The sequence below is a fragment of the Chlorocebus sabaeus genome, chromosome 16 (assembly GCF_047675955.1).
Source record: "Chlorocebus sabaeus isolate Y175 chromosome 16, mChlSab1.0.hap1, whole genome shotgun sequence".
NCBI classification, from domain to species: domain Eukaryota; kingdom Metazoa; phylum Chordata; class Mammalia; order Primates; family Cercopithecidae; genus Chlorocebus; species Chlorocebus sabaeus.
The window spans coordinates 62,629,004-63,738,782 of NC_132919.1; the positions used below are offsets into that span (position 1 = coordinate 62,629,004).

A 1,109,779-nucleotide genomic window follows, 5' to 3' on the forward strand; every position below is an offset into this window, starting at 1 on the left:
TGAGGCCATGAGGCAGCGTTTGCAGATACAGGATAACTACAGCCCTGATGCGGCTGATCCTGACACCGAAATGGCTGTGGATCCCCGGATGGTGCAGCTCTATACTCCTGTCTCTGAAACCTGCTTCTTAACTTACTTTCCCAAATGCTCAATTCAGGGAAGGTATGATTTACCTTAGACTCACAGGATGAGAGAGCAGTAGCTCCACCTAGTGGAAACATCCAGGTTGTAAAGGTCATGTTCGGGGATGATGCTATTTTGCGGAGTCAAGATATTTCATGTCCCTCCAGGAAGCCTTCCTTGATCTGAGTTATGCTTTCTCTTAACAATCTGCTTTCCCAGTCATAGGAGTTCATGCACAAATGTAATCTCCTACTTGTTTGTCTAGCTTTCCTAATAAACTTGTAGAAGCCAGGGACAATGTTTTTTTTCACCACTGTATCCCCACGGCCTTGTATGTGGTGAAACCAAAGGGTTATTTTTATACTTAATCTATAACACCAGACTCAGAGGAGGTCTGGGAAGAATGGGAAAATGTTTTCCCTCTGCTGTCTGATGCCACGGTTTTTTCTGGCTAATATCTGCAATTTGGAAGGCTACGCACCTCTCTCTATCTGGAAATCTGAAGTTTAGTATTTTTGTTTCCTTTGTTTTGTTTTTGGGACAGGGTCTGGCTCTGTTGCCCAGGCTGGAGTGCAGTGCATGATCTCAACTCGCTGCAACCCTCTACCTCCTACGCTCAAGTGATCCTCCCACCTCAGACTCTCAAGTAGCTGGGACTACAGAATCGTGCCTCTATACGTGGCTAAGTTTTGTACTTTTTGTAGAAATGGGGTTTCGCCAAGTTGCCCTGACTATTCGCAAACCCCGGGGCTCAAGTGATTCGTCCGCCTCAGACTCCCAAAGAGCTGGGGTTACAGGTTTGAGCCACCTCCCTGGCCTGAGTTTCAGTTTTGAAAGCAGGTCAAATAGGCTGCTGCCCTGAGCTAACGCACCCCCTGCCCTGGGCTGGTTGTTTATGCTATCGACACGGTGTTTTTTCCTTAGAAATTGTGCTTAAAGTTATAAAATGCAGCCAGGAGCGGTGGCTCACACCTGTATTCCCAGCACTTTAGGAAACCAAGGTGGGTGGATCACGAGGTCAAGACTTCAAGACCAGCCTGGCCAAGATGGTGAAACCCTGTCTCTACTAAAAACACAAAAAATCAGCTGGACATGGTGGTGGGCATCTGTAATCCCAGCTACTTTGGAGGCTGAGGCAGAGAATTGCTTGAACCAGGGAGGTGGAGGTTGAAACGAGCCGAAATCGCACCACTGCACAACAGCCTGGGTAACAGAGCAAGACTCCATCTTAAAAAAAAAAAAAAAAAGAAAAGAAAAGTTATAAAATGTAACCATTTGACATAATAAGAACTTTCAGAAGGTAATGGAAATGCATTTGAATATCATAAAATCACTTTTATTTTTACCATAGCAACATTCCAGTGAACATTTCTTGACTGATTTGGGAGAAAAGATCTGATTTTATGATTCCTCATGCCTTCTCCAAAGGTGAATATACTCTTTCCCAAGGACAGGGAAGGAAGCTGAATCATAAAATCGTATGAACATTTTCACAAGAGGATTCCTCTTGAAGCTTCAGGGAAATTGTTTGCAGACAGATGAAAATATGTACTTATTGATGAAAAGGGAGAATAAACATTGGAACTGTAACCTAGACGCCCATATGGGTAAAAAAAAAAGAAAACTGGCAAATGCGAACTCACAGTTGATCTCTCTGTGAAAAGGAATTCAGAGATGTTTGGAGTGCTTAACCTATGAGGCCAATTCCATGGAAGAACTCTACCTTCTACTTTACAGACAGAACACTGGGCTAGATAGGATGCTTGTCTGGCCCAAAGTGGAATTTCTTACCATCTGTATACTCCCCCAAGACCCATAACAGATGGTTACTGAGTTGAAGCTTGCCACTGACCCTTAATAATGTCAACAAGCTCAGCTCTGGGAGCTGGCACTCCAGAAGCCTAGGTCAGGGGAGCAAGGGAAAGTGGAGATGGGAACAGAGCTCTGACTCCTAGCCCCGTATTTGTTACTTACTCCCTTCAAAGTCCTGTCCCTGGACTACAAATTGAGTTCCCAGTTAGAAATCAGAAAACCATGAAATATGAGTTGCATTTCTAAGATGTGCCTGACTTTAGTATGATGTTTAAGAGAAAAGGGAAGTGGGAAGCATGAGGAAAGGACAGATTTTTTTTTTTTGGATCTAAGAGTGGACTGATGATGCAACTGACAAGGCACAAGAGGCCTTCTTACAAATCAAACATTGAGACTGAGATTCCTAATGACTAGAATGGGCTCTAAAGAGAAGGGTGGCTGGGCGCGGTGGCTCACACCTGCAATCCCAGAACTTTGGGAGGCCGAGGTGGGCGGATCACTTGAGGTCAGGAGTTTGAGACTAGCCTGGCCAACATGGTGAAACCCCGTCTCTACTAAAAATACAAAAATTAGCCTGCTGTGTTGGTGTGCACCAGTAATCTTAGCTCCTGGGGAGGCTGAGGCAGGAGAATCGCCTGAACTCGGGAGGCTGAAGTTGCAGTGAACCGAGATCGTATCATTGCACTCCAGCCTAGGCGACAAAAACAAGACTCCATCTCAAAAAAAAAAAAAAAAAGAGAAAGAGAGAGAGAAAGGTGAGCTTCTGGACATATTGGACACATGGGACATGGGGGCCTGAAACACTGTTTTACAGACAGAAGAACACAAAGGGTAACGTAGCCTGCTGTTCTGTTTCTTCCTTTCTCCTCTATCCCTTCTTCCCTCCCTGGGAAACCACAGTAGCAGAAGTCTCATTCAATCAATAGCTGTCAATTATATGAGTTGTACTTTTCTCTTCCTCAACAGCAAACTGGCTTTCCTCCTCTTTGTCCTCCTCTCTCTGTCTATAGCGTAATTTCCTCCGGTCCACTTTGCAGGGCCGATAGCTCAAATACAGTGCTATGGTGATGACACCCACTCCAAGGGCAACGGTAATAATGACAAAGAGGGCAGAGCTGATTCCTTCATCCAGTCCTGTCCAAGCACAGAAGACAGAGTTAGGAAGGTCTGAAAGTCGAGGATCACCCACCCCAGCCCACCAGGCCCACTTCTGAGTCTCATTCTTCCCAACCTAGTAGAATCTTTCTTATTTTCATCCTTGGATAAGAATTCCAAACCCCTAAGGGGTTTCCATCCTCGGCCTTGCAGCAGGGCAGCAAAGTTTACCTTGAACAATGACAGTAATGTCACCACAGTCAACCACTTCTAGAACCGTTTGCTTGTTTGCTTGCTTGTGTTTCTACAGCATTGAGTGCTAGATGCTCTTAAACTCAGGGGTGGAAGATGTCAGTGCAGGTGAGGATGTTCTTTCTTGCTCTCATCTCTGGGGGCATCTGATGCTTGTGACCTCCAGATGACAGTGAAACAGCCCCAACCCTGGGATCCAGGAGACAGGAGGCTCAGTCCTGACCTTCTCTGCCTTCACCTTGTCCTGCTGTGAGGTTTCTACAAGGCACCCCATGCCACTGGGCCATTCTCACCTGAGAATAGAGAAAGAACAATCTGCCCTGGCGGTCCTTCTCGGTTGGCTGGGTGGGGGGGTTCCTTCTCCCAGGAAGAAGCCTATATCCCAAAGGAAAAGAAGTATTCATTCCTGCAGAACCCCCAGACCTACCTCTGCTCCTCAGAGTCTATTCGGACACCCTCCAACATGGAGGAAAGGCAGCAGAAATCCGTGAGTGGATGCCTTCTCCCCAAGGCAGGGATGCAGGAGACCTGTGGTCAGAGGCCCCGGGCAGCACAGCCACTGCTGGTCCCTCCCCTGCAGAACCTAGAGCTGCTCCACATCTCCCTACTGCTCATCCAGTCATGGCTGGAGCCCGTGCAGTTCCTCAGCAGTGTGTTTGCCAACAGGCTGGTGTGTGGCACCTCAGACAGCGACGTCTATGACCTCCTAGAAAGCCTAGAGGAAGGCATCCAAACGCTGATGGGGGTGACAGTGGTGCCAGGGGTCCCCAACCCTGGAACGCCACTGGCTTCGAGGGGTGGGAGAGAGAAACACTGCTGCCCTCTTTTTAGCAGTCAGGCCCTGACCCAAGAGAACTCACCTTAGTCTTCATTTCCCCTGGTGAATCCTCCAGGCCTTTCTCTACACCCTGAAGGGGAGGGAGGAAAATGAATGAATGAGACAGGGAGGGAACAGTGACCAAGGACTTGACCTCTCCTTCTTTTCCTTCACTTTGCAGAGGCTGGAAGATGGCAGCCCCCGGACTAGGCAGGTCTTCAAGCGACCTACATCAAGTTTGACACAAACTGACACAACAATGATGCGCTGCTCGAGAACTACAGGCTGCTCCACTGCTTCAGGAGGAACATGGACAAGGTCAAGACATTCCTACGCATGGCGCAGTGCCACTCTGTGGAGGGCAGCTGTGGCTTCTAGGTGCCCGTGTGGCATCCTGCAACCCTTCCCAGTGCCTCTCCTGGCCCCAGAAGGTGCCACTCCAGTGCCCACCAGCCTTGACTTAATAAAATTAAGTTGTATCATTTTGTCTGACTAGGTGTCTTTCTATAATATTATGGAGTGGAAGGTGGTGGTGTGAAGCAAGGGGCAGCTTGGGAAGACGACCTGTAGGGCCTGCAGGGTCTATTGGGAACCAGGCCACTGAAATATAAGAGATTTGGTTGTTCCTGCACCAGAAGAAAGCTGACACACCACTGCTGTCTATTACTCACTAAGGCCACTCCACAAGGTCAGTGGTCCCAGCTTACTGGTCATAGCTCATTGGTCATCCCAGAGATAACTTGAAGTCATTTCTTTCTTCCTCCACCATCACCAGCAACACCAAACCTGGCCCTCCAGGAGCAGGAAGAAATGAAAACAAGACGGGCTATTAAGTGCACAGGCAAAAACTCCCCAACAGGTGAGGAAACAATGTCATAGAACTACTTCTGGGCAGAAGAATTCTAAGATGAATTTTCCTGAAGCCCAACTACTTTGAGAAATGAGAACAATGCAAAAATGAGTTTCAGACATACAGAACCAGAGTATTTGGAATCTGAATTTGGGCAAGGGAAGTGGAAGAGAGATTTTATTTGGGGTTGCAAATGCAGTGACAACAGGTGTCAGGTAGATAACAACGTAAGCAACGAGGGCTGGATGGGAGGGGATAAATCCCCGATGACACTCGCTTTCCTTTGGGGAATGCAACACAGATGGGTGGGAACCAGCACAATCTACAGAACTCAAGCCCCTGCTGAGGTAGGACCCACCCAGCCTGTCACCATCAGGACTGCAGGGACTGGGCTTCTAGACCTTCTGATTCTTTGAGACAGCCAGGACATCCAGGCTTTTATGTGAAATCTAACATTTAAACACTGGCAACACATACTGAAAATATATTAAGGGCAAAAATTAACCCAAACACACATGGTCTCCAAGCTGTTTGTGAGCAAGTTTGTTCTAAGTGATGTTGATTGGTGTAACTTGGTGTAAGGGAAAGAATCAGAAAGATTTGGGTCGTACGTAATTTGTTGCTCCTGAATAAATTACTTGACCAAGCTGAGATAATAATATTGCTTTACAAGGATTATTTGAGGATTAAACGCAATAATATTTTTGACATATTATAGTACTCAAATTGTAGTTATTTCTGCATTGAATTTTTGGATGTTTTGTGTTTTCTGATGGCGCATCTAAACACCTGTAGTGAAATTATATTGTTTTTCTAATGACAATAAGGAAATATAAACATATCAGATGTTTATTATTTCCAAATAAGCACTAAAGAGTGGTGATTAGCTCTTTAGGGTTAAGATTTTACTCTCCCAAGCACTTTGGCTAAGTGACTGGTGACCTATAAATCGATACTAAGATGCTCACAGGAACTCTAGTATCCAAAAATGATTTCATGAAGTCAGGAATTATTCTGCAATGCAAATAATCAACTCCCTAATTAATCTTCTTTAGAAGTTCTGATTCTTGCCGGGCGCGGTGGCTCAAGCCTGTAATCCCAGCACTTTGGGAGGCCGAGACGGGCGGATCACGAGGTCAGGAGATCGAGACCATCCTGGCGAACATGGTGAAACCCCATCTCTACTAAAAAGTACAAAAAAACTAGCCGGGCGAGGTGGCGGGCGCCTGTAGTCCCAGCTACTCGGGAGGCTGAGGCAGGAGAATGGCGTGAACCCGGGAGGCGGAGCTTGCAGTGAGCCGAGATCCGGCCACTGCACTCCAGCCTGGGCGACAGAGCGAGACTCCGTCTCCAAAAAAAAAAGAAGTTCTGATTCTTATGCACTATAATAAATTTTCTTGATAACAAGACCCACTTGTGTTCATTTTTGGCTATTTTACAGTTAATAACTCAGTCTTTGGGAAGTGGTTGAAAGCTGAAATAATCAGAACTCTGGAGCTGCTGCATTTCTCAGTTCAGAAGTCATTCCTACATCTTACGTGGTTCTTCTACTATCTGGCTTTAAACTCATGGCATTTTGGGGTTAGAAAGGCCTCATAAGTCAGTCTAGTTTCTTCTACTTTGGGAATCTTACCCTCCGGCATTCATTAAAGTCAATATTCCAAATACAAGTGTATAGCACTAGAACCAAGGGAATCACTTTCACAAGGCTCCTCATTCTATTAAACCACTCTCACTGCAGAAAACTATTTCTTGTACGGAGCTGGAATCAATATTCCTGCAATGTCCTTCATTCGGCCTTAAAATTATTTAGAAATCTCACGGTCTTTAGAAGTGGATGGAATGAGCACAATTATCATTATCTCTTGGCTTGCGTGTTTTTAAAGGAAAGGTGAGCCATCTTAGTAAGTATTTGTTGACTGCAAGTGACAGGGGAATGACAATGTCCAGCGCCTGCATGGGTGACTAAAAGGGTTCTAAAGTGGGGTGGTCGTAACATATAACTGAACTGCAGGGGGAGCAACACTCCAGAGACTGTCCGCCTAGCTCCCCTGGGGTGTAGGTGAATCCACTCAACCACTGCTGGTTGAGAATTAGAAAGATACTACATGACTTTGCACATTTTCGAATATAAAAAGACCTTAAAGACCATCTGCTTTAAACTCTTTTGATTTACTCACTGTTATTCCACATTTCAGCTCATCAACTTGCTGTGGACAGCAATTTCCACTGCAAATTTGAGATGCCTAGGGTGTTTTCTAAACGATGCATACGTAATCCCTCACTCTCTGAGATTCTGACATAATTAGCCTGGAATCTGGTCCAGGCAAGAGTAGTTTGAAAACTTTCCCAGGTGATTCTAATGTGTAAACAAGGTTGAGAACCACTGTGTTAGGGACTGCAGAGATGTGACCACGTGTCCACAGCTGTTGTATTTGTGGAACAGGGAAAAAGGAGAAAAAGATGAGAGGCCTGGGCCAGTTGTGGTTCCACCTGCTCCTAATTCCAACCAGTCATCTAAAATGTGTTTCTGTTGAGCCAGTCACAAAAAGACAAATACTGTCTGATACCAGTCATATGAGGTACTCAGAGCAGTCAAATTCATAGAGACAAAAAGTAGGATGGTGATTGCCAGTGGCTGCGGGGAGGAAGGGAATAGGGAGCTATTCAATGAGCAAAGCGTTTAGACTGTGCAAGATGAAAAGGGTTCTGAAGATGGATGGTGGTGATGGTTGCATGACAATATGAATGTACTTTGACGTGACTGAACTATATACGTAAAATGGTTAAGATGGAAATTTTTATATCTTCTCACAACTAAAAAATGTTAATAGTCTATTTTTGTTTTTGAGACAAAGGCTGAAGTGTGGTGGTGCAATCTCAGCTCACTGCAACCTCCACCTCCTGGGTTCAAATGATCCTCATGCCTCAGCCTCCTGAGTAGCTGGGATTATAAGTGTGCACCACCACACAGGGCTACGTTTTGTATTTTTAGTAAAGACAGGGTTTCACCATGTTGGCCAGGCTGGTCTCAAACTCCTGGTCTCAGGGTATTCACCCGCCTTGGCCTCCCAAAGTGCTGGGATTATAGGCATGAGCCACCGCACCTGACCCTTAATGGTATTTTCTAATGAAAACTCTCCCTGAAGATAAGATTAGCGAGACTAGCACAAGGAAGAGTTCAGTAGGCAGAGCTCCAGTCATTCTTGACCCCTGGGATAATGTTTTCCTGACTCTGTCATTTTTCTGAATTTACCCTAACCTAAAATGACCACTTCTGAATTTCTTCCGTGAGCATTGTCGAAATATACATGGCGGGTTTTTTCCCTTTATACACAGTTGAGAGCAGAACTTATCCATTCCCTTTTCTTCTGAATTATCAGGTCTGGGCTTCTAGGCCAAGACAAGCTGATACTTTGCCTGGCTGCTTCTTTAATTCAGAAGGCCCTGGATGCTGAGGCACAAAATGAGCACCGCTGGGATTAGGGTTACCAACTTCTCCTGGTTTTCAGGAGACTTTCTCAATGTCAACACTGAAAGTCCTACGTTCCTTGAAGAATCCCTCAGCTCAATGCAAACTCAGCTAATAGGACTGGTCACCCTACTAGTAGTTCTAAATCACAGGGGACCAAACTCGGGGGAAAGTAGGGGAAGGAGCAAGAAAAAGACTAGAGAAATCGGAAAGCTGTGCACGGTGTCTATGACTTTTTTTTTTTTTTTTTTTTTTTTTTTTGAGATGGAGTCTGGCTCTGTCGCCCAGGCTGGAGTGTAGTGGCCGGATCTCAGCTCACTGCAAGCTCCGCCTCCCGGGTTTATGCCATTCTCCTGCCTCAGCCTCCCGAGTAGCAGGGACTACAGGCGCCCGCCACCTCGCCCGGCTAGTTTTTTGTATTTTTTAGTAGAGACGGGGTTTCACCGTGTTTGCCAGGATGGTCTCGATCTCCTGACCTTGTGATAAGCCCGTCTTGGCCTCCCAAAGTGCTGGGATTACAGGCTTGAGCTACCGCACCCGGCCGTCTATGATTTTTGATGGCCCTCAAGGTTACCATGGATTTTTGATTCTCCCTTTGAGTTTACTGTGATTATAATGATGTGCTTAATTACCACCAGAATTATCAGTGTAATAATAAAAACCAACAAATGTGAACACATGTCTCCAGTACCATGTTACTTTATTACAAGTATTAGGTAATTTCTTTCTAACTATAACTCTCTAAGGTAAATACTATTATTAATCCTATGGTAAGAAGTCCCACTAAAGATATAACTTATGCTTTCCCGGGTCTAGAGAGAAAGACACCAGAATGCCACCCTGACCATCCTTGAGAGGATAAACGGCCAGGCATGGTGGTTCACACCTGTAATCTCAGCACTTTGGGAGGCTGAGGTGGGAGGAGGTCAGAAGTTCGAGACCAGCCTGGCCAACGTGGTGGCACCCCATCTCTACCAAATATATAAAAATTAGCCAGGTGTGGTGGTGCACACCTGTATTCCCAGCTACTGAGGCACAAGAATCGTTCCAGCCCAGGAGGCAGAGTTGCACTGAGCCAATCAGGCCACTTCACTCCAGCCGGGTGGCTGAGCAAGATTCTGTCTCAAAAATAATAAAGATGATAAACTTTTGGAGCATTAAAGGCCACTCTTCCTCTGGAGATAATCAAGGTAGCTGTAACTTAAGCCTAAGCTGATTGTTATAATGTTCAGAAACAATATGATCAAAACCATTTAGGGGGTGGGGCCTCCTCCTATAGACAATGAAGGCAGCTACCCTCAGAAGCTCTATTATACTGGAAGAGAGATATGAGACCCTTCCTGCTTTAAGAATCAGTGAAGCCGGGCATGGTGGCTCAGCCTGAAATCCCAGGACTTTGGGAGGTGGGCAGATCACCTGAGGTCAGGAGTTTGAGAACAACAAGGCCAACATGATGAAACCCTGTCTCTACCAGTAACACAAAAATTAGCCGGGCGTGATGGCGCACACCTGTAATCCCAGCTACTCCAGAGGCTGAGGCAGGAAAACTGCTTAAAGCCGGGAGGTGGAATTTGCAGTGAGCGGAGATCGCGCCACTGCACTCCAGCCTGGGAGACAGAGCGAGACTCGGTCTCCAAAAAAAAAAAAAAAAGAGAGAGTCAATGAGAAGGGGCGCCTGACCCCTGGTGGTGGGGAATATACTTCGGGAAGGAACTGGAACCCTGGAAACCCAAGCAAGAGGACACCCGCAGCTGGACCAGGCCGCGAAGAAGCAGATCCTCCTCCTCAGAGATCCACAGCAGCTGGGAACCTGGATCTGCAGACCCACTTGGTTTGATGGTACTGTGTGGGACCATCTGTCAACACTGACACCCTGTGGCACTGAGAAGCAAAGGCAGCAGCCGGCTAAGCCTCCAGGCTCTCCCTGCTGGAACTAGAAAGTCCAAGTGGCCCCCTTCTTCCTCCCTTTTTGGTTTTGTTTGCTTTGTTTTGTATTTCTTTGTTTGTTTTTGCTTTAATTTTCTTCAAGACGGGAGTCTCGCTCGGTTGCCCAGGCTGAAGTGCAATGCCGCCATCTCGGTTCACTACAACCTCCGTGCCCCGGGTTCAAGCGATTCTCCTGCCTCAGCCTCCCCAGTAGCTGGGATTACAGGTGCACACCACCACGCCTGGCTCATTTTTCCCTTCCTTTTTGGATTCGCTCTGCTTCAAGGCACTGAGGCCATGAGGCAGCGTTTGCAGATACAGGATAGCTACAGCCCAGATGCGGCTGATCCTGACACCGAAATGGCTGTGGATCCCCGGACGGTGCAGCTCTATACTCCTGTCTCTGAAACCTGCTTCTTAACTTAACTTCCCCAAATGCTCAATTCTGGGAAAGTGAATGATTTCTATTAGACTCACAGGATGAGAGAGCAGTAGCTCCACCTAGTGGAAACATCCAGGTTGAAAAGGTCATGTTCGGGGATGATGCTATTTTGCAAAGTCAAGATATTTCATGTCCCTCCAGGAAGCCTTCCTTGATCCGAGTTATGCTTTCTCATAACAATCTGTCTTCCCAGTCATAGGAGTTCATGCACAAATGTAATCTCCTACTTGTTTGTCTAAATAGCTTTCCTAATACATTTGTGGAAGCCAGAGACAATGTTTTGTTCACTGCTGTATCCCCACAGCCTTGCATGTGATGAAACCAAAGGGTTATCTTTACTCTTAATCTATAACACCAGACTCAAAGGAGGTCTGGGAAGAATGGGAAAATGTTTTCCCTCTGCTGTCTGATGCCACCGTTTTTTCTGGCTAGTATCTGCTATTTGGAAAGCTATGCACCTCTCTCTATCTGGAAATCTGAACTCTAGTTTTCGTTTTTGTTTCCTTTGATTTCTTTTTGGGACAGGGTCTGGCTCTGTAGCCCAGGCTGGAGTGCAGTGCATGATGTCAACTCGCTGCCACCCTCCACCTCCCGCACTCAAGTGATCCTCCCACCTCAGACTCTCAAGTAGCTAGGACTACAGGAACATGCCACTAGATGTGGGTTAAGAAATGGGGTTTCGCCATGTTGCCCCAGCTATTTGCAAACTCCGGGGCTCAAGTGATTCGTCCACCTCAGCCTCCCAAAGTGCTGGGATTGCAGATGTGAGCCACCGCCGCTGGCCTGATTTTCACTTTTGAAACACGTAAAATAGGCTGCTGCCCTGAGCTAATGCACCCCCTGCCCTGGGCTGGTTGTTTATGCTATCAACACCGTGTTATTCCCTTAGAAATGGTACTTATAGTTATAAAATGCAGCCGGGAGCGGTGGCTCACACCTGTAATCCCAGCACTTTAGGAGGCCAAGGTGGGTGGATCACAAGGTCAGGACTTCAAGACCAGCCTAGCCAAGATTGTGAAACCCTGTCTCCACTAAAAACACAAAAAGTTAGCTGGGCATGGTGGTGAGCACCTGTAATCGCAGTTACTTGCAAGGCTGAGGCAGAGAATTGCTTGACCCGAGGGTGAAGGTTGACGCGAACCGAAATCACGTCACTGCTCTCCAGCATGGGCAACACAGTGCGACTCCATGTAAAAAAAAAAAAAAAAAAAAAAAAAAAAAAAAGTTATAAAATGTAACTATTTGACATAATAAGAGCTTTCAGAAATGACACAGAAGGGAAGGGAAATGCATTTGGCATCACAAAATCACTTTTATTTTTACCACAGCAACATTTCAGTGAACATTTCTTGACTGATTTGGGAGAAAAGATCTGGTTTTATGATTCCTCATGCCTTCTCCGAGGGTGAATATACTCTTTCCCAAGGACAGGGAAGGAAGCTGAATCATAAAATCATATGAACATTTTCACAAGAGGATTCCTCTTGAAGCTTCAGGGAAATTGTTTGCAGACAGATGAAAATATGCAGACAGATGAAAAGGGAGAGTAAACATTGGAACTCGAACCTAGACACCCATATGGGTAAAAAAAGAAAACTGGCAAATGCAAACTCACAGTTGATCTCTCTGTGAAAAGGAATTCAGAGATGTTTGGAGTGCTTAACCTATGAGGGCAATTCCATGGAAGAACTCTACCTTGTACATCACAGACAGAACACTGGGCTAGATAGGATGCTTGTCTGGCCCAAAGTGGAATTTCTTACCATCTGTATACTCCCCCAAGACCCACAACAGATGGTTACTGAGTCGAAGCTTGCCACTGATCCTTAGTGATGTCAACAAGCTCAACTCTGGGAGCTGGCACTCCAGAAGCCCAGGTCAGGGGAGCAAGGGAAAGTGGAGATGGGAACAGAGCTCTGACTCCTAGCCCCGTATTTGATACTTACTCCCTTCAAAGTCCTGTCCCTGGACTACAAATTGAGTTCCCAGTTAGAAATCAGAAAACCATGAAATATGAGTTGCATTTCCAAGATGTGCCTGACTTTAGTATAATGTTTAAGAGAAAAGGGCAGTGGCAAGAATGAGGAAAGGACAGATTCTTTTTTTTTTTTTTTTTTTTTTTTTTTTCAGATCTAAGAGTGGACTGATGATGCAACTGGCAAGGCACAAGAGGCCTTCTTACAAATCAAACATTGAGACTGAGATTCCTAATGACTAGAGTGAGATCAAAAGAAAAAGGTGGCTGGGCGCAGTGGCTCACACCTGTAGTCCCAGAACTTTGGGAGGCCGTGGTAGGCGAACCACTTGAAGTCAGGAGTATGAGACCAGCCTGGCCAACATGGTGAAACCCCACCTCTAAGACAAATACAAAAATTAGCCTGCTGTGGTGGTGTGCACCTGTAATCCCAGCTCCTGGGGAGGCTGAGGCAGGAGAATCGCCTCAACCCGGGAGGCTGAAGTTGCAGTGAGCCAAGATCCCATCATTGCACTCCAGCCTAGGTAACAAGAGAGAGACTCTATCTCGAAAAAAAAAAAAAAAAAAAGGCGACAGAGAGAGAAAGGTGAGCTTCTGGACATATTGGACACATGGGACATGGGGGCCTGAAACACTGTTTTACAGACAGAAGAACACAAAGGGAAATGCAGCCTTCCATTCCTTTTCTTCCTTTCTCCTCTATCCCTTCTTCCCTCCCTGGGAAACCACAGTAGCAGAAGTCTCATTCAATCAAATAGCTGTCAATTATGTGAGTTGTACTTTTCTCTTCCTCAACAGCAAACTGGCTTTCCTCCTCTTTGTCCTCCTCTTTCTGTCTATAGAGTAATTTCCTCCAGTCCACTTTGCAGGGCCGATAGCTCAAATACAGTGCTATGGTGATGACACCCACTCCAAGGGCAACGGTAATAACGACAAAGAGGGTAGAGCTGATTCTTTCATCCGGTCCTGTCCAAGCACAGAAGATTGAGTTAGGAAGGTCAGAAAGTACGAGGATCACCTACCCTCGCCCACCAGGCCCACTTCTGAGTCTCATTCTTCCCAACCTAGTAGAATCTTTCTGATTTTCACGTTTGGGTAAGAATCCCAAACCCCTAAGGGGTTTCCATCCTGCACCTGACAGCAGGGCAGCAAAGGTTACCTTGAAAAATGACAGCAATGTCTTTGCTGACAGAGCCCAGCTGGTTAGTGACTGTGCAGCAGTAGGTACCGGTGTGGTTCTGGGTTGCCTTCTGTGGCACTTCAAAGTCAACGACCACCCCATTCCGGGTACACACCAAGGCTGGAGCTGGGTTTCCCTTTGGGACACAGGCGAGCATGTGTTCCATCCCTTCCAGTGAAGTCTGTTTGCCAGAGCAACGGGTTCCTCTAACCGTGGCTTGTCTACAAAAAGTTTCCCAAACAGCCGAGTTCAGTGCACCACACTCCCTCCCTTCACACCCTGCTCCCTCTCCTCCCCTCACCCAAATGCTGTCCACTCCACCCAACAGTGTTCCTTCCCAAGGGAGCACTAGCAGCTCCCTGCTTTGAGCCAACTCTTCTTTCTCACCTTCCCTATGAGCAGGGAGTCCGAGATGAAACTTAGGTTGTTTTTATGGATTCAGACTAAATGATAATGCTGCTCTGTCCCTGGTGGCCCTGGGGCCCCTGCTTCCCATTTTTGCATCTCAGTGGATAAGGAGCTAGGTAATGGTGAACTCAGAGATGAGGATTTTTCTACTTTTTGTTTGTTTGTTTGTTTTTTGTTTTTGTTTTGTTTTTTTTTTGGAGACAAAGTCAGTCTCACTCTGTCGCCCAGGCTGGAGTGCAGTGGCGCAGTCTTGGCTCATGGCAACCTCTGCCTCCCGGGTTCAAGCAATTCTTGTGCCTCAGCCACCCCAGTAGCTAGAATTACAGGAGCAGTGCCACCACGCCCGGCTAATTTTTCTATTTTTAGTAGAGTCAGGGTTTCACCATCTTCGCCAGGATGGTCTTGAACTCCTGACCTCATGATCCACCTGCCTCGGCCTCCCAAAGTGGAGGGATTACAGCTGTGAGCCACCGCGTCTGACCTATCCTGAGCCTTTTGAAGCTGATACCAGAAGTGCGAAGCCCAGTCTCTCCCCACTGGCCATGCGGAGGCTCTTGTTGGGTAGTCTCTTAGCCTGCAGGAGCCAGGGATCTGGCCCCAAGTGATGCCCCAACAGTGGGCCACTTCCCAGGACTGTCAGGAAAATCCCAAGTCTACCTCAAAGTTGATTTTTTACTAGCAATGAATGATGGACATGGTCTCCATTGCTCAAGGCCCTGGGAAGATCAAGACTAGAGAAAAGGATAACCGACTTCTACCCACACCTGTGGGCCTCAGTTCTTCCCTCTGGTCCATGGTTGCCATGGTAACCCTTTGTAAAGTTGTTTCCCCAGGGTTCCCTGGAGTCCTCTGAGTCACCATAACTCTGGGGTCAACAGAAATGGAGAGGTGAGAGGAGACACTCCCCTGCCCTGGCTGATCCCAGGTGTTTTGGCAGTAACCTGTCTGGGGAGCCTCACCAGCCCTGTGCTCACCTGCGGAGTTCTGGAGTGGTCCCCAGTTAGGGCCCCTGCTGCCCTCATTCCTAAGGGTGGCTGGAGACTTCTTCCATGGCCAAAAATCCACATCTAAGTCCCCAGCACTGGCTAAAAGACCCTGTCATGGGGTGCAGTCTGTCCCAGTTCACATTAGAGGAAGGATGGTGGAGGAGGCAGAAGCTACGTGGAGCTCAGGGACCCTCCTCCATTCCCACCTGGCTCCTCCTCTTTGCTGGTGCTGGAAGGAGAATGGGGAAAGTGGTGTGTGCACCCTCTCTTGGCCCCATCTTTCTCAGAGCTGGTACCATTGATGACACCGCTCTTGGACCCTCCAGCAGCCCTGCCTGGAGAACAGCCCACAGCCCAGTGCACTCCCAGCAGATGATGAGTCTGGGGCGCTGGTCAGGTAATGCTTCAGGAATGACGGCAGAAAAAGGAGGTCTGTCTTCTGCTCTGAAAGTGGGGAGATGGCAGGGCCACAGCATGCACATCCTGGGCCACAGGGCTGTGGGTTTTCAATGTTGGTTGCCAACACCACAGTCAACCACTTCTAGAAACGTTTCCTTGTTTCCTTGCTTGTGTTTCTACAACGTCAAGTGCTAGATGCTCTTAAACTCAGCGGGGGATGATTTCAGTGCCCCTGAGGATGTTCTTTCCTGCTCTCATCTCTGGGGGCATCTGATGCTTGTGACCTCCAGATGACAGTGAAACAACCCCAACCCTGGGCACCAGGAGAAAGGAGGCTCAGTCCTGGCTTTCTCTGCCTTCGCCTTGTCCTGTTGTGAGGTTTCCACAAGGCACCCCATGCCACTGCACTATTCCTACCTGGGAATAAAGAACAATCTACCCCTTATGGAAAGACAAAATGAGGCAAAGATCCCCTTGTGCTGGGGGCAGGATCCCTGCACTCAGAGGGATTTAGAAGCTGAAATAACTGGGTTGGGATCGGTGGCTCACGCCAGTAATCTCAGGACTTTGGGAGGCCAGAGAGGGTGGATCGCCTAAAGTCAAGAGTTTGAGACTAGCCTGGCCAACATATGAACCCCGTGTCTACTAAAAAAGTACAAAACTTATCCTGCCATAGTGGAGGGTGCCTGTAAACCCAGCTACTAGGGAGGCTGAGGCAGGAGAATTACTTGAACACAGGAAGTGGAGGTTGCAGTGAGGCAAGATCATGCCACTGCACTCCATCCTGGATGACAGAATGAGACTCCATCTCGAAAGAAAGAAAGAAAGAAAGATGGAAAGAAAGAAAGAAAGAAAGAAAGAAAGAAAGAAAGAAAGAAAGAAAGAAAGAAAGAAAGAAAGAAAGAAAGAAAGAAAGAAAGAAAGAAGGAAGGAAGGAAGGAAGGAAGGAAGGAAGGAAGGAAGGAAGGAAGAAAGAAAGAAAGAAAGAAAGAAAGAAAGAAAGAAAGAAAGAAAGAAAGAAAGAAAGAAAGAAAGGAAGGAAGGAAGGAAGGAAGGAAGGAGAAAGAGAGAGAGAGCGAAAGAAAGAAAGAGTAAGAGAGAAAGAGAAAGAAAGAAAGAAAGAGAGAAAGAAAGAAGGAAAGAAAGAAAGAGAGAGAAAGAAAGAAAGAAACTAAAATAACTATGTAACTGAGTAGCACAATACTACCTGTTCTGGAGAAAGGACTTTTTTTTTTTCTATGGAGACTTGCTCTTTCCCCAAGGCTGGAGTGCAGTGGCACGATATTGGCACACAGCAAACTCTGCCTCCTGGGTTCAAACAATTCTACCACCTCATCCTCCTGAATAACTGGGATTAAAGGCTTGTGCCACCATGCCCAGCAAATTTCTGTATTTTTAGGAGAGATGGAGTTTTGCCATGTTGGCTAGACTGGCCTTGAACTCCTGACGTCAGCTGATCCACACACATCAGCCTCCCAAAGTGCTGGGATTACAGGTATGAGCCACCGTGCCCCGCCTGGAGAAAGGACTTTGAATGACACAATGTGGGAAGAGCAAGGTTGTGGAGATCTGCTGCCCTGGCTGAGGTAGCTCATGCAATCAGTCTCTCTCAGCCTCAGTGTCTTGACCTGTGAAATGGGGTGATAATAAGACCTCCTTCACAAGAGAAGCGACAGGTCAGACGTGGGAATGCACAGGCAGGCCCTTGGCAACTGGATAAGCTCTATACAGATCTGGAAAGGAGGAAGAGAAAAAAGAGGAGTGGCTTCCACGGCTGCATAAGGCATCTTTCCGCCTGATGTGTTCTGAGTTTCAAAACCGGGAAAGACACTCAAACCTTCAAGAGCTCTTCTAACTTTTCGATTCTCTGATGGTTTCAGGTCTAGGGGAGGAAGCGCTTGTGGTCCATGTCTGTCCCCAGGATATCTGTTTCTTGGTTTGTATCTCTGCTGCAGGTCCAAGGAGCTGGAGCAATACCTTGAGTCTGGATTCTTCATCCCCAGGGACCTGGGGGAGCCCCCAAAGGCTCAGGGAAAGGGGAGAGCAAAGTGTGGGGTTGGTTCCCTCTAGTGGTCAGTGTTAGCACTGCATCCAGCTGCCTCAGGCGGGCCCAGGAGGAGTCAGCAAAAGTGGAATTCAGGACTGAATCGTGCCCAGAACCCCCACAATTTATTGGCTGTGTTTGGCCCCTTTTCACAACACACACATTCTCTCTGCTTGGTGGAGGGGAACCATGCAGGGTGGAAGAAAGGGATAGGATAGAGAGTGGGATAGGGTCGGTATGGGTCTCAAGGACGGGCTATACTGATATCCTTCCCTGCGTTGAGGTTGGCCACCATGGCGTGCTGCCAGAGGACACCCACCTGCTCCTTAAAGAGAGGACAAGTTGGGTGATATCTCTGGCTGACAGTCTGTGCACAACCCTCACAGTGTTGGTGACGGTGGGAAGGGAAACATGACAAGCCAGGGGGCATGATCCCAGCATGTGTGGGGGAGCTTCTAAATTATCCATTAGCACAGGCACGTCAGTGGCACCATGCATAAACGTACAGAGAAACAGGTGGGGTCAAGCAGCGAGAGATAAGGGGCAGGGTATAAAAAGGGCCCACAAGAGACCAGCTCCAGGATCCCAAGGCCCAACTGCCCGAACAACTCAGGGTCCTGTGGACAGCCCACCTAGCTGCAATGGCTGCAGGTAAGCGCCCTTAAAATCCATTTCCGCACGATGTGTCCCGAAGAAAGAGGTGGCACCCTGTAGATGGGACCGGGGCACTAATCCTCAGGTTTGGGGCTTCTGAATATGAGTATCGCCATCTAAGCCCAGATATTTGGCCAATCTCACAATGTTCCTGGTCCCTGGAGGGATGGAGAGAGAGGAAAAAAAAAAAAAAAAAAAACAGCTCCTAGGCCAGGGACAGTGCTGGCCTCTTGCTCTCTGCCTCCTCCGTTGTCCTCCGGTTTCTCCCCAGGCTCCCGGACGTCCCTGCTCCTGGCTTTTGCCCTCCTCTGCCTGCCATGGCTTCAAGAGGCTGGTAGGGTCCCAAGCGTACCCTTATCCAGGCTTTTTGACAACGCTATGATCCACGCCTATCGCCTGCACCGGCTGGCCTTTGACACCTACCAGGAGTTTGTAAGCTCTTGGGGAATGGGTGCGCGTCTGGGGTGGCAAGAAGGGGTGACTTTCCCCGCTGGGAAGTCATGGGAGGAGACTAAGGAGCTCAGGGTTGTTTTCTGAAGCGAAAATGCAAGAAGATGAGCATATGCTGAGTGAGGTTCCCAGAAAAGTAACAATGGGAGCTGGTCTCCAGCATAGAAACCAGCGGTCCTTCTTGGTGGGGGCGGGTCCTCCTCCTAGGAAGAAGTCTGTATCCCAAAGCAACAGAAGTATTCATTCCTGCGGAACCCCCAGACCTTCCTCTGCTTCTCAGAGTCTATTCCCACACCCTCCAACATGGAGGAAACACAACAGAAATCCGTGAGTGGATGCCTTCTCGCCCAGGCGGAGATTGGGGAGGCCTGTGGTCAGAGCCACAGGCAGCACAGCCACTGCCGGTCCTTCCCCTGCAGAACCTAGAGCTGCTCCACATCTCCCTACTGCTCATCCAGTCCTGGCTGGAGCCCGTGCAGTTCCTCAGGAGTGTGTTTGCCAACAGGCTGGTGGTGTATGGCACCTCGGACAGCGACGTCTATGACCTCCTAAAAAGCCTAGAGGAAGGCATCCAAACGCTGATGGGGGTGAGGGTGGCACCAGGGGTCCCCAACCCTGGAACCTCACTGGCTTCGAGGGCTGGGGGAGAGAAACACTGCTGCCCTCTTTTTAGTAGTCAGGCCCTGACCCAAGTGAACTCACCTTATTCTTCATTTCCCCTGGTGACTCCTCCAGGCCTTTCTCCCCTGGAGGGGAGGGAGGAAAATGAATGAATGAGACAGGGAGGGAACAGTGACCAAGCACTTGGCCTCTCTTTCTCTTCCTTCACTTTGCAGAGGCTGGAAGATGGTAGCCCCCGGACTGGGCAGATCTTCAAGCAGACCTACAGCAAGTTTGACACAAACTCGCACAATGATGACACACTGCTCAAGAACTACTGGCTGCTCCACTGTTTCAGGAAGGACATGAACAAGGTCGAGACATTCCTGCGCATGGTGCAGTGCCGCTCTGTGGAGGGCAGCTGTGGCTTCTAGGTGCCCGCATGGCATCCTGTGACCCCTTCCCAGTGCCTCTCCTGGCTCCGGAAGGTGCCACTCCAGTGCCCACCAGCAATGTCCTAATAAAATTAAGTGTATCATTTTGTCTGGCTAGATGTCCTTCTATAATATTTTGTGGTGGAAGGGGGTGGTATGGAGCAAGGGGCAGCTTGGGAAGACGACCTGTAGGGCCTGCAGGGTCTATTGGGAACCAGGCCGCTGAAATATAAAAGATTTGACTGTTCCTGGGCCAGAAGAAAGCTGACACATCACTGCAGTCTGTTACTCACTAAGGCCATTCCACCAGCTCAGTGGTCCCAGCTTACTGGTCATAGCTCATTAGTCATCCCAGAGATGACTTGAAGGCATTTCTTCCTCCCCCACCATCACCAGTAACACCAAACCTGGCCCTCCAGGAGCGGGAAGAAATGAAAACAAGATGGGCTATTAAGTGCAGAGGCAAAAACTCTCCAACACGAGAGGAAACAATGTCATAGAACTACTTCTGTGCAGAAGAATTTTAAGATGAATTTTCCTTAAGCCCAACTACTCTTGGGAAATGAGAACAATGCAAAAATTACTTGGAGACATACAGAACCAGAGCATTTGGGATCTGAATTAGGGCAAGAGAAGTGGAAGAGAGATTTTATTTGGGGTTGCAAATGCAGTGACAACAGGTGCCAGGAAGATAACAATGTGAGCAATGAGGGCTGGATGGAATAGGATAAATCCCAGATGACACTCGCTTTCCTTCAGAGGATGCAACACAGAGGGGTAGGAAGAAGCACAACCTGCAGAATTCAAGCCCCCGCTGAGGTAGGACCCACCCAGCCTGTCACCATCAGGACTGCAGGGACAGGGCTTCCAGAACTTCTGATTCTTTGAGACAGCCAGGACATCCAGACTTTTACATGAAATCTAACATTTAAACACTGGCAACACATACTGAAAACATTTTAAGGGCAAAAATTCATCCAAACACACATGGTCTCCAAGCTGTTTGTGAGCAAGTTTGTTCTGAGAGATGTTGATTGGGGTAACTCGGTGTAAGGGAAAGAATCAGAAAGATTTGGGTTGTACATCATTTGTTGCTCCTGAATAAATTACTTGACCAAGCTGAGATAATAATATATTGCTTTACAAGGATTATGTGAGGATTAAATGCAATGATATATTTGACACATTATATAGTACTGAAGAAATTGTAGTTATTTCTGCATTGAATTTTCAGGTGTTTTTTGTTTTCTGATGGAGTGTCTACATATGTGTCGTGAAACTATATCATTTTCCTAATGACAATTAGGAAATAATAAGCACTAAAGAGTGGTGGTTAGCTCGTTATAGTTAAGAGTTTACTCTCCCAAGCACTTTGGCTAAGTGACTCATGACCTATAAATCCATACTAAGATGCTCACAGGAACTCTAGTATCCAAAAATGATTCATGAAGTCAGGAATTATTTTGCAATGCAAATAATCAACCCCTTAATTAATTCTTCTTCAGAAGTTCTGATTCTTATGTGCTATAATGAATTTTCTTGATAACGAGACCCACTTGTGTTCATTTTTGGCTATCTTACAGTTAATAACTCCATCCCTGGGAAGTGGTGGAGAGCTGAAATAATCAAAATTCTAGAGCTGCTTCATTTCTCAGCTCAGAAGCCATTCCTGCATCTTACATTGTTCTTCTACTATCTGGCTTTAAAATTATGCATTTTGGAATTAGAAGGGCCTCATAAGTCAGTCTAGTTTCTTCTACTTTGGGAATCTTATCCTCCGGCATCCATTGTAGTCAGTATTCCAATTACGTGTAGCACTAGAACCGAGGGAATCACTTTTTCACAGGGCTACTCATTCTATTAAACCACTCTCATTGCAGAAAACTATTTCTTGTACGAAGCTGGAATCAATATTCCTGCAACGTCCTTCATTCGGCCTTAAAAAATTATTCACAAAACTCACGGTCTTTAGAAGTCAATGGAATGAGCACAATTATCATTATCTCTTGGCTTCCGTGTTTTAAAAGGAGAGGCGAGCCATCTTAATAAGTATTTGTTGAATGCATGTGACAGGGGAATGACAATGTCCAGTGCCTGCATGGGTGACTAAGAGGATTCTAAAGTGGGGTGATCGTAACATATAACTGAACTGCAGGGGGAGCAACACTCCAGAGACTGTCCGCCCAGCTCCCCTCGGGTATAGGTGAATCCACTCAACCACTGCTGATTGAGAATTAGAAAGATACTACATGACTTTGCACATTTTACAATATAAAAAGATCTTAAAGACCATCTACTTTAAACTCCTTTGATTCACCCACTGTTATTCCACATTTCAGCTCATCAACTTACTGTGGACAGCAATTTCCACTGCAAATTTGAGATGCCTAGGTGTTTTCTAAACGATGCATATGTAAGCACTCACTCCCTGAGATTCTGATATAATTAACCTGGAATCTGGTCCAGGCAAGAACAGTTTGAAAACTTTCCCAGGTGATTCTAATGTGTAAACAAGGTTGAAAACCACTGTGTTGGGGAATCTTGTCCAGGCAAGAGTAGTTTGAAAACTTTCCCAGGTGATTCTAATGTGTAAACAAGGTTGAAAACCACTGTGTTAGGGACTGCAAAGATGAGACCCATGTGTCCACAGCCGTTGTATTGGTGGAACAGGGAAAAAGAAGAACGAGGACATGAGAGGCCTGGACCAGTTGTGGTGCCACCTGCTCCTAATTCCAACCAGTCATCTCAAAAGCGTTTCTTATGAGCCAGTCACAAAAAGACAAATACTGTCTGATTCCAGTCATATGAGGTACTTAAAGCAGTCAAATTCATAGAGACAAAAAGTAGGATGGTGGCTGCCAGTGGCTGAGGGAGCTATTTAATGAGCACAGGGTTTAGACTGTGCAAGATGAAAACGGTTCTGGAGATGGATGCTGGTGATGTTTGCATGACAATGTGAACGTACTTGACATGACTGAACTGTACACGTAAAACGGTTAAGATGGAGATTTTTATGTATTCTCACAACTGAAAAATGTTCGTAGTCTATTTTTGTTTTCATTTTTGAGACAGAGGCTGGAGTGCAGTGGTGCGATCTCGGCTCACTGCAACCTCCACCGCCCGGGTTCAAGTGATTCTCGTCCCTCAGCCTCTTGAGTAACTGGGATTATAAGCGTGCACCACCACACAGGGCTAGGTTTGAGATTTTTTGTAAAGACAGGGTTTCACCATGTTGGCCAGGCTGGTCTCAAACTCCTGGTCACAGGTGATCCACTCGCCTTGACCTCCCAAAATGCTGGGATTACAAGCGTGAGCCACCACGCCTGGCCCTTAGTGGTATTTTCTAATGAAAACTCTTCCTGAAGATAAGATTAGTGAGACTGGCACAAGGAGGAGTTCAATAGGCAGAGGTCGAGTCATCCTTGACCCCTGGGATCATGTTTTCTTGACTCTGTCATTTTTTTGAATTTACCCTAACCTAAAATGACCACTTCTGAATTTCTTCCATGAGCATTGTTGAAATACACGTGGTGGGTTTTGTCTCTTTATACTCAGTTCAGAGCAGAACTGACCCCTTCCCTTTTCTTCTGAATTACAAGGTCTGGGCTTCTAGGCCAAGACAAGCTGACACTTTGCCTGGCTGCTGCTTTAATTCAGAAGGCCCTGGAGTGCTGAGGTACACGATGAGCACCGCTGGGATTGGGGTTACCAACTTGTCCTCGTTTTCAGGAGACTTTCTCAATGTCAACACTGAAAGTCCTACGTTCCTTCCAAGAATCCCTCAGCTCAATGCAAACTCAGCTAATAGGACTGGTCACCCTGCTAGTAGTCCTAAATCATAGGGGACCAAACTGCGGGGGAAAGTAGGGGAAGGAGCAAGAAAAAGACTAGAAAAATCAGAAAGCTGTGCACGGTGTCTATGACTTTTGATGGCCCTCAAGGTTACCATGGATTTCTGATTCTTACTTTGAGTTTATGTGATTATAACGATGTGCTTAATTCCCACCAGAATTATCAGCATAATAATAAAAACCAACAAATGTGAACACGTCTCTAGTACCATGCCAGTTTATTACAGGTATTATGTCATTTCTTTCTAACGATAATTCTCTAAGGTAAACATTATTATTAACCCTATGGTAAGAAGTCCCACTAAAGATATAACTTATGCTTTCTCAGGTCTAGAGAGAAAGACACCAAAATGTCACCCTGACCATCCTTGAGAGGATAAACGGCCAGGCACGGTAGTTCACGCCTATAATCCCAGCACTTTGGGAAGCCGAGGCGGGCGGATCACAAGGTCAGGAGATCGAGACCATCCTGGCTAACACTGTGAAACCCCGTCTCTACTAAAAATACAAAAAAATAGCCGGGCGTGGTGGCAGGCGCCTGTAGTCCCAGGTACTCGGGAGGCTGAGGCAGGAGAATGGCGTGAACCTGGGAGGCGGAGCTTGCAGTGAGCCGAGATCACGCCACTGCACTCCAGCCTAGCCGACAGAGCGAGACTCCATCCCAAAAAAAAAAAAAAAAAATATATATATATATATAAAAAAATTAGCCAGGTGTGGTAGTGCACACCTGTATTCCTAGTTACTGAGGTACGAGAATCACTCCAGCCCGGGAGGCAGAGTTGCACTGAGCCGATCATGCCACTGCACTCCAGCTGGGTGGCTGAGCAAGATTCTGTGTCAAAAATAATAATAAAGACAATAAACTTTTGGAGCATTAAAGGCCACTCTTCCTCTGGAGATAATCAAGGTAGCTGTAACTTAAGCCTAAGCTGATTGTTATAATGTTCAGAAACAATATGATCAAAACCATTTAGGGGGTGGGGCCTCCTCCTATAGACGATGAAGGCAGCTACCCTAAGAAGCTCTATTATACTGGAAGAGAGATATGAGACCCTTCCTGCTTTAAGAATCAGTGAAGCCGGGCATGGAGGCTCAGCCTGAAATCCCAGGACTTTGGGAGGTGGGCAGATCACCTGAGGTCAGGAGTTTGAGAACAACAAGGCCAACATGATGAAACCCTGTCTCTACCAGTAACACAAAAATTAGCCGGGCGTGATGGCGCACACCTGTAATCCCAGCTACTCCAGAGGCTGAGGCAGGAAAACTGCTTGAAGCCGGGAGGTGGAATTTGCAGTGAGCGGAGATCGCGCCACTGCACTCCAGCCTGGGAGACAGAGCGAGACTCGGTCTCCAAAAAAAAAAAAAAAAAAGAGAGAGTCAATGAGAAGGGGCGCCTGACCCCTGGTGGTGGGGAATATACTTCGGGAAGGAACTGGAACCCTGGAAACCCAAGCAAGAGGACACCCGCAGCTGGACCAGGCCGCGAAGAAGCAGATCCTCCTCCTCAGAGATCCACAGCAGCTGGGAACCTGGATCTGCAGACCCACTTGGTTTGATGGTACTGTGTGGGACCATCTGTCAACACTGACACCCTGTGGCACTGAGAAGCAAAGGCAGCAGCCAGCTAAGCCTCCAGGCTCTCCCTGCTGGAACTAGAAAGTCCAAGTGGCCCCCTTCTTCCTCCCTTTTTGGTTTTGTTTGTTTTGTATTTCTTTGTTTGTTTTTGCTTTAATTTTCTTCAAGACGGGAGTCTCGCTCGGTTGCCCAGGCTGAAGTGCAATGCCGCCATCTCGGTTCACTACAACCTCCGTGCCCCGGGTTCAAGCGATTCTCCTGCCTCAGCCTCCCCAGTAGCTGGGATTACAGGTGCACACCACCACGCCTGGCTCATTTTTCCCTTCCTTTTTGGATTCGCTCTGCTTCAAGGCACTGAGGCCATGAGGCAGCGTTTGCAGATACACGATAACTACAGCCCTGATGCAGCTGATCCTGACACCGAAATGGCTGTGGATCCCCGAATGGGGCGGCTCTATGCTCCTGTCTTTGAAACCTGCTTCTTAACTTACTTCCCCAAATGCTCAATTCAGGCGAGGTATGATTTATCTTAGACTCACAGGATGAGAGAGCAGTAGCTCCACCTAGTGGAAACATCCAGGTTGAAAAGGTCATGTTCGGGGATGATGCTATTTTGCAAAGTCAAGATATTTCATGTCCCTCCAGGAAGTCTTCATTGATCCGAGTTATGCTTTCTCTTAACAATCTGTCTTCCCAGTCATAGAAGTTCATGCACAAATGTAATCTCCTAGTTGTTTGTCTAAATGGCTTTCCTAATAAATTTGTGGAAACCAGGGACAATGTTTTGTTCACTGCTATATCTCCACAGCCTTACATGTGATGAAACCAAAGGGTTATTTTTACACTTAATCTATAACACCAGACTCAGAGGAGGTCTGGGAAGAATGGGAAAATGTTTTCCCTCTGCTGTCTGATGCCACCGTTTTTTCTGGCTAATATCTGCAATTTGGAAGGCTACGCACCTCTCTCTATCTGGAAATCTGAATTTTAGTTTTCGTTTTTGTTTCCTTTGTTTTGTTTTTGGGACAGGGTCTGGCTCTAATGCCCAGGCTGGAGTGCAGTGCATGATCTCAACTCGCTGCAACCCTCTACCTCCCACGCTCAAGTGATCCTCCCACCTCAGACTCTCAAGTAACTAGGACTACAGGAACGTGCCACTATACGTGACTAAGTTTTGTACTTTCTGTAGAAATGGGGTTTCGCCATGTTGCCCCGGCTATTTGCAATCTCCGGGGCTCAAGTGATTCGCCCGCTTCAGCCTCTCAAAGTGCTGGGATTACAGGCGTGAGCCACCGCCCCCCGCCTGAATTTTAGTTTTGAAAGCAGGTAAAATAGGCTGCTGCCCTGAGCTAATGCACCCCCTGCCCTGGGCTGGTTGTTTACGCTATCGACACGGTGTTTTTTCCTTAGAAATTGTGCTTAAAGTTATAAAATGCAGCCAGGAGCGGTGGCTTACACCTGTAATCCCAGCACTTTAGGAGACCAAGGTGGGTGGATCACAAGGTCAGGACTTCAAGACCAGCCTGGCCAAGATTGTGAAACCCTGCCTCCACTAAAAACAGAAAAAGTCAGCTGGGCATGGTGGTGGGCACCTGTAATCCCAGCTACTTGGGAGGCTGAGGCAGAGAATTGCTTGACCCGAGGGTGGAGGTTGAAGCAAGCCGAAATCCTGCCACTGCACTCCAGCATGGGTAACACAGTGTGACTCCATGTAAAAAAAAAAAAAAAGTTATAAAATGCAACTATTTGACATAATTAGAGCTTTCAGAAATGACACAGAAGGGAGGGGAAATGCATCTGGTATCATAAAATCACTTTTATTTTTACCACAGCAACATTTCAGTGAACATTTCTTGACTGATTTGGGAGAAAAGATCTGATTTTATGATTCCTCATGCCTTCTCCGAAGGTGAATATACTCTTTCCCAAGGACAGGGAAGGAAGCTGAATCATAAAATCATATGAACATTTTCACAAGAGGATTCCTCTTGAAGCTTCAGGGAAATTGTTTGCAGACAGATGAAAATATGCAGACAGATGAAAAGGGAGAGTAAACATTGAAACTCGAACCTAGACACCCATATGGGTAAAAAAAAGAAAACTGGCAAATGCAAACTCACAGTTGATCTCTCTGTGAAAAGGAATTCAGAGATGTTTGGAGTGCTTAGCCTATGAGGCCAATTCCATGGAAGAATTCTACCTTCTACTTCACAGACAGAACACTGGGCTAGATAGGATGCTTGTCTGGCCCAAAGTGGAATTTCTTACCATCTGTATACTCCCCCAAGACCCACAACAGATGGTTACTGAGTCGAAGCTTGCCACTGATCCTTAGTGATGTCAACAAGCTCATCTCTGGGAGCTGGCACTCCAGAAGCCCAGGTCAAGGGAGCAAGGGAAAGTGGAGATGGGAACAGAGCTCTGACTCCTAGCCCCGTATTTGATACTTACTCCCTTCAAAGTCCTGTTCCTGGACTACAAATTGAGTTCCCAGTTAGAAATCAGAAAACCATGAAATATGAGTTGCATTTCTAAGATGTGCCTGAATTTAGTATGATGTTTAAGAGAAAAGGGCAGTGGCAAGAATGAGGAAAGGACAGATTCTTTTTTTTTTTTTTTTGGATCTAAGAGTGGACTGATGATGCAACTGGCAAGGCACAAGAGGCCTTCTTACAAATCAAACATTGAGACTGAGATTCCTAATGACTAGAGTGAGCTCAAAAGAGAAAGGTGGCTGGGCACAGTGGCTCACACCTGCAATCCCAGAACTTTGGGAGGCCGAGGTGGGCAGATCACTTGAGGTCAGGAGTTTGAGACCAGCCTGGCCAACATGGTGAAACCCCATCTCTCCTAAAAATACAAAAATCAGACAGGTGTGGTGGTGTGCATCTGTAATCCCAGCTCCTGGGGAGGCTAAGGCAGGAGAATCACCTGAACTCGGGAGGCTGAAGTTGCAGTGAGCCAAGATCGCATCATTGCACTCCAGCCTAGGTAACAAGAGCGAGACTCCATCTCGAAAAAAGAAAAAAAAAAAAAGAGAGAGAGAGAGAGAAAGGTGAGCTTGTGGACATACTGGACAAACAGGACATGGGACATGGGGGCCTGAAACACTGTTTTACAGACAGAAGAACACAAAGGGAAATGCAGCCTGCCATTCTGTTACTTCCTTTCTTCTCTATCCCTTCTTCCCTCCCTGGGAAACCACAGTAGCAGAAGTCTCATTCAATCAAATAGCTGTCAATTATATGAGTTGTACTTTTCTCTTCCTCAACAGCAAACTGGCTTTCCTCCTTTTTGTCCTCCTCTTTCTGCCTATAGAGCAATTTCCTCCTGTCCACTTTGCAGGGCCGAAAGCTCAAATACAGTGTTATGGTGATGACACCCACTCCAAGGGCAAAGGTAATAACGACAAAGAGGGCAGAGCTGATTCCTTCATCCAGTCCTGTCCGAGCAGAGAAGACAGAGTTAGGAAGGTCTGAAAGTACGAGGATCACCCACCCCAGCCCACCGGGCCCACTTCTGAGTCTTATTCTTCCCAACCTAGTAGAATCTTTCTTATTTTCATCCTTGGATAAGAATTCCAAACCCCTAAGGAGTTTCCCCTCTCCTGGGCCCGGCAGCAGGGCAGCAAAGTTTACCTTGAACAATGACAGCAACGTCTTTGCTGACAGAGCCCAGCTGGTTAGTGGCTGTGCAGCAGTAGGTTCTGGTGTGGTTCTGGGTTGCATTCTGTGGCACTTCAAGGTCAAAGACCACCCCATTCCAGGTACACACCAAGGCTGGAGCTGGGTTTCCCTTTGGGACGCAGGCAAGCGTGTGTTCCATCCCTTCCAGCCAGGTCTGTTTGCCAGGGCAACTGGATTCCTCTAGCCGTGGCTTGTCTGCAAAACCAGAGTTTCCCAAAGAGCTGAGTTCAGTGCACCACACTCCCTCACTACCTTCACACCCTGCTCTCTCTCCTCACCCAAATGCGGTCCCCTCCACCCAACAGCTTTCCTTACCAAGGGAGCACTAGCAGCTCCCTACTTTGAGGCAACTCTTCTTTCCCATCTTCCCCATGGGCATGGAGTCCCAGATGAAACCTAGGGTATTTTTGTTTGTTTGTTTGTTTGAGACGGAGTCTGGCTCTCTCGCCAAGCTGGAGTGTGTGCAGCGGTGTGATCTCGGCTCACTGTAACCTCCACCTCCTGGGTTCAAGCGATTCTCCTGCCTCAGTCTCCCGAGTAGCTCGGACTACAAGCAGTGCCCCCATGCCCAGCTAATTTTTGTATTTTTAGTAGAGACGGGGTTTCATCATGTTGGCCAGGATGGTCTCTAACTCTTGACCTCGTGATCCACCAGCCTTGGCCTTCCAAAGTGTTGGGATTACAGGCGTGAGCCACCACGCCCAGTCAAAACCTAGGGTGTTTCTATAAAAAAGATTCAGACTAAATGATAACCCTGCTGTGTCCATGGTGGCCCTGTGCCCCTGCTTCCCATCTTTGCTTCTCAGCAGCTAAGGAGCTAGGTAGTGGTGAACTCAAGAGATGAGGATTTTTCTACTTTTCCCTTTTTTTTTTTTTTTTGAGACGAAGTCTCGCTTTGTCACCCAGGCTACAGTGCAGTAGCGTGATCTCGGCATACTACAACCTCCGCCTCCCAGGTTTCAAGCGATTCTCCTGCCTCAGCCTCCTGAGTAGTGGAATTACAGGTGCCTATGACCACACCCGGCTAATATTTGTATTTTTCATAGAGATGGGGTTTCACCATGTTGGTCAGGCTGGTCTGGAACTCCTGACCTCTAGCCATCCAGCCACCTCGGCCTCCCAAAGTGCTGGGATTACAGGCGTGAGCCACTGCGCCCGGCCTATTTTCTCTACTCTTCAAAATAGAAATTTGTAGAGGGAATTTTTGGATATTTCCCTTTTCAGCATAAACTCCCACTATCACTTCCTTTGTTCTCCTCGGCCATCACCCTCAACTAATGTTGCCTGATCACTTTAACCCCTTTCCTTTATGTTCCCAATTTCCCCTCATCTGGTTCCCCACTCACTCTCCCGGGAGTAAGGTAAGCTTGGAGCGCTTTCCTTTTATTCTCTCCTTTGATTTTTTTTTTAAATGAGAAAAATGTGGCAACTCTAATAATGAAGCACTGCTGGCCAAGAAGCTCTCTAGAAATGGGAAAATAATAATCCTTATTTTGACAAGAAAGATCAGGCCCCTACTCACATAGGACATGGAGCTGCATCACAGTGGTTTTCATCAACCACTGACCCTGCACCTCCAAAGAGGCCTCGCAGGAGAAATTTCGGCCATCATCTTCCTCCCTGGCAGTAAGTAGAAGCCAGGCAGGCTCCCCAGGGGCAGGGAGGTCTGGGGCTCCCTGAAGCTGAAGAGTAGGGCTGGGTGATGTTAATACATGCCCTGAGCAGGTCACATTAATGTCGGTCCCTGCCAATGGGTATGATTCTTTTAGCTCCAGGATTGGTGGAGGGAAGCCTGTAAGGAAAGGAAAAGGAGAATCAGACACATTTCTCCAAACTAGCAGACACTTCTGCACTCTTGCTGCTGGCAAAAGCCCTTGGGAAGGCAGACAACAGGGGAAAGACTTTGGATACCATCGCTGCTTCTGTAAAAGCTGAAGGAAAGGATGAGGTGGTTTGGGGATCCGAGAGCTTCTCTTATGCACGCACACATTTAGTTATGCTTCGCTGCAAGGACTGCAAGATGTCTTTTCATCTTACAGCTTTCCTCCTCACCTCAAATAAATGTTCCTAAAGTAGTTCAGGGCATCCACAATCACTCTGTAAGCAGGATAGCCTAAGGAAACTGGGGATGAAGTCTGAAAAGAACTACTGTAGCAATACATGTCCCCAATCTGCCTGCATTTACCAGAGAAAGATGAAGACTCATGTTCACTTGAGAGAGTACCCAGCAAAGGGCAGCAGGGATATCTACAGCCAAATCACTAACCCATTACTGTGTGTTTTCAGTTGCAGAGAACCCGTATGAAAAAGGAAGAGCCAGGTCACTTACTGTAGCTATGCACTAGCTTTCTTGTTTTCTGTTCCATTGGACCCAGAGATGCAAGGCAAGACAGTTCCTGATCACCAGCCTCCATGGCCCGAAAGGTAGCATTGGCCCATGCTGTGTCCCCCTCCCAGGAAAGGAAGGAGCTCAGCTCTTGGTCTTCCAGGAACATATGGAATATAACTTCTTTGGCTGGAAACACCCTAGCCACCTCGCAGCTCATAGTCTCCGCCATCCCAACCTCCAAAAGGGAAGAGACCCAGATATGGGTAGTCTGAGAGAATTCTGCCAAAAAAATGAGGACAAGAAGAGAAAGGAGAAAAGTCATGAGAAATCATACGTCATGCAGGACCCTTCAAGGTGGGAAGGAAGTGGGGTTAAAATGTCTCTCTTCCCCAGGGTGAGCTTAAAGCCCAAGCAAAGGTGGAGCTCAGTTACTCTCACACCCTCACCCTAAACCCCATGAGAACTTAGTCCCAAAGGCCAAGGCAAGATAAGCCCCAGGATTCCTCCTGCACTTGAGTTCTGACTCACCAAAGATCCGGAGTATTTTGATGGGTGAGCTGCCTTGAAAGAGGCTCCCACCTTGCAAACTCAAATCCAATTCTGCACGGCAGGAAAAATTGCACCTGTCATTCTCCCTTTGGGCTCTGACACTGATGATGACCTCAGCTCTTTGGGAGGCCACAGCCAAGCTCATAAAGTTCTTTCTATGCAGTTCTTGGTTACCCTGGAGAAGGGCAAGGGTGAGGCTCTCCAAGGGTGCTACACTGGGCACATGACACTTCACTGTGAAGGCTTCATCCACGGCCACCCAGGCAGGCTGCAGCTCCAGGATCACTTGCTCTGGTGGCTCTTTAAGACAAAAAAGCAGGGCTTGATGAGCATGCCATCCTCCTCTCCAGAAAGAAACGGCATAGGACAGGAAGATGAAGTGATACAAATCACAGAAGGTGACTGCCACCTTAAACCATCTGATCAGCAATGTCAGAATGTCAGCTTTCTGCCATCCCTGCCCTAGATGGGGCGAGTTAGTCTTCTGGCTCTTGTTCTTCCCATCAAAAGTGGCTAAGACCATAGCCAAGAAGAGTGACTGCTGAGGGAGGGTCCCTTGCTTTGACTGTTGCTGCCATTCTGGAAAGCACTGATCTCTTACCAGAGGGGCTTCAGAGGCAAGAGCAGCTTCTGGGGGCTCCTTAGCATCACACAAAATCTATACTCTAGCAGGCCAGGTGCGGTGGCTCACGCCTGTAATCCCAGCACTTTGGGAGGCCAAGACGAGCGGATCACTTGAGGTCAGGAGTTCCAGACCAGCCTGGCCAAGATAGTGAAACCCTGTCTCTACTAAAAGTACAAAAATTAGCCAGGCGTGGTGGCAGGTGCCTGTAATCCCAGCTACTCAGGAGGCTGAGGCAGAGAATTGCTTGAACCCGGGAGGCAGAGGTTGCAGTGAGCCAAGGTTGCACTACTACACTCCAGCCGGGGCAACAGAGCAAGACTCCATCTCAAAACAAACAAACCAAACTATAGTTAACCAAGTTGTGACCCCACAGAGACCATACTTGCTTTCGTGGCCATATCTTTGCCCATGTTATTTGCCCACCTGAAAGGTCTTCCTTACCTGTCCCCTTCAATTCAAACCCTAACCATCCTGGGGGAGGGCAGTCAGGAGCCTCCTCCACCATGGAGCCTTCTCAGGCTGCCCCAGTTCACAAAGACCCTTCTCTCTCCAATCTCTGTTTATTCCAATAGCTTGTAGCAAACAATTCAGCATTAATTTTATACTTTTTTTTTAAGAGATGGGATCCCACTCTGTTGCCCAGGCTGAAGTGCAGTGGTGTGATCATAGATCACTGCAGGCTTGAACTTCTAGGCTCCGAGGATCCTTCCACCTTAGCCTCCCAAGTAGCTGGGACTACAGGTGCACACCACTATGCCTGGTTAACTTTGAAAACTTTTTTTGTAGAGACAGAGGTCTCACTATGTTTCCCAAGCTGGTCTCAAACACCTGGCCTCAAGTGATCCTCCTGCCTTGGCCTCCCAAAGTGCTGGGATTAAAGCACGAGCTACTGTGCCCAGCCTAATCTTATACTTTTTGGTAATTTAACCATAAACATTATTAGCATATGTTTCCTGTATTGAAGATATTTTCAAGCACAGATGTCTGGATGCTCTCTATGGTCTGCTCCTAATTTAAAACTCAGAAGAAAGCCTACATCAAAGGGAAGTAGAAGTGGGCCAGGCTCACTTCTACTTGCTGAACTTGAGGTGGCTCACGCCTGTGGACTTTGGGAGGCCCAGGACTTTGGGAGGCTGAGGCAGATAGATCACTTGAGGTCAGGAGTTCAAGACCAGCCCATCTGTACTAAAAAAATACAAAAATTAGCCAGGAATGGTGGCGGGTGCCTGTAGTCCCAGCTACTGGGGAGGCTGAGGCAGGAGAATTGCTTGAATCCACGAGGTGGAGGCTGCAATAAGCTGGGATCACACCACTGCACTCCAGCCTGAGCGATAGAGCAAGATTCCGTCTCAAAAATAATAATAATAATAATAAAGGTGATTGGATCTAGAATCCTTACAGTATGACAGAAATCTTTATTAAGGGCCTTAATTATCTCCCCTAATTAGAAACATTTGTCCCGTCCTTCCCTAAATAAGACATGTTCATGTTTCCCCATTCCTCCTTTCCATCCCCCTGCCCCCAGCCCTTAGCCCTACTCACGATACACAGTGATGCCAAGGCTTGTGTCCTTTTGAATCCCTGCACAAGAGAAGAAGCACTGCAGGATGGAATTCTCTGTTACATCCTCCAGAAGAAACTCTTTCCACTGAGGCCCTTTGCCCACCTGAGTTTTCTTTAAGAAGGTCTCAATTCCACTGGGTCCTGGGTCTGGGCAAGTAGTGCTGCAGTTGACCACTAGGGACTGTCCAAACTCCACCAGGGCCTGATTTGGCCAAACAGAAACCTCAAACAACTCTTCCGCGACCCCTGAAATATGAACCACATATGCCAATGACTCTGGTGAGGACCACGAGACCCAAACAAAATACAGAACCTATTCTATCTAGTTCTAGGTTAGAGAACAGGAAATCTGCCCTGAACAAAAAGGTTCAGAGGACCAGACAGGACAAAAGACCTGTAATTGGCTGGGCGCGGTGGCTCACACCTGTAATCCCAGCAGTTTGGGAGGCCAAGGTGGGTGGATCACCTGAGGTCAGAAGTTTGAGACCAGCCTGACCAACATGGAGAAACCCCATCTCTATTAAAAACACAAAATTAGCCGGGCGTGGTGATGTGTGCCTGTAATTCCAGCTACTTGGGAAGATGAGGCAGGAGAATTGCTTGAACCCGGGAGGCAGAGGTTGCAGTGAGCTGAGATTGTGCCATTGCACTCCAGCCTGGGCAACAAGAGCGAAACTCCACCTCAAAAACAAAAACAAACAAACAAACAAAAAAACCTGTAATTAACAAGTTAGTTCTGATTCCTCCACTATTCTCTCCACCTATCTTCTTTCTTGAGAACTTGAATTCTCTGTTAACATCACCATGGAAATTATGGAGTTGCTAAAAAAATTATGCCCAGGAAACCAACATCTTCCTAAACTTTCAGAATTCTTGAAAGCATCCCAGGATAGGCTGCTGCGGACCCTCACAGGATTCGAACTTCATTACTTATCCCTCAAAGCAGTGCCTCCCTCAAATTATGGCTAAGGATTCCCTTCGCCAGAATCACCCTGAATGCTTGTAAACTGCAGATTCCAACTCCATCTCAGAGTGCATGGTTTCAAACCTGTGAAGGTGGGACCTGAAAATACGCTAGGGAATAAAACAAGCCTGCCGGGGACCCTTATGCACACCAAATTCTCAGACCCATAGGTCTGCAGGCGACTCCCGGGTCACTCATTTCCCATGCCTTTTCTTTATGCCTCTTCTCAGAGTGAGGCCATTCTGTTTTGATTTGGTGCTGAGAGAATAGATGTTTTGGATGCCTACAAATTTTGTCTGTTCTAGAAATCTTCTCTGATGCAGTGGGAGATGTCAGATACATTTTTATTTTATTTTATTTTATTTTATTTTATTTTATTTTATTTTATTTTATTTTATTTTTGAGACAGAGTTTCACTCTTTTTGCCCAGGCTGGAGTGCAATGGTGCAATCTCAGCTCACTGCAACCTCCGCCTCCCATGTTCAAGCGATTCTCCTGCCTCAGCCTCCCAAGTAGCTGGGATTACAGGCATGTGCCACCATGCCCAGCTAATTTTGTATTTTTAGTAGAGACGGGGTTTCACCATGTTGACCAGGCTGGTCTCCTGACCTCAGGTGATCCGCCAGCCTCAGCCTCCCAAAGTGCTGGGATTATAGGCATGAGCCACTGTGCCCGGCCAAGCCACCGTGCCTGGCCTCAGATGGATTTTAGATGCCTGATGTAAGTAAAGGGCACAGAGACTTCAGGAAGTCCTGAAGGCTTCTCTACAGGTCCCTTTTAGCTAGTCCATGTCTACCATCTACTTCACCTCCCAATACCAGTCCCCTCTGGGAATACACAGCTCTTGTAGCAGTGTTACCTGCTAAGGCCCCTGTTCCTTTCCTGTCATCAGGAGAACTCACTTTTTGTACCTGAGCTATGGGTCCTGTCCTACCAAGAGCCTATTATAGTTCATCATGACACAAATGGTGGCAACAAAGAAGTAAAAACATTCTCAAGAGGAGAAATACAGGGCAGTCCTGGGGCAGTAAGGAACCAAGCAGAGAAGGCATGTTTCCTAGGGAGAGTCCTCTCTGATAGTCTATTAACTTGGGTTATCCCAGTTACAAGCCAGAGACCCTAAGGATTCTGTATCCTAGTGATCCAAGAGATAGGAATATTTCCCCCGGGTCCAGATGAATGAACACTGAAGTGTCACCCCACTTAGGACTCCCCACCTCCTTCCTCACTGACCAGCTAGCTACCTGTGTCCTGGCACATACTGGTTTAAAATGCTTTCCCAAATAGCCTCACCTGGGCAAAGGATCAAGGCCAGCAGGGCCCAGACACCAAACAGAAGCATTTTCATCCTGATGAGAATGGCCAAAGGCTGGAGAGAAAAAGACAGCAATGCTGGAGAAAGTGACCAAAAATACATATATAAGGAAAATTATTTCTTTGATATTAAAAGTCAGTCCCTTTCCTGAAATCTCGCTAGTCTAGAAAAATTACAGCAAAAACATCAGCAGTGAAGGTGTACTAAAAGAATGTCTTGGGCTTGGCATGGTGGCTCATGCCTGTAATCCCAACACTTTGGGAGGCTGAGGCAGGAAGATCATGAGGTCAGGAGATCGAGATCATCCTGGCTAACACGGTGAAACCCTGTCTCTATTAAAAATACAAAAAATTAGCCCGGTATGTTGGCAGGAGCCTGTAGTCCCAGCTACTCGGGAGGCTGAGGCAGGAGAATGGCATGAACCCAGGAGGCGGAGCTTGCAGTGAGCTGAGGTTGTGTCACTGCACTCCAGCCTGGGCGACAGAGTGAGATTCCATCTCAAAAAAAAAAAAAAAAAAAAAAGGCCGGGGGCGGTGGCTCACGCCTGTAATCCCAGCACTTTGGGAGGCTGAGGCAGGTGGATCACGAGGTCAGGAGATCGAGACCATCCTGGCTAACATGGTGAAACCCCATCTCTACTAAAAATACAAAAAACTAGCCGGGCATGGTGGCGGGCGCCTGTAATCCCAGCTACTCGGAGGCTGAGGCGGGAGAATGGCGTAAACCCAGGAGGCGGAGCTTGCAGTGAGCCGAGATCGCGCCACTGCACTCCAGCCTGGGCGACACAGTGAGACTCCGTCTCAAAAAAAAAAAAAAAGAATGTCCTATATTATATCTATTTATTTCAGTTTGGCTTATGTGCATAGCAAAAACACGGGGGAAAATATGAAAAAAGATGAGGCAATATTATCGAGACTCCTGTGTAAGTTGTATTCTACTTACCTTTTTACTAGTTTGCCTCCATCTATTAGACTGAGTCAATAGAAGAGTGCTGGCATGAAAACATGAAAAACTGAGTTTAGGCTGGGCACAATGGTTTACACCTATAATCCCAACACTTTGAGAGGCCGAGGCGGGTGGATCACCTGAGGTCAGGAGTTCCAGACCAGCCTGGCCAACATGGAGAAATCCGTCTCTACTAAAAAAATACAAAATTAGTTGGGCGTGGTGGCAAGTGCCTATAATCCCAGCTACTCAGGAGGCCGAGGCAGGAGAATCACTTGAACCCAGAAGCCAGAGGTTGCGGTGAGCCGAGATCATGCCACTGCACTCCAGCCTGGGTGACAGAGCAAGCCTCCTTCTCAAAAAAATAAAACAAAAAACTCATTCAAGCTAATTTCTTCTAAGAAAGGCTTCTTGACTAGCCTTATCGCACTTCACAGTCCCTTATTTGTTATACATGATCTCTATCTCACTTTATGCCAAACAAGATTTCTGAAGTTGCAAAGTGAACTAATGTTCACTTTGGTGAATTATTTCAGTGATGTAATCATCACTGTACTAGAAATTCCTTGAGGATAAGAGGCTGTAATGTACTTATCTTGTATCTCCAGCACCTAGCACAGAGCCTATGATATTGTGGACTACAATGAAGGACTACCCTCCAATTTTGTATTGAATTTTCATACAGTGGGTTTGGAACAGGTCTAACTCCACTTCTATGCTGGTCTGAAAGAGTTTTTTCTGCTTTTTTTTTTTAAATACAGGGATAACAGGTGTATGAAAATTTGTACTCCCAAGTGAAGGTTACCCTTCAAAATAACCACTTTGGAATGCTATCATCTTATTCCAGTGATGACACAATTATTCAAAACCTTTTTTGAAATTATTTATTTATATATTGAGACAGGGTCTTGCTTTGTTGCCCAGGCTGAAGTGCAGTAGTGTGATCATAGCTCGCTGCAGCCTCAAATTCCTGGGCTCAAGCAATCCTCCCACCTCAGCCTCTTGAGTACCAGGGACTACAGGCACATACCACCACACCCAGATGATTTTTTTATTAACTGTTTTTGTAGAGACAGGGATCTCACTATGTTGCCCAGGCTAATCCTGAGCTCCTGGCCTCCAGTGATCCTCACACCTAAGCCTCCCAAGGTGCTGGGATTATAGGCATAAGCCACCATGCCCAGTCTGAAAGTAATTTAGAACTGGCTTTTAAGCCATATAAGAAAAATCAAGCTGGGAGCAGTGACTCATGCCTATAATCTCAGGATTCCAGGACACCAAGGTGGGAGGATTGCTTGAGCCCACGGGTTTGAGACCAACCTAGGCAACATAGCAAGACCCCTGTCTCTACAAAAACATTTAAAAATTAGCCAGGTGTGATTATGCTCACCTGTAGTCCTAGCTACCTGGGATGCTGAGGTGGGAGGATCACTTGAGCCAGTTTGAGGTTTCTGTGAGCCATGACCATACCACTGTACTCCAGTCTGGGCAACAGAGCAAGACCTTGCCATAAATAAATAAATAAGTAAAAAAATAAATAAATAAAGCAAGCTCTCCTCTTTGTTACTGAACCAAACCAGGTCTACCTGTCCACATGCAATGTAAAGCGAAACACTGAAGCACCAGATTTTTGTAGAGATAAAAGTCTATTTCAAGGTGGCTGAGCGAGAAGACAGGCTCAAATGTCTCTTCAATCTGGAGCCTGGAACAAATTTTAAGTGTGAGGGAGGACACAGGTATAGGTGGAAGTACTGGAAGGACAGATTTTGATCTGAAGGACTTCAAACAGTACCATTTATGGTAAGATATGGTAAAGGGTCTTATACCCAGACATTCCTGGGCTTGGACCCGTTGCTTTTGTTTCAAAAGTGTTCCCGTGCTCGACTTCCAGCCACATCCCAATCTTTTGGTTCTGCCGAAGGGCAAGACTTTAGTTCCAGGGTTATTTGAGGTCAAAGTCTCCCTTTCTGCACATGCTCTGACTGTATGACTTGCAACTTCTTGGCTCTGGGCCTGTAAAATAACTTGATACCCTGCTATCAGCGGGGTAGAATCAGTTAGAACTGATCCAGCAATTACACTCCAATGTGTAGATCTTGTGATGTTTAAGTCTATAACATGAATCCAGATTATTTGTGCTTTGATGGGGCCACAGTGTCACAAATAATTCCCCTTAGAGATTAATCCAAAAACTCCTTCTGTTTTACTCATCTCTCTGTAGCTTGCTGATGTTACCTTCTTTTTTTCTTTGAGATGGAGTCTCGCTCCGTCGCTCAGGCTGGAATGCAGTGGCACGATTTCCGCTCACTGCAAGCTCCGCCTCCTGGGTTCACGCCATTCTCCTGCTTCAGTCTCCTGAGTAGCTGAGACTACAGGCACCCGCCACCACGCCCGGCTAATTTTTTATATTTTTAGTAGAGACAGGGTTTCACTGTGTTCACCAAGGTGGTTTCGATCTCCTGACTTCGTGATCTGTCCATCTGCCTTGGCTTCCCAAAGTGCTCAGATTATAGGCATGAGCCACCGCGTCTGGCCTTTTTTGTTTGTTTGTTTGTTTGTTTTTCTGAAATGGGGTCTCACTCAGTCACCCAGGCTGGAGTGCAGTGGTGTGATCATAGCTCACTGCAGCCTCAGACTCCTGGGTTCAAGCAATCCTCCCATCTAGGCATTCCAAAGTGCTGGGATTACAGGTGTGAGCCACTGCACGTGACCTGATGTTACCTTCTTCTGCATAGCCTGGCACTGCTGTCAATTTTTTTTTTTTTTTTTGAGACAGAGTCTCGCTCTGTTGCCCAGACTGGAGTGCAGTGGTGCAATCTCGGCTCACTGCAACCTCCACCTCCCTGGTTGAAGCATTCTCCTGCCCCAGCCTCCTGAGGAGCTGGGACTACAGGCATGTGCCACCTGGCCTGGCTAATTTTTTGTATTTTTAGAGAGATGGGGTTTCCCTGTGTTAGCCAGGATTGTCTCGATTTCCTGACCTCATGATCTGCCCGCCTCAGCCTCCCAAAGTGCTGGGATGACGGGCGTGAGCCACTGCGCCTGGCCTCACTGCTGTCTATTTATCTCATAGACTATGCTCTGCTCTTAGAGTCTTAGCAAAAAAACAAAAAATGAAAAAAAAAAACTTCCTATTGCTCATTACTATAAGCCAAGCTAATAGATTTTTCTTTGTAGTTGCTACTAGTACTCTCTCTATGCCCACAAACAGTCTTAAGAAAACCGTCCTGGGCAAGTTTTTGTTTTCATACCCATAGACAGACACGTACTTTGTTCTTTGTTGTTTCATGCCCTGCCCTCACTGCACTATCCCCACAGCTCCAATCTTGCATCCTTGTTTTCACGTAGCAGGTTCTGAAACACAAGATTCTGTATTTATCTTGCTAAGGAGAAAGAAAGCAGTAACCCCAAGGAGAAATTATTTTTAATTTCTTTTAGAATTCCTTTTGCTTATTCTGTGGATTATATCCCAAATTAGAGGTTTAAACTGAGGCCAGGCACAGTAACTCGCACCTGTAATCCCAGCACTTCAGGAGGCAGAGGCGGGTGGATCACCCGAAGTCAGGAGTTCAAGACCAGCCTGGACAACATGGTGAAACCCTGTCTCTACTAAAAATACAAAAATTAGCTGGACGTGGTGGTGGGCATCTGTAATCCCAACTATTCGGGAGGCTGAAGCAGGAGAATTGTTTGAACCTGGGAGGTAGAGGTAGAAGTGAGCCAAGATTGCGCCATTGCACTCTATCTCAAAAAAAGAAAAAAAAAAAAAAAGGGTTAAACTGTCTGAAAGTTTTGTCCTGCACTCCAGCCACTGGGAGGTCTGTTGCAGGAGAGGGGTAGGCAGTGAGGGGAGGGTGGGGATGCATGCTGTTGGATTGCTCTGGCTGCAGGATGTGAACTAAACTTTGCCTCCAAGTTTGGGATTCTCGCCTTCCATTCATAGTCAATGGTTTCTTGCTGCCTTTCCTTCCTTCTTTCTTCCTTTCCTTCCCTCCTTCCCTCCCTGCCTCCTTCCTTTCCCTCCCTCCTTCTCTCCCTGCCTTCTTCCTTTCCCTCCCTCCCTCCTTCCTTCCCTTCCTCCTCCTTTTTCTTTCTTGCCTTCCATTCATATTCAAGGGTTTCTTGCTGATTTGTCTTTTCTTTCTTTCTTTCTTTCTTTCTTTCTTTCTTTCTTTCTTTCTTTCTTTTTTTTTTTTTTTTTGAGACGGAGTTTCGCTCTTGTTGACCAGACTGGAGTGAAATGGCCCGATCTCCGCTCACTGCAACTTCCACCTCCTGGGTTCAAGCGATTCTCCTATCTCAGCCTCCCAAGTAGTTGGGATTACAGGCGGGCACTACCTCGCCCGGCTAATTTTTGTACTTCTGGTAGAGATGGGGTTTCACCATGTTGGCCAGGTTGGTCTGGAACTTCTGACCTCAAGTGATCTGCCCACCTTGGCCTCCCAAAGTGCTGGCATTACAGGTGTGAGCTACCCTGCTCAGCCGCTGTTTCTTATAAATGTAAGTCACACTGGGCCTTTGCACTCTCTCCTCCATCTGCCTAGAATTCTTTTCCTCCTCCCTAAACACTCCTCTATCCAGTTCAGTATCTCTGCCATGCGGCCTGAGTTGACCACGGGCTTCCCAGCCCTCCCTGCCCACGCCCCCCACCGCAGCGCCCCCTGCACGCCTACCGCTTTCCCTTCCGCAGCACTATCGCCTTCTAACACCCAACCGATGAGGCCTGAAATCAGCGGCTCTATCTCCCCTGGACTGTAAGTACTGGGAAGGCAGGGCCCTTGGTTTTACTCACTTATGGATCCCAAGCACCTGGAACGTTACAGGCGTTCAACGACCATGAAGGAACAAGTGAATGCACGAACGCACTACATAGACGGGTACCAATCCTCGTGTGAGGGCCGCTGCCCCCCGCGTGGATACCGGGCACCAGGCCAGATCTTGCTGGGAAGGGGTCTCGGGTCCAGCGGGGAGAGGGGCGGGGACACCTCGTGGCCACCAAGGCTATTCCTGGCGGACGATCCCTAACACACGTGAGAACCCGTTCAAAAAGCACTTCCACCCGGCTCCTCTGGGCTTCCGGCGACAGCCAAGGAAAACATGACCGAAATCCTCACCGGGTCGCGGCCGCTCGCTCGCACGCCCCTCACCCTGCAGCTCCTCACGGCTTTGGCCTCCGCTCCTAGGCCTCCGCTCCTCGGCCTCGCCCGCTCAGCTATCAGGCGCCAGCCAAGCTCTCAGACCGTTTGGTCTGCACCGCCAGGCGGGGGCGCGCGAGGGTGCGGCCGGAGAGCGGATTTTCCTGATCTGCCTAGAAACTCCTGACGTCCACGCGAAAGCTCAGCAGGGTTGGCTGAGATGAGAGGGGCGGGCAGGTAGCTACAACGACGGGAGGGGAGCGCCGGGAAGATGAGGTTGGGGAAGGCTGAATCCTGTGGGGCAGAAAGCGCGTGTTTGGCGCCGCATAACCACTTTTGAATAACGCAATATGGAAACAAAAGGAAAGGGATCGTTGTGGCAAAGCGCTGTTGTATGAGGAAAACAAGAGGTTGTCCTCCCCTGTGGCTGTTGTTTTCGTGGTGCGGCCCGGACAGGTGAGCCGGCCCGCGCCTCAGAGAGTTGCGCGCGAAGCCACGTTCCCGCCTTGGACATCGTGGCTCGCTTGGCGGAGCTTGGGGCCTCTGCTGGCTGCGCCCTGGCGGGCTGGGAGATGTGTTTGGCAGAGTTTTGACAATGGATAATTTGCAAAAAGGCTTGTTTTTTGTTTTGAGACGGAGTCTCGCTCTGTCGCCAGGCTGGCGTGCAGTGGCGCGATCTCAGCCCACTGCAACCTCCGCCTCCCGGGTTCAAGCGATTACTCCTGCCTCAGCCTCGTGAGTAGACTACAGGCGCCCGCCACCACGCCCGGCTAATTTTGTATTTTTAGTAGAGACGGAGTTTTACCTTGTTGGCCAGGCTGGTCTCAAACTCCTGACTTCAGGTGATCCGCCCTTCCAAAGTACTGGGATTACCGCATGAGCCACCACCCCCAGCCTTTTTTTCTTTTCTTTTCTTTTTTGCTCACCCTTCTGCGTTTCCATACCTTCCCTCCACTTCTTCACTTACAAATAACACACTTGAGCCCCCAGCGTCCCTTGCTTGCTTGCCGCCCGATGTGCCTGCGCCCCCTCTCACCCGCGCCGGGAGCTGTGGATCCAGTGGCAAAAATGGGGTAAGGGAGGAAATAGCCCTCCGTTGCATCTCTGCCAGGGACCCCCTTCCTCAGCTTCAATGCCAAACGTCTTCCTGGAGGGAAGCCTCTGGAGGTCAGTTCTCAAGCGTTCACCCTGACACCGCATTGAGCTGTTCCCATCTGGTTTCCTGTTGGACCTCTGGCTCTCCCTCAATCCTTGGCCTGACCGCGAGCCACGGGCCGAGTTTCTTGGTGCAGTGAAATGTGAGGATTTGGGTTGTTATTATTATTATTATTATTTCAGGAGAACAATTATGTGCCTCAACCATCGAATATAGGCACACTCCAGGGAGCCGCTGTTACCCGCATTTTATGGATCGGGTAACAGACTTGGAGAGGCCTCACTCTTGGGGACATGGGGGTGGCAGGCAGGGGAATTATTAATATTACTGGCAATTTTAGCATCCAGTGTGCGTTCCGAGAACTATTTCTTGCCCTGCAAGAATCTTTCATCAACCCGCATCTTTCTTTTTATACTCTGAGCAAGTGGCTTCTTGGGCTAAGGCAGGGCTGTCTAGGGTAACGTTATCACTGCCTTGTTCCCTCCTTCCATACTGATAATTTGAGGGAGAAAGTCAGATAGAATCAGAAGCTTTGGAGCCAGAAAAGCCTACCTATGAATCCCTTTTTAATACCTTACCAGCTTTCTGACTACTGGAAAATTACATAACTTGTAGTAATGTCCTCCTAATCTTTTTTTGTTTTTGAGATGGAGTCTCCCTGTGTCACCCAGGCTGGAGTACAGTATCCCCATCAGCTCACTGCAACCTCCACCTTCTGGGTTCAAGTGATTCTCTCCCTCAGCCTCCCCAGTAGCTGGGATTACAGGTGCCCGCCACCACACCTGGCTAATTATTGTATTTTTAGTAGAGACAGGGTTTCACCATGTTGGCCAGGCTGGTCTTGAACTCCTGGCCTCAGGGGATCCATCCACCCACCTGGGCCTCCCAAAGTACTGGGATTACAGGCATGATCCCTGCACCCCGGCACATGATTCCCATGCCTAATCCAATCCCATCTATTTTTATTAGAAATAGCTGTACTGTGTGAAAGCCATTTTTAAAAGTTCTGGTAATTTTAGGCCAGGCGTGGTGGCTCACACCTGTGATCCCAGCACTTTGGGAGTCTGAGGTGGGTGGATCACCTGAGGTCAGGAGTTTGAGACCAGCCTGCTCAACTTGGCAAAACCCTGTCTCTACTGAAAATACAAAAATTAGCCGGGCGTGGTGGCTGGTTCCTGTAATCCAGCTACTTGGGAAGCTGAGGCAGGAGAATTGCTTGAACCTGGGAGGCGGAGGTTGCAGTGAGCTGAGATGGCGCCATTTCACTCCAGCCTGGGCAACAGAGCAAGACTCTTGTCTCCAGAAAAAAAAAAAAAAAAAAAAAAGTTCTGGTCATTTTATACATTTGTCACATCTAAATTTTAGCAAAAGGAAATGGCTCCAGCTGACCCATTTCCTTATGTGAAGGCTGTTTTCCTAGAGAAGTGGAGAAGTCATTCCTTCAAGTGGATAATTGCTCTGCCCCAGGCAGTCATGGCTATGGGGCTGTTATAGAAGCTGGTTGAACCTGACAAAAGCGGGGGGAATTCTAGCTAGAGAGAAGCTGCATCTCTCTCTCTCTCTCTCTTTTTTTTTTTTTTTTTTGGAGACAGAGTCTTGCTCTGTTGCTCGGGCTGGAGTGCAGTAGCGTGATCTCAGTTCACTACAACACTCACCTCCTGAGTTCAAGCAATTCTCCCACCTCAGCCTCCTGAGTAGCTGGGACTACAAGTGCCCGCCACCATACCCAGCTAATTTTTGTATTTTTTGTAGAGACAGGGTTTCACCATGTTGGCCAGGCTGGTCTTGAACTCCTGACCTCAAGTGATCCACCCACCTCAGCCTCCCAAAGTGCTGGGATTACAGGCGTGAGCCACGGCATCCAGCCTGCATCCCTTTTTGACTGCATTACTTGGTTTCTGGGTACCCCAAATCTGCTGCCTCCTGATCCCTCAAGACTTATTCCGTTACCTGCTGTTTATTGCTGGGACTATCAGCATCTGACTAAGGGCCACTTGTTCATGTCAGAGTCCAAATGGTAAGTTAGGGGCAGTGCAGCTCTAACCAGAGTTAGAACAGATAGATGAAGGGTTAAAAGCCGGAGATAGTATGAAATGAATCAATGTTGGCCGCCCCATGTATCAAGGTGAGGATAAAGTCTGGGCTAAGGGAATAAACAAAGAATCCAGGTGGAAGGTCACAAATTAATAAGTCCAAGAGAGTGAGAGCATAAAGCTCAAGAATTTGGTAACCGGATAAAGTCTGGGCTAAGGGAATAAATAAAGAATCCAGGTGGAAGGTCACAAATTAATAAATCCAAGAGAGTGAGAGCATAAAGCTCGAGAATTTGGTAGCCAAAGTTAACTGTTAAGGTTAAGCTGGTTTTGACCTGTCCTGATGGGTCAACTGCCAATTAGAACTGACTTGGAACAGAGTTTCTGGAGTGGGGAGTATAGTTAACTTTTATCAGAGTTATTTCCTGAGCAGGCATTGTTTCTGCACAGTCCTTGTCCTCTTGGAGTTCACACTGGAGGGGTATGTGGATGGAGACAGAGTTCCAAACAAAAGCCACAGCACAGAATGATAAATATTCTTGCAGAAACCTAGACTGAGTGTTAGGGAAAACACAAAGGAGAGCAAGAAATTAATGATGGCAGTTGGAGGGTGGGGATTCCTGTCATGGAAAATTCCAGAGGCAGTGACATTTGAATTGGCCTTGAAGGATAAACAGAGATGCTTGCATGGCAGATAACTGGAAGAGAGCAATTATTCATTTAATAAATACGTATTTGTGTTTAATTTTATACCAGGTATGATTCCAGGTAGTTGGGACGCAGCAGCAAATAAGACAAAGCCCTTGCCCTGAGGAACATCCATCCCAGTGACATCCTGGGTGAAGGAACCACAGTGTGCATGACTTGGCATTCAGGGCAGAGTGAGTGCAGTGTGGCTTCATGGTGGAATACATGAGCTGCTTCTGTGAATGTATACATCTCAAAAGAAGAACAAGAATTAGAGTCAAAAGAAAATCAATGGGATAATAAGCATTGTTATTTTATTAATAAAACAATTTGGGGCGGTTGGGAGAAAGAAGGCCGGTGAGGCAAGGTGAGGATAGATACTAATTAGGCCATGCTAAGAGGTTTAGCATAGACTCCTGTAAGCCATCGGCTTTTCAACATGTTAATGTTCTGGAACCCTTTTTTCAAAGGAAATTCTGCATGGTCACTCCATATATAAAACAACAAAAGTAGAGCTGCTTGGTGGAGGGGCAGGGGTGGGCATGGGCAGGGGAAAAACTCCTCACTCTGCACTTCCACCTCACTCTCAGCTCTCCGTGACAGCTCCTGCGTTTCTGAGAAACCCGAAGGCCCACAGTTTTGTTTTTTGTTTGTTTGTTTGTTTGTTTTTTGAGATGGAGTCTAGCCCCGTCACCCAGGCTGGAGTGCAGTGGGGTGATCTCAGCTCACTTCAACCTCCGCCTCCTGAGTTCAAACGATTCTCCTGCCTCAGCCTTCTGAGTAGCTGGGATTACAGGTGCCAGCCACCACACCCAGCTAATTGTTGTATTTTTAGTAGAGATGGGATTTTGCCATGTTGGCCAGGCTGGTCTTGAACTCCTGACCTCAGGTGATCCACCTGCCTCAGCCTGCCAAAGTGCTGGGATTACAGATGTGAGCCACTGTGCCCAGTCAACCCATGGTTGAAAACCCACTGCTGAAGGTATTACCCACACAGATGTGGGTAAATGGAGAGATGTGATCAGATTTGCTGTCTTGGGATAAAACTGGCAGAGGGCATGCAGTAGGATGGCAGTCAGCAGAGAAGCCACTCAGGTGGGTTAGGGAAGAGTTGCTAAGGACCTGACTTCAGGTGGGTGGACTGGATCCAAGAGAGATCTGGGAGGTAAAATTGATGACTAAGAGTGGGGGTAGTGGCTGGGCAAGGTGGCTAACCCCTATAATCCCAGCACTTTGGGAGGCTCAGGTGGGCAGATCAAGAAGTCAGGAGTTTGAAACCAGCCTGGTCAGGGTGCTGAAACTCTGACTCTACTAAAAATGCAAAAATTAGCCAGGCATGGTGTTGCATACCTGTAATCCCAGCTACTCAGGAGGCTGAGGCAGGAGAATCATTTGAACCCGGGAGGCAGAGGTTGCAGTGAGCCGAGATCGCTCCACTGCACTTCATGCACTTCAGCCTGGGCAACAGAGTGATATTCCGTCTCAAAAAAAAAAAGCATAGGGGTAGCAGGGGAGTGAATCGTGATTCCAAGTGATAGCAGAATTAAAATCCTTAAGGAGTGAAACCCCATCTCTACAAAACACACAAAAATTATCTGGACGTGGTGGCGTGCACCTGTAGTCCCAGCTAATCAGGAGGCTGAGGTGGGAGGATCACTTGAGTCCAAAAGGTTGAGGTTGTAGTGAGCCATGATCCTGTCACTGCACTCCAGCCTGGGCAACAGAGCAAGACTCTGTCTCAAAAAAATAATAATAAAATAAAATCCTTAAGGCCTTCTCTACTCTCTTTGCTTTTGACTGTTGGTGCCCTGGGCATCTGGTTGTGTCACTTCCATCTTCCTTGGCTTTCACTTCCCTGCAAGACCAGTTTGAATGTCTCAGCAAGTCAGGGCTGGCCCTTTGCCATGTCCTCATACCCTTACCCAAGATAAGTACGGGGAGGAGAGGCAGACTGAGAGGACAGTGAGGCATTGATTTTGACCAGATGGGTTAAGTGACTAATGGAACATCCACCAGGGAGTTGGAAATACAGATCTCAAGCTCAGGAGAGAGGTGGGATTGGAGTTGGAGATTTAGGGTCATCAGAAAATAGACAGTAATTGAACGATTGGGAGTAGATGAATATGTCTAGGTAGGTCAAAGGATCTAAATATAGAAACCCCAAGACAAGGACATTTAGGGGCCAGAAGAAGAGTGAGAATAAGTCAGAGATCCTAATGGAGGCCCTTCCCTTACTGTTCCTCTATGGTAGTGGTCTGGTTTTTTGTTAAATTTAAATTTTTCTTTTTTTTTTTTGAGACAGAGTCTCACTCTGTAACCCAGGCTGGAGTGCAATGGCACGATCTCGGCTCACTGCAACCTCTGCCTCCTGGGTTCAAGCGATTCTCCTGCCTCAGCCTTCTGAGTAGCTGGGACTACAGGTATATGCTACCATGCCCGGCTAATTTTTTGTATTTTTAGTAGAGACAGGGTTTCACTGTGTCAGCCAGAATGGTCTCGATCTCCTGATCTTGTGATCTGCCCACCTTGGCCTCCCAAAGTGCTAGGATTACAGGCATGAGCCACTGCACCCGGCCAAAAATTTTTTATAGAGACAGGGTCTCCTTATGTTGCCCAGGCTGGTCTCAAATTCCTGGCCTCAAGCGATCCTCCTGCCGCAGCCTCCCTGAGTGCTGGGATTACAAGTGTGAGCCACCATGCCCAGACTTTTTCTCATTCAACTAGTAGCTCTGGGTCCAAATTCAAAAGCCAGGAGGTCACCTCTATAAGAGTCTGAGAAGTGACCAAGAAGAGACCTATGAGACCACAATGCCACCCAGGTCTCTGAGTGTGTTATAACCCTCTTCTTGGCATAGGAAGAGAACAAGAGAACAAATGGTAGAATCATGCCCCCACCCTTGGCTCCGGAGATTCCAGGTTTGTCACCTGGGCTGGTTGTAGCTCTGAAGCTCACTACTTCTTTTTTTTTTTTTTTTTTTTTTTCCATTTTTTACACTTTATTTTTTAGAACAATTTTAGAATTCCAGGAAAAATTTGAGCAGATAGTACAAAGAGTTCTATATTCCCAGTTTCCCTATTATTAACACCTTCCATTAGTGTGGTACATTGGTTACAATTAATGAACCATTATTGATGTATTGTTGTTAGCTAAAGTCTATGTACATTAAAGCTCACTGTTTGTGTCATACAGTTCTACTGGTTTTCACAAATGCTTAATGTCATGTATTCACTGTTACTGTATCATACAGAATAGGTTCACTGCCCTAAAAATGCCCTGTACGTCACCTAATCACCCCCATTCTGTAATCCCTGGCAACCACTAATCTTCCTACCATGTCTATAATTTTGCCTTTTATAGCATCCTTTTTTTATGGCTGCATGACATTGTCTCATGTGGATTATCCAGCCAATCTTCTATTGTAGGACACTGATGGTATTACACAACTTAAAGAAAACACTAGAAATGTAACACCAAACCTTGGATTCACACAGCAGCAAATTACACTATGCTGACCTGGCACAGGACTCACTTGCCCATGTGCTCCCATTTAGCTGTGTATCGCAACATTTCATGATCTCTGGGCAAAGGAGCTGTTCAGATGTCACACACAACCTTGTAAACCAGAAGAAAACATCTGGCATTCACTCTGATAGAAGAACCAAAGCAAAGTGGTAAACACCATCTGTCAAATTTGTCTTCCAACAGAGCCTTTCCAAATTTCCGGGGTTTTCCTTGCCAGTTCCTTGTCACAAAAGCACTAGAAGCAAATGAAACCATTGTGGTTTCTCATGATGTTTTGAGCTAGGCAGCGGGGCTCCTGGGGCAGCCTCCCAAGTAGCTGGGACTACAGGCACGCTCCACCACACCCAGCTAATTTTTGTAATTTTAGTAGAGACAGGGTTTCACCGCTTTGGTCAGGTTGGTCTCAAACTCCTGACCTCAGGTGATCCATCTTGGGATTACAGGCATGAGCCACTGTGCCCAGCCCAAAGCCCACTTTTTATATGCTGATATCTGCACTGCTGGAGTGCAGTGGCACGATCTCTGCTCACTGCAAGTCTCTACTCTTCAGGCATTTTACCACTAGACTGTGCTGACTGTGACAGTATGTGTGTTGAGAACTGTGACCACAATGTGCTCACAGAAGAGGAGCTCTCTCTTACATTCAGTGATCTGGCAACACTTATTCTGATTCTCCTCATCCTGTACAGCTTCATGCCTTTGACTCTTACTTTGTCTTCTTTGCTTAACTCACCTGTTACCTCCTCCAAGAAGTCTTCATTAATCCCTTTCTCTCATTAAAGGCCTCCTTGTTTCCCCATGGTACCTTGTGAATACATTTATCTTAGCAGTTGTCATGCGGGGAAATGATCTATTATGCATTTATCTTGTTTACCAGCATATGTCAGGGACTAGCACATAGAAGGTGCTCAATAAATGCTTCTCAAATGCTGAGTACAGCACCTGCTACATTTCTTGGCATCCAGTCCTTCTGCTGTCCTGACTCTCCCTTCCTCTCCCTACTCCGCATCCAAGTGTGAGATGGACACTTAGCTGCCGGGGTGCTCCAGCTGGGACAGGCTGTGATACAGCTCCAGCAGTGCTGCCATCTTGGTAAATATTTCCCACCATGACCAGACTATCCACATTGCTTTTCTCATGAAATTCCAACCCCCTGAGGGACATCCATACTGAGGAATGTTCCTTTGCTGGCTTGCTCTAGGGCAAGCATTGGGCCACCTTGCTCCAAGGGCCTTTCCCCAAGCTGCTTGGTGGGTACACTTTCATGCAGCTGGGCAGGGAGCCACAGTTCCCAGAGTCTGTGCTGGGAATTGTCCCATTGGCTCTGGTTGTATTAAATACTTTATTATTAAATAGTTTGTTAAGTACTTTTTAGTTTCATTTAGTCTCTTCAAGCATCTGTAGATTGTAACAGGGCCTTGAAGTTATAGGAAAGTCCCTCCTCTAAACCGTAAGCCTGGGACCATACAAGGGCTCAATAAAAGTTGTTGAATTAAGTCCATGAAAAGTGGGCACTGAGCAGAATAAGTATCAAGGGAGGAAAAGAAAAAGACATTCCAAGCTGAGGGAACAAAGGCAGGGGAATGTCGCCTCCACTTCAGAGTGTTCCAGGAAACTTCTGATTAATCAGGGCCTATCAATCAACTTCTTTTTCTCTGAGTTTCTATGGCACTTGCATTTCAGTTTTTTGTTTTTGTGTTTTCCAGACACAAGGTCTCACTCTGTAGCCCTAGCTGGAGTGCAGTGGTGTTAATCAGAGCTCACTGCAGCCTCGAATTCCTGGGCTCAAGTGATCCTCCTGCCTTAGCCTCCCAAGTAGCTGGGACCACAGGCACCCACCATCACGCTCTGCAAATTTTTTCATTTTCTTGTAGAGACAGGGTCTCACCATGTTGCCCGGGCTGGTCTTGAACTCCTCAAGCAATCCTCCCACCTCAGCCTCCTAAAGTGCTGGATGAGTCACCTGCCTCACTTTTCAGTTTTAACAGTTTCTTTGCAAGTAATAACAGACCAGACACACAGCTACCAAAAATCGGTGGTAAGTAATGGTTAGTCCCTAGACTGTGGATTCTAGAGCCAGATCAGAAACAGGTTTGAATCCTAGCACCATCACAGTGAGGGTGGGCAAGCGATTGGATCTCCATGCTTTTATTTTTATTTTTATTTTTATTTTTTTTATTTTTTGAGACGGAGTCTCGCTCTGTCGCCCAGGCTGGAGTGCAGTGGCCGGATCTCAACTCACTGCAAGCTCCGCCTCCCGGGTTTACGCCATTCTCCTGCCTCAGCCTTCCCGAGTAGCTGGGACTACAAGCGCCCGCCACCGCGCCCGGCTAGTTTTTTGTATTTTTTAGTAGAGACGGGGTTTCACCGTGTTAGCCAGGATGGTCTCGATCTCCTGACCTCGTGATCCGCCCGTCTCGGCCTCCCAAAGTGCTGGGATTACAGGCTTGAGCCACCACGCCCGGCCCATGCTTTGATTTTTAAAACAAGAGGTAGAGCCAGGCATAGAGACTGGTGTCTGTAGTCCCAGGTCCTCAGGAGGTTGAGGTTGGAGGATTGCTTGAGCCCAGGAGTTTGAGGCCCCATTAGTCAAGCTATGATCATGCCACTGCACTCTAGCCTGGGCAACAGAGTGAGACCCTATCTCTTTAAAAGAAAAAAAAAAAAAGTGGTAAAAATAGTGGCTACCTCATATATTGTACCTACCTCATATGTGTTGTGAGGATTAAATGAGTTAATTCATATAGAAAATGCTCAGTAAATGTTACCTATTCTCTGCCTACTGTGTAGGAAATCTTCCTTTTATCTCTACCATGCCTCAGATATCTCTATTTGCTCCCTAACACCTTAAAGATATTTTATCATAACACAATTAACTCACTGTTTATATTATCTGATATATCTGATATTAACTGATATTATATTATTGTTTATCATTCTCTCCCACTACACTCAAAGACTGTTCATACATATTTGTTAAGTTACAACAGGGATCAAGAGAGACACAGTATATACCCCAAATAATTGAAAACAGGTACTCAAATACAAATATATATTCATAGCAGCACTACTTGGAATAGCCAAGAAGTAGAAGTAGCCCTACTGCTCATCAACAGATAAACGGATAGGGCCAGGCATGGTGGTTCATGCCTATAATCCTAGCACTCTGGGAGGCCAAGGCAGGAGGATCACTTGAGCTAAGGAGTTTGAGACCAGCCTGGGCAACATAGCGAGATGCTGTCACAAATAAATAAATAAAAAGATAAACGGACGAACACATTGTATTATATACATACAATGGAATATTATTCAGCCATAAGAAGAAATGAAGTACTGATACATGCTACAAAATGGATGAGCCTCAAAAACATTATGCTAAGTGAAGGAAGCCATGCCCAACACCCACCTATTATGATTCCATTTATATGAAGTATCCAGAATAGATAAATGTACAGAGACAGAACCCAGATTGGTGGGTGCCAGAGGTTGGAAAGAGGAAGAAATAAGGAGCAACTTCTAATGAGAATGGAGTTTTCTTCTGGGGTCATGAAAGTGTTTTGGAACGAGGTAGAGGAGGTGTTGCAAAACATTGTGAATGTAAAATATACCACTGAATTGTGTAATTTCAAACAGTTAATTTTATTACATAAATCTCACCTCAATTAAAAAAAATAGCCAGGTGTGGTGTATACCTACTCAGTTATTCAGGAACTATCTCTTGAGCCCAGGAGTTTGAGGCCAGCCTGGGCAACCTAGCAAAACCCTGTCTTAAAAAAATAAAAATTTTAAAATAAAAAGATAAATTGAGGCCAGGTGTGGTGGCTCACACCTGAATCCCAGCGCTTTGGGAGGCCGAAGCGGGTGGATCATGAGGTCAGGAGATCAAGACCATCCTGGCTAACATGGTGAAACCCCGTCTCTACCAAAAATACAAAAAAATTAGCCGGGCGCAGTGGCGGGCGCCTGTAGTCCCAGCTACTCAGGAGGCTGAGGCAAGAGAATGGCGTGAACCCGGGAGGCGGAGCTTACAGTGAGCCGAGATCGCGCCACTGCACTCCAGCCTGGGCAACAGAACGAGACTCTGTCTCAAAAAAAAAAAAGATAAACTGAGAGAGAAAAAGATCCTGCCTTCGTAGAGTTTATATTTTAGTGGGTGAGCCACATCAGACAGTGAATCAGCACACACTTAAATAAGTAATGACGTACTATGATAATCACTTGGTGGGAAGTAGGGTGTGAGACAACAGAGAGGCTGTGAGATGGGAAGGGGACTGGTAGTCTGAAAAACTGCAAGGAGACCATCTGGGCCAATGCTTGGAGAGCCAAAGGCAGTGATTTAAAATGAACCCAAGGAGGTAAGCAGGGGCCAGGTCCTGCAGAGCCTTAAATGTCACAGGAAGGAGTGTGACATTCAATCTAAGAGCAATGGGGAGCTGGGGAGGGTTTTAAACAAGGGATTAACAGGAACTGAGTTATATTTAACCATTTCATCTGCTTTATTATTATTGAGACAGTGTCTCACTCTGTCACCCAGGCTGGAGAGCAGTGGCGCAATCTCAGTTCACTGCAACCTCTGCCTCTTGGGTTCAAGCTATTCTCATGCCTCAGCCTCCTGAGTAGCTGGGATTACAGGTGTGTGCCACCATGCCCAGCTAATTTTTGTATTTTTAGTAGAGACAGAGTTTCACCATCTTGGCCAGACTGGTCTCAAACTCCTGACCTCAAGTGATCCACCCACCTTGCCCCCTCAGAGTGCTGGGATTACAGGTGTAAGCCACTCCGCCCAGCTGATCTGCTTTTAAATGCACTTATTAGCTTGCCCCTTTTCTAGGGTGGAAAAAGCTTGTTTTCTGATACAACCCACTCTGTAAAATGGGTCACACCAGAACTACCTGGGAAGCTTATTTTTCAAATACAATACTGAGAGCCACTGGATTGGAGGGGTGGCTGGTGGAGATATTTTGGAGTAGCTTCCCAGAGGACTCTGATTCTCCACTGCCCCTATCACTTTGAGAATTACTATTGTTCTAGAAGCTTAAAAAGGATTGAAATGTATATTAGTTGCCTTATCATGAACTCTTAACCCACTTTACAGGGATGGGAGGGGCCATGATTTAGTGACTTTAACAATTCCAGTGACCAGTCCCCAGACTGACAGGTTATCAACTCTTGGGGCAATAGAGTGGTATCTCTGAGAAGTCCAGGAGGTAAGAAAGCAGCAGCAGTGGGGTTTATCGCTAGAGACAGGAGGAGAACTAATTTCTAAAAAGCGTTGGAAAACTATAAAAAATATCTGGGGTGCTATGATGCAAGAAAGGAAGCATTACTTGGTTGGGGCTGAAAAAATAAAGCAATTATAGTAAAGAAAAAAAAAAAGTCTAGATCCTGGCTTCTTGACAGTATGGTCTGAGAAGCAACAGCATCGCTGGCAGCTTGTTAGAAATGCAGAGTCCTGTGCCCTGCCACAATCTGCATTTTTAATAAGAGCCTTGGGTGTTTTTTATGTGCTTATTAGGGTTTAAGCAGCACTGGTCCGTATCACGGTGAGGAGACCCAGACCATCAGAGGGTAGGCTCCCTGGAACAGCTGAAGCATTTTTGAATACTTTGATACAGCACAGTGTATCTGAAAAGATACTGCATTTTTGAAAATTAAGTGCTATAAATACTAGAGAAAGACCTCTTTTTAAACTGCGGGGAGGTTTCTCATAAGCCAAATTTCTTTTGACTAGAAGCATTTGCTGGGGAGTAAAGTACCAGGCTTCCTTATAGTGAGGCAGAGCCACGTTAAAAATGTGCTGTAAGAACTCAGCCTTAGCCAAGTCGACCGTTCACCAGCTGGGTCAAGTCTGGAGCCTCCTAGGTCCCTTGGCAGTTCCGAGCTACCAGGATGAGCTTTTACAGGAAGTTGAGTTGGCTGCTGTTCTGCCCCAGAGAACAGCTGAGTCTATTTTCTTTTTTTGAGGAGTTTCACTCTTGCCGCCCAGGTTGGAGTGGAGTGGGGAGATCTCGGCTCATTGCAACCTCTGTCTCCCGGGTTCAAGCGATTCTCCTGTCTCAGCCTCCCGAGTAGCTGGGATTACAGGCGCCAGCCACCACTCTCGGCTAATTTTTGTATTTTTAGTAGAGACGGGGTTTTCACCATGTTGGCCAGGCTGGTCGCGAACTTCTGACCTCAGGTGATCCACCCGCCTCAACCTCCCAAAGTGCTGGGATTACAGGCGTGAGCCACCGCTACCGACTCTGAGTTGAGTCTTTAATGTGGAAGATGCAGAAAGGAGACTTGACAAAACTATTTTCGGTGAGGCTGCTACACCGGGAAAGAGTAGTAGCAACTGCTCATTCACTCTGAAGCCTCAACGTGACCTTAGACCTCTGACCCCGCGCCTCACTCGACGCTTCCGCGCGCAGCTTCCGCTCCCGCCCCTCCGACGAGGGGCGGGGCCAAAGGTGGGGGTGGGGCTCTGAAGTCGGCGGTTAGGGGCGGTGCCTGCTGGGGGCGGGTCTCGCGAGGGGCGGGATTCAAGGAGGCACTCGAGCATTGGGCACCAGGTAGAGGCGGGGCCTAGTGCTGGGCTGGGTTGGGCGGGGCAGGGAGATCGTAGCCGCCTCTGGGTAACTCGACTCGGGCGGCCAAACCTCCGGAGGCCAGGGGCGGCAGGCGGGGCCGCAGCAGATCCTGGATCCGGAATCTCCCGCGCAGGAGCGGAATCTGTCCCGAACCGGGTCTGTGAGGAACTCGCGAACTTGGATTAGGAAATCCCGGAGCCCGGATTGACAAATCCTGGAACCCGGAATTAAGATCGCCAAGTCCCGGATCGCGGAATACAGAGCGCGGAGTGGACTCGACGCGTAGCCCGGAGTCCGGATCGCGGCACCGCGGGACGGGACGGAGCGATGTCGGGCCGAGGCGCGGGCGGGTTCCCGCTGCCCCCGCTGAGCCCTGGCGGCGGCGCCGTGGCCGCGGCCCTGGGAGCGCCTCCTCCCCCCGCCGGACCCGGCATGCTGCCCGGACCGACGCTCCGGGGACCGGGTCCGGCTGGAGGCGTGGGGGGCCCCGGGGCCGCCGCCTTCCGCCCCATGGGCCCTGCGGGCCCCGCGGCGCAGTACCAGGTGAGTAGGGAGGACGCGAGCGGACGGGGGCGTGCGGCGCCGCCAGGGCGCCCGGGCCGGGGGCTGAGGGGGCCTCGAGTGAGGGCCCTGGGGAATGCATGAGGAACTCCGGGAAACGGTGGAGGGCGGGCCAGGACCCTCGGGCTGCGGCGGGTGGCGGTGGAGGAGTGGGAAAGGGGGAGCGAGTCCTGCAGCGGAGGGCTGGAACCAGCTGGGAGGCCTGGGGGCTTCCGCGGCACAGGGATTCCGAGTGACTGGGAGATGGAGGAGTTTGGGGAACCAGTGAATTGTGGGCGGGTGGGTTGAGAAGTCTAGGGTAGGAGGGCTGGAAAGTGATGAGAAAGTTTGGGAAAGGGCCCTCGCTGAGAAACCGGGGTTACCCTGCATCGGCCTTGGTCCCACTCCAAGTCTGCCCTGTTTTTTCTGGTTGGGAACTGGCCGAGCTCTAGCGTGTCTGAGATGGCTCCCGGCTGCTAATGAGGAAGAAGGAGCCTGGCTTCCCACGGGCACGGGACGCTGAGGCTAGGGCCAGGGGATTCCAGCTTGTGCACGGGCGGACTTTACTCCGGAGGCAGGGCCCGGCGCCTTCGCTGGGGAGGACTCCAGCTTAGACCAGAGACGGTGGTGGCCAGGCTTGAGGGGAGGCCCAGCCTAGTCACAGGCCGGCTCTCTTCTGGGCTTTCTGCCTCCTGTCATCGTGTCGGGTAGTTGATTAGTCTGGACGTGCAGAGTGGAACCCTGCTGGTCTGGGGCCCGAGGAGTCTGCGAGAGTTGCTTCAAAGAGTGCTGTCCTGACCCTTTTGGGGTTTTGAGAGCTGCTCAGGTTTCAGCTTCAAAAGCCCTTGCAAGGCAGCGACTTCTGCTCAGTGTGTGAGGACCTCAGCCTGACCCTGCTGGTCCCCTAGTCTGCTGTTCAGGTTGCACCAGCAGGCTTGGAAACTGTGCCCATCTGCCTTCCTATCCTCTCTGCATTTTTATTTGGTCTTCAGGTTCTAACTCCACCACATCCGAAGCCATATGCCCCAGCATTTGACACTGGCTTCTTGCTCATCTCCCAGGGTCTGCTGTAGGCTTCCTCTGTTTTCGACTCATGTCTCCAGGCGGAGGTCCTTAGGGATCCTCGTGGAGTATACACAGCCTACCTGCCCCACTGGGCCTCACATCTAAGGAGATGGCTTAACTAGGGACAGTGACTGGATTTTTTTTCCTTCTTACTCCTCATTCTTCCTCCTTTCTCAAGAGAAAACAGAGTCAGGATATGGGCAGAGACAGACCTGGTCCCAGGGACTCCAGCTGGGGCTCATCTTTCCCACCCTACTCTCCCCCTTGGGGATTCATGGGCCCAGGGTGTTGCTGAGGGCTCCCTGCATCAGTCATTGTAGCCCTTGGGCCTGCCCACTGAGACCTGGCCTGGGCACCATCTGTGGGCCTTTGGCCTTGGAAGGACCTGGAACAGACAAGCCGCTCCAGTTTCCTTGGCATGCAAAAAGTCATAGGAAATGTGCCCTTGAGACAGCCCCTAAGAGAATGGATTCCACGTTTGGTAGGGGGTGGCCTTGGGCCTGTGGCAAGGCCAAGCTGGCTGGCTGGTTAGGCCTGGGCTGCTAGCTGTGGGGAAGTAGGAGATGGCCCTGAGTCTGGGTTTCCCATCCCACTAGCTTTCCTCCTCCTGGCAGGAGAGGTAGATGGTACAGAGAACTCAGCCAGCTAACTGGCTGAGTTTGAAGAGGATCCTACTTGCCCTCTTTCCAAGTCCAGTTGTATGACTTCCAGGAGAAGGGACTTGAGATCTGGGAAACAGAGGGGTTCCTGTCTGTTAGGGCTCATGAGATGTGCTGGAAAAGCGAGAATTTGAGGCCCAAGCTGAACAAATAGTTGAAAGAAGGGAAGTGATGACCTCCCTTCCTCCAGAGGGTGGTTCTGGCTGTGGATCACAGTTAACAGAGGAACCTAAAACAAAAACAACAACAAAAAACCCTCCAGGGCAGGATGTGGTGGCTCACACCTATAATCCTAGCACTTTGGGAGGCCCAGACAGAAGGATTACTTGAGACCAGGAGTTCAAGACCAGCCTAGGCAACATAGTGAGACCATCATTTCTCAAAAAAAAAAAAAACCAAAAAAATTTAGCCAGACTTGGTGGTGTGCGCTTATGGTCCCAGCTAGTCGGGATGCTGTGGCAGGAGGATTGCCTGAGTCCAGGAGTTCAAGGCTGCATTGAGCTATGATCCTGCCACTGCACTCCAGCCTGGGCAACAAAATAACAAAAACCTCAGATTTCTGGGTTCACTCCAGAGTGTTCAAAAAGTTCAAAATCTTTTTTTTTTTTTTGAGACGGAGTCTCACTCTGTCGCCCAGTGCTGGAGTGCAATGATATCAGCTCACTGCAACCTCCGCCTCCCAGGTTCAAGCAATTCTCTGCCTCAGCCTCCTGAGTAGCTGGGATTACAGGCGCCTGCCACCATGCCCAGCTAATTTTTTTTGTGTTTTCAGTAGACACAGGGTTTCACCATCTTAGCCAGGATGGTCTTGAACTCCTGACCTTGTGATCCACCTGCCTCAAAATTATAGGTGTGAGCCACCGCGCCCTGCCTCAAAATCCTTTTTACTCATGGGAGAGTGGTGGTATGTTCCCCAACTGAGGCCCTCAGGCCCAGGTTCCAGAGCATCAGGGCCACATTTGGGGCAGGGCAAAGCATGCTCACTGGAGCCCTGGATTCCTCATCTGGGGTTCAGGGGATTGATCCAGGCCTACCTGATCCTGTCGCAAGCAGGGAGTTAGGGAGGCTCAGAGTTCTGGACTGTTTTTTGTTTGTTTTTCCTAACTCCTGAGTTGTTTTTGTTTTTTGTTTTTTGAAGGGAGAGGAGTTGCTAGCACCTATAAGCCCAGGTATGGAGCTTAGCAAAGCTCAGCTGGAATTTGAACTGTTAGCAGCCTTCCCCTGGGGTCCTGAGTGAGCTGGGGGCTCTGGGCCCGGGAAGCCTGGAGCAGATGTCTGGGTGGAGCCTATTCCAGGCCCTGTGCGGCCTTGTCTTAGGACTTCCTGTTACCAGAGCACCTGCCCAGGAGGGATGGGTGGTGCTGCAGGTTCTGTGAACGCTGCAGCGGGAAGCTTCCTGGGGACCATAGGGCCCTCGCTCACACTCTGCAGGACCCAGTGCTTCAGTTCTTCCCTTTGTCTCAGGCACTAATAAAACTAAAGTCTGGGATGTCTGGGCCTGGGCTTACAGCTGTAGTCACACTCAGTTTTTTTCTATAATCTCAGGCCAGAGAAAGAACAATCCTTAAGGCAGAGAAAGAGGTTGTCTTTTGTCTTTCAACAGCTCTGATTAATCTCTTCCTGATGGAGAGAGACTTTGGCAGGACTCCCAAAGCCCCAGAGCCCCCCACTTTGAGGTTTTTATTCTCCCAAACACCTCCCTCCCACCCTGCTCCTCCTCTCCCCATCCTCACGTCTGTGGGTCATGTTTCTTTCCATCTCTGCATCTGGTCAAGAATCTGACCCTCTGTTTTGGGAACATGGGTTTAGTGCAGGATGAAGAGGTTGGGGAAGAATCTCATCTCCATGATGCTGGAGTGGGGGAGGGTCCTTTGATTTGGTACAAGTCTCCACCCTGCTGGGCTTGGTTGGCTGGTTGTGCTCGTTGCATAATCTGGGCCCTGGGGCCAGCCCTGTGAAGCTGCCAGGGACAGTGTGTGCGAGGCAGAGCTGCCAAACAGGCCTTGCAGGCAGCAGCCATGGGGAGGGGGGTGGGGGTGGAGGTGACTCCCAGATGGGCTCCACAGAAATGTCGGGGAGCAAGGCTTCAAGTGGGAAATCCTTCTGCAGGCATCTAAAGAAGTTATTTCTGTCTTCCACTTTCCTGCTGCTCAGCCTAGGCCTCTGATCCTTGCCTCCCAGGATAATCTTAGCCCCCTTCTTCAGCTTGGGATTGCCAGGGCTACACGGAGCCAGAGCCAGTCCTGGCTGCCAGGTGGTGCCTGGACCACGGGCAGAGTCCAGGTGCCAACTGCTGTCTTTCCCACAGGCCACCCAGGAGCCATGGCTTCCCTTCTGGGGTCTTCTGGCATAGGGGCAGTAGTTGGGCAGTAAGGAGGTGAGAGGAGGGGCCAGTTCTGGGCTGTGGGTAGGGACTATATGGTACCAGACTACAGGGTACAGGGTCCCGGTACCCTGTCCGAGGCCACCCTCACCAGCTGGTACGCGTTCCAAGTCATCCTGTTGTAGCCCTGCTCACCTGGGGTGCTGCTGCCTACCAGACCCCTTTCTCCCTCGGCCACAGAGGATGGGGATTGGGGCTCTGCACCATTGGCCTGCTCATGATATAGTATACCCCTCTGCCTGGCAGTGACACTGCCCCCATGCCTCTCAGCCATGCTTCTCCCTCATGATGGGGGAAAGAGGAGGACAAGGCTTGGCAGGACTGTCTGAGAGAATAGGGACTGGCTGGGGCTCCTGCAGGCCCTTCCCTCGGCAGGCAGGACCCTCCTCCCAGCCCAGGCTCTGGCAGACCTCATTCGCTGGCATGGCTGCCAGGGCGGTTGCAGGGGGCGGGGCAGGTGTGGTTTACACTCTTCGCTCAGGCGCCCGCTCCCCTTTGTTCCTGGGGCTCCAGCAGGGCTCTGGCGTGCTGCTCAGGCCCAACCTGGCTGACGAGAGGGATGGAAGGCATAGGCTATGGGCCCCGGAGGGCCCTGCCCCTGACCTATGCACCCCCATTGGCTCACTTCCCCCAGCGACCTGGCATGTCACCAGGGAACCGGATGCCCATGGCCGGCTTGCAGGTGGGACCCCCTGCTGGCTCCCCATTTGGTGCAGCAGCTCCGCTTCGACCTGGCATGCCACCCACCATGATGGATCCATTCCGAAAACGCCTGCTTGTGCCCCAGGCGCAGCCTCCCATGCCTGCCCAGCGCCGGGGGTAAGAGCATCCTGCTGCTTCCACTCTGCCTAACTCATCTCTGGTGGTAGCAGAGGGTTTCCTTCTATCTTAAGAGCTTTGGTGTCTGAGGAATATTCCAGGCTCTCCTGGGGGAGAGGGTCTTGGAGACTGGAGGGGCGTTGCGGGGGTGAGTGTCCTTTTTTGGACCATTGATCTCTTAAATGGGTTTCTGAACTCCCCAGGTTAAAGAGGAGGAAGATGGCAGATAAAGTTCTACCTCAGCGAGTAAGTGTTAAGAGGACACCTGGGAGGCCTGCCCAGTGGCCACCTCGGGGTGGGCATCCGTCTCCCTCCACCCTGGGCTGCAGGAGGAAGGGAGGAAAGAGCCAGGCTTTGGCTGAAGCAAGCTGATGAGCTTCTGCTACCTTCCTCCAGATCCGGGAGCTTGTCCCAGAGTCTCAGGCATACATGGATCTCTTGGCTTTTGAGCGGAAGCTGGACCAGACCATTGCTCGCAAGCGGATGGAGATCCAGGAGGCCATTAAAAAGCCTCTGACAGTATGTGTGACCTTGACCACCTCTAGCCTTCCCAGGTTTCCTTGCCCTCCACCCCCTTGTTTTCCAGGGGCCAAGCAAGTTGGGCTAGAGCTGGATTTTTCACATGCAGGATGCAGCCCACTAGTAGAGTACGAACTCAGTTGAATGTGTTAGGGCCAGTATGTTTTAAATTAATATATGACAGTAGAAAATCTAAAAATACTTCACAGTAGTACTTACCATAGTAGTTAAGGTATTCTTTCATGATATTTTTGTTTCCGATAAATAGATATGCAGACCTTGGGTCATAACTGAAAAATGTAAATATTATGGGTCGTGGTCAAAAGTTTGAAAACCACTAGAGGATAAAGGTAGTTCCTTTCTCCTTCCCCTTCCCCATCCATAGAGAATATTTTCTTTTTTCTTTTTTTTTTGGAGATGGAGTCTCGCTCTTTCACTCAGGCTGGAGTGCAGTGGTGCAATCTCGGCTCACTGCAACCTTCACATCCCAGGTTCAAGCAATTCTCCTTGCCTCAGCCTCCCGAGTAACTAGCATTACAGACGCCCATCACCACGACTGGCTAATTTTTGTATTTTTAGTATCACCATGGTGCCCAGGCTGGTCTCGAACTCCTGACTGCCTTGGCCTCCCAAAGTGCTAAGATGACAGAGCCACTGCACCCAGCCGAGAAACTTTCCTTAATAATAATCTAGAACCGTCCTGAGTGGGGAAGGCTTTCCAGGAGACTAGGATATTTTGGGGCCGTGATGGGTGGTTGGGTATCATGTAAGATGTGAGCCAGAGGCCTCCACTTTGCCATTGCACCAGTTCCACTGTGCTGGCATTGTTGGTGATGCATCTCTTTCCCCATAAAATGGTGAGTTCCGGCCGGGTGTGGCGGCTCACGCCTGTAATCTCAGCACTTTAGGGGGCTGAAGTGGGTAGATCACCTGAGGTCAGGAGTTTGAGACCAGCCTTGCCAACATGTTGAAACACCATCTTTACTAAAAACACAAAAAATTAGCTGGGCATGGTGGCGTGCACCTGTAGTCCCAGCTACTCAGGAGGCTGAGACAAGAGAATTGCTTGAACCCAGGAGTCAGAGGTTGCAAGTGAGCTGAGATCACGCCACTGCACTCCAGCCTGGGTGACAGTGAGACCATGTCCTAAAAAAAAAAAAAAGGCTGGGACTGGGACTTACTACTTCTGATTCCCAGTGCCTGACAAGGTGCCTGGCTGGCCCATGGTGCTCAGTATTGATTGTTGAATGTTCATATCAGAAGATGGCATAGCAGTGTCCCAACGTCTTGGTCCACCTCCAGTTGATTGTCTTTCTCTCTTTAGCAAAAGCGAAAGCTTCGGATCTACATTTCCAATACGTTCAGTCCCAGCAAGGCGGAAGGCGATAGTGCAGGAACTGCAGGGACCCCTGGGGGAACCCCAGCAGGGGACAAGGTGGCTTCCTGGGAACTCCGAGTGGAAGGAAAACTGCTGGATGATGTGAGTTGGGGAGGGAGGTATCTGGAGGGAAGGAGGCCTGTGTGGGTTTAAGACTGGGACCAAAGAGTTTGAGACCAGCCTGAGCAGCAGAGCCAGACCCCGTCTCTACAAAAAATTTAAAAATTAGCTGGGTGTGGTGGCATGCGTCTATAGTCCCAGCTACTGGCAAGGCTGACGCAGGAGGATGGCTTGAGCCCAGGAGGTCGAGCTTCAGTGAATTATGATCACACCAGTGCACTTTAGCCTGGGTGACAGAGTGAGATTGCGTCTCAAAAAAAAAAAAAAAAAAAGACTGGGCCAGACACTTGGGCGCTCCCAGAGAAGTCCTGCCATAGAGAGGGGGCACTGCTCCAAGCCCACTGGAGGTTGATTTGCGTGGTTATTACAATGTTCCTGCAGATGGCAGTCTAGTGTCTCCAGGAAGTCCCTCGTGGGCTGCAAGAGGGCGCCATTTCCCTGCCTCCAGTCTGCCCAGAGTCCTGCTTCCATTCTTCAGGGCCCCAGGAATCTTCAGTACCCTGAGCTCCAGGGCTGAAATAGGGCTTCTTGTTCTTGGGATTTAGCATAGCTTGAGATTTGAGAGCTCAGCAGCACCATCTCACACCCCTTTCCATCTCCAGCCTAGCAAACAGAAGAGGAAGTTTTCTTCATTCTTTAAGAGCCTCGTCATTGAGCTGGACAAGGAGCTGTATGGGCCTGACAATCACCTGGTGGAGGTGAGAGTGGGCCTGGGGCAGAGGCAGGCTGACATGCAGGTTTGGCAGGGAAATGGCCTCAGGGCCCTTGGGAGGCCCTGTGTTCATGCCCACCCGCTTGGTAATAAGCCATGTTCCCCTCCCTGCCAGTGGCACCGGATGCCCACCACCCAGGAGACAGATGGCTTCCAGGTAAAACGGCCTGGAGACCTCAACGTCAAGTGCACCCTCCTGCTCATGCTGGATCATCAGGTGACAGAGGCCCTGGGGTCATTTCTGGGGCCATAGGGACCCCTCAGGAGGGGAGTTGGTTCCTATAAACCTTCCTGTCCCTGCCCTATTTTCCCGCTTTGTTTTACTGCAAGAACCCATCCTGACTCCCCTCCATCCAACTCCAGCCTCCCCAGTACAAATTGGACCCCCGATTGGCAAGGCTGCTGGGAGTGCACACACAGACGAGGGCCGCCATCATGCAGGCCCTGTGGCTTTACATCAAGCACAACCAGCTGCAGGATGGGCATGAACGGGAATACATCAACTGCAACCGTTACTTCCGCCAGGTTAGCCAGATGCCAGCCCCCCTGTTCTCTCAGCCCTTGCCTTCCCTGCTGGGCTACTTCTTGGCCACAGCCTCCAGACTGCTGCCCTCACTGATCCTGGAATGGTCCACTCCCCTGTGCCCACAAGGCAACGCTGAGCCTTTGGTATTTCCTCCAGATCTTCAGTTGTGGCCGACTCCGTTTCTCTGAGATTCCCATGAAGCTGGCGGGGTTGCTGCAGCATCCAGACCCCATTGTCATCAACCATGTCATTAGGTAAATGCAAGGAGGGGGACAGGAAGGCTCTTTTAATAGCAGATTCACCCTTGGCTTGAACTGAAGCCAAAGAGAGCATCAGGTTTCTTGCTCCCTGAGTATGTGCAGAGAATGGGCCCTAGCTTTGGCCCAGGTGGGCAGGATGAAGACAGTGATGTGCCTTCCCTCCCCATGTGCTGCCTGCAGTGTGGACCCTAACGACCAGAAGAAGACAGCTTGTTACGACATTGATGTGGAGGTGGACGACCCACTGAAGGCCCAGATGAGCAATTTTCTGGCCTCTACCACCAATCAGCAGGAGATCGCTTCCCTTGATGTCAAGGTGGGCCCTCTGGCTCCACAGCTTCCTCTGGGGCCCAGGATTGGAGTGGGCTGGATCTGTCCAGCATTTCCATACATGTAGCACCTAGGGGATGGAATGGGAACTCTGGCTCAGTCATTTGCATTTAAGCTTTGGGGGCAGAGTCTGACACATGTACCCTCTCCAGATCCATGAGACCATCGAGTCCATCAACCAGCTGAAGACCCAGAGAGATTTCATGCTCAGTTTTAGCACCGACCCCCAGGACTTCATCCAGGAATGGCTCCGTTCCCAGCGCCGAGACCTCAAGGTGTAGTCCTCTTTCCTGAGGGGATTCCTTTGTAAAGCTCTGGGTGATTTTTACCCACAGCAGTTCCCAGGGTGGGTCGGCCCAGGGCTGGGGATTATGCTATGGCTTTCCTTCTGGCTCTTTGCAGATCATCACTGATGTGATTGGAAATCCTGAGGAGGAGAGACGAGCTGCTTTCTACCACCAGCCCTGGGCCCAGGAAGCAGTAGGCAGGCACATCTTTGCCAAGGTGAGGCTCTGCCCTATTTTCCCTCCTTTGGCCCCGAGTAGTAAAGGCCTGAGCTACTTGGTCTCTCCCTTCTCCAGGTGCAGCAGCGAAGGCAAGAACTGGAACAGGTGCTGGGAATTCGCCTGACCTAACTGCTCAGGGATCTCTTTCTTCCCAGCCCTGGAGCCTGGAGGGAGACCACCCTCTGGGTCCTTGCTGGGGCCGCAGACACGTAGGCTGGGGTGAGGAGTGTCTGCTGTCACTCTCTACTCCCCAGCTTTAGTTTTATACATGTAGTGATAGGATTCCTTGTTGCTTGGTCCCCAAAGCCTTATACTTTTTGCATTGGCTTTAATTGGGTTCAGCAGAAGCCTCCTGTGCCCCCCCTGCAGGCAGGCCCAAGTAGGACTGCTGGAGGCTGTGCTTTGACATTTTAACAGACATTTCCGAACCAAAGGCTGCTGGGTTTGCATGTTTACAGACTCCCCTCTTGGGCGAGGGTCAGAGCTGGCTGTGGGGAGCTGGGCTAGAAGAGGAGATGCAGCTCAGACTTCCTAGCCTTTCTAAACCAAAGTTCTTTGCCATTCCTACAAGCCCAGCCTTGCTGCTGGTTTTTTTCTTTCCTTTGGGTATTTGCACTATTTTGGGAGCAAGTTTTCTATGTGGGAGCCACTTTTTTTGTACAGGGGTAAGTTGGGGGTTTTCAGGGAGCCCTGTTAGGTGCCTCCTTGTTTTCTTTCCTCAATCTATGCAAGCGGCTCTGGCCGCCATCATCTCCTGGGATGCCAGAGGGCTGCCTCTCCAGCGGCTTGGGCCGGGGAGGGGACACTCCAGTTCTCTAGCATGGCCTGAGGTATGGGTGGGCGCATGTGGAGGCCAGGGTAAGGTAAATGGGGAGGCTGGGAGGACTGGTGTCGCCCTTTGGAGCTTGGTGAGGAGGGTGGGCCTAGGGCTTGGCGAGTGCCACTTCTGGCACTGGGATCCAAATAAATCCTTTTATCTATTGGTGGTGTCTGGACCTGATCCTTGAACAGCACAGCCCTCATTAACAGACTGGAGTCCTAGAGGACTTGGCCCACAGAGCTTTATTGGAGGGATCCACACAAAGGCTGTCCACTCACTTCCATAATTTCTTGATGGACATGTTTTTCTCACTGTCCTTCTGCATGACCTAAGGGTGGGGGAGAAAATGAATGTTAAGTTACGAACGCAAGCATGCCCTAGCCCACTGCCCCCAGAGCCACCATCAGCAAAGGCACAAAGATGGAGGCCTATACCTTGGCTACTGCCATCTCAAAGTCCTCCTGAGTGACATGGACTCGCCGTTCTCGCAGGGCATACATGCCGGCTTCTGTGCACACGCCCTGAACAGGAAAAGGAAGTTGAGGCCCCACTGCTGTGCCCCTCATCTGTGGCCCTTGAGCCCAGAGCTTCCTGCCTCTGCCCTGTTTTTGGTGGGTACTCCAATTACCTTCACTTCAGCCCCTGATGCTCCTGGCATGAGCTCAGCAATTTTTCTCAGGTTGATGCCGCGGGTCAGGTTCATCTTCCGAGAATGAATCTTCAAAATGTCCAGCCGGGCCTGGAGATGGCAAGGAAAGGCCTGAGCCCCACACCCCACCCCTACCCCCACTGCCAGAGCCACTTTGCACAGCGCCCATCACAAACCTCCTCGTTGGGGGGTGGGAATTCAATTTTTCTGTCAATACGTCCTGGGCGAAGCAGCGCCGAGTCCAGGATATCAATCCTATTAGTAGCCATGATAACCTAAGCAGAGAAAGCGGGTGAGGATCAGCTAAGCTCTTCCTCAACCTGCGTGGCACCCAGGCCTTCCCTGGGCCCATCCCAAGGCTGCTACCACCTTACCTTGATGTTCTTGGTGGCCTCAAAGCCATCCAGCTGGTTGAGCAACTCTAGCATTGTGCGCTGCACTTCACTGTCCCCCCCAGAACCCCCCTCCAGCCGCGAGGAGCCGATGGAGTCGATTTCGTCCATGAAGATGATAGATGGAGCATGTTCCCGTGCCATGACAAACAACTCCCTCACCATTCTTGCCCCTGTGTGGAGGCCGAGCTGGTGTTAGGGAGCTTATTAGCTCCCTAACCCCCTACACCTCTTGCTTCTCACATTACTGGCCATGGTTACCTTCCCCTATGAATTTCTGTACCAATTCAGAGCCAGAGACACGAATAAAGGTACAGTCCGTATGATGAGCCACAGCCCGGGCCAACAGCGTCTTCCCAGTGCCTGGAGGTCCATACAGCAGCACTCCCTACAGGGGAACAGCAGCACTCAGGACAGAAAGCTACACCCCTCATCTCATTCAGTGAACATTTACCGAGTGCTGAGTGCTGGATCCCTTGCTAGATGTTAGGGATACCAAAAAAAAAAAAAAAAAAAAAGAACATCAAGGAGCTGTTCTGGAGCTTATATCGAAAACCCACCTCACTGCCCTAGAACACTTCCCCCGCCACTCTTCAGGGGGAGGGCCAGCCCAAGAAGGATGCAGCCTATCCTGGTGCCTCCCCGACCCCTGCAGTAGGGCTGGCTGGGGCAGGAGTAGTAAAGTACAGCTTGGCCCTCCTGGAGAAGCCCTGCTCCTCACCTTGGGCTGAGCAATGCCCAGTGCTTCGAAGAGCTCAGGATGCTTAACAGGCAGCTCGATCACTTCTTTGATCTCCTTGATCTGTTTGTCCAGTCCACCAATCATCTCATAAGTCGAATCTGGTACTTTCTCTACCATCATCAGTGACACTAATGGGTCTACCTTGTTGGGCAGGATCTTGTGCAGAGTGTAGCTGTCATTCCTTAGAGCCACCCGGCAATTGGGTGTCACCTGGGTGAAGGGGGCGAGTTTCAGAAGCGGTACAGTAAGAAATAAGAGCTGACCCCACCACCACCTCACCTGCTACACTCACGTCATTGATGTCAATGTTTTTGTCCACGTCTACAACAAATTTGCCTTCAGGATGTACCTAAAGAAAGAAGAGCTCATGATCTTCCTTGACAGCCACCAAATCACTAACCCTACCCAGAAAGACCTTCGAGAATCCCACAATACCTTGACAGAACACAGAACCCTGTCTCCCAAGGCTACACACAAAGGGGTGGGAATCCAGTGCAGACTGAGCTGGTTGGTCCCTGGGGTCATGCTGCTTTTACCTTGACCAACACTTTCTTCTTATCCATAGCCCGGACTACTTCCCCCACATAGGAGCCCTGTTCCTGCAGCAGCTGTAGCTCCTCCCGCAATAGGCGAACTAGATGGCAAACAGACACAGTGGTCACCTAGCTACTCCTTTGGAGTCTCCAGGACCCAATTCTACATGCATGAGCTAAGCATCATTCTTAAGTTATTAAAGGAAGACCAAAGATAAAAATTCATGTATTTAAGGAGGCTACAATGGGAATCGGGAAAGAGAGATGCATGTGAAACTACTAGATGACAGGGAGAAAACAGTAAGCACTGCTGTGAAGACACTGTGCAGGGAGGTTAGGACAGACCTCAGACAAACTGCCCACATGCGGCTTCCCATCTTTCTCCACTCACCTTTAGCATTTAGTTCATTCCTCTGTGCCTGCAGCCTCCGGAGGTTTTGGCTCTTATCATTCACAATCAGCTGTGGCAGACAAGAGACAAATTCCATTACTCAAGGGCAGGAGACAGGAGGAGGTAGGATCTTGCCCAAGACCTCACAGGTCAGAATGAGCTGAGGGGAAGGGCACAGGGCACCTGTGTGTTGTTTCAGATTCTCCAGTATGATTCTAATGACCCTGCCCTGTCCTCCAAGAGTCCCTCTGGAGCTTATGGCAGCCATCAAAGAAGGCTGCTTGTCCAATACTGGTCCAGGAATAACAGAATCTAATGGAGAAAAGTTACAGCTGGCTCATGTAACACCAAATTTCTCACAGGAAGGCAACATCACCTAGTGGAAAGATTGTTAGGTGAGAAATCTGCATTCTAGCCCAGCTGCTGTCAATCAAAAGCAAGGTAAAGCTCAGGCAATCTATTTTTAAAAATCTAGATCTGTTACCAAACGGCACATGGGTATAGCATCAGCTGCCCTGCTCCTTTTCAGGACTACTGAAGTGAACGAATAAAAACACATGAAAAAGCATTCAAAAATGGTAAACTAAACATAATACCTGCAAATGCACTTGGAATTCAGAATTGTTCTTTGTGGCTTTCCCCCATCCAATTTATATTACAGATTACACTTGAACAACGCAGGGGATTAGGGCGAAATTGAAAATCCATGGACTTGTCCAAAGTTAAACTGCTAACAGCCTATGGTAACATAACACTGTTAACACTAACAGCCTACTGTTTATGTTGTTGGTAACGCTTACTACTGGAAGCCATACCTACTACTGAGAGTCACACCTTACTGCTGGAAGCCTTACTGGTAAACATAAACATTTCATTAACAACATAAACGGTCCTTTTTCTATGGTTTAGCGCTTTAGGCTAGCGTTCTGGGTTGCCCAATTTCTTTCATTCAGTCTCTATGGAATTAGCATTATCCAGATGCCTCAATGATGCCTTTCCTCACATTCTCACTTCACCCTCACCCAACCTCTTGGTAATAAATTTCATCTCCTGAGCTTGTTTCCCTTTCATAAGAATCCTTTTCATTCGGGCTTCTTCCAAAAGGGTTGACCTTTGGCTAGAGGTCCCTTTTCTGTTAAGATTTGACTCTTGAAGATGTGTAGCAAACTGTGAACACTATAACCCTTAAAGGGGTGGGACTGGAGGAGAACAAGAGATTGCTTACCTCTCATACACACACCCTACTAGCTAAGAAACAAACAAGAAAGGAGAAGCAGCAGCTTCTTCCACTGCACTCCCAGTGGAATTAGATGGATTTGTGGAAGTCCGTTTCCATCCCCCATCATCCCCCTTCCTAGCTCCCTCTGAAGTCCGTCCTTACCTGGAGTTCTTCAATCTTGGACAGATAATATTGGCGGAGTCCGCTGCCTGCCTTCCCCTCCTCCAGTTCCATCTGAAGACACAGAGTGAGTCTTAAACGACAGGTTCAACATCCGAGGGGATAAAGCCACTTGCAGGGCACTTTGAATAAGGTTTGACACCAGGTAGCTTTGCGTAGTAAAAAAAGTTTGGACTTCGGAGGCTCAGCATCTGGGTTCTAATCCCTCCCTCCCTTGGAACCCTCCACTTTCCCACGACTAAAATAAAAAAATGGGAACGCCGCCTACCTTGTACGACTTTTAGGAGGACCGAGAGGCGATATGATATACATGGGGGCGCTTTGCACTGCGTGAAGCGCTCTACAAGCCCGAGGGGTCGTTACTGCCGACGGAGCAAGCGGAACGGAGCCGAAGGACTGGCGTCCCGTCTCCTGCGACCCGTGGGCCGGCCGTTCCCGCGCCCATCGCTCCCCTCACTCACTCCGCTTCTACCGCGTATTCCTCTCCCAGCCTTGCCCTGACTCACCGAGGGCGGCGCTGACACAGCAGATCCAGTCGCAGGCAGCGTCCAGCCTGGACTAGTCCAGCCACCTCCGACCCACCCGACCCTCCTGCCCCGGCCCGCTCTCCACTTAGATCACGCTCGCTCCGCACCCAGCCCCGTAACCTGCTGGGCCGCCACTGCAGCCGCCATACCTGCTCTGGCCCGTCAAGCGCCATCTTCTCTCTTCAGCAGAGACCGCCGGCATCCGAGTCGCCTTTGCGCGCAGGCGCGGAAGCGGAGGCTTGTGACCTGAGACCAGGCAGAGAAGAGTTCCGGGTCAATGGGCGGGGTGCGCGGCCAGACCACACTAACTAAGGGGACCATGATGCGGGGGCGGTACGAGAGTTCAGGGGCTTTGGAGGGGGAAGAGGAAGGAGCAGAACTCCTCAATGTTGCCTCATTGAAACTCTGTTTGTAGTTCTTGTAATATGCCTTCCTAGTCTCAACTTTCAACTTACAAAATCCGAGGACAGAGTACCGAGAACAATCTATGGCCACACTCAAAATGGCGGAAAACCTCGCGCCAGGGACGCAGGGGCGCAAGCGGAAGCGGAAGTACGTTCGATGCATACATGTGCGGTTCCGAGTGTGGAGAAAGCGGCCGTGGGTCTAGCTAGAGTGTGCGGAGAGGGGCGCGGAGTGGAATTGTTGCGGGAAGTGGGAAACTGAAAGAGGAATCTGGTGATCCGGGAAGAGACGTCCTCAACTTCTACTTTCTCCCCAGATTGAGCAATACTCCCCCATTCCACCATGGGCAAGAAGGGCAAAGTTGGCAAGAGCCGACGGGACAAATTTTATCACTTGGCGAAGGAGACGGGTGAGTCCAGATTCGCTCAGTCTGCGAGCGAGCGAGCGATCTCTGTCTGGTTCGCCTGCTCTTTCTGACCATTGTGTACCTCTCCTACAGAAGGGGTAGTGGGTTGCGAGGCTGGAGAAATCCTGCTGGTGGTGGTGAAGCCCTCTGTGCACTTGGTTGTTTTGTCCAGGTTACCGTTCCCGATCTGCTTTCAAGCTGATCCAGCTCAATCGCCGCTTTCAGTTCCTGCAGAAAGCCCGAGCCTTGCTGGACCTGTGTGCTGCGCCAGGGGGATGGTTCGTAACACTCGCCACAGGTTGCTCCTGGTGGCCACTTTCTGTGTTCTGAGCTGCGATGGTTTCCAGTTTCATTGCGGGAGAGGAATCCCGAATCCCGGTCCCCTTGGAGACCGTTTCCTTTCTTGACTGCAGAGAAAGGGCTTGGAATACGTGCCTATGACATGTTCTGGCCAGTGCACGTAACACCAGGGATGAGAGGTCAGTTGCCAAGAGGGGGACAAGGATGGCTGTAGGTTTTTAAATTCCTATTCCTTTTATAGGCTGCAGGTAGCTGCCAAGTTTATGCCTGTATCCAGCCTTATTGTAGGTGAGTAACGGACAGCTCTCCTTGATGTTTTAAGGGGTCGGTGTATAAAGTACTTTGTCCTGTATTTCTCTCCTCCCTGCTTGAGGCAACCCTTTAGAATACTCTGACCTGATTTATTCCAGGAGTGGACCTGGTTCCAATCAAGCCTCTCCCCAGTGTGGTGACTCTCCAGGAGGACATCACAACAGAACGTTGTAGGCAGGTAATAGGAGTCTCTTTCTTCCTTCCCCCTTTATACGGAAACATCCACATCCCTGAAATCCTCTAAAGGCAATTTTTTTCTATTTACCATGCTTTGAGCACATTCTTGCCTGACATTTGTACAAGACCCATGGTATTCGTAGTGCCCACTCCAACCTTTATTTAGAGTCAGGGATAAAGGTGTTTGGAATTGGGAGAAGGGCAGCGATCTTTAGTGAAGTTTTTTCCTGTGAACTCAGTGTCAGACTGTAAGCTCCATGAAGGTAGAGACATACTGTTTTTGTTTACTATTGTTATCTCCTGTGCCTGGTAGAGCATTTGACCCATAATGGGCACTCAACAAATAACGGGATGGACAAGTGGTTGAACCAGGGCCATTCCTGTGTTTGTGTTTCCATAGTTCCTTTTCTTTTTAGGCCCTGAGGAAGGAGCTGAAGACCTGGAAGGTTGATGTTGTGCTCAATGATGGGGCCCCCAATGTGGGGGCTAGCTGGGTCCATGACGCTTACTCACAAGGTACAGGGAGTGTGGTGTTTGGAGATCAGGTGATGGTGGAGTTGGGTGCATGCCCTCCTGGGCTGCAGTGCCTCAACTGATTGTCTCTATCCTACAGCCCATTTGACACTGATGGCTCTGCGTTTGGCTTGTGACTTTTTGGCCCGGGGTGGCTGCTTCATCACAAAGGTTTTCCGTTCTCGTGACTATCAGCCTCTGCTATGGATCTTTCAGCAACTGTTCCGCCGTGTCCAGGCCACCAAGCCCCAAGCCTCTCGCCACGAATCTGCAGAGATCTTTGTAGTCTGCCAAGGTGGGCATCATTTCCTTTCTCTTGATCCAGCCTCCCAACTCCCAAAGCACACTTTTTAATATATCCTGTCATTTTTAGGATTCCTGGCCCCTGACAAGGTTGACAGTAAATTCTTCGACCCCAAATTTGCCTTCAAGGAGGTTGAAGTTCAGGCTAAGACTGTTACTGAATTGGTGACTAAGAAGAAGCCAAAGGTGTGTTTTGGGGAATGGGGCCACCCTTGGGTCCTGGAACTCTGGAGAGGTTGGGCCTGGTGGGTCCTACAGATACCCAGAAGGGACTGCCCAACCTTCTCTCTTTTCCTCCCTAAGGCTGAAGGCTATGCTGAGGGCGACCTCACTCTCTATCACCGTACCTCAGTCACTGACTTCCTCCGAGCTGCCAACCCTGTCGACTTCCTGTCTAAGGCCAGCGAAGTGAGTCTCCAGCCTTGAGGGACATGAGGTAGCCCGGGAAACATGGCCTGAGAATCTCCCGACACCTTTCCCTCCTCCCAAACAGATCATGGTAGATGATGAAGAGTTGGCACAGCATCCAGCTACCACTGAGGACATACGGGTGTGCTGTCAGGACATCAGAGTGTTGGGGCGCAAGGAGCTCAGGTATGCAGCGGGGTGGGCATGGGGGCCAGGAGCCCTGGAGGCGGGAAAGGCCATGATGTTAGATCTCTGGGAAGAGGATATTGCTGTGCTAAAGGTTTGGGGTGGGGGCCTGAGCCTTTTGGTTTATGTAGCTGAAACCTGAAAAGGTGGATAGTGAGCCTAAAACAGAACGGGGCAGGGACAAAGAGGGAGATGGCAAGAACAGTAATAGTATCTCTGGGGCAGGTTGCTACTAAACTGGAGAACAAAACTTCGGCGATATGTGGCCAAGAAGCTGAAAGAACAAGCAAAGGCACTGGACATCAGGTGAGGAGGGAATGCAGCCAGGCAGGTGTGGACGGGGTGTCCAGGGAAAGAGTCCAGGAAAATAACCCAACTCCTGGGACTGTTTTGCCAGCCTCAGCTCTGGAGAGGAAGATGAAGGTGATGAGGAGGACTCAACAGCTGGGATCACAAAGCAGCCCTCTAAGGAGGAGGAGGAGGAGGAACAACTGAACCAGACCCTGGCAGAAATGAAGGCCCAGGAGGTGGCGGAATTGAAGAGGTGAGAGGAGCTGGGGTGGAACTTGGAGTCCACCAATGCAGGGATCCTCTGTGTGAAGATGGGAGAAGAAAATGCAAGGCATGGATAGAAACTCTTTGGAGCTGGGCCAGTTTTACTCCCTGAATCCACCCCCTCAGGAAGAAAAAGAAGCTGCTGCGTGAGCAGAGAAAGCAGCGGGAGCGTGTGGAGCTGAAGATGGATCTGCCTGGGGTTTCCATTGCAGACGAGGGGGAGACTGGCATGTTCTCCTTGCGCACCATCCGGGGTCACCAGGTGAGGCGGCATTGGGGGTGCAGGTTTAGGAGACATAAGAATCTGTTTGGGTGTTTGGAGGTTGGGGGTGTTGAATGTCTTTTTAAGTTGCTGAATGATAGGCTGTGGTTGCTGTCTTCACCACAGGGTGCCTTGGTGAGTCTAAAGGCACAAAGAAACATAAACCTAAAAGGATGAAGTTAGGTAGATAGATGACTGTGATAGATTATTCTTGAAGAACTAGAACATCAGAAAAGAACTTATAATGGATGCTGCCAGGTTACTTGAGTTACAAGCACAGAGGAAGAGAGGGTCTCCCTTAGAGGGGAGCAGCATTCTTCAGTTCATTGAGACCAAGTGAGCACTCACATTAGGCTGCTTCCACTCAATACTGAAGAACATGTTTTTCCTGACAAAATCAGGGTCACAAACAAAATGAACTTCTGTGGTTTATATGTGGGAGTGTCATAATCAAGTCATCTTTGTTGTACAGGAGGCAATAGAGCATGGTGGCCCTAGAGCAGACATAGGCTCAGGTTTCCTTCCCAGCTCTACTACCTGGAGCTGTGTGAAGTGACTGAGCTGACTACCACTTATCCTTGCTGCCTCAGTTTCCTCATCTGTAAAACAATAATAGAACCTACCTACTAGAGTTTTTGTGAGGAACAAAAAAAGATAGGTGTAATCCCTCATATGTGATAAACACTCAAGAAATAGTAGCTGAGGTTTTTCCTTTGAGACAAGATCTTGTTTTGTCACCCAGGCTGGAGTGCAGTGGTGCCATCATGACTCACTGCAGCCTCAAACTCCTGGCATCAAGCAATCCTCCTGCCTCAGCCTGCCAAAGTGCTGGGATTACAGGTGTGAGCCATCATACCCAGCCTAGTATCTCTGCATGAGGAAAATAAAAGGTTCTGACAATTGGTTTAAGTGGGACAGTTCTGTTGGATGTATGTTGGCTGGGCCCCTTTTATTCAGTGGAGACAGATTGCGTAGATGGTATTCTCAGGAGATGATTGAGATGCCATCTGAGGATAATTTTTAAAGGAAAACCAGTGTTGTAGAGTATGTTAAGATTTGGTGCTATATGGGCTGTAGGGTACCTTCCCATAAGACCCATTTGTGATACCACTGAGACAAGACAGCTCAGTGAGATGGATCAGTAACATAGCCTAGAATGGGATGTTGTAAACAGGCCATTCACTACCCTGGATCTGAGCTTTCCCGCCTGTGAAAGGATAATGGATTTGCCAGTGTTCTTCTTAGTGTTGCTGAGCATAGACTGAGGTGAGAGACACAGAAAAAAAACAGTATGTTTCCTTTTAAATAGTTCACCTTTGTTTCTGTTACACTTCAGTTATTAGAGGAAGTAACACAAGGGGATATGAGTGCAGCAGACACATTTCTGTCCGATCTGCCGAGGGATGACATCTATGTGTCAGATGTTGAGGACGACGGTGATGACACATCTGTAGATAGTGACCTGGATCCAGAGGAGCTGGCAGGAGTCAGGGGACATCAGGATCTAAGGGACCAAAAGCGGTAAGGGGCACGTGTGCGTGCCAGAGGGAATGCTGCCACTCTGAGGCAGCGTTGGGGTGAATACTGCCAGAGCCTAAGTAGGGGAGCAAGGGCACCAGGCATTCTGGGTCTCTGAGCCCCCTACTTTCCTTTGGGTCTACAGTGTGCGATTTACTGAAGTAGATGATAAAGAGGAGGAGGAGGAGGAGGAGAATCCACTGCTGGTACCACTGAAGGAAAAGGCAATACTGCAGGAAGAACAAGCCAACTTGTGGTTCTCAAAGGTAAGGAGAGGCAGGGGGCAAGACTGCCGGGAGATGAGTCTTCCCTGGGAGAAGGGCAGCTGATGTTCTCCCATCACAGGGCAGCTTTGTTGGGATCGAGGATGATGCAGATGAGGCCCTCGAGATCAGTCAGGCCCAGCTATTGTTTGAGAGCCGGCGGAAGGGACAGCAGCAGCAGCCGCAGCAGCTGCCACAGACACTGCCTTCCTGTTTGAAGACTGAGATAATGTCTCCCCTGTGCCGAGATGAAGCCCCTAAGGGAACAGAGGCTTCTTCGGGGACAGAAGCTGCCACTGGTCCTGAAGGGGAAGAAGAGGATGGCATCTCAGACAGTGATAGCAGTAGTAGCAGTGAGGATGAAGAAAGGTGAGTGGTTGCAGCTGAGAGAAGGGATGGAAAGGAAGCAGTGGCTTGAACCATTTCTCTAAATTGGGGGTTCTCAATTTTGGCTGCAGATGGGGAGGGTTAAAAATACTGTACTGACGATCCTGATTTAACTGGTCTGGGGTACAGCCTGCGTGGCAGGATTTTTGCAAATTCCGTGGGAGTGCGATCTTAGTACAGAGTGGTGGAATCACTCAGAGTCCTCCCCTCTTCACAGCCGGGAACCCCTCCGTGGTAAGAAGCGAAGTCGTGGGCCTAAGTCAGATGATAACGGGTTTGAGATAGTGCCTATCGAGGACCCAGGTGAGAACTCTGTATACAGTGGAATGAGAAAAGACCACTGGACGTGTCAGTATTGGGAATTGAGCTTTCACCTTTCTCCGTCCCTCTCTAGCAAAACATCGGATACTGGACCCCGAAGGCCTTGCTCTAGGTGCTGTTATTGCCTCTTCCAAAAAGGCCAAGAGAGATCTCATAGATAATTCCTTCAACCGGTAAAGGGGCCAGAAACTCATCAAGAGTGACCAGGGTCTGGTGGGTAAATGGGTTTTTTCTTTTTTTTGAGATGGAGTCTTGCTCTGTCACCCAGGCTGCAGTGCAACGGCGCAATCTTTACTCACTGCAGCCTCTGCCTTCCAGGTTCAAGTGATTCTCCTGCCTCAGCCTCCTGAGTAGTTGGGATTACAGGCGCCCACCACCATGCCCAGCTAATTTTTGTATTTTTAGTAGAGACACAGTTTCGCCATGTTGGCCAGGCTGGTCTCAAACTCCTGACCCCAGGTGATCTGCCCGCCTCAGCCTCCCAAAGTGCAGGGATTACAGGCGTGAGCCACTGCGCCCGATCCGGTAATTTCTTTAGAAAGCCTGGAATGTTGGATATTGGACAGCTGTTCCTTTCCACTCAGGTACACATTTAATGAGGATGAAGGGGAGCTTCCAGAGTGGTTTGTGCAAGAGGAAAAGCAGCACCGAATACGGCAGTTGCCTATTGGTAAGAAGGAGGTGGAGCATTACCGGAAACGCTGGCGGGAAATCAATGCACGTCCCATCAAGAAGGTGGCTGAAGCTAAGGCTAGAAAGAAAAGGAGGGTAAGTGATGGGGCCTCTAGAGATTGGGGGGGTCGGGATGGGGAAGAGGTCACCTGACAGGTTCCTTCTGCAGATGCTGAAGAGGCTGGAGCAGACCAGGAAGAAGGCAGAAGCCGTGGTGAACACAGTGGACATCTCAGAACGAGAGAAAGTGGCACAGCTGAGAAGGTAATGGGAGGACACCACAAAGGTACACAGGGCTAAAAGTGCAGCAGAAAGCAAGCCTCTAACCTGTTCTCTTCTCCCTGTAGTCTCTACAAGAAGGCTGGGTTTGGCAAGGAGAAACACCATGTCACCTATGTTGTAGCCAAAAAAGGTGTGGGCCGCAAAGTGCACCGGCCAGCTGGAGTCAGAGGTCATTTCAAGGTGGTGGACTCAAGGATGAAGAAGGACCAAAGAGCACAGCAATGTAAGGAACAAAAGAGAAAACACAAACGGAAGTAAGCAGAGCTGCCAGGCTCACCAGGAGAGCATGGGGACTAGGAGGAAGGGTGTGGCGTGGCTCAGTCTGGCCCCCTTGATAACCCAGCCCAGCCCCTGCTCACATCACAGCTGTCTGAAGAACAGTGAGGCGGGGTGCCTAGAACTCCCGTGGTGGTCTTCAGCAGAGAGGAGGATGTCCTCCTGCCTGCCTGAAGGAAGGTCTCCCATGAAAGCACTGCTGAACTGTGTTGACAGACCCACGACCCTTTTTTTAAACTGTTAAGGGGAAGTTCAGTGTTGGAGCGACACTCGATGTAGTCTACACCTGGACATGTAGGCCCCTTAAGCCTTCCCCCATCCTATTCCTGAATAAAACCAAGATAATGGAAGAGTTGTCTTTTCTGACAGTTTTAATAAGCACTTCCCTACAACTGAGTACGCACACTGTGGGCGGCACTATTCTAAGATGTACCAACTCATAGTGAGACAGAAATGACAAACGATCCACAGGTCCCAGTAGTAAAACATTTACTAGAGAGCAAGCAGAAAGGAATGCACATCTTAAAGAAACCTTCACAAAGTCACAAAAGTCAAAGTTTGTATATTTCTTTTCCTTTTATAAACAACATAGAACAAAAATCATCAAAATCATTTCAGCAAAAGACTTTTCTATCATTGGGGCAAGTTAAAAAAAATACAATGAAATAGAAGAAGACACTTTAAAAGCTGTTGTTGGATTTTTTGTTTAATTTTAAATTTAGCAACACCATCTCAGACCTGGAGCAATCCTAGAACAGTTACCAGGATCACCTTTTCCCTTCAATCCTTGTGGCTTCTGGGAATCTTCAGAGCCTGGGTCTGGAAGGTGTTTCCTACATGTCTCAGGGCTGGACGTAAACATGGCTGGGAACCTGAGCATCAACTCCCATTTAGAATCAGACATCTCCCTTCCCTGCAAATGTCTACAACTACCAAATTGCTCCCCAACAGTTAGTTCAATGGATTGAGTTTGCAGAAGCCAACTCCTAAAAAGGGGACTGCCTGGCCATACAACTAAGAAAAAGAAGTCAATTTATAGATGTTTATAAGGTGACACCTTAGTAAAAAATATAAGCTACGTATAATATAAACCTAGAGTGAGTTTTGTGCCCTAGAAGGCCTTTTATCCCAAGATAACCTCAACTTACCCTCATGACAACTCACCTAGAGGCAAAGGAAGCTTCCCAGCTCTGCTTCCAAGGACCAAAGCAGCTTCCCAAGAAAACATCCGAAAATTCCTTCTGATGAAGGGGTAATGTCTCCAAGCTCCAGCTCTCCACTAAGGGCAGGGGGTCCTTACACTTTGGACCCCAACCCAGCCCTGAGACACCTAGTTACCGAAATCTTTCTAAAAATTAAGGACAACTGATTTCACGCTTCAGCATATCCCCTCTAACTGTCCCATCGACTTTTCTTGCGTTTAGGCGGCTCTGGGACAGCAAAGCCATCAGCTGTCTTATCTGTCTTGCTGTCCACCTTGTCCATCTTGCTGCTGTCCACTTTGGGTTCCATCTTGGGCTCCATCTTGCTCTCACGATTACAAGCTTCTTTCCTGCTTTCCCCATTCCGACCGTCATTTGCACCCCGGTTCTCCCCATGCCGGCCTGCGCTTCCTCCATGTCTGTTCTCTCCGTGCCGATGGCCATCAGTGTGACGGCTGCTGCTTTCTGGGTGGCGGTATCCATCTCCATGGCGACCACCATCTCCATGACGTGGGCTATCGCTATGCCGATTGCCAGTCTCTCCGTGACTGTGACGGCTGCTGCCCCGGTTCTCATATCTCTCTCTTTTCCCGTTGCCACCCCCAGTCCCTTCTCGGCTGTTATTCCCTGAAGCTGTGTTGTTGACTCCCTGGGCTCCAGCAGATGGGTAGGTCACAGGGGCACCACTGATGTTGCCAGTATTGCCAAAGCCTGGAATGCCCTTGGTGGCACCGGCAACGGGGCTGTCAGGACTGTTATGGCCCTGTTGTGCTGAGTTAGTTGGAACAGAATTCAAGCTCCCTGCGCTAGTCCACCCACTTGCCCCAGCAGCAGCGCTTCCAGCCTTCTGATTACTTAAACTGGCTGCAACAAAGTGACTCTTGTACTGTGACTGAAAGAGAAAGAGATATCAGGAGTAGGTAAGATAGCAAGTTCAAGAAACTTGAATATACAACTTGGCAAATGATGAGGTTTACAGAAACACTATGCTATTTTGGCACTATGACTTTAGTGTCCTGCTGGCCCCACAGTATGGTCCCTTTTTTTCTTGTGCTATAAAGGAAAACTTGCGGATCTCTGTGGAGAGATGGACCCCCAGTGTTCTGAAATGTACTTTTATAGCCTGATTGGCTAGAATAAAGCATCTGTGTATTTAGCACATTTATCTGTTATTTACCATTCAAAACCAAAAAGTTCTGAAAACTTAAAAAAATTGTTTACACTGAAATTTAAGTTTGACAGCAAAACCTGCCTTGAACTCATTCTATCAATTCACCTTAGTGTGACTATCAGTACCTTTTGCTTCAGAAGTGAGTTGGAGGTGGGCGCCTGGGAGGTGGGCAATACTGCAGGCTATTGGGAAGGGAGGGAACACACACCCTGCTGCAGGACAACAATCCCAGGCCCTGAGTATGACTCAAGTAGACCAGCACAAGGGGTTCTCTAGATCAATTTGCATGTCCAAGTAAGCTACTGTTAGGTTTATATTCAAAATCCAAGCAGTGTGAAGACCCTAAATCTAGCATCAAGCCTGTAAGCCCAGCTACAACCAGGAAAACTAAGCCCCTCTGTCATTGCCCAAGAGTTACTGCTGAAAGTGCTTTTAATGAAATGCTTATTTCAGACCTGGAAAGCTGCTTTCATTGCCGTTAGTCGATCTCCCATAGCTCCTGTGGAAGGCTTGTAGGCCTCATAGTTGCTCATTACATTGTTATTTCCTCGGTCCTAAAAAAATAAACACAACTATGAGGATGAAAAAATTAGCAGGAAAGCTCACTGCCATAGACTAGCCCTCATTATAATGAAAACCCTTGAAGCGGGAGCTACGAAGGAACTGGATACTTTTAGAAGGCTACTTCTGCTTTGTGAGAAAAGACAGTGACAATCATTTAAAAATGCTTATGCCCTCAACCCAGAAATTCTATTTCTTGGAATTAACCCTATTAAACAGAAATGCAATCAGATTATGCCCAAAGTTGATCATGTATTATTTACATACACACATCCAATTAAGTAAGTAAAAATTATGTTAAAGATGAAAAGGCTCTGAATAGCATATTGTGTGACTGACTGCTAAGGCCCTGAATCAAGACCATGAAGGATCTGAATTTCAGCTTAAACGCTTGTCAGTGTAACTTTAGGTGTCTCAATGTTGTTATCTGTACTAACTTCCATTTGGTTGTTGTGAGGATTAACTGAGCTAAAATATCCGATTGCTTGGAATGGTCCTGGCACATATAAAGTGCTCAATAAATATTAGCTATTATTATGCATAATCATCATTATTATAATAATGTGGGAACAGAGTATGTAATTATCAAAGATGCCAAGCTTAACTCTAATGCTCCAGAAAAGTATACTGGCAGCTTTCTTCCCTGGCTTAGGAATCAAAGTGACAAAAAACAGGTAGTTAAGAAAGGCCACCAAAAGGGTACTTTTGTTACCTGGCTTGTGAGAAAAACTAGCTCCCGACTTAGAAATTCCTGATCCATTCCGGAGTTTAATGACAAGATATGGCTAGACTTTATAGTGACCCTATGGCAACATTTCCCTAACAGCAGGCTTTAGGCCAGTGTTGAAGGGCTGTAAAAGCAGACTGCTGGGCCCCAACTCCAGAGTTTCTGATTCACAAGGTCGGGGGTGGGGGATGAGTTTGCATGTGCTGTTGGTCCAGGGACCACAGTGTGACATCACTGCTAATCTAGAATAATTTCCTGAGCAAGCCTAGTCAACCAAGTACACAAAGATGCTTCTTCAATAGAAAGTTACCATAAGAATGAGCACTGCATTGACTCAAATCAGATTAAATACAAATTCCCTTCTAGACAGGGTTTTAAACTCACTGAGGCTTTCCTGGGCAGATAAGAATATTCCTAATGACATTCAGGACATGAGACCAACCCTAAAGACACTACTGTAGTCTAGACTCACCATGTTCTCAGAGCCCAGGCCAGGCCGCTCCCTATAGCCTAGGCCTCCTCCACCAATGTTCAGCTTTTTTCCTTTCCCTCCTTTGAATCGAGATTTCCGAAACCAGGCATTCTGCATTGAACAAAATTCAAGGTTAACTCAAGGAAGGGAGAAAAGACCAGAGGAAGAGGACGAGGACAAAGAGGAAATTAAGTGGGAAGGGGGAACTCTTCACTTAACTTTCAGCCAGCACATTTACGCTAAGGGAGGAACTGTTCACAGGAACCACAGATTAGTTTCTCCTTGGTAGCATAATCCACCAAATTTGAAAAGCGGCTGAGTTCCTTATCTAAGGCTTCCTATAGTGCTCCCTCCCTCAGGCTCTCCTGGAAGGGAAGTCATTCAGATAAGCTTCAAACACAGAGTCACTTTGGCTACTTCTAACTTCCTTGAGGAAAATGAGATTATTTTTTATTTCTCAAACCACATACTATTGGACATAAACATGTGGAGCTTAAAGAAATGGTGTGTTCAGAAGCAAAGGAAAAATGCTATGTGAAGTGAGGCTTATCAGAACTGACTATAGGGGCAGACTCCCAGAAAGGATGGTAGCCACACAACTGAAGATTTACCCACCGAGCCTAAAAGTTTTCATTGAACTTGACCACTGCCAGGATACTACTCATCATATTTACTCATATTCTCTTAAGAATGCAGGGCGGTGGCTCACACCTGTGAATCCCAGCACTTTGGGAGGCCAAGGCGGGCAGATCACTAGAGGCCAGGAGTCAAGACCAGCCTGACCAACATGGTGAAACCCCGTCCCTACGAAAAATACAAAAATTAGCCAGGCATGGTGGCACATGCCTCTAATCCCAGCTGCTCGGGAAGCTGAGGCAGGAGAACTGTTTGAACCGGAGAGGCAGAGGTTGCAGTCAGCTGAGACTGCGCCACTGCACTCCAGTCTGGGTGATAAGAGTGTGACTCCATCTCAGAAAAAAGCGGGGGGGAAAAAAAAAAAAGCAAATATCTCTGGGAAGGTTAAAGCTTTATCTGACAATCACATATTACCAGCAAAATAAAGTGCTTGAGAGGTAGGGCAGCAGGCTTGGGCAAAGTTCTGAGCACAGAAAGCCTGAGGTAAAAAAAGAAATGGAAGAAAATGCCAAAGACAAAATCTGTCCTGTTTAAAAGGTCATTTAGGGCTGGCTCTCTGTGCTCAGGAGCAGGGGAGGAAACATTATTCTCTTCTCTCTTGCAGTTCAGGTCCTTTACTCCTAGGACCAGAAACTCGGGCACTGCCACACTGCAGCTGAGTTGTACCAGTTATGTGAGCTGGCCTAGGCATTTGACAAACTCTTAACAGTTTCTGCTCTCAAAGTGTTCCAAACCCATTTGTAATTTGGGGACAGCATGGATTCAGATGACTCTAGGTTTGATTTGTTAGAATGCCTCACTTAGCTTTAGACTGGGAGCACACCTAGAAGATGGAGCACACCTGGAAGATGGCAATCAGTGTGGTCAAAGGTCTAAGATCTCAGACTGCTGGGAATAGTTAAGAGGCACTATATAAGCCGGGCACGGTGGCTCACACATGTAATCCTAACACTTTGGGAGGCCCAGGCCAAGGTGGGAGGATCACCAGATGTCAGGAGTTCCAGACCAGCCTGACCAACATGGCAAAACCCCATCTCTATTAAAAATACAAAAATTGGCCAGGCATGGTGGTGGGCGCCTGTAATCCCAACTATTTGGGAGGCTAAGGCAGAAGAATCGCTTGAACCCGGGAGGCGGAGGTTGCAGTGAGCTGAGATTGTGCCATTGCACTCCAGCCTGGGCGACAGAGCGAGATTCTGTCTCAAAAAAAAAAAAAGGGGGGGGAGGCGGGCACTATACTATACACATATTGTTTCAAAGACATCACACATTTTTAGGCCCCCCGAAGAAAAGTTTTATGGGAGAAGAGCAGTAAGAACAGTAACCATCTTTGAGATTAAATTTACTCATAAGTGTGCTATGGGGTGAAATTACAGGGACAGATTTTAGTACAAAGGAATAGCTTTTCAAAACAGATGTTGTTGAAAGAAAGAGAAGACCAGATAAGATTAGATGAATTTTAGTATCTCACAATTCCTAGCTGTACCTCATAAGCCCCACATCCTCCCTGCCACCCAACTTTCTTGTCAAGTTTTTATGTTATCTGCTCCAGGACTGCTAAAATGTCTTGGTCTTACAACCAGGAGCAACTGAAAGCGTGCCCAGTCCCTCACCTGCATTGCCAGATCTAGGAGTTCCTTAGAAACGTGTTGATTGGCTCCTTCTAAGTTCCGGACCAGGTCACCAGCAAAATTGCTGTCCTTGGGAGTGAGCAGGGTATAGGCCACACCTTTCTCACCCGCTCTTCCCGTGCGGCCAATCCTATGTGTGTGAGTATCAATGTCTCGTGCCACATCATAGTTAATGACAGTCTTAATTGAAGGAATGTCCAGACCACGGGCTGAAATAAAAAGCAACCACATTCTTTTATTCTTCATCTGTAGTCAAAAGATCAAAGTAACCAGAAATGCTAGTGCTCTAAGAAGCCACATTTCCTTTATCTAAGCGAAGTGCATGGGTTTGGTGAGCTGAGATACAGGCATGTTAAGTCACCACCATAGATTCCATGATGTTAGGCCTTCTAGTGTAAGGAACTTTTGTTTTTTATTTTTTTGAGATGGAGTCTCACTCTGTTGCCAGACTGGAGTGCGGTGCCATGATCTCAGTTCACTGCAACCTCTGACTCCCTGGTTCAAGCAATTCTCCTGCCTCAGCTTCCCAAGCAGCTGGGATTATAGGCACATGCCACCACACCCAGCTAATTTTTGTATTTTTAGTAGAGACGGGGTTTCACCATGTTGGCCAGGATGGTCTCGGTCTCCTGAACTCAGGTGATCTGCCTGCCTCCGCCTCCCAAAGTGCTGGGATTACAGGTGTGAGCCACCGCGTCCGACCGGGACTTTTATCTTTTGCGTCAAGAATCTGCCATGCCCTCTTCTCTTGCACTGGGAATATATTTTTAAAATGTGTCATGAAGCTGAGAAGTTCTCTCCTTTCTGGGAATATCAGTGTTTAAGGGTAGTTATTAAAACTTGACAGAACAAAGCAGAAGTAATATTCCAAAAACTGTTCTCATCCTGAGTGAAGTTGCCCAACTAAGCTGTGTATAGTAGATCAATGTAAGATATCTACTATATTCGGACATACAATAAGGGCATTCATTGCCTTTTTTCCCCCAGTGACTTCTAGCTGCAGGGATTCCTTTTTTTTTTTTTTTTTTTTTGAGGCGGATTCTTGCTCTGTTGCTCAGGCTGGAGTACAGTGGCCGGATCTCAGCTCACTGCAAGCTCCGCCTCCCGGGTTTAGGCCATTCTCCTGCCTCAGCCTCCTGAGTAGCTGGGACTACAGGCACCTGTCACCTCACCCGGCTAGTTTTTTCTATTTTTTAGTAGAGACGAGGTTTCACCGTGTTAGCCAGGATGGTCTCGATCTCCTGACCTCGTGATCCGCCCGTCTCAGCCTCCCAAAATGCTGGGATTACAGGCTTGAGCCACCGCGCCCAGCCACTGCAGGGATTCTTTGATCAGAGAGAGACACTAAGTGAAAAGTGGTGTCTAGAGCTTCAGACTGTGATGCCTGTGCTGAACTGCTGCTTCCTTGGGGGTTTGGGAGGGGATGGCCAGACAGGCCGATAGTCTTTCCATCAGCCTGCTCAGATATTACAGGTCTTATACAGTAAGACAGAGTACCCTTATAGCCTAGGAACTTAATGTTGTTGAAAAATTCATACTCTACCTGCAACATCTGTGGCCACCAGGACCGGGATGTCCTTTTTCTTAAAGTCTGAAATGACCTTGTTTCTCTCACTCTGATCCATATCCCCATGGAGCAGCCCAAGATTATGACCCTCCTGTTTAAGGTTATTCGCTAGCTCTTCAGCATTGGCTTTTTTAGTAACAAAGAGGAGGACACTCCCTGAAGAGGTAAACTCTACCAGACGCCGGGTAAGCCAGTTCCATTTACTAGGTCCAGAATGGAGAATCTCCACAATCTGTGTCACATCTTCATTTGCCTGAGAAGGAAGAAATGAAACAGATGATTGTGACATTGGAGTCACAGGCCACCTAAACAAGGACTAGCATTATATTTTCTACCTGCATCAAGAAGACCTTCAACAATCCAGTTCTCCTTGGGCCTTCCTTCAGCAAGTCAAGTGCAGCTCAAAACTCACTTCTCCTTTTCAATCACCTTGCTCTCCGCCTGGTGTACATACCTAATTTGTATGCCCCACTACTTTCTAGAGCTTTCCTTAACAATAACCATGGCAAGCAACTGAAGGATTCTTAAGCAGCCATAACTGAATTCCAAGTCCCAATTCAGAGAAATTTTCCACATAGCGCATATGTACAGGTAAGAAATGAAACCTGATTTTTGCCAGGCCTTTCAGGTCACCCTTTCCCTCCTGTGTAGGCCCCTCCCACAATAATTAAAACGTCAGTTCCAACCTAACACACTGTAGTATGCTTCCAGCCAGATCTTTTTGTCTCTTTGAAGCCTTTTTAAAACAATTATAAAGTTTTGAGACATTCAGTAAAACAAACAAAAAAGCAAAATGAACAAAATCAACTCGTACCCATCACCTAGCTTCAATGATTCCCAATATTTTGCCAGTCTTCTTTCATGTATCCCCACAACTTGCAAAATACCAAATCTCAAAGCATGTTGCATCTATAAACATAACATCTTTTTTTATCTCAATAGTGAGAAATTAATTCTGTGTTCCATAATATGAGAAATAAACACATTAAGGTCCCATCCAGCCCTGCTTAGGGTTACCTCTCCAATATCTCCCTGCACCACTCGAATAGGGTCGATCAGGATGTCTCTGGCCAACTTTTCAATCTTTTTCCGAAAAGTTGCACTAAATAAGAGAGCTACAAGATAAATTCTGTTAGAGAAACAGTATGATATCTTTATGAATACCCATTAAGCTTCTTTGGCATTCAAGATTATTCAGTTTTTTTTACATAAGCTCACCTGAGCTTTAAATTTAGTTTAAAAATTGATTCACTAGAGAAAGATTTGCTCTTATTCTATTTTTATTACATTTTTAGTTAAGATAAGTTGTCCGCATGGTTCAGAAAAAGACTCTTGATTTCAAATCAGCAGATCTGTACTGTTCATTGCTTCTACCCGCTGATAAAACTGTATAATTTTGGGCAACTTATTTTATTTCTCAGGCTTGCTTTTATCATCTATAAAAAGGAACAAGTTATATCTAGTGCTAAGATCCTGTCCAGCTCAGATAAACTCATTACCTCCCTCGTTATGGTTCTCACCAATACACACATGATCTGAGTGCTTATAAAATAAATAAGTGTCCTTTTTAGTACAAATTTGGTTTAACGAAAGTGCTTCATACATACTCTGCCTGTCAGGACGAACATGACTTGCTATGGATCGAACTTGGTACTCTGGAAGAAGGAGAACAATAAAATTAATATTATAACCTGAAATACAGTTTGGGAAGCCTGGAAAAAGTCATTTTAGTAAAAGTCTTCACAAGAAGTTGTAAGAATTAAGAAAATTAGAAACCCCAGGCCGGGCGCAGTGGCTCATGCCTGTAATCCTAGCACTCTGGGAGGCCGAAGCAGGCGGATCACCGGATCACTTAAGGTCAGGAGTTTGCAACCTGGTCAACGCGGCTCTCTCTACTAAAAATAACAAAAAAAAAAAAAAAAAAAAAAAAAAACAAACCTAGCCAGGTGTGGGGTAGGTGCCTATAATCCCAGCTACTCAGGAGGCTGAGGCAGGAGAATCGCTTGAAACTGGAAGGAGGAGGTTGTAGTGAGATCGCACCACTGCACTCCAGCCTGGGCAACAAGAGTGAAACTCTGCCTCAAAAAAAAAAAAAAACGAAGCTCCTAGACATATCATTCAGTATAAAAGTGAAAAATTTTCCTTCCATCCAACTGGGCTAGGTCTAGCAGTGTTCCAATCAGTAAACACAGCTATGAGGACAGGAAAGCAAAGGGCCTCGAATCATCTGACATTCACCTACCCAAGTACACAGACCTTAACCTCTATGATCAAAGGCATATGAATAAAAATAAAGACAGAGAAAATATTCCCCTTATATACAAAGACACTTTGAAATTTCCTCAACCCAATAAAACCTAACATACTTTTCCAGAGAAAACTCATAAAAATGTTCATCTTAGCTATATTTCTAGTCTAACCCCATCCAGGAGTATTTTTAGCTTCTCTCATGCTGAAAAACTATTCTAGAAAGACATGGGAAAAAAACTAATATCATGAGGATGGGGAAAGAAGAAACTGGTATTCAAGGCATACCAAATCCCATGTCAAACATTCGATCTGCTTCATCAAACACAAGGTAAGAGACTCTTTGAAGATTGGTAGCTTTCTTTTTCACATGATCAATCAGTCGACCCTATGAGATCCACAAAATGAACAGTAAGTATAAAGGCATTCACAGGGACTTTCTAAGCAGTTGCACTCCTGGCAAAAAAGTGCTAATTCTCTAGTCTCAGACTGTAATAGATAATGGTCCAACAGCCACGTACCTTATGCACTACTTAGCTCAAAAGAACAGAAATTTTGAAAAGTCAGTTGGCTTCTTCATTTACACTGTGATTTAAATTCTGTGGGAAAGTGCCCAGAAGCATGTTTTGAGGCATTCTAAAGTGACCTGCTTTAAAGCATAATGACAGGCTTCAATGTTTACACTCTTCTAGGCTGTTCTGACCATATGTATCTTTCTGATTCTTGATGAACTTGGCAATCATTTTGTAGGAGAAAATAAGAAAAACTATTTGACATAGAGGGGAATTTGTAGCTACTAGCCTATATGTCACAGAGACTCTTACTGGACTGCTAATTTAGCCACCAATCAAAATTAAAACCACAGGCTGCCATTCATCAATATATTTTCAACCCTGCTTTTACCACATTTTAGGGGAAATTCTCTGCAAAACTAATCATGTTTTCCACAACGAGGAAGGCTGAGAAGCCATTTAAACACAAAGCATACTTACTGGGGTACACACAACAATCTCTGCCCCCTCCTGAAGGGCCTTGGCCTGCTCCCACATACTCCCTCCTCCATATACGGCCACTGATCGAAGATTATATGCTTTTCCAAACCGCTTACATTCTGCATGGATCTACAAAGTTGTGAATAATATATTAACAAACTGTGACACTAACAAATACCTCTCTCACAACTCAAACGAAGTTCTGAAAAACAGAATGTGATGTCATAAAAAATCAAAACCTAGAACAATTTTATTCATAAAGGTATAAATGAAAAGAATATCATTAAGGCACCTCAAAAGATTATATAAAATCTTCCTTTATTCATTTTACCCCCTTCTCTTTCTGATCCTGTCACTGCTTTTCTACCAAGACAAAATGAATTCATTCTACAAAAAAACTGTCAGCTTATAATACAAACAATTCCCATATCACAATAGACTTTTCCTCTTAAAAACAGTAGTTGTGGCTGAGCGCAGTGGCTCACACCTGTAATCCCAGCACTGTGGGAGGCCGAGGTAGGCAGATCTCTTGAGGTCAGGAGTTTGGGACCAGCCTGGTCAACATGGTGAAACCCCGTCTCTACTAAAAATATAAAAAATTAGCCAGATGTGGTGGCGTGTGCCCGTGATCCCAACCTCTCGGCTGAGGCAGGAGAACTGCTTGAACCTGGGAGGTGGAGGTTGCAGTGAGCTGAGTTCACGCCACTGCATTCCAGCCTGGGCAAAAGAATGAGACTCTGTCTCAAAAAAGCAAATAAATAAAAATAAATAAAAACAGTTTTTAGGGGAAAGTATGTATTTGGTTATATAGGAAATATTTAACACATAATACTTTCCAAAGTTTCCTGGTAGCACAACACTGTGAATATACTTAATGCCACCAAACTGTACATTACAAATGTACAGTTAAGACGCCGGGCGCGGTAGCTCACGCCTGTAATCCCAGTACTTTGGGAGGCCGAGGCGGGTGGATCACGAGGTCAGGAGATTGAGACTATTCTGGCTAACATGGTTATACCCTGTCTCTACTAATAGCCGGGCATGGTGGTGGGCGCCTGTAGTCCCAGCTACTCAGGAGGCTGAGATAGGAGAATGGCATGAACCCGGGAAGCGGAGCTTGCAGTGAGCCGAGATCGCGTCACTGTACTCCAGCCTGGGCGACAGAGCGAGACTCCGTCTCAAAAAAATAAAAATAAATAAATAAATAAATAAATAAGGCCGGGCGCGGTGGCTCAAGCCTGTAATCCCAGCACTTTGGGAGGCCGAGATGGGCGGATCACGAGGTCAGAAGATCGAGACCATCCTGGCTAACACGGTGAAACCCCGTCTCTACTAAAACTACAAAAAAACTAGCCGGGCGAGGTGGCGGGCGCCTATAGTCCCAGCTACTCGGGAGGCTGAGGCAGGAGAATGGCATGAACCCGGGAGGCGGAGTTTGCAGTGAGCTGAGATCCGGCCACTGCACTCCAGCCTGGGCGACAGAGCAAGACTCCGTCTCAAAAAAAAAAATAAAAAATAAAAAATAAAAAAATAAATAAATAAATGGTTGGCCGGATGCAGTGGCTCACGCCTGTAATCCCAGCACTTTGGGAGGCCGAGGCGGGTGGATCACGAGGTCAGGAGATCGGAACTGTTCTGGCTAACAACACGGTTAAACCCCGTCTCTACTAAAAAATAGAAAAAATTAGCTGGGCCTTGTGGTGGGCACTTGTAGTCCTATCTACCTGGGAGACTGAGGCAGGAACCCAGGAGGCGGAGCTTGCAGTGAGCGGAGATCACGCCACTGCACTCCAACCTGGGTAACAGAGCAAGACTCCGTCTCAAAAAGATAGTCAATTTTGTGTGTATCTTACTGCAATTAAAAAAAAAAGGTTTCCTGGTCATTCTACCTCACTTGACTGGCTGGTCCCTTGCTAGTCCACATATGGAAGGAGGCATTCTATAGAAAGCACATACCTGCTGGCAAAGCTCCCTGGTAGGACACACAATCACTGCAATTGGTCCATCACCTGGTTCCAACTCCTTCTGGTCCATTATATGAATCAACATGGGCCATATGAAGGCTGCAGTTTTCCCACTACCTGTTTTGGCAATACCAATCATGTCTCTACCACTCAATGCCACAGGCACACCCTGGAGAAAAAGTAAAATATAACCACTCTAAAATTTCAATTCTAAAGGTGTACTGAAGCAAATCCTGGGGAAGGATAAATGACTACTAATGACATTTTTATATGCAATGGAACAAAACATATCCGGTGCTATGCATACTGGTTGTGAAAGAGAAATATCAATATCCAACATTCTCATTAACTTCTTAATTTATAGGAAATGACATCATTCTCATTATGTGGATATCAGCCACCACTTACAGAACTGAAACAACTCCATTTTGTTTAAAATACAGAAATGAAGGGCCGGGCGCGGGTGGCTCAAGCCTGTAATCCCAGCACTTTGGGAGGCCGAGATGGGCGGATCACGAGGTCAGGAGATCGAGACCATCCTGGCTAATACGGTGAAACCCCGTCTCTACTAAAAAAATACAAAAAAACTAGCCGGGCGAGGTGGCGGGCGCCTGTAGTCCCAGCTACTCGGGAGGCTGAGGCAGGAGAATGGCCTGAACCCGGGAGGCGGAGCTTGCAGTGAGCTGAGATCCGGCCATTGCACTCTAGCCTGGGCGACAGAGCAAGACTCTGTTTCAAAAAAAAAAAAATACAGAAATGAAAAATCAAGGCTGCACAGTGGCTCACATCTATAATCCCAGCACTTTGGGAGGCTCAGGAGCTCAAGACCAGCCTGGGCAACATGGTGAAACCCCATCTCTACTAAAATACAAAAAATTAGCCAGATGTGGTGGCATGCACCTGTAATCTCACCTACTCGGGAGGCTAAAGCAGGAAAATTGCTTGAACCTGGGAGGCAGAGGTTGCAGTAAGCCAAGATCACACCACTGCACTCCAGCCTGGACAACAGAGTGAGACTCCGTCTTCAAAAAAAAAAAAAAAAAACCAGAAAGATCGCAATTTATAATGAAGGATTGCTAAAATTTTTAAAAATTTTCTCCCCTTGAGAAGGTACAGACTATCTCATTCATATACAGAAAATGATAATTTTCTTCATAAGAATAAATAAGTCCCATATATAAATGGGAAAAAGAAGCTAAAACTTTCAGTAATGCATGAGAATTTTCAAGTGATGGACAAAGGAATTCTAGTCATTGACAGCACTAAACTTGTCCATATACAAACCTTTATGGTTACGTTTAGGCCTAATAAATTATTTTCTTCATATCATATTTTCAAGATATGTATCAGATACAAGAGAATATTTGCCAGCCATTTAGTGACTTCTTAGAGTAATAAATACCTCTATCCTTATCAATAAGGTTCTACACTAAACACTGTTTTACTACTGTGATTTGTTTTTAAACTAATATAGTCACAAAAGATTATCCTACTTTATTTTTCTTTCATTATGTTTTACGTACCTGACACTGTATTGGAGTGGGCTGTGTGTATTCAGATTTCCGAATCTGGTGCATAAGTTGTTCGTCAAACCCAAAATGAGCAAAACTACTTCCTGGTCTAGGAGGTGCAGCACCAGAGACCTAGAGATAGAGACAACTCCCCAGAATGACTTGTACTTCAACATTAACAGCATTTGAAGTTCAACAATACTTACCTGGATCTAGCATTTTAGCTGGAGTATGAAGTGAAAATACAAGTCTGTAAGCCAAAATCATACGATGAAAAGGCAAAACCTCAAATGGTAACAAATATAAACCCCATATTAAAAACTCCATGACAAATATTCCCAAGATAATTGTCATACAATTTTAAATGATTAACTAAAAATGTATTAAATCAAAATTAATTTTCTCATAACAAACAAAATGGAAAAAAACCTGTTCAATGAATTGGGAAGTCATTACTGTTCTTTCTTTTGCCATTTTGCATAAGCATTAACCAGAGGGTAGAAAAAAATTAACGTATCTTACTCTTGAAATGAAAATTCCAAGTTGGCTCCAAATAAGACAACTCTACATATGCTGGCTACAAAGACATAATCTACTGCCTCCATTTTCAGTTGTGCCTGATGAATTAACGTCTCCCTTAGTGACTGATGGTCTAGCCACTGTCCAGCCCTGTTCAAACTGTACCCAGGTGAAGAATGGGGCTTATAATCTCCATTGTGTCCCCCAAAGTGGTAACCTTTCAACGCTCCTCTGGTGATGCTGACATTTCCAATCAGGATTTCACTTAAATTTTTTTTTTTTTTTTTTGAGACGGAGTCTCGCTCTGCCGCCCAGGCTGGAGTACAGTGGCCGGATCTCGGCTCACTGCAAGCTCCACCTCCCGGGTTCACACCATTCTCCTGCCTCAGCCTCCCGAGTAGCTGGGACTACAGGCGCCCGCCACCTCGCCCGGCTAGGTTTTTGTATTTTTTAGTAGAGATGGGGGTTTCACTGTGTTAGCCAGGATGGTCTTGATCTCCTGACCTCGTGATCCGCCCATCTCGGCCTCCCAAAGTGCTGGGATTACAGGCTTGAGCCACCGCGCCCGGCCTCACTTAAAAATTTTTAAGTGAAAAAAAAGTTAAAGGTTTTACTTAAAAATTTTCTTGGGTCATTGGGGAGGTGAGTACCTCTTGGAAAACAGACAAGTGTACACACACCAAATACACACCCCTCCTGGAAAACAGGAGTTTAAACATCGTGTAGCAACTGATAAGGTGCACACAGGCAAGGAAGTTGTCTATATTAAGAGTAGATAGCATAGCATATTCTTTCTGTGTGCTTCATTTACCATCTATCAGCACCTTAAACCAATGTAGCCAATGTGCAGCTCAAAACTTCTGGTAGGCAGTTTAAACCATTCTGAAATTAGTACATGCACATTTTTAAAAGGTATTAATTTATTCTAATTTTTAAAATAAAGCACATTATATGTAATTTGACAGACAAGTTTATATTAATTTCAAAATATTCTAAGATATCATATGTTAACATCCATTAATTTTGTTTCCTCTTCCTTTAGATGGGGACTCCCACCCTTCATCACTAGCCCATCCAGCACAGAACATACAAAATTCACTGAAATGTGAAAGAAGAAAATGATCCTATCCTAAAACAGCATCTAGAAGACTAAAACAATCAAATTAAGAGATGTGAACAGAAGGACATAATAAGTATTCTGGCAATGACAGTTCAGAGATCACTAGAAAAGAAATTCAAGGTTATTAGTTTAGATAACCAATAATACTACTAAATCTGGACTAATTAACATTAATATAAGAATACTGAGCTTAATGATTGTCTTACCCGAAGATTGAGCTTATGTCGGAGATCTATTAACTGCTGTGGAGTGAGGTTGGTTATCTCTTCATGCTCATTGTAAAAGTTTTTTTCAAATGGTGGATAGTCAATCTGCAGGTCCAATTATTCAAAGTTAGTCTAGAATTCAAGAGTCAATTCTGTAAGTTTGACTTTAATGCAAAATAATCTTTTCCAAATAACACACAAGTAAAGCCATTCCAGCTAGAGAAAGCAAAAAAATTAATTTATTCTCAACTTAGATCCTAAAAAGTACAGCTAATTTGTTTTCTGTTCCTATTTTCAATATAAACACCAACCTACTTCTTTTTTTTGGTTGACACACAGTCTCACTCTGTCACCCAGCCTGTAGTGCAGTGGTGCAATCCTGGCTCACTGCAGCCTCCACCTCCCAGGTTCAAACAATTCTCATGCCACCTCAGCCTCCCAAGTAGCTGGAATTACAGGCATGAGCCATTGTGCCTGGCCTAACACCAACCTACTTCCTAAAGAGACTCTTAAGGAAACCTCGAATTTGAACAAGCTTGAAGCAGACTAAGGAATCTCTATAATGCCAAAGACCTCAGAGGACAGAGAAGATATTTCACCGTATAACATTTAAATATGTTTTAAATTAAGCTGTTTAACCTAGCTCTAAGCATTTAAAAACATTCCTAATATTTCTTTTGGAGATAGTTCTGCTTTTAGAGGGAGTTCTATTCTATTTAAAAACATGGAGTTGTTTGTAACTTTTAAAAAATGTATGGCCAAGCATTTCCAATTCCAGAGAGAGTAGCAGTCACTTTTATTATTATTTTCATAGCTTACTGTACTAGGTATACAAAACATAAGCACATCACCACCTATCAATTTGGCTAAATTATTTTTTATAAAAAAATTTTTTTTTTCAGTGACAGGGTCTTGCTATGTTGCCCAGGCTAGACTCCTGGGCTCCAGTGATTCTCCTGCCTCAGCCTCTCCAGTAGCTGGGACTCCAAGCATGCGCCACCATGCCTGGCTCTTAAACTTCTTTTTTAAGAAAAATATAAGCACTCTATAGGCAGTTAGAAAAAAAAACCATAATTCTGGATACATAAAAAAAATTGGCAAGAAGAGTGACACTGTCTTGTATTTTCACAAATCTCTTTATTAATGTTTAACTTAAATAGCTCATACAATATTCAAATTGTTGCAATAGCTTGGTTTTATTTAAGCCTATAAGAAAATCTGGCCTCCAGGCCAGGAGCAGTGGCTCATACCCATTATCCCAGCACTTTGGGAGACTGAGGCAGATGGGTCACTTGAGGTCAGGAGTTCAAGACCAGCCTGGCCAACATGGTGAAAGCCCGTCTCTACCAAAAATACAAAAATTAGCCGGGCATAGTGGCACACGCCTGTAGTCCCAGCTACTCAGGAGGCTGAGGCAGGAGAATTCCTTGAACCTGGGAGGAGGAGGAAGTTGCAGTGAGCCAAGGTCGCGTCACCGCACTCCAGCCTGGGTGACAGAGCAGGACTCCATCTCAAAGAAAGAAAAGAAAAAATACGTAGTTGAAAAAGGGAGGAGAGTATTTTAGCAGCCTTTTCAGATACTTTTTTTTTTTTTTTGAGATGGAGTCTCCTCTGTCGCTCAGGCTGGAGTGCAGTGGCACGACCTCAGCTCACAGCAACCTCCTCCTCCAAGATTTAAGTGATTCCCCTGCCTCAGCCTCCCGAGTAGCTGGGATTACTGATGCCTGCCACCAATCCCAAAGACGGGGTTTCACCATGTTGGCCAGGCTGGTCTCGAACTCCTGCCCTCAAGTGATCTGCCCACCTTGGCCTCCCAAAGTGCTGGAATTATTATAGGCATGAGCCACTGCATCCAGCCCTTTTCAGATACTTTTTATTTTACACTAAAACTTGACAAGTGGTCATTTCCTAAAAGTTATTTTCGTTGTGTAATCAGAAACCATATTACTGAAGTTTTTACACTCTGTAAGATTATAATCTATTTGTCTATCATGTATTTTGAGTTGAGCTTTCATTCATGCTTGACTTTGTAATGTCATATGTAGATCATTTGGAAAATATTGGTTTGCTGAGGTTATATACAGATCATCCAAATGTTAACACATTTCATTATATTAAAAATCAGTTATTAATATCACCATCAATTTTGTCACAACTTTAAGTACTGAAAAGCTATCAAGCCTACTGTGGTAGATATAAGTTTTCCAAATTCTAAGTTTTGCTTGAAAGCTTGACTTTTTTTTTTTTTTTTTTGAGATTGAGTTTTGCTTTTATTGCCCAGGATGGAGTGCAATGGCATGATTTCAGCTCACTGCAACCTCTGCCTCCTGGATTCAAGTGACTCTCCTGACTCAGCCTCCCGAGTAGCTGGGATTACAGGCATGTGCCACCATACCCAGCTAATTTTGTATTTTTAGTAGAGACAGGGTTTCTCCATGGTGGTCAGGCTGATCTTGAACTGCTGAACTCAGGTGATCCACCCGCCTCGGCCTCCCAAGTGCTGGGATTACAGGCGTGAGCCACCGCACCCGGCCTGAATTTTGTTATTAAAAAACAAAATTTAGATGGAGTTTCACCAAGTTGCCCAGCTTCTCTCAAATTCCTGAGCTCAAGCGATCTACGCGCCTCAGCCTCCCAAAGTGTTGAAATTTAGGCGTGAGCTTCTGGCCGAAAGCGTGAATGTCTATCATTGGTAATAAACACTTTCAATTGTTTTCCTTGAAGTGTCATTGATTTTGTCCAGTGAAAGTGGTGTTCTATGAAAAAAAGTAGCTAGTTCACCTTATAACTCAAACACATTAAGTGCTTTTCCTTGAAATGGCTATCATATTTTGGTACGCAACAGAAATGCTTTATGCGTACTTCCCATTTTATCACACAGAATAAAAAGACATGTAGATCTAGGGTCACGATTTTAATAATTTTTACTGTTTCATAAGGGCATTCTTGAGTGAAACTGGTTTTGTTTTGTTTTTTTTTTTAACTGCAATGGTCTGAGAACGGAGAACGTGCCTACTAGAACAGTTTGGTGCCCCTGGCTTGATTCATGCTAAGGCATCAGCAGTTTTACTTATCACTGCTTTTACACCAACAATGCAAATGTTGATGCAGTAACAAAGGAAAATAATCTTGGTATAATGAAAAGTGTTTGGACTCTGTAGGCTCCCTGAAACGGGTTCTTGGTCCACACTGAGAACCACTGCTCTAGATCTAGAATCATTAGTATATGTGAGATCTCGGCAGATATTTAACCTGGATGAAACACTGATATTTTTTCAAGTGGGTATACTGATGTCCTCATTCCTTAAGGATCCTGTAATTACTGGTTCCACTTTGAAGAAATAGCCTCTTATCTGCCCCAGATCTGGGACCAACAGTAAATATTTATAGCAATTAAAAAAACAAATGTGGCCGGGCACAGTGGCTCACATCTGTAATCCCAGCACTTTAAAAGGCCAAGGTGGGTGGATCACTTGAGGTAAGGAGTTTGAGACTAGCCTGGTCAACATGGTAAAACCCCATCTCTACTAAAAATTAACCTGGGAAGCGGAGACTGCCGTGAGCCAAGACTGAGCCACTGCACTCCACCCTGGGTAACACAGCAAGACTCCGTCTGGAAAAAAAATAAACAAAAAAATGCATGCATGCCAGGTGCAGCGGCATGCACCTATAGTCCCAGCTACTCAGGAGGCTGAAGTGAAAGGATTGCTTGAGTTCAGGAGTTTGGGGCCAGTCTGGGCAATATAGCAACAACAACAACAACAACAACAAAAAAGAGTAAACACAGGCCCCAAGCATTCCCAGTTTGAAAGAAAGATGTCACGGCCAGGTGTGGTGGCTCACGCCTATAATCCCAGCACTTTGGGAGGCCGAGGCAGGGGAATCACCTGAGGTCAGGAGTTCAAGACCAGCTTGGCCAACATGGTGAAACCCCGTCTCTACCAAAAATATTTTTAAAAAATTAGCCAGGCATGGTAGTGGGCACCTGTAATCCCAGTTACTCGGGAGGCTGAGGCAGGCAGAACTGCTTGAACCCAGGAGGCAGTGTTGCAGTGAGCTGAGATCGTGCCACTGCACTCCAGCCTGGGTGACAGGGAAGGGAACAGAACGGAGGGAGGGAGGGAGGGAGGAAGGGAGGGAAGAAGGAAAGAAGGGAAGGAAGGAAGGGAGGGAGGAAGGGAAGGAAGGAAGGAAGGAAAGAAGGAAGGAAGGAAGTTAGGAGGAAAGGGAAGAGAAGGGAGGAAGGAAAGAAAGGAAGGAAAGGAAGGAAAGGGAAGGGGAGAAAGAAAGAGAAAGAAAAAGAGAGAGAGAGAGAGAAAGATGGTAAGTATTGGTTCTGGAAAACAAGTACAATTACTTGAAAAAAAATGTTTTAATTCTAAAGTCAAATGTAAGTGATTTGGCTATACTTTTGAACAAGATAGGCTATAAAGCCTCATGGAATTTGTGGCTCAACCAGTAGAGATGACAAGATGCATACGCTCATGATGTAAGAGTATTCCAGTACTGGGAAAATCTAAATGTTAAAGCTGAAGTAAAGTATCAGCTTGAAACAAGAGTAAAATTCAGCAAGAAATACCATACCTCTGAATGATCAATGGGGGGAAGAGGATCAATTATTTTTTTGGTAGGTGCAATTGGATTTCCGTCACTATCATATTCTAGATTGTCTTCCTCTTCCTCCTGAACCATACCAGCAGTTGGGTTTTCTGCCATGTATCGAAAATAAGCTTCCTGCAGGAAAGCACAAGAACATAATCACACCCAAGTACAATTGAGAATGTTTCTGCTCCTGTAATTAGCGCACACAGTGTACCAGACGACTGCACAGTTAAAATACCTACCAAGTAAGGCAAGACCCTTACTAGCAATGATTCCTTTAATAATAGCAATATTTAGAAGAACAATCAGAAGAAATGAATTAAACAGTTAGTACTACTAAATGTTGCAACTTGTTTAATAGAAGACTTACAAATCTGTCTGTTCCACAGCCTTCCTGGAGTGGGGTGTCTACCAACCCTGCCCAGAGCCGTAGAACACATGCTGTGGCTTTAACAATCCAAGTTTGGAAGTTAACACTAATTAGAAAGGTCACAAACCTGGAAAGGGCTACCACTCACTCTGATTCTCATCACTCCGCAACTGAACAATGGGGAAAAAAAAGACTAATGGACAGTCATTAACATTCCAGCTTGAAATACAAGAACCACAAACAGGACTCTAAGAGGTAGAGGTTAGATGTTACCAGAGGCCATCCATAGATCCCACACTACTCTACTACTTGATTTATCAGAATAAACATTAATTTTGGATTTAAAAAGAAGCAAGCTGAATAAAGCTCGTATCTGCTTTGGATGTCATAGTTGATCAAAAATTCCATCTTCAATATGGGGGAAAGCCATGTGAATCTATGTATTACCAATTGGTCACACAGGTACAAGAGGAGCAAATCAAATGACATTCCTTGCTGAATGTCAGGAATGGCCATTTTGAGTGAAGGCAAGCTCTAGCTTGTCCTCAGTATAGACTTTGTGGATAAAAATAAAAGATAGAAATACTGCATAGGAACTCACTTGGTCATCTTCCTCTTCAATGTCATCTCGAATACCCCTGGAAAAACAAGCGGAGAAACAAACTTCCCTGCAAATGTTCCACATACCCAGCTCCATTCTTACAGCAGATTAGTGTTGAATTCCACACAGCACAGGAACTCTCAACACTAACAATAACAAAGCAGCAATGAGCACACTGTAAACTATCCACCCATTATATATATATATGTGTAGCTTCACTCTATAATCTGCAGTTTGCATTTCTTTTAAATGGGATGATACGATACCCCTAGAAACAGCAGTTACCAACAAGAATATCAGACGTAAAAACCTTCTGAAGACAGATAGCAAATGGTCCTAGTTTTGTGAATCCATACAACAAACAATGTGGTTGTGCAAAGCATTTCAGACTAAAAAGAAAAAAAATATATTGGATTTGGCATATACTAGAAAGAAGGTCCCAACCTTCTTATTGTCCCCAAAATTTCTAGCTCTAGGGTAAATGGTTTTCAGACAAAAGCAGTTACCTTAGGGATGGGGACAGAGAGAAAACTACATTAACTCCTTTATGAGTTTGGGAATAAAACTCTTATTAAACAGCTCACACGGAGAAGGGGATCATCACCACTTACTGTATCTCTCAGGAGCTATAGAGAAAATATGGTTGCTCCGTTCCCACAACCATCTGTTTCTAATCAGACTTTCTACCTAACCTAGAGCACTTGCTATTCCTAAGGCAACCAGCAAGCAACACCACCAGTGTAGGGCAGGTGGAAGGGGATACGACATACAGTGAATACCAAAACCACAGCTAAATTTTCATACGGAACAGAAACCCTGGTAAGGGACTGAAGCACGGACGGCCAAGCACGGCGAGAAAAAAGTCCAACCATGCCTGGCAGAAAAAGCCTTAGGAGTTTACTCATCAAGGCAAAGAGTAGACTTCTCTTTCCCAGAAAATAAAGTACTTCAAGTTCTGACTACGGCTGCTACAGCACAATGTCACTCCCTAAATAAAATTAGGTATTATTACAGCCCTCCTTATACACAGGTTTTTATACTGTGAATATTATTTTTCCATCTGTGTTGGTTGAAAAAAATCCCCATGAGTGGACTCATGCAGTCAAATCTGTGTTGTTCAAAGGTTCAACTGTACGTAGTTTTCATGATACAGCTGTCATTACTTCTCATAATCAACCATATAGGCATTAACCTATTTTATATTAATTACGAGACAAACTCAGAACAATGAGCCCAAATTTTAGTAATTATGCTCCCCTAAACTCTACTATAATTCATTCCTTGTGTTTACTAAACAACTATTTATAGTCAAAGACCAAATACTATTCTACCAAACTGAATGCTTTTCAATTATTCCAAATGCAAAGACTGTTACCATCTCTATTCTTAAAAAAGTATTCAAGATACAGGAATAACTTCAAGTAAAGTACACAAGTGTACTTCAGTATTTTTTGTCTATAAACTTTGGGGGAATAGGCTTTGCAATACTTTAGCGGTTTTCATGTAACCTTTGTGAAGGAGAAGAAAACAACTTACTTTACGTTTTTTCTTTCCTTGTCCTTTTCTTCAAGCCTCTTCATGTCTCTAGCTGCCTGATCCTAATAAAACAAAAGGCTGTATAGAATGACATCAACTAAAAACACTGAAAGAAACAATTTTTAGATTGGAACAAGTGCCATAATAACTTCAGCTATGTGTTTGACAAGTGCATTTTGATGCCATCAAATTGCATTTTGACAGTTATTTTTCAAAGAGAAATAACTAAATGCTCTGTAAACTTGGCTGTATATGGACTACACAATTTTTATCTGTAATAATGTGCCACACATGGAAAAATGAACAAAAGTGCTTGCTTCACAAATACATAACCTTTAGTTGCTTTAAGCTAATGATAAAATTATAGATGTAAAGTGCTTTCAATTCAGGCAGATAAGCCTTCCTCAAAGTGTAGCTTAAAACCACAAACATCTGACTCTGGAAAGGTGGCTCTCAATCTGGGACAATTTTGCCCCTCAGCAACATCTGGCAATGTCTGGAGACATTTTTAATTTTGGGGGTGGTACAGCTGATGGTACTGGTTTGTAGAGGCCAAGGATGGCTACTAAACATTCAACAATACACAGGACAGCCCCACAACAAATAATTATCCAGCGCCAAATGACAACAGTCTCAAGGCTGAAAATTTTGCTCTACACCTACTAAATCAGAATCCTTGGGGCTGGAGTGAGTGAGTTACATGTGGGTAGTTTTTACATTTTTCACAGGCAATTCTTTTTTTTTTTTTGAGATGGAGTTTCGCTCTCGTTGCCCAGGCTGAAGTGCAATGGCACCATCTTGGCTCACAGCAACCTCCTCCTCCCAGGTTCAAGCGATTCTCCTGCCTCAGCCTCCTGAGTAGCTGGGATTACAGGCATGCACTACCACGCCCGGCTAATTTTGTATCTTTGGTAGAGATGGGGTTTCTCCATGTTGGTCAGGATGGTCTCGAACTCCTGACCCCAGGTGATCCACCCGCTTTGCCTCCCAAAGTGCTGGGATTACAGGCGTGAGCCACCGTGTCCGGCCTAGGCGATTTTTATATACCGCAAATTGATGATCACTGATCAAAATTAATCGTTTGTATTATACATTTGAAAATCACGGTCAGAAGAATTAAATGATTTTTCTCACATTCTACGCAACTTTTCCTCACTATAAAAGCACCATGAGTTTTTCTGGCAATCTCAGATTTTTTAAAATGCCACTATACATACTGTGGCATGATCAGGTGTTCTATCAAACCAAATGTTCCTGATGAAGAGAAATTGTTTTAAAGAGAAGCACTGCATACAAACAATCTACTTTTCAGAGGACTGAACCAGCTATAAGATATATTTAAGACTATAAACTGAAGATGACATAAGCAATGTAACATAAGAAACAGGTCACCAACAGTGGAAGAACATATTGTTTAAGCCTACATAAATCCTTTTTCAGAACACTGGCTAAAAATAAATTTTCATCTAGTTCAAGCACTAGAAAAGTTAATACTTTCTATAAAATTTGACATCTGGGCTGGGTGCAGCGGCTCACGCCCGTAATCCCACCAACTTGGGAGGCCAAGGCGGGCAGATCACCTGAGGTCGGGAGTTCGAGAGCAGCCTGACCAACATGGAGAAACCCCGTCTCTACCAAAAATACAAAATTAGCCGGGTATGGTGGTACATGTCTGTAATCCCAGCTACTCAGGAAGCTGAAGCAGGAGAATCGCTTGAACCCAGGAGGCGGAAGGTGTGGTGAGCTGAGATTGTGCCATTGCACTCTAGCCTGGGCAACAAGGGCGAAGCTCCATCCCCCAAAAAACCAAAAACAAACAAACAAACAAAAATGCCAAGCAAAATAATTTAGCCCATTCTTGGATACTCTCACTCAGAAAGGGCTATGCCAGTTTGTACTACCATAAATCTACATTTAAACCTGGAAAATCAAGAGCTAATTTTTTTTTTTAATTCATCACTAGAGATCCCTCAAGAAATAATCAGCCCAGATTCTCTGGGAAACGTAGCCCATTAGGAAATGTTCGTATCTCAGAAGATGAAGAAGAAAACAACGCATACAACACATCTCAAAGATGACAATTCATTTACTGCCTTTACGCCTAGGGTAAATCACTTAAGTTTTTTGTTTTTTGTTTTGAGATTGAGTCTCACTCTGTTGCCCAAGCTGGAGTGCAGTGGCGTGATCTCGGCTCACTGCAACCTCCGCCTCCCGGGTTCACCCTCCCGAGTAGCTGGGACTACAGGCACATGCCACCACACCCGGCTAATTTTTTTTATTTTTAGTAGAGATGGAGTTTCACCATGTTAGCCAGGATGGTCTCCATCTACTGACCTCAATTCACTTAACATATTAACTAAATACCTACTATGCTGCAAGACATATATATGCCCTGAATAGTCTGGGTGTTTGGTAAGTATCCCGTATAGTTTGGTAAGTGGCAGAAATATACAATACTGTAAGAACTCAGATACAGAATGATACTGCATAAGGAATATGGTGTTTGGAGGTGAACTTTGGCTCTGCCACCTATTAGGTGTATATTCTTCAGTAAGTAACTTAAGTTGTTGTAAATCAGATGGGAAATTCAAAGACCAAACTGGAAATAAATAAGTAGCCATATTCTTCTACAGAAATGTACTCTAATTTTTCTTATATTACCCTGAGTCTTTTGTTTTCTGATATCTGACAGAGAACTAAGTTCAGAAACATAATTCTCCACCCTAAGAAAAATTACAATACAGAGGCTGGGCACAGACCCACACCTACAATTCCAGCACTTTGAGAGGCCAAGGTTGAAGGATTGCCTGAGGCTTGGAGTTTGAGACCAGCCCAGGAAAAAACATTTTCTAAAAATTAGCCGAATGTGGTGGCGTGCACCTGTAGTTCCAGCTACTCAGGAGGCTGAAGCGGGAGGACTGCTTGAGCCTAGGAATTTGAGGTTACAGTGAACTGTTATGGTGCCACTGCACTCTGGCTTGGGCAAGAGATGCTGTCTCAAAAGAAAAGAAAAATTACAGTGCAAGACAAATGACAAATGGTTCTATAAACAGTGGCCTCAACGTTAAGAAGAAAACAGGGATTGATGTAACTATGGTGAGCAAGGAAAAGCATGACTTGTCTAATGTAGGCAGCCATTTGCTCAGCAATAGCCTCTTTCTGCCACACAAAAACACAGGCTTAGTATACTGCCAGATCTTCCATTGTTCAACAGTCTGAACTATTAGACAAAATCCCGATACTAAAAATGTTGGCTCACATTTTAAAAAAGCAATGTCTAGGCCAAACAAAAACACAATAATCTTGGATTATTTCTTTCCCTGCTTCCTTGGAGGAGAGGTGTATTCTGGCTGAGGACAAGTAACTAAGGAATCTGAAAGGATTTTATTTCATAACCAATTAAGTGACAGTTTTTCTTTTCTTTTCTTTTTTTTTTTTTTTTTGAGATGGAGTCTCACTCTATTGCCAGGCTGGAGTGCAATGGTGCCATCTCAGCTCACTATAACCTCTGCCTCCCAGGTTCAAGTGATTCTCCTGTCTCAGCCTCCCAAGTAGCAGGGATTACAGGTGTGCACCACCATGCCTAGCTAATTTTTTTTGTATTTTTAGTAGAGATGGGGTTTCACCATGTTGGCCAGGCTGGTCTCAAACTCCTGATCCACTCACCTTGGCCTCCCAAAGTGCTGGGATTACAAACGTGAGCCACCATGCCTGGCCAATTTTTTTTTCTTTCCTTTTTTTACAGACAGGGTCTCACTATGCTGCCCAACCTCAAGCGATTTTCCCACCTTGGCCCCGCAAAATGCCAGGGGTTACAGGTGTGAGCTATGGCACATAGTCTAAAGTGATAGTTTTTGGTTTCATTTTGTTCTTGAGACAGGGTCTCACCTTGTCATCCAGGCTGAGTAGTGGCAAGATCATGGCTCACTACAACCTCAGCCTCCCAAACAGCTGAGACTACAGCAGCATGCCACCAAACCTGGCTGAATTTTATTTTTTGTAGAGACAGGCACTTGCTATGCTGCCTAGGCTGGTTTTGAACTTCTGAACTCAAGGGACTCCCGAAATGCTGGGGTTATAGGTATGAGCCACCATGTCCAGTCATCTAAAGTGACAGTTTTTAAGTAAGGAGAATACTATGAAAAGAAACATATTTTGGTCTAATTAACCTGTAGCTGTATACTACCTAATAAGACAGCAGAAAGACTAAAGCAGGGAGAAAATTTACAAGGATGTAAAGTAGGATGGCTACAGTGGCAACAGAAAGGAAAGAACAGATGCAAGAGCTATTATAAAGATTGACAGATTTTGGCAAATGAGAAGAGGAAAGGCAGCATGATGTATGGGAAAGAGCTAGACCTTCAGGACTACTAAGCAAGAGAAATTAGATTTGAGTTCCAGGTCTGCCACATTAAGTACCAATATGATTTGGGGCAAATGATTTGAATTATCTTAGGGTTCAGTTTTATTATCAGTTAAAAATTTTTATTTATATATACATTTTTCTGCCTATTTCCCACAATTATTTTGAGGATTAAATTAAATAATAAACATTCCTGATAATCTGCTAAAAAAATGAAGAGGCAGTGGTGAAGGAAGAAATTAAAGCCAGTTTTAAGCTAAGGTGACTATGTGACCATTAATGTCATTCATAGAAATAAGAGAATGACTTGTTGAGGAGGAAAAGATGATTGAGTTTAAGGTACCAGTGGGACACATGTAAAAAAGTCCAATACAATTCTGGAAAAGCAGGACCAAAATCAAAGAGAAAGATGGGACTCAAAATGTAAATTATGCACAGAAAAGTTTTAAAAGTAAATGAGGTCACCGAGGAATATATAAAGAATGAAGATAGTAAATCAATATAGAGAGCTGTAAAGTGACCTCTGTATGTGAAAAATTGGAGGAGGACGGCAAGAAGGATCACAAATAACCGTCAGATGGATATTTAATGATTTGTTTTTTTGGGTGCAACAATAACATGGTGGTTGCAATTTTTGAGAGTATTCTCAGAGAAATACTGATGGATAAAATTATATGTCTGAGATTTTAAAATAATCCAAAACAGAATTGGATTTGGCACAGTGGCTTATGCCTATGGTCCAAGCGCTTTGGGAGGCTGAGGCTAGAGGATCACTTGAGGTTAGAAGTTCAAAACCAATCTGGGTAACAAAGCAAGACCTTACCTCTATAAAAACTTTAAAAATTAGCTGGGTATGTTGGTGCACACCTGTAAACTCAGCAATTCAGGAGGCTGAGGCAGGAGGACCATTTGAGGTCAGGAGTGTGAGGCTGCAGTAAGCCATGATCATACCACTACACTCTAGCCAGCCCACATCAGAGCAAGACTTTGTCTCAAAAAATAAAAAAGAAAAAAGAAAGAAAAGAAAAGAAAGAATCGGTGGTGGGAGAGATTAGATAACACAAAAGTGGCCAAAAGTTGTTAACTAATAAAGTTTGTTGAAGGTACATGAAGGTTCATTTTATTATTCTATCTTTGTGTTTAAATTTTTCCACAATAAAAAGTAAATAATAATAAAACAAAAACAAACCGAAAGAAAAAAGTCAGAAAGATGAAAAAGAAAAGTAACACAAAATCACAAAAGCCTAGTGAGAAGGGTTTCAAGGAGGTGGTCATGAGGTTAAATTTCTACAGGGAGGTCATGGATGTTGATAAAGAAATAACATTTAAAACTACAGAACAGAATTTACAATTTTGGCAAGTTCCTTAAGTTTAATTACCTTACATAAATATGTACTTAACAAATGCTAGATTGAATGAGATGTTAATTTCATTCAAAAATATGCTAAGATTATTAAAATAAAACACATACACACATACACATCTAGAGCTACCATGTTCATGGGTTAAGTTCAAATTTCTAGCCACCAACCATTGCAAAAGTACTACAGGGCAAGTGGAAGTAGATATATGCAACTATCGACTACTGGAGCAAAATTCTCAAAAAAAAAAAAAAAAAAAAAAAAGACAAGAAAACAAATTTTGAGTAAGATTTGAAGTACTACGTTAGCTTGATCTATTTCTAACTGCTAAATATTTTAATGAAACATGCTGATACTTGCCTCCACTTCAGCCATGAATGCCTCCAAGGGATCATCATCACTGTCAGAATCTACTGGCTTGGAATGGAATTGCTGGCGAGTTGGTGAGTTTTCAGCAGGAATGTAAGGTAAATCAACATTGCTAGAGTCTTCTTCCTCATCTTCAAAATAGCTGAGAATCAGAATGCAAACTGGTAAAGTGAATGTTTACTTTGGTGTCAGTAAATCTTTCATTTAACAAAATTTTTATTATAGTATATCTTACTATTAGGAGATTTAAAGTAGATCAAATTAAAGACCTCCAAGGCTTTGGCTAATGACCTAATTAAGTACTACTTAATACATGCAAAATTTCAATATTACAAAAAAGTAATCACAAGAGATTCTCCATTTCAATAGTATATGGTCAAATCATACTCCCAGTTCTGTTAAAACGGAAGAGTTTTCAGTACAAACTTACTGATCATTGTTAGATAAATATAACAAATATTAAAGAGCTGTGCTATGGGAAAAAAGAAAACTTTTTTTTTTTTTTTTTTTGAGATGGAGTTTTGCTTGTCACCCACGCTGGAGTGCAATGGCATAATCTCGGCTCCCTGCACCCTCCACCTTCTGGGTTCAAGTGATTCTCCTGCCTCGCCCTCCCTAGTAGCTGGGATCACAGGCACCTGCCATCATGCCTGGCTAATTTTTGTATTTTTACTAGAGACAGGGGTTTCACCATGTTGGCCAGGCTGGTCTTGAACCCCTTACATGATCTGCTCGCCTCAGCCTCCAAAGTGCTGAGATTACAGGCGAGAGCCACCGCGCACAGCCAAAAGGAAACTTAATGAAACATTAGAAATTCAGTTTATTCTTTACAACCCTTAATAAAAACTTGAGATATTCTTTTAAAGACCAAAAACCTCAGAAATTCTGGGCTATTTTCTGGGGACCAACAGAAAACTTCCAGAATTGAAAATAAATGCTCAGGCCAGGTGTGGTGGCTCACACTTCTAATCCCAGCACTTTGGGAGGCCAAGACAGGTGGATTACTTGACGTCAGGAGTTTGAGACCAACCTGGCCAACATGGTGAAACCCTGTGTCTACTACAAATACAAAATTAGCCAGGCATGGTGGCACATGCCTGTAATCCCAGCTACTTGGGAGGCTGAGGCAGGAGAACTGCTTGAACCCAGGAGGTGGGGGTTGTAGTGAGCTGAGATTGTGCCACGGCACTCCAGCCTGGGCGACAGAGCAAGACTCTGTCTCAAAAAACAAGGAAAAAAAAGAAAATACATGCTCAATCCAAAATAATTTACGATACTACTCAAGTATTCAGAAAGGACATTTTTAAAGGCTGCATAAGGTATCACTTTCTCTTTAACAAACATTCCAGAAAAGGATGTCAATACAGCTCTTTATAAACTAAACCACTGTTTAGACTTTATCTCAAAATCAAATAGTAATATAACCAAATATTAGTTTAAATAAATAACTGCAGTTTAAAAAGTTAAAGCATTTCAAGTCTTCCTAGGAATTATTTTAAAAACTTAAACTGTTATGCCACACACACACACACACACACACACACACACACACAAATGTAATACTATGACTATATGTAACAATAATATAGACTAATATACTTTTTTGTTTTTGAGACAGCCTCGCCCTATCACCCAGGCTGCATTTGCAGCAGTGTGATCTCTGCACTCACTGCAACCTCCGCCATTCAGGTTCAAGCAATTCTCTTGCCTCGGCCTCCCAAGTAGCTGGCATTACAGGTGCACGCCACCACACCCAGTTAATTTTTGTGGTCTTTTTGTTTTTGAGATGGAGTCTTGCTCCATCGCCCAGGCTGGAGTGCAGTGGCATGATCTCAACTCACACTGCAGCCTCTGCCTCCTGGGTTCCAGTGATTCTCCTGCCTCGGCCTCCCAAGTAGCTGGGATTATATGCACGGCCACCACGCCCAGGTAATTTTTGTATTTTTAGTAGAGATGGGGTTTCGCCATGTTGGCCAGGCTGGTCTCAAATTCCTGACCTCAGGCAATCTGCCTGCCTCGGCCTTCTAAAGTGCTGGGATTACAGGCGTGAGCTACCATGCCTGAACCAATTTTTGTATTTTTAGTAGAGACGGGGTTTCACTATGTTGCCCAGGCTGGTCTCAAACTTCTGACCTCAAGTGATAGACCCACCTCGGCCTCCCAAAGTGCCGGGATTACAGACGTGAGCCACTGTGCCTCGTCTAAAATATATAGTATATATGTTTATGCAAACTCCTTTATATAGTAACTGTTATGTACACTAATGTAGCAATAGCATATTCACACTATATACTATACAACGTAATATATATGCATCAATATATAGCATACACATATACACATATTACTCATGCATATTCATTCATATAGTAGGTTTTTGGTTGGTTGTTTTCTTAGAGACAGTCTCACACTGTCATACAGGCTGATGTGCAGTGATGCAAACATAGCTATCTGCAGCCTCAGACTCCTAGGCTCAAGTGGTCTTTCCACCTCAGTCCCCTGTATATAGTGTGTTCTATTTAACTAATGAAAAAGTAGTCTGAACTGGTTAACTACTGTTTAGAATAATTTCTGACTTTGCTAAAAGTTAAACACTACTTGTCCATTTGACTCCTAAATAACATGTCAGCTTTCTAAAATACTGCTGTGTACTTTCAAAATATTGACCAGATGCAGTGGCTCACACCTGTAATCCCAGCACTTTGGGAGGCCGAGGCGGGCAGATCACCTGAGGTCGAGAGTTTGAAACCAGCCTGGCCAACACAGAGAATCCCCGTCTCTACTAAAAATACAAAATTAGCCAGGCATGGTAGCGCATGTCTGTAATTCTAGCTACTAAGGAGGCTGAGGCAGAAGAATCGCTTGAATCCAGGAGGCAGAGGTTGCAGTGAGCTGAGGATCACGCCATTGCACTCCAGCCTGGGCTCTATCTCAAACAACAACAACAACAAAAAATTAAACTCCAGTCTTTTAGAAGCTTTTTATTCCAATTAAAATCTGCTGAGTGCAGTGGCTCGTGCCTATAATCCCAGCACTTTGGGAGGCCAAGGTGGGAGGATCACTTGAGCCCAGGAGTTTCAGACCAGACTGGGCAATAAAGCAAGACCGTCTCTACAAAAGAATAAAAAATTGGCCAGGTGTGGTGGCTCAGGCCTTTAATTCCAGCACTCTGGGAGGCTGAGGTGGGTGGATCACCTGAGGTCAGGAGTTCGAGACCAGCCTGGCCAACCTGGTGAAACCCCACTTACACTAAAAATACAAAAATCAGCTGGGTGTGGTGGCAGGCAGCTGTAATCCCAGCTACATGGGAGGCTGAGGCAGGAGAATCACTTGAACCTGGGAGGTGGAGGTTGCAGCGAGCCGAGATCGCGCCGCTGCACTCCAGCCTGGGTGACACAACGAGACTACATCTCGAAAAAGGAAAAAAAAAAAGAAAAATAAAAAAAGAATCAGGGTGTGGTGGCATGTGCCTATGGTCTCAGCGACTCAGGAGGCTGAGGTGGGAGAACTGCTTAACTGCTTTAGCCTGGGAGGTCGAGACTACAGTGAGCCTTGATCACACCACTCCACTCCAGCCTGGGTGACAGAGACCCTATCTCAAAAAAACAAACAAACAAACCAAAAAAACCCTGAAGCAGTGAAGCAGTGTCAGAATCAGCTTGGAAATAATAGCAACAAGAGATTTCTTCAGATTCAGCAAAGAGAGATATTTTGTATAGAAATTAGAACTCAACCCCTCAAATCCCAGCCTTTTCTAACCACATTATTATATCAGCAAGTTAAAAATGGTAATTGGTAAAAAGTATTTACCAATTATGAGAACTACGGGAAAAACGTGAGTAGATTTTTCTACCACTATCAGATGTTTCAACATAATAGTTTTAAAGACTTAGATGTAGCCCGGGCCCGGGGGCTCATGCCTGTAATCCCAGCAGTTTGGGAGGCTGAGGTGGGTGGATCACGAGGTCAGGAGATCGAGACCTTCGTGGCTAACACGGTGATGAAGCAAACTTGTATTTCCATCAATTCTGACAACTGCCTATGTTTACTAAACAATTTATATGGTGTCAGTAAAAGACTGCAGTAAAGAACACCAGACCAGGCACAGTAGCTCATGCGGCGCAGTAGCTCATGCATGTAATCCCAGCACTTTGGGAGGCCAAGGCAGGCAGTTCACCGGAGGTCAGGAGTTAAGAGACCAGTCTGGCCAACATGCTGAAACCCCGTCTCTACTAATAATACAAAACTTAGCCTGGCATGGTAGTGCATACCTGTAATCCCACCTACTCAGGAGGCTGAGGCTGGAGAATCACTTGAACTCGGGAGGTGGAGGTTGCAGTGAGCCGAGATTGCACCATTACACTCCAGCCTAGGTGACAAGAACAAAACTCTGCCTCCAAAAAAAAACAAGAGAGAGACCACCAAAAACCACATGAATTATATAAAACTCTCCAGCCATAATTATGTTTCAATGCCTTTTTTTTTTGGAAACAGAGTCTTGTTCTGTCACCTAGGTTGGAGTCCAATGGCGCCATCTTGGCTCAATGCAACCTGTGCCTCCCGGGTTCAAGCGATTCTCCTGCCTCAGCCTCCTCCTGAGTAGATGGGATTACAGGCATGCACCACCATGCCTGGCTAATGTTTTGTATTTTTAGCAGAGACAGGGTTTTACCATATTGGCCAGGCTGTTCTTGAACTCCTGACGTCAGATGATCCACCCATCTCATCCTCCCAGAGTGCTGGGATTACAGGTGCGAGCCACCGTGCCTGGCCTGTTTCAATGGCTTCTAATACCACATTGAGCAAGAGCCCAGTAGGACATAACACCGAATGAGTAAAGGTATAAGTAACCTCACAGATATTACATTCCTTACAAATGAGTAAACCCGATAATTTAACTTATTAGGAACCATGGAATTCAGCAAGACACATAACTTAAGAAGTCATTATTATTTGAGAAACAAAGTTTCTTTGCCTCAATTTCTGCTGATAGAATGAATATCTCAAAGCCCAAACTTTGCTACACTACCAGAATTACCACTTACGCATTTTCTTCATCAAAGTTGGCCCGCTTAGATCCAATTTTGTAGAAAGAAGGAAGCTGTGGTGGAGCTGACTTTCCAAATCCAGAAGAAGAGCTGGTTGCCCCAAAGGCACTGTGGGACTGCTGTGGGAGTTTGGGTTCCTCCTTTTTCCCAGCACTGATGGCGAAACCTCCAAAGCCAAATCCTCGCTTAGTGCCAGGACCACCTTTATTCCAGTTCATGGTGCCAATGACTGACCTGTTAGGTATAAGATACACAAATATAAATTTAACTTTAAAAAGTGTATAGCCCCAAGGGCCAGGCGCAGTGGGTCACGCCTGTAATCCCAGCACTTTGGGAGGCCAAGGCAGGCAGATCATGAGGTCAGGAGTTGGAGACCAGCCTGGACAATATGGTGAAACCCCTTCTCTACTAAAAATACAAAAAATGGCCAGGCGTGGTGGCACACGCCTGTGGTCCCAGCTACTTGGGAGGCAGAGGCAGAAGAATCACTTGAATCCGAGAAGTGGAGGTTGCAGTGAGTTGAGATCGCTCCACTGCACTGCAGCACGGGCGACAGAGCGAGACTCTGTCTCAAAAAAAAGAAAAGAAAAGAAAAGGAAAAAAAAAAGTGTATAGCCCCACTGAGTTGTATGTCTCTTCCAACCTCCACCTAAAATTTTATTTTAAACTTTAGCTTCTCAATTAAAACTATAACATTGTAGTCAGGAGAGTGGCCCAGGCCAGTAATGCCAACTACTTGGGAGGCTTAGGCAGGAGGACTACTTGAACCCAGGAGTTCCAGATTACACTGAGCTATGATCACGCCACTGCACTCAAGCCTGGGTGACAGAAAGAGACTGTCTCTTTTTATACTAAGAAAGGAAAGAAAAGAAAAGAAAACAAAACAAAACAAAAAGAAAAGAAAATCCCATCCATCTCATTAAGAGATTCATTTCCAGCCCAGCTATTCAGGAAGCTGAGGCAGGGAAACTGCTTGAGCCCAGGAGTTCAAGGTTATAGTGTGCTATGATCCTGCCTGTGAATAGCCACTATATTCCAGCCTGGGCAACACAGTGAAATCCTGTCTCTTAAAAAAACAAAAACAACCAAAACCACAAACGTTGACATTGTATTTCAGATACACACCATGCTAGCCTCAACAAATGATTATATTTTCTAAAACACTGAAGGAATTGTTTTAATTTTATTGGGGACTCAATGTAAACCGGAATGCAGTATTTAATATCATCCCCTCTAAAAGGATTTTCCTGCTAATTAACATCTTATTAAGCTGACAAAAATACTCATAAAAAAATATTTTGGGGAATCTGATATGTGCTAGGTCATTGGAGATATAAAAAGACTGAATATCTTCATCCTTATACGAAAGACTGAGGTGCTATCAGCCAAGACTCCCCAAAAACTAGAGGTTATCCTCTGGTAATGACATCTGGAAGAATCAAAGAATCAAAACTTAAAAGATCAGTTATTTGTAGACGGTATCTACGTATTCACGCCTGAAGGAAAGGTACTATGAACCATGTATTTATTGAACAAATGCCCAATAGAAACACTATCCAGGAAGAAACTATGATTCACTGACATGTTGCCTGAAGTATTCAGTTAGCCTGTGGTTAGGAATTACAAAGAAATTTCTTCTGTATTGATAAAATCATTTTACAAACAATACCTTACATTAGTCTTGGCTCCAAAAACCTTTTTTTTTTTTTTTTTTTTTTTTTTTTTAAAAGGAACAGGGTCTTGTGATGTTGCCCAGGCTGGTCTCAAACTCCTAGCCTCAAGACCCCCTCTTGCCTCTGCCTCCCTAAGTGCTGGGATTACAAGCATGAGCCACTGTACCTGGCCCAAAAAACATTTTTTTTTTTTGTTTTTTGAGACAGTCTCAATCTGTCGCCCAGACTGGAGTGCAGTGGCCCGATCTCGGCTCACTGCAACCTCTGTCTCCTGGGTTCTAGTGATTCTCATGCCTCAGCCTCCTGGGTAGCTGGGATTACAAGTGTGCACCACCACGTCCAGGTAATATTTTATATTTTTAGTAGAGATGGGGTTTCGCTATGCTGGCCAGGCTGGTCTGGAACTCCTCACCTCAAGTGATCTACCCGCCTCAGCCTCCCCAAGTGCTGGGATTACAGGAATGAGTCCCTTCACCCGGCCCCCAAAAACCCTTTTTAATGACACAATTTACCTAAGTTTTACAGAAAAGTAGAAAGCAAAAAATAACAAAATTTAAAATTACCTGAAATTTCCTCTCCCAGATACGTAGTTTTGTTGTTTTTTGCTACTTCTATGCATATGTGTGTACACACACACACAAATTAAAAATTGAAACCATACTATACACACTATTTTAGTTACTGATTTCTTCACCTAATGATATACTGTGATATTGTTTAATGTCAATAGATATCTATTTCTTCACTACTTTACAGTGTAATACTAATAACACAATGTTACAAAACACATCATTATAGCTACATCTTTGTGCATACCTTCAATTATTTCCTTAGGAACAAGTTTTAAAATGCAATTGCTCAAAGGAAAATGCATTCTGAGTTTAAAAAAAAATTTTTTTTGCGACAAGTTCTTGCTGTCACCCAGGATGCAGTACAGTGGTCTGATTGCAGCTCACTGCAGCCATGAACTCCTGGGCTCAAGGGATCCTCCCACCTCAGCCTCCTGACTAGCTGGGACTACAACATGAGCCACCATGCCTGGGTTTTTATTTTAATTTTTTGTGGTCTCACTATGTTGCCTAGGCTGGTCTCAAAATCCTGGCCTGAAGCAGTCCTCCTACCTCAGTCTCCCAAAGTGCTAAAATTAACAGACATGACCCATTTTAATTACTATTTACATTTATGAAAAAGTATCCATTACACATTGAGTAAAATAAGGGCATAAAACAAGGTGGGTAGTATGATTTAATTTATGTAAAAACCATGAGTTACGTACACAGAGATAGCTGATAGGCTGTTTATCACAATGTTTAACAGCAGTTATTTGATTTTTATTTTGTTTACCATTAGTAAGAAAAATTAAAATGTTTAATTTTAATTTCCACTAGCTTTAAAGCCAGGGTGGAAAAAAATTCCAAAAGCTGTTTATTATAGTAACATTGTCAAAGAGATCAGAAACACACTGTTCTATGCCCTTGTCTATATATACTTTACAGGTTTTGTTCAACTGCTATTATACACAGCACTTAGTTGTTTGCTTAGTATTAAGGTGTTTTTTTGGTTTGTTTTTTGGGAGACAGAGTTTCACTCTGTCACCCAGGCTGGAGTGTAGGGGTACAATCTTGGTTCACTGCAAACTCTGCCTCTTTGGTTCAAGTGATTCTCTTGTCTCAGCCTCCCGAGTAGCTGGGATTACAGGCGTGTGCCACCAGGCTCAGCTAATTTTTTGTATTTTTAGCAGAGATGGGGTTTCGTTCTGTTAGCCAGGATGGTCTTGAACTCCTGAACTCAATCAATCCATCCACCTTGACCTCCCAAAGTGCTGGGATTACAGGCATGAGCCACAGTGCCCAGCCTGTTTAGTATTAAACTTGAATTACACCACGTCAATCTCCACTTATACCCTTAACTCCAGATAGAAACTGTCTTTACTCATTTTGGACCTCCTTCTCTAACAGTGAGAATGACTAAGGTACTAGTTTATTTGAAGTTCATCTCCTGCTCTCTTTAGGAATCCCGTAAGGGGATTCCTTCAATCAGGGAATCAACATAATTCCGGTGCGATGAACTTTAGTAAGAATCTTTACAAGCAAGGACATTTTAGCATCTGACATTTTTAAACTAATCTATAAGCCTATCTTTTCAAGAGCTGTTCCCAAGCAACAAAAATGATGGGTTCAATTTTAATCTCATTTTTCCTAGTGTATACAATGTATAACAAGGAGCTAATGAGCCATAAGGATAAGAAAGCAGACAAAGAAAGGATAGTGTAAAGACATTTTACATTCAGGTGGATTTTAACAATCACACAATCTCCTAGCCGGAAAACTTTCAATGGTTTACTGAAAGGTTGCTGAGAAGGTCACACAGTATACGAAGTGCTAGGCATTCATACATGAAAGATACAGTCCCTGTTCTCAAGGAGTAGACAGTGTAGCCTGAGGCAGCTGAAAACAACATCATGCGTTCTAATAGACGTACTATACAGAGTGCATTCACTGGTGGTCCATGAGTGGGAGCAAAGGCATAGAAGTGTTCTGAGAGATGACAAGTTAAATTTTGAAATCTCAAGAGGCATTAGATCAAAGCAGCATTAAAGAAGGGCATTTTAGATGGAAGGATCTGTTACGTGCTACGACAGAGAACAGGAAATAGTTCAGTGCAGCTAGAGTTGAGTAGGACATTTGGGAAATTTGCAGGACACATGTTCAGAAAGACAGGCAGGGCCAAGATGAACAGCTTAGAAGGCTATGCTAACAACGTACCATACAAAACTGTATTCTACCAGCTACAAGGAATTGTTAATTTTACACAGAAGAGGAATTTTCAGATCAGCGTTTTTGAAAGACAGAATGAGAGATACTCAGGGTAGAGGCAAGGAAAGTAGTTAGGAGGCTGTTGCAGCAATGCAGGTATAAAGCAACAAAATTCTGAACTAAGAAAGCACCTGTGAGAAAGGAGAAACGGGGGATGGATCTGAATTATTTATTTAGACATCTGAGGAAAGATCCATTAGGATTGTGTGATCAGTAATTGGTGTGGAAGCTAAGGAAGAGGAGTTTAGAATAACTTCAGAAGTTTCTGGCTTTGAAGACTGGATGAATTGTGGAGCCACTAATGGAGATGGAAAGCTAAAAGAGGCAGGCTTGCAAAACCAGGTAGAAGGTGAGTTCAGTATCTATGAGAGAGCTAAGTAGAGATGCCAAGTAGGGTCAGGAACTGCGGAGAGGGGTCTGGAGTGGAGCTATAGATTTGATGTAAGCCATTTGCATTTGAGGTTACTGATGTAAATAAGCTAGCAGAGATGGAGTCTTGCTCTGCTGCCCAGGCTGGAGCGCAGTAGCGCGATCTTGGCTCACTGCAAGCCCTGCCTCCCGGGTTCACGCCATTCTCCCGCCTCAGCCTCCCCAGTAGCTGGGACTACAGGCGCCTGCCACCAGGCCCGGCTAATTTTTTGTATTTTTAGTAGAGACGAGGTTTCACTGTGTTAGCCAGAATGGTCTCGATCTCCTGGCCTCGTGATCCGCCCGCCTCAGCATCCCAAAGTGCTAGGATTACAAGCGTGAGCCACCCCGCCCAGCCTGGTAAGACAATTCTTAATATATATCACTATTTAGGAAAAGAGAAGCTTACATGAAACTTCAGATGGAACAGGGATGGGGGAAGGGAAAAAAAGAGAAGCGAGGGAAGGAAGGAAGGGGAGACAAGGAGGAACACGGGTGAGGAGAGAGCAGCTCTATAGGCAGAAAACTAAAGAGAAGTCAGGTAAGTTAAGAACTAAAATGCGCTAGTGCAGTGGCTCACACCTGTAATCCCATCACTTTGGGGAGGCCGAGGCGGGGGATCACGAGGTCAGGAGATTGAGACCAGCCTGGCCAACATGGTGAAACCTCGTCTCTACTAAAAATACAAAAAATTAGCTGGACATGGTGGCGGGCGCCTGTAGTCCCAGCTACTCCGGAGCCTGAGGCAGGAGAATGGCGTGAACCCAGGAGGCGGAGCTTGCAGTGAGCCCAGATCGTGCCACTGCACTCCAACCTGGGCAAGAGTGCAAGACTCTGTCTCAAAAAAAACAAAACAAAAAGAACGAAAATGCTTCTGTTGTATATGCAACCAAGAGTCATCGGTGAAAGCAGTTTCAATGGAGCAGTAGGGACAGGGCTGAGTAGTACCTGACTGGCAAGTAAGTGGTAGAAGATGAAGACTAGGTCAAGGGGAGTCAAAAGTACTTTGTAGGCTGTTTATCAATGACAGGAAGGAGAAAGTGAAGCATTAACTACAGAAATTTTATTTTTTAAAGAAATATATGTATGTTTATATGCTAAAGGGGAAAAACCAGTAAAATCTGAAAAACTGAAGATGCAAAATGACAGAAAAAAAATCATAGGATTTCCAGAGAAGACCAGACACAATAAAAACTTTTAACAGAAGTAACTCACTCTTCCCCCAAAACTGGAGTGAAGGAGTGAAAAGAACAAGTATGAATATAAATCAGCCCTACCAAATAATCAAAAGGTTCATATTACAAAAGCAGCAAATCAACTCCTGCCACAAACAGGCAGGCAGTGAGACCTTGGGCAGGTGATAGTTGCTTAACGGCTCTCAGACTTAGCAAGATGCAAAAGCAATCCTTTCCCTAGCTCATCTAGAACACATAGCCCATTTCCCCTCAATTACTGACTCTAGGAAGACCAAGCAACTGTGCTTTCTATATACCCTGATTAGAATGTTAGCTCCATGAAGGCATGGACTTTGCTCAATTTGTCCAGCACTATATCCTTGGTGTCTGTGTAGTACTCAAAAACTTTTGCTGTATGAATAAATATCATGTATTCAGGCTCTCCAAAATTCATCCCAGTATTTGTGAAAACCGTCTTTTATTACTACAAACCTTGTCATCTAGCTATCCACCCTTCCTGATTAAATCTAAGCCAGATCATCCTCAATGTATCATTACTTAGTCTCTTGAGAACAGTTTTTCCTACTTTTTTTTTTTTTTGAGACAGAGTTTCGCTCTTGTTGCCCAGGCTGGAGTGCAACAGCGTAATCCTGGCTCACCGCAACCTCCGACTCCCGGGTTCAAGTGATTCTCCTGCCTCAGCCTCCCAAGTAGCTGGGATTACAGGCATGTGCCACCATGCCTGGCTAATTTTGTATTTTTAGTAGAGATGGGGTTTCTCCATGTTGGTCAGGCTGGTCTCAAACTCCTGACCTCTGGTGATCTGCCAGCCTCGGCCTCCCAAAGTGCTGAGATTACAGGCGTGAGCCACTGTGCCAGGCAGTTTTTCGTACTATTAAACCATGTAGTGTTATGGCTACAGAACCCTGACAATCACAGAGGTTTGTGGGAGTACAGCTGATAGAAGAAGCAAAAGATAGCCACCCAAATTTCTATTTGGTTACTAAAAAAATAAAAGACTCAAGTGCAGTGGCTTACGCCTATATTCCCAGTACTTTGGGAAGCAGGAAGATGGCTTGAGGCCAGTTTGAGATTAGCCTGGGCAACAGAGCGAGACCCCATCTCTACAAAGAAAACAAAAAAGAAAAAAAAAGAGATACCTAGAATAGTCAAACTCAGACACACAGAGTAGAAGAGTGGTTGCCAGGGGCTGGGAGGAGGGGAGAACAGGGTATTGTTTAATGGGTACAGAATTTCAGTTTTACAAGATGAAAAGTGTTCTGTGGCTAGATGGTGGTTATAGTAGCAAAAGAAAAAAATGAGGTGGGCACAGTGGCTCACAACTGCAATCCCAGCACTTTGGGAAGCCAAGGCAGGAGGATGGCTTCAGCTTAGAAGTTTGAGATCAGCCTGGACAACAATGCAAAACCTGGTTTCCACAAAAAATACAAAAATTACCCAGGTATGGTGGCGTGCACCAGTAGTCCCAGCTACTCGGGAGGTTGAGGTGGGAGGATGGTCTGAACCCAGGAGGCAGAGGCTGCAGTGAGTAGAGATCATGCCACTGCACTCCAGTCTGGGCAACAGAGCCAGACCCTCTCTGAAAGATAATAATAATAATGGACATTAAGTACAATGCTGCTGACATGTCTTTTACTATTAAAAAAAAAAAAAAAAAAACCATGAAATGAGCACATGTATTTTTAGGTTATTTTAAACAAATTATGAGGGAGCAATAGGCTGTATAGGCTTCAGTCTCTAAAATACAAACACACAGGAGATCGAGACCAGCCTGACCTACATGATGAAACCCCGTCTCTACTAAAAATACAAAAATTAGCTGGGCGTGGTGGTGGGCGCCTGTAATCCCAGTTACTTGGGAGGCTGAGGCAAGAGTATCGCTTGAACCCGGGAGATGGAGGTTGCAGTGAGCCGAGATCGCGCCACTGCACTCCAGCCTGGGTGATGGAGTGAGACTGCGTCTCAAAAAACAAAACAAAACAACAAACAAACAAAAAACATACTTGGGAAAATTCAACTGTAGTTTTGTATTTTTTCTCTTAAAAAATATTTCTTCATTTCCTGCTGGGGTGCCAAAAAATAAAAATTTAAAGAAGAATCCCTTTGAAATACCTAATTTGAAAAGAATTAGCTGCATAATAGAGCCATAAACAAAATTCACTGAGTATTTACTTAAAAAAGAATAACCTTAAGTTGGTTCTTAGTAGTAACATCCATTGTTTTATACTGACCAATAACCACTGATGATTTTGTTATGTGCCCAGTACTATGAGGGACATCCCTCATGCATACCTGCCTCTCCATCTCCACCTCCACTACTGCAGTTATTTCCTAAAAAAATCTTTCTGATTATTGGGAGGCCGAGACAGACGGATCACAAGGTCAGGAGATCAAGACCATCCCGGCCAACATGGTGAAATCCCGTCTCTACTAAAAATACAAAAATTAGCCAGGCGTGGTGGCACGCACCTGTAGTTCCAGTTACTCAGGAGGCTGAGGCAGGAGAATTGCTTGAACCCAGGACACGGAGGCTGCAGTGAGTCACGATCGTGTCACTGCACTCCAGCCTGGGTGATAAGAGCGAGACCCTGTCTCAAAAAAAAAAAAAAAAAATCTTTCTATTATCAAACTCCCACACCACTACCAGAGTGATCACCAAGTCAAAATATACTGAGTGCCTACTTTGTGCCAGTAACCGCTCTAAGGTGCTAAGGATACAGTAATGGAATCAGACACAGTCACATTCAGAGTTCACAGTCTGGCCCAGGAGAAAGAAAAACTAAATCATGTAATTCCAGGTAGCAAAAGTGCTATGAAAAGCAAGCAAGAGGGTAAGAGGCAAGCTATTACAGACTTAAGTCAGGCAAGGCCTCTCTGAGACGAATGACATTTGACAGGTAATACTCCCCCGACTACTGTCCCAAGAATGTCTGTTTTATTGGAAAAGTAATGGTGATGTACATCCAGATGCTTCATCCCAGCAAATCTTCCATAGTCTATGAGAAGCGATTCTGTATAGTAAAGCATAAAATGATGGAGTAATAGTGAGACACACAGTGAAAAGAGAAAAGGAAGTTTTACATCCTTTGGTAGAGTAGCATAGTGTGTGTTAATACTGTGGAACTAGAAAAAGTCTCACAGAAGGGAGGTCAGTATTCAGATGCTTATAGAAAACCCTTTCCCGGTTCTTCCAGAACACACATTTCTGACTATGTCACTCTTCTCAATTCCACAGCTCTCCACAGTTAATCATGCTGGAATGAGACCCTTCATTGTGGCATTAAACTACTTTACCATTCATATTTCCCAGGGTCTCTCCACAAGTACTCAGTTTTCCAAGAAAACAAGCATTCAAGAAAACAAGAATCCTCTTCCTTCTACGTGGGTCCCCTCCCCATCAAATCTCTTTCCTATAAACTATAAGTACCTACCAAAGTCCTATCCTACAAAGCACATCTCAAATACCAACTCCTAAAGGCATGAATATGATTTCTCCAAAGAAATGGCATCTCCTGGCCAGGCACGGTGACTCATGCCTGTAATCCCAGCACTTTGGGAGGTCGAGACGGGCGGATCACGAGGTCAGGAGATTGAGACCATCCTGGCTAACATGGTGAAACCCCGACTCTACTAAAAATACAAAAAAATTAGCCAGGCATGGTGGCAGGCACCTGTAGTCCCAGCTACTGGGGACGCTGAGGCAGGAGAATCACTTGAACCCGTGAGGCAGAGCTCGCAGTGAGCCGAGATCTCGCGCCACTGCACCCTAGCCTGGGCGACAGAGACTCCATCTCAAAAAAAAAAAAAAAAAAAGAAGAAGAAGAAATGGCATCTCCTTCCTCAACTCCCTTTCCAGTCCAATTCCATATTATAGGATTCATAGCTGAAGAAACAGGCTTATTCACTTTTCTCTTATGTTTTCAATATTAGATATTCATTTATTCAATATGTAAAAGACTAAAGGAGATCTACAACTAGGCTCAGGAGAAATAGTCAACATGGGATGAAGTCCTATTTGGTATGGTTCTACGCACTAAATCCTATGGCTGGCTGGGCGAGGTGGCTCACACCTGTAATCCTCGCCCTTTGGGAGGCTGAAGTGGGAGGATCACTTATGGCCAGGAGTTTAAGACCAGCTTGGGCAACACAGCAAAACCCTGTCTTTACAAAAAAATTATAAAAGTTAGCCAGGCATGGTGGCACACGCCTGTAGTCCTAGCTGCTCAGGAGGCTGAGGCAAGAGGATTGCTTGAACCCAGGAGTTCTAGGTTACAGTGAGCTGACTGGACCACTGCACTCCAACCTGGGCAACACAGCAAGACACTGTCTCTAAAACATAAATAAAACGTGGTGGTTTCATAGGAAATCTTAATGGAATAGTAAAGTAGCACAGGCTGTGTGTAAACTATCTTTGCTACTAACTTGATATGAACCTCAGGGAAGTTATTTAGCTTCTCTGGGTTCAGTTTCCTTATCTATAAAATGGTGAGAGGCTGTGTGTGGTGGCTCACGCCTGTAATCTCAGTACTTTGGGAGGCTGAGGCAGGTGGATTACTTGAGCCCAGGAGTTTGAGACCAGCCTGAGCAACACAGCCAAACACCATCTTAAAAAAAAAAAAAAAGATGAGACTATCACCTATCTCAAGGGTTGGTGTGAAAAATTAAGTTCATACACAAAAATGTACTTGTTCAATACGTCAGCTGCCAACTTGTTTTTCATTAGATTATTGTTTCTGAAGACCCAATTTCTTCATCGGTAAATTGAGACTATCAGACTTCTTTCAACTCAGGTATTTCACACATAAGTGCCACAAAAACACTGAAGATGTCAGAGATCACCATGAGCTAACAGGCAGGGGTAAGCGTCATAAAAGAGCCAGAAGCCAGGCTAGGCACAGAAAGATGCAAGCTGGGTAGAGACGTGCAGAGGATGACATTCTAGGGAGAAAGACTGAACTAGCGAAGGCTAGGAAGTGAGAATAAATGTGGAACACGCTTATAAGGGAAGACGATTTAGCTAGTTTGTGTTTTTGGCAATGGTGGAAAATAAGATATGATCTAAATGACTTTAAATATAGTGGACTAAAAACAACTGATTATATAAACCACATTACTTTATCACTTGCATTTTTGGAGGTGGAAGAAAGAGTTCTAGTGACAGTGATTAGCATCTACTCTACATAATACCTTGAGAGTATCTCACACACTATATAGAGGTCAGTTCTTTAATGAGAATCTATATAAAAACTCAAGAATGTAATCACATTCTTCTAAACCAAATATAAGTAAATGCTAGGTTATGGTTATTTTAGAAGCATCCCTTCTCTTGTCAGCTTAAAGCAACTGAGAGCTGATTATGTGACTATCAATGTAACAAAACAAATTTAAATAACTGCACTCCTCTCTTATATTAAATTGCTACAATATAAATCAGATATTATCATTCCTCTGATCCAAACCCTGAGATCCTTCTTAATAGCCTAAAAGGCTCTGGTTGTTCCGCTCACTCCCTTCCCCCAATTCTTCCCAGACTTTACCTCCTAATACTCCCTCAGCTCACAGTGCTCCAAACGCATTGGTCTTCACACTCTTAACGGGCCAGCTTTGTCCTTCTCAAGGCCTTTATATTTGTTACTCTCTAGCTTGGAACGTTCCTTTCCCCAGATAAACATAGGCTCACTCCTCCTTCTAGTCCGCTTAAACATAAGCTTGCCTGTAGGGACTTCCTTGACCACTTTATTGCAAATTCTAACAACACCTCCCCAACCCCCTTTCCAGCTTTCTTTATCCTAAGGTACTGATCATCTTCTAACATTCAGTATAATTTAGGTATTTCTTTGCCTCTCCTTGCGCTACTAGAAAGTTAAGTTTCACAAAGGCAGGGGTCTAACACCATTCCCATCACCTAGAACGGCGCTAGAGAATAGGCACCAATAAAAACATCCCTTGAATGAATGAACTGTACATTAGGCATTGTGTAAATGCCTCTTCCAGGTACAGAAAGACACACTTTCTTTTCCCAGCTGTAAAAGTCTAAATGTTAATTTTTGTACAAAACACTCACTGCTCACCTCCTATACGCCAGAACTGAGCCAGGCTCTGCAAAGTGACTTAAGACATAGTCCCTGCCTTTTAGGAAGTCCTGGGTGTGTATATGAGGGAGGACAGACATAGAAACATCATTCACAAAAAGAATATACAGGAAATTGGATAACTGCCTATAGGAGTGTAGGCAACAGGGAAATTCTCAGTGATGAAAATATAATTCCCCGAAACTCTCGAGAGCTTCTCCTATGTTTTTGATGCATATGTTTGCAACTCCACATAAATTATTTATTCACATCAGATAGGCTTTCAAATAGGCCGCAAAAAAGTTTGTGTGACTACAGTGATGCTAATAATCGACCTACTCAAGGCTGCACAAAGATCATCGCTTATCTTTTCACTCCTCTCATTTGGCAGCTTTTGTCTATCAGGACCCCAAATTCGGAAGCCTGCATCTCCCAAGCGCTGCCTCCTTGGGCCAGAATTCTCCCCGCGCTATCCCTGCCTCGGAGCCGGGCACCCTGCAAATCCCTTTCCTAGGCGAATGGGCGCCGCCTCCGGAAAGCCGCCAACTGGGCCTCGGTAAGACTTGCGAGGGAAGCGGGAGCTGTGGGAGGGCGACGCGGCTAGGAAGGAACCCTCGAGGCCTCTGCCCGCACTCCCACCCCTTCCCAGCACCCCGGCCGCCGGGGCCCTGAGGCTCTGCCGACTCTTTGTTAAGCAAGGCCGCAGTTCCTCCGCCCTCGCTAGGCCCAGCAGTTGCCTCCAGTGCCCCTAAGGACTAGCGGCCCTGCGTCCAAAACCCCCACGCACAAACCTGCTGCTATGGCTGCAGCCGCAGCTGCTACCACCGCCGGCACGGAGAGAATCCCGCGGCCCAAAGTACGCGCTGTCCCAGCCCGGTCCCGCCGCGCTCCTTCCTCTCCGCCCCCTTCGCCGCCGCCGCCGCCACCGCCGCCGCCGCCGCCGCCACCGCCGCCACCGCCTCACGGCCCGTTGCTGAACGGGGGAGGGGAACAAAAACCCGACATGCGCAGTGAGGAGTGCGCGGGCCGAAGGGCGGGGCCGGGGCTTACGACTCCCGGAAGGCGCCTGACCTTAAAGCTCCAGAACGCCTCCCAAAGCTCCTCAGATACTCTGACAGGAAACTGCTAGTTGGGTGGACAGAGTTCATGACCCGTCTAGAAAGTGGGTCTGGGAATGAAGAAAAAGTGGCGTCAGGGGGCTGGTCAAAAAATCCCCAGAGAAAACGGGTTGGGCAGAAACCACATTTACATGAACATGCCTATCATTTAAACTCTGGTCCGTTGCAAATACTACTACAGCGACACTCTTGCCTTTGGCCACGTGATTCCGCACAGCATCACCACCTTTAGCTTCCGGAGCACCGGTTCCGTGTGACGTCAACTTGACGGAACCCTACGGAGGAGGATTGGTATAGGCGAGAGCAGTTCCGGCCCAGGGGCGGGGATTATGTAATTTTCCCAGAAGCCCCACCTCGCCTCAGCTGGGCGGGGAAGAGGGAGGTCTCGCGCTGTCACCGGTGTTGCGTCCCGCCCCGCACACTGCGCGCAGGCGCTGACGAGCCGCTCGCATTCTTCGTAACGGACGGCGGAGGCTACGTGAAGAGAGGCGCGGCCTGACTGAGCTACGGTTCTGGCTGTGTCCTAGAGGCATCCAGGGCAGTAAAACAGCTGCGATCGCGGAGGCTGCGGCCAGGCCGAGAGGCAGGCGGGGCAGGGGTGGCGGACGCAGGGCGCTGGGCCGGATTTCGGCCTTGGCCACAGGTAAGGAGCGGGCCAGGACGCGCTTGTCGGCGGAGCCGGCCCAGGCCGAGCGGTGACTCTGAGTTGCTTGGCCTGTAGCCCGGTCCGGTTGAGATAATTGTAATGGTTTAGGGGAACTTTCCCACGGAGCTGTGAGCAAATGATAGCCAGAAGGGCAGAGTTAGAGGAAATGTACAGTGTGTGCCGCAGGATGACATTAGGATGTATTGATTCTCTTGGGTGGGGAGAAACTAGGCGAGGGGGTTTAATAGAAGCAAAAACCTCTGTGGCCAGTCTCCTCTGGAGGTTTCTAGCATGAAACGTGTTTGTATCCAACACGTATAAGGAGACAGAGGAAAGTCTGCATGATTTCCAGAATACTCGTTCTGGCCGTTGTCAGAAAGGCCTAATCTAAAATGACAACAAGGAATAATGGCCTCACTCAGTCCTCTTCTCTCAAGTCTGGACTCAGTCGCTGAGGAACTATTGGATGAGCTTGCAGAAAATAATCAAGCCAGACTTGTCAGTGATTGTGTGAATTTTCCTTGGTTCTGCGTTGCTTGCTTCAGGAGTCATAGAGGCTGGGTGGCCTGGCAAGAACTTGTGCATTTGAGAACTGAGTTAACAGGTGCAGCAGAGACTTCTAAGGGGGAAGGCCAAGGTAAAAATGGCTTGGATGATTGTAACCTAAATAACCTCGAAGGATCTCCATTATAGTGCTGAGTTTATCTCAGAAGTGTTTCTATGGTGTGAATATTCTAAGTGGAAATTCAATTTGAAATGATCAGATCTTTTGGTAGGCTGTTAATCGAGTTGACTGTTCCAGTGTTAACTTTTAGTTACTTATATTTGAAAAAAAAGTTTTAAGAGTAGGATTTGAAAAGGAGGCCGGGCGCGGTGACTCACGGCTGTAATCCCTGCACTTTGGGAGGCCGAGGTGGGCGGATCACGACGAGGTCAGGAGATCGAGACCATCCTGGCTAACACAGTGAAAGTCCGTCTCTACTAAAAATACAAAAAAATTAGCCAGGCGTGGTGGTGGTGGGCGAGTCCCAGCTACTTGGGAGGCTGAGGCAGGAGAACGGCGTGAACCCGGGAGGCGGAGCTTGCAGTGAGCCGAGATAGTGCCACTGTACTCCAGCCTGGGCGACAGAGCGAGACTCCGTCTCAAAAAAAAAAAAAAAAAAAGGAAAAAAAGAAAAGGAAAACACTGACGATGAAGTATTTTAACTTAAAGGGTGTTCATTATGCATCGTGAAAGAAAGAAACAGGAACTAATATTTATTGAGAGCCTTATATGCGCCAGGCAGTGTATTAAAACTTCGTACATATCTCCCGTAATACCCACTGCAGCCCTAAGAGGCAAGTGGCAAATGGTATCCCTTTTTTGTATGTGGAGAACAGGGAATTTTAAGTAATTAGGCTAAGGTCATATTGCTAGTAAATGGTAGAACTGACATTTTATTTTATTGTTTATTTATTTTTTTGAGACAGAGCCTCACCCTGTTGCCCAGGCTGGAGTGCAGTGGCGCAATCTTGGCTCATTACAACCTCCATCTCTCGGGTTCAAGCGATTCTCCTGCCTCAGCCTCCTGAGTAGCTGGGATTACAGGTGTCTGCCACCACGCCCAGCTAATTTTCGTACTTTTAGTAGAGGTGGGGTTTCACTATGTTGGCCAAGCTGGTCTCGAGCTCCTGACCTCAAATGATCCACCCATCTCAGCCTCCCAAAGTGCTGGGATTACAGGCGTGGACCACCACGCCCAGCCTACAGCTGACATTTTAAGCAAATTATAATTCCACCAAAGTATGTTCTCTTTTTCCATATTTCTTCCACTTTTGACCAAATATTACAACATGAGAACTAGAGGGAAATTCTAGAAAAAGTAGAAGAGAAACTTTAACGGGTAGTAATTTAGAGGACTGAAGACCCTTAGGTCTGGTGGAAGTGGAAAATATACATTCCGGAGTTTTAAAACATTCATTAGTAACTAAAGATGGTTAAAGGAAGCTAGGGATGTTTAGAGACACATCCCAAACCTCTTTGAGGTTGGTGTTCACAAAGTGGCATGCTTTTCCATAGAATGTCCCTTGATACTAACCTGAAGGATCAACTAGTATAGAAAGGATGTTTAGTCCTCCCTTGATATCTGTGGGGGATTGGTTCCAGGACCCCTTGAGAATACCAAAATCCATGGATACTCAAGTCCTTTATATAAAATGGTATAGTATTTACGTATAACCTATGCATCTCCTACCATATACTTTATCTCTAGATTACTTATAATACCTAATTTAATTGTATTTTTTAAAATTGTTCTTCCCTCCAAATATGTTCAATCTGTGGTTGGTTGAATCCACAGATGTGGAACCCGTGGTTAGGGCCTACTGTACTGTTGACCTATCCTTTATGGCATTTCTCAAAATCATTTGTACCTTTCAAATTTTGTGAACTTTCATTCTTTAATTCTAAAAACATTTAATATCTTTCTTTGTTTTTTTGTTTTTTTTTTTTTTGGAGACAGAGTCTCGCTGTGTCACCCAGACTGGAGTGCAGTGGCGTGATCTCGGCTCACTGCAATCTCCGCCTCCCGAGTTTAAGCAATTTTCCTGCCTCAGCCTCCCAAGTAACTGGGATTACAGGTGTGCACCACCATGCCCAGCTGATTTTTTGGTATTTTTAGTCAAGATGGGATTTCACCATGTTGGCCAGGCTGGTCTCGAACTCCTGACCTCCAGTGATCTGACCATATTGGCCTCCCAAAGTGCTGGGATTATAGGTGTGAGCCACTGCGCCCAGCCTTTAAGAGCATTTAATTGCATTTAATTTCTTGAGCATCCATGGATTGCAAGGCATTGGACAATACCTTTGATATTAAACTGATTTCTTTAAGAAGTTTCAGTGCTGTAAATGAGATTTAGAATACTGTCCGTCCCAGAGCATCTTCAAAGAGTAGTACATATTTCCCTTTGCCGTACTCTCACCTCTGTTAATACTCAACTCACTGCATTATGGCTTCCATCCTTACCACTTCCCAGCAGTTGCCAGTAATGATTTCATCATGACCTGGCCCCTGAGGGCCTTTCCAGCCTTCTTTCTCCCACTTGAGTCTACAAACCCAATGCTCTATCATACCAGGCTCCTAAAATATGCCATTTCAGGCCTCCATGCCACACCTGTTCCTCAGTCTGCAATGCCTCTTCTCAAGTGACAAAAGTACACTACAGAAAAAAAAAAAAAAAAAATTAGGCTGGGCACGGTGGCTCATCCCTGTAATCCCAGCACTTTGGGAGGCCGAGGCAGGCAGATCACCTGAGGTCAGGAGTTCGAGACCAGCCTGGCCAACATGGTGAAACCCCATCTCTACTTAAACTACAAAAAAATTAGCTGGGCATAGTGGTGAGTACCTATAATCCCAGCTACTCAGGAGGCTGAGACAGAAGAATCGCTTGAACCCAGGAGACAGAGGTTGCAGTGACCCGAGATCACACCACTACACTCCAACCTGGGCTACAGAGCGAGACTCTGCCTCAAAAAAAGAAGTAAAATAAATATGAAGAAAAATAAAGACAAAATACCCACAATTCTACTATATAAGCTAACTACTATTTGTATGTAAATATATGTTTTTCTAAACCAAACTTGTCCAACCCATGGCCTGCAGGCCGCATGTGACCCAGTACAGCTTTGAAAGTAGCCTAACACAAATTCGCAAACTTTGTTAAAACATTATGAGATATTTTTTAGCTGATCGACTATTATTAGTGTGTTTTATGTGTGGCCCAAGACAATTATTCTTCTTCCCATGTGGCTCAGGGAAACCAAATAATTGGACACCCCTGTTAAACTTTTTTGTTTTGTTTTTCTTTATCTTTTTTTTTTTTGAGATGGAGTTTCACTCTTGTTGCCCAGGCTGGACTGCAGTGGCACTGTCTCGGCTCACTACAACCTCCACCTCCTGATTCAAGCGATCCTCCTGCCTCAGTCTCCCAAGTAGCTGGGATTACAGGCGCCTGCCACCATGCCCGGCTAATTTTTGTATTTTTAGTAGAGATGAGTTTTTACCATGTTGGTCAGGCTGGCCTCAAACTCCTGACCTCAGGTGATCTGCCCACCTTGGCCTCCGAAAGTGCTGAGATTATAGGTGTAAGCCATCGCACCCAGCCAAACCTTTTTCTTTATGTGCATTTGCTTCTGAAACAATCTGGGTTTCACCTTCATTTGTAACTTTTTTTTTTTTTTTTTCCGTTTAGACAGGGCCTTGCTCTGTTGCCCAGGTTGTAGTGCAGTGGTGCAGTCATGGCTCACTGAAGCCTCAACCTCCTGGGCCCAGGTGATTCTCCCACCTCGGCCACTAGAATAGCTGGACTACAGGTGCACACCACCAGACTTGACTAATTTATTTATTTATTTTTGAGAGAGTCTCCCTGTGTCACCCGGGCTAGAGTGCAGTGGTGCGATCTCAGCTCACAGCAACCTCTGCCTCCCAGGTTCAAGTGATTCTCATCAACCTCCCAAATAGTTGGGATTACAGGTGTGCGCTACCATGCTGGCTAATTTTTGAAATATTTTTAGTAGAGGCAGGGTTTTACCATGTTGGCCAGGCTCGTCTCTAACTCCTGACCTCAAGTGATCTGTCTACCTCGGCCTCCCAAACTGCTGGGATTATAGGAATGAGCGTGAGACTTAGCTAATTTAAAACATTTTTTTTGTAGAGAGGAAGTCTCACTATGTTGCCCAGGCTGTGTAACCAATTTTTTAATTACTTTGAGGTTTTTCTTTTGTTATTTGTGTTTTGTTTTGAGGCATGTTTCACTGTTACCCAGGCTGGAATGCATTAGCATGATGACAGTTCACTGCAGCCTCTGCCTTGAGAGCTCAAGCGATTTTCTCACCTCATTCCTCGAGTAGCTGGGACTACAGGCACATGCCACCAAACCCAGCTAATTTTTCTATTTTGTTTGTAGAGGTGGGTTTTTGCCATGTTGCCAAGGCTGGTCTCCAACTCTTGTGCTCAAGCAATCCACTCTCCCCAATCTCCCACAGTGCTGAGATTACAGGGGAGAGCCACCACCCTGTGTAACAATTTTTAATGGACAACAGTAGCTTTGGTTTTTATACATCGATAGTTTAATCAAAGAGTTTAACCAAATTTCACCATCATAAATAATATTGTAGCACATGTCCTTGAAACTGAATTCCTGTGCAAATTTATTTTCAATTCAGGAATTGTGCTTTATCTTGGCATAGTTATCTACTGTGGCGATATGCTTTAGTGAAGGTACATTTAATTACAGTAGGATCATTGTGAAAAGCAGTGAATGCCAAAGGAGTTTTTATATTACTTTTGCAATAATTGGTTAGCCTTTGATGATTATTGAATCCTTATATGTAACAAAAGTTCTGTTTTAGAAAGATGCTGGTGGTTTTTGGGGAGGAAAAGTAGGGAGTGGGGAGATCATTAAGACAATACCATTTAGAATAATATGGTGGGGCCGGGCGCGGTGGCTCAAGCCTATAATCCCAGCACTTTGGGAGGCGGAGACAGGCGGATCACGAGGTCAGGAGATTGAGACCATCTTGGCTAACATGGTGAAACCCCGTCTCTACTAAAAATACAAAAAACTAGCCAGGCGAGGTGGCAGGCGCCTGTAGTCCCAGCTACTTGGAAGGCTGAGGCAGGAGAATGGCCTAAACCCGGGAGGCGGAGCTTGCAGTGAGCCAAGAGCCGGCCACTGCACTCCAGCCCCGGTGACAGAGCGAGACTCGTCTCAAAAAAAAAAAAAAAAAAGAATAATATGGTGGCTCTTCAGCAGGTGGGGGTAACTTGGATTGTAGTGGCTGTGGGAATCAAAGAAGGAAACACCAGGATTTGATGGCTGATAGATTTCAAGGGAAAAAGAAGGCAAAACATTAGATATCTTGTTCTTTTCAACAAGCAAGACTGGAAAAAATGTGATTGATATTAATATACAAATAGAGAAATTCAGATACCTGATGATTTTGAGATGACTATAGTCAGGGATAGGGTCAGCCTGAGGGGAGGCCTGTGAAGTAAGAATGGTCTTTATATTTTTTTAAAGTTTTTTTTTTTAAAAGAAGAATATGCAGCAGAGACCAGGATGTACCCCATAAAGCCTAAATATTTACTATCTTACTAGATACACGAAAAGTTTGTAGGACATCAAAACAGATATGTCTTCAAGGTTACAGTGAGTTATGACATAGGGCTGATGTTTAGATGAGGGACAGGACCGGAAATACAGCCTAAATGGGTTTGATGGTTGAAATATACTTTTCAAATTTCAGCTCAAATGGTCTCCCCCTTCTTTTTTTTTTTGTGAAGCCTTACCTATTTGGTAAAATGGTTACATTGTCCTCTGTGTTTTCATATAATTGGGCACATATTTTGTCACAGATATGATATCATTATATTTGTTAATGCAGAAGCTTTTTTCATATATTAGAAAACTTAATGTTCTTCAAAAAGCTATAAAATGATATATTCAATTCCATCATACACACTAGGAACAATTGGTTAGCAAAAAATTACTGCTTCTAAGCAAGTTATATGAAAGCACAGCCACCTACCTACATTTGAGAAGCAGCCTGAGAAGTGGTTCATAGCATGGATTCTGGAGGCAAAACTCCGGGATCAAATCACAGCTCTTTGTCACTTGGTAGTTGTACTACTCAGCATCTCTCTGCCCCATTTTCCTTATCAGTGAAATGGGGATGTTAATATTGCAGCTTTCCTAAGAGCGTTCTTATGAGGATTAAATTAGTTGCTTTTTGTAAAGTCTTTAGAACAGTGTCTAGCACATAGTGATTTAAGTGTTTGCTCTTATGATAATTTGTTCATGCATGAACACAAATCAATCTAAGGGTGAATGGCCTTTTTATTCATGGATTATTCTTGTTACCACTAACAGATAAATAGCTACATCTTACTCCTTCATTTTTACCTCCTTCTCATTTTCTATAGAAAACTTTTTAATAGGCCCTCAAAAAATGCTTACTGAATACTCTGTGTCAATGGACAGAGAGTTTTAGAAAACCCAACCTAAAGAAATTAAATGACTTGGGCTGGGCGCAGTGGCTCACACCTGTAATCCCAGCACTTTGGGAGGCCACAGCAGGTGGATCACCCAGGAGTTCACAACCAGCCTGGCCAACATGGTGAAACCTCATCTCTACTAAAAATATGAAGGTTAGCCGGGTGTGGTGGTGCGTACCTATAATCCCAGCTACTTGGGAGGCTGAGGCAGGAGAATCGATTGAACCCAGAAGGCAGAGGTTGCAGTGAGCTGAGATCACACCATTGTGCTCCAGCCTGGGTGACAGGAGCAAAACTTCGTCTCAAAAAAAAAAGAAAGAAAGAAATTAAATAAATGACTTGAGGACTTGTTGAAGATTTTACAGATATCTAGTGCCAGGATCCAGACTAGAACCCAAGCCTCTTGAGTTGTTCTTTATATAATGTGATCTGAATCTAATAGTACTGAATAAGAGAAAAGCAGGAGAGGTTTATAGATTTTTACTATTTATAAAATCTGATTAGTACGTATAGAATGGCAATCCATTTTGGGGTTCTCTTTTTTTTTTAAGCTTTTTTTCTCAAGGTGCAATGAAAGCCTTCCACACTTTCTGTGTTGTCCTTCTGGTGTTTGGGAGTGTCTCTGAAGCCAAGTTTGATGATTTTGAGGATGAGGAGGACATAGTAGAGTATGATGATAATGACTTCGCTGAATTTGAGGATGTCATGGAAGACTCTGTTACTGAATCTCCTCAACGGGTCATAACCACTGAAGATGATGAAGATGAGACCACTGTGGAGTTGGAAGGGCAGGATGAAAACCAAGAAGGAGATTTTGAAGATGCAGATACCCAGGTGAGGCTCTTTTTATTGCTTTCTTGGAAAAATTTGTAACTAGCACTTTTCCCAAACATTAAAATTAATCCTCATGGCCGGGTGCGGTGGCTCACGCCTGTAATCCCAGCACTTTGGGGGGCCGAGGCGGGCAGATCATGAGACCAGGAGATCAAGACCATCCTGGCTAACACGGTGAAACCCCATCTCTACTAAAAATACAGAAAAATCAGCCGGGCATGGTGGCGGGCGCCTGTAGTCCCAGCTACTAGGGAGGCTGAGGCAGGAGAATGGCATGAACCCAGGAGGCAGAGCTTGCAGTGAGCCGAGATCATGCCACTGCACTCCAGCCTGGGTGACAGAGCGATATTCCGTCTCAAAAAAAAAAAAAAAAAAAAAAAAAAAAAAATTAGGCCGGGCGCGGTGGCTCAAGCCTGTAATCCCAGCACTTTGGGAGGCCGAGACGGGCGGATCACGAGGTCAGGAGATCGAGACCATCCTGGCTAACACGGTGAAACCCCGTCTCTACTAAAAACACAAAAAACTAGCCGGGCGTGGTGGTGGTCGCCTGTAGTCCCAGCTACTCGGGAGGCTGAGGCAGGAGAATGGCGTAAACCCGGGAGGCGGAGCTTGCAGTGAGCTGAGATCCGGCCACTGCACTCCAGACCGGGCGACAGAGCGAGACTCCGTCTCAAAAAAAAAAAAAAAAAAAAAAAAATTAATACTCAGGCTCAGGAGACCTTTACTGTCTGGAATCTTCATTTTCATTCACTAGGTAGAACTCTTCTAAATGTTTTGTGGTAAGTTTCCACCTTTTACATTAACAGAATGAATTATGTTCTTCTATTGAAACCCTAACTGGAGGAGGGGTTAGAGAATAGATACTGTTTGTGGATGAGAATTGTATTATTTAGAACTTTACAATTGGCTGGGCATGGTGGCTCATGCCTGTAATCCCAGCACTTTGGGAGGCCGAGGCGGGCAGATCACCTGAGATTAGGAGTTTGAGAGCAGCCTGGCCAACATGGTGAAACCCTGTCTTTACTGAAAATACAAAAATTAGCTGGGCGTGGTGGTGCGTGCCTGCACCAGCTACTTGGGAGGCTGAGCCAGGAGAATCACTGGAACCTGGGAGTTGGAGGTTGCAGTGAGCTGAGATTGAGCCCCTGCACTTCAGCCTGGGTGACAGAGCAAGACCTTACCAAAAGAAAGAAAGAAAGAGAAAGAGAGGAGGAGAGAAGGAGAGAAAGAGAGAAAGAACTTTGCCATCAAAAGCATGGGGAGTCATCGTTTTGGTGTTTTGGGTGCCCCCCAGCTTCATTGAGCTATAACTGACAAAAATTGTATATATTTAAGGTGCACAACATAGAGTTTTGGTACATCTATACATATAATGTGAAGTGCTTACCACAATCAAGCTAATTAACATAGTTGCCTCCGTGTGTGTGTGTGTGTGTGTGTGTGTGTGTGTGTGGTGAGAATACTTAAGATCTAGTCTCTTAGTAGATTTCAAGTCTGTAATATATTAACTGTAGTCACCATGCTGTACATTAGGTCTCCAGAACTTTTTCATTTTAAGCTGAAATTTGTACCCAATTGTTTTGTTAAAAACATGTAACATCTGTGTTCTATGCTTGCTGCTTACATGTTCTGTTTTCCTCAACAAATGTTGCCAACAAAATGAGACACAGCTGCTGGTGACATTTGTAGAGGAAAACAGATGATGCCTCATTTTTGTAGGAGGGAGATACTGAGAGTGAACCATATGATGATGAAGAATTTGAAGGTTATGAAGACAAACCAGATACTTCTTCTAGCAAAAATAAAGACCCAATAACAATTGTTGATGTAGGTATCCAGGATTCCGAATTCCCAACTAAACAACAAAATGTCTTGTCATTAATCCCAGAAATATAATTAATGATGTATAACTGGTGTTAATGCAATAGTGGGAACTGAGAAAGAGCTTGACATCAGTTCTTCTGATAAAAATCACCACCTACAGAAGCAACCCCTGTTTATCATTCTAGCACTTCTAGTTTTACTTATCAATGAATAAGTAAAATTTATTCCTTGGTGATGTACAGTACATTGAATTTATTTGGGGGATTAAGGACCAAGTGTAATACAAAGGGCTTTCCAGCTTTTCATCCCATTTGATTGTCCTTATATTTCCTTAAAGAATCTTTTATAAAGCTAGCCTAGAAAAGTAAAATGGACCTATTTTTCAAAGTATAACTGTGTTCAATGACAGATATCTGAAGTATCCCTTCTGTTTATGGATTTTCTCATTCTTCCTCCCATGAGGTAGACTCTATTCAGTCTCAGCTAACATTTAATGGAATGATTTTGCTTTTTTAGGTTCCTGCACACCTCCAGAACAGCTGGGAGAGTTATTATCTAGAAATTTTGATGGTGACCGGTCTACTTGCTTATATCATGAATTACATCATTGGGAAGAATAAGAACAGTCGCCTTGCACAGGCCTGGTTTAACACTCATAGGGAGCTTTTGGAGAGCAACTTTACTTTAGTAGGTAAGTGAGGTCAATATCAGCCCAGCTTCTTGCTTGAAAACAATCTGGTAAGGATGATGTATTCCCCTCAGTATAAGCATCTAACTGGTTTCATGGAATACCAAAGAGGGTGCCTTGTTTTTTCTTTCAAGGATTCCCCCTGCTCTTCTTTTTTTAATTTTATATCATTATTATTATTATTGAGATAGAGTCTTGCTCTGTCACCAGGCTGGAGTGCAGTGGCGCAATCTCAGCTCACTGCAACCTCCACCTCCTGGGTTCAAGCGATTCTCCTGCCTCAGCCTGCCGAATAGCTGGGACTACAGGCGTGCATCACCATGCTCCACTAATTTTTGTATTTTTAGTAGAGACGGGGTTTCACCATCTTGGCCTGCATGGTCTCGATCCCTTGACCTCATGGTCCACTCACCTCGGCCTCCCAGAGTGCAGGAATTACAGGCATGAGCCACCGCACTTGGTCTTTTTATTTTTATTTTTTTGAGGTAAAGTCTCACTCTGTTACCCAGGCTTGTGTGCAGTGGTGTGATTACGGTTCACTGCAGCCTCGACCTCCCAGGTTTGAGAGACCCTTCCATCTTAGCCTTCTGAGTAGGCAGGACTATAGGCACATGCTACCACATCCAGCTAATTTTTGTATTTTTTTGTAGAGACAGAGTTTCATCATATTGTGCAGGCTGGTCTCGAACTCCTAGGCTCAAGCAATCTGCCTGCCTCAGCCTCCCAAATTGCTGGGATTACAGGTGTGAGCTACTGCATCCAGCCTTGAGGATCCTGTTTTTTGGCTGGGTGCGGTGGCTCACACCTGTAATTCCAGTGCTTTGGGAGGCCAAGGTGGGAGGATTATTTGGGGCCAGGAGTTTAAGACCAGTCTGGGCAAAATAGTGAGACCTTGTCTCTACAAATAAAATAAAATAAAAATTGGCCGGTCACAGTGGTGTGCTTCTGTGGTCCCAGCTACTCGTGAGGCTGAAGTGGGAGAATTGAACTCAGGAGTTTGAGACTGCAGTGATAGAGGATCATGCTCCTGCACTCCAGCCTGGGTGATAGAATGAGAGACCCTGTTTCTGAAAATAAGAATATATTGTATTTAATAATTTTCTCATCTTTCATGAGTCAGCAGTAAAATTGCTAAACAGCTTCTGATTAGAATAATGTAATAGATGTTTTCAAAACAAGTTGATAAAATTCTGACGGAAACCAAGAAAGTTTGACATTTTAGGTAGCTTGATAAATGCTTTCAATTCGTCTTTTAGAAACTGAAAGTCTCTCAAAATTCCCTTAGAATCTGGACACTTGAGTTTTGGATCCACTGCTGAAATATACACTGAAGGATTTCAAGGAACCTCTGTAGTTGTGCAATGTAGGGAATGAGGTGGACTAACCTCACATTCACCTATTTGGCATTTAGCACCTTATTTCTCTTTAATAGTAAGCATGTATCCACCTGCTCTGCAACACACTAGTGTTTATATATTATGCTAGATACTTTACATACAGTGTTTCTTTTTGTAACAGCACTGTCAGTTGGCTATAGTTGCTGTTTTCCTAAGGAGGAAACTGAAGGACAGAAATGTTAAAAGTTATCTAAGCTATTACATTGCAACCAAGATATCAGAACTTATCTGCCTGTTTCCAAAGTCCACCCTGTCTCCACTGTACCATAGTATTTCAGAGTATGTTTTGACCAGGAAATTCGGGGGGAAAAAAAAAGCAGCTTTGGCTCCTTCTACTTCCCCTTGCTTGTTTTCATTTGGTGTATCAGTCTGTTTTCCCTGGTGAGGTTGAGCAATTTCTTTTTTTTTTTTTTTTTTTTTTTGAGACGGAGTCTTGCTCTGTAGCCCGGGCTGGACTGCAGTGGCCGGATCTCAGCTCACTGCAAGCTCCGCCTCCCAGGTTTACGCCATTCTCCTGCCTCAGCCTCCGGAGTAGCTGGGACTACAGGCGCCCGCCACCTCGCCCGGCTAGTTTTTTGTATTTTTAGTAGAGACGGGGTTTCACCGTGTTAGCCAGGATGGTCTCGATCTCCTGACCTCGTGATCCGCCCGTCTCGGCCTCCCAAAGTGCTGGGATTACAGGCTTGAGCCACCGCGCCCAGCCGAGCAATTTCTTTTGTATACTTAATGAATTAAATGAAGAGAGAAAGTATTGGAATTTGAACTTTTTTCTAGATTTAAAATACAACTCTTAATACTATTAGTAAGACCCAGTTATCATTTTGCATTGGAAAAGAAAGCTTGGTTAAAGTTAATTCATAGGAGACATAGTGAGGAATTGCTGAGTAGTTTGTATTAACAGTATTTTTTATTCACTCCATAGGAGATTTTTTTTTCTTTAACTTTTGGCAGAGATATCTCAACTGCTTTTTTTCCTATTTTGTATGTACTCTGAGAGACTTATACTCCAAGCTGATCATCGTTAAACTGACAAACATGTGCTTAGAATCCATATTTCTTCTAATAGAAACTATAGTTTTAAAAGTAAAAGGAACAGTGCTAATCTATTTTAGTCCCTGTCCAAACAGAGTTCTGTAAGACAGCAAAGTATTGCTACTCTGAAGCTATGATCATTTTGCGGTCAGGATAGAGGAACATGAGGTATTCGGCCTTGTTTTCTTTTTTTTTCTTTTTTTTTTTTTTTTTTTGAGACGGAGTCTTGCTCTGTCATCCAGGCTGGAGTGCAGTGATGCGATTTCAGCTCACTGAAACCTCCACCTGCTGGGTTCAAGCTATTCTCCTGCCTCAGCGTCCTGAGTAGCTGGAACTGCAGGTACACACCACCATGCCTGGCTAATTTTTTATAATTTTTTTTTTTTACGTAAGAGACGGGGTTTCACCATGCTGGCCAGGCTGGTCTTGAACTCCTGACCTCGTGATCTACCCTCCTCAGCCTCCCAAAGTGCTGGGATTACAGGCGTGAGCCACCGCCCCCGGCCCGGCCTTGACATTTTCTGTTGAGTCACATTAAGTGGTTTTACCCCTAGGGGATGATGGAACTAACAAAGAAGCCACAAGCACAGGAAAACTGAACCAGGAGAATGAGCACATCTATAACCTATGGTGTTCTGGTCGAGTGTGCTGTGAGGGCATGCTTATCCAGCTGAGGGTAAGTAGGAAACTTCTTGTACGATATATATCTTCCCTTAATTTTGTCCAGCTGTGATTCCCAGCCCCCCAGTTCAGCATCTTATCCCTTCATATTTAACTTAAAATGAGGTCTAAAAGTGATATTTATGCTAACTGGCAAATGTGTCGTAAAGTATATTTGATAAAGCATTTGATTCTCCTCCAAGGCCCTTTTTTTATATTAAGTAGGAGTTGCAATTGAATTTATTTGCTTCTCTCATTTTTTTTCAGTTCCTCAAGAGACAAGACTTACTGAATGTCCTGGCCCGGATGATGAGACCAGTGAGTGATCAAGTGGTATGTATTCTTCCCGCTGGTTTTCTGTGTACAGACCAAATTTTTTTTTTCTTTCTTCTTTTTTTTTTCCTTTCTTTTTTTTTGATGGCATCTCACTCTGTTGCTCAGGGTGGAGTGCAATGTCACGATCTTGGTTCACTGCAACCTCTGCCTCCCATGTTCAAGCAATTCTCCTGCCTCAGCCTCCCAAGTAGCTGAGATTACAGACGCCCACCACCACACCTGGCTAATTTTTGTGTTTTTAGTAGAGTCGGGATTTCACCATGTTGGCCAGGCTGGTCTCGAACTCCTGACCTCAAGTGATTCACTTTGGTCTCCCAAAGTGCTGGGATTATAGATGTGAGCCATCACGCTTGGCCCAAACTGAATTATTTCCTAGAGCTTTTTCCATTTCTGTCTGAATTGTGTTTTTAGTTTCTGGCAATTTATGTCCCTTGACAAAAAATGTACCCTTTTTCTCCTTGGACAGAGCATCATCTTCCACTCTGTGCAGTTGTCAGGGGGCCTTCATGGGCCTTTTGATGGGAAAGAGGTGATACTGTATCACCACACAGATCAATTGACTTAGCGTTGATGACAGAGGGCAAAGCAATTGTGACAGGTAGTGGCCCTCGTGGGTAACTTGGCTCCTTGTATATGTTTTTATCTTTGGCAGAAAGCTGGGTTTCTTCTCAAATATGTTTTGCTTCAAATAATACATTTCTGGCTGAATAAGCTCCAGTCATGATCTGAGGACCTTATGTTTGGTATATCTTCTTTCCTTTATTAAATCAGTATGTTGGCCGGGTGCGGTGGCTCAAGCCTGTAATCCCAGCACTTTGGGAGGCCGAGACGGGTGGATCACGAGGTCAGGAGATCGAGACCATCCTGGCTAACACGGTGAAACCCCGTCTCTACTAAAAAATACAAAAAACTAGCCGGGCGAGGCAGCAGGCGCCTGTAGTCCCAGTTACTCAAGAGGCTGAGGCAGGAGAATGGCGTGAACCCAGGAGGCGGAGCTTGCAGTGAGCTGAGATCCGGCCACTGCACTCCAGCCTGGGCGAGAGAGTGAGACTCCGTCTCAAAAAAATAAAAATAAAATAAAATAAAATAAAATAAATCAGTGTGTTTATCTGCAAATTGTGTCCTTTCTCACAAATACTACTTTCCTTCTTTCTTCATTGTTTCTTTTTTTTTGAGACAGAGTCTTGCTCTGTTGCCAGGCTGGAGTGCAGTGGCGCAATCTCAGCTTACTGCAATCTCAGCCTCCTGGGTTCAAGCAACTCTTCTGCCTCAGCCTCCTGGGTAACTGGAACTACGGGCGCACACCACCACTGCTGGCCAATTTTTGGTATTTTAGTAGAGACGGGGTTTCACCATGTTGGCCAGGATAGTCTCAATCTCCTGACCTCGTGATCCGCCCGCCTTGGCCTCCCAAAGTGCTGAGATTACAGGTGTGAGCCACCGCACCTGGCCTCGTCATTCTTTCAACAAATAATTGTGCTGGCTCCCACTGCTACAAGAAACAAAAATATATAAGACAGTTTTTTCTTTTCTATAATAGAAAAAGAGAGATAGATACGTATATGTGAAAGTATGAAATAGTATTTGGGTTGTAAGTATTTTGTTAGTAATGTAAATTAGGTACTTTGAAATGGTATTGGATTGAAAATAATATGTGTGTGTGTGTGTGTGTGTGTGTGTGTGTGTGTGTGTGTGTGTATATATATATTTTTTTTTTTTTTTGAGATGGAGTCTCACTCTATCGCCTAGGCTGGAGTGCAATGGCTTGATCTCGGCTCACTGCAACCTCCACCTCCCGGGTTCCAGTGATTCTCCTACCTCAGCCTCCCAAGTAGCTGGGATTACAGGTGCCTGCCACCACACCCAGCTAATTTTTGTATTTTTAGTAGAGACGGGGTTTCGCCATGTTGGTTAGGATGGTCTCGAACTCCTGACCTCAGGTGATCCACCCACCTCGGCCTCCCAAAATGCTGGGATTGCAGGCAAGAGTCACCGCGCCCGGCCCCACTGTTATATTTTAAAGGTCTCATTTTTACTTGTAAACCTGTAATTTTATTTTAATTTTTCTAATATGGCCATGATGACTTAGTCCACTAAAATTTAGAGCCCTATCAGTTAATATTTCTGTCATCCTTTCTCCCACCAACCACCGTCTTATGAGGAGGAAAGTTTGCTGTATCCTCAGCCATCTTTTTGTAGAAATTATTCTTTAAAAGCATTTTAGTCATTTTCAGCTCTCTTTCTCTGTCTCTCTCCTTCTGCTAAGAGAAATTGCTTTAACAAATACATGGCTCTTTATATTTTATTTGCCCCTTTTTTTAAATTCTGTTTAAGGTTTGCTTTGTGTAACTTCCCATCAGTGATGGAAGAGCAGAAAATGTTTTCTTTTACAGCTGCCATCTTACCAGTTCTTTTCTTATATTAATGTTTTCCTTCTTCCATATACTAAAAATTATTTCACCCAAGCATTTAAAGATATAATTATTAATATAACAAATATATCATATCAGACTCTTTTTTTTTTTTTTTTTTTTTGAGATGGAGTCTCGCTCTATCGCCCAGGCTGGAGTGCAGTGGTGCGATCTCAGCTCACTGCAAGCTCTGCCTCCCGGGTTCATGCCATTCTTCTGCCTCAGCCCCCAGAGTAGCTGGGACTATAGGCTCCCACCACCACACCCTGCTAATTTTTTGTATTTTTAGTAGAGACGGGGTTTCATCGTGTCAGCCAGGATGGTCTCGATCTCCTGATCTCGTGATCCGCCCGCCTCGGCCTCCCACATATCAAGACTCTTTTAGGCTTATAATGTTTTATCTTTCTGGCCCAGTCAGAGTACTAGTAACTGTTTACTTGTCTGGGCTGTTTTCCAACACAAACAGCCAATTCTCAGATTCTCTGGATACCAACTGGGTATTCCACAATTGAATTCAATAATAATTCTTTTTAATTTTGTAAATTTAAGTTTTTTTTTTTTTCCTAGAGACCGAGATTTGCTATGTTGCCCAGGCAGTTCATGAAGTCCTGGCCTTAAGTGATCCTCTCACCTGGGCCTCCCAAAGTGCTGGGATTACAGGCATGAGCCACTGTGCCCAGGCTCAATTCAATTCTGACCCTATCTACCTGGAGTTAGCTTCAAATCCTAGAGATTAAAGGGCTCAGCCCCACAAGACTGCCCTCTTCAGATGCATTCGAATGTCCCAGGTTACCCATACTGCCATCTGGATTTCTGACCAACTAACTATTAATCAGGGGTTCCTGTGACCTCCCCTCTCAACCAGTAATTTGTTAGATGGCTCATAGAACTTGAAAAGACACTTATATTTACTGGTTTATTATAAGGGGAATTGGGAACCACTGTCAACTGGGAACCACTGTCACCTGGGAACCACTCAGTTCCTAAAGGCCACCCTTCGGTCCTTACCATATGTCCCCCACCCCCAACTTTCCCATAAGCCCTTTCACATTTTGACTTTCTTCTTCAAGTAGGGCTATAGTTCCTTTTAAGGACTTGCTTGATTAGGTTGGGTACACTCAAGATAATGTCCCTTTTGGTTAATTCACAGTCAGCTGATTAGGGACCACCTGCCATAAAACAGTCTGATTATGGGGGTAATATTCCATCATATTTGCAAATCCCAATCACTTAAAGGGAGAGTATATGCATCAGCCGGGAGGGAATCTTAAGGGTCATTTAGAAATCTGCCTATCACAGAACCTAACAGGTGAATTTTTTTGTTTACATTTTTTTTAAAAGCAAATAAAAGTAACCATGAATGATGAAGACATGGATACCTATGTATTTGCTGTTGGCACACGGAAAGCCTTGGTGCGACTACAGAAAGAGATGCAGGATTTGGTATGTTAGGTTGCTCCAACTCAAATATATGTAGAACTGTGTCTCTTTAGCACACACATATACAGCTTCATCGCATAATAAAAGGTCATGTCTTACTTCCAATTACTTCTTCCTCTAGAGTGAGTTTTGTAGTGATAAACCTAAGTCTGGAGCAAAATATGGACTGCCAGACTCTTTGGCCATCCTGTCAGAGATGGGAGAAGTCACAGACGGAATGATGGATACAAAGGTAAATGTTACAGAAGACATACATTTGCCAGGCCTTGGCATTTACAGGACACTCTCCCTAAAAGTCTCATTGTACAAGTTCATCATTTTATGTCAGTGTACTAGTTTTACATTCCTTTCTCACACAAATATTAAAATACCTTCTTTAAGCAATACATTGGCTTGTCAAAAGGACAATTTGATTAGTCAACAAGTTCTCTAAATCAAGAGCAAATTGTTCCTGGGATTGCTAATGACTTTCAGGTTTTTTTAAAAAAGAATATAACTTCTGATCTTTTTCATCATATCATTTGGTCTTTTTTTTTTTTTTGAGCTCCAGTTTGTGTAGGAGAAGAGGGATGTGTAGAGATTCCTCCTCCTTTGTTTTTAAAAAGATGGGGTCTTGAGATGTTGCCTAGGCTGGAATGCAGTGGCTATTCATATGTGTGATCAGAACTCACTGCAGCATCAAACTTCTGGGCTCAAGTGTTCCTCCTGCCTCAGCAAGAGCCCACCATTGTGCCTAGCTGAGAGAGCCATTTCTTTCTATTGGTTGTGTAATGGTAACAGATCTTAGTATCATTAGCATACAGGATAATTCAGAGATGGTTATAAATGTAAGTTCAAGGTGACATGTTTATAAAGGATCCCCTGAAATTATTTTAGATCCCCTGAAATTATTTATCTTTATGCCTTCATTCTTGTTTCGAACGTTATTTTGAGAAATAGTTTTAGTTGCTCGATAAGAATCTTAATCATTGGTATGACTAAAAAGGAGTACGACTTTTTTTTTTTCTTTTTCTTAGTAGAGATGGGGTTTCGCTATGTTGGCCAGGCTGGTCTGGAATTCCTGGCCTCAAGTGATCCACCCACCTTGGCCTCCTAAAGTGCGTGGATTACAGGCATGAGCCACTGCGCCCATCCTGGAGGAGTACTATAATTCTAAAGAGATTCTTTATCTTATTGAAATTTAATTTTTAAAAAGCTTTAGTCTTGTCCGCATGCTGTGGTTCACACTTGTAATCTCAGTACTTTGGATGGTGGAGGCAGGAGGATCACTTGAGTCCAGGGATTCAGGACTGGCCTGGACAACATAGTGAGACCCTGTCTCCACAACAAAAAAACTAGCCAGGTGTGGTGGTGTGTTCCTTTAGTCCCAGCTACTCAGGAGACTGAGGCAGGAAGATCACTTGAGCCCAGGAGATTAAGGCTATGGTAAGCTATGATTGCACCACTGCACTCCAGCCTGGGCAAGAGAACAAGACCCTGTCTCAATAAATAAATAAATAAATAAAAAACAATTAACATGCTTTGGTCTTAATGAATGGCATTGTACAAAAGTAAGGATTGAAAGGTGAATTTCTTTTTTTTTGTTTTGTTTTTGTTTTTGAGACAGTCTTGCTCTGTCTCCCAGACTGGAGTACAGTGGCGTGGTCTCTGCTCACGGCAACCTCCACCTCCCGGATTCAGACGCTCCTCATGCTTCAGCCTCTTGGATAACTGGGGTTACAGGCACATGCCACCATGCCCGGCTAATTTTTTTGTATTTTTAGTAAGAGACGGGGTTTCACTGTGTTGGCCAGGCTGATCTCAAATTCTCAAACTCCTTGCCTCAGGTGATCCACCTGCCTCCCAAAGTGTGGGGATTACTAGCGTGAGCCACTGTACCCAGTCTCTAAGAGTGAATTTCTTTATGAAAAAAGGGAAATGCATTAAACCCTGCTTTTAAAAAATATTATTTTCTTTTTTTCAGATGGTTCACTTTCTTACACACTATGCTGACAAGATTGAATCCGTTCATTTTTCAGACCAGTTTTCTGGTCCAAAAATTATGCAAGAGTACGTATAAGATAAAATTGTTGAAATTAATTTTCCTCACTAGCTTTCTGTGTTGAAACACCTGTAAGGTGCTTCTGCAATATCCCTTACCAAATGTGTGAAGGGAGTTGATGACAGGCCTCCTCCATGTTTTCCTTTGCTTTGACTGCATGCATCATGAGAGGTCATTGTAAACCTATGGGAGAGAAATGAGCCTCCCCTGTCCCAGTTTGTATGTGTCCCTGCATGTTTGCACCAATGACTCAGTGAGGTGGTTGGGAATCTTACAGAATGGCTGGTACTAATAAAATGCAGTGGGTTTTTGTTTTTGTTTTTTTGAGACGCTGTCTCGCTCTGTCGCCTAGGCTGGAGTGCAGTGGTGCAATCTTGGTTCACCGCACCCTCCGTCTCCCGAGTTCAAGCGATTCTCCTGCCTCAGCCTCTTGAGTAGCTGGGATTACAGGCACGCACCACCACGCTTAACTAATTTTTGTATTTTTAGTAGAGACGGAGTTAATCACTATGTTGGTCAGGCTGGTCTTGAACTCCTGACCTCGTGATCCACCTGCCTTGGCCTCCCAAAGTGATGGAATTATAAACGTGAGCCACCATGCCCCAGTCCATAGGTTCTTTTTTTTGTGATGATAATTTGTGTGTGATGTTTGACTTACATCTGATTGCAAATCTGTGTGTCCTGTAATTTATGGCCTTTTCTGGCTTCCCTCTTTGAATAGTTAGGTGATTGTTTCCTTTCCTAGCATAGATGCCCACAATGCCCATAAGATTTCTAGCTTTATAGTAATACTGTTCAGGAGTACATATTCAGGACTTGGATTTGTTCTTTGAATTCACAGCCTGTCTCAGGAGAGCTTATTTATTTACCTTTATCCTTGGTTTGAAACTGGTTCTGACTAAATTTTTAGTTAAAGACTACCCTCTGATAGGCTGTGGAGTTCAGCACAATTCAAGTTAATCTGGATTTTAGTTGTGTACTAAGATTACTCAGGTCCTTATGCCTCTAGATAGTGCTGCATCATCCTTGTCTTGCTCAACTCAATGGCACTGAGGACAATGTTTCACATTGTAGCATTCATTGTGCCTTTTAAATATGGGATGGAGGGCAATTGATAGTCAAAGGATTGATACAGGCAGAGATTACAAAGGAATCTTCAGTGACAGAACTAAATTATATATGCTATAGTAGATTATCCCTAAATTTATTCTGAGCCTAACTCAAAAGTAAGATAATAAGATATCTTGCTATAGGAAGATAGGAGTTGGAAATAAAACATAAAAATCCATCAAAATAAGCAAAAATGTTATCTAAAATATGGGCCTCATACTTAAATATAGGCTCATTTCTGGCTCCCCAGGTGAGATGAAATATACCCTTGCCTGGAGGGAACATCACTGGAGGTGTTCAAGTATAGGATAAAGATCACTTGAGAATGCATCCATCAGATAGACGAGTGGACCAGATGACCTGTAAAGCTCCTGCGGGCTCTGAGATTATATTTGACTTGGGGATGCCAAGCCAAATACTGTGCTGATTATGTGCAGGTATCCGCTCATCTAAGTGTATTGGGTGACTTGTGTACATGGAAAACATCTTTCTTGTATTCCTTCTTAATTGCCTTTTCTTTTGTGATAGGGAAGGTCAGCCTTTAAAGCTACCTGACACTAAGAGGACACTATTGTTTACATTTAATGGTAAGTATTCTGGGTCCTTTCTGGGTTCTTAGTCTTCTCTGAGATGACCTTAAGGAGAGTATTGTTTCCTCCTAAATGATAACTTTAAAACTACATCAAAACTATAACCCTATGCTTGCTTACTGATGTCCAGATTTCTTCAAGAAGAAATTACCTTTTATATATTTTAATTTATATTTTCTGCTGCATTTTAACTGCCTAAGAAACTTAGAGAAATGAGTCTGTTAAGATTTAAAAAAAAAAAAAAAAAAAAAAAAAAAAGAGTTGGGTGACCTAGAAATATTAATGCTACCATTAACTCAGTAGGAAAAATGGCTTTGTTTTCCAGTGCCTGGCTCAGGTAACACTTACCCAAAGGATATGGAGGCACTGCTACCCCTGATGAACATGGTGATTTATTCTATTGATAAAGCCAAAAAGTTCCGACTCAACAGAGAAGTAAGACCCAATGCCTATATTATATAAATTGGCACCTTTTTTTGTTTCTTCTCAAGGGGAGGGCAGCTATCAATGATTTCAGTGACTGAATCTTTGCTGGTTGATTTAGAAGTGCCAAATGGGAGTAATTTTATGAAAGAATGCTAAATGGGATTTTGCTGCTGTTGACTAGAAGTGGATTTCTTATAAACACTTTGTTTCTTGGGGAAGGGCAAACAAAAAGCAGATAAGAACCGTGCCCGAGTAGAAGAGAACTTCTTGAAACTGACACATGTGCAAAGACAGGAAGCAGCACAGTCTCGGCGGGAGGAGAAAAAAAGAGCAGAGAAGGAGCGAATCATGAATGAGGAAGATCCTGAGAAACAGCGCAGGCTGGAGGTTAGACAAACTTGTCTTATCACTGGGGTAAAACTACGATTTGTAAGGATGCCTGCTTGTGTTCTATTGGTTGTTAAAGTAATCTTTGTAGGCTAAAAGTTTAGCATTTTCTAAACATTTGGGACATTATGTCAATTGATAACACTATAAAGAAGAATAAATAATCCTTCCTGTTCAAGCCGTGCCACACTGAGTCTGTGAACATGAAAAATTATCAGTATTATCCTGTTCCTCCAGCACAGTTTCATTTTGAAAATTCCCTTATCAGTTTTCAAGCCAAACACTTTGGTGGAAAAAAATTAGAAATTTTAATAGAAGGCAGCACATGTGCCCTATTATCTAAATAAACTTGTTATGTAAAATTTAAAATCTGATTATAGAATTAGAGATTTCCAATATTTTTGTTTGTATTTTTGTTTTCTGTTTTTTACCTAACTAGAATCTCAAACTCAAAAGCTTTTTGGGTATAGTATGTTATATTTGAAAGCTCAGTATGATCTGATGTGTTTCTGAAATAAGATGCCATAGTTCAGCTCTAAATTTTTTTTTTTTTTTTTTTTTTTTTTTTTTTTGAGATGGAGTCTCGCTCTGTCACCCAGGCTGGAGTGCAATGGTGCAATTATTGGCTCACTGCAATCTCTACCTCCCGTGTTGAAGCCATTCTCCTGCCTCAGCCTCCCAAGTAGCTGGGACTACAGGTGTGCACCACTCAGTTCTAAAATTTTAGACCTTGTAAATGCTGGTCAAAAAAGAGAACAAAGGCCAGGTGCAGTGGCTCACACTTGTAATCCCAGCACTTTGGAAGGCTAAGGCAAGCAGATTGCTTGAGCCCTGGAGTTCAAAACAAGCCTGGGCAACATCATGAGACCTTGTCTCTACTAGTAAAAAAAAAATTAGCTGTGCATAGTGGTGCACACCTGTAGTCCCAACTACTTGGGAGACTGAGGTGAAAGGATTACTTGAACCTGGGAGATTGAGGCTGCAGTGAGCTATGATCACACCACTGCACTCTAGCCTGGGCAGCCAAAAAAAGAGAGGGAGAGGACAGGCCGGGCGTGGTGGCTCACGCCTGTAATTCCAGCACTTTGGGAGGCCGAGGCAGGCAGATCATGAGGTCAGGAGTTTGAGACTAGCCTGACCAACATGCTGAAACCCTGTCTCTACTAAAAACAAAAAAAATTAGCCCGGCATGGTGGTGTGCTCCTGTATTCCCACCTACTCAGGAGGCTGAGACAGGAGAATTACTTGAACCCGAGAGGCAGAGGTTGCAGTGAGCAGGGATCGAGCCACTGCACTCCAGGCTGGGTGACAGAGGGAGACCCCGTCTCAAAAAGAAAAAAGAGGGAGAGGACAAAGTTCTGGAAGATGTGAATTTTAATGAGAATAATCTTGAGATAATTGAAGAATATTCTTAGGAGTAAAGGGGTCATGTGTTCAAGAAAATGTGAGCTGAAGGCCGGGCGCGGTGGCTCAAGCCTGTAATCCCAGCACTTTGGGAGGCCAAGACGGGCGGATCACGAGGTCAGGAGATTGAGACCATCCTGGCTAACACAGTGAAACCCCGTGTCTACTAAAAAATACAAAAAAACTAGCCGGGTGAGGTGGTGGGTGCCTGTTGTCCCAGCTACTCGGGAGGCTGAGGCAGGAGAATCACTTGAACCCGGGAGGCGGAGCTTGCAGTGAGCTGAGATCCAGCCACTGCACTCCAGCCTGGACAACAGAGTGAGACTCCGTCTCAAAAAAAAAAAAAAAAAAAAAAGAAAATATGAGCTGCTATGCGGGCTTGCATTTGACAGTGGTGTCATTAATGCTGTTGAGTGAAATGCCCAGGATACTGCAGGCCTGTCATCATCATCTTACCCCTTTAATCATGTTTTTGTTTTATTTGGCTTGGTTTAGTGATAGATATTTTTCCCCCGAAAATGTAGCTCTGTGTTTATGCGGTCTTCTTTATAAATAAATATGGCTTTTTAAGGTGTACGTGTGAAGAATCTAGAAAGGAATCATTAATAGGTAATGCCTTTCATTTTTCTATAAAAAAGGAAGTTCTACATTTCTTTCTAAGGTTTTAAACTATAATGAGTTAAAGGAAGAGGGAGCCTGAAACTTAACTTGAGTCAGATTGTAAACTTCTTATAGATATAAATCATTTAATTTTTTTGAACTACCACTTTATAGTATTTGGTCTGGGTACCTTGTAAAAAGATCTGGTGAACTCAATAGAACAACCCACCCAACCCATTCTACCAGTGTATGGTATGAAAGCTCCTTTTTTTCTTTTAATTTATTTTTATTTTTATTTTTGAGACAGAGTCTTGCTCTGTTGCCCAGGCTGGAGTATAGTGGCACAATTGTAGCTCGCTGCAGCTTCAGACTCCTGGGCTCCAGCCATCCTCCCATCTCAGCCTCCTAGTATGCTGGGAATACAGGTGTGAACCACTGTGCCCAGCCAGAGAGCTCCTTTTTACTCACATCTTTTCAAAAACTAGTTATTAATTTTTTTTTTTTTTGAGACAGAGTCTCGCTCTTTCACCAGGCTGGAGTGCGGTGGCGCCATCTCAGCTCACTGCAGCCTACGCCTTCCAGGGTCAAGTGATCCTCCTGCCTCAGCTTCCCTAGTAGCTGGGACTACAGGTGCCTGCCACCACGCCCAGCTAATTTTTGTATTTTTAGTAGATATGGGGTTTCACCATATTGGTCAGGATGGTTTCGATCTCTTGACTTCATGATCCGCCCGCCTCAGCCTCCCAAAGTGCTGGGATTACAGGCGTGAGCCACCATGCCAGGCCCTTTTTTTTTTTTTCCTGATTCTGGTAGTGACGAAATGGTATCCCCCTTGTTTTGTATTTTTTGAATTTTTTTTTTTTTTTTCCAGACATACTCTTGCTGTGTTGCCCAGGGGGAGTGCAGTGGCGTGATCTCAGCTCACTGCAACCTCTGCCTCCCGGTTTCAAGCGATTCTCTTGTCTCAGCTGGGAATACAGGCACCTGCCACCATGCCTGGCTAATTTTTGTATTTTTTTAGTAGAGATGGAGTTTCACCATCTTGGTCAGGCTGGTCTCAAACTCCTGACCTTAGGTGATCCACCCGCCTCGGCCTCCCAAAATGCTGGGATTACAGGTGTGAGCCACTGTGCCCAGCTATTTTCTGAATTATTATTGAAGTTGAACATTTTTCACATGTATTGACTTAAATATCTCTCAAATGTGCTAGCATAAATATATTTATCTTTTTTTTTTTTTTTTTTGAGACAAACTCACTCTATCGCCCAGGCTGGAGTGCAGTGGCACAATCTTGGCTCACTGCAACCTCTGCCTCCCAGGTTCAAGTGATTCTCGTGCCTCAGCCTCCCAAGTAGATGGGATGACGGGTGCCCACCACCACACCTGGCTACTTTTTGTATTTTTAGTAGAGATGAGGTTTCACCACATTGGCCAGGCTGATCTCGAACTCCTGATCTCTCAAGTAATCCATCCACCTCAGCCTCCCAAAGAGTAGGCGAGGTTTCACCACATTGGCCAGGCTGGTCTCGAACTCCTGATCTCTCAAGTAGCCCACCAGCTTCAGCCACTGCACCTGGCCAATATTTCTTACATGATACTGTATTCTGTGTATCGTTGGTTTTACACGTGTGTGTAATATGTAATATGGGAGATAGGGATGGGTAGTGCTGGGAAAAGAATGAATGTGGTGAAGGTAGGGGTTGGAACAATGGGAAGAGGACATTGGGATTGAACCTGGGAGGTGGAGGTTGCAGTGAGTCAGGATTGTGCCACTGCACTCCAGCCTGGGCGATAGAGTGAGTTTGTCTCAAAAAAAAAAAAAAGAGAGATAAATATATTTATGCTAGCACATTTGAGAGATATTTAAGTCAATACATGTGAAAAATGTTCAACTTCAATAATATTTCAAAAACAGTGAAAATCCACCTCAAAAAAAAAAAAAAAGAAAAGAAAAGAAACCTAAGACAGGCTGGGCGCAGTGGCTCATGCCTATAAATCCTAACATTTTGGGAGGCCGAGGCAGGTGGATCACTTGAGGTCAGGAGTTCAAGACCAGCCTGGCCAATATGGTGAAACCCCATCTCTACTAAGAATATAAAAATTAGCCAGGTGTGGTGGCACACACCTGTAATCCCACCTACTTGGGAGGCTGAGGCAGGAGAGTCATCCTGGGCAACAGAGCAAGACTGTATCTAAAAGAAAAAAAAAAAACCTGGCCAGGCACTTTGGCTCACACCTGTAATCCCAGCACTTTGGGAGGCCATAGTGGATGAATTGCTTGAGGTCAGGAGTTTGAGACCAGCCTGGCCAACATGGTGAAACCCCGCCTCTGCTAAAAGTACAAAAATTATTTGGGTGTGGTGGCAGGTGCCTGTAATTCCAGCTACTTGGGAGGCTAATGCAGGAGAATGGCTTGAACCCAGAAGGCAGGGAGGCTGCCATGACCCGAGATTATGCCACTGCACTCCAGCCTGGGTGACAGAACAAGACCCTATCTCAAAAAAATAAAGAAAAAGCCTAAGACAGTCAATAGTTCCCAAACCAGGAATTCACAAATCACCCTTTGAAACCTAATTTGTTCCACTATGAAGAACTATATATGCTTTGCGCTTCTTTTCTTCTTCCCTATTTTCTCCATCCTGTACCAGCTGAGGAGTATATCTCTGAGTACATTTTTACCCCAGTACCCTAAAAATGTGAAGTTTGAGATTGTAGCTGAAATAAACTTTAATCAAGTGTGACCGCTAGTGGCCAACAGTGAAGTCATACTTTGACTTGACCTCTGAGGCTTCTCTCAGTCCACATAGTAATAATCTGAAACTTCTTCCTCTTCTATATAACTTCCTAATTCCTAAATAAAAATATGATAAATTTGATGATTTTTATCACATTTGATAAATATGATAAAAATATGATAATGTCCCAAATAGAGCAGTATGAATTTAAGTATTGTATGCAGATATGCTGTCTGTGCTAATAAGAAATTTGCAATGGGCCGGGCGCGGTGGCTCAAGCCTGTAATCCCAGCACTTTGGGAGGCCGAGACGGGCGGATCACGAGGTCAGAAGATCGAGACCATCCTGGCTAACACAGTGAACCCCGTCTCTAATAAAACTACAAAAAAAATAGCCGGGCGAGGTGGCGGGCGCCTGTAGTCCCAGCTACTCGGGAGGCTGAGGCAGGAGAATGGCATGAACCCGGGAGGCGGAGCTTGCAGTGAGCTGAGATCCGGCCACTGCACTCCAGCCTGGGCGACAGAGCAAGACTCCGTCTCAAAAAAAAAACAAAACAAAAAAAAAAAGAAATTTGCAATGAATAACCTGATGGAACAAGATTCTTAAAATTCATTGAGCTGAAGTAGAATGTGTCTTTTGGCAGTTATACATTTATGATATAATCCCATCATGAATGGTATGGTGAACATCAGGCTAAGTGTTTCCTGGACACAGAAAAAAAATCAAACCAGAATAACAAAGCCTAGTTAATTGTAGTAGTTTCTAAACTGAGATTTTCATTTACCTTTGCTTCATTTGAAGTTTATTTAATTTGCATTCACTAATGTAGATACTGGCAATTATTTTTATAACTATCTTTTAGAATGTTATTTATGGTGCAAGCTTAAGTTTTTGAATAATACTATAGGCAGTATTCTGATTTGGATTTTTTTTTAAGATATGTTTCGAGCTTAATTTGAATTCTCTCGTCCCCGCTCCCTTCTCTTTTTATTTGTTATGCCTTCTTTCTCTAGGAAGCTGCATTGAGGCGTGAGCAAAAGAAGTTGGAAAAGAAGCAAATGAAAATGAAACAAATCAAAGTGAAAGCCATGTAAAGCCATCCCAGAGATTTGAGTTCTTTTTTTTTTTTTGAGACGGAGTCTCGCTCTATCTCCCAGGCTGGAGTGCAGTGGCCGGATCTCAGCTCACTGCAAGCTCCGCCTCCCGGGTTTACGCCATTCTCCTGCCTCAGCCTCCCGAGTAGCTGGGACTACAGGCACCCGCCACCTCGCCCGGCTAATTTTTTTGTATTTTTAGTAGAGACGGGGTTTCACCGTGTTAGCCAGGATGGTCTCGATCTCCTGACCTCGTGATCCGCCCGTCTCGGCCTCCCAAAGTGCTGGGATTACAGGCTTGAGCCACCGCGCCCGGCCGAGATTTGAGTTCTGATGCCACCTGTAAGCTCCGAATTCATAGGAAACATGAAAAACGCTAGTCCATTTCTCAACCTTAAATTTCAGACAGTCTTGGGCAACTGAGAAATCCTTATTTCATCATCTACTCTGTTTGGGGTTTGGAGTTTTACAGAGGTTGTAGATAACCTTGAAAGGGCTCTGTTTCAAGAATTTGTTTTCCAGATAATCAAATTATTTTGATTATTTTATAAAAGGAATGATCTATGAAATCTGTGTTTTTAAGTATTTTAAAAATTATAATACGAATCATCAGTGCTTTTAGTACTTCAGCGTTTGAAGAAATACCATGAAATTTATAGGTAGATAACCAGATTGTTGCTTTTTATTTAAACCAGGCAGTTGAAATGGCTATAAAGACTGACTCTAAAACAAGATTCTGCAAATAATGATTGGAATTGCACAATAAACATTGCTTGATGTTTTCTTGTATGTCTACATTAAACTTGAGAAAAAGTAAAAATTAGAACACCGTATGTGGTAATGAAATTCCAGGGACCCAGAACATAATGTAGTGTATGTTTTTAGGTGGGAGATGCTGATAACAGAATTAATAGGAAGTCCATAGGCAGTAGGATACTGACATGTACATGGAAAATTCCAGGGACAGGAATTTCTAGGGACAGGAGCATCGTTTTTCCCTTACCTGATACCACAAACCAGTGACAACGTGAATGCTGTATTTTAAGTGGTTGTATGTTTATTTTTTTGAGTAACAAATGCATGAAAAATTAATGCTTCACCTAGGTAAGATCATTGGTCTACGTGAAGTCACAAATGTTTTTTCCTTCTTGGTTGCTGCAGCCTGGTAGATGTTCATGGAGAAGCTCTGTTCTCTATATTATGGCTGTGTGCCTTTGCTTCTCCCTCTGCTTTTATTTTTTCCATAGTTGAGGCTGGGTATGTTCTTTCAAAGAAATGGCCATGAATATGTATAAGTATACTTTTGAAAATGAGCTTTCCTAAACTATTGAGAGTTCTTCCCGCCTCTTGCCGAAGCAACTCTTGGAGGAGAGGCCCATGTATCTGCACGAGCACTTCGCTTGTTCAGATGTCTGCATTTTATAAATGCTTCTTACTAAGAAAGCATTTTTTAGGTCATTGCTTGTACCAGGTAATTTTTGCCGGGGATGGGTAAGGGTTGGGTTTTCTGGTGGGAGTGGGGTGGTGGGTATTTTTTGTTCATGCTTTAGTGCAGGCCTGTTCTGAGGCAATAACAACAAGTTGCTGTGAAAACAGCATGTGCTGCTGCCTTTGTAACTGCATGGAAACTTTTCACATGGGTTTTTCTCCGGGTTAATACAGAAATATGTAAACTGAGAGATGCAAATGTAATATTTTTAACAGTTCATGAAGTTAAGTTATTAAAATAACAAAAATAACAAAACTTAATTACCTTAATATTATATAATTGTAGTATTAGCCTTGTTTTACAAACCTTTAAAATACATTTTAGAAATCAAAGTTGATAGTCTTAGATCAAAGTTGATAGTCTTAGTTATCTTTTGAGTAAGAAAAGCTTTCCTAAAGTCCCATATGTTTGGACCATGGCAGCTAATTTTGTAATTTAAGCATTCATATGAACTACCTATGGACATATATTAAAGTGATTGACAAAATCTCAGCGTGCCGCCTTGACTTTCTGGAGTTATCCTACAAGAGTATAAGCTCAGAGGAAAGTTCTTTCTGTTCAATAAAAGTCAGCACTGAAGTGCTTTTCTTTCAAAAGAGTTAATCCGAATATTGCTTTTGTTGTTACCAATCATTTTTAAAACATTTTATATTTTTAGAGCCCCATATGTTATTTATGGGCTCCTCAAGTCTTCTTGAGTTAAGACTCCATTAGCTCTCCTGTGAATGCGAGGACAAAGAGAGGAAGATGTTGTTTAGTGTCACACACTGGAAAACCACTAAGTCTCCAATCTCGTTTGCATTGCCTGGATGTTTAGCAATGCCAAAATAAGCACTGGACTGTAAGACAAAGACCTGGCTTTTAGTGCCAGCAGAACTAATTACTAACCCTTTGACTTTGGGCAAGTTATTAACCTAATGTGAAGTGAGGATACTAATTATATGCTCTGCCTACTTCACAGGTAGTTGAACACTAAGAGATAATATTATATATGTAAGATTGTTTTGTAAACTGTTTAAGCACTTTGCAAGTATAAGGCATCATCTAGGACTGGTCTCCAAGTGATGCATTCTTGCTTTACCCTCTTTTGATTTTCTTTCTCCCAATGGAAACCAAGCAGATTCTTTCAGAGTTCTCTATCTGCAAAAATTGATAGGGTATTTTTTGAGGAAGAGGGGAGTAGCTTATGATTCTGTTTCCTTAGTAATAGGAAACCTTTCCCTGTGAAGACCAGATGTGAAACTCCTTTTTTTTTTTTTTTTTTTTTTTGAGTCAGAGTCTCACTGTGTCACCCAGGTTGGAGTGCAGTGATGCAGTTTTGGCTCACTGCAACTTCCATCTCCCAAGTTCAAGTGATTCTCCTACCTCAGCCTCCCGAGTAGCTGGGACTACAGGCGCGTGCCACCATGCCCTGCTAATTTTTTGTATTTTTAGTAGAGACTGGATTTCACCATGTTAGCCAAGATGGTCTTGATCTCCTGACCTTGTGGTCCACCCACCTTGGCCTCCCAAAGTGCTGGGATTACTGGCGTGAGCCACCGCGCCCAGCCCTAACAACTTTCTTTAGATGGAATTTAGACCAAAGAAAAACATTGATTTCTTATTCTACCCATTTGATAGGAATTGGCAATGTGAAGATTGTTTAGAATTGTGTTGTACAAGAATCCAGTGGATTTGGCAGGAAAAGGTGAAATAGCGTACTTATCCTCCCAGGTTCTCATTCCTTACCATTCCTGCCTCCTCTCATTTTGAATGATGTGAAAGGATATGAGAGAGACAAGAGGCCAGGCGCCGTAGCTCATGCCTGTAATCCCCACACTTTGGGACGCCGAGGCAGGCAGATTACATGAGGTCAGGAGTTCAAGACCAGCCTGGCCGATATGGCAAATCCCCCATCTCTACTAAAAATAAAAAAATTAACCGGGTGTGGTGGCACAAACCTGTAATCCCAGCTACTCAGGAGGCTGAGGCAGGAGAATCGCTTGAACCCAGGAGGCAGAGGTTGCAGTGAACCAAGATTGCACCACTGCACTCCAGCCTGGGTGATACAGCGAGACTCCATCTCAAAAAAAAGAGAAGGGTTATACCCATAGGAGTGTCTTCTGTTACAGACTGCTAAAACAGAATAGTTAGGAGACAATAACAATGTTTTCTCTGCCCATTTGTAATGGCAAGAAGTTTAGCATCTTTTCAGGCAGTCTTCTCTAATACTCCGCTCCAAAAGACCACATGTGAAAGACCCTTCAGTAGAACACTGATAGAAATTTTACTTCTCTGTTTATACTGTGTTGCTTTGTGAGTTTACCAAGTTTGCTCCTGAGAGTGGCATCTTATTTTTGAGAATGAGAGCATGTGAGGGTAGCCCTTAGCAATGTCAAAGCACTTGATAAAATCAAAGTGATGTGGCTCAGGCCTGTAATCCCAGCACTTTGGGAGGCCAAGGCTGGTGGATCACCTGAGGTCAGGATTTCAAGACCAGCCTGACCAATATGGTGAAACCTCATCTCTGCCAAAAATACAAAAATCAGCCGGGCATGGTGGTGTGCGCCTGTAGTCCCAGCGACTTTGGAGGCTGAGACAGGAGAATTGCTTGAGCCCAGGAGGCAGAGGTTGCAGTGAGCCCAGATCATGTCACTGCATTCCAGTCTGGGCGACAGAGCAATACTCCATCCCCCCACCACCAAAAAAAAAAAAAAAAAAAAAAAAAAAGGTGATGTATGTAAGATCAAATGAGACCTCATGTGCATACAGGTCGCACAATTCCAGGGGCATATTTCTTTTCTTTTTCTTTTTTTTTTTTTGAGGCGCAGTCTCGCTGTCGCCCAGGCTGGAGTGTAGTGGCGCAATCTCTGCTCACTGCAAGCTCCGCCTCCCAGGTTCAGGCCATTCTCCTGCCTCAGCCTCCTGAGTAGCTGGAACTACAGGCGCCCGCCACCACGCCCGGCTAATTTTTTTGTATTTTTAGTAGAGATGGGGTTTCACCGTGTTAGCCAGGATAGTCTCGATCTCCTGACCTCGTGATCCACCCGCCTCGGCCTCCCAAAGTGCTGGGATTACAGGCGTGAGCCACCGCGCCCGGCCTTCCAGGGGCATATTTCTATCAGTCCCTACTTGGATGTAGCTAAACTTCCCCAGTCTTGGAAGTTAGGACAGTCTAAATCTGTGTTAAGGCTCAGAGCTGCGAAGAGCGAGTGTTCATTACCCGATGGTATATATCCGCGTTTTGGACACCCTCTCCTGCGCACGCGGGGTTAAGTAAGTCACTGAAAAACCTAGTCTCACAGGAGTGGGGCTTAGTCCATCACTTCCTCATTTCTCAAGCTCTGCATAACCTGGCTTGGACAAACCTCATAGGTTTCCACAAACGGCCTCAGCTGTGGATGAGGAAGGCTTCCGGGCGGTGGGGGGGGAAGATGCACAGGGGACAAGATGATCGTTTTCATTAGTTGAGCTATTTTCTTCGTTTTACAAATAGTGGGGAGCAAAGAACGGATGGGCTTCCCCCTTTGCAGCTTGTTGTTTGGTGCCCGAAAGGCCAAAGTGAGGGGCATTTGAGAAAAGTGCGAGGCAGGTTTTCCCATAGAAGTCCTACCACATGAAATGAGAAAAAAGCAATTCTCAGGAACAGCCAAGTTTGCCTTTCTCTGGTCTTTCATTGTTGAAGCCACCTGCTTCCCCCTCCTGCTGCGGCGGCGGAGGCTCTAGGCGGAAGCGCCGCGCGGCGGAAAAGACCACCAGAGGCGAGAACTGCTCTCAGCGCGACAGCTGCTGGGGCCGGCCGCACCCGGGGCCCCTCGGAAGGGCGGGGCTTCCCCGCAGGGAGGGGAGGGGAGGGGAGGGGAGGGGAGGGGAGGGGAGGGGAGGGGAGGGGAGGGGAGGGGAGGGGAGGGGAGGGGAGGGGAGGGGAGGGGAGGGGAGGGGAGGGGAGGGGAGGGGAGGGGAGGGGAGGGGAGGGGAGGGGAGGGGAGGGGAGGGGAGGGGAGGGGAGGGGAGGGGAGGGGGGCGGAGCGCTCTATCCGCCCTCCCGGTCGCCCGACTGCGCATGGCACGTTGCGTACTCCCCTCCCAGCAACCGGCCTGGCGGCGGCGCGGCCATAAAACTGAGGAGGCGGAGCCAAGACGGTCGGGGCTACTTGCTAACTCCAGGAACAGGTACCTGCTTGGCGGGGTGCCTGGTGAGCCGCTGGGGCCAGTCCCTCCTCGCTCTGCCACCGATTCCATCTCCCCAGGCCCGGGCCTTCGTCGGAGCGGCCATCCCGGGCTCACCCTTACCCTCCATGGGCCCCCTTTTTAACCCGCGTCCTCGACTCCCGCAATGAGGCGCCGCAGCCCGAGAGCAGAATAGGTTTGGGCCTGGCGGGGAGACGCTGAAGCGGAGTTGCCGGGCGAGAGAGGCGAGCTCCTGCTTTCCCCTTCCTCCCCACCCCCCAGGGCTTCCAGGTGGGGAACCTAGGGCTGGGTGCCTGTTTGTCCTGCTGAGGCAGAGTGGTGGCCGACTCTGGTGCTGAACTCCCCGCTCTCCCCAGCCGCCGCGCACCTCGGGCTGACAGGCAGCAGGTCAAGTCCTCGTAAGGACACAAGATATAGATGGCTCCCAGAATCGGCCTAAACGAAGAGCTCATTGTCTTTTTGTTTTCCAAAAATGTTTTTTGAGTGACTGCAGGGGATATGGGCGCCGGAGATGGGGGTTGGGGGTTGGGGGTAAGGAAGAGAGTTCGAGGGAAGGGCATTGGGTAGGTAAAATTGTTCATAGCTCTCAGGAAATAGGGAACTAACCTCTCTGCCCAGCCTTCTCCTGTATCCTAACATACTTTAACTTGACTTTCCTCGAAGAAAAAGCCGTTGGAATCTGCCCTTTTCTTATTGTAATATCTGTTCAAGTAGAAGCATGTTCCAATACGTATATGCGACGTTAAGACAATTCTTCATTGACACTCATACCTTTCTGAAGACACCCAGGACTGTTTCTTGTCTCTGAGAGTTAAGGAAGAAACCAAATTTGATCACCGGCCTAGAAGCCTGTGAATTCAGCCTTTAGGTACAGTGCTAAACTGGTTAAATCTGTCCCCTACTTTTTAATCAGATTTCTTAGAGGTGTTTTGGCTGGAATGCAGTGTTTATGGTTGTGGCCCCAGAAATGGAGGAAGTTTACTCTGGTTTTTAGAGCACAGGCTTTGGAACAGATTTAATTAGTCCCTACCACTTACCTGTGTGACTTTGGGCATTTAACCTCCCTGCACCTTAATTTCCTGATCTGTAAAACAGAGATGATAATACTTGTGAGCTGCTCATGAAGCATTTAGCACAGTGCCTGACACGTAGAAAGTTTGCCATAAATGTTTGCTGGGTTTATTATTTTCTCTCTTGATTTTTATTTTATTTTTTGAAATGGAGTTTCGCCCTTGTGGCCCAGGCTGGAATGCAATGGCTCCATCTCCGCTCACTGCAACCTCGGCCTCCTGGGTACAAGCAGTTCTCCTGCCTCAGCCTCCCGAGTAGCTGACATTACAGGCACCCCTCACCACACCCGGTTAATTTTTGTATTTTCAGTAGAGACGGGGTTTCACTGTGTTGGTCAGGCCGGTCTCGAACTCCTGACCTCAGGTGATCCACTAGCCTCGGGCTCCCAAAGTGCTGGGATTACAGGCTGAGCCACCGCCTCCCGCCAATAAAGCTGTTTCTATATCTGTCCACTAGTAATATTGCTTTGTTATGTGTGTGTGTGTTTATACACACACACACACACACACATATAGTGTTAAATTATAGTGTTAAATGTTTCTGATAGTCTGGGTGCTGTGGCCCACCTCTGTAATCCCAGCACTTTGAGAGACTGAGGCAATAGGATTGCTTGAGCTCCGGAGTTTGAAACCAGCCAGGGCAACATAGCAAGGCCTCATCTCTACTGAAAATTTAAAAAAATTAGCCGAGCTTGGTGGCGCCTACCTGTAGTCCTAGCTACTTGGGGGCTAAGGTGGGAGGATCACTTGAGCCCAAGAGTTTAAGGCTGCAATGAACTATGATAGTACCAGTGCACTCCAGCCTGTGCAACAGAGCAGGACCTTGTCTGCAAAAAATATATATACACACATACATATATGTGTACATATATATTATACAATATGTATATATGTACATATAATATACATATTAATACGTGTGTTGCATATGTGATATATACATAATATGTATACATATATGTATACATTATATAACATATAATGTGCATATATAATATATGCATAATATATACACCTACATATGTATTTATTCATTCTTGATAAGTGTAGATATATCTTTCGAATGATACCCCTCTGCCCTCCCCTTCCATTTGAATTTACATTTTAAGGAAATTTACATTTTCATTTTAAGGACATTTGAAGGGAGCATAGTGATGATGTTAATGTCATACAGATAACCCGGCATGGTGGCTCATGCCTGTAATCCTAGCACTTTGGGAGGCCGATACAGGAGGATAGCTTGAGTTCAGGAGTTTGAGACCAGCCTGGGCAAGTTCATTTGTACATGATTCAATCTGAAAATAGAAAAGTCCTTCATAATTTGTATACCATTTACTCTTAATCACTAGGTAGAGCTATTCTAAACCAGCTCAGATGAAATTTATTAGTAAGATTTTATCAAAGAAAATACCTGTGTGCAGTTATTAAAATAATTGTATAGGGGGCTATAAAGAAAAGTACTGTGGCGTGGTCTCCCTCCGCCTCACGAGTTGACGCCATTCTCCTGTGTCCGCCTCCCGAGTAGCTGGGACTACAGGCGCCCGCCGCCACGCGTGGCTAATGTTTTTTATTTTTAGTAGAGACGGGGTTTCACCGTGTTAGCCAGGATGGTCTTGATCTCCTGACCTCGTGATCCGCCCGCCTCGGCCTCCCAAAGTGCTGGGATTACTGACGTGAGCCATCATACCCGGCCTTTTTTTTTTTTTTTTTTTTTTTTTTTGAGATGGAGTGTCACTCTGCAGCCCAAGCTGGAGTGCAGTGGCACGATCACAGCTCACTTCAACCTCCTGCCTCAGCCTCCCGAGTAGCTGGGACTACAGGTGCATGCCACCACACCCTGCTAATTTTTTGTATTTTAGGAGAGATGGGGTTTCACCATGTTGCCAGGGGCGGTGTCAAACTGCGGAGCTCAGGCGATCTGCCTGCCTCGGCCTCCCAAAGTGCTGGAATTACAGGCATGAGCCACTGGGCCTGGCCCCCATTAATTATTTAATCATTTTTTGTTTTAGTTCTTTAATGATGGACTTCTGTAATTTTAAACAACATGTTTAGACTTTCCACTGACAGGAGAGACAGAGAAATGACTAGGGAAGCTTATCCTTATTTTTCCAAGAGAATAAAGGTCATGCGGAATGTCACACCACCCCCTCCTCACTGCCTCCCAACTTTTTCTTTTCTTTCCTTTTCTTTTCTTTCCTTTTCTTTTCTTTTTTCTTTTTGTTTCTTTTCGTTTTCTTTTCAGGGACCCTGTGTTGCCCAAGCTGGAGTGCAGTGGCTCAATCTCAGCTCACTGCAGCCTCCACCTCTGGAGCTCAAGTGATCCTCCCATCTCAGCCTCCCTAGTAGCTGGGACCACAGGCACATGCCACCGCACCTGGACAGTTTTTGTATTTTTTATAGAGATGGGGTTTCAAACTCCTGGGCTCAAGTGATCCACCCACCTGTTTCCCAAAGTGCTGGGAATATAGGCATGAGCCACTGTGCCCAGCCAGCACCTCCCAACTTTTGATAGTTGAATCCCTCTATTTTTACTTCTGTTGGTTACCTTTGTAACCTTAAATTTTGTACATAAGTTTCTGTTTGTTATCCTATCAACTTTCGGCATTAACTTTACCTTTTTGGGAAGATAGGGATATTAGCTTCCCCAGTCATTCCTCTATCTCTTCCCTGTTCCATTTCCCATCTTCGGTCCGGTGAAACTTTACTTTCATATTATCAAATTTGAAGGCATTTACATTCTGTTATATAACTGTAATTAAGTTTATCATGCTTTGTCTATAGACTTAAAATTTATAAGCTGATAATGAGCACTTATAGTCTTATAAGTATTATTCACAGAACAGCCAAGCGTTATTCTGCACTCCATTCCCCTGTCCTAACTTCCTTATCATTCAAGGGCAAGTGGATTTTCTTTCTCATTCCTTGCTGAACTATCTCAAAAAAATTTTTTTTTTTTTTTTTTCCGAGATAGAGTCTCACTCTGTTGCTCAGGCTGGAGTGCAGTGGCACAATCTCGGCTCACAGCAACCTCCACTTCCCAGGTTCAAGCGATTCTCCTGCCTCAGCCTCTCCAGTGGCTGGGACTACAAGCATGTGCCACCACGCCCAGCTACTTTTTGTATTTTTGGTAGAGACAGGGTTTCACCATGTTGACTAGGCTGGTCTTGAACTCCTGACCCCAGGTAATCCACCCTCCTCGACCTCCCACAGTGCTGGGATTATAGGTGTGGCCACTGCGCCCAGCCATACTATCTCAAAATTATAACACATTTAAGTTTGTTTCAAATTTGGACTTTGACTTTTAAAATATAGTTTTAATTTCTATTGGAATTTTTGGTTGCCTTTCTGTTTGATTTTTTTGGAGGAGGGGCGGGGGGAAGAAACAGGCCACTTTCTACCCTGTCCCTGATATTTTTCATCCTTTATAATCTTTAATGATATTATTATATTTTCTTCAACCTGCCAAGTTCATGTTCTAATTTTGACTGATTCCTTTCTTGATCAGCTTCATAGCTATCATCATGAAATATCTCTTCAATGGACACACCACTTTTTTTTTTTTTGAGACAGAGTCTCACTCTGTCACCCAGGCTGGAGTCCAATGGCGTGATCCTGGCTCACTGCAACCTCCGCCTCCCAAGTTCAAGCAATTCTCCTGCCTCAGCATCCCGAGTAGCTGGCATTACAGGCACCCGCCAACATGCCTGGCTAATTATTGTATTTTTAGTAGAAATGGGGTTTTGCAATGTTGGGCAGGCTGGTCTCAAACTCCTGACCTCAGGTGATCCACCCACTTCAGTTTCCCAAAGTTCTGGAATTACAGGAGTGAGCCACTGCGGCCGGCTGGACACACCATTTTTTTTATCTCATAGCTTCCTTTTTAGATTTTAGCCTCATTTTACTGGAGTACGTTCTCAAATAATTTCATTTAAAAATGTATATGGGGCTGGGTGCGGTGGCTCACGCCTGTAACCCCAGCACTTTGGGAGGCCGAGGCGGGTGGATCACCTGAGGTGTTTGAGACCAGCCTGGCCAACATGTCTCTACTAAAAATACAAAAATTAGCCAGGCGTAGTGGCACATGCCAGTAATCTCAGCTACTCCAGAGGCTAAGGCAGGAGAATCCCTTAACCCAAGAGGCAGAGGTTGCAGTGCGCCAAGATCGCGCCATTGCACTCCAGCTTGGCCTGGGCGACAGAGCCACACTCCATCTCAAAAAAAAAAAAAAAGGAATAGAAAAGCTGTTGACTGGGAGCTCTGTGGATTTAAGACTCATGGACATAAGTGGGCAGTTACGCCAGGGACTTGTTTTCAGCCCCACTTCTCCTTCCCTCATTCCTTATTGCTACAGTTTTATTTCAGAGCCCCTTAGGATTGTCTGCTGGGCAGAACTGCCGTCTCCTCTACTATAGTCTCCATTCACATTCTAGCCTGCAGCTTTCTCTCCATTTCCTGAGACAGCACCCTTCTGTCCACTTTTCACCTCCTAGAAATTTACTGAGATTTCATCTACTAATAGCTCCTCTCATTCTGTCCTCAGATATATGGTTATTATTTGTATTCCTTTACCTTAATTGGGACCTTGGGAGAGAGGTGAGATTCTAAAATCTTAGAAACCTGACTATCTAATCTTTCTAATTCTCTGAAAAAGTTAATTTTAAAGTCTCTCCTAGAAACATAAGCCATTATTATAAGCATCACTATCAGAGGGAGAAAGGTATTTGTCTCAGGTGTCAGACAGATGTCATTAACCTCATTTTAGAGTTACTAACGTTGAGAATCAGCAAGCCAAAGTATGTTGATCAAGTTAACACAGACGCAAGAATGCAATTCATACCATGCTTGACTTATTTCAGAGTATGTGTTTTTTTCACCACACCATATTGTCACGTTAAGTATAAATCTCTGACTTCAGGTTACTCTTAATGAGCCTTTAGCCATATTTTAACCTTATTGATTATTCTTACCATTTGTATAGTAACACTATGGGTGAAATTAGCTCTCTCTTTTCTTTTTTTTTTTTTTTTGAGATGGAGTCTCGCTCTGCTGCCCAAGCTGGAGTGCAATGGCGCGTTCTTGCTTACTGCAACCTCCACCTCCTGAGTTCAAACGATTATCTTGTCTCAGCTTCACAAACAGCTGAGATTACAGGTGCCCACCACCATGTCTAATTTTTATATTTTTTATTAGAGACGGAGTTTCTCCCTTTTGGTCAGGCTGGTCTTGAACTCCTGACGTCAGGTGATCCACCTGCCTTGGCCTCCCAAAATGTTGAGATTACAGGTGTGAGCCACCGTGCCCGGCCAAATTCGCTCTTTTCTAGATGTTAACCTTTCCTAATAGCTTCTATTTTTCTAAATTAATCTTTACTATCTTTGAAACGTTTCCAAGTTCTTTGTGTGTCTTTACCATTTTCTTACCTAAGACTGAAATACACATTTGGTAAATGCTGTTAGGGAAAGATTAATTTGGTCAAAGTTAAAGTTAGTTTGGCAAAAATTCAGAAAAAGCAGAAGTATCCCTGATTCTTTTTTCTTTTTTTTTTTTTTGAGACAGGGTCTCACTCTGTCGCCCAGGCTTTAGTGCAGTGGCGCAATCTTGGCTCACTGCAACCTCTGCCTCCCAGGTTCAAGCGATTCTCAGCCTCCCAAGTAGCTGCGATTACAGGCTAGTGCCACCACGCCCGGCCAATTTTTATATTTTTTATAGAGATGGGGTTTCACCATGTTGTCCAGGTTGGCCTCTAACTCCTGACCTCTAGTGATCGGCCTCCCTCAGCCTTGCTGAGTGCTGGAATTACAGGCATGAGCCACCGTGCCCAGCCTGTCCCTGATTCTTAATCCGGAATGACATTTCTTCTGCCTCTTCTCATTTAGTGAACACAGTAATAAAAGCATTTTTAGAACATTCTTATTGAAAACAGTGACAAGTTTCTTAGAGCTTTGAATATAAAATAAAGGCTATTCAAGTATAGTTTAGTAAAAACAATTTTATTGGAGGCGAATAGAGTAAGACCTAGGCCTGTAGCCATCCATTGGCCAGCCTTAATCCAGGAATAGATTTAGAACATTTAAAATAATTTCCTTCAGGTATCCCTGTGTTGGAGGTTCCCAAGAACACCCTCAGGTTCAGTAATTCATTAGGAGGACTCACAGGACTTGGCATATAGTCACATTCCTGGCTAGGATTTATTTCAACAGAAGAATACAAAGAAAAACCAGCAAAGGGAAACAGCACATGGGTTGAAATCTGGGGGAAACCAGGAGCAAACTTCCAAGGATCCTCCCCCAGTAGAGTGACACAGACCTCAAAGCAAGAAGTTGTGGCAGCATGTGTGAAATGTTATCAACCAGGACAGCTCATTAGAAACTCCATACCCAGGATGGTCATGTAGGCAGCCTCTGCCTGGCATGCGTCAAAACTGGACTCCCAGAAGGAGAAAGCATAAACCGTACTGTTTGTACAAATAATTTAGGCATAATAAGCCACTTCTGTCATTTCTAGGAAAATGAGAAATCTCTCAAAATCCTCGTTCCCCGATGCCAGCCAGTGGCTAAAGCAGACTTGTTAAAGGATAAGAAGTTAGGCCTGCTATATTAACCCTTCTTCTGCAGAATCCCAGTCTGTAAATACTATTTCTTTAAATTGGTCTTTTGAGAGATATGGGGATGGGAATGGGTTGAAGATTGTATTCTTTGAGCAAGTTCCAATTGAGATGAAAAATAATATAAACAAGAATAGAAAAGCAAAGATAAAAGGAAGAAGAAAAAACGAGAATTGAATACAATTTTAAAAAGGAGATTAAAAAATAAAAGAGATTGTACTCTGACAAATACCAGGAGTACTGCTGTTTTATTGTCAGTTATATATGACCCATATGTCTTAAACATTTAGTAGTAAAAATTGAGGAGCCTGATAATTCATACCTGAATAGAAGGGCATTCTACCTTTTTGCAAAAGTGTGTCTAGCTTGTGCCCCTTGGCAGGCCAAAAATCTTCTTAGGAAATGGGTTTTAGTTGGGAGGCCGAGGAGGGCAGATCACCTGAGGTCAGGAGTTTAAGATTAGCCTGACCAACATGGTAAAACCCTGTCTCTACTAAAAATACAAAAAAAAAATTAGCTGGGCATGGTGGCAGGTACCTGTAATCCCAGCTACTTGGGAGGCTGAGGCAGGAGAATCGCTTGAACCCGGGAGGTGGAGGTTGCAGTGAGCCGAGACCACACCATTGCATTCCAGCATGGGCAACAGCACGAGACTCTGTCCTTCCCAAAAAAGAAAATGGTTTTTAGGCTGAGTGTGGTGGCTCATACTGTTGATCTTACCACTTTGGGAGGCCAAGGTAGGAGAATCACTTGAGCCCAGGAGTTCAAGACCAGCCTGGACAACATAGTCTGTCACCCAGGCTGGAGTGCAGTGGTGCGATCGTGGCTCACTGCAACCTCTGTCTCCCAGGTTCAAGCTATCCTCCCACCTCAGCTTCCCAAGTAGTTGGGACTACAGGCACATGCCACCATGCCTGGCTAATTTTTATATTTTTGTAGAGATGGGCTGGCAATCCACCTGCCTCAGCCTCCCAAAGTGCTGAGACTACAGATGTGAGCCACCACGCCTGGCCTATACAAACAATTTTTTTTAACTAGCCAGGCAGTTGCTCACACCTGTGATCCCAGCTATTCAGAAGACTGAGGTAGGATTGCTTGAGCCCAGGAGGTTGAGGTTGCAGTGAGCTGTGGTTGCACCACTGCTTTCCAGTCTAGGTGACAGAGTAAGACCTTGTCTCCAAAAAAAGAATGGTTTTTATTTTTTTATTTTATTTTTTTTTTTTTGAGACGGAGTCTCGCTCTGTAGCCCAGGCTGGAGTGCAGTGGCCGGATCTCAGCTCACTGCAAGCTCCACCTCCTGGGTTCACGCCATTCTCCGGCCTCAGCCTCCCAAGTAGCTGGGACTACAGGCGCCCGCCACCTCGCCCGGCTAGTTTTTTGTATTTCTTTTTTTTTTTTTTTTTTTTGAGACGGAGTCTCGCTCTGTCGCCCAGGCTGGAGTGCTGTGGCCGGATCTCAGCTCACTGCAAGCTCCGCCTCCCTGGTTCCCGCCATTCTCCTGCCTCAGCCTCCCGAGTAGCTGGGACTACAGGCGCCCGCCACCTCGCCCGGCTAGTTTTTTGTATTTTTTAGTGGAGACGGGGTTTCACCGTGTTAGCCAGGATGGTCTCGATCTCCTGACCTCGTGATCCGCCCGTCTCAGCCTCCCAAAGTGCTGGGATTACAGGCTTGAGCCACCGCGCCCGGCCAGTTTTTTGTATTTCTTAGTAGAGACGGGGTTTCACCGTGTTAGCCAGGATGGTCTCGATCTTCTGACCTCGTGATCCACCCGTCTCGGCCTCCCAAAGTGCTGGGATTACAGGCTTGAGCCACCGCGCCTGGCCAAAAGAATGGTTTTTAATATGCCGCTGTTGGCCAGCTGCGGTGGCTCACACCTGTAATCGTAGCATTTTGGGAGGCTGAGGCAGGTGGACTGCCTGAGCTCAGGAGTTCGAGACTAATCTGGGCAACATGGCAAAAACCCTGTCTCTACTAAAAATACAAAAAATTAGCTGGCCGTGGTGGCACGTGCCTATAGCCTCAGCTACTCCGGAAGCTGAGACAGGAGAATTGCGTGAACCCGGGAAGCAGAGGTTGCAGTGAGCCGAGATCACATCACTGCACTCCAGCCTGGGCGGCAGCAAGATTCTGTCTCCCAAAAAAAATATGCCACTATGCACATACACACATGCACACAAACGCAGACGTGATTGGACTTCACCTAGCATGACAATAAAATGTACTTGGAATTTTAAGATAGGGACTGTGAATTTCCTGTCATGGCTGTGTCCATTAAAGGTAACAAGAAGAAACTATAAATAGTGAACCACCAGTAGCACCAATACACCTAACATGGAGGAGTGCTGCTTCCAGTGTTTCCCTCAAGATGAACTGTTTCCGATGTATTTCTGAGGGACTAAATTAGGTGACTTTGCCCAGTGGGATTATTTGACCTAACTCTTACATAGGTCTGAGCTAATTAATTAAGAATTTCACAGAGGGTCTCTTGAGCTCAGGAGTTCAAGACCAACATGGGCAATATGGCAAGACCTGTCTGTACTAAAAATAAAAAATTGGCCAGGCGTAGTGGCTCACGCCTGTAATTCTAACACTTAGGAGGTTGAGGTGGGTGGATCACAAGCCCAGGAATTCAAGACCAACCTGGGCAACATGGTGAAAACTCATCTATACAAAACTTGGCTGTGTATCGTGGTGCATGCCTGTAGTCCCAGCTACTCGGGAGGTTGAGGTGGGAGCATCACTTGACCTTGGGAGGTGGAGGTTGTGGTGAGCCTTTGAGATTGTGCCACTGTACTCCAGCCTCGGCAACAGAGCCAGACTTTTTCTCAGAAAAAAAAAGTTAGCCAGGCATGGTGACACATACCTGTGGTCTCAGCTACTCAGGAGGCTGAGGTGGGGGATTGCTTGAGCCTGGGAGGTCAAGGATGCAGTGAACCGTCGTCATGCCACTGCACTGCAGCCAGGGCAACAAGCGCGAGATTCTGTCTCAAAAGAAAAAAAAGAATTTCAAAAAAGATAAGCCATGGATACATTCAGCTGGTTCTGTGCTTTCCCAGGCATTCTCATCTTCTAATAGAGAAGCTGCTAGCTACATGTGACTCCTGAGAACTTGAAATGTAATGTGACTGAGGAACTGAATTTTTTTTTTTTTTTTTTAAGACAGGACGTCTCTCTGTCACCCAGGCTGGAGTATAGTGGTACAGTAACAGCTCAGCTCATCACACTCTTGACTTCCCAGGCTCAGGTGATCCTCCCACCTCAGCCTCCCAAGTAGCTAAGAATATCAGTACCACACCTGGCTAATTTTTTTTTTTTTTTTTTTTGCCAGTGTTGGGGTGGGGGTAGAGACGGGGTCTCACTCTGTTTCCCAGGCTGGTCTTGAACTCCTGGGCTCAAGTGATCCTCCCCACTTAGCCTCTCAAAGTGCTGGGATTACAGGTGTGAGCCACCACACCCAGCCACAGGAACTGAAATTTTAATTTTACTTATTTATTACAAATTCAGTTGTAAGTTTAACCACATTTGGCTAGTGGTTGCTATAATAGACAGTGATACTATAGGAGATATCCTTGTAACTAAATTTCTACATAAATTTTCCCTAGGGCAAATTCCGACAAGTGGAAAAACAGCAAGGTATATTCATAATATTTATTTATTTATTTTTTGAGACGAAGTCTTGCTCTTGTTCCCCAGGCTGGAGTGCAATGGTGCGATCTTGGCTCACTGCAACCTCCACCTCCTGGGTTCAAGCGATTATCCTGCCTCAGCCTCCCGAGTAGCGGGGATTACAGGCACCTGCCACCACGCCCAGCTAATTTTTGTATTTTTAGTAGAGATGGGGTTTCACCATGTTGGCCAGGCTGGTCTTGAACTCCTGACCTCAGGTGATCCACCCACCTCAGCCTCCAAAAGTCCTAGGAGTATAGGCATGAGCCACCACGCCCAGCCAATATATTCATATTCTTAAGATTCTTACTATCCATTTAACTGGAGATTTTTAATCAGTTGTACATTTGAGGAACTATTCCAAGACCTGATTAGAAAAAGCAGAAAAGAGCCTGGAACTTACTCCATCTGTTTTCTCAGTGGTTCTCAATCCTGACAATGCATGGCTTTTGTTGTTGTTTTTGTGGTGAGGTGGGGAAGAATGGTGGTAGTGGTAGCAGCTAGAACTTTTTTTTTTTTTTTTTTTTTTGAGACGGAGTCTTGCTCTGTGCCCCAGGCTGGAGTGCAGTGGCGCTATCTCGGCTCACTGCAAGCTCCGCCCCCCCCCCCCCCCCCCCCGGGTTCACGCCATTCTCCTGCCTCAGCCTCCCGAGTAACTGGGACTACAGGCGCCCGCCACCTCGCCCGGCTAATTTTCTTGTATTTTTAGTAGAGATGGGGTTTCACCGTGTTAGCCAGGATGGTCTCGATCTCCTGACCTCGTGATCCGCCCGTCTTGGCCTCCCAAAGTGCTGGGATTACAGGCTTGAGCCACCGCGCCCGGCTTAGAACTTTTAAAACTATATAGATGTCCAAGGCCCTCCCCAGACCTGCAAAATTAGAATTTTTAAAGGTGGATGTCTGAGCATCTATAGGTGTTTATAAATACACAAGTTAGTTTGAAATACATTCTGTTTTAGGCCGGTGGGGTGGCTCACACCTATAATCCCAGATCTTTGGGAGGCCGAGGCGGGTAGATAACTTGAGGTCAGGAGTTCGAGACCAACCTGGCTAACATGGTGAATCCCTCACTCTACTAAAAATACAAAAATTAGCCAGGGATGGTGATGCACATCTGTAGTCCCAGCTACTTGGGAGGCGGAGGCAGGAGAATCACTTAAACCTTGGAAGCAGAGGTTGCCGTGAGCTGAGATTGTGCCACTGCACTCCAACCTGGGCAATAGAATGAAACCCTGTCTCATAAAAAAAAGAAAGCAAGAAAGAAAATTTGATTTTATTTTTAAATTCTAAAATTTTTCCAGACCATAGAAACTTTTTTTGCAGATAAAAACATCTACCTGCCTCTTTATCTACATTAATTTTCTCTTTCTATTGTAGACTACATGGAGATATGGACCTTTTTTCCTCTTAAATTTCTTTTGCATGATTTTTTGTGTTTAATACTATTAAATATGCATTCTAATCATGTTTTTTCAAATAAATTCTTTATTTTTAAAATTTTATGACAACATAAATGAATGATTCTTAGCTAGGGTTGGAGAAGGAGCTTCTATAAGAATATCAGGACCAGGTGCAGTGACTCACACCTGTAATCCCAGCACTTTGGGAGGCCGAGACGGGCAGATCACAAGGTCAGGAGATCGAGACCATCCTGACCAACATGGTGAAACCCCATCTCTACTAAAAATACAAAACTTAGCCGGACGTGGTGGCATGCGCCTGTAATCCCAGCTACTCGGGAGGCTGAGGCAGGAGAATCGCTGGAATCCGGGAGTCAGAGGTTGCAGTGAGCCAAGATCACCACTTCACTCCAGCCTGGCAACAGAGCGAGACTCCATCTCAAAAAAATATGTATATATATATCAGGGTAGGGCCAGGAACGGTGGCTCACACCTGTAATCCTAGCACTTGTGGGAGGCCAAGGCAGACAGATTGCTTGAGCTCAAGAGTTTGAGACCAGGGCAGTGGCTCATGCCTGTAATCCCAGCACTTTGGGAGGCTGAGGTGGGCAGATCACCTAAGATCAAGGGTTCGAGACCAGCCTGGCCAACATAGGGAAACCCTGTCTCTACTAAAAATACAAAAAAATTAGCCAGGCGTAGTGGTGTGCGCACCTATAGTCCCAGTAACTCGGGAGGCTGAAGCAGGAGAATCACTTGAACCTGGGAGACGGAGGTTGCAGTGAGCCAGGATCATGCTACCGCACTCCAGCCTGGGCAATGTGGCAAAGCCCCGTCTCTACAAAAAATAAAAAATTAGGCATGGTGGCATGTACCTGTAGTCCCAGCTACTCAGGAGACTGAGGTAGGAGGATGGTTGGAGCCCTGGAGGCAGAGGTTGCAGTGAGCAGAGATCGCATCACTGCACTCCAGACTGGATGACAGAGCCAGACCCTGCCTCGAAAAGAGAAAAAAAAAAAAAAAGTCAACTAAGTGCAACTGGCCTAAAAAGCAACTACTCCAGATTGTAGTAGGAGGCTGGAGGGCCCTATGAAGGCAACTTCCAGGAGAAAATTGAAATTGATGGGTTTGAGGGTATAGAAAAATATATGGATAAGTCAAATAGCAGAGATGTTGGTGTATTTGTAAAAAGTTAATAATAGCTATATGAGAAACCAAGCAAGTGAACAAATGAGGTGGTTATTAACTCTAGGAAAAAATAGGTGTATAAGGAAAGAAAGACATTGTCCGGGCACAGTGTCTCATGCCTATAATCCCAGCACTTTGGGAGGCTGAGGCGGGTGGATCACCTGAGGTCGGGAGTTCAAGACTAGCCTGGCCAACATGGTGAAACCCCATCTCTACTAAATACAAAAATTAGCCAGTCATGGTGGCAGGCACCTGTTATCCCAGCTACTCAGGAGGCTGGGGCAGGAGAATCACTTGAACCTAGGAGGCAGAGGTTGCCGTGAGTCAAGGTCGTGCAACTGCACTCCAGCCTGCGCAACAAGAGCAAAACTCCATCTCAAAAATAAAAGGAAAAAAAAAAAAACAGGAAAAGAGACATGGTTGGTTTTTGTTTGTTTGTTTGTTTGTTTTGAGACAGAGTCTAGCTCTGTCACCCAGGCTGGAGTGCAGTGGCGCGACCTTGGTTTACTGCAACCTCCGCCTCCCGGGTTCAAGCAATTCTCGTTTCTCAGCCTCCCAAGTAGCTGGGAACAGGTGCCCGCCACCACGCCTGGCTAATTTTTTGTGTATTTTTAGTAGAGACGGGGTTTTACCATGTTGGTCAGGCTAACGTCTCGAACTCCTGACCTCAAGTGATCCACCCACCTCGGCCTCGCAAAGTGCTGGGATTATAGGCTTGAGCCACCAGGCCCGGCCGAGACAGGTATTTCTGTGTGCCTCAGCTTTGAACCATATTTGCATAGTCATAGTAATATAAATGTGGACTATTGATTTAAGCAAAATTATACCAGAGCTATGTTGGTGGAATGAGAGCAGGAGATACAGTGGAAGATAATCATGTAAGAAGCTTTGTCTTCATCTACCATGGTAGGAAGTTAAAACTGGCTGACTCTGGGTACACTGCCTATGAGTTAGCCCTGCTCTGCAAGGAGCTGTAAAGAAAATTTAAAAAGTTAAAATTAAGTCATCCCCATATAAACATTAAGAATAATTATTAAAAAGCAGGATAACACTGTGCATGGTGGCTCACCTGGTAACCCCCACACTTCGGGAGGCCAAGATGGGAGGATCACTTGAGTCCAGGAGTTCCAGACCAGTCTGGGCCACATAGAGAGACCCTGTCTCTACAAAAAGTAAATAAATAAAAAGCAGGATAACCATGGAAAATAACTGAAGGTAATTGTTTCTGGGTAAAGGTTAGTGGGGGATTGAGTCAAGAGAAATTTAGGAATTAATTTAAAACCACATAACACATTTCTCTTTCTACAGAAATTATTTTATTTTATTTTTTTGAGACAGTCTTGCTCTGTCACCCAGGTTGGAATGCAATGGCGTGATCTCTGCTCACTGCAATCTCCACCTCCTGGGTTCAAATGATTCTTAAGTAGCTGGGATTACAGCCACATGCCACCTTGCCTGGCTTTTTTTGTTTTTTAATAGAGTCGGGGTTTCACCATGTTGGCCAGGCTGGTCTTGAACTCCTGACCTCAGGTGATCCGCCCGCCTCGGCTTCCCAAAGTGCTGGGATTACAGACATGAACCACTGCGCCCGGCCAGAAATTACAGAATTTTATAATGTACTTGGCCAAAGTATATTCAGATTTATCATCACTTAAAGTTTCTCTAAACAAACCTAGCAATTTATAGGTGAAGTCCAGTGCTTTGAATGGTAGACCTGTAATAAGTTTTTGTTAATCAGAAGGTATTTCTATATAAGGAGATTTTTGTTAACTCAATCTGTTTCTATTTTCCTTTTAGGTTTAAGTTTTTGAAACTGAAGTAGGTCTACACAGTAGGAACTCATGTCGTTTCTTGTAAGTAAACCAGAGCGAATCAGGGTGAGTGTTTTTCTATTCTTCTGACTTTACTATTTTTGTTTTCTGAAAAGCAGTGTGTTTTGGCAGATGTTGTAGGTGGTTAGGGTCGGAATGATACAGAAGTGAGGAATGTAGGAAGTAAGGCAGGTAGTGCAGCCTCCACTCCTGAGAAGAGTTTGCAGACAGAGGCTGACCAGAGACACAAAATTTACCACCAGCTTGTCTGATAGAGAAGAAATAAGAAGAAAGTGGCTTATTTCATGAATATCAGTCATACAACATTAAATGAGTCAATGATACTTCTCAGTGTAGATGTGTATCTGCTTATGACCCACCCCCCGCCCTCTTGAGTTTGTGAGTTTTCAAAATCAAGTTGTAATTACCAGGACACTTTTTTCTAAGTAATACCATTAGTTTTAATTGAAGACTTTTTGAACATGAAAGATTTTATTATACTTCAAAACTTCGTCAGAAAAAATGACCTCAAAAACAATACTAGATTTAGCTTCTTTACAAATTCCCATTATTTCATGAGTGTCTTATTTTGTTTATTATCAAGTACCTAATTTCTAAATGCAATAGTAATTATTTTAGAATTTTGTAACAGGGTATAAGTTCTATGAGACATTATGAGTACACCACTTTCTTTACATATTAAAGCATAATTTATGTTTTTTGATGCAGTGCATATAATTTTATATGAAGTTTTAAATTTAGGATGTTATTTCTTTTTTGATTTGGAAAAAATAGTTATAGGGAAGGACAGAGAATGATGCTGTAATTCCAATTCACAGTCTATATCATGCAACTTATTTCTGAATGTTACTTAATACTTAATCTTTTTTCTAATGTTTATGCGTATAAGAACAATTTATGTTAGAAAGAGTAAACTTCACTGTTAATTAAGAGGAAAAAAGGAATGTCTCCATAGCCTGAACTCTGCCCCATGGAAAGAATGCCCCCAAGCCAAAGTGTAACACCAGTCCTTAAGGGAAATGCAATCTTGATTCCATTGCTTTTAAATACGAGCTCCTTTTCTGTTTCAGTGTAGCCTAATTCAGGTGAAACAAAACCACTGATCAGAATGACAGAAATCTAATACTCATTTGAAATAGGCTAGTAAAGTGAGCCATAGATTGATCCTGCTAGTTTGATCTTACTAGTTTGGCCCTTGTGAACTTGGCAGAAAATATAAGCAGCCATGTCTTTAGAACCCCTAGTGGATAAAGAATATGCAACTTGTTGTGTGTCGTTTTACAAACTAACAGGGTTTTGTGGATAACTAGTGTTTCATCTCTGTTTTCTGTGTTATGAATTCCAGTGATAGTTTTCAAATTGACATCAGTGATCCAAGGCATCTGTAATGTAGAATGAGTAAGATGGAACCAATATAGGGAAGGCAAAAAAAGTCTTCATTATTAGAGCCAGTATTATCTATTTCTCATCTGTCAAATATAAGAATTATTCATCAAATAGGCAAAGAGGAGTAGAGAAAGGAATCTTGTTTTTAGTTCAAGATTCTGTTAACAACTTTTCCATAGAAATGATTCCTGGCCGGGTGTGGTGGCTCACGCCTGTAATCCCAGCACTTTGGGAGGCCAAGGCGGGCGGATCACGAGGTCAGGAGATCGAGACCACCCTGGCTAACATGGTGAAACCCCGTCTCTACTAAAAACACACAGAAAAGATTAGCCAGGCGTGGTGGCGGGCATCTGTAGTCCCAGCTACTCGGGAGGCTGAGGCAGGAGAATGGCATGAACCCAGGAGGCAGAGCTTGCAGTGAGCCGAGATCACGCCACTGCACTCCAGCCTGGGTGACAGAGCAAGACTCCATCTCAAAAAAAAAAAAGAAATGATTTCTAACTGTACTGCATGATTCTGTTTTCATAGTTGTGATTTTGTCTGTCTGTCTAAAGGCTGATAGCTAATTTGTTGTGGCTTGGAAGAAATACTAATTCTCTTTGGGGTTTTCCTCTTTAGCGGTGGGTCTCGGAAAAGTTCATTGTTGAGGGCTTAAGAGATTTGGAACTATTTGGAGGTAAGTACAGTATGGCATTTAGCCATCACTTCAGGATATAAAAAATCACTACTTTTTTGTTGACTAAAGCAATCTATAGCAATTAGCAATTCTAAGGGCAAATGTAACCTACAGTTATTGGATTTCTTCGGTTCCTTTATGAATTTATGGTTTCCCAAAGATTTGAAGACTAACCTGGCAATTTTCCTTGGCCTCTCTTGATTGTTAGAAAGCCAGTATTTACTTAAAAGCATATATGTTTTCTTTTGTCCAGGTGAAATACATATTTTTAAAGAAAGAAAACTTTAAAAGTCTCTAGCCTTGAAGATTTAAAAAATAATTGTCAAGACAAAGGAAGCAATGATCTGGAAGTTCTGGTTTTATCGCTCAATCTAGTTGACTCATTTTTTCATGGTAGAAATTATAAGACTTAAGAGAACAGAATGAAGGCAAAGTCTTTCAGAGCAAAAATATGAACTTCCTATTGTAAAACCTGAATGTTGATTTCAGAAGTAAACCTTGACAGGCCTAGACATTACCCTTTGGCCATTTTCAAAGTGAGCCTTTTAGGGAACTGTCATCTTAATTTAGGGCAAAAAAAATTATTTTCAAAAAAAATAATAGTAGAGCACCATTCTTTGTGTCTGAATACCAAGATACTCTTTTAGGATCTTATAGTTTAAGAAACAGATTATCGGCCGGGCGCGGTGGCTCACGCCTGTAATCCCAGCACTTTGGGAGGCCAAGGCAGGCAGATCACGAGGTCAGAAGATTGAGACCATCCTGGCTAACATGGTGAAACCCCGTCTCTACTAAAAATACAAAAAAATTAGCCAGGCCTAGTGGTAATCCTAGTGTAATCCCAGCTACACTTGAGAGGCTGAGGCAGGAGAGTGGCGTGAACCCGGGAGGCGGAGCTTGCAGTGAGTGGAGATCGCGCCACTGCACTGCAGCCTGGGCGACAGAGCGAGACAGAGCGAGAGAGAGTGAGTCTCAAAAAAAAAAAAAAGAAAAAGAAAAGAAACAGATTATCAGGCCGGACATGGTGGCTCACGCCTGTAATCCCAGCACTTTGGGAGGCCGAGGCAGGCAGATCACTTAAGGTCAGGAATTCGGGACCAGCCAGGCCAATGTGGTGAAATCCCGTTTCTACTAAAAATACAAAAATTAGCTGGTCGTGGTGGCGCGCACTGTAGTCCCAGCTACTTGGGAAGCTGAGGCAGGAGAATCGCTTGAACCCAGGAGGTGGAGGTTGCTGTGAACCAAGATGGCACCACTGCACTCCAGCCTGGGTAACAGAGCAACACTCCGTCTCAAAAAAAAAAAAAAAAAATCAGATTATCGGCCGGGCATGGTGGCTCACGCATGTAATCCCAGCACTTTGGGAGGCCAAGGCAGGCGGATCACCTGAGGTCAGGAGTTTGAGACCAGGCTGGCCAACGTGGTGAAATCCCATCTCTACTAAAAATACAAAAATTAGCCAGGCTTGGTGGCGCACACCTGTGGTCCCAGCTACTAGGGAGACTGAGGCAGGAGAATGGCTTGAAATCGGGAGGTGGAGGTTGCAGTAAGCCGAGATCACGCCACTGTGCTCCAGCCTAGGTGAAAGAGCAAGGCTGAGTTTTTGAGACTCTGTCTCAGAAAATAAATAAATAAAATAAGAAGTAAATTTAAAAAGCAGATTATCAGATTGAGTACATTGGTTAGCTGATCCAAAATACCCCCAGATAGGATTTTTTGTTTTTTGGGGTTTTGTTTTGTTTTGTTTTTTGTTGTTTTGTTTTGAGACGGAGTCTCGCTTTGTCGCCCAAGCTGGAGTGCAGTGGCACGATCTTGGCTCACTGCAACCTCTGCCTCCCGGGTTCAAGAGATTCTCCTGTCTCAGCCCTCCTGAGTAGCTGAGATTACAGGAGCACACCACCATACCCGGCTTAATTTTTTTTGTATTTTTAGTAGAGATGGGGTTTCACTTTGGGAGGCCGAGGGGGCAGATCATGAGGTCAGGGATAGATTTAAGTAATTGAAAACTCAAACTTGTTAGTTACTAGGTGGTACCTATTAATTTATTTTCCCTAACACATCTCAAAGAATTTCTGGACTAGAATTTTTGTGAACTTTGTCAGAGTGTTATGTTTTAGACAAATGAGAGTTTAGAAAAATGATGAGTTCTATATATTTTAGTTGGAAAGAATTAGTTAGATGCACAGTAAAGGAAAGGCTAGTGGAACAAAAATACCACATTCTGTTCCTATTCTCATTTTCTTCCCATCATTAATGGGAATAAAATGGTTTAAAAGTAAACAGTGATGCCTGGCGCAGTGGCTCACTCCTGTTATCACAGCACTTTGGGAGGCCGAGGCAGGCAGATCACAAGGTCAAGGAGTTCAAGACTAGCCTGGCCAATATGGTGAAAACCCCATCTCTGCTAAAAATACAAAAAAAATTAATCGGCATGGTGGCGCACGCCTGTAATCCCAGCTACTCAGGAGGCTGAGGCAGGAGAATTGCCAAGATCACACCACTGCACTCCTGCCTGGGCGACAGAGGGAGACTCTGTCTCGAAAAAAAAAAGACAAAAAAAAGTAGGCCAGGTGCAGTGGCTCACACCTGTAATCCCAGCACTTTGGAAGGCCGAGGCGGGCAGATCACCTGAGGTCAGGAGTTGGAGACCAGCCTGGCCAACATGGCAAAACCCCATCTCTACTAAAAATATAAAAATTAGCTGGGCGTGGTGGCAGGCACCTGTAATCCCAGCTACTCGGGAGGCTGAGGCAGGAGAATCTCTTGAACCCGGGAGGCAGAGGCTGCAGTGAACAGAGATCATGCCACTGCACTCCAGCCTAGGGATAAAGCAAGACTCTGCCTCCAAAAAAAAAAAGAAGAAAGCATTTTCCTTGGTAACTAGACTTTTCTGATTTTGTATAGTTTAAGGTATTTAGAAATTTAAGATGATTAGAAATGTATAATCACCCCAATATTTTACAGTTAAAAATCTTCAGTTTGGTGATTTTTATCACTTATACAGAATAGAGAAGGTCAACAGCACATACAGAATTTGACTTAAGAACAGAAAGTTATTTCAGTTGTCCTTTGTTTTGTTCATTTTCACTAGGACTAGCAGAGCGCCAAATGCCTTTGCTTTATTTACATTTAGAATCAAATCTATCTGACTTTAGAGAATCAGGTTGAGTAATGGTCCTTCATACACGTGTTGCTATATTAAAATTTTTGCCCCTTTTTGAAAAAACATGTTTTCTAGTTCCCACACTCACTGGGAAATGGCCAACCATCTCTGTAACTATATAATGAATTATTTATTCACAAAGTATAAGGAACTGGCCTATTCATAACAACATTGTGTGTTGATGCCAAGTAAATGTATGACCAGAATTGTAGCAGTTGAGTTCTATCTAGTAAAGAATACCCATAGAATAGTAGACTTGCCACCTTTTGAAGAACCATAGATCCATGTTTAAAGCCCCATCTCTCTGCAGCATTTTTACTGTGGATCTGTGTATGTGTGTTTATATGTAGCCCCACAGGCAATTTTTGCTGTAATGACTCTTAAGTGGTTTCTATTAATAAATGTAGTCCTAAGTACAATAATTGCTGTTCTGAATGTGGGTGTGTCTTCTGCTAAAACACAAAATGCCAACAATCAATTTCTCTACCCCAGAGCAGCCTCCGGGTGACACTCGGAGAAAAGTAAGTGACTTCCTAGGCCCTAGCACTATGGCTGTTGCATGGAGATGATTTCTTGTGGAAGTTTGTGTGTTCTTTTGGCTTATCATTTTATGTTTCTGCTTATCTGTCACTGAGCTTTATTTGTAGTGTGATTTTTGTACTTGTGGAGTTTCAGGTTTCACCCTGGAAAGATTTGGATGTGTAATTTGAAAACTGAAAAAAGTCTCAGGTACTTTTTGTCTCTTCTGGGGATTAAGGTCTCCTCCCCTCCCCAGCCCTGCCAATTGACCACCACCCCTTCCCCCAAAAAAGTAAGTTTCAATATCTGAAATACGGTTATTGTTTAGTGACTAATGGTATTAAATTTTCTGTCCTTAGTCTATTAATAATAGATTTGCGTCCACAGACATAATACAGATCTCTGTCTAGACCTCAAATCTCTTACCTTAAAAACAAAAGCAAAATTAAAAAGTGTAAAACAGAACATTTACTTTTTTCATTGGTGAAAGCTGCAAGATTCTTACCCTGTTTCCTTCTCTTCTAGTTTATTTTACTTAAATAAATAGCACCAGATGTGCACAATGTACCAAGCTATTTTTGAATATATGAATCAGCATCTTATAAAGAGAGAGGATAAGAACTTTCCTACCTAGACTTCTGACTCTGTTCAGATTGCAGACATTTGCAGCTTCTGTAGCAGCCCCAAGGTTGAGTGAAGGACAATGATGTTGACTCGGAATTTCTGAGTAAAGCTTTGGCTATGCTTACGTCATCCACTAATCAGGAGCACCTCTCTATCAGATCCAAATGCTTTCCAATCTGGAGACCAAAAATGTTCCCTATAGGCTCAGTTAGCTATTTTTCTAGAATACAATGCCAATTACATATAATTTTTATATTTTTACAGCTGCTGATGTTATATCCAAAGTTATCCTGCGTGAAACCTGTGGGAAGTTGAATGTGTTTATTTGGTAGCATTTTGTGAATATTGTCTTTGTATGCTTTACTGTATTTTGTTTTAAACTCTTTAACACAGTTATTTTGTGGTCATTTCTGGATATCAGCTGCTTATGTATTTTTCAAATGCTTCAAAATGAATAAAATGCATTTCATGGTGGGGGAAACTAAGAAAACACTTGGATAGAATTAGTTACTTTCTATGAGCAATTTGAGATTATTACATTCCACTAATTAAACTATGTCATGCTGCATTTAAAGAGAATGGGCTAAATATTTCATTCTTTTTATCTGAGTTTCAACCTGTTCTAAAACTGAAACAGTGTGATGAACTAACCTTCCTTTCTTGTGGCAATGTCAGATGATCTAGACCTCTTCCTTTCAAAATATTGCCTGTTTCCTTGTTTGTTTGTTTGTTTTCCTAAATGAAGTTTGGTCTCTCTTTGAGTTCAGACCTATACAATATCCACAAAGAAGAAGGCCTCCATTTTAGAATCATTCCTAGTGAGCCAGGGACAGAGCAGTTGCTATCACTGGACTAGTTCATTTTATGCAATTCCAGATTGCCTGTGAGCTCATATTGCCAGTTACATAAAGAACTTTCTTTTCTTTTCTTTTCTTTTTTGAGATCGAGTCTCACTCTGTTGCCTAGGCTGGAGTGCAGTGGTGCAACCTCGGTTCACTGCAACCTCTGCCTCCTGGGTTCAAGCAATTCTGCCTCAACGTCCCGAGTAGGTGGAATTACAGGCGTGTGCCATCACGCGCAGCTAATTTTTGTATTTTTAGTAGAGAATATTTTCTGGTTTCACTATGTTGGCTGGTCTCAAACTCCTGACTTCAAGTGATCCACCTGACTCAGCCTCCCAAAATGCTGGGATTACAGTCGTGAGCCACCGTGCCCAGTCAAGAACTTTCAAGAACTTCTTTTTTTTTTTTTGAGATGGAACTTCACTTTTGTTGCCCAGGCTGGAATGCAATGGTGCAATCTCGGCTCACTGCAATGTCTGCCTCCCGGGTTCAAGTGATTCTCCTGCCTCAGCCTCCCAAGTAGCTGGGATTATAGACATGTGCCACCACACCCAGCTAATTTTTTGTATTCAGTAGAGACGGGGTTTCACCATGTTGGCCAGGCTGGTTTCAAACTCCTGACCTCAGATGATCCACCCGCCTCGGCCTCCCAAAGTGCTGGGATTACAGGCGTGAGCCACCGTGCCTGGCCAAGAGCTAACTTACTTTCTTTCTTTCTTTTCTTTTCTTTTCTTTTTTCTTTTCTTTTCTTTTCTTTTCTTTCCTTCCTTCTTTCTTTTCTTTCTTTCTTTCCTTCTTTCTTTCTTCTTTCTTTCTTTCTTTCTTCTTTCTCTCTCTCTCTCTTCCTTCTTTCTTTCTTTTTCTTTCCCTTCCTTCCTTCCTTCCTTCCTTCCTTCCTTCCTTCATTCCTTCCTCTCTCTCTCTCTCTCTCTCTTTCTTTTCTTTCTTTCTTTCTTTTCTTTCTTTCTTTTTTTTGAAATGGAGTGTCGCTCTGTCGCCCAGGCTGGAGTGCAGTGGCGCGATCTCAGCTCATTGCAAGCTCCGCCTCCCGAGTTCACGCCATTCTCCTGCCTCAGCCTCCCAAGTAGCTGGGACTACAGGCACCCGCTGCCATACCCGACTAATTTTTTGTATTTTTAGTAGAGACGGGGTTTCACCGTGTTGGCCAGGATGGGCTTGATCTCCTGATCTGCCTGCCTTGGCCTCCCAGAGTGCTGGGATTACAGGTGTGAGCCACCATGTCCGGCCCCCAGAACTTTATTTTCTAAAGGCCAGGTGTGGTGGCTCACACCTGTAAACCTAGCACTTTGGGAGGCTGAGGCAGGAGGATGATTTGAGGCCAGGAATTTGAGGCCAGCCTGGGCAACACAGTGAGACCCCATCTCTAAAAACAAAAAAACTAGCCAGGCATGGTGGCGCACACTGGTAGTCCTACCTACCCAGGAGGATGAGGCAGGAAAATCCCTTAAGCCCAGGAGTTCAAGGCTGCAGTGAGCTAGGATAGTGCCATTGCACTCCAGCCTGGGAGACAGAGTGAGGCTCTGTCCCTAATTGAAAAAGAAAAAAAAAAAAAGATTAGCCTGGCATGGTGGCATATACCTGGAAGGCTGAGGTGGGAGGATCTGCTTGAGCCCCGGAGTTCGAGGCTGTAGTGAGCTATGATCATGCCGCTGTACTCCAGCCTGGGTGACAGAGTGAGACCCTGTCTCAAAAAAAAAAAAAAAAAAAAGAATTTTATTTTCTAAAACTAATACTTTTGGGTTAGTTTTAGTAGTTTTCTGTACTACTGGAGAATAGAAATAAATATTTGTCAAGTTACTAGTTAAGCACATTGATAGTTTAATGAATCATTCCCTACCTAGGCTTAGCAAGAATGTGTCTTAGTGTATAGCCTAGTAGACAATATGTCTTATAAGCTTATATGCACGCCTGACAAGGAAAAGGGACATAATGAAGTATCTGTCTGCCGGGCGTGGTGACTCACGCCTGTAATCCTAGCACTTTGGGAGGCTGAGGTGGGCGGATCACCTGAGGTCAGGAGTTTGAGACCAGCCTGGCCAACACAGTGAAACCCCGTCTTTACTAAAAATACAAAAAATTAGCCAGGCGTGGTATCATGCACCTGTAATCCCAGCTACTTGGGAGGCCAAGGGAGGAGAATCACTTGAACCCAGGAGGCAGAGGTTGCAGTGAGCCTAGATCACACTACTGCACTCCAGCCTGGGCAGCAGAGCGAGACTCTGTCTAAAAAAAAAAAAAAAAAAACCTAGCCAGGCATGGTGGCTCGCACCTGTAGTCCCAGCTACTTAGAAGGCTGAGGCAGGAGAATCGCTTGAACCCAAAAGGCAGAGGCTATAGTGAGCTGAGATCGTGCCATTGTACTCCAGCCTGGGTGACAGAGCGAGACTCTGTCTCAAAAATAAATAAATAAAATAAAGTTTAATGGTCCTAGAATTTATTTTGAGAGCATTAGAAAACACAGATAAGTATAAAAACCAGTATCAAAGCAACTTTAACTACTGATCAAGCTCTGCTTAGGATTCTCTGTTTCCTCTATTTTCTCTTTTCTATTTTATTTGTTGAACAGGAGAGTCACCAAAAAGTAGAGAGCAATAGAAGGAGTAGGAGAATAGGATTCACACGTATTGAATGTCTTTTATACACCAGGTAGCACTAAGCTCTTAACATGTTTTATCTCATCTAATAGAGACAACACTGTGAGATGGAAATTACTCAGCTGCTGATATAATGGAGATTCCAAGAGATCAGAGTGACTTGCCCAGGGTCACAGAACCAGTAATAGACCTGAGTTCAAATTCTGCCTCTGTATGGCCCATAAGCCTATGCTCTTTGCATTATAGCATATGTTTTATTTAAAATAGCCTTTCCCAATTATCTTTCCCAAAATTCAACAGATGTTAGGCACAGAAGGTTCCCTAGACAGATCTCTTTGGGAAATGCTAGGTTAAACAAAGTTAATAAGTTTTCTTACTACAGAATTTCTCAGTGCCTTTAATATGGACGTACACTTTGTGATCCTCCATGAGAGAGTATGCTGCATGTCCTAACTTCATTGGACATGGAAAGTTTTTCTTTTTTTTTTTTTTTTTTTTTTTTGAGACGGAGTCTAGCTCTGTCACCCAGGCTGGAGTGCAGTGGCCGGATCTCAGCTCACTGCAAGCTCCGCCTCCCAGGTTTACGCCATTCTCCTGCCTCAGCCTCCCGAGTAGTTGGGACTACAGGCGCCTGCCACCTCACCCGGCTAGGTTTTTTTTGTATTTTTAGTAGAGGCCGGGCGCGGTGGCTCAAGCCTGTAATCCCAGCACTTTGGGAGGCCGAGACGGGCGGATCACGAGGTCAGAAAGTTTTTCTATCCAACTGGCAGAATCAGAGTTCCGTGGGGCCCACTTTGGGGAAATCCTGCACTGAAACAATAGGAAAATGGGCAAGAGACAGGAAGAGGCATTTTCATCTTGGAGAAAGCTCACATGACTGATAAATGTATGAAGAGATCCTCATCTTCCTTAGTAACCAGGGAAATGTAAATCAAATCCACGAGACTGGCGAAAATTAAGAAATCTGAAAATATCAATGTTGGGGAAAAGATAAATTAATAAGAACACATGTGGCTGGGCACGGTGGCTCATGCCTGTAATCTTAGCACTTTGTGAGCCAAGCTGGGTGGATCACTTGAGGTCAGGAGTTCAAGACCAGCTGGGCAACATGGCAAAACCCCATCTCTACAAAAAAAATACAAAACTTAGCCAGGCGTGGTGGTCCCAGCTACTTGGGAGGCTGAGTCAGGAGAATCGCTTGGACCCAGGAGGCGGAGGTTGCACTGAGCCGAGATCGTGCCACTGCACACCAGCCTGGTGACAGAGTGAGACTCCGTCTTAAAAACAAAAACAAAAACAAAAAACACGTATGTCGCTGGTGGGAGTGTAAATTGGTATAACCATTTTTGGAAAATAATTTGGCGTTGTCTCATAAAGTTGATTGTTCATATACTCTGTCACCTAGCAATTCCATCCACTCCTAAGTACAAGCTTTAGTCAGGAGACATATTCAAACATGTTTATAGTAGCATAGTCCATAATAGCAGAACAGAAAAACAATCCAAATGACCCATCAATGTTGGAATGGGTAAACTGAGATATATTCATGTGATTAATAGATTATACAGCAGTGAAAATGGGTGAACTACAGTGAAATACAACAATTTGGTCAAATCTTAGAAATATAAAAATTGATTAAATTAGAAATGGAATTTGGTGACGAGGCTTAATTTTGCTTGACTAGGTTCTTCTTACTGTCAGGGTAAGTGGTGAAGGAGACAGAGCCCACCTGGGGGTTTCTTTCTGCATCAGCAGCATCAGCTATTTTGAAACCACATACAGCCAGTAATCGCAGCTACTTGGAAGGCTGAGGCAGGAGGATCAATTGAGCCCAGGAGTTCAAGGCCACAGTGAGCCAGGATCTCACCACTACACTTTAGCCTGAGCGACAGAGAGAGACCCCATCGCTTAAAAACAACAGCAAGAGACGGGCAGATCACGAGGTCAGGAGATCAAGACCATCCTGGCTAACCCGGTGAAACCCCGTCTCTACTAAAAAATACAAAAATCTAGCCGGGCGAGGTGGCGGGCGCCTGTAGTCCCAGCTACTCGGGAGTCTCGAGGCAGGAGAATGGCGTGAACCCGGGAGGCGGAGCTTGCAGTGAGCTGAGATCCGGCCACTGCACTCCAGCCTGGGCGACAGAGCGAAACTCCGCCTCAAAAAAAAAAAAAAAACAACAACAACAACAACAACAGCAACAAATCAACAAATAAACCAGATACACGTGAAATGTCAGCTGACAGGGTGGCAGATTAATTTCACTGGCTTGGGCCTGGGTCCTGTGCCGTGTACTCACGTTTTGATTTTTAGCAAGTCACTTAATCTCCTTGGCCCTCGTTTTTGTTAGTGAAGAGTGGAGATAAGATCTGTCCCGGCTACTTCACTGAGCTATGGAGGAGATCATATGCAAAAGTATACCCTGGTCATCTAACAGGTATAGAGCACTGTCATCTTTATGGTTTCCTTTGCAGAGCTGCTTCCCAAAGAGTTGTTCAAGCACCGCCTTGTCAGAACACTCTCAGCTCGTGCTCTTCTGGGTAGTGCTGGGCCAGGAGCCTCTCATACTTTCACAAAGGACTTTTTCTGCCTGGAGGTCAGGTTTATGAGTGCAGCACATGAAACATGAGCTGGCCCAGGTTTCTCCGTTTCAGTTAGATGTGCATCTAAAGAAAGAGAATCTAAAAAAAAAGAAAAGCAGTCACAGTCCCTAAATCATACACATAAATTTAGGTCTGGAAGAAGGAAACAGTCCATTAACCTGAAAGAAGAGCTGTTGGTCTGCTGTGTGTTTTGCACAAACTCAGACATGGCTGGACACCTTCCTCTAGGACCTCAGAGGCCAGAGTTGTGACACATCCTAAATGGCTAGACCCCAGCTTCACTCACAGCACACGTGGGCAGGAACAAGGGAGCAGGCCACGTTGACTGCCTGGATGATGCCTGAGACCTGACAGCTCTGTGCCTTGCCTGCAGCTCAGGGCATCAGTGGTTCTCCCACTTCACTGGAAATGTCAGGCAATTACTGGCCCGGGCTCTTGGTTTGCTAAAGAGGGGCTACTCCTGGCCACATTTTCGCTAGAGCAAGATTCAGTGTTTGACCTTTTGGGATCTTGTGGTCAGGACCTTAAAAATAGGATCCTAATGCATCAGGAAATTCAAGAGAATCCCTACCTCTCCACCTGCTTCTCTTTTCCAAACATGCTTTTATTCTCTAGACATCCCTTCTCCAAGTGAGAATTTCATAGGTTTTAGCAAATGCATTGATCGTTGGAAAGGACAAGCAGATTAACAGTTGATGGGAACACGTCCTTGTCTCCCCGTTTATAGACAGCCCTAACACTTGTTCTGATATTAGTGCTGATTACTACACTGAATGTGATGTTTTATTTCTCTTCAAATAGTGTTGGCACCGAGTCAGGATTTGTGTGTGTGTTTGGATGCCAGTCTCCTCGTGGGTCTGAATTACCACTTTCACCACACTCCCATCCCACCCCCAGTTTTCTCTACTAACCTATTTTTTTTTTTTCTTTTTTAGACCAATGATGCGAGCTCAGAGTCAATAGCATCCTTCTCTAAACAGGAGGTCATGAGTAGCTTTCTGCCAGAGGGAGGGTGTTACGAGCTGCTCACTGTGATAGGTATGCGCAGGCACCGTCCTTACTCTCCTGCTCTCCTGCTCCAGGGGCTGCTGCAGCTTTCTCAGCAGCCCCAGATATGTGTACAGCAGAGGCTGTCTGCTAGTTAGGAGGATTCATGGGCACAGACTTGCTTCTGTGGGTCTCCTCTGTTTTTTCCTGCCAAGTATGGGAAGAGATCAAACTTCCAGGAGAGAAGCTCTTTTGCCATCTTTCCTTTGTGGCTGCATGTTTCTGGTGTCCTGGCCATAGTGAGTCAGAAAGGTTGGCTGAGAAGGAACTGATGGGAGAAAAATCGAGAAATGTGAGCCATGAACGTAACAGTTAAATTCTGCTGGGAAAAGGGAAAAAAAAAGTAATAGCAGTGAAAAATTTAACATTAAGTTTCTTTTGAAATCAAGTCCCTTTTTTAAGGAAAAATGTTTAAAAACCCTTTGTTGTTCTTGTCCTTGTGTATGGCATTCCTCTTTTCTTTTAGGCAAAGGATTTGAGGACCTGATGACTGTGAATCTAGCGAGGTACAAACCAACGGGAGAGTATGTGACTGTACGGAGGATTAACCTAGAAGCTTGTTCCAATGAGATGGTAACATTCTTGCAGGTAATAAACCATGAGTGTGTCACCTGGAGGGAGGGTGGGCTCTTGGCTCTGATAATAATTACAAGGAATTACAAAGAAATGAAGGGAGAGTAAACATTCGGAAGTTACGGAAGCTTTCAGTGGAGAATCCTGGCCATTTGGCACTAAGGACTGGGCTCAGGCTAATTTACATTTCACTTTTCTTCTCCAAACACTCCCTTCTGGCTCCTTTATTCATTTATTTATTATTTGCTCATGGCAGAGGCAGGATTCAAATCCAGGCCATCTTCTTCCAGTTGCAAGGCGCCTGCCCTGCCACTAGTGGCCATCTTCTGGCTCTCAGCATCTTATTTGCCTGATGTTCCTTTCATTTTCTTTTCCTTTTTCCCTTTTTTTTTTTTTTTTTTTTTTTTTTGAGACAGATTCTCACTCTGTCACCCAGGCTGGAGTGCAGTGGCACAATCTCGGCTCCTGGGTTCATGTGATTCTCCTGCCTTAGCCTCCCAAGTAGCTGGTACTATAGGCGCACACCACTGCGCCTGGCTAACTTTTTTTTTTTTTTGAGACAGAGTCTCGCTCTGTTGCCCAGGCTGGAGTGCAGTGGCAAGATCTCTGCTCACTGCAAGCTCCACCTCCCAGGTTCACACCATCCTCCTGCCTCAGCCTCCCAAGTAGCTGGGACTATAGGCGCACGCTGCCATGCCCGGCTAATTTTTTTGTATTTTTAGTAGAGACGGAGTTTCACCATATTAGCCAGGATAGTCTCAATCTCCTGACATTATGATCCGCCTGCCTCGGCCTCCCAACCGGCTAACTTTTGTATTTTTAGTAAAGATGGGGTTTCTTCATGTTGGCCAGGCTGGTCTCAAACTCCTGACTTCAGGTGATCCGCCTGCCTTGGTCTCCCAAAGTGCTGTGATTATAAACGTGAGCCACCGCGTCTGGCTTCTTTTTTTTTTTTTTTTTTTTTTTTTTTGAGATAGGGTCTCATTTTATTGCCCTGGCTGGAGTACAGTGGCAGCAGCACAGCTCACTGCAGCCTTAACCTGCTAGGCTCAAGTGATTCTCCTGCCTCAGCCCCCCAAATAGCTGGGACTATAGGCACACCACACCTGTATTTTTTGTAGAGACAGGGTTTCACCATCTTGCCCAGGCTGGTCTCAAACTCCTGAGCTTGAGCAATCAAGTTGCTCCGGCCTCCCAAAGTGCTAGGATTACAGGTGTGAGTCACCATGTCCAGTCCTGACATTCCTTTCTATTCGAGAAGCAAGTAGCCACTGTCTTGTTAAACTGAGAGAGGGGCGAGGCATGGTAGCTCATGCCTGTAATCCTAACACTTTGGGAGGGCAAGGCAGGCAGATCACTTGAGCCCAAGAGTTTGAGATTGCACTACCAAACTCTAGCCTGGGTGATAGACTGAGTCCCTGGCTCAAAAAACAAAACAAAACAAAATGGAGAGAGACTGTGAGTCTAGTAAGTGCCTGGGAATTAGACTCTCCTTTCCTGATGCCAGCTTAGATTCAGAGCCTGGGACAGTTTTTCTTCAGTAGCGTTAGTTGCGCCCCTCCCCTCCTTCATTTACAACTTTTTCTAAATTGGTGGTTACCTGATGGTGCTCTAGGACCTGTTCATCTGTTCATAGTAGTTTGGTGGGTCTCAGCTGGCCTTTTCCTCCATCAACTATGTTTTCTTTCTTTCTTTTTTTATTTGAGACAAGGTCTGGCTCTGTTGCCTAGGCTGCAGTGCAGTGGTGCAATCACAGCTCACCACAGCCTTGACTTCTCCAGGCACAGGTGATTCTACCACTGAAGCTTCCAGAGTAGCTGGGACTAGAGGCGTGCACCACCATGCTCAACTAATTTTTTGTATGTTTAGTATAGATGGGGTTTCGCCATGTTGCCCAGGCTGGTCTTCAACTCTTGGGCTCAAGTGATCCACCGCCTTGCCTCCCAAAGTGCTGGGATTACAGGCGTGAGCCACCATGCCTGGCCATGTTTTCTTTTACAATAGAAACATAGTTTTGGGCTGGGCATGGTGGCTCACGCCTGTAATCCCAGCACTTTGGGAGGCCAAAGCAGGCCTAGGCAACATGGTGAAACCCTGTCTCTACAAAAAAATACAAAAAATTAGCTAGGTATGGTGACGTCCACCTGTGGTCGCAGCCACCAGCGAGGCTGAGGTGGGAGGATGACTTGAGCCTGGGAAGTTGAGGCTGCAGTGAGACAAGATCACACCACTGCACTCCAGCCTGGGTGACAGAGCAAGACCCTGTCTCAAAGAAAGAAAAGAGAAAAACATTTTTGGCCAGGTACAGTGGCTTGGTGGCTCACACCTGTAATCCTAGCACTTTGGGAGGCTGAGGCAGAAGGATTGCTTGAGCCCGGGAGTTTGAGACCAGCCTGGGCAACAACACAGTGAGACCTTGTCTCTCCAAATAACAACAACAAAATATTTTTTGTTTTCTTATCTTAAAGAGGAATTCTGTACGTTGACCCTTGAAATTGAGATAAGCTTGTAACTTCAGAAGTCTTCAGTCAAGAGTTTGCCTTCATCATCTCTGAGTCGGTGTGCTGGCACCCTCTGTTGTTGACAGTTTCCCCGTTTGGCAGAGGCAAAGCAGTGCTGGGTCCCTGCAGGGGCAGCAGGGCCTTGTTTTTCCTATGTTGACAGGCACCTGCTTAGGCTGCTCCTACGACTCTGAGAACACCCAGAAAGTGCCAGGTCCCCCTATTGTCCATGCTGGCACCTTCGTGTTGAGCGGCATCCTTCAGGGCCATTTGGTTCTGACTTCAGCTTCATCATTGCTTCCAGGGTGAGCTGCATGTCTCCAAACTCTTCAACCATCCTAATATTGTGCCATATCGAGCCACTTTTATTGCAGACAATGAGCTGTGGGTTGTCACATCATTCATGGCATATGGTGAGTGGGAAAGGGTTCTTGGTAGAAAGGGGTTACTGGGACTCTGTTGTCAGATTGCCTGTTTTCCTCCTCCATTACCTTTCACTGCCTCCGTGCAATTCTTTTCTCCAGGTTCTGCAAAGGATCTCATCTGTACACACTTCATGGATGGCATGAATGAGCTGGCGATCGCTTACATTCTGCAGGGGGTCCTGAAGGCCCTCGACTACATCCACCACATGGGATATGTACACAGGTGCGTTCTTAGGCGGCCTTTCCCATGATTAGAGTGGGTAGCTGTGCCCCTGAGCCTTTAGGTAAACAGGTGAAGTTTGACTGAAGTTAATGAAGCCAGAGTTTAAAATCAAGGATCTGGATTCTTGCTGAGGATTTCTTTGCTCTGAAAAGAAAAAGGGCCCAGCGTGGTGGCTCACACCTGTAATCCCAGCACTTGGGAGGCCAAGGAGGGTGGATCACAAGGTCAGGAGTTCAAGACCAGCCTGGTCAACATAGTGAAACCCTGTCTCTACTAAAAATACAAAAATTAGCTGGGTGTGGTGGCACACGCTTGTAGTCCCAGCTACTAGAGAGGCTGAGGCAGGAGAATCGCTTGAACCCAGGAGGCAGAGGTTGCAGTGATTGGAGATCACACCATTACACTCCAGCCTAGGTGGCAGAGTGAGACTTTTATCTTAAAAAAAAAAAGAAGGAGGATCTGGATTCTGACCTTGCCACTGACTTGGGGGATGGTCTAGCAGGCTTCAGCCTGTTAGTGCTGAAGCCACTGACTTTCTCTTTGCTGAGCAGCGTGGTCCTGAGTGTTGTGTGAGAGGAACATCTCATGTGGACCTTTGTACTCCACCCTCTGCCTCCTTCTTTCTGTGCCCCCAGAGTCAGTCTTATGCTGAGAGACCAGGGCAAAGACAGATAGCTTAGTAGATGGTGTCAGGAGATCAGCTCATAGTAGGGAAAATGGTAAAACTGGACCCCTACCTAACTCCTCACACATAGGAGGACTCCAGCTGGATTAAAGGCTTCTATGTAAAACGTAAAACTACAGACTTAAATAGAAGGAAATGTGAGAAAATGTTTTTGTGACCTGAGGCATATAATAATTTCTCAACATTTTAGAAGCACAAAACATAAGACAAAAGATTAATGAATTTGATTAGATCAAGAAGATTTCTATCCAATGCAAGATACAATGAAAAAAGTGAAGAAACAAGTGACAGACCAGATGATATTAGCTTTGTCAACACAGGAGATTAGTAACAGGGAAATCTTGCAAATCAACAAGAAATGGACAGCAAAGCAAGAAAAATGGGTCAAAGATCAGAAGTCTACAAAAGAGGAAACCCCAAGACAAGCCCATCATGGGAAGAGTCACTCAAATCTTCAATCAGAGAAAAGCAAATGAAAAACAAGATGTCACCTTATGCACATGAGCCTGGCAGCGGGTGGGAGGATGGGCGAGTCCCAGTGTGGCAAGGACAGGGAGCCTCCTGTCCAGGTGGTGGAAGATGGCTAGTGCTGCCAGTCAGGGTTGTGGAACCAGAACCATCAATGCCACTTCTGGATGTACACCCTAAAGAAACCCCCATGCAGACCCATCAGGGGACATGTGTGGATGTCACCATTTACATGTGTGTTGGTTAGGGGTAGTGTGAGTGTTTGTCCCCAGAAGGGAGACGGAGCTTCCAGTGAGCCGAGATCGCACCACTGCACTCCAGCCTGGGTGACAGAGAGACGCCATCTCAAAAAAAAAAAAAAAAAAAAAAAAATTTAGCTGGGCGTGGTGGTGCATACCTGTAATCCCAGCTACTTGGATAGCTGAGGCATAGGAATTGCTTGAACCCAGGAGGCAGAGGTTGCAGTGTGCCTAGATTGAGCCACTGCACTCTAGCCTGGCAACAGAGTGAGACTCTATCTCAATAAAAACAAAAACATGGTTATGTATATGTAAAATACACATATACATGTATAACACATGCACACAGGAGAGAGCTGGCCAGGTGGAGTGTGTGAAGACCAAAAGTTTGTAGCAGGAGGGGCTCCTGCTCTCCGTGACACCCTCCCTGCTTCCCCAGGAGTGTCAAAGCCAGCCACATCCTGATCTCTGTGGATGGGAAGGTCTACCTGTCTGGTTTGCGCAGCAACCTCAGCATGATAAGCCATGGGCAGCGGCAGCGAGTGGTCCACGATTTTCCAAAGTACAGTGTCAAGGTTCTGCCGTGGCTCAGCCCCGAGGTCCTCCAGCAGGTCTGTGCGTGGGCCCAGAGGAGCTCCCCTACCCAACTTATGATTCCCAAGGGAGCGTTCAGGCATTGCCTGGGGTCGGGGGCTCTCAACCTCCCAGTGGGGTAAAGGGGTTCCTGGAGGTAGGGAGCCCTCAGCGTGGGCAGCGCCTGTCCATTGCAGATGGATGTGGTTCTTCCCAGGGGGTCCTAACCTCTACTGGATGCTATTTCAGCTCCCTTTAGGGACCCTTGGCACCCTATTAGAAGGGTGAGCATTTTGGAAATGTTTGCTGCTCTCTGGATCCCTGTGCTAAGCAGGAACCTAGGGCTGGCACTTCAGCTCCTTACAGAGCATCGCCAAACAGTTGCAGGTGGTAAAATAGCAGTTAGTCTTCAGTAGCACAGGCAAGGCGAGTCATTAGCAGCGGGTCCTGATTTGGAGACAGCCATCCTTTTCCTCTCCTTAGTTCTACCCTTTTTCTAAGAACAAAGACCAAATGGGGTCATCTGTGGCTTTTTGTTCCTGGCTTAGAATCTCCAGGGTTATGATGCCAAATCTGACATCTACAGTGTGGGAATCACAGCCTGTGAACTGGCCAACGGCCACGTCCCCTTTAAGGATATGCCTGCCACCCAGGTAAGCCTGCCGCCCATTGGTTTCCTTCTTGCCTGCCTGCCTTCCACAGATGTTCATTGAGTGTCTCTCACACTCAGGACACAGACCAGGAATACTAAGATGAAAGACCCTATGTTTTCCTTCAAGAAGTCCCACCCAGTGGGGGATGGTGGACTCACTCTTTGTTTACTTCCTGTGGCAAATGCGGTGGTAAGGGAGGCCAGCTTGGGGAGGCGATCCCAGGAACAGGGGTGCAAATGGAGGCCCACATGCTACATGTCTATTTAAAACATATACATTAAGCTAACCAGTTTTTATAAATGTATAAAATATGTTCTATCCTCCTACTTGGATAAATATACCTGGAAGGTCAGTTTCTAATTTAGAATTCCCATAGTTCTCAGAGTTCCATGCCAACCACATTTCAGCCAACACCTTTGGAACCCCCATTCTGTAAGTTCAGCTTCTGTTCATGCCCCTCCAGATGCCTGTCCTCTGGCTACCCTCGGATCCAAGGGTGCACAGTCAGTGGCACAGTCTACCCTTGGGAAAACAGACCCAGGGAAGAGGCTTATCCAAGCCTCATTAAATCCAGAAAATGGATTTGGGGTCATTTGGGCAAGGATTACCTGGGTCCCAGGTACTTGGAGTATGGTCTAGAACTGGGAGGGGCAGGGTGCAGGCTCTGAGTAAGCCACTCTGGAACCCACAGGCTGCTTGCCCGGTGGTAGGGGCAGCTGGATGGTGGCCAGAGTGCAGCTCCCCAGAGCAGGGGCCCAGGGAGGTCCTGGGAGGAGGCAGCCTTGAGTTGGAAGGCAGACAGCAGTCACCTGTGTGGAGGAGAAACTAGGACACTCTTCTCGGCAGACAGCAGAATGTGCAGAGACCCAGAGTCTAGAAAACACAGGATCTGGAGAACAGCAAGGAGGTGTAAATGGTGTAAATGGCCAAGGTGCAGTGCTTCTTGGGGGCTGCCAGGTGACAGGCTGCAGAAGGAAGCAAGGGTACATTGTGAAGGGCTTTGATGCCACTTCAGAGCACTGGTTCCTGTCCTAAAGCCTGTGGAGCAGCGCTGAGGATTGTAAGCACAGGAGTGACAGCATAAGATAGGTCATTTATAGAGATCACCCCGGCAGATGGATTAGATCCAGTAGATCGGTTAGCAGGGTATGGAAGTCTGTGTGAGGAATCTAGGAGATCTCAGTAAAATAATTCAGTGACAGAGGATGCTCAGGAAAGAATTAAAAGGTGACTGAGGGTAAACAAGAAGTCCAGGCCTAGAAGCAGCACCGTCCACTAGAATTCGCTGCAGTGAAGGAGGGCTTCTGTGGCTGCACTGTCCAGCATGGCAGCCATGAGACTGTGTGGCTGTTGAGCATTTAGAAGGTGACCAGTGAGACCAAGGGACTGAATTTTAAACCTCATTTAAATCGAAATAGCCACAAGTGGCTAGTGGCTCTCACATTAGTGCAGCTCTAGAGCAATTTCCAGGTTTCTGGCTTGGACAGCTTATGTGGTCATGAGGACTTCCACGAGGACAACAGTCCCCAGATGGGGCTGGTTTTATGTGTTGAGTTAGGGTACTTTGGAACAGCCACCCAGCCTGGCCTCCCTTTGGGCATCTTGCTCCCGTGTGGCCTGCTGCAGTGACAGCCCAGGCTGTGGCACTGCAGGGACTGCCTCTCAGACCTCATTGGATCCACCTGGGCATGGCAGACAGCTGCGCTTCAAAGCAGGTTCATCTGGCTGCTCCTCCCCTCTAGGGTGAGGACTCTACAGTAAAAGGAATTTGATGCCTTGTAAAGGGAAAGAGGGAACTGTGAGCCCTGCTTTCCAGCCATGGCGAAAAGCGGGTACTTTTGTGCAACCCTTCTCCTTTCACGTTGGCCTGGCTAGGGTGGACCTGCCATGCCAGTGACCAGCATTTCTTTGGGAAAATTGGACTTACTCCACTTCCATCTTTTTCTGCTCTCAAATGATCACATTTGTATATTGGGAAAAGTGTATTTGTGAAGAGACTCAGGCCTTCCAGGGACCCCCCTCCAGCCCAGGTCCTGGTTCTGTCCTCCCCAGATGCTGCTAGAGAAACTAAACGGCACAGTGCCCTGCCTGTTGGATACCAGCACCATCCCTGCCGAGGAGCTGACCATGAGCCCTTCGCGCTCAGTGGCCAACTCTGGCCTGAGTGACAGCCTGACCACCAGCACCCCACGGCCCTCCAATGGCGACTCGCCTTCCCACCCCTACCACCGAACCTTCTCCCCCTACTTCCACCACTTTGTGGAGCAGTGCCTTCAGCGCAACCCGGATGCCAGGTATTCCCGCTGGCCTGGGTCTGGGCTTCGGGAGAGCAGAGGGTGCTCAGGAGGGTAAGGCCAGGGTGTGAAGGGATGCACCTCTCAAAGGTTCTGCAGGGGAATCTGGAGCTACATACAGGAGGGATCAGCTCCTGGGTGTGTCAGAGGCCAGCTTGGGGAGCTCTGGCTACTGTTTCCCATGAGCTGAGGGAGAGGGAGAGGGGACCTGAGGCTGAGGTATAAGTGGCAGGATTTCAGGAAGCTGGGGACATGGCAGTGACACTGCGGTCTCTCCTCCCCTTTCCCTCCAGGCCCAGTGCCAGCACCCTCCTGAACCACTCTTTCTTCAAGCAGGTACCGTAGCCCCTTCGTTCTGGTTCTGGTTCTAGTCATTCTGGTTCTAACGACTCACAATCCCTTTAGCTTTCTTTCCCCTCCCCTTGAATGAGAGAAATTACCCTGCTTCCGAAGCCCCTGAAAGGCACTGCTCCTTCCTCTTGTAGAGTTGGCTCCGACAGCCTGTCTGCCACCAGGCCATGGGTCCTTGCCCCATGGTGTCCTGGGACCCAGAGCAACAGGATCTGTCACCCACCTCTCTCTTCTCCCCCAGATCAAGCGACGTGCCTCAGAGGCTTTGCCTGAATTGCTTCGTCCTGTCACCCCCATCACCAATTTTGAGAGCAGCCAGTCTCAGGACCATAGTGGAATCTTTGGCCTGGTAACAAACCTGGAAGAGCTGGAGGTGGATGATTGGGAGTTCTGAGCCTCTGCAAACTGTGCGCATTCTCCAGCCAGGGATGCAGAGGCCCTTCCTGAGGGCTGGCCACATTCCCGCCCTCCTGGGCAGATTGGGTAGAAAGGACATTCTTCCAGGAAAGTTGCCTGCTGACTGATTGGGAAAGAAATCCTGGAGAGACACTTCACTGCTCCAAGGCTTTTGGGACACAAGGAAATCTCAACAACCAGGGATCAAGAGGGTCCAAAGCCAACATTCCCAGTCCTATGAGCTCAGGTGACCTCCTCTACAGAAGGAAGAGATGCTGCTCTAGCTCTGGGAGCCAAATTCCAAGCCCAGGGTTTGACTCCTTAACCCTGAGGACCGCCACCTCTTCCCAATGCTTGTGACCAGCCTCATTCTACTTAACTTTGCTCTCAGATACTATAGGTCAGTGAAAGGGCAAGTAGTAAGCTGCCTGCCTCCCTTCCCCCAGACCTCTCCCTCATAATTCCAGAGAAGGGTATTTCTGTCTTTTTAAGCACAGACTAAGGCTGGGACAGTCCATCCTTATCCCTTTTCTGGCTTGGGCCCTGACACCTAAGTCTTTCCCACGGTTTATGTGTGTGCCTCATTCCTTTCCCACCAAGAATCTATCTTAGCGCCTCCTGCCAGCTGCCCTGGTGCTTTCTCCAAGGGCCATCAGTGTCTTGCCTAGCTTGAGGGCTTAAGTCCTTATGCTGTGTTAGTTTCGTTGTCAGAACAAATTAAAATTTCCAGAGACCCTGCTGGAGAATGTCATTGTGTCTGCATCAGCGCAGGGACTACAAGCTGCTTCCTGGTGTGTGTGCTTGCACGGATGGCCGTGCTGCCCCAGGTGAGTCGTCCCGCCATCCAAGAGCAGGCCCATGGGTGCTCACGGAAGCTCAGCAGTGACCTCCTTCATTAGATAGACCAGTTTATTTGAAAACCCATAACAGATCTGTCTCTTAACTAAAATTTTAAGACTATGAATTTTAGCCTGTGGCCATCAAACCACTTTGGAGCTAAAAATGTCCAAAGATTGAGATTGAGGCAGAGGATGCTGGCGGCCTTTGGCAAGAAAGGAGGTAGAAGGGTTTGTCATGCAACCTGACCTGGGTGTCTCCTACCCTGGGTGCTAGCACCCAAAGAGCAGGAAACCTAAGAACCAGCCCCGCCCGTCCCTGCCATCCTGGCTGGCGCCAGTGAGTGTGAGCAAGGGGGTGCAAATATGAGTCTCCCTGCAGTGCTTCCAGGGCACACGGCTTACCCTTCTCCCAGTCCCTCAGGGGGAAGGCCCTCCCCCAGCTCAGGCACCTCAAATGCCCTCTAACCTAAAGCTGCTCTGAACCGTCAGATGCCCTTGCTTTCCATTTCCTCCCCAATTTTAACAGCAGTTTAAAGAAGAAAAGTAAGCTTCTTTGGGCAGTGAGAGGCTAAGGCGAAGGGAATGACACCCACCTTGGGCTAGGATGGGGCCTGGGGTGAGTGAGGGAGGAGTAGGGGGCCTCATTTCCGGCCCTCCTCCCCCTGCTTTAAACCTCAAGTTCCCTTTGCCCTGCCCTGCCGCCCCCCCACCCGACAGAGTCGCTCTGTCACCCAGGCTGGAGTGTACTGGCTTCATCTTGACTCACTGCAGCCTCCACCTCCCAGGTTCAAACAGTTCTCCTGCCTCAGCCTCCCAAGTAGCTAGGATTACAGGCACACACACTACCCCTGGATAATTTTCGTATTTTTAGTAGAGATGGGATTTCACCATGTTGGCCAGGCTGGTCTCGAACTTCTGACCTTGTGATCTGCCTGCCTCTGCCTCCCAAAGTGCTGGGACTAGAGGCGTGAGCCACCGCTGAGCCAAGTTCCCTTTTTTGTTTGTTTGTTTTAACGCTGGTTATCAGTTTCCTTTGCTTCCGGATGCCTTCTGCACCTTGCTGTCGGGGCATCCTCAATGCCCATCTGCAGCTCAGCCCACAGGCCCGTCCTGGGCAGGGTGCTGGGGCCTCACTGTGCCCAGTGGCAGTGAGCCCTGCTCATGGTGCCCCCGGTCTTCCTGTTTCTTGCATCAAGCAGCCCCTTTGGAGAATCGGACAGGTGTGGAAGCTTTCCCGAGAGGCAGCCACTTTAGAGGGTCTGACACTCCCCACTAGAGAGTCGGCCCACAGTGCAGGCAAAACGCAGATCTTCCTCTAGAGAGAACAGAAGGCTGGAGAGGAGACACGGAGCCGGTGCGTGGAGCCCGCCAGCCTGGGAAACAGCTGGGCGCTGGGGAAGCTGCAGCCTCCCTGCTTCCCCTGCCAGGCATCGGGCGGGAGCTGTTCTGTTCCCTGTCAAGCGCGTGGGCCGCCAGTGCTATTCCTGCCACAGTGTGGGAAGGCTCTGGGCGCAGGACTGTGCTTCCCGGAGCAGCTTCTAGCCTGATTTCAGGCCAAGCCACTCGGTCCCTGGTGCCCAGGAAGGCGCCGGCCTCGCCTTCTGTCTCTCGCCTGCTATGCCTCTGGCCTGCTGTGCGGCTGCAGGGAGGGAGCAGCTCTGCGGCCCGATCTCTGTCATCTCAGCTCTCTGGGCCGCGGCTTCCCCGTGAGAAATGAAGCGCGCTTGTTGGAGGGGCGGCCCCCAGGGGTCGCGGTTGCTGCCCACAGAATTCCGCCCCAGAAACACGTGAGGACTTGAAGCCTCGGGGGTCGGGTGCTCCGGGAACCACGCATAGCGGCCTCCCCAGCCCGTCACAGGGTTGCAGAGGCGCCAAGGGCTGGTGGAGCCGCCGGGTCCTCGTGCAGGCTCCGCGGCGAGCCAGCGCCCCAGGCTCCCCGCAGCCTCGCGGCCGGGCCTGGATATCGCGTGCCCGGGCGCTGCCTCCAGCCTCGTGGGCCGCAAGGGGGCGGGGGCGGCCCCTGGCGGCAGGAGGACTCGGCGGCCAGAGGGACCCTGGGCCAGGCTCCGGGGTCGCCCCGGCTGGGTCTCTGAGGCCCCAAAGCTCTGGGCGGGAATGGGGCGCCCGTGCCTGCGCGCGAGGCCACCCGGGGGAAACCGAAGCAGTGAATGGCCCAGGCCCAGCCCGGTTATCCCGGAAACAGGCCAGGAGTGCCCGGTGTCCTGTGACCGCAGCCGTCGCAGCCTGAACTCCTCCCCTCCCCGTGGGATGCGGAGCGCGGCCCTTCCATCCTGTCCCCGCCACCGTCGTTTCCCCACGCCAGGTCACCGTCGGGATGGACAGACGGCGCGGCCGGTGCCCGAGGCATGCGAGCGCGGGGCCCGCGGGGCGCTGAGCAGCCGGGAGCGCGGAGCCGGAGCGGGGGACAGACAAAGGCGGGGACGGCGGCGAGGGGAAGACAAAGCGCGGAGGGGGGTCGGCGGCGGCGCCCGGGCCCCGGAGGCGGCTCCGGGCGCGGCGGAGCCAATGGGCGGGCGCGGGGCGGGGGCCGGCGGGGGCGGCGCAGCGATAAGGCGGTGGCGGCGGCGGCCGCTCGGGGACCACTGGCAGCGGCGGTAGCTCGCGTCCGCGCCCTCATCGCACCCGTGCGCCCCCGGAGACAGATCCCGCCCCGCGGCCCAGGCCGGGCCTGGTGAGAGCCGCGGGGGGAGGGGCCGCGTCCGGCTCCGGAACCAGGGGAGGTGCCGAGGGGTGTGGGGTGAGGGCCACCCGTGGGGTCCCGGCGAGTCCGCGAGCCGCTCTGGCCCGGGGCGCACAGTCTCGAGTCCTCGCTTCAGGTCCGGCCCCCGGCTGGGCGGAGCCGAGACCCGCTGGCTGGGCTCGCGGCGTCGGGGTCTGGGGTCCAGTCCGCGCGGGGCCAGGTCCGCGACCGAGGGGCGGGGCGGGCGGGGACCTCGGGCGCTGTCCAGGGGCTGCCCAGCCGAGGCCTGGACGCCCGGGCGCGGCGCGGGGCAGTGAGGGCCGGGGTCAGGTCGGGTCAGCGGCTTCTCATCGCGGCCCCGCCTGCCCCGACCTCCCCTCACCCCAAGCGGGGTCCCCGCCCGCGGGGCGCACACGGCGGCTGCGCGGGAGCCCGCGGCCCCTCAGCTCTGGCTAACTTTGTTCTTCCGAGGGACCGTGCCACTCGGGACCCCGGCCTCTGGGGAACAGGGGTGGGGGAGGTGGGGGAGGGGCGGAAGTGGCAAGACCAAGAGCAACAGGAAATGACTTAGGGAAAGTCCCAACCGCAATCCCCCCAGCCCCTGCCTGTCAACACCCCCCACCCTGCAGGCTGGGGCCGGACTGGCGGGGCCCTCCCGACTGACTTCCCCTTGCAGAACCCAGCGGGTGCCGCGTCTCCACCCGAGGCTTCCACCTCCAACAAGTCATGTTCCAGGCTGCAGGAGCCGCCCAGGCCACCCCCTCTCATGTAAGTGCCCGGCCGGGTGGGAGGACCCCCCAGACGGGAGCCTGGCCTGGGGAAAAGGGGAGAGGCTCCAGAGTTTGCCGGCCCCCTTTGCCCCCTGCGGCGCGTCCCTAGGCCTTGGGCTGATGGCTGCAGCCCTGGTCCAGGGCCTCCCGGAGCTGCTCCTGCCCTGACCGCCCCTCTCCCTCAGGACGCCAAAGGCGGCGGCAGCAGCACGGTGCAGCGCTCCAAGGTAGGGGCCTGGGGCCGGTGTGCGGGAGGAGGGGTGTGAGGGAGCGGGATGGGCACTGGGGCAGCACCTGGCTGAGCCAGCACCTGGCTGAGCCTCCCGCACAGTCCTTCAGCCTGCGGGCCCAGGTGAAGGAGACCTGCGCCGCCTGCCAGAAGACCGTGTACCCCATGGAGCGGCTGGTGGCCGACAAGCTCATTTTCCACAACTCTTGCTTCTGCTGCAAGCACTGTCACACCAAGCTCAGGTGCGCCCCTGCCCTGCCCGCCCCCGCCTCGCCTGCCAACCCAGCCCCGACCTGGCCTGACCTGACGCCGTTTGGCTTCTGCAGCCTGGGCAGCTATGCCGCGCTGCACGGGGAGTTCTACTGCAAACCCCACTTCCAGCAGCTGTTTAAGAGCAAAGGCAACTACGACGAGGGGTTTGGCCGCAAGCAACACAAGGAGCTCTGGGCCCACAAGGAGGTGGACCCCGGCACCAAGACGGCCTGAGGCCTCTGCAACCTTCCACCCCCTCTGCGGAGGGCCTGGATCCAGCAGGGGGAAGATGGGAAGGAGGTGGAGCTGGGCTTGCGTGGGGGCCAGGTGGGAAGGGGATGAGGCTTGCTCAGGCGGAGGGGCCCAGGGCAGGGCTCTGCTCCAGAATTCCTTTCTTCCTCCTTCTCCCGCAGCCGGTGAGGGTTTGGGAACCAGGATTGGGGTCTGCCCACCACCCTGCTTCCTGCTTCATTCAGCCACCATCCCCACCTTACCCCAGGACCCCCTGGGAGGCTCCCAAGCCCAGCTTCCCTATCTAGGTGCCTTTTCTCCAGCAAGGAGTCAGCATGCCCCACTCAGGGTCCCAAGCTCCCTCACTGCCACCGGAGACAGTGTGGCCCCCACATCTCCCCATCTACCTCTATCCTTAACCTGGTTCTGAGCCACGGAGACAGGGAGGACGGAGTGCCACAGTGCCACCTGTTGGGTCTCATAAATGCCCCTGTAGCCCATGGGGGAGGGGATGGGGAAGTGGAGCCACCCTGCCTCTGCAGGGCATGGCAGGGCCTGCCCCAGTGGGGCTTGGGACCATCTCGAACCACCAGCGTGGAGAAGCAGAAGCAAAAGCACTCACCAGGCTGCAGCCTCAGGCACTGGCAGGGGCTGGTGCGGCCCCACTCCCCTCCCCCACTCCCGTTTCTGCCCATCCTGACTGTTGTGACCAACCCCGTTTTAAACATGTTTCAATAGATCCAGATTCTCTATTGTGTGGCCTGCTGGGGGATTTGTCGCAGAAAGGGTGCAAACTCATCATGGGGAGGGCTTGCGGGGACAGGGCCAGCCCGGAGTACCTCGGCCCTGATGGGGGTAGGGGGCTAGAAGTGGGTGTCAGTTCCCTGACACACCATTGAGAAATGAGAGGGGTCCTCTTCACAGCCAGGGCTCCATGCTGTCACACCACAGTGGTTTTGGAACTGAAACTCTACCTCGCCCCTCAGTTTTGGGTTGGTTCAGACCCACCGACTTACCATATGCACCCCATTGTGAAGAGGCCTGAGAGTGGGAGGGCCAGGCTGCCAGTGGGTGATGGTGCCTGTCCTCGCTGCACTTCAGTGCCTGGGGTGCGAGCTGCCATATTCCCTGGCTGGTTCCAGCTGTCTAGCTCCCTCCCTTCTTCCCAGCCCTTTGACCTGGAAGTTAGCGAAGAATGGCAGGAACCAGTAGACCCAGCAAGTGCTGCCCAAGGTTTTAGTGACCCCCGGATTGTCCCTCCTCATCATCCCCTTGCCTTTTCAAGCTCTGGGGAGGGGCAGTCACAGCTACTATCCCAGGAAGTCCAAAAAGAAACTACATCTGCTCCTCTGAAAACCCAGGGACAATGAGGGATGAGTTCACAGCAGGGCAAAGCAGGCAAGCTGGGAGGACCTGAGGGCGCCCCCATGGGACATAGGCAGGAAGTCTGGGTTGTCTCGCTCCAGATTCAACTTCCTGGTGTCTCCATACCTGGGACTGACGAGAACAGAGACTAGAGAGTTTGCTGCCACCACACCATACAACTGCCTGAGTTCCTAAGTGGCCTCCCCATGGAACAGGGCAGGGAGCTGGGCCACAGGCTCCGGTATCACATGAGCCACTGTGCTGAGGCAGGCACTGCTCCTCGAGGGAGCAGAGCGAATACTCAGCAGAGATGGTGCCCCAGGCCTGGCCTTCCAGGTGTAAAGCGAGTGGCTCAGAGCCTCTCAGGGCAGGCCAACTTCCTGCACCAGAGGTCTCAGATGGCAACAACGTCTGTCTTGGTTCTGTTAAGGAACGGTAGCAGATGACCACAAGGGGGTACTAGAGAGGTGGCTCTTGGAGGCACCTGACCCCTGCCCTGCAAAGGTGGGACTGAAGAAAGTCCTCTGGGCCACGAAGACCCTATCAAATGAAGGCTCTAGGAACCCAGCCACTGGTGACATTCAGGTCATGAGGGCCAAGAGTGCCACCTTGACAAATCAGCCCTGTTGGGACCACCCCAATGGAGCTCCTGGAGGGGCAAGTGGAGGAAAGGGGCAGATACCTCTGGGCTGACGGTAAGTGGAGGAAAGGGGCAGATACCTCTGGGCTGACGGTAAGTGGAGGAAAGGGGCAGATACCTCTGGGCTGACGGTGGTACCAGCCAGGTCACCCCAGGACCCCTCTACTTGGAATCAATTTCTTTCTTTTTTTTTTTTTTTTTTTTTTGAGACGGAGTCTTGCTCTGTGCCCCAGGCTGGAGTGCAGTGGCGCGATCTCGGCTCACTGCAAGCTCCGCCTCCTGGGTTTACGCCATTCTCCTGCCTCAGCCTCCCGGGTAGCTGGGACTACAGGCGCCCGCCACCACGCCCGGCTAATTTTCTTGTATTTTTAGTAGAGACGGGGTTTCACTGTGTTAGCCAGGATGGTCTGGATCTCCTGACCTCGTGATCCGCCCGCCTGGGCCTCCCAAAGTGCTGGGATTACAGGCTTGAGCCACCGTGCCCGGCGGAATCAATTTCTCCTCTGCTTGAGAGGCCCAAGCTTGTTGCCAGGCACCATACGGGCCCCCCACCAGACAAAAACCTACCTCCACCTCCCACAACCGAAAGTACTGCCACAGGACCCCTCTGATATAAATGATCCCTTTTATTGTAAGTAATGCGCAACACTGGCCTGGCTTTGCACTGCAAGCCCTCGGTCAAGATATAGTCAAATAACTATGGCTGCAGGTTCCACAGTTCCACAATAACCATGGCTACACGATCCACAATTCAAACAGACACAGAGCTGGGGTGCACGGGAGGGGCAGGAGGGCGGCAGAGTGCGGACTGTCCCCAGCCCTGGCCTCTCCATGTGGAGTTGACCCAGGCAGACACACCCCATGGAATGATGAGAGTGATGGCACGGCCCCTTCCCACAGCAAGCCTGGGGCTGCCAGGAAACTGCCCTTCAGAACCTTTGGGCCCAGGTCACCCTGAAGCCCCACAACTTTTTATCTGGATTAGTTATTAAAAAACAATAAATTAAAATTAAGCAACAACTTGGTCCTGAGGATGCTGAGCCAGCATGTCCACAGTTTTTGGCACACAAAAATTAGGATCTGTTTTGCTTTTTTGGAGTGCAGGGTTTGTTGGCTTGTCTTCATTTTCAAAACACATTCCCAGTGAGGTAAGACCCCAGGGGGTAGAGCTCTGTAAGAGCCTGAACCTGGGACACAGTCGAGTCAGCCAGCACCGTGCTCTGTATCCTCTTGGGGAACAGGGACTGGGGATGGGGGTGCGGGCCAGGAAGAGTGTGCAGCCAGCAGGATGGGGTCGTGGAGAGGCCGAGCTGCCACACAGCAGCTTTGGTCGAGATGAGGGCCAGGCCCCACCCTGGGCAAGGGCCGAGGTGGAAGCAGGAGCCTGTGCTGTCTTCAGAGGGCAGTGTGGGGTGCAGGGGCTGATAGATCCCCTGGGGGAAAAGGGATGGACACAGGAGGGTCCAGGCCCAACTGGCGCATGCGACACACATTTCTGCAAAACCAGCTGCTTTCATTTTCTCTTCTCTCTCTCGAGGCGTCCATCACCTGTAACAGTCTAGAATTGATATATATATAAACCATCAAATATGATCTGAGATATAAATTAACAAGTACAAGGCCTCACATTACATGATGTGAAAAGGCTAAAAACAGCGATAGAAACTACATTCATAAAAGTGCATCGTCAACATACAACGAAGGCTTTGGCTTGTTCTGTGCCCATGGGGATATAGGCATGGCTGGCAGGGCTGCCTGGCACTAATCCCCAGCTCCCTGGAGACGCCCATCCCTGGGCACTGGCTTTTTTTTTTTTCCTTTAATGACAACTCCCAAGGAAACTGGGTGTTGAGAGGGAGGAGCTCTAGCAATAGGCACATTTTGGAGGGGAGGGGCCGGAAGAAAGGACCAGCACCCAGGCTGAGGTAAATACGGCCAACTCTAAGCTGCTTGGAGATGCTGTTTCCCCAACCCCTGCTGCCATTCCCCCTCCAGGGGAGGAGCTACAAGGGAAAGGGGCTGAGACCTCAAGGGGATGGGCAAGGCTGGCTATGGAAGAAGAGAGCTGGCGGTTTTGGACACAGCTGGTGGTAGCACATGGGCTTTCCCTTCTACCAGATGGAGTGGGCTCTGGCCTAGCAGGTCACGACTCAGACAGCCTGAGACACCTCCTCGGGATCTCTGGGATCAGGGCACCAGCCGGGCCAGATGCCCCCACCGTGTTGTCCATCTCCCCTTCTGCTCCAGTGGGGGAACAAAGACTGGGCCAGGAGCACAAAGGCCACAACCTTCAGCTCTTTCCAATGCAGCCTAGGCCCAAGCCCACAGCAGGGGTACTCAGAACCCAGAGGGCACACACAGTCTCCAGTTTAGAAACTGGGTACAGCGTAAGAGTGACTCCGACTTGTAAAACAGAGACAACTGCATTGACAAAACTGGATCCCCCCTCAGTGGCAGCAGTTCCACATCGCGGGCCCCTGCCTGGGAGAGGCAGGGTCATGGCCACAAGCAGGACAGGCTCCTCCTTCCCTGAATAAGGCAGCATGACATTTGCTTCATTCATCTTTGGTAAAGGACAGGACTGGCAGAGCCAACCTGGGCTCTAGGGGACGGCAGCCTGGGCCTCTGCCTGCCACTGCTAGCGAGTGCTGGCCTTTCCCTCAGGCTTTTGGGAGCTCATCCAGCCCAGAGACGCCCCGGTGGTCTCCAGACATTGGAAGGAAAAACAAAATAACACTTTGAATGAAAATAACACTCTTCATACCCTGGCATCAGTCCCGTGCCCCCAGACCCTCTGGGCTTCGGTGCCGATTGCAGTGTCAGGACACATCCCCGAGGGTGGGGCCCATGGCCGCCTTGCACTGTTTCCAGCCCCTACCCCTCCACGCCGAGCTCAGGACACTGGAGCTCCTGGATCTGACAGGCTGGGGGCTCCCAGTCCTGAGGCTGCAGCCACCCCATCCCGGCTCTGAGCCCCAGTGGCGGAAGGGGCACAGACCGACAATGGCTGGGCTGCCACTCCATGGTCCACAGCCTTGCCTGGGAGAAGCAGCAACTTCACTGAGCCCTGCAGCAGCCCCCTGCCATGCAGCAAAGGGCAACCGGCAGCTGCGTGGCCATGAGAGCTCAGTACATGAGCTGTGCAAAGTGGTGTGTGAGCAGCTCCTCAGCTGAAGGTCTCTGGCGAGCCTCCACAAAAATGCGCCTCAGGAAGTCCCGGCCATGTTCAGAGATGTGGGAGGGCAGCTGAGGATTGGTGGGCTGGGTGGCAATCTTGAAGATGGCGGCCATAGCTTCATACTCTGCCCATGGTGGTTTCTCTGTCAGCATCTCCACCACAGTGCAGCCCAGGCTCCTGGAAAGAGAACCCTGTGTCACCCCTCAGCCAGCCCTGGACTCCCAGCTGTCCTGCCCACCACTGCAGAAGGAGGCGCCTTTCTCAGAGCATGCTGAGGTGCAAGACAGGCCAAGCTGACGGATACCTCAGCTTGGATCCCTGTCCACCTGGGCTTCATGGACCTACACTCACCACACACCTGGGCACTTCTTGAAACTGGGAAAAAGAGAATCACAGCCTTGATAGAAAGAACTCTACAATAACTGTATTAGCTACCCACAGCTGCTCTAACAAATGACCACAAACTCAAGAGGCAGGAGAACAACAGAAATGCATCATCTTACAGTTCTGAAGGTCAGAGGTCTAAAATCAGTCTCACAGGACTAAAGTCAAGGTGGCGGCAGGGCTGGTTCCTGTCGGAGGCTCTGAGGAGAGAATCTGTTTCCTTGCCTTTCCTGGGTTCTAGAGGCCACCTGCATTTCGTGGCCCATGGTCCCCTCCTTGTATTACTCCAACCTCTTGCTTCCATCGTCTCACCTCCTATTAGCCACTCTGACCTCCTGAGACCCTTCTATAAGGACCCTTAATCCAGGATAATCCACCCATCTCAAAACCCTTAGCCTAATCCTATCTGCAAAGGCCCTTTGCTATATACAATCACATTTACAGATCCAGGGATTAGGCAGTGGACATCTTTTCGGGGACATTATTCAGCCCACCACAATAGCTTTCCAAGGGGAGAAGCTCTCATGACTTAGGGGCCATTTCAGGGGATAGACACAAGGTTATGTCGAGCAAGTGCAAACTGTCTTGAGTGCTAGGAGAAGGGACAGAAACCTGCTCCTGTTGAGAGACTGGTCCAGGCCTTCAGGCCTTCAGAGTGGATCCTGCTTCCTTAAGAGATTTAGCAAACATAAGGGATGTTTTCCATGGCCTAAGTTCCCAACTCTAATGGAGTGTGCTTTGATCTGGGGTAAAAACACCAGCCATCTGGTGTGTGTGCTACTGCACCGAACAATACCCTTGCACACACTGCAGCCTGGGCCCTGGGCGCATTCCCTCCTACCACACCACAAAGTCCCCAGGGTGTGTTCCTAATGGAGGGCCACTACGGCCTGGGTGGGAGAAGGGGTTCTGCATGTCCCAGTGCTCACCACACGTCTGCTTTCCTTCCATAGCCCTCGCCGCTGATCACCTCAGGGCTCATCCAGTAGGGTGTGCCAGTGACGGAGCGCATGCCTGTCCCCGACATACAGATCGTCTGCAGGCGTTTGCTGGCCCCAAAGTCCCCCAGCTTTACATTCCCAGCAGAGTCTCGGAGGATGTTGGCTCCTGAGGCATGAAAGGGCAGAGGCTGCAACCCTGGACCCTCTTGCATTTTCTCCCATCCTCTCCACCCCCAGGTCACTGAGAGCTGGTAGAGGGGGCTACCACTGAATTAGACATGAACTGCAAGGGGCAAAGGAATCTCAGATCTACCACACAAATGACCATCTCCATGGTCAACATGTAGAGGCAGTATTTTCCCATATTGCTCAACCAATCTTCTCACCAGTTCCTCAAGGAAACAACTGGGGTCCCACTTTTCATAAAGTTCAGAATGGTTAAGTGATTGGCCCCTGCAGGCACTCAATGGCAGACTTGAACCCAGGTCCTGGGGACTCCACACATCCTGGCCCTGCTCACCCTTAATGTCCCGGTGAACGATCATGTTGCTGTGCAGGTAGGACATGCCCTCCAGGATCTGCCGCGTGTACTTTCGGGTCACGCTCTCTGTCAGAGCACCATAAGCCTTCAACTGGTCTTTCACCGAGCCCTGGCAGCCACAAGGAGTCAGAGGAGTCCCCTCAGGGGAGGGCTAGTGGAGGGGCAAGCCCATTCCAGCCCCCAGTATGGCAGCAAAGGAGTGATTTGCTCAATTCCTATTTGGCGGTGCAGGGCATTTTGCCAGGAGCTGTCAGGCACTTTGGAAAAGAGGGTACCACAACTCCTTCCCAAGCAGCGCGCCACCCAAATCCAGGAGCTCCAGCTGAAGGCTGCATTTACTGGACAGTGGGCCAGCCCTGCATGCCTCAGGGGAGGGCTGGACCTAGGACAGCTGTCATCTCATACTCCCACTGCAGCCTGAGACGGGGCCCTCCTGACTCCAAGTTCCACCATCACCTCACTTTGCTCCTCTGGGCCTCTGGAGCCTCAGGTGTTCAAACTCCTATCCAAAGTGACCCCTATCCTGCAGGCCCCAGCCCCCAGGTCAGGCCCTATTTTGTGTGTGTCTCACATGCATTCAAGGGGCACGTACCCCTGGCATGTACTCCATGAAGATGGTCAGGGTCTTCTCAGCACGGTCCCGCAGACAGCCATAGTACTGCACGATGCGCTCATGCTGCAAGTTCTTTAGCAACTGGATCTCGCACTCCAGAGCACTCACCTCCTAGGGGAGGGGTCAGTGGTCGCCTCAGCTCTCAGGGCCCCAGTTCTGCCCGCTTGGGTTCAGCTCAGCTTGCCCTAGTTAGTGGCCTCACAGGGGTCTGCCTTGGGAACTGCAGCTGGAGAAAAGGGGGACTCTCTTAACTGTCTAGCCCTTGGCCACAATGCTGGGCAGGCCTTGGGATGGTGGCACTCCCATGGGTGGAAGGAGGCAGGGAGGTGGGAGAAGGGGCTGTGGGTGCTTAGTTAAGGTAACTGCTGTTTGTCCACTCAACTTGAAGTGTCAGCCACCCTGAAAGCTGAACTGCAAAGCCAGGCCATATGATTCCTCCTTTAGAGCTGGACCAAGTGAAGGAGCCCCACAGCTCCTTCCTGGGCTGAGGGCTGGGGAGAGATACTTGTCTGGGGGAGGGCAGGGAGTCCCCTTTGTGGCACAGGTCATCACCTCTCAAGTTTGGGTTACTTGGTACTTTGGCATCAGCTTAGTTCCTTGTACCTGATCCCTCCCACCAGGTGCTTGGTGCTCTTCAGACCACAGTCCTTTCACCCTGTGGCTGGTGCCAGGATGGACAGAAAGGGAGTTTGGGAAGAATGACAGAGGAAGCAATCTACAGCATCTCAAGCAACTACTCTGTGTGGTGAGACAGGCATTTCTGTTGAAAGGAGGGAACTGGAAGTCAGACCATGGGGAAAGTGTACCTTGCTTGTCTCAGGACTGTCTGGGTCAAACTGGACCTGCTTGGAAGCAAGTTCACGTCCCGTGTCCACGTCATAGCACAAATAGACCCTGCCGAAGGCACCCTGGCCCAGGAGCTTTCCCCGGCGCCAATTGATGGGGGCACTGGGAGCTACAGGAGAGCAGAAGGAAAGAGTTACTTTGTGTACATTATTTATGAATATCCCCTTCGTTCTCCAGGAACAGGGCCTCTGGCTCAGGCTCCCCCTCACCCAGCACCATCACATCTTCTCTTAGAAGAGCATCTCCACCAAAATCTGGAGCAAGCCCAGAGCCCTAGTCACTCGGACCTGAAGTCAGAGTCTTAAGAAGCAGAGGATTGGCTGAAGTCATGATTAAATGCTCTTCTGCACTGATAAATACATTTCCTTCCAAAGCCCCTAAATATCTTAATATGGCAGGGATGAAGGGTGTCCTCTTCCCTAATTTAAACATGGAAAAACTAAAGATCAGAGAGGAGAAGAGGCTCATCACACAACAGTGGAGCCAGGCTTCAGGCACTCCAAGGTTTATCCCGTGTGGTGCATGTGGGCCAAAGCCACCACCTGCTGAGCCTAAGGGTCCAAGGGGCCCAGCTGTTATGCCTCTGTAGCTTGTCTGAGACCGCCTTGGCAGTCTCCTCCTAGCCAGGGACAGCTCCTCACACTTGGTTGGCACATTCCTCTCCTGCACAGAGAGGGCATTCTCGCTGTCTGCACTCCGCAGGCGCCCACGGGGGTCCAGGTATTGCACAGCCAGACCCATGTTCTCGCCATTTGTGCTCAGGGAGCGGCTGGAGGGCACCAGGGTGAACAAGTTGCCTTGATGACGCCGTATTCGGGGAAATGTTCTTCTGCCTGAAAGGGTGCAAGGGCCAGAGTAGAGCAAGTCACACCCCGGGCTACAAGGCTGAATGTACAAACCAGGTCTGAGCCAGAAGTGATAGATAATACCAGCTCCAGCCCATCCTGTCCGCCCTCCCACCTGACTCATTCCACAGAGGCTGCTGTCCCAAGCACTCCAAGAATCAGGACAAAAGCAGAAACTAGGAAGTAGTCTGGTTCAGGGAGATCCGGCCAAAGGGAAGGTGCATGGCTGGCCCGCGGGCTCCCAATTGCTTGGAAGGCCAAGCCACACCCAAAGGCACCGATTTCCTTGTATCCTACTCCTTACCCCTCTGTAGAGCCCCAGGCCACCTGCTGCTGTGGGGCAGAAGAGGGCATGGGAGAGATGGTGCCCCTGGAGCACACCATTGGCTCCAACCAAGGTCAGAGTTCCCAGTGGCAGCATCCTGGTCTACAAATACTATCTTCCCTGTTTTTGTTTTTTTCCTGTCTCCCATGCCTCAAGTCTGAGCCACGATTCCTCAGGAATGAAGGAAAATACAGGCATTGCATGGACGAGCCCACCCTCCTTATGGCGGCTCGTCCTTTCTTGAGGCAGCCAGCAGGGAGCAGGTGAAGGAGCACTCACCATCACTGTAGTCCTTGTGGTGCACAGACACATGGTAGCGGCGGGGGTAGGTTCCACCTTTGACCCCTTTGTCATAGAGCTGAGTTTCCCGATCTGAGTAAGATGGGGGAATCACTGGCTTCTGGGTAGGTCAATGTGAGCCACTTAAGCCCCCAAGCCCCCAAGTCACCTAAGACCTCAAAGCAGCAAGCCCAAGGAGAGCTACTGACTCAGAACAGTTGAAGCAGAGCCACCTGAGGCCCCACCCAGACACCCTGCATTGCCCACCCAGGCTCTGTGAACTCACCTGAGTATTCCTGTCTATTGTCAGGGAAGCTCTGGGCACGGGACATTCGTGATTTCCGGAAGGATGGGCTGGAGAAAACAAAAAGAAAAAACGGACTCCCTGCACATTTCTACAGCAACCCAGCAGGGCATCCAAGCAGTCTCCCTTTCTAATCTCTGCCACAGCGTTAGGTGTGGGAAGCAGATTTTGCAGGCAACAGCCCTTTCCTGAGCCCAGCTCCTGCTTTCTCCACTCTCCTTTCACTAGTCTGTGACCCAAATTTGACAGCACCCTGAGTGGTAAATCTCCCCCATCTGACCCAACTCCAGCCTGGCTGCACAGCCTTCTCCCTCCTTGGCCTTTCTTCCCACCTCTGTAACAAGAAAAGAGCTCCAAGAGAATCCTTTGCCCAGGGAGTAATAAAAATAGCCACAGCATCATCGTTTATAGGTTGCTGCTTTCTTACCTATTTTCTAAAGTGAGTTTTTTCTCATTTAATCCTCAGAATGCTCTGAAGTAGCAAATATACCATATAATAAAAATAACATAATAGCAGATCCACTTGTTGAGCAGCTATGCTGTTTCTGAGTTCACAGACACCCCTACAGATTAGGTACACACAGTCCTATTTACTTGCTCAAAGACAGAGCTAGGAAGACAGGGCCAGACCTTTTTTTTTTTTTTTGAGACCGAGTCTCGCTCTGCTGCCAGGCTGGAGTGCAGTAGCACAATCTCAGCTTACTGCAACCTCCACCTCACGGGTTCAAGCGATTCTCCTGCCTCAGTCTCCCAAGTAGTTGGGACTACAGGCACGCGCCACTGGCCAGGATGATCTCGATCTCTTGACCTTGTGATCCGCCCGCCTCGGCCTCCCAAAGTGCTGGGATTACAGGCATGAGCCACCGCGCCCAGCCCCAGACTTTCTTTTTTTTTTTTGAGATGGAGTCTCGCTCTGTCACCCAGGCTGGAGTGCAGTGGCGCAATCTTGGCTCACTGCAACCTCCGCCTCCTGGGTTCAAGTTATTCTCCTGCCTTGGCCTCCCAAGTAGCTGGGACTACAAGCACGTGCCACCATGCCCGGCTAATTTTTTTGCTTTTTTTGGAGACAGAGTCTCACACTGTTGCCCGGGCTGGAGTGCAATGGGGCGATCTCGGTTCACTGCAACCTCTGCCTCCTGGGTTCAAGTGATTCTCCTGCCTCAGCCACCCAAGGAGCTGGGATTACAGGCGCCTGCCACCAAGTCCAGCTTTTTTTTTTTTTTTTTTTTTTAGTAGAGACAGGGTTTTACTATGTTGGCCAGGCTGGTCTCGAACTCCTGACCTCGTGATCCACCCACCTCGGCCTCCCAAACTGCTGGGATTACAGGCGTGAGCCACCGCACTTGTATTTTTTTTTTTTTTTTTTTTTTGCATTTTTAGCAGAGATGTGGTTTCCCTATGCCTGTCAGGCTGGTCTCGAACTCCTGACCTCAGGTGATTCGCCCGCCTCGGCTTCCCAAAGTGCTGGGATTATAGGCGTGAGCCACTGTGCCTCAAGGCCAGACTTTAAATCCAGGTCTGTGACCCCAAAGTCTATGTTCTTGCTGCTAAACCAGGCATCTTTCTTTCAGCTTAATCACCACCATCCCATTTCGGAGATGGGGAAACTCAGGAACAGAGAGGTTAAAAGACTTGTCTGAAGCCATTCAACTAATATTTGGTGGAGCTGGGACTGCATCTAGGTTTGTCTGACTCCAGATCTCATGCCCCTTCCCAGATTCCATGAAGGGAAGATGAGAGCCCTGAGCCCAAGTCAGGCTGGACCTCAAGGAAGTAAGTCCAGGTCATTCACAATGAGAAGAAAAGAAAGTACTGTAGGGACAGAGGAAAAAAACCCAAGAATACAGAGACAGGTAAATTTAGCTATCTTTCCCAGCATCCACCTGAATGGCCCTTTCCCTTATACAAGAGTGCTTACTGGCCTTTTGCGGCGGCCACAGGTTTGAAACTCTCAAGGCAGTGGCACAGGGGGGCTGCCCCCTCGTTTCCCAACTACTAGACCTTCCGTAGTCCTCTTCTCTCCCCTTTCCCCTCCAAAGCTTACGAGATAGTCCAAAGCCAGAGTCAATCCCTGTCTTGGCAGAGCCCGCAGTCTATGACAGCAAGCCCTGGCACTCCTGCCTGTGTCTTCTTACTCCCCTGGTTGGAAAGCAAGCCCCAAACAAGGCAACACATTGGAAAGCAAGTAACCATAACTGTATTCTATGATATCTAAAGGGAAGACAGTGCTCATCAGTGCTTAGGTCTATTAGGCAAGACAATGCACAAATTTAGCCACAGTCACAATATCACTACCCAAATGAACAATTAATCAGTTACACAAAGTAAAAAAATCCCCAAACCTGTTCCATAGCCTCTGAACACAGTCCTAAGCCCAGACAGAGGTGATCAAAAGTGCTCTTGGGCATAATGAGGCAGAGGCAAGGGAGTGGCCAGATCAATATCAAGGCCTCTCCAAACATACCCTTTCTATTTGGTATGTAAAGGACATCACTTGTTTCCTCCCAAAGTTTAAGAAGGAGACATACACCAAGCAGGTGGCGTGGTAGGCTAGGCATTCTGGATATTCCGTTTTTGGGTTTCAGTTTCTTACTCCACCAAAAACACTTGGAATAAAAAATGGTGGTAAAACAATGGATGAGAATTTAGTTTTTCCCCTAAAACACTGACAGTACACTCCTTCTCGGTTCAGATTACAGCAGTGAGGCCAAAAGAATGAGAAAGGCATATATTATGTGGAAAGTCAAAACATGTAAAGCACTTAGAACAAAGCAAGTACTTAATAAATGAGCTGCTATTTTATGAGCTATTATTACATTCATTTAATTATGCAATCATAACATTCTGGTGGTGTTTGGGAAATTAAGGAGAAAGCCTTCCTAGAAGCATGATGCTTTAACCCTGGGTCTGCAGAGCTAACTCTTCTTCCTCAACCCATCAGTTCCAAAAATGCCTATGCATTACCCTCCAAGCCACCCACAGTCCCATACCTGTCTGCTGACCTGTCCAAGGACTGGCAGCTTCCAGACAAGGAATTTTCTGCACTGCTCAGGGGATCCAGCATCTGTAAGGCAAGTCAAACAATGAAGCCACACCCCCCAGCCCCAATTCCCCCCAATGACCCAGGTTTTATGGCAAGGGCCAGCAAATGGGCTTTTTGTCAAAATATGAAAGTGTCCTTTTTCTCCCCATGCAGTGGGAAGAATGGTTAGAAAGGTACCATCCTCCCCCTTAGTTTAAAAGGCAAGTTTCCAGGAGGGAGAAAAATGCTTGGCTGGCATCCCAAGGAGCTCTAGCAGGAGAGCAAAGCAGAGGCTCTGCTTTTCTTGTTGGCATGTTCTTGGCTTATTAACACTGGAGCCTGGTGCTGGAGATGGTACTACCCTGCTGAGCCTTCCAGTGAGTTTGGGTGGGACCCTAATGCTTCTGTTTACACTCTATAATTTATAATTTACAAAGACAAGTATTGCCTCATTTCACAGATGAGCACTACAGGCCTAGAAAGGTTAGAAGACTTGTCTAAAGTCATAAAACTAGTTAGTGCACAGCTGATACTGGAACAAAAATGTCCCAGTTCCTGGTCCAATGCAGAGGTAATAGATAACTAAAGATATTAAAATATTTCTCTGGCCCCTGGTCAAATGCAGCAACAAAAGGCCTTTGGAATCACTGTTGCTCCAATCAATGTCCTGAAGGTCCTCCCTTTCATTTTCTCTGCACAAAAGTGGGGGTGGGGGTGGGGGAGTGGTCTTCAATTTCAGAATATTGATTATCCGAGCTCCAACGTTAAACATTACATAGAGGCCGGGCTTGGTGGCTCATGCCTGTAATCCTAGCACTTTGGGAGGCCGAGAGGGAAGGATCACTTGCACTCAGGAGTTCAAGACCAGCCTGGGCAACATAGTGAGACCTTGTTTCTGTTTAAATTTTTTAATTAACTAAAAAAAAAAAAAAATTACATAGGGAAACAAAGTATCAGAATTATGAAAACTTACTAACAATCTCCATAAAATTAGTTTCCAACTCAAACATTTTTTCCCATTTAATACTAGGGTCCATCCCCACCCATAATTTCAAATGCTTTAGGTCATGCTGTCATATATGATTTTTAAAAATCTGCCAATCAAGGCAAATTCATTGCAAAGTAAAACTGCAAATGTTGCTAAGGATATAGCATAGCCAAAGTGGATGAAACCAACATGGGAAAGAACTGCTTTCAATCCATCGGATGCGTATTTGGCAAATTTAGACGAGTTAACAGAAAAAGACAAAAATGGACAAATAAATAACAGGGCAGGTGTGGTGGAGGAAGAATACCAAAGATTCACGAGAGGCCTTGGGGAAAACTGCTGAGTCCTGTGAACGCTCTTGTAAAAAATGACGTTCTTTATGGTCAGAAGTCAAGCAGGGAGTGAAGGATGTTACACTGTGCTAGCATTTTGTTGTTGTTGCTGTTGTTCGAGACAGGATCTCATTCTGTCACCTAAGCTGGAGTGCAGTTCACTGCAGCCTGGGCTCGAGTGATCCTCCCACCTCAGCCTCCTGAGTAGCTGAGACTACAGGCAGGTGTGCCACTATGCCCAGCTAATTAAATTTTTTTTTTTTTTTTGTAGAGTCAGGGTCTTGCTATGTTGCCCAGGTTGGTCTTGAACTCTTGACCTCAAGCAATCCTCCTGCCTTGGCCTCCCAAAGTGCTGGAATTACAGGTATGAGCCACTGCGCCTGGACTGGCATAATTTTTGTTGGAAAAATTAGGCCAAAAAATTAACATGAATCATGCTTTGTTCATTCTAAAAATCAGTAAATAGATGCAATTACTTAAACCTGATTAAAGAAAAAACAAAATAAACTTATCATAGTTTCACTTTTCAATAAAGTCACACTGGAATATTCTTTCATTACATAGCAACGTCTGTTCCTGCTAAGTAGATTGATCTCAAATAGCCTGTTACCAGGAGCAATTCTCTTCAGCTAAAGAGGCAGGCGCTGGGGGAGGACCTTGGTAATCCCCAGCCACTGCCTTCCTTGGCCTCTTTCTAAAAGTCTGTCCTCACTAAGAGTCAAATCCTTCCATGCCTTCCAGGGCCATGCAGGTAAAGTGAAAAAGTGAAGTGGGCAGATTATAGGACCATGGAAGGGACACAGACTGAGGGCAATCAAGCTCATCTGCAATCTTTGGGATTTTACACCCAAGTCACCCCTAAAACAGCTGATATCCAGAAGTGCCCTGGTTAGAGAAACCAGAAAGGGTGGTCAGTAAAACGCCCAAAAAGGAAATCTGCAGCTAAAGGCACTCCAGGTCACTATTCCAAACATGAATTTATCTGGAAGGCAGGAGTATAGAAGGAAGAAGAATACAAAGGGCTTCTCATAGCCTATATAGTTTGAATAATGAAAGAAAAGTTAACGAGAATCAGTTTTTTGTAAAATCTCCCATGTGACAGCACAGGCCTTCTGTTGGATATTTTCCCCTTAAGAAATTTCCCCTTCTCAGGCCAAATCCCAGAAAGTATAAGAGCAGCCTTTTCTTTTACAATCAAAGCAAGTTTATTGAAAAGACCAGAATGACGCTAGAGATCTCACCCTTGCTGAGTTCACTAAGCCAAATTGCCATTTGCATCAAGTAAGCCACCAGTTTAAAAGTTAGCCACTAAAATGGCTGAGCCACTGTGGTACACACCCTAAGGTGATCGCTCCCTCTATCAATTAGTTCCAATGAACTGCCTTTCCCTTTAGTGCAAGTAGAACCTGTGATGTGCTTCTTGCCAACAGACTATGGCAAAGAAGACAGAACATTCATTCCTATGATTATGTGATTTTTATGACTCCATCTTTGCAGACTGGAGCAAGAGATTCTCCTGCTGGCCTTGAAGAAGCTGCCATGTTGTGAGAGGGCCCCATGGCAAGGAACTCCAGGTGGCCTCTAGGAAGGGAACTCAGAGAAGCCCTTAGGTGACATTCAGAAGAAAAGAGGAACCACAGTCCTACAGCCACAGAAACTGAATTCTGTTAATAACCATCTAAGCTTAGAAGAGAGCCTCAAACTCAAGAAAGGCAGGCAACCTGGCTGACACCTTGATTGCAGTTTTGTGTGACCCTCAGCAGAGGACTCACTTGAGTCATGCCTGGACTCCTGACCCAGGGAACCTGGAAAATGATAAATGTATATTGTTTAAAGCCTCTAGGTTTGTGGTAATTTGTTATGGAGCAATAGATAACTAATACAACTGTCTACCATCATAAATGGTCAGACTAACCAATCCTACAGTGTAATTTTGATATGGTTTACTCCCTATCTTTCATCAAGTAACAGTAAAACTAAAATATATCCAATGAAAAACATAACCCGTCACTTTAGAACCAGTCATATGTTAAAACACTACTGAAATCAGCTGGGCATGGTGGTGCCTGCCTGTAGGAACAATGAGAGGACCACGATGAAGGAAAATCTGTTAAATGCTCACCCAACAGCAAAGAGACTACATAGTTTAGATCCTTTAGATCCCATCTTTGGCAGAAATTGTTATTTGGCCCATAAAAAGGGACAATCCATATTTGGGCAGGCCTAGTTTATAAAAGACCTTTCAAATGTGGTTCATGTCCCTCAGTTTCTGCACTGTGACTACTGAGAGCCCCTTGTTATGACCCTGGTCTGCTGATACAGGCCATGGGCATATCCCAGCCCCCCATACTCACGCACTGCTCGCTGGTCTCTGGGATGAACTCCCCCTCACTGTTGATGCTGGTGTAGGACCCCTGCCGGGCAATGTGCTGCTGCCGCTCAGGAACATAGCCAGGGGGAGGTGAGCTTCGGCCAGGGTTCTGGGAGCCTAGAGCACATAAAGGAGGCTTTCAACAACAGAGCCCAGGGTGTGTGGCCCAAGAGGAGCAGGCATGGGGCCAACTCAGAGACACTAGGCCCTAGAGGTCAGGAATGTGACTCTGATGGGTTATGGCACCAACATCCAGCATGTGCCAGCTCCCTCAGGCAAACAAAGTCCCTTCCTAATAGGAAACAAACTCCAGAGATGGAGCAGGCACTACGGCATATCCGACCAAAAAAACCTTGGCACAAAACAGAAACCAGAATAACCCCTATGAGACCAATTTTAGCTGGCAATCAAACTAGCTTTTTAAAAAATTCTTATATATAATTACTCTTTCATAATGTCACCATCTCTCTTCCTCTAGAGCACTAACATCATTTCCTCCCATCCGCTCAATGCATCAGCTTAGTCCTCTTTAGTTTTGGGTCCCAGCAATATCTTGAGAGTGGGGACCAGGGAAAGGTAACTGAATATACCTGTGCATTTCTCTCTGCTGCCCTGTTCCCCCAGCCAGTGTCTCCCCTTATTTGTTCTCTACCTGTATCAGGTAAAAAGACCCTCCTTATGGTCTGGCCAGGATCAAAAGGCAGCCTTCTCCATTCCTACCCACTCCCACACTTCCAGGTTTATGAGTAATGATATCACCTTTTTTTTTTTTTTTTTTTTTTTTTTAAACTGAGACAGGGTCTCGCTATGTTGCTCAGGCTGGTCTGAGTAATGATATTATCTTGCATTTATGTGGTGCTTTACTTTTTGTTACACATTCACAGTAATTAACCTCATTTGATTTTCAACATCCCTACAACAGAGGTTTGGCAAATATTTTTTGAGTGCCTGTTAAGTGGCAAGCATTCCACAAGGTATTTTTACAACATTTGTTACTTCACTTAATCCTTTCAACAATCCTGAAAGCTAAGCATTTGCTTTACTTAACAGAGGAGGAGATGGAGACTCAAGGAACTTAAATCTTCAAAAAAAACCCCAAAACACCCAAAAACAATTATTTATGTTTTACAGGTAAGAGACTATAAAACCAATTTACAGGTATTTTCACCACATCAGCTTGTTAGATGAAATGGTTTATCATCCTAATGTTAGTGAATGACAGAGGTGTGCAGAGACATACTATGTAAGTCATTGAGCAATGCTTTTCTGCCATAAGGGAGTTTGAGTCCAAGAAATCAGGTCCTCCCTCCTCCTAGCCCAAGAGCTTTTTCTGACTGGCTGTGTTGCTTTCCATGATCAGAGGAGACAAAAATGAAGCATCTTTTTTCCTTCCTAAGCTCACCAGACAAACCAGAAAAGTCAATTTTCAGAAGATTTAAAAAAAGCTTTACCAATACCCACACAAATATTTCTCGTAGCTTCAAAACTTAAACATAGGACTCTTATCCTGAACCCTTTTCCTGTTCTGAAGGGAACAAATTTATCCTGTTGTTTAGAAAACCAGAGACACAAGAGCCCTCCACTCCCTTATCTACCACCCCTTACCTCTCTCCCACGACCCAGCAATTCCCAGACACCAGGAAAAGCAGAAGTACCATCCCTCAACAATGCAGGCTACTTTCCTTGCTGGCCGGTTTCTCCAGTCTAGTTCAGGGGCTATAGCACTAGGTTTTCTGAAATGGAACTGCAGGCAAGATGCTCTGTGGAAATGGCTAAGGAAGCAAGAGAGACCAAGTTTGGTAGTTGGAGACCTTGGGAAGTACCTGACTCATTCTATTCTGTTTTATCGTTTTGTTTTGTTTTGTTTTCAGAGACAGGGTCTCACTATGTTGCCTGGGCTAGTCTTGAGCTCCTGGGCTCAGGCAATTCTCCCCGTTCAGCTACAGGCAGATGCCACCATGCCTGGCTTCCCTCCTTTCTTGATGATAGATCCCTAGTCCAGACAATTTTAGATGGAAAATCTGAGATACTCAGTTTTAGTTTTACATGTGTGTGTGTGTATACATGTTTATACATTTATGTATATATATATATTTCCTATCGCTCAAAAGCTCATGTGTGACCAGGTGCAGGCGCTCACACCTATTATCCCGACACTTTGAGAAGCAGGAGAAATGCTTGAGGCCAGGAGTTTGAGACCAGCCTGGGCAACATGGTGAGACCCCATCTCTACAAAAGATATTTTTAAAATTAGCCAAGCACACACTTGTGAACCCAGCTACTTGGAAGACTGAGGCAGGAGGACTGCTTGAGCCTGGGAGGTTGAGGCTGCAGTGAGCCGTGTTTGGACCACTGCACTCCAGCATGGGTGATGGAGCGAGACCCTGTCTCAAAGATAAAACAAAACAAAAGCTCATGTGGAGCCAGAAGCACTCAGCCTGTGCCTGGAAGTAGAGGTAGGGTACCAGGGACTAAGCATCTACAGCAGAGGGTGCTCAAGAGCCCAGTCCAGGGTCTTAGAACATCCTGGAAAAGAGGGTGGGCCTGACAGACATAGAGTTCAACAAACTCCCTGAACCAGAGAGACTACCCCTATTTCAAAGACCCTCAGAAGGAAGAAAAATACTTAATGGGGAAAAAAAGAATGGCAGGGAGTCTTGCTCTGTGTGTGTGTGCGCGCGCCCTTTTAGGGATGGGGTCTTGCTATGCTGCCTAGGCTGGTCTCAAGCCTTGGCCTCCCAAAGTGCTGGGATTAAAGGCATGAGCTCCCATACCTGGCCAGAGGGTTGCTCTTTGAAATACATTTTCTAAGAAGCTTGAACTATTGTTTTTCAATGACCTTCAAGAAACTGACACTGACTCTTTTTTTGAGATGGAGTCTTGCTGTGTTGCCCAGGCTGGAGTGCAGTAGTACAATGTTGGCTCAAGGCAACTTCCACCTCCTGGGTTCAAGCAATTCTCCTGCCTCAGCCTCCCAGGTAGCTGGGATTACAGGCGGCCGTCACCATACCCAGCTAATTTTTGTATTTTTAGTAGAGACAGGGTTTCACCATGTTGGCCAGGCTGGTCTTGAACTCCTGTCCTCAGGTGATCTGCCTGCCTCAGCCTCCCAAAGTTCTGGAATTACAGGCATGAGCCACTGACTCTTTAATTCTTCTATATTAAGTCAGTTGTTCAGAACATATGGTTCATGTGGTTGTGCTGAATACCTTTTGATGAATTCGCTACTGAATTGGTATTGGAGAATACTTCCAATTTCCTCTTGGACACATCACCCCAGCCTCCCTCCAAGGATGTCTCTCTGGCAGGAAAGCTAACATGGAGTCCTCAGTAATCTGGTTTCCCCACCTGACTCCAGAGCAGAGGCCAGAAACAAAATTGCTCTGAAAACAGGCATAGAATTTTGCTGGATTTCCTGTCTCAACATCTCACTCACAGGGTAGAGGCCACCAATTCTGAGATAAAGTGGTATCTGAGCCATGCCTTTGAAATGGTCTCAAACAGCCCATGGAAGATAATTTGTCCTATTTTCTAAGCCCTAACAGAAACTAAAGTTACTCTGAGTGTAAATTTAGGGATATTGTACCATGAATTAACAGAGCAATAAAATCAGCCAAGGCAATATTTTTTTTCTTAAAAAATGTTGTCACCTCTCATTTAACCCTTACTACTAACCCTGCAGTGGTGGTGCAATATCATCATCCACATTGCGCAGAGGGAAACCCAAGCCCCAAAGCCATAAAGTGACTTAATGGTGGGGCTGAAGAAAGAAAACAGGCTTTGTGACTCTCACACAGTTCAGTGAAGGCAATTTGGGGACCATAATTTATTTCCAAAAAGGGTAGGTATGCTGCTCAACACAGTGGCACAAGACAAAACTTCTCCTTGACCTAGCCAGGCTATCTGTTCCCCACGAGTAATCCCTATGGAGGATGGAGATCCCATTCACAAGGAAATATGACAGACTGCCAGGCGTGGGAGGGAGGCTAACGTGGGGATAGCACAGGGAAAGCACAGTGCCATGTTTCTTTCTTTCTTTGGAGTACAGTGGCATGTTCATAGCTCACTGTAGCCCCAAACTCCTGGGCTCAAGGGATCCTCCTGCCTCAGCCTCCCAAAGTGCTAGGATTACAGGTGTGAGCCACCTCCACAGTGCCATGTTTCATGTAGCTCAAATTCAGGGTTGTTTTCTCCATGATCATTTGGGAGTCAGAGGCCAGGGATAAAAAATGCCGCTTAGCCAACGGAGAGCTTGGAGGCAAAGACAAGATGGAGGTTTAGGGGAAATCTGGACCAAGGAAACTACTCCACTTTCTAGTGACCCAGACTTCACACACCCATGTACCTGGCTGCTTCCCTTGCTACTGTAACACAAAATTCCAGCACAACTGTGAAAAAAGGATGGTTTTCCTAAGCCCTATCATGCCACAAAACAGAGAGAGAGCACTATTTAACCCTTTGCTTATAAAAATTAGCCTACTGCCTGCTTCCTACTTTTAGCTTTGGATGACATCTTGGTAGTCCACAAGTTCCGTGGCAATTCAGTCCACATGTCAGCAACATTTGTCAGCAGCAGAAGCAACTCTAAGGAGGTAAGCAAGGCGCATGGAGAAGAGACTAAGCTTTGAAATTAGATATACGTGGGTTCAGATCAGGCTTTGCCACTCACTAGCTAATGATCTAAGCTCTCACCTCAATTTCCTCAACTGCAAAAACGGGAAGAACTATCTACCTCATAATTTCTTTTGGAAGTTATAAATGTGCTGGCACAGGTATATATCTACATAACCCTATCTCACAGCAGGAACTCCGTAGAACCCCATTTGTACCCTTCACTCTATGTGGCAGATATACGGGGTAGGTGCAAGATGGATTCCACTCTTCTAGTGTGCCTTCCTGTAATTCAGAAGCTAATTGGCTAAAAGCTGTATTTCTAAGACTTTCTTTAGGTTCAGCCAATCACATGCACTTTTGTGAGATTAACAAGCTTCCTGCTATTCCTGAGCACAGTCACAGAAGTCTTTGGTTTTTCTGCCACAGTGTTAGCAGAGGCCCCACAACTGGTCTCCAGCTTTGCTGATGCTGACAGACAGGTGTGGACCAGAGCTGAGGGGCACTGGACTTCTGGACCGGTGGCTTCCTGATTACAGAAGAGGGAGGATGCTCTGTGGTGTGTCTTAATCTAGAGCCTGCTTCTCTTTCTTCCCTCATTGATTCCATAATCCACAATGTGCACCTCTGGCTTATGGAATCTCTTCTTCCTGAAACTAGCCACAGTGGGTTCTCCTCTGCGCAACTGAACTCTGACCAATACACTCTGGAGTTGTATTATACATTTTAACTAGAACAAATAAAAATGTCTCTTGTAAGGGATTGATTGGAGAGAAAAACTTCTTATTTATGAAACCTCAGACACTGGTCCAAACTATGCCCAGACAGGATGAAATGCCCTGAATCTGTTACATGGAGTTTCTGGGGTTAGACTTCCCTGGGATAAAATATCCATGGTCCCCCTGACACCTGTACCCTCCTTCATCAGTTGCACTGAACTCTCCCCTGGTTTTACAAGGTGGAATGGGACTAGCTCACATGAAGCCAGCACTACAGACCCAGGAGGGCCTGGGGAGAAAAATAGCAAAGGTTTTCTGAGCTTTTATTTCCAGCCAGAGACTTTCACTTTTTCCAATCCACACTGCGCCTGCAGAGAGCCAGTCTTGTTATCTGATGGGCTATGTGCCAGGGGCTATTGTGCACAGGCCCACAGGCTGGAGCAGGAAAGGGAAGTCTCCCCAAACCAATGGCTATCAGAGGAACCAAATGGAAAAACCAGGAGTTGGCAGAACTGCTCCAGGGCATTTTCAGTTTTGTTTTTAATCTTCATTTCAGAAACTGGGAGCCAATGAGATACACAACAGCAGTTGAGAGCAACTGAGACAGGGAGCTGAACAGGATAGGATACTGGACCATAAACTCACTAAAGGTTATATATTTACCAGCAGTGATAGCAATGAGCCAGACAGCAGAAAACACAGTGCTATGCAAAACAGCTCATTCTGTAGGTCTCAGAAGGCTGCCTAGGCAGGGGTCACAGGCTTTCTTGGAACACCCTTCCCTGGTATTCCAGCCTGAACTTGCTCTAGCCTCACTGGGCCATCTATGCCAACAGGCCCATCTCAGCACCAACTGAAGCAAAGAAGCACAGTAGCAGTTCCACTGTTGAGAGGCCCACAGCTTCCCATGAAGGCATTTTACACAGAAGGAGAAGAGCCGGGTTTAAGCTGCCAGCTATCCTCATTCCTCTCAGTGCGCGCTAGCTCTCTACCAGCCTCCTTAACCCAAAGAAGCAGAGCCAAAGATAAACTCTCACCCTAGGATATAGTAGGTTCTTTTGTTTTGTACTCTGACTTAAAGCTGAATGACAGGCTTTCAGATTCTAGCCCTTCTCATAGAAGAACCCTAATCAGGAAGCTGATGCAGTCAGGAAGTTGTCTCTGCAGGGAGTTCTAGGGCTTTGGGTCAATGTTAATGTGCAGGTCATTGCAAGTATAAAGAGACAGCTTTTTTGGCCACCAAATATTTGGAAACTCCTCTCTCTTCAGGGACAGATGAGATGGGGAGAGTAATCAAATCTTTTTTTCTTTCTCAATAGAAAATCTTAACTAATATTCACCCATATGCTCACAGTGGACCACACTCTGTAGAACACAGTAGTGGGTAGAATTTCCATAAGACCCTAAGAACATCTTCTGTTTCAACTTTCAAAATGCCCATTTTATTTTGGAGCCGCTACCACCATCAAAGTTTCTGATCTCATCTAGCATCATAGAACTTATAGCAAGGAGGGAAAAAACCTTTGGAGATGAAAGAAGCTAACCATTTTGTTTCCAAGTGTATGGTCACTACCCCTGCAGTCCTCGTTTCTACCCTTTCAAATCTGTACTAGGACTGGAAGCTGGTCCTGCGCACTGCTCTCTTTTTACTGCCCAGTTGTCGCTATAAGCCACCCTCATCCTTTCAACATTCTTTCTTGTCCTCTGCCTGAATTTTCCCTCCTCGTCTCTCAGAGGCAGAGGGCTCCTCTCTTCCTTGCGAAAGCATTATAAACCGTCTACCTGGACTTGATTCATCTCCTTGATTCATCTCTTTGAGCAGGAGTCAGCTCCCCCATGGTCTCCTCTTCATCACCTTTAACCCCTTCTCTTCAGCTGTCTTTATCCCTTCCTTCATACACTTCCTCATATCTCTAGCCTAAAAACATCCTGGGCTGGGCATGATGGCTCATACCTATAATCTCAGCACTTTGGGAGGCTGAGGTAGGAGGATCGCTTGAGACCAGGAATTTGAGACCAGGCTGGGCAACATAATGAGAACTCATCTCTGCAAAAAAATCAGCCAGGTGTGGTGGCAAGCGCCTGTGGTCCCAGCTATTTGAGAGGCTGAGGCAAGAGGATTGGAGGTTGAGGCTGCAATGATCCACGATGGCACCACTGCACTCCAGCCTGGGTGATAGAGAGATGGGGTTCTGCCATGTTGCCTAGGCTGGTTTCGAACTCCTGGGCTCAAGCAGTCCACCCACCTTGGCCTCCCAAAGTGCTGGGATTACAGGCATGCACCACCGCAACTGGCAGGCCCACCATTTCACTACCAAACTCCTAAAAAACCTGATTGCCTCCACTCAGGGGTTGGAGTATGGCTTGCCTCACTATGGGACCAAGTGGCAAGATAAGGACAAAGACAGAGTGAGAACTGAGGCAAAGGCACTTAACAAGATGAACTTAGACCATACAGGAGTCAGAATGCAGCAGGAACAAGTCCTTTTTTTTTTTTTTCTGAGACGGAGTCTCACTCTGTTGCCCAAGCTGTAGTGCAGTGGCACAATCTCAGCTCACTGGAACTTCCACCTCCCAGGTTCAAGTGATTGTCCCACCTCAGCCTCCCAAGTAGCTGGGATTACAGATGCACACAACCACACCTGGATAATTTTTATTTTCTTATTTTTTTTGAGACAGAGCAAGAGTCTATCCAGGCTAGAGTGCAGTGGCACGATCTTGGCTCACTGCAACCTCTGCCTCCCAGGTTCAAGCAATTCTCCTGCCTCAGTGGCCCGAGTAGCTGGAATTACAGGCGCCTGCCATCATACCTGGCTAATTTTTGTACTTTTAGTAAAGACAGGGTTTCACCATGTTGCATAGGCTGGTCTCGAACTCCCGTTCTCAGGTGATTTGCCCGCCTTGGCCTCCCAAAGTGTTGGGATTATAGACATGAACCACTGCACCCCGCCGACAAGTCCTTTAGTTGAGGCTTGGTTACATGGCTTAAGGGCACTACCCAATGTATCAAGGAAAAATATTGCTTGAGCTTCAAAGGTAGGTAGAATTTCCATAGGCCAAGGTATGAGAGAGGATATCTTCAGGTAGGGAAATTCCACCTGCCTGCCTGGTGATCTCCCCACAGGGAGATTAACTCTTTTGGATTAACTCATTACTTAGTAGGGGTTTTTTTGTTTGTTTCTGTTTTGTTTGTTTAGCATTAACTAGTTTAACAGACTAAATGGCCTGAAAAAAACCTGGAATTCAAGGTATGCATATTATGATGGAAAAAACAAATGGTAAACATGATACCTGGCTTCACATATTTGAAAAACTGTCATATGAAAGATTTTATCTGTGTTTATTTGTTGCTCAAGAGAGCAGTACTAGAATTAGTGGGTAAAGTGAGAGAAAGCTGATTCTCAATCCAAAATAAGGAAGAATTTCAAATAAATAAACAAGTCTGGAATTTGGGCTACCCTGTGCCTCCCCATCAATGCAAATGCTGCAGTGTGAACTGAGTAGCCCGCTTGCTGCACAATCACTAAATATTCACATGTATGTAAATGATAATGGGAAGGAGGCAGCAGAGGAACCCGGTGGAAGGCTGAATTGCTAAGGCTTACTAACCAAGGACTTCTTCGACCCCATTTCTACTGCTAGGACTTTTCCAAGTCTCTCATGCTAGACTTTGACTCCTGTCTCTGTTTCCCTTCCAGAAAGTCTTATCCGTACCAGCACACAGCAAGCACTCAGACATTTGTGAATGAAAAGAACAGGTTTCTGTCTCTTTCCCTTGATCTGTCCTTACCAACCTGGCTGGTTCTGTGTAAGGCCTTCTCCCCACACTCCTAATTTGCTTTCCTACTTCTCTGGTTACTCCTTTTCTTTGTCCTTCACAGACTCATCCTCTTCTAACTGGCCACTAAGTGTTGGGTTCTGAAGGCTCAATCATGGACCCTCTTTTCTTCTCATTCTACAGTCTCTGCTTAGGCACTCTCCCCTGGGCCCATGGTTTCAACATAACAATTTCCAATATTTTTTCACTAGCCCTGATTTTCTCCCCTCTGAGCTAGAGACCTATATATCTAACTGCCTCTCTGATATCTCCTGTTGGCTATATCAGAGGCACTTCAATACCAACATGTCTAAAACATTAAGTCTGCCCCTTCCCATCACCTGGAACCACACTCTCTTTCAATATTCCTGTCTTAGTAAAAGGCGATGCCATTTATTCATCTCCACAAAGCAGTAATTTACCTCCCTCTCTCTCAATATCTGCAAATTATTTTTCTTCCTTCCTTTCTCTCTCTCCTTTTTTTTTTTTTTTGAGATGGAGTTTTGCTCTTGTTGCCCAGGCTGGAGTGCAATGGCACCATCTCAGCTCACTGCAACCTCTGCCTCCCGGGTTCAAACAATTCTCCTGCCTCAGCCTCCCTAGTAGATGGGATTACAGGCGCATGCCACCACGCCCAGCTAATTTTTGTATTTTTCGTAGAGAGGGGGTTTCACCATGTTGGCCAGGCTGGTTTCAAAGTCCTAACCTCAGGTGATCCACCCATCTTGGCCTCCCAAAGTGCTGGGATTACAGACGTGAGCCACCACACCCCGCCTCATTTTTTTTTTAAATGAGATTGGGTCTCACTATGTTGCCTAGGCTGAGCTCAAACTCCTGGAATCAAGCTATCCTCCCACCTTAGCCTCCTGAAAACACCTGCAAATTCAACCCAATACTATAGTAATTCTTAAGCCTTTTGGTCTTAGAACCCCTTTGCACCTTAAAACTGAGGGCACTTAGCTTTTATTTATGTGGGATGTATCAACTGATATTTACTGTATTTGAAATTAAAACTCAGAAACTTTAAAAACATTTTCTCAGGAGAAACCAGTGGAGGAAAAAATAAATGTTAAGAATACAATCATATACAAGCACACATGCCCTTAAGCCAGTACAGTGATGACATCACCTCAGGCACATGACCTCTGGAAAACTCCACTGTACACTTGTGAGATAACTGTCATGTCTCAGCATGATTATGAAAATAATTTTGAGGGCCAGGCGTGGTGGCTCATGCCCGTAATCCCAGCACTTTCGGAGGCTGAGGCATGTGCATCATGAGGTCAAGAGATCAAGACCATCCTGGCCAATGTGGTGAAACCCCATCTCTACTAAAAATACAAAAATTAGCTGGGTATGGTGGCGCATGCCTGTAGTCCCAGCTACTTGGGAGGCTGAGGCAAGACAATCGCTTGAACCTGGGAGGTGAAGGTTGCAGTGAGCTGAGATTGTGCCACTGCACTTCAGCCTGGTGACAGAGCGAGACTCTGTCTCAAAAAAAAAAAAAAGAAAGAAAGAAAAAGAAAATAATTTTGAACTCACAGGGTCAAAGGACCCAAGGGACTCCCCAGGATTCCCAGAACACACTTTGAGAACCACCAAAACAAAATGCCATGTTCTGTCGGTTTCACCTCTAAAAGTTCACCTGCTCCTTCCCTCTACTTCACCAGCCTACTCCAAGCCCCAGTTTTCTCTACCTGGACCACTGCATTAGCCGAATGCAGTTCCCTGGTATTCATTCTTGCCCCCTCCAATCTGTTATCCACACTGCAGCCAGATCAATCTTTTCAAAATACAAATATGAACATGTAACACCACCCACTCCTCTTCACTTAAGAACTCTAAAGTAGCTTTTCACTGCTTTCCATGCAATGATCAGAATCTTAATCAGGGTCCACAAGGCTCTGCCTCCCTCCCCAGCTTCATCCTGCTCTCCCCTTCCCCTTGCTCCCAGCTCTCCAGCTATCCAGACTTCTTTCCATTTCTCAGACATACCACACTTCCTCTTGCCATCAGGCCTCTGCTCTTGTAACATCCCCTGTCTGGAACCCTCTTCCCTTGCATCCCTTTTGCCTAACTCCCAAATCTCATTCATGCCTAAGGCCTTCCTGGCCCCAAGATCAGGATCAGGTCCCATCCCTTAGTTATAGTCCACCATTTCTTTCTTTCTTTTCTTTTTTTTCTTTTTTTTTTTTTAAGACAGAGTTTCACTCACTCTGTCACCCAGGCTGGAGTACAGTGTGCAGTCTCCACTCACTGCAGCCTTGATCTCCCAGGCTCAAGTGATCCTTCTGCCTCAGTCCTCTGAGCTAGGAGTAGAGGCACTCACCACCACGCCCAGCTAATTTTTGCATTTTTAGTAGTGACGGGGTTTTACTGTGTTGGCCAGGCTGGTCTCAAACTCCTGGCCTCAAGCAATCCACCTACCTTGGCCTCCCCAAGTGCTGGGGTTATAGGCGTGAGCCACCATACCCAGCCCATTTCTTAGTTATAGCCCACTTGCAGCACCACACACCTTTCAGTCACAGTTTGTAATTATACATTAATCGCATCATAACAAGTAAATGTCAGTCTTTCCATGGACTGCAAAGGCCACAGGGACAGGGCCTGTGTCTTTTTTGCTTCCCATATTTCTGGCACATAGTAGATATTTTGGTAATTACTTTTTTTTGGAGACAGGGTCTCGCTCTGTTGCCCAGGCTGGAGTACAATGGCACATTCATGGCTCACTGAAACCTCTGCCTCCCAGGCTCAAGTGATCCTCCCACCTCAGCTACCCAAGTACCTGGGACTACAAACACGCACCACCACAGTTGGCTAATTTTTCTATTTTTTGTAGAGAAGGGGTTTTGCCATGTTGCCCAAGCTAGTCTCAAACTCCTGAGGCTCAAGCAGTCCACCCATCTCGGCCTCCCAAAGTGCTGGGATCACAGGCATGAGCCACCATACCCAGCCAGTAATTATCTTTTGAATGAATGTACAAAAATGTAGAATGATGGAAGAGAGATAAGACAACATGATAGTTGGGGCGTGGTGGCTCACGCCTGTAATCCCAGCACTTTGGAGGCCAAGGCAGGCAATCATCTGAGGTCAGGAGTCTGAGACCAGCCTGGTAAACATGGCGAAATCCCATCTCTACTAAAAACACAAAAATTAGCTGGGAGTGGTGGTGCACACCTGTAACAGGCTGAGGCAGAAGAACTGCTTGAGTACATGAAGCAGGGGTTGCAGTGAGCCAAGATGGCATCAATGCACTCCAGCCTGGGTGACAGAGTGAGACTGTCTTGAAGAAAAAAAAGACAACATGATAAATATTATAATGGTGATGGGTATCAGGGGCAAACATTTTCAGTGGCTTCCCACTGCCTACCAAAAAAGCCTAAGTGCAGTTGAGAGTCCCTTAGAAAACACCCAGGCATCCTTTTTCTTGGCCTTCTCTACTCCTCCTCCAAATGTATCAGCCAGCCTGGACCTGAAGTATAGTGAGCTCTCCACAGATGTAGTTTAAAAGCCCTTTCTCCCATTGTCCCCTGTGGAAATCCTCCATAATCTTTCAAGGTCCAGCTGGGACAGCTCCCCTCAGAATGCATATTCCAGATCATTCCAGTTAGAAATCATCTCTCCCATTTCTTGGCTCTATGGAAAGACTCACAGGTTCCATCCATTCTCTTGCCACATCTACCTTACCCCACACACACTCCAAAGTCCCTGGGGTTCTTGGAAACCACCAAGTTCTTTTGTGATCAGCCTGGCAGGTGCTCCTTACTATGCCTGAGATATCTATCTCTACTTGATGTTCAGTAAATGTTCCTTGGAGTGTCAGCTCTGATGTTGCCTTTTCTGTGAAAGCCCTTCTCTCCCAGGCTGAATCTGCTCCAGCCACCCTTGCTCTTCCACATGCTTCGCTGCAGCATTCATCTCAGCCCAATGGCTGGTACTTAATGCTTCGCCGAATGAAGGAAGGATCTAGGTATGCTAAGAGGCTGTATTGCCCATTTTCCAGATAAACAGGAACTACTTCACAGAAATCTCATTCCTCAGCATTCTCAGCCAGGAAAATAATTTCTATATATAGCTCCCAATAACATGGAGGAAGGGTCCAGTGGCTGAGTATTTAGCCCCTGCCTCCATGCACATATCATAGGTTCTTGCTTGGGGGCAGGAGACCCAGTTACTGCCCCATCAATCCTTACTGATTACAAGGGACCATGCTGCCCGCCTCCATCCCCTCAATCTCCACAAGGACTACGGAAAAGAGGCCAAACTGGCAGAGCTTCCCAGGCTCTGAGGCACCCAGATTCCAGGGCCAGAGACGCTCTGGCTAGGCTCTCCTTGCTAGGGTACTAGCTCTCCCTCCTCAACCAACACATCCCCCAATTATCTACAAAAATCTGAAATGCATATACAGACTTTCAGCCTGGCAATACTTAGTACCAGTACTTGCCTGGATTCTAGAAGTTACTCAATAAGGCAAAGTCAGTACCTCGGTAACATATTTTTCCTGCAACTCCCTCATAAGGCATATTGCAAACAGACAAACTCAGAAACAGTGCTTAGATCTCTCAAGCTCAGCTCAGGATCTTCAGAGGACAGTTCAATTTGAAGCAATCCTACCTATATGGATAAGGGCAAAGCTGGCTTTCTAGCAGCAGCAGGGGTCTCCACAACATTAAGGCAGCAGGCTCAACACGATGTTTGATAAGGCCAGATTTCCCTTTTGATACAAGTTTCACAATTCAAGAAATGGGCTTTCTCCCCAGACTCTCAAAAGTGGGATCCACAGTAATCCTGGATTAACTAGTAATAATTTACAGGCCTGATTTAGATTCCTGTCCTGGGAAGGACTAGTAGCAGCCACAGAGCTTTCTGACTAGTTAGCAGAGGGTTGTATATACAGTTGGCCCTCCATAGCTGCAGGTTCTGCATCTGTGGATTCAACCAACCATAGATTGAGAATATGTGGAAAATTATAAAAAAAATAACAATAGCAAAAAAAATACAAATAAAAATTTAGCATAAGAACTATTTGCATAATATTTACATCATATTAGGTATTATAAATAACCAGAGATGATTTAAACTATAAGGGAGGATGGGGGTAAATTATATGCAAATACTACACTATTTTATTTCAGGGACTTGAGCATCCACAGATCTTGGCATCCACAGGAGTCCTGGAACCAATCTCCTACAAATACAGATAAATGATTGTACTATGTCAACAGTCTCCTTTCCTTCCCAGACAACTAAGCTTGACTCTCTCAAAAGTTTCATTGGTCAGCATCTTCCCTGAAGTATAAAGACTTCTCGGGAATCATAAGCAAGAGGTTTAAGGTTAAAATTCAAACTTAGACCTGATTCCTAACTTTATAAGTCTCTATTCTTCACAAGAATGGTCAAAAGTGAGTGTAAACACAGCTGGAAGTCTTCAAGTAGATGTCTGAGGCGATCACTTTTTCAGGAATGTTTAAAAGGAATTTAATCATACTACTACATCACTATATTTTAAGTTCCTTGAGAATCAGGATACCATCCCAGTTATTTCTTTGCCCTTCCTCTCTAAATAAAGGCATAGAGGATTACTCCACGCGGAGTAATAGTCAATAAATATTTGATGATTATTTAATTAACAAATACTTGTTGCTTTTTTAAAATGTGGGCAGATAAAATAGAGGGCGAGAAAAAAGGGGTGAAATACTCACTGACGGAGAGGTGCCTGCTTCTGGGCTCGGGGGGCTGGTAGATAGTATTTATATCCCCTGCAGACTGGGAAGCCTTGATCCGCACCTGTCTAGACACCCCAGAGTGGGGAGAGGAACTGTTCTGTAAAAGAAGAGGAAAAAGGCCAAGCTAAATCTTTACACAGTCAGGCCTATCAAGGCCTTCTCACCTTTTTCCTAAGGACTCCCTGCACGCTCAGCCACCTTCATGCTTTTAATACATGAGTTACCCAGCTTTCCCCCAAATCTGACTCTTCTATTTGTCTCCGCAAACCACTATTTGCTCAATGTAGTTTTACAACTTCAATGATATATGAGCGCTGAGACCTAGCGCCCCAATTTAACAGGTGATGATCCAGACATGGAGGAATAACAGGCATTCCTGTAATAATCTGCAAAACAAAAGAGACCTGTAAATACCCTCTCATAAAATTCTTCAGAGAGTTTAGGAAGAGTAGCAGAAAATTATTTCTGCAGAAGAGGGAGTCAGAATAGAAAATGAATGATGGCAACTTCCCTCCCCAACAAAATTCTGGTTGCTATATATGTATTTATCTTATTGGTTGATTGACTGACACAGAGTCTTGCTATGTTGCCCAGGCTGGACTCAAAACTCCTGGGCTCAAGGGATCCTCCCACCTCAGCCTCCAGGTTAGCTGAGACTATAGGTACATGCTACCATGCCCAGCTTATATATGTATGTTTAAAAGTAGCTCAATATGCTTCTTTTTCCCAACCATAATCACTCCCTGAAAATTAAGAAGATTCCAGAGGCCGGGCGCGGTGGCTCAAGCCTGTAATCCCAGCACTTTGGGAGGCCGAGATGGGTAGATCACGAGGTCAGGAGATCGAAACCATGCTGGCTAACATGGTGAAACCCCGTCTCTACTAAAAAATACAAAAAATTAGCCAGGCGAGGTGGCGGGCGCCTGTAGTCCCAGCTACTCGGGAGGCTGAGGCAGGAGAATGGCGTGAACCTGGGAGGCGGAGCTTGCAGTGAGCTGAGATCCGGCCACTGTACTCCAGCCTGGACGACAGAGCGAGACTCCGCCTCAAAAAAAAAAAAAAAAAAAAAAAGAGGATTCCAGGGTTTACATGTAAATCATCTCAGGATCATGTTCAATTGAGAAAAGCTATCATAAGTACCATTCTGCCAGACAGAGGTCAAGGGCCTGAGACGAGGGTCAGCAATCCTCCCAGCACCCACTCACTCTTTTCATCCAGCCCAGTCCAGCCACCACAGAGAAAACTAAGTAACAAAGGGGGGGCCTTTGCACCGAGAAAGCTTAAAACTAAACCCTGGAGGTAATCAAGTGATGTCAGGATGTGATTACAAATAAGCAGGGCACTGGTGAGAGCGGGGGTGAGAGCTCAGGATTTAAACAAGTTGGTTCAAAGTTTCTACTTGCTCCTCTATCTCCTCTACTTCCCCCTAACAAAAAAAGTCTGATCTAAACAAACTCTATATCCTGTCCTCCAGGAAAAAGGTTTCCCGCTCTCAGGGGAGAGTTCAGCTGCCAAGCAACCTCCCGTAGTCCCCTTGCCAGACTTATCACATGCAGGTTGTCTTGAAAAACTGCCTTGCTCTAACGGGAAGTCAGAACCAAGGGGAAGTGAATGTTCTTGCTGCAGCCTCCAATGTGCAATAGCTCTCTGCTAAGGGTCAAAAAGGAAACAACAGTCAAAGCCACATACTGGGGAGGCAGGCAAGTGAAGGGCAAGGGAGGGCCACAGCCTTGCACTCAAAGAAGAGATGAATGATAAGCACCCTGCCACCTGCCTGAATGCAGGGCCTTACACATAGTGGGAATTCAATAAATCATGGCAACGTGAATTTGAAATGTGTACCAAAGGACATACAATCTAAACCCTCAATTAGAAAATGTAAAAGCTAGGCCGGGAGTGGCTCATGTCTGTAAATCCCAGCACTTTGGAAGGCTGAGGCAGGTGGATCATGAGGTCAGGAGATGGAGACCATCCTGGCTAGCACAGTGGAACCCTGTCTCTAATAAAAATACAAAAAATTAGCCAGGCGTGGTGGCGGGCGCCTGTAGTCCCAGCTACTCAGGAGGCTGAGGCAGGAGAATGGTGTGAACCTGGGAGGCAGAGCTTGCAGTGAGCCGAGATCGCACCACCGCACTCCAGCCCAGGCTACAGAGCAAGACTCTGTCTCAAAAAATAAAAATAAAAATAAAATAAATAAAAAATCTAAAAGCTGAATTTCAATGGCCAGCACAAGCATAGATTTGTAAAATAAAAAGCTGAGGTTGTGGCAACAGGTTAGAAAGCAGGTGAAGAGAATCAGTGAAGGTCTCAAAGCAGAGCTTCTCACACTTTAATGTACATATGAATCACCTGCAATCTTGTTAAAGTGCAGATTCTGATTCGGTAGGTCTGGGGTGGAGCTCAGAGCCTGCATTTCTAACCAGGTTCCAGGTGATGCTGACACTGCTGTTACATGGTCCACATTTCAAGTAGCCAGGTCTTAGAAGTGAGTCATGCCTCAATTGCAGGTAATGGTTCTCAACCCTAGCTGCCCATGAGAATTGCCTGAGGAGCTTTTTTTTTGAGACGGAGTCTTGCTCTGTCACCCAGGCTGGAGTGCCCTGGCGCGATCTGGCTCACTGCAAGCTCCGCCTCCCGGGTTCACGCCATTCTCGTGTCTCAGCCTCCCAAGTAGCAGGGACTAGAGGCGCCCGCCACGACGCCCGGCTAATTTTTTGTATTTTTATTAGAGACAGAACCCGCCTCCCGGGTTCAAATGATTCTCCTGCCCCAGCCTCCTGATTACAGGCGTGCACCACCATGCATGCCCGGCTAATTTTTTTTTTTTTTTTTTTTGAGACGTAGTTTCACCCTTGCTGCCCAGGCTAGGAGTGCAATGGCACCATCTCGGCTCACTGCAACCTCTGCCTCCCGGGTTCAAGTGATTTTCCTGCCTCAACCTCCCTGTAGCTGGGATTACAGGCATGTGCCACCACGCCCAGCTAATTTTTTGCATTTTTAGTAGAGATGGGTTTTCTCCATGTTGGTCAGGCTGGTCTTGAACTCCTGACCTCAGGTGATCTGCCCACCTCGGCCTCCCAAGGTGCTGGGATTATAGGGGAGAGCGACTGTGCCCAGCCGCCTGTGGAGCTTTTGACACCTCAGACCAACAGAACCTCTGGACATAAGAGTCCAAGCACTGATACTTTGTAATAGCCAAATTTTGAAAACCTCAATTTAAGGGGGCAAAGGGAATGGTATAGTAAATAAAAATGAGGTTGCTGCAAGGGTTTAGGACACCTTGAATAAGACTCAGAAGTGGGAAAGAGAGGAAGGAGGAAGGTGGGACTATGCCTAAGAATATATAGAGTGACAGGAGAGCCCACAGGTATGAACTGTGTAGCTAGCAGAACATTCTAAAGACAACAAATAGAAGACAGTGACCATTCCATGAAAACCTCACTAAAGGACTCTGGGTAGAAGTGTGCTGTGGCTAACACAAACAATATGAAAAATTACCAGGAAACCACGTGTATCAAGATTTCAGTGACTGGAAGATAGGAAAAAGTCTACCCACAAATTATCTCAATAAAAGATTTGGCAAGTGGATTCAACGATGCAGGGAGGAGGTAAAGCAGGGAGAGAGCTTGCTTTAGTTTGTTACATGGGAATGTAAGATAAGAAATGGCACACTGGATCACCAAGAGCATCCTGTCCAGTCCTCTGTTTTAATGGTGGTACCAAGAGATATTTGCATGGAAGACCATGATAGTTATGATAGCTGTGAAAGCATCTGAGGTGATTTAATTAAATTTACAGCTTTGCCATCCATGAATTCTTATTAAAGCCCTTTTAAAAATCTGCTTTGAAGCTATACAATTTCAGAATAATAGATGCCACATATATCATCTTTTTTCTTTTTGAGACAGGGTTTTGCTCAATCATCCAGGTTGGAGTGCAGTGGTGCAATCATAGCTCATTGCAGCCTGGAATTCCTTGGCTCAAGTGATCGTCCCGCCTCAGCCTCCCAGGTAGCTGGAATTACAGGCATTTACCACCACGACTGATTTTAAAATTTCTGTAGATATGGGGGTCTTGCTTTGTTATCCAGCCTGGCTTATCACTTGTTATACAAATGATTTCTTTTTTGTTCTAAGATAATGCTCAACACTCAAGAAGTTCATCCAAATTGAGATTAGGTGAATAAATCTGTGTCTTCATTATCCATGCTCTTAAATGCATTAAAGACTCTGATTATATATGCTTAGGCTGTCTGTCCTGACTAAAGAGTTCTAAACCTTTTTTTTTTTTTGAGACGGAGTTTCGCTCATCGCCCAGGCTGGAGTGCAATGGCGCAATCTCAGCTCACTGCAACCTCCGCCTCCCAGGTTCAAGCAATTCTCCTGCCTCAGTCTCCCGAGTAGCTGGGATTGCAGGCATATGCCACCACGCTCAGCTAGTTTCGTATTTTTAGTACAGACAGGGTTTCACCATGTTGGTCAGGCCAGTATCAAATTCCTGACCTCAAGTGATCCACCCACCTCAGCCTCCCAAACTGCTGGGATTACCGGCGTGAGCCACCATGTCCAGCCAAGAGTTCTAAACTTTTACGCTATTCATATATGAAAGTGACTCCAACTCCTTGAAAACTTTGTCTTCTGGACGTTTTCTAGCTCAGTTATCTTCGAAGCTGCGGGGAACAGAATGATACAACATCTCACAAGTTCTCCTCATGGACAATATTATACTTTCTGCTTGGCTTCTAATTTTTTCCAACTGTGGAGGAACCTGGGTGAGGTTTCCTAAGGACTACAATAATTCTAAGATCCCTCTTCTGGGGCCATTGGTGATGAAGACCAGGTAATATTTTATCCTGGAGCAGTGTACTTAAGGTATGATCTTTGGGCTGGTGCCAGTCCTTACACTGTGGTATACTGCTCGTCCTGCTCTTCCACCAAGTAAGTAAAGAAATGGAGAGGGCCCTCTGAAAAACTTTAGAGCAATGTGGCAGAGTGATTTTATGTCTATTGAATCTACTAATGAAAACTGTAGCCTTATATATACCTCTAGTTTATTTTTCCATTTCACTTCTCCGTTTTTGTATTTAAAAAATGTACTGGTACGGCCGGGCGCAGTGGCTCATGTCTGTAATCCCGGTACTTTGGGAGGCCAAGGCAGGCAGATCACAAGGTCAGGAGTTCGAGACCAGCCTGGCCAACATGGTGAAACCCTGTCTCTACTAAAAATACAAAAATTAGCCAGGTGTGGTGGCGTGTGTCTGTAATCCCAGCTACCCAGGAGGCTGAGGCAGGAGAATCACTGGAACCTGGGAGCCAGAGGTTGCAGTGAGCTGAGATCGCACCACTGCACTCTAGCCTGGGCAACAGAGTGAGACTCCATCTCAAAAAAAAAAAAAAAAAAAAAAGTCCATGACAGATTGGAAATTAAAAGAACAAAACTGGTATTTCACCACTGATAGTTAGAGAAGCACTGTTCTAGAGGTGAGGATTCCTGAGCACACAGCAATTTTAGATCATGATTCTTCCATTTATTAAGAAACCTAAAGTCTAGGTGAGGAAGTTCTGGAGAAAAGATTTCATCACCAACATTACCGTTGTTACTCTTAAAAGTAAATGTTTATTTATTTTATTTTATTTTTTATTTATTTTTGAGACGGAGTCTCGCTCTGTCACCCAGGCTAGAGAGCAGTGGTGTGATCTCGACTCACTGCCAGCTCCTCCTCCCGGGTTCACACCATTCTCCTGCCTCAGCCTCCCCAGCAACTGGGATTACAGGCGCCCGCCTCCATGCCTGGCTAATTTTTGTATTTTTAGTAGAGACGGGGTTTTACCGTGTTAGCCAGGATGATCTCCATCTCCTGACCTTATGATCCACCCGCCTCGGCCTCCCAAAGTGCTGGAATTACAGGCGTAAGCCACCACGCCTGGCCAAATGTAATGTTTATAAATGCAAAAAACAGGAGCAGTTTCAGTATCTCAACAGTAGCAAAAATGGTTATTTAATTAAATTATGGTATATCTACTCAAGGGAAACACACATCCTTACAAATTATAATTACAACATAGAAAAATGTTCATCACAGGCTGGGTATAGTGCCTCACACTTGTAATCCCAGCAGTTTGCAAGTCTAAGGTGGTTGGATCATTTGAGCTCAGGAATTCCAGATCAGCCTGGGCAACACAGTGAGACCCCATCTCTACAAAAAAATTTTAAAATGGCCAGGCACTGTGGCTCACGCCTGTAATCCCAGCACTTTGGGAGGCCGAGGTGGGTGGATCACCTGAGGTCAGGAATTTGAGACCAGTCTGACCAACATGGTGAAACCTTGTCTCTACTAAAACTACAAAAATTAGTCAGGCATGGTGGCAGGCACCTGTAATCCCAGCTACTCAAGAGGCTGAGGCAGGAGAATCACTTGAACCCAGGAGGTGGAGGTTGCAGCGAGCTAAGATCACACCATTGCATTCCAGCCTGGGCAACAAGAGCAAAACTCTGTCTCAAAAATAAAGAAAAGAAATGGTCAGCATGCACAGCATTCCACCTAAACTTTGTCCTAGTCACTACACCCATAGTTATGCTGCCATGTTGGCTGTCCACATAAAGAAAAGGAAATGGTGCCAAGAAACCTTCAGAAACATGCATCTGAAGAAAACTGGTAGAGGAATCAGTAATTGGAAGACAGATACAGATTGCAAGCATTCTTGTGAAATGCAGGCCTGCAGGAATCCTTCAGGAGAGGAAACTGTGCATAAGTGATAATTCCCCATTTCTGACACCCCACAGACCGCCTGCCATTGGGTAAAGCAGAAGCTGATAAATTATAAGAGGCTCCCAACCCATGGCTTTTTCCACTGAACAAAAGGAAAAGTTTGTTTCCTACAAGTGTCCTAAAGGAAAGGCAAGGAGTTGTGGGAGTTGGGTTTATAAAGTATAACAGTCTCAAATCCTTGACAGTCTCTCTAATTGGCTCTGCCAAACAAATCAAATTTCTCTTGTTGGGGTCAAAATCTAATTGAAAAAACACAAATTTAGAGCACAAGAATTTTATTCTTTATCATAAAGTATTTTCCTTCCTCCCTCATCATAAGTCAAATAACCTTTAGATGCAATGTTAACACTGACAATCTGGCTATTCGGTAAAATCAAATGCAGAATGCTCACTGGCTGCTGACAAGTGGGCTGTACTGTGCTTATGCTCTCAATTTGGCAGTGGCTGAGGAATGAAAACATCTATCAAGGAGGCAAGACAAGTTCCTTAAGGAAAGCAAGCTTTGTCTTCAGCTGCCAGACCATGACAGGGGCTACTTACATGGTTTCTGTCCTGGGACAACAGCAATATCCTAAGGCTTTTCATGCTTGAGCTTCTATCCAAAATGTCAATTGCTTTATCAAGATCATCTTGGTTTTTCAGCAGGATGGAGAGCTGTGATACAAGACACAGAAAAGGGAAATAATATATCAGAAGTTTATCTCAATGTTTCACTCTGCAGAAATAAAAAATAAAAATAAGTTGAGAGGAAAACAATCTCATTGGATACTATGGGGTCTTAAAAGATCTAGTTGAAACCATAGAGATTTTTTTCTCTAAATGTACAATTTAAAAATTTGTAGTACCTTTACATAGTTGTGCAACCATCATCATAATCCAATTTTAAAACATTTCCAAAACTCCAACAGGATCTCTTGTGCCCATTTATGGTCACTCCTCCTTCCCACCTCCAGCCCCAGGCAACCACTAGTCTACTTTCTATCTCTACTGATTTGCCTTTTCTGGACATTTCATTCCATTTAGACACATACAATTCATACATAAAAGATTCAATCTTTTGCATCTAGCTTCTTTCACTTAATGTTTTTTAGTTCATCCACGTTGTAGCATATCTCAGTACCCTGTTGTGAGACACTTTCTGAAAAGAGTTTCCTCTCCAAAAATACCATTTACATCAAAGCATCAAATTGCAAACAGTTATAGCCCCCATATTCTTTTTTTTTTTTTTTTTTTTTTTTTTTGAGACGGAGTCTGGCTCTGTCGCCCAGGCTGGAGTGCAGTGGCCGGATCTCAGCTCACTGCAAGCTCCGCCTCCCGGGTTTACGCCATTCTCCTGCCTCAGCCTCCGGAGTAGCTGGGACTACAGGCGCCCGCCACCTCGCCCGGCTAGTTTTTTGTATTTTTAGTAGAGACGGGGTTTCACCGTGTTCGCCAGGATGGTCTCGATCTCCTGACCTCGTGATCCGCCCGTCTCGGCCTCCCAAAGTGCTGGAATTACAGGCTTGAGCCACCGCGCCCGGCCTAGCCCCCGTATTCTTTTCCAAATTAAGTAGGATCATGTCCCACTCTATCTCCAATTGTGCTGACATTAATAGAACAAGCAGAAAAGGAACAGGAGGGGTACAGGGATGGTCAGAGGATGAAAATTATTACACAAATAAAAACACAAATTCAGACTGCAGAGCATGATTTAATATCTTTCTGTTTAAGGGCAAAGTCAGTGACTAGAACCTGAAAACTACCTCCTCCATTTTCACAGAGCTTTTCCCCCTTTGCTCGGCACTTCTCTCTCCTGTCGCCATATGAAGGATGTGTTTGCTTTCCCTTCCGTCATGACTGTAAGTTTCCTGAGGCCTCCCCGGCCACACTGAACTGTGAGTCAATTAAACCTCTTTCTTTTATAAATTACCTAGTCTTGGGCAGTTTTTTACAGCAGGGTGAGAACAGACTAATATACTCATACGTTCCAGTGAAGTATTAAATAGAAGGTCCCTGAGGGTACAAATAAGTCTCACTCACTGCAAAAAGCGGAGCATGTTATGAATACTTGGTATTAAGAGATTCATTAGATGCAAAGGTATGCCTTGCCTAGGACCTAGCAAATGTCAGGTCTTATTCTTATTATTTTTTGGAGACAGAGTCTCACTGTGTCGCCTAGGCTGGAGTGCAGTGGCACAATCTCAACTCACTGCAACGTCCACCTCCTGGGTTCAAGCGATTCTCCTGCCTTAGCCTCCAGAGTAGCTGGGTCACAGGTACGCACCACCACTCCCCACTAATTTTTTTTTTTTTTCAGTAGAGACTGGGTTTTATCATATTGGTCAGGTTGGTCTTGAACTCCTGACCTCAAGTAATCTGCCCGCCTCAGCCTACCAAAGTGCTGTGATTACAGGAGTGAGCCACCATGCCTGGCCAGATTTTATACATGTATGGTAAACACAAAATCAAGCAAAAGTCCAATTAACTTACACAGTTCCCAATTTATAATACAAGATTTTTTTTTTGGCCGGGCGCGGTGGCTCAAGCCTGTAATCCCAGCACTTTGGGAGGCCGAGATGGGCGGATCACAAGGTCAGGAGATCAAGACCATCCTGGCTAACACGGTGAAACCCCGTCTCTACTAAAAAATACAAAAACTAGCCGGGCGGGGTGGCGGCCGCCTGTAGTCCCAGCTACTCAGGAGGCTGAGGCAGGAGAATGGCGTGAACCCGGGAGGCGGAGCTTGCAGTGAGCTGAGATCCGGCCACTGCACTCCAGCCTGGGCGACAGAGCGAGACTCCGTCTCAAAAAAAAAAAAAAAAAAAAAAAAAAAAAGATTTTTTTTTTTTTTTTTTTTTGAGACAGTATCTCCCTCTGTTGCCCAGGCTGGAGTGCAGGTGCACGATCTCGGTTCACAGCAACCTCCGCCTCCCAGGCTAAAGTGATCCTCCTGCCTCAGCCACCACGCCTGACTAATTTTTGTATTTTTTGTAGAGATGAGGTTTCACCATGTTGTCCAGGCTGGTCTTGAACTCCTGAGCTCAAAGATCTGCCCGCCTCTGCCTCCCAAAGTGCTGGCATTACAGGCATGAACCACCGCACCTGGCCAAAAACAGTACATATTTAAAATAAAATCTCAAAACTACTTATGGAATGGGAGAATGTTCTGCAAATCATATTATATTGCAAAATAATTTCTTTCTGGGTGACATTCAAAGTGGGAATAAATAAGAATGGTTGGGAAGGCAGTTAAATTAAAAAAAAAAAAAAAAGTAAGCTAGGGATAGTGGCTCACACCTGTAATCCTAGGAGGCTGAGGCAGGAGGATCACTTGAGGCCAGGAGTTTAAGACCAGCCTGGGCAAAATAGTGAGACCCCCCATCTCTACAAATTTTTTTTAATTAGCTCAGTGTGGTGGCATGTGCGTATAGTCCCAGTTACTGGGGAAATTGAGGTGGGGGGATCACTTGAACCCAGGATGCTGAGGCTGCAGTGAGCCATGACTGCACACTGCACTCTGGTCTGGGCAACAAAGTGAAACCCTGTCTCAAACCAAAACCAAAAACAAAACCCACAGTGACATATCACTTTATACCCACTAGGATGGCTATTAAAAAAAAGAAAATAACAAATGTTGGTAAGGATGGTGGAGAAACTGTAGCCCTCACTGATATGGTTTGGCTGTGTCCCCACCCAAATGCCATATTGAATTGTAGTTCCAATAATCCCCATGTGTCATGGCAGGGACCTGGTGGAGGTAACTGAATCATGGGGGTGGTTATCCCCATGCTGCTGTTCTCCTGATAGTGAGTAAGTTCTCATGAGATCTGATGGTTTTATAGGGGGCTTTTCCCCATTTGCTTGGCCCTTCTCTCTCCTGTCGCCATGTGAAGGACGTGTTTGCTTTCCCTTCTGTCATGACTGTAAGTTTGTTAGGCCTCCCCAGCCGTGCTGAACTGTGAGTCAATTAAACCTCTTTATTTATTTATTTATTTATTTATTTTAATTTTTTTTTTGAGATGGAGTCTCACTCTGTTGCCCAGGCTGGAGTGTAGTAGCACGATCTCGGCTCACTGCAACCTCTACCTCCCAGGTTCAAGTGATTCTTCTGCCTCAGCCTCCTGAGTAGCTGGGACTACAGGTGTGCGCCACCATGCCCAGGTAATTTTTATATTAGTAGCAGAGATGGGGTTTCACCATGTTGGCCAGGCTGGTCTTGAACTCCTGACCTCGTGCTCTGCCCACCTCAGCCTCCCAAAGTGCTGGGATTACAGACTGAGTCACTGTGCCTGGCCATCTCTTTCCTTTATAAATTACCCAGTCTCGGGCAGTTTTTTACAGCACAGTGAGAATAAACTAATAAACTCATAAGTCGCTAGTGGGACTGTAAAATTGTGCAACCATTATAGAAAAGCTGGGCAGTTCCTCAAAAAGTTAGAGTTTTATCTTATGACCCAATAATTCGACACGTAGGTATATACCTTATAGAATTGAAAACATATGTTCATGTAAACACTTGTACACAAATGTTCATAGCAGCACTATTTAATAACCAAAAAATGAAAACAACCCAAATGTCTATCAACAGATGAACAGATATACAAAATGTGGTAAATCCATAAATGGAATATTTATTATTCAGCCATAAAATAGAATGACATACTGACAACATGTACAGATGACCCTTGAAAACATATGCTTAATCAAAGAAGCCAGACAAAAAAGGTTACGTACTGTATGATTCCACTTACATGAAATGTTCAGAATAGGTAAATCCAAAGAGACAAAGATAAGTGCTTACCAAGCGCTGGGAAGAGGAGAGAAAGGGGAATAACTGCTAATGGGTACACGGTTTCTCTTTGGAGTGATAAAAATGTTCTGGAGGCCAGGTACGGTGGCTCATGCCTGTAATCCCAGCACTTTGGGAGGCTGAGGCAGGCAGATTGCTCGAACTCAGGAATTTGAGACCAGTCTGGGCAACATGGTGAAACCCTGTCTCCATAAAAAATACAAAAAAATTAGCTGGGTGTGTTGGTGTGTGCCTGTAGTCCCAGCTATTTGGGGGGCTGAGGTGGGGGAATCGCTTGAGTGCAGGAGGTCAAGGTTTGCAGTGAGCCATGTTTGCACCACTGCACGCCAGCCTGGGCGACAGAGCAAGACTCTGTCTCAGAAAAAAAAGAAAATGTTCTGGAATTAGATAGTGGTGTTGGTTGTACAACTCTATCAGCATACTAAAAACTACTGAATGGTATACTTTTAGACAATAAATTTTTCATCTCAATAAAGCTATAATTACAAAGACATAAATAAATAAAATTAAATCTCAGTAGATTTTTCATTTGGGATTCTCAGATCCTGACAGTGCAGGGTTTAAAGGGCAAACAGAAGAACAGAATTGAGGGATTTTAAATTAATCAAATGTAAGTTAGTCAACTCCCGATCATTAACACTAGTAGAGTATGTTAAGACATGTATGAACTAAAATAATAACAATGATTTATATTTGGCTTTAGAATAAAGAAACATCAGGAATTCTTAATGGAAATATTAAATGAAAAGAAGAGTACTAAACCATTCAGAAAAGTCTTCACTAAAAGAAAAATTTTAACTCCTCATCAAATAAAATAAAACTACACAGTGATGATCCGCCTCTCAAAGGGTCATGATGTTGCCCAGCTTTCTTGTCTTGCACCCCTACTCAATTTCCTCAAGGTACACGTTCTTTACTCAGCATAAATACACTGCAAAGCACCAGCCTAAGCTGACTGTAGCCTTTAATATTCTTCTTGGAGCTGGGAAAGCAGCCCAAAAACTGACATTCAGAAGAATTCCTTCCTGGGTGATATTCAAAGTAGAAATAAATAAGGACTCTTGGGGTGGAGTGAGGAGGAGGAGGAGTTAAAGAACTTATTAGAGCAGGTGCTAACATTTGAAACAAGCTCCGATCAAAAGAAATTCTGAGAGAAGAATCCGGCATTTATGACTGTAATAGATGACCTACTCACTGGTTTTTCACACCTCCCTATCCCCTGCTAAACCCTCTGCTTCTTGTTAAGGCTGTGTTGGGAGAAAAAAAATAAGATACTCCTACAAAATGTAAAGCAGACAATATAAGCCCTAGCCCTGGTACTATACCTGATTCCACCACAGAATATTAGAGCTATCTGCACTGAATGAGTAGGGGGAATGGAGATGGCTGAGATGGCTGAGTAATCTCCCACTTAGTAAAAAACAGAAATCCCAGAGTTGTTGGAATTAAGAAAAGAGGGTCTAGAAGATGAAAACCTGCAGATGATATTAGAGGAACAAACTTTAAAGGCTCTGTTAAACAGAGAGAAAAAAGGTAGGCATCTGCCCCTTTTGTCCCTGCCCCATCCATCTGCCTTCTTACCTCATTGTTCATGTAATGTAGATCAAGAGGTTGTCCAAATACTGTTGTCACCTTGTGCTCCACATCTTCATATTTCACAGGCCGGCTGAATGCTATAATTCTGAAAAGAAACAGAAAGAAAGGTTGGTTAACTGTACACTTAAAATGTAGGGTTTAAAAAGCAATGGTCTGAGTATATTCTTCCTTTCTTCTCAACACAGGATTCTCTGTTTTCTTTCACTCAGTTTGCCTTTTCCCGACTGTTTCCTTTTTTCCTCTTCTCTACTGTTACCCTTCACCCTCTAAGCATCTATCAGGTTTGACAACAGTACCCACAACTATTGCTCAGTCCCAACCATTCATCTACACTTCAGCTTAGACTCTTCTGCCAATGACAGAAGAGGCCACTAGGTTTAAAAACTATGTTCCAACTATAAGAACACACAGATACATGGAAGGGGAACAATACACACTGGGGCTGTTGGGACTTGGGGAGGGAGAGCATCAGGAAGAACAGCTAAAGCATACTGGGCTCAATATGTAGGTCATAGATTAATCTGTGCAGCAAACCACCACGGCACACGTTTAACTATGTAACAAACCTGCATATCCTACACACGTAACCCAGAACTTAAAAGTTGAAAGAAAAAAAAGTTATTTAGGAAATAAGCTAGAAAACGTAGAGACTGGAGTAGCAGTACTGAAAACATGGCCTCAACTCCTAAGGGACTCAACTCTAAGACTTGAAAGGTCTTTTCCATTGTTCATCTTTGAGATGCCATAAAAATCTCCATACTGATTTTCCTCAGAATTAAGATTTTCTACTACAGAGTCACAGGAATTCCCCCTTGAGTTGGTGATATGCCTGATCAGTTTTCTTAACCAGTGTCATATCTGTGCATGTAAATAGTATTGATACTGAAGCTTGTCTGGAGAGACTCATTAGGTCAGTTTGAAGAACAATTTCTACAAATATAAGGTAGAGTAAGGACTCATCCAAAGAGGTGTAAAATATGATTTGTTATTAAATACTTCAGCAAAATTTAAAAGTGGGAATTGATTAAAAAAAAAGATTGGGAAAATGTTAGTAATGTTGAAGCTGGGTGACAGGTCCATGGGAGTTCAGTTTAATACTCTGTCTACTTTTGAGGGTGCTTGAAATTTCCATAATAAAAAGTTGTGGGTTTTTTTGTTTGTTTGTTTGGAAACAGTCTCGCTCTGTCACCTAGGCTGGAGTACAGTGGCATGGTAACGGCTCACTGCAGCTTCAACCTCTGGGGCTGAGGCAATCCTCCTGCCTCAGCTTCCCAAGTAGCTGGGACTACTGGCATGCAGGGGTTAATTTTTTATTTTTTGTAGGGATGGGCCTCAATAAGTTGCCCAGGCTGATCTCAGGCAATCCTCCCACATCAGCCTTCCAAACTGCTGGTATTACAGGTGTAAGCCACCATGCTTGGCCAATAAAAAGTTTTAACGAATGTATTAGGTGGAACTATATGAGACTACTGATGGCCAACCACTTTTGATATACAAAAGCGGCAATTTTATATGGTTTCAACCTAATACTCTAGAACATAGATGATTAAAAATAATCAGAGACAAATGAAACAGAAAAGAATATCAGAAAGAAGCTCATACACATACGTACTCTCAAATTTATATAAGAAAATACAGAATCAAAAAAAAATCTTGGGGGCCAAGCACGATGGCTCACACCTGTAATCTCAGCACTTTGGGAGGCCAAGGTAGGAGGCTCGCTTGAGGCTAGGAGCTCAAGAGCAGCCTGGGCAAGATAGTGAGTGCTCCTGTCTACTAAAAATTTTTTTTAAATTAGCCAGGTGTGATAGCACATGCCTATAGTTCCAGCTACTTGGGGGGCTGAGGTGAGAGGATCACTTGAGCCCAGGAAGTCAAAGCTGTAGTGAGCTGTGATCATGCCACTGTACTCCAGCCTAGGCGACAGAATGAGACCCTGTCTAAAAAAAAAAAAATATATATATATATAGAGAGAGAGAGAGAGAGAGAGAAAGAGAAGGTCTTCCTAACCATAACATAAAATACAGAAGACAATCCAGGCATGATGGCTCATGCCTGTAATCCCAGCACTTTGGGAGGCTGAGGTGGGTGGATCATCTGAGGTCAGGAGTTCAAGACTAGCCTGGCCAACATGGCAAAACCCCATCTCTACTAAAAATTTAAAAATTACCTGGGTGTGGTGGCATATGCCCTGTAATCCCAGCTACTTGGGAGACTGAAGCAGGAGAATCACTTGAACCCAGGAGGCGGAGGTTGGAGTGAGCTGAGATCATACCACTGCACTCCAGCCTGGGCAACAGAGCGAGACTCTGTCTCAAATAAATAAATAAATAAATAAATAAATAAAATTCTGATTTCAAAATAAACCATCAACAAAATTAAATATCAAACTTTGAGAAAATACTTGTAAAAAATCAATAAAAGACAATCTAATAGAAAAGGCAAAAGATTAGACAATTCACAGAAGAATTTTAAGCGGCTAATAAAACACATGAAAAGATGCTCATTGTGACTAGAGAAATGCCTATTAAAACAACCTTCATCTCTTAGTAAACCTACGCAGGATAAAATCAGACTAGTGTGTGTTGGAGCAGGCAGTATTCAGCCATGGGCCTGCACAGTTCTTGTCCTCTTCCATGCTGAGAGGAAGAAGAGTGTGGTTCTTTCTCATCTTCCCTGCTCCCCCAGAGTGGGAAGTGGTGTAACCAGAGGAAGAAGCAATAAGCCACAAGAGAGAGGGATCTAAACCATTGGGTTTTAATAAAATCTGACCAGATAATTTCTTTCACGTTCTTCTGTGACAGGTTGGCTCAAATCGGTGAGAAGTATAAAAGCCTTCATCATCTAGAACTGTATCTGCACTATTCAATATGGCAGCCATTAGCCACATATGACTATTTAAATTTAAATTGATTAAACTGAAAATTGGTTCCTGAACCGGTACAGTGGCTCATGCCTGTAATCCCAGAACTCTGGAAGGCCAAGGCAGGCAGATCGCTTGAGTCCAGGAGTTTAAAACCAGCCTGGGCAACATGGCAAAACCCTGTCTCTACAAAAATTACCTGGCTGTGGCAGAGTGCCTGTTGTCCCAGGCACCTGGGAGGTTGAGGCAGGAGGACTGCTTGAGCCCAGGAGGTGGAGGCTCCATGATTATGCCACTGTACTCCAGCCTGGACAACAGAGACCCTGTCTTTTTTCTTTTTTTTTTTTTTTGAGACCAGTCTTGCTCTGTCGCCCAGGCTGGAGTGGCATTATCTCAGCTCACTGCAAGCTCCGCCTCCTGGGTTCAGGCCATTCTCCTGCCTCAGCCTCCCAAGTAGCTGGGACTACAGATGTGCGCCACCACACCCAGATAATTTTTGTATTTTTAGTAGAGACAGGGTTTCGCCATGTTGGCCAGGCTGGTCTCGAACTCCTGACCTCAGGTGATCTTCCTGCCTCAGCCTCCCAAAGTGCTGGGATTACAGGCATGAGCCACTGTACCTGGCCCAGAGACCCTGTCTTAAAAGAAGAACGTTCCTCTGTCTCACCAACCACATTTCAAGTGCTCACTAATCACATGTACAGTAGCCATATGTGTACTGGATAGCACAGATACAGAATATTTCCATTATAGCAGAAAGTTCTATTGGGCAACATTGATAGACTACTAATATAAACCATAATCTATCCTTCACGCAAAGTCTAACATCTCAAGAAGATAATTCCTTCATGTTTTTTTCCTTTGTCCATCACCACCTTTCATTTTTGGAAATCATACTGCTAACCAAATTAGTTTCATCTCCACTAGGAAATCCATTCAGACTATAATTTTTTTTTTTTTTTTTTTTTTTTTTTGGTGATGGAGTCTCACTCTGTCCCCCAGGCTGGAGTGCAGTGGCTCAATCTCGGCTCACTGCAACCTCCATCTCCCGGGTTCAAGTGATTCGCCTGCCTTAACCTCCCGAGTAGCTGGGACTACAGGCGCCAGCCACCACGCCCGGCTAATTTTTGTATTTTTAGTAGAGACAAGGTTTCACCACATTGGTCAGGCTGGTCTTGAACTCCTGACCTTGTTATCTGCCCGCCTCAGCCTACCAAAGTGCTGGGATTACAGGCATGAGCCACCACGCCCGGCCCAGACTGTAATTCTTATATTTTCTTCTTCCAAATCAACTGTCCTAAGCAGTGATACTGTTAGGTGCTATCTAGATGGATTCTTTAGATAGAGGTGTTTTCTGAAGCCGTTTGAAAGGATAGCTTTCTATTAATTCCCAATAGCAAATCATACCCCTCCTTCTTCAAGGCCTCAGCAACAGTTCAAAAGGGTCCAGCCTTTCTGGATAAAATACCAGAAGTCCACTCAGATGTCCCTAGCACACTATTGAAAAAGGATCACGATCAGAAATAAATTCTTCTGCATTTGGCCTGGCAATGAGCCATTCAAAACCCACAAAAGCAGCTTGAAAGTCTGATCAAGATCAGAGGCCAGGACTTCCAGATTAGGTAAAATCTAAGCTGCTGCCATCCTATTGAATAACAGGCATTTTTAGGCCAGTGCTTCAAAGAGAGGTCTAACACCTGTGCAACCACCCCCATCAGTGTGTCATTAACGTTTCCAAAGGGAAGGAGATCTTAATCTACAATCCTTCTCCCCAGCACTCCTGGGGCCAAGAGGGAGGACAGTCAGGGGTCTGGTCCCCATAGTCTCAAAGCAAAGGGAAAGTCAGCCCATCAGAATGAATACCTGTCATGGATAAGTGGGAAAAGTCATGACTTCCTTCCTCCTTTCTGTGAATTCTAATTCTATAAGGGCCTACATTTAGATAAATACTACCCATATTCCCGGTAAAAAGTTAAAAATGCCCACAATGACATTCTCTACAAAATCCTGACATGAAATACATGAAACTAGAGCTATGTGGCACAGAGTACTAACTCTGTTGGCTCCCCTGCACCAACTTCATTAAGTCCTCAATTCCACACATAGTACGCAAACACTGAAATGCCATGGCTCCGAAAACAGCTCCATAAAAAGATAATGCACTGTTTTCAAAACCTTGATAGCAATGTTCTGCTGCTTAGGGCTTCAGAAGGCCATTCCTGCCTGACCACCTTAAATATTTGTGGTTTCAACCTGGCAGCTTCTCTGAAACCAAACACATACACTTTCTCAGTGTAAGCCTGCTCACTGTAACTGCATACCACTTTGGGAACAGGGAATTCAGGAGAGCCTAACTGCATAATTGGGCTCCAACACAATTGAGCATTTGATTGAAAACTCTCTATTGCTCTGAGTTTGGCCATCCCTTTAAAACTCAGGTTGGAAAGTGTGAAAAGTAGCAACAATGAAGTGACAATTTAACTTCTCTGCTAATGGCAGGACACAGGAAGAGCAGCTGGGGACAGAGCTCAGACCTTCCTCCCTCCAGGCCTGGAACTCACATGGGAGCAGAAGGACCCTGGCTCTGCAGACCACACTTTCCACAATGTTTCCACCGGGCTGCCTCTGACAACCTTGTAGGGTTGTGAATGTGTATTTTAAAGGGCGAATACTAGCCACAGGTCTCCTCTGGAGCCAGCTGCAAAGCAGGCTGAAAGGTACCAACTGCAGAGAACTACCAGAATCAAGAATGTTTGCAGGTACTAAGGTCCTATGGTGAGACTCTTAAAGTAGGAAGACCTCATACCAATGGGGATGCTTTTCACCTGTCCAAATGCTCAAAGCAAAGGAAAGCTGGGGGTGGGAGTGGGGGGTATATCAATGAGAGGGAAAGGCAAATAATGGAAAAATCACTGAAAGGCACATTTATGTGTACATGTGTCACACATGCGCAAACACGCAGGGTCCCAAATATCCCATGACCAGAGCTCTGTATGCTTTCTGAATGTTTTCCTTAAATAACTTTAGAAATTAAGTACAGTCTGGCCGGGCGCGGTGGCTCAAGCCTGTAATCCCAGCACTTTGGGAGGCTGAGACGGGTGGATCACAAGGTCAAGAGATCAAGACCATCCTGGCTAACACGGTGAAACCCCGTCTCTACTAAAAAATACAAAAAAACTAGCCGGGCGAGGTGGCGGGCACTTGTGGTCCTGGCTACTCGGAAGGCTGAGGCAGGAGAATGGCATAAACCTGGGAGGCGGAGCTTGCAGTGAGCCGAGATCCGACCACTGCACTCCAGCCTGGGTGACAGAGCGAGACTCCGTCTCAAAAAAAAAAAAAAAAGAAATTAAGTACAGTCACATTTTTTCTACTGAGAACTTCTACCTTGGCTTCCCACAAAAAATAACAATAATGAAAATACTGAAAATGGAGAAAAGGACAGAAGAGTTTTGTAACATTACTTTCACTTCCCTAATGAGGTAAGATTCAGAACACAGACTGAAAAATTCCCCCTTTCTATGTCCTCAAAGGAGCTAAAATCTTTTACAACTGATGGACTTGGTTCAGCTTCCCATGACCTAGACACATCATGAAGAAACTTCTAATTCACCAACCTGACCCTTGACGTGGACAAAGCCAGGGCTGCTCTACTGGGAGTAGTAATGGCACCATATAACAGGAGAATCCTGCCCTCCCTCTAAAGCCCACAGGTGACACAGTGTCAGTGTGTCTGAAAGCCATGATTCTGAGTAGGGCCGGAGTCCTCACTTCCTAACAAAATGTCAGACCTCACAGCAGCAGACTAGAGCAGAATAGTAAAACATTAGCAGTTGAAATGGCTTCCAATGCTAAGATAGGAACAAGGTTCAATTAGCAGGCCAAGACAAGGGTGAAACTTTCCTCCCTTTATGCCCAATCCACCCCATTACCCAACCAGTGGCCCCATAGGGATCAGGACAGGAGAATGACTTCCATGAACTCAATGCTATTTGAGAAGTTTGGCATACATGAACACAACTACTCATCAGAAGGCAGACTTACCGCCTCTCCCCATTGTGCTCAAACTTGATTCTGACGTCACTCTGCCAAAAAGAATGATAGACAGGTTAGAGAATTCTCTGGAATGTTTCACTCCTGCCATTCCCAAGAAAGCCTTGAGCAGCCCGTTAGCAACATTAGGCATACATCCCTGATGGCTCCTGGTCCAGCTTCTTTTCCTAGATAGGCATGGGCATTCCTTTCCAATGAGTTAAAACTGCCAGTTCTAACATTAGGGGCAACAAAGCTCTTAGGGTAAGATCCTGAGGTGGCTGCCCAGCTCAGTTTCTATGCTGTGACATGCTGTTTCTAGCTTCATACACACCCTATTTCTACAACTGGCTCTGGAAGTTCCTCCCACTCTATCACCTCCTGACCAGGATATCTTTCCTTGTTGGCTGATGTGACTGAAGACAAAAAGAAATTTTGCTGCTGACGCTTTCTAGCTATATGATCACAAGCAAGTTACTTATCCTCTGTGAGTCTTAGTTTTTCCACCTGTAGAGTCAGCCTAAACATATCTTGCAGAGTTCTTATTTAAGTAAATGTAAGTAAAACTTACAACTAAATGTAAGTAAAATACCTGACACATAATAGACATGCAATATTTGTTTTTTGCTGCTGCTGCCATTGGTACCACTATCACTGATTTCCCACGATCCTTCCAAAGCTACCCCAATGGTGGTAAAGTAGGACCTTATACACAGTCCCCAGCCTTTTCCAAAATGACCATGATGAGTAGCCTGTAAACTGCAGGAGAGTAGAGATCAAGTCTATCATGTTTCTTTTTTTTTTTTTTTTTTTTTTTTTTTTTTTTTTTTTGAGACGGAGTCTCACTCTGTCACCCAGGCTGGAGTGCAGTAGCATGATACCAGCTCACTGCAACCTCCGCCTCCCGGGTTCAAGTGATTCTCTTGCCTCAGCCTCCCGAGGTCTATCATGTTTCGATATCCCCAGTGCCAGGAAAAGGAAATGGCATATAATATTTGTGCTTAATATTTGTTAAGTGGTTGAATGAATTGAAGAACAGAACTAAGTATAAATATGAGAAATAAGAGGAAGTAGAAGTGTTAAAATGACAAAGAACAAATTAAGGAGAAAGAGATGTTGCAAAAGAGATATTACAAACAACTTGAGGGAGTTTAAAAAATGACAGGGAAAGGAGAGAGATATTACAGAAGAACAGGCGCAGAGGAAAAGAAAAGATGGGCAGGAAACCAGCAAATAATAGAGATAAAAGAGAGAATGAAGTCATAGTCGATGAAGAAAAATTATATTGAAGAAGACAAATACATAGGCTATGGCTTGGAAGAAAGAGGGCCTAAGAGTATTTGAAGATGAGGAACACATAGCAAACACAGAAGATGACAGAAAAGGGAGTGAGTTTGAAAGGAAGGGTAGGTGCCTAAAGGACTCCCTTTTCCCAAGGTATTAGGGGATTGGTCTTCTCTTCCAGTTCAGTGAATCACAAGAGTAGTTCTAATTTACACTGTAAAAATTATTAAAGACCCCAAAGAGCTTTTGCTTATGTGGATTATATCTATTGGTATTCACCATATTCAAAATTAAAACTGAGAAAATTTACTTTATTAATTTAAAATGGCAATTAAAGGCCAGGCACAGTGGCTCACAACTGTAATCCCAGCACTTTGGGAGGCCGAGGCGGGCAGATCACTGGAGATCGAGAGTTCGAGACCAGCCTGGCCAACACAGTGAAACCCCATCTCTACTTAAAATACAAAAATTATGCCGTGAGTAGTGGCGCACACCTGTAATCCCAGCTACTCGGAAGGCTGAGGCAGGAGAATCACTTGAACCTAGGAGGCAGAGGTTGCAGTGAGCTGAGACAGTGCCATTGCACTCCAGTCTGGGTGACAGAGTGAGACCCTGTCTCAAAAAAAATACAACCCTGATATAGCCTTCTTATCCTTTAAGATAACACATGGACCACTTTATCCATTAATAATAATGATAATAACTAATGTTTATTGAGCATTTACCACAAACCAAGCATTGTTCTAAGCATGTTTACATATATTAGTTAAACTGATCCTCAAAACAAGTACCATTATTATCTCTATTTTACAGAAAATAACTGAGTTACAACAAGATTAAGTAAGTTCCCCCAAGGTCAGGTCATATTGCTTGTAAAGGAAGAGGTAGGATTTGAACCCTGGAACTCTGACTCTTAACTACCACGCTATGCTACAACTTAAGTCACACAGGCACTGAGAGCAGTTTTTCGCTATCTTCTTTTTCCCGTTCCCCTGAAATTCTAAAGTTACCATGACAAGAGTCCTCCAAAGCAGAGTTGCCATGCTGTGATGTGTGGTCTCCAGCTTCCCACACTACTTCCTCAACTGGATCTGGAGTATCCTGAGTGCTCTATGAAGTTTGTAGTCCTGTCTGCCCCTGCAGGTGGGTTACATATCCTTTTACCTGTTCCTGCCTATCACCCAGCATACCTCGCTGTAGCTCTATTGTTTTAATTAATAAATTTTATTTTTAGAACAGTTTTAGATTTACAGAAAAACTGAGCATATACAGCAGAGTTCTGATATATCCTTCTCCCCTTTGTACACAGTTTCCCCTGTTATTATTATTGTTATTCCTGAGACAGGGTCTTACTCCTGCCACCCAAGCTGGAGTGCAGTGTTACGATCATGGCTCACTGCAGCCTCGACTTCCCAGGCACAGGTGACTGATTCTCCCACCTCAGCCTCCCATGTAGCTGGGACTACAAACAGGCACATGTCACCGCACTGGGCTAATTTGTAACTTTTTGTAGAGATGGGGTCTTGCCATGTTGCCCAGGCCAGTCTCAAACTCCTGGGCTCAAGCAATCTGTCCACCTCAACCTCCCAAAGTGCTGGGATTACAGGCATGAGCCACCACACCCAGCCGGTTTCCCCTATTATTAATATCTTACATTAGTATGGTGTATTTCTTTTTGTTAAAATTAATCGATACTGATATACCAACTAAAGTCCATAGTTTATTCACATATTTCCTCAGGTTTTTTTTTTTTGTCTAATTTTTTTTTTTTTCATTTTAAAAAGTTTTGGGCCAGGTGTAGTGACTCATGCTTCTAATCCCAACACTTTGGGAAGCCGAGGTTTGAGGAGCCCAGGTTTGTTTGAGCCCAGGTGTTTGAGATCAGTCTGGGCAACACAGCAAAACGCCATCTCTACAAAAAATACAAAAATTAGCTGGTTCTGGTGGCACATGCCTGTAGTCTCAGCTACTCGGGACGCTGAGGCAAGAGGATTGCTTGAGCCCAGGGGGGCTTGAGGTTGCAGTGAGCCATGATCAGCCACTGGACTCCAGCCTGGGTGAAAGAGCAAGGATTCTGTCTCAAAAATAAACTAAAAAAAAAAAAAAAAAAAAAATTAGGTTAAAAAAATAAACAACAGCTTTCATTCTTAAACTGGGACAACATTTTATTTATTTTTTTAATTTTATTTTTTTATTTTTGGAGACAGAGTCTTGCTCTGTTGCCCAGGCTGGAGTGCAGTGGCACGATCTCGGCTCACTGCAGCCTCTGTCTCCTGGGTTCAAGTGATTCTCCTGCCTCAGCCTCCCAAGTAGCTGGGATTACAGGCATGCACCACCATGCCTCGTTAATGTTTGTATTTTTAGTAGAGACAAGGTTTCACCATGTTGGCCAGGTTGGTCTCGAACTCTTAACCTCAAGTGATCCGCCCGCCTTGGCCTCCCAAAGTGCTCGGATTACAGGCGTGAGCCACTGCGCCTAGCCCTAGGAACATTATATTTAGATATACTAACGAAGGAATCTCCTCAGTCCCTTTATGGAACTGAAGGAACTAAATTTATTTCATAATGAGCCATAACCTGAGCACTGCTCTACATGAATTTATTCAGAAAGGGAATTAAACTTTTGTTCCAAACCACAAATCACTGCTACTTAAGACTAACTGAGCCTGTGACCAAAAAGCAGTGTAAACAAAGATGCTTCTTTGATGCCACGACAGCCTTACAAGCTTCCATGAACCACATGATAGGCCCAAATCTGAGTTCCTAAATCTGAATTTCACCTGTCAGGTTGACCATAATAAGTCATAGATAAGGGAAGTTCAGATAAAGATAATTTGATTCAATGCCTTCCAGCCAGCCATTCTCCTTGTCCTCTCTGAGGCATTTCACACTGGTGGCCAACTCTATTTCCAACTTCTGTGACTCTATCCCAGCACAGGGAACCTGCTACCACTCTGACCACTTCTGCTTCTTTGCTGGTTCCTCTTGTTCATGCCCTCTCCCACCCCTCCCCAAACATGTGACCATTCCTCAACCTTGCGACTTCTGACTTTTGGCTTTCTCCTGCTCTGCACACAACTTCTCAGTGGGCCTCTAAATAGAAGATTCCTCAATCTCTGTGTCTAGCCCCAATCTCTGAAGCAAGGCTCATCTGCTTGCCACGTATCTGAGGCCAATATGTAGTTGTTAAGAATGTAGCACTGGAGTCCAAATGCCTGCTTCAAATCTTGGCTCTACAACTTCCTAGCTGTGTAACCTTAAACTTAGGTTGGTGCAAAAGTAATTGCAGTTTTTGCCATTAAACCTAATTGCACTAGGCCGGGGGAGGTTGCCTTGTAATCCCAGCACTTCGTGAGGCTGAGGGCAGATCACGAGGTTAGGAGTTCGAGACCAGCCTGGCCAACATGGTGAAACCCCGTCTCTACTAAAAATACAAAAATTAGCCGGGTGTGGTGATGGGCACCTATAATCCCAGCTACTCGGGAGGCTGAGGCAGGAGAATTGCTTGAGCCCAGGAAGTGGACGTTGCAGTGAGCTGAGATCACGCCACTGCACTCCAGCCTGGGTGACAGAGCAAGACTCCGTATCAGGAAAAAAAAAAAAAAAAGAGTAATGGCACTGCAGCCTCATACTTAACCTATGACTTAGTTTCCTCATCTGTAAAGTGAGAATGATACTATCCAACTCATAGAATTATCAAAATAATTAAATCATATAATTGGGTAAAGTGATTAGAACAGTACCTCATATACAAGTGGTTGGTAAATGATAATACAGGTCCATTATCCTTTAGCCAAAATTCTTGGGGCCAAAAGTATTTCAGAATGCACGTTTTGGATTTAGAGGGGTAGTATGGTACATGTTCTATAAATCATGTGATGTCTCCCCAGGGAGTGGAGTGGAGGGTGGCTGAGACAGTACGCCTATGGTAAAGGCAGAATGCTCAAGTATTTCCTGCACCTCTTAAAAGTTAGTTTGGGGGTTTTGTCCCTAGTTCTGACCAAAAGCCAGGGACAGAATCAAGTTCTATACTCTCTTCCCTGGCAGGCACATGTCCTAGGACACAGGAGTCTCCCTCAATCCAGGTTGCTAAGTGACTCTGGGCAACACTGTTCTCCCCTTCCTTGTATTGGGCATACTGTGTTAAGTCACTGAGATTTGGAGACTATTTGTTAACAGAGTACATGCTTTTTATCCAAGCTATCCTAATTTTTGCAATGAAAAGTACGAATACTCACAATAAGTAGAATAAAGACAGACTATAAATTGCCCTGTGTCTACTCAGGACAGGTCTGGTTGCCAAATGAGTCTGCTACAAATTAAAAAATAATAAATAGAAACCAGAAACTAAAAATGCCCATTTAGTTTGTAGTAATGTCTGGATCTCAGAACTGCAGATAACAGATTATGGACCTGCAAAAATCAACATACACATATACACATACCACACACACTCTTGAGGTTTTTTCCCACTATAATCTCAAACTTAATCTAGCCATATGTATCTACATCAACTACTCCCCTGAACTAGTCTCCCTTCTCAACTATTACTTTCTTTTCAGAGATGGAGTCTCGTTATGTTGTCCAGGCTAGAGGGCAGTAGCTATTCACAGGCACAATCATTGTGTGCTACAGATTTGAGCTCCTGGGCTCAAGTGATCCTCCTGCCTCAGCCTCCCAAGTAGCTGGGACTACAGGTGCATGTCACCATGCCTGGCTCAGTGTCACTATTTCTAACATTGGTACTGCTGTGCTCCTGGTTATACAGGTTCACACCTCTGAGTAATACTTGATTCTTTACTTCCTTTTCCCCCTCACAGCCAGGGAGCAAATTCCAATTCTCCTCTCAAAGGCCTCCAGTATAAGACTCTGCTTCCCATTCTCACTGATATCACCTTCAGTGAGACCCTTTCCCCTTGATCCGAGTCCTAAAGCCACCTTTATACATTTCAGCTCCCCATTTCCAACCCACTCTGCGTTCCTCTACAGTTCCAACCATCTCAATCACCTTTTTCACCATGTTCCCTCTTTGTTCATAAGGTAATCAGTGATACCCACTATCTATGGAATAAAGTCTAAATTCTCTGATATCACTCAAAGCCCTCTGGGATTTAGGTTCACTCAGTTTACCTGAACATCTCACACTGTTTGTTCCCCACAGGAATCCCCCTTTCAAGCCAGATCAATGCTCACCTTGTTTCCTGATACATGCCATGTTTGCTTCTTCCCCAAGGTCTTTAATCATTCTGTTTCCTGACTTGGAGTGCCACCCTTCCTCTGTTCCACTTAACTGTTTATACTTCCTTCACAGCCTAGTTGAAGTGCCTTTCCACCTGAAATGACTCCATAGCTCTTTTGGCCCAAGCTCATCTTTCACTTTCCTGGCCTTCTATAGCACTTACTCTCTGTACCACACAGTGAGGCACAGTTACATCATACTTTATTTCTTTCTTTCATGTAGTCCTCACTTCCCAGTAAGACTGCATGATTCCTGGGGTACAACGAATATGACATACCTTTTTTCTTTCTTTTTTTTTTTTTGAGATGGGGTCTTGCTCTGTCGCCCAGGCTGGAGAGCAGTGGCGCGATCTCGGCTCACTACAACCTCTGCCTCCCAAGTACAAGCGATTCTCCCAGCTGAGCCTCCCAAGTAGCTGAGATTACAGGCACCTGCCATCATGCTCAGCTAATTTTTGTCTTTTTGTAGAGACAGGGTTTTCACCATGTTGGCCAGATCAGGTGATCTGCCCGCCTCGGCCTCCCAAAGTGCTGGGGTTACAGGCGTGAGCCACCACTCCCAGCCAACATACATTTCTTTTGTGTGTCTGAGAAGCCTGACCATAAGTACATGTTAAACTGAATGGAGGGTGTCAGCTACTGAAAAAAAAAGTTCTAGAAAAGAAATTCAGGTCTAAGCAGCTTCATGTCCCCTGCCCACCACAGGCAATCCAGTGAGAGCAGTAGTGAGAGCCACGCTCAGGAGAGAGACAGTGCAGGCCGCCAGGTTGAGCTACAGATTCAGGAACTCAGCAGGAACAATAGGAATAACTGACAAGAATACTAAAGCAGAAATGACCTTTTCACAGTCTGGACTCAACAGGTGAACATGTAGCCCAAAAAGCTTTCAAGAATCCAGAAAAATCAGGAATTTTAACCAAACATTTATGAAATAATTTGACCTGAAAAAGGCCTCAGTTAGCCATCATTCTTATCCTCGCTCTGATTCTGTACTGATTTCTCTCCCTGCATTTGCTACATACCTTTAATGCCTCCCCACATTTCTGGAATTGCAGTCCTTATTTTGCCAAAGAGAGTAAGTGAATGAAAGGAAAAAAAAACAGAACAAAAATTAAAATTTTATTTTTAAGCATGACTCAGGAAAGTTGTAGGAGATCAGTGGAAGAGATAATTATAAAGCAACTATAATGCCAGGCTTGTGTGTTGCTTTATATCTTATTTTCAAACTAGCCAGCCCATCTTATCAACAACCCTTGAAAGAGAAAGGAGGTGTTGAAGAGCCAGGTCTTTCACACTGAAAGCAAAAGACAGTCTGCTCAATCACTGACCCTGCTGGGGGAACAGCTCCTAGAATTCTCTTCCTCTAGAAATGACAGCCAAGGCCCTGCCCTGCTTGTACCTATCATGAAGAAAGCAGCTTTTCCGTTCTAAAGAACCCACTCATGAACATCTGGAGGGTTAGATCCAGAACCCAGCCTCTATTCAAGTATCTACCTACCCTTTTGATAAGATTCAAGGGAAACAGGAATCCATGGAAATAAGGATTCCATTTCTTCCTCCACTGGGATTTTCAGAAATTAGGCTAGCTTCAGAAATTTGCAAAGATCATCAGATAAACAGTAACGATAATCCCATAAAGATAGAAAAACCTTAATCCTTTCAGTTCCACAACAGTATGGACAGTTCTAGTTAGAAGCTTTCCCCAAAGCTCCTACCTGCAGTGCCAAAACTTAAGAAGTGACATAACCACTACAACTTTACATTTGTACATTTGTTTTACAATGTACAAAATATTTCACATTCTGTCTATGATCTTACAACAATCTTAAGAGGTAGACACAGTGAGTATTAAGTCTATATTTCAGATGGAAAAACTCACTTCAGAAAGGTTATATGACTTATACACAATAAAATTACTGTCACTAGGAATCAGAAGACTTGGGATTTACTTCCTGCCTCTACTCAATACCTTTGTGTAAAAGCTGTGTAAACCTTATACACATGCTTATAGTGTTGTTGTTAACTGTTGTTGAAAGCACTCTATAAATTATAAAACCCTGCGTTCATACATGAGTAACAACTCTATGACTCCTAGGCCAGCATTCTTTTTTTTTTTTTTTGGTTGGTCTCAGTTTTCAATCGTGGCAGGACCTCACGCACTTGCACGTGTGCGCGCATACACACACACACACACACACACACACACACACTAAGGCTTCAGATCTTGTTGAAAGCTGCAATGTCAACACTCTACACATGCTCTCAAACTTGGTAATCTCCTCTTCCAGAAAGTTTGTCCCTACCTTGTCATCCTCCACCACACACTGAATCTGCAGCTTCCGGATACCAAAGCCCATGGGCACCAGCTTGGAGGCCCCCCTAGATCAGCCTGTCCAGCTGGATGAAGCGCATACAGGCCTCCAATTGGGCTATGTTGGTCTCATTGTCCCAAGGCTTGACGTCCAGCAGGATGGAAGACTTGGCCACCAACGCAGGCTTCTTGGCCTTCTTCTCCACATACCACCGCAGCCACTTCTCCCACAGCCGGACTGCCTCCTTGTCTTCCTCCTCATTGTCGCTGCCAAACAGGTCAATGTCATTGTCCTCGTCACCCTCTGCTAGTGCGGCTGCCTTCTTGGCTGGGGGCTCCACTTGGCGCATGGGAGACACATGCTGGATCTGCATGGCTGTGTCCCTGTGGCCAGACAAGCTCTTCTCCAGCATGTTCAGTCATAGGCCAGCACTCTTTTCACTATACTAAGTTGTCAGACCCATAGAGAACTAACACCCATTGATAACACACTGTGTGTCAATGACTGCTAAAGGGACACTGCACATCATGGCCTGCAAAACTATCCATAGGACCCAGCCACACGTAGGATGTGCCACACATCTAAGAATATTCAGTCAGCTCTAACCATGCTGTAGGCTTCCAGAGACCCAATATACAAAAGGGAGAATACAGAGAATGCTCCTAGTGTACAGTATTCTCTGTACTCCTAGAATACAGAGAATACAGAATCTACCTCCTAGAAAATAGTTAATAGCTCATTGCCCACGTACTTCCATAGCTGCCTATTTGTTCTTAAATCCATTCTCTTTTTCAATTACTTACCAAGCTTGTTTACTTAGGGAAGGGGATGTCTCAAGTCTTGCCAAGCAGAGATATTAAATTAGATTTTTCAGTTCTTCCAGGCCTCTACCCCCAAATAATCCTGTTAATGAACCCACAACTCCTCTGGCTTTCCTTGCTGGGGCAAGCTTGAGCCCCATGAAGCTGTGCCAGTCTCAACTCTGTCTTGTAGCTAGCACTGCCATTCTCATAGTGAAAGGCTGTTAGCCTCTGCCAGCACCATTCCACCCTTGAATAAACAACCTTTTCAGCTAGCCAAAATGCTTAGTTTCTTTCAACTAGGATTCTGCAATTTGAATCTGTAATCCAATTAGACATTTCTTAACCAAACTTGGCAACTCTTCACTATTTAAATTAGGTTTTGATCTTTCATTCCTCTCTCTTCCTAAGCATGGACTTTCTGGCAGAAGAACTGGTAATGAAGAAAACTGTTTCATTCTGTCTCAGGCCAAGGCTAACAAAAACTATGATAATAATAATAAATGTGTAACTCTGTGAATTATAAAGTCCTATGTTAAATAATAATTAATATCACCAGGCTCCTTTCATTATATTAGGCTATAAATACCTCTCCCCCACATCTTCCCCGCACTGCCTCTTACCCCGTCTTTCCTAGAGATGCATTTGCTGAGACTTTGGCTTTTTCTGCTTTCAGAATTTTGCTGAAGAATATCCCTCTTGGTCAGAAGTGAAACATCTGCTACGCTTCCCAGGACAGGCCATTCTATAACCTTGACTTCATTAAGAGGAAAAGCTATCTTAGCATTTTATTTCCCCTTTTGCCCATATTAACATAAAACTTTGAGCTTCAATTTCTAAACAGCCATACTAGTTCCACATCTTCACATTCTTCCTAAAACAGAATCTTAGATAGGATTCCCATTATTAGCTTATCACAATGTATAGAAACTCATGACGTGTGTAAGGAATGAACATACTAATGAATCTCTACACATCTCCAAGCATATACATAATTTCTTGCCCAATAAATCAACAGTCCCTTACACAGTACCTAAACTTGTGCTGTCCAATACAATAGCCACCAGCCACAAGTGGCTGTCTAAATTAATTAAAATTATATAAAATTTAAAATTTAGTTCCTTAGTTGCTCAACAGACACATGTGGCCAGTGGCTACAATACCACATTGGACAGCACAGATATAAAACATGTCTGTCATCACAGAAAGTTTACTGGACAGCACTGATTGAGGCTGCTTATCAATAATACTGTTGTGAGAAATGGTGACTAGAAGCACTGAACACAGGTCACCGGTAACCAATACTTTTTACAAACAACTTGTTCGGGAAGTGAATTCCGCTGTTGCAGCATGAATAGCAGACTTAAAAGTACATTTTGGCTTTAACAGGTAATCTGGATCCTTACCAAAAATTTCTTTTTCTCACTGGCCCCTGCACATGAGCTTGTTGTTACTGTGGGGCTGTTCAGAAGGGCTGAGCTGCTGCTGTTGTGTTTTTTCTTTAAAAACAAAAACACTGAGGTTAATAATTTGTTTCCTTCGTGCAACATAAGTTTGACAACATTGAAGTAAATCATGGATCCAAAGATCTAGTACCTCTTGTTAAGATTACTTCCTGGCCAGGCGCGGTGGCTCACGCCTGTAATCCCAGCACTTTGGGAGGCCGAGATGGGCGGATCACTAGGTCAGGAGATCGAGACCATCCCGGCTAACATGGTGAAACCCCGTCTCTACTAAAAAATACAAAAAACTAGCCAGGCGAGGTGTCGGGCGCCTGTAGTCCCAGGTACTCGGGAGGCTGAGGCAGGAGAATGGCGTGAACCCGGGAGGTGGAGCTTGCAGTGAGCTAAGATCCGGCCACTGCACTCCAGCCTGGGCGACAGAGCCAGACTCCGTCTAAAAAAAAAAAAAAAGATTACTTCCTAACAAATAGTCAATCCTTTTTACAGTCTTCTGCCTTCATAACCACTGACTTCACTCTAACAGTGCAGCAGCAGGCACAGCAAAAGATCAAGACTTCCCTCATCACAGCTTTTAGGCTCTAAGCAGAAGGAGTCCTAAAAAGGAATCCTCCTTCAAGGAACTATCAGTGACCATTCCACCCCTCCTTTTCCCAGCCTGGACCTTTTGGGCCTTCCAATTCAAGAAAGCTTCCCCGGCCGGGCGCGGTGGCTCAAGCCTGTAATCCCAGCACTTTGGGAGGCCGAGACGGGCGGATCACAAGGTCAGGAGATCGAGACCATCCTGGCTATCACGGTGAAACCCCGTCTCTACTAAAAATACAAAAAAAAAATTAGCCGGGCACGGTGGCGGGCGCCTGTAGTCCCAGCTACTCGGGAGGCTGAGGCGGGAGAATGGCGTGAACCCGGGAGGCGGAGCTTGCAGTGAGCTGAGATCCGGCCACTGCACTCCAGCCTGGGCGACAGAGCGAGACTCCGTCTCAAAAAAAAAAAAAAAAAAAAAAAAGAAAGCTTCCCCTTTTTACCCACTAACTGATACTCATGCCAATAGTCCAGTGTGGAGAAAGATCAGCTAACTGGAGCAATGTTACCAAGCACACTCTACATAGGAAGACAGGAAGGAAAGTGAGGTCATTAGGCTCAAGCATGGGGGAGGGGACTCACTTCTGGTAAAATGCTCCTTCCAAAAGTGGCTTTGAATACAAATGAGTTATAGCAAGGGAGAACTCAAACAGTCAGACAGAATAACATCTGAAAACAGTGTAAGAATGGGCCCTTATCTGTTTATATACCTCCAGTACTGTAAGGTAACAACAACAAAAGCAGTTTTTTAAACTAATCCTTCTGTTTTAACATGAAACAAAAGGACTCCTCTTCCCTTGGGGTCCCTAGGATTCCTAAAGGCAGGAAATACTCTGGAAGGCTCTATCTAGCAGACCACAGACAGGAAAAGTTCTAGGGCCTTATACTATCTCTAGGAACCAATTCTGAAGAATTGGTAAACAAGATGCAAATGAGAAGAAAAGTGGTTAGCTGATAAACAGAACCACAGGGGAGAATGCCATAGACAAATTTTCATCAAACATGCCCAATATAGCTGACGTAGCATTAGATACCGACTAGGAAGGAAAGCTCCCCATCATTCACTCCTCTCTGCAGGCCAAAGTACCCAGGAAACAGGTAAGTGGCACTACAGGTGAGAAGAAGATTCTCAATGACACACAAGTTTAAATGTTAAGAAAAATAGGCAACGTTTTCCTAAGGAAGCATACAACTCTCAATAAAACAGGCACTATCAACTACCTGGGTTAATAAGGTAAAACAAACAGTAATAACAAAATCACTCATTATTGCCTTTAGAATATACTATGTGACATTTTAATTAATAAATTTACCTTCTTAATTATATTTTACATAAGCTAATACCAAATTAATTAGTTTTTCCTAATTATATACTGTAAGGTAGCTAAAAACCTTCTGACCTAGGGATCATGAATCTGAATTAAATATTTGCTAAATATCACTAAAGGGGAAAAACGTGTATGAATACTGTCCCCATAACAGATGAAATGCTTACAGAAGGCTTTAAGATTCCAAATCACAGATCCATAACTGCATGGCTTTTTTTTTTTTTTTTTTTTTTGAGACAGAGTTTTGCTCTCTTGTCCAGGCTGGAGTGCAGTGGCACCATCTCGGCTCACTGCAGCCTTTGCCTCCCAGGTTCAAGCAATTCTCCTGTCTCAGCCTCCTGATTAGCTGGGCCTACAGGCATGCACCACCACACCTGGCTAATTTTGTATTTTTAGTAGAGATGGGGTTTCACCATGTTGGCCAGGCTGGTCTCAAACTCTTGACCTCAGGTGATCTGCCTGCCTCGGCCTCCCAATATCACTTACCATTTAACCATACCTAGTTGGTATGTATTACTTCCCATTTAACAGACTGTGAAAGGAAGGGGTCAAAAGTATTCAACCCTGGTAATGTAGTCTCCTTGGCTTTTCATATATTTCCCATTTGAAAACCCCTCCCCAACAAATCTCATTTAGCTCTGCCAGGGTCACACACACCTGCCTATTTGAGTGACCTGTGTCTTTGTTCTTCATGGTCTCATATCCAGGCATCCGGTGACGTCGGTTCATCTGGAGGGCCACCAGATCGTTCATGATTGAGTTCAATGCCTCCTGTTCGTCTGCAATGAAAGAGAGCACATGGACTAAGATACTTAAATACAGACCAGCAAAGTTCTTTCACAAACTACATGACTAATACTCAGGGAGCTCTGCCCAGGCAAAATGACAGACCCTGTAACTACAATCAGATGCAGCCCAAAAGGTCAGACTATGGCAATTTGAATTTTAATGGATTTTTTTTTCTTTGAGACAGTCTTGCTCTGTCACTCAGGCTGGAGTGCAGTGGCGTGATCACAGCTCACTGCAGCCTCGAACTCTAGGGCTTAAGCGACCTTCCCACATCAGCCTCCCGAGTAGCTGGGAACACAGGCATGGGCCACCATGCCTGGATAATTTTTTAATTTTTTGTAGAGACGGGGTCTCCCCATGTTGCCCAGGCTGGTCTCCAACTCCTGGACTTCAGTGATCCTCTTGTCTTGGCCTCCCAAAGTGCTAAGATTACAGGTGTGAGCCACCATGCCTGACCTTTAATGGTTTCTTAATAGCCCTCCAATCAGATTTCCTACGGCAATATTTACCAATTAATTGCAGGGAAGGGACATGCTCAAACAGAGCAGTTTGTCCAGTGCCAGAGACACTTAACCAGGAAAAACAGATGAAAAGTTGAAGTGAAGAACAACACAGTACAATGTAATATGGTATTGAACGAAAAGACAAATCCATAGAGAGCGGATTATGGCACAGTGTCAGTCCCAGACTTATTCTTAAAGCATCATAAGGAGGAGAGTACATTTTAAAAGGTACCAAATAAGGGCCTCAGGTAACTGTTCTGAACAGAAGTTGTTTTACAAGCCTAGCATCTGAATGCCACCACCACCACCAACCCCCACCAACTCTTTACAAGTTTATAGGCCTTCTACTTCCCATAGGGAAGTCAAAGGGTAGTTCTATTGTTTTTCCTCCCTAAGCTGACCAAGCAATGCATTGTCTCCACCTTACTGCCATTACTTTTAATCCCCTTTTCTTGAAATAGCATGGAGTACTAGAGTTCTCATACATTCAAAACAAATGGCCAAAACTCAGAACACAAACCAGCCCAAGTCTATGTTGTACAAATTTTTCCCAGGTCCTTTAAGATATATTTGCCCATTCAAATAGCATTTGGAGATTGAAAATGAATAAATCTGTTGATTGGGAAGGGAACATGAGGGATGAGTCGTTAACACTTGCTTTGGTGAAAACTGACTCATTTGGGGACTTGGGGCACACCTTAAAAGAAGCAAATACAAAATATTCCACCCAAAGAGAGTGCTCATCTTCTACCCTTTATCACTGCCCCTTGGAAATATTCTAATACCCTGTGGAAAGAAATGAACAGCGTGAAATGTAGGAAGTAAAACTGCTCCAGTCTCTTCTTCCACTAATGATTGAGTGACTGACTGACTGAAACAGGGTTTTGCTCTGTTGCCCAGGCTAGAGTATAGTGGTGCAATCACAGCTCACTACAGCCTCCTCCACCCCCCAGGCTCAAACAATCCTCCACCTCAGCCTCCAGAGTAGCTGGGACTACAGGTGCACACCACCATGCCCTGCTAATTTTTGTATTTTTTATTGAGAGAGGGTTTCACCATGTTGCCCAGGCTGATTTCAAACACCTGAGCTCAAGCGATCCTCCCTCCTTAGCCTCCCAAAATGCTGGGATTACAGTCATAAGCCACCGTGCCTGGCCCTTCCCCTTATTTGCCTCTCCCCTCTTCCTAGACCAAATCTGCTCTAGTGCCCTATATGCCCTCTGACGAGGTGCAGAAAAGGACAAAGTTGCCTATAAAGAGGCTTTTGCTTGTTCAGGACAGTAAAATTAGATTTAAAACTTGCAGGAAAATACCAGGAGCCTAACTTCCCATATGATTCCACTTCAAAACATATACAAAAGTATGTATGAGAGTGACATAGTTGTAATATCGAAAGCATGCAGTAAAGCGGATAATGAATGAGGAGAAAGTGGGTATCTACAAAAAGACATCTGTCAAAATTAACACATATAAATCCCATCAATTATTTTACACCTTCTATAATTTCCCTATAGTTTCCTTAAAGAAGGGAACTTGGCTGGACAGGGTGGCTCATGCCTGTAATCCCAGCACTTTGGGAGGCCGAGGCAGGCAGACTGCTTGAGCCCATGAGTTCGAGACCAGACTGGGGCAACATGGCAAAACTCCGTTCTACAAAAATACAAAAAATTAGCTGGGCATGGTGGTGCACGCTGTAGGCTCAGCTACTTGAGAGGCGTAGGTGGAAGGATCACTTGAGCCCAGGAGGTTGAGGCTGCAGTGAGCCATGATCATGCCACTGTACTCCAGCCTGGGCAACAGTGAGACCATATCTCAAAAACAAAAAGGGAACTTGGTTTTTTGTTTTGATTTTTATCCTCACAACCAAACCTTAAAAACTAGAGCATAACATCTAAGCTAGGAAGATTGGTTTATATAATAATATGTATAAGTTTATATATTAAATGGCTTATATATTATTAAATATGTAAAAACAATGTAAGCAGGATTATGATGAGGTTTAAGTGTTTTCTGAGGAGCATCCAACAATACTCCTAAAAGCGGAATGCACAGAGTTATCAGTAACAACATTAACCACCCTAAGAATTGAGAATTTTCAGTTCTTTCAACTCAGATACTGAACGAAGATGGATGTGAATACACATACAGGCACACACATACACACACCACTTTTCAAGTCAGATCCACAAGTAGGACTGGAGAAATAATTTCTAATTCTGTATAAGATGATGTTATTATAAGAGCTGGTTTATCAGGTTGACAAATTCTGTTTCCAGGAAGCTAACCAATTCCTGGCATTACTTAATGAATAAACTTGTTTGGTAGTTCCAGAGCTGAGAACACAGTAGAGGCACAGTTTGGCACTGTCATCTGAAATCTGGGACAACTGACACAAGTGAATCAGGGTTATAGAATCTAATTTTGTGTCAAAGTCAAATACATTCCTAGAAGTAGACAGGTTCTTCAACTGGTACTTCAGAGGACATGGATAAAGACAGGAAGTAAATCAAGTGGCTCTTTTAGGCATTTCTTCCTGGATTGAGGTTTTGTTTTTGTTTTTGTTTTTGTTTTCCTTCTAAAAAGCAACATCACTATGCACACTTGGCTGCCACAAGCCAGTTATCTCTGTGGTATGGACTGAGACTAACGGAATTATCAGCACTCCTTCAATGTGGCATTCCTTAAAAACACACAACTTTTAAAAACAAATAACAGGCTGGGCGCAGTGGCTTAAGCCTGTAATTCTAGCACTTTGGGAGGCCGAGATAGGCGGATCACTTGAGGTCAGGAGTTCGAAACCAGCCTGGCCATAATGGTGAAACCCTGTCTCTACTAAAAATACAAAAAAAAATTAGCTGGGTGTGGTGGCGTGCCCCTGTAATCCCAGCTACTTGGGAGGCTGAGGCACGAGAATTGCCTGAACACGGGAGGCAGAGGTTGGTGTGAGCTGAGATGGCACCACTGCACTCCACCATGGTGACAGAGTGAGACTCCATCTCAAAAAAAACAACAAATAACAACTTTCTTAGACTGAAGCAGTTAGGAATATGAACTTCAGAGTCAGAAAAATTTGGTAAGGAGGACCTGAGCAAACCATTTATTCTCTCCAAACCTCAATTTCCTCATCTGGGAGATAAAGCTTTCATAAAGCTGCTGTGAGAGTTAAAAGCAAAAGAAAACCTATGAATTATTTCTTGTGGTACCTAACACTTAGTAATGCTTAAAAAAAAAAAAAAAAAAAGCTGGCTATTATTATCATCAATGAGAAAAGGTCAATGGAAAAAGACTGGAGGCCATTTAATCTACCCTAATACTTAATTTTATTACTGAACTTTTATAAATCATTAACAACCATTTACTGAATACTTATCTTGTATTATACATTAGGAAGTTTTAAAAGATATTTCAAGGTGTTCAAACTCTAGGGATAAAAAGATAAACAACACACAAATACAAAGTTGTATCAAAAAAAGAATTGGCAAGGTCCAGTGGCTCACGCCCGTAATCCCAGCACTTTGGGAGGTCGAGGCAGGCGGATCACCTGAGGTTGGGGGTTCGAGACCAGCCTGACCAACATGGAGAAACTCTGTCTCTATCAAAAATACAAAATTAGCTGGGTATGGTGGCACATGCCTGTAATCCCAGCTACATGGCAGGCTGAGGCAGTAGAACCGCTTCAAGCTGGGAGGCAGAGGTTGCAGTGAACCAAGATTGGGCCATTGCACTCCAGCCTGGAGCAACAAGAGCGAAACTCCATCTCAAAAAAAAAACATAGAATTACACAATATATAAACCAGAGTATATAAACACGAATGTATAAAAATATATATTTTTAAATATGAGTAGCAAGAGGTTATATGGATGATTTTATATAGCTGTTAACAGACTAAAGATTCTTTAAGAAAAGCAAGCTGGCCGGGCATGGTGGCTCACACCTGTAATCTCAGCACTTTGGGAGGCCAAGGCAGGCAGAGCACCTGAGGTCAAGAGTTCAAGACCAGCCTGGCCAACGTGGTAAAACCTCCTCTCTACTAAAAATACAAAAATTAGCCAAATGTGGTGGTGGACACCTGTAATCCCAGCTACTTAGGAGACTGAGGCAGGAGAATCGCTTGAACCCAGGAGGCAGAGGTTGCAGTGAGCTGAGATTGAGCAACTGCACTCCAGCCTGGGCGACGAGAGTGAGACTCCATCTTGAAAAAAAAAAAAAGAAAAGCAAGCTGTTCTAGCTATGTCAGAGAGTTCATGAAATGAACCGAGAGAAAGGACATGAAGAATAAGCAATCAAGGGATAGAGGGGAAGAAAAGAAGGTCAGAGACTGATCCTCAGTGACTAATACTAATCAAATAGAATGAGAAGAGGGGAAGCTGAAAAGGAAGACTTTAAGAGGACTGAAGAAAATAGGCCGGCCAAGGTGGCTCATGCCTGTAATCCCAGCACTTTGGGTGGCCAAGGCAGGCAGATCGCCTGAGGTCTGGAGTTCAAGACCAGCCTGGCCAACATGCTGAAACACCATCTCTACTAAAAATACAAAAATTAGCTGGGCACGGTGGTACACGCCTATAATCCCAGCTACTGTGGAGGCTAAGGCATGAGAATTGCTTGAACCTGGGAGGCGGAGGTTGCAGTGAGCCAAGACTACATCAACACATTCCAGCCTGGGCGATGGAGTGAGATTCCGTCTCAAAAAAAAAAAAAAGGATTGAAGAAAAAGAGAGTGACAGGCCAGGCGCATTGGCTCACACCTGTAAGAACAACATTCTAGGAGGCCAAGGCAGGAGTATCACTTCAACCCATGAGTTTGAGACCAGCTTGGGCAACATGGCAAAACCCCATCTCTACAAAAAATACAAAAAAATTAGTCATGGCCGGGCACAATGGCTCACGCCTGTAATCCCAACACTTCGGGAGGCCGAGGCGGGTGGATCACCTGCAGTCAGGAGTTTCAGACTAGCCTTGCCAACATGGTGAAACGCTGTCTCTACTAAAAATACAAAATTAGCCAGGCGTGGTGGCGGGCGCCTGTAATCTTTGCTACTAGGGAGGCTGAGGTAGGAGAATAGCTTGAACCTGGGAGGCGGGGGTTGCAGTGAACTGAGATCGTGCCACTGCACTCAAGCCTGGGCAACAGGGCAAAACTTCATCTCAAAAAAAAAAAAAAAAAAAAATGTATTTTTGAACTTTACATGTGAAAAAGTTGAGGTAGGGTAATAGTGTGCTTATAACTTTGAAAAGATTTCCTGAGAGTGGGAGTGGTCTGACACACTTAGAAGCTACCAGGAAGAAGCACAAGGAGAAAGAGGTTAATTTTAAAGATTAAGAGGTTAAGAATCTAGGAAGAGGGGAAGTGTTCATGGAAATAGAAAAGGATCTATGAAACAAAGATTAGAGTTCAGGCTTAAAAAGTGGAAGCTCTTATGCAGTTTTAAGTAGCCAGTATTCATAATTCCCCAGTGGCATGTAGTTTTTCTTCTCCTGGTACCTCGACCTGTGGTATGGAGGCTTCGAGGCAACATACTCCTCTCTTTAGCTCCAGCAGGAAGCCCCTCTTCCAGACTGAGCTATTACTTGTATCTCAAAGCAGGGTCTTAAAGCACTTTCCATTTGTGAGTTCCCTTGGCTAACAACTCAGAAAAGTTGCCAGAAGCACCACATTCTCTAATAAACACTGTTATCCCGTATGATGTCTGTTTACTATGCCACACACTCTCTCTCTTTTCCATGTATACGATTCCCAAAATAATGTTTTAAACTTTGTTTTCATTTAACTGATGTTATTTCTTCATCTTGACAATGTTCTACCCAGTTCCACCAGATCGTCTGATCGCACTGCTCACTCAGGAGAGCCAGTGCTTCAGTGTCCCTGAGTCAGATTTTACTTTCTCTTCATGACATTCCACATACTTCCACTGCCTCCACCCTGTCCATGCCCAGGCAAACACCATTTTACAATGAGTATATGCAATAAGGCCCGACCCTCAATTCACAAGAAACTTTTCTCCTTCAAGAAATGGTTGAACCTTTGCTAAATCTCAAAGTCAAATGCTGGCGTTTTTCTGTTCTTAGATATAATAGGCATTCAATACTAATTGATGGTTCAAATTCTTAAAACACATATTACAAAGTAAGCCATTTCTTCCTCATAAGAATCAATATATATCACCACTACATTTTAATGTTTAATGAAATTAACCCAAAAGACTGGAGACTATAGAATTATATATGTCAACACCAAAACGACAGCATTGATCTCTCTCCTGTATCTCTTTACACGATTTTGCACTTATTTGTTTACATGTTTCTGCTTCACCTTACCTAACTGTAACTTCTCGAGGACAGGATAACACAGGTACAGGGCTTAATACTATATCTGGCACATAGGAGGCATTCGACAAATGGGCAAAGAATAAATTAACAGCTTCCATAGAACCAGAAAAACCTCATCTTATCTCTGTGTATTCCCCTAAGTAATGCTCAGTTGGACAGATATTTACTTTTTACAGATGCCTAAAATTCAGCTATTTTTTGTTTGTTTTTTGTTTTAGAGACAGGGTCTCTCACTCTTGTTGCCTGGGCTGGAGTGCAGTGACATGATCATGGTTCACTGCAGCCTCAACCTCTCAGGCTCAGATGATTCTCCCACCTCGGTCTCCTGGGTAGCTGGGACTATAGGGGCTTGCCACTACGCCCAGTTAAGTTTGTGTATTTTTAGTAGAGACAGGGTTTCACCATGTTGTCCAGGCTGGTCTGGAACTCCTGGGCTCAAGCGATCCACCAGCCTCAGCTTCCCAAAGTGCTGGGATTATAGATGTAAGCCACCATGACCAACCTAAAATTCAGTTTTAAAATCCAATTGTCCTTTTTTAAAATATCAGAAATCTAGCCATGTTGATTTATTAAACTGTGATTCAAATTTCAATCAAAACAGCTGCTAACTCTTCAGAGTCTACATAGGTGGTCAGATTCTAGCCAAACTGAATTGAGACTATTCTAACAGGGAGCTCCCAACAGCCTTGGTACCCTAGACAAGGTGTCTGTAAGTCACAGTAATTCTGACTTCAAACCAGAACCAGACCATCTGTAATCCTGTACTCCATTCACTATAATTTCCTGTAACACTTCCAAGTTGTTACACATTTTTCAGTGATACATCCCACTAAGTTTCAGACTGCATTTATAAAAAGACCATATAAACAATCTCAGGTATTATGAACAGTATTTGCCACTATAATTACTAAATCTGGAAATGAATTCTGGAGTGACCAAGAAAAAACAACCAGTCAATCCCAATTTTTTATAGCCACATAGTATCAAGGCCAAAAAAAAATTTCCTATTATTTACAGAGATAAATAATTTCCACTAGAAATTTACTGGGGCTAACAGACAATATAAAATCTGACCTGTTTTTATTAACCCAAGTTGTGAAACAGGCTTCAGTCTTGGGCTTAGAACAGCTCAGGAAAATATGACTCTTACTTAACCAAAGAACCTGCAGGGCAGACTCAAGTTTTAGTCCTTTCTTCATGAGGCTGAAGTTTAATAAGAATAACTAAAATACTAAGAAGTCTGTGTTTCTCTCTTATAAATCCTTTGAGTTTATGTAGAACTACAGCAACCAAAAGCAAACTAACTAAACTGGGAATTTGAATTTTCATCACCAAAATGGAACCTAGTATTTAAGAGAAAGACTGTGTGTGAATGTATCTGTGTATATATATCCTCATTGAGCTCTACAGAAAGCAAATTGAAGAGCCAGGTGTCAAGAAGAATTCAATATTAGCTCTAACAGTGTATCAAGGTCATCTACTCTCCCCTCACAAAAAAGATGGAGAGAACTGTATGGGGGAAAGTGAAGAAAGCTAGGGCAGTGGTTCTTAAACTAACTTGGCTAATATACTGCAGCCACCAGGCAAGTTAATTCCTCTTGCATGTTCCTTTCACATGTGTCTTCATGTAAAACTGACAGGGGGACAACTGACGTGCAGACAAATGAGAAGATCCTGAGGTCCTGGCCCTTCTTTCTTTCAGGCTCTAGACCCAGCCTATATAGTTTCCTTCCTCCCCATCACTGGTCTCCATGTACTCACACACTTATAAACTTTTTGAAAATGTCTTGAAATGTGAAAACAGGTTCATATCTATTTTCATGTTAGATAATGAGATGTAGTCAACACATGTGGGCACTCTAACTGGTGTAGCAGTCAAGAAAGTAGGAAGTGGATGGTCTACACACCCTTAAGTATTTCACACTCTCCTTTGGGACTAACATCTGCCCCAGGACAAGAAAAAAGACTTGTAAGAAAGTCACAATATAGGCTCATAAATCAAATGGAAGATTTATTCAAAATCTATAATACAAGATAAATGTTTGAATCCTGGGGTAGACAAGAATTGTGTGTCTCATCTATAAAAAAATTCAATAAATATTTCTTCAATTATATATTTAAATAGCAGGCCTTACTGGGTTCCTTTTATGTCCACTCTCACAACAGACCTTCCCCCAGAAGAGCACGCACTTCTGAAGGAAAGCATGGGAAGGAAAAAGTAAGCCCAGCAAATGAACAAACCCTTCTCATACTGGTATGAGGGATAGCATGAACTAGAGCGAGGCAATTCATTCAAAGCCAGGGTGTAGAGATGGGTCACAAAACAGTATCTGGCGATTTTGACATGGCATACAGTTAACCTCCTACAAAAAGGACTTGACCTTGCTATAGGGCAAGGCAAACATTAAGGCTCCCTCTTCACACAGGGCACGTCACAGAAGCAACGGAAGGTTTTGCAAACGATCCTCTCACTTTAGTTTACCCTTTTAATATTATTTAGGGCAATACCAAATATTTTGCAAAACTTGTGACAACAGTATCACAACACCTGTCTGCACAGGAGAAGTAAAGAACGTTTAAAATGTTATTTCTTAGTCTAGTCCAGTAGTGATTTGCTAAATTACCAAAAAGGATATGGAATATAATTCAACTCAAATGCTAAGTGCGGAAGACATTAAAAGCTTTCCTTAGATTACATCTTCACAGTAGAAACTGAAAATACTGACAAAAAAGAAATGATTTCAGAGAAATTCTTTTGTGTAGCAAATGTTTCTTTGAAAAGTTACATAATTTCAGGGATACCGCAAGAAAAAAATAATGGATGTAAAACCCTGCAACAGGATTTTTCAAAAAGTAGGATGTGAATTCTAACTGGCAGCATCCGACCAATTCCTGACCCCCAGCAATCTGCGTGCAGCACACATTTGTCAACCGCGCGCTAGATCACAGATTCCAGTTTAATCGCCTCCCAGCCAAGCCCCGCACGCCCTCCCCCCTGCGCTGGGGCGCGCACAGGGCTGGAGAGCAAGCCCCGGGAACTCTCACAGGCCGGCCTGTGTGAGCAAAGGGAAGGAAATGACACAGGCAGGAAAAAAAAGCAAATCAAGGAAAAGACACAACAGCAGCTGGGCCTGCTGCAGCCTCCAGCCCGGGCCCCACACTGCGCTCTCGCTCCCCCGCCCTCGGGCTCGCGGTCCGGCTCATTCGAGCCAGGCTGCCCTGCGGAGCACGGGCCCTCGGTCCCACCGCCGCTTCCCCGGGATGCGCCCGTCGCGCCGCCCGGAAGGAGGGCTGCCGAGAGGGCTCTGCCGGCCGAACCGCCCCGCGGACCCAGAACCCCCGCCCGGGCCGCGGCGTGCGAGTCCGGCGGGCGGGCAGGCGGGCTGCCGGCGGTCCGCAGCCCCGGGCCGGGCAGGCTGTCCATGCCTGTCAGGCGGCGGCCCAGGGTCCTCCTCCCTCAGCCCGGGGCGGGGCGTCGCGAAGCAGCGCGGGCACAGGCCGGGGCGGTGGCGACACTTACCCATGGTGGCGATGGCGGCGGCGGCGGCTCGCGTCCGTGAGTGTCACCTCCGCAGCCGGGGCTGCATGCCGGGGGCCCGGGCGGCGGGGACGGCAGCGGGCCTGGCTCCGCGCGGGGGGCGCGGGCTGCGCTCTGGGCCCCCGCCGCCTCCCCAGGCTCCGGCTCCGGCTCCGCCCGCGGCCGGGCGCTGTGGCATCGGCAGGGTGGCCCGCTACATCCCGGGCGCTCCTGGGCTCGGCCCAGCCCGGCCTCGGCGGCGCCGCTCGGCCCGCCCGCCCGCCAGTCCCTCAGACCCGCAGTCGCTCCGTCCGGCCACCGTTCTCCACCTCAGGAACGCTCCGAAAAACAAACTGCTGGTCGCGCAGCTCGCCCCACTGTCTGTCACTCACGCCGGCGCCCACCAATCCCAGGCAGCCGCTGGGCCGTCGCACCACCCCTACCCACCTCATCAGCCAATAACAAGAAGGAAGTCGGCTGCCCCGCCGTCCCCCCCAACTCTCTCCCAACACCCTAACTCTCAGCGGCCAGCTAATCATCAGCACCACACGATGAACCAATCCCGCCTACTCTCACAGGATGCCAATGGGCGAAGCCAAGGCGGTTTCCGAGGGCTGTCCAGCGCCTGCCAATCATCGGGACAGCGCCCGGCTCCTTGCGCTGCTAGCCAATCACGTAGAGGTCTCTAAGCCCCCGCCTCTGCGCATCCCTCTCTGGCGCTGTCTCCCCTTCTTGGGAGAGACTGGGAGGTCTTGGTTGCTCCAATCACAGCTCCGGCGCGAGGCTCCGCCCATATTCCCACCTCCCGTCAGTCAGCGAACGCTCGGCGGGCGCGCGGGCTGGCGCAGTTCCCCGCCGGCTATTTTGGGGCTGGGGTGAGGAGTGGGCGGCTGGAGGGGGCCCTCAGGCCTTCCCCCTCCGAGTTCTTGGAGGCCCCAGCGATCTGGGTGGTTCCAGAGGCTGGTGTCCTGCTCCTCCCCGTGCCCAGCACGGGGCGCGTAGCGAGTGGGGAGGGTCTGGCCTGAGCACTTCCCGGCGCGCGGCCACCTCTGCAGCCCCATCCCCCGGCTGGTCCTCCGGTCCCGACGCTGCTCTTGCCCCGGGCAGGGTCGGCCGCGCCCAACCCCGCTTTCCCTGAGTCTCACACCTCCAGCGCCACACCCTCCAGTCTAGGTTCCTCAGACACCCGAGGCTGGGGTAGTGCTGGCATGTGGGTCCCTGGAAATCTGAGTTCCGCCAGAGGTTCTTTCAGAAAATAACTTTTTTCTTATAAAAGCAATACAAGCTTTTTGTAGGAAAATTGAAAAATGCAGAAAAGTATGAAAAAGAAAAGCTCCCACCCCAGAGATAATCTGTTTCCCACCCAGATAGGCGTTTAACAAAAATGCCTTTGTATTGTTTTGTAGTATGCTTACATTTTATTCTGTTTTCCCGTGCCACCAAATATCGTTCCAAAACAATTGTACTGATTGCATGATGTTTCAAAATTAAAGGGACCATAGTTAATTTCCCCGACCTTTTCATTGTTCAACATTTTAATACACCCAGATCTTCAGATTCCAAGTCCACCACAATTAATGTGGGCTCCTTTCTCTGGCCTCTGTTCCAGTGTAATATGTCAGGCTCCAAAATAACCTTCCTCAGATATCATTGTCCACTGTCCACTAAGAACATTGAGTGGGCTTTGCCTTGAGTGTCAGATCCCTTAAGAATTACCTTGGGCTCTCCCCTATTTCTTTTCTTTTTCTTTTTAACTTATTATTATTTTTATTTATTTTTTGAGACGAAATCTCGCTCTGTCGCCCAGGCTGGAGTGTAGTGGCGCGATCTCGGCTCACTGCAAGCTCCGCCTCCCGGGTTCATACCATTCTCCTGCCTCAGCCTCTCAAGTAGCTGGGATTAACAGGTGTGCGCCACCATGCCGTGCTAATTTTTGAATTTTTAGTAGAGAAGGGGTTTCACCATGTTGCCCAGGCTGGTCTCAAACTCCAGACCTCAGGTGATCCGCCAGCCTCGGCCTCCCAAAGTGCTGGGATTACAGGCGTGAGCCGCTGCAACCAGCCTCCCTTATTTCTTTACACTCATCTCCATATATTTAATCAGCCCCCTTGTCCTGTTTTCTTTTTCTTCCAACAAGCTTAAGCCTGCCATATTTCCACTTGATTCGGTCTCTACCCAGTTTACTGGAGTTCCTTAACTAAAATAATCTCTATTCTTGAAAGCGGGGATAAAGGGGAAAGAAAATTAGTATTTGTCTATGTAACAGGCACATCATTGCATTTAATTTTCCCAATAAGTCTAAGGTTATTATGCTAATACTGTGGGCATTGAAACGATGAAAGTGAAGCTCAGAGAGGTTAAGCACTGTGTCCAAGTAGTGGAGCCAGGATTCGTACCAAGCCTGTGTGACTCCCAAAAGCCATGTTCTTGCACTAGGCCAGTGTTTCTCAACCTTTTTTTCGTTATCCACCCCTGCCAGGAAAACAATTTAATTTAAATTACTTAAATTTAAATTCTCCCTAAGGAGAGAAATTAAATACTAAGGAATAAGATTTTGTCTGGTAGAGTAGAGCCCTTTTTTTTTTTTTTTTGAGAGGGAGTCTCGCTCTGTCGCCCAGGCTGGAGTGCAGTGGCGCGATCTCGGCTCACTGCAAGCTCCGCCTCCCAGGTTCACGCCATTCTCCTGCCTCAAACTCCCGAGTGGCTGGGACTACAGGCGCCCGCCACCACACCCGGCTAATTTTTTGTATTTTTAGTAGAGACTTGTCTTGATCTCCATGTCTTGATCTCCTGACCTCGTGATCTGCCCGCCTCGGCCTCCCAAAGTGCTGTGATTACAGGCATAAGCCACTGCGCCCGGCCTATGAGCCTTTTTTTAAAAAAACTTTTTGGCCGGGCGCGGTGGCTCACGCCTGTAATCCCAGCACTTTGGGAGGCCAAGGTGGGTGAATCACTTGAGGTCACGAGTTCGAGACCAGCCTGACCAACATGGTAAAACCCTATCTCTACTAAAAATACAAAATTAGCTGGGCGTCGTGGCTTACGCCTGTAATTCCAGCTACTTGGGAGGCTGAGGCAGGACAATTGCTTGAGTCTGGGAGGCAGAGGTTGCAGTGAACCAAGATCACGCCATTGCACTCCAGCCCGGGCAACAAAAGCAAAACTCCATATCAAAAAAAAAAAAAAAAAAATCATAAGCCGAACCATAGTAAGTCAGAGACCCTCTGTCCAAACCTAGGAGTCTTCCTTGATTATTCTCTCTCCCTGACACCCATATATCTAAACATACAGCAAATCTTTTCAGCTCCCACTTCAAAATGTATCTCAATCAGGTTGGACGCAGTGGCTTACACCTGTAATCCCAGCCCTTTGGGAGGCCAGGGCAGGCAGATCACCTGAGGTTAGGAGTTCAAAACCAGCTTGGCCAACATGGTGAAACCCCATCTCTATTAAAAATATAAAAATTGGCCGGGCGCCGGTGGCTCACGCCTGTAATCCCTGCACTTTGGGAGGCCGAGGCGGGCGGATCACGAGGTCAGGAGATCGAGACCATCCTGGCTAACACGGTGAAACCCCGTCTCTACTAAAATACAAAAAATTAGCCGGGCACGGTGGCGGGCGCCTGTAGTCCCAGCTACTCGGGAGGCTGAGGCAGGAGAATGGCACGAACCCGGGAGCGGAGCTTGCAGTGAGCCGAGATGGTGCCACTGCACTCCAGCCTGGGCGACAGAGTGAAGACTCTGCCTCAAAAAATAAATAAATAAATAAATAAAAAATAAAAAATAAAAAATAAAAAAAAATATAAAAATTAGCCAGGTGTGGTGGCCTGTAATCCTAGCTACTTGGAGGCTGAGGCAGGAGAATTGCTTGAACCTGGAAGTCAGAGGTTGCAGTGAGCCGAGATTGTGCCACTGCACTCCAGCCTGAGCAAGAATGAAACCCGGTCTCAAAAAAAAAAAAAAAAAAAAATTCACACACACACACACACACACACACACACACACACCTGAATCCAACCACTTCTCATCCCACCCCCCTTATTCAAGCCACCACCTACTCTCCTGAATGACTGCCCCAGACTCCTATCTGGCCTCCATTGTTTCCTCTATGGCAGCCCAACAAATGATTCCCCAATAGCAACCAGAGTGATCCCTGTAAAATGTAATTCACATCATGCTACCCCACCCCCTGCCCACTGTCAACCCTCCAATGGCTTCCCTCCCATTACACTCAGAATAAAACCCCAATTCTTTGTCATGACCTGCCAGGCCCAATAGGAGCTGGCCCCTCCATCCTTCCTCAAATATGACTTTCTCTTGCTTCTATATCTCTGCATGTGCTATGTTCTCTGTATGAAATCCTCTTCGCTTCTGCTCCCACCTCCATCCTTTCAGGGAAGAACTAAGCCTAAACAGCATTCCCTCCAGGAAGCCTTCCCAGACAGACACCTCCAAGTCCGGGTTAAGGCCCTCAGACATGCTCTCAGAGCGCTCAGTACTTTCTTCATCAAAGCACATGTCCTGTTCTCTAACAATTGTCTTTAACCGAGTATGTATAAAGAGGCCAGGTGTGGTGGCTCATATGTCTGTAATCCTAACATTTTGGGAGGTTAAGGAGGGAGGATTGCTTGAAGCCAGGAGTTTGAGATCAGTCTGGACAACATAGTTAGACCTTGTCTCTATAAAAAAAATTTAAAATTATCCAGGTGTGGTGGTGTGTGTCTGTAGTCCTAGCTACTCAAGAAGCTGAGGCGGGAGAACTGCTTGAGCTCAGGAGGTCAGGGCTACAGTGAGCTATGATCCTGTCACTGCACTCCAGCCTAGAGGACAGGGACAGACCCTCAAACAAAACAAAACAAAGCAAAACAAAACAACCAAATTAAGCATAAAGATAGACGCTGCTTTCAAATTAGCATCCTATCATCTTTCTTTTTTTTTTTTTTTTTTTTTTTTTTTTTTGAGACAGAGTCTCGCTCTGTCACCCAGGCTGGAGTGCAGTGGCCGGATCTCAGCTCACTGCAAGCTCTGCCTCCCAGGTTTACGCCATTCTCCTGCCTCAGCCTCCCGAGTACCTGGGACTACGGGCGCCCGCCACCGCGCCCGGCTAGTTTTTTGTATTTTTTAGTAGAGACGGGGTTTCACCATGTTAGCCAGGATAGTCTCGATCTCCTGACCTCGTGATCCACCCGTCTCAGCCTCCCAAAGTGCGGGGATTACAGGCTTGAGCCACCGCGCCCGGCCAGCATCCTATCATCTTTCATAGCACATTAAAAAACAAATATTTGTAAAATGAGTAAGTGAACCTCAAATGGAGATGTTAGTAATTGAATTAATTTCCATAATGCTCCCTTTTAGGTATATGCAGTATTTTATCTTTTTTTTTTTTTTTTGAGACAGAGTCTCACTCTGTCACCTAGGCTGGAGTACAGTGGCGTGATCTCTGCTCACTGTAAGCTCCGCCTCCCAGGTTCACGCCATTCTCCTGCCTCAGCCTCCTGAGTAGCTGGGACTACAGGTGCCTGCCACCATGCTCAGCTAATTTTTTGTATTTTTAGTAAAGATGGGGTTTCAGCATGTTAGCCAGGATGGTCTCTATCTCCTGACCTCATGATCCACCCGCCTTGGCCCCCCAAAGTGCTGTGATTACAGGTGTGAGCCACTGCACCCCGCCGAAAATTCTTTTTGGAGACCAGGTCTTGCTGTCATCCAGACCGGAGTACAGTGGCGCAGTCATAGCTCACTGCAAGCTCAACCTCCCAGGCTCAAGGGATCCTCCTGTCTCAGTCTTGTCAGTAGCTGGTACTACAGGCTCATGCCACCGCACCTGGCTTGTTATTTTCATTTTATTTTTGAAGACAGAGTCTTACTCCATCACCCAGGATGGAGTGAAGTAGTGCAATCATAGCTCACTGCAGCCTCGACTTCCTGGGCTCAATCTTCCCACCCCAGCCTCCCAAGTAGCTGGGACTACAGGTGCACACCACCATGCCCTGCTAACGTTTGTATGTTTTGTAGAGACAGGGTTTTGCCATGTTGCCCAGGCTGGTCTCGAACTCTTTGGGCTCAAGCGAATCTGCCTGCCTCAGCCTCTTGAAGTGCTGGGATTACAGGTGTGAGCCACCATGCCCGGCCCTAGCATCTTTTTTAAAATAGACAATCCAAATGCCCATTGATAGGAGACTGGTTAAATTATGACACATTAATATCAAAAAAGTTATGTAGCTATTAAAAAGAATGAAGAGACTTCTCCATACTAACACTAAAAGGTAAACAGGATATATTGTGAAGTGAAAAAAAAAAAAGGTTAAAGCAAAGTGTATAGCATGATCACTTTTCAGTTTTAAAAAATGCTCATTCAGGCCAGGTGTGGTGGCTTATGCCTGTAATCTCAACACTTTGGGAAGCTGAGGCAGAATTGCTTCAGGCCATGAGTTCAAAACTACATATCAAGATCCTGATATGCCTCTCCAACATACTGAGACTCCATATCTATTTAAAAAAAAAAAAAAGAAGAGGAAGCAGCTGGCCAGGCAAGGTGGCTCACGCCTATAATTCCAACATTTTGGGAGGCGAAGCTGGGAGGATCACTTGAGCCCAGGAGTTCAAGACTGGCCTGGGCAACATGGCAAGATCCCATCTCAATTTTTAAAAATTGCAATCTCACTGCAACCTCCGCCTCCTGGGTTCAAGCAATTCTCCTGCTTCAGCCTCCTGAGTAGCTGGGATTACAGGCAAGCACCACTAAGCCCAGCTAATTTTTTGTATTTTAGTAGATGCAGGGTTTCACCATGTTGCCCCCAGGATGGTCTTGAACTCCTGAGCTGAGGCAATCCACCTGCCTCGGCCTCCCAAAGTACTAGGATTGCAGACATTAGCGACCGTGCCCAGCCAAAAAAAAAAAAAAAAAAAAAAAATTAATGAAAAAAATGCTCATTCACACTTAGAAAAAGGCCAACATTTATTGAACACTTACTATTGCCAGGTGCTGTTTTAAGTGCTTAACATATATTAACTTATTTAATTCTCAAAACAGCCCCATGTAATATGTATTATCATTACTCCCATTTTACAGGTAAAGAAGCAGGTTAAGTTCTTGTCCAAGGTTGCTGGCTGTTGGCAGAGCTAGAATTTGGTCCCTAGCAGACTGGCTCCAAAGAGTGGAAAAATACAAATCATTAATGGTGGTTGTATCTTAGGAGGTAGAATTAAATGAGAATTTTGTTGTTGTTGTTACTTATTTATGTAAGATTTGCCTTTTTAAAGACGATAAATGTTACCTTTTGGGTATACACAAAAAATGAAAAGAATAAAGAAGTAAAAATGCTATCCTGTTCACTGGCTAGACACAGAATAATTTCAGTGAAGAGTAGTGTGGTACCAGGCTGATGGTTCATACCTATAATCCCAGCAATTTGGGAGGCCAAGATGGGAGGATCACTTGAGCCCAGGAGTTCAAGACCAGTACTGTCAACATAGCAATACCCAATCTCTACAAAATATAAAATAGCTGGGCATGGTAGCATGCAAGGAGGCTGAGGTGGAAGGACGGCTTGAGCCTGAGAGGTTGAGGCTGCAGTGAGCAATGGTTGTGCCACTGCACTCCAGCTTGGCTGATAAAGTGAGACCCTGTCTCTCTCTCTCTCTCTCACACACACACACACACACACGAAAGGAAAGGAAAAGAAAAAGAAAAACAATATTGTGGATCTATCATCGCATACCCTTTTGCCAGACTTACTTTTATTTTCTCTTCACAGAATATTTCCAGAAGTGTCTTCCGGGATTCAAGTAAGCCTGGGAGTTGGGGACTCCGAGTTTGAAGCTTTATTGACTGCTCTAAGTTTCAGAGAAAAAAAGTAACTCAACCACATGGCTGAATTTCCACAGTTGGTTGGAGGCAGAGCCTTTACTGTTCCTCTTTGATTCAGCCAGGGTCTCTAGCAGAGGGGAGGTGGCTACGCACAAGAGTGCTTCTTATAAGAGTCAAGACTGGGAACAGAGCCTATCACAGATACTTCTGGCCCACTAAAAGGACACTTGAAAGTAAGCCCAAGGTGGCTTCAAGGCCTTGAATAATTTTATGTTGCCAAGACAATGACCAAAGAGAAGGCAAAGCAAGCCAAGCCAGCACCGGACCCCATTCCTCTGACTTTAACGTGCACCTGACTCCCAGACTGTCAGATGCTGGAGACTAGCTTTTGTTTTTTTGGTTTTTTTTTTTTTTTTTTTTTTAAATATTTCACCTGATAAAAATAAAACATGGCAGCTGGGCACAGTGGCTCACACCTATAATCCCAGCGCTTTGGGAGGCTGAGGCAGGAGGATCCCTAGGAGCCAGGAATTCAAAACCAGCCTGGGCAACACAGGACCTCTGTTTTTTTTTTTGAGACGGAGTCTCGCTCTGCGACATCTCGGCTCACTGCAAGCTCCGCCTCCCGGGTTCACGCCATTCTCCTGCCTCAGCCTCCGGAGTAGCTGGGACTGGAGTAGCTGGGACTGCAGGGGCCCTCCACCACGCCCGGCTAATTTTTTGTATTTTTAGTAGAGATGGGGTTTCACCATGTTAGCCAGGATGGTCTCGATCTCCTGACCTCGTGATCTGCCCGCCTCCGGAAGTGCTGGGATTACGGGCGTGAGCCACCGCGCCGGGCTGCTTTTTTTTTTTTTGTGAGACAGTCTTGCTCTGTCTCCCAGGCTGGAGTGCGGTGGTGCGATCTCGGCTCACTGCAACCTCCGCCTCCTGGGTTTAAATGATTCTGCTGCTTCAGCTTCCCAAGTAGCTGGGATTACAGGCGCCCGCCACCATGCCCAGACAAGTTTTATATTTTTAGTAGAGACAGGGTTTCACCACATTGGCCAGGCTGGTCTCGAACTCCTGACCTCGTGATCCGCACACCTCAGCCTCCCAAAGTGCTGGGATTACAGGCGTGAGCCACCACGCCCGGCCGGGAAGACCTCATCTCAGAAAAGAACGAAAGAGAAGAGAAGAGAAGAGAAGGGAAGGGGGAAGGGAAGAGGGAAGGGAAGAGGGAAGGGAAGGGGGAAGGGAAGGGGGAAGGGAAGGGGGAAGGGAAGGGGGAAGGGAAGGGGGGAAGGGGGAAGGGAAGGGGGGAAGGGGGAAGGGAAGGGGGAAGGGAAGGGAGGGGAAGGGAAGGGGGAAGGGAAGGGGGAAGGGGCAAGGGAAGGGGGAAGGGAAGGGGGAAGGGAAGGGGGAAGGGAAGGGGGAAGGGAAGGAGGAAGGGAAGGGAAGGGAAGGGAAAAGAAGAGAAGGCCGGGTGTGGTGGCTCAAGCCTGTAATCTCTGCACTTTGGGAGGCCGAGACGGGTGGATCACGAGGTCAGGAGATAGAGACCATCCTGGCAAACATGGTGAAACCCCGTCTATACTAAAAAATACAAAAAACTAGCCGGGCGAGGTGGTGGCGCCTGTAGTCCCAGCTACTCGGGAGGCTGAGGCAGGAGAATGGCGTGAACCCGGGAGGCAGAGCTTGCAGTGAGCTGAGATCTGGCCACTGCACTCCAGCCTGGGAGACAGAGCGAGACTCCGTCTCAAAAAAGAAAAAAAAAAGAAAAAAAAAAAAGAAAAGAAAAAAGGAAAACATGATTACAGAATATAAAGCTCAGTAATAACATCACTACCCTGAGATAACCAGTTTTGATATTTTAGTACATTTCCTTCTAGTCTTTTTAAAAAGTTCATATATATAATATGTTAAATATATACATATCTATTTCAAAATTTGGACCACACTATACATATAGTTTTGTATCTTTTTTCCCACTTAATGTTATATTGTAAACATTTTCTCGGACAAAAGATTGTTTGAAAAATAATTTTTAGTGGCAACATAATACCTCAGCATATGGATGTGACCATCTTTAACTTTTTTTTTTTTTTTGAGATGGAGTCTCACTCTTGTGCCCCAAGCTGGAGTACAATGGTGTGATCTCGGCTCACTGCAAGCTCCACCTCCTGGGTTCAAGACATTCTCCTGCCTCAGCCTTCCAAGCAGCTGGGATTACAGGCGCCTGCCACCACACCTGGCTAATTTTTTGTACTTTTAGTAGAGACAGGGTTTCACCACCTTGGCCAGACTGGTCTCGAACTCATGACCTCAGGTAATCCACCCGCCTCGGCCTCCCAAAGTCCTGGGATTACAAGCGTGAGCCACCGTACCCGGCTGTGATCATCTTTATTTGAATAGCTCAGGGTGTCTTTACCAGATCTAGAGATAGCAGAACAAATTCAAGAAAGGTTCATTTCTTACTTTCCTATTAACTGCAGGAGAGAGACTGCAGGGCACCACTAGGGGTCAGTGCAGAGCCATCATCACAGGAGCCTTTACTGTGCCTTATAGTAAGCATGTCTTGATGTAAGATAATTGGTTATGCAACAGTCCATATTAATAAAGATTCTATATATTACATTAGAGATCTAGTCACATGACTAGCCATGTTCCCTTTAAGAGCAGACTCCCTTAGTACAGACTTCTCAGATTATAAGTGATAAGATTCCTCCAAATTAATTTCCAAAACAGAGCTATTTTATAAGCCAAAGTCTATCAGTATAAGATGTGGTATTAGACCTGTTCTTACCTGCTTGGTATGAGATCATCTGTGCATAAAATACTTAGTGAAAGTGTTTTAGGGCCGGGCGCGGTGGCTCAAGCCTGTAATCCCAGCACTTTGGGAGGCCGAGACGGGCGGATCACGAGGTCAGGAGATCGAGACCCTCCTGGCTAACACGGTGAAACCCCGTCTCTACTAAAAATACAAAAAAACTAGCCGGGCGAGGTGGCGGGCGCCTGTAGTCCCAGCTACTTGGGAGGCTGAGGCAGGAGAATGGCGTAAACCCGGGAGGCGGAGCTTGCAGTGAGCTGAGATCCGGCCACTGCAGTTCCAGCCCGGGCTACAGAGCAAGACTCCGTCTCAAAAAAAAAAAAAAAAAAAAAAAAAGAAAGTGTTTTATAGGTTTGTTGGGAAAATCAAATAAATAACATGTAAAAGTATTTTATAAATTATGAAGCTACATATAAACACAAAGTTGCTCTTTTTTAATAAGCAATTCAGATATTTGGGCAAGTGGCATAACCATGGATTATTTCACTGGTTTTCTTCCTCGTAGCCCGTGTTCTCCAGCTATTGACATCACTGTGGAGTCAGTAATTCTTTTCCTAGAAGCTGAAGCTATCATTTACAGTAAATTTTGTTTTAGTTCTTTGCCATCCTTATTTACCTAAGGCTCCTTCAGGAAAATTACTCTGAGCTCAGAATCAGCTTAAATAACTTATAAATAGGTGTATAACAGGGATCAGAAAGACACTTTAGGCCTAACATGCTTGACAGGCTCAGACGCAGGAGGTGGGAGTTCCTGGCCCTTCTAAACCCAGAAGTGACTATTAGGAGCAAAAGGTACCAAGGTCCCTATTTCTCACCGGCCAGGCTCTTATTCAGCCCTCACTCTTCTTCCTGTTCATGTTTCCTCTTCAGTTCTCAGTGCCACATCATTCGGTATCAGAGATGAAAAGGATCTAGGGCTGGTTGTTCTCAGAACCAAGCTTTCAAAACCAGCTTGTGGTAGCCCTTCTTGAGAGCAGATCAATCTTCTCATTGGTTCACTCTGACCATTCTCAGGATGCATAGGGACCCAGGCAAAGCAGGCCCTGGCAAGTCCTTTTTTTTTTTTTTTTTTTTTGGAGAGACAGAGGCCGGGTGCCGTGGCTCATGCCTGTAATCCCAGCACTTTGGGAGGCCAAGGTGGATGGATCATCTAAGGTCAGGAGTTCGAGACCAGCCTGGCCAACATGGCAAAACCTGGTCTCTACTAGATACAAAAATTAGTCAGGGTGGCACGGCGCAGGGCGGTGTAGGGTCGCCATGGCGGAGCTACAGCAGCTGCGGGTGCAGGAGGTGGTGGACTCCATGCTGAAGAGTCTGGAGAGAGAGAATATCTGGAAGATGCAGGGTCTCATGTTCCGATGCAGCACCAGCGGTTGTGAGGACAGCCAGACCTCCATGCAGCAGGTGCACCAGTGCATCAAAGCACTGCCATTTGCCATGCTTGAGCCAAAGCAAAGCCAGGCTCAAGCCCAGGCTTTGGTCACCAGTGAGTTGGAGAAGCTCTAGGACCACCTGGCCTGGTGCATCATGCATTGCAATGACAAAGTCAAAGATTCAATAGATGCTGGGAGTAAGAAGCTTCAGGTGAAGCAGCAGCTGGACGGTTGTGTGACCAAGTGTGTGGATGACCACACGCACTACATCCCAACTATGACCAAGAAGATGAAGGAGGCTCTCTTATCCACTGGGAAATAACAATCTTTGCCAGTGGCCATTGGGGCTGAGGGCAGGAATATATTTTTTATAAGGAATTGGGAATTTTAGTCTTTTAAGCGAAGTTTATGAAGAAATGAAGGATGGCCCCAAGTGTAAGACATATGTCACTTGCCTCTAGGCACTGGTTCTTTTATGTTTCAGTCCTAAAAAATGAAATGGAAAAAAGTAGTACTAAATTGGGTCAGAGATATTACAGTTGAGTTTTAGAGTTTATATGTCCTGTGGCCAGTGCTTGTCCTGCCAGTAAGGATCTCCCCTGTAACAAGCCAGAGCCCTCCAAGGTACCAGACTCTTCTTACTACACAGGTACCAACAGGCTGGCAGGTTAGAGTTGGTGGAGTTTAAGGAGAGATATTTTCTCTTTGTTGCCAACATCCTGTTTACCAGAAGTGTCACCACACCATTTTCCGTAAGTTGTAAAACAAAATTGATGAGGTCACTCACTTAGAAGGGCAAAAGAGTTTTCTGGGTCTTTGTTTTCTTGGTTTCGTGTAATTTATACAAGGCAATACAAGTTGATTTTAAGATGTGGAATTGGGAGGGAGACTAGTTTGGATAAAAACTTGGAAAGTTTCCTTGTGGATCCCCATTTCTGGTCATCAAGATGTGGATGTACATTTCTTAAAATTATTATATGCCGCATCTTTCAGCCTGGAGACCATGCAAAAACATGAGAGGTGACGACACACTAATTATGGGAAGCATCATTACTGGCTGACGGGCCCTGAGGCTGTGTGTAGCAAAATGAGAGGAAAATCTTGCAGTAACACTTTCCCAGTGAAGAGAACGGGATTTTGATTCTGATATATACTAGTGCCTAGGAATGAACAGTAAAAGAGGAGCAGTTGGCTACTTGATTACAACAGAGTTATGAAGTACTGGATTTGGAAAAACCTGGTTTTTATAGAACGGATGGAACGAAAGCCTAAACCTAGCATTGCCTAGCTCCCTGAATTAACGGAGCACTATTGACACAAATCCCGGCAACAGGAAATTCAAGGGAGAAAACGTAAGCACCTTGGGCTAGGATGAGCCGACTCCCTTAGAGCAAAGGAGAGGCAGACCCCATTACCAAATACCATTTTTGCCTGGGGCTTTCGCAACTTGCAGTGTTCCTGCCCTGGCATGGCACCTTATTCTTTTGATAGCAACCTCATTGTATTTTCACCAACTTATTACTTGAAATGATAATACAGCCTGTCCATTTGCTGTTTCCAGGCTGTGATATATTTTCCTAGTGGTTTGGTTTTAAAAATAAATAAGGTTTAATTTTCTCCCTTCCCCCCCACAAAAAAATTAGCCGGGCATGGTGATGCCTGCTTGTAATCCCAGCTACTTGGGAGGCTGAAGCAGGAGAATCGCCTGAACCCGGGAGGTGGAGGTTGCAGTAGCCAAGATCACGCTACTGCACTCCAGCCTGGGCGACACAGCCAGACTCTGTCTCAGAAAAAAAAAAAGCAGAGACAGACTCAGCCAGGCGCGGCAGCTCATGCCTGTAATCCCAGCACTTTCGGAGGCCAAGTGTGCAGATCGCTTGAGCTCAGGATCTCAACACCAACCTGGACAATATAGTGAAACCCCATCTCTACAAAAATATAAATAAATTAGCTGGGCATGGTGGCATGCACCTGTAGTTCTAGCTACTTGGGAGGCTGAGGTGGAAGGATTACTTGAGTCCAGGAGGTCAAGGCTGCAATGAGCCGAGATTGTGCCACTGCTCTCAGCCAGGGCAAGAGTGAGACTCTGCCTCAAAAAAAAAGACAAGAGTTCTCACTCTGTCACGCAGGCTGGAATGCAGTGGTGCAATCATAGCTCACTGTAGCCTCAAACTCCTGAGCTCAAGTGATCCTCCTGCCTCAGCCTCTGGAGTAGATGGGATTATAGGTGTGAGCCACTGCGAAGTCCCTTATTACTGGCACTCGCTTTCCAACTGGGCTAGAACCTTAAGCTGTTTGGTGAAAGAAGGGCACAGAAGTCACACAAAGAGAGCTACAGATGATTGCACAGCAGCTCACACTGCCCTGGGGCAGCTCCAATAAAGAGCAGGCCTGTGTTGAGGTCCTACCTTCCAGAGCAGAATCTAACACAGGATACCAGTTGAATAGCTTATGTTCTAGATAAGTACAATTCTTGGTGCATAGCTAGTGTTCCAGAAATATTAGTTGCATGAATGAATGACAGGTTTAGGTCGTAAGACCAGCATTAGACCATGGAGTTCCTGGATACAACTACATTTCTATGGCCAATCAAAAAAATAATCCTGGGACTGTAGTAGTAGAGCTAAGCCTAGGGACTTGAAAGTTAGTCCAGAGGATCCCAACAGCTGGACACAAACTCAGGAAGACTCAAGAGCCATACAACAGCAATGCAGCAACCAATAATCACTGTTATTATTAACAGCAGTTTCTAGTACATAGTGCCTCAGGGCACTTACAATTCCCACAGAGGCCAGCTACCCAACATCAGAGTCTGACCAGCTGGGGGGTCCTGCCCTGCATCCAAGAGGGTGTCGGGACACTCATCCAGGTGGCTCTGAGACAGTAGCAGAGCTGACAAGGAGGCCCTACAAGTGAGATTCCTTTGGCTTCAAGGTCACAAGTTCTGGCTTTGGGCCTCCTGGTCTGCTGAGCCTCCCACCGGCTTTACTCTCAGAGATTGCTGCAGAAGCCTGTGTGCTGGAATGGGCTGCCACATTTCTAGGAAGGAATCCGGGAGCACATATAGCCTGGTTATTCAATGTTGTCATAGACGTGAATCACATCCTCGTGGTTGCCGAGAGCCTGGATGAGATGAGCAGCCTGTTCCAGGTCGGGCTCGGCCAGCTGCACCTTTGAGTTGGGGATGAACTCTAGTGCACAGGACACAGAACACAGGCCCAGGGAGTCCAGTTTCTTCCTCACTTGGTGCAGTGAAGAGGCATCACAAATAAACTAGGGATAAAGGAAAATCAGGAGGTGAGGAGCCAGGAGGTAATGAGACAAAGCAACACAGGACCTTGCAAAGTCCTGAATGTCAGTACTGGAATGGATTGCTGGGTTTGAGATCTTCACCGGCAGGGACATAATTTTCAATGTTTTGACTCTTTCTCATAGTCATCACGAGAGTCGGGCCTATTCAGTATTCACTCAATAAATGTTTGTACGATATGTGAACTCTTTGTCTCATCCGTACCCTGGGGCACAGGAAGGAAGAAACCAAGAGGCATGTGTAAGGCATCTATCGTGGTCCTCCCGGCAGCCCACCAAACACCCATGTTTTCATGCTTACTTTAAAAACGTTCCTTTCTTCTTCGTCTTCAGTTTCCTTGACATCTTCAGCTCCTGCTTCAATTGCCAGCTCCAGGGCACGCTCTAGATTCACAGCCTTCTTTTCTCTGTCCTCCACTCCAACCACGATCACCCCCTTTTTGTCAAAAGAGTGACGAGCTCCTTCAGCCATCACTCCTCTGACAGGGAAGGAAACAGGCTGGCATGAGTGGATGCCTCTAGACACTCAGCCTCCATAAAGCTCATCATTCTATATCACTGTCTCTTTCTCACCCAGTCTATGGAGTACACACAGACATGGAGCAGATCGCTTCCTCAAGGAGAAAATGCAGCTGCTGCTGGATAAGGGAACAGCCCAAGAATGTTCCCACACTCAATTTTCTGCCCTGATTGCAGTTTGGAGGAAGAGACTTTGCTCATCATTTCCTGTGCCATTAAGATGCCAGTCCTAGTGGAGCATTTTAAGATTTGGGCATTATATGGCTACAGATGGGGATAATAGGACAAAGATCCCCTTCTATACCAATGAACAAGTCTTTGGGATTCTGCTAGTACAGACAACATTAAGGGAAAGTCAATTAACTCACTGGATTGTGCTAAGGAGGAAGTGTGCTTAAAACCTGAAACATGGCCAGGTATGGTGGCTTCCAGCACTTTGGGAGGCTGAAGCAAGTGGATCACCTGAGGTCAGGAGTTTGAGACCAGCCTGGCCAACATGGTGAAACCCTGTCATCTCTACTAAAAATACAAAAATTAGCTGGGCGTGGCTGTGGGTGTCTGTAATCCCAGCTACTCAGGAGGCTGACGCAGCAGAATCACTTGAACTCAGAAGGTGGAGGTTGCAGTGAGTCGAGATCATGCCATTGCACTCTAGCCTGGGTGACAAGAGTGAGACTCCATCTCAAAAAACAAAAAACAAAACCCTGAAACACTAGCAGAGATCAACAGTACTTGCCTTACAGAGAATTGGAACATAAAGGCTCTGTCCCGTACCACTCCCCACAGACACACACTTACCCATTTTTATTCAGGATATGTCTAATGTCTGATTGACACTTGTGGCCACTGTTAGATAATGCCTCGATGAGCAGAGAAGAGCCACCAGGGCCCCGACACGCATACAGCAAATACATGTCCTTGGTTTTCTGCAATAAACAACACAAGCACATTTTCCTGTTTCCCAATTCCCTCCCACATGTCAGCCCAGAACCACAAGTATTGCAAAACTAACTTCATGGGATGGGCTCTCTAGGCTGGAGCCTGAGCTCTCAATCTTTATTTTTGTCCCCACCTTCTGAGAGGAAACCCTAGAACCAACTTTTGAGGTAACAGGAAGTACTACCCCTAACTTGGAAGGAGTGTTTCTCTGGTCCCTGAACAATCCATCAGCCATTCCTCAGCTTTGCTTCCTACCGTCCCTAACCAAATGCCACATCTAGTCCCCACTCACTCCCACTCAGACTCATCCTCTTACACTCCCATCCTGTAAGAAACCCACCGGTCAAGTCTCAAGGCTCCTACCCTGGGCTGCTGAGTACTGCTGTGAAAAATCACACACCTAGGCCTTGTCATAAGAGCTGCTGAAAACAGCATGGTCTCAAAATTCAAACAATTAATCCAGAGCTCTAGGGACTAATCTCTTCTGGACCTTCCATGCCCCTACTCATCCCTTGTCCATGTATTCAATATTCCCCACTCCAAGCATCCTGTCCTGCAACTTTCCAGGAATTCTTAACTCATAACTTCTCCCTTCCTCTTTCACAAAGGAAAAAAGGGCCACTAGGTGGGAAAAATAGTTGCTGTCTCCACCTCCTTCTCTGCACCATGGCCTACGTGAAGGCAGTAAGCATAATGGTTAGAGCACAGGCTCTAAAGTCTGACTATCTGGTTACAAGTCTGTCATTTTCTATGTGACCTGAGTCAAGTCACCTAACCTTTCTGTGCCTCAATTTCTACTTACGGTGGTTTTCAGGATTCGATGAGATAACACACACACAGTTTTTATCCATGCTTAGCCTGCAGGAAGCATTCAATAACTATGATCTATTAAGATAACTATTACTTCCTCAGAGCCTCCCTACCTGCCCCAGAGAAAGGTGTACCCTCATGTGGACTCTATATACCTGCCCCTCCCACCATCTCTATCACCCCCACCCTCTCTCTTTCTACTGGCTTTTCTCCTTTAGGGTATAAACATCTGAGAAACAAAACCTTCCTCAACCTAACATAAGGGCTTTCGCCTGCACTGCCCCTTCTTTCTATAATACCTCATCTCCCTACAACTTGGCTGAGCAGTCCCGGGCTGTATGGCCCTGCATGCTGCCTATGCATCCTACTCCCAGTTGTGCCCCTAGAACAAATGACCAAGGACAGTGAGCTCCCAGAAGCCTCTAGGCTGAGGGCGTCAACTACATTGCTACCCTTCTCTTTGATAATTTTTTTTTTTTTTTTTTGAGACAGAGTCTTGCTTTGTTGCCCAGGCTGGAGTGCAGTGGCGCGATCTTGGTTCACCGCAAGCGGTGCCTCTTGGGTTCAAGCGATCCTCCACCTCAGCCTCCCAAGTAGCTGGGATTATAAGCATGTGCTACCATGCCCAGCTAATTTTTGTAGTTTTAGTAGAGATAGAGTTTCACCGTCTTGGCCAGGCTGGTCTCCAAACTCCTGGCCTCAAGTGATCCACCCACCTTAGCCTCCCAAAGTGCTGGGATTACAGTCGTGAGCCACTGCACTTGGCCCTCTCTGATAATTTAAGGTGTCTTTGTTGGCTATCCAGACATGAGCCCTGTAGGGGCTGTGATCAATAAAAAGCATGTCAAACAGTATACACCTCCATTTTCAGCGCTGCCTCAATCGTTGACTTGGGCATATGTTTGCTGCGACACACCTCTAAAATATTGGCCAGGTTGCTGTTGTGCTCAGGGTTGGGGCCTCCTTCTGAGATTTAAAGAAAAAACAAAGAGTGAGCAAAGACATCTCATTACAACATGGGAGAAAAAAAGGGATTTCCAGCCCCACCAAGCCAACGGAGTGGCAAATCACCATTTAGCTCTCAGTTACCTTAGAATACCTTAACTAGTGTTTGAGTGGGATATGGAGAAGTATTTTGGGGTTTTTTTGTTTACTTTTTGAGATGGCGTCTCACTCTGTTGCCTGGCTGGAGTGCAGTGGTACGATCTTGGCTCACTGCAACATCCACCTCCTGGGTTCAAGTGATTCTCCTGCCTCAGCCGCCCGAGTAGCTGGGATTACAGATGCACGCCACCATACCCAGCTAATTTTTCTATTTTTAGTAGAGACCCGGTTTTGCCATGTTGGGTCAGGCTGGTCTCAAACTCCTGACCTCAGGTGATCTACCCACCTTGGCCTCCCAAAGTGCTGGGATTACAAGCATGAGCCACTGCGCCCAGCCTGGAGAAGTATTTTGGAAAAGTACTTTCTGTTTTTTTTTGAGACAAAGTCTCACTTTATCACCCAGACTACAGTGCAGTGGCATGATTTTGGCTCAATGTAGCCTCAGCCTCTAGGGTTCAAGCGATCCTCCTGCCTCAGCCTCCCAAGTAGCTGGGACCACCAGCGTGCGCCACCGCACCCAGGTAATTTTTTAAAATATTTTTTGTAGATTCAGGTTTTTACCGTGTTGCCCAGGCTGGTCTCAAACTCCTGAGCTCAAGTGATCTGCCTGACTCGGCCTCCCAAAGTGCTAGGATTACAGGCGTGGGCTACCACGTCTGGCCAGAAAATACTTTTTTCTTGTTTTTTTTTTTGTTTTTTGTTTTTTTTTTTAAAGACACAGTCTCACTCTGTCATCCATGCTGGAGTACAGTGGCATGATCTTGGCTCATCTTGGCTCACTGCAACCTCCCCCTCCCGGGTTCAAGGGATTCTCCTGCCTCAGCCTCCTAAGTAGCTGGGATTACAGGTGCCTGCCACCACACCCAGCTAATTTTTGTATTTTTAGTAGAGATGAGGTTTCACCACGTTGGCCAGGTTGGTCTTGAACTCCTGCCTCAAGTGATCCACTCGCCTTGGCCTTCCAAGGTGCTGGGATTACAGGCATGAAGTACTGTGCCTGGCCAGACCTTCTAATTCATTGTCTTTAGGGATGGTTTTCATTCTGCTATGTTTTAGCAATCTCCACTTTGTGTCAGATGAAGAAGGGACATAGATGGTAACAACACTTCCTGGACTCATTACTGCTTACTCTACTACTTTGTGCATGATAAAAATAATTTTATTTTATTACTATTTTTGAGACAGAGTCTTGCTCTGTTGCCCAGGCTGGAGTGGGCAATCTGCAGTGGCGCAATCTTGGCTCACTGCAACCTCCGCCTCCTGGGTTCACGCCATTCTCCTGCCTCAGTCTCCTGAGTAGCTGGGACTACAGGCGCCCGCCACCAAGCCCAGCTAATTTTTTTTTGTATTTTTTTAGTAGAGATGGGGTTTTACTGTGTTAGCCAGGATGGTCTCAATCTCCTGACCTCGTGATCCGCCCACCTCAGCCTCCCAAAGTGTTGGGATTACAGGTGTGAGCCACCGCGCCCTGCACTTTGTGCATAATTATTGAAATGTTCATGTGACATTGTAATCTGAGGGTAGGGGCTATATTTCATCATCTTTGTAGTACTAGTGGCATGCCTGGCACAAAATAAACACAATTAAGTTGGTTGAACTTGGGCAGGGTGCAGTGGCTCACGCCTGCAATCCCAGCACTTTGGGAGGCCGAGGCGGGCGGATCATTTGAGGTCAAGAGTTTGAGACCAGCCTGGTCAACATGGTGAAACCCGGTCTCTACTAAAAATACAAAAAAATTTAGCCAGGCGTAGTGGTGCACACCTGTAGTCCCAGCTACTCTGGAGGCTGAGGCAGGAGAATCACTTGAGCCTGGGAGGTGGAGGCTGCAGTGGGCTGAGATCACGCCACTGCACTCTACCCTGGGTGACAGAGTGAGACTCTGTCTCAATAAATAAATAAATAAATAAATAAATAAATGTTGCTTGAACTTAATGTCAAGAATTTTGAAGAAAAGGAAGCAAACAAATACCAGGCATGAGTTGAGGGGGTAAATGAACATTAACTGAATGCCTATTATGTGCCATAAACCATAAACTACCTCAAGGTGGGTATTACCCTTGTTCACAGAAACTCAACAAAGTTAAGCCACTTGTTCAAGGTCGTAAGTTAGTCAGTGACAGAAACCAGGTCTTCCTGACTCCAAAGTCCATAGTTTCTCTTTTTTTTTTTTTTTTTTTTTTTTGAGATGGAGTCTTGCTCTGTCACCCAGGCTGGATGGAGTGTGGTAGAGCAATCTCACTTACTGTAGCCTCCAACTCCTGGGTTCAAGCGATTCTCCTGCTTCAGCCTCCTGAGTAGCTGGCATTACAGGTGTGCACCACCACACCTAGCTAATTTTGTTTTTGTATTTTTAGTAAAGACGGGGTTTCGCCATGTTGCCCAGGCTGGTCTTGAACTCCTGACCTCAAGTAATCTGCCTGCCCCTGCCCTGTGATTACAGACTGAGCCACTGTGCCCAAAGTCCATGCTGTCTACAGGACTTTTCCTTTACTCCTACAAATCTCTGGCCCTAAATAGAAAAAAAGCCTTTTCAGTGTGGCGACCTAAGGGAGAAAAGACATGGTTGCAAATCTACCTTCCAAGGAAATGTGTCTTGGGGAAACATTAATGAAGCAAACTAAGGCCTAAGCACTTAAATGATAGCTTTACTCAGTGCCCCTGCCACAACAAATAAGGTACTTGAGGCGACGTCAGAGGAGTTGATTTGTCTCTTCAGGAGAGTCACACATCTGCCCTGACTCTTAGGACTTGTTTCTATTAAGTACCTAGCTAGACCAGGATGAAGTCACCTCTACCTTACTGGCTTATCTTCTCAAGAGCAGCTCCCTCTCTGACAAACTGGCCAGATGCTCAGCGTCTGGAAAGGTGAGTGAGGACTTCAAACGTAGGTAGGTGTTTTGAGGATTTATGAGGCGGGCAATGGTGGGTACTGGGAAAGGAAAACAAAGTGAAGGGCCGGAGATCTAGGTGGGCCCAACTCCGAGTGGCAAGCGAGGCTGTGGGCACTGAGAGGGCAGCGGCAGCTAGTGGTGGGTGACAGTCAGGGTCTCACCTTTCACTGCCAGGCGGATGTTCAAACAGAGTTTGGAGAAGATGCGACTCCTTTCGACGTCCTTCGGACCCTTGATGTGCCTGACTTTGGACCACTTGTTGTGCCCGGCGGGGACAGCCGCTGTGAGGTGCAGCGTCCTGCCCGGTGCGGCACCGCAGCCCCGGGGCTCGGGGTGGGAGGGCCGGGGGTCACGCGGAGAAGCTGCCCCGACCCCAAGGCCTCGTGCCAGCAAGCACCGGGCAGCGGCCCTGCTTAGGCTGGCAGCTGCCCAAGCCGCCATCGGTCCCGACCCTGGGGTTCAAGCTGCTAGCAGCAGCGGCCAGCGCCGGGCCGTTTCCTCCACCGCCGGAACAAGCAGATCCGGACTCCGCGGCTGCCTGTGCCGGTCACCTGAGACCCAAAGGCTTGGGCCCGCCCGGGGCGGCCCAACAGCTAATGACCCTGCACCGTCCCCGCGGCAGCCGGGACTGGGGGCCCTTGATGGCGTAGCACACTTCCTTTACCAGGTTCTCTCCAAAAACAAGTCCCCACTGCCCGCAAAGTCCGTTCCGCGGCTGCACAGTACTCGCTCCTCTCTCGCCCTTGAGCCGACCTAGTTAGTGCTCAAGCCCTCCCAGTTGCCTAGAGAGCGCCGGACTTTGTTTCTCATAATACTCTAGTGGAGACACATCTGAGTTATGAAACTGACTTTGCTTCCAAATTTCTGCCTAAATCTGAGAAAGTCCAGAATGATAAATATTTTGTTGTTGCCTCATTTTACTGGCAAAGAAACCGCTGCCAGGGAAGTGAATTGCCCAAACGTTTAATCTCTCTGAACGTCCTCCCTATTTACAAATAAGGATCTAATATTTGCTTTATCAATATAGGAAGGTTGAAAACACAAAATGAGCCCTTAGAGCTTTAAAGTAATAAAGTTTTATGTAAATAGCCACAGTGCACTTAAGCCCCTAAATGCAAAAGATGGTTTGGGACAGACTCAGATGAGTCACAGGCCTTTAGGAGAAGGAGAATGATCAGACAAGCCTTTTGGAGCTAAACTCCCCTCTTCATTTTCTCTCTGCTGTCTCGAAAGAGAAAACCGAATCCATTAGAAGACGGAGAGAAACAAAGCGGCAGCTGCTGAAAAGCTTTGTAGTGACTTCCGTGCTGGTGAGATGAACTCCAAAGGGCATGACGTATCCGGTAGAGAAGCAGGACAGCCGGGCGCGGTGGTTCACGCCTGTAATTCCAGCACTTTGCGAGGCTGAGGCACGCGGATCACTAGGTCAGGAGTGCGACACCAGCCTGACCAACATGGTGAAACCCAGTCCCTACTAAAAATACAAAAAAAAGTAGCCGGTCGTCGTGGCGCGTGCCTGTAATCCCAACTACTCAGGAGGCTGAGGCAGGAGAATCGCTTGAACCCGGGAGGCGGAGCTTGCAGTGAGCCGAGATCCCGCCACTACACTCCAGCCTGTGCGACAGAGCGAGACTCCATCTCAAAAAAAAAAAAAAAAAAAAAAAAAAAAAAAAAAAAATGAAGCAGGACAGTGTGAAGTTCAAGCTTGTGCCCTCTGCGTTTAGGCTGGGTGGCTTCAAACCCTGGTTGTTCCATTTTCTAATGTATCCTTGGGCAAGTACCTTTACTTTCCTGTTTGTTTCCTTACCTCTAGAATGGCCTTGTGAGAACTAAATGGGATAACGGATGCAAAGCACAAAAGCATAGATTTTACATTTTTTATCATATAAGAACCTTCATGGGATGGTGGCTCACGCCTGTAATCCTAGCACTTTGGGTGGTCGAGACCAGCAGATCACTTGAGGTCAGGAGTTTGAGACCAGCCTGGTTAACATGGTGAAACCCCGTCTCTACTAAAAATACAAAAATTAGCCAGGTGTGGCGGGTGCACATAGCCCTTCATACACGCTTGTACCTTAGCACTTACCTTTTAAAAAAATATCAAAATGTTTATATCTGTTTCTACCATAATACTAAATTCTTTGAGAGTAGGACTGTACTTTCTATGCCCAACACAATTCTCATTTTAAAAAAAATAAACAGCTTTGATATATTTCACATATACAGATCACCAATTCAAAGTGTACAATAGGTTATAGAATATTCAGAGCTGTGCACAATTGAGTTTACATTTTCATCATCCCCCAAAGAAGTCCTGTAGCCATTAGCAATCACTCCCTCTTTCCCCCCAATTCCTGCAGCCCTGGGCAATCACCAATTTACTTCTGTCTCTGTGGGTTTGCCTCTTCTGAACATTTAATATGAATGGGCCCACACACTATGTGGCCTTTTGTAACTGACTTCTTTCACTTAGCATGATGTTTTCAGGATTCTTGCATGTTGTAGCATGTATCAGTATTTCATTTCTATTGCCAAATAATATTCCATTGTATGGATATACCACGTTTTATTTATCCATTCATCAGGCAAGGACATATGGGTTGTTTTCACCTTCTGTGATAAATAATGAGGCTGTGAACATTCTTGTACATATTGCTGTGTGGACATATGTTTTCACTTCCTTTTTTTTTTTTTTTTTTTGAGACGGAGTCTTGCTCTGCCACCCAGGCCGGAGTGCAGTGGCACAATCTCGGCTCACTGCAAGCTCCACCTCCCTAGTTCACGCCATTCTCCTGCCTTAGACTCCGGAGTAGCTGGGACTACAAGCACCTGCCACCACCCCTGGCTAAGTTTTTGTATTTTTTTTAGTAGAGACAGAGTTTCACCATGTTAGCCAGGATGGTCTCGATCTCCTGACCTCGTGATCCACCTGCCTCGGCCTCCCAAAGTGCTGGGATTACAGGCATGAGCCACCGCGCCCAGCCTGTTTTCACTTCTTTTATTTATACACCTAGGAGTGGAATTGCTGGGTCATATCATAACTATGTTTAACCTTTTGTGGGATTGTCAGACTGTCTTCTAAAATGGTTGTATCATTTTACATTCCCACCAGCAATATATGAGGGTTTAATTTCTCCATATCATTAATTTTTTTTTCTGCTTTGTTACCCAGGCTGGAGTCCAGTGGAGCAGTCATAGCTGACTGCAGCACAGAACTCCTGGGCTCAAGCGATCATGCCATCTCAGTCTCCCAAGTAGATGAGATTACAGGGTACGAGCCACTGGCTAAATTTGTTATTCTTTTGACTACAGCTATCACCATCCTTGTGAGTGAGAAGTGTTATCTCATTGTGGTTTTGATTGTATTTCCTGAATGACTACTAATGGTAAACATCTTTTCATGTGTTTATCAGCCATTCATGTATAGTATTACTTTAATTTTAAAATAGTTTATTCAGGCCTGGCGTGGTGACTCACGCCTGTAATCCCAGCACTTTGGGAGGCCGAGGTGGGCAGATAATGAGGTCAGGAGATTGAGACCATCTTGGCTAACATGGTGAAACCCCGTCTCTACTAATAATACAAAAAATTATCCAGGTATGGTGGCACGTGCCTGTAGTCCCAGCTACTCAGGACTGGCTGAGGCAGGAGAATCGCTTGAACCCAGAAGGCGCAGATTGCAGTGAGCCGAGATCGCACCACTGCAGTCCAGCCTGGGCGACAGAGCGAGCCTCCGTCTCAAAAAAATAAATAAAAAATAAAAAATAAATATATATATAAAATTATATTTACTTTGAGAAGCAAAAATCAAATTAATGGAATTTGTAATCACAAATAAGTGTAGAGGCTAAAACAAGGTTTGAGACTGCCCTAGTCCAGTCAGCCTGAGACCAGCAGGGGAAACCTATAGTCCCACTGAGTTAGGCTTATCAGCTCACTGCAACAAGGGAGACTGCACACCAGAGGAATGGTGAAGTGTCTCACCAAAGAAAAAGATGGTTATAGGATTATGGGGAAGGGTGGAGGTTAGGTGAAAAATTAGAGTTAGGCACAAAGAAACACAGACCTGTGTGAAAGGGGGATCAAGATCAGCTGGACTACAAAGTGGACCCAGGGGATCAGTTTCCCTGGAAAGTACAAAGTCATGATAAATATGGAATGTCGTGTTCAGAAACCCCTGCTCTGAAGCGCAATACCTGGCCTGGAAATCAAGGCTGCTTCTCTATGTCAAAGTGACTCAGCTCCTCCAAGCAAGACTGCAAGCCTTAATTCTCACACATACAATTGCAAACAGCAAACTTCGTCAGCCTATGATTTTGGAGAACAAAGTTTCTTGGTGAATTTGTTTTAAAAAAGTAGTCACTCAGGGAGTTGTTCTGACACTTTATGTTGCCAAAAAAAAAAAAAAAAAGTTGCAGTGCGTGCTTGGTAGAGGTACTATACCCTGTTAACTGTGCAGCTGGTTTTATCTGTCTGTGTATCTTGTGATGAATGGCAGGGCAGATTTTAAGTCTCTCAGTCTGAGTTAATAGCCACCTTTCAAGATAAATTCATAGTTGACTGAACCATCTCTAGAGGCCTGGTTGTCAGGATCATTGAAATCACTTAATTAACGAGCCTTGGAAGCTAAAGACTGGCTAAAAGTATCATTCCATTAGGTTTGACCATGTGTTGTCCAGTACTAACAGCTCTCAATGAATGAGATTACATTAGCTATTAGTCCAGATACTTAGCTGATTTGCTGGTATGGCTGAGATATAATTATTCACTACTTCACTTCCTATTCCAGGGTACACAGGAAGACTACATTTCTTGACTCGACCTTCCTTGCAGTTGGCAGATAGGAGCAGAAGTAAGCCACTTCCAGGTCCATCCTGAAAAATGTACTTTTTCCTACCCCCCATAAGCAACCTGGAGGTCACACACTTATTTTTATTTTTTTGAGATGGAGTCTCGCTCTGTTGCCCAGGCTGGAGTGCAGTAACGTGATCTTGGCTCACTGCAAGCTCCGCCTCCTGGGTTCAAGCGGTTCTCCTGTCTCAGCCTCCTGAGTAGCTGGGATCACAGGTGCGTGCCACCATGCCTGGCTAATTTTTGTATTTTTAGTAGAGACGGGGTTTCATCATGTTTGTCAGGCTGGTCTTGAACTACTGATGTCATGATCCGCCCGCCTTGGCCTCTCAAAGTGCTGGGATTATAGGCGTGAGCCACTGCACCAGGCCAGGTCACATGTTTAGATGACGTAGCTGCAACTTGGAAGAAGGCTGATCAACCTCCAGAGGACATTTTTTTTTGAGATGGAGTCTTGCTCTGTTGCCCAGGCTGAAGTGCAGTCGTGCGATCTTGGCTCACCGCAACCTCCACCTCCCAGGTTCAAGCTATTCTCCTGCCTCAGCTTCCCAAGTAGCTAGGACAACAGGCATGCACCACCATGCCTGACTAATTTTTGTATTTTTAGTAGAGACAGGGTTTCACCATGTTAGCAAGGCTGGTCTCGAACTCCTCACCTCAAGCTATCTGCCCCTATCAGCCTCCCAAAGTGCTGGGATTAGAGAGTTGAGCCACTGCACCCGGCCTAGAGGACTTTGCAAAAATAAGCAAAAAATAAGCTTCTGTAGTGCTCAGTTTCTGAGATTTGGGAGTTTGTTGCTGCAGCTTAGCCTAGCATATAAATAGTATTACTCTGTTTTCTCCTTAAAAACCGGAGAGCAGGTCTCATGTATTTCTCACAAAATATACACTGTCAGACCATATAGCAGCACAGTTCCAACAGGACCAGCAGGTACTCATAAAATTTAAATTCTCGGCCAGGCTCGGATTACATGGGCTGGGATTACACGCCTGTAATCCCAGCACTTTGGGAGGCCAAAGTGGGTGGATCATCTGAGGTCAGGAGTTTGAGACCAGACTGACCAACATGATGAAACCCCATCTCTACTAAAAATACAAAATTAGCCGGGCGTGGTGGCACATACCTGTAGTCCCAGCTACTCTGGAGGCTGAGACAAGAGAATCCCTTGAACCCGGGAGGCAGAGGTTGCGATAAGCCAAGATTGCGCCATTGCACTCCAGCCTGGGCAACAAGAGCAAAACTCTGTCTGAAAAAAAAAAAATTAAATTCTCAAGAGCAAATATTTCCCTTCACAGATCCACTGCCACCAGCTCCATGTTAGCTGACACAATGGAAGGTACTTATCGAATACTGGTTCACTGAACCAATCAGTTTGCCTTTCTTCTCTTCCTTCACAGTGGCCCAACATGAACAAAAGAATAAAAATAAAAATAAATGGGGGTAGTATTTCATCCAGGACATGCTGCATTTGACTAGCGGTGGGATAGGAACTCCTTCCCCACCCTACTATGTGGGGCATAGGTTTGGGCAATTAGCAGGGACTTGGACATTCCCAGTCAGCCATCAGAACCTATCCAAACCCAAAAGATCTGGGAGTTATTTCTCTGTCCTCCCTCACAGCCAATACATTACTGAATGCTGATGACTGCATCCCTCTTCACTTGTGCCCTGTCCTCTCCATCCTTGCCACAGCTGCTGCTGCTGCTGCCGCTGCCACCTTAGTTTGCCTTAGTTCAGGGTTTGATTTTCTCTCACCCTATTATAAGAAGGCAGAGGCACTTTTTCATTGCCTCTCCTTCTAAAATGCAATTCTGATGACTCCTCTCTGTGTATATTTTCCAGGATCATACAGGAGTGTAATGTCTAAAATTTCTGCAAAGCACGAGACTTTCCCTGCCCTGGCTCCTGTATACCTCTCTAGCTACATTTCCCATTGTTCACCCCCGCTCAACCTGCAATTCTCTAAATATGACCATACTTTCTTGCCTCTACAGATTTGCACATGGGTGTTCCCTCTGCCTTAAAGGACATTCCCTACTCCCAGAGAACTGCTCAGCCTTCCGAACCCAGCTTAGGCATCCATCTTGAGTTGTTTTCGCTGACCCCATGCGGCTCCCTCCCAGGCAGAGGTGGTCGCCTCCTCCTGAGGGGTGATGCCTAAACACATCCATTATTGCACAACAATGCAAGAATTTGGATTTTTTTTGTCTTTTAAAAATTAATTTGGGCGGGGCGGGGGTAGGGATAAAAGACTACCAATTGGGTACAGTGTACACTGCTCGGGTGATGGATACACCAAAATCTCAGAAATCACCATTAAAAAAACTTACTATCGGCCGGGCACGGTGGCTCAAGCCTGTAATCCCAGCACTTTGGGAGGCCGAGACGGGCGGATCACAAGGTCAGGAGATCGAGACCATCCTGGCTAACACGGTGAAACCCCGTCTCTACTAAAATACAAAAAAAATTAGCCGGGCGAGGTGGCGGGTGCCTGTACTCCCAGCTACTCGGGAGGCTGAGGCAGGAGAATGGCGTGAACTCGGGAGGCGGGGCTTGCAGGGAGCTGAGATCCGGCCACTGCACTCTAGCCTGGGCAACAGAGCCAGACTCCGTCTCAAAAAAAAAAAAAAAAAAAAAACTTATTATCCACATAACCAAAAACCACTTGTTTCCCCAAAACTATTAAAATAAATGTCAGGCGCAGTGGCTCATGCCTGTAATCCCAGCACTTTGGGAGGCTGAGACAGGCAGATCATGAGGTCAGGAGTTTGAGACCACCCTGACCAACACGGTGAAACCCTGTCTCTACTAAAAATACAAAAATTACTTGGGTGTGGTGGTGCGTGCCTGTAATCTCAGCTACTCAGGAGGCTGAGGCAGGAGAATAGCTTGAACAGGGAGGTGGAGGTTGCAGTGAGCCGAGATTGTGCCACTGCACTCCAGCCTGGGTCACAGAGTGAGACTCCATCTCAAATAAATAAATAAATAAATAATTAAATAAATGCCCCCCCAAAAATTGTCTTAGATCTCAGTCTGGCTAAAAAAATTTTTTTTAAAATAAAAATTACTGATTGATTGAGACAGGGTCTTGCTATGTTGCAAAGGCTGGTCTTTTTTTTTTTTTTTTTTTTTTTTTTTGAGACGGAGTCTCGCTCTGTCGCCCAGGCTGGAGTGCAGTGGCGCAATCTCGGCTCACTGCAAGCTCCGCCTCCCGGGTTCACGCCATTCTCCTGCCTCAGCCTCCCAAGTAGCTGGGACTACAGGCGCCCGCCACTGCGCCCGGCTAATTTTTAGCTATTTTTTAGTAGAGACGGGGTTTCACCATGGTCTCGATCTCCTGACCTTGTGATCCGCCCGCCTCGGCCTCCCAGTCTTGAACTCCTGGCCTCAAGTGATGCTCCCACCTCAGCCTCCCCCATGCCTCAGCTGGAATCACAGGCCACTGTGCCCAGCCACAGGTATTCATGTCGATGTCTCCTCTGGTAGACTGCAACCAACTTGAGGCCCATGTCCCCTGGCAGAGAGGAGGTGCTCCACTGAATAACAAGTGAATGACCAAACAGGATATAAAAGGTGATGAGTAGACTGCCCGGCTCGGGCTGGGGCACTGCCACTGTCTATGGAACATGACCAAAGTGACAAAATGGGAAGAACTGAATTCGTCACAAAAAGCACTTCAGTCAATCTATACATGTTCAAGTTTTATTACAAAGTATGATGGGCAGAAAATACGGTACTTCTTATACAGGAGGCTGAAACAGAATGAAAGGGTGAAAATTAGGTTTAATTTACTTAGGAAACAAGAAATAGAAAGTCATAGCTATAACACTCCACTTTCAGGTGCCCTTGAAGTAGCCTTCAATGGAGATTCCCCATAGTTGTTTCACAGCACAGTGTTAAAATTTTATTACAAGCCCTGTGTATAATCAGTCCTGTGAAAATATTTATAAAAGAAAAATATTACAGTACAGTTCTGCAAGGGGCAGCTTCCTCTCCACCTGACCATGGATGCCACAAAACCTATAATATAGAGGGAAAGTTTAAATATATAACAAGAATGGAAGTTCAGACATACTAGGCTAAAGGGCACAGAAATGGATCAGTTAGAGCTTAACATTTCAGAGCAAGAAATCTCCATTTTCTACATAGAGGTTTACACAATCATGCTACAAATTCACTCTGGGTGGGGTGGGGAAGGAAAGTCACTGACAAGAGGGGTAATAAAATACACAGGAACCAAAGCAAGTGAGTCAGACTCAACTAAAGCGATTCAAAGCTTCAGCTCAACAATTTTCATAACACATGGTACACCATAATCAACCCAAGGTGAGAACATTTCTTTTAAATAGTAGATATCACAAGTTCATAATCACTGGGTTCTTCCAAAGGTGGGTGCCTATAAACTTTCCAGCTGTTACATACTGTCAACATATTTCTTCTTGAGTTTAAACTTTCTTTAGCTTATTTGTTTCTGGTTGGATATAATACCAGTCCAAGCCTCTTTGGGAAGGCACCTGCATGTTCCCATATTTTAAAAATGACATCCAGAAAGTAGCCTGAGAGGACCTGGCCCATCCCATGTGGCCACATATTTGACTTTGACCATTAGCAGCAGTGATACCGTGGGAGGGGGAGAGGGTGCAGGTGGGTAAAGTGGGCAAGGCTCTGCAACATGAGACACTCTCAGGAGCTGGCCCAGCCAGGACCTGGCCCAGGGTTCACAGTGACTTTACTCTGCTCCGCCTTCTTCCCTGGGAAAACCAATCTAAGTATCAAGAATGACCTTCCTTCTTCGTCCTGGAGTACACACAGTAAAGGGAAAAGTCTACTTTGAGGCTTCTACTTCAATGGTCTCCCCTACCCCAAGCCAGGAATGGAAGAGGTTGCCATATTCTCAAAGTGGGGAAGGTAGAGGGACAGTACTGGGCTGCCCTCCCACATGTGGTAAACCCTGCAGCTCCTACATGTCTTCATGGCCCAGGAATTCAAGGCCCAGGTGGCAGCAGGAAGAAACAGTGGAAAGGCAAGGGGAAGAGAAAAGAGAAAAAGGAGGGGAAAGTCTGCATAATTGTTATAACCTCTGCTTCTCCTGCTCTGTAACAAACCCACAACCAAGAAGAGCCATGGTCTGGAACAATCATGGGACCCCCAACGCCTGTAGGTTTTTTACCACCAAGTATCACCCATGGCTGCTCTGAGCTGTCATCTTGTTCCCACAGTTACCTAGCATCACAGATGCCCAATTTATGGCCCAGGAAGGCTGACCCAGGCTAAGGGCAGTCTCACTCCACAGTCATACAATGGACAGTCCGAATGTTTTCCTACCCCAGACCTTCACTGACCTCTACTATTTCCTCCTCTGATTTAAAGAAAACATTTTTATTTTCTCCTGCATCCTACATCTCCTCCTAAAATTTTGGCCCTAGTTGTCATCAAAACCTTGTAGGAGTCTGAATTTTTTATTTCTTCCTGAATCTTAGTCAGTTCTCTGACAGCCAATCCTGGATTTATAAGAAATTTTTGCCCAGTTATTTTTATTTTTTTGAGACGGAGTCTCACTCTGTTGCCCAGGCTGGAGTGCAGTGGCCGGATCTCGGCTCACTGTGAGCTCCGCCTCCCGGGTTCACGCCATTCTCCTGTCTCAGCCTCCCAAGTAGCTGGGACTACAGGCGCCCACCACCACCCTTGGCTAATTGTTTTTGTATTTTTAGTAGAGACGGGGTTTCACCGTGTTAGCCAGGATGGTCTTGATCTCCTGACCACGTGATCTGCCTGCCTCAGCCTCCCAAAGTGCTGGGATTACAGATGTGAGCTACCGTGCCCAGCCTCGCCCAGTTATTAAATATCTTCCCTCTTCAAGTCCTAACCTTGCAGGTTAATTCCTCCCTAGAAGAAGAGGATTCCAATGCTCCTGAGCATAAAGACTTCAGGTCCTTGAATGACCTGGACCCATTCTGGAGAAGGCTCTCTGGTGGTAGAGGCCTGAGGCCTAATTTATTCAGCACCTCCATCCTTCCGTCAGAACAGATGAGGACAATACAGGCAGCTGTGCCTCAGGCTGCCAAGAGCAAAAGGGCTATCACCAGCTGAGCCACAGCCTGGCGGAGCCTCCATGTGGGCTTCCTGGTAAAGTCCTAGCGGCTGCTCCTCCTGCAGTCAGGGAGAACAGATCCAGGGCCTCCCACCCAGTCTCGCTGGCTGTCAATTTGAGAACCTCAACAAATTACAGAGAGTTGTTTTTGCAACTACAACAGATCTGTGCTTTCTGGAGCATGGCTGGCTTAGAGGCTTTCTAAATCCTGAGACAGGAGAAATCCCCTCCTAAGTCATGGGTTGTCGGGCTGGTGAAGTAAAGGGAGGGTAAGAGAGCTGGGATTCAAAGACCAGCAACTCACCAACTGTGAGTATGTGTGTGCTTGCTTAGGGGGGTGGAGTCTCCCCTGGGTACCCGGTGGGATTCAGGGGAAGACTGCACTGCAGGACCTAAGGAAGGATGACAGGGGCTGGGCATCCACAGGGCAAGGGAAATCTCAAAAGTTGTTGGTTTCCAGAGTAAATATCTATCTTACGCAAATATATTCTAATTATTATTATTTTTTTCAAGTTGTTGTTTCTGAGTTCCAGCTGACAAATTCCACCATACAGACCAAGCTTAGGTGCAGATCAGGAAAGGAATCTCAGAACTCAGTGGATGTAAGCCCTGCCTGGCAGACCAGCCCCCTCTACCACTGACTTCCATTTCAGACCCTTCTCCACAAGAAGGAACTGATGGCCTCCTAAACAAGCAGCCATTAGCTTGGCCTTGCTACCCTTGAGAGAAGGACCCAGTAACCATTTCAAACACAACGAAAAGCAGAGGAGGGTTCTGACCAAGAACTGCTCGCTTTATATCTCCAAATGATGCAGTGCAAATCCAGTGGCAAATGCAGGAGAGGCAACTGCAAGCACATGGCCAGCCAGAGTCCTAAAATCAGAACAACAAAGTAAAAGGGTAGAAGGGGAAATACCCTGGCTAAAAAAGAGCCTTTTTCTTGGGACAGGTCCCTGTATGGTAAAGCAAACAGCTAGACTTTTGGCATACAATGACATCTACTTCTGAAAAGGAAGACTTAACCAAAAAAGCTTAAGGGCCCAAAAAAGTTCACTGTTTTGCTTCTCAAGCAGGTGAGAGCCAAAGAGGACAAAATCATCTCCTTTAGGCCTGCTACTCTACTAATCTCACATGAGCAATTCAGAGGGACTTAAAAACCTCCAGGCTGGAGCAGAGCACAAGGAACCAGCCAACTTCTTCCCCCCCCCCCCCCACCCCCCTAGCACGTCCCAAACTGCCTGCCCCAAGGGTTCATCTAACAGTGGAATCACACACTTGCTCCTCCATGGAACTCACTCACGTAACGGCAAGACACCTGCGGCCTGAAAGTCAAAAGACAACCGCAGGCTACAAGTCCAATACTGCTCAGAACCTAACTGGGGGAGAGAGAGATTGGCAGGTGTGGGGAGAGCTCTTAACTGACTAACCCTGGGGGTCTATAATTCCTTTTCCTTCTTTTTTTTTTTTTCCTCCCTTTTCATTACCCACAGTGTAATGCTTTTTAGCTATCTATCCACCTGACAGCCCGGGATTGCCACAGTTGATCAGTCCATCTCTTATGTGAGGTCTTGTTCAGGGTTGGAAGCACAGGCAGGATGCCTCTGAGGAAGACTCTCTCACCTCAGAGCACTCAATCCAAAGAGTGCCCAATATACCACCAGGCACAGTAAACTCAACCAACAGAAGCACCGAAGTTCAACTCAGATATCATTCTTGCCTATCATTGAAAAGACACTAAGTGTAATGGCCTGGGGCTTATATTTGGAGGGAAAAACAGACTCTGAAAGAATGTACTGGAAATATGCTTGAAGTTAGCTTCCTGAAACAATTCCCCTCAAGTCAGGTACCCTGAGAGCCTGTCTCTCTCAGCTCTACCATGCTCCCAGTGGGAACCAATGGGGCTGGACAGTGGTGCTTCAGGGTAAACACAGGCTTCCTATGTCTGTTTAGAAGCTCAGAATGCCCTTGAGAGGAGCCAGGCTAAGAAAGGTGTGATGAGTCAGTGGACTTCAGAGCACCAAGGTGGTTTGGACTCCTGGTCAGGTGTGTACTACTCAGGCAGTGACTCAAGAAGGCAAACTGCTCATGGGGCCAGGGGCCCAGTACCAGCTCCAGGCACTGAGGGAAGAGAAGAAGGTGCAAAGAGGGAGGACTATAAGACAAAGAAATGAGCCAGGAGATTAAAATTCTTCTCATAAAAAAATTAGCCTGATAGGTAACAAATATACAAAGTTAAAATTTGTTAAACACACTGATACTAGGAGAAAAGACAAATTGGTATTTGTTCCCACGTAAGTGCTAAACGAACATGGACATGGACGAGACGTGGGCTGCTGCCTTGGGCAGCAAACAGACAGAGACACCTGGGCAGAGGAATAGACACAACCAGTGTGTGAACTGCTCCTCAACACAATGCCTGACAAACAAATATACACACATTTTTAATTGAGGAACCAAAGAAGAAGAGGAAAGGAGAGAAAATCTTAAAACTCAGCCCTGGGCTGAGGAGGCGCCACACAGCACTGAGTCTGCCACAGAGGGCGATGGGGTGACTGGCCAGGAACTCCTAGAGCAGCTTCTGGTAACAGTGGGTGCAAAGCAATGAAAGACATACTGGCCACTGGAAACATGTTTCTTCTTACTTTGGGGGTGGGGCAGAGGCAGGAAACACAAAAGCCCCTGCCTTGTGGGCACAGCGCCACCAACACTACACTCTGAGTATCTCCAGGCAGTTGTTGTAGCAGATGGCGATCCAGTCGGGCTGAGTTGATGCCCACTGCACATTGTTGATCTCTCCTTCAGCTGTGTAGGCCAGGATAGGGTCCTCGATGGCTCGGGGCATTTGCTGGATGTCCCAGATGAGAGCCTGGTGGTCATCCGCTAGGGACAAAGAAAGCCAGCAAGCAGGGTCACAAGTGAGGCAATGGGGATGATGATCCCTGCATTTCAGGAGCAATTCACAGTTTACAAAGCATGTGCCCCCGTGACGGCGGTTCTATGTTAAGCCCCCATTTTATCGATGAGGAAACTGAGATTCAGAAATGTTAAGGCGCTATTCAGCCAAGTGAGTGGCAGAGCCAGAACTCAAATCTAGGCCCTGACTCCATCTCCCAGATGTCCCCAGGCTCTATCCACTGCACGAATGAGTCCTTCTCATGTGGGTCAGGTATCAGGAGTGGACAAGGGGATACCAAACATGTCATTTGTAGCCATTTAAAATACTTGAGTGGTTATAAAGATCCTTCCTGATCATTCAATATAATGAGAGCGTTTCTTCCCTGTTTGATGGGCATTTATGCTTCAGTGAGTTGTTATATAGAAGAAGACTGACAAAGTAGTGTTGATATGTGCTGTTAAAAAATTCTTTCCTGGCCAGGCATGGTGGCTCACACCTGTAATCCCAGCACTTTGGAAGGCCGAGGCAGGCGGATCACTTGAGATCAGGAGTTCAAGACCAGCCTGGCCAACATGGTGAAACCCTATCTTTACTAAAAAAAAAAAAAAAAAAAATAACAAATTAGCCAGATGTGGTGGTGCACACCTATAATCCCAGCTACTCGGGTGGCTGAGGCAGGAGAATCGCTTGAACTCAGGAGGCAGAGGTTGCAGTGAGCCAAGATGGTGCCATTGCACTCCAGCATGGGCAACAGAGTGAGACTTCACCTCAAAAAAAAAAGAAAAAAAAAATCCAAGAAAATAGCTATGGGAAACACCAGAAAGATGGTAATCACCTTAAATATATAAAAGCACATGAAAAATGACTAGAAGGAAATATATTAAAATGAGAATGATGGCAATACTAAGATGACAAGGTTAGGAGTTATGTTTACTTTTCTCTAGTTCCTAAGTGATCCGTAATGTGCTTATATAACTTTTTTTTTTTTAAATGGAGTCTTGTTCTGTCACCCAGGCTTGAGCATAATGGTGCGATCTCAGCTCACTATAACCAACGCCTCCCAGGTTCAAGTGATTCTCCTGCCTTGGCCTCCCAAAATGCTGGGATTACAGGCATGAACCACTGCACCCAGCCTATATTACTTTTATAATCAAAATAGTAAGTTAATTTTAAAAAAAGAAAAAAAAAGGCAATGGCCTTCAGAGCTGCAGTGTACCCTGACTCTGCCATGTATTCTGATGAAAGCTGGTCTCACATACACAGAAAATCTGAATAAACTAAACCCTAATAGGCCAATTGTGGGCAATACCGGTCTCCTGCTAAGGCCGCATAATCTGGGCCAGGTGCAAGATCCCTCTCCCAGGGATAATCAATGCCAAGAGGTCAGGGAATTGCACCTCTAAAGCACTAAGCCCCTTTTCCTCAGTGCTCAACTGAGTACACTTGAGCAACAGTTCCTTCGGTTGAAGGGGCTCAAGGCAGGTGGAACACACAAAACAGCGAGCTGGACAAAGGCAGAAGCCAGGAGCAGAAAATGGGGCTTCTATGGGGCCAGTCCTACTTTCCATGAATAATGGATGACACCTTTCTTTTCTGCTTCTTCTATCCCTCCCTATCCACACCGCTGGAAAAAAAAAAAAAAAAAAAAGAGGGCAATAATGAGGAAGACAGACCACAATCTGAGGTACAGAAGGCAGCAGCAGGCCCCCAACTGCTCTTCAAGGAGACATACAGGCATGAGCAGAGGGCCAAAATCAGGAAAAGCTTCATGCTTTCCAAATAATGCTCAAATGGCAGAAAAACACCACAGTACACTGCTTCTTGGACTCCATAACGAACCTTGTCCATTATAAGGCTACTGATTAGTGAGGAGAAGAAAAAAAACACACTAAAAAAGTTAAGCAGTAAACCACCACAGGGCTAGGACAGAATCCTCTCAGTGCAAAAGGAAGAGGCATACAGTTGTATTTGAGGGCATGGATGTACACCCCCGAATGTATACCAAAAGGGTCTGGAAGGAGATACATTACCTGTTGATAGAGGTCATCTATGCAGAGTGGGATGGAGGCAGAAATGATATAGCAAGGAGAAAAGATGACCTTCACCTTGCTCTAAATATGCCTCTGTACTGTTTTCATTTTTTAATAACAGATTCGCAGTATTTCTACATTAAAAGTGCATTGACAAACAGCATATTTTTCTTTTCTTTTTTTTCTGAGATGGAGTCTCACTCTGTCACCAGGCTAGAGGGTAATGGCACGATCTCAGCTCACTGCAACCTCCACCTCCTGGGTTCAAGCGATTCTCCTGCCTCAGCCTCCCAAGTAGCCGGGACTACAGGTGCGCACCACCATGCCCGGCTAATTTTCGTATTTTTAGTAGAGATGGGGCTTCACCACGTTGGTCAGGATGGTCTTGATCTCCTGACCTCATGATCCGCCTGCCTCGGCCTCCCAAAGTGCTGGTATTACAGGCGTGAACCACTGCACCCGGCCTTTCTTTTCTTTTTTTTTAAAATTTATTTTAGAGGCAGAGTCTTGCTTGGTTGCCCAGGTTGGAGTGCAGTGGCATAATCATAGCTCAGTGTAACCTCAAACTCCTGGGCTCAAGGGATCCTCTCACCTCAGCCTCTAAGTAGCTAGGACTACAGCAATTCACCACTACACCCAGATAGTTTTTTTTAACTTTTTGTAGAGATGAGGTCTCACTATACTGTCCAGGCTGGTCTCGAACTTTTGGCCTCAAGGAATCCTCCCACTTTAGCCTCCCAAAGTGCTGCAATTACAGGCCTGAGACACTGTGCCTGGCCCAACATATTTTTAAGGGGTACTCTTTTTTTTCTTTTTTTTTGGAGACAGAGTCTCGCTCTGCTGCCCCAGCTGGAGGGCAGTGGCATAATCTCTGGTCACTGCAACCTCCACCTCCTGGGTTTAAGTGATTCTCCTGCCTCAGTACCAAGTAGCTTGAACTACAGCTGTGTGTCACTATGCCTAATTTTTTTTGTATTTTTAGTACAGACAGGGTTTCACCACGTTTGTCAGGCTGGTCATGAACTCCTGACCTCAGGTGATCCACCTGCCTCAGCCTCCCAAAGTGCTGGGATTACAGGCGTGAGCCACTGCGTCTGGCCAGTAAGGGATGCTTGCTTTGGTCTGGGAAACAGTGAAATGAAAACCACAAGTCACACACCACAACCAGGCAAAGTTCTGTGGGGCCCTCCAATGTGTCTAGAGCTCACTGTCGGTTTGTTAAAGTGAAACCTGAAAGGTCCCATGGAGATGTTGATCTTTGCAGTCCCAAAGATTCTGTGATATCCATGAGAGATGCCTCCCTTTCTCCATATTCCTGGAATTGAGTCCTCTGTGCCACCCAGATTTCAGGGGGACAGTACAAGGCACACAGGCCTGTAACTGACACATGATGTAAATTGTACATGGAAGGATGCTCTGATGTCCATGAAGGTACAAGATCGTCTAAAAATTTGTACTGATTGAATTTCACAAGTGTGGAGAGGCTCCAACTAGTCATTTTATATAAATCTCACAAGACGGTCCTTAGAAAACAGTAACAACTACAATTCTAAGGAGCCAAGAGAAGAGATTTCCTCCATCCCTTCCAGATTCCTTTCTCCCCACCATGATTACCTGCAGTGCAGATGTGGCAGGATGAATGTGGGGCCCAAGCAATGCCGTTGACACATGCCCGATGGTTGTTTAACCTGGCGACAGGTGTGCAGGGAACCCGGACATCTAGAATCACCACCTGCGGAAATAATAAGTAAAAGGCCTGGGATCGTCAGAGTTTCACAGAAAAAAACAAAAAACACTATCCACATGCAAAAAATCTTTTTAGGCATAACTTTTTCATTTCTGGATTTAAAGAACATTAGAGACAGGATTTCCATAGGATTGAGGGAAAACAAGACAAAGGACACGGGTAGTTTATAGTCTCTATCTTGAGCAACACTGGGCCTTTAGACTGATAGGGGAGATGCAGAAACAGGCAACAGGAGTCTGGGTAATCCTGGGTCCCAGCAGGTGCACATGCTAAGAATTCTAGGCATCTCAGCTGAATGGAATGAGAGCCCAGCCAAAGCAGAATCTGAGGCACTAGCGCCACCAAACCAAGGACAACCAATGCATTCTCCCCACCCACAATTCACCTCTTTTATCAAGTAACAGACTAGAGAGAGCTGCCATTTCTTTTTCCTTTTCTTTTCTTTCTTTTTTTTTTTTTGAGACAGAGTCTCCCTCTGTCACCCAGGCTGGAGTGCAGTGATGCGATCTCCACTCACTGCAAGCTCCACCTCCTGGGTTCAAACCATTCTCCTGCCTCAGCCTCCCTGAGTAGCTGGGACTACAGGCACCCGCCACCACGCCCAGCTAATGTTTTGTTTTTTTTTTAGTAGAGATGGGATTTCACCATGTTAGCTAGGATGGTCTTAATCTCCTGCCCGCCTTGGCCTCCCAAAGTGCTGGGATTACAAGTGTAAGCCACTGCGCCCAGCCTGTTTTTTTTTTTTTAGACGGAGTCTTGCTCTGTCTCCCAGGCTGGAGTGCAAGGGCACGATCTCGGCTTATTGCAACCTCTGCCTACCAGGTTCAAGCGATTCTCTTGCCTCAGTCTCCTGAATAGCTGGAACTATAGGCATACACCACCACACGCAGCTAATTTTTGTATTTTTAGTAGAGACAGGGTTTCACCATGTTGGCCAGGATGGTCTCGATCTCTTGACTTCGTGATCCGCCCGCCTTGGCCTCCCAAAGTGTTGGGATTACAGGTGTGAGCCAGAGCGCCCAGCCAGAGAGCTGCCATTTCTACATCTGTTTGCTAAAGCTAGATGAATCCGTCCAGACTACAGAAGGGAAAAATCTGCTTTTTCACTCAGCACCATAGGCACATACGATTTGGTTTACTCTTTAGATATTGCTTCAACTCTTCAAAAATTAAAAGTTCTTAACAAGTAATTCTTGTTCCAAATCAGGCTTTCTCAGTCCCAGGACTGCTGTCATTTTAGGTTGGATATACTTTGCTGAGGGACTGTCCTGGGCACTGTAGGATATTTAGCAGCCTCCCTGGTCTACCCCCTAGATGCCATAGTACCAACTGTGTCTCCAGAGTTGTGACAACCAAAAATGCCTCCAGACATTCCCAAAGACACTCCGGGGGCCAAACTGCTCCAACTGAGAAGCAGCCTTCTAGATACACTAGGCAGTGCTGAAGTTAGGGCCCATGGTAGCCTGAGGGGAGTGCTCACCTCCATTCCATCCATGGCCATGGTGGCCAGGTAGTTAGGGTCCTGCTTGTTCCAGCAGAGGCGAAGCAGTGGGTGATGCTGTGGGTCTTCGTAAATGATGGTGCTGTGTTCTAGATGGCGGAGGTCAAACATCCGCACGGAGCCATCAGCACCCACAGAGGCAAACATGTCCCTGCCACCCCCGGCCCGGCTAAATGCAATATCATAGACCTGTTGGTGAACAAGAAGCTCTGGTCAGATTCAGATCCATTACCTCTTCTTCCTATAGGAGGGAAATCTGCCACGTCAAGTTCATCTAAACCTCGCTCACGACACAGAAGCAGGTAAATGAAGCCCAAACAGTGTCTGAGTACTGAAACCTGAGAGTTCTAGTATCAGTGGCTTTCCAAAGATGGAAAATCATTCTGCTATAGAAATTGCCTGGTTTCTTCCCACATTCCTGCTTTCCAAATCTTCTTCCTCCAACCCCTGAGATAAAACAAAGGCACATACCCTGCTGACCAACAGAACAGTGGCTGTCTTCTGCCACACGACAAGAATGAGACATTTATTTCCTGGGCCTTATGCACAATCAGAGGCAGGTCTACGAGGCCATTAAGTCCTAGATCATCAATCACAGAGGTGAAAGCAGCCCTCCTGTGGTCACTGAATAGCAGCCAAGCTGATTCTACTGTGAAACCTGGACCTGAGACTCATGTGCAAGAAAGAGGTAACAGAAATTTTGAGTCATGAGAGGCCTAGATGTTCCTGTATTCACAAATAGGTTTAGTAGCACCCTCTTGCCCTAGGACATGTTGTTTCTTCTCCTAGTTGGTTTGTGATCATAAGTGAATCAATTTAGGTTCTAAATCATTGTTTTCTGCTTTTATTTGCTGCAAACATTGCATATCACTAACATCTATGAGGAAATAGAGGCAGAGAGCAATGGAGAGCTTCAGAGAAAGAGAGGACGAAGGCCGGGTGCGGTGGCTCACACCTGTAATCCCAGCACTTTGTGAGGCTGAGGCAGGCGGATCACAAGGTCAAGAGATCAAGACCATCCTGGCCAACACAGTGAAACCCTGTCTCTACTAAAAATACAAAAAAATTAGCTGGGCATGGTGGCTGGCACCTGTAATCCCAGCTACTCAGGAGGCTGTGGCAGGAGAATTGCTTGAACCCGGGAGGCGGAAATTACAGTGAGCCGAGATTGCACCACTGCACTCCGGCCTGGGACAGAGTGAGACTCTGTCTCAAAAAAAAAAAAGAGGATGAAGAGGGACAAAGAGAAAGCCAGAGACAGACAAGTAGAGAGAGAAACAGAAACAGAAAAGCTAATGCCAAACAAAACTCATCTTCTGGGGATAATGACAGATGACTTCTGGGGAGACAAGACTAGAATTTCTCACTAAATATTGCAGCTCCAGTGTTGAGGTTCTGCCTACTGAGGGACACTGCCAAATGAGCATCTATTGCTATTTAACCTCATGAGTTCCTTTTTTTTCTGGCTATGAATTAATTATGCTTGTTCTTCTATGGCCGGAAGTAGAAGTGGTTCAAAAGGGACTGGGCCAGTCATCAACAAGGAGGCACCCAGGCCTGACATGCCTGACAGATCGAGGCTTTGTCTAGTACTGTACAGCTGTTTTAAGGCACAGCCGTGTTTATTGTATACCCCCCAATGCCAGCTCCTGGTAACCCTCAGGGACAGAGATGCCATAGGTGCCATGGGCAGTGTGGCCGAGTGTGTAACGCTCTCTTAGCTCTAAGTGACTGCTCCTTCAGTGCTCCACCAGCATGGTTCACTGGGAAACCAAGGGAAGGTGACAACTCCCAAGTACACTAAACCCTCTTCTACACTGATCTGCCAGGTATCAATGAGAGCCTTCCAAACAAGTCTCTTCCTAGAGAAAGGTAGACTGAGAAAAATCAAAGGTGCTAGAAAGGTGCTATTACTGTTTCTCTAGAGCCACTATCCTTTCTCAGGCTCTTTCCTTCAAGACAAGGCTGCCGGTCCAGGCCTGTCTGCTGTCAAGATCCATTCCTGGCCTTTCTCCCTGCTCTTCTCTGTGTCACAAGAGAACTGATTCCTACAGTGTGCATTTGGCAGGCTCTCAGATCTGCTTGCTGCTTCCGGCTGGTTCAGCCATGGGAGGCTTTGGTGGGAAACTGGATGATGGGAGGCAGAGAGAAGCTAAGGTATTTCTCCTCCCCTCTCTCTGTTCCTAGAAGCGTCTCTGCCAGGTAAATCCAGCCCCTGGGCTCCAGGAACCCTGCCTCCTCCCATGGTCCCTCTGGCCCATAGGCAGCTGCAGCTTTCTGCTGCTCCCATTCTATGGATGACCTCACTGCTATCTATGTGGCTTCTCAGCTTTACCATCTTCTGTACAAGCAGCCCCTAGATTAAATCCCCGCAGTTCAAATACTTAAGAGTAGTTCCCATTTTCTGGGTTGGACCTAACAGACAACAGCAGGCTAAGTTGTCATATAACTAAAATGTAGCAGCTTGTTCAACATGATGCCAAGAGGGTTTCCAGAAGTTCCTTACTGGTCCTCTCTGTGGCACAAACTCTTCATTTGACCCCTGGTTTAGCAGCAGTCAAGTCTAGAAGTCTTGTAACAGGGCTTACCCTTAGGCGTATAGAAAGCCAAAGACAATCCCTTACTAAGACTGATAACCTGGGTCACATCTTCCTATGCTGTTGACAACCTCAAGTTTCTGACCTAAGGTCAAGGCATTCTTTTTATCTGTACAGATATTAATACCCCTAGCTATGCAGGGTAAGGTAGAAAAGAAAAGGAAATAGTACCCATAGGAGATGAGAGTACCAGGAGCATGCAACAGCTCTAGGAGGAAAAGATTTATGGGGATTTTCTAAAATCACTGAGAAGAATGCTTTGATTAAAATGCAATTGGCTGGGCGTGGTGGCTCACGCCTGTAATCCCAGCACTTTGGGAGGCCAAGGTGGGTGGATCACCTGAGGTCAGGAGTTCGAGACCATCCTGGCCAACATGGTGAAACCCTGTCTCTGCTAAAAAATACAAAAATTAGCCAGGCGTGGTGGCGGGCACCTGTAATCCCCGCTACTCCGGAAGCTGAGGCAGGAGAATCACTTGAACCTAGAAGGTGGAGGTTGCAGTGAGCCCAGATTGCACCATTGCACTCCAGCCTAGGCAACAAGAGGAAAACTTCGTCTCAAAAAAAAAAAAGCAATCACAAATAGTTCTCAGTTTTCCCAATAAACACAGAAGCATCACCATCAAAGTAAAATATATTCCATTGCCTCCATTGCCAACAGTAATGAACGTATAAAGATTTAGGATTTTATAAAACATTTATAGAGAAAAATGGATAATTAGGTTTGTCTCTCAGAAACCTTTTTTTTTTTTTTTTTTTTTTTTTTGAGACGGAGTCTCGCTCTGTCGCCCAGGCTGGAGTGCAGTGGCCGGATCTCTGCTCACTGCAAGCTCCGCCTCCCGGGTTCACGCCATTCTCCTGCCTCAGCCTCCCGAGTAGCTGGGACTACAGGCGCCCGCCACCTCGCTCGGCTAGTTTTTTGTATTTTTTTTTAGTAGAGACGGGGTTTCACCGGGTTAGCCAGGATGGTCTCGATCTCCTGACCTCGTGATCCGCCCGTCTCGGCCTCCCAAAGTGCTGGGATTACAGGCTTGAGCCACCGCGCCCGGCCTCTCAGAAACTTTTTTCTCTTCCTGTCTCTCTTCCTTCCTCCCCAAATCTAATCTATTTCAAGATAAGTATTACTCTAAAGTTATTTTTTAATTACATCAGTTCCCAGCTCCTCTATAAGAGACTTCATTATTAAAAAACAGCAACATCGGGAAAGGAAGTTCCAGGGCCCGTGCTGGGAAAGAGGTGGGGGGACCAGGGAAAGACTCAGGGTGCAATGGCAGCGCAAATTCCAATTGTAGACACCACTTCCACTCCCAGAATAGTCCGGAACAGCAAGAAGAGGCCGGCCAGCCCTTCCCACAATGGCAGCAGCGGCAGGGGCTATGGCGCCAGTAAGAAGAAAAAAGTTTCTGCCTCCAGCTTTGCGCAGGGTATCAGCATGGAAGCCATGAGTGAGAATAAAGTGGCGCTCTCTGAGTTTAGCACAGGACCTGTGGAAAAAGCTGCCAAACCTTTGCCATTTAAGGATCCCAACTTTGTACACTCTGGCCATGGTGGCGCAGTTGCTGGTAAGAACAGAACCTGGAAGAATCCGAAACAAATCCTCGCTTCCAAAAGGGCATTGCCGTGGCAACTGAACGATCCTAACTACTTCAGTATTGATGCTCCTCCATCCTTTAAGCCAGCTAAGAAGTATTCTGATGTTTCAGGCCAACTACACAGACCCCCAGAGCAAACCGCGGTTCAGCACCATTGAAGTTTTCCTACATTCGGAGGCTGCCCTCTGACGTCGTCACCGGCTACCTGTCCCTGAGGAAGGCCACAAGCATCATTCCCTGAGCCCGAGAAAGGGAGATGAAATGGAAAGCTGTTTCAAAAACAGACTATGGACTCGTGATTTTGTTTCATGGAAACAAACTCGTTCTGCTGTCAATCTGAAAATGCCAGTGCTGTGCCTTGGAAAGAATGTTTGACTTTCATTTAAGGGTTTTTTTGTGTGTGTCTTCCCTCCAAGTGTGATATTTCCTGCTGAATTAAATTATACTTCAGTTGTTGCCTCAAGTAAAGGTGTTTGACAAGAAAATACAATAACTATACTTTTCATTTAAAAAAAAAAAAAAGCAACATCTAGCATGAAAAGAACAATGACAGACCGTATAAGTCATTTACATTAGCCAAAAAAAGCATTAGTTTACAATAGTGTTGTTTTCCCGTTTTTGATACATTACTATTGTCAATTTAGACAAGATGATGTTATGTTACGATTTTCTACATAAATTGCAGAACAATGAGAGAACAATCTGACCTCTTCCTGTGCGGAAGGCACAGGAAGCATTTGAGGAAAGACGAAATGGAAAAGCATCATTACCTCTTTGTCATGGGCGATCAGTTGGGTCTTCACATGGCCAGACACAAGATTCACTCGCCCTAACACCTGCCCTGTCTCCAGCCCCCAGATGGTGCACGTTGTATCAATGCTTGAGGTACCTGCAAACAACCAGTGCAAGTCAGGGCTGATGGGACCAGGCAAGCTTCCCTCCTGTGTCTACTCATCTGCTTGGCCCAGGGAGCAACATACCATAAAGACTACAGAAAACAAGGTGGCGGCTACCGGCAGAGCCACAGAGGAAGTCAAGTATTCAGTCCTCACCATAAGACCTTAGATTCTAACTGGAGGGACAAGATCTACACACACGGAAAGCTCACCCACACAAAGGAACTAATAAATAACCACGTTCCATGCCTAGCCTACTTCCCACAGAGCCTTGTTCTAGGATGATGCATGGCCCAGTGTGACATCTGAGAAAATGTATTTTGGCTTCTTCCAGCTGAAATACATACTCCCTAACTCCCTTACCTAAAAGATAAGGATCCACCTCATTCCAGTCAAAGGAGGTCAGGGGAGCACAGAAATCAGAGTTCTTATTATTGTTTAGCAAACACTCCAGCCTGGTCTCTGTTTCACCAACCTGAAGGAACAAGAATTTAAAAAAGAATCAGCCAGTCTTATCCTCATAAAAAATATTTTTAAAAATCCCTGTTTAGAAAATATCTTAGCAAACATAAGACATGAGGGGAAAATATTTTTATCAAAAACAGTAATAAACCCAGGACTCCCCAAATGCTACTTTTTCTCATACTTTCTCCTCTGCCCAGCTTTTGTTTTCTACATTTTCATCCCTGCATCTTCCTAGAGGAGAGGTCTTCTCACCTTGCCCAGCCTGGAACCTCTACACAGGTGTACTAAGGCCATGCCCATGCTACAGAGGACGCTGCTGCTGCTGATCTCAGCCGAGGGCAGAGGGAAGCCTCCAAGATCCACTCACACACTTTATCAGAATCAATGGCCTGGTATTTCATTTAGTTTACTCAAAAATACCTTGGCTGCAAACAGAACATAAGTTCCCAAGCATTCCCACCTCCCCTGAAGGCTGTCATCGTCACCTCGGGTTGACTGAGCTGGCTGCAGCCAGACTTCATGCAATCTTGACTTGATTTACTAGAAAATCTGCTGAGCCAAATGAAGTCAGTCCATTTAAGTTTTGCTTGCTTATCCCGTGCTGCAGTGACACTCGCTGCCTCTGACCCCATCTGTTCTGTGACTTCTCACTGCTGACAGCTGAGGCTGAGAAAGCCCACTTGTCTGGCTGCTAATAAAGCATCCGCTTACCCTCCACACACGGAGATAGTCGCCGCTTGTTGCCAGTAGGTCTGGATAGACGCCTTTTGTATCAGGGATCCACATGAGCTTTGTGGTGGGGTACGGGTGGTCAAAGGTGTTTCTGCAAATAAACTCTGAACTCTCCTCATCTAAACCAACAAGCTGAACCTGTAACATGCCAAAGTTGAGCCACATAAGCATTTGTGAACAGTATAGCAGATACATTAGATCCCTGGTCAGTGATAGAGGTTTTTTTTTTAAGACAATATCTTGCTCTGTTGCCCAGGCTGGAGTGCAGTGGTGTGACCACAGCTCAATGCAGCCTCCATCTCCTGGACTCAAGTGATCCTTCCACCTCAGCCTCTCAAGAAGCTGGGGTTAGAGGCATGCACCACCATGCACAGCTAATTTTGTTCATTTTTTGTAGAGACAAGGTCTCACATGTTGCCCAGGTTGGTCTCAAACTCCTGGGCTCAAGTGATCCTCCCACCTCAGCCTCCCAAAGTGCTGGGATTACAGACATGAGCCACCATGCCTGGCCAGTGACAGAAGTCTTGACACTGTACTACACTAAACTGCAGAATCAAAAACAATTGCCGTGACAGGGCATCTAGTCCAACCATCCCCTGGCAGACAAGGACACCTAGACTCAAAGAGGTGGTTATGCACAATACTGCAAAGGCAGTAGGAGACAGAGACAAGATTTGATTACAGGTCTTCTGATTCAAGTACTGCATTCTTGACACCAACTACATAAGTGCACTCTCTGCCAAGTCAGGCACACCTTCCCCCAAAACCCCTGAGGTATTTGAAAATGAGCAGGGGTGGTTTTGGCTGCCACAATGACTGGAGTGCTGAGGACATTTAGTGCTCAGAGGCCGGGAATATGAATATGTGCAATTTCATTAAACAAACTAATGCTCACTTAAAAATCCAATAGTGCACAACCCTCATCAACCCCAAAGTCAACACTGGCTCATTATGTTTACACATAAAGGTACGTCAAATGACCATTTAAGAGCCCAAACCAAGCAAAAAAAAGTGGGCACCATTGATGATTAAGTCCCACCTAGCTCTGATCACTTTTTCTTAGAGTCAATTTTAGCCCACCATTAACTTCCAATCTTTGCTGTCAAACTCAATCTGGCTCGGTGGGACACTAACCGTACATTTGCTTATGAACTTCCAACTGGAAGATGGAATGGTGGGAATATTTGGTAAAGATCCGCAATAAGGGGAAAAGCACTAACCAGACAACACAAAATAGAATTCCTTCTACTCATCTTTCTGACTTCAGTCTCAGACACCAGTATCTTCCACACATTTTTTTCCCCAAAGTTAGGTATCGTTGCATGCAATAAAACCCACTCAGGTGTACAGTTAAATGAGTTTTGGCAAATGTACAGTTGTATAACCCCCACAGTAAGATATAAAACATTTCCATTAACCCAGAAAGTTCTCCCAGGCTCCTCTGCAGTCAACCCCTTATAACCACCCCAAGTGGCCACTGGTCTATGGTTTTGTCTCACCATAATACCACATAAAGAGAATCAGATGGTCTTGAGTCTTTGGTCTGGCTACTTTCACTCAGTACACTGCTCTTGAGATTCATCCATGTTCTTGTGTGTATCAGTAGTTGCTTCTTTTCTTACTGCTGAATAATATTGCATTATGTGCAACCTGGCACTCTATAATTTTGGTTTTGTTTTTGAGATAGGGTCTCACTCTGTTGCAGTGGTTCGAGTGCAGTGGTGCAATCATGGTTCACTGCAGGCTCAACCTTCTGGTCTTAAGCAATCCTCCAGCTTTAGCCTCCCCAGTAGCTGGGACCACAGGCATGTGCCACCACACCCAGCTAATTTCTAAATTTTTTGTAGAGATGGGGGTCTCCTTATGTTGCCCAGGCTGGTCTCGAACTTCTGGGCTCAAGTGATCCTCCTGGCTTGGCCTCCCAAAGTGCTGGGATTACAGGAGTGAGCCACCGTGCCCAGCCAATTTTTTCTGTCCTAGTTAAGAAATCTTTGCTTAATCCCAGGTCCCAAATATTTTTTCCTATGTTGTCTTCTAAAAGTTTTCTAGTTTTAGGCTTCATATTTAAGTCTCTGAGTCATTTCAAGTTAAATTTTTATATGGCACAAGATATGAATCAAGGTTTACTTTTTGTTGTCTTTCTTTTTGAGATGGAGTTTCGCTCTTGTCGCCCAGGATGGAGTGCAATGGCACAATCTTGGCCCATGGCAACCTCCACCTCCTGTGTTCAAGCAATTCTCCTACCTCTCTGCCTCCTAAGTAGCTGGGACTACAGGCGTGTGCCATTACGCCCAGCTAATTTTTTAGTATTTTTAGTAGAGAAGGGGTTTCATCATTTTGGCCAGTCTAGTCTTGAACTGTTGACCTCAGGTGATCCACCTGCCTCGGCCTCCCAAAGTGCTAGGATTGTAGGCGTGAGCTACCACTCCCGAACAAGGTTTGCTTTTTTACGTATGTCTGCCTGTTTCAGCATCACTGGTTGAGAATTCTTTTTCCTTTGAATTACCTTGAACCCTTTATTGAAAATCAGTTGACTATGTATTTGTTCATCTATTTCTGGACTCTAATCTGTTCCATTATCTATTTGCCTATCTGTTTGCTAGTAGGCAAACTGTCTTGATTATAGTAGCTTTCTAGTAAATTCTAAAATCAGATAGTGAGTTCTCCAACTTTGCTGTTCTTTTTTAAAATTGTTTTGCTATTCTCTACTTTTGCTTTTCCATGTACATTTTACAATCAGCTTGTCGAATTTTACAAAAAGCCTGCTGAGATTCTGATTGGGATTCTGTTGAATCTATCGATCAGTATGGGGAGAACTGACATCTTACTAAAAATACTAAAAAATTAGCTGTCACCCAGGGTGGAGTGTAGTGGCTTGATCACAGCTTACTACAGCCTCGGCCTCCCAGGCTCAAGTGATCCTCCCACCTCAGCCTCCCAAGTAGCTGGGACTACAGGTACAAGCCACCGTACCCAGCTAATGTTTGTATTTTTTGTAGAGACAGGATTTTGCCGTGTTGCCCAGGCTGGTCTTGAACTCCTGGGCTCAAGTAATCCACCCACTTTGGCCTCCCAGTACGCTGGGCTTACACATATGAGCTACTGTGCTTGACCATGAAACTGTTTCAAATTCCATTTCCAATTGTTAATTGCTACTGTATATAGAAATACAACTGATTTTTATACATTAATCTTGGCTTCTATAACTTTGCTACATTAGTTGTTAGTTTTAGTAGCTTTTTTGTAGATTCCTAAGGATTTTTCTATGTATATTCATAGATCTTGTCATCCATCTTTAACTCTTAAAAATCCATATGACTAAGTCTAAATATTCATTTTATAGAGCACCCACAGACTTTCAACAATCATATAACTGTTAGGGAAGATAATGTATAAAGACATAAAAGGAGACAAAACCCAGTGCCCTAAAACACTTAAGATAGTAATGCAAGTAATGTCACATGGTAATACATGATTGGCTTATTTATGACACAGATAATAATCGATAACAATTGAGAGGAAAGAGCAATGATTCAAACAGGGCACCTGAGGAAAAGAGGAGTCAGCATCTGAGCAGAGTCTTCAAAGAAGAACAGGAAGGATCTGGGTAGGCAAATAGGAAAGGGAAGGGCAACTTTCTGTAGCTGGAACAGAAGGGTCATGCATACAAAGGTGGCAAACTAAATGACTCATTTGGTAGCAGCAAGCAGGCCTGTATGAGAGAGCCACGTGGGACTGCAGCGGAGATGCGGCCGGGAAGGTGTGCTGAGGGGAGGCTGGAAGGCCCCAAAAGCAACCATGGCCTTCCCCCCATGAAGGTGTCTGAGAAGACAGTGGTATGATTACAAGGCCTCTGAGGACCACATATCTGGTAGTGCTGGGCAGGACAGACTGGATCAAACAGCTGGCTGGAGGCAGGGAGCTCAGAGGGAAACGGGAAAAATTAAGGGTCTATGGTGACTGATAGTGAGAATGGCAAGGGATAACCAGGAATGGCCGCACGAGGGACTGTGACCAAATGAACAGTTTTTACATGGAACTAAAAAGTTGACACTCTGATCTTTGCAGAATTTTTTTTTTTTTTTTTTGATACAGATTTTCACTCTTGTCACCCATGCTGGAGTGCAATGGCATGATCTTGGTTCACTGCTACCTCAGCCTCCCAGGTTCAAGCGATTCTCCTGCCTCAGCCTCCCAAGTAGCTGGGATTACATGCAGATGCCACTGTGCCCAGCTAATTTTTTTTGTATTTTTAGTAAAGATGGGGTTTCACCATGTCGGTCATGCTGCTCTCAAAGTCCTGATCTCAGGTGATCCACCCGCCTTGGCCTCCCAAAGTGCTGGGATTACAGGCATAAGCCATCACGCCCGGCCAGAAAATATTACATAAAGAAGGAAGATTCTAGATGAAACATGGAATTTTTGATATCAGCCTTTGTGGAGGAGAAAGGGAAAAAAAAACCAGATGAGAGTGCTTGCTTCAGCAGCACACATACTCAAATCGGAACTATACAGTGGTTAGCATGTTCCCTACAGAAGGATGACACGGAAATTTGTAAAGTGTTCTGTATTTTTACAAAGGATAAATGCTTGCGGCAATGGATACCCAATTTTCCAAGTTGTGATTATTATGTATTGCATGCCTATACCAAAATAGACACATCTATTATGTACCCACACAACAACGATGACGACAATAACATGAAAGGCTAAATTCTCAGGCTCATCAGGCAGAATTAAGAATAAACCTCTGAAGCTGGGTGTGGTGGCTCACACCTGTAGTCCTAGCACTTTGGGAGGCCAAGGCGGGGAGTTCGAGACCAGTCTGGGCAACATGGTAAAACCTCGTCCCTACAAAAAATACAAAAATTCACCGGGTGTGGGAGTGCATGCCTGTAGTTCCAGCTAATTGGGAAGCTGAGATGGAAGAATGGTTTGAGCCTAGGAGGTAGACGTTGCAGTGAAATGAGATCACGCCACCACACAGCAGCCTGGGCGACAGAGCTTTTTTTTTGTCTCAAAAAAGGAAGAAAGAAAGAAAAAAGAAAGAATAAACCTCTGATGTAGATTGTGAGCCAGATATTTCACTTACATATTCATTCAAGAAGTATTTAGTGGACAGCTCCTAGGAGTCAGGCACTGTTTTAAGAGCTGTGGATACACCAGGGAGCACGAAACCCCAAATCCTTCTCTAACCTTGCAGATAACACTGTGAAGTTCAACTGGAAGAGAAAATGCCTTTCAAGTCATCAGAGATGTCCTCCCAAGGTTCAAATATCCAATCTTGTGAGCATTTGCCACTTAGGATCCTCTTAGCCTAACAAGGCTTTCTACCACCCAGCCCTAACTTACCTTACTTTCCACCTTCATTTATCTAGTCACTGTTTCCCATCCCTTTCCTTACACTTCCCCTCTATACCTGTAAAATCCTCATACTTCCTTTCCACTGACCCAAATCCTGCCCAATGTTACTACAGCACTTAATCGGGCTTCTAGGGCTCCCTACTTACCACCTGCTAGCTGTAAGCTTTGGACATGTTACTTAACTCTGCTAATCTAGTTTCACAATCTATAAAGTGAGGATGTTCACAGTACCTACCTCGAGTTGTACGTAACAGCTCTATGTAGAACTGTCTTACTCAATATATGAGCTTTGAATATTATGACATCTGACTACCTTCATAAGGCATTTACAGTCTTCCTGGTCCAGTGCTATTTCTTTCAGTGCTTATCTCTACCATCTGTTTGGTGACGAATCCCATAGTGCCTCATGAAAGCACTGACATTACTGTCTTAACGCTATTTCACTTAGTAAATGCCTTAAATGTAGGCCTGTGTCTCACTTCTGCTTGTACTGCCTACAGCAGTGGTTTTCCAACTTAGCTATCAGACTTGCCTGAAGAGGTTTACATTCCTAGGCCTTCAACTCCAGCCTAAGATTCCGATTCAGTAAGTGTCAAGTGAGGCCCAGGACTCTCTATTCTTAGGAATTCATCACCCCTGGTGATATGATTTCAGGTAAGTTTGACAATCTCCACACAACAGTACCTAATCTAGGAGAGATGTCAGGAAATAGCTGAGATTCAATCTTTCGTTGACCTTCTCAATGCTTTCAGAAGAGGTAATGACTTAAATTTTTAATTTGATTCAAGAAAAAAGCCATCCTCGTTGTTCAGAAAAGGTTCATGAAATTCAAGTTCTGATGTAATTTTTAAAAATGATTTTCCCCAATTAGGAAATTAAAACTTTTTCATAATACTGCCCCCCCACACAAAAAAAATTAAAATTAAAATCCCACCACATAAAGATAACCATTCATTTTCTTTTTCCCCTGGCTCTTTATAGTTTTTAAGTATTTTTAAGTATTACAGAAGTAATTTATACTAACTGTAAATAATTAAGATACCAAGTATAGTGAATTAAAAGTACAAGTCCCTCTTTCAATGCCACCCCATCCTTCTATACCAGTAATTGCCATTTGGTTTGATAATAACTACTTCCAGATCTTGCCTACAGATTTACAGATAAACAATTTTTCTTTACGTAATTATATTATACTATTCTGCAACTTGCTTCCTTTACACAATATATCAATTTTCTTATTTTTTTTCTTATTTTTTTTTTTTTAGATGGAGACTCACTCTGTCACTCAGACTGGAGTGCAGTGGCACGATCTCAGCTCACTGCAACCTCCACTTCCAAGTGATTCTCCTGCCTCAGCCTCCCGAGTAGCTGGGATTACAGGCACCCGCCACCACACCTGGCTAATTTTTATATTTTTAGTAGAGATGGGGCTTCACCATGTTGGCCAGGCTGGTCTTGAACTCCTGACCTCAAGTGATCTGACTGCCTCAGCCTCTCAAAGTGCTGGCATTACAGGCGTGAGCCACTGCACCTGGCCTGTAGCTGGGATTACAGGCGTGAGCCATCACGCCCAGCCTGTATGTTTAACATGTAAAATATTTCCTTTTGTTTCAATATTTTTGCCTCGAATTTTATCTGATGTTAATGTTATCATGTCTGACATCTTCTCTATAAAAAGAACTGCTTCTTGTTACTATATGCCTAGTGCTTCTTCATTCATTCCTTTCTGTTTATTCCTTTCTGAAGTTCTACTGAGTAAGATTTAATTTTTATTAATGTTAGCTTTTTTTATTACTAACTTTTTTACTAGGTAATACATACACAAGGCCCAAATTTTGAAAGGCACAAAAGCAATTATAGTACAAATTAGGGCCCCTACATCCCAGTTCCTTTCCCTGGAGAAATCAATGTTATCAATTTCTTGTGTATCCCTTCCATATACAACCATATATGAGTGTACATACTTACATGCATACGCCTTTTTTAAAACACAGGTGATAGTTTACTTTTCTATATATTTCTTCCACCGAATATTTATTTTAAAATGTTCCATATCAGCACATGAAAACCTAGCTCATTCTTTTAACAGCTGCACGGAGGTAGCATAATTTATTCAGCAATTTCCCTAAAAATATTTTCATATTTTTCTCTTACAAATAATGCCAAAATGAATATCCTTGCACTTTAGTCATGTCAACCACGTGAGTATAGCTGTAGGATGAATTACCACTAGCAGAACTACCAGATGGAAAATAATGCCAATTTAAATTTTGATAGCAACTGCACAGGAAAGCTACACATATTTATATACACACACACAGTAGATTACTAAGGTTTTTTATTTTTCCTAATCTAACTGAAACTCCATTTTTTTTTTTTCTTTAGGAGGTTCAGTTCTTCATATGTTCAAGAATCATTTACATATCCTTTCTGGAAACTGTTCATATCTGTTTCCCTTTTTCTACTGGGCAACTGGTCTTCTGGTGATTTGCAGATCTTTATATGCAAATCTTTATATTAAAGGATTTGTTCTTTGTCTGGAATGTTACATGTATTTTTTCAGTTTGTCACTTATCTTTTGACTTTGCTGGGTTGGTTTTGTTACAGAGATTTTATTTGTATATAGTTTACTTCTACTTTTATGGGTTTCTCACACCAAGATTCTCCCATGTTTTACAGTTGAATGTTTACATTTTCTCATTTATCTGGAATTCTGGTACAAGGCTTTGTTTGTTTGTTTGTTTGTTTTAGATGGAGTCCCACTTGTTGCCCAGGCTGGAGTGCAATGGTGTCATCTCGGCTCACTGCAACCTCCGCCTCCCGGGTTCAAGCGATTCTCCTACCTCAGCCTCCCGAGTAGCTGGGATTACAGGCGCCTGCCACCACGCCCGGCTAATTTTTGTATTTTTAGTAGAGACAGGGTTTCACCATGCTGGCCAGACTGGTCTTGAACTCCTGACCTCAGGTGATCCACCTGCCTCAGCCTCCCAAAGTGCTGGGATTATAGGCGTGAGCCACTGCACCTGGCCGGTACAAGGTTTAAGGTAGAGATCCAATTTTTTGTTCTGGTTTCAATACTCATTATTTTAAAATATATATATATATATATTTGTGTGTGTGTGTGTATATATATATTTGTGTATATATATATATTTGTGTGTGTGTGTGTGTGTCTTGCACTGTCACGCAGGCTGGAGCGCAGTGGCGTGGCGCGATCTCGGTTCACTGCAAGCTCCGCCTCCTGGGTTCAAGCGATTCTCCTGCCTCAGCCTCCTGAGTAGCTGGGATTACAGGCACCTACCACCATGCCCGGCTAATTTTTTTGTATTTTTAGTAGAGATGGGGCTTCACTATGTTGGCCAGGCTGGTCTCGAACTCCTGACCTTGTGATCCACCTGCCTCAGCCTCCCAAAGTGTTGGAATTACAGGTGTGACCCACTGCGCCCGGCCTTAGAAATATCTTTTCTTCATTTCATATCACTTTTAGCACAGACTACATTTCTTTTTGTATTCTGAGTTCATTTCTGGACTCTGTTTATGCATCAGTTCTTACAGTATCAAATGATCTTTTTATTATATCTTTGCATTATGTTTTAATATCTGGTGGGTGGTTCCCCATCTCCATCACTAGTCCACCTTTTCAGAAGTTTTCTGACGATATGTGCATGTTTGTAACATTTGTCTGTAGAAACAATCAGTTTGCCTGGTTCTAAAAAACCATTATTAAAAATCTGGAGTATTTTTGGCCAGGTATGGTCACCTACACCTGTAACCCCAGCACTCTGGGTGGGGCAGGCAGGAGGACTGTTTGAGGTCAGGAGCTCAAGACCAGTCTGAGCAACATAGTGAGATACCTATTGATTAAGCCCAGGAGTTTGAGGTTGCATGAGCTATACTCATACCACTACACTCTAGCCTGGGCAACAGAGCGAGACACTGTCTCCAGAAAAAACAACTATGGTGTTTTAAACAGGGACCACCGTAAGTTTACGGACACTGACATCTTTAGGACACCAAGCTTTACTATACAAGAAAAGAGAATACCTTCCCATTTTTCAAGTATTGTTTTGTGTTCCCCAGCATTATTATTTCCATATAAACCTCACATATGCCTAAGTATATCCCCAAGTATTTATAGCAGCACAATCTACAGTACTTGTACATTCCTAGACATTGCTCCATGGCCTTCTGTCATCAAATGTAGGTAGCCTAATTTCTTATCCCCTCTTAAAGAAGACTTGATCATTTTGCCTGAATGTCCAAATAATTCCTTCTTCATCATTAAAACACAGAAATGTTCTTAGGGATGCCAGGCTCTGTGCCAGGCCTGCAGTCCCAGCCCTTTGGGAGGCTGACGTCGGTGGATCACTTGAGCCCACAGTTTGAGACCCGCGTGGGCAACACGGCAAAACCCTGCCTCTACAAGAAATACAAAAATTAGCTGGGCGTGGTGGTGTGCACCTGTAGTCCCAGCTACTCGGGAGGCAGAGGCGGGACAATCCATTAAGCCTAGGAGGTCAAGAGTACAGTGAGCTGGGATCATGCCTCTGCACCCAGCCTGGGCAACAGAGTGAGGCACTGTCTCAAAACAAAACAAAACACATGAAAAATAAGATAAATTTTTTAAAAAAGAAATTTTCCTAGGAAATATTTCAGTGTCAACTGTTTGGCACCACTTTTTCTTGAGATAGAATTTAAACTTATCACTTCAAATCTTTATTTCTACGTTCTTTAACCATATATTTGAGTTTGTTTCATTTCTTTGGTCCTCGTCTTCAGGGACACCAATTATACTTAAGTCAGATCTCTTTTACTTTCTGCATCTATTATGTTCTAATTATTTTCTCTGATTTCATTTTTTAATCTGTCCTCCCTATCCTTTACTGTTTTCAGCACTGTGTGTTCATCTTTATTCTGTTTCTTTCCTTCTTTTTTTTTGAGAGTCTCACTTCATCGCCCAAGATGGAGTGCAGTGGCATGATCTCGGCTCACTGCAACCTCCTCTTTCCGGGTTCAAGCGAGTCTCCTGCCTCAGTGTCCCAAGTAGCTTGGATTACAGGAGTGAACCACTGTGCCCAGCCTTTATTCTGCTTCAAATGTGGCTTTTAATTCTGTGATAATTTTAGTTTTCTCTTCCACTACTTTCCTGTGTACTCTGCCAGCTGACGTTACATTTTCTCTTCGCCATGCCTTATTTTACCCAATCCTCTATATCTCTGCTTGAAGTTCTGTATTTTCTTAAGTTCTTTGAACTCACAGTGGTAAGACTGGCCATTATTTTTCAACTAAGCTAAAAACATCTTTTTAGTATGGGTACTTTACCTGCCACTTATTTTCCATTTTGCCCCCATCCTTTCTTATAGTATCTTTCTGTAGCTACTGTGCTGATTCCATTTATTTTGTTTCTCTTTTTTTGGTTTTGAAATGGGGGTCTCACTCTGTCACCTCAGCTAGAGTGCAGTGGCAAGACCTTGGCTCACTGTAGCCTTGACCTCCTTGGCTCAAGTGATCCTTCCATCTCAGCCTCCTGAGTAGCTGGGACTACAGATGCACACCACCACACCTGGTTAATTTGTTTTTTCTTTTGAGATAGAGTTTCGCTCTGTCACCCAGGCTGGTGCAGTGGTGCAATCTCAGCTCACTACAACCTCCGCCTCCGAGGTTCAAGTGATTCTCCTGCCTCAGCCTTCCAAGTAGCTGGGATTACAGATGCACATCACCAAACCTGGCTAATTTTTGTATTTTTAGGAGAGACGGGGTTTCACCACGTTGGTCAGGATGGTCTCAAACTCCTGACCTCATGATCCGCCAGCCTCAGCCTCCCAAAGTGCTGGGACTACAGGCATGAGTCACTGCGCCCAGCCCTAATTTATTTTTCCTTTTTGAAACAGAGTCTTGCTCTGTCACCCAGGCTGGAGTGCAGTGGCACAATCTTCACTCACTGCAACCTCCACCTCCCAAGTTCAAACTATTCTCCTGCCTCAGCCTCCCGAGTAGCTGGGATTACAGGTGCCCACCACCAAGCCCAGCTAATTTTTGTATTTTTAGTAGAGACACAGTTTCACAATGTTGGCCAGGCTGGTCTTGAACTCCTGACCTCAAGTGATCTGCCCGCCTTGGCCTCCTAAAGCGCTGGGATTACAGGCATGAGCCACTGCACCCGGCCAATTTTTGTGTATTTTTGTAGAGACAGAGTCTTGCTATGTTGTCCAGGCTGGTCTCAAACTCCTGGCCTCAAGTGATCCTCCCACCTTGGCTTAATGATGATCTGAAGGAGGGCTATGTTCCAAGTTAGTAGAAACACAGGAAGCCTTTGCATCTCCTCAGCCAGTGAAGTCAGGTGCCACCAAGCTGCTCACAATTCAATGTCTCCTCCAATAGCCCTCATCTAACACTTCTAGAGAAGATGACACATCTATATGTCTCCTTTTAGAGCTTAGTCCCCCCTCTTACCCAACATCTCCTATGGGGCTTGGGGAAGCTCCTGATGCTAGCCTGTGTACCCTCTTCTGTCTCAAACAAAGGAGTGACTCTGCCCATCAAAATCCTATTTTGGAGAATTGCATTCTTCTGAGTTTGGAATCTGCAGCCACAGGTATTTCTCAACATCTTCCTGTTTGCTCTTCATTATACTGCTGTCCCTCCTTATATATTACGGGTGGCTAAGAAGAATTGTATCTGACTCTCATCATCCTACTGTTGACATTTAGGTCTTTTTCTCTTTACTTTATTCTCCACAGTCTTCCCTGACCCTTGCTAAACCTCTTCTATCTCCTACCTCCACTGCCCTTCTGCACCATTGTTTTGCAACCCTTTACTCCAATATGATACAAATCCTCCTGAAAAGGCTGTGAAGCAGGATCATTTTTACTCATTTTTGAACTGTGAATATTATTATGCATGATGTCTCCTAGTAAGCAAATATAAAATACTCCTCGAAGGCATGACCGCATCTTCACTTTTACTACTTTCATAAATAACAACATAAATTACACATTATTTATACCATATATATACCATATATATTTATACCATATACCATATATATACCATATATACACCATATATACTTATACCATATATATACCATATATATATTTATACTATATATATATTTTTATACTATATATATATATTTATACTCTATATATATATATATATATTTGAAAGTCCCATGTCTACCTTGTTAGTATAAGTTCCTTGAGGGAATAAACTGTGTATTCCACTTTATTTTATTTACTTATTTTTTTTGAGACGGAGTTTCACTCTTGTTGCCCAGGCTGGAGTGCAATGGCACGATCTCGGCTCATGGCAACCTCCACCTCCCGGGTTCAAACGATTCTCCTCCCTCAGCCTCCCAAGTAGCTAGGATCACAGGCATGCGCCACCATGCCCACCTAATTTTGTATTTTCAGTAGAGACAGGGTTTCTCCATGTTGGTCAGGCTGGTCTTGAACTCCCGACTTCAGGTGATCTGCTCACCTCCACCTCCCAAAGGGTAGGGATTACAGGCATGAGCTACTGCGCCCGGCCGTATTCCACTTTAATACACACAGTGCTAGTGCAGAAGATGAAGGTGAATGTGTGTATGTGAAGGTAACTTTTAAAATAAGCTCCCAAGTTATCCAAATCAACATAATACTCCAGCCACTGCAACATTTTCCCACAATTGTTAGTAAAACAAAAATCGGCTAACACAATATTCTGAGAATATACACTAGCTTTTCTCGGTCTTTTCTATTTGCTTTCTCTTCAAGCCTCTTCCTGCCTGATTACCAAGGACCAGTGCCTGCAGGTACCCAAGGTCCTGCCTTATTAAACTTTAAGATGAATTCTGGCACAGCACACCTTTGGCTTGTGGCTCAGAGGCTGACTAGACAGCTTTGGCAGCAAGACCTTAGGCAAGCCAGGCTACCTACAGAGCATAGAGTCACTCCTTGTTCAAGTGACAGCATCTCCAATAAGTCTATGTGAACAAGATTAGGACAAAAAGCAATAAAGTGGTACTTTTTTAAAAGCATTATCACCTTTATCCAGTGGTCTCAACAGGGAATGAGTCCTCTCACTGTCCAGAAAAAGGAGGAAGTTAAAACCAGAAGAGTTTTATGTCTTAAATTCCCCTGCTGACAGTCTTGACAGGGACTCGTGGAACACTGCAACATTCTAAATATCTATCAAAAGTACTGATGTGTACCAAAACACATTGTGTTTACTCCTGCCAACCTCGCACCTACTAACAAAGCCACAGATGGTTCCCCAGTATCATCATTGTGCCTAAAACACTATGAGTATGTGTTCAATACACACTGGCTGAATTAATGAGCAAATGAATGACAATCCTAAAGTGCTACTGCAAATACCAAGGTGAAAAATTAAATACCAGAGTCAACATAATTATGCACCAAACATACAAAGTAATTGTATTAAAAACCTCAGAGGAATCCACACAGGCTGGCAAGGTGAGCATCCATCCCAGTGTTTCAAGTACAAGGTGGTCATGCCACCCAGACTCACTACCAGGATTCTCCAAAAAGTATCAGATATACCCACAGTCTGTCCTCAGAACCTCAAAAATACTCTCTGGATGCTAAATCTTAGAGCACAAGCAGTCAGTTGGTTAAATACTGGGGCAAACTAAATCCCAATCACGCTGCCATCTTTACTCAAAACCAACCCTGAAACATGCACTTAAGTGAAACAGAAGCCCAGGAACTGCTACCCAGCTTTTCCCAATAAAAGAGGGGCACTAACACCTGGGCCTAAAGACCAAAGATATCGTCAAAACACAGGAGAAATGCCAAATTCTTATATCTGACTTACTGTAGGTAAGCCAGGTAGAACAAGAGAAAATGAATTTAAGCTATAAAATTACACTACTTGGAGTCTGACTACAAGAAGCTGCTAGACTACAAAATGAGTTGGGTTGAAAGAGATCAGGGAATTTTTCCCCCAGAGTCTTTAAAAGGCAGAGAATGAAATAATGACCTTTTCAGCTACCTTTCTGACCTCTTATTCCTGAATCCTCTCTGGAAAACACAAAAGTTAAATTTACTAAACAGTCATATAATTCTCTTTGGTTATATTTCAGTTACAGGTACAGTAATGATAATGCTTAAATAACAGCTAACATCTCTATATGGCTTACTCCATGCCAGGTGGAGTTCCTAAGTCCATTACATATATTAACTCATTTAATCTCTGAACAAGGTAGATGTTATTATTTATTGCCCTCATTTTACAGATGAGGAAACTGAGACACAGAGGATAACTTGCCCAAGGCAATACAAAACTGGGAAGTGGCAGGACTTAGATAACCCAAGCTAATCACAGAGCTTTTTTCATCGGTGAAGTTGGATGGAAGGGCAGAGCCAATGTTTAGGGGCATGCAGGCACAAAAAGATCAGATTCCTGCCTCTGGCCAGCAAATGCCAAGGTAGCTCCAGGGCCATGTTCTGAGAGTGCCATCTGATCCCTTAACCACTAGTGTGTCTGTCACCTATCTCCAAGTCTGTTAACTTCAAGTGTGGAGCCCAGGAATGTGCAGCTCCCTTGGGATTCTCACACACTAAAATTTAGAGAACCTGTTGCTCCAACACCAATCCTGCTTTATTCCTCAAGAAACCACAACAAAAGAAGGTAGAAACATAATAACCAATAACGACGCTGTTTTTTGAGCATCGTTATTGGACGGTCTGGCTCTGTCGCCCAGGCTGGAGTGCAGTGGCATGCTCTTGGCTCACTGTAACCTCTGCCTCCTGGGCTCAAACTTTCCTCCTACCTCACCTTCCCAAGTAGCTGGACTACAGGCAGATGCCACCATACCTGGCTAATTTTTTAATGTTTTTGTACAGTCAGGGTTTCTCCATGTTGCCCAGGTTGGTATCAAACTCCTGGACTGAAGTGATTCTCCCATCTCAGCCTCCCAAAGTGCTAGGATTACAGGTGTGAGGCACCACACCCAGCCCTATAATGGGGTTTTTTATTCCAGGTGTATTTGATAGAATCTGTTTTTTTACTCTGCAATAATTCCCAAATTTAGTCACACGAAGGAACACCTGGAAGTCAATTTCTTAAACTGTTGATAGACTTAATTCTACGGATCAACTAGGAACAATTTTACGTTAGGAAAACATGAGTATGTTAATACCAAATATTAAAAATTATAACCATGTTTTCTTAGTGAATGTCTCCACACTAAAAAGATGACCACTTCTAGCCTTTTTCATCAATGCTAATTCGCTGTGTCCATTTACTTTTTCCTTTGCTGGTGATCACTATCCATGGCAAGCAGGAACCAATGGTCTAAAAATTCCAACCAATAATTCTAAAGTTCCTCCAAATTACGAAGTCAACCACGTCTTTGGCAGGGCTTCTCACAAACTTAGCCTCAGAATCACTGCTTTAAGGCAGGATTTGCTGCTCACCAACCACTAGACGTAATCCTGTCTCGCAGGGTTTCTTAACTTGGGGTCTGTGAACTTGAATTGGACAATCACGCCCATATTTCCATTCACCTCTAGCTAAATGTTTTATTTCCTTCAATTACAAATGGGGCAGGTGCTCACAGTGGCATAAGTATCTGTGACTTTGCCAGCAAGAGAAATATTTTTTCCCACCACGGTGCATTAAGCATCTTGAAATGCTGTTTACCCTTGTCACCACTTCAAAATTACATTAATAATTACACTGGATGGTGTAAATCAATACGTTAATTTATTAAAAGTACATATGACTACATCACTTCTAAAAACATGTTCATATCTGTAGTGCAACGTAAGTGGTTTCTTTTGTAATTCTACGTGTTCTATGCATTTGAAAACATAACTATGAGAAGGGGTCTATTGGTATCAGATGATCATAGCACACAGAATTTAAGAACCCTGACCTACTGACAGGTGGAGGCACAAAAATGATTTTAAGACAGCACATTGCCTACATCATGTGAGTTAAGATATGGCTAACTGCTTACGCTGTTGATAGTGGGGTTATTAGTTTGCATTTCACTGCTAAGCCATGCTACCTGTGTGCCTGGAACAAAGAGGAAGCTCCAGAGAGTTGCTAAAAAAAAAAAAAGGACAAACTGGGGTAGAGTTCCTGCAACAGCAGTTTGACTACTCCATTGATTCTACCAGCAGCCTAACTGTGGCTCAGTCTCTCCTGGAGAATAGGAGTAACTATTGTTTACCCCATGACACTGGAAAAACTTACAGGAAAAAAACATTTAATTTGTGTGAAAAGACTTAAGCTCTTTGAAAGATATACTTTTTTATTTTCCAAGTGTATCCTTAAACAATAGTTCTAGTGGTCTTAATTTTACTAACACGGTGTCCACATCAGAATCTTGAATCCCATTCCCAGTTCAGCTGTCCACAATGGGCCATAAGGAAGAAAGAAGCATCAGAGGAAAGGAAATACAGCTCTATCTCGCCTGGGAAACGGGTGAACTTAAAGATCAGTGCATATTGCTTGGATTTGTTTGTAAATATGTTCACGTATGTGTAATGTCTGGACAATGAAAATCCATCGCTTTCATCAGCTTCTCAAAGAGGACTCCAAAGAAGACCTACTCTAGAGAAACGTGCTCCTGAAAAACTGTAAACAAACTGTAAAATATTCAAATTTCTTTTTTACAAGACCCTCACATGTAAACCAGAACCCCTTCCCTACAGCAAACTGTGGGTCACAGATAATAAAACAGGCCTGTGCAACACCTCACAGCTAGTCAATAACCAGACAGGACCCACTCCTAGACCACCTGGCTTTTTCCCCCCTGCATGAGCCTTGTCACTGAACAGTTTTCTTCTTCTTCTTTTTTTTTTTTTGTATTTTAGTAGACAGCGTTTCACCTTGTTACCCAGCCTGGTCGCAAACTCCTGAGCTCAGGTAATCTGCCTGCCTCGGCCTCCCAAAGTGCTGGGATTACAGGCGTGAACCACCGCGCCCAGCCAGTTTTACTCTTCTTAAATCTGATGTTCATGGCATAAGGCAGTAGTGGCTTTAAATATCACTAGCCACAGCTTTCAGTTGCTCTGATCGCTATCATTCAACTTTAATTGAGTAAAAGGAAGAAAGCAAAGAAAATTCTTCCAACTGACTTATTCAACTTTCAAAGATGAGTTTATGTTGCAATGCCAGTTTAAAAGCTCCCCTACGACACCGTGCTTCTATAAAGGATTCTCAAATTGATGAATGTCCAGCAAGATCTACTACTAAAGGTCACACAACTGTACTAGCATGAAACAAGCCAAAAGATAAGGCCCTGTCATCCTGTGTTCAGGAAACAACGGCGGGATCATGCCACAGGCCAAGATTTCCAAAGAGATTGCTTTAGAGAGAATGGTTATCAGGAAGCAAGAGCAACAGTAATTCTGGCAGAAGGGCTAGGATCCATGAGTACCCGCGGGGTGGGAGTAGGGGGCGGGGAAGCTTGTACAACAGATCGTCTTAATAGAAATCTAGTGTGGCCAAGAGTGCACGACCGCGAATAGAAGCGTCTGCATTTTCCTTCACAACTACCACTCCCTCTTCCCTTACCCGCCCACCAACGAAAAAAATGCGGCAGGAGTGGAGCGCACGGGAGGAATAAATGGAGTATCTTTGGGGCATAAACCCAGTTTTAAGACCTGTTTCCACCACGAAATAGCTGCCTGACCCAGGCAAGTCACAAAACCGTGACTCAGTTTCCCCACTACACTGCCGACTACACAAGAATGCTGCCGGGATTAAATGAGACAGACAACGAGTACGAAACCTTCAGCACAGGGCCAGACATTGGAACCGCTCCATGGCCCTAAGGCGAGTCCGCAGGAGGGTTCTGGGGCCTGGGCTCCGGCCCGGAAAGGGCGCTCCCGGGGCCCGCTCCCCGCCAGCTGGGTTCCGAGGCCCTGCCCGGCCCACCTTGTTGTTGTACTCCTCCACGAAGCTGCCCAGCGCCAAGCGAAAGCGCTTATCGGGCCGCACACTCCAGTTCATCGCGTAGACCGTCCAGGGCGCTTCATACTTGTAGATCTCCTTCCGTTTGCCGTGCAGGGACATGGTGGCGGCGGGGCCGCAGTACGGGCCAGGTCAACAGTGGGCTGCGGCGGGCGGGGTGCGAGTCGGGCGGGGAGCCGGGCCTGAGATCTATGGGTCCGAAGGGAGGAGGGGCGGGGGCGGGCAGGAACGGCCTACCCCGGAAGCGGGGATGCGGCGACAAACAACGACGACGACCGACCCCGACCCCTAGTTTCAAACCAGCCTGGGCACCGACGACAACCACCTTCCGTTTCGGGACGCCGCCCCGCCCTCTCGGAACGGAAGCCACGGGACCCCTGCAGCGCCACCGGCCGTTGGTTGCCTGACACGTCCTTTCGAAACGATTCTTTCTTCTCATTGGTTATTGCTGCCGTAGCGTGTGAAATCTCCTCGTTATTGGGTTAAATGTTTGTCATTGCAACTACTCGCCCCGCCCAACTCTCGGAGGCAGGCGCTTTGGCAGCCCCAAAGATCATTGGCTGACCAAGATGTCAGTCAGGCAGATAACGGCGCAGTGCGGGTGGTGGGGGCGTGGGTGGCCTGGAGGCGAGCGTGCTGGAGTAGCGGGCCTCCAAGTTCTAGGCCAAGTCTCTGAGCGTGAAACTGTCTGTGACCTGCGCTGACTTCTCCTCTGCTGCTGCTGTTCTGAGCGGCCTTTCCATGCTGTCGAGTAAAAGTACAATTCTGCTTTAGCGGAAGACCTACTAACTTTCGCGGGACCGAGCCCCGCGGCCTGGCAGCCTGGCCTGTGCGCAACGGGTACCACCTTCCTGCCCCTTCTCTTCACAAGGCCCCTTTAACCCGAAAGCTGCTGTCTTCGGGCCTCAGGGCCAGGCTTCAGGGGCGCAGATGCGCTCAGGGCCAGGCCAGCTTGAGTCAGGTCCTCCCGCGCTTTCCTGCAGGATCTAGAAATGTCCCCGAATTCTGGGGTAGGCACCGACCTGACCAGCTTGGCTCTGTTTTTGTCGGTTCCCATCCTGTACCTTCCCCGCCGTGCTTCCCAACGCAAATGCTAATCCAGCCCCAAAAGTATCTGTGCCTGTGAGTTTGAAAGGGAGAAGGGCCAGAGACCAAGTGACACCTTTATATATATGGTTTCCAATTCTTAGCTTTCACCAAAATTGAAGGAGGTTTGTATTGAATTGTTGGATTATAACATTAAAGTTTTGTGGGTTTTTTTGTAAAGACAGGGGCTTGCCCTGTCACCCAGGCTGGAGTGCACTGGTGTGATAAGGGCTCACTGTAGCCTCGACTGCCTAGGCTCAAACGATTCCACTTTAGCCTCCAGAGCAGCTGAAACAACAGACGTTTGCCACCACACCTAGCTATTTTTAAATTATTTGTACAGATGAGATCTCTCCATGTTGCCCAGGCTGATCTCGAACTTAGGCTCAAGCGACCCTCCCACATCAGTATCCCGAAGTTCCGGGATTACAGGCTTGAGCCACCATTCTGGGCACTAAATATAATTTTTAGTGAAAATGATTTTTCCATCTCCCAGGTTTAAGTGATTCTCTTGCCTCAGCCTCCCGAGTAGCTGGGATTACAGGGGTGTACCACCACGGCCAGCTAATTTTTGTATTTTTAGTAGAGACAGGGTTTCACCATGTTGACCATGCTGGTGTCCAACTCCTGACCTCAAATGATCTGCCAGCCTTGGCCTCCCAAAGTGTTGGGATTATAGGCGTGAGCCACCACATCTGACCAAGAAATCCCCCTTATTATTTTATTTTATTTTATTTTTGAGACAGGGTCTCGCTGTGTTGCCCAGGCTGTAGTGCAGTGGCACTATCTTGGCTCACTGCAACCTCTGCCTTCAGGGTTCAAGTGATTCTCCTGCTTCAGCCTCCTGAGTAGCTGGGATCACAGGTGCCCGCCACCACGCCCAGCTAAAGGAAATCCCCTGTAAAGAGGAAAGTTTAAAAAAAATTTTAAAAAGGAAAGAAAAAGAAGTACAAAATTTGTGGTACCTTGTCTTATTCTAATAAAAAATAATGATATTTAGCCACAGATAATAGGAACTAATGGGGGGAGGAAATTTTTTCTTTTATGACCTACATTTCCAATAAAATTTCAGTTTTTATTAGAAAATTGAATATAAATGTTGTTTTGAACAACTGTACTACTAATAGATGTAACCCTTAAAGCCTTATTAAAGTTACAAAAAATTAATTTTAAAATGTCAATTAATTGATACAGATTTGTTTTGAGGCAGGGTCTTGCTCTGTTACCCAGGTGGTAGTGCAGTGGGGCAAACACTGCTTCTTGCAGCCTTGACCTCCCGGGCTCAAGCAATCCTCCTACCTCCTTTTATTTTTTGTAGAGACAAGGTCTTGCTGTATTGCCCAGGCTGGGTTCAACCGGTCCTCCCACCTCAGCCTCCCAAAGTGCTGGGATTATAGGCGTGAGCCACCCGGTGACCAACCTTTTTTTTTTTTTTTTTTTTTTTTTAAAGAGACTGAGTCTTGCTCTGTTACCCAGGTTGGAGTACAGTTGCATGAACATGGCTTACTGAAGTCTTGACCTCTTAGGTTCAAGTGACTCTCCCACCCAAGCCTCCCAGCAAGCCCTGTAGTACCTGGGACTACCGGTGCGCATCACAATGCTTGGCTAATTAAAAAAGTTTTTTTGTAGAGACTGGGTTGAGCTATGCTGCCCAGGCTGGTCTTGAATTCCTGGCCTCAAGCAATCCTCCAAAAGTGTTGGGATTATAGGCATGAGTGAACCACTGCACCCAGCCTGTATACATATTTGTGTTGCAAACATATGATAGGGTGATCAATAGTAGGCTTTGAAGCATACCAATAAATTACATGTAGGATAAAACTATGGGAAGAATAGTGGGAATTATGAGAAAAGAAAAAAGAACGATGTTAAAGAAGGGTTTCTTGTGTTTTTAAAATGGATGGTGGTGGCTCTCAAATCACTGCTATTTGGGTAGGAATGGGTCAATACAAATGAAGGATGGAATTGTTTTATAAAGTGTCAATATTTACAAGACACTTGAGATTACATCCTTTGCATTTATTTAACTATATCATTGTATTTTATAATATTTCAGATGTCAACTGAAAAATGCATGAGGGGGATATACATATTTGAAATTCTTTTACAGAACACTGGAACAAAGGACTGAAAAGCAATAACCAGGTAGTTCTTGGACAATGGTTAATTTGTCCTTTTCAGCAGTGGTTAATTGCACATGCTCTCAAAGCTAGACCATCTGGGTTGAAATTATGTCCTCCTTTTCCTATTGTGTTAGGCACGGGGATGATTTTTTTAAATTTTCATTTTGAGACAGGGTCTTATTCCGTTGCCCAGGCTGTGAGTGCAGTGATGCAGTTATGGCTTACTGTAACCTTGGACTCCTGGCCTCAAGCAGTCCTCCTGCCTCATCCTCATCCCAAAGCCCTGGGATTACAGGCATGAACCACTATGCCTGGCCTCTTTTTTTATTATTATTTTTTAAACTGAGGTATAATTTACACATAGAAACACACTCTTTGGCAACCTGAACACACTCCTGTAACCAGCACCTAGATCAGGAAACAGAACAGTACCTGAATTCAGAATTCCCCCTCATGCTTAGGTGTCTTAGTCTCTCTGCTACTGATCCCACATCTCTAAAATGGGGATAATAATATCAACCCCTTGGGGTTGTTTTGAGGATTAGATGAACAAGTATCTGCAGAGCTGTCAGCACAGTGCCTGGTACAGGGCGAGTGCTACCGAAGTGTTGGCTGTTGTCATGATCCCCTAGGGCCACCAAGCCAGCACCTCTGCTTCCCTTCACCTCGGCCTAACAGCCCCAGGTTCCAGGAGCTTCTGGACCCAGCAGAACCACCTTCAGGTCCCCAACACACTAGATATGGTGGAGGGTAAGTCTCCAGCTCCTTACAAGAAGGGTTTGGAGAAAGCCACAGCACAGTCAAAGACCTGATGACCTTCAGATAAGTAACATACCCAGCCCAACATGAAATGTGCACTTTATTAGCTGTGTGACACTCCACTGCCCTCAAGAGACCCAACGTCACAGAACCATCAGAAGCAGAGGGCTGGAGGTCTGTCCTGACATGTCTACCACAGAAGACACCTCCATCTCCAGCCAGGTTGGAGTCTCATGGTAAGAGTGATCATGGTGACCAACCCTGGGCCTTGGTGCTGGGCCATGAGGTGCTGGAGGGTTTTGAGCTGGGAGGCTCAGAGCAAGGTACTCATGTAGATCAGAAACTTCTTTCTTCACTGCCCCCTCCATCCTGTAAGCTGCCTCCACACCTGAGACTCTCCCACCCTCCACCAGGCTTGCTGTTTAAATGGAGCCCTGGAGGAGGCTGGGAAAAGTCCTGAGCTTCTTCACCCACGCCATCCTGGGTCACCTGGATCAGCAGTTTGTAGCTACTTTAGGAGATTAGGAGAGGCCCATCTGGGAGGCTATCTGCCTCCCCAAGATCCTCTTTTTTTTGAGACGGAGTCTCGCTCTGTCGCTTAGGCTGGAGTGCAGTGGTGCAGTCTCGGCTCACTGCAACCTCCACCTCCCGGGTCCACGCCATTCTCCTGCCTCAGCCTCCCCAGTAGCTGGGACTACAGGCGCCCGCCATCAGGTCTGGCTAATTTTTTAAAATTATTTTTAGTAGAGACAGGGTTTCACTGTGTTAGCCAGGATGGTCTTGATCTCCTGCCCTCATTATCCGCCTGCCTCAGCCTCCCAAAGTGCTGGGATTACAGGTGTGAGCCACTGCACCCGGCCACCTCCTCAAGACCCTTAACTCTCACCTTGCCCACCTTCAATCCCCTCATGGTGTCTTTATCTTGAGTTCAGTGGCCCCAACTCCCTGCAAATCCAGGATCTGAGCCATGTCTCTGGAAGTCCAGCTGCTTGGGAACAGAGCCAAGGTGTTCAGGGAGGGAGGAGAAGCAGGGACCACAGATGAGTCCCTGTACTTTCAGGGGATGCAGAGGTGAGGCCAGGGGAGCCCAGAGCCCCTCAGGCTGTTCCTCTTCTGAGGATGGTGCCAGAGTTTTGTCCGTTGCCACAGCCAGGTGAGGCATCCTGGGGGAGGAGCTCCTGTGCTTTGGACTACAGTCGTCCAAGTCTCCATAGCTTGGGGTCTGGGAGGAGCAAGAAAGAGGGATGCACCCCAGGCCAGGCTACAGGTTAATCCACCCTGACTTCAGGGATGGGCTCAGGCAAAAATTGTACCTGACCTTCCCACACCTCAGGGTCCTGCTGCCCTGGCCCCAGCTGCAGGCTCTGTAGTCACATTCTGGGCTTTGCCAGCACCTTGCCCAGGCTAACCCTATCATGACTCTGATCATAAAGGAGGTAAGCGGAAGCCCTGGCTGCTCTGGGGCCACAGAGGCTCTGGGCCTGATGCCACACTGTGACCAAGTCGGGCTAGGGAAGGCATGCAGCTGCTTCTAGGTAAGTCCCTGGGAATCCCCTCACCTCTTACCTGTGCAGGAGGCAGAAAGCCCTGGGGTAGCCTGGGCCCTGGACTCGTCATCTCCGAGGCTATAGGAAACAAGGCCAGGTCACTGGAGGCAGGGGCTTCCAGAATGTAGCTGGGTTGGCCCTGGGGCATGGGCTGCTGGAGGAGCTGCAATATGCGGCTGAGGTCTGAGGACACACGGGACTCCAGCCTGCCAGACAGAACCCCACAGTCAGGGTCAGGGCTGGCAAGAGCAGTTCCTGAGGGCAGCTGTCAATCTTGTAGCCTGTGTGCTGTTCCTGCTAGATGGAATGGCAGCCTGGGGCCTACCTGAAGCTATTTCCTTACTGGGATCCTCAGCCCCTGCCCAGATTCCCCCGGTACACCCCTGACTCTAACACCACCAGTGAGCAGGCACCAAGCAGACAACATTCAGTCCCCAAGATGCTTTGACGTGGATGTTCTAACTATCCCCATTTCACAAAAGGGCAAACTAGCTTCAGAGCTGTTTAGTAATTTGCCCACACTCTTGCTGGTAGGGAACAGAGCCAGAATTTGAAGCTAGACTGCTCTGCCTGTAAGCCCTCACTCTGCCACCACAGCCCCGCCATCCATAGGACACACCCCCTTTCCCTTTCCCAGGACCTGTGGAATTTGTTTCTGCACATGCTTGTGCCCCTCCCCTGAGAAGCTCCCTTAGCATGTTCCAGAGTTTGCTAGGGGAAGTCATCGGGGGAACTGTGCTTAGTGACAGGCATGGGTAGACCTGCAGCTAAACAGCCTGCCCCATTCTAAAACCCACCTGGTACCCTGTGATGTCTCTGAGTCACTAGGAGGGGCTACTCATGCCCAGCCCCCAGCCCTGGCCACAGTGCACTCACCTGTTCATCTGGGCCTGGAGCTGCTCTAGCCTGGAGCCCAGCTTCAGAGGCCAATAATCTGGGTCTCCCTGAGGGGTTGGGGGGCTGTGCCTTGGGGGCATTTTCTGCAGCAGCTCAGGCCAGAGGCCAGATGCATCTGAGATGCTCAGGGGAGGGGCTGCATCTGCAGGAGGGAAAGGGAAGTCTCAGATGGGCCTAGCTGGTTCCACAGGCCTGACCCTTCTCAGTAGAGCCTGTCCCCCACCCCCTACCAGCCCTAGGGACACAGGGTATGAGGAGTGGCTCTCCTCACCTGGGTGCCCTGGAGCACAAGCTCCTGCCCCCATGGAGTTCTGGTTCCCAGGACCCAGGAGGTGGTAGCCCTTGGAGGGGAACTGGGGCCCCAGCTCATGGGGAGACCCTGGCAGGGTGAGGACTTTTAGCGCTGGTTTCACTGCCCAGGGAGCTGCAGCCCAGTGGCCCCCTGATGCCTTGGTGTGGAACCTCAGGGGGCTGGCTAGTCTCCATACACCCCTGGGGGTTGCATTTGAACCACAGAGCCCTCACTCTGCCTCTGAGGACACAGGCCATCAGGGCTGGGAGACTGGGGAGGAAGCAGGGCAAAGGTTCCAGCTCTGGGTCTAGAGAGGGAGCCCCTCTCCATTCATGGAGGGGTTGGCGCTGGGGAGGCAGGATGGAGAGGACATGGGAGGGGCAGGATGCTGGGCAGGGGCTGCGGGCTGGTGGGGGCGGGGGCTAGCTTTGCTCACCTGACTGGTTGTCATTGAGAAAGAAACCTTGGTGGTCTTGGCTGCCAGGAGCCTGTCGGGGGGATGAGTGGAGACCCCCAGCTGCCTTGTGGGAAACAAGAGGGTGAAGTAACAGGAACCAAAACTGAGATGGGGCCTCTTTGTTCTTCCCTGCCCTCACCCCATGGTGCTGTCACAACTAGGTGAAAGAGTGACAAGCAGCTGGGCACAGGAACGATGCCCTGGGTGGCTTCCTGCAGATGGCCCAGGCCGCAGAGACCACACCCCTCCTGTCCTGGTGTCCAGCTGCTAGGCATTCTGGCTGCCTGATGGCTGGGGCCCCAAGGCAGAGTCCTTACCAGGTGTCCCCTGTGCAGATTGTGGGGGTGGGGGGAGGGGAGATACTGAGGAAGGGGTGAGGGGATGGTGTGGGGAGGGCTGTCCACAGCCAGAAAGCCCACCCAGCTCCATGCTCAGGAAACTGGGCACAGGGCCCACGCCAGCAGAGTCCTCCCCCGAGGTGGAGGGGCAGGGGCGCTGGGGAAGAAACAGCCCGGGCTCCGTGTTTCCTGGCCAGGTGCACACTGCCTTCTTCCCATTAGTTCCCTCCTCTGTGATACCCCGCTCTGGGCATTCCAGGTCGGTCCTGGCTGTCCCACTCCTTGGCAAGCTTGATCTCCACATGGCTTCTCCTTTATACCTTTGTGACTTTGGCTATTTTACTTTGTGGCTCTTTATTTTTCTTGAGTTGTCAAAATCTCTACTGAGGGATAAGTGTGAGAAGAGAGACAGCTTTGTCACCTCTTGGCAGCCCCTGTGCCTGGCACTGTGAGCCCTCTGGACGGGAGGCACCTTCCTTTTCAGCTTGGTGTGGTATGGTGGGAATGCCTGGGTTTTGGAGTCAGACAAATTAAATTCACATTTTGGCTCTGCCGTTTATTAGCTGAATGGCTTTGGCCAATTTATTTATTGTCTCTAATCTTCAGTTTCCTCATCTGGAAAATAGGGATAGTAATACCATTTGCAAGGAGATCATGTAAACGAAGCCCCACCCTTAGCACATAGTCAGTGCTTAATAAATAGTAGCTATCCTCATACTTAGCATGACGCCAGCCATGGTAGGCACAGAAGAAATTATGGCAAAGGTTGTAGGATGGGGTTGAAAGGAAGGGTATTGGTCAGATGGGTGCCCTCAGGCCAGGCAGGCCCAGCCCTCAGCAGGCTGCCTGGGCATTTCTACCCACCCTGGCCCACCTGGCCCTGACTCACGTCCCGCAGGTTGAAGGTGACCTCCAGCTTACTCCAGAAGCTGTCCGCAAAGGCCGGATACATGTCCAGCACCTCCAGCAGGTCTGCCCGCTGGATCTTGTGCAGGTCGCAGTAGGTCAGAGCCCGCACGTCTGCACTGGACTTGCCTGGCCGGGCATGGAGGCTGACGGGCTCCCCAAAGATGTCATTCTTCCCTGCCAGCCAGAGGGGTGGGAGTTTCTTCAGGGTCTGGCTCCATGCTCCCTTATGAGGGTCCTTTGACCATGACCTCCCCCAACCTCAGACATCCTTCTAGGCTGGGGCCTGCTGCCCAGGATCGAGCTTTGCCAATGATCCATGGCTGGATGTGCTGGCTGTGGGTGGCAGGGTGGTGGTGGTGGAGTGGCTGTTCTCTTCCTGTGCCCTTTGAGCCACACAGGCTCCTCTCACTGTCTCCAGGCCCTTCAGAACCACCATCCATCAGAATCTCCTTCCTGTAGCCCACACTCTTTGGCACAGTGGGCAGGAAGGGACCCTAAAGCCTCAATGTCTGTCTCAAGGTCTTCCTGCTGCTTGGCCTGCCGGTGCTGTGGAGCAGGGTGCAAGGAAGCCAGGGCCAGAGCACCTAACTCCGCCAGGGCAGGGCCGGAGGCTTCTCTTTGTCTTCCCACTCCTGATTGTGGGGCCAGGTAACCAGCATGGCCCTGGTGGAGGAAGCCTGGGGAAGTTACTCCCCCTGTCTGGACCCCAGAGTCTTCATCTCTAAAATGGGTAAAACCTGATCTGCCTTGCCGACCCCACTGGACTGTTCAGGGAAGCAGATGAGGTGATACTTGAGAAAGTGATTCAAAAAGCAACAGGCGGCTGGGCGCAGTGGCTCATGCCTGTAACCCCAGCACTTTGGGAGGCTGAGGCTGGTGGATTATTTGAGGTCAATAGTTTGAGACCAGTCTGGCCAACATGGTGAAACCCCATCTCTACTAAAAACAACAAAAACAAAAACAAAAATTAGCAGGGCATGGTGGCCTGTAATCCCAGCTACTCGGGAAGCTGAAGCAGAAGAATCGCTTGAACCCGGGAGGTGGAGTTTGCTGGGAGCTGAGATTGCACCACTATACTCCAGCCTGGGCAACAGAGCGAGACTCTATCTAAAAAGCAAACAAAAAACAAAACAAAACAAAAAAGCAAGAGGCACCTGACTAGGTCCATGCAAGGCAAGGCGGAAGGATGTCCCAGGGTAGACATGGGTGATGCTCAGGTATGTGGCAAGGGTACTGGGCCCTCCTGGTGCCAGGTGCTGTGCTGGCCAAAGGATATAAATATAAGATGTTGTGCCACCCACAAGGACCCCCTCAAATCCCTGCAAGATAGGTACATAAGCAGCTAACAAGTTTACAGCATGATCTGTAGAGCCCTAGAAACAGGAAGAACCAAGAGTTATGGGGCCATGGAGGAGGGAGGGGCTCCTCCTGCCAGGGGTGGCAGGGACAGAGAGGAGGGAGCTTACAGAGGAAGAGAAATGGGGGCTGCGTGGAGAGAAACAAGGACTGGCCCCCATGATAAAGGCAATCAGGGCAGAAGAAACAGCATGTGATCAGCACTGCACTGTCAGGGCCCAGGGGTGGAGAGCCCCAGGCCAGGGTGCCACAGAGCATGACTGCTTTGATTCCCACTCCCCCAGAAAGTCCAGCACCCTCAGCCTGGTGACACTGTGCAAGTGGCACTAACAGTTTAGCACAGAGGGATGGGTGGAGGCTGGGATATGTCCCCACAAGAGAACAGGATCAAAGGGCATTCACAGAAGAGAGGGCTGAGGCCTGGAGAGGGAAGGGGCTCACTAGGGCCACACATGAAAGCCTGAAGCTTGAAATCTGGGCAACACTATTATGTGATGGTTTTCTAGTAGACGAAAGATTCTGATCTAATATCTCTTTCTACTCAGGACAAAATGAGAGGTTTCATGTCTCTGACTGAGACTTAAATTGGATTAACTTCTTACTTATTAATAATAATTATCATCCCTCCCATGTGATGACATTTTTTTTTTCCCCGAGATGGAGTCTTGCTCTGTTGCCCAGTCTGGAGTGCAGTGGCGTGATCTTAGCTCACTGCAATCTCCACCTCCTGGGTTCAAGCAATTCTCTGCCTCAGCCTCCCAAGTAACTGGGACTACAGGCACCTGCCACCACACCGGGCTAAATTTTTGTGTTTCTACTAGAGACGGGGTTTCACCATCTTGGCCAGGCTGGTCTTGAACTCCTGACCTTGTGATCCACGCACCTCGGCCCCCCAAAGTGTTGGAATTTCAGGCATGAGCCACCACGCCCCCAGCCATGGATGGCACATCTAAGGTAGGCTGGGAGTGAGGGAAGGTCTCATACAGAAACCTATGCCTAAGCCCAGCCTTGGAGGACAACTGGGATCTGCTGGACTGGCCCAGGGTAGGGCGCTCCAGGCAGAGTGGCAGCACATGCAAAAGCACAGATTTAGAGAACTCTACGTAGTTTGACTGGAGCATGAAGTACCAGGCGGAGGGTGGTAGGACAGGGTGGTCGGATTGGGATAACTGGGGATGCCACGCATGGACCATGGGGAGCCATGGAGAGATCTTGAGCAGAAGAGACAGATGTACAGATGTCTATTTCAGGTCACTGGCAGAAGGTAGAAGACAGGCATAGGAGTAAAACAGCCATAGGGCCATGGGAAAGGAGTTCCCAACACCTTTCCAGGAAGGACCCAGAGAGGGCTGGATCTAGGCAGGGACAGGGAGACAGGTGTGAGATGGGGAGGTATGGACAAGTCTGGCTGGTGGACAGTGGGCAGGAATGAAGTAGGATGCTCCCTTGGCTGACTGTGGCGTGGGCAATGGGCAGATGCTTCACAGTGATGGGATGCTGAAGCAGCTGGTTTTGAGGAAAGGTGATGATTTCAGATTGGGATACATTGAGTTTGATCTGCTCATAGAATACTAAGGTGGCCATGCCCAGGAAGAAATGGAATATTCTGGTCTAAGGAGACAGCGGGGCGAGGACAGAGCTCTGGGGATCCTTGTGGTACAGGTGAAGGCTGAGGCCATGGGAGCAAGGAGCAGGCCCGGGGGAGGGTGTCAAGTGAGGAGAGGAGAGCAGATCACCAGCAGGCCAGAGGAAGCAGAGGGAGAAGGGAGCCTGAGGGGCACCTGTCCAGAGTGTGGAGGATAGCCAGGTCATGGGGACCAAAGGAGGGCGAGCCTGAAGTTGGGGTGGAGGTGAAGTCATGGGGCAGGCAAGGAAGATGAGAATCTAGGAGAGGACCCTGTGATGCTCAGAGAGGTAAAGTGACTTGCCCAAGGTCACACAGCAGGCATGTGGCAGAGGCTGCTTGTGACCTGTCTGTCCCCCTTGCCCAGTGCTCAAACCCTTCCTCCAAAGTGTCTGGCTATCCCTGTGTCTGCACTGAATGAGACTGGGGTCCCCAGCCAGGGAATCCCCCTCCACCCAGAGAGACCATTGGCCTTTCTGCCTGAACTCCCCAAGAGTGCAAAAAGGTAGGAAGACCTGCCTGGGTTTCTGAGTCACACTGACAGCCCTGGAATCCCTGCCTGGCCACAGACTAGCATGATCTCCCTCAGCTTCAACTTCTCTCTCAGGAAAATGGGACCTCTGGCAGAGGGCTGTTTTAAGGATTCAGGAAGCTGGGTATATATCTCTCCCGGGTACATGCTGTGCATGTTGCTGGCCAGTAGAAGTAAAATCCTCATCAGGAAGAGGGTGACCTGGGCAGGGCATCTTCAATCCCGCTGCCTTCCATCCAATCCCCAACACAGGCCTGGTCCACTCCGCCTGACCCACCTAGGATGGCCACGACCACGTCGTCGCGCAGGATCTCGATGGAGCCTCGGGAGATGAAGTAGAGCGTGGAGAGCACGTCGCCGAGGTGTACCAGCGTGTCCCCAGGCGGCGCGTGCGTGGTCTTGAACTTGATGGCTAACGCGCGCAGGCAGCCCTTGCTGGCTCCGCTGAAAGCCGGGCAGTGCTGCAGCAGCGCGCGGTGCAGGTGCAGGCAGATGTCAGCCTGCAGGCACTCGGGGAAGCCCTTCAGCACCTGCAAGGCGGGAGGCCAACTCCAGCGGGGCGCGGCCGGGGTGGGGCTGGGGGAGAGGGTGGGGAGGGCTCTGGGGACGCCCCGCCCCCGCAGGATCTTGGCCTCCCCCCGGCATTGGCCAGAGCGGCGGGGCTCACCGCGTTCATGTCAATGCCATTGGTGTAGGACCAGGCATGCTGGAAGTACTCCTCCAGGCGCTGGCGCAGCGGGTTGGGGATCTGGTGGAAGCGGATGAACTCCTTGACGCGCAGCATCTGCGTGTGGTAGCGCGCCGTGCCCGAGTACAGGCGCTGGATGATCGCGGACACGTTCCCGAAGATGCTGGCGTACATCAGGGCTGGGGGCGGGGCGGGGAGGGGAGTGAGCTCCTCCGCGGCCCCACTGGGCCTGAGCTTACCCGGGCCTTCCTCTTTACAGCAGCTCCCTGGTGAGGGACCCCTCTGTCCAGGGAGAAGTCAGGAGTGACCAGGGCAGAGCCAGGGCACATGGGGAACAAAGGCCCCTGGGCTTCCTGCCCTCCTCCCTATGCCCTGTGCCTCTTGGCATCTTACTGGGCCCAGCGGTCAAACACCGGAGAAGAAAGAAGGCGGGCAATGGATTTTGAAAGTTCAGATCTGCTTTCTCCTTTAAGTTTTAAAAATACAATGAAAAGAAAAGTCTCCGCCGGGTGTGGTAGCTCAGGCCTGTAATCCCAGCACTTTGGGAGGCTGAGGTGGGCAGATCACCTGAGGTTGGGAGTTTGAGACCAACCCAGACAACATGGTGAAACCCCGTCTCTACCAAAAAAATACAAAAATTATCCGGGCGTGGTAGTGCCTGCCTGTAATCCCAGCTGCTCGGGAGGCTGAGGCATGAGAATCACTTGAACCCAGGAGGCAGAGGTTGCAGTGAGCCAAGACTGTGCCACTGAGCTCCAGCCTGGGCAACAGAATGAGACCATCTCAAAAAAAACCAAAAACAACAAAAAAGAGCAATCTCAATTTCTTGTTTTCACCCATTTTCTTCCCTTGTTTTTGTTTTTTTGGGCTTTCACATCTCTAAATACTCTGAACATGACAACTCAATCTATGTGTAAAATTCCATGCTGCCTCTTGTGTTCCTAACCCAGGTATCTTGGGAGGCAGGCAGCTGGGAGCAGGGATAGAGAGCAGCACAGCCTTGGAGCCGAACCCCTGGGCTGGGATCGGGTCACTCGGACATTTCCTAGCTGTGTGCCCTCTGGCAATTTAGCACTATCTGGGTTCTTTCTTTGTAAACTGGGCTCAGAAGGGAATTAAATGTGGGCTTTTGTAAACGGTTTAAAAGAGTGCCTGGCAGAGCTGGCTTCATGCTAAGAGCCCTGCATTTGGTTTAATACTCTGCTGTCACTGTCGAAAAATTCTTTTTTTTTTTTTTGAGACGGAGTCTTGCTCTGTCGCCCAGGGGAGTGCAGTGGCGCCATCTCGGCTCACTGCAAGCTCCGCCTCCTGGGTTCAAGCTATTCTCCTGCCTCAGCCTCCTGAGTAGCTAGGATTACAGGCGTGCACCACCATGCCGGCTAATGTTTGTATTTTTAGTAGAGATGGGATTTCACCATGTTGGTCAGGCTGGTCTCAAACTCCTGACCTCATGATCCGTCCACCTCGGCCTCCCAAAGTGCTGGGATTACAGGCATGAGCCACCGCACCCGGTGAAAAATTCTTAATAATTTTTTTTTCTTTTTTGAGATAGAGTCTCACTCTGTCACCTAAGCTGAAGTCAAGTGGCACGATCTTGGCTCACTGCAACCTCTGCCTCCCAGGTTCAAGCGATTCTCCTGCCTCAGTCTCCTGAGTAGCTGGCATTATAGGCATGTGCTGCCACACCTGGCTAATTTTTTGTATTTTTTAGTAGAGATGGGGTTTCACCATGTTGGCCAGGCTGGTCTTGAACTCTTGACCTTGGGTGATCCACCTGCCTTGGTGTCCCAGAGTGCTGGGATTACCAGACTTGAGCCACCACACTTGGCCGATTCTTAATAATTTTTAAACAAGGGTCCCTATGTTTTCATTTTGCTCTGGGCCCTGCAAATTATGTAGCCTGTCTTGGTGCCTGGCAGATAGCATAGACTGTGTGGGTGTTACATTTTGTGTACAATTGGTGCACACGCCAGCAAAAATTCATTGTGCTGCATACTTAGGATCAGTGTACTGCATGAATTGTTGCTATGTGTTATGTTCTATCTCAGTACAAAACTACAAATAAAATTTCACAGGTAAGACCAGAGCATGAAGTTAGGCCATGGCATGAGGTCTCACTCACAGCCAATGAGCATGACGCAGATGGAGAAGACCTTCTCGGAGTTGGTGTTGGGTGAGACATTGCCGAAGCCCACGCTGGTAAGGCTGCTGAAGGTGAAGTAGAGGGCTGTGACATACTTGTCCTGCACCGAGGGGCCCGAGGCTGGGTCGCTGCCGTTGTAGCGCTTGCCAAGCTGCACACCCAGGCTGTCCAGCCAGCCGATCTTGTGTTCCAGGTAGGGCCGCTCCACATTGCCGATGGCGTACCAGATGCAGGCCAGCCAGTGCGCAATGAGCGCAAAGGTGCACATGAGCAAGAAGAGCACAGCCGCCCCGTACTCAGAGTAGCGGTCCAACTTCCGTGCCACGCGCACCAGCCGCAGCAGCCGCGCTGTCTTCAATAGCCCGATGAGGGTTGTGGTCTGGAGGGGTAGGGAAATGGTAACAGGGCTGGGGTCAGCCCTTGGATGGGTGCACTGAGGCCTGCTTTTGTTCACTCATGCATACAACCACATAGTCATTCAACAAACCTTTACGGAGAACCTGCTCCGGGCCATGCACTTGGCAGTGTGGCACGGTATGGGACATTAAGGATCTCAGCCTAAAGCTCAAAATAGTGTTCTGGTTGCTAGGACAGAAGTCCAGTGGGAGCACAGAGGAAGAGGAGGTCAAGTCTGCAGAGGCAGGTCACGGGAAGCTTCATGGATGAGGTGACGCATGAGGTGAGCCTGGAGAGAGGAGGCTAGGGCTCCAGGCAGACGGGAGGGAGAGGGAAAGGGCACTCCTGGCTCAGGGAGCAGCATGAGCAGTGGCACTGAGGTGTGAAGTGCGTGGCCCACATGGGAAACCGAGTGTGGCACTGCAGCCTGGTGAGCATGTGGAACATGGAGGAGCAGCGAGAGCCGTGTCCGGGAAGGGCAGGGCGGGCAGGGGCCGCTCCCTGTGGGCTTCAGGGTCCATCACCAGCTTGGCTTCTATTCTGTAGGCCTTGGGGAGCCACTGAAAATTCTGAGGACCCTGTACATCCCAGAAGGTGGAACACAGGGTCAAGTAAGCGATCTGAAACTTGCTGTGGCAGCTGTGTGGAGGGGCGGGAGGCTGGCAAGTTTGGTGATGGGACACGGATGAGTACAAAGGCCACTCAGTGTCCAGATGGGGGCAGCGGGGTAGGAGGGTGGATTTGCTGTGTCTTAGGGGGGCTTGGAGCAGAGGAGCCCTGCTGGACACCCCCTGCTGGACAGGCTGGGGTGAGGAGGGGGTACTGGAACACAGAAGGCAGAGTCGATTTCAGTGAAAAGCTGATCCTGAGGAGAGCGGGCAAGAGGAGACCGTGGGACTGGAAGCTATGAGAAAGGCATGTAGATGCCTTCACGTCACCTATGGGCAGTCGGGTGGGCATAGTGGAGGGCTAGGGGGCGAGGTGGGACCCAGGGTGCACTGGGGAGTGGCCTGGGGATCCCTTTCTCCCTCCAGGGTGAGTGCAGTTTGGAAGTGAGCATGAAGGGCCGGGACCACATGAGTGCCCATCCTGGAATGGGCAGCCTGCTCCTCTTACCAGGGCCTACTCGGAGAGGGGGCAGAGGGGCAGAGGCCTGGGGGTGCAGCCTCGGCAGGTCCTTTTCCAGGGCTGGGAGGTGACAGATGTTTGGGGCCGCCTCTCCACCTCCACATGCTTCAGCAAAGGTGCCCAGTGCTAGATATTCTCCGCACCTAGTGCTGTGCAGCAGGGAGGGCTTGAGGCCAGCATGCAGAAGACAGCCACGGCTGCGGGCCTGGAGAGGGTCTGCTCACCTCATCGGAGCCGGTGCGGAAGATCAGGAGGTCAAAAGGGATGGCGGCCACCATGTCGATGAGGAACCAGCCCTTGAAGTAGTGGACAGCGATGCGGCGGGGGTGGCTGACCACCTCATCATTGGTGTTGACGTAGGTGGTGCGGAAGTTGATGACGATGTCCACGACGAACATGATGTCCACAATGAGATCCACCACAGTGAGGGGACTGCAGGTATATCCACAGGCCCCACGCCGCGATTCGTCCTGGTCGCTGAGCAGGAAGGCAGCTGAATAGGGTGTGAAGACAGCCGTGTAGATGACCAGCAGCAGGATGACCCAGTCCCACACGGCCTTGAAGGGGCTGTAATGCAGGATGGTCCAGCGGTGGATGCGCGGCGCCTGCAGCTTGTACTCGGGCAGCACATCCGCGCCCAGGGACAGGACCTAGGGGTGGGGCCGAGGGTAGTCAGGCTGGGGGCAGCCACAGCTGGTGAGACCAGCCTAGAGGGCTGAGGCCTGGGGAAGGTGTAGTGGGAGAGGGTGGATAACCATGGCTCTGGTGGGCAGAGGGGATGAGGGAGAGACAGGGTGGGGGATGTCTGAGAAGGCAGGTTCCTAAGGGGACAGATGCCTCGGGAGGAAGTGCAGAGAAAGGAGTTGGGATGCAAGAGGAGGGGTATGGCTCTGCCCCATAGCGACCCCAGGTTTGATGCTCACAAGCTGCCTTGGAAACATCCTGGAGTGGGTGGAGCCAGGGGAGGGGAGGGCCAGGCCCATGGTCATCTGTGGGCCCATTCCACACAAGAGCCCACTGAAGGGGTAACTGGTGGGCTGATCCTCTCTGGTGGGCTTGGGAGGCCCCCTGTGGTCAGGGTTCCTGATGGGAACAGGTCACCCCTAGAAGAGCGTCTTCCTTTCTGAGGGCCCTGGGGAGGCTGGACCAGTAAGTGCCCTCTCTGGGACCAACTCAGAGCCTCCCATGGAAATAGTTCATGGGGTAGGGATGCAGCCAACCTGGACCCTCAACAGGTCCTGGGCAAAGGAAAACTGACTCCTCCCCACACATGTCCAAGAGTTTGGAACATCACCTTCTGCAGAGACCTCACTTCTCCCTTCTCCCCTCCCGCCCCCACCTCCAAGACTGTGTTCAACCCAGGATCTCTAGGCCCAGCTGCCCAACACGAGAGGCAGCCAGGGCATTAGGAAGAGCATGGGTACTGAAGCCAGGCCTCCCCGGTTGAATCCCAGGTGTGACGTGCTATAGGTGAGCCTTAGGCAAGTTTTGTAACCTCTGTGAGCCTCAGTTTCCTCATCTGCAAAATGGAATCACAAAGGACAACAAAAGCCACCGGTAGTGAGGAAATGAGATGCATCTGTTCTCATGTAGTTAGTGAGATGCATCTATTCTCACGGAGATGGCACGCGCTGCTCTACACAGCAATTCCTCGTCCACCCTCCTCCTCCCTCATCCTCATCAGACACTGCTCCAGACAAGGATGGAGCCGGAAGGGTGTTCCATGGACCTCCTCTCCCACCAGATGAGATCTGGTGGATGGTTCGGGTTTAGGAAAATTTGCAATGTAAGGTTTGACTTTGCAAACAAAATCAATTAGGAGGTGGGATCACAATAAGGCAGATCCATTTGGTTTCAACCAGAGGGTCCCTATCTGACATCCAAACCCTTGAGCACAGCTACCATGTCCCCACCCTGCAGTGACCTGCTCAGCCTTGAGGCCTCACTTCGTACTTCCCCGGGAAGGCCCCTCTGAATCCACATAGACTTGGGCTCTTTTTTTATTTTCTCCCTGTCCCTGTATCTACCCAGCTGCATGGTGGTGCTCCACTGAGTCATGGGCTCACTGAGTTTGGCTCCCTTGCCGGCCCTCTCCTCCCTGTGTGCCCAGCTCTTGGTCCACATGAGCTCTCAACTGCAGGTCCCTGAATGAGCACCGGAAACTGGGGCTCCCTGATAGGAGCAGCTGCCATCACACCCTGGGTATCAGCGGCCGCTAGGACCCCGTTAGGGTGAAACAAGTCCCTTCCCTAGGCCTGCCTGGGTGGGGAGTGGGAGGGAGACAGAAGGAATGGTGGGGGGTGGTTTAAAGTAGGCTGAGAGGAGAGTTCCTCAGCTCCTCAGGGCCCCCAGACAGGGGGACCCCCAAAATCTCCCACTGCCTCCAAAGCCAGCTTGAGGGCCCTTTGTGGCAAAGCCCACCCTGCCCAGTGTCCCCCAGAGGTGCAAGGCCCTCAGGATACCCAGGCTCTGGTGTGAGGCCACAGCCATCGAAGCTCTTCAAGTTCTGGTTGAGGCCGACGTGACTTCCCTTATCTGGGTCCTCGCCTGCCCTTTCCCCTGAGATCTGTCAGGCACCTCCCTGGACCTAGGACCCACATGGAGCGGGGGAGCGATGCCAAGAGGGGCCAAGCTGAGGAACAAACAGGGGCAGGCAGATTGGGCAGGTGCCGGGACTATGGGCCCAGCCAGGCCTGGCTGTCTTCACCAACTACTTTCCAGTCTAACAGCCCCCACTATGGCAGCCACCAACAGTGGCATCAACCTAAGATGCCCTGGGGTAAGCAGCTGGGGGGCTTCCCAGGGTCAGGCCTTTGGGCCACTCTGCCTGACCTCATAGGGCACAGTCCTGCAGCCTGGCATCCTGCCCTCCTCGGGATCCTTCAGCTCAGTGAGATGCTGAGTGGTCTTCCCCACACCTGGTTCCAGCAGCAACTGTGCTTCAGGTGAAAACAGGCAGGAGGGAAAAGAGCTGCCTCCAGCCCCAACACAGGGACAGCTGGGAAAGGAAAGCTGGGAGCAGGCCACTCCGGGCTCTGCATTGCTCAACCTTGGCCTGGACCCCTGGCTACGGCTTATAGCTTTGTCTGTCTCCTGGGGCCAGAACTACTCAATGTCAAATGGGTCCCCAGAGACCATTTAGTCAATGTCTCTCCTGCACATAAAAGCCCTGAGGTCTAGAAAGGGGGCTGGTAGTTCCCCTGGCCAAGATCACACAGGGAGTCAGTGCCAGGACTGTGGTCACTGGAGCCTCCGCAGGGCTCCTTGCATTTCCCTCTGGAATGGTTAGGCCTATTTCCAGCCTCATGAAAAAGGACAGCAGGGTGAGCTGGAGCAGAGGACCCACGGAAGCCTGCCTTGGGGTGGCCAAGGAGGAGCTGCAGGGGTCCTTCAGGGCCTGGCCCCCAGGAAGCTGATTAAAGATAGCTGGAGGTGCCAGCCCTGCCCTGCCCCACCCCGCCTGTGTTCACATTGGAAGGAAGTAGGGAGGGTGGCTTTTGTCTCAAAGGCAAGGGGATGGCACAAGGCTGGGACGCCCCCATGCCAGCTCTCCTCTCAGTTTGGCCCTGGCATGTCTCCTCTCTGCCTTTCCTTCCCTGTGACAGGCTGAGCCTTGGGCAGGACCCCGTGGTAGCCTGCATGTCCACTCGCTGCCCTGGCTTCTCCAGGCCTAGGCGTCAGCATCGTTCACAGGCCCTGCTGACCCCAGCCTCCTCTGGCTCCAGGAGCTGGGCACAACGGCTGTGACCTCAGGCAGACCTGTAGGTCTTTAAGTCTCAACAGGACAGGACACCTGGGGCTCGAACCAGATATTAGAGGCTGGACAGGCAGAATCTCTTTACCGGCCAAGGCCCCAGAAGGGCCTGGGCCCGGAGCCTGGGAGAGGACCCTGGAGGCCTGGCACAGCTCCGCACACCCTGCTCTGCAGGCCCGCACCTGGGTGACCTTCTCAGTGACGTTCTGTGTCCGCTCCACCACCTTATGGGGCGCGATGATCTCAATCTCCGTGGTGGAGCTGGAGCGATGCTTCTCCAAGTTGAACTCCACGAAGTTGAGCGTGAACTGCGGGATCTGGCTGATGGTCCTGTACTTGCCCCTGCCTGTGCCTGGCCCTGGTCCGCCCGGCCTGCCGTGAGAGCCCTCTGAAACCAGGGCCAGAAGTCAGAGCAGCCAGGACCAGGGGACCCTCATGCGTCCCTCCCACCGCCACCTTCATCCTGCCTCACCGGAGCCCAGGAAGCTCTGGGACAATAGGCGCTGGGACAAGCTGCGGCTGCTGCGCTTGGCCAGGAGCTGGGCCAGGTCCTCGAAGTTGAGGATGAACATGATGACAGCCCCGTCCTCATTCTTCACGGGCACCACGTCCACCAGGCAGCGGAAGCTGGAGGCTGCAAACACCATTGGGGGGATGGGGAGTGGGCCCTGAAGGAGTCCCCTCCTGCAGTGATCTAGCTAGGGAAGGGGCTGAGTGAAGGTCAAGTGAAGGGCAGCCACTGGGGTGAAGAGGCCTGGACAGTGACCAGAGCTACTGGGCAGAGGGTGGGTGAGGCTGCGCAGCTGGTGCTCCACCCACAGGGCAGAGGTGGGGAGAGCGGCTAAGCTGCTCATTAGGAGATAAGGTAGCATCAGATCAGGCCCAAGTCCATGCTCGGCCATCAGCTCAGAGCTTAACCTCAAGGTCTGCTTCTGCTGTAATTAAAGCTGAGCAGATGGGGGTGGATTAAGTGGGGAGGTGAGGCTGGGCATTCTACCCCATGGAGTTGGGTTGGCCCTGGGCTCTCTTCCCATATCCCCATCCTGCAAAGATGCCCTGCTCCTGTGATGCGGGGAGGAATTCATTGTTGAAAGTACACTAAGTGCTGGGCATGGGGCCAGCTGGAATATTTGGCCTCAGGAGGTCCTTGAGGGGCAGGCATGGACCCCCATTCTGCAGAAGAGAGCCTGGGGTTCTCAGAAACTGACTTTCAAGGGCTGGCAGGGAGCATGGAGAGAGTATCCCTGGTTTTGCAGGACGCAATAGCTTGGAAAAGGGAAGGAACTTGTTTGGGAGGAGGGTGCTGGGGCCGGAACCAGGCTGCTGCTCTGGGCCTAGGAGAAGTGTGAGGTCCCAAGGCAGGGCTGGGCCCAGGGAGCAAGCAGAGCAGTGGCCTGGGCACCAGAGAGGGAGGAGGATGTCCATGTGGGGACAAGGCAGGCCCCTCCAGCCACCTTTCCCATCATCTTGGGCAACCCACACCCAGCAGCTGCCTGCCCTGTGCCTCTCAGGCCATAGACTCTGCCCTCCAGGGTCTCGCTGCAGCCCCCTTCGGTGGGTGGAACAATACCAGTTAAAATGTCCCATACCTGGTCAGGCGCGGTGGCTCATGCCTGTAATCCCAGCACTTTGGGAGTGAGGCAGGAGAATCACTTGAGGCCAGGAATTCAAGAACAGCCTGACCAACATGGTGAAACCCCATCTGTACTAAAAATACAAAAATTAGCCGGGCATGGTGGTGTGGGCCTATAGTCCCAGCTACTCGGGAGGCTGAGGCAGGAGAATCGCTTGAACCCAGGAGGCTGAGGTTGCAGTGAGCCAAGATCATGCCACTGCACTCCAGCCTGGGTAACAGAGGGAGACTCTGTCTTAAATAAATAAACAAATAAAATACTCCATACCCAAGAGCCCCAAGCCGGGCACCCCATGAGCACCCTCTCCATGGGAGTCCTATGTCCCTCAACTCAAACTGTTGGCAGGTGTCAGGCCCAAAGGGCAGGATCCTCATGGGGCAGGGGCCTCAGGTGACCATGCAAATGAGAAGGCAGAGCTGCACTCCCTGAGGGCAGGTTAGGCTCTGCTTCACCTGTCCCAGGTGTTGTTTGTTGACTGAGTGGATGGAAGCCGATGTGTGGGGGATGCAGGCCGGACGCTGGTGGGAGTATCGCTGCTGTGGAACTCACTGGAATGACTCTCCACCAGACTCCTTGTTTCGTCCTCAGCCCCTCCTCACAGCCATCAGAGCTGGGGTGCAGCTGAGCCACCCCTATCCTCCCTCTCGCTTTCCTCCCCAGGGAGTAGGAATCTCCCGTATTGGATTTCTGGACTCCCAGGCACCAGGCAGCCATCTACCATCTGCTGCCTGGGCCCAGGGGAGACATCTACACCGGGGAGAGGTGCCTGCCTGCTTCACCCACTCCTGGGCGCACAGTGCTACAGGCCCAGACTCCCAGGCCCAAGCCCATCACTCTAGTCAGCCTGGGGCATGGCGACACTTGGACGCTGAAACCTGGATAGGGAGCCTCCTTGGCCAGTGGCCTGGTACACTGCTCCTAAGACCAGATTATATTGTCAATCTTTCTGGCACTGCAGAGATCTGGACTGGCAGGGGTCGGGGAGAGGGCAGAGCTGGGCAGAGGGGCAGAGGGCCTCCAGGCTCTCTCAGCTGCTGGGGGCTGCCAATGAAGTCTTGGAGTGGCTGCACCCAGCAATTGATGTTACTGGAAAATTGATGCAATTGGAAAATTGCGGCTGGGAATGGACCAAAGACCAGCCCTTTATAGCAGTGAGGGCTGGGGCTGGGGTGGGGTGTTGGTGCATGGTACCCCATGCCCCGCCCCCATACCTGCGGCCTGTGGGGCAGGCAGACAGGAGGCTAGGAGGATTTGGAAGAGTGCAGAGCATTCTTCGAATGCCCCAGGCTGCCCCAGGCTGTCCTTGCTTACCTGTGGCTCAGAGCCCCTACACAATAAAAGCCCACATCTAGGTGACCAAAAGTGGGTAAATATAACATCTCAGGTTATGCCCAGGAGTGGCAGTGTTCCCATGCCCTCGCCGGGGTCCTGGGGGAGGAACCACAGTCTCTGCCCGCTTTTTCCTTTCAGGAGCTCCTCCCAGCACCCACCTCTCTGACCAAGGGCAGGAGTTTTGTCTGCCCCCTGGGAATTCCCATTCTTTCTTATCCGCTAGGTTCTTACTTTTCTTAGCAAAGGCACCCCACTTCTCTCCCCTGGGACACCCCACTTCTCTGTGTTCTTCTCTCCCTCTTGAATGTGCTCCTTCCTTCAGTTTCCCAGCACTCACAGCCTCCTTGTTGTCTTCACCTCTATCTCCTGATGCACACCTCATCCAGCACTGTGGTGAGCCCCCAGGGAGAGGCTGGTGCTACAAAAAGCTGCCACTGAGAGAGTGGCCACTGCATGCCACCTCCTGGCTTGGTCCTCCTGGCATTCATGGGTGTGCATATGGTAAACATGGGGGGAGGGTGGGGGCAGACAGCAGCCCCTTGTCCCGTCCTCCTCATCAAGAGCTGAGGACTGAAGAAGTCCCAGGACTCCTCTGACCTGGCTTGGGGATTAGGGGACTCTGGTTTGGGATCCTTAGAGAAGAGGACCCGGGAAAGGCAGGCTGGGGTGGGCTCTCAGGCAGGTGCCAGTGCAGGGCAGGCATGGGTGACAGTGGGGGGATCTGAGTGCTCTCCTTTCTCCCCCCCAAACTCTCACCGGTTCTAGTCCTGCCACATCTCCATTCCTCCTTATCTGTTAGGTTCTCACCACTCCTAGCAAAGGCGAATAGAGGAAGAGCCAGTTTCCCAGGGGTCTCTGAGCTGTCTCCTGTGGTATTTTTGCCAAGTGCCCTGGCCTCTTTGAGCCCAACTGTCCGTAGCTGCACAACGTGGAGCTATGTGAACACAAACCCTCCACTTTGACTTCGAGAATTTTCAGTGGATTACCCCTTTAGAGGAAAAGAGGATTATGTATAAATCAGCTAGAGATCTGCTCAGGACCCCTTCCCACCTCCCTGGAGTTGGGGGTTGGGGGGAAGGGAGGTACTGACCCGAGGAGGAAGGAAATCACCATTAGGATGCCCCTCAGCAGGACTGTAAGATGTACATGAATATAGTAAAAAAAAAGGATCATGTGCCAGCCTGGGCAACATAGTGAGACCTCCATCCCTATAAAAAATTTAAAAATTAGCCGGGTGTGATGGTGCACACCTGTAGTCTCAGCTACTCAGCTACTCGGGAGACTGAGATGGGAGGCTGCAGTGAGCTATGTTCTTGCCAGCCTGGGTAACAGAGCAAGACCCTGTTTAAAAAAAAAAAAGGATTATATGCGGTCTGTGGTCAGAGTGGACCTTAAGGTGAACATCAGTTATCTGAGCACATCCTTCCCTTGGTGTAATGCAGGCCGGGAAGCTCACTTTTCTGGGTTTCAGGACAATTTCAGGAAGGTTCAGGTAATCAAAGCCTTGGGCAATAAGATAGGGAAGGGCCGAGGGTGGGATGGGAGTAGATTGGGACTTATGGGGCACAAGGTATGTGGGTAATTTCCCATTTTCACTGAGGGTCTGCCCCCAAGACAAGGTTCCTAGGTTCCCTTCTGAGACCTGAGGACTCCCACAGGATTCTGATCTGAGTCCTGATCTCAGGGGGCCAAGGCCAGGCTTTGACTTCTGCCCTCTGTCCAGACACCTGCAGGGTGCTGAGGGGACCCCAAGAGCCATCACCTGACATCCTAGGAGTCTGGGATCAGGTATAGCTCTAGTGTCAAGGAGAGGAAAAGAAAGGACCTGCTGTACTTCGCCCCCCCATTTCCTGCTGTCCATCCTGTTCCCCAGGACCCTTCTCACTCCCCTGACTGCCACCTCCTCTCTGCAATGATGTGAGGAGGTGAGGTCACAGCTTTTAAAAATATTCTGACTTCATTAACCCTGTGAGTACTGCCACACTAAGCTAGACTCTTCCCAGTACCCCCCGGCTGCCCCTGCCTGCTGTACTTCCCACTGCCACTTAAGTGGCAGCAGCAGGAACAACCAGGACCTACCCGAGAAGCTGTAACTCTGAGAAGCCTGCAAACACACACACACACACAGGTATGCACTTGCAAGCACACACACACACAGAGGCACACACATGCAAGCACACACATGCTCATGTTTCACACACTCCAGGCCCCTGAAACCTGGGCTCTCAGCACTCCTCAGTCCCGATCCAGAGACATCCATTCTTTATCTGCACTCAGGTGGCCTCATGCCTGCCTTCCCTGGGGACTTCTCTCTCCTGAGCACTTCCTTCCCCAGAAATCCTGCCTCTAAACACAAAGACACCTGGGGTCCTTTCTTTCCTCTTGGGATTACTCAAAAGAAATCTCTGAGGGAGGAATCCAGAGACTTGGGTTCCAGTCCCAGGCTGGACTCTAGCAGTGGGATCTTGGGCAAATCCCTTCCACATCTATGAAATGAAGGGATTTACCTAAGCCAGTGGTTCCTAAAGTAGGCAGAACATCAGAACCACCAGGGAGATATTTCCGAATATACCCGCTTGGCCTCATCTCACACCTTCTGAGTCAGCCTCTCTCTAGAGAAAGCATGTTTTGGGAAACATGCTCTGGGTAATTCTGATGCAGAACCAGGTTGGGGGCCATTGATTTAAGAGATTTCCAAGGACATTCAGGCTCTTTTCCTTGTTCCCACCCATCCTGCCAGGTCCAGTGAGGATCCTGCGGTCCTGGAGAGTGGGGGAGGATTTCCAAGGTTGCTGAGCTCTGTCTTCAGTCCCTGACCTATGCTTCTGTTCTGCTTGCAGTATGCTCCAGCTGGCAGTAACAACCCAAACGCCATCTGAATGAGCCTCCTGGTCAGGGAAAACTCCAGACCCTGTCTCCCCAAAGAGCTAAGACTGGATGAGGCAGGCCCACCCCACTTTCCCAGCCAAAAGCCGCCATGCCTTGCCTGGCCACAGAGGCCTTGAGGAGGTGACTCCTCCTCTAATCCCTGGAGCAGACGGAGAGGAGGGAAGGTTAATTTCCATCCCAGCTGCCTGACAGCTGGGGCTGACAGTGACAGAGTGGAGATCCAGGAAACCAGGGACACAAGGGAGGGATGGCAGAGTGGGAGGTCCTGCCCCAGGCCAGGACCAGTGGGTGGCCCAGCCTGATCCCTAGCTCCTGCAAAGGACCTCAGAAGGCATCATATCCAATGCCTGTGGAGGAATCAAGGCCCCTACAAGAAACGGTTTGTGCAGGTCCTTTGGATCCTGGGTCAGTGCCTTCTCCAAGGCCACCCTGGCTGGACAAGACAGAGGGCCAAACCTGCCCTGCAAAGCCTCTGGCCTGAGTGTGCCTCACCATCCTTGCGGTAGTAGAGGATGTCCACCTTGCACTCCTCAGCCCCCAGCAGGGCCTGCGCTAGGCGAGACACAGCGCTGCTTGGTGTGTTGGGGCCTGTGAGGAAGTCGCAGGTGCAGGGTTGCTGCATCACCTCCACTCGGGAGTAGCCAAAGAGTTCACAGAAGCCATCGTTGCAGTAAATGATGGCGCAGTTCTCCATCTGAGCATTGGCGATCAGGAACTTCCGACCTGGGGTGGGAGGTGGGAGGCAAAAAGTCCATGGGAGCCAGGATCCGGAGGCAGGGAGGGAAACATCGTAAGGACTCTTGGGGGCAGTAAGGGGAATTTAGGCAGAGGAGCAGGGCAGTGACCAGAACGAGGGAGGGAGTCAGGCCTGGGGATTGTGGGAAGACTAGGGCAGTGAGGGTCATGAGGTGGAAGGAAGGCCCAAGGCCTCCTGGAAACAGGAAAAGTGTCAGAAAGGGAGGCAGGCATGTGACCAGATGGGGGTCTGGCCTGGGAAAGCTCCTGGGAAGACCAGCGCCAGGATATGAAAAGGAAGGAAAGGAAGGACTCAGGGAAGCCTCTGGAGGACGCGGGTGCGGGGGCGGGCAGTGGCTGGAAGGGGAGGTTCGGACTTGGGGCACCAAGGAAACAGCTGGGGGTGGGGAGGGAAGGTCTGCACCCTGCTCCTTGTGTTCCAGAAAAGAGGACAGCATTTAAGGCGAGCGGGTCCCGCTGGAGGAGAAGGTGTTAGGGACATCAAAGGAAGGATTTTGCATTCAGTACCCGGCACTCACCACCTTGCCCGGTTAGAAGTTAGTAAAGGGGTCCGGCCCCCGCTTTCACGGAACCAGGACTCCAGATCGTCCCCCCGCCCCAACATACACACACTCACTTTGGCCCTCGAACTTGCGGATGATGGTGTCCAGGTAAGTGTTCTGGGGAGCGACGTGGCCCCTGCGGACCGGCATCTTTCGGCGGCGGCCCCTGCCGGGAGCCACAGGCGTCCCGGCTCCCGGCGTCTCTGTCTGTCCTCGGCTCAGCAGCGTCCGGCTCCGGTGGGCGCCGCCCCCGGGCTCCACGCCCCGCCCGCCAGCCTGCGTCTGCCCTCCCCTGCCCTTCCCTCCCCACTCCTGCCCCACCTCTCCTTTCCTTTCCTGCGCTCTGCTGCCCTCCGCTCGCCTCCCTGGCCCGCGCCCTCCTCGCCTCCTCTCCTCTGAGACGGCCCGGGAGCTGTCCTCGCCTTGGTGCTGAAAGAAGCCGCGCGCCGGCGGCGGAGAGGGGGCCGCTGGGCGGGGCAGTTTCTCTGGGACCCGACTGGGCTGGGGCGGGGCCTTGCATCCTACGGGACAGGGCGGGGCAGGGCTGCGGTCCCGGCCCTGGAATAGGGCAGGTGTTCTCTGGGGAGCTGCTTCTGTTCGTGTCCCAAGGGCCAATGGCCTCAGCACCTCTCGGATCCCCTCCCAGTACCAAAGGGAGTCTCCCCTCCCAGTGCAGAGAGTCTCCCAGGCAGGAGGGGGGCTACAGAGGGGTTGTTAGGGGCCTCAGGTGGTCTTTGGCTGAAGGCTTTCTTCCGGGTCTGTCCACTGGGTCCGACCCTGGCAATGATACCTTTAGGCCTCTGGCCTGCTCTTACAGCAAGTGACCTCCAGCTCAGCTGAGACCTAGGTCCCATGCAGAGCTCCTGTTGCCAAGCCCAGCCAGGGCCTGGTCCTGGGAGGAGGGGTTAGGAGTACACATGAAGATGTGCAAGAAATATGCAATAAAGGCCAGGCACAGTGGCTCATGCGTATAATCCCAGCACCTTGGGAGGTAGAGACGGGAGGATTACCTGAGGTCAGGAGTTTGAGACCAGCCTGGTCAACATGGCGAAGCCTGTCTACTGAAAATACAAAAATTATCTGAGTGTGGTAGTGCCACCCTGTAATCCCAGCTACTCGGGAGGCTGAGGTGGGAGAATCACTTGTACCCGGGAGGTGGAGGTTTCAGTGAGCCGAGATCGCACCACTGCACTCCAGCCTGGGAGACAGAGCAAGACTCCATCTAAAAAAAAAAAAAAAAGGAAAAGAAAAAGAAAAAAAAAAAAAGAAAAGAAAGAAAGAAGGAAGTATGCAATAAGGTGTCTTCTTCAGAGGCCTGAGAGCTCTTAGCATACAGGTACATCTTGGAAGGAGAACAGATTTAAAACCACCTATTAGCAAGTGACCACTGATAAAAGTATCTGAGTACTGAGTACTGATTGAAAATGAACACACTAGAAAAAGCAGAAGGGGGTGGGATGAGGTTTATTGAAAGAGGCTTCCTGGAGAGGAAGGGGAGAAGGGGACCACTGTTCACTGAGCATCTGGGTGGCTTGTAGTGCTGCAGAGGGTTTGGTGAGCAATTTTGAGCCTCATCTTGGAGGACAAGCATTCAAATGGGGCATGCACCTTAGGCAAAGGCCAAAGGTGATGTCAGTGGAGAGGGGCTGGGGTGAGGGGAACAAGGGGGCGTGGGAGAGGTGAGTTTGCCATTTTGAACATCTGGATTTAATTGATGAACAACCAAGTTCTTAAGCAATTAGACATGAAAGAAATATTCTGGTGACATAAACTCTACAATGGTGGGTGGGGGAGGGAGGATAGACAACGAGGCTCAGTGAGGTTTTTACTGGAGTCCAGGTGAGAGGGTTGGAGTCCTGGGATGGATGTGCCTTTGTCATGCAGAGCCACAGTGCCTAGTGGGGGCCTCTTTGGCCACTGTGGCTGGGGGATGAGAAGGGGGCAGAGATGTCCTGGCTGCCCCTCTGTTGGACAGGCTGGCTGTGGAGGAAAAGAAGGGGCTATTTCTCATGAGCTCAGTGCATGGGGTGCTGAACTCTGAGGAGGGACTTGGGCAGTGGGACATTCATTCATTCATTCATTCACTTACTCATTCCATCAGTTTCCAAGTCCCTTTGTTCACCATGGCCTGTGCTGACTAGAGTTGTTACACAGGGGCACACTCCTGATGTGCATTCAGCTCTTATAGAGCTGATAGTAATAGGGACAAATAAGGACATTATAGCACAGAAAAGTAAGAGCAGCGACAGAGTCATCAAATGAGGATGCTATAGAGCCTGGGGCTGGAGCAAGTGCTTGGGCTCAGCCAGATCTCAGGAAGACCTTTCGAAACCTGGACAGAGGTAGGGTCCATGGAGATCTCAGCCTAGTATCTCTGTCCCCTGAACACCTGACTTCAGGGCTCAGATTCTTAATTCAGAGAGACCTGGTCTCCTCTTTTGGCCACCCTCCCACCAGCTCAGTTGCAGCCAGGATACCCCTTCTCTGTAGTTACTGGCTGTAATGCTCTTTCCCCTCAAGTCTTCCCTATTCTCTGACACACACTGACTTCCAGCCTCCCCAGGAGTCCATGGAACCTTCATCCAGACACTTTGAATCCCCAATATTGGATGTAGCATCCTCGTGGCAGGCAGACCCAAGCTGAGGATAATGAACTAGGAAAGGCAGGGGCAGAGGCCTTCCCATTCTTTGCCCAGTCTTGTTTCTAGAACACTAATTTCCCAAATATTCTCCTACAGTTCTCTCCTTCCTGTCCTCCCCATCCCCCATTGAGCCTGAAAAGGTGCTGTTTGTCCTATGCTTGCTCCCCAGGGCAACGGGCCAGGCAGCAGGTGTGTGTGTGTGTGTTGAACAAGGCCATCTCCAGAGCAGAGTGGCTGAGATGAGCTTTGTTTAAATATTAAAGAAGTCAATCATTAATCAAGCCTGGCTCAGTGCCCAGCAACCCACTGTCTCCATTTGGAAGGGCTTGGGCTGGGGCAGGGAGAGCCATGGGGCAGTTTGTGAGGCTCCTTGCATCTCGACTGGTCAACAAAGAGCTTTTGGGGGCTGGATTATGTGGCCCATTGCAGGCCTGGCCCAAGGATTAGCAGAAAGATGTGCTGGTTGGTATAAAAGCACAGTGCTCATAAACTGGGCACTGGTGATTCATAAAGGAATGTCCTGTTCTACTTGAGTACATTTTATATACTGTGGACTGAAGCAGAGTCCTTTTTCTAACCAGAGCAAAGATTCCTTGGGCACTGCAGCCCCCTAACCGAGCTACTGAAGAAAACAAGGCTGTGTGCAGAACCAATTCTGGGCATGACTTGGGGTGGGGGCCGGTTTGCAGGAACACAGCCATTGAGTCAATAAAACTTTAGGTCCTGAGCCACCAGGGGAAGGAGGTTGGCCTGAAACCCAGGACACACATAGAATCACATAGAGCCAGTTTTTTGTGCACACGGCCTCACATACATGAGTTTGCAAACACAATTACAATGTCACGTGTACCCAGATCTGCCACAGCTGAACCCAATTATAATTGGGCACTATGCATGCAGGCTGTCCCCTCCTCTTCCCCCCAACTCTCTGGCTCAGCCTCCCTCCTCCTGCCCTCGAGCCTCACCAGTCTCACTGGTGTCTAGTCCCAGCCCCACCATTCAGCTCTTACCCACGGAAGATTCCTGCTTTACTGTGTGAAAATCCAGATGGCCAGGCTGATTGAGCACAGCATCAGGAAAGGCAGAGGCCCAGCAGCATCCACTGTCTTTTAGCAGTCTGGTGGGGTTCCATGGCTATGCCCAGGAAGTAGGCATTGGGCAGTGGGCTGAATATCTCAGTGTCTTGGGTCAGTGACTGTTTTTCCAGGGAGCGCAGCCTGCAGGCCAGCCCCAGCACCACCAGAGACATGACAAAGCCCAGGGCCAGCAGCACCCAGTACCCAAATTTAGCCTGGTTGGGGTCCAGCTTCAGATTCAGGAATGTCACTTTGTCTGAGCACATATGATACTCCCATGTGTATCATAGGGCAGGTGGAGCTGGAGAGGGACCCCTGGGATCTCCTGTGGCTGTCAAAGGAGATCTGATTGGACTACATGCCCCTGCATGCAAGGGACAAGAGGCAAGGTGCTGACCCTTTGCTCAGATGTCAGCCTGGCGGCCTAGCTGGACAGTGTGCAACGAAGCAACTGAGCCAGGGGCTGGGGCGTGGGCGGTGGTCTTGGCTGAAGCTGCATCAGGCCTGGTACAGACAGGGTCCCACAGCAGCAGTGCTGTGCTGGTTCAAGCCAGGTCATGAATGAGCCAGGGGTTAAGGCTGGGTAGGGGTAGGTACTAGGATAGAGCAGGGTAAGGTGGAGCCCGGGGCTAGCCCAGAGCTGGAACCAGGGTCAGATTATCAAACCTTCAAAGGAACAGCTGAAGTCTGGCCAGCCTAGGATGTCCCCTTGCTGCATGTTGTCAGTCATCAGCCAGTTCAGTAGGGATATGAAGTAGGTCATGAGGGTCTTTATACACACCTCAGACTCCCCAGCCAGCATCTTTAGGACCTCTGGCCACGGCTTGCTTGAGCCCAGCTTTAGAGCATCTCTGGGGGAGTGGGTGCAGCTGTGAGGCTGTGTGGGGGCATCAGCTGGTGCTGCTGAGGCCCCCAGTGCACCCAATCCTGGCCCCAGCGATTGGCCAGCCAGAACTTTCCCACAGAATTTGGCATAGTGGATACAATCACAAGTTTGAAAGAAGACTAATCTGGGTTTGAATCTCAGCTCTGCTATTTAGTAGCTGTGGGGCTTTGGGCAAGTAACCTTTCTGAGCCTGGGTTTCCATATCCATAAAATGGAGATGATAGTGGTATCTACCTCAAAGGGCCATTGTGGTGATTAAATAAGGCCGGTGCTGGGGAGCGTAGCATGCAGGCAATACTTGTTAACTACTGATGATGATGATAATTACTAGTACTACTGGTAATACTGTGATGATTATTATTCTCCTGGACTCAAATAGGCATAAAGTCCTGAGACACTGTTACCCGTGAGGTGCTCGGTGTCGGTAGATAGTGGCAGCTCTTTACCCGTTTCTAGTTTCAGGGAGAGTTTGGGAGGATTAGAAACATCATGAGCATGGGAGGTGCTCTGCACACCACCTGTAGTGCTGCACAAATGTCAGCTGTGTTTCACGGCACACCCAGTCTTTAGGGCAGGTGGTTGAACTTTACGCTAGGTCCCTTGGGCTCACAATGGGAGTATGAGGTGTGCTGAAGCCAGGGCTCCAGGCTTCACTCCAGAACCCCCAGCAGAGGCAGTGGTGGGCAGATATTGATCCTTCCCAACCTGTTGTTCCTTGATCTGACCAGGAGAGAGTTGGGACCCAGAGGCCCAGAGGTCACAATTTGGGGTCTAGACTAACAGGGCCCAGGCTTAAACCTGACCTAGCAGTGCTACTTATGGACTGCATAACCTTAGGCAGACAACTTAACCTCTCTTGGGCTCAGTTTCCTCATCAGTAAAATGGGCTCCATGAATACCTGCCCTCATTGTGATGAGGACTAAGTCCCACAATCATGAAGGAGGGTTTGTAGCTTCTAAACGCTTATGCGCATCAGTTAATAAACAACTGGGAAATAATGAGGTGGGGAAACCAAAGGTCAGTGGGGCCAGAAACCACTGGCAAAGAAAAACCACAACTAACTCTAGGTAAGAGGTTCTGATGCTGGCTCCTGGGTAAGAGGTAGAACCTGGTAGGTGAAAAGCTTCAACCATTGAGAATCTACCCATTTAAAAACAGTCCTTCAGGCTGGGCGGGACAAGATGTTCGACCCAAGGCCAGCCAACAGCCCTTATGGACAGAACATGAGACCAGAGAGCAGCAGAGGTGACGACTGGATGCTGCCTGGAGCTTTCAACTCCAAAGTAACAACAACACACCCCATGGACAAGGTCAGGCCCACCACAGCTGGTGGGGTGAGGCTGGGGGACTTTGAGAACTTTGACCAGGTGCAATTCAACCCTCCATTCCCAACAGAACCAGCCCAGAGCCTGATTCAGGGCCATTACGTTTAGGAGGATGAATCAAAAGTAGCAAAACCAAGTTTTAAGATCAATTAGGCAAAAGAGCAGTCAAGAATCTTTCTCTTTTACCCCGCAAGCACTCGCATCCCCTCTCCCCTCCACAAACCATATTCTGCTCTGCTGCTATTTCATCATCTGCAAAGGTCATGACATCCTCCTTACTCAGAAACCTCTCCTCTGCCCATAGCTCAGAAAATGCTATGTGAAGTCCTAAGCCTGGATTCAGGGTTTTCCCTGACCAGGGGTCTGGCCAGGGACACACAGGGACTGGTGAGCAATGACGAGAGATGATTCACTGGCCACATGCTTTGGTGCCAAGTCAGACCCCGAGAGCCCTGTGCACCTTGAGTGGGGTGAGGGTGGGAAGTGGTGAAAATGACTGAGGTCAAACGTCCCACCAATCCAGTGGGATGAAAGAGGTGAGTTGATGTAAAGAAAACAGATATCTTAGCCAGATGTGGTGGCTCACGCCTGTAATCCCAGCACTTTGGGAGGCTGAGGTGGGTGGATCCCTTGAGGCCAGACATTTGAGACCAGCCTGGCCAGCATGATGGAACCCCGTCTCCACTAAAAACACAAAAAAATAGCCAGGCGTGGTGGTGTGTGCCTGTAATCCCAGCTGCTCTGGAGGCTGAGCCATGAGAATCACTTGATCCCAGGAGGCAGAGGTTGTAGTGAGCCAAGATCGTACCACTGCACTCCAGCCTGGGCAACAGAGACTGTCTCAAAAAAGAAAAGAAAAGAAGAAAAGAAAAGAAAAAAGAAAAGAAAAGAAAAGTAAGAAAAGAAAAAAAAAGAAAAGAGATATCTGCTATTTTTTTCCCTTTCTTTTTCTTTTTTTTTTTTTTTAGACGAGGTCTCACTCTGTCGCTGAGGGTGAACTGCAGTGGTGTGATCTCAGCTCACTGCAGCCTCGACCTCAGAGGCTTAAGCAATCCTCCCACCTCAGCCTCCTGAGTAGTTGGGACTACAGGTACGTACCACCATGCCTGGCTAAATTGTGTTCACTTTTTGTAGATACAGGGTCTAACCATGTTGCCTGCTCTGGTCTCAAACTCCTGGGCTTGATGGAGCCTCCCATCTTGGCTTTCCAAAGTTTTGGGGTTATAGGTGTGAGCTACCATGCCTGCTTTCTGCTATTTCTTGCACACTTGCATTTGAGGACAAAACTCCCTCCTTGGTTCCCTGGCATGACTTCCTAACCCTCTTTCTATGTTCACCAAAGCCCCTTTCTATTGCCTGGTATTATGAAATTTATGAAATTTATGTGTTTGTTTATTTTTTTGAGATGGAGTTTCGCTCTTGATGCCCAGGCTGGAGTGCAGTGGCATGATCTCAGCTCACTGCAACCTCCGCCTCCCGTGTTCAAGCAATTCTCCTGCCTCAGCCTCCCAAGTAGCTGGGATTATAGGCGACCACCACCACTCTCAGCTAATTTTTTGTATTTGTAGTACAGACGGGGTTTTGCCATGTTGGGCAGGCTGATCTCGAACTCCTAACCTCAGGTGATCCGCCAGCCTCGGCCTCCCAAAGTGCTGGAATTACAGGTGTGAGCCACCGTGCCCGGCCATGAAATTTATTTATCCTGTGGTTCATCTTCCCCTGTTGGATGCAGAGCAGCTGGTCAGTATGGAGACAAGTAAATGTTTACTGAAAGAATGAATGACAGGCAGCCAGAGATATGAATGCAAAGAGCAGAGAGGTGCCCTTATGTTCAACATGTTCAGAAAAGCTCAAGGCTGGGCAATCAGCTAGAATAAAGTCCAGAGACATGAAGGGATGGAAGACCAAATCTACTAGGGAGACAACAGTCATGCAAGGTGCAGCCCTCCCTAGAAGCAAAGCCCAGGGGATCAGTCCTGAAACTCCATCTGGCCTGATGGTTAGAGATAAACTGCATGGTGGAATCAAAAATATGCTCATTAAATTTTGCAAAGGATACTAAATTTGTGGCAGTGTTAATCCTCTAGGAGACAGGAATAAAGCTCAAGATGACCTTGACCAATTAGGGAAATGGACCTATTGAAGTCTGTTGAAATTCAACAGAAAAATGATCAAGTCAGTGGGTAAGCTCCACATCTCCAAGGTTGGGGTGCTGATCTTGGATCCAGTTAGACCTAAGCTCATCAGGATCTAAGCTCATCAGGGACTGTATTCTTTGACTAATGGAGGCCAAAAGGGTGAAACATAATGTGTTCTGGAGTCAGTTATGGGTTCAAAGCATGACTTTGCTTCTTGCTAGATGAATGACACACAACGACACCACCTCTCTTGCCTTCAGTTTCATCATTTGTAAAAGGCAGATAATAATATCCACTTTGCAAAGTTAAGAGCTATTATTATATGAAACATTGTAAGAGTACTCATCAGAGAGCGCCCCCTGTAGTAGTAAATGCTTCACATTTTCAGTTCAGTCCCCTACTCCTTCGGGGTTTGCTTTAGGACTAAAAACCGCTGCCACGTAGGTAGGCATGGAAAGAATAAGCTAAACACCAAGTGCAGAGAAAAAGACTCAAGGGTCAAAGTGGACCACAGGCTGACCAGAAGCATGCCAAGAGACTACTGCGAAAGCATCCTGGATCAGCCTGGGAACTGGATTTGGGCACCTCCAAGAAGAGATGGGAGAAACAGACTGCACTCAAGGGTGTGCCAAGTGCTGCTGAGAGGGTAGGTCAGCACCTTGTAAGGAAAGGATAAGGGAGATTCAGATGGAAGGCTGAAGCCTGAGGTAGAACCCCAATGCTGGCTTCCTGGCTGGGACAGTTTGGCTTACTGCCGTGTGTGTGTGTGTGTGTGTGTGTGTGTGCATGTGTGTGTGTGTTAGTGGGAGGGGCTAAACAGTGTCTTTTCTTTCTTTTTTTTTTATTTTTTTGAGATGGAGTTTCACTCTTTTTGCCCAGGCTGAAGTGCAATGGTGCAGTCTCGGCTCACTGCAACATCCACCTCCCAGGTTCAAGTGATTCTCCTGCCTTAGCCTCTCAAATAGCTGGGATTACAGGCGCCTGCCACCATGCCTGGCCAATTTTTGTATTTTTGGTAGAGACAGGGTTTCATCATGTTGGTCAGGCTGGTTCTGAACTCCTAACCTCAGGTGATCCACCTGCCTCGACTTCCCAAAGTGCCGGGATTACAGGTGTGAGCCACTGCGCCCAGCCTAAGCAGTGTCTCTGAACACAGAAGGCTACACAAGAGGAAATGGGCTCTGATTAATGTAGGAAAGACTGCAGTCTGACATGAGGAAGAACTTCCACTAGAATATAAGCTTAATGAAGCTCTGCTCAAGGTGTCTAGTGTAGTCGGCGGTGGAGAGGGAGCGTGGAGCGGGACTTCCTTAAAGGGAGATGGGGGAGCCAAGAACAAATGAAGGAAGAGGGCACTCACCCCAGGAGCTTCCCGGCAATCTTAGAGTTGTAGATGTCACACTGGTGCAGTGGACCCATGTGGCCCGAGGCTTTGCACAGTCTTTCATGGAACTGGAACTGGAGCACCAGACTGAGGAAGTATCTGGTTGAGAAACGTGAGGGCAGGCTAGGGAGTGGAGACCAGGAGTGGGAAACTCAGAGCCACTTGGGACCAGGCAGCTCTGACATGCAGTGGCCACAAGGGCCGCATGTCAGCAGTCACTGCCTAGGCGGAGGCTCCTTGGGCAGGGCCCAGCCTTGGGCTGACCCTAGAGTACTGGGGGTCTCTCCTTCTCTAGCTTTCTGAACAGCAGTCACCCCAACCCTTGCCCCGCTCTGACCTGCCCTCCTCCAAGGGACAACAGGGATGGTCTAGAATATGCCCATCAGCTCTGCCCTCTGCACAGGACCTGATGCAAAAGCTCAAAGGATTCTAGGTCAGAGACCTCAGAAGGCTGTGCAACGCAACAGGAAGTGCAGGGTGCAGGGTGACATTTGGACCTAGGGCCTTCATGCAAATCCTCGCTCCAGTTCCCATGCCCCTCAACTCCTAGAACTGGCACTGCCAACAGGGCCCAGCCCTTTACCATATGTAGGGCACACCAGCAGAAATGTGGAACTTGGCACCTGGATCAAAGTCTTCCTCTGAGTGAGGAACAGGGGGCCATAAGCCCTGGTATTTTAACCTGGCAGGGAAAAGACAGAGGGCTTGGTGGTGGTGTCTGGCAGGTTCTTGGAGCCTCTCTCTTTTCCTTCCTTCCTTCCTTCCTTCCTTCCTTCCTTCCTTCCTTCCTTCCTTCCTTCCTTCCTTCCTCCCTCCCTCCCTCCCTCCCTCCCTCCCTTCCTCCCTCTCTCCCTCCCTCCCTCCCTTCCTCCTTTCTTCTTTCTTCTTTTTTTTTTTTTCAGAGTCTTGCCCTGTTGTGCAAGCTGAAGTGCAGTGGTGTGATCTCGGCCCACTGCAACCTCACCCTCCTGGGTTCAAGCTATTCTCTTGTCTCAGCCTCCCAAGTAGCTGGGATTATAGGCGTGAGCCACTACACCTGGCCTGCCTTTTTCTTTTCAAAGCACCTGCATGTCTATCAAAATTGGACTTGGCAGGCTGAGGATACCTAATGCATTTTGATTGATTAAATAAATGAAAACACATGGGATTGGGAATCATAGTAAAACAATAGCAGTTAACACTGACTGAGCACTTCCTCTATGCTCAGAACCACGTCCGGCTTTCCACATAGACTCACGCATGCACTCAACACCGTCCTGGTCTCTGGAGGAGGTACCAGTGGGGGAGCCAGGGAGGCAAGGCCCCTGCTTACATCCTAACAGTGGAGGACAGATTATAGACCAATAAACAAAGTCGTTTCATCTAGTACGAAGTCTTGAGAAGAAAACAGAGGAACATCCCTGTAGGGCAGTACTACTATTATTCCCATTTTGCAGATGAGGAAACCAAGGTTTGGCGATCAGGGAATTGGCCGCAGGACACAGAGCTAATCACAGTCGCACCCTGATGACCTGAAGGTCTGGTTTTGCCCCTCTGAGCTGTGCGACTGTGGGAAAGTTGCTGATTGTCTCCGAGTCTTGTTGTAAAATGTCTATAAAATGGAAGGAAGTAGGCTGCGTGTGGTGGCTTACACCTGTAATCCCAGCACTTTGGGAGGCTGATGTTGGAGGATTGTTTGAGCCCAGGAGTTTGAGACCAGCCTGAGCAACAAAGTGAGACCTTGTCCCTATAAAAAATACAAAAATGAGCCAGATGTGCTGGTGCGCATCTGCAGTCCCAGCTACTCGGGTGCTAAGGCAGGAGGATCGCTTGAGCCCAGGAGGTCAGGGCTGCAGTGAGCCATGATTGCTCCACTGCACTCCAGCCTCGGCAACAAAGTGAGACCCTGTCTCAAAAACAACCTTCATCATTGGCTCACTGGAGCCTCTGAACCATCTCCAAGGTCAACAGAGTGTCAGGAGCTTCCCTCCCGGTTGACAGGGCCTTATTCAAGGCCCAGGGAGTTCCCACCCCTCCTGCTTAACCCCTGGGTTCCATCAGCTGGGGTGGTGGGCAGGGCTGACAGAAGCCTCCTGCAGGTGCCTCAGATGGCTTATTAGGGTGACCTTAGAGAGGCACAAGGTCAAGACTCTGCCAAGCCCACAGGGGGGACCTGCTCCTGAAGTCAAGGGTGGAAGTAAGAGGACAAGGGGAGAGAGGAACTCCCAGCTCTGCCACCCATTGGTTTGCTGTGTGACCTTGGGCTGGTTTGTGACCTCCCGTGAGCTTCAGCTGCTGCTTCTGTGAGCTGAGCATTTTGAAATGATCACAATGCAAGGTGGTTGTAAATGTTCAAATTCAACATAAGAGGCCGGGCACAGTGGCTCATGCCTGTAATCCCAGCACTTTGGGAGGCCTAGGCAGGCAGATCACTTGAGCCCAGGAGTTTAAACCTGGGCACCATGGCAAACCCCATCTCTAAAAAAAAATTACACAAAACTAGCCAGTGTGGTGGTGCATGCCTGTAGTCCCAGCTACTCAGGAGGCTGAGGAAGGAGGATTGATTGAGGCTGGGAGGTCAGGTCTGAAGTGAGCCGCGATCATGCCACTGTACTCCAGCTTGAGTGACAGAGCGAGGCCCTGTCTCAAAAAACAAACAAAAAAAGTAAGAGCCTGTTTCAGAGCCAGGAGTGCCCCCTGGCAACCCCAAATCACACTGTGACCAGCAGACTGAAGCTGATCACACTGTGACCAGCAGACTGAAGCTGGTCAGCCCGAGGCCTGGCAGATAATGGAGAAGCCCTGGTCACAGGCATTTATTATCCCATCAAATGGCCAGGGGTCAGTGATGAGGTGTATCATGGGGGTCCCTCACTCGAGAGTGATGCCTCCCAACTGCTGGTGGGTTCCCATGGCAGCTTGGGGAGTGTTAAGCCCAAGGCAGGCCTGTGTGCATTTTAGGGGCCTGCCTCTCTCCCATGGGAAGTCTTTCCCCAGAAAGGAAAGTGCTCAGGCCCCTGCACACCCCATTGCCTGGCACCAGGAAAGGAGGGAGGTGTGGGAGGGCCTGCCTGGTGGTTAATGTTCTGTGATTGGAGAAGCCCAGTTGCAATCATTGTGTAAGCTTCCCAGCCACCCAGGGAGCAAGGGGGTCAAACACCAGGTCCATTTTTCACAGATAAGGAGACTGAAGCCTAGAAAGGCTAAGAGACCTGCTCAGTGCCTGCGTGGAAGATTATAGAGAGGTTCTTGTGCTGCAGAAAGTCCTGGAAATGGCCCATCTGGTGGAAAATAGTAACAAACCCACCTGAGGTTCCACCACTCCTGATTGTAGATGTCTTTCCGAATGCTGCTGTCAAAGACCTTCCAGTGAAACAGGTCCATCAGGTAGCCGAAGGGGATGAAGGCAATCTTCTCCAGGGCAATTCGCATCAGGAAATTGACCTCATCCTCTGGGAAGAGGGTGAGGGCAGTCAAGAGGCGACCCCTGGGATCTTCCCGTAGCTTTGCCCGAGAGCCCTGACCCCATCGAGCCCTAGCGGTGGCCCCAGGCTTGGGCCCTTGGTCCTCATCACCTGAGTCCTGGTGCTTGAGGCTGAGCAGGCCTATGTTGAGCAGGTGCTTGTGGGAGGAGGCCGAGAGGGTGATCACAGACCCCACAGCCTCTTCAAAGGCTGAGTTGGCACCTTCACAGAAGATGATGGAAAGGTTCTTGTACTGCAGAAAGTACTGGATATGGCCCATCTTGTGGAAGATGGAGAGCAGGTCTTCTATGGTCACTTCTGTGCACTTCTTTATTCTACAAGCAAAGGGTATGGGTTAAGGAGCATGGAGAAAGGGAGTTTTCCCATTCAGACTCCTCGAGGGATTGTGTGGTCAGGTTGAAGCCCAGACAGGGCTCTGCAGTTGTTCTTTTTGTTTGTTTGTTTGTTTGTTTGTTTGTTTTTGAGACAGAGTTTTGCTCTGTCCCCCAGGTTGGAGTGCAATGGTGCGATCTCAGCTCACTGCAGCCTCTAGCTCCCAGGTTCCAGTGATTCTCCTGCCTCAGCCTCCTGGGTAGCTGGGATTACAGGCACACGCCACCACACCTGGCTAATTTTTGTATTTTTAGTAGAGACAGGGTTTCACCATGTTGGCCAGGCTGGTCTTGAACTCCTGACTTCACGTGATCCACTGCCTTGGCCTCCCAAAGTGCTAGGATTATAGGCGTGAGCCACCACGTCTGGCTGGCAATTGTTCTTTCTCAGTCTAGGCCCCATATCCAACTAGCGACCAAGCCCTTTGCTCTCACGCCACCTTTCCTTCTGTGTTTCTCGCTTGCCTTTCCCCCTCCCCTGCCCCGGCTCTCCCCCGCCCACACCTAAGACAGGCAGACAGGGGAGAGGAGAGGGCCAGGTGTGTGGTACCTCCGTGAGCACCCGAAGTCACCGTCGAGGTAGAAGTTCCAGGCAGAGGTGACACTCCACCTCTCGCCCATCAGTTGGCCTCGTCAGCATCAACTTTTTCCAGAAACTGGGTGGGGCAGGCAGCAGCCCCAGGGAGGTGAAGAATTTCTTAGAGTCTTCAAACATTTTCTCTGATTTCCAGTGCTGGGGGAGAAGAGGGGATGTGTAGGGTGCTGCCTTGTTTGCCCAAGGATGCCGATGCAGAGGGGCAGGGACAGACAGGCCGAGCACTAACCTGGCCTTTCATGATCTTTGTGACATCTTCAGGGATCTTCTTCGGGAAGGGCAGGACCAGGTCTAAGATGTTGACCGAGGACTGAGCCCACATGTTCCCTGGAAGAAGAGGAGAGGGGCTAAGGGGAGGCTGGAGACAGTCTCTGCCTTTATCTGGCACTCACCTCGGCCACCAGCAGGGCCTTTACCCCGGAGGTGGGCAGGGATGGGCCCCCTCAGGTCGATGAGCTCGGGCCCATAGTAGCGGTGGAGGGCCCGGTGCATGTAGGCGTGCAGGTTCAGCTAGAGTGGCCGCAGCTCCTGGAAGAACCGCTCCAGGTCTTGCTTCAGCGTGTCCAACTCATACTTGGAGCGCCACAAGGCTCCCATGTCTTTGTAACCTAGGACAGGAGAGAGGACTCACTAGGAGCTCACCATTTCACCCTTTACCCCTGGCCTAGCTGACAAGAGACCCAGACACCTTCTAGGGAAGCCACTCAACCTCGCTGACCCTCTGGGTCTTCTTTGGCAAAACAGGGAGAATACCTGCCCATTTTGGAAAGGCATTGAGCAAAGTCCACGATCTGAGCTCCCCACCATGCCTGCAAGGCCCTGAGTCCCCTCTCATCCCGCCTCATCCTTAGCCCTGTGGCCACCTGGGCTTCTTTCAGGTCTTCCAGAGCACCAGCTCCTCCTGCTGCGGACCCTCTGCCTAGGATGCTCTTCTTTCACATCTTGCTCCCCCTCTTTTGCCCATCTTTCAGGTCTTGGATAAATGTCAGAGGCCTTCCCTGACCACTTGTCTGCAGCAGCCTCTTCTCATTCTCTTTCTCAGCAGCCCCTTCCTATTCTGCAGCACCCCAGGTGGTAGTGAGAGACCGGTATTTACTGAATATGGTCTGCCTCCCCGCAGGACCGTAGGTGCATGAGAACAGGCACCTGTCTTTTCACCTGTGTGTCCTCAGAACCTCCCCAGCACCTAGCACATAGGTGCTCTATGAATATTTGGAGAGCCCAGCTGCAGGGCTCATAGGTCCTGCCTCCAGGGCCCTATGGCCGCCTTCACCCTGGGAAAGCTCAGCTTTGCCCCTTCCTTGCCATCGCTCTGAGCCCCGTGGCGTCCTGTCTGCTCACCATTGAGCTGTGCAACCTTGTTGCTGAGCTCCACGTAGTGCTCGAAGGTGGTGCGGATCTGGCGGCCCATGGCATCCCGCCAGCCCTGCCAGACCCACAGCAGCTCCTCTTTGTTCCTGGAGGTGGCCGTGACTTCTTCGAGTTCTATGCCCAGAAAAGGAGCCATGGGGGACCCACTCCCACCTGCCTCTGCCCTCACCCTCCTGGCAATAAAGGAGGGTGGCTGAGGACTGGGAGGGGCCCCTGGAAGGGACTGAGTGCTGGAGATTCTGTGGTTGGGTGGGACAGGGCTTGGGTGTTCACCAGGCTCCAGGGACAGGCAGGGCCTCTCATTCAGGCACACCTGGGCCATACTGTATGTCATCTCCATGTCGGCCAGAAGCTCGTTATACTGGGGGGACAGGTGTTACCCAGGGTAGGCCAGTGCCCCTGGGCCTGCCCTCAGTGCTCGCCCCACCAGCCAGGAGAGATCGGCACCCCCACCTCTACTCCTCTCCTTCTCCAGAGGAAGTTCTGATCTTGCCTCTCCTCCTACCCCCTGCCTCCCTCCTGCCCCAGACACTCTGGCTCCCCCACCAGACCCCTGGGGCCAGGGAGCAGGTGCCCAAAGGCCTGGGGGCTCCATCCATCACCTCCCGCAGCTCGTCCTTGGGCAGGGCCGCCTTGTCTATGTTCTGCAGCTTTCTCAGCATGCGATTCAAATCCTGGTTCTGGAACTGGGCGACCTTAAACAGGCAGGCCCGGGTGCCAAAGTAAATCATGAACTGGGACCTCTCCATGTCCTTGTGCAGCTGCAAAGAGGGCCAGCAAGGTTGGGGGACAGGGGAAGGGTCCCACTTGACGTCCAGGGCCATGGCACCCTAACTGACTCCCTAATCCCGTTGGCTTAGGGAACAAGATTTGCTAAGAGGGAGAGGGCAGAAACCTGGGTCCCTAAAAGCAAGGAGGTGAGATTTACAAAGGAGAAGAAGCAAGAGATTCTTGACTGGAGAAAGTTTAGGGCTTCCAGGAGGCCCACAACTTATAGCCCGCTTTGATATGTACACTGGGGCTTCCCTAGTTCCTCTTCCTTGGGATGGGGGCAGGAGGTGTGGTGCCCCATGGTCCCAAATCCCTGAAAAGAGCAAAGAGAGGAGAGGCTGGGGTGGAGATGACACCATACCATCTCCTCCTGATTTTTCCTGGTGATATTGGTGACATAGTGCCAAGTGGCCTCCATGAACTGGTTCAACACAACTTTAGCTGTTTGGTCATAAAACTGCAGGAAGGGCCGGGCGCGGTGGCTCAAGCCTGTAATCCCAGCACTTTGGGAGGCCGAGACGGGCGGATCACGAGGTCAGGAGATCGAGACCATCCTGGCTAACACGGTGAAACCCCGTCTCTACTAAAAAGTACAAAAACCTAGCCGGGCGAGGTGGCGGGCGCCTGTAGTCCCAGCTACTCCGGAGGCTGAGGCAGGAGAATGGCGTAAACCCGGGAGGCGGAGCTTGCGGTGAGCAGAGATCCGGCCACTGCACTCCAGCCTGGGTGACAGAGCCACACTCCGTCTCAAAAAAAAAAAAAAAAAAAAAAAAAAAAAAAAAAAAACAAAACTACAGGAAGATCTTGGTCTTAGTCTCATTGTAGAAGTCATCTGCAGGGAAGGATATGGGCACCATGTGCTGGGAAGGTCCTGTCCCCACCCAGTCCCCTTGTCTGGTCCCATGCTTCTTGGGGTCTCAGCCACACCTAAACTATGTTCATCCTTGATCCAGAGGCAAGGCAACAGCTGCCCATAACAGAGGAGCACAAGTAGGGAAGGTCCAGGGCGAATCTGTCTGCACCCATGACCAAGAAAACAGCAGAGCTGGATGAGGCTATGGGCCAATCACAAGCCAGCTCCATATTGTGACATCAAGGGCCAGAGGCTCAGCCACAGAATGTTAGAACTGGAAAGGCCCATCCACCTCCTGGTCCAACTGTCCCCATTTTACAGGTGGGGAGACTGAGGTCCAGAAAGTCAAGCCAAGTGATCTGGCTCATGTGGTTAGCTAATGGCAGAGCCAGAAGGAGGAACCAGGGGTCTTGACTTTTAGGCCAGAACTTGTTCGGCTCTCCTTGGTCACTTTTCCCTGGGGCTGGAGCCACCCTTGGGTTATGGCCAGGGATTGATGAGGCCCTCCCTCCATAGGCTGGGACCACTTCTGAGCAGGTGGATGGGATGATGGATGGATGGATGGATGGATAGGTGGATGGATGGATGGATGGATGGATGGATGGATGGGTGGGTGGGTGGGTGGATGGATGGACGGACAGGTGGGTGGGTGGGTGGATGGATGGATGGATGGGTGGGTGGGTGGGTGGATGGATGGATGGGTGGGTGGGTGGATGGATGGATGGATAGGTGGATGGGTGGATGGACGGACAGACGGATGGATGGATGGATGGATGGGTGGATGGATGGATGGATGGATGGATGGGTGGATGGATGGGTGGATGGATGGATGGGTGGGTGGGTGGGTGGATGGATGGATGGATGGAGTTAATATATCTGGGTCTCTGGAAGCCAGGTTGTCTTTCCAGGTTCTTCTAACTTGACCTCTTATGTTCACATGTTCAGGCTTTTTCTCTCTTATAGGCTGTGCAATCATCACCAGGGCTGTGCAGGGCCCTCCCCATCACACCTGTTTCTCCAGGGAGACCCTAATATTATGAGTTTGCAATCAGGAGAGGGCACACGAGGCAGGGACTGGGTGGGGTGTGGAGAGGCGAGGCTGGCACCTTCCATCCAGGGTGCATGCCCATGAGTACCTGAGCCTGATCTGAAAACCAGCTGGCAAGACACCAGCTCTCTGTAAGCCTGTGGTTACCCCCAGTACTCTTGCACTGAGGTCTGTGGAGGCCAGCTCCATCTGTCTCACCTTGGGTTTCTCCTCAGACTCACTTCCCTCCACACTCAGAATCCCTGTACCCTGTGTTGTCTTCCATCACTCTCAGCCCACAAAGGCTCACATGTTCAAAAAGGCCCCACCTCTACACATGGGCTGATACCACGACTAGAGAAACTGACCAAATAACCCCCAAAATATGATCCATTATGGGTAAAATATATTTATAACATGAGGAAAGGAAGAAAAGGATAGTGACACTTCTGGTTAAGCTGATCGACTGAGCTCACAGAGAAGTCTCCCTTCCTGCTTCAAGCATATAGACATATATTAGTCCATTCTCACATTGCTATAGAGAACTACCCGAGACTGGGTAATTTATAAAGAAAAGAGGTTTAATTGACTCTACAGTTCCACAGGCTGTACAGGAAGCATGGCTGGGGAAGCCTCAGGAAACTTACAATCATGGTGGAAGACAAAAGGGAAGCAGGCACATCTTCACATGGTGGCAGGAGAGAGAGAGAAGGGGGAGGTGATACACACTTTTAAACAACCAGACCTTGAGAACTCAGTCACTATCACGAGAATGACAAAGGCGAAGTCTGCCTCCATGATTCAACACGCCCACCTCTCCTCCAACACAGGGGAGGTCAGGGTGCATCCATCCAGAGAGCTGCAGCATTGGTGTGGGGGGATAGCTGATCCCAATGGAAATGACGTCTTTGCCCCTGCAAGTATCAGGTGCATGCATGGGATTGTGCAGAAGGCTGTTTCAACTGAAGATGGCTGATAGGTCCAGTTTACCAGGTATAAGAGAAAATCCAGTTTCAGGAGGGATAATAATAATTACCAACCCTCACTGAGCACTTTCTAGGTGCTAGGGACCATTTGGGGGCTTTCAACATATGAATCCTCACAACAAACCCATGAGGTAAGTACTGTGATCAACACTCCCATTTTATAATGAGGAAACAGAGGCACAGAAAGGTTGAGGAATTTGCTCATAGTCACACAGCCAGCAAATGGTGGAAATGAGACTCAAATTCCTAAGGTTGGTTCCAGAGCTTGTGCTAAACTGCAGACACAATGAATGAAGCAGACTGCAACGGAGGAAGGACAAGTCTCAGAGCAATCCAAAAGGGACTTAAAATGCACGTCTTTATGCCATATATAAAAATTAACTCAAGAATGGGTCACAGCTTATTTTCTTTTTTCAATTTAAAAGAGTACATTTAAGGCTGGGTGCGGTGGCTCATGCCTGTAATCCCAGCACTTTGGGAGGTTGAGGCGGGTGGATCACTTGAGGTCAGGAGTTCAAGACCAGCCTGACCAACATGGTGAAACCCTGTCTCTACTAAAAATACAAAAATTAGGCAGGCATGGTGGCACATGCCTGTAATCCCAGCTACTCGGGAGGCTGAAGCTGGAGAACCGCTTCAACCCGGGAGGCAGAGGTTGCAGTGAGCCAAGATTACACCACTACACTCCAACCTGGGTGACAGAATGAGACTCTGTCTCAAAAAATAAATAAATAAAATAAAAATAAGAAACGAGTACATTTAACACCTTATCTTGGACAACGTGACAGTCATGAGATCTTTGTGTAGGAGAAGAAAGAGGGAACAAAAAAACGAAGTCTACAAAATTCTTAGAACATAGGGGAAAGTTTCATGACATTGGATTTGGCAATGATTGCTTGGATATGACACCAAAAGCAAAGGCAACAAAAGAAAAAATAAGCAAATTGAACCTCATCAAAATTTTAAACTTTTGCATCTCAAAAGATGCTATAACAGAGCAAAAAGGCAACCCATGGAATGGGAGAAAATATCTGTTACTCACAGATCTGCTAAGGAATTAATATCCAGAACATACAAAGAACTCCTCAAACTCAACATTCAAAGATGGGCAAGGGCTAGGCATGGTGGCTCACACCTGTAATCCCAGCACTTTGGAAGGCCGAGGTGGGTGGATCACCTGAGGTGAGGAGTTGGAGCCTGACCAATATGGTGAAACCCTGTCTCTACTAAAAAAATATAAAAATTAGCCAGGCGTGGTGGCGGGCGCCTATAGTCCCAGCTACTCAGGAGGCTGAGACAGGAGAATTGCTTGAACCCAGGAGGTGGAAGTTGCAGTGAGCCAAGATCGCACTACTGCATTCCAGCCTGTGTGACAAAGTGAGACTCCATCTAAAAACAAACAAACAAACAACAACAACAGCAAAACAAAGATGGGCAAAGGACTTGGGTAGACATCTCTCTAAAGAAAATACATGAGTTGCTCATTAGCACAGGAAAAGATGCTCAATATCACTAATTATTAGGGAAAGGCAAATCAAAGCCACCCATTAGGGTGGCTGTTATCAAAAAAAAACCAGAAAACAAGAGTCGGTCAACATGTGGAGAAATTGGAAACCTTGAGCATTGTTGGCGGTAATGGGAAATGGCAGAGCCGCTGTGGAAAACAGTCTGGTGGTTCCTTAAAAAAAATAAACATTGAATTACCATATGATCTAGCAATTCTCCTGGGTATATACACAATAGAACTGACATCCGGGACTCAAACAAATATTTGTACACAGTGTTCTGTCAACCTGAAATAATAAAACAAGATCAGAATCCAGTTTAACAGGTTTATTCGAACGTGAAGCTGAGGATGGCCCTTCTCACTGGCTCCAAAGAAATGGCGTCCATGCTCTGAAGCTGAGAAGTTTAAGGTCTTACTTTACAGTCAGAAAACTAAGAAATTAGGTAGAATCACAACATTTCCCATATAAGTTTGGTTTATGAGTTACAGCAATTTGATTAATAATAGCTTATTTTCTTTTTTTCAATTTAAAAGAGTACACTTAACACATCTTGGACAGTGTGACAGTCCTGAGGTCTTTGAGTAGGAGAGTAAGAGGAAAGTTAATCTATAATGAAGTTCAACAGAAAAGAGGAAAGGAAACTTCTGTGGCACCCTTCAGTCTTTCATAACTTTTTTTTTTTTTTTTTTAATTCTTTTTTTTTTGAGACGGAGTCTCGCTCTGTCACCCAGGCTGGAGTGCAGTGGCCTGATCTCGGCTCACAGCAAGCTCCGCCTCCCGGGTTCACGCCATTCTCCTGCCTCACATAACATTTTACAAAACAATGCAGCTAAGAGGAAAAGGAGTCATCCATAATTAGGGAAACAAAGTTCACAGCTGCCTGTAAGTGACTCAGGTCCCACAATTACCTTCCTTCAAGGCTCAGAATAATTTAAAGTTTTAACAGCTTTGATTTTGAATTACCTTTTTTACAGTTCATAGTAACATTATTCACCATAGCCAAAAGGTGGAAACCCATTCGTTCATGGATGAATGAACGGATAAACAAAATGTGGTATATACATGTAATGGAATATTACTCAGCCTTAAGAGGGAAGGAAATTCTAACACATCCTATAGCATGGATAAACACTGAAAACATTATGCTGAGACAAGCCAGAGACAAAACAAATACTGTATGATTTTATGTTTCATGGGTACAGAGGCTGGGTACTATGGCTCACACCTGTAATCCCAGCACTTTGGGAGGCCAAGGCAGGTGGATCACTTTAGCCCAGGAGCTCGAGACAAGCCTGGACAACATAAGGAGACCCCATCTCTACTAAAAAAAAGAATTTTTTTTTTCTTTTTTGAGACAGAGTCTTGCTCTGTCGCCCAGGCTGGAGTATAATGGGATGATCCTGGCTCACTGCAACCTCTGCCTCCCGGGTGCAAGTGATTCTCCTGCCTCAGTCTCCCAAGTGGCTGGGATTACAGGTGACCCACACCATGCCCAGCTAATTCTTGTATTTTTAGCAGAGACGAGGTTTTGCCATTGTTGGCCAGGCTGGTCTTGAACTCCTGACCTCAAGTGATCCTATCACCTTGGTCTCCCAAGTGCTAGGATTACAGGCATGAGCCACCGTGCTTGTCCTCTACTAAAAACTTTTAAAAAAAGTATCTGAATGTGGTGGTGCACGCCTGTGCTCCCAGCTACGGAGGAGGTTAAGGTGGGAGGATTGCTTGAACCCAGGAGGTCGAGGCTGCAGTGAGTCTGGACAACAGAGTAAGCACCTTTTTGGGGGGCACCTTGTCACACACGCAAAAATGAAACTGTTCTGGAGACGGATGGTGGTGATGGCTGCAATCGACAATGTGAATGTACTTAGTGCCACCAAACTGTACATTTAAAAATGGTTCAGATGGTAAGTTTACATTATGTATATTTTGACACAATTAAAAAAAAACAGGTTTTTAAAGTGATTCAGAGAACAGAATCTGTGAGGCAAAAATAGGCTTTTATGAAAACACAGGAGGTTTGAAAGAAGCAGGGATGCTAAAATGAAAAATATAGGGATTAAATGGGAACAACAAAACTCTCGACAGCCAGATTAAACAGTAGGCTAAACATCAGAAACACTGGGCCTTGAGGACACAGGTGGGGAATTGTCAGGCACACAGGACAGGAAATGGGGTGAGCGCTATGAGCAAGAGTTAGGAGACAGAGGGCAAGACAGAAAGCCCCAGGCAGGGTTTCATGGGGGTCCTCGAAGGAGAGGGGAGAGGATGAGGGAGAGGCGACATGGGGAGGATGAGGGAGAGCCGACATGGGGAGGGAGGATGAGGGAGAGCCGACACAGGGAGGGAGGATGAGGGAGAGGATGAGGGAGAGGTGACATAGGGAGAGAGGATGAGGGAGAGGATGAGGAAGAGGTGACACAGGGAAGGAGGATAAGGGAGAGGCGACATGGGGAGGGAGGATGAGGGAGAGGTAACACGGAGAGAGAGGATGAGGGAGAGGATGAGGGAGAGGTAACACAGGGAGGGAGGATGAGGGAGAGGTAACATGGAGAGAGAGGATGAGGGAGAGGTGACACGGGGAGGGAGGATGAGAGAGAGGATGAGGAGAGGCGACACGGGGAGAGTACTCCCGGAAACTGAGGCAAGCTGTGGGCCCCCAGTGGACGAGCTCCGTGTGCTCCCAGTAAGAAGGCAGTTGACTGACCGTGCAAGGATGTGTAGTGGGGAAGTTCCTGGAAGGCAGCTGGGAGATGGGAGTTTTCAGTCCAGCTCTATCACCCGGTTGCCCCGGTTCCTCTTCCTGTCTCAAATAAGGGGGCTGATCTGGACTTGGCTGATCTGGGGATGTTATGAAGCTAGCTTTTTCAGGAGATGATGCATTCATTACAAAGAGAGGACACTCTGTACTAGGACTTTGTACATCATCTCATTTCATCTTCATGGCAACCCTGAGAGGGTGGATAAGAACCATAAGAAGGAAAATGCAGACTGCAAAAACGAACTGCCCAAGGTCACACAGGTGGTAAGTGCAGAGGTGGGGTTAGCCACTTTTTCACTTATGTTTAAAGACAGGGGGGGTGGGAAGGGGGTTGGGCAGATGGAGGAATGTGGAGGGTCGGGAGGGGTGTGGAGATGAGAGAAACTGGCAGCCACCACCTGTGGCCAGTGTAGGTAAGAGCTGGTCACCCAAGGGCAGCACTGGCAGCCACAGCACGGAGATGAGCTCAGCCTTCAGGGCCACTGGTAGAAAACACTGGGTTGTCCCCTCTTCCTGCTGTTACTGCCTTGTCTTCCTCTGCTACCTTCCAGGTATCCCCTGCCTGTCCCTACTCACCCAAGGAGGCAGAGGCAGGCATCTAAAGAATGATACTATCAGGGCCCGGCGCGGTGGCTCACGCCTGTAATCCTAGCACTTTGGGAGGCCGAGGCAGGTGGATTGCCTGAGCTCAGGAGTTCAGGACCAGCCTGGGCAACATGGTGAAACCCCATCTCTACTAAAATACAAAAGAAATTAGCCGGGCATGGCGGCATGCTCCTGTAGTAGTAGCCCAGCTACTTGGGAGGCTGAGGCAGAAGAATTGCTTGAACTCAGGAGGTGGAGGTTGCAGTGAGCGGAGATCGTGCCACTGCACTCCAACACTCCAGCCTAGGTGACAGAGCGAGATTCTGTCTCAAAAAAAAAAAAAAAAAAAAAAAAGGTACTATCTCAAAAAGCCCAGAGGGTAAGCCTAGTCAGGCCAATGCAGTGGGGAGTTTCTCTTCCCCCAGCTGCAGTACAGTCCTTTGGGTGCTGAAAGCTGGTGACCTCACATTGTCCACAAGCTCTGACAGGCAGCATGAACCTCTGTGGTTCATAAAAATAGGAAAGGAGGGCCAGGCATGGGCTCGTGGCTGTAATTCCAGCACTTTGGGAGGCCAAGGCGGGTGGATCACCTGAGGTCAGGAATTTGAGACCAGCCTGGCCAACATGATTAAACCCCGTCTCTACTAAAAACACAAAAAATTAGCCATGCGTGGTGGTGGGCGCCTGTAATCCCAGCTACTCAGGAGGTTGAGGCGGGACAATCGCTTGAACCCAGGAAGTGGAGGTTACAATGAGCTGAGATCATACCACTGCACTCCAGCCTGGGCAACAAGAGCAAGACTCCGTCTTAAAAAAAAAAAAAAAAGTCCCAGCGCGAGCGACACAGAAGACCGGTGATTTCTGCATTTTCAACTGAGGTACTGGGTTCATCTCACTAGGGAGTGCCGGACAATGGGTGCTGGTCAGCTGCTGCAGCCCGACCAGCGAGAGCTGAAGCAGGGCGAGGCATCCCCTCACCTGGGAAGCGCAAGGGGAAAGGGAATCCCTTTTCCTAGCCAGGGGAACTGAGACACACAACACCTGGAAAATTGGGTAACTCCCACCCCAATACTACGCTTTAAGCAAACAGGCACACCAGGAGATTATATCCCACACCTGGCCGGGAGGGTCCCACGCCCACGGAGCCTCCCTCATTGCTAGCACAGCAGTCTGCGATCTAACCGCAAGGCAGCAGCGAGGCTGGGGGAGGGGCACCCGCCATTGCTGAGTCTTAAGTAGGTAAACAAAGCCGCTGGGAAGCTCGAACTGGGTGGAGCTCATAGCAGCTCAAGGAAACCTGCCTGTCTCTGTAGACTCCACCTCTGGGGACAGGGCACAGCTAAACAACAACAAAAGCAGCAGAAAGCTCTGCAGACACAAACGACTCTGTCTGACAGCTTTGAAGAGAGCAGTGGATCTCCCAACACTGAGGTTGAGATCTGAGAAGGGACAGACTGCCTGCTTAAGTGGGTCCCTGACCCCTGAGTAGCCTAACTGGGAGACATCCCCCACTAGGGGCAGTCTGACACCCCACAACTCACAGGGTGGAGTACACCCCTGAGAGGAAGCCTCCAAAGCAAGAATCAGACAGGTACACTTGCTGTTCAGCAATATTCTATCTTCTGCAGCCTCTGCTGCTGACACCCAGGCAAACAAGGTCTGGAGTGGACCTCAAGCAATCTCCAACAGACCTATAGCTGAGGGTCCTGACTGTTAGAAGGAAAACTATCAAACAGGAAGGACACCTACACCAAAACCCCATCAGTACGTCACCATCATCATCAAAGACCAGAGGCAGATAAAACCACAAAGATGGGGAAAAAGCAGGGCAGAAAAGCTGGAAATTCAAAAAATAAGAGTGCATCTTCCCCGGCAAAGGAGCACAGCTCATCGCCAGCAACGGATCAAAGCTTGACGGAGAATGACTTTGACGAGATGAGAGGAGAAGGCTTCAGTCCATCAAACTTCTCAGAGCTAAAGGAGTAATTACGTACCCAGCGCAAAGAAACTAAAAATCTTGAAAAAAAAGTGGAAGAATTGATGGCTAGAGTAATTAATGCAGAGAAGGTCATAAACGAAATGAAAGAGATGAAAACCATAACACGAGAAATACGTGACAAATGCACAAGCTTCAGTAACCGACTCGATCAACTGGAAGAAAGAGTATCAGCGATTGAGGATCAAATGAACGAAATGAAGCGAGAAGAGAAACCAAAAGAAAAAAGAAGAAAAAGAAATGAACAAAGCCTGCAAGAAGTATGGGATTATGTAAAAAGACCAAATCTACATCTGATTGGGGTGCCTGAAAGTGAGGGGGAAAATGGAACCAAGTTGGAAAACACTCTTCAGGATATCATCCAGGAGAACTTCCCCAACCTAGTAGGGCAGGCCAACATTCAAATCCAGGAAATACAGAGAATGCCACAAAGATACTCCTCGAGAAGAGCAACTCCAAGACACATAATTGCCAGATTCACCAAAGTTGAAATGAAGGAAAAAATCTTAAGGGCAGCCAGAGAGAAAGGTTGGGTTACCCACAAAGGGAAGCCCATCAGACTAACAGCAGATTTCTCGGCAGAAACTCTACAAGCCAGAAGAGAGTGGGGGCCAATATTCAACATTCTTAAAGAAAAGAATTTTAAACCCAGAATTTCATATCCAGCCAAACTAAGTTTCATAAGTGAAGGAGAAATAAAATCCTTTACAGATAAGCAAATGCTTAGAGATTTTGTCACCACTAGGCCTGCCTTACAAGAGACCCTGAAGGAAGCACTAAACATGGAAAGGAACAACCGGTACCAGCCATTGCAAAAACATGCCAAAATGTAAAGACCATCGATGCTAGGAAGAAACTGCATCAACTAATGAGGAAAATAACCAGTTAATATCATAATGGCAGGATCAAGTTCACACATAACAATATTAACCTTAAATGTAAATGGACTAAATGCTCCAATTAAAAGACACAGACTGGCAAACTGGATAAAGAGTCAAGACCCATCAGTCTGCTGTATTCAGGAGACCCATCTCACATACGGAGACATACATAGGCTCAAAATAAAGGGATGGAGGAAGATTTACCAAGCAAATGGAGAACAAAAAAAAAGCAGGGGTTGCAATACTAGTCTCAGATAAAACAGACTTTAAACCATCAAAGATCAAAAGAGACAAAGAAGGCCATTACATAATGGTAAAGGGATCAATTCAACAGGAAGAGCTAACTATCCTAAATATATATGCACCCAATACAGGAGCACCCAGATTCATAAAGCAAGTCCTTAGAGACTTACAAAGAGACTTAGACTCCCATACAGTAATAATGGGAGACTTCAACACTCCACTGTCAACATTAGACAGATCAACGAGACAGAAAGTTAACAAGGATATCCAGGAATTGAACTCATCTCTGCAGCAAGCAGACCTAATAGACATCTATAGAACTCTCCACCCCAAATCAACAGAATATACATTCTTCTCAGCACCACATCGCACTTATTCCAAAATTGACCACATAATTGGAAGTAAAGTACTCCTCAGCAAATGTACAAGAACAGAAATTATAACAAACTGTCGCTCAGACCACAGTGCAATCAAACTAGAACTCAGGACTAAGAAACTCAATCAAAACCGCTCAACTACATGGAAACTGAACAACCTGCTCCTGAACGACTACTGGGTACATAACGAAATGAAGGCAGAAATAAAGATGTTCTTTGAAACCAATGAGAACAAAGATACAACATACCAGAATCTCTGGGACACATTTAAAGCAGTGTGTAGAGGGAAATTTATAGCACTAAATGCCCACAAGAGAAAGCAGGAAAGATCTAAAATTGACACTCTAACATCACAATTAAAAGAACTAGAGAAGCAAGAGCAAACACATTCAAAAGCTAGCAGAAGGCAAGAAATAACTAAGATCAGAGCAGAACTGAAGGAGATAGAGACACAAAAAACCCTCCAAAAAATCAATGAATCCAGGAGTTGGTTTTTTGAAAAGATCAACAAAATTGATAGACTGCTAGCAAGACTAATAAAGAAGAAAAGAGAGAAGAATCAAATAGACGCAATAAAAAATGATAAAGGGGATATCACCACCGACCCCACAGAAATACAAACTACCATCAGAGAATACTATAAACACCTCTACGCAAATAAACTAGAAAATCTAGAAGAAATGGATAATTTCCTGGACACTTACACTCTTCCAAGACTAAACCAGGAAGAAGTTGAATCCCTGAATAGACCAATAGCAGGCTCTGAAATTGAGGCAATAATTAATAGCCTACCAACAAAAAAAAGTCCAGGACCAGATGGATTCACAGCTGAATTCTACCAGAGGTACAAGGAGGAGCTGGTACCATTCCTTCTGAAACTATTCCAATCAATAGAAAAAGAGGGAATCCTCCCTAACTCATTTTATGAGGCCAACATCATCCTGATACCAAAGCCTGGCAGAGACACAACAAAAAAAGAGAATTTTAGACCAATATCCCTGATGAACATCGATGCAAAAATCCTCAATAAAATACTGGCAAACTGGATTCAGCAGCACATCAAAAAGCTTATCCACCATGATCAAGTGGGCTTCATCCCTGGGATGCAAGGCTGGTTCAACATTTGCAAATCAATAAATATAATCCTGCATATAAACAGAACCAAAGACAAGAACCATATGATTATCTCAATAGATGCAGAAAAGGCTTTTGACAAAATTCAACAACCCTTCATGCTAAAAATGCTCAATAAATTTGGTACTGATGGAACGTATCTCAAAATAATAAGAGCTATTTATGACAAACCCACAGCCAATATCATACTGAATGGGCAAAAACTGGAAAAATTCCCTTTGAAAACTGGCACAAGACAGGGATGCCCTCTCTCACCACTCCTATTCAACATAGTGTTGGAAGTTCTGGCTAGGGCAATCAGGCAAGAGAAAGAAATCAAGGGTATTCAGTTAGGAAAAGAAGAAGTCAAATTGTCCCTCTTTGCAGATGACATGATTGTACATTTAGAAAACCCCATTGTCTCAGCCCAAAATCTCCTTAAGCTGATAAGCAACTTCAGCAAAGTCTCAGGATACAAAATTAATGTGCAAAAATCACAAGCATTCTTATACACCAGTAACAGACAAACAGAGAGCCAAATCATGAATGAACTTCCATTCACAATTGCTTCAAAGAGAATAAAATACCTAGGAATCCAACTTACAAGGGATGTAAAGGACCTCTTCAAGGAGAACTACAAACTACTGCTCAGTAAAATAAAAGAGGACACAAACAAATGGAAGAACATTCCATGCTTATGGATAGGAAGAATCAATATCGTGAAAATGGCCATACTGCCCAAGGTTATTTATAGATTCAATGCCATCCCCATCAAGCTACCAATGAGTTTCTTCACAGAATTGGAAAAAACTGCTTTAAAGTTCATATGGAACCAAAAAAGAGCCTGTATTGCCAAGACAATCCTAAGTCAAAAGAACAAAGCTGGAGGCATCACGCAACCTGACTTCAAACTATACTACAAGGCTACAGTAACCAAAACAGCATGGTACTGGTACCAAAACAGAGATATAGACCAATGGAACAGAACAGAGTCCTCAGAAATAATGCCACACATCTACAGCCATCTGATCTTTGACAAACCTGAGAGAAACAAGAAATGAGGAAAGGATTCCCTATTTAATAAATGGTGCTGGGAAAATTGGCTAGCCATAAGTAGAAAGCTGAAACTGGATCCTTTCCTTACTCCTTATACGAAAATTAATTCAAGATGGATTAGAGACTTAAATGTTAGACCTAACACCATAAAAACCCTAGAGGAAAACCTAGGTAGTACCATTCAGGACATGGGCAAAGACTTCATGTCTAAAACACCAAAAGCAATGGCAGCAAAATCCAAAATTGACAAATGGGATCTCATTAAACTAAAGAGCTTCTGCACAGCAAAAGAAACTACCATCAGAGTGAACAGGCAGCCTACAGAATGGGAGAAAATTTTTGCAATCTACTCATCTGACAAAGGGCTAATATCCAGAACCTACAAAGAACTCAAACAAATTTACAAGAAAAAAACAAACAACCCCATCCAAAAGTGGGCAAAGGATATGAACAGACATTTCTCAAAAGAAGACATTCATACAGCCAACAGACACATGAAAAAATGCTCATCATCACTGGCCATCAGAGAAATGCAAATCAAAACCACAATGAGATACCATCTCACACCAGTTAGAATGGCGATCATTAAAAAGTCAGGAAACAACAGGTGCTGGAGAGGATGTGGAGAAATAGGAACACTTTTACACTGTTGGTGGGATTGTAAACTAGTTCAACCATTATTGAAAACAGTATGACAATTCCTCAAGGATCTAGAACTAGATGTGCCATATGACCCAGCCATCCCATTGCTGGGTATATACCCAAAGGATTATAAATCATGCTGCTATAAAGACACATGCACACGTATGTTTATTGCGGCACTATTCACAATAGCAAAGACTTGGAATCAACCCGAATGTCCATCAGTGACAGACTGGATTAAGAAAATGTGGTACATATACACCATGGAATACTATGCAGCCATAAAAAAGGATGAGTTTGTGTCCTTTGTAGGGACATGGATGCAGCTGGAAACCATCATTCTTAGCAAACTATCACAAGAACAGAAAACCAAACACCGCATGTTCACACTCATAGGTGGGAACTGAACAATGAGATCACTTGGACTCGGGAAAGAGAACATCACACACCGGGGCCTATCATGGGGAGGGGGAGGGGGAAGGATTGCATTGGGAGTTATACCTGATGTAAATGACGAGTTGATGGGTGCTGACAAGTTGATGGGTGCAGCACAGCAACATGGCACAAGTATACATATGTAACAAACCTGCATGTTATGCACATGTACCCTAGAACTTAAAGTATAATAATAATAAAAAATAAATTAAAAAAAAACAAACAGGAAAGGGGGTTATGTGATGATGACCTTTGGTAAACAAAGGGCTTTCAAAACATAGGCTGGGAAAAGGGGGGATAAGTCAAGAAGTCTTCAGTGGTAGATGGCTTGGAACTATTTAGAGGACATGTTTATAAATTCCATTGTCCTACGTAATCATAAACTTCCACCCTCTTTCAATCCTAAAATACCTCAGCCCCACATCCTGCTTTACAGAACGGGCCTGAACAGCCAAGCCTGTGCGCAACATACACACAGACACGGGCACACACAGACACGCACGGCACCTGGATTGGGGGGCAAAAGCTGTGGACTAAGGATGCTGGGGGACAGATATTGGGAGATGGACCTGGCTAGGGTGAAGGCACCAGCAAAGCCCAGAAGAGACTCAGGGCCGAGGGTTCGACAGAGGAGCCAGGGTGGCTGGGGAGCCCCTGGCCCCAGCAAATGGACCGACTTCTATTTGGCCAGGTTTGAAGTCTGGCATTTAAATATCAGTAAAACAGATCTAGTTGCATGAAGTAATAAAAGGATGTATGGCTGTAAATACGGTGTGATCCCATTTAAAATACACGTGCTGAGAACAAGAAGTCCGGCAAGTCGTATACCAAAATGTCAACAGAGCTTATCTCTTGATGTTCATATAAAGGGCTTTTATTTTCTTTACAGTTTTCTGTATTTTCCAAATTTCTACATAAACATACACATAAAAGTCATAAAAATGTCCCTCAAAATGACACTCCCTCCAATGCGGGGAGTGAGGAGGTGTGTGCTGGGATGCCAGCAGGGTGGCTGCTGGCAGCTAATCCCTGTGCAGGTGCAGCCAGCTGCCACACTCTGGCATCGGAGGCCCCTCTGCACTGGCAGTGTTAGAGAGGTTGTCTGAGAGCCAAGGCTGTTCACGCGAGCAGAGGGTCATGCAGCTGGTACGAGCAGGAGCCAAGGTAAGCACTACGCTGGTGTGTGCCCTCCAGTGGGCACCCTCCATGAAGCCGGCCCTCCAAGGTACTCACCCCTGGGGCAGCCGATAACAGCTAGAAGTCTTCCCCTGGGGGGACCTGGCCACTTGTGGGGCAGGGAAGGGCTCCACTGCAGGTGGAAATGTGAGGCCAGCAGCCCAGGATGCCTGCTTCCCAGAGTCCTCCTGGGCCAGTGCTTGGGCCAGACAGGGGCTGCCTGCGGTGGTGGCAGGACAGTGGCCGGCTGCCTGGGCTGGAGGGAAGACAGGCGCCAGGGCCAGGAGGTGGTGGGGCAGAGCTCTGGGGATTCTCCCCAGCTCCTGGAGGAGGATGGAGGAAGAAACCCAGTAACGGGACCCACTTGACTGCCAGGAGGCAGGACAGCAGCCTGTCCCTGTCCCTGGCTTCCCTGTGAGGGACACAGACTCAGCTGGGGAGGGTAGGACTTTTAATTGTATTCACAGAGAGACTTGGAGAGGTGGGGCTCAGTGTTAGGCAGCCGTGTACTGGGAGAAGGGGGCAGGGGCTGGGGCAGCTGGTGGTCTGGAGGACTGGGAGGGAAGGGGGACAGGGACAGGGCGGGAGGAGCAGGGTGGGCTGGGTTGTGTCCTCAGTCGCCTACCAGTGTTCCCATCCCAGTCCCTGGTGGGAGGCCCTTGGGCAGGGCTGACCCAGCCGGGTCACCTCAGGAGTGTCTCAGCTCCACCTCAGAGCCGAACTGGGGCCCCTGGGGGTGCCGGTGGAGGCTTTGGTGGCGGATGCTGAAGAGCCGCTGGCTGAGGCCCAGGGTGGCTACCAGCAGGGCGATGCTCAGGAAGAGCAGCAGCCACTGGCCCACGCGGGCCTGCTGCGCATCCAGGTCCAGGCCCAGGAAGCTGACGCGGCCGCTGTCTGGGAGGGGCCCTTCTGAGCGAGCTGAGTGGGAAGCAAGGAGACAGCATGGGCAGGGCGAGGGCGCGGGGCAGGGCCAGGCTCCGAGGTCGCGGCCACTGGGCTTGGGAACGGGGTTAAGACCCGGGGCTGGAGGTGGGGCAGGTGGTGGTACCGGAGTTCGGTGTCCAGTTGTACTGCGGCCAGCCCAGCTTCTCCCCGTGCAGCTCATTCTCCGTGCGGAGCCAGTCCAGCAGCGGCTTGAAGTAGCTCAGCATGGCCGAGGCGCTCATATTGGGCTGGCCCGTGATCAGCTGCATGGCTTCTGGCCACGGCCTACTGAAGCCCAGCTTCATGGCCGTCCTGGGAAGGCACGAGACAGGGAGGCCGAGTCATCCACTCTCCTCTCCATACCCATTCCCAACTGAAACTTGTCCCAGGGCCCCAGGGCTCCAGGTGCGTAAGGAGATGGCACATCAGGCCATCACACTGCAGGTGGGAGCTCCCGGCTCAAGAGCCAAAATGGCAAGTGTTCCCAGAAAAGCCCAGGGGCGCAGGCCAGAGCATGGAAACAAAGGAGGGCTGGAGGACACTCACGCCAGGCGCTGCCCTGCCTCCTTGGACTGGTAGATGTCACACTTGTGCAGGGGGCCCGTGTGGCCAGCTGCCTGGCACAGTGCTTCATGGAACTGGAACTGGATGATGAAGCTGATGAAGTACCTGGAGCAGAGGGAGGCCGTGGCCCGGGGCAGAGTTGGTTGAGAGTCTTATGCCACTGGGCCCCAGGTCCTTCTGCACATCACATGTGATATGTGCTAAGTCACATGGGCACAGCAGAGCCAAGACCCCCAACCCTGCCCACTGCCATCAGGGTGAGCTCCCACACCCCAGCTGTTAGCATTGTCTGAGCCTCTTCCTAGCTGTGCCTGTGTAGATGCCTCCCACCCACGGGGCTGCCTCCACATCTCAGGAAGGCCTGCTCTACGGGGTCAGGGCGGAGCCCTTCAGAGATTTGGCAGGTGGCTTTGGAGGCAGTGAGGTCTCCATCCCTGGGGTATATGCAAGCAAAGGCAAGGTGTGGCCAAATGGGCCGTGTGGATCTGGTAGGGTGGTCTGGGCAGGGAAGCCAGTCCTACATGATCTTATCCAAAGCATCAGGAATTCGCTGGTAGAAATCTGCCAGTCAAGGCTGGAGGATTCTCGCCAGCTTAACGTCTGGAGAGGTTTTAAATGTCCTGAGCCAGTGGCACAGGCCTTTTGCTTTGAATGCTGGGTGCAAGCCATGTACCACCGACTTCCCTGGTCTTTCCTTAAAGTGCTTTGCGAAGGCTGCTGGCCAGAACGCGGAATGTTTTTCTAGAGCAGCCAAATCTCCTTTGCCCGCCCCTGTTTGGAGAATTGTCTGCATTAAGCTGTGAAGCTAGCCATCACACCAGCTGGCTCCCGGGTGAGAGTCAGCGCCAGCTGGGAACCCCAGGGACCACTCCAGCAGGCAGGTGGGAGCCCTGTCGTAAGTGTCATCTCTGGAACTCCGTCTAGGTCAGGCCTGTCCGAGGTGCTCCAGGGATGCCATCTTCCTGGACTCTGGGGACAGACTTCATCCATCCCACAATCAAGTTATTAGCACTTGATGATGTGCTGGCATCATCCCAGGTGCCAGGAGGCAAGGTGGGCATGGGCCCTGACCTCGCTGGGCTTCCAGGGACCACAGGAGGCCAGGACCAGAGGCAGCCACAGCCCTCCGGGAGTGGCCTTCACTGCCTTCTGTACCTTGACTCCTGGGTGGCCTGGGCTACCTGTAGCCCGGGGGGACCTGGAACTCCAGCCTGAGTTCTCTCTAGCCCCCAGCCTCCCAGGGAGGCCCCAGATCACAAACAGCCTTGCTAGCCCTCAGCAAGTGCTCTCCTGGGGCACACAAAAGGAGAGGAGCCACACTGGGCATACTCATCTGTGGCCACGTGACCTGCAGACCTAGTGTGCAGATACATTCCACTGGGGAGTGACTAATAGTGGGGTCCTGGCCACCACTACCTGAGGAGGCTGTGTATGAGACAGAATGCTAAGAAGTTAGCCATCGTACATCCTGTGAAATGGGGTTCACAGGTGAGGAAACGGAAGCTCACAGAAATTGAGGAATTTTCTCAAGGAAACAAAGTAATGGAGATGGGGTTTGGACCCAGTTCTCTCTGACCCCAGCCTGTGACTGTAACTTGCCCCATTAACCCTGACTCCCAACTTAACCGGGTCTCCAACCCTGCATTTTAGTGTCTAGAAGGGCTTCCAGGTACAATTCAAATTGTATCAAAGACAATGTTCAATAAAAGTAAAAGAATCACAATCTTGTTCTAAAAGCAAAACAAAACAAAACAGTGCTGAGCTCATGATCCAGCCATGAGTCATGGTTAATGTTAACTACTTAACCAAGGTCTGGTAACCATTAGCCAATTATTAGTTTGCGTTTCTGTGTTCAACTGTTTGGAGGGTACAGACTCTCACCAAAACAATGTTCAAGAAAACAACCATCAACCTTGGCAGTGGGTGAGTGGGTCCAGGCACCTGCACTGTGCGGCCAGCTCCCCCAGGTCTGCCCTGACTGGCAGAGCTTGTGGACCGGGCAGCAGCCGCAGTTTAAACACAAAGCTGTGGGTACTGCCCCTCACAACGTGCCCTCCTGCCTTTCCCATTACCTGATGTAAGGCACGCTAGAAGGAATGTGGAACTTGGCCCCTGGGTCAAAGTCACCTTGAGTCCTGGGCACCGGGGGGCAGAGGCCCTGGTACTTCAGCCTGTCGAGTGGGAATATACGTTGGAAGTTGAGTTTGGGGAGAACCAGGCTGGGGGTGGCAGTTTTGACTGGAAGGAGGGTCCCTGCACTTGGGGCTACACTGGGCACCCCATTCTCCTGAGTGTGGGCCTCTGTGCACAATCACCCCATTTTCCCCATCACTTACACACACACACATCATATGCACAGACACAATCATACACACACACACATACACACACGCTCCCCTACCCTGGCCCATCCAGACACCCGCAGAGATCCCCCAGCCCACATCCTGTGGGAGTATTCCAGAACCTGAGGCTCCACCACTCCTGGTTATAGTTCTCCTTGGTGATGCTTCCATCAAACACCCTCCAGCGCCACTGATCAACGAGATAGCTGAAGGGGATAAAGGCGATCTTGTCAAGCGCCATCTTCATCAGAAAGTTGATATCGTGCTCTGTAAGGGAAGGGAGCCCAGCTGTCAGACCCGGGGTCCTAGCGGCTTGGCCTTGGTGTGCCTGTGATGGTGGAGGGGTGGGGGTGCTGTATCTTTTCAGGCCCTGCGACCTGCCTCCTGGGATGGTCTGGATGGCTCCCTTCCTCCCCATTGCTCTGCCCCACACCTCTGTCCATGGGCCACTAAGTGCCCCTTTCCCACCTCCCAAGCTCACCACCCCTTCTTGATCCTCAGCCCACCAGAGCCTCCCGCTTCTCTCTCACCGTGGCTGCCACCCTCACTGCTCAGCAGGTTCAGACTGTGCAGGTGCTTGGGCGTAGACACTGAGAGGGCTAGCACGTCCCCAATGGCCTCATGGAAGCCGGGGTTGGCACCTTCCCTCAAGGCCACAGGCAAGTCTTTGTACTGCATGAAATACTGGATGTGGCCCATTTCGTGGTGGGCCACCACCAGGTCCTCCAAGTTCACGGTGGTGCACTGCTTGATCCTAGAAACAGTGGAGTGGGGGAAGAGGGTGTTGGGAGAGGACAGTGAGAAGCCCTGGGCATAAGGTAACAGCGGGCCTTGCTACACCCAGCACAGACCCCAGCACCGCAGCATGCAGGGGACACAGCACTGTGGGAGGGAGGGAAAGGGGAACCACTGAGTGACCTGAGAAAGAGGGAATCTGGGGGCAGAAGCCCCTACCGTCAGGTTGTTCAGGCCATTCCTCTGCCTCTCATTTTCCTGAATGACTCCAGCCCCCACCACCTGTTGCTTTCTGACTGTACGAAGCGCTTGCTGTAGAGGCACTGGGACACTGGGTACTTTCTAGAATGTGTAGCCGGTGGGTTCCCATGTACACATGCTTTATCTCCCAAGACGGAGGCTCCCTGAAGGAAACAACTGTTTCTGTCAGGGGTGACAGTGGGCAATTCTGCATCTCACGAGGCCCAACAGTGACAAACTTATTCACCCCAAGAATTCTTATGGCCAGGATGAATGGCAGCTGCAGAGCTGCCCAAACCAGAAGGTTCCACCGTCTCTTGTCAATCCTTCTTTGTTCTCATTTACTTATTTTTTTATGAAATGGGGTCTCACTACATTGCCCAGGATGGTCTCGAACTCCTGAGTTCAAGCAGACTTCCTGCCTCAGCTTCCCAAAGTGCTGAGATTACAGGCGTGAGCTACCACACTTGGCCCTTCCTTGTTTTGCAAACCAATTCAAACTGCAGGAAATTCTCTCTTGGATCTAACTGGAAGCCTTTCAGCTCAGGTGAATCCTGTTTTTCTGTCATTCTCAAGTGGGGAGGGGGAAGGAAGAGTTGCCCAGCATCCCGGCCACGAGGCTGGGGTCTATCCAGCTTCTCCTCTGACTCCCCATAAAAGACCCCACAAGGGCTCTCACCCCCCAGATCCTGTCTCCTTTCAGTCCTGCGGCTGCAGTCCTCATGCCTGGAAGGGCCTGCACAGCCCAGGGAACCCCATCGGGTTTGGTTTCAGGCTCCCCGTCTCTGCTTTCCTTGTAAGAGACACTTCAGCTGTGACAGATTGTCTTTGCCACTTCTCCCAAGAGGGAGGGACTTTTTTCTCTTCTCCTGAATCTGGGTGAACTTGTGACTTGCTCTAGCCAATAAAACATGGCAGAAGTGACTCTGGGCCAGTTTTGAACCTAGCCTTGAGAACTGGTTGTGTCAGTGGTCACTGTGGGGGATGCTGGCTGCCAGGTAATAAATCTGCCCACCTCAGATGCCACGCTGGGAGGGCGCCCAAGCTAGCCTGGAGAGATGCCTGACCCACCTCCAGCTGTTCCAGTCCTCCCACCCTAAGCACCCAACATGTGAGCCAAGAGGCCAGTGGGAACATGTGCCCCAGTATCTGCCACGTGGGAAAAACCGAGGACCTCAACTGACAGCCAGAACTGAGGCTCTGGATGGATGGCCCCACATGGAGCCATGCTGGCCAAGAGAGCTGCCCCCAACAGAGGGGGCCTTGTAGAGAAAGGCCATTTCCACCGTGTACTGCCTGAATTCCTGGCCCATAAACTCATAAGCATAATCAACTGATTGTTTCATACGGCTAAGCTCTAGGGTGCTTGGTTGCACAGCAATAGGTAACTAGAATGCCATCCTCCAAGGAAGCAGCTTCTGAGCCTGTCAGGGGTGAGAGTAGATCTGTGCAGAGCCCCCAACATCCTGTGTGTCACAGCACATGCCCCCAGGGAGAGGCCAGCTCTATGCAGGGGAGGAGCTCCGAAGGAGGGAGGCGGGGCAGCCCACTGCGCTCAAACCCAGGACTGGGACCTTGAGCACTTCCCAGTGGCCAGGCTGACAGAGGTGGGGTTTTCCTGCCAGAAGCCAACGCCTCTCTAGACCCTCAGTCCCAAACTCTGGCCCTGTCCCCATCCTGCCCTGCTGGCTCTGGCTGGGGGACAGTAGTGGAGCCTTTGCTTGGCTTATTTCCCTTGCCCGTGGGGCTCAGGAACGAGGCCTCAGCTCTAGCTGGATGTACCGGAAGTCCTTGCCGTTGTAGAAGTCCCAGGCTGAGGCGTGGCAGACCACCTCTCGCCCATCAGTTGGCTTCTCCAGCATCGACTTGTTCCAGAACTCAGGAGGCACGGGCAGCAGCCCCAGGGAGGTGAAGAAATCATCAGCCTCCTTAAACATCCTCCGGGGCGTCCAGCCCTGCAAGCAGAGGGAGTTCTGCCCAAACTGGAGGTTCTGGGGACAGACTGCATGCTGCTGTGGGGGACCCAGGGGAGGGCCAAACTGGGGGAAACTCCTGAATCAGAGGGCCCCTCCCATCCCGGCGGGGCCTCCCTGCCCCTGGGCCAGTGCAGACCTGCTTTAGCATGGCCTCCGTGGGGTCCATCGAGGGGGCTGAAGGGAAGGGCACCACCAAGTCATAGATGTTGGACCAGGTTTGCGCCCACATGTTCCCTGGAGAGGAGTGAGGGGGATGGCAGACAGAGGAAAGACAAATGTTACTTCTTTTTTTTTTTTTTTTTTTGAGACGGAGTCTTGCTCTGTCGCCCAGGCTGGAGTGCAGTGGCCAGATCTCGGCTCACTGCAAGCTCCGCCTCCCGGGTTCACGCCATTCTCCTGCCTCAGCCTCCCGAGTAGCTGGGACTACAGGCGCCCGCCACCTCGCCCGGCTAGTTTTTTGTAATATTTAGTAGAGACGGGGTTTCACCGGGTTAGCCAGGATGGTCTCGATCTCCTGACCTCGTGATCCACCCGTCTCCGCCTCCCAAAGTGCTGGGATTACAGGCTTGAGCCACCGCGCCCGGCCAACAAATGTTACTTCTTAGGCTCAATGCCTTCCTGCAGGAACAGGCTCCCGATCCCAGTCCTGCTAATTATAGTGGCATTTCTTGAGCACCTACTGTTTGCAAGTTTCGAGGCACCTGACATACACCACCTTCAGTGTGCACATCCAGCCCAGTAGGTCATTACTGCCCTGCTCTAGGTGGGCACCTTGCTGGTTATCAGGGAATCCAGGTGGTCTTCACTGTCCATGAGCAGTGGAGACCAATGTGACTAGCAACTGCTGACCTGCGAGGACATTACAGGTCCCCAGAACACCTATACCCCGGTGGCCACCTCTTATTGGCTCTGCGCCAAGAGCATGGTGTGACTTCACTTTCAATCCTGTCTGCACCCAGGTACGGGCACAATTCCCATTGGATAGTAAAGGAAACAGGCTGGAGAGTTAAGTGACCCCCCAACAGGGGCCCACGGCTCCTAAGGGGCAGGGCTGGGATTAAATGGCGGGCAGGCTGCTCTCTTCACCAGCCACTCTGCCATGTTCCCTCTGCACCACCTGAGGTCGGCATCTGCAGCTCAGCAACTCCGGCAGGAATCAGCCATCTCCTTCAGGAGAGGCCGATGCCTCTGAGTTTAGGGTAAGAAAAGAGCCTAGTTCTCCAAGATGGAGGAAAAGGAAGACACTCAGGATGAGTGGAAGGCTCAGAAACAGATTTGGACTCAAGGCTCTTTCCTAACCAAGGGAGGTGAAGGTTCAGCTGACATCAGATGAAGTCTAAAGTGCAAACCAGTGAGAGAGGCTTAGAGCGACGAGTGATGAAGGGAACATGAGAGAGGAGAGGGAGAGAGCCAGAGGCAGAGAGAGTGCATCAGTGTTGGGTTGCTCCCCTTTCCCCGTTTACCAATTGTCAGGGGCTGAGTTCTAAGGCCAGCTCTGCCCCAGCTCCCAGGCCACCCTGGGCATGTTGCTTTTCTTCCTGGGGCCTGCGTTTCCCAGTTGGTGAACTGATGTCCACTGTGACATCACCAGATATTCTCTGGTCTCACCAGAGAGGGGCTGAACAGGGCTGGACTCCCAGCCTGTGTGGGAGCTAGACCCACAGCCAGGCCATCCTCTGGGGCCTCCCTTATGGTTTCTAAATGGTCTGAGGGCCTGTCTGGTCTCTCTGCTCCAGGAAAGTGTTTCTAACAGCCCATCAGGGACAGAGAACCAGTAGCCTCTGCTTTGCCTTACTGCCTACCATCCTTTACTGTCCTCACCGCCTACTTCACACATTCAGGGCATCTGAGATTGCAGCCCTTGGCAAAGGAGGGTCCAGGGTTGAAGTGGATTTACATTCTCAGGTTCTTCTTTGTTCCAGTTCCCTTGGCCTGAACACTGAGCCTCTCCTCTCATCCCCCACTTCCCATCTGTCAAACCCTGTCATCTTCCAAGGCCCTGCTCACAGGCCACCTCTTGGCAAAGCCTCCCCAACTCCCGCTCACAGCCCCTTCCTCACCCTCCAAGATCACACACTGTTGTGATGGGTGCCATGGTCTCCCGGACAAGATTATTAACTTCTCCCCCCATCTATAGTGACTTGCCCAACATAGATCTGCAGTGAATGTGGAACCAGATGCAAGTGGGGGGCTCCCCACTCCCAGTGCCCACCCCTCTCCAGCCTGGGCAACCTTCCCCCCAAGGCTGGAGTCTCTCACTCCCCAGCCTGCTCCCTACCCTCTAGCCTGCCCTGTCCCAGCCCTCCCTCACACTGTGGTCCATCTTTACCCTCCTTAAGGCCCGACATGTGCCCTTACCCAGCAGGTGAGCAGGGATGGGCCCCTCCAGATTGATGTGCTGGGCCCCGTAGTGGTGGTGCAGGGCCCGGCGCACGTAGGCATGCAGGTTCAGGTACAGCGGCTGCAGCTCCTGGAAGAGGCGCTCCAGGTCTTGCTCCAGGGATGGTGTCTCGTACATAGACCTCCACGAGTCCCCGGCATCTACATAGCCTACAGAGGGGACACAGCCAGGCTCTCCCAACACCTCATTACCTGCCTTCTCCAGGGACCTACCTTCACCCAGGCTTGGGGTCTCACAGCACCTCTTTGAGGAACCTGAGGGGACCCGAGCACCAGTGGTGTTGGCGGCAGGGACTCACCATTGAGCCGGGCAGCCTGGTTGATCAGTTCCACGTATTTTGGGTAAAACTGGAGGATGGCTCTCCCAGCCTTGTCTCGCCAGCCCTCCCATGCCCACAACAGTTCTTCATATTTCCGGGATGTGGCCATCACATTCGTCAGATCTGGTAGGGGGTTGAATGGCTTGAGCTCCAGCCCTTAGCTCACCTCTGCTTGTAAGGGGAGCTCAGAGAATTTCAGAACTGGAATAAAATTGGCAAGACCACATAAAAGTGACTGTACAGGCAGCAGGTCTAGAGAAATGGGAGAAAGGATGGGAGTGGCTCTCCAGCCCTGGCTTACAGGGTCCCCTGCCTAGGGCCACATGCTGCAGACACCTGCAGGGCCTCAGCAGTCCTGTGAGGGACATGCTTAAGCCTCTCTCCTTTCTTTTTCTTTTTTTTTTTTTTCTTGAGACAGGGTCTCACTCTGTCGCCCAGGCTGGAGTGCAGTGGTGCCATCATGGCTCACTGCAGCCTTGACCTTCCAGGCTCAAGCAATGCTTCCATCTCAGCCTTCCTAGTAGCTGGGACTACAGGCGTGCACCACCACATCCAACTAATTTTTTGTATTTTATTTGTAGAGACGGTGTCTTGCTATATTGCCCAGGCTGGGCTCAAGCGATTCTCATGCCTCAGCCTCCCAAGTAGCTGGGACTACAAGCATCTGCCACCATACCCAGCTAACTTTTGTATTTTTAGTAGAGATGGGGTTTCACCATGTTGGCCAGGCTGGTCTCAAACTCCTGGCCTCAAGTGATCCATTCTCCTTGGCCTCCCAAAGTGCTGGGATTACAGGCATGAGCCACCGCACCCGGCCAGCCTCCACCCGACTTGGCATGCGTACCCACATCCACAACTTGTAGGCCAAACCTTGTCCTGGGAAAACTTTTTCTCTTGTTTATTTTCCATTTCCCCTTCTATTTGTCATTGTTCTAATGTGGGAGCTGGGCTGGGGGCCAGAAAGACCCATTTCTGGGTGGAGATTCTTCATGGAAGAATGTTTATGCCTTAAGTTCTCCAGCCCTGGAAAGGGTGGGTTGAGAGGGAGCTGGGAGGTTTCTGTGTGTGGGTCCTTGTGTCGGGGGTGAGCTCTTTCAAAGGGGCTGGGGTAAGAAGGACCAGCCGGTGGGGAGAGCAGAGAGGACAGCCAAGAGCTGTCTACTCCTATCCAGCAGGAAGTGGCGGGGTCGGGGAGGGAAGTGAGAGGAATCAGAGACTCAGGTTCTAGTCTGGTGCTTTCAGCAGCTGTGTGACTCAGTTTCCTTATCAGTCACATGCTGGGAGAGGGGCTCAGGAAGGACAGAGAAAGTGAGGAAGTCAAGGGCAGGATCACGAAAGGAGGCCGGGGGGAGCTAGAGTCCCTGAGTTCCCCCAATTTGGAGTCCAAGCCCATGAAATACAACTTTGAGATCCAGCTGCTCTGAGGGGTGGCATGCAGAGAGGACCGGAGACATCGGATGCCCTTAAGTAGAGGGCGGTTCTGAGGGAAGGGCAGCAGATTGGGGTGTGGTATAAAGTAGGTGTCGGTTCTCAGTGGGGCAAAGAAGCCCCCTCGTGGAAAACAAGGAAGGGCATTTCCTGGGCACACTGACTCCAAGAGCGAGGGGAGCCCAACTCTGTGCTCTCACCCAGCACCCCGGGGCCCCATGCTAGCCCCAGCCCTAGCCTCTCACTCAGCCTGCACGTGAGCCCTCACCTGGCTCGAGCTGCAGGCAGCTGCCATTCGTGTGGCACACAGTGGCCACGCTGTAGGTGGTTTCCATGTCCAACAGGATCTTGTTGTACTGCAGGAGGAAGGAGAGAGGCATTGAGCTGTACTCCTTTGTGCTAGGTCTCTCTGTGGCCTGCACTGCACCCAGGCCCCATGGGCTGGCGGGTGGGGAGCCGGGGAGCTGGGGAGCGCTGCCTTCTCGGCAATTCTCAGGTGCACGTCACATGGCAGATGCCATGACTTGATATAGCGAGGAAGAGGAAGCAGTGTGAAGGCCAGGCCAGACCCTGTGTTGAGCTCACTGCCCCACGATTCCCCTCTCCCCGTTCCTTGCGAGCCACACACCTCCTCCAGCTCCTGGGCAGGCAGCGCTGCCCGTTCTAGGTCCTGAACCTTCTTTATGATCCGCTTGATCGTGGTGTTCTGGAAGTGGTTCACATCAAACCTCCTGGCCTGGGTGCCGTACTTCAGAGTATGGTTGGCTATTTGCATGTTCTTCTGCAGCTGAGGGCACAGGGGGATGGTGTCATGGGGCCCAGGAGCTCCGGAGCAGCCTCTGAATGGGAGGCCCCAAGTGGGAGCTGAGGGCTGGAGGTGGTGGTGAGAGGGCAATGGGATTAAGTTGCAACCTTTGCCTATAAGACCCTGTGCAAGCTGGACTGCTGATAACATCCTGGATGCAGTACTCACCCTCCCCAGATGCCTGTGGTCAAGCAGCACATATCCAGGCAGGGGTAGGGAAGAGAAGACCCCCTTAAAGGCTCCCCCTTAGGAAGGAGCCAGCTTGATATCAGCTCTGTGGCCTCTCTGAGCCTCAGAGTTAATATCAAATCCCATCTGTAAAATGGGAATAAGTTCACCAATTTTGCAAGGCTCTTGAGAAAAAGATGAGGCAACAGATTGAAGTGCCAAGGAACAGTAAGTGTGTGGCTCACTGTGGCATAATTTGTGCTCAGTCAAATAGGCAGGGAATGAGGGTAGAGAGGAAGTGTAGCCCCTTTTGTAGAGGAGACAAACAGGGGCTTTCAATCTCTTAAAAAACGATTTGAGCACCACTTATTTATGTAAAAATTATTCTGTTACTAGAGATTGATTTTTGTTTGTTTGTTTGAATAGAGACTGGATCTTGCTATGTTGCCCAAGCTGGTCTCCAACTCCTGGCCTCAAGTGATCCTCCCACCTAGGCCTCCCAGAGACTGATTTTTAAGGAAAGAAGAACTGCTCAGGCATTGAGTAAATGTCCACCAGAATCTGAAATTGAGCTTTTTTTTTTTTTTTTTTTTTTTTTTTTTAAGACAGAGTATCCCTCTGTTGCTCAGGCTGGAGTGCAGTGACACCATCTTGGCTCACTGCAAACTCCGCCTCCCAGGTTCACGATATTCTCCTGCCTCAGCCTCCTGAGTACTAGGACTACAGGTGCCCGCCACCACGCCTGGCTAATTTTTTGTATGTTGAGTAGAGATGGGGTTTCACCATGTTAACCAGGATGGCCTCGATCTCCTGACCTCGTGATCTGCCCGCCTTAGCCTCCCAAAGTGCTGGGATTACAGGCATGAGCCACCGCTCCCGGCCCAAAACTGAGTATTGTTTTAAATATTCAATTTAAAACGTGGTAGGATCCCCACATCATGGTGAGCGCGACAGCGTTTCTGTGTGTGTGCACATGCGCAGGTTTGGGGGTGCAGAGGTGGCTCCCACCAGAATCTTGCTGGTCTCTGTGGTAATGTTGGTGTTGTAGTTCCAGTTGGCCTCGGCATACTCGTTCCACACCACCTGGGATGTCCGGTCATATTCCTCCACGAACTTGCTGGCCTCAGCCTCATCGGTCACCAGGTCTGCGGGACAGAGTGGAGGGAAACAGACAAACCTCTGCCTCCCCTCTCCAGGTTTGTGGTCTCACCAGAAGCCATTATCCCTCTCCCACTCCCTTGTACCCTGCCCCTGTCCCTACCCGACCCTGCCTCTCCCACCCCTGGCACCCTGCCCCTCCCCTGCATGGTCCCACTTGGACTCTGGGCTGATGTCTGGCGGGCCGTCGCCTGGTGGGTGGTTGTCTGGCCGCTGGTTGTCGCCTGGCTGCTTGTCCCATGGGTGACTGTCACCTGTCGGGTTGCCTGCTGGCTGGGGACCAGCAGGGGGTGCCCGTAGCAGAGCAGCAGGAAGAGGAGGTTGGGAAGTCCTGCAGTAGCCCAACCCTGGCCCATAGCTGCAGGAGAGCAGAGCCCTGCAGCCACCGTCCCCTGGCCAATAAGAGCGGAGCCCGCAGTGTGACCTCATAGAGCCCTGTATCAGGCTTCCTCTGGAGGGGGGAGGGGCCCTCAGGTCTGAGCACACCCTCTCTAGGATGCTGGGGGAAAGACATGCCTGTCCCCACTTGCAGGCACTGCTGATGAGCTCGGGGGGCTGCCTGGCCCTCCAGGACAGGGTACCAGGGCTCAGCTGGTAGGAGCTGACCAGGAACCTGGGGCCTGGGCCAAGCCCAGAGTTGAGGACCCACCTTAGCCCCCCCACCACCCTCACTCAGGGCTTTACCGATGCCCTCCGGGTAGTTGTCAGGCAACGGTGGGCGCCACTGGTACTCAGGCCAGCCCAGGACCTCGCCATTCTGCCGGTTCTGCTCCTGCAGCCACTGGGTGACGGGCTGGAAGTAGTTGAGCAGTGGCTGGGCGTCCAGGGCGTCTGAGCCGACCATGTCCTTCAGCACCTCCTGCCAGGGCCTGGAGGAGCCAGCCTGCAGCACCTTCCTGGTGGGCAGAGTGGGTACCATGGGCACAGGGGACTCAGGCTGGAGTCTGCTCCTGGACTCCAGCCCACATGCCCCTGGCCACTTCCGCCCCCGCAATGGACTGCAGAAACTGCAGCAGTAAGACCTTGGGGCCTGGGATCTCTGTGATGGTGGCGGGGGCATTTGTCTCGCCCCATGCCAGCCACAAGGCCCACTCAATAAATACTTGATGAGAGAGCGAGGAGGCAGGCATCCACATCAGTCCAGCTCTGTGATTGGCACCCCCCACCCTGTCGGAGCAGCCAGTCGCCCCCTGCCATACCCTTTGCCAGCCACTCCCCTCTGCCTCCTACTTCCCCCCGCTTCCCACCACACACCGGAGCTTGGCCCCTGCCTTGGTGGACTGGTAGATGTCACATTGGTGCAGTGGGCCCTCATAGCCTGCCTCCTTGCACAGGGCTTCATGGAACTGGAACTGCAGGACGAAACTCACAAAGTACCTGCAGGCACAGGGTGGGAGTTAGGGGAAGATCGTGGGGGGCCAGGAACAGGGGTCCCTTGCCCAGGCACCATCCAGCTTTGCAGGGCAGAGGCTGGACCAGAAGCTATCTTAGGGGAGAAGGGAGACCCAAGACAGGCTCAGAAGAGAGGGCCACTCTAACTCCAGGCCTTTGAGGTCTGGAGGAGCATGGGGACAAGCCCTGGGGATGTGGCAGCTAGAATCACAAGAGGAGGAGAAGGGGACTGAGGGTGTGACAGTACTGGGGGGTAGGGTAGGGGTGCTAGTACCTGATGTATGGTGTCACATTTGGAACATGAAACTTAGCTCCAGCATCAAAGTGGGTTTCGTTTCGGGTAACAGGAGGACAGATCCCCTGATACTTGGTTCTGGAAAAGGATGGTCAAATTGTCTTAGGGCCTAGAGGTTGCACACAGATGGATTTAGCTTTTGCAGAAAAGGCTTTTCCACCCAACAACCCTTCCCTATCCTGAGGAACTGGGGAAGACTTCCTGGAAGAGGGAGTTTCAGGCAGGAAAGGAGAAGGCGGTAGGTCACAGAGGGGGACATCATTAGTGAGGAGAGGCTAGAACTGGCTGGGGCAGGAGGTGCCTGGCTGTCCAGGAGGCTGGGGAGGGCTAGTTGGGGAGAAGGCTTTTCTATCCCTCCTCTCACCGAAGATACCACCAGTCGAAGTTGTAGTGGGAAGGAGGAGTACGCCCATTAAAGACTCCCCAGCGCCACTGGTCCACCAAGTAGCCAAAGGGCAGGAAGGCAATTTTTTCCAGTGCCATCTTTAGCAAGTAATTGATGTCACTTTCTGTTGGGAGATGAGAGGAGAGGGGAGAGGTCAGAGGTCAGAGGGAGAAGAGGGTCCCCTAAGAGTGGTGGGTTGGTGGGGGCAGCAGAAAGTGAGGCTGGGGAGATGCAGAGAAGGTAAGGCTGGTCCTCAAGACCCTGGGCCCTGCTTGGAAGAGGACCCCCGGGTGTTGTTGAGGTGGGCTCAGTGTGCACTGTGAGGCTCTGGGTGGATCCCAAACCCTGCCTAACCTGGGGCCGGGAGGCAGAAAGAAGGGCAGAGCTGAGTGGGGCAAGTGAGGTCCTGCTGTGGGATGGAGTGGGGTTTAGGTGAGGCTGGGTGGGGGCCTCTCAGCCCTCCCATACCCGTGTCATTGGTGACACGGTCCAGCAGGCCGATTTTGTGCAGATGTGCAGGAGTAGAGACCGAGAGTGCCAGCACGTCCCCAATGGCCTCATGGAAGCCGGGGTTGGCCCCCCCACGCAGGGAGACGGGCAGGTCCTTGTACTGCAGGTAGTACTGTATATGGCCCATCTCGTGGTGCACTGTAGAGAGCTGGTCCATCGTGACCCGTGTGCATTGCTTGATCCTGGGGTGTAGAGAGGGTGAGGGTAAGGGTGAAGGACGGGCAGGACAGGGCAGGGCCAGGGCACAGGGCAGATTGGCACCTGAGAGACAGGAATGAGGAGGGTGCTGCCCTGGGGCATGAAACCACAGTAGAAACAAGCAAATTCTTTTTTTTTTTTTTTGAGATGGAGTCTCACTCTGTTGCCCAGGTTGGAATGCAGTGGCACGATCTCAGCTCACTGCAACCTCCACCTGCCAGGTTCAAGAGATTCTCCTGCCTCAGCCTCCCGAGTAGCTGTGATTACGGGTGCCGCCATCATCCCCAGCTAATTTGTTTTTGTATTTTTAGTAGAGAAGGGGTTTTGCCATGTTGGCCAGGCAGGTCTCAAACTCCTGTCCTCAGGTGATCTACCCACCTTGACCTCCCAAAGTGCTGGGATTACAGATGTGAGCCACCACGCCTGGCCGAAACAAGCAAATTATTTACCCCGCCCTGGCTCACCACCATTTGGGCCTTCTTCCTTCGTTCCAAGGTACAGAGATGACTATTTGTCAAAGCTGCCAGGGAAGGTGGACTAATAGGCCTCCTATGCCCCCTTACCCTGGAATAGATCCAGCCCCTGGCCAGAGCTAGGGCAGGGTAGAGGCAGGCCTGGGAACCAGCTTCCGTGCACCTGGGCTGCCTGCCTTTCCCCGAACCCCAGAACCCTGCTCTTCCCATGTCTAGACCTGAAGTCTTTCCTGTTGTAGAAGTCCCAAGCCGAGGCGTGGCACACCACCTCCCGCCCGTCGGCCGGCTTCTCCAGCATCGACCCTTCCCAGAACTCGGGAGGCATGGGGGAGAGCTCCAGGGAGGTGAAGAACTCCTCTGCCACCCGGAACATGTGCGTGGCATTCCAGCCCTGGAGGCGGGGTGTGGAGACAGGTCAGGGGGAGCCCACTCTGGCTGGCCTGGGGACAGGGCTGGGGTCCCCCTCTCGGGTCAACTCTCTGTGCATGAAAGCTTCTCTGCTCTGTGGCCACCATTCCCAGAGGCAGGGCCCTCGCTGCCCACAGCAGACGAGTAAAAGTGCATTGCTGCTCTCATCTGGCCACTGTGGAGCCTGGAGGGAGGAGCTGGCACCTCACTGAGGGGGCCGACCCCAGCTCACTGCACCTACAGACACACCAAGCCGCTGCTTGGTACTCAACCCCTTCCCACCTCTCTGCCCATCTCTGACTCCCTCTTTTTGCACCCCACCCCCGCCACCCCAGGCTTGAGCCCAGAGCTTACCTGCTGCAGCATAGTACTGGTGACGTCGAGGTTGGGCTTGTCTGGGAAAGGCACTACCATGTCGTAGATGTTTTCCCAGCTCTGGGCCCACATGTCTCCTAGATGAGAAAAGAAGGGGACAGCTTGGCTCCCTGCCTGGCTGTGCCTACTTCTCCATGAGTCGCTAAGCGACCCTGGGGCCAACACCTACACCCTGGGGCCCTCAAGGGCTGCAGGCCTGGCTTAGGGCCAGAAATCTCACACATCAGTCCCACCCACACTTCTCCGAGGGCCACATGTCCTGGGACTGCAAGATGCTGTCACTGTCCTTTCTGGCTGTGCCAGGTCCCAGCCACTCAATCCTAAGGCAGGCCCACAGCGCTTGTTTCCTTGGGCATAAGCTAGGCTGATGGCTCCTCCACTGGACCCAGGGCCAGAGCCTTTGGTTTGACCCCTAGCTCTCTGACCACTAAGTCCCTCACGACCCTGAGCCTCAGGGTCCCCACCTGTAAAGTGGGAACACGAATGGTCTCCTGCATGTGAAGCAAACAGTATGATGCCCCACACATGTGAGACGTGATGGTCACAACCTGCCTTCCCTTACCCTGGACATCCCCCACCCCTATGCCTGGACCCACACTTCCCTGGGACTCATGCGGAGGCAAGGCCAGGTCCTTACCCAGCAGATGAGCAGGGATGGGTCCCCTGAGGTTGATGTATCTGTCCCCATATCGGCGATGCAGTGCACGGCGGACGAAGGCATGGAGGTTCAGGTAGAGGGGCTCTAGCTGTTGGTAGAGGTGCTCCAGATCGTCCTCAAAAGTGGGGGAGTTGTACCAGGAGCGCCAGTAGGCCCCCGTGTCTGTGAAGCCTGGGGGCATGGGGGTGGAGTATGCAGTTCAGGCCAAAGGCTCAGACCTCAGCCTCTCAGCTGTAAGCCGGCTCTTCCACTGGCTCGAGGCCTGTGGATCTGCAGCTAGCTGGAAAATTGGCTTGAGGGTTGCCACTCTACAATTTCTAATTAGCTACAGCCAGCTAAACAGATCCTGGAGGTTCCCAGAGAAAAGAGGAGCACCAGGGCCAGAAGCAACAGCAGGACAGCCATGTGGGGCAGGCCAGCAGCACAGTCCAGGCACACTGGGTGCAGGCTGGTCCCACCTCCACTTTCTGGGAGACTCAGGGCCTGCTGGAATCGTCGTACTAGCTGCTCTGCCTGGCTCTGGGCTGGGACTCTGGGGAGACAGCCAAGAGAGGGCACCTGGCGCAGTTCCTGGACGGGGAGAGGGCTGCTCACCGTCCTGCTTGTAGGCTTCATTGCTGAGGGCAGTGAAGTCCTCGTACAGCGGTTTCAGCGGGATGCCCGCGGCGTTGTGCCAGCCCTCCCAGGCAAACAGGAGCATGGCGTAGCTTCGCGAGGAAGCCAGGATGTTGGTGAGGTCTGAGACACAGGCAGGCAGGGTCGGTGAGGAGGCCTCCATGTTGAAGTCTGCAATGGCCTTCACCAGAGCCCGCACCAGTCCTCACTGCTCCCACCAGCTTCCTGAACATCATGGTGCCCCCAGAGCCAGGGGCCACCTACAGGCCTGATGGGAGGTGGCCAGGAGCTACAGAAACACCCAGGCAGGGCCTCCGCCCCCAGAGACATGACCACCTAAGGCGGTCAACACCAAGGGGACACCCAAAGGCCAAAACCCAGGCAGACACTTGGCGGCCTATTGGATGGAGTGCCTTCCTCCAAGCTGCTAGTAAAGGGGGCTGGAGTGGGGTTTAAGGGGAAGCCAAGAGGGGTCCCTGGCCTGAGGGCTCTTGGGGAACGTGAGAGGACCCACGAAAGGGGAAACCAGGCAGCCAGGAGGAAGGTCTAGGAGTGATGGGAGAGGCCGAGGCACACACAGAAGTGGGGGCTGCAGCTGGAGGTTCCGGAAGTCCACTTGCCAAGAGAAGCAGGGTGTGGGGGCATCTGCACCCTCCAGCCCCAGTTGAAGGGCAACGCCTTTGGGTTTACCTGCTCTCTCCACAGACCCTACACAACTGCATGATCCTGAGTGCAGCAGGGCAATGTGGGAGCACTAGGGCACCTCCGAGAGGGGAGACGCAGGGGCCGTACCTGGGTCCAGGGACCAGCAGGTGGCAGTCTTGTTGGGGAGGCAGACCTTGGCGGTGGAGTAGATCCTGCTCATGTTGCTTAGCAGGGCATTGTACTGGGGAGTCAGAGGGGAGGAATGTTCTGGTGACCAACCCCTGGGACATCTGCCCTCTCCTTGCTGCTAGAAGAAGGAGCCCACAGAGTGGATGTAGCTTGGACAAGGCCACTCAGTGGCACCGGGGCACTTCTGATCACTAACACACGAGTCCCCTGCCAGTGGAGGCAGCCTGTGGAGTCGGGGACAGGAATCCTGAAAGTCAGGGTCAGGGTCAAGTCCCAGCTTGGTACCGCCCTGCAGTGAGGGCAGATTCCTCCCATTCTCTGGCTTTGGTGACTTCTCAGTCTTTCTTAACCTTTTCTCTCTCTCTTTTTTTTGGGATGGAGGTCTCACACTGTCACTCAGGCTGGGGTGCAGTAGTGCAATCACAGCTCACTGTAGCCTTGACCTCCTGGGCTCAGGTGATCCTTCCACCTCAGCCTCAATAGTAGATGGGACTGTAGGTGCACGCACCACCAAGCCCAGGTAATTTTTTGTATTATTATTATTATTTTTTTGTAGAGATGAGGTTTTGCCATGTTGGCCAGGCTGGTCTTGAACTACTGGGCTCAAGCGATGCACCCACTTCAGCCTCCCAAAGCGCTGGGATTACAGGTGTGAGACACTGCGCCCAGCCCTTCTCAACCCTTCCAAGGAAGCTCATAAACCAGCCTAGGTAGAGGCGTATTTGATTTTGGCTTCCTACTCCAGAATGCTTCCTTTAACAGAAAGTAACACCCCACCCCATCTCCAAGAAAAATCAATGCTTCAGAAAACCATTCTGTGCATACCTGGGCTTTCCCTTCTGCCAGGGCCCATGTGGATCCCAGGGTCCTTCCCTCCCTGACGGGCTGCTCTCCCCCCAACCCCCACGATGGGGCACTGGGAGGCCGCCCCCAAGCTCTCCCTCGGCCCTCAGCCCACCTGCTGCCGCTTAGCCAGGGGCAGGTTGGCAGAGCCGAGGGTGCCCACAGCTCCAATGATCTTGCGCAGCTCCGGGTCCGTGAAGTTCTGCCAGATCGGTTCATACAGCTCCTTGGCCTTCTGGCCCCAGGCCTCGGCAAACTCCTGGCTGAGCAGGGCTGCTTCCTCCTATGGGCACCAGGAGGGCAGGCAGGGTGTAGGCAGGACCCCGCTTAGATGCACGCCATAGAGGGGAAGCCACGGTGCTGGGGGAGGGGAGGAAGGCCAAGGGCTTCCAGAGCCCGAGCACTGGGGAGATGCCTGCAGGAGACCTTAGTTTGCGGAAGCCGCGCTTCCTCCTTCTGGAAGGAATCTGCCTCATGGGAAAGGTGGAGCAGAAATTGGGACCACAAAAGAGGCCAGGCGAGTGAAGGGTGAATGGACAGTGCAGTGCGGTGACAGTGACAGCGTCCGGAGGTGAGCAGGCAGCGGCCCGCGAGCGCGGGGGCCACAGAGCCGAGTCCAGCACCCTCGGCAAAGGCGGGCGCGGCCTCGTAGCAGCCCGCCTCATCCATCCAATTCGTGCATGCTGGGAGCGGAGGCCGTGCGCGCAGTCCGGCGCTCGCGCCCCCAGGCTGCTGACTGTTGGGGCGAGGGTGGGGGGTCGGGGTGGGGTTCGGGCCCAGGGCGCCAGCCTGCCCGCCTCACAAGCCGGCCGCGCGCTGTGATTGGCCGCCGCGGCCCCGCCCCGCCCCCACCAGGGCCCGGGCGCCCACCTGGCGCCGTGCATTCTCGGCGGTGATGTTGGTGTCGTGCGCCCAGCTGGCGGCCACGCTCTGGAACAGCACCTGTTCGGCGCTCGAATTGTAGCTCTGCGCGAAGAGTTGCGCCCCGGCCTCGTCGGCGGAAAAGTTGCCGGGCTGCAGCCCGGGGTCCAGGGCCAGCGCGGGCTGCGGCGGTAGCAGCAGCAGCAGTAGCAGCGGCTGCAGCAGCGGCCCCGGCCCCCGGCGGCCCGTGGCGGCCCCCATGACGCGGTGCGCGGTGCTCGGCGCTGCCCCCTCTCCCGCGCCGCGGCCGCCCTGCGGGTTATAAAACCCAACACACCCCCGCCCCCGCCCCGCCGCGCTTCCTCCTCCGCTCCAAAGTCCCCCGCGACGCGGGCCTTGGTTCTTGGCCCGCCCCGGGCAGGGGCGCGGGCCGGGGAGGGGCCGAGGTGCAGTCCGAGGGTGGCGGGATGGGGCTGGGTCGGGCTCCCGCGGAGGAAGCTGGAGAAAGGGCCTCCTCTCTTTTGAAGATGGGGACCCGGCAATTTGCCAGAACACCCGAGCCTGCCCACCGTGCGGCCGCGCAGCCTCGGCCGGGGCCCGGGAGCCCAGCGGCCTCCGGCTGGATCTTCGCGGCCTGACCCCTCGGAGCTTCCCGCCTCCGGAGTGACAAGGCCGGGGCCCCAGGAGCTGTCCGCAGGCGCCGCTCGTGCGGCGGGGATGGGGCTGATGGGGCCTGGCCGGCTTCTTCACCAGGCCGTGGTCGAGGGGCGGGGACGTCGCCTGCCGGAGGTGGGGGTGTGGCGGGGGGAGAGGAGCGGGAGGGGGGACGGACCTTAGGTGTCCCGCAGGCGCCTCCGGGAGGTGCTGGAAAGGCTCAGGGCGGCCGGCACACCTGGGGCTTGGGGCGGGGGGCTGCCAGGGAGAGAGAACCGAGAACCACGGAGCGCAGGAGCTTTGGAGCGCCTGCCCTCTTTTCTCCGGGGACACAGGCTGCCAGTCAGTCGCTCAGCAGAAAACAGCACACACGATCCCAACAGAATCCTAGAACCCAGGCTGGCAGGCTTTGAGAGCGACACAAAGCTTCAGAGATAAGAACAACCCCCTCATTTTACAGATGAAGAAATTGCCACTCAGGTTGAGAGGCTTGCTCCAAGTCACCTCAGGTCTCCACATTCCCCTGTCTCTTCCTGTCTCATCCACGTGTCCCTCAAAGTGACAAGTGTGGGGGAGGGAGGACAGTGTTGTCCTACTGGCGCCCAGGGCGGTTGTGGAGGCCTCCTCTGCACCATGGCGCCTGCCGAGAGGCGGGAGGCACCCTGACCCTGGCAGAGGCCCTGCGGCACAGTGGGAGGTGGAGCAATGGAGGAACCGCGGAGTGAAGCTGAGCGGTGGGATCAGGGACGGAGCCAAGGACAGCTGCTCCCAAGACCCTAACCCATTAGGCTGCTGGGGGCTGTTGGGAATCACTTGGGCTTCTGGGTGAGTGGGGGATGGTGTCTGTGGCTCTGAGGGACGCGTGCGCCTTCCCGTGCAGTGTGGAGTGCGTGCAGGAGGCTGCGACCCGGCGTACCCCTGTGAGGTACACCTCCAGTGAGCTCGCACTGTCTTGTCAGATGACGTGGTGCCAGGGGAGAGGGGGCGGTGGGGAGAGGAAGAAGGTGGCTGTCCCTAGCCCTGGAGGGAGAAGGCAGGGCCTTGTTAAACACTGGCCAGGAGAGGAGAGCTGGGGTCAGGCCTGGCCCTGGCCCACTTTGCCAGCCTCCCTCCCGACCTGCAGTTTTCCCTCACAACTCCTCCCTGCCCAGTTTGGCTTGGAGAACCAGTGGATACCAGGGGATGTGGGTGCACTTCAGGGCTGGCTACGTGGCTGGACATTTGTGATCAGAGCAGCCCCATGGAGGGCCAGGGGCCAGGGGAGGGCAAGGTGGTGACCTGGGCTCTCCTCCCAGGAGCCACCCTGCTCTCAGGGGTCCTAACAGCTTGGTCTTCCAGGCTTTGAGGGCCGTGGGTGTCTGTGTGCAAATGAGCTGCTGTCTTCTGGGAGGAAGCAGTCTCTTTGTGGACAGAGGCTTGGGTAGGGGAGAGAGGAGAGTGGGGCTCTGTCAGCTTTTGAAGGAGGGGTCCAAGGGAGGGGAGGTGAGTAGAGAGGAGAGGAGCCTGAGGCCTAACCTGTATCTGGAACCCCTCAGCCAGAGGCCGACCTTGCCTCCGAAGAGCTCCTGAGAACCCTGTTCAGGAGGATGGAGGGCGGGCATTGCTTCTGCTGGTTCATTTTCTGGTCTGACTGCAAGGCATTTCCACAGTGTCTGTAGACCCTGGGTTAGGGGCTGTGTCAGCAATAAACAGCCTCCACCTCCACTTCCAACAGGGTTGGAAGATAATCGAAGTCTTCTCCTGGACCTGGAGCAGCTGACACCAGGGCTGGGGGAGGTATCACCTTTCACCTCCCTCACTGTAAAGCTTTATTAGAACGGCTTGTTAAATCCCCCAGCTTCTTCACTAAATTGTATGTTCCTCGAGGGCAGGGATGGTGTGTGCCTTATTCTCGGTGGTTTTCCCAGAGTTTAGCATGGTGCCTGGCACAGGGCACAACCTCATCCAAGGAAGGGTGCAGAGGAAAGAGGAAATGACCCACAGTCATATTCACACTCCGGGATGAGCGCACACCCTTTTGCGGGAAGAAGATAAGAAAAGCCAGTCTTCATTAATTTGGAATTTGCAATAATGCAGACACTGCAACCTTGAGCCCAATGAGTAAAAATTAAAAATATCTTCTATTTTTAGGGTCTTATTCATGAAGGAGAAGTATAAATGGAAATATATAGCTTGCATTTGTATAGTGCTTTAGTACTAAATTCTTGTGTATAAACAATCTAATTTGGTATTTACAATAACCTTGAGAGGTAGGAAAGAGATAAGGCTGTCTGGGCAGTCAGCCACCTCCTGGGCTGCCGTGACAACAAAAGAGAGGGCCCAAATCCTGCAGGAGGATGTCATTATGAAGAAGCAGGTGCAGAGAACCACAGAGACCTGACCCACGCAAGGGAACTCAGTTGGCTTGGGAATCTTTTCATCTCTCTTCCTGGAGGTACAGGTCACCAGTTACCACAGGAGAGAAAAACAGCCCTTAAAAAATATGCTCAACAATGGAATAGAACTGAGAGTTCAGAAATGAACCTGTACAATTATGTTCGATCGGTTGTGACAAGAATACTAAGACAATTAAATGGGGAAGAAAATATTTTTAACAAACGGTGCTGGGGCAACTGGATTTCCACATATAAAAGAATGAAATTGGACCCTTTTCTAATACCATATACAAAATTTGGGGCTAGGTGCAGTGGCTTATGCCTATAATCCCGGCACTTTGGGAAGCCGAGGTGGGCGGATTGCTGGAGCTTAGGAGTTTGAGACCAGCCTGGGCAATATGGTGAAACTCCATCTCTACAAAAAAATTAGCTGGGCGTGGTGGCGCACGTCTGTAGTACCAGCTACTTGGGAGACTGAGGTGGGAGGATCGCTTGAGCCCAAGAGGTTGAGGCTGCAGTGAGCCATGATCGTGCCTCTGCACTCCAGCCTAGGTGACAGAGTAAGACCCTGTCTCAAAAAAAAAAAAAAAAAGTCAACTAAAAATAGACCTTGATGTAAGAACTAAAACTATAAAACTTTTAGAAGAAAACATAGGCAACAAATCTTTGTAACCTTGGATTAGTCAATGGTTTCTTAGATATGACACCAAAAGCGTTAAGTGATGAAAGAAAAAACAGACAAATTGGTCTTCATCAAAATTTAAAACTTTTGTGCTTCAATGGGCACCATCAAGAAAATGAAAAGACAGCCAGGCACCGTGGCTCATGCCTGTAATCCCAACACTTTGGGATGCCGAGGCAGGTGGATTACCTGAGGTCGGGAGTTCGAGACCAGCCTGGCCAACATGGAGAAACCCCGTCTCTACTAAAAATATAAAAATTAGCCAGGCATGGTGATTCATGCCTGTAATCCCAGCTACTCGGGAGGCTGAGGCAGGAGAATTGCTTGAACCTGGGAGGCAAAGATTGCGGTGAGCCGAGATCGCGCCATTGTACTCTAGCCTGGGCAACAAAAGCGAAATTCCATCTCAAAAAAAAAAAAAAAAAAAAAAAAAAAAGATAGAAAATGAAAAGACAACCCATGGGATGAGAAAAGATATTTGCAAAGTATGTACAGCAGCCCCCACTTATCCTCAGTGGGTACATTCCAAGACTCTGAATGGATGCCTGAAATTGAAGAAAGCACCAAGTCCTATAACACTATATTTTTTCTTATACATACATACCTATAACAAGGTTTAATTTATAAATTAGGTGCAGTAAGAGATTAGCAATAACTAACAATAAAATAGAACAATTATTCTGTAATAAAAGTTATGTAAATGTGGTCTCTCTTTCTCTATCAAAATATCTTCTTGTTCTATCCTCACATGACACAATACGGATGTGATGAGATGAAGTGAGGTGGATGATGTCGTGTTAAGCTGTGACGTAGCTTTAGCTACTATTGACCTCCTGTATTCCTGCATCTGCGTAACCATCCCTTGCAGTGAATGACTTGGAGTCACTTTTCAGGGGATCTTTTGCTGACGTCTTCTAGTAGGCTCAGTGCTTTCTGGCACCACAATCAGGACACATTTCTGTCCATGTCTTCACAAATGTATAATGGCTTTTCCTTCTTTTTTTTTTTTTTTTTGAGATGGAGTCTTGCTCTGTCGCCCAGGCTAGAGTGCAGTTCACTGCAAGCTCCACCTCCCGGGTTCACGCCATTCTCCTGCCTCAGCCTCCCGAGTAGCTGGGACTACAGGGGCCCGCCACCATGCCTGGCTAATTTTTTTTGTATTTTTAGTAGAGATGGGGTTTCACCATGTTAGCCAGGATGGTCTTGATCTCCTGACCTGGTGATCTGCCTGCCTTGGCCTCCCAAAGTGCTGGGATTACAGGTGTGAGCCACTGCGCCTGGCCTCCTTTTCCTTCTTTTATTTTATTTTTATTTTTATTTTTATTTTTTTTGAGACGGAGTCTCACTCTGTCGCCCAGGCTGGAGTGCAGTGGCCGGATCTCAGCTCACTGCAAGCTCCGCCTCCCGGGTTCACGCCATTCTCCTGCCTCAGCCTCCCGAGTAGCTGGGACTACAGGCGCCTGCCACCTCACCCAGCTATTTTTTTGTATTTTTTAGTAGAGATGGGGTTTCACCGTGTTAGCCAGGATGGTCTCTCCTTTTCCTTCTTAACTAAGCACTGGTCACACACCGTGGCTACAACTTTTGCGGTTTGAGGTGTGTCTGCAAAACGAATATGAATTTCTTTTTCCTTCTTCAAAATTTCATGGATAGATTCATGATCTTAGGATCTTCAACATACAGCCGATCTTTTTCTTTCTGAAGCCGAGAACTTTCACCTTTTCCCTTAAAGGAAGCACCGTTTGGCCTCTCTTTGGCAGATCTAAATTGTGGCACGGGTACTCTCGTGCTTTGGGGCCCTTTATGAAGTAAAATAAGGGTTCCGTTCCTTGAACACTAGCGCTGCGATGCTGAGACAGTCCTTCTGATAACTGAGATGGCCCCTATGTGACTCGCAGGTGGGTCGCGTGTACATTGTGGCTCTGCTGGACACAGGAATGATTTGTGTCTTGAGTCGGCGAAATCTCATCACTCTCCTCAGAATAGCGTGCAATGTAAAACTTATGAATGGTTTGTTTTTGGAATTTCCCATTTAATATTTTTGGACCAAAGTCAACCCCAGGTAACTGAAACCTCAGAAAGTGAAACTTTAGATAAGGGAGGGACTACTGTATGTTAGAGACTCATGTTCAGAATATATAAAAAACTCATAGCTGGCACAGTGGTGCATACCGGTGATCCCAGCTACTTAGAAAGCTGAGGCAGGATTGCTTAAGTCCGGGAGTTTGAGGCTGTAGTGTGCCCTGACTGTGCCTGGGAACAGGCACTACACTCCACCCTGGACAACATAGTGAGACCCAGTCTCTTAAAAAAACCACAACTTATTTTCTAAAAAAGAACTCTCACAACTCAATAATAAAAATACAAGTAACTCAATTAAAAAATGGGCAAGGGGCTAGGCACGGTGGCTCATGCCTGTAATCTTAGCACTTTGGGAGGCCGAGGTGGGTGGATTTCCTGAGTTCAGGAGTTCAAGAACAGCCTGGGCAACATGGTGAAACCCTGTCTCTACTAAAATACAAAAAATTAGCTGGGTGTGGCGGCAGGCACCTGTAGTCCCAGCTACTCGGGAGGCTGAGGCAGGAGAATTGCTTGAACCCGGGAGGCAGAGGTTGCAGTGAGCTGAGATCGTGCCACTGCACTACACCCTGGGAAACAGAGTGAGACTCCGTCTCAAAAAAAAAAAAAAAAAAGGGCAAGGGATTTGAATAGACATTCTCCCAAGAGATGTACAAATGGCCAATGAGCCCATGGAAAAGATGTTCAACTTCACTAGCTGTCAGGGAAATCCAAATAAAATCACAATGAGAAACGCTTCGTGCCCACTAAGATGGAAAAAATAAAGACAGACAATAGCAAATATTGGCAAAGCAATGGAGAAATTGGAATCCTTATACATTGCTAGTAGGATTGTAAAATGGTGAGGACACTTTGGAAAACAGATCGGCAGTTCTTCAAAATGTTAAACATAGAATTATCATGTGACCTCATTATTTCTACTCCTAGAGAATTGAAACATATCTACACAAAAACTTGTACAGCAATGCTCATAGCAGCATAATATTGTTCATAATAGCTAAGCTTTAGAAACAACCCCAATGTCCATCAACTGATGAATGTGTAAACAAAATGTGGTATATTCATACAGTAGAGTATTTATTCAGCCATAAAAAGGAATGAAGTAGTTATATATACTATAATATATGTGAACCTTGAAACCGGTATGCTAAGTGAAAAAAGCCAGGCCCGGTGCAGTGGCTCAGGCCTGGGAGGCAGAGGTGGGCGGATCACCTGAGGTCAGGAGTTAGAGACCAGCCTGGCCAACATGACAAAACTCCGTCTCTACTAAAAATACAAAATTAGCCAGGTGTGGTGGAGTGCACCTCTAATCCCAGCTACTCGGGAGGCTGAGGCAGGAGAATTGCTTGAACCTGGGAGGTGGAGGTTGCAGTGAGCCAAGATCGCCCCATTGAACTCTAGCCTGGGTGACAAGAGCGAAACTCCGACTCAAAAACAAAAACAAACAAACCAAAAGACAAAACAAAACAAAACAAAAAACAAAAAAACAAAAGAAAAAAGCCAGTCACAAAAGGCCACATATTATATGACTCCGTTTATATGAAATGTCCAGAATAAGCAAATCCATAGAGACAGAAAATAGATTAGTGGTTGCCAGGGGCTTGGGGGTGGAGGAAAGGGAATGAGTGATAAAGGGCATGGAGTTTCTTTCTTCTTTCTTTTTTTTATTTTTGAGACGGAGTCTCACTCTTGTCGCCCAGGCTGGAGGGCAGTGGCCGGATCGCCGCTCACTGCAAGTTCCGCCTCCCAGGTTCACGCCATTCTCCTGCCTCAGCCTCCTGAGTAGCTGGGACTACAGGTGCGCGCCAGGACGCCTGGCTAATTTTTTGTGTATTTTTAGTAGAGACAGGATTTCACCGTGTTAGCCAAGATGGTCTCGATCTCCTGACCTTGTGATCCACCCACCTCAGCCTCCCATAGTGCTGGGATTACAGGTGTAAGCCACTGCGCCTGGCCTCTTCTTCCTTTTTCTTTTTCTTTTTGCAATTGTTATTTAGTTTTTATTTCATAATCATAAACTTAACTCTGCAATCCAGCTAGGCATGCAAGAGAATAAGGCAAACATGGAACCCAAAGGGAACTGAGAGAGAGAGCACAAAGATTAGAGGCTACTGTGAGCAATTGAGGTGGAGGGTGCTCTCCGGAGCTACAAAAGGAATGATCCGGTGGTGAAGATAAAACACAAGTCAAACTTACTAGAGTTGTCCACAGTCGGCAATGGTGATCTTCTTGCCGGTCTTGCCATTCCTGGACCCAAAGTGCTCCATGGGCTCTGCAATATTCATGCCTTCTTTCACCTTGCCAAGGACCACATGCTTGCCATCCAACCACTCAGTCTTGGCAGTGCAGTTGCAAAACTGGGAACCATTTGTGTTGGGTCCAGCACATGCCATGGACACAATGCCAGGACCTGTCTGCTTCAGGATGAAGTTCTTATCATCAAATTTCTCCCCGTAGATGGACTTGCCACCAGTGCCATTACGGTGTGTGAAGTCACCACCCTGACACATAAACCCTGGAATAATTCTGTGAAAGCCGAAACCCTTATAACCGAATCCCTTCTCTCTAGTGCTTGGAGCAGGGAAGTTTTCTACTGTCTTTGGAAACTTGTCTGCAAACAGCTCGAAGGAGACGTAGCCCAAGGGCTCCCTGTTGATGGCAATGTCAAAGAACACGGTGGGGTTGACCATGGCTGGGCATATATGTACTATAATATATGTGACATGGCATGACAGGGCTCCCGGCAACATCGGAATCTGTGGTACGGGGTTTCTTTCAGGGGTAGTGAAATGTTCTGACATTAGTAGTGATGGTTGTACAACTCTGAATATTCTAAAAGCCACTCAGTTGTGTGCTTTAAAAGGGGTGATTTTGGCCGGGCGCGGTGGCTCAAGCCTGTAATCCCAGCACTTTGGGAGGCCGAGATGGGCGGATCACGAGGTCAGGAGATTGAGACCATCCTGGCTAACACGGTGAAACCCCGTCTCTACTAAAAAATACAAAAATCTAGTCAGGCGAGGTGGCGGGCGCCTGTAGTCCCAGCTACTCTGGAGGCTGAGGCAGGAGAATGGCGTAAACCCGGGAGGCGGAGCTTGCAGTGAGCTGAGATCCGGCCACTGCACTCCAGCCTGGGTGACAGAGCAAGACTCCGTCTCAAAAAAAAAAAGGGGGGGGGAGGGGGATTTTATGGTATATGAATTATATCTTGATAAAGCTGTGGTTTAAAAAAATATTTCTGGCCGGGTGCGGTGGCTCACACCTGCAATCCCAGCACTTTGGGAGGCCGAGGTGGGCGGATCACGAGGTCAGGAGATCGAGATGTTTCACTCTTATTGCCCAAGCTAGAGTGCAATGGCGTGATTTCGGCTCCCCGCAACCTCCGCCTCCCAGGTTTCAAGTGATTCTCCTGCCTCAGCCTCCTGAGTAGCTGGAATTACAGGCATGAACGAACCACCACGCCTGGCTAATTTTGTATTTTTAGTAGAGACAGGGTTTCTCCGTGTTGGTCAGGCTGGTCTTGAACTCCTGACCTCAGGTGATCCACCCACCTCAGCCTCCCAAAGTGCTGGGATTACAGGCCTGAGCCACCGCCACAGGCTAGGCTTATTGTTTCTCACTGTGCTTTCTAGAGAAACAATGAGTCTTTTCTCTTCAACACGGCCACTGTCCAAGATGAGAGGTAGCAACCATGTCTCTGTTATTTATTTATTTATTTATCATTTTTATTTTTTTGAGACGGAGTCTCGCTCTGTCGCCCAGGCTGGAGTGCAATGGCGTGATCATGATCTTGGCTCACTGCAAGCTCTGCCCTCCGGGTTCACCCCATTCTCCTGCCTCAGCCTCCCGAGTAGCTGGGACTACAGGTACCCGCCACCATGCCCAGGTAATTTTTTGTATTTTTAGTAGAGACGGGATTTCACCGTGTTCGCCAGGATGGTCTTGATCTCCTGACCTCATGATCCGCCCGCCTCGGCCTCCCAAAGTGCTGGGATGACAGGCGTGAGCCACCGCACCCGGCTGCAACCATGTCTAAGCAAGTCTCCTTTTCTCCAGGAGAAACACAGTGCCTTCAATGATTCCCCAGGAGAGGAGTTCTCTATATCCTGATGCTCTGTCATCCTCTCGTGAATGGACTGCAGATTGTCCACATCTCTCCTAAACTATGCTGCCTGTATTTAAGTAAAGCTGGCCTAAGAAGCTCAGAGGGAGCCCTGGTTCACTTAATGCAATTCCTTCCCTTGGTGCAGCCGAAGAGGGCTGAGGTTGTTCGGGCAGCCTCCTCACCTGCTGCGGCTCATATAGAAACTGAGAGTCAGTGCAAACCCTCAGATGTTTTCCTGGATCTTTTCCATATGAAAAACGGCCAGTTTGTCGATGTGCATCTGACTTCTCCCTTTTAAATGCTGACTGTCAAGTTCAATCTTAATTTCTTTTGACTCGCTCAGCAATCCCATCTTAACTTTCACATCTCATTTTAGCTCTTTCCCCCAGTTTTCGGTTAAGCACAAACTTACCAAGCAAGACATTATGCTTTTTTTTTTTTGAGATGGAGTCTAGCTTTGTTGCCAGGCTGGGGTGCAGTGGTGCAATCTCAGCTCATTGCAACCTCCACCTCCCAGGTTCAAGCGATTCTCATGCCTCAGCCTCCCAAGTAGCTGAGATTACAGGTGTGTGCCGCCATGCCTGGCTAATTTTTGTATTTTTAGTAGAGATGAGGTTTCACCATGTTGGTCAGGCTGGTCTTTAACTCCTGACCTCCAGTGATCTGCCCGCCTCGGCCTCCCAAAGTGCTGGGATTACAGGTGTGAGCCACTGTGCCCGGCCATTAGGTGTATTTCACCACAGTAAAAAATGATAAATTACAAAAAAATGGTGACATGCCAGGGACAATGCCATGTGCAGCTCGTTGTCTGGCCCTGTCTCCAGGGCGTCCTGCTCTAGGACGTCAGGCCCGGAATCCCAGGAAGCAGGGGAGGAGAAGGAGGTACCTCTTCATTCCAGGCGCAGGATACAGCCCAGCTCTGCCGTGGTTGCGCACAGTGACGATCTCTCTCTGCCTCTCAGGCCAGGAACATATGAGTAAGCTTTGACTCATATCTGTCTTTTCTCCAAGTGCCTAATCTTGCCTGGTCTTAATTAAAAACGTCTCCTTCCCTTTCTTACACTCACTCATTCCTCCACAGGTTTTCACCGAGACCCACAAAGCGCAGTCACTGACCCTGTACCCAGACACCTTGGTGAGCAGGGACAGCCTGGTCGCACTGTTAAAGGAAAGGGGTCCCGATCCAGACCCCAAGAGAGGGTTCTTGGATCTTGCTCAAGAAAGAATTCAGGGCGAGTCTGCAGTGCAAAGCAAAAGCAAGTTTATTAAGAAAGTCAAGTGGTGAAAGAACAGCTACTCCCTGGACAGAGCAGGGCGTTCCAAAAGTAAGAGGAGGAATGCGTCCACCCTAAGTACAATGCTTGTATATATATAGGATAAAAAAAGATCATAGGGAGATGTGCTCTGCTACAGGGTTTGTCATAAAGGATTCCTTTTTTAAATTACCACATTTTGCAAGAATCAATGTTATTATCTTTGAAGAAAAATTAGGAATGCCTTTGTTCTCAAGATATCAGGATATCTGGACACTCCCAAGTTTGGGTTCGTTTAGTAAACATTATTAATTCATTTCCTTAACTGTAAACATCTAGAGGTTGGGAATACCTTTCTGGGAATGCAGCCCAGATTCTGGGAATGCAAGTCCCAACTGCATTTTCCTAGCCCTCACTCAAGATGGAGTCGCTCTGGTTCAAACACCTCTGACACCCCCTCTACAAGCTCCCGGGATGTTTAAACAAGCCATTCCCAGAGAGGCGATGCAGAGGTGCAGGGCAGGCCCTGAGCCCTGGCCACAGGCGATGCTTAAGCTGAGCGCTGAAAGGAGGGGTAAGAGTTCAGCAGGCGAGTTGTTAGAAGACTTGCATTTCAAGCAGAAGATCTGGAAAGACGCGCTGACCGATTGGCGAAAGGCTGTGAGCTGTGGGTGGTGCGGAGACTGCGGAAGCTGAGGACATGGAGCTAAGGCGGGCTCAGACTTCCTCCTGAGGGCAACAGTTTTTAGCTGGGGAGGAACATGACCAAATCTGCCTTTCCCAGTGACCTCTCTGATCTCTTTGATGCAGTGTAGATCCGTGCTTAGCAAACTCAGAAGGCCCTGTCACCAGCAGGAAGGAAGAGACCCCACAACTGAGGGCAGTGGTAGGTTTAGGGGCCGGCCACAGGTGGGACCGAAAGGGGTAGCTGTGGATGGGCTGTAGGGGTGAGAGGGGAGGAGGAGTGGAGGGGTGATGATGCCTTCTATCGGGAGGGGAACATGCTAGAAGCAGTTCTGGGGGGAGGTGGGAAGGGTGAGTAAGCAGATGAAGGATTGGGTCTTGGAGATGCTGCTAGTTTGGCTTTGACGGTGCAGGTCCTCTGCTATGAGGTGAGTGGCTGTGCCCGCCAGCTCCTCTTCTCACTCCCTTCTAGGGCTATGAGATTTGTGACCCTTTCCTCTGCCTGCCTCTGCCCCTGCCCCTTGGGACCCTGCTGGACCAGGCATCCATCCTATGGAACTTTCCATGAAGTGTTGACCTCCCTGCCCCTGAGGCATTGGGTGAGTGGCAGGTGAGAGCTGCTCTCAGGGCATTAAAGGGGTTCAAAATAGCACCCAAGGCCGGGCATGGTAGTTTACACCTGTAATCCCAGTACTTTGGGAGGCTGAGGCGGGCAGATCACCTAAGGTCAGGAGCTCGAGACCAGCCTAGCCAACATGGAGAAACCCCTTTTCTACTAAAAATACAAAAAATCTCCGGGCATGGTGGTGTGGGCACCTGTAATCCCAGCTACTTGGGAGGCTGAGGCAGGAGAATCGCTTGAACCCGGGAGGCAGAAGTTACAGTGAGCAAGATCGCACTATCGCACTCCAGCCTGGGCAAAAAGAGTGAGACTCCATCTCAAAAAAAAAAAAATTGCACCTAAGCCCAAGCCCAGAAGGTGGCCCCGAAACTGGGCCTTCCTTTGAAGCTAGGCCTGGTATTTGCCATGATTGTGCCTCCTTCCCCACGTCACCAACGTTGACTGCCCTCCATTACCCGGTGCTGCCTGGGCGCTGCGTGGGTGCTGGCATGTGAAATGGCAACGTGAGGCCATATCTACTGAGCCAGGTATCTTAGTGCTTTACACAGAGAAGTGAAACCTCCTAGCTACCCTGTGAGTTAGGGACCATTGATTCCCATTTTTCAGATAAGGAAATAACCAAGGCACGGAGTGGTTGGTAGGTGGACTAAGGTCACCCAACAGCTGGAGGCAAAAGGAGACACGTGTCTCCACCAGGAGCCACCAGCTGTCCCCTCCTTCTCCATCCCACAGATTGAGTGAAGGCTTGGGCTACTCCGGCTGGACAGTATCAAGTGTTACATTCTGTAGAGCCAGGATGTTCCTCCAATCCTTTAATCCCAAATATTTTGTTTTGTTTTGTTTTGTTTTGTTTTGCGGCAGAGTCTTGCTCTGTCATCCAGGCTGGAGTGCAGTGGTGCAATCTCAGCTCACTGCAACCTCTGCCTCCCGGGTTCAAGTGATTCTCCTACCTCAGCCTCCCGAGTAGCTGGGACTACAGATGTGTGCCACCACACCCAGCTAATTTTTATATTTTTTGTTGAGACGGGGTCTTACCATATTGGCCAAGCTGGTCATGAACTCCTGACCTCGAGTGATCTGCCCGCCTCAGCCTCCCAAAGGGCTGGGATTACAGGCATGAGCCACCACACCTGGCCTAATCCCAAATTTTAAACCTGCTTCTTGTTCTGCCTCCAGTGAAATCAAAGATCCCTCTGCTGCTGTCCCTATGGGAATGTGGACAGGGATGACACCTCTCGCCAGCTCTGGGTGGCCCCTCTGGTCCTGCCCTTCACTGTCCAGCTCCTCAAGTCCTCCTCAATTCCCCTCTTCTCCAGCCCGACTGCCACTGTCCCCACCTGAGTACAGACCTTCATAATTTCCCACTGGGCCCCCTCCTCTAGTCCCTCCAGTCCCTCTCCTAGTCTATTTATTTATTTATTTATTTAATTTAATTTTATTTTGAGATGGAGTTTCGCTCTTGTTGCCCAGGCTGGGGTGCAATGGTGCGATCTCAGCTTACTGCAACCTCCGCCTCCCAGGTTCAAGTGATTTTCCTGCCTCAGCCTCCCGAGTAGCTGGGATTACAGGCATGCACCACCACACCTGGCTAATTTTGTATTTTTAGTGGAGATGGGGTTTCTCCATGTTGGTCAGGCTGGTGTTGAACTCCCAACCTCAGGTGACCCGCCCGCCTCAGCCTCCCAAAGTGCTGGGATTATAGGCGTGAGCCACTGCACCTGGCCCCTAGTCCATTTTTATACACAGCTCTGAGGATGCTCCAATCTGACCACAGCATCTGCTCACTTAGCGCCCTGCCCCAGCGTCTCATCGCCTTGGGGATAAAATCCACACTCTGAGAGTCAGTGCAAAGTTCTTGGCGTGGCCGCTGCCCTCTCCATTTCCCCAGGCCTTGCTCTACTGCACAAGTCCCTCTCTCAGCGCCTCCCGAAGGCCAGCTCCCTGGCAGGGCTGATGGTGATAAAGTGTTCAGTAGTCAGCAATAAAGAGGGAAAAACAGCAATACTGATTCATAGATACGAAATCAACCAGATGTATCAGCCAAGTTGCCAGCACTCCTTTCTTGGTCACAGTATCTTTTATTCCAAATGTCCTTTCTATTTATTTTTTGTAGTTGAGATATTATTACTTCTTTTGTAAAATGGTGGTGAGAACAAAGGACTATTTTTTTAAATGTCCTTACTTGGCAAACTAAAAAATGTTTGCAGCTCTAGTAAGACTCCATTTGCATCTTGACAACTCAGTGGTGTGCAGGGGCTGGCCCACAGGTGGCCACACAGATGTGACTCCCTGGGCCATTTACTCTTCTGCCAGAAATATGCCCCCCGACCCATGGCTTGCTCATTCCCCACCATCCTTCAATGCAGGTCTTCCCTGACGTTTTTTTTTTAAGATGGAGTTTCGCTCTTTTTGCCCAAGCTGGAGTGCAGTGGTGCAACCTCAGCTCACTGCAACCTCTGCCTCCCGGGTTCAAGCAATTCTCATGCCACAGTGTCCAGAGTAGCTGGGATTACAGGCATGTGCCACCATGCCTGGCTAATTTTTTGTATTTTTAATAGAGACGAGGTTTCACCATGTTGGCCAGGCTGGCCTCGAACTTCTGACCTCAGGTGATCCACCCGCCTCCGCCTCCCACACTGCTGGGATTACAGGTGTGAGCCACCATGTCTGGCCTTCCCTGACCTTTCTTCCCCCAAAGCCCATCCTTGCATGAGTGCATCATCCAGAACTCAGCACTGCAACCATTTGCACATCTGCCTCCCCATGGACCTCGGTTGGTGGAAACCAGGCCCCCTCACATTTCCTTTTCCAGAGCCCAGCGCAGCCCTGCCCTGACTGCCCATACACAGAGCAGGTTTGCAAAAAGCCTGACAGAGAATGAATGACTCCAGCTTCCTCCTCAGCAGCAGGTGGAGGTAGGGGCACCCAGCCCTCTGCTGGCTTCACCTGTCGGTGCCAGTGCAGTTGAACTGGGCTCTCCAGGCACTGCCTGCCTGCTGGGCCTCAGCACCAACAAGGGCTTCAAGGGCCCCAGCTGGGTGCCATGGACCGCTCTCCAATTCCACTAGGAGATCAGGGGCTGGGGTGCCTCATCTGGCCCTAAAGCCCCATGACACTGACCTGGTGCCTGTGTGATTCTTCCTCACCATTCCCAGACAGGGGCCAGGAAATGGAATGAAAGCAGCCACTCTCTGAAGAGCTGGAGACTATCATCTGCCTCTGGAAGCCCAGGGAACCTCGGCTCAGACAGAAGGACACAGACTGCGGGAAGGGAGGAGACTGTGACAGAGAAGCAGAGGAGGGTGACAGAGTCAGGGAAGAACAAAACAGCCTGCAGTGGGAGCAGAGACAGAAATGTGGGGGACCCACAGGGAGGGGACGGAGGGGAGGGAGGGAGGGAGGGAGGGGAGGGGAGGGGAAGTAGGGAGGGAGGGGAGCAGAGGGGAGGAGGGGAGGGAGGGACAGCTGCCATCCAAGTGGCCGTGGGAGCCTGGGGCTGGGAGAGGCACCCTCCTCCTGTTGGCTTCTCATACAGTCTCTATCAGGGGACCCAGGACACAAGAAGCGAATTCATCTTTGGGTCCACTCTTCAGTTCTAAAAGTCTAGGGCCTGGCTAGGTCCTCTGAAGGAGTCTCTGGCCCCAGGCAGCTTCCTGCCCCGCTATGTGGCCCCCCAAGGCCTTCTCAAGAGCCCTTCAGTAAATAAATTTACTGGAGGACATCAATGATTGGTCATATGAGGTGTTCCTAGGGGAGAAAATGACATTTAGTTTTTAGCTCACTTGGAGCCATTTGCTTTAAGAAGCACCTCTTGGCCGGGTGCGGTCGCTCACGCCTGTAATCCCAACACTTTGGGAGGCCAAGGAGGGTGGATCACCTGAGGTCAGGAGTTCAAGACCAGCCTGGGCAACATAGTGAAACTGTGTCTCTACTAAAAATACAAAAATTAGCTGGGCATGGTGGCATATGCCTGTAATCCCAGCTGCTTGGGAGGCTGAGGTGAGAGAATTGCTTGAACCCAGGAGGCGGAGGCTGCAGTGAGCCGAGATCACACCACTGCACTCCTGCCTGGGTGACACAGTGAGACTAGGTCTCAAAAAAAAAAAAAAAAAAAAAAAAAAGGAAGCACCTCGAGAGAGCTTTTCCTGCAGATGTCACAGGCAAAATGTCTCACGTTGTGGGGAATGTGGCAGTGGACTTCTGGGGCCAAGCCGAGGCCCCCACATGCCATCCCCCTTGAGAGCAGGGTGGCTGGGTTGACAGATGTGCAGAGGAGGACAGAAGTGGGGCAATGCCTTTTCTCTAATGGTCAGCTGGCGGGAAAGACTCCAGGGGCTTCTGAGGAGAGACCCGAAGAGGAGTCTGGATGGGCCTCGGCTGGGGGAGGCTGGTGCCTACCTGGCACATGGGCACTGTGGGGGTGCAATGGGGCATAGCGTGGGAGGTGTCATGGGGGGTCTTTACACTGGGTACTAAAGAGCTTAGGAGCCTGAGCTACCTGGTGTGGGGCAATCACATTTACTGCTATGTCCAGGCAAAGAGGAGCAGCTGGGCTTGGACCCCACAGTGACATGAAGTGGCCAGGACTAGGCACTAGGCCAACGTGAGCCCCAGGGGTGCTTGGATTTATCAACTGAAGAAGGGCCTATGGAAGGGGAGAAAACAATTCTCTAGACAGATGAGAGCACCCGGTCACATCCACCTGGACCTGACATCACACCCCAGGCTGTGCAGGAGCAGTCACAGAACTAGAGTGGGGAATGACTTATTAGAGCCTCTTCCAACAGCTGTGGGCCCTGGAACCTAAGAACTCACCTTTGGAGAACATTTTTGGGTCTGAGAGCTTTGAGGCCAGGCCTTGAGACAAACCCACCCAGAAGCCCTGAGCTACTTTTGCTGTAAGAGTAGGAGGGCCCTGCCCCTGCTCCAGGAGCCGTCCCTGGATCCCTGGAAGAGCAGGAAACACTGACTGATCCATAGGGGCAATGAGGCTAGAGGCCGAGATCGGCCGGAACCAGGGGACCAGCTGAGCGTGTGATTCCTGTGGCTCCAGGCCACCTCTAAGGGTCTCCCAGTGGCTGAGAGGGATTAGAGGACTGTGGCTTCTTGGGTGAGGGAGCCTCTGGGTTACAGTCACCATGCCCTTTGAATCTAATCTGCTCTCGACAAGGATCAGCTGACCTGATAGGTGTGCACAGCAGGAGGCAACAGCCAGGGCCAAGAGAAGCATAAAGGATGGAGTAGAAGAGGGAGCAGAGCAGGGTCAGGTGAGACCTCTCACTCAGGACAGTTGTGCAGCTGACTTGCTGAGACCTTGGAGTGAGTCGCCGAGGTCAGTGTGCCCAGTTGGGGCATCTTCCAGGCTGTGGCTCTGTCACCCTGCAGTTTTGGCTTAGGGCAGCCACCCCATCCTCACTGCTGTCCTGGGATGAGAAGTGGGGTGGAGAACCAGGGGCTGGGTGTGCGGCCAGAGCTGGAGCAGCTTCAGGAGCCAGGTGAAACCTAAGAGCCTCACAGGCTTTGAACAAAGTGCAGGAGTCCCAGCCCTGCCGTTTATGGCAGGTTCCTGGAGGTGATCAGTCATTATCAGCAGTGTGTTCACTCTGCTGATACCACCCAAGGCCATGATCATCCCTCACCCCAGGCCTTGCACACTTGCTTCCCTGTCCTAGACAGCCAGGGCTGTTCCTGCTCTTCGCTGCCCCCTGGCACTCACAGAGCAGCTGACTGACTGACCTACCAACTTAGGGAGAAAAGTGGGGAGGTGGGGACTGAGGACACGCTGGGGACACAGCCTCTTCGTGATTTCCTTCCTGGAGGGGAGAGGCGGCCAGGGCAATGCAATGCTGGGGCTGCAGTACCTCTGCTCAGCCGCAGCACTGGCTGCAGGGCAAACCTTCAGGGCTGGACGAGGGGAGCTCAGCCTGATGTCCAGGTTTGCTGGCATGTGAGGGACGTGGTCAGGCACAGCTACAGCCATGGGTCTATGGACGGTTCCTGGATCCCAGGACTCGCTGGTGGGGTCCCTGATACACACCTCACGTCTTCAAACTCTGCCCTCTCTGCTGGCCTCTTGGCACTCCTCCTGCCTATCTCTGCACACTCAGCAACTTTCCTCTTTGATGGGGACAGGAGTCGGGGAGGGCAGGGCAGGATGGAGACACCATGCACATTCCTGCTTAGCACCTTTGCCCTCCCTCTTCCATCCATGGGAGTCACCTCCCCTAGACCTTCATGTGGCCTGCAACCCCACTTCTCCCTCCCAGAGCCTTCCTAGTGCCCCCAAGAAGTGCCTGCCCTTGCCTGATGCCCCATCCCCTTCTGCTTTTTCCTCATGCTGCTTGTTAGGTTGAAACATAACACCTGTGTTTCAAAACACATGCAGTCAAGTTTCTGTGCATGTGTGTGTGTAGATACACACACACACATATGTATATGTGTGTATATATGTACTTGTAGTATGTTGCTTTTTTTTCTTTTTTTTGAGACGGTCTCACTCTGTCGCCCAGAGTGTAGTGGTACAATCTCGGCTCACTGCAACCTCCGCCTCTCGGGTTCAAGCAATTCTTGTGCTTCAGCCTCTCGAGTAGCTGGGACTACAAGCATGCACCACCATGCCCAGCTATTTTTTTTTTCTTTTTGTATTTTTTTAGTGGAGATGGGTTTCGCCATGTTGGCCAGGCTGGTCTGGCTGCCTTGACTTCCCAAAGATCTGGGATTACAGGTGTGAGCCACCACACCCAGACGTTAGATTACTTTTTCATTCCCTGTCTACCCACTTCTTGTAAGTTACATGAAAGCAGACACCTTGTGATGATCTATTATTACACCTTGGATGATCTATTACTGTCTCTCCGGGGCCTAGGACAATGCCTGGCACACAGCAGGTGCCAGCTAGCCTTTGTTGGAAGAAAGGAAGGAGAGAAAACGGACCTCCTCTAGATTGGATCCTTGGCTCCTGTGTGCTGATGCACAGCCTGTGACCTGGGCTCTGCACTGCTCCTCTGGCTCCAGGGAATCCTCATGGAAAGGGCGGCCTCCCCAGAGGGCTGAAATGGGCATCTGGGGAAGCTCATTCCTTTGGCTGCCTCTTGCCTTGGGTGCCCAGAGCTACCGTGCCACCTCCTTTGTGAAGCTGGTCCCCAGCCCTGCTTATCAGCCCTATGTCCCATTCCGTTAGCCCAGCAGAGGTAAAGGTGGCTAAGTGCCTTAACTGGGCCAGGTGTGGTGGCTCACACCTGTAATCCCAGCACTTTGGGAGGCCAAGGCGGGTGGATCGCCTGAGGTCGGGAGTTCAAGACCAGTCTGACCAACATGGAGAAACCCCGACTCTATTAAAAATACAAAATTAGCTGGGTGTGGTGGTGCATTCCTGTAATCCCAGCTACTTGGGAGGCTGAGGCAGGAGGATCGCTTGAACCAGGGAGGCAGCGGTTGCAGTGAGCTGTCATTGCACTCCAGCCTGGGTGAGAAGAGTAAAACTCCGTCTCAAAGGGGGGGAAAAAAAAAAAGTGGCTTAACTGTCCTTGCTCTCATGACCTCTCCATCCCTCTTGCCCCAGTGGTATTTGGCTGTTTTTGTCTGTCTTGTTTTTCCCAGACTGGACCAGCCTTGGGGTTAACCAGGGGCAGGGTGACAACTCACAGGCAATGACGTCCCTCAGCCTCCTTCCCCCCATATTCCAGAGGCTGCAGGTGACTCACGGTCTTCGTCGGTGGCTCCAGAAGCCTTGCAGGTGCCCTGCCACTTGGCTGCTGTGCTGCTGGCTGCTCTGGCAGGTCCTGCCGGTGCTCCTGCTTTCCTGTCCCCTCCCCTGAAGCTGGGAGATGGAGTTTCTCCCTGAGTGATTAATTGGTCTATTTTAAGCTCATCAAAGTAGCCTCGTACTTTCAAGTTTCTCATGGAGCAGGCCCGGAAGATGATACCCGCGGGCTTAAGGCTGCTCCCACTGCAGGATACGGGGTCAGGGGCTGTGTCTGTCAATTGTGAGGTCCCTCAGTGCAGTCCCCCTCCTGAGCTGGACGGGGCTTGGCTCCTGCATGCTGATTCTGCAGCCTGTGGCTCAGCTCTGCACTATTCTCTGGCTCCGGCAAATCCTCATGAAGATAAACCCGGGAGCCCTAAGAGTTGCAGGTTAGCCTCCCACACCCTTCCCTTGCATCATCCTTGCTCCTCTAGCCAGGGACACTCCTGCCTCCTCCCTGTCTCTGCTGGGTTAACACCTGAGCATCTTCTAGCTCGAGAATTCTGTCATGACCCAATATGCTTTCCCTGACCCTCACATCTGGGTTGAGGGCCCTCCTATGCCCTGTATCTAATCCTGGTTTTCCCTCTGTAGCTGGTCAGAGATGGGCTTGGGCAGAGTAGTTTCAAAGGCTCTCCCCAAGTGTCTGTGCAGCTCCCCTGACTTGAAGGCCCGTGAGAACGGGGTGGTGCCTGTCTTGTTCACTGTCCCCCAATATCTCACCTAGTGCCTGGCACAGAGAAGGTACAAAAATAAAACTCTTCTAAGAATGAATGGTGTGCGTTTGAATCTTATAGTGTCTGAGGACTGGGGATCCATCTCTTATCCCTTTGTATCCTCTGCTGCCCAAGGTCAGGGCCTCTGCCTGAAGTCCCTGCTGAATGAGGGTTAACTGGTTCAGAGATGAGGGAGGAAGCTATTGCTGGGAGGGGCTAGAACTGCAGGAGGCCCTGTCCCTGTCCTTCCCACACCCAATCAAGAGCAGTAGGATTGTCAGATGAAACACAGGACATCTGCTCACATGTGAGGAATACATCTTTTTATTTTTTCTTTTAAGACAGATTCTCTGTCACCCAGGCTGGAGTGTGGTGGCGTGATCTTGGCTCACTTCAACCTCCACCTCCTGGGTTCATGCCATTCTCCTGTCTCAGCCTCCCCAGTAGCTGGGAATACAGGCGCCCACCACCATGCCTGGCTAATTTTTGTGTTTTTGGTAGAGATGGGTTTCACCACATTGGCCAGGCTGATCTTGAACTCCTGACCTCAAGTGATCCGCCTGCCTCAGCCTCCCAAACTGTTGGGATTACAGGCGTGAGCCATGGCACCCAGCCAGAATACATTTTTAGCATACTGCATGTAATATTTGGGAAATGCTCATGCTGAAAAAAATAACTGAATTTGAATTTTTGTTTTGTTTTTTTTGAGGGATCTCACTCCATTGCCCAGGCTGGAGTGCAGTGGCACCATCCTGGCTCACTGCGACTTCTGCCTCCTAGGTTCAAGCAATTCTCCTGTCTCAGCTTTCCGAGTAGCTGGGACTACAGGTGCCTGCCACCTCGCCCAGCTAATTTTTGTATTTTTAGTAGAGACAGGGTTTCACCTTGTTGGTCAGGCTGGTCTTGAACTCCTGACCTCAGGTGATCCACCCACCTCGGTCTCCCAAAGTGCTGGGATTACAGGTGTGAGCCACTGCGCCTGGCCTGAATTTGAATTTAACTGGGAATCTTTTTTTAAATTTTTTCCTCTTCTTTCTGAATCTGGTAACCCTAGCAAGGGAGAACTGACTAGCCAGGTGCCAGGTGGGTCTGCGGCCTGGGTCTCCAGCTCTCTCTTCACATTCTGCCTGCTTCCTTGATGCTTCCCTCTCCTTAAATGTTTTCTGTCAGAGACCAGGGGGCACTCTAGGCCTGGCTTCCCAGCAGTGGAATCCAGGAGCACTCCTACCTCCCAACCCCTGCCCCAGCTGCCCTCCGGATGGCCACGGAAGGCCTGAGGAGGTGATGTTTGAGCTGAGATTTGAAAGAATGTGCCCAGAGATGATCCAGGAAAGAACATTCCATGGAGAGGTGGGAGTGAACTTGGTCCATCTGAGAACAGAAAGGCTAGCGTGGCTCCGTGGTGTGGGAAGGGAGGGGAAACACGGGAGGGGAAACATGGGAAACACAGTCAGCATTTCTTTTTCTTTTTTTTTTTTTTCTGAGATGGAGTTTTGCTTTTGTTGTCCAGGCTGGAGTGCAATGGCGGGGTCTTGGCTCACCACAACCTCTGCCTCCCGGGTTCAAGTGATTCTCCTGCCTCAGCCTCCGGAGTAGCTGGGATTACAGGCATGCACCACCACGCCCGGCTAATTTTGTATTTTTAGTAGAGATGGGGTTTCTCCGTGTTGGTCAGGCTGGTCTTGAGCTCCCGATCTCAGGTGATCCACCCGCCTCGGCCTCCCAAACTGCTGGGATTACAGGCTTGAGCACAACTCAGGAGGCCCTGGAACTCATCTTGGGCCACTCAAGAAAGGGCAGGAAGAGTCCTCTCCTTTCCCACCTTTCCCAAGCTGAAGGACTGCACACTTCTCAGGCTTCCAAGGCAGCAGGAATGGGGTTACAAGGTAGGCAGTCTGGCAGCTGATGCGAGCCCTCCGGGCCCTAGTGCCGGACAGCAGTTTGGTGGCATTGCCTGTTCTTTAAAATGGGTTTGGGTGTAGCCATGCGCCCCTGCCATGCAGCGGGTGTGCAGGCCTCTCCCTCCCTCAGAATATCCTCACCCACCCCTCCCCACTTGAAACAGGCCCTTGAGAACACTGCTGGCAGGGAGGCGGCTGTTCTCCCTCCTAAGGGAAAAGTCTGCAGCCCAGTGCTGCAGGGCGGTGGGGGGAGGGGGAAGCCAAAGTGCCCCCATGACTCCTCTGCAGGAGTCTCTCCTGGCTTTGGAAGGGGCTGAAGGCCCAGGGCTCTCACCAGGGAACTCAGTCCTGCTCAGCTGCTCTGGACGACTCCTCCAAGTCCAAATCCACAGACCAAACAAAGGACATGGCTCAATCCACAGGGATTCTGCCTGTTAGCACGCTAAGGAAGCTGTTTCTTACCTTAAATTATCCATTAATTTCCTCCAACTGAAAGATACTCTAAACATTTTCTGTTGTCGGAGGGTTTAAGCTTGGTCCCTCTGAGGGGGTGGGCCCTGCTGTGTCAGCCCGTTGTGCCTGCCCATGGAAGGTGTGCCATGTGCCACGGTATGCCATGTGCAGTGGACACGCCTGTGCGTCTCGCCTGGCGCTGGAGACTCTGCTCAATGTGTACTAAGCGAGTACTGGATCCCCAGGGCCTACCTTGCCCACTGCCTGTGGGAAGCCCACAGTTTACACAAAGTGCATTCAAGTAAGCAGGTCTCCCTGCCCCCTGGCCTCCCAGAACCTTGGTGCCTGGAGGGCAGGTGGGGGAGGGCGTTCCTGAACCGAGGCCGGTTTCCCTCTGCGGGGAGGAAACCCCATTTCCCTCCTAACCCTAGGCGCTTGCTACATCTAGCCTGGCATCAGACAGGAAAGAACCCTTTGTTCCCAGCTTGTAGGAAGTCTGAGCTGGACTCCTTATCTACCCACAGCGCTTCCTGGACCGGGGGCCTGGACCGGGCTCCTAAGGGGCTGGCTCCCGGTCTTGGTCTTGGCCTCGGCGCCCTCCTTTCTCCGCGCTTTGGGCAGGGGAAGCTGCGGACGGCAAGGTCTCGGCTTTCGTGAGAGCCTGGTGGAACCGGTGTTCCCCGCAGGCTACTCTGCGGGGGCGGGGGTTAGTCCCGGCCTTCCCGGCAGTGTCGTCTCCCCGGTGGGGGCTGGGGACGTGCCCCCAGAGCTCCTGGAGCAGCGGCGTGGCCAAGGCCTGAACCCGGTCTGACATCTAGTGGCCTCCTGGGCCCGGGCGGGGCGACAGCAGGGCAGGGAAGAAGGTGGAGGGCAGAAGGGGAGGCGTGGAGCGAGAAAATCAGGAAGCTTGGGGCCAAGCCGGGGAAGGGCGGCGGGTCTCGCCCCTGGCACCTGCCCTTCTCAGGGCCCGTCCCACCCCCAGGCCTGGCTGACCCCAGGTCCTTACATGCGCAGTCGGGGCTTGCCCGGGCCAACCCCGCGGCCCTCCATCCCCGCGGGCCGCAGACCCCACTCGCCCACGATCGTGGGGACCCCGGACGGGGGTCGCGAGGCCGGGCTCACGGTGACAGCGGTTCGCCTACGTGCGGGGCCGGAGCTGGCAGGGCCCAGTCCTGAGCGTGGCTGCAACCGCTGGGTCCTGGCACGTGGGGGGCAGCCCCGGGGGCCGCGTGCACCACTTCCGGCCTGGGAGACTCCGCCCCGCTCGCCGCCCGGTTGCCATGGCGACGCCGTCACGCCACGGCCCGCGGAACCGGCCGAGCGACCCGGGCGCGGCGCGGGGAGGCTCGCGGGACGCTCGGGTAGGCGAGGTAGGTGGCTGGGCCGGGGATGGGAGCGGAGCGCGCAGGGGCGCGGGGCGGGGGTGGCCCAGGTGAGCCCCGTCTGCGCAGGGAGGGACCACGCCGGGCTCCCGAGTCGCAGCCGGCCTCGCTCGCACCTGCCCCCTGCGGCCGCACACCGTACTGTGGCGCCGACCCGCACCCTGGGTCCGAGGGCTGCAGGGCTCGCCTGCCCTCTCGGAGCCGCAGCCGCTCCCGGTCCAGGAGGCCCCCGCCCTGGCCTGCCCGGGTGCCGGGTCTCTGCTGAAGTTAGAACCGAGACCCCCGCTTTCCAGTGACCCCGAGTTTGGATCTTTGCTCCTGCGCCGCGTTCTAGAGCAAGGTAGGGTGCAAGTGGACCAACCAGCCTTTGCCACGGCTGCCCTCTTGAAACCTGAAACCGGAGCCACTGTCTCTTGCCCGGAGTAGGGCCGGGGCTGCAACGTGGAGCCGCAGGTCCCCCCCTGTGTCTCCCGACGCCCCCAGCTTCTGAGCGCGAGGGTGGGAGTTTCCCGAGTGGGAAAGCCCCACTCCTTCAGTGGCCTTGGTGGGTCTGGCTGGTGCCAACTGCGCTGAGGGCGGAGCTGCCGCCACCTTGACACCTGGGAGATGGCGGGGCCACCCTCCCTCCCTCCCTGCCCCGTCCCCGACTGTATCACGAAGTGAGGATCATCCGTGTGGATCTAGGGCCCCCTTCCCAGACTTCTCCTTTCTGGTGGCTCCTCTCCTCTCATTCATTCCACTTTGGCAGCCTTTGTGGATTTTCTGACTCCGTAAATTAAGTTACATCTAGGGCACCTAGATTCTACCCCTTTGTTTTAATAGCTAATGAAACAACAACAACAAAAAAAAAAAAAGAAAAAAAAAAAGAAAAAAAAAAAGAAACTTTGCCACCTCTTCTAGTTGCCTGGATTTCTCCTGTGAAATTTGGTGATGGCAGGAAAATACGAGGCGGCGGCAGCCCCACCCCTTGCACCAGGAGCCCCCTAGAGCTGCAGGTGGAACCACCCTGCTTGTACCACTCCTTTTCTCTCCCCTTCCCTCCCCTTCCCTCCCCTTCCCTCCCCTTCCCTCCCCTCCCCTCCCCTCCCCTCCCCTCCCCTCCCCTCCCCTCCACCATGTTGGCCAGGTTGGTCTCAAACTCCTAACCTCAAGTGATCTGTCCGCCTTGGCCTCCCAAAGTGCTAGGATTACAGACGTGAGCCACCGCGTCCAGCCTTGTCCTACCACTTTTCTGCCCTCACCACCTTCCCTTGGCAGGCAGAGCTTGGGCTCCTGCTAATACCGGGTGGTTCAGTGACATTAGAGGGCATTGGTGGAAGGGAATGAGAAATGAACCCCCTCTAAAAGCATAACTTCACTGGAAAAAGCACTCTACTGTCTGAGCAATTCATAAATGAATTTTGGGAATATAAAATGTCACAGATTAAAAGCAGACCATCCTGTGTTCTTCCCAGCTCCAGGAGCTTCTGCTTGGTGTGGAGGGGGTAATGGTGGGCAGAAAGGGAGTGTGGATTTATTAGAGATGGCTGCCATCTGGCTCTCTGTGGCCCCAAACCTCGTGTCAGCAGTACCACTCTTCCTAAGGTGCTCTTAGGATCAGATTTCGTTTTTGTAAGATTGCTCTTTGATGGAATGCCCTCTGTGTGGCAGGCACTGTGCTGGGCACTGGCACACGTTTATCCACTTACTCTTTCTGTGTTCAATAAGGTAGATCCAGATATCCTTCCACTTTATAGATTAGGAAGCAGGCTGGGAGAAGAGACTTGGTTTGTCCAGGAGCTGATGGTTATAAATAGCCTGTTTTGAAATCACATCTCTCTAACCTGGGCTGCACTGGGCCTTTCATGGGCCTCTTGTTCCATAAAAAAAAATAACAACAATTGGCCAGGTGCGGTGGCTCACGCCTGTAATCCCAGGACTTTGGGAGGCTGAGGTGGGCGGATAACGAGGTCAGGAGTTCCAGACTAGCCTGGCCAACATGGTGAAAGTGGGTCTCTACTAAAGATACAAAAAATTGGCTGGGCATGGTGGCGCACGCCTGTAATCTCAGACTCAGGGAGTCTGAGGCAGGAGAATCGCTTGAACCCGGGAGGCGGAGGTTGCAGTGACCTGAGATCTTGCCATTGTACTCCAGCCTGGGTAATAGGGTGCGACTCCGTCTCAAAAAAAAAAAAAAATTGGCCAAGTGCCGTGGCTCACGCCTGTAATCCCAGCACTTTGGGAGGCTGAGGTGGGTGGATCATGAGGCCAGGAGATCAAGACCATCCTAGCTAACATGGTGAAACCCCTCTACTTAAAAAAAAAAAAAAAAAAAAAAATTAGTCGGGCATGGTAGTGGGCGCCTGTAGTCCCAGCTACTCGGGAGGCTGAGGCAGGAGAATGGCATGAACCTGGGAGGCGGAATTTGCAGTGATCTGAGATTGTGCTACTACACTCCAGCCTGGGGGATAGAGCGAGACTCCGTCTCAAAAAAAAAAGGAAAATAATAATAAAATTATATTTTACAACTGCATTGGTATAAAGACAAGTATAATCCATACTGGATTAAAATTAATTTTAAAAACAAAACATTTTAGGGCTGGCTCATGTCTGTCTGTAATCCCAGAGCTTTGGGAGGCTGAGGCAGGAGGACTGCTTGAGACCAGGAGTTTGAGACTAGCCTGTGCAACATAGTGAGACCCTATCTCTCCAAAAAAAAAAAAGAAAAAACTAACTGGACATTTTAGCATAGCTGTAGTTCCAGCTACTTGAGAAGCTGAGGTGGGAGGATTCCTTGAGCCCAGGAGTTCGAGGCTGCCATGAGCTATGATCATGCCACTATTCCAGTCTGGGTGACAGAGTTAGACACTGTTTCCAAAAAAAAAAAAAAAAATTAATTAAAATAAGTTTTTAAAAATTGCAACATTTTCTTCAACCCTGAATGTTCAGTTTTTTTCTTCTGATTTTCATGGAAATGGAAACATTTTTGTTTGTAAGCATTCGGAGCCCTCCGTTTTGTGGGAGAAAGGAGCTCAGTGTTTGACTTCAGGCTCTGCTGCTTCCTGGGTACCTAGTTCCTTGGTCCAAGCAGCCTGGATGCCCCGGGTCCCTGGGCTTCCTGGGCCAGGACAGCCACCCCAGGAGAAATGGAAATGCAGCCCCTGCGGCTTGTTGGCCCGCCTGTAATGCCTTCTCTCTCACACTTTGCTCAGGGCCTGGTGTCTTTGCATGCGCCAGGGCTTAGTGCCATGCTGGTGCCGGCGTGGGGAGGATGCAGGAGGAGTGGCATGGGACGGGGAGCACTGCCTGGGAATCCCCTTCCTGGGGCTACTGGGGTGCTGAGAAAGTACCCTAATAACTCACACCACACTTTGCTTTCTCCTTCATCACATGATAGGATGTTCTAGGGCAATTGAGCTGTTTTCCCCTTCACCCATCAAGAAGAGATATCGGCCTTTCCCCAGTCACAATCTTTCCTAACTCAATTCAGACCCTGCTGTTGATAAGGAGGGCTGTGGCCAGCCCAGGCTACCCACTTCCCAGCCTCCCCTGCTCCGCCTTCCGCCCCCGAGGCTGTGCACCATGTGCAGTGTCTGGTCCCCAATAATGAGATTAGTCCTGGTCGCCTTTTAATAAAAAGCAGTGGGTGTGGGGAGGGTTGGCTCAGTGAAGCTTTGCGGGCCATGCTGTCCTTAATGCGCTTATTCCATTAAGTGGAGTCTGGCTGCAGGTGGGGTGAGTGGGTGGGGACAAGGGTGACTCTCACAGCTCTAAGCTCCAGAAACTGCCATAGATCTGTCACTCTCATCCTGAGCTCTCACAGAGGAAGGCAAGTGACTGTGTGAGGGGCTACATGAGCCCCCTCTGGTTGCAGGGTTCTGGTCTGCAGGGCAGCGGAGCCCTTTGGGGTGGAGAGTGGCAACTTTCAGGCCTTGAAGCTGCTGCCCACAGTTCTGCTCTGAGAACACAGAGGGCCCAAGAACAGCCGGTGTCCCAGGGCTGCCCAGTGAGGAGGGAAGGGTGAGAGTATTCTTGCTGTCAAGACTGGGAAATGAGGGCCACGATTCAAAGGCTTGCTTCCTAGGGAGTAAATCTCACCCGATGTCCAGGTGTGCAAATGCAGCAGACACATTTGTGGGTGGGTCACATTCTGTCCAGATATATCAGAATGTCTATCCCTGTACGCCCCCACCTCTGGCATGGGACACAGCCCTTCCCTGCACACAAATGGGTTGTCAATTACATCCAATGAATGGCCTCGCGAGAGCCCTGTTGGGGAAGGGATTATCTGCTCATCTCCTGTAAAGCACAGAGCCACACTCAGAACCTACGGACTGCAATCGCCTGCAGGCCAGCCACAGGCTTTCCTGTCATCCTCACACTTAGACTTTGAAGCCTCGCCTTTGAATCGGAAGCAGGCCGCTGTCATTCCAGAGGCTCCTGTTCATCTCTGGCTTCCTTCCAGATGACCAGGGGCCCCGGGTCCCTGGGCTGCCTGGGCCAGGACAGCCGCCTTAGGAGCAAATGGAAATGCAGCTTCCGTGGCTTGTTTGCCCTCCTGTAACCCCTTCCCTCTCACCTTCGGTCAGGGCCTGCTGTCTTGCACGCAGCAGTGCTTACTGCCATGGTGAAACCGAGGCAGGGAGGACGCAGGAGGACTGGCACAGGAGGGGGGGCACCGCCCCGGGAGCTTCCCCTGTGTCAAAGCAGCTTCCTCAGTGAGCTCCAACACAGATCCTTGCTGACTTCAGCCTGGAAAGCCTGACAGTGCCACCCTAGTTCCTGGGCCTTGAAAAGGCCAAAGCCACGAGCAGGCAGCCACTGTTCCACAAGAGAGCTAGAGATGCTGTTGCCCACAGACATCACAGCAGGGGTGCCATCTTCCGTGTGCACATTGGCACAGGTCTTGGAGGCCCAGATTAGCTCCTGGCTTGAACTTATATCACCCTTACCTGAAAATCTGCGTCTGCACCGCTCATCTGCACGCCCCTTGAGGGCAGGGACCAGGCCCCCTCTGTGTGGCCCTAGAGTGCAGGTGCATGCAGGTCGAGTTGAGCTGCTATTTGCTGATGGGAATTTGGGGGCATGTGGCTTGTCCTCGTTGAGCCTCCATTTCCTGGCCTGTCAAACTGGGGCAATGCTCCTGTTATCCACACAGTGTCATTTAGGGGTGACATGAGAGATGGCATGAAGTACCCAGCACAGGGCAGGTGCTTACAGGCTGTGGGGTCCCCACCCTACTGACACACCAAGCACACGTCTGCCCTGCCATGGTGGGGAGCAAACAACTTTAGGGTTCCGACTCCCCGGGAGGCCAGGCCGGGCATTTCACTGTAGGATGCTGAAGCCGCAGGCAGTCATCGCTGCGAGAAGAGAGCCTGGCTCTGAGGTCCGCTGTCTCCTGGGCAGCCTGGTGGGAAGGAAGGAGTTGGCAGTGGCCCCTCACTCTGCCAGCCTCTCCTGCCCTTTGTACTCCATGAGGCGTGAGGAAGTTGCCAGGTCTCCCAGCAGAGGGAGGGGTGATGTCCCCTCTGTTCTTCCTAATTTGTTGCTAATCAGATTCTGCTTGCAGCCGGGCTCTCTGGGGATGAATCTAATAAAGGAGGCGGCAACCTGGAGAGGACAGACGACAAGTGACCGGGGGGGACAGCACTTCTTTTAGTACATTTTCCTGTTAGACTCAGAGTATTAGAGACCCAAGGATTCCCAAGGAGGAGCGAGAGCGTCCCTGCCTTTGAGGAGCAGACAGGACACTGCCAGGGTAAGGAGGCTCCGGAAGAGGCTGGGGACAAAGTGATCTGCCCACCGTGGTGTCTGGGGAGTGGAGGCAGGGGTGTGGGGTCCGCAGCAGCAAGCCAGGCTAGACCGTGTCCTTGGATTCTGTGAGCCCAGGTGTCTCCTCTAGAGGGCCTAGTAGGAACAGTGGGGGCTGCAGATGGAAACGGGCAGGATCATGCCAGGCAGCTGGCATTTCACTGGCACTCGGGGCCTCTTGCGCAGGGGACAGCATGACCTTGGGAGCTGGCTTTGTCCCTGGCGCATCTGTCACGTCGAAGAGGGAGAAGCTGCAGGCCCTGACTTGGGTGTGGCAGTGAGGATGTTCAGGAGGGAAGTGAGGGGAGGGGCCCCAGCATGCGGCGACGTGGGCAGCCTTCTGTGGAGGAGCTGAGGTGTCACCAGGGCCTGGAAGAAGGGCAGCCCCACTAGCTAGTGGGGAGGGCATGAGAGAACTTGGTGACGACGGGAGAGGAGGTGACTTGGAATGAGCTGAGTTTGAAGCATCTGTGGGATGTCCAGGTGGAGATGAATAGTGAACTGTCAGAAATGGGGCTTGAATTTGCGGTGGTGGGGACAGAACTGATACCCCTGTAGGTGACAGATAAAGACAGAGGCAGGAGTTCCAAAAATAGGATTTATTGTTGGCTGGGGCTTCTGGAATCCTGTATTCCCATCCACCCTGGGAATGTGGACTACGGCTGTGTTTCTGGGAGATGATGTGACGGAATGTGTCAGAAATCTAAAACAGAACCTAGCCCTTGTTTCAGGATTCCCTGCAGAGAAGTTTGCAAACATGGCCACATCCTGTTGTTTATTTGGTGGAAAACTGAAAGCTAGCTAAATGCTGAGCAATGGGAACTAGTTGGCTAAAAAATGGCCGTGCAATGCAAGAGTGTGAGGTTACGAAAACGATGATGTGGGCGCATATCCATTGACACAAACATCCATGTGTGCTACGCCCTTAGTTAAAAAGCAGGTTAGAACATGGCACGATCCTGCTTCTATAAAAGGATTCATACATGTTTTTTAGGAAGAAGTTGTGTGAGGATATAGATCAAGTGCTGATGGCCTGTCATTTTACCTTTTTTGCTGATCCATATTCTGTGGTGTGTGTGGATTATTAACACACACACATCCTTTTTTTAATCAAGAAAAAAAATTTTTTTTGAGACAGAGTCTCATTATATCACCCAGGCTGGAATGCAGTGGCGCAATCTTGGCCCACTGCAAACTCTGCCTCCCCGGCTCAAGGGATTCTAGTGCCTCAGCCTCCCGAGTAGCTGAGATTACAGGTGTGAGCCACCATGCCCGGCTAATTTTTGTAGTTTTAGTAGAGATGGGGTTTCACCATGTTGTGGCTGGTCTTGAACTCCTGGCCTCAGGTGATCCACTTGCCTTGGCCTCCCCAGGTGCTGATTATAGGTATGAGCCACTGCGCCCGGCCCACACACCCCCTCGGCCCTTTAATGGTGGAGTTGCCAACAGTTGTCTGATGTAGTGAGAGAACTGGAGAGCAGAGAAGGAGCCCATCCCTGGGAGGGACTGAAAACCAGCTCCTGGGCACTGCAGGGCAGGGCTGGCCACTGTCCCCCTAGTTCTGATACAGTTGCTGCCAGGAGAGGCTGGACTGTGTCGAGGGGTCAGTGGGGAACCGTCTGGGGCGGGTGGGGGGCAGCAGCAGTGCTCTGGGGTCTGCTTGTGGTGGCCATGGTGGTGGCAGTTGCAGTGGCAACTGTGGGCCATGGCAGCACTTTTCCGTGGTGCATAGGCCGCTGTCAGGTGAAGGGAGAGCAGGTGAGGCCATGCTTGTTCTCCTGCCGCCTCTCCTCCCATCCCCAGCTGCTGGGTGCTCTTCTGCCTGGCACGAGGCTGTGCAGGCACTGGGCACTCCCTTGGGCTCCTAGCAGGGCCTTCTCATTCCTGTTTCCCTAGGAACCACCCGCTCTCCTTTCCTCCTGGAGGGTCACGTGGGGCCGAGCACCTGGGACAGCCGTGCTGCGCTCTACCCAGCCCCCTCATAGGCCTTGTTTCTGGGGGCCTTCAGTTTTGGAAACCTCACCTGAGGGCCCCTCTAGATTGTGGGTCCTCCCCGCCCCCTGCTTGGAGGGGAAGCGCCCTTTCCCTGTGTGCTGACAGGTGCCTGTGTGTAGCACAGTCAGAGCACTTCTATTCTGCAGGCGCGATGGGGGGGGGAGGGGGGGTTGGGGGAGTGGGGCTGGCTCTCCTGGGTGTGGGGTGGGGAAGCCTCCTCATCGCCAGCTTGGAGTTAAAAACCGGGCTAGGGGAGGGAGACTTCCCATTTCTCCCCAGATGTATTTCATGATGCGTCTGGAGAAAAGGTGTGACCAGTCCCTTCCTTCCCTTCAAGGAGCGCGCTCGCCTGTGTAACTCACCTGTAAAGCCCACCCAGGGAAGGCCAGGGCCTCATGAAACAGAAAAGAAAGCCAGGCACTGGGCCCTTGCGCTCACTAGAACTTGGGGTGTCTTTCCTTGCCCCTTCACCGCATATGGAACTCCTGGTGTCATGTCCCAGATCACGCCTATCCCTGTGGGGAGGCTGGGCCCCCCCTCAGCCACTCCTGAGACTTGGGACCTCTGCCCGTGGACGATGGGTGGGAAGGAGCTTGGGGGTGGGAGAGCGAGAGCTGCTTCCAGCAGGAGCCTGGGGTGAGGGTGGCGGGGCACCATGGGGGTAGCTGCGCCGCATCTCAGGGCGGTGTAGTGCACATCTTGCAAGGGGACATGTGCATCTCAGGGGGGCTGCTCGCATCGGGGTGCCGTGTGCATCTCCGGGGGGCTGCATGCCTCTAGGGGGACTTGCGCATCTCGGGGTGCTGTGCACATCTAGCGGGGGTGGCTGTGCGCATCTGGAGGGGGCTGTGCGCAACCTGGGGGGGCTGTTGCGCGCAGCTAGCTGGGGTGGCTGTGTGCATTTCTGGGGGGGCTGTGTGCATTTCAGGGTGGCTGTAGGTATCTGGGGGGACCGTGCTCATCTCCAGGGGCGGCTGTGCGCATCTCGTGGGGGGGAGCTGTGCGCATCTTGGGGGTGTGCACATCTCGGGGGGCCTGTGCGCATCTTGGGGGCTGTGCACATCTGCGGGGGCTGTGTGCATCTCAAGGGCTCTGTGCACATCTCGTGGTGCTGTGTGCTGCTCCTCTGAGCTTTGCTCTTTCTTGCAGCGTTTGCCTCAGCATGGAGGGCGGGGCCGCGGCATCCACCCCCGCAGCGCTGCCTTACTACGTGGCCTTCTCCCAGCTGCTGGGCCTGACCTTGGTGGCCATGACTGGCGCTTGGCTCGGGCTGTACCGAGGCGGCATTGCCTGGGAGAGCGACCTGCAGTTCAACGCGCACCCTCTCTGCATGGTCATAGGCCTGGTCTTCCTGCAGGGAGATGGTGAGTCCCGTGGGCCGCTCCTCTCGGCCCGGGCTTGTGGGGGTCCCTGAGAGGCAGTGTGCAGGGGTCTTGTCACCCCTGCGGTCTCTTCTGGTTGGACAAATCTAAGATTCTAGAAAAGACAGACAGAAGCTGGTTCAGAGCCTGGGGAGATGGAATCCAAACTCAGGCTCTGAGGTTGGTGGGTGCAGCTCCTCTCCAGCCTGGCCCAGCATTTTCACCTCGTTTCCACACACAGCGTCCAAGGCAGGCACTTCATGCCGCAGAGGGGAAGGAATGGGGCTCCGAACCAGGCCCTGCTGCAGGGGTGGTTTGAATTGAGGGAAAAAAAGTAGGCACATGTGAGAGTTTGTATGCGTGTGTGCGCACGCGCGTATGTGTTGTTGGTCTTGGACTTGGCAGAGCTAGAGGCCTCCCCCTGGGGCAGGAGCAAGGCAGTGCTTGGCCTCCACCTGCCTCCAGGCCAGGTATCCTGGAAGCCGAATCTGCATCTGGTTGACCGGCTCTTCCTAGAGGTGGTCGTGGTGACAGCCACCCCTGAGCAGCAGAAAGCTAAGAGGCATTCCTCACGTGACCTGGCCTTGCCCACCTCTTCTGGAAGTGGGAGATCAGGCTGGGATCACAAGGTTCTGCTTGGGAGCCAGAGTGGGATGATCTGCCCAGGCTTAGGTGGGGGCCTGTGTGAGGAGCCACGTGGCTAACAGGTCAACTCAGGCTGCTTGTTGCCTCAGTGTGACCAACAGTGGACCTCAAACACAGCCTGGAATTTGCAGGACACCTGACAAGAAGGTGGGTGGGGTGGGGTGTCTGCTGGGCCGGGCAGCTCCTTTAGGTGGGGACGAGGGCAGAGGCGCTGCCTTCACTGCCTCTCCTGGTGGTGGGGACTGTGGTACAGTCTCCCGCCCTGCCCTCTTTGAGTGTGCACAGTTGGGGGAGGTTGGAGGGTGGGGGAGGGGTGTTAAGGTGCACACAGCCTTAGGTGCCCTCAGAGAAGGCCAAGAGCTGCCCAGGGTCCCCAGGGAACCTGGCTTTCTCCTCCGGTTCCTGCAGCTAGGCTCCTGCTGCAAGCTGTCAGCTCACATCACCTCGCCACCAAGGTGCCTCCTTGCTGCGGGGGCAGGAGGCCTCACTGCAGGCGGATGCACTCACGTTCCCTCTCTCACCTCTCACAGCCCTACTGGTTTACCGTGTCTTCAGAAATGAAGCCAAACGCACCACCAAGGTCCTGCATGGGCTGTTGCACGTCTTTGCGCTTGTCATCGCCCTGGTTGGTGAGTTCCTGGGCCCAGCCTTCCCCGCCCCCTGCCTGTCTCTTCAGGTATGGCAAACAGCTGCTTTACCTGCTCTGTTCCCTCCCCAGAGCCGTGATGGGCCCGCCCCCATCCCAAACATCCCCTGCAGGGCCACTGGGTGCTGGCAGCCATTGAACTGGTACTAAAGCCCAGAAGTCCCTGCTAGCTGGTTCCTTGGGTCGTCTTATCCCTTCCTTTTCCACGTCCAACCCTGTCCTCACATGACCTATCTCTGGCCCAGGCTTGGTCGCGGTGTTCGACTACCACAGGAAGAAGGGCTACGCTGACCTGTACAGCCTGCACAGCTGGTGCGGGATCCTTGTCTTTGTCCTGTACTTTGTGCAGGTGAGTCCTTCCAGCACCCAGGGCCTGTGGCCGCCTACCAGGGAGGTGGGAGGGGCAGGGGAGCTGGGCTGAAACGTGCTTCATGGAAGGGCCTGTTTTCTGGGGTGCGTGCAGGTGAGAGAGCTGTCTTCCCAGGCCTGTGTGGGTGCAAAGCTAGGATTGGCGGCCAAGGGTGCCCAGCTCCCAGGCGCCCCATGGCTGACTCAGCGTGTTTGGCCACAAGCCCAGCTTTCCAAATCTGCGAGTATGCCAAGGCCTCAAGTGCTGGGGGACGGGTCCCTTGTCCCTAAGCACTTAGTACTCCTCCCACCACCATGCTGAAGAGGGAGGAAACCAGGCAGGGCTGAGGGGCTCGCAGTCGCCATGTGGGCGCGTGGGCGTGGGCCTGGGCTGACCTCGGCTGCTGGGGTTGCCGGCTGCCCTGTCCCAGAACCACCTTCTTTCCTCCTAGTGGCTGGTGGGCTTTGGCTTCTTCCTGTTCCCCGGAGCTCCGTTCTCCCTGCGGAGCCGCTACCGCCCACAGCACATCTTCTTTGGTGCCACCATCTTTCTGCTTTCCGTGGGCACCGCCCTGCTGGGCCTGAAGGAGGCACTGCTGTTCAACCTCGGGTGAGTGTCCTGGGTGGGAGGGGGCAGGCCTGGGCCACCCCTGCACAGACCTCACCCTGCCCTCGGCTTCCCCAGCTGTGGCTTCCTGAGCCGTCTCTTGTGGCCTCACAACTGGTGGCTGTAGTTATGCTTGCTAAGAATTGGGTGCATGGGGCTTGGCTTTGGTTAGCTTTCTTGATTTTATCCTTTCCAAGAAACTTCTGGGCTATGGGCCCCCTATTTATTCCCATCACGTAGCAGGATCTGCAGGAGAACTGCTTAGAACTAGAGTATTGATACAGATTTTTACATTAGAGATTGCTGGTTTTACATTAGAGATTGCTGGTTGGGGGTGGGGGGTGGTCGTTCTCTTTGGGTAGGGTAGGGAGGCAGGGGCTGGTGCTGGAATCCCTATGACATCTTTAAGGCCCAGTATACGGGCATTTGGCCTGTGACCTCTTGGGCAGCTTCTCCCTTCCTCTCACCCCTGCAGGGACAAGTACAGTACATTTGAGCCTGAGGGCGTCCTGGCCAATGTGCTGGGCCTGCTGCTGGCCTGCTTCAGTGGGGTGGTGCTCTATATCTTGACCCGGGCTGACTGGAAGCGGCCTTCCCAGGCCGAAGAGCAGGCCCTCTCCATGGACTTCAAGACGCTGACGGAGGGAGACAGCCCCGGCTCCCAGTGATGCACTGGGCCAGCCCTGGGGGTTCACGGGCTGTCTTCTTGCCCACTCCTGCTAAGGCATCTTCAGGATTGCAGGCTCTGGAGAGTGGCTCTGGCAGCAGGCGGGTGGGTGGGCGCAGCTGCATCTGTTGGAGTGCTGCTTTCTGGGGTCAGGTCTCTGCCTCCTCTGCTTCTCCTTTCTCTGCTGCTATAGACCAGTTCATTGTATGTAGCTCCCGTGTCTCTGTTTCCCCCTTCAGTGCAGAAGGCTTTGGATAGGACTTCGGGTGGTCAGTCCTGGTCACAGAGCACAGGTCTTTAAAGAAGCGAGACAGGAAGACCCACCCTCCCGGCAGCAGATGCCTGGGGCAAGGCCAGGGGAAACTGGGGGGGCCTCAGGGACAGGCCTGGAAAGGCCATGATGGCTGCTGAATTCAAACAAGGAGTCCCTCCAGCCCAAATAACACGTGGCACAAATGGGCCCAGCCTTTGGCAGAGGAGCAAGTGATATGATGTGTAAAGTATGTTGGTGGTGAGAGCAAGGTTCCCCAGGAGAGGGGAGGGACTGGCCCCTGGGAAGCTCTGAGTGAGGCTGTGGCCCAGCTGTAGTCCTGACCTTCCTCTTCTTTAACCCTCTAGCCCTAGGACGGCTTTGGTGGAGAGGGGAGAGAAGCCCAGGACTTCAGACAGCCTTTCTCCTGGCGGATGGAGGCAGGCCTTCTCCCAGGCTGCTCCAGACGTGGGAGTTGGGAATCGGGGGCACCTGGCAGCCCCTTCCTGCTGGGGCTCCCTCCTTGCAGCACCCCCCTTGCAGCTCAGCTCTGGTTTCCTTTCCCAGGCTCACCCAGGCTCTGCTCAGGCTGGGAGGCAGAGAGCACAAACCGTAGAATTTTTTAAATGAAAAACCGCTGCTTCTGGCTGTGGCTGGGGCCCCTGGGGCTGCTGGAGCTGCTGCCTCTGTTCTGGAGGACGAGGCTTCTCCTTCTTCCCTGGTGCCCGTCTCTCCAGGAAGTCAGGACTGAGGCAGAACCAGGTCATCCCCTGTGGCGTCTGCACATCACTGCAGCCGTATAGAGTGTCATGTTAGCTGAGCCACCATTTGGCTTTGGCCCGGAAATAGTGTGAGTAAAACATTGATCAAGACCATCCTGACGAACACAGTGAAACCCCATCTCTACTAAAAATGCAAAAAATTAGTTGGGCATGGTGACGGGCGCCTGTAGTCCCAGCTACTTGGGAGGCTGAGGCAGGAGAAGGGCGTGAAGCCGGGAAGTGGAACTTGCAGTGAGCCGAGATCATACCATTGCACTCCAGCGTGGGCGACAGGCTCAAAAAAAAAAAAAAAAAAGAACATAAGAACATTGATCATGTGCTTCTTGGATCTGGTGACTTGGTGACTGTTCTCTCCCTGTTTTCCTTGTTTTTGGGGGTTTGAGGAGCATGACTTAGCTTGAGACAGACACAGTGTACTTCAGTGAAGAACTTAATACAATTTCCAAACCTGATGACCTTAGAGAAAGGGGCCAGTGTTCTCTAATGCTTGCATTTCCGGTAGTTGGCTTTTGCTGTGGCTCCTGCCTCAGGCAATGTCATTTCTGAGAGCAGGTGGTTGTAGTCCAGGCCCCTCCCCAGCAGGGGCTGCCCAGGCTCCTTCCAGCCCCTTTCCCCACCTCCTCTCAGCCTGCCCGGATGACAGTGTTCGCCTCCTGTTTAGACTGTACACTCTTCAGGGGCAGGGGCACCGTCAGTTCTTTCATGAGCTGGCACGCACATGTATAGTGAAATGTTTACGTTTGGGAAGACTCCGCCTTAGACAAACTACGAAAGTACAATCGTGTCTCTCCCTAGTCAGAATGCTACAGAGAGAAATGGAACCTTAGATTAGCAACAAAAGTCTGTAAACTGGTCTGTTTGCCAAAGTGAACACTGGATGACTAAGGAACCGAAGAAGGCCCCCAGAAGCAGATTTGTGGTGGGTTATTTTATTTTGCCTGTGGCCAATCTTCTGTGAAATACAATGTGCTGTTGGTGCAACAGATGATTCAATAAATGTCTACAGCAGACCTCTCGCCTGTTATTTTCCTTTAATGTGGTAATAAAAGGAGCCAGAGCTTTTAGCAGCCAGAAACATGACGTTAGCTCTAGGCCTGAGAGAAACTGGATATCCGCAGGCTGGGCACAGAAGGTAAAGTGATTAGTGATATTGATCATGGCCTAGGGTCTGAAAAGGCCCAGTGGTTGTCCAGTCTCCTCCTGGCAGAGGCAGTGTTTCTATGTAGTTAGATAAACCCTTGCTCTCAGCCTGAGAGGGTGGCCTGGAGGGCGGAGCTGCAAAAGCTTGGTAAGAGCCTTGGCAAGGAGAATCTCCCAGTGTTTAATGGACCCCTTTCCCTTTGAAACCAGTCTTTTTGATCCTTAGGAAGAGGAACAAAGATTTTGGAACAAGCTGAGATTCCACTTTAGATCCACGTACGTGGCTCAGGCAGAAGGTGTGTTTTTGGCAAATTTGGATGGGACTGCACTGTGTGCTTTGTGCCTTGCCACTTAAAGCAGTGGTCCCAACCTTTTTGGCAGCAGGAACAGGTTTTGTGGAGGACAATTTTTCCACAGACCAGGGCTGGGGGCAGGGGATAGTTTTGGGATAATTCAAGCACATTACATTTATTGTGCATTTTATGTTATTACATTGTAATATATAATGAAATAATTATAGGGAGCCCTGAGCTTGTTTTCCTGCAACTGGACAGTCTCATCTGGGGGTGATAGGAGACAGCGACAGATCAGGCATTCAATTCTCCTGAGGAGCAGGCAGCTGGATCCCTGGCATGTGCAGTTCACAATAGGGTTTGCACTCCTATGAGAATCTAATGCTGCAGCTGATTTGACAGGAGGTGGAGCTCAGGTGGTCATGCTTACCCGCCGCTGCTCACCTCCTACTGTGCAGCCAGGTTCTAACAGGCCATGGACCCATACCGCTCTGTGGCCCTGGGGCTGGGGACCCCTGACTTACACCAATTTAAAAACTCACCAGAACTCACTATTTAAAGGGAGCCAACAGCAAATCCTCTAATAAGGTAACGGGAGTCCCTGCTTCCCCGCATTGGTCTCAACTTTGTCTTCTGCATTATAGCTGGTCTCTAACGTGTAGGAGTTAGAGCGGAGAGGTCTTTCCTTAGGGCACCTGTAGAGTCCCTCCTGAATGAAGGCTTCCCTGTGGACCTTTATTTTTATTATTATTATTTTTTGAGACGGAGTTTTGCTCTTGTTGCCCAGGCTGGAGTGTAATGGCACGATCTCAGCTCACTGCAACCTCCGCCTCCCGGGTTCAAGCGATTCTCCTGCCTCAGCCTCCCAAGTAGCTGGGATTACAGGCATGCGCCACCACGCCCAGCTAATTTTTGTATTTTTAGTAGAGACGGGGTTTCTCCATGTTGGTCAGGCTGGTCTCGAACTCCCAACCTCAGGTGATCCACCTGCCTCGGCCTCCCAAAGTGCTGGGATTACGGGTGTGAGCCACCATGCCCAGCTGAGTGTGGACCTTTATTTACTGAAAAGCATTCAAAGCACATGCTTGATACGTGTCACAAGCTGGTTCCTCAGTCAGCATCTCATTTCTGTCTTTTTTTTTTTTTTTTTTTTGCATCAGCCTCTGAATCTTATGGGTCTCTGTGAATGTTGAAGTGATCCCAGGCACTGGGGGATGATGCCTCCCTCTCCAGAGAGCCACTTCACCTCTTCCTCTATGAATCTCCAGCTGGATAACAGCAGGGACCTCACTTTCTTACTGGGTTTGGGAACCTGAGAGGTCCCAAAGCGACTCCTTGACTGGCATAGAGTTATTTCTCCAACAAGCACATGGCACTTCCCAAGCCATCCTCCCAGACCCAGCGCCTGCGCTCCGTGGGGCGTCATTCGGGTTGCTTGCTCTTTTCAGACCATCCCATCTGAGAGAGGAGGCGGCGTGGTGGAGGGAAGAACTGTCAGTGCGGCTCTGATTCAGACGCCTACCTTTGCCTCTGTGACCCTCAGCAACTTCAAACTTGCAGGATCTGCTTCCGCATTTGTTTTGGAGACAGCAATGTCGTCTGTCAAGGTGTGAGGAATACATTAGGGAACATATGTGAAGTCCCTATCACAGTGTCTGGGACACAATGGACCTCCCAAGAGGACGGCCTGTTAGAATGGACTCTGAGAACCTTCTCTTCTAAGCGGGCCCTCTCTTTATCGCAGGGCCTTCCAGACATGATACCCGTTATCAATGCCCCATCTTATTCCTGAGAATGGAATAACTCAGGTGCCAAGACTCCAAGCTCCTCCAGCTTGTTTTTAAAGCTGAGAGAGGGTGACTCCATTCCCCGCTGGTTTGTCTACCCATTCCCAGACGACCGCAGGGGAGTTTGGCCACCACATGCATGTGCGTACTGTGTCTGCCTGCAGTCATGAGGTCAACCCATGAGCAGATGACCAGGGGAAGAAAGTCTCACCTGGTGCTGCGATCTACACAGACTTCTGCTGAGTTTGCTGTTTGCTTCTACTCTGAGTAGCTTTTTATTAAGGTTGAGGGTAAATTCTTTTTAAGAAGTATTAACAGTTTTTTAAAATGAATCATTCCCTTTTACCTTTCCTCCAATGTCCCAGGACTTCTTAAAAAAGCTGGGGGTTTGGCCAGGTGTGGTGGCTCATGCCTGTAATCCCAGCACTTTGGGAGGCCAAGGCGGGAGGACAGCTTGAGGCCAGGAGTTCAAGACCAGCCTGGGCAACATAGCAAGACTCCATCTCTGCAAAACAAAACAAAAGTTAGCAGGGCATGGTGGCACGCACTGTGGTCCCAGGTACTTGGGAGGCTGCGGTGGGAGGATCACTTGAGCTCAGGAGATCGAGGCTGCAGTGAGCTATGATCACACCACTGTACTCCAGCCTGGGTAACAGAGTGAGACTCCATCTAAAAACAAAACAAAACAAAACAAAACATCTAGGTTGGGCGCAGTGGCTTATGCCTGTAATCCCAGCACTTTGGGAGGCTGAGGTGGGTGGATCACTTGAGATCAGGAGTTTGAGACCAGCCTTGGCAACATGGCGAAACCCCATCTCTACTGAAAATACAAAAATTAGGCCGGGTGCGGTGGCTCACGCCTGTAATCCCTGCACTTTGGGAGGCCGAGGCGGGCAGATCGCGAGGTCAGGAGATTGAGACCATCCTGGCTAACATGGTGAAACCCCGTCTCTACTAAAAATATAAAAAAACTAGCCAGGAGAGGTGGCGGGCACCTGTAGTCCCAGCTACTCGGGAGGCTGAGGCAGGAGAATGGTGTGAACCTGGGAGGCAGAGCTTGCAGTGAGCTGAGATTGCGCCACTGCACTCCAGCCCGGGCGACAGAGCGAGACTCCGTCTCAAAAAAAAAAAAAAAAAAACCACACAAAAAACACACAAATTAGCTGGGCATGGTGGCGGGTGCCTGTAATTCCAGCTACTAGGGAGGCTGAGGCAGGAAAATCGTTTGAACCTGGGAGGCGGAGGTTGCAGTGAGCCGAGATCACGCCATTGCACTCCAGCCTGGGTGACAGAGTGAGACTCTGTCTCAAAAAAAAAAAAAAAAAAAAGGAAAAAAATATATAAAATATAAATTAAAAAGCTGGGGTTTTGCCAATGACTTATCTTTTATTTATTTTTATTTTTCTTTTCTACACTACAGGTGCCCGCCACCACACCCGGTTAATTTTTTGTATTTTGTTTAGTAGAGACGGGGTTTCACTGTGTTAGCCAGGATGGTCTCGATCTCCTGACCTGGTGATCCGCTTGCCTCGGCCTCCCGAAGTGCTAGGATTACCGGTGTGAGCCACCGCGCCTGGCCCTGACTTATCCATTTTTTAATGAAATAACGAGAGCAGCCCAGGAATGGTTTTGAGATTGAGCAGGTGGTTGCTGCCCGAGTCCCCTCTTCTCTTTGAAGGCAATTATGGCGTCCAGGCTGGGCTGTGTGGGGCCTGGAGTTTGTCTGCTTCCCCAGGCTTTGGGAAATGCAGGTACACACAGCAGGAATGTTTGTTTAGCACAAATCTGATGTCTAGAGGAAGTGGTCTTCCTCCTCGCTTGTCCCTGAAGTAAACACAGAGGTCGCAGTTAAACAGGAAAGGCTGCAGGCTCAGTGCTGCTCCCTGTGACCCCCGCTCCCTTTCAGAAGGTATTGAGTCTCCAGCCAGTTGCAGGAAACCGGCTACTTTTCAATTCACAATGCAGCTGCCTAGCTCTCTATGGTGAGGACTGGAGTTTGACCAGATTTCTGATGAAAAGACAAAGCCCCTGGAAGCAGTGGGCCTCCAGTTGTGACGAAGCCCTTGGGTCTGCAGTGGGAGCTGTGCCCTCCGCTCGCCACCCTCTCAGCATGCAGCCTCTAAATGCAGCCACTCAGGCTGGCAGCCCACCTCAGCCTTGGCTTTGGTAGGGTGGCTGGGTTGGGTGCAGCTTCAGCTACAAAATGAAATGAGAGCTCAGTGCTCCCTTGGTATAGCTGGAGAAAAACCTCTTCCAATGAAGAAAAAGCCTCCCTTTCTTGACAAATGTCACAGGCCTGTGCTGACAGCTCCTTAGAATGGCGTCTCTTGTTGTCCACAGCTCTCTCCAGGGCCTATCACAGTGTCCAACTCTGAGGACAGGAGGTGCTCAATAACGTGGCCAAGCGAATAAATGCACAAACGGGTGGCTCTGAATGTCCCACAAGAGACCAAGCAAATCATCGGGAATTTGGCCTTAGCCCTAACCTGCCCAATGCCTCCTGGGGAAGGGCGCCCCCATCACTGCATCCTCAGGAGGGTAAGCTTCAAAGCCAGCTCCCTGAAGAGGCTGTAACGGAAGGAGAAAAGCATCACAACACCGTGGTTTTCCAAGTGTTAGCCATTTATAAATAAGTACATTTGCTTTCATACATACAGTTCATTGTACAGATGACAATCTGTATACATGGGGCAGGAAAATGCATTCATTTGAACTTTTCACATCTATCTCACACAGCTCACATGTACAGACAATAAAACTGCTCAAGCAAGTACAGCAAAGGAAAATGTCTTTCCTTATACACAGGGGTCGATGCCTCTGCAGGGTGTGGGGCATCCCCACTGCACGGCTTCACAACTGTGTGGTGTTCACTGTATCGGGAGAGAACAAACATGCATTGGGTAATATACTGTACAGAGAAAGTCCTTTACATCGGAGTCATAGAAAACCTAAGGGAAAACTAAGTGCATTAAAGCTTTTTCCAGCAAGTGTCTTGAAAGGACAGCAAAGAGGAGGAAGAATCAAAATCATATTAGTACAAATCACTCTTTAATTGTAGACTGTACATGTCTGTACTAATTAAAATCATCTTGGATTTGGAGGAGACAGAACAGAGACAAAGATGCTGTGCTAGATGGAAAGGAGGCCACGCCTAAAAATGGCACCTGCCCTGAGCCTGATGAGGAACTGGCCTCACTCAGCAGGAATCAGCCAAAGGAAACAAAAAACAAAACAAAACCAGCACAGGAAGTGTAACTTACAGGATTTCCAACATCACCTGGGAATGAAGTGGAGATCTGGAGCCGGCATCTCTAACTTTCCCCCTCCCACCCCAAGTAAATTGGTATGCAGTAAGGCAGGTACATTCAAGTACTGAATTTTCCAGAATTAACTCTTGTCTGGCTCTGGGGACCAAAGGGATTGAGTTGAGCCCCCTCTAACCAGACTTTCTGGTTAGCGATTAGCAAAAGAAAAATTCAGCCAGCAAGTGCTACAAAAACAAAGCAGCTAGGGCACTTCCGTTCCACAGAGTAGGTCTATCTGGAAAAATGAGCGCAGCGCTGGCCTGATCTCTATGCATCCAGCGGCAGCCTGGCAAGTCAACTCAGCGTCGGTATCAGAGTCAGCAGGAGGCAATGAGATGATAGGGGTGAGGAAACATGAAAGTAACACTTGATTTTTGGTGTCCAATTATGCGTTCATTTGGTACTGACTTTCAAAGCTCTGACTGTGGCCACCATGTGGCCACAAGCATCTCAGGGTGGCTCAGCTGCTGTGAGGCTTTGGACACCGAAATGAAGGTTACCAACACTTCAGCCCTTGAGTGGTCTGTATGACAAAAGGAGTTGATGAAAACCCAGTGATTATTCAAGTAGCTCTGCACAGTGGCTCCACCAGCCCCATTGTGCTTGTGTCCAGGCCCCCAGCCAGCCACCTTTTCTTGGGAGCAGCCAGAGCTGAGTTCAAGGCATTGCATGGTGAAGGGTTCCATGACACGTCTTTGTAGGTAGCTCTTACCCCTAAGCCCTTTGTTCATTGTTGTTAGTCATGGTAGATGGTTGGTCTGGAATTCCTAGAGGAAGAGGAGAAAGAGCTGCACCTCCCAGTGAGCAAGCAGCAGGACCGCGCAGCCCTCGGTGTGCAGGCAGCAGCCAGCTGCCTTTGCAGGTCGGTTTCTGGAGAAATGGGCAGCCCAGGAACAGACAGGCAGGATGGGCGAGGCTGCTGGGCACTGGGAGCATCAAGAGGAGGCTGGGCACAAGGGCAGGCACCTCTTGCCCCCTGGGATAGCCTGTTCCATTTTGTGGCAAAGATTCAGTGAGCACTGGTTTTGTCCAAGGCATTTCTGCAGTAGAAAAATAACTATCTCTGAATCAAACCACCCAACTGTGATGCTTCTGGAGTTATAAAAGCTGGAGGCTGAGAGGAACTGAGAGGAGGGAGGCTCATGGGGAAGAAGGGGCTTCTCCATGTACCTATCCCTCTACCAGAGCAAGGGAGCTCTGGGCAACCTTCTCCCAGCCTCTGCCTGGCTGAAGTCCAAAGTATGTAGTGTTCAAAGAGTTCGTCTTGCACAACTGGCACAGATGCACGAAGACCCCTTCCAGGCCTCTGTTCCCTTCTCCTGAACCTCTGAGCCTGACTGCCTGTTGCCCTGGAAGCAGCTCCTCTCCCCCGAGGGGATACCGCGGTTCTTTGCTACACAACAAGCACAGTGCAGAGCCACAGTGACACCTAGTGGTAAACTATGGTGAAGCACAAGTGACGTCCACATAGCCCACTGTACATGACTAAAATCTAAGGAAAAATACTTATGGATATTAAATTAGATACTGATTAATTTTTCATTTTTCTATTGGGTACATCTCTGGAATATAAAAATACCAATATTTAGAGAGGGGTTCATAAACTACTATACAATATAAGGACTGAGAATACCTTTCTCTAAGCTGTTCTGTTTACAATAATTTAGGAAAAGTGTTTAATAATCCAGGCTTAACTACATGAGCAAACTTGTATATCTGGACAACGACCTGGGGTACTGTACATGATTCTAATTAATGGAATTTTCCTGAGCCATCGAGTTTAAGTTATACACATCTAAAAAGAGGGCACATGGGGGAAGAGCGAGAAGGGTTTGTGCTCTATTAACTTGGGACTTTAATAGTGCACGTCTGCAACCTGGACAAGATACAACAGCAGATACAAAATGGTCTCCATTTTGTCATGCCAAATTCTCGTGTTACACAGGTTTTCCCTTTACTTTGTAAATAAACATTAATTGTTAATTGTTAATTGTGTGCCTTACTGATCCAGTAGATAAAAGTAACCGTGTCTCAGGAGTCCCTAAGAACATTGCTGGAAAAGCACTTTAAAATCACTGCAAATATTTTTCATATTAAAAAATTCTTAATCTTTTTGATGCTTATATACAACAGTTATTTCTTGTGCTGTAAATGTTGTAATCCACTGCTTTATGTCTTTCCTTTCCTTATTTTTTTCTTGAAAAATACACTAAAAGACAAGAGCAGTTCTGCTATTTTCTAATGAAGACATTACTCACACTTAAATACCCAGTACTTCAGTTACAAATTCAAACAGTAAAGTGCACCCATTTATAGACACGATGTGATAGAAACCCATTAGTGCAAGAATCCTGGGCCAATGGAACATACAACTTGGTGAGAAACCTGTTAAGCTGAAGTTTGTCACCTCTGTCCTCCATTTCAGGGTGGTATGAATTGAGTAAAACATTTCCTCCCACCTGAAGCCAGACACAGACTCAGCGAGTGTTTGTTGCTGGGGAAGGGGCAGCTCTGAAATACAGTACTCAGATCGTTCCATGGCAGTGAAGTAGCAAACAGGGCACAGGGCACAGGCAGTCTGCTTGTAAGGAAAAACGTCTCCTGCCCCCACAAGCTCTGGTTGGCATATTCAACAACAACTGGCATGCAGCGGTGACATCTACTCCCTCTTATCATGGCCAAAAAGAACTGCATTTTGACTGTTGACATTTTAGGTGTTTTGCTGAATAGGGTATAGGCCCTACATCTCCTTTCTGTCCTGGAAAACTGAGAGACCTGGGGAGAAGTGGCATCAGTGGCATATTTGTAAAGCTACAGGACCTGCTCACTCTCCTGGACAGGTGAGTGTGGGTGGATGTGTGGCGTTTGAAATGAGCAGAAGCACTTTTCTAACAGACACTGAGAAATTCTTCCGAATGCAGTGGCTCCTCAGTGAGAGGCGGTTGTAAGGAATAAGATGCAAAGAGGCCAGTAGTGCCAAGACCTGGCCAAAAAGTGATCTGAGAGGCCACTGGGCTGCTGGCTAGAGGCTGCCGCTAGAGCTACACGCTTCATCTTCCTGATGTGAGAGAGGGCTATAGAGATGGAGAGAGGATGCTGATGCCCACCCTGGTCTAGCTGAGAAGGTAGTCCTTAGGTATCAGGGAGGGTGGAAAGAGGCCAGGGCTTGAGTTAGTCCCACTAATTGCTTCCAGCACAAAGAGACAAGTCCTGGCCTGTTTTAGGTTTGGGGCTGGAGAGGTCCATCTATTTGACAGAATCTAAATTAGTAAAGAAAGGCTTCTGATCTCAGGTTCATGTTCCCTGTGTCTTAATGATCCCTTCAGAGGGCACTTACTATGACACATGGGTCTGGTCACAGCCAGATTTTTATTCAGGACACTGCCCTTCCTGCGGCCCTTCCCTAACAGAGCACAATGGTTCCTAGTAACAGAGAACGAATGCTCCTTTGTTTTGTTTCAGTTGCTTAGTTTGTTGGGTTGAATTGCTTAGTTGTAAGAGCTGATGTACAGCTAGTGCCAGGCCTGTGCCAAGGCTTTGCTTCCAATATTCTTGCTATCCACTCAATAGTGGCCTCACTCACTCAAAGGTCAGCCTACCAAATGACCACGAGACCTAGAAGATGTGCACAGGGACCAGATCAGAAGCTTGCTGTCTATCTCATGCCCCCACCCAGGGCTACAAAACAGGGCTAAAAGGGATCGTTCTTCACCCTGAAACACTTTTTGCTGTGTCTGACTTTAAAATATCATACTCCCACAAATATTTCAGAAAAAGAAAAGAAACAGTTCCTGTAATAATAGATAATCGAACTATAGATCTCAAAATGAAAGTAGACAACAACGGGCGTGACCCTGGGTGGAAATATTGGGACTCAGTCTTATGGTCCCGAGAGATTCCAATCTGTTTCTAGAAGAACCGATTTCTGTATGACACCATCTGGGTTTACAGAAGGAGGGCCACTAGAACGAAATCTGGCCGTAGGTGAAGACCCAACTAACGGGATTGTCACACCAGCCAGCCTTCGGGAAGAGTTTCCTTTTCGTGGAGTATGACATTCAGTGATGTATCAGGATCTAAAAAGTAGATGTCTCCAGAACAGACTTCCTATCACCTTTCACTGAGAATTTAGAACAATCTTTTTTGTTTTTCTATGTAGTCATTCCTTCCCCTACCCTGGAAAAGCAGCAGCTTTTAGTGGTTGTTGGCTAAAAACCTAGAGAGTAACTCTCAGTGAATTCTCTTAATAGCCACAATTCTCATCTAATCTCCTTGGCTGACTGCAATATTTAAAGGGCTGTTTTTTACATGTTCCTATGATGCCTCTCGGAAAATCAATGTAGTGACATTTTACATAATTATATTGGGGTTTTCTTCCAATTTAGCATTTATTTTTCTCTCTCTCTCTTTGATCCTTTTACCTCCCTAGGAAGACCAGCAATAATCCTAATGCACACTGTAGACCTGGCGGCTGCAGGGCGCTGGCGGTCTGGGGAGGGGCCACAGCATGAGTGCGCCACAGCTGGCTGTGTGGGTGACACTGGCTAAGAATGCAAAGGCAAAGGGGCATCACACTCTTTCTAAAGTTTCTAGAAGAAAACGAACAAGAACACCTTATTTTTTAAAAAAGGAAAAAGACAATTACACAACAAGAACATCAGTGAAAGCGATTGTCTCCTGGAAAAAGCTGACCAGTGTGTGTGATCTCCCTGGGTTAAAGCACACAGCATGAAAATCTCCTCGTTGGCATCTGAAGAGAGGGAGAGAGCATGTGGCTGGGCACAGACAAGAGAAACTGAAGTCCTGGCTCCCGGGAGGCCGCTTCCCAGTCGGCTGCATGCAAAGGATTTCAGCATGTGGGCTGCCACCTCTGAACACCACACAGAAACTACATGAGAAATTAAGCCAGGGAGCTACCTCAAATGTGGAAACCAAGCCTGAAAATGTGCAGTGAAAACATATGGGTCTCACTCCAACAAAACGTCTTTTAAACATTAGACTCCACAAATGGTCTCTTTGGTTTGATAGGGGATGTCTGCCCTTGCCGAGAGTCTCGGGACAGCTGCCTGTACAGGTTGTCCTGGTATGCCTGAGCCACAGGTAGAGTCCGAGCTACCTTCACATCGGGATAGGAGGAGGCCTGGCTGACTCGCTCCAAGAGGTCTCCACGAGACCCATTAGCCAGCAACCCATGGGGGCTGTAATAATCGTCCTCCAGCAAATGGCCATTCTGTGCATTGTTGGTTTTGTTATAAAAGGCAATGTTGCTGATGGATGACGGTGGACTGAAGGACTCGGGCTGGGGCAGGTTGCCTGGAGACGTGGGACTGAGGACGGTGTCCACGGATGACACAGCCCAGGTCCGATTCTGCTGGTGGAGGTGGGGGTACTGCTGAGTCCGTGCTGTTTTGTCTATGATCCCCATGAACGGTGTGGTCCTGGATCGGGTGGGCTCACTGGGGTAACCTCCTTGAGTTGGAGACACCGGCGACAGCTCGTCACATGACCTCTCATATGCGGGTTTCAGTGGGATCTCCATTTGCTGGATGGAAGAAGATGGCCGGAAGGTCGGAGTTAGGTTGGAGGTGGAGGAGATACTATTGCTAGATGGAGAGAAGCGAAGGCCTACACTTTGGGAATGCAGCAACGGCCTGGGAGTTGGCGGGTGGGGTTTGATTTCGTTAGGATTGACGCTAATAGGTCTTCTGATTAAATGTGACACATCAGGGGAACCTAGTTGGCTGGAGGAGCGCTCCAGATCTAGTTTTGAGTGACAGACTGGGTAATAGGACGCTGACTGGCTGCGTCCGATCTGCGGCGTCTGGCTGTATCTCGCACCACCCCGGTATGCTGAGGAAGGCCGCTGTGGAAGGTCCTCTTTGGTCAACCCTCCATGCTGACAGATGGCGCCTGCGCTTAGGCTGGCTTGGACGTGCTGCACCGGCCTCCCATCCCCTACGATCCCCCCAATTGACCCTTGATAAACCAACCGGCTCTGGCTGACTCCTATGTCTCCTTGTGAAGACTGGTATTTACTGGCCATTGAATGGGCTACTTGGCCATAGGCTCCTGTGGGGATGACGGTGCTTGAATGGACGGCTGGGCTGGGCTGGTTACTTCTCACAATCTGGGCCTTGGCAGGCTGTAGCCTGAGCCCTTGCTGGGGAACTGCCACAGGGAGCTGAGGCATCTGGTAGGGCCGCTGGGCCATTTTGGATAATGGAGATTTGGGTCTGCCAGGAAGCTGACTGATGTTTGTTTCCTGCTGATAGCGCACCGGTGAACCAGACTGGGATCTATAGACACTCATACTTTCAGCTGGAGGGCTGGCCCGATACTGAGGGCCTCTCCGGAGAGGGGAAGGGGGAGGGCTTGGGTATTCTTTGCCCTGTCCTCCCACAGGAGGGGGGCTGAAACGGTAAGATCCTCCCTGATGAGCCGGGGAAGTGTGTGGTGGGCTAGGCCTGTAATGTGAGTTCTGATGAGTTGGAGAAAGGGCAGGTGAGGTGGACTGATAGGTCTGTCTAGTGGGAGAGCCTACAGAACTACTGGACCGGAAGTCAAAAACCTGATGAGAGCCAAGAGGTGAGCTGGAGATGTAGGCTGAGTCTCGAGGCGGGGGAGAGGAGGGTGGGCTCTGGATGACTGGGAGCCCCTGGCTGGGCCGGGCCTCTGTCTGGAGGCCAATGGAAACATTTTCAACATCCTGTTCCAGGTACTCCTCCTCGAATATATCCTGTACAGAGTATATGTCTTCATGCTGTGGTTCAGGTTCTGCTTCTTCCGGCAACTGCTGCTGAGGCTGCGGTGGTGGTGGCGGCGGCGGTGGCTGCTGCGGCTGCTGCATCTGTCTACACTCTTCTTCCACTCGCAGCAGAAGCCTCTGGATCTCACGGTTGTTGGGACACAGCTTGATGGCCTCGTTCAGGTCCTCTAAGGCTGCTGCGAACTGTCTGCTTGACAAAATGTGAACACAGGAGCTGGAGTTATTCTGAATCCAGAGAAAGCACCAAGAGCTGAGAACATGGTCACTATCTCAGAGAGCTGTGGTGGCGTCTGTGGGAGTCTGGGGTGTTTCGGTTTAGTTGGATTTATAGGGAAGGAAACAGGTAGACTCATTCTGGAAGAGTCCGAATGATTCCCTAACCCATTCAGCCTCCATCTTCCTTCTGGCCTCTCTGGGAATAGTAGAGAAATGCCCCATTGTGTCAGTCCAGCCAGGCCCTTCAGGAAGTTGTTTTGGTGCCCAAACACACACCAGGCAGTATGGAAGTTGGGTGGGGTTGTCATTTACAGGGTCACTGTCAAGTAGCTTAGGAACAAAAATAACTACATATTTAAAAATCTTGCTGATCCAGCAGAAATTTTTCTTTATGTTCTCAATATTTTAGCTCCAAATTTCAGGCCTGTTCTACTCTAGGCAAGAACCCTGTCCTTTGCCCTTTCTAACCCTCCTCTCTCAGAACTGCTGTGTCTCCATCTGCTCTATCGAAGTGGGGCAGGCACTAGGCTTGCTGACTAGGCCACTCAGGGCTGGAGCTGAGCTGACTCCAAGGAGACTCTAGTTTACAAATGAAGAAATGAACTGTCAGAGACATTCCCATCTTCTCTACTAATATCACCTGGGAGGGGCAACTGGCCTGGTGAAAAAGGAACAATCCAGAGGGAAGGAGAATTTGAGTCAGGTTTCTGTAAGGACTTTGTTACCCCAGCTAGATAAGAGTGCGATCACTGCCACCACCATCACTAGCCTCAACCTGAGTGTGATTTTCAGGACCATATGCCCCTGGTCATAGCAGTGAACCTGAAGCAGTTCTTTCCCATGCAGCTAGGGAGAAGGAGGGCAGGAGGCATAAGAGACAGTGACCAGTTACACAAAGATCACTGACGGCAGGTTCTAGGTTCTTCTGGGAGCGTCTCTGCCCACTGGCCAAACTACAGCAGATGGGCACGAGGAATGTGGAATGGTGTTCTCTTGGGTCCTCTCCATCCTGACAGCAAGGACCTCATGACTCCGTGTGTGTGTGGTGGGTGATGGTTTAGGTGGAAGGGGGTCTGATGCCACCAGACTTGAGGACAGCCCCAGAAGGAAGACTGACTAATCTGGGATTCCCCAAACGCCTATGGGAGAAGGAAGAGGAACCTGTGATGTTAAGTGAACCATCCTACTTTCCCTTCTAAAAGAGGTGGTCGGATGCTCTGCTTAAGTGACTTCTTTAAGTCACCGTTGTCTCTTTATGCTAGCTGCTTTGGGGGTTGAAAAGTGCCTGAGATATGGCAGAGGCTTCTTGGAAGAAGCTGCCATTCTCCAGGGAAAAAGTGTTTCTCCCGAAGTGAAACATTCGTGGTCTCCACAGCCCAGCAGATTTGCCGATCTCGAGCTGAGGGCTGTGCTATCAGAGCCATCCCCAAAGCTTGGCCCTGACAGTTCTCAAGGACAGAGATGTATTTGGGTACATATGCCCCAGGGTGGCCGACGCTGCCTTGGCCAAATTTTCAGAAAAGAGACCTCTTGCTTTCACCCTCTCTCTCTCTCCTCACCTGCTGCTGCGTTTTGCCCTTGCTCTCGCATAGTAAGCTTCATAAGATTTCGGTTTCAGCTCCAGGGCCTTAGTAGCAAATTCCTCCGCCATTCCAAAATCCTGTCATTACAATAGGTGTGCAAATGAGTCATTGATGAGATATAAAAAATAGACAACTTGGGAATAAAACAAATTATTTGTACAGTTTTTGACATTCATGGATGGAAAGCCTGGGACGCTAGATGTGCCTGACATGACTCTAGCCATGGGGCCTGTGGACTGAAAGTTCCTTCTGCCTTTGTCCTGTGTAGCCTTGCGACTGCTCACTGGACTTTATCTGCCCAGAATATTAAAATAGTTTTAATTTTCCCTTTTTGCCTTTCTAATACAGTTCTCAGCCCGGAAGTCAAACACCAACCCTTTCCAGCGAAGCTCCTGAAGTTATCCACGCGTGTAGAAGGCAAACGCACACGTCCACAACTCGTGTGGACCCTGGTCTGAGCCCCACACCCTCCTGCTACATGCACTACCCTTTGGCTTTCTAAGGGACAGGTGAGAAGGTGTCCTGTAAAGTCCAGGAAGGTGACGTCTGTACAGGAAACTGCACTGACTACGGAGACTAGAGGGAGAGGGGCTGTCAGACAGACTTGGGTTCAATTCTCTGACCAGCTTCATACCCCCGAGTGTATGATGTCTTTTCTCATCCATACCTACTCCAGAGGTAGGATCAAGTGTGATACAATATTTAAAAGCCCTGCACAGTTCCTGGCACACAGTAGGTGCTAATTATCGTTTTCTTTCTATTTCACAGAGGCTTCTCTGGTCTGTTCCTTTTCTTCACTGGTTCCTTACTAAGGAAACACTTAAAATTAAAAACAAAACAAAACAAAAGAAGAGAAGACCCCGGCTGTGACTGAGGTCTGTGCTGTCCCTGTGAGGAACATGCTCGCAGGGCTGTGAACACAGACCGTGGGGTGGGGTGGGGAACAGCGCCACCTAGGCAGTCTGCGGTTTTTAGTATTCCCTCAAATACTAAGCTAAAAGGGAAGGTTCCCCCTTCTTTTAGTGTCAAAGCCACAGTATAGCACAGTAGCCTCTGGTTATAGTCATGAGTCCTAAGGCAGAAAACAAGGCCTTGGGCAGAACAAAGGCCCTGGGGCATAGGTAAAAACATTTTTTAAAAGTTGATGGGAAATCCTCTACCTAAGAAGACAGACGTCTGGTGCTTGGCACAGTACTGGCCCAGGAGGTGGTTAACAACTGCTTCTGAACAAATGTGGAGCTAGAAGGAATTTCACCTTTTATGGGTCACCTATCCCTGCTCTGCTTCCAGCCTTACCCTTTTATTTGTTTTTTTGGGACCATCATTATTCCTGAAAAGACAAGGGCATTTTTAAAAAGTCTATTATTTGGTAGGGAAAAGAGATCAGTGGGTTGGCAGCAACTTTGGAGCTTTGCCTCATCCTCCTCGGCTGGTGCCAGGGGAGGCCTTGGTGCTGTTCCTTTCATTTCACAGGAGACCCCGTGGCCATGAAAACCTCACTGTCTCCCGAGACCACCACCCTCTCCCTTCCCGGCGTCGGGGGGCCTCTTCCATGTCCCCACTTCCCTCAGCACCATGGGGCAACTCTGCCTCTGAGCGTCATGGCTGTGTTCTCTGAGACAGTCAGGTTTATCTCAGGCTCCTTCCAAGTGTCAGGGTTTAGGGTCTGAAATGGATGATCTAAAGGTTACACACACAAATCATCTTTCTGGAAGATCCCTGGCCATGAGGTTTCAATTCTGCTTCCGTCCAGCTGAGGTTTTAATTGATTGATGCATCTGTATGGCTTGGATTGTGTTTATCTCCTGAAGAACTGTGAGACCTCAGGCTGGTGGATGTCAGAGACTCCTGATGCAATCTTAGCTATTTCCAAAACCTGAGAGAGGGTTCTTGGCTTGGAGTGTCTTTATGTTAAAGGGCAGTGGCTGAGGGAGCAGTGGCTGGGGGCATCTGAGATGGGTCTGCAAGGTAGGCAGGAAGGACTGTGGCCTACCAGGGAGACAGTCAAGGTCCAGGGGGAGTTCTGAGATTCCCTCTAGGATGAGAAGGGACATGGCATGCTGGGATACAAAGATGAGGAAAGAGGCAAAAAGTTCAACAGCCTCAGAAGTTAAACCTTCAAGACCATGGTCCTGAGCCCTCCTCTTAGCCCTTCTTCAAATGACAAGGGACTATACCTGAGAGTAATGACTACAATTCATATCTAATTGCAACTGGAATTCTAGTGACCACTGCTCTCACATTTTCCCAAAGACCAGAACATTGACTGGGTGGTATGGGGGTGGGAAAAGATGGTATTCTCATCACTTTCAGTGAAATTATGAACATTCAGAAAGCTGCAAAGTAGTCACAGCATTAATTTCTTTACAGTTTGAGATACTTAGACTTAATTTCTTTCAAATTGCAAATGTCAGTGCTCTGTGAAGGACAACCAAGTTCCAAATGGGGCAGAGGAGGATTTCAGGGGCCTGGTAAAAGCTAATGAGTGACATGGGCTATCAGCTTCCAGGATTGCAGAAAGGAGTTGGGGTGACAAGGACTTACGTTCATTTTCCTGCGACACCGAGAGAGGTTGAGGAGGAGAGACACCTTTAGTTCCCGGAAAGTTTTCAAGTCCTCACCAAACCCTTCTCTAGGGAACTTCTTCAGGGCGTACTGGTAGCGCTGGGCAGCTTCCTTTACTTTACCTTTCTAATAGGAGCACAAGATGGCGAAACACACAGTTGGTCTGAGGAACAGCTGAGGAAGTGTGGTCCCCACTCCCTTCCTCTTCTCAGCAGCTGTTACTAAGTGCGAACCCTCCCAAACATCAGCCTAGAGAGGAGTTCTGGCCCTGATGGTGAGGGCAGAAGGGTCTAGTCTTTTCTATAGGAAACTCATCTGGCAGGAAAGGCAAGGTTGAGGAGATACCCAAGATACAAGCCAGGGAGACAAAGCCTTGGCAAATGGAAGGCCCTAGACCCTGGCTTCCCAACTGGATTCCAAAGAGGCTGACCATGCTCATTTCGAAGTTCCTTTTGCTTGAACTGATCTCTACAGAACACAAATGACTTCCTAGTCCCAAGCACTTCAAAGTTATTACTTCTTCCTTAATTTCTGGTTTGTCTGGAGAACTCTTTTTTTGGTCTGACGCTCCACCTGGTCAGCCCTGTAGAAGTCATTCTCTTGCTCACGAAGGATGTGGGAGCTAAAGCAGTCTAGTGGTTGTTTCCCTAATCTCATGGCATAAAATAATACCAATCAGTGTTCCCCATTTTCGGAAAAGGCATGGAGCAGGGTGGCAGTAGAGAAGTGAAGTTTAGAGTTTGTGATTCCATCGGATGTTGCAGGAGGGATTATCCAAGATGAAGTAAATCTATGACCAATTTAGAGATCTGGCCATAGTGACCTTACACTTTTCTTCCACTTTGTATCTGAAAATCTGTAAGCTGAGCCCAGAAAGATGCAGGCAGCATCTCCCACCCCTTTAGCTGATCGTTATCCACTCTATTCCTTCTCTATACTTACAACTCCACAGGGATCCTAGTCTTTTACTTTTCCCTTAGCACCAGTCACGAAGGAGAGATTTGGAATCTTTCAAGGTAGAATTCTGAGGGGAACAATAATGGCACTGCATATTTTCATTAAGAGGACTCCTTGCCTCAGAATACCAGAAGTTATGCTATAACCAGGACATAACCTGAGAGCAATGCCATTGTGAAGTCCATAAATATGACATCTAGGGTAATGAGGACCTTCTTTGAAGTTGCGTAAAATCAAGGTTGGGCCAGGGTTTAAGCTTCCTGAAAGCCTGAGAGTCCTAGATTACCATGACTCACTCAAAGGGTACTTAGAAGATAGAATTCTGCTCCTAGGAACTTGTACACTCCTGACACGGGTGAGAATAATATGCTTCACAACTATTTTTCCTTAACTTTTAGTCTTGGGGAAGTGTCAGTGATGCCTGCTGCCAAAAACTGGGTTGGATTTGTATGAAGCTTTGGGGGCAGGTAATCTAGCTGATCTCAACACAGTGCGATGACTTTGACATGGAATAGACCAAGGAGTTTATCTGTGGATAAACTCAGGTATGGAGCCTTCAGCTTGGACTGTGAGTACAAAAAGACTCCATAGTTTTTGTAATTGTTGTCATTCAGTGAATGATTTCAAACAAATCTTATAATTGCTATTTGTCTTGGTTTCCTTATCTTATTCAAGGATGCTGATAAGCTATTGTTATGTACTTTTTAATCTACATATATATAATGACATATGAAAGCTAGGATCAACATAATGGAAATAGCTATACTACATAATTTTACTTTTACTTGTCCCATGAGTTTCCAGATCCTACCTAACAGATTCCATGTAGAAATCGACATAACCACCGGTTAGTGACCAGGTGAAACCAGGGCTTTAGGTTGATCAGCTGCAGGCAAGTATACGCTACCCTTGCTCTCTTGGTAAGGTAGAACCCCAGGATCCCCAACATATGAGGCCATCACTGAGGAACAGTATTTTCCCTTGGCCTCTACAACAAAAGATGAGAATTGATTTCAAGACTTTGGAAGATTCTACACATAGAAAACAGCGAGTGGCTGTTCTGAAGAAACTGTGTCCCTCCCTCCCCTCACCTTATAAAACATGTCCCCCTCTTCCATCAGCTTGCTCAAGAGGATGATCATGATGTCTGGCTTGGAGGTGGCCATCGCCCATGTGGCTGGACCTGTAGTGTACAGGATGCATGATGGGTAAAAAACTCATACAATGTAAGGGTGGTAGGAAGCTAGGTGAAAAAAATACCCTGGGGGAATTTCTGCTGAGAGAACAACTTGCTCCACAATCAGTACCTCATCTTTTAGACCTGGGAGTATTTTAGTAACTCCCACTGCCAAGAAGCTGCACTGGATTTGTATTCACCTTAAAATAAGAACATTGGAACCATGTGAGCCTGCCCCACATGAGGGCAGCAAAGCCTGCATGCTGCATGTGGGCAGGCAGTGGCTCAGTTTGGAATTATTTTAAATAAGGAAATTGGGAGAAAGGATTTATATTAAACATTACCACAGGATTTGAAAAGTCCAAAAAGGGTAATTTATTTTGGATTTGGGACTCAAAACCCCCAGACGTTTAGCCTCTTAACTTTAAAATATGTACTTTGCAGAAGGGAAACCACTGATAACTCTAAAGCTTCCCTTAAATGATAAGTACCAACTACGACTCCCCGGGATTCACTTTGAAGCAGGAGCACAGTTCGAATGTCAATCAGATGTGAAACAAACCAACATTACTGAGGATGATTTTACCCACAAAAAGAAAGAAAAGGTTACATTGATTAGTTTACAAATGCCTGAATTATTTACAAACTATGCTTTTCAAGGTTAGTTATCAAAAGTTCAAGTTATTCTCTACAACAGTCATTAAAAAAAATCTTCTTTTAAGGTGAAGTAAATTAAAAGATTAGAGGTGTAGGGAACTCATGCAGGCTAAACCAAAGAGGAGAAGGCAAAGCTGACCAAGCCATCAGACCACGCCTGATGCTGACAGCGGTGAAATATACCTCGTGGGCGACTCGGTAACGTCTGACAACCTTCAAAGAAAGGAGAAAACAAAAAGTTGTAGGAGAGGAAAAAAAAATGGATGAAGGTGAAAAAAAAAAAAAAGAAGGAAAAAGCAGCAGTGAGAGGCAGGCAGCACAAAGCCAGCATATCAGCCAACCCTCATCTACAGGTCTGTGGGCTTGGGGAGCAGCTGGGACAGCGGCAGCAGGGACTTGAGTCTGAAGCACATTCAGAGCAAGGGAAAGCAAAGGCTCACGGCAGTGCAGAGATCCAGGATGCTGACAGGGTGGGGCTGGTACAGAGGCAGTGCTGAGAGGTGCTTAAGGCCAGAGCAGCCTCCTGGGTAAGGCTACAAGGGACATGGTAGAGAACCATGTGGTTCTGGACACAGGTTGGGACTGCAGACTATGGCTCACATGGTGCTTTCTCTGGGCCAAGAGCCTCTCTGTTCACTTGGACAATAATTGGGCCAGGGAGGAAGGGGAACTATATATGCTTACACCAAATACCCAGGGCAGCCAGACCACTGGACCAGTCTGGCCCCTGGGCACAGATGGCCAACACCTTCTTCCCTTCTCCTACCTATCTTGGCTCCTTTCTTCAGAAGAGTGACAACAACAGAAGTGTTCCGGCACCCCACTGCCCTATCCAAAGGGCGCATTCCACTGTAGTCAACGTGCTCGATCATGGCCCCGTGATCTACCAGGAACTGAACCTAGGACACGGATCAAGCAGAGCAGTTAGGACAGGTGTAATGGCTCAGCACTGTTCCACTGAGGGCTCTGGCTGCTGCCTGCCCTTTTTCAACTGCTGGCCTGAACCAGGCTATGCCGCCAAGGTATTTCAGGCCTTAGCTATATTCTTGATCTTTAAGAGCATTTTGAATATTCTTGCTCTCTAGCAAGTATAGATCTGAGAGCTCTGTATCAGGAATCATCAATACATCACTCCACTTTCAACTCCAGGTAGTATGGATGGAGAACAGCCCTCTCTCTGCTCTCCTGAGGCTGTTTAAAGGTACTTACCACCTCAGCATCACCATAGAAAGCTGCCAGATCCAGTGGGGTACGGCCATTCTTGTCAGCATGGTCTGTGGCAGCTCCGTTATCCACCAGAGAACGTACTACTGAGAGATGGCCCTTCAAACAAGCCCAGCTGAGGGCTGTCAATCCTTCTTTGTCCATGAGAGCAATGGAGGCACCTGCAAAGGCAAGTGATAGCACAGGGCTGAGGAGACATGGAAACGCACAGCAGGAGGGGAAGCACTGAAGGGGCACGCTCCTACAAAGAACACCGCTCGTTTCTGGACTATTTCCATTTTAAGACTGATCCTGGTATGCCAGTTACATCTCAACTGCTAAAAGTTCATCCTACAAGCTTTCAATAAAATAGATTCCAGTTGTTTTACTGAGTATTCAAGGTTATCCACAATCTATTCCCAATTACTCTCTATACCTGTTTTATTATTCCCCTGTGACAATCCTCCACTTCGGCCAAATGGATGTGCTCACTGCCTCTTGGATCTCCCGCCAATCCTCCCGCATCCTCACTCTTGGTCACGGTGCTCCACGTGTGTGGAAGAGCTTTTCTTCTCCCATGACTTGCCTCACTTCTTCCCATTCTCTAAGAACTATCTCCATCCTCCTGCCTCTAAGAAGCTTCTCACAGTTCACTGCTACCTCATCTTAAATATGCTTAACATAAGTCAACTTATTCCATTATTTATCTATTTTTATGTATCCTATTTGCATGTAATAAATTCTCAATGAGTGTTTTCTTCTTCTTCCTCATTTTTTTTCTCTCTAGATGCAGTCTTGCTCTGTTGCCCAGGCTGGAGTGCAGTGGCCCAATCTCAGTTCATTGCAACCTCCACCTCCCAGGTTCAGACAATTCTCCTGCCTCAGACTCCCAAGTAGCTGGGATTAAAGGCACGCACACCACGCCTGGCTAATTTTTATATTTTTAGTAGAGATGGGTTTCACCATGTTGGCCAGGCTGGTCTTGAACTCCTGACCTCAAGTGATCTGGCTGTCTCGGCCCTTACCACACCGGAGCTCAGTGAATGTTTTCTGAACTGAGCAGAAGCCTTCCACTGATAATAGTGCTAACTCCTTGAGACAGTCTCATCAAATAGGAGCCCAGGACATTTTGTCATTGATCGCAGGGCCAGGCCACCTTCTCCCTCAGCAGGTGGGGAAAATAAACACATGAGAGGACACTGAGCCCAGGCCACGAAAGAAATCTGGAGTTTAATCTAATAAAGTTAAATTCACAGAATCAAAGACTAAAATGGTGGTTACCAGAAACTAGGAGGTGGTGGGTATTGCGGAGATGTTGGTCAAAGACATACAATTCACTTAGAAAGAAGAAATAAGCTTAAGAGATCTACTGTACTGGTTATTAACTAGTAGACTAAATCTACTCTATAGTTCTTAACTATAGTCATAGTGATAGTTAATAACAATATATACTTGAAAATTGCTATGAAAGTACATTTTAGGCATTTTCAGCAGAAGAAAAAAAGTGTGTAAGGTAAGGCACACGTTAAGTAGCTTGAGTTAGCCATTCCACAATGTATACATATACAGCTTGAGTATCCCTAATCTGAAAATCTGAAATTAGAACTGCTCAACAATCTGAACCTTTTTGAGGGCCAATGTGACGCTCAAAGGAAATACAGATTGCAGCATTTTGGATTTCCCATTTTTGGATTAGAAATGCTCAACCAGTAAGTATAATGCAAATAGTTCAAAATACAAAAAAATAAAATCCCAACAGAAGCGTTTCAGATAAGGGATATACAAGCAAGCATTTCAGATAAGGGATATACAGCCTGTATCAAAACATCATGTTGTACACAATACTGCTCCTTTTTATGGTGAGGTATGTTTAGCTACACAAATACCACTGTGTTACAACTGTTCACAGTAACTCAGTGCAGTAATATGCTGTACAGGTTTGTAGCCTGGGAGCACCAGGCTATACTATACAGCCTAGGTGTGTAGTAGGCTATACAGCCCAAGTTTGTGTAAGTGCACTCTATGATGTTTACACATGACAAAATCACCTAAGGATACAATTCTCAAAATGCATTTCTCTGAACCTATCCCCGTGGTTAAGCAGTACATTATGGCACATTCATTTGTAACTTGTCAATTAAAAAAATAAATATTTCATTGGATGCAGTGACTCACACCTATAATCCCAGCACTCTGGGAGGCCGAGGTGGGAGGACTGCTTGAGGCCAGAAATCTGAGACCAGCCTGGGCAACATGGTGAGACTCTGTCTCTACAAAAAACTAAGAAATTAGTCAGGTGTGGTGGTGTGAGCCTGAAGTCTTAGCTACTAGGAAGGCTGGGATGGGAGGATGAGATGGGAGCATTGCTTGAGCCCAGGAGTTCCAGGCTTTGGTGAGCTATGATTAGGCCACTGCACTCCAGCCTGGGTGATGGAGTGAGACCTTGCCTCTAAAAAAAGACAAAAACAAAAACAAAAAACAAATACAAATCAAATAAACAAGAAATTCAGAGTTTAAACTACTCAGCCTTATTCAATAATTCCATTCCCCCCTTTTAAATTCTCCACCCACCCTTTCATATTCTGGATCTGTTTCCTTTCAATATTTCTATTTTCACTTGAAAGGATCAAGCATACTTGACATGCTGTTTTGTAATCAGTCTAAAATCCAATATACATTTGGTTCTTAAGGCCCAGACTGTAAGGCCTTCGATGGCAAGAAGCGCATCATTTATTTGCTAAAAGAGTACCTAAGACAACTCTTTTCACACAGTAGGCATGTCATATTTAACTCCATCAGAGATCAACTTACTGCACCAGGACACTTGGCTGCCCCCTCAGCTGGTCAGGATTCAGATATCAGCTTAAGCTTAGGACCTGCCACAGCAGGCTCAGGGTTTACTCAGCAGTTATCTAGCCTATCACCTTTGCATCCCTAGAGGTCAGTAGAGTTTGTGATTTCCCATAGGAGGATGAAAAGCTGGAAGGGACCATACCTTAATCCTGATGAGAGCCATTTATGTAATAGTATAGTTTGTAATTAAAACACTGACTCTAATATGGAATAAGTTTAAATACGGAAGAGAATCCAAGGCATTTTCTCAGATACAACATCTACAAATTTCCTGGACAAAGTATCCAGTGGTGGAAAAAGTAGGATAAGAAAGTTTTGGATGTATATTACAGATGAACTGATTTTTCCAAAGATAAGGAAAGAGAAGAAATTAAAAGGAGATACATATGAAACAAATCCATAATATGTTAAACACTTCCAAAATCCAATTTGTAATCTTCCTTTTCTCTTTTTTCTTTCTCACGCAGTTAATGAAATTACAATTCTTCCAAATGTCCATCTTACAACTCTGGAGTTATCTTTAACTCTTCTATCCTTATTTTCTACATCTAATCAGACTTCATATCCAAAATACCTCTTGCACATAGCCCTTTTGGTCTATTCTGAAAGCTACTGCCCTTGGGTTAGGACCTCATTATGCCTCATCTGTTCCATTACAAGGGCTTCCTAACTGATCTCCTGGCTCCTTTATCAAATCCACTATTCACATACTGCCAGTGTGATTGTTTTTAAAGCATAACTCTACCATCAATTCCTTATTTAAAAAATTTAAAAGCCTCTCCAGATTCCTTTAGAATTAAGTCCAGATTCTTCTAACTTGGTCCTTTTCCATTTCCATATACCTTTCCAATTTTATTTTCTGTAGTCCCCTTACACTTTACTAGACAGCCTACATATTTCTCCAAACCTGTCACTCCTCTTCGGCCTTTCATCTGTGTTACTTCCTCTCCCTAAATATAGAACATTTTTCCTCTTCGAATTTCAAAGTCTGTCCTAGTCTAACTCAGAGGACCCCTGTATCAGAGCACTCAGGATTCTCTGTTTTTTAAGGTATTTATCTTTGTTTCATCTCTTCCTTGCCACATTATAGACCCTTTGAGGGCACTGATTATAGTGTATTAATTACAAAAATCAGAACCACTCATAGTTCCTAGTATAGTGTTCTGCTAACAACACAGCCTAAATAAATCTTTGTGGAATTCATTAAGCCTCTCATTTAAGTGTGGAAAAAAATGAAACAGTACAAAGATGAAAATGTCTTTGCTGGTAAGGGAGAACAAATACCTGGAATCTATGACTACGGAGCCTCTACTGGCACATGACAGGTACTTTGCAGCTATCTAAAGGTTATCAGGGGCTCAAGAGGTCCTGCCTCTTTCAGTGGACTTCATTTGTTCTGGAATATTTACTCCAGACACATCTTATCTTGAGAATTTAGGTACATTCTTCCTCCTCCCTGCTTTCCCCAGCAGAAATGAAGATAGATATCATGAAGCCAAATTTCTTTGGTAGCTTATATGGGGAAGGCAAGAGCCATTTTGCACCCTGTAAGAGCAACTCTCTGATTCTGACCCAGTCTTGAGTCTGAGTCTGTGGAAACAGATCTTACTTGAGGGATCCAGCTAAAGATCCAATAAATCTGACTGAGCTGTAGTTTGAAATCTTAGAAGAAACCTAAATTTCTTCCTAATTAAACTACCCTCAGTTGCTCCGGCCTAGGCATAATTCTTCAGGAGGTTGGCTTCCTTGAAGGAAAGTACATGTGCTTGTGGATATAATTACAGACATTTGGGTCCAGTTTACTAGTAGCAGAGGCTAATTGGAATGACCACCTCTGACTGCCTCTTGCTTCAAGCAAATGCTCAAGCTCCACTAGATGGCACTGCGGAGTCATCTGTACTGTATTGTAGTAGCTTTTTCTACTACAGAGGTCCACCATCAGCAGCCACCGTTATGCACAGGCGATGGAGGTCACAGCAGCCAACAGGAGCCTGACGTGCTTTACGATGGTGGTGTGATCAACATCTCCTTTAACTTATTTCCCATTCACCAGGAATTTGTGGATGTTGGTAAGTGTCAAAAGGAATTTATTACAACGGGTAATAATCTGGATCCCCCAAATAGGATCCCACAGTCAGCAGGGGTCTTCACTGGCATTTGCCTCCTTTGAATTCAAGAAAAATATTAGTTGTGCAGGCTTACAAAAGAATTGATAAACTTGAAGTCAAAGTACAATCCCTGGAAGATGAACATTTATTGAGTATATATTTTTTAAAAGTCAAAGTTTGGAGAGTACTGATCTGAATGAGACTTTAGAATATGTCAATTTTATTTAAATCCCTCAAGTCATAAAGAAACAGAGAGTATTAGAGTTAGAAGCACTACACTGAATACGAGAGGGGAGGAGATAGCCTTTCATTTTCCAACCAACTGGATTAATATCTGTTCTTAGCATCTCCTGGGATCCATTGCTGGAAATCATGAGTTCACCAGGTAATGATGGACACTGGCCAACCAGCTCTAGCATCCCAAGACTAACCTTGTGCAAGTAGAAAGTCCACAGTTCCTAGATGGCCTTCGGAAGCAGCCATCATCAGGGGAGTGCGGCCCTGCTTGTCTGCCATGTTGACATCAGCTCCATGGGTGAGTAAAAGATCAACAATCTGCAAGTGCAGAGAAACAGGGACCAATCAGCCCAAAGAAGAGCTGTGGAGAAGACAAGTGCACACTATCTCATATCCTGTAGGAATTCCTACTGCTGTACCAGTCACCCCTCTATGCATCTTTCCACTACCCTCTAGAAGTACCTGCAAAGTCCTAGTACCATGTGATTTAATCTCTAACTGTCTTAGGGACAGCCAAATGAGAAGGTTTCAACTCTCAATGTCTGACTTAGCTACTAAGTAAAAAAGAACTTAACAAAGGTCAAGTTGTAGGATTAAACAATCCCATAATGGAAGTTCCAACATAAATCACTCCTTTATTGCCCTCTAGTGGTTGCAAATCTGCCTGCAGTTAATACTTCCAACTGAACTGAACATAATAAAGTGTCTCTGATAACTCTTTAGGGCTGTTTGGCTTCTACAGCCTTTCTTCTATTGAAATACTTCTGAAGATTATTATCAGTGTGCTTTCATTTCCATCCTAAGTGTATAAATTAACATTTATCCAGAATCCAAACATCTAAAAGGATTGTATCATTAGAATTTGCATTCACTGTGTTTTCTTTCAGTAAGTCTCAGACATCTGCAGGTAAGTGATTAGCGTAAGTTCGCTGAGAAATGAACCTTCCAAGGAGACTTTGGATACTGTGAAATGTGAGAAGGAGGTCACTCTATTACCAGGACAAAAGTAGTTAGTCCTTCTATACAAAGTGATTGTTTTGAATGTTAACTGTCGTATTCTCAATTAACCAGAATATTCACAACAAAGGTCCAAGTCCTCAAACCTGATCACTGCTGGGTAACCCAAACTTTACTTGTGATCATTTTGCTCTGTGTATCAGAAGTCCTCACATAGAACTCAGTCCCGCCTGAGGGACTGGAAGTGGTCACCCTGCTTACCTGCCAGTGGCCCTGGCGCACTGTGCTGAATAGTGGCACTGCCCCTCGGCGGTTTGGCTGGGCCACTGCCGCCCCTTGTTCCAAGAGCAGACGGCACACCTCCAGTTTGCCCCTTCCGGCTGCAGCTGTTAAGGCTAAAGGCAGAGAACAAAGACTGAGGATAGGTGGTTCTTGTCCTCTCCGGTGCTCCATGTTAAACGTGACATATCCCTATGTTTCATTAATGTAATTGCTACTTTACTTCTAAGAATAATGATTTTTGCCACCTTTTCCTTAAAGAAAAGTTGTAAAGAAAAATAATGAATAAAGACACATTTAAATTGCCTCACAATATTTGGGAACAATTATAATAATAATAAATCTATTGAAAACTCACCTTTAATCAAACTCACTTGGTTTCATTTTCCCTGACTAGACTGTCTTCTCTGCTTTGGTCTACCTCTCGTTTGGTATCTCTTCCTAGCTACAAACTTTGTTAGTCTACGTGCGGGTGGAATCTAAAGACAAGATCTTTGCAGAGATAAATTTTTTTTTTTTTTTTTTTTTTTAAGAATTAGCTGGGAACTACCCCCAGCCAAGCTCTACCCTGGGCTCTTAATCCTAGAGAACCAAAGTTAGGAATTGCAGTCCAAAGTCTTGGGCCAGTTTTCATTGTTTTTCTTCATTAGTTGATACAGACGTTTCTGGTACATTTGCAATCATTTTTTATATAAGGATTAGAATGATTCAAGGTAGCAGTCTTAAAGATGAGAAAAGACGTATGACAAAGACTATTTTCTTCTGAATATAAAATAATGAAGTCACATGTAAAAATAGCTACAGTGAGTTTAAGAGACACATTAGGAAAAAAACAGAAACATTCTTCTTGTGCCGCTATCCACTGACAATATGATCTCTGACACAAAGGAGATTTTACGAATGCCTATTTGGCCCTCAGAGTATCATTTCAACAGCAGAAAGAGGAGTTTGGAGATATGAAGTCTATCTTTTAACAAATATGTATTTGTTTCATTTAACCAGGTGCACAAGTCTATTGTTTTAAAAAATGAGGGGTATGGAGGATGGAAACACTGTTAGAACATGTAGGAGTTATACTTCATTTTAAATAAAGAGGATAAAGATTTTTTTTTTTTCCAAATTGACTTAAAAAATTGATGTAGTAGTCAGCAGGTCCTTCTTTTGTTATGGCCTCCTACTCCAGTAACAAACCAGAAAATAATATTTGGCAGGCACAGATACTGCAGTTTGCAAACTTTAAAATGTATTCAGAGAAGCAAATAAAATTTATATCAAATGGACATTTGCATTCGTTTCCACTTAAGTGCAAATTATGGCATTTTGTCTCTGGACTTGGCCAAATTTATCCACTACTGAGTCATATGCAAAATGAAAACTACCTGTAATTTCCACAAATATAAACCTTCAAGTAACATTTTCCTTCCTTCTGCAAGGACAAAAACGACTTATGAAGTAAAATGTGGTAATTTTAGAAGATACACGCACTCTTCAACCAGTTCTATCTATGGCTTGTCTTATGTGTATTTTCATTTTAGTTTGGAACTCCTGACATTGACATTTCTTTTCAGTTCCTTACAGGAGGGCAGTGGTTTGGTCCTATCTGAGGTGAGGGTCATTTCCAACCCTGAGTGGATGAGCTCAGGTGTTAATGGCTATAATTATTTACTGGATAAAGAAGTTTCATTTCTTGTTTTTTAAATATAAGCTATGTTCCCTCTTTTTTTTTTTTTTTTTTTTTGAGACGGAGTCTCGCTCTGTCACCCAGGCTGGAGTGCAGTGGCCGGATCTCAGCTCACTGTAAGCTCCGCCTCCCGGGTTTACGCTATTCTCCTGCCTCAGCCTCCAGAGTAGCTGGGACTACAGGCGCCTGCCACCTCGCCCAGTTAGTTTTTTTGTACTTTTTAGTAGAGACGGGGTTTCACCGTGTTCGCCAGGATGGTCTCGATCTCCTGACCTCGTGATCCGCCCGTCTCACCCTCCCAAAGTGCTGGGATTACAGGCTTGAGCCACCACGCCCAGCCTATGTTCCCTCTTTCTCAAGTTCATATTTCTAATAGGTTAGAAAACAAATTGTGAATTCTATATATGGGTCAGAACACAAGAGTAGTTTAATAATTTGACTGGATAGACACTTATTAGGAATCATAAGAATTATCTCGGTGCATAAAACAAACCATTTGGAAAATTTCTAACCCACATTCTGAACCCATTTAAAGTAGTTGCTAGGTTGATAAGGTTGCAGCAAACCTCTGTATGTGAAGGGGCCAAATACATTATTTTTCATGAAAGAACTTACAGCATCCTAGAGAAAATATAGACAGTATTTCAGAATCAAGCCTCTCACTAATGATGCCAGTTCACAGAACACATCTGAATATTCACAACCAGTGCCCATCTGGAAAGCCACACTGTCCAGTCTGATAATTCTATTGCTCTGGATGCCCCATTTCTCCCCACTGGATAACACATTTATATGTGAGGGAATGTTCCATTTGGCCTTTTTCTTTGTTGTATCATCTCTGTTGTTTAGGTTATGATGTCATTTGGCAGCAACCTTCAGCTGATAGCTGGACATGGTTATTAACACAGCTGGCCAATTTCATCTCAGAACAACACAACTATGTAAAATGGAATCTGGGCTTTTCAAAATCCAAGAGCAAGGAGTTGTATGGCTGGATTTTATATGAGATTTATCAAAAACTGTTAAAACTTTCTAAAAAAAAGGAGATGAAGGTAAAGCCAATTCTATAAAACACTAAACTGCAAACAGAGCAGTTAGGAGCCAACTTTCTTCCTAAAAGAGCAGTAACAGAATTTGTTCCCTAGCTTGTCAGCATCTGACAAGATGATCTGACAGAAATGGTCTTTTTTCAAAGGGAAACATCTAAGGAGTTGGAAGAGGCAGACAGGATGCAGCTCAGAGTTGGGGAAACAGCCAGAGTCTGCTTGGATGGGATGCTGACAGCAAAGAGAATGCAGAGATGCAAATGATTCTTTCATCTACTTTCAACCTTGGAAGAGTCCAGCACAGACAGGTCGTGTAAGATCAAGGGGTGGGGGAGGAGGGGGAAGTGGCTGGGGAGAAATAAACTGATCACTGCTATCCAAAATACCATTAATAAAACATTTATTGAGCTATTTGTCAGACACTGTCTCTGCTGTCAAAGAACTCATGGTTAAGGAAACAGATGAATATGTTAATATAGAGTGTGATATATACAATGGAGATATGTCCTTGGTATGAGGGAAGGCACAGAGGAAGAGGTTTCTGAGATGGCCTCCAGGTAGAGATGATAATGTGAGCTAGATGCTGAAAGATGAACGGGAGATTTACAGGCAAGGAAGGTGTGGGGTGGGCCAAGGGAGAGCATGAATAAAGGCACTGAGGGGAAAACAGCATGCTTACTGTTATTGGAATTACTACAATATATGAGGCCGGAGATAATTACTGGTCTTTTTATGCTACATTAAAGGACTTAATCCTACAAGTAGTAAATGAAGGTCAGTAAGCAGGAAAGTGACCCAGACAGACTATGGCCTAAAAAGATCACTTTGGCTGAAGTCTGAGAGATGTATCACAACAGGGTGAGGCTAGAGGCAGAAGCTCAATTAGGAGGTAGCTGAAATAATCTAGGCAAAAGATGATGAGGGCAGGAATTAAAGGAATCTAGTAAGTTTATTTTGTAAACTCTGGTTTCTTTTTGGGGCCATATATTTCCAGGGTTGGCCTCCAGAGTTGCTAGAAGCTCTCAGTGCTGGTCCTGGTCTGTGCCCACAACATAAGGGAGAGGAAGGTATGGTGAACAGTCTTGTCACCTTGTTTGCTTTTCTTCTGTGGTGTTCCATAAGAAGTCTGTGAAAACCCTATGGGATGGGAGGGGTCAGCAGATGGAAAGCTGGTTGTAACATCTGGAAAGAGAAAGAGGCTACAAATGGAGGATGAAAGCCACCAGGAGGCTCTAGTGATCTGCCTTCAGAAAATCTTGATGTCTAAAAATCACACCCCAATTAATATTCTAAGATTCACTTTCTCCCTCTACATTTTAACATCTCCGAAATTGGAATGCATCTTATAATTAATGTGATGATAAAGAATTGTGTCGTGTCAGTATAGTTGGCAGAAGTTGTTTGTTTTTGTAGTGGCACAAAATACTGGATATATACTTTCTTAAAGTTAATGGTGTCTTAGATTTGATAGAGTAAGTGATACATATTATAGGAAACATCATGACCATTGTATTTTCCTTAGGTTAAAAATCGTCACTTAGGTCCTGGTTGCAGATATAAGCCCCCACCAACTAGCTTTGGGTCACAGACCACAAACCACATATAAAAATGCAAAAATATGTATAAGATTTTGTCATGGGACAAAAAATTATGGCATCATAATTTAATAGGTCACTAAAAAATTTAAATGATCATGTGCTATAAGTTAGAAAGGCACGTGTATGTTTAATAAACATCACTGTAGATAGAAAAGTGCATCAAAGTCCGTTCTATACTAGTGATGAGCTGTAGGGTCACTGTCACATAATAAACATTATTTTCCAGAATTTTTGCTGAAATAAAATAATTTTTCATAGATATAGAAATTGTATTACAGCCAGGCGCAGTGACTCACACCTGTAATCCTAGCACTTTGGGAGGCTGAGGTCGGGAGATCACCTGAGGTCAGGGGTTTGAGACCAGCCTGGCCAACATGGCGAAATACAAAAAAAATCTTTACTAAAAATACAAAAGAAAAAAAAAATTAGCCAGGTGTGGCGGTGCATGCCTGTAATTCCAGCTACTCGGGAGGCTGAAGCAGGAGAATCACTTGAACCCAGGAGGCAGAGGTTGTAGTGAGCTGAGATTGTGCCACTGCACTCCAGCTTGGGGGACACTGTGAGACTCCGTTTCAAAAAAAAGAAAAAAAAAAAAAAAGAAATCATATTACAAATAAATTTCAACTTAACTCATGTTTAAGTAGCTCTTTATGTTTAAAATATTATAATTATATTGTATATATGCATAAATCAAACATAACACAGTTCTGATTATAAGCAAACTGACATGAAGTTTTGATTTTTTAAAATCTTGAGGCTGGGCGCGGTGGCTCACGCCTGTAATCCCAGCACTTTGGGAGGCCGAGACGGGCAGATCACAAGGTCAGGAGATCGAGACCATCCTGGCTAACACGGTGAAACCCCGTCTCTACTAAAAATACAAAAAAAATTAGCCAGGCATGGTAGCGGGCGCCTGTAGGCCCAGCTACTCAGGAGGCTGAGGCAGGAGAATGGCGTGAACCCAGGAGGCAGAGCTTGCAGTGAGCCGAGATCGCGCCACTGCACTCCAGCCTGGGTGACAGAGCGAGACTCCGTCACACCAAAAAAAAAAAAAACAAAAAAACCTTGAGATATGGTACATATGTACAAAATTCACTGTAAACATTTATTGTATACTTTAAGGTATGAAATATTTTAAAAATCCTGAGGCCATAAAATTTTATTCTAAAATAAGAAATTCATGTCAATAAAAATAAGTCCTCCATTTAATTCATGCCCTTCTTGAATATTTTTAAGGATTTCTTTCAAGTACACCATTAGAATGTGTTTGATATTCATCGCTATGACTATTAGTCTTGTAATTTCTATTCATTATCACCATGGGGACATGACTCTTTCTGCTGCTGTCAATGGTTACACCGCCATGCCCTTGGCAACAAAGGGTCTGCTGGAGATGCGGCAACACTGTGTTGGGGGAAGGCTGTGCTGATAGAAGCACACCAACATGTCCCTCCTGCAGCTCTAGGTCACATACATATGCATACTCCAGAGTGGTTGATGTCCTGCCCAGTTCCTTCCCCTCGGTCTGTCCTCTGGCTTCCCTCAGGGTGGGGCTCCAGAGACAGCAGCTGTTTCCAGCTGTATACTTTCCTTTAATCTGTCATGGACTCTTAAGCTGCAGCTGCCAGGCATCTGCTCCCTCTGGATCTTACAAAAGGAGGGATTATACGAGAAGCAAATTCCTGAGTTTTGGACCATTCCACATGATGTTAAACAAGTCAGGAAATGTATGTAAGACTTTGTCACGAGAAGAAATGCCACAATAGGTCTTTATAAATTTAAATGAGTTCAAGAACCTCTTATTTTTAATAACACTCTTATCCTAACTCAAATGCATATCCTTCTTGTATGCATTGTAAAATATTCTCCCTAAATTGGCCATCTCAGTATTGGTCTACTTCTCCTGGAAAATATGACACATATCTGTGGTTACTCTACAGTTTTCATTGCCCTGGTTTCATAAAAATACATCGAAGGTTACTAATGTTTCTCCAGATGCTGCAGTTTATAGACTTGCAGGGAAGACAACAATCATGTCCTGCAAAAGCCACAAGGAAGAGGCTTCTGTTTGCATCGTAAGTACCGAACGATACAGAAACTGATTTGCTCCAGACCAACAGGAATTGCATGAGGCTGGGCCCTCACTGTGCATCCAGATAGCAACTTCACTCACAATATATTAGATTAATTGTGTCATATACCATGCTACCACAGTAACATTTGGTTAAGCCACAGGTGTGGGTGAAAATTTAACACCCTGGTTAACAAATGCAAGAGGAGTTATTTTGATGGGAGAAATATTTATTCCTATCTACTACAAGGATCACATAAAAAGGAGAGAGGCCACAATTATTTTCTGCTCTAGTTTGGCACATTGTAAGGTAACTTTCAGTCTTTTAAAAATATTTGGAAACAAGAGAGGGAAAAAGTTTTGTTTGAAAGAAGACTCTGGTGCAAAGAGTATGGAGAATCCACAAGGAAAGAGGACTGAAAGAGGAAAATTGCTGTTTAGTTTGGCTGAATCAGTCTCCAATACAAAAGCCTGAGACAGAGGAATGCCAAATGTATGCCAGGGAAAAAATAAGGGGGCAACATATGAGAGTCCACACAAACACAACACATTCTTGAGGGCAATGTGCATGAGAGGTACCTGTCTCTCCCCAGAGACTGTCAAAGCTGTTGATCTGTGCTCGCTCTACTTCCTCTTCATCTTTTTCTGGAAGATCAAGTAGGTAGGAGACAATCTGAAACAAGAAGTTGTGTCAGCTCAAATTTCAGGTGGAAAATTATGCTACTGACACTAGCCTGTGAGGTTTGGAAGATGCTTGGATGATCCAAGTATCACTAAATCTCATGCACACAAAAAGAATCAGAACTGACTGTCCTAATAAAGAAACCCACAGCTTTCATGATGTGCATCTGTCCTATTAGGTACAGTTTACGCATTTCTCTAGAATGCAATTCACTTATATAGCATGTGATTTTTAAAAAGTTACATATTCTTAATATTTAAGTTAAAGAAGCAATCCTTCCTCCTCCCTATAAAAAAGCCATAGAAAATAAATAAGAGAAAACTGATGGCCTGTTTTTCTTTCTTTCTTTTTTTTTTTTTTTTTTGAGACAGGGTCTCATTCTGTCACCCAGGCCGGAGTGCAGTAATGTGTTCATGGCTCACTGCAGTCTTGACCTCCCAGGCTCAAGCAATCTTTGCACTTCAGCCTCCGGATTAGCTGGGACTACAGGCATACACCACCACACCTGGCTAATTAAAAAAAGTTTTTTTTTTTTTTTTTTGGGCAGAGATAGGGGGGGTCTTGCTATGTTGCCCAGGGTGGTCTTGAACTCTTGGCCTCAAGTGATTCTCCTGCCTTGAGGTGAAGTGCTGGGATTACAGGTGTGAGCCACTGCACCTGGCCCTGTATTTCCTCAGAGTAAAGTGATTATCTTCCTTTTTCCTCTCAGATGTATAAGGACTGTTCTGGAACTAGTAAAGGGAGAATAATCTCTAAACACACCGAAAAGTGACAGTTCTGTTTCCGGGAATTTGACTGCACAGGGTTAAAAAACCTCCCAGAGGTGATACAAATTTTAATATTACTTAACACTCCCTTGGTGACATGTCAGCTCAGTTGATACGGTAGCTGTTTTGCTGATTATCCCATGCTTGCACTGGCCCATGAAAGCTGACTGTTAAATTCTCAGAAATTCTGAAAGCCAGTTGTTTATTAGAAATCAAATAGCAATTAAATAAACTAACATTAAAAACAAAGGTTAAAGAATACTCATATCTTGCAACTTCCTATGATTTAACTATATTTTACTATTATCTATGCTGTTGAAGTTATTTATATTGATTGTGCTTGTCTGCACGGTGGGAATATTACATAACAATGTGCTGCTGGGCATCTCCTCCCACCTTGGTTTCAGTGATGTCACATTGGTAGCTTGAAATTGGCCATGATGGGAGTATTTACACCCTCGAAACTGGCAAACATTATAAATCAGGGCTTCATTTAGTGCTAAAGCTGAAAGAGGCTTCAGTTTAATGAATATCGTTTGTATATGGATGAGAAGTAGATTAACAGTAGATCACATATCAGATTTAATGGCAATAGAGTTATTGAAGAAAGAGCAAATTGGGATGCAGCTCCATTTGTCAAACTTTGGTTATAAGTTACAACCATAGGTTAGCTACAAATTTGGCAAAAATCAACAAAAGCATTCAATTAAGAGTACTATATAGTTCATTATTATTTGTAAGTTGTGTGCAACATACTCTTTTTGTTTGCTTCTTTTGAGATGGAGTTTCACTCCTGTCGCCCAGGCTGGAGTGCAATAGCGTGATCTCAGCTCATTGCAACCTCCGCCTCCCGGGTTCAGGCAATTCTCCTGTCTCAGCCTCCAAAGCAGCTGGGATTACAGATGCCTACACCACCATGCCCAACTAATTTTTGCATTGTTAGTACAGACAGGGTTTCTCTACGTTGGCCAGGCTGGTCTCAAACTCCTGACCTCAGGTGATCCCTCGCCTTGGCCTCCCAAAGTGCTGGGATTACAGGAAAGAGCCACCGCGTCCGGCCTCTTTTTTTAAAAAAATTATTTCAACTTTTATTGTAGATTCAAGGGCAGTGAATGTACAGGTTTGCTTCATGGGTGTACTGGATGATGCCGAGGTTTGGGACACAAATCATCCCATTACCCAGGTAGCGAGCATAATACTCAACAGTTTTTCAACCCTTTCCCCTTCTTCTCCCCTCCCAGTAGTCCCCAGTATCTACTGTTGCCTCTTTATGTCCATGAGTACTCAATGTTTAGCTCCCACTTTCAATGAAAACATGTGTTATTTGGTTTTCTGCTCCTGTGTTAATCTGCTTAGGATATTGGCCTTCAGTTGCATCCATGTTGCTGCAAAGGACATGATTTTATTCTTTTTATGGCTGTGCAGCATTCCATGGGAACACATTTTATCAGTAAAATTTATAATAAACGTCTGTACACACACACAAACACGCACCCCTGTTCCACCCCACACCCCTCCTCAGGGTTGGTTGGTAAACATTTCCTAGCACACTACCAATTTCCTACATTTGCCACCATTACTGTTCCTATCATTAATAAATAAACTGTATAATGTTTAACAGTTTACCAAGCATCCCTTATAATAGCCTTGTATAAAGGAGTTTATTAGTTTCACTTTGCTGATGGGAAACTAAACTTCTAAGAGATTAGGTAAATTGTTCAAGGTCTAGAGTTAACGAGTGGCGAGGCTGGGACTCAAACCTGGTCCTTCTATGATTCTAAATGTTATGCTGTTCCTGTGCCACATTATGACTACACCTCAGTAATTCATCTCTTTGAGCCTTGGTGCCACTGTCTGTTAAACAGGGAGGAAAACATGGAGAAGAATTAGATCATTTCCATGGTCCTTTCCAACTCATGTCTTTCTATACCTATAATTTGAGAGACCTTGACATTTGAGTAAAGTGCTTCATGGAGCTTAATCTCCTCATTATTCAGAGCAGCGATCACGAATTCACATTAATTTGGTTGGCAATTTTGTCTTCATGCGATCTTTTCTCCTGGTTTCCTAGGTCCTTCAATACATAGCTTGAAAAAACAATCCTACTGTCTACTTCTTACCTCAGTATAACCCATGCTGGCTGCAGCAATGAGGGCCTGTTGGATGGCATGGCTCTTCTTAAATACTCCTTGCTGCTGGCCGGCCATTGTCCAGTCACACTGAATCAAAAACTTGACAACCTCCAGATGACCTCGGAGTGCAGCATGAACCAAAGCACACTGCCCATTCTTATCCAAATGATCCACCTAAGAGGAGAGGACAGGAGATCTGTGTGAACACAGACTTGTGGCTGAACTCGCAATCTAGTCACAACCACCACTGCACAAGTCTAGACTACTAAGAGTCATCCTTTCCACTCCTGGAACCAATCTCTGAGCAAATTCAGGAGACTCTGCTCAGCCTAGATTATTACTGAGCTACAACTATGCTAAATGTCCCTCTGGGAAGAACTTCTTTTCCTCAGAAAAGGTCAGACTTTTGTTTTCGCATTCAAAGAAAAACAAAAACCAAAACTCTCAGCTTGAGCTTTGTCTTCCTGAGGTAAATTCTTCTTTGTCTCCTCAAACTGTTCTTTTTAGACCAAGATTTGAGAAACTGGTAGCTCTGCTGACATAAAAAAAATTATCTTTGAAATCAAAAAAGGGAAGAAAAACATGAAGCTACAATTTTTTGGCCTTCCAAAGAAGCAAAACATCTCATATCATGAATCATCTGACCACCAAACTTTGGCAAAGTCTGCTTCTCTCTTCCAGCAGGAGGGAAGACTCTCAAAGATCTGCCCCAAATGGCTAGAGGCACTTCCAGCTTATTGCATCAGTGGCAGTCTTTATAATTTTAGTGTTGGTTACAAGTTTAGGCTGAAAGAAGAACCCGATCAAGATCGATTTACCAGAAGGGCCTTCGTTTCAGCAGATGAGTGTCCTTTCATTAGATGAGTAGCCTTTTCTGGTAGGTAGGTGGTACTTGTCCTGTGGTAGTTAGATCAGTTGAAAACATAAGTTCTGTTTCTGGCTTTCCTATTGACTTCAGTTCCACCCAGCCATCCACATAGTGAATATTTACTGAATACAGAGTGTGTGTAAAGTAGCACTTAGGTGAATAAGACAGTAATATATAGGTTCTGCTCTCAAGGACTCTCCAACAAGGAGAGTGACAAGAGCCTGTCCAACAAAGGAGCATACAATAAATCTAAAGGAAAGTAAAAGTGCAATAACATTTCAGAGGAAGGAAAGATTAATTCCTGACTAGAATCAGGAACAGATTCAGACAGAAAGGTCTATCTTGACTGGCTGAGATGGAAAATGATTAATGTATTCTAGTTTTTGTAAGAGTAGGTCAAATGAAAGGGAAGTTTAAACTCTAAGGCTGAAAAGGTCTTTTGGGACAGAGCATGGATATTTCTGAATGCCAGGCTAAGTGGTCTGAATTTTAACCAGTAGGTAGTGGAGTCATTGAGTGTTTTCATGTTCAGAACTGTATTTTCAAAAACTAAGCGAATGGATAAAAGAAACCATGGCTCCTTGGAGAAATGGTTGATTCCAGGACTGGGGTAAGAGATGAGACTAGAACATCTTGTGGTGTCACAAAGTTAGAAAGTGCTCAAAAGTTGAAAGGACACAGGAATCAGTTTGAAGGAGTTCCCAATGGCCAAATCTGGGCCAATGTGAACAACGAAATGAATAATAATAGTAATGGATTTCAGGCTATAGAATAAAATAAATATCCATGACTTCATAGTAATATCAATAAATATTTGAATAAATACATGGGGGAGAAGAGATCGCTTTTCCTTACAGTAAAATTTCAATTAATAAACGCTGAGGGAATGATGGAAGTAGAAAATCACTGTTAGGCAAACACCAAAGTAATAATTATTGCAGTGGCTGGGCATGGTGGCTCACGCCTGTAATCCCAGCACTTTGAGAGGCTGAGGTGGGTAGATCACCTGAGGTCACGAGTTCAAGACCAGCCTGGCCAACATGGTGAAACTCCATCTCTACTAAAAAATACAAAAATTAGCTGGGCGTGGTGGCAGGTGCCTGTAATCCCAGCTACTCCGGAGGGTGAGGCAGGAGAATCGCTTGAACCTGGGAGGCGGAGATTGCAGTGAGCAGAGATCGTGTCATTGCACTCCAGCCTGGGCAACATGAGTGAAACTCCTCTAAAAATAAAAAAAAATTAAAAAATAATAATTATTGCACTAAGAATCACTGATGGATCCTAATATTAGTGGATAAAAGTATGACGAGAACCAGGATGTCTATCTTTCTAGTCTCAAAAGCAAAACCCTAGAAGATATTTCTTAATTACAAAAGGAAAAACAGTAACTTCAGAGCTGAGAAACCTGGAAGACACTACCTTTGCCAACTGACTGAGGTTACCACCACCTGTAATAAGACCTATCAACAGCAGGGACTTCAAGTGCTGCATTTTCACAAGGGTACAGCATTGCTTATGTAGTATTCTTGCCAAAAATACGTACACTCAGTCTCACAGTGAGAAAACGTCAGACAAACTAAAATTGAAAAACATTCTACAGAACAACTGGCTGGTATTCTTCAAAACTGTCAAGCTCATAAAAGATGAACAAAGACTGAGAAACTCTCACAGGTTGGAGAAGACTATGGAGGCACAACACTAAATGTAATATGGGATCCCGAACTGGATTCTCTAATGCAGTAAAGGTATCAGTGGGACAGCTGGACAAATTTCAGTAAGGTCTGCAGATTAGTTAATAGTATTATCACCAAATTAATTTCCTGGTTTTGATAATTAGACAATTACTTAGGCTGTTAACATTAGGAGAAGCTGAATGAAGGATACACAGAAACTCTATGCATTTTTTTTTCTTTTGTCTACAAGAGAATTATTTTATTTGCTTTTATTATTTTAAATTGACACGTAACTGTACATATTTATGGGGTACAGTGTGATATTTTGATACATTTATGCAAGGTGTAATTATCAAACTAGGGTAACTAGCATACCCATCTCCTCAAACGTGTATCATTTCTTTGTATTGGGTCTCTGCACTATTTTTGCAATATCTTTGAAAGTCTAAAATTACTTTAAAATAAAAGCTCTACAAAAGCTAAGGGGATGGTGTGTAATAGATGAGATGAGAATCTGAAAAAGGGGTTTGTTACACAAGAAGACTCCAAGACTAATTCAGGAGGATAGTGGCAGTTGGGGTAGAGACCAAGGAGTAGCTTCTCAAGCTCTTTTGAGGATAACATTGAAAAGAGCTGGCCACTAAATGAATTAGGAAGGGCAAAGGAGACAAAGATGTCAATGACTCCCTAGTTCTGAGAAAAATGGAGGCTACATTAGCAGACTTTGAAAATCCAGAAAGAGGAAGGTAAAGATGATGAGTGATTTTAGAAAGCTGGATCTGAGGAACTGGTCAGGGATCTGAACATGCCTGACAAGGAAGCAGTTACAAATGTGAAACTATAGCTCAAAAACATTTTCAGAAATTAGCAATTTGGGGTTAAGAGTCACCAAAGTGTAGGTAGGAGAACTAGAACCCAGTCAGATTTGATGCCAAGGTCTATGACTTTAATGCTGAAGTCATAGCGAGTATGAGGATGGAAGGAAGACCAGAGGATCCTAGTGAACAGTCCTATCAGAAGAAGGAGAGGGGCAGCCAGAGAAGTGGGAAATGACATTAAAAGTTTACTACTGGCCGGGCGCAGTGGCTCACGCCTGTAATCCCAGCACTTTGGGAGGCCGAGGCGGGCGGATCACCTGAGGTCAGGAGTTAGAGACCAGCCTGGCCAACATGGTGAAACCCCATCTCTACTAAAAATACAAAAATTAGCCAGGCGTGGTGGTGTGCGCCTGTAATCCCAGCTACTTGGGAGGCTGAGGCAGGAGAATTGTTTGAACCCAGGAGGCAGAGGCTGCAGTGAGTGGAGAATGTGCCACTGCACTCCAGCCTAGGTGACAGAGCCAGGCTCTGTCCCCCACCTCCAAAAAAAGTTTACAATTGCCAATACTATGGAGGGGCTCAGAGAGATGAGGGATGAGACAAAGCTGCTTTATTTGGTGACTAGCAGTCATTAGTGACTTTTAAAAGAGTAGCCTGGTAGAACGTAGGGAGGCTGGGTTATTTTCTTGTTTACAGATACTATTTATTCGGCACTATATAAGAGTAAAAGATACCTCACCACCTCTTTTAAAAAAAGGCTTTATCTCTTTCAATGCTTACACTGACTCTTTTAACACCCTTTTAATAGATGAAAAGTGCGATTGAGAGAGGTTAAGTGACTTGTTCAAGCCCTCATATAAATTAAGTATGGACACAGGATTTGACCCAGTTGTGTTTGATCCTACAGCTTACCATTTTAATGAGTTGCCTCCCCTCTCATTCACGGAAGCCAGAATGCAAGTGGTTAAGGAGTAATGAGGTGAATGTAGCCAGTATAGAGGACTCTTAAGACAGGTTTGGTAGAGGTGAAAGGGAAGAGATGGGATGTTGCTTCTGGTTAGCAAGGGAGAGGAAAGTTTCCTTTTTAGGTTACATAGGTTTCTACATTCATAGGTTTGTAGAAACTGAGAAAAAAGGTAGTGTGCATTTAGAAAAAGAATGAAATAACATGAGAGAATGAGCAACATCGTGGGTTAATTGTGTAGAGGTGGAGACAGCTGCTCTGGAAGAGAAGGTAAGTACTTCCTTCTCTAAGGCAAAGTAGAGGTGAGTGTAGGTAAGAACTGATAAGAGTTTTGAGATACAGGCACCTTGAGATGAGCTTGATCACAGTGATAAAGGGCAGATGAGGCATGATAGGATCTTGAAAGAAGTACATATGAGTTACATTTCTGCTCTGGGGAAAACAATGAAAGATGAAGAAAAGGATGGCTTGGCAGTGTAAGGGCTGAGCGGCAGGAAAGACCCAGCTGAGATCAGAATATGAAGTGACAGCAACAGTAAGAAGGGCTGGGTGCCGTGGCTCATGCTTGTAATCCTAGCACTTTGGGAGGCCACAGTGGGAGGATCTCTTTTTTTTTCTGAGACGGAGTCTCGCTCTGTCACCCAGGCTGGAGTGCAGTGGCGTGATCTCAGCTCACTGCAAGCTCCACCTCCTGGGTTCGCACCATTCTCCTGCCTCAGCCTCCCGAGTAGCTGGGACTACAGGCGCCCGCCACCTCGCCCAGCTAGTTTTTTGTATTTTTTGGTAGAGATGGGGTTTCACTGTGTTAGCCAGGATGGTCTCGATCTCCTGACCTCATGATCCGCCCACCTTGGCCTTCCAAAGTGCTGGGATTACAGGCTTGAGCCAGCGTGCCTGGCAACAAGGATCTCTTGATTTAAGGAATTTTAGCAAACCTCTGGGCAATATAGCAAGACCTTGTCTCTACAAAATAGGAAAAAAATACAGCTGAGTGTGGTGGTGCGTACCTATACTCCTGGCTATTGAGGAGGCTGAAGACTGCAGTGAGCTACAATCATGCCACCGCACTCTGGCCTAGGCAATAGAGCAAGACTTTGTCTCTAAAAAGAAAACGAAAATGGTAATGAGGCCCAGTTATCACTGTTTCTAGAGGTGTCCATTCAAATGAATGGGATGTCATAGGTGGGCAATCACTGTGCTAGGGTACACTTCTAAGGCTCTGAGATGTCACTGAGAGGCCTTTGTCTCAGTTCCCAAAGGAGTGGAGGAGTCCCACTTTTTCCCCTGGTAACAGCACTGGACACCTCAGAATGAAGTCATACTACGAATTATATTTCACTATGAAACCACTAAAGTCCTCAGTTTGTTTTCAGGACTGAAACAAAATACAATGAGGTCAAGATTTTTTTCCCAGAGGCCTACATTTGTGAGACCAGCATTTTTCTTTTCACCAATATTGTGAAATCAAGTTTTTATACATAAAGCAAACATATTTTGGAAATGTTTTCAGAGAACTGATGAGTACTAACAGAAGCACTTCGAGGTGCCCTTGGTCAGTCTGGGTATAAATAGGGAGAATCATCTTCTCCCTGTTTCTCTAGAGTGGTGGTCTTCAAGGACAGGATGAAGGTGTCTGTTCCTGTTCTCATCTCCATGGTTAAGTTATCTTCTCTACACATAAAAGGCTTAGAGCCCGCAGTTGCTCCCTCACTTCTTCTTTCTCTCTCTGTTAAAAAGAGGCTTCTTCTGAGCTTAGTGGATCATTTCTGGGTTGTTAGGTAGAAATTTTTTGTGGTTACTGACAAATGCAGTTTCCCAAGTACCTCTCAAAGGGTTTAGAACTGTGTGCTCCTGCAGGATGGATGGCAGTGGCCCTGAACATATGCAGAACCAGCACTCTCTCTGATCTGCTCTCCATCATGGTTTGATATACTCTACCCAGACTCATGAGGTAACACTGGAGATAAGAAAGAGTATGCATCGAAAAGAAAGAAAAAGGGAAGAAAAGCAGCAGAGCTGGGCAGCCAGTACCTTGGCCCGTTTCTTGCACAGCAGCACCACAATGCTCAGGTACCCTGCTGCTGCAGCATATCCCAGCGGAGTGAGGCCACTTTCAGAAGAGGCATCCACGTTGGCGCCGAACTCCAGCAGCAGGGCTACCATTTCTGTGTAACCAAGATGGGACTGAACACAAAGAATTGGAGCATTATTTAAAACCTCTGTCCGGTAATTAATATTGGCACCTCCTAAAATCAGCAGTCGGCTGACCTAGAAATAAACAAACACAACTAATAATTAGACAAACAGGAGTCACATCTTTTTAGTTGTCTTTTATTAAACCATCTAAGATTCTACAACAATGTCTAGTAGCATTTAGTAATTGCTTTATTTTATAATCTCATTTGCTCCTTTTTCTTTTCCTTTGGTAGATAATATAAAATATCTCCTTTACATAAATGGTATACTAGCTAGAGCAATTGCCTCCCATACTGTAGTGCTGAACACAGTCTCTATGAAGTGAGCGTTTGGTCAGAAAAGCTCCTACACCAAGACAAAGGCTACCTGAGATCAATTTACTCTTTGGAACCAGCAGGATGTGATCCCACATGTCAGAGTCAGTTTATAGAAGGTAAGAGGACAATGGAGCTAGTCTCCAATTTATAGAATAAAATTTAACAATTTAAAATATATTAAATTATCAATAAAAGACTTAGATCAGGCCGGGCGCGGTGGCTCAAGCCTGTAATCCCAGCACTTTGGGAGGCCGAGACGGGCGGATCATGAGGTCAGGAGATCAAGACCATCCTGGCTAACATGGTGAAACCCCGTCTCTACTAAATACAGAAAACTAGCCGGGTGAGGTGGCAGGCGCCTGAAGTCCCAGCTGCTCGGGAGGCTGAGGCAGGAGAATGGCGTAAACCCGGGAGGCGGAGCTTGCAGTGAGCTGAGATCCGGCCACTGCACTCCAGCCTGGGCGACAGAGCGAGACTCCGTCTCAAAAAGAAAAGAAAAAAAAAAGACTGAGATCAATAAAAGACTAAGCAAGTCAAAGATCAACTAAATAGTTACTTAATGTCCTTCTAGTTTTATTTTTTCATAGTTAATTCCTTATCATATTTATAATTTCTTTATAAATTTACCTTTATATTTGGAGTGTAGAGATTGCGTAAAGATGCCAGTGCCATGGAAAGACCTTCTGTGCTATAAGAGATCCAGAGACCTTGGAGGATGGAGGATGATACACCAACTTTTTTACTCAAACCCTGAATAAGAAGTACAGACAATTGAATTAGTAGCCCAGCAAAAAAAAGTAGCATCAGTGGTGAATTAGTGGCCTCTTTGTTTTTGGTACTAATGAATGAGAGTGGAGTCCCACTCTAACAATGTTCATGCCAAGCAAAGCCTAGGTGGGGGGACAAAGACCAGTCCTGCAGGAACAAGCTAACTTAAACGGTCTCTATCTCTGCAGCCCTTAGCAACACATCCACTCAACACCTCTCTTTTCTGTTATATCTGGATATAATTTATTTTTCCATATCTTTTTTATTAGCCTTCTTCAATAAATATCTTAAATTCAAGTTATTAAATTACACACTGTGGTAGAAATAATGCAAATAATGCAATGTGATCACTGATTTCCATTTCCTTTTCTTTCTGAACATTTAGAAAAACTCTATTTCCCAGCCTCCTTTATAGTTAGGTAGGCAATGTGACTGAATTCTGGTGAATAAAATGAGGGCATAAGTAGTATGTCTTGTCCAGGCTTGGCTCCAAAACTTCCTGCGTATTTCTCCACACTTTCTATGGTTCATTTTGATTACAGGCCAGATGTAGAAGATCCAATGGAGAATTCTGAGGCCCAAGGTGATTTCAGAACTACTACACGGAAGGAGCTTGCTCGGAGATCTGAACTGTACTGCGATGTAAGGAGAAATAAATCTTTGTTAAGTCATTGAGATTTTGCAGGTTTGTCATAGCAGCTAGTGTTCTTCACCTTAACTAATATACCCCAGAATGATTTTATATGTTTATCCTCAGGAAAAAAAACCAGCAATACAGGCTTGATTGCCATCTACAACAAATTTTCTCCTAGTATCACTGGCACAGGTCCCACGACATGTACTAGTGTTTGTCCATTTCATATGGGCTTCTCCAGAAGGAAGTTAGAATAATTTGTTCTTCAGATATCCCGATTGTTAGGCACTCTGACAATCTTCTTACTCTTCTGCCAATATCTGGATCAAATCAGGTAAAGAAGGAAATCCCGAGGGCAGGAAGATATTAACAATGAAATCTGGGTTGTAATAAAATATATAGGGAGGTATTTCTTTTAAAAACTTAAGTTACTTCTGCTTTCTTTGTCCCTGAAATATAGAACGTTCTTGCCTAGAATCCCTACATATATCTAAATCAGCAAAGTGTGTTTACCTGGTATCCTAGGGAAGAGGCATCTACAAAGGGGGAATATGTCAGTTATTTATGAGTTATAAATTCATCTAACAAGACCTCTAGTCATAGTGATCAAGGTCTTCCCATAGAAGGTTCAGGGTCTCTAAAGTGCGTGAGGAAAAAACTTCCTGTAGAGGGAATTCTCACACTAGAGGAAAGGCTGAAAGGTGAATAATGCTGTGGGAAGGCTAGATAGATGAACGTTTTTAAAAGGCTTCTCCGACACAGGTGCCTTTTCTTCTCCCTGTGGGGATATTCTGATGCAACCAAAAATTAAATCATTAAACTTTCCTATTAAAAATTTTATTTTCAGCCAGGTGTGGTGGTACATGTCTGTAATTCTAGCATTTTGGGAGGTGGTGGTGGGAGGATTGCTTGGGCCCAGGAGCTTGAGACCAGGGAAATGTAGGGAGACTACATCTCTCCAAAAACTTAAAATATTAGCCAGGCATGCTAGTGCATGCCTGTGGTCCCAGCTACTTGGGAGGTTGAGGTGGGAGGATCACTTGAGCCTGGGAGGTTTAGGCTGTCATGAGCAGTGACTGTGCTACTGTACTCCAGCCTGGGTGACACCATGAGGCCTTGTCTCAAAAAAACTAAAAAACAACCACCACCAAAACACAGAAGAAAAAAAGACTTCTACATTTAAGTTTTTGAAATTATAATACAAATTTTTTATAAAAATCAAATAAAATAATATGGTATTAAAAATAAAGTAGCTTCAACCTCCCATCTCAATCCTAAGAGGTAGCTCCTGTTAACACATTAGTGTTTACTATTTAAGACATTTTCTATATATATGCAAAACACATACACACAAGTGCATATAAACAACATAAAATTTGCTTTATTAAACATTTTTTATTATGGAAAATTTAAAACCTATTTACAAAAGTGGAGAGGAATAGTATAATAAAGCTCTGATGTACCCATCACCTCACTTCAGTAATTTTCAACTCATGGCCAACCTTGTATTATTTACACTCCTGCTCATATACCCTTCCCTTGATGGGATTATTTTTAAAAATCACAGATATTTTATCACTTAATATTTAATTATTTTAGTAAGTGCCTCTAAACAGATATGAACTCTTTAAAACATACCTAAAACTAAGAAGGATTCTATAATATGAAATATCCCAATAGTGTTCAAATTCCCTTGATTAGCTCAAAAAAGGAACTAAATTTTTTTTGTTTGAATTGGGATTCACATAAGGTCCATATACTGTTACTGGCTTTAAAATACTTTCATATTATTAGGTATTTTAGGCTTTTTTCTCCCTCACTTTTATAACTTTTAATAATCATCCACATATATGTATCTTTATATACCTATGCATATATATCTATAGAACATGCCTCAAGAAGTTGATGTATTTTGTGACATTCTGACACGGCTTTATCAAAATGGCTGCAAGCGTCTATACATTCTCAACAAAAAATCCACAGCTTGATAAAATGAGGAAGGATGGTGCTAATCATTTCTATGCATCCTCTCATTCCATTCTATTCTAAGAGCATGAGCCAAAAGGCTGGGTCAAATCCTAGCAGAGTAGACCTTTGGGTGCCCAGAAACACAATCCCATGCTGGGAGGCCGAAACAGAATCCAGTTTTAACTCCTCACACCGCAAGGTTATTTCCCTTTTCATCCTCCTTGATTATTTAAAAATGGCTACCTAATTTCTACGTGGTCCATATTCTCTTTGGCCTTGAGGCTGCTGGGCTCTGTTCTGAATCTGTCTACTATAGTACCCATGTAGGCACCCAGAGCTGGGTAAACAGAAAACAGTAGGAAAGGTGGGTAAGGGCAGCTTCTGATTGCTCATTATTACTTCAGAAGCTCTTTTAATTTGTGCAAGAAACAGGGACATCAATTACAAACTCGCATTTGGCCATGCAGTTTGCATGCAAACAAAACTGAAGCAAACACATCACTAAGTAGTTCTGATTGTTATTTTGACATATGAAATAGAATAGTTCCAGATCTTTCAGGAAGAATTCTAAATGTTACTCAGGGTTGGAGTCCAGACAAATTAGGTTCTTCAGTGCACCTCCACTGTAGATCCTGGAAGACCAGAAAACTTAGCTCTGACTCTCCATTTGGGCCTCAGTCTCCTAATTTATAATATGTGTGGGTCTCAAGACCTTTTGAGGAACAATAAACTATATTAACCAATTCAGAGAGAAAAATCAGCATTAAGAAATATCCTTAGTCTAACAGAGGAAACTTTTAGCAATGGAAGACATGTCTTACATATGATGGTTGAAGGAAAAAAAAGCAGGAAATCTGACACTTTTTCAGATCTACAATGTGTCAGGTTCTGTGCCAGGGCCTTTCCAGATTTAGCTTCTCTAATGTAATCTAATCTCCATAACAACCCTAGGAGGTAGAATTTATCACTATTTTTATATAGGAGGAAACAATCTAGAGAAGATTGAGTAATTTGCTCAAAGCCACACAACTCCTGGAGGTGGAATTAGAGGCCAAATCTGTCTTTACTCAAAAGTTCATGTTCCTTCCATTACACCAACTAAAAAAAGGAAAAATAACTGGCACCTGATTCAGGACCTCACTTCTGAATTCTTAGCTGAAAAAGTAGCAACTACAATAGATGAAAACAGACAAAACAGCCAATTGCTGCTTTCTCCCTTAACCTTTAATTCCGAATCATTTTCTATCCTCGGCCCTCTTCTCCAGAATTGTCCTTTTTAATCCCAGACGAAATCTACTCTTACCAATTCAACTGAGCATTATATGCTTTTTTCCCAACTTTTAAATTTAAAGTAAATTGTGTCTAAGACCTTTCTGTTGACGTATGTATGCTAACTTTAGGATAAGGGTTATCTCTGGGGAGGGAGGAGAATGGGGTAAGGGAAAGACATAAAGGGACTTCTACTATAATTGTTACATACAAAACATTTATATATATAACTATTAAATGTAGGTAACAGTCACCTACATTTTGGTGACTCTTAACCCCAAATATATATATATGTAGCCCTTAGAGATCCCAGCCCCCCTTCTGAGGCTTATATATGTTAATGAATTAAATCCTCACAACCACCAAGTAAGGGCTAATATCATTCCCATTTTAAAGATTAGTAAGATTAGTGGTGGTAATTCCAGCACTTTGGGAGGTCAAGGAGGGAGGATGGCTTGAAACTAGCAATTCAAGACCAACCTGGGCAACATGGTGAGACTCCCATCTCTACAAAAAATAAAAATAATTAGCCAGGTGTAGTGGTGTTTGCCTGTAGTCCTAGCTACTTGGGAGGCTGAGGTGGGAAGACTGCTTGAGTCCAGGAGTTCAAGGCTGCAGTGAGATGTGACTGTGCCACTATACTCCAGCCTGGGTGACAGAGTAAGACCTTGTCTCCAAAAAAAAAAAAAAACAAAAAAAACAAAAAAAAAAAAACAAAAAACAAAAAAAGTAAAGTTAAACAACTTGCTTAAAGTCATACAGTTAGGAAGTAAGAGAGAGAGGGTTTGAACTCGGTCTGCTTTTGGAGTCTGATCTCTTAACTACCATGCTTGCTATATTGCCATCTTTAAATTACTGATGTAGAATAGTGATTTTTTCACAGGAAAAGAAAAGAAAAGAACAGTGGTTTTTCAACTAGCTGGGGTGCACATTAGAACTACCTGGGAAGCTTTTCAAAAATACTAGTGATCAGTCATTGCCGGTGGGAATGCAAAATGGCACAGTCACTTTGGAAACTAGTCTGGCAATGTCTTACAAGCTAAACATAGTCTTACTATACAATCTGGTAATTGCACTACTAAGGCATTTACTCAAATGAGTTGAAAATTATGTTCACATAAAAACCTGTATTTTAGTGTTTATAGAAGCTTTATTCATAATTGCCAAAACTGGAAGCAACCACGATGTCCTTTAATAGATGAATGGCTAAATAAAATGTAGTAATCCATATAGTGAAATATTATTCAGCAATAAAAAGAAATGAGCTATCAAGCCAAAAAAGAAGACATGTAGGAACCTTAAATGCATATTGTTAAGTGAAAGGAGCCAGTCTGAACATTCTAAGCATTGTGTGATTCCAACTATATGACATTCTGGGAAAGGCAAAACTATAGAAACAGTAAAAAGATCAGTGGTTCCCAGGGGTTGAGGAGGGTAAGAGGAGAGGAATGAATAGGTGGCGGATAAAGGAATTTTAGCGCAATGAAACGATGCTGTATGATACTTAATGGCGGATACGTGACATTACGCATTTGGCAAAATCTATAAGGCTGTACAACAAATAGAGTGGACCCTAACATAAAGGATGGACTGCAGCTAATAATAATGTATCACTATTGGTTCCTCAATTGTCACAAATGTACCACATCAGTACAAGATATTAATAACAGAGAAAACTGTGGTTGGGGGAGTGAGTATGTGGGAACTCTGTACTTTCTGTTCAATTTTTATATAAACCTAAAATTGGTCTAAGAAATAAAGTCTATTTTAAAAATGAAGCCTAGGTTCTACTCCAGAACAATGACTCATAATCTCTGGGAGTAAGGCTCAGGAATGTGTACTTTTAAAAAAACTCTGCAAGAGAATCTAATGTATAGCTAGAGTTGAAAATCACTGACCTACATCTATAGAGAAATCTCAAAAATACAATATTGATTGAAAAAAAGAAAAAAGTTACAGAATCTTATAGTATTAAAAAACCCAAAATGGTTGTATATATTGCTTATGAATATGAACCTACATTGGAAAAGTGTAAAATATAGATGAGAAGAACATGTCAGGGGTGTTAGCATATGCTAAATCCTAACACATTTACAAGTTATCTCTAGGGGAGAAAGAGAAATGGGGTTACAGAGAAACACAAAAGCATTATTTATTATATTTGTTACATTCATTTCTTAAAAATAAAGAAAAATAATTGAAGCAAACATGGAAAAATGTTAACATGGTAGATAATATTTGATTACATTCAATTATCTGTACTTTCCTACATTTCATAATGCAATTAAAGAGGAATAGGAACATCTTTTCTTCTAAAACAAGAAAAAAAGAGGTAAGAATTGATAATGATATAGATTGATTTGTGGTGAGGGGAGGAAATAGTTAAGGGAAGTAACACTTGGTTTTTGATCTTTTTCAGAGACTCACAAGTTATGCTGTTTATTTTGTTAGTTGGCTTCATTAAGAGGTAGAGGAAAAAGAAATGGGAAAAGGAGCTGAGTAAGAATGGACCTTGGTAAATGAATGTCAACTAAATGGTCCAGTAAATGGACCACAAAGCAGCACTGAGAACCACACTGAGGCTGGAGTAAATACACAAGAAATAAGCCTGAAATACAGAGCTTTGGATTTGGAATATTAGCTTTACTTGTACTATGGACTTTTGATTTCTTCTGGTTAGTGGAGTTGATCCTTTGTTCTTGTGAAGTATGGGAGGAAAGAGCTTCAGTTTAGTTCAACTCAACAAAGACGACAGACAGAGAAGTGTGATCCCATTACCAGCCAGGATGTAGCCAAAAATAACGCATAATTAAATTCTAAGCTCATGGTTTCTTTAAGAGAATTTTATGTTCAAATAGCTTGAGAAAGTGCCTCTTCAGCATCTGTAACTATTGCTCAGGTAAGGGATTTTTTGTCGGCAATAAATGGTCATGGAATCCCTTCCTTAGAATCTAAATTTACAAAACTGTTTACCAGCCAGTGATAAGCTTGCTCAAGATTTTTGAATACTTAAGAAAACAGGGAAAGCATGAAGAAACGAGCAATTTTATCTTCGGGATCTTTAGCTGTGGCTCAGGTATCTTAAGATCATAAACCTCGGGGGCTTATCCAATGAGCTTCTTTAAAGCGCGTTACTTACAAACGTCACCTTTATGAAGATAAAACCAGAGAAATGTAAAATGAATGTACCCACTGGATTGTGTGTCACTGCTGAATAGAAGTTTCAAGTGGAACTATTTCTAACCATAAAGTCTATATTTGTCTTTGACCCACAGCTGGTGCAGATTGAAAATTCTAGCAGTTTGGGAGAAGTTAAAGCCTCTCAACAGGGAACACTCTGCATTTAAAGGATCCTGTAAACTGCAGCACCAGGAAAGCCATAGTCCAAGTTCTTCATTCTTCAGCTTGCAGTCACGTCATCACCATATGCTGTACACTAGAGTATTTATGGCTTGAATCACACATGGAGCCAGTCTTATCTCAGGCAACCATGCTGTCTGCATCAATATAAGATAAAACTGTGCTAATGACAGGAGTGCATGTTTAAATGTATGTTTCCACGTATGGGATAAAATACTTGGTCAAATGAAGCTTTATGCTACTCTTCTCTGCAAATGTGGTATTTGTTTTATGGGGCAGCAAAGGCAGGCATTAGCTTTATCTTTGCATCTGATTCTAGGCAGATGGTGATGCTAAAAGGTTAATACTTAAGTTACTGCCTTTTAGTTACTATCTAACAGCAGGACAATGCTCTTAGAGTTTATGGAATTATTAGCTACTTTTTCGTCTGCTTGAAACTGGAATGCCATACCTTGCCAGTTATTTTAGCTCCACTCTGCTCCTACTAAGTAAGGTCATTTTTGGTACAGTGATTTGTTAGACAAGACAAGTAAGATTCAAGTAAAAGATTTGTCACTGTGGGTTTCACTTCTGTCCATCTGATGACCAGGCTGCTCTGGCTCTGTGCTTATATATTAAGAAGAATTTGCTAGGCTCTTGAAGTTATCTTAACGCCATTCTTCTCTCTGAAGACGATGGTTTCATTTTTTAACAATATCTTGTCGGGGAAGCCTGACCCAGAGAACTGTTTAAGATACCCATATTTCTCCATCCTGAGGCAGGAAAAGAATTCTGAAAAGGCTATAGGGATTGGAACTCTCATACTGTGGGATATAAAAATTAGGACAATAATTTCCTTCTCCACTTTTGTGGGTTAACCCAAAACTGTTATTTGAACTACAAATTCCTTGAGATTAGGGATTGTATCTTTTTTCTTTTTGTATCTGTAGTACCAAGTTTAATGCCTCAGTAAGTGACGAATAAACAAATGAATGCATACATGCACAAACAAATTATGTGTCCTCTTTTTGGTCCTCCATTGCAGCCTTTTGAAAGCTGAGAGAAGCTGATGTTATAGAGTTCTTAAAGGTTTTTCAAACCAATGGGAGAAAAACTGGGATATAATTTGAAGAGACATTTGGGGGAAGTAGCTCCAAGGAAGGTTAGTGTTGACTCCAGGTAAATAGTTTGAAAATCATAGCACCAGGAATGTTATTATCATCACTAAAACAATTATTAAAAAATGGAAAGAGTAACTGCCCTCAGTGATTTTTTAAACATCATGAAAACCTGCAACTAACTGCTACAATATGACTGTCCTCAGGAGATGACAGGTCATGTATGGAGCCCACATCTATAGGTGTATATGCACCTTGTCAATGATTATAAATATACATTTCCTGAAAAGCCTATCAGTTAGTTACACTGGGAGACGCACAATGTAGTTCTAAAGGCCTAGGGAGGAACAGGCCATACATGTTGGGAGATGAACCAATTTTGCAGCAAAAGAACTTCAGAAGGCAGGGACTACAATGAAATAGTTTCTTACATATAATGTATGAAGGTCTGCTAAAGATGGGGGAAAAATGGTTCCAACTGCTTTAATTACCTTAAAAATGTGTGCTTTGAGGATGTGATGTCCCAGTTCAATAGTCTGCTGTCGGTTTAGTTTTCCCTCTTGGCGGGAAAACCAAAAGGCAAGTAATGTGTGACCACTCCTGCAAAAAAAGAGAAATTCATTTTAATTAATTAATTAATTAAGTTGACATGGAGTCTCACTCTGTTGCCCAGACTAGAGTGCAGTGTCGTGATCTCGGCTCACTGCAGCCTCTACCTCCTGGGTTCAAGTGATTCTCCTGCCTCAGCCTCCTGAGTAGCTGGGATTACAGGCACCCACCACCATGTCTGGCTAATTTTTGTATTTTAGTAGAGATAGGGTTTCGCCATGTTGGCCAGGGTGGTCTCAAACTCCTGACGTCAGGTGATCCACCCTCCTTGGCCTCCCAAGGTGTTGGAATTACAGGCGTGAGCCGCTGCGTCCGGTCTGATTCATTTTCACAGAAATGTTAATGCCCTAATTCTGCTTTGGTTGGGGGACTCTTCAGGTCCAGTCATACCTCCAACAAAACTATATCATTCAACTGGTTTCTTGGGGAAGAGAACCTACTCCTGGGCAAAGAATGGGTATTGAAAGGTTCCTAGGCAGTTCCTTATCCAAATCACATGTATAAATACCACAAAATGTCAGTTCTAGTTGGCTTACACCCATCCCACACACAGATGGCATTACAAGATTTTCATTTTTATTTTCTGTCTCTGTCAGCAACTCTCATTCCACCCATGCTTAAATGTCAGTGTTCCTCAGGATCTCATTCTTGGTCCTATTCTTTCCTCGCTCTAGATTAGCTCATCCATCCTCAAAGCCTTCACCACCACCTATATTCTTATATTTTTCTGTATTCAGACTTTTCTTCTCAGCCTTAGGCCAGTATATACCCAACTGCCTATTGTATTTCCCCATTTGGAGGTCCCATAGTACCTCACACTCAACATGACCCAAACTGGACTTACAACCTCTTCCCCAAGTGAAGTCTTCTCTGACCAGCCTCTACCAAGGCCCCACCCTTTCCTTCTAGCTGAGGAGAATGGAGGGCTTTCTTTCTACTGCCACCAGTATAGACTGTATATCCTCTCGCACAGCGTTTGCCATACTGTCACATACTCTCTCCTCCACTAGACTGAGGTTCCTGATAGCATCCATTCCCCATTACCTCCTTGCTAACAGATCCCAAACCTGTTTATGAAAGAGAAAGCTCTTTTGTCTGCCTCTGGATACTGTCTTATCTGCCCATGATGTCCAGAACTGCCTTAGTTCTCTTGTAAATCATGTGGTCAGCTGGCTTGAAGACAAAGTCAACAGGAGGGTTAGACTAAAAGAATTGCAGAAAAATAAAGCTTAAGCCCTATTAGCTGCCCTAATTCTGAACTTGCTATATGAAGTAATAGATTTCTTTACTGTTTAATCTATTTGAATTGGAGTTTTCTGTTTTTTTCCAGCTCAAAGCATCCTAATGATACACTTCTTTGTTAATGTATGTGTGACATGTATGATATTTAGGGTTGTATTTCTACTTACATTCACGAAAGAAATCTGAATTACTTATATTTTCCATAGTGCCTAACATTGTCTACTGCATATAAAAATGCTCAATAAAACTTTAGAAGAAAAAATCTGGCATTAAAGAAAGGACACTAGATCATCTTTGAGATGTGTTTTCTTACCCCGTTTGTTACGCCTCTAAGAACTGCAGACACTTCGAACTGTCTCTCTATGGCTGGTATGCTTTGGCTCTGTGTCCCCACCCAAATCTCACCTTGAATTGTAACCCCCATAATCCCCACATGTCATGGGAAGGACTTGGTGGGAGGTAACTGAATCATGGGGGTGGTTTCCTCTATGCTGTTCTCATGATAGTGAGTTCTCACGAGATCCGATGGTTTTCTAAGTGTCCGGCATATCCCCTGCTGGCACTCATTCTCTCTCCTGCTGCCTTGTGAAGAGGTGCCTTCTGCCATGATTATAAGTTTCCTTAGGCCTCCCCAGTCAATGTGAGTCAATGAAACCTCTTTTCTTTATAAATCACCCAGTCTTAGGCATTTCTTTATAGCAGTGTGAGAATGGACTAATACAGTACATTGGTACTGCAGAGAATAGGGTGCTGCCCAAAAATGTGGAAGCAACTTTGGAACTGGGTAACAGGCAGAGGTTGGAACAGTTTGGAGGGCTCAGAAGAAGACAGGAAAATGTGGGAAAATTTGGAACTTCCTAGAGACTTGTTGAATGGCTTTGACAAAAATGCTGATGGTGATATGGACAATGAAGTCCAGGATGAGATGGTCTCAGACAGAGATAAGGAACTTGTTGGGAACTGGAGTAAAGGTGACTCTTGCTACACTTTAGTAGAGACTGGTGGCATTTTGCCCTTGCCCCAGAGATCTGTGAACTTTGAACTTGAGAGAGATGATTTAGGATACTAGTGGAAGAAATTTCTAAGTAGCAAAACATTCAAGAGGTGTCAGAGCATAAAAGTTTGAAAAATTTGCAGCCTGACAATGCAATAGAAAATAAAAACCCATTTTCTAGGGAGAAACCTAAGCCAGCTGCAGAAATTTACATACTTAATGAGGAGCCAAATGTTGAATCACCAAGCCAACGGGGAAAATGTCTCCAGGGCATTTTGAAGGGCTTCATGGCAGCCCCTCCCATCAGAGGCCCAGAGGCCTAGGAGAAAAAAGTGGCTTAGAGGGCTGGGCCCAGGGCCTTGCTGCTTTGTGCAGTCTCTGGACTTGGTACCTGGCATCCCAGCTGTGGCTAAAGGGGCCAATATACAGCTCAGGTTGTTGCTTCAGAGGGTGCAAGCCCCAAGCCTTGGCAGCTTACACATGGCGTTGGGCCTGTGGGTGCACAGAAGTCAAGAACTAGGGTTTGAGAACGTCTGCCTAGATTTCATGAGATGTATGAAAATGCCTGGATGTCCAGGCAGAGATTTGCTTCAGGGGCGGAGCCCTCATGGAAAACCTCTGCTAGGACAATGTGGAAGGGAAATGTGGGGTTGGAACCCCCACACAGAGTCCCCACTGGGGCACTGCCTAGGGGAGCTGTGAGAAGAGGGTCACCATCCTCCAGACCCTAGAATGGGAGATCAACCAAGAGCTTGCACTGTGTATGTGGAAAAGCTGCAGACACTCAACACCAGCCCGTGAAAGCAGCCAGGAAGGGGGTTGTACTCTTTGCAAAGACACAGGGGTGGAGTTGACCGAGCCTGTGGGAGCCCACCTCTCGCATCAGCATGACCTGCATGTGAGCCATGGAGTCAAAGGAAATCCTTTTGGAACTGTAAGGTTTAATGACTGCCCTATTGGATTTTGGACTTGCATGGGGCCTGTAGCCCCTTTGTTTTGGCCAATTTCTCCCATTTGGAATGTGTGTATTTACCCAATGCCTGTACCCCCATTGTATCTAGGAAATGACTAATTTGCTTTTGATTTTATAGGCTCATAGGTGGAAGGAACTTGCCTTGCCTCAGATGAGACTTTGGACTTGGACTTCAGGTTAATGCTGGAATGAGTTCAGACTCCAGGAGACTGCTGGAAGGGCATGATATGTTTTGAAATTTGAGGACATGAGATTTGGGAGGGGCCAGGGGCAGAATGATATGATTTGGCTCTGTGTCTCCACCTACACCTCACCTTGAATTGTAATCCCCATAACCCCCACATGCTGTGGGAGGGACCCAGTGGGAGGTAACTGAATCATAGGGGCAGTTTCCCCCATGCTGTTCTCATGATAGTTGACGGTTTTATAAGTGTCTGGCATTTCCTCCACTGGCACTCATTATCTCTCCTGCCACCCTGTGAAGAGGTGCCTTCTGCCATGACTGTAGAGTTTTTAAGTGTCAGTAAAGAACCTGGAACACAGGGGATGGGACAGCTCCCATCTTACATAGGACTCATCAAATGGATTTCATTCCAATAAGATTTTAAAAAGGGATTTTTAATTTTTGACTTTACAGAATTTCTAAATTGTAGTGGATACCAGATCACCTTGTTTGATTGGATAAATTAACCATAATAGAAAGGAAGTTATTTAATTAGGAGAATGTCTCAGACAAGTGTAGCTTGCATATCATCAGTATCATCTGAAGGTGTGAGTCCAGGGTTCTTTCAAACTCATAAAATCTAGAAATTCACACTGAATTCTCTTTTTGTTTTTTAGACGGAGTCTTGCTCTGTTGCCCAGGCTGGAGTGCAGTGGTGTGATCTTGGCTCACTGCAAGCTCCACCTCCCAGGTTCACGACATTCTCCTGCCTCAGCCTCCTGAGTAGCTGAGACTGCAGGGGCCCGCCACCACGCCTGGTTAATTTTTTTAAATATATTTTTTAGTAGAGACGGGGTTTCACTGTGTTAGCCAGGATGGTCTCCATCCCCTGACTTCATGATCCACCCACCTTGGCCTCCCAAAGTGCTAGGATTACAGGTGTGAGCCACTGTGCCCGGCCCTGAACTCTTATTTATCCCATGAAAACTCAATTTAGTTGATAGGTTATTTTATTTTTTTCTTTTTGAGATGAAATCTCGCTCTGTCACTCAGGCTGGAGTGCACTGGTGCGATCTCAGCTCACTGCAACCGCCACTTCCTGGGTTCAAGCAATTCTCCTGCCTCAGTCTCCCAAGTAGCTGGGATTACAGGCGTGTGCCACCACGCCCAGCTCATTTTTTGTATTTTTAGTAGAGTTGGGGTTTCACCATGCTGGCCAGGCTGGACTTGAACTCCTGATCTCATGATCTGGCTGCCTCAGCCTCCCAAAGTGCTGGGATTACAAGCGTGAGCCACTGCGCCTAGTCTATTTTAGTTTTTTCAATAGAGATTGTTCTTTTTCAATAGAGATTGTTATTCTAACAGACCACATGGAAGTTAAGATAACAATACAAAGCATGTATCTTACTCTCAAGATCTCAAAATTCTGTCCAGCTCTTAACAGTAAAATTACTGGAGCCTCCCTGGTATAAGAATTATTACTTTAAGTTACTCATCCATGGCTGTTCCACTGTGACTAGAACTCCTGAATATAAGCCTCTGATCCACTATCTACGCTTTAGGCTGTTAACGAGAATTCATGCCTATTGGGATTAATGCAAAAAAGCTTGTGCTTGACAATGAAATGAATTTTCAGTTAGACATAGAATTGACTTTGCCCTAGTGTTTTCATTTTACCACCGTAACTAAGAAATGCTGGTGAGATGTCTGCATTTCTCTAGTCTTCATTTCAGCTGGCTAGAGATAACTGCTTGCTTTTACATCAGGCACTGAGGAGAAACAGCAAGTAATACAGGTCAAGGATAAGATGAAGGTGGCAACTATAGTTCATTTCTTTTTGAATACAAGCATGCTACATTATTACTAAAAGAATGGTTCTGAATAGTACACTGGACTCAAAGTTTGTGGTATGTAGGACATAAGGGAAAACAGCAATGTACATTCTATATTGGCTCCCATGGTGACATCTTGAGCACTGAGATTTAATTTTGCTTCTTGGTCTGCTGGATCTCTCTACCTCCATCATCGTCAAACTCACTTTTTGAAGTTGGAGCTTTCCCTCAAAACCGTATATCTCTCTCTCTTTATTAAATATTGCCAGTTACTCAGGCATAAAACATAGTAGCTATTTTCCCCCTCTCCTATACTTTCTCTCCTGAAAAGTCACAAGAATCTCATTCTCTTCATTTTATTCTCTACTGCTCGCTCCCTGGCCATCGCAATAATCTACGTTGCAGAAACCTGATCAAAATTCTGCTCAAAATTCTTTGCTAGTTTTATTTTCCCTCTGATATAAAATTTAAATTCCTTAGCATGGTATCCAAAAGCTTTACATAATTTGTCCCTTGCCTATTTGTCTGTCTTTATCTCTTGACCTTATCCTTTCAATTCCAGACACAGTAAATTATCTGTAGGGTTTCAAATATGCTTTCCCTCTGCCTGGAATTCTCTTTCCTGTTTAGTTCATCAGAAAAACAATTTTTCATTCTTCAAATGGCAATTCACATCATCTCCTCTGTGAGGCCTTCCCTGGTGCCCTCTGATAAACTCAGGGGTTCTTCCTTTAGGTTCCTGTTGTAACTGGTACACATCTCCATTACAGCACCCACTGCAGGGCACTCTTCTATGTTGCTCTACACATGTGTGAAAACGCATGGCTTCTATCCTCAAGAGAGTCTAGGTAATAGGGGTATATATTTGCAGAATGGATGAGTAAGTAATAACATCTTATACCTGTGTATCTTATGGTGTTCAAAATACTTCAGGCCAGGCATCATGGCTCACACCTGTAATCTCAGCACTTTGGGAGGCCGAGGTGGGAGGATCACTCGAGTTCAGCAGTCCAAGGCTAGCCTGGGTAACAAAGCAGGACCCTGTCTCTACAAAAAAGTTAAAAAGCCAGTTGTGCTGGTGTGTGCCTGTAGTTCCAGTTACTTGGGAGGCTGAAGCAGAAAAACTGCCTAAGCCCAGGACATTGACGCTGCAGTGAGCTATGATTACACCGTTGCACTCCAGCCTGGGCAACACAGCGAGGCCCTGTCTCAAAAACAAACAAACAAACAAAAAAAACCAACACACACACACACACAAACTGAAAAATCAAAATAATAATAATAATTATTTTTTGAGACAAGAGTCTCACTCCATTGCCCAGGCTAGAGTACACTGGCATGATCTTGGCTCATTGCAACCTCCACCTCCTGGGTTCAAGCAATTCTTCTTCCTCAGCCTCCCAAGTAGCTGGGATTATGGGCATGTACCACCACGCCCAGCTAATCTTTTTATTTTTAGTAGAGATGGGGTTTCACCATGTTGGCCAGGTTGGTTTTGAACTCCTGACCTCAAGTTATCTGCCTGGCTTGGCCTCCCAAACTGCTGGGATTACAGGCCTGAGTCACTGCACCCAGACAAATATTTTAATAATTTTTAGATTCTCAAAAAAAATCATTACACCATAGGTACAGCAGTAAATACTACTCCCAATATTATGGTAGAGGACTGACTGAGACTAAACAAGATTGAGGGACAGACCCAGCTTACATGCCTAGGAAGTGAAAGAGCTAGAATGAGAACTTCAGTGTTTCTGAAGTTCTAGTTTCCACTGAAATCTAGTTCCATTACCACACTGACAAGATTTGCAACTTGATTTTTGTTTCAGAGCACATTTGTGTGAAAAAAACTCCACCACTGTAAAGAACAATATACTCATTTGTATAGTATAAATTCTGAATTCTTTAAACATAATTAAAATCAGCAACCATTATTTTGACACTTTTTGATCGGCATTTGAGAAAGAGTAGGTAAGAAATAAAGTAGAGACAGCTCTAGGAAGCATGGCATGTTTTAAAGCAAGACGGGGCACAACTATGCTTTCCCTTTATAATTACAGATGACGAGGCCAAGGCACAGTGGCTCTCACCTGTAGTCTCGGCACTTTGAGAGGCTGAGGCAGGAGGACTGCTTGGGTCCAGGAGTTTGAGATCAGCCTGGACACCATAGCGAGATCCCATCTCCACAAAAAAATTTTAAAAATTAGCTGGGTGTGGTGGCATGTGTCTGTGCTCCTAGCTATTTGGGAGGCTGAGGTGGGAGGATCACTTGAGCCTGGGAGGTTGAGACTGCAGCAAATTGTGATCGTGCCACTACACTTCAGCCTGGGTGGTGAGCAAGACTCTATCTCAAACAAAAACAAAACAAAAAAAGATGGTAATCATAATCAACTTTAATATGGGTTCAGATACGGTCATAAAGGCCATGGGGTAGGGAAGTGAAGACAGAAGAGAATTAGTACTTTTTTTTTTTTTTGAGACGGAGTCTCGCTCTGTCGCCCAGACTGGAGTGCAGTGGTGATCTTGGCTCACTGGAAGCTCCGCCTCCTGGGCTTACGCCATTCTCCTGCCTCAGCCTCCCGAGTAGCTGGGACTACAGGTGGCTGCCACCCCGCCTGGCTAATTTTTTTTTGTATTTTTAGTAGAGACGGGGTTTCACCATGTTAGCCAGGATGGTCTCGATCTCCTGACCTCGTGATCCACCCGCCTTGGCCTCCCAAAGTGCTGGGATTACAGGCGTGAGCCACTGCACCCGGCCGAGAATTATTTTCATATAACTTATATGATGATATCATCTTGTGATTCAAAGTTACTTTACAAATTTCCTTACTGGCATTCACAGTGCTGCCTCTTCATCTCTAAGAGTCAAACAGGCCTATGTTTAAATCCTAGTTCTGCCACTTACACACTTTATAACCTAAGACAAGACACTGAACCTCTTTGTGAGACAGGGATAGTAATATCTACCTCTCAGGACTGTGGTAAGAATTAGATGAGACATATTAAGTGAATGTATTTTATATTTCTTTTATATTCTCCAGAGTAACTAGTGTAACGCTAAACTAAAGGAATGTCCAGTAACCACAAATAACTTTAAACATATAGGAGGATGACTGCGTGTTCAAATGGAACTTCAGTCTTCAACGTGTGTAGCAGGGTGAAATGTGATGTCCTGTCCTTAACCCTGATCCCTACCCTTCCACACCGTACCCTACTACCTTTGCAGCCAGAAGAGAAGTCCACAGATCAGGGAAAAATTACTGGGGTACAGATGCCATTCACTGCTAGCAAATGAAACTTGGAGGTGTAACTTCAGGCAGAGGGGAGGATAAGGACAGAGCTAACTGGTCTCTAAGAAACAAGGTAAAAGGCTAACAGGAAGAACACAAATTTGTCATATAGACCAGAGGTTTTCAGGAAGATAGTAAATCTTATATTCAAGGCATATTTGATTTTTGATATAATTAGGAGAGAATCGATCACAGGTCAGAGTTGAGGATCCTTCCCCCAGCACTCTCCCTTCTCCCCTTTGCTGGATAAATATGTGTGTTTTGACAAAAGTCAGAGAAGGTGGTGTCCAGAATAGCAGAGAACAAATTCTACTTGCATTCTCATTTGTAGGCATGAGTAGTCCCTTGATACTGGAGACAAATGATACTTCCAGACAACTAGGGGTTACAAGGCAGCGAGGAACTACTGTCATTTGATGATCCTATACCTCAAGAGTTTAGAGCTATGGAGTCTTAGAGAAAAACCCTTTCTAAAGCAAGAATCACTCCCCTCTGTCCTCATTTAACAGTATGGAAGTTGGATAATAATTGTTTTACACAAAATATACAATGGCATTATGTTTTTTGTTTTGTTTTGTTTTCACTTAGCATCCCAGGAGATAGCTAGTCTTAAAAAGTTTCTATTTGTAGTACCAAAACATGCTAACAAATAAACTTGGATATTTCTAGCATGGATAGTTTCTCACTGTTCTAGTCAGAGTTACTAATATGGAGTCACGCAGATTTCATTAACTTATGATGACAAACTTAATACACAACCTTCTCATGCTTCAGAGAAACAACACTTAGGTGCTTTGATATATATATATATATTTTTTTTGAGACGGAGTTTTACTCTTGTTGCCCAAGCTGGAGTGCAATGGTGTGATCTCAGCTCACTGCAACCTCTGCCTCCCGGGTTCAAGCGATTCTCTTGCCTCAGCCTCCTGAATAGCTGGGATTACAGGTACACGCCACTACGCCTGGCTAATTTTTTGTATTTTTAGTAGAAACGGGGTTTCACCATGTTAGCCAGGCTGGTCTCGAACTCCTGACCTCATGCGATCCACCTGTCTCGGCCTCCCAAAGTGCTGGGAGTACAGGCGTGAGCCACCGTGCCTGGCCAGGTGCTTTGATATTCTGTGTGAGGGTCAGATGTGACGAAGTGGTATAGTTACAGCCAGTTGGCAAGAAAATGCTTGTAATCTAAAGTCTATCTTATAATTTGGGCAGAAATAATATACATTGCTGTGAAGTGTCTTTATATTACAGAGGTTAATGTGGGTTATTTAAAGAGACCTAGTGAGATGAGAATTATGAGGCAGAAATGGCCGGCTGCCTCCAAAGATTGTGCTCCCCTTCTGAGTCAAGAGTTCTTGTTGGCAAGTGGCTTCCTTGCCAGGGACCGTGTAATCAAGTGGGGTTAGGTGACTCAGTTCTGGTTAATGAAATGCAGACAGAAATAATGTTCATTTCAGACCTGGCCCACAAGAATCTTCCACTCTTACACTGTTTTTTGTCTTCCCCCATCTGCCGGCTGAAAAAAACAAACAATTACCCTGGAAAGCAGTGTGTGAAAGATGGCAGAGACCCCATTGGCCTGCATCTCTGAAAAATGGTACAGGGCAGACCTCTTCCAAACCATGTGGTGCCTTTGGACTTCATGTGAGTGAAAAATAAATTTCTATTGTGATACATCACTTAGGTTTTGGGGTTTACTTATTTCAGTAGTTAGCAGTACCTTAAATAAAACAAGAAAATTACTTTTTGAGGGATTACTAACAGGGGATGGATAGAGGATGAAGAAAGAGTAGAAAGGAGGACTAAGGAAGTGTTTATCTCAATATCAGTGAAAATGGGCAGAAACAAACATAATATCCTCATAAATTAGATATTTGGGATACTAGTGGGGACACTAGTTATGAGGTTTATAGCAACAATCTAGGTGAGAAATGCTAAGAATTATTAAATGAGAAGAGACAGCAGGGTGTATGTGGGAGATGCATTTTGGTGATACTCAAAAGCACTTGGTCTTTTTTTGTGTGTGTGTGTGTAGGGATTAAAACTGCAATTAGGCCAGGCGACGTGGCTCACACCTGTAATCCCAGCACTCTGGGAGGCCGAGGCGGGCAGATCACTTGAGGCCAGAAGTTCGAGACCAGCTTGACTAACATGATAAAACCCCGTCTCTACTAAAAATACAAAAATTAGCTCGGCATGGTGGTGCATGCCTGTAATCCCAGCTACTAACAAAAATTAGCCTGACATGGTGGTGCATGCCTGTAATCCCAGTTATTCAGGAGGCTGAGGCAGGAGAATCACTTGAACCCAGGAGGCAGAGGCTGCAATGAGCCGAGATTATGCTACTGCACTCTAGCCTGGGCGACAGAGTGATACTCCATCTCAAAAACAAAAAACAAACAAAAAAAACCTGAAATTATTATTCTTTACCACAAGACTGTTGAAGCACACTCCATGAGAAGAGAAAAGGAAGAGGAGTCCTTGTGTCCCATGACAGTAATGAGTCACTTTCTATCCCCAGCAGCCTTCCAGTATAAAAACCTATTTCGAACACCTGCCACTCATTCCTAGCCAATATGAAGTAATTTTTCAAATTTACAGCTAGCTGAAAGTATTCGAACTATGGTATCATCGATACATTCCCTACCAGAGCCCACCATGAAGAGGGAAGTTGCTTTAAAAGGATGTTTCTCTTGTGTTACTAGGGGTCTTTGTGTTTGCAAAAAATAACTTGTAGCATGACCTGATAAAGTGGTATTTTCAGTAAGATTAATTCCTCTGAGAAATTAACCATCAGGTAACCATTGTTTAGGATACGGGGAATTTAGTACTTCTAGCAAGGATCCCCATGCCTCCATCTCCCTTTCTGCCAGTTGGATAAAGGCGTCTTCTGGCCAGGTTCTTAATATTCAATAGCTCCTGAGCTCTCGCAGAAATACCAGTGTGGCAACTAAAAAGATACGGGTTTTCAAAAGTTCAAAAAGGTTTGTTCAAAAAGGACTTTAAGTTGCCCTTTTGATAGCCAGGTTTCTAGAACTCATCATCCTCTGCCTTTCTTCTATGTTTAGTCTCTTACTTTTTAACTTTCCATTTCCCAATGTCAACCAACATGGTCAAACTTTTCCCTTCCTTCAGTGCTAAAATTTTGGGAAGCTGAGTCTATGGTAGTGGTCTCTACTTTCATTTCACGTGTAGTTTTTAACTTACAGGAATTGGACTTCTGCTACCAAACATTCTACGCAAAGTATTCTAGCAAAAGCCATATATGGCCTCTTACCCTTTGCCTTATTGCAGTACAAGGTACTGGTGAGTATCCCCTCCTTGAAATTGCCTTCTCCTTTCACTTCCGTGACCTTACTTTCTCTTGTTTCTCTTTCTAATTCCCCTCTAAATTACTATTTGGCTCATCATCTTCTTTCAGCATTTAAATATAACTATTCTGTTTCATGCTTCTGAACTTCCTACTTTATATTCTTGAGTGATCTCGTTTAGTACTATGGCTTCTACTGTCAGTTATTTGCTGATAATGCACAAATTTATAGTTGCATGCCTTGAGCCTTCTAATTTTTTTGAGACGGAGTCTCGCTCTGTCGCCCAGGCTGGAGTGCAGTGGCCGGATCTCAGCTCACTGCAAACTCTGCCTCCCGGGCTTATGCCATTCTCCTGCCTCAGCCTCCCGAGTAGCTGGGACTACAGGCGCCCGCCACCTCGCTCGGCTAGTTTTTTGTATTTTTTTTAGTAGAGATGGGGTTTCACCGTGTTAGCCAGGATGGTCTCGATCTCCTGACCTTGTGATCCGCCCATCTCGGCCTCCCAAAGTGCTGGGATTACAGGCTTGAGCCACCGCGCCCGGCCTCTTTGTCTATTTTCTAAAGGCACACTCCTAAATATATTCTGTGCATCTTCCCTCAGAGGCAATTCATTATGAACATGTCCAAAATGGGACTCACTTTCTCCCCATAAGCCTGTTCTTCCTCCTGCCTTTGCTCGTGTTAGAGCCCCTCCTCCATTCAGAAAGTTCTATGTTGGTTAGTAGCATCACTATTATCCATCATTCAAGATAAATCTCGTCATTTTTGATCCCTCTGTCCTTACCTTTCACATACCATATAAAAAAAGGCCAAGTGCTTTTGAGTATCACCAAAATATCTCTCCCACATACACCCTGCTCTCTATTCTCCTGTTATAGGTCTTACCATTCCTCATCTGGACTATTGCTATAAACCTCTTAATTAGTATCCCAACTTGCAGTCTCTTCCCTTCATTTCAACTCATCTTCCATGCATCACTTGTCAGAGCTATCTTTCACATAATCAGAGTTATCAGATCTTTGTTTCTTCCTCCTCAAAAGGTTATAGAGGCTCCCTGTCACTTACAGAATTATAAAGTCTTAAATATGGCATTTAAGGTTTTCCCAGTGACATCTCCTATCATCCTCTCTTCCTGATCATGCATCTTATTCTTGCATCATAGCTGCTCACGGTCCCCCAAAGGCATTTCATATGTTCTCACTCTTCCTTGTTTCTGTTACGGCCATTACCTTTTCCTTTCTGCCTACAGGGCTCCTGCATTCCCTTGCTGCTTAACGGAATTCAACCCATACTTCAAGGCTGAACTTTAATGCTACCTCTTCTGAAAAGTATTTATTTCCTCTTTGTCTAGGTTCCTACAATACTTTGTACTATGGCACTATTGTTGGTTGCTTTGTCTGACTTCCCTTTAGAGCAGGGGTGTCCAATCTTTTGGCGTCCTGGGGCCACACTAGAAGAAGAAGAATTGTTTTGAGCGACACATAAAATATACTAACACTAAAGATACCAGATGAACTAAAAAAATTGCAAAAAAAATCTCATCATGTTTTGAGAAAGTATACGAAATTTGTGTCAGGCCACATTCAAAGCTGCCTGGGGATACATGTGGCCCATAGGCCATGGGTTGGACAAGCTTGCTTTAGAGTATAACGGCTTCAATGTCAGGGGTGTTGTAAGTCACCTAAGTTTCTCTAGTGGTTAGCACAGTCCTTGGCGTAGAGAAGCAGCAGCTCAATAAGTGTTTCATGTTTCATGAATGAATAAAACTAAGCAGATGGGTACAAGGAAGAGCAATGCAAGGACTTCCAGATTCACTTTCCAATTCAGCACTCCATTTGACTTTGAATTTGCAGGTATTTCTGCTGTCGCTGTTAGACTGTGAAATGAGTGTGCACATGACTCAAGTGTTAAGAATAGGTTAACAATTCTGATCTTTTCCATCTCTCTTCTTAAAAATTCTGCCAACAGCTAAACTTTAGTTGTTGCTGTCTTATAGTCTGCTTGTTGCTACCCATTCTCAGCAAATGATACTCATGCTTCTTGGCAGAAATTATTTCTTCCATTTTTCACTTATCAGCCAGTAACTGCCTCGGTATATTTTTTCATGGCTTTCTCATGGAAGCTGAATTCAAAATATATTTCTGGTTCCCCTGTGCTACTGTTTTATATTCAATATGGAAATGTATGACCCTCGTGAAAGTAAATTATAAGTATGACCAAATGTAGAAATGAGTGGAAAGCATTACCTCCTTGTAAATATAGAATCTGAATAGGAATTTGCTGCTTTCTCCCACTTTGCCTCACATCTTCCTACTGCCTTTCTGTTCTGTTAACACATCACCAGCTCTAGGAAAATGGTCATCTTTTCTCTGTCCCAACACGAAGTCTTTAGGTAGCTGGCAGGGCTTCATGAGGCAGAAGAGCTATGACTCCACTGAAATGTCACAGTTTGAAACACCAATGGTAGGCACAGGAAAATTTATCACTTCTCTCTTCCTCCTCCATGCCCCTCAGCTCTTTGTTTATACCTCTAGCACAGCACTCTGCCTTGAATTATAGCTAGTTATAAATGTGTCTGTTAAAAACACTAACCTGTAAGTCTTGGTAGACAGATCTTACTTGTATTTGTATTCCCAGCAGTGCTTACGACAGAGCCTTAAATATATTACTTAATAAATATTCACTGAATACTTGCTGAAATGCATGTCTTCACTTAACTCCCGAGGCATGGTAGGAGGTAACAAAGTGAACAAAAGATACCATCTGTTGAGTTGTGAGAAGAGTTTCTCAAATATTTTAAGTTGCTAGCTTAAATTAGTACCACTTATCATTCCTTTGTTCGCTCATTAGTTCGTCATCAAAAAAAAATTTACTGTGCGCTTACTGTGTTCCAGGCACTCTACTAATCGTTAGTAACACACAGGGAGCAATACAGAAAAGGTTCTTGTCCTCACTGAGTTCATTCTAGAGAGAAAAGTGGACAAAACCGAGTATTCGCCTACAATTAATAATAAATTTGGTGTTAGAAAGGAGGTAAAAAGGATGTTATGATTAAGATATATACCAGGAGGCACTTACTTAGATAAGGTGACAAGCAGAAGTCTTTCTGAGGAGGTGGCATTTAAGCTGAGATCTGAAGGAGTGAGAGATCTTTCTATGTGATGAGATGCCTGGGAAAGTGAGCTCCAGATGGAGGCAATTGTTAAGTGCAAAGGCCCAGAGATGGGAAAGTGCAAGTTCTAGGAACCAGCAGAAAATTGTGAATAAGAGGGAGAAAGAATGAACTTAATTCAGGGAGGGAGGCAGAAGCTATATCTATAAATACAGGGCTTTGAACAATCTGGCCTTGATTTTACTCTAATCATAGAAAGCCACTGGAGGATTTTCAGGAAGAGGTTACATGGTCTGATTTGTGTTTTTATAAGATTGCTGTGGCTGCTGGTGGAGAATGGACTCGAAGAGGGCAAGAAGGGAGACCAATTAGGAGATGAAAGGAATCCATGTGAGATCCCAGGATGTGGTCATAATGATCATTAGAGATGGAAACAGATACTTGCAAGTAAAATTTGGGTGGTAGAACCAACTGGATATGTGGATGGCTACAGTAAATTCATGTCTCACAGCTGTGGCTTCTTATGATTGAGAGGATGGAAGGCTATTAGTGTTGATTTTACTAAATGTGGAGATCTATCTGCTTTTGTAAGTCTCTAGAGATGGCCGAGTGAATTGCTTTACTCGCAAAAAAGAGTGTGTGCTGTCATGTTCCACTACACTGGCAATAGCTCCTCCTAACTGCTGTGCCATTAATCTTGGTTTGACAACCTAGGAAAACTTCTGGGGTTCTTATCTTTTGATCCAGCCAGTGTTGCTTCAGACACTAATTAATAGGATGAATTAGCCTCTAATTCCTGTGCTACTTTCAGTACAAGAAATTTCCCTTAATCGCCTGCCCTACTTCCACCTCATTTTAGATTAAGTTACGGGAATGAGTATCACTATGCTGAACATATCCACCTTAAAAAAGCTCTATATGTATTTTTAAACACATAAAGCAAAGTATTACCTTTTACAAACAATATAGATACAAGTCTCCTCTGTGTTTTCATTAGTTGGCTCTTCTGTAATTTTTTTTTTTTTAAGAGTCAGGGTCTTACTCTGTCACCCAGGCTAGAGTGCAGTGGCATGATATACCTCACTATAACCTTGAACTCCTGGCCTCAAGAGATTCTCCCACCTTGGCTTCCCAAAGCCCTGGGATTACAGGCATGAGCCACCTTGCCTGGCCTGTAAATGCTTCATGAATAAGTAAATGCTAAGCATTTACTCTTGCCAAGTCATCACTTCTGGGCCTTTTGGCTAAGATCAAGTGTATTCTTGCCAAATCATAAAACGATGCACTCTTTCCATCTTATCATAAGCAGAACTATATCTCTGTATGTATACAGACTTAGGAAATCTCTCATAAGTTTTTATGACAGAATAAGTAGTTCTCAGTTTTAACTGGGTTTGGAGAATAGTTTTAATTAGCAGTTTTTTCCAAATTTTATTTTGGATTTGGAAAAGAAAAAAATATGTTATTGTGGTCCATCTTCTAATGGTCTGACAGGGTGAAAGATGGGAACAGTTTGCCTATTTGACTAATAGATGTCAATCCCATGATTTATGCTGAGAGAAAACAAACTTGTAAAGCTAAAAGACATTCAATGTGTTGGCAAATTGAACATATTCCAAAATATATATTAGATTTCATGTAATTCCTCCCTTTTGTCGTATCACAAAACCATGACATTGGGTCACTACTTCAGATATGAGTCTCACATTTACTCTTGATGCCAATAGGGGGTTAGAAAGTAGATAATAGGAAAAAATATTCATTGGCAAATTAGATAAATCCCCAATAATATTACAGGTCAATGAAATATCTTCTTGGAAATCACACAACAAAACTATGACATCAGAAGACTGATTACCCCTTAGTGGAAGATAGAGAAGAATTACAAGTGAAGAATGTCTAGACTCTGAAAAGAGATGAAGCACTAATAGTTCCAAGGAGGTAAGCTCATCTACTAACAGTCAAGTGTTAGTGAAAGACCCAGAATAGCCAAAGCTATCCTAAGCAAGAACAAAACTGGAGGAATCATATTGCCTGACTTCAAATTATACTATAGACCCAAACAGCGTGGCACTGCTATAAAAACAGACATGTAGACCAGTGGAACAGAATAGAGAGCCCAAAAAATAAATTCATACATCTACAGTGAACTCATTTTTAAAAAAGGTTTCAAAAACATACTTTGGGGGAAAGGACAGTCTCTTCAATAAATGGTGCTGGGAAAACTGGATATCTGTATGCAGAAGAATGAAACTAGATCCCTATCTCTCGCCATATACAAAAATCAAATAAAAATGGATTGCAAACTTAAATCTAAAACCGGAAACTATGCAACTATTAAAAGAAAATATTAGGGAAACTTTTCAAGACATAGTGGTCTGGGCAAATACTTCTTGAGTAATATCCCAAAGGCACAGACAAGCAAAGCAAAAATGGACAAATGGGACCTCATCAAGTTACAAAGCTTCTGCATCGCAAAGGAAGGAAACAACAAAACGAAGAGACAACCCATAGAATGGAATAAAATACTTGCAAACTACCCATCTGACAAGGGATTAATAACCAGAATACATAAAGAGCTCAAACAACTCTATAGGAAAAAATCTAACAATATGATTTAAAAATGGGCAAAAGATCTGAATAGACATTTCTCAAAAGAAGACATACAAATGGCAAACTGGTATATGATCATGATCATCAGAGAAATGCAAATGAAAACTACCATGAGGTATCATCTCATTCCAGTTAAAAGGGCTTTTATCCAAAAGACAGGCAATAACAAATGCTGGGAAGGATGTGGAGAAAAGGGAACCCGTGTATGCTGTTGGTGGGAATGTAAATTAGTGCAATCAATATGGAGAACAGTTTTGGAGGTTCCTAAAAAAACTATAAATAGAGTCTAGGGGGAGCTGTAAACAGGCAGGAGCCCTGCTCCCTCCTAAGTTGTCAGGGTGGGAGCCCTGCCCAGCCATGGCTGCAGACCTGGGCATCCCTGTGCTCTTGGAGGCCCGGGAAGATCCCCCTACCCCTGCAGGCTCAGAAGTGCCAGCTCTTTCTACTTGGTCTCTCCCTGCTCCCAGCGCCCACTCTGATTTCGGAGCAAAGTTGAGGCTGAGGCTGGGCACTGTTGTGACCCGGCCAGGTGTATGTGTGTTCAGGGCAGCGCTGACACGCCAGCCCCATGCTGCCTCAGTCCCCTCTGGACTTTGGGTGCTGACGAGCATGGGAGGGAGGCAGAGGGTAGGCTGAGGGTGGCTTGGTGCAGGCCTGCAGGTGCCTCTTAGCATGAACAGCCTGGGTGCCATGGATGACATGACTGATGGTGGCAGGAGGCCGACAGGCTCCTGGGTGGAAAGGGGTGGGTCCCCAGTGAAGCCTCACCTTCAGGCCAGAAATGGCCTGAACTATGGGGACTGGGCTGTCAGTTCTGGGTGGAGTCCATGGCCCTGAGTGAGAACTTATGGTGCTTTTTCCAGGCCTGCCCATGAACCGATTAGCATGCACGTCCTCCCTTCTGAAACCCATAAAAACTCTGGACTCAGCCAAACTCACGGAGATGAGACAACCTGCCTGCAGACAGGGGTTACCCACTCCAAGTCTCCGCTCCCCTGAGGGCTGAACACTCGATGGGACAACCTGCCTGTAGATAGGAGCTACCCATTCCAGGTCTCCTCTCTGCTGAGGGTTGTACACTTGTCAGGACAACCTGCCTGTGCATAGGAGCTACTCAATCCTGGTCTCCTCTCTGGTGAGAACTGGACACTTGCAGGGATGACCTGCTCGCAGAAAGGAGCTTCCCACTTTGGATCTCCAGTTGTACATATACATCATTCTTCCTGGATGCAGGTCAAGATCTCAGGACCTGCTGAATGGCAGGACTGAAAGAGCTGTAACACAAACGGCTGAAACATGCCCCACTGCTCGCCACACTCTGGAAGATGAGAAGGAGAGAAGAGTTGCAGTTGTTTGGGAAGCCCGACCCAGGCACTCCCTGAGCCACGGATGTGACACCCTTTTTGGGCTCTGAGGTTCCTGGCGTCTCCAAGTTTCCAGGCGCCACCGCATTCCCCTTGTCCAGACGGCCTGCAGTGGAAGCCACGTGCAACACGTTTGGTACAACTGCAGCGTCACATGCAGCTGGCACCTGTGCTGGTGCTGGAGTTGCCTGCCCCATTGCAGCAGCCAGTGTGCCTGGTTGTGCAGTGGCCAGACCCCAAGCTCTCTTGCCCACACACCCCTCACTGTTCCATGCCTGGCTCACCCTTGGGAAGTGTGGGATCTGGGCCAGTAGCACGAGTTGAGTGCAGCCTGCTGAGCTGAGTATGCAGAATGAGCCCAAAGGGCATGAGAAATACTCAGGGCAGAAGGCGCTGCCAGTCACAGGTTTCTGGCTAGCAAAGCAACACCCCAAGGATCCTGCGACACTACCATATGATCCAGCAATCCTGGTCCTATGTATATACCCAAAAGAAAGGAAATCAGTATATTGAAGAGATATCTGCAGTTCCGTGTTTGTTGCAGCACTACTCACAATAGCCAAGATTTGGAAGTAACTTAAGTGTCCACTAACAGACAAATGGATAAACAAAATGTGGTGCATATACACAGTGGAGTACTATTCAGCCATAAAAAAGAACGAGACCTTGTCATCTACAACAACATGGATGGAACTGGAGTCATTACGTTAAGTGAAATAAGCCAGGCACAGAAAGACAAACATTGCGTGTTCTCACTTATCTGTCATTAAACTCATGGAGACAGAGACTAGGGGATGGTTACCAGCTAGGAAGGGTAGTCAGGGCTGGGGAGGGGTTGGTGGAAAGGGGGGTCATGGCTAATGGATACAAAACATAAAAGAATAAATAAGACCTAGTATTTGCTAGCACAACAGGGTGACTATAGTAAAAAATAATTTAATCAAACATTTACAAATAACTAAAAAAGTATAAATAGATTGTGTGAAACACAAAGGATAACTGCTTGAGGTGATGGATATATTATTTACCCTGATGTGATTATTACACATTACATGCCTATATCAAAATATCTCATGAACCATATATATATACACACACATATATATGTGTATATATATATATACATGCACGCACACACACACACATACCCACAAAAATTAAAAAAAAAAAATTGAAAGTGAGAATAAAAGATGTCTGGTATATTCTCTTCTCTCTGCTTTAACTCTTCCACGCCTCCTAAGGGTTGACTTAGTTTTAAGAGACCCTTTTTTCTCCCCACGCTTCATTATTTTGTTGAATTCTCTCCTAATGCTTTGAGAAAGCAGAACCCATCTTCCAGTTTAAGGGTCTGCTCTGGGAGCCTGCAATGACTATCAGGAGCAGTGACCTCGAATTTGTGTTTCAGTGAGGGTAAGGTTAAATGTCATCTGCCTGGAGGCTCAAAAAAACAAAATCAACACAAACTTCAACTCACCATTTATTCTGTAGTCATTTCAGCCCCATCTATTCTGTAAGAAGCCCTGTTATACAGACCTCTGGCACAGTTACTTTCCACTTTGGGGAGGATGTCTTCTCTTTTTCCTTAGACAAACTGCTTGTTCTCTGACACCCTGTTTTGTGGCAATGGATTTTAGAGCATCAGGTCTCCAATGTGTATGGTCAAATAAATTAGGAAAAATATCAACAAACCACTTATTATAAGCAATCAATTCTGGTCGTAAAGAATCAAGCGAGTACTTAACTGTCCCATGGTATAGGTAGGATTTGTGTCGCCTTTTCCCTTTCCATTCATCACAGGATTTGCTGCCTTTAATTTGAGGAAATCAGGTCAAACCAAATTAGGCTCCCACATCACAACCTTAGGCTCCCACATCACAACCTCATTAGGTTGTATCAACTCAATACTCATTACATGAAGTTCACAACAAGCTTCCTGTATTTTATTCAAACATTTAAAAATAAGGCTGGCTGGGCTGGGCACAGTGGTTTATGCCTGTAATCCTAGCACTTTGGGAGGCCGAAGTGGGCAGATCACTTGAGGTCAGGAGGTCGAGACCAGCCTGGCCAAATTGGTGAAACCCCGTCTCTACTAAAAATACAAAAAAGTTAGCTGGGTGAGGTGGCAGGCACCTGTAATATCCCAGCTACTAGTAAGGCTGAGGCAGGAGAACTGCTTGAACCCAGGAGGAAGAGGTTGCAGTGAGCCGAAATCGCATCATTGCACTCCAGCCTGGGTGACAGGGTAAGACTCTGTCTCGGGGAGAAAAAAAAAAAAAAGAAATGCTGGGTGCAGTGGCTCATCCCTGTAATTCCAGCACTTTGGGAGGACAATGTGGGTGGATCGCTTGAACCTGAGTTTGAGAGCAGCCTGGGCAACATAGTAAGACCCTGTCTCTACAAATAAAAAAAAATTAGGCATGGTGGCATGTGCCTGTGGTCACAGCTACACAGGAGGCTAAGGCAGGAGGACTGCCAGACCCCAGGAGGTTGAGACTTCAGTGAGCCATGACTGCGCCACTGCACTCCAGCCTGAGTGACTGAGTGAGATCCTGTCTCAAAAAAATAAAACAAACAAACCCCACAAAAATACACACATAATAAGGCAGGAGAGTCTTCTAATCTGTTAAAATCTCACACACACACACACACACACACACACAAAAATATTAATCTGAGAGCTGTTTCTATGGGACGGAAAGCTAGATACCATAAAAATTGAGATAATGAGGAACAGAAACAGAACAAAGAGTGGAGATTTATTCAGGGTGAGCCTAAAGCGATCTAGAAATATTAAGCAGTAACTGGACAGTACCACAAGGCTGGTAGCTCCGACTGTCTACTCTATCAGCCATAAATTTCTACTATCAGAGTCACTAAAAGGTTGTCTAACAAAGGTCGATGACTACTTCTCTCAAATGTCTTATTTTAAATGCACAAGTTGCCTCAAATAGGTTTTTCATCTCTCTACTATTAGTGTAATAGCAGGGATTTGCTTATTAAATTAGTGAGTTAATCTGATATCTCAGTGCCCAAGGGAAGAAAACATAGGACAGATTAAGTTCAGGGTATGTCAGAAGGCTGACAGTGATGAACAGTGGGAAACAGAGAGCAGAATGAGGTGGTGTGTTCTAAGGTTTGTGATTGCTTCAAGGGGCATATTTTACCTAAACTGCAAATCTAAAAGATTCTTCAGTGATACTCTGCTTACAGTTTGATAAACACACACACACACACACACACACACACACACTCTCTCTCTCTCTCTCTCTCTCTCACCCTACTCACCTTGTTACTCATTTATTTCTATGACACACACACTCTCTCTCTCTCTCTCTCTCTCACCCTACTCACCTTGTTACTCATTTATTTCTATGACAATGATACGTCTATGTAACATTAGGTCATTCTCTCTGGTAGGTCAAGTCCTTGCCCAGATTCTGAGACAATAAGCAGTCTGGTATTCAAAATAATGAAAACTCAATCTAAGCTGTAGCATTAACCTCTGGCTCTGCTATTTCCTGTTTCCAGCTTTTGTTAATTACTGACTCTTTTCATCTCAGGCAGAAGCTACCTCCTTGGGTAGTCTATTTCAGGAGAAGATCAACTACTTTTTGGCATCAGTAGAATATTTGCATCTATATCTAACTTCCGAATAAGGTCAAGTTCAGGGTGAACAACTGAGTGCTGAAAGCCCAGGAAAATGGACTAGAAAGGATAAGAATGTTGTGTTGCCTCTGGAAGCTCTCCTTACACCGCAGAGATATACATATCAGGCACTGGCTTACCTGGTGTGATTTCAGAGGCACTGAATTGGTCTTCTCTGATCTACTGAAATACGTTAGATGCTTTAGACAGAAGCTGGAGAGAAAGTAGAGAACAGAAGAGGAAAGAATGTGCAAGAAGTGGAGGCCGAAGGCCACAGAGACAAACCCTGCCTGGAGTCCTGCTAATCAGACCTGCCTGAAATGGAAAACAAGTGCAGCCAGCTGCTTTGAAAGACCAGCTTGGGCTTTGCCAATAGCATTAAATTCTTAGTGAATTTCCATCTCATTGACCTAGGGAGCCTTAAGCACTGAGATCAATACTTCAGTACTTTAGTAACAAGGTTGGTGCCAGCCTTTGCTGGGGAGGGGGTTGAATTCCAACTGAAATGAAATCTAAGAAGGCTTTTTCTGATAACTCCTGGTACTGTTTACAATTTTACTCTCTGCCATTAAGTGAAATAAGATGATCTCTCAGCAGCCATGTTACTCAATCACCAGGGAACGAACTATACCGGATTTGAAGCTGGAAGTACCTGCTCTTCTTGTCCCAGTGCATCAGCTGGTTGCTGCAAAACTCCTAGATAATAGGCAATGTTGAGAAGGCAAGCCTGTATAGTCATGATATGGCTGTATAAAAGCCATATTTTCTCCTTTTAGAGTCCCTGGGGATTTGATCTGTTGTAGGGATACTATTAATTCAGTGGTAGTCTGGTTGCCTTGGACCTCAGCTTTCAACCCTCTGAGATGTCCCAGGATCTAAGGTCAGCTAGCAAAGTTTCTTTGGGAACTGATCTCAAAGTGTTTATTAGGCAATTCTACATTAGTTTCTTTTTCCTATATATGTAGTTGCCAGTTCTGTGTATTAAATATTGACAACAGCTCTAGTAGGATTTATAGTAAAATCCTTTTGGGAACACCATACAATTCACAGAAGGGACTCGGACTGTTTTTATCGTTTCTTTTTAAAATCTTGTGCTCCAAAATGATAATAGCAGAAGATGGCTGTCGCTATCCGATTAGCCACAGGATTTAACTAAGTTACACCAGAAGGGTCTATTACTGCAGGGTGAGGGGAGGAAAAAGAACATAGCCCGAATGCTTCTTTTACTCTGTACTATTCTAGGCATCATATTATATGACCTCATTTAACTTCTCAACAACTCTAGAAAAAAGGCATTATAATTGCTCTTATGTAGATAAGACAACTAAGTCTTAGAAACAGTATGTAACTTTTTCCAAAGGTCACAGTTCTTAGAAGAGGCAGGATTTATATGCAGGTAATTTGACTCAAGAGTTTATGTTCTTTCCATTACAGCATGTTTCTTTAAAAAAGCTTCCCTCTCAGAGAAAATACTACAGAGTCTATTGCCTGGCTTAGTATCTTCATCATAATCTGGAACTAATTTTCTGATGAATCAGCATGGAGTAGGCTGAGCGGCATGCCCACAGTACAGTTGTCTCTAATAAGGTCTGGTGAAGGACACGGTGAAGGGTAATAAAACCCCAGCATGAACACAGAGTTTTATTCTTTCTGATGAGTCACATGTGAGGCATAGTCAAATCTGGCCTCTTCTTTTTGAGCCAAAATAAGCTCTGCATTTGCCAGCTATGTTGTTGGTGTCTTCTTTGTTTCCATGAAGTCAGTAATATACCCGGCTTTTGAAAACACCAACTTTATTAAAGGAATACTGCTTTAAAAATGTTAGTACAAAGGAGTAAAAGCGGAACCCCACAAGGATGCCAGAGAACTAGGTTTCATGCAATAAAAAGGGAAACGGTTTCATATCTAGCCTGGTTTGAGTTGAGAAAGATTCTCAATTCAGGTTGAAGCTCATTGGGAAACAGTGCTGGGGTAAATCAGTGACCCTCCTGCATGTGTGGAGTGGGGGAGTGGCGGGATATATCATGCACTTGCCATCCCTATTTTGGTACATGCCCTCTCCCTTCTCCCATGTATTAACTTTATGGCTTTGTGCAAGTTGATTTAGCATCTTAAGGCCTTTATAGGAAAATGGAGATAATGACACCTTACGTATCTAAAGGCAGCATGGATAGACTAGCTGAACTCTTCAAATCTTTTTCAGCTAGGAGGTTTAAGATTCTATTTTCTAGTATAAAGCTTAGCACTGGCTGGACCTTAATGGTTTTAGTTATTGGAAACTTTAATAATGATAAGGTATTTTAAAAGGGCAGTAAAAATTTTGAAACGATTCTGCTCTAAGTCAAAGAGATGAACAATATATCAATTCTTTCTTCATATCAAAATAATAATACTGAGGAAGTCCATTAAATGGCTAATTTAATTATAGCCTGTGAACCCTGTGGGGTCAGTGAAAATTATTTAGAAAAACATAGGAATGTAGGGTAGCATTATATCTACGCAGATGTTGAGTCTTAAGGAAATAACACTGTAAAACAATAAATTAGTTAACCTCATTATAGCCTTGCCTTGAGAAGAAACACAGATGATATCTCTTCTAGGTGAAATGTTCAGTGAAGAACACCTCTATTTTCAATACTCACACTCTATGCAATAAAAAGAAAACAGGCTCAGAACTGCTTATCACAGATCGGTGTCTTACCTGGGATCACAGAGAAATTTGGTTTTCTCTCCTTCTTCTCTCCAGATAAGCCATTCTCGAAAAGAAGGATGTACAAACATACGAGTCATGTCTCTGCGCTTGATTAGGAACATGGAGAGGTTCTCCATTCTCTGCTGAAAATCCTCCCATTCTAGTGTGCCTTCAATGCTCCCAGCATTGATGGCCTGGAAGATATGCTCATCAGTCAGTGGGTGGAGAGAGGCCACTGCCACGTTCAGGAGAGGCATCACCCGGTCAAAGGAAGACTGGGTTGGAAACTTCATATTGCATTGGAGTAAGTAAACCTCTGAGAGCGAAACAGGAACTACTTTGTAGCTAGAGCTCTTTAACACTAGGTAGCCTTTCTCTATGAGGTCAAAGGTGAGTTTCAGATATAGATAGGACCCTTGACTGAGGGTCTTGAGATGAGAACTGAGTTTGCCAAATGTAGTATTGTCCATTTTGCCATTAAGTGAAATGTTATTCTGGATCTCTGAGCTGCTGTGTATCCGGTGCAGGATGTAAGCCTGCAGGTCCTGGTCGATGGCTTCATTCTCTTCTAGTCGATCCAAAAATATCCTATGGAAAGGCAGCAGCTTGGTAATTTCCTAAAACAGATGGAGAGAGAGAAAGAGACAGAAAGACCTTCAGTTTCCCCTAACTCTTGTGATCAACTATGAGGTTCACAAATTTATTCTGAACATTGAAGTGGCCAAACAGGGAAACATGATCAAGTATTAGTATCCATAAAGTAAAACAAATTAGTTGCATAGAAGGGATACAACTTCTCCTAACATTGAGACTTAAGATACATTTTTTAATGGGTCTTTGTAAAGGGTGCTTTTGGAGTGATTTCATGATTGTTATTCTAAACAACACTCCTGAAATAAATAGAAAATGAAGTGCTGTGTAACTCTTTTGCTGTAATTTTTCTCAGGGTAAACCAGGGCATAATGCCAAGTACAAGCCAGGAACAGAAATGTATAAGGATTCGAAGAATGACTTAGAAAAACTTGGCTTTCTAACCCTCCTAATAAAATGACTATTAAAAAAAAATTTCCCACACAACACAGATGTATAAAATGATTACATTTAAATGTGGGCCTTCTGGAGATACCTCAGTTGAAAGGTACACTTCTAACATCAGGAAGCTTGGCACCTTGGTAATCTGCTGGAAATTCCATTGGGGGAAGGTGATACGGCTTTGTGGCTACTCCTATGCACTGGATTCCATCCTTTCTTACCAACTCATGGACTTTGCTCCTGTGAGTACCCATTCTGTCTTCTGCATCTGGTTCTTCTCAGCTGAGTCACACAGACATAAACTCCATATTCTTCCTTCCAGCTACCACCCTGTATCTCTGTTCCCATTTTTCACAAAAGTTTTCTCTATTTGCTATTTATAATTCTTTCCTTCCCATTCTCTCCTCCATTTGCTCCAATCAGGCTACACCCCCACCACCTCACTGAAATGGTTCATGTCAAGGGCATCAGTAACTTTCGATTTGCCAAATCCAGTAATAGAGTTTCAGTTCTCATCTTCCTCAACCTCTCAGCAACGTTTGACACAACAGATCTCCCCGTGATGCATTTTTTCTGGAGTCACTTTCTGCAGCTTGCTCCCAGAGAATGTTTCCTTCTTTTCTCTCTCAGCACACTGGCCACTTTTACCCTCCCTTTTTTGCTGGCTCCTTTTTTATTTCCCAGCTCACCCAGGCCTCTGGGCTCTGTTCTTTCCTCTTCTCTAGCCATTCTCACTCCCATCAATAGATTCTTTAGTCCCGTGGTGCTAAATATCATCTATATGTGGCACATGCCTAACTTTATATTTCTAGCTTAGTTATCTCCCCTGAGTCCCATCTTGTATCTGTCTACTCAACATTTACATTTGGGTATTTCATAGACAATGTGACCAAATCAGAATTTAATTTTGTCTCCAGCCACAAAACTCACCCCATGTCAATAAACGGCATTACCACTGACCCTACCACCAAAGTCTAGAAGGTATCTGTGATCTTTCTATTGTCCTCAAATCATCATTCACCCATTTGCTCACAACATACCCAGGATTCATTCTTGAGTCGTCTCTCTTGCTGACACCCACATTCAGCCCATCATCAAGTCCTTTGACTCTCCTTCAAAATACAGTCCATTGAAATATGACCATTTCACATGGGCCCCATCATTACCACTCTAGTCTAAGCCACCATTAACTTTTACCTATACTTCTGCTTCAACTCTTTATCCATTACATTTTATTACGTAGACAGCCAGTTGACAGAAATCTTTAAAAAAGGCAGATCAGATCTCAACACTTTTAAAAGACAGGCCTTTCCTATATACTCTATCTAAAACAAGTACTATCCAGTCATCCCTCCATCCTATTTTGTTTTTCTTCATAGCACTTAACACTACCTGTAATTTTAGTATACGTTTAATTTTTTGCTCATTTGTTTTTTGTGTTCCTTACTAAAATATAAGCTTTAGGAGGATGGGAATATTGCCTGTCTTGTTCATTTTCAATCTCCAGCCCCTAGAATAGTCCCTGAAATACTCTTAAGTACTTAAGAAATGTTTGTGGAAATAATGATGATCAAATATAAATGAAGGTTCATTTTCTAAAACCTATACATTCTTTCACTATCAGAAAAGAAATAATTTTTAAAAATTCTTAGTTGAAGTACTTTTTCTGTTGGCACAGCTGAAAAATTAAAGTCACCTACTCTACCCGGAAACACAATTTCTCTTGAGACTGCACATGATATTATGTGAGAATATGTATGAGGATAACATCTCCAAAGCATCCATTTGGTAAAGCAGTCAGAGATTACATTCCTGGAGGTTTCTTTCGTTCATTTTTCATTTTTAACCATCAAGCTACTAATAATGATAGGTTATATAATTTTCAGTTGTAAAGATGGATTTATATTGATTTACCCATATCCTTTAGCTCAAATTACTTTGAGATTAATAATAAATATCTGTAAGGTGGTGGCCAGGATTAGAAATACAGTTTCTCATCATGGAAGACAGTAATGCTAATTGGTCAATATATAGAAATAATGCTAAGCGCCTGGCAGAGGGGGAAAGGAGGGACTTAAATGTACAGTCTATTTTCTGTACCTTAGTGCTTATGACATGGGGGCTGCATCCAAATAGTGAGATGAGTGTATAATGTTTGAGATTTTAATATTCATCAGAGAAGGAAATAATTTTTATAAAAAGAATGAGAAACATTGTTCCAAACCAAGTGTGAATATGTAAAGAATGGGACACCAACTCAGCTACAAGGAGAATGCTAGGGAAAGTAGAGTCATTTATCTTTAGCCCATATATTTTTACAGGCTCACTCTCACATTCCTGGTCCTTCTTCCAGGCCATTAAGTGACCAGTGAGTGAGCAGGGAAAGTAATTAGAAAAAAAAACAACTTATCTCTCATTTGTAGTAAATTTAATCTAAAGCCCTAATATTGCCAATTTTTGTTAGAGGAGGACAGATATAGAAGAAAGTCCATATTCATGCTATAGAAGAGTTGTTTAAGTAGAAGCAGAGGGAGGAACCAGAAGATCTGATTCTAGGGTGTAGACTGAACTGAATTCTGCATAGCATTAAATGATTAAAAAATGTTAAATGAAAGTCCAAGTGTTAGAGATCATCTTTACACTGCTGTCCTCAGAACAGTCTAGAAAAATTGACTTCCTTTTCATGCTATTTTGAGGAACATTTTATCAAACCTCATCCAGAGCAATAGGAATGGGAATCTGAGAGTAATGTACAAAGAATGTTCTTTCTAGATCATATCTCTCAAAATATTAGACTAATTCTCTGGGAATTATTCTTCCTAATGCTCTAGGACATAGTAGAGGTTTAGGAAGCTAGGACCTAGAACTTTTTCAGTCTAAGCTCTTTCCAAGAGGAATCATTTACAGTTTAAAAGCAAACAAACACATACCTGTAAACTGGTCCTAACTGTTACAATTAGTTTGAGCCAAGAAGGAAACTTTCCGATCATTTTACTCAGAAACGATACAATTGTATCCCCATAATCCGGTTTGTGAAATTCTGCTTCATTTAATCCATCAATTAAAATGATGAAATCTTCATCTGGGATTTTTCTCTCTGGATTGAAAGAAACAAATTACTTAATAATTATCAAGCGGATACATGAGTTCTTATTGGATCTTTGATCACATATTTCTTTGGAACAAAATATTAGAAAAGGCTTGTCATGTGTTTAGTGAATGCTCAGGGTACATAATTTATTCTACAGGCACAGAAAAATTCACTTCGTAAAATCATTTTGCTCTTAATCAGGTGTGAAGGCTTTTGTCACATACGAGTATATATATCATTATTTTCAGAAATCTCCATATTAATAATTGTAAGGCAGCCTGAGTATTGGAGTTAAGAAAATTTCCACATGGGAAGTCATTTTTCTCTTACACATGAAAAAGCTGAGTAAAATGTGTTCTGTTTTTCTTTTTTTTTTCTATCTGATAGCAATAAAGGGAATAGTATCATATGTTCTTTTGGGAATGTCCCCAAAAGGTTTCTGTAAAGTCTAAAGCAGTATATAGGACTGTATGTGAATGTAAATGTGTAGTGGGAAGGAAGAGACAGAGTAACAGAGGAAAGGAATCCCAGGCAATAGAGCTGAACCAGGTGGGCTAGATCCCAACACCCTAGTAGCTTCCTAGACTATACCTAACACAGCCTCAATGAGACCAGTCCCTTGCATGATCTTCCAAAAGGTGGAGGACTCAAGTGGGAAAGACAAACATCAGCTATGTTTGTGTCCAGTTCTCTCTTGGACTCCACATGATCCTGCACTGACAAAATCAGTTTAACTTTAAGGCTAGGATGACAAAGCAGCTTGGTAAGATTTCAGGCTTTTGCACTAGCTAAATGCTTACTGATTCTTGGTTGAACAGTCAAGAGATTCAAAAATTTCCACACTGAAAGAACATTTTAGTCTAAGTGAATTGTGAACAACAAGTAAAAGTTATTGGCTAGCAGGATCTCACAGGCTCTGAAAGGGGGAAAGCAGAGGGAAGAGGGCAAGCAGTCATCAGATACCTGGAGTGAGAAACAGGTTTTATCTGAGGAGCAAAAAGAAGATGAAGCTGAGGACAGAAGAAAATGTCTATGGACTTGTGTACAAAATCGGCTCTTCCTGCCTTTGAAAGTCAAGACCAATGGAAACTGAACATGCTACTTTGTTTCCATATTTGAAACTATACAGATCTTTTGCAATGATTAATAAGCCCTTATTATTTTTCTCCTAAAGCATAAACTTTGTAAGAGAGATTTAATTTCAATATCCAAAATACTGCAAGTCAGTTATCAAATTATGAAGAGTTTTAACAATTACTTTCATCTGTCAAGTTTTTAGGGAGTGAAATGAACTATGGATTCCAGCTCTATTAACAATGGTTACTAATGGAATGGTATTCTGGATGATGAAGCACTAAGAAAACATGAAATTCCTTCAGGGAGTGCAAAGTATTAAGGAAGAAAGAGGAGCTGCTTGGAACTAACTGGGATTTACCCAAACAACTGGGGGCGTGTTATGTTCTTGATTTTGAAGGCTCTGGCTCCCTTAAGCTTAACTGTGCCTTTAATTTCCATAGAGGAATTTTCTAGTTGCATTCTGCCTGGCTAAGCACCATCAGCTAGTATCACTCACTGTGCTGGAGCTATCTATCCCTGTACTGGTTCAGGAGAGCCCACTGCAATATTTTCAAGCTCTGATTGTTAAACAGCTGGTAGCTTAGAATTGTCTATGGTGGGAATATTTACATAATAAAAATTGGCAAATATTACAAATCAGCCCTCCTCTCCCAGGTGGCTGTTAAAAATTTACCAGCATACCATTGTCCCCGCCCTTCAATTACACCTCCTTTAATAACTTCAACCAGGTTCCTTCATAAGAAAGTCATGATCTTCCAGTAGAGAAATCAGCTGATGATAATGCATTTGTTGAGATTTTCTTTGGGAAATCATTGCAAACACATTCTCAAGTATGAAGATCAGTAATGTATACTAAATTATGGTCCAGACATTTTAATGAATGAATAATTCATTTGCTAATAAAATTACATTTTTATTTGCATAAATTCTTAGTAGATTAAACCTGTGAGTAAAGCAGATAATATATCATTTTTTCTTTTTAAAAGGGGGTACTTGCCTCCCCCTTAATAAAGTTAATTTTATTCTAAATTCTGGTTATTATTTTTTTTTTTAGATTTCCCCTGTTTCGAAGGAATTACTTACAAGTCACCTACTAATGTAGGTGTCAAAAAAATTTCATCATTTAGGAAGTAAGGAGGTCATATTTATCTAAGGATATCATAATTTTTAGGATTCAGAACAATAAATGCAAATAATTTCCTAATGCTACTAATACTGTAAAACAATGAGAACTGTTCCTAAAATAATTCATTTTCCTTTGCTAAATAAGGTTTCTCAATTATAAATTTAAGAGGTGAGATATTAACGGTCTTTAGATTTTGACTTTCAAACGCAACCAGCCTACAAGAATGCCTCAGTATGTTCACTTATTCAAATTTCTGTAGATATTTAGAGTAGTACTTTAGATAAGTAGCTTAAAAAAAATCTACCAAAAAACCCATAAATTTGCGACTAACAAAGGATTGCTGCTTCATATTTTGCCACGTAAGAACATGTAAAATATAATTACCATCCACAATCACCACTATTTCATAGAATAAAAAGGATTTTAACATTAAAAAAGTAGGAGGGACATTATCTAATCTTTACATACATACATATGGAAAACTACATTATATCTACATCCATACAAATTCTGAGTTGCTGCTATTTTTGTATTCTGTCATGGACTAACTAAAAACTTTAAATGGACTGGTGCTTAGGAGCCACTGCTCTAGGTGACAAGTCACTAAAAAGGTTTCCCAAGCCCTTTAAAATCCTTATTTTTAAACCCTTGTAAATACACATTCACCAGGGATTCCCCACTGCCTCTACTTACATGTGTTCCTAACAAATATGTGAACTTTCTTCCTTAGTAGTTTCATTGTAAGACTACCTAGGTGCCTGAGAGAAATAAGAATTACAGAGACTGCAAGAGAAGAGATAGTAGCTAGTACTGAAGTCAGAACTGAATCCTGGTGCATGAGATTCTTTTCCTGGTATATATAGGAATTGTTGAAAGTGGAAAAAGAAGACTCGTATCAGACAATATCTTTGTTCTGAAAAGCTTTACATAATATCTGAGTTATCTTTCCTTCAGTGTGGTAACAAACTGTGTCTCAGCTGAGCCTGGTGGCTCACATCTGTAATCCCAACACTTTGGGAGGCTGAGGTGGGAGGATGGCTTGAGTCCAGGGGTTCCAGACCAGCCTGGGCAACATCGTGAGACACTATCTTTACAAAAAATAGAAAAAAATTAGCCAAGTATGATGGTGCGCTTCTGTAGGCCTAGTTACTCAGGCAGGAGGATCGCTTGGGCTCAAGAGGTCAAGGCTGCTGTGAGCTATAATCTTGTCACTGTACTCCAGCCTGGGTGACAAGAGTGAGACCCTGTCCCAACAAAACAAAACAAAACAATTTGTGTCTCCTTTCATTTCATATTGGCAGCTAAAGCAAAAGTGTACTGAGAAACTTCAAAACTTTTTCGTTTGTTTCACATGAGCATGTGGGTGTGCGTGTGTGTATGTATTTTAATCACTGTACTTGTGGAACTTTAAAGTACTGTGAAAAATATTGACTCATTTTTCAAAGAAAATACATAATTTGAAATCTAGCTTCTGACTCTAAATTGAAAGTGTTTTCCATTGAAAAAACTCCAACTACCTTTAAAAAATAACTCTATTTTTAAAATTATTGCAATAAAATTTATATATAGTGAATTACAAAGATCTTAACTATACACTTTGATAAGTTTTGACAGTTATATGTACTCATGTAAGCAACACTGTGATCAAAATACAGAACATTTCTATCATTCCGGAAATTTCTGTTAGGTTCCCCTCCAGTCAGTCCTCAATAGGAAACCACTGTTCTGATTTCTGTCACTGCAGACACTTGCTTCTTTTGCTTAACATGTTTCTGAGATTCTTCTACACTGAGTGTACTATTATTTTGTTCCTTTTTATTTTTTTATTTTATATTATTTTTTTGAGACGGAGTCTCTCGCTCAGTCGCCCAGGCTGGAGTGCAGTGGCGCGATCTCGGCTCACTGCAAGCTCCGCCTCCCGGGTTCACGCCATTCTCCTGCCTCAGCCTCCTGAGTAGCTGGGACTACAGGCGCCCGCCACCGCGCCCGGCTAATTTTTTGTATTTTTAGTAGAGACGGGGTTTCACTGTGGTCTCAATCTCCTGACCTTGTGATCTGCCCGCCTCGGCTTCCCAAAGTGCTGGGATTACAGGCGTGAGCCACCGCGCCCGGCCTATTTTGTTCCTTTTTAATACTAAGAAGTATTCAATTGAATACTTTATCTATTCTGTTGATGGACATTCGGGCTGTTTCCAGTTTTTGACGACTATGAATAAAGCTGCTAGAAACATTCTTGTACAAGTGTTTTGCAGACATATGCTTTCATTTCTCTTGGGTAAATATGTAGGAATAGAGCTGCTTGGTCATAAAGGAGATGTACATTTAACTTTATAAGCAACTGCTGGCTGGGTGTGGTGGCTCATGCCTATAATCCCAGCACTTTGAGAGGCTGAGGCGGGGAAACTGCTTGGGCCCAGGAGTATGAGACCAGCCTGGGTAACATGGCAAGACTCCCATCTCTTAAAAAAAAATTAGCCAGGTGTGGTGGTACGTGCCTGTAGCCCTGGTTACTCAGAAGGCTGAGGTGGGAGGATTGCTTGAGCCGAGAGGGTCGAGGCTGTAGTGAGCTGTGATCATGCCACAGTACTCCAGCTTGGGCAACAGAGTGAGAGACCTTATCTCAAAAAAAAGAAACCGATATATAGTTTTCCAAAGTACTAGCACTACTGTATAGTCCCACCAGCAATGTATGAGAGTTCCACTTGTTTTTCATCCTTACCAGCATTGGATATTCATTCTTTTTAATTTTAACCATTCTAATGGGTGTGAAGTGGTATTCTCATTGTAATTTTAATTTGCATCTCCCTGATTAATCATGTTAACCACTTTTTCATGTGCTTGTAGGCTGCTGATGTATTTCCTTTTGTAAAGTGTCTTAAATCGCTTGTCCACGTAAAAACTGAATTGTTTGCATTCTACATGTATGGTACATACAAGTGCTTTGTCTCTCACACACAGAAACAGTGAATATTTCCTCCCCTTTGGTGACTTGCTTTTCCTTTTTGTTAGAGGTATTTTTTGTTGAGCAAATATTTTTAAGTTTGATGAAGTCTAATTTGTCATCATTTTTATATGATTAGTGATACTTTATGTCCTAAAGAAATCTTTACTCCAAGTTTGTGAAGATATTCTATGTTTTCTCTATTAGCTTTAGAGATACAACTTTTCTATTTAGGTTTGTGATTCATCTCATATTAATTTTGGTGTAGAGTGTGAAGTAAGGATTGAGATTCATTTCCCCCCACCAAACATTTATCTAGTTGTTCCAGCACCATCTGATGACAAGAATTCTCTAATTGTCTTGGCACCTTAGAGAAGATCAATTGACTGCATATGTGGATCTATTTCTGGATTCTCTATTCTGTTCCATTGATCTATTTTCTATCCTTGCATGAATACAATCCTGCCTGTGGAATTTTGGACCTGACTCAGGCTGGCTCATGAGAGCTGATTGCTAAACGTGTAAGCATCAAATCAGCCCCCCATTCCTGGCTGGTTGTTAAACATTTACTAGCATATCACTGTCAGGACTATTATAGTAATCTGTAATTCTGTACGTCTTGAAACCAGATCCTATCTTCCAACTTTCTTCTTCAAGAATGTTTTGGCTATTTTTGGTACTTTGCATTTCTAAAAGTTGTCCATTTTTACAGAAAAATTCTGCTGGGATTATGTTTTCTTTCTTTTTTTGGCGGGGGGATGGAGTTTCGTTCTTGTTGCCCAGGCTGGAGTGCAATGGCGCAATCTCGGCTCAACGCAACCTCCACCTCCTGGGTTCAAGCGATTCTCCTGCCTCAGCCTCCTGAGTAGCTGGGATTACAGGCATGTGCCACCACGCCCGGCTACATCTTGTATTTTTAGTAGAGATAGGGTTTCTCCATGTTGGTCAGGCTGGTCTCGAACTCCCAACCTCAGGTGATTCACCTGCCTCGGTCTCCCAAAGTGCTGAGATTACAGGCATGGGCCACTGCAACCAGCTGGGATTATGTTTATAGAATAGTTTAAGGAAAAAACTAGCATCTTCCAATCCACATATATGGCATATCTCTTCCACTTACTAAGTTCTTTAATTTCACTCTGCAATATTTTTGCTGTGCTTTCACTATGTCTTACATATCTTTTGTACATTTATTTTTAAGTATTATATATTTTTTGGTGCTACTGAAAATCATATTTATTCTACTTATTTGTTGCTATATCAAATAGCAAGCGGTTACCTGAATGTCTGGGGCTGGGGGTTGGAAGCCGGAATCATTTGGAGGCTTATTCATGCGTATGTTTGGTGGCAGGGCAGGAATGAGCACTGGGACAGTCAACTAGACTCTCCCTGTGGTTTGTGCTTTGCAGCATGGTGAACTCAGGGTAGTCAGGCTCCATACATGGTAATACATGCCTCCCAAAGCAAGTGCTTTGGTGAACAAGATGGAAGCTGCATGGCTATTTGCAACCTCCCTCAGTTGTCACATAGCATCACTTTGTAGTATCCTGTTGGTTGAAGCAGTTGCAAGCCTGCCCTGTTATGAAGGGAGGGGACCCAGGTTGAACTATTAGTGGAAGTAATGTCAAAGAATTTGTAGCCGTGTTTTAAAACTGCCACATAGTTTTAAAATTTCATTTTCAGTATTTTGTTGTTAGTATAGAAGTATTTGTATATTGACTTTATAGCCTAAAGCTTTGTGCTTACTAGTTCTAGTCAGATTTCTTTTTTCTGGGTAGATTCCTTAGAGTTTTCTAAGGTAAACAATTATGTTGTCTGCAAATAAAGACAGTTTTACTTCTTCCTTTCCAATCTTTATATTATTTGCATGCTTGTTTATTTTCTTATTGCACTAGCCTGGACCACCAGTGGAATGATGAATGTAAGTGGTAAGAGTGAAGGAACACTCTTGTCTTGCTCTTGACCTTAGGGGAAAAAGCATTCAACATTTCACTACATGTATTTTGGAGTTGCCCTTTATCAAACTAAACTTCCTTCTCCTCCTAGTTTGTGTAGTTTTTATCACTAATTGGTGTAGTTCGGAGGGACCGGTTTCATGGAAGAGAATTTTTCTGGGGTGGAGGGTGGAGAGGATGGTTTAGGGATGAAACTGTTCCACCTCAGATTACCAGGCCTCAGATGCAGTGTGCAACCTAGATCCCTTGCATGCATAGTTCACAATAGGGTTCGTGCTCCTATGAGAATCTAATGCTGCAGCTGATGTGACAGAAGGCAGAGCTCAGGCGGTACCCATCACTCACCTCCTGCTGTGTGGCCTAGTTCTAACAGGCCATGGATCTATATCCATCCATGACCCAGGGGTTGGGGACCCCGATGTAGTATTTTGTCAAATGCTTTTGTACATTTATTGAAATGATTATGTGGATGTTCTCCTTTATTCTGTTAATATGATGACTTACACTGATTAACTTTTTTTTTTTTCTTTTTGAGACCAGGTCTCACTCTGTTACCCAAGCTGGAGTGCAGTGGCATGATCTTGGTTCACTGCAGCCTTGACCTCCTGGGCTCAAGTGATCCTCCTGCCTCAGCCTCCTGAGCAGCTGGGACGACAACTGTGCACCACCATGCCTGCTGGTGTTGTTGCTGAGATGGGTACTTGCTATGTTGCCCAGGCTGATCTTGAATCCTAGGCTCAAGTGATCCTCCTGCCTTGGCCTCCCAAAGCATTGGGATTACAGGCATGAGCCACCAAGCCTAGCTTAAATTCCTTTTATGTTCCAGTTACCATACTAGCTGCTATGTCTTCAATGGTTATGCAGTTTTTATAGTTTAGTGGGATAAAAATGTGCTAAACATTAAATAACTAGATAGTCATTAATTACATTGTTCTGCCTCAGTCTCCATAGTAGTTGGGACTTATAGCTATTTATCTCTTTAATTTGGTCTCTTTTTGATTCACGAATTTTGAACCTCTGTTATTAGGTGCATACATCGAATACATGTTCCTGATGAATTGGCCCTTCTATGTGTATCAAATGCCTCTGTAGAAATACTTCTCGTCTTGAAATCTACTCTGAGATTACTATAGTCACCCCAGCTTTCTTATGCTCCATGTTTATACAGTCTCTATCCTTTTACTTTCAATCTATGTCTTTATATTTAAAAAACTGCATATGGTTGAGTCTTGCTTTTTATCTAGTCTGACAGTTTTTACCTTTTAGCATAAGCGTTTAGTCCATTTACATGTAATGTAATTGTTGATATTATTGCTTATATATCTACCATTTTGCTTGTTCTATCTCTAAAAAAAAATTCTTCTTTATTTCCCGACTTTTGGTCACTCTAGTAAGTTTTAGCATTTCCAGCTGGAAAACTGTGTTTCCAGCTATTGCTCATAATGGTGATTTAAGGGTAAGTTAAAAACATGGACATAAAATGAAGTAATTAAATTTACTTAGAACAGTATTTATCAATAGAGATGGCTAAAGCTAGTTATGGACACCTAAATGAGAAGCAGATATATCTTGTAGCAAAATTATTAAAAATATGAATTATGGTTGAGAATCTAGAGCTGACTGCAAGCATTTGGATAGTCTTCTTGAATTGGTTGTAAGGTGTAGATCCTTGTATCACTGTGCTTCTTTCAAGGTACTCCTACATGTGAGCAGTTTCTATATTCATGTATCTGTTCAAAACGTATTCCCTAAAATGCCTACTATGTTCAAGGTGAGGTAACCACTATGAAGGATAAAAGCTGAATTTTCAAAAGTTCCTAATTTCAATAACATACAATTTACTCAGAGGGATAAGTACAAAAGTAATTCTTAGAAACTGCAAAGTGTATCTGGCATATGGTAAATATTTAATAAATGTTAATAATAAAATGTAAAATTCTTGTTATATATTATGTGTTATGCTCCATAAATACATACATATATTTTGAAAAAAGATCTAATGTCATTTGGAAGGACATCATTTCTGACTGGAGGGGGGCAGGTAGATCAGTAGGTATTTCATGAATGAGGTAGCATTTAAGCTGGTCCTTGATACATGGGTGGAATTCTGACAGGCAGAGATGTGAGAAGAAGGTATATCAAGAAAGAAAATAGTAAGTGAATATATGGAGGTGGGAAAATCTAGGGACGTATTTGAGGACTAGTGAATATTTTAGTTTACACATAAACACACAGTTCCTAAGGATAACAGTGAATAATAAAGCTGAAAAGTAGGTTGGATGCTGGCCATCAAGCATCCTGAATGTCAGAACAAGGAACTGAAAGTTAATTCAGAAGGCAACAGGCAATCGGTGGATTATGAATTGGGGAATTATGTGATCAGAGAAGTGCTTTATAAAACTTTATCTGGAAGAAATACATAAAGTCTAGAAGACTGGAGAGACTGGGGAAGAACTTCCCCACCAGGTGTGCCATGAATGGTTTAGAAGTGTACTTAAAATTCTTGTGATAATGATGCTAGAAACAACTGAGCCAAGTGGGTGTGAGAAACATCATGAAGGCAGAATTAACAGGTTTTAGAGATTGACTGAATGTCCAGGAAATAGGCTTAAAAATACTTGTGGAGAAATGGCAAGGTTTAAAAAGGTAACAGGTAGCAGACATAGTGACAGAGGTCATCAGAGTTGAGGAGAAAGAGAGATTCTGATATCCAGGTAACCAGCATGGAAGCTAAAACAACTAAAGATGACAGCCAGGAGAAATTATAAACCATCTTTCCTTATTAGTACCTCCAAAGCCCTTGAGAAAGGTGTCTAAGACTCTCAGGAATAAACAGGATTGCTCAGGAATTGTGTGCATACCCACATCCTTTTCTCTGGCTTCTGGCACTAACAAAACTATGTTAAGGGTATGGGGCAGGAAGACTTAAGAAGGAATGCACCATTTTCAAGGAAATGGTTGCACTTAGGCCACTGCTAACACTAGAATTGCAGACGAAAAAGGGAGGAAAGGTACGAACATGAGTGGGAGATGGATCCCATTTAATTTTTTCCACTTAAAAAAACAGCTCTCCTACGATAGTTTATGCACCATAAAATACCCTTATGCCACTTAAGTAGCTTTTAAAGTGTACAATTACATGATTTCTGGTTTATACACAGAATTGTGCAACCATGGATGCCATTCCACTTCACATGAACTGATGGGGTAATAAGTTTTTTATTAGTATTACATTTTTTATTAATATTACATATTACAGGGGAGATTTCCAACCATAGAACTTCACAACACTGCGTTGGAGCCACAAATTTACTGACTTATTTAAACTTCACAGAAAGGACTGAAAGCTCTACTGTCTTCACAAGGAAAAGGCATTCTATTTGGAAATAAGAATGAGAATTTTTTTTTTTCTGAGACAGAGTTTTGCTTAGTCGTCCAGGCTGGAGTGCAGTGGCGTGATCTCGGCTCACTGCAAGCTCTGCCTCACGGGTTCATGCCATCCTCCTGCCTCAGCCTCCTGAGTAGCTGGGACTACAGGCGCCCGCCACCACGCCCGACTAATTTTTTTTTTTTTTTTTGGTATTTTTAGTAGAGACGGGGTTTCACCATGTTAGTCAGGATGGTCTCGATCTCCTGACCTTGTGATCCACCTGCCTTGGCCTCCCAAAGTGCTGGGATTAGAGGTGTGAGCCACCGTGTCCGGCTGAGAATTTTTATAAAGAAAAGAGGAAGTAGTAGTTACTGCTGGACTTTTTTTTGCAAGTAAAATCCCTTGTCTGTTAAGTATATCCAGCTATGGAATATTTAGTTTTGGCAATGTGATAAAATTAATCATTTTTATAGTATGACCCGGGTGACCTTGGGCTCTAAACCTCCATCTTTCCCCTTTTGGGCCTTATCTGTACCTTTATGGAGATTCTCTAGCGGCTCCAGGACTCCCCTCCGGAAGGAGGCCATGGGGTCTTGAACACAGGACCGAAGGCTCAGCATGCTCTGCAGGTGAGGTTCCCGAAGAAGCTGCTCCCGATAGGCTGTCAGCTGAGGTGAGCGGCAGAGCAAGGCAGCAACATTGTGGACAAATTCCGGCACCAAGCAAGTGTAGGCATTATCTGCTTGACAATAGTGATAGGCAACCACCTACAAAAGAAAGATGAGAATGCAAACAGGCTTATCAGTAGTAAAAGCAATAGCTATGATTATCAGCTATTGAGTGATTATACTAGAAATCACTTAATATCTCAGTATTACATAATACTTTTTTGTCTCTACATTCCTCAACTTTTCCAAATAAACATAAAAGCTGCTGACTCAGAAAACGTCTGATTTATGTAAGATCGGAAATTTGATACATTACTTCTATTGTATGCATATGATATAACCCAGAATAAAATTTATAAATAAAAATGGAGTTTTCCTCTGGATTATAAGAAACAGGAAGCAAGCCTGAAAATAAAGACTTACATTGATATCACTAACATTTATTCAGCATGGAGCAGTATAGGAAAGAGTCTAATCTTTAAACAAAGCATTAGGAATGAAATAATCCAAGAAAAATCATGTTAGTCTCAGCAAACACATATACTTCTATCAATTTTTGGATTACAGGTGTGTTATAAACTAAGTCTTATAAAAACAAAGTAATTCAGATTTTAAAATTAGCATTAAATGTTTTCTGAGCACCCAGACACAGACAGAAAAAGAGTATCAGAATTAGATAAAAGGAAGAAGGAAAGGAGTGAGATTTTTGTTAGATGTAGGTCTTCAAATCAAAGAACACAGATAATTTATAAGCATTAATACCATCCAGGGTCTGGGCTGACTGGCTAAGACCTGGAGTTCTAGGATCTGTTTTTTGTTTGTTACAATCTGCACAGCACTCATCCCATGTCTTCTGGCTGTTCTCTTTGCCTCCAAGGCAAGTACAAAGGGTGATTTTAATCAGGACCACTTTTCTGGCTCATTACTACCCAGAAAAGGGATTGGACTGTGTAGAAAATACAAAACTGGAAGGGGAGATGCAGCTTGAACGTAGAGAAAGCACTCAGCATGGTGCTCAGCACCTAGTAAATCATAGCAATGTCAGCTGATGTCGCCATTACCATCTTCATCCTCCTCACCGCCACCATTCTTAAGGATCTGTATACTGTCTTTTTCAGTTACTAGCCTTGTGCCTACATACCAGCAACTGAAATCTGTCCTAGGGGCATTCATAGACATACTACTGGATTCCAGTTCTTCAGGAATCTCTTAGAGAACACCATCTCTAACTCATCAGGCATCTCCCAGTCATCTACGAAAGAGCTCTGCTTTGAAAAGACTCCTCATCTACCGGTATGGTCATCCTAGTTCTTTTAACACATGTTGGAAATGTCAATATTTTTTAAACACCTGAAATCCTCCTCATTAAACATAAAAAACCCCCAAACAACACAGGAAATGTTACTACATATACAAAGCTGAAGACAGGAATTGCTTGTGAGTGAAGCAATGAAGTCTGAGCACAATATGGAAAATGGAAATCAGAGGTTGTATTTTAAAAATCTTCACTCTTTTCTTCAGATAGATTGGTGATTATTTTACCTATCTTAAACACAATGTAAGGAACCTAAAGAGAAAACCTGTCAGCAATTGATCTGTCCTTTCAATCAATAGTGAATGCCAGTGGTTATGTCTACATGGGTACAAATCTCCACTTGATAAAAAGCAAACAGCAAACCTCTACATCAATATAAACTTTCATCATATTTCACTTCAATTGATTCCACATGTTGAGGCTAAGTATGGCTGAGAAAATCAGCTGCAACATCCTAAAGTAAGAAGACATCATTTTAAAGACAAAAATTGTGATATTTAGAAAAAGGATTATTTTACTGATTTTATTTAAAAAAAAAAATCTGTGCTCTTGGCTGAATGTCATCTAATAAAAGACAATGTTGAAGTTGCACCTTCTGTACTGGCAAGGTTGTGGAGTGGGAGTGTAAATTAGTTCAATCACTGTTGAAAAGTGTAGTGATTCCTCAAAGACCTAAAAACAGAACTACCATTCAACTTAGCAATTCCATTACTTGGTATAAATCCAAAGAAATACAAATCGTTCTATCATAAGACACCTGCACACGTATGTTCATTGCAGCCCTATTTACAACAGCAAAGACATGGAATCAACCTCAACGCCCATCAACGGCAGACTGGATAAAAACAATGTGGTACAGGCCGGGTGTGGTGGTTCACGCCTGTAATCCCAGCACTTTGGGAGGCTGAGGAGGGCGGATCACGAGGTCAGGAGATTGAGACCATCCTGGCTAACTTGGTGAAACCCCGTCTCTACTTAAAAAAAAAAAAAAAATTAGCCGGGCATGGTGGCGGGTGCCTGTAGTCCCAGCTACTCGGGAGGTTGAGGCAGGAGAATGGCGTGAACCCGGGAGGTGAAGCTTGCAGTGAGCCGAGATCGCACCACTGCACTCCAGCCTGGGGGACAAAGCAAGACTCTGTCTCAAAAAAACAAAACAAAACAAAACACAAACAAACAAAAACCAGTGTGGTACATATACACCATGGAATACTATGCAGCTGTAAAAAAGAATGACATCATGTCCTCCTCAGGAACACAAATGGAACTGGAGGCCATTATGTTTAGCAAACTAATGCAAGAACAGAAAACCAAATACTGCATGTTCTCACTTAAAAGTGAGAGCTAAAAGATGAGAACACATGGACACATAGAGGGAAACAACAAACTGAGGCCTACTGGAGGGCGGAGAGTGGGAGGAGGAGAGGATCAGTAAAAATAACTAACGGGTACTAGGCTTAATGCCCGGGTGATGAAATACTCTGTATAACAAACCTCTGTGACACGAGTTTACCTATGTAACAAACCTGCACACGTGCCTCTGACCTTAAAGTAAAAAAAAAAAAAAGAATAAAGATAAAAAAAGATTGGAAAGAAGCCAAAGATGCTACTATCCAATATAATACAAGAGATTCTGGGTAGCACTATAAAGAAAAAGAAAAGAAATAGGAAGAGCAGAGACTTAAATGGAAGAGAGAGTTTTTATTATTAAAGTATATAGTTATCTATACAGAGAAAAGCAAGCTATTAGAATTAATAGAGTTCAAGATTTTTGGTATAAGATAATCTTGTAAAAATTAATAACATTTTTGACTCCAGCAATAACTACTTAGAATTATAGTAAAAAAATATGATATCCACAAAGGTATAAGGCAGAAAATTTAACTAAGAATATTAAAAATAAATAAATAAAGTTGCACCTTCTGTGGCTGCCTCTCTTTTAATTTTTAGATATTTCTTTGCATTCCAAATATAAAGTATTGATGCATTTGCAGAATTCAGGCAACATCTTCATTAGATTTGTACTGTGGCTCAAAATAGATTATTTACTGGACATTTTAAAGTAGTTACGTAGTAGGTATATGTACACACAATCTGTCAAAAACATGTTACTTCCTCCAAATTTTCTATTAATATATGTATAACTTTCCCTCTGTATAAAAATAGAAAACAAGCCTGAAAATGTAGATTTTTTTCCCTTCAGTTTCTCGTTAGTACCAGCACTCGGTAAGAGATACTAGATCACTCCCTACACCTTTGAGAAAGTCATCATACATAGTCACTATTATTACAACTCCTTGGGAATGGTTCAGGATTAGTCCACCCATAATAAATCAGCAGGTAAACCTTTCTCCTTGGCAAATTCTTGTCTCTCAAAATAACTTGTTTAAATTTCATTTTTTAGCTATGTCTTTCTTACACTATTTTTTCATTTCAAGTTTTCCTTCTGTTAAATTCCTAAACTTTTTCTTAAAATAATTTCATCCACGGCATATCTGGTAAGAGCAGAATTGCATTATTTCTTTGGAGGAAGACAGCAAGTAAGTTTTAGGTTACTCTTGTGAGGGAAGAAAGAAAAGGGCAGGCCTGTGGGCTATATACAGAAAGAAAAGACTAGAAGTCAATACAGTCTTGTGTATAAGATCTCCTGATTTAATGCTGCATATAAAAAATGATAAAACTAGTCATAAACTTCATCAAAGGGACTGAGTGGCAGCAAAAATGTCACGCTTGTGTTGAGTCACAGGCTTGCACTCTACATAGACCATTTTCTACTTCAAATGAAGGATCAGTGACAGAATTAAGCTAATCTCACATAAAGAGAAGGAAGCTTTGAATATCTGAAATTTGTTTGGAAATACAATTCTAATTTCCATACTGACTGGCATTTGTATCACTTAAACTAATATTGAGACTGCCCTTCCCCAGGTCAGCTGTCACACGCTTACTCTCCATGTTCCTTTTCATCACTCCTTCTGTGAATGTCTCCTTCCTCACTACCACCCAATTGATTTCCTAATCAGCAAAACCCTTCCAACTCTAAAGTTTGATTTTTAATATTTTTGGGACGTGGTGGCTCACCATAAATAACAACTCTCTCTTCCTTTTCTCTTAGTCTCTCAATTCTGACTCTAATCCTCATGCTGGGACTAGAAGCTAAGAATAGATCCCAAGCTAGAGTTCTGCCTCAGTAATTTTCCAGCTTGGAGCCCTACCACTTTTTTTTTTTTTTTTTTTGGCAGTAGGACTTTTATTTATTTTTTAACTTTTTACTTTGAACTAACTTTAGACTTACAGAAATGCTGCAAAAGTAGTACACAGAGTTTCTATTTATCCCTCATCCAGCTTCCCTTATTATTAACATCTTACATAACCATAGCAAAATTATTAAAACCAGGAAATTAACATTGGCAGTACTAGTACCTATAGACATTATTCAAATTTTACAGTTTTTCCACTACATCTTTTCCTGTTACTGGATTCTATCCAGGACCCCATACTGTATTTAGTTATTTCTCTTTTGTCTTCTGGAGTCTGTAAGAGATCCTTAGTCTCTGTCTTCTATTTCCTTGACATCTTTTTTTTTTTTTTTTTTTTTTTTTTTGAGAAAGAGTCTTGCACTGTTGCCCGGGCTGGAGTGCAATGGTGCGATCTTGGCTCACTGCAACCTCCGCCTCCCAGGTTCACGTGATTCTCCTGTCTCAACCTCCTGAGTAGCTGGGATTACAGGCGCACACCACCACGCCCGGCTAATTTTTCTTTGTTTTTAGTAGACATGGGGTTTCACTATGTTGGCCAGGCTGGTCTCAAACTCCTGACCTTGTGATCTGCCCACCTCGGCCTCCCAAAGTGTTGGGATTACAGGCACGAGCCACCGTGCCTGGTCATCTTGACACTTTTGAAGGGTACTGATCAGTTACTTTGTTGGATGACTCTCAATTTGGGCTTGTCTGATGTTTTCTCATGACGTAACTGAGAGTTTTTGTCAAGAATACCAGAAAAACAGTGTTTTATCCCTCTTTGTGGCTCGTATCACAGGGTTCATGATAGTGACATGTTTTTTAATGGTGATAGAGTTTGGATATTTGTCCCTGCCCAAATCTCAGATTGAAATGTAATTCCCAGTGTTGGAGATGAGGCCCGGAGGGAGGTGTTTGGGTCATGGGGGCAGTTCCCTCAAGGCTTGGTGCTGTCCTCACCACAGTGAGTGAGTTCTCACAAGATCTGGTCATTTAAAAGTGTAGCACCTCCCCAACCAAACTCCTGCTCTGGCCATGTGATGTGCCCGCTAGCATCTCACCTTCCACCATGAATGAAAGCTCCCCAAGGTCTCCTCAGAAGCTGGGCACATGCCAGTGCCATGCTCATACAGCTTGCAGGACTATTCAATCAAACCTTTTTTCTTTAGAAATTACCCAGTCTCAGGTATTTCTTTACAGCAATTCAAGAATTGCCTAACACAATTGGTAATGTTGCCCTTGATCACTTGGTTAAGGTTCTGCTAGGTTCTTCCACTGTCATCTTTCCCTTTGTAGTTAATAAATATCTTAAGGGAGATAGGTTTGAGGCTGTGCAAATCCTGTTTCTCCTTAAAATTTTGCCCATTAATTTTGGTATCTATCAGTGGATCTTGTCTGCAGCAGTAATTCCTGTGGTGTTTGCCTCATAGTAATTTTCTATTCCCCTTTGTTTCCTTTTACATTAATTAGAATCCTATTGGAAGAAAGAGTTCTCCCTTATCTCCCATTTATTTATTTATTACTGATTTAATAAGTATGGGCTTATTTTATCCTATTGGTTATAATTCAATACTATATCAATTTTGTTGCTCAATTTGTTCCAGCTTTAGTCACTAGGATCTCCTTCAGGTTGACTACTGTGTTCTTTCAAGAAGCCTCTATCTTTTTTTGAGCAAGTTCTTGCTTTTTGGCACCAAAAGATGTTCTAGACTTATTTTGTATTTTCCCTGCCTCTGGGATCATCTACTTCTCCAAAAAGCCTCTGTTCTTTTTCTTGGAGAATATTAAGAAAAAAGATCTGGGCACGAGTTGTGATTATTGTTATTGAGGTGTCACTGCTTTTGGGTTCTCAATGAACAGAGCTAAGAAATACAAGTGTGTATAAAGGCATACCTTGGAGATACTGTGGATTTTGTTCCAGGCGACCACAATAAAACAAACAGAGCAATAAGGTGAGTCACTCAATTTTTTTGATTTCCCTGTGCATATAAAAGTTATGTTTACACTATAATCTATTAAGTGTGCAATAGCATTATGTCTAAAAACATGTACATACCCTAATTTAAAAATACTTTATTGTTAAAAATGCTAATGATCACATGAGCCTCCAGTGAATCCTCTTTTTGCTTGTGTGGGGGGTCTTGCCTCGATGTTGATGGCTGCTGACTGATTTGGGTGGTGACTGCTGAAGGATGGGTGACTGTGGCAACTGCTTAAAAATAAGACAACAATAAAGTTTGCTGCATTAATTGGCTCTTCCTTTCATGAAAGATTTCTCTGTAGTATGTGATACTCTTTGATAGGATTTTACCCATAGGAGAACTTCTTTCAAAACTGGAGTCGATCCTCTCAAACCCTGGCACTACTTTATCAACTAAGTATATGTAACATTCTAAATCCTTTATTGTCATTTTTACAATGCTTACAGCATCTTCACCAAGTACAGATTCCATCTTAAGAAATCACTTTCTTTACTCTTCCATAGGAAGCAACCCCACATCCATTCAAGTTTTATCATGAGATTATAGCAATTTAGTCACATCTTCAGGCTCCACTTTTAACTCTAGTTCTCTTACTATTTCTGCTGTATCTGCAGTTACTTCCTCCACTGAAGTCTTGAACCTCTCAAGGTCATCCATGATGGTTAAAATTAATTTCTTCCAAACTCCTAGTAATGTTGATATTGACCTCCTATGAATCACAAATGTTCTTAATGGCATCTAGAACGGTGAATCTTTTCCAGATGAAAATCTTGAAAATCCTTTTCAATTTACTTTGCCCAGATCCATCAGAACAATCACTATCTAGGGGAGTTCTAGCCTCATGAAATGTATTTCTTTTTTTTTTTTTTTTTTTTTTTTTTGAGACGGAGTCTTGCTCTGTTGCCCGGGCTGGAGTGCAGTGGCCGGATCTCAGCTCACTGCAAGCTCCGCCTCCCGGGTTTACGCCATTCTCCTGCCTCAGCCTCCCGAGTAGCGGGGACTACAGGCGCCCGCCACCTCGCCCGGCTAGTTTTTTGTGTTTTTAGTAGAGACGGGGTTTCACTGTGTTAGCCAGGATGGTCTCGATCTCCTGACCTCGTGATCCGCCCGTCTCGGCCTCCCAAAGTGCTGGGATTACAGGCTTGAGCCACCGCGCCCGGCCATGAAATGTATTTCTTAAATTACAAGACTTAAAGGTCAAATTTACTCCTGGATCCATGGGCTAAAGAATGTTGTGTCAGCAGACGTGACAACAACAATAATCTCCTTGTACGTCACCATCAGAGCTCTTAGGTGACTAGATGTATTGTCCTTGACCAGCAGTATTTTGAAAGTTATCTTTTTTTCTGTGTAGATCCCAACAGCAGCCTTAAAATACTCAGTAAACCATGCGGTAAACAGATATGCTATCATCCAGGCTTTGTTGCTTCATTTATAGAGCACAGGTAGAGTAGATTTAGCATCATTCTTAAGGGCCCTAGAATTTTTGGAATGTTAAATGAACACTGGCTTTAACTGAAAGTCACCAGCTACAGTAGTCCCTAATGACAGAGTCAGCCTGTCTTTTGAAGCTCTCAAGGTAGGCAATGACTTCTCTCTAGCTATAAAAGTCCTAGATGGCACCAGCTTCCCATAGAAGGCTATTTTGTCTACACTAAGAATCTATCGTTGCTCTCGGGTGGCCCTGGCCAGGGAAGACAACAACTGGCCATAGTGGTAGAAGCAGAGGCAGCGGGGCCTGTGTGACCACCTGGGTTTGTGAAATGGCTGCTGGTATTTCTGAATCCAGTGGGGCTGATTGCAAAGGAGGCCCAAGGAACAGTGCCAAGTTAGATGCTGATTACTCACTTTGAGTCCTTCATTGCAGAGTCTGTTCATTACCAACAGGATACTGTGAATATACGCCTGATGTTGCTACATGTAAACAATAGTTAGAGAGAAGGATGTTCCAAATGAATTTGAAAAACTTACTGTAGAAAATTCACCCAATCAAGAAGCTGGAATTAGGAAGGGTCAAGGAATAGCAGAGGAAGGGGAGAAGAAAAAATAGAAGAGAGGTGGAAGGGGTCAAATAAAACCAAAATAGGAGACTGTAACATAAAAGGTTATTATAGCCAAAATTCCCACAGCAAAGAAGAAATATGTAAAAACAGTGTGTGGCCTTGCAACTTTTGAAATTGATCTTAAAGAAGCACAAAGATTTTTCTGCTCAAAAATTCTCCTGTGGTACCTCAGTAACAGGTGAGGATGAAATTATTCAGGAATACTCTACAGATGGCATAACTGATACCATTCAGAAAAAACAGCCAGAGATGGATGATGACAGCATCGAAAATCTTGAAGAAGTAAATATGTAGTTTTGAAAATATGTCTGTATTTAATGGCCGGATCTGAGAGTTGATACCGCCAAATGGAGAGAAGTCTTTTAAATATAAATAAATAGATACACACACACACACACTTATCTTACAGTAAAACCGTAGGCTTCATTTTTGGCGTTTTCACTATTCTGTACAAGGCTGTTTGGTCTTTTATTGCCAAAGTCAAATAAATAGGAGAGATTGTCATGCTTATGTATGAAATAGAATTCAGTCAAATAAAAAATTTTGATCATTTGTTACTGATATTTCCCTGTCTTCTTAATTTTTTTTGAAAAACCCAGTAGGTTTTTTTTTTTTTTTTTTTTTGTGGGAAGCATTTCTGTTGATTATTTTATTGATCTAATGCTGAGAGATTTTAAAAAAGAATTCGAATTTGGCTTCCTCACCAGTAATAAGAATATCTTGCTTCTTTGACATGACAGTTTAGAGATGGATGAGAATCTAATAGATTTGTGGTTGAATTTGCTTCACTGTTATCAAGTACACTTAGTGGGCACAATAACATACTGTTGGTGGGATTTGTTCAAGCTATTCTTGAAATTATTTGGTAAAGTATACTAAAAGCCTTTAGACCATTCGCACTGTTTGTACTAGTAAGTCACTTCTTTGACATCATCCTAAAGAAATAATCAGTCTTGCATAAAACTTATGAATGAAGGTGTTCATCACAATGTTATTTATAATATCAAAAAGTCGCAAATAATATAAACAATTGGGAAATAAATGGTTAAGGAAGTGATAATGCATCATGTGGTAGAATATTATGCATGTGTTTAAAAACCATATTTTCTAAGAATATTTGGAAACACATTTGGCAATGTGAGGTGGGGGCACACCCCAGATACATTATTATTTTTTGGGATGGAATTTCATTCTCGTTGCTCAGGCTGGAGTACAATGGTGCCATCTTGGCTCACTGCAACCTCTACCTCCTGGGTTCAAGCAATTCTCCTGCCTCAGCCTCCCATGTAGCTGGGATTACAGGCATGCGCCATCATGCCCGGCTAATTTTTGTATTTTTAGTAGAGATGGGGTTTCACCATGTTGACCAGGCTGGTCTTGAACTCCTGACCTCAGGTAATCCACCCACTTCGGCCTCCCAAAGTGCTAGGATTACAGGCAGGAGCCACCGCACCTGACCTACATTTTAGATATTTATTATCATCATTGTTCTGAGTGGAAGTCCATTCAGAGAGGCTAGAGACTCTTGTTGTGGCTATAAATTATGTGAGTAAAATTCTGCTAACCAATTAAAAATAATATACACCCATGTTTAATAGTCTGGAAAATAGCAATTAAAGCATATCTTTCTTATAAAAGAATGGACACTTTTAATGAATGCATTAGATGAATTTAAACTTTAAGTCAGGTGATGCAAATCAAAAAGATGACTTGTATTTTAAATTGGTATGGTCACCTTTAAGAACTTAAAACCCATGAAAACATTGTTTACTGTCATGCAAATTATGATCCTGAATAAATTTTTTTAAAAAATAAAGTCTCAGAAAATGTGTAATAAAGATGTAAAGTAAAACAATGAAAAAAGGAAAATCTATGGTTTAAGTGTAGCCACTTTCATCAATTATCTTAGCTGGATCTTCTGGATAACTTGCTACAGTTTGTGTATCAGCATTTGCTGCTTCACCTTGCACTTTTATGTTACAGAGATGGCTTCTTTCCTTAAACCTCATGAACCAACCTCTGTTACCTTCAAACTCTTTTTCTGAAGCTTCCTCACCTCTCTCAGGCTTCACAGAATTGAAGAGTGTTGGGGCTTTACTCTGGATTAGGCTTTGGCTTACAGAAAATTTTGTGGCTGGTTTGATATTCTAACTAGACTACTAAATTTTTCTCCATATCAGCAAAAAGCTTTACCGTTCATGTGTTCACTAAAGTAGCACTTTTAATTTCCTTCAAGAACTTTTCCTTTATACTCAAAACTTGATTACCTGTTTGGTGCAAGAGGCCTAGCTTTCAGACTCTTTTGGGTTTTTGACATGCCTTCCTAAGTAATTGTTTCTAGCTTTTGATTTAAAGTGAGAGATGTGCGGTTCTTCTTTTCACTTGAACACTTAGAGGCCATTATGATGTTATTCATTGGCCTAATTTCAATATCGTGTCTCAGAGAATAGGGAGGCCCAAGGAAACAGAGAGATGGGGGAATGGCTGGTCGGTAGAGTCATCAGAACACATAAAACATTTATTAAATTTGCTGTCTTCATGGTGTTTCAAACCAACTACAACGGTAACATCAAAGACTATTGATCACAGATTACCATAACAAATGTAGTAATAATTTAAAAGTTTGAAATATTGCATTACCAAAGGTGACACGGAGACAAGAAGTGAACACATGCTGTCAGAAATAAGGTGTTGATAGCCGTGCTCCAGCATGAGATTGTCTGTTTTCCCACAGCCTTGACAACAGAATAGTTTTAAAATTGTAATGTTTAAAAATTTTTGCTAGTTGATAGGTAAAAAACTGGTATCTCACTATTGATTTAGTTTGCATTTATTTAGTTATAAGTGAGTTTGAACATATTTTCAAAATGTTTCAGGGCCATTTTAATCTCTTTTTTGTGAGTTGCCTGTTTATGTCTTTTCCCCACTTTTCCATCATGTTTTGATCCTTTTTCTCCTCTATTTTTAAGAGTTCTTTAAATATAAGAGATATTAACTCTTTATCTGTAATATATGCTATACATTTTTTCTTAAAATTTTCATTGATTCATTAAAAATAATAAACCTACCACACGCTGACATCTAATAATATATTATATGAAAATAACTATTTTTCAAAGCAAACATTTCAGAAAGTGGCACTGTTTAAATGTTTGCAATAGACTCCCAAATCTGCCTCTGCATTCAGAATGCTCCAAGAAACTGTTTTGGATTCAAGTATAAGAGGAAATGCCACTCATATGTTGGAGAAGGGAAGGTAGATATTTTTCTCTGATACTATGCTAAAAGTTGACAAATGGTAGATTTTTAAATTATTATGTGTGATTGACTAATCATAATTGTATACATTTATGGGGTACAATGTGATGTTTTGATATATGTATACAATGTGGAATGATGAAATCAAGTTAATTAACATGTATCACCTCCCTATTCTATCATTTTTTATGGTGAAACACTTAAAAGTTAGTTATTTTGAAATATATTATTGTAGTTACCCTGCTTTGAAATAGATCTTAAAACTTATTCTTCCTATTTATCTGAAAATCTGTACCCTTTGATCAACAACTTCTCCCATTCCTTCCTTCTTCACATTCCCAGTCTCTGGTAACTATCTTTCTACTACTTCTATGAGTTTAACTTTTTTAGACTCCACATTTAAGAAAGATCATGCAGTATTTGTCTTTCTATTTCTGGCTGACTTAACTTAGCATAATGTCCTCCAGTTTTATCCATATTCTTGCAAAAGACAGGCTTTCCTTCTTTTTAAAGGCTAAGTAGTATTCCATTATACAGACACAATGAAATACACACACACACACACACACACAAACACACATATACACATACACATACCGTGTTTTAAAATTCTGTTTATTTTTTCTTCCAACATTTATTTTAGGTTCAGAAAGCACACGGGCAGGTTTGCTCATGGGTAAACTGTGTGGGGTTTGGTGTACAGATGACTGTCACCCACAGTGAGCGCAGTACCTGACAGGTAGTATCCTCACCTTCCTCCTACTTTCCACCCTCAAGTGAGCCCTGGTGTCTGTTGTTCTCTTTCTTGTGTCCATGTGTACTCAATGTTTAGCTCCCATTTATTAGTGAGAACATGCAGTGTTTGATTTTCTGTTCCTGAATCAATTTGCTAAGGATGATGGCCTCCGGCTGCATCCATGTTGCTGCAAAAAACATGAATGATTTCATTCTTTTTTATGGCTGCAATATTCCATGGTGTATATGTACCACATTTTCTTTCTTTCTTTTTTTTTTTGAGACAGAGTCTCGCTCTGTCACTCAGGCTGGAGTGCTGGAGTGCAGTGGCACGATCTCGGCTCACTGCAACCTCTACCTCCTGGGTTCATGCCATTCTCCTGCCTCAGCCTCCCGAGTAGCTGGGACTACAGGCGCCTGCCACCAGGCCCGGCTAATTTTTTGTATTTTTAGTAGAGACAAGGTTTCACCGTGTTAACCAGGATGGTCTCGATCTCCTGAACTCGTGATCTGCCCGCCTCGGCCTCCCAAAGTGCTGGGATTACAGGCGTGAGCCACAGCGCCCGGCCTCTACATTTTCTTTATCCAGGCCACCACTGATGGGCATGTAGGTTGATTCCATGGCTTTGCTATTGTGAAAACTGCTGCGATGAATACTTGGGTCTTTATATTTCTTTGGGTATATACCCACTAATGGGATTGTTGGGTTGAATGGTAATTCTGTTTTAAGTTCTCTGAGAAATATCCAAACTGCTTTTTTTTTTAAAAAAAAATAACACATTTTAAAAATCCATTCAGCTCGGTTCCATATCTTGGCTACTGCAAATAATGCTGCCATGAACATGGGAGTGTGGATACCCCTTTGACATTGATTTCAGTTTCTTTGGATATATACTTGGAAGCAGGATTACTGGATCATATGATAGCTCTATTTTTAGTTTCCTGAGGAACCTCCATGCTGTTTTCCATAACGGCTGTACTAATTTACATTCTCACCAACAAAGTAAAGAAGGCCCTTTTCTCCACATCCTTGCCAACACTTATCTTTCATCTTTTTGGTAAAAGCCATTCTAACTGGTGTGAGATGATATATCATTGTGGCTTTAATTTGCATTTCCTTAATGATTAGTTATGCTGAGCATTTTTTCATGTACCTGTTGGCCACCTGTATGCCTTCTTTTGAGAAATGTCTGTTCAGGTCCTTTGCTCATTTTTAAATCAGGTTGTTTTCCTGCCATTGAATTGTCTGAGTTCCTTTTATATTTTGGATATTAACTCCTTATCAGATGTATGGTTTGCAAAGATTTTCTCCCCTTATGTGAATTGTCTCCTCACTTTGTTAATCGTTTCCTTTGCTGTGCAAAAGGTTTTTTAGTTTAGATGTCATTCCATTTGTCTGTCTTTCCTTTTGTTGCCTGTACTTTTGAGCTATTTTGTCAATATTTTCTCTCAGCAGTTGTCTTTTGACTGTTTCTGGTAATTTTTGGTCATGTGACACTAAAAGTTTTTATTTTATTTTTTATTTTTTTTTTATGAGAGTCTCACTCTATCACCCAGGCTGAAGTGCAGTGGCATGATTGTGGCTCACTGCAGCCCAAACCTCTTGGACTCAAGCAATCCTTCCACCTCAGCATCCCGAGTAGCTGGGACTATAGGCATGTGCCATTACGCTCAGCTAATTTTTGTTTTTGTTTTTTTTTTTTCACAGAAACAGGGTCTCACTATGTTGCCCAGGCTGGTAAAATTTTTTTCACGTGGCCATATTTGTCAATTTTTTCTTCTATTCCTCTAGCTTTAGATCTTAGAAAGCCTTTCTCTTCACCAAGGTTAATGAGAAAGTTACTAAGTTTTCTTCCGTTAGTTGCATGGTTTCGTTTTCAAATATTTAGATCCTTAATCCATTTGTTTATTCTTGTGCATGGTGTGAGATATGAGTTATCTATCTAGTTGTTTAGTTGTCTCAGCCCATTTAATTAAGAAATCGACCTTTATCCCAATGATCTGAAATACCGCCTTCATCATACACTAAGTGTCTGCAAGTCCTTGGGTCTAATTCTGAACTTTTTATTCTATTCCACTTGTCTATTGTCTATTCATGTACTAGAAACACACTGTTCCGATTTTGGCTTTATAGTATGCCTCAATGGCTGGTAGTCAGAACCCTGTTGTTTAATTAGCTGTAGCTGAGTTCAGGGTAATATTCATCTTTGTTATAATTCTAGATCTAAATAGCTGTATCCTGTAGATGGCTACTATTCAATTATACATTACTGTTTACTTGAGACAAAGGAGGTTAGGGCCGATACCAAATACAAATTTTAAAGAAAAGCGCTAATTTATTTAGTTCATCCGGAATTCCTAGAGATCCTGATCTGGCACAACATAAACAGTCTAAGTACATTCAATCCACAGCTTATGAAATTCTGTCTCAGAGGATTGGTGGAATTCCAGATTCTCAAACAAGATTCATTCCTGGGACACATGAATCTGATTCTGATTTGACCTTATAAATTGGTTGGGAACTACTATTATGTATAAGTACCCAGCTGAATATTCCAAGATTTCCTAATGGAAAATACTAACATTTTCATTCATTCACAAATATTAATTGAACTTCCATTGTATGTCATGCACTGTGCTAGGTTTTAAAGCTATCATAATGAGTAATATAGCTATGAACCCTGTCTGCTCTCCACAGTTTAGCAGGAAACAGAGGCAATTAAACAAGTAATAATAATAGTGTGATAAGTACTAGCAGAGAGGAAATATAGGGTGCTAGGGCAACACACAGCTGGGGCACCTTAAGGTAATTTAGGAGAGCCAAAGAAAGGTTTTTTAGAAGAAGCAATATTTAAGCTGAGACATGAAGAAGGACAAGGGGTGAACCAAGGTGTGGCAGTTTTCCAGGCAGGGGAAAAAGGTGTGCAAAGGCCCTAAGGCAAGAATAGCTTTTTACTTTCAAGGAACTGAAATCAATTTTAATGTGGCTAGCATATAAGTGAGTGGGAAATAGTGGAAGATAGGGCATGGCAAGGCTTTTCCACTGGCAGTGGTTTTGCTCCCCAGGAAACATTTGGCAATTTCTGGTTGTCTTAATTAGGGGTTGAGGGAGTGCTACTGATAGCAGACAGAGGTCAAGGACACTTCTTCTAAATACCGTACAGTAGACAGGATAACATCTGCCTTGCCCCTGCCTGTCCTCCACCCCCAACCCCGCACAAAGAATTATGTAGTCTAAAATAACTGGTCCTGGGAAAAGCAGAAGTCCTTTCATTACAATTCTTATGATATTTTAAGAAGGGAGTTTGGATTTCATTCAAGGGCAAGGAGGAGCTATTTGATAGTTTTAAGTAGCAAAAAACAAATGTTTTAGAAAGACTATTCAGTACAGAGAATTGACTAGAATTTCTTCATTTAAATATTTATGTACCATGCATTGTGTAGGAGCTGGGGATACCGTGATGAACATTTAAACACTGACCCATTCTAGTGGAAGAGGTAGAAAATAAAAACAACATGGAAATTAACAATAAACAACAAGGCTGTTTTCCCATATTCAGTATTCCAAATGTAATGAAATTTGGGACTGACAGTAAAACTTCAGTGTTAATTTTTAGAGGAGAAAAGCCCTAGACAAATTTTATAAAACATTATTTATGGGCTATTTGTTGTTTAGTTTGGATCTCATTTCTACTAAATGAAAATATTTTAAAAAATAACCACTACAACACAAATAAAATCTTATTCTTCATTATTGTTTTTCATTTTCTGTGTATGTATGTGTGTGTGCACGCGCGCACGTGTATCTGGCTTACATTTCCATATTACGTTCAAAATGCTCAATATTAAAGGATTACTGAAATGATTACTTCTTTGGCTGACAGTTTTCATAGTGACTGCAACAATTTCAGGAACCATGATCATCTGACACCCCCTGGTATAGTACAGAACTTGTCTCTTGGCAAAGATGACATTTAATTTTTTTCTTACATAGATTTCCTTAGGAAAAAAAAACCTTTGCTTTTTGTATCTCTGTGACACTTCTTAAAATTAGCTGTTTTCTCTAATGAACTCATTTCAGATGTATTAGCTTTTTAATCTAAGGACTAAGTCAGTGACAACTTGCTTAATGTGTTGGGAGATTCTAGTTGCATAAAAACCTTTTTTGAAGAATTTTAGGTCAGCCAAATGACTGAAAGTACATCTTCACTATAATTTTCTTGCTGAGAAGCCACATTAAATGATGGATGGATTTTCCAAAATAGCACTAAACTAAGATCCTTCCTGCCACAATAGAGAGGCAGCATCGTGCAGTGGTTAAGAGTATAGACTTTGCCTGCCTCAGTTTAAATCTTGACTCAGTCATGTACTCGCTTATGGTCTCAAGCAAGTTATTTAACCTCAGAGCCTCTGTTTCCTCATTTGTAAAATGGGGATAACCACAGTGTTCACATTATAGGGGAGGATACTGACTCTGAATCCTCACTTTGCCATTTATTAACAGCATGACTTTGAGAAAATTAATCACTGAAGTCACTGTTTCTTCATCTGTAAAATGAGATAATGATGTACTTCATAGGGTTAAGGTAAAAATGAAGAAATGATATAGCAAATACAATGTAAATAGCACTAAGCCACAATACACATTAAGCCTTCCATAAAGGGACGCCAACTTTTCCTTGTCTTGTGAATTTTGTGTGTATTACCACAAGGGTGCAACAGATTCAAAACCTAGAGAAACCACTGCTGGAGTTAAACTCACATATCCAGGAAAGGTCCTGAATGAGATCTCCCTGCCCCCTACTGTGATTACGCTTTAGAAGAAATATGCAATGTTAAGTGGAGACATGCTCCAGAGATGCCAACCTATCAAAATATTTGCTTCAAACGGAAAGTATTTCTTCAATAAATGAAATAGTTCTAAAGTTGTGACAAAAACTCTCCAGTGTTCTCAGTTAACTAGATGCCCAAGAAAGAGCAAGAATGTTATGAAATACCAATGATAATTACTGACATACAAAGAATTGACACCAAGAATATGTCAAATCAAGAGATTTTTCAAGAATGCTTTAAATTTTCATGTTAGTCTACCTCATCAAAACATTAACTAATTTGAAAATCCTATTTAAAAGATAATTTCTGCTTACTGGTTTGTTATAGGTGAGAAGCAAGGTTTGTGGGCTTCTGCTCTATGCATCTACAGAAAACTTTTGTGTAGCTGAACTATAACAAATAGCACAATAACTGGGATAACAGTTTTTTTTTTTTTTTTTTTTTTTTTGAGACGGAGTCTCGCTCTGTCGCCCAGGCTGGAGTGCAGTGGCGCGATCTCGGCTCACTGCAAGCTCCGCCTCCCGGGTTCACGCCATTCTCCTGCCTCAGCCTCCTGAGTAGCTGGGACTACAGGCGACCGCCACCATGCCCAGCTAATTTTTTGTATTTTTAGTAGAGACGGGGTTTCACCGTGGTCTCAATCTCCTGACCTTGTGATCCGCCCGCCTCGGCCTCCCAAAGTGCTGGGATTACAGGCGTGAGCCACCGCGCCCGGCCTAACATTCAGTTTTAAGCTAAGTGGCTACTTCTGATACAATGTTATAAGCTGAACAGTATTCCATATCTAGGTGCAACTAGATTAATTTATATTTTGCCTAAGGAAGACACAATCATGAAATTTAACATGTAATCACTCCTCAAATAAGTATATACAGTCACTAATTTCCTACTTACGACATGTAACGTTTTCCAAATATTGAACATGAACATCTTGGACTTCTCTTGATGAGAGAAAGAATAAGATGAACAAAGGAGAATTAATTCTCTGTGATCTTAGCACTTATCTTCTGACATATTATATATGTATTTGTTTATTGTCTTTCTCTCATGAGAACGTGGACTACATAACAGCAGCAATTGTGCCTGTTTTGTTCACTGATTTATCTTCAGTCCTGGATTACAGGTCCTCCAAATGTATATCTAAAGTGAATAACTGAATGACTGAATAACTGAAGTGCTGGAAGCACTTTAACATCTGTGTATTTCTAAGATAGATATTTAGTCTAACTGTTCTAGAGACTGTTTACATAGCGGATATTTAGAAAAAAAAAAGATGTCTTTTAAAGCTACAATGACTTAGCAATGAATTGAGGGAAACCTCAGACTTTGCAGAAGCCCATTTATAGATGAGAGTGTACTACTGAGTGGGGATAATTAATAATGTATCTGGGAAAACATGCTGTTTCTGGCTTGGAGCTGGAGTGTATTTCTGTGAAGAAATTTGAACCTTACAATATTATAGACCATCTGTAAAACTTCAGCAAAGCACAGGAATTAGAAACACCAGGTATTGTGGAAGAGAAAGGTGAAGAAGGGACCTGAAAACACAGAGTTTATTTGAAGTTTATATAAGAAGTTGTTAGATTCCCATCCCTGCCCTGCCCAGCCAGGTGACTACCTTCCCCAACACCCACAGGAAAGAGAACTAGAGAAATTAAAGAGGGAATCTAGACTTAGTGACACCACACACTGAGCAAGGTAGAGATTAGGTGCAGGACTGAAAACAAGGGGCTTAAGTAAATGTCTGATATTGAACAGTGAAACCCCAGCCCAGCCCTCTTTTCCTGCCCAGCTCCAAAATGCTGGCACCCAAGACATATACTCTCCATTCAGAAGACTGGAGGATTCTTTGCTAGAGAATCTGAACAGCCCAGGAAAAAAACTTAGAAATACTGACTTTTGGGCATTTCAAAAAAAAGCATGGATTATCTTAATGTTCTATGGTCAAGCTCTCTCCACACATAAGCTTCTAATCAGTTTTTCAGTGCCTAAGTGAAAAACACATTGCAACCATAAAACAAGAACAGGATGCTATAAAAAGGAGACAGCTGGAGAAAAAGAAAGAACTATTACAAATTAAAACTATGAGAGCAAAAATAAAAAATTTTTAAAAGGATTGGAAAGTAATGTTGAAGAAATCTCTCAAAGGTGGATTAAAAAACCAACAAACAAAAGTATAGAAAACAGAAAAGTTAAGTAAACAAGAGTATCATATCAGTATAGGAAATCTAATTACTTTATTTATTTATTTTTTTGAGACAGAGTCTCACTCTGTTGCCCAGGCTGAAGTGCAGCAGCACAATCTCGGCTAGCTGCAACCTCTGCCTCCTGGGTTCAAGCAATTCTCCTGCCTCAGCTTCCTGAACAGCCAGGACTACAGGCATGTGCTACCATGCCTGGCTAATTTTTGTATTTTTTTTGGAGATAGAGCTTTGCCATGTTGGTCAGGCTGGTCTCAAACTCCCGACCTCAGATGATCCACCCACCGTGGCTTCCCAAAGTGCTGGGATTATAGGGATGAGCCACTGTGCTCAGCCAGAAATCTAATTTTTTATTAATACAAGTTGTAGAAGGAGAAAATAGAGGAAATGGTGGTGAAGAGATTATCATAAATAATACAAAAGCATTACTCAGAATTAAAGAATATCTCTAGGGCTTGCTAGGTACCAACAGAATAAATGAAAAAGACTCAAGAACAATGGTGATAAAAAGGAGGTTCTAAAAGCTTTTGGAAAGAAAACAAGGTATATATAAAGGATTAGGAATAAGTATAGTATCAGAGTATTTAATAGTAATATTGGAAGCTCAAGACAATGGAGCAATACCTTCAAAATTGAGAAAAAATAATTTTTACCCTAGAATGATATACTGTGTCAAACAAATAAGCAAGTATAAGCATAGAATAATGATGCTTTTAGAAACAGTTAGTCTCAAAAAATTTATGTCCTATGCATGTTTTGTCAGGAAGCTACTGGAGGATATGCTCTACCAAAATGAAGAATAAAATCGAGAAAGAATATGACATGAGATGAAACACAAAAGAGAAGAGATAGGAACTCCCAGGAGAACAAGGTGGTAAGCCTTCAGAGCATCCTAGGTCCAGACTGAGCTTAATGGAGGGCTCTAGGTTGGAGGCCTCCAGGGTAAAACATGTAACTCGTAAGTGTGGAAAACTGTACTGACAGACATTTTACAAAACTACATTAAGGGTTATGAAATGACTTAGCCAAAGGTTTGAAGAAAAATAAGCAAATTTTAAAATGAGGCATTTCATAAACCCCTAGGAAAAACAAAATCGTTCAAGAAGGAAATGTTATCCTCGGCTCCGGAGTGACATATTTGCATAGTACTAATACTGAAAATACTATATATAACATGGATTCAGCCAAAAATCATGCAATAATTGTATTGGGATGGTGGTAGGAAGAAGGAAGGTGAAAGAGCTATAATTCCCATCATCCATAATAAGAAGCAATAGATAATTTGTAAACTAATAACAATTTTAGCAGTATATGAATAGTATTTAGAAATATGGAGGGGAAAATCAGAGAAACTTCCTTAAGAGGTAAAAGTGAGTGCCTGTGGGGAGAAGATGGGTGGGGTAGAGGAAGAGAACTGCTAGTTTTGAGCATTATTTGATTTTCTATGCGCTTATGTTATTTTGAAAAAAATAGAAATTTCAAACCCAAATGTATAAAAAATATTAGGGACAGTGTAGTACAGCAAGAAGAGTTTTAAGCTAGGAATAAAAATTTAAAACTGTTGATTACCTATACCCTGATGTTGGGTAAAACATACCACTCTGGTTGGGTGCAGTGGCTCACGCCTGTAATCCCAGCACTCTAGAGGCTGAGGTGGGTGGATCACCTGAGATAAGGGGTTTGAGAGAAGACTGGCCAACATGGCAAAACCCCGTCTCTACTAAAAATACAAAAATCAGTCTGGTGTGGTAGCGTGCACCTGTAGTCCCAGCTATAGCTACTCAGGAAGCTGAGGAACAAGAATCACTTGAACTTGGGAAGTGGAGGCTGCAGTGAGCTGAGATTGCACCACTGCACTCTAGCCTGGGAAACTGAGCGAAACTCCATCTCAAAACAAACAAACCAACTAACCCACTTCTTTGGGTCTCAACTTCTTTATTTATTCACTAGAAGACTTTCTTTCTAAGGGTCTTTCCAACTCTAAGGTTCCGATCCCATCATAATAAAGTATTTTTCTAGGAATAGCAAAGAAAGAGAAACTTTCCTCCACGTTCTCATGGTATAGCTTTATGTATTTCTGTTCATTTTGCCAAAGGTCTCCCCTATCTTTGCTTCCTTGATATTAAAATTGAACTACCATATCTCCAACATGGGAATCATGTTGTACCTGTGAGGCTAGTCTTCGCATAGCCTCCTCCTGCCGCCTGCGCATTTCTGGAGTTCCTGGGCAGCTTCCACTGGTGATAGATGAGTGGGCTGAAGGTGGCTGTGTGAGTGGCAGCTCTCTGTTGGCATCCACATCTGGATTAAAAAGATTTAATATTTGCATCAGATAATCATAAAAACTTTAAAGAAAAATGGCTAAATTCTATTTGCTCTATGATCCAACAATTTCGCTCCTAAATATATTACCTAAGAGAAATAACAACACATGTCCACCCAAAAACTTGTACACAAATGTTCACAGAAGAATGATTCATAATAGCTAAAAGTGGAAACAACCTAAATGCCTACCAACTGATGAATAGATGAAACACAAAATATCCATTCAGTAGACTATTACTCAACAATAAAAAGAAATGAGATACCAACACATGCTAGAACGGGGATAACCCTTGAAAATGTTACGCTAAATCAAAGAGGTCAGTAAAAAAAAAAAAAGGACCATATATTGTATGATTCTATTTATATGAAATGCCCAGAATAGAAAAATCTGTCGAGACAGAAAGTAAATTAGTGGTTACCTAGCACTGGAAATAGAGGGTTAAGAGGAGAATGGGGATTGGCTGCTAACAGGCATGAGTTTCTTTTAAAGGGATGAAAATGGCCTAAAGTTAGATTATGGTGATTGCTCTACAACCCTGTGAATTATACTAAAAATACTGAATTGAACGCTTTAAATGGTAAATTACATGATATGTGAGTTACAGCTCAATAAAACTGTTTCAAGATTTTTTTAAAAATTCAATTTGTTCTTGTTATTTAGAAAATTTATTACTAGTAGAAATTAGACTATATTTATGAATAAGATCATACTTTAAAAATGGATACCAAAGTAAATATTAGAAGTTGTTATTTGATGGCCAATAGTGATTGAAAAAAAGGAAGAATAGGAAAAAGTAGTCCTCATTTAACTCCCTACCAGTAGGAGTGAATTTAGACTTCTTTCATTTAACTGGTGCAGTAAATTTCTTGGTCACTGGATACAGTTCTGGATAACTGCAGGGGGATGGGCATGGAGGATGGCAGTGAAAAAAGCCTCAAGAAATGTGTAACATTTTGGATTGAGGTGAAGTTCAGTGATTGTATGTCACTGTATTATTTCTGCTGTTCACTTCCTCCCCCTACTCTATTCCCCTTTATTTGGTATTTGATTCTGTGGGTAATTACTGTCCAAATGCCCTGTCTAGCTATCTCCTTTTGGAAAATGCGCTTCTTTTTGTCTAAATGCCTTACTTTCTGTTTGGTATTCAGACAGTAGGAGAAATAAAAGTTAATAGGTAGGCAGTAGTCAATGTGCATAGCACAATGGCAAAAGAGACTTCTGAAATGAGCAGAGTAGGAACGGCAGGATTTATTTAATTAACAGCTGTTGGCAAATGTCAAATCCAAATAATAACTACATTGAGTTATTTAGTGATAGAAACATACAGTCTTGTATTAGAGCTCCCCCAACTACTATGCTGAGAATCCCTGTAGTTAACGTAATAATCTTGAATTATACAACAGGTCTGTTTTCACAAAGAATTTTTGTTCTTTGTGTGTGTGTGTGTTGGGGGTATGGACAATGGTGGTGGTGGTGGTGGAGACTGATGGGGGTATCAGGTTTGGGAGAGTAGGTGGAAAGCAGGATGACAGGCTAGTGCCTGCCTTGACAGCTTTTCTATACCTTTCCAGGGAAATGACAAGGAGGGGGGCGGGCTGGGGGGCTGAGTTTCTGTGGGGGAAGGACAGCCAAGCAAGGCAATACTGCAGGCTAAACTGCTCCTATCTTCCACAGCAGTAGTGCTCAGCTTTTATTTCTACTATTCTTTGAACATCAAACAGAAAGAAGTCAGGGGCAGAAGAAAGAGTGACAGATGATGCAGAGAAAGAAGTTGTGAACTCCAATGATTTCCCATGTTTTTTTTTTTTTTAATCACTACAACTATTAATTGGTATAATCACCCAAGGATTAAGAAAGCCAGTGAGGTTCCAAATGACCCATCCAAGCTTAATATAAGTTAAATTCTGTAAAAATTAAGCCAACCCTCCATATACAGACATCATTCTCATTCTTATTAGAGAAAAAACTGCTGCCGCCAGCAACATATTCAACACCAGTTCATATGGGTAACACATTTGTGCCAAAAAATAGCTTGTATTATATCAGTCACTTATTCTTGACCCTTCTATTGGTTAAGATGGCATTGGCAGAATATAGTTTGGCCATCAATAAATTGTAACCAAAAATATTTTGTATAAGGTAACACTGGTTCTGAGTATTTCTGATATATACAACCGCATATTTAGCTCTCTTAACTCCTTTCAAATTCTGAAATCTACAGGCCAAATCTACAGTCTCAACAATGGATGTTTATCTCATGAATGGGGAGTGTCTTGGTGTTTCTGAAGATTCTCCTGAAGACAATGGATGTTAGAGAATAACTTAGTGAACTACCTTTAAAGAATCTCTGCTTTGGGGAACACATGGGCTGTTTTCTATAAACTCTTGCTCCCCCGGGCTCATAGAGAGATCCCCAGGTACCTCTGCGTTCTGTGAAAGGAACTCTTCTTGTCCTTGGGATTTATTTTCTGTCATGCATGATTCTACCACTCTGTTATCTGCAACTCCGATATACAGAGGAGTCACAGAGACTTTGAGCTTTCTGGTTTCCTTTCTGACACACTCAAATAGCAAGCTGCTTGGACTACTCAGATAAACAGCAGTTTGAAGTGATAAATACTTAAGCACTCAAAGGAAAACACTGGAATAGTGTGGAAAGTTACTTTTAACCATGAAGACGTGTTCTCAGAATCAAAATTTTAGCAGAGACAATTCTGACAGATCAATTAGTCACACTTCTTCATTTTACAAATAAGAAAACTGAGCCCTAAAGAATTCAAGTAAAATTCTCAAGTTCACAAAGTCTAGTCAGTTTGACTCTTGGGGCACAAACCCTGGGCTCCTGACTCCCACAGCACTACGGCAATCTGTCTCAGAAGAACTGCATTTAGAAACTAAGCATTATATTCCTCTGAAGAAAAGAATTCTTCCATATCGATTCTTACCATACCCTGATAACGAGGTATTTTGATTCAGTTTTCTTCCAAGACACCAGTTCTTCCACATGTTAAACATCTATAAGTTTACCAGAGGCCATCTGCCTCCTTAATGATACAAGGCTGCTAACTAGCTTCAATAGGAAGTCAATAAGTTTGGAGGGTCTTCAGTGAGTTCCTGTTAAGTTTCTAGCACTGTGCTAGACCCTGTAACTACTATCGTCTCACACAAACCATTTCTAGTGGTTGCTGTCTGAAAGTCTGTGGTAGGCTAGATTATTGATTTGGACTAGCAGAGCAATAGTTCTTTTTTTGTTCTCTTCTAACTAACAGAATCCAGGTAAACTGGTTCTATACATGTAGTATGTATAAGAAGAACACTGATACATTTCTATTTATTTTCTTTACTCAAGTGAGTTTCACCAATAAGGAGAGGCAGCATAGCAAAATGGATAGGAGAATGGCCTCTGAAACCAGACTGCTTAGTTCTACCATTTATTGGCTGTAAAACCTAGAAGAACTTATTTAACCTCTCTGGGCCTCAGATTACTTACCTGTGAAATGAAGAAAACCTCACTGAGCTGGTAACAGGATTCTATGAAACTAATATTTGTAAAAAACTTAAGAGTGTTTGGCACATAGTAAGTACCATATGAGTATTTTAAAAATAAATCAGTAAGATCCTAGTGGTGATTACTGGGCTGACCCCTGCTTGGGATGAAAGAAGCCTGAATACATATGAGAGCTCAGCACCTTTTCACAAGGAAGCGGGAGAACCCCTTCAAGGACACAATGAAGCTCAAGTCCAAGCAGTGCAACACTGACGCCAACAGCAAAGAAATGAAGGATGCAAACAGACTGTGCTGGCAAATAACAAGAACTGGGCACAGACTGAGCAAAATCCGACAGGATGAATGCAAATCACTCTACGGGCAATTGCTGCAGTCGTTATCTAAAGGACGGCCCAACCATACAGCCGGCACGGAAGAGTCATCAATTTATTCTACTAGAAAGGTTTTTCTTCAGTCACGCTTAGGTGTCTATTGGGTATGTGGGTTAGATGTAAATAGAGTATTACAATCTTTCTCTCAACTCTGAATGAACAGTCCTCATGTGGAAGTCAGGTTTTGCAGATGAGAAAATAAAAGGATATACGACCTAATACGACCTAATATAAATATGTCAGAAAAACTTCAGCGCCAATGAAGCAGGGAGTTCTTTAAAAAGGAATACGTACGTTTGGGGGAGGCATGTGGGCTGTCTGAGGCGATCTGTCTCATCCTTGTACCATGGCAGCTGAGGGCCACCAGTCTGGAGATGATGGCAGTTTTGCCGAATCCAATGTTTCCCACGATCACCACTCCCTGGTTCACGCTGGCATTTGAACTTTGAAGTTGAGCATCTATTTCGTGGAAAACCCAATCTCGGCCAACAAACACTGACTCTGTAGTGATGCTGGGCACTTCAAAGAGCAGAGGCTTCAAGGAGATATCTGGAGGCCTATAAGGTGCAAAGCGAACTGAAAGGAACAAGAGAAAACAAAACTTAGGTCAAACTGTCAACACTGAGAGAGACACAGAAAAAATGCTGTGTGGTTTAGGAGACTTGAGTTATCACATGATGGCATCCTAGGCTTATTCAGAAATAATACAACTTTGAATGTTGATTCTATACAGATAAGCAACACAGGTGAGCTAGAGCTAATTGATACTCTAGATTGCAGAACACAAACATTGATAAAACAGTAATGATTTATTTGATCAGTCAGAAAGTCGGGATGATATTCAAAATTATTTCAGGGAAGGGATGGTCCAAGCACCAGCAATCAGTATGGACGCGAGCCTAGTGAAGAAGGGTCCCAAAGGCCTCCTATGCCACGGGATAACCTTTTAATTGTCGGATTGTGGAGAGGTGCAGGAGTGAAGTTCCTGTTGGAAAGGCCAGGCTGTGGTGGGGCATCTAGACAGCTTACCACAGCAGCTCTTTACTAACCAGTAAGAACATATTTCATTATTTCACACCAATATGGCTGTACCAGTACATATCAGCTGAAAATCAGTCCTGAAGAAAGCAGTATAGAGAGGTTTGTTTCTTTAAAAACACCAATGAGAAAAGTAACTCCTTTAAGTTCATGATGGTATGTTTTAAAATCTAGTAGGTATTAATATTAGGGGAAGCAAAGCCACTAAAAGCTCTGATGGTTTAAAAGATCTTAAACATTCTAAGCAGTCGAGCAGAAAGCAGGCCTTCACTCAGTGTCTCTGCGCCTGTACTGCTTAATATTGATGCCAACTAAAAAATAATTTTTGGCTTACACATATATCTTGGGGATAGATCCACACTGTTTTTCTCAAGATTTTTTTCTGTGCTTATATATTTATGGGTTGTGCTAAGGGCCAAGAATAAGCTATACTGTCAACAGTTTTCTAAAAATGCAAAATTGATGTGACATGCTTTAAAAGAAGATCTATTAATTATATTGATGGTAAAAGGAAGTCCTGTCTGATGGTCCATATCTGGGTTAAATGGCCTCCTAAACTGTTCCCAGAGCAGCTCTAAGATGTATCACTTTATCTGTCTGAAACCAAGTACTTCATTTTTGTTTCTTTAACCTTAGCACAGTGCCTTGATATATACTAGGTGCTCAAAAAATATTTAAGGAAAGAATTAATTAAAAATAAGGTATTACACTCTAACTCCATTTTTCAAATATTTTGGAGCACAAGAAAGGCCAGGAGTGGGAAACGGATGGAAAGAGAAAGAGAAATTACAAAGGGGAAAATGAGATAAGTTATACTTCGTACGTTACTCTAGAACATACTTGAACCACTTACACACCACAAGGTGGGATATAGAGATGGTGGCTTACTTGAGAAAACACAGACACACACACACACATACATGTGCGCACTCTCATTTAAAACTGCCTGAAAGCCACTAGAACCGAGCATTTTAAAAAGGATAAACATTCCAAAAGTAGTGCAAATAATTTAAAATATAAAGCCAAATTCTGACAACAGAAACAAAATGCCCAAAGTTTTCATTAACTAAAGTGGGGTTGTTGGGGGATTAGGGGAAGCTGTGGAGATAAAGCTACAGGGTCACTTATAATTCCCTGATTCACATTTCTGCAACACAATTTACTCATGTATTTATTAATAATTTCAACTTTCATTTTAGATTCAAGGGGGCACACGTACAGATTTGTTATCTGGGTATAGTGTGTGATGCTGAGGTTTGGGGTATGAATTATTCTGTCCCTCAGGTACTAAGCATAGTACCTAACAGTTTTTTGACCCTTGCCCCCTCCACTTCTTCCCCCGTCTAGCAGTCCCCAGCGTCTATTGTTACCATCTTTACGTCAATGAGCCATGGGTACTCATTGTTTAGCTCCCACTTACAAGTGAGAACATGTATAATTTGTTTTTTTTTGTTCCTGTGTTAATTCACTTCGGATAATGGTCTTTAGCTGCATCCATGATGCTGCAAAGGACATGACTCCATTCTTTTTTATGGCTGCATAGTATTCCATGGCGTATATCTTTATCCTATCCACCACTGATGGGCACCAAGGGAGACTCCATGTCTTTGTTACTGTGACTAGTGCTTTGATGAACATATGCATGCATATGTCTTTTTGGTAGAACGAAAAAACTCCTCTTTCAAAATCCATACCTATAATTAAAGAATTTGATGAAAAATTAACTTTAGTTTGCCAAAAATCCTTTTAAAATCAGTGTCTTATAGCTAATAGATTCTATTTTACTTTTCTTAAACATTATCTTACTGAGATAAAATTCACAAACCACAAAATTCACTTTTTTAAAATATACAATTCAGTGGTTTTTAGTATATTCACTAAGTTCTGCAACCATCACTACTATCTATCCCCAAACACTTTCATCACCCCCAAAGAAATCCTATATCCATTAGCTGTCACTCCCAATCCTCATTCCTCCCAGTTCCTGGCAACCAGTAATCTACTTTGCCTGTAAAGGTTTGCCTATTTTGGACATTTCATATAAATACAATCATAGAGTATGTGGCCTTTTATTTCTGACTTCTTTTACTTGGCTTAATATTATTCATTACTTTATTGCGGAATAATATTCCATTGTAAGGATATACCATATTTTGTTTATCAGTTAATAAACATTTGGGCTGCTTCCACTTTTTGGCTGATTAATGCTGCTATGAACATTCATGTACAACTTTTATGTGAACATATGTTTTCAATCCTCTTGGCTATATATCTAGGAGTGAAATGTCTGGTTCATATGGAAACTCTCAGGTTCACCTTTCTGAGAAACTGCCCAACTGTTTTCTCTACTTGGTTTTTACTATATTCTTATTCAATATATTTTCACTATAGAAAACTTAGGAATAGTAGATAAAATAATAACTGTGTTTCCATTAGCTAGAGAGAAATGCTATTAGTGTGTATTCTGAGTTCTGCCTGTACCATATATATTTATTTTAAAAACAAAAATGGGATTATACTATATATACTGTTTCATCATTTACTTTTTTCACTTAGCAATATAGTGTGAACATTTCTCTACATAACACATAAATCTATATTATCATTTTTAATATGTGTAGGCTCTTCTATTATATCACTAAGTTATACATTATCTAACCAATAGCTTACTGTTGTATGTTTAGATTATTTTGGTTTTCCACTGTTACAATCACAGCTAACAATGAAATAGCCTTTACTATATGCCAGAAACTATTTCTAAGCATGCTAACTTGCACAACCATCGGATGTGTTATTACTACTTTGATTTTATAGACAAAACAGAGGCAAAAAGACATTAAGTTATTTGCCTAAGGTCTTTTACCAATCTGAATCTTATTTACTATGCTCTAGTTCCTCTCACGAAAAGCAGTACTACAAGCAGTGGTACAACACATATCATTAGATATTCACCTTGGCACACCTGCCTTATTTTTCTTGAAACAAAATGCTAGAAGTGAAAATTTCTGGGTCAATGGGTTGTGTTTTTGATACACCTTACCAAAATGATCTCCAGAAAGATTATACTGGTTACATGAAAATGACCACATCCCTCTCAGTTTCATCATCATGGGGTAGTATTATTATTCTTAGTCTCTGTTACTCTAGTTAAGAATGACATCTCATTGTGTTTAATATATGTTTTGAGTATGAAAAGTAATTTTTTTTGTGTGTGTGAAAGGTGATTTTTTAAAAACATGTGTACTGGCTACCTGCATTCTTTTGTGAATTGCCTGTTGATGGCTTTTACTCACATTTCTATTGGAATGCCTGTGTTTGCCTTACTGAATTTGTGAGAACATTTTTAACCCTGAAGACATTAATCTTTTGCCTTTCATATTTATTTTTTGCAAAAAATTTATTCAGTTCTTTGCCTTTAAAATTTTTCTTTCTTCCTTTTATTTTAGAAATAATCTTTTTCTTTTTTAGAGACAGAATCTTGCTTTGTTGCCCTGGCTGGAGTGCAGTGGCGCAATCTCGGCTCACTGCAACCTCTGCCTCCCAGGTTCAAGCGATTCTCCTGCCTCAGCCTCCTGAGTAGCTGAGACTACAGGCGCGTGCAACCACACCAGGCTAATTTTTGTATTTTTAGTAGAGATGGGGTTTCACCATGTTGGCCAGGCTGGTCTCGAACTCCTGACCTTAAGTGATCCGCCCACCTCGGCCTCCCAAAGTGCTGGGATTACAGGCGTGAGCCACCAAACCTGGCCTCTGCCTTTTATTTTAATTTGTAAAAGTTGAAAAAGTTTATGTCATCAAATTTGTCAGTCTTTTTCTTTATGGGTTCTGCCTTTAGTGTTGTTCTTTGAAAGTTCCCTCTTAATCCAAGAGTATAAAAAATTAACATTTTTTTTTCTAGTGCTTTTTTGAGTCTGGTATAGAGTAGGGATCTGACTTTATTTTTTTTCCCCAAATGGTTAACAAATTTTATCAGTGATAATTCAAATTATCACCAATTTGTAAAGCCTACTTGATCTTATTTATATTGGGTTTGTTTTTAAGTTATCTAGTTTGTTCCACTTATCTGTAAGCCTGCTACTTTTGCATAAGTGTCACACTGATTTAGTTATTATGTTTAGTTAATTGTGAGTCTCCCATCATTATTCTTATTTTTTTCAATAGATTTTGAAAAATAGTTTCAAAAATAATTTCCACAATTAGTTTGAAATTTACCATAAGAAATATTTTCCATTTTATTCACTCAGTTCTGACCGTTAATCAGAAACTGCTCCATTTACATTTCATTAAATAGATTTCTTGAAATAACCATAAAACATCTTCTTAAACCAAAGACAGATAATTATTTCATCTTAGCAGATATACATTACATATTTGAAAATAATGATTTAGTTTTAATGTCATATTTTAAAAACCCAGATAATTCACACAATTTAGAAAGCAAACATTTAAAAATGTTTATCTTTGAGATAACCAAGTAAATACAAATTAAAGCAAACTATATATACCATTAGAAAAAAATAGCGTTTTTTGGTATATAATCATTTCAAAACCATCTTTTGAAAAAATATTCATTTCTGTAGTTACTGGTAGCACTGTAAATGTGTCCAACTTTTAGAGAACTGACATTTTGTAAATGCCAATTTGACCTTAAAATCCTGTTCTGGGAACTTACTCTAAGGAAATGATTCATAAGAAAAGTGCAAACACACAGACACACACACACACACACACAGTTTTTTGCAGCATGTATGGTGTTAGTAAAGGTGATTTAGTAAACTATAGTATACCTACCGAAAATTACATAGACATTAAAATAGAAAGCAATATTTTGCAGAATCATGGAAATGTGGAAGTATTTATGAAATAAAATTTACTAAAAGAGTAGAATAAAAACAGAATATATATTATGATTACAATTTACAGTATATACAGATGGAAGGTAACAATACTCCAAAACAAAAATAGTGAAGGTATGATATGATTAGCTGTACCTTTAATTATAATTTAAAAAAATTTTCAATAGGAATATTAGCTATATTTTTAAAAAGCTGCAAAATGAATTGGTTATTTTACCCAAAGACAAAATAAGCAAATATTTTATCACAATCGCAAATTACTCTGTCATGCATGGGTGAATATAAGTACTGCCAAATCCAACAACTAATTAAACTACATCAATTGAGACAAGCAAGCATATATATCCTGGCTATCTCTCTCCCACTTTTATTCTGTATACATTTTTAGAAAATGAAAACAAAGTATATGTAGTTAAAAATTTTAACTACTGTAGCTATTATAGAATGATTTTAAAAATTAAAAAATATATAAATATATAAAATTAGCTATTTTTGCCAGGACAGTCTGAATGTCAGGCTGAGTACTTGGTTTATACTTCCTTTGAGTGATAGGCAGTGATGACCCATTGAAGTGGACCTAATACTAGGGTAGACTCACTGGAGAGGGAAGACAGACTGGAGAAGACTACTCACTGTAATAGTCCCAGAAAATGTGATGAAGGCCTGAAACAGGGACATACCAATGAAACTGGAAAGAGTGATTGTGTAGGACCTGTCAAAAAACTACATGTAGAGGGATACGGAGGGGAAGAAGCCAAAGATTTTTCCACAGTTTCAAATCTGAGGGATTATGGAGCTGAAGAGTACCCAAATTAAAATATATGAAGAAATTTACTATGGGATAGAAATAGCTTTCCTGCTTTCTTTCTGTTATATAAAGGCCTTCCCCCACTAAATATGAATTACAGATGTAATTTCCTCAACATCTGGGAGGAAAGGATTAAAACTCTGGATACAGGCTGGGCAAGGAAGCTCATGCCTGTAATCCCAGCGCTTTGGGAGGCCGAGGTGGGTGGATCACGAGGTCAGGAGATTGACACCAACCTGGCTAACATGGTGAAACCCTGTCTCTACTAAAAATACAAAAAATTAGCTGGGCATGGCGGTGGGTGCCTGTAGTCCCAGCTACTTGGGAGGCTGAGACAGGAGAATGGCATGAACCCGGGAGGCAGAGCTGGCACTGAGTTGAGATTGCGCCACTGCACTCTAGCCTGGGCAACAGAGTGAGACTCTGTCTCAAAAGAAAAAAAAACCACACACACACACACACACACAAAACACAAAAAACAAAACAAAACAAAAAGACTCTGGATACATTAGAGTATGCTCAAATTTAAACTTCAACTGCATTAAACAAAATTGTTCACTGAATTAATCTCTATAAAAAAATCAAAGAACTACACCAATATTCTGTGATTACGTGACAGTTCTATATTCATACAAGCCCTGAAACTCTGAGTTTGAATTCTACAGAATATAAAAATGTAGCAGAAATCCTCTTTATTTTATTTAAGGCCTTTATTTTATGTAGGCCACTGAAATGAGGAATATGTGTAGGATGAAGGTCTGAATATCTTAAGACAAGTTAGCCTATAATTATTTTTAGATTACATTGGGGGAAAGAAACATACATGAATTGATATAAGCACTTGCTAACATACAAAAGGGCAGTAGGGTGAGAGGAGTAAGGAGCTCATAAAATAAGAACTAATAAAGTAACGGTAGTTTTCTAGAAAAGAAAGGGTCCTTCTCATCAACTACTCCTATTGCTACCCTAGACTGAGGCTGGAATGACCAGTGCTGGCACTGGGCCTGTCTGATGATAAAAGGACCATATCACTCCCCTACACAAAACCCTCCAGTGTTTCTTTATTGCATTTAGAATAAAATCAAAACTCCCTCCCACAGGGCTCAAGGCTCTAGATGATTTGGACCCTGCCTACCCACCCCTGCAGGCATCTCACATCACTTCCCCCTCAGTCTATGCTCCAGCTCTTCTGACTTTCCAGTTTCTCATTTCAGCGTAAATGCTACTATGTTAGAGGGGCTTCCCCTGATAAGCTTTTAAAGTTGGTTTCCCTACTGCTTATCTTTTTTTTTTTTTTTTTTTTAAGAGACATGGTCCTGTTCTGTTTCACAGGCTGGAGAGGCAATCACAGCTCACTGCAGCCTCAAATTCCAGGGCTCAAGCAATCCTCCCGCCTTAGCCTCCCAAGTAGCAGGGACTACAGGCATGTGCCACCATACGCGACTATTTTTAAAAAACTGTTTGAAGAAATGGGGTCTTGCTATGTTGCTTAGGCTGGTTTTGAACTCCTGGCCTCAAGTGATCTTACCTTGGCCTCCCAAAGTGCTGGGATTACATGCGTGAGCCACCATACCCGGCCCCCATAATTTTCTTTTAGCCAGAGGGCTTATTTGTTTTTCTTGGAGAATGCATCAAAAATACTAATTATTTTATGTTCTTATCACATATCACAATCTAACAATATTTATTCTTTTGTTTTCTTGCTTATTCCTGTCTTCTTAACTAGAATGCAATTTCTATGAAGGTAGGAACCATCATTGTATCAGTACACAGTCTGTGGTACATAGTAAAGGCACAGTAAATATCTGTTGAATGAATGAATATTGAAGAAGGGAATCAAGAGAGTTTTATTAAAATAATTTTTATGTATTAGTAGAGGAGATGAGTGAAGTATTTTGTCATTATGGGTGTCATTATATCACACACCTTCTGAGTATAATTAAAATGAAAGTTCCTGCTATTTAACTAAGAATTAAACTTAACCAAGCAATCCCAGTCTGTCTTCAAATCTTACGAACTTTTCCCTTAGAAAGATCTCTTGTAACAGTCATCTCTGTTCATTTCCAACTGCTTCCACCTAGCTCAGGCTTTTGCTACATTTACTCTCCTTCCTTCCAACCTGGCTTCCCTTACTTCCTGCCTCAGTCACTCCGTTTTGGGTATTCCAACTCTTTATTACAATGACTGCATCATGTCATTCCCTTCTAGCGCTTCCGAAGGTGCAGTTTTCTACTGTATCAAATCTAAGCTAAGCTCCTCCCCAGGTTCTGACGGCTGTCTGTAACATGGCTCAATTCTGTTGTGTCCATGCTTCACAGCCCACCACCATGTGCTATCTGAGGCAGACAAGGCAATCTTCACAGAGTACCCTGACAAACTGCTCCATTCCAATTCCTGTGCCTTAATGCAGGTTGTCCCTTTTACCTGAAATGCCCAACTTCTTCTCTTCATACCATGTCCAGATATTATGGTCAAGGTTAATTTTCATCTTCTTCATAATATCTTCCTTAATCAATCTAGTCCTCATTTATTTTTCTCTTCCCAAACTAAGTTTACTCCATATAATTTAGTGCTTAATTATATGCTGATTTACACTACTTATTAACATTTTAAATCTTGTTTTTCCAACCAGACTGCTTTTAGAGAAAAGATAATGTCTAGCACAGTTTTAAATACAGACTATACGTGAAAGACAGAAGAAATAAGGGAAATCATAGCGGGCGGGGCCAAGATGGCTGACTAGAAGCAGAAGCGATCAGAGGCTCCCACTGAAAAGAACCATAACCTAACACTGTGTGAATCCTGCATCGGCAACCGAGGTATCCAGGTTCTGTCATCAGAACTGACTAGGTGGCTGGTATGACCCACAGAGAGGAAGGAAGAGCAGTGTGGTACAGCGGCCCACCTGAGAGCCACACGGGGCAGGGGAGTCACCCCCAGACAAGGTAGGCAGTGAGTGAGTACGCTACCCAGCCTGGGAAAACATGTTTTTTTCCATGGAACTGGGCAACCCATGGATCGGAAGATCCTACTCGTGAGCCCACACCACCAGGACCTAACGTCCCAACCATGGAGCCGCAGAGATTCTCAACAGCCACTCAGCTAGAATGTGCTTAAGCCTGCCAAGCTCCTTGGGGGAGGGGAGGCAGTGACCCAGTGACCAGCACCACAGCTGCAGCTGCCTGCTGTCTAAGCCATTTGAGCTCCTTGGGGAAGGGGCAACAGCGAACAATAGGACTTGATAGCTGCCTCATACACTAAGCTTCCTGGGCGGGGGAAGGGCAGCAGCCATCTCTATAGCTCCCGGCTGCGTTTGTCCCCTGCTGGAGCAAGGGAGGCTGGATGGCTTGGTTCCAAGAGGTGTCCTCCATAGCTGAACACACTGGCTGTTGTGGACTGCGGACAGAGTGCCTCTTCAGGCCTGACCCATTCCCCCTCATTGGGCGGGGCCTCCCTGCAGGAACTCCAACAACTCCAGCCAGGGACTCCGGGACAGAACTCTAATCTCCCTGGGCCTGAGCCCCTAGGTGAAGGGGTGGTCACAGTCTCCATGGACCAGCAGACTTAGTCTTTGCTCCTGCATAGTTCTGAGGAATCCAGGCAGCCCAGACAAGGCCCCCTACACAGCAAAGCACAGCCTGTCCACCAAGGGACAGTCAAAGTGCTTTGTTAATAAACAGGTCCTGCTCCCCGTGCCACCCAACTGGGTGAGAATCTCTAACAGGGGTTGTCAGACACCCTATACAGAAGTGTTCCTACTGGCATCAGGTCGGTGCCCCTCGAGGTCAGAGATCCCAGAGGAAGGAGCAGGCACGCATCTTTGCTGCTCTTCAGCCTCCTCAAGCGACATCTCCAGGCACAGGAGCGAACCAGATGAAAGGGCCTGAAGTGAACCCCAAGCAAACTGCAGCAGCCCTACAAAAGAGGGACCTGACCATTGGAAGAAAAACAAACAGAAAGCAACAACAGCATCAACAACAAAATACCCACAAAAACCCCATCTGAGGGTCAGCAGCCTCAAAGATCAATACTAGACAGACTCATAAAGATGAGAAAGAATCAATGATAAATGCTGAAAACTCAAAAGGCCAGAGTGTCTCTTCTCCTCCAAATGATCGCAACGCCTCTCCTGCAAGGGCGCAGAACTGGATGAAGGATGAGATGGACGAATTGATAGAAGTCGGCTTCAGAAGGTGGGTAATAAACTCCGCTGAGCTAAAGTAGCATGTTCTAACCCAATGCAAAGAAGCTAAGAACCTTGATAAAGGTTATAGGAGTTGCTAACTAGAATAACCGGATTAGAGAGGAACATAAATGACCTGATGGAGCTCAAAAACACAGCACGAGAACTTTGTGAAGCATACACAAGTATCAACAGCTGAATCGACCAAGCAGAAAGATATCAAGACCATCTTGTCAAAATAAGGCATGCAGACAAGATTAGAGAAAAAAGAATGAAAAGGAATGAACAAAACCTCTGAGAAATATGGGACTATGTAAAAAGACCGAACCTATGATTAACTGGGGAACCAGAAAGAGAGGAGGAGAATGGAACCAAGTTGAAAAACACGCTTCAGGATATTATCCAGGAGAACCTCCCCAACCTAGCAAGACAGGCCAACATTCAGATTCAAGAAACACAGAAAACCCCAGTAAGATACTCCACGAGAAGATCAACCCCAAGACACATAATCATCAGATTCTCCAAGGTTGAAATGAAGGAAGAAATGTTAAGGGCAGCCAGAGAGAAAGGCCAGGTCACCTACAAAGGGAAGCCCATCAGACTAACAGCAGACCTCTCAGCAGAAACCCTACAAGCCAGAAGACAGTGGGGCCAATATTCAACATTCTTAAAGAATTTTCAACTCAGGATTTCATATCCAGCCAAACTAAGCTTCATAAACAAAGGAGAAATAAAATCCTTTCCAGATAAGCAAATGCTGAGGGATTTTGTCACCACAAGGCCTGCCTTGCAAGAGCTCCTGAAGGAAGCACTAAATATGGAAAGGAAAAACTGGTACCAGCTACTTCAAAAACACACCAAAATATAAAGACAAATGACACTACGAAGAAACTGCATCAACTAGTGTGTGAAATAACCAGATAGCATCATGACAGGATCAAATTCGCACATAACAATATTAACCTTAAATGTAAATGGACTAAATGCTCCAATTAAAAGACACAGACGGCCGGGCACAGTGGCTCATGCCTATAATCCCAGCACTTTAGGAGGCTCAGGCAGGTGGATCACCTGAGTCCAGGAGTTCGAGACCAGCCTGGCCAACATGGCAAAACCGTCTCTACTAAAAATACAAACATTAGCCGGGCATGGTGGCGCATGCCTGTAATCCCAGCTACTAGGGCGGCTGAAGCAGGAGGATCCCTTGAACCTGGGAGGTGGAGGCTGCAGTGAGTCGAGATCATGCGACTGCACTCTGGCTTGGGCAACAGAGTGAGGCTTCATCTCAAAACAAAGAAAACCCGACACAGACTGGCAAATTGGGTAAAGAGTCAAGACCCATCAGTGTGTTGTATTCAGGAGTCCCATCTCATGTGCAAAGACACACATAGGCTCAAAATAAAGGGATGGAGGAAAATTTACCAAGCAAATGGAAAGCAAAAAAAAGAAGGGGTTGCAAATTTTTGTCAAATCCTAGTCTTTGACAAAACAGACTTTAAACCAACAAAGATCAAAAAAGACAAAGGGGGCATTATGTAATGGTAAAGGGATCAATTCAACAATAAGAACTATCCTAAATATATTGCACCCAATACAGGAGCATCCAGATTCACCAAACAAGTTCTTAGAGACCTACAAAGACCATCAAACAAGTTCTTAGAGACCTACACAGTAATAGTGGGAGACTTTAATACCCCACTGTCAATATTAGACAGACCAATGAGACAGAATATTAACAAGGATATTCAGGACTTGAACTCAGCTCTGGATCAAGTGGACGTGATAGACATCTACAGAACTCTCCACTCCAAATCAACAGAATATACATTCTTCTCAGTGCCACATGGCACTTATTCTAAAATCAACCACATAATGGGAAGTAAAACACTCCTCAGCAAATGCAAAATAACTGAAATAACAAAAAACAGTTTCTCAGACCACAGTGCAATCAAATTAGAACTCAGGATTAAGAAACTCACTTAAAACCAAACAACTGCATGAAAACTGAACAACTTGCTCCTGAATGACTCCTGGGTAAATAATGAAACTAAGGCAGAAATCAAGAAGTTCTCTGAAACCAAGGAGAACAAAGACATAACTTACCAGAATCTCTAGGACACAGCTAAAGCAATGTCAAGAGGGAAATTTATAGCACTAAATGCCCACATCAGAAAGCCAGAAAGATCTCAAATTGACACCCTAACATCACAATTAAAGGAACTAGAGAAGCAAGAGCAAACAAATCCAAAAGCTTGCAGAAGACAAGAAATAACTAAGATCAGAGCAGAACTGAAGAGTAAAGAGACATGAAAAACCCTTCAAACAATTAATTAATCTAGGAGTTGGTTTTTGAAAAAATTAACAAAATAGACCGCTAGCAAGACTAATAAAGAAGAAAAGAGAGAAGACTCAAATAGACACGATAAAAAACGATGAAAGGGATATCACCACTGACCCCACAGAAATACAAACTACCACCAGAGAATAGTATAAACACCTCTATGCAAATAAACTACAAAATCTAGAAGAAATGGATAAATTCCTGGACACATATACCCTCCCAAGGCTGAACCATGAAGAAGTTGAGTCCCTGAATAGACCAGTAACAAGTTCTGAAATTGAGGTAGTAATTAAGAGCCTACCAACTGAAAAAAGTCCAGGACCAGATGGATTCACAGCCGAATTCTACCAGAGGTACAAAGAGGAGCTGGTAACTTTGCCAAACAATTGAAAAGGAGGAACTCCTCCTTTACTCATTTTACAAGGTGAGCATCACCCTTATACCAAAACCTGGCAGAGACACAATAAAAAAGAAAATGTTAGGCCAATATCCCTGATGAATACTGATGCAAAAATCCTCAATAAAATACTGGCACCAAATCCAGCAGCACATCAAAAAGCTTACCCACCACAATCAAGTCGGCTTCATCCCTGGGACGCACGACTGGTTCAACATATGCAAATCAATAAACATAATCTATCGCATAAACAGAACCAATGACAAAAACCACATGATAATCTCAACAGATACAGAAAAGGCCTTTGATAAAATTCAACATCCCTTCATGCTAAAATCTCTTAATAAACTAAGTATTGATGGAACATATCTCAAAATAATAAGAGCTATTTACAACAAACCCACAGCCAATATCATACTGAATGGGCAAAATCTGGAAGCATTCCCTTTGAAAACTGGCACAAGACAAGGATACCCTCTCTCACCACTCCTATTCAACATACTATTGCAAGTTTTGGCCAGGGCAATCAGGCAAGAGAAGGAGATAAAGCATATTCACATAGGAAGAGAGGAAACCAAATTGTCTGTTTGCAGATGACATGATTCTGTATTTAGAAAACCCCATCATCTCAGCCCAACAACTCCTTAAGCTGATAAGCAACTTCAGCAAGTCTCAGGATACAAAATCAATGTGCAAAAACCACAAGCATTCCTAGACACCAACATTAGACAAGCAGAGAGCCAAATCATGGATGAACTCCCATTCACAATCACTACAAAGAGAATAAAATACCTAGGAATACAGCTAACAAGGGATGTGAAGGACCTCTTTAAGGAGAACTACAAACCACTGCTCAAGGAAATAAGAAAGGACACAAACAAATGGAAAAGCATTCCATGCTCATGGATAGGAAGAATATTATGAAAATGGATATTCTGCTCAAAGTAATTTATAGATTCAATGTTATTCCCATCAAACTACCATTGAGATTCTTCACAATATTAGAAAAAACTACTTTAAAATTCATATGGAACAAAAAAAGAGCCTGTATAGCCAAGATAATCCTAAGCAAAAAGAACAAAGCTGGAAGCATCATGCTACCTGACTTCAAACTATACTACAAGGCTATAGTAACCAAAATAGCATGGTGCTGGTACCAAAACATACATACAGACCAATGGAACAGAACAGAGACCTCAGAAATAACACCACACATCTACAACCATCTGATCTTTGACAAACCTGACAAAAACAAACAACGGGGAAAGGACTCCCTATTTAATAAATGGTGCTGGGAAAACTGGCTAGCCATATGCAGAAAACTGAAGCTGGACCCCTTCCTTACACCTTAGACAAAAATTAACTCAAGATGGATTAAAGACCTAAATGTAAAACCCCAAACCATAAAAACCCTAGAAGAAAATTTAGATAATACCATTCAGGACATAGGCATGGGCAAAGACTTCATGATAAAAACGCAAAAAACAATTGCTGCAAAAGCCAAAATTGACAAGTGGGATCTAATTAAACTAAAGAGCTTCTGCACAGCAAAAGAAACCATCATCAGAGTGAATAGGCAATCTACAGAATGGGAGAAAGTTTCTGCAACCTACCCATCTGACAAAGGTCTAATATCCAGAATCTATAAGGAACTTAAACAAATTTACAAGAAAAAAAAAAAAACCCCATCAAAAAGTGGGCAAAGAATATGAACAGACACTTCACAAAAGAAGACATTTATGCAGCCAACAAGCATACCAAAAAAAAAAAAAAAAAAAAAAGCTTAACATCACTGACCATTAGAGAAATGCAAATCAAAACCACAATGATATATCATCTCACACCAGTCAGAATGGCAATTATTAAAAAGTCAAGAAACAATAGATGCTGTTGAGGCTGTGGAGAAATAGGAATGCTTTTACACTGTTGGTGAGAATGTAAATTAGTTCAAAAACTGTGGAAGTCAGTGTGGTGATTCCTCAAAGGATCTAGAATCAGAAATACCATTTAACCCAGCAATCCCATTACTATAACTAAAGCAACATAAATCATTTTACTGTAAAGACACATGCACGCATATGTTTACTGCAGCACTATTTACGACAGCAAAGATATGGAATCAACCCAAATGCCCATCAATGATAGACTGGATAAATAAAATGTGGTATATATACACCATGGAATACTATGCAGCCATAAAAACGAATGAGATCATGTCTTTTGCAGGGACAAAGATGAAGCTGGAAGACTTCATCCTCAGTAAACTAACACAGGAACAGAAAACCAACCACCACATGTTCTCACTCATAAGTGGGAGTTGAACAATGAGAATACAAGGACACAGGGAGGGAAACAACACACACCAGGGCCAGTCGGGGGATGTGGGGACAAGAGGAGGAAGAGCATTAGGACAAATAACTAATGCATGTGGGGCTTAAAACCTAGATGATGGGTTGATAGGTGCAGCAAACCACCATGGCACATGTATACCTACGTAACAAACCTACAAGTTCTGCATTTGTATCTTGGAACTTAAAGTAAAATAAAATAAATAAATAAAAAGGGAAATCTCATGATTGTAGATTTTTATATATATTCTTCACAGAATTTTTAAAAATCAAGGTGAAATGTAAAATTAACCACTTTAAAGTGTACAATTCAATGGCATCTAGAACATTCACAATATTGCACAACTGCCACTTCTATCTAGTTCCAAAACATTTTTGTTGCTGCAAAAGAAAACCCTATATTACTGAAGAGTTATTCTCCATTGCTCCCTTCCCACGTCTCTGGAAAACAGCAATTTGCTTTCTGTGTCTGTGGATTTACTTATTTGGATATCTCACACACGAGATGTGACATTTTGTGTCTGTCTTCTCTCACTTAGCGTAATTCAAGGTTCATTCATGTTGTAGCTTGTATCAGTACTTCATTCCTTTTGATGGTTGAGTAACATACATTGTACGTATATACCATGATGCTGATCCATTCATCCACTGATGCATATTTGGATTGTTTCTACCTTTGGCTACTGTGAATAGTGGTGCTCTGTATATTCCTGTGTATGTATTTGAGCTCCTGTTTTCAATTCTTTGGCGCAGATACTTAAAAATGAAATTATTGGATCATATAGCAATTCTATGTTTAACTATTCGACAGTGGCTGTCCTATTTTACATTCCCACCAGCAATGTACAAGAGTTCATATTTTTCCAAATCCTCATTAACACTTGTTAGTTTTTTAATTTTTGTTTTTATTACAGCCATCTTAGTAGGTGTAAAATAGTATCTCACTGTGATTTTAATTTGCATTCCCTAATGACTAATGATGCTGAACATCTTTTCATAAGCTAGAGGTCTGTGTATCTTCTTTGAAAAATGTCTACTCAAGTCATTTATTCATTTTTAAATTGGGTTGTCTTTCTGTTGTTCATTTGTAGGAGTTTTTTATATATTCTGGATACTAGATCCTTATCAGATACATGATTTGCAAATATTATCTCCCATTTTTGTGGGCTGTCTTTTCATTTTCTTCATAGTGTCCTTTGATACACAAAGTTAATTTTAATGAAGTTCAAAATATTATTTTGGTTACTGTTGTTCCTCGTGGTTTTGGTGTAATAGCTAAGAATCTTTTGCCCAATCTAAGGTCATGAGGATTTTTCCTATACTCTTTTTCTAAGAGTCTTATAGTTGTAGCTCTTATCTATCTGTAGGTTAGGCTGTTGATTCATTTTGAGTTGATTTTTCTGTATGGTGTGAGGTAGGGCCCAACTTCATTCTTTTGCAGGTAGATATCCAGTTGTCCCAGCACCATTTGCTGAAGAGACTATTCTTTCCTAGACTTAGCACCCTTGTTGAAAAGCAATTGGCTACAGATGTATAGGGTTTATTTCTGGACTTTCAATTGTATTACATTGGCCTTTATGTGTATTCCTATGCCAGTATTGCAGGGTTTTGATTAATATAGCTTTAGGATGTTTTGAAATTGGGACATTTGACACTTTCAACTTTGTTCTTCTTTTTCAATATCATTTTGGCTATTCAGGGCCCTTGCACGTCCATGTGAATTTGAGAATTTTCTTTTCCACTCCTGCCCAACAGGCTATTGGAATTTTGTTAAGGATTGTGTTGTATGTGTAGACTGCTTTGGGTAGTACCAATATCTTAACAACATTAAACCTTAATATAGTATATAGAAGAAACATAACTGCTTTTTGTGAGCTGATATTGTATCCTGCAACTTTGCTGAATACATGTTATTAGCTCAAGTTTGTTTGCTTTTTATAGATTTTTTTTTCTGACTCATTCACTTTCTCTTCTTCTGAGACTCTCAAGTGTGCATTTGTAAACTTGATGATGTTCCATGGATCTTGTAGGCTCTGTTCATCTTTCTATATTCTTTTTTCTTTCTCTTCTTTAGACTGAATAATTCCAACTGTTTATCTTCAAGTTCACTGTTTCTTCTGCCTACTCTGTTGAACTTCTCTGGTGAATTTTAAATTTTATCTATTATACTTTCCAACTCCAGAATTTCTATTTGTTTCCTTTTTATAATTTCTGTCTCTGTTGATATACTCTATTTGCTCCTACATTGTTCTCCTGGTATCCTTTCATCCATGGTTTCCTTTAGCTCTTTGAGCCTATTTAATACAGTTGATTTAAAGTCTTTCTTTGATAAGTCCAATGTCTCAGCTTCCTCAGCAATGGTTTCTGTCAATATATTTTTGAATAGGCCATACTTTCCTATTTCTTTGTATGCCTTGTCATTTTTTATCAAAAACTGTGCCTTCTGAATATTATAATGTGGTAACTCTGGATATCAGATTCTACCTCCTTCACAGGGTTTTCTGTTGTTGCTTATTTTGGCCCTACTGTTGTCCCTTTAGTGACTTTTCCAAACAATTTTTGCGATGACTCTACTCCTTATTGTGTGTGGTCACTGAAGTCTCTCTTCTTTTATCTCAGTGGTCAGCTAGTGATCTGACAGATTTCATTAAATGCTGAAATTGAGTAACCTCTTTCTTCACTAAGCACTCCTCTTGTAGCTTTAAGTTTTGATTAGACTCCAGAATTCTGAAAAAGATGATTTTGTCATTTTTTGCCAGCTTAATGGTTTCTTCAGTGTAAGGACTGATTCTTAGAGCTTCATACTCTGCTTTTCTGTGATGTCATTTGATAGCAGGAGGTAGCTAACCACTCAGGGGGTTTCTTGGGCATCTGAGAGACCTTGATGGAGGAGCAGACATTCAGAACAGATGTACTGAGCTCTGGTCAAGTAGTCTTAGGGAGGAAAGAGGAAACAGAAAGATCAGCTGGCTCCATGACTTGGGGAGGTAAAAAGGGAGGGGAGATAAACCTCACCCAGGACTGCCTCAGTTGTGGGTTCTCCTGACAAAAGGAACTATGGGCCCCTCATAAAATTCTTATAGCATTTTTACAGATGAGTCTAATTAGGCCTATAGGGATGCAAGGCCACATAGTTAAAGAACTAGACCCCAAACCTAGTTCTCACTCTAAAAGCCAGGTCTTTTCTATTATATTATGTTGTATTTGTTCTAAAGGATTTGATTATTAAATCTGAATGTGGCATGAGTTATCCCATTGATGACCAGAATTGATTAGGCTTATATGACTAGCTAAGCCAGCTTCTTTCCCCTTACCTCTCTTTGTACTTCCCTTTAGGAATTTCATGCTTGGCCAGAGATGACCTTTCCAGAGCGGAGAACTATTCAGAGACTTAGCTGCTTTCTAAATAGACTTATCTCTTCAGGTCCAAGATTACTTTACATGTTGTTTCAAATGAGGCTTTCACGAATATGACTAATGCTAATTTATAACATGGAATAAGTATAGACTCAAAGATTTCAGTTTCTGAGAAATAGTCTATTAAGATAACTTGTTCTCATGTTGACATAATGCCTCATCATATTTTATTCTACTGAGAAAGCTTTGACATTTTAAAAAGTTATTTTAAAAATTTTCTAAAAACGTAATTAATTCACAAAAGCCTCAAGAGAGGAACACAGACAAAATTAGCCCAGTACCATATGGCAAAACAACTGTAGACATCAAGAACAGCCCACAAATGGATGGTTCCTGTACCTCAAAACCTAGGGCTTTTATCAGATCAATATGATAAAAGAAAGCCCTACTTTCTATGTACTCAACTACAAATTTAGAACATATGAACAAGAAAGTACTGTTGGCCTGCATTATGGGGATGAATGTAACGACTATTCTCTGTGGGGTTCACAAGCCTAAACAAGTGTTGCTTTATTTTGAATATCTGCTGGTTTCCAAGAGATTTTCTAAGGCAGAAACCACTGAAGTAATTCAGTGACAAGTTATCATCACAACTAAAGCTGAGCTAAGGAAAAAAGATGAATTAATCCATACCGCTTAGCAACAGAATGTGACTTTCTTATCCACAGAACCCAGAAAATGGTAGAGCCAAGGCAGCAACAGAGCAGGAAGACCACTTCACCCTTCTAGAAGCATTCCAGTGAAGTATACTGATAGCTGCAATTTACTTTGAAATGTATAAAAAATGATAGGTGTATAAAGAGATAGGTAGATGAACAGATGTGACAAAATAAGACAGAAAATGTTTATGATGAAATCAAGATGGTGGGCATATGAGTGTTTGTTGTAAAATTCTTTCATTTTGTATATCTAGAAATTTTTCTAATAAAATGTTTTGGGAAAAACATAAAAAGGAAAAGCATTCTAATAGGGCACACAAATAAGATAAACTTGGGAAAGTAGTTTCTTTCTTTTTTTTTTTTTTTTAAGAGACAGGGTCTTACCCTGTCACCTAGGCTGGATGGAGTGCAGTAGCGTGATCACAGCCCACTGCAGTCTCGACCTCCCAGGCTCAAGCAATCTTCCCATTTCAGCCTCCTGTAGCTGGGACTACAGGCACGTGCCACCATGCCGGGCTAATTTTTGTATTTATTTGTAGAGACAGGGTTTCACCATGTTACCAGGCTGGTCTCGAACTCCTGAACTGAACCAATCTGCCAGCCTTGGCCTCCCAAAGTGCTGGGATTACAGCCATGAGCCAACACGCCTGGCCTAGTAGTTTCTTTAAGGATTTAAGAACTCCTCCAGTCTTTAATCACTGTGTTTGTCTCTTCAATGTAAATTAGGCTTATGGCAGACAAATGAATTCTTTCTAGGAAAGTTTCTGTGAGATCATCAATAATTATAATTATGTATCTAGGTTTATAAGGAAAATTTAGGGGCTGGGTGCAGTGGCTCATGCCTATAATCCCAGCACTCTGGGAAGCTAAGGCAGGAAGACTACTTGAACCCAGGAGTTCAAGATGAGCCTGGATAACATGGCAAAACCTAGTCTCTACAAAAATACAAAAATTAGCTGGGTATGGTGGCATGTGGCTGTAGTCTGAGCCTGAGGTGGGAGGATAGCTTGAGTCCAAGAGGTCGAGGCTGTAGTAAACTATGATTATGCCACTGCACTCTGGGCTAGGGGGGTGGTGGTGGGAGGTGGGACCCACGAAAAAAAAAAAAACTTATCTTTCTTCAACTAAGGCAAAGTGTAAACCTTTAAAAAACAAAGAAAAACGCATTATGGCTAACACATCTGTCCAGTCAAATGCAAATATCAACAGCTGCAGCTAGGAGAAAGAGGGGAAGGGGAAGTGGGGGCTCTAACTGGATCTTGACTAATGCATATTTATTCATGGAAAACAACCATGAATCATTTAAAAAGAAGTCAGTCACAGGACTGGCAGAAGAAAGTGTGTGTAACACAGCCAAAGTCTGGTGCAAATAAAAGTAGAGTTGTATTTCCTCACATTCTTCTATAATGACTATAAAGTCTAGCCTCTAAGTACCTCTATTCCTTTGAGCAAAAGATAATTTGGGGCTTATCTTTGGGGGTCATGCCATGCATGCTATTCTCTACATAAAACAGGGAAAACACAGGTGCTTCAGACAAAATCTGGTATCACATTAACACCAAACAAAAGGCAAAACACACACTTATTTTTTCTTAATACTTAAACCATGGTAGGAGCTCATTTTTCTACTGAGTTTCTAGAAGGGCTCATTCTTCCATTTACAAGAGTCAAGTCTGTTTATTCTTGGTGCTCAGGAATAGGACTAGAGTGGGCAGCTATTCCTATCCCAGGAAATAAGTTTTTGAAGAATGGAAAGCAATTTGAATCAGGTCCTAAAACACAGTCTAAAGATAATGGTCTGAGAAGTGTTCACTCTAGATACATTCTGTTAAGAAAGTTAGAATAAATAAAGCAGAATCACTTTTTTTGGGTGAGCAGAGAAACATACAGCAGGGAGGGTAAAACTGTGGACTTGGAGTCAGGCTGCCTCAGTTTGCATCCTATCTCTGTGCAAGCTCTGCTTATGTTATTGATATTTCAGTTTCCTCATGTTTAAAATAGGGTTAATGATACTGTGGAGATAAAATGAGTTAATACATGTGATGTGCTTAGGACAGAGTCTGGCTGTTAACTGTGTTAGCTGTTATCACCATCCATATCATCAAGCCAACAGAGACATCCAGTGTAATCATAATCACCCCCTCCCACACACACTTATTTAAAACAAAACTAAACAAAAAGGATACAAAAACATATTGGCCCTTTTTGAGCCATCTTCCCTTTGATGCTGGTTCTTCAACTCCATTCTTCCTTTTACCACCCAAAGTTTGGAGAGAACCATGTTTGCAATTTTCACTTTCATAGCAATAATTTATAGCCTGGCTTCCACCCAAAATACTCTGCTCTAATTGTTTTAAAGTCACTAAAGACTTTCTGTTAAATCAAATTATTTATTTTCAGTCTTTATGCTTCTTAATCACTTTTTAGTATTTCACACTGTTTACCCATCCCCACTTTTTGAAATAGCCTCCTTTCTTGGGTTTAACGTGACAACACTTTCTTCTAGTTCTCTTCTTGTCTTCTCCTCCTGATATATCTTTAATGATTCATGCTTTCTGCCCATCTTTAAAATACTGCCAATCCTAGGTTCTATATTTTATTGCTTTTTTCTTATCAATCTCAAAGGAAGAGACTAGTGGCTTTCACACAATCTAAGGGGTGATGGTGCCCAAGTTTATTCTATTCTAGACCTCGGTCCTGTACAGCATTTCCAACAACTTAGAAGAGTTATCTCCTTGGATATCCAACAGAAATCTCAAACTTAAAATGTTTAAAGCTAAATTTATCTCACTTACCTTAATCTATTCGTTCTCTTCCATTTGTCACCACAGTTAATGAAACACCGTATCTGTCTGGTCTTCCAAGATAGAAACTTGGGACTTACCCATAATTTCTTCCTCCTTAATCACTACAATTAATTTGTCACAGGTCTTATCAATTATTCTTGAGGAATGTCTCTTAGATATAATCCCTTTCCTCTTTTCCCATTCCACTGTTATTTACAGTGCTGTAATCTTGGAGGGGTTGCTGGTTCACTCTAAGCCTGAGTTTTGTCATCTGTAAAATGAGGATAATAAGAGCATCTACCTGATAGGGTTAAACGGGGAAATGTATGTTAAGTCCTTACTCAGAACCTAGTAAATTCTTAATGAATGATAGCCATATAATTTAGGTTCTCAAGATGTTTTGCTTTTATTTTAATGGATAATCTTGCATCTCTCACATTTCTTCTGTATAAAGCCACCAAATATCTGTATCTGACATGATGATGTCCACCCCTATGCTGCTACCCTTGCATCTCATTAACTCACCCCACCATAATCACCCAGCCTAGTAATGTGTCACTACAGTTCTTGTCAGAGGGGATATACATCCCATAATGTTTAGTAAACGGATTTGTGAATAAAGCTAATATGATTTCCACTCTCAACTGCAGAGAAATGTGTACAGACTTGGTTTTAGTAGAACAGGAAGGCTAGGGGAAGACAGTTAAGGGTGCAAACCCAGTCTTTGAAAATCACTGCTCTGTACTATAATAATAAAAGAAAATGAATCATTTGTTTGCCATCTTTCAGGAATACATTCCCTGTTTAAAGGCTACCGTCATAAACAAGAAGACTATTAAATAACAAGAGAGGGAAGAAAAAATGTTTTCCAGGCTCTGTGCATGTCACAGGTGAGACATGGATACTAGCCAAGGCACTGATAATCAGTGAACAGTATTTCCTATAAGAAGCTGGGGAAAGGGGGAAAATGCCTCAGAGTTACTATTTAGAGAGGACAGTATGAATTTTTTTTTTTTTTTAAGACTAACTTTCATTTAGAAAAGTTATTGAGAAGGCTGGATCCACATCCATCCATTTAGGAACTAAAGTCTTGCTAATGCTACATGTGAAGTTTATTGTTATGTAAACAATGACTCATTTAATTCTTCATTATTTTAAGTACAATATGCATTGGAGCTTACAGAGAACCTAATTCTAACTACCAAGACAGTTACTTTCTAATGAGACACTGGTTTATATTCTGGTCTGCTCCATCTGTAATATTCTTTTTAAAAATTTGACATGAATTTCCACTTCTGGCCAAGATGGAGTAACCAGGACCAGATTAACCCTCTCACCTAAAACAATAAACTAACCTTTACACAAAATATATGAAATAAGTTTTAAGACAGCAGACATAAGGCAATGAAAAACAATGATTCCTCAGAGATGGAAAACAAAGGAGGCAAATCCTGTGACTGCCCACTTATTGCCTTGAAAGCATTTCCAGGCTACAGTGTAAGAAGGGAGATCTCCAGTTTCCAGTTTCACATATAAGGAGCTTGGAAGTCACCACTTCATCCTAACAACAAGTAAAAACCTGAACAGACTGAAAAATAGCAATTCCAGCAATTCCAGGATCCATAAGAGGTGAGGGTACAGGGCAAACCACTGAGTACAATCAGGGAGTCACAGCTTACCAGAGTGGAAAATACAGTGGGAACCAGAGCGAGGGTAGGAAAACCTGACTTGCTGGTGACAAACTGCTGGAGGCTCTATGTGGACAAGTCTGAGAGTTAACAACTCCAGGGGCACTCAGAGACGGGGGCCGCCACCATTTTGTGTGACTTACCTCTAAGAGCCCAACCAGGTTCTCACAGTAAATACTGAAGAAAAATCCCCTCAAGCTTCTGGCAGAAGAAGGGGAAAAGTAACCATTTTGAAATATGCCAAAGCACAATGCTCTTAACAAGGCCTCCCTCAGGGGAACCTAGTTCACCAGAGCCCAACCTGCTAGAGTACTAACAGTACCTAACTGAAGGGAAGCATTCCATGTGGGAGAAGGGAAATATCCAACTCTCTCCCACTGAAGTGGGGAAGGAAAACATTACCTGAGGAACACTTATGAAGCTTATAGTTCAGAGGCACAAGCTCACTAAAAAACTGAGACCCATCTACTGAACCACAGAACGCTTCCTTATCGCCACAGCTCACTACCAAATGATTAATACTAAAGGCCCATTTACAGCAGTTCCTTTCACACAGTAGATCATATCCAGCTAACAAGAAAAATGTACAAGGAATACTAAAAGGCAAAGAACACAGCGCGAAGAGACAGGGTGAGCACCAGAACTACACATGGCAGAGATGTAATCCACAGACTGGGAATTTAAAACAACTATGATTAATACGTTAAAGGCGCTAATGGATAAAGTAGACGGCATGCAACAATAGTGGGTAATGTAAGCAAAGAGATGGAAATCCTATGGAAAAACTAAAAAAGAAATGCTAGAGATTAAAAAACACTGCAACAGAAGTGAAGAATGCCTTTAATGGGACTATCAATGGTCTGTATGTGGTCTATTAACAGACAAAATCAGAGTAAAGAATCTCTGATTTTGAGGATGTATCAATAGAAACTTTCAAAACTGAAAAATGAAGAGAATGAAGACTGAAAAAAACCCAGAATAAAATATCCAATGACTGTGGAACAATTACAAAAGGTGTAAATATGCATAATGGGGAATACCAAAAGGAGAAAAAAAGAGAAAAAGGAACAGAATATTTGAAACAATAATGACTGAGAATTTTCCCCAAATTAATATCAGACACCAAACCACAAGATGGTTGGAGAACATCAACTGTAATAAATGCCCCCTAAGCTATACTTAAGCATATCATTTTGAAACTACAGATAAAGAACAAATCATGAAAGAAGTCGGATTATAAAGTGGCTCATCTATAGAGGAACAAAGATAAGAATTACATATATGTGACTTCTCAGAAACCATGCAAGCAAGGAGAGAGTGGAGTAAAATATTTAAAACGTTGAGAGAAAACCTCACCAACCTAGAATTCTGTACCTTGAGAAATTATCCTTCAGAAATAAAGGAGAAATAAAGACTTTCTTGGACAAATAAAAATTGAGGAAATTTGTTGCCAGACTTGCCTTGCAAGAAATGTTAAGAAAAATTCTTTAGAGAGGGAAAATAATATAGGTCAGAAACTAAAATCGACATAAAGGAAGGAAAAGCACTAAAGAAGGAATAAGTGAAGGTAAGATAAAAACTTTTATTTTTTTTTATTCTGAATTGATCTAACAGATAACAATTAGGAACATGGACGGGCATTACACAATGATAAAGGGGTAAATTCTCCAGAAACATATGAAGATCTTTATAGATCTCATATATAGATTTCAACATCCTTTTAACAGAAATAGATCCCACAGGCAGAAAAATCAGTAAGGACACAGTTGAACTCAACAATACCATCAAAAACCTGAATATAACTGACATCCATAGATGACTTTACCCAACAAGAGCAGAATGCACATTCTTTTCAAGTTCACACAGAGTATTTACCAACCAGACCATATTCTGAACCATAAAATAGACCTTAATGAATTTAAAAGAATAGAAAGCATATAATATCTGCTCTCAGACCACAATGGAATTGTTAGAAATCAAAAACAGAAAGCTATCTAGAAAATTCCAAAACACACAGAGATTCAACAATGCAGAGAGAGAACCCAGTCTGAATCTGACATATTCCCTTACTTGAGGAGGTGGAGCTGAGAATCCCAGGAGACCAAGGCAGTGAGAGTTCAAAGGACAGAGTTCTGGGAAGAAGAAAGCTATGCAGAAATAATTCTGGAGATCTGTGGAAATTAACCCTTGAGTAATCAACAGAGTACTTACCGGCATGTGTATGTGAGGAAACTACCCAAGGTTGAGAAAAAGATCTATCCAAGATTAGAAAAAATAGTATCCACTTCTTACACAGGGCCAGAAATAGTGCCTGTTCCTACCAGCCAGAATGGAAAAATTTACAGGACATTCGGCCAGGCACAGTGGCTCACTCCTGTAATCCCAGCATTTTGGGAAGCCGAGGCAGGCAGATCACCTGAGGTCAGGAGTTTGAGACCAGCCTGGCCATGGTGAAACCCTGTCTCTACTAAAAATACAAAAACTTAGCCGGGCATGGTGGCGCTCACCTGTAGTCCCAGCTACCCAGGAGGCTGAGGCAGGAGAATTGCTTGAGCCTGGGAGATGGAGGCTGCAATGAGCTGAGATCATGCCACTGCACTCCAGCCTGGGCAACAGAGCGAGACTCTGTCTCAAGAAAAAAAAAAAAGAAAAGATAGGAAAAGAAAGAAATACACAGGACATTCGGTAGAATACTCAGAAGGGTCTTATTTCAGTAGTAGCAAACAATTAGATCTGGAATACATGCTGCTCTGGTCCTGCTTAACAAATGATTAAGGCAAGACAGAAAACTGATCATATTGTTTGCAAATAACATTTCAGAAAAAAGCTTAAGAATATGTATAAGAATACGAAAATGTCTAACACCCAACAAGCTATAATTCACATCAGATAACCAAAAAGATATTATCAGGCATGCAAAGAGGCAAGAAAATATGATTCATATTTAGGAGAAACAAAATCAATCAACTGAAACTAATAAATAAGACAGATGTTAGAATTAGTAGAGAAATATTTTAAAACAGATTATTACTATATTAAATATGCTCAAAAGGTATGAACATGGAAGCTATAAAGACTCAAACTGAACTTCTAGATATAAAATAAGAACATCTGAAATGAGGCCGGGTGCAGTGACTCACGCCTGTAATTCCAACACTTTGGGACACCGAGGTGGGCAGATCACCTGAGGTCAGGAGTTTGAGACCAGCCTGGCCAGCATGGCAAAACCCCATCTCTACTAAAAATACAAAAATTAGTCAAGTGTGGTGGCGGGTATGTGTAATCCAGCTACTTGGGAGGCTGAGGCAAGAGAATTGTTTGAACCCAGGAGGCAGAGGTTGCAGTGAGCCGAGATTGCGCCACTGTACTCCAGGCTGGGTGACAGAGCGAGCAAACAAACTCACTTGTCCATCTCAAAACAAACAAACAAACAAACAAACAAACAAACAAACACCCATCTCAAATGAAAAATACACTAGATAGAATTAGGGACACATTTGACATTACAGAGAAAAAGATGAATGACCTTGAAGACACAGGAATAAAAACTATACAAAATTAAAAACACAGAGAAAAGGACCCTCCAAAATAAAAATAGCATCAGTGAACTGTGAGATAACTCCAAGTGGCCAAATATAGTTGCAAATGCAGTCTCTGAAGGTGGGAGAAAGAAAATATATTTAAAAAACTATGTCTACAAAATTTCCAAATTTGAAGAAAACTATAAGCCCACCGATGCAAGAAGTTCAATAAACCTCAAGTTCAAGAAACATGAAGAAAATGACACTAAGACACATCAAATTGATTAAAACAGTGATAAAGAGAAAAATCTTAAAAGCAGCTAGTGAAGAAATGACATTAAGTACAGAGGAACAAAGGAAAGAATGACAGCAGATTCCTTGTCACAAATAATGCATGTGAGAAGGCAGTGGATTTATAGTTTTAAATTATGGAAAGGAAAAAAAATCTGTCAACTTAGAATTCTTTACCCAGTGAAAACAGCTTTCAAATATTTCAAAAGTCATATTAAAATAATGACCTTTACAGACATATAGAGGCTGAATAAATTAATCACTAGCCAATCCATAATGCAAGAAATGTTAAAGTCCTTCAGGCAGAAGGAAAGACACCAGATGGAAATATGGATTAACACAAAGAAATGAAGAGCACCAGAAATGGTAACTGCATGGATAAATATATAAGATTTTTATGTTATTGGTTAAAATTCTTTAAAAGATAACTAACTGCTGTATTATGGGGTATGTAACCTTTATATAAGTAAAATGTCTGACGACAACAACATAGAGGTTGGGAGGGGACAAACGGAAATATACATTGTGCAGAAATAATAAAACAGGTCTGAGGCTGTTCCCTTTAGAAAGCTTGCTTACAAGGTTGACTCCTAGCAGGAGTCTGGGAATTTGGATTTCAGGAGGGCTCTTACCATTCCCAGAACAGAATGGCTCATTGTACCTAAACAGTTTGTACAAACAATGTGGTTTACCTGCTCCCCTTCTGGGAGCCTGGAATTCTGGTATGTGTTAGGCAAGGTGGGGGTCTGTATGACCACACCCCAGTAAAAATCTTGGGCAATGAATCACTAATGAGTTTTCCTGGTATACAATATTTCACACATGTTGTCACAACTAATTGCTGGAGGAACTGAGTATATGTTGTGTGACTTAACTGGAAGTGGGTACTTGGAAGCTTGTGTCTAATTTCCTCCAGACTTGCACCTTGTGGCTTTTCCCTTTGCTGATCTTCCTTTGTATCCTTTCAGTATAATAAAGCATAGCTGTGGTAATGACTACATGCTGAGTCCTGTGAGTCCTCCTAGGGAATCCTTGAACCAAGGGGCACTCCTGACATAATTATTGTAATGGTCTTATACTATACATGAAATGGTATAATATCACTTGAGGGTACATTGTAATAAGTTAAACCTACATAGCATACATCAAACAGTGAACAAAAAATAAAGAGCACAGCTAATTAAGGAGATAAAAATATACTCATACAAATAATCAAAATGTGGTAGTGAAATAAAGAAAGGCAGGATGAGAACAAGGAATAGATACGAAAAATGAAAAGCAAATAGCAAGAAGATAGTTTAAACCTCCCCTAATTAAAAAAAGTAAATGATCTAAATATTTCAATTAGAAGCCAAAGACAGACTGGATAAAAAAGCAAGACCCATCACTATGATGTTAATAAGAAGCTCACTGTAAATATAAATATACAAATAGGCTAAAATTAAAGGCATGGACAAAGATAAGTAATATATGCTAACACAAATAGTGGAAAGGTGGAGTGGTTTTTATTATTAGACAAAGTAATTTCAGAGCAAAGAACATCATCAAGGATTAAAAAAAGGTCATTTCCTAATGATCACTGGGTCAGTGCATCAAGAATACCTAACAGTCCTAAATACACACTCTAATAACAAAACTCCAAAGACAAAGAGCAAAAACTACAAGGAGTAATACAGAAATCCAAAAAATCCATTTTTGCAGTTAAAGATTTCAATCTCTCTCTTCTAATGATTAAGGTAACAAGTAGAGAGAAAATCAGCAAGGACATAAAAGCATTGAAAAAAACAATTTGACCTATTTGATATTTATAGAACTGTCTACTGTAAAATAGCAAATTCTTTTCAATTGCATATGAAACATTTATGAAGACAGACCATATCTTGGGCCGTAAAAAATTCTGTATAAATTTAAAAGAAATCATGCATACAAAGCATGTTCTTTGACAACAGTGAAATTAAATTTGGAATCGATAGCAGAAATATATCTGGAAGTTCCCTAGAAGTAAATATATGTAAGTCAAAGAAAAAGTCAAAAGACAAATTAGAAAGCATTTTCAATGGAATGCAAATGAAATGCTTTAAAAAAAAAAAGTAAAGAGGGAATACTTTCCCATTACCATGATACTAAAACTAGACAAAGACATTAAAAAAACTCTAGAAACCAATATCACTTACGAACATAAATGCAAAAGAGTATATACAAAATTGCAGCAAATTGAATCCATCAATATATAAAAAAGTCATGACCAAGTAGGTTATCTCTTAGGAATGCGAAGTTAGATTCAAATATCATCAGTGTGTTTTGCAATATTTTAACTAAAAAAGAAAAATATAATTTCTATTGATGTTGAGGAATTCTGACAAAATCCAATATAAACTCCTGATTGAAAAAAATTATCAACAAACTAACAACAGCAGAGAACTTCCTTAACCTGATATAGAACATCTACGGAGAACATACTGACATATCTAATGGTGAAAGACTGAACGCTTTCCACCTAAGATCAAGAACAAGCAAGAATTTCTGCTCTGTTTCTACTCAACACTGTATTAGTTCTAGTCAGAGTAGCAAGGCAAGAAAAAGCAAGAACTAAGATTATCTTTATTTACAGACAACATGATCATCTATGCAGAAAATCTTACTGAATCTATAAAAAAGCCATTAGAACTAATACATGAGTTTAGCAAGGTTTTAGGATACAAGAGCAATATGGTAAAAATCAATTGTACTTCTATATATTGGCAACGAACAATTAGAAATCAAGCTAAAAGCAATATCATTTACAATAGCATAAGAAATATGAAATACTGAAGGACAAGTATAAAAGATTTTCAATATTTATACACTGAAAGCTAGAAAATACAGCTCATAGAAATTAAGTAAGGTCCACATGAATGCAGAGATATACTATATGGGTTGGAAGATTCAATACTGATAAGTTGATTTCCTCCCAAATTATGTATCTTTTCCCCCCAAATTGATCTGTCTGTCTGTCCGTCCGTCCGTCCGTCCGTCCATCCATCCATCCATCCATCCATCCATCCATCCATCCATCCATCCAATCTCCATAAAAACTCTAGCAGTTTTTTTTTTGGTAGAAATTTACAAGGCTTCACAAAGAAATGTAAAGACTCTAGAATAGCTGAAATAACTCTAAAAAAGAAGACTAGAGGGTTGACATTTCAAGATATATTATAAAGCTACAGTAATAAAGTATGTTATTAGTATCAATATAGAATATTAGATAAGTAAAACAGAAGTCCGGAAATAGAACTATGTATCTCTGGATGAATACTTTTTAATAAAGGTACAAAAGGAATCCAGTAGATGAATAGTCTTTACAATAAATGGTGTGGGAACAACTAGGTATCTGTATCTTCCCCTCCAAGAAGAAAAAACCGAAAAGAAAAAGAATGTTGACACATATCTTGCATCATATACAAAAATTTACTCAAAATCAGATACCTAAATGTAAAACATAAAACTACAGAATTTTTAGGAGAAAATATTTGTGTCCTTTGATTAGTCAGAGAAATCTTAAACACAACACAAAAAGGCCAGTCCTCTAAGACATAAATTCACAAGTTGGACATCTAAAAACTTCTGTCTTCACAAGACACTGTTAAGGGAATGAAAAGAGGAGCCATAAACGAAGAAAAAATATTTGTAAATCAAGTATCTGTTAAAGGACGTGTATCCAAACTAGATAAAAAACTTTCAAAATGTAAAGAAGATATTCAGATAGCAAATAGGCACACAAGATTATCAATATCAGTTACTAGTGAAATCCAAATTAAAGGCACAATGAGACATCACTACACAGTAGCAGAATATCAGAAGATTTAGAAGACTGACCGTACTATGTACTGACAAGAATGAGGAGGAACTGAAACTCTCATACATGGATAGTGAGAACAAAAATGATACAACCACTTTTGAGTATAATTTTGCAATTTCTTAAAAAGTTAAACATATACCTGTCAGATGATCTATCCGTCTACTCTTAAATACTTGATAGAATTCAATGGTGAAACCATTTGATCATGAAGTTTTATTTGTTGGATGGTTTTTGATAGCAGGTTCAATTTCTCAAAGGAAATAGAGACCCTGAGATATTTTATTTCACCTTGTGTTAGTTTTGGTAAGTTGTGCTTTTCAAGAAATTTGTTATTTTCATCTAAGTTGTTGCAATTACTGGCATTTATAACATCTCTTATATTTTCTTATTATGCTTTCTATGTCTGTAGAATGTGTAGTGATATCTCCTCTTTCATTCCTGATATTAGTAATTTGTGTTTTCTCCCATTTTTCTTAAGCAATATTAAGATTCATAGATTTTATTTATGGGGTTCATAAATTTTGTTTTTTCAAATAACGAATTTTGGTTTTGTTCATTATTGCTAACGTTTGTCTATTTCCTACTCCACTGATTTCTGCTCTTATTTTTATTATAATATTTCCTTCCTTTTTACTAACATTCTTGGTGTAGTAGTTTCTTGGGGCTGCCATAACAAATTACCACTAACTTTGTGGCTTAAAACAACCAAATTTTATTTTCTCACAGTTCTGGAGGCTGAAAGTCCAAAATCAAGGTGTCCCTACGGCCATGCTTCCTCTGAGGCTCAAGAAGTTTTTCCCCCCTTCTTAGTTTCTAGTGGCTTCTAGAAATTCATGGTGTTTTTTGGCTTATATAGCTGTATCACTCCAACTTCTGCCTCCAAATTCACATGGCCCCTTCCTTGTGTACTTCTGTGTGACTTCTCTTCTTTTTAAAAAATACCGTCATTGGATTTAGGGCTCACCCTAATTTAGTGTGATCTCATTTTAATTTAATTATACCTGCAAGGTCTTATTTCTAAAAAGGTCACGTTCTTAGATTCTGGGTGGACATGAATTTTTGGGGTACATTATTCAATTACACTGGGTTTAACATATACATTTTAGAATCTCTGGATTCTGTTATGTTCCTCTCAAGTATGCTGATTTTTGTTCACGTTAACTTAGTTGGGCTCAAATTCTCCTCAGTTATAATAAGCAGCTGAAATACCTAAGTTCTTTCAGCTTCTGGGTGTTTCTTTATTTGCAGAGCTTATTAGGATTTCTTCTATACATATATGGTTCAGTAGTCAGCCAAGGATCTGGGGCAGGGCTTACACACACATTTTGGGATCCAACGCCTCTGCAGCTCCCTTTCTTTTAGAATTTCCTTGCTAACTTTCCAGTGTTCTGCCAGCTTTGGGATTCTGTCCTTTGATACTTCAAGTAAGTAAAGCTGTGGCTTTCTGCCACCTGAAGCCACCACAGATTGGAAAGAGTCCTTAAGCAAAATGCCACAAACTTGAAAATATACTGGTTTTGGTCCCTATATTCCAAATGTAAACTCACTTCCCACTTCCATCTGCCTTTTGCCACTCTCCAGTGCCTTCAAATAGTTATTTTTTGTATTTGGTTCATATTTCATAATTGTTATCCATGGAAGGCTTAATCTAACCAGGCAATTCTTCCATTAACAAAAGCTGGAATTCAGACATGCTGTTTTTATTATGGCTTTAAAATGCTTTAGTAGGGGGCGGAGCAAGATGGCCGAATAGGAACAGCTCCAGTCTCCAACTCCCAGCGCGAGCGACACAGAAGACCGGCGATTTCTGCATTTTCAACTGAGGTACTGGGTTCATCTCACTGGGGAGTACCAGACGATCGGTGCTGGTCAGCTGCTGCAGCCCGACCAGCGAGAGCTGAAGCAGGGCGAGGCATTGCCTCACCTGGAAAGCGCAAGGGGGAAGGGAATCCCTTTTCCTAGCCAGGGGAACTGAGACACACAACACCTGGAAAATCGGGTAACTCCCACCCCAATACTGCGCTTTAAGCAGACACGCACACCAGGAGATCATATCCCACACCTGGCCGGGAGTGTCCCACACCCACGGAGCCTCCCTCATTGCTAGCACAGCAGTCTGTGATCTACCGGCAAGGCAGCAGCGAGGCTGGGGGAGGGGCGCCCGCCATTGCTGAGGCTTAAGTAGGTAAACAAAGCTGCTAGGAAGCTCGAACTGGGTGGAGCTCACAGCAGCTCAAGGAAACCTGCCTGTCTCTGTAGACTCCACCTCTGGGGACAGGGCACAGTAAATAATAACAAACACAGCAGCTCTGCAGACGCAAACGACTCTGTCTGACAGCTTTGAAGAGAGCAGTGGATCTCCCAACACGGAGGTTGAGATCTGAGAAGGGACAGACTCCCTGCTCAAGTGGGTCCCTGACCCCTGAGTAGCCTAACTGGGAGACATCCCCCACTAGGGGCAGTCTGACACCCCACACCTCACAGGGTGGAGTACACCCCTGAGAGGAAGTTTCCAAAGCAAGAATCAGACAGGTACACTCGCTGTTCAGAAATATTCTATCTTCTGCAGCCTCTGCTGCTGATACCCAGGCAAACAGGGTCTGGAGTGGACCTCAAGCAATCTCCTACAGCTACAACCTACAGCTGAGGATCCTGACTGTTAGAAGGAAAGCTATCAAACAGGAAGGACACCTACACCAAAACCCCATCAGTACATCACCATCATCAAAGACCAGAGGCAGATAAAACCACAAAGATGGGGAAAAAGCAGGGCAGAAAAGCTGGAAATTCAAAAAATAAGAGCGCATCTCCCCCGGCAAAGGAGCGCAGCTCATCGCCAGCAACGGATCAAAGCTGGACGGAGAATGACTTCAACGAGATGAGAGAAGAAGGCTTCAGTCCATCAAATTTCTCAGAGCTAAAGGAGGAATTACGTACCCAGCGCAAAGAAACTAAAAATCTTGAAAAAAAAGTGGAAGAATTGATGGCTAGAGTAATTAATGCAGAGAAGCTCACAAACGAAATGAAAGAGATGAAAACCATGGCACGAGAAATACGTGACAAATGCACAAGCTTCAGTAACCGTCTCGATCAACTGGAAGAAAGAATGTCAGCGATGGAGGATCAAATGAATGAAATGAAGCGAGAAGAGAAACCAAAAGAAAAAAGAAGAAAAAGAAATGAACAAAGCCTGCAAGAAGTATGGGATTATGTAAAAAGACCAAATCTACGTCTGATTGGGGTGCCTGAAAGTGAGGGGGAAAATGGAACCAAGTTGGAAAACACTCTTCAGGATATCATCCAGGAGAACTTCCCCAACCTAGTAGGGCAGGCCAACATTCAAATCCAGGAAATACAGAGAACGCCACAAAGATACTCCTCGAGAAGAGCAACTCCAAGACACATAATTGCCAGATTCACCAAAGTTGAAATGAAGGAAAAAATCTTAAGGGCAGCCAGAGAGAAAGGTCGGGTTACCCACAAAGGGAGGCCCATCAGACTAACAGCAGATCTCTCGGCAGAAACTCTTCAAGCCAGAAGAGAGTGGGGGCCAATATTCAACATTCTTAAAGAAAAGAATTTTAAACCCAGAATTTTATATCCAGCCAAACTAAGTTTCATAAGTGAAGGAGAAATAAAATCCTTTACAGATAAGCAAATGCTTAGAGATTTTGTCACCACTAGGCCTGCCTTACAAGAGACCCTGAAGGAAGCACTAAACATGGAAAGGAACAACCGGTACCAGCCATTGCAAAAACATGCCAAAATGTAAAGACCATCAAGGCTAGGAAGAAACTGCATCAACTAACGAGCAAAATAACCAGTTAATATCATAATGGCAGGATCAAGTTCACACATAACAATCTTAACCTTAAATGTAAATGGACTAAATGCTCCAATTAAAAGACACAGACTGGCAAACTGGATAAAGAGTCAAGATCCATCAGTCTGCTGTATTCAGGAGACCCATCTCACACGCAGAGACATACATAGGCTCAAAATAAAGGGATGGAGGAAGATTTACCAAGCAAATGGAGAACACAAAAAAGCAGGGGTTGCAATACTAGTCTCTGATAAAACAGACTTTAAACCATCAAAGATCAAAAGAGACAAAGAAGGCCATTACATAATGGTAAAGGGATCAATTCAACAGGAAGAGCTAACTATCCTAAATATATATGCACCCAATACAGGAGCACCCAGATTCATAAAGCAAGTCCTTAGAGACTTACAAAGAGACTTAGACTCCCATACAATAATAATGGGAGACTTCAACACTCCACTGTCAACATTAGACAGATCAACGAGACAGAAAGTTAACAAGGATATCCAGGAATTGAACTCATCTCTGCAGCAAGCAGACCTAATAGACATCTATAGAACTCTCCACCCCAAATCAACAGAATATACATTCTTCTCAGCACCACATCGTACTTACTCCAAAATTGACCACGTAATTGGAAGTAAAGCACTCCTCAGCAAATGTACAAGAACAGAAATTATAACAAACTGTCTCTCAGACCACAGTGCAATCAAATTAGAACTCAGGACTAAGAAACTCAATCAAAACCGCTCAACTACATGGAAACTGAACAACCTGCTCCTGAATGACTACTGGGTACATAACGAAATGAAGGCAGAAATAAAGATGTTCTTTGAAACCAATGAGAACAAAGATACAACATACCAGAATCTCTGGGACACATTTAAAGCAGTGTGTAGAGGGAAATTTATAGCACTAAATGCCCACAAGAGAAAGCAGGAAAGATCTAAAATTGACACTCTAACATCGCAATTAAAAGAACTAGAGAAGCAAGAGCAAACACATTCGAAAGCTAGCAGAAGGCAAGAAATAACTAAGATCAGAGCAGAACTGAAGGAGATAGAGACACAAAAAACCCTCCAAAAAATCAATGAATCCAGGAGTTGGTTTTTTGAAAAGATCAACAAAATTGACAGACCACTAGCAAGACTAATAAAGAAGAAAAGAGAGAAGAATCAAATCGACGCAATTAAAAATGATAAAGGGGATATCACCACCGACCCCACAGAAATACAAACTACCATCAGAGAATACTATAAACACCTCTACGCAAATAAACTGGAAAATCTAGAAGAAATGGATAATTTCCTGGACACTTACACTCTTCCAAGACTAAACCAGGAAGAAGTGGAATCCCTGAATAGACCAATAGTAGGCTCTGAAATTGAGGCAATAATTAATAGCCTACCAACCAAAAAAAGTCCAGGACCAGATGGATTCACAGCTGAATTCTACCAGAGGTACAAGGAGGAGCTGGTACTATTCCTTCTGAAACTATTCCAATCAATAGAAAAAGAGGGAATCCTCCCTAACTCATTTTATGAGGCCAACATCATCCTGATACCAAAGCCTGGCAGAGACACAACAAAAAAAGAGAATTTTAGACCAATATCCCTGATGAACATCGATGCAAAAATCCTCAATAAAATACTGGCAAACCGGATTCAGCAGCACATCAAAAAGCTTATCCACCATGATCAAGTGGGCTTCATCCCTGGGATGCAAGGCTGGTTCAACATTCGCAAATCAATAAACATAATCCAGCATATAAACAGAACCAAAGACAAGAACCACATCATTATCTCAATAGATGCAGAAAAGGCTTTTGACAAAATTCAACAGCCCTTCATGCTAAAAACCCTCAATAAATTCGGTATTGATGGAACGTACCTCAAAATAATAAGAGCTATTTATGACAAACCCACAGCCAATATCATACTGAATGGGCAAAAACTGGAAAAATTCCCTTTGAAAACTGGCACAAGACAGGGATGCCCTCTCTCACCACTCCTATTCAACATAGTGTTGGAAGTTCTGGCTAGGGCAATCAGGCAAGAGAAAGAAATCAAGGGGATTCAGTTAGGAAAAGAAGAAGTCAAATTGTCCCTGTTTGCAGATGACATGATTGTATATTTAGAAAACCCCATTGTCTCAGCCCAAAATCTCCTTAAGCTGATCAGCAACTTCAGCAAAGTCTCAGGATACAAAATTAATGTGCAAAAATCACAAGCATTCTTATACACCAGTGACAGTCAAACAGAGAGCCAAATCAGGAATGAACTTCCATTCACAATTGCTTCAAAGAGAATAAAATACCTAGGAATCCAACTTACAAGGGATGTAAAGGACCTCTTCAAGGAGAACTACAAACCACTGCTCAGTGAAATCAAAGAGGACACAAACAAATGGAAGAACATACCATGCTCATGGATAGGAAGAATCAATATCGTGAAAATGGCCATACTGCCCAAGGTAATTTATAGATTCAATGCCATCCCCATCAAGCTACCAATGAGCTTCTTCACAGAATTGGAAAAAACTGCTTTAAAGTTCATATGGAACCAAAAAAGAGCCCGCATCTCCAAGACAATCCTAAGTCAAAAGAACAAAGCTGGAGGCATCACGCTACCTGACTTCAAACTATACTACAAGGCTACAGTAACCAAAACAGCATGGTACTGGTACCAAAACAGAGATATAGACCAATGGAACAGAACAGAGTCCTCAGAAATAATACCACACATCTACAGCCATCTGATGTTTGACAAACCTGAGAGAAACAAGAAATGGGGAAAGGATTCCCTATTTAATAAATGGTGCTGGGAAAACTGGCTAGCCATAAGTAGAAAGCTGAAACTGGATCCTTTCCTTACTCCTTATACGAAAATTAATTCAAGATGGATTAGAGACTTAAATGTTAGACCTAATACCATAAAAATCCTAGAGGAAAACCTAGGTAGTACCATTCAGGACATAGGCATGGGCAAAGACTTCATGTCTAAAACAGCAAAAGCAACGGCAGCAAAAGCCAAAATTGACAAATGGGATCTCATCAAACTAAAGAGCTTCTGCACAGCAAAAGAAACTACCATCAGAGTGAGCAGGCAACCTACAGAATGGGAGAAAATTTTTGCAATCTACTCATCTGACAAAGGGCTAATATCCAGAACCTACAAAGAACTCAAACAAATTTACAAGAAAAAAACAAACAACCCCATCCAAAAGTGGGCAAAGGATATGAACAGACATTTCTCAAAAGAAGACATTCATACAGCCAACAGGCACATGAAAAAATGCTCATCATCACTGGCCATCAGAGAAATGCAAATCAAAACCACAATGAGATACCATCTCACACCAGTTAGAATGGCGATCATTCAAAAGTCAGGAAACAACAGGTGCTGGAGAGGATGTGGAGAAATAGGAACACTTTTACACTGTTGGTGGGATTGTAAACTAGTTCAACCATTATGGAAAACAGTATGGCGATTCCTCAAGGATCTAGAACTAGATGTACCATATGACCCAGCCATCCCATTACTGGGTATATACCCAAAGGATTATAAATTATGCTGCTATAAGGACACATGCACACGTATGTTTATTGCAGCACTATTCACAATAGCAAAGACTTGGAATCAACCCAAATGTCCATCAGTGACAGATTGGATTAAGAAAATGTGGCACATATACACCATGGAATACTATGCAGCCATAAAAAAGGATGAGTTTGTGTCCTTTGTAGGGACATGGATGCAGCTGGAAACCATCATTCTTAGCAAACTATCACAAGAACAGAAAACCAAACACCGCATGTTCTCACTCGTAGGTGGGAACTGAACAATGAGATCACTTGGACTCGGGAAGGGGAACATCACACACCGGGGCCTATCATGGGGAAGGGGGAGGGGGGAGGGATTGCATTGGGAGTTATACCTGATGTAAATGACGAGTTGATGGGTGCAGCACACCAACATGGCACAAGTATACATATGTAGCAAACCTGCACGTTGTGCACATGTACCCTACAACTTGAAGTTTAATAATAATAAATAAATTAAAAAAAAAAAAAAAAAAAAAATAAAATAAAATGCTTTAGTAAAGTGTGTATTCATTTGCCAGGCCATAGGTGCCAGATGATGATTTTACCTCATTAACTCTGATAGGAATATTTTTAGCTTAAAAATTCTCAGCAACTAGTTCTTACAGTACAGTCAGTACAGCTACCTATTTATAGGTAGGTGTTAGCCAAGGTAAAAAGACCTATTGAAGTTCCAGAAGCAATCAGCAGAACAACCTGTCCCTATAGATCAGTATTACATAAAATCGACCTAGCAATCTTTCTAACCCTATCAGATTTCTGCTAATAAATACAATCAGACAAAGAAGTAACAGACGTATTTAAAAAAGTCTTTTTTAGTGAAAAGAAAAAAGGGAGAAAACAAGAACAAAAGAGACTAAGCTAGGAGATAGATATTTTCATCATATCTTAGTAATTAATTACTACAGAGGATGGTGGGAAGGACTCTTAAAAAAGCAACTCTTTTAAAAAGAGGAGGGAAAAGATCAACCTTCACTATTAGCAGATGTCCTCAACAATTAAGAATATATGATATTTACTTGGCAGCCTACAGTCTATTCTATATAGAGATTAGATCAATACCTAAACTAAACTAAAATAAATTAGGTTTTACTTTTTTACCCAACAATTAAAAAACATATCTGGGGTTTGGTTTTTATTTTAACTATTTAGACTGAAAAGTACATTTCATCCTGAGATTTGGCAAATCTTTGAAATCTGAGAGTGTAACAGAGAATCATGGAGAGGGTAAGAGAGAAATGACTAAGGTAGATCTGGATTCTAGTTCAAAGTTTGTTATTCTATTACCCTGGGCAAGTGGAATTAACAACTTTTGGAGGCAGTTTCATTAAATGTGAAACAAAGGACTTGGATGAAATCTTTAAGATTCTTTCTTAGTGCTAAAAAAAGATTTACGTGAATCAGATTTTGAACATATGAGAACTGAGTGATACTGACTACGACCTAACAATGACTCAAATGTTATTTCCCTTGCTCCCTCACAGAAGCCCTTTGCCACTTCATTTCTCCCCACTTCCCCATTATCCTCTGTAAAAAACAGGATCAATGAAGTCAGGCATGTGTCTGAAAAGAACTCTCTAGAGCTGATGATTCTCAATCTAAGACCTTTCTAGAACTTGATCTAAAACTTTTATCTCACTCATAGGACACAGGGGAAAAAAAGTTAAAAATGGCGGGGGTGAGGGGACTCCTTGGGAACAATCAGTTTATTTTTGAAAACACTATGTTCCTTGTTGAGGTGTCCTTTCTGTATAGTGCTCACCAATGAGGACTGCTGCACCCAGTCTAAGACTTTCAGTCCTCTGAAAACATTATGTGATATGACATGTGCTATATAAAAGCATGGGGTTTCATGAGTTTAGTATTTCTTAGCAAGGCTTAGGGCTTTTTAATTTTACTAGATCAGCTACTCTCTCTCTATATCTTAATTTGCCTCTCCTTTGGGTCACAATCCTCTGTTTCTAATTTATAGCCACTAGGATCATTTAACCACAAGTATTATATCATGGTAGGTTATATGCTCAGACATACCAACTGTGTGACCTTTTGCAAATTACTTAACTCCTCTCTCCATGTTGATTTTGTTACTCTGTAAGAGGGGATACATATACCTCATGGGGCTGTCATGATAATGCAGTTATTAGTATGAAACCTGGTACACAGTAAACGCTCAATAAATGCTAGTGATGATCATGCTTTCATACTGTCTTCCCATTCTTGATGTCAAATTCTGTTCAAGTCTTTTCACTTTACACATTTCTCAATCACTTTCAGGAGTCTTGGCAGCATCATGGACTTCCCATTACCTTCACATTTCAGTGCCATCTGTTGCCTACCCCTGATGTTTGTTCTTCCATAGGGGGAGAGGCTAATTAAAACACAAAACTACCCTCTTAAAATTTTAAGTGAATAGTACAGCATGGTTAACTATAAGCACAATGTTGTACAGTAGACCTCTAGAACTTTTTCAACTTTCATGATTGATACTTTATACCTATTGAACAGGAACTCCCCATTTCCTCCTCCCAGCTCCTGGCAACCATTATTCTACTTTCTATTCTGATGGCTACTTTAGATGCCTCATATAAGAGGAATCATGCCATATTTGTCCTTTTGTGACTGGCTTACTTCATTTAGCAGAATGTTCTCAAGTTTCATTCATATTGTAGCACATTACAGGATCTCTTTTCCATTGATATATAGACCACATTTTCTTGATCCATTCATCCTTTAACATTTAGGTAGTTTGTCTCTTGGCGATTGTGAATAATGCTGCAATAAACACAGGAGTGAAAATATCTCTTTGAGACCCTGATTTCAGTTCTTTTGGATAAATACCCAGAAGTGGGATTGCTGGATCATATGGTAGTTCTACTTTAAATATCTGATGAACCTCCATACTGTTTTCCACAGCAACTGCACCATTTTACATTCCCACCAACAGTGTATGGGGTTTCGATTTCTCTACATCCTCACCAAAACTTGTTATTGTCTTTTTTTTTTTTTTTTTTTTTAAAATAATGGCCATGTTAACAGGTGTGACGTACTATCTCATTATGGTTTTGATTTGCATTTCCCTGACAATTAGTGATAATGAGCATTTTTTCATATACCGATTGGCTATTTGTATGTTTTCTTTGAAGAAATGTCTATGTAAATCCTTTGTCCATTTTTTTTTTTTTTTGAGATGGAGTCTTGCTCTGTCGCCCAGGCTGGAGTGTAGTGGTGCGATCTCGGCTCAATGCAAGCTCCGCCTCCCGGGTTCACGCCATTCTCCTGCCTCAGTCTCCCCAGTAGCTGGGACTACAGGTGCCTGCCACCACGCCCGGCTAATTTTTTGTATTTTTAGTAGAGACGGGGTTTCACCGAGTTAGCCAGGATGGTCTCAATCTCCTCCTAACCTTGTGATCCGCCCGCCTCGGCCTCCCAAAGTGCTGGGATTACAGGCGTGAGCCACTGCGCCCGGCCCCTTTGTCCATTTTTAAACATTGTTTCGTTGCTATTGAGTTGTAGGAGTTTCTTATATATTCTGGATATTAACTCCTATCAGATATATGGTTTGAAAATATTTTCTCCTATTCCACAGGTTGCCTTGTCACTCTATTACTTCTCCTTGTCTTTCTCTGTTTTTTTTTTTTTTTTAAGACAGGTCCTCATTCTGTCACCCACGCTGGAGTGTGGTAACAAGATCATAGCTCACTGAAGCTGTGGCCTTGGACTCAAGTGATCCTCCTGAGTAGCTGGGACTACAGGCATGTACCACTGTGCATGGCTAATTTTTAAAGTTTCTGTAAAGACAGGTCTCACTATGTTGCCCAGGCTGGTCTTGAATTCCTGGCCTCAAGTGATCCTCCTGCCTCAGCCTCCCAAAGTGTTGGGAATACAGGCATGATCCACTGTACCCAGCCTGTTACCTCTTTTTAAGTACTAAAAATACTGATGCCAAATACTGATGACTCATCTGCCATAGAAATAATATTAGTCTTTGTTTTTTACTGAACTAATAAAATTCATTAAGCATTGTGTTGGCATGTTCTTATACATTATCTTACTATCTCTGTTCCTTTAGTTCTTTTCCATTACATGTTCTATTTCATTGTCCATCTGGCAGTGTCTATTCTGTAAAAAATTTTTTTTTAGCTTTTCTTAAGTATTAACAGAGTTAATTTTAAAGGTAACAAATTGTAACTTATTTTCTTCAAAATTGCTTTTAAATGTTGGTAATTTCTATTCCTGCATACTAACTTTAACAAGGATGCTGGCAATGATGACTGTAAGACAGAGAAATGACATGATTCTGAGCTACATTTTAGAAAGATTACTTTGGCAGCCAGGCATTAGACTGATTAGAGACAGGAAGACCAGAGAAGCAGAAAAGATAACTGTTGAGTCCTTGGCTTGATACTGGGGTGATGAAATAATCTGTACAACAAACCCCTGTGACACACGTTTACTTATGTAACGAACCTTCACATGCACCCTGGAAACTAAAATAAAAGTAAAAAAAAAAAAAAAAAGAAAAAAAGAAAACAACAACAACAACAACAACAAAAAAGAAGAAGATAGAAAGACCAGAGGAGGGAGGCAAGTTAATTAGCAATATGGAGAATGGAGAATATAGAAAGAATGTGAGAAACTCTGTGAGAGCTGGACCTTCAGGGTCTGGTCCTGACTGGATATAGGAGATAATGTAGATGGTGACTCAATGCTGATTCCAAGATTTAAAGCTCAAATGAAAGGAAAACTGAGGTACTATTAAGGAAGAGAGGAGTCAAAGCTGGTTTGGGTGAATGAACCATCAGGTATCCTCTCTGACCACAGCTCCTGCTGAAATATTCAACAGTCTTTGCCATCTCCAATACCGCAGAGTACAGAGTATCTACCATAAGCCAATGTACTGCTATGATTGTATTACTGATTGCTTTTTATATTATGTTGTCTACGACATAGTTTCCTTATTACCACTACTTAAAGAGTTGTGAGGATTAAATAAGAATATGTTTAAAGCTCTAAGCACTGTGCCCACAAAGAGTAAACTCCAGTAAATGCATGCTATTACTTTTATACCTTTTGAAGAGTGTCTCACTGTTAACATTTGTCTTAGTGTTTTACAAAGTCCATCGCCTTCTATTAATGGGGGGATAAAAAAGGAGGAAGGTTTATTTTACTCTGAAAAAATTCTTACTTTGAATCTTTGAATAACTTGCATATTAAATTTCAGCTTTCTGACATTGGTCTTATGGGAAAACATTTGTTGAGAAAAATCTGGAGTCACTGCTGAGTGGAATTTTCAGAAACGGAACAAAGATCTTTGGAGAACATTTAAAAAAAAAAAAAAAAAAAAAAAGGGAAAACCCAATTCTCCCAGAGGTTGCCGCTTTTTTATACATTTCCTCACATTTAATACCTCAAAATGTAGACAAAACACAAAACAGTAAAGCTTTTAAAATAGGAAATACTTGATAAAATATTTATAACTATGTCAATACAGTTGTCTTAAGTTTTGTGCTCTTAGAGTGCTGGCTTTTAAGGTGATATACAACATTTATTTTTGGGAATATCAAAACTGGCTATTTTAATTCATTGAAATTTAAGATAAAACATTTTGAAGTGAACTCTCATTGATGAAATAGGCTTTCATTGTGGCCCTACAAATGAAATAATCTGGTTCTGTAATTTTATGAGTATCTGGGGAAGTTATTTCACAAGAAACCTTTTATATACTACAAGATTAAAAAACTTAGATCATTTTACTGAATTACAATTTTTTTTTTTTTGCAAAGTGTTATCTAGGTAAATTTATTGGCATTGTGGTTACTTTAATAGACCTAGTCACTTTTGAGGAAGCTTATTCTTTAATTTAGATCAAAACATCAAAATGGCTTAAGAGTATTTTTCTTTACTGCACTCAAGGCACTTTAAAATATTTTCAGTGAGATATCTTGCAGAGTTAGATGTCAAGATGAGAGTTTTGTTCATGTTACTCCACAGTCTTTCTTTAAAGTAAGTATATGAATATTAGAAGATTATGTGGTTTATAAACTCTTCTCTTTCTCAAAGGTTATTTTTCTCTTGCAGGTCTTGTGGAAGAACTTGTCATGTATCAGCTACTGTTAAGGTTTTCAAACTTTAACAAATAAGGCTGGTTTATTAGATTTGTGCACGTCTAGAGTGACTTTAATCAATTATTTTAAATTATTTTCTTATAGAGTGACTTCAATAAGTAGAGGTTTGCTTTAAAAAAAATCACAACCAGACTACTCCAAAAAGCACAGACTAGTATCTAGCAGACATTCAAGGACATTTTCAAACTTTTAGGTACTCTGCAGAAGAGCTGGTTGGGGGTGAGGGGAACAACCTCATACAACTGAAACTTAACAATCTACCATATAATATTTAGTATAGGAAGTTATGTGCATGCAACCTTATCCTTGGGTTTTGAATCTACTTAAGAAGAAAATTTAACCTTACTTGTAGGGATGAAATAATGAACAATGAGGCAGAAAAGACTAATGGAAATATTCCCTTGCAAATGTGAGAGCCAGCCAGGCAACGATCAAGATGACTAAGCAACCTCAGGGATGTGTGACTCAGTAGGCTAATGTAAGAGCATTTAGCTTCATGACATGCATCTTAGTCATCTTCATAAAGGATTCATTGTTTCAGAACAGTACGGGACTCATAAATGGTGTGAAGCACGATTTGATAAAAATCAAATTTATTGCTTTGATAAAACCAAGTTAACTGTGGCAGGGCCAATTTCACATAAATTCTGCCAATGAATCAGATGATCATTTCTACATATGCCCTCCAATCTAGTGTCTATTAAAGTAGCTAATAACTAAACACAAAGCCTCTGAATGGCCTTTTATATAACGAGATTTAGTGAAAGTTCTAAGGAACCAGCATATATTGAGAAATGAAGTTTTAATTAGCAATATATAATTTCTTCAAGTAGAAGAGTGTGGTTATAATTTAATACCAGGCAGGTTAAGGTCTCAATATTAATAATTTGTTGTTAATTTAACGCAAGTAGCTACCATTCGAAGTCACTAGGCTAGAATTTGCTTTCTATATTTTAACTCCTCCTGGTTCCCTTTATACAACCCATCATAAGATTTATTACATTTATCCATAAAAATAAACTATTTCTTCCTTCCTTGTAATAGGCAGCAAACCTAGTTTCTATCTTTCTCTGTGGAATGAGAGCTTTCATTACGATGATCAGAAAGAGTGGACATTTTCAGGTGGATAACTTTTAGCATAACTCCACATTAACATAATGGTGATTAAATTAAAAAATATGGAGAGGCGGAGCAAGATGGCCGAATAGGAACAGCTCCAGTCTCCAACTCCCAGCGCGAGCGACACAGAAGACCGGCGATTTCTGCATTTTCAACTGAGGTACTGGGTTCATCTCACTGGGGAGTGCCAGACGATCGGTGCTGGTCAGCTGCTGCAGCCCGACCAGCGAGAGCTGAAGCAGGGCGAGGCATTGCCTCACCTGGCAAGCGCAAGGGGGAAGGGAATCCCTTTTCCTAGCCAGGGGAACTGAGACACACAACACCTGGAAAATCGGGTAACTCCCACCCCAATACTGCGCTTTAAGCAGACAGGCACACCAGGAGATCATATCCCACACCTGGCCGGGAGTGTCCCACACCCACGGAGCCTCCCTCATTGCTAGCACAGCAGTCTGTGATCTACCGGCAAGGCAGCAGCGAGGCTGGGGGAGGGGCGCCCGCCATTGCTGAGGCTTAAGTAGGTAAACAAAGCTGCTGGGAAGCTTGAACTGGGTGGAGCTCACAGCAGCTCAAGGAAACCTGCCTGTCTCTGTAGACTCCACCTCTGGGGACAGGGCACAGTAAATAATAACAAACGCAGCAGCTCTGCAGACGCAAACGACTCTGTCTGACAGCTTTGAAGAGAGCAGTGGATCTCCCAACACGGAGGTTGAGATCTGAGAAGGGACAGACTCCCTGCTCAAGTGGGTCCCTGACCCCTGAGTAGCCTAACTGGGAGACATCCCCCACTAGGGGCAGTCTGACACCCCACACCTCACAGGGTGGAGTACACCCCTGAGAGGAAGATTCCAAAGCAAGAATCAGACAGGTACACTCGCTGTTCAGAAATATTCTATCTTCTGCAGCCTCTGCTGCTGATACCCAGGCAAACAGGGTCTGGAGTGGACCTCAAGCAATCTCCTACAGCTACAACCTACAGCTGAGGATCCTGACTGTTAGAAGGAAAGCTATCAAACAGGAAGGACACCTACACCAAAACCCCATCAGTACATCACCATCATCAAAGACCAGAGGCAGATAAAACCACAAAGATGGGGAAAAAGCAGGGCAGAAAAGCTGGAAATTCAAAAAATAAGAGCGCATCTCCCCCGGCAAAGGAGCGCAGCTCATCGCCAGCAACGGATCAAAGCTGGACAGAGAATGACTTCGACGAGATGAGAGAAGAAGGCTTCAGTCCATCAAATTTCTCAGAGCTAAAGGAGGAATTACGTACCCAGCGCAAAGAAACTAAAAATCTTGAAAAAAAAGTGGAAGAATTGATGGCTAGAGTAATTAATGCAGAGAAGCTCACAAACGAAATGAAAGAGATGAAAACCATGGCACGAGAAATACGTGACAAATGCACAAGCTTCAGTAACCGTCTCGATCAACTGGAAGAAAGAATGTCAGCGATGGAGGATCAAATGAATGAAATGAAGCGAGAAGAGAAACCAAAAGAAAAAAGAAGAAAAAGAAATGAACAAAGCCTGCAAGAAGTATGGGATTATGTAAAAAGACCAAATCTACGTCTGATTGGGGTGCCTGAAAGTGAGGGGGAAAATGGAACCAAGTTGGAAAACACTCTTCAGGATATCATCCAGGAGAACTTCCCCAACCTAGTAGGGCAGGCCAACATTCAAATCCAGGAAATACAGAGAACGCCACAAAGATACTCCTCGAGAAGAGCAACTCCAAGACACATAATTGCCAGATTCACCAAAGTTGAAATGAAGGAAAAAATCTTAAGGGCAGCCAGAGAGAAAGGTCGGGTTACCCACAAAGGGAAGCCCATCAGACTAACAGCAGATCTCTCGGCAGAAACTCTTCAAGCCAGAAGAGAGTGGGGGCCAATATTCAACATTCTTAAAGAAAAGAATTTTAAACCCAGAATTTCATATCCAGCCAAACTAAGTTTCATAAGTGAAGGAGAAATAAAATCCTTTACAGATAAGCAAATGCTTAGAGATTTTGTCACCACTAGGCCTGCCTTACAAGAGACACTGAAGGAAGCACTAAACATGGAAAGGAACAACCGGTACCAGCCATTGCAAAAACATGCCAAAATGTAAAGACCATCAAGGCTAGGAAGAAACTGCATCAACTAATGAGCAAAATAACCAGTTAATATCATAATGGCAGGATCAAGTTCACACATAACAATCTTAACCTTAAATGTAAATGGACTAAATGCTCCAATTAAAAGACACAGACTGGCAAACTGGATAAAGAGTCAAGACCCATCAGTCTGCTGTATTCAGGAGACCCATCTCACACGCAGAGACATACATAGGCTCAAAATAAAGGGATGGAGGAAGATTTACCAAGCAAATGGAGAACACAAAAAAGCGGGGGTTGCAATCCTAGTCTCTGATAAAACAGACTTTAAACCATCAAAGATCAAAAGAGACAAAGAAGGCCATTACATAATGGTAAAGGGATCAATTCAACAGGAAGAGCTAACTATCCTAAATATATATGCACCCAATACAGGAGCACCCAGATTCATAAAGCAAGTCCTTAGAGACTTACAAAGAGACTTAGACTCCCATACAATAATAATGGGAGACTTCAACACTCCACTGTCAACATTAGACAGATCAACGAGACAGAAAGTTAACAAGGATATCCAGGAATTGAACTCATCTCTGCAGCAAGCAGACCTAATAGACATCTATAGAACTCTCCACCCCAAATCAACAGAATATACATTCTTCTCAGCACCACATCGTACTTACTCCAAAATTGACCACGTAATTGGAAGTAAAGCACTCCTCAGCAAATGTACAAGAACAGAAATTATAACAAACTGTCTCTCAGACCACAGTGCAATCAAATTAGAACTCAGGACTAAGAAACTCAATCAAAACCGCTCAACTACATGGAAACTGAACAACCTGCTCCTGAATGACTACTGGGTACATAACGAAATGAAGGCAGAAATAAAGATGTTCTTTGAAACCAATGAGAACAAAGATACAACATACCAGAATCTCTGGGACACATTTAAAGCAGTGTGTAGAGGGAAATTTATAGCACTAAATGCCCACAAGAGAAAGCAGGAAAGATCTAAAATTGACACTCTAACATCGCAATTAAAAGAACTAGAGAAGCAAGAGCAAACACATTCGAAAGCTAGCAGAAGGCAAGAAATAACTAAGATCAGAGCAGAACTGAAGGAGATAGAGACACAAAAAACCCTCCAAAAAATCAATGAATCCAGGAGTTGGTTTTTTGAAAAGATCAACAAAATTGACAGACCACTAGCAAGACTAATAAAGAAGAAAAGAGAGAAGAATCAAATCGACGCAATTAAAAATGATAAAGGGGATATCACCACCGACCCCACAGAAATACAAACTACCATCAGAGAATACTATAAACACCTCTACGCAAATAAACTGGAAAATCTAGAAGAAATGGATAATTTCCTGGACACTTACACTCTTCCAAGACTAAACCAGGAAGAAGTGGAATCCCTGAATAGACCAATAGTAGGCTCTGAAATTGAGGCAATAATTAATAGCCTACCAACCAAAAAAAGTCCAGGACCAGATGGATTCACAGCTGAATTCTACCAGAGGTACAAGGAGGAGCTGGTACCATTCCTTCTGAAACTATTCCAATCAATAGAAAAAGAGGGAATCCTCCCTAACTCATTTTATGAGGCCAACATCATCCTGATACCAAAGCCTGGCAGAGACACAACAAAAAAAGAGAATTTTAGACCAATATCCCTGATGAACATCGATGCAAAAATCCTCAATAAAATACTGGCAAACTGGATTCAGCAGCACATCAAAAAGCTTATCCACCATGATCAAGTGGGCTTCATCCCTGGGATGCAAGGCTGGTTCAACATTCGCAAATCAATAAACATAATCCAGCATATAAACAGAACCAAAGACAAGAACCACATCATTATCTCAATAGATGCAGAAAAGGCTTTTGACAAAATTCAACAGCCCTTCATGCTAAAAACGCTCAATAAATTCGGTATTGATGGAACATACCTCAAAATAATAAGAGCTATTTATGACAAACCCACAGCCAATATCATACTGAATGGGCAAAAACTGGAAAAATTCCCTTTGAAAACTGGCACAAGACAGGGATGCCCTCTCTCACCACTCCTATTCAACATAGTGTTGGAAGTTCTGGCTAGGGCAATCAGGCAAGAGAAAGAAATCAAGGGGATTCAGTTAGGAAAAGAAGAAGTCAAATTGTCCCTGTTTGCAGACGACATGATTGTATATTTAGAAAACCCCATTGTCTCAGCCCAAAATCTCCTTAAGCTGATCAGCAACTTCAGCAAAGTCTCAGGATACAAAATTAATGTGCAAAAATCGCAAGCATTCTTATACACCAGTGACAGTCAAACAGAGAGCCAAATCAGGAATGAACTTCCATTCACAATTGCTTCAAAGAGAATAAAATACCTAGGAATCCAACTTACAAGGGATGTAAAGGACCTCTTCAAGGAGAACTACAAACCACTGCTCAGTGAAATCAAAGAGGACACAAACAAATGGAAGAACATACCATGCTCATGGATAGGAAGAATCAATATCGTGAAAATGGCCATACTGCCCAAGGTAATTTATAGATTCAATGCCATCCCCATCAAGCTACCAATGAGCTTCTTCACAGAATTGGAAAAAACTGCTTTAAAGTTCATATGGAACCAAAAATAGCCCGCATCTCCAAGACAATCCTAAGTCAAAAGAACAAAGCTGGAGGCATCACGCTACCTGACTTCAAACTATACTACAAGGCTACAGTAACCAAAACAGCATGGTACTGGTACCAAAACAGAGATATAGACCAATGGAACAGAACAGAGTCCTCAGAAATAATACCACACATCTACAGCCATCTGATGTTTGACAAACCTGAGAGAAACAAGAAATGGGGAAAGGATTCCCTATTTAATAAATGGTGCTGGGAAAACTGGCTAGCCATAAGTAGAAAGCTGAAACTGGATCCTTTCCTTACTCCTTATACGAAAATTAATTCAAGATGGATTAGAGACTTAAATGTTAGACCTAATACCATAAAAATCCTAGAGGAAAACCTAGGTAGTACCATTCAGGACATAGGCATGGGCAAAGACTTCATGTCTAAAACACCAAAAGCAACGGCAGCAAAAGCCAAAATTGACAAATGGGATCTCATTAAACTAAAGAGCTTCTGCACAGCAAAAGAAACTACCATCAGAGTGAGCAGGCAACCTACAGAATGGGAGAAAATTTTTGCAATCTACTCATCTGACAAAGGGCTAATATCCAGAACCTACAAAGAACTCAAACAAATTTACAAGAAAAAAACAAACAACCCCATCCAAAAGTGGGCAAAGGATATGAACAGACATTTCTCAAAAGAAGACATTCATACAGCCAACAGACACATGAAAAAATGCTCATCATCACTGGCCATCAGAGAAATGCAAATCAAAACCACAATGAGATACCATCTCACACCAGTTAGAATGGCGATCATTCAAAAGTCAGGAAACAACAGGTGCTGGAGAGGATGTGGAGAAATAGGAACACTTTTACACTGTTGGTGGGATTGTAAACTAGTTCAACCATTATGGAAAACAGTATGGCGATTCCTCAAGGATCTAGAACTAGATGTACCATATGACCCAGCCATCCCATTACTGGGTATATACCCAAAGGATTATAAATTATGCTGCTATAAGGACACATGCACACGTATGTTTATTGCAGCACTATTCACAATAGCAAAGACTTGGAATCAACCCAAATGTCCATCAGTGACAGATTGGATTAAGAAAATGTGGCACATATACACCATGGAATACTATGCAGCCATAAAAAAGGATGAGTTTGTGTCCTTTGTAGGGACATGGATGCAGCTGGAAACCATCATTCTTAGCAAACTATCACAAGAACAGAAAACCAAACACCGCATGTTCTCACTCGTAGGTGGGAACTGAATAATGAGATCACTTGGACTCGAGAAGGGGAACATCACACACTGGGGCCTATCATGGGGAGGGGGGAGGGGGGAGGGATTGCATTGGGAGTTATACCTGATGTAAATGACGAGTTGATGGGTGCAGCACACCAACATGGCACAAGTATACATATGTAGCAAACCTGCACGTTGTGCACATGTACCCTACAACTTGAAGTTTAATAATAATAAATTAAAAAAAAAAAATTAAAAAATATGAACCCCAAAATAATTTAAAAAAATTTTTTTTTGAGAGTCTGTTGCCCAGGCTGGAGTGTAGTGGCATGATCTTGGCTCACTGTAACCTCCACCTCCTGGGTTCAAGCGATTCTTAAGCCCTCAGCCTCCTGAGTAGCTGGGACTACGGGCCCACGTCACCATGCCTGGCTAATTTTTCTATTGTTTTCTTTTTTTTAGTAGAGATGGGGTTTTACCATGTTGCCCAGGGTGGTCTCAAACTCCTGACCTCAGGTGATCCCTCCGCCTCAGCCTCCCAAAGTGCTGGGATTACAGGCGTTAGCCACCATGCCCAGCCTAACTTTAAAATTTTAAGTTAAAAACTTTATTAGTTAAATTAATTCAAATTAATATGTATCAAAGACATGAGGTTTTGGGACTAGAAAAGGCGTTTGTAGTAGGTTAGCTAGCTATATACTCTGTACTAGCACACAATCTTCTATGACTTTTATCATCAGCATTCAAGCTCTTGGAGGGTTGACAGCTAGGAATCTATTAAGTTGCTGCAACAAAACTTTGGACAGTAGACTCATATGACCTCTCCCTTGTTGGGCCAGGTTTCTGGAAACATCAATTTTTGTTGAACAGTTGTTCAAAACAGCTGTCTTGAAGAGTGAAAAAAAAAAAAAAAAGGACTTTTTACTAATGAAGCAATGTTGATGTTAATATCCCACTTGGAGATGTTATCCCAACAACTTCTGCTTCAGCTGTCAAAAGACTACCATTATCATCATACAACCGCAGTTACTATTAAGGCAACTGGTAAATGAATTATGCCTGTACTCTTAAACCATGTTCATGAATAACATGTAACCAGCTCTCAAACTACGCATTTTTGCACTTTTGTAAATAGACCGTATGGACCTTGAGGCATAAAGCTTATCTTCAATTACAATGACATCCTCTAAACTATTTTTTTTTTAAATTATATTTTAAGTTCTAGGGTACATGTGCACAATGTGCAGGTTTGTTACATATGTATACATGTGCCATGTTGGTGTGCTGCACCCATTAACTCAACATTTACATTAGGTATGTCTCCTAATGGTATCCCTCCCCCCACCCCCTCCCCACAATAGGACTCAGTGTGTGATGCTCCCCTTTCTGTGTCCAAGTGATCTCATTGTTCAATTCCTACCTATGAGTGAGAACATGCGGTATTTGGTTTTCTGTTCTTGCGATAGTTTGCTGAGAATGACGGTTTCCAGCTGCATCCATGTCCCTACAAAGGACACGAACTCATCCCTTTTTATGGCTGCACAGTATTCCATGGTGTATATGCGCCACATTTTCTTAATCCAGTCTGTCACTGATGGACATTTGGGTTGATTCCAAGTCTTTGCTATTGTGAATAGTGCTGTAATAAACATACGTGTCCATGTGTCTTTATAGCAGCATGACTCATAATCCTTTAGGTATATCCCCGGTAATGGGATGGCTGGGTCAAATGGTATTTCTAGTTCTAGATCCTTGAGGAATCGCCACACTGTTTTCCACAACGGTTGAACTAGTTTACAGTCCCACCAACAGTGTAAAAGTGTTCCTATTTCTCCACATCCTCTCCAGCACCTGTTGTTTCCTGACGTTTTAATGATCGCCATTCTAACTGGTGTGAGATGTATCTCATTGTGGTTTTGATTTGCATTTCTCTGATGGCGAGTGATGATGAGCATTTTTTCATGTGTCTGTTGGTTGTATGAATGTCTTCGTTTGAGAAGTGTCTGTTCATATCCTTTGCCCACTTTTTGATGGGGTTGTTTTTTTCTTGTGAATTTGATTGAGTTCTTTATAGGTGCTGGATAAACTAGTGGTTTTAAAAGTGTGATCTGCAAAATCACCTGGCAGGTTTAAGACATGGCTTGCCAGCCCCACTCTCAGAATTTCTGATTCAGCAGGTGTGGAATGGGGCTAAAGAATCTGCATTTCTGAAAACTTCCTAGGTAATGTCACTACTGCTGGTCCCAGGACTGCACTGTGAGAGCCACTGAACTCGCCTACTGCAATAGTCTCAGTGAGAGGCAGTACTGAAGGAGGTGAAAAGTAGTTGGATTTGGGAGCTCTCTGGAGGTGTAGAGCCAACAAAACTTGTTTTTAAACATTGTGATCCTAAAATAAAATAAAAGCGTCATCTGGAGATCCCTAGATTCTTGAGATATGTTCTTGGAGTTTGCAAAGTCAAAACTATATTTATAGCACTAAGAGGTTATTTGCCTTTTTCCACTCTCATTCTTTCACAAGTGTACAGTGGAATTTTCCACAGCTGACATAACTTTAACATGTAATGGGTCTATTATTTACAAAAAATGAATAAATGAATATTTCAACAATCCCTATTATTATTTTAAAACATATTATTTTAACAAAGTAATATTTAATGTATTATTTTTAATTTCTAATATGATAATATCAATTTATTCCATATAAATTTAAGATCAATAATTTCTTTTTAAAATGAGACAGGGTCTCCTTCTATCACCCAGACTGGAGTGCAGTAGAGCAATAAAGGCTCATGGCTCACTGCAGCTTTGGCCTCACAGGCTCAAGTGATCTTCCCACCTCTACCTCCTGAGTAGTTAGGACTACAGGTGTATACCACCCTGCATGGCTATAGACAGTCTCTATACTTGAAATCAGTCAGTCAATAAACTTAGTTATCTACTGGGTACACTACAGTGTATATAAGCACTAACTACTATCTCTAGGATCATTTAAAACCAGAATTGTGATTAAAAAACTATTTCAGAATAAAATACCTAGGAATACAGCTAACCAGGTAGGCCAATTATATCTATAAAGGAGAACCACAAAACACTGCTCAAAGAAATCAGAGATGACACAAACAAATAAAAAAAAAAATTCATGTTCGTGAACAGGAAGAATCAATATTGTTAAAATGGCCATACTGCCAGAAGTAATTGGTAAGATTCAATGCTATTCTTATCAAACTACCGACGACACTTCACAAAACCAGAAAAAAACTATTTTAAAATTCATATGGAACCCATATGAAAGAGAGCCCAAATAGCCAAGGCAATCCTAAGCAAAAAGAACAATGCTGGAAGCACCACACTACCTGATTTCAAACTATACTACAGGACTACAATAACCAAAACAGCATGGTACTGGTACAAACAGACACATAGACCAAGAGAACATAATAGAGAACCAGAAAATAAGACTGCACACCTACAACTACCTGGTCTTCAACAAAACTGACAAAAACAAGCAATAGGGAAAGGACTCCCTATTTAATAAATGGTGCTGGGATAACTGGCTAGCCATATGCAAAGATTGAAACTGGATCCCTTCCTTACACCACATATAAAAATTAACTCAAGATGAATTAAAGACTTAAATGTAAAACCCCAAACTATAAAAACCCTGAAAGACAACCTAGGAAATACCATTCTGGACATAGAAATGGGCAAAGATTTCATGATGAAGCCACCGAAAGTGATTCCAATAAAAGCAAAAATTGACAAACAGGATCCAATTAAACTAAAGAGCTTCTGCACAGCAAAAGATACTATCAACAGAGTCAACAGACAACCTACAGAATGGGAGAAAATTTTGCAAACTATGTCTCTGACAAAAGTCTAATACCCAGCATCTACAAGGAACTTTAAATTTAAGAAATTTAATTAATTAAATTTAATTTGTTAAGAAAAAAACAGACAATCCCATTTAAAAAAATGGACAAAAGACATGAGCAGTCACTTTTCAAAAGAAAACATACATGAAGCCATGATGAAGAGCTCAATGGCAGAATGCACAGACACAGGGAGGGGAACATCACATACTGGGGCCTGTTGGGGGATTGGGGAGCAAGGGGAGGAACAGCATTAGGACAAATACCTAATGTATGCAGGGCTTAAAACCTAGATGATGCATAGATAGGTGCAGCAAATCACCATGGCACATGTATACCTATGTAACAAACCTGCATGTTCTGCACATGTAACCCAGAACTTAAAGTAAAATTATTAAAAAAAAAAAAAAAAAGGAAAAGAGCTCAATGTCACTGATCATTAGAGAAATGCAAATCAAAAGCACAGTAAGACACTGTGAGACACATAACAGTCTGAAAGGCTATTAATAAAAAGCCAAAATATAACAGATGCTGGCGAAGCTGTGGAGAAAAAGGAAGACTTATACACAGTTGGTGGGAGTGTTTTCCACAATCAGTTCAAACATTGTGGAAAACAGTGTGGTAATTCCTCAAAGACCTAAAAACAGAACTGCCATTCAATCCAGTAATCCCATCACTGGGTATACACCCAAAGGAATATAAATTGTCGTCATAAAGACACATACATACATATGTTCACTGCAGCACTGTTCACAATAGCAAAGACACGGAATCAACTTCAATGTCCATCGATGGTGAACTGGATAAACAAAATGTGGTACATATACACCATGGAATACTATGAAGCCACAAAAAAGAATGAGATCATGTCCTTTGCAGGAACATGGATGAGGCTGGAGGCTGTCATTGTTGGCGAACTAATGCAGGAACAGAAAACCAAATCCCGCATGTTCTCACTTATAAGGGGGAGCTAAATGATGAGAACACATGGACACATAAAAGGGAACAACAAACACTGGGGCCTACTGGTGGGAGGAGGCAGGAGGAGGGAGAGGATTAGGAAAGATAATGAATAGATACTAGGCTTAATACTTGGGTGATGAAATAATCTGTACAAGAAACCCCCATGACTCATACCTATGTAACAAACCTGCACATGTACCCCTAAACTTAAAAGTTAAAAAAAAAGCTGTTTCACAGAACTTGTTGGAGTACTCCTTTAAAATGTGGAAAGATATACCTCTGTTCTAAAGTGGAAAGATAAACCTTAATGCAGACTAAAAAAGATTTTCAATCATTTTATTACTTTTTTGGGGGTAGTTTCATTTTAATCAAAATCAGAAGAAAAATATGTCAAACTGAAATATGACTGCAATTTGTACATTCCTTTAAATAAAATTAGAAAGCATGATGTGACATGTTTTTAACAATTATTCCAGGAAAACAAATCTGATTCTTTTTCTGAAATAAAGTACAACATTGTGGATATAATAATCACAAATTATAAAGGCTTGCCAAGCAGGTCTGCAGAAACATAAGGAAAGTTTATCTGGCCAAGTTAGCTTTCCTTTCTTGATAATGTGTTTTAAGTTGTATCCTAAGCCATACAATTCATTTGTAAACAATAATCAAGACATGTTACTTTTTGAGAGAAGATTATTGTTTAGAGACTCTAAATTCTGAAAATTCTGAGTCAAAGTTATTACCAGTTTTAGCACACTTTACACTGCTAAGTAAACACCTTGCTTCTTATGGCTCAATGTACCCAGCTGGATGGCATGTTCTAACCATTTACACTGCTAAAAGAAAGGTCTTGAAAAATAAAGATGACTTCAAGGAACTGAAATACTAACATCATAGCATCTTCATCAATGGACAAACTCCAGCTTAAACATTAATGTAAACAATAAGTTAAGACATTATTTGCAGGGAATATGAAACTAGTATTTTTAGAAATTCATTATTCAGGTAGAGCCCTTCCTAAAGATTTAGGTAAGCTTTGGGAAAATCTCTGAATGTGCTTTTGTTGTTTCACTGAATGTTTCAGCTGAAGATCAATGTAATGGAAAATATCTTTGTTGCATTCCAGGTAAAACTGGTATTTGTAAACATCAAGCTCACCAGAATGTATCTGTTAAACACCTTATTAAATCTTCAGATACTAGAAGCAGATAGGTGCTATTACATATCAACAGAACTCAACATAAAGGTTTCTCAAAAATTTCACTGCTGAAATCTGTCAAATAATTTTGTTTTCTTTTTTTTTTTTTTTTTTGAGACGGAGTCTCGCTCTGTCGCCCAGGCTGGAGTGCAGTGGCGCAATCTCGGCTCACTGCAAGCTCCGCCTCCCAGGTTCACGCCATTCTCCTGCCTCAGCCTCCCGAGTAGCTGGGACTACAGGCGCCCGCCACTGCGCCCGGCTAATTTTTTTTTTCTATTTTTAGTAGAGACGGGGTTTCACCATGATCTCGATCTCCTGACCTTGTGATCCGCCCGCCTCGGCCTCCCAAAGTGCTGGGATTACAGGCGTGAGCCACCGTGCCCGGCCAATTTTGTTTTCTATATAGTATAACATCTATTATTCAATGGTTAGTAAAGCAGAAAATAAAGTCAACAATGTCAGTATGTTTTTTAGTAATGAGATGCAAGATGATGCCAATGTGGCAGATTTTCAATCAAATCTGAAGGTCCATATAGATCAGTAGTTCTGTCCAATCTTGTTTATCACGGCTGTGCATTCCGGTCGGGGGGCAAATAAATTATTTGGTCGCTTGATCAAATTTATTCAGGCTTTAGATGTAATCAATCTAAAATAGTGCTTGATATATTTCCATTTTCTGGACTGTAAATACACAGTTGCATATGCCATGCAACTGGTATATGGCAAACTGAAGAACTGGCAAGCACGATGAACAAAAGGACTGGGAACTAAAAGTATGACTGAAGTTATCCACTAACTGCTGTTGATGGGAAGTATGGTAATTGTTGTAATACAATCAATTATTTTATGCTCCTATTTGCTTAGCCATCACTGAAAAACTGTTAGCACAATGATGTCTACAGTGGACAGTGGACACATACAAATTCCTTCCCGTGGGAATTATGCATGTGGCACTATACTGCTTAGAGTAGGGAATAGGACAACCAGTGAGGAAGAGAGCTAAAGAAAGTTGAAAATAATCCGTAAGATAAAATCAAAAACACACTTTTGGTAGAGACAGAGATTGCTAACATACCAGAGAAAGGAGACTATCTGTTAAAAGTTATCAGAGACAGTTTGGTTCATTTTGAGCACACGAGAGAGACAGAAATACCAATAAGAGGCTCCTCAACTAGACCATCATTATAACAAAATGAAAATCTTTAAAAAGATCCAGTGCCAGCTTGCAGAAGCATATAGCATGCCACAAAGCAGGTAAGGCAACAGGTGCCTGAGTGAGAAAAGGATAGGTTATGTGAACTTGCTAGGCCAGGATCATAGGCACTTTCTAAAAGACCAAGATAATAAAAGTATTGCATGTTACTAGAAATGGCCACTGAAACAAAATGAAAAAAAAAATCCCTGGCAAAACACAGCTTGAGTATCCCTTATCTAAAATGCTTGGGATCAGAAGTGTTTTGAATTTCAGATTTTTTTGGACTTTGGAATATTTGCATATATATAACGAAAGATCTTGGAGATAGGACTTGGGTCTAAACAAGAAATTCATATGTTTCATGCACACCTTATACACATAGCCTGAAAGTAATTTTACTCAACATTTTTTGAAATAAAGTTTTCACTGTAACCCATCACATGAAGTTAGGTGTGTAATTTTCCGCTGTGGTATCATGCTGGCACTTGGAGTTTTGGATTTCAAAGCATCTTGGACTTTGGATTTTCGGATTAGGAATGCTCAAACCTGTACATGATGATCAGCACAGCTCACCTGCAATATTCACTTCTGAAATCCAAGATCTTAAAAAGGTAATTTCCCCCATTACCACAGCCCCTTTACATTTGTCTTCTTTCAGAATTTCGAGGAACTAATGCTTCCAAATGTTGATAATTATACAATGCCTGTCTATGAGGAGTACAATGTATTTGTGTTTATCTTTCTCTAGACTCAGCAGAAATGAACTGGTCACATGCTAAAATGATCATTTCACTTTTTAAGGGAGGTTTAAGTAAGTATGGGAATAGGAAACAAAGGAACTTTTTGGCTTTGTCCCATTTCCATCTGTTCCCGGGCATCCTTAAAGCCCTTCTGTGGTTCTAACCTCTTAAATCCTGCTGTGTGCGAGCACCACCCATACTCTGTCTTGGCATTCGTAGAGAGGTTCTCAAAGGTGTATGTCTCTGCTCATCCAGGTAAGCAAGGTCTTCCAAGTGGGCAGAGCTGGTGGCTGACAAGAAAGAAAAGTTTAGTTAGAATATTCAAGTTCAGAAAATGTCTTTCAGCTAGTCTGTATCTCCGGAACTTTGGAATCAGGGCTTACTCCAGCCAAAAAATATATATGCAAAATATGTAATACATATAAAACACATGTATTTTATACTTTTAAAAATCCAAGTAAGTGGTTTGTAAAAAATATTAACCCTTCGTTTCACTTGCTACTTTAAGACAGTACATAATAAACCTGTGCTTGCTAAGAGGTTCTATAACCTTAAACAGAGGGATTACATATTTCCTATTCAAAAAGCAAAACAAGCTAAGCAAATAAACATAAACCCTTACTTCATATAAGAGACAGATAATGGTAGATGTGGGATTTAAAATGAAAAACAAAATGCTAGTCCAAAAGCTTAAAATGCCATCTTGCCTCTGAATGTCTGGATCATGAAAACTGCAGAGACAGTAACAAAAAGGAAGTTTCTTTGTTATCAAAAGAAATAGTAAATGGGTTTTTACTAAAAACTGAGTGAAAGAAAAAATTAATTTTACAAAAAATGTTTCAAATTATAAGAAATACCAGAGTATCCATTTTATTGTTTGAAAATATTAGCTACCAGTGGCTCGTGCTAGTAATTCCAGGACTTTGGGAGGCTGAGGAGGGTGGATCGTTTGAGCCCAGGAGTTCAAGACCAGCCTGGGCAACATGGCGAAACTCCGTCTCCACAAAAACGCACAAAAAAAATTAGCCAAGCGTGGTGGTGTGTGCCTGTAGTCTCAGCTACTCAGGAGGCTGAGATGAGAGGATTGATTGAGATGGGAGGATTGATTGAGCAAGCCATGATCATGCCATTGCACTACAGCCTAGGAAACAGAGAGAGAGACCCTGTTTCAAACACAACAGCAACAACAAAAACACAAAAAAAGGAAGAAAATATTAGCTACCAACTTATTACTAACAACTGGTTTGAGTTGGTGAGAGTGAAAAAAAAACCCCTAAGATTATCTTTTCATGGCTGCTGGGCCTCAAATGTTTTGCCACCAAATACCTGGGGAGTATATTTCTGTATATGCGAAATTGTAAGATGTGTTGAGATTACATGGTCATTTGCCTCAAAGACTTTATCCAAAATTTTAATCAAGAAATCCAATTTTGCCACCAATGACATATACTACCTTACCTAATAGCTGATTATAAATAAGCTATTCAATATAAACTAAGAAGGAAAAGAGGAAGGGGAGACAGCTCAGAATTCCCTCAGCATAAGGAAACAAGAATTACGACAGTAAGTAAACTTACATCTCCAGCCTCATATATAAGTTGTTTATGATGATTGACATTGGGTACTGATATTCATTTGTTAACCTGTTCATTCACTTAACAAATATAACAAAATTGTTAATAAAAAAATGTCAGCACTGTGCCATAACAATACTTTTACCATAGTTTCTAATCAGTGTATAGGAAAGAAAAAAGATGAGCAAGGAAACATTTTACTAAAGAATGTAGCAGACAGCAGTCAAAAGAATATTTTATTAAAATTACTGGAATGGAATGGACCTTAAGGGTGTCCCATCCAACACCTGTGTAATGCTCAACTCTGTTATCTCTTTCAATGTAGTTGTATAGCTTATGCCTGAACATTTCCAACGGTGGGAGCACACTATCTCTTGATACACCATATTTAAACTTTGCATAACTCTTGTTATTAGCAATATGGTTCTGTTTCTCTACCTCTTACCCTCTCTTTCTCTTGATGGTACAGATGATTCTGCTTATATCAAAAAGAAGAAGGAATAATCTTTTAAAAAGTTTATTACTAAGGTGAAAAGAACTAAAAGGAACGAACATGTATTTATTAAACATCTGTAGTGTGCTGGGTAGTGTGTAACATGCTTTTCTTGAATTATGGCTTTTATTTTAAAGGGAAACAAAACAATCAGAAAGTGTAACAATGAAGACATTCTGTCCAGTCTCTTAAGAGAAATGCATGGGCTACTTGCCTGGAGAGATGCTTGGAAGATTCTTATGTCTTTTCTAAGAATCCCTATGGGTAATTTTTGGCCTCTCCCATATTAGGACAATAATATTAGGATAGTCTGAGCACAACTATTCCCCTACTTTTACTAAAACTATTACCACAAGTATCATCTCCCTTCCCTTCATAGATATTCTGAACATAAATATTACCTAAAACTTACTAAGTAGTTACAAAACATTAGTCATTATATGAATCCTTTGTATTAGGATATCCTACTTTTCACAGATACAGATTCCAATTCATATGTATTCCACAGCAGCTCTGAAAATGGGTCATTAATCCCAAACAGAGGCCACACCACTGGCCCAGGGAGACAAGTCAGTTGATTAAGAAGACTGATATAGATTGAGTATCCCTTCCCTGAAATACCTGGGACTAGAAGTGTTTTAAAATTTTGAATTTTGGGGGAGATTATGAAATATTTACATTATACTTACTGGTTCAGCATTCATAATCCAAAAATCTGAAATATGAAATGCTCCAATGAGTATTTCCTTTGAGCATCATGTCAGCACTCAAAAAGTTATGAATTTGGAGCATTTCAGATTAGGGATACTCAACCTATAACTGATTCTAAGCAGAAGCTTTCACCAAAAATCTTCCTCTGCACAAGGACTACATAGAGCTCAGAAACTGTTGCAACTATTGTAACAGAGTAAACTCTTGATATCATGACATTTAGGGTATGGTAAATATATTTGGGAGTGATGTTGGCAACAGGAGAAGGAAACGAATTCCTGTGTTTTTTGAGACAGTCTCATTCTGTCGCCCAGAATAGAGTGCAGTGGTGTGGTCATGGCTCACTGCAGCCTTGACCTCCCAGGCTCAGGGTCTCCTCCACTTCAGCCTCCCAAGTAGCTGGAACTACAGGCACACACCACCAAGTTCAGCTAATCTTTTAAAATTACTATTTGTAGAGACAGGGTCTCTCTTTGTTGCCCGGGCTGGTAATGACTAATTTGCTCTTTTCCTGTGCCTCTCCAATGCCAGCAAGCCACACACACTATTAGCAGCTTACTTTCCATATAATACTATAAAAATAGGTACTTTCTCAACACAAAAAGTTGAGAAATCTTTTAACTTTATACCATCTCCCCATATTCCTCAATTACATAACTTTAATATTACAATGAAGCTTTCAATCCATGTTCTCAACATTCAAGACACAATGATAACCCAGTTTCTCCTTGCAAAGGCAAGGTGAAACATTTTGGTGGCATTTTGCTTGGTCATAATAGTCCAACAAAGGCAGTGGAAGGGAGCTACTGATTATCTCTGTATTTGCTGCTCCCCAAAACATGCCCGTAGCAAACTGAAATACTGACCCCAGTCCTTCAGCCTCTCCTATATACACGCTCTTTCTCATCTGTCTTTGCAGTTCTCCCCACCAGACCTTGAATCCCATTTTGCAGTAATTCCCACTAGAGGTTTAGCACACTTCCCTGCCCTTGACTTTGGATTTGATCATTTGACTCGCTTTAACTAATGGTGTATTAGTAGATGTGATACAAGGAAGGACTTAAAATGTGTTTGTGGAATTAGGCTTGTCTTTTTTGGTTCTGCCAACACTATGAAAAAGTATGTCCAATTAGCCCACTGGTCCAAGGAGGACAGAATAAGGTGGATCTGGAGCCAGTCTCCAGCTTGGAGCCAAACCTAACCAAACAGCCTAGACCAATCAACCCTTAGTTAACCTGAGATGGGTGAGTAAAAATAAATGATTATGTTAAGCTGCTATATTTTTGGATAGTCTGTTACACAGCATTATTGTACCAATAGCAGAGTGATACACCTGTTGATCTTTCAACATCTGAGCATGGCTTAGGCTGTAGTATTCTAATAGCTCTATATGAGCAGGGACTATGTCTTATTTACATTATATTCTCAGCAAATGCATTATGCCTGGCATAAAATAGGTGCTCAAAAAATGCTTATTAAGTTAATTTGTTGAATGGGACCAAGGGCTGTTCGGGTAAAGTATGGTTTCAAGAACAGGCTGACTTTCTTTTGAATTGTATCTACAAAGGCAGAGGAAAATTCTTTCCTGTTCTATAACATGGTAGATTACACTAGCTTAATTTTGTTTAAAAGGTAGAATCAGCTAATTTCAAGAATAAATACAATGAAAAATAAACAACTCAGATTTGATTTACAGAAAAATCAAAGTGATATTCTGTGAAATATAATTAGCACATTTTATGGTACTTTAAGCTTCAAAAGACATTTTTATAATTAAGTGTTTGAACCAACTTTTATATATAACTCTGAAATGCCCAACTGTTTTACTGACACTTTGGACCGGTTATCATAAAGAGTGCCAGGATGTGTCCTGTCTGCTCAAGATCTCTGCTTTTATTTGATCTTCATTTAGTTACAATATATAATTATCCTACTTTTCTATCTTAAATAAGCAAGATTTGCAGTAAAAGCTCTTTTTAAAAGATTTCTTGGCAGGCTGAAAATTCAGAGTCAGCTCATCACTATTAATAAATACAGAGTTTCATATTTTATAACATTAATGTTCTTCTCTGTGCTCAACTACGATAAGAGCTGATTAAAATGTGCTTAACAATACACACGTTTTATACTTCCTGTCTTAGTTATATCCAGGTCTACTGGAAACCCAGCTAAAGGAATTTATCCAATTGTAGATATAATTTCTATAAGGAAATAATATTTGAAAGTTAGTTTAGGGAACTTAAACTAAGAAAGGGAAGTCAGGTGCCACATTTTACACCAGAGAGAGTAAAAGAGTACCAAAAGTATTTTAAAAATATTTATCTCAGCATTCTGAAGTTAAAACTACCCGGAAGAGATAAGTATCTAATCTATTGTTTTAAAACATTAGAAACAATGACAAAACCATCCCTATTGCTATTCTAATGTTTCCGTGAATTCTTTTTCTTTTTAGGGGGTTGAGAGGAGCTTAGGCCAAGACTCAGGGGTGGCCCTGGCCCACAGTGGTTTCTTATGTTTAATCCAGTGCCTCTTGCTTTAACCAAAGTCTGTTTTCTTTTGTTTGATTCTTTATCAATATCTATGTAGCTACTAAAAAAAAGAGAGAACTACTAGGGATTCAGACCCACCAAGAATGAAGATTTAGGACAACCTACCAGGGAAAGAACCCTGGCTAGATGTGGTACTGGCTTAGGGCAAAGGACACATGGGATAGGCAGATGAAAAAAGTTATAAATATCAGCTGGGTGCAGTGGCTTGCGCCTGTAATCCCAGCTACTATGAAGGCTGAGGTGGGAGATCTCTTGAGGCCAGGACTTTAAGACCAGCCTGGGCATCAAAGAAAGGCCTCATCTCTGAAAATTAAACAAAAAAATATTGATTGGGTGTAGTATGCATGTCCGTAGTGCCAGCTACTTGGGAGGCTGAGGTGAGAGAATTGCTTGAGCCCAAGAGTTTGAGGCTGCAGTGAGCACCACTGAACTCCAGCCTAGGCGACAGAGTGAGACTCTGTCTCTTAAAGAAAAAAAAAAAAAATCAATCTCAGTTTCGTAACTAGCTACAGAAATGACAACTTCAGCAGCTATGCATATTTTGTTCCTTGCTTTTGTTTTATATGTGTGTGTGTGTGTGTATGTAATACTAATTTAATCTTTCTCGCCTCCTTTCCCTTATTTTATACATGCAAGTTTTGATGTAAATTAACTTTCCAATTTAGTTTTTAGATAACAAACCATTCAGATAGGACTGTGCCAGAGTTTGAGGAATAATTAACATAGCCAGAGATGGATAGTGTTATATCATCGAAACATAGTTAAAGTGACTGTTGGAACTAGCCTCATTTTGGAGAAGTAAAAATGTCTTCAATTACATGAAAGATACTTGCATCTTGTTAGGTTAAAATACAGTTTGTTGTGCTGAAAATGTTTGGAGTTTCAAACATGTATAGTTTGGAAGCTCCAATATATATATAGAAGGGTGAGTATGGATGCTGGTTAGCCAAAAAGATGGACTTTGTTAATTGTTAAGGTTATTGGAAAAATAATCCGCCCCTTCCTGTTCCTATCAGCATTACCCTAGTCTTACTTGTTCAGCCAAGCATTGGCAGTTCATTCCAGTAGCAGTAGTTGAATCTAGTTTGCAGTTTTTCCAAGGGAGGCGGGACTAGTTTCATCTCATGTCTTCAGAGATACTGGCACTGGGTGACCAGTGCCTTGTCCTCAGAGTCTGAGTCTAATCTCCACAGAGTCCTTCTTGGAGCCCTTCTATTAGCCTCAGCTGAGCAGGATCCCCTTCATGGAGATGTAAGTGTCAGCTCTGTGAGGCCTTTCTTCCAAGCTTGTATGGTTTAACAATTCTTGCCTCTTTTTGTTTCCTCAGGCCCACAGGTGGTAACTACTTCCTGCAGTTGCTAAATCCATGACACCTCAAGGTTTTCCTATTAACTTTTCAGTTCTTTAAACCTAGTTAATGATTTTTTTTTTTTCTTTTTTGAGATCAACTAGTCACTCTGTCACCCAGGCTGGAGTACAGTGGCACAATCACAGTTCTCTGCAGTTTAAATCTCCTGGGCTCAAGCCATCCTCCTGTCTCAGCCTCTGAAGTAGCTGGGAGGCTGAAGCAGGCGCACATCACTGTATCTGGCTAGTATTTAAAAACAATTTTTTTTGTAGAGATAGGGCCTTACCACATTGCCCAGGCTAGTCTTGAACCCCTGGCCTAAAATGATCCTTCCACCTTGGCCTCACAAAGTGCTGGGATTACAGGTGTAAGCCACCGTGACCAGCCAACTATTATTTATATTATCAAATTCAACCCTTATTCTGTTAAAATAAGTATGTGGTTTCTGTCTCCTGACTGGCCCCTAACTGATACAGGATAGAAAAGAATTGAGCACCAGTCCCTTTCATATACGTGATATTGATAATAAAGCAATATCACAGAATGTAGATGCAAAAGAAATCTTTTTTTTTTTTTTTTCCTGAGACAGGGTCTCATTTTGTCACTCAGGCTAGAGTGCAGTGGTGTGATCTTGGCTCACTGCAACCTCTGCTTCCTGGGCTCAAGCGATTCTACCTTAGCCTTCTGAGTAGGCATGCACCACCACTCCTGCCTAATTTTTTGTAGAGATGGTTTTGCCATATTGCCTAGGCTGGTCTTAAACTCTTGAGCTCAAAGTGATCAGCCCAGCTTGGCCTCCCAAAGTGCTGAGACTACAGGCGTGGGCCATTGCACCCAGATGAGAAATCTTAAAAGATCACCTAGTATAAACACCAGCAAACTATAATCTGTGGACCAAATATGGCCTGCTACCTGTTTTTGTTAATAAAGTTTTACTTGAACAGAACCCTGCTTATTCATTTAAATACAATATCATTTATATCAGAGCTAAGTAGTGATGCAGGCCATGTGGCCTGCAAAGCCTAAAATACTTACTAGCTGCCTTTTAATTAAAAAATTGCTGACTCCTGATCTGTTCAAATCCTCTCATTTTCTGATTAGGAAACAGTGGAGTGACTTATCTAAAGTGATTCACTTACTGACAGCAGAGCAGCCCAGAAAGCCAGGTATCCCGACTCTCAGTACGGTGAGTGCATCCTTCCTTCCCACTTTACAGCTAAACAGATTTAAATCTCTTTTTAAAAGCTTATTTTTCATTCCTTATTCATCTTTGTCACTTTCTTTTAATTCTGTTTTATGGCTTCAAAAAGCAGTAATAGAGACCTTGCTAATGAAAAGTAATGTACCCTGTATATCATATACTAATAAATCACAGCTCTCTGCGCTTGAAATATTTTCTGCAGTAAGAAATGAAATAAAAACAAACAAAAGCCCCCAAAACACTATTTTTCATGGGAAAATAAAAATAATTATAGGGTACTTTTTAAGCTGATAAATTGAAGAGTGATTTGAAAAGAAGATTAATGAAAATAAGTATTTTCTATTCACATTAAAACAAAATTCAAATAAAATCTTAACAGCTAGGTGAGAGACAGAAATTTTTGGTCATCTTTATGGCAATATTAATGACACAGTATATAATTTCAAAGCAAGGTTCTAGAGAGTTCATTTATTTAAATGGCTCACACTAAAATGGTTTGACACGTTTTAATTAAAAGAGAATGTATTTTTCATTAATAATGAGTAAAAACGATAATAGAAATGTATAAAATGGAGTGGAGCAAAATGCTGTATTAAGAAAAAAAAAGCCTACGAGGGCAGGCAGAACAAGATAGTCAAATAATACCCTCCAACGATCGTTCCCCTGTCCCCCTGCAGGAACACTAAACTGAACAACTATTCACATAAGAAAGCACCTTCATAAGACCCAAAAATCAGGTGAGCAATCCTAGTACCTGGTTTTAACATACTAAAACTTTGGGTACATGTGACCTAGTGAGACACCAGTTGGGGTGGCCAAGGGAGTGCTAATGTCACCCCTCCACTACCCCAAGCAGTGCAGCTCATAGCTCTGGGAGACTCCTTTCTTCCACTTGAGAAGAAGAGAGGAGACAGTAAAGAGGACTCTGTCTTGCAACTTGGATACTAGCTTAGCCACATTAGAATAGGGCCGCAGGAAGAGTTCTGGGGCCCCTATTTCAAGCCCTAGCTCCCAGAAGACATTTCTAGGCTCACCCCGGGCCAGAAGGGAACCTGCCACCTTGAAAGGAAGGACCCAGTACTGGCAGGATTCATTACTTGTTGACTAAAGAGCCCTTGAGCCTTGAATCAACAGCAGTACTCACACAGCACTTGCCACAGGCCTTGGATGAGACCCAGGGCCATGCTGACCTTAGGTGTGACTCTGTGTATTCCCTGTTTGAGGGAGGACTCCTGCTTGAGGAAAGGAGAGGCAGGAGCGAAGGGGGTTTTGTATTAAGATAGGGTACCAGCTTAGCCACGGGGGTAAAGCACCAAGAGGGCTTCTGGGTTCCCCAATTCCAGGCCTTGGCTCCTGGATGGCATTTCTGGACCTGCCTTGGACCAAAGGGGAGCCACCTACCCTGAAGGGGAGGCCCAGGCCTAGCAGCATTCACCACAAGCTGAATGAAGAGCTCTTGGGCCTTGAGTGAACATCAGCAGTAGCCAGGCAGTACTTGCCATGGGCCTGGGGTGCTGAGACTCCTTCTACACGAGGGAAGACGAAGGGAGAGTGGGAAGGACTTTATCTTGTGGCTTTGATGCCCGTTCCACTGCACTAGAATGGAACACCAAGTAGATTTCAAGGTTCCTGACTCCAGGCCCTGGCTCCTGGACAGCATTTCTGGACCTGCCTTGGGCATTAAAGAGAAGGTGGAGAGAGACTGAGGTAGAATGTTTATTCAAAGGGATTAACAACAGAGAACTAAGAGAAATATTATCAATATTCAAGTAAAAGAAGATAATAGAACACCAAGCAGATTCAACTCAAATAAGACTATCTCAAGGTACTTTCCCAGAGGTGAAGGATAAAGAAAGAATCCTAAAAGGAACAAAAGAAAAGAAAAAACATACAAAGGAGCTCCATTACATCTGGCAACAGACTTCTCAGTGGAAACCTTACAGGCCAGTAAAGAGTGGCATGACATATTTAAAGTGCTGAAGGGAAAAAAAGTTCTACTGTAGAATAGCATACCCAGGGAAAACATCCTTCAAACATCAAGGAGAAACAAAGGCTTTCCCAGACAAACAAAAGTGAAGGGATTTCATCAGCACCAGACCTGTGCTACAAGAAATGCTAAACAGAGTTCTTCAATCTGAAAGAAAGGACATTAATAAGCAGTAAGAAATTATCTTAGGTACAAAACTCATTGTAACAGTATAGTTCGTAGACCACTATAACTGTGGTTTATAAACTACTCGTATCTTCAGTAGAAAGCCTAAAAGTTGAAGCTATCAAATATAATAACTACAACAACTTTTCAAGGCATAGATAGTATAAGACATAAATAGAAACAATAAAAAGTTAAAAAGCAGGGGAGATGAAGTTAAAGTGTAGAGAGTTTTTATTAGTTTTCTCTTTGCTTATTAGTTGGTTTGTTTTTGCAATCAGTGTTAAGTTGTTGTCAGTTTGAAATAAATGGGTTATAAGATGTTATCTGTGGCTGGGCGTGGTGGCTCACGCCTGTAATCCCAGCACTTTGAGAAGCCAGGGCAGGTGGACTGCTTGAGCTCCGGAGCTCAAGACCAGCCTGAGCAACGTGGCGAAACCCCATCTCTACAAAACACTACAAAAAATTAGCTGAGCATGGTGTTGTGCACCTGTTGTTTCAGTCACTCGAGAGGCTGAGGTGGGAGGATCACTTGAGCCCAGGAGGTGGGGGTTGCAGTGAGCTAAGATCACGCCACTGCTCGCCACCCTGCGTGACAAAGTGAGACCCCATCTCAAAAACGAAAACAAAAACAAAAACCAGATGTTATACGCAAGCTTCACGGTAATCTCAAATCAAAAAGCCAACAACAGATACACAAAAAATAAAAAGGAAGAAATTAAAACATAATGCCAGAAAAAAAACCACGTTCACAAAAAGGAGGTCAGAAAGGAAAGAAAGAAGGAAGACCACAAAACAATGAGAAAACAAATAACGAAATGGCAGGAGTAAGTAAGTCTTTCCTCATCAATAACAACATTGAACGTAAATGGAATAAACTCTGCAATCAAAAGACACAGGGTGGCTGAATGGACAAACAAACAAACAAAACAAGACCCAATTATCTGTGGCCTACAAGAAACACATTTAACCTACAAAGACATATATAGACTGAAAATAAAGGGATAAAAAGGATATTCCACGTAAATGGAAATAAAAAAAGGAGTAGCTATACTTACATCAGACAAAATAGATTTCAAGACAGAAACTATAAAAAGAGACAAAGAAGGTCACCACATAATGATAAAGGGGTCAATTCAGCAAGAGGATATAACAATTGTAAATATACATGCACTCAACACTGGGGCACCCAAATATATATGCACCTAACACCCAATTGTTATTAGAGCTAAAGAGATAGACAGACTTGAATATAATAATAGCTGGAGACCTCAACACCCCACTTTCAGCATTGAACAGATCATCCAGACAGAAAATAAAAGTTGGATTTAATCTGCATTATAGACCAAATGGATCTAATAGATATTTACAGAACATTTCATCCAATGGCTGCAGAATATACATTCTTCTTCTCAGCACATGGATCATTCTCAAGGGCAGACCATATGTTAGGTCACAGAACAAATCTTAAAGAATTAAAAAAAAAACCAACCATATGAAGTTTCTTCTCTGACCACAATGGAATAAAACTAGACATGAGTAAAAAGAGGAACTCTGGATACTATACAAACACATGGAAATAAAACAGTATGCTCCTCATGATCTGTGGGTCAATGAAGAAGTTAAGAAGGAAATTAACACATTTCTTGAAACAAATTAAAATGGAAACACAACATAGCAAAACCTATACGATATAGTGAAAGCAGTACTAAGAGGAAAGTTTATAGCAGTAAGTGCCTACATAAAAAAGGTAGAGGCTGGGAGCAGTGGCTCATGCCTGTAATCCTACCACTTTGGGAGGCCGAGGCAGGTGGATCGGAGTTGAGGTCAGGAGTTTTGAGACCAGCCTGGCCAACATGGTGAAAATCGAAAAATTAGCCGGGCGTGTTGGTGGGTATCTGTAATTCCAGCTACTCAGGAGGCTAAGGCAGGAGAATCACTTGAACTTGGGAGGCAGTGGTGGCAATGAGCCGAGACACCACTGTACTCCAGCCCGGGTGACAAAGTGAGACTCTGTCTCAAAAAAAAAAAAAAAAAAAAAAAAGAAGAAGAAAAAAAGAAAGTCAAATAAACAACTTAATGATGCTTCTTAAAGAACAAAAAGAACAAAGCAAACTAAACCCAAACTTAGTAGAAGGAAAGAAATAAAGATTAGAGCAGAAATAAACGAAATTGAAACAAAAAATACAAAAGATCAACGAAATGAAAAGTTCTTTAGGAAAGATAAACAAAATTGACGAACTTTTAGCCAGACTAAGAAAAAAAGAGATAAGATCCAAATAAATTAAATCAGAGATGAAAATGACATTACAACTGATACCACAGAAATTCAAGGATCATTAGAGACTACTATGAGCAACTATATACCAATCAATTGGAAAGCCTTGAAGAAAGGGATAAATTCCTCAACATACACAACTCACCAAGACTAAACTAGGAAGAAATGCAAAACTTGAATAGACAGAGTAATGAGATCACAACCATAATAAAAAGTCTCCCAGCAAAGAAAAGCCCAGGACCCAACTACCAAACATTTAAAAAAGAACTATTGCTGGCCGGGCGCAGGGGCTCACGCCTGTAATCCCAGCACTTTGGGAGGCTGAGGCTGGCGGATCACGAGTTCAGGATATCGAGACCATCCTACAAAAATGCAAAAAATTAGCCGGGCGTGGTGGCGGGTGCCTGTAGTCCCAGCTACTTGGGAGGCTGAGGCAGGAGAACGGCATGAACCTGGGAGGTGGAGTTTGCAGTGAGCTGAGATAGTGCCATTGCACTCCAGCCTGGGCGACACAGTGAGACTCAGTGTCAATAAACAAACAAACAAACAAACAAACAAGAACTATTGCCAATCCTACTTAAACTATTCGAAAAAGTAGAGGAGAGAATATTTCCAAACTCATTCTATGATGCTAGATTACACTGATTCTAAAACCAAATGAAGACACGTGAAAAAAAGAAAACCACAGGCCAATATTCCTGATGAACATTGATGCAAAAATCCTCAACAAAATACCAGCAAAACAAATTCAACAACGCATTAAAAAGATCATTCATTATGACCAAGTGGGATTTAACCCAGCGATGCAAGGATGGTTCAGCACACACAAATCAATCAATGTGCTACACCGTATCAATAGAATGAAGGACAAAAACAATACAATCATTTCAATTCATGCTGAAAAAGCATTTGATAAAGTTCACATTCCTTCATGATAAAAATCCTAAAAAAACTAGGTACAGAAGGAACATACCTAAACACAATAAAAGACATATACAACATAGCTAGTATCACACTGAGTGGGGAAAAACTAAAAGCCTTTCCTCCAAGAACTAGAACACGACAAGGATGCCCAGTTTCATAACTGTTATTCAACACAGTTCTGGAAGTCCCAGCTAGAGCAATCAGAGAAGAGAAGGAAATAAAGTGCATCCAAATTGGAAAAGAAGAAGTCAAATTATCCTTTTTTGCAGATGATATGATCTTATATTTTAAAAAACCCCAAGATTTTACAAAAAAAAGAACTAATAAACAAATTCAGTAAAGTAGCAGGATACAAAATCAACATACAAAACACAGTAGCATTTCTATATGCCAACAGCCACCAAGATGAAAAAGAAATCAAGAAAGTAATCTCATTTATAATGGCCACAAATAAAATAATTAGGAATACACTTAACTAGAATAGTGAAAGATCTCTACAATGAAAACTATAAAACAATAATGTAAGAAATTAAAGAGGACACAAAGGAATGGAAAGACATTTCACGTTCATTGACTGGAATCAATCAATACTGTGAAAATGTCCACACTGCCCAAAGCAATCTACAGATTCAAAGCAATCCTAAGAAAATACCAATGACGTTCTTTACAGAAATAGAAAATCGAATCCTAAAATTTATATGAAACCACAAAAGATCCCAAATAGCCAATGCCATCCTGAGCAGCAGGCACAGTGCTCACACTTGTAATCCCAGCACTTTGGGAGACTAAGGCAGGCTGACTGCTTGAGCCCAGGAGTCTTGAGACCAGCCTGGGTAACGTAGTGAAATTCTGTCTCTACCAAAAACAATGACTAAAACCTCAAACCAAAAATTAGTCAGGCATGGTGGCACACACCTGTAGTCCCAGCTACTTGAGGTCTGAGGTGGAAGAATCACTTGAGGTTGAGGTCCAGGGAGGTCAAAGCTGCAGTGAGCCATAATTGTGCCACTGCATTCCAGCCTGAGTGATCGATAGATACAAAGTAAAGAGACAACCCACAGAATGGGAGAAAGTATGTGCAAACTATCCATCTGTCAAGGGATTAATAAGCAGAATATATAAGGAGCTCAAATAACTCCATAGGAAAAAAATCTAATAACACAATTTTAAAATGGACAAAAATAGACATTTCTCAAAAGACATACAAATGGCCAACAGGCATACGAAAAGGTGCTCAACAACACTGACATCAGAGAAATGCAAATCAAAACTCGGCGAGATATTATCAAATGGCTTTTATCCAAGAGACAAGCAATAATGAATGCTGGTAAAGATGTGGAGAAAAGGGAACCCTTGCTCACTGTTGGCAGGAATGTAAATTAGGTCAGCCACTATGGAAAACGGTACAGAGGTTCCTCAAAAAAACTGAAAACAGTACTACTATATGATCCACTGCTAGGTATATACCCTAAAGAAGGAAAATTAGTATCTGCAGTTCCATGTTTGTTGCAGCACTATTCATGATAGCCAAGATTTGGAAGAAACCTAAGTGTCCGTCAACAGAAGACTGGGTAATTGTGCCACTGCACTCCAGCCTGGGCGACACAGCGAGACTCCTTCTAAAAAAACAAAACAAAACAAAGCAAAACAAAAACAAAAAACAGACAACTAGGTAAAAAGAAATGTGGTACATACACACAATGAAGTACTATTCAGACATAAAAAAGAATAAGATTCTGTCACCGCCAGCAACATGGATAGAACTGAAGGTCATTATGTTAAGTAAAATAAGCCAGTAAAAAAGACAAACTTCGTTATGTTCTTAGTCATATGTGAGAGCTAAAAATTAAAACAACTGAATTCATGGAGACAGAGGGTAGGTAGAATGATGGTTACCAGAGGCTGGGAAGGGTAGCTGGGGTGGGGGTAGTGGGGACGGTTATAAAGGTACAAAAATATAGTTAGATAGAATGAGTAAGATCTAGTATGTGATAGCAAAACAGGGTAGGCTATAGTCAACAATTTTGTACAACAAAATGTACAATATTGTACATTTAAAAATAACTAAAAGAGAAGAGTTGGAATGTTTGCAACAAAAATAATCAATGCTTGAAGTGATGGTTATGCTACTTACTCTGATGTGATTATTACACATTGTATGCCTGTATCAAAATAGCTCACCCACCCTATAAATATATACATATACTATGACCCATAAAAAATTTTAAAAAGTCTAATACATTGGTATATTTTTTAAAAATTATACTCATCTAATATTTTACAGATTAAACTATGAGAGATCTTATACTGTGGAGTACATATTCCAAATAAATAATAGTCATGTAATTCATTTTAATTTTTGTATCAAAAAATCTTCTGGCAAGTACTTTAAGGCACAGGTTTAGTTTCTCACGTTTAACTTCTTACATTTAAATAAAAGCTGTTGGCTTGTAAAATATCAATGTTTAGTGTGGTTTTCACAAGTTAAGCTAATCTTTACTATTGAAATACCTAGGAAGATGAACATCATTATTCCATCGCCTTGATTTATTTCACAAAACCAAGTAATATAGTGAATGTGCTTTGGCATGAGCACATTTCTCAATTTCAGACAAATGACACTAGAAGAAAAAGACAAATGTTGCCATCAATGAACTGAATGAATAGTTCACTCCTTCAAAAATCCAAACAGAGGTACAATGACCTTAAAAAAAAAAAAAGCAGTGATATTCAATATCAAAAGCAATAGCTCTGGGGTCCTAATGTTGGGCTTAGACAGCTTTCCCATCAGTAAATGGGGAACTATGGCTTTAATCTGGGACTACAGTCAAATTATGGTTGGTGTTATATGAATCTATCATTTTCCACTGCCTTTTTTCTCTTAATTGTTGTGCCTAGTCCTCTTTCAGTTTCTCTTTGCTTCATCATTTTCAAAATTCTTCTCTTCTCAAATAAATTATTTAAAGGCATATGAGACAAATATTGGAAAGATCAGCCAGGAGATACAAACTTCTGTTAGGTGTTTCCCTTTGTTTTTCTAGTTGTACCTAGTTATACTCTTCCTCACAGTCATTTGAATCTTTTCCATTTGCATATCATTTTCTGAAAAAAAGGCTTGGTCAAACTGCATCAAACTTACCTTTCCCTTTGCCAAAACTTTGCTTAGGCTGTGCTTTCCTTGCTTTCCTAATCAATCTCCCAGTCAGAATTAACTGCTTCTCCCTCTCAGCAACCACATAAATATATATTGCTATTTAGAATTTGTGTTATTCAGGTAGTTGTTTACATGTCTGCCTTCCTTCACTGACTGTAGTAGGTTCTTGAGAACAAGAGGAAATGCCCGATTCATCTTTCATTACTCTACCACTTCAGAGTAAATCTGTGTGCCCTGCAGATGATGCTCAACGTAGAACTGAATTCCAGACTGGTCCTACTTAGATTTCATAATCTGTTTGGCACGACCCTTCTCCTCCTCACTGTTTTGCCTTTTTTTTTTTTTTTTTTTTTGAGACGGAGTCTAGCTCTGTCGCCCAGGCTGGAGTGCAGTGGCCGGATCTCAGCTCACTGCAAGCTCCGCCTCCCGGGTTTACGCCATTCTCCTGCCTCAGCCTCCCCAGTAGCTGGGACTACAGGCGCCTGCCACCTCACCCGGCTAGTTTTTTGTATTTTTTAGTAGAGACGGGGTTTCACCGTGTTAGCCAAGATGGTCTCGATCTCCTGACCTCGTGATCCGCCCGTCTCGGCCTCCCAAAGTGCTGGGATTACAGGGTTGAGCCACCGCGCCCGGCCTGTTTTGCTTTCTTAATGCTTAACAGATATCACTAAAATAATATGCTTGGCTTCAACAATGTTTCTATTATCTTCTTTCAGATATTCATGATCCCCTTTTTCCTTTTTTCCATAGCATAAACCACCTTCTAGCATCCCATATAAATTACTTATAAATTACCAGCCTGGGCCGGGTGCGGTGGCTCAAGCCTGTAATCCTAGCACGTTGGGAGGCCGAGATGGGTGGATCACGAGGTCAGGAGATCGAGACCATCCTGGCTAACACGGTGAAACCCCGTCTCTACTAAAACAATACAAAAAAATTAGCCGGGCAAGGTGGCGGGCGCCTGTAGTCCCAGCTACTCGGGAGGCTGAGGCAGGAGAATGGCGTGAACCCCAGAGGCGGAGCTTGCAGTGAGCCGAGATCACGCCACTGCACTCCAGCCCGGGCAACAGAGCGAGACTCCGTCTCAAAAATAAAAAAAAATAAATTACCAGCCTGGGTAACATTACTTACTAACATTACTTTTCCTAACAATAATGTAAACTACATGAGAATGGGAATTGTTGTTTTGTTTATTAATGATGATACTTAAGCACTTTAAACAGTGCCTGGCATATAGTACCTGCTCAATAAATACTTGTCTAATGAATGAATAACTATTATTATATGCATATTTCATGTTTCAGCTACATTTTAACAATGAGCAAACAACACATTAACTTTTGTCTTACTGGGTTATTTTGAAAGAGTTCGCTATAGCAACAATGCCTTGTATATCATCAATGACAGCTCTATAGGGACACATTTGTTCCTACCTTATAGTGCTAGTCCTACTATGCAATTGTTCTGCGAAAAATTTTGAGATAGTTCTGTCAGATTAAATTAACATTATACTGGGAAGACACTAGGTTGGAGGATTGCTTGAGCCCAGGAATCGAGACCAATCTGGGCAACATTGTGAGACCCTACCTCATGCATCCATCCATCCATCCATCCATCCATCCATCCATAAATAAATAAATAAATAAATAAATAAATAAATAAATAAATAAATACTATAACATTTAACTAACACTTTCCAGATACAAGTATAAGATATAATTAGGTGAGTTCAGATGAATGGAGAAAATAGAAAAATCTATAACAAAACTTTTATGTAAAAAGAAAAAGCTTTAAAAAGTAAATCCACAGAGTTTGTCCTTTAAAAGACTTGTTTTGAGAAGGAAGAAGGGAAAGAAAAAAAGAACAGTTTTTTTGAGATTTCATCAGATTGTAACAGCTGAGGACAACTCACTCATAGAGCATTTAACTGACATGCATTTTTGAAGCTAAAATAATTTAAATACACTACAAGTGGGCAGAAGAAATCTAACAGACATTTGGTATACAACATTTTAGAGACAACTCTATACTGAGTTTGGAAGACAGTTTGAATTATTTCTTCTTAAATCAGTTGCCACTAATGCAAACAGATTAGAGTAGTACAATTGTCATTCAATTGCTGACTTGAGCAAGGAGCCTGGAATGACACTGTATGTTTGCTCCTGCCTGGGCAAGAAGCCACTCTGCTGTCCTTATACCCTTGATACATAAAGCCAACATTCTGACTGCTGAAAAGCCCATTTTTGATTTTTGCAAAAACTCTACTAAAAGTTTCTGATTGGGTTTGCTTAAATTCCCCTAGATTCCCATTCTGTATTTACCTGATTCTTAAGATCCTTTTCTTAGGAAAACATGAAGCTCCAAGCGTTAACAAGTAGATGGTGAGAGTTTATATTTTAGCTGATTTCTGTTGTTTGTATGTTTCCCTGATAGATCTCTCATTCTCACACAAAGCACTGACGACAGCTGTTGCAAGCAAACATTTCCTGCTTCCCACATCCCTCCAATTCATTGCCAATCTCATTTTTGGACATCAAGGATGACCATAGACTGCCTACTCTGATAATTTCTGCCATGCAACCGCAAGTCCACAAGAGTCTTCTACTTCCTTCCAACACACAGGCTTAAAAACAAATATACAATAGCAATTTACATTTTGAAAACAAAACACATTGTTAAATCTTTTTCATACTTTAGAATTTTAATTTAAAGGTGTATGAACACTAAGTTTATATTCAGAAAACTGAGCTATTCCAGAAAAACCCAAGTCTCAATGTTGCAGACTACCAAAACTCAACTTTAATGACTTTATCATTTGAGTTAAAAGTTTTTATGTTTTCAGCAAATACTACTATCCTCCTATGTGGAACACTGAGTGTTAATTGGTATATCTATTTTAACTATGAACTTCATTTGTTGGAGTCTTTATGTTTTTAAAAGTATACAGCTGAATCTATTTGACCAACATATTAATCAAACCTCTATTTCAATACTGTAAATAAAATACACATGATTTTAAAAATTTTCCCCATATATATTTCTTCCATTTATGTCACATGTAAGTTAAAAGCTTAGAAAAATATTTTTAAAAATAATTCACCATAAATATCTGCATATGTGCTGACTCCATTCTCCCCACAAAAGTGTCACAAAAGCCATAAGTCATTTCTGTTCTTTTTAAAATCAAAAATCTTGGCCTTATGCAATAATATATATAGTTTTATTCATTACAGTTCAATCCAGTAGCAGCCTCAAGGATTTTAAATAATCCCCTAACAATTTCCTGGTCATGCCAGAAGATGTGGTCCTATCTTGCCTAAGATGCTAAGGAGCTTAGGCAATAGAAGGTGATCCTCTTCCCAAATTGGGGAGAAATCTGTATCATGGCAAGGACCATTTAAACAATTATTCACCTAGGTTTTTAAAAGTTACTCAAATGGTATTTTTCACATCATTATTCAACATCATTTGGTCTCTAAAATAAATAATTATATTAGTCACACTGAAATTAAGTTTAAAAAAGAAGAGAAGTTTAAAAGTTGGACCTGAATAAGGCTTTTTATTACTGGCATTCATCATTCCCATCCCCATTGTGCCCTTGATGTTCAGATGCTTAGAACAATTTAGTAAGTGTGAATATACTGAATTTTCCTATTTCGAGCTCACTTCACATTTGAAATTCTCAATTATTCCTGTTCACCAGAAACTTAGTATCTGATTCTCCCCAATTTAGGGAACCACTTTTATGTACCCATTAGAAAGGAAAGGAAAGTATGTGTATCTAGAGCTAAATGAAAACAGCGGACCCTCATGAGATGAGAAAATTTAATTTAATAAATGGTTTAGGTCTCTAACCATTTAAGCTACCAGAGGTTGTAGTTTTATCAAATATTTACAAACATTATACATCTAGCAGGGCAATTCCCTGTGAAAGTAATTTTATTTCTCTACATTCTGGAAACATTTTCAATCTACAATCTACTAAGTGTTGAAAATAACTGAGTCATTTGGTTTATAGCTTCCTTTTCTGCCTCTTTGTGAGCATCCTGAAACCATGGTTTCCAGATACAGAAAACAACCCAATACAAACTATTCCATGACCTATGACTTGCCCTGTAGGCCAAAGTAGGTCTGTTTGTGTTATGTTCAACACTGACAAGAAATAATTTTCTGATGAAGTATTTTGTTCAACACAGTCAATATGTACTACTCAAATAGTATATAATCTTGTTCTCCAGGACAGATCTATCTGATCTCTGATGGTATATTTACCTTTTACCCTTCCTTTAAGGACGCGTGATTAGTACTGCTTAAGAATCTAAAGCACTCTGCTAGCCAGAAAGACTAACATTATGGGAAGAGAATTGTGGTAAATAAAAAAATCATTCACAGTTAAGGTCTAGTCTACAGACGTAACAATTTAGGATGATGTAATTTTTTTTTTTTTTTTTAACATGAGTAGGGGAAGAGGAGGGACAGGAGAGAAAAATTATTAAGTATTTCAGGAAGTATTTTCCAATACTTGAGTTAAAACAAACCCCAAAGTCATAAAGAAATCAGTTTTATAATACATGATATAAACAGTATGTTTTCTATTAAAAAAAAAAGAGAAAAGTGACATGAAAAACATGGTTTATTAGAAAAAAATTGATAAACTGACCTCACCAAAATTTCACATTTTTATATTTCCTAATATACCAGTAAGAAAACAAAAAGACAAGCAACAAACTGAAGTATTTGCAAATACATGTCTGAGGTGACTTGTATCCAGAATACACAAGTTCTTACAAATCAAGAAGAAAATAACCCAATATAAAAATGTTGTACAGTCTAAATAGATATTTCACTAAAGAATAAATGAATAGATAACAATACACAAAATAAGCTCAACATTAGTAGTCATTAGGAAAATGCAAATTAAAACCGCAGTGAGGTATCATTTCACACCAGCTAAAGGCAAGACAGTAACAAAGGAGATGTGGAAAAATAGGAACCCTTGTACACTGCTGGTGGGAATGCAAAATGGTACAGCTACTTTGGAAAACAGTTTTTATTTCTTAAAAAGTTAAATATAAGCTTACCATAAGATTCAGCAATTCTACTCCTAGGTATTTATCTATCCAAGAGAAATGAAAACGTATGTCTACCCAAACACTTGCAAACAAATGTTCACAGCAGCACTATTCACAATAGCCCCAAATTGGAAACAATGTCTATCCAATGGCAAATGAAGAGACATAATATGGTACAGTCATACAGTGGAATCCTACTTGAAATAAAAAGGAAGAAACTACTGATACACACACACACACACACACACACACACACACACACACACACGTCATAAACCTCAAAAACATTATGCTGAGTGAAAGAAGCCAGATACAAGAGATGACAAACTATATGACTCCATTTATGTGACATTTCCAGAAAATACAAATTCATGGAGTCTGTCAATTAGTGGTTGCCTGGGGACTGGGAAAGGGAATGGGGTTAATGTTAAATAGATGCAGAAATCTTTCTGAGGTGCTGAAAATGTCCTAAAACTGATTCATGGTGAGGGTTACACAACTTGCTACATTTACCAAACATTACTGAATTATACACTTGAAATGGGTGAATTTTATAATATATAAAATATGACTCAATATACTTGTTTTTTTTAAAAAATTTAAAAATCCATACACAGACTGCTGCTTTAGAATTTCATCTAGTATCTCTCTGAATTAAGGTGGCAAAAAAAAAAAAAAAAAAAGTTCTGGCCAGTTTGGGTATTCATCTTAGGTTTATATACTCAATAAAATGAAACATTTTAAATAAATTATCCATTTGTTGTAGTTATTAGGTTTTATTAAGCAACACTAAAAATAGATAATTCAGACAAAGATCTTGTTACGTATGTTTCCTAGGACTGCTATTTCTATACCAAAGAAAAGAGAAAACCCTTTTGCAAAGACAACAGGCCTATATATATATATATATATATATATATATATATATATAAAAATAAAATTTTTTTTTTTTTTTGAGACAGAGTCTTACTCTGTAGCCCAGGCTGGAGTGCAGTGGTGCGATCTCGGCTCACTGCAACCTCTGCCTCCCACGTTCAAGCAATTCATGTGCCTCAGCCTCCTGAGTAGTTGGGATTACAGGTGCATGCTACCACGCCCAGCTAATTTTTTTTTTTTTTTTTTGATACGGAGTCTCGCCCTGTTGCCCAGGCTGGAGTGCAGTGGCATGATCTCAGCTCACTGAAACCTCTGCCTCTTGGGTTCAAGGGATTCTCCTGCCTCAGCCTCCCGAGTAGCTGGGATTACAGGCACCTGCCACCACGCCCAGCTAATTTTTTTATTTTTAGTAGAGATGGGGTTTCACTATGTTAGCCAGGCTGATCTTGAACTCCTGACCTAGTGATCCCCCTGCCTCAGTCTCTCAAAGTGCTGAGATTACAGGTGTGAGCCACTGTGCCCGGCCAATTTTTGTATTTTTAGTAGAGACGGGGTTTCACCATGTTGGTCAGGCTGGTCTCAAACTCCTGACCTCAAGTGATCCACCCACTTCGCCCTCCCAAAGTGCTGAGATTACAGGTATAAGTCACCGTGCCCTGCCACATTTTACATATTTTAAAAACTGGTATGATTTACATATGTAAAGTATATAAATCTTTGGTGTATAGCTTAATTATTTTTATACATGTGAGAGCCTTCAAAAAGTTCACTGAAATGCATCTTATGAAAAAACTATGGAGGAATTTCAAAAAGTTTTTGCATCAAAATAAATTCATACTAACTTATTATAAGATGTCTGAACAGGATATAATTTGAGGCATTAAGAACAAGATATTAGGTTGAAAAGAGCCCTTATCAGAGCAACATGAATTCTGCAAAAATTGAAGCAAGGGCAAAGAGCAAAGTTACGGTGAAGTTTGGGTGGAAGAATGGTAAAATCATTAATGTTTTACAAAACATTTATGGAGACTGTATTAGTCCATTTCACACTGCTAATAAAGATATACCCAAGACTGGGTAATTTATACAGGTAATTTATACACATCTTACGTGACTTACTCCCCTTTACAAAACCATGAGATCACGTGAGATTTATTCACTATCATGAGAACAACACAGGAAAGACCTGCCTCCATGATGCAATTACCTCCCACTGGGTCCCTCCCACAACACTTGGGAATTGTGGGAGCTATGATTCAAAATGAGCTTTGGATGGGGACACAGCCAAACCATATCAGAGACAATACCCTAAAGAAATCAGCAGTTTACAAATGGATAACTTCTTTTAAGAAGGTATGAGACAGTGTTGAAGATGAAGCCTGCAGTGGCAGACCATCCACAAAAATTCATCTTGTTTGTATCCTAATTGAAAAGGACAAATGATTAACAGCACAAACAACAGCCAACATCACAGATGTCTCAATGGGTTCTGCTTACACAATTATGACTGAAAAATTAAAATGGGGGCAATCTTTCCACTAAGTGGGTGCCAAAACCATTGTGCCCAGATCAGCTGCAGAAAAGAGCAGAGCTTTCAAAGAAAATTTAAAACAAAACGAGTAGGATTAGGATCCTGGAGCATTTCTTCAAAGAACTGTAATGGGATGAAAAGTGGCTTTACCAGTACAATCCTGAAGACAAAGCACAACCAAAGCAAGGGCTACCAAGAGGTGGAAACAGTCCAGTCACAGCAAAAGTGGACTCATCAAGAGCAAGTGTCATGGCAACCATTTTCTGGGGTGATCAAGGCATTTTGCTTGTTGACTTTTTGGAAAGCCAAAAATGATAATGCCTGCTTGCTATGAAAATGTTTTGAGCAAGCCAAAGCTTGAGCAGAAAACCACCTGGGAAAGCTCCACCAGATAATCCTTTTCCACCACAACGATACTCCTGCTCATTCCTCTCATCAAACAAAGGCAGCTTTGCAAGTTTAGATGGAAAATCCATCTTACAGTCCTGATTTGGCTTTGCCTGCCTTCTTTTTGTTTTTTAATCTTAAAATCTGTAAAAGGCATGCATTTTTCTTCAGTTAATAATGTAAAAAAGACTTCACTGACATGGTTAAATTCCCAGGACACTCAGTTCTTTAGGGATGGACTAAATGGCTGGTATCATCTCTTACAAGTGTCTTGAACTTGATGGAGCTTATGTTGAGAAATAAAGTTTATATTTTTTATTTTTACCTTTTACTTATATTTTCCATGAACTTTTTGAAGTCTTTGCATGAGCATAAATCCATGTAACTATCATCCAGACCAAGATACAGAAAGCTCCCTTAGTCAATAATCCTACCAAAGGTAACCACTACTTGAGTTCTATAATCATAGAAGTGTGATCATTTTGTTTCTATGAACTTTATATAAATGTGCATACTTTATACAGAAGGCACTCTACTGAGTCTGACTTATGTTCAATATCACATCTGTGAAATATATCCATGATGTTGTAACAGTAGTGTGTTCTTTTTCATTGCTGTATACAATTTATTTATCAATTCCACTGTTGATGGACATGTGAATGGTTTTCAGTTTTTCGATATTATGAATAAAACTGATAAAACTTTATCTGTCTTCTCATAAACAAAAGCACTCATTTCTCATGGGCATTCTCTCCAGAAATCGAATTGTGAGGTTTCACGTAACATGCATATATAGCTTTATATACCTTTGATACATCTTGTCAAACAACTTTACAAAATGGAGTAAACTTATTAACATACTCCCACCATCAATGTATAATTTCAATGGCAACATATCCTTATGTTGCTTGCCATTGCCATTTCTTTTCATTTTGTGGGTTTGGGTATAGCAATATTTCACTATGTCAAGAACAGTGAAGAATCTGTAAACTAACAAGTTTGGATGTGGGAAAAGGATATGAAACTTCTGGGTCAGAGATGAAAGACAGTTCATTACTCAGAGCAATAGCAGTAGCCAGAGGATCAACATTGTGCCACTTTCCTGAGCCCTAATTCCCACAGGGCAACGTGAAGAGGTCTAGGTGATACCTGTACTTGTAGATGGTTGTAGTATAAGAGAGGCAATCTATGTCTACAGATTAGTTTGCATTTTCCAGGATTTTATACAAATGGAATAATATATCTATATTTTTAATCTGGCTTCTTTCAAATAGCATAATTATTTTAAGATTCAAGTATGTTGCTGTGGTATCCATAACTCATTTCCCTCTGTAGCTGAGTAGAATTCCATTGTATGGATACACAATTAATTTGTTTATCCATTCACCTGTTGATGGGAATTTGGGATGCTCACAGTTACTGGCTATTACAAATAAAACTTTGATGATTATGTATATATTTTTAAGAACATATGCTTTCATTTCTTCTGAATAAATTCCACTCATTTTTTGACCTCATATTTCTCTTACATATATTATAATTAAATACAGTCATCCCTTGGTATCTGCAGGGAATTAGTTCCAGAAACCTTGGAGCTATCTGCAATAGGATACCACAATCTGCAAATGCTCAAGTCCCTTTTAGTTGGTCATCTGTATCCGTGGATGTGGAGCACAGATACAGAGGGTTAACTGTATAGGTATATATCATTATATATCACATACAGATATTATAATTTTTTAATATATAGATATATTTTAAAGAATTGTAAGAAATATTAACCTTTGGAGAGAGGTATTAGGTGTAGAGAGGAGAGTGGCTTTTATTTTTCCTTCCGTATTTTTTGTTTACAACAGTGTTAGCCTTACAGACACTGAAAGGAAAAGCATATCTGGCTTTTATAGGAGTATAGGAGTCTTAGACATCATTTCATAAGCTCTACAGTTAGCATTTTTTTTGGGTAAAATAATGAATCTCAAGAGATATGTCTGTTCAAGAAGAGCAAAGTAATTTTATATTCTTTTCAATAAACTAAAAAGAGGTCAAGAGAAGATGAGAACAAACACATTAAGAGACTTCACCACCACCAAAATGAAAATTTCTAAGTTTGGAAATGAGGGCTCTAGACTCAAGCAGGTGACTAATCTATTACTGGGCACTGTCTATGTACCACACTGATGATAAGTCTAGCTAAATGCATATTACAAAAACTTAAAACAAAACTTAAGGGTCAATTTCAGCTTTTTTTGTCTCTTTCAAATCTGTTTAGTGTCTTTGCTATCTAGTATCAGTACAGCTGAGTAACAATGTCCTCTCATGGAATTTTTACACATTTCTGATTCTCTATGTAATTCATGAAGTCACGTGAAACACATCATGAAACTTTCATAAAGTCTAAAGCAGTTTCTGTCCCTATGGACAACTAACACTATATATGACCTGTATAGCAGAGATGTATCGCCGAGGGGTGACTTGGGCCAAATGAATCCAATGCCAGGATAAGATTTCAGAATGAAGGTTGGGATTGCCCTTTTTCTATAGGCTTTGTAGGCCATGACAATGTTAACTGTAGAGCTTATGATCTCTGTTGCAACTACTGAACTCTGTTGTGGTAAGCAGTCATAAGTAAATAAATGAGTGTGGTTTTGCTGCTATGAAACTTTATTTACAAAAACAGAGTGTGCTGAATTTGGCCTGTGGGCCCTGGTTTGCTGACTGCTGTCTTGGAGAAATAGAAATCTCTTAAGATCTCCATTTTTCCCCCCAACACCATTACATTGCTAATTGAATAAAGGCTTCTGATTAACCACTGAAAAATACGTATTGCCAGTTGTTAGCAAATAATGATAAATGCTGTTTACACATTCCATATATCAAAGAGAATTACAGTTTATAATTTTGGAAGAAATGAAATTCTGAGATACTAGTAAGTCCAAAACTGTTTTGTAACTGGCTCATACTACCATCTCATATAGAGCTTACTTTAAATAAGTCCCCACCCCACTTTTTCCAGGTAATCTCTCCTATGAGAAGACTATATTCTATAGTAAGATGAAGAAAATTATCATTAGATTTACTAACTACACTGTTATTTTTGTTTAAAGCTGGTATCACAGATTGGTTGGCTCATGCATATATTCATTCATTAGTTCATGCAACCAACAACTATGGAGCCTCTACTGAAGTCTTCTCAGCTGCTATGTCAAAAAGTTGAGATTCTAATAGTCAGACCAAAACATATACACAGTAGCTGCACATAACACAAAGCAGACTGTTGCCAACACAAAAAGAGAATGCATACAAAGTACTAGGAGACTCTAGAAGCAGCAGCAATTACTTGTGGCTGGGAGGTGATTGGAGAAAGTTTTATGAAGGAGGAAGTATTTGAGTTCAGCCTGGGAAGGTGGCTAGGAATTAGATGGAGATAGTTTGGTAGTTGCCTCAGAGCTTGAGTCTAGTGGTTAGTTACATGTGGTCCTGACGGCTTTCTGAGATCAACAGCAAAACATTAAATTAACCAGCCTGCTTGTTCCATTCTCTCTTCCCATAGTCTGTTCAGTTCTGGCACTGCTCTGAAGGTACAGGATACAACTAGGGAGGGAGCACTTGGCTAATACGAAAGTAGAACAGTTCTGGGATACACTTGGGGCTAAGGGAAGCCTGAGGAAGAGTTGAGTCACTTTTAAACAAATGAGAAGGTCCTTGATTAACACAGTGAAAAAAGGTTCTAAGGGATACACATAAAATATAATGGGGAGTAAGTAGGAAGAAGACGGTAATATAGAATGTTAATGTTAAGTAGTGACCGAGACTCATAGCCCTGAATTAACATTGTTCATTCAGACTGACTACATAGTTCCTCATTGAAACAAGGCTTCTCTGTCTTCTACTAAGTGTTCAGTGCCTTTCTCAAATAATAGAGCCAGAATTTTCTTAGAAATCATTGTAGCTTAGTTAGGAAGTAAGTTGGGACATACTATTATGGTTGGTAGTTACAGTTCCCTATTTATATATGAGCAAGGATTTATATGCTTCTTTTCGGAAAAGACTCAACTTGCCTGGAACTTTTCATAATGTACAGCTGCAGCTTGGATCTGTGCCCCCGCCCAAATCTCATGCCGAGTTGTAAGCCCCAGTGTTGGAGATGACTGGATCATGGGGCAGATTTCCTCCTTGCTGTTCTTGTAATATGAGTGAGTTCTTGAGAGAACAGGTCATTTAAAAGTGTGTGGAACTTCCTCCTCCTGCTCTTCCTCCTGCTCTGGTCATGTGAGGTGCTTGTTCCCCCTGTGCCTTCTGCCATGACTGAAAGCTCTCTGAGGCCTCCTCAGAAGCCAAGCAGAAGCTGCTATGCTTCCTGTACAGCCTGCAGAACCATGAGCCAATTCAACCTCTTTTCTTTATAAATTATTTAGTTTCAGGTATTTCTTTATAACAGTATAAGAATAGACTAATACAACAGCATTCTAGGATTCTAATATGGCATGGTAGTTGGGGATCGACAAGAAGGTTCTAGGATAAAAAATTTACTGTCACTACACAAAAGTGAATAATCTTTAAAAATTAGTATTAAAATCTTCCATAGTTACTCATCTTTCAGATGAGCCATTTCCCCTATAATCACACCTGATGACAGATGCTGATGGTCTCCCAGAGAACAAAGAACAGGTAGGAAAGGGAAATGGGAATGGCAAGAAGCATTACACTATCAGCTACATAAGGAATAATTATCAGTGAGATAATCTATCCAGGCCTTCATGAGGAAAGTAAGAAAAGCAAACATAACTTTGATTTTATAGTCTGGACAAAGTTCAGATCATGACATATTTTGAAAAGTCAGAACGTTCAACTATTCTGCAAAAGTCCCAAGTTTGAACTACTAAGAGCAATTTAGCTGTAGTAAAAACACCCCTTGACATCAATTTTGAGAAGAGTAGCTGCTAAAGAATGATGACTCTGTATTTCAACCACTTAACCCTCAGCATCATTTCTTTCTTTCATTTTTTTTTTAAGAGACAAGGTCTCACTATGTTGCGCAGGCTGGTCTTAAACTCTTGGCCTCAAGCAATCCTCCTGCCTCAGCATCCCAAATTGCTGGAACTACAGGCATGAGCCACCATGCTATATCATTTCTGATATGGTTTGGCTCTGTGTCCCCACCCAAATCTTATCTTGAATTATAATCCCCATGTGTCAGGGACCTGGCGGGAGGTGATCGGATCATGGGGGTGGTTCCCTCATGCTATTCTTGTGATAGTGAGGTAGTTCTCATGAGATCCGATGGTTTAAAACTGGTAGTTCCCCTGTGTGCTCGCTCTCTCCTGCAGCCTTGTGGAGCAGACACTTGCTCCTCCTTTGCTTTCTGCCATGATTATAAGTTTCTCAACGCTTCCCCAGCTGTGTGGAACTGTGAGTCAATTAAACCTCTTTTGTTTATAAACTACCCAGTCTCAGGTAATATCTTTATAGCGTGTGAAAACGGACTAATACAATTTTTTTTTTTCATTGAGTTTGCTAGTGGTGTTGCAGAATTATTCTTTAGAAATGTAGCCACCTGGTGATTCTTCTATGAAATGGTAGCCAGGATATTGTGAAAATACTGAAATTCATGGGATGTGGAAAAGCTGAATTCTGCCTGCCTTCCACTTTTACGAACTATGGATGATGATTTCTGATAATACAAATTACACTGAGATATGCCCATTTTAATAATGTTTTTTAAAACTAAGATTGTAAGAACTAAAACCTCAAACTAAAATTCTTTCAAAGACTTCTGATTGAGAGAAAAGACTTTTTGTAGTTTGATGGTATATTTTATAGGCTGTTTCTGAATTTCTACGTGTTTTTGTACACTTTGGGAGGAGAACTAAGCGATTCGAGGAAGATTCAAATAATATATACATGTACATTACCCTAATACAAAAGAACAGCTTAGTCAAAAAAGATGAATGGAAAATTTAAATACTGTCAGAGTAGGATTTATTTTCATTTCAATATATACTGGAGTAAATACTGATTATTTAACAACAACAACAACAAAAACTTACCTGCTACTGAATTTGGCCTTGGCATGAGATACAAAGGAATAGACTGTACTGATTGAGATAACACTGTTTCCAAATTTCTCTCTGGGATCTTATTCAGACTATAGGTGGAAGCAGTCATGTTTTCATCTACTCGATACAAACAGGAGTCCATGCTGGATTTTTGAGATTGCCAAGGTTTTATGTTTCCTCCAGATCCTAATTCTTTACTGCTTTCCCCAGCATATTTTGTGCGTTCCACATTTTCAGAATAGCTTGTTAATGTAGCTGGAAAAAAAGAGTAAAATGAATTTAATAAAGCCACATACATACAGTTATTAATCTTTGACAAAGTTGATAAAAACATACATTGGGGAAAGGACGCCATTTTCAAAAAATGGTGCTAGAAAAACTGGACTGCCATATGCAGGGGAATGAAACTGGACCCCTCTCTCTCACCATATGCAAAAATCAACTCAAGATACACTAAAGACTTAATCCTAAGACTGGAAACTAAAAATACTAGAAGAAAACCTACAGAAACTTTTCTGGACATTGGTTTAGGTAAAGAAATTATGACGAGGACTTCAAAAGCACAGGCAACAAAAACGAAAATAGACAAATGCAACTAAAACTAAAAAGCTTCTGCACAGCCAAAGAAATAATCAGTAGAGGGAAAAGACAACTTGCAGAATGGGAGAAAATATATGCAAACTATACATCTGACAGGACTAACATTAAGAATATACAAGGAACTCAAACAACTCAACAAAAACTTCACAAATAATCCCATTAAAAAGTAAGCAAAGGACATAAACAGAAATTTTCCAAAAGATACAGAAATGGCCATGTAAACACAAAAAAATTCTCAATATTAGTAATCATCAGAGAAATGCAAATTAAAACCACCATCTTATACCAGTCAGAATGGCTACTATTAAAAAATCAAAAAATAACAGACAGTGAGGATGCAGAGAACTCTCATATACACTGTTGGTGGGAATATAAATTAGTACAACCATTAAGGAAAATATAGAGATTTCTCAAAGAACTAAAAATAGAACTACCATTCAATCCAGCAATTCCACTACTGGGTATCTACCCAAAGGAAAAGAAATCCATATGTCAAAAAGATATCTGCACTTTAATGTTTACTACAGCACTATTTACAATAGCAAAGATATGGAAAACCTACATGTTCATCAATAGATGAATGGATAAAGAAAATGTGGTATATACACACAATGGAATATTATTCAGCCATAAAGAGAATGAAATGTCTTTTGTAGCAACATGTATGGAACTACAAATCATTATCTTAAATGAAACAAGTTAGATGCAGAAAGACAAATATTCCATGTTCTCACTCACAGGTGGGTGCTAAAAAAAAGTGCACATATTGAAGTAGAAAATGGAATGACAGACAATGGAGCCTCTGAAGGGTTACAGGGTGGGGGAAAGGTGGATGAGTAATTACTTAATGGGTTCAATGTACATTATTTGGGTGATGAACATCCTAAAAAACTCGGACTTCACCACTACGCAATTTATGCATGTAACAAAACTGCCTTGTACTTCACTGATTTATAAAATTTAAAGAGTGAATTTAAAAGAAAATCTAAAGTAGAGATTAATCTGTTTAGGATTATGTAAATTCATAACTAGATAATAATATTTAGTAACATTATTTTTAAAAGTTACTGATGATCGTTTCACTTCTATCATGATGTATAAATAACTGAAACCAAAATACAGTCATCTCTCACATATTTCAAAAACTCTGTATAAATAAACTAAAAAAATTCATGTATCAGTCCTAGAGGACATATAGCTCGGGCCTATTAGTGGTAAAATTTTCAGAATTTCATCAAAAGGGAATTTATATAATCTTCAAAGATTGCTGGAGAGCCTCAGAGGTCCCTAAAAGATCTCTATATTCTTTTTATTCTGTTCTTTTCCTCATTTAAATGTATTTCCTTGCTTCTAATATGTAACAAAGAATTATAATAAAATAAGCAGTCCCTAAGTAGGAACTAATATAAGAGACAGAACCCGCCCAAATAAGTAAGCAGTAACAGGCCCTTCTTGTACAGATGGCTATAGCTCTAACTTTATGGATTTCAGTACCTTAATAAAATAAACTGAAAGGTCTTGAATTTTATATAGTCTTACCACTAATTGTACACAAATAGAAAAATTTTAATGAACTCTAGAAATGAAAGGATTAAAAACATTAACATCTAGATGATAATTTTTTACCAATAATTATAAAACAAGAATGAAAGATATCATCCCAGAGGAGTTTTTATATGTTAGTTCATTTTCTCTTCTTGTATTTTGAATGTACGTATTGCCAAAAGAAGAGACCTAAGTTCATGAGATACTTTCCACAGTCCTTTTTAGTGAGGTTCTCTCTCTGCAAATTTAAATGGAGTTCTGGATTTTCTAATAACAAGGGAAGAAGATGAATTACAAAGGATGACCGAAATTTCTCTCTAAGAAAGAAAAACCGACTTTGTTGTTACAAAAAATAAAAGACTAAGGAAGAAGAAATCTAGGTAAACTAGAAAAAGGTAGAGAAGTGGGAAGAGGGAATATTTTATAAACTTAAGAATTAAAAGAGAGATGAAAGTATGTGCTTTTGGGCCCCACCTGAGAAAGGAAATCAGAAATATCACAGAACCCTTTGGAAACCTTGTAAGATTTTGGAAGGTAAGTTCCCATATTTATTACACTCTATTTCCCCTTTAGTGATTAGTTGTAAAACCTTAAAAAATAGACAACCTATGCTCATTTTGGAGAGAGAGCTAACAAAAAGAAAGCAGAGAAAATTATATTCCTATGTTTTGGCTGGTCTTTGGGGACAAAAAACCAAGGATAGTATGTGGTAGCAAATCTGAAAAACAAAGGAAAACAGTTTCTGAAACTCAGAAAATATTTCCAAAGGAAGAACATGGAAAACAAATTAAGAATTGAAAAGTAATTCCAGGGGCCTAACAACCCAAAGGTCAAAGTGATTTTTTTGGTAACTGGTAAAGAAATATCACCCCAGAAAAAGCTCATATATATTTTAAGCAGGATGTTCTTTCTTCTGTATTAGATCATAAACGTTAATACTAGTAATCATAATAAATTCATATTTATTACTTTATAACCTTTAAATTGTACAAACATACAGTATCTCATTTGATTATCAACAGAACACTCCCAGCAGGACTGATATTACTATCTCCATTACGCAGATGAGGAAACCAAACTGATGCTTAGAGAGATTAGGCATCTTGCCCACTTATATAGCTAACAAGTAGTCTCACAGGCAACTAATTATTTGGAATCTTAAACATTTACCACCTTTTATTGTTACTTAACTCTTTTGTAGATGTACCCTGCCTCCTTTACTACACTGTACTTTTCTGAAGAATAGAAACTATAAGGGTTTTTTTCATATTTAAATTAAAAAAAACCTTGTAGAACCCAGCTCTGTAATACCCACATGATGAAAGGAGAGAGAAAACAAAGGAAAGCAGAAAGGCTAAAGCCCTGCTGTTATCTAGAAAAATCATAGGAAAATAGCACTCAGTGAACATTCAGGAGACCCTTAGTGTGGGAGGACACTGCAGACATTAACAATGAAATATCAGAACAAAAATAACTGGCCTCATTCTTCAGGGCATTTTTTTCTCTAGTACTTACATTAAAAATATTTCCACCATTGATAGGTGTATGTTTTACCAGGGAAATTATTTAAGCCAAGAAACTGCCTACTTTTGGGGAAAAAATGTGATGAGAGGACATAGTATTTAAAGACACATAAGCTAAGCTCTGAAGAATGGATTCAGTACTGGTGAAGTGTTTATGTCTGCTAGGAATATAGTATTGTACTCTTTTAATGTGGAAAAGGCTTTATATTTGTGGTAGGGGAATAGGTGGAAGAGATAAATCAGGCTTTCTATAATATTTTAGGATACTGCCAAACAATTAAACAGGTACTGAACTATTAGCTCTTGAGAACACTGCACCTTCGATAACAGTGAAGGACTTCAGTAAAAGTTCTTGCAATACTTACCCAACTCCCAGTCATTCCAGATAACAACTTTATATTCACCTAAATTTGGTCTTTTATCTTTACTTAATTTACTTTATTTTACTTTACCCATTGGAAAAAGAGGTTTGCTTTATGAGAAAGGAGACACAAATCTAACCCAGACTTGAGGGCTAGAGAATACTCTTGTCAATTAAGCTGAGTTGGTCAGGTGAAGATGAAAAAACAATGGTTTATCCAAAGACAAAAACATTCGCAAGGGCACAGCAAAGTTCTTAAGAATTAAGTAAATTCAATAGACTAGAATTTTGGAGGTGGGTTGGGGCCAGTGGTGTGCTGATACAAGTTTAACAACTTGGCTCTCTAAAACACAACAACAGGCCGGAGGGGCCGAGACGGCTGACTAGAAATATCTGCAGTTGGAGGCTCCCACAGAGAAGAATGAAAATGGTGAGTGAATCCTGCACTGGCAACTGAGGTATCCAGGTTCTCTTATTGGGACTGACTAGGCAGTTGGCATGTGCAATGGAGAGCAAGGAAAAAGCAGGGTGGAGCCATGGCCCACTCAGGAGCCACACAGGGGAAGGGGAGCTCCCACCGCCAGCCAAGGGAGGTGGCAGTGAGTGATTGTGTTACCCTGCCCAAGAAGCTATGCTTTTTCCACGGATCTGTGCAACCCACGGATCAGGAGATCCCCCTCGTGGGCCCACACACACCACCAGGGTTTCGGTCCCAAGCACAGAGCTGTGCAGATTCTCGGCGGCCTCTTGGCTGGAAACTGCCTAAGACTACCGAGTTTCCAGGGGGAGGGGTGGCCATGATGACTGTGGCTGCCTCCTGCCTAAGATGACCGAGCTCCTGGGAAGAGAGGCAGCAGCCATCACTGCAGCTCCAGTCTGCTGTTTTTCCCCTACTGGTGCCAGGGAGACTGGGCGGTTTAGACCCAGGAAGAATTCCCCACAGTGCAGCACAGCAGCTGTGGCAGACTGTGACCAGACTGCCTTTTTAGGCCAGACCTTGACCCATCCCTCCGCACTGATTGGGCCTTCCCTGTGGGAATTTCAGTAACTCCAGCCAGGGGTTTACGAACAGAACTCTGATCTCCCTGGGATGGAGCCCCCGGAAGGAGAGATGGCCGCAGTTGCAGCCGCAGTCTCCGCTGATCAGTGGACTTAGTCTTTCCCCCTGGTGGCTCTGAGGAATCTGGGTAGTCCAGACAAGTGGGATTCCCCCCAGTGCAGTGCACCCCCTCTGCCCAAGGGGCAGCCAGAGTGCTTCGTTAACCAGGTCCCTGATCCCGTGCCTCCTAACTGGGTGAGAAACCCCAACAGGGGTCGCCAGACACCCTATATAGGAGGGTTCCCGCTGGCATCAGGCCGGTGCCCCTCTGGGATGGAGCTCCCAGAGGAAGAAGCAGGCAGCCATCTTTGCTGTTCTGCAGCCTCCACTGGTGACACCTCCAGTTGCAGGGGGACCCAGGTGAATAGGACTGGATGGACCCCCAACAAACTGCAGCAGTCCTATGGAAAGGGACTGTTAAAAGAAAAATAACAGAAAGCAACAACAACAGTATCAACAAAAAACATCCCCACAAAAACCCCATCCAAAATTCTGCAGCCTCAAAGACTGAAGCTAGATAAACTCACGAAGATGAGAAAGAATCAATGAAAAAATGCTGAAAACTGAAAAAGCCAGAGTGCTCTTCTCCAAATGACTGCAACATCTCTCCAGCAAAGGGCACAGAACTGGGCGGAGGCTGAGATGGATGAATTGACAGAAGTAGGCTTCAGAAGGTGGGTGATAATGAACTTCACAGAGCTAAAGGAGCATGTTCTAACCCAATGCAAAGAAGCTGATAACCACGATAAAACACTACATGAGCTGTTAACCAGAATAACCAGTTGAGACAGGACCATGAATGACCTGATAGAGCTGAAAAGCACAACACAAGAACTTCACAATGTAACCACAAGTATCAACAGCCAAATAGACCAAGTGGAGGAAAGAATTTCAGAGCCTGAAGACTAACTTGCTGAAACAAGACAGGCAGACAAGATTAGAGAAAAAAAGATGAAAAGGAATGAACAAAATCTCCAGGAACTGTAGGATTATGTAAAAAGACTAAACCTATGACTGACTAGGGTACCTGAAAGAGACAGGGAGAATGGAACCAAGTTGGAAAACATACTTCAGGATATCATCCAGGAGAACTTCCCCAACCTAACAAGACAAGCTAACATTTGAATTCAGTAAATACAGAGAACCACAGTAAGATACTCCATGAGAAGATCAACCCCAAGACGCATAATCATCAGATTCCTCAAGCTCAAAATGAAGAAAAATACATTAAGGGCAGCCAGAGAGAAAGGCCAGGTCACCTATAAAGGGAAACCCATCAGACTTACAGTGGACTTCTCAGCAGAAAACCTACAAACCAGAAGAGATTCAGGACCAATACTCAACATTCTTAAAAAAGAATTTCCAATCCAGAAGTTCATATCTGGCCAAATTAAGCTTCATAAGCAAAGGAGAAATAAAATCCTTTTCAGACAAGCAAATGCTACAGGAATTTGTCACCACCAGGCCTGCCTTGCAAGAGCTCCTGAAGGAAGCACTAAATATGGGAAGGAAAAAATGTTACCAGCCACTATAAAAACACACTGAAGTACAAAGACTAATAATGCTATGAAGCAACTACATGAACAAGTCTGCAAAATAACCAGCTAGCATCATGATGACAGGATCAAATTCACACATAGCAATATTAACCTTAAATGTAAATGGGCTAAATGGCCCAATTAAAAGACACAGAGTGGCAAGCTGGGTAAAGACCCCTTGGGATGCTGTATTCAAGAGACCCATCTCAAACGCAAAGACACACATAGGCTCAAAATAAAGAGATGGAGCAAAACTTACCAAGCAAATGGAAAGCAGAAAAAAGCAGGGGTTGCAATCCTAGTCTCTGACAAAACAGACTTTAAACCAACAAAGATTAAAAAAAGACAAAGAAGAGCATTACATGATGGTAAAGGGGATAATTCAACAATAAGAGCTAACTATCCTAAATATATATGCACCCAATACAGGAGCACCCAGATTCATAAAACAAGTTCTCAGAGACCTACAAAGAGACTCTGACTCCTACACAATAATAGTGGGAGACTTTTAACACCCAATGTCAATATTAGACAGATTATCAAGACAGAAAATTAACAGAAAGTCAGGACTTGAACTCAGCTCTGGATAAAGTGGACCTGATATATACCTACAGAACTCTCCACCCAAAAACAACAGAATATACATTCTTATTGGCACTACCTGGCACTTACTGTAAAACTGATCACATAAATGGAAGTCAAACACTCCTCAGGAAATGCAAAAGAGCTGAAATCATAACAAACAGTCTCTCAGGCCACAGCACAATCAAATTAGAACTCAAGATTAAGAAACTCACCCCAAATCACACAACTACATGGAAATTGAACAACCTGCTCCCATACGACTCCTGGGTAAATAAAGAAATTAAGACAGAAATTAAGAAGCTATTTGAAACCAATGATAACAAAGAGGCAACGTACCAGAATCTCTGGGACACAACTAAAGCAATGTTAGGAGGGAAATTTACAGCACTAAATGCCCACATCGAAAGCTGGAAAGATCTCAAATCGATACCCTAACATCATAACTAAAAGAACTAGAGAATCAAGAGCAAACAAACCCCAAAGCTAGCAGAAGACAAGAAGTAACCAAGATTACAGCAGAACTGAGGGAGACAGAGATACAAAAAACCCTTCAAAAAAAAAAAAAAAAAAAATCAACAAATCCAGGAGCTGTTTTTTTTGGAAAAAAAAAAATAATAATAATAATAAAATGGATACACTGCTAACTAGACTAATAAAGAAGAGAGAAGAATCAAATAGACACAATAAAAAAAAATGATAAAACGGATCACCACTGACCCCACAGAAATACAAACAACCAGGCCAGGTGCAGTGGCTCACAACAGTAATCCCAGCACTTTGGGAGGCTGAAGTGGGAGGATCACTTGAGGTCAGGAGTTTGAGACGAGGCTAGCCGACATGGCAAAATCCAGTCTCTGCTAAAAATACAAAAAAATTAGCTGGGCATGGTGGGACACACCTGTAATCCCAGCTACTCAGGAGGCTGAGACACGAAAATCACTTGAACCCAGAGGGTAGAGGTTGTAGTGAGCCGAGATCACAGCAGTGCACTCCAGCCTGGGCAACAGAGTGAGACTCTTTCTCAAAAAACAAAACAAAACAAAACAAAACAAAAAACAATCATTAGAGAATACTATAAAGACCTCTATGTAAATAAACTAGAAAATCTAGAAAAAATGGATGAATTCCTGGACACATACACCCTCCCAAGACTGAACCAGGAAGACGCTGAATCCCTGAATAGACTGGTAACACGTTCTGAAATTGAGGCAGTAATAAATAGCCTACCAACCAAAAAAAGCCCAGGACCAGACGGATATACAGCTAAATTCTGTCAGAGTTATAAAGAGGTGCTGGTACCATTTCTTTTGAAACTATTCCAAACAACTGAAAAGAAGGGACTCCTCCCTGACTCATTTTATGAGGCCAGCATCATCCTGATACCATAACCTGGCAGGGATACAACACAAAAAGAAAACTTCAGCCCAATATCCCTGATGAATATCGACGCAAAAATCCTCAAAAAACACTGGCAAACCAATCCAGCAGCACATCAAAAAACTTACACGACCAAGCTGGCTTCATCCCTGGGGTGCAAGGCTGGTTCAACATATGCAAATTACCATAAACGTAATTCATAACACAAAGAGAAGTAAAGACAAAAATCACATGGTCATTTCAATAGATGCAGAAAAGGCCTTCCATAAAATTAAACATCCCTTCATGTTGAAAACTCTCGATAAACTAGCTACTAATGGAACATATCTCAAAATAGTAAGAACCATTTATGCAAACCCACAGCCAATATAATAATGAATGGGGAAGAGCTGGAAGCATTTTCTTTGAAAACCGGCACAAGACAAGGATGCCCTCTCTCACTACTCCTATTCAACATAGTATCAGAAGCTCTGGCCAGGGCAATCATGCAAGAGAAAGAAACAAAGCATATTCAAATAGGAAGAGAGGAAGTCAAACTGTCTGTGCAAATGACACGATCCTATATCTAGCAAATCCCATTATCTCAGCCCCAAAGCTTCTTAAGCTGATAAACAACTTCAGCAAGGTCTCAGGATATAAAATTAATGTGCAAAAATCACAAGCAGTCCTGTACAACAACAATAGACAAGCAGAGAGCCAACTCACAAATAAACTCCCATTCACAATTGCTACAAAGAGAATAAAATACCTAGGAACACAGTTAACAAGAGGAGTGAAGGACCTCTTCAAGGAGAACTACAAACCACTGCTCAAGTAAATCAGAGAAGACACAAATAAATGGAAAAACATTCCACGCTCATGGATAGGAAGAATCAATATCATGAAAATAGCCATACTGCCCAAAGTAATTTATAGATTCAATCCCATTCCCATTAAACTATCATTGATATTCTTCAAAGAATTAGAAAAAACTACTTCAAAATTCATATGGAACCAACAAAGAGTCCGTATAGCCAAGGTAATCCTAAGCAAAAGGAACAAAGCTGGAGACATCATGCTACCTGACTTCAAACTATACTAGATGGCTACAGTAACCAAAACAACATGGAACTAGTACAAAAACAGACATAAAGACCATGGAACAGAATAGAGATCTCACAAATGAAGACCACACATCTACAGTCATCTGATCTTCGACAAACCTAACAAAAACAAGCAATGGGGAAAGGATTCCCTATTTAATAAATGGTGCTGGGGCGGGGCATGGTGGCTCACACCTCTAATCCTAGCACTTTGGGAGGCTGAGGCAGGAGGATCACTTGAGATCAGGAGTTTAAGACCAGCCTGGCCAACATAGTGAAACTGGTCTCTACTAAAAATACAAAAATTAGCTGGGCATGGTGGTGCCTGTAATTCCAGCTACCTGGAAGGCTGAGGCAGGAGCATCGCTTGAATCTAGGAGGTGGAGGTTGCAGTGAGCCGAGACTGCAGCACTGCACTCCAGCCTGGGTGACAGAACAAGACTGTGACTAAAAAAAAAAATAATAAAAATAAAAACAAATAAATAAATAAACAAACAAACAAATGGTGCTGGGAGAACTGGTTAGCCATATGCAGAAAACTAACACTGGACTCCTTCCTTATACCTTATATAAAAATTAACAAGATGGATTAAAAACTTAAATGTAAAACCCAAAACTATAAAAACACTAAAATAAAATCTAGGCAATACCATTCAAGACATAGGCATGGGTAAAGATTTCATGACAAAACATCAAAAGCAATTGCAATAAAAGTCAAAATTAACAAATGGGGTCTAAATTAAAGAGTTTTTGCACAGCAAAAGAAACTACCATCAGAGTGAATTGACAACCTACAGAACGGGAGAAAGTTTTTGCAATCTATCCATCTGAAAAAGGTCTAATGTCCAGAATCTACAAGGAACTTAAGCAAATTAAAAAAAAAACAATCCTATTAAAAAGTGGGCAAAGGACACAGGCAGACACTTCTCAAAAGAAGACATTCATGCAGCCAACAAACATATGAAAAAAGCTCAACATCATTGACCATTAGAGAAATGCAAATCAAAACCATAATGAGATAACATCTCACGCCAGTCTGGCGATGATTAAAAAATCAAGAAACAACAGATGCTGGCAAGGCTGTGCAGAAACAGGAATGCTTTTACACTATTGGTGGGAATGTAAATTAGTTCAACCATTGTGGAAGACAGTGTAGCAATTCCTCAAAAACCTAGAACTGGAAATACTATCTGGCCCAGCAATCCTATTACTGGGTATATACCCAAAGGAATAGAAATTATTCTATTATAAAGATACATGCACACATATGTTCACTGAAACACTATTCACAATAGCAAAGACATGGAATAAACCCAAATGCCCATCAATGATAGACTAGATAAAGAAAATGTGGTACATATACACCATGGAATACTATGCAGCTGTAAAAAGGAATGAGATCATGTCATTTGTAGAGACATGGATGCAGCTCAAAGTCATTATACTAAGCAAACTAATGCAGGAATAGAAAACCAAACACTGCATGTTCTCACTTACAAGTGGGAGCAGAACAGTGAGAATATATGGACACAAAGACGGAACAACACACACTGGGGCCTGTGAAGGAAGGTGAGGGGAGGAACAGAATCAGAATAAATAAGCTAATACATGCGGGGCTTAATACCTAGGTGATAGGTGGAGCAAGCTACTATGGCACACATTTCCCTACATAAAAGACCTGCACATCCTGCACGTGTATCCTGGAAATTAAAAAAAAAATTAAATTAAAAGTAAAAGACAAAAACAAAACAAAATTCTGATTTCCAGTGTTTGCTGATCTCCATGGTATAAATGTACACTTGGTGGCTGATTTCAAGCTACCTATGACTTAACAACTGACTCACAAAATTACCAAAAAATTAAAAACTGGATCTTGCTGGTGCTAGCTGGCCACAGCACACCACTGGCGAGAGGAGACAGAGTCTAGATCAGACTGGAACTCGTCAACCATATTAAAGGCATTAGGTTTTATCCCTGTTTATCCTAAGGGCAACTGAGGCATATGATTAAAGGCTTTTGAGGGACATAATTAAACTTATATTTTGGAAAGATTACTTTGGTTCTGGTGAGTAGAATACATTATAGCGAGGTGCTGCCACAGGCCCCCTATGGTGGCTGGTGATGCCTAAAAAGACTCTTTCCATAATTTCTAAATGCATGAAATAAAATGCAAAAACAGGAGAAACCAGTTATGTTGAAAACCAGTAATCAAAATAATAAAAAATAGACTTGTGACACAGTAATTTGTGAATTTCATTAACATTAAATAAGATCTAGTGCAAGTCTAACTACTGTATTTTCAAGGGTGGTGATAAGTGTGATATTTTATGGTATCTGCAATTAACATGAAAATATCTGAGGTAGCTATTGGTGACAAAGTCACAAAAACTTCTAGTGCGTCTGTGGTTTGTTACCTACATTCAAAATAGAAGTTCTAAATTTCAATTAGAAATAGAAAAAAAATGAAAATGTAATCTTTTTTGCAATCCAAATTCATGAATCTCCTGTATCAGAGGATTACCTGATTGAAGGCAAAAAGGTTAGTTAGGTTTTATAGCAATCCAAGTTAGAAATATTGACCTGTATTAAGAAATGACAAACGAGAGAAAAAGAATGAATGGATTTGATAATTTGATTAGATGTAAAGAATGAGGTAAAAATACAGTCATGAATAATATCCTGATTTCTGGCTGGGGCAAATGGCTAGATGGTGTACCATCTACTTAGCGAACACAAGAAGAGAAGCAGGATTAAGAGGAACATAATTTTAGCTCAGGAAACATACAGAATTTGAAGTGTCTATGGGACGTTCAAATAAAGATGTACAGTAGACAGTGAGATAATTAAACTGCAGCTCAGGAGAACAGAGAGTCAGATGGCAAAGGTATTAACCTTAGGAGCAGACTACCAGCTCTTAAGAAGTTTGTAGAGTGAGGGAGAGGAAGGCCTAAAATGAAACCCGTTGAAACACAATTAGGCAAAGCAAGAAGAGCCTGCATAGGAGTCTAAGAAGGAACAACCAGAAAGAAGAGGAAACCCAGGAGAGTGCGGGCAAGTCAGGCAAGAGTTTCAAAAAGGAAACTTGCGTCAGAAAACATTAATTGTTTTCTGAGAACTAAAAATCATTATTGGCTTGATCTATATGGAGGTGATCTAGATAAGAATACCCTGGGTAGAGTAGTATAGGCAGAAATTGGAATGCCAATAGTTACAAAGTGAGAGGAAGATGAAATTAAGAAAAGGTGAGGACAATTCTTTCAATGGGTCTGTGAAGGGTAGAGGGAGATAAAAGTAAGATGCAAAAAAACTTGACCATGTTTAAGTCCTAATTAAAATGGAACAAAACAGGGAGAAGGAAAGACACAGGAGAGAAAGGAGATATATACAAGGATGGTTCCTTCAAACTTGGATATGATGATTGTCTATAGGACATCAGCTTGAGATGATCAGCTAGAACTTCCTGGGCACAGTACTGCGAAATGAGTCAGAAGGTTCACGGTGGTGGAGGTTAGAAGGGACTACCACATAAGACCAATGATACCATGACCTCTCTCCAGTCGCTAGAGGCCTAATGGACACTCCTTTCACTAAGGCAATAAGAAATGTACTGGTGGCAGTGGTGGGGAACACTGACATCTTTGAGAAGCCTGAACATGACCATCCTCTCTAAGTGCAGTTAATAGGGAGATGCTCTCATAGAACTGGGGTCTCTAATATCAGTGAGGATAGAGGCCAGTTGGCAGCACATAATTCTCAGATGCAAGGAGGATATATTATGGTAAAGATCAGCAAGGCTGGGATGGACGGGGTGGCTCACACCTGTAATCCCAGCACTTTGGGTGGATCACCTGAGGTCAGGAGTTCGAGACCAGCCTGGCCAACATGGTGAAACCTCATCTCTCCTAAAAATGCAAAAATTAGCTGGGTGTGGTGGTGCGCCCCTGTAATTCCAGCTACTTGGGAGACAGAGGTGGAAGAACTGCTTGAACCCAGGAGGTGGAGGCTGCAGTGAGCCAAGATCACACCACTGCACCCCAGCCTGGGTGACAGAGGGAGATCCCATCTCAAAAAAAAAAAAAAAAAAAAAAAAAAAAAAAAAAAAAAAATCAGCAAGGCTAGAGTAGCAACCAGGGTGCTTTGACTAAGTATCAGTGGTGATGGTTAACGGATGACAATGTTTCTAGTGGCAAGACGGCTGAATAGATTAGGATGCTGTTTACTTTATTTTTAAAAAAGAGGCTAACGTCAGGCATAGTGGAAAACTGCAGTCCCTTAGGTTTCAGATCTAAATTAGTTCACAGTCCAGAATTCACTGGTCTAGGATTGAAGAAGAAGTTGGAGCTCTCTGGGTAAGGGCTTTGCAATCACTGTAGTAAAATATTCCTCTGATTCTCACCCAAAGAAAATTGTGGCTATGTGTCAGGGTAACTATATATGTGTGCTTCACTGAGGTAAAATACACATAACATAAAACTATCCACTTTAAAGTTGAGGTAGGAGATCAGCACCCACCTGTAATGACCCTGATGATTAAAAACAGGATGCAGTAAAGAAAATGACCAAAATCAGAAGATGGTGATGATGTGATCTCTGGTTGCCCTCACTGCTCGTTATTAAAGACATATCACTGCTGCCATGACAATTTACAAATGCCATGGCAATGCACCATGGAAATGACCTGAAAGTTACCTTACATGGTTTCAGGAACTCCTTGCTCCTTTTCTAGAAAAGTCTTAATACTCTGCCCCTTAATTATATATATGTGTATATATGTATATATACACGTATATGTATACATACATGTACACACACATATATATGTGTGTGTGTATATATGTATATATAAAATTAAGAGTGGGTATAGCTATAGCTAGCCAGTAATCTACACTGCAGCAGTGTCTGTTGCTGCTCCTGCTTCGGACTGCTACTGATGCTGTACACTGCAGCTGTGCTCCTCCGGGCTGCTCTGCCTATGGAGCAGTCACTTTGCTGTACTCTGCTACTCTGGACTCCTCTGCCTATGGGATAGCTCTGCTCTCTCTAGGGAGCAACCAGTTTGCTATACACTACTGCTCTAATAAACCTGCTTTCTTTCACTGTTGGCTCACTCTTGAACTCTTTCCTGAGAGAAGCCAAGAACCTTCTTGGGCTAAGCTCTAATTTTGGGGTGCACTTGCATCAAAGTGAACAAATTCAGTGGCATCTAGTACATTCCCAGTGCTGTGCAACCATCACCTCTGTTTAGCTCCAAAGAAAACCTCATACCCATTAAGGAGTTACTATCATGCCCACCCCCTCAGATCAACCATGAATCTGCATTTTGTCTCTATAAATTTACATATTCTAAATATCCACTATGAAGGGAATAAATAATATTTGGCCTTTTGTGTCTGGCTTCTTTCACTTAGCATGTTTCTGAGATGTGCCAGTGTAGCGTGCATCAGTGCTTCACACCTTTTCATCACTGAATGATTTTCCGTCGTGTATATACCACATGTGTTTATCCACTCATCTGTGGATGGGCATCAGGATTGTTTCCACCTTTTGGCTATTGTGAATACTGCTGCTGGGAACATTAATGCAGTATTTGTTTGACTACCTGTTTTCAATTCATTGGGGCCTATGCCTAGGAGTAAAATAGCTGTGTCATGCTAGTGTGTGTGTGTGTGTGTTTAATCAGTTTTAGTAAGGTATAATTTACATACAATAAGATTCATACTTTAAATTTAAAAAATGCAGTTTTGACAAATGTATCCAGTTATGCTGTAATCAACTTTCTATCATCTCAAACAGTTGCCTTCTGACATTTTGCAGTCAATCCTCCACCTTTACCCACCACTGTACACCTTGGCAACTGCTGATTTGCTACCTATGATTATAGTTTTGCCTTTTGTAGAATTTCACACAAATAGAATCACATAGTATGTAGTCTTTAGTTTCAAGCTTGTTTTATGTAGCAAAACACTTTTAACATTTATCCATGATATTGTACTAGTTCATTCCATTTTAAAAAAATGGATATATCACAATATTTATCCATTTGCTAGTTGATGGCATCTGAGTTGTTTCAAGTTTTCAGCTGCTACACTCTGTATGCTTCTGTCTTCTAAAACTCATACATTGAAATGCTAACCCCCAAGGTGATGGTATTAGGAGGTAGGGCCTTTGGGAAGTGATTTGGTCCTGAGTGGGGTTGATCCCCCTATACAAGGGTACCAAGAAAGTTCCCTTGCCCTTTCCATCATGTGAAGATGATGCTGTCTACGAAACAGGAAGTTGGACTTCACCAGACACTGAATCTGCCTTGATCCAGGACTTCCCATTCTCCAGAACTGTGAGAAATATATTTCTATTGTTTACAAGCTACTCAGTTTATGGAATTTTGTTTTATCAGCCCAAATGAACTAAGACCTCAGCCACTATGAATAAAGCTGCTCTGAATACTCAAGTATTGGTCTTTGCATAGACATGTGATTTTCTTTCTCTCTTGTACATGCCGAGGAATAGGAATAGCACGGCTGGGTCAAATGGCAGATTTTTGTTGAACTTTATTTAAAAAATGCCTAAGGGGTTTTCAAAGTGGCTGTACCATTTTACACTCATACCAGCAGTGTCTGAAAATTCCAACTGCCCCTACATCTTTGCCAATCCTTGCCAATCTCTTCATATGCTTTCATCTGTGAAGTATCTGTTCATATCTCTTGCTCGTTTTATTGAAATTCAATAAAATAAATAGAACGATAAAATAGAACTCCTTTATGAGATAAGTAGTTTGAAACATTCTCTCTTCATCTATAATTTCCCTTTTCATTTTCTTTTCTTTTTTGTTTTTTAATTTTCTTTGAGATGGAGTCTCAGTCTGTTGACCAGGCTACAGTGCAATGGCTTGATCTCGGCATGCTGCAACTTCTGCCTCCCAGGTTCAAGTGATTCTCCAGCCTCAGCCTCCTGAGTAGCTGGGATTACAGGTGCACAACACCACGCCTGGCTATTTTTTACATTTTTTTTTAGTAGAGATGGGGTTTCATCATGTTGGCCAGGCTGGTCTTGAACTCCTGACCTTCAGGTCATCTGCTTGCCTTAGCCTCCCAAAGTGCTGAGATTATAGGCTTCAGCCACTGTGCCCGGCCCTTTTCATTTTCTTAATAACTTTTGAGGAGTAAAGATTTTAAATTTTGGCAGTCAAACATCAATTATTTTTCTTTTAGGTTCAAGATTATGTTCAATTTAAAAAATATTTGTCTAACACAAGGTTACTTAGGCTTATGTTAAATCTATTATTTCTCCTTGAAGTTTTATAATTTTAGCTCTTAGGTTTACGTCTACGATCCATGTTGAATTTCTATATATGGGGTAGGATAAAGACAGTGTTTTTTCTTTTGTGTATGGATATGCAAATATTCTGATATATAAAAATATAAATATATATATAAATATATATATATATATATATTTGAGATGGAGTCTTGCTCTGTCACCCAGGCTGGAGTGCAGTGGCACCATCTTCGCTCATTACAACCTCTGCCTTGGGTTCAAGTCATTCTCCTGCCACAGCCTCCCAGGTAGGTGGGACTAGAGGAATGCACTACTATGCCTGGCTAATTTCTTTGGAGATGGGGTTTCACCATGCTGGCCAGGCTGGTCTCGAACTCCTGATCTCAAGCGATCCACCCGCCTCAGCCTCCCAAAGTGCTGGGATTACAGACGTGAGCCACTGCGCCCAGCCTATTCTGTAATATTAATATTCGCTGAAAAAAATACCCTTTTCTCACTAAAATGCCTTGATTCCTTTGTCAAAAATGACTTGCTAGTATATCTGTGGGTCTATTTACGGACTTTTTTTTTTTTTTTTTTTAATGAGACAGAGTCTTCCTCTGCCACCCAGGCTGGAGTGCAATGGCGCGATCTCGGCTCACTGCAACCTCTGCCTCCTGGGTTCAAGCGATTCTCCTGCCTCAGCCTCCTGAACAGCTGGGATTACAGGCACATGCCACCATGCCCCACTAATTTTTGTATTTTAGTAGAGAAGGGATTTCACCATGCTGACCAGGCGGGTCTCGAATGCCTGACCTCAGGTGATCCACTCGTCTCGACCTCCCACAGTGCTGGGATTATAGGCATGAGTCACTGCGTGCAGACTATTTTTGGACTCTTTATGTGGTTCCACTGGCCACGTTTACAGCAATAACACACTGTTTTCAATTCTGTAGTTTTTCTTTTTTTTTTTTTTTTGAGACAGAGTCTCGCTCTGTTGCCCAGGCTGGAGTGCAGTGGTACCATCTCAGTTTTCTGCAAGCTCCGCCTCCCGGGTTCATGACATTCTCCTGCCTCAGCCTCCTGAGTAGCTGGGACTACAAGCACCAGCTACCACGCTCGGCTAACTTTTTTTTGTATTTTTAGTAGAGAAGGGGTTTCACCGTGTTAACCAGGATGGTCTCGATCTCCTGACTCGTGATCCAATCACCTCGGCCTCCCAAAGTGCTGGGATTACAGGCGTGAGGCACCGCAACCAGCCTGAGTTCTGTAGTTTTATAGTAAACCTTCAAATCAGGTAGTATAAATCCTCCAACTTTGTTCTTTTTCAAAATTTGTTTTGGCTATTCTAACTCCATACAAATGATAATATCAAGTCATTAATTTTTTTAATTGTTTTTATTTCTTCTAAGAAAAATGGATACATGTGCAGAACATGCAGGTTTGTTACATAGGTATACATGTGCCAGGTTGTTAATTTATACTGAAAACCATGGTGGGCCAGGTGTGATGGCTCATGCCTGTAATCCCAGCACTTTGGGAGGCTGAAGTAGGTGGATCACCTAAGGTCAGGAGTTCGAGACCAGCCTGACCAATATGGTGAAACCCCCTCTCTACTAAAAATACAAAAAATCAGCCGGGCATGGTGGCGTGTGCCTGTAGTCCCAGCTACTCAGGAGGTTGAGATAGGAGAACTGTTTGAACCTGGGAGGTGGAGGTTGAAGTGGGCCAAGATCATGCCACTGCACTCCAGCCTGGGTAACAGAGCGGGACTCTTGTCTCAAAAAAAGTTAAAAAAAAAAAAAAAAAAAAAAAAAAAAGCACGGTGGGATTTTGTTTGGGATTGCACTGAATGTACAGATGAGGAATTGAAAAACCTTTTCTTAGGGAGCTAGATAGCAAATGTTTTGGGCTTTGTGGGCCAGGAGGCAACATCCAGATAGTTAAATATCTGGATGTTACAATAATTTATGTTTCATATAATATTTATATAATAATTTAAAATGCAACAATTTAAAAATATAGAAACCATTCTTAGCTTTCAGGAGATAAATAGGCGGGTAGCCAGATTTGGCCTACCTGCCATGGTTTACCAACCCCTGAAATAGATCGATTTAGAAAGAATTGACATCTTAACATAATGGAGTACTGTGATCTTTGAACATGTTATATTTTCCTACATATCTTTGTTAATTTTGCTCAGCATGTTTTGTACTTTTCATTGTGCAAGTCATGTATTTTTAAATTTATCTCTAATTATTTTACTATTCAGTCCGTTGTAAATGACACTTTTATTTCAATTTCCATTTTTTTGTTGCTAGTACAGAGAAATATACAATACGGTTTTTTGCATATTGATCCTACACCCTGAGAATTTGCTAAACTTACTATTTTTTTTTTTTCTTTTTTGAGACGGAGTCTCGCTCTTGTCACTAAGACCATAATGAAGCGGTGTGATCTCGGCTCAGTGTAACCTCCGTCTCCTGGGTTCAAGTGATTCTCCTGCCTCAGCCTCCCTAGTAGCTGGGATTACAGATACCCACCACCATGCCCAGCTAAGTTTTGCATCTTTAGTAGAGACGGGGTTTCGCCTTGTTGGCCAGGCTGGTCTCGAACTCCTGACCTCGGGCTATCCACCCGCCTCAGCCTCCCAAAGTGCTGATTACAGGAGTGAGTCACTGTATCCAGCCAACTTACTAGTTTCTACTAGTTATTTTTGGTAGATTTCTTAAACTTTATACACTATGAGTATCATGTCAGGAAATAATGACAGCTCTACTTTTTCCTTTCTAATCTAGATGCCTTTTATTTGCTTACTTTATTCATCTTATTTCACTGATTGAGACTGCCAACATAATATTGAGTAACAGTGATAGGTGTAGAAATCTATCTTGTCCATGATTTTCAAGGGAAAGCATCCAGGTTTTCACCATTAAGTATGAATTAGATGTAGGTTTTTCATAGTTACCCTTTATCAAATTTAAAAAATTTTAATCTATTCTTACTTTAACTTTTTGTCGAATTTTTGCCCTCCTCCCCACGGGATCTTGCTGTTACCCAGGCTGGAGTGCAGTGGCATGATCACAGCTCACTGCAGCCTCGAACTCCTGGGAACAAGCCTTTTGAATAGGTAAGACTACAAGTGTGTACCACCACACTGGGCTAATTTCTAAAAATTTTTGTAGAGAGAGGATCTCACTACGTTGCCCAGGCAACTCTCGAACTTCTGGCCTCAAGCAATCCTCCTACCTCGACCTACCAAAGTGCTGGTATTATGGCATGAGCTTAATAATGCTTTTTTTTTTTTTTTTTTTGTATCTATCAGATGACCATACAGTTTGTCTTTTTTAGTCTGTTATTAATGATTAACTACACTGACTGATTCGTGTATGTAGAAACTGCCCCTGTATTCCTGGTATAAAACCCAATTCGTAATGAGCCATCATCCTTTTTATATATTATTAGATTCAGTTTGTTAGAATTTTGTTAAGAACTCTGCATTCATGAGAGATAATTGGTCTGTCCTCTCCTGTTCATGTCACATCTTTGTCTGGTTTATTCTTAGGGTAATAATATTGGCCTCCTAGTTTTCCCTCTTTAACTTCCTGGAGGAGTCTGTGTAGAAAAGTATTACTCTTTCTTAAATGGTTGGTTGAATTTACCTGTCAAGGAATCTGGACCAAAAGTTTTCCTTGTGGCAAAGTTTTAAACAACAAATTCAATTTATATTTAATAATACAGCTATTCAGGTTCTTTCTTATCAAGTAAGCTCTAATAGTGTATTTATTTCAAGAACTTGTCCATTTAATCTAAATTGTTAAATTTACTGACATTAAAATTGTTTAAGTTTCTTCCCAGTGTAAAATAAAAAATTTAAAAAGTACAATCGTTTGTGACATTCCTTTAGTATCCTTTTAATGTCAGTGGGGCCTGTAATAATGTCCCTACCCCATCCTTAATAGTGGTAATTTATATCTTCTTTATTTGTCCTAGTCAGTACAGGTAGAGGTTTATTGATTTTACTGATTTTCTCAAAGAACCAGCTTTTAGTTCATTGTTTTTCTCCATTGTGTTTCTGTTTAACTGATCTCTGTTCTGTATGATTTCCTACCTTCTGCTCACATTGGGCTGAATTTCTTATTTTTTTTAGTTTAAGTGGAAATTTAGTTCACTGATTTAAAAACTTACTTTCTAAAAAAGGCACTTAATGCTATAAATTTCCTCCTAAGCTATTCTTTAGGCATATTCCACAAATTTTGATATGTTTTCACTATCATTTAATTTAAAATACTGTTAAATTTCCACCTTCTTTTGACTGAAGCATTATTTAGAAATGTGTTATTTAATTTCCAAAGATTTGTGAAATTTCCTGATATGTTTCTATTACTGATTTCTAGTTTAATCACACTGAGGTCAGAGAATATTGTTTAGTTTGAGTCCCCTTAAGTTGACTGAGACTTCTTTTACGAACAGAATATGGTCTGTCTTGGTGAACCTTCTAAAAAAGAATCTGTACTCTGCTTTTTTTGGGTGGACTATTGAACTATTTTTACTCACAACACTTCTGATAACATATGTGTGAGTTTTTGCTGCCACCCAACAGTCAATTTGCCAATTCTCTGGACACCAACTGGTGCCCTACGATTCATGTGAATTCTAACACAAACTACCCAGAGTTAGCACTGACTCCACAGGTTAAGGACTTAATTCCACAAGGCTGTCCTCACTTTGCATGCCAGCTGTAACTCCCAGGTTGTCATCTGTATTTCTGATCAACTGGCTACAGAGTGGGGATTCGCAAAACCTCCTCCTTGAGTTCAGTAATTTAATGGAATGGTTCACAGGACTCAGGAATGCACTTTACTTACTACTACTGTTTTATTATAAAGGGTACAACTCAGGAATAACCAAATGGAAGGGGGCAGAAGGCAGGTATGAAAGTATGTGGAGCTGGTCGGATATGGTGGCTCAGGCCTGTAATCCCAGCACTTTCAGAGGCTGGAGTGGGAGTATCATTTGAGGCTAGGAGTTCAAAGACCAGCCTGGGCAATATAGTGAGACCCTGTTTCTATAAATAATAAACAGAAAAAAAACAAAGAGCAGGAGGACACTCCATTTTCCTAATGTAAGCACTGATGTTATTTTGTACTTTTGTTGTATTATTTGCACAAACCAAACATATTTGTCATTACATGGCTGACTTGTTTTTCCACCTAGGTATTTCTTCAAGCACCATTCCTTCTGCTTGAATGAACATATTTCTATAGCTATTTTTATGTATGGCAATATAGATGATATCCAATTATAGATACTCTAATAATATCAAGAGAAGAACACAGGAAGAAGCTCAGCAGGAATTACAAAAGTCGTTTTGCCAAAATTAATCATAGAGAACTTAAGAGAACAAAATTAGTGAATGGAGAATTCTAATCTCATTCAAAATCCAATAAAGTTTCATCTTGTACCCAATAGTCACTCTAAACACTGCCAAAAAATGAATTTAAAAAAATGCCAGGTGTTCTCAGCGAACTATCACAAGGACAGAAAACCCAACACCGGATGCTCACTCATAGGTGGGAACTGAACAATGAGAACACTTGGACACAGGGTGGGGAACATCACACACTGGGGCCTGTCGGGGGCTGGGGGGCTGGGGGAGGGATAGCATTAGGAGAAATACCTAACGTAGATGATGAGTTAATGGGTACAGCAAACCAACATGGCACACGTATACCTATATAACAAACCTGCATGTTGTGCACATGTACCCTAGAACTTAAAGTATAATAAAAGAAAACAAAACAACAACAAAATGCCAGGTGAGCCCTTCATTCCCTCCTCCCCCATCACTAAGCTTTCCTTCCTTTTATAAACATTCATTGAGAATCTACTATGCTAGCACGCGCCAGTCACTGGACCAAATGCTACAGATTAAAAAATGAACATGGCACAGTTTCCACTAACAAGAAATTAACACTCAATGGGGGGAAAAGTAGACTCAAAAAGTATGCATAATACCATGTGTTCGATTTAATAATACAGATAGGCACAGGTATTACTGGGAAAGTGAAGTAATCATATGTACTTAATAGCAGTTGAAGTGCAGAGCTGAGGAAAGGTGGGAGGAGTAGTAGTGATGGTGACAGAACACTTCTCAGCTGAATTTATGATAAAAGATTAGAGGAGAGAGGATATCATAGTAAGAGTGATCAATATGAACAAAATCACAGAAATGAAAAAAAAAAACCTATTGTTGCTAGAACAATAAATCCAAGGCAAAAAGAAGTGGGACAGAAGGCTGGGGAAATTGGCCATCACCAGACCATGAAGGCCTAGGTCAAAGGAAGCCTATCAGTCTACAAAATGTAAATTCATTTACCTATAAGTCTAACAGGCAAATGAGAGCCAAAAGAGTGATATGGTCAGACGTTGTCTTCAAGAAGTACACTTTATCTTTTAGGTAACTGGGAGTCAAATGAGTAATTGATTTTCAATTAATTTACTTTGGCTGCTGAATGAAAAACAACAGAAAGAACAAGATGAAAAGTAGACAACAAGATCTGTATTAATCTAAGTCTGAGATAATGAGGACCATCGAAGCAATGCTATGAAGGATGAAAATAAAATACAGGCATGAGAAATATAAGGAGAGGGAGGAGGCAAGGGCTACTCTCAGGTGTCTGTCTTGGGTTCCTGGGTAGGTAGTGATGCCATTATAAAAGGATATTTTGGAAAACTTTATGCCAAAAAATTTAAAAAAGATTAAAAACTACAAGGAAACTGATTCAAGAAGAAAAATAAAGCCTAAAATCTTCTATAGTATTAAACGTAAAACATAGAAATAGTAGATAAAAATCGAAATTTGCATTTATTGCATGAAGACAGTGCCCTGATTATTTTAAGAGCAAATCTGACTAAATACTAAACAGATAATTTCAATCTTCCACAAACTATTTCAGAGGATAGAAAAAGAGGTTACTCTTCATCACATTGTGTTGCTCTATGTTATTTACTCAAAATGTTTAGTTGTTTAATAATTATATCCCTATAAAGACTTCTCATATAAACCACAATTTAGATACTATGTTAAATCCTGAGTAAATAAAGTAGAAGACTTAAATCTTGACATTAAGAAGTTTACATAAAGAAAATAAATACATAACTAGAAGTAACTATACTGGTTATTGGCAGTGGGTCTCATAAGTGTAGAGGAGGGAGGTAGAGAGTGCAGAAATTCAGAGAAGGGAGGGATAATCAGAGTCTGCTTCATTAAGAAAGATTTGGTTTGTGTGATTATTCTTGGACATGTGTCCATGATGAAAAGAATGTAATGAACAGAGAAATTGCGGAACCAAAAATCAGAGCTCGAAATACGAAATAGAAGTCAAGGAACAGAGAGAGTCATCCCAGCAGGGAAAGCAGACAACAACAACTGAGAAAGATGACAACAGAAAGGCTGAGAGTGAGCCTTGGGGAGTATTTACATTTGGATGAACTCAACCTATTTTATAAGGCTAACATAATCCTTGATAGCAAAACCTGACAATTGCAGAACCAGAAAAGAGAATTTCAAGCAAATCTCACTCATGGATATAGATTCAAAAATCCTAAACAAGTGTTAGAAAATAAGTTGATTTATTTAAAAATGTATCATAACTTCATATGATTCTAGGAATGCAAAATCAGGTTAACATTTGAAAAATTAATGCAGTTTACACTATTGAGAGAATAAACGAGAAAAACTATTTCATCACCTCAACAGATATTTTTAAACGCATTTGAAAAAAATTAATATTCATTTATGGTTAAAAATACATAACAAACTGGAAATAAACATTTTAAAAACCTGATAAGGATGTCTACAAACATCTATAGGAACATAAAACTTAACAGTGAAATACTGGGGCTGGGCGCGGTGGCTCACGCCTGTAATCCCAGCACTTCAGGAGGCCGAGGTGGGTGGTCACAAGGTCAGGAGATCGAGACCATCCTGGCTAACACGGTGAAATCCCGTCTCTACGAAAAATACAAAAAAACTAGCCAGGCGTGGTGGTGGGTGCTTTTAGTCCCAGCTACTTGGGAGGCTGAGGCAGGAGAATGGCATGAACCTGGGAGGCAGAGCTTGCAGTGAGCCCAGATCACAACACTGCACTCTAGCCTGGGTGAGAGTGAGACTCTGTCTCAAAAAAAAAAAAAAAGAAATACTGAAAGCATTCCTTTAGGCCGGACGCGGAGGCTCACGCCTAATCCCAGTACTTTGGGAGACTGAGGTGGGTGGATCACGAGGTCAGGAGTTCGAGACCAGCCTGGCCAACAAGGGGAAACCCCGTTTCTACTAAAAAAAAAAAAAAAAAAAAAAAAATTAGCCAGGTGTGGTGGCACGTGCCTGTAATCTCAGCTACTCAGGAGGCTGAGGCAGGAGAATCGCTTGAACTCGGGAGGCGGAGGTTGCAGTGAGCCGAGATTGCACCACTGCACCCAGGTGACAGTGCCAGACTGCATCTCTCAAAAAAAAAAAAATGCATTCCTTCAAAAATCAGTTACAAGATAAAGATGACTGCTTCTATCACTATAATTCTATGTGCCAGAGAATTCGCTGGTATAATAAGGAAAAAAAAAAGTGTGGCTGGGTGCAGTGGCTCATGCTTGTAATCCCAGCACTTTGGGAGGCTGAGGCACGCAGATTGCTTGAGCCTAGGAGTTCAAGACCAGTCTGGGCAATATGTTAAAATCCTGTCTCTACAAAAAAATACAAAAATTAGCTGGGTCTGGTGGCATGCACCTGTAGTCCCGGATGCTCAGGAGGCTGAAGAGGGAGGATCACTTCAGCGGGAGTTTGAAGTGGAGATTGCAGTGAGCTGAGATTGCAACACTGCACTCCAGTCTGGGAAACAGAGAGACTCTGTCTCAAAAAAATTTAAAAAAAAAATCAGGAAGAAAGAAATCAGTCAATAAATAATACATGATATAAGGATAGGTAAGGAAAACATAAAAATGTCATTATTTGCAAACAATATGGTTGTGTATGTAGAAAACCACAAAAAACCTATAAATTATTTAATAAGAGAATTTGCTACAGTGCTGAATACAATATACAAATCTCTACATATTTCTATGCAACAGGTAAGAAGTATAATGAAATAGACATAACACTGACAAACGCATAAAAATATAAAGCATCTAGGAAAAAAATCTCTGAAAGGATATACTAGACCTTATTGAACAATTAGAACATTTTATTAAAAGACATTAAAGAAGTTCTAAATGAAAGAGATAAAAAATATGTTCTGGGATTAGAAGATTTAATATTGGAAACAGTTGTAAATTCATCACTCATTGATCTACGGTTTCAATGCAATTCTAATAAAAATCTCAAAAGGGGTTCTTCATGAATTTGGCAAATTGATTCTTAAATTCATTTGGGAGAAGAAAGGGTACAGAATAGCCAAGAATCCTCAAGATGATTATCAAGATAGGGGACTTTGTTTACCAAGTATCAAGACTTATAGCAGTTGTAATTAAGACAGTACAATATTGTTATAAGGAGAGACAGATTTACCAATGGAATGAATAAAAGTTCAGAAAAAGACCTAGACATTTATGGAAATTTGCTTTTGGCAGCAATACACTGCATATGAACATGGTAATGGAACTAGTTATTTGTATAGAAAAATATAAATTTGTACTCTTGTACCAATTCTAGGTGATTTTAAGGACTTAAATGACAAAGCAAAGTTTCACAAAAATGTCAAATACAAAGGAAAAAATAAAAAAAATTGACATTAAAATTAAGGCTTCCTATTAAAAAATAAAGATTTCCTTCAAATCTGCAAGGAAAAGACAAATCACAATAGGAAATGAGCAAAAACTTGAACAGGCATTTCACAAAAGAGGAAACCTAAATGGCTAATAAATATGTGAAAAGATTGTTTAACCTCATCAGTAATCAAGAAAACACAAATTAAAATTGCAATTAGATAACTTTCATATTATCCAGATTGGCAAAATGAAACCTGACAATATCAAACATGGGAAAGATCTATAGCAAATGGAACATTCTACAGTATATTGCTTGTGGCAGTATAAATTGGTATAATTTCATAAAAGATGAAATTATTTTATAAAGTTGAAAGAGGCACATTTCTAATAACCTGACAATTTCACTTCTAAACATTCTGAATCATGCATATGACTAAGGACACAAGCTCAAGAATAATCACAGCAGCACTATTTGCAAGAGCAAAAATCTGGAAACAACTCAACTTTTCATCAACATAAATGACAAAATTATATTCATACAGTAGAATATAATATGGCAATAAAAAACAAGCAGACTAAAATGCAACAACATGAATGTATCTAAGGTACATAACACTAAGCACAAGAGAAATCTGCGGCCGGGTGCGGTGGCTCACGCCTGTAATCCCAGCACTTCGGGAGGCCGAGGCGGGAGGATCACAATGTCAGGAGATCGAGACTATCCTGGCTAACCCTGTCTCTACCAAAAATACAAAAATTAGCCGGGCATGGTGGCAGGAGCCTGTAGTCCCAGCTACTCGGGAGGCTGAGGCAGGAGAATGGTGTGAACCTAGGAGGCGGAGCTTGCAGTGAGCCAAGACCACACCACTGCACTCCAGCCTGGGTGAAAGTGCCAGACTCTGTCTCAGAAAGAAAAAAAAAAAAAAAAGAAATTTGCATAAATAAGCTTTCAGTTATATGAAACTGAAAACATAAGATCTAAATAATAAATTAGGGATACAAATGTGGCAAAATCATGAAAGAAAGTATTGGAATGATAATCACAAAATTCAGATGATCTCTCAGAGTAGGGTATGAATAGAGAAATGGGAAGACATACAGAAGAGGGCTTTAGAATATAATACAGGTCATTTTTGTTATAGGGTAAGAGAAGTAGTCAGGTATTTACTAAATTCTTATTGTCTATATCATATACATATTAATAACTATTCTTTTAAAAATGTTTTATTGTGGTAAAATATACACGACATAAAATTATTTTAGCCATTTTTAAGCCATTTTTAAGTGTATAATTCAGGCGCACTAAGTATATTCACAATGTTGTACAAACATCAACATTATCCATCTCTAGAACTTTTCATCATCCCCAACTGAAATTCTGTATCTATTAAGCAATAACTTCCCATTTCCACATCCCACCAACTCCCCATGCTGCTGCAGCCCCACTCAGTATTCTCTACTCTACTTTTTGTCTCTATGATTTAGCTATTCTGGTGTTCCATTCACATGAGTGGAACAATATGTATCATACAATCCTTTTGTGTCTGGCTTAATTCACTTAGTATAACATTTTCAAAGTTCATCTATGTTGTAGCATACATCAGAATTTCACTTCTTTTTAAGGTGAATAATATTTCATTGCATGTACATGTCACATTTTGTTTGTCCAGTCATCTGTCCATGTTCGTTTGTATTATTTCCACTTTTTGGCTGTTGTGAAAATGCCACTATGAACACCAGCATACAAGTATCTGTCCAAATCCTTGCTTTCAACCCTTTCAGGTATATACCGAGGAGAGAAATTGCTGGATCATATGGCAATTATATGTTGAACTTTTTGAAGAACTGCCATACTCTTTTCCACAGCAGCTGCATCATTTACATTCCCAGCTGCAATGTATGAGAGTTCCAATTTCTCCACGTCCTTGCCAACACTTGTTATGTTGCACTTTCTTTTTATAATAGTCATCCTAATGGGTATAAAGTAGTATTTTATTTTGGTTTTGGTTTGCAATATACTGTAGAATGTTCCATTTGCTATAGATCTTTCCCATGTTTGATATTGTCAGGCTTCATTTTGCCAATCTGGATGATATGAAAGTTATCTAATTGCAATTTTGTGTTTTCTTGATTACTGATGAGGTTAAACAATCTTTTCACGTATTTATTAGCCATTTAGGTCTCCTCTTTTGTGAAATGCCTGTTCAAGTTTTTGCTTCCTAAAGACTAGTGATGTTGAATAACTTTTCATGTGTCTATTGGTCATTTGTATATCTTCTCTGGAGAAATGTCTATGTAAGTCCTTTTCCCATTTTTGAATTGGTTTGTTGTTGTTGTTGAGTTGTAGGGGTTCTTTATATATTTTGGATATTAATCCCTTATCAGATGTATTATTTCCAATATCTGTGGGTTGTCTTTTTGCTCTTTTTTTTTTTTTCTTTTTGAGATGAAGTCTTGCTCTGTCACTCAGGTTGGTGTGCAGTGGTGTGACCTCAGCTCACTGCAATCTCTGCTTCCTGCCTGCAAGTGATTCTCCTGCCTCCTGACTAGGTGGGATTACAGGCTTGTGCCACCATGCCTAGATAATTTTTATATTTTCAGCAGAGATGGGGGTCTCGCCATGTTGGCCAGGCTGGTCTTGAACTCCTGAGCTCAGGTGATCCACCTGCCTCAGCCTCCCAAAGTTCTGTAACCTGTCCCACAGGTACAGGTGTGAGTCACAGTGCTCGACCTTTTTGCTCTCTTGATAGTATCATTTGATGCACAAAAGTTTTAAATTTGTATCAAGTCCAATGTATTATTTTCTTTTGTTGCCTGTGCTTTTGGTTCATATCCAAGGAATCAACACCAAATGCAATATTCAAAGATTTCCTCCTATGTTCTCTGTTCCTCTCCTATATCAAATCCATGAATACAGGATGTCTTTCTATTGAAGTCTTAAAAATTTCTTCAGCAATGTTTTGTAGTTTTCAATGTATGAGGTTTTTTTTTTTTTTTTTTTTTTCCTTTTTGCCTCCTTGGTTAAATTTTGAGTAGTTTTACAGTTTTTACTACTATGCTTAGGTCTTTAATCCATTTTAATTTTTGTACATGGTAGATGGCAAATGATCAACTTCATTCTTTTGCATGTCAATATTCAATTTTCCCACTACTAATTGTTGAAAAGACTGTCCATGCCACGTGATCTCAGGACCCTTGTCAAAAACCATCTGACCATATATGCTAGAGTTTATTTCCAGTCTCTTTATTTTTGTTTATTTATTTATTTTTGAGACAGGGTCTCGTTCAGTTGCCCAGGCTGGAGTGCAGTGGCTTGATCTCAGCTCACTGCAACCTCTGCCTCCCAGGTTCAAGGGATTCTCCTACCTCAGCCTCGCCAGTAGCTGGAATTACAGGCTCCCGCTCCCACGCCTGGATATTTTTTGTATTTCTAGTGGAGACGGGATTTCACCATGTTGGCCAGGCTGGTCTCAAACTCCTGATCCGTCTGCCTCTGCTTCTCAAAGTGCTGGGATTACAGGCGTGAGCCACTGCACCTGGCCCCCTACTTCTGGTCTCTTTATACTGCTTTGATTACTGTAGCTTTGTAATACGTTGTGAAATCAGGAAATATGAGTCCTCCAGTTTTGTTCTTTTTCAAGATTGTTTTGGCTATTTGGGGTCCTTTAAGATTCCACATGACTTTTAGGATGAGTCTTTCTTTCTTTTTTTTTCTTAAATAGAAACAGAGTGTCGCTAGGTTTTCCAGGCTGGACTTGAACTCCTGGCTTAAATGATCCTCCTGCCTCAGCCTCCCAAGGAACTGGGACTACAAGTTCACACCACCATTCCCAGCTGGATGCTTCTATTTCTGCAAAGACTATTGTTGGGATTGTGATACGAGATTGCTTTAAATCTGTAGATTGCTTTGGTAAATATCGTTACCTTCTCAATATTAAGTCTTCCAATCCATGAAGACAGGATATCTTTCCATTTAAGTCTTAAAATTTCTTCTGCAATGTTTTGCAGTTTTCAATGTAGAATTTTTTTTTTGCTTCCTTGGTTAAATTTATTCCTATTTTATTCTTTGTGATGCCACTGTAATGAAATTGTTTCCTTATTTTTCTTTTTGGATTTTTCATCTTTAGGATATAGAAATACAACTTGTTTTGGTGTTGATTCTGTATCCTGCAACTTTGCTGTAAAAATATTTTTATTTACTCAATATTTATTTAAAATGAATGAATCCACACATTGATGTGCATTTATGTAAGTTAGAGATACATTTTGCAGTCATGGCATTAACATCTGCCACAACTTCTAAACAAATAAATATATATATTTTTATATCTACAGAAGGAAGCCAAATGTGGGAAAAATATTTACTTCTATTCTTTAATCATTCTCATTTTCCTTTGTCTTCTCAACTTTTGTCAATTGTTGACCAACCTTCCGCACCCCTTCCTTGAAACATGTGTCTCCCTTGGCTTTGGTGGCATTGCACTGCCCAATTTTTCTCCTATTTATCTGATTACTTTTTTTTGGTGTCCACTGGCTCATTCTCCCACTTCCAATTCCCTGCTCTTTGAATGTACTCTAACATTATGTGCTCGGTCCTCTGTTTTCTTCTCTTTTTCTTTTGCCTTCTTTAGATTATTCTTTTCCCAAAACTTTACCTATTTCTATTTGAATGACTCCCCTTAACAAGTATACAACAGGCAATGAGCATATGAAGAGCTGCAGAATCGCTACACTAATGAAAGACATATGTATTAAAAAGAGACAATTTTACAACCATCAGATTTACTAAAATCAGAAAGTCAGGTGACACAGGTCTACAGTTGCATATATGAAACTCTGAAGATATTTCAAAATACAGAATGTCTCATATTTTAAAAAAGTAAAAAGGCACAGATACTGTATACGGCATAGGGAATAGTATCCTGTAACCATGTATATTAACATTTCTATAATAAAATGTATAAATAGTCATATTTAGTAGGAAAAAGACTGTAAGTAGCCTCATCTTAGCTCAGGTAAGATTTTACAGCCAAATGAATTTGATGTAAATTTATATTTTAAAAAACTTGTGGTTTTAAGAGTTTTTGGATTTTAGAACTGGGCTAGCTAGTGTCAGCAAAGAACGAGAAAAGGGAAAAGCAGCTTTACATACTGCTGAGGAGAATGTGAATTACTGTAACTATTCCGGATAATAATCTGGGAGTACTTCATGAAGTTAAATAATTAAACGCCCCATGACTCGGTAATTCCAGCCCTAGGCATAAACTCTAGAAAAGGTTTGTACAAATGGTAGAGGAGTTGGAAGTAACTTAAGTGTTCGCAAGTACAATGTGAAGAATATTTACATCATCAGAAGCAAGAAATCTGGTGTTCATACAGATTTTGAAAAGCAGAATAAGATCTGTATTAACATGACACTTTATAAATTAAAATCACAAATATACATAAAAAACAACATATAATATTCAAGGATACATTAATATTCAAGGACTTATATAAATGTAATAGCATGGCTGCAATTAAATGGAATTGAGGATAAAGGGAAAAGTAATAAACTGAGAGGGGCTTTGCACAGACCAATCTCTATATACTGAGGAGTATTATTAATTCAGCTCTCTGCACCTGGGGCCCAGAGAGAAAGAAGAACAAACATAATCACTTTTGTCTACCTAGGTAAAAATATAAACCCATACATTCACATGTGCAATATCATAGATGATGGAACACATTCATTCCCCATTTATGCTCTACTCCTAAATACTTAATTGGGGTTGGCATATACCATAATTTTGGAGGTCTGAAGAGAAATCTAGCCATAAATTAACATTTAATTAAAATTATTTTTATTACCACTTATGTTCTTTCATCTTCTTTATTCTACGTAAAGCTGCTGGAGACTATGACACTGTCATCATCTGGTTGTTAGGTAGAAAAGGAATACCCAGAAAAGCTATTTATCTTTTGGACAGAAGCCCAGTTTCCATTTTATCTTCTCACAGAGTATAAATATATAGCTTTATACTATTTTAAAGTTCTTATCTCTGATTAGAAAATGTACACAGACTTATTTGCCCAAAGGAGTATATTGGTAACTCCATTATTAAAGGAAATGCTATTTTATTTTTAGCATTTTGTAAATGCCAAGGGTATACAATAATATTCAATATCTGAATCATTATACAACCATAAAAACTGAGAAGCCCCAGAACTACGTTCTTCTTCTACTCTTATCTCCATGCCTAACTATAAGAAGAGCATTAGAACGGTGTCCCAAAGAGTAATCACAATACTTTAATATTTTCTGATTGTCAAAATGCATTAGTAGGAAATATTACTCTAGAAAGATCACTCAAAATCTTTAATATGATGAAAGATTTCCTGAGCTAGAAATATAGTATATGATTTTCATAGCAAGAGGTGTTGAATCATAACAATACATATAAACAATGATGACCTATCTCCTGAACATAAATTAGTCTCCAACAGTCCACATCTGGCTCTGATGAAATGTTTACCTAGAGTCCACCGGAGATAATAAACTACATAATATCCCATCAGCATTGCCTTTATCAGAGTGGTTTTAGTTTCTGCTGCAAACTGTTAATTGGGTTGAAGATTATTTAGATATATTTCTAGGACTAAGTAGTCAACTAGGATCTTTGGTTAAAAAAAAAAAAAAAGTATGAGAAAATTCACAAAGGAAAAATGAAATGGAAAATTTCTTTGCTTGAATACTTCTCTAAGTTTCGAGTTCTCTTTATGCCCAAGCTTGCCATAAAAATGTATTCGTATAAGGTTTCAAATCATAAGCAAAGAAATACCATTTTTCTACTTTGCAGAAGGTAAAAAAACAGGGCTTACTGACAAGAAGGAAAACAAAATCTAAAGGGGCTCCCAAAACTAATACTAATATATGGTTTGCACAAATAGACCCAAAACAACTCAAATCATAACTCTTTTGCCACTTAATCTAATCTTACCTTTCTTTCATAAAACTCTCGACTATACCAGTAAGGAATGAACTTTTTCTAAACTACTTCTGTTGGTAGACAGATGATGTACATGCATTTACAGGAAGAAGTGGACATAATTTTTTTTTTTTTTAATCCACTCCTTCTTATCAGGGAATATCCTGGTAAGGAGTGGTTAAGTAGGGAGGAATACTTTTCATTTTGTTTACCCTTAAGTTTCTCTCTCCAGTATCATTAAAAAGACCAGGAAAGTTTTACATATACATCTCAACAATTTAAAAGCAGAATTTTTGAAAACCGTAAGCTTGTGTAATTATTTTAAAAAAGAAAAAAAAGACACAAAATTATCAATATAAAAACCAACTCACCAATGATGCCACTATCTCTGCTTTCAAGGGTAGAGGTTGGACTAGTAACAGCCCCATAGCTGCAGTCCTTGGCAGTTGCATTTGTACTGATGGGTGGGAGTGTAGAGCAGGGGCTACTGGCTGGTGGAGAGGCAGTGCTGCTAGTCAGGGTGGAACAAGGACTTATCCGCTGGGTGATTGCTGAGGTCTGAAAAATCGGAATTATGAATAAGTAAGATAACCTGACCAGCTGTTAAAGTATATTTTAAGATAAAATAAGTGCTCTGATGAAAAAAAAAAAAACCTACATGCATAGCTTTTACATTTATTAGGCTCTATTTGCTTTTGCTTTCTCGGATAGGGACTTTGGGGTCTACAAATTAATGTGAAACTCGATGAACTTAACATGAACAGAGACTGCTGCCAGTTTTTCTGCCTACGAAATTTCCAGTGACAAGTGTCCTATCATTGTCATTCATTAATAGAATAGAGAAATTTTTTATCAAGCGCAAGTTTTCCCTGCTATTTGCAAGTTTTCCCTGCAATCAATAAACTTTTTGAAAGACCTGGAACTTAGCATTGTTAATCATTTTCTTTCTTTCTTTTTTTTTTTTTTGAGACAGAGTTTCACTCTTGTTGCCCAGGCTGGAGTGCAATGGCGCAATCTCGGCTCACTGCAACCTCCGCCTCCCGGGTTCAAGCGATTCTCCTGCCTCAGCCTCCCAAGTAGCTGGGATTACAGGTATGCGCCATCACACCCGGCTAGCGCCATCACACCCGGCTAGTTTTGTATTTTTAGTAGAGATGGGATTTCACCATGTTGGCCAGGCTGGTCTCAAACTCCTGACCTCAGGTGATCCACCTGCCTCGACCTCCCAAAGTGCTGGGATTATAGGTGTGAGCTACTGTACCCAGACAATAATTTTCTTTAGATGGAAGGGAAAAAATAATCTCTATAGATGGGAAGAAATAAAGTTCTTAATGCAAGGAAGTGTCTTTTTGACACAGAGGAAGCTGTCCAGAGACAATACATGAATGCAGGGAAAAATGCCTTATTCTAAAAGTTTGTCTAATAAAACAGAATATTAATTTAATACAAACCTAAATAACTTCTCTGTAACAGCATTATAGCCTGAGATCACTTTGTATCCTGAATGATTCTTACACTTGAAGTTATTTACTTTTTAAGTTTTGTTGTGAAGGAATAAATAATTACTAAAAAGGTTGGTGATAATATATTCTGGTTTACCTAATTTAACGACAATTCACTTTTCTTCAACTCTTTCTACACAAATTATTACAATAGTGAATAAAACTATATTTTTTCAAACACTAAAAACACTTTATCTTTTTTTTTTTTTTTTTTTTTTTTTTTAATTTGAGACAGAGTCTCACTCTGTCGCCCAGGCTGGAGTGCAATGGCACAGTCTCGGCTCACTGCAACCTCTGCCACCCAGGTTCAAGTGATTCTCCTGCCTTAGCCTTCCGAGTAGCTGGGATTACAGGCACCAAATACTGCGCCTGGCTAATTTTTGTAGTTTTGGTAGAGATGGGGTTTCACTATCTTAGCCAAGCTGGTCTTGAACTCCTGATCTTTTGTTCTACCCACCTCGGCCTCCCAAAGTGCTGGGATTACAGGCATGAGCCACTGTGCCCAGCCAACATTTTATCCTTTTTAAAATTATTAAGTGATCAGCAGCAAAATTACTTGAAGATGCATTAATGATAAATTTAACATTTTTAAATGTTACATTTAAAAGAAACCTTTCTTTCAACTTCTTTACAAATAGATTCTCTATTCATACTCTTTCTGCTAGAATTTAATAAATGGAGAATATGTTGGTAACTAGCTATGAGAATATTAAGGCTCTTCAACTCATCCTGAGACGATTTCCAGATGCAGTCCCTTGTATTTAATCATCTGTGTTGAATCTAGGCTTTGATTTTAATTTAAATACTATAACCAGGTTACAAAAGATATATTAGACTCAATCAAGAACAAGTGACATTCTCATTACCCTCCAACCAAGTAAATCTTTTCAATCGTATCAATATTAGAATCTGATTTTTCTTAACAACACAGTAAGCTCTCAAATGTATCCAAATTTCTCTTCTACTATATGTTACCTCTCCAGAGAAGAGGAGAGTTTCAATTTTTTAAAATCTCTAGTTTTATAATATGCTGGTCTACCAGAGCAATGATTTTTTTTTTTTTTCCTAAATCTTAAGATCTTTTTTTCCCTTACAGAGCAATGACTCCTAACTAGGCACACAGTAGTATCACTTGTGGCATGTAAAAAACAAACATGCAAGCTCTCTCACAAAATTGACAGATACTGGGCCCCCACTCCAGACTTACTGAATTGGAATCCTTCAGGTTAGAAATGTGGCAAACGATTTTTAACCTCCCACTCCCATTCTGAGACACATGTGGGTAGATGAAATGAACTGTACTCAGGTCTTTTACATTAGATACAGCTATAGTCATCCCATACTTGAAAAGTTTTAGGCCCAGCATGGTGGCCTATGTCTGTAATCCCAGCACTTTGGGAGGCTGGAGGCAGGTGGATTGCTTGAGGCCAGCAGTTTGAGACCAGCCTGGCCAACATGGCAAAATGCCATCTCTATTAAAAATACAAAAATTAGCTGGGTGTGGTGGTGCATGCCTGTACTCCCAGCAACTCAGGAGGCTGAGGCATGAGAATCACTTAAACCCAGGAGGTGGAGGTTGCAGTGAGCCAAGATCGTGCCACTACACTCCCGCCTGGGCAACAGAGTGAGACTCTGTCTCCAAAAAAAAAGAAGAAGAAGAAAAGTTTTATTATGGTATGAATCTATTACTTTTATAACAACTCATTTCTGTTCTTAGACAAGATTCTCATTCTGTTCTTTGTGAAAGAAAATCATATTATATGCATAATATTGACAACGTGGAGGTTAAGCCCAAACGACACTTACTTATTTTTACTCTAAGTTATTTTCTGCACATATCACAGAATGTATACTTTAAAAGCTTTAACTGTAAAAGCAAAGCTTAAATATCAAGCCATTTAGAAAACAGAAAATTGTTTATGGCTTACGACTTAAAAGGCAGGCCTTATGTTTATTTAAGGAGACTAGTTAATGAGCTAGAGAAAGACAACATTTATTCTCCATGCTGTAGGCTAAAATGGACATCTATTTAAGCCACTGCACTTCCTAAACCTTTGGGTGTTTTTCCCATCGCCCTTAATGTCCTCCAGAAGAATCCTAAGAAAGCTCCTAATCTGGATCTCTTAAAGGTCCTACAAATGCACAAGGTAAGTAGCTAAAGAGGAAATTAATAAGGTCCATTTGAATACCTTGGAAACTACTGAAAGAATAAAGGGGTCAGGTGAATATCACTTTCATGCTTTTGTTTTTCTGCAGAAAAATGATGTATGCTGACTTGCATTAGATTCTGTCATTACTATTTTGAGAATATCATCACTACATGATCTTTCTAAGCACAGCAGTTTATCTTTGTTAATATACTGTTTAGCTCAGAAGAAAGTCACCAAATTAACATGACCTCCTACTTCTTAATAATCTTCTTGAGACCAGAAATTCCAGGGATCAATTCAGTCACTTTCTTGTGTGGTTCCAAGATAGTTCCAGCGTATATTACACTGCAAGAAGGCTATCATTTAGCTTCACTATTAATATTTTACATTTGTATAAAGCTTAACAATTTAAAAATATTTTTATATGTTATCTCATTTACTCTTTATCAACGTGGTATGAGAGGCATAATGCATGTTATTTCCCCCACTTAAGAAATGTGAAAATGAAACCAATGAAAGTATGAAAGCTATGATGTAATTTCCCCCAGATCACACAGTTGCTGCATATATTTATATACTAATTATATTGCATATTATTTTATACTTTTTATTTATATGGCATTTTACAACTTACAAAGGATTTTCATATTCATGATTTAACTTGATCCTTTCAACAACCCTGTCAGGTGTTATTATTTCATATCACACTGGAACAGTATGGTGTGGCTGTTAAGAGCACAGCTTACAAAAGCAGACTGCCTGGATATGAATACCATTCCATCACTTTCTGGCAGTGTGTTTCCATCCCTTATTTGAAAATTGGAATATGAATTAACTCCACCACACTGGGTTGTGAAGAAGCTTTAACGAAATAGTGCAAGTAAAATATTAGTACAATAATTGGTACACAGTAGGTATTTAATAAATGTCAGTATTATTACCTATGAAAAATATAAAGCTCGGAGACGTTAAGTGACATGTCCAAATTTACAAAACAGTAGGTGGCAGAGTTGGAACTAGAACACAAATTTTCTCCCTTCTGGTTCAATGGCTTTTCTATCATACCATATTGCTTTAATTATATTAAATCAATGATACTGCTCATTTACTTAAGATTGTTATTCAGTAATGTTCAAGTAAGGCATACTCCATAGACTTGTGACTTTATACAGAAGTCACTGTGACATGCAGAATCTCAAGAGCAACAAGTACACATTTTATAATCCAACCAAATGTAGCTGTGTAGAAATGACAGGGTCCTTGAAAAATATTCAGGTTATAAGATATAAGACATCAAGTTACCTGGTCATTATTAGAAAAGTCACATTTTAACTTGACATGAATATCAAGAAATGAGAGGTGAAATAGAAGTTTTATTGATCCCAATTTTTAAAAATCCCTCAACAAGATCATTCCCATTTTTTATTCACAGGGCACAGCATACTGACATAGTTACAATGTAAATTGATTTAAAAAATCATCAGCTCTGACATCATGAAACATACATTCTTGTTACGAGGTAAAACAACCCTGCAACTAAACATGTAATGTAATATCAGTTAATGGTAAAAGCCATGAAAAATTAAAGTAGGAGGATAAGGGGATATAGGGATGGGCAGGTGCAATTATTAGAAGAGGAATTAAGAGCTCTCTGAGGAGGTAAAATTTAGGCAGAACGCAGAATCCTGAATAAGTGAGGAAGTGAGTTGTGGGGGAAGAACATTCAAGTACAAATGAATATAGTTGATGTGTCTGATAAATGACAAGGAAGCCAATCTGGCTGGAGAGCCGTGCATGAAAGGGAGAGGGGTAGGAAGTGATGTAGGAGAGGTAGCAAGTGGCTAGATCAGGTGCAGCCTTCCAGGCCACAGTATAGATTTTAGATTTTATTCTAAGTATGATGGGAATACAGGAGATTACAAGCAAAGTGACAGAATCGGATTCACATTTTAGAAGGATCACTCTGGTTAGTGTGTGAACACACTACAGGGGAGCAAGAGTGGAAGCAGAGACCTATTAGGAGGCCCATTTATTCATATAATAAATACCTACTGAGCACCTAGTAAAGACAATAATGTTCTAGGGGCAGAGGATATGGCAATGGGTAGAACAGGCAAAAATTCCAGCCTTCCAGTCTTACATTCTAGTACCTATTGCAGTAGCACAGGCAAAAGATGACAGTGGCTGGGACTTGGGTATAGCAGTGGGAATAGTGAGAAGGGATCAGATTGAGTACATATTTTGAAGACGGGGTCTATGATTTGCTGAAAGAGTGAATGTGGGTCTGATGGAAGTCAAATGGCTCCAATGCTTTTGTCCTAAGCAAGTAGGTGATACCATTTATTCATATGGGAAACACTGCAGAAGGAACAGGTTCTAGGGAGAAATCTGACATGTTAAGTTTGAGATACATTTTAAACATTAGTTAGAAAATATAATGTGGGAAGCTACATATACAAATTTCAAGTAAAGGGGAAAAGGCAGGGCTAGAGATAATCAGGGAGTTAAGATAGTATTTAAATAATGTGCAGCTGGCAAAACCAATAACCTAGGAGTGAGACTTGAGGAGTGCGCCCTGGAACATCTGAAATTATCCACATGATATATAAATATATTTAAATAATCCTTGTACATCTCATTGTAATGAAAGTAATATGTGATATAGAATCTTCACTAATATTTATTAATAAAATATGCAATTTAAAATTAATTTGTCATCTCCTGAATAAAACGCTTCACTATCAGACATTCACACTGAAGATTAAGATCATATAAATGAATCTGACTCTAGTACTTTCTTTTGCTACATTTAAACTGAAAGACAAGAAAATAGCAAAAAGAAAGAAAACTACAAAATATTTTTTAAATTGCTGATTTTTTTAACTTTCTGAGATGGATACTTAGAAAATCCCCAAATATGTAGACACTGAGTAATATACTTCTAAATAGCCTTTGAGTCCAAGAGGAAATCACAAAAAAATTAGAAAACATTTAAAATTGAAATAATAAAAACTAAGTATAACAAAACTTGTAGGATATAGCTAAAGATGTGCTTAAAAAGAAATATTAGTTTTAAATGTGTATTTTAGAAAAGTAGAAAATCTAGGCCGGGCGCGGTGGCTCAAGCCTGTAATCCCAGCACTTTGGGAGGCTGAGACGGGCAGATCACGAGGTCAGGAGATCAAGATCACCCTGGCTAACACGGTGAAATCCCGTCTCTACTAAAAATACAAAAAAAAGTTAGCCGGGCGAGGTGGCGGGCGCCTGTAATCCCAGCTACTCAGGAGGCTGAGGCAGGAGAATGGCGTGAACCCGAGAGGCAGAGTTTGCAGTGAGCTGAGATTCGGCCACTGCACTCCAGCCTGGGCGACAGAGTGAGACTCTGTCTCAAAAAAAAAAAAAAAAAAGAAAATCTAAACTAATGATCCAAGTAATCTTTTAGATACCATTTTCTAAATTATCATTTTGTAACTGATAAATTCAACTGTGGTTCCGGTAATTGGAATCTCTGGAAATTTGTTGAGACCTGCTCTACGGCTTAGCATATCAATTTGGTAAATAATCCACATGCACTTGAAAAGAATGTATACTCTGCAAATTTGGGCTGCAGTGCTTATATACACGTCAATTTTATTTGTTGGCTTGCTCATTCATTCATTCATTAAATCAATCAAAATCTAAAAGTGGCTTTTTCGATTGTAACTCTAAGACTAAAGCTAAAAGATTATTCATAAACCGAAGAAATAATAGTGATTATGGAAAATTAAATTGTATTCTAGGCCTCAAAAGGCTTTCAACAATTGAGATTATTTCTGACATAATAAGCTGATTCATACTATGTTTCTCAAAGGTGATAGCAAATGACTTACCTGATTTTCATCCTGCACTTCCATGCTGTATTGGTCACCTGGCTGAACTTCTGTGACTTTCTCTCCAAGGAGGAAACCCAGACGAGTCATGAGTGTGTTTGCTGCCTCATCTACAGATGGAGGGGGGCCAAGCTCCTGTTCAGCATCACCTGTAACAAGAAGGCATTGAAGAACATGAATCTTTCAAAATAAAATGGTCTAGTTCTGCAACTATTCATACATTCACTTTGGTCATTTCTTTAGTTTTCACATTTTAACTCAAAAATGACAAGGTTATGAGGTTTTTCTTGGACTACTCACTCTCAATATAAATTTGTTTCCAAGTACAAAATTTACACGAATCAAATAAAAATGAGCCAGGGAACTCAAAATGACTAAAAATGTGAGGCAGAAAAAAATTTTTCCTAAAATGAGTATCTGTTTATGTTGACTTACTGTCCATATTTATTCAGGTTTTGTTCTAAATTCAGAGCATTTAATCTCACCTTGTAACAATCCACAGTAGCACAGATTTTAAAGGACATTACAAAAATCCTTTTATGGGGTCAGATATATCCGTTAGCATTACAAGCACTAACTGTAGTGTCATATGGTTTGATGCCAAAACACAACAGCATCACTACACACAATCACATCCTATTATTTAGGATATTCAGTATTACACAGTAAACCACTCCAAAATGCCAAGAAGGTAAGATCTGCATTGTTATTATTCCATTTAACTTTATACTAACACCTCTAATAAAGTCACAAGCTGGGGGTCAGAGATAGGGTATGTGTGTATTTTTGTACGTTAGTACTGAACTCAAGTGTTCCATCTGTGAAAAATCTCTATAAAACTCTCACTGAATGTATGTCAAGGTAGAAAAACAAGGCTCTATTTTTCCTCTCCTATTATCCTCCCAGAGGCAACATAAATATATTGCTCTGCCACAGAACAGAAATAAGAGAATCAGTAGGGTTATTTTTATATTATAAACATTTAGATACTTATTTTTTTTTCTCAAGAATAATTGGAAGCTTCTTATTCCTTGATAAAATGAAAAGGCAAAACTGGTCTCTTCAAATGAATGAATAACACTTTCCTCCCTCCTAAAGGTTAAACTAATCTTTTGCAAATTTTTCTCATCATAGATTCCAGACCTCTAGATATTCTGGGGCTCTATTTCACTGTCTCCTACAAAGTTATTCAGATAATTAGTAAGTGTTTTCTACGTACATGGTTAACAACAGATATGCGAATTTATATGTAACATGGAGATACAGTCATTGACTTTGAAAAGTTTATAATCTATATGGAAAATAAAATAAAAGAGTATATATTTATTTAGCATATACTTACATAATGCTTATGATGCACAAGTCACTAGTGTAAATACTTTACATATGTTAGCTTACTTAACCTTCATAACTTTAGATTCCACTTTCTAAGGTACAAATTATTACCCTCATTTTACAGATGAGAAAATAGAGGCACAGATAAACTAAATTATTTGCTCAAAGTAACACAACCAGTAAATGGTAGAGCCAGGATTAGAACTTGAGCTCCCTGACTCCAGAATTTACGCTCCCAATGAGCACAACAGTGTCTTCCTCACTGGGAAGAAGTATTACAAATGGTGAGAAGGTCTGAATAAGAGATAACTTGTAATAATAGGTGTATTGCTTATAGTATGTTAATCTCAATAATCCTAACAAAGCATGTTGTAAACACTAAGGTAATCAAATAGAGGTTCTTAAGAGACAGGTAACTGCAACCCTTTCTATATTACTACTTCCAGTACTTCCAAGTACGAATGCAGAAAGAAGTTCAAGAATTCTTCCTTGGGTGGCTATATTACATACTGCTACCACACCAGGTCCTTTTCATCTGGTGTGACAGGTATTTTTTTACACCTTGCTAAATCTACTTTTTCTTTCCTATTTACTTACCTCGTCTCAAAATATCATTTGAGGATGACATTAATATGATACTATCTGCTGTGCACTCTATAATGAAAGAAATCCGATACCAGGTTATGATACGAAAAAACTATCTTTGGCAATTACATTTGTTTTGAACTTTTCTTATTTGTTGATCTTGAGTAAAATTTTACACATTATGAAAAGGCCTAGTAGATGAATTAGTGAGGGCTTCTCAAATAACAGACAGGGACCTGTGAATCCCTCCATCTTAAGTCTTAGATTACCAACAGCTGCTTCTGTCTCCTCTTCCTTAAAGTATGCCAGGATTTCGGGTGGAAGAAAGTAGAAACAGTAGAGGCACCTCCTTTCTAGTTTCTAGATTACAGACTTCACTGTCAGTAACCTCTTCCTTAATCCATTTTCATTGACTATTTTAAAATAAATTAAAAATAGTTACTTCTGAAAACAAAAAAGGGTGGGACAAGGCGTGGTGGCTTATGCTCTAAATCCCAGCACTTTGGGATGCTGAAGCAGGTTGATCACTTGAGCCCAGGAGTTCAAGACCAGCCTTGGCAACATGGCAAAACTCCATCTATACAAAAATTACAAAAATTAGCTGGGTGTGGTGGCGCGTGCCTGTGGTCCCAGCTACTTAGGAGACTGAGGCAGGAGAATTGCTTGAACACAGGAGGCCAAGGTGGTAGTTAGCCGTGATCATGTCACTGCACTCCAGCCTGGGCAACACAGCAAGATCCTGTCTCAAAAATAAACAATAATTTTTTTTAAAAAAGGTGGGAATATGTGAGTATATTTTGAAGACGCTCTGTAGGACCAGATGAATAGCTTCTCACTTGTAGGGATTTATTAGGTTGGTGCAAAAGTAATTGAGGTTTTTGCCATTATGGCACCATTAAAGGTAATGGCAAAAACCACAATTACTTTTGCACCAACATAATAGTGTATTCAAATACTGTATATTGAAACACGAAGTCAGGTCCTCCCCTCCAAACCATTTCATTTAAAATATGCTGAAAATGTCATGAGATCACGCATTTTCATTTTTTCCTACTTAGTGTATGTTGATTCTGCATTCTTCCTTAAATACTACCATTTTTCTTCCCTTTTTGTCTCATTTCTACTTCCCACTTGCAAGTAACTGCTATGATAAAACCTCTCTGCCTGCAAAATGAAAACTTACCAGCAGAATAAAATCTGGCCAGTGGAATAAAGATAGACTTTTCCCCCCTCATTACAATTAATAATGGGGCCATCTGAAGATCACTAAAAGGGAGGATTTAATGGAAATAGTGGTAGCTTAAGAGAGAGAAATCAGTGCTTAATTATCAGGGTTACTGGGTTTGTAATTTTTAAGAATAGAGAAAGTGAGTTAAAAAAGTTTAAGAAAATTCTTTGACCTATTTTAAAGATTGTCTGGTCTTTGGAGGCAATGTGCGTTTTAAAATGAGTTTCATCCATATTGTGTGTATCAAGTCTTTTTAGTTTGTTTTTTTTTTGCAGGGGAGGGTGCATTACAGTTTTCCATGTTCATGGTTTGGAAGATAATTTTGTTATGATATCAATATTCCCCAAATCAATCTACCAATTTAATGCAATCCTTATCAAAATTCCAGCTGCTTGCTTACTTGCTTCCTTTCCTTCTTCCCTTATATTTTCAGAAATTGACCAGCTGATCACAAAAATTATATGGAAATATAAGGGGCCCAAAATTTTCAAAAAAATCTTTAAAAAGAACAGAGTTCGAAGACTCACATTTCCTATTTTCAAAATTTACTGCAATGCAACAGTAATCAAGGCAATATGGTACTGGCATCAGAATAGACCAATGAAATAGAGTCCAGAAATATACTCTTACATTATGGCCAATTGATTTCTTTTTTTTTTTCTTTTGTGGGACAAGGTCTCACTCTGTTGCCCAGACTGGAATTCAGTGGTGCAACCATGGCTCACTGCAGCCTCGACCTCCTGGGCTCAAGCAATCCTCCTGCCTCAGCCTCCTGAGTAGTTAGGATTACAGGTGTGCACCACCATGCCTGGATAATTTAAAAAAATTTTTTTATGTAGAGATGGTGTCTCATTATGTAAACCAGCCTGGTCTTGAACTCCTGGGCTTAAGCAATCCTCCCACTTCACCCTCCCAAAGTGCTAAAATCACAGGCATGAGTCACCATTCCTGCCTTGGTCAAACAATTTTTAACAAGGATGCAATGACAATTCAATGGGAAAAAAATAATCTTTTCAACAAATGGTGTTGGGACAACTGCATAAACACAAAGGTATGAAGCTGGAGCCCTACTTCATATATCAAAATTAAGTAAAAATGCGTCGTGGACCTAAATGTGTAAGCTAAAACTATAAAACTCTTAAAAGAAAACATGGTAGTAAATTTCGTGACCTTTGGTTAGGAATGGTTTCTTAGATATGAAACTAAAAGCATAAGTGACAAAAAGAAAAACAGATAAATCAGACTTCATCAATATTAAAAAGTGTCATGCTTCAAAGGATACCATCGAGAGTGCAAAGACAACCCACTGAATGGGAGAAAATATATGTGAATCATGTGTTCAAGGGACTTGAACCCAGACTATATAAAGAACTCCTACTACTCAACTATAAAAAGGCAAATAAACGAATTAAAACATAGGTGAAATATCGGAATAGACGTTTCACCAATGAGGGTATACAAATGGTCAATAAGTACATGAAAGGATGTTTGACATAATTAATCATTGAGGGAAATGCAAATCAAAACCACAAGGAGATATCAAGTTATACCCACTAGGATGGTTAAAACAAAAAAGACAAGCAATAACAAACAGTGAAATTTATTGGAACCTTCATACAATAATGGTAGCAATGTAAAATTGTGCAGACATTTTGAAAACAGTTTGGCAGTTCCTCAAGATGTTAAACATAGAGTTACCATGTGACTCAGCAAATCTACTCCTAGGCATATACCCAAAAGAATTGAAAACACACATCAACTTGTACATGAATGGTCATAGTACTGTTATTCATAACAGACAAAAATAGAACCCCACTGTCCCTCAAATGATGAATGGATAAATAAAATGTCATATGTTCCCATTAGGGAACATTTGGCCATGAAAAAAAAGAAATAATGATACATGCCATAATATGAAAGAACACTCACTGAAAGTATTGTACTAAGAAAATCAGACACAAAAGACCACATATTGTGTGATTCTAATCATATGAAATGTCTGGAATAGGCAAATCTGTAGATACAAAAAGTAGATAAGCCATTGCCTAGGACTGGGCTGTGTGGGGAGTGACTGTGAATGGGCACAGGATTTTTTTTTGGGGGGGGTAATAAAAATGCTCTAAAATTAGATAGTGGTGATAGTTATACAAGTCTGTAAATATACTAAGTATCACTGAGGTGTATATCTTAAAAGGATGTATTTTTTGGTATGTGAATTACATTTCCGTATAGCTATTATTAATAAATATGAAAACCCCACAATAGTACAAATAGAACCATGTACCCATCACCCAGTTTTCCCAAAGGAAACATCTTACATAACAACAGTGAGTTATATAGGAAAACGACACTGGGAGAATACAATGAACTAGACTACACACCTTATTCAGATTTTGCCAGATTTTTTTTTTGGATGGAGTCTCACTCTGTTGCCAGGATGGAGTACAGTGGCGCTTGGCTCACTGCAACCTCTACTTCCTGGGTTTAAGCAATTCTCCTGCCTCAGCCTCCTGAGTAGCTGGGACAAGTGCACACCACCACGCCTGACAAATTTTTTGTATTTTCAGTAGAGGCAGGGTTTCATCATGTTGGCCAGGATGATCTCGATTTCTTGATCTAGTGATGCGCCCACCTAGGCCTCCCAAAGTGCTAGGATTACGCCACTGCACCCGGCCAGATTTTTTTTTTTTTTTTTTTAAGAGACGGGTTCTCAGCTTTGTTGTCCAGGCTGTTCTGGAACTCCTGAGCTCAGGTGATCTCACCTCAGTGCCCTGAGTATGCTGGGACTACTGGTGCATGTCACCCTGGTTGGTCAGCTTGATTTTGTCAGATTTTGCATACACTCATTTGTTGTGGTTGGGGTTTTTTGGGAATATTTTGTGTATAGTTCTGTGAATTTCCATGTGGTATCATTTTTCTTCTGCCTGAAGAAATTTCTTAAATATTTCTTGTAGTACAGGTCAACTGGTGATAAAGTCTTCCATTTTTTATATGTTTAAGAAAATCTTCATTTTGCTTTCATTTTTGAACTATATTTTTTCAGGGTATACAATTCTAGTTTGATAGTTTTTTTGTCTCAGTAATTTAAAGATGCTATTCCTAAATTTGAAAATTAAAAAATTTAAAAACGATGCTGCCCCACTTGTCTTCTGTCTTGATTTTTTTCAAAGAGAAGTGTGCTGTCATCTTTCTCAATTGTCTGTGATTTCTCTGACTGATTTTAATAGTTTTTTCTTTATCATTAGTTTTAAGCAGTTTCATATTGTATCTTAGTGAAATCTTCATGTTTCCTGTGCTTAGGATTCATTGAACTTCTTGTATCTGTGGGTTTATAGTTTTAATGAAACTTAGAACATTTATTCAAAAAATATATATGCGTTATGTGTCTGTATACACACAAACACACACATATGTGTGTGTGTGTGTATATATATATATAAAACATAATTTTTGGTGGTTCTTTCTGGGGCAGATTATAACTTTTCTTAGCTATAATAATAGTTAGCTATATATGGCAATTAATTATATGGTTATTAACCAAATCTGAGTAAGGTCTGTAGTCAATTGTACATGCCAGGTACTATTCCTAAGAATTTTACCTATATTATCTAATTTAATCATCAAATTGCCCTACAAGGTAGGCAATCTTATCCATACTTTACAGATAATGAAAATAAAGCATACAAAGAATAAGTAACTTACCAAATTCATACGGCTAGTAAGTGGCTGAGCCAGGCAATCTGGCTCTAGACCTCAGGCTCTTTACTTTTAAGTTATACTGTCATCTCCAAGTCCAGTCTCTCACCATGTTGCCAGGCATCAGTCCCCAGCTCCCCTCTGCCCACTGAATTTGCTCAAAACTTTCAAAACTTCTCAAGTCATCATATCAATTATTTGACCTATATTTTTGTCTCATCCATGACCATCCAGGTGATATGAAGAGGGTCTCATCTTTATAACAATACACTCCAATTAAGGTATGTACCTAAACAAAGACAGTACTTTCCTTGAATGGAATTCTGTAACTTCTTTAATAATGACAACAACTTTGAGGTATGAGAAACAGACAGCTGGTTGCTGAAAAACAATCTTTCTGAGACTGTGATATACAAAATAAATCATACAGCACTCCTGCATTATGCTGATTAAAACTACTTAAATTTGCAGCTCTGGTTTTGTTTTGGCTGTTTGTAAGCAGTGTGTTTATGCATTAGGCTTTGCTCCCAGAAATCTGGCTGAGGAATACATCACTGTAAAGACTAAGGGATTATAAATTTTACATGGAAATGGAAAGGTCCACGAATAGTATAGAAGACTTGAAGAAAGGCCCGGTGCAGTGGCTCATGCCTGTAATCCCAGTACTTTGGGAGGCTGAGGCAGGTGGATCACCTGAGGTCAGGAGTTCGAGACCAGCCTGACCAACATGGTGAAACCCCGTCTCTACTAAAAATACAAAAAATTAGTCAGGCGTGGTGGCAGGTGCCTGTAATCCCAGCTACTTGGGAGGGTGGGGCAGGAAATTACTTGAACCTGGGAGGCAGAAGTTGCAGTGAGCCGATATTGCACCATTACACTCCAGTCTGAGCGACAAGAGCGAGGCACCATCTCAAAAAAAAGAAAAAAAAAAAAAAAGAATGACATACTGCTTAATATCAAGATTAATATAAAGCTACAGTAATTAAGACACAGCTAGACAAAAGCATAAATAAAAAGGTGGTCAATGGAAGAGAATTTAAAAATCCAAAAACAGATCTCTCTCTATATAATCACCTGATTCAGAACAAAAGTTTCACTGCAGTGTTTCAGTAACATGAGAGTATTTTCAAGTACTAGTAACAGATCAATACGATATCCATATGGAAAAATAAATCCTGTCCTTAAAAGAATACATTTCATATAGATTATAGACCCAAATATAAAAAGTAAAGCAATAAGTCTACTGGAAAATGACCTAATAGGACATCTTTATGACCTAGAACTAGGTAAACATTTCCTAGACAGGCTGAAAAGGCAACGACTGTTAAGAAAAAATATTGGCAAAGTCAAGTTCATTAACAAGAATTTCTGTTCACCAAAGACATCATTAAGAAGGTAAAAGGGCAAGCCATAGAATGGGGTAACTACTACAAATCAACAAGAAAAAGAAAGACAATCCAATTAAAAAATAGACAAAAGATCCACACAGGATTTACAAAAGAGAATATCCAAATAGCTAATAAGCACATGTAAAGATGTTGAATATTATTGGGAAATGCAAATCAAAACTCCAATGAGATACTACTACACATGTACAGTGCAGAACGGCACACAAAACAAAATAGCATCTGACAGTACGGGGCAAAGGAACATTGAAACACTGCTGTGCTGATGGGAATGTAAATTGGTAGCATCAAATTTGGATAAAAGATTTGGCATTTAAAAAATGTATGGTTTCAAATTTGGAAAATGTTTGCCATTTTACAGAAACCATATGACTCACCAAGTCCACTACCAGTTGTATAAAAAAAGGGAAAGGTATACTAATAGGTGCATCAAAAGACACATGACAAATGTCCATAAAATTGTTCATCATAGCCAAAGTTGAAAATGTCCATCAAGGCTGAGCAGGGTGGCTCATGCCTGTAATTCCAGCACTTTGGGAGGCCAAGGCGGGTGGATCACTCTAGGTCAGAAGTTCGAGACTAGCCTGGCCAACATGGTGAAACCCTGTCTCTATCAAAAAAATACAAAAACTAGATGGGTGTGGTGGCACATGCTTGTAGTCCCAGCTATTCCAGCCTGAGTGACATGGCAAAACCATAACTCTACAAAATTTTTTTTTTTTTAAAGTAGCCAGGCCTGGTAGTACATGCCTGTAGTCCCAGCTACTCAGGAGGGTAAAGTAGGAGGCTGGCTTAAGCCTGGGAGATCGAGGTTGCAATGAACCGTGATTGCACCACTGTATGACTGAGACAGTCGTATAGTCGTACAGAGTGAGACCCCGTCTCACTCTCTGCCTCCACCCTCCCACCCCCCCCAAAAAAACTGTATTACTGAACAAAAGAAGACAGATTCAAAAGAATACAAATGGCCGGGCGCAGTGGCTCACGCCTGTAATCCCAGCACTTTGGGACGCTGAGGTGGGTGGCTCACCTGACCAACATGGTGAAACTCCATCTCTACTAAAAATACAAAAAAATTTAGCCAGGCATGGTGGCAGGTGCCTGTAATCCCAACTACTCAGGAGGCTGAGACATGAGAATAGCCTGAACCCAGGAGCCAGAGGTTGCAGTGAGCTAAGATCATGTCATTGCACTCCAGCATGGGCGACAGAGCAAGACTTTGTCTGAAAAAAAAAAAACAAAAAAAAAAAAAACAAAAAAAACCATACTAAATGATTTTATTTATATAAAGTTCAGAAATTGGTAAAACAAATAATTGATGATGGTAGTCAGAACAGTGGGTATGTTTGTGGGGGAGGATAATGATGCAGAGGAAGCATGAAGGAAGCTTCTGAACTGCTGAAAACATTCAATATCTTGATTTAAGATGTGTTCATAAATTTTCATAGCAAGGCATAATTGATATTTGTGCTCCTTTCTGTATTTACATTTTAATTTTTACAAAACTACAAAAAATGTATTAAGGACTTAGGGCACTGACTTTGAGAATGAAACTATTTTCTCAACAATACTTGTTTATGCTTTTTTACTCTAAGAAACAGGTCTAGAGTTAGGGAAAAAAACAAATAACACTATATATTTAAGCTATATATTTAAATACTATTTAAGTTGCTCAGATGAGGGATACTAATAACAGCAAACTTACTACTCTAAACGTTTAGATCTCTCATTTAAAGTTCCTGTCTTAATAAAGACATAATTTTAGAAATCAAGAGATTTCAAGGAAATTATATATGAAATATGTTATGGTTTAAATAGATCTTCAACTAATGAAAACAAATATGTACTTTTTTCCCACTCAGGTAAGAATGCACCAAACACATTTGCATTTCTTTTTTTAAAAAACAAATGATAAAGACCCAGTTTACCAGATTTACGTAAATTTTTAAAAATATTTTATATACTTAGGGAGTATAAGTGCAGATTCCTCACATGCATGTACAACACAGTGGTGGAGTCTGAGCTGTTAGTGTACCCATCACTCGAATAATGAGTGTGCATTATACCCAGCAGGTAAATTTTCGACCCTCTCAAACTTTACTTTTTAAATTTCAGCTTAACATTACTAATTTAAACAATTGTCAAAACTAAGTCGCTAGCATTCATCCACAACTAAAAAACATCCTTAATTTGTGTTAAACCAGAAATGTGTTACCATGAATGCATTAATATCTTGCACTACTAAACAGACAAAAAAATAGAAATTATTTCTGTGGAAGATTCATGCTATCATGCTGGCAATGTTAACTTCACTTAACAGAAAAAAATAGGAATTATTTCTGTGGAAGATTTATTCTGGCAATGTTAACTTCACTTGACACTACACCTGGCTCACATTTCAGACACAATGGAAAAGCAGATCCATGCTGGTGTTAAGTGTACAGTCTTGTCCTACCACTACTCAAGAGTCAAGGTTCAACTAAGAGTATAATAAAGCAAAGTGCATGCAGAGATGTACAATTTTTAAGTCTTAAAAAAGGTCCTATTTTGTGGTCTCATTAATAAATTCAAAAGTTTAAGACAAATAGGGACTCCAATGAGCTGTTCATAAATACTCTAGATTAGACACAATCAAAAAGAAAGTCATGTTCATCTGAAATCTTCAAAGAAATGTTCCGTAATCCTCAATGGTGCTTGTTATAGTTTAACATTTCTGTTCAAATGTGTGTGTTGAATTACTTGTTATGCCAGGGTAGCAGCTGCTCCTCACCATTTACTGGTAAGGACTTTGACTCTTTCTTGACCCTTTTCAACAGTTCTCTTTGTAGTGATTTTCTGCCATCAACTATTTTAGGTATAAACTGATACAAATTTTAAGTTGCCCACGGCACTACCACCAAATAACGTGGAAGAAAATGAAGTGAGGCCTCCATGATCTCGTGACTGAATGAAGCAAATCTTATATCAGAAGAAAATCCACTTCCAAAACATGGGAATCCACTCAAGGTGGAGAAAAATGACTCTGTTCCTCAGCTTCTGCTTCTTTGGGAACCCCTTTGATTCCCCAAAAAAGTCCTCAAATGAGTTTTCATAGAAGTTGAATAAAAATGGGTCCCTTCCACCAAAAAAGTCCCTGAAGGCATCATCTGGGTTACAGGAATGTGAAGCCAAACTAAAATGAACTGTCAAAATGACTTCCAACTCCTCCTCCACCATTTAATTTCTTTGCCATATTTGTCACAGATGTCCCATTTTTTTTTAGCATCTGATAATAATCTCATATGCTTCAGCTACTTATCAGAATCTTCTCTTTCTTCTCTATTCTCATGATTTTTATCTGGGTGCCACTTTAGTGCCAGTTTCCAATATGCCTCTTTAATAACCTTGGAGCAGAGCGGTGGGTATGTTTCTATATGCCTAGAACTTCACAGTATTCTACAGTTTCAACAGATTGTAGGAACAGGCCGGAGGACATGAGCGGTGGTGTCAGGAAGCAGGGGAGGCAGGGCTTGGCTCTGGCACAGCAGTGCTTGGTGGCAGTGGTGGCACCCCACACTTTCCTCTGAAAACCTTTGTTTTAAATTGGCTATTGAGGAATTCTGTGGAAATGACAGCCAGAACACAAGTTCTCAACTTCCCTTCCTACTACTACCTACACCTCACTAGAGTGATACGACTGTCAAAATAAGGGTATTAGTGACACTAGGCAAGTACACTGGAAGCTGAAGGTAGATGAGAACAGGAGTGGTGCTTCATTTTCTGTAACGCACCGAATAACCAGGGAAGAGTGAGGAGCTAAGAGCAAGGGAAACAGCAACAACCTTAGATTTCTTCAGCTTTTCTGGTTGACAGATGCTGGTGAATCCACTTGGAGAGGGGGTTGTCCCTACTAAATGTGGTCCTTGGAGGTTTAACCATTCCGAGAGGCAATATTATTACCAGATAAAGCAAAATTTAAGGTGGTACGAGGTGTCAAGTGAAATTTCTGTTTTCCTGGAATTGGCAAGTAGGGCCCACAGGGCAACGACAAAAGACCTTGAAGACTCTACATTTTCAATACAGATCTCTGGGGCTACCTTTCTCCCTGCTGGCTTTTGAGATGTTCCATTTCAGTAGGAAAGACAATACAATTTTCTCCCTTCCTCACCTGGTTCATGGTTTTCAACATGCCTAGAAAGAAGTTGATGCCTGTACCTATAGGCCCCAAAGTTGAGACTGTAGAGGGTAGTCTATACCATTCAGGCTCATCTACCTTCCACTAGGCCAACTGAACCTACAGTGAGCTAGTTTAGAGTGAGGACCAACAGCGAGGACAGAAGCCCCACCAACATCAACCCTGGGTAAATTCAGGTTATTATCAGAAGACCATTAAAGATATCACTAACAAACCATGGGCAGTTATATAAAGATTATCTTTATTTATTCTCCCTCCTCTCTACTGGGAAGAGTAAGCAGAAAGAAAGGGCAGCTCTGTGACAGTGCAAATTTAGTATGAACATACACGTCCCTCTAATTCAGAGATAAACGAAATCACTATGCCTACTCTTTCCTTTTTTTTTTTTTGAGATGGAGTCTCACTCTGTCACCCAGGCTGGAGTGCAGTGGTGCGATCTCGGCTCACTGCAACCTCTGCCTCTCAGGTTCAAGAGACTCTCCTACCTCAGCCTTCCTAGTAGCTGGGACTACATGTACCTGCCACCATGGCCAGCTACTTTTTGTATATTTAGTAGGGATGGGGTTTCACCATGTTGGCCAGGCTGGTGTTGAACTCCTGACTTCAGGTGATTTGCCTGCCTCAGCCTCCCAAAGTGCTGGGATTACAGGTGTGAGCCACCATGCCAGGCCTTTGCCTACTTTTTTCTACTACTATATTCTCAGTGCCTAACACATAGGAGGCATTCAAGAAATATTTCCTGAAAGCATGAAGTACTTTTTAGAGAAGGACACAATCAGATTTGAATATAATAAAGGTTCTTCTGGTAGCACTGAGGGTAATCGATTGGAGGAGGATGAGGCAAAAAGACTAGAAATTTTCTCAGCTTCCTGATAACACAAACATATAAATCTGCCTATATATCATTCACCCTTTTAAATAGTGACACTGTTTAAATAGTAATACTTCTCCTGAACCCATCAACTCTATCATCCTTCCCTCCTTTTAATAGCAATATTGTCCCTTTTCCTATCTAAAATGAACCTTTCCAATTATATTTTGGATCTTACTGAAGCCTGTCTTCAGGGAAACTTGATAAAAAAGATTAGTCTTTCTCAAATTCACACTCGTGCTTTCAGATGAATTTTTCCCATTTGGTGTTAAACATATTCCAACATCTTCCAACAAATAACAAGCAACTTTACTTGACAATTCTTCTCATATCAGTTAACAACTTAAAGTGGAGCAATGGCATTAAGGATAGAGGGAAGCCATTATTTTTGTTTTATGGGGTTTTTTTTGAGACAGGGTCTCACTTTCTCACCCAGGCTGGAGTTTAGTGGCATGACCACCTCGAACTCCTTTGTGGGCCCAAGCAATCCTCCCACTTCAGCCTCTTGAGTACCTGGTACCACAGGCATGTGCCACTACACATTTTTTTTTTTTTTTTAAAGAGATGGAGTCTCCCTATGTTGCCCAGGCTGGTCTTGAATTCCTGAGCTCAAGTGACCCTTGACCTCCCAAAGAGCTAAGATTATAGGAATGAGCCACCATACCCAGCCTACAAGAAATATTTTGTAAATTAAAGGAAGTGCTAGGAAGAGCACAGAGACAAAACAATTATTTTGGGAGGGAAGAGGGGGGAAAGGGATGGAAGAGGATTCTTAGAAGAGAGTGTACTTGAAATTAATGGATGAGTTTGACATTTAACAGTAGAGTTAGGGAAAAAGAGCAGAGGGAACAATTTGTAGGTTCAAACTGTTTGACTTACCAATTCAACATAAATACAGGACTCAATCACAACTGATTAAATGCAGCATATTTAGTATTATTTTAAAACTGTTTGAAGTTTATTTCTGGAATAATGTTGATAGTATTAATAGCACTAGTGATGGTGACTGTAACAATAACTTTTTGAGACACTACTGTACTTTTCTAAATGCATTATATGTATTAAGTCATTTAATCTTCACAACATTCCTTATCTTACAAATAGCAAAAGTGAGGCACACAAAGATTAAGTTCTTGCTTGTCTACGGTTACAGAGTTAGTTAAGTAATAGAGACAATATTTAAGTCCAGGCAATCTGATTCCTGAGCCTATGATCTTAACCATTTCATCATCCTGCCAAGAAAACTGCAATTATTAAGTACAAATTGTCTAAATAGGTACTTAATCTGTTTTTATCTTTAACAGCATCTAGCAGAATTATCTGATGATACAATGAGCACAGTCCCTTATTCTTGAGGAGTTTATAGCCTCATGGGGAAAATAAAAAAAATAAAGCTTAATTAAATCACAGTAAATTAAACTCTGTGATAAATACAACACAGGCCCCCCAAAAAAGAGGATGCTGTAAAAACAAAAGCAGGTACTGAATATTTCAGAATATATTTTGGTCATTATTTTCTTGATGATGCCAATTCTCCAGTCGGAGATAGTTAACACTTCACAATGTTTGAAAAAAGCACCTTCTACTTAAGGTAGCCAATGTGCACAGGGATTAAACAATGATTAAAACTGTGCCAAGAAATGAATGTCTAATAGCCAATGTATCCAAATTCCTAATCTGTATTCCTAACATGGCAAGCTGCACACAAATAATACACAAACACTGTATCTCTAGTTCCACAGACTCTCTTAAATCTCAGCATTCTTTTAGCGTTTTCACATTGGGTTGTTTACATTTTCTGATTTGTTGATTATAAACTGCTTATTCTCATCTATTTCAAGACTCAGAAATTTGTGCCATATTTAATCAAATAAAGAAACTCATGCTTTCTCTTTAACAGAGTTGTAAAAACAATGATTAGCTTGGCCCAATTGCCAAAGCAAACCTAACTATATTTTCATTTCTTAGTTCTTGAATGATTACCTGAATTTTTCATTTTTCTGAGGAACGTTAGAAAATAAGCAGCTGCTAAAAGCAGGGGCTGCAATTTGTCACAATAAAATGTTGAAAAAGGCACGGAAGCTCTTCCACATCCTTCCAAAACTGAGCTCCTGGCTGTGAGAATCAAAGCCCACCAGTTTTCAAGAATCAAAGCAACCACCTCTAGCTTTTATGTGCACTCACAGGGCAGTTAGTTTTAAGGCACTGCTCCACACTTCTTAGTGCCTGAGAGCATAACAGAAGAGGGAAGAAACACAAGAAACAAGAGTTGCAAAATAGTGACAATTGTTGAAACTGGAGGATAGGGACATGGAGGTACTTTGGGTATGTTTAATACTTCCCACAATAAAACTTTTTTGGGTTTGTCCAAGTGACTTTATTTGGACAATGCGATGTTACAAGCAGAGGCCTGAAATGTGCCTGTACAGTTTAACTTGTGTTCTTGCGCCCTGGTGATACACCAGGAGAAGCTCCTGGCTGATACCCCTTCAGCCTGAACCCAGAATGATCACAGATGATGAGCTCAACTTGAATGCTAGAGCCATCCAGCCAACCTACAGCATGAATCAGAGCCATTTCAACCAATACTTGCAAGCCCGTAAGTTTTTTAAAGTGCTTATTTTTGGTTGCTGTAAGTTTTGGGGTGGTTTGTCACGTACCATTATTGTAGGCATTTAATTTTTAGGTATTTGACTCAAATACAACCACAACCTAATTAGCAGACTATGATGAAATTCTAGTGGCTTTTCTTACCATATATTTTCTGCTCAATCTAACCATTCTCTTAGTCACTTTCCTACTCATTCACTACCATCTAGTTGCTATCTTATTCCAGATTCAATTCCATTTCCTATTCATCGATTGATCTTTTCTTTCTAAAAATATAATTTGCAAATTAATATACTATTATCCATATAACAAATACAATTCAATAAATTTTGGGGCTTTTTTTGAGATGGAGTCTTGCTCTGTTACCCAGGTTGGAGGGCAATGGCACAATTGTGGCTCACTACGACCTCCACCTCCCGGGTTCTAGCGATTCTCCCACCTCAGCCTCCTGAGTAGCTGGGACTACAGGTGTGTGCTACCACGCCCAGCTGATTTTTTGTATTTTTAGTAGAGATGGGGTTTCATCATGTTGGCCAGGCTGGTCTCAATGGTCTCAAACTCCTGACCTCAAGTGATCTGCCTGCCTTAGCCTCCTAAAGTGCTGGGATTACAGGCGTGAGCCACCGTGCCTGGCCGCAATTCAGTAAATTTTGATAAATATATACATCCGGTAAAACTACCAAAATCAAGATACGGAACATTTTCATTACTCTCTGGAAGTCTGTTTGTGCCCCTTTGTAGGCAAACTCACTCTCAACTCTAGTTCCAGGCAACCACTGATTTTTTTCCTGTTATTTCCGTTTTTATTTTCTATAATCTTACATAAGCTTATATAAGTAATTAAATAGATTACATAAGGAATTAAACAGTATGCATTCTTTTTAGCCTGGTTTCTTTCATTCAGCCTAATGTTTTACAGATCCAGTCATGTTGTTGAGTATGTTAATAGTTTGGTCCTTTTCATAGCTGGGCAGTATTCCTTTATATGGATACCACATTTTGTTGTTTCCCTGCTGATAAACATTGTATTATTTCCAGTTTTTGGCTACTATGTACAAAAGTGCTATAAACGTCCATGTAAAGTCTTTAAGTGGACATATATTTTAATTTCTCTTTGAAAAATACATGAGTGTGTAATGGCTGAGTTATAAAGTTTACAATTTTAACTTCATAAGAAATTGCCAGTTTCCAAAGTGACTGGTGACTTTATACTCTCCCAGGCTGTGCATGAGAGTTCTTGTTGCTCCATATCCTCTCCAACACTTGGTAGTGACAGTCTTTTTAATTTTAGTTATACTAATAAATACACATTCTGGTTTTAATTTGCAGTTCTCATGATAATGCTATCGAACATCTTTTCACATGTTTATTGACCATTCTTACATCTTCTTTTGTGAACAACTGTTCAAATATTTCATCCATTTTAACACTTCAGTTGTCATAATAAAATGGTGGTTGTTTCAAGCCAAAAAAAAAAAAAAATTCAGTTGTCTTCTTGTTATTTAGTAGTAAGCATTTATTTATTTTGCATCAAGAGTGTCAGGTATACGTATGTTGATATTTTCTCCTATTTTACGGCTCGACTTTCCATTTTCTAAACACTGTATTTTGAAGAACAAAACTTTAAAATATAAGTAAAGTCCAATTTTGCACATTTTTCTTTTATGACTCACACTTCTCATGTCCTATCCAAGAAATCTTTGCTTGCCCCAAGGTTGCAAAGATTCACTCCTAGCTCTTAAATTTAGGTCTAAATCTTTTTTTTTTTTTTTTTTTTTTTTGTGGAGACAGGGTCTCACTCTCACCCAGGCAAGAGTGCAGTGGCACCAACAAAGCTCATTGCAACCTCAAACTACCGGGCTCCAGTAATCCTCTTGCCTCAGCCTCCTGAATAGCTGAGACTACAGGCACACAGCACTACACCTGGCTAATTCTTAAATTTTTTGTAAAGACAGGATCTTGCTAGGTTGCCAGGGCTGGTCACAAACTCCCAGGCTTAAGCAATCCTTCAGCCTCAGCTAAATCTTAACTTTTGTGTACGGTATGAGGTAAGGGTCAATGTTCGTTTCTCCGCTGAATTTCCCTAACATCTTTATTTTAAAATAACTTAAGTCTAACTTTAAATTCTTTTGTAAAATTGCTTTAAACTTCATTATTCTTTTGAAAAACTGCTTTGGGTATTCTAGGTCATTTGCATTTTCATAGTGGTTTGCAAATATCTACAAACTTTTTTTTTGGACTATGTTCACTCAATTTGGGGAAACTGCTATTTTACCAGTATTGGATCTTATAATCCATAAACATGAGAAATCTGTTGGATAGTCTTTAATTGATATCAACAATGTTTATTTATAATTTTTACTGTACAAGTCTTGCTCAAATTTTGTTAAATTTATCTCTGAAAATTTCATGATATTGGATGTTGTTGTAAATTAAATTGTTTTTGGATTTAATTTTCCAATGGTTCTTTGCTAGAATACAGCAATACCATTCATTTTTATATAGTGACCTCATTAACCACCTCTTCCAAACACATTTATATATGTAATTACATTTATATAAATGCAATTACAGAAATGTATAGTACAGGTATTTGTGTTTATATATTGCTCTGCTAATATACAAACATATTTATGTAATGTAAAAGTAGTTAGAGTAGGAGAGGGGAATCTCCACATTCACTCTGGAATACTTACATATCAAAGCAGGTTACCAGGGACTTTATTTACACCAAATTTGGGAGAAATAATGATGATACGCTAAGGAATTAATTAGCTCTAGCATCAGGTTTCTTAAACCAGAAATGGAGATGGACAAAGATTACATTCTCAGTTCTTCAAACATGTCCCTAAATGTATACAGAAACTTTCTTTAATGTTCCTAGGAGCAACAATTTGGGGGGCAACACTTTGAAACTTTGTGTTTTCCAACTTAATTCCAGGAAACAGATTTCAAGTTTCTCCAAGTGGGGATAAAGGTAGGTGGAGTGGAGGTAGTATAAAGCTATAAGAAAATAAGGGTAACAAAAGAGCTGTAAAACTAGAAGTAAATAATTGAAAGAGTAAGCTAATTCTAGTTTAGAAATCTGAGATAAGCTGTAATACCAGTATGCCAGAAAAGGGCTTTACCTCACCCTGCATAGCTTTACTGCCATGAGATGACTAAGTCAAATGAATTAATGTGGAAAATTATGCATCACTGAGACATTAATAGATGCCAAAGTCGTGTCAAAAATTTGCCTTCATCACAGCATGGCAGCTGTCATGAAGGTTGTATGGTACTAACAAAAGAGAAAGGCACAAGTGGCTGTAGGGGAGGATGCTAAGGTAAAGGTGTTATCAACACAGGCCAGTAAAATAAATAACTTGTAGAGTGGAATTGTAGCAGTTACACTGTTACGGGTGAAATATTGTTCTTGTCATTTTTACTACAATTGGTGCTATGCTATTGTTCTCATAAAGCATAAGGAAGCCAGTTACATCACTTAATGTTTTTATATAAGTAAGTCTGATTATTAAAAAAATTATTTTGTGTATGTATGTATGTTCAAGCATGGAAGTCATACATGTTCTTAGAACACTGTAATTACGTGAAAAGCGCATGAAGTGAAGACCACTCAAATGATAACAGGAAAAGCCTGTTTATTCAGCACTTGCTACAGCTGGGTAGTCAGCCACTATCACTTGCATTTGGCAGAAACCCAAAGGCAGACACAGGAATGGGAAAATTTTATAGTAGAAAAAAGGAAAGGCTTCAGATATGCCCTAACTGGAAGCACTTGGCTTGGAGAAGCTTCAGGCAGATTAACTAGAAACAGGGCATACTATGGGATTGATTAGGGGTGCATATTTGGCTTTCTCCAGTTGGCCCTAAGTCGGAAGCAAGGGCAAAAATTTGAGAGGTCGTCGGTTAATAATAAAGCCCTGGCCATTTTGTCCTGCTTGTTGCAAGGGTTACTGTTATCTTCTTGGACTGTCTGCTAGAGAAGGTAGTCTGACTTGTAGATAGCAGGTTGGCTTCCTGGGTTGGTTGCTCCAGACTGCAGGACAAAGTTCTATTTTTATATATGGTCACTGTCTGTCTACACACTCAGTCTCTCAAAGGATAGTGTCAAGATAAACTTCACGTATTTCTCTTTTTTCCTTGATTTTTGAGGATAAATGTGTTATATTTTGCTAACAGAGATTTTCCTGAAATTCTCTTTGTTTTATAGACAATTATGTTCTCTAATTACATTTATTGCCTTTCCTTCACAGCTGAGTGATCGTAGGTGGCAGATATGGCAGAATTCTGACCCAGTAAAGTTTTATACACTTTTCCTTCTGATATGCCATTCGCATTTACCTTGTATGTAGCCTCCCTTCCATAGAAGAAGATAATTTAGCAGAAATTTGAAACAATGAAAAATAAAAAACCATGAAAAGATATGCTACTGCCTACCCTCCTAACCCCCAAAGTAGTGAAATTTGATTAAGAAGTCATAGCTGTAGTTGTTCAGGCTTATGAGCCCTTTTGCAGTAAATTAGAAAGTCTAAAGAGAAATTCTTAGTAGAGAGAACATATATTATTTATACATATTTATAACATACTAAGTTTCTTCTTTACCCTTCCTCTGAGTTCTTAGGTTCATTTCACTCATTCAGCACACATTTAGTGAACACCTACGTTTCAGTGACTACATCACTATGGATACAGAAGCAAGCATAAAGGAAGTGATGTATTAAATTGTTTAAATGGGTGATTTTCATAATTTTAGTGTTTATTTTTTCTTGTTTGGATGTTTGAGAATAAATGACTGAGGGACTGTGGTTATTAAAAGTTTTCATTAGAAAAATACTGTGATGGCTGGGTGCAGTGGCTCACGCCTGTAATCCCAGTACTTTGGAAGGCCAAGGTGGGCAGACAACCTAAGGTCAGGAGTTCAAAACCAGCCTGGCCAACATGCTGAAACTCTGTCTACTAAAAATACAAAAAAAATAGCTAGGCATGGTGGTGGGCGCCTGCAATCCCAGCTACTTAAGAGGCTGAGGCAGGAGAATCACTTGAACCTGAGAGGCGGGGGTTGCAGTGAGCTGAGAACACGTCATTGTACTCCAGCCTGGGCGACAAGAGTGAAACTCCATCCAAAAAAAAAAAAAAGAAAAAAGAAAAGAAAGAAAAAGAAAAATGCTGTGATCAGCTGTAGTTTCTTTCTTCTCTCCAGGGCAACCAGCATATCATCAGTGTCACTATAAAAAAGTTACTTGGTTAGGGACCAGATAAGGCATTTATTGTACTGGATAATTCATTGTATAGAATAAAATTTAACCAAGAAAATAAAATATCATTGCTCTGGTAAGGTACCAGAAAACAGTATCCACATTTTATGCCCTTCATTGTAATGGAAGTTTTACTTCTACACAAACGAATTCTAACCAATGCTCTTTCACTTTAAGACTTGTAAAAGAAATTATGTAAAACAAATAATACCTTTAGATTTTAAGGGCAGCCCTCTGTTCCACAGTACCAAAGAGGATTTACGTGGATTAATAGAAGAGTAAGTCTTTAATATGTAGATATACTAGGCATCTTGTGTTATGATACAAAAATGTATTATGTGCCTTTTGATAATGTTTTAATAAAACATTAATCATCAGATAACAACATTCCTTTCAAAACCGGTTTGCAACAGAGCCAAGAAATAGAAATCTAGACTGTACTTTTAAGCTTGTGGCTCATAATCCTCTTCAAACACTTAAAGAAATTCTTCAATTGTTTTGCGTGATAGCTCTTATTCTTTATTAAAAATTTTTTTCTGGCAGCAATATAAACATCAGCTTCACCTACTCAGAATTATAATTTAACTATTGTGACTACTGTAGAAGGTAATATAAAAGTAGAAAATAATAATGCTGAGCCTACTTCAACAATCTAAGAAATACACCTGGGGCTGGGTATGATGGTTCACGCCTGTAATCCCAGCACTTTGGGAGGATGAGGCAGGTGGATCACGTGAGGTCAGGAGTTCAGGACCAGACTGGCCACATGGTGAAACCCCATCTCTACCAAAAATACAAAAATTAGCCAGATGTGGTGGTGTGCGCCTGTAATTCCAGCTACTTGGGAGGCTGAGGCAGGAGACTGCTTGAACCTGGGAGGCGGAGGTTGCAGTGAGCCAAGATCACACCACTGCACTCCAGCCTGGGCAAGAAAGCAAGACTCCACCTCAAAAAAAAAAAAAAAAAGAAAAAAAAAAAAAGAATAAAGAAATACATTTGCGACATTTGGGATTTGTGGCTGAATGAAGTAGACTATATTCTCTATCCCACCCCACTCCCAATCTAATGCCAACAGATTGAGTAACACCAAATGGAGATCGGAAGCAGAAAGGCAAATTTTTCAGCAGTTCAGTATCATGGGTAGTACCATAACAACAATAGAAAAAACTTTTCAAAATTTTGATGTAAAATTCTAATTCCTTTGAGATTTAGTACCAAGTCCAAATAAGACAGTTTGCTCGAAGAGATGGATCTTGTGGTCCAACTCTAGAAGCCTGCTTGAAAAGGGAACTTCTTTGTATTACAAGTAATCAACTGGTTAATAATACCATTTTGATTTCAGAATATATAGAATTCCCCAGAATTTAATGGGGATTCTGTGTCCAAATAGGTGGCATTCTAAGAGTCTTACAGAGCACAGTCTACTCCCGTCTAGCTTCACTGTGAGCACAAAATAAAAAAATACTTTTATATACTTTAGGATGTGTGTGCAATTTAAAAATACAAATGCTAGAATTTTCCCCTCAAAGGAAAAAATACTTTTCAGTAATTGAAGACCTTCCAGCTGAGGATAACTAATAACAACAAAATAATTTTTTTTTTTTTTGAGACGGAATCTCGCTCTGTCACCCAGGCTGGAGTGCAGTGGCGTGATCTCGGCTCACTGCAACCTCTGCCTCCTGGGTTCACGCTATTCTCCTGCCTGAGCCTCCTGAGTAGCTGGGACTATGGGAGCCCACCACCACGCCCAGCTAATTTTTTATTTTTTTTATTTTTTTTTATTTTTAGTAGAGACAGGGTTTCACCCTGTTAGCCAGGATGGTCTCAATCTCCTGACTCGTGATCCACCCATCTCGGCCTCTCAAAGTGCTGGGATTACAGGCATGAGCCACTGTGCCCGGCCAATAAATTTTTAAAATTATTATTATTATTATTGAGATGGAGTCTCGCTTTGCTGCCAGGCTGGAGTACAGAGATGGGATCTTGACTCACTGCAATCTCTACCTCCCGGGTTCAAGCGATTCTCCTGCCTCAGCCTCCCAAATAGCTGCGACTACAGGGGCATGCCACCACACCCAACTACTTTTTGTATTTTTAGTAGAGATGGAGTTTCACCATGTTAGCCAAGACGGTCTCAATCTCCTGACTTCGTAATCCAATCCCAAAGTGATAGGATTACAGGCATGAGCCACGACACCGGGTCATTTTTAAAATTCTTAAAGCATTAAAGAACTGACATGATGGTGATGAATCACCAAGACAGTATCAGGGAACAGACGGAATCTAGAATGGAGGTACTGCCTAGAGAGAGCCACTTCAGCACTGGGAAGCATCTGTTAACCAGGGAGAAATGACTGACCAGCTGGAGAGAGAGAGAAAAAAGCATCATCCTAGCTTCAGATTATTTCTACAAATATTTCCAAATACTGAACCCAGCACACACAAATAATTAGGGGCATAAGAATACAAAAGAACGTAAGTAATAGGCAACGAAAATAATAAAAGTGAGGATTAGAAGAGTATAATCTCACAAGATAATTCTTAACATTGTAAAAATAAGGTGTAAAAGCGTTAGTGTCTATGGGAGGATGAGTGGTGGAGATGGAGGAAGGAAAGAGAAAAGGAAGAGTTACAGGAACAGGAGTCATTTGATGACCATTTCCCCAACACCACTAGAGGTAACTGGTTAAGGAAACTCTCCCTTCTTTCCTTTTCAAAGCAACTTCACATTTAAATTGTTCAATCATGTACAATGATTCCTCCAGGTATAGCTAAACCATAATAGCTAAGAAGAAATGATATTCCAAATAGTAGCATATATGTCTAAGCTAGTAAGATTTAAATCAGGAACTCTTGATCTGAGACCCTCTGATAAACGCTGTTTGAGAAGTCTGCAAGTCCTCTGAAACTGTATGTTTTAACCTTGAGTTAAGGGACATTTTCATTCTCCCATTCTCCAATCCTTCCTTGCCACCTTCTAAAAAAAAGTAAGGCATCCCACTAAGCCACGGCAAAGGTTACAAACACAAACTCAAATATCTTCAGGACACAGGCAGTTTTAATATATCTCACAAGGTTAGGGGTAATGGTTAAAGGACATGATAAAGTATATGTTGAATTGCAGAGTATAAATACAGCCTGAAGGCATTCGAATTTTTAAATATGTGCTGGCTTATCAGTTTTTGGATACAATCTCTAGAATAATTTGTTTTAAAATTAAATATAAGTTGGAGGTTAAGATGGTGGTCTGAGATGTTTTTCATAGTTTCACATCTCTTACTGTGGAGGGTTCAGAGGACAGAAAAGTGGGAAGAATGGTCCCTGGCAGGTAGGTGGAAAAACTAGATCCATATTAAGCTATCAATGGCACAAGTCATTATTAACATGCAACTGGGGAAAAATAACGCCTAATTAGGGAAGTAGCACAAAATTATATGAAATCATAGGGCCTCGTCTCTTAAAAAGTTACTTACCCTTCCTCATCCCCTCCACCTCTCCTCCTAAACTACTGCCTTCTTTTATTTTTCTTTTTGAATATATGAGAGTCTTGCTATGTTGCCTAAGTTGGTCTCAAACTCCTGGCCACAAACAATCCTCCTACTTCGGCCTCCCAAAGTGTTGGGATTACAGGGGTGGGGCCAACATATCTGGCCAGCTACTGCCTTTTAAAAATTAACTTGCCTAGGGCATAAGTTAAAGAATCAATTTTTAGGGAATTTCTCTAGCTGCAGAGGGGAGTATTTAGATGCCTAGCTTTAGGGTACAGAATGGGAGTTAGCAATAATGCAACTTGGTTAAACACGCTAAATCTTTTTTTTTTTTTTTTTTTATGAGACAGTCTCACTGTCACCCAGGCTGGAGTGCAGTCATGCGATCTCGGCTCACTGCAACCTCTGCCTCCTGGATTCAAACGATTCTCCTGCCTCAGCCTCCCGAGTAGCTGGGATTACAGGAACGAGCCACCGTGCTAGGCCTGAACACTCTACATCTTTGATTCTTATTAATTTTGATTTGTTTAGACTAGTTTTCACATAAAGCTATTACACTGGGCAAACAAACCTAAATGTTTTTTACTTGGGTTAGTTTTTTTTTTTGGAAACCCAGACAGTAGGCAAAATTTTACATGTAAGTGCAGTTTTCTATAGATGTAATAAATACATTTCATCAGTTTTTTAAAGGAGTATGTGACCATAAAAATTAAGAACCACTGAACTAAAGGTAAGCAAAAATTAAGTAAGCCAGTTTTAAAAATGAAACCAAGTTAGAAAACAAAACAACATTCACTGTACTGTACCCATTAATGAACAGATTGTCATGTAAATGCCACCAACCCAACCACATTTTACACTGGTAGAATATACAATATAATTACATTTTTTCATTATATTATCATTCTTGAGTATTTACTATGTGCTAAGCCCTTTACTTACTTAGGTAATATTTAAATCGCATGACAATGCTATGAGTTAGGTATTACTACCTCTATTTCACAGATGAGGAACCTGAGACTAAGGAGGTTAAGTAGCTTATACAAATGTACAGAGTTTAAACTTAGGTCAAAGTTAGTTTCTAACCATTAACCAATGGTTCTTGAATTTTACGGTGTGCACAATAATTGCATCTATGGCATAGCGTCAATGAGAGGCACTGGAATTCCCACTATCAGAATGCTTTCTTTTTCCATTCATAATTCTTTTCCCTCTCCTTCCTTCCTTCTTGTATTCCCTCCACTCACCTACGCTTCTGTCTCTTTTTTCTTCTCTTTCTTATTCCTATCCCCTTAACTGCACTGCAGACCTACCAGTAGTGCTTATGGGCACCATTCTTAGCCCCACAGGAACACATAAAATCTATGTTTCAACCTATGTTTCACATCTCGAACATATTCCCCATATACATGTATCTGATGAGAAAAGCAGCTTTTGTAGTCATCTGCATGGGGCTGTGGAGATCTAACACTGTTATGGGTAGAAGTGGCATACCTAAAGATGCCAGCGTTGACTTCTTATAGGGTTCTTCTTCATTAATGAGAAATTCAACCAATGGGACAAGTTCTAATATTCTCAACATTACCGTTCTGAGCTCCACATTCAAACCTACAGCAGGGAGTTTTAATGGTTTTCTTTTGCAGTTAGAATCTTAAATTCTCTGACTTTTCTTTCAGAGTTCAGCACTCCTAGCAGAAGCTAATAAAGAATGTAAGTTTTATAGAAATCTATGTTTCTATGATTAAGTGATTTTCTAAGTATTTGCCTTTGTTCCTTTAAATGCTTCCTAAAAACAGTAAGTATATTTGTCTACTAAATATTTAATTATCCTACATAACTTAGACATACACAGATAAATGAAAAAAAGTCCTCCAAACAATCTCTCTCTCTCTCTCTCTCACACACACACACACACACACACACACAGAGAGAGAGAGAGAGAGAGAGAGAGAGAGAGAGAGCCTCTTGCTACCTAGGAATACAATTTTTATGACATTACAAACTCTTCCTTTTGCATTAAAGAATTCATTAGTTTGGCACTTTGGTAGGGGAACAGGCTTTCAAACACTTACACTATAATCTTCAATCACAACTTCCCACTCTTCTGATTCTCTCCTATTGGAAATTGGAATCACTGTAGAGACGGGATATACCAAGGTGGAAAGTATTCACTGTTTAGCAACTCTTGCACTAGTGTTTCCTGGCCTACATAATTGCCTCCAGTCTACAAGGGGTACTAGATGCACATCAATGTATGATAATGACTATTTGGCTTAAATGGGATGCAATACTTGACCAGCTCAAGAACCTTCAGTGCTTGACTGAAATTTCTAAGACTAATATTTCTTATTGAAATGTTCCTTTGGGTTTTAAACTGAGGTTTTTGATGTTTGCTTTCAACAGACTTATGTTTGAGACACAAAATATGCTAAAGATCCACTACTTCCGCAGTGTTATATTTCCATATTATTCCCTTATTGGCCTGGATTTCCTCATCAATAGCATAATTCATTCAAATGTGGAAAGAAAGGCATTGATACACTGGTCAGAGTAAGGAAAGTAGTATCATATCATCAAAAGTCACGTTTATCTAAATGACAAATTTATTCTCTGTTGGTTTCCAAATCTGGGATGTTTTCTAGAAGTTGCACAAAAAATAATACGATGTAATTACCTAGGCTTAAAAGAAAAGCATCATTCTAGGAAGAAGTAATCCACTGCAGTGTAGCAGTACAGATTGGGCAATAGGAAAGACCTACAGACAGTTATAAGAAGGCCTGTAGGGAAGTTTTTAAAATCAAAAGGCTAGAATATCAGTAGCACTATGGAACTTTTCCATTGAAAGACAAGAATGAACAATTTCATGCTTCCACGCCATGGAATGGCACATATCAAATATACAGAAATATACAGAAGACACACTAAACCAGATATCTCCAATTTGAAAGCTATTTGGGCATAAACTGGAACTTTGTCAAGTACGTTTCTTTCTTTTTTTTAAACAGGGTCTCACTCTGTTGTCCAGGCTGGAGTGCAGTGATGCTATCATAGCTCACTGCAGCCCCAAACTCCTGGGTTCAAGTATTCCTCCTGCCTCAGCCTCCCAAACAGCTCAGACTACAGCCACCATGCCCGGCTAATTTTTGTTTTTCTCTTTGTACAGATGGGGGTCTTGGTATGTTGCCTAGGTCGGACTCAAAACTCCTCGCCTCAAGCGATTCTCCCACCTCAGCCTCTCAAAGTGTTGGAATTACAAGTGCGAGCCATTGCACCTGGCCAGACAGTGCATTCTGAAGGTTAATTTTATTTGTCAACCTGACTGGGCTAAGGGATGCCCACAGAGCCAGTAAAACAATATTTTTGGTTGTGTGAGTGAGGGTGTTTCTAGAAGAGATTAGCATTTAAGTTGGTAGACCAAGTTGGCAGATCATCTTCACCACTGTGAATGGACATTGTCCAATCTGCTGAGGGTCTGAATAAAAGAAAAAAGTAGAGGAAGGGTGAATTTGCTTTCTCTGCTTGAGCTGTGATATCCATCTTCTGTTGCTCTTAGACACGGGTGCTCCTGGTTCTCAGGCCTCTGAATTCAGACTGAGACTTACACCATGGTTCTCAAGCCTTTGGTTTTGGACTGGAATTATACCACTGGCTTTCCTGGGCCTCCAGGTTGCAGGTAGCAGTTCTTGGAACTTTATGGCCTTCATAATTGCCTGAGACAATCCTTCAAAAAATTTCTTTCTATATATCTTTATCTATAACCTATTGGTTCTGTTTCTCCAGAGAACCCTAATACATTCATTGCTTCACTTAAAACTCATAATTAATGCAATTATAGCTTCAGTTTCCTTTATATTTACTGTGATGTGTTTTGGCTTTTACATAAAAGTATATTCACTAAAAATAACTATGTAATATACTTCATGCCACTTTCATGAGGTCCGGGTTTAGAAAAATCTCTCATGGTGCCATATTAAGATTTTGATGCTGGTTAGGCATGGTGGCTCACACCTGTAATCCCTGTATTTTGGGAGGCTGAGGTGGGAGGGCTGCTTGAGCCCAGGAGGTCAAGGCTGCAGTGAGCTATGATCACACCACTATACTCCAGCCTGACCAACAGAGCGAGATCCCGTCTCTTAAAAAAAAAAAAGAGCTGCTGATGCTGCAGCTAAGATTTGCTGCTTTATCTCCCAGTACTGATTTGTTTTTCTTGATCATACAGAGAGGAAGAACAGAGAACAAAAGTAACTTACCACCCATTTGTACTGTATCTTTCTCTACTACTACTATTTAAAAAATTTTCGAAGTATAATATTATTCCTCTCATCAATATGTACCCAGTCTTTAAACAGCCAAATGTATTTATGCTAAAAAACAAACATGTATGATATACATTACAGAAAATTACTATACCCAGTTACTATCTTGGACTATGTTTACTGATTTAAGATAGATATCCTTAGAATAGGATTTCCTAAACTAAGATCCAGGGAACTGAGATTTGGTTTGTGCTAAATGAGCTATGCTAAACTACAAGGTCTATGAACACAGGATTCTGTTCAGCTTTTTCATCACTGCGTTCCTTGTATTCAGACCAATGCCTACTATTATAGTCCTCAACAAATATGAAATATTAAACAATTATTAAATATTTCCTTTCAAAGAAGGAAAACATCAGGATAAAAGGTAGTGGTAAAGATTAGAGATGTATAATAGTACATAGTAAGCTACTTTCTTCCCTAATACTCCAGCTTAAAATCCTACGTTATCAAACTGTACCAATCACTGCCCTTCCTTCTTGTAGTTTCTCGAGACTTTAGGTCAGACCACTCATTCTTTGAAGATTATAGCTATTGGTTTACTCTCATACTCTCCAACACTATTACAATAATATTTTTTCTACTCCAACAGATGATCATCTGGCCTCAGTTTGTTGACCTCCTCCCCTCCAGTGATCTCATTCCCCGGTCCTCTTTCAGTCACCCACTCCCACAGTTATACTCTTAACACTGTCATTACTAATGACTACAAACTGTCCATAAACTTAATCTTAAATGCCTCTGACAACCACTTGATATTTCTAGCTCATTTCTTTGATCTTATTGGTACCTAAAACCCACTTGAATTTGCACAAGTTCACTGTCCTTCACCCCTCATGTTCTCTTTTCCTCTCCTGCTTGGCTTAGATTTCACAGTCATCACCATAATCACTCCTTTGCAAATACCCTCAACTCCCTTGATCCTCTTTAATCTTATCATTCCAATCTGGCCAAACCCCAATTCTGGTTAAGGTCCAATTCTTCACCTAATGTGTATCTCCAGTATAGAGTTCCAGTACAGTTAAACATGTTTGCTAAGAAGTCCCTCGTTAAATTAATGACCACTAATGTTAAGTGGGACATTAGCACTGCCCAGCAATCCTACTACATTTCCCTAATCCATTTACTCTCAGAACACAATTCCATGCCTTCTTCTCTGTCTTCAAACCTCAACATTTCTTTCCTCATCCTCACTTTCAGCTGGTTACATCATTCTCCATTTAATTTAATTTAGAAAATAAAATCAAACAGAAGAGGTTTTCTACCAGCTCACGTCACCATATCTACCTACTTACCTGCATCTGTTTCCATAAGGTAGTCTTTTTTCTAGTTAGTTCACTCCTTTCCACAGTCAATTCCTTCACTGTTACTTTTTATCTCATTTGTCATCTACTCAAGTGCATTATTTCAGCATTTCTTGCCTTTCTTCTGCATCAATTTCCCCTCTCTACCACAGCACAGCACTCTAATTTATTTATTTAAAATAAACCGAAATTTATTCTAGTTTAGAAAATCCTTGCTTGTCTCATAGTCTCCTACAGCTACTTCCCTACTGCTCTGTTCCCTTTCATTACAGAATACAATTCCTCTTTCCCACTCACCTTTAAACCCTCAATTTTTTTTTTTTTTTTTTTTTTTAGACAGGGTCTCATTCTGTCACCTAGGCTGTAGTGCAGTGACATACTTCACTGCAGCCTCAAACTCTGGGTGCAAGTGATCCTCCTGCCTCAGCCTTCCAAGTAGCTGGAACTACAGGCACATGCCACGAAGTCTGGGTTTTTATTTTTATTTTGTAGAGTTGGAGGTCTTGCTATATTGCCCACACTGGTCTCCAACTCCTGGCCTCAAATGATCCTCCCGTCTTGGTCTCCCAAAGTGCTGCAATTATAAGTGTGAGCCACCGTGCCCAGCCTGCAATCAAATTTCTGCCATCATGATTCTACCAAAGTGGCTTGTCAAGATTGTCAGTAACCTCCAGGTTGCAATTTTAATAGTGTCAATCGAAAGTCTCAATGAAAAGATGACATTTTAGCAAAGATCTTAAAAAAGGCAACAGAACAGGATAGGGCTAGTATTAAAAATATTTAACAATGGGGACAGCATGGGTACCTACTAATCGGTGGATGTACACTTGAGCAGGGTCTTAGAGGCCATCAAAGTAAATCTGGTGATGGCAGCAGAGTCATCAATATATACATGTCCTTAAAAGATGTGGGCCTGAATGAGAATACCAACAAAGTGAGCATGGAGAAGATATCTATGGTTCTGGCCTTGGAGTATTCCAACTTTTGGAAGTGGGAGAAGAAAAGGAAGCAGCAAAATAGACTATGAAAATGAGGCCAGAGAATTAGGAATAAAACAAGAATAATGTGATAACTTGGAGGTCACAGAGTAAGTGCTTTGGGGAAGAGGGAGTGAATAACTGTGTTAAGTGTTGCAGGTAAGTTAAATAAAATGAGAACTGGTAACAAGTACTAGATTTAGCAACGCAGAGGGAAGAAAGTGACTGCAAGAAATGGAAAAACACAAAACTGTTCGGAGTATATGGAATCTATTTTATTTCAGATGTGGTCTCACTCTGTCACCCAGGCTGGAGTGCAGTGGCTTGATCTCGGCTCACTGCAACCTCCTGGGTTCAAGCGATCCTCCCACCTCAGCCCCCTGAGTATTTGGGACTACAGGCGCATACCACCACGGCTAGCTATTTTTTTGTATTTTTAGTAGAAATGGGGTTTTGCCACATTGCCCAGGCTGGTATACATTTTATTTCACAATGGTTATGAAGAAAACTTTTGTATTTTGAGAAAACTCATTAAAGAATGAGGCTTCAACTGCACTGTCAGGTCCCAGGCAAGCCTATCCACCCTTTTTAGTTCAGCAAGCCTTACCACTCCTCTACATCCTTTTCAGCCATAATACATTGGGGTGAGGAGACACAGTTAACATGTGAACAAAATCAAATACACAATGCTTTTCCATATAAGACAGACTATAAAAGCCAAAATATTTGAGGATGACCACGGAGGGTTAAAGTGAGAGAAAAGGCTTCTGAAGGAGTTGTGAAGCGACAAACACACACAAAATATGCCAAAAGCAACGCTCATCAAAAATATGTAGTATTGGTGAAGGTTCTGAGGAATATATTTTGATACATTTCTGGAAGAAATGTACCAGAAGGAAATCTAGTAATATAAAGATTTAAGATTTTGAATAATCCTGGATTTCTATCAATTCCATTTCAAGGAATTCATTCTAAGGAAATAACGGTAGATACGAACAATCATTTAGCAACTAGTATGATCACTGAAGCACCTTTATAACAATAAGAAATTGAAACAATTTAAATGTTCAGCAACAGTATATTGGTTTTTAAAAATTATGTTACATTTATATAATGAAATGCCCTACCAGGAGAAAAAATGATGGAATAGTTAAGGTAAAAACACATACAATATAATTTTAAAAAGTCAATTTCAAAACATGATATACACAATATCATTTTAAGTTTTTAAAACTATTTTTTAATTTTGTGTAGTGATGGGGTCTCGCTATGCTGCCCAGGCTAGCCTTGAACTTCTGGCCTCAAGCAATGCTCTTACCTCAGCTTCCCAAAGCGATGGGAATACAGGCATAAGTCACTGTGCCCAGTCTATTGCCTTTACTTTAAATGTACATATTACAGACTGAATGTTTGTGTCTCCCCCAAATTTATTTGTAGAAGCCCTAATTCCCAGTGTGGCTGTATTTGGAGAAAGTAATTCATGTTAAATGAGGTCATAAGAGTGCAGCCCTGATCCAAATAGGATTAGTGTCCCTATAAGAGAAACCTCTCTGCTCTCTCATCCTCCCTCCCTCTCCTGACATGCATGCACAGAGGAAAAGCACATGAGGACACAATGAGAAGGCAGTTATCCGCAAGCCAGGAAAAATGCCCTCACCAAAAACTGAATCAGTCAGAAACTTGATCTTGAACTTCTTGCCTCCAGAACTATATGAAAATTAATTTGCTGTTTAAGCCACCCAATCTATGGTATTTTGTTATGGTAGTTTGAGCAGACTAATAAAATAGTCATTTCTTGATATCTGCAAGAGACTGATTTCAGGACCTCCCCCCCCAATCCCATACCCATGAGGATCTGTGGATCCTCAAGTTCCTTATATATAAAATGACGTAGTATTTGCATATACCCTACATACAACCTCCCATGTATTTTAAATCATTTCTAGGTTACTTACAATATGAAATGCAAAGTAAATGCTATGTAAATAGCTATTATACCATATTGTTTGTATTAGTTTTTACTCTCATATTATTTTTTATTTTTTTGTGAATATTTTTTAATCTGTGGTTGGTTGAACCTGTGGATGCAGAACCTGGGCATACGGAAGGCCAACTGTATGTAAAAAGATTGCTAGGCTATATCCCAAATATTAACAATGGCTTTCTGATTAGTGGGGTCATGGATTATGTATATTTTCTTAGTTTAGTTGATATTTTATATAATTAACATGGATAACTTTTTAAATAAGAGCTAAAAGTATTTTCAAAAGACAGTGAAAACATTCTTCAGAATACTTCCTGACAGTACTTCATGTTTCCAACAGAAACTAGACACTTACGTTTATTTTAAACCAAGAGAACTAAGATCGTAATTTCTTCAATGGCTCTCAATAATCCCTGCCCCTTCTGTAATCATGACCTTTTGTAATCCCTCCACTTCAGTCTGAGTTGGACCTACTGGCTTGCTTCTAATGAAGAGAATATGGCAAAAAGTGATAGAATGTCACTTCTGTCATTAGGTTATAAAAACTGTCATTGTCTTGCTGGTATCCTCTCTACCTCTTGTTTGCTTGCTCTCATGAACAAGCTGCCATGTTGTGAGCTGCCCTATGGAGAGGCCCACATAGCAAGGAACTGAGAGTGGCCTTTGGCTGAAAACCAGTGAAGAATAGAGGCCCTCAGTTCAACAGCCCATGAAGGTCTGAATCCTTCTAGTAACTATGTGTATAAACATGAAAGAGGATCCTTCCCTAGCTGAGCTTCAAGATGACTACAGCCTCAGCTGTCACCTTGATTGCAACCTGGGAGAGCCACAGAACCCTGCTATGCTGCATTTGGATTCTCGACACATAGAAACTGAGATAACAAATGCTGTTTTAAGCTACTAGCTTCATGATAACTTGTTATGTAACAATAGATACTAATACAAATACCTACTCTGAAGAGCACTCAATAAATAGAATTTAACCAACACGTCCTGCAAGTCTTACAAATTTAAATGTTATGATTTATAACTTCTAGATAAGAAAAAACAAAAAGACTAAGAGGATTTTAAGTGACTTAGAGGTAAAGGATGGTAGTGGAAACATCAGATACAGAATTCCAGCTTCTTGCGTGTCAAAACCCAAGTCAAGAGTACCTTTCTGTCCCTTCTTTGCTCCCACAGAATTCTTCCTGCACACTGAGCTGCAGGAACATATGTTCTGCTTAAGAAACACAATTTTTTTTTCCAAGAAATAAATGTATAATAGTACATACATGTGAGAAATAAGTTGTTAGCAATAACTGATGTTCCAGGCATTGTGCTAAGTAAATTACAGGTACTGTCTTATTTAACTATCACAAACACCTTATGGAGTGAGTGATATTACTATCTTCATTTTATAGACAAGGAACCAGAGTAGATTAGAGAGATTAAAGTCACCAGCTAATAAAGTAGCACAGCCAGAATGGAACTCAAGCTTCTCTGTTCCCAAGGCTGAACTAGCCACCACTATGAAAAACTGACCCCATTAAAAATAAACACACATACACACAACACAACTTAGTATTTATATATAGACTGCATGTAAAGATGCCCAATAACTACAGTATACATGAAATTTTATTCTCTTTGTGAAGCATTCATTAAAAAAAAGATATGATAACTTTACCTACAACATCCTTAGATAAAAGGCAGTAAAAAGTCAACATAAAACATTATGAGGCCAGGTGTGGTAGCTCACTCCTGTAATCCTATCACTTTGGGAGGCTGAAGTGGGAGGATCGCTTGAGCCCTGGAGGTGGAGGCTGCAGTGAGCCCAGATCCTGCCACCGCACTCTAGCCTGGGTGTCAGAGTGTGACTCTGTCTCAAAAACAAACAAACAAATAAATATATTTTATATTTTTATTTTACATATTTTAATGTGTCATATCTTTACAACCTTCCTGTGATATAGGTAATATTATCATCTCCATTTTACAGAGGGAAATAAGGAAATTAACAAATCATGGTTAAGTAATTTGCCCAAAGTCACACAAGTAGTAAGCAGCAGAACTGGTACATGAACACAGGCAGTCTGGCTCTAAACCAATGGCATGTTACTCTAAACCAGAATATTTTACTTCTTCAAAAGCTGGAAGTTAAAATGGTTTTACAGTTAATGAAAATATTGCCCTTTGGGATATCTGACTAAATTACGGATCTAAACACCACATTCAGAGGCCAAGCCTTCAGATTTTATGATGTAAAACACCTTAGAAAAGTTATCTAAAAGCTAGTGTGATGAGATTATTAACCTTCCAAATGCTGGGGCACAGAAAAGAATACCCCAAAATATGGTGCCTTGACATGCTGAACTAAAGCAGCAGCCTCAAGGGCTTTCTGGCCTCCCCTCCCGCTTCCTGTCTCAATCCTCTGCTTCTCCCAAGGCACAGGATGAGGCTGTTCTCTGAAGTTCCCTCATCTACCTAGAAACTGGACCCACCAAAGAGGAACACAATTGCCCCTGATCCCCTCCCTAAAATTTCATTAACTACAGAAGATTAAAACTCACATCACAAACAATGAAAAACTGAAGATCAGGAAAACAACTAAAAATGTTCAAAGTAAGCTGGGTATGGTGGCTCACGCCTATAATCTCGGCACTTTGGGAGGCCTGGGTGGGAGAATCACTTGAGGCCAGGAGTTTGAAACCAGTCTATGCAAAATTGTGAGATCCTCTCTCTACAACAATAAAAGTTAAACCGGTGTGGTGGCATGAGTTTGTAGTCCTAGCTACTCAGGGGGCTGAGGCAGGAAGGTTGCTTGAGCCCAGGAGCACACAGGGAGATCTCATCTCTATTTAAAGAGAGAGAAAAAAAAGAAGTTACATGGATAGGAAAGTGTGGGGAAGAAAAGTCATTTATATTCATATTCTAGTTCTTATGCTTATTTCCATAATCAGTAATAAGACAGTATCTCATACTTCTAATACACAACTTATTTCTGTTTCATCTGTCTTCTAATCTCTACTTTAGACTTCATATCCTGATAGGCCAACCCCATAGTTCTATTATTTCCTTTTTCATTCTCCTTTCAAGTCTATCCACTATACAACTTTTAGCTTTTGCTCTTGTTGTTCTAACAGCTTTTTTTTTTTTTTTTTTTTTTCACCAATTTCAACCTTTACAATAGCATTTCTTCTTTCTTTTTATTTGGTGCAAGGGAGGTTACCAATTGTTTTGAGAACCTGTGATTGGAAAAAGAACATATGTACATGTAGCAAGTTTTTACTTATAGTTTTAAAGGGCTCAGACTCCAAAGCTCATCAATTTTACTCAGGTTAAAAATTATGTTTCATACTTACTGTATTTACAATAAAGCAGAATACAAACACAATATAACAAAAGATATGAAACAGGAGGAAAAGGCTCTTGGTACTCAGGACAATGCAAAATCATACAGAAGATTTTATATACAAGCACAAAGTTTGTAGCAAAACCAAAGAAGCATGGTTAAGTATTTAGGATAAAGATAACATTTGATAACGTTCTCAGAAATTTTTTAAATGGAAGAAAGAAAATGTAAAAAAAATCTCCTTTGATTTTAATGGAAATGATAATGACTATACAGGAGTTGGGAAAAGACAGTTCAAGGAACTACTCACCTTAAATAAAACACTTAGTTTACAATGGCTTGTACTTATACTATAGAATGTACAATACAGATAAAAAATCCAAATGAAAAAAATTTTTACAAGTGCAGAATATATGCAAATATGAATATGCACTGACTATAATCAAACTGTTTTTTCTTTTTGAGTTTTAAATATATGCTAATTTTTTGTCACCTTAAATAACACTGTCCCTTTGAAAGACACTACCGTTTTTAAAGAGATTTAAAAGAATCCATATAAAAAGATTAATCTCAAATTCCTCCGAAAATATTTGGTGTTGATAAAAGCCTGCCTATTTCAAGACTGGTCTGGGCTTTGGCCCTTAACCTTTCCTGCACATGTAGTCAGAAGTCCTATGAAACTGTCAACTTGGCCTACCATTATCTGTGTCAAAGGTCACTTCTATACTTGAAATTTTATATTATAATGTGAAACAGAAACACTTAAAAAACTAAAATAAAAACAAAGTATCACCATCATTTAATGTCATCTGATTACTGAAAATTTTCAATAGAAGTTCATTGTAGAAATTTTAGAAAATGCAGAAAAGTATAATGATGATGATGAGCAACAGAAAGGGTGCTAATGTCTTGTTTATTTTTCCTGAGCTAAGCATGTGGCATATACATTATTTCACTTAATCTCTGTAACAATCCTATGAGATGACAGTTTTTTTTTTTTTTTTTTTTTTTTTAAATACAGGTCTATTTTTATCAGTCACACAGCTAGTAGGTAGAAGAGAAAAAAATTAAACCTAGATCTAACTCCAGAACATAAGCTCTTATTCACTAATACATGCCTGATGCCCAAGAAAGAAAATTAAAACCACCTGTAATGCCACCAACCAGATATAACCTCTGCTAACTAACATTATCTCACACCAATCCTACTCCAACAATTCAAAGTCTCCCCTCCTTAGGCAACCAGTGGTACGGTTTGGTGTATTCCTCTAGAAATTTTTTCCTATGAATATATATTCATGTATCTATATAAAAGCATAATTTGTTAAATTATAGAAATAATATTGCTGTGACAGGAGACTGAGGCACGCAAAAGTTAAGTGACATGCTCCAGACCGTAAGACTCATCAGAGAAAAATCAGAATTGAAATGCAATAGGACACATTTAATTAAAAATGACCCTAAACCTTTAAGTATTTTTTCTGATTAAGACCTTGTCTTATACCTTAGGATCATCACTACAAAAATAATAAAATCAACTAACATTTATGAGCACGGACTATAAGCCAAGCATTTTTCTAAGCGCTTTATATATATTAAACTGATTTAAAATTATCATCTCCATTTTTACAGATGAAAGAACCGGTAGAAAGGTTAAGTGACTTGCCCCAAATCACACACCTAATAAGTAATACTTTAGATAGAAAAGTGATAGAATATAGGATGAATCTATTCTCCTATTTTGGAAATTGCTTTACTGACATCACTAACAGTTGGTTACCCTTTTTCATAAAAATAGAATATGACTGTATCTCATACTTAACTGAATTTTCTGCTTTTAAATCTAAGGACAGTAAGGAATGCTCATAGAATTTACATAGTAACAGGATTAGAGGGCAATATATTTTTGAACTATATTGTGTCCCCTTCAAGAGTTGAACAATAAATCCTGCTTGTGACCCTAGACAAATCGCTTGAATTCTCTAGATCTTAGTTTCCCCACTGTGAGACAATTAACACACACAATTCCCAGAACATCCCCTCTATTCTGGTAGTTTACTTAACATCATCGATTATCTCCACAGTTGTAGCTGCAGAACCAAAACATACTGTTTGCTTGTATTTTTCCCACATATTTTGCATACAACAAATGTAACTTGAGGAATACTAAAACTTTAATGAGATATTATAGAAGATAATGCTATATAATGAATCATTCAATTTAATATTTCGGCTCAACAGCTATATTCCAGAGTAGCTTCCCCTACACTTTCAGACTTAACCATCAATGAATTGGCTTGGTTTGATCCACAATTTCCTTTTACATGTAGAACGACACAGAAAAGTTAGACATGGGTACACAGATGTCAGGTACAAAAAGACACACCAAGAAAAACATATAGGTCCATTTCTCAGACACAAAAGTTTTATTCTTCCAACCTAAAATACAGGTACCAAAAGGTTTAAGTTTAAACACAGAAACAACACTGGCAGTTACTCCCCAGATATCAACAGTGGTAGAAGATGATTCTACCACTTATTTTAGACTCGCAGCATTGTTCACTGAACCACTGAACAATGACTGTACAGTGAGCAGCCTGCAGCAGCCCTGTAACCCAATTGGTTCTCAAAGCATAGAATCTCAAACGGCAGCTTCCGCATGATCTGAGATTTTGTTAGAAATGCAAATTCTTGACCCACTCCAGACCACTGAGTAAGAAATTCTGGGGGCCCATCAATCTGCATTTGGACAAATCTTCCAGGTAATTCTGAGGGAAACTAAAATTTGAAAACCACTGCTCTTTCAGTTTGTGATTGTTGTCTCTGTGAGACACAGTATTTTCCTAAATTTTCAGGTGATAATGAGTAAAGCAGGCAGACAAGAAGGTATCAGAACACTAGTAGCCTTAACTGTATTACTCTGTATCAATGTACAATAAAATATCATCAGTGGTGTTAGTATATCCTATGTGAAATAAATTCAAAAATTAAGTATTATTTCACTTTCTAGTACTAAAATTTGCATGAAAAAATGCAAAATCTGTTTGTTTTGTGAGTATACTCATCAATTCATTTGGTTATTGTTAATTTTTGATACTATGTAGAGATAATAGCTTCAACCCTCAGGTTACCATTCTTATCTTGGTAGAAACTAATTTTCAGAGCACCTAATAACTTGATTAGAAAAGAGCAAATCACCATAAAGTTTCCATGCTTTAAAATTGTTTCAGATAAGAAAAGGAAAGACGTTTTTTAGCAGCACTTTGATATTGTGTTTTAATTTCTTCCTCGATTTCTAAAAATCATAACCGAGCTTTAGTTTGGTTTAATCCTAATTCAACAAAGAATTCACGCCTGTGGAAAATATACATAAATAATCACCTGAATAAGACTTTAGCTTTAGATTAGATTAAGGATGTCAGATGGGCAATCAGGAAGTGAAAGATTAGGCCCTCATGACAGTCATTCTGACTTGCAAATCTGGAAAAGAAAAGGCCTCTGATAGGGTTTTCCTTCTAAAACTCAAGAAAGGGACAGAAAATTAGCACACTTATCTTACTTTATAACACTAAAATTTGCATGAAGAAATGCAAAGTATAATATTCCATTGCCCAAGAAGCGTGACAGTACCTCAAAACATGAAAGATTCTTCTAATCGTGTGCTACAGTACCATTTAAAGAGCTATTTTGTTCCTTTTAGAAACAGAAAAGCTGGTTCCTAATACAAAACTGTGATTGATTTAGAAAAGAATGGTTATCTATAAGAGTGGATGAAGCCAGTTCAATACCCGGAAGGAAAGCAAAATCCCCAAGGTCTTTCAATATTCAAAATTGACTCACAAAATGAAACGTCTCTCATTTTATGACATTTGGCCCAAGTTTCCTCCTACTGTTTTGTTTTTTGTTTAACCATGTCTTATCTGGCTTCGAAAGTATATTATACTGATATTTCAGATCACAGCTACTGATACTCTCCCCAGAACTAGGAATCATTTTACTCTGCTGACCCCTCATGCTGTAAATATGTAGTAGTTGTATTCACTGTGGTTTAACATCAATTTTAATGAGCAGGAATAAACAAAAGACCTAAAACCAAGTCTTCCAAGGTCCTCTACTAATGCTCTAATCTGTATACTCAGCTAGAGCTGTGAACATTTCTGACACAGCTCTATAGACTCACTGTAGAGAGAGTGTAAAGGATGTTGCCAGGCAACTTATCTAAGTTTGAAAGAATCTAAGCATTGATAATGAGTCTTTCTCAGTTTGGCTCCCACACAAGAAGGGTTTTAGTGAACTCCCACATGTGTTTACAGGCCATTCACAAGAGGTATTTCTAAAAGTGAGTATCTGTATCCAAAAGGAGACCATCTCGGAAACCTATATTTCTTTTCTAATTCAAGTTTAATGTTTCCAGCATCACAAGTATTTTCTATAACCATCCAGAAATCCAACAGGAATTAGGCATAAAGGTTGTATGCAAAAGTGTTGCACACAACACTTTTGTGTCTAGTGTTGAATGAATATTCTTATTCACATTTTCAACATTCCTGTTTGCACATGGCCACAGCAAAATTTCTTCAAGTATCTCAAATCACAAAAGTAACCCTACTTACCTAAAGCTACCTATCTACCATAATTATTTTAATTCTTTTGAAAATTACCTTTGATATGATTTTCAATACTTACTCTCATTATTGTATTAAAGTCAAAACAGGGCATTCAGTAAAAACTATGTTCTATTAAGAAGAATAGGCAATCAGTTGCAAAAGAGGTAACATGTTTTTATGAGTAGTATACATGCAAAATACTGCTCTGCTGGATGGGCCCGATCCAGTTCTCCCTCTTTCAAAGCAGACACTGCATGCATGCTTACCAGGGCAGTATGCATCCACGTCCAGTTTCTGAGCTGAAGTGAGGGTTGGTGAGCCAAGCTCGGATTCTGGAATTCGTGGGCTCTCAACAAACTTTGCCTTCCTCAGAGGGGCTAAGAACAAAAAGAGAGAGAGAGCGAGCAAGAGACAGAGAGAGCAAGAGAGAAAGAAGGAGAAAGGAAAGGAGAGAGAAAAAGGAAAGAGAAACAGGGAAAGAGAAGGAAAAAGGGAAAGAGAGAAACACAGAGGGGTCATGAGTAAGGGGAACAGCAGGCAACAGATGGAAGCACTTAAATGAACGACACACTCTGTCAGACTCAGATCAGGTTACCCTATTTTTTAAGCCAGAAGAAAAAAAAACTAACTAATTGCATTCTTCATAGAGGAGATGGGTCTTGTTAAAAGTCACTGAAAAATGGAAAAGCTAAAATCTAATACTCAAAACTATTAGCATAGATTGTGATTGTTACCTTTAGTTATTTTCCCTCTCTTTATAAAGCAAAGAGTTTTCTTACCTTGGCTTCTTTTGCCATTAAATACAGATACTAACTAAGGAAAGCACAGGACAACGTTTTAAGGTTTTGTTTATAATCATTGTAATCAAAAGGTTTTCGTTATCCAGAAATAACTACTCTAATACTCAGTCATGATAAATACCGTAAGTAGGATTAAATATAAGCCATCAGACCTAATCTACGTAGCTTAACAAGAAAATCAATTACCTTACTTCTCAGCTATTAATGTAAGAAGTCAAAACTGTTGGTGGACTAAAATATTAACTAGGCCATGCTAGTTTGACACTAGAAGCTACAGAGATGTGATTTAGTTACCAATTTAATTATGAGGCCTATAGAATATTAATACCTCATGCCATGGAATCCATTCATTCTTGTAATGAATAAAGTATAACTCATAAATTGAAAGTTTTACTTATTGAAAGTATGTATACATTTTATTTACTAATTTTTAGGATGAAAAATTCAGGAACGCTATTGATATACATTAGAATAATCAGTTATTTTAAAAGTTAAAATATGAGGACTGCTTAGGTGCTTTCAAACTGAGTTCTATTAAATAAACTATAATAGGGTGACAGTGCTTAGCACAGCACTGGCACAAAAGTATTAGCTGAATCTGAAATTGATTTGTTTGTATTATATATTAGTGTAATAACCATAGGTGGCCAAGACATGCGAGTGTCTAAGATCACATTACTTTTTTCAAAAGTTTCTGCATGTTCTTCAAAATCCTCATCCATTACTGACCCACAAGAGATTCTACATTATTCCTAAAAGACCCTGTAAAAAGTAATATACAACTCTGTCATACAATGGCCAGAAATCTCCTTCATTTTCTTTGAAGGATAAAAATCAAGTATTAAAAGAATATAGAAACTATTTTCAAAATGTGCCAATTTCAAAACCAACAGACAACTAAGTCACACTTTAGACCTTAGGGTATGTATATTTAAAGCGTATGTTAAAAAATAATAATAAAGCCTGTTACTGTCTCCATGGCAACAAAGGTCTAACATTAAGAGTCCTAACAGTATGGTTCTGTCAAAAGCAAACTTTGGAATAGCAGACCTCTTACCTCTGCTATGAGTGTGAGACTTGAGCCTGTTTTTAAAAATCATTATTACAAATAAAGATCTCAAGTGATTTATATGTATATATGCAGGCTACTAATAGCCAGTATTAGAATCTCTTTCATTATAATTTCACCAACAGATTTAAAAATAATGAAACAGTTTATTCAATACTGCTTGGTATAGGAAAAATGATTATACAGTAATTTAATCCTTAAAGCTCTTAAGTCCTTCGCTAGAATTTTATTAAAGCATTGTCATGGCATCAGAGTAACTGTTTTACCTGCTGAGTTCTGACAAAGACAGCACAGGTCCCTGCTCAAGGGACTCTATATATCTTAAAATCTTAAAAACATTTTTTTAAATAATGAAATTTAGGGCTAGCAGACAGACCAGAAATTTAGGGTAGAAATGTAAGAAAAAAATTGAAGGATGGCAGGAGAACTTAAGGGAGGTATGAGGAGTGTACAAGAATTAACGATATGAAGTCAAGGGAAAAGATCAGGGTTCTAGAGATCATACAGAAAAAAGGAAATAGCTGAAGACTGTGAAGACAGTATGGACTATATGGTGTTAATTAGAAGTTAAATAGATCTGGCAGAGGAAAAAAAATAAAGCCTCTTACTAAAATATACACTTCTCCAGCAAAGAGAGTTATTTTAGATCTATGAAGCTCAAAGTATACCAATTTCTTTATTTTCCCTTCTCAGGAAATTCCAACTGAGGTTATCTTTATAGCTCACAGGAGACATCTAATTCTTTCTTCTATCTACTCTTCACCTCCTCCCTCATCCATGGGTTACTGTGCATGTCTAATAATAAAGTTAAATTACTTTATAAGGTAGATGATAATGGAGTTCTCATCCAAGTCAAAGAAAACTAGTGTCATTTGTAAGTCAAACACAGGAGGGACAATCACAGATATGATAAGTTGAACAATAGTCATAATATTGCTGGGTGGAGAACATAAAAGGGCAAGTTGGAAGATGGGGCATAATATTTTACCTGGAAGCCTGGAATTTCAATCTGCTTCATTGTAAAAAAATGGTACATAAGATGATTCATATGAGTAAGAGAATTCCACATTAAAAGGCTTTCTCTGATAGTTAAAAAGAAGAAAGAAAGTGGTTGAGATGAGATGGGTAGGAATAATCTAAAGCCCAAACTTCGCATTTTATTGTGATGTAAGAGATAACAGAAACTACTGCACAAAGAAGTGATTGGAACTGACACTGGGAACATCGACTCTTATGCCCTCAACGACTTGAGTTACAGAATCTGGCAGAGGTTGAGCGCATGAACGCATATCAGCTTAGAGGTTAAGTACAGTGATCTGAAAAATCTAGGTCTTGATTCTAGCATATATTAATAGTAAGAAATTGGGCAAGTTGTTTAGCCTTACCAAGTCTCAGTTTCCTAATAAAGTCATAGTATTGTTATGAGGCTTAACTAATTCCAAACATGTATAAGTATTTAAGCACAGTGCTTGGATACAGTGATACAGCTCACCTATTAAGTTTATTAATACATGGACTAGTGAGGGCTATGGCTACAGAAAATAAAGTAAGAAAGTAGTTTCAGACATACTACAGAGGCAGCATAACATGGCAGCACATTAGTGAGGAGTTTGAGAGTGCAGGAATTAAGGGTAAGGGCTCTGAAACCAGAAAGCTTACATCAGATTCCCATTTCATTCATTTTTTTTCCTAGCTGTAAGAACCTTTCTGTGTCTGTTTCCTTTCATCAGTTATTTTGGGCTAATAACATCAAAGACAATTTGTGAGGATATTAAGTCAAATAAAATCCTCAAAACAGTACCTAGCCCAGAATAAATGCTCTAAAAAATTAGCTGTTATTATTTGTTTTTGCTGTTGTCATCATTGTCACCACAGATTCAGCATGATTTGGAGTCTGAACCGTGAATATATGTTGAGGCATGGGGGTAGTAAAACAAAGATGTCTAAGGGGATGAGAACAGTGATATCACCAATTACTTTTTAATTGAGAAGGGAATCATGTTGAAGAAAATACAATATGTTATGCCTTAGCAGAGTATCCAAATCAAAATGGTCTAAGTTAGACAACAATAAATATGTGATACAGAATGGAAGTTAAACAGTATGCTTCAGACCACGGGTTCACAAAATGTGGTGCCTGGACCAGCAGTATAATATTACCTGGGAATCTGTCAGAAATGCAAATGATCAGGCCCCACCCCAGATAAGCTGAATCAGACACTCTGGAAGGTGGGGGCCCAGCAATCTGTATTCAGCAAGCCCTGCAGGTGATCGTACGGCACACTGAAGTTTGTGAACACTGGATTAGAGAATCTACAACCACCACATGCAAGCTGCTCATTAAGAGAATTTTCTTAAGAAAAAAGTTGTAATGAAATACAAATCAAGGCCTCATCTGTGATAGTATCAACATGTGTGGTAAAGTTAGAATTTCTTTTTTTTTTTTTTTTTTGTGAGACAGGATCTGGCTCTGTCGCCCAGGCTAAAGTGCAGTGGTGTGATCTCAGGTCACTGCAACGTGCAACCTCCTCCTCCCAGGCTCAAGGGATTCTCCCACCTCAGCCTTCCAAGTAGCTGGGACCACAGGCATGTGCTACCATGCTTGGGTAATTTTCGTTTTTATTTATTTTTTTGGTAGAGACAGGGTTTTGCCATGTTGCCCAGGCTGGTCTGAAACTCCTTGGGCTCAAAAGATTTGCCCACCTCAGGATCCCAAAGTGCTGGGATTACAGGTATGAGCCACCCACGCCTGGCTATTAGAATTTCTTTTCAGTCATTCTTTTACCAGTTTAACTCTTGTGTTGTTGATGTTTCTGTTGCTGTTTTTTAAAGAGTCCTAAGTTATAAAGTATTAACCATATGGGTCTATTTTGAAGTAATAACAATACTATCTATACTCACTAATTCTTCCCATGATCACTTGGGAGGCAAGTGGTTGAGGGAGGATAAGAGCAATCAGATTCATCACACAGGAATGCTAATGGTGAAAGAGAAAATCCACCTATTGAGGTTCCTCTGTATACTGGAATGCTATAGATAATGTTGAAGCATATCTAGTTCAAACAAATATAAGGCCATTAAAAAAAGAATTTTAAATAATTACTGAGGTATATGTCTTTAGTAAAGGTTTCATAGCAGAAGGGATTTTTTAGGAGGAAACTGGCAGAAGACTCAGATAAGAATATACTGAGAGAACAGTATAGAGGCAGACCAAATGAAAGCAAAGATCAAGAAAATATAAAATGAAAGATAAATATACAGATAGGCAGAACAATAAAAGTATCAAGAAAGTATTTTCACAAAGTTGGATCTGAGATTATAAAGTACATTTAGTAAAGTTAACCTACAGATAACTTAATAAACATTAATTGTCCAATGTGGTAGGAAAATAAAAATTTTTGTGTAGGTAAGAAAAAGAAATACAAGGCATCCAAAGTAGAAAGGAAGAAGTAAAATTATCTGTTTGCAGAAGACAACTTATATGTAGAAAACCCTAAAGACTCCAGAAAAATACCTGCTGGAACTAATAAACAAATTCGGTAAAATTGCAGGATACATAATCAACTCACAAAAATTAGCTGTATTTCTATACACTAACAATGAACAATCTGAGAAAAAAAAAACCTAAGGAGATAGTTCAATTTAAAATAGCAACAACAAAAAAATAAAATATGTAGACATAAACTTAACCAAGGAAGCAAAAGACTTGTGCACTGAAAACTATAAAACATTGCTGAAAGAAATGAAAGAAGGTACAAATAAATGAAAAGGCATCCATTCTTCATGGACTGGGGGACAATATTAAGATGGTATACCAACCAAGTGATCTATAGATTTAATGCAATCCCTACCAAAATCGCAACGACTTTCAATGACTTTTTTTTTTTTTTTCCAGAAATAGAAACATCCATCTTAAAATTCATGTGAAATCTCAAGGGAACCTAAATAGTCAAAACAATCTTGAAAAAAATAATAAACTTGGATTTCTCATACTTTTTGATTTCAAAACTTAATACAAAGCTATAGTAGTCTAAACAGTATGGTACTGGCATACAGACAGACATACAGACCAATAGAATAGAAAAGGCTGGCCAGAAATAAACTGTATCATCAATAATTTTCGACAAGGGTATTAATACCATTTAGTAAGAAAAGGACAGTCTTTTCAACAAATGGTTTTGAGGAAACTGAATATGCAAAAGAGTAAGGTTAGATCCTTATCTTAAATCATATAAAAATTAACTCAAAATGGATCAAATACTTAAAAATAAGAGCTAAAACTGTAAAACTCTTTGAAGCAACATAGAAAGAAAAGATTTGAACTACAGACTTGTAAAGAAGTAGAGAGAAACATTGAGAAATTTATCTGGAAAGAGAAAATTATATTTTAAAACATTTTAACAAAGCTTTCTTATGCAGAATCTTATAACACTTTAGTTCCTAAACATTTACTAGAAAATAAATCTTTGAATACCATGAATTTTCTGCAGTGGGAGTGGGAAAGAAGGGTAGAAGGAGAGATAGTGTTTGTGTCATTCTTTATTTCCTTCTTATTAACCCCAGATCTCTGTTAGGTTTAAAATCTGGAAATAGGTGGGAAGGGCATCCTTCTACCCTATCTAATGTGCTGATTAACTATTTCTCATGAATGTGCTTCAATGGTGACATAAGTAACATCTTGAAGAAAGGGGAAATGCAAGGAGATTTTCCCCGTTATTCATTTCCTGCAAAATGTGGGGGGAGGGGTGTCAAAAACAATAAATAAAAATAAAATAAAGCACAAAAAAAAAAGAGAGAGAAGGAAAAACCAATAGAATTTGACATTTTGGCATAGGGTAGATAAAAGTGAAAAATGGCGAAGAGGAAAAAAATGATAATTCATATTTCCTGTTTTTTGAGGGAGAAAGTTAACTATGTAAAGAAAATGCAAATTGGGCGCTACATGAAATTTTCACATACAAAGAATGATAGTTGAAATGAAAATTATTTTGTTAGAAACCTGCATGTAACTATTTCTAAACCAATTCCATAAAACATGAGCTCTTCCCTTCAATTCAATGAATGCTACTGTGTCCTACCATGTGCACAGAGCAGTAAGAAATGCTTCAGGGGATTCAAACATAATTAAGACAGTGGTCAGCCTAAAGGAACTTAATGATGGGGTAAGAGAGGAGAAGAACAGCTATGATACAAACAGGAGAAAGCCAAGTGCCATGAAAATGGTACAAAACATAGGCTACACAATTTAAAGAGAAAAATGTATTGCAGATGCCTCCCAACTCATCAGAGTTTAATAAATGTTAATTTTCTATTAAAAATTGGAATTATAAGGTGATTTTAGGAAACTGGTTTCAGAAGATCTATTAATTTCACTAATTTATCTTCTTTTAAAGTTTCATGAAGAATTTTATGGTTACTACAGTTGAAAAGTAACTGGAGAAAAACATGCTCACAGCTTAAGTCTTTAAAAATTTGGAAAAGAACACATTGAACCCCAAATCAGGCAAAAAAACAAAACCATAAAGATCAAAGCAGAAATCAATGAAATAGCAAATAAACTTATTTGCTTTTCAGAGGAAAATGATGAAACTAGAATTTAATTCTTTGAAATGATAAAGAAAATAGAAAAAACTTACTCTAGACTGACAAAGAGAAACAGCAAAGACATGAACTATCAAATTAGGAATAAAAATGGGGCCATCACTATTGACTCTGCAGAAATGTAAAGGACTATAAGAGCATATTAATAACAACTTTAAGCCAACAAATCTGATAACTTAGATGAAACGGGCAAATTCACAGAAAGACACAAATGATCAAAACTCATTCATTAGGACATGGAAAAATCTGAGTAGATTTATAACAAGTAAATAAACCGAATTAGTAATTAAACATCTTGCCACAAAAAAGCCCAGTCTCAGTTGTCACCACTGGTGAATCCTATCAACCTCAAGAAGAAACAGTACCACTCCTTTACAAACTCTACCAGAAAATTAAGAAACAAGTTGCGACAGGAGCAAGTGACTTAGAAAATCAAGTTACTTCAGATATATGTGGCTAGACTTTATACCAATAGTGTTTAAGAAATCTGTAGTGATGTCTGGCTTATGAATTTAGTTTGTTCTTAGTTCAATCAATTAAAATAAATATTATCACACTTTGCCTTGTTTTAAAAATTAATGATACCATTTTAATGTTTATCAAGTAAAAAAGTTCAAGAACTTCTTCCAATATTACATCTATAGATGATAGTTTTCTTAAAGAGCTTTATACAAACTTTTAATTTTGCTCTGATCTTCTTTGGCACTCAAGGCAGAATTAAATGTAACATTTTTTTTCAGATGAGTATTTCAATGATAGAGAAAACATCCCTAAATTTTGTTTTAGAAAGACGAATGAAATGGGATCATTCTGTTGGGTCCTATAGATGGCCTATTTTTTTAGTGATGCAAAACATCTTGCTAGAGCTCAATTCTAATGTGAGGTACACAGCGCTAAAAACAACTACCTCACTTTCAAAAAAAGCTATGTAACAACAAACAAAATAACATCATTTGTGTAACAGTTTATTTTATACTTTTTTTTTTTTTCTTGAGACAGAGTCTCGCTCTGTCACCCAGGCTGGAGTGCAGTGGCACAGTCTCGGCTCACTGCAGCCTCCACCTTCTGGGTTCATGCAATTCTCCTGCCTCAGCCTCTGGAGTAGCTGGGATTACAGCTGTGCACCACCATGCCTGGCTAATTTGTGTGTGTGTGTGTGTATGTGTGCTTTTTTTTTTCCAGTAGAAATGGGTTTTGGCATGTTGGCCAGGCTGGTCTCAAACTCCTGACCTCGAGTGATCCGCACACACTGGCCTCCCAAAGTGCTGGGATTGCAGGCATGAGCCACCGCGCCCATTCTATTTTATACTTTTATTTAAATTTTTACCTAAGCTCATTCCACCTTTGTAATTTTTCTATGTAAAATACATTAATGCTGTTTTGCAGATGGGAAAACAGAATCACAAGATCTCTTGTCTAAGATCACAGTAATTAAGTGGTAGATTACAGATACATATCCTGATATTTTGATTTCAAATATTATATTATTTCATTTATAATACTGTTCCTGGGCGGGCATGGTGGCTTGCGCCTGTAATCCCAGCACTTTGGGAGGCCAAGGCAGGTGAATCAGTCGAGGTCAGGAGTTCGAGACCAGACTGGCCAACATGGTGAAACCCCATCTCTACTAAAAATACAAAAATTAGCCAGGTGTGATCGCATGAGCCTGCAGTCCCAACTTCTTGGAAGGCTGAGGCAGGAGAATTGCTAGAACCTGGGAAGCAGAGGATGCAATGAGCCAAGATGGTGCCTCTGCACTCAGCCTGGGCAACAAAGCGAGACTCTGTCTCGAAAACAAAAAACTGTTCCTGAAGGTATGGGACTGATTTTAGGATGTAAAAGATGATTTAAAATCATCCATAAAAATGGCAGTAAAGGCCGGGCGCGGTGGCTCAAGCCTGTAATCCCAGCACTTTGGGAGGCCGAGACGGGCGGATCACGAGGTCAGGAGATCGAGACCATCCTGGCTAACACGGTGAAACCCCGTCTCTACTAAAAACACAAAAAACTAGCCGGGCGAGGTGGCGGGCGCCTGTAGTCCCCGCTACTCGGGAGGCTGAGGCAGGAGAATGGCGTAAACCCGGGAGGCGGAGCTTGCAGTGAGCTGAGATCCGGCCACTGCACTCCAGCCCGGGCGACAGAGCAAGACTCCGTCTCAAAAAAAAAAAAAAAAAAAAAAAAAAAAAGGCAGTAAATAGCACTGAATTACATAGCACAGTGGGCATTACTAGTGCCCACCAATATCCTGGTCTCCATTCCCTTCTAGGCAGAGGGGTGACTACAATTACCAGCTGTAGTACAGTTTAGAAAAGACTAGTTTGGGCCAATGAAATGAAAACAGAAGTGACAGTCCCTGTATGATTCTACAATATGTCTCTTCCTCTGACAGAAAAATCACGATGAAAGTCTCATGTTGAGATAGTGAAACTACAAGACTGAAGCAGCAATAAAGGACAGCTGCCCTGGAGAGTTGCCAACGTTTGCTGGGTGAATTAGAAATCAACATTTGTTGTATGAATCTGCTGCCATTTTAAAGATGGTTTATTATGGCAATATAGTCTAGCCTATTCCAACTAATGAAATTACTACAAAGTTACTCTTTTCAATTATCTGTCAATCCTTCTGAATAGGTCAAGAAGAAAATTTTAATGTGCAGCTAGTATCAGCTAATCCTCCTTTTTAACAAAGAGAGCTGAGCTTCAGAATCATTTGAAGGCTTAAGTAGCCAGACTAATGTTCTAGTTAATCTTCTAGTTATGTTCATGATATTGATTTTCTAGTTTGACTAGTAATATAAAGTTTCTTTCAAAGTAAATTAAGCAAAAGCATGAAATTCCAAGAAAACAGCAGGTTAAACAAAGAGTAGTTATAACCAGGTGGGGCAAAAATCATGGAAATCCTATACCAAATGAATGAAATTAAGAAACAGTGCAGGTACCACATGTATTTCTTTCTCTCTTGAGACAGGGTCTTGCTCTGTCACCCTGGTTGAAGTGCAGTGGTATGATCACAGCTCGCTGCAGCCTTGATCTTCTGGGATCAAGTGATCCTCCTCTCTCTGCCTTCTGAGTATCTGGCGTTACAGGCGCATGCCACCACGCAATTTAAAAAAATATTTTGTAGAGACAGGGTCTCACTATGTTTCCCAGGCTGATCTCAAACTTCTTGCTTCAAGCAATCCTCCTCAGCCTCCCAAAGCGCTAGGATTATAGGCATGAACCACCACGCCCAGTGGCCAAACTCTATTTCATCGTACACAGTCTGGCTCTGTCACCTAGGCTAGAATGCAGTGGTGCGATTTTGGCTCACTGCAACCTTCACCTCCCAGGATCAAACAAGTAGCGGGACTACAGGCCTGTGCCACCATGCCTGACTAATTTTTTTGTATTTTTAGTAGAGATGAGGTTTTGTCATGTTGGCCAGGATGGTCTGGAATTCCTGAGCTCAAGCAACTGCCCACTTCTGCCTCCCAAAGTGCTGGGAATACAGCAGTGAGCCACTGCACCCAGCCAAACTCTATTTCAATAGAGCAACTTGACTTAATTCTCCATTTTCTATCTAGTTTGTGTTGAGTTGTGAGCAAAACATTTAGGCAACTGTATTTAAGTTGGTGTTCAGTATGAAGGACAGAAGTGGCAAAATATTTTCAGATTAACAATAACAATCTATTAGAGTCATGACTGGAATACTGGTTAGATAATAAGAGAATTGGGAGATAGCAAGTATAAACAGAGAAAATAATAAGTTAAAAAAAGACTTCTCATATGAACAGACTTATAATCATATGAGCAATCTAGTCATTTGATGAGATAGATAATCAGAGCAGTTTCCTCTTAAAATTTTTTTGCCATCTTTCCCGAAGGGCCAATCCAGTTCTCTATACTTTTAACAGCCTTTAATTCCACGGATGGCATAGTCAGAGGTCAAAAGTGAAGACAGGAAGCACAGACTGAATCTGTGTGTGGTACACACGTGTAATCTGTGAAGAACCTACGTCCATGGTTACAATGCAGCTTCCTAACTTAGACAAGTGTGGTATGTCAATACAGAAAAGCTGTAGTTACTGTATTAAAGTGAGAGTAAATCATGAGGTAATTCTTGAAAGCTTTAGAGTGGGTTCTCACTCAAAGTTTCTAAATTGTGTTACCACACTTCAAAATACATGAAGGATTTTATCATGACCAAACCTGGCACAGAAAGAAAAATCTTTTAAAAATATGTCTCTGATCATTAAGAAAGAGAAAGGGAAAGATAGGTAAGATGGTGAAGAGACGTATTTCATTTCAGAGGAAAGAAGAAGAATACAGATTAACAAGGAGGGACAGGATACGCAAGGACACAGCCTAAAGTAGCCCTCCCAACAACAGTCCAAGCAGAACAAGAGCTAGCACTAGATGCAAAAGGAAGAAAGCAATGTTTTCATCTTAATGAATTGTTTGAGAAAGACTGAAGTTTCTCAAGCTCAATTTCAGCCTATGTATTTAGAAAAATTATGGTCCTCTCACATAGATATATCACTATAGTTATAGTATAATCATGTTTTCTACTTGTATTAGTCAGGGTAGGCCAAGAGCTGAAACAAACAACTTTATCTCAGTAGCCTAATACAACAGATTTCTCATTCAATATGCGTATTCGGTAGGAAGCTTCTTTCTATAATGTAGTTCCAACAGTATCTTACAGCCCCAGAGTTCTTTGTTGGATTCTCTGCATCCAGAGATGCAGGGGGTGGGAAAGGGAAGGGACGAATTGCACATGTAAAGTTTCTGAACTTTGCGAAATGTCTGGAACTGGAACACACTGTTTCCAATCATACATCATTCAAGCTCAGTCATATGACAGACACACTTAAGTGCAAGGAAAGCTGGGATATGCAGTTATATGCAGTTTACCTATATGCCCAGGAAAAGGGGGGAATAGGTTTTATAAAAACATAGTATTCTTTGCCATACTCTATATAATACCTTGGGCATTCATAAAAATGAGATGCAGAGCTAATAAAGCAGCAGACCCTGTATTAAATTTAGCCCTCTTTCTTTCAAATGGGCTGGATATACATCATCAGGACCTAAGATAGACCTAAATTTACGTGTTTATTTCCCAACTTTTTCATCAAATACAATGCTTTATATTACAATGCCTGGAATAGTATCTGGCATATGATAGCTGGTTAATGATTATTTGTTAATTGAGTAGTATAGAGAATCAAAGCAAAGACAGACATTACAAATAAGAGTTTTACTATACAAAGTGAGTCTTAAAAAGTGCTCATGGATAAAACAAATCTTTGTCACCTGAGAGACACAGAGAGGCTTTCATGAAACAAACAGATTATATAAACTATCTTCATTACAATGACTGTAATCATTTAATTTCTTGCTTTAATGACTGGATTCTTTTCTATAAAAGATACCCAACAAAATACACTGAGAACAAAGATGAATTACAAGGGAAACACATTTGAAAAGAAAAGACACTTTAGCTGTGTATTGGCTCTTTCACATTGAGGGATATTTGAAGGATACATCACAAAAGAAATCAACATCCTCTTTATTCCTAACTTTTAACAGTCAGACCAAGTAGCTGGTTCCTGGTCCTCCAAAGCAGGTAAGTCAACTGTGGATCAGTTTGTCCTTCTAAACTTGTTTTTAAGCTCTATTTAGGCAGGTTGGAGTAACTTTTTACTCTGAGGCTAGTTTAGCCTTACTACTGTGTGCTCTTACTTGGATCCCTACTGAATGCTCCAGGTTTTTAATAAGATCTTTCCAGTCAGAATGAGAAAGAATAAAAAATAAAAAATTTCCCATTCCTGTTTGGGCTCTAGGAATTGTTCAGTTCAAAACTCCCTGGTATTTATTCTTTCTCTAGCCTCGTGGAGTCTCATTGCACATCTCTGCAACTCGGTATTAAAGATGCAAAAGGACCCTTCTGCAGAGTTCTGTAGTTGTCTCGGATTAGCTCCCTGTTCTTGGGTACTCTGTAACTTCTGGTTGCCCTTGCCGCCTCAATCTCTAAGATTCAGTAAGACTGTCATTCTCTGCTAGAGTTCTCCACAGTCAGAATACCTTTTGTCAGAAAGCAGGATCCACTGAGTTCTTGTCACTCTCAACCCATGCCCTTTCTCTCAGGGATCACATTACCATGCTGTCAGTTATTCAATATCTGAAAACAGTTGTTTCCGGTGGGAAGGCAAGTTCATTACTGGTAAATTCATCATAGTGGGAAGAAGCCTCTCATTGTTATTTTAATTTGCATTTTCTATATGTTTATTATTCAGAATGTGGCTGACAAAAGGTAGAGCCTTTGTCTGTTTTATATACTGCTATATCCTTAGTACTGCCTATAATAGTGCCAGGCACAGAGCAAGTTCTCTATTACTTGTTGAATGAATTAACTAGTTTATATTTGTGTACATATTTATAGAGGTATAAGTGATCTGTTCATGTCCTTCATCTGTTTAGAACTTAAGGCCTAAGAAAACTGGTGATTCCCAGCTGTATCCAAGGTAACTCAGAATAAGTATGTTCTTCCCACTCTATTTTCATGCAATTATGTTGTGCCACATAAAAGGATATGCCAGACACATTGATATATAGATAGAACACAGAAGCAATAAATATGGAGACAACATACTGATCCAAAGAAACAGTTACTCAAAAAATGACCACAATAACTTTTAGGATATTCCTACAGACATTACTTCAATGGGATTTTGAATAACTTAAAGAAATTCTCACTTCAAGAAGAAATTGAGATTTATATCTTCATTTATCTGTAAATCTTTATCTTATTATAAGGAAACAGGCAAATTACTATGGCCTGCACCTGTTGTAAATGACATCTCTTCACAGCAGTGAATAGCAAAACTCAGTGTATGAGATAAAATAAGACAGTGTAAATTTCAATTACCTATTTTATTATTTTTGCATATACAAATCAATAATCTGAGCTCAGAAAAGTCTTTTAAATGTGCTAACCTGAAACACAATACTCAAATGCCAATAAGTTTAACGTTATTAGGTTTGATTTCCATACATCTAAAGAGCACTAGGTTTTTGACAATATAAAAAGGAGTTCCAAATTTCAAAGTCTGGATATATTGGCTAATACATGATTACTGGCTTACTGATATAAGCAATTCTAACTATTTGTCCGACCAACTTCTGAGTTTTAAAGTAGCTATGATAAATAACTCCACTAAAATGTAAGATATTATATAAACATGGTTCATCATAAGAAAGTTAAAACATGTAAGAGAAAATAGTGTAAATAAAATTTACCAGAAATCCCACCTCTGTTAAAATTTTGTAGTATATGGCCTTCCTATTTTTAAATTTTATATAAAATATTACTGTCAACAAAGAACAGCTAAAAGTGATTGAAGACTTCTCTTTCAAATGTATAGCTTTTGAAAGGAATATTGAGATCCTACAGTGGCAAGGAAATTCACCGATCAACATTTTATGAGTTGCATCACTATTATTAAGATGAATATTAGCACTGTCTTTTGGTGTTGAGTAACTCTCACCTTCTCAATAAATATCTCAAAATAGATTTTATTACATCTATTTACAAATTACAAAATAGATTTTACATATTTAACTTACATAACATATTTACAAATGCAATCTATGCAACAGTACATAACAGATAGTGATATGACTGTAAGGTATGAGGTGAGATATTTTTGTGGGGTTTTTTGCTTTTTATTTTTAGCTAGGGTCTCACGCTGTCACCCAAGCTGGTGCAGTGGCACAATCATGGTTCACTGCAGTCTTGACCTCCTGGGCTCAAGTAATCCTCCTATCTCAGCCTCCCAAGTAGCTGGGACCACAGGTGCATGCTACCACACCCAGCTAATGTTTAAATTTTAATGTTAAGTTTTTTGTAGAGATGGGTCTCACTATGTTGCCCAGGCTGGTCTCAAACTCCTGGCCTCAAGCAACCCTCCTGCTTCAGCCTCCCAAATTGTTAGGTGTGGGCCACAGTAACATGCTAGATGTTCTTGTAAATGTTGTCAAAATTGTATGTCCCCCAAATTATTAGAAAAAAATCTTTTCCAGTATCTTTCAAAATAGAAATATTACATATGTATTATCTTCTTTTATTTATCTTCTCTTATAGGATATTATCTTATCTTATAGGATAAAAGAAATTATAGGATAAAGTAAAAAACACAGTAACTGAAAGGAGGGGCTTTTAAGCAAGACTTGTGTTACATAGCCTATCATGTAGTCTTCAACAAATTATTTAACTTTTCCATGCTTGGATTCCTTGTCTTTAAAATGCGAGCCATAATCTGAGTTGCTCTGATAATTAAATGTAAAGGGTAAAATATAGGTAAGACTGAAAAAGAATTAGTATTTATTTTTCTTTGGAAATAGGCAGCTGAAGTATAATGCGTTACTCAAGACCCACAGACCAAGCTACCCTGGAAGAGAAAGTAAAATGTGGATCTTGGATTCATGATTTAGTGATAGTGTACACAACAGATACTCTGTATACATCTTTAAGCTAAGTGGCCTATGTAATTATTACAATAATAATGTGCCACTCACCTCTCAAGGTTAAAGATTTAAATGAACATATTTCTCTAAAATTAGCATAGTGCCTTGCATATATAGTGTGCTCAATGCTAAGTGTTATTAGTATATAACGATCATGGTGGTGGGGGTGGTGATATGACACGCAATAGAGGAACATGGAGACATACCAACTAAATCATAAGAAGTTGGCCAGAATGTTTGGCATCTAGAGGGGATGAAAAATTACAAGTAATTTACTCATGCTTCTCACCTTGGTTATGTCTGTCTCTTTCCCCACCTCTCCCCACAAGAAGGATAACTGCTATTTAATAGATGAAAGTCACTCCCTTGAGTGGAATACATATTATAACAGGATACTAGTACAAGTGCTTTTGTATATTTGACAGGGAAAAGTACAATATGTTGGATAAGAGGTGTTTATGTGAATGCTAGAAACCAGTTCCTTTTTGAATATTTTACCAACTATGATTTAAAATCATGCTAAGTTATATAATATTGGATTTATGATTCTGGTTTTATAAATCTGCAGTATAAATTCTACCCATTCTATGTGTAGGAATCATTAAACTCCACTAGATTATAAACTCTTTGAAGGCAGGGGCTTTAGGAAAATCATCTCAGAATAGTGTTTTGAGAATAACATATAATGCACTCGCACTGCTGTTTTACAATTTGCATTAGCTGTCAATAATGGCTGAAAATATGCTGACTAGGTAGAATTACATAAATTCCTTCAAAACATAATTTTACATATAATAAAGAACTGACGGCAAAACAAACTTGGATTGGAAGCAAGCAAGTATATAACAGTGAGTCATCATTTACTGACAATTCCAAATTGAGTTCTCCATGGCAGACTCAAAAGATCTAGCATTAGCAAAGAAAACAAAAAGAATTATGGAAGGTTATTCCATTTTTTTTTTCTTTTACAAAACTTCAGGATAGTAAGCTGAAGAAGATCCTAGTCAATCAATGTGGGAGGTAAAAAACTACTGGCCAGGTGCAGTGGCTCACACCTGTAATCCCAGCACTGTGGGAGGCCGAGGCGGGTGGATCATGAGGTCAGGAGTTCGAGACCAGCCTGGCCAATATGGTGAAACCCGGTCTCTACTAAAAATACAAAAACTAGCCAGGCGTGGTGGCGCACGCCTGTGATCCCAGCTACTTGGGAGACTGAGGCAGGAGAATCGCTTGAACCCAGAAGGTGAAGGTTGCAGTGAGCCGAGATTGCTCCACTGCTCTCCAATGTGGGAGACAAAGCGAGCCTCCATCTAAAACAAAACAAAACAAAACAAAACAAAACAAAACAAAACAAAACACCTGTTACTAGTTGCATATATGTGAACACTGTGCCAGTACTGTAATAAAATTCTGTTTAAGGATAAATTAAAAACAAAGTAAGTCTTTGTCCCACAGACTAAAACGACTATTGAGGCATTTTCAAAGATTAAGTGTGAAGGCCAGTAACTTTCTGGCTTGTTGCTGGAATGTGCAGTTGCTACTAAGTCACAACAGAGAATTATTAACAAGGTTAGTAATTCCAACCGTGAGTAAAGAATCGTATTTCTCTGACCTTAGAATATTTGTCAGAAATTGCTATTATTTGTGAGAGGACAAGTTGCTTTTCAATCTCCCTAAAACCCTGGTATAATCTGGCTAGGAGAGAAGAGGGAAGATAAGATGATGATTAATTCCTGAGACAAACAGGGTATAGAAAGCTCTGGTGGAAGGCAAGTAAACCATGAAAAGAGAAAACCATGAAAAGAGAGCTAGCTGGAGGGACAGAACTAGCATTCTGCCAGAGAAGGCTTTGATTTAGGGGTAGAAGCAGGAATTTTCATTTGGGCTTTCCTTAAATACACAAAGGCATGAGATACTGTTTGCCTTACTCTTCTTGGTTGTATGGTTTAAGAGGGTGTTCTGTAAACACTTAAAAAGTAGATGCTGATTTGGCTCAGAGGTCTTTCTTTTGTTGGGTTTTCATAAATCTCTTGCCACCTCTGGTTTTTAAACTAAATAAAACATATTGCTCTATTCATCATATTATTTTAAGATTCGAAAAAAAAAAAAGATTCCAGTAGTAGGATAGAGGTAGAAGCAGTGCTGCAAAATATAGTAAAGAGGAATGGAAGCTAGAAAGCAAATCTCAAAAGAAAAAAATTGATACATTTTCCTTATGATTTCTGTCATTTTACTAATGTAACACTGTATGGTAAAGAGACAAACAAAATTACATAAAACCTGGAACAACAAATGGTAAGGAGGAGAACAACAAAATCAAAGTTTTTATAAAATTTGGCACTAAAGCTAGATTTAAGCTGAATGTATGCACTCCAATGCATAAATATTTCTATGGCTAGAAACAAATAACTTTAGAAAGTTTCAGTATTTATGAAAGACAAAAATCTCAAAATCCTATTGAGGAGGTTCTGTTTCTGTATTCAATAGCTTTCAAATCTTGGTGGAACTCTGGAGCTCATGTAGGCTGACGAGTCTTACAGTGTGGCCTATGGACCAGCATCACCTGGAAACTTGTTCAAAGTGCAGGTTCTCAGGCCCCACACTAAAATGACTGTGTCAGAAACTCTGAGGGTGGGGCACAGCAATCTGTGTTTTAACAAGTCCTTTAAATAATATGAAATGATATTACTTTTAAACTTGAAAGTTGGTTGTGTTTACTTAAATATCCATTAATACTGAATATTTGCATCAGTCTTGTGATGAAAGCAAATTTACATTCCAACCTAAGCAACTGGTGTAATGTAGAAAAAAAAAACAAAAAAACAAAGTAATTGTTTTAAACAGTAAAAACGATGTGATATTTGGTAAGAAATGCATGTTTTATCCTCCCCCTCCCTTTTTTTCTGGGAGTAGAATGGGACTGTTCAGAAAGAAATGAAGATACCAACCAACAAGTAATCCCAACCTCTTTCTTTGCCCAGACCAGCTTTTATTTAACATCTGCAGCAGTATAGCCTCAGACTTTCTACATGACAAATTTTAAAGCCTAGATCTTATTATGATTGTTTATTTTAGTTTGCAAACTGATGTAACAGTAATTACATTCTTCTTGCTGTTAAATATTTTACTTTACGAAACTGTGCTGTGAACTTAAAAACTGTGGTGGAGAATCAGTCTTACATTTCTGTTGTTATACTACAACGTAGTCCACAGTAATTTCCTTAGAGCTATTTTCTTTTAGGTAAACTCTATTTAGACACAATTCTTGAAAAACCTTTCCTGTGTTTCCATGCAGTGTTTTTCATCTTGTGATCTGCCTCATGTTTTTCAGTTTCAGCTCCCTGAATCTTCACTGATGCTGGCTGACTCTTGTAAACTCTGCTAAATTCACTTTCCTACAACTCTGAAGGAATAAAGTTAATGTGCTTTGTTTTTGGATTCCTGAAAAACAAAATGTTTATTATCCAGGGATTTTAGTGGTGTCTTTGCAAATCAAGGTAAGATGTAGTAAGGTATGTATATTTCCACAAGCAGCTCTAAATTTAGCGTTTTATACAGAATTCCAACTATACTCAATCACAGCTTTAAATTCTCAGGGGAGCCTCAAGGCAGAATAAACTACTATGCCCTTGATAAAGGATATGTATAATTGTGTAGTAGTAATAACCATAATAAAATTCTTTATAGATGCAATTATAATAAAGTTTAGGTTAGACTATGCCCCCTGAAATGTAAATACACAGTAAACTAACAGATAAAGTGACTGTCAACACTAACTCCTATTAGGAAAGGAATTAACAAACAGCAAATAAAAGATAGTAAATTGGTTTTTTAATTTTTTTTTTTTTTGTGCAGTGGTGCAATCTTGGCTTACTGCAACCTCTGTCTCCCAGGTTCAAGCGATTCTCCTGCCTCAGCCTCCCAAGTAGCTGGGACTACTGGTGTACACCACCATGCCTCCCAGATAATTTTTGTATTTTTAGCAGAGACAGGGTTGCACATGTTGGCCAGGCTGGTCTTAAATTCCTGACCTCAGGTGATCCGCCTGGCTCGGCCTCATAAAGTGCTGTGATTATAGTTGTGAGCCACTGAGTCCTGCCAAGTAAACTGTTTTATTGTGCTACCTAAGAAACAACAATAAAAAATAATTACGATGAGAGAAACAATTAAGTTGGATACTGGAGAGGAAACAGAAATAGCCTTCCCAGCTTTCTTATTTTATAACTGTATAGATATATAAGATTACTATAAAGAAAACATAAGGTGGTGATTATAATTTATTTTTCTAATCTAACTGGACTCATCATTACAACATGTAAAATACTGCAGATATGAAGCCAACTTTCTTGTTCATAGTTGTTCTTATGTGTTTCTATGCATATGTGTACTTTAGTAAATCTATCACATACTTCTAGACAAGCTTTCAAAATTATTACATTATTAATAAAGATCACTTAAAAGTTCTGAATGTCTAACTACGAGCATACACAGATGATGTAAGTAATATTCAGTGTTCACCAGATGCCATACATTGCTAAGCACTTGACACACACTGTTCATCTTCATAATATTCTTATGAGGTAGCTACTCTTGTTATGCACATTTTGTAAGAGAGGAAACTGAAACTTGGAAAATGTGAATAACATGTAAAAAACTCACACAGCTAGTAAGTGGTAATGCTGGAACCTGAGCCTTGTATGTCTTACTACAAAATCTAGGCACTGCTGGGCATGGTGCCTATATTCCCAGCACTTTGGAAGGCGGAGGCAGGAGGTCTGCTTGGGCCCAGGAGTTCACCACCAGACTAGAGTTCAATATCAGGCATCACAGTGAGACCTCATCTCTACGAAAAAAAAAAAAAATCAGCCAGACACATGGTGTTGCGCCTATAGTCCCAGCTATTTGGGAGGCTGAGGTGGGAGGATCCTTGGAGATTGCGGCTGCAGTGTGAGCCATCCAGCCTGGGTGACAGAGCAAGAACCTGGCTCAAAAAAACAAACAAAAAACCCCACAAAGTCTGGCTACTTAACTACTTCTATAAACCGTCCTTAAGTATGCAAGTGAACCAAGATGAACACAAGATTCTTTACACATAGCTCTCTAGTTTGAGAGGGCATTTAGTAGGCTCAACAGACAAGAATGACATGTTACTAAACACAAATTTCCACTCACAATTAAACTTGGACCTAAGTCATATACAGAGAAGACCATAATTCATAGGTCTATTCCACAAATTCTCCTGAGAATAATTTGTGGTTTTTCTCAGGATTTTCCCAAACTTGGTCAGGGCTACTGAAAAATATGAAGGTAATATATACAGGAGCCCCTTTTAGCCTACATTGATAGGGACTAGTAGTGGATTGGTTTTTCTAAAATGTTACGAATGAGCAAAGAAAAAGTTGGTACAAGTATTACACATTTTTCCTTAAAATATAAATGTACATTTATCAACCAAACTCTTGCTGTAAGACCAAAGCCTTTCTGTTTGAATATGAGTTCCAACTTTTCTTTTTCGTGTAAACTGCACTACAAAGTATAATCTAGTCAATTTTTTCAAAATAAAACAAAATCTTAGACAACCTAATTATAGACAGATTTTTAAAATACCTTCACCCAAATTCATCAAAAAAATTTATTTTTAATTTTCAGGGCAGTAGGCATATACATTTGTAGGGTGTATGAGTTATTTTGATAGGCCATATAATGTGTAATAATCACATCAGGGTAAATGGGGTATCTAGCGCCTCAAGCATTTATCCTATGTGTTAGAAACAACCCAATTATGTTTTTTTAGTTATTTTTAAATGTACAATTGTTATTGACTAGTCATCCAGTTATAGCATCTTTTTAGCAACTTACTTTTGTTGAGTTTTTCCAAAGCTTTTAACATAAGTTTCCTAGAAACTCTTTTATAGGTGCTTTCTTTCTGTATTTGTATCTTACTAATGGATATGTAATTTAATTATATTATCATAATAACAAGTACAATGGACATTAACTTAACTGCCTCTCATTAAGCACAGGCCACCACAGGAGGAACACAAGTACCTAGGTGCATTAGAAAGTACCCTACTGGCTTCTAATATACATCCTGTCCTGACAACAGTCAGTAGGTGTCACAAAGGGAATGAAAACTTTAATCCTGCAAGTGATTAGCGGAAGATCAGTTAAGAAATCTTCTCTTCTAATTGGCAGAGTTAGCTCACAGTGTGCAGGGCATAGTAATGCAGAATGCAAATGAGAAAATAAGAAAGGTCTAAGAAGTCTAACAACATTTTCATATGCCACCATGCTTGTAAGGCACTAGTTGTCAATATTTAGATTTGGAAATAAAGCAGAGTATAAAATCCTGCCAGTTTCTTATGGTGACTAATGACAGCCAGTGCCCATAACGCAAAGGACCATGATGGAGTAAGAAATTAAAGCATGAATAGATTTTCATAAAGAAATCATTTCTACTTTGTCACATTTCAGTCTCTATACAATTTCTGTGACATTTTACTAGCTATTTTCTCAATAATAAATGATTTTGGAAGTAAAGTGTCAAAAGTATAAGAGAAACATAAAACTATTTTGGACAGATGAACCTTGATAAAAAAAATCTTTTCAAAATCCAAGGCATAATCTGGAAAAATTATATAATTAGAATTAAAGTCAAATTAAAATTAAGTTAGAAGTAGAAGAGGTAGCTCATAGTTCAATGTCACTTTGTATAAACAAATGAAATATCGTTTAAAATAAATCTCAACTAGACTAGATATTAACATATCTACAAAAATGGTTCATTAAAGCAACGATTTATCCCCAGAATGGAGAAGAGTAGAAAATATTAGACATTTAGTACAATAAGGAGAATTCCTTATTGAACACGACAGAGAATACCCAGTGGTAATAACAAAAAAAAAAACCCCAGCAAATTTTAATTGCAGTGTTGACAAGCTAAATCTGTCCTTTTTTTGGTACTTAAAAATGAGAAACTTAGTCATAACTGCAGTATGTCCCCAGCCTCAGGCTTAGGTAAGCAGTATCTTATATATCAGACCTTTTACCTTATAACCTTTCAGTAATAAGCTTTAAAAGCAGGTCAAAATTGGAATGAAGAGAGCTATTTCTTTCTTTTCTAGGCACTATAATATTGTCAGAGTCCTAAGTGTCAGTGGGGGATGGGGAGGTGAAAGGAACATGACTCATGTGTCATACTTACTTCTAGCCTCAGTTGAAAAGTGTTTACCATCACAAGTCTGATCAATAAATAAAACAGTGAGTCACAAATTTTCAATATCTCACTTTAATAAAACCTTAGTGAGTCAGGCATGGTGGCTCATGCTTGTAATCCCAACACTTTGGGAGGCGAAGGCGGGCCGATTACCTGAGGTCAGGAATTCAAGACCAGCCTGGCCAACATAGTGAAATTCCACCTCTATTAAAAAATTTAAAAATTAGCCTGGTGTGGTGGCATGTGCCTGTAGTCCGAGCTACTCGAGAGGCTGAGGCAGGAAAATCCCTTGAACCCAGGACGCGGAGGTTGCAAGTGAGCCGAGATTGCACCACTACACTCCAGCCTGGGTGACAGGAGACTCCCTCAAAAAACAACAGGCTGGGCGCAGTGGCTCACGCCTGTAATCCCAGCACCTTGGAGGCTGAGGCGGGCGGATCACCTGAGGTCAGGAGTTGGAGACCAGCCTGACCAGCACGGAGAAACCCTGTCTCTACTAAAAATACAAAATTAGCTGGGCTTAGTGGCGCATGCCTGTAATCCCAGCTACTCAGGAGGCTGAGGCAGGAGAATTGCTTAAACCTGGGAGGCGGAGGTTGCGGTGAGCAGAGGTCGCGCCATTGCACTCCAGCCTGGGCAACAAGAGCAAAACTCCATCACAACAACAACAACAACAACAACTAAAACCTCCCCCCAAAAAACCTTAGTGAGTAAAGGCTCTTAACATCATAATAGGGTTATCTGCTTTGGCCTGCTTAGCCAAAGGCATTCAAGCTAAGAATATTATTGAAGCTCTAGGTAAGTGCAGGTTGATTTATTCAGTACATATTTATTGAACATCTACTATATGCCAGGAATTGTGCTAAAGACTGAGAATATAATAATAAAAAGGATACTGTCTCTCCCTTTTAGGGAGACAAGACCTAAACTACACAAATACTAAATAATAGTAACAGCAATAATTGAGCACTTACTGTGATCCAAAACTGTTCAAAGTCATTCACTCATTTAATCCTCATAATAACCCTAGGAAGTAATAGGTACTATTATTATCTGCTTTTTGCAGATGAGGAAACTGAAGGAAAGAGAGGTTAAGTTACTTGCCCAAGGACACAGAAGTAAGGCATGTCAGTCAGAATTCAAAATCCAGGCAGTCTGGCTCCAGAGTACACAAACTATGTTAGATAAGCTTATGCTACATTATATTGCTAACTAACTTAAAATTTAAATTTGCAATAAATGCCAAGATGAAAAAGCCTGTTGTGTACTGAATGTATAACTTTACCACAATTATATCAAAGTTTCTCATTATATCATAACAATGTGACAATATATTTATCATACTTTTTTGGTAAAAGTTTCTTTTAAATAAAACAAGGAAGGAGAAACTACACACTTATCAAGTGTTTTGGATTGAATATGAAACCAGTTCCCAAGGGAAGTAATCTAAACTCATAACGAAATACTCTGAACATTAATTAATTAATTACTGTTATAGGACAGGACACCACCAGTATCCATCTGACAGCAAGATGTTTTCTAAATCCAGGCATGTTTCTACTGTCATATAAATGTAAGCCTTCTGATTCGAGTTGTAACTATTCTCTGCTCACTTAAAAAACTCAGCCTACCTAGTAAAGGTAAAAAACAGCTTCCGTTCTCAACACAGAAGAAAACGAAAAGTACAGAGGACCTTAAAGTAAAGAAAGGTATAGAGAGATATATAGGATCATGCAGTTGCTATTAAGTGACAGCATCATCATCAACTATTATTATTGGACAGCTACTATGTACTAGAGGCAAGTTGTAAGCATTTTTCCTGTAAAAATTCATTTAATTCTTATAAACCCTAAGGGAGTTGTTATACTCATTTCACAGATGAGGAAACTGAAGCACAGAGAGGTTATACAACTTGCTCAATGTCACACAGCTAGTAAGTGCAGGATCTGAACTATTACATCATATTGCAGGAGTTAAGGTAAAAGAGTTAACTGCTTTAGGGATCCCTTCAGCTATCTTAACGAGAAATTTACTGGAGTAAGGATGTTAAATGGAGAAAGATAAACATTTTATTTTTAAAAGTCTTAAAGAGCCCTATGTATCAGTGGTCCCCAATCTTTTGGGCACCAGAGACCCATTTTGTGGAAGATAATTTTTGTTGGGGGTAGGGATGGTTTTGAGATGAAACTGTTTCACCTCAGATCATCAGGCATTAGATTCTCATAAGGAGCAAGCAACCTAGATCCCTCAGATGTGCATTTCACAACAGGGTTCATGCTCCTGTGAGAATCTAGTGCCTCTGCTGATCTGACAGGAGACGGACCTCAAGCAGTAATGCTTGCTTGCCTGCAGGCTCACCTCCTGCTGTGCGGCCCAGTTCCTAATAGGCCACGGACTGGTACTGGGCTGCAGCCTGAGGGTTGGGGATCCCTGCTATATGTAACTATGTATCATAGACACCAAAAAGCAATTGGAACTCTAAGAAGTGTATCTGGCTGTAAGTTTCTCATTAGATGCTTCCTTCTCCCGCCGGTTTTATGTAGCCTCTCTCTTTCTTTCTCCTCTTTAATGAAACAGAATACAAATATTTACCAAACGTAGATCACTGCAGCTAAGAGTTTGGACTACAGTTCAGGAAAGCAAAAAGCAGAATCATATGCCAAGAAAATCATGATCCTATATAGTCACTCAAATGGTTTCAAGCCTCAGTTTCCAGTAAAAGTTATACTATCTTGGTTCCTTCAATATCTTTCATACTGCTCCTTATTCATCTCATCTGTTTTTTAACATGGGTTTTTCTCTTTTGGTACCTTAAATGGATATTTCTTAAGATTTACTTCTTGATCCCCGAGAACAGATACTGAAGTTAGAGAGAGGTCTAATTGGAGCTCTGACCTCTTATGTCTAAATTTTTCATGGTTAGCCTGATTAGGTCTTGTTTTCTTCATCAGTAAGATTAGGGTCATAATAATTCAAAGTGCTAATGAAAAGACAAAATGAGTAAACGTGAAAATTCCTCGTAAATTCTTATGAAATATTTACTTCCTACCTTTTCTATTTGTTCAATTCCCATCCTAAAGAGACTATACGGCTGGGCATATAGTCACGCCTGTAATCCCAGCACTTTGGGAGGCCAAGGCGGCTGGATCATGAGGTCAGGCATTCAAGACCAGCCCGGCCAACATGGTAAAACTCTGTCTCTACTAAAAATGCAAAAAATTAGCCGGGGGTGGTGGTGGGCACCTGTAATCCCAGCTACTTGGGAGGCTGAGGCAGAGAATTGCTTGAACTTGGGAGGCAGAGGTTGCAGTGAGCCAAGATGGCCCCACTGGACTCGAGCCTGGGTGACAGAGTGAGGCTCTGTTACAAAAAAAAAAAAGGTTCTACAGTTTTAACTATACTCTCTATGGGTATAACTTCCAAATTTACAGCTTAAAACCTTACTTATTTTCAAAGTACTGAAAACACATTTCCCCTCTTATATCCTCTTATCACCTTGAACTCAATGTGTCTCAATCTCTTAAAATCAGCTATCTAAGTTCTTTTCCTATTAGCAAAGCCATCATTTTTCTTCTTAAAATTGTATAATCATCTTTGGCAGATCTTTCATATTCCTATATTCTATAACTGGCCAGTCACCAATCTGCTTATTCCTCCAAAATCTTCTCTTTATACATTTTCCACGGCTACCATGTTAGCTTACCCACTGCCCTAATGGCTTCCTCAATTTGGTCCCAGTTTTCTCTTCCAGAGCATCTTTCATGAACCCTCTGTTCCAGACAAACTGATGTATTTACCACTTGAATGCATTTTGTACACTTTTGATTCTAAGATTTTACTTAAGTCACTTTATCATTTTACTTTCTAGTCTACATAATAAACAGTATTTTCTCCTATTTAAAAACACACTTATCTTTAAAATAGTAAAGCAAAGTATAATTTATCTGGGGAATCTGAGTAAATTATGTTTCCATAATCTTCTGTTTTTGTTTCTGTTTTCTTTCTTTTTTGAGACACAGTCTCTGTCGCCCAGGCTGGAGTACAGTGGTGCGATTTCGGCTCACTGTAACCATTGCCTCCTGGGTTTCAAGTGAGTCTCGTGGCTCAGCCACCCAAGAACCTGGGATTACAGGCATGCACCACCACGCCTGGCTAAGTTTTGTATTTTTAGTAGAGACGGGATTTCACCACGTTGACCAGGCTGGTCTCAAACTCCTGACCTCAAGTGATCCACCTGCCTTGGCTTCTCAAAGTGCTGGCATTACAGGCGTGACCCAGCTATGTTTCCGTATCTTCTGGAGTGCTAAGATGATTTCTGTCATACTTTATTTTGTGCAGTTAACCACTCTTCTTTCCTTCTAAATGACATAACTTTCTTTGGTCAGTTATTTCCTAAAGCAGGCTCCTTGGAACACTTACTTGCTCCACGTGGTTTCGCAGGGGCATGTAAGAAAAACAAAGGGTCTGTTGTCAAGTTTTAGAGATGCTACATTAAACAATTAAAAGGTCCCTTTATTGTAGGACTTCTCAGGCTTTAAAATGCTAAACCGTTTCTCTATCATCATTCTTCTCTAGTTCTGACATAAAATATTCCTTTCTCATCCCACTACGGCTTAACTCAACTTCAAACCACTACTCACTTTTTTGAACTGAGTAAGCCTTCCAGATTCAACCAGATTGAGTTTTTCATCCTTGCCTCTTGATTCTCAATCTCTTTCTCCAGGGAAATATGCACCTTTTCCCCCACACCAAAAGATGAAGTCTCACTCTGTTGCCCAGGGTAGAGTGCAGTGGTACAATCACAGCTCACTGCATCCTAGAACTCCTGGGCTCAAGTGATCCTCCCATCTCAGCCTCCCAAGTAGGTGGGACTACAGGCATATGTATGTCACCACACCTGGCTAATTAGGATTTCTATTTTCAGAATGATACCCAGACCCGATGATCTAAGCAGTATGTCTTCAACTGGGGAATACATATAGGTGAGGAGTATTATGTTGGGGTATGCAAATTTATAGGCGAAAATGTGGTACATTTTCCTGAAGAATGAGTTTTACTTAAAGGTTTTTTTGGGAAACATTTTTATTACAAATAAAAATACATGTAGAATGTACACTGTTTTAAAGAAACATGAGACTTGCAAGAAATTTCCAGGTTTCCTTTTGGATACCACTTCAGGCTACATTCCAGATCCCTTTGATAGGTATTCAAATGCCTCTGCCCTAAAGGAACTCCCAAAGAAAAGACCAAAAAACACTGATGTAGGCCAATGGAGAGGAATGGGGAGAAAGTAAGTATCAAAGACTCACTAAGAGAAAGCTTCCCCTGTGTCAAGTACTATACTAGATGCTTTATCTATATATTTTTCTTAATGCCTACAATGACACTACAAAAATGCACTATTTCATTCATCTTATAGAAGATAAACCTCACAGAAGTTAACCTGTCCCAAGCTGCAAAGTTTACAGTGGTAAAAATGTTTTCTTATATAATGTTGGAGCGATAAAAAACACACATTTATCACTGAAATATTATGATTAATTCCCCAAAAAAATAGCTAGGATAACTAGAAATGACCCTTTTAAAATAATTTATCACCAATATGAGTCCTTCATGTCTTAATGTTGACTCTAACAGAAATGAGGTACTTATTTTCTAGTAAAAGCTTATTACTGATACTAACAAATTCCCAGATATTCAGAAGTGTTATTAGGACAACATGCTTAAGTTTCAGTTAATGAAAACCAGGGGAAAAAACCTTAAGAGTTTACATTTGTAATTGTTACATTCCTTTCACTAGCACATTTCCTCCCCCAAAAAAGCAACGCCTACTATTAACTAAGATTTTACCCAGTTGTATGTTATATGAACAATATTGAATATTTCTTTTTTTTTTTTTTTTTTTCCTGAGACAGGGTCTCATGCTGTCACCCATACTGGAGTGCAACAAAGCAATCATGGCTCACTATAGCCTTAACTTTCCAGCCTCAGGTGATTCTCCTACCTAAACCTTCCAAGCAGCTGAGACCGGAGGTGTGCACCACCATGCCTGGCTAATTTTTTATATTTTTTGTAAAGACAGGGTTTCACCATGTGGCCCAGGCTGGTCCCAAACTCCTGAGCTCAAGCAATCCACCCACATCAGCCTCCCAAAGTGGTGAGATTACAGGCATGAGTCACCACCCGGCCTTGAAAAGACTTTTTAAAGAATTTCAGAAAGTAAGACTGAAGATGTCAAACTAGTTTGAAATTGAGGGGCTAAATGATCATCCAAAGCATAAGTCTTATTTTTTTTCATAGAACATTGCCAGTTAAATCTGCAACTTGAATTTTTATATGCTGAAATAAACTAAGTGGCCTTTAAGAAAACCTAACATACATACAGATTCACCAAATCAGCATAATAGGGATTATTATAGAAGGACTTATTGCAGAATCTCTTAAAATAGGGAGGTCTATAGTGGATTTTACATTAGCCAGTTTACAAACAAACAAATACATTAATATACAATCTTTAAGGAACACATATTAGGTAAAACCCCAAACATAAAAAAAAAAAAACCACCAAAGGATATGGCCAAGAAAGATTACCTGAAAATGAATAAATCTGCTAATAAAAATACTGACCTCATTAAAAAGTACCTAAATCAGTCTCTGTTATTAATATTTTTTTTTATGAGACACAGTCTTGCTCTGTTGCCTAGGGTCTCACTATGTCACTCAGTCTGTAGCGCAGTGGCATGATCATGGGTCACTACAGCCTGAACCTCCCCAAGCTTAGGTGATCCTCCTGCCTCAGCCTCCCAAGTCACTGGGACCACAGGCATGTGTGATCACGCCTGGCTAATTAAAAAAATATATATATATTTGTAGAGATGGGGTCTCCCTGTGCTGCCCAGGCTAGTCTTGAACTCCTGGCCTCAAGGGATCCTCCCAGCTCAACCTCACAAAGTGCTGGAATTACAGGTGTCAGCCATGGCACCCGGCCTCTTGGCTACTGTTAATAAAAATTATACTTTCAGAGATAATGGATATATAGAATCCTTTGTTTTCTATGTACACATCTGTGAGGATAGTCATAAAGAAGCATTAGCTTATAATGTACACAATTATTAAATATACATAAATTTTAAAATTCCTATTTACTTGCAGAGCAATAGTTAAAATGTGAATATTTATTTGATCTGCTACAGATGATAGAAGTAAAATCTTGTTATTAATGACATATATAACTGTTAATATAAATGATTAATCCTTTCATCCCTTAACATATTAATTCTCCCTATTTAAAGGCTTTTTAAACATTGGGCAAAGTTGCTTGTATAAATAGGCAAAGTCTCAAAAATGGAAGAAAGAATAGAAATTGAATGGTATAATGACAAAATAACAAAAATCTTCTTTTGCTAATTGTGTAAATTAAAAGAACCTAGTCATATCACTGAAGTATATATTTTCCAGATAACGTGCATTTCAGAAGAGCAACTCAGACTGGGAGCGACAGCTCATACCTGTAATCCCAGCACTTGGGGAGGCCAAGGTGGGAGGGCTGCTTGAGCCCAAGAGTTTGAGATCAGCCTGGGTGACATGACACTTCATCTCTACAAAAAAAAAAAGTTAGTTGGAGGGCCAGGTGCGGTGGCTCATGCCTGTAATCCCAGAACTTTGGGAGGCCGAGACGGGCGGATCACGAGGTCAGGAGATCGAGACCATCCTAGCTAACAAGGTGAAACCCTGTCTCTACTAAAAATACAAAAATTACCCGGGCATGGTGGCGGGCGCCTGTAGTCCCAGCTACTTGGGAGGCTGAGACAGGAGAATGGTGTGAACCCCGGGAGGCGGAGCTTGCAGCAAGCCGAGTTCGTACCACTGCACTCCATCTCAAAAAAAAAAAAAAAAAATTAGTTGGATATGGTGGCACATGCCTGTAGTCCCAGCTACTCAACAGGGTGAGGCAGGAGGATGGCTTGAGCCTGGGAGATGGAGGCTGCATGCAGCAAGTCATCATTGTGCCTGCACTCCAACCTGGGCAACAGAGTGAAACCCTGTCTCTATCAATCAATAAATCAATAAGAGCAACTTAGGAAGACAAGTAATTGAAAGAATAAGACTAAATGAAAGTATCTTTTTCTTTTTTGAAGTGGCTTAAGATCACTACAAATATTCTAATTTTGAAAAACCAAGTTCCGACCTTCAAGACATTTCTAAGTTACCATGGTTAGCTGAGTAACTAAAAAGAGAAAATAATCAGTATATAAAATCAATATATCTTGTTGATAATTACCAAATGATCTACAAATATAAGCAAAAAAAAGGTAAATTTCTAATTTAGTCTAAACTGGGAAAATAGACAATAAATATCATAACTTGCAAATTGTGTTGTTAAAAAAAATTCTTAAACTAAGAAAGTCCATTTGTAAACACTCCAGTTAATGAAATAACAAGAAAGACTTTATGTATTAGGAAAGCTTATTTACAAAATTCTAGATTTCCATATTGTTATTTTTTTAAAAAGGTATTTTATTTATAAGGATACTGCAACAGGAAGTAGAAGTCTATTCTGGAATCTCTAACAGGAGATACCATCTAACCTTCACATTTACATTGAAAAACTGAGTTTTTAACAGCCTTCTCTGTAATGTATATTCTTTTTTAAAATATAAAACTATTTCAAATGGTTCATATATGCATATAAATATATAAAGCAAAAGAACACACAATTAAAAATTAATAAATGTGCCAAAATACAGCTTCTTAATTGCTTCCTTGAAAACTAAATGTCGAATTATCTTAGACTGTGTTTCTTTTTCTATACAGAACAAAGTAGACTTTACAGCTCAGAAATCCATGTAACAAACACTCTACTCACCATACTCACAGGTTTTAGTTTTTCTTCCCCAGTAGTCAATACTATAGAGTCTTTTCCCCTAGAAAATCTGAAAGGCTTCTTATTCACTGGTCACATTGTTATCAGACCTGACACATCAGGAATGACCCACACTTCAATCTCCAGCCAGCTCTTCACGCTGCTCAGAACTTACTGTGCGTTACAGGTGATACTTCTTATAGCAGATGTTGATTATGGTCCCAAAGCACAAGAGACGCTCCCAAAGCGGTTTAGAACCCCTAACAACATCACCTGCTTCTTTTTGTATCCAGAGAAGCACTGTGGTATTCTGTTTTGAACAACTAATGATTTCAAGAGATTACACAGACGAGTTCTTTTCCTTAGATTGCCTGACATAAGCTTATCCTTTCAGAATACTGCAGCAAATATAGGTTGTATGATTCCATTAGGATAAAAGAAATATTTTTACACAATTTTTCTCTGTGGCGCAGTTTAGTTCACCCTCTGTTAGAGCAAATTACTGGAAGAACTGGTTCTTAGGTTTCTAATGGCGCAGCGTTAACAGAGTGAATGATTCACGGATGTTCTTCTTAACATTCAGGAGTAACAAGGAAGGCTAGCAGTGCAGCCCAGGTCCAGAGCTGATGAATGGTGCAGTGCTGCTGTTGTCATAGCAACCAAGAGGAAAAAAGCAGCACCATATAAGGATCTGTGACATGGATTCTGGGAACAATTTATAATAAAAAGCTGTAAGCTCCTCATGCCTTAAAGCTGTAAACTCCTCTCTTACTGTTTCCTTCTCATGTTTTACTCTTCTGAATTTCTGAATCAGAGCTATGTAAATATACATTGTTGTAAAACAGTTACTTAGTAGGCACCAACAAAATTGAGGTAATTTAAAATATTAATACTTTAGCAAGCTAATATAGGTCTGCAGTATCTCCATAATTTATTGTTAAGTGTTAAAATTATACAGTGATTTTGCTGCAATGTAAGGAACTACTAGAGTTTGAGATAACAGAAAATTCATTTTTAAATACTTAGAGATATTAAAACCCTAATTAAATGCCTTTCATTCAGATGGGTATGCATCAGATATGCCAAAACTGCAGCACTATCAACTGATTGACTAATAAAGCAGCAATGACACCAATTTCAAAGAGAGGCATACTATCATCTGTATTCCTTCTAGATAAAGAAAGTTTCAAAAGACACTAACTTCGCTAAAAATGCTCATAGCCTTCATTCATGAACAAGAAAACTTCTCCGTCAATCACTTGTAAGACAGGGTTACTGGTCCACCCCATGCTTCTAAAGGCCTCTCCCTAACTGGGCCTGGACAACCTTTTTCTTGTCATAGTTTCTCCTCACCTCCCAGGAATCAGGAAGAGCTCCCCCTTTTAGGGGATAGTAGGATAGCTTCCAAATGGTATCACAGGAGAAGGCGAAGCTAGTGAAAGCACAATGCATAGATTGTCATAATGGTACTCCCTCTATAGTCTTCTGGACGTGGCTCTGAGATGACTGGTGCAGAAAAATATCTTTCATTAGATTTATTAAGCATGGGCCACTGATGCTATGACATTTCATCTATTTAGATAGGGTAGTTCTGTATGAAATTGTTCTACATCATATCTCTGTGTTACTTTTCCATCACCATTTATTTAATGAAATATTCAGATACAATACAAAGCAAAATATTAGGTAAATTTACTTATTACACCATTCTCTTATGTGGGCAACATTGCCATTATAATAACAATTCTGGGAAAGTTATGTATTTGTTGGTCATAGATTTATGAAGTGGTCATAGATTTATGATGCATTTATCTCCATAAACGAAGAACCTCAGTAAAATGTGACTAAAAAAATTGCAATGTAGTGGGATGGACATGCATTTGACTAGTCTTCTGACTGTAGCTGGACTAACAGCTTTGCTACTTTTAAATACAAGCCTGAGTAAGTCACCTAACTACTCTGACCCTCTGATTCATCTCAGTAAAGCATGTTCTACCTTATTCCTAACGTTACTGTGTGAATAGAAAAAACAAATACAATGCAAAGGCTTGAAATTCTAAAAATCTGTATTATCTTTTTAAATAGTATCTAAGCAAAATAGCAAAGATAAAAATGAAAAGTGGAATTTCTTTTTTTCTTTTTTTTTTTTTTTTTTGAGACAGTCTCACTCTGTCCCCGGGGCTGGAGTGCAGTGGCCAGATCTCAGCTCACTGCAAGCTCCGCCTCCCGGGTTCACGCTATTCTCCTGCCTCAGCCTCCTGAGTAGCTGGGACTACAGGCGCCCGCCACCTCGCCCGGCTAGTTTTTTTGTAGTTTTAGTAGAGACGGGGTTTCACCGTGTTAGCCAGGATGGTCTCGATCTTCTGACCTCGTGATCCGCCCGTCTCGGCCGGGATTACAGGTTTGAGCCACCGCACCCGGCCTAAAAGTGGAATTTCAATAGAACTCCACAGACACAGAAAATTGCTTGAAAGGGTAAACATTTTTCCGGGCTAGGTTTTATGTTTGGTTGGATATTGTGTCCCATCACACTGCACATACTTGTCACAAGTAGCTATTTCTTTTTAGAATTATAGGAGATACAGATACTGTGGACTAGCGTTCAAGGATTATTTAATATAATAATGTACAGGTAATTCTACTGCCTCAACATGACTTATAAATGTCTTTAGAAAATAGTAACTTGGTAATAAAGAAGTATAAGCAGTTTCTATGGAATGGTTAATATTAAAGAACATGCAAAGAGTTGTTTAAAATAACCTATTACTTTTTATCCTACCTAACTAGAAAACTGTAGTGTAAACTCAAAAATGAGCTATAATGTTTGACTTGTAAATTCTACGGACAGCATATCTCATTCTGTTTCCTGGATGGTCTAATCTCTTCTATCTAGTAAGTTTTTTAACTCAAATATTGTCTTGCGCCAGTAGTTGTTTTTAAGGGAAATTCTCTTTAGTTGTGACTTTTTAGAATACTGATTATCCAATATCTTAAGTAAAAAGAGCAAGTTTCTCTCCCACCTCCCCATCATCAAGTCATGTTGAGCAGATCTTTGCATTAGAGAGATGCCGGAAAAGTTATGCAAAAAATGTAAACTTGGACCACAACTAAATTTTTCACTGACTTTCATATTAACGTTGCTTATGCTCTGTAAGAGCTAACTGGGATGAGGACATGATTAAAATACTTTAAAAGACAAAGTACACAGGTTTTGTTTTGTTTGAAAAACTGGATTTAATTTAAGGGTGGAGAGAGATTTAAGGAGTTAAGCTCTTCCCCTTGGTTACTAATTTTTAACTCCTTTATGATTAATTTAGGTAAGTCATGCTAAAACTTACACAGTTTTATATTCTTTTTTATTTTTATTCTTTTTCCAGTCTTGCAATATTAAAAGCTTTCTCTAAGGAGTAATCATCTGTGCTAAACTCTATAGTGCTTAAAGGTAGGGTAATATTTATGAAGAGATGTACATACGAAATCTCTATTCTCACAGGAATAAGAAAGTAACCATTCTACTAGTTATAGCAATTCAAGTTTTGGCCAAATTTCTACAGGGGGGTTGTGTCTTTCCTAGCAATAGCTACTGCTCCAGATCAGGGTAATGACTGACAATCTGCAGCAGTAGGGTAATGACTGACAGAGAAGAAAAAGAAATATATTCTTAAAAATCATATATGTGATCCCTGTACATTAGCCAACTACTTCATCTGGTGGTCAAAGAAAAAGAGGGTAAAGAGTGAAATAGTTACAACTCTAAAGGATAAACTGGCAGGGTTGGACATATTGAGAAGCAGTATTTCTGTTTAATGCATGTCATGAATGATATGTAATGAATTTCTGAGGATAATTTTTTTTTTTTTTGAGACGGAGTCGTCGCTCTGTCGCCCAGGCTGGAGTGCTGTGGCCGGATCTCAGCTCACTGCAAGCTCCGCCTCCAGGGTTTACGACATTCTCCTGCCTCAGCCTCCCGAGTAGCTGGGACTACAGGCGCCCGCCACCTTGCCCGGCTAGTTTTTTGTATTTTTTAGTAGAGACGGGGTTTCACCATGTTAGCCAGGATGGTTTCGATCTCCTGACCTCGTGATCCGCCCGTCTCGGCCTCCCAAAGTGCTGGGATTACAGGCTTGAGCCACCTCGCCCGGCTCTGAGGATAATTTTTATACTTAGTTTTTATTTTATATGTCAACTTTACTATCTAAACCCTGAATAAAATTTTCCCAAATGTGTGATGCTACTTCTAAATGATAATTGTAACATTTGAAAAAGGTCGTGAGTTGGCAGGTGGTTCTTTCAGAATGTTTTTATTGATAAGCAGGGAATAAAAGGGTATACTGAGCCATAAGATACACATATCAAATCTCTTTTCTCTCACTTTACTTATTTCATTAAACTAATCTAAAGTTATAAAATTTACAGAATGATATAGATGTATATGTAATTTTTTAAAAAAAATCATTTTCAGAAATCAGAAACGTGAACATTAACCAGAAAAGGGGGAAACAGAGATGTTCAACCAACTCTGGTATAACTCAAAATACTGCTCATTGTGCTAGCTAAACAAAGTCATCAAAACTGACAACACCACGTAGACAACTCTAAAATGACCATATTTCTTGGCTGGGCACAGTGGCTCACACCTGTAATCCCAGCGCTTTGGGAGACCGAGGTGAGAGGGTTGCTTGAGCCCAGGACTTTGAGACCAGCCTGGGCAACATAGCAAGACTCCATCTCTACAAAATAATGAAAAAATTAGCCAGGTGTGGTGGTGCACGCTTGTAGTCCCAGCTACTCAGGAGGCTGAGGTGGGAAGATCTCTTGACCCCAGGAGGTTGAGGCTGCAATGAGCAGTGATCGTGCCTCCACACTCCAGCCTGGGTGACAAAGCAGGACTCTGTGGTCTTTAAAAAAATAAGTGAAACAAAATGACCGTATTTCTTAACTTCTGAAATTCTGCCAATGACATGAACGACTGATGGACAAGGTGAGGATGCATATTTACACTTAAGAAAGGCCAGGTGAACTGAAAATGTCCTCTGGAACACTCTGCCCTCTGGTGTTTAAAATCTTCCTCTAAGAGGGAGTTACTCTGCCATGCCATGGGTTTATTACTCTTATGGGTTGAATGTCAATTTGGGTGCATAATATTCTATAATCAGAATATATAGTTTACAATTATAAAAATTTCTATTATAATGTGAACATATATTCTGTTCTAACCTTTGTATTATCCCATACTGCAATTTATTTCCTGTTCAGAGAGTTACTAAGGGTTTCTTTTGAATCGTGGATATTTATTTGACTTTTGTGATGCTTTGTGACTGAAAAGTATTCCTCATGGCCAAAATTGTTTAGCCCTTAAACTCCACATGACACTTTCTAAACGGCTCACATTCCACAGCAGGTGGCAAGTTAAGCAAGTAGAGAAGGACAAGGTCAATTAAGTAAAAAAATTAGACTTCCTAGGGACCATGGCATAAATCATGGTAAGTTTTCTGGGGAAGGTCACATAAGAAGGATGGACAATGAAGGATTTTTTTTTTTTTTCCTGTAATCTTCATGGTATTTTCTCTGTTTAAAACTGATAGCCAATTCTTGGAACCACAACACAGTAGCTAAAGAGGATATTAAATGATTGACAACTTTTTCACATGCTAGGATTCTTTTTATTATTTCCTCTTGTTTGTCACAGGAAGTGCTTGGCACAAAAAGAAACTCTACACACATTTCTGTATTCCTCTCAGCCTTAAGGTGTTGTTATCTACACTTTACATATGAAGAAACAGAAGCTCAAAAAGAACTAATCTGCCCAGAGTTTACCAATGAATATGTAGAATTCTAAATGGGTTCTGCGCTCAGCTGGGTTCCTGACCAGTGTGACCCTATCAGTTCTTTTGGGCCTAGAGTTCTGAACCTTAACCCTGCCACATTATAGACATTCCATAAAGATTTGTTGAAAAGCAAACATTACCTTACACTGTGTCCTCAATGTTAGACATTTTTTTTGGTGCTGACTACTTGTCCTCCCTGGAACTTTGCTTACTGCCTCCCGCTAGATTCCCTTGGATTAACAGGTACCACTTACTTCCTGTGACACCCAACGATTACCCTACTGCTGATCCACCCTAATGTTTAGGGTCTGTTTATGCATCTACTTCGTGAGTGCTACCACACTGTTATCTTACTAACTTGCCTTCTCCATCTCAGGTCCTAGGTGTCCTTGGTTTGACCCTTCATTGGTCACAGCACTAAAAGGAATGCTGGACCATCAATTCAACACTTCAGATTCAGGCAAACATTTCTTTTAAAATGTAGAGAAAAGAAGCTATGAGCCAATGGTCAATAATTTTAAAAGAAAATATGGTTTGAGGGTACAGATTAAAAATAAAAAGCAATGGCCAGACGTGGTAGCTCACACCTGTAACCCCAGCACTTTGGGGGGTCGAGGCGGGTGGATCACAAGGTCAGGAGATTGAGACCATCTTGGCCAACATGGTGAAACCCCATCTCTACTAAAAATACAAAAATTAGCTGGGTGTGGTGGTGCATGCCTGTAATTCCAGCTACTCAGGAGGCTGAGACAGGAGAATCGCTTGAACCTAGGAGGCAGAGGTTGCAGTGGGCCGAGATTGTGACTGGTGACAGAGCGAGATACAGTCTCAAAATATAAATAAATAAAATAAAAAGCAATTTATACAATCATAAACATATGGAAGCATCTAAAGAAATAAATATTGCCATACCAGAAATTTTTTGATAAAGACAGCTTGTGCCCGAAGAAGAAATACACAAAGAGAGAGGGAAATAATCAAAGATGAAGAGTAGAAAACCATTTAATTATATTGTCCAGGAAGAATACTGCCCCAGCTGAGAAGAGCTATGTTTTGAAGATAGCAAAAAGGACTGTTGGGATATTTTTAGAATTAAAAAATGGACAAGGACAGGACAGATCTTCTGCATGGGAAAGATAATCATGCAGTGATTTTATAATAAGCTTCATTTATGAATCACCTTCTACAAGCTAAACTCTTTACTAAGTTCTTAACATATATCTTATTTAATAAATTACTTTTTTGGCGGGGAGACAAAGAGTCTCACTCTGTTGCCCAGGCTGGAGTTCAGTGGTACTATCTCAGCTCACTGCAACCTCCGCCTCCCGGGTTCAAGTGATTCTCCTGCCTCAGCCTCCCGAGTAGCTGGGATTACAGGTGCATGCCACCACACCCAGCTAATTTTTTTTGTATTCTTAGTAGAAACAGGGTTTTGCAATGTTGCCCAGGCTATTCTCAAACTCCTGAGCTCAGGAAATCCTCCCACCTTGGCCTCCCAAAGTGCTGGGATTACAGGTGTGAGCCACCACTCCCGGCCATGATATCTTATTTAATCCGTACAATACTCTGTGATGCAGAAACACCAATAATATAATACAGGTAAGAAAACATACTCAGAGCAGTCAAGTGACTGTATGCCAAGGTCATACAGCTAATAAGTAGCAGAGTCAGAGTTTGAACCCAAGAATATCTGACTCCAAAGTGTGCCATGCTTAACAATATCCTGCTCTAAGCATGAGACAGAACAATCCATGACTCAGCCCTTGGTGCTATGGTTTGAATGTGTCCTCCAAAATTCAGGTGTTGAAATTTAACGGCCAATCTGACAGCAAAGAGGTAGGACCTTTCAACGGTAGTTAAGTCATATAAAGGCTCCTCCCTTTGTGGCTTGGATTAAGACCTTATAAAAGAAGTCACAGAGTTAGGTTCTCTTGCACTTCCACCTTCCCTCAGGCGCAGATGCAATGCTCCTCCCTCCTGCAGGATGCAGCAACAAGGTGTTATCTTGGAAGCAGACAGCAGCCCTCACCAGACAACCAAACCTCCTGGTGCCTTGATCTTACACTTCCCAGTCACCAGAACTGTGAGAAAATAAATTTCTGTTCTTTATAAATTACCCAGTCTCAGAAGTTTTTTCTTATAGCAACCTAAACAAATTAAGCCAACTCTGAGTGTGCTTTGATGTTCTCCATTAAGAAAATTATATTTAAACTAATAAACATCATTAAGAGGTCATTAAAGACCAAGTTTTGAGGACAAGTTAAAATACACATAATCAAAATCCAGGCCCAAACAATTTACCTTTCAGAATTCTAAAAGGACAGGAAGACATGAACATGAAACTACCAATAACAGTTTCTATAAAACCATGCAGGAAATTCACAGAACTACAGGACTAAAGGATGCCAAAATGTGGATACTAGGAGTTTCTATAAAATTTCTCAAAAGAAAAAAAATGCTCACTAAGAGTTGATAAGGGGTTACAAGGAAGAGTAACTTCAAAGTAATCTCATGTCCATTTTCATATGGTTACTAGAGCAGAAGATCATGAAAATAACAGTTGCACTACCATCTTGATATTAGACAGGCTGTAAATAAAGTCTTTTAAGCTACAGAAAAGTACACATGATGGCTGCTTTCCAGGATGTAAGACTGCCATGTGAAAGAGGTTAGTTTATGCAATATAATTCTAAAAGGCAGAACTAGGACTAACGGGTAGGAGCAATAAAGGAGGGCATTTCCATCCATGTAAATTAGAGAACTGACAGTTAAAACTATTGAACAAAGGAACAGGCTATGTCACAAAGAAGAAAGCTTACCATCATTGAAAGTGTTCACATAGAGACTGTTGACTATCCACTAAGTTTGCTGTGAAGATTAAATTTGCTCATATACGTAAAGTACTTAACACTGTCTAGAACAGGGTAACAGCTCAAAAAATATTATCTTTAATTACTACTACTATTATTATAACTTTATTACTTGTAAGTTTAGCTAAAAATTGCCTGTAAAATCATCTAGGTCTGCTGACTCTTGGAGATCTTTGATTTCTATGGTTACCAGGCTAGTCATAATTTTAAGTTTTCTTGAGTCAAATTTACAGCCTATTTTCTTCCATCTCATTCAAGGTTTTTTTTGTGTGTGTTGTTTTGCTATAAAGCTATATGCTGTATTCCCTTATAATAAAAAGATTAGTGACTAACTTTTCGCTCTGTATGTTATGTTTTCTCTATCCCTCTTTTTCATTTTGATCACTTCTATCAAAGATTCCTCTATTGTCTTAGTCTTTTCAAGGGAACTGTGGCTTCACTGATCAAGTACTAGTTTTTTGCTTATTCATTTTCTCTTTTAACTTTATTGATTACTTCATGTTTACTATGTCTTCCTCAATCTCCTTGAGTTATTAGTTCATTTATTTTCAGTACCTCCTGTTTTCTAATAAAAGTATTCAAGGTAATGACCTTTCCACAGAGTATCACTTCGGCTACATTTAATAAGTTTTAATACATAATACATGTTAATTTCCAACTTTTTTTTCCAATTTTGGTTTCCATTTTAACCCAAAAGTTATTTTAAAACTTAAAAATTTTAGAAGTAGAAAAGAAATTTCTCCCTATCCTCTTTGTTGTTAGATTCTATTTTGATTTTCAATGAAAAATACGTGCATTGTCCAGAGATTTCTTTATGGCCAAAATACATAATCAACTTTTTTTATTTTTACTTATTTATTTTTTTGAGACGGAGACTAGCTCTGTCTAATGAACATCAAACTGTTTTCACTCCAGGCTGGAGTGCAGCAGCATGATCTTGGTTCACTGCAACCTCTGCCTCCTGGGTTCAAGGGATTCTCCTGCCTCAGCCTCCCGAGGAGCTGGGACTACAGGCGCGTGCCACCACGCCCAGCTAATTTTTGTATTTTTAGTAGAGACGGGGTTTCACCATGTTGGCCAGGATGGTCTCGATCTCTTGGCCTCGTGATCTGCCCACCTCGGCCTCCTGAATGGCTGGGATTACAGGCCTAAGCCACCGCGTCCGGCCTAAAATCAACTTTTATAAACAGTTCACAAGTGCTGGAAAATAATACAAGTATAAGAAATCTTATGTTTTTCAGTATGAGGTTCTACACTCAGCTGAATTAAGCTTTCAAAAACTTGACACATGTTAACTTTACATGTTTATGGGGTATATGTAATATCTGGATACAGTCACATAATATGTAATGATCAAATCAGGGTAACTGAGATATCCATCATCTCAAACACTTATTTCTTTTTGTTCAGAACATTCCAAATCTTTTAGCAATTCTGAAATATAAAGAGTTGTTTATTAATTGCTTATTATTCAAATTATCCATATCCTTTAATGAGCTGTTCATTTTATGAGGCATGAAATCTGCTTTAACGCATTTATGCCTAGTGTTCCATTATTGGACTGCTAAGCTTGTGGGAGTTATTTATATCTTACTGCTCAAGGTCATGGCCAAGGTCTGATTTTTCACATGAAAAAGTTTGTAGCCTCAGGCATAAATGGGTTAAATATAAATTCATCAACTTTCCCTTTCGTTGCTAATGTTTAATATACAAAGTTTTTATTTTTAAAAAACTTTCTTATTGAGATAGAAGTACAATTCAATGGATTTAGTACGTTCACAGAGTTGTACAACTGTCACCACAATTTAAGTTTAGAACATTTTCATCACCCCAAAATGAAACCCTAGACTCTTAAGCATTCACTACCTATACCATCGTTGGTGACTCCCTTCCCTTAGGTAACTACCAATTAACATTCCGTCTCTATAGATTATTTGCCTATTCTGGACATTTCATATAACTGCAATTGTATAATATATGTTCTTTTGTGACTGGTTTCTTTCACTTAGCGTTAACATTTTCAAAGTTCACCATGGATCATGAAAGCATTTATTTTTAATGCCAAGTAATACGAATATATCACTTTTTATTTATCCACTCATCAGCTAATGAACATCAAACTGTTTTCACTCTTTGGTTATTATGAATAATGCTGCTATGAACATATGTGTACTAGTTTTGGTGTGAACATATGTTTTCTTTTCTCTTGGATAACTTTATACATTTTGATGCCATGTTGTCTCATGCATAAAAAAGCAATAATCGTTAACATCTACTTCATGAATTGTATCTGCATAAAATATCAAAAAAAAACTTTTTTGTGTTTAATATTATTGCAAATAATACTATCCTTTTGTCAACATTTATTTGGTATATATATTTCATCCCTTTATTTGCAAGCTTCCTCTCAATTTGTTTAGAAGCATCTATTATAAATAACATCTCACTGGAAATGCTTCTTATACACTCTGATAACTTCATCTTTATAAGGGAAACTGATAACACTTTCTTGTGACAACTAACTTATTTCATCTTATGTGGCTTTTAAAAATATTTTTCTTATTGTTTTTCTTCCATTCCAATTTTCATCTAACCTGACAGAAATGAAACCATTTCATTTTAAAAGTATAAATAACCTGTTATTTTGGCTCTCTCTTCATTAAGGGTCATTTGGGCACTTTTGCAAACTTTCCCCAGTGGTGGCTGAATAGAGGCAGGAAGACAGGGCTACTATATTTCAATGGAATACATACAGTATTACTACACCTACTACAAATAATCCTTTTATAAATAAACACTGCAACAGTATAAATAATACTTCTCCTCTGTATGAGTGACTTCCACTCAAATATGAAAAAAAAACTTAGAAGATTACTTTCTTGTCTAAAACCTCACAGGTTAAATATAAAAAGAGAAGATTTAATTATTTTGAAATCCAGTGTATGTAAATATCACAAAAGGATTATTTATTTGATAATTTACGCTGCCTTTTAGGTGTTCAACATATATGCAGTGGCAAAGGTTCACCCCTTAACCAAACTTTCTTCAGGCTCCTCTGATCCCTCTTTTTATTTATTTATTTATTTATTTATTTATTTATTATTATTTTTTATTATACTTTAAGTTCTAGGGTACATGTGCATAACGTGCAGGTTTGTTTCAACGCTCTTGCGTGGGCCTTGTCCTCAAGCCTTCTGGCCCAGTCGTAGCAAGAATCCTGCTAACTCAGTTTAGTGAGAATCCCCCTACCCTTGATAATCTGGTCAACATGGCTTGCCTTCCGCAAGGCGCTGTTTAGTGGTTCGGCAATAATCCTCTTACTCTTGAAGCCTCCTCTTAATAATTTCTCATCCACTGATTCTATCTCCACCCCACTCTTCTCCTTGGCTATAAATACCCAACATTCTTTACTGTATTCAGAATTGAGCCCAGTTCTATACTACTGCAAAAGAGCCTTACTAAAATCTGTTTTTACCACTTTACTGTTGAGCTCTGGTTTTCTTTAACAATACTGACTCATGATAATTGAAATTATTATATTGAATTAAGTAATAACCCTCTAACATTCTCTACTTTTGATTTGGAAGACTACAGAAATAAACTCTTCAAGGCCAGAAATGGAAATAAGGCCCCTCCCCTTTTATCCAATCTTACACTGTTTTACAATAACCTAATCTTTGTCTCATAAACCAGAGAATCTGAATTAGAAATAGTTAGAAACCGAATTAGAAACAGTACCCTGGTACTGTCTGAGGTCCAGACCTAATAGTTCAATTATTCTATTATTCCAAAAGAGCTTAAAAGTCTTGGTATATATTTCCTCATTTAATCTTACAAAAACACGTGGTCTCTAACAATTAGCAATGATGGAACTTAAGACTACCATGCATGTCTCCTATATTTTTTAATCTAACAAATTCATTATACTATATTATGAATTCAAATGTTTATCCTAAAATTGCAAGATATTTACTCAGATGCCATAGCAATATAAGTACCCTGAAATAAATCTTGACTATAGAGACTAATACTATCTACAGGACCTTTATAGTTTCCAATTCACTTTTCAATAATTTTTCCAGGATGTTTACAAAACAAGACTATGTTTCCATTTTTCCAAGATATAAATGAGAAGAAAAATAATATTTAATGTTATATGCTAGACTGTATGTTTAAGAAATCTTATTTAATCTTGCTAGCAATTCTGTATTTTTTCCCATCATAAAATTCACCACAGTATATCTTGAATTCTAGTACATTTTCAAAAATTACAAGATAAGTATATTATGCAAAGAACATATCATGAATATACTTATATCAGACTATGTAGAATAACACTATGTATAGGCCATTTTTAATGTCAAAAGAACTTTTCAATGGTTTCCCCAGGATGTTTCTGGAACAAGTAAATGTTTCCTTTTTATTCGTGGCTTTGGCCATAGCTAGCATCTAAAATATCCAGGTTCAGCATGATCAGATCAGTTATTGTAACTTATTTGCCATCCAAACTGGATTGCCACAAGGTCAATCCAATCTATTGGCAACAAATACTTTTAAAATCAGGCCATTTTCCCCCCAAGAGATTAGATAATAGTCTATTTGATGTTGGTATTTGAAGATTACTCCTCAGAAAAGTAGAGGGACTTACTTAGTGTAATTAAGTTTCTTGAAGGCTACCTTGCAAAAGCTCAGAACACATACTTGACATAGCTGATAAACAATACCCACATCTCTTTGGAAACTATAATAATAATCGTAGCTAACATTTTGACTACTTACTCTATGCCAGACACTGTCTTATGTACTTTACATGTACTAATTAATCTAATTATCTTATTAGTCCTATGAGGTAGATACTATTATCACCCCTAGTTTAGAAATAAGGGAATTGAAGTACAGAGACTTCAAACAAATTTGAGCAAGATTACAGAGTTAGGAAATGACAGGGTTCATTTTGTTATACTGTCTCAAGAGATTTTGCATTTTCAGCATGATAAGACTTACAGAAAGCTATACAGCAACACTTATGTCATCCCTCTCCCACTTCTGATTAAGAGTTCTCTCTCTAGGCTACCAACAAACACACGCATGTGTGTACGTATGTGTCATTTAAAAATACACGGGTTCCTATGAGAAATATTTGGATTTTCATTTTTTGCTATGTAAACAATATCACACGTATGTACACACATACATACACATTTTCAAACCTGTTCAAGCTTATTTGTAAAACAAACTTAGCAATAAAATTGGCTTATTAAGGATTATATGTCTTATAATTGTGATACATATTGCCAAATTGCCATAAAAATGGTTGTACCAATTTTCACCCCTACCCGAAGTATGTATATGCAAAATTTAAGTTTAACTAAATTTAACAAATGTACATAATGGGTAAATAATATAAATTCCATAAGAGCTGAATGAATGAAGTTTCAGTACTCCTTAATCATCTATCTATGCTGAGGATCTTTATGACACTATGGGAAAGCATCTTTGAATGAACACTGGGCAAGAATCTGGAGATCACAGGAAGCCTCTGCTTACTCTCTTCCACATCACCCGCAAAGCACAGCAATACCTAAGTAAGTCCAACAACCTTGAAACCTGCCCAATTTTTAGGTCTTCTTTACTGCTTAAACCATTTGGCTGTATCTTTTATTACTTGAAACAATAAAAATCTTAACTGATACACTAGATGCTCTGGATGAGCTATTTAACTTCTCTAAACCTCGATTTTATTCTTGGAAAATGAGACACATGTGGAGAGACTGGGTATTAATTCTAACTCTGACCGCTGTCTAGCTGTATTATCCTCCACAAGATATTTTACTTTCAGCAAGACATTCACCTCTCTGTGAACTTAATTTGCTCGTCTGTAAAGTAGATACCAGTGACAAAAACACAAGCTAATAAGTGTATGCCACATAACAGGCATTATAATAAAAATTATTGTCATTATTATTGCTATTACTTATTAAAAAGTGCAACTTTAAAAACCTATAAAGCTTTAAAGTTCCCACTGGTGTTTAACATGAAAAGCAATTTTTACAAACTTCTCAACAAATTTAAACAAATTCTATTAAAAATAACAGCTAACACTTTCTGAGCACTTAAACATAGTTTTTAAAAAGTATAAACCAATGTGATTATAAGAATAATAAAACCACCCATGAAGTCGGTTGTATTATTGCTATCCTTATTTTACAGATGAAGAAACAGAAGCAAAGAGTCATGACATGACACTCAGAGCTGGGATACAAACTCAAACAGTCTGACCACAAAGTCTGTGTCTCTCTTCAACACGTTTACTACATTAACTTATTTTTGTACTGACTAGAGTGAGGTGTGTATATATTTAAAAATTAGTTTTTAAGCTCTAAATTATATCTATTCTTGAGCTGGTCTTTACCCATTCTTACTCCCTCCAGACTGAAAATGAGTCAAAGTATTTGGAAATGGATCTATATCTGCAAATGAGTCTTTATATATGTCGGCATGGAAGACTAAGATAAATATGTTAAGAGTATAAAAGTTACACTGTAACAATGATAGGAAAAGGATATTACTTTGTCATCTCTTATAAGATGAAAACATAAGTACCCATCTTATCAGAAGTGAAGACAATGACTAATAATGACTATTTAAAGATCAGGAAAACCTATGCACCTGTCCCCCAGTATCCATGGGGGACTGGTTCCAGGACCTTCCTTGGATTATGCTCAAATCCTTGATATGAAATGGCATAGTATTTGCATATAACCTATGCACATCTTTCTGTATGCGTCAAATCCTTTCTAAATTACTTACAATATCTAATACAATGTAAATGCCATGTAAATAGTTGTTAGACTGTACTGTTTAGGGATTATAAAAAAATCTACATGTTCAGTACAGATGGTTTTTTTTAAGAAAAATATTTCCTATCTGTGTTTGGTTGAATCCACGGATGCAGAGGGCTGACTGCACAAGGCTAATGAACATGTGATACTCTAGTCCCTCATACTTCATTCTCTACATATTTGCCAACAAGATTTGATTACAAGGTAAATTGGATCATACTACTACCTGTTCCTCCTCTGTTTAAAATCCTACAGTCAGAGCAGGCGCCTTACCATGACCCTAAAAACTCTGGCTTCTGCCTACCTCTCCAACTCTTTTTATTTATATATTTATTTATATATATATTTTTTTAGTGGCAGGGTCTTGCTTGCTGTTTCCCAGACCTGAGTGCAGCGGTGTGATCAGAGCTCATTGTAGCTCCACCTCCTGGGCTCAAGCAATACTCCCACCATAGCCTCCTTGGTAGCTAGGACTACATATGGGTGGCATGCCATGACACCCAGTTATTTTGTTTAAATTATTTTCTGTAGAGACAGGGTCTCATCATGTTGTCCAGGGTGGTCTTGAACTTCTGGCCTCAAGCGATCTTCCTGCCTCGGCCTCCAGAAGTGCTGAGATTACAGGTATCAACCATTGTGCCCAGCTCCAACTCATTTTTTATTACTGCCCCTTCAGACTTACTCTGCTCAGGCCACACTTGCCTTCTTTCCATTCCTTGAACATGCCAAGCTCATTTCTGCTTTAGGACTTTTGTTCTGACTGTTAGCTCTGCCTGGAAAGCTCCGATCCCAGATCTTCCCATGGCTGGCTCCTTCTTAAATTCAAAACTCAGCTCAAATATCTCCTCCGACTCTCTCCAGTCATTCCATAGAAGGAAACTCTACCTCAACCCCAGTTTCTATCCCCTTCCGTATTGTATTACCTTTGTAGTACTTGCCACTATTTAAAATTCAAGTATTTATTTACTGGCTATGCATTTATTATATCTTCTCTCAATTGAAATATAAAATCCTTGAAGGCAGGGGTCTTAGTGGTCCTTTTATACCACTCTATCATATCTAGAGCAGTGCCTACGCATGTAATGGGCCTTAGACAAATATTTGTGAGATTAAGTAAAAAGCACTGAAAAATAATAAGCAAACTGCTTTTACCTGTGCCAGAGACAAGAGACTATTAGAAAGTCACAAAGAAAATCGAATATGATGACTCTTCTGGACCTATTCATTGTTTGGTTGGTAATATGAATATATATAAGGCACCTGAAAGTTTGAATGTATTGAAATGGAGAAATTACTAAGTGTAGTCCTAATGGCCTGATTAAATTACTGCATTTTGATAATTAAAGCCAAGAAAGAACCATTCTTTGGTGAAAATTTCTTTACAGTCAGCTAATTTTTTTCCCCTTCAACTTCCCTTTTACTTACTTATAACAAGATATAATTAGAAAAGAAGGGGTAACTGAGGATTAGGCAAGAAGGAATAATTAATGAATAATCTACTAAGGTTTTTATTTTGAATTTCAAAGTAATTTCATTCCAGGTTAAACTAGACAATTCTTATCCTCTGTTTCACTTGGCAGAAAATTGACCAAAGGAACCTTTTCATGACATACTTTCAGTAAACAGTTGTTTTCTTCCAAAATTTAAAAATGCATTCTTAATTATTAAATTTTTAGGCCTTTGATAGTCTTCAGTAAATAAAACTATTTGAGAAATTACAGAAGCTTCAAATACTATAAAATTAAAACTCAAAAGTTCATACATGTCATTAATCAACTACACTTCGCATTACTGTTTCACTACAGTAACTCTGTGATATTAGGTATGTTATTGACTTTGTTATATTTAATAGTTATCTCTTAATAAAGGTTGACTATTAAGTTGACATTCAAATTAAGATAGAGGCAAATGGGATAGGAAAGTGGTATCTCTAAAACTTCAGGTAATCCAGCTCACTTCTGCATAGAAACTGGACTTGCTAATTTTTCCACTGTGTGTGGTAAAATGAAGTGCATCACATGACAGCCAGCAGATTTGAGATTTTTTTATTTTTAGTAATCAATAATACCTTTGACTGTAAAACAAGGAGAATTTCTAAGCACTGAGATTTTATTTAAGCCTAATCACATAAAATTCATCATATTTTTGGACATTAGAAGGCAACTGGTATTTCAGGATATTATGTTATTAGGCTATTTTCCCTATTTTTTTTAATCTAATGACCAAAGTGTCTTTAGACTGAAGTATCTAATGACCAAAGTGACTTTGATTCACTTATTTTTTTAAAATGCCAATAATACACAATGTAAAGAGGCATAATTTATGCTTTGTAGAACTATAAAGAAATGCTATTATTTTGATGAAAATTATAAACAGTGAAAAAGTTTCACTCTGCATGGACAGAAGTGCCCAAAAATTTCATTTCTCCTTTTATTTTCTTTTGAATAATGATAATCAAACTTCTCTACTGTCTAGTTCAATGTCAGACAAATAGGAAATAGTTGATATATCCTTTGTGAATAACTTAATTTCATGCCTCCATGCACTTATAACCCAACAATACTAGTCAACTAGTACTATCAGGGATATACTGATAATACTAGAAGAAATCTAACAAAGTGACCCAGGATTACATATTTTCACACATAAGCATTCTTCAACTATATATTAAAATTTATTTACTGAAAAAATGTAAAAGGACAAAAGTCCATTTAATAAAGACAGTTTCACACCTAACAACTTGATCTAAATGGGTAATACATATTGTGAGATCATATTAAAATCAATATAATCCATAACTTATGAATTATCATAAATATCCTAAGAAGTTAATGTCCAGTGTAGAGGAAAATATCTAAATTATCTTTTAAAAATAGATATAAAATATACAAATAACAATTTCAAATAAAATACGACTGATGTACCTTTGCTGAACTATCAAGCTCCTATTATCCTAAAATTAGAATGTCTCCATCTGTTAATCTGACATGAACAAGCTTATAAATGAAATCAGAACAACAGTGTATTCTGGCAAAACCAGAAACTTCCTGAAAACCTAGAAAAATATGTTCACAACAGATGGGTCATTTAGAAAATAAATACATCAATCTGTCAAACTGAGCACTGTTCTAATTCTCTAAATTAAAATCATTTGGAGTTCTACTTTTCGAGAGTCTGTGACATTAGGAAGGCCAGACAGGAAAAACCTAAAGATGCACATATACACATCTGACGTGACCTATAAGTGTCATATCGTTAGGTTTCCTGTTAAACATACTAAATTTAGGTAAAGTCCTTACCAGTTAACTTCTTCACAGGCTGGAGCCGAACACTGATAGATTGATGTGTGAGTAAGGGGGAGGATGGAAGAGAGCGAGACATGCCCTCCATAATCCGAATGTGCTGCATACCTTCACTCACTGGAAGTGGCGGGACGGCGTAGTCTGGCTCAAAAGCACAGTCGCTTTCTGTGGAGATGCCACCTGTTAGAAGGGGATGGAACAAAAGAGCTGGTGAGAAAAGATCCTGCCTTCCCTATTAAAATACATCTTATAGGATAATTCAGAACAACAAATATTGATTTTTCACTGTGAAAAATCAAATAAAGTATTCTCACTACATGCATTCATTTCTACACTTACTATGTATTCAATTCCAGGTCTAGCACTAGGAAACTGAAGATTAGTAAACTAAGGTTCCTTCTTATAAGGTGTTCACTGTCTCATGAGAGATGCAATCATATAAGGAAATATAAGAAAATATATTTCCACATAAGTTGTATAAAGAAATGATCTTACATTTTTTTCCCTGATAAGACACACATGAAAGGTATTTATCTGCTTAGCAAGCCATCATGTGCAATTGCTAGTAGGATCACTGTAACTCTACTTCTTTCTCCCCATCTCCAAGAAAATACACAAAAATTCAAGTGGTTAAGGCTGACATTATTATATAATGATCTTTGAATCTAATTTTTAAAAAGAGTAATTATATGCTGTTTACTTCTATTTATAAGCTGTTGACTTCCATTTCTGGTAATGGCAGAATTATGTACTTCAGATCAACTTTTCCCAAGGAAAATTAGAACCATGAACATATGGTATAAAATTATATATATATAAATGTTTACATACATATATTTTGTGTGTGTGTGTAGTCTAAGGCCCACCAACGGGTGAAAGTGGTGCTGGCAAAACTCCAACACTTTTGTTAAAAGCCCAAAGAACTATACTGTAGGAGCAAGTATGAACTAAAACTTGACGGGCTCTCACGGGGACTAAAGCTCAGCTCTAAGTATTTCCCATTAAATTAAATTAAGGCAATCTTAGATTGATCGTGCCTGCTAAAAACAAACATAAATCTTTGTGGAGGAAGGTAATATCATCGTAGGTCTCAAATTATTTATATAATTTATCACATACAGCATCTAGCCCTTAATTAACAATAACAGAGATAAGATAACAAGAACAAAGTAAATCAGAGAAGCCATATAAACCAGAAATAGTCTCACAGAGAATACTGAATACAAAACAATGAGGGATAGAATTTAAAATAATATGCTAAATATGTTTAAGAAAATAAACGTTCAAAATTTTAGCAGAGGAATGAAATTATGAAATTAAAAATTTAATAAATAGATTTAAAGGTAGATTAGACACAAAATTAGCAAACTGGAAGATGTATCAGAAGAAAACATTAAAATGATGAATGGAGAGTACAAGAATGGAAATGGATTCTTAGATATGACACCAAAAGCACAAGCATTAAAAGAAAAAATTAATTGGATTTCATCAAAATTAAAAACTTTGTGCAACAAAGGATACTATCAAGAGAGTGAAAAGACAATGCTCACACTGGGAGAAAATATTTCCAAATCATGTATCTGATAGGAGTCTAACATCTAGAACAAGCTTATCTAGCCCACGGGCTGCATGTGGACAAGGACAGCTTTGAATGTGGCCCAAAACAAATTTATAAACTTTCTTAAAACACTACGGTTTTTTTGTTTGTTTGTTTTTGCAATTTTTTAAAGCTTATCAGCTATCGTTACTGTTGGTGTATTTTATGTGTGGTCCAAGACAATTCTTCTTCTTCCAATGTGGTCCAGGGAAGCCAAAAGACTGGACACCTCTGATTTATTAGGTTGGTGCAAAAGTAATTGCAGTTTTTTTGCCATTACTTTTAATAGAATGTATAAAGAACTACTTCAACTCAACAACAAAAAGACAAACAACCCAATGTAAAAATGGGCAAAGCTGGTTGTCTTGACTCATGCCTATAATCCCAAGACTCTGAGAGGCCAAGGCGAGTGGATCACTTGAGCCCATAAACTTGAGACCAGCCTGGGCAATGGAGTGGGATCCCATTTCTACAAAAAATATTGTTTAAAAAACTAGCCAGGTGCAGTGGCATGTACCTGTAGCCCCAGCTACTTGGGAGGCTCAAGTGGGAGGATCGTTTGTGCCCAGGAGGTTGAGGCTGCAGTGAGCCATGATCACACCACTGCACTCTAGCCTGGGTGACAGAGTGAGACCATTTCTTGAAAAAGAAAGAAAGAAAAAAAAAAACTTCAAAGTACTTGAATAAACATTTCTCCAAAGAAGATACACAAATGGCCAATAAGCACATGTAATGTAGCTCCACAATCATTACAGAAAAACAAAGCCAAAATGAGAGACCACTTTACACCCACTAAAATGGGTATAACAAAAAAATGTTGGTGGCAAAATTAAAACCTTCATACATTGCTGGTGGAAATGTAAGACAGTGGTTCCTCAAAAAGTTAAACACACAATTACCATATGACCTAGCCATTTCACTCCTTTGTATATATCCAAAGATATGAAAACAGGTTTTCAAGCAAAAACTTGAACATGAACGTTCACAGCAGCATTATTCATAATAGCCAAAAAGTGGAAACAACCCAAATGCCATTAACTGGTGAACGGATAAACAAAATGTGGTACATTTATACAATGAAACATTATCTAGCCATAAAAAGAATGAAGGTCTGATTCATGCTACAACATTCAAAAGCCTTGAAAACATACTAAGTGGAAGAAGCCAGACACAAAAGACATTTGTATTATTCCATTTATATGACGTGTTCAGGAGAGGCAAATCCACAATCTGCCATGTTCTCTCCATTTCTTCAACCACAACCTTAGTTGAGGCCACTATTATCTTATCCCAAACTTCTGTTGGGAGAAAGCTAGGATTTATTCTCTATCCATGGATTTCAGGAATTTACCTAGGATATATCTTAACTTTTTTTCTTCTCATTCATCTCCGGGTCCTTTCACTTACTACACTGACTAAATCTTCTCTTCCAACTTTTCTTTTCTCTCTCTTTGGAATTCTGGTCAGATGAATACTGTATCTCTTAGACTTACTTTTCAAGTCTCTTTCTCTCATCCTTGATTTCCAATCTTTCATGAATATATTTGACATTGATTCATATGAAATTGCAGTATTTTATAGTTATGTAAACAAAGAGGCATGCCATTAGCGTAATTCCTTAACTGAGGAATCTTTTTATTGAAAAAAATCAGCATTAGATTTTTGGAAGCAATATACTTGATTTAGTGAAGCACATCTTTTCACTTAAAATGTTCCAATGTTAAAAATTAGCTGATAATTTTAGAATCTAATAACACTCCTTAAGGAATAATACTACAATTAGTCCAGTTTGGCTGTCCTACTTTACTTCTCTGCTTAAAAATATTTTCTTCCATCTTCTTTGTCCTATAAATTGTGCCTGAACTCATTGTAGCTACAGAGAAAAAACTAAAAATACAAGTTTAAAGGACTGGTGAGCAGAGAATCTGATTATATACCAGTTTTTCCTGGGTAACTAGCAATCTCAAAATCTCAGTGGTTTACATTTCCTGTATGCTCATGAGCCTTCAGACTGACTCTGAGTCAGCTGATCTAGGTTGGGCATGATAGAGCTAGCTAGATACCAGTACTATGGTCAGGTTCAAAACTACTGCTATGTGTCTTTAATACTGGGCCCAGTCACTGAAGGCAAGTGAATATATGTAGCATGCTCTTCTTGGCAGAAAAGAGGAGTGCAGGAGGCCAAGTCGAATCAGAGGAACATACTTAAGACTTCTGCTCAAGGCTGGGCACGGTGGCCCACGTCTGAAATCCTAGCACTTTGGGAGGCTGAGGCAGGAGAGTAGCTTGAAGCCAGGAGTTTGAGATCAATGTGGGCAACAACGTAAGACACTGTCTCTACAAAAACTAAAAATATCTGGGCGTGGTGTCAAACACCTGTAGTCCCAGCTACCTGGGAGGCTGAAGCAGGAAGATCAATTGAGCCCAGGAGTTCGAGGCTGCAGTGAGCTACGATCATACTACTGTACTCTGGCCTGGGCAACAAAGTGAGACCCTGTCTCTACTGAAAAAACAACAAAGAAAAACCTCTCTGCTCACTAACATTCCACTGGCTCAAGGAACTCACGGAGCCAAGAGCAGCATCAGTGGGGCAGGAACATATACTTGGCCTATACCAGTGGGAGCTTCTGCAAAGTTGCATAGCATAAGGAATACATGTATAGTTTTGTAACAGGAAGTAAAAAAAAAGGGGGGGGGGTAGGGGAAGTCCAATTTACCAAGCATATAAGACAGCATCTACTGATACTGTGCATTACTCAATCTTTATTTTCTACCTTTCTTTTCCTGCTTCAGTCAACCAAATTAAAAGTTACTGAGATAATGTGGTGGAGATGTGGCAGAATTTAAAAACTGCTAACTTGACAGAAAAAATTCAGTTATGCTGGACACCTGGTGACTAGACATTCAGAAGCTGAGCTCAGAATGCACCAGAATCTGAAGTGTATGGACACCAAAGAAATGTCAGGAGTGACTATGATCCAATTGAGATTTCAGTCATCACGAAGTATTATACTTAACATAAATGATGACTAGATATTAAAGTTCAAGTTAACAGAGAAACTCTTCAGTTGAAGACAATACATATTCTAGAGAACTGTCTTCTAGTTTTTCAAGTCATAAAAATAACTGCAAATAAAAACCCAGAAATCAAAAACCTCTAGCATAATATGTTCACTTGGTGATAATTCAGTGAACTGTATACATCATTGGTGATTTTTTCAGTTTACATGTCATGCTTCAATAAAAGTTTACTTTTTAAAAGTACACAGGAGAAAAATATATAGCATGGTGATAAACTGGCCCCTAAAGACAAGGCAATTTTGCATACGTAACAGAAGCAAAGGAGTTTTGCCTAAATTATTTCAAATGTCCTTTTAACTCAGAGCTTGTATCATCACTCTGTGACTCTGTAACATCCTTACAAGTCCATACATCAGGCAAGAAACAGGAAGTTTAACAATGAGTATAGGATCATATGATCAGACAACATGATTGCCTATGTAAAAATTCTAAGGTATCTACAAAAAAGTTATAAGAAAAAATAAGTCAGTAAGGCAAATTCACAGGTTACAAAGTTAATGTACAAGAATCAAGGGTCTTCCTATATGCTAGCAATGAACATTTGGAAAATTTTAAAAAACATTTAACCAACATTATTACAATAACACTACAAATATAAAATATTTATGAATACATCTAACAGAATACATACAATGTACTCTGAAAACTACAAGAAACTGATAAAAGAAATTAAAAACCTAAATGGAGCCAGGAGTTGTGGCACGTGCCTATAGTCCCAGCTACTACTTGGGAAGCTGAGACAGAAGAACTGCTTGAGCTCAGGAGTTTAAGACCAGCCTGAGCAACATAGTGAGATACTGTCTCTAAAAAAACTAAAACAAAATCCAAAAAACCCAAATGGAGCAATGTACCATGTTTATGGATCTGAAGACTCCATATCACTATGTCAATTGTCTCCAAAGTGATCTACAGGTTTGAAGCAATCCCTATGGAAATATAGCAGACAGTTGTTTTTATTGTAATCAACGTGCTAATTTTAAAATTTATACAGAAAAACAAAAGAACTAGGATAGCCACAACAATTTTGAACAAACAAAACCAAAACTGGAGTCCAAACAGTACCTAATTTCAAGGCCTGCCATACGGTACAGTAATCCAGAGCTTAGATGGTGTTAGAAAAACAATGGACACAAAATGAATGAAACAGTCTAGAGCATCCAGAGAAAGAATCACACATATAGCCAAGTAATTTGTGACAAAGGTGAAAGGATAATTCAGTGTAGAAAGGATATTTTCAACAATTAATTTTGTAACTACTGGACATCCAAATGCAAAAACATGGACCTTGAAGCATACCTCTACTCACGAAAACATCAAAAAGAAATTAGTCACAGACTGAAAGTGTTTAAAAAACAAAAATATAAAACTATTAGAAGAAACTATAAAATTATAAACTTTTTAGAAGAAAACATAGGAGAAAATCTGTGGTCAGGCAGATTACCTTGGGTCAGGCAGATTTCTTACAAAGGATCCCATTTTTTATAGGGTTCATATAAAAAAATTGATAAATTGGAATTAATAAAAATTAAAAATTTCTACTCTTCAAATGATACTGTTACAAAATGAAAAGCAGTACTGAATGAAAGAAAACATCTGCAAAACACATATCTAATAAAGGACTGGTAGTTAGGCTATAAGAACTCTTAACTCAGGAACACGAATGCAAACTACGCAGTTTTAAAAATGGGTAAAAGATCTGAACAGACACTTCACTAAGTAAGAAACATGGATGTTAATATGTTTGGGTATCTCCTATCTCATGTTGAATTGTAACTACCAATGTTGCAGGTGGGCCTGTTGGGAGGTGTTTGGATGATGGCCAGAGGGGAATCCCTCATAGCTCGTTGCTGTCTCGTGACAGTGAGTTCTCATGAGATCTGGTTATTTAAGTGTGCAGCACCTCCCTCCACCCCTTGCGCCTGCTCCCGCCATGTGAGAAGGTGGCTTCCCCATCCACCTGCCACTACGACTGAAAGTTCTCTAAAGCTTCCCTAGGAGCCAAGCAGATGCCAGCACCATGATTCCTGTACAACTTCCAGAACTGTGAGCCAATTAAACCTCTTTTCTTTATATATTACCCAGTCTCGGGTATTTCTTTATAGCAATGAAAGAATGGCCTAATACAGATGCTCAACATCATTAATCATTATGGTAATCCAAACTAGGAGTTACTACTACACACCTAGTAAAATGGCTAAAATTAAAAAACAAAATACTAGCAAAACCGAGTGCTGTCAAGAATGAACTAGAGATCTCATATACTGCTGGTAACAATATCAACTGGTATATATAAGTTGGGAAACAGTTTGACAGTTTGTAAGTAAACCTACCATATGACCCAGAAATCCAGCTCTTAGGAATTCACCCAAGAGAAATGAAGATATATGTCCCTCCTCCTACACACAAATAGCACACTTATTATTACACTCCACAAACTGAAAAGTACCCAAATATCCATCAACTGATGAATACATAAACAAATTGTGACATATACATACAACAGAATCTTACTCAGCAATAAAAGGAATGCACCTCTGATGTGTGCACAAAAATAAAAAATGGGTAGTATAGTCAAAAGACTATATACTACATGGCTTCATTTACAAAATATTCTGGGAAATATTATAGTATTAGAAAACAGTTAAGTGGTTGCTAGGGATTAGGTTGAGGGAGACAAGTGATTACAAGGGGGCATGAGGGAACTTTTTATGTAAATAAGCTATATGTGATTTAGTGGTATTTAACATGACTATATACATTTGTAAAAATTCACGGTATGTACACTTAAAATGGCAAATTTTACTTATATAAATTAAATTTAAATAAACCTGACTTTTTAAAAACCTACAGTAATTTGTAATAACATACTCACTGTACACTTATGATTTGTGAACTTTTCTAATTGGATATTTTATCTCCAAAGTCCACTTTAAAAAAGTATTCAAAAGAAAATAACAGCACAGGTGGTAATCTGGTCCCTAAAACGAGTGTAGGCATGTCAAACATAATATACACAATAACAATGCATAATTTCTCAAAGGGCTTTCATGTATGTCTGAAACAATAGGGTTTGGCCTAAATTATTCCTAATGTTCTTTCATGCAAAGATTTATACCACTCTGAGACTACAATTATCTCACACAATCACACACTATTAAATACTAAAAAAAAAAATAAGCAGAGAAAGTTTAATAACTAATTAAAGATCATAAAGTCAATCAGCAACAGAAGAAAATTAAAACCCAAATCTTTACCACGGTCTACAAAGCTCTACATGATCTGGCTCCCACCTACTTAATTCTCTCACCTCCTCCCCTTCCAACTTCTCTGACTTCATCCCTTCCCACTTTCCGCCTCAATTCACACAGCACTTATCATTACCTGATATGACTTTCTTCTTTTATTTCTCTCACTCCTCCAGAATGACAGTATCTTAACAGTAGGGACTTTCTCTTGTTTGTGTATCACATAATTCAGCCTGATTGAGACATGGGTATTAGGGTAGCCCCCAGCTGGACAGAAGGGCAAAGCTGACTCAGGCCTCCAGTCTTCTGTGGAGACTCAGCTCTGGCCCTTCCATCTGCCTGGACTACTCTGTCCCAGGGTCTTCTTTTGGTGTTTTCGTCTCACAATCTCAGCACAGAAGGGACATCTTTACTTGCAGAGGCTTTAATGCCCTGGCTAGAATCTCCAGTGCAGACTTGAACAGAAGTAGTAATAGTAGACATGAGAAAAGGAAAAACTTTCAGCTTTTCAATACTCTGTCTGCATCGGTGGGATGCAAATAGAAAGGACTCCTAGTGAAATAAATTCTATGAATGAAATCTATATGGAAAAGCCTTCAAAAGGAGTGCTAATGTTATTCTACAGAAATCACAGGCAAGAGACAAACCATGAATGTAAAGACTGTACAAAAGCCTTCAGTAACCATATTCCCTTCAGAGACATGGGAGAATTCAAAATGAAAAGAAGCCCTTTGAACAATTTCAGAGCAGGATAGTATTTGATCTATAGTCACCTCCAAAACATACATGAGATCTCACACCGAAGACAAACTTTACAACTGTAATCAGTGTGGAAAGTTCTTCAAAAACAGCTCCTGCTTTGTAGTGCACAACAGAATATACACTGGGCAAAAACTCAACACAAAGACTGTGGGAACCTTTAGTAGGAGTGTTCATTTTACTGTGCACTGGAGCGGATATCCACATTGGAGAAAACTCCACAACAGCATTGACTGGGAAAAAGTAGAAACTTTCACCTTACAATGGCTATACACATATGAGAGAAACACTAAGAATACGATAAATTCAGGAAAAGTCTTGAGCAGGAACTTTAATATGACTGAACATGTTTAGACACATTCTGGGAAGAAAGGCTATAAATGCAATGACCAGGAAGGTTTTCAGAAGTTATTCAACCTATGCCTATGGAAAAAGGTGAGGACATACAAACGAGAGAAATCGTATATGTAATGAATATGTTAGAAAGGCTTCAATAGTCCTTCTTGCCTTTAGAGATACGAAAAGTCACACTGGAAAGAAACCTTAAGACTATATACCACACAGGAGGGCCTTCAGCCAAAAAATTTCTCTTGTTCTACATAAGAGAATTAATACAAGGAAACAAATCATATGACTGTTTAAAAAAATCAGTAAGGACATATATTTGAAAAATATAATTAGGTTCCAATTCCAGGAAAGATGGAGTACACATACCCTATCTTGTCTCTCTCACTGAATACAACTATAAACCCTGGAAAGAATGCACAGAGCTTAATTGAAGTTTCCCATCTGGCATGTAAGGAATTTAGAAGTCTTCACTTCATCTAACATGTAAAAAACTAAACACAATGAAAAATCAGCAACTCTTCTTACATTCTTTAGAGAAGTGAAGTTACAACGTAAACTGCTGTGCCAAAAGTTGGAGAGACAGACAGGTGACTATAGAGAATAACAACTTACCAATGCAGAAACCCACAAGCAGCAACCTCAGTGGGAACCAATACAGAAGCAGGAAAACCTGAACTGTAGATGATGAATTATTGGATGCTCACACAGACAAGCCTGAGAAATCAAAATTCCGAGGCGACCCAGTTTCAGAGCGGCCCCAATCTTTTGTGAGTTTTATCTCCTGGAGCACTATGAGGCTCTCAGTAATTATTGAAGAAAAATCCACTCCTGCTTCCCGGAGGGGCAGAGGGAAGGTAACCATTTTGAAATGTACCAGAGAATGGTATTCTTAACCATCAGGAGAAATTATTTTCCCAGAGCTTAACCAAACTTGTGAATGAAAAATACCAAACTTCAGCCTCCTCCAGCCATCCTGTTCCACCTAACTATGAGAAAGAGAAAAACAAACAAACAAAAAACAAAGGAAAAAACTGAGAAGCACTGGTAAAGTTCACAGTGAAGGGGCACAGGTTCACCAAAAGACAAGAACTTACAAAAGTACCATAGGATGGTTCCTTTCCCCACGCACCTGAACACTACATTACTAAAGGTTTATTTTCACAGTTCCTTTCACTCAAAACATCATGTCTACCTTTCAGCAAAAAATTGCAAGACACATTAAAAGGGGAAAGATACTGTTGAAAGAGACAGGGCAAGGATTAGAAACACACCCAGTTACAGTGTGTCCGGAGTTGGTTCCTTCCGATGGGTTCGTGGTCTCGCTGACTTCAAGAATGAAGCCGCAGACCTTCGTGGTGAGTGTTACAGCTCTCAAAGGTGGCACGGACCCAAAGAGTAGCAAGATTTACTGTGAAGGGCAAAAGACCAAAGCTTCCACAGGGCAGAAAGGGATGCAGATGACTTACCGCTGCCAGCTGGTGTGGCCAGCTTTTATTCCCTTATTTGTCCCCGCCCATGTCCTGTTGATTGGTCCATTTTACAGAGTGCTGATTGGTCCACTTTACGTAGCACTGATTAATGCATTTTACAAACCTCTAGCTAGCTACAGAGCCCTGATTGGTGTGTTTTTACAGAGCACTCATGGTGCATTTTATAAACCTCTAGCTAGCTACAGAGTGCTGATTGGTGTGTTTTACAAATTTCTTGTAAGACAGAAAAGTTCTCCAAGTCCCCACTCGACCCAGGAAGTCTAGCTGGCTTCACCTCTCAACAGCAGGGATTAAACATCCTGCTATACACTGGTTCTGACTATAAATGTAAACAATTATGATTAATATGCTATGGGATTTCATGAAAAAAAGTAGACAACATACAAGAACAAGTAAGTAATATAAGTAGATGCAAATTCTATTAAAGAATAAGAAAATGCAGAGATCAAAAACATTAGAATAGAAATTAAGAATGCCTTTAATGGGTTCATTCGCAGACTGGACATGGCTGAGGAAAGAGTCTGGTCTTGAGGATATGTGAATAGTAACACTCAAAACTGAAAAGCAAACAGAAAAAAGAACAGAACACCTAAGAACTGTGGAGCCATTACAAAAGGTGTAAATATGCATAATGGGAATTACAGAAGAAGAAATATTTAAGTCAATAATGACTGAAGATTTCCCCAAATTAATGTCAGACACCAAACCATAAACAAGAAAGCTCAGAGCACCCCAAGCGGGATAAATGCCAAACAAACTATGCTTCAGTAAAACATATTCAGACTTCAGAAAATCAAAGAGAAAGAAAAAAATATTAAACCAGAGGGGAAAAACCTTACCTACACAGAAGCAAAGAAAAAGTTATTAATATATCTGACATCTCCTCAGAAACAATACAAGAGTAGAATGAAATAAAGTGGTTAAAAAAAAAACAACCTAGAATTCTGTACCCCGCAGGATCATCCTTCAAAAGTGAAGGAGAAATAAAGACTTTCCCAAACAAAAACAGAAAATTTGTTGCCAGTAGACCTGCCTTGCAAGAAATGTTAAAAGTTCTTCAGAGAAAGAAAATGATATAGGTCAGAAAGTCTGATCTACATAAAGAAAGAATAAACTTTAGAGAATGAATAAGTGAAGATAAAGACTTTTTAAAAAATTCTTAATTGTTCTAACAGATAAGGTGTTCAAAATAACAGCAACAACATATTTGATTATGTATGCTTGTGTGTGTATGTGTATATGTATAACATATATATATACACATGCACACATGTGCATGTATGCTTGTGTGTGTGAGTAAAATAAATGACGACAATGATATAAGGAATGCCAGGAAGGAATAAGGGATATTTTGTTATTACACAGTATCTGCACTACCTGTGAAATAGTACAGTATTATTTGAAAGTGAACTTTTTATTGTAAATATATATTGCAAATCCTACGCAGCCACTAAAAAAGGTGAAAAAATAAGTGATATAAGAAAGGAAAGAAAATTGAATTATATAAAATTTTGAATTAAAACAACAAACGGCAGAAAAGAGTAGAAGACAATATAGAAACTGTGAAGGGTAACAAACAGAAAACAGTAATAAGTATGGTAGATATTGATCCAACTATATTGATAATCACTTCAAATGTCAATGATCTAAATATACCAATTAAAAGTCAGAGATTGTAACAATGGGTCAAAAAAACAGACCCAACTAATGTGTTACTCACAAAAAACCCACTTTAAAGGAGTCAATTCCCCAACAAGACTTAACAGTCTTGACTGATGAGTATGTAACAAGAGAGAATCAAAACACGAGGCAAAAATGGAAAGAACTACATGGATAAATAGATGAATACACTATCACACTTGAGACTTTGATAGCCTTCTTTCAGAAATGGACAGATCCAGCAGGCAGAAAATCAGTAAGGACACAGCTGAACTCAACAGCACCATCAATCAACTGATTATGATGGACACCTATAGACTACTTCACATTACCACAGCAGAATACACATTCAAGTGCACATGGAATGTTCATTATGAATGAACACATTCTGGGCAATAAAGTACACCTTAACAAACTCAAAAGAATAGAAATCATACAATGGTTGCTCTAAGACCACAACAGAATTAAACTAGAAATCAGTAACAGAAAGAGAGCTGAAAAAAATCCCAAATACTTGGGTAGTAAACACACATTTAAATAACATACAGTTCAAAGAAGAAATCTCAAAAGAAATTTTAAAATATTTTGAACTAAATAAAAATACAACTTTTCAAGATCTGTAGGATGCAGTGATAGACTGAAATTTATAGTGCTTAATATATTAGAAAAGAAGAAAGATCTAAAATCAATAATCTAAGCATCTATCTTAGGAAACCAGAAAAAGAAGAGCAAATTAAATTCAAAGCAAGCAGAAGAAAAGAAATAATAAAAACTAAAGCAGAAATCAATGAAATTTGAAATGGGAATCAATAAGAGAAAAATCAACAAAACCACATCCTGGTTCTTTGAAAAGTAAAAAAATTGAAAAGATCAATAAAATTGAGGAGCTTCTAGCCAGCCAGGCTAAAAGAGAGAGAGAAAGACACAAATTACTAATCCCAGAAATGAAAGAGGGGATATCACCACAGATTTCATGAACATTAAAACGACAATACAGGAATATTATAAGCAATTCTACACCCACAATTTGATGACTTAGATAAAATGACGAATTCCTTGAAAAACACAATCTGGCAAAATTCTTACAAGAAAAAATAGACAATCTGAACAGGCCTATAACTATTAAATAAATTTAATCAGCAATTGGTAACCTTCTAAAACAGAAAGCACCAGGCCCAGATGGGTTCACTGGTAAATTCTACTAAACATTTATGGAAGAAATTATACGAATTCTCTACAATCTTTTTCAGAAGGTAGAAGCAGAAGGACTACTTCCTAACTTATTTTATAAGGTCAGCATTACCCTAATATGAAAACCAGACAGATACTACAAGAACACTACAGAAATTTCTCTCATGAACATAGATGCAAAAATTCTCAATAAAATATTCACAAATCAAATCCAACAATGTATAAAAGGAATTATACACCATGACTAAGGTACTTATACCAGGTATGCTAGACTGGCTCAACACTTGAAAACTGATTAATAAAATCAATGACATGAACAGGCTAAAGAAGAAAAATCACATGATTATATCCATATGATCAGATCCATAAAAAGCATTTGACAATATCCAAAAGCTCTGAAGACTGAAAATGAATATTATCAGGCAGACTGGGGACGAAGCACAGAACTTAAAGTTCTGAAGTGGTATTGAGTTTACTATGATTTTTCCTTGTATTTTACACCTGGCTTGGAGAGCTCAAAACTCAGAGAAGTATCTACTGGGTAAGGTCAGAAAAAGTTCCAAGAGAATCCCTCCCTTTCTGGTCTGAGGACCAGGAAAAGGGGCCCTTATGGCTCCAGAGACTGGAGAAAACCTCCCCATTTTTTTTCCCTTTCCCCCTTTTCTTCCATCCCAGTTCCCAGGCAATTTCATGGTAGTAGCAGCACAGATACGGTAGTGGTGACTGGGCAAGCACCTGAACTCTGAGAGAAGGGAATCTTTTTCTCTCATCCCAGGAGTTGTGGTCCCAAGGGTGTGAAGCACATCCTCACTGCTGTTGCTTTTTTCTCTGTCTGTTCTCCCATCACTTGGTCAGGATGAAGACACAGCTACAGGAAGTGACTGGCAGAGTAGTTAAACTGAAGCCCCCATTTTCTGTCCAGAGGACTGGGCAGAAAAGTCCTGGGGAACTGGAAAATGTTGGTGAGATTGTGGTGATAAGAGATCAAGAAAACAATCCCATTATGTTGTGGATGAACTATTGGGCTCACCTCTGAGTTGTGTGTGCATGGATCTGATCCTAAACAGCATACTATAGGCTTTTGTAACAGAGCTACAAGTTATACCACTACTCTGGTTCCAAAATGCACAGTGGGTCACACTCGTGGGACTGACCTAAATAGCACTGCAAATACTTTAAAACTTGAACTGATATTTGACCACAGACTCCAGAAGGCAGGTAGAAAACTGTCCTGGACATAATCTGGGTGACTGGCCTCTGACACACAGACACAAAAATCAACACTCCCCTTAGGATTTAAACAAAACTCAGGGTCTCATGAAATAACATTCAAAGTATCTACGACAATCCTAAACTATTTGGCATATGAATAAATAGGAAAATTACAACTTGAAAGGGAAATGTCAATAAACAAATGTCAACCCTGAGATGACACAGATGTTGAAATTTAAAAAAAAACAAAAAACAAAGACTTTAAGGCAACTCTATAACAATGCTTCACTGTGTAAAGGCAAACATTCCCAAAATGAACGGAAAGACAGAAAGTCTCAAAATCCAGCATATATTTTACATGTAAAGAATATCATGCTTCCTATCAGCCAGATTTCAAGTGCTCAGTAGCTACACGTGGCCAATTACTATGTATTATACCATGAAGTTCTAGACCTATAATCAGAATCAAGTCCAATCAGTCTCTAGAAAGTAAGATTAAGAAGTATGATCCAACCACCAAAGACTAGAAAAATCCATGGATGATTACTCTTACCACATCCCCATTAAACTCACCTATGTGGTCTGTGCAAAAGACAGACAAATCTTGGAGAATTACGGCAAATTTTTGTAACTTATTCAGGTCATAATCTAATCCACTGTTACTTTAAGTGCCTTTCCATTCCATAGGGCACTATGCTGGTCTACCACACTAATACGACGTTCATAAGATTTGGTGAACAGGAAGTAGCAACTAAACTAGGTATCTTGGGAAGAGGCTTATTGCAGAACTTCAGGTGAATCTTAGGGCAGACTGTTAGTATTTTGGAAAATAGCTACGCCATCCTCTGCAAAAAACTATTGTTCCTTTTTGAAAGAATAGTTTTTGGCTTATCACAGGGCTTAGAATAAATGGTTTGACCATGTGCCACCATATTACCATGTGACCTGGGCAGCCTGCCGTGAACTTAGTATTACTAGACCAACAAAACAATATAATTGGGTGTGCACTGCAGCACTTCATCATCAGATGGAAGAGTATATGTGAGATGAGGGTTCAGCAGGTCTTGAATCATAAATAATCGGTATGAGTAAGTAGCCATAAGTCCATGGCTCCTACTTTTGCTACATCATTTCTTTTCTCTCAATTTGGATGTAAGATCTGATCTCATGGAGAATTTTTCTATGACCACCTGACTGGGGAAAAAAAAAGTCAGGCCTTGTTTAATGATGGTTTTGCATGACATGTAGATGACAATAGCACAGCTGCCCCATTAAGGGGTGGTCCTGAAGGAGTGATGAAGTGAAGAAGTGAAGCCCTCCCTGTGGCAGAAATTTGAGCAGGGCCTGATTGTCCGTTTCAATTGTAAGGAGAGATAACAGAGGTACTGTTCTGTAGTGACTCACGGACAGTGTTTGATGGTTTTACTGGATATTCAGAGACTTGAAAAGAACAATTAGAGAATTGATTACAAAGATATCTGGTGTCAAAGAATTTGGCTGTATCTCTTTGAAAGGGAACACATATGAAATAATTTATGCCCCATGTGAATCCCTGACAAAGAGCAAACACGGCAGAGAAGGGGCTGCTTAACCTGGTAAATAAGATGGCTTGTTCTGGGGACTCAGTCAGTCTCAGCCAATGAAAATGGCCTACCCAGCCACTCTACCCTACCCTCATTAACAAAGGGATGTAGTTTATACATGGACTTAGCAAAATGAACTTCCACTCATCAATACTAATCTAAGACCACAGCTGAATGACCACCCTACCAGCAGTCCATACATGTGCTGGGGGACAGGTGGGTAGATATGCCAATATATGGTACCATTCACAGGATGAGCAGAAAATTACCTCTCTGCTCATTTCTAGCTCCTTGTGATTTCCCCTTCCTTTTTAATAAATGAACTATAAATTCAAAATATATTTTGTTACATTCGTTGTCTACCACTTCTGTGTTTATAGTGCGAAGGTTTTCAGGTTTGTCTTATTCTGCCCCCTTGTGGGAACTAGCTCTTCAATCTTTCACTAGGAAAAAAACATTAAAACCAACTGCTCTTCAAATGAAGCAAAACAAAAAATGTATCAACTCTGTAATAATTTTCCCCAGGCTTTACCAATAGATCCCTTCCTCATCATTTCTTATCCAACTGTTTATGACCCTTCAAAAAGACTTATAAAGTTTTTCAAAGGAACTTTTATAACTTTTATATCTTACCAGAAAAATTCACATAAGAATATTTTAAAATACAAACTTTCTAGATGTTCATACCTTTACCAAACTTATTTTATTTTTTTTTGAGACGGAGTCTTGCTCTGTCACCCAGGCTGGAGTGCAGTGGCACAATCTTGGCTCGCTGCAAGCTCCGCCTCCCAGGTTCACGCCATTCTCCTGCCTCAGCCTCCCGAGTAGCTGGGAGTACAGGCATCTGCCAGCACGCCCAGCTCTTTTTTCTTTTTTTTGTATTATTAGTAGAGGCGGGGTTTCACCGTGTTAGCCAGGATGGTCTTGATCTCCTGACCTCATGATCCACCCACCTTGGGCCTCCCAAAGTGCTGGGATTACAGGCATGAGCCACCGTGCCTGGCCTTCCAAACTTTTTAGTTGTCATGCTTTTATTCCTTTTCTTTCAAAAAGGTGAATAAGCAAGGAGTGGCTTCTACAAGGCTTCTAGTGTTAATTAGGCCAATTATCATAAGCTAAACAGAATATTTAATATGTTCTGATACAAAATGTGCTTGAGGCCATGTATTCCAAGAGCTTAAGATTATAAATTAATTATCATAATCACTTCGCAAATCTGAACACTCATATATGAGGAAATGGTGGCATACGTAATGGGTTACTTAGACCATCAACCAACATGCAGATTTTAAGAAATTAACAATTTAAGTATGTTCCTGGAGGGATGGCCATACTATACTGCTAATGGAGAGAGAAGGGAGAACTAAAACTGCATTTTATTTTTCAAAAACCTTCAAACTAGTTCGTATATGCATATGCATCTTGTATATGCCAGTATAAGCTCAGAGGAAAACATGGAAAGATACAGACTGAATGTAGGTATTTCTTACTTTAGGAGAGTGGAATAGGAAGAAGCCTTAACATATCCTTTTTAAATGTCTACATTGTTTGGTATCAATTAACTTTTTAAAAAATTAATGAAACTATAACAATAAAAAATATAAAGTATGACTAAAATATAAAAATGCATTCTGACACATCCCTAACATTCCAAATAATAATGAACTATTGGCCTCAAGTTGGGGCTACGTATTCCAAGAGGCATCCCAAGTTTAATTTTATAAAAATAATGTGTTTTAATTTTTAAAAAATCTACAACAAATTAAATTTCAGAAGAAATACAGAACTAGAAATAAAGATATTTCAGAGGGAATCATTTAAGTTCAGATCTTCCAAATATTATCCAACCACCAACAAACAAATATGTACTTTATATATCAGAATGAAAAGGTTCTAAATACATGCTACCAACAATGCTGATTTGAAACTTGGGATGTAGATAAGTATAAAGCCAGAATATAATATAAAATTAATATTTCCTGTAGGAAAATAATGGTAATTTCACAACATTATTCTGAGAATTCAATGAGGATTATGTGAAAGCACCTAGTCCACAACCTGGCACATACACAAAACAGTCTTATTCATTAGTAATGCTACTATACTAGATATATTCTTATACTGAGATAAAGAAGTAATACACTGAATATTGAAATAATTTCCTTGTCACTCTATGTAATTAACCACAGTTGGTTCAATAAAGAAATCATTGTAACTTTCCAGACTGAAGAATAATTTGTGTGTTTCAAGAGCATAAACATCTCATTTCTACTAAATATTTTACATATTTGCAAGGAAAGAGGATCAGAATATAGTATATTTGACAATTTAATATACTAGTTCTATTGACACATCAGCTGGTATTAATCAAATAAAGTTGGCTACAAATAATGGAAGTCATGCAAAGCCACACCGTACACACTTTCCCATCTTCCAGCATGAGCTGGTTTCATGGACATCATTACACCAGTACACATCTTGTACACCAGAACTCAATGCCTGCATAATGCTATTTTTGCAAAAGAAAATAAAAACTGGGTTTCAACCATATCATGCTGGCTTATCTACCTACTTAATGTCTAGAACCAAGTAAGTTGCTTACATATATATGATCGCTAATGAAAAAAAATCATTTAATGCAGAAAATGGAGCCAGTAAAACAAAACAAAAAAATACCTCTGATAAAGTAACTCAAGATTCCTGAAATAAGGCATTCCTAGAACTATAGTTTCCTTCATCAAACTTGATAGCCTAAATACAAGGCACTAGCACTGTTCTGTATGCAAAGACCCTACTATTAATAAACTCCTATATTACTAGGAAAAATGGAGACCCATAGACAAGACAAAATACAGTAATATAGTCCAATTATATATAATATGCTATTGGAGAGTAGAAAATAACCACCTAATCTGCGGCAGTCATACCGGGGTTAAACTAACACAATCAGTTTTACAGTCACATTTCAAGAGTCCATCTCCCATCTCCGACATGTAACAAGCAGAAGACATTGGAGGTTCCCGCCCCTAAACTGGAACAGTGAGTATGAGCATGTTTGAGTCAAAATCCACTGTACCGGAGAGACAGATCAGAGGCCAAGGAACTTGTTAACACACAGGAAAGAAAAGGACCCTGATGCACAGAGGATAAGAAATTGGCACAGTCCAACAGACATCATATATTTCTGCTGCTACTGGAGAAGAAACATGAAATAGAAACTGTATCCACAATCAAGGCAGATTATCAGGCAGTATGCACCTGTATGGGGATCAGCTGTTTACAGTTAGCATTTGTTCTGAATGAACTAGCATCTGTCCCAGTAGGTTGATATTGGTGCATACTAATTTTACAATATTTTGAGTACTATCTGTATTGTAATAAAATGGAAGGGCACTGGTTCTGGGTTAAGATGAAGTAGGCACACTATGCCTTAACTGAATGTAACTAAAACCCCTGAATATAACTGAAAATCCTGGAAAGAATGATGAACCAGCAATCTGAGACTCAGAAAAGAAAACACTAGTGGGCAAACTGTGGAAGAAAACTAGAACTTCAAGTACAACCAGTTCAGCAATGAGTTTCCGGCTGTTTTTTATGTACCCCAAACCCCAAGACTGAATCCAAATCCTGGAACTACACACCAGGAATAAACACAAAGAGATACAAAATAAGTCTTCTCTTTCTGGTTAGAAAGTGGGAATGGAGGGCCTCTATATGGGACTGAGTGAATGGGGGAAATCCCTTGGCTTTTTCTTCCTTTACCTTTCTCTTCCAGCCCTGTACCAAGGCAAGCCCATCTCACAACCAGCAGCTATAGCTGAGGCGACACATAAATCTCTGAGGAAGAGGAACTTTTCTTATTAGAGGACCAGTGGTACAAGGAATGTGAGAGAACTGCAAGGAGAAATAGACAAATCCACACTCATAGCCTGAGATTTCAATATTCCTTGCTGTTCAGCAAGTAGAAAGCAAATGGGCAAGAATATAGAAAACTTAAATAACACTATCAATCAACGTGACCAGGTTGACATTTATAGAACCTTCCGCCCTAAAACAGCATAATACACATTCTTTTTAAGTGCACACAGAACAGTTATTAAAATAGATCATTTCCTGGGCCATAAAACAAGTCTCAACAAATTTAAAACGATTCAACCTACAGAAAGTTTGTCCTCTGATCACAATGAAATTTAAGTAAGAATCAATAAGACAAAGATATCTGAAAAACTTCCAAATGTTTGGAAACTACATCAACACACTTCTAAATAACACATGGGTCAAAGAAGAAATCAAAAGGGTATTTTGAACTAAATGAAAATACTACTTATCAGAATCTACGTAACATAACTAAAGCAGTAAATAGAAATTTCTAACACTAAACTCCTATATTAGAAGAGAAAGCTCCCATATCAATGACCCCAGCTTCTACCTTAAGAAACAAGGAAAGATAAAATTAAACCCTGAAGGCAGGCAGAAGAAAGAAAATAATAAAGGACAAAGTATAAATCAACGAAATAGAAGACAGGAAAGCAATACAGAAACCAAATACAAAACTGAAACTGATTCTCTGAGATGTGTAAAACTGACAAATCTTTGTCCAAAATGATCAGGACAGTGAGAAAGAATACTCAAATTACCAGTATCAGAAATGAGAATGCTTACATCACTACAGATTATGCAGATATTAAAATGTTTCTCAACAAGAAACACGTAATTTGAATAGTCCTGTATTTATTAAATAACTTGAATTCACATTTAAAAACCTTCCAGCAAATAAAATTCCACGCCCAGTTAGCTTCTGATAAATTGTATCAAACAGTTAAGGATGAAATAATATCAATTCTACAGGATGTAGCTGAGGAAACTGAAGAGGAGGAAACTGAAGTTGAAACTTCCAACTTATTCTATGAGGCCAGCATTATTCTGATTCTAAAACCAGACGAAGACAGTAGAAAACAAGAAAATGAAAAGTCAATATTCCACGTGAATATAGATGCAAAAATAATTTAAATTCTTAGCAAATCAAATACACCAACCATACACAAACAAGTCACAGGTCAGACCTGCCCTCCTTTAGAGCACTGCTTCCTATCATAATAGTCCAAATCAAATAAATAATGAAAATATTTGTACCACATACTTAAGTAAACCGATCAGGTTTTCTACTGGAGGTGACTCGCTTGGACATCAATTACTCTGGATTCTGCTAAAGAACTGAAGACATTATTCTAACATCTCCTTTCCCACACATTATTTATTTTCTATGGAGTTCAGAACTTTCTTTTGCTTACTATTTTATGTATTTATCACCAATTCAATCTTCAGACTCTCATTAGTTGTCTAAAACTTTTCTAAAGACAATTAACTGCATCCAGTTTCTACCAATCTCATTTTCCTGAAGACGGCTCTTCTGGAGGCTTCTAACCCACTCCAATCTGAACTGCTAGCCCTTTATCCCCTTCTTTTTATTGTCATTCTGAAAGATCTTTCTGCTTTGACTTTCCTATCTCTTGCAGTTCATTTCTTTCATTTGTCTGACTTTTTTATTTTGATGGATCACATCCTCCAACAGATTTCTTAGAAAGTGTGTAAGACAGGCAGATTGTTTTTGAAAATGTACATATCTAATTCTATTCTTATATTTGAATAATAGTATCAATGCATATGGAATTCAGAAATTGAAAATTATTTTCCTTCAGAATTTTGAAGATGCTGCTTTATTTTTCAGTTTCCAATGCCACCACTGAGAAGTGCAAAGCCAACCCATTCCCTCCCACCCCCCAAAAGCATGAACGATCTGTTTGGCCCCAGTGATTTCAAATTTCACCACAACGTGCCTTAGTTTGGATCTATTTTCATCCACTGTACTGAGCACAGAGTAAGCCTTTTCAGTCAGGAAACTTTATGCTCTTCAGTTAAGAAAATTATCTTCAATCATCTCATTGATTTCTTTTCCATTTTCTCTGGTGTTTCTTTTGACAACTATTATTTGAATATTGAAATTCCTGGAATGATCCTGTGATTTTTCTTAACACTCCTCTGTTTCTTTTTATATTTTTGTCCTTTTGCTCTATTTTTTTAGAGATTCTTTCAGCACATTAGCCTCTGATAATTCTATGGAGCTTTTGGTTTTCACTATCAGAATTTCAATGCCTAAGAGCCTTTTTTAAAAGTCATAATACCACTCTTCTATGTACTTTTTTCTTGTCTCACGGTTATTTTCTCTTATTTCTGGGGATAATAGTTATATAATTTTCCTCTGCAAAATGTTTGTCTCTCCAAGTTGTTTTATTCCATTTAATTTCTATCTTTCATACATTTAGAGAGCTTCTTCAAATATCTACTAATCTTTGTTAGCTGCTCATATTTAAGAGCACAGGACTGAAAAGCTGATTTGGAGCTTTGATACACGGAGTGAGCTAACTGGCCTGTTTATTTCAGGAATCTCTGATGACTAAATTTCCTCTTTCTTCTTTTATCTTCCTTTTTTTGGTCAGATTCTCCAGAAAAGACATTTTTTTCCAATCTCCTGCCTGAAATCTGAAGGTCTAACTGCCAGTATTCTGGGAGCGCGGTAGGAGAAAGACAGGAGGGAGATATCTAAGGTCCAATTCTCCTATTTTTAGCATGGGACTTCTGCCCTCGACTATGCCTGGTGTCTCCCAGGCTAGAGTGTTTCTGGTTTTCCCCACTCCTAAAGATAAATTTTGCTTTTGGTTAGGGGTGAGGAGTTCAGCATTTGCCCAGCTGACTGGTTAGATGGTTTTAGGGAGGAAGTCCCAGAAATCCAATGCTTCTTCATCTGACTTTCAACCAATTGTCATTTCATCTCCATTTCCACACACTGTCATTCTCAAGCTTGTTGAGACCTCTTGAGGTTGTTTTGTTGATTTCCTCTGCTACTGTTAGAATTCAGTTTTCAATTATTCATATACTCTCCAGTTTCTAAAACTGTGTTGATATTTTCTCCTTCCAATCCTTCCTTACTGATCTTTCAGTGGGTTTCTGGAGGTAACAAGCGTTTTATGCTCATCCCATCTTTTACTCCTAATTATACTATTTCTCATTCATTTCAACTCATTATAGTTTTTTAAAATTTTCTTTCTGGCCAGACATGGTGGCTCACACCTGTAATCCTAGCACTTTGGGAGGCTGAGGTGAATGGATCACTTGAGGTCAGAAGTTTGAGATCAGCCTGGCCAACATGGTGAAACCTCACCTCCACTAAAAACACAAAAAAAGCTGGGCCTGTAATCCCAGCTACTCTGGAGGCTGAGGCAGGAGAATCGCTTGAACCCAGGAGGCAGAGGTTGCAGTGAGCCAAGATCAAGCCATTGCACTCTGCACTCCAGCCTACGTGACAGAGCAAGATTCCGTCTCAAAAAAAAAATTTTTTTTCTTTTGAATAAAGAGATATTACAAACTAAGTATCTAAAAGGTTAAGAAACATGCTTTTACTATCAATTAACTCTAACAATGATACAATTCCTGGTGACTTCAAATTGAGATCAGGTAGTTGTACTCTGGATTACAGAAATCCCTGGTTTTGTTGTTTGAAGTTTTAGCTTTGTTAATAAAATTCAATTATGCTCATTGATTTGAAAAATATTATAACTGACAAAGCTCAGAGTAAATTAGATAAGCGATTTCAAACATCTGTATTTGATATTTGATAAAATTTAAGACATTTAATAATTACAACAATTTTAGTAATAATTTGTACTGATGTTATTTTTAGAGTTTTGCATAGATAATCTCATTTTTATTTCAAAATATGTTTACAGGGAAAAATAAGAATGAACAAGATAAATTCCAGACATAAGTCATAATACATGCTTATTACTTAAGTATGATTAAGTTTAGCACAATTTAAAATTTTCAACACATATTATTCTTCTTTTTATTTTGCAACAAACAATTTTATAAAAATAGTAGAGCTCTAAAACCTGGGAAGAGCAAAGTTGGAGAAAAAGAGGGACACGATTATAGAATAAATAAATCTGAAGCTTTTACAGAATTAAAAACTGCACATTTGTAAATCTGAGCTTTATTTTATTTTATGCTATTACAGATTCTTTGAAAACCTAACTCAATAAATGATTGAAATTTTATAATCTGTTCATCAGTTTGGGTTCTCAATTCTCATTCTCTTTGAGATCAAGTCATTCATTCACCATTTATTTAGTGACTACTATATACTATGTACTTATTATTGGCACTTAAGGATACAGCAGTGATCAAAGCACAAAAATCACTGCTATCACAAAACATCCATTCTAGTTTTGAACAGAGAAAATAAACAGAATAAATACGAAGGTGATAAGTACTATAAAGAAAAAGGAATGCAGAGCTGGTGGTCATGCAACGTTAAATAACTTAGAAAAGGTCTAACTGGAGATTTCACTGACTCAGAATGTTTTTACCTACTTTCAAAGTTGTCCCTTCAAAAATTAATCAAATGCCTGTGATAATAAATTTTAAATAGAAAAGGAAAATAAGAAGGAAGATCCTAATATAGCAATTACCAACAAAAACCATTTCTTCTGAGAGAGCTAAGACAACAAATACTATATTGATGAAATTTTAAAAACCAGTGTGTGATGATACTCCAACAAATGTTGAAAATTCACTTTTGGTTACATTCCAAAAGTGGTATCTCGATATATACCATAATGCTTCAAAATTACTTAAACTTTAATATCATTTAAAAAGCAGGCACTAGACAATATTTAATTTTCTTATATCTTGAATAAATAATATACAGATTTTTATATCATATCATTTAAATCCTAAATGAGAAACTAGAATATCTAAACTATACCATGGCAATATCCTAGTTTCCAAATTAAGTACTAGAAAGAAATATCTAATGTTATTTTTTGAAATTTAATAATCAATTTGATGAAAATTTACCTTGCCCAGAGCGGCTTTGGCGAGAGTCTACACTTGACTGTCTTCGATCCGGTGGTTCCTCGCTCCCTCCATCTGCATAAAATTAAAAACAGCATAAGTAAATAGATAATGAGATTGACGTAACAGTGTCTCTGACATTATCTACATATTAAAACTACTATATGGATCATTTATTTGTATTTCCTATAATCTGGATCATTAAAATATTTGAGGATTTTTCTTATATAAACCAATGGTTCTTACCCTTATTTTTGTGGGTTTACACTCCCCTCCTGAAGTCTTAAGAAAGTGTAGGAGTTTTTCCCCTCCCCCATATGCATATACTCTACTTTGCATATAATGAAGGAAAGTTAGCAACTCCAAAGTTCAGTCACAGAATTCCAGTTAAGAAGGCCTGATTTAAAACAATCTTTTAAATTAATTACAGCTGCTTTTTCTGTCTAAAGTATAAGAGTACATCAAATAATCCCTAGGACTGTTTTACTATAATAAGAATTACACACGTTATGTTTTATAAGAGATAAAAATCAATAAACCTATAAAAGAAATCAATAAAAGCTAAAAACCAAATAAATCTTGAGTTTACCGTTTTTAAAATTATATAGAAACACATCCATTTCATTATATACATCTTCTTTTAAGAAATAAGCAAAACACTCATGCACTTTAAGAAAAGTTAAAACAAATTTTACTTTATGTAAATAATTCCCTCAATTTTGTTACACAGAAACAGAAAAATTACACATCATAAATTCATTAAAATAGGCACAGTAAAACAGAAATTAATACACTGAGAATGTAAAGTATAATATAAAAAATGAAACTAAACCAAGCTAAATCTTTAACATAGTGGTCTATACACTTACAAATTTGTTATCACTTTAATCAGATAAAAAATGCATTAAGGCATCAACAATTTCCTTTGTTCTTTCTTTCATACAATCACTTATTTTTTAACTCGACATGGAAAAGGGGTAGTAGCTGTAAGCAGGTTTAATAAAGAGTATTCTTGCTCTGTCATCTACTTACTCTATGGTTTATTCTTTGTAATAGAGCTCGCATATTAACATCTATTGCTTTTTAAACAGATGGCCTGTTTTTTAATTCATTATTGATAGAAAGCTTCCTTTTAAATATATTTATTATATGTAAGGCCTAGCAATAATTAAATCCAATTCATGTATATAGATCAACTATTCTTTATTTTGTAGAGGCCTGTTAAACTAGCAAGTACAGCAGCATTTAATCGATTCCAAATATACGATAACAATACAAAATAGTAAGTACATTGCCAGGAAATATTAATATCTCTTAGTCCACAGTAATCTAGTAAAACACTCCACTAATTTAATTAGTCAGATTTGTAAAATAACTTATCACATAGAAAGATACTCAAAGTAACAGGCAACCATATTTTTCCTTCCAGTATGAAAATCCTGTTTAAATATAAATCAGTTTAAATATTATTTTAGTTCTGCTGTTACTACATAAGTTACCATATTTGAATAAAAAGACATGTTGACAAAATAAGGTGTTATCTGAAAGACAAATATGAGATTTTTCTTTGACATTATTTTAAAAAATTAAAGCAAAAATCTACTCATGGATTATCATCTCTGAATGGGTGATCTGCCTCTGTTGAAATTAAAACTTAAATTATTTAATTTTGCCCTTTTAAAAGAAGTGTGAACGTTTATAATCCTTCTTAACTGTACTTCAAATTCTAAGTAAACAACTCTATAAATTATATGGATTCTTTTTAATAAGGCTCAGTATTTCAACTGGGCCAACTCAAATTTAATTTCTACGTTTTAAACCCTCTGTGATTCCTTCCACCTCACTCTCTTGTGAATTAATATTCAGTATGTCCAAAAATCCTAAAGTTTTCTCTTCTTTCTAAAATGTATTTAAGAACAGACAGAAAGGCAGCCAACAATTACTATGTACTCTCTGCCAGGTATTTTATATAGTTCATCAAAGCCCTATGAAGTAAAGTCCTATTTCACAGCTAAGAACACTGAAACTCATGGTGACTAACTGAAATCCAGTGACAAAACCAGTAAAAGTGAAACGGGATTTTAACCCAAGGATGTTTGACTCAATACATCTCTCTGATACTAATTTCTACCCAAATTTATTAAATATTGTGAGTTCAAGTCATGTTCCCATTTTATTCTTTTCTCATGAAAACGATGTTAAAAAAGCACTAATCAGTAACTACAGCAATTCTTCCTTTACAGAATAGAGGCATTCTAACAAAGCAGGTTATGAAGACTTAGTCTTACAACATAATCTTCCTATTTGCTTCCAATATAAAATCAAAAGACATACTTTCTAAAGAAAAAAAAAAAATGTTTTTCCCAAAATCCAAGTTTGGTCTCTCTATTTATTCATTCTACTAAAAGAGAGCTTCTCTTGACAATGAACTGGACACAACCAAAATAATGTACCTCATAGGAATTCTGGTACACTGCCGCCCCAGGTCTCTACTACTGCTCCTTTCTAATGAATACCATTATTTAAGAAATTCTAGGGCTGGGCAAAATGATTCACGCCTGTAATCCCAGCACTTTGGGAGCCCAAGGTGGGAAGATGGCTTGAGGCCAGGAATTCCAGGTTACAATGAGCTATGCTAAGATCGCACCACTGCACTCCAACTGGGCGACAGGAAGAGACTTTGTCTCTTTAAAAAAAAAAAAAAAAAATTCTACACTCTATTAGGTATACATGCTTTACAAGGAATTCAAGAAAAAAGCTGCTCTAACAAGAAAAATAAGTAAAACTAGTTCTTTCTAAATGCTTACAGTGTGAAAATATGATATATTTTCTTTTTAGTGAAAGGTCAATGCTCATGACATTGATACATGAATAACTCTTATCAAATCAACTACTTGAGATGGAAACATTTTTAACTCACCTATAGTTAGGCACAATGTTAACCTGCATGTGCTGTCACAGAAATTACACTGTGAGAAACAACTAAGAACCCTGATCTACCTGCTTAATGTGTTTCTAAAAAATCTTTAAACGCATTTACCTAGAATAATTTGCATTTTAAAAAGACACCCCTTATAGTACTGTAGAGACTAGGGTGGTGGTTTTCAATATTAGATGAACAAACACATGTGGTTCTGCTCTAATAAAACTTTATGATCACAAAATTTTAATTTCTTATAATTTATATGTCACAAAATATTATTATTCTTTTAATTTATTTCAACCATTTACAAATATAAAAACCATTCTTAGATTATGGGCCCTACAAAAACCAGGAGTGACCTAGATTTTGCCAGTGATAAATGACCCCTGATCTAAAGGCAGGGAGATTAGTTTAGAAGGCTAATTAGAGCAATCTCTGTGAAAAGGAATGAGTTGAATGACTTGAGAGTAAGGCCAATAAGGATGAGAAGGCGGCTCTGCAAATGATGTCTGGCTTAGGGGCCATTGAAAGTATAATGGCTGCATGGGCTCAAGGATCCCTTTCTTGGCTCTCTCTAGGTGATCCTTTAGGGAGTAAAATGTAAAATTCCCCCAAACCACCCCAAATAAATGGAATACCTGACTGCTTAATTACATGTTACATCTCAATCTTCTCTGTGACCATGAAAGGCTCTTACAAGGTGACTAGAAGTGCACCATGCGTTGTGAAAGGGATTTTTTTCCCCTTAAGTAAAGTTTACGGTTTTTATTTTAAATAACATTGCTGAAAACCACAATATCTAGATTATGTTGTAATATCATTTCCTATTTTCATGAAAAACTAATGTGTACATCATTTCTACAGTATGAATTTGATACTTGGGTTTGAAACCAAAATCATATATTTGAATATTAAAATCCATTTATAAAAATTTCTGTAAACAAGTATTTTACATAAACACTTCATGATAGTTAATAAGGAAATAAAAGCAGCCCACCAAAAATTTCTATTGGTAACCTATTTTCTCCAAATGCAGAATGAAAATATGGCATGTCAAAAAAGACAGCCCAGGCAAAATAGAAGAATACAACAGTCCTCTGTAGAGGACCTACTCCTTTTATTTAATTTGTAATTATTTATACGTTTTCATGAAAAAAGCCCAATGGAACCCAGTAATCATTAAGATACCTGAGACAGACATCAATAAATTACTAGAGGAGATATGAAATAATGTGCCTGTGAATGAAATACAAAAATAAGAAGTTTCTTAGAATATTTAATTTGTATTCTACTTTTAGTAAAGTTACCAGGAAATGTGTGGGAATAAATACTCATGTACATACAAATGCACAAAAAGTCAGTATGTGGGCATTAGACCTGAGTTTTAGTTCCATACCTGCCATTTTTAGATGAGTTTCTCTGAGCCTCAGTGTTTTCATCTGTAAAACTGAGGTCAAAGTAACATCTTCCACTGAAAGTTGTGAGGTTCAAATGACTTAACACATGCGACAGTACTTTGTATTCTCTAAATTGGTGATTTTCAGCCAGGAGCAAACCAGGGACTTCTAGAGACATTTTTGATTGTTACAATTGGAAGAGTGCTACTCATTTCTAAAGAGCAGAGGCTGGGGATGCCGCTAAATATTCTAGAATTCACAGGACTGCCTACCACCACAAAGATTTATCAGGCCTCAGATTTCAACAGTGCCAATAGCTGAGAAGTATGTTCATAATGTAAATGTTCATAACAATCATAATTATCAAAATTATATACAAATAAGCTAATTATCTTTCTGTAAATAAGTTTCAAATATACAGAAAATACAGTGAAAAATATAACTGACACTGATATAGCAACTATCAAACTTTACCAAATCTTAAGATTTCCCATATTTGCATCAATTTGTTTTAAACTAAAACACTACCAGTTATACACAGCTGATATTTTCATTATACAGTTCTCCAATACAACTTCCCTTCTTCCATGCCTCCCCAAATTAACCACTATCCTATCTTAATATGTAAAATCACATGAATGTTTTTATACTTTTATTACATATATATGCCTCCACAAATGTTTACATTATATAAGTGTAATGATACTGTATCATCCAGCAATGTGCCATTTTTACTTAATACTTATGTTTTGAAATTTATCTGTGTGGACATTCATTTTAACTCTAGAATAGTATTCTACTGTATGAATATATCAATTGTATCTATTCTCTTACTAATGAAGATTTAGACACTCTCCAAATTTATAGTACTTCAAAAGGAAGTCTGCAATGAACCATTTCCTACAGCACAAGTCTAACCTGCTTGTATATAAGCTCCCTGTGCACATGTTCAAGATATAGAAGCGAAACTACTAAATCATATAATGCAAAAACTCTGTGAGAGTAATGCAAATTTCTGCCAAAAACAGTTGCATTAATTTTTATTTCCACAAAAAGTGAACGTTCCCATTTCCTCACAATCTCATGACTACTACTCAGGTTTTTTTCATTTCTGCTCTTAAAGAATGTGAATTGCTATCTGATTCTTGTTTAATTTGCCTTTCCCTCATTAATAATGAAGCTGAGCATGTTTTACTGGCCATTTGGTGTGTGCATATTCTTGTTCATATCCTCCGCCTATTTTTGCCACAACTTTCTGATCTGCATGTTATATGATAAGAAATCTACAGTCATTCAAACTGTTGTTCCCCTCTAGGTAATGTGTTATTTCTCTCAGGCTGCTTTCAAGATTTTTTCTTTATCTTTAGTTTTCATCAGATTGATCACATAGTGATTGGGTATGAATTTCTTTGCATTTATCCTATTAAGGATTCAGTCAGCTTCTTGAATCTGTAAATTTGTGCTATTTACCAAATTTGACAAATTCTCAGCTATAAGTTCTTCAAATACTATTTTAACACCACATTTTTCCTTGTCTTTTCCTGGAACTCCAATGGTATGAATCTAGATCTTTTGTTACTACGCTACAGATTCCTGTGGTTCTAGTCCTCGTCATCCTTTGCTTTTCTCTCTGTTGTTTAGATTTGGATAATTTCTGTGGATCTGTCTTCAAGTTCACTGACTCTTTCTGCAGTCACCTCCATTATGCTACTGAACCCATCAAGTTTGCTTCTTGTTTGGGTCTTTATATTTAGTATTTCTAAAATTTTCATTAGGTTTTTCTTTTTATATCTCCTATTTCTTTCCTAAGACTTTTTATTTTTCCATTCATTTCAAGAAGGTTCACATGGTTGCTTGGAGTATTTTAAAATTATTTTCCCATTGGGAATTTATTATTTTTAATAAAATAAAATATAGGGTGTTGATTTAATTTCATACATGAGAGATAAAAAGTTAAGACTTTTCAGGCTGAAATATATTACACTTCAGAAGAGAGGCATCAATTGTTCTAGTAACAATAAAATGTTTCCTTTATTATTTTACCCCATAGAGAAGCATTTTTATAATAGTTGCATTAAAATCTTTGTCAGATAATTCCAATATCTCAGTCATCTCTTGGAGTTGGTATCTATCGTCTTTTCCCTTGCAAACTGCTATTTTCCTAGTTCTTTGTGTATCAATTTCATATGTAATTTGTATGTCACACTTTGTATGTAATTTTGGTTGTATCCAGACATTATGAATGTTTTGAGTTATGAAACTCCAAGGCTTCTTTAATACTACAGGAAATGTTACATTTTTCAAAGCCTTTGCTGTTGATATCTGCACTGCCTGTGTACCCCAAAGGGGTCAGTCACAGTGCTGGGCAGTGATCTGTTAGGTCAGTTCTAAAGTCCATGGTATGACACTCAGGAGCAAATTCACACCTGTGAAGCTCAGGGGTGACTCCAGGAGCTCATAAAAACTTAATGGGTTTGACTTCGAGGTGCCCCTCACTGCAATCTTTTTAGCACTTTCCATTTCCCTAAGCCTTCTCTTTTGGTACCCTGACAAAACCTGGGGCTATAGTAACCTTGCTCTGCATGTATTTCATGACTATATCTGTGTCTGGAGCACAGTGGTAGGAAGAACGAAGGGGGGGAAAAAAAAAGCTTTCATTAATAATCTAAAGAATGGGACTATAGCTCCACCAGAGAGGATGGGTTCCCCTTTCTCACTATTTTGGATTATGTGAATTCTTGATGTTATCACTAACCTGGGGGGCCAGGGCAGCAGAAAATAAAACAAAAGGAAACGGGGGTGAGCATTTGGCATATTCTGAGTGTTAAGTTCTCATTCTTCAAAACAGAGTTAGAGGGCTTCCACTGTAGGTATCTCTTTCTCTGCCCTGGTGCCCACTCCTAGTTTTTGAACTACACTGTAAACCTAGCCTCCATGCCTGCTCCAGTGCCAGGTGAGCGCCGACAGCTTCAAGCTCCAGGCTGGCCCCTGCAGCCCCAGGCTCCAGATCTGTCCCACCACCAGGCTGGCCCCACATATCTAGGGCTCCAGACCTATCTCACTGCCAGGCCAGCCCAAGGGACCTGATGCTATAGGCAGGCTCCTAACTACTCAGTCTGCAGGCCGGCCACAGGCTCCACGCTGGCCCCAGAACCAGGCCAGCTCTCAAAGTCCCAAGCTTCAGACCTACCCTTTGCCAGGCTAGCATCTGTGGGCCCAGGATCCAGACCTGACCCTGAGGACCAAGGCTCCAGCTGACCCAGATCCAGGCCCATCCCAACAGACCCTGACAACAGGATGCACCTTGCAGGCCCAGGCTCCAGGACCAAGACTTGCCTCAGAGACAACAGGTAGGAGGATTGCTGAAGCCTGGGAGATCAAGACTGCAGTGAGCCATGATTGCACCACTGGGTACAAACTGTCACCCACTGCACTCCAGTCTGGGAGGCAGAGCAAGACCCTGTCTCAAAAAAAAAGAAAAAAGAAAAAACCGCCTGCATGGCAAAGAAAACAATCAATAGAGTGAAGAGATAACCTACAAAATGGAAAAAATATTTGCAAACCATACATCTGATAAGAAGCTAATATTCAAAATATGCAAGGAACTCAATATCTTATTGAAAAATGGACAAAGAACCTGAATAGACATTTCTCTAAATAAGACATATAAAGAGCCAACAGGTATATAGAAACATGCCCAACAGCACTAACCATCAGAGAAATGCAGATTAAAACCACAATAAGCCACCACCTCATACATAATTAATAAGACAAAAGATAAATGTTGCTAAGGATGTGGAGAAAAGCGAACTCTTGTACACTGTTGGTAGTAATATAAAATTAATACAGCGATTATAGAAAACAGTATGGAGGTTCCTTAAAAATTTAAAAATAGAACTACCATGTGATTCAAGAATTCCCACTTTTGGGTATATATCTGAAGGAAAGTAAATCTACGTATGTCAAAGAGATCTGCACTCTCTCGCATATTCATTACAACACTGTTCACAATAGCCAAGATATGGAATCAACCTAAGTGTTTATCAACCAATGAATGGATAAAGAAAATGTGGTGAATATGTGGGTGAATACACACATTGTAATACTATTCAGTCTTAAGAAAGAAGGAAATCTGTCATTTGCAACAACATGGGTGAACCAGGAGGACATCATGCTATGGAAACTAAGCCAAGCACAAAAAGACAAATACTTCATTGTCTCACTTACATGTGGAACCTAAAAAAATCAAAATAACTGAAACAGAGTAGAATGGTGGTTGTTAGGGGCTTGAAGGGAGCAGGGGTGTGCAGGGAGAAATGGGGAAATGCTGCTCAAAGGCTATTGAGTTTAGTTTGATAGGAGAAATAGGTGCCGGAAATCTATTGTACAGAATGGTGACTATAGTTAATAGTGCATTGCATATTTCTTTAAATTGCTAAGAGTGTAGATATTAAATATTCTCAGCAAAAAGCAAAAAAAAAAAAGTTTGAGACATTAGATATGTTAATTAGCTTGATTTAATCCTTTCACAATTTATACATATACCAAAACATCACACTGTATGTCATATATACTACTTTTATTTTTAAATTATAATTTAATATACAACCAACAGTATATAAAGATTAATAGATTATCCAGAAACAATAAAATCCACAATAATTTTTGTATTCCAACCATTTGGAAAGTAATATATTTAAAAATATGGAAATATATGAAAGGAAAATTGTAAAAAGGCTCTATAAAGAGTTTTTCATTGAATAGCAGAGGCATTTATGTATCAATATTAGATCAAGCTTAAGAGATTAAGAAATACTTTAAAAGTAATTCTGAGAATCTCCATAGTGAAATGATTGTATAATTGTTTGTTTTTGTTTGTTTGTTTTTGAGACAGGGTCTCACTCTGTCACCCACAAGGGAATACAGTGGTGTGATAATGGCTCATTGCAGCTTTGACCTCCTGGGCTCAAGTGATCCTCTCATCTCAGCCTCCTGAGTAGCTGGGACCACAGGCACACCAAAACATCTGCATAACTTTTTTTTTGTAATTTTTGTAGAGAACAGGGTCTCACTATGTTGCTCAGGCTGGTCTCAAAATTCTTGGGCTCAAGCAATCCTTTTGCCTCAGCCTCTCAAACTGCTAGGATTACAGGTGTGAGCCACTGTGCCTGGCCGTAGTATTTTTTAATATAAAGACTATAATTCTTATTCCTCCCAAATTGAATGGAACCATATTACTTTCACTTTTTCATTCTATCAGACTTTCTTTGAATTATGTCACTGATTCATGTCATTTTACAGTGATATAGCATTAGCAATCATTATGTAGAACCTGTCCATATATATATATTGACGATTACATACTCAGTGGATGTCCAGCATCTTTAAAAGCTCAGAATACAGATAAGAGCCCACAGATTTTAAACATGTCAGACACTGATGGAAGACACCTTAGTTAAGAACTCTGGGCCATCAAAAAATTATAAAGAAAATTGTGAAAACGTAGTGGCAGTGGAACAGTTTTTGCATCTTCCAAAATTCCAACATAAGTATTATCAGAACAATCAGAGAATAAAACAACTACCCAGGAACAAGAATTACAATACTGGGTAACAAAGTGTGATATTGTAAGAGATGTATCTATATATATATATACATACACACACACACATATGTCTTTGTCCCAGTTCCTGATACAGGTCTCTTAATCCTTTGGAATTTCCTGGGGGATGGGAGGGCCTTTTGTTCTAATGAGTTAATTCTTGGTGGGCTCCTGGATGGGGGTTGGTCACCGGAAAGACCGAGCCATGATTAGAAGCTAGAACTTTCAGCCCATGATGCCCCATCCTCCTAGAAGGAGAGGACTAGAGATTTAGTTAACAGTCTATCACGCCTACGTGACAAAGCCTCCATGAAAATTCCTGAACTACAGAGTTTGGGAACTTCGGGTTGCTGAATATACGCACAGTGGTGTGCCCCAAGGGGGCATGGAAGCTCCAGAGTCTTTATCCAATACCCTGCCTCAAGCATCTCTATCATCTGGCTGTTCCTGAGATGTATTGTTTTATAATAAACAGCTAAACATGAGTAAAATGTTTCCCTGAGTTCTATGAGACATTCTAGCAAATGCTCAAACCTGAGGAAGGGGTTGTGGGGACCTCCAATTTTTTTCCCTGCCAGAAATACTAGAAACTTAGACTTGCAACTGGCATCTGAAGTGGCTGTCAGGTTTGTAGGACTGAGCCCTTAACCAATGGGATTTGACTCTAACTCTAGGTAGCCAGAATTGAACTGAATTATAGGATACCCGATTGGTGTCTTCAGAGAAGTGAAGAATTGCTTGGTGGAGAAAAATGCCCCCACACATCTGGTCACAGACGGGTTCTGTATGTAGAGTACAGTAGAAGAATACTGTTGAATTTTCCTCTGTACACAAGGTATCCTTGCAAACCCTAATATAAATGAGTAGAGCTAAGAACAAACAAAACAGCTATAGACCTGAAACTTAATGAGCATCTACATGAGACAAAATGGCGGGGGGGGGGGGGGGGCGGCGGCTTGGGGAGTAACAGGGTCTATGACAGACCACAAAACTGGCAATCACTAGAATGCAACTCACCGGAAAATACAAAGAGTTAATTTAACAACAGCAGCTGACAATGAAAGGTGTTTGCCCACTCTAAGAGCAAATGAGTACACGGGGCTCACAGTAGAAAGTTCAGAAAAGGCTGGACCAGTTTAGCAATGTGTACTCTTGAAACTGATCTGCCAAGCTAGGGCTCCATGCTATAAAGAAAGTGCTAGAAATGGAATTAAAATTCAGCAGAAAACGGACAAAAGGGACAAAGAAAAGAGAAGGTCTAAATCAAAGTACAAGAGGAGAACAGGGTCAGAAGGCAAGCTGCGATGTAACACTTTACAAAAACGCAACAAAAGAGGAAGCTATGTGGAGTCAGAAAAAGCTATCGTCTCCTTATATATACTTGGGCAAACTAATTTTAAATAAAAATGATTGACAAGAAAGTATCAAGGTCAAATTCCACAGACAGGAAAGAAAGAGAATAAAAAGCATCATAATACCTCCAATGAAAGTACACCAAAAAGGCTTATTCAAAAAAAATTTAAACTAATATACAATTCAAAACTGTAATGTGCAATTTCAAAAAAGTGCTAAAGATGTCAAGAAAATTAGACAACACATCAAAGAGCAATACAAATCAGAATAAGAAAAACTCAGAAATGAAGAGACAGAAATCAGAAAAGAATTACAAATAAAAGTCATTTCAGTAATAAGACTAAACTAGAAGAAACAGAAGATCAAATAAACATAACAAAATGACCTTAAGAGAAATAGAAGGTTAAATGGAGGAACATTTTTAACAAATAAAGAAAGAAGAAAGGGATTAAAAAGGATTTGCAGGAAAGTGACAAATACTGAAAACAGGCAAAGATGGTCCAGCATAAGGATAAATAGGAATCTCTAAAGAAAACCAAAGTGAAAGAACAGAAAAACTGTAATTCAAGATCCCTTTCCAGAAAAAGAAACCTGCATGTAGATGTATGTTTCATATTCGTATATATACACCTAGTTATAAATGTATTTAATGTGTGTATACATATAGACATATATACATGGAAGGATAAACACACACACACATACATACACACACTTGAAACTATGTATTTCAAGAGTACCCTGTATAGTTGACATTATCAACTTAGATCAATGCACTAAATTCTACTAAAATTACTGGATTTTAAAAAAGGGGGGCATTTGAGTATTTAAGCAAAACTATCACATAATCTTTTTGTCTGTTTTTTGTTTTTTTGTTTTTTGAGACGGAGTTTCGCTCTTTTCACCCAGGCTGGAGCGCACTGGCGTGATATCAGCTCACTAAAACTTCCACCTCCCAGATACAAGCAATTCTCCTGCCTCACCCTCCCCAGTAACTGGGAATACAAGTGCCAGCCACCATGCTCAGCTAATTTTTGTATTTTTAGTAGAGACAGGGTTTCACCATGCTGGTCAGGCTGGTCTCAAACTTCTGACCTCAGGTGATCCACCCACTTTGGCCTCCCAAAGTGCTGGGATTACAGGCATGAGCCACCGTGCCCAGCCATAATCTTTACAATTTTAATTAAATTTGTTTATTTTGAGACAGGGTCTTGCTACACTGCCCATCCTGGTCTCAAACTCCTGGGCTCAAAAAGAGCCTCCACCTCCTGCCTCCACCTCCTAAGTAGCTGGGACTGTAGGCACACAACATCAAACCTCGTTTCCATAACATGATTTATAAAGAAAAAGAAATAGAATAAAATGGAACAAGATATTTAAAATACACAAAGAATCTGAGCTAAAGATTTTACATTCAGTAAAACTTACCTTTAAGTATAAGGGGTAAAGACAAACTGCTATCAACACGTAAAAACTCAACGAATACTGTTCTTATTAGTTCCTCCTAGTTCCATTAGAAAAAGAACTTTAAGCCACCAAAGTAACTAGAAAGACATCAAAACAAGCACTAATGGTGAGATTAAATATGCAGTTGTTTCCAGAATTAAGATTAAATGAGGACGTTTTTTCTTTTCTTTTTTTTTCTTTTTTTTTTTTTTTTGAGACGGAGTTTCACTCTTGCCTCCTGGAGTGCAGTGGTGTGATCTTGGCTCACTGCAACCTCCGCCTCCTGGGTACAAGTGATTCTCCTGCCTCAGCCTCCTAAGTAGCTGGGATTACAGGCTCCTGCCACCACGCCCAGCTAATTTTTGTATTTCTGGTATAGATGGGGTTTCACCATGTTGGCCAGGCTGGTCTCCAACTCCGGACCTCAGGTGATCCGCCTACCTCGGCCTCCCAAAGTGCTGGGATTACAGGCATGGGCCACCGCGCCCGGCCCAAATGAGGACTTTTTTTTAAAGACAGAGAGACTGTAGTATGTAATCACTACATGATCTGACAATACAGGTAGAGTACGACCATAAATAAGTGGGGGAAGAATAGAGACAGCATGAACAACAACAAAAATTAACCGATTTCAGTAACTGGCGGTGGTAATATTCTCAGACCACTCTCGATATAAGGAGGGATAAAGCAAGTGCGTAATTATGGGACACACTAATTCTATCTTCCCTTATGAACCAGGCTTCTCAGTGTGGAAGAAAGGAGCTATGAAGGTAGTACAGAAGTGCAGTAAAAATTCTATAATGCTGAATCTATATTGGAAACATCAATACAATCTTATAAATCACAGGTATATCCTAACTCTATCCACTGCAAACGCCTAGAAACAGACTGATCCAGTAGCAGTGGATATCTCTAGTGCCCAGGTTGTGATCTTGAAACGCCATTCTCCATTAAAAGAAACCCGGACTTCTTAAAGAACTAGCTGGTCTGAAAAGGAAATGTACTAGATGAACCTGGAACATCTGACATCCCCAATAGTAAGGAAACTATCAAGACTATTCTCAATTATGGTCATGTCAAAAAGGTTAGTGAAGAGGCTCTCACTGGCCAGGAGATCATAAAATGTTTAAAGAAAATAAAAACAAAACAAAACACTAACTGGTCACATTCTGAGATTAACAAGAAATCAATTATCTTGCAAACTGGGAAAATGAAAAAAAAAAAGCAAGCATTGATACTGTCTTACCTATATTACTAATAGCCAAAGGATACATAAGAGGGATCTCCCTAAAAATTATTTTGGATAGTAAGTAGGACACAAAAGATAGAATCAGAATATAACCATTCTGCGACTTGTGATGAATTAATAGCTGTATAGGCATTGGGGATCAGTGCCTAAAAACATCAAAAGAGAGTAAAAACAAGTGATGACAGGAACACAACTACAGCTTTGCCAAAGCTACCAAACCTGAATCTGGTCAAACTTCTTAGACTATAGCTGTCAATTGTCAGGAAAAACAAAGTACAGAAGAAAATGTTTAATTGTTCCTGAGTACATATTCAACAAAATCCAGCTATTGATTTTCAAGAAAAGCAAAGGGCAAAATGTTGAGTTGTGTCTGAGTACACAAACAACATAATTCAGACTGAAGGAAAGTCTACAGGCCCAATGACCCAGATCTCTTAACAGATTTTTTAAAAACACAAAAAAATTAATTCCCAAAGAAATCAAAGAGATGATACAAACAAAGGAAAAACATCCCGGCCTCATGGATTGGAAGAATCAATATCATTAAAACAGCTATACTACCCAAAGCAATTTACAGGTTCAATGCTATTCCTATCAAACTATCATCTTGAGTAGCTGATCAAACTATGAGCTACTCAAGATGGTGAGGCTGGAGGATCACTTGAGACCAGGAGTTAGTTGGAGGCCAGTCTGTGCAACACAGTGGGCATAGTGAGACCTTGCCTCTTTAAAAAAAAATAAAAATAAAAATAAAAAAAATTCCTTGTCTTTGAATTATGTCAGAAGTAACATGAATAACATAGGCATTTCTCCTCACCAGGACTGTTCTCCAAAACTATAAAAGGGAAGAAATAAATATAAAACAAATCTTCCAATAATTTTAAATTTATGCAATCTGTAGAATGCCAGAGTATCAATAAAACAACCCACAGGAGAAATACAGATAAGAAATGGCTTAAGAAATAGTTTCCAGTCACCAAACCAATGATATTAAGACAAAAAAAGTCATCAATTTTGACACAATCATAATCTAAAATGTTTTAATTGCCTCATTTATTTATGAGACAGGGTTTCGCTCTGTCACCCAGGCTGGAGTCTGACAGTAGAATGATCTCAGCTCACTGCAACTTCCACCTCCTGGACTCAAATGATCCTCCCGCCTAAGCCTCTGGAGTAGCTGGGACTACAGGTGCACACTACCATGTCTAGTTAATTAAAAAATTTTTTTGTAGAGAAGGGATCTCGCTACATTGCCAGGACTGGTCTCAAACTTCTGGGCTCAAGTCATCCTCCCGCCTTGGCCTCCCAAAGTGCTGGGATTACAGGTATGAGTGAGTCACGACACCCAGCATCCTTAATTTTAAAAAATGAATCAGAAATACATTATAGTAAAATTGCACTAAGTTTGAAAAATTCTCTAAGACTGAAACTTTAATTATGTCTTACCCCAGTGGAAACTAATCATAAAAGTCACGATTAGCTCTCAGGTAAAAGCATAGATTTTTTAAAAACAATAAAATCACCACTGCCCCAAGATGGTTTAGAAAACTTTTTTTTCTTTTCTTTTCTTTTACACAGAGTCTCACTCTGTCACTCAGACTGGACTGCATGGACACAATCACGGCTACAACCTCGACCTCCTGGGCTCATGTGATTCACCTACCTCAGCCTCCCAAGTTCCTGGGACTATAGGTGGGAGCCACCACCCCTGGCCAAGTTTTTTTTTTTTTTTTTTTGGTAGAGATGAGGTCTCACTATGTTGTACAAGTTGGTCTCAAACTCCTGGGCTCAAGCAATCCTCCCACCTTGGCCTCCCAGGCATGAGCACTGTACCTGGTCTTAGAAACCTCTTTGAAAGTGGTTGTGGTATCCTCACTGAATCGAGAAATCCATTACTCAAAAAAGGAAGACTGCAATGATATACAGTATGTTAAATGTTTTTGCTTTGCTTAACACCATTCCTTCATCACAGATAAGGCCTCCTTCACATAACACTTGCATCTATATTTATGGACAAAACAGAAGGCCTTCAGCTGTCACAAAAAAAAAAAAAAAAAAAAAAAAAAAAAAAATCAAGGTGTCTGCGTAATACTGATTACCCCAGACAGGAAGTCTGGCACAGGAAACAGAATAGAGTTATGTACATGATGATATAATTTACTCACCAAACTAAAGACTTACTTCAAATATATCATAAACTTTACAAAGAACAACCCACTGACGTAAAAGGTGCAGAAATAAAAAAAAGACCTGGCTGCCCATCTCAATTGGGGTTTCCTAGATTGCAGATAATCATCAGAGAATACTTGTTGTTTTTTTCTTTAATCAGCATACTAGGTTATATCCAGCAATTATTTATAAATAATATAAAACAATATTATTTCAATACTGAGAAATACTGTTAACAGATGTTCTCTTCCCATTATTTCAAAAGGGAAAATGTCATAAGAAGAATTTACCTCACAGAGTAGACAGCTTTAAACTCAGCTATATTTAGGCACCAACATAGTCCTAGTGAAGAAATATCACTTATGTAGGAATATTCCATACATAATGATTTCCTATGAAGGAATTTAAGTTAGAGAAAGTCTAATAAGAAAGTGACTAAATAAGTCCAAGAAAAATGTGTTATTTCCTACAACTAGGTGACTATTCCTCTCAATCCAGGATCAAAACATGACATCTGAAAAATAAACAACTTAATCTAACCAAAGCTCATCTTCAGTGTCCTCAGCTAAATGATGTGCTAGAATATTAAGTTTTATGAATTAAAATGTTGAAGGAGGTTGTCATCAATACTGTAGAAACTAAAATACAGAACCCTAATAGGAGGGGTGGAAGGTATGAAAACCATAAGGAATACAATACATACATATAGATTAAAGTTTTACTATTCAGGTATGAACTCTGGTCCCTTTTACTATACAGATACAAATCTGCAAGAACTGTATACACTTAATGCCAATAAGAACACACACGAGTTAGAGCACATGAATGAAATATAAAGAAACCACTTATGGCCGGGCGCAGTGGCTCACGCCTGTAATCTCAGCACTTTGGGAGGCCAAGGCGGGAGGATCACAAAGTCAGGAGATCGAGACCATCCTGGCGAAACCCCATTTCTACTAAAAAAAAAAAAAATTCCAAAAATTAGCTGGGCATGGTGGCACATGCCTGTAATCTCAGCTACTCGGGAGGCTGAGGCAGGAGAATTGCTTGAACCGGGGAGTCAGAGGCTGTAGTGAGCCGAGATCGCACCACTGCACTCCAGCCTGGCAACAGAGCGAGACTTCATCTCAAAAACCAACCAACCAACAAACAAACCACTTATTTATGAGCCAAAGGCTACTTATGAAAAAGCAAATGCATAAAATGTTCCATGGCTACATAAGCACTCTGATAAACAGAAGAAATGAAAAGCAGCTCATCTATTTGGGGTAGAAAAGAGAAAAGGAGCTAGAATTGGTTTAGGCATTTCTGCTGGATATAGTACTAGTAAAATCTTTATAACATTATCTCACTTAGTACTAACAATAATTCAATGAAACAAGCAGTACTCCCATTTTAAATGTAAGACAGATTCAGAGACATAAAGTGACTTACCCAATATCACACCACTAATAAGTAGCAATACTAAAACCAAAATTGTCTGGCTGTAAAACTGTGTTGTTTCCAAGACTCTCCACTGCTGAAGGGGAAGAGAGCAGAAGTGGACAAAGCAGAGAGACCAATTAAGAGGCCACTGCAAAAATTCAGACTAAGAATGAACACTTGGACTAAGTGAGTAGTGGAGGTAGTGAGAAGAGGTTGGATTCTGGATATATTCTGAGGATATGGCAGAGAGAATCTGTTGTCAGAAGAACAAGATAAAGAAATCGAGGGCAATTCTAATATGTTGGGTCTGAAAAATGGGCTTGCAATTTATTAAGACAGGAAAGACTGCAAGAGAACTGATTTGGGGATGAGGAGACTATACAGAGTTCAGTTTTGGAAATACTAAGTTTCAAATGCTTATTAGACAAATAGGCATAGATATATCTATATATGCCATCAGTACACAAATCATCAGTAAATAAATCCCACTTAAACTATGAAACTGCATGAGATCCCCAAGGAAAGAGTATATGTAAGAATGAGACACAAAAAGAGAGAAAAGAGCCAGTGTAATGGTTTAGCATGGTCTCTCCCTGTGGAGTGGCAGGGGTGAAACCTGACGGGATTAAGTTCAATAGAGATTAGAAAGAGATTCTGGAAAAGGTTTTCTCTCTCACTAGACATGAACAAAGACGCCAGGTCCCTGGATATGCTGGCTGCCATCTTGTAAACACAGGAGGGAATAAACCATGAGATATAAACTAACACTTTGAAAGATTATATGAAGAGATGGAACACACCAAGGATCTTGTTGACACTGAATTACTGAAGAAAACTACCCTATCTCTGGACTACAGTTATATAATCTAATAAATTATCTTCATCATAAAAACCAGAGGTCAGCACACTCCTGCAAGCCAAATCTGGCCTGCCACCTATTTTTGCACAATCATAGAGCTCAGAATAGTTTTTACATTTTTAAATGACTGAAAATAACTAAAATAATATTTTGTGACTCAAAAAATATATGAAATTCAAATTTTAGTGTCCATAAATAAAGTTTTATTAGTACGCAGTCATAACAGTAAATAAATTATTTACTGTATTTGTATTGCAATGGCAGAGTTCAGTAGTTGTAACAGAGATGGGATTAAGTTCAACAGATTAGAAAGAAATTCCGGAAAAGATGATGAATCTCCCTAAACCAAAATCCATGGAGTCCTGAATACACTGGCTATCTTGTAACCCAAGAGGGAATAAACCATAGGATATAAGTTAACACTTACTACCTGGTACTTTACAGAAAAAGTTTGCTAATCCCTTATATCAAGCAATTCTGAGTCAAATTTTCTGTTACTTGCAACCATAAAAATTCTAAATAATATACTCACCTACACTATGGCAGCACCAAACCACTCGATGATATTCAAAAAGGAAACATATTACAAGGCCTCTATCAATTTATGCTCTTTTCTCTGCATAAAATGTAGCTCCCTCCATTTGACTATATAATTAAATTATATCTAATATGTACTAACAGTGCTTGGTGTCTGGCAGAGTTGAACTGGACTCAATCTTTGAATTATTACTATTTATATGATTTTAGGAAAATTAATTAAATTATCTGAACCTTAGTTTCCTTATCTGTGAAATTATTATAATGCGCTATGTGGTTGTTATGAGAAACAAATGTAGTAATATTCACAAAGTATAGCATGACATCTGGCACAAAGCAAGCACATATTAAAAAATGGAATCTTCATCTATCATATTCATGATCAACAACAAGTACCTTTTACTGAAAGATGTCATTCCTCTTCCTACACAGACTTTCTGGATGCCTACCAGAAAGAACTGTTCTCTCTTCTGTGCTTCTTCAGCACGTTATTCATACAATAGTCCTGCCTCATCCTCAGGGTGTGCACTATGTTTTTTCCTATACAGATGCTCCTCACCTTACAACAGGGTTATGTCCTGATAAACCCATTGTAAGTAGAAGATATCATAAGCTGAAAATGCATATAATACAACTAACCTACAGAATACAGAGCTTAACCTACTCTAACTTAAATGTACTCATAACACTGACATTAGCCTACAGTTGGGCAAAATCATCTAACACAAATTTTTTTAAATTATAAAACTATCTTCTAATAAAGTGTTGACTATTTCATGCAATTCACTAAAGACTGTACTGAGAGTGAAAGAATATGCTTGTATGGGTACTCAAAGTACAGTTTCTACTATATATGTATCACTTTTACACCATCATAGTTGAAAGATCATTTAAATTCAACCACCCTAAGTTGAGAACCATTTACACATACATACCTATAGCAAAGTTTAATTTATGAATTATTTGATCCATGGATTTCTGGATCAGTCTATATGCAGCCAAGAGTGAGATCCACATGTATCCTCTTCAACATCCAGTTTCAACAGATAATACCAAAAATAAATAAACAAACAAATTAACTAAATAATAAATCATTTTCCTAAGACTAAAAGCTAGAACAGCCTCTGCCTTCTTCACATTAACCTATATCTCAGGGAAGCCACAGCTTCTCAAGTATGAGCTAGAGTTTTCAGGAACAGTACCAGATTTTATTTGCAAAGACACAAAAAGAAAAGTCACTTAGAGAAATCTAAAGAGTTCAGTGTAACTAGAACACAGAAAGTAGGGGCAAGAAGCAGGATATGAAACTAGAAAAATAGGCAGAGGCATAATCATAAAAAGCATAATCACAAAAGGCATAAACATTATTCATGATGATCAATTTGAACTTTATTCTGTAAGTGTAGGGAAGAAAATGAAGGGCATTATGCAAGGGAGGGGCATGATCTGACTGGTGTTTTCAAAAGACAACCTTGGCAAGTATATATTTAAGTCAGTGGTGGTGGGCCATGGCCTAAAAGTAAAGAGATCACTGCCATAAGCTCAGAGGAAAGGAAAGCCTAAATGCACTAACATTGAGAATATGAAGAAAAGAGTAGGCTTGTGAAATATTTAGGACACAGAATTGCAAAGACTGTACTCATTTGAAAGAGTCATTTCTAATCGCTGCCATCAATTTATTTTTCCTTTCTTCCTTAAATCCACTCCCATAAGGCTTTTGTCCCTATTATTTCAGATAATCCACAATTACCAAAATCTCCTACAAAGTCCATTGTTAAGTCCAACAGTTAGTTCTCAGTTTTATTTTTTGACTTGTCAACATTTGATGCAGTTAATCTTTCTTTCTTGAAGTTTTCTCATCACTTGATTTCCAAGATGTCACACTTTCCTGGTTTTGCTCCTGTCTCTAGGGCTCCTTCTGTCTCCTTGGTTTATTCTTTCTCATCTCCCCAATCTCTACAAGATAGAGTGCCCCGGGGCTCACTTTTTAATCTGTATTATTTGCTATATAGATTCCATTGGTTATCTCAAATAGACTCACGGCTTTATGTTTTATCATGCTGATGGTTCCCAAATTTGTATCTCTAGCCTGGACCTCATCCATGCAGTTCATATTTATGGAGCTGCCTACCCTACATTTCCCTCCCTCCCTCCCCATCCATGCAGTTCATATTTATGGAGTTGCCTACCCTACATTTCCTTCCCTCCTTCCCTCCCTTCCTTCCTTTCTTCCTTTTCTTCCTTTTTGAAACAAGGTCTTGCTCTGCTGCCCAGGCTGAAGTGCTGGGGCATGATCATGGCTCACTGAAGACTCAATTTTCCAGGCTCAAGACATCTGTCCACTTCAGCCTCCTGAGTAGGCACACACCACCAGGCCTGGCTAATTTTTATTCTGGGGGTTATGCTTAAGAACCCTTTAAGATGGGGTCTTGCGATGTTGCACAGGCTGGTCTCGAACTCCTGGGCTGAAGTGGTCCACACATCTCAGCCTTCCAAAGTGCTAGGCTTAGAAGTGTGAGCCACTGTGCCCAGCCTCATTTCCACTTTTATATCACACAGGTATCTCAAAATTTAACATGTCTTAACAGTCCTCCAGGAATCTGCTCCTCTCACAGTCTTCCTCATCTCTGTAAACAGTAACTCCCTTCTTTTGGTTGTATAAGCCAAAAACCGTGGAGTCATCCTTAACCCTTTTTTTCTCCTGTTGCCCATACAATCCAACAGTAAATCCTGTCAGCTATTCAGGATATACCCAAACTACTTCTCACCCTCTGCTACCACCACCCTGAGTCCAAGCCACCCTTATGACTAACCTAATTTCTCTGCTTCTGTCCCAGCCCAGCTTCAATCTATTCTCAATACTGCAACCAGAATGGCTCTGTTAAACACAAAATAGATCATGAAACTCTTCTCCTCAAAACCCTCCAAAGGTTTCTCATTGTAAGTAAAAGTCAAAGTCTTTAGATCAAGGCCCTGTATTACCTGGCCCCTATTACCTCTCTGACCTCATCTCCTACCACTCTTGCTCTCTGACTTTTCTGAAGCATGCTGGCTTTCCTCACTGTACTTTAAACACTCTAAGAATATACTCATATCAAGGCCTCTGTCTGAAATACTTCTCCCCCAGATGTCAGCATGACTTGTCCTGCCTCTCCTTTGGGTAGGTACGTAACTGTTCTCCGAACCATGCCTTTCCTCATCACTCTAAAATGGTACCCCACCACCACCATATACACACAGATATACATTTTTTAATTCTTCCTTGCTTTATTTTTCTCCTTAGTACTTATCACTAACATATTCTGTATTTTACCTATTCATCTTAATTCTTGTCATCTTCCCCCACTAGAATATAAATTCCATGAGAACAAATAATTTTGTGTTCAATGCTTTATTAGCCATTGCTAGAATAGTATCTGACACATAGAAGGTATTCAAAAAATAGCTGTTGAATTAATTTGCATGAGTAAAATGAGGGAAAGAAGGGAATTCTGGATGCCTCAGAATTCTTTGGGAATTTGAGAATTTCACTTGCTTGATTATAATGCCATTAAGAGAACAGAAAATGGAGGGTTGGGAAGGAGAAATAATATTCCATTTTACCAAGGGTTAAATTTAAAATCTGATTTACTCTCCTTATCTTTTATTTTAGGTTTAGCTGTACCTGTGCAGGTTTGCTACATAGGTAAACCTGTATCACAGGAGTTTGTTGTACAGATTATTTCATCATGCAGGAACCAAGGCTAGTACTCAATAGTTATTTTTTTCTGATCCTCTCCCTCCTCCCACCCTTCACCCTCAAGTAGGCCCCAGGGTCTGTCTGTTGTTTCCCTCTTTGTCTCCATGTGTACTCATTGCTTAGCTCCCACTTACAAGAGAGAACATGTAGTACTTGGTTTTCTGTTCCTGCATCAGTTTGCTGAGGATAATGGCCTCCAGCTCCAATGGAGCAGAATATAGAGCCCAGAAATAAGGCCGCACACATACAACCATCTGATCTTCAACAAAGCTTACAAAAACAAGCAATGGTGAAAAGACTCCCTATTCAATAAATGGTACTGGGATAATTGGCTAGCCATACGAAGAAGACTGAAACTGGACCCCTTCCTTATACCATATACAAAACTCAAATCAACATGGATTAAAGACTTAAATGTATAACCACCCTACTTAGCACCTCATTAATTCCAGGTCTAGAGCTAGACAGAGGGAAACACAAACAGTCAGAAGTGAAATTGTCTAACCCTTTTTGTTTTTTCAAAAACCAAATAAGGTGTTCTCAAACTGGAGTTCTGCAATAATTCTCAATTCTCAACCCAAATATTTATGTTTTACTTGATGGAGTTCAGGACATGATACCTCAAAATATGGCACCTTGGCATTTAACAGAACAGAAGCAGAAAGATCACTCTCACCCTCCCCTTGCACTTCTTCCTAAAGCAGACTCCTAAAACCTAGAAAGGATTTTTTAATCTTCTCCTAAAGCAGGTCATAAGACCCTCATTCAAGAGGTGTCCTGCCTATACCTGGAGGAAAGAAACATCTTTATCTCTGAAGACAGAGGCATACAGAAAAGAATCTTAATAAAAAGTCTTGCTAAGTTCCCCCACACCCCATCCCCAGTTTACTACCATAAAATTACACTTTTTTAAAACCCAATCACACTTCTTCACAGCTATCCACTTCTTCATCAAATCTAACATTAAAAGTATACAGATTTACCCATTTCTTCAGGTCTTCATTTCCTTATGAAGGCTCCAGTGCCACATAAAATTCATTAAGTAAATTTGTATGCTTTTTTCATTGTTAACAAATCTGTCTTTTGTTTTAGGGGTCTCCGTCATGAACCTAGTGATGAACGAAGAAAAGATATTTTTCTTCCTCTACATACTTTTAAATTCATTATTTCACTAGGAAGCCCCTATTCATTTATTTGTATATAAATTGGAAAAGTCTGTCTATATAACAACTGCCTTTTTGAAATATCCACTTGGATGTCTCAAATATACTTCAAACTCAAAATATTGAAATATGAAATTCTAAACTTCCTTTCATCCCTTCAAACCTGATCCTCTCCATCAGAGCTCCCCATCTCAATGAATTCATCACCAAATATTGTTGATTTTCTCTCCTAAATGTCTCTTGAATCCATCCACTTGTCTCTATCTCCAACCTGCATCCACTCCTATGTCCATTCTCTTCTCAATATATATCCACAAATAGCTGAGTAATCATTTAGAAATGCAAATCTAACAGTTACCTCACTTTATACTTAGAATGTTTAAACGTTCTCCCATCAGAAGATATAAAATTGAACATGATCTGTAAGGTTCTACTTTTCCAGCTTCATTTCTAATTGGATCTACTTTTGTTTTTCTAATATTGGCTTTCTTTCAGTTTCTGATCTCTATCTTCTGATGTCTAAAGCAGGCACCTGAAAAACAACTACTGTATACCTGAGGAGTAAGGAAGGATAAAAGAGTTTTCACCTAAAATCCCTGCCTTCGTATATGAGGAAGTAAAAATTTCAAAAGACATTAGTAATAGGCTATTGTTATTTTACGTCACATGGTTCACAAGAAACCTCTTACTCCCTATTTAGAATGACAGCTACTGATTGACTAAAAATCAGATCTCCCCCTCTCCATTTCACTTCCAAGAAAAAAACACAACCTCTGTTTTGAATGATAAATTTAAATATATAGACACTCACTGGAAAATCAAAGCAATACAAAGCCAAATAATCATATATTATGTAAATATTCCTCAAATTTGTTTTTTCAAATAAATTATACTTTATTCATCTCATTATGCCTAAAATCTTTACTGGTTATATATAAATGTTTTTTTAAAGTACTTAGCATAATACCATGCACTTGTGGGAACCTAATCTGTACTGTATTACTTGATTATAATAATAATGGCAATGAAACTAGAAATTTGAGATCAAAATATGTTAAATAATTTATTAAAGGCCGGGTATGGTGGCTCTCAGCACTTTGGGAGGCCAAGGCAGGTGGATCACCTGAGGTCAGGAGTTCGAGACCAGCCTGGCCAACACGATGAAACTCTGTCTATACAAAAATTAGCCAAGTGTTGTGGTGAGTGCCTATAATCTTAGCTACTCGGGAGGCTGCAACAGAAGAATCACTTGAATCCAAAAGATGGAGGATGCAGTGAGCTGAGATGGTGCCACTGCACTCCAGCAGCCTGGGCAACAAGAGTGAAACTCCATCTCAAAAAAAAAAAAAAAAAAGAGTTGGGTGTGGTGTGGCACACACTTGTAGTCCCAGCTACTTAGAAGGCTGAGGCAGGAGAATCACTTAAACCCAGGAGGCGGAGGTTGCAGTGAGCCAAGATCACACCACTGTACTCCAGCCTGGGCAACAGAGCGTGACTCTGTCTCAAAAAAAAAAAAAAAAGAATTTAGTAAAGATAACAGTGTTACCTTTGTATATGCAATATACAAAATTTAAAAACAATATTCCTTTCCCTAAACTTATCATTAGAAAAGTTCTTGAGTGTTACATTTTGTATTTTTCTCCCAAGGAACTAGGAAAAGTGAATACAATGATTAAGTAGTTGGATAATGGGAATCATTACGACCAAACAGAATACAGAAACATTTAATCAAAGAATAAAGAGAGAAGCCAGGCACGATCGTGTGTGCCTATAGTCCCAGCTACTTGGAAGGCTAATATGGGAAAATTACTTGAGCCCAGGAGTTCGAGACCAGCTTAAGCAATACAGTGAGACCCCCATCTCTACTTTCTAAAAATAATTTTTTAAATAAAAAGAATATGGAAAGAACTGAATAAAAGAACCCAGAAAAGACTCATATGCAAATATAACAGATTCTTAGTACATGAGAAAGCTGGGGTGATAAATCACTGGAGAAAGAAAAGGGTATTCAACAACAAATACAGTGGGGAAAATTGGCTTTCTCCACATGAGAAAAAAAAATTAGACCCTTTTCTCATACCATAATCCTCTTACCAAAACAATAAAAATAAAAAAAAAAGGAAAAAACCCCAAATGTATTAAAATATGGAAGTGAAAAAACAAAACTTCAAAGCTATTTCAAGAAATATAGAAGAATGTATTTGTGGTCTCTGAGTAAAGAAAGATTCCTGAAATAACATGTAGTATAACAAAGAATGATAGATTTGAATAAATTAAAATTTTAAACTTCTATTTAACAGAAGTTTGGAGTTTCAGTCCTAAAACCAAAGGCCATGTTTTAAGGCAGAGTACAGACTGACAGAGGTATCTGTTATAAATGTCACAGGCTAAGGATCAATCTAAAATAAGGGTCTGCAAACTTTTTCTATAAAGAGAGTAAATATTTTAGGCTTTGCAGACCATATGCTCTCTGTCATGACTACTCAACTCTGCCATTGTGGTGCAAAAGCAGGCACAGACAATATGTAAATAAATGAGTGCATCTGTATCCCACTAAAACTATTCAAGGACACTGAGATTTGAATTTTCTGTAATGTTCATAGGTTGTAACATTTTATTCTCCTTTAATTTTTTTCAGAATGATTGGAAAATAAATGGAAAAACCATCCTTAGCTCACAGGCCACACAAAAACAGGGGGCAGGCTGGATTTGGCCCATGGGCTACAGTTGCTGAACCTGTCCAGAATCCATAAAGAACTCCTATAAATCAGTAAGAAAAAGACAATCCAACAGAAAGATGTATAAAGGATATAAAGAGATTATTAACAAATGAGGAACTCTAAAGGCCTATAAAACATATGAAAAGATGTTCAACCTCACTAGAAATTAAGGAAACAAATTAAATCACTAGAACATTACCTTTCTCCTACCACACTGAGAAAAAGGAAGAAATCTGACTATATGACTACTGGATAGGAGGAAAAAAAAAGACTCTCAAACACTTCTAAGAATATAAATTGGTAAAGTGACAAAGTAGTGAAATCATGTAGTAAAAGTAATAATGCAAATAACCTACATTTGCAAGTCCATTTCTAGGCACAGTTCCTAGAAAAACTAACGTGCAAGTAAGGATATTCACTGGAACATTATTTGTGATCACACATACAAAAAACCAGAAAACTCAAATTCATATTAGGAGGGAAATGGATGGAAGAAATGGGCTCAGAAAATAGAATACTATACAATACATAAAAGAAACAAACTAGGTTTCTAACAAGAGCAGAAAAGCAAGCTGCAGAATGATATAGAGGAAATGATACCATCTATTATATTTTAAAACACACAATACTAAACTAAAAATCCTTCATGGATACATTTATACTGGGAATTTTCATCTCTGATAAAGGAGATTCAAACATTAATCTTTTTAAACCAAATTCTAAATCTGTCTGGTCTATATATTATCTATGTCTGTGTGCATCTGTGTTGGGATATAGTTAAAGCAAAGGCAACTAGTAAGAAACCAAGCCATGTTTTATTTGGAAAACTAATGGAAGGTACTTATTAGAAAAATCAGATCAACATTTAAGAAAATTCATTCTTACAGCAAAATAGAGAATGAACTAAAGGGTACTGAGATTGGAGACACAATAATTTAAGTGACATGAGATTCTGAAGAAATGAGAATGAAGAAGTAAAGAGAAGACAAAGGTCAGAAATACACGAAAGTTTTATCATCTGGACTTGATGACCGATAGATGTTGGCAGCCATTTTGGGGACAGAAAACTTAATATATTTTTCCAACTGCTTCCTGTATATACTTTTACTATGGGTATATAAAATTGCTTTTAGAACTGTACATCTGCATTAGTTGATGATGATAATGGTCATCAGCTACAGCTAAATGATTGAAAAGGGATTTTTGAAAACAAAACATCAGTTAAAGCAATTTTGAAAGATGTAGCAGAAAGGTTTTCTCTGCTTTGCAGTTTCTGCCAGAACATATATATAATGTATGCTTCTGAGGGCTAAAGATACTGTTGAATGCTAATACAGCTTAATCTTCAATTACTAGAGGAAAAGATGAGGAAAGAGTTCAAAATACACGAGTACAAGTCCCGACTCCACCATTTACTGTGTGACTTTGGTCAAGTCACTTAACTTCTTGCTCTCTGCCTCAGTTTTTTTCATCGTTAAATGAGTAAAATAATAGAATTTATTTCACAAGGTTGTGGAAATTAAATCAGCATAATTATGTACGGCTTTATATATGTATATATATGGGTTTATAATTATGTATGGGTTTATATATGTGTATGTGTGTGAATACTAAACACACACGTTTGTGATTATTATTTGTACATCAATTACTGGAAACCCATTAAGTGATGGGGCATTGTACTATGTGCTAGATGTGCTAGAGAACTGGCAATAACAAATTTACATTTTTGCCCTCTTAAAGTACATAGCCTTTACAATGTGAGAGATAGATATGTGACTGTATGTGCTGTCTTCAATCTACCTAATTAATTCCCGAAGCTATTTCTCAATCTAACCAAGCCTATCAACAATTTTCATGTCCATATAATCTTTCAACAATTGCTAAAAATCAACAGAAACAGGTTATGGTTATACAGAGAAAAGTCTTTTCTAAAATACAAATAGTTCTATGAACAGGTCTTTAATAGAAAAAAATAAAATAAAATACAGATCTATGGATGTTGTCACTTTATTTTCATTTTCATTTTTATCTCTAAGTTTTCTAGTTATTGTGTGTCTTCCATCCTTAATATAGGCTAGTCTAGAAGATTAAAAAATACATAAAACTCCCAGAAACTTATCTGTTAATTCCACCTCCCCATTCCAAGAATGTAACAAATTCTTCACTGTTAATTTCTTCTACCCTTAACCACACTGTGAATCTGAAAGATTCATAAACAATACCCTCAGAAACTACTTGGGTCTTAAAATTACAAAGACAATGATAGCTAAATAAATACTAACGAGATTTTTATTGCTTAGTTGAAAATGAATTAGTGTATTTGTAGTGTAAAACCTTTTGTTTTCATGCTGTAATCGAGTATTTTTAATAAAATGTTTATTGTCAAAAACAGCTCATACAACAGTCATTCCCTCATCATCTTTTTAACACTCTTTCAACAAAAGATATCTTAAATGCATCCAGCTCTCTATTGCAAATTTACAGTAGTAATCCTTGCCAGCCATTTTGTTTTCAGCTTGTAACACTTGCAGCCAGCTGCCTTCAGCCTGACTCTATTAGCATATTGGATAATTTAGAAAATAAGCACAGAAACAGAACCTACAAAATATAGTTGACTTTTATCAGATATATCTATTTTCTTTAATATGCTTTATTTTATGACGCTTCTTTACTTCCTTTCAATATTATTCATTCTCTTAATGTAAATGCTCACTCCTGCTCACAATAACTTTCCCTCTCTTAGATCCTATAATTGAAGTTGACCTATTATGGTTTAAATATAAGAATTTTCAAATTTTAGTAGAATAAACTACAGGCATATTTTAAATATTTTCTGTAAACGCAGAGAAAAGTTGCATATTTGGTACTATAATTTGCAACTATATTCCAGCAGACTATCTAGCCAAGAATAACAAACACATAAAAGCTAACATACATTATTCTCACATCTCAAGGGTATTTCTAATAGCTAGGAGACAGCAAACAATTCTCCACCTGTTCTGACTTGCAGTATCCTGCTGTTTGAGTGTCAATAACAATGTGCCCTCACCAAGCATCACTAAAGTCTTAGATGACAAATTATCTAATGCAATTTTAATATGATGGGAAAGGGTGGGACCAAAGAGTTAGTATGAGTGTCCTGTTCTTCAGAGCTCTTTTCCATCTCATCCATCTCCTTCCCCCAACAAGTCCCACTCATTCATATTTCATAAATGTTCTGAAATTATGTTATTCATTAACCCAGTCTATCAGTTAACATAAAACTCTTTTCAGAGAGCCTCTTGTAGTTCATTACAGAATACTACTTAGAAAGTTCATTAACTTGATAGAATATAACACTCCCTTTAAGTAACAACAAGCAAAGCAAAAAAATAAAAATAAAAAGAGGCTGAAAAAAAATGTTCAGTGATTAAGATTACTGAAGTGCTTTAGTGACTTCATTTTCTCTTCCAAACCCCTTCCCTTCTCCAAGGCATTTTTGTTTTTACGTGATACTAACCACTCAGGCTGCTGTAGAAGCCTCTGGTTAGAATGGATTTCGAGGCTGCTGTATCTTGTGAGGAACCAATCAGATTTCTTTGTTTCATCTGCAACATTCCATCAGGGTTATATAACATTTTAGATCCATGAAACATTTAAATAATATAGTATATTTCAATCTGTAGTTAGTTATTGTCACTAAACTTGACATAAAAAAATCTCATTCTTTTGAGTTATTTGATAAAATCAAAGAAACATAGTACAAATGAGAGATTTGTTTTTAATATTTTTTTCTTTTTGGGGAGAACACAGAACTTGCTTTGGCTATAAAAAAAGAGTTTCTGAAAATATACAATATGAGTACTATGGAGACTACTAGGATTAATGTTTACTCCTTATTATTTTTGTCTACAGTAAGGTGGGTAAGGTAATCCAACAAAGTGGCAGACAGCCAGCCATACAGTTGTTAATTCTTATCACACACAAAATGTCTTTAGCATGGAATAAAACATTATACATTTCTAAGCGCAGGCTGAATCCCTGGAAAATCTTTTAAAAGCACAGAAAAATTAAGTCAAGTATTTAAAATGTTTGGACAAATATTTTCTCAAATAAGAAAATCTGAACTCTGAATGTCATACTCCAATTTACTACCCACAACACTAACCAAAATAATATACCAGCAGCATTTTTAGCTATATGATTAGAATACTTGCATTACACTTGTAGTGGAACCATACACATATTCTCTCTCTCTCTGCCAGAGATAAATGCTGCATAACTTAAATACTGCTCTTCTGTGCTATTAATACAGCAACTCAGATATTAAAAAACATATTAAGCTGAAATCTGTGAATCTAGTAGTTTCTCTCTTTTTACAACTCAAAGGCATCCCACAGATGATAGTTACAAATCAGCACAGGATTAAAATAGTGCCCCCCAACACATGAAAAGCTGAATCTGCTGGGTGTGGCTTAAGTAAACATCTTGTCTCAACTGGACAGCTCCCCAGTAACACAGCCACAGAAACCCAAAATATGTGAGTACATAAGTAAAGTGCTTCTTGGGAGGGGGTGGGAAACTAAGCCTCCATGTTTCATCTATGCTTGATGCTCAATTGTTTCTATACTCTACTTCTGAAATGACAGTGCCTTGAGTCAATGCTGAACATTGTTCAAGAAACCAAGGACAGAGAAATGTTACTTGTCCTACTTCCTCTCCTTTATTTTATGCTCCCTGTGTACAACATGGCCGTTCTTACAAACATTTTGCTTTCATAGAAGAGGTAATCATTTAAATCATGACTATGTGCAATGCGAACTCACACTGCATTACAGTCATCAATAAAATATAAAGTGCCAACTCCAGGGTTCATTCTACTGATTTTCCATATCTCACCACAGAATGCGCTACTAATGTTTTCTGCTATTATAAAAAGAACAATATAGGGAAAGAGACATCGGCAGGAGCTGCAACAAATGTACAACAGAGAAAATATAAAAACTAGAAGTGCTTACTTTTTTAAAATCCAGTATTAATAGATATAACCTTCACAAACACCTATCTATATAGACACACACATTACACGTTTAGTATAAATATAAATGTTTAAAACTACCATGCATGCATCTAGTAATGTTATAAATACAATATACCTGAACATCTTTATATAGAGGGCATGAAGATTTTAGAACTACAACAGTTTCATTCTTACTGGCCAGAATCAAATATTAAAACAGCTGAAGACATCTGACATACTGAACCACATCCAAGGCTTTAATCTTGTTAACAATTTTCTCTCCTGTTCACTGTAGCAAACTCACCTCTGGATCATATTGACGGTTATTTTTTTCCCAAGCCCTGTACGTGCTGCACCATTTTGTTTGTCTTCTGGACAGTGGAGAAATCGGCAGAACAGCAGTGAAGGAGTGTACTGGAGTCAGCAGAGTCAGTGCCAGCCTCCTACTGCAGTCTGTATATTGAACGCACTCAAACCCACAGGTGCCTACGTAAAATCCTCCAGCTGCAGCCTGCAACTTAATGTTTCTTTCAGCAGTAAATCTGTATGCTACTTTCACTTTGCTTTAATCCAACAAAAGGACAGAATGCACAACAGTATGCCAGATGATTTTGCAAAAAATACTTATATAGACATTGTCTCTATTAAGTAGCCAAAAATAAATGAATTTTTTAATCATGAAGATTCAGAAGAACAATCACCAAAAGAGAAATGTATTTCTAACATTTCTAAAATTCTAAACTGATAATTTTTTCAAGAAAATTTAACATTAAAGACTAACACATGATATGTCTTAATTTTCTCACCTAAATAGCTTATGAAAGTAATTTTTTACACACCATAGGTATATCATGTATAAATGCATAAACAGGCTTTCTTCCCATACCTTTCATCAACAGATAATTCATTTATTAGGAGGAAATGTGGAACTTATCTGATAAAAAGCCAAAGTGAATCTAAATAAATCAATGCTCACTCAATAAATGACAGAGAAAACAAAAAAGAGAGGCTCACAGTCCTTTCACATAAACTTCAAACACATACACTCTTATCCACCAGAATTAAAAAATTGGAAGAAACCTTGAAAAAGACAACTCTAAAACTTTGATTTTTCAGATTAACAAATTAAGAACAGAGAGGTTAAGGCTAAAGTACCTTTCCCAAGGTCATAAAGCTATTCTATAGCAGAGCCTGGTCTTTTAAATACACCTTTTTAGTAAATACTTAATAACTACTGAAACTCACTCAAGATTAAACAGTAACCTGAATATTGCTATAACTATTGAAGTCTATAGTTTAAAAAAATTATGAAAAAGAAATATCCAAGCCCAAATAACTAAACAGGTGAATTCTACCAAACATTTAAAGAAATAACACAAATTCTACAATTTCTTCCAGAAAACAGAAGAGCAGAAAATACTCCCAACTCATTTTATGAAGACAGAATTACTCAAATGTCAAACCAGATAAAGACATTACCAAAAAAGAATACTACACACCAAAATCCCTTTAGGAACATAGAAACAAAGATCCTCAACAAAATATTAGAAAATAAAATCCAGTAATGTAGAAAAAGAACAACAAACTATGAGTGGGTGGGGTTTATCCTGGAAATGCTAGACTAGTTTAGTATTTGAAAATCATTCAGTGTAATCTATCATACTAATGGTTCAAAGAAGAAAAATCACATGATCTTATTACTTGATTAGAGAAAAAGTATTTTTTTAAAAAAATTAGCACTTGAAGAAAACTAGAAAACTAGGAATACAGGGGAACTACTTCAACTTGATAAAGAACATCCATAAAATAGCTACAGCTAGCATCATATTTATTCGTCAAAAACAACATTTCCCCCCTACCAACGCTCAGGAAACAAAGCAAGAACACCACTCCCACCACTCTTAGCCATCATTGTACTAGAAGTGCTAGCCAGTGCCATAAAATGAGAAAAATAAAGAGCATACATACTGGAAAGGAACAAGTAAAACTCTCGCTATTATCAAAAGACATTATTGTCCACTTAAAAGATTCAAAGGAACCTACTAAAAAACAAAAACAAAAAACATCTATTAGAAGTAATAAGTTAGTTTGGCAAAGTTATACGATACAAAGTAAAAAAAAAAAAAATCATATACCTATGTTTTATTTTATTTTTTGAGATGGAGTCTCGGTCTGTCACACAGCTGGAGCACAGTGGTGCAATCTTGGCTCACTGCAACCTCCGCCTCCCGGTTCAAGCAATTCTCCTGCCTCAGCCTCCCGAGTAGCTGGGATTACAGGTGCCCACCAGCTTGCCTGGCTAATTTTCATATTTTTCGTAGACACAGAGTTTTACCATGTTGGCCAGACTGGTCTTGAACTCAGTCCCGAGTAGCTGGGAGGTGCCCGCCAGCATGACTGGCTAATTTTTGTATTTTTTGTAGAGACAGAGTTTTACCATGTTGGCCAGACTGGTCTTGACCTCAGGTGATTCACCTGCCTCAGCCTCCTACAGTGCTGAGATTACAAGCATGAGCCACCACGCCCAGTCTACATATATATATATATATATGTGTGTGTGTGTGTGTGTATATATATATGTTTTAAATATTACCAATGTACAATAAGAAACCAAAATTTTAAAAACAAGAGTCCACCTACCCCCTTATCTGTGATTTCTCTTTCCATGGTTTCAGCTACCCACAGTCAACTATAGTCTGAAAATATTAAATGGAAAATCCAAGAAATTACCAATTCATGTTTTAAATTACACCCCATACTGAGTGGTATGAATCTCACGTCATCCTGCCCAGGATGTAAATCATCCCTTCCAGCATATCCACTGCTGTATACCATACCTGCCATTAGTAACTTCCGGCATATCCATGCTGTATACCCTACCTGCCTGTTAGTTGTTTGGATATGCTCATTAGTGATCTTGGTTATCAGATCAACAGATCACAAGAAGAAGGATGAATAAAGTACAATAAGATATTCTGCGAGAAAAGATCACATTCATATTTGTTATAATATATAGATATAATAATTGTTCTATTTTACTATTGTTATTGTTGTGAATATCTTACTATGCGTAATTTATAAATTAAACTTTATCATAGGTACATATGTATGTGTAAGAAAAGACGTAAGTATATATAGGGTTCAGGGCTATCCGCAGTTTCAGGAATCCACTGGGGGCTGTGGTGTGTATCCCCTATGGACAAGAGGTGACTACTGTACCACTAGCTCAAAAAAAATACTTATGTATTTTATGTGTAAGTCTAATGAAACATGTACGAGATCTATATGCTGGAAACTACCAAATGCTGATGAAAAATATCAAGGGAGAACTAAACAAATGGAAAGACGTAACGTGTTCATGTACTAAAAGAAGACCCCACATGGAAAAAATGTTCTATCCCAGTTGATCTGTAGATTTAATGTAATTCCACCCAAAATCCCAGAAGGATCTTTTTATAGATAGACAAGATGATTCTAAAATTTATATGGAAAAGCAAAGGATCTAAAATAGCTATGACAATTTTGAAAAAGAACAAAGTTGGAAGAATTATACTACCCTATTTTAAGACTTACTATAAAGCTACAGTAATCAAGACAGTGCAGTACTGGCAAAAGGATGCAAAGAGATCAGTTAACAGAACAGAGAGTGCAGAAATAGACCCAAATAAATATGGCCAATTGATTTTTAACAACAGTGCAAAAGCTACTCAAAGGATAAAGTGTAGTCTTTTCAACAATGGTGTTAGAACAATTACATAACCATACGAAAAACCAAACAAACATATCAACCTTAGCCTCACACTTTATATAAAAAAAAAATCATACATCTACATATAAAACTGTTAGAAGAAACACAGGAGAAATCTTTATGACCTGTGATTAGCCAAAGAGTTTTAAAATATGATAGCAAAAACATGAACCATTGAAAAAAGATAAATGAACTTTATCAAACACTGTTAAGAGAATAAACAAAGCAAGCAAAACACATATCCAACAGAAGATTTGTATATAGAATACACATGAACTCTTAAATTTCACCAATGAGAAAACAACTAACCAAATAAAAAATGGGCCAAAGATCTGATGACACTTCACCACAGAGGATAGATACATGGAAGACAAGCACATGAAAAGATGTTCATTAGCCATCAGAGAAATGCCAATTAAAACCACAATGAAATACCACTACACATAGAATAGCTAAAATTTTTTACAATTGACAATACCAAGTGCTACCAAGGGGGTGGAGCAGTTGGAACTCTTATACGTTGCTGGTGGGAATGAAAAGGGTACAGCTACTCTGGAAAACTGCTTGGCAGTTCCTTATGTAGTTAAACATACACCTAGCATACGATCCAACAATCCTACTTCCTAGGCATCAGCCCTACAGACATGAAAACTTATGTTCACACAAAAACCCATACATTAATGTCTGTAGTGGCTCTATTCATAATCACCTAAAATTGGAAATAATCTGAATGGTCTTCAGTGGGTGAACAGATAAGCAAACAATACATCCATACAATGGCACACCACTCAGCAATAAAAAGGAACACTCACTAGTACTTTTTGACACAACAACACAGATGAATCTCAAAGGCATTATGCCAAGTGAAAGAAGCCAGTCTTCAAAGGTCATATACAGGCATACCTCAGAGATTTTGCTGGTTCCATTCCAGACCACTGCAAGAAAATGAAGATCGCAATAATGCAAGTCACACAAATTTCTTGGTTGCCCAGTGCAGACAAAAGTTATGTTTATGATATACTATAGTCCACTAACTTTATGTTTGTAATAGCATTATATATAAAAAAAAGAAATATATATAACTTTATTTAAAAATACTTTCTTGCTAAAAAATCTTATCATTTGAGCCTTCAGTAAGTTGGGATCTTTTTGCTGGTGGAGGGTCTTTATGTTGATGGATGCTGACTGATTAGGGTGGTAGTTTCTGAAGGCTGGCGTGGTTGTGACAATTTCTTAAAATAAGACAACAAATGAAGTTTGCCACCTCAAATAACTCTTCCTTTCATGAAAGATTTCTCTGTAGCACACGATACTATTTGATGGCATTTTACTCAGAATTTCTTTCAAAATTGAAGTCAATCCTTTCAAACCCTGGCACTGTTTTATCAACTAGGTTTACGAAATATTCTAAATTATTCGCTGTCATTTCAACAATGTTCACAGCATCTTCACCAGGCATAGATTCCATCTCAAGAAACCACTATCTCTGCACATCTGTAACTCACTTCTCATCCATTCAAGTTTTACCAAGAGATTACTGCAATTCAGTGCATCTTCAGGCTTTATTTCGAATTCTAGTTCTCTTACTATTTCCACACATCGACAGTTACTTCCTCCAATGAAGTCTTCAAAGCTATCCACGAGGGTTAGAATCAACTTCTTCCAAACTTCTGTTAATGCTGACGTTTTGACCTCCTCCCATGAATCGTAAATGTTCATAATGGCATCTAGAATGGGGAATCCTTTCCAGAATTTCAATTTACTTTGCCTAGATCCATCAGAGGAATCACTATCTATGGCAACTATAGCCTTGCAAAATGTATTTCTTAAATAATATGACTTGAAAGTCAAAATGTACTCCTTGATCCATGGCTGAAGAATGAATGTTGTGTTTGCAGGCATGAGAATAACATTAATCTCCTTGAACGTTTCCATCAGAGCACTTGGGTGACCAGATGCACTGTCAATGGGCAGGATTATTTTGAATGTTATCTTTGTTTCTGTGCAGTAGATCTCAACGGTGGGCCCAAAATATTTGGTAAACCATGCTGTAAAACAGATATGCTGTCATTCAGGCTTTATTGTTCCATTTATAGAGCACAAGTAGAGTAGATTTAGCATCATTCTTTAGGACCCTAGAAGTCTGGAAATGGTAAATGAGCACTGGCTTCAATTTAAAGTCAGCAGCTGCAGTAACCCCTAACAAGAGTCAGCCTGTCCTTCAAAGCTTGGAACCCAGGCACTGACTTCTCTCTAGCGATGAAGTCCTAGATTGCATCTTCTTCCCATACAAAGCTGTTTCATCTACATTGAAAATCTGTTATTTAGTGTAATCATGTTCACAGCTCATTGGTTTCCCAGGTGAAGGATAGGGGAAAAGAGTGACCAGAAACGAGTATCACGATGTAACCTGAAAGGTGATGTATGCTAATTATGGTGGTAGCTACACATTTACACGTGTGAAAATTCATAAAACTGCACACCAAAATTAAGTAAATTATACTTTATAGTTTTTAAAAACTTCAGTTACCACTGGATGGCCATGACTTCCAATTCTCTCTTTCTTCCTCTGCCTTCTCCTATGGGTCCATAACCCAAATATCTAATGTCTTCTGGATAACCCATCATTACTTCAAATTTCACATTTCATAAAATGAATTCATTACATTTCCCCCCAAACCTCAAATGAAGAGCACCACCATTCACCCAGTCACTTAAGCCAGAAACTTCCTTTATAAACAGGTGTCATCCTTGAATGTAAGTTCTGTGACTTATATCATTATGACATAGGAAACATATATTTGGTTCTGCCTCCCACCCCCAGTTCCTGACACAGAGCTCCTAAAACCATTATAGTTTCCTAAAACTCTTATAGCATTGGGATGATAAGACCATCTTTTATTATAATACTTGATCTTAGTCCTCCAGTAATAGACACAAGAACTACTAAGAGCCTTGGTATTTTACTACCAGGAGAGATAAGAGTGTCTTTTTGTATGTTAATGAGATTACTGGTGGCTGAAAGCTCCAGAATAGCATCAGGATGGGGGATGATTGCCAGAGGAACCAAGCATGTGATCAGGGGAAACTTTCAGCTCCACCCACCCCAACTCTGGGAAAGGGAAAAGGACTGGAGATTGAGCTCAATCACCAATGGCCAATGATTTAATCAATCATGCCTACATAATGAAGCCTCCATAAAAACCCTAAACAATGGGGTTCACAGAGCTGCTGGGTCAGTGAACCTCCTGTCAGGAGAGTGGGGCACCCCAATTCCACAGGAGCAGAGCTTCTGTGCTCAGATCTTATCCTATGTACTTCTTCATCTGGCTGTTCATATGGATTCTCTGTAATATCCTTTATAATCAACTGGCAAACGTGAAGTGTCTTCCTGATTTCTGTGAGCTGCTCTGACAAATTACTGAACCCAAGAAGGGAGACATGGGCACCTAGAAATTATAGCTTGTAGGTCAGAAGAAGTACAAGGGTCTAGACTTGGCAATTCATGTCTAAGTGGGGGGCGTCTTGTGGGACTAGTCCTCAACCTGTGGGGTCTAACTCCTGGTTGTCAGAATTAAATTGTAGGATACCCAGTTGGTATTGGAAGAGGTGGAGAATTGTTTAATGGGACGTATCTGGTGTCAGAATGTGTGAGTATAGAAAAAGTTGTCCTTTTAGTAATCTGATACATATATATAGCACTGCTCTATCTCCAGTAGCTCTAGCAAGCACTAGATAAATATTTTTGTTAAGTAAATTAAAAAGTAAGACTGAGACTCTTCCTTCATTTGACCTACACCCAATCAATCATGTAGTTCAGTTGATTCTTTTCTCCATACCACTGCCACGCTCTTAGTTCAGACCCTCATTATCTCTTGCCTGGATGCTGCTGCAATAGCTCCTACAGATGGCGTGTCATTTTGCCTACTCAAAGTCACATACACCCCTTTGTAGGAAGTGCCCTTTAAAAACTCTCACTCCCATACTAATTCACTCCCTCCCGCTACCATCGATGATTTGCACTGGGATAGGTAGCCAACCCAAGCTGAGATTATGAAAAACCTTACCCACACCCTAGTCCAAAGTATAACTGACTTGTCAAAGGGTAGACACCAGACCTAAATAAGACCAGAGTTGACCTACCCATGAGCTTACGGATGTGAAAACAAAAGAACTGAATCAGTATCCTTCTCTGGGTGCCTGGACTATAAGATACAAAACTCAGATCCTGGTAGCTATGTTCTACTATTTGAACTGAAACGAATGTGCAAGGTTGCAAGAGAATGAAATAGATATGCTGAAAGAAACAGATACAAGAAATGGGAGTGAACCACCACAGTACCAAACTACCTATATATAGTTCACAAAATGTGTCAAGTTTTCTCACAACTTCGTCATTACACTTGCTGTACTCTGTGCCTGAAATGTCCTCTTCCCCATTTCTCAAAGAGGCTAACTGCTATGTAGGCTTGGTGATAGTCACCACCTCCTCCAAGAATTGTTCTATTTCCCTCCAGTCTGAGATTGAGCCCTTCCCTTGGAACTCCCTTAGTACCCTGTGTAGAAGTTCATCACAATACTTCTCATACTATATTTTAGTAATACTGGCTTATTTATTACAGGCAGTAGAATCTGGCAAAGACTATGTCTTTTATTTATAAGTAAGCTGTGTCCCCCAATATTTTACTTGGTCCACTTAGTTTTACATTAAGTGCTCACCCTATAATCAGGGATGGAGAAACAACACAGAAAGGAAGGAAGAAGTATCTAATAGTACCTCATCCTTAGAGCATGAAACCACTGGAAGCTTAACAGAAAGGAAAACTGAATGGTCTGATCATTTTTTAAAATGGAAACAAAGTAGAACAGCAAAGTAACACAACATTCTGAGTAAAGAAGTGACTATACTGACTAGTATACGAATAATTACAGAGCTAAGATCATGAAGTGTGATGTAAATTTTTGAAGGAAATAGTACAGCCAGGCTTTACTTTGAAAAAAATCATTTTTTCTTCAATATTCTCTTTCTCCCAAAGAACATTCCCTAGCCAAGCCTTCTGTGGTTAGGATGAAAGGTAACAACAAAAAAGCAGACGAATACGTTTCTAATACTTGGGTTTGGAAAAACCTGACCTCTTTCAGGTACAAAAAAAAATTTATGTCATTAAAATTATACATTTAGGAAAAAAATTAAGTAGGAGCAAATCTCCCATCCACTCCTATTCCAGAAGAGAATTCCCCTGGTCAAGAACAATCATAGAAATTTATTTTCTGGGATGATCTGCTGGTTGGTTTCCCAGGCAGGGCCTCTCATACTAAAATCCTATAGTTTGGGGCCCAGTCCTCAGCTCTGCAGTCAAGAACCATGTCATTTAAGATCATCAAAGTGGTAAGCCTCAGAGAAATTAATTTATACTACAACAGCTCTACATTCCGTCAAACTTCTTATCAAAATATTAGGATTATTAATAAACTTAAGGTGGTCTTGTCTTTCCTATCTTAGGCAAATTTGGGCTTGTCCTTCTAACTCTTGGTATGAGAAGGACTGCTAATTTTTAAAATAAACAAAACCCAAAACTAGCTTAGAAAAACAAAGTGGCAGACTCCACTAGTTGCCTACCAATCTCTTATTTCATGCTAAAAGAATCCTGATTTTATTTTAGTTATTTGCTTCAAGGGAGGCTGGTTCTCAGGGGTTGAACTTTGATTAGTAAATGAATCTCAATAACAACATTTGCAATTTCATTAATTAGCTTAAGAAAGGTTAAGTGATATAACCCGGCCAATTGGATGTGAGGTGAATGGGGGAGTGGGGGATGGCGTGGAGTGTCTGTCTGGAAAGTTTCCCTTAACTGAAAAAGGGACCCAAGAAGGGATTTGTTGTTCTAGTAGTCTATGAACAATGCTGTGTGTGGATATAAAAGCTGAAGGTACTGCAGTCCTTTTGCAGCTATGTAAGGACAAACCTGAGAACAATAACCAACACGCTGAAAATGGCAGAGTAGAACGAGAGAAAGAAATTGAGTCTTTGGTGATGCTGTTGAGCTTCAGAATTAATTTACCTGTAATCGCCCTATTGCTGGAATTCTTAGTTATATGAATGTATAAATCCCCTTCAAGGTCTCAGTATTTTAAATCAGATCTCTAGTAATTCTAACCATCCTAACTACCACAATAACAAAACTGACCAGGGAGGGGACTATACAGGATCTAATCAAATTCAAATTTTAACATAAAGTTCATATTTCCTCTAAAAAAGTTCAAGTTTAAAATATGGGGTCAAGAGGACTAAGCTCAGATGTTAAAATTATTTTTACTTACCAGTTTGAAACCCTGCAGGGGCTCACTTGCAGCTTTAAGGATATAATGCAAAGTCTTTAGCATGGCACACAAAGCATGTCATTAACTGATGAGTGATTACTGTGATTAACTGTCCATTCTTTTTAGCAACTTTCTTACTCATCCTAGGTACCAGAAATAGAAAGAATTATTGCAGTTACTAGAATGAACCAAATAGGCTCCTCTCTCCATTCACTAGCAAATGCTGCTTTCTCTATTTGGACCACTATTAACTTGTCCTTCACAATTCAACTTGCATTCTCCTCTCCTCCCCTATCCTCCAAGTATATTGTTGCTATTGGTTTAGAAATCTCTCTCCTTTATTAGACTTTGAGCTCCCTGAGACTAGGAAATATCTCCATCACGTATCACAATTTCTGACATACAGTAAGCACTAAAAAATCTTTGTGGAGTGAATTAACGAACCAAACTCAGAGGCAGCCATAAGTTCTTTCCATTACAGTACAAGACAACACAGATTTATAAACTACATCTATCACCAGAGAAAGTTGTACTGAACAGCACTGTTCTAAAGGGTTTCTAAATTATTTCAAAATGATTGAACACTAGTTATATTTAATTTATCACAAAACGTAAGACCAGAATGTTACGACTTTTTCAGAAAACTTATGTCATTTAACAAGTATGTATTATAAAACATTATGCTATAGACCAAGGATACAAAATGGATAAGAGATATTTCTTTCCCAGTAACACTCTTGGTCTGGCACAGACTACCGGCTAAGCAGCTTTACAATAATTATAAATGTTATTTACCAGTTCTTTCCTAATCAAAACTATGGAGTCCAAAAATAAAATCTTTAGTGAGCAAAAAGGAAATAATCCCAAAATTTTCAAATTTTTATACACATTTCAAGCTAATGTAGGCTGTGTAATATATGAGGATAATTCTGGTTAAAGTACTTATCATGGTGCATAATAAACATTTAATAAATGTATGCTGAATCTGAATCAACTGTATGAAGAGATGAACAAAGCATTTTTTCCAAGTTTAAATCTTCAAATACCAAGGATATTTCAATACTCTAAGTTCCTGTAAAATAGTAAAACCATTTTTATATAAATAAAATGTGTTATATCTTTATCATATATCTTTTTATCAATATGATTTCACTGATATATCCTACTGATTACATGAAGTAATTGTTTTTCTTTTTTCCTTTTTTTCCTTTTAACAACAACACTGGCCTGAGAATATATGAAGTAGTTTTATAAAAGGCATTTCATTAGAAAGTTATTGAGCCATGGAGTTACCATATGAAAGATGGCAGAATATGCCACCCCGAAACATGTAACTTTGGCATAAGGATTATTTTGAACTAAAGGCACTTGAAATCCAGCAGATGCAAGAAGGGCACTATGACTTTCCTTTTTCTTCCTGAAAAGTGGAGATGAAACTCTAATGTAAAAGCTGTCCTTCCTGTACCTGGAGAAAAGAAATATTCTTATCACTCGAGATGGGGAGTTGAGGCAAATCTGAACCAACTAACCTTGTAAAACAAGCCCTTATCTTCCTAGCCATTTCTCCATGATTAACTGCCCTAGCCCAAGCCCCTGTGTCTTTTTAAGTATTTACAATCTACTACTCTTTGTCCAATTTAGTACATATATGTCTGGGTCATCATTTCCCTATGGAGGCATACATGTAAAAATCTGTATGCTTTCCCCCATTAATCTGTCTTATGTCAATTTAATTCTCAGGTCCAGCTGGAGACCTTGAGAGTAGAAGTCAAGTTTTACCTCCCCTATACAGGCAAAACATTCTCTCATTCTAATAATAAAGATGACATTTTCAATGTTACTTGTTCCTTCAATATAACAGAAGTGAAATATTTAAAAATTAATATTAAAGGAAAAAACAAACCCTACCTTGTTCCTTCATGGTTTACGGAAATGACCAGCTTATTTTCTATCTCTGTAAGGTATTAAAGATCCATTTGGGGCTCCTCTAAAGAACCGGGTTCTGATGGCAAGATTCTTAGTGACAAATGAAAGAATCATGACTCTAGGTCAGAGCACTCTAAATCTGGAAAAAAGTAAGTTAACCTATTTTCTCCGGGGAGTCAAATAAAACCAGAATAGAATAGAAAAAAAAAAAAATTCTCTGAAAACGGAATGAGGTGGGGGAGTGTGGAACTTGTTTTTAAGGTCAAATTTTTGATTATTGAGTTTCTTTAACGTAAGGAATAAAATATGTAAGAAAGATGCTTCCCACTTACAGAAATGTATTCTAGAGACCCCTGAGGACAAAGAGGCTATGACTGCTGTACCAACCAATTTCAAAACTATCACTTGCTCTCCCTTTAATATCGGACTCATTTCTTGGTTCTCTCACTAACTTTTCACTATTATGAGTACATGTATGGGTTTTTATCAAAATTCCCATATATCTCAAAAAAACAGGAGCATAATTATATTATGCATAAGGAGACCATGGGATGGTATAGACTAGAATACCATAAATTTGCAAAAGCACAAATCTGTTATCAACAGGTTTTTTCTTTGAAATATTTAAAGTTCTCGAAGAAAAGAAAAATGTAAATATATTCAGATGAAAATTTTGACAGTATTATCATTTTAATTTGGCACAAACATTGTTCTATATCAAAATATACCTATGAAAAATAGCGTATTAAGGACAAAATCACATATTTAACTCATTATTTAAATCCCTTTTTTAAAGAATCAAAAATCAGTCTTACTCAATATTTCTTTTTCTTCATTGCACTCTCTCAATGAATGTAGAATTATAAGTGGCATACTGATATACACTTGGATTTTCACAGTAACTGATCTTCAGCAATAGCATCCAAACTAAACCAGTTTAAGTTGTTTAACTTAATCCTTTTAAAAAATTGTTGTTAAAATGTGAATTGATCATTTATGAAAGTAGTTTTACCAGGGAAACTTCAATCGGTACTAAGAAACCACTACTCTAAATTTCAAGTGCCTTGTACAAGTTGAGGATAGGAAGAAACTAAATAGAAGAATGAAAATTTACTTCCTTTAAATGGGAAAGAATGAGTCACAAAATGACTTGTGCTGACTGCATAAGGCTTACATAGCTTTCTGTCTTCCTTCTTCACCAACATGGAGGGATGCAGCAAACTTTGAAAGTACCAACCTATGAAAGTAGATGATCAGGGAATAAATCTTTAGGCTAAAATACTGCAGTACAGTGCTAAAAGGGCTTGTAACATTTAAAATTGTCCTGAAGTCCTAGGGAAGCATAATCCTAAAGTTGGAATAAGGGTAATTTACAAAGAAATTCAGAGAATGGAAATAACCACAAAGCCAAATAAATTACATTTGAAAGCAAAATTTAGTGCAAAAGGTGCCAGTTTATCTCTGAATAGTTATTCATTCAATATATGATCACTGAATATCCAATATGGGCCTGGAACAACGCAGTGTACCAGTGTGCCAGTCTCTCTAACCAGAAATTTCAGAACAAATTATTTCCTCCCATTCTTTTCACTTCCCAGCCACTCTAGTAAACAATTCTTATACATTCTACCTTAAAAAATGTCTTCCTTGTGTATCCTCTGTCTCTTCATTCCTACTGTCACTTCTTTAGCCTTTTCATTGTCTCTTAATTAGTACTTCCTCACTGCAGTCTATTCTATACACTGATACCAGAGTTATCATCCCTAAAATATCATAAAAATGTTTTCATTCATAAAACAAATATTACTAATTACTTGCTATGTGCCAGGCAGGTACTGAGGATACAGCAGTGTAAAAGAGAATGGACTTATATGAAACTTGTTAAAGACAGATAATAAAGCAGAAAAGCAAGACATATAAGATGAATAATGATAATTGCTACAGAGACAAAATTTTAAAGGGAGGACAAAATAAAAAGGTGACATAAAGAAGTGGTTAGAGTCTTAATCTGGTGGCCACGAAAGACTTCACTGAGAAGGTGATTTCTGATTAAAGATCTCAACGAAGTAAGGGAGCTAACTAACACTCTAGGCATAGGGAGCAGCATGCATAGGAGTCCTCAAGTAGGAAGAGGTTAATGTGGCTTAAAGGAATGAACAAAAATAAAAGGGAGATTTACAGGATACGAAGTCAAAGGTCACCAGGAACAGATGTTATAGAATCATGGAAGGACACAGGTACCTAACCAACTCATGCTCATTTTTATCTTTATTTTTATTTATTTTATTTTATTTTTATTTTATTGACAGGGTCTCACTCTGTCAACTAGGCTGGAGTGCAGTGGTGCGATCATGGCTCACTGCAGCCTCAACCTCCCAGGTTCAAGTGATTCTTGTGCCTCAGCCTCCCAAGTAGCTGGGATTACAGATGTGTGCCACCACACTCAGCTAATTTTTTTAGTTTCAGTAGAGACAAAGTTTCGCCATGTTGCCCGGGCTTGTCTTCAACTTCTGGCCTCATGTGATCCGCCCACCTCAGCCTCCCAAAGTGCTGGGATTACAGGCATGAGCTACCATGCCTGCCTCATGATCTCTTATTTAAAGACTGTCTTTGGCATCTCATTGCTGAAATTTTTTAACAGCCTTCACTATTTGTCACTCCATTCTACCTTCCAACCCTCTCTCCCTACTTACCCATCCCCAAAGATTCTACCTGAAGACAGTAAAAATGAAGAAGGCATCCACAATTGGAAGACATTATGAAACTTCATTCACTGACTTCTAATCATCACATGTGCCACTCTAGTAGAGAATCCCTAACATTTTCAGTAAATACTGTACGAATGTAGAAGCAGGATAAAATGATTGAGACCAATATTCTACAGCATACTTAAAAAAAAAAAATTACCATCAACTGTATTAACATACAGTTAATAAGGAGGAAAGCCATGGAGAAATACTAATGGTAATCAGTTTACATTTAATGTCTCATAGGGTGATTTTTCAAATAATAAAACATAAAAGAAACTGACAAATCAACCCATAACACATAACTGAAACCTATATTTAATATGTTTCCACAAAAAACATGAAAAAAAATTAAAGAGCAAAAACTTAGACAAATTTCTCAAAGTATTTCTCAACTCTAGCACAAGAAGCCACCAAATTTTTGGCTACTTGTTGCTCCAGTATAACCCTTAGCAACTTAAAATCTCTAACATCTGAGTTGCTACTTCAAAGAAAAGACAGTTTTCAGATCTCAGTTTAGACTTAATTCCACTCAACTGTCTCATTTATTCAGGGACAGCAATATACATACAGTGAGAATTCAATGGCTTCTATTCCTACTAGCTGTGTAATCTTGGGCAATACATTTAATATCTCACCTATAAAGTCTCTCATATATTTGCTATACAGATTAAATTAGGTAATGCATGTAAAAGTCCTTTTCCTCTGTGAAATACAGAACAAATGCAAATGTGTGTATACTCCATCTTGAATAGGGCTGGGTAAAATAAGGCTGAGACCTACTGCGCTACATTCCCAGTAAGTTAGGGCATTCTTAATCACAGAATGAGATAGGAGATCAGCACAAGATACAGGTCACAAAGACCCTGCTGACAAAACAAGGTGCAGTAAAGACGCGGGCCCAAACCCTGTAAAACGAAGATGGCGACAAGCGTGACCTCTGGGCATCCTCACTGCTACATGCTCACCAGTGCCAGTACAGTTTACGAATGCCATGGCAATGACAGGATGTTACCCTATATGGTCTAAAAAGGAGAGGCATAAATAATCCACCCTTTGTCTAGCATATAATCAAGAAATAACCATAAAAATGAGCAACCAGCAGCCCTCAGGGCTGCTCTGTCTAAGGAGTAGCCATTCTTTATTCCTTTACTTTCTTAATAAACTTGCTTTCACTCTACGGACTAGCCTTGAATTATTTCTTGCATGGAATCCAAAAACCCCCTCTTGGGGTCTGGATTGGGACCCCTTTCTGGTAACAGTTCTATTAAACTTCCAAGGAATAAATAATTTATATGATAAATAAACACCACAAAATACAGAAATTATCACAATTCATCTTGTATAATTAGTAAAACCGTAATATTAAAACAACAATTAAAGGATGAAAATAAAAGAATGGAAATAGATGTGAACGCATGAGTGTGAATACATGTGTCTATCTGATGAGAAGCACTATTACAGAACTGCTACAAATCTGTGGAATATAAACAAAACCAGTCAGTTCAGATTTGTTTCAAAAGCAATTTCAAGGTTCTTAGCACTTAGTTCACTCTCCAGCCATATTTTATTTTATAGCACAGTATCCTCTGCCACCAAATTGGAATCCTTATTTTCTGTTTTAAAGTCACATTTTGATACTTCCTTGAAAGATGTTTCATTTCAGCACAAACTCAAAACTCTAACATCCTCCTGTAAGCCTGTGAAATCAAAACAGGTTATCTATTTCAAAGATACAATGATAGAACAGGCAGCAGGTAAATATTCCCATGACAAAAAGGAGAGAAGCAAAAATTAAGGAGTAATCAGCCCCAAGCAAGTCGCAAACTGAACAAAGCAGACATTGAATCTTACAACTCCAGAATAATCTTTCAGCCAGGGCCAGGCACAATAGCATATTCCTGCAGTCTCAGCTACGTGGGAGGCTGAAGTGGAAGAATTATTTGAGCCCAGGAGTTCGAGTCCAGCCTGGGCAACATAGCTAGACCTCATCTCTTAAAAAAATACACACATACACACATAAAATAATCTTTTGCTGTATGTGCCATCACCTGGACACGCTAGGACAGGGCAGGGGTGAGCTCCCACGGCCTCAGGCAACCCAGCTCCCACGACTTTGCTTGGCTCAGCCCACATAACTGTTCTCACAGGATAGAGCTGCACACTGGCCAGCTTTCCCAGGCCAGGATTGCATGCTGCCAGTGGCTGCAGCAGCAGCCCCACTTCCAAGTCCCTCACAGGCACTGCCCTTGTAGGGAACCTCTGTGGTAGCTCCATCCCATGGCAAGTTTCTGCTCAGGCCTGTGGGCTTTCTATGACATTCTTTGAAATCGTGGTGAAGAAAAGCACTCTTCCACACCTCTTGCACTCTGCACACCTGCAGAATTAGCACCACATAGACACTGCCAGGCTTACTGCATGCGTCCTCTGGAGCTGTGGCACAAGCCACATCTAGGCTCACTTGAACCACAGCATGTTGCTGCCACAGTCTGTGGAATGTACCTTTTGGAGAGGTGAGTCAAGCTGCACCTGAGGCCACTTGAGTCACGCAGCTGGAGCAGCCAAGCAGCACCACACTGGCATGCAAGGAATAGACACCTGAAGTCCTGGGTAGTGGCCCATCTCCTAAAGCCATTCTGCCCTCCTCAGCCTCTGGGCCTATGATGGGCAGTACAGCCTCCAAGATCTCTGAAATGCCTTGGGGACCGTTGTCCTGAGGACTAGCACCTGGCTCCCTATTCATGTTACTCTCTTTAGTAACTGGTCATCAGGTCACACTCTTGTTTTGTCTTTCCAAACATTCTTTTCCATTCTTTACATGGCCAGGCTGGGAATTTTTGAAATTTTTATGCTCTGCTTCTCTTTTAACTATAAATTATATCTTTAAATCATCCCTTTGCCCCCATAGCTCACTGTAAGTGGCCAAAAGTAGCTACACAGCATCTTGAGCACTTTGCTACTTAGAGTTCTTCCACCAGAAATCCTAGTTTGTCTTTTTTTTTTTTTTTTTTTTGAGACAGTTTTGTTCTATTGCCAGGCTGGAGTGCAGTGGCGCGATCTCGGCTGAATGCATCCTCCGCCTCCTGGTTTTAAGCAATTCTTTGCCTCAGCCTCCCGAGTAGCTGGGATTACAGGCGCCCACGACCAAGCCCAACTAACTTTTTTTGTATTTTTAGTAGAGATGGGGTTTCACCATCTTGCCCAGGCTGATCTTGAACTCCTGACCTCGTGATCCGCCTGCCTCAGCCTCCCAAAGTGCTGGGATTACACAGACATGAGCCACCGCGCCCGGCCTACTTTGTCATTCTTAAATTCCACCTTCCACAAAGACCTAGGGCATGGACACACTGCAGCCAAGCTCTTTGCTGCTAACAAGAATAGTCTTTATTCCAGTACCCAACAAGATACTCCTCATTCACCTCTGAAATCTCATCAGAATGGTCTTTACTGTCCACATTTCTATCAATATTCTGCTGATGACCACTTAAGTAATCTCAAAGATGTTCCAGATTCCCCTAGTTCTGGAGATTTCTTGGTGTCTTCACCAGAATTACCCTTAATGCTCTGTTCATGGCAATACAGGCTTTTTCTAGCCTGCTCCTCCAAATTTTTCCCTCTACAATCTATTATTCGCTTTCAAGCTGCTTCTACATTTTCAAGTATTGTTATAGCAACAACTCCACTCTCTCAGTACCAATTTTGTCTTAGTCCATTTTCTGTCGCTGTAACAGAATACTTGAAACTGGATAATTTATAAAGAAGAAAGGTTTATTTTGGCTCATAGCTGTGAAGGCTGAGAAGTCCAAGATCAGGTGGCCCATCTGTTGAGGGCCTCGTGATGCTTCAACTCACAGCAGAGACCATAAGGTCAAGTGGGCACATTTGAAAGAGAAACAGGGGAATAAGGAGGCTGACCTGCTTTATAACAACCAGCTCTCACAAAAGTTAATGCAGTCTCATGAGAAAGACATTAATCCACCTTAAGGACCTACTCATCTCTTAAAGGTACTACTTCCCAACACTGCCACATCAGGGACCATGCCTCAACATGACTTCTGGTGGGAACACATCATATTCAAACCACAGCACCCTGGAAGAAAAAATATATTTTTATAGTATAAAAATACTTGCATTACATACTATTACACATATATAGTTTATTATGAGCATTCATTATTCAGAGTGCAATAAAAATTTTAACTAAGTTCAATATGCCATGGACAAAAAAATTCCAGTGATATGGTTTGGATATTCTTCCCCTCCAAATCTCATGTTGAAATGTGACCTGCAATGTTGGAGATGTGGCCTCGAGAGGTACCTGGGTCATGAAGGGTAGATGCCTCATGAAGGGTTGGTGCCCTCCCCATGGTCATGAGGGAGTTCTTACTTAATCAGTTCATGTAAAAGCTGGTTGTTTAAAGGAGCTCCTACTCCCCTCTCTCATTTCCACTCATGCCATGTGACACACCTGATCCTGCTTCAGCTTCCCCCAAGAGTAAAAGCTTCCTGAGGCCTCATCAGAAGTCAAGCAGATGCCAGTGCCACACTTCTTGCATAGCCTGCAGAACTGCGAGCCAAATAAACAAACATCTTTTTTTTAATATCACTCAGTCTAAAGTATTCCTTTACAGCAATACAAAATGGACTAATACAAACAGTCACACATGACTCTAATAACACCTTGTATTTACAGATGAACTGACGTTTGTGTACATGGGGTACACAGACTTTAACCCAAACTCAAATATCAAGCAACCAGCATACTAAGTACTTAATGATTAATGAATAAATATTCGTTGACAGAAACTAAACACATGATCAATAAAAGTAAAACTTCTGCCTGGGTAACACCATGAGAGCTTGTCTCTATAAAAATGTTTAAATTAGCCAGATATGGTGGCATCTGCCTGCAGTCCCAGCTATTCAGGAGGCTGAGACAGGAGGATTTCTTGAGCCCAGGAGTTTAAGGCTGCAGTTAGCTATGATCACACCACTGAACTCCAGCCTGGGCAATGGAGCAAGACTCTGTCTTGAGAAAAAGGAAAAAGAATAAAACAATAAATTGGACTTCATCAATATTAAAAACTTTTGCTTTATAAAAAGCCCTGTTAAGAGGATTAAAAATACAAACTATACAGTGGCTTACACCTGTAATTCCAGCACTTTGGGAGGCCAAGGCAGGCAGATCACCTGAGGTCAGGAGTTCGAGACCAGCCTGGTCAAAATGGTGAAACACCGTCTCTACTAAAAATACAAAAAATTAGCCAGGCATGGTGGCACATGCCTGTAATCCCAGCTACTCGGGAGGCTGGGGTAGGAGAATCGTTTGAACCCAGGATGGGGAGGTTGCAGTGAGCTGAGATCAGGCCACTGCACTCCAGCCTGGCAACAACAGCGAAACTCCATCTCAAACAAACAAACAAAACTACAGACTGGGAGAATATATTTTCAAACCATGTATCTGACAAAGGCTACAATATATAGCAAACTCTCAAAACCCAACACACACATACATCCAATTAGAAGACAGCCAAGAGACATGAAGAGATATTTCACCAAAGACATACAAATAGCAAATAAGTACATGAAAAGATGATTGACATGATGAGCCATTACAGAAATGAAAATCATTCAATGAGTACAATGTATGTTATTCAGGTGACAGACACTCTAAAAGCCCTGACTTCACCACTAAGCAATCTAGGTATGTAACAAAACTGCAACTATACTTGATAAATTTATACAAATAAATAAAAAACTTTTTAAAAAACTACAATGAGATACCTCTATATACTTATCAAAACAGCTAACATAAAGCCAGGCACAGTGTCTCACACCTGTAATCCCAGCACTTTGGGAGGCCAAAGAGGGCCAATCGCTTGAGGCCAGGAGTTTGAGATCAGCCTGGGCAACATGGTGAAACCTCGTCTTTACAAAAAATACAAAAATTAGCCTGGGGTCATGGTATGCACCTGTAATTCCAGGTACTCATGCGGCTGAGGCATAAGAATTGCTTGAACCCAGGAGGCAGAGGTTGCGGTGAGTCATGATCACGCCACTGCATACCAGCCTGGGTGACAGAGCAAGACTCTGTCCCAAAACAAAAAAAAAAAGCTAACATTAAAAATAGTGAAAATAGTGACAAGACCAAATGCTGGTAAGGATGAGGAGAAACTGAATCACTTATACATTGTCGGTAGGAATGTAAAATGGTATAGTCACTCTGGAAAAGAGCTGGCACTTCCTTTATAAATTAACATGCAACTAAAACATGAGCTGGCAACTGCACTCCTGGACATTTGCCCTAGAGAAATGAAAAATTATACAAAACCCTGTACACTAATATTTATCACAACTTTATTTAAAACAGCACAAACTTGAAACAATTCAGCTGTCCTTCAAAGAGTAAATGGTTAAACAAATAGTGGTATAACCATAACATGGAATACATGCAATAACAAGCAACAAATATGGATACACGACAACCTGGATGAGTCCTCTGAGAATTATGCAAAATTGAAAAAGCCAATCTCAAAAGGTTACAAACTGTACAACTCATTTATACAACATTCTTGAAGTGATAAAATTTTTTCAAATGGATTAGCAGTTATTATCAGGGGTTAACAAGGCAGTAGGGGTGAGAGGGAAGGGGGTACTGCTACAAAAAGGCAAGCCAAGGAATCCTTGTGGTAATGGAAATGTCTAGTATCTCAACTGTTATCCATGTCTATATCCTGGTTGTGATATTATACTATATAGTTTTGTAAGAGATTACCACTGGGGGAATCCAAATATACACAGGAACTCTCTATATTATTCCTTTTTTGTTTTGATTTATTTTTTGTTTTTTGAGACAGAGTGGCACTCTGTCGCCCAGACTGGAGTGCAGTGGAATGATCTCAGCTCAATGCAACCTCTGCCTCCTAGGTTCAAGCAATTCTCTTCTCTCCGCCTACTGAGAAGCTGGGATTACAGGCGTGCACCACCACGCCCAGCTAATTTTTGTATTTTTAGTAGAGATGGGTTTCTCTATGTTGGCCGGGTTGGTCTTGAACTCGCAACTTCCAGTGACCCACCGGCATCGGCCTCCCAAAGTGCTGGGATTACAGGCATGAGCCACCGCTCCTGGCTATCCCTTACAACTGCATGTAAATCTACAATTATTTTAAAGTAAAAGGTTTAATTCAGAAAATGACTGCTCTTTTTTTTTTTTTTCCATAGGGTCTTGCTGTGTCACCCAGGATGGAGTGCAGTGGTGCATTTGTAGTTCACTGTAACCTCAAACTCCCGGGGTCAAGTGATTCTCCTGCCTCACTAGGACTACGTGCCACCATGCCTGGCTATTCTTTAATTCTTTTTTTTTTTAGAGACAGCGTCTCACTATGTTGCCAGGATGGTCTCAAATCTCTGGCCACAAGAGATCCTCTTGCCCTGGCCTCCCAAAGTGCTAGGATTACAGGAGTGAGTCAACATGCTGTGCTGCTGCTGTCATATTGTTCATGAGTTCTAGTAATTACTAGCTCTATAAATTACAAAAAGAAACATTTTTCACTAAAAAATAATCTCTAACCAATTTGAGGTTTAGTACCCATTGCTGTTTCTTACATTAGAAATAAATATTTTGTTAACAAAAAAATTGTATTACACTCATTCCATGCCTGGTCTGAACAAAAAACCCTGAACCCACTGAGGAGTGACTGGAGAGTATAGAAGTAACATGATCTCCTTGGAAACCTGGAGTTAAAGAAATGTTTCAGAATTCGTTTGGGCTTAAGGGGAACCATTTTGAATAGAAGACACTCGGGACACAACCTTGTATTCCATGTGCATCAATTTAAAGCTGATTAATAAAACACTGTATAAAAACTAAAATCCTGTACCATAGAACAGTGAACAAAAACTTAAAAAATGAAACTAAAGAAATAGTTTTTTAAAAAATCACATTGTTAACTGTAAATTTACAGCAGCCCACACATTAGTATCATTTTAGTAAAAAATAAAAAATTTAATTTAGAAAATATCTGCTATCTTTATCATTTATCTTTATCGTTTACTGATAAGGGATTAGTCATCCTTTCTGTTATGAACCAGGAACATGAATGAAATCTAAAAATCTATAAGTAAAGCAAGGGTGCCAACTCCATTCAGTAGAGGAAGAATAGTCTCTTCAAAAAACAGTGCTAGGGAAATTAGATTTCCACATGCAAAAGAACAAATTTGGACCCTTCCTTCATACCACATACAAATACTAACTCCAAATGGATCCACAACCTAAATGTAAGAGTTAAAACCATAATAACTCTTAGAAGAAAACACAGGAGTAAATCCTTATGACCTTGGAATGAAAAGATAACCCCTATAATGGGAGAAAACATTTGCAAATCACATATTTGGTAAGAGCTCCTCCAAGCTCTTATCAAACATATAAAGAACCCCTCCAAGTGAATGACAAAAACACAAGCAATCCAATTCAAAAACAGGTAAGGGACTAGAATAGGCATTTCTCCAAAGGTATAAAATGACCATTAATGAAAAGATCCTCAATATCACTAATCACTAGGGAAAAGTAAATCAAAACCACAATGAGATACCACTTCACACCTACTATAATTTTAAAAAAAGAAAGAAAATCACAAGTGTTGGCAAGGATGTGGAGAAACTGGAATCCTCATGCCATGACAGAAAGAATATTAAGTGTGCAGCCACTGTGGAAAACAGTTTGTTAGTTCATCAAAAAGTTAAACATAGAATTGCCATATGACCCAGAAATCCCACCCCTATATATCCAAAAGAACTGAAAAAACTCAAACAGATACTCATATCCCATGTTCACTGCAGCATTATTCACAGATTAAAAAATGAAAACAACTCAAATGCCCATCAAAGGAAGCAAAGATCAACAAAATGTGGCACAACGGAATATTATTCAGCCATAAAAAATTTATTTTGTAGAGACAGGGTTTCACTATATTGGCCAGGCTGGTCTCGAACTCCTGACCTCCTGATCCGCCCACCTCGGCCTCCCAAAGTGCTGGGATTACAGGCATGAGCCACCACGCCTGGCCTTAATGATATTTTTAATTGCTGTACTATCTTATAAAACACTTTTTCAATACATAATCATGTGGTTTAAAATTTTTTTTCTAATTGGAAAAGTTCTGTTAATTTTCAGTTGTACAAACATCTTTGTATTCTTGGAATAAATTCTACTTCTTGTAGTACATTACCGGCAATTATCTGTGTTTAAGTTTTACGTACTTTGCTCACTTTTGTTTCTCTATCTCCTGCCTTCCATACATTCTCCAAAGGCTATGTTATGCTTATGATACTAATCTTTCTGAATTCTTGAATATCTGAAATTGCCAGTATCTCCCCACCCCCACCAGCATACTTGAATAATGATTTACCAAAACAATCACACAATGATACCAAACAATGGCATTACTTGATTCAAAGAAGTATATTTGAAGTTTTTTAATGAAATAATTTAAGGTGATAAAGTTAGGAAAAATAAGAAAATATAGATAAACATTTAATATATATATGAACTTTTAGAAAACACAAACACATATTTTCTTTATAGCTCATTTAATTTAAAAGACACTGTTTTTTTTTTTTAGAAAACTTCAGAGTACTTGCTACAAGCATCAGAAAAAAATAATTTTCACGTCATAAATCTTAAATATTGAATTTATAAAATTCAAAGCTAATATTCTCATGTCAGGGGGAAAACTCTGACAGATAAAATTTATCTTATTTTAATAAACTTGATATAAAAACTATTTCTGTGAAATATTTATCTAGTGGCCCACACAAAAATTCAGATCAGCTATTTAAAAGACAAATTAAGACAGATAATTCCCTTCATTACAAATGCTTTTTAAACTAAATACTAAGTTGATTTAAAAAAAAAAACCTTAAAATTATATACCTATGAGAAAACTTTCCTTATTAACCCTAAAACTAAGCCATGAGCCAAAATTAATATAAAGAATAAAGTATCTACTCAATTATTAATTAAGGGTTAAGGAAAAAAACTGTAATAATAAAACACTAATGATATCTTTCCATAAATACATTTTCTCTTAATATAACATTTACTGTTGTCTTGGAATAATCTCTTAGTATGCAAAAATACTGATTCTCTACAAATAGCATTCTCTGCATACACAATACAAAGCACTGTTTTTATAACAATTCCAAATTGTAAACAATTTGTGTGAAAAAACAGGGAATAAATATTAGAATCAGACTCCTAAAAATCATTACTGATATAATTAAATAACCAGAAAATCAAAGAAATAAGCTAGAATACTACAGTAGAACCTTAACATGTATTGATTTAATAATATAACTTCTACTAACACAGTAGTTATTCAAAAGTCTAGTAAGTAATAATTTGTGCTTTTGCTAAAGCACAGATTTGATGTCTTCCTCTACAATAAGATCACTTGTCTGGTCTAAGGTCAGGTACTCTTGTGAAGTCACAGAAAATGCTAGTGCTGCTGTCAAAAGTGAACAACTGAAGGCATCTATGAAAATGATTCTATGACAGAAAAGAAATTTGGGATAAACTGTTTTTTTTAAATGTCAAATTTGAAAGCAGCTTGAATCTATAACATGATTAGTCCCAACATAAATTTAGAAGAAAACATGAAAAAGTGAACAGTGAGGTGATGTCAACGAAAACAGAGAAGTAAGGACATCCAGAAATTCTCTCCTCCAAAAATGCAATGAGAAAATTGGCAAAATTGTCAGAATAAACTTGGTCAAAGGCTTGCAGCAATCCAGGCAATATATATTCAAGAATAATGGCTGAATGTTGGTTTAAAAAACAGCAAGTTTTGTGGCATTTTGACTTGCTCTATTCCCATCCCCTTCTCTCCAGCTATGCAGTAGCCTCAACAGTCAACAATCTACAGTCATGAAAATCAGCAGCCTGGCAGCCACTGGAAGGGGCAAAAGAGAGCTGTAGTTCCTTCAAAGTTTTATTTACAAAAAACTGTCATTATTTCACCTGTCTAGTAGTTTTTGGGAATATTCCACCCACAAAGTTGTCTGTTTGATCCTACTCAGAGCTTGCTCAGTATAAAAAGTCCCTTGACAAAGCCTGGAAGGCACTTTAGAAAATTTTTGTCTAGTATGAACTGACCAGTAAACAAACCAACCTGAGACTTGAGTGGCCATGCACAGTAACACAGACTCTGGAGAATTAGTTCAGAGAAGTCACTAAACAAATAATCAAAACAACATAAATCCCTGGGGAGGAGGAAAATCTGATTTCCAGAGATAACACATTATATAATCTAAAATGTCCAGGATTCAACAAAAAATTACAAGACATACAAAGATACTAGAAAGTATGGCCTATATTATACAAGGGGCAAAATGCAAACAATGGACATTGTCTCTGAGGGAAGCCCTGATGTTGGAGACACTAAGCAACTTCAAATTGCCAATTTTAAATATGTTCAAAAGACTAAAGGATACTATGTCAGTAGAACTTAATGTAAATAGGAGAACAATGTCTCACCAAATAAAGAATACCAACAGAGATTTAAGAATACCAACAGAGATTTAAAATTTTTAATGAATCAAATAGAAATTCTGGAGTTGAAAAATTCAATAATTGAAAAAAATGTCAGTAGACATGATAGCAGACTTGAGCAGACAAAAGAAAAAAATCAGTGAATTTAGAGATAGATCAATTGAGATTACACAATCTGAAGAACAGAAAGTATGAAAAGCATGTAAGTCAAAAGAAAATATCCAGCATAAAGCATATAAAGACGAAAGGATTAAGAGAAAATGTAGGAGTCAGAGATGATATGTGTATGGTCTATCAAATGTATAACTGGAGTTCCAGAAAAAAAAAAACATAAAGAAAAAAATAAGAGAAAAACTAAAATCTGAAGACATAATGGGTAATAGTTTTCCAAAACTGACAAAAGACATGCCGCAGAGTCAAGAAATCCTACAAACATGAATAAAAACATGAACAGACAATAAAGATTTCTTTTTTTCGGGGACAGGGTCTCTCACTCTGTCGCCCAGGCTGGAGTGCAGTGGTATAATCTTGGCTCACTGCAACCTCCGCCTCCCAGGCTCAAGAGATTCTCCTGTCTCAGCTTCCCAAGTAGCTGAGATTAAAGGCATGTGCCAACACATCTGGCTAATTTATGCATTTTTAATAGAGACTGGATTTCGCCATGTTGGCCAGGATGGTCTTGAACTTCTGGCCTCAAGTGATCCGCCTGCCTCGGCCTCCCAAAGTGCTGGGATTATCAGGCATGTGCTACCACACTTGGCCAGAATATAAAGATTTTTTTCAATGATAAAGATAAAAAAGAAAATACTCTTAGGCATATCAATATAAATCTAGAAAACGTCAAAGAGAAAAATGGCAGGTTGCCTTTAAAGGAGTAGCAATTAGACTGACAGCTGATCACCAGAAAAAAATGGAAGAAGCCAGAAGACAATAAATAACATTGTAAAATACTGAAATAAAATAACTGCACCCTAGAATTATAGTCACATAAAAGTATCCTAGAAGTAACCAGGCAGAGTGGCATCCACTTGTAGGTCCAGCTCCTCGGGTGGCTAAGACAGGAGGATCACCTGAGGCCGGGAGTCTAAAGGCTGCAGTGCACTAGGACTGCACCTATAAATAGCTACTGCACTTCAACCTGGGAAACACAGAGAGACCCCATCTCTTACAAAAGAAAAAAATCTTACAAAAATGAAGGCAAAATAAAGACATTTTCAGACAAACAAAAGTAAAGTTTGTCATAGATGACTCCTCATTAAAGGAAATTCTAAAAGAGTCTTCTTGGCCAGCTATGGGGGCTCACGTCTGAAATCCCAAAGCTTTGGGAGGCCAAGGCAGGAAGATCACTTGAGGCTAGGAGTTCAAGACCAACCTTGGGAAACATAACAAGATCTCATCTCTACAAAAAAAAACGTTTTTAATTAGCCAGGTGCAGTGGTATGCACCTGCAGTCCTAGCTACTCCAGAATCTGAGGTGGAAGGAATGCCTGAGCCTGGAGGTTTGAGGTTACAGTGAGCTATCACAGTGCTATTGCATTCCAGCCTTGGTGACAGAGCAAGACCCTGTCTCTAAAAATAAAATAAAACAAAACAAAACAAAGGGTGTTATTCAGATAAAGTTACTTCTATCTAGAAAGTGAGGGGTGCAGGAAGGAATGAAAATCAAAGAAAGGGTCAAATATATGGGCATATCTAAGTAACAGTGATTACATAGAACAGTAATGTCTTGTGGAGGTTAAAGATAGGTGAAGAGAATCTAAAGCTCTTGCGCTGTCCAAGAAGAGGGTAAACATATCAATTAAATATCAAACTTCGATAAACTTAGGATTGTTTTAATCTTTAGGTAACCACGGAAAAAATTTCAAAAGGGTATATAATTTCAAAGTTAATAGAGGAAAACATGGAATCATAAAAAATGTTTTGAGTCCAGGCACGGTGGCTCACACCTGTAATCCCAACACTTTGGAAGGCCAAGGCATGAGGATCACTTGACACCAGGAGTTCAAGAACAGCCTGGACAAAGTACTAAGATCTCATCCCTACAAAATATTTTTTTTAAAAATTAGCTGGGTGTGGTGGTGTACACCTGTAGTCCCGGCTACTCAGGAGGCTGATGTGGGAGTATTGCTTGAGCAAAGGAGGTTGAGGCTGCAGTGAGCTATGTTTGTGTCCCTAGACTCCAGACTGGGCAACAGAGTGAGACCCTGTCTCAAAAAAAAAAAGTTTTGAGGCCGGGCGCGGTGGCTCAAGCCTGTAATCCCAGCACTTTGGGAGGCTGAGACGGGCGGATCACAAGGTCAGGAGATCGAGACCATCCTGGCTAACACGGTGAAACCCCGTCTCTACTAAAAAAATACAAAAAAATAGCCAGGCGAGGTGGCGGGCACCTGTAGTCCCAGCTACTCGGGAGGCTGAGGCAGGAGAATGGCGTAAACCTGGGAGGCGGAGCTTGCAGTGAGCTGAGATCCGGCCACTGCACTCCAGCCTGGGTGACAGAGCGAGACTCCGTCTCAAAAAAAAAAAAAAAAAAAAAAAAAAAGTTTTGATCAATGCAAAAGAAGAGAGGAAAGAGAAAGAAAGATAGGAGAGAAAGAAGCATAGAATGGATAGGCCAAGTAGAAAGCACACAGATACCTAAATATATGACTGACCAAATTAATGTAGACCAAAGACTTTCTTAAGAGAAGAAAAAAAAAATGTCTGAATAAAAGAAAACCTAACTATATGCTATTAACAGCATAAGCACACAGAAATGTTGAGAGTAAAAGTATGAAAGAAGTCATATTTTTCAAATACTAATAAAAAAACCCTGCAGTCCTTATACTAATATGAAAGAAAAAATGAACTTTTAAACAAAAGTCATTATTAGAAATAAAGAGAAGCATTTCATAATGGTAAAAAGGTCAATTCACCAGGAAGATATAATAATCCTAAACTTGAATGTTCCTAATAATAGAGTTTCCAAACATATAAAGCAAAAATTCTCAGGAACTAGCAGGAGAAATAAGCAAATTCACAATCATAATGTGGTATTTTATCACACCTTTCTCACTAAATAATTTTTTAAGTAAGTAAGGATATGAAATGTTTGAGTGCCATCATTAACAAAACTGATCCACACTGAATCCAATAACTACAACATTCACATTACTTTCAGGTACATTCAGAAAATTCACCAAAACTGACCATATAATGAACTGTAAAGCAAATCTCAATAAATATCAAAAGAATAAAATAATACAGAATAGATTCTCTAATAGTACAATTAAGCTAGAATTCAATAAGAAGAAGCATGACGTAGTAAAAAAAACACACACACACACAAAAAAACCAACAAAAAAACATATTTGTCTTTGCTCATTTTCTGGCACACGGGTCTAAAACTTTGAGTCTTCGGAGTGATAAGTGCTTTTCTATACGCTAACGAGATGAATGGTAGGTACCTGTGGGCTCCTGAACAGCCTCAGGACAGGTGCTGGCTGCCAGGGGGGCCAACCATGAGATTCAGCCTTACCCTCTAACTTCTAGAGAGGAGAGATGGGCTAGAGGTTGAGTTCATCACCAATGGCCAATTAATTAACCATATCTGCATAATGGAGCCTCCATAAAAACCCAAAAGGATGGGGTTCGACGGGATTCTGGGTTGATGAACACATGGAAGATGCTGAGAAGATGGCATACCCAAAAAGGGCATGGAAGCCCATGGCCCTTTCCCCCATATCTTGCCCTACCCAGATCTTCCATCTGACTCTTCCTGAACTGTATTCTTTAATAGCCCAATAATCTTGTAAATAAACTGTTTTCTCGAGTTGTGTGCACCATTCTAGCAAATGATAGAACCTGAGAAACGGGTCATGGGAACCTCTGATTTGTAGCCAAGTCGGACAGAGGTTGTGGGTAACCTGGGGATCCACCACACGCAATTGGTATCTGAAGTGGAAAGCAGTCTTGTAGGACTGAGACCATAACCCATGGGGTCTGTGCTAACTCAGGGTAGACAGTGTCAGAATTGAATTTAATTGTAGGACATTCAGTTGGTGTCTACCAGAGAACTGAACTGAATCACTGTAGGAAAAAAAAAAACCCCACATATTTGGTGGCCAGAAACGTTGGTGTGAGCAGTGGAGGAAAAAACAGTTTTCCTTTTGTTGATGTAGGTGAGTTTGTTCTTGCAATACGATAAACAAAAATTCATCAACAGTTTGGAAATCAGTAAATACACTTCTAAATACTCATGGGTCAAGAAGAAATCACAATCAGAATTACAGAAACATTCTGAAATGAATGATAATAAATACAGTACCAATATAAATTTATAAGAAAAATAAGTTGAAAAGATTATGAAGAATACAATAAAAGTCTACCACTCATTAATAAAAAACATTCTAATACATTCCTTTTCAATATTTTTTACCAAGAAAGTATATACAGTTTACCTCAAAAGCCTAAGACTTAACCCCTTGTTCTTAAAAAAAAAAAAAAAAAACCCATAAACTTTATTTTAATGGCTATAAAAACGTTCAACTGATATTTCACTTCCTGTATAAATCTTTGAGGACAGTTATTTTTATAATTTCCTTCCCCAGTGAGTGCCTAGGATTGCAATAATTTCACGTGTTAATTCAAAAAAATAAACTTAGGTCTAGAAGGTTTTTAATAAGCAAATGCACAGAAACATTACTCTCTCATATATTAGAAATAAATATTTTTCCTTCACAAGGTTTTCTTTTCTCTCGACTGTTCCTGATAAGCATTCAAGTGTTCCTACCTCTTGTATGAAAGCCCAAAGAAATGTAAACTTTCTTTTAAGTTCTAAGTTAAGCATTTAACAAAGTGTTACAGCATTAATTCAGGACCCTAAAAGAATTTGCATTTGTAAAATATCATACATAATAAATGTAGCATAGTCACTTACCACTTGACCTGTTTTTACGACTTGATTTCCCACCAGTAAGCAGCATCTTGAGACTATTCCGAAACATGGTTATACTATTCTACTGCAAAACTGTAAAAGAAAATATAGGAAAATGTGTTTAAGAAAACTTGATTTTCATAGCATAAGAGGGTGGCTATAGTCAATAACTGTACATTTTTTAATAACTTAAAGAGTGCAACTGGACTGTTTGCAACTCAATAAATAAATGATTGAGAGGACAGGTACCCCATTCTTCATAATGTGCTTATTTAACATTGCATGCCCATATCAAAACATTTCATGTACCCCATAAATACATATACCTACTATGATAAAAATTTTAAAAGAAAAAAGAAAACTTGATTGTCTATCCAAAATACTAAGAATTAATTTAAAATTCATTATAAAGAATTAACTAAATTTACCCCATAAATATATACAACTATTATTTACCCATAATAGAAAATTTTAAAAATATTAAGTGGTAAACCAGAAAAAGATAATTAACTATGTTTAAATATACAGTACACAACTGTAACTATATGACAAAAAAGACTATTAAACATTTAAATAGTTCCTTAAAAATATACAATACTTTTGACTACCCTAAGAAATAAAAGCAGCTATCACTGAGGATGCACAGAAATAGAACACATAATTAGGGAGCTATAAATACTGTCTACCTTTTACTTGACTCTCCATTCTTGGACAATTTTCCCACATGATGCACAAACACACATCCCCACACACACACATTCTAGAAACTGACCGTACCTGCAGAATTTCTACTGGTCAAGCCAGAATTCTATCTCCCAAGACTACAGCTACGCATGAATCCGTGCCTATTCCATGTCCCACTCCTACCAAAGGAAAACTCTCTGACTGCTTTGCATTACATTCACTCTCACCTTCCCAAGAATTTTATTTTAAAAAATCATCTTCCTTTTCTCTGAAACAGCTTTAATGTTTTTTCTCTCTCCTGAATCATTCCAATCAAAACATAAACATATTTTAGTCTATCTTGTTCAAAAAGAAAGCCCCACTCTTTACTCCACCACAATTCAATGACTGCTCTTATATCCTCACTCTTCTTCACAGCAAAATTTTCCAAAAGTGTTGTAAGTACTTGGTGTGTCCGGCAGATTAAATAGAGCAAACATGAAGTGGGACACAGGTCAACAGAAAATATCCAAACCAAAGCACAGAGAGATGAAGACAAAAAATTATAGAAAAGAGTACCAGACGCATATGGAACCACTGAAAAGTTCTATCATACGTATAACTGAAATTTCATAGCAGTGTGAAAACTGGGAAGAAGCAATATATGAAGTGCTAGCAACCAAGAATTGTCTAACATTAATTAAAGACATGAAGCCACATCTGAAGAAGCTTGTCAAACTCAAGCAGAATAATTACAAAGAAAAACACTAAGTAAATCATAGCCAAACTGCTAAAAACTAAAGACAATCTTTAAAACAGCCGGACCCCCCAAAAAACACATTTAAAGTAGCAAGAATCAACAGACTGAAAGATACTTTCAACAGAAATGATGAATAGCAGAAAATGATTTTAAAATTCTGAAAAACAAAAAAAAAACTGGTGCCAATCAAGCAATTTATTCTCAGTTTAAAATATCTTTGCAAATGAAAATCAAAAGAAAAAACAAAGAATTTATTACTAAAAGGGAGTTCTTCCACCAGAAGGAAAATGATACTAGACAAAAGCATATACATGCAAAAAACAAGAGCCACAGAAAGGGTAAACATGTTCTTAAGTATCAATAAATAATGACTATAAAAATAACATTGATAGGCTGTTCTTTAAAATATATAGATTTAAAATGCATGACAACAATAAAAAAGGAAGGAGTAGGGTAATGGAATTGAAGTTTCTAAGATATCTGTATTACCCGAGAAGAGAAGTAATAATTCATGTTAGACTTCAATAACTCAAAAAGTCATGTAGTAATCTCTAAGATATTCACTAAAAGCAAACTGAGGAGACAAAAAGAAAAGTAAAAACATTTGACTAAACCAAAGAAAGTAAGACGTAAGAGAAAAAGTAGCATAGATCTGTGGATAAATGTAAGACAAATAGTAAGGTTTATAACTTAAACTCAAATTATATCCATTATTATGTTCAACACTCTAGTAGAAGACTATAAATATAGAAGAACCGAATGCAAAATGATAGGAAAAGATATACCATTCAAACTCCAACAAAAAGAAAGGTGGCATCACTATGCCAATATCAGGCAAAGTACACTTAAGGCAATACGTATTACTAAAGATAAAAGCATTTCTTAATAATTAAAAAGTCATATCAACAAGAAGATAGCATAATTCTTTCGTCTGTATTGAGACAGGGTCTCATGCTGTCACCCAGGCTGGAGAACGGTGGTGTGATTATAGCTCACTGCAACCTCAAATTCCTGGGCTCAAGTGATCCTCCCACCCCAGCCACCGAAGTAGCTAGAACTACAGGTGTGAGCTCCCACACATCACTGATTTTTCTCATTTTTTCTAAAGATGGGGTCTTACTATGCTTCCCAGGCCAGTCTCTAACTACTGGGCTCAAGCAATCCTCCCACCTCGGCCTCCCAAAGTGCTGAGAATACAGGTGTGAGCCATCACATCTAGCCAAGATAGCACAATTCTAAATCAATGGACCCCATAAGAAAGCCTAAAAACATTTAAAACAAAAAGTATACACAACTAAAAGGTGACAGACAAATCCACAGTTACATGGGAGACCAACACACCTTTGTCAATAGCTACAAAACCAAGTAGACAAAAAAAAAACTATGATATATTTGAACTACATGATTAAATAACTAGACTTGAATATATATAAGCAAATTTCTCTTCCAAATAAAAACAAACTATAACACAAAACACATACCAAAATGGACCATATGTTAGGTCATAAAAGTATCAGCAAATTTTGAAATCTTTCAGAGTATATTCCCCAACCACAAAGCAATTAAGCTAGATGTAAATATTTTTTAATCTAGAAAATCTCCTACTGCTTAAAAATTAAGTGATATACTTCTAAATACCCATAAGTTGAACAAAGTAAATCAATCACAACAGGTATTTTTAAATATTTGTAATGAGTGATAATAAAAATGACTTATGGGAACACACAGGATAAAACTAAAGCAATGATTTTAAAGGAATTTATGCCTTAAATGTATGTATTAGAAGATGAAAATCAGTATCTAAGCTTCTATTTCAAAAAGTTCAAAAGCAAGCAGCAAATAGAACTCAAAGAAAGTAGAAGGAAAAGAGTAAAAAGAAAAAAATGAAATAGAAAACAAATGCAAAACATAAAATCAACAAAGCCACACATCAGATTTCTGAAAAGTATTAAATCTGCTAAACCAAGGCTGATTAAGGAAAGAAAAAAAGAAATCACCAATATCAGAAATGAAACAGATGACATCATTTCAGATCCTTAATTTAAAAAATAAGATATTATGAACAACTTTATACTAAATTTAACATTTAACATAAAATGTATAAATTCTTTGAAAAATACAACTTGTCAAAATTAACAAAATGTTAATTTAACCAAAATGTTAAGAAAATATAAAATAGCCCAGAAAAAAAAAAGAAAGAAAGAAAGAAAGAAAAAGAAAAACGAAAAGGAAACCTGGTTTTATTAATCTTTTTAGCCACAATGCCTAGTTCACGGTAGGCTCTCAATATTTCTTGAATGAGTAAATAAACTGAGCAAAGACACGATTCATCAGATTACTGACTTAGTAAAGAAGGGGCATAATAAAAGTAAGTTTCATTTGGCGAGACACGATCTTAAATCAACCAGAACCATGATGACTACCTAGACTGAATGTGTACCAGGGAATCAAGAAAAGGCATGAAAATTCTAGGAATAGCTCAAAATTTTATCTGAGAAAACCAAGAAAATTCTAGGCTTACTTAGAACTTCTAACTCAAACTCTGATTATTTTCACACAGTTGTCCAAAGTTTCGAAAGGAAAAAAATGTATGAGCACAGATTATCATTATCATAAAAACAGCAATTTATTACTTAAAATTTACTAAGAGTCAAAAAAGACCAGGAGAACATACTTAGGTTGATTTAGGTAAAATATTTTGATGGGTGGCATAAATTACAGTGATGGCTACTTTTTGAAGATGTAGAGGGTTTTTTTTTTTTTTTTTGCTAGTTCTAAAACTTTTTAAAATTACTTCAATATATAGAAAAGTAAAACATAAAGCTACTCATCTCATAGTTACATTTTGATTAAATGATTTTCCTCAAGTTAACATACCAATAGAAAACTGATCATAATAAAATATTAATATAGGAACTCCACAAATTGAGGCTAAGTGGGAGAAGGCAGTTTGGTCGAATTGCTACTAATATAAATCTAAATTTTACCCCACTTTTCCAAATTTTATATCCAAATTTTTATTAAAATGTTCACTCAGGAGGAATCATGAGATAAATTCCTGGCAAGTGAAATATCTGGACAGGAAAATAACAAGCCATTCACAGGCCCCCAATCATTTCTTACTTTCTTATACTTAGCTGATTTGAACATTATGTTATCTACATGGTCCCTAAGATTTTAGATTTGTGACACCCGTTCTAAACCATTCAGGAGGAGTACTGACTTCTTAATGGTCCACCAAGGCAGGAGACTCAATAACCTATTTCAATGTCTTCTTCTGCTACATTATTAACAGGCAATCAATTTTCATTTTCAATGTTCATCCCTCTTGTATATTTAAAGCCCTTTTCTTACTCTGTTGTTTAAAACAAAGTAAAACATTCCATGCATAAAAATGTTTATGTAATTAATAATGTAATCAAATTAACTATTAAGTACTTCTGTACTATTCTGATAATCATGACATCATGTTAATATTTCCATTCTAATGTCAGCTTTTAACTTATTATTGTAGATTCAAGGGGATATGTGCAGATTTGTTTTCTTGGCAAAATGCATGTGACAGGGTTTGGCGTACAGATTTTGTCACTCAGGTAATAAGCATAGTGTCCAATAGGTAATTTTTTGATTCTCACCTTCCACACCCCTCCATCCTCAAGTAGGCCCTGGTGTGTGTTCTTCCTTTCTTGTGTCCACATGTGCTCAGTGTTTATCTCCCACTTGTGAGAACATAAAGTAATTATTTTCTGTTGCTGCATTAGTGTGCTTAGGATAATGGCTTCCAGCTCCTCTGTCCATGTTGCTGCAAAGCACATGATCTCATTCTTTTATGCCTGCATAGTATTACATGGTGCATATATACATTTTCTTTATCCAGTCTACCGCTGATAAGCATTTAGGTTGATTTCATGATGTTGCTATTGTGAACAGAGCTATGATGAACATCCAAGCACATGACTTTTTGGTAGAACAATTTACATTGCTTTGGGCATATACCAGGGATGGCCAATCTTTTGACTTTCCTGGGCCACAGTGGAAGAAGAATTATCTTAGGCCACACATAAAACACCCTCATGCTAGTAACAGTTGATTAGCTTTAAAAAAAAAAAAAAAGTTGCAAAAAAATCTCATAATGTTTTAAGAAAGTTTACAAATTTCTGTTGGTTATCTAAGTCTCTAATAATTTGCTTTATGAATTTGGGTGCCCCTCTGTTGGGTGCACGTATGTTTACAACAGTTAGGTCTTCCTGTTGAACTGAATCCTTTGCCATTACGTAATGCCTTTTTGTCTCTTTTGACCACTGTTGGTTTAAAGTCTGTGTATTAGGCTGTTCTTGCACTACTATAAATACCTGAGACTAGGTGATTTATAAGAAAAGAGGTTTAATTGGCTTGCAGTTCTGCAGGCTGCACAGGAAGCATAGCTCCACCATCTGCTTCAGGGGAGGCCTCAGGAAGCTTTTACTCATGGCAGGTGAAGCAGGAGCAGCCACAGGAAATGGCCAGAGCAGGAGTGAGAGAGAGCGTGCGTGTGTTGGGAGGAGGTTTCACACACTTTCAAAATGACCAGATCTCATAAGAGCTCACTCACTACTGTAAAGGTAGCATCAAGCCATGAGGGATCTGCTCCCATGACCCAAATACCTCCCTCAAGGCCCTGCCCCATCTCCAGCATTGGGGATTACAATTCAACATGAAATTTGGGCAGGGACAAATATTAAACTATATCAGTCTGTTTTGTCTGAAATTAGAATAGGAACCCCTGCTCTTTTCTGTTTTCCATTTGCTTGATGGATTTTTCTCCATCCCTTTACTTTGACCCTATGTGTGTTGATATTGACATGTGTGGATTTGATCCTGTCACGTTATTAGCTGGTTATTATGCAGACTTGATTGTGTAGCTGCTTTACAATGTCAATCGTCTATGTACTTAAGTGTGTTTTTTGTGGTGGCCTACTAGTAATGGTCTTCCTTTTCCATATTTAGCACTCTCTTGAGGACCTCTTGTAAGACAGGTCTGATGGTAATGAATTCCATTGGCAATTGCTTGTCTGCAAAGGATCTTATTTCTCCTTCACTTACAAAGCTTAGTTTGGCTAGATAGGAAATTTTTGGTTAGAATTTCTTTTCTTTAAGAATGCTGAATACAGGCCCCCAATCTGTTCTTGTTTGTAGAGTTTCTGCTGAAAAGTCTGCTGTTAACCAGGGGTTCCCTTTTTAAGTGACCAGCCCCTTCTTTCTAGCCGCGTTTAACATTTTTTTCTTTCGGTTCAACCTTGGAGAATCTAATGATTATGTGTCTTGGGGATATTCATCTCACATGGATTTTCTGCACTTCCTGATTTGAATGGTGCCCTCTCTGGTGAGGTTGGGGGAATTTTCATGGATGACGTTCTCAAATATGCTGTCCAACTTGCTTGCCTTCTCTCCCTCTTCTTCAGGGATGCCAATGAGTTGTAAATTTGATCTCTTTACACAATTCCATATTTCTCAGAGATTCTGTTCATTCTTCTTTATTGTTTTTTCTTTATTTTTATCTGACTGAGTTATTTCAGAGAACTGGTCTTCGAGCTGAGATTCATTCCTCAGCTTGGTCGATTCTGCTGTTAATATTTGCAATTGTATTATGAAATTCTTGAAGTGAGTTTTTAGCTCTATGTAATCATTCTGGATCTTAAAATGGCCATTTCATCTTTCAGCTCCTGTTTCATTTTACTGTATTCCTTACATTCCTGGTATTGGGTTTTGACTTTCTCCTGAATCTCAATGATCTTAATTTCTAACCATGTTTGGAATTCTCTGTCATCTCAGCCTGTTTGCCAGCTTTTTAAAAAATAACTTTTTCTATATCCACTTCCTGCTTAAATGGTTTGATATTATTTTTATTCTCATTTTTGGTTTGGTGGTGGATTGGCTTATTCTTATTTTTGACTTGGTTTCCAGTCTGAGAAACAAGTTTCTTGACATTAGAACTAAGCCAAATAAATAAATTATGCCATTAAAATGCTTTAATAGTTTAAAGATTGAAGAAAATGTTTCAAATGGCAAGAAAATTAAAAATAAGGTAAGGTAATATATTAAGATATTGTCTGAAAGCCTCTAATTGCAAAAATAGGACCACAAACTGATCCAAATGGTGAACTAAGTATTATCTTTCCAGTCAATCCATACAATCTCCTTTTACGATTTTCTCCACAGTAACAATTTGGACACGACCTTCAGAGTCCTTTTGAATACAAATCTGTTCATATAATTATAAAAAGCAAGTTACATATATTTAAAGTAAATGCTATCCATTTTCTAGCATTTGTCAACATAGAGCTTCTCCTCTGAGAAATTTCTGCAGGAGAACACAACACACACACACTAATGCATTTAATAAACACTTCCAATAACTTTTTAAACATTACAGATAAGATGCAGGGTTAATAATGCACACATGATGAAAATATTGGAATAAAGTAGTAATTTTATAACACATGGCACCAAAGGAAGAGATGCTAAACAGTTAAATATATGCCCTTAATTTTTTTAATGTATATTTGAAAAATATCTAAAAGAATAACTCCTTATACAGAAAACCAAAGAAAATATAGAATATAATTAATGACTATATAGTTATTTAATGTTTAGCATACTTTTATCTCACTAAACTGTAAAAGCTACATAACCACTGAAGACATAGCAGCTAGCATGGTAACTGGAACACAAAAGGAATTTAAGCTAGGCTTGGTGTTTCATGCCTGTAATCTCAATGCTTTGGGAGGCCAAGGCAGGAGGATCACTTGAGCCTAAGAGTCCAAGACCAGCCTGGGCAACACAGCAAGTCATCACCTCAACACCACCACCACCACCAGCAGGCATGGTGGTATACAGCTGCAGTCCCAGCTACTCAGGAAGCTGAGAGGCAGGAGAACTGCTTGAGTCCACGAGTTCAAAGTTACAGTGAACTATGATCATACCACTGCACGCCAGCCTGGGTGACAGAAAGAGAGTGAGACTCTGTCTTTTTTTCAAAAAAAAAAAAAAAAAGAGGCTGGGTGCACTATTCACACCTGCAATCCCAGCACTTTGGGAGGCCGAGGTGGGCAGATCACCTGAGGCCAGGAGTTCGAGACCAGCCTGGCCAACATGGTGAAACCCTGTCTCTACTAAAAATACAAAAAAATTAGCCAGGTGTGGTGGTGCATGCCTGTAATCCCAGCTACTTGGGAGGCTGAGGCAGGAGAATCACTTGAACCTGGGAGGCGGAGGTTGCAGTGAACCCAGATCACGCCACTGCACTCCAGCCTGGGCAACAAGAGCAGAACTCCGTCTCAAAAAAAAAAAGTAAAAGAAAATTTAGGGAATATCTGCCGAAAGCATGAGAAGCTCTAAAAAATACAATCGCAAATAATCTTAAAAAAAAAAAAGAGAGAAATACAGAAGAATGGAAGAACTCAAAAGAGTATGTATTATACTAGGAGAAGTAAATAACCGACAAATGCACTAGTGTTATTAAAAGAAAAACTTCAGCCGAATTAAATTTAAATGAGCTTAACTGAGCAATGAACGATTCACAAATCAGGCAGCCCCCAGAATCACACCAGATTCAGGGAGACTGCAGGGATGCTTCATGGCCAGAACAAATTTACAGACACAAAAAGGGAAGTGATGGACAGAAATCGACAGCGAGCTACAAAAACAGCTGCACTGGTTACAGGTTGGCATTTGCCTTATTTGAACAGGCTCTGAACATGTAGCAGTCTATGAGTGGTTGCAGTATGGCTGCTAGAATTTGATAAGACTCAGCTATTGCTACAGGTGCCTAATCCTAAGCGAGGTTTTAATCTTGTCTGCCTATTAAGCTAGGTTACAGTTTGTCCACAAGGACTCAAACATAGAAGTACGGAGTCCTTCTCAGGCCATATTTAGTTTGCTTTAACAGTGTGAATGATGAGAATACTAGATAGAAACATAAATCTAGCATGAATTTGAGGCTTTTGGAAAAGGTAAAAACTCTATGTTTCAAAAAAAGTTATATACAGTAATAGGATCAAGCCAATACAAGAAAGACAAATCATTTGTCCACTATCTGGAAATTACATGTTTTTTCCTGTGAAAGGCATGTTGAAGTACTAAGAATTATCAAGAAAGGCCTTCTTTAAGTGTTGACTGAGATAAATTGCCAGATGCCTGATATATTCTAGGACACAACTTTGGAAGTTCTTATAATTACAGCAGTGCTATCACTGTTCATTGTGGTCTTGAACTCCTGGCTCAAAGGATGCTCCCATCCTCGGAGTAGCTGGGACTACCAGTGTACACCACTCTGCCCAGCTGATAATCTTTGATAATTTCCCTAAAAGCAAAATTTTGAACTGCATTGAAGAGCTTCAAATTATGTAATCTCCTTCAAGACTGGAGGGCAAAGGAAGGAAATGGGACAATTAATAAAGAAGTTTTGAGAAAGGGAAGTAACTGATGATGGGTTCTACAACCAGCCTTGTTTGCAGCACAAGCACTGCTTAAATTATGAATCCTCATTTTTGCAATACTTATTATCAGGTTACGCACTCCTTTCCTCTTTCCACCACTTCAAAGCTCTTTCACACGGCACCTAAACTGCCCTGGCCAACTGGTGGCCAATACTAGGAGCTAGCTGACCCAATGCTTCTTTACCTCGACACGCTCCACCAACCTTGTTCCCCATTAGACTAAACTGTCTAACTCCTGAATTTCAACTAAGTATTTTATAAAATATTTTATCAAATATTTCCAGATAGACTTACAGCTGAGTTCTCAATCCACCCTCGATTCTGGATCCTTACATTATGAGCTAAGAATTATAGGTCCCTTGTTTGTCCACTCCAAACCAACTACAACTGCCAACATTATCTAAGCCACTGCAGGCAGGCCTTCCCAGGAAACAATGTGAGCCAGCCAGACAAGATAACAGGATTTATAAAAGGTCTTGAAAAAAATGGTTTTATTATTCTACAATGTGTGCTCATCGTAAAAGAAAGAAAAAAAATCAGAAGAAAATGGAAACATGATGGATTTATCTAACAGAATGATGTAATAATGAAATAAGTGATCACTGTTTCATCCTTCTTCAGTTTTCTTATCGCTTTGCCCGAAGTATTGCATCATCTTTCGAGAAGACATAAAAGAAATAGTACTCATCAGCTTTGTAGCCTTTGTTAAAGCTCTTTAACACAGTTAACAATACAATAATTTTCATTTTCTACCCAAAATGTCAAAGAGAATAATATTTCCAGAGGAAGATGTATTACAATTATTATATCAGAAGAAGAATTCAAGAAGACAGATGGTAGTATTCCAGACGCTATTGATAAAGGTGAAACTGATCATCTAAGGGAAATCTCAGACTATGAGTCTTCAGGTGACCATACCCTAGATTAATTTTCTCAAACTCAAGAACTGGTGAGTGAATTCTAGGAATGCAAGGTTGGTTCAGCATACGAAAATCAATGTAATATTTACCAAATAATTTACCAAATAATTACCTCCATAGACACAGAAAAAGCATCTGACAAAAGGCAACACCCTTTCATGATTAAAAAAGAAATACTCAACATACTAGAAATAGAAACATCCTCAGTCTGATAAATTGCATCTACAAAAAGCCTGTGGCTAAGATCATGCTTAATTCTGAAAGACTGAACACTTTCCTCATGAGCTGGACAAGACAAGAACATCCATTTAACTAGCCTGGCAAACATGGCAAAATCCCATCTCTACTAAAAATACAAAAAAAAAAAAAAAAAAAAAGAGCCAGGTGTGGTGGTGCATGCCTGTAATCCCAGATACTCAGGAGGCTGAGGGAGGAGAATCGCTTGAACCCAGGAACCCAGGAGGCAGAGATTGCAGTGAGCTGAGAACGCGCCACTGCACTCCAGCCTCAGTGGCAGAGTGAGACTCTGTCTCAAAAAAAGAAAAAACCACTTACCACTTCTATCCACCATTTGTACTTGAAGTTCTATCCAGGGCAATTAGGCAGAAAAAGAAATAAAAGGCATCCAAATTGGAAAGGAAGAAATAATAACTCAGTCTCTATTCACAAATGACATGACCTCATATGTAGAAAATCCTAAAGAATATACCAAAAATCTATTAGAGCTAACAAATGAATTCAGCAAATTGGCAGGACAAAAGATACACATTAAAAAATCAGCTGTATTTTTTTTTTTCTTTTGAGACAGGCTCTCACTCATTCAGGCTGCAGTGTGTGGCATCAGCATGGCTCACTGATTCCTTAAACTCCTGGGCTCAAATAATCCTCTTGCCTCAGCTTCCACAGCAGCTGGGACTACAGGTACACACCATCACACCTAATTTTTTAAAATTTTTCTTTTGTAGAGACAGGGTCTTGCTATGTTGACCAGGCTGGTTTCAAACTCCTGGCCTCAAACAATCCTCCTGCCTCAGTCTCCCAAATTCCTGGGATTATAGGCATGAGCCACCATGCCTGGCCTGAAAAATTAGTTGTATTCCTTTACACTATTAATGAACAATCCAAAAATGAAATTAAAAAATAATTTACAATAATATCAAAAAGAACAAAAAAATTGTTATTAACCAAAGTATAAAACTTGTACACTGAAAATTACAAAACATCACTGAAAGAAATGAAGGAAGACCTAATTAAATGGAAAGACATCCATGTTCATGGATTGGAAGACTTAATGGTAAGATGGCAACAGTCTCCAAATTGATGTATAGATTCAACAAAATACTTAACAAACTCCCAGCTACTTTCTTTTCAGAAATTGAGACACTGATCAAAAAACTAATGTGGAAATGCAAGGGACCCAGAATAGCCAAAACTTAAAAAGCAAGAACAATATCAAACAAAGTCGATAGAGGTTCCCCAAAGGTGACCACATCCTAATTTCTGGAATTTGTGAATGTTACCTTACATGGCAAAGGGACTCTGAAGATGTGATTAAGTTGAGAATCTTAAAATAGGGAGATTTTCCTGAATTTTATCCAGGCAGACCCAATGTAGTCACAAATGTCATTAAAAAATGGAAAAAGGCAGTTAGAAGCATCAGAAGAGGAGATATGATGACTAAAGTAGACATCAGAGCAATGCAGCCACAAGCCAAGGAATGCAGATGGCCTCCAGAAGCTGGAAAAGGTAAAAAACAGATTCTTTCCCAGAGTCTCCAGAAGGAACAGAGGTATGCCAAAACATTGGTTTTTGCCCCATAAAAAACTCATTTCAAACTTCTGACTTCCAGAACTGTAAGAAGTATTAAAATAATACATTTACGTTGTTTTATGCCATGAAATTTGCGGAAATTTGTTATAGCAGCAATAGGAAACAAATTGTAATAGTAGCCAATATGTATTACACAGTTACATATATCATATGTTATAGAAGCATAGAACAATGTCTCAAGTGTCTATAAAAGCATGAAGAGCTGTCACACTATTAATGTGGTGGTCCAAATGCTGTGTTGCTATTTAAGAATCATTTACTCTACTATATGTATCTTTTTATATGTAAGAGCAAAGTTCTCAGTTCTAAGTAAAAACACCTGAATTTTTTATTTGGCACTAAAATGACTCTACACTTTTTCTTACAGTAAGTTATTCCATATCACTTAACAAATCAGTGAAACAAAAAATACTGGACTAATAGTATATTCATTATGACAAAAATACACTTTATACATTGATAAAAAATGTATACCATATCTAAAGAGTTCAGAGGACAGCAGAATCTCACAACATACCACATAAGAACTATTACACTGGGATGGGCCATGGCTAAGCAAGGGATACAGAAACATAAATCTTACACTCAATCTTGCCTATGCAACCCTAAAGGTTTCTAGTTAGGTTGCTATAGAGAAAGATAAGCACATACAGTCATCCCTCAGTATCTGCTGGGGATTCATTTTAAGACACTCCCACACCTGCCCCATACACCCATCCTATGGATACCAAAATTTGCAGGTGCTTAAGTCCATTATGTAAAATGATATAGTATCTGCATATAACCTATGCATTTCATCCTGTATACCTTAAAACATCTCTAGATTCTAACACCTAATATAATGTAAATGCTATGTAAATACTTATCTATATTTATATTATTTATCTACTTATTTTTAATATTTTTGATCCATGGCTGGCAGACACAGAACCCCACATGCAAAGGGTCAAACCTGGCATGAAACAACACAAGAAAACATGCATAAAACTCCCCTCCGCCAGTCCATCCACCCAGATGTTAAGAAGTGGTTTCAATAAATGTGATGAAAATAAAGGCTTTAGAGTCCTAGTCAGTCTCCTCTGGTCTTTAATTCTTCTCTCTCTAAACTGGAATCCTTGATTCATCATTTCATTTGTTTTTGCTCTAGATTCTTATAACCGTAATACGATGTATGTTATGTAAATACTTATACCATATTTATTTGTATTATCTACTTAGTTTTAACACTTTTGATCCATGGCTGGCAGACACAGAACCCAAACAAGCAGAGGGTCAAACCTGGCATGCAATAGCACAAGAAAACATGCATAAAACATGTGTAAAATTCATCATTTCATTTTTTTAAAATATTATTTTGTATTTACGAGTTTTTCCCACAAGAAAATGATCTGTCATTTCAATAGCTCTCCCACCAAACCCCCAAACTCCCTTGCCCCTTTGCTCTCTGATTCCACATAAAATACAAATCAAAATTCAAGCCGATTTCAACTATACTAAGGCTGCTGAGCACTGCTAAAGAAAGTCATGTTAGTTAGTGATATACCAAATATGTCAGAAATCTATGCTTGCAAATCTCAACTGACCCTTTTCACTTCTTAGCAATCTATTGCTTTTTTAGTTAGTTCCCTGTGAACATTCTCTGACCTCACTTCTTTGCATCACTCTCAACTCATATTTTCAGCTTCCATAACACAAAGAAAAATACATGCCATAAAAATTATCAGAAAGAACTCTGTCAACTACCCACCAACAAACCTACAGACCTAAGCCCATTAACACACACCCTCACCTCCTATTAAAATAGACATATTCCTTTGTCTCTCTGAGGTCGAAGTATCTACCTTTGCTCTGTATCCCACTCCCACTCATTCACCCAGGAACCTCTTGTATTTTGACTTCTGTATTTTGAAACTCATCTTTAATAGCTATTTCTATCAGCATTTCAAGATGCTCCCATCTTTAAAAAATAAAAATCATGGTTGGGCACAGTGACTCACACCTGTAATTCCACCACTTTGGGGGGCCAAGGCGGGAAGATCACTTGAGCTAGGAGTTTAAGACCAGCTGGGCAACACAGGGATATCTCTATAGGAAAAAAAAAAAAAATAGCCAGCAATGATGGTGCATGCCTGTAGTCCCAGTTACTTGGGAGGCTGAGTTGGGAGGACTGCTTATTCCTGAGGTCAAGGCTGCAGCGAGCTGTGTTCGTGTCACTGTACTCCAGCCTGGGTGACAGAATGAGACTCTCTCAATAACTAATTAATTAATTCCTCTTTCAATGTCCTCTCCTCCTAGTTCATCCATTGCCTTTGTTGTCATCTATCATCTGGATAACCAAATTTCACTCCAGGCCTCTCTTATGAACAACTCTCCTCTGGTATTTTCTAGCCCAGTAAATTAGTATCATCGCTAAGTTGGTCAACCATCCTTTATTAGCTTTTACTCACCAAACTTCTCTAACCAAAAAGCATGCCTTGGCCAGGAACGGGGGTCTCACGCCTGTAATCCCAGTACTTTGGGAGGCCAAGACGGGCGGATCACGAGGTCAGACCAGACTGACCAAGATGAAACCTCTGTCTCTACTAAAAATACAAAAAAAATTAACTAGGCGTGATGGCACACGCCTGTAGTCCCAGCTACTCAGGAGGCTGAGGCAGAAGAATCACTTGAACCCGGGAGGCGGAGGTTGCAGTGAGCCGATATGGCACCACTGCACTACAGCCTGGGTGACAGCAAAATTCCGTCTCAAAAAAAAAGCATGCCTTTTTGATTCTACGAGTTTTGCAGGAATGGCTTTTCTCTAGATAGCTGGATTAGCTCCATCAATGACCACAGCCATTATCTAATAAAATATTTTAAAGTTATATTACAGAATTCTTTTGTTACCAGTTCAGTAAAAGCGCAAATGAAGAAGAGTACACAAAACTACCACTACTGCTTCCTGCATCATTCACCTTCCCTTGGTTTCTCCAATCACATAATGAACAGATTTAGCGTGCCTGTGAAGTTAAAATTAAACTGTTATTTCAAAGGATTAAGTCCAGGCACTAAGCATTCTTATAAATAACATCAAGAAACAACCAAAACACACTAACATGGCAAAAATCTTATTTTAGAGACATGTTAGTGAAAATTCTTCACAAATCATATTTTTTGCACTTAGCAACACTTCTCTATTGCATGAAATACAGATGGCAACACTGCCTCAAATCTTTTTCTAATATTAATCTATAAATTTTAAAAACAAAATGTCTTCTGATCTTCTATCTATTCAGTGTTTACTGAGAACAAATTAAGTATAAGGCCCTTGGCAGGTACTGCAGAGAATTTTTTAAAAGGTTAACAAGCAAAGAAGCATCAGTCTGTTAATGAGAATTAAAGGGAAGTGAGCCCAAGTAAAATTCAAACTAGAAAGTGTGAGGTATCACAAGAGAAAGATAAAGCGTAAAGGAAATTTATGAGAGGGGATTCTTTAGAGGTTTAAGTAAACATATTCGTTAAGTATATACTATATGCTTTTGCATAAGTAAAATAATTTTCACATCCCAGAAATAAAGTCCAAGGGGAACTTTATACAAAATCTTTGGCTCCTTTTCTCCAACCTGAATGAAAGTAGAACACTAATCTTGCTTCTTTTAGTCTCTAATGCTCAGTTCCTGGGCATGCTGAAAAACTGTAGCTAGTACTGGTTTGTCTTCTGAAAGTTTCAAAGCCATACCTGAGTGCTGGTTCTGAAAATCTGGGGCATCTAAAATCATACTCAGTGAGAATCATCTTATTATTTTTGCCCTAATTCTGTAGCCCTAATTGTATACCACTAAAAAAATTCCTTCCCTTCTTTATTCTCTTCCAAATTCCTGATTTGCCTACTTTTGGCTGTAACCCAAAGCAACTGCTACCATGCCTTAATACATGATCTCACTGTACATCGACTGCTTTTGAACTTCATAAACTTCATACACCATTCTTACATGAATACCATTACTAATCCCAACATACAATCAGAGAAAACCTCATTATAGTGTGAGCAAAGCTTAAGTGAAGAAAACCTACAAAAAAAGTAATTAGAGCAAGAAAGTTCATCTTGGCCAGGCACAGTGGCTCACACCTATAATCCTGGCAATTTGGGAGGCCAAGGTGGGCAGATCACTTAAGGCCAGGTGTTCAAGACCAGCCTGGTCAACATGGTGAAACCCCATCTCTACTAAAAATACAAAAAAAAAAAAAAAGTTAGCCAGGTGTGGTGGTAATCCCAGCTACTTGGGAGGCTGAGGCAGAAGAATCGCTTGAACCTAGGAGGCAGAGGTTGCAGTGAGCTGAGATTGCACCACTGCACTCCAGCCTGGGTGATAAAGCAAGACTCTGTCTCAAAATAAAATAAAGTCAGTCTAGTCTAAGACATCTTGAAAACAGAGTAACCTGATTTCCCAGATATCTGTCCCTTATCTTGCAAGAAAAATTATTACTCTCACCAAGCAAAAATACCATAGGTAAATAAAAAAGATCATGTTTAGCAGAGACTTACTATATTGACTATGGAATATATTAATCTTCTAACATGCCTTTTTAATCATGTTACTTCTCAAATTTCTATTAAGTCTACAGTAAACAAAACAAAAACTCAGTGACTTCAGCAAGATAGCTGACTAGAGACACCTAATGCTCATCCCCCACACCCCCTCCCCTGTACTCCTTGCCCTTCTGCACTTCCCACCCACAAGAAAGGACAAAGGCAACAGACAGACAGCTAAGATTTGACTGAAATGTCAAAGGGAGAGTGTTGGGGTACAGTAGGGTATGGAGATGCACCCGTTGTGACTGGAAGTCCAGGACACCAGCATGGAGGCACCTAGCCTCTGTAGCCCTATCTTCCCACCTGGATCAGATCTGCCTGGAGTCAGGAAAGACTTCCCGTTGCAGGGAAAAGGTAGGCAGAAGAACCCTACCAGTCCCCACTGCCACCACAAATACCTACAGTCCTTACAACAGGAGACTCCTATAGTCCTCGCAAGCCCTGACCCCAGTTAGAAGAGCTGCAGGGAATTCACGCAGTTCCTAGATTAGGAGCACAAGGTGTGCACTCCCCAACCCCCCATCCACACTCTGTGAAGCCAGCTGCTGCGGGCCACCTCTGAAGTGCGCCCTCATCTGGGGGCCAGTAGCCACTACATCTCTCCAGCATGGGGGCTCCACCTTTATACCACCAATTCCACCCCAGTGGCTGAGGTGACCCTAGGAGCACAAAGCCTGGGCCCAGGAATAGCTGTGACTCTGGTCCTTCACAGCAGAAAACCAACTCCCACTGCCCTCACTTCTAGCCAGAGGAACAGTCTGACAGTCCTACCCAGGATGAACCTGCCCTAGCGGTGCCCAAACTGTTGCATGTCCTCCCCCAGCAGGAGAGGCTCTCAAGTCTCTGAGTAGTTAATATGTTGTAGAGCAGCTACATGTTCACATGCAGGGCATGAGAAACAGCCCAGCAGTGCACCATTCCTGCAGACAAGGCCATGGCCAACTCAATGGACATGCACCTGCAGTCAGGGCCTCAGAAATAGCTCCTCAGGACACTCCTGGTAGATATGATCCCAGGTTTGCTGAGCAGCCGTGCGACCATGCCTCAGGCCTGAGAAATAGCTCTACAGGCCACCCTGTCTGGTAACACCCCAGACTGGCCAAGCAACCACGCATCTACATCCCAGGCCTGAGAAGCAGCCCCACAGCTCCCTTGCCAGACATATCCCCAGGTCCACTAAGCAGCTGTTCACCCGCATCCCAGGCCCAGGAAGCAGCCCTGTGGGCCACCCCCAGCAGACATCCCTCCCCTTCCGGGCTAGCCATACAGCCATGCGCCCGTGTTTCAGGTCTAAGAAACAGCCTCATAGGTCACCCCCAGTAAACACAAGCCTCTGGCCAGCCAAGCAGCTGGACATCTGTGTCGCGGGCCTGAGAAACAGCCCTATGGTCCACCCAAGCAGACATACCCTGGACCAGACCATCAGCTTACACCCAAACCAACCACCTGAGAAGTAGCCCCATGGGCCACCTCCAGCAAACACATCCCCAGGTCAGCCAGGCAGGTGTGTGTTTGCATCCTGGGCATGAAAAAAACCCTGAAGGCTGCTCCTGGCAGGCATGTCCCAGGCCAGCTGAGCAGCCAAATGCATGTGCTCCCAGCCAGAGTAATGTACTGGCTTCCAACCCCAGCCCCAAGTTAGCCAACCCACTATGTGCACACAGGAACCTCCGATCTGAGAAACAGCCCAGTGAGCCTACCCCTGACAAAGCCACAGCACTACTGCCACAAATTCCCTCGGCCTAGGCTAAAGAGACATTTGCAAACACAACTAGCATGAGTTACAGCTGAAGAAACTACATGGAGACTACATTACTGCATCTGCCCAGAAATAGAGCCAACATGCCCCACCTAACCAACATGCCAAGACCCACTCATATGAATAAGTCTTTCCCTATGAAACCTACTCCATAAAACTGGAAGAGGTGACTTTACCACCAGATGCATAAAAAAATCAATGTAGGGACACATCAAATAAGAAAAAGCAAGGAAACGTGACCCCTCCAAAAAAAAACAATAACTCTCCAGTAACAGGTCTCAATCATAAGGAAATACACAAAATGCCAAAATAATTAATCTTAAGCAAACTCAGCAAGATACAAGAGAATGCAGATAGACAATTCAATAAAATAAGAAAAACTATTGATAACTTGAATGAGAAATTTAACAAAGAGATAGGTATCGTAAGAAAGAACCAAATAGAAATTTTACAGATGAAGAATTCGATGAATGAAATTAAAAAATTCAATTGAGGTATCATAAGAAAGAACCAAACAGAAATTCTACAGATGAAGAATTCAATGAATGAAATAAAAATATCCAATTGAGAGCTTCAACAATAGATTAGAACAAGCAGAAGAATGAATTTCTGAACTCTGATGACAGGTCATTTGAAATAACACAGAAGACAATAAATAAATAATTTTTAAAAACGAAGAAAGCCTATAGGATTTATGGTACACATTTAAGTGAGCAAATATTAGCATATAGGCATTCTAGAAGGAAAGGAAATGTGAAAAATGCAGAAAATATATTTCATGAAATAGTAGCTGAAAACATCCCAAGTCATGGGAGAGAGATTAACATCCAGATCCAGGAGGCTCAAAGACCCACAAATAGATTCAACCCAAAGAGGTCTGAGGCACATTACAGTCAAATTGCCAAAAGTAAAAGACAAAGAACTATAAAACCAAGAGAAAAACATCAAGTCACATATAAGGGAATCCCCATTAAGTCTTAGTAGATTCCTCAGAAGAAACCTGTCACAGGCCAGGAGAGAATGAAATGATATATTCAAATTACTGAAAGAAAAAAAAAAAAAAAGGTAGTCAAGCATATTATGTCCAACAAAGCTATCCTTAGAGATAAAAGAAATAAAATACTTCAGACAAGACAAAACTATGGGAATTTATCAACATTAGACTGATTTCAACATCCCACTCTCAGCGCTGGACAGTTCATCTAGACAGAAAATCAACAAAGTCAACAAAGAAACATCAGATTTAAACCATACCACAGACCAAATGGATTTAACAGACACTTAAGAGTGTTTCACCCAACACCTGCAGAATACACATTCTTCTCATCAGCACACGGAACATTCTCCAGGACTAACCAAATTAGGACATAAAGAAGTCTAAAAAATTGTTTTAATTTAAATCATACCAAATATCTGACCACAAGGGAATAAAACTAAAAATTACAAGAGCAACATTCAAAACTATAAAAACACATGGAAATAAACCTGCTCCTGAACAACAAATATATGAAGGAAAAACATATGAATTAAAATTTAAAATTCCTTGAAACAATTTAAAATAGAAACACAACATACAAAACCTATGGGACACAGCAAATGTAGTATTAAGACTCAAGTGTATAGCGATAAATGCCTACAAAAGAAAACTAGAAAGATTTCAAATAAACAACTTAAGGATGCATCTCAAAGGAACTAGAAAAGCAAGAACAAGCCAAACTCAAAATTAATAGAAGGAAAGAACACGATCAGAGCAGAAATAAATGAAGTCGAGACAAAAAAAAAAAAAAAAATACTAAAGATCAATGAGACAAAAATTTGGTTTTGAAAACAGAAACAAAATTGAGAAACCATTAGCTACACTAACAAAAAAAGAGAAGATTCAAATAAATACAATCAAAAATGAAAGAGTGGGTATTACCATGGATACCACAGAAATACAAAGGATCATTAGACTACTGTGCATATATGCCAATAAATTTTGAAATCTAGAGGACATAGGTAAATTCCTGGACACATACAAGGTAATAAGACCAAATGAATAGAAAACTTCAACAGACCAACAAGCACTGAGATTGAATCAGTAATCAGAAAAATTGAATCAGTAAAAAGTCTCCCAGCAAAGTCCAGAACCAGATGGTATCACTGCTGAATTTTACCAAACATTTAAAGAATAATTAATACTGAGTTCTCAAACTATTCCAAAAATTGAAGTGGAGGGAATTCTTTCTAACTCATTGTATGAGGCCAACATAACCCTAATACCAAAACCAGACAAAGACACAATAAAAGGAAACTACAAGCCAATATCCCTAATGAACACAGAAGCAAAACTTCTCAACAAAATACTAGCAAACCAAATCCAGTAACACATCAAAAAGATAATATGCCATAATCAAGTGAGATTTATCTCAGGAATGCAAGGATGGTTCAACATACACAAATCATTATACATAATAAATCACATCAACAGAATAAAGGAGAAAAACCATACAATCATCTTAACAGATGCAGAAAAAGCATTTTAAAAAATTCATCATCTCTTCATGATAAAAACTGCCAATAAATAAGGTATAAAAAGAAAGTACCTTGACACAGTAAAGGCCATATATGACAAACTCATAGCTGACATCATACTGAATGGGTAAAAGTTCAAAGCTTTTCCCCTAAGAACAAGAACAAGACAAGGATGCCCACTTTCACTCTTATTCAACATAGTACTGGAATTCCTAGCCAGAGCAATCAAGCAAGAAAAAGAAATAAAAGGCATCTAAGTTGCAAAGAAGAAAGTCAAACTGTCCCTGTTTGCAGATGACATGATCTTATATACAAAAACATTTAAAATTTAAATTTAAAAAAAAATAAAATAAAACCTAAAGACTCTCCCAAAACACTGATAAAATTGATAAATGAATTCTAGAAAGTTTCAGGCTACAAAATCAACATACAAAAATCAGTAGTACTCTATACATGAACAATAAACTAGCTAACAAAAAATCCAGAAGGCAATCTGATTTATAATAGCTACAAAAAATAAAACACTTTGAATAACGGAGGAGGTAAAAGACCTCTATCAGGAAAACTAAGAAATACTAATGAACAAAATTGAAGAGGATCCAAACAAATGGAAAAATGTCTTATGCTAACGGAAGAATTAACAGTGTTAAAATGATTACCCCAAACTATAAATTCAATAGAATCCCTACCAAAATACCAATGACATCTTTCACAGAAATAGGAAAAAGAAATCCTAAAGTTTGCGTGGAACCACAACAGTCTTCAAATAGCCAAAATAATTCTGAGCAAAAAAAACAAAGTTGGAGAAACCACACTACTAGACTTCAAAAGATACTACAAAGCTATAATAACCAAAACAGCATGGTACTGACATAAAAACAGACACATAGACCAGTGGAAGAGACAGGAGAACCCAGAAATTAATCCCTATATTTACAGCCAACTGATTTCTGACAAAAAACCAATAACATACATTGGGGAAAAGATAGTCTCTTCAATAAATGGTGTTGAAAAAACTGAATATCCATATGCAGAAGCATAAAACTAGACCCCGCCTCTCACCCTATATAAAAATTAATTCAAAATCAATCAAAACCTAAATGTAAGCCCTGAAATTATAACACTACTAGAAGAAAACAAAGGATGAGTGCTTTCAGGGCATTGGTCTGGGAAAAGATTTTACCAGTTAAGACCTCAAAAGCACAGACAACAAAAGCAAAGATACATAAATGGGATTACTTCAAACTAAAAAGCTTCTACACAGCAAAGAAAACAATCAACAGGGTGAGAAGACCATCTACACAATAGTAGACAATATTTACAAACCACTTATTCAATGGGGGATAAACATCCAGAATTCACAAGGAAGTTAAACATCTTAACAGCAAAAAAAGGAAACAATCAGATTTTTAAATGGGCAAACAATCTGAACAGACATTTCTCAAAAGAAGACATACAAATGGCCAAAATGGTCAACAAGTACATGAAAAAATGCTCAATATCACTAATCATCGGGGAAATGCAAAACCACAATGAAATATCTTCTCACTCCAGCAAGGATGGCTATTATCAAAAAGACAAAAAATAACAAATGCTGGTGAGGATGTAAAGAAAAGGGAACTCTTACACAACACTGGTAGGGCTATAAACTAGTACAGACACTATGAAGAACAGTCTGGAGGTTCTTCAAAAACACTACAAACAGGCCGGGCGCAGTGGCTCACACTTGTAATCCCAGCACTCTGGGAGGCCGAGGTGGGCATATCACGAGGTCAGAAGTTTGAGACCGGCCTGGCCAACATAGTGAAACCCTGTCTCTACTAAAAATATAAAAATTAGCCGGGTGTGGTGGCACACGCCTGTAGTCAGTCCCAGCTACTCAGGAGGCTGAGGCAGGAGAACGGTCTGAACCCAGGAGGTGGAGACTGCAGTAAGCCAAGACTGTGCCATTGCACTCCAGCCTGGGTGACAGAGCAAGACTCTGTCTCCAAAAAAAAAAAAACTACAAACAGAACTACTATATGACCCAGCAATCCCACTACTGGGAATTTTATCCAAAGGAAAGTAAAGCAGTATATCACAGAGACATCTGTACCTACATGTTTACTGCAGCAGTAGTTACAATAGCCAAGATACAGAATCACACCAGGTGTCCAATAACAGATGAATAAAGAAAATGTGTTATATATACACAACAGAATACTATTCAGCCAAAAAAAATGAACAAAAGCCTGTTATTCGTGGCAACATGGCTAGAACTGGATGATATTAAGTGAAATAAGCCAGGGATAGAAAGTTCAACACTACATGTTCTCCCTTACATGTGGAAGCTTTAAAAAAAGTTGATCTCATAGAAGTAGAAAGCAGTATAGAGGATACTAGAGGTTGGTTATAGGGGTCATCAGGGTATAGGGAGGTACAGGAAAAAATCTGTTAAAGGATACAAAATTATAGTTAGATAGGAGGAAAAAATTCTAGTATTCTACACCACTGAAGGATGACTATGGTTAACAATAATGTATTACATAGTTTCAAACAGCTAGAAGGACAATATTAAATGTTCCCAACATAAAGAAATGATAAACGTTTGAGATGATGGATATGCTAATTACCCTGATCTGACCACTATACATTATACGCTGATATCAGACCGTCACTATGTGCCCCATAAATATATATATATTATGTTGTTTAAAAAAAAACTCATTTTCTCTCCACTGGATTATGTATTTACTCCCCCACTATATCTTCATCATCATCATAGTGGAAACTAATAATTATTGAAGTGCTTACTATATGCCAGAAATTATGCTAAGCACTTTAGGTAAATTTGTTCATTTAACCAAAAAAATACTACAAAAAGGTCTTTTACAGATGAGAAAAAGACTGAGGTGTCAAAGGGGGTCAAATAACTTGTCAGTCACATCTCGCAAATAAAACAAGTCAGAATTTGAATTCCGGTCTCTCCAATTCCAGAACCTGTGCTTTTAGTCATTTCTTCCCAATATACTATGATATGTCTTTTTTTAAACTCATCTTGGTACCTTTAGCATGTAAGCTCATCATATGGCATGTAACATTCATAAATGTTTATCAGAACATAAGTTTAGTTTATCCTAACATTAAAAGTCCCTCACTGGAAGAGATGAGGAAGTTCCCATTATTCCTTAATGCAAACCTTCCTCCCCAACCAACCACCAGATTTGAACCCCGGAAGTGGGGTTCATGGAAGAGGAAGAAAACACGAAGAGAGGAGGAGAACTTAGGTTTTTCTCCCAAAGTAAATAATAGTTTTTATTTGTAGTATTTCCACTTATACAGCTTATTATAAGCTCTTTGACATATTTAAAAGTAAAGTACATGAATATGTAGGAAAGAGTAAGACTACAAGGAAAAAAAAAAACGTGGCCCAAAGAAGCACATGAAGTGCTAGTATCTGCAAATGGAAAAACGGAAAGGATATAAGGCAAAATAAGGAATATTTTGCCTATTTGAGGGCAAATTTATTCTTGAAAAGACAATGTCATGGCCGGGCATAGGCAATTCAGGAGGTTAGGAGATCGAGACCATCCTGGCTAACAGGGTGAAACCCCATCTGTACTAAAAATGCAAAAAAAAAAAAAAAAAAATCAGCTGGGCGTGGTGGCAGGTGCTGAGGCAGAAGAATGGCATGAACCCAGGAGGTGGAGCTTGCAGTGAGCCGAGATAGCACCACTGCACTCCAGCCTAGGCGACATAGTGAGACTCTGTCTCTAAAAAAAAAAAGAAAGAAAAAAGAACATTTATCAAAATACCAGGTTAGTGACACTTTATAATTTGATACACTAGGTTTTTTGTGAAACATGCTAAGAAATACTAATGTCTAGGTGTGTGGTGATATGAAAATCATAGACTACAAGTCAACTCAGTAAAAGAAACCTGAAACGATCTGCTTTATAACAATCTCCAGGTTAAGTTAAATGCTATTATTTTCTAGTTTAATTTGTAGAGTCGGCCACAGACATTATACAATGCTTGTGATAATCCACCCAAATAGATCTCAACAAAGTTATTCACAGCATTCACAACTTATCTTGACTCTGAACCAATAAGAGTCGTTATTTTTACAAATCCAAAAGATTGAGTGTCAGGGACCCTATGGTATTAACTATAATTTATTAAATACCAACAAACTAGTCTAAAAAAGCATCACATTTTATTAAAATATTTTAGATAAATATCTAAACCATACTGCTAAGTGGGTAAAAACAGAAATCATGTAATGGAAAGAGTATGGGCTTTGAACATAGATTAACCCATGTTCATATTCTGGCTCTATCAATTACTAATTCTATGACTGTACAAGTCACCTAGCTTCAAGGACCCTCAGTTTCTCTTCTACAATAACATGATACTGTCTAACTTTCAGGAATGTCTTAAGGAATAGAGATGTATGATTGCCCACCACCCGCCAAATGCTAATTACCTAACCCAAATTCTCACTCTTTTCCTAACAGAATACCAATTTTGGATAAGGTAGTAATGTGCCTAAACTATCAACTTCCCAGACTCCCTTGCATCCTATGGCCATCACGTTATACAGTTACAACAAATGAGATAAAGGCAAAAGGCTTATGGGCAAGGCTTCAAGGAAAACTACTGTCTTGCTGATAAAAAGCTAAGATGTCAGGAGTGGAAATAGCCATTCTGCACTCATAAGGCAAAAGCCACCCTCAAGGATAGCAGATAAGAAAAAAAGAAAAAGGACAGCAGAGAAGAAATATAGAAGGAGTCTGTGCCACTGATGGCATTGTGGAACTTCCATAAACACTGGACTGCCTACATCCAAACTTCCTGTTGCCTGAAGAAAACAAATCCTGTTTGATTAAAACACTATACTCTGGTTTGTGTTACATGCAGCTGAATGCAATCCTAACACAGTATGTATGTAAAAGAACCTAGAGAAAAAAGATCCAACACTCAGATCAGTAAAAGCAATTATTCCACAAGACTTCTCATTTAACAAAATATGTTAAATTATTCATCAGTAAAGTCATGTTAAATTATTCATCAGTAGAGCAATGAAACAGCAGGATGTTACTTACACACACACACACACACACACAAAAAAATCATTATTTAAAAATAAGTATTATATTCATTGAGATTATAATTCTATCAGTAGAGGATCAAAGAATGAATAGCTTTAATCAAGAAAGGTATCCTTGATGAGGTAGAAAGAAGTAAAAAATGCAATTAGCTGAACATTATGACAGCTTATATGTTCATTCATTAGTATTTACAGCATAATTAATGCAATGCAGTATATAACATTACATGTTACAATAAGCAAGCTACTGTCCTAAATGCTATGGAATGAACTATATAAATCTGAGACAGCTGTTAGAAATTAGATAGAATATAGAGGTCAAAATTAGGGAGGATTGAGGGAGGAATAAACAAAAGGAGAACTAAGAATTCTGTTTCAGATAAAGTAAAATTTTAAGTGGAGAGTTATGAAGGATCAGATGAAGATAAATAAAAAGTTGTGTTTTAATAACAGCACTCTTGACTTTAAATTACAAAATGACAGTCTGTAAAAGAGAATATTACTCAGATAATTTTCTAGATCACAATACAGATGAGTAGAGTACAACATGAAGCAAAGTAGTTAGAATAGATAGGTAATAAAATAATCAGGCAAAGAGGCAGAGAAAGGTTGAGAACAGACTAAGACAGAGTCAGAAAATAAAACCGGGGATACAAAAGAGAGGGATAAAGCTTTATGGGCAAAGTTTCAGTTAACCCACTTACACTTCAAATCCCACTAACCTACACTTTTGCCAGCTCCCTCCTACCACCTAAGAAAAGGTATTACCCTCTTAAATCTTTCCTCTACAAATTATCCTAGTCCTCCTCTTAAATATTCTCCCTTTCCTTCTCCTTATGAGTCCTGCAAATTCCATTAAAATCTTAACTTTCTTTACCAATTTTTCTGGTAATCATCACATGCATTCACAACATTGAAAGCAATTGTTCCAGATGTTCTTCTGGCAAAACTTTCAGTTTATAGAAATCTATGGAGGTGATTAAAATGAAGAATCACTACAAACTCCTGTGAGAGATAGTTCAGGAAATTAACCTTGAAACTATTTTAAAATCTATAGGGGAAGGGCTTCCTAAAGATACAAATTCCAGAATCTTTGAAGGAAAAGATTACAAATTTACACATATAAAAACTTAAAACTCCATAAGACAAATGACAACGTACCCAAAACTAGACGAGCAAATAAATGATCAAGAGAAAATGCCTCTAACTAAAACAACAAAGGATTACTCTAATTACATAAAGAACTCCTACAAAACAATAAAAACCAACAACATAATAAAAACAGAGGCAAAGCATCCAAACAGGAAATTCACAGAAGAGAAAATACAAATGATCCCCCTGATACATATAGATAGGTACTCCACTTTCCTAAAAAATGGGAAAAGTCAAACTAAATATATTTGTTATTCAACAGGTTGATAAAATTAAAACCCATAATATGTACTAAAAGAATGAGAGACTAACAGGACCTCTTATACAATTGGTAGTCATGTACACTAGAACAGCCCTTCTTGGAAGAGGTGCAATTTGGCAATATCTACCAAAATTAAGTAAAGATACTCTTCGAACCAGGAGTTTTACTTCTAGATATCTATCCTTTAAAAAAAGCATACAATGGGCCAGGTGCAGTGGCTCACGTCTGTATCTCAGCACTTTGGGAGGCCAAGACGGGCACATCACCTGATCAGGAGTTCCAGACCAGCCCGGCCAACGTGGTGAAACCCCATCTCTACTAAAAATACAAAAATTAGCTGGGCGTGGTGGCACCAGCCCGAAGTCCCAGCTACTCAGGAGGCTGAGGCAGGAGAATCACCTGAACTCGGGAGGTGGAGGCTGGAGTGAGCCAAGATTGCACCACTGCACTCCAGCCTGGGTGAAAAAGCAAGACTCGCTTCTCCATAAGAAGAAAAAAAAAAAAGGTTACAATGATATTCACTACAAGCATTGTTTGGGTTCAAACTAATGAAATAATGCTACATATATGGACTTAGGAAAAGACTCTAAAACATATGATGTGAAAAGGGCAAAACACAGAATACATGTATTAATAGTATGATCCATTTATGCATAATAGATGAAATACATATTTATATGTACATTAATGTTAATGCAACTGCACAGAAAAATATCTGAAAGGATAACAGCAGAAGATTAACTATGGTTATCACCAGAAAGAGAAGCAGAATCTCAAAAAGCATGGGACTTATGAATGCAGAATTTAAATTTATAAGAAAAAATTAACTCAAAAAAGGTAAATTGAATTACTAATTTATAAATTCAAACTAAAGGTATTTGCTTTGAATTCAAAATTATTTTTTGTTGGATACTGACAAATTATAATCATACTTATTTATGGGGTACAAAGTGATGTTATGATACATGTACGCAATGTGGAATGACTGAATCCTGCATCAAGGTATTAACATATCCATCACCTCAAATATTTATTCTTCCTAACTGAAACACTGTACCCTCTTTGACCAACATTTCCCCATTCCCTCCACTCCTCAGCCTCTGGTAACCACCATTGTGCTCTCTGTTTCTATGTGTTCAATTTTTTGTAGATTTCACCTACCAGTGAGAACCTGTGTTGTTTGGATTTCTGTGCCTAGCTTACTTATCATGTTCTCCAGGTTCACTTATGTTGTCACAAATGACATCATTTCCCTCATTTTTAAGAGGCTGAGTAGTATCCCATTGTGTATATACACCACATTGTAATAAGATAGTTCATTGATTAACTTCTATGGCATTTATCTTTAGGTATATTCACTCTCTCTTTCCCAATTTTAAATGTGACAAAATCCTGGGGTACCATTATTCTCACATAGTTGCTCATTAAAAGAATTTATGATTAAGGCCCAATACAGCCCAAAACAAAACAAAAAATTCCCATGCAATCTTCAATGATTGCTAGTCTACAACTTCCAGAGACAACAGTCTGCCTTAAAGGGACTAAAAGGAATAATCGGGCCGGGCGCGGTGGCTCACATCTGTAATCCCAGCACTTTGAGTGGCCGAGGCAGGTGGATCATGAGGTCAGGAGATCAAGACCATCCTGGTTAACATGGTGAAACTCCGTCTCTACTAAAAATACAAAACATTAGCCGGGCGTGGTGGCAGGTGCCTGTGGTCCCAGCTAACTCGGGAGGCTGAGGCAGGAGAATGGCGTGAACCCAGGAGGTGGGGCTTGCAGTGAGCAGAGATCCTGCCACTGCACTCCAGCCTGGGCGACAGAGCGATACTCCATCTCAAAGAAAAAAAAAAAAGAATTGAATGTCATTTAAGAGAACACAGTAACCTAAAAGGAGAGCAAACCCTGTAACATAGATGGAACAAATCCAACATAGCTGGCTGTTATAAAAATAAAACTCAATGAAAAACGTGGAAGAAATCGTAAACAAAAAATGAGAATTCTTAAGGCAGCCCAATTAATATACATAGAAGTATTTCTGGAATTAAAAAATCTTATTTCCAAGTTAAAAAAAAAAAACAGAAGTGGTCATTATTTAGAAGTATATTCATATTTCAGAAAAACAAATTTGGGAAATTATGTTTAAAATAGAAATCATGAGAGCAAAGCTAAGAAACTCAGAGGACAGATTTAGGAATCCCAATGTGAGAGTTTCAAAGAGAAGAGAAACAAATGGAGGTGAAAATCAAAGACAAAACTTTTTCTAAGTTAATGGTTCTCATCATGTGGTCTCTGGGGCAGCAGCATCAACAGCACCTCAGAACTTGTTAAAAATGCAAATTATCCAGCTCCACCTAGATATGCTAAATCAAAAATTGGTGAATGGGGTCTCACAAAGTGTGTTTTAGCAAGCCCTCCAGGTAGCACTGAGGCATGCTAAAATTTGTTCTAATCTGAAAAAAACAAGAGTTAGGTCTTACGATTTAAAGAGCTCTCAGTTCCAGAGAAGACTATTTAACTCCTTGAACTCATTCAACAAGTAATTATTAATTATCTACTATCTGCCAAGCACGATTCTAGGTACTAAGAATACAGCCAAAAATGAGTCAGCAGTCCCAGCTTGTAGTGAGCTCAGAATCTATACGAATAAGTAAAAATGCAGTAAGTCAGAAAGTATTAAGCCCTACAGGAAGAAATAAATAAAGCAGAGAAGGGGAACAAGAATATTGGAAGTTGAGGGAAAGGAGGTTGGAGTGTTGCAACTTTAAACAGGATAAGCAAAAACATGAAGAAGGTAATGAAGTAAACTATGCAGATAACTGGGGAAAGATAATTCCAGGCAGAAGAAACAGTCAATGCAAAGGTCTGAAGCCAGAGCATATGCCCAAGGAAAAGCAAGAGGCCTGTATAACTAGAGCACAGGGCATTAGGGGACAGAAGGGAGGGGTTAGAGTAGAAGTAAATGAGATCAGAGCAATGACTAAAGCCACAATGTGTAGGCCTTATTAGTTCTTGTGAGAACTTCAGTTTCTATTCTGAGCAAGACAGAAAGTCATAAGGCAGGTATTAAGAAGAGTAAAGACAAGATGTGACATATTTTTAAAAGATTATCTGGCTGCTGTGTTGAAAAGAAACTGTAGAAGCAGGCCAGTTAGGAGGCTGTTACAGTAATCTGAGAAGTGATAGCAGTTCAGACCAGGGTGGAGGTAGTCAGGAGTGGTCAGATACTAGGTATGTTTTGAAGGCATAACTAACTAATAGATTTCCTGACAGACTGGATATGGGTACTGAAAATGAGAAATCACGGAAGACTCCAACGTTCTGAACAAGTAGAAGGATGGAGCTGCTATCAAAAAGATGGAAAAGACTGCAAGCAAAACAGATGGGGGAGAGAAGGGGATAGTGAGAAGTTCAATTTGGGCAAATGGGTTTAAGATGTCAATTAGACATCTAAGCAGAAATGTCAAGTAAGCAGTTGGATATATGAATCTGAAATCTAGGAATGAAATCTGGACTGGATATATACATCTGGGACTTATCAGCACATAGACAGTAAACAAAGATGTAAGACTAAATGAGATTATCCAAGGAGTGCAGACTGAGTTCACATGAGACAGGACTAAGAATTGAGACGGAGTTTTTTGCTCTTGTCGTCCAGGCTGGAATGCAATGGCGCGATCTCAGCTCACCGCAACCTCCACCTCCCAGATTCAAGCGATTCTTCTGCCTCAGCCTTCTCAAGTAGCTGGGATTATAGGCATGCGCCACCAAGCCCAGCTAATTTTGTATTTTTAGTAGAGATGGGGTTTCTCAGTGTGGGTCAGGCTGGCCTCGAACTCCCAACCTCAGGTTCACCCACCTCTGCCTCCCAAAGTGCTGGGATTACAGGCGTGAGCCACCGGAGCAAAAAACTCCATCTCAAAAATAAAAGAATTGACTATTATATTTAGCACAGGAGGCCCCTAAAGTCCTTCATAAGAGCAGTTTCTCTGTTACAGTGAGGGTAAAATCTTCATTGGAAGGGATTCAAGAGAGAAAGGACTCCAACAACATGAAGTACACAAAAGATTATTCATTACAGTATTATTTTTTATTGCAACACACTGGAAACCTACATTTGGACACATTCCTATACCCAAACATAGGACACTGACTGAATAAACTATAGGATATACATATAATGGAGTACTATATAGCTGTAAAAAAAACCAAAAAGAATAAAATCTCTATAAAGTAATATAAAATGACTTCCATGATATGTTGTCAAGTAACAAAGCAAAATGCAAGATTATTATAGTATACCACCTTTTCTGTATGAATTAAGAGGAAATAAGAAAATATACATGTACGTACTAATTTTTTAGAAGAATAAACACAGAAAGGAAAAATCAAAAACATGTGGCAGCCAAGCTGTAACAGAGAGTGAGCTTCCTCCTTTTAGAAAGTTGAGAGCTTTCAACCAAACGAGGATCAAAAATACAGAAAAATAATAATAAAATAAAAAGAAAGCTGGGGATTCAGCTATAAAGCACAAAAGATTTCTGAAAAGTTGCCAGTACAGATACTAACTCCTTTTGATGAAAAAGTCCTGACTGTACCCTCAAAACACACAAAGCCAATGGTGGACTGAAATAAACTAAAGTGACAACAAAGTCCCCAAACAAATCAGATTGATTCAGCCTCCCACTCCACCACAGACATGGCGGCACATGTCTGTGGTCCCAGCTGCATGGGAGGCTGAGGCAGAAGGATAGCTTGAGTCTGGGAGGGTCTAGGCTGCAGTGAGTTGTGTTGGTGCCACTGGAACTCCAGCATGGGCCATAGAGTGAGACCCTGTCTCAAAATGAATGAGTGAATGAGTGAATGGAATGGCAGCTTGCTTTCTGAGATTTCCTGGCCTTATTCTCCTTCACTAGTTTGGCTTGAACCTTCTCTTTCCTTCATCTCTCTTGTCTGACCCCAGTTTTCACCACTGTATGACTCTGAAACCTTTCCAGGCAGAAGACACAGTCAATGCAAAGGTCTGAAGCCAGAGCATATGCCCAAGGAAAAGCAAGAGGCCTGTATAACTAGAGCACAGGGCATTAGCGGACAGAAGGGAGGGGTCAGAGTACACCTCCCACTCCAGTTACTGGACAGAAGCAGTAGCACGCCCTTTGCTGGAGGTAAATAGTATTTACCTCCGTCTCTATTATTCTTTTATACAAAATGGCTACCAGAGGACCCAAACCTAGGGAGGCTGGAAAGAAGAAAGAAAATGAGACCTTCACTAATAACTTACTGCCTCTCAGCTCCAAATTCGTCCTTTTTTGCCTGCTCTGAGAAAACAGATCTGAGCCCTTTAAATATTTCTGCTTTGCCACCCGGCTTAACGTTAAGCTTTGTAAGTACAAGGCACTAGAGAGACTTTGCAGGAGGCGAGGATTTTGTTTCTAGGTTCCACTGTGCTTGCTCAGCAGGCTACTGCAGTGTGCATGGCTTCTCCAGCACTTGGTTCCTGCAGCACATGCAGCTTCTCCAATGTCCTGCTCCTGTACTGCATAGGAGGTAGGCTTACCCACAGGTCAGCACCTTCTCCCAGAATCCTGCCTCTGGTGGTTTTGTAATGTGTACCTTCAGTGAGACATCTCCACTTATAATCACTTTCCTTGGCAGAGCAGATTTCCAGCAAGTTCTGGAGGGCAGATTTCCAGAAAATTCTGCCAGGATAGCACGGTAAAGATCTCTCTGCCACTGGGGGAGCCATGACCATGTCCTTTTTAACAAAGTCTGGATGTCAGCTGGGGCTAGGGGAGCACTCTTCCTGCTACAAAATGGAACAGAGAAATTGAGTAGTAATTGGAAAGGGAAGTGAAGTGAAGATAACTTTTTCTTCTTAACATGGAAGAAATGACAGATGTGAATGCTGATGAGATGGAATCAGATTTTTAAAAAAAAACTGAAAGAGGGAAGAATTGCTGAAGCAATGTTCTTGAGTAGGCAAGAGTGGATATGCCTGTGAACGAATGAAAGAGTTGTCTATAGATAGAAGGAGCACAGTTCTATGGTAACTATCAGAATATGTGCATGTAAATGTTGGCAGACGGTAGATACGACTGTGGGCCTCTACAGAAGTTCTCTTCAACTGTTTCAGTAAAGCAGAAAGAAATGTCATTAGCTGAGGAAAAGAATGTCAATAAGTACTAGAAGTGTGAGACGAGAGGGCAAAGTGTGAAATAATCATCCACCCATTCTCCCACCTCCTAGACTAAGGATATATGGCATGATTGTCTGGCAGCATTAGGGTCCCATTTGAGGTCTGTGATCATGAATTTTAAATGAAACCAATTAGTAGGGCTGTGTGTTTTTCACTAAACACATTCAACTTTACGGGTACAGGCATAGAAAAAGTGAAAGGTTGGATTTAAGCAAAAATGTGGTTTTAGTTCAGCAAAGACAATGAACTGAGAAAGAGAAAATGGTGTCAAGGGGTATGTACTGGGATAATCATGATTGATTTAAGCTGAATAAGGAAGGAAGTGAGGACATCAAGAGGGTAAGACAGCATGAAATGGTGGTAGCAACAATGCATTAGAGGTCCTGGTGGGATTAAAAGATTATTGGAGTCAAGGTACCAGAGGGAGAAAGACTGAAAGATAACAAGCAGTGGTCAGAGGTTGGGACGCATGAAACTGAAATTATGGGGAGGTTGCAGCTGTTAGTCAAGATCCAAGGTATGACTATGGGAGTGAATGGCTGAGGTAAATTGGAAGACAACATCACTGAATAAAATAAATTCAAAGGACTGAAAGATCAAAATGTTGAAAAACTATCTACATGATCAAAATTACCAAGAATTAACATTATAAATAGTATTGGTAAGGTGGAGAGAACTAATTTTTTAAGTATGAAGGGGGAATCCTGTGTAATAAAGAATTTTGCTGACCTTTGTCCCCAGTTTCTGAAAGGCAGCCTCTAAATCCTGGGAATTTCCTGAGTGATTGGAGCGTCTTTGTTATTCATGGTGAGCTCTGATTATTTATGCTAACAAGATGACTCACGGTAGGTCCCTAGATAGTCTGTGGTAATAAAATGATGCATGATAGGTGCTGGATATGCCAGAGAACCCAGCCACATAATTAAAGAGTTGAGATTCTGACCCATATGAGACTGACCAAGGTGGGGCAGGGACTGAAGACTTACTTCCATCAGTGGTCAATGATTCAATCAGTCATGCTCACATATGAAATGCCACAGAAGACTGTGGACACTGTGTAAACGACATATGATTTACTACGTATCTTTGTGCCAGGAGGGTGATGTATCCTGACTCCACAGGGAGAAGACATCAGAAGCTTCACATTTAGGAGTCTCCCAGCCTTTTGTGTCTCTTTTTGGATGATGCTGATTTGTATCCTTTATGATACAATAAAGCTGTAATCAAACCTATAGTGCTTTCCTGTTCTATCAGTTGTTCTATTAATTATCAAATGTGAGGGAGTAGCAAGAACCCCTAAATCTTGGCTAGTTGCTCAAAAATGAGGGTGCCTCTGAAATCCCCCAAGTTTGCAGCTAGTGTTTGAAGAGTAGTCTTATAGAGGACTGTGCCCTTAACTTGTGAAGTCTGGCCTAATTCAAGGTAGTCAGTACCAGAAATCATTGTAGGGAATGCCCTACAATGAACCAAGAGATACAGTCAACAACAAGAGGTTGTAGATAATATAGTTGGATGACATGAGATACAAAGCTAGAGACTTTCAGGTAAGAAAGGAGGAGAATAATCTGAAAGCTGCAAATGGGGAGTAATGAGGACACCTACTCTGTCTCTAGGTCTAGTGATCTGAAAGTTATGTTGACAAAAAAGCTGAAAACGAGAAAAGAGGAAGAATTACAGGAACATATCCTTGAGAAAGTGAGGAGGGGTAGGTTCTAATGGACAACTGGAGGAAATGACCATCAACAGAGAAAAAGACAGTTATTTCATAATAAGGTTGGTAAAGATGCAGGTGATGGGAAGATTATTTCTGTTTTCTTAATGAAACAGAAAACAAGGTCATCAGCTGACACAGAAGACGGAAAAGAATACTGAAAATGTGAATGCAAGGGAAAGATACAATCATCTAAGCAATGGAAACATGAAAGAACTAGAGTTAACAAGACAGCTGGGCAGCACTAAACCATGAATTTAAAGTCATTAAGTACTAGCCAAGAATTTAAAGTCAACATAGTTTTTTGCTCGAGCCATATTCACCTATAAGTATACAGGTATAAAACAGATGGAGTTGGTTTTCATCAAGGTTTGGCCAAGCAAGAACAACTCAGAAAGAATAAAGCTGTAATCAAACCTATAGTGCTTTCCTGTTCCATCAGTTGTTCTAATGAATTATCATTAGAAATTCATGATATGAATTTCATATCAAGAAGAGGGCTGAAAGTAGACTCAGGAGAGCAAGTGTAATGACAGGTTCTGGGAACTCAGCTAGTTGGAAAAGGAAATGAGGATATGAGGGTACAATGGAACAGAAAAGGTAGCTAATGAGAAAGTCCCAGTGAGGTCAAAGAATTAAAATTCTTGGGTACCAGAAGTAAGCCAGAAAAATAGGAGGTGGTAGGTGGAGAGTAAAATGTCAGAAACTGATAAAGAAATCAGACTCTCTGGGAGTGAGTTCTAGGCATCTACAGTTTTTCAAAGCTCCCCAGTTAATGCAGATGCCCTGAGGGTTTAAAAGCATCTGCATAGGATATGCCACAGAGTTGAATGGCTAGGATAAATCAATGGAGGAGAGGAAGTCAGGAAGCCAGGGTATACTGCATGTTAAGCATTCTTTACCCAAAATGCTTTGGGCCACAAGTGTCTCCGATTTCAAATTTTTTTCACATTTTAGAATATATGTACCACTGAGCATCCTAAATCTGAAAACCCGAAATCCTCCAAAGAAGATTTCCTTTGAGTTGTCGTATCAGCACTCAAAAAGTTTCTAATTTTAGAGCATTTCAGATTTCAGATTTTCAGATTACAGATAACCTATAGGAAAAGCATCTGTATGGATCCTGAAATCACCAATAATTGCATGACTGGAGCAGTAGGAGAGGGCCCAGAAGAAGTTTAGATGCAGCAATAAGAAACAAACAGAACATCTCTGTTCCCAATAGGAGGAGCCACCACTAAAGAACTCTTCAAGAGAAGGAGAGCCCTCAGGAGGAGAGCTAAGTTTCAGGAAGAGCAAGGAAATCGAGGTATTGTTTAGAAAAGAGGTTAAAAAGAAATAGAGTTGTACAGATGACTGACAATAAACTCCAGAAGGCATAAAGGAAAGGTTTCAGAGTCATACAGTGGTGAAAACTGGGGTCAGACAAGAGAGATGAAGGAAAGAGAAGGTTCAAGCCAAACTAGTGAAGGAGAATAAGGCCAGGAAATCTCAGAAAGCAAGCTGCCATTCCATTCACTCATTCACTCATTCATTTTGAGACAGGGTCTCACTCTATGGCCCATGCTGGAGTTCCAGTGGCACCAACATGACTCACTGCAGCCTAGACCCTCCCAGACTCAAGCTATCCTTCTGCCTCAGCCTCCCATGCAGCTGGGACCACAGACATGTGCCACCACGCCCAGCTAATTTTTAAATTTTTTGTGGAGACAAAGTCTCACTTTGTTGCCCAGACTAGTCCAAACTCCTGGCCTCAAGCAATCCTCCCGCCTCAGCCTCCCAATACTAGGATTATGAAAGGTGTGAGGATTACTAAAGGTGTGAGCCACCATGCCCTGCCTGGCCACATTTTTTAACACTACAGAAAAGCAAGAGAAGAGAAAGCTCTGTAAATTTAGAAAACGCTTTCCTAAACCCAGCCACATTCTAAAATATTTTTAAAATTTATTTCAAATAAAAATGAGTCACAGAAAAGTATCACGGTTAATCTCATACAAAGTTGCTAGTATAAGAAATGAGAGAATAGGAGTAGAATAACATCCCTACAGACAATGAAGGCATGCCAGAAAGACAGCCCATATAACATACCAAAACTGTTAACAAGCTATTGCAAAACAAGATAAAAGATCTTTACTTTAAATAAGACCAAAAAAAGAGAAAAAACTGGGGTCAGAAAGACACAGAACTACAAAGACAGGAGTTACTGGCAGCATTGTGTTTCTCATGATATAAAAGGGATAAAGTATACAATGAGATTAAACCTGAAAAGCTCAGGGCATACAAGGATGGTAAAACTGCATGTATAGAAGACACTTGTAAAGAAAGGAGAATCAGACTTTTCATCTGCACAAAAGGCTTGAAGACAGTGTTATAACTTGTATATGCTGTATGAAAAAAAGGATTATGATCCATGAATACTATGTCTGGTCAAGACACCTTTCACTAATCAAGATAAAAGACATCTTCAAGTAAGGATTAGGAAATTATGCCATATATATTCTGAAGAAATTATTCCAAAATTTCATCAAATGCTTTGCTGGCATCTACTGAAATCAACATGGGGCTCCATGTCTCCACCACTCCCAGAGTTGCAGCCAGCAGTACAGATATAGCCAAATCCAAGAACAGTATCACAGAAGACCAGTCCTGAAAATGTCACAGAAATGGCTTCAAGACATTCAGATTCTAAGGAATGCATAATTCTGCCAACAAGTACAACAAAAAAAGTCCTCAAAAAGATTCAGGCCAACACTTCCAAGGCACTGAGCACCATACAGAGGCCAACAGGTGCTCATCAAGCCCAAAGCAATCAAACTGGTACTCTTAAAAGGTGCCAGCCCTAAATTGGATATCACCCACACTATCCATCCCAGTCTCTTTCCCAGCTGTCCATACTGTCAACATACTAAGCTTCAGCAACCAAAGGCCAGTAACGAGGCCAAGGCCAAGGCACAGGATCCATAGAGTCCCCTCCAAAGACTCCAGAATAAAGACTTTTGTCTATCAACTTTTCAGACCAAAGAACTGTATAAAACTTGGACTGCTATCCACAGGGGCAGGCATCTCCCTACGCCATTTTGTATAAATATAATACGAAGCCCCTAACTGTCCCCCCAAAAAGAGAAATAATCATATAGTTTTTATCTCAGAATGTGTTATTATAAAAATTTTAATATTTTAATGTCCTTGCCTTCCTGGAATAAACTCTACTTGATCATAATATATTACCTTTTAAATATGCGGCTGGATTTATTTTACTAATACTTTATTTTAAATGTTTGCTTCTCTAGTCTTAAGAGTGAATTAATGTTTATAATAGCAAAAAAAGGAAATAATCTTAACGTTCATCAGTTGGGAAATAACATAATAAATTATGGTACAATGTGCTACAAAATATTATTCAGCTTTTTAAAATTAATTAGAGTTCCATTTACTGAACTGAAGTGATAGCCATGATATATTGTTAAATGAATAATGCATGTTACTAAGCAATAAATATGATCCCTATTTAATTAGAAAAACAAGAAGCCTGTATATTTATGTGTATATGCTTATATATTTTTGAGCAAAGAGAAACACATTGAAAAATACTCCTCATCGAAGTGTTGGTTAATGTTGGCTACTCCAAGGAGTGTAACTAGAGAAGGGAGAAACCCGAGGGGAGAAGAAAATACTAACTTTTTCTTTATTGACTCCTAGAGTTTATTTCAGTGGTTGCAAGCAGATGTATTACTTTTGTAATTAAAAAAAAAAAAAAATAGGTAGAATGTTAGGGGATAGGGGAGAAATACCCCAGCCGCCCATTATAAGTAATGACAATCAACATTTGTTGACAACCAATAAATGCCTACCTGAATATGCTTTAACATATTCAAAGACAAAAACAGAATTAAATTATCTAAAGCAAGGAGAAGACTCATTATATGAAGTTATTTTAAAATTCAAAACAATCCAATCTGGAACCAGAGTTGCATAAAAGTAGTCTTTCCCAAGTGCATTAAGTGAAACATCTTCAGGATGAACTATTCTTTATTTTATAACTAGCACAAACTTATCAGTTTATAAAGATCAGGAAAACTAAAGATGAAGTGCATTAAGTGAAACGTCTTCAGGATGAACTATTCTTTATTTTATAACTAGCACAAACTTATCAGTTTAAAAAGATCAGGAAAACCAAAGATGAAACTAACAGAAAAAAATGAGTCAAGTTCATCTAAATAAAAATATTCAATAATTATACTAAAGATACACAGATAAGCAGAAATTGACAAAGTGCTACAGAAATAATTGAAGCTTACGGAACAACGATTGTTATATGTAAAAAATGTTTATTTAGAAACAGAATGCTTGTTCCTTGGTGCTGCAAAGAAATAGCACTCAAACATAAATTTAATTCTCTCAGCAAGGCCATTTTTACTTTCTGCAGAAAGGGTACACTCGCCAGCAGTTTTGCCACAAAGAGCACACGGAACAAAGGAGACAGGGTCATTTATAACCTGACGTGTCCATCTTACTGCATGTCCAGTTTCCATTGGCTGGAAGGGGACCTCACATTTTGTATTCGTCCCAATTGGCTAGTAACTTAGAGCTTTTTAAAAGAGACAAAGGCGGCCGGGCGCGGTGGCTCAAGCCTGTAATCCCAGCACTTTGGGAGGCCGAGACGGGCGGATCACGAGGTCAGAAGATCGAGACCATCCTGGCTAACACGGTGAAACCCCGTCTCTACTAAAACTACAAAAAAACTAGCCGGGCGAGGTGGCGGGCGCCTGTAGTCCCAGCTACTCAGGAGGCTGAGGCAGGAGAATAGCGTGAACCCGGGAGGCGGAGCTTGCAGTGAGCTGAGATCTGGCCACTGCACTCCAGCCCCGGGGACAGAGCGAGACTGTCTCAAAAAAAAAAAAAAAAAAAGAGAGACAAAGGCAGAGGAGAACAAAGGAAGGAGGAAGTAACTTGTGGAATGCTAAGAATGGTAAAAATACCTCCAAATAAGAGGAAGAGGCTATGACCTAATGCTTGCTTGGACCAGTATAAGCATGCCAGGGCAAATATTTAGGCTAAATTGTGGGAGTTAAGAATATAAAGTACATTGATTTTTTTTTTTTAATTACAGCTAGTAGATATTTAAGAATGTTAGCACAGGTCTCTGAATAAATTTTGCTTCTAAGAGAACTTACTATTTATTCCTAATTCGACGGGGAGGAAAGTTTCTTTGAAGACGAACCTCTACTTTACTTTTTACAAGATTCTAAATAACTGATTATACTACAGAAAAATGGGTAAAATTGTCCAATATATTATTTTACACTGTAAACAGATAAGTCCTTTTTTTTATTAGGTAGGTAGATATCAAAAAAGAAAAAAAAAAACCCCTCCAAGCAGTCCACCTTAACTGTCACATATAATGCTTTAAAAAAGAAAGATTACAAAAAGCTGTCAACCTGAGGCACTGGCTGGGGGTAAGGGTGTAAGGAGCAAAGCTCAAGTTATTATTCACAAAAAAAGATATTTGTAAAAGTTAAAAATGTTTACATAATCAAACTGGGAAAAAAAGTTGTCAAGGGACTCATCTCAAGAAACACTAAGGTTTGAGATTTTATAGAAAGGATTAAAATTAATTTTTGTCAAGTTCATAGTGTTCAAAAGAAATAGTTCAAAAAAAACGCATAATAGGAGTAGGCCCAGCAGTATCTGAGTTTTTCGGTTTACAGTTATTCAAAAACTCTCTCAGCTCTTATCAAATACTTTACAAAAGAAAATTTAAGGATACAAATAAAATAAATCAGTATCTAAACTACCATGGGTTTCTAAAATGCCCTGCAAGGCTGAAAACGAAATCAAGACAAGATAACAAAGAAAAGCTGGAGTGACAATGCCAGTAAAAACTTGGGAGGAGCTGGAATATATCAAAAAAGAAAAATCTAGGATACTTTCCACAGGCTAATAAAAATTACCATTTACTAAGTACTAGACATTGTCCTAAGGATTTTCACCAAGATTTTTTCATTTCATCATCATAAAAACCCTGTGAAATAGGTTTTTGGCCCCTCACACAATTAGTGACAGAGCAGTAATTCAAACCCATTTCCATGATTCAAAACTCATAAAGTCATATTCTTTCCAATATATATTGGTTTCATCATTGGAATTTCTAAATTTCTTATAACTGGGCAACAGAACTGTCATCCTATAATATAGGAAAGTCTGAATAATGGCTTTCAAACAAAGTCTCTCTATCTCTCTAAAAAAAAAAAAAAAAAATACCCGAAAAAGGAAAAGCTAAGATTCTCTGATCCTGAGGCAGAATTTGGGTGTATGTGGTTGAATGGTTATCTATGTGCTTTAGTAAGTCTTCATTCCATAGGCCTACTAAAGCTATTTACATTCATTCACACTAAGTCACAATCCCAGGGTGCCCTAGAAGATTCCATGGAATTTGAACAGAAATAGAATTACAGAGTACAACAAGTATCTATCAAGTTTCTATAACCTACAACCTAACTAGCTGTGCCTTATCAAATTTCAGCAACCAGAACTAGAAATTGCGGGATTCCTCCACCCAGTGAAATATTAGGAATAAAGGGCTAAGAAGTGACTACCTTCATTTAGGCAGAGAGAATTTCCTGAGATCTGAGATTTGAAGCAGATTCTCCAAGCATAAAACGACTAAATCACAATTTCTATATACCCACTCTCATTTCCAAGTTCAATAACTGTAATCTACCTACAAGGCTGGATTAGCCAGGGAATTTCCATGGCAGAAAAAAATGGGGGCTATATTGCTTAATGTTGTCAAGCTTTAAAATCAGTTATGTCATCATATGATAATGCTAGCATGGTACTACAGACAAGGAAATAAGAATGGCTATGTGGTTCAAAGATCATCCATTTGGAATAACAAAAGTTTTCCACTATTATTGCTTACGTACTTTATGAATTTTATGACTGAAACATTTGCTGATATTTATGAAAAGGAATATATCAATCACTGCCTTGCTTTTCATAATACTTTGCCACATAAAGAAAACAGTAAAATCTATCAATATTGGCTTACTGAACTTTAGGGAAGTGGCAAATATTAATAGGATATTACATATTTTTTTGAACTATATTTTTCCCAGGGGTAGAAAAAATATGTAAGACACAGGATTCTGAATTACAATTTTAGCTTTTAAGGAAGAATATGAAATTTCCATCCCCAAGTGAAAGATAATAGTAGTAAAATTAACAACTTACACATAGCAGTCAATAAATATTTAAATGAATGAATATGTTAATACACTCCACAAAAATCCCCCAGTTTTTCCAACATAACTAATCCAACTCAATTCTTAAACCTTACACACAAGGTGTCTGCCTAACAAACTAATACACAAAATCAAGGTTTTTAAAAATATAACAATGATCTTTTACTGCAAAAAATGTATATGAGAAACTGAGATCTGAGTAAAGAAAAACATTTTACTACATGCTGTTCTCCAAACTCCTCTCCACCTGGGATACTTCTTTTTTTTTTTTTTTAAAGATAAAAAAGGAATAGAATCTTAAAACACACTTTGTGAGAGTCTTATTCAGCGTTAGACATAATAAGAGTGTCATCAGGGGGTACAACAGGGGCCTGTGAGATAAATCATTACAAAAGCAAAGTGGCCAATCTTCTCAGTAAATAGAAGGAATTACGCCCTGCAAAGCCCTTCAAAAAAGTAGCTGTTGTATCTCCAACTCATGACATTCAATGAACACTTAATGGGCACAGGCTATATATTAGACCAAGGATTGACAAACTTTTTCTCTAAAGAGCTAGCTAGTAAATATTTAGGTTTTGCAGGCCATATGGTCTGTATAGCAACTAGTAGTCAACTCTGCTGCTGCACCCAAAAACAGCAATACCCAATATGTAAGTAAGTGAATATGGCTAAGTTCCAACAGAACTTTCTTTATGGACAATGAAATTTGAATTTCCTTTAATTCTCATATGTCACGAAGTATTATTTCTCCTTTGATACCTTTTCAACCGCCTAAAATTGTAAAAACCATTCCTAGTTTGCAGGTCATACAAAAACAGACAATGGGTTGGATTTGGTCTATGGACTATAGTTTGGCTATAGTTTGGCATTGTACAAAGAAAATCATTTGGCTAAAGTTCACACAGAGAATCTTCTCATCTTCCTCTTGCCACCAGGAAACATAAAAAAGAACAAAATCTGGTTTATCTTTAGGATTAGTTTTAATTACAGTCCAGGACTTACTCTGAATAATATTTTAGATGGTGTGTATATGTATATTTCTCTAAACCTACCTCCTCGTGCCTAAAATTCCCTCTAATTCCACAATAACAGATGAGGTTTCAAAGGCATAACCGAGATAACTGTCAACAATCCTTACTCAATAAGTAATCCTTACTCAATAATGAGCACCTACTATGTACTAACATACTGAGGCTGAAAAGATGAAAAGTCACAGCGCCTGCTTAAAAGTTCACACATTAGGCTGGGCGCGGTGGCTCAAGCCTGTAATCCCAACACTTTGGGAGGCCAAGACGGGCGGATCACGAGGTCAGGAGATCGAGACCATCCTGGCTAACATGGTGAAACCCCATCTCTACTAAAAAATACAAAAAAACTAGCTGGGCGAGGTGGCAGGCGCCTGTAGTCCCAGGTACTCGGGAGGCTGAGGCAGGAGAATGGCGTAAACCCGGGAGGCGGAGCTTGCAGTGAGCTGAGATCCGGCCACTGCACTCCAGCCTGGGCGACAGAGCGCGACTCCGTCTCAAAAACAAAACAAAACAACAAAAAAACCTCACACATTAGTCATGAGCCAGTCATATTAAATATTTAAAATATGTTACAGCCGGGCACGGTGGCTCACACCTGTAATCCCAGCACTTTGGGAAGCCGAGGCAGGACAATCATTTGAGGTCAGAAGTTCGAGACCAGGCTGGCCAACATGGCAAAAACCTCGTCTGTACTAAAAATATAACAAAATTAGCTGGGCATGGTGGCGCCTGTAGTCCCAGCTACTCGGGAGGCTGAGGCAGGAGAATCACTTGAACCCGGGAGACAGAGTTGCAGTCAAGATGGCACCATTACACTCTAGCCTAGGCAACAGAGTAAGACTCCGTCTTAAAAAAAAAAAAAAAAGTGGTGACAACTAGTATATATACCAAGTGCAAGGGGAGAATAGATAGAGAACATCATGCCCAAGCCCACCTCGGGGAGTAAGCAAAACCTTCTTCACTCAGAAGACACTAATTGGGCTAAGGCATGATGGCTGTGAAGCAGTTTGCCCAGAGAACAGAGAGAGCAGGAGTAGTCCACGAAAAAAAAGAACTTCATAAAGAAAGGCATGAAAAGGTAAGAGAAGATTACATACTGAAGGAACCACACGCAGTTTACCATCGCTAAAGCACTTTGAAGAAGGAAGTGGCAGGCAATGAGTCTAAAGAGGAGGCAGAGACCAGATCACTAAGGACCTTAAATGGTTTGCTAAGGAGTTTCCATTTTATCCATTCAGTGATGAGGAGCCAATGAAAGATTCTGAAGAAAAAAGTGACATGATCAAATGACCATTTTGAAAGATCACTCTGGAAGCAACGCAATGGAAGAAAGGTAGGCAAAGTTGACAAAAACACTGAAAGTGTCTTCTCAGCAATTGGATTTTTTAAAAAAACACACCAACAAGATCATTTCTATAATGCAACTACTCAGTTTAAATGAGTGACATGAGACTCTCTTAGAAAGTTCTGATTAACAAAGAAAGGAGTTTAATATGCAGTATAAACCATGTAGTGAATAAAGGCAGAAATTGACATTATGGGGAAGAAAAGGCATAATCAAACACCAACATATTATTTTGCCCCTTAAACTTAGTAATGTTTACCTTCAACTATTCAAGGGAAAACAGAGACTGAACATAACAAGATACTCCATGTGTGGCCCACAAAAAAAAAAAAAAAAAACTTATACAACACATCCACAAACACAGCTTTCACATTATTTATAAAGATTTTTTTTAAAATAAACTGACCTAATAAATTTGTTTCCAGAAAAAAATTACGGTATTATAGTTACTTTGACCCCTCTAGGAAAAAAAAAAAAAGGTCCCAGAAACTTTTTTTCACTTTTTTTCACTAATTGCACAACCTGCTTTAGCCTTCTAAAACTCAGACCCAAAATTCTTGTTCTCTGTCTAATATTACCTTGAATCTTAAATACACAAAGCAAAATGTCCTCTGAAACAGCGGTCCCCAACTTTTTTGGCAACAGAGACCAGTTTTTCCAGACAATTTTTCCAGGGGGTTGCGGGGCAGAGATGGTTTGGGGATGAAACTGTTCCACCTCAGATCATCGGGAATTAGATTCTCATATGGGGTGGACAACCTAGATCCCTCTCATGAGCAGTTCACAACAGGGTTCAAGCTCCTATGAGAATCTCATGCAGCTGCTGATCTGACAGGAGGAGATGCTCAGGCGGTAATGCTGGCTGGTCAGTCACTCACCTCCTGCTGTGCACCCTGGTTCCAAACAGGCCATGATGGCCCAGGTTGGTTAAAGACGACTGCTCTAAAAGAAAGAAAAATGGCTGGGCACAGTTGGCTCACACCTGTAATTCCAGCACTTTGGGAGGTCAAGATAGGTGGATCACTTGAGTCCAGGAGTTTGAGATGAGCCTGGACAACAGGGTGAAACACTGTCTCTACAAAAAATACAAAAATTAGCTGGATGTGGTGGCACGTGCCTATAGTCTCAGCTACTCAGGAGGCTGAGGTGAGAGGATCACCTGAGCCCAGGAGACACAGGTTGCTATGAGCTAAGATCACACCACTGCGCTCTACCCTGGGAGACATAGTGAGATCCTGTCTTGAAAAAAGAAAAGAAAGGGAAGGGGAAGGGCAGAAGGAGACTGCTTGAGTGGGAAAACATAGCTCTAGTCTTTAAGCTCTTCTTTAACCTATTTCTCTCCGTGGCCTTTTCAAGGAACTCATCAGGGATATACATTCTGCATCACCATTACACATCTCCTCAACTCATTTTTTTTTCATCTTAAACAATCTTCATCTAATGCAAGTTACTACAAAAGATGCTATTCAAAGAAACCAAGTGGTAGTTCTCGTGGTATTACAACGAAGTCTAAACTATTTATTTGTATAGTATATTTACAGAGTGCTTTCCCTCAGAATAATCACAGCATTTCATGACTACAGGCACATTAAGCATATATAACAATGCTGAGTCTCAATTCATTCAGAAAGAAAAAAAAAAGTCCAAATAATTAAACTAGTTTCCAAACTATTTTATAATATTTGTTGCCTTGATCAGACTAGTACTAGAAGAGTAAACAGCCCTCTGCAACAGCTTGTTCTAGCTCCTTGAATTAAAATCTGCATATTGTACTGTCAGCAAAAATATCCCAGCTAACATTGGTGATTCTGGGTAAGTTCAATCCAATAATATTCAACTAGTGTGCCCAATCAGAGTGTCTCAGATCTAATTTTAATTCCAGTGTAAAAGGAAGAAATATGACAAGGAGAGGATTTTCATGCATTTCTTTTATGCACACTTGTTCTACCATATATTCAATCAGTACCAGCTACCCCAATAGTCCCCTTTGAAATGACTGGATTAGTATACTCCTTTCTAGGGGCTCCTTCCCTCTCCATTCAAAATAATTCATACAGAGTCATTCAGGAAATACTGAAAGAGCAAAGGCAGTTATGGGGGAGAAAAGAAAAAGCAGAGCTAGCATGGGACAGTCAAGAATCCATGATGGAAGAGGGAAATAACCTATTAATGTTTAACAATGTCAGTAAAATCCTAATTTGCAAAGCAAATTAAGTTGTACAAGTGAAGTATGCTAAAATGAACTACCAACCAGTAACCAGTACAAATACAAAGCAAACTCTGAGTGTATGACAATTTATTAAATATATTAAATTACGTAAGCACATATCCTGAATAAGTTTTAGCCATAAGCAGTAGATTATATTGAATTCCCATATCAACAAATGTACATAAAAAGGGAAATGTTTGGTTACATGAGATATGCAATTCACAGCACAATAAGGAAAGGTTTCTGTTGAAAAAGAATGGCAGAAGCGATTTGGCTAACAGAAGAAAGTAACTATTATAATTGTGAAAGATAATGTTCTATTTCTTAAACTGGGTAAAAGGCATATAAGTGTTGGCTGCATTGTGGAGTCTTTATGTTTTACACATTTTTATAAATACTTTCTAATATGTGGTCAATATCTTATAAAACAATGTTTAAGTGTGAGTGAACAAACATTTGTTGACATTAGAGGTAAAATGCACATAGGCATCTAATCCATTTGTGCTAATTATGGTACTTTTTAATATAAATGAAAAAGAGATCACAAAAATATGAGGAAGAAAATAGCATAATTTATCCTTAATTTCCCTACAGAAAGTAAGCAGTAAAGGTTTATTGGTGCTCTTAAAAAGGCTGTGTGTGTGTGAATGTGTATATACACACTACACACACGCTATATTAAATTTACTTGAAATTAACTTTTTACCTCTAAAGTTCCCTTAAAATCAACCACCATCACAAATATTTCCTTAACCACATAAAAAGTACTAATACTCCTCTAGGCATAATCCCAGAAATAAATTAAAAAACAAATTCCTAAAGAGAAATGTTCACACTGCAAATAACCGTATCTTGTATATACGCAGACTTAACATCTATGTGAGTTGTCCAGGTTTATCCACATCTATAGCACTTGCTTTATGATGGGCACATGCATTTTAATTATGCCTTGTCAATACTACCTTGAGTGAGAGGGCAATATAGCATATTGATGAGAAGCACAGGTTCTGGAGCTAGCATTCCTAAATGGAAACTTAGCTCTTCTACTTCTCAGCTATATAATATTGGACAAGTTATTTAACCTCTCTGTGTTTCAGATTCTCATCTGTAAAACGGAAATAACTGCATACCTCATAGGGTGTTGGAACTGATTAAAACAATGTACAACAGGACTGGAAAAGAATAGGTGATACATAAATGTGAGCTGTTACTACTAGTACAGCTGGCCCTTGAACAACAAGGGCTTAAACTGTGCTGGTCTACTCCTGTGCAGATTTTTTTCAAGCAATACGGTATTCATGGGATGCAAAAACCCAGTATACTGAGGGCCGACTTTTTCCTATACATGGTTCCACACACCAACCACGGGATTTGAGCACGCATGGATTTTGGTATATGTGGGGGTCCTGGAACCAATGCCTGGCATACAATAAGGGAAGAATGTAGTAGTCATTGTATTGTACCCTCTTCCTGAACGTACCAAAAACATTCTTAAGCAATGTGATTTCCTGGCTAACACGAAATGCTACCTATATTTAAAATAGACATCAAATCTGAGGCCTGATTAACTGTAAGTTTAAAGCCCTTCAACTCTGAAGAAAACAGGTGATTCACAGATCTACAAAACTACTCTATCAAGAACAATCTGAGAGGACTGGTTCCCCGAGTGCAACTATCAATTTCTTCCCTTACACAAGGGGGCAGTGATAACAAGAAAAGAATCGGGCTCTGTAACACCTCTTCCTACAGACAGTAGGGGGTGGCAGTACATATGGCTTACAGTCAGAACAAAACAGGAAGACCCAACAGAATTCTCTTTATTCTCCTCTGGCCCTTTCCTCTGTTCTTCAGCCCCAACAGCGTCTCAAGGTAAGGGACATATCTACAGAAAAGACTAAAACCCAAAATCAATCAACAAGGAAAATCCATTTTTGTCTTTGAAGCAAATGATCCCTCAATGGCTGAATTTGGATCTAAGGGAAAGCCAATCAGTATGAATTTTCAGATTATCTGGCAAATTACTATAATGAGAACAGCATTCACACATGTAATTTCATTTCTTTACAAGAATTATAACATAAAACATTAAAATCTCATAATTAAGTACATTCTAATGAACACATTTCCATACTTCTGCTTTTGTTATACAGTATATTTACACTCCCTGTAAATACATATAAGTTACATTAAATAGATCACGGAGTTGTCTTTTGTTACTTCTGAAATTCCAGCTATGTTCTGACAATCCTCTCAAAACAGATGTTCTTAAATGGAAGTCAAAATTTTTTGCAGCATGTGGGTAATTTCTTATGAATGTATAATATACACGTACATAAATCTATATAGAGACATAAATATCTAGATACAGAGGGGATCAGGAGAGAGGAAGAAAGACAATGTTTAACGTTTTATTTCGTGCTCACATCCCTAAGAGGATCTATCTACCTGGGAAATGCTGCAAGAAGCACTCCATTGACAGTATCCATGTTGTTGCTTTTTATGCCAATTTACTGTATTTTTTTTATTTCACCATCCCAACACCAAGAACATACAAGAATATTTTACTACTGCCGTTCTCTGTAATTAACCATTGTGATAGATACTGGCTCCAATCCCTTAAAATGCCTGAAAACCTATCCCTTTTGTTCACCATACTGTTTTGTTTTCCTCATTACAGATATTTTCACCTGTGTAAAAATCAGGAAAAGGGCACATACGAAAAATACTTCCCTTTGCCTAATGATTTTGAACTTAAAATTATGGTCAAGACGTTTGGGGTTTTGTTTGTGTCTTTTCCTGGAGAGGATCAGAGAAGAGAGTGAAAGACACCCGAAACACCAAATCTTCTTCCTAATGTTAATTATCATTGTTTATGTTTTGTGAAGACCATTCTAAACATTCCACACCTGGAACTGAAGACTGGATACAATTGTACCAGTGCTCTACACGCTGATGGCAAAACCTGGAATTGTTTTAGCCCTATTTTTTCTTTCCCATCTCACAGCCAGACACAATTTGCTTTTTTTCTTTCACGTGGTTACTTTCTCTATCTCAAAAAAAATAGCTTATCACAGCTCCTCCAGATTTCCTATGGCAAAATAACTAGCAATAAGCCTTATTAATCTTTTATTATGCTGCACCTCCTTTCCCAGAGGAATTATTAATATCGCTAATAACACTTCGACCATGAATCTCAACGCCACACAGGCCAGCCCATCCTGTGCTTTACCTGGCACATTTCACAACTACTTTTATGCTGCATTCTGGGGGCACATTTTGCAACTCGTTCTGCACCACATTCCCTGCCACGTTTAGCAATCCGCCTCGCATCTTATCCTTGGTCTCTGTCATCCAGAGACGCTCTAGGTACCAAATTCCATGACACCTTCGGTGACAGCCAAGTGGCGACCCCAGACGCCTCTGAAGCCCGCCTTGGTGTCATATTCGGAGCCAGTCTTCCCCACGCCTTGGACACCGAGGCACTTCGCTGCCCATTTCGCCGTCTCCCCGCTCGCCCCCGCCCCTCTCCCCGGAGCCGAGGCTGTGGAGGCGAACGACCCTGTCACTGAAGGGACCTTTCCTCGCCCTGCTCCCCGGACCCCTTACCTGCCGCTCTGAGGGGCTCTCTGCACCTCCGGGTCAAGCCCCAGTCCTCGGGGTCTCCTGTGAGGACCGCGCCGCCCGCCGGCGCCGCCCGCGATTCCCGGAGCACCTCGCAGCCCTCCGACGCCCCGCGGCGGGTCTGCACCCCGGAACGGCGCGGCGGGGCCTCGCAGCCGGCGAGCGCAGCCCGCGGCGGTGCTCCTGTCAGCGGCGGCTCGGGGGCCAGCTCCAGCCCCTCGGCTCGGCTCAGCGGCGGCGGGCGCCTCGCTCCGCCTAGCGCGCGGCACAGCCGAGAGGTGAGCGCGAGGGGGATGGGAATGGGGGCGGGGCCGCCCGAAGGAGGCGCGGAGGGCGGTGGCGGCGGGAGGGCAGCGCCAGCAGCCCGGGGCCGGGCGCTCGGAGCGCTCGCAGCTTCCCCCGTTGGGCGGGCGGCTCGCGCGAGGCGGCTGTGCCAGCGGGCCCCGCCGGAGCAGCGCGCCCAGCAACCCGCGCCCGGCCAGCCGCTCGCTAGCGCCGCCGCCGCGCTGGGGGCGTCGCACCCTCGGAGGCCGCCCGCAGCCCCGCCCCCTCTGGGCCGGGGTGGGGAGGGGCGCGAGCGCGCAGGGAGCGCGCGTGCGTGGGGGCGCGTGCGTGGTGGAGCGCGCGCGCCCCCGCCCCTTCCACAGCTTGGGGGTGGGGAACGGCTGGAAGAGGGAGTGGGGGCGCAGCCCTCCTCCGCGCGGAGATACGGGGCCCTGGCTCTGGCGCTCTGGGATGTCCTGGCATTTCTGGTATCCCCGGGGGGCTCGGACTTATGGATGGCATTTGGAGGGGCAGCGGGGAGGAAGCTCGGTAACTGACAAGGCCCTACATAGTTGGGCTCCGCCCCCGGGGTGATGTCACTCTCGAGGTGGCTGCTGCTGTCACGTGCGCCCATTTCAGGGCCTGCTTTGATGACCGGAACGCTCCCCTAGATCTCCCCCACTTCGGTCACCTCAGGCACACATCACTCGGAGAGTCCTTGAAGCCTACAAGTGTCAGTTATTCTTTCCCGAATTCTCAGTGGTAGTTTGTAAACGGCTTCAAAAGGCCACGGTTGGCTGTGGGGAGAATCAGAATGAGAAAGAAAAACAAAACAACAGTGGGGTTGGTGGGGAGACGGAGACTTATTTAGAATAATGGCTGAAAATTCACCAACCACAGCTTGCGAGCCTGAGGTAAAGTCGTGGCGCTGCTTCTGTCACTGCCAGGTTGGCTAAGAAGTAACGTGGTTTTAAGAGCTGGCGGGAAGGGCGGGAAAGCCACCACATTAATGCCTCGTCGAACGATGTTAGGCTATATTTCACCCTCCACCTAGATCTTCTTCCCCTCTACTCTTTCCCTCCTATCATAAAACAGCACGTCGACTATGGAAGATGTTTAGGACATAAACATCTTCGCGTGCTGCAAGACGATGCGAAGCAATCACCGTGACCAACTGTGCCTGGCCCGCCTTCCCTTCCATAAACTGAGATGACCTTTCGTGGTCATCCAACTTCTTAATCAGATGCCGTGATCGGAAATAGATGCGCCAAATTACATCAATCAAGGAAGCTCTGTGGAGTTTCCAAGGTAGAGAGGTTTGTTTGATAACGGCGCTTTAATCTACCCCATCCCGTAGCACTTCATCCAGGAGTTTCTTCGATTTTCAAAAATTAGTATTAATTTCAGAACAATACAAGAAATTGACATGAACATATCCATCCAACAGCTCTTCTTTACAGTGAATGCTTGCAAAGTCAGAGCTAGAGCAGCTTTGAATAGTACAGCTAACATGGCAAGGTGAAGGGCTGACATATGGAACTTTTTGGTGTTAACTCCAGAAAGTTAGACTAATATAACGAAAACCCATCTACCTATGATGTTAGAGACAAGGCAGTGATTACTTACAGGAGAATTGATTGAGAGGAGACAGGAGCGAGCCTTCTGGTTTGCTGGAAATATTCAGTATCTTGATCTAGTTAATGGTTACCCGGGTGTATACATATGCAGAAAGATCTGTGCACCTCATGTCAGTTTTTTAAAATCACGTACACACCAAGAAGCATTGCAATGTCATCATCACTGGAGTCGGAAAACCTCAGTTTGAATCTCAGTATCACAAAACACTTACCTGCTATGTGACCTTGAACAGGTCTCTGGACCTTCCTTTCTTCATCTGTCTAAAGTGGGTGATATTAATACTTACTTTACAGATGGATGTAAGGATGAAACGAAATTTTGGAAAATACTTAACACAAAGCCTGTTACACAATAAGGACTCAGGAAACAGGAGCTATTATGTTATCCTTCTTACCCTCGAATTTACCCTATTTAATTCTCCTTCGGTCTTTTTTAATTTATTTTTAAGATTACTTGGTATCTAAGCCTTTCCCTGCGAGTTTCACTGAGACTAATAACATTCCATCTCTGAGAAATAACAAAAGGCAGTCAGGGGTGTAATGTTGGTTTTCAAACTAGTTCAGGTGGCAGTCCCTAGAAATTACGGTGCTCAATGTGGAGCATCATGAAATGCCGATAGATTTAACTCTGCCATATGGAATTGACACAATTTTACCAGCACTAAATCTGGCTATTTTATGGTTATGCAAATCTCCACATATTAAAAAAATGGGGGCTTTTTTTTGTTGTTGCTGTTCTTTTTTCTGAGACAGACTCTCGACCTGTCACCCAGGCTGGAGTGCAGTGGCGCCATCTCGGCTTACTGCAACCTCTGCCTCCTGAGTTCAAGTGATTTTCATGCCTCAGCCTCCTTCCCAAGTAGCTGGGATTATAGGCACACACCATCACCCCTGGCTAATTTTTGTATTTTAGGTACAGATGGGGTTTTACCATGTTGACGAGGTTGGTCTGGAACTCCTGACCTCATGTGATCCACCCAACTTGGCCTCCCAAAGTGCTGGGATCACAGGCGTGAGCCACTGTGTCCAGCCAAAAAATAATGTGTTTTTAAGAGATAATATGTCTGTGTTTTTCTCTCTAAATTTATTTGCAACTTTTTTACAAGGTAAGAAGTACGAAAAAATTAATAATAATTCACAAAATGAAAACCTTTAAACCCATTTTTCCTGGAAATTAGAAAAACACCATAATTGTTCAATTTTAGCAGCAGAGCTCTTTATTGGATTTACCCACAGTAAGCTCTGATAGCTGTAACCCACATGGTCTCCTGCACTGATAAAGTGAGTAACTCTGACTCACTGTCCTCATCATACTTCCAAAGATCAGTCCCCACTGCTTTTAGCCAACCTTTCCCAAACCCCATTTTCATGTGGGCAGTGTCCAGAAATGAACTCACTGCTTCACTCTTTTGATCATCCACCATCCTTCTATTCTGCCAATTCTCTTCCAGGTAGTTCTACTGTCCAGCCTTATAATTTGCTGCCACACTCTAACTTTGAGGAGGACACAATATGTCCCTGACAGAGTTGTGGGTGGGGCATAGTAGGGACAGAGAGCAACATTGCAGTGAGAAGTCACCTCTGTTCTCTACTCTTCTCCCTGATTCCCTTTTCTGTCACTATTACCCGAAATCCTGAGAATGCTAATTTTATTACCTACTAAAAATCCATTCTAGTAAAGATGTTAATTTAGTCTATAACTTCAATTTGGAAACGTAATGTATGCCGTGTAATAAGAACCTGCAAATAATTGTTGATAACATAGCCCATCCTTACTCTGTACCTCCCAACATTTTAGCATCATCTGTATTATTCAAAATGCCCTTTCTTGCCCTTTCACCTCTGCACTATCAACCACCTCTGCATATGGTGTCTTCCCTGGCTACCCCTAAGTCTCTCTAGCTATCTAGCTATCTTTTTTTTTTTTTTTTTTTTTTGAGACAGGGTCTCACCCCCATCACCCAGGCTGGAGTGCAGTGGCACCATCATGGCTCACTGCAGCCTCTACGTCCCAGACTCAGGTGACCTTTCCACCTCAGCCTCCTGAGTAGCTGAGACCAAAGGTGCACATCACCATGCCCAGCTAATTTTTTATATTGTTATATAGTTGGAGTCTCGCCATGTTGCCCAGGCTGGTCTCGAACTCCTGGGCTCAAGCAATCCACCTGCCTCAGCCTCCCAAAGTGCTGGGATTGCAGGTATGAGCCACTGCGCCCAGCCCTCTAAGTCTCTTAAGTAAACCATCAAGTTCACCTTTTTCTACCCTTTTCCCTTAACTCTCTCTCCCTAAATAAAAAGTAATACCATCCACTACTGAGTGATCACCCACTGGCAGCAAATATTTCACCAGCTACTTTATATGCACAACCTCATTTAATCCCCACAACACCCTATCAGATAAGTATTATGTTAATTTTTTAGATGGGGGGGGGTTCTGAGAGGTTGAATAACCAGCCCAATTTTACACTCAGTGATAGGTAGAGCCACAGACATAAAGCCTAGACATAAACTTTATTCTCTATCAGTTACCCTGGAGATTGCCATACAAAGTGTAAAGGAGAACAAAGAATACATATTTTTTAAATGTGAGTTGCCAGTTGCTCATGCCTGTAATCCCAGAGTCTCAGAAGACTGAGACAGGAGGATCCCTTGAGGCCAGGAGTTCGAGGCCACAGTGAGCTATGACTGCACCACTGCTGTCCAGCCAAGGCAACAGAGTAAGACCCCCACTAAAAAAAAAAAAAAAGGAAGCCATGTCACACAATGGAAGGATTTCTAAAAGGTTGATGTAAATGAGACTTTCCTCACTGATTGTTTTTCATAATCTCATTTCTTGTTGATCTGTGATTAATTACTTACCCGAGAGCTTCAACATTTTCCCCAACAACTCTACCTCAGCCTTTTGATGAATATTTGATATTTCTAGATGAACACTTAAAAACATTTCCACATAGAGGAGCTACTACTTAAAAGAAGTTTCTAGTAAATCCCTTTTTTGTAAAATGAAAAATGCATGTAAAACGTGAATAAACAAATGCTCATATATTTTTACATTGACATTTATAAATGTTTGACAAATATTTACACCTACTGTTTGTATATAGCTGTGATAAGTGCCATGGGGCATATAGAATTGATTTGAGGAAAGTCTTGCCTACTTAACTGTCATAATCTATTTGAGAAACAGAATGCTTAAAACATTTAAATATATAATATAGTATATTATAGAATTAAGTCTCAACATGAATAAAACAGCAAGTTCTGTAACAAATTACAAGAAGGAGGGATGCAAGTTTGACTGGGATGGTATAGAATTGCTTCTTGAGAAAAGCAGAATAGGAAAAAGAAATGGTTGGAAAGAAGGAAGGAAGGGCCCTGAGAGCTCAACAAAAGTCCAGAGGAGGGAATGAATATGACAACCTCTTAGGTCAAAGAATGGATCTCTTTTGAAGATGAGTTGCTTTCTTAATAAAGACATGAACTCAGCTGCCATTAGGACATGTTCTCTCTCTCATTTCTGACCTTTTTGTATTAGGCTCTCTCTCTTCTCATTCTGCGTCTGAGCATTCTCTCTGTTTCCCAGGCTCATGTGTTGTAAAATATATCAACTAACAGCATTCACAGATTTAGCTGCTAAGGAGAGACTGACTTGATTCTCTGGATATAGAGTACAAAAATTCCAGGAAGGGCTCTGGTTGGCCCAGCTTGGATCAAGAGCTCTCTTGCAGCAAATTCCAGGGGTGTACATTATAAATTGTGCGACATGTGTTTAAGTATGAACGCATTTATTTTCTCTGAAGAGGGGATCCATTGGTTCCATTAGATTCTCAAAGGAAGGGATTTGTAATTCAAAAGCAGTAAAGAGCTACTACAAATACCAAATATGCCAAAACCATCTCTCATTTCTTCTCTCCCAAACCAGCCCTTCTGACCCCCCTGCTCTGTCACTGATACCCCAGTCTTCTAGACTGCTAGACTTGTTACCTTGTTGTGTTTTGATACTTCACTGTTCTTTACTCCCTGCATTTAGTTATTCGGTAGATTATGTTAATTTTTCCCATGCAGTGGTTGTTAGAACTATTCTTTTCTGTTTTCACAGGCACAATCCTTGACTATCAGCTGTCATCTTCTTTAGCTCACTAAATAGTAACATCTTCTTAACCAGATTCTTACCAGTTGTCCCTTCCTGCTCAAATCCACCTTGTTAGGTGAGTGTTTTAAACTGCCTTTCTGTCATTCTTCTGCTGAAAGACTCCATGGTGTCACCTTTCCTGGGCAGTAAGAAAGACCCCGTGCAGTCTGGTCTAGGCCCATCTTTCTAACCTTTTACCAACTGATGTCTTATCTCCTTACTAGTAAATGCTGTCCTATTCAGCCACACCTGTTGCTCAATGATCTGTTCTTTAAATGTGAAATATGTCTATTTGTAGTTCACATCAATGTTTGTCTTTACTAAGAAAACAACTCATCCTCAAAAGAGGTCCATTCTTTGACCTAAGAGGTTGGTCCCTTCCCTCTCTTCTCCATCCATTTCTTTTTACTGCTTTGCTTTCCTCAAGAAAGCGAAGTAGAACTCAAGAAGAAGTTCCATACCATCCCAGTGAAAGTTGTATCCCTCCTTCTGTGATTTATTACAGAACTTACTATTTTACTCATGTTGACACTTAATTCTGTAGTATACTATATTACATATTATATATTTAAATGTTTTAAGCCTCTTGTTTCTCAAATACATTATAGGTTCTGAGGGATAGTCCAGTCCTTTAATGAGTCTGGAATTCCATACAGGCGGACGCCTAGTTAATTTTTTACACATTCTTACCCAGTTTCTTACTTAATACATTCCTGGTAATATATACAAATGTCGATTATGCAAAAATTAAATGCACTGAATATTATAGAAGCACAGCTTCTTTTCTAGGGAGCTGAAAAATAGTATTCAATTCCTACTTGCAATTCACCTTTTTTTTTTTTTTTTGAGACAGAGTTTAACTCTTGTTGTCCAGGCTGGAGTACAGTGGCGCAATCTCAGCTCACTGCAACTTCTGCCTCCTGGGTTCAAGTGATTCTCCTGCCTCAGCCTCCTGAGTAGCTAGGATTACAGTGTGCACCACCATGCCCAGCTAATGTTGTATTTTTTTAGTAGAGATGGGGTTTCACCATGTGGGTCAGGCTGGTCTCAATCTCCTGAGCTCAAATGATCCACCCTCCTCGGCCTCCCAAAGTGCTGGGATTACAGGTGTGAGCCACCACGCCTGGCCTAATTCACCTTTAAGATACAATCTTTGATAATGTATTTCCAGCAGGTATTATATGTTCTACTTTTGTCCTAATTAATATCTACCTGACAGGGTAAGTTAAAGTTTCACGGCTTTGTATGTAGCCAGTGACGCCTCCTTTGCTCAATTGTATTGTTTCAAAAACCTGTGCTGCTTATTACTAGCATCAGCATTTTTATTTTTCCATTTTCGACTCATAGTTGTAATGGTAAGGAAAATGTAACAAAGTTTCAAATGATTACATAAACATATACCAAAAATAGTGATGCTACTGAAAATAGGCTCTGCTGGGCATGATGGTTCATGCCTGTAATCCCAGCACTTTAGAAAGCAGAAGTGAGAGTATCGCTTGAGCCCAATAGTTAGAGACCAGCCCAGGCAACATAGTGAGACCCTATCTCTACAAAAAATAAATAATATCCAGGCGTGGTAACACAGGCCCATAGTCCCAGCTACTCAGGAGGCTGAGGCAGGAGGATCACTTAACCCAGGAAGTCGAGGCTGCAGTGAGCCATGATCATGTCACTGCACTCCAGCCTGGGCAACAGAGTGAGAAGAAAAAAAAAGATAAAGAAAAAGAAAAGAAAATAGACTCTTGACTGGTATGCTGCGCCACTGTATAAGAGCTTAAAATATCCAGTCATCAGCACATCAGCAGATGCATAAATGTCACAATTCAATGTATAAAAAGTGACTGAGGGATGACATTGTATAATGCAAGAAAGTTTTAGTTGATCTAAAGTTGAAACCTCTTTGCGCTGGTAGCTCACACATTTATTTTTCAAGAGCAACATGTTTTAAAAAATGCCAAAATACAAAGATTATGCCACTGAGCCACCACATATAAGACCTGAATTTTGAGTTGATTCTCCAATAGTTGTATGGGTTTTCATGAACCTGATATATGCCCTCACTCAGAGCACATAAGTAGTTATAAGGTCGTTAATAAATATGACTATATTCCACCTATAGGGAATTCAAAATTCAATAAAAGACTGGGATATCTCCTGGAAGCCAAGGATAAGAGTATGGTGGATCTGTAGACTCAACTGCTGTTAGAAAATGTTCTGTCTCTCACTTCTGACCTCTTTTTTTTTTTTTTTTTTTCTATCAGACTGTCATTCTGTCTCTCTCTTCTCACTCTGCATTTGATTTAGCTACAGGGTGGGGTGGGGTGGGGGGCAGTCAGCAGCAAAGGAGAAAGATTGGCCATTGCAGAGAATGAGCCCACAATCATGGCTTGGTACCACAGCCCATATCAATTAGGCATGAGTAAAAGTAAAGGTACGCATACAAAGAGTAGTGTAAATTGTTTTATTTTGTATAATGGAATACACTTAAATTTCTTTTTAATCAAATGAGGCTTTAGACATCAATTTTTTTTAAATAAGACAATTATAGTTGGTTGATGTGGAATGTAGAGAGGTTTTAATTATTTAAAATAATGGTGGGGGCGTGTGCCTATAGTCCCAGCTACTGGGGAGACTGAAGTACGAGAATTGCTTGAACCTGGGAGACAGAGGTTGCAGTGAGCCGAGACTGTACCACTGTGCTCCAGCCAGGGCAACAGAGAGAGACTCTGTCTCAACAAAAAAAAAAAAGGAAAATAAAAATAAAAAATGTATAGAAGAGGTGGGGGAAAGAAGAGGTAGAGGAAATGAAGGTATAGATTGGACCTTATCCCATTCAGCTGAAGCCCAATGAGCTTCAGATTGACTACGTTGAGTCAATCCAGCCTGACACGCACCCTAAAAGGAACAAAGGGGAGTAAAGAATCAGAATTCAGGCTGGGCGTGGTGGCTTATGCCTGTAACCCCAGCACTTTGGGAGGCCAAGGCAGGTGGATCACGAGGTCAGGAGTTTGAGACCAGCCTGACCAACATGGTGAAACCCCATCTCTACTAAAAATACAAAAATTAGCTAGGCGTGGTGGCGCGCACCTGTAGTCCCGGCTACTCAGGAGGCTGGGGCAGGATAATCTCTTGAACCTGGGAGGCGGAGGTTGCAGTGAGCCGAGATCGCACCACTGCACTCCAGCCTGGAGACAACAGAGTGAGACTCTGTCTAAAAAAAAAAAAAGAATCAGAATATAATAGAGGAAAAGGGAAAGGGGCATTTTAACATATTGTTACCAATCTAGTAATTGTAATGAAACTTCATTTCATTACCGACTTGGAACTTGTCTATCTGAAAATCTGATCTATCAGGAGCACAGCAAAGAACCAAGGGAATAAAGGAGATGTAAAAAGGCCTCTGGAGAAACAGAGATCACTATGTTCATGCCCTGAAGATCATGCCCATTACTCCTAGACATTTATCAAAGCCCCTTCTCAGGGGCTATTTTTACTTGGATTTGATTTTAGAAAAGTTGGCAATCTGATCTTCAAACCCATAGAAAAGTAAAAGCAATAAACTGGAGGGAGGAGAAACTATCACAGCAGTCATGCAGACAGCAGTGAGAAGAGAAAGCTGGAAAGCTGGATGACTTTTTTTTTTTTTTTTTTGAGGTGGAATCTTTCTCACACAGGTTGGAGTGCAGTGGCGCTATCTCGGCTCACTGCAACCTCTGTCTCCTGGGTTCAAGCAATTATTATTATTATTTTGAGATGGTGTCTCCCTCTGTCACCCAGGCTGGAGTGCAGTGGTGCGATCTTGACTCACTGCAACCTCCGCCTCTCAGGTTCAAGCGAGTCTCCAGCCTCAGCCTCCCGAGTAGCCAGGATTACAGGCACCCACCTCCACGCCCAGCTAATTTTGTGTAGTTTTAGTAGAGATGGGGTTTTACCGTGTTGGCCAGGCTGGTCTCAAACTCCTGACCTCGTGATTCACCCGACTCAGCCTCCCAAATTGCTGGGATTACAGGCATGAGCCACCACTCCTGGCACTCAAGAAATTCTTGTGCCTCAACCTCCCAAGTAGCCACCACCACGCCCAGCTAATTTTTTTGTATATTTAGTAGAGATAGTGTTTCACCATATCAGCCAGGCTGGTCTCGAACTTCTTGCCTCAAGTGATACGCCAGCATCAGCCTCCCAAGGTGCTGGAATTACAGGCACGAGCCATGACGCCCAGCTGAAAGCTAAATGTCTTTAAGCAAGGTGTAGATGAAAAAAAAAAAAGTGTAAATATTAACTTAATGATCAAAAAACACAGTAATTTAATTCCTTTAGCATAGGGGAAAACAGCCCTACATACCTCTGTAAGCCTTGGGGAAGAAACTTTTAAAACTGATATCTATATTAACTGTGAGTAAACAAGAAGGTTAAATTACATTCAGTATAAAGACACTCCCTGAGTTAGGCAACACTCAACTTTATGTAAATAGTTCCATAAGGCACATAATAAAATTTTAAGATGTGGGAGGTTTTATATCACATTAAGAAATGCAAATAAGTCAAGTATACAAATGAACACCACAAAGTAGGTACATAAGGCCAGAAGTTGCAGATATAAGGAGATAATGGCCCTCTATGGGTAATCTTGCAGAGCTCTGTTCCCACGCAGATTCTCACTGCATTGGCTGGTGTTATGACACTGCTATTTGTGTATTTCCCATTTTATTACTTTCTAATTGTATTTGTCAGGGTTCTCTAAAGGGACAGAACTAATAGGATATACATCTATATGAAGGGGAGTTTATTAGGAGAATTAACTCACAGGATCACAAAGTGAAGTCCCACAATAGGCCGTCTGCAAGCAGAGGAGCAAGGAAGCCAGTCTGAGTCCCAAAACCTCTAAAATAGGGAAGCCGACAGTGCAGCCTTCAGTCTGTGGCGGAAGGTCCAAAAGCCCCTGGCAAATCACTGGTGTAAGCCCAAGACTCCAAAAGTTGAAGAACTTGGAATCTGATGTTCAAGGGCAGGAAACATCCAGCACGGGAGAAAGATGAAGTCCAGAAGACTCAGCAAGTCTGATCTTTACAATTTCTTCTGCCTGCTTTATTCTAGCCACGCTGACAGCTGATTAGATGGTACCCACCTAAATTGAGGGTGGGTCTGCCTCTCCCAGTCCACTGACTCAAATGTTAATCTTCTTTGGCAACACCCTCACAGACACACCCAGGAAAAATACTTTGCATCCTTCAATCCAATCAAGTTGACATTCAATATTAGCCATCACACTAATCATGTCCCCAAAGTAACTAAGTGATAGGAAGACTATAGGATGAGTCTGTGAATAAGTAAATTGAATAGGAGCAAAATATTAAAAATTTAAACAATTATGTATGAAGATATTTTCAACTTATCATAATTTTGTGTTATCCAAGACCTTTCAGGGAATGTCTATATTGTGCATAAGAAATAACACTTATAGGCCTGGCATGGTGGCTCATGCCTATAATCCCAGCACTTTGGGAGACCTAGGAGGGCAGATCACCTGAGGTTGGGAGTTTGAGACCAGCCTGACCAACATGGAGAAACCCCATCTCTACTAAAAATACAAAATTACCCGGGTGTGGTGGTGCGCACCTGTAATCCCAGCTACTTAGGAGGCTAAGGTAGGAGAATCGCTTGAACCTGGGAGGCGGAGGTTGCGGTGAGCCAAGATCACACCATTGCACTCCAGCCTGGGCAACAAGACCGAAACTCCATCTGAAAAAAATAAAACACACTTTGGGAGGCTGAGGCAGGTGGATCACGAGGTCAGGAGTTCGAGACCAGCCTGACCAACATGGTGAAACCCCGTCTCTACTAAAATACCAAAATTAGTCGGGCATGGTGGCGTGTGCCTGTAATCCCAGCTACTCAGGAGGCTGAGGCAGGAGAATCACTTGAACCCGGAAGGCAGAGGTTGCAATGAGCCGAGATCGCACCGCTGCACTCCAGCCTAGGTAACAGAAAGAGACTCTGTCTCAAAAAAAAAAAAAAAGAAAAAAGAAAAGAAATACCACTTATAAATTTTAAGAATTCAAAACAGAACAAAGATTTATATAAAAATATGTTTATAACAGTAGCATTTAACGTCTTTAAAATTGGAAACAATCTAGTTAACCAATGTTTAAAAATAGTTCAATAAATTATCTTATGTAAATATTTGATAGATGATTATGCAACCATAAGAACTATATTAGTCAGAAAGTTTTTATGGAATAAATTTAAAAGACAAGATATGTGCAGCGTAATCTCAACTATGTACAAAATACATAGAAAGAAATATATAGAAAGAAGATGGGACAAAAAGATCCCATTAATAATAGCCACCAAAAAAAATGTTTTAAACCTAGGATCAAACTGTATGTGTGATGCCAACACAAAGCCAAAATATTCACTGGAAGACATTTTTAAAACCTGAGTATATGAAAAGGTGTACCATGGTCCCTGATGGGAAGACTCAATATTGGAAAGATGCCATTTTTACCCAAATATTTGATAAACTCAATGTAATCCCAATCCAAATTACAATAGGATTTTTAATGAAATTAACATGTTAATTTTAAAATGCATCTGGAAGAATAAATACTTAGGAAGAGCTGGGCCTTTTTTTTTTTTTTTTTTTTTTTTTTTTGAGACAAAGTCTTGCTTTCTCACCCAGGCTGGAGTACAGTGGTACAATCTTGGCTCACTGCAACCTCTGACTCCCGGGTTCAAGTGATTCTCCTGCCTCAGCCTCCCAAGTAGCTAGGATTACAGGTGCATGCCACCATGCCCGGCTAATTTTTGTATTTTTAGTAGAGATGGAGTTCACCATGTTGGTCAGGCTGGTCTCGAACTCCTGAGCTCGAGCAATCCACCGGCCTTGGCCACCCAAAATGCTGGGATTACAGGCATGAGCCACTGCGCCCAACAGGGACGTTTTTTTAAGTACAATGAGGAACCTCATCCTACCAGCTATCAAAACATTTTATATAGGCCACTGGCCCTGGCTAAAAATAAATAATAAACAAACAAACCATATTATACAACAACAGTAATTAGAGTATGGTATTGGCTCACAAACAGAAAAATGATAAATGAAAGAAAATAGATCATCAGCTACTGGCACAAGTGTGTGTGGAAACATTTCAAATAATTGAGAATGGGTGTCAGGACAACTGGTTATGCATTTAAGAAAATAAGATATATCTGGCAACATGACAAAACTCCATCTCTACAAAAAAGGTGCAAAAATTGGCTGGTCACGGGGGTGCACATCTTTAGTCCCAGCTACCCAGGAGGCTGAGGCAGGAGGATCACTTGAGTCCAGGAGGCAGAGGTTGCAGTGAGCCGAGATCGCTCCAGCCTGGGCAACAGAGCAAGACCCTGTCTCAAAAAAAAAAAAAAAACCACAAGAACAAAAAACAAAACAAAACAACAACCTCACACCATTCAAAAATAAATTAACTCCTTCTTCCCGGTGACTGGTATGGACCAAGTTCAGAAGCAGCAAGCAGGGTGAGGCCAATGTGGCTGGGAATGCATAGCTCGAGGCACACAGAGGCAGACAGCATGGCAGGGACATTTGTTATTTACAAGGGTATTACAAGAAAATTAGGAAGCATATTGAGGATGGTGAGAATGAGCTTCTCTGTGTTGGAGAAGGGAGAAGCCTAAACTGAACCTTATGATGCTGGGTTGGAGAAATCAGTGTGTTTTGTATGTCTATTTCCTGGTTTTGATGCCTGTGCTGAGTTTAGGTAAGATAATGCCCTTGTTTTTAGGAAATACACACTGAAGTATTTAGAGTTAAGGGCTTCATTTCCTCAATTAGTCTCAAATGCCTCAGAAAAAATATCTAGTATGTATATAGTGTATAGGTAGGGTGGAGGAGAGAGAAGAGATGAAGCAAATGTGATGAAATGATAACAATTAGGGGATCAAGGTGAAGACGTTATGGGAGTTCATTGTGCCATTCTTGCAACTTTTCTGTAAGTTTGCACTTATTTCAAAATATAAAGTTTGAAAAATAAATTCCAGATGTATCAGAAATCTAAATAATTCTCTTTCTTGGAACCTATTCCCCCAAATACTCTCACGTATACACAAATATATTACATAAGAGTCCTACATTCTTGATCATAAAGAAAAGTTAGATATATAGGAATATGCTTCAATAGGAAATGGCTTGATAAATTGTAAAATGTTTATACCATGGAATGTTATGTAGGCCTTAAAAAGAGTGGCAGGGCACGGTGGCCCACATCTGTAATCCCAGCACTTTGGGAGGCTGAAGCGGGTAGATCATGAGGTCAGGAGTTTGAAAGCAGCCTGGCCAGTATGGTGAAACTGTGTCTCTACTACAAATACAAAAATTAGCTGGGCTTGGTGGCACATGCCTGTAATCGCAGCTACTCAGGAGACTGAGGCAGGAGAATCGCTTGAACCTGGGAGATGGAGGTTGCAGTGAGCCAAGATCATGCCACTGTTCTCCAGCCTGGGTGATAGAGTGAGACTCTGTCTCAAAAAAAAAAAAAAAAAAAAAAAAAAAAGAATAAAGTAGACCAGGCACAGTGGATCACACCTGTAATTTTAACACTTTGGGAGGCTGAGACAGGAGAATCGCTTGAACCCAGGAGTTTGAAACCACCCTGGACAACATAATGAGAGCCCATCTCTACAAGAAATTTTTAAAAATTAGCCAGGCCTGGTGGTGTACACCTGTAGTCCTACCTACTCAGGAGGCTGAGGTGGGAGGATCACTTGAGCCCAGGAGGTTGAGGCTGCAGTGAGCTGTGATTATGCCACAGCATTCCAGCTCTAACCTGGGCAACAGAGCAAGATCCTGTCTCAAATAAATAAATAAACAAACAAACAGAATAAGTAAGATTTATATGTACTGACATGGAAAGATCTTGAAAATATAGTTAAATGCAAAAACAAGTGGACCAATAGAATATGATCCCATTTATGGTTTTTTTTTTAAGTTTTAAAAAAATTGCTATGGGGTAGCATGTGTGTGCACATGCATGTGTATCTGTGCTTACAGACACATAGAAAATGGTCTGAAAGAACACACATTAAGAATCTGCTGAGCTCGCGTATGTGGGAGATGGGGCCCCATGGCTTCCCCCTGCGCCTCCAGGTCAGCCAAGTCCGCATCTGCCCTGTGGAGTTCAACCCCCACTTCGTGGGCCTATAATACCCAAGGTGGAGTGGGCGGCGTTCCTGGAGGTGGCTGATAACTTGCGCCTGCTCCAGGTGCCTAAAGGGCCGGTTGAGGGATATGAGGAGAACAAAGAGTTTCTGAGGACCACGCACCATCTGCTGCTGGAGGTGGAAGTGTAGGAGGGCACCTTGCAGGGCCCAGAGTCTGGACGTATGTTCCCCATCAGCCACGGGATCCCCAACATGCTGCTGAGTGAAGAGGAAACTGAGAGTTGATTGTGCCAGGCGCCAGTTTTTCTTGTTATGACCATGTGTATTTTTGTTGATGTATGCCGTTTCCGAATTCTGCCATGTGTGTCCCCAACCCTTGAGCCAATGACACACCAAACACACAGTGTTCTTGAGCTCAATGGTGTATACATATTTTTCTCATGAAAGGTTCAAAACCAAAAAAAAAAAAGACCAAAAAAAAATAAAAAAAAGAACACATATTAAACTGTTAGCAATGGTTAACTCTAGAGAAGGAGAATGGTACTATTCTTTCCAATTTTTCCATAGTGGCCATGTAATCCTTTAATTACCAGTTGAAAAACAGCCTAAGTACAAAAAGGCAGGAATATGTACAATACATTCTCAAAAGATTTCCCCTCAAGTTGATCACAATATTTAGTGTTGGGAATTATCTTTATATACCTGTAAAATTCCTAATCCAGATCCCACATATAGGGAATCGGCCTTCCAATGGACTGTGCCTGTGTACACTTTATCATTCACTTAACAGAGGATTAGGCAGCCTGCTGAGCCACTCCCTACTTGCTGGGCGACAGTCCAGAAGTGAATTCCCTTGCAGCTTTCCAAAATGAGGTCAAACAAGTCCTCAGGGAGTCTCAATGGAAAGAAGTTGCCAAAGGCTAAATTTGGCATCCAAGTCAGGCCCTGGACTGGGATAAACTTGTGCCAGCACTTTTCACTTATGCTTTCAAGACCTTGATCAGAATAGGCAGAACTAGACAGTTCTTTCCAAGAGCAGCTTAGCAGCCCAAACTAGAAAAACTTCCCAAGCTAGAGTTTTGGGGTGAACCTGAAACTGTAAAATTCTTTCTCTACCTCCTTGACTTCTACCATCTCTTATTTGAAGTGATAATTCTTGCCAACCTGATCAGAGCCCCCTTTTGGCCCTATTCAAAACAGAAAAGGAAGGCTGGTATAGTTTTATTTTTCTCCCCCTACCACCTACTCCCCAGCTTTTTAGGTGTAACTGACCAGTTTTGCATTTAATTTGTCTTGTTTGGTCTTGTCTTTTCATACAATATTTTACTGAATGGTGTTTCACAAACCATAAGAATAATCATTTAAAGTATATAATTCAGTGATTTTTAGAATATTCACAGAACTGTGTAACTGCCGCCACAATAGATTTTAGAGCATTTTCATCACCCCAAAAAGAAACGTTTTATCCATTAATGGTCACTTCCCATTTCTGCCTCCTAGCCCTAGGCAACTACTAATGTACATTCTATCTCTATAGCTTTGCCTATCTGGACATTTAATATCAGTAAAATGATTCAATATGTGGTCTTTTGTGTGTGGCTTCTTTCACTGAGCATAATGTTCTTGAGTTTCCTCTGCGATCTAACATGTGTCAGTACTCCATTCCTTTTTGTGGCTGTATAATATTCCATTGTATATCTATATCACATTTTATTTATTCATTTATCAGTTGACCAACAGTTGAGTTGTTTTCACTTTTGGGCTATTACAAATAATCCTTCTATGAACATATACATCCAACTTTTTGTGTGGACATACATTTTCAATTCTCTTGGGTATATACTTAGAATTGCTGGGACATATGGTAACTGTATTTAACTTTTTGAGGGACTGCCAAGTTGTTTTCCAAAGCAGCTGCACAAGTTTGCATTCCCATCAGCAATGTATGACACTTCCAATTTCTCCACATCCTCGCCAACACTTGATATTCTCTGTCCTTTTGATTATAGCTCTCCTATCGGGTATAAAGTAGTATTTCTTTGTGGTTTTGATTCGCATTTCCCAAATGATGTTGAATATATTTTCTTTCAATCTCTGGTAAATAAGAGAACGTATTTTCATGTGCTTATTGACCATTTGTATGTTTTCTATTTTTTATTCTAAGTGACTGTTTTCTTAATTTTGTTTTCAGATTTTTCATCACTAGTGCATAGAAATACAATTGCTTTTGTACACTAATTTTGTATCTTCCAACCTTGCTGAACCTGTTAGCTCAATAGTTGTTTTTGTTTTGTTTTTGAGGCTAATCATCTTGATGAAAAATGTTGCTGAGCCAGGATGAGCCCTCAGCTGCCGTGTCCTACCAGATCTGCTTTTCCCTACTCATTACCTGCTTTCTGTTATCTCTAGGAGGGAAGGCTTAGTGCATTTCTTTTGAAACTTTGCCTGTCCCTGACCTGCCTTTCTCCAGTCTGTGTCAGATGTTTCTTTGGCTACTAATCCTATGTAACTAAAGTTTTTGCCACCACTTACCATAATACAGAAACTGCTAATACCGTTTGCTAGGGAACAAAGACTGCAATAAATTCCTCATCTGCCACATCTTCATAAATATCATTTCATGCATCTGTTCATTTACTGCCATAAAAACCTAGGGTTTATGTGGTCTGGTGTTGGTGTCACTGCACCACCAATATGATGTTTATCATTATTGTCAACAAGTGCTATCTTAGTTCATTCAGACTGCTGTAACAAAATACTCTAAACTGGGTAGATTATAAATAGCAGGAATTTATTTCTCATTATTCTAGAGGCTGGGAAGTCCAAAATTAAGGTGGCAGCAGATTCTATGTCTGGTGAGGGCTTGTTGTCTGGTTCGAGGATGGAAACTTCTTGCTGTGTTTTCACATGGTAGAAGAGGTGAGGGTTCTCTCTAGTCTTTTGTAAGGGCAAGAATTCCATTCACAAGGGCTCTGCCCTCATGACCTAATCACCTTCCAAAGTCCCCACCTCCTGATACTCTCACCTTGGGGAGATTTCAACACAGGAATTTTTGGGGAACACAAATATTCAGACCATAGCAAGCCACAAAGAGGGGAGATCCCAAAGAGGATTCCACCTCTTCAGACCATGGAGTAACCACAGACGCAAATATTCCATACTGGCAGAAGAAAGTGAACCAGGGGTAATCTGGAAATATGCCATCAAGCTACCCTCCACTAAGCCAAAGATGAATGGTGTAGTAATTACTACTATAAAACATAGTATTTTAAATTGCCATCTAAATAAAGTATGACACAGCCATCAAAAAGAATAAGGGGGCCGGGTGCAGTGGCTCACGCCTGTAATCCCAGCACTTTGGGAGGCCAAGGTGGGCAGATCACTTGAGGTCAGAAGTTCGAGACCAGCCTGGCTAACATGGTGAAACTCCATCTCTACTAAAAATACAAAAAAAAAAAAAAAAAAAAAAAAAAAAGGCCAGGTGTCGTGTCGCACTCCTGTAATCCCAGCTACATGGTAGGCTGAGGCACGAGACTAGCTTGAACCTGGGAGGCAGAGACTGTAGTGAGCCGAGGTTGCGCCAGTGCACTGTAGCCTGGACGACAGAGCAAGACTCGAGAAGGAGAAGGAGAAGAAGACACTTTATATAAAACAATTTTCAAGATACACTATTTTGTAAAAAAGAAAATTATAGAAGTCTATGTTGTATCAGTTTTCTACTGCTACTACAGAAAATTAACACAAACTTAGTGGCTTAAAACTACATACATGTATTACCTTATAATTCTGTAGGTCAGAATCTAGTACAAGTCTCACTGGGCTAAAAATCAAGGTGTCAGTAGGACTGTGTTCCTTTCTGGAGGCTTCCTTGTTCGTTCAGATGTTGGCATGCTTCGGTTCCATGCGGTTGTAGGATTGAGGCCTCAGTTCTCTTGAGAGCTTTCAGCTTGGTGGAGGTGAAAGATTTGAGGGCTTCTCTCTTAGCTCCCAGAGGCCTCTCTCTGGTCCTTGGATACAGTCTCCCCTATTTCAAAACTAACAACCAGGCATCCGATCCTTTTACACCGCCATCTCTCTAACTCTTCTTCTGTTGTCACAGCTGGGACTTTTAAGGACTCATGTGATTAGACTTGACCCATCCAGAAAATCCTGGCAAGGAAATAGGGGAGACTGCAGAGTGACAGTTAATGGGTAAGGGATTTCTTTTTTGGGTGACAAAACATTTTGGAATTAGATAGTGGTGATGGTTGTATAACTGAATATACCAAAAGCCACTGAATATACTAAAATAGTGGATTTTATGGTATGTTAATTATATCTCAATTTTTTAAAGTATTAAAAACTATTTGCAGCCGGGCGCAGCAGCTCACGCCTATAATTCCAGCACTTTGGGAGGCTGAGGTGGGCAGATCACTTGAGGTCACGAGTTCGAGACCAGCCTGGCCAACATGGTGAAAACCTGTCTCTACTAAAATACATGAATTAGTTGGGCATGGTGGTGCGTGCCTCTAGTCCCAGCTACTTGGGAGGCTGAGGCAGGAGGAGGCAGAGGTTGCAGTGAGCCGAGGTTACGCCTCTGCTCTCCAGCCTGGGTGACAGAGCATGACTGTCTCAAAGAAACAAAACAGAAAACAAAAAACATTTGCATATATTTATTTTAGAGACAGGGTTTCACTCTGTCACCCAAGCTGGAGTGCAGTAGGGTGCAATCATAGTTCACTGCCGCCTCAAACTCCTGGGCTTAAGCAATCCTCCCACCTCAGCCTCCAAGTAGCTGGGACTACAGGCATGCACCATCATGCCTGGCTAATTTTTGTTTTAGAGTCAGTCTTGCTATGTTGCCCAGGCTTGTCTTGAACTCTTAGCTTCAAGCGATCCTCCTGCCTCAGCCTCCCAAAGTCCTGGGATTACAAACATGAGCCACTGCACCTGACTGAAAACTGTTTTTAAAAGTGTAAGCTGATCTATTAAGTTCAAATATAATGTCATCATTTCATTTGAGTTCAACAATTTTTAATTGGCATTGTAGATACTGAGATACAAAGACGAAAAGACTTTGTCTCTGCCTTTCAAGAGCCCAAAGTCTGAAAGTGGGGAGAATCACATGAACAGTTCGTTTTAATTAAATTTTGTTAGAACTTAAAGAGAGGTGTTCTTTGGGACCACAAGGGTCATACTAGGTAGACTGGGCTTTATTTTAAAAGCAGTTGGCCAGGCATGGTGGCTCATGCCTATAATGCCAGCGCTTTGGGAGGCCGAGGCGGGTGAATCATTTAAGGTCAAGAGTTCGAGACCAGTCTGGCCAATATGGTGAAACCCTGTCTCTACTAAAAATACAAAAATTAGCCGCATGTGGTGGTACACGCCTATAATCTCAGCTACTCGGGAGACTGAGGCAGGAGAATTGTTTGAATCTGGAAAGCGGAGGTTGCTATGAGCCGAGATCGCGCCACTACACTCTAGTCTGGGTGACAGAGCGAGACTGTCTCAAAAAGAAAAACAAAAGCAAAAACAAAACAAAACAAAACAGCAGTCTCTATTGGGAACCATGGAAGGTTTTTAAACTGGGGATTGACATGATTAGTTTGTGTTTTAGACATATCATCCTGGAAGCTGTTTAGAAGACTGATGTGAAGGCAGCAGAGCTAGTATCAGAGAGACCAGTGAGGAGACAATTGTAGTAGTTTGGGTGATAAATGATGGAAGCTTGAATGAAAAGCAGTGGTGATAAGAATGGAGAAGAGGAGGTCAGATTCAATAAATATTTGATAGATAAAATTCCGTAGGACTTAGTGTGATGAAGAATGAGGAAGCTGGAGAAGTCTAGGATGGCTCGCAGATTTCTAGTTTGGATCACTGGGTGGATGGTGGTGCCATTAACTGAGAAAAGGAATATGGGAAGAGGTTTGCAAGCTGAAATAAAGAGGTAGTTTTGGATAATACTTAGGTTTAAGGTACCTGGAAAAGGATGGAGAGGTTGTGCCCAGCAATCAATGTAACTTTGATCAAGCTACTTAACCTCTCTCTGCCGCAGTTTCCTGATTAATAAAATGGCAGCATTTTAACAAGGGCTAACAATAATAAATATATTCGGCCGGGCACAGTGGCTCACGCCTGTAATCCCAGCACTTTGGGAGGCCAAGGCAGGTGGATCATGAGGTTAGGAGTTCAAGACCAGCCTGGCCAATATGGTGAAACCCCATCTCTACTAAAAATACAAAAATCATCCGGGCATGGTGGCATGCACGTGTAGTCCCAGCTACTTGGGAGGCAGAGGCAGGAGAATTGCTTGAACCCGGGAGCTGGAGGTTGCAGTGAGCCAAGATCGTGCCACTGTACTCCAGCCTGGGCAACAGAGAAAGACTCCATCTCAAAAAAAATTTTTTTAATAAATAAATATTCATATTTATATGTGTAAATTTTTCCCCAAATTCAGGACTCAGGATTTTTCACCTAATTTACTTTGGGGAAGTTGCAAACTATATTAACTGTTTGTTAAATATGTATCTAGCTCTCTATAAGACTTGCCCAGTGGTATTGGAGGTGTATGTAAATTTATAAGTGCAGTTTGATGTAAACCAACTCAATGAAAATATAGAAGTAAAAGAAAGATCAGATAGAGAGTGATAATCTGCTGTCACAAAAGACTCAGTATAAGATTATTTTAGTTAGACATTCCTCCTGATGAATATAAACCAGTTTGCTTTGGAGAAATTAGACTTAATAAATTTCAAAAATAATGATAGCTAGCTTTTATTTTTTGCATACTGCATCCTAATTAATATTTTTTTTATCATCACAACAATTTTCTTGTGGTAGATACTATTAGCCTTCTTATTTTAGGCTCATAGTATCTACCACAGTAAAGAAACAGAGGCTAAGAGAGGTTAAGTAGCATAACCAAAACCATGAATCAGGTAAGTAATAAGCCAGGACTCAAATAAACCCAGTCCTCTCTGACTACAACCAAGAGCTGTTGTTATATATAGAGCCATGTACTCTGATTGTATATAAAGCTGTGGTTAAATCAATTTAATGATCAAAATAATCATCTGGTCTGATTTATGTGGAAATTATTGACCCTTCACTATTGCTTTCATATCCCTCTTCCTCTTTAGCATTCTCAGTTAATTTCTAGGTTCTCTTTGTAATCTGCACGTGAGGTCCCATTATTTCCCTGTCCATCTTCCCTTCCTCTCATTATATTGCTCTATTCAGCACACAAATTGGATATGTCCAGTAAACAAGGAAAGTCTTGGCTTAAAACAGCAAAATTTGTGGTATCTTCAGAGCTTTCTTCAAACCCATTCCTGACCTGTGCTCGTGGAGCCAGGACTGCTGAAATTACTGTTGCTCAGCCCAGTAACCCATGAATACAGAAATCTTATGGAGGAAAGCAAATGTACATTCATGATGAGATGGGTTGGTGGTGCCAGAGGAATTTGCTGAGTGGGAATGAAGATGTGAAGAGTTATTTGTTCTTCATAAGAAAGCATGGCTGTGCTTCTCCCAGGAAATGGAAAGGACGCTGGCCGAGCACAGGCACTTCTAGCACTGGAGCAGTCAAGTACATAGAAGAATGAGCACAGCAGGATTCTTCATAAGATGGGGCTATGTTTGAATGAGGGCAATTCTGGACTCCTCAGACCCATGTAGGCTATCTAGGCCAGGGACAGTCCCTGCTCATGGTTATTTGCCTGAATAGTGATCAAAAGTTTTGAGAAGAACCTTGCCGAAGAACAGAACTTTAAATTAATTTAACATGCAGTGTTTTTTGAATGGTTGGACTGTATTTATCTTTTCATGGTGGCAAGGCACCTCAATAATCAGGATGCATTGTGTTCAGGATCTAATTTCCCAAATGTCAGCATGCAATACATTTCAAAAGTAATTCACTTTGCAATGTATTTTTCCCATTACACTCATATGGCAGAAATTATTGCAAATAATAGCCTAGGAAGTTGTGATCGTCATTATATCAGCTAAGGGGTCTGACTGGGCTGTTGACAGTGAAGGTTATTTCTACTGAAAAGAGAAAGAGAATTCCACACTAGTTCAAAAATAAACATATTTGATGTCTTCCGTCAACTGCTCCTCCACCTCTCTCTAGCTTCATACATTCCCTTGATTCCTCAAGCCTGTCTATTTATAGATGCCTGAATGCATAATAACTTTCTATTTTGCCTCCGTGTATTGCATGTAATTCTCCCTGCTTAGAAAAATCTATGCCCCTTCTTTTCTGTATATTTCCATCTAATCTTTAAAGCCAAAATTTACCTTTTTTCAGATGCCTTCCTTAATAAACACATTCCAAGTGTAATCATTTTCTCTTTTCCTTTTCCTTGTGTATTGCAGCTTTAGTCTACACTACACCATATTTTCTTGACATTACTAAAATGTTTCTTTGGATTTTACCTCAAGTTAGTTTATGGGTATGTGTTTTAGCCTCCAATTAGATTTTTTTCTCTGGAAAGCTCAAGGGCTGTGTCTTTTATTTCTTTAACATCCAGAATAGTACAATGACTCACATCAGAATGAAATAAATGACATACCTGTGATATACTCTCACCAGCCTTACACATTTGACAAGAATACCAAGAAAGATTATATTAAAGAGGCATCAAATAAATTTCAAAAGGTTAAAGATGAAATATGAACATCCAATCTGTACTTCATGGATTTTTCATCCAAGACCTTATTAAAGCTATTTTTGTTTATATTTATATTAGTTTCCTTTATCAAATCTCAGAATAACAATTAACAAATTGATGGGAGATTCTGTCTTAGAAAACAACAAGGTCAGTCACTCATTATCAATTTATTCTTCAACAAATTTAATTATCCCACAAACATTTATTGAGCATATACTATATAGATAGGACTATACCAGACATAGAAAAGACATTAAATATACAATCTATTTGAGAAACCAAGACACACAATATGAAATAAAAACAAAAAGAGAAGAAAAACTTAAAGTTCTAAATAAGTGACCCAGACAACATGGTGCTGAGTTAGAGAGGTGGGAGAGGAGATGTAAACAAAGGAGTGGTCAGTTATACTTCCTGAAGGTATAATGTTATAACTTGGCCTCAAATGATGGGCAAGTGAAAGGCTGAAAGTACAGAGAGAAGAATGTACATGCTGTGCTTGAGCAATGGTGGGTGTTTAATTCAGCTGTATAAAAGAGTATATGAAGAGCATTTTAAACATGACAAAACATCATTATTATTGTTGTTTTAAAAAATCAATATTACTTTAGACATCCGTTTCCTGGTGCTTTTTATTCCTTCTTGCATTTCTGGGCTTCTAACTGGGATTCCTTTTACTTCTATCTGAAGAATCCCCTTTATGATTTCTTTTAGTACATGTGAGCTGACAATGAAAACTCTAGGTTTTTATTTTTATGAAAATGTCTGTATTCCATCTTTATTTTTAAAGGTATAGAATTCCCCCCACCTCTTCTCCATTTCACCATTATTTTGCTGGGTATAGAATTCTCAGTGTGCAGTAATTTTTTTTCTGCTCTTTGAAGGAATATGCCATTCCATCATCTCCTGGTGTCCATCATTTCTGTAGGGCAAGTTAGCTGTCAGTCTTTGCTAACTTTCATTGCTATTTAAAGATAAATTATGCCTTTTTAAAAATCTCACTAATTTTAACATTTTTATATTTGTGTTTAGGTTTTACGGTTTGACTAGGTGCAGTTTTCTTTGTATTCATCTTGCTTTGAATTCCTAGAGCTTCTTGAATTTGTGTCTTAATGCCTTGTTAGTTTGGGGAAATTCTTGGCCACTGTCTCTTCAAATATGACTCCTGACACATTCCTTATTTCCACTCCTCTGGGACCTTATTGACAATCATATAAGATCTTTCTTCATATGTTTCTTACACTCTTTTCTCTATATTTCATACTTTTTCCTCTGTGCTTCAATCTGGATATTTTCCCTTGACCTATCTTCCAGCTCATTAATCACTCCTGCTTAGTCAAATACTGTTAAATTAATCTTTTGAATTCTTCATTTCAGTTATTGTTTTCCCATCTGGGCTTTATAATTAATTACTTTTTATTCATTCAAATTATCTGGTGGAATTCTTTCTTTAAAAATATTTTTGGCTGGGCATGGTGGCTCACACCTATAATCCCAGCACTTTGGGAGGCCGAAGGGGGCAGATCATCTGAGGTCAGGAGATCAAAACCAGCCTGACCAACATGGAGACACCCCGTCTCTACTAAAAATACAAAATTGGCTGGGTGTGGTGGCACATGCCTGTAATCCCAGCTACCCGGGAGGCTGAGTCAGGAGAATCTGTTGAACCCAGGAGGTGGAGGTTGTAGTAAGCCAATATCACATCATTGCCAGCCTGGGCAACAAGAGTGAAACTCCATCTCAAAACAACAACAACAACAAAAAATTATAGAGATGGGATCTCACTATGTTGTCCAGGTTGATCTAAAACTCCTAACCTCAAGCAATCCTCCCACCTTATCCTCCCAAAGTACTGGGATTACAGGCATGAGCCACCACACCCAGCCCATCTGGTGAAATTTTTCATCATTTCACCTAATTCCTTAAACATACTAATCACAGTTACTTTTTAAAAATCTGGCTAAAAACTCAAGATATTTATCACCTACAAGTTTATTTTCATGGTTTCCTTTGTCTCTTGATTTTCAGTCATTTGATCCAGTTTTTTGACATTACTGGTTTTTGTTTTCTTTTTTAACTAAATGCCAGATCTTGTCTATGAAAAATTATAAGACTCTGGATGATGGTATCATCCTCCATGGAAGAGGTTGCTTTTTTCTGGCAGTGAGGTAGACTTTGGGCACATCATCTTCATCCATGTAAGATTAGCTTGCTCTTACTTTTTTTTACAGCATAGTCCTTTGAGGAGTCACCATTTAAAACCTTGTTTGTTCACCAGAGTGCTTTCTTCTTGATGGATGCTCAACTCCAATTTCTGTCTCCCTAGGACCACGAGACAGCAGACATCTCTGCTTAGCTTTTTAGCCTTGTTGTGGCTGCTTTTTAAATTTCTTGGTGTCTCTTTCTAAACATGTGCAACTCAGGAGTCATCAAATGCTTAGATGTATTTGCAAATCAGAAAGTCAGGCTCACTCCTCCACTATTATTCCCTTTTCTTAAGGATTTTATGACCCTGAAGTTCTGACTACCTTGCTTGCTCTCTGATGTCCTGAAAGAGCTATGGTTTTGTGTTTTGACCAAGTTTTATTGCTGTTCTTAACAAAAAGAGTTACTCAGAACCAGAAGCAGAAGTAAAACTATCAATTTAGAACTAGGGAAAATCTTAGCTCCCTTAATTTAAAAAATCTCTCTCTCTTTTTCTGGTATATGTTGACAACCTATTTCTGAAATGAATGGAAAGACAATGGAACTAGAATAGCCAAAACAATTCAGAAAAAATAATAACAAAATTCGAGTATTCATACTACTCGATTTTAAAATTTAATATAAAGCTACAGTGTTTAACATAGTATGGTACTGGTGAAATGATAGAAACATAGACAAATGGAACACAATAAGAAGTCCAGAATAGACCCACATGTATGTGGCCAATTGACTTTTGACCAAGGTACAAAAGCAATTCAATAGAGAAAGGGATCATAATGAACTCTCACAACTCAACAATAAGAAAACCAATAATTTGCTTTAAAAAGTGGGCAAACATTTGAGTAGGCATCTTACTAAAGAAGATATACAGATGTCAAATAAGCATCCTTTCATATATTTAATACATGAAAGTCATTAAAGAAGTGCAAATTAAAACTATGATAATATACCGCTACACGTGTATTAGAATGACTTTAAAATGACAATACCAAGTGCTGGTGAAGACACAGAGCAACTGGAACTCATATATTACCTGTAAGAATGCAAAATAGTACGGTCACTTTGGAATATAGTTTGACAATTTCTTATATAGTTAAATGTACACTTAACCTATAAACCAGCAATTTCACTTCTAGGTATCTATTTGAGAGAAATGAAATCTTATTTTCACATTGTATACAAATGTTTATAGCAGCTTTGTTCATAATGGCCAAAGCTGGAAACCACCCAAATATCCTTTTGTTAAATGGATAAGCACATTGAGCTGCATCCATACAACAGAATACGACTTAGCAATAAAAAGGAACTTTGGTAAGTTTTCTAACTTTGATGAACCTCAAAGCATTACACTAAGTGAAACAAACCAGACTCAAAAGGCTACGTACCCTGTGTTTCTGTTCATATGATGTTCTGGAAAACCAAAAGTATAGGAACAGAAAATGGTATGTTTAGTGGTTGCATGGTTTGGAATGGAGGGAGGAGTTGACTAAAAGGAGCACAAGGGAATGTTTTAAAGTGATGAAACTGTTTTATATCTTGACTGTGGTTATGATTATATGACTATATATGTTTGTGAAAACTCAGAATTGTACATCAAAAGAGTTTTGTCAATTTTGAAAATGAATAAAAAATAATACAAGGCTTGATCCTTGTTTTCTCAAAAACATCTTTCCGATATAAAATAAAGATACATAAAATCACATGAAATGTATAGTAAAATGAGTTTTTATAAGGCAAATATCCTTGAAACCCCACTAAGATCAAGAAATAAAACTTTACCCCCTACTCCAGAATCCCCTTCCACGTGTTCAGTTTGAGTCACAAGCCCCTCTCCCCTAAGGAACCATTGTCCTGACTTTTATAGAAATCACCTTCTTGCACTGTCATAATTGTTTTTATTCAAATGTGCATTTCTAGACGCTGTAGTTTAGTCTTGTCCATTAAAAAAAAGTTATATGTCTTTAAACTATCTTTTAAGCTATTAGTTCTCCTCTATCCCTTTCTTTTCCTTACAACTTACCAGGCTCTTTTGTCTGGAGAGTTTCCCACAGTCTGAATTTTGCTGATTGTGCACTTGTGGTGAGATTTAGCATGTTCCTCTGTTCTCTGCATTTCCTGAAATTTGGCTGCTAGATCCAGAGACTGGAGCAGACTCAAGTTCTATTTCTTTCCCAAGTGTCTGTCAAAACTCTAGTAGTTACATGGTGTTTGATGTTTCTCTTTTGGGGAAGTTGCCAAGGGATTGGTGTCTGACAAGGCAAGAGAAAGCACCTCATGTCTGGTTATTTATCTTCACTGACATTAGCAGCTGTTGAAGTTTCATACTTATATCTTTTAATTCACTGGGATTACAAAGTGGTGATATTATAATCCTATCTTTTTTATTTTTTATTTGGGAAACTATTATAAGGAGGCACTTCTCCGTATCTATTATTTGGTTACCCAGTGATAATACGAAAGGCAAGATAAATGTGTGATTCTTTCCCCTTGTTTACTAGTTTTCAAAATAATGAATTAGTTCCCCATTATCCTCTGAAGGTAAGCATGTTCTCTTTTTGGAAATCTCATTCTGAACTCAGTGATTTAAACATATTTGATAGCTTTTAATTTATTGAAATTATTATTATTTCATGAAACGCAAATTGCTCCACCTTTGGCCAGTAGGAACTTCTTAATCTTGGCTCCTTCATACTTTTGACACAATTCTGGTCGCCTTTGATAACTTCCTTGCTATCCAGTTTGACAAAAGATTCATTTTGTAAATTACCCACCCTAGTCCTGCAATCAGCCATCTCTCCAAGATGCACTGATTTCTTTTAAGGAGAAATGATATTTCAAGAACACATTCTGGGGGTTAGGGATATTTCTTGCTGCTGGACTGGGCATTGTTTTCAATGATTGGCCATTGTTTTCAATAGACAGAATGGACAGTATTTTCAATGGACAGAAAAAGGAAATGCACACACACACGAATATATATTTAAAGATAAAATACCTCATGAGTTTATATCGATAATTCCAATTCAAATTCGAGACTACAGAGCTTTCCTCTCTTCTTTTTCTTTTTAGAGGCAGGATCTTGCTATGTTACCCAGGCTGGTCTGGAACTCCTGGGCTCAAACAACCCTCCTGCCTCGGCCTCTCAAAGTGCTGAGATTATAGGTATGAGCCACTGTGCCCTGCCTTATGGAGCTTTCTCTTAATCTCTTCTCTATTCTATCTGTATCCCCTTTCTTCCACACCAAGAAGCCCTATTTCAAGAAGATAGAGGTTTATAGAATGAGAATATACCACAGTTACTCATTGTTTCATTTCCTATTACATATACAACAATCTCAGAATAACAATACTATCACCAAAATGACTAAAACATTTTTTAAATTTTTGTATATGCTCCCCTTCTTTTTTTTTTTTTTTTTTTTTAGACCAAGTCTCGCTCTGTCGCCCAGGCTCAGCGCAACCTCTGCCTCCCGGGTTCAAGTGATTCTCCTGCCTCAGCCTCCCGAGTAGCTGGAATTACAGGCACCTGCCACACACCAGGCTAATTTTTGTATTTTTAGTAGAGACGGGGTTTCACCATGTTGGCCAGGCTGGTCTCAAACTCCTGACCTCGGGCGATCCACCTGCCTTGGCCTCCCAAAGTTCTTTGATTACAGGCATGAGCCACCGCGCCCGGCCTCCCCTTCATTTTTGATAGTTATACTGCCTCTACATTGTCAGAGCACATCGCCATTGTATATCATACTCTCTCACTTTAGCCCTGATTTAGTCTTAGTTGTACTAGTAACTATTAGTTTTGTACTAGTATTAGTTTTGTACTAGTAACATTAATTTGTAATTAGTTGTACTAGTAAAACTGTTAGCTTTGTACTAGTAACTATTAGTAACTTTGGCAAATACTTTTGCACCAACCTAATATATTTAATGCCCACCAGTAGTCCTTACGTCGATGTCCCACTAGTCATTTTGGTTATCTGCTGCTCATTTCCTAATATACTCCCCAAACACAGCTTGTGGAAACCATATTCCCTGAGTTCTTACATGTTGATAAGTTTGCTTATATGCATTATACTTGACTCATACTTCCTTTCCTCTGTTATCTTCAAGATATTGCTCCATTTTCTGACAATCTAAAAAAAAGTAAATCTGAAGATAATCCAATTTTCTTTCACTTATAAGTCATATATCCTTTTTCCTAGAAGCCCAAATAAATTTTTTCTTTTTTTTTTAAATCCAGCAATGCTACTAGAATTGACCATTCTGGGTATTTGGTGTGCTGTATCACTGTGTCATTTCAAATCTTTCTTTTTTTTTTTTTTGAAAGATTTTAGTATTTGTTCTAGTCCTTTACTTTTGTTTTCTTCTTTTTGATTTGTTTATTGAGATAAGTTCTCACTCTGTTGCCAGGCTGGAGTTCAGTGGCATAATCATGGCTTACTGCAGATTGACCTCCTGGGCTCAAGCAATCCTCCTGCCTCAGCCTCCCAAGTAGCTGGGATTACAGGTACATGCCACCATGCCTGGCTAATTTGTCTTCTTCTTTAGGGACTTTTTAAATCTGTATTTTGGATCTTTGTCATTCTTCAATATTTGCCATTTTTCTCTTAAATTCTTGTCTCTTTCTGAATTAAAAAATGTAAAAAAAATTCTTTTCACGTATTTCTTTTCTGGCACTACTGTTGAATTTATTTGCTCTTATTTTCTTTCTAGCTTACTCTTTAGTTCTTCAATTATTTTTGCTTTGTTTCTAATTACTTCCTTATTTCTACCTCTTCATTTCTGAATTTCTAAACTTTACTTTTGTTATTTCATATATTATAATTTTTCCTAATGTCTTTTATCTCATTTGGAAGTAATAGATTATAGTTTTGATCTGTTTTGGGGATATTTCTTTCTGGGGTGCTCTTATTGCCTGTAGCTCCTTCTTACTTTTTTTTTCCTTGCAAAAACTATATGGCCTTGATATTTTTCTGTTATTATTATTTTTTATTATTATTATTTGAGATGGAGTTTCGTTCCTGTTGCCCAGGCTGGAGTACAATGGCGCGATCTCGGCTCACTGCAACCTCCGCCCCCCGGGTTCAAGCAACTCTCCTGCTTCAGCCTCCCAAGTAGCTGGGATTACAGGTGCCTGCTACCATACCCAGCTAATATTTCGTATTTTTAGTAGAGATGGGGTTTCACCATGTTGACTAGGCTAGTCTTGAACTCCTGACCTTGGGTGATCCACCCACCTTGGCCCCCAAAGTGCTGGAATTACAGGTGTGAGCCACCACACCTGGCCTATTTATTTTGAGAAGAGTCTCACTGTGTTGCCCAGGCTGAAGTGTAGTGGCAACGATCTCAGCTCACTGCAACCTCTGCCTCCCGGGTTCAAGCGATTCTTGTGTCTCCCGAGCAGCTGGGACTATAGGCATGCACCACCATGCCTGGCTAATTTTTTGTATTCTGTTGCTTCTTTTAATGTAAAATTAGTTTTTCTGAACTTTTGTTGTAAAATTGCATTGAAAAAACTTCTCTTACTTCACAGAACTCCCTCTCTTGATTTGGAGGAGTGTTAAAACATAAGGCAGCTTGCTTTATGATATTTCACTATTTTGGTGTGGAGCTTTTCTTTTCCTCATCTCTTGTCCATGTCCTGTTCAATTTTTATTCCACCCCAAGCAACTTATCTTTAGTGTGAGTCTCTGTCTGGCAAAGGGGACCTGGCAGATTGATTTTGAGAGTTCAGAGGAGCTAGGCATCTACAGCCTCTTCGGACTCAGTCCCCATGGGCTTGACATTGGGATTGGGCCAAAGCCCTACCAGTTTCAGCTGCTGTTCTCAGATGGGCCTGACGTCTCTCCAGTGAATGCCTGTTGGCTATTTTGGGGTCCTCCTGTTCTCAGGCCCATCAGATGCAGCTCCTTTATTCTTTTTCCCACACAGACACTGATACCATGCATGTCTTGTGACTGTTGGTGGTTTATCTCTGCCCACTTGTATTTTGTGGGGATCACTTGTCACCTAGTTTTGTAGTAAATGCTGCTCATGGATTTTTGTTTTTTCTATCTTGTTGTTCTCTCTTTTTTAAGGATTTAGAAAAACTATGCTGCTGATGCTGTCAGCTTCCCAGAATCCTCTCCCAAGTTAATTCAATTATAAGCGTATTTTGTATTACAGTCGTTTGGGGAGACGGCTTGTAACTTATGTGTGTCGACATCCTGCTTCTGTTGAAGCCCAGGAAGGTGAAAGGCCTTAAATCTTAGCTGTTTATGATACCGCACTTAATGACCAAACATAAGGAAACTAAAATATGAACATAGTAAATTACCAACTCCCATGAATTTTTTAAAAAACATTTAAATTTAATTACAACAGAAATATTTCTGAACATTTGGAGATTGTTTTTAACAATAAATAAAGGAAACCATTTGTGCATATATTCTCAGAATTAACACAATGCAGCTTTCTTTTATGTGGTACATATGCATACATTACTCGTGCAATCTTCAGAGGATATGATATATTTGCATATATTGCTATAAATTTTACTTTAATTTTACTACTCTTGTTGTCAGGAAATTGTAACAACTGGCCAAAAAAAAAAAAAGATTTTCAGTAGGCAGGCAGTCAATTGATAGTATCATTAGCTCTGACAGAGCCCACCCACCATGGACTGGCAGAAATAGAAAAAGTCTCAAGTGGTCATTTCATTCAGACCATGGCCTCAAGAATCTTTCTAACACAATGTGTTTAAGTACAGACAATTGGGCAGGCATGGTGGCTCACGCCTGTAATCCCAGCACTTTGGGAGGCCAAGGCAGGCAGATTACTTGAGGTCAGGAGTTCGAGACTAGACTGGACCATATGGCGAAAACCACTCTCTACTAAAAATACGAAAATTAGCCGGGCGTGGTGGTGGGCGCCTGTAATCCCGGCTACTTGGGAGGCTGAGGCAGGAGAATCGCTTGAACTGCTTGAACCTGAGAGGCGGAGATTGTAGTGAGCTGAGATCTTGTACAGAGGAAGACTCTGTCTCAAAAAAAAAAAAAAAATGTGCAGATGATTGTTAACAACCAACAGTATCTGTAAGAAACAGGTTTTGGGTTTGCTATCTACTTGTGCTATCAGATGAACTAAAGTGCAGTGACAACAAGCATAGCAGACAGAAACAATACTTGAGCACGACTTCAAAAAAAATCTAACAGCGATGGTAGCTAGGAAACAGCAGCACAGATAGTGCATCGAAGAGGAATAGTTGAGGAGCCAGGGTAACTCTCGGGCCGTGTTATGAGGCTACGCGAGTGGCATTGCACACGGTTGCCATAGCTACAGAACTGCACAAGCTGTAGACACACGGAGCCTATGTACCCACCCACCCTGCTGCCACTGCTTTCCACACCTGCCCCTGTGAGTTTCCTACAGCTCCAGTGGAAGGAGGAAAAGACCATATGGCTTAAATCAAAATATTTTTTTCACTTCTAAAAATCAGAATACCAGAGATTCAGAGCAAAAAGCAATGGAATACCGGAAAATGCTTATTTCCTAAGGGTCATGAGGCTTCAGAACATCTATTCAAGGAGGAAGGGCTGGCGACCCTCAGGCACTCATGTCCATATCTACTGTCCTGTGCCTTTTTACCCTCTTGAGTCTCCTCCTTGCTGCACCAATCGTGTCTCTCTCTACCTTCTCCACCCCCAACTCCCTGCCCTGACAGCAGCACCAGGGAGAGTGATAACATTGTTCAAAGGAATCCATGTGGACTGAAGTAGTGGAGCAGGGACCAGATATTTTGGTATTTGGTTTTCTTCCAGTGGGATTAAAGAAGTGCTTTTTGATGCCACTGCCAGATTTAAGGCAAAACCAGGGAAAACTTGAAGAAACACAGTAGTGATAGTTGGAGTTGGGGAAGAGGAGAAGAAAAAAGAACAGAAGAAGAAAGTATCTTGCGTATAATTAGGGAGGTGCCTAGGCATCAGCCTGAATTTGGGGATTGGGAGGTAGGCAGTAAAAAACACCTGTTGAGGAGGCATCCAGGGGAATAGCTCATTTTCCCTAGTGTCCTCTCCCTGGTGAGCCAGCTTGTCCCTAGACAATTGAGGGACTTAACTTCTTCACACTCACCGATATCAATGTGAATAAGATGGTTTAGGCACTTTCTGGTTCTGTTTTTGGTATTTCAAATGAAGCGAAGTCTACAGACCCTTTTGGTCATGTAAGTCAACCCTGTCCCAAAGATGGAAGATGGCGTGGCACAGAGGAAAGATAGCTTTGCCACATGCAGTGGTTTCCCAGGGCTGCTGTAACAAGGCACCACAAACTGGGTGGTTTCGAATGACATAAGTGTATGTCTGTTCTGGGGGCTGGAAGTTTGGCCATACCCCCTGTGACACCTGTTGGTGAATCCTTCCTTGCCTTTTCCTGGCTTCTGGGGGTTTGCCAGCCATCCTTGGTGCTTCCAGGCCTCTCATCCTCTATTATCATGTGGTACTTGCCATGCATCCCTGTCTCTTCACATAGTGCTCTTTTCTTTCTTTTTCTTTCTTTCTTTCTTTTTTTTTTTTTTTTTTTTTTTTTTTTGAGACAAGAGTCTTGCTCTGTCACCCAGGCTGGAGTACAGTGGTGCGATCTCAGCTCACTGCAGCCTCTGCCTCCCGGGTTCAAGCAGTTCTCCTGTCTCAGCCTCCTGAGTAGCTGGGACTACAGGCACCCACCATCATGCCTAGCTAACTTTTATATTTTTAGTACAGATGGGGTTTCACCATATTAGTCAGGCTGGTCTTGAACGCCTGACCTTAGGCGATCTGCCCACCTCGGCCTCCCAAAGTGGTGGGATTACAGGCGTGAGCCACCACGCCCAGCCATAGTGTTCTTTTTGTAAGGACACCATCATATTGGATTAGGGACTGACCCTGCTCCAGTATGACCTCATCTTTACTAATTACATCAGCAGCTACCCTATTTCTATTCCATGGCTAGATTACATGTCATCACATTCTGAGGTACTGGATGGTTAAGATTTCACCGTATCTTTTGGGGGAAAACAGAGTTCAACCCATAACACCATCCACCCTAAGTTCAAATCCAAGCTTGGGCACTTAACAGCTGTGTGATCTGGGATAAATCCCTTAGCTTCTCTGAGTTGAGGTTTTCTCATCTATGAAATGAAGCCAGGGGGAGGTCATAATATCCACCTCACAGAGTTGTTGCTGCATGGAAGAGTAGAACAGGAAAGAAAAGGAGAAAATATAGGTGTACACATGGTGGAGAATGACAGAGCAGCCCTTTGTGGACTCACCCTCTCATAGGAAGAAGTACTGTTGACCCAGTGAGTGAATACTAAGGTATTAGGGGTAAAGGGTCAGACTGCAAGGTCAAAGGTGGGTAAACTAATCTCTTCACATGACCCCGTTTGGGGCATTTAAAGTAAAGGGCAGGCCGGGCACAGTGGCTCACGCCCTGTAATCCCAGCACTTTGGGAGGCCGAGGCAGGCAAATCACTTGAACTCAGAAGTTCGAGACCAGCCTGGCCAACAGGGTGAAACCCCATCTCTACTAAAAATACAAAAATTAGCGTGGCATGGTGACACACACCTGTAATCTCAGCTACTCAGGAGTCTGAGGCAGGAAAATCGCTTAAACCCGGGAGGCAGAGGTTGCAGTGAGCTGACATCGTGCCACTGCACTCCAGCCTGGGTGACAGAGCGAGACTCAGTCTCAAAAAAATAAAAGGGCCGGGCACGGTGGCTCACGCCTGTAATCCCAGCACTTTGGGAGGCTGAGGCAGGTGGATCACCTGAGGTCAGGAGTTTGAGACCAGCCTGGCCAACATGGGGAAACCTCGTCTCTACTAAAAATACAAAAATTAGCTGGGCATGGTGGTGTGTGCCTATAATCGCAGCTACTTAGGAGGCTGAGGCAGGAGAATCGCTTGAACCCAGAGGTGCAGTGAGCCAAAATCATGCCACTGCACTCCAGCCTGGGCGACAGAGTAAGACTCTGTCTCAAAAAATAAACAAATAAAAAAAAATAAAAAAAATAAAGAGCATTAGGTGTTCTTTGAATGAAAAGGCTGGGGTGTAGATATTGCCTTGACTTTGCTGCTAGGCTGTCTCGTGTCTAGCCCTGCTTTGTGATAAGGTCTGCTCTCCTATGTGTCCCCAGGATCTTTACTTCCTGTTATTCTTATGAGATTCAGTAGTGCCAAGAGCAGACACTCTGTGGCTCATTTGTTCATTCATTCATTCAACAAATGTTTATTGAGCAACTGAGGAAATAGATAGGCACTGAGGAAATAGAACAAAATAAAGAATCCGCTCTCATGCAGCTTTTACTAGAGAGGGAGAGACAGACAATAAGCACAAAAACATGTTGATCGATAATGCCAGATAAATATACTACCTATGAAGAAAATAAAGCAGGGTAAGATGATGGAACATTACGGATGAGGGTGATCAGGGAAGGCCAGCCTATCAAGATAGAATTTAGCCAAGTACGGTGGTTCAGGCCTGTAATCCCAGCACTTTGGGAGGCTGAGGCAGGAAGATCACTTAAGCTCAGGAGTTTAAGACCAGTCTAGGCAACATAGTGAAAACCCATCTCTACAAAAAAATACCCCAAAAAATCAGCCAGACATGGTGGTGTGCACCTATAGTCCCATCTACTCAAGGAGGCTGAGGTGGGAGAATCACTTGAGGCCAGGAGGTTGAGACTGCAGTGAGCCATGACTGTGCCACTGCACTCCAGCCTGGGTGACAGAGTGAGACCCTGTGTCAAAAACAAAACAAAACAAAAAGAATTTGAACTGAAACCTGAATGAACTGAGAGTCTTTGTGCTGTCTGAGGAATGAACATTCTAGGCAGAAGAATAGCAAAGGCAGACTTGAGACTAAAGCATACCTAGTGTGTTCTAGGAGGAGCAGGAAGACCACTGTGGTTGGAGAGAAAATGTGGAAAATTTAATGATAAAAATATATAAGCTAAATTGTAGAGAAATTATGGAAGGCAGTATGACATAGAAAAAAAATGTCTGGGCTTCAAAGCCAACAAGACTTGAGTTCAAACCTGAGCCCCACCATTTATGGTTTTAGGTGCTTGGACAAGTCATCTCATATTTATGGGCCTCAGTTTTCTTATCTATAAAGTGGGAAAATAAGCCATTTTACAGGAATGTTGTAAAGTGGAAATGAAATTTCAAATGAGACTTGGAAAAGGATGGGCTTTGGGAGACAGATTTAAGTTTGACTTCTGCTTCTATACCTTACTATCTCTGCAGCCATAAAACTGAGACTGACTTGGCTTCTTCACATATAATGTGAGTGGTAATATCATGTAATAGAGTTATGATGAGGATTTAACTAGATGAAGCATGCTTTTATGTTTGGCAGTTTCATTATGTTGCGTATGATTGTGGATTTGTTTTTGTCTTACTCAGGACTCAATATTTTCATTTAATCCAAAGACTCATATCATTTTTTAATTCTGAAAAGTGTATTAGCTCTTTGATGTCTCTTGTCTCTGCTTGCCATTTTCCCTATATCAGTCAAGATGGACTATCTTACACTGCAGAACAAACAATCTCACTATCTCTATAGTTTAAAACAATAAGATTTATTCCTCACACTTGCTACATGTCCGTTAGGGGTGGCCTCTGCCCTGTGTTGCCCTTAGTGTGAAATTCAGCTGATAGAACCATCACAACCTGGAATGTTGCTGGTTGCCTTGGCAGAAGCAAAAAAATAAATAAATAAAAAAGAAAATAAGAGCGTTACGAATTGTGCATTGAGTCTTTTTATTTTTTAGTTTTTTAGAGGCAGACTTGTTCCCTGTCACCCAGGCTGGAGGGCAGTGGTGCAAGATCATAGCTCACTGCAGCCTCAAACTCCTGGACTCGGGCAATCCTCCTGCCTCAGCCTCCTGTGTGCAATGAGTCTTAAATCATCTGCCCAGAAGAGACATGTATCACTTCCACTCACACTGCATTGGCTAAAGTAAGTCACATGACCACACCTAAGTTCCAGGTGGTGAGGAAGTACACAAATATCCCATGAGGAAGTACACAAATATCCCATGCGTCCAGAAGGACAGCAGAAAATATTTGAAAGTCAGCAATAAGGATATCACACTCTCCTTCTGGAACTCAATGAGATGCACCTTGAACCCTTTCATTCCATCCTCCGTGACTTCCAACTCCTCCGTCACATTATTCCTTTATCTTTTTCCGAGCTGCATTTATTAGATAATTTATGGCTTTTCTTTTTCAGCTACGTCTAGATTACTGTTAACCAACCAGTGAGTTTTAATTTTCAAAAACTAGTTTTCATTTCTAGAGGTTTTTTTTTTTTTTTCAAATTCACCTGCTCTTCTTTAATACTGTCCCTTTGTTGCCTAATAGATACTATTTTTTCCCTTATATTTCTATTGTATTTTTAAACATTTGAAAGTTTCTTTCAGATTGGACTATTATTTCTAGTTCTAACAGTGTGAATCTCGAGGCCAACCTGGTCAACACAGTGAAACCCCTGTCTCTACTAAAAATATAAAAATTAGCTGAGCGTGGTGGCGGGCACCTATAATCTCAGCTACTTGGGAGGCTGAGGCAGAAGAATCACTTGAACGTGGGAGGCGGAGGTTGCAGTGAGCCAAGATCATGCCACTGCATTCCAGCCTGGGCAACAGAGCGAGACTTCGTCTCAAAAAAAAAAAGTGCAAGTCCTCTTCTGAATTGTTCATGCTAACTCTTGAAATTTTTTTTTTCTTGCCTAGTTTATAAATGTTTATTCTAAGCTTATCTTCAATGAGGATGGTCCTATATGCCCTGGGTTATAGGAATGTCCCTACAGGGCAGTTTTGCATTTGCCTCTGCAGAAGGCCTTTGGGCATCACTGGTTCTGGATAAATGTTCATGTTAATGCCTCAGCTAGGATCACAGAACCACATGGGAGGTGTGAGTTCAGGTCCAACTCTCCATTGATGAGTAGGGTGGCCTTGGGTTTTGCTTTCTCATTGATAACGCTTTTCCCATACATTGCCTTGAGTTGATATCCAGCTTGGCTAACACTTCCGGAGGCTGGTTAGAGGAATTTTTGTAGCTCCCATGTTGCATATGCTGCAGATCTTTGAGACCGGAGTTGGATGTTGGTCACTGAGGCTCACTCTCCCTTAACACGGGTTCTGAAACCTGCACTCTGCTCCTCAGGCTGCTGTTGGAACCCCAGCTTCCATCCAGTAAGACCTATTTCAGACTCCAACATCCCAACAGCCATTCACTTTTTGTTCTCTCTCATTCTGGTTTTTAAAAGTTCTTTCATTTCTAGGAACTGGAGACACCTTGTTACTCAACTTGAACTCCATTATTTATTTAAAATTTAAGAGTTTTTATATTTTAAGCAGCATTTCTATGTACTTGAACTTGGGGATGGGGTTCTCTTAAATCACCTCAGCTCTCCATATTACATTTCTGGAATTTTCTATACCTTTTAAGATAAGCAGCTTTAAAATGAATGAGTTCAGTAAGATGTTTGCTACTAGGTTATGAAGGGTCAAAATAGGGCATTTTAAAGAGGGGGATGAGCTTGTACATAATCTCAAGGAAAGAAAGCATGGACAAGGAAGAAATGGCAGATGTAAGAATGAGAGGGAATAACTGCATGGGAACAAGGTTGGAATCAAGAATAGATCTTGGCATCTGGAGCGCAGCTGGAAGGATTAGCTTTGAACAGAAGAAGAGGTACCTTTTCCTTAGGAACGGGAAAGCAGGAAAGAAAGGGTATAGGTTTCTATAAGTTGCTGGAGGGAGTCAGGAAATTGAGGCCTAATACCTCTGAGTTCTCTGAGATTGGATTCGAGGTAAGCCATGAAAATGGAAGCCTGGCCAGAGGTGGTGGCTCACACCTGTAATCTCAGCACTTTGGGAGGCAGGGGCGGGCAGATCACTTGAGGCCAGGAGTTCAAGACCGCCTGGCCAACGTAGCAAAACACCATCTCTACTAAAAATACAACAAATTAATTGGGCGTGGTGGTGCATGCCTGTAATCCCAGCCACTCAGGAGACTGAGGCACAAGAATTGCTTGAACCTGGGAGGCGGAGGTTGCAATAAGCCAAGACGGAAGCCTGGAGAGAGCTGAAACTTTACAATACCAGCAGTGAGGAATAGTAGAGGGAGCCAAATACAGACACATAAAGGAACTTCCAAATAGCTAAGCAGGTCCCACTGAGGTTAGAAGCCATGCACTTATACTGCCACCCACACAGTGGGTGGGTAATATGTTTTCCTGCAGCCCTAAACCACCCACATGTAGAAGCAGAGAAGTACATGGCAGGGTTGGTTGAAGGTTAGAGTTTGCAAGGCACCTGCAGATAAAAGACAGAGTTACAGGAACAGAGGATGGGAAGAGCATGGCTGAAGTGAAAAAACAGGAAAACTTAGCTGATTATGAACTAAACCCAACCCTGAACAGCAGCAAAAATAGAATAGACCAGGCATGGTGGCTCATGCCTGTAATCCCAGTACCCTGGAAGGCTGGTTAGAGGATCACTTGAGCCCAGGAGTTTGAGACCAGCCTGGGTATCATAGTGAGACCTTGTCTCTACAAAAAATTTAAAATTAGCTGGGTGTGGTGGCACGTGACAGTGGTCCCAGTTACTTGGGAGGCTGAGGCAGGAGGATCACTTGCGCCCCAGGGGGTTGAGGCTGCAGTAAGCCATGATCATGCCATTGCTCTCCAGGCTTGGCAACAGAGTGAGATCCTGTCTCAAAAAAAGGAACAAACTGGGTCATGGTTAATGATACAGCCCCCATGGCAAGCTCAGACCTCTGGAAATGGCAGCATCATGCAGGACACAGTGTCACTTTTGTGATCAGGTTTTCTACTTATCTCTTAGGTAACAATTGCTCTGTCATTGTGGTGACAACTACTCTCTGTTTCTGCCTTTGCCAATCTTGATATATCGATTTGCCGACGTCTCCATAGGTTTCTATGTGGGCAGTATCCACTCCTACTGGGCAGAGCCCCTGTACCAGGTTGTTCCATAGGCCTTTGAACTTTGGATCAAGCGTCCAGCTTTGGCCCAATCAGCTGAGGCCTGGGTGATGGGATTACATGGCAGCATGTACTTGACGCAAGGTACTGCTCAGGAAAGTCTAAGACTTTCCACAATACCTTCCAGAAGGGAAAAAACTGCCGGCAGCACTTTTCTCACAAACGTTTCTCCTCCTGGACTTCATAATAGGTCTCTATTCATTTCTCCAGCTCTCGCTTCTTTCCAATTTGGGTAGCTGGACACAGTTCACAACATTTCCTATATAGAGCACCTAACTTTGTAAGTTGCATATGTTATGTTTCTGCTTGGAATTTACTCCACCTACACCTTCCTATTCACATATACACATAAATAAGCTCTCACGCTCTTTTTTTTTCTAACCCCTGCCTCCCATTTTGAGAAAGAAATAAATTATTTTCTACACATAATTTTCTTTTTGGCATGTCTACATCAACGCTAGTAGCGTAGAATCTTCTAATGTGTGATAAAATGAGTGGTTTTAGTTTCAAAGTGGGATCTTTATCACTTAATGTGAAACATCCTGGCAATATCTACTAATTTAAATTATCTAGAGCAGGGCTCAGCAAACTTTATGCATAAGGGCCTTGATGGTACATAGTTTAGGCTTTATAGGCTTCAGCACATCCACTGTTCATCATAACCATTCAGCTCTCTCACTGCAGCACTAAAGCAGCCATAGACAGTATGTAAATTACTGAGCATGGCTGTGTTTTAGTAAAACTTTATTTACAAAAACAGGCTGTAGGCTGGGCTTGGCCAGAGGTCCGTGGTTTACCAAATCCTGCCCTAGAGGATAATTACTTATGGCTTCTGCTATTTGGCTGGGTGAGTAAGAGCTGAATCTCCCAATGGTAGTGGTTTTTCTAAAGATGGCATGGTGGTTCACTGTACTGTTGTCTTACTTTGTGTAGATCAAGTTACACAGTGATAAGTAATTGAAGGTCACCTCATTGCACAACTCTAGAATCATGCAGTGCCTAGCCTGTGTGGCCATATGCAGTAGCACTGAATAGATTTAAAGTAATTCGGCCAGGAGCGGTGGCTCACGCCTGTAATCCTAGCACTTTGGGAGGCTGAGGCAGGTGGATCACCTGAGGTCAGGAGTTTGAGACCATCCTGGGCAACATAGTGAAACCCCATCTCTACTAAAAATACAAAAATTAGCTGGGTGTGATGGCACATGCCTGTAATCCCAGCTACTCAGGAGGCTGAGGCAGGAGAATCACTGGAACCTGGGAGGCAGAGGTTGCATTGAGCCGAGATGGCGCCACTGCACTCCAGCCTGGGCAACAGAGCAAGACTCCATCTCAAAAAGAGAAAAAAAAAGATTTAAACTAATTTTTTGGCAGTTCCAATTTAAGATCAGGTTAAGGCAAAAGAACAGGTTCTGTGTTCATTCATTTATCCATTCAACTCTGCTGATCCCTCTTATTGGTTCAGACACTGCAACAACTGCCAAGACCACATAAATAAATCAAACAAGGTGTTTGTTCCTAAGGAACTTGTGGTCTAGTTAGGTGTATTGGTTTCCTAGGACTGCCTTAACAATGTACCTCAAACTGGGTGGCTTAAAAAACAGAAATTCATTGTCTCAAGATTCTAGAGGCAAGAATTCTGACATCAAGGTGTCCCCAGGGCCATGCTCCCTCTGAAACCTGGAAGTGAGAATCCTTTCTTGCATCTTCCTAGCTTCTGGTGCCTTCTCTGCAATTCTTGGCATTCTCTAGCTTACAGCTGCAGCTCTTCCATTTCTGCCTCCATTGTCACATGGCATTCTCCCCTTGTGCATCCCTGTGTGTGTCTCTTCTTATAAGGACACCAGTCATATTGGATTAAGAGTCAACCCTACTCCAGTGTTACAGGTATCATTAACCCTACTGCAGTATTACTGGTGTCATTCACTACATAATGATACCAGCGAAGACCCTATTTCCAAATAAGGTCCCATTCTGAGGTTTTTGGAGTTAAGACTTCAGCATGTCTTTCTGGGGGACACAATGCTATCCATAACATATGGTAAGAATAAATATGAAAAATTATGGCAGCTATGATGGAAGCCTATGTAAGGTACAGGGTGAAGGCAAGGATAGAGAAGATCCATTTTGTCTTGGAGGGTCAGGAAAGATTCTGTAGATGAGGGGAAGCTTGAGCAGATTCTGAAAAATAATGCAGGGTGTTTGCCAGCCAGAAAATGGGGTTGTAGGGCCGGGCACGGTGGCTTAAACCTGTAATCCCAGCACTCTGGGAGGCCGAGGCGTGAGGATCATGACGAGGTCAGGAGATCGAGACCATCCTGGCTAACACAGTGAGTGAAACCCCGTCTCTACTAAAAATACAAAAAAGATTAGCCGGGAGTGGTGGCGGGCGCCTATAGTCCCAGCTACTTGGGAGGCTGAGGCAGGAGAATGGCATGAACCTCGAAGGTGGAGCTTGCAGTGAGCCAAGATTGCGCCACTGCACTCCAGCCTGGGTGACTGAGCAAGACTCTGTCTCAAAAAAAAAAAAAATAAAGAAAAAAAAAAGAAAAGAAAAAGAAAAAGAAAAAAGAAAATGGGCTTATAAATTGGGCCTGGGGAGTGGAAGAGCATCCCTACAGCAGCAGAAGCAGAGGTGACAGTGTAACAGCCTGTTTCATAATTCCCCCATAGCCTCAAGGGGGTTTAGGCTTCCTGCTTTCCAGACAAATCAAGATGAGGTCCTAAACATCTTGGCTGTTCAATGCATCTACGACAGTTATCTGAGATCAGAAGCAGCTCACTGGAGGTGGTGGGCAGGGGGCAATCTCATAGGAAGGCAGAAGGCTAGGTGGCAGGTGACTAGTGGAAGTTACATTTGCATGGTAAACACACTCTTTTTATTTAGTCTACCTGTTATAGATTAATAAAAATTGCAACACTATCTAAAGAGGCCTTTAATAACACTTCAGATAAGTTGGAGAAAACGGCAATCGTGTATTTCAAAAAATAAGCACACCCAGGAGTGGCTTGAGGAAGCAGTAATGGAATCTTTGATGAGGGCAGACCCTCCCCCAGGCCCACCACCCATTTGCAACACTGGGGGTTGTGTGCTGTTCCTGTCCAGGCACTGTGCTAAGTGATTAAATGTGCTACATCTCATTATCCCCAATTTACAGATAAAAGCTTGGAGGGTTAGAAAGGTTAAATACATTGCCCTACTCACACAGCTGGTGATTTTATTTCAAGGAGCATCTAAAAAAAAAACCATAATAAATGTATGAACTAGGATTCTGCACTATCCAGCACAGTAGCCATTAGTCACAAAGTGGTTACTTAAATGGAAATTAACTAAAAATTCTGTTCCTGGTTGCAGTCGTCCCCTTTAAGTGATAAACAGCCATGTTGGTGAAGTGCTACCATAGAACATTTCATTGAGAACAAGATGACAGGCCGCACACGGTGGCTCACGCCAGTAATCCCAGCACTTTGGGAGGCCGAGGCAGATGGATCATTTGAGGTCAGGAGTTCGAGACCAGCCTGGCCAACATGGTAAAACCCCGTCTCTACTAAAAATGCAAAAATTAGCCAGGCATGGTGGTGGGTGCCTGTGATCCTAGCTACTCCAGAGGCTGAGGCAGGTGAATCACATGAAACCAGGAGGCAGAGTTTGCAGTGAGCCAAGATCGTGCCACTGCACTCCAGCCTGGGTGACAGAGCGAGACTCCGTCTCAAAAAACAAAACAAAACAAAAACAAGATGACCATTTCATGATTGAGCACTGCCTCATGATTTTACCCACCTTTGCATTGTGTTTATGATCAAATTGGCATAGTGTAGCATTCCCCACTTGCCCCTGGGAAATAAGAAAAGAACAGAGTTGACCACCGTATGTGAATGATGCATTACTACCATATTAATGAAGGTAATCTAATAGTTCAAATAAAAAAAAGTTGACAGAAGCCGCTTTATAAATGCACCAAAATCAAAAGAACTTGCCCTGTGGCAATCAGTAGTACCATGTTTATGTTGTAATCAGTTATTTAGTTCAGCAAAATAACATCATCCATCTCCTTAAATTAGTATTGTCAATTTAAATATCACTGGCTGCATAATTCTGTTTAAATTTAATCTGAAACAAAAAAGGTTTTGGCTTATAAGAACTGTAAATACTAGGAGTTTGTAGCTGGTTTTATTTCTGTACATTTTAAGATAATGTTATACTCAAAATATTGGGAGGCTGAGGTGGGCGGGTCACCTGAGGTCAGGAGTTTGAGGCCAGCCTGGCAACATGGTGAAACCCATCTCTACTAAAAATACAAACAGTAGCTGGGCGTGGCAGCAGGTGCCTGTAATCCCAGCTACTCAGGAGGCTGAGGCAGGAGAATCACTTGAACCCGGGAGGTAGAGGTTGCAGTGAGCTGAGATTGCACCACTGCACTCCAGCCTGGATAGCAGATTGAGACTGTGTCTCAAAAAAAAAGAAAAATTATACTCAAAATAATTTCAGCAAACGTAAGCATCGATAGAGAATTTTTATTCACCTTTAGAAGGGGTTGTTGTAGTGTTAAAGATTGAGAAATACTGTGTGATAACCATTAGGACAAGGGAGTCTGAACACATAGTCACAGGCCCACCAAGCTTGCACCATTGTCCTTTATCCTAACAGATCTGATTAACTGGGACACTCCTGGCACCAGAACGCCGTAATTCTACCAAGGCATGTGCTATGATACCAGGGCAGCAGCTGGCAAGGCTTCACACTGATGAAGCATTTTCCTCCATAATTTTCTAATCACCCCCTTGTTTTAGAAATCAATTAATAAGATTTGATTTACACTATTCATAAATACAGAATGCTCCACCACCCCTTTGTAGCTCTTAATACTCAGAAAATTTTTGCAGCGAGCAAGGAGACCACAAAGCAAGACTTCCACTTTTTATTTTCTGGCACATGTTTTCTCTGTCTTAATCAGACCCACTATTCTCAAGCACCTCACCGGCGGGAAACGAGACTCGAGAGCATTATTTCTATATCACCACTTCACAATGTTTTGCCGAAAGATTTTTGTGTCTTCTCACTTAATCTTAAGCCTCCAGCTTTCCCCCTTGAAATCGACAGATGAATTTCACACTCACTAAAGCAAACACTGCTTTCCTCACAATAAATGGGAAATAGAGGCCAATCTAGGCTGGGCCATCTCACTGGGCACACCCCAGGGCTCCTGACAGCTCAAGCTGGTCTTGTCACTGTGATTGCAATCATCAGAGAAGCCCATTCAGGCACCTTCTATGCCACTGGGGAAGTAAACTATTATTTATAGTGATATTGTATATTATATGGAGACCCCTTATTTATGTTGTTGTGCTGTGTATGTATCCCCAGAACCTTGCCTGAATTTCTTACCGCTTAACTTACTTCTGAAAAGTACGTGGTAAATAGCCCCACTATTTCCTTCAAAATGGGACTTAAAGAAGGCGCAGTTTCTTATGTAAGTGGCAACTAAGCTACAAAAATCCTATGAACCAGAAGGATACTGTAAAGTGCTAACAAAAACTGCTTAACACCTTTTAAAATACCCCAAAGATATGCAAACTAACACTGAGAAAAGTTCTAAAAACGACCTCCCTCCCTTGGAGAAGGTGTTTCCGGTTGTTGATAACTAAAGCAATCTTTTACTCGGATTTCACAAGTGTAGTTAATTATAATGGTTGAAGTTCAATTATGCTGGGCAAATAATAGTACTCACCATTTATTTGGCTCTTACTCTATACCAAACGCTATGCCAAGCTATTTATATACATGATCTTATTTATTCCTTATAACCACTTAGAGAAGGTAGGTAGTAGTACTATCTGCATTTTAGAGAATTTTTTAAATGGGGAAATTTAGAAATTAGCCCGAGGTCACATAGCTGCTGATGTTAGAGTCACGATTTGAACTCAGAACTTCCTGAATTCCCAAGCCCAGAATCTTAGCCCTCAAGCACTAATACTATAAATAAAGTATAATAAGGATATATAATGAGCTATTGTCCAGTTAATTTCTTGCTACTCCTCGAACTAAGTATCCTCATTTTCAATATCTGCTTCCAGCTTCCAGGAGAATGCCAAGACAAGATTTCACTATGTAGATTGGATAAAGAAAATGTGGTACATATATAGCATGGAATACTAGGCAGCCATTAAAAAGCACAAAATCGTGTCTTTTGCAGCAATGTGGACACATCTGAAAGCCATTATCCTAAGCAAACTAATGCAGAAACAGAAAGCCAAATACTATATGTTCTCACTTATAGGTAGGAGCTAAACATTGGGTACACGGGGACATAGAGATGGGAACAATGGATACTGGGGACTACTAGAGGGCAAGCAAGGGAGGCAGATAAGGGCTGAAAAGCTGCCTATTGGGTACTCTGCTCACTACCTGGGTGACAGATTAATTTCTATTCTAAACCTCAGCATCATGCAATATACCTTTGTAAACAAACTTTCACATGTATCCCTTGATTCTAAAATAAAAACTGGAAAATAAATTTTAAAAAGAAAAATATTTCACAATGATCAGTTATAGTTTTTTTTTTTTGTTTTTTTTTTTTTTGAGATGGAGTTTTGCTCTTGTCGCCCAGGCTGGAGAGCAATGGTGCAATCTCGGCTCACTGTAACCTCCGCCTCCCGGGTTCAAGCAGTTCTCCTGCCTCAGCCTCCTGAGAAGCTGGGATTACAGGCATGAGCCACCACGCCCAGCTAATTTTTGTATTTTTAGGCGTTTCTCCATTTTGGTCAGGCTGGTCTCAAACTCCCGACCTCAGGTGATCCACCCGCCTCAGCCTCCTAATATGCTGGGATTACAGGCGTGAGCTACCACGCCCAGCCAGTTATAGATCATTCTTAAGTTATATCTCAGGATGTTGGCAAGTCAAATACCCTTCACGAAGTACCATTTTCCTACTCTTAGTCGAAAAGGTTTGGCCCCGTGTTCCCAAAGCACTTTCATCTCCAGTCAGAGAGTCCTTATAAAAAGGACCGATGCCCCTGCGCCTCCCAAGGGGTGTTCTCAGCCATGCACAGTAACGATGACTTCACTTCTCCAGTGGGGTCACCTTTGTGGGAGAGTTCAGCCACCAACAGCTGGGCAGCCACAGAAACCATGACTTATCAGGACAGGAGCAGAATAATGAATTATCCACTTGCAAATTCCAAGGGAAGTTTGAAAGCCTGGATTTTTTCCAGGTCTCTTGGTAAGCATCCTAATTTCTGTCAATACAAAAAATCCCTGATCTTTAAAAAAAACACAAGCCAGATTTGTGTTCTACTTTCAGAAGATCTTAGCATTTATGCTGAGCATTATTAGGTAAGCTTTGAGAGTTAACTATAAACTCCAAGCTAAAGTGTTTGCAGCAAAAGCAGCTATCCCCCCCTCGCCCTAATATGGAATTTGTGATGTTTGTGATGAACTTTAGTCTAAAGCTTGTTAGGGACCAAATTGTATACCCCCCAATTCACACATTGAAGCTCTAACCCCCAGTGTGACAGTATTTGAAGATGGGGCTTTTGGGAGGTAAGTAGGTTTAAATGAGCTCATGAGGGTAGGACCCTCATGCTGGGATTAGTGCTCCACCCCTTTTTGTTTTCAGACAGGGACTCATTCTGTCACCCAGGATGGAGTGCAGTAGCACGATCACAGCTCGCTGCAGCCTCAACCTCCTGGGCTCAATGGATCCTGCCATCTCAGTCCCCTAAGTAACTGGGACTACAGGTGCACCACCACAACTGGCTAATTTTTGAATTTTTATTAGAGACAGAGTTTGGCTATGTTGCCCAGGCTGGTCTTGAACTCCTAGGCTCAAGTGATCTGCCCATCTCAGCCTCCCAAAGTGCCGGGATTACAGGTGTGAGCCACTGTGCCTGGCCATTAGTATCCTTATAAGACGAGACATCAGAGAGCTTGCTCTCTCTCTGCCTTGTGAGGACACAGTGACAAGGTGGCTGTCCGCAACCCAAGAAGAGAGCTCCCACTAGAATCTGACCCTGCTGGCACCCTGATCTCAGACTTCCAGTCTCCAGAACTGTGAAAAAAATACACCTCTGTTGTTTAAGCCACGCAGTCTGTGGTATTTTGTTATGGCAGCCCAAGCTGATTAATATATCTTTAATTCTTTAGAAGCACCTATGTGCATGCAAAGATAACTCATAATGTTATAGTTACCATTTGTGTGTTTATTAAGGCAAATCTGAAACTCTCCTTAGCAATACTTTTATGATATTATCATTTGGAAGTGATAAAACTGCCTTTTACAAAGTTGTATAAGGCCGGGTGCAATGGCTCACACCTGTAATCCCAGCACCTTGGGAGGCCAAGGCGGGCAGATCACCTGAGGTCAGGAGTTCAAGACCAGCTTGGGCCACATGATGAAACCCCGTCTCTACTAAAAATACAAAAATTAGCCGGGTATGGTGGTATGTGCCTGTAATCCCAGCTACTTGGGACACTGAGGCAGGAGAATCGCTTGAACTTGGTAGACAGAGGCTACAGTGAGCTGAGATTATACCACTGCACTCTTGGCTGGGCAACAGAGCAAGACACTATTTCAAAAATAAATAAATAATAAATAAATAATAATAAGTCATATAAGGCAACTTTTTCAACAGTTTGGATAGGGTTGTAGCTAGTCAGAATTTGTGAAGTTTTATTCTTTTGACCAAAAACTCCAAAGAAATTAATATGTACTATAAAAAATTAAATGTTATACATGGACACATTCTCATGGCAAACTTTTGTGTGTGTGTATTTTTTTTAAACCCAGGAGCATAGATTTAAGTTGTCCTGAATATATGCTCTGAGATTTTGTATTTTATCAGAAGAACATTAAAATGGAATGGATTTACATTGATAATCATTGAAGCTGGGTGTTGAGTCTATATGATATTCAATGTACAAATCTCTCTACCTTTGTGGATGTTTTAAAATGTTGATAACACAGTTTTAAATGAATACATACATACAAACATACAAGCTACATAAGAGCTAATGAGGAGACAAATTCACTTTGTCATATATGTGTTTGCTTAGTTGTGTTTTACTCCATAACTTTTTTAAAAATGGAAAAGAACAATCTCCTGGCCCCCTTTTTTTTAAGTGCAAACGGTGCCCGCTGATTTGAATGGGAGAGGATGTTTTACGTCTATTTTTACAGCTGCTTATCAGTTTCCTAAGCTGAGTTAGGGTGGAGCACAGGGTTCAAGAATTTCAGGATGGGGGGCCTAGGGGATTGGTTGTTGTGGTTTGAAGATAATGATATCTTCCTAGGCTAACCTCTTGGAGTGAAGACATTTCTCCAGGGGGGAAATAAGTAGGGCCTTAAAGATGTCTTCATAGAGTTTACAAAGCAGCTGAAACTTAACAGTCTATGAAGAACTCTGCCAGCCTTATGGGAAAATGATTTGGTGTTCAACTGTTTTCACTTGAGCACTTTCCCAAACTATGAATGGTTCAGAGTAAAGCGTCTCCGTTCCATCCCACCCCTCCTCCACCTAAAGTTCCCCAAACCTTTCAATGTGGCAGCCTGGCTTCATTCAGGTCCAGGTGAGGCAGGAACCCATCGGGTAATTAATCAAAGTCTACTTTCAGTCTTCCTGCCTGCTGACATCACATCCCGGCTGTGTTCCCTTGGCTTTAGTGTGGAAATGAGAATTTCCACAATTTCAAAGGGAGTGTCTATTACTGTCTGGTTACGAGTGGAATAATTATTTAGGTTCTTGACCTCTTTGCACAATCTGGATTTCTATGCCTGTGAGATATGAAATGAGCTGAGGACTTTATGGGAAGTTGAAAAATGAAGAATTTTTTTTTTTTTTTTTTTTTTTTTTTTTTTTTTTTGCAGAGTTTTCATCTTACTCATAACCTAGTTTTAGGCTGGAGATGTGGGTGGTGAGCATCCAGGACCTTTGTAAGGAATTACGCAATCTATTAGAGTTACACAGAGTGGTTAGAAAAGTACCTATAGCCCACTTTTAAAAGGCGTTTTATAATATCGACCCTAAAACCCTGGAAAATTCTTCAGGGGATGGAATTATTAACGCTGTTCCTTGACGGAAGGGAAGAATTTTTAAAACCATTAAATACTCATTGCCCCGAGAGTTCAGAGAGTAAAAGGGGAAAGGGAGACCAAGGTGATTGACTAAGGGGGTGAGGAAATGCTTTGGCTTTGGGTCTTGTCAAGCACTATTGGTTCAAAGACTTCCCAGACCCAGGAAAGATTCCAAGATTTGGGGGACTGCAGTTGGTGTAATTGTTAGATTTATCACAACAAATTTTTCATCAGAAACTTTCATTAAAATGAAAGCATACATTAAAGTCATCTCAGGACACCCTGTCTCAGAGGACAGGGTGATAAAGAGTAGTTCAGTTAAATTTGGTGGTGTGGGAAGGCCAAGAATGTGGCATTTGAGGCCCAAATATTGGGAAGAAGCCCACTGTGGCAGATCCAGGGAATTCATAATCTGAGGAGAGGGAGTGAACAGTTAGAACAGTCCCTTTGTCTTCCCAGATTTTTGTCTTTTTGTTTTGTTTTTCTAAACAGGATCTCACTCTCTCATCCAGGCTGAAGTGCAGTGGTGTAATCACGGCCTCGAACTCCTGGGCACAAGTAATCCTCCCACCTCAGCCTCCTGAGTAGCCGTGACCACAGGCATGTACCACCATGCCTGGCTAATTTTTTATTGTTTGTAGAGACAAGGTCTCACGATTGCGCAGGCTGGTCTCAAACCCCTGAGCTCAAGCAATGCTCCTGCCTCAGCCTCCCAAATTGCTGAGATTACAGGTGTGAGCCACCATGCCTAGCTCTTCCCAGATTTTTAAGGTAAATTTGTTGTCTATGATTTCACCATCAAGAATCATATTTTGAGAACTCATAAGATAATGTGATGAGGTAGTTGGGAAAAGTTATACAGAAATTTATGAGTCATAATGGTCCCAGACTTCAAGGAGCTTATCTTTCATGAATTTCACTAATTTTTTTATTTTTTATTTTTTATTTTTATTTTTATTTTTAGAGATGGAGTCTCACTGTATCGCCCAGGCTGGAGTGCAGTGGCATGATCTTGACTCACTGCAAGCCCCGCCTCCTGGGTTCACCCATTCTCCTGCCTCAGCCTCCCTAGTAGCTGGGACTACAATGGCCCACCACCACGCCTGGCTTTTTTTTTTTTTTTTTTTTTTTTTTTTTCTTGTATTTTTAGTAGAGACAGGGTTTCACTGTGTTAACCAGGATGGTCTCCATCTCCTGACCTCGTGATCCGCCAGCCTCAGCCTCCCGAAGTGTTGTGATTACAAGCATGAACCACCACGCCTGGCCTATTTCACTAGTTTTTAAAACAAATGTTTATTTAGTGCCGACTGTGTACTAGGCACCCTAGTAGGTACAGGGCATGTGGCAAAACACAGAAAAGATGAGGCTTTGGTTCTCACAGAGCTTACACTCTATGATGAACAGACTCATGCAAAACAAAGGCACATTGGGTAGTAATAAGTGTTAATTTGAAAATAAAAGAGGACAGGGTAATAGAGAGCAGTTCAGTTAAATTGGCTGGTGAGGGAAGACTAAGAAGGTGACTTTTGAGGCCCAAATATTGGGAAGAAGCCGTCTGTGGAAGATCCAGGGAATTCATCATCCAGGGAGGGGGATTGAACAGTTAGAACGGCAGCTTCAAAGCTTGCCATGCTCATAGAACAGAAAGATCTCAAGGCTGGGCGCGGTGGCTCATGCCTGGAATCCCGGCACCTTGGGAGGCCAAGGCGGGAGGTTCACTTGAGCCCAGGAGTTTGAGATCATCCTGAACAACGTGGTGAAACCCCATCTCTACAAAAAATACAAAAATTAGCCGGGCTTAATTGCATACGCCTGTGGAACCAGCTTCTGAGGAAGCTGAGGTGGGAGGATTGATTGAAAGTATGGCTGGGACTTGGTGAGCAGGGGAGGGGTCATCCGGTCAGAGAGAGGACCAGAAACCTGATCATGTAGAACCTTGAAGGACAGATTTTATGCTAAACGCAAAGGAAAGATGTGGAAGGATTTTACACAGAGGAGTGATATTATCTGATTTGCATTTTAAAATATTACTCTGGCTACCATGTGGAGAATGGATTATATAAGGTGGCTATAACTGTAATTCCAGTAAGAGGTGATAGTGTCTTGGATGAAGACAGAGACGGAGAGAAGCAGACAGATTTGGGATATTCTGAATGTGGGGTGGATCCCACCGGGTGTATTCAGTGTTGGGGGCTGAGGGAATGGGTGGTCTGCAGACTACCAGCTGAGGCCTGTCGCAGAGCTGTTTGCCAGATAAGGAAAGTCTGGAGAGTAGTAGGCTGGGCTGGGGAAGCAAAGATTTGCCTTGGGGCATGTTCACTTGGAAATACATATTAAATGTCCAAATTCAAAGTGAAGGAGGCAGCTGGTTAAGAAGGAAGGTTGGGACTAGAAGTATAAATTTGGAAGATATCAGCATAGAGTGGGACAGGAGCCAGTTGAAGTGGGATGAAGAGAGAATGAGAGGTGAGAAATGAAGACAGTGGCTACAGACTTTTTAGAAGATGACTTGCTATAAATGGAGAATAGAGAAATAGGGTTGCAGGAACATGTGGGATCAAGGACAGGTTTTTTTAAAAATAGTTCCTTTTTTCTATAAGATGAGAGTACTGAGCTGTATTTTTAAGCTGATGGGAATGATACAGTACTGAGGGCAAAATGATAGTCTGAGAAGAGTCTTAAGGGGTTACCTATTCTATTCCCTCCAAACACAGATGCAAAGAAAGAAGACAATTTGGAAAACTAAAAGCATAGCTTATCATCTGAATATATGCTATTGCAGGCATTGGGAAAGAATGGGACAGAAAGAGAAGACAGGCATGAAGAGAGGAATTAGAGAGGACAAGAGAAGAAGGAAATATGGTTAAAAAAATTAGTAGAGTCAAAAAATATACCTATGGCACTTGGGAAGGGGGGGCTGAGGAATGAATTATGCCTCCCTTCTAGAGACAAATATCGCCAGGAGACATCATCACTTCCATTGTCCACTGAAATCTCTCAGGCCTGGCAAGGGCAACAGTTAAGAATGGCACTACTTCTGGCCCTTGCTGCAGGGGAGCAAGTCACAGAACTGCCCTGTGTTCAGTTTCTTTCCCTAAAACATGGGCTTAGGACAGCTGACCTCACCAGGTTAGTGTGTGAATTAAATAAGAGCATCCTTGTAAAGTGTGTGGCTCACTGAGTATCATCGTGAGCATTTTTTTTTTTTTCCGGAGACCGTCTTGCTCTATCACCCAGGATGGAGTGCAGTGGCACAATCTTGGCCCACTGCAACCTCTGCCTCTCAGTTCAAGCAATCCCCTTGCCTCGGCCTCCTGAGTAGCTGAGACTACAGGCATGTGCCACCACACTTGGCTAACTTTTTTGCACTTTTAGTAGAGATGTGGTTTGGTCATGTTGGCCAGGGTGGTCTTGAACTCCTGACCTCAGCCTGACTGACTCCTCCTCGGCCTCCCAAAGTGCTGGTATTACAGGCATGAACCACCGTGCCCAGCCTATTATGAGCATTCTGAGCCTTCGGGCAAATGCTTCTCTAAGTTCCTTGAGGTCAGGGGACATGTTTTATTGTTTTTGAACTTTCCATGACACCTAATGTATAGTCTTAATTTTAAGTGAATTTTGAATGCTTGTCTTTTTCCCCCTTTTCTTTCCCTTTCTTTTTACTGTTCCAAACCCTACATCTCATTTCCAGCTTCCTGCCCAAAGAAACCTCCCTCAAAACCAACCTGCCCTTTACCTCATGCTGCTCACTACCTTATCTCATTTCCCTTCACACTTGCATCTTCAGTCTATAGAGTGTTCTGTTGGATATAGAATTATTGAAAGTCAGCATGAGGTGGAGCATTAACTTTATTCTGCCTTCCCTTGCAAAACAAGAAAGACATTAAGTATGATCAATGTCTTAATCTGTTTTGTGGTGCTGTAACAGAATACCAAAGACTGAGTAATTTATAATGAAAGTAATTGATTTGGCTCATGGATCTAGAGGTTGAGAAGTCCAAGATCAAGGCACTGAATAGTGAGGGCCTTCTTGCTGAGTCATCCCATGGCAGAAGGTGGAAGGGCAGGAACACACACGAGAGAGAGAGAGAGAGAGAGAGAGAGAGAGAGAGCAGGACAGAGAGAGAGAAAGTTAGAGAGTCAGAGAGAGACAGAGAGAGTCAAACTCACTTTTATAATGAGCCCACTCTTAGATAATGACATATTCATGAGAGCAGAGACCTCATGACCTAAGCACCTCCCATTAGGCTTCGCCTCTGAACACTGTTGCATTGGGGATTACGTTTCAACGCATGAACTTTGGAGGGCATATTCAATTACCTTGATTAAAGATGAAAGTCTACACCAACATTAAATTTACCTTTTTAACAGAATTCATATATAATTTCTCTTCTTGATCTCATTGATGAACTCCATAAAGATTGGTTCCCAGGATGCTCTTCTACCCAAGACAGCAGCTTGATGCTATATCTTTGCCCATTTCGTGTGTGTGTGTGTGTGTGTGTGTGTGTGTGTGTGAGAGAGAGACCTCTTTCATCAAAATGTAAACTCCCTAAGGACAGAGACCCTGCCTAGTTCTTTTAAAAAAAGTTTTATTATGAAATATTTTGGCCAGAGGAAAAAACATAAATAAAAATAAAATACACAAATGTGTACACTCTATCCAGTTTAAAATATGGCTTATGCAATCGTAGCTGTCTGTGTTCCTTTGCTCCCTACTGGTAATCTCTATGTTGAATTTGGTTGTTATCATTCCCATGCAGAATTTTTTCTCTTGACTGTATGAGTCCATATCAGTCTGCTTTCCTAGGGTTTCTGATGTGAGCACACAGTAGGGTCTCTGTGAAAACTTTTTAGTAAGTGACACTTGGTTTCTTAAAATAGCAACTGTGTCTTTTTTCCCTTTTGTGTTACTCTTCGCTAAGTCTTCCATATAAGTAGGCAATGTGGAGGATAAAATAGGTGCTTAATTGTTGTTGCTCTATATAAAACCTGTAACGTAAATTATGTAGTATATGCCCCTAATTGAGACAGAATGTAATATTACAAAGTTGGGTAATAAATTCATGTTTGTAAGCAGGCAAAGAGAGATTGTTATTGGGAACCCTGCCAGTTGCCATTTGTGGGTACTCAGTACCATATCTGCCTTTCTGGGCTCTTGTCTTTTTCTACAGGAGGACAAACTTGGAAACTACATTTCCCTGATCTTGCCAACAGTATTCAGCCCAGACTCCACCAATGAGAGGCACTTGCATGAGATTTGGTAGGGAAGAGAAGGAGAAGCCATTGTTTTCTCAGGGCAGCAGCAGATGGCTGACATGGAATTTTGCCTAAAACTTTTGGGTGTTCTCCTGAAAATATTCCAACTGGCTCTACAGGCAGCTGAGAGCAATGGCAGTGGCTTCCTTGTGATTCCTGCACTACCAGATTTCCTGAAAGAGGTGTCCCAATCACTACCACTCTTGCAGCTTTCCTAGAGTTGTTTAAGCCTCTAATTCCCTGCATAAGCCTCCTTCTATCTGAGATACCTAGAGGGGTATCTATTTTTCTGACGGTACCATAGTAGATAAAAGGACCAAGTCTGCAAGCTTCCATTGGAAATTCTAGGAGAGTGAAACTTGACGTAGAGGTCCCCTACATCCCTTAGAGCAGTTGCAATGGTACCTTTGGAACTGATGGTTCTTGACTTTGGGGATTGGGAGCTTTTTCAGGTAGTCACCCAAACCTGTGCTTGTTGGATCTAAGAAAATAGAGTTCATGTATGAACTGAAAACAATTAACATTGAATCTATAAAGCTGTACAATCTACCGAGACAAAAGAAATGGGATAGGAAAAGTTCGTTTAATGTTTTACTACACACGAGAAACTGCATAAAATGTATCTGAAGAGCACACAAGAAACAGACAACAGAGCAGAGAAGTAAGTGGTGGTTATGGTTTGAATGATGGTGTTCCCTCCAAATGTCATGTTGAAACTTGATCCTTATCGTGGTGACTTTAAAGACATGGGGCCTTTTAGGAGGTAATCAGGTCATGAGGGTTCTTCTTTCATGAAAGGGATTAAGGTCTTTATAAAAGAGGCTTCACACAGAGCTTGCCCCTTTCTTGCTCTCTGTCCCTGTCCCACACGAGGACACACTCTTCCTCCTCTCCAGAGGATGCAGCAACAAGGTACCAGCTTGGAAGCAGAGATCAGGCCCTTACCAGACATCAAACCTGCTTATGCCTTGATCTGGGACTTCCCAGCCTCCAGAACCATGAGAAATAAATTTATATCATTTGTGAATTACCCGGTCTATGGTATTTTGTACAAATGAACTAAGACAGTGGCTAAAGGGGAGGGGCCGGGGGAGGACTTGCTTTCCACTGTATATGCTCCTGTAGCTTCTGAATTTTATACTGTGTGCATGTATTATCTACTCCAAAATTACATTAATGTTTAATAATGAGTTGCATACTATTTTATAATCATCACATTTTCAAAAACCACAAACTCTGACAATATAAAATGTTGAACATGGAACAAGGAAATGAGAGTTTACGCCTACTGTATGTGGGAGTCTGTAGAACTACTCACCAGGGGCTGTGGATGAATGTCAATCTGGTAATATCTAGTAAAGTTGAAAATGCACAAACCCCATGGTCAGCAATTTCTCTTCTGTGTATAGATGATGGAGAAACACTCATGCATCAGGAGAAAAGTACAAAGATGTTTATTCCAGCATTGTTTATAATAGGAAAATTGGAATTATAAAAATATAAAATACAAAGTATTTATAATTGGAATTATAAAAATATGAAAATATTCATTAATAGGAGAATAAATGAAATAAGATATAATAAAACAATTAAGACAAATGGCCTAGCTCCATAAATATCAACATGGATAGTTCTCAAAAGTATAGTTTTGGCTGGGCGCAGTGACTCATGCCTGTAATCCCAGCACTTTGGGAGGCCGAGGCAGGTGGATTACTTGAGGCCAGGAGTTTGAGACCAGCCTGGCCAACATGGTGAAATCCTGTCTTTACTAAAAATACAAAAATTAGCTGGGCATGGTGGTGCACACCTGTAATCCCAGCTACTCAGGAGGCTGAGGCATGAGAATTTCTCGAACCTGGGAGGCAGAGGTTGCAGTGAGTGGAGATTGCGCCACTGCACTCCAGCCTGGGTTGACATAGAGAGATGTGATCTCAAAAAAAAAAAAAGGGTGGGGGGGGGTGCAAGTGCTATGGCTCATACCTGTAATCCCAGCACTTTGGGAGGCCAAGGCAGGCGGATCACTTGAGGTTATGAATTTGAGACCAGTCTGGCCAACATAGCAAAACCCTGTCTCTACTAACAGTACAAAAAATTAGCTGGGCATGGTGGTGCCTGCCTGTAGTCCCTGCTACTCAGGAGACTGAGGTGAAAGAATCGCTTGAACTTGGGAGGTAGAGGTTGCAGTGAGTTGAGATCATGCCACTGCACTCCAGCCTGGGAGACAGAGTGAGACTCTGTCTAAAAAAAAAAAAAAAAAAAAAAGGGTTTGGGGGAGCTGCTGAATGATATATATAGTATGGCAGCATTTAGATAAATTCGAAAACACATACTAACAGTAAAGTATCAAAAATGGACTAGAAGGGTTCATACCTAATTAGGTTCATACCTAATTCACTCTCTGCTAAGAGATAGAGGAGACAGGTTGTGACAGAAACCAAAAGAAACCTCATCTTTAGTATTCTGTCTTTCCAAAAAAAAAAAAAAATCTGAAGCAAAATGATAAAATCTCCTCTTTTTAAAATTCTGGTGTAGATTTCTATTACTGTCTGTACTTTTCTATGGTACTCTTCAAAATAACGTTTTATATTCCCTACTCTCCCACTCCTTCCCCAACCCACTTCAGTTTGGACTGAGCCCTGTATCAGTCTGGAACCCAGCAGGAAAGAAAAGGCACACTTAAATTGGATAATTTTTTTTTTAGACAGGATCTCACTCTGTCACCCATACTGAAGTGCAGTGGCACCATCACGGCTCACAGCAGCCTTGATCTCCCAGGCTCCAGCAATCCTCCCACCTCAGCCTCCCGAATAGCTGAGACTGTTACAGGTGCGTGACATCACACCTGGCTATTTTTATTATTGTTTTCTAAATTTTTGTAGAGATGGTGTCTTCCTATCTTGTCTAGGCTGGTTTCGAACTCCTGGGCTCAATTGAGCCTCTCACCTTGGTCTCCCAAAGTGCTGGGATTACAGGCATGAGCCATTGTGCCCAGACTACATTGAGTAATTTGAGGAGAGTTTAGTAGAAGGTCTATTTACAAAGATGCTGACAAGATAGAGAAAAGTCAAAAGAATAGTGTGGCAGTGCAGGGGCTGGTAACAGGAGGAAGCTGTCACTACCCTAGGCCTGCAGGAAAAGAGGGAAGAGGCTTTACGGGGGGCGCCGTGTGAAGACAGCCACCCAACAGGAATGGTGGCTTTCATCATGGAATGCAGCCAGCACGGGGAACCCTCACCTCAACGAAGCAAGGCGAATGGGTACCTCACCCTTTCCCTCCTCCTTCCCTCCCACGTCCTGCCAGTATTCTCCACTGGCCAAGCCCAGACAGAATCCAGAAAACCAGGGAATCTGCTGACACTGCCCATCCAGGTCAGCATCCTAGAGCTCAGAGCAGGAACAGACTGAGGTTGCCTGGCTCAGGCCACCACCTCTCACGATGTTTGCCAGTGCCCTGTAATTGTCAAATCTAGGAGATGCTTCAGATTTTTAAAAATGTAGCTTCTTGGTTACTTTATTTATTAATTTAATTTATTTATTTGAGACGGAGTTTCACTCTGTTGCCCAGGCTGTGGTGCATTGGCACAATCTCGGCTCACTGCAACCTCTGTGTCCCGGGTTCAAGTAATTCTCCTGCCTCAGCCTCCCGAGTAGCTGGGTTTACAGGTATGCACCACCATGCCCAGTTAATTTTTGTATGTTTAGTAGAGATGGGGTTTCACCATATTGGCCAGGCTAGTCTCAACTCCTGACTTCAGGTGATCCACCCACCTCAACCTTCCAAAGTACTGGGATTATAGGCGTGAGCCACTGCGCCCGGCCCTTGGTTGCATTTTACCACTGACCTCTTCCTCCTTTATACCTGTTCCTCTAATTTCCCACTAACTCAAATGGCTGCTTTTAGTCATAGTCACTGGAAATTCTTTTTCTCCCCCTCTCTTCAGTGCTAGAATTCTCCGGGTTTCCATTTTTGCCCCGATTTTCCCAGTAATTCATTCCCATGCATTTAACTTCCAACTCTTTGCTGATAAAGGCTAAAATCTTTATTTCTAGGCAAGATTCCTCCTCTCAATTCCAGACTTACTTATTGATAACAATGTGCACCTGTGTCAGAGGCCCCTCCGTCAGCATTACACAGCCAGTCACATCACCTTCACCTGTAGACCCGCTCCTGCCTATGGAACGGCTCTGCCACCAGCCAGGCAGAAACCAGGAAATCTCCTTCCTCCTGCTGTTCCTTCTACATATTATCCAGTTCTCCTTCCCTTGAAGTGGGGGCTGGCCAAAAGAGTTCAACCAAGCATGGAAATGGCAAGCTATTAACTGCATTTTTGTCCTGGAAGAATGACAGAGCTGCGTTAATGAGACCAGAGCCAGAGTATCAACTGGTTACCAGTCCTTCTCGAACATGATGAGCATTAGAATTTTCTGGACAGCTTTTATTTAAAACAAACAAACAAAAAACAAAACAAAACAATAACAATAACAATAACAACAACAACAAAAGTACCTCGACTCCACCTGAAACCAATGAATCCAAAAACCTGGCATTATGGGCTATACTGTATTTTCCCAAAATTCACATGTGGAAGGCCTAATTTCCAATGTGACTAAAATTGGAAATAGGGCTGTCAAAGAGATAATTAAGGTTAAATGAGATCATAAGAGTAGCACCCTAATTTGATGGGACTGATGTCATTATCAGAAGAGGAGGAGAACACCAGAGCACTCTTTTGTTCTCTTTCTTTGTACATACGCTGAGAAAAGACCACTTAAAGACATAGAGAGAGGCTGGGCGCGGTGGCTCATGCCTGTAATCCCAGCACTTTGGGAGTCTGAGGCGGGTGGATCATGAGGTCAAGAGATTGAGACAGTCCTGGCCAACATGGTGAAACCCTGTCTCTACTAAAAATACAAAAATTAGCTGGGCATGGTGGCACGTGCCTGAAATCCCAGCTACTCGGGAGGCTGAGGCAGGAGAATCGCTTGAACCCAGGAGGCAGATGTTGCAGTGAGCCAAGATCATGCCACTGCACTCCAGCTTGGCGACAGAGTGAGACTCGTCTCGAAACAAAAAAAGACCCAGAGAGAAAGTGGTCATTTGCAAACCAAAGAGAGAGGCCACACCAGAAACCAGCCTTGACAGCACCTTCATTTTGGGCTTGTAACCTCCAGAACGGTGGGGAAAGAAATCTGTTGTTTAAGCCACCCAGTCTGCAGTATTTTGCTACAGCAGCCCTAGCCGACTAACACATGGGTCTGGGCAGGGACATTTTAAATAAACACCCCGGGTGATTCTAATGTACAGCCAGGCTGTAGAAGCACTGAGAAAGCCAGAAATCTGGAGACTTCTATAGTAAGACAAACGTGAGCAGGGGTGACAAACCAGGGAAGCCAGGAAGGAGGAACAGCCGCCCAGATGAAGGAGGGCAAGCCTTGAGGATGCCTTTGGCATCTCCGGGCAGTTTCAGCTCAGGCTTCTGCTGGTATGCTAGAATAACTAAGGAGGATCCACTCCTGAGAATCCCACCTCCTAAACATTTTCAACTCTGCCTTCTCCTCCTCATTAGCAGGATCCCTCTCCTCCTATGCTCTAGTACAATGGTTGCCAAACTATGGTCCATGTGCCAAATCTGGCCTGCCACTTGCTTTTTTATTTTTTATTTTTTAGAGAAAAGGTCTCTTTCTGCGTTAGTTAGGCTAGAGTGCAGTGGTGCGATCACAGCTCATGACAGCCTCAAACTCCTAGGCTCAAGTAATCTACCCTCCTCAGCTTCCCAAGTAGTTGGAACTACAGGTGCACGCCACCACATCCAGCTAATTATTTATTTGTTTGTTTATTTATTTATTTTTGTAGAGATGAGCTCTCACTGTGTTGCCCAGGCTGGTCTCAAATTCCTGCGCTCAGGCAATCCTCCCACCTTGGCCTCCCAAAGTGCTGGGATTACAGACATAAGCCATCGAGCCTGGCCCCGCTTGTGTTTTAAATAAAGTTTTGTTGGAACACAGACATGCTTCCTTGTTAATGTATTGTCTATGGCTGCTTCTGCACCACTATAGCAAAGTTGAGTATTTACAACAGAAACCGTATGGCCCACCAAACCAAAACTATGTATTACTATCTGGCCCTTTACAGAAAAAGTTGACTGACCCCTGATCTACTAGATGGCTATATTTTAATGGTGATTAGGCCAGAGAGCAGTCATTTATGACTTAGTGTCTCATTTGTCCAAAATAATAAAAATTCTTCATTGTGCCCAAGTCAGCATGTATTGAGCACCTACTGTGTGCCAGACTCTATGATAAGCAGTAGGGATACAACAGTGGACAGGAGAGGACTACTGCCCTCACACCCACCCAAAAGAGGTCTCTACCATGGCCCCTCACTTCAGAGGATGCTGCAATTTTACAAATACACACAAAAATAAACTTATTAAAGAAGATAGCCAGGCACGGTGGCTCACGCCTGTAATCCAGCACTATGGGAGGCCAAGGCAGGAAGATCACTTGAGGTCAGGAGTTTGAGACCAGCCTGGCCAACATGGTGAAACCCTATCTCTACTAAAAATACAAAAATTAGCTGAGGGTGGTGGTGCGTGCCTGCAATCCCAGCTACTCGGGAGGCTGAGGCAGGAGAATCGCTTGAACCTGGGAGGTTCAATGAGCTGAGATCCGTGCCATGGCACTCCAGCCTGGGTAACAGAGGGAGAGTCTGTCTCAAAAAAAAGAAAAAAAGAAGAAGAAGAAGACAGGGTGCCTCTGTCACTCAGGCACCATGCTCGGCACTGGCACAGCATAAACCGTGACTTGAAACAACTACTCTTGTGGCTAACACCATTCAGGAGTCAGGAAAATGCTTCCCTCCGTCCCTTGCAGTGTGTCCTCAAACAAAAGATGGCCATGTCAGAATACCACAAAGGCTTGTGGATTGTGCCGCTGCTGATGTTGGAAGAAGACACTTCTTTGGCAAGCAAGGAGGATTTCAGCAGAGGAACGACTTACGTAAGAGAAAAGACAAGTAAGTTGTCCAACCTTTCCTCGTGGCATGAATGCAATAGATTGTCACGAAACAAGGTATGATTTCCCATTGGGACTAAGCATCCATTTTCTTGCTTCTCTAAGTATTCTTTCAATTTGTAGTTCCAAGGGTACTTATCAAGTAGCATGATGTTAACTATATTAAACAAATCATATTATATTTGTGCCTATGTCGGTCTAGATAGAGCATATGAAATGATACCAATTCTTTACATTGTCAACTAATAGACATTGCATAGAATTGGAATCCTTTTATTTACATATATATTTAATAAGGTTTCATTAAATGTTCAAAGTTAAAAATTTAGCTTGAATCATTTTGATTTAAATTTTTCACTTAATTATATTTTTATTTTGCCTTTTAATTTTAATATAGAGTTTTGATTAATTTAGGAGAAAACATATACAAAGTAAATATTCATATTTTGCTTTTTCACTTTGATTTACTTTTTTGAAAATACATCCAAATTTTGTGTACTTTTAATGCAATTAATTTTATTCCTAATCCCTTAGATTATTACTAGCAATTGAACACACATTATGTGAAAATCTATATTACAATAACATAGTGATTTTTGCCAAAATAAAGAAAACAGCAAATGTTACAAAATAAACATACAGATAAATATAAAATATTAGAACACCTGGACATTCATAACAACAATTAAATTATCTTTAATATTTTGCCAACTTTTAGTCACATACAAATCATAGCTTTACATATATTTTTCACTACCTATGAAGGAATACTTCTTAGGCTGAGAGTATAAAGGTATTTAATTGAACTGTTTGTTAGTTTGTTTTATAACATTTAAATATTTAGACAAATGGAAATTCCTTGTAGACAAAGGACAGACAGAATTTGAAGTCACCTCTCTGAGGTTCACCTGAGACAATGCATATCTGGTGGCTCCCTCTGCCCTATTGTTTACGTAAAAAATCAACCTTTTGTCTCTTACCTGCTGCTAACTGGGTAGCCCCCACTTCGGCCTGTCCCACATTACTGAACCCAACCAATGTACATCTTACACACATTGATTGATGTCCCGTGTCTCCTAAAATGTGTAAAAGCAAGCTATACCCCAACCACCTTGGGCACACATGGTCAGGATCTCCTGAGGCTGTGTCATGGGCATGTCCTCAACCTTGGCAAAACAAACTTTCTAAATTGACTGAGACCCGTCTCAGATATTTTGGGTTTACAACCCAGCCTCTGTGCTCAAGGAACTTACAATCTAGTGGGGATACAGACTTGTCTAACTAAGCAGACCACTGTAATTACTGCTGTGATTCAACAATGGAGTGCTATGAGAACATACACAGGGGTTAGGGTGTTGTCAGGGAGGGCTTCCTGGAAGAAGTTATTTCCAGGCTGAAGGGTAAGTAGGCATTAACCAAGTGAAGGGAAGGAAGGTGTGAACGTGGAGAAAGGACATAAGAAGGAGAGACAGAAGAAATAGTATATGGAGGGTCGGCTAAGTTTTCTATTCAACTTTGTTGTTGTAGCACAAAAGCAGTCACAGATAACCTATCAATGAATGGAGTTGAATGGGTGCCAGTAAAACTTAATTCACAAAACAGAGCAGGGCTGAAGATGGCAATCTGTCAACTCTTTGAGATATGGGAAGGCCCAGAGTTGGGAGAGAACACACTTGAGAGGTTGACGGTCAATGAATATGGCTGATGCATAGAGGATGAGGTGGGAGCAGGGAGTGATGAGTCCGGGGAGCTCAGAACAAGGCTGCAGGGAAAAGAACAGAGAAGTCTGGACACTGAGGCCTGAGAGGTCGCTGCTGTAGGCATCTTTGACTCAGATAGCAGTGGGCAGGGGAGAAAAGTGAGTGGTTTGGAGATACTCAGTAAGTGCCAGTGCGGAGGAAGAGAGAGATCAAGGCTAACTCTTTTTTTTTTCATTGAGATGGAATCTCACCCTGTTGCCCAGGCTGGGGTGCAATGGCACGATCTTGGCTCACTGCAATCTCTGCCTCCCAGCTTCAAGCCATTCTCTTGCCTCAGCCTCCAGAGTAGCTGGGATTACAGGTGCCTGTCACCACACCTGGCTAACTTCTGTATTTTTAGTAGAGACGGGGTTTCACCATGTCGGCCAGGCTGGTTTCAGATTCCTGACCTCAAGTGATCCATCCACCTCAACCTCACAAAGTGCTGGGATTACAGACGTGAGCCACCGCCCTGGCCAAAGGTTAACTCTTTCTTTTGGAGATGGAGTCTCGTTCTGTCGCCCATGCTGGAGTGCAATGGCACAATCTCGGCTCACTGCAACCTCTGCCTCCTGGGTTCAAGCAATTCTTTTGCCTCAGCTTCCCAAGTCACTGGGATTACAGACACCTGCCACCACGCCTGGCTAATTTTTGTATTTTTTAGTAGAGACAGGGTTTCGTCATGTTAATCAGACTGGTCTTGAACTCCTGACTTCAAGTGATCCACCCACCTTAGTCTCCCAAAATGCTGGGATTACAGGAGTAAGCCACCACGCCCAGCCTAACTCTTAAATTCACGCAGGGAGTAGCTAGATGGTGCTGGGCGAAACAGATGTAAGGTGAGGGTTGTGAGTAGGTGATGGGATCTATTCCCCAACGTGCTCTATTCAGTGCCTGCCACACACACTTGGCTACGCATGTGCAGATATTTTTGTCAGAAATGTGCCTGGCAGTTCCTATGAAAGGACAATCTATAAATCCGGTGAAAGTCAGAGGGGAACTGAACATGCAGAGCTAAATACCTTTGTAATGACAATCCTAGGGAATAATTGCTATCGACAGATTTTCTCTAGCCTATGGGGACTGCAGGCTTTAGTTACTCTGGTTTCCTTTTATTCACAAGGACCCAGTATCTGTTGGTAACAACAGCCAACTTGGTCAGGAAAGACAACTTCATCAAGGCAGCAATCTGGTCAACCAGATGGGTTGGCACTTCAGACATCACATGTCCCAGTATACAGGATTTGCTGCTGGCTCAGGATGGGGGGGTGGGCGGGTGATGTTCCTACAGTCCCTCACCCACAGCCACCCCTGGAGCGGCATCCTGTGTAAGATGAGGGTGCACCGGAGTGGGGTTGGGAGCAAGCTCTGAGCAACCCTTGACACACACCTCACGGGGTTGAGTGAGCTGTAGGCATTGTTGATCTATCAAGCCAGAACCAGGATAGTGTGTGCATTTCTGAAACAACAGAGAGATTCTCAGGATGTGACTATGGGCCTACAGCATTTGTTATCAGTCACCAGTACACTTCGTAGAAGATCTGCCTTAGCACAAATGCTGCTGGAACTGTCTGAGGTGCAGCAGGAAGCAGGTGCTCTGTGGTGCCTCCCAGGGTTCCGCCTGCAGCTTCAGATACCTCCATCACCTCACCCGGATGGCGGCCTCCCTCATCCCCTTCTTGCCCCTTCCAATCTGTTATCTACCAGGCTGTCTGAGTGACTTTTTTAAAACGTAAAGTAGATCATGTCACTCCCCTGCTAAAAGCCTTAAATAGTTTCCCATTGCGTTTAGGAGAAAATTCAAACCCCACACCATGACCTACAAGCCTACTGCTCTGGTCCAGTTCTTCCTCTCTGGCCTCTCTCCTCTAGATCCCTCTAGCTCGATCATCATGGCTTTCTCTGGGTCCTCCCAATATCCCAAGCCTCTTCCCACTTTAGGGTCTTTATTGTTCCTTTATTCTAGAGAGCTTTCTGCATTCTCCACCCCTAATATAGCTGGCTCCTTCTTGCGTTTCAGATTCCACTTAAAAGTCAGCTCCTCAGAGGGGCCTTAACTGATTAGGGTTATTAGTTCATTCTCGCATTGCTATAAAGAACTACCTGAGACTGGGTAATTTATAAAGAAAAAAAGGTTTAATTGGTTCTATGGTTCCACAACTGTACAGGAAGCATGACTGGGAAGGCCTCAGGAAACTTACAATCATGGCAAAAGCAGGAAGAAGAAAGCGAAATGAAAGGTGCTACACACTTTTAAACAACCAGATCTCAGGAGGACTCACTATTATGAGAACAGCAAGGGAGAAATCCGCCCCCATGATCCCATCGCCTCCTACCAGGCCTGTCCTTCAACACTGGGGATTACAGTTCATCAGGGAGGAGGACACAAATCCAAACCATATTACTAGGCTAGGTTGGATTTTCCTTTCTTATTCTGGCATAGCACCATGTTCTTTGTTTTTCAAATAAAAAAAGACGTGATTTATAAGTTCACAGTTATTTATGTGTTTATTGTCATCTTCCCTTACTAGACAGTAAGATCCTCGGAGGCAAGACCATAATTTGTTCACTACTATATTCCCAGAGACTAGCATAGTACCTGACACACATGCTCAATAGATGTTTGTTGAGTCAATACGTGAGCAAATGAAAATCATTCAACTGATCCATCATTGATAGATCCATTCAAAAACATATATATATACACACACACATATATATATACACACATATATACATATAGCTATGTGCAAATATATAATTTCTGTTCTAGTCATCTAGTGGCCTAAAATAATTTATTATTATCTCTTATTGTTCTGTGTGTTCAGTCTTCCAAGTTGGGTAGTTTTCTTGTGATATCTCATGTGGTTGTGGACAATGGCTGCTGGGGTTTGGGGCTGGAAGCATCTGAAGTGACAGTCGATGCTGGCTGTCAACCGAGAGCACAGTTGGGCTGTCAACTAGAGCACCTACACATGGACTCTCCATGTTGGGCTGTGCACAGCCTGGTGGCTAGGTTCTAGTGGGCGTGTCCCAAGAGCAAGAAGTTTTGTCTAGGAGACCCAGAGGATGCAAGACTTCCCATAATCTAGCCTCAGAAGTCACACAGTGTCATTTAAGCCTTATTCTATTAGTCACAAGTAAGTCACAAGGCAGCCCAGACACAAAGGGAGGAAGTTTTGAGAGGTGAAGCCAGCTGGACTTCCTGAGTTGAGTGGAGACTTGGAGAACTTTTCTGTCTTACAAGAGGTTTGCAAAATGCACCAATCAGTGCTCTGTAAAAACACGCCAATCAGCGCTCTGTAGCTAGCTAGAGGTTTGTAAAATGGACCAATCAGTGCTCTGTAAAATGGACGAATTAGCACTCTGTAAAATGGACCAATCAGCAGGACATGGATGGGGACAAATAAGGGGAATAAAAGCTGGCCACACCCCACCCAGCCATTTAAGGTAACTGGCTGGGGTCTTCTTCTGCACTGTGGAAGCTTTGTTCTTTCGTTCTTCACAATAAATCTTGCTGCTGCTGCTCACTCTTTGAGTCAGCCCCATCTTTAAGAGCTGTAACACTCACTGTGAAGGTCCGCAGCTCCATTCGTGAAGTCAGTGAGACCACAAACCCACCAGAAGGAACCAACCCCAGACAGTCTGGCAAGGCACAAATACTAACACTGGAAGGTGTGGTTCACTGGGCCCATGATCTTTGGGTACTAGCTATCAACTATCTCTTAAAGCATGGTTTTGTAGATCGTTCTATTCCTAGTTGAAATTCCTTTATTTCTTAGGCCAGTGCCCAAATCCTCTATAATTTGTGTCCTTTATTGCAATGAGACTTGTGGGTAAAGGTGGAACAAGTCTTCCCCAAGTCTTCAGAGGGCTGAAATTTAGTTGTTCGATTACCAGTGACTCCAGAGAACTGGTCCACATTTTGGATGGTGACTTTTTGTGGGAGGAGCAGTGGTGAAACAAAGGCCAGTGTGTCTGGTCATCATCCAGGAGTCGTGGTGCTCAGTGTTCATTACCGAGAGCAAGCGCTGACCCTGGCCAACACTCATGGAACTGAAATAACTGGCTTTAAGAGCCAAGCCCGAGGAGAATTTAATTTGGGATAGTTTCAAGGGTAGACGATGCCAGCCCTGTCTCCGTTTCGCCTTGTAGCTAGTGTTTTTATCCAAATGTGAAATCTCTCTCTCTCTCTCTCCACCTCTCCTGCACTCCCACAACCCCCCTCCCAACCTCTTTCCAAATGTCCTTCCAGCTGCTATTTTCAATTCCAGCCTGAAGGCAAATGTTTCACTGTAGCAGAATTACTGTAAAATTCCTTCCTGTGCTCCCACAGATAATGGAACTCTGGATCCAAAGAACCTAGGACAATTCCCTAGAGAACTCCAGAAACCTACCACTTCAGAAATTGCCCAAAAGCAATCCCAAAAGACAGATCTAAGGAAACAGAACTATCATGAAAGGTTATCATCAGAGGGACAGGTCAAACAATGTGATTATTTTTAATAGCACTGGAGGAATTTAGATATGTTTTCTTTTTTTCTTATGTATCAAGTCAGTTTCAAACCACCAAACACAACTATGGGGCAGAAAATAATGTATGAAATTGGCTGATGGGCCTGTAAACATACAAACCTGGGATATAAAAAGCACTTCAGCGGGCATTGTATAAACAAGGAGAAAATTGTATCCAAAAACAACCTGCAAAACTGCAGAGGAAGCAGCATCTTTGGAAAACAATGAGTCATAAATCTTTTTTTTCTCCTCTGATGGATAGACAATACAAAAAGGGACTAGCATGAATATTGATTAAGTGTTTCCACTACACTGCCGTTTCAGCATGTCTCAGGAGGTCCTCAGCATGGTCTGTGTGGCGTTTAAGAAGTAAGGAATCCTCAAATTAAACACTTCTGGAAATGTGTGTGTTGTCTGGAAGCAGTGTTCCTGATTTCCAATTCAGTCGCTTCATAAGTCAGCTATTGAAATACACATTTCACTGCAAATTCATTGGTTCAGTACTAAGACAAGTTCAGATGGCCATCTTTATTGGATTCATGGAAAATTATATAAAAAGTTTGTTTATTGCATAAGAGAAAAAATGAGTCCTTTCTAAGAAAAAGAAGCAAGCCAGAATTAATTTCCTTGAGAATCTAGTTATAAAAGCCGATGACAGCCAAATGTTTCCTGCAGAATCTCCCAGGGGTAGATGAGCAGAAAGGTAGAGACTTAGGACAGTAAATGTATAGGCGTAGGGTAGATTTGGCCTCAGTTCTTCATCTCTCCTTCTTTCCATATCTATTGCCATGTGACTGCAGCTCATCCCCAAAAGGGAAAAAGTGCATTTTCCTACCCTTTGACTCTGAGTTTGGCCATCTGATTTACTTGAGCCAAAGAAACATTCACATATGTAATGCAAATAGAGACTTAAAAAACATTTGCTCAATTGAACATGTACCCTTCCACCTCTGCCACTGCGAAGAGAAGAATGTGTCCAGGCTGGCTGGCTGGTCACAGGAGGGGAAGAGAGACATACAGAGCAGAGTTGCCCGGTCACACTTAGTCTAGAAGAGAGCTCCAGCTGACAATGGATGCGTGGAGCAAGCCTAGCCTAGCTCAGCCAAACCCCAACCAATTTCTTTTTTTTTTTTTGAGACGGAGTCTCGCTCTGTCGCCCAGGCTGGAGTGCAGTGGCCGGATCTCAGCTCACTGCAAGCTCCGCCTCCTGGGTTTACGCCATTCTCCTGCCTCAGCCTCCCGAATAGCTGGGACTACAGGCGCCCGCCACCTCGCCCAGCTAGTTTTTTATATTTTTTAGTAGAGACGGGGTTTCACCAGGTTAGCCAGAATGGTCTTGATCTCCTGACCTCGTGATCTGCCCGTCTCGGCCTCCCAAAGTGCTGGGATTACAGGCTTGAGCCACCACGCCCCACCACCCCAACCAATTTCTAGATGCATGAACTGTAGTAATGAGAGACTATAATGATGGTAGGTGACTACTGTTATACAATAATTAACCAATAGAGGTGTTATGGAATCATGTTGCCTCCCCAGATCATTCCATAACCTCAGAATAGCTCTAATATCATAAGGGTTAATAACCACATGAATCTACAGAGACATTAGTGGATATCTGCATTATGGGTCCACCATTCCTATCCAAAAATCACAGAAAGCCTTCTCCGTTCTAAGGAAAGATCCTGAGATTTTTTCTGAAAACTCTCACTGTGGTTTGAGTTACTCCAGAAGTTAACTCAGATGAGGGCCGGGCGCAGTGGCTCACGCCTGTAATCCCAGCAGTTTGGGAGGCTGAGGCAGGTGGATCACTTGAGGTCAGGAGTTCAAGACCAGCCTGGCCAAAATGTGAAACCCTATCTCTATTAAAAACACAAAAATCAGGCTGGGCGTGGTGGCTCATGCCTGTAAATCTAGCACTTTGGGAAGCCAAGGTAAGCGGATTACAAGGTCAGGAGTTCAAGACCAGCCTGACCGACATGATGAAACCCCATCTCCTCTAAAAATACAAAAATTAGCTGGACGTGGTGGTGCGCACATGTAGTCCCAGCTACTCGGGAGGCTGAAGCAGGAGAATCGCTTGAACTCGGGAGGCGGAGGTTGCAGTGAGCTGAGATTGTGCCACTGCACCCCAGCCTAGGCAACAGAGCAAGACTCCATCTCAAAAGAAAAACAAAAACAAAAACCAGCCATTTGTGGTGGCACATGGCTGTAGTCCCAGCTACTCAGGAAGCTGAGGCAGGAGAATCACTTGAACCTGGGAGGTGGAGGCTGCAGTGAGTCAAGATCACATTCCAGCCTGGGTGAGAGAGCAAGGCTCTGTCTCAAAAAAAAAAAAAAAAAAAAAAAAGAAGTTAACTCAGATGAAGAATCAAGTGCAAGCAGTTTAAGTGATGTAAGTTTGGAAGCCCATGATAGAAGGGAGGGAAAGCAGACAGTACAGGAGGTGTTACCAAGCTAGCCACAGCTATGGACAACTGGAGATCAGTCCCACTGTGGGAGTCTGAGCACCAGTGTGGAATATACTCAGCATAGGCTCCTCTGAGGGATGGGGAGCTTGGGTATGTCTTTACTCCTGCCAGATCGCCCTGGGGGAACGATCTCCAGGCACTTCCAGGATGCCACACTAGCAGCAGCCACAGAGCACCCTCAGGCAGGGAAATGCAGCTTCTTGCAATGGGAAGTCTGACATTCTGCAGCAGAAGTGGTAAGGCAAAGGGATATGTGCAGGGCGCTGGCAGCACTTGCTACAACCCTGCTCTGGTGTAACCTCGGCTTGGGGAGCATAAAATCCTGGCAGCTTGGATGCCAGGCAGGACACGCACATACAGGTCAGATCTTTGGATCAGTGGGAGACTATGTGCCCTGACAAGAGCCATGAGCTCTTCCATGCCAACTTCCTTTCATACATTTGCACATTTTCCTGTAGCTTCCCCAGTCCTTTCTGATATCCTCATACTGTTTATGGTGTCCACCCCACTGGGGTGAAAATGGGTGACAACACCCATGACTTGCTCTTGTTGCAGCTGCCCACAATCTGACAATTTAGGTCCATCTGGTCCGTGAAGCAAGTAATACTCTCTGTGAAATTGGAGACACAAGGCCTGCAATCTTACACACAAACACAGGCTCAGGCTTCCCTCTGAAAGGCACAGCATCCAATGTGAGAAGTACAGTCAGACCTAACTCCACACAGTAGCTATGGGTTTAAAAAGCTATGTATTTTCATCAGTGCTCCTCAAACTTTTTCATCAAACTTCTATTATCAGTGGGAGAAGGTAGATTATGTATTCCTGCTTGTAACTCAAAGTGGGATTATTTGAGTATAAAAATGTTTTATTCAACATTGAGTGTCATGGACATGGAGTTTTTGTCTACCAGGATCCTTTTCTAGAAGGAAAACAGCCCCCCTCACTGCATCATTGCTGTGGGGCTGTCATTTATAATGGCTTTGGATCCTTGGTCACAGGGCTGGGCTGTAGATAGGCAAGGTCAATCATGGTACTCCATGGGCAGCTGCCTCCAGCAGAGCCAACTGAAGTCTCTTTTTTATTTGTTATTTATTTATTTATTTATTTATTTATTTATTTAGAGACAGAGTCTTCCTCTGTGACCCAGGCTGGTGTGCAATAGTGGGATCTCGGCTCACTGCAACCTCCATCTCCTGGGTTCAAGCCATTCGCCTGCCTTGTCTCCTGAGTAGCTGGGATTACAGGCACCCACCACCACACCTGGCTAATTTTTGTATTTTTAGTAGAGATGAGGTTTCACCATGTTGTCCAGGCTGGTCTCGAACTCCTGACCTCAGGTGATCCTCCCACCTCAGCCTTCCAAAGTGCTGAGATTGCAGGTGTGAGCCACTACGCTCGGCCTGAAGTCTCTTTTTGAAAATTGGTATATAAATATGAAGAGAAAGAAGTTATTTTTCTTCTGTGGGGGGCTAAGCAAAGAGAATAAGGATCTGGAGTTGCCAGCAGTCAGTTTAACTAACTTGGAGAAAGCGTGCACACAGAATGAGGCCAAGCAGAGCAGAAAGATGGAAGAGCTACAGCTCTGACAACATCGTTGGAACACCTATATCCAGCCATACCTGAAGCTTCATGGGCTTCCCAGACAAGTGAACCCCTCCAAAAAGAAGGAGGGGGGCGGTGGGCAGCAGTTAATTCATTTGTAATTGGAAGCTTTATAAAGTGGTTGGTAAGACAGATATTCTAGAAAAAAAGTGCCTTTTTTACCCTGTGGCTTCATATTTCCCCAGCACATATACCCTAGGAAAATATGAGACTGGATTTAGAACCATGAGCTCACGTCTTTATTTCAGAGATGCTTTAATTGCACCTTTGACTATTCTTCATATCAGCATAGACTCTGATCACTTTTGCTTTAAATTTCCTTGGCCCCTCCCCAACCTGATCCTCCCCAGCTACCTGCTCCTCCACTGTTCCCTGTGGTGCCTAAAGGTCTGCTCCCATCCTCCTTGGGTCCCCTGCTCTCCCCTTGACATAGCTCTGTGCTCAGGCACCCTTCTTCCCTGCCTCCCCATCCCTGCCTTGAAAAGTGAAACCCATGAGATGTTAGCCACTGAGGAGGGAAGCTTGGAACAGATTTCTGGGGTCAAAACAGAGGACTATACCAAGGTGGCATGCCATTGCCAGAGTGGACTGCGAAGATTCCCCGCTATTGAAGCAGTGAGTTTGGTTTTCAGGAACAGAAGGCAAAGATAGGGTCCCAATCCTAACCCAACAACCACAGAACATTCCTCTTTTATTAAGAAACTGTGGGCCAGATGCAGTGGCTCACACTTGTAATCCTAGCATTTTGGGAGGCCAAGGCGGGTGGATTACCTGAGGTCAGGAGTTCGAGACCAGCCTGGGCAACATGGTAAAAACCTGTCTCTATTACAAATACAAAAAAAATTAGCTGGGCACGGTGGTGGGTGCCTGTAATCCCAGCTACTTGGGAGGCTGAGGCAGGAGAATAGCTTGAACCTGGGAGGTAGAGGTTGCAGTGAGCCAAATTTGTACCATTGCACTCCAGCCTGGGCAACAAGAACGAAACTGCATCAAAAAAAAAGAAAAAAGAAAAAGACACTATGGTACGAGTAGCACTAACACGCTCCCAAAACACACAAAAGAAGTAGCAGACAGGCTTTACCTTCCAGGCAATTTTTTTTTTTTTTTTTTTTTTTTGAGACGGAGTCTCATTCTGTCGCCCAGGCTGGAGTGCAGTGGCCGGATCTCAGCTCACTGCAAGCTCCGCCTCCCAGGTTCACGCCATTCTCCTGCCTCAGCCTCCCGAGTAGCTGGGACTACAGGCGCCCGCCACCTCGCCCAACTAGTTTTTTGTATTTTTTAGTAGAGACGGGGTTTCACCGTGTTCGCCAGGATGGTCTCGATCTCCTGACCTCGTGATCCGCCCGTCTCGGCCTCCCAAAGTGCTGGGATTACAGGCTTGAGCCACCGCGCCCGGCCTTTCCAGGCAATTTTAATTTACCCGAAGGATAAAGGAAAAATGTAGAGAACCATCACAAGGTAAAACAGAACCGAGTGCCTGGCAGAGCAGGAAAAAGGGTATGAGTAATCAGCAGATGAGGTAGAAGGGCTGAGTGAGGTGAGTTAGCAGGAGAGGGACTCCTGGAGGAAATGAATCTTGAGCCAGGCCCTGAAGGAAGTCATTGACAAATGTAAACTCTCCAGCAGGCCACAGAGGAAGAGGCTGCGCTTTCTGCGGGAGTTGTGTAACTCACATATGCTCTGACCTGTTTGTCTGTGAAGACTCGGGCCAGCTCTGAAGCTATTTAGCCTTGACGTCTAAGTCTACACAAGACCACTGTCTTGGTTAAAGAAATGTAGTGTGCTTGGCACAAGGCACACCCTATAGATGATGTCATGTCTATAGATCAAAGCCAGGCTACTGTCACCAGGCGAGGGAAGAAGACTTAGAAAATACAGTCTGTATTATGCTTTTTCTTTTTTTTGGCCTTCTGTTTCCAAGATTAGTTTTTAGGGTGAAGATTTTCATGTTGATTACAGCTCTTGGTAAACGAAGGTCATTTTTAAAGTCTGACTCCTGGAAGTGAAATGTAGAATTTATGGAAACACAAATTCTTGTTGATATGTTAATTGTGCTAATTGAAATAGAAGTCCTCTTTAAAACAAACAAACAAACAAACAAATCTACTTTTTGCCTTAGGAGCAGAAAGTGAATGAGAGACACAATAATGGAGTTTGCAGACTGTTCTTTCCTTGCAAGAGACATCAGCTGAAACACGGTCTTTAGCCATAATGAAAACACATTTTTAAGTTCCTTGCTTATTCTAGCAAGATAAAAATAAGTTGTAATGAAACAACTTCTGTCAAGACTAGAAGCTTTGGCCTCATCACCATTGTTAAAAGCAATCCAAGAAATACTATTTAAGGCTAATTTTGTTGCCCTTTTGAAGAGAGTTTTGAAATCACAAAAAAAAAAGAGCCCAGACAATAAGCTAGATAGGAAAGACAAGTTCCTCCTTGGCAGCCAGTGTCGAATTACACTGTCCCCTGTCTGTGGATAAAACAGAATTGTGCTCTTCAGACGGCCAACCCGTTACTTGACAACCACTACAAAAATTTCACAATAAATGAAACTGACAGCCCACTTCACCAGATTAGGAGTACATCTGAACTTCTACAGCAAGACAGCTGGACTTGAGTTCATTTCCCTGGAGGCTGGGCTACAGCAATACCTAATGAAAATAATGATGGACACATATTTATTTCCAAGGCATTTGTAGCCTGCACTCTGGTTCCAGTCTTATTGTAGAAGCAAGATCAATTTTCACATCCTTTCACTAAATGGATGGGATGCGAAATTACTCCTATTGACAATAAGCATTCTCAAGGGCTGTGGTAATTGTATAGCCCAGCACAGCAGAAAAGAGGTGCTAACAAAAGCACATAGACAATTGGTTACCATCAATTTCCTGTGGCGTTGGCACATGTGAGTAAGGTAGTAAAAAAAAAAAAAAAAAAAAAATGCGGTCCTGGGTAAAGCCTATACCTTCTCCATAAGTAGCAAACCAGCAGAATGCAGGCGGCAGGTGATTTCTCCCCCAGGAATCTCTGAAAAGTGTGTGGCACCAAATCTAATCACAGCCAGGATTTGTGGACTTGAGAAACCACGGGCCTAACCTTCTGCCTCGTCATTTCTGCGTATCAGCTCCCCCCACCCCCATCACACTCCATTCCTCCCATCTTTTATTCTACCCCATTTGTGAGATGAGCGCCAAATGACCTCTTTGACAATGGACCAGAGTGGACAGCTTCATTTTCATTCCCATCTTTAAACGTTTGACCTATGTGAGATACTTAGATTAGAAACAGCTCCTGGCTCCTGCCTTCTTATTCGTTTTGTGTTAAATGCACTGGCCTATATATCAGGAACAAAGAATGAAGACAAAAGTAAGCCCACTGGTGAGGTGAGTTAGGACTGAGGCAGAGAGCCTGATGGAGTATGTAAATGAAACATACTGCCCTTGGTCTCCAGATCTCAGATTGTCTTGCAGATACCAAAAGCTGATCCAGCACTAATGAAACATCATTCTCAGGAAGGTGCCCATAAGGTCAATTTCTTCACCGTTATACAGATGATTTATTTCCTCTAAAATAGTCCACCTAATTCAACCAAAAGTAAATTTAATAAAAAGCACTTTATATGCTTGCATAAATATAACGTAAGTAGGAAGTTCCTATTTTGACAGTTTGACAATAAAGGTAGAAGCAATGGGAAAACAATTTTCATGAAGCATATAGATATTGGATTTACAATGTTACGAGATCAGGTCCACCTTTTGAAAATTCTGGTTCCGTTTGGGATCTAAGCTGTCAATCAGTCAACAGAAAGGAACATTTCTTTCATGCCTTTGTCTGTTAAAAAAATAAAATGTTCCTCTCCAGGTTTGCTATCAAAGAATTTCCTTTTTGCAGTCCTGGAAAAAACAGATAGAAGAAGGAAACCAACATTTACTGAGTGTCAGACATTATGTTAGGTATTTTATATACAGTATATATTTCACAAATGTTATCTAATTTAATTTTTATAATACTGAGGAATGATTCAACTCCAGGGCGTCTGGCCTCTGAGCTTGGGCCCCTCCCTCTCTATGCCATTATGACACGCTGTTTGCCAATTTTCAGAGAAATAGAGTACAATAAAATTTACTTGGCAGTAATGAAAACAATTTATTCCATTGTGATAAAAAGGACTTTACCTCAGGTTTTTTTTATCTAAATGGCAACTATCATGGCTTAGTTTCATTACTTGTACCTCCATTGTAGTTCAAAGTAAGATGGGTGTTAGGTTAGGCTGAATCTTCACTGATCCTGTTATTTTCTAATATCAAATTATGTATTTAATATCTTTTCTAATAAAGTGAGAGGGCAGGGCCAGACGCAGTGGCTCATGCCTCTAATCCCAGCACTTTGGGAGGCCAAGGTGGGCAGATCACCTGAGGTTAGAATTTCGAGACCAGCCTAGCCCAACATGGTGAAACTCTGTCTCTACTAAAAATACAAAAATCGGCCAGGCATGTGGCATGCATCTGTAATCCCAGCTACTTAGGAGGCTGAGACAGGAGAATCACTTGAACCCAGGAGGCAGAGGTTGCAGTGAGCAGAGATCACACCACCGTACTCCAGCCTGGGTAACAGAGTGGGACTCTTGTCTCAAAAAATAAATAAATAAATAAAATGAGAGGGCAGGAAAAAAATGGTGGTTACTTGAGTCTTTTGGTTATATGGATTATGTGTAGTATTTGGTATTATTTACTTGTTTGTGTAGGTCCATTAGAGTGTATTCCCAACCTTTGTGCTTGAGACTTTAAGCAAAATAAAATTAAAGGCCTTAATTCTCCTAAACAAACATTTTCGTTTTTATTTAACGGTAAAATTAGATAATATTAACAATATAAACAGGCTCAAGAAGGGTTGAGATAAATTTATATACCAACCCCCTCCATTATTGTATGAGGGCTGCTTCAGAGTTGAAGTGGGTGGTCATTTCCCAGCACTTCTGCCTTCCACATGGGTAGGTTCAAGAAGTGTTGAAATATATGTATGGATCCCAACTGCCTAATAGATTAAGAGAAATTAAGGAATTGGGAATGTATTCTAATTTCGGAGAGCAATGCCATGGAAAACCACCACTCTTCTCCATAGACTGTTACTTGAAGGGTATTAGAAGAAACACTGCATTTTTCATGCATTTCTCAAGTTTATTTCCATCAGCTTTCCTTCAAAACTCATTTTGCTTCATCACTATCTAATCTCCTAATTTTATCAGCATTTTCTAAACCTCCCAGGAGACAAATCTGAGAATAGCACTTTCCAATAATGGGTTCTTTGAAATACTAAGGTCTGTGATATGCTAATAAGGTTCTGCCAAATAAAGAATCTCTTTAGGGAATACTAAAGAAAATCACACAGGTTTCACTTCTGGTAAAGGCCAAGTAACTCATGTTAGACCAACCCTTTTGTAGAAAAAGACTAAATTCCTGAGAAAATATACTCTCAAAAAATATAGACAACTATTTGAAGTTACTAAAAAATGATCAAAAATGGGCTATAATACTGAAGAAGGGAATGGCATTGGATGAATTTCCCATTTGTACAGCTTTTGGTCCTAGAACAGGCTCTACAGAGAGCTGTTCCAGGAGGAATGGTTAAAACTCAAATAGAAGCTCAGTGTTACTTGGAGAACTAGAAAGACAGTTCTGGATAACTATAGCAGCTAGAAAGTTGGGGGACATCTCAGAAAGGAGAGAACCAGAAAGGAGGCGGCCCAAATTCTATGTATCAATCTCTGGCTGACATCTGAACCATGCATGCATGGAGCAGATTCCAAAAGCCCAGCTAAAAATAAATTAACTGAGATTTTAGCTGATGTCCTTCTCCAGGAAGACAGTTTGCAGTTTGAGTTCAGCCAGGTTACCTTTCTGCTAAAACAAAAATGGAAATCTCTTTAAAGGAACATCATAAAATTCAGAATGTCTATACCATATCATTCACATTGTCCAGAATGCAATCCAAAATTACTCAGCATACAAAGAAATCAGAAAATGTGACTCCTACTCAAGAGAAAAGATAATCAACAAAGACTGACACCTAGATGACCCCAATATTGGAATTAGCAGACAAGGATTTTAAAGTAGCTATTACAAATATGCTCAACAATGTAAAGGAAAATATGCTTATGAGTTTGACCATAGAACACTAAAGAACATCTCTATGGAACACAGTTTGAGAAATGCCACCCTCGAGATTCAAATGAGGCTACCTGCAATTAGACTATAAACAAAAGATCCATAGTTTTGGGTTGACTCTGGTACTGAGTCAATATTCTACAGGGCAAATATAATGCTGAGTTATGAGTCAGAGAAAAAGCATACATTATTTTCTTTGTGCCAGATAACATCATTTCACAAAATAGGTTTTGTTATTTTTGATTTAACATAAAGTCTGGGCTTAGAAAAGTTTAATTATGTACTCAAGGTTACTCAATTAGTAAGTATAGACCGGGATTCAAACTCAGCATTGTCAGACTACAAAGGCCACACTCTTCATTCTGTTCTATTCCCTTACTGCTGAAAGTGTAGTGTGTGGACAAGCAGCAGCAGAATTGGCCTGGGAACTTGTTAGGAATGCAGAATCTCAGATCCTGGTGAAGACCTACTAAATCAGAACCTGCATTTAACCATGTGTGTAATTGGCATGCACGTTGTATTTGTCTTCATGCTGCTGACAGAGATACCCGAGACTGGGCAATTTACAAAAGAAAGACGTTTAATGGACTCATAGTTCCATGTGGCTGGGGAGGCTTCACAATCATGTTGGAAGGTGAAAGGCTTGTCTCACATGGCGGCAGACAAGAGAAGAGAGCTTGTGCAGGAAAACTCCCGTTTATAAAACCATCAGATCTCGTGAGACTTACTACCACAAGAACAGCACAGGAAAGACCCGTTTCCGTGATTCAATCACCTCCCACCAAGTCCCTCCCACAACATGTGGGAATTGTGGAAGCTACAATTCAAGATGAGATTTGGGTGGGGACACAGCCGCACCATATCACACGTTAACGTTTGATAATAGTACGTTTATTTTAATCGGATAAGTTATTAATCAGATAAGATTAATCAGATAAGTTGTTAATCAGATATTAATCGATAAGATAATTTAATAAGAGCTTATTAAATAATCAGAGTTTGAGAAGCATTGGTCTATACCAGTGGTTCGCAGTGTAATCCCTGGGATCAGCTTCAGCATCACCTGGGACTTGTTAGAAATGCAAATTCTTGGGCCTAATCCCAGAACTATGGAATCAGAAAAATCTGTGTTTTAACAAGCACTTCAGGTGATGCTGATGCCTATTAAAGTCTGAGAACCACTGGCCTACGCTATGCAGCCTCACATTAAAACGTAACTGAACCTGGCTGGAAGGGGAAGTGAGTGAAAGGCAAAAGTGAGAGAAAATTGGATTTTGACAAAAATAAACCAAGACTCAATAGGGTAAAGTTTCAAGTAATAGCCTATGTGAAGAAAAGCATACAATTTGACTAAGAGACATGAAAGATGACAAATCTAAAATGGCAATGCTTTACAAATTAACATACCCACTTAATGTAAGTTGAATTCCTATCCAAGTGAGGAGTTTGATAAAGAAATTGTAAAGTTCCTACAAAATAATAAATAAGCAAAAATAACCAATAATTTTTTTAAAAAGAAGATAAGTGGGGAGGCTAACTCTACTAGAAAAGTATGCTAAAAGAGCTACAATAAACAAAACACAAGAATCTGTAACTAGATTAACTAGATCGATTATGTGACTTCTAACAGTAATTTTCAAAAAGAAGGGCTTTTTCCAACAACGAACACCATCCCCTGGAAATTTTGTTAAGCCTCCCTTTAGGATCAAACTCTCCAGTTATAAATCCTTGCATATTGTGATTTTGAGTTTTGTGGAGGTAGCAAAAATAGTAAGAACCACTTCCCCACAGTGTATAAGAATTTAGCATATGATTAAAAGGGCATCTCAAATTAATATAAGTATATAATATTTAATAATTCATACTGAGGGAAATGATTATTCTGGGAAAAATTAAGTTAGTGTCTCCCATCAGAATTTTTACCACATGGCTGGGCTAGGTGGCTCAAGCCTGTAATCCCAGCACTTTGGGAGGCCAAGACGGGCGGATCACGAGGTCAAGAGATCAAGACCATCCTGGCTAACACGGTGAAACCCCATCTCTACTAAAAATACAAAAAAAATTAGCCGGGTGCAGTGGGGGGCGCCTGTAGTCCCAGCTACACGGGAGGCTGAGGCAGGAGAATGGCGTGAACCCGGGAAGCGGAGCTTGCAGTGAGGGGAGATCACGCCACTGCACTCCAGCCTGGGCGACAGAGCAAGACTCTGTCTCAAAAAAAAAAAAAAGAATTTTTACCACATATATTTCAGAACATTTTAAAGTAGATATAAAAACATACAACAGTAAATACAGATTTAACCACATACAATTTTTACTTTTTTTTTTCTTTGAGATGGAGTCTTGCTCTGTTGCCCAGGCTGGAGTGCAGTGGCGAAATCTCAGCTCACTGCAACCTCCGCCTCCCAGGTTCAAACAATTCCCCTGTCTCAGCCTCCTGAGTAGCTGGGACTATAGGCACCCGTCACCACGCCCAGCTAATTTTTGTATTTTTAGTAGAGATGAGGTTTTACCATATTGGTCAGGCTGGTCTCAAACTCCTGACCTCAGGTGATCCACCCGCCTTGGCCTCCCAAATTGCTGGGATTACAGGCACGAGCCACTGCTCCCAGCCTAAAATTTTAACTTCTATCTTTCAAAAAATGACAATATTTAAAAGGCAATAATAAATTATACAAAAAAAGTGACAATTACGATGGAGAAAAAGTTAACAACCATTTAATGTTTAAAGCATTTTTACAAATCAATGACAAAATCACTGAAGTCTCAATTTTAAAAGTGAGCAAAGGACACAAACAAATTGTGGAATAAGAATACAAATGTTAATATTCATATTTTAAAGTACAAACTTATTGATAATTGATAGTTAAAATACATGCTTTTAACTCAAATTTGATGGTTTAAATTTGATTAAGATTTTACCAGGCAATATATGCATACTGGTATGCTTGTATGTGGAAGAACTATTCTGGAAGACTATTTTCTAGAATGTAGTGGAAGAACTATTCTAGAAAGCTAGATGGCAATGACTTCATCCAGTAATTCCACCCATGGAAATTAATCCTAAACAAATAATCAGAGTTTATTCCATAAAATCAAGCAAAAAATTAGAATATAATGATCATAACTGGAAAAATAACTAAATACATGATGGCAGATTCAGTATATATATAGATGTATTAGTTTTTTTGAGACAAGTTTTTGCTGTGTCATTCAGGCTGGAGTGCAGTGGCACAATCATGGCTCACTGCAGCCTCAACCTCCTGGGCTCAGGTGATCCTCCCACCTCAGCTTCCTGAGTACCTGGGACTACAGGTACATGCCACCCTGCCCAACTAAATTTTTAAAAAATTTTTGTAGAGATGGGGTCTCCCTATGCTGCCCAGGCTGGTCTTGAATTTCTAGGTTCAAGTGATCCTCCTGCCTCGGCCTCCCAAAGTGCTGGGATTACAGGCATGTATTCTCATACTGCTATAAAAATACTACCCAAGGCTGGGTAATTTATTATAAGGAAAAGAGATTTAATTGACTCACAGTTCCACATGGCCATGGAAGCCTCAGGAAACTTACAATTATGGCAGAAGGGGAGCAAGGAACTTCTTCACATGGCAGCAGGAGAGAGAAGACTGAGAAGCAAAGAGGGAAGAGTCCCTTATAAAATCATCAGATCTCGTGAGAACTCATTAAAGCCTGGGGAAAACTGCCCCCATGATCCAATCACTCCCACCTGGTCCCTCACTCAACACGTAGGGATTATGGAGATTACAATTTGAAATGAGATTTGAGGGGAGGACGCAGAGTCAAACCATATCAAGGCATGAACCACCATGCCCAGCCTAAATATAATATTATATGGTTATTAAAGTTATGCTTCCAAAGAAAATTTAATGATATAAAATTATTTCAATATAATAGAAAAGGTTTAAAAGGCAAGATACAAAATTACATACAATAGAATTTCAGGGGTTGGGTGTGGTGGCTCAAGCCTGTAATCCCAGCATTTTGGGAGCCTGAGGTGGGTGGATCCCCCCAGGTCAGGAGTTCAAGATCAGCCTGGCCAACATGGTGAAAGCCTTCCTGTACTAAAAATACAAAAATTAGCTGGATGTGGTGGTGAGCACCTGTAATCCCAGCTACTCGGGAGGCTGAGACGGGAGAATCACTTGAACCTGGAAGGCAGAGGTTGCAGTGAGCCGGGATCACGCCACTGCACTCCAGGCTGGGTGACAGAGCAAGACTCCATCTGAAAATAAAACAAACAAACAAAAAAAGAAACAAAAAAAAAAAATTTCAATTTTGTACAAAGTAAAAATAAGCTAAAATATTAACAGTGATTTTCTCTGAATAGTGGGATTAGGATGATCTTGATTTTTTTCTTTAAAATTTCCTGTTTATTCTAGTAAACATTAACTACATTTATAATGAGGATTAAAAAGCTTTTTCTTCTTTTTTTAGTGAAATAGTATGAAGGATGTGTTAGTCTGTTTGGGCTGCTATAACAGAAGACTGTAGATGAGGTGGCTTGTAAGCAACAGACCTTTATTTCTCACAGTTCTGGAGGCTGGAAAGTCTAAGATCAAAGTACTAGAAGATTCCCTGTCTGATGAAGCCCCACTTTCTCTAGACAACTGTCTTCTCGCTTTAACCACACATGGCAGAAGGGACAGTGGATCTCTCTGAGACCTCTTTTCTAAGGGCACTCATCCCACTCATGAAGGGTCTTCCCTCATGACCTTATCACCTTCCAAAGGCCCCAACCCCCTAATTCCATTACCTTGGAGGTGAGGGTTTCAATATATAAATTTGGGGGAAACATAAAAATTCAGATCATAGCAAAAGGGGTTCATGAAAACTCATTTTCTCTCTACCGCTAATACCAGCACAAAAATAGTGCTATTTCTTATTGAACCAATTGATTAAAAGGCATTTATTATGCCAACCACTGTGTAATGTGCTACTAAGAGCAAAATTTAAAAAAAAAAAAAACCATAAGTCCACATTCTCTGGCACCAATTAGCTAATAACCCAGATGAATAACGTCTCTTGGGTCTCTATTTTATGTGTACATATGTGATGAGAACTACACAAACAAGCAGGCCCCCAAAATCCCCCAGAAAATGAATTTGTCACTGATGTTATTGTACCATAGTCTTGCTCCCATTATTGTAAATCTCAGAATTCTTATCTTAATCAACACTCCCTCTTGGCTGTTAAGCCCCTGTTGTACCCTCCTCGTTTTTTTCTGTTGTTTGACATCCATTCTCTCTACTCCCTCCAGACAGCTCTCTAGCCACACTATCCCCAAATACGTACACATATATTATTATATGAACAATCATCAAACTGTGAAGGGGCTGAGACTTCCTCATACTTGTAAGCAAGTTAGTCTGTTACAGTTTCGGGGATGCTGGCAGAGGACACAAGACTCCTGGGTTGGAGACAACGGACTTTATTACTCATGACACATTAAGTTTCATGAGCTTAGTGATTGCATCAGCTTCTTTTGCATCTGAAGTCTCACAAGAGTAACCCCGTGGGGTTCTGGTGGATGCTGTGCACAATGTGGAGTTTCATCAAAGCCGAGGAGCCTTGAGCTTAGGGAACACAAATTTTCTGTAATGGGCTGCAAGCAAACCTACCCAACCTTTGCCCTGGAGGGAGACAGTATATTATTATACTCAACAGTAAACAAGTCTTCAGCAGGAGATTCAAACTCTATCTTCCAAGGCGACTATACGAATATCTTTGAAAAGACAATCTGGGACAACTATCTGTGCCTCTGCTCACAAGACAGACAGAAACATGGGAGACCCACAGGGAATTATCTCACAGCTCCTTTCCCAACATTTTTTGGTAACTTTGTATTTTGATACAAATTTAAACTTACAGAAAAGTTGCAAGAATAGTGCAAGGAACTGGCTTATACCCTTGTGTTTGCCAATTACATTTTGTCCCGTTTGCTTCTCTCTCCTTCTTCCTCTTTCTCCCCTTCCTCCCTCTCTCTGACTACATTTGTGCAATATGTCCTCACAATTAGATTCAGGTTCTGCATTTTTGGCAGAATGCCACTGAAGTGATGCTGTGCCCTCGTCAGTGCATTGTATCATAACACACATGATGGAGGTTTGTCCCAATATTGGTGATGTTACATTCGATCACATGGTTATAATGGTGTCTGCCCAGTTTCTCCACTGTAGAGTTACTATTTTTCTCTTTGTAATTAATATGTAGTTTATTAGGAGATATTTTGAGACTATGTAAATATGCTGTTCCCCATCAAAAATTCACCCACGAGTTTTAACATCCATTGATGATTATCTAACTCCATCAGCCCTTCTATACTATCGGTTGGCTTGCTACCATAAAGAAGAGCTTTCTCTTCTCCCTGTTTATTTATTCCTTTATTTACATCAGTATCAACTCATAGAGCCTTATTTTATTGAATAGATTATAACCTATTATTTTATTATTTATTATGATGCTCAAATTGTCCCATATTTGGCCACTGGGAGCTCCTTCAAGCACTCTCTGGTGTACAAGATGTTCCAGACTCATTTGTATATTTCTTATTCAAGCCCTAGAGTCAGTCTTTTCTGCAGTGGTTGGTTCCTTTTGGTAGAAAATAGTATTTGGAAACGAAGATCTTAGCTCTAAATGTGCTCATGGCCTCTGGCGTGTATTGTTTATAGGCTCTCACAGCAAACACACACATGCTTATACACGTATACACAAAATCATGAGTTCATATTGATATTTCCAGTGTGAAATTCCTAACCAACACTGCAGGGTGCATCTTTTCCATATTAATTCTGCCCTCTATAGTGAGAAACCTGGATCCCATCACCCTGAATATCTTTACTCATTTACAATACATAGAAAAAAGTTTCAGAATTGCTAATCAGTACCACTGTGAAAAGCAAACCTTCAAAATTGTTTCTTTTATAAGGTAAAATTTATATGCAGTGAAATACACAAATCTTAACCACACAATTCAATGAGTTTTGACAAATGTACACATCTATGAGATTTAGAACACCTCCATCATCTTGGAAAGTTCCAGTATGTCTCTTCCCAGTCCATCCTATTGCCTTTCAGATTACTACCTTCTCATTTTTTTCACCATAAACTACTTGTGCATGTTTTAGAGTTTCACATAAATGGAGCCATATAATATATAGCCTTTTGTGTCAGGCTTATGTGCCCAGAATGTCTGAAAGATGCACCCATGGTTTTGCATATATCAGTAATTTGTTTCATTTTATTGTTCAGTGTTCTTCCATTGCACGAATATACCAAAGTATTAAAAATCCATTCTCCTATTGATGGATAATTGGATTGTGCTATAATTTGAATGTCCCCTTCAAAATTCATTTTGAAATGTAATTGACATTGTGATGGTATTAAGAAGTGGGACTGTTAAGAGTTGATTAGGCCATGAGGGCAGAGGGTGGACATGATGGATTAATGCCATCATCTCAGGAGTGGATTCGTTACCACAAGAGTGGGTTGCTGCAAAAGTGAGTTTAGCCGTCTCTTGCTTGCTTGTTCTCTTTCCCTTCTGCTTTCTGCCATAGGATGATGGCGCACAAACGCCCTTGTCAGATGCTGGCACCATGTTCTCGGACTTCTCAGCCTCCAGAATCATGAGCCAAATAAATTTCTGTTCATAATCAATTACCCAGTCTCAGGTATTCTATTATGGCAGCATAAAACAGACTAAGAGTCTGGTTCCAGCTCTTGGCTATTAGGAATACAGCTGCTATAAATATCCTTGTGCAAGACTTTTGTGGACATACACCTCCATTTCTGTTGGGCAAATACCTAGGTGTGGAATTTGAAACTAAGGCCCTAGGGCAGGTGCACGTTCAAATTTATGAGAAACTACTACTGTTTTCCAAAGTGGTTGTACCATTTCACACTTCTATCAATAATGTATGAGAGTTCCAATTGCTTCTGCAGGAGCAGAAAAACCTCTACCCCCATCCTCTTAGGGTCCCCGTTGGGTCCAAGAATGAAACTTACTTACGATGGATAAAGAGGAGAAAGGCGCAAGAAAAGTTTTACCTGGCACAGGAGTCCTCAGAAAGAAATGAAGACTGGAGGAAGCAGTTAGAGTCAGTCACTCATCTACCGAATTGCACAATAGTTAGTTGTGAAGAGCAACTAAATTATGTGGGGAGGCTTAAATGATAAGAGTTATTTTGACAAGGTCTGTACAGAATTCTCTTGGTTTCTACTTCTTGTCCTTGAAGATAAGGCTGTTGCCTCTTCTTCTAGAATAGGGAAGGCATCGTCACACAGGAATTTGATCTTCTGCTTTCAAGAAACAGCATGAGGTCAAAGTGATCTTTTTTTGGGCACCTGCTATTTTTCAAGTGCCTTTAGCTTAAATAGTTAATATGCCAGGGTGATATATTTTTAACTCTTTCACTCCATATCCTCGCCAAAATTTTGTGTTTATAATTTTAGCCATCCTAGTAGTTTTGTAGAGATAGCCTGCTGTGGTTCTAATTTGTGTTTTCCTGATAATTAATGATGTTGAAAACTTTAAAACATATGTTTATTGGCTATCTGGATGGCCTCCTATTGGAAGTCTCTGTTCAAATCTTTTAAAGATTAAAAAAACAGCTTTATTGAGATATAATTCAATGACCACACAATTCACCCATTTGAAGTGTACACTTCGACGGCTTTGGTATATTCACAGAGTTGTGCATCCATTATTACAATCAAGCCTGGAACATTTTCATCACTCCAAAAGAAACCCTGTACTCCATAGCCATCACCCCACAAACCCTTCATCATCCTCACCCCTAAGCAACCACAATTGTACTTTCTGTCTCTATAGATTTGCCCATTCTGGACATTTCAAAAAATAGAATCATACAATCTGTGGTCCTCTGTGGCTGGTTTCTTTCATTTAGCATAGAGTTTCCAAGGTTCATCCAGATTGTAGTATGTATCAGCATTTCATTTCTTTCTTGCCAAATGTTTAATTAAATGGATATACCACATTTTATTTATTCATTCATCAATCGATGGGAATTTTGGTTTCCACTTGGTTTTATGAATAGCACTGCTATTAATGTTCATGTGCTTTTTGTGTGTGTAGATACGTTACCATTTCTCTGTGTATATACCTAGAGTGGAATTGCTGGATCATACAATAACCCTGTTTAGTTGTTTGAGGAACTGAAAGATTGTTTTCCAAAGTGGCTGCACACCATTTTACATTCCTACCAGCAGTGTATGAGGATTCCGATTTCTCCACATTATCACCAACTACCAACACTTGTTATTATATCTTTTTTATTATAATCACCACCTGTCTAGTGGGTGTCAAGTGGCATCTTACTGTGATCTCGATTTGCATTTTTCTGATGGGTGTCTCTTCCTTCAAATCTTTAGTCTATTTTTAAAACTTGGGTTGCTTGTCTTTTGATTAATGAGCTCCAGTTTCCTTATCTGTAAATTGGTGGTGGTAATAACTGTGTGGCAGAATTGTTGTGAGGATTAAATGCAATTAAATGTTAGTGACTTGTGGTTAGGAATCAGGCTTTCACTCATTACCAAGGCCAGGGATGTCTGTCTTCTTTCCTGCCTCCAGCCACCCTTAGTAGGGATAGTGTGATCTCAAAAGGCATGAGTTTTGGAGTTAGATTCCAGGTAGGAATTTTGGCTTTACTACTTACAAACTTGTAATCTCAGGCAAGTTATTTAATGTCTCTGAGCCTCAAAGGGAAGGATGCCTTACCTCTACCACACTAATGTGTAGATTAAATCACATGGCTTCTATTTAGTTCTTACCACAGCAACTAGCAGATCGGAGATATTCAATATAAACTGTTTTTGCTACAAATGTTTCTTTTATATGAGCAACCTCACAAGCCATGAATAAACAGGGGAGTTGGTATAACGCAGATGTCATGTTGGTTCCCATGTACTTTTTTCCCCCAGCATGTAAATGTTTTGAAGCCAGGAGCCAGTTTTCTCACAATAACTACCTCTTTAATAAGAGGAAACCTCAGCACTCTATGAAGGCCTTAAGAAAAAGCTGAGAATACACACAGCTGCCTTCTTTAGCTGCAGGGACTGACTGATTTAGTGACTTAGGAACCACTATGTTGTTCTCTTGTCAAGCTTTCTGGAAAAACTGAGGGTGCTGTTGAAGAAGCATGAAAATGTTTCCCTTTGTATTAGAAAGATGGGTTAGCGAAGAACACGACTCTTTAAATCAAATGTTTAATATTGATAAAACTGGTCCCTATTAGAAGCAAATGTCCTCCAGGGCCTATATCTCAAAGCAGCAGGAGGAGCCCTAGGGTTCAAGGGATGCAGTGTGCAAATGTTTGTGAAAGCTGAGGCTTACTGGGGTAACGTTTCATTAGTTTTGACATTGTGTCTGTGAGTGCTCCGGTTACAATTGCACAGTTTTTTTTGTTGTTGGTTTTGTTTTTTGTTTTGTTTTGTTTTGTTTTTGAGACAGGGCTTTGCTCTTCATCCAGGCTGAAGTGTAGTGGTGCAATCACAGCTCACTGCAGCCTCAACCTCTCCTGGCTCAAACAGTCTTCCTGCCTTAGCCTCCTGGGTAGCTGGGACTACAAGTGCGTGCCACCATGCCTGGCTGTCTGTGTGTGTGTGTGTGTGTGTGTGTGTGTGTGTGTGTGTGTGTGTGTAGACAGGGTCTCACTATGTTGTCCAGGCTGGTCTTGAACTCCTGGGCCCAAGCAATCTTTTGGCCTCACCCTCCCAAGGTGCTGGGATTATAGGTGTGAGCCACTGCACCCAGCCAGGTTTTGAGTAGACTGTCCCAACCCAACTTTTTTTTTTCCCACCAACCGTGTTATTTTGGTGCTTGTGGCCATTTTTAGACCATGGAAGCTTTTCAGTAACACACAGATGGTGTTACAGAGACATCTATATACATTCCATTTCTCTCTAACGTTTCTTACATACTGTAAAAAATCAAAGCGATCATTATAAAAGTATAATATGTAGATACAAGTAGAATAATGAAAACTCACATTGATTGTGTACTCTTTCCACATGTTAACTCATTTAATTCTCACAGCAGTCCTCTGAACTAGGGGCTATTACACCCATTTTCTGAATGTGGAAACTGACATGTATCTGTAAGTAACATGAGTAAATTGAGCTTATGTAACACAGCCAAGGGCACACAGCTAGAAAGTGGTGGAGTGAGAATTAAAACCGGTGCTTTTTCTGATTTAAATTCATACGTCATATTGTTTTGTCATATAAAAAATATGAATGGGATTAGACTTCCATTGTTTCTTTAATGTAACAGGGCTATGCCTTGTTAGAATGCCTAAGTAAAGGAAAGCTGTTAGTAATTCACAGCTATTTACATTTCATAAGTCTCATGTTTCATTCCAAGAAATCAGGCTCATCAGTTGTTTGCATTTGGTAACATCTTAATTATACAAATAATTAGCCTTGAGACTAGACATGAACATGAAAGTATAATGAATAGTTTTGTTAATTTCTCTGTTCTGTTAGGGACAGTCATTGGTCTGTAGCATTAACAGCTCCCACATCCAGCTTACTAAATTCTCCTAACTTTCACTTTGGCAAAAGGTCTAAATCAGGGATAACAGATTTCCTCTCTCACGCCTTTTCTAACCCATTGATCATGACTGCTGGGAGCACTGTGTTGAGAAGCTCCTGGGGCCTTCTCTGATGAGTCTGTGCCATTAGTGAGAGAGTACAGGTTGGCAGCAGGTGAGCCAGGTATTTGCCAACTCTGGCCTGAATGTTGAGAAGAGAACTTACCCCAACCTCAGAAGTTACAGCATCATATTTTCTGCTCCCTCTAATGATCCTACAAATATGCTGTGTTCTGTTGGTGTTGGGGGGGGGGTAACAAAAGTGAGACATGGATTCTGTTTGAATAAAAAAGGCATAAATGGCCTTATACAAGGTAAAACATATGAAGTGCCCTGAGAGTAACAGATACCAGGACAGAAGGGATCAGAGGCGGCAAAGGATTATTTATAGGAACAGGAAGGCAGGGGCAGAGATGGGGCAGAGAATGAATCCAGGGCTCTTTTTTGAGGTGGGTCTCAAAAGATAGACAGACATGGGGGTGGCAGTGAGGTGAAGTGAGCAGGGCTCAGCTTTTTTCCCATTTTTGGGCAGATGATGAATCACCTGCTGTAACAAGAAAGAAGGAAATGTGAAACAGAAGCGTGTGCAAGGGGAGAGCTCAATGTGGCTGGAATGTCAGAAAATAAAGGAAGGAAAAGTTGGGAAACAAGGGCAGGCCCAGGCTGTGAAGGGCCTGGGAACACCAGATTAGGAATGTTCTAGAACAATGTTTCTCAAGGTGTGTCCACAGGATGTTCAGGGTTGTTATATAACAAAAGGATCCTGTTGGACCCTGGTGTCAACTACATTTGAGAAACATTAAATTAAAAACAATGAAACAGATTTCTATACCTCAGGAGTTGGCAGAGTGTTTAAAATGCACGCTGTACACATTCAGACTTAATGTACACTGTGAATCCCCAAGAAGGACCTGTAGTTTACAAAAATCCCAAACACAGTCATCACAGAAATGTTTTCCTTGGAGCACTCGTGAGCTGAGCGTTGTGCAGGAACTTTATGAAGGTGATGGCCATCTACTGGTGTGACACCCACAACCAGCCTTAGCTGCTAATGGACCAAAGGACTGATCTAGGAACCTGTGCTATTGTTGCAGGAATAGGGAGAGAATCGTTTGCCCCAAAGAAAGCATCAAACCCTCTTTCCCTGTTTCCACCCTGGTTCATTATCATAAGCATCTGTCTTCAGCTGCTGACCCTGTGCCCCCTTTTCAGCCATGGCCAGTTGTCCTGCTCTTTCTCCAGTGCTCAGTTCCCACCCTGATAAAACCTTGCCTTCCTTTCAGGCTTCTAGTGGTGCCCTGTTTTGAATCTCCCATCTGTCATCCTGCTCCCAGACATGCTGCCTGATGCCCCTTGACCCCTCCCCAGCCTGCCTGGACTCCTTCTTCGCCACTGCTCTGACCTCCACATACTTTGAGTGCTTTTGGTCCTCCTGGTAAACCTCACAATGTCCCGTCTCAAGCCACTCAGAACCCCAGTGTGACTGTGGCTCCAGCTCCTGCCACTTGTTCAGAGACAAAGGCACCTGTGTCTATCTTCTGAGAAGCTGGGCTCATATGTGCCTGATAAACATCCTCCTGCCACCTTTCCAGGCTGTGGTGGTTTCCAGGTGAGTTTCCATAAATCTGCTTGGGAGGGATGAGCAAGTTGCTTCTATATTTAACATGATTTAATTATCCCCTGTGGAAGGAAAAAAATTTTAGCAATGGCATGTTTAGAGCCGCACTTCCAAAGAGCTTCAGCCAATTGGGTAAAATTGGGTGGGATCACACAACAATTTAGGAGTGTAATCTCTAAGCTTTTAGAGGGCTATTCAACAAGAAGCCAACTGTGAGGCCAGTTGTGGTGGCTCACACCTGTAATCCCAGCACTTTGGGAGGCAGAGGTGGGTGGATCACCTGAGGTCAGGAGTTCGAGACCAGTCTGGCCAACATGGTGAAACCCTGTCTCTATTAAAAATACAGAAATTAGCCAGGCATCGTGGTGCACACCTATAATGACAACTACTTGGAAGGCTGAGGCAGGAGAATCACTTGAACCCAGGAAGCAGATGTTGCAGTGAGCCGAGATCATGCCACTGCGCTCCTGCCTGGACTACAGAGTGAGACTCTGTCTAAAAAAAACAAAAAGCAAAAAACAAACAAAAAAATACAGACAGAAGCCAACTGGTGAGGTGAAATGAGGTTGGGTGAGTGGGCGCAACTTTGGCAGGTAAACTTCAATGGGAAATTAGAGTGACAAGGAGAAAAGGTACCAACTATAGAGGACAAGCTCCTGCCACTATGAACCAGCCGTTGTGACCCAGGAAAGGGACTTGGGACTCACTGCAGAGTGCTCAGGAAAGTGCTCTGGTGCCCAAAGGCGAATCAACTTTGGGAAATTGTGAGAAAGAATAAGGCAGCGGGGGTGGGTAGGGCAAGAAAACATCACCTTACCTTTGTTTCTAACACAGACTGGAATGTGCAGTTCTGGTTGATACATTTCAAGAAAGAAAGCAGGGAGTTCACAAAGCATTTCAAGAGATGAAGGGGCTGGAGGGGCTTCTGTATGAGGTCAGGGTGAAGGCTGGAGGTTGACGGGATATACTGCAGTTTCAAGAATTATGAAAAGTACAGTTAATGTGAAAATAGACCAAACCCCAGCTTATTAGAATGAAGACGCTGCCTGGTCTGACTTGTATGTGGAAGCTAAACAAAGTTGATCTCACAGAAGTAAAAAGGAGAACAGAGAATACTAGAGGACAGGAAGGGGAGGAGGAAGGGAGGGGTAGGGAGAGATTTGATAAAGGACACAAAATTACAGCTAGATCAGAGGAATAAGTTCTACTGTTCTACATCATTGTAAGATAGCTATAGTTAACAATAATATATTATACAGTTTCAAATAGGGAGAGGGAGGATACCGAATGTTACCAACACAGAGAAATGGTAAATGTTTGAGATTATGGACATGCTAATTACCCTGATCTGATCATTATACATCATGTGTATCAAAACATCACCAGTTACCCCATGAATATGAACAATTATTGTCAATTTAAATAATTTTTTTAAAGAAGAGGTTTCTTGAGATTTTCTTAAGATTTCAAGCAAGTAAAAAATGGTTGCTAAATGTATGGAACTCATTACCCCCCAAGAAGTAGCATAGGCTAAAAACAGGAATAGCTTCAAAAATTACTTACATAATGTTGTGATGGCTGGCACTAGTGTATCATACTGAGGGAAATCTGTTTTAGATGGGATAAGAGAGGACAGTTCTTTCTAATACACACCCCTTAGCCTCACTCTCAGCATCAGTGAAGATTTGAGGTTGGACCACACATGACAGTCTTACTTAAAAAAAAAATCAGGCCAGGTGCAGTGACTCACGTCTGTAATCCCAGTACTACGGGAGGTCGAGGTGGGCAGATCACTTGAGGTCAGGAGTTTGAGACCAACCTGGCTAACATGGTAAAACCCCATCTCTACCAAAAATACAAAAGAAGACGGCACGGTGGCTCACACCTGTAATCCCAGCACTTTGGGAGGCCGAGGAGGGTGGATCACCAGGTCAGGAGATCAAGACCATCCTGGCTAACACCGTGAACTCCATCTCTACTAAAAATACAAAAAATTAGCGAGCGTGGTGGTGGGCGCCTGTAGGCCCAGCTACTTGGGAGGCAGAGGCAGGATAATCGCTTGAACCCAGGAGGTGGACAGAGATCGCAACGCTGCACTCCAGCCTGGGTGACAGAGTGAGACTCCATCTCAAAAAAAAAAAATTAGCCAGGCATGGTGGTGGTCGCCTGCTACTCAGGAAGCTACTCAGGAAGCTAAGGCAGGAGAATCGCTTGAACCCGGGAGGTGGAGGTTGCAGTGAGCTAAGATTGCACCACTGCACTCTACCATGGGTAAAGTGCAGTGCGACTCTATCTCAGAAGAAAAAAAAAAAAAAAAAGGAAGATTGTTTATACGAATATGTATGTTATCAGTTATCAGATGCCTACCTAATATTAGGCACCAGGCTAGGCACTTTTATATATATTATCTTTGATCTTTACATAATACTAAAAGATATAATAATGACCCCATTTCATAGATGAGAAAGTGAAGGTCAGCCGAGTCACTCGCTCGAGGTCACACATAGCCAGCAAATGGGGAGTTGGACTTGAAACCTGTGCCCAGGCTGGAGCACAATAGCAAGATCATGGCTCTCTGCAGCCTGGACTTCCCGGGCTCAGGTGATTCTCCCTCCTCAGCCTCCTGAGTTACGGGGACTACAGGCATGTACCACCATGCCCGACTAATTTTTCGCATTTTCAGTAGAGTCGAGGTTTCATCATGTTGCCCAGGCTGGTCTCAAACTCTTGGGCTCAAGCAATCCACTTGCCTTGGCCTCCCAAAGTGCTGCATTTAACAGGCATGAGCCATCAGGCCCAGCCGTGTGCATACTCTTTTATTATTATTATTATTATTATTATTATTATTATTATTATTGAGACAGAGTCTTGCCCTGTCACCCAGGCTGGAGTGCAGTGGCACGATCTCAGCTCACTGCAACCTCCACCTCCCAGGTTCAAGCGATTCTCCTGTCTCAGCCTCCTGAGTAGCTGGGATTACAGGTGCCTGCCACCATGCCCAGCTAATTTTTGTATTTTTAGTAGAGATGGGGTTTCGCCATGTTGGCCAGGCTGATCTCGAACTCCTGACCTCAGGTGATCTGCCCACCTCTGCCTCCCAAAGTGCTGGGATTACAGGCGTGAGCCACCGCACCTGGCCTGCATACTCTTGATCAATGCAATACTGTCTCTCATCTCACCCATTTCTTGGGTTTTCTGTCCCTCATGCCTAAATTTAGTCTAAGGCTACCAGCCAAAATTCCAAAAATGGTGCTTTTGTCCTTTGCTCGTTGCTGAATAAACTGACCCTAGTCATTTATAGGACTAGTACATTTGCTCATATTCTTCAAAAATCCAAAGTACCCAGCAATAGAGAGGGGGCAACCGGGTTCCTGAGGCTGAAACAAGAAGGGAAATGGGAGGAGCTAATATCGAGGGCTCAGTAGAGATCAGGCATTTCACACCTTCCACCATGTAATTCTGATAATATCCACTTAGATTCCCATTCTAGAGTTGAGAAGACTAAGTCTCAGAGAGATTATGTAAAATACCTAAGAACCCACAGTGCATAGACAGCAGACCCAGAATGTGAAGCCGGATCTGTTTCATGCCTAAGTCCCTGGAAGCCAGGACAGAGCATTCCAACTCTGCTCTCCTTCCTTCTAGGAAGGTCGGCTTACCAGTTACTTCCATTGCCACAACTCCAAAGGGTGCTCTGCTCAACTCTTTCGCTGGTAGGTGCCCAGGAGTTCCTTGCTATACAGAAATTTCTGTTGGAATGATATCTGTTGAATGGATTTTGATCTGTCCCACCCTTTACCTTGTGAAAAATTTTCCTCGTCAGCTGTCATGTTAGTTTTTTTAACAAGACAGATATTCTGATTCCTCTAACTTGGGATTTCTCCACTTGGGGTTATTAACATCAGGGGCAAGATACTTCTCTAGTGTTGGGGCCACACTTTGCACTGTAGGACATTTAGCAACATCCCTGGGTCTCTGCCCACTAGACAGATATCGGTAACATCCCCCTCCCCCGTCAGCTGTGACAACTAAAAATGTCTGCAGGCCTTGCCAAAGGTCGCCTGGGGGGCAGAATCACCTCTAGTTGAAAACCACTGCTGTAACAGTAAGGGGGGGCTGCATGATCTTTGTGCCCTTGTACCTAAAACTCAACAAACCAATTCACCCCGTCCTGGCCTCCCCAACCCCTAAGGAATGGAAGCCGAGGAGAGTTGACACCTGTGGGTGGAGTCTGGATTTTCTGGTTTGGGAAGGGATGTAGCACACAGATTGCTGGCCCTGTACTTACTTGATGCCCCCACGAGACGTTAAAAATGTAGAGCTTTCCATGTGCAGATGGCCCGAGCTGCTTAATTACCAACCGAAAGCGTGCTAACATTTTCCTCTCTCTCTCCTTGCCTAAAACAGCCCGCCAGGAGCAGCGGAGGCTTTAGCAACGGGGAGCAGTTGCCCTTTCCGCATCCTTATCACACACTAATTATTTTATTCTAAAGAGACAAAGTAGAGAGAATGTAACATATGATTCTGATGACAAACACTTTCTTTAAAAAAAAAAAAAAAAAAAAAAACAAACTGTCTGCTTTTTCTAGTGACTAGAGCATAGGAGCTGGTTGCTAAGCAACTGGGAAACGGCAGACTCCTGTACTGGCCATGCTGGTTTCGGAAATGAGCCATAAAAGGAATTCCCCAGTGAGATGGGATCCCATACCATTGCCTGGTTGCCATGGACACCATATATAAGTGATGGATCCTGGGTTACAGGCCCTGCTTAAGAAAAATATGTTGCCTCTGTTTAAGGCTTGAATGGTATGAGGACGGAATAGAAGCCCTCTTCCCCTACGTTATCCATGGGGGCATGTCCCAATCCCTTCCCCACAGGCTTCCCCCAAAGACAGGTCTGAATCTAAGTGGCTGAGACATTCCATCCAGTTTCAGCTCTGCTTTTCCTTAATGTGTTCCAGGCTTTGCTGGAGTTGGAAGGGAGTCTGCAATCTGGAAAGCAAATTTTTAAGCAAGAAAAGATGCTTCGGGTGGCAGACAGGCTGTCTGTCTATCATCCACCCCTGTTTGGGGGCCACACAGAGCCAAGATCAGGCACAAGGGCAACTCTCTATGTTCGCGCGTTCTATTGGAATTTTGCAAAACAAGAGAGATTAGCAGAGAAAAAGACAATAGCCGTGACTCCAAAATGAAATTGGCATGTCATGCAGAGCAAGGCACACAATAAGCCATTGCAATTCTGCCAGAAATTAGAAACAGACTTCAGATAATAGGAGTGAAAAATGTGAGGCAAATATAAAGATATGGAACTTAAAATATGAAGAAGTACAGGTTTCACCAGGCTTCCTATGGGAAACAGAACAGGACAGATACACCTTGTTTTAACATCATTGACCCTGTCCTATGAGTAGGATACTTGGGACACTAGACTCCAACCCTGGATGTCATGAGGATACGGGGGCCCAAAGAATGACAGTGATTTGTTCAAGGCCATACAAGACAAAACGGTGCTGAATGGTGGTCCATAGAGGACAATTCTGCGTTTTATTTTAGTTTTTATTTTTGGAAACGGAGTCTCATGCTGTCACCCAGGATGGAGTGCAGTGGCACAATCTCAGTTGACTGCAACCTCCTGCCTCCTGGGTTCAAGCGATTCTCCTGCCTCAGCCTCCTGAGTAACTGGGATTACAGGTACCTGCCACCACACCCAGCTAATTTTTTGTGTTCTTAGTAGAGACGGGGTTTCACCATATTGGCCAGGCTGGTCTCGAACTCCTGACCTCAGGTGATCCGCCCACCTCAGCCTCCCAAGGTGCTGGGATTACAAATGTGAGCCACCGTGTCTGGCCCAATTCTGCCTTTTAAATATCACCACACAACAAATGACCCCAAAACTTATCAGCTTAAAACAGCAAACATGTATTATCTCACAGTTTCTGTGGGTCGGGAATCCAGGAGCCTCTTAGCTAGGTGCCTCTCACTTGGGTGTCGGAAGAGCCACAGCATCCCAAGGCTCCTCTAGGGGAGGGGCTGCTCCCAGCTGCATGTATGCGGCTGCTGGCGGGCCTCGGGTCCTCTCCGGCTGTTGGCTGGAGACTTCAGTTCCTTGCTCTGTTGCTCTCTCAGTCGGAGAGTTTACAGCAACATGGCAGCTGGCTTTCCTCAGAGGCAAAAAGCAGCCAAGACAGAAACCGCAGTCTTTTAAAATCTAAGCTCAAAAGTGACATCCCATCATTTTTGCCGTACTTGTCGAGTCACTGGGTCTGGCCCACACTGAGGGAGAGTGGATTCCATGGGGGTATGAGAACATGAAAGCCAGGAGAGGGGACCACATCAGTGGCCATCCCAGAGGCTGCCTACTGCAGCGAGCAAGTGCATTTCCAGGATAAAAACCACAAAGGGAAGAGGTCAGGGGCGGAGGTTGAGTTCCTTGGGCACGGAAGATGGGAGAGGGCAGAGTATGGGGGCCTAGGAAGGGGCAGCTAGGGGATGCAAAAGGGAGGAGAGAGGGGAGGAAAGATCAATGTGAGAAGGAAATAGTAGCAGAGAAGAAAGATAACCTGATAGCGTGGGAACAGGAAAATGACTGGGGGTGGGAATTGGGGAGTTGGGATGAAAGACATAAATTGTAAGAAAACAGAGGAAATAGGAAAGGGAATGAGAAATGAATAGGAGGTGTAGGAAGGTATAAAGACCAGTGGGAGGAGTAGGAATAGGGGGAGAAAGAGAGCCAGAAGCAAGAGGCAAAGAGCGTAAGCAGACAGTGCAACAGAATGGGGAGAAAACTGTTAGTGAGGAGCAAGCTGCGAGGAAAGTCAGGATCGGAAAACTCTATAGGAGAGATGGAGAAATGCGAGCTATTTTAGGGTTGGGGGCGAAGGTGGCAACTGGGTAAAAATGACAATAATAAGAGGATTTTTTGAGTACTAAGAATTTCATGTGTTACCTCATTTAATCTTCATCACCAGCCAACACTGTAGATGCTGTTATTTATAGTATTTCAGAGATGAAGATATTGAATTTTAAAAGGATTAAGTACCTGCCTGAGGCTGTGCAACCAGAAAGTGGCTGCAGGTGTATGGAAGCAAGGCCAGGCATCTTCTTGCCAGGCAACCAGGCTCAACCTGCAAAGTCATGTTGGCCAAGGCAAAGGGGACTGTAGGGTGAGGCGGTTTACTTCCTTATCCTAACCATACATGGATGTCCCCTCCTGTCTCTTCTGCCACATCCTGAACCCCTGAGTCCCAGCACAGATTAGGAAGGATAGATTCCTCATGGATGGTAGCAAGCTCATCAGAGCATGAGGGTCAGGATGAGTGCCTCAGTTTATCACATGGACCCACATATTAAAATAAAATATCTCTGCTATACCGTGTAATGCTTTCTCCACGTTTGCATTGCTCAGAGCCATGAGGGCACTGTGTCTTGTTCTTCAAATCCCCTACAGTGCCTTGCACTGCCTTAAGCAGTTATTTAAAAAATAAAAAACTTTGTGAAACCAAACATTCGCTTCTACCAAATTCAATGAGAAATGCTGCTGCAGCAAAGTGGAAAAGGCTGGCTCTGTCCCCCAGGTTCAGTTCTTCAGCTGCTGTTGAACTCTTGGTAAATTACCTAACCACACCAGAATGCAATATTCTTACTAGTAAAACAAGTTGGCTAAATGATCTTTAAAGTTTTTTTTTTTTTCTAGCTCTGAAATGTCACAAATTATATAGCCAGGACAAGAATTAGGAGTCAACATGGAAATGGTCAATGGATCTGATACGGATGCAGGCTACCATTTAGGCAGACCTGATATACAACCATTCCGGGTTCCATGTTGCCCAGATGCCAATTCATTAATATGGATCTCAAGAGAAGTTCAGCTCAACTCTCTTGTGGCATCTGTGTGCAATAAAGACTCCATGAGCTTAATTTTCTTCATCACCAAGATCCCTCTCCGATGCTATGTTAGGAACCTAGAGAGACTTAAAAACTCTCAAAGCAATAGGAACTCAACTAGGGCATGATTGGTTCAGCTGCCAGAGTGCTATTAGGGACAAAGAGAGCAGCAGGACTCATTGGGGACAAGATCCAGAACTTCCAAGAGATGTTGATGGAATTAAGATGCCTGGATTGAATCACGCTTTCAGTTGTGAGTGTGTTTGGAGGTGGTGCCTAGGAATAAAAGACACAGCTCAGAGTTATACCATCTGAGGGCGAGGGAGCTGGGGTATTTATATACCAACTCCCTCAGTCATTGGTCGAGGGCTGCTCAGGGGTGAGGATGGGTGGTCATTTCTCAGCACTTCTGCCTTCTACATGGGCAGGGACTACCAAAACCCCAGGAAGCTATCAGGGGAAGATATATAAGTGCTGGCAGTTAGAAGCCAAGTCAGTATGTGCTGAAATGTAGAGGCTGAGAGGCTGTGGGCAGGACACCAGCAACATCTGCTGCACTTAGCTCCCTGGAGCACATGAGAGGAAGTCGACTCCCTGTTGCTCCTGAGAATCACCACCAGCTTTTATTGGTAAATGTCTTCTATGCGCATTTTCTACAAACCAAAAAAACAAAAAAAAAAACACAAAGAAAGAAAGAAAGAAAAAAGGTTTTTAGAGACTTGTCATTAGAGCAGTGAAGCATTTTCCCTCAAAAACAGGCATCACATACCCCCATTTGACCCCTGCCCACTTGGGCACTTTACAGATGGTCTCCCTGCCACACCACAGTCCATGAGGTACCCAGGGATATGTAGACACTTTCAAAAAGCATCTAAGGGGCGAGCCTATGCCAGACATGAGAATCCACTGCTGATGGTTTAAAGACCATATTGAAAATAAAAGCTGTACATGTTAGCATCTATATCCTCTATCCTCTGAAAATGAAGGGTGGGGACATTTTGGAAAGGCTTTTTTTTAATCTATTTATTGTGGCCACTGGCTCCATTTCCTCATATTTCTACATAAAGAAATATTTTGAGGGAAAACACTTCACTTTTCTAATAAGTCTTTACAACCCTTTTTAGGTTTGCAGAAAATGCACGTAGAAGACAATGTGTGTCTTATGCACAATAAAATGCTGGTGGTGATTCTCAGGAGCAATGGAGAGTCGACTTCCTCTCACATGCTCCAGGGAGCTAAGGGTAGCAGATATTGCTGGTGTCCTGGCCACAGCCTCCCAGCCTCTACATTTTAGCACACACTGGCTTGACTTCCAACTACCAGCATGTAACATCTCTGCCTGAGAGCTTTCTTGGGTTTTGGTAGTCCCTGCCCATGTACAAGGCAGAAGTGCTGAGAAATGGCCACCCACTCCCACTCCTGAGCAGCCCTCGACCAATGACTGAGGGAGTTGGTGTATAAATACCCCAGCTCCCTCACCCTCAGGTGGTATAACTCTGAGGTGTGTCTTCTATGCTGCTTCCCAGGGATTCTTGGCAGGATTTAGCCCCTTACCCACAGTAGTAACCTACTTGATGATATATCTCTTATTGATGTCCTTCCCTTCCCTGTACACTTCCTCACATCCCCTTGGTGTTTCCTGACATTACCTCCCTGGTAAACCATTTGCACTTAAACTCTTATCTCAGGGTGTTCTGTGGGGGAACTCAGACTTCTACTAGGGCAATGGGAAGGAACAGAGAAAATAATTGTTATTTAAAGAAGGATTTCTTTAAGCAATGTATTCCTATGGTGCATTTCAAAATTTATTTATAGCTCATTATCTTCCTTTACAAGAATGCTACGGGATAGATTAGGTAAGAAGTGCTGCCAACGAAAGGCCAGTCAGAAATGAAGATAAAACGGCTGGGCTCGGTGGCTCACACTTGTAATCCTAGCACTTTGGGAGGCCGAGGCGGGCGGATCACGAGGTCAGGAGATCGAGACCATCCTGGCTAACACAGTGAAACCCCGTTTCTACTGAAAATACAAAAAATTAGCTGAAAATACAAAAAATTAGTAGTCATGGGCGCCTGTTGTCCCAGCTACTCGGGAGGCTGAGGCAGGAGAATGTCATGAATCCAGGAGGCGGAGCTTGCAGTGAGCCAAGATTGTGCTGCTACACTCCAGCCTGGGCAACAGAGCGAGGCTCCGTCTAAAACAGAAAAGAAAAGAAAAGAAGATAAAACATCTCTGAAATGGTCACGAAGGTTACTAAGAACATTGGCTCGATGTACAAAATTTCTGTTGACTTATGACTTCCCTTTGTTGTGAGCAATGCCACATACCTTTAGTAATAACCATTTGCAGCATCCCTTGAGACCCATATCCACGTAGTCACCTGGAAATAACATGACAGGGGACAGGGCCTCTTCAGAGCAGACGATGCCATGGCTTGGTAGTGCCCACAGTGGATCGTCTGGTTTGCCTTCAGCAGCATCTGGCCCCAAGACTGCCCAAGTGCAGAGGAATGGGGGATAGAGGAGCAGAGATGTTGTAACTTGAAAGGCAACTGAAGAAGCAGCAGCTTACAGCATGTGGGCTCAATTTTCCTCAAAAAGCTCATAATATAACTGTCAAAAATGACACTATGAACCCAAATTATAAGATAATTGCGTTCGGTCCCAAATTCAACACAATAAAGGTTATTTGCTCTCATGCCTGAGCAACCATCTCATAGAGGACAGAAAAATACCATACAAAAACAAAATGTAAACTCGCAAAGCAGTAATAAAACCAGCACACAACTATTCATTTCAAGTCTATTTTGAAAAGCCTTTGATAATACCAGTAATTCCCCGTAAAGCTTCTATTCTCTTGCCACAATTCCCTTCTGGAGATAGAAAAAGGTTTTGCTGTTCTACAGCCATTCCTTTTAGGGAGATAAAGTCTCAAGTCCACTTTATTTCCCAATTTTAACGTTTGTCATTCTTTAAACAGAAAGAAAGAGAGAAAGAAATCCCTGATCACCTATATCCAGCTAAGCCTCCCATATAGGTAGGGCTTAGTGGCAATATTAACGTGAATCTTCCTTGTCTTGCACCACAAAATTCATTTAATAGTCTTAACAAGGTGCTTAAGCTAGCCCGAGAGGCTTGTCCAAAAGATGCTGAAACATTCCACTAAAAAATAGAAAATTCAACCAGCAGTCCACCCATTTCCAGATATTCTGATGCTTCATAGCATGCAGGCTGGGCGTTGGTCGGCCCTTTGACGTCCTGGCTGAGCAGTTTCTCTGGGTGCCACTGGCAGGCCTACCCTACAACAGAGGCCAGGAGGAAGGGGCTTGGGGTACCTTTGGTTGCAAGAACAGAAATCTACTTAGACAAGTTCAAGTATGAGGAAGATGGTGGACTCCAAGGAACTTCGTGGACTCCAAGGAAAAGCCGAGCAATCAGGCCTCAGGAAGAGTGGGAACCAGCAGCTGTCACTTTTGGGGAGGGATGTGGTAGAAAAAAGAGACAGAGGCCGGGCGCGGTGGCTCAAGCCTGTAATCCCAGCACTTTGGGAGGCCGAGACGGGCGGATCACGAGGTCAGGAGATCGAGACCATCCTGGCTAACACGGTGAAACCCCGTCTCTACTAAAAATACAAAAAAAAAAAAAACTAGCCGGGCGAGGTGGCGGGCGCCTGTAGTCCCAGCTACTCGGGAGGCTGAGGCAGGAGAATGGCGTAAACCCGGGAGGCGGAGCTTGCAGTGAGCTGAGATCCGGCCACTGCAGTCCAGCCCGGGATACAGAGCAAGACTCCGTCTCAAAAAAAAAAAAAAAAAAAAAGAAAAAAGAGACAGAAACACCTAGAAGGGTGTGCATGCATGGGCAATGATTAGACTCTTTGATATAGGAAGACAAACAGAAAAATATAGAAGAGGAATAGAAGGTGGGGAAAGAAGTAAGATAATAGGAATCAAAGAGAAATGTATAACCCGAGGAGTCATGACATGTCATCACAATGGCTTCAGCCAGCAGTCAGCAGCTCACCGGTGCTAGGCATTGACTATCCCTGACATAGAACCAGCCTGCGTAATACACAGAGGTTGCAAATACGAAGCCCTTCTGATTTACCTGAATTGGTCATTCTGGTTTACATGGAATTATGGACTATTTTCAAAAAGACAAAGTTGTATTGGTTGACAGGATGTCCATGATCTCAAGGAAGATCTTGATGAAAAAGGCTGGGTGACTTTTTATACTTAAGCTTTGACAGAAATAATTCATAATTGTATTTTAAGGGCTTGGATGTGGATGTCAGTTTGTTTCACCAGGTTTATTTTTACATTTGTGGTAGACATTCTTTGTCCCAAGATATATGTCTTAAACTTTAATATATTCATTCTGAAATTCCACCTCAATTTTTATCAGAAATGTTTCTTCAATATATATGACTTTTGGCCAGGCGTGGTGGCTCACACCTGTGATCCCAGCACTTTGGGAGGCCAAGGCAGGTAGATCACTTGAGACCAGGAATTTGAGAGCAGCCTGGCCAATATGGTGAAACCCCATCTCTACTAAAAGCACAAAAATTAGCCAGGTGGTGGCACGTGCCTGCAATCCCAGCTACTTGGGAGGCTAAGGCATGAGAATCACTTGAACCCAGGAGGCGGAGGTTATAGTGAGCTGAGATCGCACCACTGCACTCCAGCCTGGGCAACAGAGTGAGACTCCATCTCAAAAAAAAAAAAAATACACACACACACACACACGCGCACACACACATATGTATATATCTCAAGTCGCAGGAAACCCTTCAGTCCCAGGCACACTGTCACAGCTGGTCAGAATCACTGTAGGTGCTTGAACCCAGGAGGCAAAGGTTGCACATATGTATACATATGTGTGTATATATATTTTAATATATATTTATATATGTATACATATGTGTATGATTTATACATATTCATACATATATATATGTATGATTTTTGTTCTGTTTTTCAAAGACAAAGTCTCACTTTGTTGCCAGGTTGGAGTGCAGAGGTGTGATCGTGACTCACTGCAGCCTCAACCTCCTGGGCTCCAGCAATTCTCCTCCTTCAGTTCCCAAGTAGCTGGGACTACTTGGGATCTAGGTACATGCCACTATGCCCAGGTAATTAAAAAGATTTTTTTTTTTAAATTTATTTATTATTATTAAACTTCAAGTTGTAGGGTACATGTGCACAACGTGCAGGTTTGCTACATATGTATACTTGTGCCATGTTGGTGTGCTGCACCCATAAAAAGATTTTTTTTTTGTAGAGATGTGGTCTCACTGTGTTAACTAGACTGGTCTTGAACTCCTGAACTCAAAGGATCTTCCCCACTTGACCTCCCAGAGCACTGGGATTATAGGTGTGAGCACTGGGATTATAGGTATGAGCACAGGGATTATAGGTGTGAACATGGGGATTATAGGTGTGAGCCACCACACCCAGCCTGTATGATGTTAAAGGCACTCTGCTAAGCACTTAACATAGATACACAGTTGAATAAGACACAGCCCTGTCTTCATGGAGCTTGTAAATTGAAAGTGGAGGGGATGGGTGGAAGACGAATTAGACGTAATAGATATATACATCAGTAACCATAAGGCAATAAAGACTATTATCTATGTCAAAGCAGGCTGTTCTTGAAACTTTCCCAGCTCTCTGATTTGGAACCCTTGACTCTCTCCTCTTCCACAGCCCCCCCAGTCTCCTTCTATCTAAATCCTATCCTTTCCTCCTACCCATTCCAAAACCTTACAGCCTTGTCAGATCCTTCTGTAGCAGGTGATCTCTTTGGAACCTCTCCAGTCTTTGTTCTCTCCAGTATGTTGGAAGTTATTACTAGAGGCTAAATAGTACCTTCACAACACCCTGACTCTCCTGGCCCAGCAGAAATTGCTCAGGGAGATCCTGAACTGTGGGATTTTGCCGGAACTAATGGGCACCTTGACCCCTTTTCCTGCTCACTTACTCACTAAGCTCTCCCTTATGGACTCAGTCAGGACTTCACATTTCTGTTTCCTCCCATAAGAGTTCGTAATGCTTTAATCAGGGTGGAATGTACATAAATGTTCATGTGCGTGTGTGTGTGTGCATGCGCGTGTGCACACACCCAAGAGGGAAAGGGAACTCTGATGGGCTTTCCAACCTTTCATTCCCTCTCTTGCCTTCCTGTCCACAGCTGCCTCTCAAAATCCAGGTGGGGGACTGCCCCACACCACCCAGCTGTTGACAGGATCTCATGTCTTTAGCACTTCCTCCAGCAGCCCTGTCTTGGGAGATGCTGAGCCAGGAGGCGGGGAGATGCTCCATGGCTGGCCGCATGGGAGGGTGTGTTGTCCTAGAAACCCTGTCCCTGGAGGTAGGTTTGGGTACAAAAGCTTCTGCCCCCATTCCCTCTGCCCTGATTCCAGGGGTGGCAGGGACCGAATCTCAGCATTTTCTAATCTGCCTGTTATCAGTGTCATCGCTTTCCTGTCACCCAAAGGTCCTCACCAGACACCTCTGGCCTGCAGCCCCAGTGCCATGGGGGTAGTGATAAACTCTTACTGCCTTCAGCCTACAGACCCTGGTCAAAAGCTTCTGATTCTTATCAGAGGCTGAAGGACAGGTTTTACCAGAAGTTCCTATCCCCCAGCTTGAAAAACAAGTTCATCCACTCCTTTACTCCACACGCTGGGGTTCTATCCTATTCTTGAGAAAAGGTCAAGCACCCCACCTCCATAATGACTCTGGAAATCACAGTGAGGTCCCAATGTGGATGCTGGTCTCTACAGTGATTTTTTTTTTTTGAGACCGAGTCTCACTCTCGCCCAGGCGGGAGTGCGGTGGTTCGATCTCGGCTCACTGCAACCTCTTCCTCCTGGGTTCAAGCACCTACAGTGATTCTGACCAGCTGTGACAGTGCGCCTGGGACTGAAGGGCTTCCTGGCACTTGAGATTTTCAGTGCTAAAAGTAGGAAAGCCCCAAGCAAACTGAGATGAGTTGATCCTATGACCGAGATCCCTGGACCTTGTAAACCAGTTACCCACCCTCCATGGGACTTACAGCTTAGCAAAAGCCTGTAAGAGGACAAAGAAAAAGTGAGATCTGGAACAGCAGGCTGCAGTTGTCCTTTGCCTTATTCAGAACTTTTGCTGTGTTCAGAACCATCTTGTGCCCATAGGATAGTCTTTGCTCCCCTAAACTTGGATGGGAAAGGAGCGAGGAGGAACAGGAACCGCTGGCATCCGAAAAGAGGCCGTGGCCACATCTCTGGGCCGTGTTTTATTTTTCTGGAATCCTTAATGGCACAGTATCTAAAAAGAGATCATGCATATGCTCTGGGACTCTTAACTGTTTTAAAACCTCTATCTTGACCGGGCACAGTGACTCACGCCTGTAATCCCAGCACTTTGGGAGGCCAAGGTGGGTGGATCACCTGAGGTCAGGAGTTCAAGACCAGCCTGGCCAACATGGTGAAACCCTGTCTCTACTAAAAATACAAAATTAGCCGGGTATGGTGGTGCATGCCTGTAATCCCAGCTACTTGGGAAGGTGAAGCAGGAGAATCACTTGAACCCAGGAGGTGGAGGTTACAGTGAGCTGAGATTGTGTCATTGCACTCCAGCCTGGGCAACAAGAGTGAAATTCTGTCACAAAACAAAACAAAACAAAACAAAACCTCTATCTCTATGTAGAGTGGCCCCAGAATATGCCCTGATTTGGATCAGATCATTGCGCTTGCCTCCTCTGGGGAGATGTGAATTTCCTCTGTCTTAGAAGCCACTGCTCTATAAGTATCCACAGGATTTGTGGTCAAGAGATCTGAGCTTTAATCTTTTAAAAGATCTCTGTGATTGACTCATGGAAAAACACTTAATTTCTCAGCTCTTCACCTGTAAAATTGATTGAACTAAGCTTTTGTGATTAAGAATTCTTCTGCCTTTGTGGTTCACCTCTTTCCCTCTACACACACACACACACACACACCCCTCTTATTCCACTGTATTTCTGGCCATTGACTCTCAGTGCCATTCTAAGCCATACTGGAACCCGAGGCCAAAAGAAAAAATTAGTAATGTGAGTCCTCTCTTTATTTAAAATGTTGACATTTTGTTCATCATGGGTTTTTTTTTTTTTTTTTTTTTGCATTAACTCAGATTTTTAAAATATTCCATTAAAATGTTCATCTTAATCTCCAGACATAGAAAAAGACCCTGAAGCCCCTGGATATGCTGGCTGCCAACATTATGAAATACAGCGTGGTGAGCTGGAACACAAGGTCCTTGTTGACATTGAATTACTGAACAAAACTCCCCAATCTCTGGCCACTCTGCGGCCTGCAAAGCATAAAATATGTACTATCTGGCACTTTACAGAAAAAGTTTGCTAACCTCTTATACCAAGCAATTCTGAGTCAAATTTCCTGTTACTTGCAACCATAAAAATTCTAAGTATTACACTCCCCTGAACTCTGGCAGCACCAAACTACTTGATGATACTCAAAGAGGAAATATATGATAAAGCCCCCATCAATTCATTCATACTGTTTCCTTGGCCTAAAATGCAACACCCTCCACGTGACTATATAGTTGCCCCTCAGTATCCAGCGGGAATTAGTTTCACGACCCCTCATGGATACCAAAATCCACATATGCTGAAGTCCATTCTGTAAAATGGTGTAGTACTCACATACAACTTATGCACGCCCTCCCATGTACTTTAAATCATCCTTGGTCACTAAAGTACCTAATACGATGTAAATGCTATGTAAATAGTTGCTATACTGTACTGTTTTCTTATTTGTATTTTTTTTTTCAGATGGAGTCTTGCTCTTGTCACCCAGGTTAGAGCACAATGGTTCAATCTCAGCTCACTGCAACCTCTGCCTCCTAGGTTCAAGCGATTCTCCTGCCTCAGTTTCCCGAGTAGCTGATATTACAGGTGCCCGCCACTACGCCTGGCTCATTTTTGTGTGTTTAGTAGAGACGGGGTTTCACCATGTTGGCCAGGCTGGTCTTGAACTCCCAACCTCAGGTGATCTGCCTGCCTCAACCTCCCAAAATGTTGGGATTACAGGCGTGAGCCACTGTGCTTGGCCTTCTTTGTATTATTTGTTCTTGTTGGGTTTTTTCCTGAATATTTTTGGTCTGCAGTACTGAACTTTTGGAGTCCCCTTAAGTTGTGCAGCTCACTGGCTTCACCCTAGTTCCAGACCTGTTAACCCTTCTCTGCATCTGGGTGAGTTGCTTGATGACAGAAGGAGGGAAAACACAGACAGAAAGAAGAGACTAAATACTACCCACTTTATAAGATTCCCTGGGGCCAGCCATAATGTTTGTTTTATTTTATTTATTTATTTATTTATTTACTTTTGAGATGGAGTCTGGCTCTGTCACCAGGATGGAGTGCAGTGGCGTGATCTCGGCTCACTGCAACCTCCGCCTCCCTGGTTCAAGCAATTCCCCTGCCTCAGCCTCCCGAGTAACTGGGCTTACAGACGTATGCTACCACGCCCAGCAAATTTTTTGCATTTTAGGAGAGACAAGGTTTCACCATGTTGGTCAGGATGGTCTTGATTTCCTGACTTTGTGATCCACCCACCTCAGCCTCCCAAAGTGCTAGGATTACAGGTGTGAGCCACCGCGCCTGGCCCATAATGGTTATTAACAGCAACCTACCTGTGATTTCTAGTTGTTTCTGTCATGTTTGTTTTATTTCCCCGGGGCTAAAAACTCTTTGGCTATGGGTATAGGGATCCTCACATCTGGTTTTGTTTCTTTGTTCTAATCCCACTCTCCACATACCAAGTGCCCAGCACAGAGCTGTACACCAAGTTACTAGAATGAAACGGCGGAGTGCACGCTGAATTCCGGAGTTCACACCAACCCTTCTCTTGACCTTTCAGGAGACAACTATTTATCATTTAAAACATTGGTTTTTATTTCTTTATATTTTTAATTTATTTATTTATTTATTTATTATTTTTATTTTTTATTTTTTTTGAAGACAGACTCTCACTGTGTCACCCAGGCTGGGGAGCAGTGGCGCATCACTGCTCACTGCAGCTCCACCTCCTGGGCTCAAGCGATCCTCCCATCTCAGCCTCCTGAGTAGCTGGAACTACAGGCATGCACCACCACATCTGGATAATTTTAAAAAGTTTTTCTAGAGACAAGGTCTCATTATATTCCCCAGGCTGGTCCCAAACTCCTGGGCCCAAGTGACTCACCCACCTCAGCCTCCTAAGGTGCTAGGGTTACAGGCGTGAGCCACTGTGCCCAGCCTTAAAACATTGTTTTTGTTTGTTTTTTTGAGGTGGAGTCCCACCCTGTCACCCAGGCTGGAGTGCAATGGGGCGATCTCAGCTCACTGCAACCTTCGCCTCCCAGGTTCAAGCAATTCTCCTGTCTCAGTCTCCTGAGTAGCTGGGATTACAGGCACGCACCACCACACCCAGCTCATTTTTGTATTTTTTTTTTTAAGTAGAGACAGGGTTTCACCATGTTGGCCAGGCTGGTCTCGAACTCCTGACTTCAAGTGATCCACCCACCTCAGCCTCCCAAAGTACTGTGATTACAGGCATGAGCCACTGTGCCTGGCCAAAACATTGTTTTTGTTGTTGTTGTTGTTGTTGCTGTTGTTGTTGTTGTTTTGAGACAGAGTCTCACTCTGTCGCCCAGGCTGGAGTTCAGTGGTGCAATCTCAGCTCACTGCAACCTCCGCCTCCTGGGTTCAAGCAATTCTCCTGCCTCAGCCTCCCGAGTAGCTGGGACTACAGGCACGCGCCACCACACTCAGCTAGTTTTTGTATTATTAGTAGAGACGAGGTTTCACCATGTTGGCCAGGCTGGTCTCCAACTCCGTGATCCACCCGCCTCGACCTCCCAAAGTGCTGGGATTACAGGTGTGAGCCACTGCGCCCAGCCCAAAACATTAGTTTTTAAAGTTAAGAAAATAAAAACATAACCAGCTCGAAAACTGGAAAACAAAGTACAGTTATTTTGGCAAAATGTTACCAGAAAATTAAAAAAAAATTTGGGTTTCATTTCTTGCATTTTCCTCTCAGAGTCAAAAAGAGCAGGAGGAGTTAAGACTTAGACAAATGAGCCTCCTGGGACCCAGAAGATTCCAGAGCCTCCCTACCCTGAGGAGGGCCACATGCCAGACTCACCCATTCTTTGACCTAACAAACCAAAGGCTATGGGCGACCTGCTGCCTTGCAGTGGGACCTGCAGGTCATCTTCAAATTGTACTAAGCTGGGCTCAGGAGGAGCAGAGGGCATGGAACTGAAGCATTCTTCCTGATAAGGCTGCGTTAGAGGACATCACAGAAAAATGCATTGCTTTCAACGAGTGCATTAATAAAGACGTAGCTATGAATGGATTTATGCTGAAGCTCTCCCTGGCAAGCATTTATCAAACAAAAAAGCAAGAATTGGTGTTCAGGGTCAGGCACGGCGTCTCATGCCTGTAATCCCAGCACTTTGGGAAGACAAGGCAGGCAAATCACTTGAGGTCAGGAGTTTGAGACCAGCCTGGCCAATGTAGCAAAAACCTGTCTCTACTAAAAATACAAAAATTAGCTGGGTGTGATGGCATGCACCTGTAATCCCAGCTACTTGGGAGAATTGCTTAAACCCAGGACGTGGAGGTTGCAGTGAGCTGAGATCATGCCACTGCACTCCAGTCTGGGTGACAGAGTGAGACCCTGTCTCAAAATAAATAAATAAATAAATAAGAAAAAAAAAAAAAAGAAAAGAGTTGGTATTTGGGTGCTATAGTTCAGGAAAGACCCGGACAGGATTGTCTTCTTTGGCCACTAACTGGCTGTGTGCCCTTGGACAAATCATTCACCCTCTCTGTGCTTCGTTTTCTTCATCTGTAAGAGGCTGTGGATGAGATCACTGCTAGTCTCTTCTGCCTCTGATGTTATATAGAAGGTGCTCTATGAAAAGGGTGGGGGGAAATTTTGTTTGCTGAACCTTCCCTCCTGCTGTCTTTCTGCCCCACTGGGCTTTTTTTTCCCGCAGAAAATGTCAAATTCTTAATCAGTAGGTTTCAAAACGTGAAGCCTACAAAGCTTTACTGTACATCTGGGAAGAATGAAGTTTTACCTTTTAAAGCAGAGAAATGGAGTTTGCTTAGGATTCTAACTGAAGCAAGTCACACCCCCACAGAAATGAAATGGAAGCATGAAAGATTGTGAAAATCTGGGACTCTGCACAAGCAAAGAACAAGTACTGTGTTGGTATTTAAAAAAAAAAAGATTTTCATTTCATATGCAACACCTTTGTGCTTCCTTTATGTATTTCTCCCTCTCTTTTCCAGCTCTACAATGAGCTATTTTAAGACTCTGTTTTCCTGCTATACAGTATTGCTGTTCAGATAGGCAATTTAATTGTCATCAGATTTTTCTTAGTCTTTCAAGACCTTTTGTTATGGTGAAATAATTTTAGGCACACCAAAAGCACAAATCCATTAAATACTTTCCTTATTTCACTAATGAACTATTGTGGGTGGTGAAAATTAATTTTATTCCACTCACATATCTGTTAAATTTTTAAAGTTGAAAATGAAGGCTGCAAATAACCAAAGTCGAATGAGAGACTCCTCTTCAAACATTGTTGTTTCATTTGTGCTGAGATGTGTCAAAAAAAAGCTACAAAAATAGTTCACAAAATGAAAAGGGTTCAACAGGTCCAATCTCAGGGTTGAATATTGCAAAACTTTTACAGGCTGGATATGCTTAGGAATTGAAAGGCCCCTCTGTTAATGGATTTGAAGAGAGTTTTCTGAGTGGGTGTGTTTAAGCTTATCCCCATGGGCAGATCAGATATTAGCACACTTGTTTAAAGCCTGGTAGTGATGATACGAAGGTCCTGGATTGAACTGCTACACAACTCAGCCATTGTTGTTCCACATCATGGCTCAGGCTCTGGCCCTAACACCTCTCTGCCATTTTACTTTTTTTTTTTTTTTTTTTAAGACAGAGTCTCACTCCATCACCAAGGCTGGAGTGCAGTGGAGCAATCTCAGCTCACTGCAACCTCTGCCTCCCGGGTTCAAGTGGTTCTTGCACCTCAGCCTCCTGAGTAGCTGGTTTACAGGCGTCTGCCACCATACCCAGGTAGGTAATTTTTGTGCTTTTAGTAGAGACTGTGTTTCACCATGTTGACCACGCTGGTCTTGAACTCCTGACCTCAAATGATCCGCCTGCCTTGGCCTCCCAAAGTGTTGGGATTATAGGCATGAATCACTGTGCCCAGCCACAAAAGAGAAGGGGAGAGGATGTGGAGGGAGTCAGGTAAATCCTTTCCCAAAGCATGGAAAGGGTCTCCAAGCCCTGGCTGCACTGAGGACCAGGAACGCCACTTTGACAAGCCGGGGGCAATACATTATAATCATGACAGGTCAGACCCATTAACTCTGCTTGAAAGGCACTTTGAGAACAGAAATTGTCCCCATCACACAGGGGAAGCTGGGGGAGGATGTGCCTTCAGAGAAAAAGGGCAAACACCACAGCTCAAAAGACAAAGTTATCTTCTGGGAGACAGACCCAGTGCCACAAGGCAAGGAAGGCCAGAGTCCTGTCCCTGAAGATAAATGTCTCCAGAACGAATGAGGACCTTGATAAATGTGCAGTTGGAATAGACTCTTAAGTGCTTCCTTATTTATAATCTGTCCCTTTCAGAGCCAACTCAGATTCATGTCAGCGCCTTAGGTAGAAGCAGCAACTTGCCGATTTTTCTTTAGTCAGATTTAATTCCAATTTCGGCTTCTAAATGTGTGCCACCTGCTCCAAGGGCTCCCATGAGCCTGTGCTTTAACCCTCTACTCTTTTTTCCTTTATCTCTTCTTCCTGACTCCTTTTAATTTGTCTTTTTTTTTTTTTTTTTTTTTTTTTTTTTGAGATGTAGTCTCGCTCTGTCACCCAGGCTGGAGTGCAGTGGCTCCATCTCAGCTCACTGTAACCTCTGCCTCTGGGTTCAAGTGATCTTCCAGCCTCAGCCTCCCAAGTAGCTGGCCCAAACTCCATCATGTGGTCCTCCTGCTTTGGCCTCCCAAAGTGCTGGGATTTCAGGCATGAACCACCACACACAGCTCTCCTTCTTTCTTTCTAAACCCAAATAGCGGGTCACTGAGAAGGCACACTGAATAAGGAAAAAGAATCCAGTCTCAAATAAGACAGACCAAAGCAAAAACAATCCCCAAATCCGTGTTTTGTGGCCCTGAAGTAATTACTAAAAAGAATCTGGTGGAGTTCATGCTGATTCTGAGTTTAGGGTTTAACAACATAACCAGTGACAGCTCAAAAAAATAAATGAATAAAAGAGGAATGATAAGGCAGTTGCCTTTTTTTTTTCCAGTCTATAAAGCTAATTGTTTCATTGTGCTTCCATACACACACTCACACGTACATACAATCTGATGCTTTCTTTTTTTATATATATTAAATGGCAGTGAGCCATGAAAGACTACAGAGAATTTTAAGCAGTCTGCCTTAAAAAAAAAAACCTCCTCCAGTGACAGTAAATTGGATAAATGCTATTTTTAGATGAAATATATCTAACTGATGTCCAGATGTGATTCTACCACATGAAGAGAAAAACAAATCTATCTAAAGTGCGGAACTGTACTTGAAAACATTTTTAAAATTTTCTGGTAATAATGACATATAATGGAAAGACTGAGACGTTTGGAACTGACCAACAGCCTCTGCAGAGGGTCCCTCTGGAGCAATATCGGCACACATGGCTCCAATATGTAGATGATCCTGAGGTTTGCATTTCTGATTTAATTGTTACTAACTCTCGGGGCTTGCAAGTTACAGTATATTTTCATATGAGCATAAGGAATAAAGCAGGAATGTATTAGTCCGTTCTCATACTGCTACAAAGAGCGACCTGAGACCGGATAATTTATGAAGAGGCTGAATTTACTCACACAGTTCTGCAGGCTTAACAGGAAGCTTGACTGGAAGGCCTCAGGAAACTTACAATCATGGTGGAAGGCGAAAGAGAAGCAAGCACCTTCTTTACAGGGTGGCAAGAAAGAGAGCGAGCAAAGGGGGAAGGCTTTTAAACCACACACTTTTAAACCATCAGATTTCATGAGAACTCACCATCATGAGAACAAGGGGGAATTCTGCCCCTCCTCCAATTCCACATGAGATTTGGGTGGGGACACAAATCCAAAGCATATCAAAGAAGAACGGGTATCATGACTTCTGTGCTAAGCCAGTGGGTTAGAGAACTGATAAGGTTCGGCTATGTTTCCACTCAAAATCGTATCTTGAATTGTAATCCTTATAATCCCCATCATCCTGTGCTGAGGGGAGACCAGGTGGAGGTAATTGAATCATGGAGGTGGGTTCCCCCATGCTCTTCTCAGGGTAGCGAGTGGGTTCTCATGAGACCTAATGGTTTTATAAGGGCTCTTCTCCCTTCATTCGGTGCTTCTACTCCCTGCCACCTTGTGAAGAAAGTGCTTCGTCTCCCCTTTGCCTTCTGCTATGACTGTAAGTTTCCTGAGGCCTCCGTAGCCATTTGGAATTGTGAGTCAATTAAACCACTTTTTTTTTTTTTTAAATAAATTACCCACTCTCAGGCAGTTCTTACAGCAGTGTGAAAATGGACTAACACAAGAACTTTTATTTATTTATTTATTTATTTATTTATTTATTTTGAGACAGAGTCTCGCTCTGTCGCCCAGGCTGGAGTTCAGTGGCGCAGTCTTGGCTCACTGCAACCTCTGCCTCCCAGGTTCAAGCAATTCTCCTGCCTCGGCCTCCTGAGTAGCTGGGACTACAGGCGCACGCCACCATGCCTGGCTAATTTTTGTATTTTTAGTAGAGACGGGGTTTCACCAATAACTTTTAGATGGTGGCTATTTAGGTCATCTGCTTGTCTAAATGATACTGCTTCTGCTCCAGACATTCTTGGAAATCCTTCTACTCATTCACTCAACAAACATTGGTCAAGCACTTACAACTTTTCAAGTTCTCTTTTTGGTGCTGAGTACAAAGTGATCAGCAGAACAAACACAACCCCTGCCCTCATGTTTACAGTCTAGTGGAATTTCTTTTGGAGCCCAGTTTGCAAATTACAAAAGAAAATCCATTTTATTACTTTAGTGACACAAATAGTGGTGGTGTATTTGATCACAGCCTTAATCACTGAGCCCATCCCTGAACAATGTCTGGTCATTCAAAAAAGTCAGTCCCTGAAATATAGCTACTGAAGATAATCAAAATATGATGTGATACAGGATCTAAGAGAAGAGTTGTGAACAAATTATTGGGCAATGTTATCCTCACTTAAATAAAGGCATGGCCTGTCGGAGTGACTGTTTCTGGAGTTTATGCTCCTACCTGGAAATAAGGATATCCCACCCAGGAATTGCAGCCAGGTGGCAGGGAGGAAGCAGAGGTAAGAGGAGTGGCAAGGAACTAGATGGAACAAGCCCAATCCAAGTCCAGGCAGGTGATAAAAGCCCTCAGTAGAGGAGGGAGTGGCACTCTTATGGGGGAGTGAGACATAAAATGAGTGTAGCTTCAGAAGAGTTGAGCCCAAAAGGTTGGATAATCTTAGCCAAGCTATGTAAGAGAATCTATCCAAAAACTAGATGGAGAAGAGCGGGAACTAGGCCTGCAAGCTGGGCACCAAACCTCAAGAGAATGGAAATATCCAAGTTACCCAAAATAACCTGTCTGTTAGCAACTGGATGGGTTAGCTAGCCTCTTCAAGGGCCAGGGAAGGAAAGGGCCAGGCCTCATGTCTTCACGGTGCCTTGAAGCACTGGGCACTTCTGCCCTTAGTCAGAGTAGCCATAACTACTTTAGTTTTATTTTATTTTTTTTGAGACAGAGTCCAACTCTGTCCTCCAGGCTGGAGTGCAGTGGCACGATCTCAGCTTACTGCAGCCTCCACCTCCCAGGTTAAAGCGATTCTTCTGCCTCAGCCTCCTCAGTAGCTGGGATTACAGGCGCCCACCATCACACCTGGCTAATTTCTGTATTTTTAGTAGAGACAGGTTTTCACCATGTTGGCCAGGCTGGTCTCGAACTCCTGACCTCAAGTGATCCCCCCACCTTGGCCCCTCCCAAAGTGCTGGGATTACAGGTATGAGCCATTGCACCCAACCGCCACCACTACTTTAAAATCTTCAAGACTACAGATGACATACTGTCTATATGGCCCCTTCTTTGTCCCAAGAAGAGGATGAAGAAGGCAATGGATACTGGTGTACTCATTATGGACAGTCAAAAAGGAATTAAGATAGAACAGGGACTAATGACTTTATTTGACATTATTTCATAATCATTTCTCAAATATCCAGTATCCATTTGAAGATGCATGAATATGAAAAGGGATCTTTTCATATACACTCTTCTGCAGTTTAAATTGTTTTTGTTGTTGTTGTTGTTGTTTTTTAGTCCTAGAGATGATTTGCAGGTAGCCCTATAAACTCTTCTACTCTAAAGCATTCACAAATGGCCACCCTCGACAGAAGTTTCATTACAACCTGGAGTGTATAGGCATGAATAGAGGTGATCAAACTGATGAAAACACTGGGCTTGCAACATCGGGTTCACCCACATTCTATAACTGACAAGGCTAGCCAGAGCTCCCCAAGCTGCGCTGTCAGGATAGTCTTTTAAACCTAGGAGGTCAGAAATACACTAACCATGTGGCTCCTCGAGGCCTTAGGTGCTCCTCCCTTGGGGAACTCTGCAATTACTCTCTGGATTTCTGCCCCAACACCCGTCTTTAGACCAGTGTTTTTCAAACCTGGGGTTCCACAGAACTCTGGGGATCCTTCAGGGCCCATGGAATGGCCTGGTGGGTGGAACCCAGACTTCCTCTCTGCGTGCATACATAACTGCTCCATCTTTTATTTTTGTTAAGTTGGTTTTCTATAAAAGCCCATTCAAACTTTGCTTTCATAAAACAAACAGGTCAGAGGAAGTTCTATTACACATGCATTTTTAAAGATTGGAAAGCATTGTTCTAGACCAGGAGTCAGCAGTCACTTTAGCCATATACAGGATGAACAGTGGAGTAAGCAAATTCCTCCCATGGCTTATAAACACAAGGCATATCGACAAGAAAGAAGAAAAAATGGGAAGTAGGAAGGTGGAAAAAGAAAATCAGAGAAAGAAAAGGATCAATGGCTGCGGTCATGATTTGGGGGCCTTTTGCCCCCAGAAAATGCACACATACATCTACTACCATGCAACTGAACGAGCTGAGGGAATCCACGGGTGATGAGGAATCCTCTCCTCTAGAGGCCCAGGTTGAAAACCACGGGAAGACATCCATTTGTCCACAGAAAATAGCTCCATGTGCCCCATTAGTGACATAGAGTACTGTGCCTATTGAAAAGGAAGTCTGGCTTCTTGGATTTTTTATTTATTTATTTATTTATTTTTTTGAGACAGAGTCTTGCTCTGTCCCAGGCTGGAGTGCAGTGGCGCAATCTCAGCTCACTGCAACCTCCGCCTCCCAGGTTCAAGCGATTCTCCTGCCTCAGCCTCCCGAGTAGCTGGGACTACAGGCACATGCCACCTTGCCCAGCTAATTTTTGTATTTTCAGTAGAGACGGGGTTTCACTATGTTGGCCAGGATGGTCTCAATCTCTTGACCTCATGATCCGCCCACTGTCATGTTACTAGTTCCCCTTGAAAGCACAAACAATTCAGGCTTTTGCTGGAGACATTCAAAATCATCTGGTTATTGGTCAGTCATGGTGGTTCATGCCTGTAATCCCAGCACTTTGGGAGGCCGAGCGCTGGGATCACTTGAGGTCAGGAGTTCGAGACCAGCCTGGCCAACATGTTGAAACCCCATCTCTACTAAAAATACAAAAATTAGCTGGGCGTGGTGGTGTACACCTGTAATCTCAGCTACTTAGGAGGCTGAGCGGGGAGAATCTCTTGAACCTGGGAGGTGGAGATTGCAGTGAGCTGAGATTGTGCCACTGCACTCCAGCCTGGGCAACAGAGCAAGACTCCGTCTCCAAAAAAAAAAACAAATCTGGTTATTTTTGTGTTCCTAACTCAGCAAAGCCCTACTGGTGTCATCCTGAAGCTTCTGACACCCCCTTACGTCTTGATTGTTGCTGACTCTGACACTTGTGATCAGCCTTCTATTTAGAATCTTAAGACTTAGTCATCTACCAGGTGTCATAACCCTGGCATGCTTGACCATTACGCAAAATAACCACTGCCTTTCTGGTCATCCACCCTCTCAAGCACTAACAAAGTGGGATTTAATGCCAGCACAGGCTTTTCCCTTTAAGTACCAACCTCACAGATCTAGTGGCTTACCAAATCACCAGTTATAGGATCCAAAGACTTAAGGCCAGGCATGGTAGCTCATGCCTGTAATCCTAGCATTCTGGGAAGGCCGAGGCAGGAAGATTGCTTGAGGCCTGGAGTTCGAGACCAGCCTGGGCAACATAGTGAAACCCTGTGTCTACAAAAATAAAAAAATTAGCTGCACTTGGTAGAGCACACCTGTAGTCCCAGCTACTTGGGAGGCTGAGGCAAAAGGATTGCTTGAGCCCAGGAGTTCAAGACTGCAGTGAGCTATCATCTTGCCACTGTACTCCAGCCTGGGCAACAGAGCAAGACTATCTCTAAAAACAAACAAAAAATTGGGCTGGATGCAGTGGCTCATGCCTGTAATCCCAGCACTTTGGGAGGCTGAGGCGGGCAGATCACGAGGTCAGGAGTTCGAGACCAGCCTGACCAACATGGTGAAAGCCTGTCTGTACTAAAAATACAAAAATTAGCTGGGACTGGGCGCGATGGTTCATGCCTGTAATCCCAGGACTTTGGGAGGCCGAGGCAGGTGGATCACCTGAGGTCAGGAGATCAAGACAATCCTGGCTAACATGGTGAAACCCCATCTCTACTAAAAATACAAAAAATTAGCCAGGCGTGTTGGCAAAAGCCTGTGGTCCCAGCTACTCGAGAGGCTGAGGCAAGATAATCGCTTGAACTGGGGAGGCAGAGGTTGCAGTGAGCCGAGATGGCGCCGCTGCACTTCAGGCTGGGGGACAGAGCGAGACTCCATCTCAAAGAAAAAAAAAATAAGCTGGGCACGGTGGCACACACCTATAATCCCAGCTAGTCTGGAGGCTGAGGGAGGAGAATCGCTTGAAACCGGAAGGCAGAGGTTGCAGTGAGCCGAGATCGCACCACTGCACTCCAGCCTGGGCAACAAGAGCGAAACTCTGTCTCAAAAAAAAAAAAAAAAAATCAAAGACCCCCAAAGACACGTTAAACTCAATATACCTGAAACTGGACTCTTCTTTTCTCCTGATCCATTCCTCTGTCTGTCTGCACCCACCACCATACACACAGTTGCTTTAGACAAAGTTCTCTGGGTTTTTTCCTTCTTTCTCCTTGACGGTTGCATCCAACAGGTGTTAGGTCTTAATGATTTCCATGTCCTTAATAGCTAAGTGCTTTAGTTCAGGTCGTCTTCATCTGCCTTCCAGATTACTACAACAATTTTCTAATTGGCTTTCCTAATTCCACTTTTAACCCTCCACCCTGACCCTCAATTTGCTGCCCATAACCTATCAAAATTACAAATTTGACCTTGTAACGACTTCTACTTAAAATCCTTCAGTAGATGCCCTTTGCCTTCGAAATACAACCAAACTTCTTGGTGTGGGATTTCATGCTCATCGTAAGCTGTCCTTGTGTCTCTCTCCACTTGCCCCAAGCCAACACCCACAGCTCGGGCCTAGTACATCACGTGCTGTTCCCCTCTTGGACCTGCTTCTTCATTTTGTTGCCACCTCCTCATCTTTCAAAAATATATTGAATGTTTACACCAGCACTTCTTCAGTGCCCTTCACAGATATTATCTTTTTTTTTTTTTTTTTTTTTTGAGACGGAGTCTTGCTCTGTTGCCCAGGCTAGAGTGCAGTGGTGCATTCTTGGCTCACTACAACCTCCACCTCCTGGGTTCCAGCAATTCTCCTGACTCAGCCTTCCCAGTAACTGGGATTACAGGCGCCCGCCACCATGCCTGGCTAATTTTTGTATTTTTAGTAGAGATGGGGTTCCACCATGTTGGCCAGGCTGGTCTGAAACTCCCGACCTCGGGTAATCCACCAGCCTCCGCCTCCCGAAGTATTGGGATTACAGGTGTGAACCTTCACGCCCAGCCACAGATATGATCAGTTCTAATCCTCCCAGCAATCCCGTAGGACTTGCAGAAGCTCCTAAGTTTGCCCAAGTTCACACAGGGAGTGAGTAGCTAGACTCAAATTTGGGTTTGCCTAAGATCAGTGCTTACATGCTTTCCACGAAGCTGAGGAGCCTCACTTTGGAACTTCACTCAGATGTCGTCCTCTTTCGGGGCTTCACCAGCCCCACATCTCACCTGCTTACGTGGCGTCCAGCCTGGAATTAACTGTAACAGCCTCGGGTACCACGTGGCCGTGCAAGTGTCTGTATCTGTCACAGGCTGTGAGTTTCTGGCAGGCAAACATCAGGCCTTTTAATTGTCTAAGTCAAACCTGTTCGTAGATGTTAAAGTTCCAGTAATATATAAAGGTAGAAATAGACCTCCACCCCCAGGCCGCCATCTTAGAGTAACCGATGTTAACCCACTTCTTGTGTGACCTTCCAGAAATTTATGACTATGAAAATAGAGGTACACATATCCTTTTCCCCTCATGGATGGGCTTATTTTATACATACTTTCCTGCAATTTTCCCCTTAAGAGCACATTTTAGATATTTTTCTACGTGAACATATGTAAATCTCCTTTTTTGCATTAAAAATCCATATATATTATTTTCACAACACATATAAATGAAAAACTTACTGTTTTAAGATTAGAAAGACAATCTGAGGCTGGGCGCAGTGGCTCATGCCTGTAATCCCAGTTCTTTGGGAAGCCGAGGCAGGAGGATCACTTGAGGTCAGGAGGAGGAGGTTGCAGTGAGCCAAAGTCATGCCACTGAACTGCAGCCTGGGTGACAGAGTGAGACCCTGTCTCAAAAAAATAAAAAAAGGGTCAATCTGGAGAAAATTTAGCTATATGCTGTTTGTAAGAGAAACACCTAAAACATAATAACATGATGCAGAATGATTAAAAGTCAAGAGATTCATTGAATAAAATGAGAATACATATCCCCCCCCCCCCCCTGCATATTTAAGTAAATAAGTGGAGGAGAAGGGAAAGTTCTGCTTTACGGAAGAAAGCCAGCTGATAAATATAGAAGGAATGACAGATGTAGAAAATTGCCAACTTGGCAACCATGATAGTATTAAATGATTCAGGCAAGAATCAAAAAGTCTTCCTAAAACTAGAGGGTAAAAATTTGAGGAGTAATAGGATATTTACAATTGTCTCAAAATATCTCTCCACAAGACAGATAATGAATTTGTAAATTGCAAAGAGAAAAATAATTACTTTGGAATAAAGGTACTTGACAGCCACCACCTTAACCGAGTGATCTAAATGCCACTATGAATGGAAGCTGTCATCCAATATGATGCGTGGGGAAAGACACTGCGTTATTTCTGGGTATTTCTGTCAGAAGGCATAAGTGGAATCTCATTGTGAAGAAACCTCAGACCAACCCAAATCGAGGAACATTCTTCAAAATAACCAGCCAGACCCTTAAAAATGTCAAGTTCATGAAGGATGGGGAAAACACTGAGGGAGCATTTCAGATTAAAGAGAGGTGACAACAGAGCACGACCTGCAATTCAGGACTTTCTTTTGCTATTAAGGGCACCATTGGGACAAATCCCAATGACCTTTCAAAATTACAAATCTGATCTTGTAACCTGTGGGATCCTGTGGGAGCCACGGGAGACTCAGATGAACCCTGTATAACAGCCCCCACCATCCACCGTGTTAGGCTCATGCCTTTTTTTTTTTTGAAGTCTCGCTGTGTCGCCCAGGCTGGAGTGCAGTGGCATGATCTCGGCTCACTGCAGCCTCTGCCTCCCGGGTTCAAGCGATTCTTCTGCCTCAGCCTCCCGAGTAGCCGGGAGTACAGGCATGCGCCACCATGTGCGGCTAATTTTTGTATTTTTAGTAGAGATGAGGTTTCACCATTTGGCCAGGCTGGTCTCAAACTTCTGGCCTTGCGATCTGCCTGCCTTGGCCTCCCTAAGTGCTGGGATTACAGGTGTGAGCCACCACGCCCGGCCCTGGGCCATGCCTTTTTGAGTGAGCCTCCTCACTGCTGGGAGAGTCCCTGCTGCAGACCAGCTGAAATCTGGACTCAAAGGATACAGAACATTTCCATCACCATAAGGATCCCCCATGTTACCCTCTTATGACCATGTCTACTTCCCTCCCATTCCCCGCTGCTTAACTCCTGGCAACCATGAGTCTATTTCTATAATTTTATCATTTCAGGAATGTCATGTAAATAAAATTATACAGTATATAAACTTCTGGGATTGACTTCATTATTCACTCAGCATAATTCTCTTAAGAGTCATCCAGGGGTGGTTGTGTTTATCAATCATTTGTTCCTTTTTATTGCTCAGAAGTATTCAAGATGGACCATCGTTTGTTTCACTATTCACCTACTGAAGGACATCTCGGTGTCCAGTGTTTTGCTATAATGAATACAAGTAGGGTTAGCATTTGTGTACAGGTTTTTGTGTGAATATAGTCTTCATTTTGGGGAAATAAATGTCCAAGAGTGCAATTGCTGGATTGTATGGTAGTTGCATGTTTAATTTTTTTTTTTTTTGAGATGGAGTCTCCCTCTGTTGCCCAGGCTGGAATGCAGTGGCGCAATCTTAGCTCACTGCAAACTCCACCTTCCTAGTTCAAGCGATTCTCCTGCCTCAGCCTCCGGGGTAGCTGGGATTACAGGCATGTACCACCATACCTGGCTAATTTTTGTATTTTTAATAGTGATGGGGTTTCACCATATTGGCCAGGCTGGTCTTGAACTCCTGACCTCAGGTGATCCACCAACCTCAGCCTTCCAAGGTGCTGGGATTACAGGCATGAGCCACAGTGCCTGGCTGCATGTTTGTTTGTTTGTTTGTTTGTTTGTTTTAATTTGAGACGGAGACTTGCCTTGTTGCCCAGGCTGGAGTGCAGTGGTGCAATCTCAGCTCACTGCAACCTCTGCCTCCCGGGTTCAAGGGATTCTCCTGCCTCAGCCTCCCGAGTAGCTAGGATTACAGGTGTCTGCCACCATGCCTGGCTACTTTTTGTTTTCTATTTTTAGTAGAGATGAGGTTTTACCATGTTGGCCAGGCTAGTCTTGAACTCCTGACCTCTCAAGTGATCCACCCACCTCAGCCTCCCAAAGTGCTGGGATTACAAGCATGAGCCACCACGCCTGGCCTGCATGTTTAATTTTTAAAGAAATTGGCAAACTGTTTTCCAGAGTGACTGTACCATTTTATATTTCCACCAGCAATGTATGAGTGATCCGGTGTCCTTTCTAGCATCTGGTGTTTTCACTGTTTTGCATTTTAGCTATTCTGATGGGCATGTAGTGGTATCTCGTTGTGGTCTTAATTTGCATTTCCCTAATGGCTAATGATATTAAACATCTTTTCATGTGTTTATTTGCCATCTGTATTATCTTCTTCATGTCTTTTCTCTACCTTCTAATTGGATTTTTGCTTCTTTTACTGTTGAGTTTTGAGAGTTCTTTATATATTCCAGTACTAGTCCTTTGTCAGATATGCAGGTTACAAATATTTTCTCTGCAGAAATATGCACATAACTTGTCTTTTTATCCTCTTAAAAAAAAAAAAAAAGTTTATGTTAGGTTCAGGAGTACATGTGAAGTTTTGTTATACACGTAAACTTACATCACAGGGGTTTGTAGTACTAATTATTTTGTCACCCAGGTACTAAGCCTAGTACCCATAGTTATTTTTCTGCTCTTCCCCCTCCTCCCACTCTCCACCCTTCACCCTCAAGTAGACCCCAGTGTCTGTTGTTCTCTTCTTTGTGTTCATAAGTTCTTATCATTTAGCTCCCCAACTTAAAAGTGAGAACATGCGATAATTGATTTTCCGTTCCTGCATTAGTTTGCTAAGGATAGTAGCGCCCAGCTCCATCCATGTTCCTGCAAAAGACATGATTTCGTTCTTTTTTATGGTGGTATCGTATTCCATGGTGTATATGTGTCACATTTTCTTTATCCAATCTGTCATTGATGGGCATTTAGGTTGATTCCATGTATTTGCTATTTTATATAGTGTTGTAATGAACATTCATATGTATGTGTCTTTTTTTTTTGAGACAGAGTCTCCCTCTGTCGCCCAGGCTGGAGTGCAGTGGCGCGATCTCGGCTCACTGCAACCTCCGCCTCCCGGGTTCACGCCATTCTCCCGCCTCAGCCTCCCGAGTAGCTGGGACTACAAGCGCCCACTACCATGCCCGGCTGATTTTTGTATTTTTAGTAGAGAATACAAAAAATATTCTCTATTTTTGGGGGTTTCACCATGTTAGCCAGGATGGTCTCAATCTCCTGACCACATGATCTGCCTGCCTCGGCCTCCCAAAGTGCTGGAATTACAGGCGTGAGCCACTGTGCCCGGCCTCACATGTGTCTTTATGGTAGAATGATTTATATTTCTCTGGATATATACCCAGTAATGGGATTGTTGGATTGAATGGTAGTTCTGCTTTTAGCTCTTTAAGGAATTGCCATACTGCTTTACACAATGGTTGAGCTAATACTCTCACCAATAGTGTATAAGTGTTCCCTTTTCTCTCCAACCTCACCAACATCTGTTGCTTTTTGACTTTTTAATAATAGCCATTCTGACTAGTGTAAGATGGTATCTCATTTTGGTTTTGACTTACATTTCTCTAATGATCAGCGATATTGAGCTTTTTTCACATGCTTGTTGGCTGCAGGTATGTCTTCTTTTAAACATAGTCTATTCATATCCTTTGCCCACTTTTTAATGGGGTTGTTTTGTTCTTGTAAATTTGTTTAAATTCCTTATAGATGCTGGATATTGGACCTTTGTCAGATGCATAGATTGCAAATATTTTCTCTCATTCTGTAGGTTGTCTGTTAACTCTGTTGATAGTTGCTCTTGCTGTGCAGAAGCTGTTAAGTTTAATTAGATCCCATTTGTCAAGTTCTGCTTTTGTTGTGATTGCGTTTGATGTCTTTGTCATGAAATCTTTGCCAGTTCCTGTGTCCAGGATGGTATTGCCTAGGTAGTCTTCCAGGGTTTTTATAATTTTGGGTTTTACATTTAAGTATTTAATTCATCTTAAAGTTGGATTAAAGACTTAATAGAGTTGATTTTTGTACACGGTGTAAAGAAGGGGTTCAGCTTCTATCTCCTGCCTATGGCTGTCTAGCTATCCCAGCACCATTTATCGAATAGGGAGCTTTTATCCTCTTAATGAGGTCTTTTCAGAGCAAATTTTTTTATTCTAATGACATCAAATATGTCCATTTTTCCTCTTCTGGATCACGTTTGTGGGTCAAGTCTAAAAGCTCTTTGCATAAGCTTAGATTCCAAATATTTTCCCCTATTTTCTCTAAACAATCTTACAGTTTTACATTTCCCATTTAAGTGCACAATCTTTTGAGTTAATTTTTGTATAAGACGTGAGAGTTGGGTCAAGTTCCTTTTTTTTTTTTTTTGAATATCCAATTGCTCCAACACCATTTGCTGAAAAGTCTATCTTTTCCGTATTGAACTGTTCTTACGTCTTGGTCAAAACTCCACTGGACATATCTGTAGGGGTCTATTTCTAGATTCTTTAATCTATTACATTAACATATGTGTCTAATGTGTCTCTCTCTTTGCCAGCACTATACAGTCTTGATTACTGTAGCTTCAGAGTAAGCCTTGAAATTGGGTAGACTGATTACTCACCCATTACTCTTCTTATTCAAAATTGTTTTAGCTTTTCTTTTTAAAAATTTCTAATGATCACTTTTATTTAGAAGCCCTGCATCTCTTTCGATCAAAAGTCACATAGCCTTACATCAGCATATTTTTAAAAAATTCTACCTAAATGATAGTTCTATTTTTAAAATAACAAATAAATATATAGTTAGCTTGGAGAGACCCGGGGTAACCGACATTGTCCAGCAACTTTCATGATTATTTCTCTGCAGATACTCTGCTGCTGCCATCAGAGTCTCTATGCTTCCTCTTGCAGAGGCCAACAGTTCTTCAGTCTCAGCATTTAATTTGTGTATTACCCGTTCCATTGCTTCTCAGTCTTGCCATCAGTCCTTCAAGGTAACTGCTGAGGCTGACTCCTTTCACAGTGATTATGGTTTCTTGAGTCAAAATAGTTTTTTTCTGAGTCCCGAGGATGTGGCTTTTCTATAAGTCTCTCATCTACTGAAACCTTATTTGTAAATGAAATGTTAGTAGATTTAAGTTCCATTGTTTTCTCTACAGGATCAGCTACAGAATGTTCTTGCACATATGTTTTGGTTCTTGCTGCACCAATAAGAGACTTCACAATGAAAGCAGCCCCCTCTCTGTGCTGAGAAGGGATCCAGAGGGATCTATATGTCTGTCCAACACATCATCTCCAACCGCACTCAGGCTTATAGGGTTTGGATATTTCTGCATTTCAACTGTTGTAACAATTTCCCACAGGTGGTCAAAGACGTGCTCCAAAGTCCATAGCTTCATGGTGCTGGCAGCCTGTGGTGCTAGGGGACAATGAGGTAAACAGGCTATGCCTGCCCCTGACCCACCCCAAACATCCCAGCTAGTCACACAGTGACAGGCACCGTTGAGCCTGATGCAAGGGATGTCCCAACGCACTGCCTCATGCCCTATCCCAGCCCAGGTTTTGCCCCTTAGCTTTTTGTTTGAACTTTCCATATAAATTCTAGAATAATCTTGTCTACAGCTACCAAAAGATCTTGCTTAGTTTTTAATGGGAATTGCATTAAACCATTATATCTATTTGGGGAGAACTGACATCTTTACTATGTTGAGCTACTTTACTGAGTTGAATCCATAAACACAGACTATTATTCCATTTATTTAGATCTTGTTATTTTCATCACATTACATAGTTTACAGCATAAATGTCCTGTACTTGTCTTGTTAGATGTACACATATTTCATATTTTTGAGTGATTATTAATATTACATTTTTAATTTAGATGTCCATGTGTTCATTGCTAGTTTGTAGAAATATTTTTTTTTCATATGTTGATCTCATGTCATGCAACCTTTTTGATCTCACTTATTGGTTCCATGAGGTTTTTTTGTTTTTTTGTTTTTTTTTGGCAGATTCTTCTGGATTTTTGATGTGGTCAATTATATCATCTGTAGATGGGGATAGTTTTATTTCTTTCTTCCCAAACTGTATGCCATTTACTTTCTTTCCAAACTGTATGCCATTTACTTTCTTTTCTTACCTTATTGCACTGGCTAGGACTTCCAGCACTATGTTCAATAAAAGTGATAAAAGCAGACATCCTTTCCGTGTTCCCAACTTTAGGGGGAAAGCTTCAGTCTTTCATGATTAAGTAAAATGTTAGCTGTAGGCCTTAAATCTGTAGGCCTTAAATCTGTGATTTTATTTTTTGTTTTCTGTTTGTTCTATTTTTTCATATAGATGCTCTTTATCAAGTAAGGTGGTCTCTCTCTAATCCTGTTTTTCTGGGAGTCTTTATCATGAATAACTGTTGAATTTTGTTAAATGCTTTTTCTGAATCTATTGATATTATTATGTGACCTTTCTTCTTTAGCCTGTTAATATAGTGGATGTCATTGACTGATTTTTGAATGATGAACTAGCCTTGCATCCCTGAAAAAACTCCGCCTAGTCTTAGTGTATACATTTTTAAAAATATAGCTGAATTCTACTTGCTAATATTTTATCAAGGAATTTTCTATCTATTTTCACTAATGATTTTGGTCTGTAGTTTTCTTTTCTGTGTTGTCTTTGTCTGGTTTGGTATTAATATTGACATTATAAAATGAATTGGGAAGTGCTTGCTCCTTTTGTATTTTCCGAAAGAGATAACGTAGAACTGGTTTAATTTTGAGACAGGGTCTTGCTCTGTTACCAAGGTTGGAGTGCAGTGGTGCAACCTCAGCTCACTGCAACCTCTGCCTCCCCGGTTCAGGTGATTCTTCTGCTCAGCCTCCTGAGTAGCTGGGACCACAGGCTCATGCCACTATGCCCGGCTAATTTTATATATGTATATTTTGTAGAGATGCAGTTTTGCCGTGTTGCTCAGGCTGTTTGCGAACTCCTGGGCTCAAGTGATCCACCTGCCTCAGCCTCTCAAAGTGTTGAGAAGACAGGCGTGAGCCACTGCACCCAGGCAATAATTGGTTTAATAATTCATTAAGTGTTTGGTAGAAATCTCCAGTGAAACAAATTGGGCCTGGAGATTTCTTTTTAGAGAGTTTTAAAATTGTAAGTTCAATTTCTTTTTAGTTACAGGGTTACTCAAATTATCTATTTCCTATTTGATGAGTTGTGGTACTTTGTGTTTTTCCAGGAATTGGTCCATTTCATCTAGATTGTCATATTTATAATATTTAGAGTTGTTTGTAGTATTCCCTTATTATCCTTTTGATGCCTGCAATGTCTATAATTTCATCTATTTCCTTCCTGATATTGACAATTCGTGTCTTTATTTCTTACTTTGTCAGTCTTGCTAGAGGTTTGTCAATTTTATTGACCTTTTCAAAAAATCAGATCTTTGGTTAATTGATTTTTCCATTTGTGTGTGTGTTCAATGTCATTGATTTTCTTTATTATTTTCTTCTCACTTTGGATTTATTTTGCTCATGTTTTACTAAGTTCTTACAGTGGGATCATAGATTGATTTTGGATTTTTCCTCTTTTCTAACATATGCATTTAGTGCTATATATTTCCTTCTCAGTATTACTTTGGCTGTGTCCCACAAATTTTGACACATTGTATTTTTTTTTCACCCATTTCAATGTATTTTTTAATTTCCCTTGAGACCTCTTTTTTTTGACTCCTATGTTATTTAGATGTGTTTTTTAGTTTGAAGATTTGCCTGTTATCTTTCTCCAATTTTAACTGGATATGTGTATGCCTCCTTTCAGTTCTATTAGTTTTACTTCATGTATTTTGCAGCTGTGTTGTTTGGTGCATACACATTTAAGATTGCTATGTCTTTTTGGTGGATTGACCCTTTTATCATTATATAATCGCCCTCTCTGTCTCTGGAAATTTTCTTTGCTCTGAAGTCTGCTTTATCTGATATTAATACAGCCACCCTTGCTTTCTTTTGATTAATGTTTGCATGATATATTTTTCTATTCTTTTGCTTTTAACCTGCCTATGTTGTTATATTTGAAATGAGTTTCTTGTAGACAGTATACAGTTGGATTGTGTTTTAAAATCCACTCTGCCAATCTCTCTCTTTTAAAGTTGATGTTCTTCTACCACTTACATTTAATGTAATTATTAATATGTTAGGCCTTAAATCTCTGATTTTATTTTTTCCTTTCTGTTCATTCTATTTCTCATTTCTCTGTTTTCTTTCTTCTGCCTTCCTGTGTGTTACTCATACTTCTGTTAAAATTTCATTTTGATTGATCTACAGCATTTTGGATAACTTTTGAAAAGCTTTGTATAGCTTCTTAGGTAGTGCTGTAGGTATTACGTTATATATATATAACCCATTATAGTCTACTGGTGTCATTATTTTGCCAGTTTAAATGAAATGTAGTAACTGTGTTTCCCTTTAAATCCTGTTGCCCTCCACTATTTATAATACAATTGTCTTAATATTTCCTTTGCATACTTTTAGAACCATATAAAACATGTCATTTTTACTTCAACTATTAAATATATTTTTTTAAAAACTCAAGAATAGGCTGGGCATGGTGGCTCATGCCTGTAATCCCAGCACTTTGGGAGGCCAAGGCAAGCAGATCACTTGAGGTCAGGAGTTCAAGACCAACCTGACCAACAAAGTGAAACCCCATCTCTACTAAAAATGCAAAAATTAGCCCGGCATGGTGGTAGGCATCTATAATCCCAGCTACTTGGGAGGCTGAGGCAGGGAGAATTGCTTGAATTCGGGAGGCGGAGGTTGCAGTGAGCTGAGACGTCGCCATTGCACTCCAGCCTGGGTGACAAGAGCAAGACTCCGTCTCAAAACAAAACAAAACAAAAACTGAAGAATAGAAGGAAAAACTATTGTGTTTACTCTCCCCCTTTTTCACTTATTGTGTTCTTTCTGATGCTCCAAGTTTTCTTCTTTTATCACTTCCTTTTCTGATGATCCAAATTTTCCTCTTCTGTTTTTTCATTTGTTTAGAGAACTTCCTTTAGCCATTCTTTTAGAGTAATTCTGCTGGTGAAAAATTGAGTTTTTCTTCATCTGAGAATATCTTGGTTTCCTCTTCATTTCTGAAGAATATTTTTACTGACTATAGGATTCTGGATTGACAGTTCATTTCTTTCAGCACTTGAAAAACACTGTACCACTGACTTATGGCCCCCATGGTTTCTGATAAGAAATCCACTGTCATTCAAATAGGTTTTTTCTCTCGGGTTGTTTGTTTGTTTTCTGGTCGCTTTTAAGATTTTTCTCTTGGTCTTTGGGTTTCAGAAGTTTCATTATAATGTGTCTTGGTATAGATTTATTTGGGCTTTGTCTTCTTTGAGGTTTGCTCATCTTCTTGTCTTTTACCAAATTTGAGACGTTTTCAGCCATTATTCCTTTGGTACTTTGTTGTTAAGTTTGAGTAATTTTTATTATTCTATCTTCCTTTCACTGATTTTTTTCTTCTCTGTTCCCTCCCTATCCTGGTATTATGTCCAACCACTGATTTTTAATTTCAGTTATTGTGTTAAAGTTTTAAAATTTTCATTTGGTTCATCTTTATATATTATATTTGTTTCCTGAGGCTTTCTACTTTCTAATTTGTTTCAACTGTGTTCAGAATTCCTTTTGAAGCATTTTTGTAAGGCTACTTCGACATCTTTGTCATATAATTCTAACATCTCTGTCATCTTGGTACTGGCATTTATTGATTGACTTTTCTTCATTTCATTTGAGAACTTCCTGGCTCTTGTTATGATTAGTGATTTTCAGCTGAAACTTGGACATTTTTATAAGGTTATCAATTTTATGTTAACCCTGTATTTTAGCTGGCTTTTTTGGACATTACTCCAGCGGAGGAGGAAAGACACCATCCCATTACTGCCAGATGGAGGCAGAAGACTAGGTTCACTCAGCCTCTGTTGACATCTTAGTTACACTTCTCATTATTGCTGGGCAGATGTTGGCATTCTGGCTCCCCAGGTGGTCTCCACTGACACTGAGATGGAAGTTGCCTTATTACCATTGGATGATGGTAAAAGTCTAGACTCTCCGCTAGTCCTTCTCTGATACCACTGAGCAGGAATGAAGAGGAGCACTTCATTACTGCCCTTTGGGGGTGTAAGTGTAGGCTTCCCACATGGTCTCCACTGATACCATGAGGGCCAGGTGGAGAGTGGACTTATTATTGACTCTCTACTTGGCCTTCTCTGACACAACCCTGGTGGGTGAGGTGCCTCATTATAGCCTCATAAGGGTGGAATTGTCGGCTCCCCGCTCAGCCTTTGTTGGTATGGTTGGGGGCCAAAGGGTTTGCTGTGCTGTTTGGCTGGAGTAGAGCAGTTATTGTATTAGTCTTCTCAGGCTGCTACAACAAAATGTAGACTGGTGGCTTCAACAACAGACATTTATGTTTCCCAGTTCTGGAAGTTAGGGCATCCCAGATCAAGGTGCTAACCAATTTAGTTCCTGGCAAGGGCTCTCTTCTAGGTTGCAGATGATTGGCTTCTCACTGTGTCTTCACATGGCAGAGAAAATGATCTCTCTCCACTCCTTTTTTTTTTTTTTTTTTTTTTTTTGACAGGGTCTCATTCTGTCTCCCAAGCTGGAGTGCAGTAGGCCACAATCTTGGCTCACTGTACCATTCACCTCCCGTGCTCAAGCGATTCTCATGCCTCAGCCTCGCAAGTAGCTGGGATTACAGATGTGCACCACCACGCCGGGCTAATTTTTGTATTTTCTGGTAGAGATGGGGTCCCACCATGTTGGCCAGGCTGATCTTGAACTCCTGACCTCAAGTGATCTTCCCACCTCGGCCTCCCAAAGTGCTGGGATTACAGATGTGAGCCACCGCACCCAACCCCACCATTCTTCTTATAAAGCTGCTGATTCCATCATGAGGGCCTTATTCTCATTACTTAATCTAACCCTAATTATCTCCCAAAGGCCCCATCTCCAAATACAATTACACTGGGAGTTAAGGCTTCGACATGAATTTGGGGGAGACACAATGCAATCCATAGCAATGTTTAAAACTTTTCCATCTTGCTAGGCTGCCCCTTTCATGGTTCTTTGGCTAAAGAGAGCAGGCTTTGGTTGGGCTTTTTTGACTACTATTGGCATTTCCAGGTTGTCACCTTTTTCAACTCCAAGTCTGGTGTATATGAGTCAAAAATAAAAACAAAGTAAGTCACTGCAATGTTGTTCTTCAGATCCTGCAGTCCATAGATGTTCTGCCCTCCTTTTTTCCCACCTTTCAGAGTCTTCTTATGTTTGTTTAATATATAATATTCAGGGGTTTTGGTTGTACTTAATGGAAGGAATAGGGAAAAGTACATCTACCGGAAGGAAAGAAAATACGCTTTTTCTTTCTAGGAGAAAAAGGAAAAAGTTGGGGGTGCTATATGTTTGTCTACATAGACAAATATATCATAAACCTGTTACTGGGCATCATCTACCTATTAGTTGCCATTAAGAGACATTTAGGGCCAGGCACGGTGGCTGACACCTGTAATCCCAGCACTTTAGGAGGTTGAGGCAGGAGGATTGCTTGAGCCCAGGAGTTCAAGACCAATCTGGGCAACATAGAGAGACTCTATCTCTACAAAAATTTTTAAGTTAGCTGGGTGTGGTGGTGCATGCCTGCAATCCCAGCTACTCAGGAGGCTGAAGTGGAAGTATCACTTGAGCCCAGGAGTTTGAGGCTTTAGTGAGCCATGATTATGCCACTGCTCTCCAGAAAAAAAGAGAGAGACATTCATTGGCCCATACACTCTACTTGATATATTTACACACACACACACACAAAGTAATTCTTTAAAAATAAAAATTATAGGCTGGGCACGGTGGCTCACGCCTGTAATCCCAGCACTTTGGGAGGCCGAGGCAGGCAGATCACGAGGTCAGGAGATCGAGACCATCCTGGCCAACCTGGTGAAACCCCTTCACTACTAAAAATACAAAAATTAGCTGGGTGTGGTGGTGTGTGCCTGTAATCCCAGCTACTCAGGAGACTGAGGCAGGAGAATCACTTGAACCAGGGAGTCAGAGGTTGCAGTGAGCTGAGATTGCACCACTGCACTCCAACCTGGTGACAGAGTGAGACTCTGTCTCAAAAAATAAACAAATAAATAAAAATAAAAATAAATTAATTAATTAAAAGTATAGTCTCTCAAAAATCATGAGGAAAAAATATGTAAACAAAATGGACTCTTCCTAATGAATTAGAACACCAAGTTCAATGCATTATATATCTTATGTGTCTTCCAAACCCTTTTTGCCGAAAAGTAAATTAACATTATACATTTGTAAAATTCAAATTTCTAATTCTAGTTGGTCTTACTGGGCCTAAACTAAAGAGTAGTACAGGCTATCCTTGTTTGCTTTAGGCCAGTGGTTTTCAAAGTATGGTCCATGGGCCTTGATCGTATGTCCACAAAATTAAAACTATTTTCACAATAATACTAAGATGTCTTTTGCCTTTCCTTTGTATTAAAATTTGCACTGATGTTACACAAACAGCGATGTGTTTGTTGTGGTGTTACACAATCTGCACTGATGTTACACAAACAGCGATGTGATGTTACACAAACACTGATGTTTTAGCATGCATCAGGGCAGTGGCACTAAACGGTCATAGTGTGAAAGATCCAGTGATTTAAGAGACTGGAAAGACAAGCCACATATTTTCTCTGCAGATTGGGAGAAAATATTTGAAAAACACACATCTGATAAAGAAAAAATATATAACAAGTGGGGAGGATTGCTTGGGGCCAGAAGTTTGAGACCAGTCCAGGCAACATAGTAAGACTTATCTCTACAGAAAAATTTAAAAATAAAAATAAAATAAAATAAACATTAGCCAGGCATGGTAGTGCACACCTATAGTCCTAGATACTCAGGAGGCTAAGGCAGGAGGATGGCTTGAGCCTAGGAGTTCACAGCTGCAGTGAGCTATAATTGCACCACTGCACTCCAGCCTGGGCAACAGAGTGAGACTGTCTCAAAAAAAGAAAAGAAAAGAAAAAAAATTAAAAAGCACACTTATCTGATAAAGGACCAGTATCCAATATACACAAAGAACTCTTAAAACCTTAAAACTCAGTAGTGCCAGACAACCGAGTTTTAAAAATGGGCAAAAGAGTTGAAAAAGTACCTCACCCAAGAAAATATACAGATGGTGGGCCAGGCACGGTGGCTCATGCCTGTAATCCCAGCACTTTGGGAGGCCAAGGCAGGCAGATCACTTGAGGTCAGGAGTTCAAGAACAGCCTGGCCAACATGGTGAAACCCTGTCTCTACTAAAAATAGAAAATTAGCCGTGTGTGGTGGTGCACACCTGTAGTCCCAGCTACTTGGGAGGCTGAGGCAGAAGAATCACTTGAACCTGGGAGGCAGAGGTTACAGTGAGCTGAGATTGTGTCATTGCACTCCAGCCTGGGCAACAGAGCAAGACCCTGTCTCCAAAAAAAAAAAAAAGAAAGAAAGAAAGAAAATATACAGATGGCAAATAAACACAAAAAGATGCTCAGCATCATATGTCACTGGAGAATTGCAAATTCAAACAACAATGAGACACTAGTATACTCATATTAGAATGGCTAAAATCCAAAAAACTATTAATACCTAATGCTGGCAACGATGTGGAGCAATAGAAACTCTCATTCATTGCCAGTGGGGATGCAAAATAGTACAGCCACTTTTGAAGACAGTTTGGCAGTTTACATTTCTTATAAAGCTAAATGTATTCTTACCATCTGACCCAGCAGTCATACTCCTAGGGATTTACCAAAAAGAGTTGAAAACTTAGCCCACACAAAAATCTGCACACAAATGTTTATAGTAACTTTATTCATAATTGCCAAAAAATAGAAGCAACTAAGATATTTTTCAAAAGGTGAATGAATAAACTGTAGTACATCCATACAGTGGAATAGTCAGTGATCAAAATTAATGAGCATTCAATCCACAAAAAGAAACATTAAATGCATATTGCTTAGTGAAAGAAGTCCATCTGAAAATTCTATGTGATGTATGATTCCAATTACGGTTGACCCTGGAACAACACGGAGGGGTAGGGGTGCAGTCGAAAATCTGTGTATAACTTTTAAGTCCCTAATAACATAACTACTAATCGTCTAGTGCTGACCAGAAGCCTTACTGGTAACATAACCAGTCAATTAACATGCATTTTGTATGACATATATATATATATATATATATATGTATGTTTATATATATTATATACTGTATTCTTAATATTTTAAGAAATAAAAACAATTAAGAAAATCATAAGGAAAGGCCAGGGGCAGTGGCTCACACCTGGAATCCCAACATTTTGGGAAGCCAAGGCAGGAAGATTGCTTGAAGCCAGGAGTTCAAAACCCACCTGGGCAATATGGTGAGACCCCATCTCTAAAAAAAAAAAAAAAAAAAAAAAAATTGTGCAGGTGGGCTGGCATGTACCTGTAGTCCTAGCTACGTGGGAGGCTAAGGCAGGAGGATTGCTTGAGCCCAGAAGGTTGAGGATGTAGTGAGACAAGATTGTACAACTGCACTCCAGCCTCGGCAACAGAGTGAGACCCCGTCTTTTAAAATATAAGAAAAAAGAAAATCACAAGGATCAGAATATATATTTACTATTTATTAAGTGGAACTGGATTATCACAAGGTTTTTATCCTTGGCCTAGAGGGTAGTGCATACCTGCAGTCCCAGCTACTCAGCAGGATGAAGTGGGAGAATTCCTTGAGCCCAGGGGTTTGAGGCTGCAGTGAGCTATGATCACGCCAATGCACTCCAGACTGGGCAACACAGCATGACTTTCACCTTAAAAAAAACAACAACGAATAAATAAAATAAAGGTCTTTATCCTTGTCTTCACGTTGTGTAGGCTGAGAAGGAAGAGGAAGAAGAGGGTTAGTCTTGCTGTCTCAAGGGTTGCAGGGGCAGAAGAGGTAGAGGAAGTGGGAGGGGTGATAGGAGAGGCAAGCACATTCGGTATAACTTTCATTGAAAACAATCTTGGCCAGGTGCAGTGGTTCATGCCTATAATCCCAGCACTTTGGGAGGCCGAGACACGCGGATCACCTGAGGTCAGGAGTTCAAGACCAGCCTGGCCAACATGGTGAAAAACCCCATCTCCACTAAAAATATACAAAAATTAGCCGGGCGTGGTGGTGGGCGCCTGTAGTCCCAACTACTTGGGAGGCTGAGGCAGGAGAATCGCTTGAACCCTGGAGGTGGAGGTTGCAGTGAGCCGAGATCGCACCACTGCACTCCAACCTGGGCGACAGAGAGAGACTCTCTCAAAACAAAAAAAAAAATCTTGTGAAAGAGGACCTGTGCGGTTAAAACCCATGCTGTTTAAAGGTCAAGTGTATATGATGTTCTAGAAAAGGCAACCTATAAAGGTAGTCAAAAGATCAGTGGTTGCCTGGGATTCGGGTGAAGAAGAGAAGGGCTGAATAGGAGGAGCACTGGGTGGGTTTAGGGCAGTAAAATTATTCTATATGTTCCTATAATAGTGGACACCTGTCATTATACATTTGTTCAAACCCATGGAACTGTATATCACAAATAATTAATCCTAATGTAAACTATGAGCTTTAGTTTAATAATCATGTTCAGTATTATTGGCTCATCAATTGTTAACAAACGTGCCACACTAATGCAAGATGTTACTATGGGAAAATGTGGCGAAAAGGGGCACGCAAGAACTCTCCAAACTGCTGTCTCATTTTCTTTAAACCTAAAACTGCTCTAAAAAATAAAAATTAAAAAAAAAAAAAAAAAAAAAAAAAAAAAACTGTTAAAAAAAAAAAAAAAAAAAGTCCACTGAAAGGGTTTTAATTTCCACACTGCAACTAACCTTTAAGAACCTACCATTTATTGCTGGGCGTGGTGGCTCACACCCGAAATCCCAGCACTTTTGATTGAGGCGGGTGGATCATCTGAGGTCTGGAATTCGAGACTAGTCTGGCCAACATGGTTAAACCTTGCTTCTGCTAAAAAAAAAAAAAAAAAAAAAAGAAAAATTAGCCAGGAGTGGTGGTGCACGCCTGTAATCCCAGCTACTTGGAAGCCTGAGGCACAAGAATCACTGGAACCATTGCACTCCAGCCAGGGTGATAGAGGGAGACTCTGTCCAAAAAAAAACAACAGAAATGTTTATTTTGGCTGGGCATGGTGGCTCATACCAGTAATCCCAGCACTTTGGGAGGCTGAGGCAGGTGGATCACTTGAGGTCAGGAGTTCAAGACCAGCCTGGCCAACATGGCAAAACCCCATCTCTACTAAAAATACAAAATTTATCCGGGCGTGGTGGTGCACACCTGTAGTCCCAGCTACTCGGGAGGCTGAGGCAGGAGAATCACTTGAACCTGGGAGGCACAAGTTGCAGTGACCTGAGATCCCACCACTGTACTCCAGCTTAGGCAACAGAGCAAGACTTCGTTTTAAAAATAAATAAAAACTACCACTTGTCAAGTTTTGGTCTGGGATCAAAGCAGAATATCCATAATTATTTGAAAAGGCTGTTAAAATATTCCCTTTTACAACTACATATCTGTGTAGGGGCAGTTTTTTTTCATATACTTCAACCAAAGCAACATATTGCAGCAGACTGAAGCAGCAGATATGAGACTCCAGCTGTCTTCTAAAGTCAAACAGAATCCAAAACAATCACTCTCTTCTTATTAAACTTTTTTTTTGCTACAGAAAATACAGTTATTTTTCATTAAAAAAGGTATTTATGTTAACATGTAATTATTTATTGGTTTGGGGTGTTCGTTTGTTGTTGAGACAGGTCTCACTCTGTCACTCAGGCCGGAGTGCAGTGGTGTGACCACAGGTCACTGCAGCCTCGACCCCGCAAGCTCAGGTGTTCCTCCCACCTCAGCCTCCTGAGTAGCTGAGACCACAGGGGCATGCCAAGACACCCAGCTAATTTTTTTTTTTCTTTTTTTTTTTTTGAGACAGAGTCTCGCTCTGTCGCCCAGGCTGGAGTGCAGTGGCGCAATCTTTGCTCACTGCAAGCGCCGCCTCCCGGGTTCACGCCATTCTCCTGCCTCAGCCTCCCGAGTAGCTGGGACTACAGGCACCCGCCACCTCGCCCGGCTAATTTTTTGTATTTTTTTTGTAGAGATGGTTTTTCACCGTGTTAGCCAGGATGGTCTCAATCTCCTGACCTCGTGATCCGCCAGCGTCGGCTTCCCAAAGTGCTGGGACTATAGGTGTCAGCCACCGTGCCCGGCCGACACCGGGCTAATTTTTAAAAATTTTTTGTAGACATGACATGAGATTTCACCATGTTGCCCAGGCTGATCTCAAATTCCTAGGCTCAAGTGATCCTCCCACCTCGGCCTCCTAAATTGCTGGGATTACAGGCATGAGCCACCACCGTGTGTGGCCCTCCTGTTATTTTTAACTGAATAAATAAGCATTTTTAAATGTCTCAGTTCTGATTTCCTATGCAGTAAGTATTGATAAATATAATCATATGAACAAAAGCTCTTTGGGGTCTTCGAATAAGGGTGTTCACGAGATGCAAAAGTTTGAGAATCACTGCCCTCAGCCTATGTGATCTGCATAAACTTTAATTTTTAGGCTATCTTCTGGACCATTTAACAAGTGATATACTTATAGCAACTACCTCTAATAGTTACACAAAAGCTGCCAATATTCAGAAAGTGGCCATCAGTGGCCTGGGTATATGCAAAAAATATGTATGCTAACATATCTTTATTCAAGCGTGAATTTGGGATTTGTTCAATTTTCATTCTCCCGTTATCTTCCTTTAAAATGAAGCATTCCAAAGAATATAATAAAACATGAAGGTAAATAAAAAAACAGTGCAAGTCAAATTTATGGTGTGGGAACATAAGGCTTGCTATTACAGCTTTTAATGGCAGATAGTTTACAATAAACATTGGGCTTAGCCTGGTAGAAAATAGTCACAGACAGGAGGTAATTACTTGTCCATCTCCAAGCATCAGAAACTAGGGAGTCCCTCCAGTTGAATAACGCAGATCTGCCAACTGTCACTCATTTGGACTAACGCCTTTTTTGTTGTTTTAATTACATTGGAGGGTGGTGGGGGAAGAACATAAGATAAACCTCCCTCTGAATGCGCTAAAATTCCATGGATGGATAAATCCACGACCCATCCTTCTACACGGTCTTTATTAGTCTTGAGTAAATCACGTAGACTCCCATAAATACAGTCACTGAAGGAGCGGAATGTATATGTGCTGGAAAAGGCTTGGTGCCAGCAAATCTGAATGTTACAGTGAGAGTTCTAGAAACAGCAAGAGAAAAGCAGCTAGATCCCCATGCAGATAACCAGGATATAAATGGACCTTTCAATGAGCCTTGCATCATCACATATGAAGTAATAAATACACCCAAACAGAGATAAAAACAGGAAGAGCAAAATTATGCATAAATTCTGTCGTTAAGATATGTGGGCAGCACGGCTCAAAATAGAAACCGAGCAGCTTTCCAGAGACTTGAAGGTTTTAGATAAAATTTAATCGCTGTAATTCTTATTTAATCCTGTTCCCTCAAGCTTTTGTCAGAAACTGTTACCTACCTCTGGTTATTTAGGGACAGTGGAGCTTCTCACAGAAATATACCTGAAACTGATTCTCACAAGCACACATTCTAATTAAGTTTTTTACGTGTGAAAAAAGGAACTGTGGCAAAAATCAAGGTTATGTGTAGGAAGAACAACTAAAATACAAATGACATGCATATTTTCTGTTAATCTCTTATATGCTTCACAAATAACTTACATTTATGTTTGCTTTATAAATACTTCCAATTAAAGGGTAAATTAGCATCAACTTTTAAATCATTATCTTAAATCACTAAGGCATTCACTTGTTATTATTAATACCTTAGATTAGTTCAAATCAAGGACTCTCACTCTATGTGCTTATCCAAGGGTGTTTTCTTAAAATGAAGAATGTGGGTAAGAGTAATTTTGCTTTTTATTTGCAATATCATTTCATTGGCTAAGAGGTTGCCCCCGTGCTACAATGTAAACGTCCGTCTCATTTTGCAGTGAATGAAAACATTTTTCCTTACATAGTTGTGTATAGCAGAGCTAGTATCTATCCCATGGTCATGCTAGTAAGCCTGACTTGCATCTTCAAGAAGAACTTTGACATAAATTATATGGATCTACGAACTGTAATAATCTTTCATTTCAACTTCATTATGAAAATTTATGGTTGGACATCATGGAATCGTGCCTATACTTTGGGAAGCCGAGGGGTGGATCGCTGGAGCCCAGGAGTTCGAAACCAGCCTGGGCAGCCTGGTGAGACCCTGCCTTAAAAAAAAAAAATACAAAAATTAACCGGGTGTGGTGGTGCATGCCTGCAGTCTCAGCTACTCGGGAGCTGAGGTGGGAGGATTACCTGAGCTCGACTGGGGAAGTCAAGGCTGCAGAGAGCCATGATCGTGCCATTGTACTCCAGCCTGGGTGACAGAGTAAGACCCTGTCTCAAAAAAAAAAAAAAAATTCATCACAAGTGCCACACCCAAAAGAAATAATAAAGCGGAAAGCCAGCAAATGAGTAACATTTGAAAGGGGAATAGAGGTGGGACTTCTGTATTACTTTTCCTTCTGACACCGACGTTCACTGTCATCAGTTTCACAAGGTCTAAGGCAAGGTAAGCACAGGTTGAGTATCCCTTATCTGAAATGCTTGGGATCAGAAGTGTTTCGAATTTCAGATTTTTTTCAGATTTGGGAATATTTCCATATACATAATGAGCTATCTTGAGGATGGAATTAAGTCTCAACAGGAAATTCATTTCTGTTTCATATACACCTTATTCACATACCCTGAAGGTAATTTTATTCAATATTTTTAATGATTCTGTTTATGGAACAATGTTTTGACTGAACCCATCACATGAGGTCAAGTGTGTGTCATGCTGGCACTCAAAAAGTTTCAGATTTCGGGCTGGGCATGGTGGCTCACGCCTGTAATCCCAGCACTTTGGGAGGCTGAGGCTGGCGGATCATGAGGTCAGGTTATCGAGACTATCCTGACTAACACGGTGAAACCCGTCTCTACTAAAAATACAAAAAATTAGCCAGGCGTGGTGGCAGGTGCCTGTGGTCCCAGTTACTCGGGAGGTTGAGGCAGGAGAATGGCGTGAACCCGGGAGGCGGAGCTTGCAGTGAGCCAAGATCGCAGAACTCCAGCCTGGGCGACAGAGCCAGACTGCATCTCAAAAAAAAAAAAAGTTTCGGATTTTGAATTTTTGGATTAGGGATGCTCAACCTCCATGATGGTATTAGGCCAACATTTTAGAAACCAGTAAAACTCAATATTGAATATGATGAAGTCATATTACCCAGGCATGGTGGTGTATGTCTAATCCCAGCTACTCGGGAGGCTGAAATGGGAGGATGGCTTGAGCCCAGTAGGTCAAGGCTACAGTGATCTGTGTGCCACTGCCCTTCAGCCTGGGCAACAGAGCGAGATCGTCTGAAAAAAAAAACTCTTGGACTTATCTAAAAGACGTACTCTGAAGGCTCACAAGCAGAATATAGCTCACAAGTGGGTTTTATTTGACTCTTACAGTGTTTTGCTAAAAATCAAATTAGTTGCCAACATTCACACAACACGGTTTTTCACAAAAACCAAAACAAACAAAAACCCAAATTTGCGACTTCTTTGAGAAACTGGAAGGACTGGACTTGCATTGCATCATCCTCCCATGGCTAGGAGGAGCTAGGGCCAGAGTCTCCACCCAACCCACCTTACCCACATGCATTACCTGTTCGGCACTCAGATATATCTGAGTGTGAGACCCTGTTAATGGGTCACTCTGGCTTAGGCTGTGCATCGATGAGACTCATCAGACTCAAGCATTAGATTCTTTGGGGCCCCTCCCTCTACCCTCCAGTTAAACTCTATATTCAGTATAGGGTGTCAGGTCCCAATTAGGTCTAAAATGGGAGGCGTTTACAGCCATGGTCCCAGACCAGAATCACTTCAATGTTTTCACTGATCTGAAGATTTTCTTGGCAAGTAAGGGTTCAGAGAAGTTTGTTGAAGTTTGTGTCTAATCTAGGTTAAGTGGAGGAATGTGTCTCAATTCAAAATGAGAGTAACTCTGGGGTTAAGCAAGAGAATGACCCATGATGAAGGTATTATAGAAATGGCCTCTGTGTGAGCTGTGGGTAGAGAAGAATATCTGGATTTGGGGCCTCACTCTGCCTCTAACAAGCTGTAAGATGAGTCACTGACCTCAGTTAGCCCCTGTCTCTTCACCTATAAAATGAAGCGGGTGTTTCTGCATTTAGAACCCAGCCCGTACATTAGAATCACTAGGGGACTTCTAAAACTGTTGATGCCTAGACTCCTCCCCAGGCCAATTGAATCTGATTCCTTGCAATGAGGGTCCACAACACAAGTTAACAAGATCTCCAAGGTCCCTTCCCATCCTACAATTCTGTGGTCTCAGTGACTTTGGAGCAGATGCCAGAATAGCCATTAACTCTGTTAATTTCTCCTGTATGTCAGATTGCCAGCAAAGAACATTCATTTCACACACACACACACACACACACACACACACACACACGGAGGTGTGGTCATTGTTTTTCATTTTCCTTTTCTTTTTAATTTTTGAGTCAGCGTCTCACTCTGTCATCCAGGCTGGAGTGTAGTGGTGCAATCAGAGCTCACCGTAGCCTCACCCTCTCAGGCTCAAGTCATCCTCCCATCTCAACCTCCCAAGTAGCTGGAACTATCTCTACTAAAAATACAAAAATTAGCTGGGTGTGGTGGCACACACCTGTAATCCCAACTACCTGGGAGGCTGAGGCAGGAGAATTGCTTGAGCCTGGGAGGCAGAGGTTGCAGTGAGCTGAGATCAGGCCACTGCACTCCAGCCTGGGTGGCAAGACTCTATCTCCAAAAAAAAAAAAAAAAAATTTAGCCAGGTGCGGTGGCTTATGCCTGTAATCCTGGCACTTTGGGAGGCCAGGACAGGCAGATTGCCTGAGCTCAGGAGGTTGAGACCAGCCTGGGCAACATGGTGAAACCCTGTCTCTACTAAAATATAAAAAATCAGCCAGGCGTGGTGGCGGATGCCTGTAATCCCAGCTATTCAGGAGGCTGAGGTAGGAGAATTGCTTGAACCCAGGAGGCAGAGGTTGCAGTGAGCCAAGATCGTGCCACTGCACTCCAACCTGGGCAACAGAGCGAGACTCTGTTTCCATTAAAAAAAAAAAAATGTTTTAATTAGCTGGGCGAGGTGGCACACACCTGTAGTCCAGAGGCTGAGGCAGGAGGACTGCTTGATCCTAGGAGTCTGAGACCAGCCTGGGTAACCTAGCGAGACCCCATCTCTACAAGAAATAAAAATAAAAATAAATCACTGGGTGTGGTGGTGCACAAGCCTGTAGTTCTAACTATTCAGGAGGCTAAGGTGGGAGGATGGCTTGAGCCCAGAAGTTCAAGGTTGAGTGAGCCGTGACTGCATCACTGTACTCTAGCCTGGGCAACAGAGTGAGGCTCTGACTCTAAAACTAAAAAATATTCATTACATGTTGAAACGACAATGTTTTAATTTAGTGGGTTTAGTAAAATATGTTATTAAAATGAATTTCACCCATTTCTTTTTACTTTTCTAAATATAATTCCTAGGAAATTAGAAATTACGTATATGACTCATATTTCTATTACATGGTGCTAAAAAGTGTCCACTTTCTGAACCTCTTTTTTTTTTTTTTTGAGACAGAGTCTCGCTCTGTCACCCAGGCTGGAGTACAGTGGCACAATCTCGGCTCACTTCAACTTCTGCTTCCTGGATGATTCAAGTCATTCTCATGCCTTCCAAGTAGCTGGAATTACAGGCAAGCACCACCCCACGCCCAGCTAATTTTTGTGTTTTTGGTAGATACAGGGTTTCGTCATGTTGGCCAGGCTGGCCTCGAACTCCTGACCTCAAGTGATCTGCCCGCCTCGGCCTCCCAAAGTGCTGGGGTTACAGGCATGAGCCACTGTGCCTGGCCTCTGAACTTTTAATTGAAGACTGTAGTTTTTTGTTGTTGTTGCCATTTTGTTTTTTGGGTTTTTTTTAGACAGCTTCTCATAATGAACTAAGTTGAGGGTTTGAAAAACATCCAATTGCCAGTCTTTACTGCACAGGGCACTGACTGCAACTAAACAACCCTGATGGTTGGGGATACAAATGTGGGACTTTCTGTAAATATGACATTTTTGTACACTAAAATATGGCCCATGGGAGAATCCTAGTGGAATGCTATGACTGGGAAGAAGGTGGAAGTTCCTGGTCATTTCCCCCTTCTTTCTATCTCACATTAGAGGTAGAATTTCAATGTATGTGCCAAACCAGTTCTGCTCTCATGCAGGAAACATACAAGTAGTACACCATGAACCAAAATAGTAAGGGCATTTAAAAGAGACATTTAAATGTCCAGTCCCATTCACTGCAACTCTGTTTTACTTTTGCTTTTTTTTTTTTTTTTTTTTTTTTTTTTTGAGATGGCGTCTTGCTCTGTCACCCAGGCTGGAGTGTGTGTCATGATCTCAGCTTGCTGTAACCTCCTGGGCTCCAGTGATTGTCCTGCCTCAGCCTCCCAAGTAGCTGGGATTACAGGCATGTGCCACCATTCCTAGCTAATTTCTGTATTTTTAGTAGAGACAGGATTTCACCATGTTGGCCAGGCTGGTCTTGAACTCCTGACCTCAAGTGATCCATCTGCCTTGGCCTCCCTAAGTGCTGGGATGACAGGCGTGAGCCACTGCGCCCAGCCACAACTTTGTTTTTCATCACTGGTCTCTCCCAGGCTTCAAAGCAGTTGTTGTAGTCTTGTGGCATTTCCAGCCAAAAGGTCTGAGACTAGCAGTTATCAGCCCTCATCCTGCCTTATCATATAGCCACAATAGTGGGCAAGGAAGGGAAAACATGTAAGGCTGGGTGCTTGGAAGTAGAGCCAGCTTAAAGAACAGAAAAAGTGGGCAACCATCCAGAAAATGTGCACTCGGGGTGCAGGAGCGTGCAACATGCTACGAAGCTCTCCTGGTGAGCTGGCAAAAGCTCTTTTAGCTTGAGGCTTCCAGGCACATGTGCCCAGGTGTACCCTGTATGAGCCATTTATACTATAGTGTGAATACTTTTCAGATCAGTTTGATTCAATAAATATTGATTATGTGTAGCTGCCCTAAGCAGATTTTGAAAAGGCTGTTGGGAGCCTCCTTCCAGACAGGGAGGGAAAGGGCACAGACGGGAAGGCTGGGAGAGTTGACAACAAACGTCATCTAGCTTAAGGTCTAGCCAGTGTTTGGTGCTGCTGAGAAATGCTCCTCTGGGAGGGAACTGACGCCCAGCACGCACCACTGAATGGGGCCTCCAGCAATTCTTGGAGGCCCTTCACCATCCCTCACTGTGAGAACCTTCCTTTTCCTCTCCTTCATCTCCCCTGTGCGCGCCCCCAACCCAGGCCCACACCTACCTCTATTGTAGAGCTTACTCTATGGCCTTGTTTACTTCCTTCCTCCCCGCAAGCACAAAGACTGAATATCACTCCTCTGTGAATCCACAGAACCTCGAAGAGTACATAGCGCTTCGGTGCTTGACAAGCATTTGATGAATGAATACATGATTTTGCCTTCCCATCTCATGCAGCACGGGGAGGCGGGATGCTAAGAGAGCCTATCATCCCCCGCCACCATGACATTTGGGGTGAAGGAGGCTGCAAACACCTGCATCAAACTGTGCCTGCATTTTTAAATGCTGGACACAACATTCTGAAACAAAGGTGAAGGGGAAGAGGCATAGGACAGGTCAGGGCATGCGTTATTACCACCCATATGCACACATACCCGTTCATACGCTGCCAAAATGTTGCTCTACCCTTTCCCGAGCACCCGTTACTGTTTAACCCAACCTCAGTAGCTTTCTAAGAGAAAGACCATTCTAATGACATGATCTACATGAAAACAAAAAGCAAAGTGTGTCAACATTTTTTCCCACAATCATTAGGGCTATCACGCTTTTTAACAAACTAAACCTCCACCATATCCCAGCATTGGGATATACTGCAAGTAAGTGTCTGGCACTCAGAAAGCTCAAGGTTCCAGCAACAGTTGTGTGGCCTTGGATAAGGAACACAGGGAGACTCTTTGTCCTCTTGTTTCTTCAGTGTATTAAAGGGAGATAGTGGTATATTCAAAGGGCATGAAAAAAGCTTAACACGAGTCTGCATGGAGCTCTTTGAAATGCATGAAGGGCACTACAGTGGATAAATTCAACACTTGTCCTAGTGTTCACGCAGAACCCTCGTCCGGACATTTATAAAATTCCTCTGTGGACGTGTACACACACACACACACACACACACACACGCATGCACATACACAAATATATCTAAAAGGGCTTAATTGCTTTTAAAATTTCTAAGTAAATACATTGTAATGATTATAAGGCCTCTGTACAATGTATCCAAGGCAAGCCTGCCATGATAAGAGCTATTTGAGAAACTAAATCACATCATTGAAAGAATAGCAATGAGGCAATTGATGAAATATTGCATTAGCAGTGGCCTCTGACCCCATGTGATGCCAACCAAATGCTTTTTCCTCTCTTTGTAATTTAATCATTTTTTCGATTAAATTAATTTCTTAAAATCACTCAGATAAGCCGCCTGTATTAAACACACACACACACACAAACACACACAAACAACTTCAGGTGTGGGTGAAATAAAGGACACTCTGCAATCACAATTGTGACTCTGCTCCATTCTGGAAATGAATGATATCCTGTTTCCTTTTTTCTATGTCTGACAAGAATTTTTGCATAACTTCTTCCTGCTACAGTGTGAAGTCAAAGGCCCCCAAATACCCTCAAGACAGAGACCCAGTCACCACAATATAAAACTATGAAAGTACAGCCACGAGAGGCCCAGAGCATATTGCCGGACAGACCAACCGGCTATTTTTAAAAGTTTACTTTAATACAAATGAACTGGCTGGGAAGGTGGCTTTGCAAAGGCAGCAACTCAGAAGAGTGCTAACAAGCCCGCCCCACACGTCTGTGCTCAGGCTTGCTGGGAGAGCTTACTCCACACACATCCAGGAATCTGTTTGAGGACAGAGCGTGGTTAGGTCATGTTTTAAGAATGTTCTCTCATTATTCTGACTCAGAGGGCGCCGTGAGCCACAGAAGGGATGTTGCACAGTGATACCTTCTGTTCTGTCTGGTTTTTAAGAACTGCCTCACTGTACTGATGGCCGGAGACTGATGTCACTGGAGGTTAACTCCTTCACGTCTTCTTTTTTACAGGGCTAGAGGAAGAGCCCTTTTTCCGGTTGACATTTTTCAAACTTTGTAACCTAGGCGTGAGGCTTGTTGAGGGAGGGGAGGAGGGTGTTTAGGAGCAGTGACTGGAAACAGAGAAGAGACTACATAGAAGCAGGAGAGAGAACCAATGCAAAAGTCTGTAAAGCCAGCCAAGAAATCTGTTCGGGAAAATAGAAACCTAAGCGCTGTGGTTTGGCAAGGACCTTTGACTCTTAATGAGAAAGGCAGAGAGAAGAGAAGGAGAAGAAGGATGGAGAGGAGAGGGGAGGGGAAAGGAGAGAAGAGGAAGGAGAGGTAGAGATCAAAAGAGAAAGAAAAGAGAGGGGAGTAAAAGGAGTCAGACCCAGGATGCAACAAAGGTGCATCAGTAAGGGCCATTATGAGGACTGTATTGGAACAAGAAGCTGGAAATTAAAAATTAGGATATGCGGCCGGGCACAGTGGCTCACGCCTGTCATCCCAGCACTTTGGGAGGCCGAGGCAGGCGGATCACACGAGGCCAGCAGCCTGACGAATATGATGAAACCCCGTCTCTACTAAAAATACAAAAATTATCTGGGCACACTGGCATGCACCTGTAATCTCAGCTACTCAGGAGGCTGAGGCACGGAGACTTGAACCTGGGAGGCAGAGGTGGCAGTGAGCCAGATTGGGCCCATTGCACTCCAGCCTGGGCAACAAGAACGAAAATCAGTGTCAGAAAAAAAAAAAAAAAAAAAAATCAGGATATGCTACTCACCATGGAACATCTGGTCATGTGTGTGCCCCGGAACTGGGGAAAATTTCTTTGATAATTCATCTTTGATCATGTCTCATGCTAATGGACAAGCTCATGCTTGAGTGACATTTTGCCGTTTCATCAAAGGCTGGAGTAGGGATCACGAGGTCATAACTACCAATTCTAGTGGGGAACCTCCTCATGGGTCTCTACAATATGCTCCAGACGGTATGTCAGATGCACACACACACGTGCATATACATGCATGCACACACATACACACAGAGGAACGCACATACACTTGAAAGCCATTCCATGGCTTTCCATTGTACTTAGAATAAAACCCAACTCCAACTCTTACAATCTCACCAGGCTTCCTTCACAATAGTCTTCCAGCCACACCTCAAGCTTTCTTGAATCCCCTGAGCTTTCTCTCACCTTACAATCATCTCAGTCCTGTTTTCTCCCCCCTCGGAGGCTGGCTCCTCTTCATCCTTCAGCTTTCACACAGAGAGGTCATCTTTGACTACCTGTGTAAATAGGGTCTCCCTGCTGCTCCCAGCATTCTCTGCTACGGCACCCTATTAGTGTCCTGGCACTCATTACTACTTGTCAGTCAGTGTACATTTATTTTTAAATTTTTTTTAATTTTTAATTTTTGTGGGTACATAGTAGGTGTATATATTTATGGGATACATGAAATGTTTTGACATAGGCATGCAATGCGTAATAATCACATCATGGAGAATGGCGTATCCAGCCCCTTGAGCATTTATCCCTTGTGTTACAATCTAGTTATATTCTTTTAGTTATTTTTATGTATGTATGTATGTCTGTATTTATTTTTGAGACAGAGTCTTGCTCTGTCGCCCAGGCTGGAGTGCGGTGGTGCCATCTCTGCTCACTGCAAGCTCTGCCTCCTAGGTTCATGCCATTCTCCTGCCTCGGCCTCCTGAATAGCTGGCTGAATACCTGAACAGGCTCCCAGCACCACACCCAGCTAATTTTTTGTATTTTTAGTAGAGGCAGGTTTTCACCGTGTTAGCCAGGATGGTCTCGATCTCCCGACCCCTTGATCTGCCTGCCTCGGCCTCCCAAAGTGTTGGGATTACAGGCGTGAGCCACCGCGTCCGGCCCTCTTTTAGTTATTTTTAAATGTACAATTAAGTTATTATTGACTATAGTCACCTTGTTGTGCTATCAGATGATAGGTCTTACTCTATTTTTTGTACCCATTGACATGATCCTCCTTCCTTCTACCCCCTCCCCACTATCCTTCCCAGCCTCTGGTAACCATCCTTCTGCACTTAATGTCCATGAGTTCAATTGTTTTGATCTTTACATCCCACAAATACATGAGAACATGCAATGTTTCTGTGCCTGGCTTATTTCACTTAACATGATCTCCAGTTCCATCCAAGGTCCTGAAAATGACAGAATCTTATTCTTTTTTATGGCCAAATAACACTCCATTGTGTTTATGTACATTTTCTTTATTTACTCATCTACTGATAGACACTTAGGTTGCTTCCAAATCTTAGCTATTGTCAGAGACCCGGCACAGTGGCTCACACCTGTAATCCCAACACTTTGGGAGACCGAGGCAGGTGGATCCCTAGAGGCCAGGAGTTCGAGACCAGCCTAGCCAACATGGTGAAACCCCGTGTCTACTAAAAATACAAAAATTAGCCAAGTGTGGTGGTGCGTGCCTGTAGTCCCAGCTACTCAGGAGGCTAGGGCATGAGAATTGCTTGAACCCAGGAGGCGGAGGTTGCAGTGAGCCGAGATTATGCCACTGCACTCCAGCCTGGGTGACAGAGTGAGGCTCCGTCTCAAAATAAAACAAAAAAAATCCTAGCTATTGCGAACAATGGTGCAATAAACATGGGAGTGCACATATCTCTTCAATATACTGATTTCCTTTCTTTTGGATATATATCCAGCAGTGGGATTGCTGGATCATATGTCCTATTTTTAGTTTTTTGAGGAACCTCCAAACTGTTCTCCATAGTAGTTACACAATTTACATTCCCATCAAAAGTGTATGGGGGTCCCCTTTTCTCTATCAAAAGTACAAAATTAGGTCACGCGCGGTGGCTCATGCCTGTAATCCCAGCACTTTGGGAGGCCGAGGCGGGTGGATCACGAGGTCAGGAGTTCAAAACCAGCCTGGCCAAGATGGTGAAACCCCGTCTCTACTAAAAATACAAAAAAAGTCGCCGGGCTTGGTGGCATGCGCCTGTAATCCCAACTACTCCGGAGGCTGAGGCAGAGAATTGCTTAAAAAACCTGGAGGGGAGGAGGAATTGCTTGAACCCAGGAGGCGTAGGTTGCAGTGAGCCGGAGATTGTGCCACTGCACTCCAACCTGGGCGACAGAGGAAGACTCCGTCTCAAAAAAAAAAAAAGTACAAAATTAGCTGGGCATAGTGGCGCATGCCTGTAATCCCAGCTACTTGGGAGGCTGAGGCAGAAGAATTGCTTGAACCTGGGAGGCAGAGGTTGCAGTGAGCTGAGATCTCACCATTGCACTCCAGCCTGGCCAACAGAGCGAGACTGTCTCAAAAAAAACAAAAACAAAATGTCATGGGGTAGCGTCCACTTCCTGAAGGTTCAGAAGTTGCTCAGTGCTTATGTTCCTCTGCCCTCTTGATGAGATGGATTTTTTTTTTTTTTTTTTTTGGCTTGAGCGTTTATCTGTCCAGAAGCATATTTAATGCTCATGTGGGGATTCTTGACACTGACATCGCTTTCTGAAGCCTGAGTCTTGCTCACGGCTTGATGATCGGTCCACAAATCAAACTCTTGGCCAAATATGTATAGCTCGAGTTTATCCAAAGTCCAAACAAATCAGATACTCCTTCTGGACAGAAGTCAAATTCTTCCTTTTGGTAAGAATTTTTCAGAAATTCAAAAAAGCAGTATGTTTTATGTTCTCAAAGTTCCTATAATCACATCCAATCTTGTATCAGATGCATCAATGGCCATAATGAAGGGTTTGAAAAGTCTGAAGCTTCCAAAACGGATAAATAAATCAAAGCCCGTGTGAACTTTTGAGAAATATTTCAGTACTATAGGATCCAAAAACTTTAATGAGTTTGCCCCCTCTTTGTAAAACAGCACAATAGATCAGCTACAATTACAAGCGAGGAAAATTTTAAGGGATCTCCCAGAGGACATGCTTTTTAAAAAAATTATAATTAATTGTAGGGAGTTTGCCAGTCTCTAATGGCGTCTATTTTATTCTACAAAAGAATTGGATCTCAAATATCTGCCCTGTGAAAGCCCAACAGACATTACTAAATTTCACACAGTTCATGGGTGACTGCAAGCCCTAAACCGGATACACTCTCAGTTTCATAAAATTAGACGATCTCTAGCAAGAATTAGAGATGAGATCATAAAATGTCACTTTCTGAAATTCAGCATAAAAAATAATCAATATAAAATTAACCACAAAGATATCAGGAGCATTTTAAAGAAGTAACAGCTTTTATTTATTTTTTATTATTATTTTTTTTTTTGAGACAGAGTCTCGCTCTGTCGCCCAGGCTGGAGTGCAATGGTACAATCTCACTGCAACCCCCACCTCCCAAATTCAAGCGATTCTCCTGCCTCAGCCTCCCGAGTAGCTGAGATTACAGGCACCCACCACCACTCCCAGCTACTTTTTGTATTTTTAGTAGAAACAGGGTTTTACCACGTTGGCCAGGCTGGTCTTGAACTCCTGAACTCAATTGATCTGCCCGCCTCAGCCTCCCAAAGTGCTGGAATTACAGGTGTGAGCCACTGTGCCCGGCCAAAGTAACAGCTTTTAGAGATGCTTTATAAATGCATGGGTGATGTACTTCAGGGTGTCTCATCTCAGCAAGGAGAATGAAATCTATGTACATGATGTAAGCAATAATGATAGCTACCATTGTTGAGCAGCTACTGTGTCAGGCACAATGCCAGAAACTTTACATACACTGTTTCATTAATCCTCACAACAATCCATTGAGAAGGCTCTGATTATTTCCATTTTTAACTACGGGGATCTCGAAATTCAAAGGATGCTGAGAATTGTTCGCTATGATACAGCAAATTCCACTGCTAGAATTTTCACCCAGGTCTTCTCAACTCCAAACTATGCTGTCAATGGCATAAGAGAAATGGTCCCTTGAAGTTCAGCAAAACGGCATTTACCTGAAAGAAGGATGTGCTAAAAGTCTCCAAAAACTTTGAGGTAAATAATCCAAATCAGTCATTCAGACTGAAATGTCCTTGGAAGGGAGGAAGATCATTCCTTAAGGCCTCTTCAACCTGCTAGATATATCCCTTAAGAACAGGCCGAGCGCAGTGCCTGACGCCTGTAATCCTAGCACTTTGGGAGGCTGAGGTGGGGAGATCACCTGAGGTCAGGGGTTCGAGACCAGCCTGGCCAACATGGTGAAACCCCATCTCTACTAAAAATACAAAAATTAGCCGGGCGTGGTGGCGGGCACTGTAATCCCAGCTACTCGGGAAGCTGAGGCAGGAGAATTGCTTGAACCTGGGGGTGGAGGTTGCAGTGAGCCGAGATCGCGCCATTGCACTCCAGCCTGGGCTAAAGAGCAAGAGTCTGTTTCAAAGAAAAAAAAAAGGACATTCAATTCCCTTTAATGTAATTTAATATTCATCAAACCTTCAGATCTTTAATTTGATCCCCTAGGAATGCCTTTCCACCAGGAGGAAGTACCTCAAGCACATGACCAGTTTCAGCCTGCCAACTTTATTCTCTGAGATAAAATAATAACTTGGTCAGGTGGATAACAAATGGTCTCTTCTGAGTGGGGTTATTAAGAATCAATTTCTAAAGAGGTCAGTTCTGAATTAAATAAAGTGAATTTTATGATCCTACAAAACCAAGGACCAAATCCTGGATCTTCAGTAACCTCCATCGGAATATGTACATACTTGTGTGTGTGTGTTTGTGTGTACTAATTCTTCCAGTCTGTGAACATGGGATGTCTTTGGACATCTCACAGGACATCCCATGTTTATAGACTAGAAGAGTTAATATTGTGAAAATGACCATATTACCAAAAGTGATCTAGAGAATCAATGTAATTGCTATCAAAACACCCATGACATTCTTCACAGAAATAGAAAAAACAATACTAAAATTCATACAGAACTACAAAAGACCCCAATAGCCAAAGCAATCCTGTGCAAAAAGAACAAAGCTGGAGGCATCACACTATCAGACTTCAAAATATACTTCAAGGCTATAGTAACCAAAGCAGCATGGTACTGGCATAAAAAGAGACACAGAGACCAACGGAATGGAACAGAAAACCCAGAACTAAATCTACATATTTACAGCCAACTGATTTTCAACAAATGTATCAAGAATATACATTGTGGAAAAGACAGTCTCTTCAATAAATGGTGCTAGAAAAGCTGGTTACTTACATGCAGAAGAATTAAACTAGAGCCCTATCTCTCACCATATAAAAAAATAAACTCAAGATGGATTAAAGACTTAAGTCTAAGACCTGAAACTATGAAACTACTAGAAGAAAACATAGAGGAAACACTTGAGGCCATTGGTCTTGACAAAGATTTTATGAATATGCCTCAAAAGCACAGGCAATAAATATACGAATAGACAAATGGGATTATATCAAACTAAAAAAGTTCTGTGCAGCAAAGGAAGCAATCAGCAGGGTGAAGATACAACCTGAAGAATGAGAGACAATACCTGCAAACTATTCATCTGACGAGGAATTAATATTCAGACTATACTAGGAATTCAAACAACAGCTATATATATATATAGAGAGAGAGACATTTAAGTTGGATATATACACACACACATTTAGGTTGGAGATATATCTCCAACTTAAAAATGGGCAAATGAGCTGAATAGCCATCTCTGAAGAAAAGACATAAAAATGGCCAATAGGTATATAAAAAATCCTCAACATCACTATTATCAAAGAAATGCAAATCAAAACCGCAATGAAATATTATCTCTCCCTATTTAGAATGGCTATTATTGGGCTGGGTGCGGGTGGCTCATGCCTGTAATCCCAGCATTACGGGAGGCCTAGGCGAGAGGATCGCTTGAGCTGAGGATTTTCAGACAAGCCTGGGCAATATAGGGAGACCCCATCTCTAAAAAAAAAAAAAAAAAATTAGGCAGGTATGGTGATGTGCGTGTGTTCCCAGCTACTTGGGAGGCTGAAGTGGGAGGATGACTTGAGCCTGGGGGGTGGAGGTTGCAGTGAGCTGAGATCGCACCACTGCACTCCAGCCTGGGTGACAGAGCAAGACCCTGTCAAAAAAAAATTATAAGGAAGAGAAAATATATTTACTATTCATGAAGTGGAAGTGGATCATCATAAAAGCCTTCACCCTCATTGTCTTTATGCTGAGTAGGCTGAGGAGGAGGAGGAAAACAAGGAGTGGGTCTTGCTGTCTCAGGGGGTGCAGAGGTGGAAGAAAACCCACGTATAAGTAGACCTGGGCAGTTCAAATTCATGCTGTTTAAGGGCCAACTGTATGTACATAATCCAGAAGGCTCATTTTGAAAGCCTACCAAGCTCTCTAACCATCTGATGACATCAATAAAGGATGACTTTTAATGAGTGACACTGAGAGGCTATCACACTGCATACCCACAGTCTGGCCAAATATAGCTACAAGATGAATGCAGAATGTCACAGCGACCCCTGGTATACCCAGTAAGTCATTAGCTAGTTTTGAAAATGAGTCAGGTGAAGCCCCTGCACAATGGCATGCTGGAGGAGAACCCATGGAGCCCTAAAGGACTCACATGTCCACAGTCCCCTTCTCAGGAAAGCTATTTGTAGAGATTCTTTTTGCAAACAAACTGCCATTGTTCATGCTGTATGCATGGATGAAGGCAACACCACACTGGCCTCAATGATGAGAAAAGGAACCCATTAGTCACAGCAAGGTCCCATGACCAAGGCAAAAATGACCAACTTTAAGTTGTATCAGAGGGAGGCCATCTGCCTCTGAAGTCACTTGGCATAAAACTCTATGCTCAATAGGAGAGCTTCTGAATAGTTAGTTGCAAAGAGACTCTCTTAGTTAGACACTCTCTCTCTCTTAGGAAGAGAAAATATTAGGCAGATAGAGGGTGGGTTGCTCCAGCTCAACTGAGTAGCTGGGCCAGGTGTCCATGAAGCTACTGGATATCCCTGCCTCAAAAACCTTGGGAGACTCAGAATGTATGCCTACTCTTTGCACAGCTTACTCTGCATTAAATATTTCCCTCAAAAGTGTTATTTCTGAAACTTAATACACAGTCTACTTTTGAAATTTTATACTTGTAGTTGTTCTTTGCAGAACTCTTGGATATAATTAAGGAACTTTTTGATGCTTGCTATGGTCTGAATGCTTAAGTTCCTCCAAAAGTCATGTTGACTCCTAATTCCCATTGTAGCGGTATTAAGAGGCGGGGCATTTGGGAGGTGACTAGGTCATGAAGGCTTCACCATGATGAATGGGATGAGGGCCCTTATAAAAGAGGCTTGAGGGAGTTTGTCCCTTCCACCATATGAGAATGAAACAAGAAGATGTTATATACAAAACGCAGCAAGCCCTCACCAGACACCAAATCTGCAGATGCCTTGATCTTGGACTTCCCAGCCTCCAGAACTGTGAGCAATACACTTCTGTTGTTTACAAATGACCTAGTCTAAGGTATTTTGTTAGAGCAGCATGAGGTAGCATTAGAATCTACCATCTACTTAAGTCTTAAGTTTTGTTTTTACTTATTCATCTCTACTAGGAACATTGTGCAGGAAATAATAAAGAGTAGGATCCTTTCCCCAACCAGGAGAAGTTTTTCTTCTTCATTTTAATATTTCTCTTCCTAAGGACTTTGCTTTTTAATGACAGAACTAATCTTATTTGTAGTTTATGTGCCTAGCTTAAATTTACTCATTAAACACTAAAGTTGGAGTTATTCTATAGCTTTTTATGAGCTGACCTTGGGCACAATTGCCCTCTTTCAAAGGCACCATGATTTTTTCATAGAACTTAATTTTCAAGAACACTTGACATGTGGAAGAGTTTAAAGCTGAGATATGAAGTGATTTCTCTAGACCTTGTTATTCAAAAATGTTTAGGCTGGCTGTGGTGGCTCACACCTATAATCTTAGCACTTCAGGAGGCTGAGGCAGGTGGATCACCTGATGTCAGGAGTTTGAGACCAGCCTGGTCAACCTGGCAAAACCCTGTCTCTACTAAAAATACAAAACTTAGCTGGGCGTGGTGGCACGCACTTGTAGTCCCAGCTACTCAGGAGGCTGAGGCAGGAGAATCACTTGAACCTGGGATGCGGCAGTTGCAGTGAGCCAAGATCGCGCCATTACACTCCAGCCTGGGTGATAGACTCTGTCTCAAAAAAAATAAAAAATAAAAAATAAAAATCTTTAAATATTTATGGTTAACACTCACATGCAAAAAAATCTTAAGATATGCCTTATAAAGCAAAGCCACCAATTACTGAGTGCTATGTGCCAAGCATGACGTGAAATGCTTTGCTTGTCCTCTCTCATTTATTTCACACAGCAATCTTTTGAGATAGTATTATTTTATATAGATCCTGAAGTAGAAGGAGACAAATCTGGGTACAGGAAGTACCAAGGTGCTTTTCTTAGTAGTGGGCAACATCAAGTTATTGGAGGTGGAAAGCCCTGTTTTTGAGCCCTGGTTCTGGTACTTACCATATGTTCTGGTCATGTCCCTTACCTTCAACAAAGAAAGAACCTGGGCTTCAACTTCCTTCTCTGTTATTTTTATTTGAGGTGGGTCCTCGCTCCAACAGAACAAGTTCCCTACCTATCATTTCACTATTATAGTTTCGACCCAGTGTGCACATCCAACCTTTTATTTTGGTTTTTTGTTTTTTTGTTTTTTTGGGGGGAGACAGAGTTTCTTGTTGCCCAGGCTGGAGTGCAGTGGTGCAATCTCAGGTCACTGCAACCTCTGCCTCCTGGGTTCAAGCAATTCTCCTGCTTCAGCTTCCTGAGTAGCTGGGATTACAGGTGCCCGCCACCACGCCCGGCTAATTTTTGTATTTTTAGTAGAGATGGGGTTTCACCACTTTGGCCAGGCTGGTCTTGAACTCCTGACCTCAGGTGATCCCCCTGCCTTGGCCTCCCAAAGTGCTGGGATTACAAGCATGAGCCACCATGCCTGGCCCAAAGTATATATTTTTGAAAGGCAAAAACCATGAGGCAAGTTCTTAGGTTACATCCTTATCAGTTAATACGTCAATTATCAGTTAATGCTTTACTAAGGTATACTTGATAATCAGCTGAGAACACGAACAGAATATGGATTGGGCTACTAGGGATGAAAAGATCCTAGGGGCTGCTGGAGGACCAGTGAAGTTCAGATGGGAATGTGCTCAATGGAAAGACTTCTGTTAAGTACATTTGTCTAGACTCTGCCTGGCTCAGGATATGTCTTTGAAGCTGGTGTGAAGGCAAGGAAAAATGTTCAGTGTGTAACACATAGTCCCATCTGGCTGAAACATGAGTGAAGAAGTGATGAAGGAGAAAAACCAAGAAAGGAAACCATGGGGGAGGGCACAGGGAAAGTCATAGTGACGAGTTTGGACTTCATTCCATAGGTGGTGAGGAACCTTCCAGGGCTTTTTAAGCAGGGGGCCAGCAACATTAGATGTAGGCTGCTTACAGGATGGGGTAAATGGTGGAGACAGGGTGTGGAGGACAAGGGCCCAGGGTGTGGCCAGGAGGCCCTCAAAATAATCCATGGAGCCCAAAACTAGGTCATGGAACCCAAAACTAGAGTGGTAGTGATAAGAATAGAAAAAAGAATGTAACACTGCCAAGGACTTGGCACCAACTGAATGGGGGGGAAGGGGAGGTGTTGAGAAGATGGTCAAACCACAGACACCTAGAGATTCCGGGCACTTACGAAAGTTCCAAGAATTTCTATTCTTCCTTTACCTTACTCTCCACCCAATCAAAAATACCTAACTTGGCAACAGTTGACAAGTTGAGAGCCTAAATATGCAAAGTAAATAGGAGAGTCATCTTTGCCCATGAGAACCACAGACAGAAATCAACCTGGCAAGGCCGGGCACGGTGGCTCACGCCTGTAATCCCAGCACTTTCGGAGGCCCAGGCGGCTGGATCACTTGAGGTCAGGAGTTCGAGACCAACCTGGCCAACATGGAGAAACCCCGTCTCTACTAAAAAAAATACAAAAACTAGCCGGGCGTGGTGGCGCATGCCTGTAATCCCAGCTACTTGGAAGGTTGAAGCACGAAAATCACTTCAGTCTGGGAAGCAGAGGCTGCAGTGAGCGGAGATCGCGCCACTGCACTGTCCAGCCTGGGCGACAGAGCGAGACTGTCTCAAAAAAAAGAAAGAAAAAGAAAAAAGAAAAGAAAAAGAAAGAAAGGAAGAAATCCGCCTGGCAGAGAAAAGGTGCGGGTAGTAGCGGTTCTGGTGCCCTTCCTCCTAAACCTGTGAGGCCTGGTCTAGGCCTCTAAGCACCTCTCTCCTTGGAAACGGGGTGAAGACGACTGATTACAAAGAGGCCTGGGCTCTGGTCTCGGTTCTGCCACTGACTGGGTGCCTCCCTTCATCGCTTATTTCTTCTTTTTCATGTTGGACCATAGCATTCCAGATGTCCTCTGCAGAGGTCGAACTCCAGGACTGCAGTATCTTTCCCTCTTTGCATGTACCGCTTTTCATATTCCCTGATTCCATTAAAAATATTATTATCTCTCGTGTTCTAATCTCATTTTTTATGAAGCATAGCACCCTTTCAGGAAAGGGAGCGGAGGCCTGGATATCTGGGTCTGGGCTTGGGCA

The 1,109,779-nt window shown here is 42.8% G+C and overlaps 19 protein-coding genes, 1 long non-coding RNA gene, 1 other non-coding gene and 7 pseudogenes across 60 annotated transcripts; 13 read left to right on the forward strand and 15 right to left on the reverse strand.

Annotated features, from left to right (window-relative positions):
- The first annotated feature begins 3,655 nt into the window (after window positions 1-3,655).
- LOC119623292 (somatotropin-like) lies at window positions 3,656-4,477 on the forward strand. The gene is given in 4 exon segments (XM_073005134.1): window positions 3,656-3,769; window positions 3,863-4,027; window positions 4,281-4,320; window positions 4,323-4,477. Coding segments are annotated over 4 exon segments (384 nt in total). The 5' UTR covers window positions 3,656-3,745.
- Window positions 4,478-18,755: 14,278 nt separating this feature from the next.
- Window positions 18,756-19,919, forward strand: LOC119623291 (somatotropin-like). Its single transcript, XM_037995733.2, has 4 exons — window positions 18,756-18,867; window positions 19,093-19,212; window positions 19,305-19,472; window positions 19,722-19,919. Exons 1-4 carry the CDS (start codon window positions 18,814-18,816, stop codon window positions 19,917-19,919), a joined length of 540 nt encoding a protein of 179 aa, XP_037851661.2. The 5' UTR covers window positions 18,756-18,813.
- A 7,222-nt stretch (window positions 19,920-27,141) lies between these two features.
- LOC103243216 (intercellular adhesion molecule 5) lies at window positions 27,142-42,568 on the reverse strand. Its single transcript, XM_008012126.3, has 8 exons — window positions 42,436-42,568; window positions 36,355-36,430; window positions 34,077-34,343; window positions 31,889-32,209; window positions 31,361-31,639; window positions 30,554-30,823; window positions 28,984-29,226; window positions 27,142-28,787 (listed from the first exon to the last, which is right to left on the reverse strand). Exons 2-8 carry the CDS (start codon window positions 36,407-36,409, stop codon window positions 28,564-28,566), a joined length of 1,659 nt encoding a protein of 552 aa, XP_008010317.2. The 5' UTR covers window positions 36,410-36,430; window positions 42,436-42,568; the 3' UTR covers window positions 27,142-28,563.
- Window positions 42,569-56,521: 13,953 nt separating this feature from the next.
- SMARCD2 (SWI/SNF related BAF chromatin remodeling complex subunit D2) lies at window positions 56,522-67,221 on the forward strand. 2 transcript variants are annotated; one of them, XM_008012128.3, is made up of 13 exons: window positions 56,522-56,967; window positions 61,706-61,890; window positions 62,094-62,136; window positions 62,287-62,409; window positions 63,734-63,889; window positions 64,510-64,605; window positions 64,735-64,836; window positions 64,983-65,144; window positions 65,302-65,399; window positions 65,586-65,721; window positions 65,888-66,010; window positions 66,138-66,239; window positions 66,317-67,221. In XM_008012128.3, the coding sequence occupies exons 1-13, from the start codon at window positions 56,752-56,754 to the stop codon at window positions 66,368-66,370; spliced, it is 1,596 nt and encodes a 531-aa protein (XP_008010319.1). In that variant the 5' UTR covers window positions 56,522-56,751; the 3' UTR covers window positions 66,371-67,221. The 2 variants fall into 2 exon arrangements, with proteins under 2 accessions (XP_008010319.1, XP_037849525.1); XM_037993597.2 differs by lacking the exon at window positions 56,522-56,967 and adding an exon at window positions 60,692-60,778.
- Window positions 67,222-67,285: 64 nt separating this feature from the next.
- PSMC5 (proteasome 26S subunit, ATPase 5) lies at window positions 67,286-71,940 on the reverse strand. Of its 2 annotated transcripts, none has more exons than XM_008012129.3 (12): window positions 71,844-71,940; window positions 71,150-71,221; window positions 69,769-69,838; window positions 69,381-69,478; window positions 69,137-69,193; window positions 68,824-69,054; window positions 68,364-68,490; window positions 68,085-68,275; window positions 67,887-67,985; window positions 67,690-67,800; window positions 67,496-67,582; window positions 67,286-67,389 (listed from the first exon to the last, which is right to left on the reverse strand). In XM_008012129.3, the coding sequence occupies exons 1-12, from the start codon at window positions 71,865-71,867 to the stop codon at window positions 67,336-67,338; spliced, it is 1,221 nt and encodes a 406-aa protein (XP_008010320.1). In that variant the 5' UTR covers window positions 71,868-71,940; the 3' UTR covers window positions 67,286-67,335. The 2 variants fall into 2 exon arrangements, with proteins under 2 accessions (XP_008010320.1, XP_008010321.1); XM_008012130.3 differs by lacking the exon at window positions 71,844-71,940 and adding an exon at window positions 71,436-71,637.
- Window positions 71,941-72,249: 309 nt separating this feature from the next.
- On the forward strand, window positions 72,250-79,590 carry FTSJ3 (FtsJ RNA 2'-O-methyltransferase 3). The gene is made up of 21 exons (XM_008012132.3): window positions 72,250-72,311; window positions 72,416-72,508; window positions 72,678-72,783; window positions 73,047-73,093; window positions 73,216-73,295; window positions 73,711-73,810; window positions 73,908-74,102; window positions 74,181-74,296; window positions 74,414-74,518; window positions 74,604-74,704; window positions 74,930-75,010; window positions 75,102-75,248; window positions 75,386-75,521; window positions 76,858-77,042; window positions 77,185-77,305; window positions 77,385-77,671; window positions 77,907-77,992; window positions 78,084-78,183; window positions 78,595-78,778; window positions 78,852-78,946; window positions 79,030-79,590. The coding sequence occupies exons 2-21, from the start codon at window positions 72,442-72,444 to the stop codon at window positions 79,220-79,222; spliced, it is 2,532 nt and encodes an 843-aa protein (XP_008010323.3). The 5' UTR covers window positions 72,250-72,311; window positions 72,416-72,441; the 3' UTR covers window positions 79,223-79,590.
- Window positions 79,591-79,712: 122 nt separating this feature from the next.
- On the reverse strand, window positions 79,713-127,173 carry DDX42 (DEAD-box helicase 42). The gene is made up of 18 exons (XM_037993595.2): window positions 126,972-127,173; window positions 114,014-114,250; window positions 108,960-109,110; window positions 102,876-102,937; window positions 101,340-101,376; window positions 100,351-100,500; window positions 95,767-95,871; window positions 93,934-94,053; window positions 92,403-92,579; window positions 90,447-90,575; window positions 89,743-89,842; window positions 88,815-88,862; window positions 88,225-88,322; window positions 87,184-87,460; window positions 85,623-85,849; window positions 83,374-83,484; window positions 82,069-82,167; window positions 79,713-81,334 (listed from the first exon to the last, which is right to left on the reverse strand). Exons 2-18 carry the CDS (start codon window positions 114,232-114,234, stop codon window positions 80,633-80,635), a joined length of 2,814 nt encoding a protein of 937 aa, XP_037849523.1. The 5' UTR covers window positions 114,235-114,250; window positions 126,972-127,173; the 3' UTR covers window positions 79,713-80,632.
- Window positions 127,174-127,746: 573 nt separating this feature from the next.
- CCDC47 (coiled-coil domain containing 47) lies at window positions 127,747-156,770 on the forward strand. 3 transcript variants are annotated; one of them, XM_008012144.3, is made up of 13 exons: window positions 127,747-127,941; window positions 135,530-135,812; window positions 137,532-137,639; window positions 138,153-138,327; window positions 141,308-141,429; window positions 141,681-141,746; window positions 145,502-145,603; window positions 145,722-145,832; window positions 147,564-147,649; window positions 149,280-149,338; window positions 149,667-149,776; window positions 149,987-150,154; window positions 155,907-156,770. In XM_008012144.3, exons 2-13 carry the CDS (start codon window positions 135,549-135,551, stop codon window positions 155,985-155,987), a joined length of 1,452 nt encoding a protein of 483 aa, XP_008010335.3. In that variant the 5' UTR covers window positions 127,747-127,941; window positions 135,530-135,548; the 3' UTR covers window positions 155,988-156,770. The 3 variants fall into 3 exon arrangements, with proteins under 3 accessions (XP_008010335.3, XP_008010337.3, XP_008010338.3); XM_008012146.3 differs by lacking the exon at window positions 145,722-145,832; XM_008012147.3 differs by lacking the exons at window positions 145,502-145,603; window positions 145,722-145,832.
- A 4,738-nt stretch (window positions 156,771-161,508) lies between these two features.
- On the forward strand, window positions 161,509-200,998 carry STRADA (STE20 related adaptor alpha). 9 transcript variants are annotated; one of them, XM_008012133.3, is made up of 13 exons: window positions 161,509-161,628; window positions 177,372-177,451; window positions 179,411-179,468; window positions 183,124-183,152; window positions 190,768-190,870; window positions 191,346-191,467; window positions 194,258-194,366; window positions 194,478-194,601; window positions 196,433-196,604; window positions 197,115-197,219; window positions 199,272-199,513; window positions 199,807-199,849; window positions 200,106-200,998. In XM_008012133.3, the coding sequence occupies exons 2-13, from the start codon at window positions 177,416-177,418 to the stop codon at window positions 200,256-200,258; spliced, it is 1,296 nt and encodes a 431-aa protein (XP_008010324.3). In that variant the 5' UTR covers window positions 161,509-161,628; window positions 177,372-177,415; the 3' UTR covers window positions 200,259-200,998. The 9 variants fall into 9 exon arrangements, with proteins under 9 accessions (XP_008010324.3, XP_008010328.3, XP_008010330.3 ...); XM_008012137.3 differs by having other exon boundaries at window positions 177,372-177,427; XM_008012134.3 differs by lacking the exon at window positions 161,509-161,628 and adding an exon at window positions 161,629-161,651.
- On the reverse strand, window positions 169,413-183,859 carry LOC140708680 (uncharacterized). The gene is made up of 4 exons (XR_012088879.1): window positions 183,781-183,859; window positions 176,644-176,737; window positions 172,184-172,301; window positions 169,413-169,980 (listed from the first exon to the last, which is right to left on the reverse strand). It is a non-coding gene; the product is annotated as an uncharacterized lncRNA (long non-coding RNA).
- Window positions 200,999-202,078: 1,080 nt separating the features above from the next.
- Window positions 202,079-204,528, reverse strand: LOC119622067 (uncharacterized). Its single transcript, XM_073005426.1, has 2 exons — window positions 204,423-204,528; window positions 202,079-204,220 (listed from the first exon to the last, which is right to left on the reverse strand). Exons 1-2 carry the CDS (start codon window positions 204,526-204,528, stop codon window positions 203,424-203,426), a joined length of 903 nt encoding a protein of 300 aa, XP_072861527.1. The 3' UTR covers window positions 202,079-203,423.
- On the forward strand, window positions 203,368-206,034 carry LIMD2 (LIM domain containing 2). Of its 5 annotated transcripts, none has more exons than XM_008012149.3 (5): window positions 203,368-203,463; window positions 204,477-204,568; window positions 204,756-204,797; window positions 204,902-205,041; window positions 205,126-206,034. In XM_008012149.3, the coding sequence occupies exons 2-5, from the start codon at window positions 204,527-204,529 to the stop codon at window positions 205,283-205,285; spliced, it is 384 nt and encodes a 127-aa protein (XP_008010340.2). In that variant the 5' UTR covers window positions 203,368-203,463; window positions 204,477-204,526; the 3' UTR covers window positions 205,286-206,034. The 5 variants fall into 5 exon arrangements, with proteins under 5 accessions (XP_008010340.2, XP_008010342.1, XP_008010343.1 ...); XM_008012151.3 differs by lacking the exon at window positions 203,368-203,463 and adding an exon at window positions 203,682-203,791; XM_008012152.3 differs by lacking the exon at window positions 203,368-203,463 and adding an exon at window positions 203,684-203,791 and having other exon boundaries at window positions 204,430-204,568.
- Window positions 206,035-207,895: 1,861 nt separating this feature from the next.
- MAP3K3 (mitogen-activated protein kinase kinase kinase 3) lies at window positions 207,896-281,667 on the reverse strand. Of its 5 annotated transcripts, none has more exons than XM_037993602.2 (17): window positions 281,320-281,667; window positions 270,837-270,958; window positions 268,216-268,308; window positions 257,188-257,228; window positions 250,269-250,368; window positions 244,439-244,552; window positions 237,106-237,226; window positions 222,240-222,373; window positions 218,546-218,607; window positions 215,526-215,593; window positions 215,240-215,332; window positions 214,432-214,623; window positions 213,751-213,899; window positions 212,924-213,055; window positions 212,311-212,440; window positions 211,779-211,956; window positions 207,896-210,642 (listed from the first exon to the last, which is right to left on the reverse strand). In XM_037993602.2, the coding sequence occupies exons 1-17, from the start codon at window positions 281,321-281,323 to the stop codon at window positions 210,414-210,416; spliced, it is 1,962 nt and encodes a 653-aa protein (XP_037849530.1). In that variant the 5' UTR covers window positions 281,324-281,667; the 3' UTR covers window positions 207,896-210,413. The 5 variants fall into 5 exon arrangements, with proteins under 5 accessions (XP_037849530.1, XP_008010347.1, XP_037849532.1 ...); XM_008012156.3 differs by having other exon boundaries at window positions 218,534-218,607; XM_037993604.2 differs by lacking the exon at window positions 268,216-268,308.
- Window positions 281,668-293,083: 11,416 nt separating this feature from the next.
- Window positions 293,084-293,629, forward strand: LOC119622138 (protein FAM136A pseudogene; annotated as a pseudogene).
- Window positions 293,630-296,016: 2,387 nt separating this feature from the next.
- Window positions 296,017-303,534, reverse strand: TACO1 (translational activator of cytochrome c oxidase I). Of its 2 annotated transcripts, none has more exons than XM_008012158.3 (5): window positions 303,041-303,534; window positions 299,801-299,850; window positions 297,934-298,061; window positions 296,918-297,095; window positions 296,017-296,580 (listed from the first exon to the last, which is right to left on the reverse strand). In XM_008012158.3, the coding sequence occupies exons 1-5, from the start codon at window positions 303,318-303,320 to the stop codon at window positions 296,380-296,382; spliced, it is 837 nt and encodes a 278-aa protein (XP_008010349.1). In that variant the 5' UTR covers window positions 303,321-303,534; the 3' UTR covers window positions 296,017-296,379. The 2 variants fall into 2 exon arrangements, with proteins under 2 accessions (XP_008010349.1, XP_008010348.1); XM_008012157.3 differs by having other exon boundaries at window positions 299,744-299,850; window positions 303,041-303,532.
- Window positions 303,535-311,419: 7,885 nt separating this feature from the next.
- On the reverse strand, window positions 311,420-346,923 carry DCAF7 (DDB1 and CUL4 associated factor 7). Of its 2 annotated transcripts, XR_501040.3 has the most exons (8): window positions 346,540-346,923; window positions 328,258-328,416; window positions 327,445-327,556; window positions 326,956-327,074; window positions 321,976-322,185; window positions 320,363-320,480; window positions 316,465-316,702; window positions 311,420-311,483 (listed from the first exon to the last, which is right to left on the reverse strand). XR_501040.3 is itself a non-coding variant. In XM_008012159.3 (7 exons), exons 1-7 carry the CDS (start codon window positions 346,675-346,677, stop codon window positions 316,530-316,532), a joined length of 1,029 nt encoding a protein of 342 aa, XP_008010350.1. In that variant the 5' UTR covers window positions 346,678-346,905; the 3' UTR covers window positions 311,420-316,529. The 2 variants fall into 2 exon arrangements, 1 of the variants encoding a protein (XP_008010350.1); XM_008012159.3 differs by having other exon boundaries at window positions 311,420-316,702; window positions 346,540-346,905.
- LOC103243228 (INO80 complex subunit C pseudogene) lies at window positions 325,754-326,482 on the forward strand (annotated as a pseudogene).
- On the forward strand, window positions 332,750-332,853 carry LOC119622273 (U6 spliceosomal RNA). Its single transcript, XR_005238934.1, has one exon. It is a non-coding gene; the product is annotated as a U6 spliceosomal RNA (small nuclear RNA).
- A 1,237-nt stretch (window positions 346,924-348,160) lies between the features above and the next one.
- KCNH6 (potassium voltage-gated channel subfamily H member 6) lies at window positions 348,161-373,989 on the reverse strand. Of its 4 annotated transcripts, none has more exons than XM_073005138.1 (14): window positions 373,832-373,989; window positions 372,952-373,182; window positions 367,077-367,238; window positions 366,787-366,992; window positions 363,075-363,500; window positions 361,306-361,705; window positions 359,163-359,362; window positions 358,773-359,025; window positions 354,964-355,157; window positions 353,716-353,800; window positions 352,967-353,129; window positions 352,110-352,296; window positions 351,430-351,765; window positions 348,464-348,559 (listed from the first exon to the last, which is right to left on the reverse strand). In XM_073005138.1, the coding sequence occupies exons 1-13, from the start codon at window positions 373,905-373,907 to the stop codon at window positions 351,472-351,474; spliced, it is 2,877 nt and encodes a 958-aa protein (XP_072861239.1). In that variant the 5' UTR covers window positions 373,908-373,989; the 3' UTR covers window positions 348,464-348,559; window positions 351,430-351,471. The 4 variants fall into 4 exon arrangements, with proteins under 4 accessions (XP_072861240.1, XP_072861239.1, XP_008010355.3 ...); XM_008012164.3 differs by lacking the exon at window positions 348,464-348,559 and adding an exon at window positions 353,259-353,366 and having other exon boundaries at window positions 349,442-351,765; XM_073005139.1 differs by lacking the exon at window positions 351,430-351,765 and having other exon boundaries at window positions 348,161-348,559.
- A 1,644-nt stretch (window positions 373,990-375,633) lies between these two features.
- LOC103243233 (angiotensin-converting enzyme-like protein Ace3) lies at window positions 375,634-390,313 on the reverse strand (the record flags this gene model as incomplete). The annotated part of the gene is given in 17 exon segments (XM_037992979.2): window positions 375,634-375,737; window positions 376,707-376,830; window positions 377,410-377,480; window positions 377,483-377,731; window positions 378,142-378,326; window positions 383,186-383,308; window positions 383,793-383,891; window positions 386,496-386,640; window positions 386,764-386,987; window positions 387,607-387,642; window positions 387,644-387,777; window positions 387,869-387,966; window positions 388,056-388,247; window positions 388,981-389,124; window positions 389,284-389,371; window positions 389,613-389,771; window positions 390,143-390,313. Coding segments are annotated over 17 exon segments (2,346 nt in total), but the record flags the coding sequence as incomplete, so codon positions are not given.
- Window positions 390,314-405,099: 14,786 nt separating this feature from the next.
- Window positions 405,100-427,091, reverse strand: LOC103243232 (angiotensin-converting enzyme). 4 transcript variants are annotated; one of them, XM_008012165.3, is made up of 25 exons: window positions 426,334-427,091; window positions 425,579-425,746; window positions 424,579-424,672; window positions 423,766-423,909; window positions 423,151-423,342; window positions 422,493-422,590; window positions 421,949-422,121; window positions 421,018-421,241; window positions 420,529-420,673; window positions 420,144-420,242; window positions 419,732-419,854; window positions 419,162-419,373; window positions 418,328-418,464; window positions 416,975-417,133; window positions 416,615-416,702; window positions 414,898-415,041; window positions 414,557-414,748; window positions 412,335-412,432; window positions 412,005-412,177; window positions 409,778-410,001; window positions 409,370-409,514; window positions 408,978-409,076; window positions 406,888-407,010; window positions 406,466-406,653; window positions 405,100-406,335 (listed from the first exon to the last, which is right to left on the reverse strand). In XM_008012165.3, the coding sequence occupies exons 1-25, from the start codon at window positions 426,583-426,585 to the stop codon at window positions 406,106-406,108; spliced, it is 3,924 nt and encodes a 1,307-aa protein (XP_008010356.3). In that variant the 5' UTR covers window positions 426,586-427,091; the 3' UTR covers window positions 405,100-406,105. The 4 variants fall into 4 exon arrangements, with proteins under 4 accessions (XP_008010356.3, XP_072861241.1, XP_037849862.2 ...); XM_073005140.1 differs by lacking the exon at window positions 426,334-427,091 and adding an exon at window positions 425,890-426,138; XM_037993934.2 differs by lacking the exons at window positions 421,949-422,121; window positions 423,151-423,342; window positions 423,766-423,909; ... (1 more) ...; window positions 425,579-425,746; window positions 426,334-427,091 and having other exon boundaries at window positions 422,493-422,584.
- Window positions 427,092-433,205: 6,114 nt separating this feature from the next.
- LOC119622153 (peptidyl-prolyl cis-trans isomerase A pseudogene) lies at window positions 433,206-434,804 on the reverse strand (annotated as a pseudogene).
- Window positions 434,805-450,848: 16,044 nt separating this feature from the next.
- CYB561 (cytochrome b561) lies at window positions 450,849-470,311 on the forward strand. 6 transcript variants are annotated; one of them, XM_073005141.1, is made up of 6 exons: window positions 450,849-450,959; window positions 459,909-460,123; window positions 461,296-461,394; window positions 461,657-461,760; window positions 462,212-462,369; window positions 469,626-470,311. In XM_073005141.1, exons 2-6 carry the CDS (start codon window positions 459,922-459,924, stop codon window positions 469,678-469,680), a joined length of 618 nt encoding a protein of 205 aa, XP_072861242.1. In that variant the 5' UTR covers window positions 450,849-450,959; window positions 459,909-459,921; the 3' UTR covers window positions 469,681-470,311. The 6 variants fall into 6 exon arrangements, with proteins under 6 accessions (XP_072861242.1, XP_008010371.2, XP_008010367.2 ...); XM_008012180.3 differs by lacking the exon at window positions 469,626-470,311 and adding an exon at window positions 462,842-465,075; XM_008012176.3 differs by lacking the exon at window positions 469,626-470,311 and adding an exon at window positions 463,652-465,075.
- Window positions 469,890-948,650, reverse strand: TANC2 (tetratricopeptide repeat, ankyrin repeat and coiled-coil containing 2). 7 transcript variants are annotated; one of them, XM_008012175.3, is made up of 28 exons: window positions 948,544-948,650; window positions 897,209-897,298; window positions 834,423-834,494; window positions 809,453-809,524; window positions 758,713-758,823; window positions 717,274-717,422; window positions 710,124-710,310; window positions 676,053-676,316; window positions 645,923-646,048; window positions 585,274-585,555; window positions 580,942-581,075; window positions 559,019-559,250; window positions 547,857-548,023; window positions 543,904-544,511; window positions 518,549-518,657; window positions 509,589-509,711; window positions 508,480-508,716; window positions 502,114-502,299; window positions 499,124-499,217; window positions 492,131-492,264; window positions 491,107-491,230; window positions 485,721-485,896; window positions 485,278-485,410; window positions 484,695-484,724; window positions 483,769-483,860; window positions 481,700-481,846; window positions 479,132-479,232; window positions 469,890-477,543 (listed from the first exon to the last, which is right to left on the reverse strand). In XM_008012175.3, the coding sequence occupies exons 2-28, from the start codon at window positions 897,273-897,275 to the stop codon at window positions 475,578-475,580; spliced, it is 6,123 nt and encodes a 2,040-aa protein (XP_008010366.2). In that variant the 5' UTR covers window positions 897,276-897,298; window positions 948,544-948,650; the 3' UTR covers window positions 469,890-475,577. The 7 variants fall into 7 exon arrangements, with proteins under 7 accessions (XP_008010366.2, XP_037849683.1, XP_037849686.1 ...); XM_037993755.2 differs by having other exon boundaries at window positions 809,342-809,524; XM_037993758.2 differs by lacking the exon at window positions 758,713-758,823.
- Window positions 566,318-568,705, forward strand: LOC140708681 (density-regulated protein pseudogene; annotated as a pseudogene).
- LOC140708799 (dnaJ homolog subfamily B member 6-like) lies at window positions 727,981-743,506 on the reverse strand (annotated as a pseudogene).
- A 14,954-nt stretch (window positions 948,651-963,604) lies between the features above and the next one.
- LOC119622180 (multifunctional methyltransferase subunit TRM112-like protein pseudogene) lies at window positions 963,605-964,387 on the forward strand (annotated as a pseudogene).
- A 112,234-nt stretch (window positions 964,388-1,076,621) lies between these two features.
- LOC103243241 (PRELI domain containing protein 3B pseudogene) lies at window positions 1,076,622-1,077,217 on the reverse strand (annotated as a pseudogene).
- Between the last annotated feature and the right edge of the window lie 32,562 nt (window positions 1,077,218-1,109,779).

What these genes read in the sequence shown, in the direction of transcription:
- STRADA (XM_008012133.3), top strand. Translation starts at nt 177,416, where the DNA reads ATGTCGTTTCTTGTAAGTAAACCAGAGCGAATCAGG. An exon ending in AGATTTGGAACTATTTGGAG is followed by an intron (nt 179,469 to 183,123) that starts GTAAGTACAGTA and finishes TCTCTACCCCAG; the next exon opens with AGCAGCCTCCGGGTGACACT. An exon ending in AGGATATGCCTGCCACCCAG is followed by an intron (nt 197,220 to 199,271) that starts GTAAGCCTGCCG and finishes TGTCCTCCCCAG; the next exon opens with ATGCTGCTAGAGAAACTAAA.
- SMARCD2 (XM_008012128.3), top strand. Translation starts at nt 56,752, where the DNA reads ATGTCGGGCCGAGGCGCGGGCGGGTTCCCGCTGCCCCCGCTGAGCCCT. An exon ending in TGCTCATGCTGGATCATCAG is followed by an intron (nt 64,837 to 64,982) that starts GTGACAGAGGCC and finishes ATCCAACTCCAG; the next exon opens with CCTCCCCAGTACAAATTGGA. An exon ending in GTCATCAACCATGTCATTAG is followed by an intron (nt 65,400 to 65,585) that starts GTAAATGCAAGG and finishes TGCTGCCTGCAG; the next exon opens with TGTGGACCCTAACGACCAGA.
- CCDC47 (XM_008012144.3), top strand. Translation starts at nt 135,549, where the DNA reads ATGAAAGCCTTCCACACTTTCTGTGTTGTCCTTCTGGTGTTTGGGAGT. An exon ending in TTGAAGATGCAGATACCCAG is followed by an intron (nt 135,813 to 137,531) that starts GTGAGGCTCTTT and finishes TCATTTTTGTAG; the next exon opens with GAGGGAGATACTGAGAGTGA. An exon ending in GACCAGTGAGTGATCAAGTG is followed by an intron (nt 141,747 to 145,501) that starts GTATGTATTCTT and finishes TTTTTTTAAAAG; the next exon opens with CAAATAAAAGTAACCATGAA.
- TACO1 (XM_008012157.3), bottom strand. Translation starts at nt 303,320, where the DNA reads ATGGCGGCTTGGGCAGCTGCCAGCCTAAGCAGGGCCGCTGCCCGGTGC. An exon ending in AGGCAGCGCTGAAAATGGAG is followed by an intron (nt 298,062 to 299,743) that starts GTGTATACTGTT and finishes TGTTTATTGCAG; the next exon opens with AAAACCAAGGACATGTATTT. An exon ending in AAGAAAGGAACGTTTTTAAA is followed by an intron (nt 296,581 to 296,917) that starts GTAAGCATGAAA and finishes CTTTATCCCTAG; the next exon opens with TTTATTTGTGATGCCTCTTC.
- FTSJ3 (XM_008012132.3), top strand. Translation starts at nt 72,442, where the DNA reads ATGGGCAAGAAGGGCAAAGTTGGCAAGAGCCGACGGGACAAATTTTAT. An exon ending in CCATGACGCTTACTCACAAG is followed by an intron (nt 73,811 to 73,907) that starts GTACAGGGAGTG and finishes TCTATCCTACAG; the next exon opens with CCCATTTGACACTGATGGCT. An exon ending in GCAAAGGCACTGGACATCAG is followed by an intron (nt 75,011 to 75,101) that starts GTGAGGAGGGAA and finishes CTGTTTTGCCAG; the next exon opens with CCTCAGCTCTGGAGAGGAAG.
- TANC2 (XM_037993755.2), bottom strand. Translation starts at nt 897,275, where the DNA reads ATGTTTCGGAATAGTCTCAAGATGCTGCTTACTGGTGGGAAATCAAGT. An exon ending in GCTAGAGAATCTCCATAAAG is followed by an intron (nt 548,024 to 559,018) that starts GTACAGATAAGG and finishes CTTTCAATCCAG; the next exon opens with AGAGAAAAATCCCAGATGAA. An exon ending in AGGGGGACATGTTTTATAAG is followed by an intron (nt 481,847 to 483,768) that starts GTGAGGGGAGGG and finishes TGCTCCTATTAG; the next exon opens with AAAGGTAAAGTAAAGGAAGC.
- MAP3K3 (XM_008012156.3), bottom strand. An exon ending in CCACAAGGACTACAGTGATG is followed by an intron (nt 214,624 to 215,239) that starts GTGAGTGCTCCT and finishes GCACCCTTTCAG; the next exon opens with GCAGAAGAACATTTCCCCGA. An exon ending in CGTTCACCGGGACATTAAGG is followed by an intron (nt 211,957 to 212,310) that starts GTGAGCAGGGCC and finishes TTCATGCCTCAG; the next exon opens with GAGCCAACATCCTCCGAGAC.
- LOC103243216 (XM_008012126.3), bottom strand. Translation starts at nt 36,409, where the DNA reads ATGAAAATGCTTCTGTTTGGTGTCTGGGCCCTGCTGGCCTTGATCCTT. An exon ending in CAAAATACTCCGGATCTTTG is followed by an intron (nt 31,640 to 31,888) that starts GTGAGTCAGAAC and finishes TTTTTTTGGCAG; the next exon opens with AATTCTCTCAGACTACCCAT. An exon ending in CGTTGCTGTCATTGTTCAAG is followed by an intron (nt 28,788 to 28,983) that starts GTAAACTTTGCT and finishes CTGCTCGGACAG; the next exon opens with GACTGGATGAAGGAATCAGC.
- LOC119622067 (XM_073005426.1), bottom strand. Translation starts at nt 204,528, where the DNA reads ATGACTTGTTGGAGGTGGAAGCCTCGGGTGGAGACGCGGCACCCGCTG. An exon ending in GTCCGGCCCCAGCCTGCAGG is followed by an intron (nt 204,221 to 204,422) that starts GTGGGGGGTGTT and finishes GCTCCCGCGCAG; the next exon opens with CCGCCGTGTGCGCCCCGCGG.
- DDX42 (XM_037993595.2), bottom strand. Translation starts at nt 114,234, where the DNA reads ATGAACTGGAATAAAGGTGGTCCTGGCACTAAGCGAGGATTTGGCTTT. An exon ending in GACATAAGCTCAATCTTCGG is followed by an intron (nt 94,054 to 95,766) that starts GTAAGACAATCA and finishes CTCTATCTCTAG; the next exon opens with GTCTCTGGTGCTGCACCTCC. An exon ending in AATGTTTGACATGGGATTTG is followed by an intron (nt 88,863 to 89,742) that starts GTATGCCTTGAA and finishes TCCTTCTTCCAG; the next exon opens with AGTACCAAGTTCGATCCATA.
- LOC119623291 (XM_037995733.2), top strand. Translation starts at nt 18,814, where the DNA reads ATGATCCACGCCTATCGCCTGCACCGGCTGGCCTTTGACACCTACCAG. An exon ending in AGGAAACACAACAGAAATCC is followed by an intron (nt 19,213 to 19,304) that starts GTGAGTGGATGC and finishes CTTCCCCTGCAG; the next exon opens with AACCTAGAGCTGCTCCACAT. An exon ending in GCATCCAAACGCTGATGGGG is followed by an intron (nt 19,473 to 19,721) that starts GTGAGGGTGGCA and finishes TTCACTTTGCAG; the next exon opens with AGGCTGGAAGATGGTAGCCC.
- LOC103243232 (XM_008012165.3), bottom strand. Translation starts at nt 426,585, where the DNA reads ATGGGGGCCGCCACGGGCCGCCGGGGGCCGGGGCCGCTGCTGCAGCCG. An exon ending in CCGAGAATGCACGGCGCCAG is followed by an intron (nt 425,747 to 426,333) that starts GTGGGCGCCCGG and finishes TGGTGCCCATAG; the next exon opens with GAGGAAGCAGCCCTGCTCAG. An exon ending in CATCCCTGCTCACCTGCTGG is followed by an intron (nt 412,433 to 414,556) that starts GTAAGGGCACAT and finishes ACTCCTCTCCAG; the next exon opens with GGAACATGTGGGCGCAAACC.
- DCAF7 (XM_008012159.3), bottom strand. Translation starts at nt 346,677, where the DNA reads ATGTCCCTGCACGGCAAACGGAAGGAGATCTACAAGTATGAAGCGCCC. An exon ending in TGGAGGAGTACAACAACAAG is followed by an intron (nt 328,417 to 346,539) that starts GTGGGCCGGGCA and finishes GGCATGTTACAG; the next exon opens with GTTCAGCTTGTTGGTTTAGA. An exon ending in TGATCGCCCATGACAAAGAG is followed by an intron (nt 322,186 to 326,955) that starts GTAATGATGCTT and finishes GTTCACCAACAG; the next exon opens with GTCTATGATATTGCATTTAG.
- LIMD2 (XM_008012149.3), top strand. Translation starts at nt 204,527, where the DNA reads ATGTTCCAGGCTGCAGGAGCCGCCCAGGCCACCCCCTCTCAT. An exon ending in CCCAGGCCACCCCCTCTCAT is followed by an intron (nt 204,569 to 204,755) that starts GTAAGTGCCCGG and finishes CCTCTCCCTCAG; the next exon opens with GACGCCAAAGGCGGCGGCAG. An exon ending in CACTGTCACACCAAGCTCAG is followed by an intron (nt 205,042 to 205,125) that starts GTGCGCCCCTGC and finishes TGGCTTCTGCAG; the next exon opens with CCTGGGCAGCTATGCCGCGC.
- KCNH6 (XM_008012164.3), bottom strand. Translation starts at nt 373,907, where the DNA reads ATGCCGGTCCGCAGGGGCCACGTCGCTCCCCAGAACACTTACCTGGAC. An exon ending in TCACTGAGAAGGTCACCCAG is followed by an intron (nt 363,501 to 366,786) that starts GTGCGGGCCTGC and finishes CCCCACCCCTAG; the next exon opens with GTCCTGTCCCTGGGCGCGGA. An exon ending in TCACCTTCAACCTGCGGGAC is followed by an intron (nt 353,801 to 354,963) that starts GTGAGTCAGGGC and finishes GTTTCCCACAAG; the next exon opens with GCAGCTGGGGGTCTCCACTC.
- CYB561 (XM_008012176.3), top strand. Translation starts at nt 459,922, where the DNA reads ATGGAGGGCGGGGCCGCGGCATCCACCCCCGCAGCGCTGCCTTACTAC. An exon ending in GGTCTTCCTGCAGGGAGATG is followed by an intron (nt 460,124 to 461,295) that starts GTGAGTCCCGTG and finishes CACCTCTCACAG; the next exon opens with CCCTACTGGTTTACCGTGTC. An exon ending in TTGTCCTGTACTTTGTGCAG is followed by an intron (nt 461,761 to 462,211) that starts GTGAGTCCTTCC and finishes CTTTCCTCCTAG; the next exon opens with TGGCTGGTGGGCTTTGGCTT.
- PSMC5 (XM_008012129.3), bottom strand. Translation starts at nt 71,867, where the DNA reads ATGGCGCTTGACGGGCCAGAGCAG. An exon ending in AGAAGAAAGTGTTGGTCAAG is followed by an intron (nt 69,194 to 69,380) that starts GTAAAAGCAGCA and finishes TTCTTTCTTTAG; the next exon opens with GTACATCCTGAAGGCAAATT. An exon ending in TTGAGATGGCAGTAGCCAAG is followed by an intron (nt 67,390 to 67,495) that starts GTATAGGCCTCC and finishes CCCCACCCTTAG; the next exon opens with GTCATGCAGAAGGACAGTGA.